Source organism: Rhinatrema bivittatum, chromosome 2, assembly GCF_901001135.1.
Source record: "Rhinatrema bivittatum chromosome 2, aRhiBiv1.1, whole genome shotgun sequence".
In the NCBI taxonomy this organism is placed as follows: domain Eukaryota; kingdom Metazoa; phylum Chordata; class Amphibia; order Gymnophiona; family Rhinatrematidae; genus Rhinatrema; species Rhinatrema bivittatum.
The window spans coordinates 760,926,161-762,069,847 of record NC_042616.1 but is presented as its reverse complement, the minus strand read 5'-3'; the positions used below and the strand labels follow the sequence as shown (position 1 = coordinate 762,069,847).

Sequence of the window (1,143,687 nt, the reverse complement as noted above, 5' to 3'; positions counted from 1 at the left end):
CTGGCATATCACAGTGGTTTACAGTGTAACGCAATTCAGTAATAATAATACTACTTATTTTACATTGTAACTTCGTATCAATTTTTAACATTTTAACATGGATTAATGGGTAACATATTACTAACATTCTCACTAACATGAGTAACATATTACTAACATTTGTACTAACATAAGTAACATTTACTGACATTTAGCCAGCTGTTTAATTTGGTGTCATTAGTAACATTTAATATTCTGACTAATTGTCTAGCATTTTGCGTTGAGATTTCAAATCATTTAACGTTGTAACTTCGAATCATTTGTAACAATGTAAATTAGGAGGACTTATGAGAGACTATTTATTTATTTATTTATTTTAAATTTTTATATACCGGAATTCCTGTATGCAATACAAATCAGTCCGGTTTACAAGTAACGAAAGAGGTTGCCCTGGTCTGGGAAGTTAGACCTGGGTTTTTTTACATAGAACATGGAACAATAACAATAAACCATTGAACATTATTACAAATAACATAGAGTGTAACAATAGCGTTTAACAGATTTAACCTTTTTTACAAGGAACTTTAGTAGCGAATATGGTCTGCAGTAGACGGTTATATAAAGGTGAATAATGACTGTTAGAATTGTGAATAAGCAATTACGGTATGAAAATTAAGTGGCAAGGTGTTGGTGATACCCTGCAATGGTTGGATCTGAAAGTCAGGAGGAGGTGCCTATTGGAAAGCTTGCCTGAAGAGCCAGGTTTTTAACCTTTTTTTGAATTCTAGTAGATTGGATTCGAGTCGAAGGTCTGGTGGGAGCGCATTCCATTGGTGTGGTCCCGCAGTGGAGAGTGCTCTTTTTCTTAGTGTTGATTTGGCAGGAGCTGCGGCTAACGTGCCTTTGTAGGCGCTTCTGATGGGTCTGGAAGATAAGTGTGGACGAAGTTGGGTTTGTAGAGATATAGATGCGACGTTATGAATTGCTTTATGAATGATGGTTAATGTTTTATATAGGATTCTCTGTTTGATGGGTAGCCAGTGGAGGTTGCTCAAGATGGGGGTAATATGGTCTCTTCTCTTCGTGTTAGTTAGGATTCTGGCTGCGGCATTTTGTACTATCTGTAGGGGTTTGATGCTGTTGGAGGGGAGGCCAAGTAAGATTGAGTTGCAGTAATCAAGTTTCGAAAAAATAATGGATTGAAGTACGAGGCGAAAGTCATTGAAGTGAAGGAGTGGCTGTAGTTTCTTTAGGACCTGTAGTTTAAAGAAGCAGTCCCTGGTGGTTGTGTTTATGAATTTTTTTAGGTTAAGTTGATTGTCCAGCCATGCTCCTAGATTCCTGACGTCAGCAGAGAGCTCAATGTTTAAAGATGTGGTTTGTGTCAGGTTAGGTGTGTGGGTGTTCGGGTTGTGTGAAATCAGTAGCAACTCTGTTTTGCTGGAGTTTAGAATCAGGTTCAGGCTGGAGAGTACTTGTTTAATTGGTTGAAGACAATTCTCCCAGTAGGCGAAGGTTTTTTGAATAGATTCTGTGATAGGGATTAGGATCTGGATGTCGTCTGCATAGAGGTAATGAGTAAGTTTAAGCTGTGATAGCAGATGGCAGAGGGGGAGGAGGTAGACGTTGAACAGGGTGGGAGAGAGGGAAGAACCTTGAGGTACACCTTGGTCTGATAGGATGGGGTTAGAATCCTTGTTATTAATTCTGACCTGGTAAAACCTGTTTGATAGGAATGATTTGAACCAACTGAGAGCTGTGCCTTTAATTCCTATGTTTGATAGTTGATAGACTATGATATGGGTCAAACGGTGGAACTAAGTAGGTCAGAGTACAATAGGATGATCAGCAGTAATTTAACAGTGTAACATTTGTAGAGTGACCTATAATTTTTAGATGTGCAATGCAGGATAGAATAGCGAGGAATTACTGCTGGTGGGAGTGGGCCTTAGGTCGCTGTTGGAAATGCTTTTTTAAAGAGTCATGTTTTGATTTTTTTTTTTTTTAAGGATTGGGTTATGGGATCCAGTCTGAGGTGAGGCAGTAAGCTGTTCCAGAGTGAAGGTCCTGCTATCGATAGGGGACGTTCCCTTGTTGTGGTCAGGTGTGCTGTTTTTGGTGATGGTATTGTAATGAGTCCAGTGTGGGTGGAGCGTAGTTTTCTTTGAGTGGTGTGAAAGTATAGGGCAGAGTTAAGCCAGTTGAACTTCTCATTGTAAAGAGCTTTGTGAATTAGGGTTAGAACTTTATATTGTATTCTCTGGTAGATGGGTAGCCAGTGTAGATTTTGAGTATTGGTGTGAAATGATCGTATTTTTGGTGTTCGTAAGTGATCTTGCCGCTATATTCTGAAGTAATTGCAGTGGCTTGAGGGAGGTGGAGGGAAGGCCCAGGAGGAGGGCATTACAGTAATCAAGTTTGGAAAATAATAGTGCTTGGAGGACTGAACGATAGTCATGGGTGTAGATAAGTAGTTTAACTTCTTTTAGGATCGAAGTTTGTAGAATCCATCTTTAATTATTGAGTTGATATGTTTTTTCATATCATAATGTGAACTGATGTGATATTACCCCAATGAAGGTCGGTATATAAAAACAATTAAATAAATAAATATAGACATGCAAACTGGATCAGGAAGCTTTTTCAGGAATTGGGATCAGAGGAAGTGTCCTCTTGTGGACTGGTAACTGGATAACAGACAAGAAACAGAGTGTAGGACTAAATGGTCAGTTTTCCAAACCGGAGAAAGGTTATTAGTGGAGAGCAATCATAATTGATGTTAAAGGGAAAAGCGGAGTGAGGTGACTAAATCTGCAAGATGACACAAAATTTCAAGTTGTTAAAACAGCAGCAGATTGTGAGGAACTACAGAAGGACCTTGTGAGACTAGGAGACTAGGCATCTAAATGGCAGATACAGTGCAATGTGGACAAGTGCAAAGTAATGCTGTAGGGAAAATAATCCCAGCTACAGGTACATCCTGCTGGATTTTGGACTACCCAAGAAAGGATCCTGGAGTCCTTCTGGACAATACTTTTAAATCTTCAGCTCAGTTATGAGACGGTGGTCAAAAGGCAAATAAAATGTTAGGAATTATTTTGAAAGAAATAGAGAACAAATCTGAGAATATCATAATGCCTTTGTGTACATCCATGGTAGATCCACACCTTGAGTATTGTGTGTGGTTAGAAACATAGTAACATGATAGCAGAAAAAGACTTTTATGGCCTATCTAGTCTGCCCATTCACACCAACTATTCGGTTTTACAATCCCTCCACTCCCTGTGTAGTTATCCCGTGCTTTCTTTAATTCCGATTCTGTCCTCATCTCTACCACTTCTACTGGGAGGCTGTTCCATGCATCCACTAACCTCTCTGTAAAGAAATATTTCCTTAGATTACTCCTTGTCTACCCCCTTGGGTTAAACTAAAGGAACAGAGGATATGAAGATACCTAGATATGCTGCATAGGAAAAGTAGCTGGTGCTCTGCGTAAAATGGACGTTGTCGTGATATATATTAATCTGCTCTGCTTAAATGAATTGAAAACAGTATAATTGCATATATGAGATAACATTGCTTTGTATATAGCGAAAATGCTAACCATAATAAAGCCTAGACATACAATAAAAGAAATAAATTATAGTTAACATATAAAAAAATGCTTTTGATACACAGCAGAGAGAGACAGTTAATTAATTGCTTAAGTATAGTGACAATTGAAGTGCTGAATATTGCCTTCCTCAGAGAAAAAGTTATAGTTAAAGAATGTGAAGCTGTTTTTTTACCTAGGTAAGCTGAAGAAAGATAAGTCTTACAAGTAAGCGATGATGCAAATGTGTGTATGTGCCTTCTAACAGGAGGCTACTGGGCCCCTATTGCATAAGACCTTACAGCCTAAAGATAATAAAAATAGCTAACAGAAAACTACTGCTATAGAAAAATACTTTACAATATTACTTTGAAGTATTTAGGTAGCAAATGCTTCCTTTAGCATGTAGAAACTTTGTAAACCAGAAAATGAGGAACTATTTATTGTAGCTTAGAAATAAGGAACTGCATTTTGCTTTAGAAGAAGCAAAGACTCTTAAATGTAGCCCCTGGGCTCCCTGTATTTCCTGATTGGGGGTGTTGAACAAGTTGCAAAGGACAGCAGAAAACAAAACTTTGCGTGTGCCATCTTTTATGGAGCATATAAGAAAGCCGAGTACAACACAAGAACAGAACAGCTGAAACGGGACCTGAACCAATTTGTTCTCCAGTACTGCGTCCTCTAAAAACCCGGAGAAAGACTGCATTCCTCTTCTCAGCAGGACCCTTAGCGCCATCATACCTAATTGAAGGTGACTTTTCAGAGGTCTAGGGCTCACCTTACTTCACCTCATCTGAACTTACTTCAACTCGCCTGATCGCTTGCAAAGTAATCACTGAAGACATTTATCCGTATAAATACTTTCTCTCTGCTTTGTTTTGTTTCTCTCTTTTTCTCTTTTTAGGCTATTCTCATATATAATTATAGTATGTTTATCAATGTTAGGAATTATTAGGAAGGGAATGGCAAATAAAACGGTGGATGTCATAATGCCTCTGTATTGCTCCATGGTGAGACCGTACAATTCTGGTCGCCGCATCTCAAAAAGATATAATTGCGATGGAGATGGTACAGAGAAGGGCTACCAAAATGTTAAGGGGGCATGCAATGGCTCCCCTATGAGGAAAGACTAAAGAAGTTAGGGCTGTTCATTTTGGAGAAGAAACGACTGACGGGGGGATATGATAGAAGTCTACAAAATCATAAAAGGACTTGGATAATGTAAATCATTTATTTACTCTCTCAAATAATAGAAGGACTAGGGGGCACTCCATGAGGTTAGCAAGTAGCTCATTTAAAACAAATCAAAGACAATCTTTTTCACTCAGCTCATAGTTAAACTCTGGAATTCATTGCCAGAGGATGTGGTTATGGCAGTTAGTTTAACTGAGTTTAAAAAGGTTTGGATAAGTTCCTAGAGGAAAAATCCATAAAGTGCTATAAATCAATAAGGAATAGTAGCTTGAGATCTATTTAATGTTTGGGTACTTGCCAGGTACTTGTGACTTGGATTGGTCACTGTTGGAAACAGGATCCTGGGCTTGATGGACCCTTGGTCTGAGCCAGTATGGCATATCTTATGTTTTATGTTCTTAGAATATTTCTTTAGTATGTGTTGCATTTTATTATAATCATTGCTTTTACCAGAATACATATATACACAAATAAACAACATATATTTTTATATGTGTCTTATTTCCACTGAGCAACAAGCAGCACCAAAAGGGTCAATCCATGACCCCTCAGTCTAGAGCCTTCTTTTCTTTTGAAAGAAGCTTACCTCCTCTGCTTGAAAACTCGGGGTTATTTAAATGTCTTTATCGTATTTCCCCTATCCCATCTTTCCTTTAATGAATACATGTTTAGATTTTTAAGTCGGACCCCATTTGCATTAGAATGAAGACCATTGACCATTTTAGCAGCCACCCTCTGGACCAACTCCAACTGGTTTATATCCTTTTGAAGATATGGTCACCAGAACTACACAGTATTCCAAATGAGTTCTCACAGGGACTTATACAGGGGCAATATCATCTTCTTTTTTCTGCTGACCATTCCTCTCCCTATGCACCCAAGCATCTTTCTGGCTTTAGCCATCTGTTTGGCCACTTTAAGATCATCAGATGTGATCACCCTCAGATCCTGCTCTTCTTTCATGCTTAGAACATAAATCCCCTATATTGTACCTCTGCATTTTTAGTATTAAACCTTAGCTGCCAGACCCTAGACCATTACTTCAGCTTTGCTAGATCCCACCTATCGTTTTCCACACCTTCCTGGCTGACCATCCTAATACAGATTTTGATATCAACAAAAAGAAAAACCTTTCCTGATAATCTTTCCAGAGTGTCACTAATGATAGTGTTGAAAAGGATGGGTCCCTGTGGCACACTGCTGGTTAATGTTCCTCTTCTCATAGTGAACTCCATTTATTAGCACCCCTTCTTGCCTTCCACTCGATCAGTTCTGGTCACCCCTTATTAAAAAAGATATAGCGAGCATAGAAGAAGGGTGACAAAAATGATAAAGGGGGTGGGAAAGCTCTCTTATAGAGAAAGGCTAAACAGATTAGAGCTCTTTAGCTTCGAGAAGAGATGACTGAGAGGGGGTAAGATTGAAATTTAGAAAACCATGAATGGGGTAGAATGGGGAAATAGGGAATTGCTATTTTCCCTTTTTATCAACACTAGGATTAGGGAACCCTTCACAAAACTAGCAACCTGCAGATTTAAAACAAATTATGGGACGGATTTTTTCACTCAGCGCACAATCACACTATGGACTCTGTTGCGGGAGGATGTGGTTCGAGACAACAAACATATAGGGTCATTTCCCAAGGTGCGATAGCCCATTATCGCATGCGTTAGGGCATTATCACATGATAATGGGCTTATCGCATCGGTAGCATTAAAGTTAGGGGAAGGGATGGAGTTAGGGAGGAATTTGGGAGGAGTTTAGAGAAATGGGGTGGCGGCAGTAGCGCAGGAAAATTCACCACTTTTTAGCGTGGCACTATGGGGGCGATAGTGTGAGGCACGGCTGCACCGCGGCAGGCAAAACCGCATCGCCATGATGCGGCCGGCTGCACACTAGCGCCTGGCCCACTCCTTTTTTCGCCTCCCCCTGCCCCCTTTACCGCGCAGCTCCGCACTCCACAGGGAATGATGAATCTAGGCCATAGTGAGGTTCAAAAGAGGGCTGGACAAGTTCCTGAAGGAAAAGTCCATAAACTGTTATTAGCCAGGCTGATCTGGGAAAGCCATCGCTTATCCCTGGAAGTGAAATGGATCAGCTATTTGGGATCTCCCAGGTTCTTGTGACCCGGACTGGCCACTATCAGAGTCAGGATGCTGGGCTCGATGGACCTTGGTCTGACCCAGCATAGCACTTCTTATGTTCTTATGTTAATTATGAAGGTATCAAAAATATATATTATAAAGCAAGTAATGGTGCAGCAGTCACAAAATGAATATGTCATATTCCAAAAGTCAAACGTAAGCTCTTAAACAAGGCAGAAGCAAAAAATTCAACAATATAGCCCACCAATAAATATTGCGGGTAAGAAGAAAAAGAAAAAGATTATGATTTGGGCGGCACATAAATTTTTAAATAAAACAAAGAGTATACCAAATCAAGAAAAAAAGAAAAAACAGGAAAAAAGCATAACGTCAGATCCAGGTAGTTACAAAGTACTCTCAACTGGTCTCAGTGCCATTATTTCCGCTAGTTGCAAGAGAACCACAAAGCTTTTTCACATCTCTAAAATTTCTCAACTGCTCTAGGACAAAAAAAAAGACATAATTAACTTGTGCATATGTGGTAACTAAATACTTGCATTGGTATAGCAGAAGAAAAGAAGCACAAGAGCCAAAAATAACTTCCTTCTCTCCTGAGTTGATCTTGTAACATCAGGAAATATCCATATACGCTGTCCCATGAATTCTTCTGATGCCTTTTGAAAGAACAAAATGCAAGATCCAGATCATCCTTAAATACAATAATAGCCAACAAAGCAGCCCTATTGGATTCCTCAGCCTCACATATTTCCACATGTGTCAGATTAAATCCTTCCCTAGACACCAGAACAATCTCATTCCCAGACTGTGCAAGCTTCTTCTAAGGTACAGTATATTATACTCCTTATTTAAAGGTGGAACAGCAAAATATCAGTAAAACATTTGTTGAGAAGGTCCAAAGGCGTAAACTGAGATGAAAGCACAGTTCAGCTGTCTAACTTGATTCTCTAACTGTTCCAAATGCCTGTGAACAAAAATCTTATCTTGAATCATATTTTATTTAATTTTAAATTCTATTGTCATGTAATTTTTGTTACCTCCTATTGTGTTTTATTGTACCCCGCCCTGAATGTAGGAAGGGCGAGTAACAAATGTTTTTAAAATAAATAAATAGATTTAATATATTTAATCTCTTCCTTGAGATCTACAATATATTCATTAAGCTACAATCAGCCTCTTATCTTTGGGCCAAACCTTTAACTGAATCTGTATGCTTAGAAATGTCACTGGCAGCTGCTATAATAGAAGAATTCACTCTGACTAATACAGTCCAAATAGAATCCAGCATCACAAAATGGAGTTTGACTGTCGCAGGTAGGGATAAAACAGATGACGAATTTGGAACAGTACTTTACAGATTATCAACTTGTAAAACTTCAGAGGAAAGAGAAACTCTTCTTCCAGGCTTTTTTGATCTGGCAGATCCTCCTGCCTGCACTAACTGCCTCGGGACCCTCAGCTCTAACTCCCACATCATCGTTGCACGATGAGTTAACAGTAGGCAAGAGACTGGTGGCACAGAGTCGGGGGAGTGAGGAAAATCTCCTCTCCACCTGAGCCAAGCTTTCCTTGCTGACACGACATTAGAGACTACCCCCTTCGAGTGGTCTGAACCTTGCTCCAAAAATGCATCCATCTTCTGCTGGGACCCAATGGTCGAGAATAAGGCAGGTAAACTCCTTAACTTGACATTCCTCTTTGAAGGTATCACTCCCAAACAGGAAAAAACACTTAAGAAAAGCCAAACAAAAAAGCAAACGAACGCAATCTGGAGCTACTCTACCATCTTGACTCCTCCCCCACTCACCAACTGAATCTGAGGAAGAACCTTGTCTGGGATTCTCTGAATCAGAAGATATTGAAGAGCTAGTAGCCGAAGAGCAATTGGGAAGTTTAGTCGGTAGCATCTTAGCCTCCAGTGATGTGATGAGGGAGAGAGATGATACTGACGATGTTGAGATCAGGGCCGGAGGAACCACTAGGCGAGCTAGGCCTGTGCCTAGGGCACCAAGACTTAGGGGGCGCCATGGCAGGCAGCAGAATTTTGAAAGGGCAAAAAGTGCCCTTTCAAAATTCTTCCAGCCCCCGACTTGCCCTTCCTCCCCCCCAGTGCTATCCTCCCGACACCCCCCCTTGTGGTCCAGTGGAGGGCCCGGGAGCGATCTGACGCTCCCAGGGCCTCAGCTGCCACTAAGCAAAATGGCACCAGTGACCTATAGCCCCTAACATGTGACAGGGGCCAACCAATGGCACCGGTAGCCCCTGTCACATGGTAGGGGCTGAAGGCCACCGGTGCCATTTTGGTTAGTGGCAGCCATGGTCCCGGGAGCGGCAGATCACTCTCGAGCCCTCCGCTGGACCACCAGGGGGGTGACAGGAGGGTGGCACTGGGGGGGGGAGGTAGGGCGAGTTGGGGGCTGGCTACCTGCTGCGGCGCCCCCTAATCTCGGTGCCTGGTCTCCGGCTGCGCTGATCTTCCTTTCTTCGGCCACGTGATCAGCTAGACCGGCTGCGTCAATCTTCTTTCTGTATGTGTGTGTATGTGATGAGTATGTGAAAAGGAATGGAGCTTCTGTGTGTGTGTGTGTATGTGGTATGTATGTGAGAAAGGAATCTGCCAGTTTAAAAAAATGAAATGTGATAATACATATAACCTCAACTTTTGTGCTGGAAGCGCAACTTTTGAAAAGTTGGATGAAAGATGAAATTACTGAATTTTAAGCATCTCTCTTCTGGAAAAGAAAATTTAACAAAGTGGGTAGAGACAAATACTAAAGCAAAAAAAAAAAATTAAAGTATTTAAAATGTTCATCTCAGCAAAATCACAAATTTAAGATACTGATGCCAGGTGGGGTTTGGGTTTTGGTTTTTTTTGAAGCATAATTTAAGCATGACGACTAGAATAGTTCCAATCTGAAACGGTTTTGCTTTTTGTTTTTTGAGCCTTTAGAGAATGTATATTTTTAAATGACTAAGACTGAAATCGTCCCATTTAAAAGGGAAGCTGACTAAGGATGTCTTTCTGTTCCATATCTCCCACATGAATAATCATACGACTGATAGTTTGAAGAAAGACACTTGCTTTATTGCCTGAAAGCATAAAACAAGAGAAGCTGTGGGTGTGGGTGGCTGTCCCTTGGGAGGACAGAACCTGAAGGAAGGGTGTCATTTTGCCTTCTGATAGGAATGTGGTTTTCTTATTTAACGGTTGGGAGCATCACTTTCACTTTTAGTAAAAGTGAAAAATGCTGCAAGTCTGAAAGCAAGGTGCTTCTGTGAGAGTGTAATGTGTATGTGAGACAGGGAGGGTGCTTCTGTATGTGTGTGGTGTGTTTGTGAGTCAGGGAGGGTGCTTGTGTGAGTCAATGTGTGTGTGTGAGAGAGATGGAGCATGTTTTTGGCTGGCTTGTGGCTGTGAGAGGGCATGTGTGTGATTGAGCCTGTTTGTAAGTGAGATAGAACATTTGTGTGATTGAGAGCTTGTGTGTAAGTAAGAGAGAGCGAGAGCATTGTGTGATTGAGAGAGACTGGACAGAGAGGTGACATGTGTATGTGTGAGAGAGACTGATCAGGGAGATGACTGGTATGTGTGTGCTTGTGTGTGTATGTGTGAGAGAGAGAGAGACTGGTTGGAGAGATGATTGGTGTGTGAGAGACAGAAACTGGTCCTGAGGGTATGACTGGTGTGTGTGTGTGTGAGAGAGAGAGAAGAGACTGGTTGTGGTCCCTAAGGAAGAGAACTGTGAGGACAGCTTCAGCAGCTACTGCTGTTTCTGGTGTGGCCTGCAAGGGAAAGGAGTAGGAGAACTGCTGGAGAGGGTAAGTAAAGGTGGCTTTTTAAGTTCATTTTTCTTGATTGACTACCATTTTAATTATTGGGTAGTATGTGATTGAAATATTTTATTGGTGTTTGGTAAAGCTTTCAAAATTTGCATGAGTCTTTAATTATTGGATATTCTATTCATCAGCTGTTTTGAAATTATTTTATTTGTATGATTTTATAATTATGATTAATGATTTATATATCTTGATTTTATTGATTTGTTTCATGAGGAATGGTGAAATTTTTGTTTTTCCATTGTTACACTGTATAGAGTCTGGCGTGATGAGTTTTACAGTTCAGTTTTTGTCTGCACATTTCTATTTATACTTTATGTGGCTTTATTCTGTGTTTGGTGAGGGTTTGTGTTCTGCATACAAAGACTGAGATGAAGCATTCTTTTAGCATGTGGTTTCTCTGTAGGGATCTGTAGTAGCTTGGCCTGTTCTGTTTTTGTGATAGGAGGTGCATTGATATTTTAGATTCTGGTGTAATATTTGTGGTATTCTTTTTCATAGGTGGGGTTGTTATTCTTTGAGTGTTGGCAAATAGTACTGTGTTGATACGGGAGGACCATGCCGAAATATATCACAATAGGTATGATGCCATATGAATTCCAAGATGCAAAGTTTTCTTGTTGGCATCACAACAGTGCATGAAATTATCACAACAACTTGCATATTAATTTTACCTCAGAATGTCATTTTTCATGTAAAATATGTTATAAATGCATAATTTAAAATTGGGTATGAGGAGGGGGCGCCAGACTGTAAGGTTTGCCTAGGGTGCCTAATACCCTTGCACCAGCCCTACTTGACATCAACCCCTAGGAAGAGCAAGCAGCAAAGGCAAAAAGAGTGAGTGATACCCCTGGCATTTATCCTCAGGATCCACCCTCTGTCTCAACTCCAGTACCAGCATCGGCCTCAAAGGATGTAGAGAAGGGATCGTAGAAGAAATCCCTAACCTGGAGGCACTTTAAGGTGAGGGAGGACACGTGTTCCCGTCAGTGTATTCACTGCAGGAAGCATATCAGCTGAGGGAAGCAAGCGGGGCCTCTCACAGATGCTGGAATGGTGCATCATCTCTGTAGAAGCAGCACCTGCTAGCATTGGCTTCAGGGGAGGGTGGCAGTACTAGCCTGGGGAACCTGTCACTCCAAGAAAAAACCATAGGAAAGGGGTTGAAAAGAGAAAGATTTTTCCCCAAGCTGATCCCATGACCACTTCCACCAGTCAGGTGGCAGGCCAGCAGAACCCAGCCATGTGTCCAAAGCGGCAACCCACCATAGAAGAAGTGGGTGTGGTGTGCCATAGCCTTACTCCGGGGTAAGAGGCAGGCAGCATCTAAAATAGAAATGAGGAGCATTGGGGAAATGATTGCCCTGGATGACCAGCCCCTGCAGGTAGTGGAGAACATGAACTTTAAGCATCTGCTGCATGTGTTATCCCCCAATAACAAAGTTCCCGCCAGGACTACATTTAGTAGGAAGGTCATCCCCACCCTATACAACCAGTGTTGTAGTTGCATACAGGTGCAGTTGGCTAAGACAGAGGGGAGTAGAATGCATTTCACCAGCGATGTCTGAACCAGCATGAATACTATGCACTCTTAGCTGTTAGGATTCTGCCTGTGGGCCGAGCCGCAGGCAGTCCCCCACCTTCCGTGGCAAGTCGACGCCGTTCCTTGCAGCAGGCCATACCCGCAGCATCCTGGGTGCCTCCGCGGTCCTAGAGTTGTCCGCTGCCGCTCCTGCTCCATCACGGCTGGAGCCACCGCCGGGGTCCTCTGTCTGAGTGGCAGGGAAGCCGTCTCAGCCGCTGCCTGTCTACACCTTTCTTCGCGGCAGGGAGCCGCCTTCAATGCGGCCTGGACGCCGCTGTCCTCGGTCCATGGTCCTCGGCCTCCCAGGCCCTCTAGGCGCGCGGCCATGCCTCTCCTCAACATTTAAAGGGCCAGCAGCGGGAAAAGCCCCGCAGCCCTCAGCAGTAATCTTCGCCGGACCAGCCCTATAAAAGGACCCAGCGCCTTTGGATCTGGTCCTCACAGCATCTGTGGTCTTCTTCCTGTGCCTTGATGGATCTTGTTCCATGTTCTTCATGTTCCTGAACCTTTTCATCTTGATGTTCCTGGTCTCATCCCTCGTTGAAGCTCCCTCATCACCTGTTTCGTGTTCCTGATGTTCCAGATGTCCAGTTCTCCTGATGTCCTGATGTCCAGATGTTCCGTGTCCAGATGTTCTGATGTTCCACGTCCAGAGGTACCATGTTCCGCATTCCTGATGTCCGATGTTCCTGTCCTGACTTCATCCGTCTCATCTTCAGCTCTTTGTCCAGTTCCCAGGTCCCTCGTCTGTTCACCTTTCCTGGCGTGCCACCGTCGTGGTCCATGACCAGCCCATGGGGGGCTGTGTAGAGTGCCTCGTGGTTCAAGGCCATCTTCTCATCTGAGCACAAGTCTCCGGAGGTCTCCTGTTTTTAATGCCTTGCTTCTGAGAAACCTGAGTCTTGAATCCCGAGTCTTGAATCCTGTCCCGGTCTTCGGAGTTCCTTGTGCCTGCTTCCGTCCATGCCGAAGACTCTGCCAGAACCTGCTCCACTTCAGCGTGGTCCGCGACCAGCCACAGGCGGCTGTGTAGGGCACGCCCAGGTGCAGTCCTCTCCTGAATCTTCATCATGTCCTGGCTTCAAGTTCCATTGCCTTGTCTGGAGTCTGCTTTGCTTTCATCGTGGTCCGCGACCAGCCATGGACGGCTGTGTAGGTTGCGCTGCAATGCAGTTCTCACCCAGTATTTTCTTCTGAGTCCTGAATCCTTGCCTGAGACCTCCAAGTAACCTGAATCCTTGTCCGAGTCTTCTGAGTATCCTGAGTCTTCGTCTGAGTTTTCTGAGCAACCTGAATCTTTGTCTGAGTCCTCTGAGTATCCTGAGTCCTTGTCTGAGTCCTCCGAGTATCCTAAATCCTTGTCTGAGTCCTCCAAGTATCCAAGTCTATGTCCAAGCCTTCCAAGTTCCTGAGTTCCTGTCTTGTCTTGTTCCTGCCCTCAGCCTCTGTCTGGCCTTATGCACTCATTGTTCCCAAGCGGTGGGTCCAGAAGGGCTACTGAGTGGCCGGAGGGCTACTCTTATGACCAGCATTGCGTTGCTGGGTCACACTGGTACGTGTAGGTCCAGCAGAGGGTTGACCCTGCCTTGTTCCTGCTTTGAAGTTCCTTGCCTTAGTTCCAGTCCTGCTTTCTTCCTGCTCCGCCCGTGCTTGCATGCTCTCACCTACCATGGTGTGCCTTGGGGCTCCTCCATGAGTCATGCCGTGGTCCAGGAGCTCACGCTCTCCTATGAACTAGCGACTGCGCCTCCATGCTCTCAACACCAGCTGTAGGCCGCGCTCGCAACATTAGCTCTCCCTAATGACACACTGGTGGAACCTGACTGAGGCAGGGGCTGGCAGCAGCTCTAATGGAGATGGAGCATCAGGGTACATGTAGGCTTTGCTGCACACCCAGTTGATGCATAGCCCCCATACCTCATGCAATATTCTATCAGCCATAAGAAAGATGCTGGAGGGTTGCAGCTAGACTAGAGAGTGGGGTCATCCCTATAGTAAATATTCCGGAGGAAAACTGAGAGGGCTTCTGTGAGCGAGGGAATGGAAGACGAGGCATTGTGATTTCTGGTGTTCTTGCCACTGTTGGGCGAGGGACCTTGGTATATTGATGCCACTGTTTTTGCAGCCTTGTCTCTTTATGGTGCCTTAAGCTATTCATGCAACTTTTGGTGCTGTTCCCACAAGTTTCATTACAATTGATGAGAAAACTCCAATTTTAGAGTCAATAGCCTGCAGTACTTCCCCCATTTACTTTAATGGTAAACATATGAACAAATAAAACGAACAAACTAAATTTTGTTTTTGTTTGAAACTAATGAGCTGAATGGAGGAGGCCTATAAAACAAATGAACTGAAATGAACATTTTTTTCTCTGCACATTCTTAACACAGATACAAATTTTCCTTGATATCATCCTCTTATACCCCAGCATATTTCATAATCTGATTTTCCACAATATCAACAAGCTTCTTAATCTCATTCAATTGAATTTCCTGGGCATTCATTTTATTTTCTAGAGCTTGGGACTTATCCACAATCAAAGAAATGTTGGCAGTCAGAGTCTTCCCTAGTCGCAAGATTGCTTTCCATATCTCTTCCAGGGTAAATTCTGAGGGACTCTATAACCAGAAGCCAGCCATCATACCCTGCTGCATTCCCAAACTGCCATAAGGTAACTGATCTCATTCAATATCCACCACAGCTGATGTTCCAGCCACTGCAAGATTAGTTCTCTCACCCGCCAAGTTTCAGCAACCACAGGCCTCTCGCCCCCAACTCTTCTTGCAGAGGCCTGGCCATGTCATCAGCTGGCATGAAAGTGGCAGAGATGTGGGGAGCTCTCTCCTCCATGGGATCCATTGGAGGAACTCTCTCTTCACTTCATCCCCCCCACACACACAAACACACTCCAGCTACTGCTGCTCCTCACAAAGCGGGGAGTAGCTGGCTTGTTACGGCGGTTACTACCCCAAACCAAATAAGCCTGATACTTCACTTTCAATGCATATCCTGCTTCAACCGCAGGGGAGAAGAAAAACTGATACTTCACGCATATCCAGCATAGCTCTCTGCTTCAACGGCAGGGGAGAAGAAAAACTGATACTACACGCATATCCAGCATAGCTCCCTGCTTCAACGGCAGGGGAGAAGAAAAACAACCAATAAGGGCTGAATAACACAGTCTGGGTAAAACAAATAAACATGGGTGTAGCTTGCTTATTGCGGCGGTTACTTCCCCTACTACCCCTAACTAATCAAGCTTGATATTTCACTTGGTTGCAGCTCCATCACTGCTCTCTACATTCATGGTGGGGGTGGAAGAGAAATAGAACCAAAGAGCTAAGAGAAACAGATAAGTATGAGAAAAAAATGTGAAGCTTGCTGGGCAGACTGGATGGGCCGTTTGGTCTTCTTCTGCCGTCATTTCTATGTTTCTATGTTTCCTGACAACAGATGGAAGATGCACCACAAAGATGCTGATCGGGCCTGCTGATGAAGGAAACAACAGGACTGCAGGGTTAAGTCCTGGATTTCCCTTTCCTTCTCCCCATGTCAAGAGAAATAAGGAAACAATAAAAAGGCAGTGTACAGCTCTGAGGCAGCACCATCTTGCTCTTTGACAGGATTCCATTTTTATTTTTTAAATATTTTATTTATTGATGTCAGTAACTCATAGTACAAAAAAACAATGTTATACATGGAACCAGAGAGCGGTGGGCTCTGAGGTTTTCTGCAGGGCCCCTTCATAATTTTTAGGTGACATAGCTAAGAGTTTGCAACTCACAGAGGCCAGGATGAGCCATTCCTGATTTATTTTGCCCCTGTGACACACTGAGATTTCTGAAGTTCCAGCTCTCCTGTGAAAAGCAGAACTATAAGTCCATATCAGCAATAGGACAAACAGACCTGGCTCAGCTGGTCCTTACTGCCCGTAAGTCACCTGTTAATTCTGCCTTTGGAAACAATGCTAGAGGCTCTTATCAGTGCCTGAATGTAATTTGCTTTGAAGTGCCTGAAAGGCAGAATGTGAAAAAATAATAAATAACATATAAGTTTTGAGAAACTTCCTTTGACTAAGTTTATTTATGTGTCTGTTGATATAAGACCAATTTTTGCCCCACACAATGAGACCACAGGTGAAATCTGCAGCTTTTCCTTTTGAGCTTGTTTTTATTTGCTTGATTTCCGTGCTTTGGATGGCCATGTGACAGAGCTACCTCCATCTGACCCTATCTAAGGCTGTGTCCTCCCGGCTCTTGAGATCTACCTGGCAGATTTTAAAGTTATGCTTGAGGAAGTCCTTGAATCTCAGCTATAGTTTTCCCTGTGTCCTATGTCCAGGGGCGGTTCCTTAATGAGGCAGGGTGAGGAGGCTGCTTCAGGCGGCAAGATTTTGAGGCGGCAGAATTGCCCCCTGAAACCTTTCTGCCACAGCCGCCTCACCCTTCATTCAGGCAAACAACTCTGCCGGCAGAAAAACCTGCAGTGCCGGCGGTGTGGTGCAGTGACATGCTGGCAGGGTTTCTACTCCCTGCCAGCAAAAGGAAGATCCCGGAGATGCAGAATTGTGACATACTGGCAGGGTTTCCACTCCCTGCCAGTAAAAGGAAGGTCTGAGTGGCACAACTAAACATGCTGGCGGAGTTCCCACTCCATGATCCAGCAGCTGAAGAAGAGTCACTGTGTTGTCGCCAACGTTTTCCCCGCAGCCAGTGGCAGAAGAGGCCTTGCTGTGCAGCCAGAGAAAAGGAGGAAAATGTGTGTGTGAAAGAGACTTGCCCTGTGAGAGTGAGTGCCTGTGTGTGAGAGAGACTTTGTGAATGTGTATGAGAGAATGTGTATGCATATGATAGGGTGGGGGGGTGTATGTGTGTGCGTATACGAAAGTGTGTGTGTGTGTATGACAGGGAGGGTGGGTATAGGTGGATGTCTTTATGAGAGGTTGTGTGTCTGTATGAGAGGGTTTGTGGGGTGAGTGTGTGTTTGAGTGGGTTTGTGTTTGTATGATGGGGTGTGTGTATGAAAGGGAGGGTGGGTGTGGATGGAAATCTGAGAGGGGGTGTGTCTGTATGAGTGTGTGTGCATTTATATATATGAGAGGGTGAGTGGGGTGTGGTATGTATATGTGTGGTTTGGTGGATGTGTGGGTGGTTGGAGGTGTATTTGTGTGTGTGTATATGAGAGGGTGGATGGGTAAGGGTATGTGTATGTATGGGGGTGGGTGGGGGTGAGTGGGTGAGGGTGGTGTGTGGGTGTGTGTATGAGAGGGTGGTGTGTGGGTGTGTGTATGAGAGGGTGGTGGTGTGTGTGGGTATATATGTGTATGAGTGGGAGGTATATGTGTGTGTATGAGAGGGTGGTGGGTATTTATTTATTTATTTATTTAAGGCATTTATATACCGACTTTCTTGATACAGATCAAATCAACTCGGTTTACATCGAACTAAGCAGAACTGTAACCAACCTTTCAACAAGTGACAATAAGAAGGAGCATAAAAGTTACATTATAACAAGGTTGCCTTAACTGGGAGGAGGAAATAAATAAAAAGAGGGGGAAAACGAAGATAATTACTATATACATATTAATTATATACAATGGAGTATAGGAGGGAGGCAGGGGGCCAAACCTCATGATGACTGGTGAGTAAGATTAGCGTTTGTTTATTTACATAGGCAAAATAATATTTCTAGATCAGGCTGTTGGGCTAGTGGCGGGGAAAGGCTTGGCAGAATAGCCATGTCTTTAATTTCTTTTTAAAAGTTAGTAGACAGGTTTCCAGCCTGAGGTCCGGAGGTATAGCGTTCCAGATGGAGGGCCCTGTGGTGGAGAATGTCCTGTCTCTGATGTTTGAGTAGTGTATGCTTTTTATTGGGGGGACATGTAGAGATCCCTTGTAGGCATCTCTTCAGGGTCTGGTCATCGAGTGTAGTTTGAGTGGATATGAAAGATCCAATGGGGTCTGATGATGAATATTTTTGTGGATAGTTGTCAGTGATTTATGAAGGATCCTGATGTGTATGCATGTGTGTATGTGTATGTGTATGTGCATGTGTGTATGTGTATATAATAGAGGGTGTGTGTGTGTAAATATATGAGAGGGTGTGTGTGTGTATATATGTATATGTGTGTGTATGAGAGGGTGGGGGTGTGTGTATATATATATGAGAGGGTTTTTGTGTGTGTATATGTGTATGTGTGTCACTATGAGAGAGAATGCCTGCGCATATGTGTTCGTGTGTGTCGGGGCCGGCGGAAGCACTAGGCGAAATAGGCAGGGGCCTAAGGTGCCAGGGTCCCAAGGGCAGCAGCCACAGCAGCAAGAGAGAAGAGACAGCAGCTCAGCAGCTGCCGGCAGGATATTGCCACCTCCTACCAGCTCGTGCCAAACTAGTTTGACTCAAGCTGATATTCAGGTCAGGTGAGGATGAAAGGATCACTCGGTGAAATATCTTACCGGCAGCTGCTGAGCTGCCACTCTGCCGCTGCGGCAGCGGCTGTCTCTTCTCTAGTTTAACTTGAGCTGGTAGGAGGTGGCGCGACGGGGACACAAGGCAGAAGGTTCACATGGGACGCCTGATACCCTTGTGCTGACTCTGGCATGTGTGAGAGTACCTGTATATATGTGTGTGAGAGAGTACCTGTATATATATGCATGTGTGAGAGTACCTGTATAGATGTGTGTGAGAGAGTACCTGTATATATATGCATGTGTGAGAGTACCTGTATAGATGTGTGTGAGAGAGGTTAAAGTTTGTGCACCTCCTCCAATCTACAACAAACTCAGGAGGACCAGAAACCTAAAGTTCCCAGGAATGGAGAGTGGGAGATTTTTTTTTTTATTCTTGTTAATTTTAATTATTGGGTGTGATGTATCTGCTGTTTTGAAATATTTTATTAGTGTTTGGTAATATTTTTAACATTTTTATATGTGTTTTTAATTGGCTGAATTCATCAGCGGATTTGACATTCTTTTTATTGGTATGTTTAATGTTTTATATTTCTTGATTGTGTTTGCATTGCTTACAAGATTGCATTGAGAAGCACTCAACCTATGAAAAAGCCACACTGCAAATATTACATCAGGCCCTAAACACCAATACACCTCCTGTTAGGGAAACAGATTAAAGCCAGGTTGTTGTAAACCCCTACACAGAAACTACATGCTAGCAGCTAGCTGAATACCTAAAGCCTCAGTCACACAAGCAGAACCCAGATAGATTCTCACCAAATACAGAATAAAGAGATCATAAAACTGAACTGGAAATCACAAGAAGCCAATCTTGTGATTTCCAGTTCAGTTTTTGTCTGCAAATTCCTATTTATATTTTATGATCTCTTTATTCTGTATTTGGTGAGAGTCTATCTGGGTTCTGCTTGTATAACTGAGGCTTTTGGTATTCTGCTAGCATGTAGTTTCTGTGTAGGGGTTTACAACAACCTGGCTTTAATCTGTTTCCCTAACAGGAGGTGTATTGGTGTTTATGGCCTGGTGTAATATTTGCAGTATGGCTTTTTCATAGGTTGAGTGCTGGCAATTATGATATGAAAGGCTTACTGTATTGGAATTGTAGTTCAGTTTATTCCTGGCTTTCTGTGGGCCAAGTCCACACCCAGTGCACTTTACCATAGGCCTAATACCATATGGGATCCAGTAAACCACCTTGATTACTATGAGAAAGGTAGTTTATTAAGTCTTTTAATCTATTATTATTGAAAGTGTGTTTTTGCAGTGTATGCCTATATAATATATATGTTGTTGTAAGTGATATTTTTACTTCAGAAGATTGTAATTTGAATGTCTATTTTCCATATGCAATCTGCCTTTTTAGGTTGGGGAAGTTAATACATTTTAAAATAGAAAAGAATGCATAAGTTTTAATTATGAGAGGAGGGGAAGGAAGGGGGAATGAAAGGCTGTAAGGTTTGTCTAGGACATCTAATTCCCTTCTATCAGCCCTAAGAGAGAGTGTGTCACACAGACTCCCACCATTCACCAACCTCTCATACCCCCAGGATGTAGATCCTGGAGAAGGGTGGGAGGCAGGCAATAGGGGATGGAAGAGCTCTATTTCTAGCCCCACCCCATTAAACATTTCTCTGGTGCCCCCTAGTGTGGGCGCCGAAGACTGAGAACAAAAAAATAACAGGCCCAGAAACTGAGTGGTTAGAGCAGTGAGCTGCAAACAAGGGAAGCCAGGGTTCAAATCCTGTTGCCATTCCTTGTGACCTTGGGCAAATCACTTCACCCTCAATTGCCTTCCCCCTGCCCTGGCCCTTGGTGATTTCACCTTCACCGGGCCATGGGGGGGGGGGGTGCTATTTCATCCTTCGCCTCAGGCAGCAGATTGCCTTGAGGTCGCCCCTGTCTATGCCCATTAGGGATGCGCAGCCCCAAAACATTTTGGTTCAATTTGCTGCTTTTTTTTTGTTTCAGGGAGGGGGGTTCCATTTGAGGTCAGTTCAGTTAATTATTTTTTGGTTCAGTTCACTTGCCAAACCAAAAAAGAAAATTAAAAAAGAAAAAGAAAATGCAGGCATCCGGCAGCCCTAGCTGGACCAAATAATGGCCTAGGAGCCTAGGCCAGGTGCTGAAATCTGGGGTGACAGTATTACTGCCTGGGACATCTTCATCAGAGTGGCAGTCTCATCCCAAAGAGAATGACAAGAGTTTGACAAAACAGCGTGCCTTGGCAATGCGTTGCACAATCTTGTTGTGCTACAAAAAATGCTTCTGAGATAAGAGAATTTGTCAGGCTGTATTGATTTGAATACACATTTTTAAAGTATAGCCTTGAAATATGCTTTAGATGGAGCTGACTGGCATACGACCTCCATGTTTTTAAGGCTGATGGTAGTAATCTCGTGCCAGGTTATTAAGGCCGCCTGCAAGTGAACCAGTCCACTCTAGGATTCCACAATTAGGCTTTTAGTACACACTTTAAGAAAAGGAGCTATGTCCTGGCTTATAGATATCAGATTACAGGTCCCTTCTCCTTAGGGTTTAACTAGAGAATTCAGATTCAAAATTAGCTTAAGAAAATTCAGAAGGCAAACTCACAGTTCAGTTCAGCCTAAATGAAATCAGATTGCACAGTTAACACAGGAATTCACTACTTCACCTTACACAGCCACAGAAACACAAGACTCACAGGTCTCTGGAGGATCTTCATAGCTTGGGCCTTCATCCTTTCAATTGCCAGGTTATTCCCAGAAACTCCTTTTCAGTCCCTGAGAACCAATCCAGATCCTCAAGGACTGGGTTTAGGAGAGCAGGAAAGCCCATTCTGCTTGCCCTGATTCCTTTCTACATAGCCACCAGGGGGCTCAGAGTCAAAACTCCTGCCCCTCACCCCAGCGGGCCACCTAGCTCCAGCTCTTTTGCGTGAATGAGCTACTGGTGGTCTACCTACTAATCCCGAACCGCGTAGATTGCGGTAATGCATTACATCGGTATTTCTCAAACACCTCCAGTTGCTCCAAAATGCCGTGGCTAAATTATTTTTGGAGGTGAAAAAACACGACACCCCCCCCCCCCCCCCCCTTACTGAATAGACTACACTGGCTTCCTATAAATAAAGCTAAACCAAACTAAATAAGTCCCTGACCACTAATTCCACCACCTTAGAGCAAGTGTGTAGATATCTCGGGTTGAACATCCCTCCACCTGTGCATGACTGGAAGTAAATACCCCAGTCCAACTCCTGAAAGACAGCAGAGAGGAGCGTTGGCGCCAGTACAAAGCCTTGTTTCGTGCTGTTTGAGATTGAGAAGAGATCAGAGAGGATTTACCCCATTCCTGCACCTTCCCATCGTCCCTTCAGGGAAAGACCTGATGATGGAAACAGAATCTCTGGGCAGCCAAGTTTCTGGGGGGATTTTCCACAGGCCGTTTCCTCTGACTGAATCAAAGGCCTTTGTCAGGTCTGTAAAGGCCATAGAGCAGTTATTAAATTGGATGAGGTTAAATAATAACCACATTAAAGCTGAGAAAACATGGGATACAACTGACATAAATTAATTTTATTGGAGGAAAATCAGAAATATTTTTACATTTTTATCATTTGTACATTTTTTTTTAATTCAATCTTAAAAAAAAAAAAAAAAAAAAAAGCAGCCATTAATAACGCAGCATCCTAAATAAGAACTCCAGCCCAAAGGAAGAGATGATGGCTCTGGCGTGTGACACTTAGCTATATTCACAGGGGAAGCACAATGTGAGCTACATTATGCAAACACAGCTGAAGGCCATTATCATTACTAGTATTTCATTCTTTAATTTCCAGTTTTCATCATGCAAACATGTTCTTTCAAAACAAATTAAGATAGCCTCAGGCTTTAAGTTGGAGAGCTTAGAAACGTTTATTATTAACAGTAATGGTGGAAATTTTCACTAAGTTCCAGAAAAAGGACCTTCGAAGGATCACCCTTGCTTTATGGGACTCTCTCCCGTCCAGCATCAGACAAGCCTCAGACCTACCCACCTATTAAAACCCGAGAGGTCGATATTCAGTCCCTGGCCAGCTTGCAAAGTAAGCCGGATGAACTTATCTGGCTATCTCTGAAGGGATATTCAGTGGTGCAGCCACACTATTGAATATAGCCGGCTATCTTAAAGGTAACCGGATCAGTTTATCCAGCTTACTTCAGGACTGCTCTACGGCATGACCAGAGTTAGCCAGTTAACTTCTCCCAGAAATGCTCCAGAACACACCTATGTTATCCTGCAAAATTTTAACCAGGAAATGAGATATCCAGCTAAAGCTTAGCCACAAAAGTGCCTAAAATATTCAAAAGACAACATTTGGCTGGATAACTTGTGACATCCAGCTAAATGCATCTGAATATGGACCTCCTGGCTCGTTCAAGTCCCATAAGCAAAGCTACGATCCCCACATCTGGCCAACTATTAACAGACACTTCCTCCTTCCCCCTCCCCTACACCCACTGAATGAACTGTAAAATGTACATAATCGTTACCGCTGCACTGCTACAAATTTGTGCCCATGTAACTACAGTCCAATAATACTAAACTCATGGTTTATATTTGCACATGTAAGGCTTTGAATACAATCCCTCAACTCCTATAACAGGCTTTGAACTGCTTTGTTAGAAAAACATGAAACAAATACACGATGAAGAGGAGGAGGAGGAGCAGGATCGAAACGGGGACCTTCCACATGGCAATGCACACAGCGCTGACACAGAGCCACTGACCTGGCTCAGAATATTTTTATGTTTTATATTCTCCACGCTTCCAGGAAGGCTGGTCCCCATTAGGGAGCAATCCTATACAGCCTATGGGGCTTTCGGGGTTTTTCCCATGCAGAGGCCAAGCTCTGAAGTGTTAACTTCTTCAGACAGCTCTCCGGGGTGCCCCTGACACCCGCGCTTGTGCAGCTCTCCAGCTTCTGTCCAGGTCACGCAGTGTTCCACTGCTCTCACTGACACAACAGGTGCCCCCAAGCACAGCCCAGGATCAGAGCCTGGGAGAGATCACCCTGGCTCCCATCTGGAATGAAACCGTCAGCATTCAGCCAGGTATACAGTTACATCTGGCTCATCACAAGGGCCAAGTTAATGTTACGTGTTGGGTATTGGGGGATCTTAAGAAAACATTAAAATTTGGATTCCAAATCTTTCTGGGGACTATTTTCAAATAAACAACGCAGGTCCAAAATAGGGGAAAGGGGCACTATTATCTCACGCTCTTTAGGAATATTTTAAAAGGGAAACTACTGGGTGGCGGGGAACCATTTAACGCATTACAGAGGGATAGCAGATGGGGAATCTCTGCAGAAACACTCAAAAAAGTTTAGGCGTTTATAAGTTTACATTTTTCATTACTCAAGGAGAAATTCCTATCATCATACCTGGGGACTCTCTGGATTTAGCCCGGAGACTCTGGAAATTTAGACAACTTACCGGCTCTCCGGACAGGGCCATAAAATCTCCGGGTGGCTCAGGTGCATCACAGAGAGAGAGAGTAAAAGTTTTCAAGGCCAGAGACAGAGAAGTGCCTGCAGCTCTGCACACTCAGAAGTTGAGCTCCCCATGCTGTGCTTGCCACGTAGCCTCAGTGACAGTCGGAGAGGAGAGGTAGGGGTCACTCAGTACTCAGCAATTAATTTTAAATGACGACTGAATAATAATCAATACCTGCTCTCCTCCTTCCCCTGCTTCCCCCCCCCCCCCTGCTAATTTTGAGAAATCTCAGGGTGAGCAGAACTCAAAAGCTCCCAGGTACGACTGTCATGCCAACAGGCAAATCTAGGAAAACTGAAGCTGCTATTTTGGCAGGATTGGGGACTAAAAGTTTTCAAACAGAGATAACATTGACTAATACTACGGTATTTGTGTTTCAAACAAAAGTAGAAGTGCCCAAGGGATTTCGAGGGCGTAACAAGCAGTATGAACAATCAACTTAAAATGGCAACTGGAATATACTGACTGACATGTGGGGGTCCAGAGTAACAGAAATCATCGGAACAAAATACGGATGATGGGGTTGCTGGAGAGATGTGAAGATTTGGACCCAGTTGGTTTTACTGTGGTACTTACGAAAGATATTTTTATGTCAAATCAGTTGAGGTAAAAGTGTGAATTATGTAACCTTCTCATCAGGATGCAAATCTGTGATTCAGTTCCAACAGAAACAGATCCAGGGCTGGCTACTGAGGGATTTTTCCCCCTGTTTTTAATCTCCGCCCCTCCCCAACCATTTGTGCTAAAATGACTGTGTAGCAGGTCCCCCCCCCCCCCCCCCCCCGGTCTGGTGTGTTTTCCTCAACTAGGGGTGCCACAGATCCAGATCTAAGTCTAGACAGGGAGGAAGGATTCTCTTCCAGGGGGCCCTGGGTGCATTCACTCTTTGGCGTACTCACGGCTCACACTTTAGGTAGAAAATCTCGCTAAGGTGTAATATTGTCCAGAAGGTGAGCTAGGAAAACAAAATGAGTAGAAGTGGTAGTGGTAGAAGAAGCAGTGTCCATCCATTCAGCTCAGTCACTAGCTGGAGTAGCCAACTGGAAAACTACTCACTGGAGTCCAGAAATGGTGTTTTATGTAAACTGTTTACTGTAACTTAAATAAAAATATCCAAGAAACAACATCAGAAGATCAGAATGAGGAAAACAGTCGTGTCCTTGTCCATTCTAAAGTTTTTTCAGTCCTTTGCTACCTCTCACACCTTCATCCTTAGCCAACATATCCTCACCAGTCGGGAGGGACAACTAGAGTGTGGCCTCCAGCATCAGCAAACGATTTGGAAAACATCTCCAATCCAAAAATATCAAAAAGGATTCCAAACTTCCCAAAACCTTAAACTGTAATCCAATTGTCCAAAGTTGAGGCTCTGGATTTTACCTTCTCCAAAGTCCCAGAAAATCCTCTCTACCTTGGGTTGACTGGTTGCTTGGGCAGAATGGTATTGAATCACAATCTTCAGGAAAGCGGGAGGGCAACACTTCCTTTCAGACCAGAAAAATACAATCTTCAACAGCAAAAATCTTCTCCTTCAACCTCCTGCAGAAGATCCACAGGGGATCTTTAGCTCTTCTACACCTTTGCTCAAGATCAGGGAGTGATCTCTCACTGTTCTCCAACCTCTCTATTGAGATCCTGGCAGGGATCTCTGACTCCTTACCAATGGCTCTTTCAGCCACGCCTAATCCTCTGTCTCACTGGGCTTGCTCGCAGTGTTTATAAACTCCTCAGGAGCCTCTTCCCCAATAAGGTGGGGTTTAAGCCATGGGAGGAATTCTAAAACCAACATTCCTCCTACTGCGCCTAGCTTAGGGGAAAAACCTTAGTGAGGGGCTGAGACTCTTGTCACAAATGCATTACCTGCAAATCTTAGAAATCCTTGCAAAAGCTAAGCAAAGTTGCTCTGATTATGTGGAATGGACAGAAACTCATTCTGGTACATGGTGGATAAACGCGTGAAGCTATAGGCTCTGAGACCCCAGTTGAGAGTACTGGAAGCAAAATATGTTTTCTCTCTCTCCCATGCAAATTAAAGTTACTTAAACTAATGCTGCTTAGCAATTTGATGATCCCCAGGACCCAGTAAAATATATTGCTGAACTTGCAAATCAGGCAAGAGTTCCCACCTGAATTGTGAGCAGAAATTCACAGTGGAACAGTCATTTTCTATAGCCCACGGGGTGCTAAAGTCTGCCCACAAACTTCAGTCTGAATTTTCAAGGCGGACTTATGTACATAAGCCCACTTTGAAAATCTTTGGGTTGTGCCACTACTCACGCGGTCACATGGACAGAGAAGGACACCTGCTCCCAAACAGACTGAACATCTTGTGTGTATGTTTATACAAATGATTTCAAAAATCTTAAATAGGTGCGCAAATACTTTCACTGCACCAACTGTGCCCCCGGAACAGCTACCAGGAGTGCAGGGAAACGTGCGTGCCCAATCAACTCACATGCATACTTTTCCCCCACACAACCCACTGGATAATTTTCAAAAGCCAATTTAGCTGCATAACTAGTATTTGTGTGCGTAAATCGTTTTGAGGATTTATCCCAAATGAATGTGTCTGCCGCCTTAAGTCTGCTTCCCTAATGAGCTGTGAGTTGGAACGAAGATCTACACTTGGAGATGATGCAGCGATTTTCTTTTGGGTGCTTTGATGACATTTGCTGATATTCTTCTTGTTTTTGGTATTGAAACTCTATCTTCAAGCAGATAACAACAATCATCAGAATGTCCTAGACTACCCGAACGACATCCCAGCTATTCAATCCTACCTGAAGAGCCTTGTTGAACTACTTGGAGGCTGAAGGCTAACAAAGTTGATCGGACTGTTGATCATTTTGCTGCTGCTCTCTGGACTACATATAGTAGTTGTGTTGTTTGTTGGAAGGATTTCTTGTATTGTTTATGGAATTCAGCAGAATGCTTAAAGGAAGGCTGCATCATGTTTGTGAGTATGTGCTAATGGTTCTGAAAGGATAGATATAAGAAATGTTGTAGACTAAGAGGTCTATATTCAAACACAATCTAGATAGCAAAGTTAGCTGGATAAAATTATCCGGATAACTTTGGAGGCATATTCAACAGTGCAGGCACACTATTCAATATAGCCAGATATCTTAATTGATTAGCCGGCGAACTATAGCTGGCTAACTTTAGGACAGCTCTTTGATTCGACCAGAATATGGGAGTTATCCAGTTAACCTAACTCAACTCCACCCAGTTATGCCCCTGGACCACCCCTAACTTATCTGGCTAAATTCTAGCCTTCTACCTTATTAGCCGGCTACAATTTAGCAGATAAAGGCTGAATATAGCTGGGTAAGCCATTTAGACGGATAACTATTACATTATCCATCTAAATGACTTCTGAATATGGACTTCTAAGTTTTTATGTGAGGGCAGCACTACTTGGTGAACAGTTGGCTGTTAAAGTATTGTGGATACTCACTTGTATTAGATTGTATCATGATGGGGCGGGCCTTATGTCTATAACTGATATGAGGGATGCTAAAAATCTGATCATATGTGGCTGTCTCCACAAACACATATGAATGAGATCAGAGTGTAGAGGTGCGTATTGGTGTTTTTAGACACTCCCCAATGGGAGGCGTCTTGGGTCAAGAATTTAGAGTCTATATAACAGAGATGCCACATTGATCCTTTGTTCTTTCCATTTAGCTCTCCTCTAGGGAAGGTAGGTGAGGCTTAAAGTGAAAGCCCTCAAGCCTTGAAGGAAAGAGAGTAAGCTTGGGTATATTCCAGAGGATTCTCACCAAGGATCTGTACAAGGGCATCATCTTTTTTTGCCCCTGAGCAACTGCAGTCCTTCCTTTTTAGATTCAAGGAGGTTAACATCTTTTCTGGCTCCTTCTTAGAGTTAAAGATGGGATGTAATTTAAAATCGTAGACTTGAATAATCATGCTATGCAATTTCTTTTGTTTTATTTTTCCTCTTTTCCCTAATTTCAGCTCCTTCATCCCATTGTTGATTGACCAGGATTTGGAAGCAGATTGCTTGTATCATATTTCTTGCTTTCCTCATATGGTTTTCATGTTTCCATATACTAAGATTCTTATGATTTGCATTTTTTTAAACTGAATAAATATAAAGTAAAAAAATAAAAAAGACGCTTCTTTCTGTTCTAACTATATACTTTATATTACACAACTTTCTATTACACAATCTTCAAAACTCTTATTGAATTGGTGAACTCTCTTGGGGTTAAGAACATAAGAACATAAGAAATTGCCATGCTGGGTCAGACCAAGGGTCCATCAAGCCCAGCATCCTGTTTCCAACAATACTAAGGTATTTCTTGTACAGAATATGGAGGCTAGGGCAGTGTTAGGGACACCAAGAATAGTAAGAGCTTATCTGGTTAAGTAGCATCGTCCCAATCTGCCCACTGCCCGCTTACAAAGTTCTCTGGCTAAGAAATAGCCAGATAAGTGACTAGATTAGATTTGATTAGATTTTGGATAAGAAAGGAGCCTATAAATAGAAATGAATCAAGTATCTAATTGAAAGTAAATATTGTAGGACATATATCCACTACCAAGAGTTAACAGTACTTTTAAAATCAAGAAATCTCATTGCAAACATTCTAGTCTAAGAAAAGGAAAATCAGGCTCATTTAATAGAAACGATCCCTCCACCCCATAATTAAATTTAGCCGTTGTTAAAAAAAAAAAAAAGTCAGATCCCTAGCATTTAGTTTAAAATGGCCAATACATACTTGTGGTGATGACAAGAATCCCTGTATGACTTGGATCTTCTGTTATGCTCACAGTGATGTGAATATTAAAGTAAACAAAAGAGTAACTTTTTGTAGATTAACAATCAATAATGTGTTAATGGTTTTTATGGAAGCTGAGGTCATCTAGACTGAAAGAGGACTTTTATAGCTCCCAGAGAACAGTGTCAAGTTTCTTTGCTAGAAGTCATCTATAGTCCAGCTGCTTCCTTTGCATTAGGAGGATTACAGTTGTTCGCATTCATGGTGAACTGTTTTCTACCTCATTCCAAGTTTGCTTGGGCTCTGGAGGTAAATATTTTAAATTACTCAGGTACTGAAGAAGTGTATTTGGGAAACATGCAAGATGTTCAAAAACCTTTTTGGTACAGGTATTCTAAAAATATTTTAGCGAATACTAATATTAAGCAGCCCTCAAGGAGTTGTTCGTCCACACACATAGTGCCTTGAGGGGGTCTTCATACCCTTGTACATTTTTCACATTCTGCTATGTAGAAATGCAAGTCAAAGGGTATTAAAGCAGAAGTTTGTTTCACTGATCTACACAACATACACCATAATTTCATCATGAAAGAACAACTACAGAAATATTCCAAAAGTAATTAAGAATAAAAAACAAAATCTTGATGCACAAGTCTTCATACCCCTTGACTTAGTACTTGGTGGAAGCCCTTTTTGCAATAATAACAGCCATGAGTTCTTTAGGATAAGTGTTTACCAACTTTGCACAGTAGGATGGTGAGGTTTTTGCTTATTCTTCTTGGCAGAAAAAGGCTGGGGATCATCCGTGGACTGAAAGCCCATTCCTGCCACACATTTTCTACTGGACTCAGGTCTGGGCATTGGCTGGGCCACTCAAGGACATTCACGAACTTGCTGAGCCATTCCACTGTTGCTGTGTGTTTGGGATCGCTGTCCTACTGAAAGGTGAATCTTCTCCCCAGTCCCAGGTCCATGGCAGACTGGAACAGGTTTTCTTTTAGGATCTGCCTGCACTTTCCACCATGCATCTTTCCCTCAATCTTCACAAGCCTCTCTGTCACCTCGGCTCTAAAACATTCCTACAATATAATGCTGCTATCACCATGTTTTACTGCAGGGATGGTGTTAGCAGGATGTGGTTAACACAGTTAGCTTAGCTGGGTTTAAAAAAGGTTTAGACAAGTTCCTGGAGGAGTCCATAAACTGTTTTAGTCAAGTTGACTTAGGGTTAGCCACTGCTTATTATTAGCATTATTAGTAGCTTGGGATCTATTTAATGTTTGGGTACTTGTCAGGTACCTGTATCCTGAATTGGCCACTGTTGGAAACAGGATGCTGGGTTTGATGGACTCTCAGTCTGACCCAGTATGGCAACTTCTTTTAGCCTCCATGGGGTGTTTATTGGCTCTCTGCTCCCTAATGTGTCCCTCAGTTTACCCAAGCAGGACAAGAAGGTTGCATAGGCTTTGACTGGAATGTGTGAGCTCAATGATTGGAATGTTTGATATTGCTTGATGCAACAGTATTTAATCATTGGTCATTTTTTGGTTTTTTCAAATGATGCAATATTAAAGTACTTGTGAAAATAATAAAGAATGTTTCACTCTATTATAAATAATAGTATTTTGAATTAACTTGTATGATGCAAACCATCTTCGGATGAGCTAGTTTTGAGGAAGGCAATATAAAGGTATAACATAAGTGTGATGAAACAGGAGCATCACACGCTGAAGCCTACTTGGAAGCTTAGGTAGATAGAGGGAGCTCTGATGGCAGGTCCACAGGGAAAATTGTTTCAAAAGGGGAAAAAATTGAATAAGAATTGGCTAAAGGATTGTAAAGCCAGATGGAACAGGATGTAAAAGGCTGCTGGAACGTGTAGTCCTGAGATTCTGAGCAGAGAATTCAATAGGAGTAGGCAAATAGGTGGTGCTTACAGGGCCGGTCCTTCCATTAGGTGAACTAGGTGGTTACCTAGAGCGCCAGCACTCAGGGGGCAGAACATTTGTCAGTGTGAGCCCCTGCCTACCAGTTGTGGCTGAAGAAAAGAGGGGAGAGCCAAGGCAGGGCTGCAGGCAGAACCTGTATGCTGGCAGCTGAAGAAAAAGGGGAAGACGCCCTAGGGGTAGGGTGAAGCTGGGGATGGAGGGAGGAGCAAGGCTGTAAGTTTCTCCTAGGGTGTCTCATACCATTCCACTAGCCTGGGTGCTGATTGGTAGACACAGCTGAGACTGATTTAGCGAGACTGCAGGGCAAGCTTTTCCTGCAGTCATAAGGAAAGGTGGGGAGACAGAGACAACCAGAATCAGGTGGGGAGCCAGAGGGAGGAAGCTTTACCTGGACCCAGAACCTCAAATACAGCCTTTGCTTATGGTTTACGTCTATAAGATCCTAGGAAATTGGATTAGTATAGACCTGATTTATAATGTACAATTCTAGGGTGATCCTGGTGAACTCAAGAGAGAAAACTGGGAAGTTTGAATGCTGACACATGGAATAAAGCTGTTGTGACTGCAAATAGCTGGCTGTGAAAGCGAGTTGTTCAAGGCCATGCTGGACTCTTAACCTTTGACAATAATAAAAATAATGATACTGAACTATTAGTGTGTATGGATGTTTCGTTTTTGTTTTCTTCTCCTCATGCTATGAGGTTTTCTCAAGTAGTGCATAGTGAGATGTATCTTGCGGGCATGGACCCTTGGACTGAGGTGGGGTTTATTTATTCATTTATTTAATTGTTTTTATATACCGACATTCATTGGAGTATATCACATCGGTTTACATTATAACTAATGGAATAGTAAGACTAAGGTGTCTTATTATTGATATATTATAACACTGAGGATATAAAAACTTAAGACAAAAGCACCTTATAATTAATAGATTATAGCATATAACATAATAACTTGAGACTAGGGTTGGTACAACCTGTGGGGAGGAGACATGCAGGTCCCCACCATTGGCTGGCGGAGGCAGCCTACTGGAGCTTCACCTATACCAGCTCTCATTCCCCTTAGATTGAGCCCTTGGGTGCCAGAGTCAGCATGTCTTAGGCAGGGGCTTCTGCTGACAAGCTAGATGTCCATGGAGATGGTTGGGTCACAGACCAGGGTCCGGGGCAGACTAAGTCCAGGCATAGTCAGAGTCAGGCAGTGGTCAGTGGCAGGTGGAGTTCAGATGTGGTCAAGAGTCAGGCAATGGTCAGTGGCAGGTGGAGTACAAGCATAGTCTAGCATCAACAGGCCGACAGACCGAAGTCAGAACCAGTCTTCGTTAGCCACTGCACCACTGTTCTCAAGTTTGCCACAATCATCCGCTACATCCACTTCAGCTCCGGCCTCCTCACCACTACACCTGACTCCCCCACCCAGATATGACGGTTATGCCAAAGGCTGCAAGGGTTTTGTCAACCAGTGCCTAATTCATTTTGAGCTTCAACCAGTCAGTTTTGCTTCAGAACAAGTTAAATTGGCCTTTATGATAGCACTCCTCTCCAGTCAGGCCCTGCCTGGATAACCCCATCATAGGAGCAAGACCACCTATTCTCTTCAACCTTCAGACCATTCTATGGCACTTTGGAAGGGTCTTGATGACCCTGGCCAAGCATCCTCATCAGCCTCAGAGCTTCTCCAGCTGAAAGAGGGCTCCATTACTGTGCGACAATATGCCAAAGCATTCCGTTCCCTAACATCCGAGCTCATCTGTAATGAGAAGGCACAGACTGCAGTGTTCTGGCAGGGTCTATCAGATCAGAATAAGGATGAATTGGCAGGCAAGACACCCTCACAAGGCTGAATGACTTAATTTCTTTGTATCTGAAGATTGACATGTGCTTCCAGTTGAGATCCCAAGAACGGAAGCCTCTCAGATGCCACACTCGCCTGGCACCCAAGTTTCAAAATCCTCTATTACCCCCAGTTCAGAGCATTCCACAGTCTTCACCAGATGATGACCCCCCATGCAGCTGGAATGCTCCAAACTCTCAGAAAAGGATAAACACTGGAGAAAGATTCACAATTTATGTCTGAATTGCACCGGAAAGTGTCATAATGCTACTCTTGCCCTAAGAAGCTTGGAAATAACCAAGCCTAGGGTTATAAGAGAGGTAACCCTAGACACTACATTTCCCTCTTCTCTACAAAGAATTGTCTGCACTTCTTTACTGCAAGCTTCTTCATAGAGACATTTGTGGACTTAGAGGCGGTGGGCAACTTCATTGATGTATTACTGGTGAAGAACTTCCATATCACCCTGGAAAAACCCGTCTGCTACACCACGGAAACCTTGAACCCTACAAATGGGTATACTCCATGAAGAATGTATCTCATTTCTCATCCTCCCAAGGTATGGTAATCCGGTGATTCTTGGACTGCCTTGGCTATAACTATATGGTCCCATGGTCAACTGGGGAAGTGGAGATATCTGCTTCCAGAAGTGCCTGTGCGCTGTATCCTCATCTCTGCAGCTTAGTCTCTCAGATGTTCCTGACCTGCCAGGGCTGCCCCGGCCCTATGCAGCATTTGTAGAATTGTTCAGTAAAAAACAGGCTGACATCTTACTCCCACACCACCCTTATGACAGTATAATGGACATATTCCCTGGAAAGATGCTACCGCAAGGTAGAGTAAATTTGTTATCCATTCCTGAAACTGAAGCCATGTTGCAATATATTCAGGAAAATCTTGAGAAGGGCTTCATTAGACCCTCCTCATTCCCAGCTGGCACCAGATTTTTATTTGTAGGCAAGAAGGATGGTTCCCTACACCCTTGCATCGATTACTGTGGGCTGAATTCCATCACCATCAAGCACTGGTACCAGGTCCCGCTGATATCAGAACTATTTGACCAACTCCAAGGGGCTGTGATATTCACCAAGCTGGATCTATGGGGGGCATATAATCTCATTTGGGTTTTTTTTGTTTGTTTTTTTTTACATCTTTATTTATAAGCTTTTATATTCAGTTAACAAGCATAAACTTGGCAAGAAATGATATACAGAGATGGAAAACTCACATATTAATCCAGAAAAATACTTATCAAAAATAATATCTCTAACATTAATTCTCTAATTTTTTCCTGTCAGTCCACATTATGAGGGGATATCCAACTGCAAATATATAGGACATTTTTGATCCATCAAACACAAAAGTAAATAGACCGCAGCTGGCTAGTGTTTCTTTTTCTTTTCTATGGTCAGAACATATTACTCGGAGCTTATTCTAGCAATTGAAGGGTCTGGATTGACTTTGCTATTCAAGAAAGAATTTAACTGTAAGGGGTCAAAAAAACCATATTTAACCCCAGCATGCTTAATAACACACTTGCACAGAAAATACAACCAAAAAGAAGCGCCCAAACCAATAACAGCCGGACGCATTATAAGGAAATGTTTTCTTTCTGCTTGTGTTATTTTGGCAACATCTGGGAACATACAGATTTTTTTCCCTAGGAATAATGCATCTCTTTTTCTGAAAAACATTTTAAGGACAAACTCCCTATCTGAGTCCAAAGCTAATGATACAATCAAAGTTGCAAACAGGAGTTCTACAGGGATCAGCCCTGTCCGCAACACTCTTTAATATCTACCTTCTCCCACTATGTCACCTGCTCGCAGGACTTGGAATCATACACTACATATACGCAGATGACATTCAACCAATGTTACCCATTGACAACACAATTGAAGAAACATTAAAACTGGCCAGTATGTACCTAGATATAATTAAACAACTACTAAACCAAATGGAACTAGTAATAAACATTGAAAAAAACGAATTCTTACACCTTGAACGAAAAAAATACACTACATCCAATCTCTGATAACAATCAAAAATAATCAAACTGTGGATTTTGCGGTGAAAGTATGAAATCTGGGCGTAATAATTGATCCTGAACTAAACCTGAAACAACACATCTCATTGATGTCCTCAGAAGATTGAAACCTCTACTAACCCTGACAAATTTCCGTACAGTTCTACAGGCAATGATTTTCGCCAGCACTGATTATTGTAACTCCCTGCTACTAAGATTACCACAAGTAAACATAAGACCGCTTCAAATACTGCAGAATTCGGCTGCCAGAGTACTAACAGGAAAAAAGAAAAGAGACCACATTTCAGGAACACTGGCTGAACTACACTGGCTACCAATCGAACAAAGAATACAATATAAAGCACTGTGCGTAATTCATAAACTAATCCTCGATGAAAAGGCAGACTGGCCAAACACAGCACTTCGGGTACACGTACCACACAGAAATCTAAGATCAGCTATTAAGGCACTATTAACTGTTCCATCTGTGAAATCAGCACGTCTCACTCAAGTAAGGGAGTGAACGCTGTCTCTGGCCGGTCCAATACTGTGGAACTCAATGCCACTCGAAATAAGACTGCAGAGAAGTCTGAAGCCATTCAAAGTAAGTCTAAAAACATGGCTTTTTAGACAGGCTTTTTATAAGGAGAATGAAGAAAAACAAATGAACACAAAGTAAGCACCAAGAAATCAGTTTTTAATTTCTTTTTACTATCTCCAAACACATTTTAGAGTGTTAAATTTAGACATGAACCGTGCAGAAGTTTTCCAACCAATATCTCAACCAAATTCAACTTAGAGTTTTTATTAGAACAAATATGTTACAGTCCAATGATGGCACACTTATACTATGTTAGCTATACTAATCAACTTTTATTTCTATTTGTGCCTTTTTGTAAACTGTTGTGATGGTAATCTAACTTAATGACGGAATAGCTTGTTTCGTAGCTTGTTTCGGTTCATTTATAAGTGCCACTTATACAGAACACTCCATATATGACTCAAGGCACTCCCAATATACCCTTGTTAAGTTTACTTCGTTTTAACCTCAGCCTCTAGCTACTTCAGCTCCCAAGTTCCCACGACCCTGTTTTATTGTAACTTTGCTCCTTCTTCAATGTTAATGTTAATGTTATAACCCCCTTGTTCCTTGTAAACCGATATGATATGATATGATCGGTATAGAAAAGAGTTAAATAAATAAATAAATAAATATAGAACAGGTTTTAAATAATAAATAAATAAATCACTTGTTCACTGTAAGTTCATTTTGTTCACTGTAAGTTCATTTTCAACCTTGTTCCAATGTATCTGCCCCTGAGGCGACAGTTCAGTTCTCTGTAAACCGGTGCGATATGTATTCTATACAGGAACATCGGTATATAAAAATGAAAAATAAATAAATAAATAAATAAATAATTACAATTGAGGTTTTCACTTCTTCTTCGACTGAAGTCTCCAAGAATGAAGATAAATGTGAAGTTTCTATTATAGGAGATACTACAGGCCTTATATTCAATTGTGAAGAAATCTTAACTGGTAAATAGTAAGCTTTGGAGATAGGTGGAATCATATCTTCTTTTATAGATAGTGTTTCAAGGAAATATTTGCGAAGCATTTCAATCAGTAAGACAACATTTTTCTCAGGAAAGTTTAAAATCCTAAGATTGCAGCGACGAATGCTGTTTTCCAGGTTTTCCAATTTGTTTTGTAAGTATGAATGACCCATTTCTATTGTGTCCATTGACTTTTGCATATTTATTTATTTAATCTCCAGGGTCTCATTATGCACTTTTATTTCCAAAACTTGAGATTTTATAGCATTGACTTGACCAGTTAACTCTTGTTGCTGAGAAACAAAATGTGAAAGCTGACTTGTTAGGTTGGTAATCGCTTCCCATATATTTTCTAAAGTTATTTGGGGAGGTTTTAAAAGAGTAACAGTTATTACCTCCATATCAGGTTGAAGAAATGCTGTATTTTGGTCCGGTGCATTATCAAATCCAGTACTTTATTCATTTGCTGTCCGGCTAACTGCTCCTGTTGCTTGCCCTTCCATCGCGGCTCCACCCAACACTGAAGCAGCCAACTGCCTACGATCTTCACAGTGAGATGGAAGCAGGCTGATCACGTCAGCCCTCTCCGCAGAGGAGCCAGGTTGTGGAGGGGCCTGACTTGGCTCCGGCGATAGCAATGATTCCAGGTCCGGAGCAGACTGCGTTGGTTCACCACATGCATTACTGTCCAAGGACTTTGCTTCAGAGCAAATTTCCAGGTTCCGGATGATGTGTTGGTCCATGGGCCCAGTCACCGGTAACATCTCACTTACTTCGGGGTAATTTTTGCCTTCCACTTCCTTTTTCCCATGCTGTGGTGTAAGGAAACTTCTTTAGAGACACAATTCTTTATAGGAATCAGGAAAGGTCTGGAGCTCCCGGCACTAGCGTGCGGCCATCTTGGAATCCCCCCTCAGTCTCAGATTTCATCTCATTTGTAAAGATAAAGGAGATGAGTGGAAGACCACCTTCAAAACCCAGGATGGCAACTACAAATTCTTAGTGATGCCCTTTGGCTTATGCAATGTCCCGGCAGTCTTCCAAAACTTTGCTAATGATGTATTTTTGGACCTGTTGTCTACCTGCCTAATAGTGTACCTGGATGATATTCTAATTTATTGCCTAGTCTCCAAGCACACCATTCACATGTAAAGATGGTGCTGCAGCATCTACACATGCATGGTCTATACACCAAGCTGGAAAATTGCGCATTCAGACTTCCCTTCCTTGGATACATCATATCAGCAAAAGGCCTATGCATGGACCCCACCAAGCTTGCCACTATCATGGAATGGCTTTGACCGGTTTGTCTAAAGTGATACAGCATTTCCTGGGCTTTCAAATACTATCGGCTTTAAGACTGTTTATTGAAAAGCGGTTGAACATACATTTGACATATAGAACACTGAGACATACCAAATGATCAACAGAATACAGTCAACTGTTCAAATAGGTTTACAGGGTTCCCCACCCCCACCCTCCTTAGGCCCCCCAACCCACCCCCGCAACCCGTGTTTAGAACAATACAATAGGTATACATTAGTGAACGGTACTGTAACAATAACATACACTCGCAAGGATAGTTAATTACCTCACTTCTAGCCCTTGGAGATAATCGCTGCTGGTAGGGGTGCCAAACATTAATAAAGGTTATTTTACTTTTAAATGACTGTGTTGTAGTTGATTTTCCATTTGCATGTAGGTATGAGGTTTGTTACGCCAGAGCCAGAAACTTGGGGGCTCTCGCTCTCACCACTGCAAAAGAATGGCCTTCTTTGCAAGCAGACATGCTTTCCTAATCAAAAGATCCTTGCCCTTCCCATGAACTTAAAATGAAGATGCCACATCAAAAAGGACACCCTCAGGAGTAAAAACCATCGCTTGCCCTTTCAAAGAAACCAAATACCCACAAATTTTCTCCCAAAAAGACTGAATAGCAGGACATTCCCAAAAACAATGTCCTAAAGTGCCCTTTTCCAGTTGACACTTAGGGCACAGTGCAGAATCTAAATAATCCATTCTATGCAGCCAGGATGGAGGCAAGTACGCTCTCTGCAAAAGCTTGAATTGCATCTCCTGCAAGTTAGCGTCTTCCTTCAATTCAAGGATATGCTTTATAACGTGGAGGAAGGGAAAGTCGGGTAAATCTTGCAACTCTGCCTTCCACTTATCATGCAACACAGCATAAGAGACCTCAGGCAGAGCTATAGTAAGAACTTACAAATATCCAAAATCCCCAACCTACGACGCTTATGTACTTGAAAGAAGTTCTCAAGCTGGTCAATAAAAACATCTCAAAAATGAATTTTCTGTAGGGAAAGAACATAATGATGTAATGACGTAATTGTACATATGCAAAAAAGTAGTTAGGAGATAATACAAAATGCGTGATTAATTCTTGAAAGGATAGTACATCTCTGCGGGCATTTATTACATCTGCTAAAGAAACCATCCCCTGTGGTGGCCCCTTGAGAAAATGTCGAGGACTGCATACCTGGTGTAAATTTCAAGTTACCCCTGACAGGCAGATAAATGGACACCTCTGGATTCTGGCCCAATCTAGCACATAGAAATATCCATGCCTTTCATAGGGCGATTAAAGAGAAATTACGATGTATAGACTCTGGCAACAGAGTCAAGCGGGCATGAAGCACATACAGGGGCTCCAGCAGCTTGATCAACTCCTTTTCCAGTGCCAAAGGGGTAAAGTGCGATGAGTTAAGTATCCAGTCCTTCACTTGTCTCAACAAGCAGGCCATATTATACTCCTGTAAATCAGGTATCCCCAGTTCTCCTTGTCGCCACGTGCCTACCAATTTTGCTATGGAAACCCAGGCCCTCTTACCCCTCCAAATAAAGAGTGATAGCATTGTGTAAACCAACTTAATATTCCTTTTCTGAAGTAGCAGAGGAACAGTTTGTAAAATGTATAATCACTGGGGCCATATAAGTATAAGCATTTTAAATAAATTTATCCTGCCTGTCACTGAGAAAGGTAAGTCCTTCCATTCCAAAAGCTTAGCTTTGAAGGACTTTAGGAGAGGTAGGACATTTAAAGCTTGAGTAAAGATGTGGATATCTGTACCCCCAAATACTGAAAAGAGTCCCCAGCCCACCTGAGAGGAAACTGCTTCTCCCAATCCCGCTGAAAGTGCACAGGGAAGGCCATCGCCTCAGAAATTGCTCATTTTTAATTTAAAGCCTGAAAAGGAGTTTAAGAGAACAAACTCCTCTATCAATAGTCAGGGATTCTGTGGGATTACTGAGATGAATGAGCAAATCATCTGCAAAAGCCACCACCTTGAGCATAGTGGTGCCAGTCGGGATACCGGATATTCCATCATGTTGTTGAATAGCCCACAACAACGGTTCCAACAACAAGATAAATAATAGAGAAGACAGTGGGCAGCCTTGTTATGCACCACTCTGCAATGGAAACTCAGCTGTGAGAGAGCCATTAATTAAAATTTGAGCACTAGGCACTGAGTAAAGTAAATGGACCACCCGTAACCATGCTCCACAGAACCCAAATTATTCCAAAACAAAGAAAAGATAATCCCATGCAACCCGATCAAAGGCCTTCTCACCACTGAAGCTGATCAACAAAGAAGGCATCATTTGAGATGTACTCCATGCTATAGAGGCCAGAGTCCACCATACATTAAACACGGACTGCCGCCTATGCACAAAACCTGCCTGATGATCTCCCACCAACGCGGGTACAACACACGCTAGGCGATCTGCATAGATCTTAGCAAGTAGTTTGATATCAAAGTTTAACAGCGATATTGGTCTATAGAAACTGGGTTGGAGGGGATCTTTACCTTTCTTAGGGATAAGCGTAATCAGGCCCTTATTGGTGTGGGGTGGAAAAGATTTCTGCTCCAGTAATTGCTCATAGAAAAGGAGCAATGGGGAACTCACCCAGTCCCACAAAATCTTATAAAACGCCCCCCATAACCATCCAGTCCCGGCATCTTAAAGGAGGGAGCCTCCAAAATCCCATATTGTATTTCCTCCAAGCGAAGCGGGGCATTTAACCTTTCCAACTGCGCATCTATAAGTTTTGGAAGTGTAACTTTTTTAAAGAAATGCATCCTTGCCTCTGCATCTTGTAGGTGACGAGCACATAGTTGTTGTAAATAATCTAGAAAAATACTACAGAGCCCCTCATGAGAATTTGCAATTTTTTTGCTTGTTGTCCCAGACCACTGCAATGTATTTGGCCCCTAGTTTGCGCTTTACCATATTGGCCAATAACTTCCCCACCTTACCACCAAATTGGAAAAGTTGGAATTTATAATAAAACATAGACTTAACTGTGCGCTGGTGTATCAAGGAGTTTAAGGCTGCCAGTGATGTCAGAAAATTTGTCCTGACCTGTTCAGAGGGCCTGCCCACCAACCGCAATCTATCTCTCCACACTTCTCTTTCCAATTTTAGTAAACAGGCATCAACCTCCCAACATTTGTGTGCTATATAGGCGATGATCTCCCCACAAAGTACTGTTTTACCTGTCTCCCAGAAGAGGACAGGGGTGACAATATGCTCTTTGTTATGCTCTTGAAACTCGTCCCAGTGCTTCTGCAAAAACTCTTGAAAGTGCTTATCTAAAGCAAGAAATGCTAGGAAATGCCATTGGCGCCATTGTTGACCCCTGCCACCCAATTGAAATCCACCCAAATCAGGGCATGCTCTGAAATTTCCATAGGGTCAATTGCTGCAGCAGTTACATAGGAGAACAAAGCCTGTGATAGCAAAAGATAGACATTGTGCGATTGAGTAACGTGCACTCGGAACACATGAGTATAATCACACTCTGTAGGAGAGAGAATCCGCCAAACATCCAAAAGTTCTAAATACTTGCAAAGCGGAGGGTACACCTTTATGTTTCGAGACATCCTCTGCAGTGCCAGACTGTGACTTATCCAGATGACTTACCACATTAAGATCACCTCCCCAGTACCAAAGGGACAGGAGAAGCCTCCCGGAATGAAAGAATTTTGAGCGTAGACATTGCATATAGTGATTGGTTTCCCTTGCAGAGATCCTTTAAGTACAAGATATCGAGCCCCCAGAATCCTGAATCGTAGCTTGATGTTGGAAGGATAGAGATTTATTAATTAATATGGCAACTCCTGCTTTATGAGGGCCCGAAGAGGCCCAAAAAACATCCCCAACCCACCATCTATGCAGTGTTCAAGCTCACTCAGATAAGTTTCCTGAACCAGAGCTATATCCGCTTGATATTCTTTAATGTTTTCAATATTTTTTGTCTTTTGGGTGAGCCCAGCCCGCATACATTTCAAGAAACGACGCGTAAACTCTGCTGGTTAGGCAGAACTACATAACAGTGGACACGACAAGCAGGTCTTTCGCTTCACATAAAAGGGACAACCCCCCCCCCCCCCCCAGCCAAGGGCGACCCCTCTCACTTGGACCCCGAACATCCTGGCAAGTGAATGCAGAGGATGCATATCTTATCTGCTAGCCAAGGCACTAACAATCCCATTAAGTCACATCCCAAAAACTCCCTCTCCCTAGTCTCAAGCCCACCTCAGTAGTTCTGCACTATTGTGTATCCCATCCCCCAACCCACCCTCTTCACCCCCTGCCTATTCTCTTTCCCCACTCCAGGATAAACACCCAGAAGTGAATGGTCACACATGTGAGGCTTAGGGACCTCTGCCTCTACCCCCAACCCCCCCCCCCCCACACACACACACACACACCCCTCAAGGCGAAAGGAAGAAATAAACCAGGATTATGAAAAAGAGGAAAGAAATGCCATGAAAAGAAATAAATGGAAACCTCAGAATTGGAAAAGCAACAGAAAGTTTATAGTAGAGACCCAAGTTATGGGCCTTGCCTGCTGGTGGTTCTATCAAGCTGAGAAGACTGAGCCACCGGCCACTGGCAGGCTAGGACCCAGAACCCTCTGCTCAGTTCCAGTGGATGGCACCGCCACTGAACTCCTGAACGTTGAACATCGAAAAGGTGCATATCAGATCAGAAGAGAGGAAAAGGAACAACTCCAGCATAGAGAAATATGATCTCCAAAGTCCACCAAAAGGTGAGTCCAGAAGAGAACCATAACTGGGCCATCAGCAGAAACCCCAGCCAAGAAACACTAGTATTTGTACCATTACTAGTCACAGCCTGGCAAATTGCCCACCTCTGGGCATACATGAGTCTCCCGAGACAGAGTGCAAAAAGCGCTGTGCCTCAGCAGGGGTGGCAAAGATGGTGGTAGTTCCCGCATGAAAAACTTGCAACTTGGCCAGATAACAAGGAAAAACGGATCTTCTTTTGGAATATAGAGGTGCAAGTAAGGGTGAAAGCCCTCCGCAAAGCTGCAAGTTTGACGAAGTAATCCTGAAAAATGAGTATCTTCCTCTCCCTCATGATGGGCTGTGCTCCCAACTGGATCGCCTGTAAGACTGCAGTCCTCTGTGCGAAATAAAGGAAGCAGACAATCACCACAGGAGGTCTGTTGTTATTGTCTTGGCGAGGGCCTAAATGATGGGCGTGCTCTATCCACAAGGGCCCTAATGATTCAGGCAACTGAAGTATGCTTGGCAACCATTTCTCTAGGAATTCTCGCAATTCCACATCAAGCAGCATTTCCGGCAGGAGCTGTTCTCCAAGTCCTCAAGTTTATTTTCCATAATCTCTAAGCACTCCGCCAGCTTAACAGCGCCAGCCTCATGGCCATGGGCTCCAACCTCTAAGTCAGAGACACGCTGCTCCATTTTGGTTAAAGGACTAGCTACCAAGTCAATCATGCCAGAGAGAGTGTCAAGTTTAACAAAAATCTCATCAAACTTGCCATCAAGCTTGGCATCGATGGCTTTTTCCACTGCCCCCATTACCGCTGCAATTAATACCTCTGTGGGGGCCGCACGGCCGCTGCTTCAGATGGTCCATCGGCCATCTTGGATACCAGCAGACGAGGTTTTTCTTTTCTCGGGAACCGGCTTGTCATGCCCACTTCGGTGAACTCAAAAAGGAGACCATGCACCCGATACTTCACAGAGGTATGCAGAGCAGCTCTCGATGCATCGACTGACAGTGGGTCGGGGGTAGAAGGTGGATAGGCCCGAAGAGAGCAAGTCAGAAACACATCTTGCTCCCTCACAGTATCATGTGACCTCACTATCAGCAATGTATTCCTCACTACTCTGTGCTCACTGCTTCCATCACCACCCTTATCAAGAAGGGGGCTAACACCAAGGAGTGGCCACCTAATGCCACCAAACATTTGCTATCCTTAAACTGGCCTTTCTCATGACACCAGTTTTGCACTGGCCTAATATCACTTGCCCCTTTGTCTTGGAAATAGATGACTTCTTAGTGGGGGTGGGAGCAGACCTTTCCCAGGCTGCTCCTAACGGCCACTTGCTGCCTTGCACTGTATTTATTTATTTATTTAGCCATTTTATATACCGTCGTTCCAAGTGAAGATCACAACAGTTTACATCATACATAGATATAATAGATATCCAATTACATTCACATGATGAGTTCTTATATCATACATTTTAGAGAAAGACACATACACTGACTAAGGCGGTCAGTGGAGGGGAGATATAAGGGGTGAGGTTGCAGGGATTAGGTAGCACTTTTTGCAAAAGGTGCTGAGGAATATAAATGAAGGGGTTGAGAGAGGGAGTTTCAGATACATTTATATGAGCTGGGTTGGAAAGAGAGTGGTAATGAGGTTCATCATCAGTTTGTCAGTGTAGGAGCAAGTGATAATTTCAGAGAGGTTAAGTAAGTGTTAGGAGTCTCGCTGCAGCATTTTGTAGTAGTTGTAGTTTTTTATAAGACCTTTAGGTACTCCAAGTAGAAGAGAGTTGCCGTACGCTATGTTTGAAAAAAATGAGGGTTTGTAGTACCATACAAAAATCTACATGAGTCAGCAATGGTTTCAGTCTATGTAGTATTCACAGTTTAGCATAGCCTGATTTGATTAATTTGTTTACGTGGTTTTCCATAGTTAGGTTCTCGTCAATCTGTACTCCTAGATCCCATACTTGGTCTAAGAGTGTAATATTGAAGTTACCCAGATTTTATTATTTTAGTCATTATTAAATATTAAATTAAAACAGTATTCACATATGATTATCTCATTAATCAGATGAATAGTAACCCCAATCCACTTATCATTTAGATTATATTATTGATCTATGTAACCGTATAATATTGGCACTCTATGGATAACTTAGAAACCGACCAAACCTATTTCGTGCCTATATGTAAACCGTTGTGATGGTACACCACTGAGCGACGGTATAGAAAAGCTTTTAAATAAATAAATAAACAATTAAATAAATAAATAAATGTCTGCGGTGACTTTACTGGAGGATTTCTTCTTAACAGAATGATTTCAGGGTTTTTTTGTGTTTAAAGATAGTTTGAGATTGGATAGTTCATGTTGAATAGCCTTCATATATGATGCCAGCATCCTTTCTGTATTTTCAACAGAAGTTGTCTATGATATGTAGAACTAAATGTCATCGGCATATAGGTAGAAGGCAATTCCTAGATCAGATAGTAATTTATATAGTGGAAGCATGTAGATGTTGAAGAGAGTTTCAGAAAGTGCTGAACCCTGGGGGACACTAGCGTCAATTGGGAAGGTGTCGGAAATATGGTTGCCCAGTTTGACTTGGAATGTCCTTTCTGATAAGAAGGAGGTGAACCACTTCATTATATCTCCATCAATTCCGATTTTTCTCAGCTGATGGCATAGAAGGGTATGGTCCACAGTGTTGAAGGCAGCCGAGAGGTCAATAAGCAGCAGGATACAAGATTCATTGTTGTTAAATCCCCATAATATGGGGTCCATTAAGGATAACAGTAAAGTCTCAGTAAAGCGATTTTTTCTGAATCCAAATTGGTTTGGATGTAAACTATTGTGGACATATAGATAGTCTTCTAGTTGTGATAATACAGCTTTTTCAAGAATTTTGGATAGAAAGGGCAAGTTGGATATAGGTCGATAGTTTTCCCAGTTGTCGATACAGCTGGTTTTATTTTTTAGGTTAGGTTTTATCAATGCTTGTTTTGCCCTTTTGGGACTAGACCTTCCACAAGAGATTGATTGATTAAGGATGTGATTGATGGAGTAATAGTGCTATGTATTAGTTTTAATTGGTAAAAATAAACTTTTATATTATATTAATTATATATTTGCTCGTTCTTGATTCTATCCATCAATCTATATACATATGACATGCAAATGAAATATTTAAAAAAATGTTAATATTAATGAGCTAAAAATTCTAAGGCAGTATAGAGTTGCTCTTTTGGTGCCTTAGAATGTTTTGCTCATTAATATTAAAAATGTTTTTAATATTTCGTTTACATGTCATATGTATCTAGATTGGTTGATATTACAGGAACTTTAATACAAATGAGTACACACCCTGAATAGAATCAAGAACAAGCAAATGTATAATTAATATAGTATAAAATATTATTTTTACATTTATTTACTAATTTTATTAGTAATCAAGATTTAATATTAAGCGCTATGTTAAGAACAATATATTCATTTTTTGTTTTGCTATTTCAATAGGTTTCTATTTTTGTGCTACAACAAGAACCCCAATAGATGATTATTATTTATTATTTATTTATTTATTTATTTATTTATGAACTTTTAATATACCGATATTCGTGAGACACATCATACCGGTTCACAATAAACTCATGGAGAAAAGGAAATAGAAATTACAAATAACCGGGAAAGGGGAAGGGGAGCAGAAAAGGGAGAGAGGGGGGGTAGGGAGAGAGCTAGAGCCTGAGGGGCATGAAACACAAGAGTAGGAGAGAAAGGAGAAAAGTGGATAGGAACTGAAATAACAGTCTTAACAATATTCTTAGTGGAATAACAGCGTTAACAAAATCCTTACATTTTCATAGATTGCATAATTAACCTTTTCTTGTAGGGAGGTTTGGCAGGACGTAGAGTGGCGATGTGGCAGGGGCAGGGGGGTTAGGTTTGGTTAGAGTCGGGGTAGGCCTGCAGGAAGAGCCATGTTTTGATGCCTTTTTTGAAGTTGAGTAGGGAGGGTTCGAGGCGGAGAGAGGTGGGGAGTGAGTTCCATAGGGTGGGTCCTGCTATGGTAAATGCTCTATCTCTGGTGGAGGAGAGATGCACAGTTTTGAGCGGTGGGGTGTGGAGGGTGCCAGCTAAGGTGGCTCTGGATGGGCGATTGGATGCACGGAAGCGTGGCATTTCCTTGTGCCAGGCGGGGTTGTTGCTATAGAGTACATTGTGAAGAACGGTGAGGGTTTTGTATTTTATGCGGAAGGGGATGGGGAGCCAATGCAAATCCTTTAGGACTGGGGTGATATGTTCTCTTTTTCGGGTGTCAGTGATTATTCTTGCCATGGAGTTTTGCAGGATTTGTAAGGGTTTGATGGTAGAGTGTGGGAGGCCTATGAGGAGGGAGTTGCAGTAGTCTAGTTTTGATAGAATGGTGGACTGCAAAACTAGATGGAAATCTTTGGCGTGGAGGAGGGGTTTTATTTTTTTGAGAATTTGTAGTTTAAAGAATCCCCCTTTTAGAAGTGATTTGATGTGGGGTTTAAAGTTGAGGTGTTGGTCTAATGTTACACCTAGATCTCTTACGGATGGTACCAGGGGGAGGGATTGTGGCAGGGGGGAGTGGGAGGGGGTGGGGACGTTGGATGAGGTTTAAGATGTGAGTTCAGGATTGTTAGATATGAGGAGAATTTCTGTTTTGGTTGTGTTGAGTGCGAGCTGGAGGTTGGTTAAGAGGACGTTGATGGAGGCTAAGCAGGAGTCCCAGAATTGCAGAGTGTCTTTGATGGTTTTTTGAATGGGGATGAGGATCTGCACATCATCCGCATACAGGAAGAAATTGAGCCCGAGGTCCGAGAGTAGGTGGCAGAGGGGGAGGAGATAGATATTGAAAAGGGTGGAGGATAGCGAGGAGCCTTGTGGGACACCTTGCATGAGGGGGATGGGTGGGGATTGAGAATGGTTAATTTTAACTAGGTATTCTCTGTGGGTGAGGAATGATGTGAACCAAGAGAGTACTGTGCCTGATATGCCTATCTCTGACAACCGGGATAGGAGGATTTGGTGGTTGACAGTATCGAAGGCTGCAGAGATATCTAGGAGGGCGAGTAGATAGGAGTTTCCTTGGTCCATGCCTATGTGAACTGTATTAGTGATAGCTAGCAGGAGGTTTTCAGTATTACGACCTTTCCGGAAGCCAAATTGGGAGGGATGCAGGATGCTATGGTCTTCCAGATAATCGGAGAGTTGGGTATTGACTACTTTTTTTTCTTATAATCTGCAACGACACTTTTTAAATAATAAGAACATAAGAAATTGCCATGTTGGGTCAGACCAAGGGTCCATCAAGCCCAGCATCCTGTTTCCAACAGAGGCCAAACCAGGCCATAAGAGCCTGGTAATTACCCAAACACTAAGAAGATCCCATGCTACTGATGCAATTAATAACAGTGGCTATTCCCTAAGTAAACTTGATTAATAGCCGTTAATGGACTTCTCCTCCAAGAACTTATACAAACTTTTTTTGAACTCAGCTACACTAACTGCACTAACCACATCCTCTGGCAACAAATTCCAGAGCTTTATTGTACGTTGAGTGAAAAAGAATTTTCTCCGATAAGTCTTAAATGTGCTACTTGCTAACTTCATGGAATGCCCCCTAGTCCTTCTATTATTTGAAAGTGTAAATAACCGAGTCACATCTACTCATTCAAGACCTCTCATGATCTTAAAGACCTCTATCATATCCCCCCTCAGCCGCCTCTTCTCCAAGCTGAACAGCCCTAACTTCTTCAGCCTTTCCTCATAGGGGAGCTGTTCCATCCCCTTTATCATTTTGGTTGCCCTTCTCTGTACTTTCTCCATCGCAACTATATCTTTTTTGAGATGTGGCGACCAGAATTGTATACATTGCATACACAGGTATTTAATTCTCTTTCCTATCTGATATTTATGCCTGAGCTTGAGACCAACATGGAGATGGCAACTGATCCAGAATCCTCTGCTATCTTAGTCTTTCTGGTTAGGTGAACTTTAAATACCCTACTGAGCCTGACCTGGAGGAATTCCAAGGATACCTGGACAGCAGTTGAAGCTGGCGATAACTTGTGATGCCTAATTATAGGTTCACAAGAGCAGAAGGCAACAGTCAGAACCTCAGGCTAGAATTTCATTACAGGGGCATCTGTAAACATAGCACACAGCCTAAGATATAACAATTGCCCTGAACAGCAATATTTTAACAGAACAAAGGAATTATCTAAAGAGTGATGGTAAATGGGCCCCAACTTGGAGAACTGGTCAGGGTAACTTAGGGAAAGTTTATCATGCTGTTGACATGGCAACCTATGTAAATGATACTCCAAGTGGTCACGCAACTTAAGAATTTCTGACCTAGTACTGTATTGTATTTTACCTATAAAAGAAGGATCAGTTCATACAAACGAGATGCTGATTGGTCAGTTTGTCAGAGAAGTGGCATCCAGCATCTCCCAAGAATACTTATATTGCTGAATAAAAAATTATACTTTAAACACAATCTAAGTGTTCTTGTCTTGTGCCCATGGAAAAGCGCCATAAAGCATGTTTGGCGCATAACATATCAGCCTTCACCTTGGTGCCATAGTCTTTTCATGTGCATAAAAATTTTTTTTTCTAAGTAATTTATATTATTAATTTATATATTTGAGGTCCACATCTATTTTATTATATATATTTTTTAGATATGGTTTATCTCCTTTGCTTTATATTACTTATATTATTATTATTATGGTTTATCTCCTTTGCTTTATATTACTTATATTATTATTTATGTGGGATTTTATGTTTTTTATATATGCGCAGGGTCATCAGATTGACAACCATTGGTTCATCCTCCATCCGGTGACACTTGAGGGTGAAGTGATCGCTCTTCCAACAGCTGAAGAAGGACAGCAGATATGAGTCCAATGACCAATGCAAGGAACAGGACTGGGCCTTCTCTGGGGTCCACAGTGGGCATCTTGCTTTAGGACTGTGACATCTTGGATCCAGTGATGCCAGTCTCTCTGGCAGTCTGATGTACTCTGCATTGACTGGGCTTGGTGGAAGGCATCAACCAATTCCAGGGCAGTCTTCAGGGTGAGCTTCAGGTGTTGGCATACCCACTGCCACATAAGTGGTCCAAACTGTCCATAAACTGCCACTGAAGGAACAGTTTGGCCATATTACACCAGTCTTCCCTTCTTGCTGTAGCCATTTCCAGCCTATATCTTTTAGCTAGTAGAAAAGCTCTGTGTACTTTCTCTAGGCTGGAAGATTCCCTGCTGGAACTGCTGCCTGTACACTTCTGGGATACACCCAGCCCATTCAAGGATGGTGGCTTTAACTTTCACGTAGCTAACCATTTTGTCTGGATTTACAGCCTGTAAGGCAGCCTGGCTGCTGCCTGTCAGCAAATTGCCTATGTAGGTGGTCGACGTGGACTCTGGCCATTCTGCCAGCTGGACTCTTCGTTCAAAATTGACCAGGAAAAATTATGAGTCCTCTTCTGGAGCCGGGTTGGGTAACATGGGATCTATCGGGGTAGGCCGACTTATAACAGCTTGCATGGCTTGGGATAGCTGTGTTAGTGAAGTTTTGTTGGTCAAGATACTCCTGCAGTGCTTGCTGCTGGGCCCATTGCCCTGTACGATAGTCTGCAGCTGTTACTGCTTCTCTTTGAGGGCCTGGAATAAACACACCATGCTGAGTTAGTAAGTGCTCAGGTGTAGCAGGCGCCTCTCTGCTCCCAGAGGACTGCTGCCCGGTTCAAAAACACAGCAAAAGAAAAAAATCTCCTTTCTTTTACTTCCCTGGTGAAAAAAAATAAAGTAAAACCTAGTCTGGCTGACTCTGGCTCACTATAATTCCCTCTCTATATGGCCAGGGCTAGTCCTTTAGCCCAAAGGATTTACCTCTCAGAGCTACCACTGCAGCCAGGCACAGAAACCAAATATTTGGTAAATTGGGTTCCTGATCTTCACTTAGATCAGTACATCCCACTGTTACCACCATATATGATAGCATATGGTGGTCCTTGGCTTCAGGAAGAGTGCCCAAGGACAGAAAAAAAAACCAGTCAGGATCCAGCCTTTCTCAGACAAAAATATTATTTATTGTTCACAGAACAAAAACAGCAAAAGTCTGCTTACCTCAGCAGTCTCTGTCTCCAAAGTTAAGATATTCGTGAACAAGGTTTTAGTATAGTATTAGCTGGTTCCTCCTCCTGTCTTTGCAGTGGTGTGCAGTCTGGGCTTTAAAGGGATTCACTGAGTAATCCCCAGCCCTAATCTACTTTTTTTCTTACTTTTTTTTTCTAGCTGAGGTCAAAGAGAGGCTTGCAGAGCTACAGCGGACCCCATCCTGCCATGGTCCAAAGAGAGATCAAGCGGGGTCATGGCGGACTCTATCCTGCCGCAGCCCAAAGAAAGGGGGAGACCCTGAGAATGTATGTGTGTTTGTGAGAGATAGCTTAGGCAAGGGAGACAGAGTGAGAGCCTGTGTGCATGTATGTGTGTGTGTGAGAGAGAGAAAGAGAGGGAGTATGTGTGAGAGCATGGGCATGTGTATGAGAGAGGGATTATGTGAGACAATTAACTTATGTAAATGAGTGTATGTGTGTATGAGAGAGAGAGAGGACAAAGCAATCCTTCCTTTCCCTTTCCCCATCAATGACAATCTCAGGATGACTGGAAATCAAAAGTTCCCAGGTATGTACAGAAAGAGTTTTTATAATCCTTATTAGTTTTAATTATTGAGTGTTATTTGATTCTGCTGTTTTTGTATATTTTATTGGTGTTTTGGGAAATTTATAACATTTTTTAATTATTGAATATTCTATTGATCAGATGTTTTGAAATATTTATTATTTTTATTAGTATGAGTGAGCTTGTGTGTGCAATGTGAGCATGAGTGAGAGAGAGGGAGCATGTGTGTGTGTATGTGAGCGTTAGTGAGAAAATTAGTGTTAACGTGTGTATATGAGAGAAAAAAAGAGAAATTTTCTGCATCCTTTCCCACCCCCATAATCCACAGTGATCTCAGAGTGAGTATAAATCAGAAATTCCTGGGTAGAGAGGGCAGGAGATTGGTTTCCTTATTAATAACTGGGCATTATTTGATGTATTTGCTGTTTTCAAATATTTTATTAAACACAGAAACATAGAAATGATGGAAGAAAAGAACTAATGGTCCATCCAGCCTGCTCAGCAAGCTTCCCATGGTAGTATCTGCCGTGCCGTGCAGGTTACCCTCATGTATCAGTCAGTTTTGCTTGACATGCTTTGCTTATGGACTTGGCCTTAGAAGCAGTCCTGTGTTTTTTCCTTAATGTCTGAGCATTAGTATCCCAGACTATAAAAAAAAGTCATGGTTCATGTTGGTTGTGCCTGAATCCAAATTTCTCTTTCCTTTCAGCCTCCACCCCCTTCCTTCAAAGCAGAGAGCAATGTTGCAGTTGCATCAAAAGCATCAAGACTGCTAGTAATCCCATGCTTCTATTAAGGGTAGTAATAACCACTAGGGATGTGAATCGTTTTTTGACGATTTAAAACAATCGTCAGATATATTTTAAATCGTCAAAAATCGTTAGAGCCGCGATACAATAACAATTCCCCCGATTTATCATCAAAAAATTGTAAATCGGGGGAGGGCGGGAAAACCGGCACACCAAAACAACCCTAAAACCCACCCCGACCCTTTAAAACAAATCCCCCACCCTCCCGAACCCCCCCAAAATGTTTTAAATTACCTGGGGTCCAGTGGGGGGGTCCCGGCGCGATCTCCTGCGATCTCCCGCTCTCGGGCCACGGCTGCGTTAATAGAAATGGCGCCGGTGGCCCTTTGCCCTCACCATATGACAGGGCAAAGGTAGCGCCGGCGCCATTTTGGTTCCTGCACCCGACGTCACGAGTGCAGGAGATCGCTCCCGGACCCCCGCTGGACCCCCAGGGACTTTTGGCCAGCTTGGGGGGCCTCCTGACCCCCACAAGACTTGCCAAAAGTCCAGCGGGGGTCCGGGAGCGACCTCCTGCACTCGCGCCGTATTGCCAATATTCAAAATGGCGCTACATAGTGAGGGCAAAAGTAGCGCCAGCGCCATTTTGAATATTGGCAATACGGCGCGAGTGCAGGAGGTTGCTCCCGGACCCCCGCTGGACAATTTAGTTTTTGGTTTGAAGTGGAAGATGCTGTTCTTGTGAATCCCAGTAGGCCCTCTGTACCAGTGAGATAAGCAAGGAGAGATCTGAGGAGTGGATTTTTTTTCTAACTTTTAAGAGAGCTGGTTTGTTTTTTGACCTATTCCCAGTTAAGGAGGGAAATCCCACTGCCTGAGGGGACAGGATTGGATACTGTTTTCCCTGCTGCCAGTTAAGGTGGGGATTGTACTGACCTATCAGGAGACGATCATTTTGCAATACTATCAATTGTGTTATTGCCCTAGTTTGAGAGAGAGAGAGTAGTCAGTCTTTATAAATAAACTATTTATACCACTGTAAGAGGGGCAACTAGTAACTCGGGGTGGGTTTTGGTGGTGGGCTAGGTTTGGGGGGGCAGTTTTACATGCACAGTCAGAGGTACGAACAGCACTGTAGACATCAGTGAAGATTTTATGTGATTTGGAGTGATGAAAGGTACACCAAGATGAGATTTGTACAATGTCATCCTAGCTTGAGCATCAAGCTAGGTCGAGAGTACATTGAGCATCAAGCTAGGTTGAGAGTACATTGTACAAATCTCATCTTGGTGTACCTTTCATCACTCCAAATTACATAAAATCTTCACTGATGTCTACAGTGCTGTTCGTACCTCTGACTGTGCATGTAAAAACTGCCCCTCAAAACCTGGCACGCCACCAAAACCTCACCCTGAGTTCAAAATGCCCCCTCTTACAATGGTATAAAAAGTTGATTTATATGTGTGCCTATCCCACGACAGCGTGCATTATGCTATTGCACGCAACGTTAAGCACCCCTCATTTTCATTTACTCTGACCAAACTCCTCCCACTTGAATACATTTTTTAAATTTGCATACGCATCTTGTAATGTGTTATTTATCGCATGTTTTATGGGTTTTCATGGGCATTAAGGCAATTTGAAAAATGACCCCCTTTGTTTTTGTAAAAGTTTTGTGTCATCTTGTTTGAAGGATGGAGTTCCTCCACCAGTTCTCTGCCTACGTTTGGAAAGGAGAAGAGAGTTTTCTTTCTTGTTATTGGAAAGAGCTTTAGAGATTTGGACACTGATTTAGCGGCTGAACCAGGAAAAAAAAGGCTGTACGTCTTGGAGCTACCATCTGTTTTGTTGTTGTTTTTTCCATTTGATGATTTAACTTTTTTGCCTGGAATTCATTTTTATAAGTTGCAATAAACTTTTTTTTTTTTTTTTGTTGAACACCACTCCAAGTCTCCTCCTGCTTTGTTTCCACCCCAAGAACCAGCCTGTTGAACTGAAGATATCTGCCTATGTGAGAACGAGTTGGAGAGAGACTATTTGGTTGTGAGATACTGTACAAGGTACATATCCCCAGGAGCTTAGGACCCTGGAGTCTTGTCTTCCTCCTCGCCAGTTGAACTCCAACCCCCTTAGTGGCTTACTGCAGTATTGTGGACGTTGCGAGTGAAAGAGGAGACTAATCTAAGAGACATTGGCCTCAGGAGCTTCTGCTGTGACCCCTGTATTAGCAACCGCTAAACCAAGAGAGGTTACATTTCTGTTTTTCCATTGCTGCATGGTATACAGGGTCTGAACTTTTGTGGTTTCCAGTTCAGTTTTTATCTTCACATTTCTATTTACACTTTATGATTTCCTTATTCTGCATTTGGTGAGGGTCTGTCCATGTTCTCCATCTGTGACTGAGGTGAGGTATTCTGCTACCATGTAGATTCTGTGTAGGAATCTTTAGCAGCCTGCTGTCTTATTCTATTTTCTGAATAGCAGGTGTGTTGTTCTTTTAGGGCCTGGTGTAATATTTGCAATATTGCTTTTTCATAGGTAGGGTAGTTACTGTTTTATTGTTGGCAGTTAGTGCTTTATATGAGGCTTATAAGAATGGGAATTTGTTTGAAACAAAATAGGAAATAGCAATGATGTTTCCTATTTCATTTCATTATGTTGTTGTTTTTACTTCCATTTCACTTTAAATATATATTTTTAAAAAGCCCTCCAGGGCCCACCAATTCCCCCAACCCAAAGAGTTAAAGTATTGAGGACCGGGACCCACCCTGACCCCCACTTGCCCTGTCTACGGGTGTCAGGTTGGGTATGCGGGTTGCCCAATCACTTCCAGCCCCAATGAATCCCTGATTACCAGGCAATGGCATGGCTGACTGGTGCCATACTATGATGTTTAAAATGGCGACTTCTCAAGGCCAGCAGGCGCCATTGTCTTGTAAGGACAGCTTTGTCCTTTTTTCTCCATGAAAAATCTGTTATAAAGGAAAGGAACTCGGATGGAGGTGTGGGAAGGGGAGGACCTAGGGGAGGATGGAAAAAAGATTTTTCATGTGGGATTAAAGAAGTACAATTGAAATGAAACCAAAGAAAACTAACTATTTTCTGTTGCTCTTTTCATGTGCAAAGTAATACTATACTCAAATCTTTCCAGATTTATACCATAGACACACCACCAGATAAATCTCTCTTTGGCCTTCTCATATTGGGACAATATTTCTCGCTCTTTGGGTTGGGGGAGGGGTAAGGGGGGAGAGGGAAAGTTAGGTGATTATTGTTATGCCTGTCGGTCGCAGACGGCTGCGACCGCTCTTGCTCACCTCTTTCTTTTCAGCATTGACTCCGTTGGGTAGAATTGTGGCCTCCGCCAGCTATCGCCAGCCTGTCTACCACTCCCAGGCCTCCCTGGACAGCACAGACGCTGACGACCACCATCTTGCCCTTGGAATCCCTTAGGCACGCGCTCACACGGGCCAGACTTAAGCAAGTCATGGCGGGAACCTTGGGGGCGTCCCCTCTGGATGACGTCATTCCACCAGGATACTTAAGCCGGCTGGCCCTGCCTACCGACGACTTGCCAACAAGTTCCCTCATTGCTGAATCTGCTTTGCTCACTATGGACTTCCTGTTCCTGTTGCTGACTCTTCGGCATGAGACACTCTGGGTACCCACTTCTCAGGGGCCCTTTCCTCGTCTCTGGCTATCCGCTCCTCAGAGGGTCTAACGCCTTGGACTGCTACCTGCCCCGTTCCCCAGGGTTTCTCTTGGAACCTTCGCTACTATGAGTACCTCCGCTCTGCAGACCATTATCGTACCATCTCTAGTGAGGAACCCTCATCGGTGTACCCCGCGCTGTGGACCACTACCATACCATCTCTAGTGAGGAACCCTCATCGGTGTACCCCATGTTGAGGACCACTACCGTACCATCTCTAGTATGGAACCCTCATCAGAGCACCCCATACTGCAGACCACTACTGTGTCATCGCTAAGTGAGGAACCTTAATTGGTATACCCAACATTGCGGGCCACTACCATATCACTGCTACTGAGGAACCCTCACCAGCGTACCCTGCTCCAAGGACTACTACTGTATCATCTCTACTGAGGAACCTCATCAGTGTACCCTGCTCTGCAGACCATTGCCATGTCTTCACTACAGAGGTAGTCCCTTGGGTATACCCCACTGCACAGACTCTGAGACTTTCTCCTGCATTCTCCGCTCCATGGGTAGTGCCTCTCTATCTCTTAATAAAGACTCTAATCTATAGCTGTGTCTGACGTCAATGAGACCTCGCCTTCCATCAGTGAGGCTCACAGGGCTCCTCCCTGTGGGCGGTTCCATCCCTCACCTCGGCCCAGGGGCCCACATACCTACAAATCCTAACAATTATGGCAGAAGGTAGGGAGAGAAACGAATGTGATAATGCCAGGGGAGAGGGGGAAGGAGAAGGGAAGGTGATGTGCGTTTACTGAATCCCCTATTTTGAATGTCACAGCACGCCATAGTTTCCTGGGCCCCTTTGTTCCTTCCTAAACCTGGGCTTTTATTTTCCTCCCCAAGGAAAGGCCCTGGGGCCAGGATTCCCACTCTGGCTTTTTAAGGCAGATAGGCCTAGATAGTCTCTGTATTTTAAGGGATTCCAGGATTCTACCTTATATACTTCACTCAGCAAAGACTTATTACTGTGTTCAAACTATATGTCCATGTCACTTATTAATTTTGATTGTAAAATGTATGCCAAAATTCTAGCAATGAATCTCTCTACTGTTGATGGATAATCTTGTTCACTTTGCTCAAATAGGATTTATGATGAAAATGGTAGCAGCAGATAATAATAGATTTTCCTGTCATTTAAACCATTTGATTAAATCTGTACTTTCTCTAGCACTAGTTCTTTCCCTAGCCATAGAGAAGGCTTTTGATTGAACTGAGTGGGATTTCTTGGTTCAAAGTGTTAAGTTCATAAATATGATTAAACTGTGGTACTCTAATTATATGGCCAGGTTGTTTGTTAATGATTCTTTCTCAGCTAGTTTCCCATTAACCAGAAGAACAAAACAAGGATGCCCTTTGTCACCATTACTGTTTATCATTGCCCTGGAACCAATGGTAATTGTTATTTGGGCTCATGAGACTATATTCAGATTTACTATTCAGGGAATGTTATAAAGCGTCTGTCTATGCAGATTATATTTTGTTATATGTTACCAACCTGTCCTCCTCTATTACTAAATTATTTCAATTATAGATGATTTTCCCAGTTTTTCTGGGTAGAAAGTTAATTGGAACAAGATGGAGCTTATTGCAGGAACAGTCGGAAGTGTGGGCATCCAAGAAAAGAAAATAAGTTTAAGTGTCAATATGTTTACAAAGGGGTCCACGTCCCAATACTGGGAGAGAGAAGGTAGAGTCCAGGCCAGAGTCTAAGTAAAAAGGCTAGTAAAATTGGCAGCACAATAATAATGGGAGACTTCAATTACTTGATTATTGATTGGGTAAATGTCACATCAGGACATGTAGGTGCGGTAAAGTTCCTAGATGTTATAAATGACTGCTTCATGTTGCAGTTGGTCATGGAACCCATGAGAGGAGGAACTCTGTTAGGTCTAAGTCTCAGGGGAATAAAGGACCTGGTGCAAGAGACAAAGGTGGTGGAGCTGCTTGGCAACAGTGATCACAAAGTAATAAAACTTGACATAATCACTGGAGGGCAAATGTTAAGGAAAACTACTGCAGTAGCATTTAACTATAAAAAGGGAGATTATGATAAAATGAGAAAATGTGTTAGAAAAAAATCTGAAAGCTGCAATCCACAAGGTTAAAAACTTGCAGGAGATGTGGACACTGTTTAAAATGACCATCCTTGAGGCCCAGACAAAATGTATTCCATGCACTAAAAAAAAGTTGAAGGACTGCTGACGTAGTTTAATCGTGAGGTGAAAGAGTCAATTAAAGCCAAAAGGCTATCATTCAAAAACTAGAAAGCAGACCCAAATGAGGAAAATAGGAAAGAACATAAGCACTGGCAAGTTAAATGTAAAAGAGGTTTTTTTTCATGAAGTTCTTGAATTTGCCTTCTGTTATTCTTGCTTTTTTCCTTCCTAAAAGAACTACTTCTGAGATGGCTGCCAATGCTGGAATCCAGGATAACCTTTCTAATTTTCTTGAAAACACCACTTTGGAGGTCTTGGACAAGAGTACCTTACTTGTTTCTTTTATTTCTATATTAGATTTAAATAATGTCATGCGTAATTTCTTTAGAAATTTTTCCTCTTTGTTCTACGGCCAACCTGTAGGATTTTTCCTAATTTAGCTTAAGTCACTCAAGTTAAGAGGCAAGGTTCCTGTCTCTTCGGCAAGAAATTATTTCCCTTGGATTTTCCTTTATAATTCGTTATCCCTGTAAATGTATTATTAAAAGGGGTGACCAATGTTTTATTTTCTTTCAGCCTCAACAATTGTAATCATTCTTAGAGGCCCGTAGACCACTCACCTTCTCTCGTGCATCTCAAGTATCTTAATGCTATTAGTATACTTCTGCTGGTTAATACTATGTTATCGCCATTTCTTGTTTAAGTTTTTTCCTTAGTTAGCTTCCATTTACATTGGTGTGATCTACGGGCCTCTGACTCAAACAGAAGAACTAGACAGAGATCTGGTCAGACATCCAAAAAGTGGGAAAGAAAGGAGATGTGTTGCTCATTGGAGATTTTAATCTGCCAGATATGGATTGGAGTATCCCTTCTGCAACATCTACAAGAAGTAGAGAGATAGTGGATGCTTTTCAAGGGGCTCTGTTCAAACAAATGGTAATGGAATCCACAAGGGAGGGTGTGATTCTTGACCTGTGCTCTCAAATGGGGATAATGTCTTAGATGTCTAGTAGGTGTCCACTTGAGCACCTGTGATCATCAGATGGTATGTTTGATATCGCAAATAAGATACAGAGAAGACACACGAAGACCCAAGTTTTGAATTTCACAAATACAGACTTTGTCAAAATGGGAATGTTCCTAGAAGAAAAACTGGGAAACTGGAAGAAAATGGTTGAGGTGGAAGAACAGTGGGCCAAATTGAAAGGAGCTATTACAAAGGCAACAAACCTATATGTTAGAAAAATAAACAAGTAAGAGGAAAAAGAAACTGATTTGGTTCTCAAAGGAAGTGGCTGAAAAAATAAAGGCAAAAAAAAAGTATTTAAGAAGTATAAAGGATCCCAAAAAGAACACAAGGAAGAATACCTGGTGAAACTGAGGGAGATGAAGAGAGAAATCAGGAAAGCAAAGGGTCAAATGGAAGAAAGGCAGGGCCGGCACATCCCAATAGGTGAACTAGGCAGTCTCAAAGAGCAGCCATGTGGGGCCACGAGCGGAGCCCATCCCTCTCATGTCTGAGAGTAGTTAAGACTCGGCAGGCCGCAAGTGGAGCCTATCTCACTCGTGGCTGAGAGGAGTAGTGACTCGGGCCACGAGCAGCACCCATCCTGCTTGCAGATGAGAAAAGCAGAGCGTATGCGGGCCATAAGCGGTGCCTCAGTTTGTGTGTGAATGAGAGGGATTGCGTGTGTACAAGAGAACAATGGTGTTAGTGAGAGAAAGGGAGAGAGCCTGTGTAAGAGTGATTGTGTGTGAATGAGACAAGGAACCTAAGTGTGTGTAAGAGAGGGGGCTTGTCTGAGTGAATGAGGTCGGGGCCGGAGCCAGGGCCTGAACTGGAAGGGGAGGGGGGAGGCGCAAGGCAGAAGGTTCGCCTGGGGCACCTAATACCTTTCCAGAGGGGATATGATTGAAATTTATAAAATCATGAATGAGATAGGACAGGTAAATAGGGGAATGGTTATTTACTCTTTCAAACAACACTAGGACTAGGAGATACTCCATGAAACTAGCAACTATCAGATTTAAAACATATTATATATTTCCCTTTCATTGGGTTGAGATTGGATTTAAATACTTGGGATAATTTAAGGATTATTTCTTTATTTATCTGCTTAATAATTTATTTATTTAATATATTTGTTAATCACTTACCTGATATAATCTCTCTAAGCGATGTACAATATATCCTCACAACAATCTTAGAATTTAGTTGATATTTTCTCCCATAATACCGATGGTCTCTTGGTAAGAGTTAAAGATGCTCGTTCGCAGTGGTCTCCATTGTATATTTCATGGTGAAGGTAGACTTGAGGCAATTAGATGGCTATGGTACATCAAACCAATTATACATATATAGTGACACCCCCCCCCCTGGTCTCCGCTGTATGGCTGTAGTTCCCAGCCCTTGGTTATCCAGCTTAGTGGGAGATACCATTCTTAACAATACCTTCCCTAGAGGTCTGCTGGAAATGGTTAGCTCCTTAGTGCTCAAGATGGGGCTAGCACAGAGAATGGTGTGGCCTTTTGGTTTTGGCTTTTGGAGAGTGAGGATCTGTTTTTGTTTTTTTTTTTTGCCTCTACTTTGAGAGAGGGCCTTCTGGCCTAGCTCATGTTTTGGGGAGTAAGATTCCTTATAGAGCATTCCCTGGCCTATGGGGATCTGGCTCCAGTTTTGTTAAAGAGACTTTTATTTGTAGTTAAGGATTTTTGTGGTTTTGACTGAAGTGATTGCCTAGTACTGGAGAACGGACATCCCTGGATCTGGTGGCCAGGGGCAGGACAATCTGCTGCATCTGTTTCATTGTCAGGGAAGAGTCAGTGAAGAATCATCCCCTCAGAGGAATTTCATACTTTGAAAGTGTTTTGTCTTTTTTGAGGAAGTTTTATTACCCTTCCTCGCGCTGTAGCTGGGTTTTACTCACCCAGTTTGGTTTTCAACACCAGACCTTTTCCAAGGGCGGTCCATCAGGAGGAATCCAGAGCCTGAGGGAACAGAGAGAAGAGACAAGATCTTGGGAAACCCACAACTGGATATCTACCATTTGGGACACAGGACGCAGGCTGGGTTGAAGAATCTGGATTCTCGTGGACCTCAGGTAGGATATTTTAGAACTAAGGGGATCCCCTCACATCTAGGATTTTCCTGCCCAACTGGGATCATTTATCCATTCAATCCAGGAGGGGTAAGCCCTATCCCAAAAGCCTGAGAAAAGGACACATAGAGAGAGAGAGAGTAAAAGAGTTCAGTGGAAGCAACCAGTGTGAGAACAGATGTAACTTGGAACAGTTTATCTGTTTGATTAGACATGTATTTATTCTGAAGAAATCATATTATAATTTAGTTTGAACAACCAAACTGGGTCCTGCCTGTTCCCTGCAGCACCATCACAGCAAGAGGTCTAGTAGTACACAAGGGAAAGGGATTCCACTTACACGCCTGGGCCTTGAAGGACAGCCTTCCCCCCAGTAGAAAGAATCCATACCCAGGGGCAAAAAGGACTGTGAACATTTTGGAACTAGCCCGGGGTGGTATTGAGCTGTACCATTTTGTTTTTTATGCCTCACTAGAATTCAGCCCATTCACTGAAAAGAGGTTACACATAGGAAGAGTAATTTTATAACAGCGTGCTTAGGACTAAGGTCTGCATATAGAAAGTACACGCATGTAAGTCCACTTGGAAAATTAACGGGAATGTACAGAACTCATAACGACATATGCACGTATACTTATACCTGCTCCGTCATAGGTGTAAATGTGTGCAAGTAAATTTAAATACTTTTGAAAATCAAAAGTATACATGTAAATGCTATCCCTGTCCCCTCCACCTCTTTACTTTACATGTAAAATTGCACATGGAATCGCTTTTATGCATACAACGTCCTGAGCAATTTTCAAAAGTCCATTTACGCACATTTAACCACATTTATGCATGTAAATATTTTTGAAAATTCAGCCCTACAGGGTGGTGGAGGGAATAAATGTGATAATATCCTGCATAAGTTTAGCAGGCAAATATACGCCTAAGCTACACCAATTTTCAAAGCAGACCTATGACCCTGTGTCTGCTTTGAAAATTATCCCACCACATTTACCCAGACACAATTACAAATTTGGGGGTAAATCTGCACACATACTTTTGAAACTCCAAAAATATGCGCGCAAATCAAAACTCTTCCCCAGCTCTATCCCACTCAATCCAGGTAAGCTTCCCTGCGAACAGAACATGCGTGCATAGATTTACCAGCGGGCCTCGGCATATAAGTACATTAATAAAGATAATGATAAAAGATGCCAGCTGGGCAATTTTGTAAAAGGCCATTTCTGGTTTGGGTAAAATTTATTTATTTATTTATTTATTTGAGGTGGTTTTTATATACCGAGGTTTAGCAAAAAAGCCTTCACCCCGGTTTACAATAGAACAATTTGTTACATAGAACGGTCAAAAAAGAACAAAGAAAAGTTACGAGGAACTGTATAAGGGGAAAAACAGGGGAAAAAAAACAGAGGTTTATGAGACCTCGGACTAAATGGCAAATAATCGGGGACTGAACATAGGTATATGAGCAACATATGGGCAAGGTTGTCCGGAACAGATTAGAAACTTTGCTAGCATAGCTAGCTCAAATTGGAAAATTGTTTTATTTTATTTTATTTGTAAGTTTTTTATATACCGAAGTATTGGTGTTGGCCTTCACTCCGGTTTACATTTACAACAACGTACTACATTTGAAACAGAAGAACCAGAAGAACAATAATAACAATGATTAGCATTGGTAACTTCAAAATAACTTTTGCATCAACGATCTACAGTTAAATCAGAGGAGCGCCAATAACGGTGATTAACATTGTAATTTCGGAAAACAATGGAGAAATTGGTTAATAATGAGAGGCGCTGGAGGCGGATAGATGAAAATTGGATGAAGGATAGATGGTGGGTATCTGATGATATCGGATTAGTCAATGGAGAGATGGAGGGGTTGGGGAGGGAGGAGGGAGGGCTAGTGTGCTGGGAGCAGAGAGGAGATGGGTGGAGTTGGGTTGGTGGGTGTTTTACCTGCAGAAATGCCTTTGAAAATTATTACCCTCTAGGAGGACTAAGCTGCTCTGCTTCGGTGAGCATGTAGAGACTGTTTTGCGTGTGCACTGTGACTTAGCCTGCATAGCCTATCCCGTTTGGGACTTCAAGATTCACAGGTCTCCTTAAAGGCACTGACTACATGTCAGTGATTCTATCGCCATAACAGCAGGAGAATCGTGCACTACAGCAAGCGGTGATATCACCATAACAGGAGATTCTATCATCATAATAAGAGAGTTTGATCTCCTGGAATTCGCTCCATGATAAGAAGATTACAGGAAAAGTTAATTTTATCAGGCAATTCAATATATAAGGGAGCTCATTGGAATATTACTGTATAACTCTGGCAATCTCTGCGGAGCATGGTGACAGACGTATAGTAAACTGGAGATCAGGAATGTACAGTAACCACACATTCATAGGCCCTCAGCCAGCAGAAACTACCCTGCATGATTGATATTCTGGCTACTTGTTAATCTGTGATTCAACAGTGGAATAAAAATGCAAAGGCGTATATAGTTTGTGATTTATTGTGCAGTGGATACAACATTGGAACATGTACTTTTTTAAGTTGGTTTTCCTCCACGGGCAGCTTTAATGTGCATTGTGCACCCTTGCACTGGAGGGTGGAGCGGAGTCATCACTCTGGTGCCACTGGTGGTCGTTTTCACACCCACGATGTTGCTGACCATGAGGGATTCCTTTGCCTTACACACCAGCAAATGATATATTTAAAGTGCAAACAGAATCCACTTAGTTGGCATAGGGAGGAGTCCTGGTGAGATCCTGTGTGTGGTATGGGGCTACGGCACTGCCATATTGCTATTGAGCTGGCTCCAGTTGTGTAGTAATGAGAGAAAAGCTGGTGCCGCACATCTTCACAAATACGCAGTGGTTCATACCGTCCCGGGGACTAGGGCTGTACTTGGAGAGAGAAGAATTTTCAGTAATGATGGCCTGCATCTCTCTAAGAGGAAAAGCAAGATCCTAGGTAAGCACTTCAGATCATACATTCACATTATTTTTAAACTAGATGGGGGGGGGGGGGGGGGGGGAGTGGGATAGCAGATGGAAATGGGTTGAATCAGGCTGTCACCCCCTACAAACAATGAGTTAAGTGCAGAAGCACGCAAAGATGTGCACCTCACAAGACCACAGTCAACAGAGGGAAGAAAGGAGAAAAAGACATATCTAGAAGGCTATAGGCATGAATGCTCAGAGTCTAGATCAGGGGGTCCCAATCTTTCTGGGAACGTGGACCCCCTTTTCAACCTCCAAGATTTTCACGGACCCCCACAGGCTTCCCTTTTATTTTTACCTGCAGTTATATGCCATCTATAGAAAAGTGATGAATGTAATAACAAAGACCTAATTATATGCACACCGTGCTCATTCATAATATATAAAACATATATTATGAATGAGAGAGAGAGAGAGACTGGCAGGATGGGAGAGAGAGACAGACTGCTGGAGATGGACTGGCGGAGGGAGAGTCTGGACCATGAGGCAGAGACAGAAAGTGAGAGACTGGTGGGGAAGGGGCAGGGCCGGTGCAAGGGTATTGGGCGCCCTAGACCACCCTTGTGCTGCCCCCTCCCCCCCCCCGGTGGAGACCCCGCTACCGGTTTTGGCGCCGACTGTGTGCTTCTCTATTTGTCTTTGCCGCGAGCGGGATAGGCCCCACATGGGGCACCACGTGGCTGTTCTTCGGAGCCCCCTACGGCTCGGCGCCCTAGGCAACCGCTGAAGTTTGCCTAATGGATGCGCCAGCCCTGGGAAGGGGGAAAGAGGGATGTTTCAGACAGGTCCACAGGAGAGATGAGAAGAGAACGCTCCACAAGAACCACCTGCAAACTACAATTAGACTTTCCATCAATATCACACGCTAAATTATCAAACGTAAGAAACAGAGCCATCTCCATTGCTGGACCTAAACTATGGAACTCACTACCAGTGCACCTAAGCTCACAATCCAACCCCAAATCATTTAAAAAAGAACTCAAAACATGGCTCTTCAGACAAACCTTCAGAGATGGAATTGGCTAATCACACTCAACGATCAACATAGCTAACCACTGACTATTAAATAACCAACCACTGACTGGTAAACAACCAACCACTTAAACAACCAACCACATAACTGACTGTTGAACAACCAACCACTGACTGTTAAACAACCAACCACGGTCTGTTAAATATTATCACTGACAAGTCTACTACAGATAACGGTTAACCCACTATTATTATTCAAATTTGTTGATATTCAATATTTAATCTCAGGCCTAACTGAAATCGATATTCGAAGTTGACTATAAACAACCTACTACCGGTATCACAATCCAACTATAGCTTTTAACTTCCTCGCTACACTGTCCGACCAGCAGTTACCTAAATTGGAATATTACATACCATGTTTCATGATGTTATATAAGTTGATTCATTTCCTGTTAATCCTTTTTGTAACATTTTGTTCATGTCATTTGCTTTCCCTAATTGTAATATGTTGTTTATCTAGCTAAACTTCGGTATAAAAAAGCTTACAAAGAAAGAAAGAAAGAAAGGAAGAGAGGTTTGGTGCATATTTGCCTCCCCAACTCTCAATCCCCCCCCCCAACATGGTATTTTTTTATTATTATTATTTTTCTAAGAAAATCATATGTTACAGGGAAACCACCCTGTTAGTTTGATTTTGGCAGGGGTCAAATGGCTCTCTCCACACCTGCCTATTACCAAATTACCAATGTAAAATTAACATTTCTATATTACATCTCACATCTTACATCTCATGTCATAACAACCTCCAAGAGTCTCTCTTGATAATTGACTTACGTCATTCTTCTTGTATACCTGTTAATAATCTATATCTGAGACTGAAATGTATCTAGTTTTTTGTAAATTTATTAATATGTTAACATACGGAAATGTTATATGTACTAAGAGGTTTTGTTTCATGTAAACCGGAGTGAAGGCAATATGCTATACTTCGGTATAAAAAAGAATTTAAATAAATAAATAAATTCCATACATGCATAGATAGGACACCCCCACACCTAAAGCAAGAGACACCGCTACAAACATTTTGCTCCATTGTCACAAAGCGCTGGGTATGTATGTTAGTGGCATCTCTAGACAGAAGAATCTTCTAAGTCAGCCAGTGGAGCCGAAGACCAAAGCCACTGGCCACCGCCAGAGAGCAGGCCGGGGGGGGCTGAAGAGTGGAGCTGCTGGCTGCCGCCGGAGCTAGGCCTAACTTCACCAGTTCCCCCACTGACCTTATCTGTGACTCTCGTTTTACAAGGTCATGACTTATCTACTCTGGCGCTTAGTTGACTAAGGGTCTGGAGGAAACGTCGGGGCCGAAGACGGAAGCTGCTGGCCACCGCTGGAGACCAGGCCAGCAGGGCCAAAGCAGAAGGTGCTGGCCATCGGAGACCAGGCCGACGTGGCCAAAGACAGAAGCCACTGGCTGCAGCTAGAGACCAGTCCGGTGGGGCCGAAGACGGAAGCCGCTGGCTGCTGCCGGAGACAATGACAGCGGGGCTGAAGATCAGAGCTGATCAGCTGGGGGCTGGTGTGTGTATGTGTATGTATTTGAGATCGGGGAGGTGCTTCTGTGTGTGTGTGTGTGTGTGTGTGTGGTATGTATTTGAGATCGGGGAGGTGCTACTGTGTGTATGTGGTATGTATTTGAGACTGGGAGGGCGCTTGTTTGTGTGGTGTGTGTGGTGTGTATGTGAGAGGGGGAGGGTGCTTGTTTGTATGGTGGTGGTGTGTATGTGAGAGGATAAGGGTGCATGTGTGTGGTGTGCACGTGAGGGGAGGATGCTTTTGTGTGTGTATGTGAGGGAGGGAGGGTGCTTCTGTGTGCGTGTGCATGTGTAGTGTATATGTGAGGGAGGGAGGATCCTTCTGTCTGTGTGTGTGAGAGAGATGAAATATGTTTCTGGCTGGCTGAGGCTGTGAGAGAGAGGGGACATGTGTGTGATTGAGAGTCTGTGTGTAAGTGAGATAGTCAGAACATGTGTGTGATTGAAAGCATGTGTGTAAGAGAGAGAGAGCATTGTGTGATTGAGAGAGACTGGTCAAAAAGGTGATGTGTGAATTTGTGAAAGACTGATCAGGGAGGTAACTGATCTGTGTGTGTGTGTGTGTGTGTGTGAGAGAGAGAGAGAGAGAGAGAGACTGGTCAGGGAGATGATTGGTGTATGAGAGACAGAAACTGGTCCTGAGGGTGTGACTGGTGTGTGTGTATGTGAGTGTGAGTGTGAGAGAGACAGAGACTGGTTGTGGACCCTAAGGAAGAGGACCGTGAGAACAGCTTCAGCATCTACTGCTGCTTTTGGTGTGCCCTGCAAGGGAAAGGAGCAGGACAACTACTGGAGAGGGTAAGTAAGGGTGGCTTTTTAAGTTCATGTTTCATGATTGATTGCCATTTTAATTATTGGATATTATGGGGCAGATTTTAAAACCTGTGCACGGGCGCAGATTTATTCGCACAACCTGGCATGAACAAATCTACGCCCAATTTTATAACATGCGTGCACAGTCACACGCATGTTATAAAATCCAGGATCAGTGCGCGCAAGAGGGTGCACAATTGTGCAACTTGCGCGCGCTGAGCTGTGCAGCCTGCCTCTGTTCCCTCCGAGGCTGCTCCGAAATCAGAGCGGCCTTGGAGGAAACTTTCCTTCCGCCCCCCCCACACCTTCCCCTCCCTTCCCCTACCTAACCCACCCCCAGCCCTACCTAGAACCCCCGCTTACCTTTGTTGAAGAAGTTACACGCAACGGCCGAGGGCCAGCCTGCGATCCAGGGCACAGCGGCCCTGGATCGCAAAAAGGGGCGGGACCACCCACGTCCCGCCCCTTTTTGCAAGCCCCGGGACATACGCGCGTCCCGGGGCTTGCGCGCGCCGCCGAGTCTATGCAAGATAGGCTCAGCGCGTGCAGGGGGAGGCAGGGGTAGGTTTTCTTACGCACGCAACCCTTTGAAAATCTATCCCTATGTGATATGCCTGCTGTTTTGAAATATTTTATTGGTGTTTGGAGAATTTGTAATAATTTTTAAGAGTTTTTAATTGTTAGATGTTATTCTGTTCATCAGCTATTTTGAAACATTTATTCATATAAGTTTACAATTATTTCTGTGTGGGGATCTATAGCAGCTTGGCGTTTTCTGTTTTCCTAATTGGAGGTGTATTGGTGTTTAGGTCCTGGTTTAATATTTGTAGTGTTGCCTTTTTATAGGTAGGGTTGTTCCATTTGAATGTATAATGCAGATGTAACTTTGAGCGGATTAGTTTGTGTGCATTATTGCAGATCTTGGTATATGTTAGGCACTATATTTCTGTTTCTATTTCTCCAGGTTCACACTGCATGCAGAGTGGCTTTTTTGGCTTTCCATTCCAGTTTCTGTCTCCATATTTGTAATTTGTGGTCTTTCTGTACTTGGTGAAGGTCGATCTTGTGTATATGACCGAGGTGAGGAAATTTAACTGGCATGTAGGCTAGTAAAATACCTCACCTTATTTGTTGTGTTTTCTCAAGAGGACATGCATTGGTGGTGAAATGCTGTCTTTTTATAAGTAAAGCTATTATGCCTGGTAGTAGAAAGAGTTTGTGTTGCTCTTATTGAGATAACTTCAGAATATCTTTTTTGTATGGTGAGTTGTACAGGGAATGTTTTAATTCTGTTTTATACCCATTGCTGAGGGTGGGAATGGGGTGATTCCTGTGGATGCAAAGTGTACATTTACATTTACCTTGTGATTGTCACGTGTTCAGTGTGTCATGCATGTAAGGAATTATCTATCAGGTGTGTCTCGACAGAAAAAAAAGTTGAGAACCGTTCCAAGTAACAAAGAAACCCCTGGCCAGTTTCAACCATCAAAATTATTCAAGTGCATTAATCATAAAAAGATTTTTCTATATAGGAGTGGGACAGAATCCCAATATAAAAGCTGCACTTCAAGTTCTACAATAACCTGCATTCATAGAAACTCTCCCAACAAAGGGTGCAGAGCAGAACAAGGGCACTTCCCCTTACCATTCACCATAAAACAATAATAATCAAATGCTGGTGCCACCTCATTAATAGCAACACAAATTCCCTCCATTACCAGGAACATTGTATAATACAAAATCCTGCAAAAAATGTACTTGGGACCTATATATATATCATAACACCTAACTGCCAGACTCAGACAGTAACAATCTTACCTAGGAAAAGGCAATACTGCAAATATTACAACAGGTCCTAAAACACCAATACACCTCCTGTTAAGTAAACTGAGCTTGTCCAGCTGCTGTAGGTCCCTATATAGAAACTACATGTTAGCAGAATACTTCACCTAAGTCATACATGCAAAACACAGACAGACCCATGCCAAATACCAAATAAAGAGACCATAAAGTATAAATACAAAAGCACAGACAAAAACTGAACTGGAAACTGCACTGCAACAATGGAAAAACAAAAACATTATATTCCTCATTGTTACGACTGTCGCTGCCCGACGTCTCCACTCCGCCCACCTTACCTTTTTTGCGACTCCTCCCGCAGTTGATGGACGTCTGGCTGCTGCCGCGTCTGCCTGCCGTCCTCTCCGGCATCCCTGGTCCAGCTTGGGCGCTGCATCCTGCCATGTTGTCCAGGTACCATAGAGCGCGTGCGCCGCGCAGCCCTGCTTCTTATTCTCTCTTTGGCGCGAACCGCAGGGGCGTCCCCCTATGATGACGTCACGCATCCCGGCTACAAAAGCCTACTCTGTTTGCTAACTATTCGAGTTAGCAAGGGTTCTCCTTACGGATGGGATTCGCTCTCCGTACCGAGCTACTTTGCCTCTCCAACTTTTGGATTTTATCCTAATGGGGTACCCGCTCCTCGGGGGCCTCTCTCATTTCTTTCAGGTCGCTGTCTGGAACCGGTACTCGCTCCTCGAGGGCCCATGTTCCCTGACTCGCTGCCTGAACTTATCTCTTCTGCTTGGAAGAAGCCGCTGTCTACATCATCAGTGAGTTACCAACTTTATTTCCTCAGAGCTGTTCCCTGGAACCAGGTACTCGCTCCTCTATTCCAGCTTCTGTGTCACCTTCTGGGAGAAATCGCTGTGTGAGTAACTTTACCAAAGAGGCTCTATACCAGAACTCTGTGTATGCTCCACTGTACTCACTATCTCAGTTTTCTCCATTACAGCACAGCCATAGAGGGAATCGCTGTTCCAGTATCCTGAGGAACCCAAGCCCAGCCAGGCTTCATCTCTACTCACTACTGCCACCTCTGCTCAACTCTATCTAATAAAAGATATAACTCTGTTGTGTTTCCTAAAGCTGAGCCTGACCTGTGGCCCCTCACAGGACTTCCCCCGTGGGTGTGGTCAGCTGCCACAGTGTCCAAGGGTCCACCCAAAACCGTACAAACAATAACACTCATAAAACATCAAACAATAGAATCAAGAAACATAAAATATCAATAATAGTAAAACCATACTAATAAAAAGAATATTTCAAAACAACTGATATATTTATTTTATTTATTTATTATTTTTATATACTGACATTCGATCTCAATTGAGATATCACACCGGTTTACATTCAGGTACTGTAGGTATTTCTCTATCCCCAGAGGGCTTACAATCTAAGTTTTTGTACCTGAGGCAATTAAAATCTCATAAATTATTTTTAAATTTTGCAAATACTAATAAAATATTTCAACACATCAAATAAAAGCCAACAATTAAAACTAATAAGGATTAAAACATTCCCCACCCTCCATACCTGGGAACTTTTGATTTCCAGTCACTTTGAGATTGCTGTGGATTAGGAGGGGGGCACACAATCTTTCTCCTTTCTCTCATGCACACACATACACACATTCATTCTCACTCTCACACACATGCTCACGTTCATTCTCACACATATGGTCCTTCTCTCTTCACTCACACAGTCCTTCTCTCTCTCTCTGTCTCTTTCTCTCTCACACACACACATGCTCACATTCATTCTCATTCATATACACATGGTCATGCTCACATACACACTCCCCCTCTGTCTCATATTTATTTATTTATTTATTTAAGGTTTTTATATACCGGCATTAGTATGCAAACATCATGCCGGTTTACATTGGAACTAAAAAGGAGGAAAGGAAATACAATGAACAGGGGTATTGGGAGGGGGCATAGCATAGGCTGCAGAGGAGATAAAGGCAAGGAAGCGGACAGTAAACTGTGATGAACTATGTACAGTATGGAGTATAACTATAAATACATTATAAATACATTATATACAGGGCTGTGGATCAATTGTGTTAGTCAAGAGGACAGGGGGGGCAGGGTGGAGCGGGAAAGATATATACATGCTCTCAAAGACGCACATGTTCTCTCTCTTTCCTACACACACGCTCTCACAGACACATATGCTTTCTCTCATACACACATATTCTCACAGTATGGAATTGCTTAACAAATTGTTCTGTTTAGTGTTCAGAAAGGGAGATCCAGGAATAGGACCACAGAAAAATGGCAGAAACAAGATGAAAATTGAGGTAAACCTCAAACAATTTTCAGAAAAGTGTGTTTGTGAGAAGTTAACTAAACTAAAAGTAGATAAAATGGTAGGACCAGAAGGGACATATCCAGTGGTATTAAGGAAACTTAGAGAAGTCCTGGCAGCTCTGCTGGATGACCTTTTAAATGCTTCTTTAGAGTTGGGAGCAGTTCTAGAGGACTGGAGACAGGCAGATGTGGTTCCTCTTCACACAAGTGGGAGTAAGGAGGAGGCTGGGAACTACCGGTTGGCTAGTCTGACCTCTGTGATGAGCAAATTAATCAAATTGCTGCTAAAACATAACCTCAAATTGCTGCTAAAACATAACCTCAGAGCAACCTCCAGCCTCAAAAATAAAAACTCCTTACTTCAAAAAACTATTACCAGGGTCCTTCTGACAAGAGATAAGCCTTCTTCCAAGGCTTGGATAACCACTGCCCTCTCTCTGTGGAAAGGAAAGGTAGACAAAACTTCCTTCCCAAACAAAAATACAAAACAGATGAACAGTTAACGAACCACTGGGTGTGAACTAGCAGCAAATCTCTCACCCAGTGCCTATTCTTCTCAGCAAGGCTTTGGGCCTATAACTCAAAACCAAGTTGTAGGAGGTAAAAGGCTCAAACTCTCTCAACATTCAACTAAAAAATCCACACAGTCGGTAGGGGTCACTCTATGATATGCAAGCAGGAATAACCATTGCAACATCCTCCCAAGGGGGATATTGCAAAAATAATACATTCCTCTGATCTACACTGCACAGCATGACCTTGCGACAAGGCCATACTTATTAGTAAAGACCCTAGTGGGATCTTACTCCTATCAAGTATCTGACTATTGTGCCACCTTACAGAAGGGATGGGGATTCCACTTGAATTTTTATGTTGACCAGACTGAGTTTTGTTGCTCAGGAAATACTCTGGATTCTTGTTGGTGAATCTTCTGGATTTTGTTGGTGAATCTTCTGGATTTTCGATCTTTGGTTGCATCTTTCCTCTTTAAGGACTACACTACACTTGCTGGGTAGTGTAGGCTGTGTTTCTTCTACCCTTAGACAGGTACAATAATCTTCTTTTGATCATGAAATTGGGGTCTATGCCATGTTTGGGGGTTTCACGTTTATGGTTTTCTTGCTGGTGGGTGGGTACTATGGCTGTGCAGGAAGTCTGCTTGAGAGATCTTGTTTCTTTGGAATGAATGGAGAGGCAGTAGTAACAATACAATTGAGGTGTTATTTTTTTTCGAGGAGATACAGAAAGATGTGGGTTCCAAATATATTAAGTTTCCTAGTTCTTTTTTTATACCAATTAAAAAATGTTGTGATGCTAGGTAGGCTAAAATAGCCTCTCTTAATGTCAGAAGCCTCAATTGTCCCAGGAAAAAGCAATGACTATTTAAGGAGACTTGCTAGCTTGAAGCCAACTATTGTATTAGTCCAACAGATTCATTTAAGAAGAAGTTGTCAGTAAAGAAAAGTTACACACATCCCAGTGAGCCTGCAGAGAACAAGCTGATTTTCAAATACAAGGTACCCACATGCACCGAGTTTGAAAATCATGTTATGCAAGAAAATCTACACATGTATGTAAGTGAAATGCCGTTTTAAACACTTACTTTTGAAATTGTAAGGCAAGAACATATACGCACATGAAACACTCCCGCCCCCCTTCACCTGACCCCTCTCCCCTTCTCAAATTCCTTTTTTTTTTTTTTAAACCTTTCGTTTCCAACCTAAACAAGACACACACAGTGCAAATTACAGTAACACAAGAATTTTCAAAAACAGTAGTCATTTGTACAATACATACATCCCTCACCAAAAGGACAGAATCCAAGCAGATAAGTGCACTTACTAACTTATTATAATCTGAAATTGCGTATTAAAAATCTACAGTCATCCATTGCCATGCCTGGTATTTACTCCATATATTCTTGTTCCCATCTGACCCACCCCTAAGTGCAAATGTGATCTGCTCTAAGGAGGCAATTTCAGCTAACAACCGAAACCCAAACCGTTTATAGTCAGAAATGCATGCTTTGTTTCTCTTATGCATTTCCTGAGAAATCCAGCTTCCCAGAAAACCTAACTGCGGAGCCATTTCCAGTCGTACTGCTCCATTTCTCTCTCCAGAATCTCCCCACCTCCACACGCTTCCACCGCATAGGAATTTAAGAGCCCAGCCTTCCACAACCTCTCCTTCATAGTGGTCTAGAATTGCTGAATTTGGAAACATACAAAGGGTACCTACATATCTGCCAGTCTGTATCATCTAACTCTGCACCTAAATCCTGATTCCAGCTATCTCTCAGATTTTGATTGGTCTCTGTTCCTCCTCCCCCAGTTAGTAGATATTTATAAATTTGGGTTATTATTTTAGTCATTATTATGAGTCTGTAAGAATTTGTTTGTACAGAGCATTCCATCTGTAAATATAGGTAAAGAGAGTATGATGGAATTTTAAATGCATTTCTTAATTTTGTAAAGGATATAAAAATCCATCCTGTCCAGATTTGCCCTAAGTACTGACGCCTCACTCTTTTCCCCCATCTGCATATCAGGTGAGAAAGTAACTGGGGACAGCTGGGCAACAGCCTCTCGATATCTTTACCTAGACATTGGTTTGTCGAGTTTGTGTGCATTATGAAAATACTGAGTACTTTCAGGAGGTGGAAAATCCACTTAACCTAACATGGCTGGTTTATGCGGGTTAATGCAATTTTTCACCCCTGTTAACAGGTGACTAAGTCTTTGAAAATATACACCCCCACCCACCCCCGATGCATGGGGCAGAACATTGTCAGACGTACGGATAGGCATAAATGCGCACAGCCCGCACCGTTTGTCTTATTGTTCATAACCAGGGAATGCCCTCCCCTCCCAAATGCTGCTGACATTTTTGGCATCCAGTGTTCCTGGACCAGCCAACTCTGAGATCCTGTTCCATTTCACCGAAACAAATATTTCAGGAAAAGAGGGAAGGTGCTCACTAAAAGGCCGGGGCAAAGGAAATAACATCAGCAGCTGTGGCACTGCTGCGAGTCAGAAATAGATACAGGAGAGTGTCCACAGAGATATTAGCAGTTTAAATTTAGGCTAATTCAGACCACGCTGTTGTATTGCAGCTTCACTGTTACCAAGAGGTTTTACGGCTTTAATAATTCAGCTGTTCAGTCAGCTGCCATCTATTCAGGGTTGCAGTATTCTCATGTGTTACAGGCAGTACCTTTTATCACGGAGTAATTTTCCACAGCTACATGGGATGGAATCTTCTTCAGTTTATTGGGCCTTGCGCGTCTTTGGCTGTCACCTACACCAAACTGCTCGTGCTGACCTTCTAAAATGCTTTTTTTCTTCTATCCAGGCTGCGCTTTTTCGAGCATAGCAGCGTGGTAAACCTTCCTCTAGCGCTGTCCTGCAGCCAGAGAGGGGATCATGTGACCCTTTGGTTCTGCAGTCCAAATGATATCATACTGCAAGTCACCGTCCACACTTCATTCTCTCTTCTTTTTTTTTTTTTTGTAGTCTCCAGCAGTTTGCTCCTGCTCCTTTTGGACTTCCAGCTCAATTGGAACAAGTTCCTTCTGGAGATATGGTGCCAAGAGCTTTGCTTTGCAATTATCTGAGAGGGGAGGGGGCGTTTTCCCTTATTTTCTCACATTTGATTCCTTATTTGTAACCCCCTATCCTCCTCACACACACACTGCTGAGCAGGGATGGATTTCATAAAATAGTGCCAATAGGCAACCTGGGGAGAGAGGGAGAGGCCACCAACCTGAAACAGCAGCTATCTGAAAAAAGATTTGGTGAGGGGCCTGGGAGCCCTCATGTGATGACAAGTCCATGGTACCCTGCCCCCCCCCCCCCCCCCCTTCTCCAGTGCATGGGTTTCCTGTTGCTATGGAAACCTGTTTTTCAAGTAGCTGCTGCTGTGTAGCAGGAGTAGGCCCAGATAGAGGCAAGGCAGCTGCTGCACTCTGAATGCACAACCTCTACCGACACCTCACACCAGGTTACACCAATGGACAGGATACCTGAAACTGAGTCTTCTGCATTGCAATGCCCATAGGGCTAGCCCATTTCCCACAGTTTTAAACTTTGTTCTATGTAGCCCAATCATTACAGCAAGCAGATACCGATAGCAGTATACACCATAAATCTGACCAAGAGCATATACATATAGAATCTGATGGCAGATAAGGACCATAAGGCCTATCTAGTCTGCCCAATTTCTTTTCTGTTGCAATATAATACCAGCAACACCAAGAGTGAGATTTACTGTCCCAAAGGGTGAGATTTTTCAGGCGATGTGTCTCTAGGGTATAAATCTGAGCTCTCTTCAACCCTCTCTGGGCTTCTCCCTGTACCATGTGAGGCAGACTTCTATGCTCAACAATTTGGTGAATATATCACTAACTTCCTCCCAGCTCCCAGTCTCCTGCTGTCTCGGTTTCCTGTCTCTGCCTGTGCATGGTTCCAGGCTTTGCTATGGCCTCCTCTTTCTCTCCATGTGCTCTTTCTGTGTATGACTCTCGACTAGGTCCGGTACAAGGATATTAGGCATCCTAGGTGAAACTTGAGCCCTCCCCTACAACCCTCCACACACAATTAAAAATTATGCATTTATAAAAGATTTTACATGTATATATTTTTATTTTTATGTACTTATTTTAAAAATGTATATGCCACTTTATCCAAGAGCCAAGGCAGCTTACAATCAAGTATATTCATAATCACGCACAGTCTCTCTCTCTCACACACACACACACATGCACACAGGCTCTCTCTCTGTTTCACACTCGCACACACTTATGTTCTCACACTCCCTCTCTCATACACACATGGTCTCTCTCATATACACCCATACACGCACACAGGCTCTCACTCGCTCTCATACATACAGACACACACATTCTCAGGGCCTCCTCCACTCTTCCGGTTGCGGAAGGATGTGGTCTGCTGTGGCCTCTCCAGGCCTTTCTTCAAGCTGCAATGGGATAGGGGTCCATCATGTCCCTTCTTCTTTTCTTTGGCCACTGGCAGGCAGGGGCTTGCACTATTTTGCTGCCCCTGCTCCCAGCAGCCAAATGCGTGTGAGAAGGGGCATGAGACCGTGAGACCCACTCTCCTGATCCATGGGTTTAATTAAAATCCAAATTTGAAATGTTGTATTGAGAAACGATTTGAAGTAACCCTGCTCCTAAAGAATATTCAAGTGTTAATTTGAATATATGTAACTGCATTATAAAATGTATTTTGCAAAATTTATAAATAAAGAATTAAAAAAAAAATAAAAAAATCCAAATTTGAAAGATCAGATAGGGCAATGAACAAACCAATATATATGAATTTGCCAAAATACTATCAATACAGTATGCATGGACTGCAGGTAGATTAGCCTGCCCTTCAACATCCTCAGTATTCCCAAAATCCATTTTGCAAGATTCACCTTCAAGTTGGAAGCAGATTCAGTCCTCCTTTTTTTTCTCAGAATTATATTCGATGTCTGTCCCACCACTTATCATAACTCCTGCCAAGGGCATATCTCAGTTACTGTGTGACCTCTGCCAGCACAAACTAGTTGCAGGGAACAAGTTCAGTCTACCAGACGACAAAGACCACGTGTATCTTGTCCTGACATTACCCTAGAGCTGAAACCATCAAAATCAGCACCCAAATCACATCCTTCCTCCAATAGTCTGTCCTAGAAAGTACACAATTAGTGCTTCAAATAAGAAACATTAATAGACTTTTCAGGATTTTCCTCTCTGCCTACATGCAAACTCTCTATATGGCAAAACATGTTAGCAAAAACCCCCCAAAAAACAAAACAGATCACACAGATATATTTGCCATGCATGAGACACAAGGCAGGTCTTTTGCAATGTGCACATGCGATGGAAGAGTAGGCTAACCTCAGGGCTGGCACATCCTATCAGGTGAACTAGGCGATCGCCTTGGGCGCCGACCATTAGGGGGCACCGAAGAGCAACCATATGGGGCCGTGAGCGGAGCCTAACCTGCTCACGGCAAAGAGGAGTAGAGATTCGGCGGGCCGCAAGCAGTGCCCAGCCTGCTCAGGGCCCAGAGAAGCACACACTTGGCAGGCGTGTATGAGGTAGGAGTCGGGGCCGAGACCGGGGGAGTATGGTGGCACGACAGGGGGAGTGGTGGTGCGACGGGGGGAGGGGGGCGGGCGCAAAGCAGACGTTTCTCCTAGGGCACCTAATACCCTTGCACTGGCCCTTGCCAACCTACTTGAGGGATGTGGATTATCCAGAAGGTGCACATTTGCTTACCATTCTTAGTGTAAAAGCTCAGCGACTTCGTTGCCAATGTTATGTCTTAACAGCCAATACAGCATACACAATTGTATTTTGGGCTTGTTCAACAGAGTAGTATTGCAAATAAATCCCCATTCTAATTTTAAAAATATTGCATGCCCATCACAACAGTCAAGCAGAAACAGAGAAACACAGAAAACGTTGGCGGGGGATGAAAGATGGCGCCCATCCTCTGACCATCAGTTGCGCTAGCTCCTGAGGACCTTGGTCTTTTTTCTTTTTTTTTCCCCTTCTAAACATTTTCATTATCATCATCAATTTTTATTTAAAACCACCTTTTAATTATATCTGTGCCCAAGGCAAGTTTGCAGCAAAAATAAATGCAGTTTTATAACAGATATTTTATTTAAAGTTATTTATAAACCACACATTCCAAAGATGATGTCAGCAAATCCTCAGCTGGCTTTCTGCACCCCCCCCCCCCCCCCCCCCCCCCGATTTTTGCTGCCCTTTGCACTGGCCTAGTGTGCCTATTGACAAATCCAGTCCTGCCTGAGGCGGTGGGTTTTGTGGCAGCATCTGACAAAATGGGTCATCCAAGAAGGGCCCAACAACTTATTTCATCATTTATTATTTATTTATTTACTTTTAAATTACTTATATACTGGAGGTCACGTGATGTGGTGAAGCCGAGTGGACATTTCCAGCTTAGGCTCCGTGCCTCGCCCTCCTGCAATCGGCAACCATCTCCCAACAATTTACCATCTAACAGCAAAATCTTTAATCGGTACTATAGACCAATTAATGCTCAAAAGTGTAAATATTATGCCCTTGAAGGGAAGTAAAAAAGAAAAAGTGGGAGCTGTAGGACCCAAAATGGTGGACACTCCGAGAAGGCCGACGCCTCCGAACACGCCGAATTGAACAACGATGCAAACAGAACTCACTATTAATGTTACAAACGCGGTGGTAGCAGCCCTCGACTGTCGGTTTAATGATCTCTCATTGCAATTTAAAGAGTTGAAAGACTCCTTCGCGGAGCTCCACCTGCGGTTAAATGCAGTAGAGGGACGAGTCTCTGATCTAGAAGACAATTTTCTTGCAATGCAGAATAAGGTAAAAGAACTGGAAATCATAGTAGCTTCACAAACAGAAAAAATTGACGATTTAGAAAACAGGGCTCGAAGTAATAATATCCATTTATCAGGATTTCTGGAGGAGACAATGCTGGAAACATGGCTCCCAGAGGCCCTGGGCTTACCCGACCTTAGTCCAACCTTCCGTATCGAACAAGCACACCAGCTGGAGCGTAGAAAGGAGGGAGACCAGAGGCCACGGTTCATTATCGTGAAACTGTTGAACTGGATTCAAAAACGAAAGAATTATGCAAGCATACAGAGCTCAATCGGTTTTGATATATAAAGATGCTGAGATACATCTCTACCAGAAACGCAAGCAGTTCAGCCCATTGTGCACAGACCTCTTCAATAAAAATATTAGATTACAACTTGCATATCCAGCAATCTTGAAGTTCAAGCATGGCAGTAAAGAGCATATCTTTATCGAGGTAGGGCCGGGGAAACTTTTCATTGCCAATATGTGACGTTACAGTCTTCTGAAAATGTAAAATACTGCAAATTTTGTATTTATTTATTTATTTTATTTAAAAACTCTTCTATACCGTCTTTAAGTTGGAGAACCATCACAACAGTTTACATATAGGCACGATAACAATTATGAGTGGTATAGATTACAACTTGAACATGTGCCATCATAGTACAGTAACAATAAAGTGCAATAAGCTATATGTTTAAGTAAGCTAATCAGTTTGGTATGACAATTTCTCAATGGTACAAAATTAACATTACTTTGTTATTACATTATTTTTGTTTGGTAACTCACTACTTTTGTGTTTAATACACGGTGCGCCAACTACACTCAGAGAGGTCACGCTTAGCTTAAAACTCTCTAAGACCTGCCTGCAGGCCTGATGAGCTTGGGCCATGCTGACTCTATTACAGGACTGTTGGAAACGAGAGTCCAGCAACGATTTTTTTTTCTGACGCAAGCTACTGCCGTGAACAGATTTTTCTGTGCCTGTAAGGTATGCCTGTTCTGATGTACATGAAGGGGACCGCACATTCTAATCTCGAAGTGTAACGACGAGGAATACAAGTGATTACAATTTCTTGCTACCAAACGAAGCCATGGGGGAACCCCTAATTCTTAACCAGTAGCCTCGCACGCATGGCACACGGAGCCCAGGGATTCTGATCATGGCGCGCAATGCCTCACCATCACCACGCGACAGCGAGAGACTCTTGGCTAATAGCAGGACTATTCTACTGGGAAAAGCTAACGCCACCAAAGACTACATACTGTGCAATGCGGCAGTAAACATGGCTTTCAGGATGCAGATTGAAAAGTACACTTCAACTCTAACTCGGTTAGGTTAGGACGCTACAGCTCTGAGTTACTATTTTGTTAGCGGTATCCGAGACAGGAGGGGCCCTTCATGTTACTACTGATTTAAATCTCCAATGCTTACTGATTTAAATCTCCATTCTTACTCTGCAGAACCCATGGAGGGACAAACAGTGTACTTTTGGCCTGCTGCAGATCAAAATGAGGGCGGTTTCATACCCTTTACTACCACGTCTTGTCCTCAGGATGAACCCCTAATCGCCTCTAAGTGATCTCTATGTCACTAAAAGAGGGGTCCAGAGGACATGGAATCTTACGGTAACTGTACCTTGCAATAACTAGGGGACCGGGAGAGTCTCTTTCAGGTTAAGATTCTTAATATAATAAAGCAGCTGGTGCCCATAAAAGGCTGCGCCATGTAAAATGCGCCTGTACATAAAGTTTCACAGATGTGAGTTGGACAGAAATTGTTGTTGTATGTTCGCAATGTTAATGTTGCCAATGCAGGAGGGTGGGGACACGATACATCAATAACATGCTCCCTTTATTTCCTCCCTTCTAGAGAGGAAATAAAACTAGGAAGCTACTGATGTATGGGAATAAAGATTGGGGGAGGGGGGTGGGAGGGGGATTAAAAGCGGTGCATGGAACTCACGGGTTAACCATCATTTCTCACCTCATGTACTCTTAAGTAGGAATTGAGCAGGGCATCGTACAGTGGTTGCTACAGCATTGGCGTTAATGCAGATGGTGGTCTTAGGCTGGGGAACACAGCATCTCTCAAAGGCAGCACATCCTTTTCACATGATCTTCATAAGGAGACTAGTAGGAATTACATGAAATTAGCCAGTCTGAATGTTAATGGCCTAGGCCACCCTATTAAAAAAAACCAAAGTCCTGCAATTTCTTAAGCGATCCAAGGTACAGATAGCCTGCATTCAGGAAACTCATCTTAAGGCGGCTGAGAACACAAAGCTGAGAAGAGATTGGGTAGGCCAGTGTTATTTCTCCACAGCTGTAGAGAAAAAAGCAGGGGTTGCAATTCTAATCCATAAAAACCTTTCCTTTCAGTTCATGAAAGAACTTGTGGACCCGGAGGGTAGGTATATACTAATAATAGGGAAATTTCATGGAAAAGACATACCTAACTATTGGCAACATCTACGGCCCTAATTCCCCAAACCCAACCTTCTTTTCAAATATTATTAACCTTTTTACCACTCATGGTACGGGAGGGCTACTATTGGTGGGAGATTTCAATAGTGTGCATGACCCCTTAATGGACCGCTCATCAGGCAAGATTAAACTAACATAACACAACAAGAAAACAAGTATAAGCCAGTTATGTCATAAACTAAACTTCCTGGATTATTGGCGAGTGCTACATGTTGAGGAGAAGGATTACACACACGTGCCCAAAGCACATGGCACACTTTCTAGAATTGATTACATATTGGGCTCAACATCACTGTTCCCCTTCATTGCCTCAGCTGGTATAGAAGCACCTGGTGTTTCTGATCATGCCTTTAATTCGGACTAATCTCAATTGGGATGAAAAATTACCACAGAACAACTGGTGGAAATTTCCCACTTATATAAAAGAGGATAGGAAATTTCAGGACTACCTGAAAAGCATATGGGACCAATTTCAAGAATACAATAATCAACATAAAGATGGCCCAGAGTTGTTCTGGCAAACAGGGAAAACAGTGATGCGGGGGGATATAATCTCCTTTTTAAGACACAGGAACAAACTTCTGAACGCTCATATTTTACAATTAGATCAACAATTGAAGCTTGATAAACAGACCATGATCTGATACCCCTCACAGGCCAACTGGGCTAAATATCATGAAACATTAGGGACACTACAGGCCTCCCTACAGCAGCGGGCCCTGAAGTCTTTCCACTTCAAGGAGCATTCCTTTTTCAGATATAGAAACAGGTCCGGGAAAACATTAGTGAACTTGGTTAGACTTCGGCATAGGAAAACTTATATAGAAAAACTAAAAATGACCCGAGGCACCTGGGCACACAAAGGGGATGAGATATGTGAGGTACTAAGATTGTTTTACACACAAATGTTTACAGAAGATAGACAAAGTGGACCCCTTGAGGAAAATGATTTTTTTGACAGAATACAAATTCCTACATTAACAGATACTCAATGAGACAAACTTAACATCGCCATTACAAAACAAGAAATTTTCTCAGCTATTAAAAAGAGCAAGTCCGGTAAAGCCCCAGGCCCTGACGGGTTCACCTATGACTTTTATAAAATTCTTGGAGAAGGGGTTGTGGATACTCTTCAATCCTTCTATCATCATGCATTGGTCTCTAACAAATTCCCCCATGATTTCAACAAGACCTATACAACTGTTCTCCCAAAACCTGGCAAAGATCCTAGTCAGAGAAGGGGCGGAGTAAACAGCACACACATATAGAGGAAATCACAACAAAAAAATGTGCGGCATACAATATACTGGACAATAACAATGTGACAGCAAGAAAATTATTTATTTTACATATGCACACTGAACAGTGTGCATGGCATTCAATGTATAGTACACAATATTGTAAATGCGACAGGCCCTGTCACAAACAATGATCCTTACATATCATTGTTTGTGAATAAAGTGGGCCTTATGGCTAAACAAACTATTTTAGCTAATTGGATTTCCAAAGATGCACCTCAATTCAATCATTGGGTGCACAAAATGATTAAACTTGCAACCTTTGAGAAAATGACTACTAACACACAGGCCAATGGAGCGCACTGTTAACCCGCATTTGGATGCACGTTTTTGATGCGCTAGCTTTACCCCTTATTCAGTAAGGAGTAATAGAGCATCGAAAACGCGCATCCAACCCCCCTCCCAAGACTAATAGCGCCCGCAACATGCAAATGCATGTTGATGGCCCTATTAGTCATTCCCACGCGATACAGAAAGTAAAATGTGCAGCCAAGCCGCACATTTTACTTTCAGAAATTAGCGCCTACCCAAAGGTAGGCGCTAATTTCTGCCGGCACCGGGAAAGTGCACAGAAAAGCAATAAAAACTGCTTTTCTGTGCACCCTCCGACTTAATATAATGGCGATATTAAGTCGGAGGTCCCAAAAGTTAAAAATAGTCAAAAAAATATAAAATGTAAAATGGGCCCGCGACTCGTGGGTTGAAAACCGTACACTCAATTTTGCTGGCGTCCGGTTTCCTAACCCGTGGCTGTCAGCGGGTTTGAGAACCAACCCCGGCAAAATTGAGCGTCAGCTGTCAAACCCGCTGACAGCCACCGCTCCTGTCCAAAATGAGGCGCTAGGGACGCGCTAGTGTCCCTAGCACCTCTTTTTACCGTGGGCCCTAATTTGCATAGGCCAGCCTCCTGAATCGCACGCCCAGGACTGTGGCCTGTGCACGCGCCGGGAGAGCAGGCGCTCGCCCGCTCTCCCGCGACTTTTTCTGTATCGGCCTGACACAGAGTGAAAAAAGGAAAACTGCAATCTCCAGCATTTGGGGTCCGTTTCTACAAGTCCATCGTCAGGACAACTCTCCACATGTATAAGACGGCATTCTAGAGATGGACTCTTAGGGCAAATATTTACCTATAGACTGTGGGTTGAAGGTAAACTGCAGGGGGTATCCCTCACTACCACTTGCTGTATGATTTCTGTATCTGGATAGAGTTCCTACATCACATTCACTCTAATACTCTAAGTTGGGTAGTAGCTACCATAATTCCATGCACTGCGGGATTAAGAGGGCAAGGAGGGAGGAAGGGAAGGGTCGGGTAACTGGGTAAATAAATAAATAACAACCTTTGAGGACACGGAGTTCCGGTCTAGAATTGGTTCACCGTTTGTATTTTAAGTCTTTTGAACTAGTCCATAAATGTACTGCATGTTACCGATAAGTTAAGTTATGCATGGCTCCATACCCTGTTTCTGTGGCATTATACTATACTATGCACCGGACATTTCTTGGCTGCTTTCATAATTGAGGAAAGAATTGTCAAGCATGTTAAAATTAGCATTTCTGGTTTTCGTTTCTTCTCAGCAATTGTAAGGTATATATCTCTCGTCAGTTCCAATGTCGAGGGTGCTGTTCACTTTACCCTGTTCATGTAGCTAATTTAAAATGTGGGCTTGCAACATGCCTGCATACTTTTTAGGGATGTGAATCGTTTTAGGACGATTAAAATTATCGTCCGATAATTTTAATATCGTCTTAAACCGTTATGGAACACAATACAATAGAGATTCTAACGATTTATCGTTATAAATCGTTAGAATCGTGAGCCGGCACACTAAAACCCGCTAAAACCCACCCCCGACCCTTTAAATTAAATCCCCCACCCTCCCGAACCCCCCCCAAATAACTTAAACATTTCCTTGCCAAATCCTACCTCCTTCAATCCCCCACCCTCCCAAACCCCCCCCCAAATGACTTAAATTACCTGGGGGTCCGGAACGGCAGCGGTCCGGAACGGGCTCCTGCTACTGAATCTTGTTGTCTTCGGCCGGCGCCATTTTCCAAAATGGCGCCGAAAAATGGCGGCGGCCATAGACCAACAGGATTCGACGGCAGGAGGTCCTTCCGGACCCCCGCTGGACTTTTGGCAAGTCTTGTGGGGGTCAGGAGGCCCCCCCCAAGCTGGCCAAAAGTTCCTGGAGGTCCAGCGGGGGTCAGGGAGCGATTTCCCGCCGCTAATCGTTTTCCGTACGGAAAATGGCGCCGGCAGGAGATCGACTGCAGGAGGTCGTTCAGCGAGGGTTCCGGCGCCTCGCTGAACGACCTCCTGCAGTCGATCTCCTGCCGGCGCCATTTTCCGTACGGAAAACGATTCGCGGCGGGAAATCGCTCCCTGACCCCCGCTGGACCTCCAGGAACTTTTGGCCAGCTTGGGGGGGGCTTCCTGACCCCCACAAGACTTGCCAAAAGTCCAGCGGGGGGCCGGAAGGACCTCCTGCCGTCGAATCCTGTTGGTCTATGGCCGCCGCCATTTTTCGGCGCCATTTTGGAAAATGGCGCCGGCCGAAGACAACAAGATTCAGTAGCAGGAGCCCGTTCCGGACCGCTGCCGTTCCGGACCGCCGCTGGACCACCAGGTAATTTAAGTCATTTGGGGGGGGGGTTCGGGAGGGTGGGGGATTTAATTTAAAGGGTCGGGGGTGGGTTTTAGCGGGTTTTAACGATTTTAACGATATATCACGATATTTTACCCCCCCAAATGGCAACAATACGATTCCCTCCCCCTCCCAGCCGAAATCGATCGTTAAGACGATCGAGGACACGATTCACATCTCTAATACATTTTGATTTATTTAAAAGTATGCACATATATTACCCCGGACAAGTTTCACCGCGCTTGGAGCAGGTGTTAACTTTCTGCAAGGTAATTTGTACATGTACTTGGCCAATTATGTGAGGATTTTCAGAGCCAACTTTAGTGCTTAAGTTCCCTCTGAAAATACTTGGTAGAGTCCAGGCATACAATGCACCTGCAGTCTTTCCCGCTCTGCAGGCTGTTACATAATACATGCAGTAACTGACAACGCGGCATTGCAGCGATCACACGCAAAAGTATCATGTCTGTTGTTCTTGGTTTCTCATGTTCCTTTGCACTGAAATGGAAACAAAACAAAACAAAACAAAAAAAAAGATATCTAACTAGATAAATGATGCCTGACCGACGTGCCGCAAATGCGCAGTAGAGAGCAGCTCTACTGCGCATGTGCGGGCGAGCACGTCGGTCTTAGGCAGGGTAAGGAAAAAAACATGGCGGCGGGTGGCGGCGGGAAGGGGAGGGGTGGTAGGGGGTAGAGCGGCGGGGTGGCAGCGGGGCGGCGGTGGTGGTGGAAGGGGCGGTAGTGGGGGGCGGAGAGCAGTAGCGGCAGCAGTAGGGCGGCGGCGGTGGCAGCGGGCGGAAGGGTGGCGGCAGGGGGGGTGGGGGGGGTGGTGCGGCAGCGGGGGTAGTGGCGGGTGAGCAGCGGCCAGTAGCGAGGGAGGGACGGACTGAGTGAGAGGGAGGGAGGAGGGAGGGAGTGGGAGGGACGTGAGTGAGAGGGAGGGGAGGGAGGGGGGAGGATTAGTGAGAGTGAGGGGATGAGGGAGGGAGGGAGGGATGAGGAGGGTGAGGGACTGGGAGGGAGGGACTGAGGGAGGGAGAGGGAGGGAGGGACTGAGAGGGGGAGGGACTGAGGGAGAGAGAGGGAGGGAGGGACTGAGGGAGAGAGAGGGAGGGAGAGGGAGGGAGGGAGAGAGAGGGAGGGACTGAGTGAGAGGGAGGGAGGAGTGGATGAGTGTGTGGGAGGGAGGTAGGTAGGGGGTGGGGAAGAGTGAGGGGAGAGGGAGGGGAGAGGGAGAATGAGGGAGAGGTGAGAGACAGGGATGTGAGTAAGTGGAAGGGGAGAGAGAGAATGAGGGAGAGGTGAGAGACAGGGATGTGAGTAAGTGGAAGGGTAAGAAGTTGTGGAGCAGAGAAAAAGGGAGTGGAGGAGGGCTGAGGGGGAGGGGATGGGATTGAGAGAGGGTAGGGAGTGACTGAGGGAAAGGGAGAGAGGTGGGAGTGACTGAGGGAAGGGGAGGGAGGTGAAAGTGAGGGGAAGAAGGCAGTGGGAGACAGAGGGTGAGTAAGACTGAGTGGAGGAAAGGGGAGGAGTGAACGAGGGGAAGGGGGAGAGAGGGAGAAAAAGTGTAGAAGAGTGCTGTGTTAGAAAATGGACTGAAAACAAAATGTAATGTAGCCCGTTTTAACGGGCTTAACGGCTTGTATATATATATGAGGTGCTACCTTTTTTCTTGGACTAATTTGGAAAGCTAAACCTCTCTTCTTCAGGTCAGAATTTGAATGGCTTGGCAACCACACTACTTTATTCAGGGTCCTCCTGGAGTTCTGTGACCCCCCCCCCCCAAGCAAGTCCTCCTCTCATCTTATTGGCTGTCTTCCCCAGCTGTGCCTGTGTGTACACACACATCAGGGAGCGAGTGGATGGGCACTACCAGCAGCAAGGAGCGGGGTAGCACGAGGGGGCACGGAAGCAGTACAGCCGCAGTACAGCCGCACAAGGGGTAGATGCTGAGCGATGGGGGCTGGGGGGCACATTTGCTTCTACCCAGGAGATTTGCATTACTACAAAGTCATTACTGTTTTGGGGTTTTTTTTACCATTACCACCAAGCAAGGTATTCATGCCCTGTGCTGTGTTGCACAGTGTGACTGCGGGACATCGATAGCCTATGCCTGAGAACCAAGTCGAACCGACTATTAGCTCCCAAAAGCTAATCAAGTGCTGTATTACGTTAGTCCAATAAAAGGTAGCACCTTAGCCTTTATCTCTGTGTCATTCAACCTAGAAGATGTGGTAGGCCTCATTGACAAACTGAAGAGTAGTAAATCACCTGGACCAGATGGTATACGCCCCAGGGTTCTAAAGGAACTCAAAAATGAAATTTCAGATCTATTAGTAAAAATTTGTAACCTATCATTAAAATCATCCATTGTACCTGAAGACTGGAGGGTGGCTAATGTAACCCCGATATTTAAAAAGGGCTCCAGGGGTGATCCGGGAAACTACAGACTGGTTAGCCTGACTTCAGTGCCAGGAAAAATAGTGGAAAGTGTTCTAAATATCAAAATCACAGAACATATAGAAAGACATGGTTTCATGGAACAAAGTCAGCATGGCTTTACCCAAGGCAAGTCTTGCCTCACAAATCTGCTTCACTTTTTTGAAGGAATTAATAACATGTAGATAAAGGTGAACCAGTAGATGTAGTGTATTTGGATTTTCAGAAGGCGTTTGACAAAGTTCCGCATGAGAGGCTTCTAGGAAAAGTAAAAGGTCATGGATTAGGTGGTGATATCCTTTCGTGGATTATAAACTGGCTAAAAGAAAGGAAACAGAAAGTAGGATTAAATGGACAATTTTCTCAGTGGAAGGGAGTGAGCAGTGGAGTGCCTCAATGATCTGTATTGGGACCCGTACTTTTCAATATATTTATAAATGATCTGGAAAGGAATACGAGTGAGGTAATCAAATTTTCAGATGATACAAAATTGTTCAGAATAGTTAAATCACAAGCGGATTGTGATAAATTGCAGGAAGACCTTGTGAGACTGGAAAATTGAGCATCCAAATGGTAGATGAATTCAATGTAGATAAGTGCAAGGTGATGCATATAGGGAAAAATAACCCATGCTATAGTTACTAGGGATGTGCATTCATTTAGAACGAATTAGGCAATTTCAACAAAATTGCCTAATTTGTCCTGGTTCGGGAGACCTGACTCACGAAACGGATTTTTCCCAAAATTCTGGAAAAATTTGTTTTTTGGGTTAGCACTGGGGGGAGGGGCACATTTATTTAAAATAAAAACCCAAACCCAACCCAACCCTTCAAATTTACTTAATTACACACACATTCCCCCCCCCCCCCCCCACCACCACCACCATCCCGATCCTCCTCAAGACTTACTGAAAGTACTGGTGGTCCAGTGAGGGTCCCGGGAGCGATCTTCCGCGCTTGGGCCGTCGGGCCTGCCAGGAATCAAAATGGCACCGGTGGCCCTTTGCCCTTACCATGTGACAGGGGCTACCGGTGCCATTGGTCAGCCCTTGTACCGGTACCATCTTGGCGCTGGCCATCCATTGCTCCTACCATGTGACAGGTTGGCCCCTGTCACATGGTAAGGGCAAAGGGCCACCGGCGCCATTTTGATTAGTGGCAGGGTGACGGCCCAAGAGGGAGAGATAACTCCCGAGACCCCGCTGGACCACCAGGGCTTTTATTAAGTCTTGGGGGTGGGGATTGGGATGGTGGGGGGGGTGTAATTAAGTTAATTTGAAGAGTTAGGGTATTTTGGGGTTTTTTCCGAAAATGAAATGAAAAACGTTTCCAGGTTCGGGGAGTGGACCAAAATGGTCCACCCCGAACCCAAAAAAGAAAACAAACCAAAAAAAAAAATTGTGCACATCCCTAATAGCTACAAAATGTTAGGTTCCATATTAGGAGCTACCAACCCAAGAAAGAGATCTAGGCGTCATAGTGGATAACACATTGAAATCGTTGGTTCAGTGTGCTGCGCAGTCAAAAAAGCAAACAGAATATCGGGAATTATTAGAAAGGGAATGGTGAATAAAACGGAAAATGTCATAATGCCTCTGTATCGCTCCATGGTGAGACCACACCTTGAATACTGTGTACAATTCTGGTTGCCACATCTCAAAAAAGATATAGTTGCAATGGAGAAGGTTCAGAGAAGGGCAACCAAAATGATAAGGGGAATGGAACAGCTCCCCTATGAGGAAAGACTAAAGAGGTTAGGACTTTTCAGCTTGGAGAAGAGACGGCTGAGGGGGGATATGATAGAGATGTTTAAAATCATGAGAGGTATAGAACAAGTAGATGTGAATCTGTTATTTAATCTTTCAGATAATAGAAAGACTAGGGGGCACTCCATGAAGTTAGCATTTAAAACTAATCGGAGAAAGTTATTTTTCACTCAACGCACTATTAAACTCTGGAAATTGTTGCCAGAGGATGTGGTTAGTGCAGTTAGTGTAGCTGGGTTTAAAAAAGGGTTTAAAAAAAGATTGGATAGGTTCTTGGAGGAGAAGTCCATTACCTGCTATTAATTAAGTTAACTTAGAAAATAGCCACTGCTATTACTAGCAACAGTAACATGGGATAGATTTAGTTTTTGGGTACTTGCCAGGTTCTTATGGCCTGGATTGGCCACTGTTGGAAACAGGATGCTGGGCTTGATGGACCCTTGGTCTGACCCAGTATGGCATGTTCTTATCTTCTTATGTTGTCATGAGACATCCTGCAGGATCATCTCCAAGAAAGGGAACCATTGGCTACTACAGGTATGGCCAGAAGACATCAAGTAGTGGTTTAGCCTTTCGGGTGAGGAAATCAAGGAAGGCGTATATGATGCGTATCCAAAATACAATAATGAAGAGAGGAAAGGAGAGAGAGAAAGGGAGTGAGAATATATCCCCCAGACTAGAGCAGAGGCAAACCTAAAATGCCTAATAAATTGAGTTTCATGGCTCGGGGGGGCTTCAGGGTTAGGGGTTCAGCTTTCAGGGACCAACTGCCCACTGCCTAAACTTTAGCCCAAGGCTTCTCAAATCTATGGGAATGCCTCAGCCTGTTGGGTTTTCAGGATATCCACAATATATATGCGATAAATTAACATATACAGAGGTTACAGTGTATGCAAATTTATCTCATGCATATTCATTGTGGATGGATATCCTGAACACCCGACTGGCTGGGGGTCTCCAGGACAGGTTTGGAAAGCCTTGGCCACTTTGGCATCAAAGTCTGAAGCTGACACTGTCTTCTGAATACTGTCTTGTAGGGTCCTATTGGAGAGGAATGACACACGGGCTTTACCCTCTCTGTACCCTAGGGGAAATGATCTCTAATATCTGAAGCTGTGAGGGAGTGCGCCCGACTGGCCCCCATCCACCTTCAGTGGTGGTTGGAAGAGAATCTCCAATGAATATTGTTCCCAGATGAATTTATCTCCAGCCTCTCTTCTATTTACAGTTGCTTTCCTGGACACAATAGCCAGATCTCAGTCCCGATTTCCTTGGTCACCCCCAACCCTCTCGTGCCTTCCCTTTTTGGCCGCTTATTAGATGGGCTGGGTTTGAGGCCAAGTTATGAACCACAAATGTTATGGGAATACTTTGAGTTTTAAACCCTTTTATCAGATACCCCCCCCCCCCCAAGAGTATCAGCCTCCTTCTAGCCAACAAGCTTCATGGAGCTCAGCTTCATTCACAGCCTTGTCTTTCTCCTCCTTGTCTTTTAACTAAAACATTATCCCTGCTGTTAGCTGTTACCCAGCTTAAGCACATTCACTCAGTCAACTAAAGTCCAATCCGCAAAGCGATGCCTGTAGACAGGTGTATTGTAAAAAAAAAAAAAAAAAAAAACCTACACTGATTGCACAACTAATTTTAGTTCACTTGATCACATGCTTTTCTGTCTAAACAACCCGAGGGAACTGAGTTATACCTTGCAACTAATATCACCTTTCCACTCCTTACTTATATGTTTAACACAAACACTGAACTAACACTGGATTAATTCTGAAATGACTTTATAATAGGAATACACTGGCACTGCAGCAAGTGGAACTAGAGGAGGTGAAAGTGCAGGGCAACAAACTCTGATGTTTGATGTTTTTCCGGGAGCAACAGAGGATCCTTAGCCGTGAATAAGTCAAAGGAAGGCCAGAGATCAACCGGGATCTATGGCAACAGGAAGTTTAAACTGGGCAGACTGGGTTAGTCCTTATCTGCTGACGGATTCTGTTTCTCTATACATTCCTAGCGCACATCACTTGAAGAAGTCCCAATAACAGGGCACTTTAATTTCCCTGAGTGCTAGAGGGGTAAGTGACAAATACTTGTGTGCCCGCTGCATTTGCCGTGTGATTTGATGGCATCCCCCTGCAGCCAGCACTGGGACTGAAAACACTGCTCCGGAGCTCACCTCTTGCACTGTATATCGAACTGTGGCCTCCCTCCAAGAAAGAAAAGGAAGGACTGTTGATCAAGCACGATAAAGACAAGAATAAAAAGATGTATGTGGAAAGGATGAGAACTATTTCCATATGCAGTATCTATAGGGATGAACAGGGGCATGTGCTAATCATTTTTGCTGAAAAGATTAACCTTAGGTAAAACTCTGGCTGCTGTGGGAAGGTTATGGAAAATCTGTGAAACCTGAGAGGTGCTTTAAGTAATGACAGCTGCTCAACTTCTTCAGTAAAAGCTGACAAGATGAATAGACGGATGAGTCTGTGCTGTACCAAGGAGGTAGCAGGAATGTCGCCCCAATTAAAAAATAAAAAATAAAACAAACCTCTATCCAGCTTCACTGTTTTAACCCCCCTTTTCCAAACTTTTCCAGTCATCCCCCCGAATTACCATGGTTCATAGTACAGTAGGTAGTCGGATTATTATAGATCCATTAGACTGTTAGCAGCCGTGGTGGAATACACAAAAGCAGCCCCCCAGCTCAGCCTCCCAGCCTGAAGTTTCCACAGCAGAGTTTTGCAACAACAGAGAGGGCAGCATAAACAAAGCCACGTGTCCGAGGCGGGGGAGGGGGAGGGGGGAGCAAGCCCAGGCTCACATTTCCGGCAACAAAGACAGCTGCTATAAAGCCAGCGGCGGTGGCAGAGCAGAGCTCAGAACACAAAGCCCAAGAGCGAGAAGAGCCCGCATCCAGCTGTGCACCGAGCGCATCTCTCCACCCGCCGGCTCGTCCTCTCCTCTCCTTTCACTCTGCCCTCTCCTCCCCTCCGTTTGGACGATGCCTTTCCTAGGACAGGACTGGAGGTCGCCGGGGCAAAATTGGGTGAAAACCGATGACGGCTGGAAAAGATATCTGGATGAAAAAAGCAATTATGTCAGTGACATCAACAGGTGAGCTCCCTCCTTCCTCCTTCTGGGGAGGCCTTTCTGCATCTCCCCCTTAGCCCCCACCAAACCTATGGGAACTGTCCCCGATTCGGCTTTTGATAAAGTAAAGCTCGCAGAGGGGAGGAGGGCAGGTGATGTCTTATCTATTTACCCGGTTGATCCGAGCAATCGGTCACGTTACCTTTTCCCGCTTCCTTGCTATTATTAAAAAAGGAGGAACACTGCCAGATGTTTGACCCTCCTCCTTCCATAAAATTAAAGTAACCCGCTTGTGAGGCTTAAAATGCTAATTTTGTATTTGAGATATAAATAGCTTCGGTGATTCTGGAGGATAGTCAATTAAACTTGCTCATTTACGGGGGTTTTTTTTCCTCCAAATTGTTCGCTACTTCAGCTCCGTGTGTCGCACTGAAAAAGGCTGCTTAATGGCGTTTGCATGTAAACAAGTCGCAGTTGCCTGTGTGGTCTTGCGCAGGAAGTCACCAGTAGCCCTGTCTGGAGATGAAACGTCACTCTAAATGCAGATGTGGAGGGGGAGGGGAGGGGAGGGGAGGGGAGGGGGGGGCTGGGAGTCGGGACGGCCTCCTGCCTGCAGGGAACAGTCGGCGCCAGCAGGAGGCGCTGTAGCTGCTGATCTAGGAGGAGTGCGAGCGGCGGCGCCGTTGGAGAAGAGAGCCGAGGAGAGGCGGGGCGGGTACCAGGGGGTGAAGGAGTCACCCTGGCTTCTCAAAAAAAAAAACCCAGACAAACCGCGGTACATGCGACTCAGGCGTGGGACGTCTGCTCTCGAAACCTGTCGGCGAGGGTCAGGAAACGCGCTCTCTAAGTGAAAGCCGTTCGCCCCCGCAGCATCTCTCCTTTTCGCGCATCCTCTGCAACCTGGCGTAGGCTAAGGACTGCAGCTCTGAAGTGAGACATGGGTTGAAGATTTTCTTAGTTTTTTTTTTTTTTGAAAAAAAAAAATCTTTGGTGACCTCCACAGAGATCGCCCTGCCTGGATTCTTGAACAGGTCCTCTCCAATATGAAAAAATGTTCCAATATATAAAATACAGCTCCCTCTTCATTATTTCTAATTTCTGAACGTATAATGCCTGGCCCTGGCATGTCCAAGCATCCATCCCGCCAGATGCACTCAAAAGCTATTTTTAGACCTGGAAGGCCGTTGTTTTGATCTGTAACTTACACTGCATGTATCATGATGCGGGCTCTCGCTTTCTGGCTGTGGCAGTTTCTTGAACGTCGGCCATCGAGCAGACTTATGAGGCTTTTGTTTATGGAAGGCTCGAATGCTTGGGATCCGGGTTCTGTTTTAACCCTGAAAGAGCTTCAGTCCCGCTCCTGGTGTGGTCCTAGCCCTTCATGAAAGTGATCACACGTCAATGAGGACGAGGCTAGTGCCCTTCCCTTCAGAGCACTCCTGCCCTGTTTTGTGCTTTCTTATGTTTGCTTGTGAGGCTCTTTGTAAGCGGTACAGGGTGTGCAATTCAATAGAAAAGAGGAATCGAACTCACCTTTTCCCTTCACCCTAGCATTAGAACGCTATTAAGGATGATCTTATATTTTCTGGTAAATGTCCTCTTTTTTTTTTTCCTCATTCTATTGTGACCCGAGGAAGGGAGTATTAACTCTCTGAAACTAGTCAAGAAATGTATTGTTAGACCAATAAAAAGATATCATCACTTTTTATGTATTTTTGGTGTTAGATTTTATCTGTTAATCTTTATTTCCATGCATTCAAATGGCCTAACCTGGCAACCACACTAATTTATGTAAAGAGAAAAAAAACCAATTTGCTGGCAGGAAGGAGCAGTTATGGCTGTGCTGTACACTGTTTAGATTTTTTATTTTTTTCCACAGGGTTATTCATAGTACAGGTCCTTATTTAACGAATTTGGAGACTGGCTTTGAACTGCAACGTGAATTTTCATCAACCATTCTGGCATGCATCTAAAACTGATCTGAAACCTAATTCAGATGTTACAGGAAAGGTTCAGTGTGGAACAGTGCACTTATAGTAACAGTGATTCTTGGCTGAAATTAGGTTCATCTGTCTGGGGAAATCGATATAATGAATGCCGAGCGTGCCTCAGACAGCTGTAATATTTTACCTGTATATCCTAAGTGAAGGTGTACAAGAGATCACTGCAGCTCTTGCCCCAAAATGGCCTTTGGGTGACTAAAAGTCTTTTAGGCTGCAGATGAGCATCCATGAGAATAGTCCAATTCTACTCTGTTTTTACCAACGCATTCTTTTGTTTAACTACTGAATTCTTACAGATTAGAAACGAACTTCAGAACGTAATGCTGTCCTGTTCACTGGGATATCATAAACAGTGGCTTTTTGATTTAAACCAGTACAAAATATGGCTATTGCCCTGGGAGATCTGTATCAAGGCCAGGGTATCTATGTTGTATTAGGGCCCTTCTAACCGCAGACCCCATGGTTAAAGTGGCACAGACTCATCCTTGATTAATTTTGGCCACGGGTGAGAGGTTTGCAGTGGCTTCTTATCTCTAAATTCAGCACGTTAGCTTTAAATGGTCAAAAGACAGCTTTTAAGGATTAATAGACTGGATTCTGTTTTGCATTCTTCGAGGTGGTGTGTTGAAGAGGTGGTTGTTGTTGTTAATGCTCCCTAAAATAAGGGCTCTTGGGGCGCTTTTTGATTCTGCCTTTCATCTTGAAGGCCTGTCTTTCATCTATCATTCAGAATGCATTTTTTAAATTGCATTTAGTTTCAAGCTATGTCCATTCTTTTAAAGTAGTCCCTTCCGAGCTACTGCAGCGATTTATTTTTTTTTAAATAGGTCTCTGCAAAGCTTTCTCAGCGTCAGCTAGTTCAGATTCTTGGTTCTAAATCACCCTAGGAGGTGTTAGAGTAGCCTCTCCTCCCCGTCTGTAGGCATTTCCCGGGCTCCCTATCCATTCACAGGTTAACTTTAAAGGTCATGCGGGAGAATGGTCCTGGTGATTCGAAGAAACTGAAATGGTTCACCCCAGGATGTGTTGCCAAGATTCGGGGCTGGGGTTAGAGCTAGGGCCTTTTCTCCCGTGCTCCCTTTGTTGTGGAATAATCTTCCTGTAGCGATTGGGTTACAGCTGAATTACCTCAGCTTTAAAAAGAAACTGAAGAAAGCAGGTACATTCCTTTTACTTGTTGTTAATTATGTTCTTGCTGTGCAGTGATCATCTGTAATCTACGCTTTGCTAAAGTGCATTATTTGTTTCTTTGTATTATTTGTGCAGTTCTTTAACCTTATACACGTTCTTGTATAATGGCTTCTATTGTGTGCATTCTGAATAAAAATTATATTGAAAAAAAAAAAAAAAGAAACTGAAGAAAGGGTGCTCTGCTCCTACTTAGCGATGGTGTTTTTTGGCAGGATATTTTACTCTGCAGGCATTTTAAATGTATTTGGTCAGGGGCTGGCAAGGGGTTTGAGGTTGGTTGGGCTCTGGATAATATTGTGTTACCAATGTTTTGCAGGGGGAAGGAAGGGGGAGGTGGAGCTGTGGGCTGGATTATTGTGGTACGGTTCTTTGGGTCTGGGATTTTAGTTTGACTTTGTCATTTGCTGATATTGGCTGGCTGTGGTTGTTACTTTTGGGTGTTCGTCTTTGCTTTTCTTGTTTTATGGATTGTGTGTGTTTTCATATTTTCTATATTGCTTTGGGAGGCTTCTTGAAACTGAGAAAGCGGTTTATAAATGTTTGGTCTGTAAATTATTCCATTCTTTACATTCCATACATTTCATAATTGGTACAATGTACTTTTAAACATTGATGGAGGGTGGGGTTTGGCGTGGTGGCCCCGTCCAGTGGCTGAAGTGGTAAGTGCTGATCGTAGAGCCAGGTTTTCCTTTCCACGAGTCGGCTGAAGCTGGAGGTGCTGGTACTTTCACAAAATCTAGAGAAATGGATGCAGCTGAACGCTTCTACGGGGTCTTCTTGGTGGAGGGGTGTGGAGGTGGCCCTTGTGCTCAGGGCAAGTTCCCACTTGTGTGGCAACTCGGGTTGAGGCTTCGTAAGGCCAGTAAGCTTGTGTTCTGGATCATCTTGGTTGGTTTCATAAAAGACAGCTAGAAAGCATTTACTCTGAGGCTGTGACCAGATGCCAAGTACCTTCGTACAAAGCCCTGCAGCAGGGCCGTCGCCAGACAGCCAGCGGATGAGAGGAATGACTGCAGGAACCACCTGCACATGTCAGCTTCCCTAGATTGCCCATTAACACAATCGTTCCTACCAGTAATGGAAGGATCAGTTGGGGTGATGTCTGCCAGGTCCCCAGCAGCCTGATACTCATTTTTTTTGTAAACTTGCTTCCTTTCTCCTCGTTGCATCTGGAGCGGAAAGTGGAGGCTGCTGCCGGCCCCGGACCTTGTACCCTTTTTCTTAGTGCACACCCAGGGATAGTTTTCTTTCTTGTGCTGTTGGCCGTTGGGTCCTGTGGCTCCCTGATAGGAGTCCCTGAAGCTGTGGTGCACTGGTAATACCTCTCAGCTCACCCTCAGTACTTAGGGGTAAACCGCCCTCTGAAGGCAGCTGTCTCTCTCTATAGAATTCACTAGCGTCCCCCTCTACTGCCACTTAACTGGTTGAGAGGTCCATCTGCACTGCTGAGCAGAGAGCATGCTTCAGTTGCCTCCATGGGTTGTTGGTTTTTTTTCACTGACCAGTAATTAATGATATGCTTTGACTAATGTGCTAAGCTGAGGTCTGTCTGCACTACCTTGTATCAGACTTCCGCCCACCAGGCACAAAAAGTTTCCAGGAAGTAATCAGCATTTTCCTTTCTCTCTCTGCTCAGCTACTGCAAGAAAGAGGAGTACAACAAAGAGAACCTGCTGCATAGCACAAACTGCCACGCTGCCGCCAAGAAACGGAAGAAGGACCTGCTGAACAACAAGGCAAAGATTCAGTGTAAGCAAACGAGAAGCCATGGTCTGTGTGTGGCTCCCCCATTCCCCGTAGCAGGTCCCTACCTGCTCACCCGGACAAGAAGACGAGGGACTATCTCTCGTGTCCCTCACTGGCTTGCTTGCTTTAACATCCATGCAGGCATGCCTTTACTGTCAATCAGGGCTAAAGCCATCCTTATCTTGGTTAGATTGCGACAGGGAGAGCTGTTTGAGCTTTATTTTCAAATGACCCATACTTTTCTTTTGTGTTGCGATCATTAGTGTATAAGTTGGGGCTTATCTTTCATGCACCCTAGGTGAGTAGCTGAATGATGCCAGACTATTCTGTGATCTGGTCCTTTATATACTTTGTAGTCCTAGATATGCAGACAGTATCTTTTTATTTATTTTTTTGCTTTCATTTTTTTCTTAACCTGTAGTCCCATATATAAAGTGAAAACAATAATAAATTTCAGGTGTCCCACATCACTAAAGCAGCCTTCAGAATTCATCGTTATTTGACGCTATTGTTTGCAGTCTCAGCAGAGGCCAGAGACAGCACAGGCATGCAGAATGAAATGCACGTCCAAAGGAAAAACATGTCCGCAAGGAAGAGCACCCACAAAAACCTGCACCTGTTTTCTCTGCAGATGCCTCCCCCCCTTCCAACCAAACTAAATGCATAGGGGTAGATTTTATAACATGCACGCGCGGCCTACATGTGCGCTCGCATGTTATAAAATCGGGGGTCAGCGCACGCAAGTGGGTGCTGAGCCGCGCTGCCTTCCCCCGTTCCCTCCCAGGCCGCTCTGTCGGAGGCCTTTGGCCCCGCCCCAGGGCTTACGCGCATCGCCGGGCCTTTTTAAAATAGGCCCAGCAGGCGTAACCTTTTGAAAATCCGCCCATAGTGTTTAAAAATCCAAAACTTGGACAGGTAGTCCTCTTCCCCCTCTCCCCATCCCTGCCCCGGGAACACCCCCACTACAGCGCTGTTAAAATGTTTGCGCCTTATGGAACTACGCGCCTAATGTTACCCTGCAGGGAGGGCACGATGTTTTCAGATGGGCAAATTATGTGGCTGAAACACTTTGTACCTGCAATAATCCCTTTCAGAACTGCTCCCCTCAGAGTTTGAAGATTAGTAAAACCTTAGGTTTTTCATTTCTGTACCCAGAATACCATGTTATCATAGGTTTGTAAACCAGCTTTTACTGAATATTGGTAAGTAAACATTAAAATCCTGTTTCAACAGATTTCCCTCAAGAAAAATGGATCTACGTGCATAAGGGAAGCACAAAGGAAGTAAGTATGCTGTGCTTGTTTTTTTTTATTAAAACACAACGGGTCTGTCCAGTTCTGCAGGCATAAATGGATGGACGTAGGTGATTTGCTGTGTTTCTGGTGACCCCCTGTGGCTCTGTATAACTGGAGGGTGACTGGAGGCAAAGGGGTATGTGATTCGCAGGGTCATTGCTGATAACACACAGATATTTGCATAGCCAAACATTAAGACGGAAAGGACCCCCCCCAAGGACTAAGGAATGCTGCAACACTGGCCAAGCTGGGGACGGCTTCTCTTACAAAAAGAAAGTTGCTTCTCACCTTTCTCGGGATTGGTGGGTTAGGCAGCTGGGACGTGCTCTAACTTTGCGGCCCTCGAGGCAGCCTTCCACTAACCAGCAACCTGCGTCACCCAAGCCTGACACATAGTTCCGATGGTTAACCATGCAGGGTCCCTCCCTTTTCTGGAGTGGTACCCTGAGAACGCAAAAGGCAGCCAGGAGAGACTACTTTTTTTTTTTTTTTAATTCAACTGGTATGTATTTAAGAGTTACAATCCCTTCTCCATGCCTCGGAGTCCTACAGAAAATTGGCCCAGCAGGCCGGGGCTATACCTAGTGAAATAAAAAATGTGCCTGTTTCTCCCTTCCCCCACTTATGGGAAAAGGGGCAGGGGTGCTCTCTTCAGGAGAGGCCATTAATGTAGAAAAAAAGAGAGAGCATGGTAAATGTGGTTGTGAGCATTTGCCTGCACAGTCCCTCCCGACGCGGCCTAAGGGTGAAATACAGTGCGTTGGATTAGAACTCCCATATCTCTGCGGAGACACCATTAATAGTTTCTCCTTTCTGCTTTTTCAATAGCACCAACCCTAGCTTAAGGACTTGCAATGCGTTAGGCCCCTACGTTATTGTCTCGCTACTGCCCTTATTATGGGGAACGTCTCAATTTGATCGTATGCTGCAGTTTTGCAGTTAAAGTAAAATGCTCTAAGTTCAGTCTTCCTTTTTTTTTTTTTTTTTTCTGACCCAGCAGTTTCCTCCTCTTCCTTTTTTGCTTCCAGCTCAGTTGGGACGAGGGTCAGGGTCTGGCTGGCACCATGAGTTTATATTTGCAGCTACCCCCTTATTTATATCTCCCTCCCAGCTTTACTTCAGTGCAGTGGCAGGGCTGGGGGTTCTAATTCCAGCCACTAGGTGTCGTCATTGCACGAGGCCTGTGACTCCCTTTCCCTTCTCCCTCCACCCACCAGGGGGGCTGTGAATTCTGCCTCTGCAGCATCATCAGCCCCAGAAGACCTGAGCCGGGGATCAAACCCAGGCCTTGCACGAGCCACCAGGCCGGCCCATTCTTCCCTTCTTAGTGGCGCATAAACATGTTCTACCGCCATTAATTGTTTGACCGAAGTTATGAACATCAAAAACAAAGAAGTAGGTGGCTGCTGTAGATTGAATGTATCATTTCTGTGGGGTTTGGAAATCCAGCACTACGACTGGAGGACAGTACTCGAAGCCCTAAAGATGAAGCTTTTAAATGTGTTGCTTTCAGTCTGACTCGCTGAGCATCACGTACTAAGTAACCACCACTCACTCCTAGTTATCATCCACTCTACCTTTTCCTTAACCTCTCTGGTCCCATTCCAGCTGAGAGTCTGTCTGCTGGCGAATGAGTCGCTCCTTCCTCTTCTCCCCAGGAGTGGCTCTGCATTCTCTTTTGTGTTGGGGATGTATTTGCTATGAAGGGAGAACGGTCACCTTCTTCCCCCCTTATGAGTCACAGAAATTTTTGTCTCCGGTTTGATTGTTTCCTCAGGACACAAATAGTGAGCATCTGTTAAACCTGGCCATGTCTGTAGCTCTATTTAAGTTCTGCTGCTCACAGTATGTAGTGCCCCCGAGTTCATGCAATGCTGTATAGAGAGACAGCCTCCTTGTCAGGGACAGTGCACTCATGAGGGGAGCAAAATGTGAAAGCTAACGAGAGAGGTGCCAGATATTTTTTATTTTATTTTTTTCTCCTACAGCCATTCCCATCCTCATGCACAGGGCCAGCCTTTGAGTGGATGTTATCTTTGTTGCTTTCTGTTAACCACTAAAGGGGCTCCCAGAACAGCCTAGAGGAAAAGCAGCTCCGAAATATTAAGCAAATATTAAGTCCAGCTTCTTTGATTAGCTTTTAATGATTTTCTGCTCATCACGCCATGCAGGCCCGTGACTGAAAAGAGAACAGGGCCTGCTTGAACGTGCAGTCCATGAGCACATTAAATTGTCCTGCTGGACTGAATGACACATTTTTGAATGGAGTTCTCTTTCTTTGGCATATTACTTAACCACATTTTAAAATAACCCTCTCTCTTTAATGTGTTTTTCTTCCCAGCGCCATGGCTATTGCACCTTGGGGGAAGCTTTCAACCGGCTAGATTTTTCAAGTGCGATTCTTGATTCCAGAAAATTCAACTATGTGGTTAGGGTAAGTGCCCAGACATGGGGGAGAAAGCATGCCTCATTTCAAGCAGTATACAAGTTTGGGCTAACTTCAATATGCTCACACTGTTTGCACACAAGCCTCTAGGCTGTACTGAATCCGCCTTCACTCCTAGATGGAGCGTGAAGAGCAAATTCTAGGTGAATCCTGAACCAAATTACTCTACCTGGGCCAGATAAGTGTCACTCCTGGATTAGTTAAATGAAGATTTCGAATCGACTTTATGTACTGAGTTTGAACAGAACAGGAAACGGATCCTCATAGGGTGGGTAATTTTTCAAATCTGTAGCACTGGGCTTTTGCAGACTTACCTGCCTGATATACAGGCATCGCATAATCATGTATAGGTGTACCCAGATTCAGAGAGGGCACTCCTGGGGGAGGGGGTTGAACGTTTGGATTTTAAAAAGTATACCTGTTCATGGAAAATTTGTGTGGATATTGTAACAGGTGTAAGTTGTGCAAGTAGACTGATGGGATAATTTTCAAAGCCGTTTTATGCTGACTAACTTCTGCACAATGCTACAAAATTACTCCAGAAACATGCGCATAAGTCCGAACTCTTCCACTCTGTCTGTCTGCTGGTGAATGAGTTGTTCCTTCCTCTCCTCCCCGGGAGTGGCTGTGCATTCTCTTTTGTATTGGGAATGTATTTGTTATGAAGGGAGTATTGCATAATAGGATTGACTGGTTATTGTAAAGTCATGTCATTCTCTCGCCTTTACGAGTCCCAGAAATGTTTGTCTCCAAAATGATTACTTCCTCAGAACAAGGGCCTGGTAGTTAGACCATCAGGCTGAGAACCAGGAAAGCCAGAGCTCAAATCCCACTGCTGCCGCTTGTGACCTTGGGCAAGTTACTTCACCCTCCATTGGCTTGGGTACAAACTTATAGTTGTAGCCAAAAAAGTAGATCCCCCCCCCCCCCCCCCCCCCCGGTCAAATTGTATTCTTCTATGAATATCTACGTGAACAGATGCTGCCACAACCTCCACATGATACAAAGCTAAAGTCAACATAATGTTTGCAATACTTAATGCAAAATTGCTATTTTCAGATTTTAACAGATTAAAATCAATAAAACAGAATATGGCTTGTGCAAAAGTTTGAACACCCTACCAATTGAGTCTCTACTTATTAAAAAGTTGATTGACTCAACAGGCCTTTGGTTCAGGTGAAAATATTAGTTCAACAGTGGAACTACTCTGACCCTTTGTAACTTCACAGGTTGTGCTTGTCCTGTCTACTTTTTAAGAACCAACGTTCCTCTTAGCAGCTGTTTGAGCATTTGAAAATGAAGATAATTTACTCTTACAAAGCAGGGGAAGGCTTTTAAAAAAAAGTTAGAATATTTCAACTGTCACAAACTCTGTTAAGCAATGGAAGTTATGGTTTCTTAAGTGGTTATGGCCAAACAGTTCAATTTTTATTTCAACAATCCAAAGCACTTTGTTCCATAAAGTTTAAGGTTTATCAAGATTTTATTTTGTGTACTTTAGACACTGACTTTTGTGATGAGGTCATCCAAAAAGGTGTCCTCCTGACACTTCTCCCATGCAGATCATTGTTTTGTAAACACCTCTGTACTGTAGACCTGTGGACACCTACTTCAGTGTCAGCTAAAATTTTCAGCAGGTCATTTGCAGTCATCTGTGGGGTCTGTTTTGCAGATCTGACATATTTTCAGGCAGTTCTATCAGATTTTTCTTGGTTCTTGCCTGGACTTTAGCAGTTCCATGTAACTTCCATTTCATAACAATATTTCTAACAGGTGAAATTGCTAGCTAGAAGCGTTTAGAGATTTTTCTATAGCCTTCCCCTGCGTTGTAAGAGTGAATTATCTTCATTTTCAAATACTCAGACAGCTGCTGTTTAGTGTAGCCCATGCTTGTTGAAAGTAGATGTTACTAGAGTCAAGAGTATTTTTGTTCAACTGTGGAATTATCTTCATCTGACTAAATGAAGAGCTAACGAGTCAATGAACCTTTTAGGCCTTATTAACAACTTTAAAAAGAAAATGTAATAATGACTCAACTGGAAGCATGCCCAAACTTTTGCATGTGCTATAGTCACTATTTTATTACTTTAAATATGTTAAAAGTAGCAAATAGTAATTTTGTACTAAAAAAAAACTGAACAAAGATGTCATGTTTAATGTCTAACCATGTAGGGGCTGTGTCAGCTGTTGAAAACTTGGAGGTAATTGAATCATATAATTTGACCAGAGGGTACTTAAACTTATGCATACGACTGCAGATTGTAAGCCTTCTGGGGCAGAGAAATACCTGCTGTATCCGAATGTAACTCACTTGAGGTACCAATGAAAAGGCGTGAGCTAAATCCAAATACATAATGTTATTTACAAACATGACACATTCGGTTAATTTTACCCAGTCATCAGACCTGTCTGCAGGAAAAAATGCTATGGGGGGCTTCTACTTATTTGCAGGGGGCTTAGGATGGAAAAGACAAATCAATCAGCTTGATTCCTGATCCTTTCATCATTGCTACCTTTCTCCCTCCCCCTCAGCCCACTTTATAACCAGTTTCTAGTAGCTGGGTTCCAATCCTCACCCTGGTTATTTCAAAGTTTTTATAAACCTGCCGTTATTCAAGGTGGCCCAAAGCGGTATACAGCTGGGCTATACATTTGGGTTCTTATATAGCTGCTGGTTCACCTGAGGTGAAAATCTAAACTGAAAAGGACTGACTAAACTCCTCTGGCTGCATATCTCCTCTGTTGTCCAGTCATCTTATACCTTGGAGAACCCAAACCCTGAGGACAAAAGAGTTCAGTCTGTGGTTTCAACAGGAGCAAATAAGGTTTGCACAGCACAAAACTCCTTCCTTCAGACCTTTTGGTACAAAATCCAAACGAGAAGCTGGACCTAGCCTTACAGCAGTTGGACTGCAGTTCCTACACCCATGAGCATGCCCCATGTCTACTTCTTTTTTGGGTTTGCCAGCAACCTTTCCATCCTGCAGGCAAAGTTAAACACTTCCTTGGCTGAGATGTGTATTGAGTCTCCCGTATGGTGGAGCAGGCTTACGCAGCCCATCTCCTTATTCCTCCTAGGGGCTTTGTAGGCCCAGAAGATCTCAGAGCTGGGTAAATAAAGTGGGACTTTCTATAATCTTGTCCGCAGAAAATGTGACTTTTCTGTACTTCCTGCTGCCCTCTTTCACCTCTGAGGTATGGTGCACACTGGAGATCTGTATCACCTTTACTTTCAGGATCTCGCACTGACCCCCTCAGAACTTGGACCCAGAGCACCACTGCCCTTAGGAGCCCCCAGTCATCTTTTGGGATCATGCTGCACCAGCAAGCAGGACTGTAGGAGTCTACAGAAGTGCAGCTCTTCATTTTTCTTTTTTTAAATTAATGAACTTACTTTAACGGACTGTGGTGCACGTCCAATAATGCAACCTTTTTATAAAGAAAGCTTGAAAGATTTTATAGCCGTGCCTGCAGTGGTGCAGTCTTTCAATCCCCGAGGTCCGCTGCAGCTTTTGAGTGCTGAGGATTCCTGTTCGCTCTTCAAAGTGCACAAACGTCTGCCTGTTTACATTTTGGGAGGCAGCAGCTGCTTCGGGTATAACCTCTGAAGTGGCATATCATTTTTACCAGGCTGAGAGAACAAGCTGATCAGCTGCTCCAGTGAGTCGGCCAGAAAGATGACACTGGAGCATGCTCGGCCCGGGCAAAGTCTATCCAGATGCAGAGCCGGCATCCCTGAGATGAGTTGCCCTGACACACACACACCCCATCCTGAAGCTCAGAAAGGAAAAGGTTTGCCTGACACAGGCCGTGCTGACTCTTCCTTTCTAACATGCACATTGTTTAGCTGCATGAAAAGGAAGTTTGGGAATTTTTTTTTTTTTTTTTAAGACCTATAAATGTTACCAGAGGGTTCTGTATGATAATCCCAACTTGCTGAGAAGGCTTGCATTGAAATGAAACAGTAGTTCTGTACAAGCTGTGGCATTTCCATAGTGTATGCAGAATTTGATAAAGGACCGGTTTGCAACAGCTGCTGCCGTTGTCGCCTCATTCCTGCCACCCAGAACATTGCGCAGAATCTGCCGGGCACCTGCTGTGTCCTGCCCTGCTCCTCCTGCGTCCCGTGGTGCGCTGAGCCGTCCAGCATTCTTTGCTAAGTTTGTCAGTTGGGAGAGGGCAGGAAGAAATGCATCAGAAAAGTACTTTCTCCAGGGACTCTCAACCTGGAAAAGCTAAGCTACCCGCCTTCCTTCCCTTTGGGGGAATTGGCAAGGAGTGGGGGCACAGGATTTGTCCAGGACAGGGAGCCCCAGCGAAGGAATATCCCAGCTCTGGCAGCCAGGGTCCTGACGTACTGTGATGGGGGGGGAAACCTAACTGAAGACTCTTGTTCCTCTGCCTCGAAGGAAGACTTACACTCTACCATGCCCAGACTGCAGCCTTTCAGGACAGAAAGCAGGCTCCCTGCTCTAGTACAGTGCTTGTGTACTTTGGTTCCTACCTTCATGTGTGCAGATTGTCTGTCTGTCTGGCTTTTACTCCCGGCTGTCCTCTAACAGCTTATTGGTGCCTTTTGGAGGCTTGAATGCAGAATAGCAGCACAGGATTAAGGAAACTGGGCCCTGGCATGCACTACCTCTTCTCTCTTCCACATCTCTTATTTACTTTTTTAAGTGTTTGCTTTCCAACGCGATGCAAACCCTGGTAATGCGTTCTCCGTGCAGCCACTTTCAGGCTTCTGTGTGTGTTGAACCACTACTTTTTAAAGCTGAAGCAGCATAAGCTGTTCTCGTTGACAGGTTATGTTTACATGACTCACACTGGCATTTTCCAGGAGAATGTGACTGGCTCCCGTTCTCTTTTTGACATGTCGTTTACAACATTTACCTTTTTGCTTTGACAACGCTAGCGTTATTTATGAATTGCAAAGTGACCCTTAGCCGAGCATCGGCAGAAGCTGGGCTGCGTGAGGAGATTTCCAGTCTGATCACGGGATCCATTTGGGAAAAACAAGAAGCTGGGGGGGGAGCCTGCCGATAGCATGAAACTCCGTGTGAGGGAGCAGAGAAACAGTTTGCATTAGTGCCCCGAGAAATGAGGAGGCAGAAAACGCACGTTGCTGCTTCAGAACTAGGGTTGGGTTTATCAGACTCTTTCCCCCCATGGACGGGGAGTGAAGGAAATCGTCCTGACTGAGGCCCCCATACTCTGGAGCTGATTTCCGTCTGGTGGCAGGGCTGCCTGATCTTTTGTAAACGGTGGCTGTGAAAATGGATTTCCAGCCGGAAAGTCGCCCGGCTCAGTGGCAGGTGCCCTGCGGAGGGCCTGAGCTCCTTCCTCCGGATCAGCCAGGGCTGAGAATGCTGCAGAGGGAGCCCTCGCGGCCTTTCTGGTGGGGGAATGGGAGGTTGTGTCACCGTCCTAGGGACAGCTAGTGGTCGGACTGAGAGCCCACGGTTTTAGGGTTTCAGGAGAAGCCCTGGTGCACGGCTCCCCCGGCCGAGGTACCGAGTTGTGAGAGGATATGGAATAAGTGGGGGAAACCGCCCCCTCCCAGGTTAGTTGTGAATCTCACAGCTCATTGTGCTAAATCCCGTTTGAACTGGAAGCCTCTCAGAAGCAGGAGGAACCTGCTATGCCAAAAACACAAAAGATAAACAGCAAACTCTGAGACGCTTAGGGAAACGAAATCTTTCAGCGCAGCACCGCATGCTCTGGGAGATTTTTATAGGCCAACAAAACTTTGTGTTGCAGATTAGCTTTTTCAAGGCCTCATAAGGCCCTTATTTGTGTGTTGCTCCCCTCGAGTGAGGCCCCAGAAGATTAATGTGCAACGGCATCCATGGATTTTCTCGCTTGTTCTTTGTCCAATAAGATAGCCCAGCCTTCAAAGTGTCCAGGTTTTCCTGAGATCAGTGTACCAAGAAGCCATCAAATCTTACTTGGTAATGTTTATCTCGCTTGGCTTGAGAAGAGCGTGCTTGAATCTGAAATGTGTGCATTAATCATTTTAAACTCGGCTGCCTCGGGCATTGCTGGTGATTGGTGCTTCTTTCACACCATTTGAGTCGAAGCCGGACTGTTTAGGTTTGATAAGGAAAAGTATTTATTTTGGCAGCAATAACATTCTGACAAAACAAATTACATGTTGGGGTCAAAATCTTTCTAAATGAGTCTGAGAACAAATAGATTAGTTGCAATACATTGAATAGCTTGGAAGATTCTGCATCCTTGCCGAGGCTAGGCCTCCCTTTTAAATTTTCGGCCCCTTGCTGTTCCTGAATGTTTGCCGGCCAGTCGGGGCAACCTCGAAGCCGGCTTGGATGGTGGAAATCCAAGCAGCAGGGTGACCTCGTGTGACACCGTCACCTGTGAGAAGTTGTCAGGGTTTTCATACATGCTTTCTCCTGCCCAAGGATTTTTTTTTTTTGCCCCTCAAAATCATTTGGCATTTTGAAATGTGGCTCTTTTGGGATGGGGGAGAAATCTCACTCTTTTCAGGTGCAACTTGTGTCCTGGGACATTGCCACTGCCTCTCAGCTACAGGCCTCTCCTCGCAGGGACAATGGCCACCTATCATTCCAAAAAACCAACGCATTCACCCCTTTCCCTACAACGTCCCCCCCCACCCCCACCCAGCTAATCTCCCTCCTGGCAATCCAGGTTGTTGTGCGGCCGCATAACAGGGTTGTTGCTTGACCTCTTCCCCAGGAATAAAGCTTTCCACTCACGGTATTGCCAAGTTGTTCCAGTTAGCAAAACCAGTACTTTTTTTTTTTTTTTTTTAAATCTTGTGGGCCATTAAAAGCTTTTCTGTATATATGCTTGAGGCTTTTTAGTACTACTTTGAGTCCAACACATGATTTTTTTGTTCAGACTTGGAAGTGAGCATGATCATGAGACTGACCACACCAACAGACGCCTCTAGGCAAAGGCAATACAGCAAGGCCAGATGTGAGATAATGCCCGCCATCAAGGGCACTATAGAAAATTCCATTAAGAATCAGTAGGATTGATTTTTATATTGTCTTGCATTAGTGTTGCAGATTGTAAAATATTATGCTGTTCAGATCTTTAAGGACTGCCTTAGTCCTTTTTTGGTGCCCTACTGTCAAAGATGGCCAAGGAGGCCCTTATTTATCTTTTAATTCAGGTTGGTTTACCGTGAATTGGATACCGAGTAATGTTACCACTGAGCTTCTATCAGTCTCTTCCCCCTCCCCTCCCCCCCCCCCCCCCCAACACTCTCTATGTACTTGGATCTGGGCCTGCTACAAATAAAAGCCCCATGATCCGCTGCAAGTCATTGGCAACGTTGCAGAAAAGTTTCCTTTCCACCGCTGGGCGGTCTGTCAGTATCCCCTCCGTTCTGTTCGTGTTTGTGAACTTGGAGCTTTTCTTTCTACAGTTTGCACATTAAAAATTTAGAGATGTTAATCTTGAGAGCTTTTGTGCAGTTCGGTGGCAGCTCAGTGGCCTGGTGCAACAGTGTGGTGTGGATTGTAAATCCTTGTGAGTTATTGACTGCAGTCTTGCTGTAGACAGTCAAAAATGTGCAGTAGTTCTGATTCACTCTTTTTTTTTTGTTTGTTTTGATTGTTCTGAAATTCAGACACTCATCCCAGCTATTGATTTTTATATTTTTTTTTACTTGATTAGTACACATTTTAATATCTATGTCCCGTGTCTGCTGTAAGGAGCTTTGAATGGAGGACCTACATAATAACCCAGTTATACTTTTTTTTTTTTTTTTTTTCAAGAATGCTTAAATGGTCACAAAACTGAAGACCACCACATGTGATTAATAACTGTAACTACTCAGGTCAATGTGCAACATGAACAGCAATTGCGTAGACTTTCAGCTTGCACCACTAAGATTATCCTGATCTCAGAGACGCGTTGTTGGCCAGAGTTTGTTTACGTATGGGGAAATGGCAGAAGTATGAGAAGCCGCAGCTGATTGCCCTCTAGCATTACAGTCCGCATGACTGACGACGTTGGTTTTGGAAGGGTGCTAAATGTCCTGGCCACTCAGGAGGTGTTGATGGTTGGGCAGTATTTTCATGATATTGCTTTGGATGCCCAAACATGAGGATGGGGGGGGGGGGAGGGTTATGGAGGGAGAAAAGCATCACTAGTTGATGGTTAGGACCAGATCAAGCACCTGGGCTCTATTCTCAGCACCTCGCAACAACAAGAGACACCAGCGGTGGCTTGTAAACATACAGGAGCTCCATTCCTACGAATGCCTCTCCTTCCTGGCAACAGCAGGAACCCTGAAATGTGAGAATTAACAGGCAGATTCAAGGTATAGAAAGCTGCACCCCATTTTGTGCAGCACACACTCTACAAATTGCACCTTCTTTTTCATCTCCTGAGTCTCTCCTCCTTGAGTCCTTCTAGCCTCTGTTTTATCCTCAAGCTGAGCAAGACAGGGAGAGCATGCATAGGACATTGGATTTGACTCGCTGAGTTTTGGAGGCAGCAGCAGTGGTGGAGCTGTGGCAGCCAAGGTAAATTACAGCATTGGCTGCCTGCACCACATGGGACATTTGGCCTTCTCCCGCACTTTTATATAGGAGCTGGAGTCCAGCAGTGGGGAAAATCTCACAGAGAAGAACGGAGGGGCTGGGACAGCAAGAACAAGTTCAGGTGTGCTAAACCCCAGAGAGTAGAGAAGAAAGAGGCGTCCACATGCAGTGGGAAGCTGAGAATGCAGGATTATTAGTAGGGTGAGAAGCCAGGGCAGGTGGGTCATGTGCCCATGTTAAGACACATGAGCTTGCAGAGAGTAGCAGGAGGAGAGGAAGGTACCCCAAGGCAAGGCTCCTCTATGCATAACGATGCAGCCAATCTGGGGTTGAAGCCCAAGGCAATATCACTGAAGGATATTCTGAAGCCATAGGTAACCCACAAATGTAACCTGCACTTCATCCTCCGATGCCAGAGAAGCCATGGAGGCAGCAGGAGAAAATTCATGGGTCTCAACTGGAAGAACAAAATCAGCAATTGTCTGCATGCTGCATGTATGAATATTTGCTCTCGCGCTCTCTTTCTATCTGCATATAGATATTCATAGATATCTCCAGGGTAATCCAGTAAACTATAGATTGGTGAGTGCTGGGAAAAATCATAAACTATTCTAAAGAACAAAATCACAGAGCATATAGCAAGACCTGCTTTAATAGGACACAGCTAGTATGGATTTACACAAGGGAATTCTTGCCTCATCAATCTGCTACATTTTTTGAAGGGATTAATACACATGGATAATGGCAAGTTCGTGGATATAGTGTATTTGGGTTTTCAGAAGGCATTTGAAAAAGTCCCCCATGCAAGACTCCTGAGAAAATTAAAAAGACACAGGATAGGAGGCAATGGCCTATTATGGATTGCAAACTGGTTAAAAGATAAGAAACCAAGAGTTGGTCTAAATGGTCAGTTTTCTTAGTGGAGACATTTAAACCTTGGAGTATCTCAGGGATCTGGACTGGGACTGGTGCTTTTTAATATATTTATTAATGGTCTGGAAAAGGAATAATGAGTGAGGTGATCAAATTTGCAGAAGACACAAAAGTATTTCAAATTGTTAAATCACAAGCTGATTGTGAGAAATTGCAAGAGGACCTTGCAAGACTGGGCATCCAAATGTAAGATGAAACTTAAATGTGAACATGTGCAAAATGATTCACTTAGGGGAAAGTAAGCCACACTGTACTCACACAATATTAGATTCCATATTAGTAAGAAAAGAATCTGGGTGTCATCGTGCACAATACTTTGAAATCCTTGTCTCAGTGTACAGTGGCGTACAAAAAAAGCAAACAGAATGTTACGAAATCTTAGGAAAGGAATGGAGAATGTCATACTTTATTTATATTCTGCTTTTTGGCACTTCAAAGGAGATTACATTCAGGGACTATAGAGAACTTTCACTCTAATTGTGTACCTAAGGCAAGAGGATAAAGTGACATACCCAGCGTCACAAAGAGTAGCAGTGGGATATGAGCCCTGGTTTAACCTGCTCTAACCACTAGACTACTCCTCTATATTGTTCCAGGGTGAGACCACACCTAGAGTACCCTGAGACTTCTGGTCATTGCATCTCAATAAAGATATCATTGAATTGGAAAAGGTACAAGGAAGGGTGACCAAAATGATAAAGGGATGGAATGGCTTCCCTATAAGGAAAAGTTAACGAGGTGAGGGCTGTTCGCCTTAGAGAAGAGAGAGCTGAGTGGGGCTTAGATAGAGGTCTACAAAATCATGAGTGGAATAGTACAGGTAAATGTAAATCAATTATTTACTCTTTTTCAAAAAATACAAAAACTAGAGGATATGGCATGAAGTTAGTATCACATTTAAAACAAATTGGAGAAAATTCTTTTAATTCCTGGTTGGAGGATGCGGTAAAGGAAGATAGCGTAGCTAGGTTTAAAAACGGTTTGAACAAGTTCCTGGAGGGGAAGTCCGTAAGCTGTTGTAGACTTGGGGAAAGCCACTTCTTATCGCTGGGCGTTAGGAGCATGGGATCTGTCTACTGTTGGGATCTTGCCAGATATTTGTGACCATAATTGGAAGCAAGATACTGGTCTTGATGGGCCCTCAGCCTGACCCAGTATGGCAATTCTTAGGTTCTTATGCTTCGTGAAAGTTAGTGCGCCACACAACACGTGTGTTAAAGTAGGCATGCCTTGGATTTGAATCGGTTGGGAAACACTGCAGTAGATTTCCTCCTCATCATTTTATACTTGCAGTACAGTTGGAACCAGGGCTGTAATCGGGAATCCTCTATTGGGCCAGCCATCACCGCAACAGCCCTTGGCCAGGAGTCATGCTCCATGGCTCCCTGTGGAGTGTGCAGTGATGGTGCCAGAGTCTGGCCACAGAACAATGGCAAAGGTATTTCCTTCCCCTGCGGGCTGTGAATGGCATCTCTCTGGCAGCCAGGGAAGCAGAGTTCTGCTGGCAGTCAAACTCTGGTCCTCCACATGGCAGCACATAGCACTTACTGCTTTGCCACTGGGTCATCGTGTTTGGGAGATTTGTGTTCAATCTATCTTAATATTCAGGTGGCAACTCAAAACTGCTGATTTATTTTGTTACAGTCCCACCATCAGCAACATCCGTTCCAATATAACATCTCATAATTATAATAATTCTTGACTTGAATCATCCTATATAAGCTTTCCTAAAGGATGAGTCATGCTCGCAGGCAGACTGCCTTTCTCAGGAATGCCGGAGAGCAATGTTTGTTTCCCTTGTGCCTTGCTGCTATTAAAAGTTCACATGAGCTGTACAGAGCAGTCTCAGAAGGCCATCTGTCGACACTGAAGTTGACCCTCTGAGATGTTCAGAAGAGAACAGTCACTCACAGTCGGTCTAGGCCACTTTGCAGCTCCGAGCTGATGGTCACATGCATTAAGCAGCACAAACAAGTGTCTGATATAGTATCCCCCTTGCTGGGCTCGTTGCCGGTGGAAACATGCTTGTAACGTGGTATATAAATTCTGATCATTCTTTGCTGGGAAAACAACTCAGCTAATGATGGTCAGCTTTGGCTGTCATTACGTATGCATGATTGATTCATTTTTAAGAGGATATAAGGCACCTCTTAACGGATCAATCAAGTTTTAATACAACAAGCTCTTTGCATGCCCTATGCACATAAATTGAATTAAAAATCTCTGAAACTAAGGTACAGCAGGCTTATCCTTTGTAGAGTCAATTTTAAAATTTGCCCTACTATTCCTTAGCACTATGAGGTGTCAAGTATTTCCTAAACATCATCACGAGGCACCAAAAATACTATTCCAGAGATATAACGTAATAAAAATAGTGGAATGCATATCATGTCACGGATGATTACAATGCCCCAGTGACAGAATATATGAATTTTATGGAGCAGTCGTATAACGGACCGAGGTATCAGCAGGAAGCCGTGTCGGTGCTATTTAAGACCATTGTTCTATGTATAGTCCTTTTTTATAACCAATTTTATTTTAATGCAATTAAAACTGAAGAATGCTTAGGGTTCAATCTTAAAAACCCAGGAGTGGGTAAGCTAATGGGATGATTTTTACTCTGTTATCGTGACAAACCATAGTAATGACGGCAGATAAAGACCAGATAGTCCATCCAGTCTGCCAGCAATTTGCTTATGGCAGTTACTGCCGCTCCTTTCAGGTTATCCCCCGTGTGTTCTGGTTAAGGGTAGCAACTGCCGCTCTGTGCAGGTCACCCTCATGCAGCAATGTTACACCATCCCCCTTTCTTTATGCTTTTAGGGATCCGCAGTATTTGTCCCATGCCTTTTTGAATTCATTAATTGTTCTTGTCTTCAACACCTCTTCTGGGAGAGCATTGCAGGCATCCACCACCCTCTCTGTGAAGAAATATTTCCTGATATTCGTTCTTAGACTTCCCCCCCCAGTTCTCCTGTTTCCTTTCCATTGTGCGCCAAATTTTCAGCCAGAAATAACTGGCTAGTTTTTCTGCTGAATATCTACCTAAGTCGTGGTTACATTTAAACTGGCCGTTCATGAAGCCAGAGTCGTTAAATTTAGCACGTTAACACTGAAAATCCTCCCTAGGTATGCCTCCAGCACAGCCCCTGTTTTGCCCAGGTAAACATGGGCAACTCACGATTTCAAGTTCACGGATTTAACCGGTGACATTTACCCAGCTAAATCCAGATTGATTTTTTTTTTTCCTTAAGCTTTTGAAAATTGAGCCCCTTTGCTTTCAATTACTCGTCACTCCCAACCTCCCAGCTGAGTTTTGTCCTCCACAATGTCTTGTTCAGATAGGAAGAACGGCCAGACAAGTTTTGTAACCCGAGTCCTCCCATGCTTCGGTCTCTCGTTGTAATGTCCGCTTTTATTTTCAGTCTGAGAGACTGATGCGCCGGAGTACGTTGTCACGTGGTTATGAACTTCTCTGCCACTTTCCCTATCTGAGCATTCTCCACAGAAGCAGGTATGGCAGAGGCCGAAACTCTGCTAGGCCGGGAATTGAGACCAACCAGTGATCAAAAGCGAATCGTTTTTTTTAATTGCATCTGACACTGTTTATAAAAAGGACTTTCCTGTGGGGCGATGTTCATAAATGCATGATTAACCGGGAGGCTGTTTTTTCATGCGTCTCTCTTTTTCTTAACCACTTTTGTGCCTGGTAAGTAATTTTGCTCAGGATTCTGATGAACTTCCTACAATGCCATAACTCTATACTTGTGGCATTCAAAGTATATAAAATCTGTGTGGCTTCTTGTGTTACTGCTCTTTTCAGTGCTCTAGCCTCAGTCAGTGGATAAGTATCCCGTGTTTTTTTTAGCCTGTCACATGATTGGAAGCGATCTAGAAATGTAGCCTTTGTGTGCGCCAAGGCTGACAACGTCTATTTCTGTCCCCAGCTGCTGGAACTGATTGCAAAGTCACAGCTGACTTCCCTGAGTGGCATCGCCCAGAAAAACTACATGAACATTTTGGAAAAAGTGGTGCAGAAAGGTAATGGAATAGAATGATCTGTTGCGACATTGACCATTTGTGGCCGGCTCCGCTATTCCCCCCTCCCCCCTTCTTCACACGCAAATTGTGGCCCTGCTTCTTCAGTTGGGGAAAAATTTAAAACTACAAGTCCCAGCATCCTCTGGAATGGAAGTGAAACCCAGACTAGGTCCATAGTCACACAGGTGACTTGAGGCAATTTTGTCAGTTACACATGTAACACCCCCTTGATCGCTTTACCTTGCAGGGCGTTCCTGGGTCCGGGACCGACCTGGAAGGAGCCCCCCCCCAGGGCAGACTCCGTCGGTCCTCACGTTCTTGGTGCCAGGTGCCTCTACCTGGGGAAGAAGGTGTTAGTGGGTGGGATTTCCCTCCCTTAATCCCAGAAAAACAAATGGGTCTGTGAACAAGGCTGGCAGTATGTACAGATATATACAGATTTATTAGACAGACTATACAAGCATATATGTTTCTACATGGCTAATAGGATGTCAAAACAGCACACACATCTACTCGTAGTTAATAGTCTCAGTCTACACAACTATATACATTTCTGCAAGGTAGCAAGAACATTTAGTACTTGGCAATTTCGGGTAAGGAACCTCTTGCATTCCCGCTTACTCAAGTATTATTATCCTCCCCTTCCCCCCCCCCCTTATCCCAAGTCTCACCCATGTGAAAAGATGCAACTGGCCTGGGGGGGGTCCGCTGTATCTAAACAGTCTCCTTCTGCTCCACTGAAAGGTCTGTGCCAACACTGGGGTCCCCTTGCTCAAGGGGGACCACTCCAACTCCAGATCTGCAGCTGGGGGAACCACTCCACCTCCAGGCCTGCTGCTGTCCTTCAGTTCTCCTCCTCCCTCAGTAGGATGGTTTCCCCTGGTTTGGGTTTACAGCTCCACTAGGCTCATGGCTGTTTTAGCGTTCACTAGTTCTCAGATTTAAGTTAATTTAGCTCTGCTAAACTCATGACCAGTCATGTGCAGTTATCAAGCCTGGATAAGTCACCTTCTCTCAGGCTGGCTTTTGCTTTATCTGTTGTCTGACTCTGTATGGGTCACTTTCTCTCAGCCAAAAGACCAAGACCTAGGCAGGACCACAGAGAGAACATGTGCATGCTCCTCCATCCTGCCTGGCCATCCACTGTTGTCTGGGAACTCTGTTTGCTTCCTACTTTTCAGTACATTTCTCTCATAAATCCCTTTCCCAGTCATAGTTCTGTAATTTGTGACATGCAAATCCTCTACCTGAATCTCTGACTAATCTATTCAATGGCCATTTAAGTACCTTCAGGATAAGGCGTCTGGTGATCTTTTCAATTTCCTGGGCTGGTGGCTCAAGTTACATAGTTGTATTGTCCCTTTTTTTCCTCTGCTGCAGTTCTCTTAAATTTATTTATTTTAAATGGTAGCATGCTCAAACCTCCGTCTCTTGTGAGGGGGAGTTCACACAAATACATTTAACTGCAGTTGTGGAATAATAATGATCATTTAATGAAAGTTCCAGACATTTTTTTTTTTGTAACTCAAGATTTTCATTTAAAACCAGTTTGGGGTTTTTGGTTTGTTTGGGTTTTTGTTTCTTTTATTCAGCAGTTTTCCCCTCCTTTGGGTTTCCAGCCAATCAGAACCGGGGCCGGAATATGGGTCCATGAGCCTTGCTTCTGAACTACTCAGATTTCCCTCTTTTATATCCCAAATCCCTCCCTCCAATGTAGGTTTGTTCATTCATTGCAATGACATCTGGAACCCTGCAGTCATGGACACTAAATCTGGCCACTAGGTGTCACCGCTGTACGATGACTATGACTACCACAGGGAGTGGTGAGCGCTGCCTCTGCAGCTTTCCCAGCCCTGGGAATGAAAACCAGGTCCCTCCGCTTGGCAGTCATTCAACCATGGGGCTGGCCCCCTTCTAATATCTTCGTCAGTGCAAGACATATCACATGAGAACATCCCCCTCCCCATCCATGCCCACATTCCTGATTAAAGGTAAATGAAAAATGAGTCTGGTATAGTAGTTTTACATTTTACAACAAATAAAAAGAACAAATGAATGCATTTAGCTGAAAGAAAACCCCACAATGAAGGGAATGAGAGCTAAGTGCGTGAGAAGCCCATCTAAAACACATACCCCAATATATGTAGATCCATTTTCTGAAAAAGCAGCCGCCTGTGGCAGATTCGGTGGAGATCACTGCTCTGACCATGTAGAGTTCTTTCATACCAACCAAAATATATGAAGAGATGTACCAACCTTTATACTAAGAGTGAAAAATGCTATTTAAAACACCTTGGTTCATTGATTAAACCTCAGGGGTCAAACTTTCTTTTCATCTAGCATGCTCACAGCAGTGTAATCACACCATGGCAGAAAACAAACCGCTGAATGGGATAAGCTTATGAAAACTGATCCCCAAAATATTAGTTTACAAGTAGGCAACACAAATTTCTACTTAGCCAATTTGTGCTCCTTTCCACACACCCCTTCCCCCAGACTGACCACCAAATCTCAAGAATCCCAGGCTCTGATGTCTGCCCAAGGACCTACCCCTACACCAAACTTGGTAAACCTCTGATTAATTTCCAAGTTATTTTTATTCATTTTTTTTTCAGTTTCCGACATATAAGCAAGGACAGACACCTCAAACACAAACTGCATCACACCGACATTCAGTGCAATCTAATAGGCCTCTCCATATGAACTATGGCTAGAAACAGGGTCTGGCCTGGTGTGATGGCCAGCACTGTGCTTTGCTGAGCAGGACACTGAAGTTTGACTCCTTGCCCTAGCTCTTTTTCTTCGGGCTGCTAGGACTATGAATATTGCTTTCATAGCATTCACAGCTATTGGAGGGAGGGAGAGAGTCCCAGCCATCATGCACTGGTGACCGTACCCCATGGCACCCGTTGGCCAGCTACAAAGTGCATTGGGATTGGTTTCCCTCTTCAAAGGGACTGTTACTACGAGGGGGTAATGCGATGGAGAAACGCCAAAGCTGTACATGAAGGGTCATAACATCCGGACTCTGGGCAGATGAGAGTGGCCTGAACCCAAAAGACCAGAAATGAACAGTTAAAAATTGCCTGGCTATAAAAATAATTATTTTTTCAAAGTTTAACCATCTTCCAGGGTAGAGAAAGGATATGTTAAGATAAGATATAAATACAGGGAAAGAATCTAGTTCTAACACATTTTCCTCTTAGACACAAAATGGGAAAACCTTTTAGTACACAGGCTTCATAATCTAAAGCAAAGTTTGTAAATTATCAGAAGCTATTCACCATATTCTTTTGGAGATTTTTTTTTTTAAAGGGATCTATAAGCAGACCATGTTACTCTTCAGCCTCTGATTTGTTGTATTTTTTTCCCCTTTTCAAAGTCCTTGAAGATCAGCAGAACATTCGGCTAATAAAGGAACTCCTGCAGACCCTCTACACATCACTGTGCTGCCTGGTCCAAAGGGTGGGCAAGTCCGTGCTGGTGGGGAACATTAACTTCTGGGTGTACAGAATGGAGAGCATCCTGCACTGGCAGCAGCAGCTGAACAACATCCAGATCACCCGGGTGAGAAGGAACAGGCCAGCCTCGGCTCATGGGAAGCCTACATAGGATAGCACTTCCTCCAGCACGACACTGAAAAACAGCCATTCTTAGATTACATTTTCATTCAGTTTGAGATTGGTTTTAATTGTGTGTGCTGCGGCAGTCAAAAAAGCAAACAGAATGTTGGGAATTATTAGAAAGGGAATAGTGAATAAAACAGAAAATGTCATAATGCCTCTGTATCACTCCAAGGTGAGACCGCACCTTGAATACTGTGTACAATTCTGGTCGCCGCATCTCAAAAAAGATATAATTGCGATGGAGAAGGTACAGAGAAGGGCTACCAAAATGATAAGGGGAATGGAACAGCTCCCCTATGAGGAAAGACTAAAGAAGTTAGGACTTTTCAGCTTAGAGAAGAGATGGCTGAGGGGGGATATGATAGAGGTGTTTAAAATCATGAGAGGTCTAGAACGGGTAGATGTGAATCGGTTATTTACTCCTTCAGATAATAGACTAGGGGGCACTCCATGAAGTTAGCATGTGGCACATTTAAAACTAATCGGAGAAAGTTCTTTTTTACTCAATGCACAATTAAACTCTGGAATTTGTTGCCAGAGGATATGGTTAGTGCAGTTAGTATAGCTGTGTTTAAAAAAGGATTGGATAGGTTCTTGGAGGAGAAGTCCATTACCTGCTATTAATTAAGTTGACTTAAAAAGTAGCCACTGCTATTACTAGCAACAGTACATGGAATAGACTTAGTTTTTGGGTACTTGCCAGGTTCTTATGGCCTGGATTGGCCACTGTTGTAAACAGGATGCTGGGCTTGATGGACCCTTGGTCTGACCCAGTATGGCAAGCCTTATGTTCTTATGTTTGTGTATATACATTGCTCTTTGTTGACCTGGATGAGGGTTTCCATATTTTGATTAGGAATGAGAGCCACTGAGTGCCTTGGCTCCAGATTTCAGATGATAAATTAGGTGGATGCCTATGGGAAGGATTGACGGTAAAGAGGGTTTATGAGATCACTGTATCGGGACATGTGGAGGAGTTGGATCCCAGCACATGAGTGGCCTGTGGATGCAATGCATCCTGAAAAGTGGGCTGCATTAATTAGGGATGGTTCTTGTTCTTAAAAAAAATCTCTTGGCAATCCTGATGACCCAGTGGCAGTGCCCAGATTAGATTTTTAAATCTGGTCTTGGTTTATGAGGCCAGCAGGGCTGAGGATGTTGCAGAGACTGTCTACAGCTCTATGGAAACAAAATCCCAGCAATGCCTACTGGGTTGGATCTAGGGAACACCCATACCAGGGTCCAAAGGAAGCTGTAGGCTGTGGGCTTCTGCCAAGGACTGTTGCTGCGATGGTTGAGTTATGGAGGAAACAGGTTGAGGATTAACCACCTCAGCTTTGCTTTCTCTCCCCTCCTTCATAAATGGCAGAGAAAATAATACAACAGTGAATATGGCATGTACAAAAGTTTGGACACCCTTCCAATTGATTCATTTCTACTTTTAAAATAAAGTTGTTAAGGCCCAAAAAGGTGACTGGCTCATTAGACCTTCTTCAGTTAGTCAGGTGAAGACAATTTCGTAATTGAACAAATATTCTGGCCCTTCTAACCTCTCAAGTTGTGATTGCTCTTTTTGCTTTCAACAACCATGGGCTCCTCAAAGCATATGTCTGAAAATTCACTCCTGCAAAGCAGGGGAAGGCTACAAAGAAATCTCTAATAGCATCCAGCTACTAATTTCAATGTCGGAAACCTGGTTAAGAAGTGGAAGTTGCATGGAACTGTTGAAGGCAAGGCAATCAGGGCAAAATCTGAAAAACAAAGAAAAATCTCTCATAGAACTGACTGAAAACTGGTCAGACCTGTAAAACAGGACTGCAGACTACCTGCTGACAAGCTTAGCTGACACTGGAGCAGTTGTCCACAGTACAGCATTGCTTACACAATAATCTGCAAGGGAGAGTTGTCAGATGGAAACCTTTTCTATGACCTTATCACAAAAGTCATCTAGTGTATATAAACTAAAACCTTGATAAACCTGAAACATTTTTGGAACAAAGTGCTTTGGACTAATGAAATGAACAGTGAACTGTTCGGCTACAACTATACAAGATACTGTAACTTCCATCTGCTATTGCTGTTGCTTATCACTTTCGTAGTGTAACCCTGTTAAAATTGCTAGCTGAAAGCCTTATAGAGATTTTTTTTTTAATAGCCTTCCCCTGCTTTGTAAGGGTGAATTTACTTCATTTTCAAGTGCTCAGACAGTTGTTGTCTAGAGGAGCCCATGGTTGTTGAAAGTAGACAGAACAAGAATCGCAACCTGAGAGGGTAGAAGAGTCAGAGTATTTTTTCAATCATGAAATTGTCTTCATTTGACTAATTGAAGGCCTAACAAGTCAATCAACGTTTTGACCCTTATTAGCAATTACTTAAAAAAAAAAAAAGTAGAAATTAATCAGCTGGAAGCATGTCCAAGCTTTCGCATATGAATAGTCGTTTTATTTTGTTCAATCTGTTAAAATCAGCAAAGAGAAATTTTTATAATAAAAATTGATGAAAGATACTGTGACACCTTCTGTTCACTTAGAGATTCATTGAGACGTGCAGTCTGACAAGGGGTGCCTAAACTTGTGCGGGTAGTCGGTGCATTTTTTAAATATACTGTTTGTATTCTTTTTCTTTGTATTTTATATAATGACACCAGAATTGTAAATATATTTACATACTGCTGATATGTGCTGTTGGTTTCACTGATACTCTGATTTAAAAATGACACCCGTGATTTTGCACACTTCCTAAACTGGGACCTCTCATTCCAATACCCCACCCCCCACCCCCACTTGGACAGATTTGCAGCTACGATCTACTGGTCAGTAACTGGTACCTTGTTTCTTCCAGCCTGCCTTAAAGGGGATGACCTTCACCGATCTGCCCTTGTGTTTGCAATTAACCATTATGCAGAGGCTGGCTGACGGCAGAGACATTGTCAGCCTGGGGCAGGTATCGTCCGACCTACAGGTGCTGAGTGAGGACCGGCTGTTGTGGAAGAAGCTCTGCCATTACCATTTCACAGACAGACAGGTAATTTCATCAACCGTGGACTATATAGATATATTGATATCCATAGTTCACTGTTTAGAAGAGCTGGCAGGCAGTCCATGGTGAGCCCATGGATTTACTGTGGCAGCCTTCTTCAGCTCCATTAACTTTAAGGGAAGCCAGCCAACTCAGTCATACTGGTATTTCCAAATGTCTAGCACAATCAGTAGAGCTTGGGGAGGTGGCAGTAGCTCTGTGATACAGTTTGAATAAGCAGAAGTGGTTTTGTTTTACCCAGCAATTGCATTTTATTGATTTTTATGCTCCAGTGCACATAACCTTTTACAGTTGCATGATGGATAAATATTGGCAGGTCTCTGCCTTGAAAAGCATATGGTTTTTGCAGGCCCAATTCCACCTGCACTCTGTGCTTCTGTGGCCTGAAATGAGAGGTGCCACGTGCCAGAATGGCCTGATGCAGATATTTTCAAGCATATGAAGAAGAATTAAGGAAAGGAGGCTTTGCAGTAAAGGGACTTGCTCATGGGGACAGCAAGGCAGGGTCTGCAGATTCCATAGTCCGTTACACATGCATACCCTGCCAGCTCTGTGTTTATATGGATTTATTTCTTGCTGTTTATTCAGTGAAGATAAAGAGTACAGTGTCACCCCTTTTTGGAACTTAACTTATTTCAAGAGACATTCACATATTTGTGGCTGGACGCCTTACTTCATAATCAGACTCATGAAGCAGTCTCAAGTAGACAAGCCCAGAGGTCTGGATTTTACAGACTGCTTTGTCTCTAGAGATCCAGGTTTAAGTTTTCAGAGGGAAGGGATAACCTAAAAATGGACTTAGAAATGTCTGCTGTCAGTAAATGGTGGGATAGGCAAATCTGATGCTGCTATTGTAAAAATAGTTCAGCGTCTGCATGGAATCCTACCCAAGAGCTCTGCGTAAATAAAACATGAGAATTTTAGCCAGCGGAAAGTGAACGAGGGCTGAAAGTGGATATGGAGCAGGAAATTGAAGTGTTAGGTATCAGGACATGCTCGTTCAAAGAGACAGGGCTTCAGTCTGGAGGGGGGGGAAGGAGAAGGAGAATGGAACGCCGTGCATGTCAGAAGGGTAGATTGTTCCTTGGAGAAGGCACAGACGTGAAGAGGCCTCTTTAGTGTTGCCTGGGAAGGAAGAGTGCACGATCAAGAGCAGAGAGGTCAAAGTAGCAGTGAGAGGCGAAGGGCCAGGCCATGCATGTAGGTGTAGGTAAGCACCAGGAATTTGAAAATTGACCAGTACTTGATGGGGGAAACCAGTGAAGAAGAGCTGGAGTGGCGAGACTGGTCAAGCAGCAGAGTTCTGGAATAGTTGGATCTCGAGCGAGGAATCAGGGAGGAGGCGGTTACAGTTGTCTAGGTGAGAGAAAAAATGTGAAGAAAACGGGCATCGAATGGAGGGGTGGGGGGGAACTCCTCCGTTCACCCTGGTCAAGATAAGCAATTTCTAAATGGCCTTAAAACAAAAAAACATATTAAATTGATGCCGGGTTTGTTTTTTCCTCTTCAGATTCGCAGGCGCCTCATTTTGTCTGACAAGGGGCAGCTGGATTGGAAGAAGATGTATTTTAAACTTGTGAGGTGTTACCCAAGAAGAGAACAGTATGGAGGCACCCTGCAGCTCTGCAGGCACTGCCACATCTTGTCCTGGAAGGTGAGCTCACCAGAATGCCGGTAACACGTTCAGGCACGCAACCTAAAATGTCCTCCTGTCGTAAGTCCACTAATGACCCCCCCCCCCCCCCTCGCCCCCCTTCCGCAAGGATCCACCTCAGCCCCTGAGACTTTGTTCCGCTGGGGCATTTTTACACTGGAAGAGCCAGATCGTAGCAGTCGGACTGAGTTTTATTTCACGCAACTTACGCGGGGCTCAGATCCTTTGGTCTTAGGAGGACCCTGTGGGTTTCACACTGCAGCACCACCTTCTTCAGATGTCCTTGGGCAGTGAAATACGGGGGGGAAAGAAACGGTGCCGGTCGTCAGCCAGTCAGAATGCTGGAGCAGGAATCTCTCTCTCCCAGGGCCTGAATTAACCGTTTTTTTTTTATCTTTAACCCAGTTTTCAGCTGAATCTCACTAGCTAGGCGTTCAGCCGAAAATTCAGCTAAATCTAATTAGGAAAAATTGAGCAGCTAGGTTTAACTAACTGGGGGCCTGATTTTACTAAGCTTATTTTCCCTCTTAGACACAGAATGAGAAAAAAAACCATAGTAAATCTGGCGCCAAAAATCAGCACTAACTGGTAAAATCCTGTTTAAAACAAAACAGCAAGCTGACGATCCTCCCTCCCAAAATAGAGAAAAAAAAAACGCCTAAGTGCTGGATGTCCTGATTTCCCCTTCTGACTCCCAATCCACCCTCCAAAATCCCCTGCAGGTTTCCTCTCAGATGAGCTGGGACCCAGGCTGACCACTCCCCGGCTTGGTGTGCAGTATTGCTCTGGCAGCTATGTTGAGAGGTTCTTGGGTGGAGGTGGAGGTCAGAGAGAGAAATGGGGAGGATATTATTTTTATTTTATGTCTGGAGAGAGGAGGGGTTTGTTTTGTGTATGAAGGGGGAAGCAGGGCGCCAGCATTTTCTATGTCTTGGGTTGCAGGAGAGGGTTCCTGAATGCCAGCTGAAACGATTTAGGCCTACTCAACCTTCTAATGCCATCCCAGGGGCCACCTGTTTGTTTGGTTTGGTTTTTTTAACCTGCTAAATTTGTGCCTCTTGCACATTTTAGCCAGTTTGAAATGGGCAAGCAACTGACTAACCCCAATAGCTAGCTGGTTAAATCTTTTCAAAATCCACCCTAAGCGGGTTTTTTTTTCCCCAAGGACACAGAATGGAAGAAAAACCTTGGTGAATCGGGCTCCTATAAAGCTTACAACAAAGCCAGCTTAGGGTTTCATAGCTCTGTCATAATGTTTCTTATTTTTTATGGATTTAACTTTTAAAAGCAGTGTAGTTAACATATTTGGCATTTTGACAGTGGTTTTCACAGTGTAACTGAAGGCAATTTTAAAAAGCAAACACCTGTAGAAAGTGTGGTGGGCTATTTTGTTGAAAAAGTGGATAAGGTGGCTAGAAAAATGTTTTATTTATTTTTTGCCAGTGTTCTGTGATAAGAGTGAAAAGATTTGTTGCAGCTGCCTTTCCTATATTTTTCTCAAGTGTAAAATAACATTTTAAATGTATCCAAATCATGCTTCTAGGAAGCAATATGGGAGCTGCTGGTCATATTTACGTCAGCTTTGAACAGGAGTGAATTTTATTTGAGTCCAAGAGCTGGAGGCGGTGAATAAGAGATATACGAGGGAATAAATGTTTGATGGTGCTATGAGGTTGTAAATGAAGTATTTATGGTGGCTCATCCTCCTGTGGAGTATTTTGGTGGCTCCAAAACTTAATTTTTCAGGTCATGAATTTTTTTTTTGGGGCTGAATATGTCCATAATATATCTGCTTTTACAACAGTTGCTGGTTGGGCTTTTTCCCAATAGTCACCTTTCAGAGCAGCAGTTCTCAGCCTCAGTCCTCAAGACCCTACAGCCAATCAGATTTACAGGAGCTACTGTTAATATGCATGAGAGATTTTACATGCATTGCCTCCATTGTATGCAAACATACATCATGTATATTCACTTGGGATATGCTGAAAATCCGATTCATTGATGGGTCCTGAGGACTGAGGTCAAGAACCACTGCTCCAGTGCCAAAAATTCAGATTCCCCCGCACAAAACATCATCTGCCCCCCCTTCCCCCCACACACACACACGCCGAGCCTATAAAATATTCTACAAAATTCCACTAGCTGTATTGCTGGTAGAGCAGGGGTCTCAATTCCAATCCATTTTGGCCGTTAAACCAAACAGGTTTTTACACTATCCCTAATGAACATGCATGAGAGAGTTGTGTACACACTGCCTCAGTTGTATGCAAATCAGTCTTATGCATATTCATTAGGGATAGCCTGAAAACTTGGCCGGTTTGAGACCCTTGTCCTAGAGACATAGATGTGTTGTAGGCTATGATGCTCTTTCTTGAACCAACATATTGCTCCTTGCAAAAATGTCCAGTGTCCTGAATTGCAAATCATAAAGATGGACAGAGGGCTGTGGACATGTCTAAACGTGTTGATCTCTTCACAGGGCACCGACCATCCCTGCACAGCCAATAACCCAGAGAGTTGCTCGGTTTCTCTCTCACCCCAGGACTTCATCAATTTGTTCCACTTCTGAACTGTGGTTCCAGGCAGCGTTCCTGCACATAGATCTCCTGGGACACTTTTTGGAACGCTGAGCTTTGGACATTCAGACTGTAAATAGTGTACATTTTTCAAATAAGAAATACTGTAGCACTGAAGATCCTGAGTCACGTGGAAGAGAGGAGAACACCAGCAGGAGAAAAAAAAAATTTAAAACTATTGTCCATGTGTTACTACTTCTCAAGGATTGCACTGGACAGAACTGTGTTACAGAGCAGTAAATTGTAAATATATATATATGTATATATCTCTCTCTATATTTTTTTATGGCTTGGACTGCAAGAGATATTGCAGAAGATATTCTATAGAGGATGAAGTAGCTGAGTATTTCTGAAGTTAAAGTGGAATTTTTCCTTCCTGACTTTTTTTTTTTTTTTTTGAGAAAAATCGTGTCACAGTCTCTGAGAAGGATCAAGTGGGAATAATGGGAAAGCGGAGAGCGAGACTTGAACTGATGTGTGGAATGGTTTGTTTACAGCTTTAGTGAGAGAGAATTTGTAAAGCACCGCCAGCAGGGCTGCTAAAATGGGGTTTGGGATTGACCATGGTCTTGTTTATATAACCATAGGGCGGCAGCATGGTGGGCAGCAGACCGGGAACCTGAGCCAGAGGGTGGGCCGATGACTTGCACATCTGTGCTGCCGCACCACGCTTGGACAGAAGATGTCAACCGTTTTGACAAAGCAGGCGGTCCTAACATTTTTTGACTTAAAAAGGTCGAAAAATAGCAGCCACACCCACAAAAAATCTCTAGCAATTAGAAACACTAAGATAATCCTATCATTTAAAAAAAAAAATATTTTTATGTATTATTTTTTTAACTAAACCTGACTCTCTCTCTCCCTTTAAAATTTGCATGAGACAAGATTTGGTTTCCCAAAAGTGATGGCTTTCTATCCAGCAGACTGCCATATGCTGGGGCTCTGCCAGGTAAAATTCTATCACACACGCCATACCATTTTCTACCTCCTCAGGTACAGAGTACCTTTTTTTTCCAAAGAAGCTGGATTCTTATCCTTCCCCCCACTCCCCGAACCCTGAATGAAATATGAGCTGTTAGTCATTATTCCAACCACTTACAAAACAATTGGTTTTGTTTCTGTAAATGAAACATTCTTTGTGCTTCTTCTGGCCTTTCCTCTGTGAAGTCAAGTGACAGCGGATCAGTGTTGGGCAGGGAGGTGCTTTCAAGGATGGACAGTACGGTGGCTCTGGTCAACGCCGTAGGTTTGGTTTGGTTTGGACCGTAGGTTGTATAGTGGTACAGTAATTGTATTTAGGACTGGTTAAGCCTCTTGATGCCATGCTCTAAGTGGCATATCGAGATGCGTGAACTTGAACATAGGTTCTTCTGATCGTATCTGATGAATTCAGACACATTTTGTAGGTTCATCTATTTGGGTTGGCTGATTTTTTTTTTTTTTTTTTCTTGTCAAAAGACGAATTTGAAATACAATTCAAATCCTTCCCTGCCACTGGTTGGCTGTGACCCTGAGCATGTCATGCTAACTCCCCTTTCCTTCAGCGAGTGATGCAGTGATCCCCCTTGGGGGGGGGGAAGGGTAAGGGCATTTGCTAGCAGTTAATGGTTTAAGGGATTTTATTTTTTCATGTCAGTTAAAGAAACCTTTCCTGCCCTGGCATGGCTGGTGATGCTATGGAAGCAGCATCACAGCTTCTGGGGAGGGAGCCCCAGCCGTTGCTCAGTGGTGACACCTACTGGCCAGGCTCAGAGTGCATGTGTACCAGATTCTGGAGGGAACTGCTTAGTACATATCAGCAGAAAAAGACCCACGTGGGCTATCCAGCGTTGTAACTGCTGCTCGGTGCAGGTTATCCCCAAGCCTTCTGTTACCTATGGCCAGGGCCTGTCACTGCAATGGCAGATCTGGGGAGGGGGGAAGTGGTGTTTCTAAAAATAGGGGTAACACCATGGGTTGTTGCGCATGAAGTCGCATGGCCTTGCAGCCCAATAGGCCGATTTTTGATTAGGCCGGAAGCCCAAAGAAAAAGAAGGGAAAAAAAAAAAACCAAACCAAAAGATCTTCTGAAGAGGTTGGTGAAACCTTGTGTTTGTAAAGTATTCCAGACTGCTTGCAGTCTAAATGCAGTATGTCCCGACTGATAGATTTTAATTGGCAGTAATGATGCATCCAGGTAAGAGTCCTATAATTAGCAATAAACTGAGATTTATTGGTTTCTTGAGGACTCTAAAGAGCTAAATCAGTGACAGGGTCATTTCTGAAGGTCGATTGGATTGCTTTTAATCTAAACAGCTATTTTTTATTTTTACTTTCTTAGTAGTAACTGCATTATTCAACACTGCTTGGGTATGCAGCTCCTTTCAAGGTAAACATGGAGAAGTCAAAACATTTGCTAAATGCTTTTGTACAAAGCCTACAGGTTCAGCAATTAAGATAATGCTCTTCCCTGACATGGCTACAATCTCAAACCATGGAAAGAGAAGGTTCTGAGAAGCGTATCCTGCTAATATATCAGTGTAAGAGCATGCGGTGCCTACTGGTGGGATGACATAGTGGTAGTCATGCAATGGTCCCCTACCCTGCTTGTAGCCAATATGCGACTGCCTCGCCATTCCCGAGATTCAGCAACGCTTCTGTGGTGCCTCAAACCTTCCCATCCTTTTGCTGCCCATTGGCCTTGTGAGCAGATACACTCCAGGCCCTGCCCTGCCATGGGTTGGGGCCCCGGCCTCCTTTACCCCGTCCTCCTCCCACAGTATGAGATCATTGCACCTGTAAAGAGACACACACATTTAATTTGAAACGGGGGATTATTGAAGCCGTCTTTAAACATCGCAACCATTACGTGTATTTTCTGTTTTAGAGAGATGGTCTGCCTCTGTGTCCTTCTGAGAGCATTTAAATAACATGGTTTCTTAGTTATGTTGGGAGAGAGTTAGGTGGAAGGGGTTTAAGTTTGCACAGTACTTCGGTATTGCCTGTAGTATTTGAAAACTGCCAGGGACTGTCAGCCAGGTAGAATGCCGCATTGGCTGATTGTTCTCGTGCCATGTTGTGCAGAGGAATGTTCATTTGAAATGTGGCAGGATGGGAAAGAAGTCTTTTAGCTATTAAATTATTCATCTATTTTTTATTTTTTTTTGGGCAAGGCAAAGGAATACTTGCCAGCAAAGGCTGCAGTGGGTTGTTTTTTTTTGGTTTTTTTTCTCTCATGTCTTGATTTCAGGCATGAAAAAGTTATCGTAGGCCTCAGGTGACCTCTTTGTCTTGCCTAAAAGAAAGACATCGGGATCAGAAGCCCAACTCTCAACCAGAGTCCATAGCATTTATGTAAAGCGCTTTCCTAATACTGTACCTGCAACACAGCAAACAGTATGCAAGGTACCTCTGAAAAGCCATAATTGGAAGGTAATTTGGAATGTTCAAAAGAGGTATGAGGCAGATACTCAACACAAATGAGAAACCACTACTTGAGAATTGTAATATAGTCTTTTTTTTTTTTTCTGAGATGAATGGTTTCTATTTTTGCAGACTTGTAAATTAAGCTAACATGTTTTCAGAGGGTAAAGGAAAAGAAAAGCCTGTTTGGCTGTGAGTAATTCTTCATTCGTTGCGCGATTTGAAATTCTTTTGTTTGTGGATGTTCATGTGAGCATCGGATGCAGAGCAGGAAAGGATTGTGTAAGTGAGTTTTGCATGTTCCAAGGGAGCACGATCCCTTCAAACTCGGAAATGTGACCAGAGAAAGCATCTTATTCTAAAATGTCTTTGTATAGTTTATAGCAGTTCATGTTCTCTTGCTGTGATATACTTTTAGTTAATACTCCAGATACTGTGCTGACCCTGAGGCTGTCTTTCACATACATGATTTTCACAGTCCTTTAAAAAAAGGAGGGAGCACTGTTGGTCAAACCCAACAATACTGTATGTTGCTTACAGATACATAATGGTGATACTGGCATCCGTAACAAGTTTGTAAAGTATATAGGCTGACATTTTTCTAACCTATTGGAAAATGATTCATCAACTATTTTGAAATGAAAACAGGCTAACTTTAAATAGGAGTGATTTCAAGCTGCCCAAAGACGTACTCAACGTAGTCCAGTTGATAGCACTTTCCAAGGCTAACGTTGCTTCAGTGAGCGGGAGTTTGTGGAACTATAAAAGGCAGTTCTATAACCCATCTGAATTCTAGCCTTAGGGCCCTAATTTTGTGTTCCATTTCATATAGTCGTACTAGCTGTTTGGAAGTACAATCTTCCCAGCTTCTTTCTTAGCAAACCAGTGAATAGTACATCTGGGCAGGCCATGCCTACAGCTAGCAACATGCAAGGAGAAAATAGAAGGTTCATATTCAGCCACTGCGTGGCTCTGCTAACCAGTGTTGTATATTCAGCGGCCCAACTGCCCCACTGAATATATGTGGCTTTCTTAAAGTTAGCTGGATATGTCATGTCCTTGGAATGTCCCTAATTCTAGAATTTAGCCGGATAAGTGCCCACATTTTTTCAGTTAGTTGGCTAAAAGCTTTTAAATATGGACCTCCAATAGATTCTTTGTAGTGGTGGAAAGCATGATCATAAGATTCCTTGACATGACAATAAGTTGGAACTGCACATAACAAACACTGCTATTAATTGCATCAGTGGCATGGGATCTTCTTAGTGTTTGGATAATTGCCAGGTTCTTGTGGCCTGGTTTTGGCCTCTGTTGGAAACAGGATGCTGGGCTTGATGGACCCTTGGTCTGACCCAGCATGGCATGTTCTTATGTTCTTAGATGTGCATGTTGGCCACCAAAGGCCAGGCACTCCCAGTCAGGATTGTTTATCTGAGTAAGTCCTGGGAAGAAGGAGCTGGTTTTTGAATTTTATTGTAAAGTAAGGCCCTGGAGGAATCTAATCCAAGGTGCTTTATTCCATTTTTTTTCTTTGGCTGCTGGGTTCACTGGGTGGAAGACCCATGGCCTGTTTATTGTGGTAACGTACGGATGAATTTAGAAGTGTATGCCATTTCCTGGATTGATGTTTATTTATTGAATGTTAGTTGTCTGGATGCTTTTTCCAAGACTGAGCATTTTGCTTGAAGTTTTAATGCACATTGCGCACACTGTTAAGATGTAGTAATTGTAGCTTAATATTATGTTTTGATTATAAATTGTGTGCACCTTGTTGTTAATGTATTTTTCACATTTTTACTTTGTCATATAGGAAGACATTTATGTAAATGTATTTTGTACACAAATATTTAAATTGGCACTTTTACCAGTTTCTGTGTATGTGGGTGATGCATCATTTAGAGATTATTATATATGCACACACACACGCATAGATGAAGATATACTGAACGGTTTGAAAACTTGTGCAATAACACGCAAACAAATAAGTACCCACAAAAATCAAAGTTTTGCTACTCTTTGTAGTTTGCTTCACGATTACATCGGAGACCCTTGCAAGCAGTATAATATTTTTTCTTCTTGCATGCTGATGTGCAGGTTGAATCTTTTTTCAGCTTTCAGTTGGAAAGGACCAGAGAGATTTAAAAATGCTATGTGATAAATTCTATGATGTTTCATGCTGAGCCCTCTGTTCAGTACAGTAATATACAGTCGTTTTGCTTCTGGTCAGCTTTACTAATCATTTCTTTAGCACAGTTCTCATCATCTTTGAAGTGGCTGCCAACAAACTGACTGGCAAACACCAGGAAGAGTTATATGGTACAGCACGAGGATGGCCCATTGTGGCTTGACCAGCATTCAGTGTATTTTTTTAATACACATTTGACTTTTCTGAGTGCTGTACCTCCTTAAACTTGCAGACCTTGTGTGTGTTACTTGTTGCATACAACCCCTGCAAATTGGCAACTACTATAGAGCACTGGCTAAAATTTGTCGATGTCCGTCCTCAAGGGTGACAAAAGGGTCTGGTTTTCAGCCCAACCGAAACTGGGTTCATAGACTTGATGTACACCGATATCCTTGCTGGGTGTTTAGCAAATGTACCTTCAAACCCAGACCTGTTTGGAGCCCTTCAGGACCACTGAAAAGAAATCTACCATGAAAAGGGCTGCACGTCCATCGCTGGGCACTGGTGCCATCACTGAATGTGTAATGTGACTTAAGTCCCTGGTGCCTCAAGAAAAAGCTGAAAAAGTAGCTTCACATGATTGGTCATTTGTAATACAGTATAATCATGGGGTCCACATTCAGCTGTTGAGCAGCTAGATAAGTTAGCCAGATACACCTATCCCACTAACTTAACCGGGATATTCAGCAGCGCAGCAGCACTGCTTAATATAGCCGGACAGGTACATCTGGCTAACTTTAGACCTGCCTGGAACGCCTATCACCTGCCCCAGGAATGCTCGACACATCTGGCTAAATTTTAAAATGTTTTTTATGACACCGATCTGCAATAAATGGATAGTGTTATCCAGCTGGAATTTAGCCGGATAAGTTGTCGAATATCGCAGCTAAGCCATTTAGATGGATAACTTTTCAGTTACCTATGTAAATGGCTTTTGAAAATCTACCTCAATGCATTTAATATACCTTGGCCCCCACCCCACCTCCCACTCGCTGTTCTTTATCTATTAAATGTTTTCTTCCGTTCTGTGCTCATAGGGATCAAGCTCTTGTTAAATCAGATCCTCCCGACTCCCTTACATCTCTTGCCTCTATCCCCGTCTCTGCTGCTTTCCTCATCTTCTGCAGCTCGCTTGGTCCTTTTTCTCTTCTCTGCTGTACCTCCCACCTCACCTGTTTTGGAATTGAAATTAAAAGAAACAAAGTAATTACCCATGGTGCAAAATAATGCTCCATACTCGGTAACGCTCCAGAGTGGATACAGAAAGCCCGAATTAAGAGCTGGTCTGCTACAGGGGTTTTTGGAATTGTAACTTAACTTCTGAGATGGAAAAACCTCATGGAGTTTGTGGTTTGATTCATATTACTGCGTGAAGGCATAGAATCAATTGTGCACAGCCTTTCTCTGCATGTAGAGTTCAGATTTTATTTGTTTCTAAAACCGTGATGTAACTTTTTTTTTGTATTTTTTTAAATGTTTTTTATGACACTGATCTGCAATAAATGGTACTCCCAAAAAAGAAAAAAACTGGTTATAGAATTTTTTGTTCATTTAAAGTTTCCTTTAAAAAAAAAATCCACACTTTAATTTGAATCTTCTGCTTTACATCCATGTAAACTGTAGTAGTGTGCATATAAAATGTCTGTTCTCTCTACTCTCAATCAGTAGTATACTGTGTGGATGTGTCTGTCTGTCTGTCTCAGAGTTCTTTGTTTGCTTCCCCCTGACCTATCTGAGACAAGCACTGATAATTTTGTTTTTCTTAGTGTAGGCGGATGGACTCAGCTTCCCGCCCTTGGCTGAGTGTGTCAATAGTCTTCCTTTGGGGCTCTGGATCCCAAGGAATTACTGGTAAGTGTTCATCCAGTCCCTAGCTTGGGGTACCTAGAATCTTATGTGAGTTCAGTGTTTATGGTTGGTTGAGTACAGTTCTGGTTATCTGTTTTTAATCAAGTTGTTTACTAGTTTATCCTTAGTTGCTTTTGAAGAAAATACTGGCAGGCTGGGGTCACTGCAGGGTTATATATAGGTTATATATATATACTGTGACGTCAGCTGGCTCTGTCTCCATCTGCTGGCAGGGGAGCATAAACCCACTGGTCCTGAGTCCATCTGTCTACAAGCTAGGAAAACTAAATTATCAGGTAAGTAATTATCCAGTTGTGAAAACCTCTAAGGGCCTGATTCTAAAAAGCATTTACACACTTAAAATTGGGTTTTACATGTGTAAATGCACTTGAATAAGTGGGCTTTTCAAAATTGCTATGATAGTATGTTTAATTTGTACACATAACTTTGAAAATTACCTCCTTAGTGGGCAGCATTACATTTGTTGTGTCACATTTGCAAAATCAACTTGGGTGACTCATCTAGATTTATAAGATCAGGCTGAAGGTACAAATGGTGCAGTGTGATTGGTGGGCCAGGCATCACATGACTTTCTAAATTTTATTGGTCAGCGATTGTGTTTTGTGAACACCCAGCAAGGACACCAGTTCAGTTCTAGTTTACAATTACTGACAGAGGGCAAAGAGCTGACAAAAAAAAAAAGAACACTGATTTTGGAAGAATACTGTGTCTACAAAAATCAGTAATGGCACAGAAAAATACTTCCTTTCCACCCAAAAACCACTGTATTCCAGTGTACCATAATGTGTGTCCACAAAAACAAATAACTGGTACAACCAGTAAATTTGAAACTAATATAAAGATATTTAGCCAAGTATATATGTGGGCCCCTTACTCTGAGGGTCTGTATAATGTCACAGACTCTATTGTGGTCCAGGGTCACCTTGCTTTAATTATAACATCATTTTTTTGTTTTTTGTAATTTCTATATTAAAATCTCTAAAGTCTCAGTGTAAAGTCTCAGTGTAATATTATTGATTCTCACTTCTTCTCGCTTGTCTCACAATATTCACACTATCCAAAAATACAAGAGGAACTCTGATACTCATCTACTCTGATGTTAGTTTAATATAGAAATTACAAAAAACAAAAAAATGATGTTATAATTAAAGCAAGGTGACCCTGGACCACAATAGTCTGTGACATTATACAGACCCTCAGAGTAAGGGGCTTACATATATACTTGGCTAAATATCTTTATATTAGTTTCAAATTTACTGGTTGTACCAGTTATTTGTTTTTGTGGACACAGAAAAATACTTAACATTTTTTTTAACTAACAAACAGCTCGGCTTCTGCTAGTGGCCTAAAGCAAGAAAAACCTCTCCACACGCCATGCTAACTTGAAATCTCAGCCTGTGAATCTCCACCACTTCCACTGGGAGACTCTTCTATGCATGCTCCACCCTTTCTGTGAAGAACTCTTTACTTAATGTTACTCCTCAGTCCACCCTCTTTCAACCTCTTACAATGAACCTTTGTTCTAGAAATTCCTCCCCACTGAGAAGTTTATTCGTGCACGGTTTATTTATTTGACTATCTCTGTCAGATCCATCTTCTCACGCCGCTCTTCCAGAGTATACATACACAAGAATTCATCTCACCTCATGGGGCTTATGGTGTGCACTACGCACCATTTTATAGCCTTCTTTTGCCTTGCTTCTGCTGTGGCAGAATAGCTTAGTGGTTAGAACAGCAGAGAACCTGAAAGCCAGGGTTTGAATCTCATTGATGCAAATCATTTCTCTGTCCATTCCCTCATGTACAAATGTAGGCCTGATTTACTAAGGCTTTTCTCCCATTCTGTGTCTTATGGGAAAATGCTGGTAAATGAGGTCCTTAGATTGAAAGCCCTCTGGAGAGAGAGAAATACTTATTATACCTCAATATAATTTGCCTTGAGCTACAAAGGAGAATGCATGATTTAAATTAATGTCCCTTGGGAGATGCAGCCTCCTTAATTGGAAATAATAGTCCAGAGGAGGTTTTGCCCATGAGTGGTACAGAGCCATTATTGCCCCCTATATGATGGTTATAGCTTTCTCTATACAACCTACCATTCTTCTGGCTTTCACCACTGCCTTATTGCACTGTCTTGCAATCTTAAAATCATTAAATAGGATCCCTCTTCTGTAGGATGCACACTGGCACTGTACCCTCTATCATGTACTATATTCTCTTGGGTTTCTGCACTCAAGAGTAAATGGCTATGTACTTTTTTGCATTAAATCTTAGCTGCCAAACTGCTTTCTTAGACCAATCTTTTTTTTTTTCACTTCATCTGGAGTGTCCACCCTGTTATAGATTATAGTACAATCTACAAAGGACAAGCAGCGAGAATGGTTTTTTGCTTTTGAGTACAGCATAAAGCTAGTTAGAAACATTAGCGGCTAGATCTGGAAGATGCTTCTCGTTGTTCTGTTTCTCCTTAACTTACTGTCCCACCCATCCTGGTGCAATTTTCTAATATAGTCGTGTCCAATGAAGAGACTGGACTTGTGGAAAGGTTTATTAAGAGCATAAATGATTTGTGATCTCTAGAATACATATTTCTGAAGAGATCTCAAGGATCAAGTAGCAAGGAAGAGTTTTGAAAAGCCTTAAGATTAACAAATCATGTTGATGTGTAACTATCTCTTGCACTGGGCATGCATTTTGCGATGAAGGCAGAATTGAATAAGAAGATTGACTGGTTTAATATAATATGACATCATCCTCTTCCCCTTACGAGTCCCAGATTCACCCCCTTATGACTGGTGGTACCCACCAGCTCAGATGCATTTCTTCACATGGGTGAGACTTGCTATACATAAAAGCAACTGTATTGGATCAAAGGAAATGCAAGAGATTCTTTTTTCTTAATATGGTGGTACTTTATGCAGACTAATACCCTTGAGGAGTTAAATACACTGTTTGTCTTGAAGAAATTTGTATAATTGTGTACTCCAATAAAACTTGTACATACTTGTGAGTTGTGAATACTGCCAGCCCTGCTTATAGCCATCTGTTTTACAGAATTTCCTGGGAGGAAAGGAGTAAAATCCCACCCATTAACCCATTCTTCCCCAGGTGGAGGCACCAAGCACAGAAGGACTGATAGCATCTATCAGGTCGGTCCTGGACCCAGGACCACCCTCACAAGGAATTGTGCACAGGAGCATTATCCCTCTTTCATCCCTCCTTGCTCTCAGTCCCTCCCTGGTTCAAACAGGCTGACCTAGTCCTGATTTTCCCCCCACTGCAACCATAATGCATGAATGGGTGATTTTGATTTTCCCATGGATTTGTAGATCTATTTTTGGAAATCAATGTGCAACAGGGAAAAACCAGAACGGACTCAGCCTGTTCAGCTGATCAGGAGAGAGGTGGCAATCTTACTCCTAACAGCTGCAGGAAAGGAAATATTCCTGAGCTGCTGCTGCTGCAACTTTTTCTGCCTCCTGCAGCTGATTAGCTCATTCTGCTCACAAGATACAATCAGTCTTGGGAGGCAAGGAAGCAGCAACAGCATAACAGTGGTTCCTTCTAGCTCCCGCAGTCTGTGGCCTCTCCGGTGCTGCTGCCCTCAGTCAACAACACTGAGAGGTGTGATCAGGAGTTAGCACTTCCCCTCCTTTTGCTGTTGCTGGCTCTGATAAGGAAGGCAAAGAAAGAAGTTGAAAAGAAGCTTGCCGTGGAAGCAAAACTCATTAAAAAAAACAAAACTTTTTTCAGGTAACTTTGAGATCATAAAAAAAAAAAAAAAGCCTGCAAGGGAGTCAATTGGACCTTTAGATGATCAAGGGGTAAAAGGGGCCCTTGACAAAGCCAAAATGAAAAAGGGGCCCTTAGGAATGACAGACTCCAAAATGGACACATTCAAAAGCACCTCCCCCTCTGAAATTTCTGCTAATCTTAAGAAAATGCGACCCACTACCCACCCCTCTGACATGATCCCCTCCAAAATGCTGTTGACAATCCCAGACAGCATTTCCCAACCGCTAGCTGATATTATCAACACCTCCATTTCCACTGGAGATGTTCCCACCCAGCTCAAATTAGCCATAGTAAAACCCATCCTTAAGAAACCGAAACTTGACCCTTCCGACTTATCCAACTACCGACCGATCTCCAACCTCCCCTTCGTCGCTAAAGTCCTTGAAAAAACTGTCAACACTCAACTGTCAAACTACTTAGACCAGCACCAGATACTCTATCCATCACAACACGGCTTTAGAAAGCGCTTCAGTACTGAAACTCTACTACTCTCCCTCACTGACCTCGTCATCAGAGGCTTTGACAAAGGTCACACATTCTTTCTAGCCCTATTAGACATTTCCGCAGCCTTCGACACTATTAACCACTCTATATTACTCGACAGGCTAGCTGACATTGGCAACTCTGGGCCCCACTTCGCTGGTTCAAATCATATTAAGTGACAGACACTTCAAGGTAAAAATTGAAAACCACGAATCCAAGCCAAGGGGCGTACCCCAAGGCTCCTCCTTATCTTCCACACTCTTTAACATATACCGCCTCCCCCTCTGCCAGCTACTCTCAAATCTCGATCTCCCACACTTTGTCTACGCAGACGACATGCAAATTCTTATACCCATCACCGACTCCATCTCCAACGCCCTAAAAAGATGGGATAGTGCCCTCTCATCCATCAACTGTCTACTCACCCAACTCAACCTAGCCCTAAATCCCAACAAAACTGAACTTATGATCATTTCACCTCAACCCATCAATCCCTTACCCACCCCCTCAGCCAACTCTCCCCTCGCTCCTCCAGTCCTCTCGCAAACTGTAAGAGACCTAGGTGTCACACTTGACCCTCAATTCAGCCTACAGAAATTTATTTCCTCCACCATCGAAGACTGTTACTATAAATTACACACCCTCAAAAAAACTTAAACCTATCCTGCACCTCAACGACTTTAGAACAGCCCAACAAGCCCTCATTTTATCTAAAATAGACTACTCAAATGCTCTACTCCTAGGTCTCCCGAAGAACAGCCTTGCCCCCCTGCAGCTGCTTCAAAATGCAGCTGCACAAATATTAACAGGCACCCGCAGAAAAGAACACATCACACCTATTCTCAAACAACTTCATTGGCTCCCCATCACAGCCAGAATTCAATTTAAAACCTTCACCCTTATTCACAAAGCCATCCACAATCCAGACATGCTCTGGTTCTCAGACTGTTTACACATCCGTTCCTCTTCCAGACCTACCAGAACGCCCTACACCCGCAAACATTCACACACCTTCTCCCAAACTCTTCCATCTAACAGCCACCAAACAACGTGCGCTATCCCTACCTGGACCCTCCTTATGGAACTCTATGCCCACCCACCTACGCCATGAGACCTGCTCTAAGAAATTCAGACAGAACCTCAAGACCTGGCTGTTCACACGAGCCTACGCATGAGCCCCCTCTTCTTATCACTCCTATTATCCTTCACCTTTCTGCCCCCTCGCCCCTCCCCTCGCCCTCCAGGTCTACGACCGAAAACCCCCCTTCTTAATTCACTCCCTCTAGTATATTATTGTACATAATTTATACTTGTATTTAACTATGTTTTTGCGTTTACCTCTTTGTACAGCATAACCTTGGTTTCCCTCATCATCCAACCCCCCCCCCCTCTCCCCAGTTCTATTATCAGTTTCATTGTAAAGCCCTGTTGGCTACTTTTTGTTCCATGGAAACCGATGTGATGTTTTCTTAACAAATGTTGGTATACAAAAAAAAACGTTAAATAAATAAATAAATAATAAATAGCAGAGAGACTAAATGAATTCTTTGCTTCACTATTCCTGAAGAAGATGTCAGAGAGACACCCATGCTAGAAATGATATTCAAAGATGATTCAGAGGAACTAAAACAGATCTCAGTGAACCTGGAAGATGTACTAGGGCAAATTGAGAAACTTAAGCGTAGCAAGTCACCCAGACCAGATGGTATACATCCCAGAGTGCTGAAAGAACTGAGAAATGAAATTGCAGACCTGCTACTGGAAATTTGTAATCTATCAGTAACATCATCTATGATAGCTGGAGAATGGATCCAGAAAACTACAGACCAGTAAGTCTGATGTCTGTGCCAGGCAAAATGGTAGAAACAATCATGAACAAAATTGCTGAACATATATATAGATCTAGTTTAATGGTGGAAAGCAGGACAAACGGTAGTGAACGGTGTGTCAAGGAGCTGCCTCAGGGGCTACTGTTCCAATGGTTATTTTTCATATGTCACACTTCAATGTGAGAGCAACACAAATTATTGATTAGAATTCTTGATGATTAAAGTGCAATCAGTGGCTTCGATGAGAAATCCAAAGTTGGTTCATTATATTTCTGTTTTGCATAGTTTGTGGAAAAAGACAAACTATGCGAAAAATAACCATTGGAACAGTAGCCCCTGCGGCAGCTCCTACGTGAGCGAAACTCAGCCAGAGTCGGGCATATTCCAATAAAGAATCCCTTGACACACCGGCGATCACTACCATTTGTCCTGCTTTCCAGCATTATTGATTGGCTTCCACTTTGCTTTTTGGATCTAGTTTAATGGGACAAAGCCAACATGGATTTAGCCAGGGGAAGTCTTGCCTCACCAATTTGCTACATTTTGAGGGCGTCAATAAACATGTTGATAAAGGTAAGCCAGTTGATATAGCATATCTGGATTTCCAGAAAGCATTTGACAAAGTCCATCATGAGAGACTTCTTAGGAAATTAAAAAGTCATGGGATGGGGGCAGTGTCCTATTGTGGTTTGCCAACTGGTTAAAAGTTGGAAAACAGAGAGTAGGGCTAAATGGTAAAGTTTCCCAATGGAGAATCTATTCTAGGACCACTGCTTTTTACTATATTTATAAACAAACTGGAAATGGGAACAAATAAGGTGATCAAATTTGCCGATGACACAAAATTATTCAAAGTTGTTAAATCACATAGAAACATAGAAATAACGGCAGAAGAAGGCCAAAAGGCCCATCCAGTCTGCCCAGCAAGTTTCGCACTTTTTTTTTTCTCATACTTATCTGTTACTCTTGGCTCTTAGTAACCTTTTGGTTCTATTTCCCTTCCACAAGAGGATTTTGAGAAATAGAGGACCTTGCAAAACAGGGAGACTGGGCATGCAAATGGCAAATGAAATTTAATGTGGACAAGTACAAAGTGATGCACTTAGGGAAAAGTAACCCAAATTATAGCTACATAATGTAAGATTCCACATTAGGAGTTACCATTCAGGAAAAGGATCTAGGCATCCCCATTAATAATACGTTGAAATTTTTTGCTTAGTGTCCAGCAGCAGCCAAGAAAGCAAACAGAATGCCAAGAATTATCAGGAAAGGAATGGAGAATAAAATAGAATATCATAATGCCTCTGTATCGTTCCATAGTCAGACCTCAGCTTAGAGACAGCTGAGGGGGGATATGATAGAGGTCTTTAAGATCGTGAGAGTTCTTGAACGAGTAGATGTGAATCGGTTAATTACACTTTCGAATAATAGAAGGACTAGGGGGCATTCCATGAAGTTAGCAAGTAGCACATTTAAGACTAATCAGAGAAAATTCTTTTTCACTCAACGCACAATAAAGCTCTGGAATTTGTTGCCAGAGGATGTGGTTAGTGCAGTTAGTGTAGCTGGGTTCAAAAAAGGTTCTTGGAGGAGTTCTTGGAGGAGAAGGCCATTAACGGCTATTAATCAAATTTACTTAGGGAATAGCCACTGCTATTAATTGCATCAGTGGCATGGGATCTTCTTGGTGTTTGGGTAAGTGCCAGGTTCTTGTGGCCTGGTTTGGACTCTGTTGGAAACAGGATGCTGGGCTTGATGGTCCCTTGGTCTGACCCAGCATGGCAATTTCTTATGTTCTTAAATACAATTATGCATTTATAATAATTTAACATAATTTATATTTCTTGATTTTATTATTTATCAAAAGACTAAAATCATACTAATAAAAAGAATAACTATTTTTCATAACAGTTGACAAATAAAACAACATCCAGTAGTTTAAAAGTTATACAAATTTTCCAAATACCAATAAATTATTTAAAAACAACAGACACATCAGAGAGCACCCAATAATTAAAATAAAGATTAAAAAAATCCCTTGCTATCCATACCTGGGATCTTTTGAATTCCAGATGCCCTGAAATTTTGTGGATTAGCAGGGGGAGAGGAGAGGGCGATGCTCATAAACTTTATTATCTCTCTCTCATATGTATACACATGCTTGCTCTCTCATACATGCGCACACACACAGAGACACGTTTTCTCTCTCATACATGCACACACACAGACATGCCCTCTCTCATACATACACGAAAATGTTCTCTCACTTATACATATACATATGAACATACTCTCTCACTCACTTCCTGTTCCCCAGCAGCACAAGGCCAACAGCAACAACTTCATCTTTCAGCCCCACAGTCCACAATGCTCTTCCTCTTTCTTCAGGCCTGCGGGGGCTAACGCCTCTCTGCCTTCTGTGCAGCTTCCTACAGCCGAGCAGGAACCAGGGCCGATGTTCCAGCTTCCTGAGTGGGCTGGGCCATGCTGGTCAGCTGCTGATGCTCTTCCTCTTCTTCGTTGCAGCACGGCCCGGGCCAGTACCGCATCTTCTTGTGACAAGGACACGCTCTTCTTCCCGCCTACGTTGGCATGGTCTCAATTGCCGCCCATGTGGGACTGCGCCATGGCTTGTTCTCTTCCAGCCACGCAGGCGGTGAGAGGGAGAGACCATGCCAATGCCAACCCCTGAGCGGTGGCGTCCTAGGCAGTCACTTAGTCCGCCTAGTGCTTCCACCAGGCTTGGAGGGAAGATATGACAGAGGTGTATAAAATGAGTGGAATGGAATGAGTAAACATTAATCAGTTGTTTACTCTTTCAAAAAGTACAAAGATCAGAGGACACACAATGAAGTTACTAGGTAATACATGGAAAACTAATGAGAAAAAATATTTTTTTACTCAAAGCATATTTAAGTTCTGGAATTCATTGCCAGAGGATGTGGTGAAAGCTATTAGTGTAGTTGTGTTTAAAAAAAGGTTTGGACAAATTCCTGGAGGAAAAGTCCATTAACCATTATTAAGACAGAGTTACAGAAATCCATTTTATTGGGATAAGCAGCTTGGAATCTGTCTACCTCTTGAGATCCTGCCAGGTACTTGTGACTTGGATTGGTCACTGTTGGAAATAGGATACTGGGCTTGATGGACCTGTGGTCTGACCCAATATGACAAGTCTTATGTTTTTATGAAGTATCTCTTTTCCTGAACCTGCCCTGGCCAACCCCAAATAGGAGCCAGCTCATTCACTCCTCTTGCCACCATTGGACCTGTGCAGGAGCCAGCTTTGCTGCTGCTCCCACCAACCTTCTTTAGGTCTGTAAGAGCATGACTCTGGGGCCTCTGTGGGGCCACATGAAGTTGCATCATTTGCACTAGTCTAAAAACATTGCTTTTTTAAAAACTATCTTTATTCATTTTCACAAAAAGAACATTACCCACATGCATGTATACATTAGTTACTTATCATAGCATTACAACTCATAATTCCCCTCTTCCCTAACCCAATCACTTCTCCCAAAAACCCAAACTCAGAATTGATTTCATATTAAAGCATATCAAAAGGGGGATAGCCTGGTGCCTCTTTGGAGGACCTGCATTCAATTCCTGGATCAGATTTCTTCTCCCCAGGTCAGCAGGGGGGGGGGAGCTTGGATGATGCCTAGGCAGTGAATTTGTGGCTCTTGATTGCAAGGTTCTGGCCCAGGGACAAGGGACATAAGACAAGGGAAAAAAAATCTCTGGGTGGTAACACATACTGGTAAAGGCTCAGGGTACTGGATCCCAGCCACATTTCTTACTGAGCCGGTAGCCCAGAGGGGCAGGAGGAAACTGCCAAGCCAAACAAAAATGCATCTAAAAGATACTTATGAGCATGTTACCTTCTATTTGATATCTTATGCAGTACCTTTATTGACTGTTCCTTGAGAGAAGAATAGATTGTTTCCAGGGCTTTGGTCATAAGTATCATATAGAGATGTTCATTTCCCATTTGTTTCACGTTTCTGTTGCTGGGTTTATTTTCTCTGCACATCTGCACGTAAAGCCAATATGATTGTGGTCCTGATAGGCATTTGTAGGGCCTTTCAGAAGACTCACAACAATTTCTACAGAAATGGAGAACATATATATGTCAGAAGAAATTCAAATGAAGCTATTCAGTGGCTGAAGTGCGGGCAAAGGTTTCCTGGCTTCATGGCCAGGGGTGGATTGCAGGAAAGTATCAGCCTGAGGCATTTTTTTTCAAAACCGGCCCACAAGGTATCTGTCTGACTCCCTTGTGCACTTTCCCTGCAGCATCTGATCCAGCATCTGACACACCAAACTGACCCTTCAAAGGTATATCACGTGACCTGGAGCCTGGAAGAATTGAGCCAAAAAATCTTAAAAATAAATGTCAATTTTTTCCTAAATAGCTACGTAGTAGAACACACTCTAGACCAGAGGTGAGAAAACGGAGCTGCGTGCCCTATTCCATCAATGCAATTGGTTGCCATCAATTACATCTCTCATAATTATATCTTGGATTCCGGGTCTGGTATTACAGTCTCTTGCCAACCAATCAGCTCTTGAACCAGTTGCCAAATAATGTGACAACCACACTGCCAGCCAGTGTCAAACATGTGTCTCTCAGACAAAGACACACACATGCTTGCTCTCAGTGTATGGGTGTGTCATAGAGAAAAAGTGTTTATGAGTGTCTTTCTATGTCAGGGAGAAAGACACCCACTCACCTACTCTCTCTCTCTAACACACATTCTGTCATTGTGCTGCTTCTGCTGCTGCTCATATATTCACACAGTGAATGGCCCCGCTCCAGGACTGCCACATGATTATCTAAAAGATTTTTTTTTTTGTATTGAACATTTTTATTGGATATTGTACAACAAAACAAGCCATTCAAAAGAACATACAGCTGTGTCTCCCATGAGACTATCACAATATCCTTTTTATCCTGAAAACTCCCCTTCCCCCCCACCCCCCCCCTCCTCAGTTAGTAACTTTACAGAACATTACAAAGGCAGTACAGTTGATAGTATATAACAGAACCATAGGTAAAACTCCAGTATTATATTATATAGGAAGTACACTATAGAGTTTAATATCTTCAGGGGTCAGTACATCAAATATAAGTAAAAGATCAAGCAGATTGAAAATACACCGGCCTGTATACTATAAACCATGGTTTCTTGCTTATTACTACCAGCCTAGTATTCCCATCATAATCCACGAGCACAATGGACATCTGAAGACTCTAACTAGTATGTGGTTGATCTCGAAGCCAGCATTCCAGAGGTTCCCACACCTTCTCATACGCAATGAACTTATCCCTGCAATGAGCAGAAATTTTTTCCATAGATCGGACATTTAATAATTTTGTCAGCACTAAACTCACAGGGGGTATAGCTGTTTTTTTCCACCACTGTGCCACTGCCAGTCTCGCTGCAATAGCTAAATAACGCAATAAACACCTTATAGGGATATTGAAATCATCATTCCCCAGGCCTAATAACCGAAACTCTGGGGACTGAGGGGGCTCCTTGCCTAGCCACTTTCTAGCTAGATTGAAGGTTTGTTCCCAGAAGACGCATACTCTTGGGCAGGACCACCACATATGGAAAAAGGAACCCCCCGGGGAGTTACAGCGCCAGCATGTGTCTGACAGTTGTGGATACCACCGTGCCATCTTATCAGGGCTAATGTACCACCGGTATAACATTTTATATTCATTCTCGATCATGGCTGCAGACATCGAGTTTCTTCCCAGACCCAAAAAGCAATCCTCCCATCTCTCCTCATCCCAGGGTCCCCCAAATCTTTTTCCCAGGCTGTTAGATGCGTTGCCGAGAATTTTCCCCCTCCGTCTAAAAGTTTATATCACTTCGACATCAATTTAGGGGGTCGTTTGGGCATCAGACAAAAACTTTCTATCAAAGAAACACCCTTCTTGATGTCCCTTTGAACCTCTGGTCGGAGCAAAAAGTGTCGTACCTGAGCGTAAGCTAAAACATCCTTTTGGGAAATAGCGAACTCCCTTTCCATAACTGTAAAGGATTTCAGAGCTCCCATCGTCCATACATGATGGATCTGCTTAATTCCTTTTTCTACCCACCTCCGAAAAACCAGTGATTCATTTCCTATGTTAAAATCTGATAGGGCTTGAAGCCGCGCTGGGAAAAAGTATCCCTGTTTCCCAGTCAGACTCTCCCTCCATTTATACCATAGTGTTACCGTACATCTCAGAGAGGGTAGTAAATTTTGTCCTCTGAGGTCTGGCCGTTTCCTTTCCCAAAACAGGGCATCAAGAGTCCCCCTCTCCAAACAACTCTGTTTGATGGACATCCACTGTTTTTTACTACTGGGGATATGGCTATCCACCACTGCCTGTAGTTGAGCAGCGATGTAATATTTTTTAAGATTTGTTCCGAGTACGGTATAACACTTGACGATGTACCCTGGGAGGTCGTCTCTTCCAGATATACGAAAAGAATCTCCGCTCCAGTATTTGAAACCACTCATCTGGGACCAGGCAGGGGAGAACTTGAAATAGATAACTCAATCGGGGGAACAGGTTCATTTTTACAACCGATATCCTACCTAGCCAGGATATACTATAGCGATCTCATTTTTGCATGTCAGCAGTCAATGTTCTAATTAAAGATTCATAATTGGCCTTAAAGAGATCTTTCGGATCCACTGTTAGATTAACTCCCAAATATCTAATCGGCTCCGTAGTCCATCTATAAGGGAAAAGCTGTGCTAATTTGGATCTGTGCCTATGAGAAAGATTAAGGGGTAGTACCTCCGACTTGTCCATATTCACCCGGAACCCCGACACTCCCCCCCCCCCCCCAAAGCTCTGTAGGCCCTTCGTCAACGCAGGCATGGATATCTCTGGGTTCGAAACTGTAAAAATAATATTATCTGCGTACAGAGATATTTTGCATTGGTCTTTAGCCACCGGAATCCCAGATACTTCTTGTGTACAGCGGACCATTTCCGCCAACGGTTCCACACTCAACGCAAAAAGCAGGGGCAAGAGCGGACAACCCTGCCTGGTACCACGGTGGATTGAAAAAGTCTCAGTGTAACCCCCGTTAATCTTAATGCAGGCCCGGGGATCTCGGTAGAGTTCCTTAACCCAACCCAGAAAATGTCCACCTACACCCATCTTTTCCATCACTGCGAACAGGAAAGGCCAGTGCACTCTGTCAAATGCCTTTTCAGCATCTATAGTGAGGAGCACTGAAGGGATCTCATTTCTCTGCATCACTGATATCAGATCCAGAATCTTTCGAACATTATCGGACGTGGACCTCCCTGGCATAAAACCAGCCTGATCTTCCTTAACCAATTCCAGTATTACAGACCTTAAACGGTTGGCAAGGATCTTAGCTAGTAATTTAAGATCAATGTTAATCAGGGAGATAGGTCTATAGGACCCACATAGAGATTCATCTTTCCCAGGTTTCGGAATGACCGTTATCCCTGCAGTGTTACCATAAGGAAGTAGCTGTTGCCCCTCCCGTAGAGCACTAAACATATCTCGTAATGGTTGGATAAGGACATCCTGAAATTTTTTATAAAAGAGGGGTGTATACCCGTCTAATCCTGGTGCCTTTCCTGTTTTCAATGATCTAATAGCTTCCTATACTTCCCTAGTAGTAATAGGTGTTCCCAGTGCCGCCTCAGATTCTTTTGAGAGAGAAGGTAGATCCACGGAGCTAAGAAAGTTAGAGATATCAGTGGGTCTCACCTCATGATCAGTCATGTATAAAGTCTCATAAAACTGTGCAAAACTCTTCTTTATCATGGATGATTTAATATGAATTTGCCCTAGGTGATCTTTAATTTTGTGTATGCAGGCTTGTGTTCGCTGCCCCTTCAGCTTATGGGCTAAAAGTTTGCTAGGTTTATCACCCTGTTCGTAATACTCCTGTTTAACCATATCTAACTGGTATGCTATGCGTTCAGCGTCTAAATCCTTTAATAATCTTTGAGTATTGTCTAACTCAGAGATCTTAACTGACCGCTGATCTCGTTTATGAGCCTTTTCTAATTCTGCAATCCGCTGTAGCAACTGCAGACGCTGTAGCCCTTTTTGCTTCTTGTGGTAAGTTCCCAAACTGATGAAATTGCCCCTCATAGTAGCTTTTAAACCTTCCCAGATAGACATTGGAGAGGTATCGCCAGTGGCATTAATCCGTATATATTCCTCTATTTGCGTTTTTATCTTAGGAAGATAATCCTTAATTTTCATTAGACTATTGTTTAACTTCCAGTAGCGGCGGCTCTGTTCAACATTAGGGAGATTTATCTCCCACCATATGGGGGAATGGTCGGACCATGTGACACATTCTATATCTGCATTAATAGTGTGATCGATAAGCGATTTATCTATTAGGAAATAATCTATACGTGAATACGTGTCATGTGATCTGGAATAAAATGTATAATTCCTACTATAAGGATACAACAGCCGCCAAACATCAACCAAATGCCAATCCTTAAGGAGTTTATTGAGAGATCTCCTATCCCTTTGAGTTGCTCCCCCCTTTCCAGAGGATGTATCAGTACCCTCCATGTGTGCCATATTAAAGTCTCCCCCAATTACCAAATATCCCCCCTCCATTTGATGCAATTTCTGATTAATTTCGTCCAGAATTAACCCCTGATCTGAGTTCGGGCAGTATACATTAACTAAGATATACTTACAATTATGAATCTCTACAGCCAGAATTAAATAGCGACCATTAGGGCCAGTAATTGTATCTGTAACTTTTGCCCCCAGTGAAGTAGCCAGTAGAATACCCACTCCACTATATTTGCAATTGGGGGTACTAGCAGCATAGTATCTTTGATCATAGGAACGAGGACGCAATAAATGCTCATGTCGTCGCTTAAGATGTGTTTCCTGGATGAAAACTACCTGTGCTTGCTGCCTGGCTATTTCATTGCAGAGCTGTCTCCGCTTCATTGGGGAGTTTAACCCTTTCACATTTAGGGACACAACTTTCAGCTTAGACATCATGTAACCGCCCCATCAATTCACTTATGCCCACTTCTCTGTTAAAGAACATATATTTAATACAAATTGTACTGCAACCAAACTGCGTCATCACCCCTATCCCCACACGCCCACCCCCCTTACCCCATATAACAGTAATGTCACCTCCCATGAGGTCGACCCCTAAACGGAGGAAGGCACATCTGTACCTCCCCTACTCCCCCTCTTAAGATATCTAGAAAAAGAGCAGCATTCCCAATGTCAGCTCTAGCACAGTGAAAACACAACGCCAAATATTTGCAAGTTCCCCCAACGTAGGCAAAGAGCCATAGGAACTTCATTTAGAAATAAAGAACCTATGTCCGTACGCTCCATCAAGTTGGTAGTAAATCTTGGTTCCGTGCCTCGATAGCCGTCTGTCCCTTCATATGTGCTCCCGATGTTCGCTTCAAGCGGCGATCACCTTTCCCTGCTCGCTGCCATTTGACGGGCTCCGCTGCGGATGCAGGCAAAGCTTTAGTTGGTGCAGAGTATGATATGTCCACTCCCTGGTCTTTCAGCATGGTCGCCGCTTCCTGAACCGATTTAACTTTGAATGTTATGCCTTTAATAGTGAACGCTATTCCACAAGGATAGAGCCACCGGTATCTAAGGTGTTCTCGCCGCAAGGCCGCAGTGACCGGTTGATACTCTCGGCGGCGTTTCAATGTGGCTGGTGCTAAGTCATTATAAAGAGATATAGCATGGCCATCCCATTCAAAAGCTTCCACCTTTCTTGCGGCCTTCAGCACCGCTTCTTTAACTGGAAAATGGAGTAGACAGAGAACAATATCCCTGGGGGCATTCTTGGGAGCCACTCCAAGGGCACGGTGCGCACGTTCTACAATAACGGATGGGTTTGCCTCCGCAGTTTCAGCGTTAGCCGCTGCTGCCTTTAGAAGTGCGTCACAGATGAGCCGTGCAGTCTCCATACTATCCATATAAGCTGCATCCTCTGGCAGACCTCGAATGCGCAGGTTATTTCGCCTGGAACGATTTTCCAGGTCTTCAATTTTCAGCTCCATCTCTTCCTGAAGGGTGCGTATGCCAGCTATCTCAGTCGTTGCATGATTTAGACGCGTGGTGTGATCGTCCAGCAGAGCCTCGCTATCATCCACTCTATGTGCTAAGTCTTTGATATCGGTGCGGAGGCCATCGATCGCATCCCGAAATTCGGCCGACAGATTCCGTATATCATTTTTCAGGTCTAGAAACCAATTCTAGAGATCCCTTTTACTAAAGGACTCTTCCCCTCTATTCAGCAGTGCGATGTCTGGTTCTGAGTTACCTTCTGTGCCACGAGATGCCGAGGCTCCAGGGGCCTCGCTCAGCGCCGCGAACCGTGATCCTCTGGCATCGAAGGAAAATTGTTGTAGATCTACGGCTTTTTTGCGACTAGCCATTTTGTTAGGATTTCAGCTATGTATTGGTATCAATTGCAAGACGATTGCCCCGTTGGAATTGGAGAAATCTGCTGTGATTTCGTTGGGGAGTAGCGGAGGAAAGATTTAAGCGGCCATCTTGTTCAGATGACATCCCTTCCTGCCATCTAAAATATTTTTGCTTGCTGCTAGCCCTTCCCCAGTTTGCAGGTACACTCACCCTCTCCCTTTCCCACTCCCACTCCCACCCTAACTCCAGGAGACTCACTGTTTCCACAACCAGCTGACCCTTTCAGGACGAAAGCCCAGCCTACAGAAGCTTCCCCAAAACTGCAAGGAACTTCCTCTTGACTCACCCCCATCCCTTTTTGTGACTGTAGCTTGCCTCCACTACTCCATATCCCCCATCACCATTCCAGTGCATTCCCATTGGCTGCGTGCTACAAAATCTACGGCTTTTATAGTTCCCCAGGCTCTGCACTACCTACCTACTCTATTACAGTAGGCCCTAAAACACCAATACACCTGATATTAGGATAACAGAAAAAGCCAAGCCTTGCTCTCTTCCCAGAACAAAGTGGGATTGTCGCACTGTTGCCCATTATTGTTAGCATAGTCTCCCCACTTTTGTCTCAGAAACTGGTGAAAATTTTTATCTTCATTTAAATGACTAGGAAACCTTCATGTTTTTTGTGAAGCCCGGTCTGATGAGAACCAGATGTCCACCCAAACCGGGGCATGATCCGCTATAACTATGGAGCTATATCCACAATCTCCACCTTAGCAAATAAGCTATCAGTTAAGAGAATATAATTTATTCTCGACAAAGTACCATGTGCTCTAGAAACATGGGAGTATTCTCTTACGTCCGGGTGTAACACTCGCCATGCATCATGGAGTTACAATCTTTTACATAAATAGGTGACACCTACCGTAATTTATAGCCCTTAGGATCTGTTGCCAGAGCATGTGGTCAAGGCAACTAACATACGGGCCGATACAGTAAGGAGCGGTAGGAAGAGCTGCGTTAGTGCCGGGCGCACCCGCGTTTGCCGCACGCACAGTCCTGCTCACCTACCGCTCGATACTGTATTTAAATAGCTTGCAAATGCAAGCCGCGTCCAAGAAGCATCCGAGAAGGGTTAGGCCCACGCAATCCATTTTACTGTATAGAGCGCTATACAGCGCCTATACAGTAACCTGGGTGCGCTGGTACCTGTCATTTCAAATGACATTTGAAATGACAGGTACCAGGAAGTGGACGGTTCTCCTATGCTCGGTTCTCCTACGCTCGGGATTGCCAGTCCTCTCTAACCTCCTCCTGAAGCAACGAAAGCTGGCCGGTGAGCGAAAAAGGGGCAGCCCAGTCCTCTCTACTCTCCTCCCAAAGCAACGAAAGCTGGCCAGTGAGCGAAAAAGGGGCAGCCCAGTCCTCTCTACCCTCCTCCCGAAGCAACGAAAGCAAAAAAGGAGCGAAAAAGGAGAAAAGGAGAAAAGCGACATGTGACATGTAACTTACTTTTCTTGCAGCCCTCCTCCGGAGACGCACTGTGGCTCCCTTGCCTCTCGGGGGCTGCCCCCTGCCTCCCGGGGGCAGCCGGCGGTGAAAGCTGTCCCACCGGCGAAGATGGATGCCTGCACGGGCCCTCTGACACGATCGCTCCAGCTGCGGCCACTTCTCCTGCGTGCATTCAGCCTGTACGTGCAATTTGGCTGCTCAGTGCTCAAGGATTGACGTCACTACGTTTGGCGTCACAGCGTGTGACGTCACGCCTTGAGCGGCCAAATTGCACGCGCAGGCTGTATGCATGCAGGAGAAGTGGCCGCAGCTGGAGCGATCGTGTCAGAGGGCCCGGCTGTCCCCGGGAGGCAGGGGAGCCGCGGTGCGTCTCCGAAGGAGGGCTGCAAGAAAGTAAGTAACACTTCACATGTCGCTTTTCTCCTTTTTCGCTTTCGTTGCTTCGGGAGTAGGGTAGAGAGGACTGGGCTGCCCCTTTTTTGCTCACCAGCCAGGGCAGGTGAGCGAGGGCTGGGGGAAAGTTTGCCGCCTACCCTTACCCCTGCCTCTAACGCAGGGGTAAGGGTAGGCGGTAAGTTAGCAGGTTAAACACGCGGCAAAACTGCAGGTTTAAAAAGCGATAATCGGGGCGCGCGTTATTGTATGGGAGGGAATAGCTAATCCGATCGTTTACATCTCATATACATGCCACGGGAGGAAGGGGTTTCCCGTTGATTTAAAGAGGCGGTAAGGATGGGTTAAAGGGGATAGTGAATTGCGGATTGGGCTAATGCGGCCAAATTGTGAGTAAAAGGCGGGTTAGAAACAGGGTAACCGCGGCCGCACTTTACTGTATTGACCTGATAGTGGGGTTCAAAAGAGGATTGAACAAGTTCCTGAAGGGAAAAGCCCATAAACAGTTATTAGACAGTTAGATGTGGGAAAGCCAGTGCTTATCCCTGGGAGTGAAATACAAAACATAGAAGAGCTACTACAGATCTGACAGGTACTTGAGACCTAGATGGCCACTGTCGAAGAAAGAATGCTGCTCTCAGTGGAACTTGGTCTGACCCAGGATGGCACTTCTTATGTTCTTATGCTAGTGTAATGTGGTGGTTGAAGAACAGACCCATGAAATCTATAGACAATTTTTCTATTGTCTATGTTCACTGCTCCTTGCATGTCCTTTGGGCATTTATTTGAATGCACTGCCTCCTATGTATGCAAATATTCTCATACATATTCATTAGGGATATCCTGAAAACCCGACTGGTTTGAGCTCCCCTGTGTTTACTGATGGTGTAAATGTTATAAATAGTATTATGCCACACCACATGCACACTTTGTTTCTTCTTTTCAATAAGTATACAAGTCAAGGGGCTGATGTTGAGTTGGCCCCCAAGTGCTTAAGGTTTCTTAAAGCTTAGCTGGTGACCTTATGCACATTTTCATAAGAACATAAGAACATGCCATACTGGGTCAGACCAAGGGTCCATCAAGCCCAGCATCCTGTTTCCAACAGTGGCCAATCCAGGCCATAAGAACCTGGCAAGTACCCAAAAACTAAGTCTATCCCATGTTACCGTTGCTAGTAATAGCAGTGGCTATTTTCTAAGTCAAGTTAATTAATAGCAGGTAATGGACTTCTCCTCCAAGAACTTATCCAATCCTTTTTTAAACATAGCTACCCTAACTACACTAACCACATCCTCTGGCAACTAATTCCAGAGTTTAATTGTGCGTTGAGTGAAAAAGAACTTTCTCCGATTAGTTTTAAATGTGCCCCATGCTAACTTCATGGAGTGCCCCCTAGTCTTGCTATTATCCGAAAGAGTAAATAACCGATTCACATCTACCCTGCCCTCTGATTGGAAGTGCTGTGGCACTACCACCAGACCAGCCCTTTGTCATGCTTCTGTAATTGTTTCCAGAATATAATTACAGCATTTCATCATGCTGGATTTCCACACAAAGAAACCTAGTCTAAAATCTGCAAAGAAAAGCCCCTGGGACGCTAATGAAACCAAAGTAAGACTGGCTTCATTAGGATCTCACTCTTGTAAACATGGCAGAGAGACAGGAGTATTGCACAGCCAATGTCCTGTTAAAGCAAAAGAGCAAGGTTTATAAAATAAGCTGCTCATGAGCGTGGAGTAGAGTGTACAGTCTCTTCTGCTAGCACAGTTTTTATAACTAAAAGCTCTGTTTCAAAATCATGATGGAGGGCTTTAGAGGCCTCGCTCGCTCGCTGCATTTATGTCTAGACTGTTTTAGAAAACAGGAAGTGAATTAGGTTCTACAATACAAGCCCATGACAGGCACAAATTTAACCTCTTCCATTCCAGCTGAGCACCGGCTCCGTCCTGCCTCACGCTGCCCTGAAGCAAGGAAAAGGCACTTCTTACCGAAGGGCGTCTCTCAGCCTGCGCCTCAGAGAATTCGATTTTTCAAAACAATCAAGTTTTTCTGTAAATGTCCATATAAATATGGAACGAAAGACCACTGAGAAGTTTCCTTTTTTATACATTTCTTTTTTCATCTACTCAGTAAGGGCTTGATTTACTAAAGCTTTTCTCCCATTCTGTATCTATGAGAAAAATGCTTAGTCAATGACTCGCTAAGTAAATTAACTCCTAACGCAGACTTGTAAGCTTGTGAGAACTTGTCTCTGCACATCTCTTGGGGTTACCCAACTGACTCCATAGTTTCAGGACATCGGGGGGGGGTCATATATAGCATAGAGGGAAAAAAAAACACCCTGGGTAGCTGTAAACACGGGCTGTGCCAGAACCCAAAGGAAATGGAAGAAATAGCTGTGTTCCCAATTGTACCTTTTGGGTTTCTCTTGTCCCCAACAGCCTTTATAATGCTACCAGACACTGAGCCTGATCTACGGGCCCTGCACAACCTATCTCACAATAGATATACAAGAAACCACCTGTACCCGTTCTCACCTGTTCCCTCCGCAGTATGCAGGAGATTATGACAGCTTCCTCTCCGCCGGGCATACTCCAGGGGTTCCACAGTTTAAAATCTCATGGGGCCAGCAGGGCTCACAGGCTATGAGCCCGAGATGTAATGCACACCAAGCGTCTTAGCATAGCTCCCTGAGTTAAGTGCTAAAGTTAGGGGGGCAGGGGGTGCCTTAATTTAAAGGCTGAACCTAGGCACCTAAACTGTAATGTTAGGCGCCATAACCCGAGGCGCCAAACATTAGGCCAGCTATGGCCTCACCTAAACCGAGGCACCTAAGTTAGGCACCTAGAGCTGGAAATCAGTGCCGAGCACCTAACTTCATTCTCCTGAGCTAGCCCCGCCTACTTTTAAGGTGTCTAGCTTTAGTTGCCTTATAGGACTCAGGAGTGGCAGGGAAGGGAGAATTTTTATTATGACAGATCCAGGCACCTGGCTCTTTTGAATAGTGGGCTGTCTGGAGCCCCATACTATTTAAACCATGAAAAAGCTGGAACATACCTGGTGGGGAAAAAGGTGTTAGAGATTTCCCACTCACCTTAAAGGGAACAATGCCTTTGTCCCACAAAATAGATCTCTCAGCTGATTTTCCTAATAAAAGCGTTACCGCAAAGCAAATGAATGCAATGGGCCTCCAATGTATGTGACCATATCCCATACGTAATGACTTAGTCCCTCACCTCTCCTAGCCCACGTGGGAGGGTTCTTCATTATTCTCCAAGCTAGCAGCTCTATTTGGTAGCAGCAGTCTTTGTGGAGAGTTTGAGACACTTTGTTGATCTCCTCTCTGCAATGGGAAGGCCACTTGTCTTTCCACACAGGTACAGTGGACCCTATTCCTTTGGTTTTTCTACTAAGGGAAGAAAGCTCAACCCTCTCTGCCAAGCTTTTTTTTTTTTTTTTTTTTTTACGATCACAGATATCTAGTAATGTTCTAGAATCGGTCTACCTTTTCATAAATAATGTTCAAATAACACTTATTAGATTGCTTTCCTCACATATTTTGTGCAAGTGCTCTGAATATCACTTTTGCTGGTTTGGAATACAAAGAGCAGGGCAGACCATTCTGACTATTGTAGGAAACTGAACTAAATATAGACAAGAGGTTTTTTTTTCTTAACCAAAGGAATTGTATTGCATTATGCCTGACATTAGTCCAATGAGAAATGCCATATCTCACTCAATAAGAAACACATGAGAGAGGTAATATGAGCATGTGCTTGCAAAGAGTTCATGTCAAAAGAAAGCACAATCCATGACTCCGTTCTCGGTAAGAAGATCCCTATATCATAGCACAGTGGCGTAACGAGGGGAGGCAGGGTGTCCAAGGCCCCCAGGCGCTGTGCCCGGGAGCCTTTTGTGTATTTTATTTCAGCGCCGGGAACTTCTGAAAACTCTGGGCCCTGCTGTAGAAGCAGGCCCGAATGAAATCAACACGGGCAGGCCCGGCATTACTGGGTAAGCATGCTGTGCAATGCACAGGGCAACATACCAAGTGTGTGTGTGTGTGGGGGGGGGGGGGGGGTGTGCAGCAGCGGAAGACGAGGAGGCCTGCCATCCCACCGGTGGCCAAGAAGAAGATAATGTGCACTGTGAGAAGAGGGGGCCACCAGTGGACCCCATCCACCAGCAGTCAAAGAAAGAAGAGAGAGCTCCTACACTGTGTCGGCATGCACTATCCCAAATAAGTGCAGCTAGCACATGCTCTATGCTGATCTCACAAAGCACGAGATCAGCATAGAAGAAGTGCTATCCTCACGAGATTTGAGTAGCGCAGAGGCTGGCATACAAAAAAGAGCAACAGATTTGGCTCCCCCATCTGCTTCCAGTGGCGTGTGTGTGAATGAAAGCCTGACTGGGGTGTGTGTGAACATGAATAAAGCACCTGACTGGGGTGTGTGTGTGTGAACGTGAATGAATGAGAGCCTAAAAGGAGTATGTGGTGTGTACGTAAATGTGAATGAATGAGAGCCTGACTGGGTTCTGTGGTGTGTATGTGAATGGGAGCCTGACTGGGATGTGTGGTATGAATGGGAGCCTGTCTGGATTGGGTGGGTAATGTGTGTGTCCATGGAAACTTGACTGAGGTGTCTTTGTGTGTATGGGAATGTAATTGGTGTTTTGTGTGTGTAAGAACCTGACTTGGTGGGGGGGGGGGGGTGTATGTGAGGGAACATGCTTGTGAGAGGATGTGTGTATAAGAAAGAGAGGGAGTTGTGTTTGTGTGTGAGAGAACCTATGTGTTGAGAGGGAATTGTTTATGTGAGAGGCTGTGTATATGAGAAAGATGGAGCTTGCATGTGTGTGAGGAGCCTGTGCATATGAGGGAGAGGGGCATTTGTGTGAACATTTGTATATAAAAGAGAGAGAGCGAGTGTGCATGTGTGTGCACCTATGGGGCAGATTTTAAAGCAGCCACACGCATGTTATAAAATCATGGGTTGGCGCGAGTAAAGGGGTGCACCTCGCGCACACCGAGCCCTTGGGGAGACCAGCTGGCTTTCCCCGTTCCCTCCCCCACCCCTCCCCTACCTGTCCCGCCCCCAGCCCAAAAAAAAAACCTAGCGTGATCTCCTGGGCCCAGAGGCCTCTGCCACGCCCCGCCGTCCATTTTATCAAGTCCCGGGACTTACATGCGTCCTGGGGCTTTACGCGCACCGCCGGGCCTTTTTGAGCATGTGTGTATGAGAGAGGGGAGTGTGCGTCTGTTGTAACAGCCAATGCATATGAGAGAGAGGGAGCATTTATGTAAGAACGTGTGTATAAGAGAGAGGGAGCATGTGCGTGCGGGTGTGCGTATGAGAGAGGAAGAGTTTGCATGTTTGAGAGCATGTGCGTATGACAGAGAGAGCTAGGCACTAAATGCCTTGCGGTGGCTTTCCGCACCTGACAAACAGAAAGAAAACTACGACCTCTGGGAGGCAGGTTAGTCATGTGGCAGGTTGTGACTGACAGGGAAGGGAAGGGGTATGAATGAGGGATGGGAGGTAAGGGGTGAGTGACAGAGGGAAGGGCGAGTGTTGAGTGACAGAGAGAAGGGAAGGGAGTGATGGGAGGGGGTGAATGACTGAGGGAAAAGGGGAAGGGGTGAGTGACTGGGAGAGAAGCGAGGAAAGAGTGAGGAAAAGGGGGTTGAGTGACTGAGGTGAGTGAAAGGGAAGAGTGAAGGGGAGTGTAAAGTGGAAGAGGGTCTAAGGGTAAAAGAGTGCATGTGTGTGAATAAACGTGTGTGTGTATGAAAAAAAGAAGAGAAAGTTTGTGTTTCCTCCTCTCCTGCTTCCCCTTCCCCCTCAATCCCACCTCCCCTTCACTAATTCAGGACAACCTCAGAGTGACTGGAAATCAAATGTTCCCAGGTATGGGGAGGGAAACATTTTTTATCCTTATTAGTTTTAATTATTGGGTATTATTTGATATGTCTCATTTATTTATTTATTTAAAGTTTTTACTATACCAACATTCGTTAGATGCATCATATTGGTTTACATTAAAACATAAACAATAGCAAAAAATTGCTTTACAGAAAACACAGGAATTAAAAACAATAAGTTGTGGCTACAGGGGGGAGGAACAGGGGAGGAGGATGGGGTAAAACTATATACATATACATGACACATAGATGTTTTCTGTTTTTTATATATAATTGATTGACGATGGATTATATTTCTTGATTTTGTTTATGAAGAATGGTTGTGATTCTGTTTTTTGCATTATTGTTTTGCATAGGAGTCTGGCTGGAAGATTTGGGAGGGGAGACCATGACTGCTGGGAACTGGAAGTCTGGGAGGAGGCTGGTGAGGACAAGAATATTGAGGACTGGGAGGGCTGAGGGGGCTGGAGAGCAAGACTGCTGGGGCCTGGGATGGTAGGAGACAGACTGCTATTGCTTCTGTTTTGGACACATCCAGATAGAATTTAGCAAGATGTATCCAAATATTCATTTAGCCGGTTAACTTCTGAGTTAACCGGCTAAATCCTTTTAAATATGGACCTCTTAAGGCTTGATGGACCCTCTGTCTGATCCAGTATGGCATTTCTTTTTTGGGGGGTTTCTATTAGTGTAATTTTCTTGCCCTTAAGCATTTCTACAAGGAGGATTTTGGGGGTTGCCAGGGAAGCAACACAAAGGCATTGGCTCCTGGGCACCAGAGACCCTCGCTATGCCTCTGTCCTAGCGTGAGATGTGATTTGAAACGTGTTATTGTAATCCTTTCAGCCAAATGAGTGAAATGTAAGATCAGTTCTTAAACCCATTGGATATTTTGCCTCTTTGGTGGAAGATGCTCGATTGTTCCTATTTTCTCTTTCAAATTTTCCATAAGAAGGAGAAAACTTGAATTCACAATGGACGGGAAATTTCTGCTTTCTCCCTGCACTGATGTTCACCATGCAGATGTGGGACGCTGGAAGCAGCCTGTGTGATATCCGAGTCAGGTTTCAGGTAACAATAGCTGAAAGTTACAAAGTGTCGGTGGAAAGAGATCATGGTCATGTTGGGATTTTTTCGTTTGTGGCATAAGGTTGTCCTATAGGAGACAGCCCCACACTGCTGTTAGTCAGCATCATGGGAGCGCTGATCTCTACCTCCAAGGCTCAATTGGCTTATTGTGCTTGGAACTTTGCCTTGTTCTGTGTGTTTACAGTGCAAGTTCAGCGCTGCCTGAGCTCTTGGCAGCAGCCTTTGCATTCTTACGTTAAAGCAATGCAGCCTCAAATATAGTCTAAGTTCTGTTGGTTCGCCTAATTCCTTGCCAGCTTTCAGAAATTCTTCTTTTAAAAAGCTGGCACATGCAGCTCAAAAGAAGGAAATGACAGAGGAGCCATGCGCTACAGAATGCGGTAGAAATGAATGTGCTGTGCACCCTAAACCTTCAGTGTTGCCATGATCAGGGATAACCTGTAACGATCCTTTGCTGTATCCAGTCTATGCAGGCAGGCACATCCAAGGCCACCGCTCCATGGAGGGGCCCCCAGGAACCAAGATGGTCTCCATTTCCTCCTCCACATTACCTTCATTCCTCTCCAGGGAAATAGGATAACCCTACCTGAGTCCTGGAGGCAAACTGCAGAAAGACAGAGGCACATGGAGGATAAAACAACTACATCTGGACATAACATTTTAGGTTAAAGATAAGCACCTTAAGCAGAGAGGCGCATGAGTTTTATAGACAATAGTAGTAGCCTTGGAAAACGAGTGAAAGCTCCTGACATAAAAGCTGTACAGAAATAGAGAACTAGTCTTAACACCTTTACAAATAGAGCGCCACATCTCTGCTGTTTTGCAAGCAATTAAAATCCCACTTCTTTACAAAACCCGGGAGCTAGGTAAGAGGCCGTTAGGGGAGTTGGATCAACATGGAAGAGCATTATAGGCAATGGCATATGTAATGAGTGCATTAATGATCTGGATATTGGTATTTTAATAGGAATTCTATAGGCAGAAATGCTATTTGCATAGTGCGATGTCAAATTTTTAAAAATTTGTGTTAATGTGATAAAGGATTTAATATTGTATAAATATAGTAGGTATCTATGGGGGTGCATGTTTTGGTGGGTTCAACATAGGTAGAAACTATTGTGATCTGCTTTGTTCTGGTGTTTATTTGTAAAAGATAGAAATATAAATGTTATTAAATTAAATGTCTAACTAACAGAGTCATTCGTCAAAATGCGTCATGGTGTTAACGCATACGATAACATGTTAACGCATGCGTTAACACCACAACGCATGTGATAACAATGCTATCGCACGGCGCAAATGCAAATTTCAGGAAGGGGAGGGATTAGAGAGGAGTTTGGGTGGGATTTATTAAAATGAGGGGCAATACTGCACCATGCAATAGCATAACGCATGCTATCGCACGGTTTTAATGCCAGAAATAAACTACACCTTTTTTCTGGCTTTAAATTGTGCGATATGCCCAAAATGGCCATAACGCTATTCGTGATACATTTTTAGAATTGCATTTCAGCCATTTCTCGGCTTGGGAGGGAGGGAGAAGGGAGAGAGGGAGAGCCTTTGGGGAGGCCTTCACAGTATGCAACTATTTATATGCCTATAGGAGGGTCATCTAATAGCTCAAGGTGAAGTGTTAGAGGTGATTTAGGGGCTAGTTTATCATGCAGAGTGAGACATACGAATAGCACAGTACACCTATGTGAAGATTTGGCTTTATTTGGAGTGAGGAAAGTCTCATAAAGATGAAATTTTGTACTATGTTATCTCACCCTAGCTTGATGGTACCCTATTATAGAGTACCATCTCTCTCTCTCTCTCTCTCCACACAATACCTATGTGAAGTGCTATGTACCACACATGCAGTAATTCTAAACACACCCCCTATTTTAATTTGCATTTTAATGAATCTAAGGATAGATTGTAACTTTTTTTGTCACACTGATATCTAGGTCACTGACCTAGATTGGACTGCTCCATTGAAGCATCGGCCCATGTGGTTCCTAGAACAAGAGAGAGTAGGTGGTGATTGACAGTTCCCCCTCACAGGCTGATGAGAGGAGGGAGCAGACAATGGCAGCAGCAGCCCACATGCACTGAAGCGAGAAGGGAGCAGACAGAAGCAACCTGAACAAGGGCAGGAAGAGGAGAGATCAGGTGGCAGCAGTAGCATCCCAGCTTGGAGAGGTGGCGGGGTGGTGGTAGTAGAGGCCCAGTGATGACTTGGTGGGGGAGGAAATGAAAAGGATAGTGGCAAATCAAGGCCTTTGGGGGGGAAAGGAGGGAGAGGTCTGAGAAGGCAGCCAAAGGGACCTCAAAATCATTTCTTGCAGGGGACCTCAATAATAATCAGAAAGGCCTGAGCACAGTGAACCCTACTAGTAGGAAATGTATATAAGACTAAAGGGAGTGTATTAAAGGATTTCAGTGCATTTCTGAGTGCTTAAGATATTTGTTCCTTGGTCTTCTACCTGTTAGCACATCCAGGACAGGTGTTGACACCTTTCAACACACAATCTGTTGCTCAAGTGTTTTGAACAAGGATACTAAGGGTGATGCAGCCTGAGGGTGCAAGCTTCCATTATTAATGGGTCAAAAACTGTTTTCTGTATCTCCAAATTGTTCCACCTGTACTGCTCTGTTGTGTGTTTATCTCCCTTATCTAAAATTATGAGAACACAGACTCGATCCCCACTGCAATGGCTGAGCATCTGCCATCTTAGTGACTGGTAGATAATGTGAAAATAAGTTTAAGACTCTTCTTATACTTGCAGTGCCAATCCTAAAGCTGTGAATAAATATTTGCTTTTGTAATTTGAATGTGCTTGTGGGACTTTGACATTTTTTGTCCACCCTTTTACTTTTGTGAAAATACCTGAACCAACCCTGACGTTTCCTCACTCTTCTCAATCTGATATTGATTAAGAACATAGGAACATAACAAAGGTCCATTGAGCTCAGCACTCTCTCTCTGACAATGGCCATTCAGTGGCATTAGGAAGTGTATAACAGATGTGGTTGGGGACAGGTGTGGATTCCAAGGAGGACCTGGCAGATGCCAGAGAGTAGATACAACTTCTTGTTGCTCACTCCCAGGGATAAGCGATGGCTTTCCCGAGTCCAGCTGACTAATAATTGTTCATCGACTTATCCTCCAGGAACTTGTCCAAACCTCTTTTAAACCCATCTATGCGATCCACAGTTTAATTGCGCATTGAGTGGAAAAAATACTTTCTCCAGTTTGTTTTAAATCTACTACTTGCTAGTTTAATGGCGTGTCCATTAGTCTAGTACTGTTTGAAAGGGGTAAATAACTGTTTCCTGTTTAGCTGTTCTATCCCACTCATGCTTTATAAACCTCTTGGTCATCTCTTCTCCAAGCTGAAGAGCCCTACCCTGTTTAGCCTTTCTTCATAATGGCTCCATTCCATCCCTTCTTACCACTTTTGTTGCCCTTCTCAATACTTTTTCCAGTTCCACTGTATCTTTCTTGAGATGTGGCAACCAGAACCTCACACAATACTCAAGCTGTGGTCGTACACTGGATCTGTACAGAGGCATTATGATATTCACATTTTATTCTCCATGCCTATCTGAGTAAGTCTTATTTGACCACCGACGCAAACTGAGTTGAGGATTTCAACGACTCCAAGATCCTTTTCCTGAGTGTGTACCTAGACTTAGGATTATTTTTCCCTATGTGCATCATTTTGCATTTGTACACATTAAGTGTCAGCTGCCATTTAGATGCTCAGTTTCCCAGTCTCGCAAGGTCTTTTGGCAATTCCTCATAGTCTGTTTGTATTTTAACTATTTTGAATATTTTTGTGTCCATCTGCAAATTTGATCACTGTACTTTTTGCCCCTTTTCCAGATAGTTACAAATAAGTTAAATACCAGTCCCAGTATAGATCCCTGGGGCACACTATGGGAAAACTGACCATTTTGTCCTACTCTATGGGGTAGATTTCAAACAAGGCGCGTTGGCGTACTTTTGTTGGCGCTCCAGGCGCAAACAAAAGTACGCGGATTTTAGTACCGTAGATATGCGCGGAGCCGCGCGTATCCGCTAAAATCCTGGATCGGCGCGCGCAAGGTCTATCAATTACGTATAGCCGGCGCGCGCCGAGCCGCGCAGCCTACCCCCGTTCCCTCCAAGGCCGCTCCGAAATCAGAGCAGCCTCGGAGGGAATCCTCTAACGCCCTCCCCCTCACCTTCCCCCCCCTCCTCTACCTAACCCCCCCCCTTACCTTTGTTCGGGGGATTTTACGCCTCCCGGAGGGAGAACGTAAATCCCCGCCGCGCCAGCGGGCCGCTAGCGCGCCGGGACACGACCTGGGGGCAGGTACAGAGGGCGCGGCCACGGCCCCGGACCGCCCCGGGCCATAACCACGCCTCCGGACCCCGCCCCCAAAACTGTTGCCGACACGCCCCCTAAACGCCACGACGACCGGGCCCCGCCCCCCTCGGAGAACCCGGGACTTACGTGAGTCCAGGGGTCTGCGCGCGCCGGTGAGCCGGGCCCTGCTCGCCTAACATCCTCCCGATTTGGGCGGATTTAGGCGAGCAGGGCTCTTAAAATCCGCCCCTTTGTTTCCTATCTTTTAATCAGTTACCAATCCACAGTAAGATATCGTCCTCCTAACCCATGATAGTTTTTCTGAATAGTATCTCATAAGTGACTTCTTACTTCTGAAAATCCAATACTTATCACAACTTTAAAGAATTCTAATAGATCAGTAAGGAATGACCTCTCTTTGCAAAATCCATGCTGGATGTTCTCCATTAAGACATTTTTATTTATATAACCAGCAATTTTGTACTTTAGCAATGCTTCACCCAACACTGGTCTATAGTTACTTGGATCCCCGGAACCCTTTTTCAAAATGTGTTACATTTCTAACCCTACAGTCCCCAGGAACAGAGGCAGATTGAGGTCCTTTAGAATTCTGGGGTGCATACCATCAGGTCCTGGAGATCTGCTACTGGAAAATTACCCTTTCCAGCAATCCTCCTTTTCTTCAAGTCAGAACCAGCTGGCTCACCACTGCCTTGGGGGATGGGAGTAGATTGGTGTGCACGGTCTGTTATCCTGGGGTGTGGAGCCTGGAAATAAAAAGCATGGCCTGGTCTTTGCCTCCTTGGGGGTGGAAGGGAGAAATGCTACCTGCTCTCCTATCTCAAACTCTTCTCTCTCTCTCCCCCCCCCCCCCCCCCCCCCCACATACATCCACTTCTATCTCCTCCTCTCCCCCTCATTCACTTTCTCAACCCCCTCTAATCTTTTCACACACAGATTAGCTCCCACTCTGATCATGCTCATTCACATCTCATAGTCCCTCTAATGCCTTCCATTCATACCCCACCTGTGTCTCCTACTTCACTCTTTCCCCCCTCTCCCTTCATCGTCATAACCCCGGTCTGATTCCCATCACCCCACTCTTGTTGCCCTCTTTCATCCTCATACTCACATGCCCTCTCCTCCATTTCCCTCACATACTCTCTTACCCCACTACATTTGCTTCTATATCTTTCCCCTCCGATCCCTTCACTCATAACCCTCTCCCACAGCATTTCCCTTCATTCACTCTCTTGGCCCTTTTACTCTCACCAGCATGGTCATCAGCAATAGAGATGGCCAAGTACTGGGATGACAGCGTGATAAGCAGGATGCCCACACCCCCAGTCGTGGCAAGAAACAGTTGAGGCTGACAGGCATTCATCCCATGTCTTTTTGACCTTGACTGTTTTTCCTTACTACCTACTCAGTTGTGCTGGGAAATTGCACAAATGTCAAAGCCATGAGGTTTGCCCTTGTCTCAGGGGTAAGCAACTCTAACATTATGTATTCTGCACTGCTTCCTCCAAGATCTGGGGGGACCATAAATGGTCCACGCAACTACTGACTTTGTTTTGCTTCCAGAGAGGAGCCATAATTGATTTACACTCTTAGTTTTTGCTCTGCTTTCTCAGGTCTCAGAAAAAAAAATGGTGGCAGAATGGTGTTCTAGGTTGTTCTGACAGAAATTAAACCCTTGATAATGGACACTAAAAGGAGTTGAATCAGCACACGTTTGAAACTCATGAGCAGTGGGTGACATTCATCAAGGGCCAAGGTTGAAGCGCTGATGACCTAGCAACTACATTTCAAACTTGAGCAGATTCAACTCCTTTTAGTGTCTGTTCTTTGCTCTGAAATGTCTGCTTTTGTTTCCCTACAATATGGGAGGAAATGTGGGTGAGCAGGACAGGATGGAAGGGAAAGGACTGGGGACCAGGATGCCTGCTCTCTGTTCTGCCTGCGACAGGCTCACCCCCTGTAGGGTAGGGGCAGGAGAAGAACACGCCTACTGCTCTACCTCTTAAATCTGAATAAAAGTGCCTGATCTGCAGTGTGGGGCCGTTCCCCACAAATTAAGCCCCGGCATTTTGTTCTGTAAATCTTATAGAATATATTCCTTTGAGAATATATAACCACTCTGATACATATCATATGGAAAGGTTTTTTAAATAAATTATAAACAGGTAAGCAGAGTTGCTACCTGTAACAGGGTTTCTCCCAGGACAGCAGGATGTAGTCCTCACATGGTGGGTGACGTCAGCAGACGGAGCCCTATCACGGAAAACTTTTTCTGTCAAAGTTTCTAGAACTTTTGACTAGCACACTGAGCATGCCCAGCATGCCATAATTCCTGTAGCCACAGGGGGGTCTCCCCTTCAGTCTCGTTTGTAGCAAAAGGAGTGAGCGAAAAAATAAAATAATTAAAACGGTTCGGACCCCAATTCCGCAGGGTTTAGCGGGTGGATTTCGTGAGGACTACAACTTGCCTGTCCTGGGAGAACACCTGTTACAGGTAAGCAACTCTGCTTTCTCCCAGGACAAGCAGGATGGTAGTCCTCACAGTGGGTGATTAGCAAGCTACAGGTGACTCATATTTGTTTGGAACCAATAGCGTACAACTTGTGCAGCAGGCACCACAACTGGCGTACTGTTGGGAAAAATGAGGGCAGCCTGAAAATCACAGCAGATTGGATGTGGAAGGAGTTGTGATTATACTGGAAATAAGTTCTTCAAGACAGATTGGCCAAAGGGCAGAGTCTTGACGTCCTTCTTGTCCAGGCCAGTAGTAATGTGCTGCAAATGTATGAAGAGAGAGCTCCATGGTGCAGCTTTACAGATCTCAGCAATCGGTTATAGAACAATTAGTGTGCTACTGAGGTTGCCATGGCTCTCAATGAGTGCGCCTTCACTCGTCCCTGGAGAGGAAGGCTGCTTCTCATAGCAGGATCTCGATACAGCCTGCTAGCCAATTGGAGAGAGTTTGTTTTGCCCACTGCAACTCCCGGTTTGTTTTTATCAAAAGAAACAAAAAGAGTTGGGTAGATTTCCTATGGACTGCAGTGCAGTCTAGGTAAAATGCAAGTGCACATTTACAGTTCAAGGTGTGTAAAACCCTCTCGCCTTGGTGAGAGTGAGGCCTTGAGAAAAAATGTGGGCAGGACTATAGCCTGATTTCAAGAAGTCAAGTAGTAACCACTTTGGGAAGGAATTTTGGGTGAGTACGGGAGGACTACTCGGTCATGTAGGAACCTGGTATAGGGTAAGTATGTGACAAGTGCTTGTAACTCACTAACCCTTTCGAGGCTGATGTAATGGCTACTTAGAAAGAGAACTTTCCATGTAAGAAATTTAACATCTCAGGAGTGCAAAGGCTCAAACGGGGGAGCGCTATGAGCCTTGTCAGTACTACAATTAGGTCCCATTCAGTGACTGGTGGCACTAGAGAGGCTTAAGTTGTATAGACCCCTCATAAACCTACTGACATGGGGATGCACTGTTACCGGGACATCCCCAACTCCCTTGTGGTACGCTGAGATGGCACTCAGGTGTACCCTCACTGAAGAAGTCTGGAGACCAGAGTCTGAAAGGTGCCAGAGATAGTCTAATAGAGATGGAGTGGGGCAGGAAAAGGGGTCGATACCTTTTTGCGTGCAACATATGGTAAATCTATTCCACTTAGAACGATAGGATTTTTGTGTGGAAGGCTTTTGTGAGGCTACAACTACTTGAGAGACATCCGTTGAAAGGTTGAGCAGTTGGAGGATCAAGCTGTCAACATCCAGGCTATGAAGGATAGGGTTTGAAGGTTTGGATGGCGTAACATGCCTTGGTTCTGAGTTATGAGAGTGGGCGTTGTGCCCAGGCGAATGGGTTCTTTGATCGAGAGGTCAAGAAGCATAGGAAACCATACTTGCGAGGCCAATATGGGGCTATAAGTATCATTGACCCTTTGTCCTGTTATAGCTTCACGAGAGATTTGGCTATCAGCAGTATCGGGGGATACGCGTATAGGAGGCCTGTGTTCCAGGGGCGAGTGAAGGCGTCCTTGAGTAACGTGTTCTGTTGCCTGTACAGGGAGCAGAATCTGTCCACTTTGTGATTCAGTTCAGATGCAAAGAGGTCTATTGGTAGTTGACCCCATCGTTGGAAGATTCTGGTTGTTACCACAGGATCCAGAGACCACTTGTGGGTATGGAACTGTCAACTGGGATGACCTGCTACTACATTTTGTATGCCTGCTAGATAAGTGGCCCACAGAAGCATGGAGTGTGCAAGGGCCCAGGCCCAGATCTGCATGGCTTCTTGGCAGAGGAGATAAGAACCTGTACCACCCTTCTTGTTCAAGTACCACATTGCAACTGTGTTGTCTGTTTGTATAAGAACAGTCTTGTGTGAAAGGCAGTCCTTGGCCGCATATATTTATTTATTTATTTTATTTAGAAGCTTTTATATACCGATAACTGTTGGGAACATCTCATCGGTTCACAATAAACAAAATGCAGCTAAAAGAGCTTTACAGTGAAACAGAGAACAACATGCATAAAATTACATTACATATAGCTCAAAGCGCTAGGAAGTTGATCTGAAACGTTGCTTCGAGCTGTGTCCAAGTACCTTGAGTTTGAAGATTGTTCACATGAGCTCCCCAACGCAAGTTGGATGCATCTGTGGTTAAAGTTATTTGCAGAACGGGTTGCTGGAAGGGTAGACCTATTAGCAAGTTTGCTTTGTTTGTCCACCAGAGAAGTGATAATCAGAGCTGGTGGGTTATATGAATCTGGGATGAAAGAGGTTGAGTGGCTTGCAGCCACTGAGATTTCAAAGTCCATTGAGTTATTCTCATGGCCAGTCTGGCCATAGGAGTGATGTGGACCGTGAAAGCCATGTGGCCCAGCAACGTTAGGAATTGATGGACTGAGGCTGTTTGTCTTGTGCACAGAGATGAAGCTAGCTTGGCCTTTGTGACTGTGGTGTCCAAATCTGCTCCGATGAAAGTAAGGAGGTGAGACAGAGTCAGGTGGGATTTTTGGTAGTTGATGAGAAATCTCAATGAGTGTAAGCAGATTGATAGCGAGCTTGAGAGCATCGAGTGCCTCTTGCATGGAAAGGGCTTTTGATCAGCCAATCATCCAGGTAAGGAAAGACGTGCATGCTGTTCTTCCGTAGATGGGCGTTAGCCCCTGCTAGGCATTTTGTAAATACACGGGGGTGGCCGAGGCAAGTCCAAAAGGCAGAAAATGTTGATTGTCCCACTTTGAATGCAGGGTACTTGCAGTGATGTGGGGAATATTGGAATGTGAGCGTAAGAGTCCTGAAGATCCAGAGAACAGAGCCAATCTCCTGTTTGCAGAAGGGGAAGCATGGTGCCCAGGGACACCATCCTGAATTTTTTCCTTCTGTAGAAATTTGTTAGAGATGTGGAGGTCTAGAATGGGGTGGACACCGCCTGATTTCTTGGAATGAGAAAGTAGCGGGGAGTGGAACCCTCTGCCCGAGGGAACGGCTTCCAGAGCCCTGGAGCTCAGAAGGGTGGACAGTTCTGACTCTAGAAGGGTTGTGTGATCTTTTGCATCCACAGGGATTGGGTGGTGAATGCGGGGGTACCATGAGGAAGTTTAGAGGGTATCCCTGGGTTATGATGGATATAACCCATTGGTGTGTGGTGATGCTGAGCCAGCTGGTTATGAAGTGCTGAATTTGACCTCCTACTGGCAAGTCTGGTTTTGGATTTGTGGACTGGCTGCTGTTCTTTGGATAGATTTCAAAATCCAGAGGCTTGGCCGGTTTAAGGGGTTGGATGAGGCCTGCATGGCTTGGGCTGTCGTGGATGTCCTCTCTGAGGTCTGGTTGGTCTCACGCAAGATGTAGGTGGATAGTACCTGCGTGAGCGATAAAACTGGCTCCTGGGGTCCCTTCTCGTAGTTCTTTCTTGCAGAGGAGGGAGCCTCTGTAGTAACCATGGACAGCTGATGCAGGGTCTCGTGATGGTCTTCAGTTGACCACTGCGTCCTGTATCTTGTCACCAAATAGATTTTCTCCATTACAAGGCAGGTCAACAAGTTTGTCTTGGGCTTCAGTTCGTAAATCTGATACTTTAAGCCAAGCCCACCTTCTGGCGCTGATTCCATCACTGATAAGCGAGAAAGCAGTCTCAAGGAATCATAAGCAGCCCTTCCTTCATGCTTTCCCACCTCAAGGCCTTTCTATATGGCATTGAGGTTATCTTGATGCTGTTGGGGAAGAGTATCAGCTATTCCCTGACCTTGCTTCCAGAGATTCCTCTGCTATTGTGTCATGTAGAGTTGATATGCAGCTATGCATGACACTAGCATAGACCCCTGAAAGATTTTCCGACCTAAGATGTCCAGGAAATTTTGGTCTTTTCCAGGGGAAGATGAGGAGTGAAGGTGCAGGGTCTAGCCTTTTTCTGTGCAGATTCAACTACCACTGATTGATGGGGTAGTTGTGGCTTTTGGAATCCAGGAGTATGTTGGACAAGATACGTTGCATCTGTCTTCCTATTCACTGGTGGGACAGTTCAGGGATGCTCCCATATACGATGTGGCAGGTCCAAGAGTACCTCATGGACGGGAATAGCCATAATTTCTTTGGGAGCATCTACAAATTGGAGGACTTCCAAACGTTTTATGATGCGTGTCTTCTTCTGTGACCAGATCAAAGGGGATTGTCTCTGACATTTCCTTTATAAAATTTGCAAAGGAGAGGTCTCCTGGGGGAGACTGTCTCCTTTCTTCTGGAGGAGATGGTACTGATAGTATGTCCTCCGAGAACTGTCAGTGTCAACATCCACCCATGAGTCATACTGAGTCTCTGGCTTGAGATCCCGAGGGAGGGAAAAAGGCTGGTCCTGTAGGACGTGTTGCCAGACAGATCCCTCGATGGCTTTGATGGAGGAAGCGGTAGCACCGATGAAGGTTCCGGCGGCATCAATGGTATCGAGGGGAATCATGGGCGTCTCGGTCCCGAGAGCCCTGACGGACCAGGAATCGGTTACGTCATTGGTGGATGCGGTGCTGGAAGAGACTGGAGTCCGTGCCTTCATCATCCGAGGACCCCGGAATAGGTATCAGGGGTTGCAGAGACTCAATAGGTTGTTTTGGCATCAATTGGCCCAGGCTGGGTCAGAAGGGCACCGATGAATGTGTCGAGGCGGTCGAGCAGCAGTGTAAATATTGATGGCGGTTGTAGGTTCCGGAGGGCATCTAGGACCACCTGTCGGACCAGTATGTCCAACTCCTTCGTGGAGGCTGGTATCAGTAAACAAGTGCAGGGGGAAGCAGACTAGGTGCAACTGGCACATCCACAGGTATCTGTGGGGGCTCAGTACCTGGCACCGATATCGGTGGGGATCACCTCGGTATCTCAGGTGGAGAGGAGCTTGGAGGCTCCTCTATCCGTGTCCTCTTTGCAGTTGGCTTGATAGCCAGAGGCCGATGCGGTGTCGGTGCCGGCACCGGGAGTGGAATTGCATCAGTGCCGATGACGATGTTTCCTTCAGTGCTCGGTCCAGTCTTTCTCCAGCACACAGGAAGACAATGCCTTAGATGGTGTTGGTGATGGGATGGTCACCGCTGCCCTGGTGCTCCCTGCCAGTGACGAGTGAGTGGATGTTGATGGAGATCTTGATTTTAAAAAGGGACTCCATCTTGTCCAGGTGGGCCGGCCTGCATGCCCTTCAGGGTCATTTGGGCACAACTTGGGCAGCGACGTATGTCGTGTGATGAGCCAAGGCACTGCACACAGACATCAAGCGGGGTCGGTAATCGACATGGTCTGGGACACTCCAGACATTTTCGAAAACCTGTTGCCATGATGGAGAAAAAAAGGGGTCCGCAAAAACAGTCGATGGCCTGCAAACACAGAGGCAAGGAGAGCAGGAACCGACCAGAGACAGTGGATTTTTACTCACCAAGCGATGAAAAACAATATCACAATGGGAGACCCCTATAAGGGAACTTTTTAATGAAGTAATCTTCAAGTTTTTTTCCATGAGGAAATATTGTGAGAGGAATTCTCAACAGAGCTCCTAACCATGAGGCAAACTGCAGCGCAGAAAAAAAAGAGAGACTGAAGGGAGACCCCTGTGGCTACAGGGATTATGGCATGCTCAGTGTGCCAGTCAAAACTTCTAGAAAACTTTGACAGAAAAGTTTTCCGTGATAGGGCTCCGTCTGCTGACATCACCCACATGTGAGGACTACGATCCCTGCTTGTCCTGGGAGAATGTCCCCAACTATTAGTCATCATGTCATGACTTAATCAGCTTTACCAAATATATACTACATAGATGCTGTTGTAAACAGAATAAGCCCATTTCATAGAAACATAAAGAAGGAAAATGTTGGTACAGAAAGAACACTTTGGTCTTCGCATTTGTATCTCCCTCCTTTGCTGCTATAGATCCTGCTCTATCACTGCTGCCCCCCCCCCCCCCCCCCCTTCTCTTTCCCACTAAGGCCCCTTTCTGTTTGTTCCATGAATGCTTGAATCCTGTTACCATTTTGGTTCTTATCACCTCCCCTGAAGTCTGATCCAGGTGGCCAGTACTCTCTTGGTGAAAAAAGTAAATCTCTCACGTTCTTTTTGAGCTTTCCTCCTTTTTGTCTTCACAAGATAATCCCTTGGCCTTCTCATTCTGTGGGAAAATGCTACCTTCTGATACTTCAAGGAATTCTGCTAGAAGATGAATATTTGTACTATATTCTGGAACACTCTACCAGAACACCCTCAGACAAATTGCATGTACGAAAAGCTTTGGAAAACTATTGAAGACTTAGCTATTTCAACTTAAGGCAGAATAGCACTCTTGCACTTGTTTTTTTATCTTGACACTGAGGGGTAGATTTTCAAAGGGTTGCGCCGTAAGATACGCATGCAACCCCCTAAAACCTCCCCCTGCGCGCGCCGAGCCTATCTTGCATAGGCTCAGGCAGCGGGTGCAAGCTCCGGGACGCGCGTATGTCCCGTGGCTTGCAAAAAGGGGCGGGGGCCTGGGCGGGAGGGGGCATGGCCTCAGGCTCCAGGTGGGCTGGGAGGCAGGCGTAACTTCTTCAACAAAGGTAAGGGGGATTCTACATAGGGCTGGGGGGCGGCTGCTCACGCATGTTATAAAATCAGGCGTAGATTTGTTCGTGCCGGGTTGCTCGAACAAATCTGCGCCCGCGTGCAGGTTTTAAAATCTGCCAGAGTCTTTACAGATAGTGATGTAGAGCATTGGGAGGCTCAGTTTAGTGCTTTTATTGCATGGTTTGGTTTTTGTCCATATTATTTTTTGTACTTTTTGATTGGTATCACTTATGTTTGTATTCTTGGAAACTGCCTTGAACTTTGGAATAGGCAGTATGCAAAATTTCCTAAAATATATAAATATTTCTCTTTCCTTCCTTTTTTGGCTTTATTATTCTCCTATGTAAAGATAAACCTATTGCATGCTATTTTTCCTTCTATCTAGCATAAACTTGAAAAGTTTCAGTACTTCGATTAAAAGAGAAGGTTGTAAGATGATTTTACGGGACTTTATTGCTGGTAACCCCACCAGCCTTATGTTTAACTGAGAGTCTAGAGTCTTGAGTCTAGTTGGAAAGTCCCCTAACAGCATGTCTGGAATTAATCCAATTAGGGATAAACATAGAACTCAGGATATTTATGCTCCTAAATGTTCTACAGAAGCTCATTAGTAAACACCACACAGATGAGTTTTCAGGATATCCACAATGCGTATGCATGAGCACATTTGCCTATGCTGGATCTCCAATGCATGCACATTTATCCCACGTATATTCATTGTGGAGATCTGAAAACCTGACTAGCTGTACAAGCAAAAAAAAAACAAATCAGCATCCTTCTACTTAGTCCACAAGCAGGATGATCCCACAAATGAAGCCATGAGAGTATAGTGTCCAGGAAAAAAAAAGAAATGAATATTGAAACCTATTATCAAAATTACAATGCTACACAGAGTGACCAGACAACCCAAGCCACCCACTTTCTTAGCATCCAAAAGAAACAAATTTACATTGGTTCGAAAAAAAAATATATGACACACAAATCCAGTATTACAAGACATTAACAGGGATAATGAACAATAAAAACTGCACCCTCAGGGAGATTATCTCCTGGCACATTTCCAAAAATTTCTTCCTATGCTCTTAAGGGTTTTTTTTTTCATAAGTCTGGGAAAACCCAGATTTTTCCCACCAAGAAATAAACTATTAGGATTGCAAAATAAAGGCATATTATAGATTCTCTCTCTGGGCACAGACGAAGGTCATGAATAAAATGGCTCTATTGACTTCTTAATGCCCAGATCTTTCCAACAGAGGATGTAGTTAGGGGCAGATAGTGTAGCTGAGTTTAAAAAAAGGGTTTTGGATAAGCTCTTGGAGGAGAAGGTCCATTAACTGCTATTAAACAAGTTGACTGAGGGGCAGATTTTTAAAACCTGCGCGCGGGCACAGATTTGTTCGCGTAACCCGGCGCGAACAATCTACACCTGATTTTATAACATGTGCGCGCAGCTGCACGCATGTGATAAAATCCAGGGTCGGCGCACGCAAGGGGGTGCATAATTGTGCAACTTGTGCGCACCGAGCCATGCAGCCTGCCTCCGTTCCCTCCAAGGCCGCTCCGAAATCAGAGCGGCCTCAGAAGGAACTTTCCTTCCGCCCCCCCCGCACCTTTCCCTACCTAACTCGCCCCCAGCCCTACCTAGAACCCCCCCTTACCTTTGTTGAAGAAGTTACGCCGGCCAAGGGCCGGCCTGCGATCCCAGGCCACACCCCACCCCTGGACTGCCCACACCCCACCCCTTTTTGCAAGCCTCGGGACATATGCACATCCCGGGGCTTGCTGTGCGCTGCCGAGCCTATGCAAGATAGGCTCGGCACGCGCAGGGGGAGGCAGGGATAGGTTTCCGGGGTTGCGCACGTATCTTATGCGAGCAACCCTTGAAAATGTACCCCTGAGGGAATAGCCACTGATATTACTGGCATCAGTAGCATGTGATCTTCTTAGTGTTTGGGTAATTGCCGGGTACTTGTGGCCTGGTTTAGCCTCTGTTGGAAACAGGATGCTGGGCTTGATAGACCCTTGGTCTGACCCAAATGTGGCAATTTCTTATGTTCTTAGAGAAGTTTAAGTCCAGACTATCCAGAAATAAATACATATCACCCTGATAAGTGGGGAAAATAGCATTCTCTGGAACCTTCAAAATGTCAGTCAAATATCTCAGTTCTACAGGTGTTGTTGTAGCCATCTTAGGAAAATTGACCAAACACAGATTAAGATGCATCACAAAGTTGCCCAAATTTTCCAGTTTCCTATTAACTACAACATTGTCCTGAATTAAAGTTGTTTGTATAACTGACATTTGTTCAGTTTGACCTGAAATGTCTATGGTCCTGTCTTGTCAAAGTGGACTCTTGTTTATTTTAATACTCCACTTTTCAGGCATTTCAAAGCAGATTTCTTTCAGGTACTTCCCGGTCCCCAGTGGGCTCATATTATAAGTTTGTACCTAAGGCAATGAAGGGTGTGAAATGACTTACCTAAGGTCACAAGGAGAGGCAGCGGAATTGAAACCCTGGTTTCCTTGGTTTGCAGCCCACTGCTCTAACCACCAGAGATGGTGTAATGACTTCCCTACCTGCCTGTTCTCCAACTGACTCCTGCAGCGTTTCCCAGCCCCGATTACTCTCATGAGATTTGGAATTCCTGATCCTCTGACTACCTACTTCCCTGCAACCCTATCCAGCAACAGCAGGTGGGCCTGGCTCCATCCTGTTGTCCCATGGGTGGGCAGCAGAGAAATTGCATGCTCATCTAGACTGGGATTAAATCTCAGTTTTCAATTCTGGAGGCCATTCCCTCTGCCTCCTGCTCCATCAGATCTCATGGGTAAACTCTGCATGAAGCCTACGATAGAAGGCTGGCGACAGACCACTTCAAACCTTATCCTTGTGTAACATGTACTCAGAGTTCCAGCTTCTCAGGAAAAAGGAAAAAGAGAGGGAGAAACAGTTATTTGTTTTAACCAAAGATATAACTATATTTATATCACTTATGATTGAAAAGTGTTTCATCAATCATGAAAATAGTATTAAATCAAGTGTTCATTAAATTAATGCAAATGATAATTTTTCTACAATTATCTTTCTGATTTTTGTAATAGGAAAACAGAATTTCCCAATAGCCCAGTTCCTTTCATTACAGTTCAGACGTTTTGTGACTCGTAACTTTCTTCCATAATAGGGATCCAGTTTCTGAAGTAAATCCTCTTCACCCTATTTTTTTACTGAAGCTTTTATTGTTTGTTTAATTTATTTGTATAATGTAAAAGTTGCATTGGAATTTTGATGAAATTTTGTGTAAATATGTAATCCCCATTGAACTATTTTAGGAAATATATCAGAATATAAGAATTTAAAATAAATGAGTATTCTTCTGGCTCCACTGCATTTAAAAGTCCTTTATGCCATCTGAGAGGAAAGTTTCCAAAACTGGGGTCTGCTACCCACTCCAATTTCAAACTGGCTATCCTGTTAGTAACAGGGGTCTGCTGCCTCCGCTGGGGTTTGTGCAAAACAGAGAAAACTCCCACACCCCCCCTGGCTATTCCACATGCAGCTTCTTCAAATACTGGGCATGTGCACTGCCCTTAAGCGCGGCTGCTGTAAAGCAACAGCATCCAACTGAGCGTGCTCTATGTCCTTCTCTCTCAAGGCTTCTTAAAGAGAAGCTCACGGTGAAAATACAGCTACGGGGATAACTCTTTCGTTTTCCTCATCATTAAGAACCAACAGGTAAATCAGAGGAAAATAAGTCACCTCTGACAGAACTCCAACTTAGCATGCTTCACTCAGGTCACCCCATTGGGATGCTACCCTGTTTTAACCAATAAACACAGTGATTTCTGGTTCATCTTTATAGGGAAGTGGAGTGTTGGTGCAGTGGGGCAGGCGTAGGTGGAATATTGATGTGGCCCCAATGCTAGCAGGCGATGGAGTGCTGGTGTGGCCCAGGAGGGAAGCGTGCCAATGCAGCCCTGTGGCCACTACAAGGTAATGTGTTAATGTTGGTCCATGGCACTGGGAGGTAGAGTATTGGCATAGGACATCTCCCCCCCCCCCCCCCCCAGCTGTTAGGTGGAATTACAGTGCATATTTCTACAACTTTCTAAGGGTTTATTTTATAAAATATAATTTATTTACTATTTCATACTTAGATTAAGGACCACGTCAATTAGTCAAGATTTTTAAATAATTTAAGGAGTTCTATCAATTAAGCATAATTGATTAGGTATTAGACCAGGGCTAAGCAAACTATGACACATGGGCCAGACCCAGCCCAAATATAGATTTTTTCCAGTCCATCTCCTCCTCAATTTTCCCCATTATTTCTCCCATTGGCACCTTGCAAAGATGTCATCAACAATGGTCTGGCAACTCAGGCCTTTCTTGAGGATTTCTACCTGGATGGCAGAGGCGGCAGCATCGGGAAAGTAGTGCAGGCTCAAGGTTCACCAATAAAAAGGACCTCATCGCACCAGCAGCAAACACAAGGAGAGGACTGGGTCTGCAGAAACTGCACTGCCAGGCAAACTGAGCCTGCCTGTCAATGCTGCAGGCCTCACTCTTAAAAGCTTGGGAGGGCAGCACTTTCTTTGTGCTCACAGTACACAAGATCAGCATGTAGAAACTGCTATACCCACTCCATTTTTTTATACCATGGGAGCTGCGGAGGGGAGTAGCAGGCTTCTGGAGGTCGTGTGTGTCTGCCTATCTGGGGGTCTCGCTGTCAGGCTGATACAGTAAAGTGTGTGGGAGGGCCAGTGAGCGCCTGCTCTTCCGACACATACCCAGGCCACTCTCCTGGGCGCACAATTCTCTAACCCAAGCTATGCAAATTAGGGCCCATGGAAAAAGGAGGTGCTAGGGGCACTAACGTGTCGCTACCGCCTCTTTATTGACAGAAGCAGTGGCTGCCAGCAGGTTTGACAGCAGACGCTTAATTTTACCAGCATCGGTTGTCAAACCTGCTGACAGCCACAGGTTCGGAAAACAGATGCTGGCATAATTGAGCATCCGCAGGCAGATTAACATTTTTTTTATTTTTGGGCTTTGAGTCGAGCGGGAATAACATAGGCCCATCAACATGCATTTGCATGTTGCGGGAGCTATTAGCTGGGTGGGGTAGGTGGCCACATGTTTTCTAACACACTATTACCCCTTTCTGTATAAGGGGTAAAAATATCACGTCGAAAACACACGGGCTAACGGTGCACTGGGTTGAGCGCACCATAGTGAATCGCCCCGTGTGTGTGTGAGAGAGAGAATGAATGGGTGCATACCTGGAAGTGTGTGTGTAAGAATTAATAGGAGCTTGTCTAGGGCTCTGTGTGTAGGTGAGAAAATGAATGGGTGTCTGCCTGGGAGAGGGCAGCTTTAGGTAAGAAAAAGAGAGCATATGTGGGTACAACAATCCTCCACCCCCCCCCTCTGCTCACTAATGCTAATCCATGAAAAGCACAGGGCATCTCAAAATCAAACGTTTCCAGGTATGGAGAGTAGGGAGGTTTTTTTTGTTTGTTTTTTTTAAATCCTTACTAAATTTTAGTGATTGGGTATTAGTTGACGTGTCTGTTTTGAAATATGTTAAGGGCATGTGGAACATTGAGTTTTTAATTTGATGTTATTCTATATTTTGTAGTGGTAGAGTTGCTGCTTTGGTCCTCTCACTGGGGCTGATGTAATAAGGTGCGCTGATCTGCCCCAGGAGTGTACGTGCATTTTCCTACACAAAGCCCTATAAGGTTTTGTGTGAGGGGGGAAAAAAAAAGCACATAGGATCGTGCTTACAGACCTGTGGTTTTTCCTGCCTGTAAAGGAGGTGATTAACTAATCATAGGCAATGCAGGAAGCCATGCTAATGCTAGTGTGGGTTTTTTAATGCAGGATTATCGCCATGGTCAGGGCACGAATTGAGTGTCAGCATGGACTCGGGGGGGGGGGGGGCCTGTGTCAGTGGCCGAGCGTCCTGAAAACCACCTAGCTAAGCGCCCATCTCAGCATCTGAGTGACCAGCTTAGCTAGGTGCCTTTCTGAGCATCCGATGGCATACATTCACAAATGGCAGATGAAATTTAATGTGGATAAGTGCAAGGTGATGCATATAGGGAAAAATAACCCATGATATAGTTACACAATGTTAGGTTCCATATTAGATCCTACAACCCAAAAAAGATGTAGGTGTCATAATGGATAACACATTGAAATAGTCAGCTCTGTGTGCTGCAGCAGTCAAAAAAGCAAACAGAATGGTGGGAATTATTAGAAAGGGAATGTTGAATAAAATGGAAAATGGCATAATGCCTCTGTATCGCTCCATGGTGAGACCACACCTTGAATACTGTGTACAATTCTGGTTGCTGAATCTCAAAAAAGATATAAATTGCGATGGAGAAGGTACAGAGAAGGGCTACCAAAATGATAAGGGAATGGAATAGCTCCCCTATGAGGAAAGACTAAAAGAGGTTAGGACTTTTCAGCTTTGAGAAGAGACGGCTGAGGGGGGGATATGATAGAGGTGTTTAAAATCATGAGAGGTCTAGAACAGGTAGATGTGAATCGGTTATTTACTATTTCGGATAACAGAGACTAGAGGGCACTCCATGAAGTTAGCATGTGGCACATTTAAAACTAATTGGAGAAAGGTTTTTCAATCAACGCACAATTAAACTCTGGCATTTGTTGCCAGAGGATGTGGTTAGTGCAGTTAGTGTAGCAGTGTTTAAAAAAGGATTAGATAAGTTCTTGGAGGAGAAGTCCATTACCTGCTATTAAGTAGACTTAGAAAATAACCACTGCTATTAGTAGCAACGGTAACATGGAATAGACTTAGTTTTTGGGTACTTGCCAGGTTCTTATGGCCTGATTGGCCACTGTTGGAAACAGAATGCTGGGCTTTATGGACCCTTGGTCTGACCCAGTATGGCATTTTCTTATGTTCATCCAATCCACAGAGATAGGTCCTTGCCTGAGCAGGCCTTGCAAATGAGTCAGCCGGATCAGTCAGTCCACAGTAAGAGGAATCAGATCCGCAAATTATGGACACCGTGGCCACTCTGGCATGACCCTGTCTGGATATTGCTCTATAAATTACAAAATAGCCATATATCTCAGGAAATAATCAGTTGTCAACTATAAGACCTCATAGTTTAAGGTAATATAAATCACTTATAATTTGTGACAAAATGAATGTTACCGCAAGTGAGTTTTCTAATCATGGGTCATTTTGGAAAATGATTTTTCTTTTTTGTAACTTTGCTTTTCTATATTTATTAATATTTTAAAAAAAATCTTAATTTTTATATGGATACCAGAGTATCATGCCAGACAACACCCACTGAAAGAGGTCTTTCCTTTGTGAGGATTGAGGCATTTTTAATGTTGGTAAGTGCTTAAAATAATTAAGTTAAAATATTGTGAAATTTCACTCCTGCTGCATAACAGCTGTTGCAGACTACTTAGAAATTTTGTCAGGTGCACTGCATTATTTATGGACAAGAGTATAACTAATAGGACTCAGACTGGTATGCCTACTGCCCACCCATGTTAACCTGGGGGGTGTGCACCCCCCCCCCAAATTAGTTCTGGCTATGCCTCTACCTGACAGGCCCTTGTGAGCGAGTGGCCCTTCTGGTGCCCGCAGCACACTCCCCACACAGTGAGGTCAAATTGAGCCACACAGGGTGGGAGCCACAGGCTCGACACTTTCCCGTGCTCGGAAGCTGGCGCTATTAAGCAAGCATGCGGCCTGCCGCTCTAAAATGTCTGCCCGATCGTGACACGAGACAGTAGCTGCCAACACTGCCCTGAAGCTCTGGAAAAAAAACCCACAAAAAACAGCAAGCTCTCAACCACTTCCTCCCCAACAGCCTGCTATGTGACTGCACGGCCCTTCAGCTGCTACCTTTTTCTTTAAAGCAACAGCATCAAGTCAAGAAAAAACACCCCAGCTAGAAGAAATAAATACTTCCCTGCTGCTGCAGAAAACCTCAGGGAAGAAGCCTTCAGGAAGAAAAAGAGGGACCCAGACCCCTGGATGCTGCGGGCTAAAGCTGATCAAGGATTGCCAACCCCCACCCCCCTTGCTTGCCCAGTTCAATCTGAGGGATGGTCCACAAAAATGCCAGACACCTCAGCAAATGCCTCTTCAAAATCTAACTCCTATTTTTTTTTCTTCTTCAGACTGCAGGTTTGTACCTCTAACCTCTGCTGGAGACAGAGAAAACTGAGGGACTGCAGATGGCAGTCTCGGTAATGTAGCAGTGCCTGAAAAGTTTTTGTTTTCTGCCTCCATCTGCTGGTAGGGATGCAAAAACCACTTGCCTGGACTGATCTAGAGTAGGAACAGGATCTCTGGATTATATCCTCTGCTATATTGGTGGAGGCTGTTGTGAATGCTCTTTAGCAATGCTATTTATTACTGCTACTAAATTTCCAGAGAGCGACTGGAAAATACCAGTATCTTGTTTCCAGGTTGGTGGTATCTACACTAAGAGCTCAAGTTCTTTGTAAACCAATGTGATGTACCCACGAATACCGGTCTAAAAAAGCTTTTAAATAAAGAGCTGCATTACCATATTTTAGAGACAGAAAAAAATGAGAGCAAGAGATTAAAGCAGAAGTAGCAATTTAATTAATTCATTAAAAAGTTACAAAATTCATTAACATTATGGCTTTGCATTTGTCTACCTGAATGTTGAAAGCTTTTGCTATTAAATCACCCTCAATATTGCTCTTATTTTTCATTAGCATTCCAAGCAGACATCACACAGATACCCTTAAAGGTGAATGCATCAACTGGGGGTTGCACACACAAGTCAGGCTGGCATGCACTGACCAAACTTTAAAAGCCACTCATATGCACGTATTTCCCACCACACACGTCAAATGTTTTCAAAGAAGGGTGGGGCATGAGCCTTTCAGGGCATGGCCAAAAGATGTGCATGTAAATATTTATGCGCCTGAGCACATTGTCATTTCCAGTGGTGCACAAGTTTACTTCTGCTAGGGACAAGGTGTAAGTTAATAAACAGAAAGCCATTCTGCAGGATTTTAAAGGGTCTGGGGTAACTGGGGGGATTGCAGACTAATCAAACCAGGGGAGTTTGAGGACCTAGCTGTTAACTGGCAATGGCATGGATGCATGCCCCTTTTAAAACTCCGACTTACACAGTAGAAGCAGATTTACACACATAGGTGGGCACCCCCTTAAAATTGGGCGCATACATGCATGTGGGCAGGCTATTTTATAACATGCACACATATATACATGCAAGTTACAAAATGGCTGCATATGTGAGCACACACCAATGCACATGCCAGAGCGCCTGTGCATGCCTGTTTAAAAAGTTAAGTCTCACAGTACCATTAAAACGAGCATGTTGGTGCCTATACACACAAGCAGACATATGCTGAAATTTTAAATCATGGACACAGTTGCACATGTATGATTTAAAATACACCTACTGCACATGTGCTTCTAATTTTAAAGAGTTAACCAAGCAAATGTACTTTGCATAACTTCCTTAGGACTGTCAGCTTTAAACGCACAAAGGTAAGTGGATTTTAAAACATGCTTGCATGCAGAACTTTCCCAGTTAGTCCAGTTTTCCCAGTCCATCTTAAGGTCATTCAGACCCCTCCAATTGACCCACACCCCTCAGTCATTTTAAGCACAAACAGATTTATGCAGACTTACACCTCAGAGCAGAAGTAAACATGAAAGGGTAAGAGTCAGCTGTGTGCTGCAGCTGCCAGATTTAAAATACAGATGTGTCAGGTTACCCCAGAATGCCCCCAAGACTTAACTTCACTTCCCCCCCCCCCCCCTTTGTATTTATTTTAAATACACACATAGGCCCATAATTTGAGGCTTAAAAAAACCCCCAAAAAAAACCCTTGCATGTAGAGGGGCCTTTTAGCATAAGCAAACGTTTTTAAAATTCACCCCAAAGCATGAACAGCAGATCCTTCCTCAGAACACCATGCAGGCAAGATGCTGATGCATGTAAAGCATGGATACAAACAGACAGCTGAAGAGCAGATCTCCAGGCATGCCTCACATTCAAGTTTTAATTCAGCACTGATAGCTAAAGCATGGATGCAAGGGAGGAATTTTTTTTTTTTTTAATTGTAAATTGCCAGTTTTTGGGTACTTGCCAGGTTCTTATGGCCTGGATTGGTCACTGTTGGAAACAGGATGCTGGGCTTGATGGACCCTTGGTCTGACCCAGTATGGCATGTTCTTATGCCTTGAGTAACTAAATAAGAAGGGATCTACAACTGCAAATATAAGGAAACCACAAATGCCTTTAATTAAAAAAAAAAGAAAAAGAAAAAAAAAAGCTAGATATATTGGAACAAACAAGAACGATGTTCTAGGAAGACCAGAGAAGTCAATATAATAACATAGCTAATGATGATAGCCCCCACATTGCAAGGATACAGCATATAGCCGCTGCCAGCCTTAGAGCATGAGCACTTGAAAGATCTCACCTTATCTAGGACAGCTTTTGTCATTACTCATTTGTACTCTATTCTCTTCGGCAAAGGAGTATACAAGAGCCCCCAATCTAGAGCCATGAAATCAACAGATTCATATCTAGAAGACTTTAGCTAGTCCTGCAGTTTTAGTTTCAGAGGGACACAGTTTTATGTACTGCCAAAGATTTAAAAAAAATAAATAAAAATCATTTTGGCCAAGACTGGTTAGTACTACTGCCCATGAGGTGCTCAACCAAAATTGTTACTCCCACCCCAGTGAAATAGCAAAGTTGCTTACCTGTAACAGGTGTTCTCACAGGACAGCAGGATGTTAGTCCTCACATATGGGTGACATCATCAGGATGGAGCCCAATCACAGAACACTTTTGTCAAAGTTTCTAGGGCTTTGACTGGCACACTGAGCATGCCACCAACCCTGCATCCAGCAGGGGTCCCCCTTCAGTCTCATTTGTAGTAAAAAGTACTAGCGAAAAATAAAAGAAAACATAAAACGAACCCAACTCCATGGGGTGGCAGGTGGGTTTCGTGAGGACTACCATCTTGCTGTCCTGTGAGAACACCCGTTACAGGTAAACTCTGCTTTCTTAAAGGACAAGCAGGATGGTAGTCCTCACATGCGGGTGATTAGCAAGCTACAGAATGCCTGAATGTCATGTAGCCAAACACACCTAACGACGTGCAACAGGCACAACAACTGTGGTAGTTTTGGTTGTCAGGGCAGCCTGGTCATCTCCCTGGGTTGCAGGAAGGAAGTTAGGTTATTATATAGGAAACAAAATTTCACAGGACAGACTGGCTGAAGATGGAATACTTTCTACTGGCCTTGTCGAGGCAATAATGAGATGCAAATGTATGGAGGGAGCTCCATGTGGCAGCTCTGCAGATGTAAGCAAGAGGTACGGAAAGGAGGTTTGCCACTGACGTTGCCATTGCTCTTATTGAGTGTGCTTTGACATGTTCCTGTACAGGAAGTCCTGCTTGATGATAGGAAAAAGAAATGCAAATCAGCTAGCCAGGTGGATAGAGTGTTTGCCTACCGGAGCACCCAATTTTGTTTTATTGAGAGAGAAACAATTGGGTGGACTTTCTAAGTGCTATAGTGTGATCTAAAAAGGCGAGAACGTGTTTACAGTCTAAGGAGTGTAAAGCTCGTTCACCTGACTGAGTGAGGCCTTGGAAAAAAGGTAGGAAGAGTTATGGATTGATTTAAGTGAAACTCAGACTACTTTCGGGAGGAATTTAGGGTGAGTACGGAGTATCACACGGTCGTGAAGAAACCTGGTATAAAGGTGGATATGTCACTAGTGCATGTAACTCAGACTCTGCGAGCGGATGTTATGGTTGCTAGAAAGATGACCTTCCAAGTGAGATGGTGAAGTTTGCAGGAATGTAAGGGTTCAAAAGGAGGCTTCAAAAGTCGTGCTAGAACATTAAGGTCCCATGTGGGAACTGGAGGGCATTGTGGAGGCTTAAGTTGCAATAACCTCTCATGAAGTGAGCCACAAGTGGTTGTGCTGATATCTTGGTATTTTTTATACCTTTGTGATAAGCGGCTATAGCGCTAATGTGTACTCTGATGGAAGTTTGTAGGCCAGACAGATGCCAAAAGGTAGTGCAGGAACTTTGTTGTGGGACAGGAAAAGGGTCTCTCTCCATTTTCAATGATATGATCTAGTAGAAGGCTTTCGTGAAGCTACAAGAACTTGGGATACACTATCAGAAAGGTTCAAAGATTGTAGAATCAACCTTTCAACATCCAAGCTGTCAGGGATAGCGAGTGGAGGTTGGGATGAAGTAATAGACTGTTCTGCGTTATTAGCATTGGATCTATGCCCAATGGGAAACCAAACCTGACTCGGCCAATGAGGAGCTATAAGAATCATTGTGCTCCTGTCCTGTCACAACTTCACAAGAGTCTTGCTGACGAGTGGAAGTGGAGGGAAAGCATAGAGGAGATCCGTTGACCACGAGTGGGCAAAAGCATCCCGTGGAGATGTCTTGTGATTGCAGTGTAGAGAGTGGAAATTGCTCACTTTGCGATAATGTATTGACACAAAGAGGTCAATTTGCGGATGACCCCACTGGTGAAATATGTGGTTTGCCACAGCAGGATCCAGAGACCATTCTTGGGGATGAAAGGTCCAACTGAGGTTGTCCGCTATCATTGTCCAAACCTGCCAGGTAGGTCGCTCTCAGTAGTATGGAATGGGAGAGAGCCCAGGCCCAGATCTGCACTGCCTCTTGGCATAGTAGATAAGAACCTGTGCCCCCTTGTTTGTTCAGGTACCACATTGCTACCCGATTGTTTGGATCAGGATTACTTTGTTTGAGAGGCAATCCTGAAAGGCGAAGAGGGCATATCGAATTGCCCAGAGCTCCAGAAAGTTTGATGCTTTGCTTCCGTGGTCTCCTCCTTTATCCACCAAGCCAGGGACAGACTAAGTTGGTTGGTGATGTGGACAATGCGAGACATAGTTTGACTTGACTAGGACTTTAAAGTCCATTGCATCACTCATGGCCAGTCGAGCCATGGAAGCTACATGAACTGTGGACACCATGTGACCCAGCAAGGTTAAGAGAGTCATAGTGGTTTGGTGAGATTGCACTGATTTAGCTATGGTTGATAATGTGCATGCCCTGTTTTGGGAGAAAATCTTGCCTGGATGGTGTCTAGATCTGCTCCTATGAACTATATTGTGTGCGATGGAGTCAGATTTGACTTGGGGTAGTTTATTAGAAACCCCAGTGATTGAAGTGCTCCCTTTTGAGCCTGAGCCCTGATAAGCCAATTGTCCAGGGATGGATAGACGTGGACATTGTTTTTTTGCAAATGGGCTGCTACAACTGCCAGGCATTTTGTGAATACTTGCGGAGCTGATGAGACCGAATGGTAGTACACGATATTGAAAATGATAATTGACCTACTTGTAAATCTGAGGTATTTGCGATGAGGGTATATTACAATGTGTGTGTAAGCCTCCTGAAGGTCTAGAGAGCAGAGCCAATCTTTCTGTTGTAGTAGTGGCAGCATGGTTCCCAAAGTAACCATTATGAACTTTTCCTTCTTGAGATATTTGTTTAGAGTACATAGGTCCAAAATTGGACAAATGCCTCCTGATTTTTTTGGAATTAGGAAGTAACGAGAGAAGAATCCTTGACCCCACTGTTGAAGTACTGGTTCTACAGCATTTGATTGCAGAAGGGTCGAGAGCTCCGCCTTGAGGAGCAGGGAGTGAATGTTTGGATGTGTGACTGGACGGGGCAACCCATTCAGTGGTATAGTGAGAAAGTTTGGATGGTATCCTTGATTGACCACAGTTAGGACCCATTGATCAGTCATGATTGTGTGCCATAGATGGAAAAAATGGCACAATTGCCCTCCCACTGGAATGGAAAGGAAGGGATTGGCTGCTGCTCTCTACAAGAAAGTAAAAAAAAAGCTTTGAAGCTGGACCTGTCTGTGGGTCTGGTTGGGCTTTTGGCGCTCTAACCTGACCTCTTTGTGGAGGTTTAGATTGTTGAGGACGAGATTGAGGTGGATAATACCTTCTCGGTTTCAAGGTAAACCATCTAGGATCTCATCTGAAAGACCTTTTAGTGGTGAATGGATCATCTGCAGGAAGAGCAGACAGCTGATGCAAGGTGTCGTGATGGTCCTTTAATTGTGCAACTGTTTCTTGGATTTTAGTGCCAAATAAGTTGTCACCAGTACATGGGAGATCTGCTAATCTGTCTTAGACCTCTTGTCGTAGGTAGAGGACTTGAGCCATGCCCAGCAGCTGGCACTTATGCCTGCTGCAGAAACCCTGGAGGTGGTATCAAAGATATCAGATACCACCCTTACCTCATGCTTGCCAGCATCAAGACCTCTCAGGAGGATGTTGAGGCCTTTTTGATATTCGTCTGGACCCTTTTCCAGAGGTTTCTGGAATATTGAGTCATATACAGCTGGTATGCTGCTATGCGCATTGATCCATGGAGGACTCTTCGTCCAAAGGCGTCTAACGATTTCTGCTCTTTACCTGGAGGTGTCTGGATCTTTTAGACTTTTGAGCAGACTCTACAACCACAGACTGGTGGAGCAGTGTGTTCTTTGAAACCCCAGGGCTGACTGTACTAGGTAAATGGTGTCAGCTTTCCTGTTTACCGGAGGAACTGTACCAGGATGTTCCCAGTTAAGGTGTAGCAAGTCCAGAAGCACAACATGAACTGGGATTGCCATGACCTCTAAGTGCATTGACAAATTGCAACACTTCAAGCATTTTGTGTTTGGCATCCTCTGTTTGCAAATTAAAGGGAATGGTCTCAGACATTTCCTTAATGAAATTTGCAAGTGTCAAGTCTTCAGGCGGGGAGCAACGGCATTCCTCTGGGGGTGAAGGCTCTGAGAGAAGTTCTTCTGAATCAGAGTCTGTAGAATCATCCCACCAGGGATTATAAGGTTGATCACCAGCACCTCTAGGACCCTCAGGTTGATGTATAGGTCCATATAGAGCTGGATCTGGAGGTGGCTCAGAGGATAGTGATGGCATTGGTGTTTTCGAAGGATGCTGAGGCAGGAAAGAACCAGATGGTCCTGGAGTTGGCGCCAGCATTGGCGCCAACTCCAGGACCTCATCTGGAGTTCCTCATATGAGGACAATGGAATCAGATGCTTTGCAGGAGTTGATGGCTCAGCAGGAAATGGCATCGATGGTAGAGTACCGAATAATGAATCCAGTTTGTCAAGGGGGGGGGGGGGGGTAAGTGGCTCCTCTCCTTCAGACATAATTGGCATTGATCATAAGACACTTCAGAAAACTGCCCTACAGTTTATGATTCAATGTTGTCCAACCCCTTCATCTCAGGGTCTCTCCCAACCCTGACCACTAACAGAAGCAGCAGCTGTTTAAGTGGATGCCAGCTCCTGTTATCACAGGCATCTGCTCTCCCATGCAAAGGAAGCTCACAGCAGCCCTGATCATCCATCGCCCTGCTAGGGAGTAAGAACATAAGGACACCATACTGGATCAGACCAAGATCCATTGTGCAGAGCATCCTGTCCCAGACCATGGCCAGTCCAGCTCCCAAGTAACTGGCAGATCCCAGGAAGCTGATCTATTTCCTGCATCTTGCTCCCAGGGTTAAGTACTGGCTTTCCCACAGCTAACTGGCTAATAAAGGAAAATTGGTTCTTACCTGCTAAGTTTTGTTCCTGTAGTACCTCTGATCAGTCCAGACAATTGGTTGAGCCTCCTGTCCAGCAGATGGAGCCAGAAGAAAAACCAAAATGGTATCCTATATCAGGACAGAGCCCCTCTGCATCCCTTCAGTATAAATGTTAAAAGCAGAAGATAAAGATAATTGTATTAAGATCAAGCAAGCAACAAGTAACTGGAAATTTGAACAACCCATTTGAACAATTCAAAACCCAGTAAATAACCGCTCTTACATATATATCAAATAGATACTTCTGGTGCCTTAAATGTCTGATAGGAAGCAACTCTATCCAAAATGCTGTGAATGAAGAACAAAACTTCAAGCGGACGAATCAGATATAAATGCAGACAGGGCGGAAGTCTGGACTAATCCGTGGTACTACAGGAACAAAACTTAGCAGGTAAGAACCAATTTTCCTTTCCCTGTACAGACCCAGATCAGTCCAGATAGTAGGATGAATCAAAGCTTCCCCAAGTAGGGTGGGACAGAGATAGCTTGAAGTACTTGCCTGCCGAAAGAGCCAAACACTGGCGCCTGAATGGCAAGCAAAGGTATGCAGAGACTTCCAGGTAGCTGCCCTGCATATTTCTTGTGGTGAGACCAACTGACTCCCTGCCCAAGAGGTAGCCTGTGAATGCAAAGAATGGGCCTTCAAGCCCTCTGGAACCGGCCGGACCCAACAGATATATGCCAATGCAATTGCCTCCTTTAGCCATCTAGCAATAGTAGCTTTATTCCCCTCATTGGGTCTGCTCCACAAGACAGAGGTGATCGGAGACACAGAACTTGTTAGTGATCCGCAAATATTGCAGTAGAACTCTTGACGTCCAGTTTCCAGAGTTCTCCACCCGGCAAGCTGGCAATATCCTCTTAAGAGGAAGCCAGAAGCTCCTCGGACAGATGTGAAAGATGGGACTGTTTTGAGGGAAACCCCTGAATCAGAAAAACAAAGGAAGGGTTCCCTACAGGACAAGGCTTGAAGCTTGGACATGCTCCTGGCCGAACAAATAGAGAAAAGGAATACCATCTTGAGGGTCAGATCCTTAAGAGTAGCCCACCTCACAGAGGACTAAGCACCAAATTAAGGTTCCACGATGGACATGTAGCCCGGACAGGTGGGTTCAGATGCTTAGCCCCCTTGAGGAAGTGAACAATATCCAGATGTGCCGCCACGTGTAACCAGCGTGTTTCCGCAGGAGAGAACCAAGGGCTGAGACCGGCACCCACAAGGAACTGAAGAACAAGCCTTTTGAGAGGCCATTCTGAAGAAAGGAGAGAACCTGAGACACTGAGGCCTTGCGTGCTGGAACACCAGACTCAGAACACACACTCAAAACACTCCAGACCCAGACATAAGCGAGCGAGGTATAAGTTTTACATGCCTGTAACAATGTGGATATAATTTCCTCCTTATAACCTTTCTTCCTCAATCGCCACCACTCAAAAGCCAGGCCGCTAGACAAAAGCAATCCACCTGATTGAAAAATATGGGACCCTGGTGCAGTAGGTTTGGGAGGTGACAGATGCAGAGGACTGTCCGATGCAAGGTTTACGAGATCCGCGAACCAGGGCCTCTGCAGCCACTCCAGCTACAAGAATGATCGGGCCCCTGTAAAGTTCTGTTCTTCTGAGCACCTTGCCCACTAGAGGCCAAGGTGGGAACACGTAGAGAAGAATGTCGAGGCCAAGGGAGGACCAGGGCATCCATGCCCTCCGAGCAGTGCTCCCTTCTGCAACTGAAGAACCTGGGAGCCTTTGCATTTCCCAGGGTGGCCATCAAATCCAAGTGGGGAGACCCCACTTGCGCACAATCAGGTGCATTGCATCCTCAGACAACTCCCACTCTCCAGGGTCTAGATGCTAGTGACTGAGGAAGTTGGCTTGTACATTGTCCTTCCCCACAATGTGGGAGGCTGCCAGTTGGTCCAGATGTCGCTCCACTCAGGCAAGACGTTTGCTGGCTTCCAAGGCTACCAGATGACTTCTGGTGCCACCCTAGCGGTGTTGTCAGAGAGGATTTGTACTGCCTTGTGATGTAGCAAGGGAAGTAAGAACTTGAGTGCCAGGCAAACTGCTCGGGTATCCAGACGATTAATGTGCCACAGGCCCTGGGTAGACTGACACACTGCTCCCCATCCAGAGAGGCTGGCATCCATCATAATAATCCACTGGGGAGTTTCCAGGGGCATGCCCTTGAGAAGGTGAGCGAGCAAGAGCCATCACTGCATGTCAGCAATGGAAGAGTCAGAGCAGCAGGTGTCCGAAACTCCTCAGAGACCGGCTTTCATCGGGACAGTAAAGCTTTCTGTAACAGACGCATATGCACAAAAGCCCAAGGAACCAAATCTATAGTTGAAGCCATAGAGCCCAGGACTTGAAGGTAATCCCAGGCCGTAGGCACAGAGATGGACAGCAGATTCTGCACTTGATCCATGAGCTTGAGTGCCTGAGACTCAGACAGAAACACCTTGCCCACACGAGGGTCATAGCGTGCTCCCAGGAATTCTAAGACCTGAGAGGGCTGAAGATTGCTCTTGGGAAGGTTGACTATCCAGCCAACCGAGGCGAGAGACTTCAAGACTGTCAACCGCTGCCTTGCAAAGGACTCAGACTTTGCCCAAATGAACCAGTCATCCAAGTAGGGATGGACTAAGATTCCGTCCCAGCGTAAAGTGGCTGCCACCACCACCATGACCTTGGTGAAAGTGCACAGTGCTGTGGTGAGACCAAAATGGAGTGCCCAAAACTGAAGTGTTGCCCCAGGATGTTGAAATGAAGATACTTCTGATGCTCCTGGCAGATTGGGATGTGGAGGTAGGCCTCTGTCAGGTCAAGAGAGGCCAGAAATTCGCCTGAGTGAACTGCCGCAGTCACTGCCCTCAGGGTCTCCATTCTGAAATGAGGAACCTTGAGGGCTCAATTGACTCTTCAGGTTCAGGATTGGGTGAAAAGAGCCATCCTTCTTGGTCACGACAAAGTAGATGGAATACTGGCCAGACCCCGGATCAAGCAAAGGAACCGGGACTATGGCTCAGAGGTCTTGCAGGCGGCAAAGCATCTGACATACCACTGGGTGCTTCTGACTGCTGCAGGGAGAGACCAGATGCCAGTCAGGGAGGTCGAGAAAATTCTAACGTGTAGCCTTTTTCAATCACATCAAGGACCCATTGACCCGTTGTGATTTTGGCCCATTCCTCGGCAAACAGAACAGACATCCACCTAAGCTGGGAATGGTCGTATTTCATTTTGAGGAGGACTCTGCGGCTGAGCCTGGTAGGTTACCATCCCGGAAGGGATGGCGGCCATAAAAGGAATGAGACCATGACTGATCTAGTGGGAGCACCCTTTGAAAGGATCCCTGTGCTCTGGTGCTAGACACTGCCCTCTGAAACGAGAGCATGAGAGAAAAAAAGGACTGTTTAGGGTGAACCTCAGGCAGCTTTTGAATCTTGTCGCCCAAAAGATTTAATAAGCTGCTCAAGGTCCTCACCAAAAAGCAACTTACCCTTGAAGGGAAGTGTGCCCAACTGCGACAGAGGAAGGATCTGCCAACCAATTCCGCAGCCAAAGAAGTCACCTGGCTGACACTGCTGAAGTCATTGTCTGGCCTGCACCTGGAGGATATCATAAAGGGCATCAGCCCCATATGCAATAGCACCTTCCAGCTGTTTCTGCCTGTTCCGCCTCTGTAGACAGGAGGTCCTGGGTGCTGAGCAATTGTTGAACCCACCTGAGACTTGCCCGCTGCATGAGACTGCTATAGATTGTCACCCGAACACCTAAGGCCAGAACCTTAAGCATCTCCAAGCATTGGTCAGGGAGGGGATAGAGCTTTTCCATTGCCCTACCCACTCAAAGGCTTGATTCTGGCACCACCCATTCCTGGAGAAGCTGCATGAGCATGGGATGGAACGAGAATGTATGAGGAGGAGCCCTAAGTCCCGCCAGGGTAGGGTCCACATTACCTGGAGCAACGACAGAGACAGATTCTTCAGATGGAACCTCAATCCCCAGCTCATATAGAACAAAAGGAATGAGCAGATCCAGCTCTTCCCTTTAAAACAATCTAAGAACTCACGGGTTGTCTCCCTCAATGGGAGGATTAGAGAGAAGTAAATCCACCTCCAGATCTGTATCAGTATCATGGGCAGGGGAGGGCCAGGGGCAGATGGAACACCCGGGAGAGTCCGAATCCGAACAGAGCCCTGTGGATCAGGCACCTGAGGGGGCTGGGGGAGGGGTGTCAGAGGGACCTTTGCTGGCAAGGGGTCCGGAACGAGATCATCCTCCTCCTGCAGGCTGGCTAAATAGGATTTGTGCATTATGAGCACAAAATCCATGGAAAACCTCAGTTTTGATTTTCTGGGTAAGATGGGAGGGGGGGGGGGGACTGAAGGGAGAGTCAGGGACCCCATCTAGGAAGACAATAGGGCTTAAATTTGGCGGTAAATAAAAAAAAGCTCCCCTCCCCCCTGAAGTCCCAAATCCTCTGGCAGAGCTCAAAATGGCCACTGTTCCTGCAGGTTTTTTGTGTGGGAGGCAGCTTAGTGACACACTTGGTGGCCCGACCTCGCTGCTGGCACAGAGGGACCCTCTCCACCAGGCAAACATGTAGAGAACAGCTCATTGCGGGAGAGCCGCGAAGCAGGCTCCATGCAGGCCAAGCAACCTGCTGAACACGGCATGAGGGCCACAAAGAAATAAAGCTGCTGAGAGTGGCTGCAATCGCAAGTGGCAGCAGGAGATTGAACCCTGCTATGGTGAGGTTTTTTTTGTTCGGTAAAGAGCCAAAAAACAGGTAAGCAGTGCTGCCAAAGCTAGTCCAGGCTCTTTTACCAAATTAAATGGCAGAGGAGTTAATTCTTCCCTGCAGTGTGATCTAAGGTTTTAAGCTTCTCAAGGGTCCAAGCAGCTAAGGGGGGAGTGACTGGACCACCAGTTTCACCCCAGACAGGCAGCAGGTCACCAGGTAAGGAGTCCTAGGCCGAACAATCGAGGGCGAGGCCCCCCCCCCCCCCTAAGATCCTGTAAGAGCGAGGAGACAGAACTGTATCCCAGAGGGAACAGGTTTTGAACTATGCCAAGAAAGTTAAAAAAAAGTTTTTTTTCATAAAAGATTAATACTTGCTTGATCCTTAAAAGATAAGAGAAAAATCACCCAGAGAAGATAATTGAGAGAGGGAACCACAGGTTCAACTGTCTGGATCTGCAGGAGACAAATATTGAAGGGAGGCAGGGGGCTCTGTCCTGATACAGGATACCCTTTCAGTTTTTCTGTCTCCATCTGCTGGACAGGAGGCTCAACCCACTGTCTGAACTGATCCAGGTACGTACAGGGAACTATGTATGGACTTTTCCTTCAGGATTTTGTCCAATCCTCTTTTGGATCCCACTATAGTAACATCTTGAGCACATGCTCCAGCTCTAGGGTCCATAGGTTGTTTGTGCTCTGAAAAACAACAAAACAACTTCCTACAATTTGTTTTATGTGTAGGTGGTGCTAGTTGCAGGGAGTAACTCCTAATCCTAGTGTTATTTGAAAGGGTAAGTAGTTCCTTATTTATCCCTTCCACTCAATATCAAATCCATTTCCCAACCTTTTCAAGCCAAAGACACCAACATGAATAAAAACAGGTTTCTCACCACATGGCATAGAGCAGGCAAGGAAGACATGAAAAGGTTTTATGGTGAAAACAGCTAGGAAGGACTCTGAAAATTTGGAAGAGGGGTGGGGCTCAAGGGGCCTTATTTGCTATGGCTTTTCATCCATTCAGTGTCTATGGGGGAAAATGCTTAGTAAATGAGTCCCATAGGGAGAGGGCAGAGATACAAATGCATCACAGTAGACCAACTCCCTCTGACTGAGCTGGCTGCCTGCAGCACACACTTCTCCCACAATCTTAGCTGCCCTAGATGACTGCCAGAGCTTCTTTGATGCTGCTCCCAAAACTCAGAGCAAATCCAATGCAGCACCCTGCACATGCTCTCCATCTCACTCAGCCTGGGGATAGGAAAAAGACTAAAAGGACTCAAAGCAGGCAGCTCAGAAAGGAAATGAGCCCGTGAAATGTGTACTGCACAAATGGGCTGATACAGTACAGTGCACTCCAAAGGTGCGCACTGTTAACCTGCCATTGGACGTGCGTTTTCCCTTAACCAGTAAGGGGCAGAAAACACATGTCCAACCTGCTGAACCTAATAGTGCCCTCAACATGCAAATGCATGTTGAGGGCCCTATTAGTTATGCCCACGCGATTCAGTAAGTAAAATGTGCAGCCAAGCCGCACATTTTACTTTCAGAAATTAGTGCCTACCCAAAAGGTAAGAACTAATTTCTTCGGGCACCGGGAAAGTGCACAGAAAAGCAGTAAACTGCTTTTTTGTGCACCCTCCGACTTATGGTGATATTAAGTCTAAGATCCCAAAGGGTAAAAAGTAAAAAAAAAAATTTTGAAGTCGGCCGGCGGCTATCGGGTCGAAAACCCGATGCTCAATTTTGCCGGCGTCCGGTTTCCGAGTCCGTGGCTGTCAGCGGGCTCGAGAACAGACACCAGCAAAATTGAGCGTCGGCTGTCAAACCCACTGACAGCTGCTGCTCTGGGCCAAAAGGAGGCGCTAGTGTCCCTAGCACCTCCTTTTGCCCGTTTCTACCACTGGACCTAATTTAAATACTGAATTGCGTGCACAGGCAAGTGGCCTGTGCCGGAAGAGCAGGCGTTAGTCTGCTCTCTCGTGGACTTTACCGAATTGCCTGAAAGTAGGTCTCAATCTGTGCCCTACATGTTGCCTGTTAATTCTCAATGAAAACCAAGAGCAGGGTAATCCCACAAAACAATTACACAATAGAAAAAGGGAAAACTATAGTTATTAAAAAAGAATGCCCAATTAAATGTTCATGGAACTATTTGTTGTATTTTTATATTTAATTTTTCAATTTTAGAGAAAAGTGAACCACATCAGCAAGCCAATTAGCATATCTCCTGTGATATGGTGATCACTGACTTCTATATATATATATATATATATATATATATATATATATATATATATATATATATATATATATATATATATATATATATATATATATATATATATATATATATATATATATATATATATATATATATATATATATATATATATATATATATATATATTTCAGATAAAAGTTCAAAAAGTTAGGCTCATTGTCCAAATGTATGTTTGGTCACCAAAAGCAGAGAGAGTCTAGGGCTACAGTGCAATTATGACGGCTTGAGCTGCAGATAGATGGGCTCAACCACGGCTGACGTTTCGCTTGCAAGCTTCTTCAGGAGCCAAAACTTAAAGGTTTAAATTGTCTACCGGCAGCATCAAAAATCTCTAGTTCTGTCTGATATGCAAACAATGTTTAAGCCTGTAGGTATTCTCTTCTACTGTTTTTTAAATTTGTCATTTTTAAGCTGGCACAAAGACAGAAAAAACAATCAATATTGGCATCAAGATTAAATACTTAGCTTATCCAGATGAGTGGGGTGTTAATCCTCACCATCCACAGCTCATGCTGACACTAGAAAGAGGCCTGCATAAGTGCATATGTTCGCCCAAAGAAGCTTCTACAGATTTAAGATCCATGGTGTCTTGCTGCTGTGATGTGCCAAGAGCGGAGCCCAGCTATTGCGTAGGTTCTGAGCATCAGGCAGTGGTGATACTTCCATGGCACACCGGTTAGGCAACACAAGTCTCAACCCCATTGCCTCTCCATAGTCTTTTCCAAGGTGAAGTAGTCTCCCCCTAAGACTATCATCTTTATAAGTTGTTGCCCTTCTCTATATCTTGATATGGTGGGACTAAACCTACACAATACTCAAGGTGCAGTCACACCCTGTATCTCTATAAAGACATGATATTCTTAGGTTATTCCTTTCCTAATTACTAAATATTCTGCTTTTGACTATGCCTACAGCCAAAAATTTCAGGTATTATTCAAAGCCAGAGGTCCTTTTGCTAAGTGTACACAGAGGGCTACATCACATACCTGGAAGTGGTATTGTTTCTTCAGATTTTACCAGCACAGGAGAAAAAAAAAAAGGAGCAAATGGTACAGGCCAGGAAAAAAAGGTCCCCACCACTGCAAAAGGAGAACATCAGGGCTAGTAATGAGGAAAGGCTGGAGAAAGTTCCAGGGCCACCCCAGCACAAGAGGGGTGGTACTAGAAGGGCTGGAGGGGGAACCTGGGTCTCCCTAGCATTACAGGAGTAGCAGAAGAAAAAGTGATGGCACCAGTAGTAGGAGAAAGATGTCTGAGGCCAAGCTGGAAAGGGACAAGAGTACTAGAATAGGTGGGGGTTCTGAGGAGTGAAAAGTATAGACTTCACCCCCCCCCCTAGAACTGCATTTCCTGAAAATCTATACCCACCATGCCCCCTCCAAGACACTGCAACACCCCTATCAGACACTTCCTCATACCACCATGCCCCTTCTCCCCCTACCTTCAGCCTCCCTCACTGCTCCAGCCCAACCCTCCCTCCACCCATGTGAGGAGGATGTATTTGCTACCCCACTCACCTCCCCTCCTAATACAGGCTCACCACTACCCCACCCACAGGAAGGGAAGAAAAGTGGGATGTATGAGTGGAATGCATACCCCCCCCCCCCCCCCCAGTCACTGCCACACTACACCCTGCCCAGTCACTTAAATCACTCAACATGCACCCAACCCCAGCACCCATGAGTAGAGAAGATGGGTGGGGTAAAGTGGAGAACTCATGCACTACATCCCCAACTTGCTATGCACTCAAACACCCTCCACAGGGGAGAGAAGTACATCCCCTCTTACCCTCCTTCCTGTACCCCAACAGAGCAAGTACAAGGCATCTAAAAAGTGTATTTCAGGGTCCTGGAATCAAAATTTTGAAGTTGCCTTGCAGTTATCACTTTTTGGATGAAAGGGGGAAGGATGGGCAGGGGCTGAGAATGCTATAGTTTTCAACTCTGCCTCTTATTCGAGTCAGTCACTTTACCTAGCCACTCCTTGTATTTTACACCTAGACATTTACATAGTGGAGTGCAGGGGGTGAGCAGAGGCAGTGCCCTTTCTACCCCAGCTTGCATGCACAATTCCTCCTCGGAAAACTTGATAAACTTTGCTGGTGTGCACTTATCCAATAGCATGCATTCGATAAAAATTAGAGAGTGTAGAAGGTTCTATGCTGTAATCTTCCTGAGTTTATTCATTATGAGCACAGCAATTTTTTGGTAACTTTAGTTCACATTTCTCTTTAACAAAAAAAGAGACAACATTGTTGTACAGAACTGAGGCTGCAAAACATTTAAGCATGGAATGCCATGAATAAGTTACATGGAAAGAAGACCCGATCTGTAGCCGGAATGTAGTCATCCTTCCTCAATGAGAACGCTGGCGTGAGCTTGGTTTGCTGAACTGTTTTACAAAGTCTGGGAGTAAAAACACGGCACCCCACCCAATCTTCGGATTCATACAGACAAACTCATCCAGGTTCATCTTTGAATCTAGGGGGGGGAAGAGAAAGAGTTCAGAGAGCAAGAATGACAGGGGGCTCAGGCTCCCTCACCATACCAAGTGTGCAGGACAACTATTAGCAGCATGGGGACAGCACAGCCATGAAGACCTTGCAGCCTGCAGTGAACATCCACATCTGATGAACAAACTACTAGCTAGGGGAAACTAATCTCCTGCAAAAACACTCCCATAGCATAGGCGAGGATTCCCCCTATACACAACCACTTTCCTTTTGTACCACTTAAGTCCACCTAAATAAGAATGTTCTGGCTTCAGACAGCATCCTGGTAACAAAATAGATGGTAGCAAAGAAGAAAATAAGAGTGTTCTATCACAGCAGTACTGAAATCAAAAGCCAGCTGATTAAAGGGACCTGTGAATCAAGGGCATGCAGAGGCCCACATGGCCACTACCCCTGAACAGAACACAGCAGCACTAGGGAGGGAGGACAATGATTGCAAAACAGAGGGGAAAAGGACAGAGGAAAAAGATTTGATACAGGTTTGCAAGTCCAGATGAAAGCCCAGCAGCTGAGCTTAATCCAGAAAGGAAAAAAATAGGTTAGTATAGTCTTTTCTTCCACCATATGGATGAGTAGTGGTTTTTTCACTTGCTTGGGGTGGAAGGAAAGGAAAACATGGAGGTAGCCAATGTCACAGTTGTGAAAGGCTTTTTGCTAGGAGCTTCACTGTTTGAGGTGAGCCTTTAAAGAGTGAACATATCTAAGGCAAAAAGTGCAAGACATTGTGGGTCAGATTCAGGAGGTTGATGTAAAGGAAAATTGGTTCTTACCTGCTAATTTTCATTTCTGTAATGCCACAGATCAGTCCAGACAAGTGGGTTTTATTCATCCCTACCAGTAGATGGAGGTAGAGAACAAAACTTTGGGCAATGCTACATATACGAGAGTGCCACCTGCAGTCCCTCAGTATTAATAGATACCCAAGCCAAGTTAAAAGAGCGAACGAAGCTCCCAACATGGATATCCCTGACCAACTAGATAACTATGCAGAAAAAGCTAAACCTAGAAATTGAAGCCAAAAAATGGCAAATCTGCTTTGCAAATAAATACAGCAGTAGACTAAGCAGTCTTGGCAGAGATCCTCAGGGTGGGCCTCTGGACTGATCTGTGATATTACAGGAATGAAAGTTAGCAGGTAAGAACCAATTTTCCTTTCCTGAACATACCTAGATCAGTCCAGACAAGCAGGGTGTACCAAAGCCCTCTTACACTGTGCGGGAACACGAAAGACCCACTCAAAGAACACTTTCCAAAAGGGGGCCGTTTCTGGGACTTGCACATCCAAACTGTAATGCTTGGTAAGTGTGCAATGAAGACCACACCACAGCTCTACAGATCTCTTGGGGAGACACCAGCTGACAGCCCAGGATGGTGCCTGAGTGCGAGGAAAATGTGCTCTAAGACCCACTGGAACCGCTCTTCCTTTTGATACATAAGCTGCAGATAGTCTCAACCAATGAGACAAAGAAGCCTTTGATGCCTTTTTGACCTTATGCTTCCCCAAACAGGATGAACAAAGGATCAGAACGATGAAAAGTGTTAGTGACTTTCAAAGTAATGTAATACCATCTGTCTCACATCCAAAAGGTGAAGTTCATCCCATCAAGGGATCTTGAGCCCAATCCAGAAACCCGAGCAACTCAGATTTTTTTTTCCTTGTAAACCAGACATCACCTTAGAAGAAATGAAGGTACTATATGCAAGGATATCATATTGGACGATATCTGGAGAAATGAATCACAGCACGAAAGCACCTGCGATTCTGAAATCCTTCTAGCCAAACAGATAGCTACCAAAAAGACTGTCTCCAGAGTCAGGATCTTCAAAGATACCCGATTTAGAGGCTCGAATGGCTCCTTGCAAAGGACCCGTAGCACAATATTAAGATTCTTTTTTTTTTTAAATTTAAGTTAGAGAAATATAATACAAAGTGTACACAACCAGCATCATTTAGCGATAAAGGTACAATGAACTGTAAACAGTACAATAAACACACTGATAAACTTACAGTCTCTTCGTTTCTCATTTAATCCCCACCCCCCCCCCCCCCCCCCATGACCCATGGGATCATACATTAGTAGAGAAAAGAGAAAGAAAAAAAAGTTACCAAAAAGTGGAATCTTTCCTGACGCTATAAGGTAAGTTAGCGGGAATTCACCCATAATGTAATGGAGAAGGCTATCAAGCCAGCAACTGCTGCTGTCGCCAACTTAGGTATGGGTTCCAAGTATGATGAAAAACCCCCAAGTTGTTTTCGTCTATGGGCTGTGATCTTACAAAGAGTAAAAAGTTTGGCCACCCGCGATTGAACCATAGCCATAGTTGGTACCCCCTTATCTTTCCAGTGGAGAGCAATCGCACATCTAGCGGAAGTGGCCACCAATTTAATGAATCGCTGAATTGATCTATCCCCATGGTCATAAACCGAATTCAGTAAAGCTACTGCTAGTGTGAGTATTATAGACATATGTAGAATATCCGTAAGCCAACCATCCAGGCTCTTCCACAGCTGTGAGACAGTAGCACACTCCCACCACAAATAAAAAAAGGAGCCCCTTTCCCCACAGCCTTTCCAACACCTATCAGACACTGCTGGATATATTTTATGCAGCTTAGAGGGGGTGTAGTACCATCTATATAAAAGTTTAAAGCTATTTTCTAGTAACATGGCCGATATCAAGCCTTTACTTCCACTAGTAAACAAGTCGTCCCAAAAGTCTGTTCCCTGGGGATCACCAAGATCTCTCTCCCATGAGGTAATAAAGGTTGGTTGTACCCGAATGCCCTGAATGAGTAATTTATAAATTTGACATCAATCTTTGAACTTTATCAGCAGACTTACAAAAATTTTCAAATAAAGAGACTGGTTTAACCAGATCCAAGTGTATACGAGAAGCACGTGTATAACTATGCAGTTGGAGATAGTGATATAGTTCCTCTCGTGGCAAGTCAAATCTAGATTGCAGAGTCGGGAATCCCACCCAAGCTGAATTTTCCCACAGGTGACTATAATTGTATATGCCTTTGGTCAGCCAGAGGCGAAATATTGTGTCAGCTCTACCCTCTAGGAAATCCTGTAAATAGAAAGGAGAAAGAAGGGCAGATCCTGTTTTATCACCCACTAACATGGATTTCCATTTTTGCCATATAAGCAAGGTACATTGGATAGCCTGTCCACTCCAATTCAATTTAGGCCACGATCTAGATTGCCAGATCAAATTAGTCAAGGGGAGCGGTCCCAAAAATTCTTGTTCCAAAAGTGCCCAAAGCTTGCGATTAGACGTTCTATGCCAGTCAACTACAGCCTGTAATTGAGCCGCTACATAGTATCTTAAGAGGTTGGGTACTGCAAGACCTCCCTTGCCTTTAGGTTGGTATAAAACCTTTTGTGCTATCCGAGGCTGTTTACCCTGCCATAAAATTTTCATTATCCTGCGCTGCCATTTAAGCAAAAACAATATTAAGATTCTATCCTGGAGAAATGTGATGCAGAGGTGGATGGATATTTGACTTCGTAGAAAATGCACCACATCTGGATGGGATGCCAAGGCCTTCCTCTGGACTCTCCCTCAGACAACCCAAAGTGGAAACCTGGACCCGAAGGGAACTATGGGCTAATCCTTTGGATAACCCACCTGCAAAAGAGACAAAATGTGACAGACACCTGAAGAGGGTCCAATCCCTGTTCACACCAGGTCTCAAACATCTTCCATACCCTGGAATAGGCTAAAGAGGTAGCAGGGCATCTTGCTTGGAACAGCATGGTAATTACTTGTTCCGAATACCCCCTCATGCACAATCTCCTCAAAAGCCAGGCTGTGAGACAAAAACAATCCTCCCAATCGGAAAATATAGGACCGACGCAGGAGATCTGGTAAATGGATCAGGCGTAGCAGTCTGTCCACTGCCAGCTGCACCAGATCCATGAACCATGGATCGAGAGGCCATTCCAGAGCCACCAGAATCACTGACCCTGTGTGGCCCTCTACATGCCTGAGTACCTTTTGATATCAGCAGCCATGGAGGAAAGATGTACAGGACTCTGGTTGGCCACAGACATACGAGGGCATTGAGCCCCAGTCTCCCTCCGGCTGAAGAACCTTTGCATCTTGAGACCAAACTGCAGGGATTCCCACCACTTGCAGAGAAGCTCCCAGGCCCTCAGAATTCCCACTCCCCTGGATCCAACTGCTGCCAGCTGAGATAGTCTGCCTGGACGTTGACTCCTGCCACATAGAAGGCAGTGATTCCTTTGAGATGAAGCTCTGCCTACTTGAACAGCAGCTGAGCCTCCTATGCTACCATGGGACTCTGTTCCCCCCTGGCGGTTGATGTAAGCCACCATGGTCTAAATTGTCTGAGAAAACTACCCTTTCGGACCAAGGGTAGAAACTGCTCAAGCTCAGTGCATGCTCTTGTCTCCAGGCAATTGATGGACCATGTCTGTTCCAACAGACCAAAGGCACTGAGCAGACCTGCCCAAAGACTTGCATCTGTGGTGACCATCACCTACTATGGTACTGAGAGGCATCTCCTTCTCTAGATTGTTCTGTGTCATCCACCAGGCCAGACTGGCCCTGGCCAACTCCAGAGCCAGGGGCAGGAAATATTGTTGTGACAGGATTCCAACAGGACAAGGAGACTCTCTGCAGAGGCCTCAAATGGGCAAATGCCCAGGGCACCAGTTCCTGTGGACACCAAGTACAGGACCTGTAAATAATCCCAGACCTTTGGCACCTATAGACAAAGCAGATGCACTATCTGCCCCTGAATTTTGTTCACCCTGTCATCTGTAAGAAACTCTGCTCGGTGTTGAAACGGGCTCTCAAGTATTCAAGGGAACCAGATGGCTCTTCTGCACATTGATAACCCAGCCTAGAGATTCTAGGAGCAACTGCATACATTCCTCTAGTGACTGCCTTATCAGCCAATCGTATGGGTGCACCAGCAATCCCTCCTGTCACAGCACCACTGTCACCTTTGCAAAGGTCCATGGGGTGGTGGCAAGCCCAAAAGGCAGCACTTGAAACTGATAGTGCTGTCCCAGAACCATGAATCTGAGAAACTTCTGATGGATGTGGATATGCAGAGACGCCAAACACTCTCCTCCCTGTCCTGCTGCAATTATGGTGCACAACGTCTCCATCTGAAAACATGGTACCTTCAAACTCTGGTTGATTTTCTTCAGGTCTAGGATATGTCAGAACATGCCTTCCTTCTTGGGCACCATGAAATAGATGGAATATCTGCCTTGTCCCTGTTTGGACACTGGCACCGGTACAACCACCTCCAGACTTAACTGCTGAAGCATTTCCTGGACTACTGCCCACTTGCTTCAGGAAAAAAAACAATGTGACTCCAGAAAGACAGACTGCAGTGGGTGAGGAAATTCTCACCACCCACTGGTTGGAAGTGATTTTGGTCCACTCCCTGTAGAACTGGGCCAGCCTGCCCCTGATTACCAGAGACAAGGAGTGGACCTGCCGGATCTCATTGTGAGGACTTACCACCTGCAGCCTGGGTAGATCCACCTCTAGATGAGCTTCCAGTCTCTTGAAAGGCCTGTCTTTGGGCCAAGGCCCCCCAAGGGCCTTGTCTGATGAAGACATCTGGACTCCTGAAAGCAAGGCAGAGAAGAGAGTTTCTGGCCAGACTTTATCCTCTGGCAGCCTATTGCCCTTTCTCTCCCAGCAACTTCAGACGATAGAGGTCCTCAAACAATTTCCCCTGAAAGGGCAGATTACAGAGCTGTGATTTTGATGACAGATCCACTGACCAGTTGTATAGCCACAAGTGTCTGGACACCACAGCATGGACTGTGGTTCTTACCAGGTCATACAAGGCATCTGTGCCATAGGCAACCTCTGCCTCCAGGTGGACTGCCTGGACTGGGGAAAGAGTCCTGGAGGCAGACTGGTCCTATGACTTCTGGATCAAACAAACAGGCCCGCTGCATCAGACTTGCACATACTGCTGCCTGCAGGCAGAGCCCCAGGACCTCATAAGCTCACTTGAGATGCAATTCCAACTTCTGATCCTGAACATCCTTCAGAGTGGAAGCTCCAGCCACTGGAATAGTGGTCTTTGTGACTACTGAAACTTCCACATCCACGTTCGGGACCTTGAGAATGTCCAGATGGTGCTGCAGAAGCAGATAAAGCTTGGACATTGCTCTGCAGAGTCAGGGGAATCCCACTCTTGGTTGATCAATTTCTGGATTTTCTTCAGAATTGGGAAAGCACTGGGGGTCTCTGTAGGCCATTCAGAACTGGATTAACCTCTTCAGCATCTGAAACCTCCAGGGTGAGCTTAATCCCCAGCTCCTCCAACACCTGAGGTATAAGTGGGCGAAGCTCCTCTTGAAAAGCTGGATCAACTGCAGATCATTGTCTTCAGCCTCTGGACCCTCCAAGATCCCCCCTGGGTCCAGAGGGGGACCCCCACTCAGGTCCCTATCCTGATAGGCCTCTGAGGAGACCTCATCCTCCAGCTTAGACTCATCCAAATCTTCAGAGTCAGATTCCAATTGCGCTAGCCATCCCTTGGGAGGCAGATTTCACGGGCCTGTGGAACCTTTAGGGGGACCTTCCCCTGCTTTACTGAACCTGTCGGGCCTTCTGTGACACTGCACTTACCTGGCTAGGCAGGCAGGCCTCATGCAGTAAAAGTACTAATTCAGGCAAACCCCCCCCCCACACCCCTGGGGCTGCTAGGGCCTGAGACATCCAGACCTTTTCCCCAGATTGAACCATGGGAGACAAGAGTGGCAGGGACCCCCTGGGGAGAAGCCCCCCTGTCCAGCTCTGCTTCTGCAGCCATAGCTACTCCCTCCTGTGATCCCAGCACCACTGCTGTGGTCTGGAATGCCTCAGTGGCTTTACTTGCCTTAACCCCCCCTCCAGCACACTCCATGCAGAGGTCATTCAGGCCGACTAATGGGCTACCACAGGCCCTGCAGGTCTGAGCTGCTTGTCTGTCATAACAAGCACCAAGAAATAAAGGCAAAATAAAAATCCAAACAGGCAATTCGATGCTTGCCGTGCTTCCATGTGGCCCAGATCACGAGGGGGGAGGGGTGCACGTGGCATCTGTCAAACCCTGAAGAGGGCACATTGCCTCAAGAATTTCCTGCTGGAGCAATGAACAGGCTGCTGCAACTGAAAACTGCATGGCTCGTTTGGGAGTACAGCCAGTCCCCACTAGGACCACCCTCTGAATGATCCCCTGGAACTGCCTGGCCTGCACCCAAACTTGCAGAGGATTTCAGCCTGCTGCATGCCTCTGCTGTTGCATTCAGCCTGCACATGCTGTTGCAAAAGCAGACAGCTGCCGGTGGGGGGTTTGTTTTTTTTAAAGATTTAAAGGCCCAGACACAGGAAAGCACAAAAATAAAAGTAAGGGTACTTCCCTTTCCTGGGCAGGTGGAGGGGCTTTGTGATCACAGAGGGAACCAGACCACTAGCTGTCAGTGGTCCTGGGCTGAAACTGGCCAGGGGCATCCAACCCCCTGTTTGCCTGGCTCAACCGGAGGGAAGATCCTTCTGCAGGAGCCCGTCATCTTGGGGAGCAATTTTCCTTAAAATATCCAGTCAGTACTGCAGGGTTAGCACCTCTACCATCTGGAGGTAGAGGAATGGCGAGGGACTGCAGGTGGCACTCTTGTATATGTTCTCTACCTCTATCTGCTGGTAGGGATGAATAAAACACACTTGTCTGGACTGATTTGGGTATGTTAAGGAAATAGCTATTTGGGCCAGCAGGTGAATTTAAAAAAAAAAAAAGTTGCTATTTGGGACCAGGCAACTGCTATGTACTGGCTTACCAAGAACCTAGGGCTTGAGGCCCAGGCTAGAGTGTGCAGGAGAACGTTACTGCAGTGACTCCTAATGTCTGGATTGAAGACCCACAACTGCCAAGTTCTAAAGGGAGCCATAGTGAATGGCCCCTGAATGGGACTGGGCTGAAGTGACATGAAATAAAGGAAAACTCCTTGACCAGGTGCAAAGGCAGGCTCAGTGGCTGCCTGAGGGGTGAACAGGCATATAATCTTGGATTTCACTGCCATCCTGTGCCAAGCTATGGAATTAGTTAGCCCAGAGGTTCTCAACCTGGTCCATGAGACACCTACCTAGTCAAGTTCTCAGCATATTATGAATGCATGCATAACTTATGCATGTCAATCTCTCATGCATATTAGTTGTGGATATACTGAAAATCTGATTGGCTAGGTGTGTCCCAAGGACCAGCTTGAGAACCCCTGCATTAGCCTCATTATGCTCTGGTGATGGTAGTCACCTATAGAAAAAGGTGGTGAAACCACACCAAGTGGGTCTGTCATGTAAGCAGGTGTTGCTTCTAGTCTTTTGATCACCTTGACATATCCAACTCCATACTGATTTTTTTTTGCCCCGGTTCGACAACTTCCTAAGAAAGCTCCTGCATCTCACATGGCAAGCACTTTAATAAAAAACCAAGAGCCATCAATACATCACAGGAGGCACTGTTGGCATGCAAGGCCAGCATTTGTCCAAAATGGAATATCCCTTCTTTCCTCATTCCCAAGATCTTTATTCTGTATCCTTCCCTCAACGCTGTCCTCTCCATAAAAGATAACATTTACAACTTCCTTTTGTGCTCCCAGCCCTGGTTTTATGCACGCAAGTTTTAGAAGCACTAATCATGATTTATGCATGCTAAGCATCTTTGAACACATTTTCTGGTGTGCGTGCTTTTGTTTTTAAACATCTGATGCATTAGCATGACCACAGGTTTCTGTATTGGGAATTTGCTTATTTTAGCACAAATAAGACATTGAATTTTGGCATACAATTTTTTTTTTACTCACATCTGATTACATGGGGGTCTGACTTTTTCAGCCTTGCCCAGATATGCATGTGCTGCACATCTGGGTGCAAGAGAGATTCGGCCCTCCAGAGATGAAAGGAAGTGCCTACAGTTCAGCTCTATCGGGATGTTGTACACCTCCCTGCCCTCCAAAAAGGGGGGGGAAAATAGAGTTTTCTATAGTAAACTTTGGTTGCCATTCAATATTCTTTGTGTTTTCCTCCCTAGGATTAGTGGTCAGTGTTCCTGAATGATGGCTGCAAGAGCATATGCAGAGGCACAAGATGCTTGTGCAGTAGGTACGGGGTGTAAAACTACTTTTTAGCAAACACTACCATACTGTTCTGTTAAGGGCATGTCCTGTCTAAGGAAGGAGAGGGAGACACACACACGGTACAGGGTTCAGAGAAACCAATACTACAGATTTAGGTGGGAGAACAGGAGTATAGCAACTTGTGGTGTTTTGATATAGTCATGAGGATAAACATGATATTCAGTTACTTGTTTAGCTTCTGGAGACCATTTTAACTCCTTGGGCAAAAGAGGCACTATAATTTCATGCAACTTAAGAGGCCAAAAAAATACACAAGCAAAAGCACTGAGACTTATCCAAGTCTGAAATTTAGACTTTTTGCCTAAGATAGGCAAAACTTAGGGGTATCAACTTTTGCAGACGGGAGGACCTGGGTGCCGAGCGATTGTTGAACCCACCTGAGACTTGCCTGCTGCATGAGGCTGCTGCAGATTGTCAGGGAGGGGATAGAGCCCCACATTGGGAGACTCCCATTCCTGGAGGAGCAGCTGCCTGTGCATAGGATGGAATGGGAATGTATGTAGGGGAGCCCTAAGTCCTGCCAGGACTGGGTCCACATTGGCTGGCAGAGGCTGTAGTGGGATCCTCAGGTGGAATTTCAATTCCCAGCTCATCCAAGATAAAGGGAATGAGCAGATCCAGCTCTTCCCTTTGGAAGAGGAGAACAGGTCCTCCACTTGAGTCACCCTCAAGTGGAGGACCTGGGAGCAGCAATTCAGAGTCCAGATCAGGGACAGTGGGGGGGGGGGGGGGTCTGGGACTCCTGACACCACCCTGACAGAGCCCTGGCCATCTGGAGCAGCAGGAGGCTGCAGAGCAGGCACCTGAGAGATTTTCACTGGCGGGGGGAACCATCCTCTTCCTGCAGGCTAGCCAGATAGGATTTGTGCATTAAAAGCACAAATTCCATTGAAAGACAAGGTCTAGCTTTCCCGGGTAAGGAGATAGGGTCAGGGGTCCCCTCCGGGAGTGTGGGCTTAAATCTGGAAGAGAAAGTCGAATTGGGCTCTCCTTCCTCCAGCCCTGAATCCAAAGTTAAAGCTGCCCCCCATGGTTTTTCATGAGGGGGAAAGGGAATGGCCTAGCCATGTGCTGAGGAGTCAGACCCCAAGCTGCCGGTCTAGTCACTGCTGATGGACCCTCCCTGCCTGGCAGGCACCCAGAGCACAGCCCATCGCGGGAGAGCTGCAAGGCAGGAAGCAGAATGCAGCATGATCAAAGGAGGAAGCCGCCACGGAGAAGGAGATCAGCTGAGCTGGGCTGCAATGGTAAGTGATAGCAGGTGAATGAACTCTGCATGCTACCTCCCCTGAAGTAGAGCAGGGAGAAATTAAGCTCGTCTTGCCTTCTGTTTTGTGGTTTGTTTTTTACACAATTGCAGGGGAATTAAGCTCCCCTGCTAGGAGACCAGAGGTATTGAATGTTTCAGGGTCAGAGCAGGGGAGTGACTGGACCACCAGAATTGCCCCAGACAAGCGGGTCACTAGGAAGAGAAGCCTAGGCTGACTCAAGGAGCAAGCCTCCCTAAGTCCCCATAAGAACGAGGCAACAGTGCCGTCTCAGAGCAGAAGTTTTGAATGCCAGAGAAAGCTTTGTGCAATCGATTTTGTTTTTTAATTTATAAAAGGATAGGAAATACTTGCTTGATCTTGCAAAAATATGAAAAGAAAACCTCACAGGGAAAGAAATTGAAGAAGAAAGGGAACTGCAGGTTCAGCTGCCTGCATCTGCTGGAGACAAACTGAAGGGATGTAGGATAGGCTCTGTCCTGATATAGGATACCCTTTCAGTTTGTCTCCATCTGCTGGACAGGTGGCTCAACCCACTGTCTAGACTGATCCTGGTATGTACAGGGAACCTTACTTTAATACTTGGGCTTGCTGTACAAATGTAAACTTCCTTATCTTCATTTCACACTGTTTGGGTGCAGGGAAGGGTGGTCAGTGCCAAAATTATAGAGTATTGTGAACTAATTTAGTACTAGAAAGTAAATTTTGTAGTTCACTGCTCCATGACAGCACTGGTAGTTGAAAGCAATCTGTGACCACTCACTCAACCTGAGGCCTTTGCCTCTTGAGTGGTTGCAAAATCTCCCTTTACCAGTTCTAGGGTGATCTGTGCTTTAAAAAAAAGCAAAAAATCACACAGAAGCCATTAGCTACTATGCAACATTTCAAGAGAACTTCTAGCAGATAGCTATACTGTCCCGATAGCAATCAAAAATGGTGCTTTGTTTCTGAACTTTAAGAGATGCTCCCCTAAAGTTCTCCTGCATCTTTAAAAGCAGCTGCACTTGGAAGTCTGTTAATTACATCAGCCAAATTGGGATCTGAGACTGTCACAACAATCCTGCCTAGTGTAATATTTAATCAAGAACTTAACAAAGCAATAGTCATGCTTATTTTAAGTGAACTAAAAAACATATTGAAACAGTCTAAAAAGTAAGAATACAATAAACACAAAAGTACAAGTAATTTCAAATATAAAGTGCATGGCAACTCAAAAGCTTTAGCTTGGCCAAGGAAGCAATGGGTTGCCTTCTGCAATGTTTGCTGGCAATAGAGCCAAGTAAAATCAATTTTGCTCTGCACAGCATCCAAGTTGCTCATCCTACCAGGGACCAGTGAAGCACAGATACAGCTGGCTGGAGTATGGAAGAAGTTCTACAGCAACATTACATTTTCAGGTTTTATTCTAACATGGAGTTGCACAATCCTGCACTCTTGACATCCGTGCTAAAGTGTACAGCAGGTGCAGGCAAGAACCTTGGGTCCGTTTTCAGAGAACGTCTGAATTCTCAGAATCCCTGAGACTAACTGGTAGCCCCCAGATTTTTATGTTGAACAGCAGAGAAACTTTGGCTTAGCTGAGAGAGTACAGCAACATTTCTTGGAACCTCCCTCAGCTAAACCAGAGAGGAACAAATAGTGTGAGGCAATGAGTCCCTCTACAGGATTACAGAAGCTGTTGTGGCTCTTCTTCCCATTTTTCAAACATGACCCCAGAACCTTGTCATTTTCAGAGGGTTTCTGAAAATTATTTAACACATGTAACTACTTTAAACATGCACTCCATAGCCCCAAATTGTCAAAAGGTTTTACATGTGTAAAGAGACTTGAAATAGTTACAATATGCTACCTCCTTAAAATATAGAAGGATGCATGTTTCCAAGGTCTGAATTAGCCCAAACTTCCCAGGACACCACAGCATGAAGTTGTGATTAAGCTTTCTGATTTTATAGGATACTTCCCTCCTGCTCCTGAATAGCATGCACCCTTGCTGGCCAGGATAGCTGGAGGGAAATCTGAGAGACTTTCCCTCCAGTACCAACTGGATGGCTGTTAAGGGCCCAACATAGCCATTGTCCCTTGCCCCCTGCCAGACCTTGAATCTTCTACACCCCAGTACAAGCCTTTGCATAAGCTTGGACTTTTTTTTTTAGATACTTTATCATGAAAATATGGTCCTTTGATGGTGACTAGTATGAGGTGGTTACCTGCAATCTCGATACAAGGGTAAGGTGGAGGTGGGTTCCTCCATTGCCCGCTGGCGGTTATCATGTGAGATCGGTCAGAAGCAAAAGTCTTCAGGAACAAATCCCCTTTAATCACCCTCAGTTTTCTAGCAAAATCCCAAAAGAGAGAAACTGTTAGACTTTGTATAATCAACATTGCACTAATTTAAGAATACAGGAACAAAAACAGCCAGATATGTTTGGTCCAGAAGTGAGCTAGAACCTAGAGCACGAGTGATTTAGGGGAGCATTTATCCTCCTGGAGTCCAAATATGCCAAGAATGGAATACTGTTCTAGACATTTTCCACATGACGGGACAAACTCCATAAAGATATTCCTAAGCAGACTGCACACAACTAAGAGCAGACATGGCACTAGGATTTTGTCTGGGGGCACAAGGCCAAATTGTTGCCCTTTGGCACTGTTTTTAGCATCTTGTTCTCCATTCATATAGCTATCAATCCCTTATTGCTTTTTCTATTGTTTCCTCCCTCTATGCTCCTGCTCCCAAAAAGATGGGAACCTACAAATGCACCTATAATAGGGAGAATAAGGACAAGGACAATAGGTCTAAGGATAAACACAAAGAGAAGGATCAATATTTGGAAAATAGTGTAGACAAATTGGATAAAAATCTCAGACCAGGCAGCTTTAAAGGCAGTGTCAGATTTGGATATTGCTGCTGCCAGACATGTGGTGCAATGAATATGACCGATACCTATGCCAAGGCTAAAATCTGTTCAGAGCAGACAGTGACTATGTAAAATAAAGCCATCAAAACAGATAGGGACCTTCATTTTCAGTTTATTTTTGCCTGGGAATTTCAATGTTAGAACTCATTGAAAAGGTGAATTAACAGCAAAAGAATCTGGAAAATTACTTCCACTGACTAACAGATGCAGTAAACCATGCAGGAGAGCCGGCGCTCCAAGGCGAGCGCCTGCTCTCCCAACACACACCCAGGTCACTCTCCTGGGTGCGTGATTCAGTATGCAAATTAAGGTCTGCGGTAAAAAGGAGGCGTAGGGACACTAGCACATCCCTAGTGCCTCCTTATTGGCAGAAGCGGCGGCTGTCAGAGGGTTTGACACCCGATGCTTAATTTTACTGGTGTCTGTTAAACCCACTGACAGCCACGGGTTTGGAACACGGACGCCAGCAAAACTGAGCGTCTGTTTTCCAATCTGGGCAGATTTTTTTTTTGGGGCCTCTGACTTAATAGCACTGATATTTGGGCAGGCGTTAGAGTAAAATGTGCGGCTTGGCTGCACATTTTACTTTCTGTATCGAGTGGAACTAATAGGCTCCTCAACATGCATTTGCATGTTGAGTGTACTATTAGTTTTGGGGGGATTGGATGTGCATTCCATGTGCTATTACCCCTTACTGTATAAGGGGTAATAGTGTGTCAAAAACGCATGTCCAAACTGGGACTAATAGTGCACTCTGCCTGAGTGCACTGTACTGAATCTGCCTGATTGAAATTCCCAGGCAAAATAAAATTGTATTCTATATTAAGCTTGCAAACCTTGGACAAGTTAAATTAAAAAAAAAAAAACTTTATTCACAGTAAAATCCATACTTCATGCAGGTTTGTAAGAGGACAAGACTAGCACAGTAAGGCAATGGGGTTCAGATAATGATCCAAACCCCCCCAGTGCTTACTGCTGGTGTTATCTGGTTTTACAACGTTTTACCTGAAGTAGCATGCCCAGGCAATGAGTCTCCATCACTGGCCAGAGCTCAAGGAGATACTCAGTAATGGTATTGGCTCAGAATGGGGGTTCACAGCAGTAATGGCAGTCACCTTCTGACCTTGAGCACATCACCTCTATGATGCTTGATCCTTGCTGACCACAGCATGTGGTGGTACTACAGCACAAGTCATAAGATTGAAATTATGCAGAAAAGCTTCCCCTGAATTGTGAAAAATGGATCTTAGTCATCCAGTGAACCAAGTCCAACTATACCCATAAGCATTGAGACTGCAATATTTTGGGACCACAATACAATGAAATTCATAGGCAAAGTATGGAATACATAGAAGCCATGAGCATGAGAGCAGATGAAGACTGCAAGGCCCAATCTCAACTGCCTGGTCTCCCAAACCTGTTCTGGGGACCCCACAACCAGTCAAGTTTTCAGGATATCCAAAATGAATATGCATGAGATACATTTGCATACCATGGAGACTCCATATAAGCCTTGATGTAGAGAAAGGTGAGCCAGTTAAGATAGTGTATTTGGATTTTCAAGAGTCATTTGGCAAAGTCCCTGATGAGATGACAATTTTTCAAAGTTGTTAAATCACAAGCGGATTGTGAAAAACTGCAAGAGGACATTAAACCTAGGACACTGGTTATGCAAATGGAAAATTAAGTTTTGTGGACAAGTACAAAGCAATGTATTTAGGGACAAGTAACCCAAATTATAACTCCATAATGCCAGGTTCCAAATTAGGCATCACCTCTCAGGAAAAGGATGTGTCATTGCTGAAAAGACATTGAAGTCTGCTCAGTGTGCAGTAGCAACCAAGAAAGCAAATCAAATGCTAGAGATTAGGAAAGGAATGAACAGATCATAATGCTTCTGTTTCACCCCATAGCATGTTCTCATCCAGAGGTGTGGTCACCCATCTCAAAGATCTAGCAGAATTAGATTTTCACATAAGGGCAACCAAAATAAAGGAGACTGAATTCCCCCATGGAGGAAAGGCTAAAGAGGTTAGGAGAAGAGATGCTGAGGGGAGATCCGATACAGGTTTATAAAATGAGTAAGTGTACAAAGAGCAGGGGACACAAGGGTGTAACTTCATTAACTAAGAAATGTTACTCCATGCATAATTAAGCTCTAGAATTCGTTGTCAGGGGATGTGGTGAAAGATAGCTACACTATGTTTAAACAAGGTTTGGACAAGTTTACCTTAATAGTTAATGGACTTTGTCAGAGTTTTAGAAGTCCACTGCTTATTCTTGGGATAAGCAGCTTGGAATCTACCCCTTTGGTTTGACCCAGTATGGCAGATCTTAATGTTTTTATGTGAATGTATTCAAAGTTATTAAAAACTTTGAAGTGGATGGCAAGAACTGCAGATGGACCTTGCAATACTGGGGTATAAGGAATCTACATGATCAGATGAAATTTAATATCGAGATGCAAAGTAATGCACATAGGAGAAAAAAATCTTAAGTACACAGTGCTGGGTTCATATTAAGAGTGACCATCCAGAAAATGAGACTGGAGTTATTGTGGACAATATATAGAAGTCCTCAGCTCAGTGTATGGCTGCAGTCAGATACACAAATAGTATTACAAATTTTGAAAGGAATGGAAAATAAAAATGATCATCATCTCACTCACTGAGTTAACTCACTTAGATGTGTGCAGCTCTGGTTGCTCTATTAAAATAACAGAGAAGGGCAATAGTGATTTTGAATGGTTTCCTAATGAAGAAACGTTACACAGGGTAAGGCTCTCCAGCATGGAAAAGATGACCAAGGGGATAGCTTGCAGTTTATAATGTAAATTAAATAACTCACCCCTGTTCAATTATTCAAACAGTATTAAGATTAGGGGACACTCCATGAAATGAAGCAGATGTAAAATAAACTGGAGACCGTATTTTTTCATTCAGTACACAAGCTGTGCAATTTGTTTTGGAGGTTGTCAAGACATCTAGCATAGCAGGTGTTTTAGGTGTTCTGGACAAGTTCTTGGAAAGAAGACTCCATAAACCATTAGCCAGGTAGAGATGGGAGTGAGCAAGGAATGGATCTGCAGAACAGTTGTGATCAGAATTGGCCACTGCTGAAAACAGCTGGGCTCAGACCTTTGGTTTGAATTTTTTTATTTTTTTTTTAGAAGTCTGCTAACACATTGGTTTCTTTGTATTTTCAGTGTAAACACCAGAACAGAAAATTAATGCTTACTTACCTTCTAAACTCTGGGTAAACATCGCTATCTGATTTGAAGGCCTCATGTATGTAAATGTCAAAGGGACATGGAAAGGGCAACAGTGTGTCAAGGTCATAGATCAAGTTCTGCACTCCACTTGTCACTTGGAGCAAAATCACATGGTAATCCTAGAAGAACAAAGGATCAGTTAAGATGCTCTGGTGCTTGTATGATTAAAGAAAATGTTAGCAAAAATTAAGAGGAATCTATAAAGTAACAAAAGCACAGTAAAGGCAGACCAGTTAATAGGATACAATAAGCAGTTTTTAGGATAGCCTAACTAAGAATGAAGCACATAAGCATCCTGTGTAAAGATTTAAAGGACCTGATCCCTGAATAGAGATGAGATGGCAGTCTATTACTGATGAAATCCACCAATACCTGGGTATTTGTGCTCTGGCCAATATTTTTTCTGCCTGAGCCCCCAGCAATAATCCACTATTCTGGTATAACCAGTGTGAAATGTATACTCTTACAGGAATATCGGTATATAAAAATTCAAAATAAATAAATGTAGAGGGAAGCAGTATTATGTTACAGGAAAATTGGTTCTTACCTGCTAGTTTTCGATCCTGTAGTACCATGGATCAGTTCAGACCCTGGGTTATGTCACCAATCCAGCAGAGGGAGACAGATTCAACTGACTGATGTATACCCTGGGGTGCCACCTGCAGTCTGTCAGTATTGAACGATATCAAAGCAGAAGTCCAACCAATAAAGTTAACTGGCTAACTAAACTAACACATACTTCCTACTCCCAAACCCTAAGTGGAAGCAGAATCCGAGGAACAGTCAAAACAAACAAGCAAGACATTGAAAAAGTAGACAGCATAAAATGCAGTTTATACACCAAAACAATGAACGAGCAGATGGAAAAAAATTGCTATACATACCAGGCAGGCCTCTGGACTGATCCATGGTACTACAGGAACAAAAATTAGTAGGCAAGAACCAATTTCTTTCCCTGTATGTACCTGGATCAGTCCAGATCCTGGGATGTACCAGAGCTGTTTTACTCTGGGTGGGACCCAGAGAGTCCTGCTTGGAGAACTCAGAAGGCTGCTGAACTCTGAGCCTGGACATCCAAACGGTATTGACGAAGAGTGTGCAACGACTTCCAAGTTGCTGCCTTACAAGTCTGAGGAGAAATCTGTTGACACACTGCCCAGGATGTAGCATGAGCCCTCAAACCTACCAGAAGATCCCGACAGACCAGAAGATAAGTGGACTGAATGGTCTTCAACCAGCGAGCAATTGTAGCCCTGGGAACCTTATGACCCCTCCACAGTACAAACAAATGATCTGACATTTGAAAACTGTTGGTAACTTCAAGATAACACAACAGCACACATCGCACATCCAGTTTGAGATCCTTTAAGGATCCATACGATCTAAACACTGAAAAGCCAGAAGCTCTGACTGATATAGATGAAAAACAAACAACTTTGGGTAAAAAAGGTACAGTTTGTAAAGAAACTCCCACATCGGAAATCCTAAGAAAAGGTTCTCTGCAGGACAAAGCCTGTAACTGAAATTCTATGAGCTGAGGAAATGGCCACAAGAAAAGCCACCTTCAATGTAAGATCTTTCAAAGTTGTATGTTTGAGGGGTTTAAAAGGTGCAGAACAGAGCCCCGAGAACCAAATTTAAACTCCATGCAGGACAAGAATTCCAAAACTGAGGACATAAATGCTTTACGCCTCTGAGAAAAATGCGCCACATCTGGATGTGCCGCCAAAGACACTCCACATACCTTACCCCAAAAGCATCCAAGGGCTGCAAGACAAACAAAATGTCTGATATGGAAGACTGTGCTGGATCTAATTGGTGCTCTACCCACTAAGTTTCAAAAACTCTCCACTCATGCCAATGTGGCAGGCTTACGAGAATGCAATAAAGTAGCCACCACAGCATTGGAATAACCTTTGTTCTTTAACCGGTACCTCTCAAAAGCCTGCTGCTAGGCAGAAGCGTTCGACCTCTTCCAAACAAAACGGGACCCTGAGACAAGAGGCACGGTAGATCCTGAAATCATGGAGGACTGTCCGGTACCAGACTGATCAAATCTGTGAGCCATGGACAGTGTAGCTACTCTTACCTCACTGATCAGAGGCCAGGGTGGAAATAGAGAAGAATGTCCTGTGGCCAAGGAATGACTAGAACGTCTCCTGCTCCTCGTTCCCTCCTGTGGCTGAAGAACTGAGGGGCTTTGGAATTCTGGAATGTTGCCATGAGATCCATTGCTGGTCTGGACCACCAATTGCATATGAGCTGAAAGGCTTCTTTGCACAGTTCCCATTCCCCTGGGTCAAGATGACTGAGGAAGTTGGCTTGGACGTTGTCCACTCTGGCAATGTGAGAAGCTGCGATGGTGAGATGTTCTGCCCAGGTGATCAGCTGTTGTGCCTCCAATGCCAGTTTGCTTAGAGTTCCTCCCTGGCAATTGATGTATGCCACCATGGTCGTATTGTCAAAAAATCCAGACTTCCCCAAAGGAGAGGATGAAGAACCTGCAATGCCAATCATTCTGCTCTGGCCCAACAGATTGACCATTGCCCCTGAACAGATATTTTCTGACACACTGCTCACCAGCCTGAAAGACTGGTGTCTGGTGACTACAGTCCACTCTGGAACCTCTAGATGAACTCCATGCTGCAGATTGTCTGCCTGTAACCACCAATCCAGACTGGATCGAGCCTCCCCTGTAAGGGGGAGGGGGGAAGGTGGTATTGTTTGATACTGGGCTCCAGCAGGAAAGCAATGCAGACTGTAGTGGTCTCATATGCACAAAGGCCCAGGGAACCAACTCCAGAGTGGATGTCATTGAACAGAGGACTAAATCCCGTACACATGGTATAGGAATGTACAATAAGTCTCGGATTTGTGCTTGCAGCTTGAGAAGGCGATGTTATGGAAGGAACACTCTCCCCCTCAGAGTGTTGAACAGTGTGCCCAGAAATTCCAGTGACTGAGGGAACTAGGTGGCTCTTGTCCTTGTTGATCATCCAACCTAGGGATTGGAAGAGGTTGATGACTGCTGACTTGAGTGACAAAAGACTCAGACTTTGCTTGAATTAACCAGTTGTCCCAAGTATGGATGGACCAAAAGACCTTCCTTCCCGAGTTGCACTGCTACTACAACCCTCACCTTGATAAATGTTCTGGAAACTGTGGCTAATCTGAACGGGAGAGCCCTGAATTGATAATGCTGTCCCACAATGCTAAATCTGAGAAATGTCTGAGTGAATGCAGATGTGAAGATAAGCCTAGATAAGGTCCAGAGACCTATGGAGGGTTTCCATAGGCAATGGACTAGAGGTTGAGAATGGGATGAAAAGCTCCCTCCTTTTTTGGACAGACAAAGTAAATCGAGTAATGTTCTGGACGAGGAACTGGGACTATAGCTCAGAGATCAGATGATGCAGAGTCCTTTACTGCTTGGCGTTTTTCTAGATAAAAACATGGTGAAACCAGAAACTGGTTGCAAAGCTGAACAAAATCTAAAGTGTAACCTTGACACAACACCATGAGAACCCACTGATCTGATGTCCATCTGGTCCATTCTCCATAAAATAGAGACAGCCTGCCTCCTATAACCAGAACCAGGAATGGACCAGCCCTATCTCATTGGGCAGATTTTGCTCCACCTGCAACTTGGGAATTTCCTGGTCTTCTGAAACTGTGGCCACAAAAGGACTGAAGCCAATGCAAGAGAAGAATGGCATCTTTGACCAGACTGAAAACAAGAGCAGGATGAGAAAGAACTTTGAGCTCTAGGATGATCCTCTGGTAGCTTGTGAATCTTATTCTCTCCTAAGGACTGTATCATATCTTCCAAGTCGTAATTTTCCCTTAAAAAGGCAGAGCTCCCAACTGAGCCTTTGAGGATGCATCCGACCAATTCCTCAACCAGAGGACCATGTGAGCCGACACTGACACCCTGAAACAAGCCGAAGTCCTGTGAAGATCATATAAAGCATCTGTGCTATAGGCTACAGTTGCGCTACCTCCTCATTAGAAAGGGAAGAATTGTTTAACAACTGGACCCAATGCAGCCCCACTTGCAAAGCCAAGCTGCTACACATAGCTGCCTGTACTTAGTGCAGAAACTTCAAAAACGTTGCTTGAGCTGTACCTCCAATTTGCGATCCTGTAGATCTTTAAGGGCTGTGGCTCCCATCACTGGGATAGTTGTCTTCTTAGTGACTAATATTGCAGCATCTACCTTAGGAAGCTTCAAAACCTCCAAGACCTCCTCTGGTAACAGATATAGCTTGTCCATGGCCTGGCCTACCTTTAGACCTAATTCAGGAGTGTCCCACTCATGGTACAAGAGGTCAGTGAGAGAAAGATGGAAAGGAAAAGATGTCTGACCACTAAGGCCCAGCAACACTGGATCAATATCTCCCATCCAAGAGTTCTTCTGTGGAGCCTCAAGACCCAATTCCAGTAAAATAGTCAGGTTCAGAGGACTAAGTTCTCCCCTCCTAAAAAGATGGACCACTTTGGGATCATCCCCGTCTGCTATGTGAGGGGCAGAACTAATGTCCTGACCAGGATACCCTCCAAAATCCACATCCAGCAGGGATGTGTCCTGGACATCCAATGGGTCCTGTTTGGAGTCATCTGAAGTAGTAGTGGGGAGTGAGCCGGCCCTGAGCGAAGAGGATTCTTTGGAACTGGATCAGAACCAAAATAGTTTGGTCTGGAACGTTTAGAGGACTGGTCCTTCTGACCATGTGCAGAGGAACTCACTCTGCACTTCCTTCGCTCCTTCTTAGATTTGTAGGCCTTATGGAAAGGCTTAATAAAATCCCCTGAAAAGGAGGAAGAGGAATTTGAGACCTCCTCCAGGCTCTCCTCTCATCTGAGCCTGCTGTATAGTCGTGCAGCTTGTCCCCCCAGAACTGCCTGATGAGTCTCCACTTGCATTGTATTTAATAAAGCCTCTGTTCCTGCACTGCAACAAAATGAATCTGGAGGAGGAGAGCAGCTATACTGAGGCTTTGGGGCCACATGAGCTGGCCAACTCACTTCCTTTGTGGCTAAAATAGACAGGCCCTCCTCACCAGGGAGGCAAGCAGAGCACAGACTCTCCCATGAGAGCCATGCGTTCAGCAGGCCGAGAGGCATCAAGAAAAACTGTACAAACCAAAATAAAAATAGACACTGACAAAAACAAAACCTACAGCACTGTGATAGCAATAAACTGCAAAAGCTGCTCACCGAAGAATATAATTTAATTAAAAACTTTTTTACCTGAAGAAATGCTGTGGGCCCACAAGAGCTGTTCCAGATAGGGTGAGTGAACTGGGCCCCCTGGTATCACCCTGGCCAGGACTTGTTGTAGGGTAACTAACCTCCCCAACTCCAATGGCCTCAGAACCAGGAGGGATAGTCCCTTCAGGACCTTCTGACCTCCTGGGAGGCAGCAAAGCGGCTAATTAAAGCTAGACTACTTGACTTTTTTTTTTTTTTTTAACTTAAAAAACCTAGTAAACCTCACTAAAAAGACCTAACCAACCTGACCAAAAAAACAAAACCAAAACAAACCACACAGACTGCAGGTTTTGACACCTCCACTGGGAGACAAATACTGACAGACTGCAGGTGGCACCCCAGGGTATGTGTCAGTCTAATCGGTTTCCCTTTGCTGGATTGGTGACATAACCCAGGGTCTGGACTGATCCAGGTATGTACAGGGAAAGTGAGATTACATATAGATCTAAGCCTTATGCAGTAGATCAGCACCTTTCCCCCTGTCCCATTTGGGACACAACAGGATCTGAGAGAAGTCGAGTTTTGCAGTCTGATCTTTACAGGGCTGTGGAAGTTCTTGGCATAAGCAGCCTGCCTGCCACCTCTGTGGCTTTCATTGTGCAGTGGAAGCTGTGGCACAAGGTCTTCTAGGGAGGTCAGATGTGGCCCTAGTCAGAAGAGGGGGGAGAAGAGCAGCTGCAGCACAGATTGTACACAAGGGTGGCAATAAGCTAAATCCATCTCTGCTTCATTTATCAATGTTTGCTTTTCTCCCAATGCAGAATACAATGGTATATAAGGCCCATACAGCTCATCTTCTGTCCAATTCCAATCCCTAGTTTATTTTTTATATACCGACATTCAATCGAGATATCATCAGTTTACAGATAACTGAACAAATAAGGCAAAATCTGCTCATTTTACATCATAACAAGGAACTGGAATAGGAACATTAGAGCCTGGTATAGAAGAAAACTGGAACAATTTATAATATACAATACAACATAACATTTCAACTTGGGAATATAAACAAACGATTTCACTCTTGATGGGGTTTATGGGTTTGGTAACTTAGTTGATCTTTGGCTCTTCACAATTAAGGATCCTCTATGCCAGGTTCTGTACTTGTTTCCACCACCTTCACTGGGAGGCTTGAGTACCCACCACCCTTTCCATGAACTACTTTGTCTCTCTCCCCCCCCCCCCCCCCCCCCCCCCCGACTACCCTCTTGAAGTATCCTACTGTGATCTTTTCTTCAAGACATTTGCCACCCCCCCAAAAAAAAACCACAAACCAGGCTTGCTTCTTGTGCTTCTAGTACAGTGCTGAGAAAGAAAATAAAGTTTGTAAGCCTCAAGCATTGTAAGTTTTTACAATGTTTCCATTGCTTAACTGAAACCAGTCTATGCAATAAAAAGGGTACAGATTAAAACTGAGGCAAGTGAAAGTTTTGCAGTCAAGGCAATTGGAACGTTAGAATCTCATGCTTAACTGGGCAATAAGCCACCCTATTCTATAGCAAAGTAAAAAAAAAAAAAAGAAAGTTGAGCTTGGTAGGAGAGAGGAAAAGAAGACTGAAGGAGATACATACTCCTTACTGGGAGCAAATTTGAAACCCTGCTCAGACGGACCCCGAATGCTGACTTCCTGACCCTGTCCTCTTGACGTCAGACAGGTATTACAGAGGGGCCTATATAAACGGCCCTACCACGGCACGGAAGACGCCGCCGGCTTTGCCTGAAAATTTGAAATAAGATCTCTAGATGTCAACAAAAGAGGCAATGAAGCAGGTATGAAACCCCTTCAGTAAACTATTGAGGAATAGGAGACCTAAGAAGCAGCATGTAAGCTGTAACTGCTCTGCCATTGGTAAGTTTTTTTGTTTTTTTTTAAAGTTTCCTCTAAGGTATGCTCTTGAAAAGAAAAGGGAAAATTAGAGTATCCCTCCAGGGCAGTGGACAATCCTGCAGTACACAGCACCCCAATTACGATTGGAAGGGGAGAGTATCCCCATTGACTAGGCTAGAGAAGGCGCCTCGGCCTCATCCGGGGGAGGTCACCTTGAGCCCTCCAGTCCTGAGGAAATGTGTTTGCAAATTCTCCAGAACCCTCAGAAGTTGTATTGTTAACTAATGAGCTTTTGAGCTCTAGTAGCAATAAAGAGGGAACGAGGCACCTGAGAGAGTTTCAATGTAATGAATGTAGAGCACTTGGTCCCTACAGTACAAGGACTTTTTCCTCAACTGTAGCTCAGGACTGATGCTAAGCCATCTGTAGTGACCTTAGACTCTATGGGAGAGTATGGTACAGCTTAGATCAGAAGTTCAGAAATGTTCTCATCAAATTGCTGACTGTACAAGTGGAAACTCAAGATGCCAACACTAACCTAGAAGAGCAAAGGCGTATCCAAGGGCTTGAAGATGGAGCTAAAAAGGGGTTGGAAGTACGAGCTACAATACAGGATCAGTTACAATTTAAAAGAAAAAACTGAATTTATGGAAAGTCATCTGAGACGTCTTAATCTCAGACTTCTAAATTTTCCAAAAATTGGTGAACCCAGGGTGACATTAAGGAGATATCTAACAGAGGTCCTGAAAATACCCTTAGGTAAGTTATCATTTAATAGGGTATTCTCTCTCCCCTTTCAAAATGTGAGGGGGAAGAGATGTTCAGTAGCATTTGGACTTGCAGAATCTCACCCAGTTCTTAGAATCCTCTACAACTGAAATTGTGGAGAAGGTGACCCTATTAATATCATTTGTCTATGAACCAGACCTTAGTTGTGTAATGTCTTTCAAAATTTAGATGTAAACTTCCATGGTCAGTTTATACAAATATTTCCTGACCTAGTTAAACCTACGCAAGAGGAAAGGCTTCCTGTCTTTATGACAGGAAGCCCAAGCATTGGGAGCAACATTTCAATTGAAGTTCCTGTGTAAGTGCATTCTGAAAATGAAATGTATTCTTCCCTGAACAATTAAAAATGTTTAGATGCTCTCCTCTCTTCAAGTAAGCCCCCATAAACCAGGAATAAGTAGAAATAGTTGGGCTGTTGCATGCTATTGCTATATGGTTATATTTCCTCTTGTTTATAAGCTCCTTTATAATTATTGGTCTCTTATTTCCTACTCCCAGCCAATTGTGGTCTAGGTATAAAAGTGATATAGTTCTTAGCAGAAAAAAAAATACATTTGTTAAATTTCTTTATTCCTGTGTGGACTGCATTGGTGCATCAGACCTGGGTGACTTGCCATCATTGATGGAACCATGAATAGTTTTATAACAAAATTCTAAAGAATGTCAGGCCATTTACCTGAGTTGAAGCCAAGCCAAAAAGATGGTTAGGCAGCAAGACCTTACTGAACTTCACACCCAAAGCTCACCTACATTAAAAAGGTGACACCAACCTCTATGGAGCAGGCAATGCAGACAAGGAGAAGATTTGTATGGTCAAAAGAGTTGGGCTTTTGGTGCTTTCTATTTTTAAAAGGAAATGAGGCAATGACATCTGCCACGATGCACCCACAGGGAGAAGCAAGAGATTCATGTGGTGTAAAGCTGGCTCAGTTACCTTGCCTGCTGCACCTCCCAAAACTGAAATTGGGACATATCCCATGCTCAGCGTACACTCTTGCTGTCTTACCTCACCCTGGAGACAAGACAGAGGCTTGAAGGGCTCAAAAGGCAGAAGATAAGGGGCACTGTGTGCATTGTGTATACTGCACAAAATGGGTCCCAGCTATCCATGCTGCCCATTACACTCCAAGGCTCATGCATGCCTATACTTTCAGAAAGGAGTTACAGTACTATCCATTTAAGAGCTACTGCTGGCAAACAGTTGTAAGTAACTTAGAGTCCAGGTGCTGGACTGCATCTGAGCATCAGGCAGTCATGACTTTTCCATACTGTACCAGATCAGGTCTGAAGGCAGACTAGTTGGGGAAAGTAGTGGCTGAAAAAAAAAAAAAAAAAACTACTTGTTTTTGGATTGGCCAAGTCCATCTTTACTTAAGCCCTATTGAAATATTGTGGCAAAACCTCCAGCAATGCTGTTCATGCAAGGAAGCCCTCAAATGTGAAAGCTCTGGATGGAAGAATGCTCTTGAGGAATTTTGGCCCAAATTGAGACAGATCAGAAGTTACAGGAAATGCTTGAAGTTACTGCTGTTCAAGAAGATGCCACCAGTTACTGAATAAAGGGTTCACAAATGGATACTTACAGAATGTTGGGAATTAGAAAGAAAGGGAATGGTGACTAACAGAAAATGTCATAATGCCTCTGTATTGCTCCATGGTGAGACCATGCCTTGAATACTGTGTACAATTCTGGTTGCTGCATCTTAAAAGATACAGTTGTGATGGAGAAGGGCAATGGAACAGCTCCCCTATGAGGAAAGACTAAAGAGATTGGGCAAGAGAGACTGCTGAGGGGGATATGATAGAGGTGTTTAAAATCATGAGAGGTCTAGAACAGGTAGATGTGAATCTGTTATTTACTCAGATAGAAAGATTAGAGGGTACTCCATGAAGTTAGCATGTGGCACATTTAAAACTAATCTGAGAAAGTTTGTTCACTCAATGCACAATTAAACTCTGGAATTTGTTGCCAGAGGATGTGGTTAGTGCAGCTATGTTTAAAAAAAGATTGGATAACTTCTTGGAGGAGAAGTCCATTATTTGCTATTAATCTGACTTAGAAAATAGCCACTATTACTAGCAACAGTAACGTGGAATAGACTTCGTTTTTGGGTACTTGCCAGGTTCTTATGGCCTGGATTGGCCACTGTTGGAAACAGGATGCTGGGCTTGATGGACCCTTGGTCTGACCCACTATGGCATGTTATGTTCCTATGTACTGTTGAATCGTTGAACAAAGTCAATATAGCCTTTTAGTTTGAGTTATTCTTCCTCTGTTCAGGATTTAGATTAAGTTGTAACCACATTTAGAGTAAGTTGTGCTAAATAGACGATCCTAGGGAGTTCAAACTCAGCACTGTACCTCAGAGGCATAACTTATTTCCCCCGTCCTCTCTTGAGATGATCAACTCTTACCTCATAGGGCTTTTGATTTAGACCCTGCCTCTCAATTATCTCTACCCTTTCTGTATCTTTGAGGTACAGCCTCCAGAGTTGACAATATTCTAGATCAGGTCTCACAAATGACCTGTATTGAGGTATTATCACCTTTCCTATTGGTTAGGACTCTCCTTATACACACTAACATACCTCTGGCTCTACCTTAGAAAAACAAGATCTGGTTTAAAACAAACCAGAAAACATAACAGCAATGGAGAATGGAAATCCCAGAACTGATGAGCTGCTACTAAGCAATATATTTCAGGGCAGCACCAAATCTGTTGCACAGAAATAAAAAAAAAAGTCAAGTGGCAAACTAATAGATCCCCAAAAATCCTACAGTGTCTATAGGCCTCTGTTTTGGGCAGAGTCTAATATGCAACTGCTTTTGAAACCCAAATTATAACGCAACTCAAACCTCTCCAGTGAGTTGAGAATTTTTGTAAAGTCTACTAGTTGCATGGATGATTCACCCTCAAGGCAAGGTATTATCCAATAGATAGATAAGGACTCAAGTCAGTCAAGGAGTGCAGGAAGGAAAGGTAGTGTACTGCTAGCTCCTTCCAAGGAGCTGGATACCTTTTCTTCCTTCCCTAGGTGGCACAGAGAAGGGTCACCTTGTTCTGAGGGGTGGCAAGGGGTAAAGTTGGGCTCCAACTGGATGCAGATCTCTCCAGAAGAGGACAGTATCCATCCAAGGGCAAAGGGTTGGAAAATTAAGGGCCTACAGAGTGCAGGTATTCTAGAAAATCTAGACATGCAGAGGATCCCTAAATTGCTCATGAAGCAAAGGAGACTGCCTACAATTTAGGAGCTGTAAGAACTGCTGTTTTACAAGTACTGCGTGACTATCCATTCTGATTTTTGTACTTTAAGTGATTTTACCACCTGCCATCAATTCTTACACTAGTAAACATTTTATGTAGAACATTACTAACTACTATCCAACTAGGTACTTGACCTGGATATTGGGCTTTATGAACATCCTTGAGAAACTGCCTTGGGCCTAGAAGCTAGATTTCTCCCCTCCTCCAAACTGGAAAAGCTCATGGGACTGCAATGAGTTTTAGAACACTACAAAGTCCTAAGATGGTCCCTACTATAACTACAAGGAGGAATCTGGAAGGGGAGATCAATTTAAATAGATGTAATTGACAATGATCATAAAACATCTGTGATCCACATGTGTGGGTGTAGGGGGGTCATCAGTTGGCAGATTAGTCTCACTTCTCCATTATGTAGTCTCAATCTTAGCCAAATGGCAAAGATATCTCCAACTCATGGTTCAGACCCTGTGCTTGGATCTTAACCAATATTTCACCTGCATGTCATACTTAAGCACTCTTGTTTCTCAAGGCCCTGCTGCAAGGAACTAAGCCATACTCAACATCTCTAAGAAATGAAATCCTGCACAGAATTAAGTACACCTTTCCCAGCCAGACATGAAGTCATTCTAGGTCAGAACAATGTCCATCAAGTCCAGCATCCTGTCTCCTACTGTAACCAGTTCAGGTCACAGGTACTCAGCAGATCCCATGAGGCAAACCTATTTTGAGTTACTCACTCCCAGGGATAGTAATAGTTCTCTTTAGTCTACCTGGCTAAAGAACATGTTATGGCCTTTTTTCCTCCATGAACCTGTCCAAACCTATTAAACCCCACTGCCAATCGCCTTGATCACATCCTCTGCCAACAGATTCCACTGCTTAATTGTACACAGTGAAAAAGCATGTACCTCATTCATACAGGATGCACAGGTAGTACCAAGTCTAAGTGTTTCAGAGTCAAACCAATGTGCATGTACTAGTTTAACAGAAGAGTTCTGAAAACTAGCACAAACTTTTCTTCCTTTTCTCCACTAGTCCACCACCCTCCAAACAATTAAGCTTGTTTCAGGCCAGATGGGGAAGGCAACTAAGATTTTGATCTGCTGTGCTTCAGTTTTAAATCATGTTTAAAAATCTTAAGCCCAGTGGTGTATGTCACTGGTGTTTTAGTCAAAGATGTCCAGGTATTAGCTTTTGCTTGCTGTCCCTACCAACAGGGATAGCAAACAGCCTGCTGAGATAGCAAGAAGCAACTGGGGGCTGGAGGACAGCTTGTACTGCTCGGTGCCCTCTACTGGACTCTGGGAGCAATGCAGCCACAAAGGATGACCAGAATCTGCAGCTGCTAACAGTTCCCTGAAAAACCCAAATTTCTACCCAACTTGAATTCTCCATTATATAACTATTTTTGGCAGGGGAATGTGTTATTCCCTTTCTTTCAGAACCCTGTCAATTTGTATTGAGTCTTGAGCTCACTTCTGGAAGGGAGGTTTAAAATGGGATTTAATAAGTAAATTGAGGACATGTCAATAGCTTAAAAAAGTGGAAGTCATGGAGGGATATGTAATTCAACTAACTGTACAATGAAAAAAATAAACTCCTTTGCTTTTAGTCTAATGTTTGGCTGAGGTGATCTCAATAAATGACAGGCATTTTGCCCTGAGAGTTCAGATTGGAGGTCAATATAATAACACATTTTTGTGCAGTTTACTCTTAAATCAGAAGTAAAATGTGTATTTGTGTGCAAAAGTAGTTTGGTGGCATCTAAGTGCAGAAATGTATATTAAACCCATTACCTTTAACCATGTTAAAATACATGCAAGTGGGAATGGAAATTGGATTTGATACCAAGACTAACCATTTCTTGAGAGAGAGAGAGAGAGTTAGTGAAAGCCTTGAAGGTAAACGTGAACTGAGAGTCTAAGACTTAGGCCCCATGGCCAGAGATTGTACCCTAACACCTCTTCTGGGGGTGCTAAGCCAGAGTCTTAGGCCTTTGACTTGGACCCTGATTTAGGGTATCAGAACTCAGGCACCCCAGGTCCAGAACACCTATTTTTTAATTTACTTCAATAGTTTAGGAATGCAAGCCAAATAAACACAGCAGTAATAAGTGGAAGTTATCAGTAAAGTAAAAAAAGTTAAACTACAGGTTAGCATTCACACTTTAATGCCATTATAGTATATACTTTTTGCAGTTGTGTTTACTATTGTGCTATACACCTCTAACTTACTACACTGGAATTTGTTTTATTTTTAGCACAGTAGTTATGAGCTAATTTACAGATTTTTACTGTAGTCTTAACCCCGTCAAGAAACACTTGGAACACAGCTAACTGAAAAGCTGGTGATGTTTAACGCATCAGTGATTTACACATAATACAAAGCTGTATTAAACAAAGTTTTACCTCATTCCTTCCAGGAAATTTCTGTATATATTTGTGTTTAATCTTGGAAGCATCTTTCTTGGAATAGTCTCATTAAGCATAGGGACTGCCATATTTCTGTAAAATTCCTAGGCCCTCACACCCATAACCTTGCTGTTTAGCAAATAGAAGCTATTCCTTTCTATAATGCTAGATGTACACAGGAACTCACAAAAGCACAATTAAAAGCCTGGACAAAAAGATGTCAGTGACCCACAGCCAGATCTCCAAAATGATTAAACTTTTTTTTTCTACTAATCAGAAACATGGGAATGAAACATTTGACTGTGCCCATCTATTTCAGCCTAAATAGGAAGAGACCTTAAAGATATATTCTCATTAGGACCAAAAATGACTTGGCGCCATAGCCCGGAGGTAGCACTGGCCATCATGCAACAGCAGCCCATCAAGGGCAAACTGGTACTGGACTATGAAGGAATCACAGGACCATTGAGGGCTCCCATGTTTGGGACTGCTGACCGGGGCAGAGGAATATGAAAAGACTTGGAAGAGACTGCATAAAATATTGACGCACTTACATTCTTTACATTGGCAGATGCTTTATTATAAAAATTATGGTGTTTTGTAATTTATAAAAGCTTAGTTAGAAAACTTTTCCCCAAGGCTCATTACAGAGGACCCACTGTACCCTGGCTCTGCATGTGACTTCACAGCAAGGTGGTGGCAGGCTAGGTACTCTTATGGTGCCTCTATTCACCATTTGTACTACAGGACTTTACAACTAAAGCATTTTATAAGTGTATATATAGAGGGGGTGCTACGTGCAGAATCTCACCCAGAGTACAGGTTCATCTCCGTGCCCCGACTTCTGCTTCCAAATAGGTACCTGCAAAATATTTTGAACACTAAAAACCAAAGCAAACATTTCAGACTAGTACAAGATAGAGGAAGGGTGGTATAACTCATAAGAGAACAGAAGCTAGTTTGATGATTGGCAAAGAAATATGGTTGCTGTATTAGTTCATCTGGATGTGAAGGGGCAAATGTTGTGACCTTTTTATCAGAACCCTCAGTTTTCTATAGCAGATTTCTAGTTTCTGCAGCAAGAGTTAAATTCTGTGGAAGACTTCAAAATTCAGCAATTGTGTACATTATACACACACAATTTGCTAAATACAAGTCAAGTAAGCACATAAGTACAAACTTAACTGAAGTCACTTGTTAAACAATGTACCTATCCTTTTTATATTTTATTGAGTCCTTCTGAGCATTTGAAGATATGTATGCTGAAAATGCTTCAGTCTATCATGCTGTTACATGGAAGTGTGTATACATGGTAACAGACACTAAAAGGGATTGAATTAGAAAAAAAAAGTCTGAAACATGGTAGTGCTAATCAAGGCTTCTATGAATTTAAACTAGCTTTGGGACAGCAGTGTTGCAAGCTTCTAAAAAAATACATCTAGGTTTTTGTAGCTGATGTATGATCAGCCACATATGCATAACCAAGAACCTTTGTATAAAGATTAAAAGTCTAATGGGACACCACACCATCCAGGAATTATTTCAAAATCTTTGGCTTGATTTAAGAGATCTGAGGGATCAGACTGCTTCTCTGTCCAGTCCAATTTCACCCTCTCTTGTTCAGGACAGTAGGAGGGTGGTAGTGACGAAGGAAGAGGGCTGTATTAAGGAACAGTGCCTCATCTGCTCTGTCAACTCTAGCCTCAGCCCTCCAAGTCCCTTGAAGGCTGTTTATGAGGGGAGGGGATGGAGCAGGAGCAAAGAGATAGAGACTGAAGGCAGGCACTCTTCAAGACAATCAAGGAGAGAAGGCTTCATGAATGAAGCTTGTAAATTGTGGTTTCTCCTCAGACCACAGGAGCTTAAGAGAGTTCTCTTCATTAGGTCAAACAGTGCAGTTACATTGGGTTGAAAATACTGCAGAGTCCTGTAGGTCTTAGGCTGCCTGCATGTACTATTACAGTTCAGTAAAGGGAGTGATGTTTGAGCAAGGTGATGAGTAAAAAAACACAATGTCACACCCAGAAGGGCTTATATTTGATATTGGGAAGGAAAGCCAATGTCCTTAAGTCATTTTGTATTTGATTCAAGTGATTTTTTTCTTCAAGATTCTCTTTCCTTTAAGTACCCCAATTGCAACGTTCTTCAGGAAATCCCTTAAGCACAGTAGGTGAATACTCAAAGATCAGAGAAGTATTCACAGGAATGATTCTGGCATGTCAGAATCCAGACTGCCAGCTGTTCTGGTTGCAGAACACACTATGCAATCTGACATTCTTAGCATGCACGTTAAACAGTTTTCTTCAGTACCTTACCATCTTGTTGTCATTGGATATAAAGACAGCATAAAATTGTTCCAGAGCACTGTAATTGTGGTCTCTGATGTATTCACAGAGTTTCCAAACATTTTCTTCACTGAAATAAAGTCAGATGTAAGAAAAATACATGTTACAGTGAATATTGGACATGCCCAAAATAAAGTGTCTGAGCTCTGCTGTCATGGATGTCCTGATATGGTGAACATTTGACTATTTCAGCATAAAGTACTTTAGTAAAATCAGATGTTACGGCACATGTTAACCATTTCAAAGTCTAGATTTGTACATATCTTTCCAGGCTGCTTGTGGGGATGAAGTAGACTGTCACTCAGGACCTTTTTCCACTACTGGAGGACAAGCAAGAACTCTTGGTGAACCGTCACTACCAGCAGTTTCCACTCTGCCACACCATCCTATGATACACCCTTACAATCCAGTCTGCGTTGGAAGTGCCCCATTAATCCTGGGATTGCATTCAACTCCAATACGCCATCTGCTGGGCATAAGGGGCTACACATCCAGGTTAACTCTAGGAAAGATTTTGGCTACAGATATAAAGTTTAAGTTTGAAGATGTATATCGCCTCAACTGGTCTCAGGAAATGCAAGTCTTTCCTCTAATTCTGTCTTGTGTACTAGTTCTCTTCAACGCGAGGATTCTTTCTAGCTTACAATTCTCATTTATCTTTAGAAAAAAAGTTATCCTTTCCTTGGGTTTTATGCCCCCCTCCCCTGCAATTCATATTCTCCCTTGTTCTCTTTGAGGTCTTGTCATAGTGGAAAAACACAAGAACCACAAACAAAAACAAAGATAAAGTGAATAATGGGAAACCCAGAAACATAAGAAAATTGGTTTTTACCTGCTAATTTTCATTCCTGTAGTACCAGACAGTCCAGACTCCTGGGATGTACCAAAGCTTCCTAAAGAGGGTGGGACCTGGAGAGACCTGCTCACAAGACACCTTTACCAAAAGACAGAATCAAATTCCCAAATCCCAATTCGTAATGCCTTGCAAAAGTATGCAGCAATTTCCAAGTCACTGCCCTGCAAATCTCCTGTGGAGACACCAACTGAGCCTCTGCCCATGAAGCCACCTGAGTCCAAGTCGAGTGGGCATACAAACCCTCAGGGACTTGACAGCCCTTGAGAATATATGCTGACCCAATAGCCTCCTTAAGTCACCTGGCAATAGTTGCTTTGGCAACATGGGTACCCTTTGATCCACTCCATAAAACAAAAAGATGTTCAGACCTCCTGAAATCATTAGTAAACTTGAGATAGTGAAGCAAGGCCCTGCAGACATCCAACAGCTTAAGCTCCCGAGCATGCTGCATAGAATCATCCAACTCTAAATGCTGGGAGCATGATAGTCTGAGTAACATGAAAGGCAGAGACCATCTTCGGAACAAAGGAAGGAACTGTATGCAATGTGATTCCAGAATCAGATATTTGAAGGAACGGGTCCCTGCATGACAAGGCCTGCAATTCAGAAATCCTCCTGGTGGAACAGAGTCAAATGTATAAGGGTCGCTCTCTGAATTGGCTCAAACGGATCACCACACAATACTCACAGAACTAGATTAAGGTTCCAGGGAGGGGCAGACCACCTGCCCTAGAGGATGCAAATTCTTAACTCCCCGAAGAAACCTCTGTACATCTGGAAGAGAAGATAAAGAGTAACCCTCAATCTTCCCTTGCAAGCAGGCTAGAGCTGCTACCTGTACCCTAAGAATTAAAAGCAATGCCTTTAGCTAAACCCTCTTGTAGGAAAGACAAGACATGAGAAATCTAGGTACGAACTGCCTGTATCCCCTCGGTCGGATCAAGCCTCAAACACTTTCCAAACCCGAACATATGAGAGGGAAGTAGATTGCTGCCTACCCTGCAAATCCTCTCTGCCTCTCAAAAGCCAAGCTGCTAGACAAAAGCAATCTGCCTGGTTGGAAGATATGGGACCCTGATGAAGAGGATCTGGAAGATGGCTGCGGTGCAGTGGACCATCCACTGCTAGATTGACGAGATCTGCGAACCATGGTTAATGTGGCCACTCCAGAGCTACTAGATAAGCACCCCGGGAAGGTGGCCCTATGTGGCACAACATCTTGCCCACTAGAGGCCATGGAGGGAAGAGAAAGCAAGATCCTGAGGCCAAGGCACTACCAGAGCATCAAACCCCTTGGCCCTGTACTCCCTCTCCTGCAGCTGAAAAACAGAGGAGCTTTGTTTTTCATCTTGTCCTCGAATTGAGCAGAGTCACCAAATAGACATGAGGACAACCCCACCTCTTCTGGATGAGCCACATTGCAGACTCTGCCAAATCCCACTTGCCTGGATCTAAGCTTTGACTACTGAGAAAGTCTGCCTAGACGTTGAAGCCTGTGATATGAGATGCAGCTAACTGAACCAAATACAGTTCCACCCAGAGAAACAGCTCCTGATCTCCCAGGGCCACCCCCTGACGATTGATGTAAGGTACTGTCATCTCATTTCTGATAGAAACCCGATTGACCCTGAACGAGGGGGAGGAAGGCTTGAAGGGCCAGCTGCACTGCACTGGTCTCCAACCAATTGCTAGGCCACGAGGCTTCTACTGCCTACCCAGTGCCCCCCCCCTCCCCAGAGAGACTGGCATCAGTAGTGAGAACCACCTAATCCAGAACATCGAGACTACCATGCTGCAGAGTGGATGACTAGCCACCACAAGAGACTGCTCCGTGCCGATGCATCCAGCAAGACTGGCAAATGAAGAGCCTGCGTCAGAAGATGCCACTCTCCAACAGGGCCCTCTGAAGTGGGTGCATATGCAGAAAGGCCCATGGCACCAATTCCAGCGTTGAGGCTATCAATCCCAGAACCTGCAAACTCCTCCTAGGCTCGGGGCACCCTCAATGCCAATAAGCAGCAAATTTGTGACTGTAGCTTGATCATTCTCTCCTCTGTGAGAAACACTTTGCTTGCCTCGTGTTGAAACAAGCCCTGAAATAGTCAAGTGTCTGAGACTGCTCCAAATGACTTTGCCCGATTGACTACCCAGCTGAGTGTCTAGCAGACTAACAAATTTCTGAAACAAGGACCAGCAACCTTCCAACGATTTCTCCTGAATCAGCCAATCATTGAGATAAGGGTGCACCAGCACCCCCTCCTGCTGAAGAGCTGCTGCCACCACCATTACCTTGGTGAACGCGCGAGGAGCTGTGGCCAGTCCAAAGGGGAGAGCCTGAAATTGGAAATGCTGACTCAGCACTGCAAACCTCAAAGCGCTGATGATCTGGACGAATGGAAATATGTAGATACACCTCCGTCAGATCCAGGGAAGCCAAACACACCTGAGTGCACCACAGCAGACACTGAACGTAAAGTCTCCCTTCAAAAATGTGGTATCTTTAAGGATGTGTTGACAGACTAGGTCCAGGATGGGCCGAAACATACCCTCCTTTTTCAGCACCACGAAGTAGATGGAGTAACAACCCCTGCCCGGCTCGTGCAGAGACACTGGGATCACTGCCCCAACTTGTGCAACCTGCCCAAAGTCTTGCAAACTGCATGACACTTTGCCGAAAACCCACAGGGGAAGACTAAGAATAGGTCATGAACGGGACGTGCAAACTAACGTGTAACAGTCTTATCACCGAGAGGACCCACTGATCCTGTGTAACCTTGGTCCACTCCCCATAAAACTCTGCCAGATGGCCCCCTATATAGGGAATGGTGGAGTAAACTGGCCTTGCTTCATTGGGAGGACTTGACCCCAGCAGCGCGGGCCCTGAAAGGTCTTTGGCTGCTGCAAAAGGAGTGACCCCAATTTGAACTCAGAGGTTGAAAGGGTTTCTGTGACTGATCCCACGGGACCCCTAGAAGGACAAGATAGTCTGCCATCCCTAACATGACGGACTGAAAAAGCCTGATTCCTAGGCTTATCCTCTGGCAACTTGGGTATCTGTTTCACTCAACTGCTTTATCAGCTGCTCCCCAGACAACCCTTGAAGGGCAAGGAACCTAACTGGGCCTTAGAAGACATCCACAGACCAGTGACAGCAAATGTCGGGCCACTACCACAGAACTCCTAACTCAAGACAGCAAATGCACCAAATCACATTGTTTTTCTGTTACACAACTGCTAAGAAAAATGTATATTTTTTGTAAACCCTTATGATGGCTCTACCGAATGACGGTATATAAAACTCAAATAAAGAGCAGTCACATATGCAACAGACGCCTCCACGTGATCTGCATTAGACGTATCTGATCCAGGTAGCATTTGCCCATCCTGAAAACTCTGAACCCAGCTCAAAACATGCTCTTTGCATAAAGCTGGAGCAAATGGCGGCCTACAGCCCCAAGGCTGCCCCCTCAAAAATCCTCGAGATGAAGCTCCAACTTCCAATCCTGAACATCCTTAAGTGCTGTGGCCCCTGCCACCAGAATAGTAGTTCTTAGTGACTGCAGAAACTGCCACGTCCACCTGCAGAAAGTTTGTTCTGGCAAGGGGGTAGAGTTTAGACACCACTCTACCCACCCTCAAGCCTGAGTCTGGGGAATCCCACTCATGTTCTACCAACTGCCACACAGACCGACAAGGAAATGCAGAAGGAGGAGCCCTAAGGCTATCTAGGACAGGGTCTGCCCAATCCATCTCCAGAACCTCCTGAGGAGCTTTCAAACCAAACTCCTCAAGAACTTGAGGAAGCAGAGGGTCCAACTCCTCCCGCCAGAACAAATGGAGAATCTTGGGTCATCCCCCTCTGCCACTGAAGGTGTCCCCATGTCATCTCCCTGATCCAAGTCTGGTGATCCCAGATCCTGTGCTGTTGATGTTGTCACTTCCCCTGCCAGAGGGCCCAGGACCTTTAAGCTCCCTGTCACCCTCCTGGACTGGGCAAAAGCAGAACCCCCATGTCATGACTGCATAGACCCTGACCCAGCCTCTGGAGGCTGCAGGCATGGACCCTGAAGTGCCAGGGGCAACTGTGGGCACCCTAAACCTTCCTGCTGCACCAGATCGGCCTGGTGAGATGGGGTGTGAACCCAGAGGTAAAAGTCAGGACCTGGTCTCCCCTAGGCCCCTGAGGGGAAGGGACCTGCTGACTATAGCCTCCAGAGATCCTCTGCCCCCCAAGGGGGCTTGGAAGGATTGGGGAGAGCTGTGGTGGGAAATCTCCCTCCAAAAATGGTGGCATGCACCTGGCACCAAAATGGCCACTGCTCCCACCACAATGAGCTGGCAGTCCCAGAGCCAGCAGGGGCATTCAGAATCAGCCGATCAAGGCAGCCACATGCTTAAAGCGCTGTGGTTTAGAGACTCCTGGGGGTGGGGGGACGGGCCCTCCCCCCGATGTGGGCAGAGCAGAGGCTGGCCTGACTCACACCGGGACTGCCCCACACGTGTGGCAAGCCGAGCCGCAAATTATACCGAGCAAAGAGGTAAACAGAACAAAAAAAAAAAAATCAAAAGAACCGGCACAATCAATGGGGATGGGGGGAGTCGCCCTAGAGCTTTACCACTCAGCCGTCTGTCAACTTTTTTTTTAAGAAGCAGGGAAGTTCTGCTCAGTTCTGCTCAGCTCAGCCACTAAACCCCTGAAGAACAAAAAAGGGCTGAAAGCCACAAGACCAGCCTTGTGAGGGAAGGGATCTGGATCACCAGATTTACACCCCATGGAACAATTTGGACCTCAGCTGGTCCACCTCAACCAGAGAATGGTTCCCTAAGAGAACCAGCCCCCTGGGAGGAAGGCTCACCTGCTGCAGACAAATAGAGAAATACTGAACTACTGCAGGTGGCACCAGGACTTATCAAGCAATGTCAGCGAGGCTTTTCTCTGTCTCCATCTGCTGACAGGGATGAATAAACCCAGGAGTCTGGACTGATCCGGTACATTCAGGGAAACCAAGTTATAGCTTAAATAGGAAATTTTCACTACTTAGTTATCTAACCTTTGAATGGACTTGCCCAGTAACAATTTGGCTATTGTAATCCATGCTCTCAGATGCTTAGATTGTAAGTGTTCTGTTCATGGGTTTGAAGAGGCAACTGTTCAGGCTGCAGTTTGTCTAGAACGCTGTTGCACAAGACCTCATGGCTAAAGACGAGGACAATATCCTAGCACATGAAAGCATTTGCCAGCTTCCTGCCCCTTCCAGGATGTGTTGTACAAGTTTTCACTAATTTTTATAGCTTTTTGGTTGTCTTTCAAACCTATAGACTATAGTAAGACTATTCCCCAACTTGTACTATGTGTACTCCTCTCAAGATACCTTGCTTACTGCTGCTCCTTAGATACTAGAAAATGTGCTGTTTTTTTGGCACAATCTGTCCTCAAGGAAATTACTTACCAGGGATTGCTTAGCTTTTATAAAGATATGAACACAGTTCTTTAGCACAGCATTTGATGTGTAAGTTTTGAGAAGCTACTGATTTCATTTCAATGGACTGAGCGACGGTATACAAAAAGTGTTAAGTGATTAATTCAATTCATTTTATCATGCATTTAATCAAAGTTTAGCTTTACCAGGTCATATGTATTGAATTGTATTTGCTGCAATTGTTATAGGCCACCTACAGTCTTGGTGATGAAGCTAGGTAACAAATACATTGTCCATCTAGATATTTACATGTATTCCAAGAGTCACTATGGCTCCAGAGCTGTTCAGTTTCTCTGATCACCAAAATATGCATGTTAACCTTGATTTAAGGCCACATACATCTCATCCATATTCACTGTGGATCAACACTAAACCTGGACCCCACCAGCCAACCCAGGCTGTACAGCTAACAAGTTTCAACAGGGAATCCAACCCTTCAGCAAATAGAAAATATTAAACAAAACCTACTAGGGAGATTATTTTAGTTATCTGTAAACCGATACGATGTGCAAACAGCTATCGGTATATAAAAACCTATAAATAAATAAAATAAAGCCACATACTCCAAGAATTTGAACCTAGATGACTTTAGCCAGTACGATCAGGCCAATCCATACTGCAAGAAATCCCCTGCAACATGGCACAATCCAAAGCTGAAGAACTCGCTCTGTTTTTCCAAAATAAAATCACCAATCTTTTAACCCAACTGCCCTGCAATACCGCCACCCTCCCAATATATCAACACCCTGCCTACAAAAGCTTCAGCCTAAACACCTTTGATCCCGTCTCTTCCACTGAGATACAAGCCATCCTGAGAAGAATGAAACCTTCGTCTCATCCTGCAGACCACATCCCCAAACTACTTCTATCTATTCCAGTCACAATAGCCACATCATCAACTGCTTGCTAGCCCAAGGAACCTTCCCAGACTATCTCAAAATGGCCTCAATCTCACCGCTCCTAAAGAAACCTAACCTGGACCCAAAAGACCCCAACAACTTCCGCCCCATAGCTAACCTCCCTTTCATCGCCAAGATCATGGAAAAACTAGTGAACTCTCAACTTTCAGACTTCATCTAAGACAATCTTCTTTTCGCCTCCCAACACTGCTTCCGTAAAAATCGAGGTACAGAATCCCTCCTTACCTCTTTGACAGACCTTACCTTATTGGGCCTCGAGAAAGGAAATTCATTCCTATTGATTTTGTTAGACCTATCCGCAGTGTTCGACACGGTCAACCACGCCATCCTCCTAAACCAGCTGGTGTCCATAGGAATCTGCGGCACCGTCCTATCCTGGTTTAAAACCTCTCAACAACAGAGGTTACAAAGTTAAACTCCAAAACAAGGAATCCTCAAGATTCGACTCGGCCATAGGAGTCCCACAAGGTTCTTCATTATCTCCAATATTTACCTGCTTCCACTCTGCCAACTTCTCACCAACCTCAATCTAAAGTATTTCCTATACGCAGATGATATTCAAATCATCCCCATTAAAGACATACTCAAGACTTCAGAACGATCATCCAAGCAGTCATTTTTTCGAAATTAGACTATTGCAATTCTCTATTGCTAGGTCTTCCCTCATCCTACTCCAAACCACTACAGATGGTACAAAACTCAGCAGCCCGACTACTGACAGGTGCAAGGAAAAGAGACCACATATCTCCCATCCTGAAAGAGCTTCACTGGTTACCAGTACACTTCCGTATCATATACAAAGCCATATCAGTTATTTACAAAACCATACATCAACTCACCACCCTTGATCTACAAATCCCTCTCCAAGTGTATAATTCGACAAGACCTACCAGAGATGTTTTAAGAGGCTCCCTCCAAGTACCCCCCGTGAAAACGACCAGACACATTACCCTAAGAGATCGTGCCACCTCCACAGCTGGCCCTCTCCTTTGGAACTCCATTCCTGTAGATCTCAGACAGGAGCCCTGCCTCCTAACTTTTAGGAAAAGACTTAAGACTTGGTTGTTCAAGCAAGCTTTCCTGGACACAATCTAATGACACATCTGACTCCTCAAAACATTCAGCCCTTAACCATGCCTTTTGTATATAGTATTTAATTTGTATATTGTTTAACCATTTCTATTCTTTCCTCTCTTCCTCCAAGTTCTGCTACCCTTGTTAAATGTAACTGCATCTTCGGTCACCACAGTTCTAGTTTGATGTATATACTACACTCCTGTTTTATGTAAACCAGCAAGATATGTTTTCATGATTGCCGGTATATAAAAACCTTAAATAAAATAAATAAATGCAATCTCAGCACATGTTAAACTGGCTCTCAATCATGAGTGCCCATCCACCTATCCCAGGAACCAGTTCAATATTTAAACCTGGTACTGTAGTAAAAAGGAGGTGCTAGGGAAGATTATGTGTCCCTAGAATCTTCTCTGCATCGGGCACCCAGGAGAGAAGGCTGTCAACTGGTTAGGAAAATAGATGAGTTAATTGAGGGTCCCTTTTCATAACCTGATTGCTAGCACACTTTCTAAGCTCCTTTGTTCCTCTGACTTAATATCACCGCAATATTAAGTCTGAGGAACTACAGAAAAGCAGAAAATACTGCTTTTCTGTGAACTTTAGGGTCCTCAAGAATTGTGCACCAAGCAAGGCATTAATTTGAGGGTAAAAATATGCACATCAAGCATACTTTCTGCATCTGAGAGAAACCGCTAAATCGCCTCAACATGAATTTACATGTGATGGTACTATTAGCTGTGTTCAGTTGGCTGCATTTTGGACACTAATCTGTTTTACATCAGGGGTTATGGATGCACTTCCAATTGTGTGTTGAGCCATGTGCTGCACCAATGCACATTGCCAGCCAGTATCTGTAAGATACAAGAGCTTTTTCTCTTGCTTTCCTTGGCTGATAGGAATTCCCTTGAAAAGTGAAGCTCTGGCAATTGGTAAGTCACATGTATATGAAGGGTAGGCAGCAAAAAGCCACTGTTTGGACACCAAGGGGCACAGCCTTACTCAACATTAGGGCCAATACCATAGTGCGCTCAGCTGAGCACACCGTTAACCCGCTGTCAGATGTGGGTTAAATAGGCACTAATCCACCCACTAATGCAATAGGGGGATTAGCACCTATTTAACATGCATCCGACATGGAGTGAATGAGTTGGCGCTCATCACATGCAAATGCCCGTGAATGAGGCTATTACTCATTCACTCCAAATGCAAAAAATAAATGCGTGTCTGACGTACATTTAATCGCTCAGATATTAACACCTGCCTGGAGCAGGCATTAGTAGTTGAGTGCACTGAAAAAAGTACAGAAAAGCAGAAAAACTGCTTCTCTGTACTTTAAAGTTAAAAAAGAAAAAACTGCCGGCCACTTTCATTGGCATTGGTGTTCATAAGCAGTAGACCGCAGAGTTGCGTTAGCAAGGAACTTGTGCTAGGGACCCTAGCACCTCCTTGCTAACACGACCCCCTAGTTTATTTATTGCATGGCACCCCCCTTGCAGGCACCATGCATGCACTAAGAAAGCAGGCACTGACTCTTCAGTGCCTGCCTTCCACATTTTATTGCATCGGCCCCATCGTAAGTTGAGTTTGCATGGACACAGGTTTGATGGACCAGAAAAAAAAAAATCCTTGTGCCGAAATATGACTTTAGAACAATTCAGGACACTAACAAATATCAGAAGCTTTACCACAGCAAAAGCTTGTCATTCTACAATAGTGGCAAACATGTCCTCAATTCAGAACCTACATATAAATAATTCACTGCTTGCTCTCATACAAGTTATTCGTGTCTTTGTCCAAATAGGTATTTCCTTTGACTCAAGTCTGTTGCTCAAATTGTTAATGAGTTATTTTCTCAGTATTGTGTATAGCAATATCTTGCTTTATATAAGCATGCATATTTTGTAATGCAAGGACACTATTGTGCACAGTATATTTAACTAAAATGAATAAGAGTTACAGACATAAGTTGTAGTGATGGGTACTAGATACAGTGACAGGACTTGCAGACAGCAGTGCAGCAACAGATACTAGAATGCAGGGATACAGGTTGCAGAGAGATACCACATGCAGGTCAGTGCAATAACACTAGACAATAGGTGCAGAGTGCATTGCAAGGACATGCTATGCAATTCAGGGACATGCACGGACAAACAAAACAGTACAATGACAAATTTGGTGCAGAATAAAGTAGAAAACATGTGGTGTGGTGCAACATGACACAGGCTGTTGCAATCTCAGCATGTGTAAGACAGGCACAATCCTAAAGCATGCTGATCCACCTTTCCCGGATGCCTGATTTACTATTTAAATGGGCTACTGCTGGAAAAAGGAGGTTCTAAGGGAACTTGTGTGCCCCCTAGCACCTCATCGGCATTAAGCACCCAAGAGAGGTGGTTGTCAGTGCGTGTTAGGAAAACAGATGCTCAATTTTACAAGCATCTGTTTCTAACCTGACCACCAGTGACTTTTTCCCTTACTCCTTCTCCCCCCCCCCCCCCCCTTCCTCCAACTTAATAGCATAATGATACAGAGTCAGAGGAAGTAGAGAAAGGCAGTACTTTCTCCTTTTCTGTTAATTCTTAAGGCACCTCTGCTCCAGGGAAGGCAATTTGAGAGTAAAATTGAGTACATCTATGGCACAGTTTTACATAGTAAGTAATTAATAGCCTTACCATAAGGCTACATGCTGTGAGTTCTATTAGCTACAGGCTGGTTTAGACACCCTAATCCCCTTATTGCATAAGAAGTTTGACACATTTGAACACATGAAATGCCATACATTCAGGTGGGCACACTATATTGCATCAGCCTAACAATGTACCAGACATGGGTGCAGTGCAGCCTAGGAGCTGTGCACTATACCAGACATGCATTGTGGTGACATCACTAGGAGCTGAGTGAGGTACCACATCTGGGATGCAGAGGCTGATCTGGAGCTCTTACCAGTAACAGCTTGTGTAGATACAATCAGTCCTGGAGGGCAATACAGAAGGGGAGCAACTGGTCTCTGGATGACTCATTGTGATCTGGTGTGGTGCTGGGGGAGTGACAGGCCTGTGAAACTCACAACGCTAGCTGTACCAAGCCAGCGATAGCCAGAACATCTCAGTGCAGCCCAGTGTTGCTAGATCTGAAATACAAAGTTTTACAAAACACACCATTATTGTATACTGCAAAAATAGAAGACATGTGCCTTGCAAATATCGAACAAGATGGCAAAAGTTAAATATAGAACCGAGTAGGTAACTTAAGAACATGTTTTAGAAAAAGATTTTAATAGATGCTAGTCCCTAGTGAGAAGAATGGTGTCCTAGGTCAGCATGAAGCATCTGTAGTACAAAGTGGTCTTGCTCAAAAAGCGTATTTTTGAAGCGTATCAAAGAGTGCTTTCTGCCACACTCTTCATTCTCGCTCAGTTATAGACGTGTTTGGTTGCCGTTTCCTTCTTTTGACTATATTCACTCCCCTTTAGTTACTCTCCCTTTATAGCCTCCCCATAAGTTCTCTCATCTTTGCCCCTCCCTCGAGCTTCAGCGCGTGGCCAGCTGCAAGAGCTGAGGCTTTTCCACCGTTCATTAAAGCCCTGGCTGATTCCCCTTCCCCTCTCCCAAGCGCACTGCAGCTGCTGAATGCACAGCGTAAACTGCTCAGCTCCAGCTCTACTATGCGTGCGTGGGGAGGAGAAAAGGGGAAGGGTTATGTCAAAGGCAGCCTAGCATGCCTATTCCTTATATAACCTCTCCTTGCCTGTGACGTTACAGAGAAGCAAACCGATAACATTAGCACGCTAACAATTCAGCTGCAAATCCAATAGCTAGTAAAAAAACAAAAAACCACTTCTGAGAATCAAACAGTAGACCACACACTATCCCGCCCACCCCAAACAAGGCGCATTAGCGCTCTAATAGCATGAGGCCAAGTTCAAGCAACAAATTCTGCTCCTCCCACCCACTCAAGGTAGGTAGGGAACTAGAAAAGATGAAAGACTCTGCTGAGGGACAGCATTGAAGCTAGGCATAGGAAGAAAATGGAAGACTTGCTAAGAAATAGCACGCATGGAAAGCCCTACTCCTCCCATACCCCACCTGCCTCAAGGGGGAACTCAGCTGATTGACGACAGGAACTAGAAAAAGGCAGGGCAAGCTCCGCCTCCGCTCCTCCCTCCCAGCATGATTGTAGGAATCAAGCAAGGAGGAGAAATCACCCAGGCTCAGCTGATTGGCTGCAGGAGATAGGTGCGAGGACTCAAGCTCAGCTGATTGGCTGAAATAAGCAGGACGGACGACTCACTCAGGATCAGTTAATTGGTTGCGGACAACCAGGAAGTGGAATTAGAGGGCAACTAACCACAGCTGATAGATAGAACCTAATAAACTCTTTCCTTCGCTGGTATATTTTTGTTTCCGCTATCTGTGCTGGGAATCAGTGAGAAAACAATTAGAATACATATTTGCCTTTTTTGGGTTTATTGATTGTACAAATACGATAAATTTCGTACTTGTGATATCACTGGTGCAGTTCAAACGTTATTAGATGGAAATGAAGATAAGTATAAACTGCATTGGGGTAACCTGCACGGAGGGGCAGTTACTACTCTTGACAGAATACAATAAATAATAAAGCTTCCTGAGCACCCTGAGTGGACCACTTGGGTCTTTTTCTGCAGTCATTTACTATAATACTTTCCTGAGAAATAATGTATGAGTTGCAATGGCTATGTCCTGAGGGAAACTAACAAAATCAGCACAGTAATAATGGGTGATTTCAATTATCCAGTATTAACTGGGTGAATGTTATATCAGGACATTCTAGAGAAGTAAAGTTCCTAGATGAAATAAATGACTGCTTCATGGAGCAGCTGGTACAAGAACTAACAAGAGGGGAAGAAACTATTTTAGACTTAGTCCTTAGTGGAACACATGATTTGATGCCAGAAGTAACAGGATTGGAGCCACTTGGCAGTAGTGATCACATTATCAAATTTTACTTAATAACTGGAGGGAGCACAAAAAAGAAATCTACTGTGACAGCATTCAACTTTCAAAAAGGTGATTACGATAAAGAAGTTAAGAAAAAACTGAAAGGAACAACTGCAGAAGTTGAGTTTAGCTCAGGCATGGGTGGTTTTTAAAAATACCATCTTGGAAGTCTAGACCAGATGTATTGTGCATTAGAAAAGGTGGAAGGAAGGCTAAATGACTGCCGACATGGTTAAAAGGTGAGATGAGGGAGCCTATAATAGCTAAAAGAACATCTCTAAGGGAATGGAAAAGGGATCCAAACGAAGAAAACAGGAAATAGCATAAGCACTAGCAAGTCAGAATCAAAGCATTGATAAGGAAGGTAAAGAGAGAATTTTAAAAAGAGCTTGCCATGGAATTAAAAATGCAAAATACAAACTTTTTCAGGTGCATTCGAGGTAAAAAGCCTGTGAGGAAAGCTGACCATAAACTCCTTCTGGCTACCTTCGTCTGTTTTATATATATATATATATATATATATATATATATATATAACAGACGAAGGTAGTCAGGAGGGGTAGGGGTGTGTGTGTATGTATATGTATATATACACACACCGACCCCCCCCCCCCCACACACACACACACATATACCTGTGTATGATTGTAAATAGCTAGTTAAAGGTTTCCATTCCTATTAGTAGTGAGAATAAGCATGGAAACTCTGCTGGAGCTCAACTGTCTGTTTCACTATGAAGGGATCCCAAATGGATTTTATGGCCTTCATTTTGGTTGCTGTAGATTTCATAGCAGTGATAAATTCAAAAGCAGCCAATTTAAGAAGATGTTGAAGAAGATATTTCATGCTTTGCAATGTCATTATATTACGGCCCAGTGTAGTTATATGTTCAAACTATGAGGCACTCTGTACCGAATGTTTATTGTGATTTTTATATGTGCAGACAGATCAATACAAAATTATATATATAAAAAAAAAAAGCCTGTGAGGGAGTTAGTTGGATGATTAGATGATCAGGGCATAAAAGGGGTACTTAGGATTGACAAAGCCATAGCAGAGAGACTAAATGAATCCTTTGTATTCTCTGAGAAAGATGTAAGACATTTAGGCATGCCAGAAATGATATTCAAAGTTGATGATTCAGAAGAACTGAAACAAATCTCTGTGAGATGTACTAGGGAAGATTGACAAACGAAAGAGTAGCAAATCATCTGGACTAGATGGTATATATCCCAGAGTGCTTAAACAACTGCTATTAGAAATTTGTAAATTATCATTAACATCCTCTGTGGTACCTGAAGGGTTGCCAATGTAATGCCAGTTTTTAAAAAAGAATTGAGGGGTGAACCTGCTGTGATCCTGCTCGCTACCAAATGTGCCAAAATATATTTTATATAAACAACTCTCTTTTGGGAGCAAAAATGCTTACACTGTATCGTGTTTCATTTCATTCACTTAAAATGAATATGGGATTTGTAACCCATTATAAAGTGAATCACTCACCGCTAGAATTTTTTAATCATTGGGTTGGTTAGTTTAAAGTTCTTTTTGATTAAGTAAGGAAATGGTATATCTTCTTCTTTCAATTTTTTAACAATGTTCACTCTTCACTCAATGTGTTTCATGGCAAAGTATATCCACAAAAGTAAAATGAGAAACCACTTATGTTACAGTGGCACCTAACTTCTGTGCCGTGTCTGTAACGCCCGACCTATGTAAAGCAGCTTGCGACTTGAAACTGCTCCAATAACGCTCGACACAGTGTGTGTTTCGTTGAAGGAACTTCATCAGGGGCTCGGGTTTCAAATTTTACTATAAGATAAAAAATTACAATTAGATAAAGGTAATCTTAAACTTTAAAAAAAGTCTTTTTAATCACCTACGTGTTTCTCTATGAGTGAAACTCCTTCCAGCGTCTTGGCGTTTTTCAAAGATGGAGCTGCCGTAAAAACAAATTGGGGGAGGTATTTAAACTGTTGACTGGCTGAAAAAAGAGCCAATGAAGGCTGGTGAAAAGATTTGGTAGCAACCAATGGATGAAACACAGCCCTTTAAATTAGCGACATCCATTCAATGGTGTCATTCATTCCTGTAGGATGTTCTGTTGCCAATTTGAAGATCCAACATTGCTCTTTATAATTTAATAAAGAGCGTGTATCACCACCTCATGAGGAAGGTGAAATATGATCAATCACTGTCCAACATAAATCTGAAAACTCATGCCCAACTGTTAAGCAATGTTGTACAATCGGGGCCTCCATATTTCTTGTGTTTAGACGGCTCCGATGTTCCCTTAGCCTGATTTTAATAGGCCTGGATGTGCGTCCAACATATAATGGACAGTTGCACTGTATAATGTAAATTACATTATGTATGTTACAATCTGAAAAAAATTAAAAGAAAAAAATTTCTTTAGTTACAGGGTGTTGCCATGAATTTCCTTCAGTAGTAGAAGGGCACATATCACAATGACCACAAGCTTTATGTCCAAAATTCTGTGCTGTTATTCTCGGAGCTGATGGTATAGCATGAACTACAAAATCTTTGCTATTGGAGCCCCTTTGAAAAGATATCATGGGCAATTCAGAAAAATTCAAATATAGCTGAAGAACATGCCAATGTTGCTGCATGCTCTTAATTATGGCCGCCGATTGATCTGTGTATTGCAAAACAAAAACATCTCGCTGCAATGTTTTCTTAGATTGATATTCCAATAGTGATTGTCTGGATGAATCTCTTGTAAGCTGTATGTATAGCTGAGAGTAGGTAGCCTCTTTCAAGAAATCTTTTAGCCAAAATATATGACTGTTTAAAGTTTTGATCAGATGAACAAATGCATCTTAGATGAAAATATTGGCTCACAGGCAAGCCCTTTTTAAATGTTTTAGGATGGAAACTATGATATCTAAATAGATTGTTTTTCTCCATTTCCTTCCGGTATAGTGATGTTTTAATTGTTCTGCCCTCTTTGATAATGGAAATATAAAAAAAAAAAAAAATTGTGGAAAAACTATAATGTAAATTTCAAATCATTATCAATTGAATTTAGCCATGAAAAAAAAATTGCTGTAATTGATTTTCACTCGTTTCCCAAAAAAACATCAAATCATCAATATAACTAACCTAAAATGAAATTTTATCAAAAAAAGGAGATGTGTAGATATATGTAGTTTCTAATTTGTTCATAACCAGGTTTGCCACCGATGGGGCCACAGAGGACTCCATGGCAATACCTTGAACCTATGGGCATCTACAGCAACCTTAGCAAAATCAACCAGAAGCGGGATAAAAACGGATGCTCTTATTGAGTGCCCGTTGCCATTGTGGGCACCTGATGCATTTGAGCGCTAGGAACACACAATGCTCCCTTAGCACATATTTTTTACGCATCAGGTGATCATTTAACACTGCATCAGGCATTCAGTGAATGTGGCTGTATGCACATTAGGAAAACAGGTGCTCGTTTTCAATGCGCATCTTATTGCATCTGCCCCTCAGTGGCTATATAGTAATCCATAACCCCTACTTTACTTTTACCAACAGGAGTTTTTTTTTCTTCTGTTGCAGGATACCCTTGTCAGCATTTACCTGTTTTCTGAGAGGTGGGGTGCTACAGTGAAATAGCACAAGTAACATTTCTCCAACAAATAAAAAAACTTGTTCAAATAATTATCATATCAACAAGCTGCATCCAAGTCATACAAATTCAATGTTGTGGTGCAACTTTTAACCCCAAAACTCCTTTTAGATTTCTGACTCATTTCAGAAATTTCTCTTTCTTTCCCCTTCAGAAATACATATCTGGATTAGTCCTGGCAGTGTGTTAAACTACCTTTAATACCAGAACTCTGGATTTAAATAGCCCAACAAAACAGAATAAATTGGGTATTATGACGTATGTGTGATTGCAAATGGTGAGCTCATCACTGGGGCCTTTCAAATGAGGTGCTGAACACAGATGATTCCTCGTCCCCCTAAACGCAGATGTGGCTCCCTCATTGTAGCTCTTCTTAAGTCTCTCTTGATTCACTATGGTCCTGTCTCCCTGCCTTAACACAACTCAAAAGGAGAAAAGCCTTAACTACTCTCTACTTCAGAGTCCCACAGGGGTGTCTTTTGAAGTCCTTTCTAGCTGACTTGGTATCCTGGAGCGGTGTTCTTTTGTTGGCTGGTGGAGGATGGGGAAGTCACATCAGGAGGGAGCAATGAAGCAAGGTGGCGGTGGCCCGAGCAGGCTGACATCAGCAGGTGCCAGGTTTGCAGCAAGGCTGCGGATCATAGTTCTGGTTTGCATTGTGGGGTTTCAAGGCAGGCTGATCCAGGCAGGAGTGGCGGCCCAGTGGGCTATTTGGGTGTGGGTATGTGCTTGCACTGGGTGGTATTGTATATCTAGAGACATGGTGTTAGGTTTGAGGGCGTGTTGGGAGTGTTCCATGAGGATGGATAGTGTTGTTGCAGGACTGGATCAGCACCAGTAAATGTTTTGGGGGAATCAGGCTGAATCCAGCAATAGCAGAGGGGAGTACACTGTGGATGCAGGCACAAATGTTGTTAGGCTGGGGGGTTCCTTCAAATGCTGTATTAATTTTTCTGGGCCCAGGGTTAGGAACAATGGTGATTGCACAGCATCTTTAGTTCAGACTGGAGTCAGGGAGGCTCAGGATGTTGTTTGAACTCATGGTAGGGAGTGTTTTGCTGGGCAAGCGGCTCAGGCAGCAGAGCACAGTGCTAGGGGAGGGAATGGGCATATCTAAAGGTGGTCAAGAAGAGGGTAAAGATAAAGGTAGGTTGATGTGCTCAGGAATTGGTACAGGAAATGAAAATTGGTTCTTACCTGCTAATTTTCGTTCCTGTAATACCACAGATCAGTCCAGAGAAGTGGGTTGTGTATCCCTACCAGCAGATGGGAGTCAGAGAGCAAAATTTTGGGCACTGCCATATATACAAGAGTCACCACACAGAAGTCAAACCTCCTCTCCCAATATATAAATGATATAATATGGAGAGGGAAATTGTATTCCCAAAAATATTAAAACAATTACTCAATATATGTAAATAAGGAGAAAGGTATCATAAATAAAGTGCCTACTAGTGTCAATCCTGTTATGATAGTGGACCCTTGACCCGGGACGAGAGAACACCCATCTGCGGTACCTTGGTGAACTTCGCCTCCGGAAGGTGGAAATCCCGAAAACAGCCAACCCCACGGTGACCTCACCTGGACCGCAACGTAATCCGGGTTCTGGCCAGGAACAGGCAAACACACAGTCCAGATACCAGGCAGGGGTCGAGGCAGGCGGCAAGTAGGACTCAGTCCAGAAACCAGGCAAGGGTTGAGGCAGGCGGCAAGTAAAACTCAGTCCAGAAACCAGGCAAGGGTCGAGGCAGGCGGCAAGCAAAACAGCAGGGTCCAAATCCAATCCGGGGTCGAGGCAGGCGGCAGGCAAAACAGCAAGTCCAGAATCCAAACAGGGGTCAAACCAGGAGACTATGAAGCACAAGGAAACAACCAAACACAGGGACCTGTTGTGAAGGCGTCCAAACCTTCACTGAGGGAGTTTAAATTCCCCTCCCTGATGACGTCATCTTCCGGGGCTGGCCTCTATTCTGCGTCCCGGCCCCTTTAAGAGGCAGGGCCAGCCGCTGATCTCCTGACGCTGCTCCTCAGAGGGTAGCTGCCGTCGCGCCATGGCCCGTGCGCCGCAGACCGCCGTGAGGAAGACCTTGGACGGACCGCATGGAGGAGGTAGGGGGGTCCGGTCGCATGTAGTCGCGATCGAGCCTCACAACAAATCCACCGTCTCCCGCCCACGTAGGGCCACAAACGGTTATCGGCTCTTATGGCACCATTAGTTATAATCACGTACCCACTCTCTTATACATATATATATTTTTTTGTTTTTATTTTTATTCTTTTATATTATTTTATTTATCTATGAAAACTCTAAAATTACTCAAGTATAAAGATATTTTTCTTCTTGCACAAGATACTTAGCTCAATCACTGGCATATCTATATCAATCACTGGCGTATCGGTATCATATTTTCGTTACTATATCATAAATCATAAGTTGTTCCCAACACGGACCATGTTTCGGCTAAAAATAGCATTCATCAGGGGATTTCCTTTTATCCAAATGTTACAACCTCGCCGCGATCATTTCTTGGCGACTTTTGGCACCATTGATAAACCAGCATTGGAAAGTTTGCCCTGTCTTGAGAGTTTTTTGTGCTCCGTATAAGGGTATGGAGATATGAAGTGATCGCAGCGAGGTTGTAACATTTGGATAAAAGGAAATCCCCTGATGAAGGCTATTTTTAGCCGAAACATGGTCCGTGTTGGGAACAACTTATGATTTATGATACAGTAACGAAAATATGATACAGATACGCCAGTGATTGAATTAGGTATCTTGTGCAAGAAGAAAAATATCTTTATACTTGAGTAATTTTAGAGTTTTCATAGATAAATAAAATATAAAAGAATAAAAACAAAAAAATATATATATGTATAAGAGAGTGGGTACGTGATTTTAACTAATGGTGCCATAAGAGCTGATACCATTTGTGGCCCTATGTGGGCGGGAGACAGTGGATTGACACTAGTAGGCACTTTATTTATGATACCTTTCTCCTTATTTACATATATTGAGTAATTGTTTTAATATTTTTGGGAATACAATTTCCCTCTCCATATTATATCATTTATATATACAAGAGTGCCACTTGCAGTCCTTCAATATTGGCTTGTACCCAAGCCCACACTAATATCACTAACAAACCTACGAGGTTGAACCCAAATTAACTGCCAACTTCGTTGCCCACATTAACAATTCGAACCCGAATCAACAATAACAAAACCTGCTCTAGGGAGCATATCTGCAAAAACGAAGCCCAATGCAAAAAACCACAGCATATATCAAGCAAGAGGCAGTCTTTCGGTATCTGAAGAAAGGGGTGGGCCTCTGGACGGATCTGTGGTATTACAGGAACGAAAATTAGCAGGTAAGAACCAATTTTCATTTCCTGAACATACCCAGATCAGTCCAGAGAAGTGGGATGTACCCAAGCCACCCTATACTGGGCGGGAACCCGAAAGACCTGCGCGCAGAACACTCTCACCAAAGGAAGACTCCCCAGACGTGTTAACGTCCAGTTCATGACGTTTTGTGGAAGTGTGCAGTGAAGACCACACCGCAGCCTTACAGATCTCCTGGGGCAACAGGAGCTGTCACTCCGCCCAAGAAGTAGCCTGGGCCCGGGTGGAATGAGCTCTGAGACCCGAAGGCACTTATCGCCCCTGGGCTATGTAAGCCAAGCTGATTGCCTCCTTAATCCAGTGTGAAATGGTCGCCTTAGAAGCCTTGTCCCCCTTTTTTGGACCCTCAAAGAGGACTAACAAATGATCCAAACGACGGAAGTCATTGGTACCTCCAAATAGCATAATAAAGCTCACCTCACATCCAAAAGATGCAGGTCCCTGTCCTGGGAGAAGCCCCTGGAACACTGAGGGAAACCCGGAAGCTCCACCGCCTGATTGACGTGAAAGGCTGAGACGACCTTGGGAACGAAAAAAGGAACTGTGCGCAACGAAACCTTATTGTTGGAAATCTGCAGAAAAGGGTCATGACAAGACAATGCCTATAATTCTGAGATCCGATGGGCTGAACAAATAGCCACCAAAAATACCACCTTTAAGGTCAGATCTTTCAGCGACACCCTCTGGATAGGCTCAAAGGGAGCTTCGCAGAGAACCCAGAGCACTAGATTCAAACTCCACTCTGGACACAGAGGATGGACTAGGAGACGGAGATGTTTGACCCCCTTGAGAAAACAAGCAACATTGGGATGAATAGCCAGGGAAACACCATTAAACTGTCCCTGCAAAGCTCCCAGAGCCGCTACTTGCACCCGAAGGGAATTGAACGCTAAACCTTTCGCAAGTCCTTGTTGCACAAATTAAAGCACCCATGGGACATCCAGTTAACACATCACAGGAACGTTGATGACACCACGTTTCAAACCGCCGCCAGACTCTAACATAGGCCATAGAGGTGGTCGGGCGCCACGCCTGAAGGAGAGTGGAAATGACTTGTTGAGAATACCCCTTCAAACGTAAACTTTGCCTCTCAAAAGCCAAGCCGCGAGAGAGAAGTGATCCTGCCGATCCGAAAAGATGGGTCCCTGTCTCAGGAGATGGGGTAGATGAGCCAGCTGTAAACGACCCTCCAGAGACATGCGAACCAGATCCGCGAACCATGGACGACGCGGCCACTCCGGTGCCATTAGCACCACCCTTCCTGGATGGAGTTCTATGCGACGGAGAATCCGGCCAAAGAGCTGCCAGGGAGAAAATGCATAGAGAAGGATTCCCCATGGGCCAAGGGCACACCAGTGCGTCGAGACCCACCGAGCCCTGCTCTTGCCGACGACTGAAGAAGCACTGAGTCTTCAGATTTTTCCTGGTCGCCATCAGATCCAATTGAGGCACACCCCACCTGGCGCAGATGAGGTTTCCATAGGAAATGGTCATAGCTCCTCTATAGGACTCCTTCCTGGTTTCCTGTATTTAAGTAATAAACAAAAGGCACCTCTTACTTTTGCTTTTTAAACGTGGCTCAAGAAAGGCAGCATTAATGCTGTTCTATGCGTCAACAATTGGTTGTAAATAATAGTTTTTTTTAAGAGTACCGCATCAGCAAGCCTTCAACGTGTTCAATCCGACCCAATTGAACCGTTGGGTCTACTCATCATCTGCGTCTCTTTGCGATTGTATAGCCGAATTCAATAGACGGCTGTCTAGCCTGTGATGTTTGAAATAAAAGGTATGGACTGCTTACACTGCTTGTCACTGCTTCTTAAAGTCCGAGTGAAACGGCATAGGAAAAATAATCTGATTGTCACAGCTGGCAAAGGCTTGTGAAAAATATGACTTTTTTAGTTTGAAGTACAGTCATCGAGCCGTGAGCTGTAAGCTGTGTGAATATACTTTGTCCATTGCTGTCACGGTTGATGTCACAGTTCCTCCGTTAGTGTCGCGGCTGTTATAGCCTGGTTGATGTCACTAGTGTCATGGCTGCTATAGCCTGTGTTGTTACTAGACAATGCTTTGTATGCCCCGACTGTACGAATTTCGACCAACCAAACAGCGGCCGGTGTTTTGCTGCTGAACTGCAGCTTCATCGGGGGTGGTAATCTCTTCTTCAGGAACGCGAGATCTCACAATAGTTATCAAATGGCGGGACAGAGACCACTGTGCTCAGGCCACCAGCATCGACAGCATCAGTAATACAGACATACCCTCGTCCGGTAATTCCGCTACCTGCTCCACCACGTTACTCTGGCGAACCTCATCTGTGTCTGGGGTTTCTCGACCAATGCAACATGCACTTCCGTCTTCAAGCTAACCTCTTTCCAGATGATTTGACGAAGACAACTTACATCTTGTCCCTGTTAGAAGGCAAGGCATTGGTTTGGGCCTCTCCACTGTGGCACCGTTCAGATCCAGTCCTACAGGATTTTCCTCAGTTTTTGGAGTTATTCAGAATTGTGTTTGAGGAACCCGGCAAAGAGGCAGCTGCGGGGGCCGATCTGCTACATATCCATCAAGGAGGATGTACTCTCACTGACTACACTTTAGCCTCTGAACTTCATTGGGAGGAACGCGTCCTTCGGACCATCTTTCTTGAAGGACTGTCAGATAAGATTAAGGACGAGCTGGCAGCTCGGGAACTTCCTTCTTTGTTGAACGCCCTCATTGAACTAGCGACAAAGATTAACCGCCGTCTGCAAGAAAGGGCTCGTGAGGCTCTGGGTTCAAAAAGGCGTATGACAGTTCCTTGTCCTCCACACTCTTCTTCAGTTCCCCGCAGTTCATCAATCTCTGAAGGAACTACAGAAGAACCTATGCAGTTTGGACGTGGTCCTTTCTCATCAGAGGAACGACAAAGGCGTCACAAGGCCGGCCTTTGTCTATATTGTCACTATATTGTCTATATTGTGGAAGTTCGGGCCATTTCATTGCTGACTATTCTCTACGTCCCGGGAAATTACAAAGTTTAGGGACCTCCGGGGGAGTAACCCTAGGCATCACTTTCCCAGCCCTTCCACTTTCCTTGCCTGTTACCTTTTGCCTCGGAGGTCAGAAATTCACCACGCTGGCACTAGTAGATTCTGGGGCTGGAGGAAATTTCATCTTGCAAGATATCATGAAACAACTGCTCATTCCTATCTGTCCATGCCTGAGACCATTGACTATCTCCTCTATCCATGGAGAACCCTTGCCAGGGAGAATTACACACCAAACGGTTCCTCTGGATTGCTTCATTGCACCTAACCACACGGAACAACTTTCTCTTTGTCATCTAGAAAGCCATCCACCCAGTCGTTCTCGGGATTCCCTGATTGCAACGCCATAACCTCCAGTTCGACTGGACCTCTTTAAAATTAACTCATTGGGGTTCTGCATGTCACGCAACCTGCCTTAAGGGAATAGCCTCGTCTAGTAGCTATTTGTGTACCTCTATCCTGGAGGGATTGCCTACTCACTACAATCAGTTTGCGGATGTATTTTCCAAGAAAGCAGCCGACATTTTGCCTCCGCATCGAGAATTTGACTGTGCCATTAATTTAGTCCCTGGAACCACTCCGCCTCGTGGAAGAGTTTATCCCTTATCCGTCCCAGAGATGCGGGCTATGGCTGAATATATTCAGGACAATCTCAAGAAGGGGTTTATCAGACAGTCCAAGTCCCCAGCCGGGGCTGGTTTTTTCTTTGTTGGGGAAAAAAAATGGGACTTTGCGACCTGTATCGATTTTCAGGGGCTTAATGCTATTACTATCAAGGACCGCTATCCACTACCATTAATAGCCAAACTCTTTGACCGCTTACAGGGAGCCAGGGTGTTCTCAAAATTAGACCTACGAGGAGCATACAATTTGATCAGGATACGAGAGGATGATGAGTGGAAGACGGCTTTTAATACCAGGGACGGCCATTATGAATATCTCGTCATGCCTTCGGTCTAACTAATGCTCCTGCAGTCTTCCAGCACTTTATTAATGAAATATTTCGAGACTTGATCTGTGTATGTGTGGTAGTCTACTTGGACAACATATTGATTTTTTCCCGGGATCTACAGATGCATTGCAACATGTTTTACAACGCTTAAGAGAGAATAGACTTTTTGCCAAGGTTGAAAAATGTGTCTTTGAAAAAGAATCTCTAACCTTCTTGGGGTACATTATTTCCAATCTGGGCTTCCAAATGGATCCCTCCAAGTTAAAATGTATTCAAGAATGGCCTCAGCCTACTGGGTTACGTGCGCTCCAATGCTTTCTGGGTTTCACCAACTACTATCGTAGTTTTATCCGGAACTTTTTCAAACTGGCTGCTCCCCTCACTGCTCTAACTCGCAAGGGGGCGGACATCAAGGCGTGGCCTGTTGAAGCTGAAGAAGCCTTCCGGGACCTTAAGAAATCCTTCCTGCAGAAACCTTGCCTTCGGCACCCGGATCATAGACGTCCATTTACGGTAGAAGTAGACGCCTCCACTGTAGGAGTAGGAGCAGTGCTCAGCCAAAATGACATATCTGGAACATCTCATCCATGCTCCTACTTTTCTAGAAAATTCTCTCCGGCAGAACATAATTACTCTATTGGTGACAAGGAACTTCTAGCCATTAAGCTTGCGCTAGAAGAATGGTGTCAATGGCTTGAGGGAGCACAACATCGTATAACCATTTTTACTGACCATAAGAACTTGAGATATCTCCAAGAGGCCCAACGTCTTAACCCGCGCCAAGCTCGATGGGTGCTCTTCTTCTCACGTTTTCATTTCGAACTCCACTATCGACCCACTAATAAGAACATTAAGGCAGATGCCCTGTCCCGCTCTTTCTCTGCAGAAGACTCGGATGAGCCCATTCAGCATATCATCGACCCGGCTCGTATCATCATCTCTGCTACCTTTACAGTACCACTGGGGAAAACTGTGGTGCCAAAGAGGCTCCGTAGCAAGGTGCTAGCCTGGGCACATGACTCCCAGTTGGCTGGACATCCAGGATTCTTGCCCAAGCTGTGCCCAACATAAAATTCCAACAGGAAAAACTTGGGATCTCTTATAACCGCTTCCTACGCCCATGAAGCCATGGACTCACATTTCCACAGACTTCATCGTGGATCTTCCACCCTCTGAGGGCAATACAGTAATATGGGTAGTAGTGGACCGATTCTCCAAAATGGCCCATTTCACCCCACTTCCCTCCCTCCTATCTGCTCCTCGCCTGGCCCAACTATTCATGTCTCATATTTTCCGCCTCCATGGACTGCCACAGCACATCGCATCTGATCGCGGACCTCAATTCACGGCCCGATATTGGTCCAATCTCTGCAAGAAGTTTTGTATTTCTTTGGACTTTACCATGGCGTTCCATCCACAAGCCAACAGTCAAGTGGAATGGACTAATCGTACCTTGAAACAATTTCTACGTTTATATGTTAACACCCGTCAGGACGATTGGGCAGCACTTCTTCCTTGGGCCGAGTTCTCCCACAACTCTCATGCCTGTACTTCGAATGGGGCTTCTCCATTTCAAATTGTTTTTGGTCGACATCCCAGGCCACCGTTACCCCTGCCATTGCCTGTTCCCTCACCAGCAGCACAGCTAACGGCAACTCAATTGAAAAGACTCTGGGTGCATACCCAGCAAATGCTACTCGGGCGGCCCGCACCGCGAAAAAATTTGCAGACAAACACCGAAGACCAGCTCCTAGTTTCCGTCCAGGAGAAAAGGTGTGGCTTAGCACCAGGCATATTCATCTACGGGTTCCATTAATGCGACTTGCTCCTCGCTACATAGGTCCCTTCCCGGTGCTGCGGCAGCTGGGTCCCATGACCTATCAACTTCGTCTTCCTGTCACATTAAGAATCCACAGTTCTTTCCACGTGTCTCTCTTGAAGCCCTTGGTTCTTACTTGGCCTACTTGGAAGGTTCCTGCAGCTCCGCAACCTACAGCGGAGGAAGACCCTATATACCAGGTTCGTGAGGTTCTCGATGTCCACAGACGAGGCAGGAAGTGGGAGTATCTCCTAGCTTGGGAGGGACGCCGGCCTGAGGAGAATTCCTGGGAGCCTGCTAAGAACATTCTGGATAAGAACCTCATACACAACTTTCACATAGATCACCTAGGAAAGCCCAGGCCTTCTAGGGGGAGACCTAAAGGAGGGGGTACTGTTACGGCCACTGGCTGTGGCGGTCCGCGACCGGGGCCGGCCACTTACTTGCGGCATTGGGCTCCCCTTGGGACGCCCGTGGGAGCCAGGAGCCGCTGCTGAAGTTTCTTCGCGGCTGTGCCGCTTCCAAGATGGCCGCCTCTTCTGCTGACTCTGCCCCCGCCGGGTCTCCTAGAGCCGCGTGCATGGTTGCTGAGGTAATTTAAAGGGAAAATGACAGGAAATGGTCATGGCTCCTCTATAGCAGTCCTTCCTGGTTTCATGTATTTAAGGCAAGTTCTGCTCCTCAGACCTTGCCTTGGTATCTTGGCTCTTGGTCCTGTGAGTTCATGTGCCTCGAGTTCTTGATCCGCTGCCTGCTCGCCTGGTTCCTGTTCTTCTTGGTTCTTGTTCCTGATTCTCCTCTCGGACGGATTCTTCTGGCTTCGAACCCTGGACCGGCTTCCCACCATTCGTCTGGCTTCGACCCTTGGACCGGCTTCGGACCACTCTTCGGATATCTACACTTGAATTGACTTCAACCTGCTGGAGTCACCAGCTATCTGGATTACACGACCTGCAGGAGGCGCCTGCATCCAGATCTTCTTCGGTCTTCAGGGAGTCTCCTAAGTCCCAGCAGCTGGGTTCCTACAGGCTCCACTTGGGGGAATCGCGAGCTTCCAGGGTGAAGTCTTCTTTCCATGTCTACATCATCAGGCCTCGCCTTCCAATGGTAGGGACCTAAGAGGGTTTACCCTCCTAGTTAGCGCTAACTCTACTTTGGACCAAGGGTCCACTGCCAGATAAGTAACATCGCGCCTCGAGCGCCACTGCAGGACTTCTTGTCCCTCCTTGTCTGTTGATGTAAGCCACCGTCGTCGCATTGTCTGAGAACACTCGAACCATTCTGCCCTTGATCCAGGGTAGAAATGCCTGAAGGGCAAGGTGAACCGCTCTGGTCTCGAGGCGATTGATGGACCAGGACCCCTCCGATGGGGACCAAAGCCCTTGGGCGGATCTGTCTGCACATACTGCTCCCCATCCAGCCAGGCTGGCATCGGTGGAGATTATCATCAATCCGGATTGTCCAGGTCCACCCCCCAGCCCAGATTGTCGTGCAACAGTCACCACGACAGACTGGCTCTGGACTCGGAAAGCAGTGGCATAGGGATATGGAACTTTTCCGACACCGGTTTCCATCATGACAACAGCGCACGTTGTAAGGGATGTAAATGCGCAAATGCCCAGGGGACCAAGGCCAAGGTGGAAGCCATGGATCCCAAGACTGCAGATGGTGCCACACTGTGGGATTCTCCATCAGCATCAGAGCTTGGACCTGACCTTGTAACTTCATCATATGATCCTCCGCCAGGAACACCTTGCCGCATAAGGGAACGAATAGCGCTCCCAAGTACACCAGTTTCTGGGTGGGTTCCAGATGACTCTTCTGCAAGTTGATGATCCACCCGAGCGACTGTAAGGTGAACCTCACCGTCCATACCAATCGTTCACAATCCTCCCGGGACTTGCCTCGAATCAACCAGTCATCCAGATACGGATGGACCAGAATCCCTTCCTTGCGAAGAAAGGCTGCAACTACCACCATCACCTTGGCGAAAGTTTGGGGCGCTGTGGTGAGACCAAATGGGAGGGCTTGAAACTGGAAGTGCTGACCCAAGACCTTGAAGCGCAAAAACTTCTGGAGTTAATAAACATGTGGATAAAGGTGAACCGGTAGATGTAGTGTACTTGGATTTTCAGAAGGCGTTTGATAAAGTTCCTCATGAGAGGCTTCTGGGAAAAGTAAAAAGTCATAGTATAGGTGACGATATCCTTTCATGGATTACAAACTGGCTAAAAGACAGGAAACAGAGAGTAGGATTAAATGGACAATTTTCTCAGTGGAAGGGAGTGGGCAGAGGAGTGCCTCAGGCATCTGTATTGGGGCCCTTACTTTTCAATATATTTATAAATGATCTAGAAAGAAATACGACGAGTGAGATATTCAAATTTGCAGATGACACAAAATTGTTCAGAGTAGTTAAATCACAAGCAGATTGTGATAAATTGCAGGAAGACCTTGTGAGACTGGAAAATTGGGCATCCAAATGGCAGATGAAATTTAATGTGGATAAGTGCAAGGTGATGCATATAGGGAAAAATAACCCATGCTATAATTACACAATGTTGGGTTCCATATTAGGTGCTACAACCCAAGAAAGAGATCTAGGTGTCATAGTGGATAACACATTGAAATCGTCGGTTCAGTGTGCTGCGGCAGTCAAAAAAGCAAACAGAATGTTGGGAATTATTAGAAAGGGAATGGTGAATAAAATGGAAAATGTCATAATGCCTCTGTATCGCTCCATGGTGAGACTGCACCTTGAATACTGTGTACAATTGTGGTCGCCGCATCTCAAAAAAGATATAATTGCAATGGAGAAGGTACAGAGAAGGGCTACCAAAATGATAAGGGGAATGGAACAGTTCCCCTTTGAGGAAAGACTAAAGAGGTTAGGACTTTTCAGCTTGGAGAAGAGACGGCTGAGGGGGGGATATGATGGAGGTATTTAAAATCATGAGAGGTCTAGAACGGGTAGATGTGAATCGGTTATTTACTCTTTCGGATAATAGAAAGACTAGGGGGCACTCCATGAAGTTAGCGTGTGGTACATTTAAAACTAATCGGAGAAAGTTCTTTTTTACTCAACACACAATTAAACTCTGGAATTTGTTGCCAGAGGATGTGGTTAGTGCAGTTAGTATAGCTGTGTTTAAAAAAGGATTGGATAAGTTCTTGGAGGAGAAGTCCATTACCTGCTATTAATTAAGTTGACTTAGAAAATAGCCACTGCTATTACTACCAACAGTAACATGGAATAGCCTTAGTTTTTGGGTACCTGCCAGGTTCTTATGGCCTGGATTGGCCACTGTTGGAAACAGGATGCTGGGCTTGATGGACCCTTGGTCTGACCCAGTATGGCATGTTCTTATGTGGCTTATATATATGTTGTTGTAGTGGATCCCAGTCTTAATGCAAAGTGACGACTGCAACCAACTGTAAACAGTTTTCTCATAAAGAAAAATTCTGAAATAGTGACAATGCAGATGAAAAATCAGCATCAGACCTTTTATTTTATGTGCCATCTCAGAATTACTCTAACAATAGCAAAATACACAGAATTATGAGAAACTGAAAAAAAATTTAGTATTCAGCGAGTTCTAAAAACCATCGAACCCCCCCCCCCTTTAGTTACTCTAGTTCAAATTATTTGAACGTGTGTTCTTTAAATCCTATCTGCTTACATTCATTCTTCTAGCTAGTTTCACTTTAGTGCCAAGAAGTGACTAAAGGTACTAGTTGTAATTCCTCTTCCCCTAGCTAAGACCCCACATTTACTCTTTTCTCCTTCCTTCCATGTTAGCTAAACAAAGCTAAGCTATTTGAGATCCTGTATAGGAAGTCCTCGGCGTGGATGCTGTAATTGCTGTAATTGCTGTATTTTTTTACATAACTCACTGGATAGGTATGCAAGCAGATTTATTGGATAATTTCATTTTTAAAAAGTTACTTAACGTTATGGTAAGTAGGCTATAAAAGCGTCAAAATAAAATTTAATGGAAAAAGTTATTTATATAACATCAAAAAAATGTGGAAACTAACTCGAGAATCAACAGCTGCCATTACCGGGGTGTGAAGCAAAAGCGTCTAAATTAAAACGAGACGAATCACTGATTCGGAATCAGCTCTATAAAGTCCTCTTCAATTTCCAGCTTTCTTGTTGACTACGAAACTGCTATTGGCCGCCCTACCTGTCCTGAACTTTTTTTTTAAACGAGAGGAGGAGCGTGAAGAACGCGCCAGGGGTAGCCACTCAGAAAAAGGCAGGGCATTCGCGCGCCAAAAATTCTAAAACATGGTTTTTTTCTCGTTTTGCTTTGTTGCTATTGGTTAGCTCCGTCCGCGGGAAGACTCCCCTGAAAAACAACAAAGTCCATTCGTCTCTTTAGATAGGATAATAGAAATCCCGCCTGCATAGAAATGTAGTTACAGAGCCCATGACAATTATTATTATTATTTTTTTTTTTTTGAGGGGGGCCTGACTTTGTAGGCACTACGGTGACTAAGCGCTCAGTTTGAGAAGCGGAAGAATACGTCTCGGAGGCACCGCCTCCTGCAAGTTAGTGGCGCCAGAATTCGGAGCCTAGGAGTTGTTGCAGTTGGTGGTGGTAGCGACGTCTCGTTTCTGCGATTATAGCAGTTGGGAGTAAGAACTGTCAGCAGGGCGTAACTAATGAAGTGATTCCAGGAAAAGATTAAGAAGATGGTGATGTTGAGGAGCAGCGTGTCGGGCACCGGTGGAGCCACGGATGCTGTGGCTCTAGCTCCTATTCTCAGAGACTCTCCCACCACCTCATTGTTGGAAACTACCGCCGACTTCCTATCTCTAGAGACCCCGGCGCGAAGCAAGGCGAACCGTGGCTCTGGTGGGAGTAGGGCCCCCGTGCGGAGCAGTGTGAGTAGCCATAAATATTGTGGTTCTGGACACAATCTAGGATCCGGTTCCACTCCTCTCCCCCTTCCGATCTCTTCCCTGGGTTTGGCCATTGCTATGAGGTAGATGATAGACAGCCTCCTTGAGATGCATACGGCTAAATCGCTTTTTTGTTCAGGTAACATGAAGAGCAAGCGAAACGGTAGCTAGCGAGGCGATCCTGTGGATGCAGCGTAGCTGGATCTGGCAGGGGAGCGCGGAGCCTGTGCTGTCATTTCGGGCGGCTCTGTTCTGAAATGTGGGCGAGGTGCTAGCTGCTCGATTGGTCTCTGCCGAAGCTCTGGCCCAAATCTAAAAGTGCCGGGAAGGGTGGGAAGATCTGGGGGCGGGGCCAACTTCTGAGGCAGGGGCAATCCACGCTAGAGGAAATCTGTCGCATTATTTGGTAGGTAGTAGTCCGAAAGGTATTTGCACTGATAAATAGGTAACTGGAATAGCAAACAATGTAAAAGGCTTAAAAATATGCGATTATTCCATTACTGGCAACCTCCCCAATCAAATTTATGATAATATAACTTTATGCATATAATACGAAATAGGTGCTTAACTTTCTTATAACTCCTTAGGAATATAACTCACTAGAACATCTCCACCTAGCTTTACAAAGTGTTGTAAACTCCCCCCCCCCCCCCCCCCCCCCCCCAAATGAATACTACTATTGATTCGGGCATTGTACAAAGTCTGAATGACAGGAGTCGAATGGCATCTTATAGACATGTTTTAATAAATTGCTTAGATAATAAGGTACCACTCGAATCCTGTCATTTTTTGCTACACTAGGCTAACACTGTTATCCCTCTGAAGACTTACACAAAGACTGACCATTGAGAGACACTTGGAAAAAAAAATCTATGCAGACAGAATATGGGCCGTGTTTTGGCTGAAGAGTTAAACCATATAAACACCATCATAATCATAATGTTCAAACAAGTCTCCTGTTATCCAAATAATCTTTTATGGTGAGATTTGTAATTTTTGTGAACATTCCCTGCAGTCTTAAGTTGGGTGATTTAGTAATGTAAGAATTTATGTTTCCATAAAACTGGCAACTAATATCACAAGATTTTCACTGAAGTCAACAGTGGCATTAGCTTTCTCATTATCGATAGCTTCTGTTCTAGTGTATCCAATCACAATTCAATGCACTAAATTAAAAAATTCTTAATCATTATGAAGCAATGTATGTTGGTGATTATGAAAATTCATCAGTTGCCAGGTAGAATTAATTTTATAATCTAGTTAAGCTATAGTAAAATTAAGTGTACAGCCTTTTAAAGAAACATGATTAATGATATTCAAAGGTGATGATTCAGATGAACTGAAACAAATATCAATGAACCTAGAAGATGTACTAGTGCAAATTGACAAACTAAAGAGTAGCATATTACCTGACCAGATAGTATATATCCTAGAGTGCTGAAAGAACTGAGAAATGAAATTGTAGACCTGATATTAGAAATTTGTAAACTATCAATAATATCATCTGTGGTACCTAAAGACTGGATGGTTGCAAATATAATGCCAATTTTTAAAAAGGAATCAAGTTGTGATCCAGAAAATTACAAACCAGTGAGTCTGACGACTGTGCCAGGTAAAATGGTAGAAACTATCATAAAGAACAACATTGCTGAACATTTAGATAAGCATAGTTTAATGGGAAAAAGCCGACATGGATTTAGCCAAGGGAAGTCTTCCCGCACCAATTTCCTACATTTTTTTGAGGATGTAAATAAATGTGGATAAAGGTGAGCCACTTGATATAGTGTATCTGGATTTCCAGAAAGCATTTGACACAGACCCTCATTAGAGACTTCTTAGGAAATTAAAAAAGTCATGGGATAGGGGGCAGTAATCTATTGTGGATTGCCAACTGGTTAAAAGATAGAAAACAAAGTGTATTTTATTTATTTTATTTAAGTGTAGGGCTAAATGGTAAATTTTCCCAGTGGAAAAAATGTGAATCCAGGAGAGCTCCATGCCCTTTAATATATTTATAAATGACCTGGAAATAGGAATAGCAAGTGAGGTGATCAAATTTGCAGATGGCACAAAATAATTCAAACTTATTAAATCACAAAAGGATTGTGAGAAATTGCAAGAGGATATTGCAAAACTGGGAGACTGGTCTTGCAAATGACAAATGAAATTTAGTGTGGATAAGTGCAAAATGATGCACTTAGGGAAGCGTAACCCAAATTATAACTACATAATGCAAGGTTCCACATTAAGAATCGCCACTCAAGAAAAGGCTCTAGGTGTCATCGTTGAAAATGCATTGAAATGTTCTGCTCAGTGTGCAGCAGCAGCCAAGAAAGCAAAAAGAATGCTGGGGATTGTTAGGAAAGGAAGAGACTAAAACAGATAATATCATAATGCCTCTGAATTGCTCCATGGTGCGACCTCTTCTTGAGTATTGTGTGCAGTTCTGCTCACCACATCTCAAGAAAGGTATAGCAGAATTAGGAAAGGTACAGAGAAAGGTGACCAAGATTTTATTTATGTATTTATTATTTTTATATACTGACATTCGATCAGAGATATCACATCTGTTTACATTCAGGTACTGTAGGTATTTTCCTATCCCCAGAGGGCTTACAATCTAAGTTTTGTACCTGAGGTGATGGAGGGTAAAGTGACTTGCCCAAGGTCACTAAGGGCCATATTTAGTTGGTTACTTAGAGGGAGCGGGAGGTTAGTTCAAGTGTTGGTTTCAATATACAGTGGATTTTTATACAATGGTTATATAACAAAGGGACTATATACAAAGGTTATACACCAGGATTGTATGTCGAGGATTATATACAAGGGCTCTGTAAATATGCACTAGGGGTTTCATTTATTTATTTATGCATTTGCCATGCGTCATGGGAAACATGGAGTCAGAGACTGTGTGACAAGGGTCGGATGGGAAGTGTGGTGCTGCAAGGAAAGGTGGTGGGGGGATAGGATCATTGGGGGAAGGCTTCGCGGAAGAGCCAGGGTTTTAGGAGTTTTTTTAAAGAGCTGTGTTGAGGGTTCCGATCTGAGTTGTGCTGGAAGGTTGTTCCAAAGTGAGGGTCCGGCTATGGACAGTGCGCCTTCTCTTGTTGTGGATAGATGAGCTTCTTTTGGTGTGGGGATGTGGAGAAGACCAGTGTTAGAGGATCAGAGATTACGTTTTGGTGTGTGGTATCGTAGGGGTGTGCTTAACCAACTAAGATGATAATGGGGATGAAACAATTCCTTTATGAAGAAAGGCTGGCTAAAGAGGTTAGAATTCTTCAGCTTGAAGAAGAGACGGCTGAGGGAAGATATGATAGAGGCCTATAAAATAATGAGTGGAATGGAATGAGTAAACGTTAATAGGTCGTTTACTCTTTTGAAAAGTACAAAGACCAGGGGTACACAGTGAAGTTACTAGGTGTAATACATTTAAAACTGGAATTTGTTGCCAGAGGATGTGATGAAACCTATGTGTAGTTGCGTTTAAAAAAGATTTGGATAAGTTCCTGGAGGAAAAGTCCATTAACCATTAAGGTAGATTTGCAGAAATCCACTGCTTATTCCAAGAATAAGCAGCTTGGAACCTATCTACCCCTTGGGATCTTATCAGGTACTTGTGACCTGGCTTGGCCATTGTTGGAAACTGGATACTGGGCTTGATGGATCCTTGGTCTGACCCATTATGGCAAGCCTTATGTTCTTATGCACTTGTAAAATTCATGAATCATGTTGATATTCATTTTAATAATTGCTATGCTGGGGATTGCTTCATTTTGAAAAAGGAGAATTAAGGATATTACATTCACCCTGCTCTCCTGCTGTGATACCAAATGGTCCCTCCCCCAGTTGAGAATTCCTGAGGTGATTTCCATGGTCCCTCAGATGAGTGCCTTGGTTCGCTAACTGTTTTTTCAGCTGGCATGGACTTAGTTGCTTAAGCAGCTGAAAGTGGGTGCAGGAAGCAGAGTGTGGTGATGAAGGAATATGCCCTCTCTCCCCACAGTTGGAGACAGTCTCTGTACTCAGCCAGGTAAGGCTGAGCTCAGGTAAGTTTTAAACATATTAAAAAAAAAAAAGTTATATATTTACAGAGATGTAAAAGGAGGCTTGCCTTTTGTAGTGTAGGGTTTCCTCCTTTTTCTGGTCTCTGTGCTCCGTGTTCCGATCCGATGTTCGTCCTGCTCTGTGAGATGTCGACGGACGTTGGCAGCCTGGCGGGTTGAGCAGCCTCTGTAGGCTAGGCCCCACTCCGAAGCTTTTTCCTGCGTGCTTCATGGTAGGTTGCAACGACATTTCACGTTCTTTTAGGCTGCCCTCTACAGGGTTATTGGTTTGGCGTGTGCATCTAGCTGTGTGTCCAGGTTGTGCGTCCAGTTTTTGGGTGCTTAGTTGGGCCTTGTATTATGTGCATATGAGTTAAGCGGCATCTTAATTGGCTGCACACTTACCTGTGTGCGCAAGTTGCATTGTGCGCTTAAATTGTTTTACGGCGCTTATTTTTGGGACACCTAAGTTTTGGATGCCCAGGCATTGGAATGTCTAGGAATGAAACATCCTAGTATTTTTGGACGTACAAAAAAAAAAAAGGTAGACGCGCGCCTCCGGCCCATGCTTCAGCACACTGTCTGCCATAATTTTATTTATTTATTTATTTAAATAGATTAAATTAAACATATAAGATCAGTAAATGAATAAGCATATATAATGAAGAGAGACAGACTAAAGTAGGAAATGTAAGTGGGCATACTCAAGCAAGTAAAGAGCATCAGTGGACAAAATCAGACAAAATAAAATCATAAATATTCTTTGAAAGCCTGTTTAAATAGATAGTGCTTTAGGGATTTCTTAAAATCTTGTTTGTCGCTTAAAATTCTGATGGAATTGGGAAGGGAATTCCATAAGATGGGTCCAGCGATGGGAAAAGTCCCGCTCGCTTGTTATATTGAAGTCTAGTTGATTTGGGGGAGGGAACCTGTAGAAGAAACTGGTTTTGAGATCGGAGGGTTTATGAAGGGGTGTAAAGATGAGTTGTGGAAAACCATGGGCTATTGTGGTTGTGAATCAGGTTGTGTAAAATGGTTAGGATTCTGTATTTAATTCTCCAAGAAATTGGTAGCTAATTTAACTTTAGGCGCACGGGTGAAATGTGTTCATGTAATTTGGTGTTGGTCAGAAGACGTGCTGCTGCATTTTGCGATAGTTGAAGGGGTTTAGTAGAAGTTAAAGGAAGGCCAAGAACATAAGAAAATGCCATACTGGGTCAGACCAAGGGTCCATCAAGCCCAGCATCCTGTTTCCAACAGTGGCCAATCCAGGCCATAAGAACCTGGCAAGTACCCAAAAGCTAAGTCTATTCCATGTTACCATTGCTAATGGCAGTGGCTATTCTCTAATTGAACTTAATAGCAGGTAATGGACTTCTCCTCCCAAGAACTTATCCAATCCTTTTTTAAACACAGTTATACTAACTGCACTAACCACATCCTTTGGCAACAAATTCCAGAGTTTAATTGTGCGTTGAGTAAAAAAGAACTTTCTCCGATTAGTTTTAAATGTGCCCCATGCTAACTTCATGGAGTGCCCCCTAGTCTTTCTACTATCCGAAAGAGTAAATAACCGATTCACATCTACCCGTTCTAGACATCTCATGATTTTAAACACCTCTATCATATCCCCCCTCAGTCGTCTCTTCTCCAAGCTGAAAAGTCCTAACCTCTTTAGTCTTTCCTCATAGGGAAGCTGTTCCATTCCCCTTATCATTTTGGTAGCCCTTCCCTGTACCTTCTCCATCGCAATTATATCTTTTTTGAGATGCGGCGACCAGAATTGTACACAGTATTCAAGGTGCGGTCTCACCATGGAGCAATACAGAGGCATTATGACATTTTACGTTTTATTCACCATTCCCTTTCTAATAATTCCCAACATTCTGTTTGCTTTTTTGACTGCCGCAGCACACTGAACCGACGATTTCAATGTGTTATCCACTATAACGCCTAGATCTCTTTCTTGGGTTGTAGCACCTAATATGGAACCCAATATTGTGTAATTATAGCATGGGTTATTTTTCCCTATATGCATCACCTTGCACTTATCCACATTAAATTTCATCTGCCATTTGTATGCCCAATTTTCCAGTCTCACAAGGTCTTCCTGCAATTTATCACAATCTGCTTGTGATTTGACTACTCTGAGCAATTTTGTGTCATCTGCAAATTTGATTATCTCACTCGTCGTATTTCTTTCCAGATCATTTATAAATATATTGAAAAGTAAGGGTCCCAATACAGATCCCTGAGGCACTCCACTGTCCACTCCCTTCCACTGAGAAAATTGTCCATTTAATCCTACTCTCTGTTTCCTGTCTTTTAGCCAGTTTGCAATCCACGAAAGGACATCGCCACCTATCCCATGACTTTTTACTTTTCCTGGAAGCCTCTCTTGAGGAACATTATCAAACGCCTTCTGAAAATCCAAGTATACTACATCTACTGGTTCACCTTTATCCACATGTTTATTAACTCCTTCAAAAAAGTGAAGCAGATTTGTGAGGCAAGACTTGCCCTGGGTAAAGCCATGCTGACTTTGTTCCATTAAACCATGTCTTTCTATAAGTACTGTGATTTTGATGTTTAGAACACTTTCCACTATTTTCCCTGGCACTGAAGTCAGGCTAACCGGTCTGTAGTTTCCCGGATCGCCCCTGGAGCCCTTTTTAAATATTGGGGTTACATTTGCTATCCTCCAGTCTTCAGGTACAATGGATGATTTTAATGATAGGTTACAAATTTTTACTAATAGGTCTGAAATTTCATTTTTTAGCCCAGTAAGGACTCAATATTGTAGTATAGTGCGAAAGGCTGTAGGATCAAAAAGAAAGTTGACATGTCTGAGGAAGGGAAGTTTATAGAAGGTTGATTTAATTACTGACTTAATTTGAGTTTTCATGTCAAGTTTTGAATGGAGGAAAATGCCAAGGAGGCGAACTATGAGAAAAATTTTGATAGGAGTATCATTAATAGATAAAGAATTAGGGATATCATGATAAGTCTTGATAAGTCTTTGAGAGATTTAAAGAAAGTTTGTTGTGGAGTAACCATGACTTCACAGAAGACAGGTATAAAGTGATAAATTAGGAGGTGGAATGTCAGGACTGTCAAGTAAGAAAGTAGAATTGGATGTCGTCAACATATACGATATGGGACTCCTAAGGTGGAAATCAGCTATTTAACATCTACAGATGTTAAATAGCGCTGCGGAGAGTGCCGAGCCTTGAGGTATGCCAGTGTTGAGAGGAAACCAGGAGGAAGTAGAGAAATTTAAGTGTATTTGCTGGAATCGATTGTTTAGGATGAAAACCATGACATGATGGATCGGGAAATTCCTATGTTCCCAAGGCAAGAAAATAAGGTTTCATGATTAACTGTGTCGAAAGCAGCAGATAAGTCTAGGAAAATGGATACATAAGATGTCCCAGAGTCAAAATCTCAATTTATTGTGTCTATACTAGATAAGAGAAGAGTTTGTTTTTTTTCCCTGTGATGGAAGCTATTCAAGAATTAACTGATCTTGAGTGGGGTGCCCCAGAGGCAAATTTCGAAGGGGGTCTGGTTTTAGAAATCCTTTACCTTCTGACTCCAAGATGGCGTCTGAGAACTAGCTGTGTGTGCGTGGGCAGTTTTCCTTTGCTCAATTTTCCTGGATTTTTTTTGCTTACAATGCCCCATTCGGCCAGGAAATGGCGGGCGAAGGAGAGAACCATCCCTGGGGGCCCCCCGAGATGCCGAAAACTGGCCCAATGGACGCTCACGTCCTAAGAGGTATTTTGCCATCGGGGATCGAGTCGCAAGCATTAGGAACCGACTTGGAGGATACGTGTTCCCCGCCGGACTCAGAAACCACCTTGTCTCCGATGGTGAGGGAGGCTCCGAGGAAACCTGCGTCGCTGTGTGATCCGGAGAGAGACCCGGTAGACCCCCAAGCCGAAATAGCTGGAGGATATGTCCGGGCAGGGAGTCTTAATCTGGAAGACACCGGCAATGAAGAACACCCTGAGGGGTTTGGTGCGAATATCGGCATTCCAGACAGAGGTCTAGAGAGTCCGAGTATGCCGGGAACCTCATCAACTCCGTGACAGATAAGTTTAAAAATTCCTCCTTTTTCTTTACCAAAACCTGATTCGATATCGCTGGAAATGATTTGGGAAGCTATGGAGAGACTTGGAAATTTGGTTATTGAACGAACTGAACCTATTGTGTCAACAGTACAGGATCATGAGACTCGTGTTAAAATGTTAGAGAACACGGTTAAAGTTTTGCATTAACATCATTTGGAGAAAACACCATTACTAGAATCTATCAAAGTTAAACATGACCTGATGGTTAAAGATAAATTGGCGCTGTTGAGTAAAATTGAAAATTTGGAAAATTCTTTAAAAAATAAAAACCTGCGCCTGGTGAATTTCCCAAAAGTCCCACATATTCTACCCAGAGATATGTTTAATAGATATCTCCAAGAGATACTAAAAGTGAGACAAGAACAGATTCCACCAGTAGTACGTATGTTCTATATTACAGCGAAAGAAATGAGAAAAAGTGAAGTTGATAGAATATCTATGAGGGATAATGTCGGGCCCTTGGGAGCAATAGGAGGAGAAAAAGAAACAGGAATTGGACTTAATCTTACAGATTTTCTGGAAACCTCTGATCAGGCCTTGGCTGACCCTGCGACATTGATAGTAACATTTGCAATGGAGATGGATAAAGAATGGTTGTTGAAATTATTCTTTAAATACCGCCTTGAAAAATTTCTGGGAATGCAAGTTAGAGTGTTTCCTGACGTTTCTAAGACTACTCAAAAGAAACGAAGGCAATTCCTGATATTAAGACCTCAAGTGTTACAAATAGGAGCAACGTTTATGTTAAAATTTCCATGCAAGTGTTATGTTAAATTTAAGGAAAAATCCTATTTGTTTTATACACCCTCACAATTAACACAGTTCCTGAGTGACATGTTAGAAGAGCGCTCTTGAAGAGATACCCTTGTACTCGGTAGTAGTTGCCTCATAATGTCTGTGAATGTACCCCTCATAATTAATGTAGTTTTACCTCTTAAAGCTAGTTGAAATTTAGATTTTCCTCCTTTATTGTGAAGATATTATGAGTAAAAGGTTATTCTTGGAGTCATTGGTGGACTTAATAATGTATGCTATTGTATTTTCCTGATAATTTTGAAATAAGGTGTTATATTTGTTGTATACATAATAATATGTCGAGATGATTTCTTGATGTAAATTTTGAAAACTGAATAAAGAGATAATTAAAAAAAAAAAAAAATCCTTTACCTTCTGGATCCCAGTGCAAGAGAGCATTTGTTTTCTGAAGGTAGATGCCCTAGTATGTGCAGTCTCCAAGTGGGCCACTATTCCCATGGAAGGAGGAGTAGCCTTGAAGGATGCTCATGATAGAAGGATTGAGTCTATCCTTAAGCAAGTATTTGATGAAGTGGCAATGACCTTGCATATCGCTTCTTGTTCTTTGGTGGCTAGATCTTGGTTGTTTCTCTCCCAGGAGGTTGACAACTCTGGAGTGAACCCCAGGGCAGTTATGGAGCCAGCTGCTGCCCTTTGATCTGCTTTTCAGCCAGAGGAATGGCTTCCATAGTAGTGGCCAGGTGTCAGTTATGGCTGTGAAATTGTTCAGCCGATGCGACCTCCAGGGCTACCCTCACCAAATTGCCCTTTAAAAGCTTACTTTTATTTGGGATCGAATTGGAAAAATTGGCCAGTTAGTGGGGCAAATCTCTTGTTTCTCATTTGCCAGAGGATAAGAAGCAGATGCTATGCTTTTTTAACACGAGAGGCCGTACCAGGAGATCCAGGCATTTTCGTCCCTATAGAGGACCAATCCTTCAGAGAACCCGACCTTTTGGTAGATCTCAGTCTTTTTGTCCCCAACAGCCAAGAGGTTCGGGTAGTGGAGCCTCCTGATCCTCCAAATGGAGGTTTGCCGACCCACCCCCAGGAACAGGAGATAGGGGGACACCTCTCTCTCTTCTATCAGAGGTAGGTTGAGATCACATCGGATCAATGAGTCCTGGAAGTGATATGAGAGGGCTATAGAAACATGGAAATGATGGCAGAAAAGGATCAAATGGTCCATCCAGTCTGTCCAGTATGGTAGTTTGTGCTGTGCCGTGTGGGTTACCCTATGCTTATCTGTTTCCTAGACCAGTGGTTCTCAACTTTTTTCTGTCAGGACACACCTGACAGATGGTTCTCGCATGCATGACACACTGAACCCATGATCGTCACGGGGCTAGATGTAAAAGTACAGTTTGTATCCACGGGAACCCCCCTGACCCACAATAATGTATGTAAAGCAGAATTATGACATTCCCCATACAATTCACACTACAAAAAAGATGTTCTGGTGTCATCTCAGTAACAGCAACTTAAACTCCTTCTACCACCAGGCTCAATAACCCTACTTATGAAAAGACAGCAGTTTCCCACCAATGCATGTCCTCTTGAGAAAACACAACAAATAAGACTGATACAAACACTTACATGCTAGTAAAATATCTCACCTCAGTAACACACACAGAACCGACTTAACATACTCCCAGAATCTGTAGTAATGCACATAAACTAATCCGCACACAGTTACACCTGTATTATGGAATACACTCAAACGGGAGCAACCCTATCTATGAAAAGGCAACACTACAAATATTAAATCAGGCCCTAAAAACCAATTCACCTTCTATTAGGAAAACAGAACTAGCAAGCAGCTATAGATCCCCACACAGAAGTTATTGTAAAACTATACTAATAAGCAGAATAAATGTTTGAAAACAGCTATGAACAGAATAATATCCAACAATTAAAAACTCATAAAAAATTATTTAAAATTCTCCAAACACCAATAAAATATTTAAAAAAAGCAGACACATCACATAATATTAAATAATTAAAATGGCAGACAATCAAGAAACTTAAAAAGCCACCTTTACTTACCCCCTCCAGCAGCTCTCCTACTCCTCTTCCATGTAGGCCATAGCACACATCAGAAGCAGTAGAGGCTAAGCTCTATACTCATGGTCCTCTTCCTTAGGGCCCATGACCAGTCTCTCTGTCTCTCACATACACACCATACCTGTCACACCCCCATGACCACTTTCTGTCTCTCACACACCAGTCATCTCCCAACCAGTCTTTGACACACACACACCAGTCACCTTCCTGAACAGTTTCTCTCATGCCACACACACACACACACACACACACACACACACTCCCGTATTCTATCTTACATATACGGGCTTCTCACTCCCATACTGTGTCTCGCACAAACCCAGGTTTCTCACTCCCATGCTCACTCTCTCCACATGCACAGGCTTCTCATTCCCATAATCACTTTCTCTCTCTTACACACACACACACACACACACACACACACACACACACACACACACACACACACACACACACCTCCCTGACCAATCTTTCACTCACTCACACACACACACACCTCCCTGACCAATCTCTCACTCACACACGCTCCAGTCATCTTACTGTATCTCACATATACAGACATCATCTCTCTGACCAGTTTCTCTCAATCACATACATGCTCTCAATTACACACACGTTCTCTCACTAACACACAGGCTGGTTGTCTTCTCTCTCTCTCACTCACTTCCTTCCCCCCCCCCCCACCCAGCAGCCCTTGCAGGCCAAGAAAGAAGAATCCCATCGGCCGCGGGAGGCTTATACTGCTGTCTCCTTTGCCGATTGCTCCGGGCCACGCTACTGCTTGGGGGCCGATACTGCTGCCGCCGCTACTTTTCCACGCAGCACGGCTCTTTCTCCTTTCCGCGCATTGCACTGCGTATCACTTCCTGTTCCGGGGCAGGCGTGGGAAGAAGACAAGGCCAGCTGTGGGTGCCACAGCTTCCTCTAAGACCACTGCTGTTCCCATTGGGCTTGAACGTGCTGTTAACCCGGCGGCAATGGCAGCAGGGAAGGAAGAGGAGCGGGAGAGACCGGGAGCACGCGACACACCTGCCAGTGCTTGGCGACACCCTGATGTGTTGTGACACACCGGTTGAGAAGCGCTGTCCTAGACCATAAAAGTCAGGGCCCTCGGTTGCTGTTTGAATCCAATTCCCCAGTAGCTTTGTGCTTATCAGTTTCCCACACTATCCTTCGCTGATTGCTGTTGAATCCAATTTCCTGTTATGTTTTGCCGTTGAGGGAGAGAGCAATGCTTGAGTTGCATCAAAGTATGCCTTATTGGTTAAGGGTAGTAACTGCCAGATTAGCAAGTTACCCCCATACTTGCTTCCCCAGACCATAAAAGACTGGGCCCTCTGTTGCTGAATTAATTCATTTCCCCTTTTCCCCCCTGCTATTGAAGCAGAGAGCAATGATGGAGTTGCATTAACAGTAGTTTTCGCAGTGTTCCTTGGGACATGTTCATGATGTCTCCCTGCCACTCCCCACAGAAGAAGCAGGCAGTGAAAATTACATTAACAAGGCTTCTCAGTCTGGCTGTGGTTCCAGTGCCCAAGTCTCAAGAAAATACGGGCAATATTTCATTTATTTCATTGTGCCCAAGAAGGAGACTCCTTTTGTCCTATCCTGGATCTCAAAGGTGTCAACCATCATCTGCAGGTGATGCATTTTCACATGGAGACATTGCACTCAGTAATAATGGCCATGCAGTCAGAGGTATTTCTGACCTCTTTAGATCTGTCTGAAGCATACCGCTTTGTACAGTTTGCGGTTCTGGGATGCTATTATCAGTTTCGAGCCCTGCTCTTTGGTCTGGCCAGCACCCCAAGGACCTTTTCTAAGGTAATAGTGGTACTGGCCAAGTCACTGGAAGAGAGCCACAGAGTGACCCGCAAGGTGATCTCCCTGTTGCAGGAACTTGACTGGGTGGTGAACCTGGCCAAGAGCAGTCTTCAGCCTGCTCAGTCATTGGAGTACCTTGGGGTTCGGTTCGACACGTGGCAGGACAAGGTTTTCCTGTCGGAAGCGCATATTCAGAAGTTGATGACTCAGCTCTGTTTGTTTTTAAATACTCTGTGCTCGATCATATGGTCCTACCTGCAAGTACTTGGCTTAAAGGCAGTGACTGTGGAGGTGGTCCCATGAGGGCACATATGCGCCATCTTCAGCGCTCCCTGCTGTCTTGGTGGAGTCCACAGTCTCAGGACTATTTGATTCGGCTTCTCCTGCTGATGGAAGTCCCCTCCCAACTGCAGTGGTGGCTGCAGGCAGATCATCTAAGGGAGGGAGTTTCCCTAACACCACCGGACTGGCTAGTACTGACAACAGATGTGAGCCTCCTTGGTTGGGGAGCTTACTGTTAGGATCTGATGGTGCAAGGGTGCTGGGATACAGAGGAGTCTCTCTGGAACTTCAGTCGACTGGAAGCCAGGTCAGACCGATTGGCATGTTTGCAGTTCAGTGACAGGCTTCAGGGTCGATCGGTCCAGATAATGGCTGACAATGCAGCCATTGTGACTTACATCAATCAGCAGAGAGGAACCAAGAGCCAGCAAATGTCGCAGGAAGTAGATCTGCTTATGGAATGGGCAGAAGTGCATCTCCAGATGATCTCAGCCTCACACATAGCAGGAAAGGACAATGTAAGAGCAGACTTTCTCAGCAGGGAGAGTCTGGACCCAGGAGAATGGGCCTTGTCAGACAAGGCATTTCAGCTGATTCTGGATCGCTGAGGTTCTCCTTTCCTAGACCTCCTGGCGACTTTTCGCAGTGCGAAAATTCCACGATTCTTCAGTTGCAGGAGAGATCCAAAGTCGTTGGGGATCGATGCCCTAGTGCAAGAGTGGCCGGAAGACAAGTTGGCCTTATGCCTTTCCTTCATGGCCCATATTGGGCAGGTTGATTCTAAGGATCATGTGCCACAGAGGGATGGTGCTCTTGGTTGCTTCGGATTGGCCCAGGAGACCGTGGTATGTGGATTTGCAGCGGCTACTGTGGGACTCACTCATTTGACTTCCATCACACCTGTTAAGTCTGGGTCCGGTTCTTCACTAAGATCCAATTCTGTTTTGTCTTACAGTAAGGCTCTTGAGAGGGCTGGATTGCTGAAATGTTGGTACTCTGTTGCGGTGATTTCCACCTTGCTTAGGGCTAGAAAATTCTCCACCTCCTTGGCTTATGTGCGAGTTAGGCGAGTGTTTGAGGCCTGGTGTGAGGATCTGAATACTCTTCCTCATTCTGCCAAGATCCTGCTCATTTTGGAATTTTTGCAGAATGGCTTGATTTAAGGAATTAAGGGCCAAACCTTTAAGGTACAAGTAGCAGCTTCTCCCCTGTTTCAGGGGCTAGGTGAATGGTGGTTCCTCGTCTGCTCATCCGGATGTGGCCCATTTCCTGACAGGAGTGAAACATCTTTGTCCTCTTTTGCGGTTTCCAATGCCCTTTTGGAATCTTAATTTGGTTTTGGATTTCTAAGTGGGTCCTACATTTAGACCAATGTGTAACCTGTCCTTTTGGTTACTGACCTTGAAAATGATGTTTCTTGTGGCAGTTTGTTCTGTGTGGAGAGTTTCTGAGCTGCAGACCTTGTCTTACCAGGAGCCCTTCCTCCGGGTAACTCTAGGGCCAGTACCGTTGTGTACTGTTCCTTCCTTTTTACCAAAAGTGGTCACTGAATTTCACTTGAATCAGTCCATCTCCCTGCTGTGTCTGGACAGAGAGAGAGATGTAGGGGAGTATCGTCTGTTGTGACCCTTGGATGCCAAGAGGTTACTGAGCCTTTTTGGAAAACAGATCTCCTGTTTGTTCTTCATAGTGATACTAAACAAGGAGAACTGGCCTCATGGGCTGTAATAGACAGCTGGATTAAGGAAGTAGTCATGGCAGAATACCAGATCAGGGCTCATTCCACTAGTGCTCAGGCAGTGTCATGGGTGGAAGTTAGGTTGCTGTCTCCTGTCGACTTTTGCCGAACTGCGATGTGGTCCTCTTTGCATACCTCTTTCAGGTTTTATTGTTTGGATGTGCAGGCCTAGGAGGATGCTACCTTTGCACTTGAGGTTTTGACAGGACTCTGGGCAGCCTTTCACCCTATTCGGGAGTAGCTTGAGTACATCCTACTTGTTCTGGATTCATCTGACTGGATACTAAGAAATGAGAAATTATTTACCTAATAATTTCCTTTTCCTTAGGACAGTCAGATGAATCTAGCTTTCCTCCCTTGGCTGCCGAATGATTGTACCATGGTCCTCTTGTGTGACTGTGTTTCAGGGATTACTGGATAAGTTTGTCTAGTCCCTAGACTACAAAAACCCAACTCATCCTACCTTGACCCGCTGTGACTTTCAGGGTGCCTCATCATTGCCAACAGCACCCCAGTTGTTGTGCCCGTTGCACATGTTGTATGCTGGATGGCCTGCTTTGTTCTGAGTCAACCTGTAGCTTGCTATTCACCCATCTGTGAGGGCTACCATCTTGCTTGTCCTGGGAGAAAGCAGAGTTGCTTACCTGTAACAGGTGTTCTCCCAGGACAGCAGGATGCTAGTCCTCACGAAACCCGCCCGCCACCCCGTGGGGTTGGGTTCGCTACAGTTTTCTTATCTTATTTTTCGCTCGTACTTTTTTGCTACAAACGAGTCTGAAAGGGGACCCCGTGTGGCCACAGGATTAGTGGCATGCTGGGCATGCTCAGTGTGCCATTCAAAGTTCTAGAAACTTTGACAAAATATTCCGAGACAGGGCTCCATCTGTGAGGACTAACATCCTGTTGTCCTTGACCTTGAAAGTTTTCTTCCTATAAGCCTGTTATATCACAGTTTTTGTACATAGTTCAGAAACCACAGTATAACATCTCTGTCTGTTATGGTCAGCCTGTTTTGAGAAGGTACAGACTAGACTCAATTATCATTTTGTCTTAAGTTCAGGCCTTACAAACTCCTCTGGAAACCATGATTCCAAGAGTTCTCAACTCTAGATCGGTAACTGCCTAGGGGATCCCCCACCAGCCTCAAATTGTTGCGCTGGGATCAATTCTCAACTTCATCCATTTTATTCTCCAGTTCCTTTATTTTCTTTTTGCAGAGTCTCTTGGTTTTACGTTTACTAATATCTTCATTTGAGTAGATTGTATGTGATACCAATTCAATATTTTTGCCAAAACCAAAAATAGTCTCATTCAAATTGTTAAGCTTTGAGTGAAGCTTCCCAAAGTCTGATTTCAGGGCTTGTACAATTGCTGAGATTATCTATTCAATAATTACCTCATTTGTATCTCTTGGCATCCTCCTTTCTACCATTGGTCATTTTGGAGTTTGTAAGCTGTGATTTGTTTGTCTTTTTTGGTAGACTTTTATAACTGTAACATCTTGTTTCAGCTCCCTGCTTTCTTTCCAGATGTTCCAAGTCTTAAAAATGTATGTTGGTGGAGAAAAATTGGATTTGTCAGCCAAAACAAATTTAACATATAGGGGGATGGTGTCTAGAGCTCAGCAGCTCTGGAAAAGGGGGGAAACTCCTCTGGATTTGGAGCCACATAGGACTCTGTTCCGATTCTTTCACAGAGATGTATTGCAAAGTCTGTTGTCTCAGACTCTGAAGATGCTTGGTGTGGCTGGGGTGACTTTTTGAGTGTTCCAAAAAAGGACCCCCATGTTGGTCATACTATGCCAAGGTGTCATGTTTTTTCTCCCCCCTGGATGCGATTCAAAAGAGGAGCACGCTTTAGCGTGATTGTACCTCATAGATCAAAGACGAGGGAACATTTGCGGTTCTTGAAGGTGGCTACCTTGGTAGGTGATGTTACCAAGTGCATCATCATCCTGATGTAAGAAGGGCAGTTCTAGACTATACTTGGGTTAGGAGGATCGAGGTTATCCTTACGCAGGCCTTTGAGGCCATGGTGATGAATTTACAGATTGCATCTTGTTGTTCCCTGGAAGCTTGGACTAGTTTGTGTGTCTCTGCCAATGGCAGATCTGGTATAGAACTTGGGGCCACATTCTTAGCCGATGCGGGCTGTGACTCGGTGCAGACTGCCACTAGAGAGGTGGCATTCATGATGGTGACTAGACACAGATGAGGCTACGAAATTGGTCAGCAAACACGGTTTGCAAGTCCAATCTCACAAGGTTTAGCCTTTCAGGGTTGTCTTTTATTTACATCCTTATGGAGGAATCTCTACTCAAAGGTCTTGTCTCTTCGGAAGATCTCAGTCCTTTTGGCCTAGAAAGTCTTGTGAGGATGCAGGCACTAGAACCAGAGCTCCTCTATCTTCACAATGAAGGTGCAGGGACTCTTCTCCGGAGGTGGGTCCAGATTAGGGATGACTACACTCTGGAATTTCTTGATACTCAGACGCTGGAGTATTTCGGTGTGCGATTTGATGTAGAGGTGGGCAGAGTATTTCTGCCGGAGAATCCCATTCAGAAGTTAATTGCTCAAGTTCAGGCCCTGAGGAATTCTATTAGTTCAATGGTACAGTCTTATATTCAAGTCCTGGGATTGATGTCAGCCCCTTTGGATGATGTTCCTTGTGCGAGTGTGCTCCTGCGGCCTCCTTCTCCCGGTGGCATCCGCAGTCACAGGAGTGCATTGTGTGATTTCACTTGCCCCTGGTGTTGAGTGTTCAGTTGTACTGGTGGCTACAGGTGGATCATCTTAGTTGGGGGGGCTCACTATCATGCGTTGGAAGCGAGTACAGTTTCACTGACATGTTGGTGATTCGCCGAGCAGCTGGAAGCTTGTGTGTTCAAGGTAGTCTACATCAATCATCAAGGTGGAACCAGAAGCCTTTCAATTTATGATAGCGCACTGGGGTCATCTGTTTCAGATTTTGGGGGCATCCTCCGTCAACGTGGAGGTACCACGGTTCTACAGTCATAGTAGAGATCTGAGAGTGCTTGCATTCAGAATTGGCCACAGGATAAGATGGTATATGCCTTCCTGCCATGGTCACTGACAGGCGGGATTGTTCTGAAGATTGCTAGCAGGATTGAAACTGTACTTCTGCTGGCTCTGGATTCACTCCAGAGGCCATGATAGGCCATTCTGCAGAGGCTGCTGGTGGGCAGTTCTCTCAGGCTGCCATTCAGGATGGATGGTTGCATCAGGGACCTGTTTCACACAATGATCCGGGTTGATTTTGGCTTATGATTTGGCCCTCGAAAGGGCTCTGTTGTTGAAACCTGGTTATCCTTCTGCAGTGATTTCCACTTTGCTCTGGGTCAGAAAGTTTTCTACATCTCTGGCTTTTGTTACAGTCAGAGAGTTGGGAGGCCTGGTATGAGGAGTGAGAATCTCAGCCTCTCGAGGGGAAATTCCTTTAATTTTGGAATTTCTGCCAGAAGGTTTGCTATAAGGCTTGGCCCTTACCATCCTGAAGGTTCAAGTGGCAGCTCTCGTTTGTTATAGGGGTTGAGTAATGGTGGGCCATTGTCTTCTCATCCAGATGTGTCCCAGTTCTTGAAAGGAGTTGATCATCTTTGCCCTCCCTTGTGGATAACTGTGCCTCGGCGGGATCTTAATCTGGTCTTGGGTTTTTTTTTTTTTTTTTGAACAGTTCCCACCTTTCGGCCACTGCATGGTCTTTCCTTACGGCAAATTACCGTGATGGCAATCTATTCAGCATGTTGGATTCAGCTGCACGATCTTCTTACATGGACCGTTTTGGAAGTTTCAACTGGATCACTTTTTTTTTTTTTTCCGTTCCTTCACTGGACAGGGACACTGCTATGTGTGAGTATTGTCGTTTGCGGACTTTGGATGTCAAACAGCATTTGATGAGGTAGTTGATGATTTCTCAGTCTTCAGGAAGTAGGATAGGCTCATTGTGCTCCATGGCGGAGGTAAACTAAGGGGAACCGGCAACACGGGAAACTACAGCCTGTTGGAAAAAGGATGTCTCATGGCTGCTTGTGTGGATGTGGAGATTCCTTTCTCTAAGTGAGTTAGAGCATATTCCACTAGAGCTCAGGTGGTATCGTGAGTGGAGCCTTGTCTATTGTCTCTGGCCAAGTTTTCTTGAGCAGCAATTTGATGGTCTTTGCATACCTTCCCAAGCTTTACCGCTTGGATGTTCAGATTTCTAAGGGTGCAGCCTTTGAGTGTGTGATGTTAACTGGACCGTGGGCAGCCTCCCACCCTGTTCGAGAGTAGCTTTGGTACATCCCACTTGTGTGGATTAGCTGCCTGAGTGCAGAGGAAGGAGAAATGACTACTTACCTGATAATTTCCTTTCCTCTAAAGAAAGCAGGCCAATCCACAACCTGCCCTCTGCTGCCTACTTTAGTTCTTCCCTTCTTTGCGGATGATGCAGTCTGTCCTTCATTGAAGGGCTGGTAAGTGACATAATCAGCCCCTGAGATTAGTGCATGTTAGTTTTTTTGGCTGAGCTCTGTGTTCCCAGGTGGGTGGAAGCATGAGTGCTTGACTGTTGATAATCATGTTCATGTATAATCAGTTTGTACAGAGTTTAGCTTTTCCAGAGAATACTTGCAGGTTGATGGGGCAGGGCTATTTGTCTGTTATGTCGGCTTTACTCAGTTTCCATCTGCTGATAGTGGTGCGTAACCTACTTGTGTGGCTTGGCCTCCTTTCTTAGAGAAAAAAAAATTATCAGTTAAGTAGTAATTTCTCCTTGTACATCATGCTTCTTATCCATGCTGGCATGAAGGATATTGCAGAGTACTGCATGGAATGTATCACATGGCTATGGTCAGATCATATAGGCATTGGTTGTATTTTCCTCAGTTTTCCTGGTAATAGATAAAGGACAAGGCATAATGAAACACATCATAAATACATGTCTGTACAACTAGTTGTGGTGATTTTGGCTTCTTGGCCATGAGGTGACACTCCAAGGAGGAAATCTGAGCAGAGGTGGAGCCCACCTGACAAAGAAGGGGCAAACTTCTTCCAGTTGAGATTGGAAGATCTAGTGAGGAAGGCTTTAAACTAGGATTGATCGATATAGGTGATGAAAGCCCCTCTGCAAGCAAAGCTTTTATCACTTGCTGAGTAAATGAAAACTGGTAACAAAACCAGCATCTGGAAACTATATACACAGATGTTAATCGCATGTGTAATAGTCAAATTCCTAGAAGCTCTCATGTATGAATTTGACTGTCACGGATTGTGAAATGAGCCCTTGAACTGCTGCAGAGTTGACACAGCCTGGCCCGAGGAACAGTTCAGAGCCCAGTAGATGGTGGGGGATATAGCCCTTGGTATAGCTTGATGTCTGAGGTCTTCACCTATACCAGCCGCCTCCTCTGCAGGTTGAACCTTGGCTTCAGCAAGACTTATAGATGCAGGCAGGCTGTAGGGCGACAAGTTCCAGTGGGGAACAGAGGGGACTAACCAGATGCAAGCAAGGGTCAGTGAGGGTGGCCAGAAACAGAACGAAGTCAGGGTAGGTGGAGGTCAAACAAGTTTGGGGTCCAGGCAGAGGTCAAGGAAAGTCAGAGACCAGGCTGAGGTCGAGGCAGGCAGAGGTCAAGCAAGGTCCAAAGGCAATCTGGGTCAGCACAGAAGATCAGTCTGCAGAAAGGCTGAATGGGATGGCCAGGTGGAGCAGGGCAGGGGACCAGGGTATGACAGGACAGGAGAACACAGCAAGGAGGACTGGACAAGACAGGAACATGTGAAGGCAGGACAAGGCTAGACAAAGGCAGGAACACAGCAAGGCAAGGCAGGACAAAGGCAGGGACACGACAACAAACACTGCAGGCAAAACCACAGCAGAAGACCTGTTGCTGAGGCACCCACTAAATGGCCCTAGATCTCCTATCAGGTTTTCCAGCTTAGTGAGAGAGACCATTTCTTTGCATCAATTCTCCTTGAATCTAGCTGTAATTGGTATTGCCTTACTCCACTTGGGAGGGCTAGGAGTAAAAGCAGTGTCAGTTTGCATTAACCTTTGAGGAGTTAAGAGCTATTTTTGAGTACTCTACCTTGACTTGGTATTTTCCTGTGTCGAGATTCCTTACAGTGCACATCCTGCCTGTGAGGATCTGCCTCCTTTGTGAGAGAGACTTAAATATTTTTTTCTATTTTGGGTTAGACTTGTACCCTTTGGTGATGGTCATATTCCCAGATCTAAGGGCCAGGGAACTGAAAATCTGTGAGCCACCCTTCTAATCCAGAGAAGGAGCAGCAGTGATAGCATCATTCTAGTGTGAGAATTTTTTGATTTAAAATTTCTCCTTTTGTGTTATGAGGAGGCTTTTGATCCACCCCTCCTCACCTTGGGGCTGGACTTGTAATAGCCTGGTTCTGTCTTTCAAAAGACCTTTACTTCAGAGAGGTTATAATCATCAGAAGTTTGGGAAGAAGGAATAAGATCTGGGGCCCACAATTGGATCTCAGCCCTAAGGGACCTGGGCACAGGCTGGGAGAAAGAGACTGAACATTTGGACTCTGATAGGATTTTTCCGGGATTAAGGGATTCCCCTCTTATTGGATTTCCCTGGCTTACTGTGACAGTTTATATATACTCAGAAAAGGAGTGATAAGCCTCATCCCAGGAACCTGAGAGAGAAGGGACACCTACCCAGAGACAAAAAGACCATTGTAAGAAAGACAGCTGTAATCTCTCATTTGTGGATTGATTATTGGACACTGATTTCACTTTGGATGTTCAAATTCAGTTTACTGATTCTCCAATCTATGTCCAGTTTATCTGGACCTGCAGTGCAGCATCACTATGTTATGTTATTCTTCTTTCTTCCTTTCTACTTAAAGCTCTCTGTCAGGAGGGGTTGTTAAGTTAACTTGTCATAGGTAATACTGGCAGACTGAGGGTAGCACGGATGTCTATAAGGGGTGTTGTCAGCAAGCCTATTCTCTGACTCAATCTGTTCATCAGTGGGCAAAACCCATATGTCTGGACTGGCTTGACTGTATTTGAGGAAAGGAAATTCAGGTAAGTGAATTTCACATTTAACACTTTTGGGATTTGAATATCTTCTACCAAATTTTCTTCTTGAAATCAGGATCTGGCAGCTTGTACCAAGTGTATTTGTGCCAGTATTTGAAAAAATACATTTTATTTGTGAGTGATACTGTTGCATTTTAATGTTGACCAGAGAATTTCATAGTCTCGCTTAATTTTCAGGGTAGCTTTTCTGATAAAGAGGAAAGTTACAGTGAACATACTTTGAGAACACTGCGGAAACGACCAGGAATTGGCTTGCCCTCCAGCTTTGACAAGAGTATAGAAATGCCAAGTGAGAATAACGTTGAAGGAAAACATTTTACAAGGTAATTACTTCTGTTCTGCCCATCCTCATAGAACTTATATAATGCCATCTTGGTGATCATGGCTCTAGAATGGGAAGTAACACTGTTGTGGGCTAGAGTCTGACATCTGTATTTAACTTAATTCAGAGTGATTAAATAAGTTTTTCCTCTGTAGATGAAATATTTGGAGCAGGGTCTTGGCATTACATTATTTTTCTTTCTCTGAAGAGTTTTAGATTTATCTATTTTGTAACTTGTGATTACTATTATAATGTAACCCCTATTCCATGATTGTCTGTCTGACACATGGGCACAGCTATGACCCGAGCTCCCTGGGTTGTTCAACAAGGGGGAAGATGTGCTTCAGGGCCCTTGAGTGACCTGTTTTATTTCCACTCTTGAGTTCAGAATCTCTTGGCATGTGGAACACACACTTTAGAACTGGATTATTCAAAAGTATATTTCCACTTAGCAGACTGGTAGGTAATCACCACTGGGACAAGAAGTATGGAAAATACTCCCATTTGCTATGTATCCATACCAGATGCTTGTTTGCTCTCTCTCTCTCTCTCTCCCCCCCTTCTGCAGCTCCAGGAACTCAGACTTTGAGTCCTGGACTGTCTTCACGAACACTGCAAATTTCTGGACTACTTAGGTTTTATTCAATTTACAAAACCCTAGACTCCTCCTAATAGGGAGTGTCTGAAAACTACCAAACCCCTTCTACCTCACTGCTGTGAATCACTAAAAAGAGACATTTAAGACCCCCTTATGTAAACAGTACTCTGTATTTATTACATCTCTTGTATTCCGCAGCTTCCTAAAATATTCTTACTTGGTAAGACAGGTCAAGAGAATTTGAGAAGAAGCTTGCCATAGATGCAAAACCTAACTTTTTCAAGTGCATTCAAAGAAAAAAGCATGTGAGGGATTCATCTGGGCTGGGCTGAAGAATAAAAAGAAATAGCAGAAAAACTTAAATTAATTCTTTGGCCCTGTTTACTGAGCAGGATGTTGAACATATCCATGCCAGAAACCTTTGATCGTGGTGCATCTTCTGAGCAGCTAAAACAAATCTCTATCATGATGGAGAATGTAATAGATCAAATTGACAATCTCAAGAGTAATGAATTACTAGGACTGGATTGTATCCTGAAAGAACTCAAAAATAAAATTGCAAACCTATTGTTTTAAAACAGCTGCAATACCTGAAAATTGGAAAGTGGCCAATGTAACTCAGATTTTTAAAAAGGCATCCAGGGTTAATCCTGGAAAACTAGCCTGGTGAATCTGACGACGGTGCTGGGCAAAATGGTAGAAGCTATTAAAAACAAAATTACTGGCTATGTAGCTAGACATGGTTTAATGGGGAAGAATCAGCATGGTTTTAGCAAAGGCAATTTTTTTGCCTTACCAATTTTTTTTTAGTTTTTTTGAAGATGTAAGTAAAAGTGAGCCAGTTGATTTAGTGCATTTGGATTTTTCAGAAGGTATTTGACAAAGTCCTCTGTTTCAGGTTCATACTTTGTTGGGTAGAACTAGGTAAGAGAAACTTTTTAATAAGGAGTTCCCCTATAGGTTACTCTCTCTTCTTAGAACCTCCATGTCATATAAACACAACACATCATTGCTCCTTAGAGATAATGTATTAGTGTGAGAGCAGTATAATTATTTATAAAAAGAGAACAACTTAGAAATCAGATTTTTATTAAAAAGGATTCTTATTATATATGAGAATAAAAATCTTAAAGATCCAATCTTATCTGAGATACAGAAAGATAAAAGATAATTATTCTTACCAAATACGAGTTAATTGCCAATCTTATTTATTTATTTTAAAACATTTATTTACTGCTTATACCGTGTTTCCCTGAAAATAAAACAGGGTCTTATACTAATTTTTGCTCTAAAAGATGCGTTAGGACTTATTTTCAGGGGATGTCTTATTTTTCCATGAACAACAATCTACATTTACTCTTGAACAAAAAAATCAACATTTATTCAAATATAGTCATGTCATCACATTCTGGTATATCATCATAACTCTCCAAACCCTGACCCTTCACCAAGAAAAGTAGACACCCCCAAAAGAATTGCACTCAAGAGCCCACGAGACCCAAAACAATAAGGATTAGCAAGTGCCGGGCTCTCACACACAGATCTAGTCCTGCTGGCGTCACTTCCGTCACAGGCATCCTGTCAGGTCCCTTGGCGTTCCAGCTGCTCTCTTCTGTGTTCCACTGCAGCCAAGTGTAGCAGTTGGCTCCCCCTGGTGACCGGAAGCAGCCACAACGCTCTAATATAATGGGCTCGGGAGTAGAGTGACGCCAGAGGGACTACCCGATCTGTGTGTGAAGAGCCCAGCATAAAAGCAGAGTAAGTACTGTGCACAAGTGTTAGTCACTATGCCCCGAAGGCTTCTAAGAACAAATAGACTTAACTGTTTACGAAACATCTTTATATCAGTAATCTTACGTAGTTCTATAGGCAATGAGTTTCATACAATGGTTGACCTATTACAGAAAAAGCCCGATTTCTAATCTTTGTCAAATGGGCTTCTTTAATAGGCTGGACCCTTGAAAACCCCATTTCCTGAGATCAAAGAGTATGAGTAGGAGAATATAAATCTAAAAGCCCTGATTAAATAAGAAGGATCTTCCATCTTTAATGCTTTTAAAAACCAAAACATGCAGTTTAAAACATGCATGCTTTTGTGGTGGCAACCAAAGTAATTCACGTAAAAGGGGAGTTGCATAACCCCAGGGCCTTTCTTGCATTACAAACTTGGAAACCGAAATCTGTAACACTTGTAAAGCACGAATGCTTGATGTGGGTAAACTTATATATAAGCTGTTGTAGTAATCTATTGATTAAAGTACAAAAGATTGTACCAATGTATGAAAATTGTTATGATCTAACACACCTCTCATATGACTTAAAGTTCATAACTTAAACCTGATTTTAATATTCACTTCAATTGTGGCAAAAAATGTAAATTTGCATTATGTAACAGTCCTACATTTCTTGTGACTATGTTTTTTACCGGAATCATAGTTCCATGTACTAAAATTGAGTGATGCTCCAAATCTGAAGGAGGTTGAGTTTTACAATGAAAACACACTACCTCAGTCTTTAACAAATTTAAAAACAGGTTATTTCCTGTCGTGTAGCCAGATGGACTCAGAACAAATGGGTATAGTATGCTCGTGCTAGCAGTTGGAGACGGATCTGACGTCAGCACGGGTGTATATATACCCCCACAGGAAGCGTAGCAACTTAGTAATTTCCGTCTCCAAAGCAGTTTGGAGAGCCTGCACGCTCGCTGAGTGTGTTTCCAAATCTTTTTACTAAAACTTCTACAGCACCATCGAGCCCCGCACTCCTGCGGTGATACCCTAAGGTCCCTCCCCCAGTTGAGTTTCCCGGGGTGATTTCCGTGATCCCCCGGAGGTTTAAGTCCTCGGTCCGGTGGCCGATTCACGGCAGGGACGTAGCCCTCGGGCGGGGCGAACGAGGCGCCTCGGTCCCGGCGTGGACGAGGCAGCGGGTGCATTTCCTCAAAGCTCAGCAGTGAAGGTACTTGCCCTCTCCCCCTCCAGCCGGAGACCGCCCGGGTTCCAGCCGGGAAGCGCCGAGGATCAGGTAAGGCGTATATCTCTTACTCTTGGTCTCCGAGGAACGAGGATTGGCGGCGTTGGCCTGTGGGCGGCCCGCTGTGGATGGGCGCCATTTTGTGGCCTTACTCAGGTTTTGAGCGCCCATGATAGGCGCAGGTCTATGGCTAAGCCGCATATTGCTGAGAGCACATTGCATATTGTTCAGCGTACATTGGTAAGCCGCATATTGCATTCCATTGAGCGTATATTGCTAAGCCGCATATTGCTGAGAGCACATGGCATATTGTTCAGCGTACATTGCTAAGCCACATATTGCTGAGAGCGTATTGCATACCATTGAGCGTATATTGCTAGCCGCCTATTGCTGAGAGCATATTGGATATCACTGAGCATATATTACTGCCGCATATTATTAAGCGCCTGTTGTATTGAGCGTATGTTATACTAAGCGTATGTTGCTGCCGCATATTATTGAGCGCCTGTTGTATTGAGCGCCTGTTGTACTAAGCGTATGTTGCTGCCGCATATTATTGAGCGCCTGTTGTATTCAGCGTATATTGCTGCCGCTTATTATTGAGCGCCTATTGTATTACAGCGTATATTGCTGCCGCATATTGTTGAGCGCCTGTTGTATTACAGCGTATATTGCTGCCGCTTATTATTGAGCGCCTGTTGTATTGAGCGCCTGTTCTATTAAGCGTATATTGCTGCCACTTATTAAGCGCATATTTTTCAATGGAACAGAACGCCTCAGCGGCTTCAGCAGGGGCACCTCTTGCCTGTGGCATTAAAGCCCTCGGCCTCTGCTCTGCATGCCAGCTTAGAGCCACGCACAGTGAAGAGCCAGATTCTCTATGTACCTAATGTGAGGAGGCCGTGGGAGCCTCGGGTCAGGACCAGTCTCAGCCACGATTCGCTGACAGTTCCCCAGGGGCTACCCCGGATTTAGCGGGCTGTCTCGACCAACCTGGAATCCCGGGGGATCTCGTACCCCGGCGATTAGAGACCGCCTCCTTTCCTGGGTGGATCTCTTTACTGGGATTCATGCCTTTGTACAGATGCAAACAGCTTCCCGTCCAGGCCCTGCTGGTCCAGCTGTGGCTGTGGCTGCCGCTGCGGTTACGGCTCCAGCGGATCCTATTCCGGGACCTTCACGCCCTTATCGTGTGCCGGACCTCCCGCCTCCAGACAGTCCAGATCAGTCGGACCCGGATGTTTCACCGGACGAATCCGAACTCCCGGACGAGGGGGAACTTCCCTCAGGGATTGAGCCATGTAGAGCCATGAGGCGGTTCTTCCCTAAAGAGGATCTCTCCGACCTGGTGTCTCAGTGCCTGGCGGAGTTGGATATTACGGGTCCCAGTGCTTCGGTACCCTCCGCGCAGAACCCCCTGCTGGAAGGTCTTCGTCCTACAGCCCGCCATTTTCCATTCTTGCAAGCGGCACAACAACTGATAGATTTAGAATGGGCTGCACCAGCGGCCTCATTCAAAGGGGGGTCGGGCCCTGACAGGCATGTACCCCCTGGCACCGGCTATTCAGGAGCTGCTGGCGTGCCCCCAGGTGGACGCCCTGATTAGCGCTGTGGTCAAGCGCACTACCATTCCAGTTGAAGGGGGGGTGGCCCTCAAGGAGCCTCATGACCGGCGATTGGACGCCATTCTGAAACAGACTTTTGAGGTGGCAGCTCTATCTTTGCGGATCGCAACCTCCTGCACAGTGGTGACGCGTTCCTGTTTGTCACAGGTCAGGAACAACGCTGCAGCAGCAGACATGGAGTCAGCTCTCTCGTTCCTCACGGATGCCGCATCAGACCTAGTCCGGACAACAGCCAAGGGGATCTCATCCTCCGTAGCCGCCAGGAGGCAGCTCTGGATCCGGAAATGGTCAGCTGATGCGCCTTCAAAGACACGCCTCACCAGATTGCCCTTTAAGGGCTCTTTCCTGTTCGGTAGCGACCTTGATAGACTGGCCAGCACATGGGGTGCCTCTCCAGTACCTCGACTGCCGGAAGATCGGTTCAGAAGGAACCAGTGTGCCTTTCAAAGGCCCTCCAGGGGCAGAAGCTCACAGCGCTTCACTCCCTAAAGGAGTCGCTACCAGGCGCCTCATCCTCAGGCCAGGAATCAGTCCTTTCGGACCAAGCAGCGCAAGAGGGGAGCAGGCCCGGGCTCAGGTCCCGGCCGCGCCTCACAATGAGAATCTGCCGATTCATCTGGGGGACGGAGCCATAGGGGGCAGGTTAACCCTCTTCTACCCCAGATGGGTCGAGATTACGTCGGACCAGTGGGTCCTCGCCATTATCAGAGAGGGATATTATCTGGACTTTCATCATCTCCCTCCGGACAAGTTTGTGGAATCTTCATGTCCCATACACAAGAAGACAGCATTGGAAGCTACCCTGGCGAGGCTCCTGTCCTTGAAAGCCATCATCCCAGCACCTGCCTGGGAAGTGAATTCTGGACACTATTCCATTTATTTCATGGTACCCAAGAAAGGGGGCACCTTTCGGCCCGTACTGGACCTCAAGTCAGTCAATCGATACTTAAGGGTCCCGAGGTTTCGCATGGAAACTCTGCGCTCCGTCAAGACCGCAGTACAGCCAGGAGAATTCCTCACGGCCTTAGACTTGTCGGAAGCCTACCTGCATATCCCGATCCATCCGGATCATCAGCGCTACCTACGCTTCAAGGTTCTAGGCCGCCACTTCCAATTCCGGGCTCTGCCCTTCGGGTTGGCCACGTCACCGCGGACCTTCACCAAGGTGGTCGTAGTGGTAGCGGCGGCACTCAGACGGGAAGGAATCCTGGTCCATCCCTACCTAGACGACTGGCTGATCAGGGCGAAATCACGAGAGGAGAGCCATCGGACAACCGACAGAGTGATCGCCCTTCTGGAAAGCTTGGGCTGGGTAATCAACCTCAGCAAGAGTTGCCTACAGCCTTCCCAGTCGCTGGAATACCTGGGAGTACAGTTCGACACCCAGGCAGACACAGTCAGTCTCACTACCAAGAGAAGGTTAAAACTTCAGACGCATATCCGGTACTTGATGGGAGCCAGTCGGCTCATTGCTTGGGATTATCTGCAGGTTCTCGGCCTCATGGCATCCACCCTGGAAGTGGTACCTTGGGCAAGGGCCCATATGAGACCGTTACAACACTCCCTGCTCTCTCGCTGGAGCCCCCGCTTGCGGAACTACTCCACGCACCTTCCTCTGCCAGCCAGGGTACGGACCCAGTTACGGTGGTGGTTGCAGTCCAACCACATGAGCAGGGGGTCGAAGATGTCCTCACCCACGTGGACTCTGCTCACCACAGATGCCAGCCTGAGTGGCTGGGGAGCGCACTGCGAAGAACTCACCGCACAAGGGCGGTGGAACAGAGAAGAGTCAGAGTGGAACATCAACCGTCTAGAGGCCCGGGCAGTCCGATTGGCATGCCTATGATTTGCTCACAGACTGAAGAACAGAGCAGTCAGAGTGATGTCCGACAATGCCACCACGGTGGCATACGTCAACCGTCAGGGCGGAACCAGAAGCCAACAGGTATCTCTGGAGATAACCCCGCTGATGGCTTGGGCAGAGGCGAATCTTCAGGACATCTCAGCCGTCCACATTGCTGGGAAGGACAACGCCGCGGCGGACTTCCTCAGCAGAGAAAGCCTAGATCCAGGAGAGTGGCAGCTGTCACCCACAGCCTTCCAGATTGTGGATTACTGGGGGATTCCGGACATGGACTTACTAGCGGACAAGTCCAATGCTCAAGTACCCAGATACTTCAGCCGCAAACGCGACCCGTTCTCACACGGAATCGATGCCCTGGTTCAGCCATGGCCTCCAGGGACTCTACTATACTCCTTTCCTCCGTAGCCTCTGCTGGGCGCCATCATCCACAAGATTCAGAGGCACCGGGGCCTAGTCCTTCTAGTGGCACCAGACTGGCCAAGAAGACCCTGGTACGCGGACATGAGAAGACTACTGGCAGGGGAGCCCCTTCCCCTGCCTCCTCTCCGGGACATTCTACGTCAAGGTCCCATCCTCCACGAGGCCCCGGCTCAATTCTCTCTTACGGTTTGGCCATTGAGAAGGCTAGACTGAAGAAAAGAGGTTACTCGGAGCCCGTGATAGATACACTCCTCCGAGCACGCAAGTTTTCCACTTCCCTCACCTACGTAAGGATCTGGAGAATATTTGAAGCATGGTGCGACACTCATGGCACCAATCCACATGCGACCACGATCCCTATTGTTCTGGATTTCCTGCAAGATGGGCTTCAGAAGGGTCTCTCCCTCAGCTCCATCAAAGTTCAGGTGGCTGCACTGTCTTGCTATGGTCCCAGGAGGGATGGCAAGACCATTGCCACGCATCCAGATGTGTCTCGCTTCCTGAAAGGAGTCAAGCACATTCGTTCGCCACTGAAGTGGCCAGTGCCTTTGTGGAACCTCAACCTTGTTTTGGATTTCCTCGCGGGATCCACCTTCAGACCCCTTCGGGGCCTGTCTCTCCGTTCTTTAACCTTGAAGATGGTGTTCTTATTGGCGGTATGTTCAGCACACCGCGTCTCAGAGCTACAAGCACTGTCCTGCCGTGATCCCTTTCTCAGAATCACTCCAGAGGCTATTCATCTTCGCACGGTTCCCTCCTTTCTACCTAAAGTGGTCTCACAATTTCCCCTTAACCAAACTATATCCTTGCCTACTATGGCGGGTTTGAAGAAATGTACAGAAGGGCGTTTGTTACGCCATCTCGACATCGGCAGAATGCTGCCCAGATATCTGGAAATGACAGTAGACGTACGAAAGACAATCCATCTGTTCGTCCTGCACAGCGGGAAACGACAAGGGGAAGCGGCCTCTCGGCCCACCATCGCCCGCTGGATTAAAGAAGTTATCAGAGCAGCTTACGTGGAGGCCGGGAAGTCTCCGCCTCTACAAGTCAAGGTTCATTCTACCAGAGCACAAGCGGCATCTTGGGCAGAATCCAGGATGCTGTCGCCTGCAGAAATCAGTAAAGTGGTGACGTGGTCCTCCCTCCATACCTTCTCCAGGTTCTACCGTCTGGATGTCTAGGCCAGGGAGGACACAGCATTTGCGAGGGCGGTCCTACATGGTCCTCAGGCAGCCTCTCGCCCAGGCTGGGAGTAAAGCTTTTGTACATCCCATTTGTTCTGAGTCCATCTGGCTACACGCCAGGAAATGTTGAGATTACTTACCTGATAATCTCGTTTTCCTTAGTGTAGACAGATGGACTCAGCATCCCGCCCAGCTGCCTGTGTACATGGGTTTCACCGATTCAAGGTAAGCCATGTCATCTGTTTCCATAAGAGCGTACACTCTACCAGGTGTCAACGCCTTCCGGTTGGGAATGCTGGCGGTCTCCAGCTACTATCAATCGGTCAGGGGAATCCTGTTTCACTTTTCACTGAGCGTCAGTACACACATCCATAACAGCTTTTGCAAGGAAGATTACTAAGTTGCTACGCTTCCTGTGGGGGTATATATACACCCGTGCTGACGTCAGATCCGTCTCCAACTGCTAGCACGAGCATACTATACCCATTTGTTCTGAGTCCATCTGTCTACACTAAGGAAAACGAGATTATCAGGTAAGTAATCTCAACATTTTCTTGCATCCAGGTAGTGGCTGCTGAAATACAATAAGAAATTTGGTCTAGTGTTGTAGACCAATATCAGTAGGAAAATAGTTGTAAATCATCAGCATAGAGTTGAAAATAGCAGTACCCAAGCCTTGATTTCACACACGGCCAGATTTTTTTTTTTTTTTTGGTAACTTATTTTTATTGAAATTTTCAAAACTGTGTGGCAAACATTCGACATCCCATGGTTACATAGTATTGACATGGGACAATCTCAATAGAAGGTAGCACAATAGGCCACCATAGGGTAAATATAACAGCGTAAATCATACAGGTAACTTCAGATGACCAAATACATCATGTACCCCTTGAGCATTGAGTATAATCACTGTCAGTTGTCAAAAGCATAATTAATAGCGAAATCAAAAGACAATGTCATAATGCCAATAATATAAGAATACAACTTTCATAACTCCCGCTTCCCAACCTCCCCCCAACCCACCCACGAACCCTATGTGTGTGCATCCATGGGGAAATTTGTTGATCAAAGCTTATAAGCGATGAAGCCAAGTTCACTTATTACATCTCCCCCAGGTAGACTTCACCAATCCGAACTCAGCTCTTCGATCTTGGAACAACATTACTGAATCCATAGCTAACAAGCTATGCCCACTAATATCAAAAAACCCCCACCCCAATTCCTCCAAAAGACAGCCTTGGTTCACCTTAGAACTAAGAAAGTTAAAACTACTGCTAAGACAAAATGAGGCTAAATGGCGTAAAAACCCATGCACCATCACTCTATCTATCTACAAATCAACTCTTCATCAATATAAATCCAACACTTTAAGATCCAAGAGGGACTATTACGCATCCAAGATCCACGACCTTGTCTTCGACGCTAAAGCCCTCTTTAGCTATGTTTCCAACCTCACACAAATAAACCCTTCAGAGATTGCTCATAACCAAGGAAAATCTAAAGCTGAAGAACTAGCGCTATTTTTCAGCAACAAAATCAGCAGGCTTCTAACTCAGCTCCCCTCTAACACCGCCTCACCATTAACCCCACTTCAGACCTCCTTCAACAATACTCGCTTAGAAGAACTTGAACTCACTTCCTCCATCGAGATCAAAGGTATTCTACGGAAAATGAAACCATCCTCTCACCCCTCGGATCACATCCCCACTAAACTTCTCCTGTCAATTCCTGACTCCATCGTCAAAACCTTGACAGACGACATAAATTGCTCAATAACACAAGGATCTTACCCAGATGATCTCAAACTGGCCTCTCTCAAACCACTCCTCAAGAAACCAAATCTAGATCCTAATGACCCAAACAACTACCGACCGATCGCCAACCTCCCCTTCATAGCCAAGATTATGGAGAAATTGGTGAACACACGACTCTCAAACTACATTGAAGACAACAACCTCCTATACCCATCACAATACGGATTCCGCAAAACATTAAGCACTGAATCCCTCCTCATTTCCATGACAGATTACCTCATCCTGGGCCTTGACAAAGGACAAGCCTTCCTACTGATCCTACTGGACCTTTCGTCAGCCTTTGACACCGTCAATCATTCCCTACTCATTAACCAGTTGGCCTCCATAGGTATCTCAGGCACAGCACTCACGTGGTTCATATCCTTTCTCAGCAATAGAGGATACAAGGTCATGATCCAGAACAAAGAATCCTCACACCACCCCTCGTCAGTAGGAGTCCCACAGGGGTCCTCCCTCTCGCCTACTCTATTTAACATTTACCTTTTACCGTTATGCCAGCTTCTCACCGACCTCAATTTTAAACATTTCCTTTACGCGGATGATATCCAGGTCCTGATCCCCATCAAGGATTCCTTCGCAAAAACACTGGCTCATTGGGAAACATGCCTCCAAAACATTAAACTCCTTCTCACCAGCCTTAACCTGGTACTAAATTCCTGCAAAACTGAACTCCTGCTCATCGCCCCAGAGAACAGCACCATTACCCCTACACATCAAGCCACGCCAACAATCACACAAGTGAGAGGCCAATACCTCGCCATTTGGGCCAAACCACAATTTATTCTGTCCCTGAATTTTTACTGTGGCCCCTCCTTTAGCCCATAGTTTCCAATAATCTTTATCCTGTGCTTGCCAGAGAACCAAATTGTTGAGATTAACGTTTTCATTTTTACTGAACAGTGTTTGCATCGTTAAGTGGCATCCAACAAACCCCACAGTATAGCAGCATGCTTAGCTGCCTGACCTGCCAAGTTGTTTCCCCTGGCCACATTTGAATCTTCTTTGTTGTGCCCAGCACATTTAATAACCACCAGCTCAGAAGGCAGCCAAATCGTTTCCAGCAAATCTTTAACAAAGGACCCATTTTTTAATCATCTCCTCATTAGCAGTTAAGAACGCTCTCATTCTCCATAGTGCCCCATAATCATGGACCAACCGAAAGCATAACAAGAATCTGTGTAAACAGTGAGACGTAATCCTTTTTCCTAGAACAAGTCCTAGTAAAGGCTACCAGTTCTGTTGTTTGTGCTGATCGAGCATGAGTGAGAGGTCCAGCTTCCACCACTTCCCATTGAGTACACACAGCGTATCCAACCTTCAGTGAACCTGTATCATGGAGAGCGGAGCCATCTACAAAATAAACTGCGTCAGTGTTAGAAAGAGGGATATCCGTTAAGCCTTCCCTGGGCTGCAATTCATATTCCATCACCATTGCAGTCATGATCAGGGATTTCTAAGTCAATTATTTCTAGCAATAAAATTACAGGGGTGAGAGCAGAACAATGGTGAAAGATAATACTCCCTGACTGTAAGAGAAGTTCATATTTTGTCATGCGTTCCAAGGTAACTACCTGGGTCTTTGCATTGTTTAAAACTGTGAAGAAAGCATGTGGCAAGCAGATATGCAAAGGGTGATACAGGATTAATGACTGCCTTGTGGCTTATCTCTGTCTCTCAGTACTTAGTACGGAGGTTTAGCCAAAGATGTAAAATCAGGAAGCCATATTCTACAAAGATTTACCATACCCAGAACTGCTCATAACTTCTTTAATGTTGGAGGGACCTGCACCATTCGAATCGAGAGAAGGGCTCTCGCCAGTGAGGCTGTCAATTGAGCTATGCTGTCCTGCTTTAGATCAGCGGGCATCCTCTTCTCCCTTTTTCGATTCCTGGAACATTGCACCATTTGTAATGTAAAGGTTATACCAAGGACACAACAACAACAGAGACTGTTTGTTTCTCAGAATTAAGTCTTTATTATCCCAGGACAAGCAGGATGATAGTGCTCACATATAGGTGACGTCATTGGACAGAGCCCTATTACGGAAAACTTTCTGTCAAAGTTTCTAGAAACTTTTGACTGGCACACTGAGCCCACCGAGCATGCCCAGTATGCTATTTATTTATTTATTTAAAGTCTTTTCTATACCGTTGCTAAGTTTTATATACCATCGCAATGGTTTACATATAGGCACATAAGTAAGTTTGGAGTAAGCGTACTATAGTACATTCTAACAGGTGCCATTAAGTTTCGGTTACATTAAATCATAAAAATACGTACAAATGTTTAGTGATGTAGGTTCTGGCCAGGTGTACCTAGAAGGTACTTTTACAGGTTAAAAAAAATCACATTTACTGTGTTATATTACATTTATTGTGTACTCAATTTGTTAAAATATTGTAATGCACATTTATGAGAATAGTGCTGTGTGCCGGTGCTCTTCTGTTTATTCCAGTGTATTTTCTATTCTCCGGTCTCTTTATAAAAGGCTTGTTTAAAAAGCCATGTCTTTAGATTTCTCTTGAATGTTTTGGGGTCTCTCTGTAATCTGATCTCCAAGGGCATTGTGTTCCAGAGTGTGGGTCCTGCTAAAGACAGTGCCCTTTCTCTTACCTGGGTTAGTCTCGCTGTCTTGACTAAAGGAATGGTTAAGAGAGCTTTGTTTGCTGAACGAAGGTTCCTGTGTGGTACGTGTACCCGTAGTGCAGTGTTTAGCCAGTCTGCTTTTTCATCATGTATTAGTTTATGTATGGTGCATAGTGCTTTGTATTTTATTCTTTGTTCTATGGGTAGCTAGTGAAGTTCGGCCAGAGTTTGTTATATGGTCTCTTCTTCTTTTTCCAGTTAGTATTCTCGCTGCTGTGTTTTGTAGAATTTGAAGTGGTCTTATTGTTGTATTCGGGAGTCTTAGAAAAAGTGCATTACAGTAATCAGTACTGGCGAAAACTAGTGCCTGAAGCACTGTTCTGAAATCTGCAGGAGTTAGTAACGGTTTAAGTTTTCTGAGGATCATGAGTTTAGCATAGCCTTCTTTTACTTTTAGCGATATGTGTTGTTTTAGATTAATTTCGGGGTCCATTATTATTCCAAGGTTACTTACTTTTTCCGCTAGTTCTATTGGTTGTTTTTGAGTATAATTGGGGTTTGAATGATTTCGATATTTTTTCTAAGTGTAGAAATTCAGTTTTTTCAATATTGATCACTAGTTCCATTCGGTTTAATAGTTTGTTTTATGATGTCTAGGTACATGTTAGCTAGGTTTAATGTTTTTTCTATTGTGTCGTCGATTGGTAGAATTAATTGAATATCATCTGCATAGATGTAATGTATGATTCCTAATCCTGCTAGTAGATGGCATAATGGAAGAATGTATATGTTAAAAAAAAGGTTGCGGACAAGGCTGATCCCTGCGGTACACCTGTTTCAAGATTGAATTTGTCTGATAGTGTGTTGTTGATCTGAACTTGAAAGAACCTATTTTTTAGATATGAGCTGAACCAGTTTATTGTTTCGTTGTGTAGTCCAATCTCTTCTAGTCTTTTTAGTAGAATTTTATGGTTTACTGTGTCAAAGGCTGTTGATAAGTCTAAACATTATTAGAATGTATTGTTTACCACTATCAAAACCTCTTAGGATGTTGACTGTAAATGAGAGGAGTAGTGTTTCGGTACTGTAGTGTTTGCGAAATCCATGTTGTGATGGATATACTAAGTTATTGTTATCAAGGTGTTCTTCTAGTTGTTTCTGTACCGTTTTTTTTTTCTATTAATTTGGCTAATAAGGGTAGATTTGAGACTGGACAGGAGTTGTTTAGGATCAAGGGATCACTGTTTTTTTCCTTTATGATTGGTTTTATAATTGCTTCTTTTAGTATATCTGGAATTGTTCCTGTTACGCTTGGGCTCCGGACAGGAGTCGTGCACACCACCCAGCAGGGTGGCTCCAGGTGGAGAGAGACAGGAAGCTCGAACAGAGTCAGGTACCAGGCTGGGTCAGGGCAGGCAGCAAGAATCAGAGTCTGGGTTCAGGCTGGGTCAGGGCAGGCGGCAAGTGGCAGTGTCTAAGTACAGGCTGGGTCAGGGCAGGCGGCAGTCAGCAGTGTCTGGGTCCAGGCTGGGTCAGGGCACAGTAAGCAGGGCAGGGCAGGTCAGAAGGCCCGTAGGCCACACACACACACACACGGAAGGCCCGTAGGCCACACACCAATAGCGGGGCAAGGCAGGTCAGAAGGCCCGTAGGCCACACACACACACACGGAAGGCCCGTAGGCCACACACCAATAGCGGGGCAAGGCAGGTCAGAAGGCCCGTAGGCCACACACACACACACGGAAGGCCCGTAGGCCACACACCAATAGCGGGGCAAGGCAGGTCAGAAGGCCCGTAGGCCACACACACACACACGGAAGGCCCGTAGGCCACACACCAATAGCGGGGCAAGGCAGGTCAGAAGGCCCGTAGGCCACACACACACACACGGAAGGCCCGTAGGCCAGGTATGGAAATCAAGGAAGAAGGCCAAAAGGCCGCACAAGGCAAGGAAAGGAAAGGCCCGAAGGCCACGCAAGGCAAGGCAAGGATAGGCCCGAAGGCCGCGCAAGGCAAGGCAAGGCAAGGATAGGCCCGAAGGCCATGCAAGGCAAGGCAAGGCAAGGATAGGCCCGAAGGCCGCGCAAGGCAAGGCAAGGCAAGGATAGGCCCGAAGGCCACGCAAGGCAAGGCAAGGCAAGGCAAGGATAGGCCCGTAGGCCGCGCAAGGCAGGCTAGAGCAGGGAGCCCAGGAGAGCTCGATGCCGAAGCCCCGAGGCAACTGTCAGGCAGGGTTAAGAGGGCACACCCAGAGCATAGAGTGGACATAGAAGGACTGGGCCTGTCAGGAAAGCCAACACTAGAGGGACCCCTGGTGGTGAGGCGGTAGTACAGCAGCCACAGCCGTAACAGTACCCCCCCCTCAAGGCCTCCCCCTCCTCCTGGATCCCATCTGTGCAGGAGGCAATCAAGAACAACGGGAGGCCACTCCGGGGGTGATGCGGCAGGGTCAACTCCTTCCCGAGGAAATAAGGCAGTCCATAACCCCACCTGGGGTGACAAGGCAGACACAACCCCAACCTGGGGCAGAAAAACAGTCCATAACCCCTCCTGGGACAAGGCGGCAAGGTTAGACCCCTCCTGGGGTAGCAGAGGCGGTGCAGATTTCCATAACCCCTCCTGGGGTGACAAGGGGAACACAAACCCCACCTGGGGCAGAGAAATAGTCCGTAACCCTTCTTGAGGCGATAGTAGGACCGGTCCGGACCCTTCCAAGGTCGGCATCAAGACCGGTACAGGCCCCTCCAGGGGCGGCAGCTGGGCCAGTACAGCAGGCTCGGATCCTACTCGGGCAATTGTAGCAGGCTCGGACCCCTCTCGGGGCGGTGTAGCAGGCTCGGACCCCTCTCGGGGCGATGAAGCAGGCTCGGACCCCTCTCGGGGCATTGTAGCAGGCTCGGACCCCTCTCGGGGCGTTGTAGCAGGCTCGGACCCCTCTCGGGGCGATGAAGCAGGCTCGGACCCCTCTCGGGGCGTTGTAGCAGGCTCGGACCCCTCTCGGGGCGTTGTAGCAGGCTCGGACCCCTCTCGGGGCGATGAAGCAGGCTCGGACCCCTCTCGGGGCGATGAAGCAGGCTCGGACCCCTCTCGGGGCATTGTAGCAGGCTCGGACCCCTCTCGGGGCGTTGTAGCAGGCTCGGACCCCTCTCGGGGCGATGAAGCAGGCTCGGACCCCTCTCGGGGCGATGAAGCAGGCTCGAACCCCTCTCGGGGCGTTGTAGCAGGCTCGGACCCCTCTCGGGGCGATGAAGCAGGCTCGGACCCCTCTCGGGGCGATGAAGCAGGCTCGGACCCCTCTCGGGGCATTGTAGCGGGCTCGGACCCCTCTCGGGGCGTTGTAGCGGGCTCGGACCCCTCTCGGGGCGATGAAGCAGGCTCGAACCCCTCTCGGGGCGATGAAGCAGGCTCGGACCCCTCTCGGGGCGTCAGCAGGACCGGTATGGACCCCTCCAGGGGTGGCAGCAGGACCGGTATGGACCCCTCCCGGGGTGGCAGCAGGACCAGTTCAGCAGACTCCGATGGCTGACTCAGGAAGTCTGTCAGTAGGACTGGTTCGGACCCCTCTGAAGACGGCAGCAGGGCCGGTTCGGCAGGCTCAGATGGCAGAGTTAGAAAGTCTGTCAGCAGGGCTGGTGCGGACCCCTCCGAGGACGGCAGCAGGGCCGGTTCAGCAGACTCAGGCTCTTCTCGGGGTAGCGCAGCAGGTTCAGATGGCAGAGTAGCATGGTTAAAGGTAGTGTGCATGGAAGACACAGATTGTACTGCCGTGGGCTTGATACCTCGAGCCAAAGTCTGATGCTCCTGATTTTGTTTCTGGAGGAGCAGTTTAGAGAAGGCACAGGCAGTTCTAGGACGTCTAGGGAAGGTGCTCGTTAGTGTCCACTTGGCAGCTGTGGGAAGCTGAGCCCTGCTAGAGTTAATCAGCTCTCTCCGTTGTAGAGAAACCTGTTCCCGAGGCTCTAGCACTGGTCTCACAGAAGCCTTCTTGGCCAGGTAAGTCCTGGGTTTTTCTACCCACAAACTGCCAGCAAAAATGTCTGTTTTAGTTGAGCCAGAAACAGAATACTGGTTAGGAGAGCTGATAGCTTTTTCTAATTGCACAGCTGGTCCTAGAGCAGAACAACAGGGGCAGGGTTTGCCTGGAGGTAACAAACACGGGAGACAGGAGCATTTCCACCACCCTGGTTTAGGAGCCAGACAGTTCAAACACTCCTGATAGACAGAAACATTTTTCTTGTTGCAGTTATTGCATGACCAGTGTTCCTGACCAACAAGTTCACAGGCTAGACAGTTCTGATAGCTAGGATAGTTCAAAGTTTGACAGGAATTGCAGGTATAAAACTTTAAAGAAGGAGGCATCTTGAATTAGTGAAAAGTTGACTCACCGGCAGGACACAGACCTATCTCTTCCCCTGGAAAATGTGATGGCTTCGGCATACTGTTACGCTTGGGCTCCGGACAGGAGTCGTGCACACCACCCAGCAGGGTGGCTCCAGGTGGAGAGAGACAGGAAGCTCGAACAGAGTCAGGTACCAGGCTGGGTCAGGGCAGGCAGCAAGAATCAGAGTCTGGGTTCAGGCTGGGTCAGGGCAGGCGGCAAGTGGCAGTGTCTAAGTACAGGCTGGGTCAGGGCAGGCGGCAAGTGGCAGTGTCAAGTACAGGCTGGGTCAGGGCAGGCGGCAGTCAGCAGTGTCTGGGTCCAGGCTGGGTCAGGGCACAGTAAGCAGGGCAGGGCAGGTCAGAAGGCCCGTAGGCCACACACACACACACACGGAAGGCCCGTAGGCCACACACCAATAGCGGGGCAAGGCAGGTCAGAAGGCCCGTAGGCCACACACACACACACGGAAGGCCCGTAGGCCACACACCAATAGCGGGGCAAGGCAGGTCAGAAGGCCCGTAGGCCACACACACACACACGGAAGGCCCGTAGGCCACACACCAATAGCGGGGCAAGGCAGGTCAGAAGGCCCGTAGGCCACACACACACACACGGAAGGCCCGTAGGCCACACACCAATAGCGGGGCAAGGCAGGTCAGAAGGCCCGTAGGCCACACACACACACACGGAAGGCCCGTAGGCCAGGTATGGAAATCAAGGAAGAAGGCCAAAAGGCCGCACAAGGCAAGGCAAGGAAAGGAAAGGCCCGAAGGCCACGCAAGGCAAGGCAAGGCAAGGATAGGCCCGAAGGCCGCGCAAGGCAAGGCAAGGCAAGGATAGGCCCGAAGGCCATGCAAGGCAAGGCAAGGCAAGGCAAGGCAAGGATAGGCCCGAAGGCCGCGCAAGGCAAGGCAAGGCAAGGATAGGCCCGAAGGCCACGCAAGGCAAGGCAAGGATAGGCCCGTAGGCCGCGCAAGGCAGGCTAGAGCAGGGAGCCCAGGAGAGCTCGATGCCGAAGCCCCGAGGCAACTGTCAGGCAGGGTTAAGAGGGCACACCCAGAGCATAGAGTGGACATAGAAGGACTGGGCCTGTCAGGAAAGCCAACACTAGAGGGACCCCTGGTGGTGAGGCGGTAGTACAGCAGCCACAGCCGTAACAGTTCCTTCTTTTAGGGATAGGTTTATAATCTTAGCTAAGGTTGGGGAGACTGTGTTGGCTGCTTTTGTTTATGTCAAATGTTGGTATTGGGGAGTCTCCCTTCAGTCTTCTTTTTTTCCGTGCTGCAGTTAGCCTTGCGGTGAAGGAACCCTGTGTGATTGTTTCACAAATTTTTCCTCAGGGAAAAAAGTTTAAAAATTTTCAAATTTCATCCCCTTCATAGGGGTCTCCTTTCTCCACCGATCGGTGAGTACTCATGTTTTTTCTCAAGTCGATACCCTCTCACACGTTTTTCTAGTCAGAAGGCCGTCGATGGCTGTCCGGCCTTCAAAATGGCAATGGGTTTTAAAAAAAAATGCCCGAATTGCCCTCGCACCATGTCTATCCCCGACCTGCATGTCGAGTGTGTTCTCTGTTTGGCCGAGAAACATAATGTATCTACGTGTCCACAATGTGCCGAAATGACGGCAAAAGGCAGACGGGCCCATCTGGAGAAGATGGAACATCTCTTCCAAATTCAATTAATTCTATCGACGTCAACATCAACACAGTCGTCTCCGGCTGGAGCGGCCAAAAATGTAGTTTTCAAAACAAAACGTCGTCCTGATGGAAGCGGTGACCGACCATATCAGACTCCATCTCTCTGTCATCGATTAAAATCAACATCGGTGTTTGAGAAAAAAAGCACCGAACATCGTGAAAAACATCGCCACTGCCATCGGACTTTGACCCCCGATGTCTGATCGATTCCCGGATCGCCCTCTATTCCCGTCGAGCCGCACCAAAAAGGTCTCGAGTGGAAGAGCCATAGATACCCTCGATGCCTCTCACTCCCAGGCGATCCCCACCGATACTGGTGCCGGGTACCTCGCCACCACAGGGATCTCTGGAAGGGCCAGTTCCGCCTTCTCTGCCACCTCCTACAGCTGGTCTGACCTCACCAGCTATATGGGAGGAACTGGACGGGTTCATCCGCCAGGCAGTAAAAGACGCTCTGTGAGACCTGCAACCATAGATGCTGACACTGGACCTCTCATTATTCGTACTGATACTCACTAAGCTCGTTGCAGGGAATTATTAGAAAGAGAATGGTGAATAAAATGGAAAATGTCATTATGCCTCTGTATCGCTCCATGGTGAGACCGCACCTTGAATACTGTATACAGTTCTGGTCACCGCATCTCAAAAAAGATATAATTGCGATGGAGAAGGTACAGAGAAGGGCGACCAAAATAAGGGGAATGGAACAGCTCCCCTATGAGGAAAGACTAAAGAGGTTAGGACTTTTTCGCTTGGAGAAGAGACGGCTGAGGGGGGATATGATAGAGGTGTTTAAAATCATGAGAGGTCTAGAATGGGTATATGTGAATTGGTTATTTACTCTTTCAGATAATAGAAAGACTAGGGGGCACTCCATGAAGTTAGCATGTGGCACATTTAAAGCTAATCGGAGAAAGTTCTTTTTCACTCAACGCACACTTAAACTCTGGAATTTGTTGCCAGAGGATGTGGTTAGTGCAGTTAGTATAGCTGTGTTTAAAAAAAAAAAAAAGGATTGGATAAGTTCTTGGAGGAGAAGTCCATTACCTGCTATTAAGTTCACCTAGAGAATAGCCACTGCCATTAGCATTGGTAACATGGAATAGACTTAGTTTTTGGGTACTTGCCAGGTTCTTGTGGCCTGGATTGGCCACTGTTGGAAGCAGGATGCTGGGCTTGATGGACCCTTGGTCTGACCCAGTATGGCATTTTCTTATGTTCTTATGTTTCTTATTTATTTTATTTATTTATTTAAAATCTTTTCTATACCTTCGCTAAGTTATATACCATCGCATCGGTTTACATGTAGGCACAAGGTGAAAACATTTGCTAACTTTAGCTGGCCTGGGAATTCTAATCTAACTTTGAAGACATGCATTTTATAGCTCTTTCTAGAACTACATGTGTCTTTTGTTATCTAATGTGAGACAGGTTCAAGACCCAGCAATGCCTCCTGGGGCTAATTGTAACTTTTCCATTGAAAAGATGCCTCTAATACATTTTTATTATCTCAAGCTTCACAATTGTTCATCTCATTCAACTCTAAACCAGGGGTAGCAGTTTCAGAGAACTATCTTTCTCCACCTGGATCATGAATTGCATTCCATTGTGTCACTGATCAGCACAACTATCCGTATCCAATTCAGTCACTGCTCATCAGCTGCGGGCCACAGCATCCTCTGTGGAGCATCTCCATAATGCTTCTATAGAGGACATCTGAAAAGCGGCTACTTGGTCATCAGTACACACCTTTACCGCACATTACTGCCTTGACCAACTATCAGCTTCAGGCAGTGGTCTGGGAAGAGCAGTTTTATCAAGTGTGCTTGGGTGACGAGACATGTCCACAGAGAAGTAGGGGAAAAAAAAAAAAGACTCTTGTGTTGCATTTTCTTTTTTCCTATGGGTTTGGGACTCCCAAATAAAATGGCAAATTCAGCCTGCTTATCGATGGAAAAGAAGCATGTTTGCTTACCGTAAACGGTATTTTCCGTAGATAGCAGGATCAATTAGCCATGCGTACCCTCCCTCCTCCATGTCTCCTCTCCTAGATTTTCCATCTTTCTGCTGTCTTCTAGCTCTCTCACTAAAGAGACTGGGCTTGCGCGGCAGTTAATAAAGACTTTAGCCTGGAGACTGTTTGCCAGAATGCCATCGTGATTGCTAATTCTTGCATGGCTAATTCTTTCTGCTATCTATGGAAAACACAGTTTATAGTAAGCAAACTTGCTTCTTCCTCAATTCTATGTTATATGACTGAGGAGACTTCACGTGGGTGCATGGAAAAAAGGAAAGCTAGCATGGTCAGAGTCTCAGTCAAAGTTCTAGAAACTTTGACATAGGTTTTCTGTGCTGGGCTCCATCTGATGATGCCACCCATGTGTGAGGACTGAAATCCTGCAGTCCTTGGAGAACACCTGTTATAGGTAAGCAACAGTGCTATATTCTTTTAATGTATTAAGAGAAGAGCCTGCGTGCGCGTGAATGCCTAATAGACAGGGCTTTGCAGAAAGAACATATCTTTTTTGCTCAGTGCACATTCCACTGTTCAGGTGTTATCTTATGACATTGTGACTTGAGTAATAGATACAAGCCTTTGATATGTATAGATAAGTAGGTTTTGTTATCATATTCATAGGGTTATGCTTTACTTTCTTTGTACAGGCGGTTGGCCAAGCTGCAAGCTGATACACAAAAGAATGGAGACTGCAAAGAAGGTGAATTTAAGGCTTGTTTGGATGCTGTTTGGATGCTAAAAGATAATTTTCAAACAGGACATGAAAACTGCTGGGCGTTCTTCTCACATCCTCTTAGCAGTTGAATGGTGCAGCTTGAATAGTTGGTGCAAATTACTTTACACTGGCCCAAGATATAGCAAATGATTTTTCTTATTGTGTCGGTGGGATAAAAGCTTAATATATCTGACCCACTGACCTGCCAAATGCGGCATTGCTTTTTTCCAAGTGCATAGTATCCTCTGTTATGGTCTAGCCAAGAATTCCACTGTGTAAAGGAAAAGAAGTTTGCTTACCTGCAAATGGGGTTCTTAAAGAGCAGGGTGAATTAGCCAAAATATGTGGATGATGTCATCGGATGCCACCAACATGCTTTACTGAACACGCATTGGAGCACCATTTCGTGACCACCCTCAGTCTCATCCAGAGCTTGAGCTTTAGTGAGATAGTTGGCTCTTCAGGTAGGCGGGTGGGTATTAAGTGTGGTCAGTTCTTTTTCATCCACTAGACCAGTCCATATGGATGCATTTTTCTCCCCTACCAGCCAATGGAGACTGAGAATAAAAGCTTTACTGTAACAGCCTACATAAGGCACTGTGCTATCTGCAGTCTTTCAGTATTTCTCTGACCCTTAGTTTGCTTGCTCCCATTTAATGAGGGGAATCTGAAAGCCAGTGGTGCTGGCTCCCCTCTCCTCCCCTTTCTTTGGTCTCTGATACAAGGAATTTGCATAAGTATCAAAGTATTCTTTTTGTTCTCTTGGGAAAATGTTTCTATTTTATTTTTTTTAAAAACGGTTGATCAGAACAGAGGAGGGAGGAAGTTTGCAGGGAGGAAGTATTGGCCTTTCATACAATGTGGGACAATCTGAGGCTCCATTGGGGCAGAGGGGAGAGAAAAAAGTAAGTGGCGATACTTTATTTTTCAGCTGCATGGTTCCTGCGACTTTGCTGCTCCTGTGGAGTGTGAGAGAGAGTACCCTGCATGTGGAGGTTGGCACAGGGTTGTTTCTGCTGCCCTGGGGGTTGGTAGGGCTGTTCGGTGAACCCCATACCTGTTGATAATGCCAGGTGGATGTCAGGAAGCAAGCTGTCTGCAGTGCCTCAGCTGATAAGAGCAGGAACAGTGGCTATTTTGGTTTCTTCTCCCAGCTGTGAGTGAGAATGTATTGAGGCAGCATATCCAGTGCTATCCCATGTGAGGGGGTGGGGCTAGTGCATTGCAGGAAAAAGCTGGTGTGAACCTGTTATCGTTTTGAGGTATTGGAGTGGATTCTTGGGTACTGCGGTGATGGCTACTCCCTCGGGGAGGAGCCCCGTGAGGAACCGCAGTACTAGGCTAGACTCTATACACGCAGACACAGAGAATTTGTATTTATTATACAGCTTGATGGTAGTGCCCGGGGTGGGCAGCAGTGAAGGTAACCCAGTGGAAGTAGTCCAGGGTGTCTAATTTTGGGACTCATAGCTTAGGGCACAAGAACACTGCAATTCAGCAAGAGGTTTTAAAATTTAGTTTATTTTGGCTTTTTCAAAAGACATGCAAAGACAAGTGTTCTTGTGAGATGCAATCTGCCCTCTATCTGTAATAAGTAGCATCTCAATGAATTTCTGCCCTGCTCTGACTTATATAATTAAAATCCAACATTCTCGAAGCTTCCAGAAAAGTGTAACCGCCCACAAACACATGATACTGTTTGTCATGACATTCTATCCTGTATAGGAAATGCTTGTGAGGACCTCCCTCAACTAAGAATTCTTCTAACCCTGTTCCTCCTCCCAATGTAAACAAGTTCCTGTATCATACTGGCTTTGATGCAAGTATTCTCTTCTTGTCTTCTGTTGTTCTTCTTTGTTTATTGTAAACACCTCCCAGTCTGGGTCTTGAATAGAGCTTGGCACCAGGATTCATTCAAATTGGTTTCAGGTCATTGAAACCAATATCTGCAAGATAAAGGCTTGCATCCTGTTTTCCTGCAGAACGAGTATCCCTGCATTGTGAAGTAAATGTGGCCATTAAAATAGGCCTCTCTCCTTTTGTTGCCAGCAAATCTGTCTCAGAGATTCTCTGCAAGTCATTGATGCCTTCCTGGCCTGTAATTATAAGCTTTGCAGGATTTACCAGTTTCCCAACTCTTCTGCATCCTTTGAATCTGTGATAGTCAGAAAGTCTCTCAAAGTTCATTCACCTCTGACAGGCCAGTAAAACAGAGGAGTCTGGGTATTCTTGGTTATCTTACTCAGACATATTCTTCATTTCCCTCTATGGGACACCTTAAAATGGATAGGTGTCACATCAATCAGTCTTCGATGAAAAGCCATGACAGAGGAACTTAAAAGTGTAACCTAACCACTAACCTTGGTATTTATCAGGTGTAGTGCATAGGTGTGTGTCCCTCTAGATTCTTAATTAATATGAAGGATGCTCCCACAAGCATTCACTAGTTAATCAAAAAATAACATCAAAACTAATTTTCACTAGGTAACTATTAGCTCTATAATGGAGCTATACAGATACCTGCATTATAAAAAGGACCTACTTCATAATAACATGATCACATATGTTATCTTTCAGAATCAAGTAAGTACATAATAGTGGTATAACATGTAAAAATAAGTACACAGAGAGACCAGTATGAAAATACTGTGTTTTTCATATAATACTAGGTATTCTGGGCAAATCTTTTCAATGAATACTGTTGTTATGAACAACTACCCAGGATAATATTCATTAAAATGGCAACTAGGGATATAATCAATGCACCTTACCAGAAAAGTAAAGAAACCAATAACATAGAAGAAAACCAAGAATCTATAGAAAAACTCATACTGTGTTGTGCATACATGATGTAAAAGTGTTGCAAAGCATAAGACATATTCTAGTCATATGCTGTAGTGATGGAAGATCAAATACAAAAGCATATGCATGATAGGCAAAGGCATAGCAAAAGTCTGAAACATCATACTAATTCTGTAGGGTATGTATAGTACTATCCAGTATTAGGACAACAACCTGTAGCATTGAAAGCACTCACTGTATGGACAGTCCTCATTCACTTGTGACAGTCATATGTCTAAGAGATAATACAACTGTGTAGGGCAAGTATTAATTTTTAAGGTAAATGATGGCTAGTAATACTGCTTCGTCTTCAGATACTTCTAGGGGAAATGGGGCTCATACCCTTCTCAAATGATGGTAAGTCTAAATATATTGGGGATAATCATAACAATAAATGAAAGCTAACAAACTAATGTACTTTGCAAAATTGATAAACCATCAGTGTAAGATTATACACAGGGAAGGAAGGAATGTCATATAAATAAAAGACAGAAATAAGGAAAATTATATCTTCCCCTTTGGAATCCTAAATAGAAACCCACTAGCTTATAAGTCACAGATAGAGTTTATAATGAAAGGACCAAAATAAAAAGAAAAGAACAATGAGCAATTAATATGCCGAAAGATATAGTAATAGAATGTTGCAAATCCCTATAGCAGAGCTCCTCATGTGTAAGGTATGTATTTGTTTCAAGGAGAACAGAAATCTTTGTGAAAGAGAGTGAAACAGTCATTAGGTAAAATCTAGTAAATAGTGTCATAAGAAAAGATATTCAAAAAAAGGTTCAGCAAAAACATTAGAATAAGAGATAGAATATTGAGATATTAAAGATCAACAAAGTGATTATCCTAAGTGCAAGCTGCAAAACCAAAGAATAGAAATAGCTTATAACTTAGGCTGGTGTGAAAGAGAAATATAAAGAGATCTCCCTCTTGAACCCTGAATTATCATATTTGAATCACAATGCAACACATCACCCTCTATGTGATCAAAGCAGCTTCCATAGATAAAGATAGGAAAACCTAGTACATATGCATTTAACTGAGTCTGCATATAAGTATTATAAAGTCTAAGACTGGAAAATATTACTTAACTTGGAACATACAAACTAATAAAAACAGCATCACTTCAAATAATATTATTAACTTGAACACCTAAGTGCTGACAGAGAATGAAAAAACCTAAATTCTGCATAAAGTCATTCCCACAAAACATAGAAAAAAGCAAATATCAGGTATAAATTGTAAGCCTTGCAGTCCATATAATATGTAAGAAAGTCTGTGACCATAATTTCTGCATTCAGGGCGTATATAGTTCTTTTAGTAGGAGTCAGTGATGATGTCAAGGCAGAATCTCTTAGCTCCTTAGGTTAGATGCATGTGTATGAATTCAAACCTAAATAAAAGTGCAACAAATCCGATTAAGTAGTAAGAAAATACTTTTATGTCACGTACTCCCTATATTTAATTCGCCAAATAATCCCCACATTAGTTCAAAACATCATGCAATGGTCCAAACCACAAACATAAATACGCAAACTGTACATTAAAACATATATGTCACAGCACTGACCACATAATACATTCATTCATTCCTCAGTTTCCACATGTAACATAGAACAGACAACATGTCAAACGTTTGAGCTCAAAAAAGAAAAACGTATTTTAAAAAATATAAAAGAATTGGATCGATCCACAAAAGAAAACAAAAACTCAGAATGAAAATTAAAATAGATCTATTCAAAAAATTGAAAAGGAATCAAACTGAAAAAAACTGATCTTCATCTCCCATAGCATAGAGACAGATGCGCTTTGTGCTTTAGTACCCTGGAAAGAAATCTAATATATAACAGTTAATATAATGATTAAAATGAAAATTAAAAATGACATTACATGTTCTTTAAAAGTCAAACTACTGTTATACCTTAATTCAGCAAAAAACAGTCATAAAGCTACTTTCCTTTCTCTGATGGTCCACCCCTAGGAGGCGCTGTCCCCTGTGATAAGAGCTACTTCCTTTTACAAATCTAAAATCTCTTTTTGTTTTCCTATGCTTGTAAACTCCTAACTCGCCTTCTAAAAGAAAAACTTAAAACAAACAACTTTGCACTTAATTAGAAGTCATTCTATTTCCATCCAATATGCATATGTTCCACAAAGTTCTTACTACCAAATCCTGCAAATACCCTAAATAGAAATACGAATCATTTCCAAAAGCACAGACATATCAGATAGGAGTCCAGAAGTCTGCAAAATAAAAGGACGGCACAGACTAATATGCATTAACCAAAAGTTTTTCTTACTGGCATATAAATAGATAATAGGCATTGCTGCTTAACTCTCTGCTGTTCACCGTCTCACAATCTTACTCCTTTACATATCGTCGAAATCGTCCACAATACAAAGTCCAATACCTGAACTCCCATCAAAATAAACCACCTAATTCATTCCCTTACGTCTAAAAGTTAGCAGCTAGTGAGATATAATCAAAACTAAGAACTAACGTACTTAACACATATTGCCGCAGAAAGGTCATGCATATTAGTGCCGTCCGTTTATTTCTGACCTGTGTTTAATTTAAAATAAATCATATCTTCACACAATTTTAATGCAACCTACTTATATCTTTTCTCTCCTTTTACCCAAAACAGTCTAAATTTCTCAGCATACAGCCTTCTGCATATTCCTTAATCTCTTCCCTCTTTAACATTACGTCATCTCTCATCCCTAATATTCACTTTCCCCATACTTTCAACACAAATTTCTGTTTTCACATTAAACAGATCAATTCATTAGTCCCTCTTCTATCACCTGTGCACTCTGTCCTATAACATACTTAAACCTCAAACCTTTCAGCAGAACTATAAAATCCATTTTAAAAGTGACTCATTCCCAGGTGTTTTTTTTTTTTTTTTTTCTTTCTTCTCAACCACATTCCTAAAGGGGGGTCACCTCCTCTCCCGCCAAACAACTGTTACCCTCAATGCATAGGTTTGTTAAGTGATAAAACCCTTAAACAGATCATTTCATTAAAATAAAGTTGCTCTCTTGTAGTATATCTATAGATTGTTTTCCTTTCTATCTCTCTGCCTATACCCCTGACCAAAGAAAAAACCATACATCCCTCTCCAATGATAAATCAAATCTAATTATAAATGGCTTTAAATAAACACAAGTTCATGCTTTCGTTCTTACCAAATGAAATGAAACACAATGCACAATAAACTCTCGGTAATCACACAATTCTAAAAACTTAGATGCAAATATGAGCATCTCTGCATTAATGGTAGGAAATAAAACCAAAAACTAAAAAGCTTACTGGGCTGGTTATTCTTTTTCTACATTTACAGTGAACATAAAAGTCCTTGTGGCCAGCCATGGCTACATCAGTCAGCCCTGTACCTTGAGGGGGAGAGGGGAGAAGCAAAACACCAAAAAACTGAAAAACTTCATTTCTCTGGTTAATGATACCCTAACAGCAATCACGCATTAACTCCAAAGCAAACTTAAATATGAACTGATAACAATAAATCTCATAGACTAAAATAAACTGGAGACATTTATGTACCTCTAATCACAGACAGCTATAAACTATAATATCCAGCCATGCAGTTTCTAGTTTTAAAAGCACCGCATTTGTTTTTGTTTAACAACTAAACTTTGGTAAAAATCCACTAAACGAAAAACACCTTATCATACTAATTATAAAACTTTCAACGTACCAATTGTATCTTATTCCCTCTTTCTCCTTCTGAATCTACACACTTACAACAGCCGCTCCCCCGATGTAAAGTAAAAGTGAAAGTGAAACTGCTTGAGCGCAAGCCATGCGGTCTAAGAACAAAAGACCCCAGACTGACTAGTGCTGGCTACCCCTCTGTTTTTCAACTGTTCAATCTGAAAATACCAGAACTTAAGTTAGATTTTAATCAAATCATCAACTCATGTCCTGTCTCCCTAACATATATTAAAGAACATTGTGCAAAAAGTATTCTAAACCTGATATAACACACAAGCTATATACACTGTACAACAAATAAAATAAAAACATTGCTACTTACAGATTTTTCCTTTTTTTTTTTTTTTTTTTCTTGTTACATACTCACAAAATAGATCCAACTTCATTCCACATCTGCTCTGAACTCATAATTCTCCGGGATAAGCCTCCAGTGTACCTGGGTAACTCAATCTTTGAACGGCAAGCCAAATTTTACCCTTCAAGAACCTAGTGATAGGTTGTCCACCAACCATAACACTACAGCTTATTAATAATTAATAATTATAATAACAACAGCTATTAGAGTCCCACCTGGGGTGCCAAAATGTCTAATTTTGGGACTCATAGCTTAGGGCACAAGAACACTGCAATTCAGCAAGAGGTTTTAAAATTTAGTTTATTTTGGCTTTTTCAAAAGACATGCAAAGACAAGTGTTCTTGTGAGATGCAATCTGCCCTCTATCTGTAATAAGTAGCATCTCAATGAATTTCTGCCCTGCTCTGACTTATATAATTAAAATCCAACATTCTCGAAGCTTCCAGAAAAGTGTAACCGCCCACAAACACATGATACTGTTTGTCATGACATTCTATCCTGTATAGGAAATGCTTGTGAGGACCTCCCTCAACTAAGAATTCTTCTAACCCTGTTCCTCCTCCCAATGTAAACAAGTTCCTGTATCATACTGGCTTTGATGCAAGTATTCTCTTCTTGTCTTCTGTTGTTCTTCTTTGTTTATTGTAAACACCTCCCAGTCTGGGTCTTGAATAGAGCTTGGCACCAGGATTCATTCAAATTGGTTTCAGGTCATTGAAACCAATATCTGCAAGATAAAGGCTTGCATCCTGTTTTCCTGCAGAACGAGTATCCCTGCATTGTGAAGTAAATGTGGCCATTAAAATAGGCCTCTCTCCTTTTGTTGCCAGCAAATCTGTCTCAGAGATTCTCTGCAAGTCATTGATGCCTTCCTGGCCTGTAATTATAAGCTTTGCAGGATTTACCAGTTTCCCAACTCTTCTGCATCCTTTGAATCTGTGATAGTCAGAAAGTCTCTCAAAGTTCATTCACCTCTGACAGGCCAGTAAAACAGAGGAGTCTGGGTATTCTTGGTTATCTTACTCAGACATATTCTTCAAGGGGTCCTCAGCAGAGGAGACCAGTCTCACACTTGAGTAGATGATAGGCAGCGCAGGGTAGCAGAGGCAGGTCCCAGATGTAGACTCCAAGCGCTGAAGGTGAGACAGACTGAGAGCGTTAGTACTCACTGAGTAGTAAGCTGTATTGATGAAGATCCTGGCAGGCAGAAGCAGATCAGATGCAGGCACCAGAGTAGGGAGAGCAGGCCCTCGAGAAGCGAGTACCCGGTTTCCCAAAAAGGTACCTGAAAGAGAGCAGAAGAGCCCCCGAGGAGAGGGTACCCAGGCTAGCAATGAATTACCCTGAAGGGCAGAGAGAGAGAGAGAGAGCTTCCTGTGGCAGCTGGGAAGTGGCAGAGCAGCTTAGACCGGAGGTAATCCAATCCTTGCTAACTCAGTTTTCTGGCAAATGAAGGGCAGGCTAAATACCAGGATGTGATGACGTCACTGGAGGAACTGCCCCCGAGGTTACCGCCATGACGTGCCCTAGGAGGCCCTCGGGAAATCATGGCGATCTGGGGATGCCGGAGAGAGCGGAATGAAGACGCGGCAGCAGCCATCTTCTCAAGGCTTGAGGAGAGAGAAGGAAGAAAGGTGAGGCACAGAGGTCGAAGCCATCTGAGACTGGACTCAACAGAACCCTGTATTTAAATATTGATTAGGGCAATCCTTTCTGTAGCCCTTTTTTCCAGCATTTAATGCCCTCATGCATCAATCTCTTCTAAATAAGAGGGACACAGTTTCAGGCAGACCTATTCCAGCAGAGACTCAATTAAATGCTAAATCAATTCCATTTGGAACAAGCAGGCTAGGTTGGACTCAGAGCTGGAGTTAGAGACAGCATCAGTGGTATCAGGAGGAATCTTTAGGGGAGGAGAGATTCTGGGGAGACCAAGTGGAAGGTGAGCCAGATCAGGATTTTCTGAAAGAAGGGGAACTCTTTTCATGGCAAAGGATGATGATCCTCGGATAGTCTAGTTATTTAAAAGAGAGGAATTGACTTAGGCTCTGGCAGAGTTGGACATTTAAAGAAAAAATGTGGACCAAAATCCAGAGGGTGAAGATCCTATTTTGGAGGATCTCAATCTCTCTAAGGCTTTTCCTTTTCATAGGACAGTTAGGGCCCCAGTATTTCTGGAATGGGACAATCTGGAAGCTGGTTTGAAGGTGGAGGGGTCGATAGGAAAGCTTTTATTCTTTTCTTAATGAAGCTGTGGAGCAGTTTAAATTGCCCAGGGTGGATGCCTTGGTAACAAAGAGGATGACTATTCCTCTAGAAGAAAGCATAGCACTGAAAGATGCCCAGGACTGAAGCCCATCTTAAGCGGGTTTTCGAAATGTCCGCTTAGAGTTCAGGATGGCTGTTTATAATAGTTATATGGCTAGGGCATGTGGATACTGGGTGCAACAGTTTCCGGTGGGCATTACTGAGGAAAGTGTTTCAGTAAGGGAAGTAGAAAGACTGGAAGTTGGACTTGCCTTCTTAGAATATGCTTTGTGATCTTATTCACACCTCAGCCAGAAGTATGATAGCTTCAGTATTCGCTTAGTATTTGTTTTGGATGCGCATCTGAGCAGCAGATCTTTGGTCCAAGTCACAGCTTGGGAGCCTGTCCTTCTGGGGGAAGCTTCTATTTGGGGAAGACCTGAGAAGCAGGTGAAGCATTTGGGTGAGTCGAAGTATCATAAATTGCCTGAGAACAAGCCTAAAGGAGTTTGTAATCAAATTCCCAAGAAGCTGAAATTTAGGGAGTTAAGGCACTATCAGCATGGGAAGGGTTCTTCCTAGAGGCAGCTTAGAAACAAGTGTCTGCTCTTTCATGCAGGCAAAAGTGTGCTAGGGATAGCACCATCGGCAGCTTAGTAGGGGTTAAGAATTCCCAATGAGGTCCAAAGAGTTTACGCGCCCCTTCTGCAGATCAGGGGATGGTTGTCCCAATTTTACAGAGAGTGATCCTGAATTACAAATGGGTCCTTGCCATAATAAGTTACATTTTACAATTTGCTTGTCTACTGGTCAACTTGTTCATGGTGTCCCCATGGTTTTTTGGGAAGAAAATGGGAAGCTCTAAGGTCCATGTTGGTTCACCTTCTCTACTGGGGCAGTGGTGATTACGGTATCAAAAGGAGAATGGAGTTTAGGTGGTTGTTCCATTTATTTTATGGTGCTAATTGAGGAGGGCACATTCCAGCCTATCCTATATTTGAAGAAGGTAAATACATCTTTAAAAGTGCCCCATTTCCTTATGGAGACTCTCTGCTCTGTTATTGTGTTGGTAAGAAAAGGGAGAGTGTATAATATCTCTAAGCCTTTCAGAAGCTTATCTGTATATTACAATCCAGAGGGATCATCAGAGGTTTCTCAGGTTTGTTGTGCTGGGTGGTCATTTCCAGTTTCAGGCACTTCCATTTTTGATCTAGCAACTGTTCCACAAACTTTCTTCAAGGTCATGGTGGTAGTTCTGGTGGCTCTCCAAAGGAAAGGAAAAATGGTACCTTTTTCCTCAAGATGATTGATTGATTGATTCGAGCAGAAGTGGAATGTCAATGTTCTGCTTCCAGGTGATTCAACTGCTGGAGGAACCAGGTTGGCTTGTTACTTTTCCCAAGAGCAAATATTTATCCCTCCCAAGTTTTGGAATATCTGGGTGCTCATTTCGAGACTTGAGAAGGAAAAGTGTTCCTAACAGTGGAAAGATATTCAGACTTTATGGACAGTTCTGCAAGTTCTGGAGTCCTCCAAAGGCTCCATGTGATCACTGTAGTCTGTACCATGTCATGTTCTTTATATTTGTACATCCTCACTGGCTAACTATGTGAGTTAAAACACATATCTTCTTGTGACACTACAGGTGTTTTTGTCATTTTTTGCCCTTGTGACTTTTTATATATATTGGTAAAACTCCCTGTAAGATTAAGACCAGAATTGTTGAACATTGTTCCTGTATTTGTAATAATAGACTTGAAGCTCCATTAGTGGATCATTGGCAGATGAAGGATCATTTTGTGTCTGATTTACAATTTTTTGCTTTAGAAGTTTTTTCCTTCTCCTCATGGTGGTGATTTTTCAGCATTACTGATCTGCGATGAACAACGGATCTATGAATTACGTCTGTCATCTCAGTCTGTCACAACTTCTCGACTTTCATCTAATGTTTTTGTCTGTGCAAGAATTGTGACGTCATGTCTGTTGATAAACTCTATCATTAGTTGTTTGTTTTGGCATGCAAAATTTTTGTTTGTATATATACCGCCATGTTACTTTAATTTTCTTGCTTTTAAAGCCGCTATCATGTTTCTCTAAGCTGCTGATAATAGCTTTCAAAGCAGCCTTCGAATGCTTTATTGCACACACACCCACATACATACATACCTGTTTTAATAAATTGACATTTGAAAGCAAGAAAATGAAAGTAAACATGGCAGAATATGTATAAATTAAGCATGCATACATATCCATTTTAGCAATAAAACATTCGAAGGCTGCTTTGAAAGCTATTAACAGCGGCTTAGGGAAACATGATAGCGGCTTTAAAAGCAAGAAAATGAAAGTAACATGGCGGTATATATACAAACAAAAATTTTGCATGCCAAAACAAACAACTAATGAGAGAGTTTATCAACAGACAGAAAAACATGATTATATATAGACACACCCACCCACATACATACATACCCGTTTTAATAAATTGACATTTGAAAGCAAGAAAATGAAAGTAAACATGGCAGACTATGTATGCATGCTTAATTTATACATATTCTGCCATATAGATTATATAGATATATATTTTGTCATGGTCTACCTCTGAAGTCACTCCTCAGTCGATAGTCTAACTCCACGCGGTCTGCAACTCTGACTCCTTTCTCTTTAATATCCTCTGCCGCTAGTCCTAGCAGCTCCTTTGGTTCAGACTGTCCTTGCTTCTGGCTTCCTGGCCTCTGCAAAGCCAGTCCTTCAAGCCTGGAACAGCTTGGCACACATTCCCACCAAGTTCCCCCAGGTAAAACACAAAACAGAATGTAACAGTCCTTCTTACAAAGTTCTTTTTCTAACAGTCTTTTCTTGGACAGAAAAACTCCCTTTTACACAAGGCTGCAACACCAGGCTTTCTTTGCCAAGTAACCACCCTGCTTGGGAGTTGCACAACCCACCCCAACTCCCCTCAGTTGTGCAGTAGGTAGCGGCCTTCCCAAACCAAAGAAACAGAAAATACATTGCAGCTTAACTTAAGGGAAAAGCATTCCTCACAACATTTTAAAACAACCCTTCCCCCAACAATGTCACTCTCTCTGTTTCCATGGCTGACTCAGAGGATTCCTCTGTCTGGGAGTCTATGTCCATCTCTAACTCCTTCTCTGAAGAGCTGGTCTTTTCAGACCAACTCCACCATTCAGATACACCCTCCTCCTCTATTGCCATGGGTTCAGGTATGTCTATTTCACTACTGCTTTGCACAGCTGCCTGCTCTGCCTCCTCTTGGGCCCATGGGTCAATCTGTGCCTCTGTAACCTGGGAGTTGTAGTTCTTTTTACACCCCCCAGCGCCCTCTGCTGTCTAACTCAGGTGCTGGTTCACTTCTTAGTAAACTCCGATATAAATGTATATATATATACACACACTAAACATACATACATACCTGTTTTAATAAATTGACATTTGAAAGCAAGAAAATGAAAGTAAACATGGCAGAATATGTATAAATTAAGCATGCATACATACCCATTTTAGCAATAAAGCATTCAAAGGCTGCTTTGAAAGCTATTAACAGCGGCTTAGAAAAACATGATAGTGGCTTTAAAAGCAAGAAAATGAAAGTAACATGGAGGTATATATACAAACAAAAATTTTGCATGCCAAAGCAAACAACTAATGAGAGTTTATCAACAGACATGACATCACAATTCTTGCACAGACAGAAAAACATTAGATGAAAGTCGAAGTTGTGACAGAGATGGAGATGACAGAGACTCTTTCATCACCTTGCTTTCCAGGTCGCTATGTTTTTCTAAGCTGCTGTCAAATGCTGTATTGTTAACACCAGTATGTATGAATATTTAATTTCCTAGCGTGTAGCCAGATGGACTCAGGACCAGTGGGTTATGTGCTCTTCTGCTAGCAGATGGGAGACTGAGTCAGATTTCAAAGCTGACATCACCCTAGATATACCCCTGCAGTGACCTCAGCTCTTCAGTATCTCTTTCTCCTAGCAGATACGGACACTATCCCACACACTAGAACAGTGTTAAGAATTACAGCAAAGAAGAAAAAGTTTTTACCTTAAAGAAGATCGAGCCCCACTCTCCTGGGTGATTCCTAAGGGTCTCTCTCCCAGTTGAGAATTCCTGAGGTGATTTTGATATGCCTCAGAGGTGTGCCTTGGTCCGGGAGCCAGTTCCCGGTGTGGACTTAGCCCCCAGAGTGGCTGAAAGGCAGCGGGAGCACAACCAAGCACGGCGGTGAAGGTAAAGCCCTCTCCCCCTGCAACTGGACACCGTCCTGGCACACGATCGGTAAGCGCTGAGACCAGGAAACAGAAAACTTTAAATTAAGGTCTCTGGGGCTCGGATTGCTGTACAGATTCTGTTTTTCTTTTGGCGAGGTAAAAAGGGAGCACCGATCGGGTTGAGCAGCCTGGGTTGGGCTAGGCCCCGATCCGGTGCAAGGGTCCAGACACGTGGAGATCCTTGGGGGCGCCATTTTCCCTTCTCGACTGGCGGTACATGCAGGGCAGGCTGGAAGGCCAAAGCGCTCAACTTGTGCGCATCCAATATTTATTTATTTATTTAACATTTTTCTATACCGAACTTTATGACAAGCTTCATATCAGGCCGGTTTACATCAAACTTAGGGGTTAACTTAGCAAAAAATCGTATAACAAGAAGGCCGAAGCGCAGATACAAATAACAGGGAAAATGAACTTGGAGGCTAGAGTAGCCAGGAAATAAAGGACAGAAAAAACTGGAGAATGAGCATGGATGAATATGCAATTACTGGATTGGACATTTAGTCTATTGAGCTAAATGAAAGCACTGTTGCGATGTTATGCTTGAGGGAAGGCTTGGACAAAAAGCCAAGTCTTGAGTTTTTTCCGGAAGGTAGTCAGGCAGGGTTCGAGTCTTAGATCAGTCGGCAGGTTGTTCCAGATGATGGGGCCAGCTGTGGAAAGTGCCCGTTCTCTCGTGGAGGTTAGTCGAGTAGATTTAGTTGGGGGAACTTGAAGGGTTCTTTTGTGTGCAGATCTGATGGGTCTTGCAGATGTGTATAATTTGAGTGGTAACTGAAGGTCTAAAGGAAGTTGGTTGTGTATGGATTTGTGGATAATGGTGAGTGCTTTGTGCAAAATTCTGTATTTAATAGGTAACCAGTGTAGGTTTCTAAGTATCGGGGTGATGTGAGTTCTCCGGTTAGTGTTGGTTAATATCCTGGCTGCTGAGTTCTGGAGCATCTGTAGTGGTCTAGTGGCAGAGATCGGGAGTCCTAAAAGGAGAGTATTGCAGTAGTCGGTTTTGGAGAATATCGTTGACTGAAGTACTGTTCTGAAGTCCTGGAGGTGGAGGAGGGGTTTGAGTCTTTTCATAACTTGTAACTTAAAGAAACAATCCTTCGTAATATTGTTGATTGATTTTTTTAGGTTTAAATGGTTATCAATGGTGACTCCTAAATCTCTAACTTGAGTGCTCTGAGGAATAGGGGTTGATTGATCGTGGCTGGTAGAGTGGTCGGAGGAGATGAGAAGAATTTCTGTTTTGGCTGCATTGAGGACCAGGTTCAGGCTGGTGAGTAGGTGGTTGATGGACTTGAGGCAGTTTTCCCAGAAGGAGAGCGTCTTTGGAAGGGATGCGTGTACAGCTGCGCACATAACCGAGTGCACACCGAGCGCACAACTACACGCCCAACCACGCTCATATGTACATGCCCAACTGCACTCATATCTACACGCACGCACAGTGCTCACGTGCATAGCTGCGCGTATATTGAAACGCATTACCTGTGCGTCTATATACAGAGGCAATGGCACCGGCATCCAAGAAGCTCAAAAGACATTCCCTTTGCACAGCCTGCCACATCAGAGCCGCACAGCCGGAACTAGAGTCCTGTCTGGGCCATTGTTTCGAGGAAGCCCAAGGGGTACCAAAGCCTGGTCCCTCACAGTCTGAGGATGGGTCCGGAACTACTACATACCTGGACCTATACCTGGACTACTACATACCTGGACCTATATAACTCCGAAATGGCATATCCACAAGAGGGCATTTAAGGGGCTCCTGCTCAGACTCCCCCTGGGGCTAACATGGACCCAGGAGCCTTCTCCTGGTTAGAATTTTTCCAGGGACTGCAAGCCTTCATTTAGGCGCAATCAGCCCCGGTTGCGACCCAGGTCCAACCCCAGCCAGGAGCACCTGACCCTCCCGGCCCTGCTCGGGTGCCACGAGACATACCTCGCCTCACCAAGAATGTTACTGACTGGGACCCGGACACCTCAGACGATGATGGTGCCTCACTGGAGGAAGGGAAAATCCCTCCAGACCTGGAACCTAACAGAACAATGCTTCGCATCTTCCACAGGGATGAATTACCGGCCCTGGTTTCACAGACCCTGAAGGCTTTTGGGATTCCAGGCACGGACCCTATGGCGGAACCAAAGAAGAACCCCATCTTGGTGTCCCTTCATAAGGCCTCATGCTATTTCTCAGTGATGGAAGCCAACCAGGAACTGATTGACCTGGAGTGGTATGCCCCGGAGGCAAGCTTTAAAGGAGGTCGGGCCTTGGAAGCCTTGTACCCTCTCGAACCAGCGACCAAGGATGCCTGCGTTTCCTGAAAGTGGATACCATGGTCTGTGCCATCTCGAAGTGAACCATTCCCGTGGAGGGAGGAGCGGCACTAAAAGATACTCGGGATAGACGACTAGAATCCATCCTTAAGCAAGCATTCGACGCAACAGCTATGACACTGTAGATAGCTTTCTGCTGCGTGCTGGTGGCACTTTCCTGCTTGCTCCTATCAAGAGAGGCAGATAATTCCAGAATGTATGCCGGTGAAACGATCGAATTTGCTGCAGCCTTCCTGATGGATGCAAGCTCAGACCTGGTGTGTACCTCAGCCAGAGGAGTAGCCTCGGTAGTGGTGGCCAGAAGGAAGTTATGGTTGCGGAACTGATCGGCAGACATGACTTCTAAGGCAAATCTCACAAGAATGCCCTTTGTGGGATCTCTTATTCAGAAGCGAATTAGAGAAGTTAGCCAGCACGTGGGGCGAATCCCCAGTGCCTCGGCTACCGGAAGACAGGGGTAAAAGACCCCAATGCGCCTCCCCCAGAAGAACTAGGGGCAGAGGCTCCTAACGTTTTTGACCCTACAGGAACTCATCATTCCGTGTATCTCGCCCCTCTGGAAGGTCCCAGTCCTTTCGGAACCGACAAACCAAGAGAGGAACAGGCTCGAACCGTGCTTCCCAATGAGAATGGGCCGACCCATCCACAGGAAGAGGAAATAGGGGTCTGCTTTCCCTCTTCTACCAACGATGGGTCAAAATCATGTCTGACAAATGGGTACTGAACATCATTCGAGAAGGTTACTCTCTGGAGTTTTGCAGCATCCCTCGGGACAAATTTATATCACCCTGCCACTCCCACACCAAGAGGCTTGCAGTGGAATCCACTCTGGCAAGACTACTCAGTCTGAAGGCTATAACTCTGGTACCTATGCCCCAGAAAAATACGGGGCGTTATTCCATCTATTTTATCGTTCCCAAGAAAGAAGGATCATTCTGACCCATCTTGGACCTCAACGTCATCTGTCATCTGCGGGTACTACACTTCCGCATGGAAACTCTCCGCTCCGTAATAATGGCAGTACAACCGGGAGAGTTCCTAACCTACCTTCACATCCCAGTCCATCAAGATCAGCGTTTTCTACGCTTTGCGGTACTGGGACACCATTACCAGTTCCGAGCGCAACCCTTTGGTTTAGCAACTGCTCCCAGAACATTCTCCAAAATTATGGTGGTCGTGGCAGCAACACTAATGAAGGAAGGAATCTTGGTACACCCTTACTTGGACGACTGGCTGATCAGGGCAAAGTCTTATTTATTTATTTATTTAAAGTTTTTATATACCGACATTCGTTCGCACATCACATCGGTTTACAAGGAACGTGTAACAATGTATAAGAATTACATAGAACTAATAGAACAATAATTGTAACATAATTAGAGGTGAATCAACAAGTGGAGATAATATGCAAATTCCATCAAGGCGGGTTGAAACAAGTAAAATTGGATTGATAAATGGGTGAGCATATATTAGGGGTTTAAAACCCTTAGATGGAGACATGAATGGTTGCGCAGCAGGTTATAACTGCGTTGCAGGTTAGAGCCTGCGTTGCAGGTTAGAGCCTGCGTTGCAGGTTATAGCTGCTCCTGTCCCGGCTGGCCCTCCCGCACTATCAGCGCTGACCCACCGGGGTCAGGGAGTCTGGGAACCACACCGTGTCCTGCCATCGGATGTGGTTAGTGCAGTTAGTATAGCTGTGTTTAAAAAAGGATTGGATAAGTTCTTGGAGGAGAAGTCCATTAACTGCTGCTTTATCCAAGGACCACTTGTGTAGTTGCAACATTCTACTGAAGCAGTCTGCTATTGCATTCTGAATTTCCAGCAGGTAGATGTCCTGCCCATGACCAGATCTAGATGGCTTCCTGGCAGTGGGCAAAAGAGCCTGTACCACCTTGCTTATTTTATGTAGAACATGGCCACTTGGCTGGATGTCTGAGAGGAGGTGAGAAAGCCCTCTGAGCATAGCCAGTGGTTGATTTGCAGATGATGCTCCACTGGGGTCCACAAATCTTTATGGAAGAAATATTTGATTTTTTTCATGGTACTTCCTGCTCTGGGATCCCCATTCTTTGAATCTGTTCCTCCAGCGTTTGATAGGTACATTTCTTCGCGTTGTGGTCTGTTCCCGAGTGTCTACCCTTTGAGGCCGCTGGCCACCGACCGCACGCCATCTTTTTTCAATGGCGACCAGCTTTCGGAAGTGCCGCCAATGTCCAAGGACTATGTCCATTATGGACCCGCATGATGTTTGTTTCCAATGCCTGGGGCCTTCCCATGATGTCTGGTGCCTCAGTTGTACTCGGATGATCCCCAAAGGCTGGCGAGCTCACCTGGACAAGATGGAGCATTTGTTCGGTTCCCAGCAGTCTGCTCCATCGACTCCAGTCCTGGGGACATCGAGCGAAGGGGATCGATCTGACTCTGGATGCTCACCCTCACTTCCCCGCCGTGATGACAAAGGCGGGGGGGGGGGGGGAGATCGCCCCTCACTGGTGTCGGGCCATTCCAAGGCCTCAGGATAGTCTTCCTTGGGGCTGGTGAAGGACTGGGCCGAGCACCGAGGGAAGCACCAGCACCGAAGGTTATTGACTCATAGTGCGGGCATTGATACCGGAGGGGCACCAGCTCCGGCTGAGCCCCCTCCGAAGTGGTTCCGGGGCGAGGAGGCCACGTCCTCTTCCAGATCCAAGAGCCCAGGGCGTTCCCCACTGATTTCGGTGTTGGGTACCGAACCTCTAAAGACCTCGTGGAGGCCCCAGTTACGCCCTGCCTGCCTTCTCCATTGGTACTTACTACGCTCGCATTTCGGGAGGAGTTGGACTGCGTGGTCCAGTAAGCAGTGCTCAGTGCTCTCCAGGGCCTCCAGCAGCCGCCAGAGCCAGCGCCCTCAATGTTGGCGCCCTTGCTGGAGAGGTTGGACGTGCTGCTCTGTGTCTTACAGACGCAGCCGGTGCCTGGAGGCCCTCTGGCACCCCGTCCGCCACAGTTTCTTCCCTTCGTTACTAACACGATTCCAGGTTCCTCGGAGGAGGAGCATGTGAATCCGCACCTGCCACCATGGGAAATTCTGTCTCTGCCTGACCCCTCTCGGGCCAATGGAATCCGGCACCCCGGATTCCATTGGTGCCCTCGAGGCCCCCATGGCCAATATCGGGGCCCTCTGAGCGGCCATAAATGCCTGTGCCCCGGGTCCCAGGGTTTGACCTCCCTCCTCGACCCTGGCAAGTGGTGAGGAGGAGACCCCGTATGACCCATGGGGTGATGCTTCCTCCAAGTTCTCCTCGGATGCATCTGATCTTCTGTTGGAGCCCTTGCCTCCAGATGAGAGGTGCCGCTTGCCCCCTGGAGGATTTATCTTTCGCCAGTTTTGTTCGGGCGATGGCGGAGATCGTAACCTTCCAATTTTTATCGGAAGAGGACGCCTGCCATAAAATGTTGGAGGTGGAATTTGTGGATGTCTCTAAGGAAGTGGTGGCTGTTCCAGTACATGAGGTTCTCCTAGAGCTCCTCTACCGATTATGGGAACACTCGGACTCCGTGGCTCCAGTGAACTGGAAGACTGATACCATTTATTTAGTGCCACAGGCCCTCTGCTTCTAGAAGAGTCAGCACCCCCACCAATCAGTGATGGTAGAGTCTGCTCAGAAAAAGGCCAAGAGGTTTCGCACTCATTCACTCTGCCCCTCCGGGAAAAGATTAAAGAGCCTTGGGGGCTCTGGGCTGCAAGGTCTTCCAGGGAGCTATGCTCATTGCGTGAATAGCGGCATATCAGTTGTACATGAAACCAGTACAACTGCAACCTCTGGAAGCAGGACCAGGAGCCCTTGAAAGTCTCCTACAGCAGTTGAGAAGGCTTGGAGTCTATTGTCAAGAGATTTGAGGCCAGCAAGCACGAAATGCGAGCGTCCTACGATATATTTGAGACGGAGGCTAGGGTATCGGCAGCCGGCATTAGTGCCCGGCAGTGGGCTTGGCTTTAGGCCTCCGACCTCTGCCCTGAGGCCCAGGAGAAGCTGGCTTACCTCCCCTGTACAGGGGAATATCTGTTTGGAGATAAGATCCGCGACGCAGTGGCCCAGCTGAAGGATCACCATGAGACCCTGCGTCAATTGTCCGCCAGCACCTCGGACCCTTTCTCAGTGACCCGCAGGAGGTTCGGCTGGCGCAGCCTGCTCTAATCCTGAGTGATGAGGTCGGGAAAGGTGCCCAAACGTATGGGTTCCTGGACAGACAGGTCTTGCAAGATCGGAAACCAAACCTGTCATGACCAATGCAGGGCGATCAGGATCATGGAGCCCCCCCGTCCTGCCGAAGTTTCATGAGGGTCTTGCCTACGAGTGGCATCGGAAGATACACGTACAGGAGACCCACACTCTAGGATTGAGCGAAGGCGTCCACGGCTCGTTCCCTGTCCTCCCTATAGAGGAAATAGAAGCAACTCACTTTGCATCTTGAAGAAACTTACTGGTTGATTTATTTAGGCCCTTGAGTCAGGTTTGTTAAAGAATTGCAGAGTGAAGGAATTAATTTATTTTAGAAAAATGTAGCTGGGTTTAGTTAGACCATTTCAGTTTTTAAATACACAAATCTGCCTCCACAGCATCCCCAGACTCAACTAACCTGGTGTGCAAACCAAGGATATTCTGCACAGCAGTCTAGAGCACTGCTACTGAATCATGGGCCAGCTTAGTAAACTGCCTTTTAACGGCTGTATCAAATATTGTTGAATCCGAATAACTTCTACAAGTCTTGACAAATTTTTCCTTACATTGGAGCCAGCAGGAACCATCTCTACCCCCTTCCCCAAAGTTGAAGATTTTGGGGGGTGGTTTTGTCAGTCTACCATCTGAGGTAGACTGACAAAACCACCATTTTTTATTTATTTATTTATTTGTTTGTTTGTTTGTTTATTTATTTTAAGGGGCCAAGTTTGCTATGGCTGGTTTCCCATTCTGTGTCTATGTGGGGGGACCAGCTTAATAAATCAGGCCCTTAATGTGCCATTACTTGACTTGTTGCTGTAGCCCCATTTCTCTCTCTCCCTGTCCTCTCCCTCTCTCCCCCCCCCCCCCCCCCCCCCCCCGGGTGTCATCAAACTTCCATAGTGGTCTCTGTATGAGTATCGTGAGACTGAGACCAGCTTGGAAGTTTGTGAACTGTACGGCTCAAAGTGCAACCTAATGTTGGATAAATGGAAGGTTTTCTGGGAGCTTGCCACAGCAGGACATTCAGGGTAAGAAAGGTCCTGGCACTACTGGATAGTTTCTAGTCAACAAGTGACTTGACACCTGGGATTTGTTGAGCTCAACTCTTAAAGATGTTATGTTCTTGCTTTGGTTAAAGATATATACTTTCTCCCAGGACAAGCAGGATTGTAGTCCTCACATGTGGGTGACATCATCAGGATGGAGCCCAGTCAAGGAACACTTTTGTCAAAGTTTCTAGAACTTTGATTGGCACACTGAGCATGCCCCTAACCCTGCATCCAGCAGGGTCCCCCTTCAGTCTCTTTTTTTTTTTTTCCCCGCGCAGCAGTAGCCTCGCGGATCTTTGGGGCTCTGTGAGAATTTCTCACAACTTTTCCTCACGGAAACTAACTTTAGAGATTTAAAACCTTTACCCCATCCCGGGGTCCCCCATCGACTGCCGATACCTGTTGATGCCGGTAAGTTTACCTCGTCCCTCGCGGTTGGTTCCTGGCGGTGTTTTCATTGGTGTCCGGCCACCAACCGCGCGCTGCCCATATTTTTAAAAAAAATTATGGCAACCGGGTTCCGTAAGTGCCCTGAGTGCCTGAGGACGATGTCCATTACGGACCCTCACAACGTGTGTGTTTTATGTTTAGGCCCCGCTCACGACGTCCAACAGTGCACTAACTGTGCCCAAATGATGCCAAAAGGCCGCAGGGGCTGCTTGGAAAAGATGGAGCTTCTTTTTAAGCGAGTATCTCCATCTACTGCAGCTAAAGCAACACAGAGTCGCAAATCCTCAATGACTCCGTCTCCATTGAAGTCTCAGCGACATCGAGTCATCGATAACCTTCCTTCACCATCCTCTGTACGTTCAAAGGCATCGACGTCATCTTCCGTGGTGCCGGAAAAGATCCAGACAGAGCATCGAGATAAGCACCGTCACAGTCATCGACGAGACATTTCTGCCGATGCCTCCACCAGCAAGCCATTGGCATCGACGGAACCACCGACGAAGAAGTCCTGGGGAGAAGGGGCCCCACCCCCTTCTGGACCCGGGACATAGAGGCGTTCCCCACCGGCACCGGTGCTGGAAGCCGAGACTCCACTAATACATGTGGACCCTCCGGCAACGCCTTCTGAGCCTCCATCTCCAATAGCTGTGCCAGCGTCTAGGGCGGAATTGGACAGGATAGTCCAAGAGGCAGTTCTCCAGGCACTTTGAGGGTTCCAGGTTCCAGTCTCCACTGGCACCCATGCCGGCACCCAATCCGATGCCTACCATGCTGGCTCCGCTGCTTGACCGTCTCAATGTCCTAATCGGTGCTTTGCCATCGGCACTGCTTCCTGCCATGCCATCGGCACCACCGACACCGATACTGATTCCATTATCCTCGGATGAGGAACAGAATTTACTGATGCCGGAGCCTGTTCCAGGACCATTGGGGCTCCTGCCACCCTGACGTCCATCGAAAGCATTGATGTCTTCACTGCCTCCATTGTTGCCACCTCCAGATATAGCCGGATTTGGACCAATATCTCCATCTAAACACCCTCAAGGTGCTGGAGATGCACCTTATGATCCCTGGGGTGATGATTCTTCCGACACTCAAGACTCTGATGAAATCCTATCAGAGCCTTCACCCCCAGAAGAATGCCGCCACTCCCCTCCTGAAGATCTTACATTTGCTAACTTCATCAAGGAGATGTCTGAAACCATCCCTTTTAAGTTACATTGTGCCAGGCACAAAATGCTAGAGGTGTTACAGTTTGTCAATGCCCCTAAAGAGGTTATGGCAGTTCCAATTTATGAGGTGCTCCTTGATCTGCTCCAATGCAACTGGGAACACCCAGGCACAGTGCCACCAGTAAATAGAAAAACTGATGCCACCTACTTAGTCCAGTCAGCTTTGGGGTTTCAAAAAAGCCAACTCCCCCCACCAGTCTGTTGTTGTTGAGTCTGCTCAGAAAAAGTTCAAAAGATCTCGCCCTCATACTTCTGCCCCTCCAGCTAAAGAACAAAAATCCTTGGATGCTTTGGACGCAGAGTCTTCCATGGCTCCATGCTGATGGCACGGATAGCAGCTTATCAGCTTTATATGACTCAATACTCCAGGAATATTTGGAAAAAAAGTCCAGGAATTCTTTGAAAGCTACCGGATGAGTATCAAGAAGGCTTTAACTTTATCCTTCAGAAAGGACTCAATGCTGGAAAGCATGAAGGTAAGGGCAACATATGATGTTTTTGACACTGCCTCAAGAGTATCGGCAGCAGGTATAAGCGCCAGGTGTTGGGCATGGTTCAAATCATCTGATGTACACAGGAGGTCCAAGAGAGGCTATCAGACCTTCCATGTACCGGGGACAATTTGTTTGGCAACAAAATTCAGGAGACAGTTACACAATTTAAAAGACCATCATGACATCTTTCGTCAGCTCTCCTCTCTTCCCTCGAAATTCCCAGCTACAACCAAGAGATCTTTTATATGTGGTCCTAGAAACTTTTCCTATAAACCACGTCTGTACTTTCCTCCTCCGTCCCGTGCTCGGCAGACTAGACCTCCCCAGAGAGGCCAGCCTCAAAAACCAGGGCTCCAAAAGCCCAACCAGCCCTGCAGTCTGATCCAGCATCGGGATTTTGACTCCTTTCTACAGAGCAGAAGCCAACCTCCAATTTCCACAACCATTCCTGTAGGAGGCCACTTGTGCCTTTTCCATAACATATGGCGCACAATTACTACGGACCAATGGGTCCTGTCTGTGGTCAACCAGAGTTACCATCTAAACTTTCTCACCCCGAACACTCCTTGCCCAGCGGTATCTTCAATCAATCACTCTCCGCTTCTCAAGACAGAGCTCTTGACTCTTCTGCACTCCAACGCCGTGTAACCAGTGCCTCGACTGCAGTGGGGTCAGGGGTTCTACTCTAGGTATTTTCTAATACCAAAAAAATCAGGAGGCATTTGTCCTATTCTAGACCTAAGTGCCCTAAACAAGCATCTCTGCAGAGAAAAGTTCAGAATGGTAACCCTGGGCACCATGCTTCTTCTCTTACAACAGGGAGATTGGCTCTGCTCTCTAGATCTCCAGGAGGCTTATGCACACATTGCCATATGCCCTCTTCATCGGAAATATCTCAGGTTCGTAGTAGGCCACAATCATTACCAGTACCGGGTATTTACGAAATGCCTTGCAATCATCGCAGCTCATCTCTGACAGAACGACGTTCACGTTTATCCATATCTAGACGATTGGCTCATCAGAGGCACATCCCGGCAGAAAGTGCTCCACTCCCTCCATTTCACCATCAGCCTACTACAATCCTTAGGATTCCTAATCAATTACCCCAAATCACATCTGTCTCCTTCATGCACCCTTTCGTTCATAGGAGCAGATCTAAACACTATCCAGGCCAAAGCGTTCCTCCCAAACGACCGAGCACTCTCATTATCAACCTTGGCCAAAGCAGTGCAGACTCGTCACACAACCACAGCTCATCATCTGCTAACCTTCTTGGGTCACATGGCGTCTACAGTTCATGTCACCCCAATGGCTCGACTAGCCATGAGGATAACACAGTGGACTTTAAAGTCCCAGTGGTCCCAGTCAAATCAACCCATGTCTCACATTATCCATGTCACCAGCCAGCTTCGTCTCTCACTAGCTTGGTGGACTAGGGAGTCCAATCTTCAGACAGGACTACCCTTCCATTCTCCAGAACCTCAAATTATTCTAACCACAGATGCATCCAATCTGGGTTGGGGAGCCCATGTCAACAATCTCCAAACCCAGGGAACCTGATCCAAACAGGAAGCAAAGCACCAAATAAATTTCCTGGAGCTTCGGGGATTCGATATGCCCTATTTACCTTTCGGGATTGCCTTTCCAACAAGGTAATCTTAATTCAAACAGACAACCAGGTAGCGATGTGGTACCTCAACAAGCAAGGGGGCACAGGCTCCTTCCTTCTGTGCCAGGAGGCGGCACAGATCTGGGCCTGGGCTCTCGCCCACTCCATGCTACTAAGCGACATACCTGGCAGGCGTGGACAATGTGATAGCGGACCATCTCAGCCGGACCTTTCATCCCCACGAATGGTCCCTGGACCCCACTGTAGCAAACAAACATTTTCACCAGTGGGGCCGCCCACACACAGACCTCTTTACATCAGTTCACAATCGCAAAGTAGACAACTTCTGCACTCTACACCGCAGCCACCACACACCACCACGAGATGCTTTCACCCACTCATGGTCAACGGGTCTTCTATATGCCTATCCTCCACTTCCACTCATCAGCAAGACTCTCGTGAAGTTACGGCAGGACAGGGGTGCAATGATCCTCATAGCCCCTCACTGGCCACGTCAGGTTTGGTTCCCCATCCTCCAAGACCTCTCAGTCCAGCAACAAATTCGCCTGGGCACAGATCCAACCCTGATAACGCAGATGGTTGTTGCGTCATCCGAATCTTCACGCCCTGTCTCTGACAGCATGGATGTTGAAAGATTGATCCTGCAATCTCTCAACCTTTCTGACAGTGTGTCCCAGGTCCTCGTAGCTTCACGAAAGTCTTTTTCTAGGAGATCGTATTGTTCCAAATGGAAAAGATTCTCCACTTGGTGCACCACTAAGGAAATTGATCCTTTTTACTGCCCCATTCCAAAGTTCCTGGACTACCTCTGTTATCTCTCGGAAGCTGGCCTGCAAACTTCCTCCATCCATGTACATATCGGCGCCATTTCAGCTTTCCCCAAAGGTATAGGAGATGCCTCGATCTCAGTGCACCCCCTGTTTGGGCGCTTTATGAGAGGATTACTACAACTGAAGCCTCCATTACGTCCTCCAGTTCCAATGTGGGATCTTAATGTTGTTCTAGCACGGCTCATGCGACCGCCATTCGAGCCCCTGTGAGCTTCGACACCTCACTTGGAAGTGATTTTTCTAGTTGCTATAACATCGGCTCCAGAGTCAGTGAACTACAGGCACTGGTAACATACCAACCTTATACCAGATTCCTTCAAGATCGTGTGGAACTCCGCACACACCCTAAATTCTTGCCAAAAGTAATATCAGATTTCCACTTAAATCAGTCAATAATACTTCCTACCTTTTTCCCAAAGCCTCACTCATAACCGGGTGAGCGGGCTCTACATTCCTTGGACTGTAAACGTGCTTTTGCTTTCTATTTGGACCGCACTGCAGCCCATAGGAAATCTACCCAACTGTTTGTCTTCTTCGATAAAAACAAATTGGGAGCTTTGGTGGGCAAGCAGACCCTGTCCACCTGGCTGGCGGAATGTATCTCCTTTTGCTACCAACAAGCAGGCCTTACGCTACAAGAACACGTGAGAGCGTATTCAGTAAGAGCTATGGCAACGTCAGTAGCACATCTCCATTCTGTACCTCTTGCTGACATCTACAAAGTTTCAACATGGAATTCTCTTCATACTTTTGCAGCTCATTATTGTCTCGACAAGACTGGCAAACAAGATTCCATCTTCGGTCAGTCGGTCTTGCGTAATTTGTTTCCAGTTTAATAACCCAACTTCCTTCCAGTGACCCACTTTGAAATTCAGACTGCCCTTCTAACCAAAACCACCCCAGTTGTTGTGCCTGTTGCACGTCATTGGGTGATTTTGGCCTATTATATTCAGGCATCCTGTAGTTTGCTACTCACCCACATGTGAGGACTACCATCCTGCTTGTCCTAGGAGAAAGCAGAGTTGCTTACTTGTAACAGGTGTTCTCCCAGGACAGCAGGATGTTAGTCCTCACGAAACCCGCCCGCCACCCCGCGGAGTTGGGTTCGCTTACGTTTTCTTATTTTATTTTTCGCTCGTACTTTTTACTACAAACAAGACTGAAGGGAGACCCCTGCTGGATGCAGAGTTAAGGGCATGCTCAGTATGCCAGTCAAAGTTCTAGAAACTTTGACAAAAATGTTGCGTGATTGGGCTCCATCCTGATGATGTCACCCACATGTGAGGACTAATATCCTGCTGTCCTGGGAGAGCACCTGTTACAGGTAAGCAACTCTGCTTTTTTTTTTTTTTTTAGCCACTGAATAGACTTTAGTGATTTGCATCCTGTTTTCTTGATTATTTTCAAAAGTTGATATATATATATATATTTTTAAAAACAGATGAAGTAGTAGCACCTGTTGCCAGGCCCTTAAGGAGGACGAGGAATTCAGAAAAGGCTGCTGAGAATCCTGAGAACGGGGATGTTGAAGTCCGCCGAAGTTGCAGAATTAGGCGTAGCCGTTATAGTACCACAAATCAGTCTGTTTTGTTTGATAAACTCATAACAAAGTAAGTGTTCTTATCATGGACCGACAAATGGAAAGTTTTTTATATCATTGTAGTTACTTTTAATATATTTTTATGCAGTTTGTGGTAGTGTACATAACACCCCAAGTTCCTTCATTTCTTTTCATATCATTGAATTATGTCCTGGAGTCTTTGTAACCAGTAAATTTATGAAGTGAACTGTTATTACAACCATAGCTCATCTTTCCATCTTAACTTCAATAAGGATGACTGGGGACATACAAAAATTAGCTAAATAGTTCACAATATCAACATATCTGTATTGTTGCTTTTGGTTTTATTCCCAAGGCTCTAACCCCTTTTGGGATTTTTCTTTACACTTCCTCTTTAAATATCTTCTTCCCTGTCTGCTTTCCATTTCAGGCTGTTTCTGTACTTTATTGTAGTCTCTAGTGATGCTTAGGATTCTGATGAAGTTCAGCAAATCAGACTGCAAGTTTATTTAGTTTTGTACTAGAGAGAGTGGCTTAAGCAGATAAATCTTTAAGAAATATGTCCTTATCACTTCAAGTTATGCATTAGTAATCAGTAACTTATTATTTAGTATTCAGAATATAATTGGAATTTACCACCTCTGGATGGTCTTACTTTAGACCATGATGTATTTTCATATAAGGCAAAAGTCTGATCCTGTCCAATAAAGGCTTTGTTACTTATCTATATTTTTAGCAGATTTGGTACCTTATGAATAATAATTCTATGCTTATCTGTAATCCTTCTCAAAAAGTTCTGATGGCTGCAAAGATCATCTGGTTTGAACTAGCTATATGATCAGTCCAGTGTGCTGACTCTAATTGAAAAGGTTATTACAGTTCACATCATTAAACATGTTGCCTATACTGCTTTAATCTATCTATAATCATTCCTTGCTGAAAACCTGGGTAAGAAAGTGGGTGGGGGTAGTTGTCTTTTCCTTCTCCCATGATGGGTGTACCATCTTATAGAAACATAGAAATGACGGCAGAAGAAGACCAAATGGCCCATCCAGTCTGCCCAGCAAGCTTCACACATTTTTTCTCTCATACTTATCTATTTCTCTTAGCTCTTGGTTCTATTTCCCTTCCTCCCCCACCATTAATGTAGAGAGCAGTGATGGAGCTGCATCCAAGTGAAATATCTAGCTTGATTAGTTAGGGGTAGTAGGGGTAGTAACCGCCGCAATAAGCAAGCTACACCCATGCTCATCTGTTTTTTCCCAGACTATGTTATACAGCCCTTATTGGTTGTTTTTCTTCTCCCCTGCCGTTGAAGCAGAGAACTATGCTGGATATGCATTGAAAGTGAAGTATCAGGCACATTTGGTTTGGGGTAGTAACCGCCGTAACAAGCCAGCTACTCCCCGCTTTGTGAGTGCGAACCCTTTTTTTTCTTCTCCCCTGTTGTTGAAGCGGAGAGCTCTGCTGGATGTGTGAAGTATCAGTTTTTCTTCTCCCCTGCCGTTGAAGCAGAGAACTATGCTGGATATGCATTGAAAGTGAAGTATCAGGCACATTTGGTTTGGGGTAGTAACCGCCGTAACAAGCCAGCTACTCCCCGCTTTGTGAGTGCGAACCCTTTTTTTTCTTCTCCCCTGCCGTTGAAGCGGAGAGCTCTGCTGGATGTGTGAAGTATCAGTTTTTCTTCTCCCCTGCCGTTGAAGCAGAGAACTATGCTGGATATGCATTGAAAGTGAAGTATCAGGCTTATTTGGTTTGGGGCAGTAACCGCCGTAACAAGCCAGCTACTCCCGTCTTTGTGAGTGCAAATCCTTTTTTCCACATTTCCTCTTGCTGTTGAAACTTAGAGCGATGTTGGAGTCACAGTATCCATGTGTATGTTTATTGAATAAAGGTATTGTCTCCAGGCAGTAGCCATCATTCTGGCGAGTCTCCCACACTTCATTGGCGGCCTCTTGACTTTATGGATCCACAGTGTTTATCCCACGCCCCTTTGAAGTCCTTCACAGTTCTGGTCTTCACCACTTCCTCCGGAAGGGCATTCCAGGCATCCACCACCCTCTCCGTGAAGAAATACTTCCTGACATTGGTTCTGAATCTTCCTCCCTGGAGCTTCAAATAGTGACCCCTGGTTCTGCTGATTTTTTTCTTATGGTAAAGGTTTGTCGTTGCCTTTGGATCATTAAAACCTTTCAAGTATCTGAAAGTCTGTATCATATCACCTCTGCTCCTCCTTTCCTCCAGGGTGTACATATTTAGATTCTTCAATCTCTCCTCGTACGTCATCCGATGAAGATCCTCCACCTTCCTGGTCGCCCTTCTCTGTACCGCTTCCATCTTGTCTTTGTCTTTTTGTAGATATGGTCTCCAGAACTGAACACAGTACTCCAGGTGAGGCCTCACCAAGGACCTGTACAAGGGAATAATCACTTCCCTTTTCTTACTCGATATTCCTCTCTCTATGCAGCCCAGCATTCTTCTGGCTTTTGCTATCGCCTTGTCGCATTGTTTCGCAGACTTCATATCATTAGACACTATCACCCCAAGGTCCCTCTCCTGCTCCGTGCACATCAGCCTTTCCCCCCCCATCGAATACAGTTCATTCGGATTTCCACTCCCCATATGCATGACTTTGCACTTCTTGGCATTGAATCTCAGCTGCCATATCTTCGACCACTCTTCCAGTTTCCTTAGATCCCGTCTCATTCTCTCCACTCCTTCCGGCGTGTCACTCTGTTGCAGATCTTAGTGTCATCCGCAAAAAGACAAACCTTACCTTCTATCCCGTCCGCAATGTCGCTCACAAAGATATTGAACAGGACCGGTCCCAACACCGATCCTTGCGGTACACCACTTAAAACCGCTCTCTCTTCAGAGAAGGTTCCATTTACCATCACACATTGTCTTCTGTCCGTCAACCAATTTGCAATCCAGGTCACCACCTCGGCACTCACTCCTAAGCTTCTCGTTTTATTCACCAGTCTCCTGTGCGGAACCGTATCAAAAGCTTTGCTGAAATCCAAGTATATGATATTGAGTGCTCTTCCTTGATCCAATTCCTTGGTTACCCAGTCAAAAAAGTCAATCAGATTTGTTTGACAGGATCTTCCCCTGGTGAATCCATGTTGCCTCTGGTCCATCAATTCTCCGGACTGTAGATAGTTCACTATTCTCTCTTTCAGCAGTGACTCCATTACTTTTCCCACCACCGAAGTGAGGCTAACCGGTCTGTAGTTGCCGGCCTCCTCCCTGTTCCCACTCTTGTGAAGCGGGACCACCACCGCTCTTCTCCAATCACTCGGCACCACTCCCGTTTCTAGGGATCTATTGAACAGGTCACACAGCGGACCCGCCAGAACATCTCTGAGCTCCCTCAATATCCTTGGATGAATCCCATCAGGCCCCATGGCTTTGTCCACTTTCAGGTTCTTTAGCTCTTCCCACACATTTTCTACTGTAAAAGGATTTTCATCTATTCCACTTCCCTCCAGTTTCTTGTTGTGTAGAGATGGTCCTTCTCCAGGGTCTTCTTTAGTGAACACAGAGCTGAAGTATTCGTTTAATATTTCTGCCATTTCTTCGTCTCTCTCCACACATTGATCATTACCACCTTTCAATTTCACTATACCACTTTGGACCTTTCTCTTTTCGCTGATGTATCTGAAAAATGTTTTGTCACCATTTTTTATCTCCTTGGCAATCCTCTCTTCCGCTTGACTTTTTGCCAACTTGATTAATTTCTTTGTCTCCCTCAGTTGAATCAAATATTCCTCTTTGTGTTCCTCCCTTTGGGATCTTTTATATTTCTTGAATGCTGTTCTTTTAGCTTTAATTTTGTTAGCCACCTCCTTTGAGAACCAGATAGGTTTCAATTTTCTTTTGCTTTTCTTTATATTTCTAACATATAGAGTAGTTGCCTTGGTGATTGCTCGTTTTAGATTGGTCCACTGCTGCTCCACATCTCTCTCGTTCTTCCATCCTTTTAGTTCTTCCTCCAGGTACTTTCCCATTTCCTCAAAGTCCGTGTTTTTGAACTGTAAAACTCTGGTCTTTGTGGTTCTTTTCCCTATTCTTTTAGTGATATTAAACCATACCGTTTGATGATCACTGGTGCTGAGGTGGGTGCCCACCTGGACATCTGAGACATTATCTCCATTAGTGAGCACTAAGTCGAGTATAGTTCCTTCTCTCGTGGGTTTCAATACTATTTGTTTGAACAAAGATACTTGCATGGCATCCACTATCGCTCTACTATTTTTAGTTTCTGCAGATGGGATTTTCCAGTCTACATCTGGCATATTAAAGTCACCCACGATCACCACTTCTCCCTTCTTACCTATCTTATGGATGTCTTCAACCAGATCTCTGTCCAGCTCTTCCTTTTGGTTTGGAGGCCTGTAAACCACTCCAATATAAATGGATGCTCCGTCATCTTTTTTTAGGTCGACCCATATTGCTTCTTCCTTGCCCCAACTTCCTTCTTAAATGCGTGAAGGGCAGTTACTTTCCACCTTGAATCAATAGCAGTCCTGCAGAAACTATTCTTGGTAGACAAACAGAACAAAGATCAGGCCCACAAGTAGGGTGATGTTAGTTGATTGCATTAAGATGGAAAAGCTCTCTGAGCTCAGAAAAACTAAAAAGGTTTTCCCTGTGTCTGCTGGTGTTCTGCTTAGCCACTGCTACTGGTCTTTTTTGCCTTTTGTTTAGGCAAAAGGACACTTTTTATGCTTGCCTGTCAGCTGCTCATTGAAAATTTTCTGCTTCAAGTTAGCTATTTTAATCCCTATTGTAATAGTTTTTGTTGCTAAAAAAACAAGTGTTCAAACTTCTGGTCTCCATTAAGTATGACCTAGCCTTGCCTTTGTTCACAATGCCAGAAGTTAAACTGGGCTTTAAAAGATGCCCTGCTTTTCATATCAGATAACCTTGTTGGTGTAACATTACTGTTGGCTGCTTTAGAGCGACCCATGATATTCTAACTGCACGTCTTGTGCTAGAATGTTGCTCAAAGCAAGAAAGGTTGAGAAATTACATTGTTCTTTTTTTTTTCTCCCAGGACAAGCAGGATAGTAGTCCTCACATATGGGTGACATCATCAGATGGAGCCTTGACACGGAATACTTTTGTCAAAGTTTCTGGAACTTTGACTGGCACACTGAGCATGCCCAGCATGCCACCAACCCTGTAGCCACCAGGGGTCCCCCTTCAGTCTCTTTTTTTTCTGCACAGCAGTTGCCTTGTGGTTTAGGAGCTCTGTGAGAAATTTCTCACAACTTTCCTCACAGAAATATTTGAAGTTTAACTTCTTTAAAAATCCCTCATCGGGGTCCCCATCGCACTCCGTTGCCTCTGACGCTTGGTAAGTGTTTTTTCCATACTTGCAGTGAGTTCCCGGCGGCTTTCCAACTCTGTGCCAGACGGTGACTGACCGTGATCCTGCCATTTTTCAGCATGGTGACTGGGTTTAGGAAATGCCCCGAGTGTTCGAGGACCATGTCCATAACGGACCCACATAATGTTTGCATTTTGTGCTTAGGCCCCTTACACGATGTCCGTCGATGCCCCAGTTGCGCACAAATAACCCCCAAAGGCCATTGCACTCGTCTGGACAAAATGGAACATTTATTTGCTTCAAAACATTCTGCCCCATCGACACCAGTTCAAGCGCCACCGACCGGAGAGGGTCCATCAACCTCAGAGACGCCCCGCCAGGAACATCGTGGAGCAGGTGACCGTCCATCACAGACACCATCGAAGACATTGGTGTCATTGTCTTCGGTGCTGGAGAAGGACCGGACCGAGCACCGGCACAGATACTGCAGCGGCATGGAGCCACTTGCGAAGAGGGCCCAGGGAGAGGAGCCCCCATCCTCCTCTGGACCCAGGACCCCTAGGCGTTCCTCACCGGTGCCGGGCATCGAGCCTCCACGGGCCCCCATGGAAGCTCCGGTGTCACCTAACCTGCCTGCTACCCCAGTTGCTGTGCCATCCGTGCCGGCATTTAGGGAGGAATTGGACCATGCCCCCCTGTCTGTTCAGGTACCACATTGCAACTTGGTTGTCTGTTTGAATCAAGACAACTTTGTTGGAGAGGCAGTCCTGGAATGCATAAAGGGCTTACTGCATCACCCGAAGCTCCAGAAAGTTGATCTGAGAGGCTGCTTCAGCTGTTGTCCAAGTCCCTTGAGTTTGAAGGCCTTGGACATGGGCTCCCAACCTAGGTTGGAGGCTCCCGTAGTTAAGGTCACCTGCGGAGCTGGTGGCTGGAAAGGAAGATCCATTTGTAAGTTGGCTTTGTGTCCACCAGGCATGGGTCAGATGAAGCTGGCTGGTTATGTGGACCAGGGACGAAAGCGGTTGAGTAGCTTGTTGCTACTGAGCTTTTAGAGTCCATTGTGTCACTCTCATGGCGAGGCATGCCATTAGGGTGACGTGGTCATGCCATTAGGGTGACGTGGCATGCCATTAGGGTGACGTGGTCAAAAAGGCAGTGCTGAATGCTGTACGAGGCTTCCAATCGCCGCTGGCACCAGCCTCGGAGCCCGGCTCCCTTGATGTTCACACCGCTCCTCGAGCACCTCAATACTCTCATCGGTGCCTTGCCGACTCAACCTATGCCACCGGACATGCTGGCACCAAGTCGTCCACAGAGGCCTCAGCAGGTCCGGGTTCCTTGGAGTAGGAAGAATTGATTCCCGGCCAGATCCTCCATGGGAACCACCAATGCCGGAGCCCATGCCAGGGCCATTCGGGCTATCTGTGCCCAAGCGCACCTCATCTGCTCCGGTGACCTCGATGCCAGCACCAATTCCATTGATGCCAGTGCCACATCCATTGATGCTTTCCCGCCCTCTCGGCTTTGGCATACCTCCCTCAGGAAGCCCACTGGGAGAAGGGGAAAGCCCCTATAATCCATGGGAAGATGCATCCTCAGATGATTCTTCACAAGCTTCCGAGGACTTTCTATCAGAGCCTTCACCCCCGGAAGAAAGGCGACTATCTCCTCCTGAAGACCTCTCCTTTGCAAGTTTTGTCTCATTTTCACTAGTTATGGAGGAAGACGCTCGCCACAAGATGTTGGAGGTCTTACAATTCGTAGATGCTCCAAAAGAGATAATGGCAATACCAGTGCATGAAGTTCTTCTTGACCTCTTGCACTGCCTGTGAGACCATCCAGGTACTGTACCTCCAGTCACCAGAATGACAGATGCTATGCACCTGGTCCAACAAACCCCAGGTTTTCAAAAAAGTCAGCTGCCCCACCACTCTGTAGTTGTGGAATCAGCTCAGAAAAGCTAAACGATCGCGTCCACATTCCTCTGCTCCTCCTGGTAAGGGACAGAAGGCATTGGACGCATTGGGACAAAGTTTTTCAAGGGTCCATGTTGATAGCACGAATATAATAGAAATCTCTGGAAACAAGTCCAGGAGTTTGTGGAGACATTACCACAGCAACAACAGGAGACCTTGTCCTCCAACCTATAAAAAGGATTGGAAGCAGGCAAACATGAGGTCAGAGCTGCCTATGATTCTTTTGAAACAGCATCCAGAGTATCGGTAGCGGGCATCAGTGCTAGACGCTGGGCCTGGCTCAAGGCCTCAGTCCTACGCCTGGAAGTGCAGGACAAACTTGCAGATCTACCCTGTACAGGAGACAAACTGTTCGGGGACAAGATCCAGGACGCAGTGGCCCAGTTAAAAGACCATCATGAGACCCTGCGTCAATTGTCAACTGTTTCCCCAGATGTTCCCTCCATAGTCCGCAGGGGCACATGTAGGGACTCTAGGAAACAATTCTACAGGCCACGCAGATATTACCATCCTGTGTCCCGTGCACGACCAGTTCAGGCACCTCGGGGGGGACATACACGCCAAGCGAGAACACCTAGACCACAAACAGCTCCACAAGCTGGCCCTGCGGCTGGATTTTGACTCCTTTCCAGAGAGCAGCAGCCATTCTCCGGTGGGGGGCCACCTTTGCCACTTTGCAACCAATTGGCACCCAATTACCACGGACCAGTGGGTATTTTCCACGGCTCTGGCTGACCCTTCTGTCAGCCAGAGCCGTGGAACTGGTTCCACTGAATCAGCAGGGGAGAGGGTTCTACTCCAGGTATTTCCTAATTCCAAAAAAGACCGGCGGCCTCCAGCCTATTCTGGACCTCTGTGCCTTGAACACATTTCTTCACAAGGAATGGTTCAGAATGGTATCCCTGGGCACCATGCTTCCTCTGCTACAAAAGGGGGATTGGCTCTGCTCTCTAGACCTTCAAGACACATATGCCCACATTGCAATCTTCCCTCCTCATCGCAAGTATCTGCGATTCGTGGTGAGTCACAGGCACTATCAATACAAGATACTGCCACTCGGCCTGGCCTCTGTGCCCCGAGTGTTTACGAAGTGCCTGGCAGTCGTGGCTGCAAAGTTACACAGCAGGGGGCGTATATGTTTTTCCACATCTGGACGACTGGCTTATAAAAAGCCAATCCAAACAAGGAGCCCTTGACTCCCTCGATCTCACCATAAGACTTCTAAACTCATTGGGATTTCTAATCAATTACTCCAAATCCCATTTGACGCCGTCTCACCTTTATAGGAGCAGACCTGGACACGACGCTAACCAAAGCGTTCTTACCCAACGACCATGCGATTACACTGTCCAACCTTGCCAGCTCTATCTGCCATCGGAAAAGAGCCTCTGCTGGCCACCTACTCAAGTTGCTCGGCCATATGACATCAACAGTCCACGTCACCCTAATGGCATGCCTCGCCATGAGAGTGACACAATGGACTCTAAAAGCTCAGTAGCAACAAGCTACTCAACCGCTTTCGTCCCTGGTCCACATAACCAGCCAGCTTCATCTGACCCATGCCTGGTGGACACAAAGCCAACTTACAAATGGATCTTCCTTTCCAGCCACCAGCTCCGCAGGTGACCTTAACCACGGGAGCCTCCAACCTAGGTTGGGAGCCCATGTCCAAGGCCTTCAAACTCAAGGGACTTGGACAACAGCTGAAGCAGCCTCTCAGATCAACTTTCTGGAGCTTCGGGTGATGCAGTAAGCCCTTTATGCATTCCAGGACTGCCTCTCCAACAAAGTTGTCTTGATTCAAACAGACAACCAAGTTGCAATGTGGTACCTGAACAGACAGGGGGGCACGGACTCTTATCTGCTCTGCCAGGAGGAGGCGCAGATTTGGGCCTGGGCCCTGTTACATTCCATACTTCTGTGAGCCACTTATCTAGCGAGCACACAGAATGCATTGGCGGACCACCTCATTCGACGTTTCCAGCCCCATGAATGGTCTCTGGATCCCTCTGTCGCAAGCAGAATCTTCCACCGGTGGGGTCAGCTGACCATCGACCTCTTTGCATCTAGTCAGAACCACAAAGTGGAATGCTTCTGCTCTCTGCACAGGGGACTGACAAGCACCAGCCATGGATGCCTTCGCCCGCCCCTGGAACACAGGATTGCTATATGCGTATCCTCCGTTTCCGCTAAAAAGCAAGACTCTTGTGAAGCTACAACAGGACCGGGGCTTGATGATACTCATAGCCCCGTATTGGCCACGCCAAGTTTGGTTCCCCATATTTCTCAACCTCTGTCCAGAAACCCATTCGCCTGTGCACGTCGCCCAACCTCATAACACAGAATCATGTCAAGTTATGCCATCCAAACCTCTAGACCCTGTCTCTGACGGCCTGGATGTTGAAAGGTTGATACTACAACCACTCAATCTTTCTAGTGACATCTCTCAAGTCCTCGTAGCTTCACAGAAGCCTTCCACGTGGAAGTCTTACTGCTCTAAATGGAAGAGGTTTACCTTGTGGTGCACACAGAAGGGCTTGGATCCCTTTTCTTGCCCCACATCAAATCTGTTAGACTACCTCTGGTACCTTTTGGAATCTGGTCTCCAGACGTCATCTATCAGAGTGCACCTTGGTGCCATCTCTGCTTACCATCAAGGAGTAGAGGATGCCCCGATAATGGCTCAATCCCTGGTGAGTCGCTTCACGAGTCTTATTACAGCTTAAGCCGCCTCTACGGCCACCGTCATGGCATGGGACCTCAATGCTGTCCTTGCATGGCTCATGCACACTCCTTTTGAGCCCTTGCACTCCTGCGAACTCAGATACCTTACATGGAAAATACTTTTCCTAATAGCCATCATGTCTGCTTGCAGGGTTAAGTGAGTTACAGGCTCTTGTGACCTACTCACCCTACAGAAGGTTCCTCCATGACCGGGTGGTTCTCTGCACTCACCCTAAATTCCTTCCTAAGGTGGTAACGGATTTCCACTTAAATCAGTCCATAGTCTTGCCCACTTTCTTTCCAAGGCCTCACACTCGCCCGGGTGAGCGAGCTCTGCACACCTTGGACTGTAAGTGTGCGCTTGCATTTTATTTAGACCGCACCGCAGTCCATAGGAAGTCCACCCAACTCTGTTTCTTTTGATAAAAACAAACTTGGAGTTCCGGTGGGCAAGCAGACATTTTCCAACTGGTTGGAGACTGCCAATCGTTCTCAAATCATCAAATTTAACAACTCTTCTTCTGAGTTACAACAGGTAAAGACTGGGGTTCCACAGGGTTCCGCCCTTTCGGCGATGCTGTTTAATGTTTATCTTGCCCCTATTGCTAAACTTTTGGCCATCATAACTGATGGGTATAAAATCTATGCAGACGATATCCAATTCTACATAAAAGTGCAGAAGTCTTGGTCTGAAACAGTTGAGTTGCTTTCTCTCTGTATGAATTCCATCATTCGTTGGTTAAAACATAATAAGCTTCTTCTGAATACTAGCAAAACCTCTATGCTGTTGATTCATCGTCCTCATTCCCAACCTGTTTCTGACACTGTATTTTTTGAGAATTTTTCTTTTTCTCTCTCTAAACCGATTAAGAGTTTTGGTTTCTTGATAGATTCAACCTTGTCATTTAAAGCACAGATTGGTTCTGTAATTAAAGTGGGTTTCTTTAAGTTGAGACTTTTAGCTGGTTTACGACATTTATTGTATGAATCCGATTTTTTGATGGTTGTACGGGCCATCATTTTTCCACATATTGATTATTGCAATAGTCTTTACATTGGTCTGCCTAAAAATTCAATTTGTTCTCTTCAACTTCTGCTGAATTCAACAGCCAGGTTAGTGTCTTCTTCTAAGCGTTCTGATCGAATTACTCCAGTTCTATCTAGACTTCAGTGGCTGCCTGTGATAGAACGTATATCTTTTAAGATAGGCATGATAGTCTTTAAACTCCATGCTCTACCTTCTGATGTCTGGTTTAATGCTTTACTTCGGATCCATAAGCCAGCCAGAACTCTTAGGTCCTCTCAATTAAATTTACTTGAGGTGCCCTCAGTGAGATTAGCCCATTTATATAGTACAAGGGAAACAGCTTTCTCTATAGTGGCTCCTAATCACTGGAATATGATCCCGTTTGATCTTCGATCTATTGAAGATGCTAAGAAATTTAAAACATCCTTTAAGGAATTTTTGCTCAATCGTACATACAATTGTTAAAGTAAATATTTGAATAAGTCAAGGCCTTTCGTCATGAAGATTTGATGAGACTTTATTTGTCTTCTTTTTTTTTTTTTAGACAATATGTATTGTTGTTTTACTATTATTTTGTTATTTAGTTTCTATGAAACTATATTGTCTGTATTCGTACCTTTGTTAGTTATGCTTTTATTATGTGTGTATATTTTGTATATCACCTAGGCCTAACAGTGTTAGGCGATTAATAAATTTTATAAATGAAATGAAAAAATTAAATTGCATTGCATTCTGCTACCAGCAAGCAGGCCTTCCACTGCAGGGACAAGTGAGGGCACACTCTGTCAGAGCCATGGCAACGTCAGTAGCGCAGTACCGTTCAGTACCGATTGCCGACATATGCAGGGCTGCGACATGGAGCTCTCTCCACACCTTCGCAGCTCACTACTGTCTAGATAAGGCTAGACGACAAGACCCTTCTCTGGCCAGTCTGTCCTAAGGAATTTATTCCAAGTGTAGAAACCCAACTCGTCCTACCTTGACCTGCTGTGAATTTCAGGCTGCCTCATTATTGTCAACAGCACCACAGTTGTTGTGCCTGTTGCACATTTTGAGTGCTGGTTGGCCCTCTGTGTTTTGAGTCAGTCTGTAGCTTGCTATTCACCCATATGTGAGGACTACCATCCTGCTTGTCCTGGGAGAAGGCAGAGTTGCTTACCTGTAACAGGTGTTCTCCCAGGACAGCAGGATGTTTGTCCTCACGAAACCCACCTGCCACCCCGCGGAGTTGAGTTCGTTACCGTTTTCTTATTTTATTTTTCGCTCGTACTTTTGCTACAAATGAGACTGAAGGGGGGGGGGACCCCTGGTGGCTACAGGGTTGGTGGCATGCTGGGCATACTCAGTGTGCCAGTCAAAGTTCTAGAAACTTTGACAAAAATATTCTGTGACAGGGCTCCATCTCATGATGTCACCCACATGTGAGGACTAACATCCCGCTTGTCCTGGGAGAACACCTGTTACAGGTGAGCAACTCAGCTTTTTTTTTTTTTTTTTTTAAGATAGATCTTTATTTAACAAGATTTTTAGGCATACAACATTGTATATTGGCACAAAAACAATCCAGAACAATGCACTTAGAGAAGCAGGTAAGAGGGGAAGAGAGTCTAAACCACTCGTCTACACAAAAAGGAGTTATGTTTTATCATAATATTTATGATAGGGATCCCATAAGAACATAAGAAATTACCGTGCTGGGTCAGAGCAAGGGTCCATCAAGCCCAGCATCCTGTTTCCAACAGAGGCCAAACCAGGCCACAAGAACCTGGCAATTACCCAAACACCAAGAAGATCCCATGTTACTGATGCAATTAATAGCAGTGACTATTCCCTAAGTAAACTTGATTAAAAGCCATTAATGGACTTATCCAAACCTTTTTTGAACCCAGCTACACTAACTGCACTAACCACATCCTCTGGCAACAAATTCCAGAGCTTAATTGTGTGTTGAGTGAAAGAATTTTCTTCGATTAGTCTTAAATGTGCCACTTGCTAACATCATGGAATGCCCCCTAGTTCTTCTATTATCCGAAAGTGTAAATAACCGATTCACATCTACTCGTTCAAGACCTCTCATGATCTTAAAGACCTCTATCATATCCCCCCTCAGCAGTCTTTTCTCCAAGCTGAACAGCCCTAATCTCTTCAGCCTTTCCTCATAGGAGATCTGTTCCATCCCCTTTATTATTTTGGTTGCCCTTCTCTGTATCTTCTCCATCGCAACTATATCTTTTTTGAGATGCGGCAACCAGAATTGTACACAGTATTTAAGGTGCGGTCTCACCATGGAGTGATACAGAGGCATTATGAAATTTTCCGTTTTATTAACCATTCCCTTCCTAATAATTCCTAACATTCTGTTTGCTTTTTTGATTGCTGTAGCACACTGAGCCGACAATTTTAAAGTATTATCCACTATGATGCCTAGATCGTTTTCCTGGGTAGTAGCTCCTAATATGGAACCTAATATCGTGTAAGTACAGCAAGGTTATTTTCCCACACTTAATTATATTTAAAATGCTTCCCCTTGAGGTCATATCAACTTCTCAATGTCTGCTGTGTCCCAGACCTAAGCCACGCCAATGATCCATCCTTGGATTACATTTCCAAAAAGTTGCAATAATAAATGGGCCACAAGAAGGAACTGTCCAACCAGTGGCCTGTGCTTGTTTGGAATCAGGAAATTGTCCCATCTTCCCAGAAAACATGTTTTGTGTGATATTATCGAGGCATCCAGAATATCAGCAATTTCCTGCATAACCTGGGACCAAAATTGATGAACCTCTTGACAATACTACTACATATGAATATATGAGCCTATCTCCCACATCTTCTCCAGCAACTAGTATCATAATTGAGATATTTTAGAGTAAAATTTGGGAGTATGGTACATTCTGTGGAGTAACTTAACCATAAGGTGAACAGGCCTGGTACAAATGGAAATATTGTAAGCCGAAACCCACTCTTCCAGGCTTTGGAATCGAGGGAAAGACTTAAATCTGTATTCCCCATATCAATAGTAGACTGTAAGGTCCCATTCCCAAATTTACCGAGAAGACTACCCCAGTAGATGGCAAAAATAGCCTTGGAGGAGTCATCCAGGTTAATTACCATCCCATCCAAACAACATGGCACAGAGGTCTCAAGCTCAGGAGGATGTGCCGAGAAGGGTGCAGAAGCTGCATGAGGGGTCCAGTCCAGTCCTGGGCGAGCTCCCTCAGTACTGAATAAGTTGACACAGGGTTCCATGGATGTGGGGCCCTACCAGTGCCAAGATGGGTGCCTTTGGTCATGTCAAAGAGCGCCTTAGGGCAGCTTGGGTCATCCTTGGGTGCGAAGAGCCATCATGGCGCCAGGCAGCCTGGTTTCCCCAGATCTAGTGGTGCCATCCATGACATGATCAGGCACATCGATGTGAAGCATTTCCATGCCATCTGAGGTGTATCCTGTTTTATGCACTGCAGCATCTATAAGCCACTGTTTGGAAACAGGATGCTGGGCTTGATGGACCCTTGGTCTGACCCAGTATGGCATTTTCTTATGTTCTTAAGCCAGCCATTTGGAAAATAGAACCTTGGCATGGAGAGAATTCTTATTGGTGCTGATAATAAGGCCTCACTAGCCAGTGTAGTGCATCTGCACAATTGGCTGCGGAGTGTGTCTGAGCCTAATGATCCTGGGTCAGAGAGCCTGCCCCACCATTAATTTTCAATGCTACCAGCCACAGCAGTTAACAGCAAGAACTAACCTCTTTGGGTGTAAGGAGGTTTCTCCGCTCATTCAAATGCAAAGGACCCTTCTGCAGTCAGCAGCCCAGCTTTCTGAGATGTGAGGAATTTCTTTGCCACATTGCTTACTGATGTAACCCTTAGTGGAGTATTTTAAAACCCAAGGGTACACAATCTTATTTATATCTTCTGGGGCTGCTCCGGCCAACTATTCATCCCCATGTTGACTTTTAATCCCTGGGGGAGACTCTATTTATGGGGGGAAGCTCTCGCTTTTAGCCCAGATGATGAAAGAAGGTTGCCAGTGATTTTGCTGTATTTTAAGTGCATCTCAAGAGGTGAGAGGCTGTAAGAACTCAGACAGGACCAGATCTGGGTGTTAAAATAAAATTTGCTGATTCTTAAATTTAAATAAAGATCATTGTCCAAAATGATAAGCGTACATCTGACTGTAGTTACAGGACTTCTTTCTGTGTAGGTAGGTGTCCTTATTACAGACTTCTGGGTAGAGCTCATGGTGATTTTAAATGCTCATATTCTCCCAGCAGCTGTGCTGTGAGAATCCTAGTGGAAGGGTTCCCTTTGCTTTGCAAAAATCCTATCTTTAGACTTTTTTTCTTTCCTGTGGGCACCCAGCCTGTCCTGATCCTTGGGTGGAAATCCGGATGGGATCTCCTTCTTTTGTCCTTTCTTCCTTTGATTCAGTTGCTGTTTTCCATTGCTGTTACTTCAGGTGATTTCTTTCATGGAAAAATCTGGGGATCAGGTTATTACTCTTGTGCTGAAATTCAGTGGGAAAGGGGGATCCAAAAATCTCCCCATTACTCTCTAGTTTCCAAAAAATACTTTAAACCTTAAACTGGATAGCTTCTCTGCCTTCACTGTCTCTCACTGATGCTTGCCTACCTAGGGAGTAGAGTAGGCACACAGGTCTTTGGTCCCCTGAAGAGAGCCCCTTTGCCTGAAAGGAGTATCAGGCTTTAAAAGTCTATCTTACTGTGAATTATAAGAAGGATCCTCTGGCAGGGAGTGCATTGTGAGATATCTCTATTAAAAAAACAAACCAAAAAACAACAACAAAAAACTCCTTTGGGCAGGGCTAGGAAGCCCTACCAGAGTATGGTAAAAAATGCATGTTTACTCTGCAATTGCTCTCTCTAACTGAACCCCACAAGTCTTAAAATGGCCGGACTATATAGCACTGAGTTTTCTAATCAGAACCTCCATGTGGAAGGGACTGGTATGGATGGCTCCCTTTCTAAGTGTGCTATAAGAACAGGAAAAGTGGCATCTAGTGGCCAGACTGGGAGGGTTTGCCACACTAAAGATCAGTGAGGAAAGATGGAACATTTGCTTTCCAGAATGGAGAAGTTCTGGACAGCTTGATCTAAGGGAATCTAAGAGATATCTGCCTTCCCTCCAGGGTGGTTATCAGTCAGAGTGGCTTTTCTGTTTTGCTCAGTGTTGCGTCCGTGGCTGCTCTACGCCCTCACTCCATCCTCTCTACCTTTGTGGCGACTCCCTCTGGGTCTGATGGACGGTTTGCTGCCGCGGCGTCCCTGGACCGGCTCAACGCTGCGGATCCGCATGTTCCTGATGACGTAGGGCGCGCACTCCGAAGTATGTACCAGCAAGGGCGCGAACCTCAGGGGCTGTATTGACGTCATCCGCTTCCAACATAAAAGGTCTTCACTTTCGCTTACGATTTGAGTTAGCAAGGACAGACGGACTGATAGCGGGATTGCCTTTACTCGGTAGTCTCTCTAAGCTACTCTGCCTCCTCGGACTTACCAGGGGTACCTGCTCCTCGGGGACCTCGCTCTCTTTTCTCTATTTCAGATTGCAGATAGGAACCGGTACTCGCTCCTCGAGGGCCCATGTTCCTGAATACTCTGAAGATTCTCTACTGCCTGGAAGCTATCGCAGATAAGGACATTCGTGAGTTACCACCGCTCTCTCTGAGCTTTCTCTGGAACCAGGTATTCGCTCCTCGAGGGCCTAACTCTCTTTCCAGCTACTGAGCCTCCTTAAGAATCTATGTGAGATTGTCATCTACTACTGGCTATGTATTCAGCATACCCTGTCTACTCACTATCTATAGTCTCTCTACAGCTCAGCAACCCTGGGATCGCAGTTCCAGTATCTGAGGGACTTCAACCCTGCTGGGCATATCAGCTCGCTACTACCACCTCTAGTGGTTCTACTAACCTATCTAATAAAAGAACTATCTGTGTCTGTCTCCATATCCAAGCTAGCCGGTGGCCCCTCTCAGGATATCCTCTTGGGGGCGCTGCCATCGGCCCAAGGATTCACCTATTTACATTCCTTTCCAGCTGAGTACCCTCTCTAGCACTCCGCTGGTACAGATTGCCAATTCAGCAGTCTATATCATAACAAGATTGGTAGTTCCATCTACGGAGCATATCAGATTGCTAAACTCCTCCTTCCACGGGAGCCAGTTCCTAACAGATTGCTAACTCCTCCCGCTACAGGAGTATCCAGCAGCAAATTACAACAGATTGCTAACTCCTCCCCTCTGGAGGAGCAAAACCTAACACTCAGGGCTTCCTCCCTGCTCCCATCTAAATAATCTGAGAGAGGAGTGAAATCAGACCAGTTCAAGTTCCCACCTTTCTTCTCTATTGAGCACCAAAGATCCCCCTCCATGGTTTCTATTTTCTTCTGGGTCATGAAAGAGTGTGTCCTAGAGGTCAGATGGAGGAGAGTGTATAGGGATGCTATCCAATCTCTCCTCAGCCTTACTAAGGCATACTTTGCCTCTGGAGGACCATAGTTGCTCGAGGTACATGGAAAAGATAGTGACCATGTTGTCCATTTTAACTTCAGGAAAGAGAAGGATTTGAGGATGGATATTTTTTAGTGGCTTTAACTCATCCATCCCCTATAGAATCTATGTCGATCCCACCTTCAGGTGATGTCAGACCTCTATGTCTTGCCTTCAGTTTTCCATCGATAAACATGCTGAATTAGCCCTGCTATTTCGGGTGATGTCATTGGATGGTGTGCCGGTTCGGACACTGACTTCAAAGATTCAAGTTTTTTGTTGTTGCACATGTGCGGCACTTCCTGCGCACAGCTCATGCTCCTCAACGGCAGTTATTTTTCTTACGCGTTCAGGCATGGACATGTCTTTAGTTTCTCCTCCTCAACAAAAAAAACAAAACAAAAAAAACTTCAATTCAACAGCACTTTAATTGCTCCTATGGCTGCAAAAAAACCTGGATTTAAATATTTATTATTATTATTATTATTTTTTTTTTTTTTTTTTTTATAAATATTGTCAGTGCGGGCAAATGTCTGTCACTGACTATCACAATTACTGCTACATCTGTCTGGGACCTGGCCCATGACCAAGCGTCATGTTGGGATTGTGGGCGCATGTCGCCCAGAGCCCAGAAATAAAGGGCCATCAAAATAGCAGCCTTCGATTACCGGACTCAGGCTCATATGCTCCTACCCCAGGATGTTCAATTCAATCTTCCCCAGGGTCTAAGAGCTCTCAATCTACCTAAGAGGTCATCTTCTGTTGAGCCGAGGCCCAAAAAGCATCGGACCAAATCTGACCCCTCAAAGGTAAATAAGAACCGTGAAAAAAGGGGTCCTGACTCAGACGTGTTGTATGCTTCGCAAAAAACCCAACGCAAGACCCAAAGCAACCAGCTCACGACGCCTCTGCGTCATCCGATTCACACAGTGAGAAGCATCATGCCTCGATGCACATCGTGTTGCAGCCACACAAACATGAGGCATCGAAGCAGTCTCATATTCATGACTCTTTGACGCAGAACCCCTGATGCACTGACGCAATCGTGTCATCAGGTGGCTCCGCACGTATGGGATGAACATATATCGACGCATGTGTCCACAAATTCAAAGAATAAATCACCATCATGGTCCTTTAAGACCAAAGACCCCATTTTGGACATCCTATCAAAACCTCCATGGATGTCTCCACAAAAACCACTCTGTCAGCTCAAATTCATCACGGAGTGGTTGATCTGAATACTCGGGACTATCTTTACGTTCCCATGATAAATCGATACATTTACAGGAAGAAATAACACCAAGAACCATACCTCCCAGAAAGGAACTTGTCTTTTGGACCCCTCAACCATCTTCGGAGATCCTCCTTGCAGGGGTAAACCGCAAGAAGCTATCCTCCCCCCCCCCCCCCCCCCCCCCCGAAAGACCAGGGCGATAATACCCCTTTCCGTTCACAAGAAGCCATAAATCAGATATGTACAATAATTACAAATTTGTTTTCATCCTTGCATCCACAATTTTCACCTCCTCATTTTCCTGATCCTCTAGAGGAGTCTCTGCACCCTACTAATCCCGTCTCTCCGCATTCTCCGAATCCAAAGAATCCTACATTCAAAAGCCAGTCACCTCAATCATCACAAGATTCTCCCAGAGATCGCTCTCCCAACAGTTCCACGAGTATTCCCTCTGATCCCCCAGAGGAACTACCTGATCATCCATCTCCCGAAGACCTTACATATTCTCGTTTCATTGAGAAATTGGGCACTCTTCTCAAAGTTGAAATAAAAAATTTACCAGACCCCCAGAGAAGAAGTCTGCGGTATTCTAAAAATTCTGGACGTCCCAGCTGAACCATCAGCGCTACCATCACATAAATTATTGGACTCCTTTTTTTCAAAACTCTGGGAGTCCCCTCAAGCAACAACCCCCAGTAGCTAGGAAACTGGATCTAAAATTCAGGTTACAAAAATCTAACATTTACGGAGTAGTTAAACTACCACATGCATCAATCGTAGTAGAATCAGTGATGAAATGCGCTAAAAAGACTAGACTACATGCCTCCACTCCTCCTCTAAGAGAACAGAGAATGCTATATGACTATGGTAAAAAAAATCTTTTCAAGGTGCAATGTTTACTTCCCACATTCAACAATAACAATTCTACATGGTACAATACCTCTATGAACAACTCCAATTATTAAAACCGTATCTTCGTTCAGACACAGGATAGCCCGTCACACCTCAACCTTGGACTTTCAGAAGGCGTTTGACAAAGTTCCTCATGAGAGGCTTCTAGGAAAAGTAAAAAGTCATGGGATAGGTGGCGATGTCCTTTCGTGGATTACAAACTGGCTAAAAGACAGGAACAGAGAGTAGAATTAAATGGACAATTTTCTCAGTGGAAGGGAGTGGGCAGTGGAGTGCCTCAGGGATCTGTATTGTTAGGAATTATTAAGAAGGGAATGGAAAATAAAACGGAGGATGTCATTATGCCTCTGTATCGCTCCATGGTGAGACCACACCTTGAATACTGTGTGCAGTTCTGGTCACTGCATCTCAAAAAGGATATAGCTGCATTGGAGAAAGTGCAGAGAAAGGCAACGAAAATAAGGGGCATGGAACGCTGCCCTATGAAGACAGGCTAAGGAAGTTAGGGCTGTTCAGTTTGGAGAAGAGACGACTGAGGGGGGGGGGGATATGATAGAAGTCTACAAAATCATGAAAGGACTTGAACAAGTTAATGTAAATCGGTTATTTACTCTCTCAGATAATAGAAGGACCAGGGGGCACTCCATGAAGTTAGCAAGTAGCTCATTTAAAACAAATCAAAGAAAATTCTTTTTCCCTCAGTGCATAGTTAAGCTCTGGAATTCATTGCCAGAGGATATGGTTACAGCAGTAAGTGTAACTGGGTTTAAAAAAGGTTTGGATAAGTTCCTAGAGGATAAATCCATAAACTGCTATGATGGTAATTAATGAGCAATAGTAGCTTGTGATCTGTCTAATGTTTGGGTACTTGCCAGGTACTTGTGACTTGGATTGGCTAGTGTTGGAAACAGGATACTGGGCTTGATGGTTCCTTGGTCTGACCCAGTATGGCATATCTTATTGTCTGTGTTCTAAGTAGAGACTCTGTGGATGTGGTCATGTGACTGTCATCCCAGTTCTTCCTTCCGGGACAGCTGGTCGGGTGTTCAAAAAATGCTGACAGACCGACTTGGGAGGGTCTTGCATGCTCAAGAATAGTCCTTAGATCAAAAGGTCATGGATAATTTGTTCTTCTGCTCAGTAACAGAAATGATTGACCTTTTTGCATCGGAGAACAACTGAAAAGTCAGTCTGTTCCGTTTTGTGAGACCAAACTGCTACAGATCAGCTCCCGATGCTTTTGTGTTAAACTGGAGTATCTCTCTGCTCTATGCATATCCTTTAATCCACTTATCGCCAGTAATGTCCAGAAGGTTTTCAGGACAGGGTGAGAGTTATCATCCTGGCTTGACCACCCCAATTATAATATCTTTACCTCCTCTGTCAGTTCAGACCTTCATCCAGCTGGAGGTGTATCCATCTCTCATCACTCAAAAGGGTTGAAAACTTTGCCACCCAAATCTTTCATCCTTGGCTCTCATGTGGATGGTGAGCCCACAGTAGTATCTACCTGGTTCCTTCCCAGGGATATGGCAGACATTCTAATCTCTGCTAGAAAAACTTCACCAGGAAGCCCTAAAACTTCAAGTGGAAGAGATTCTCTGCATGTTGTGAGATGAGTCTTGCAGACCACTTTCAATAAATCTTTTTCCTTTCATCAGGCCTCTGCACGTCTTCATTTAAGGTGCACATTTGTACCATTGCATCTTATCACCAGCGAGTGGATGAAGCTCTTATTTTGCTCCACCCTTCTAGTATCAAAAATTATGAAGAGACTGTGCATTTCAAGCCTCCAGTCAGTAAATTACTAGTAACATGGGACCTTAGTGTGGCTTTGGCTCAGCTTATGAAATCTTCCTTTGAACTTCTTGAGTGAGTGGATCTATAATTTCTCACCTGGAAGGTATTCCTCATGGCCATCACCTCAGCATGTTTGTTGTTTTACATGCTTTACCTAAATTGTTCCCAAAAGTGGTTTCTGCATTCTGCATCAACCAAATGATTGTGCTGTTGATGTTCTTTCAGAAGCCACATGCACACAAAGGAGAACGTGCTTTATGGGACTTCGAGAGCACTAGCCTGTTACTTGCAGAGGACAATGCTTCACTGTCAGTTTTCTCAGTTGTTCATGTCCTTATGATCTCAGTAGGTTGGGAAGGGTAGTTGCCAAAAGAACTCTGTCCAATTGGGAAGCGGACTGTATAGTATATAGTGTTGTGCATTGGCTGGCTTATAGATCAGACTATATCAAGGCTCATCAAGTTAGAGCCATAGTGACTTCAGTGGCGCATCTCTAAGAGCCATTTCCATTGAAGACATTTGTGAAGCTGCTAGTTGATTGTCAGTCCACACTTTTATGTCCCATTACTGTCAGCACATCAGGTCCCAAAGAAGACAGTACCTTTGGACAAGCAGTTTTCTGCAGCCTGTTCATTCAGTATTTCACTCTCCATTGGGCACTCTGGGTTTTCTGTTTTCTTTCTCTGCAAGGCAACCCTCAACTTACTCAAATACGTGGCCTTTCACTATTCTCATTAACTCTCTTTAATGCCCAATCTCTCTCCAAAAAAACACACATTCTTAATGACTATCTGGTAGACGTTATGCCAGACATCTGTGCAATCACTGAAACCTGGCTGAAACCCATGGATACTGTACTAATTAACCAGCTCCCCACTCAATTATATGACCTCCTCTCTATTCCCAGACTCAAAAAAAAGAGGAGGGCTTCTTTTAGCTGCAAAAAAAAGTCTAGGACTAACTCTGAAACTGTCAAATTCTACTTCCAACCTTGAATTAGCCTTCTTCAATTCAGATCATCTTCAAATCGGATTAATCTACGCTCCTCCAGGAAGATTAGAATCTGACCCTTCACCCATCATTGAATTCATCGCTAAACATTTCAACGCCGACAAGCCAGCCATAATGATGGGAGACTTTAATCTGCATGTGGACGTCTCACCACAATCCTACAACTATGAAATTTTACTCTCCTCACTCAGCAACATGGATTTTAGACAAATTGTCAACAGTCCGACTCACAAAGCGGGCCACACATTGGACCTTATCTTCATAAATGAAGGCATCTCTCTATCCACCGACCCAACATGCTCGCCAGTTCCTTGGTCAGACCATCAGATCATATCCACGGTTCTGGAGATTAAAGAACACCCACCCCATTCCCTTCCCAAAACCACAGTCCAATTCAGGAAACCTTGCTCCACAGACCACCTCAGCACTCAGCTATCTAACGAATTAGCCCAGCTCGACCTTTCAGATGCAACCGCAGCGACCTCTTCCTGGATCAACATCACCAACAAAGTTGCAGAACAAACCTGCCCTATAATCACCAAAGTTCTACATCCTTCACTGGACAACAGGAAACCTTGGTTCACACCTGAACTGAAGTCCCTCAAGCAAGACCTAAGAAGTAAGGAACATAGATGGTGAAAAAAAACCCTCCACTTCGACTCTATCGGCCTACAAATCCCTCCTAAATACCTACAGGAACACCATCCACAGAATAAAGAGAGATTTTTTTCTCAAAAAAAATCCATCATTTCATTTTTGATTCCAAAGCTCTGTTTTCTTACATCTCAGCTCTCACCAAACCATCTCCTCCCATCATCCTGGACGACCTAGATTCTTGCAAAGCTACAGAACTGGCCAAATACTTCGAGAAAAAAATCATCAACCTTACCGCACCTCTTGCCACATCCAATTCCTTGCCGCCTCTCCTGCTCGCTAACTCGCTACAACGAAACTCAACCCTTGAATCCTTTGATTTTACATCATCACTTGAAATAGAAAATATTCTCAAGAAACTTAAACCTTCCTCACATCCATCAGACCCAATACCTCCTAACCTTCTCTTCGCCATCCCGAACATCATTGCCAAGCCTATCGCAGAAATCATTAATTGTTCTCTAGCTCAAGGGCTATTTCCAGACCAACTAAAGCTTGCAATACTTAAACCCCAACTTGTAGACAACGGACCCAGCTAACTTCCGTCCCATTGCGAACTTGCCATTGATCGCCAATCTTATGGAAAAAATAGTCAACAAGCAACTTTCAGAATATCTGGATGAAAACAATATTCTCGCTCCATCTCAGTTCAGCTTCCGCAAAACACTAAACACAGAATCACTCCTAACATCTCTCTCGGACACCATCCTCCTAAACTTAGAAAAAAGACAACCTTACCTGCTAGCTCTTCTAGATCTTTCAGCGGCCTTTGACTCCATGAACCACACAATTCTAGTAGAGCGTCTTGAAGACATAGGCATCAAGGGAACGGCACTCAGCTGGTTTAAATCCTTCCTGGACAATAGGTTTTTCAAGGTCGGGATCAACAAAGAATCGCACCCAGTCAGATCCAACCTGGGAGTCCCCCAGGGATCATCCCTTTCACCTACCCTATTCAACATTTACCTTCTCCCGCTCTGCCATCTACTAACAAACCTAAAGCTTACTACCTCTATGCGGACGACGTCCAGATTCTTATCCCAATCTGAGTCCCTACAAAAAACATGATCCTTCTGGAAGAACTGCCTTCAATCAATCAACCTACTTTCCAGCCTCAACCTCGTCCTAAATACCAATAAGACGGAGATTCTCATCATATCTCAGGATAACAGCAACGTTCTTCTCAATTCTCCAAGCCCTTCCCAATTTGCCAAAACAAACATAAATCACTCACCATATGTGAGGGATTTAGGCGTTATACTTGATAACCAGCTAAACCTAAAAAAATTCATAAACAATACCACAAAAGAATGCTTTTTCAAACTGCAGGTATTAAGAAAACTAAAACCTCTTCTGCACTTCAGAGATTTCCGTATGGTACTTCAATCTATCATCCTGTCTAAAATTGATTATTGTAACTCCCTTCTTCTCTGTCTCCCTTCTAACACCACTAAACCCCTGCAGATGGTTCAGAACGCCGCCGCCAGGATTCTCACCAACGCCAACAAAAGAGAACACATCACTCCCATCCTTCAGAACCTCCACTGGTTACCCATCAAATCCAGGATTCTATATAAAGTACTCATGATGATCCACAAGGCTATCCATAATATCTCCCCCCCCCCCTCAATCTAAGCATCCAACTACGTCCCCACACTTCAGATAGACCTATCAGAAGAGCATACAAAGGCACACTGTATGCCCCCCCAGCTAACTCCTCCTTAAGCGCGCCCTATCCACAGCTGGCCCCCCGCATTGCAATGCACTCCCCCCGGATTTACGCCTTGAACCTTGCCCATCGATAATCAAAAAAAATAACTTAAAACTTGGCTTTTCAGCCAAGCCTTCTCAGAATGACATCTCTGACTTCTCAGCCAAGCCTTCTCAGACAAGCCCTATTTGGAAAGAGAACACCCCCAGAGGCCGTCCCTGGCAAGGTCACTCCACTCCCACGACCGAGTCTCTTCAGATTTTACCTTAGGGGCTTCTCCCCAGAGAGCACCTACCCAACGGCGCCAAGCCCATTACATCCATCTGCCCACTAGCATGGCCAGTTTTTTACCTTTTCGGACCAATTCAACTTTATTGGATTTTAATCCTTTAACCAACCTGTAATTCAGCTGATCTCAAATGCATTCTAATGCAAATGTTCTCAAATGTATTCCAGTGCACTAACTTGTTCTTAAGGTTGTGAACGTTTTAACGTGGCATTCAATTGTTTCGCATGTTCTCTGTAGTTAATGAAAGTATTCATAGTCAACCTGAAGTGAAGGCATTTATATTTATCTAACTTTCCCTTGCTTGTATTTACTTGTATTCTCACGTTACTTGTATTGCCCCCAGGCGTCTTTTCAGTTTCTATGTAAACCGGTGTGATTTGTATTTTATACAGGAACGTCGGAATAAAAAAGTTAAAAATAAATAAATAACTTGGGACTTCCCACTAATTATGGCTGGTTTTAATCCTGCTTGTTAGCAGAGAAAGCAAAGTTGCTTACCTGTAATCAGGGTTCTCCATAGGAAGCAGGATAAATCATCCAGAATTTTACCTTTAGCTAAGCAGTCAGGAGAACTGAACTAATGGAGAGAGAGCCTTGATTACAGGTAAGTAACTTTTGCTTTATACATGTTTGGGAGGGTAACAAATATTTTAAACAGTGCAGTAGCTTTGTAGTAAGTTTCAACTTCTAGTTCTTATAGAAAGAAATTAGAGAAATGTACATTTAAGATTTTTAAAATTGATGCAGTGGCATAATCTTGCAAAGCAGTAAGACATTTATATGCCAAGTATATATGGATCTTTTGGGATACAGAATTTTTGGCCTCTTTGTGGTGATTTGTTTGAAGTTATGCTCCTATTTTTTTATTTTTTTATTTATTTTTTTTAACAGTCTTTAGTGTGACTAGCTTGGCCATTTCTTGCTGTTGTCACCTCATGTGAAGTATTGCTGGACTCGATTGATTTGTAAACCCCATTACTTGTACATGTTTTATAAGTCTTCCAGTATTAATGTTTAGCTAGTAGATGCAAACCTTTTGCTTTTTAAAGCACTGCAGAAGCTGTACTGCAGAAAATGGATGACATGAAGAAGATGCGTCGCCTCCGGATGAGGGAACTGGATGACCCAGGAGACTTCAATGATACTGAAGAAGTAAATCTATAATTTGAATCTCTTTTTTTTTATATCAGCATTTTTGATTTGTCAGATTTCTCCTGCATCTTTGGGCTTCCAGAAAAGTTGGATCCAAGACTAGGATATGACACCATGAGCCTTCATTCACAACTACATAGGGATTATTTTCCATTTTTTGTATTCCCTCCCATCTTTAGTTCAGTCATTGCATTGATAGCCCTTAATCAGGAACCCTGCAATCATGGACCTAAATCCTGCCAGTAGGTGTTGCCACTGTGTGTATTATGACCCCCTTCCCCTACTAGGGCTCCAAACATTACTCCTGGCCAGTCTGGGGTGCGCAAGACGTGAGCTAGGAACTGAATTGTTCTTTACATAGCAATACACAGCACTGCCACTGAGCTACCAGGCCAACCGTCCCCCTGCATGCATTTTTTTTTTCTCACTGATCGTGCACCTCAAAAGTAAGGCTATATTTCATTCAACCAGATAAGACAAAGTATATTGCTCTTCCACAACCATTTTTTTCTTTTTATATAATTTAGGTTATGTTGAATCATTGAAAAGACTTCATACCATGTCCCTCTCTTTCTGTGACACCCCTTCCCAAAAAAAAATAAAAAAATCACTGGCTGCTTCAGATTACTATAGTACAAATCAACTTAAAATAAACTTTCTGGAAACCCACTGAAATGTTTTTCCCCTTTATTTCCTGTTAAATCCTTTTTGAACATTTGATCTCATAAAAACTACAGAATATGGCAGACAGACAAGTGTTATTAATCCATTGATTTACATATGACTGCCAAAGTGTAATCTTCTAGAGTGTAATCTTCTAGAGAGACATATATATAGACATTTGACTGCTAGGTTGAAACAATAGTTACATTTTATTAAGCAAATGTTGATGTGAATAGTTGTATTATGTGAAACTGCCTTTGGTAAAAATAATAAAAATAAAACATTAGTGTAAATTCTACCTGGTGCCATTACTGGGGACTTATGATGACATCCAGCATGAGAGGTATGGTTCCTATGCCTGTTGGTCTTTTTTTTTTTTTTTTGTTAAGGACTTTTTAAAATCTTCAGGCACCGTTCTGGAAAGTGTTTTAATGCATGTACTTTACAGTGAAAAGCACAAGAATCCAGACTGTGAAGATGACACTACACTTTTTAGAAACATAGAAAATTAGGGCCTGATCTGTGTGTCTGGTGGGGAAAGTTTCCATTCATCCTGCTACACCAGTAGATGGGGGCAGAGCAAATTGATTTCTCTAGTGCCAGAACACCACTATGTATAGATGGAGTACAGTGAGAACCCAGTATTCTCTGCCTTCAGCAGATAGTAGGACTACGGGTAGTACAGCAGGATTTCTTGGAACGCTGTTTTGGGCCTGGCCTCTGGTGATCCAGTCTGTGTGAGCCTGCTAACGGGTTCTCTGGTCCAGCCCTGGGGTTAGGGGAGGGGAAGAGAATTTTCTCCCTTAAAATAAATAAATAAATAAAAATTTAGGAGATAACATTCCTGCAGGAGGCTTTATTCTTTCTTCTGGGCAACCTGTCATAATCCTCCAGATTCCCCCTGTCCCCATCCCCCCTTCTTCTCTATTATGTGAGTTTTTAAAAATCAAACCTGAAGGAAAGTAGGAGAGCAGCAACAGCCTTGTTTTATCAGATTTGAGTGAGAGGTATTCTGTCTGATTTCCCTGCAGGATAACTTTCTGCTTCCGAGGGAGTTTTTGGGGCTCCAGTCTCCACCAGACCTATGCCTGGGGGGGGGGGGGGGGGGGGGGTTTCTCCAAGTCCAAAACCAGGGAGAAGCCACCACTGCGGGGCCTGCAGCTGCAGGCAGTCTGCGTTGGCTGCAGAGCTTCACTACTCAGCCTGCATTGCTGTGAGGGAGGTCCTTGGGGAATGTTTTATGATTTCTGGTTGGTTTTCTGAAGCTCCTCTGGATTTAGGGTAGGCTTCCAGGCCTTATTCCCTGCTGGCCTATCATGGTCAGAAGCCTATGAGGCCATGGTTTTGGTGGGAGCATTGGCTATTATAAACCGCTCTCCCATGCCTGTTGCTGATTCACAGCTTAAGTGGAGGACCTTTGTAAATGAGGGAGGCTCCAGCTCTTATATTGGCACAGGTGTTCCCAATTCTGGCCTCCCCAGATCAGTGTACCTCGGTTGTCGAGTTCTCCCTGGAGTTTTTCATGTTAGTCTAGGTTTTCTATGCTATTCAGAACCCTGGTGGAAAGCCTGATTTTTTTTCCACTGAGACTGTTGAGTCTTTTGTTAATGGTCTGGCTCTGCACAGATGTCCTCATGTTTCACCAGAGTTTCCCTCCAGGGGTCTGGATAAGGATCTGTAAAACTTTGTGGCCTGGGCTGATTCAGAGCACGGCCCTTCTATGGAGAAAGAGTAGGTGGACTCTGATAGGGAGGATGACTCCAGCCATTTATCTTTTTTTTTATAAAGAATAGATTGCAGCCTAGATTGTTCAAGTAGTATCCTGCATCAGAATAGCCAACATTGCAGTTGAGGAGACTCCTGTATGGGATCCTATTAAGGGGATAAGTAAGTTTCTCTTTACATTCTGAGGTGGAGGAGATGGTATTGGTAGAGTGGAAGGCCTCTGAGTCTGGTTTCATAAGTGTGAAGACTTTTTTTTTCCTCTGAAGCTATATTCTCTTCCTTCAGAGATGGTTAAGTGCTTGCTTCAAGTGCCACGATTGACAGTGTGGTCACAGGTGTTACTAGGTGTACCACTATCCCGATAGAGGGTAACACTTCTTTTTTTGGACCCTCAGGATAGAAATGTAGAGAATCCATTGAAGCATTTATTTGCTTCCTCTGCGCTGCTGGTTCTAGATTTCTATTTCTGGTTGTTTTGTGGTCAGCCTGCTCTTGTGCTGGTTACAACAGCTTCCAGAAAGTGATAAGGAGGCTAGGATGGAGTCAGCTGCCAACTTTTTGGTAGGTGCCTTGTATGATCTTAGTTTCTTGTCGTGCAGTAGCTTCTGCTGTGGCAGCCAGGAGACTTCTTTGATTTCAGAGCTGTTCTGCAGATACTTGGTCAAAGTATTGTCTGGGAAAGCTCCCAGTTAAGGGAAATTATTTGGAAAGGATCTGGAGAAGCTGTTCAAGAACCTAGGAAATTTGAAACCTCAGAGGCTTCCTGAGGATAAGCTGTGTTTTTAAATTCATTCTTCCTGTGACTCTAGGCAATAGAGGCTGGATACATAAGAATATAAGATTTGCCATGCAGGGTCAGCCCAAAGGTCCATCAAGCCCAGTGTTTCCAGCTGTGGCCAATCCAGGTCATAAGTACCTGGCAAAACCCCAAAGGGCAGATAGATTCCATGCTGCTTATCCTAGAGATAAGAAGTGGATTTCTGCAACTCCACCATATTGGTTTATGGACTTTTCCTCCAAGAACTTGTCCAAACCTTTTTTTAAATGCAGCTACACCACACATCTCTGGAAATGAATTCCAGAGCTTAATTATGCAATGATTAAAAAATATTTTCTCTAGGGGGCTGCGTGACGTCACGCTGTGAGATGGCAGCTTGATTCCTGAGCTCCCGTCGTCTCTCCCCAAATCCACGGCAATCCGCGCTCTAACCACACCTAGCAACTATCTTTAGGCCCTGGGAGAAAGCCCTTGTTGCGAGCTATGGCCAGCAAAAAAAAAAAAAATCCGGATCTGCAATGTTTCTCATACCAGAGAGAAGGAACTAAAGATTCAAGCAGCTGCTCCGCTAACGAGGACGGAGACCAAAATGGCGGCGTTTCGCGCACTGAATCCTCAGAGCCATCCCTGACACTTACCGAATCCCGTGACGGGGCACTGTCTGAACACCCGACCCGGGACGAATTCCTGAAGCGGTTCGCTGGATTAAGGGCGGATATAAAATCGTTCTGGCAAGAATTACTGACCCACTTGGAGGAGATACGGGAGGATCTCACGCCTCTGGGCCATAGAGTGGACGATTTGGACGTGCGCCTTGAGGGACAAGCTGAGCAGGTACTGGTGACTAAAAATATTACTGACTCCCTCCGGGTGGATACCGATCAACTTTCAGCTAAGATCGCCGACCTAGAAAATAGAGCGCGGAGGAGCAACCTCCGTTTTTGGGGTTTTCCTGAGCCGTCTGGACCCGAGGACTGCCATGTGCTGATCCGGGACTTTTGCTTATATCTACTCAGGGAGACGACTAAACAGGGGGAATTTCTACCTCCTGACATACAATTTGATCGAGTTCATAGAGCCTTGCGCCCCCCCCAGTCCAACCGTCTGCGAGACATTATTGTTTGTTTCACCGCATACAAAATTAAGGAGCAGATAGCCCTACGTGGGTCTGGAACAATCATAACATTGCTGTCTTCCCGGACCTCTCCTTGGCGACTCTTCAAATTCGCCAATCCTTCAGAGAAGTCACAGCTTTTCTCCGCAATAAATCTGTAAAATACAGATGGCTGCACCCATTTGGTCTCTCATTTTCACTCGAGGGGGCCACGCATAAGTGCCTGTCTGTGGAAGAGGCCATTCCTAGCCTTTCACCTCTGGGATATACAGCCTCTCAACCACCTCAGAAATCTGTGGGGCCCGCCACCTCCCACACTCCATACCCTGTGTGGCAGAGGGTGGGGAAGCGCAACAACAGGCTTCGGAGGCATTCTGGCGGTCTTTCTTCTAAACAAGGCCCTTCCTGAAATTTCTCTAATGTCCTGCATCTGGAGCACTAATATCTCCCAGCTTGTACTGGGTCATTTTGTTAGCTAACTATATATGTCTGTTTTTGATGTTTACTGAGCGCGTTTACATTGTATATTTCTGTTTTATTCTTGTTTTTCTCTTGTTCATGGTTGCTGTGGATTTGGGGGAGGGGGTGGGGTGCCGTCTCTCTCCTTCGTGATACCACTCACTCCCCCAACTTGGGATGGGAGTCAGTCTGCCTGGAGGTGGTGGCAGTGTTATAGGGGAACATTGGGGTACTTAGGCTTTAGAGGGGTTCATGCTAATGTTTCTGATCATCTGGGTCTTGAGGTGATGCTCCTCCATGCTGCATATTTTTTGCTAATGGCAGGTCATTTTTCTTCCCCTTCTTTACTTTGCTCCTGACTTAGTCTCAAGGTTATTTTCCCAGGATCAAAGCGTCTCCCTTGCGGCTTGGTATTGCCCAGGCTGATAGACTTTTCTTAGTGTACGCTATGGATTTTTCCCAGGCATTTTTTCACCACCTTACTTTCAGCCAATGGCTATGTTCAACATAGTATCCATAAATGCTAAAGGCCTCAATACTCCCCAAAAGCGATCCCTTTTTTATAGAGAGATGTCAGTTTCCAATCCAGAATTATTTTTGTCCAAGAAACGCATCTCACACGTAGGTACGAATCCCTTATGCGGTCGAGTAAATACCACAGTCAGTTTTTTTTCTGCCGCCCACAAAAATACCAGGTATGCAGCAGTTGGAATTTTGTTTGCATCACATATGGTGTTTGAATGCAAGAAGTGTATCTCAGACCCTCAGGGTTGATTTTTTTTACTCTGTATTACCCTGCATGATCTTGATTTCACGTTTCTCTCTGTGTACGCTCCTAACAGGGAACAGGCTGTTTTCTTCAGGAATCTCCAAAAACTATAACCTTGAATGCTTCTGGCCACTTAATTGTTGGAGGCGACTTTAATGTCACCCTATCCCCTTCCATTGACACCTCTAAGGGTCTATCCCACATGGCTTCGGTACACACTAGAGCCCTCAAGGACCTTCTGACTGAGCACAACTTAATAGACTCTTGGAGGGCTACTTTTCCACATTCACGATCGTACTCATTTTATTCTAAGCCACATGATTCCTATTCGAGAATAGATTACTTAATGGTAGACAAAAACCTATTTCATATGATCCGTAAACCTGATATAGGAATCATCTCATGGTCCGATCATGCATCCATTTCCTTACAGCTTCGCATACCGTCTGGTGATCATGGTTGTAAATATTGGCGACTTAATGAATCCATATTACACGACCCCCTCGTTCATCCAGACCACCACACAGCTCATACGGGATTTCTTTACGATTAATACTGGATCAGTCTCCTCCCCTGTCGTGGTTTGGGACTGTTTCAAATCTTATATTAGAGGCCATTTCATTTCCCATACCTCTTATCTTAAAAAGAAGAGGGAAGCAGCCTGTTCCCAACTGAGAGCGCAGATTCTAGATCTCACGAAACAACATAGTACAACTCGTTCCAAGAAGACTTTGATCCAACTTACTAAAGTCAGAGATGATTTACATAGCCTGGAATTGGATCGCATCTCGCATGCACTAAGCCTTTCTAGACAAGTACATTTTGAGGGGGGGAATAGAGCTGGAAGGGTTTTAGCCCAACAATTGAAAAAGCAGTCCTTTCAGAACCATATCCTTAAAATTAAAAATGAAAAAGGGGAAGTTGAAACAACCAATTCGGCTATTGCTCAACAATTTCTCAAATTTTATCAAGACTTATACTCAGCAGAATCCCACATACAGACCTCAGATATCATTCAATACCTTCAAGCTCTCCCCCTGCCTCGCCTCATCCCAGAAATGCGAGATAGCTTAAATGCGGAAATCACGACACTGGAGATTCTCAGTGTCATCAAATCCCTCAAAGTGGGAAAAGCGCCGGGCCCCGATGGCTTAACCGCCAAATTTTATAAATCTTTTAGTCACACCATTGCGCCCCATCTGCAGAGCCATTTTAATTATCTACGGGAAGGGGGGATGTTAAACCCAGATTCTAATACGGCGGGTATCACCATTATAGCCAAACCTGGCAGGGACCCGGCGCTATGTGCGTCTTATCGCCCAATTTCCTTAATAAATTTGGATCTCAAAATTCTCGCTAAACTCCTCGCCGATAGAATGAACAACTTTATATCCCAAATTATCCACTCGGACCAGGCTGGTTTTATTCCTGGCCGTATGGCAAGTGATAATGTCCGTAAAATAATTAACATCATATGGGGGGCTACTCCCCGGTTGGACCACCTGTTACTGGCCATAGACGCAGAGAAGGCCTTTGACATGGTCCACTGACCCTTTTTATTTCATACCCTCCAAGCAATGGAATTTGGACCTTTCTTCCATAATTGGCTTCACGCTCTTTATCACAAACCCTCGGCTAGTCTAAAAATAAATGGCAGATATACTACCTCCTTCCCTGTTAGACGGGGTACAAGGCAGGGATATCCCTTGTCACCCTTACTGTTTGCTATCTTTTTAGAACCTTTAGCCATTACCATCAGCACCAACCAGAAAAGTGCGGGGCTTTTCTTTTCAGTCCTATGAATCCAAAATATCCTTGTTTGCAGACGACATTATGTTCACTGTAGGTCACCCCACCACGTCTCTCCCCATGATAGAAGCAGACTTAGCGCATTTTAGTGCTCTTTCTGGCTTCAGAATAAATTGGGATAAATCTGAGATTTTGAACATCTCTTGCCCACTGGATATGGTTCAATCCTTAAAGACTTCTCATGCTTTCAAATGGGCGCCAGCCAAGCTAAATATCTAGGGGTCTATTTAAATAACACTCTGTCAAATCTTTTCCAGCTCAATTATACCCCTTTGTTTAAAAAAATTGAATTGGCTCCCGCTTACGTGGATTGGGTGCTTGGCAACCATCAAGATGAACATTCTTCCCAAACTTCTCTACCTCTTTCAGACACTCCCGGTGATGGTCTCTCGTGTCACACTGCTTCAATGGCAAAGAAAGTTGCTTCGATTCTTGTGGAGACACCGGCCTCCAAGAATGGCGCAAAAGATTTTATACCACCCTAAGTCTGTGGAGGGCCTGGGCCTACCTAACCTGTCTTGGTACTATGCTGCGGCACAACTACGCCCTGTCCTCGATTGGCACAGCTCCACTAACATAAAATCTTGGGTGGCCCTAGAACAGGAATGGATGGCTCCGATGCCTATAGCGTCTCTCCTCTGGCAACCTGTCAAGACATGGCGGACAGGTCTTGTACTGACACCATGTACGCGACAAACCTATAATGTGTGGAAGCATAAACTCGTAGGGAACACTGACTATTTCTCATTGTCTTTTTTTAATTTCATAATACTATGTTCTTGGCAGGCCTTCCTATTTTGGCATACGATATATGGAAATCTAAAGGCATCTTCAGCTTCTGGCATGTTATGCAGCAGGGATCACTACTCTCTTTTTCAACGCTACAAGAGACTTACCAGTTACCTACAAGGGAATTTCTCTCATATATGCAGCTTCGCCATTTCATCCAGCATATTCAAGCCAGGGGCCTTCTATCTTCCTCCTGCTCACTATTCGAAGGCTATTGTGCATCCACTCGAGCTATTGGAGGCATAATATCCAAGCTATACCAGATTCTGGGATCGTGTTCGTTCGTTAAGCATCCTCATATGAAGGCCTGGGAACTCGATCTCCAGAGATCCATTTCCGAAGAGGAATGGTTGACTATTTTTCCCAAACTTTCACGTGGAAATATATCCTCCCGGATTATTGAAGCCAACTACAAGATCCTTTATCGCTGGCACCTGACGCCAGCTCGTCTACATCAGTGCTACCCCAGAGTACATCCTCATTGTTGGCGGAATTGTTCTCAACCTGGTACATTTATTCATATGTGGTGGGAATGCCCACATATCCAACTTCTTTGGTCCTATGTCGCAACGTTACTATTAAGCCTTCTCCGAGTCCCTTGCGCTCTCTCTAAGGAACAGGCACTCATGTTTGGCACCAATGATGCACTCTCTGCATCTGGGCAAACTCTAATGCAACAAGTATGTGCGGCTACAAGAATGGAGATTGCATATCACTGGAAACGGCCTCAGCCGCCCACATCGGATGAACTTTTAAAACGTCTAGATGGGACATGCACTTTATATCGTCTTACAGCCATGAAATACCACCGCCTTTCAAAATTTCATCAAGTTTGGGGACCTTACATCACCTGGAGATCATTAATCTTTACACTTAGTTAAGGGAATACCTTTCCTTTTTTCTTTCTTGTCATATCGACTCCTGCCTCTATGATGAACCTTGTTGGGGTGCTAAAGCATGGACTTGCACTATATCGGTTGATTGGCATGAGGGGGGGGAGGGAGGGGGTTTATTGCTTTTAAACATACCTTGCTGTATTGCTTTACGCACACTTTACTGTATTGTTTACTTTTGGTTCTTATACGCTTGATGTTTGTGTACCATTTATTCCATCTGTAACGGCTTGTTTTTACAGCAACAAAAATCTTTAATTATAAAAAATATATATATATTTTCTCTTGTTAGTTTTAAATGTATCCGTTAGTAACTTCATTGTGTTTTCCCAAGTCTTTGTACTGTTTGGTCAGTTGTTTTATTCTTTCAATGTTTACTCGTCCACTTCACTCATTATTTTATAAACCTCCTTTCATATCTCCCCTCAGCTGTCTCTTCCCCAGGCTGAAGAGTCCTAATCTCTTTCTTCACAGGGGAATTGTTGCATCACATTTATCATTTGTCACTCTTCTCTGTACCTTTTCTGCTATATCTTTTTTGAGATGTGGTGACCAGAACTGCTCACAGTTCTCAAGATGAGGTTGCACCATGGTACGATACAGGCATTATGGTATTCTCTATTTTATTCTCCATTCCTTTCTTAATTCCTAGCATTTTGTTTGCTTTCTGGCTGCTGCTGTACACTGAGAAGAAGATTCCAACATATTATCAGTGCTGATGCCTAGATCCTTTTCCAGTCACCTTACTTTTTCAAAGGTTCTCAGGCTTTGAGGGTCAGGGGTCAGTCTTTTTGGAGTTTCAGCAAGCCTATTCCTGACTCAGTCACATCCTCAGCAGCTTGTCTGACGTCTCAGTGAAGCTCGCCGGGTTCATGAGCTGGTTCTTTCTGTGCATGGCCGTCTGCAACTTTTTTTTAGCAGGAGTGGATCCTTATAACCTCGGATTAGTGGGTGTTAGAGCTGATTCTTCATGATTATTCCCTGGAGCTTCGTATTCTTGTTTCAGACATCTTTGATCTCTCTCTGTTCTGTCTACAAATGAAAGGATGTGGTTGAGATGTTGATGCATCTCCAGCTGATGAATTCTGTAGTACCAGTGCCCTTTTCAGTAATAGGATGAGGCCATTCTCCTAGGACAAGCAGGGATGGTAGACCTCACATGTGGGTGACATCATGCGATGGAGCCCAGCACTGAAACCTTTTGTCAAAGTTTCTAGAAACTTTGCCCAGCTTGCTGCTATTTGCGCATCATTGCGAGGTCCCCCTTCAATCTCTTCTGCGGTGCAGTTGCCTCGCTGTTCATGGAGCGCTCAAATTCTTTGTTTTTCTCTAAGTGTTCGAGTTTTCCAATTTCCTCGTTGGGTCCCCCTTCATGGTTGGTGTCTGCTCAGTGCGGTAGATTGTTTTCCTGCCTCATTTTCAACTTTGCAGTCTATTCCCGACTTTCTGCCGTATGGTGGCTGCCGGTCATTGACAGCCCGCCAGGTGTTTTTTCATAGCGTTGATCGGTTTTAGTCTGTGCCCCCAGTGCTCATGGACTATGTCCATCACAGATCCGCATGAGGTTTGTATCCTCTGCCTGGGGGCCTCGCACAATGTCCGTGGATGCCATCTGTGTGATCAGATGACTCCCTCAAAGGGTATTGGGTGCATCTCGATAAAATGGAGAAGCTTTTCGGGGCCCCAAAGTCTGCTCCTTCCACTCCTGTGTCGGCCCCAATGACTCTGAGGGACCACGGGGAGCCCCTTGACAAGCTTCCTCTGGCCATTCCTCTCGCCAGTACCTCCAAGGATTGCGGGAATGATAAGTCTTTCAATGATTTCACTGCTCTCTTGGACATCGGGATCATGCGCGTCCTTGGCACTGGGGAAAGACTGGGCCAAGCACCGAGGGAGATCCCACAAATATCGCCACCAGTCAATTCTGGATTGATACTGGCGGCTGCTGGGCCGCCATTGAAGCAAAACTGGCCATCGGAGGCCCCATCCTCCGATGAGCCACCGAGGAAGAGCCGGTGATGCCTCGTCCCCCTCCCTCAGTCCTGGCCGCTCCGGACTTTCAGGAGGAGTTGGACCGTAGGCTGCAGTCCGCAGTGCTCAAAGCTCTCCATACTGTTGCTCGAGCCTCCACCATCGATGCTAGCACCCCTGTTGGAGCGTCTGGATGTTGTCCTGGGCGCCCTTCCGACGCAGCCAGTGCCTGAGGGACCCTCTGTTCCCCAGCAGCCACTGATGCCCTCCACTGGAATGATCCCAATTCTCGAGTCCTCCGAGGAGGAAGATATAGCCAGTACCATGTTTCCCAGACCACAGTTCCCTGAACCCTTGCCGGGTCCTTCCGGCCTCCGATCCTCTCGGTGCCAGGGCAACAGTCGATTCCCGTGGTGCCCTCGAGGCCTCCAAAGTCCTCGGAGCCTAGGGCTGATGCCCCTCACGGACCTCGCCCATGGCATTCTGGTCCCAGTGAGTAGGGAAGGGCCTTACGACCCTTGGGGTGATTACTCCATGGAGTCATCCTCCGTTTTCCCATCGATAGCAGGGCTGAATTAGCCATGCTGTCATGGGAACTGTCAATCAGGCCCGGGAGGCGGCGCTTCAAAGTGATGTCAGAGCTTTGCTCTGAGGCTGTGTATGAGTTCCCACACTGGAATCGACTCTCCTCAGTCTATTTTTCTGTGCACGGGATCGCATGCGGAGCTTCAGACCTCTCAGCTCTGAAGAGAGAAAAACTACAAAAAACATCCAAAGATGAAAGAACACGGTAGGAGAGATGGAGGACGGCGCTTGGGCTTCAAACCGTGCCTCTGTGGCAAAGTCATGTCCATCACGGATGGACATGACCGCTGTTATCTGTGTCTGGGCCCAGACCACCCAATTCAGACCTGCCCACTGTGCGGCAAAATGTCCCCCAGAGCGCGTTGTCAGCGTCACGAAAAGATGACAATGCTGACAGACCGTCGACAGGGCTCTTATGCTCCACCTTCGGAGGCCCAATCTTCCCCGGGACCGGCCACCCCAACGCCCCCGCAGATGTGTAGAGCGTCGTCGTTGGAACCGGCGACATCCAAGTCAGGCGCGGAGAGACGGAAGAAGCCCAAGCATGACAGGCCTTGAGACAGAGACCAAAAACGCACCGACCATCATGGTCATGACGCGTCAACGGTGTCGGTGAGCCGTACAGTCAAGAAGCCCACGCCGCAAACCGAGGCTTTGGTCAAGCCGCATGGCGTGCATGCGTCGAAGCGCCTTACTGGTGCAGACGCAGGGCATATCTTCATCGGCGCAGACACAGGGCGCATCCTCATTGGCGCCGAGACATGGCGCATCTTCATCTGCGCCGACACACTGTGCCACCATATCGATGCCGATGCATGGCGCACCCAGTCCAGCGTCGCTCGATGCGGCGCCGACGCAAAAGCGAACCTTGAAGACGGCGCCCGCCACGGAGAAGCATGATAACAGGAAGCATGCGTCAGCGACACCAACGAAGTAATCATCGGCGCACCCGCGGCGCATATCGACGTAGGAGCACGTGAGAACACACAAGCCGTCTTCAGTATGTCTGATCCCGGCGCCATCGACGCAGGCATTGATGCCGGGGCTGAAAGCTGCCTATAGGACGACGCAGCCAGCAGAAAAACAAGGGGCGTCGACTAGTGCACATCCAAGTTGCTCAGGTTCGTTGTCCCAATCCGAGAGCGAGGCACACCCACACGTCACATTGGTGACCTCGGGATCCTCCTCGCCATCACAGCAGGTATTCTCAGACCTCTCCTCCGTGTCGCATCTCAGATCCACAGGGGATGCGCTCCAGGGCCCCTCTCAAAAAACCCAAGATTATCAAAGATCACCTGGGCGACCCATCACCTCTCACCACCGCCAAACTCAGACATCCTCAAAGCGGCGGTACCACCGGGACGCCCCTTGGCACCGCTTTGCCCTCCGATGCCTCCTCAAACAAAGGAGGCTTTGATCCGTGACGTGATGTGACGTGAGCACAGGGAGCTAGATGCTCTGTACAGGAAAGTCTCTTCCAAGGCGCCATGCTGATGGCCCGCATCGCTGCCTACCAGCTCTATATGACCTAAGACAACTGCAATCTCTGGAAACGGGTCCAGGAATTCGCAGAGGACCTACCTCAACAACAGGAGGCCCTCTTGGCCATTGTCCTGTTGGGTCTTGAGGCCGGGAAGCACGAAATGTGTTCCATCTATGATGTCTTCAAGATGGCGGCTCGCATAGTTGCGGTTGGCATTGGTGCCAGGAGAATGGCATGGCTCACAGCTTCTGATCTCCGGCTGGAGGTCCAAGACAGGCTAGCCGATCTCCCCTGCATAGGTGAAAACCTCTTCGGGGATAAAGTCTGGGATGTGGTAGCGCAATTGTAGGACCATCATGACACACTTTAGCAGTCTGCTAGTGCTTCTGATGCCCCGTCCTCGGCCAGGAAGTCCTCTAGGCCAGGATTCTGGAAGCCTTTCTCTATATGAGGGGAAGTATTATCCTCCAGCCTCCAGGGCTAGCATTCCTCGCAGGTCCCAGCAAGCCCCGGTCATAGGCTTTTGACTGGTGGTGAGGTAGCACATGCCAGTTGACTGTACCCCTGACGCCGGGTCCCCCGGTCGGAGGCAGGCTCTTGAGCTTTGCCCATTGCTGGGAAGAGATCACTTCAAATAGATGGGTCCTCGCTATCATCCATCAGGGGTACTGCCTAAACTTCAGTCTGCTCCCAGAGACCTCTCCCCCATGTCCATCATGGGGTTCATCCGCCCATCAGGTCATAATTTAGACAGAACTCTCCACCCTCCTTGTGACGGGCACAGTGGAACAGGTCCCTCGCCTTCAGCGGGGCCAAGGGTTCTATTCGAGGTACTTCCTCTTTCCAGAAAAGAATGGTGGCTTGCGCCCCATTCTTGACCTCCGGGCGTTGAACAAGCTTTCTCATAAGAGAAAAGTTCAAGATGGTCTGTCTGGGCTCGCTGCTTCCGCTCCTCAAAGGAGGAGACTAGCTTTGCTCCCTCGATTTCAAGGAGGTTTTTCGCACATTGCTATCTTCCCCAGCCACCGGCAGTATCTCCATTGCTCAAGAGCGACTCCTGCTCTGGAGCCTTACATGCTCTGGCCCTGACTGTGCAGACACTGCAGGCATTGGGGTTTATCAACTTCCCCAAGTCTCATCTCTGCCCATCTCCTCAGCTGGACTTCATAGGCGCCAGACTGGACACGGCACAGGCAAAAGCTTTTTTGCCCTGGGACCGAGCGATCGCTCTTGCCTCTCTGGCTATCCTTATCCAGAGCAAATGGAGGGTGCCAGCTCGCCTTCTGCTCCGCCTACTGGGTCACATGGCGGCTTCTATCCATGTGACCCTTCTGGCTCGCCTCTGCATGAGGAGGGCCCAATGGACCTTGCAGTCCCAGTGGCGACAAGCTTCCCAGGATCTCGAGACTCCTGTTGCAATCCTGTCCTGGTGGGAAGATCTTTCCAACCTGGAAAAAGAACTTCCATTCTAAGCCTCTCCGCCCCAGGCGATTCTCACCACCAATGCTTCCTCTCAGGGCTGGGGGAACCCATGTGAATGGTATCCATACACAGGATCTCTGGACTGCCGTCGAAGCTCGTTGTCAGATAAACTTCCTGGAGCTTCGGGCAATCCAGTATGCCTTATGGGCATTCGGGGACCAGTTGTCATCCAAGGAAGTCCTGATTCGGACGGACTACCAAGTTGTGATGTGGTACATCAACAAACAGGGAGGCATGGGCTCATTCCTGCTGTGCCTGGAGGCGGTGCAAGTATGGACTTTGGCCCTCTCGCAGGGGATGTCTGCATGCCACATACCTGCCGGGTCGTCTGAATGTCCTGGCGGATCGCTTAAGCCGCTCCTTTTAGCCTTACGAGTGGTCCCTCCACCTGGGAGTCTTGGCCGAGCTGTTTCACTGCTGGGGCATGCCGGATGTGGACCTCTTTGCCTCCCCTCACAACTACAAGGTGAGCAAGTTCTGCTCCCTGGTGTCGGGGGAATGGACATCTGGCCTGTGATGCCTTCTCCCTCCACTGGAGGAGAGGCCTGCTATATGCATACCCCCCTCTGCCGCGCCTGCTGAAGACGTTGCTGAAGCTTTACAGGATGGCAGGACCATGATCTTGGTGGCGCACTTCTGGCCACGCTATGTCTGGTTCCCGCTTCTGCTGGATTTGTCGGTGTGGGCCCCTGTCTGGCTGGGGACGGCGCCAGATTTCATCTCTCAGAATCGGGGCACCCTGTGCCAACCAAAATCTCCGAACATTGGCCCTGACGGCTTTGATGTTGAATGCATAGTCCTTCAGCCTCTGGCGCTTTCAGACTGCATCTCCCAGGTACTGGTGGCGTCCCAAAAACCCTCCACCAGAAAGTCCTACAACTTGAAGTGGAAAAGATTTTCCATCTGGTGTACGGGTCATGGCTTGGATCCCTTCTCCTGCCCCTCAGCTGTTGGACTACCTTTGGCATCTCTCCGAATCTGGGCTTCAGACCAGCGCTGTCAAGGTCCACCTGAGTGCTGTCAGTGCATACCATCGGGGTGTCACTGGCATTGCCGATTTCTGTGCATCCTCTAGTAGGCTGATTCATGCGGGGCCTCCTCCAGCTGAAGCCCCCTCTTTGGCCTCATGTCAAAAAAAAAAACCCAGGTCTAACTTCCCAGACCAGGGCAACCTCTTTCGTTACTTGTAAACCGGACTGATTTGTATTGCATACAGGAATTCCGGTATATAAAAATTTAAAATAAATAAATAAATAAATGTCATAGCCTGGGACATTTTCCTGGCATGGCTCATGCGATCCCCTTTTGAGCTACTGCAGTCTTGTGATCTGAAGTTCCTTACCTGGAAAATTTTGTTCCTGGTAGCAATTACTTGAGCTCGAAGGGTCAGTAAGCTTCAAGCTCTGGTGACATACCCACCATACACGAAGTTCTTCCATGATCGTGTGGTGTTGTGTATGCATTCGAAGTTCCTACCCAAGGTGGAATCTGATTTCCAACTTAAACAGTCCATCATATTACCCACCTTCTTCCCCAGTCCTCACTCTCACTCAGGGGAGCAGGCAGTTCATTCCTTGGACTGCAAAAGGGCCTTGGCTTTCTTTCTGGATCATACAGCAAGCCACAGACAGTCCACCCAGCTCTTCGTCTCTTTTGATCCCAACAGACAGGGAAGGGTGGTGGGTAAGCAGACCCTATTGAATTGTTTGGTGGATTGAATTGCTTCATTCAGTGTGCATGGTGGTTAACAGGGCGAGTTTCTGCCTTCCCTAGATCTTATTTCTATATCCCCATTCCACATGATGGTTAGAGGTATCTTTTTGTTTTTGTGTCCTCAAAGAACATTTTTAGTTTAGGTCGCTTCCTTCCTTTCGGATTGGCCATAACTTTGCTGATCTTCACCAAGATCATGATTGTAGTGGTGGCATCATTGAGAAGAGATGAGGGTTCACCCATAACTGGATGATTGATGAATCAGGATCGGTTCTTATCAAGAAGGTAGCCAGTTGTCCACGTTTTTAGAAGACTTGGGCTGGGTAATTAAATTTGCAAAGAGCAATCTGGATCTTTTTCAGTCATTGGAATATCTGGGGGCTCGATTTGATACCAAGGTGGGCCGGGCTATCTGACAATGGAAAAGGTGAACAAGCTGATTCTTCAAACTTGCAAGTTTCTTACTCTTCCGGCATCAAGGATTTGAGATTATCTTGAACTCTTGGATTCCATAGTAGCCACTCTGGATTTAGTTCCCTGGGCCAGAACCCATATGAGACTTCTTCAGCATTCTCTTCTATCTTGGTGTTCATATTAATCTCAGGATTATAGGCTGTGTCTGACCTTGCCAGTAGTGTGAGACAGAGTCTCAAGTGGTGAATGGACCCCCAAAACTTTGAGGGGTGTTAGTCTGACATCTCCATCCTGGATTCTGGTCATGACAGATGCAAGCCTGTTCGACTGAGGGGCTTGTTGCCTGGAACAAGTGTCACAGGGAGTTTGGTTTTCGGAGGAGGCGATTTGATCCATCAAGAGGTTGGAAATCGGGATTACTTAGTTGACTCTTATTCATGATTTGGGGGAAAGCGGTCCAGGTTGTATCAGACAAAGCAATAGCAGTAACATACAGTATGTGAACAAACAGGGCAACAGCAGGAGTTGAGAGTGTTGTTGGAAACACATCTTCTTTTCCCCTGGGCAGAGGAGAATCTTCAGTTCTTGTCAGCAACTTGCATTGCAGGACAAGACATTTTTCAGGTAGGCTTTGTAAGCGGAAATCTGCTTGATTCCAGAGAGTTGGAGCATTGTTCACAGGTGGGGTTGGCCTCACATGGATCTAATGGCAACTTGCAAGAATGTCAGGGTCTAGCATTCTAAAGTCGTTGCCTGTAGCTTGACTTCTCAGGACAAGCAGGATGGTAGTCCTCACCCATGGGTGACATCGGCTGGAGCCCGGCACAGAAATTTGATCTCAAAGAATCTAGAGCTTTCAGCATGCTCTACTGAGCATGTGCAGCTGTAGTCATCACCCTACCCTCCTAGGCAGAGTCCTGCATTCTTTCTTGTTTTCTGCTGAGCCATGTGGTTCGGGAGCCAAGTGCTCATGGTATTCAGCTTTGCTCTTTCTCTATAGTTTCTGGAGCTGTAGCTGTTTTCTTTGCTTTACCTTTGGTAGTTTTCTTTTCTTTCTCTTTTTCCTCTGTCTGTCAGCTGCGTGGCAGGTCTTAGTCCCTGTGCAGTCTGGCAGAGTCTATTTCTTCCTTAAAAATAAAAAAAATTATACTGCACTTGCAGTTAAAGAACATAAGAAATTGCCATGCCTGGTCAGACCAAGGGTCCATCAAGCCCAGCATCCTGTTTCCAACAGAGGCCAAACCAGGCCACAAGAACCTAGCTAGTACCCAAACACCAAGAAGATCCCATGCTACTGATGACAGTAATAGCAGAGGCCATTCCCTAAGTCATCTTGATTAATAGCAGTTAATGGACTTCTCCAAGAACTTATCCAAACCTTTTTTGAACCCAGCTACACTAACTGCACTAACCACATCCTCTGGCAACAAATTCCAGAGCTTAATTGTGTGTTGAGTGAAAGAATTTTCTCTGTTTAGTTTTAAATGTGCTACTTGCTAACTTCATGGAGTGCCCCCTAGTCCTTCTATTTTCCAAAAGTGTAAATAACTGATTCACATCTACTCGTTCAAGACCTCTCTTGATCTTAAAGACCTCTATCATAGCCCCCCTCAGTCGTTTCTTCTCCAAGCTAAACAGCCCTAACCTCTTCAGCCTTTCCTCACAGGGGAGCTGTTCCATCCCCTTTATCATTTTGGTTTCCCTTCTGTGTTCCTTCTCCATCACAACTATATCTTTTTTGAGATGCAGCAACCAGAATTGTACACAGTATTCAAAGTGCGGTCTCATCACACCTCTCCTTGCTCTCTGTTTTTATACCTTTTGCCCGGTGCTGGCAGGACTGACTGACAGTGCATTCTGTGGGTGATCCATGTAGGTCGCTCAGCCTGGGGACTTGCCTGAGTTCTACCTGGACAGGAGTTCCATGCCATTTCACTGATTGATCGGCATTGATGGAGGACAGACAGTGAAGAGATTGAGGACCAATACCGTTCCTGTGTGGATGAGAACTCATCCCCCCCTCACTCAAAGGAACTAGTCTCCACGGGCAGGAGCCCTGGATGTGATAGCCGCCCTTCCTGCTTGCCGGTGATGACAGTGCAGTCTCCCTTGGATGAGAAGGGTGAGCAGGAGCTTGGGCAAACAGTTTGCTGCCGCACCATCTGTGCCATGCCCAGTAACTGTTCCTGTGCACAGCTGTGACCAGTGCACCGTTGTTCTGATGCATTGATGTTGGGATTGTATTGGGGACTAGGTTTGCCATCAAGCCTTGACACCGTCGAGGTGCTGGGATGCACTTGAGGTCATTGAGGTGTGGATCTGCCCTCTGTGCCGTATGGGCCTTTTGTGCCATAGGCATCAAAGTGGTGGAGTAGTGGTTGCTGTTGGGGATCAGGCTGCCATTGGGCGCCATGGTTCCCCTCAGTGCAGTCAGTGCCAACCTTGATGTAGACGCCCTCACTGCTTTCGATGCCTTGATGCCCTTGAGTCCTCAGTGCCATAGATGCCACGGTGCCATCAATGCTGCAGCAGCATTGATGCAACAGTGCTGGCAGTACCCTTGATGACATCGATGCCGCGATGGCTGCGGTGCCGTCAATGTCATGGTGCCCTCGATTCCATCGAGGTGCTTGCAATGGCCATCCTTAATGTTGTCAGGGTATGTGCCTCGATAGCCGCTGTACCTTCGGAACCGTCAATGCCTACGGTGCCCTCAAAGCCCATGGTGATTGGGCGCCATCAATGCCCTCGATTCCATCGAGGTGCGTGCATGGCCACCCCCGATGCTGTTGGGGTATGTGGTCTCGATGCTGTGGAAACCTTTGAGGCAGTCGAGGTGCGTGGCCTTGATGCTGTCTCGATGCGGAGCTGTCCCGATATCGGCGCATTCTATGCCATCGAGGTGCGGGGCTGCCATGGAGGCCATGAGGCGTGTTGGCCACCAAAGCCTTTCGTTGCTGCTCTTGATTATATCGAGCACCACCAGCAAAGCACTGGGATTGCCACTTTACACCCTAGTCGTTCTTGAGGCATTGTCCGCAGGAACTCTTGAGGGCCTCAACTGAAGCCCTTTGGTGAGAGGGATTTCCACCTTGTATAGATTGAGTGCCGATCACTGGCCATGGATGCTGGTGATCTCAGGTGCCTATAGCCATTGGGATCAGCCTAGTGGGGCTGTCGTCAGCCCTAGCCACTGACGAGATATGCCATTGAGCTCACTGCATTGACTCTCTCAGAGAAACAGATGAGCCGAGAGGAGGAGTCAATGGCGCTGGCTGTCATTGGTTCCTTTGGGCATCGATTGTACTGTGGTGGGGCTGCAGAGCCTCTGCCTGCAGGTGACCCTGGCATCGCTGGTTCATAGATGCCTTCGGCTATCGGGTGCTCTATCAGGTGCCGCTAGGTGGTTGAGGTCTGCAGGTGCCTGGGGTGCTGGGGATGGCACTACATATAGTCTATCTGATCCTGATTCGGTCAAGTGCCATCGAAGCCTTGGGTGCTACCTTGTTTGGTGCCCATGATGTGGCTTTCTTCGGTATGCGAGATAGCACTATGGGCCCAAGGGTCACTGTCACCACTGTGGGCACCAGTGGACGTCATTGGATGCTGCAGGACATAACCGCAGGGCTCCATGGGCACAGTTGGTTGCCCATGCTTCTGTTGTTCCTTGAGGGAAACGAAGGTGAGCCATTTCTTGTGCAGTTTTCCAGCCTCTTGGAGTGTTGTCAGAGGATGATGCCATGAAACACCACCCGCCACCATGCCATGCCTAGTGCACCAATGGTCCTGGGAACATCGTTGTCACACTGTTTCTGTTCACTCCACTGTGAGTTACTGTGACTGAGAAGCGCAGCATGTGTTGGGTACAGCAAGGCATCTTCTTTGTGCACCTCGGGCAGTGACAGGCAGCATTCTCCCTGTCTGTCTGTGCAGTTTCTGCCAAGCCAGGGTTCTGCCATTGTCACATCATGGTCTCGGCCTCTTTGTCAGTTCTGCACTGTGAAGTGTGGTAAACACTGGCAGAGAAGGCGTTATCACACTGTTTTATGCCTTTTGGGCAGCGCGTAGCCACCTATTCCAGCAAGTGGATACCACTGTATGAGTACTGGTCAGCGTGTTTCACAGCGAAGGGCTTGTTTTCCAGTTGCCCTCTGCTGTATGGGTGTATTTGTGCTTGTGTGTTTCCCTTGTGGCAAGCACAACCAGTTGTGCCTCAAAGCCACAGGACTATCTAGGACTGTGTTCCTGATTGAACCCTAATGGGAGTGGACACTGGGAGGGTAGGGTTGGGAATCCTCTCCTCCCTTGGAAGAGGTATATGTGTCTCGAACCCCTTTCATGGGGAAGCCCCTGAGGTTCAGTCCCTGGCATGTTTATCTCTAAGTCAGTCTCAATTCTTGAATTGGAGTGTTTCCTGGGAGCCCAGGGCTGGGGAATAGCAGAGGCGGTTGTTGGACTGTTTTTGCTGGGGCTCCCCTGATTACTGTGGCCCACCCTTCTGAGGGTAGTTGCCAGTGGTTGCTTCTGAACCTCAGCGATCAGTGATTGTACCTCAACTCTCCTTTTGAAAATTGAAGGTTTTTGGGATCGGGAGGTCCCGATTCCCATTGCTCCTCTGCCTTCAAGGTGGGGAAACTCAACCAGGTTCCAGGACAACCCTTTTGGGTTCCCCTCTGGATGCCCAATTGTCCACCCCTACAAGGGGTGTCCCTCATTCTCCGTTTTTTCAGAGAAGGGATGCTGCCACTTTTACTGGCGGTTGCTCTTGGTTCCTCCCGAGCTCCGACAGCTGGTTGAGCAGTAGCGCTCTCCTTAGGTCATTGTCCGGCACAGCAGGTCTATTTTGCGAAGGAGCCTCTCCAGAGTAGCTCCCAGGTGAACCTTAAGGGTCTTTTCCATCCAGGTGTCACCTTGATGCTTACAGAGCTCAAAGGGCCGATCTGGCCAGTCATTCTTGCCTGCGGGATCCTGCCTCAGTGAGGTGGGTTCGAGGCCCTCTAATTGGAGAATATTCCTTTAACTTCTCTCCATATCCATGGCTAAGGGAGTTGGAGGATGAATGACCCTGCAACAGAGGTGCTGCTCTTGGTTGCAGTGGCTTGAATGCTAAACTTCGCCATTTTGGAGAAAACCCTGTCTGCGGATAGGGGAATTCTGGTTTATGCACTCATGGGGTATTAATACCTTGGCAGTATGTTCCGACAGGGGTTGCACTTGCAGCTACCTGGCTTCCTGTCTCTTAATGGAGTGTTTCTGGATTTCTTCCCTGTGGAATTCACTAGTTTCAGCTGTTCCAAGCAGCCTGAGGGCTCTATCTCAGTGGGTAACTCCCTATTGGACTCGGCAGTGAGTTATTTGCTTGGGGTTGGGATATTCCACCTAGCAACTTGTGCTCACCCTAGCAGTCCAGCAGTCTGTCTCCTTGTGCTCTTGCTCCCTCCTACTTCTGGCTGGATTGTCAGGGGAAGGGGAGGAAAAGCTAAGGCATTCATGATAAATTTTAGTGTTTACCTGCAGGGAAAGATACACCACGTTTTTCTCTATATTTTCACCAGCCTGCACAGAGCAGCAGTTACTACCCTTAATAGAAGGCATGGGATTACTACTCCTGACCAATAAGCCTTGATTCATTTGATGCAACTGCAACATCGTGCTCTGCTTTGAAGGAGAGGTGTGGAACAAAGAGAATTTGGATTCAGAGACAACCAACACGAGCCATGACTTTTTTACAGTCTGGGGTACTAATGTGCTGTTGAGTTCGTGGACCCTTGAGCCGGCTAGAGTCAATGAAGACGCACCGTGAGGAGGCCCACAGTGGAAGTCGTAGCTGGGAGGCGGTTCAAGTCAGGAGACCCACCGAATCTTCACCACTGGAAGCCCGAGATCCTCCCGAGAGGAGCCTTTGAGGATCCGAGCCGCTTGGACTTAGGTGAGGTCTACTGGACGGAGCAGACCGGAAGATATCAGGCAACAGATGAGCAGGAAGAGAGACAAACCAGGAGTCGGGGCAGATGGCAGACAGCAGAGACTGAAGACGAACCAGGGTCGAGGCAGGCAGCAAGCAGGATACCCGAGGACGAGCCAAAGTCAGGAGCCAGGAGACGCCAAGGAAGGGCTGGAGAAGGAACAAGACAGGAACAGGCAAGAACAGCAACTAGCAAACTCGAAGGAGCAACCTCGTTGCAAGGTGAGGTATGCAGGGAGCAGCTGGGTTTAAATACCCAACTGCTTCTAACGTCATCCCAGGAGCCGGGCTACGATTTCCCGCCGCGGCCTCTTTAAAATCTGAACCCCTGCGTGCGCATGTGCGCATAAGGGGCAGGGTTTGAACAGGAACTTGGCGCCGGCAGCCAAGAGGGTAAGGGACCCTCGCAGTCCAAGTTTACAACATGTCCAGACATTAAGGGAAAAACAGGACTGCTTCCTCGGCCAAGACCATAAGCAAATCACATCAAGCAACACTGACTGATTCATGGGGGTAAACTGCACGGCAGATATTACCATGGGAAGCTTGCTGGCAGACTGGATGGACTATTGGTCCTGTTTTGCTAGCATTTTGGTTTCTGTGTTTCTATATTGCTAGATGGATTAAAGATGCAATAACTTAAGCATATTTACTTAAGGGTTGAAGAGCTCCTGAGATGTGGGCTCATTCTGCGAGGGCACAGTTTTCATCCTGGACAGAAACTGTAGTGGTAGCTCCTGAGGATATTTGTAAGGCAACTGCTTGGTTGTTTTTACATTCTTTTGCCAAGCATTACAGGCTGGCCATCTTTGCTAAAGAGAATGTAGTTTATGGAACTGGAGTTCTCAAAGTGGCCCTTACTTCTTCCCTTCCTATGTAGTGGGGCTTTGGTACTTCCCACCTGTTTGGAACTGGACTGGTGTAGCAGGACGACATGGAAGGAGAAATTTGTACCTGTTTAATTTTCTTTCCTTTAGTTCTGCCCTTCAGGAAAGTTGTGCCTCTTTGGGTTGTATGGAGTGTATAGCTCAGATACTGCTGTATATATTTCCAGATGATTCAGCGCAAGCTTCCTATTTGGTGTGTTTTTTCACATCCTGTTTATTCCCTTGTTTATATCTTTTCATAATAGGCGGGTGGAAACACGAAGATTTCCTGTGTTTTTCACTTTTTATGAATTTATTGATGTTATGTTTTTGTCTGTTAAAGTAGTCTCAATGCTTTGCCATAGGGATACTGGGTTTTCACAGTGCTGCACTACCTATATGTAGTGGCGTGATGTCACTGGAGAAATCAGTTTGCTTTGCCTCTATCTGCTGGTAGGGGGACATAATCAACCTATTTGGACTGGACTAGTGTATTGGGACTAAGGGAAAGAAAACTAACCTGTAAAATTTCCTCTTTATGATAGATAAAAAAAAAAAAAAAAAGACAGCCTTTATAGATTAGGCTATTTAGATTTGGGCAGAACCCTTTTTGTATTGCCTGAGGCTCAATAGATAACCATACTTATTGTAAAGCATGTTGAAGACATCTGATTTGGATTGTAAATTTTACAATCCCTGCCCTAAAAGCTGACCATATTCTTGGCTTGCTATCTATTTTAAGACTGCAGTATATTTTACCTTCGCTGGTTGGAGAAGTTTCTTTTTACTCTCTACAATTTAAAAAATAAAGACCAGATCTGAGTTTTTGATATATTTTACATTTGTTAAACACTGTGAACCGTTAGTATTTTGTGTTTAACATGCCATAAAATCAGATGTTTTAGTAGCAGAAACACTTGTGTTGTCCTGTGTTTGCCAAAATCAACCCCAATGCTTGTAGCTTTGCTTCCCCATACGTACTATACTGTTTTTGTGTGATTAAATGAGTATATGCAATGGATATCTTCCTTACCTAGCTTTCAAGACATATAAAACATATAATGTTTTATTCCTCTTGATAATTAGGAGAATCTTGAAATATATTCTCGAGCGAAGCAGAAAAGAGATGCTCAGCAGACTGATGAAGAAACAACTGATAATCAAGATGAAAGTGGTGGTAAGTAATTTTATTTCATTTTTTCATAGCATAAATCATAGAAACCTAGAAATATGGCGGCATAAAAAGGCTAAATGGACTATCTAGTTTGCCCATCTGCCCAACTAATTGAGCTTTGCAATTTCCGTCACTCCCTTGGAGATCCCCTGAATTTATCCTGTACTTTCTTAAGTCTGATTCTGTTTCTGTCTCTACCACCTTCATTAGGAGGCTATTGCATGCCTCCACTATTCTCTCTGTAAAAAGAAACATTTCATAAGATTGCTCAGTCTACCCTCTTTATCCTCATCCCATACTCCCTCATTCTAGAGCCTCCTTTCTGTTGAAAGTCTCTCCTGCTGTGCATGGAAATGTTTTGATATATATATATTTTATGATTAACTCTTTATTGTTATCTACACAATAAGCAACCAAAGTAACAATAACTTTCCTAGTGTGTAGCCAGATGGACTCAGAACGAATGGATATAGTGTGCTTGTGCTAGCAGTTGGAGACGGATCTGACGTCAGCACGGGTACATATACCCCCACAGGAAGTGTAGCAACTCAGTAATTTCCATCTCCAAAGCAGTTTGGAGAGCCTGCACGCTCGCAGAGCGTGTTTTCCAATACTACTTTCTATTTTCTACTTTCTATATTCTACTTACTAAATTTCTACAGAAACATCGAGCCCCGCACTCCTGCGGTGATACCCTCGGGTCCCTCCCCCAGTTGAGTTTCCCTGGGTGATTTCCGCGATCCCTCGGAGGTCTAGGCCTCGGTCCGGTGGCCGAATCGCGGCAGGGATCTAGCCCCCAAGCGAGAAGGGCTTGGGCCGGGCTGAGAGGCGCCTCGGTCCTGGCGTGGACCTAGAGGCAGCGGGTGCATTTCCTCAAGCGCGGCGGTGAAGGTATTTCCCCTCTCCCCCCGCAGCCAGAGACCACCCGGGTTCCAACCGGGAAGCGCTGAGGATCAGGTAAGACGTACATCTCTTACTTTTGGTCTCCGAGGTACGAGGATCGGCGGCGTTGCCTGTATGCGGCACGCCGTGGAGGTCGCCATTTTGTCGGCCTTGTTCAGGTATTGAGCGCCCAGGATAGGCGCCTGTATATCGCATATTGGATATCATTGAGCGTATATTGCTGACCGCGTATTATTGAGCACATATTGTATTGAGCGTATATTGCTGCCGCATATTATTGAGCACCTGTTGTATTGAGCGTATATTGCTGCCGCATATTATTGAGCGCCTGTTGTATTAAGCGCATATTGCTGCCGCATATTATTGAGCACCTGTTGTATTGAGCGTATATTGCTGCCGCATATTATTGAGTGCCTGTTGTATTAAGCGCATATTGCTGCCGCATATTATTGAGCGCATATTGTATAAGCGCATATTGCTGCCGCATATTATTGAGCGCATATTGTATAAGCGCATATTGCTGCCGCATATTATTGAGCACCTGTTGTATTGAGCGTATATTGCTGCCGCATACTATTGAGCGCCTGTTGTATTGAGCGCATATTGCTGCCACATATTCTTGAGCGCATATTGTATTAAGCGCCTACTCTTCAGCGATACTTTCGCAAGCCACGATGGAACATTCGAACGCCCCAGCGTCTCCTGCGGCGGCGGCTCCTGATTCCGGCATAAAAGCTCTCGGCCTCTGCTCAGCATGCCAGCTTAGAGCCATACACAGCGAAGAGCCAGACTCCCTTTGTGCCCAATGTGAGGAGGCAGTGGGAGCCTCGGGCCAGGACCAGTCTCAACCGAGGTTTGCTGACAGTTCCCCAGGGGCCACCCCGGATCTAGCGGGCAGTCTCGACCAACCTGGGATCCCGGGGGACCTGGTACCCCGACGACTAGAGACCGCTTCCATTTCCTGGGTGGATCTCTTTAAGGGGATCCATGCCTTTGTACAGATGCAATCAGCTTCCCGTCCAGGCCCTGCTGTTGCTCCAGCTGATCCTCCCCCTGGACCTTCGCGCCCTTATCGTGGGCACCCGCCTCCGAGCAGTCCGGTTCAGGCGGACCCTGATGTCTCGGAGGACGAGTCCGAACCCCCTTAGGAGGGGGAACTTCCCTCGGGGATTGAGTCATATCGAACCATGAGGCAGTTCTTTCCCAAGGAAGATCTCTCTGACCTGGTATCTCAGTGCCTGGCGGAGTTGGCTATTACAGGTCCCAGCACTACGGTGCCCTCTTCGCAGAACCCTCTGCTGGAAGGTCTTCGTCCTACAGCCCGCCATTTTCCCTTCTTGCAAGCAGCACAGCAACTGATAGATTTGGAATGGGCTGCACCAGCGGCCTCATTCAAAGGGGGTCGGGCCCTGACGGGCATGTACCCCCTGGAACCGGCAATCAAGGAGTGCTGGCGTGCCCTCAGGTGGACGCCTTGGTTAGCGCTGTGGTCAAGCGCACTACCATTCCAGTTGAAGGGGGGGCGGTCCTCAAGGAGCCTCATGACTGGCGACTGGACGCCATCCTGAAACAGACCTTTGAGGTGGCAGCTCTATCTTTGCGGATCGCAACCTGCTGCACAGTGGTGACGCGTTCCTGTTTGTCACAGGTCAGGAACAATGCTCCGGCAGCAGACATGGAGTCAGCTCTCTCGTTCCTCACGGATGCCACATCCGACCTAGTCCGTACGACAGCAAAGGGGGTCTCATCCTCCGTAGCTGCCAGGAGGCAGCTCTGGATACGGAATAGGTCAGCCGATGCTTCTTCGAAGACACGCCTCACCAGAATGCCCTTTAGGGGTTCTTTTCTGTTCGGCAGCGACCTTGATAAACTGGTCAGCACATGGGGCGCCTCTCCAGTACCTCGACTGCCGGAAGATAGGTTCAAAGGAACCAGCGTGCCTTTCCGAGGCCCTTCAGAGGTAGAAGCTCCCAGCGCTTCACTCCCTATAGGAGTCGCTACCAGGCACCTCGTCCTCAGGCTAGGAACCAGTCCTTTCGGAACAAGCAACATAAGAGGGGAGCCGGCTCGGGTTCACAGCCCGGCCGCGCCTCCCAATGAGAATCAGCCGATCCATCCGGGGGACGGAGCCATAGGGGGCAGGTTAACCCTCTTCTACCCCAGACGGGTCGAGATTACGTCTGATCAGTGGGTCCTTGCCATCATCCGAGAGGGGTATTATCTGGACTTCCATCACCTCCCTCCGGACAGGTTTGTGGAATCTTCATGTCCAATACACAAGAAGGCGGCATTGGAAGCTACCCTGGCGAGGCTCCTGTCCTTGAAAGCCATAATCCCAGTACCTGCATGGGAAATGGATTCTGGGCACTATTCCATTTATTTCATGGTACCCAAGAAAGAGGGCACTTTCCGGCCCGTACTGGACCTCAGGTCAGTCAATCGATACTTAAGGGTCCCGAGGTTTCACAAGGAAACTCTGCGCTCAGTCAAGACTGCGGTACAGCCAGGAGAATTCCTCAAGGCCTTAGACTTGTCAGAAGCCTACCTGCATATCCCGATCCATCGGGATCATCAGCGCTACCTACGCTTCAAGGTTCTGGGATGCCACTTCCAATTCCGGGCTCTGCCCTTCGGGTTAGCCACGGTGCCGCGGACCTTCACCAAGGTGGTCGTAGTGGTAGCAGCGGCGCTCAGACGGGAAGGAATCCTTGTCCATCCCTACCTAGACGATTGGCTGATCAGGGCGAAATCACGAGAGGAGAGCCATCGGGCAACCAACAGAGTAATCGCCCTTCTGGAAAGCCTGGGATGGGTAGTCAACCTCAACAAGAGTTGCCTACAGCCTTCCCAATCACTGGAATACCTGGGAGTACAGTTCGACACCCAGGCAGACAAAGTCATTCTCACTACCAAGAGAAGGTTAAAACTTCAGACGCGTCTCCGGTCCTTGATGGGAGCCAGCGGGCCCATAGCTTGGGATTATCTGCAGGTTCTTGGCCTCATGGCATCCACCCTGGAAGTGGTACCCTGGGCAAGGGCCCATATGAGACCTCTACAACGCTCCCTGCTCTCTCGCTGGAGCCCCCGCTTCCGGAATTATTCCGTGCATCTACCTCTGTCAGCCAGAGTGCGGACCCAGTTACGGTGATGGTTGCAGTCCAACCACACGAGCAGGGGGTCGAAGATGTCCTCCCCCACGTGGATTCTGCTCACCACAGATGCCAGCCTGAGCGGATGGGGAGCACACTGGAAAGAACTCACCGCACAAGGGCGGTGGAACAGAGAAGAGTCAGGATGGAACATCAACCGTCTAGAGGCACGGGCAGTCCGGTTAGCCTGCCTACAATTTGCTCACAGACTGCGGAACCGGGCAGTCAGGGTGATGTCCGACAACGCCACCACGGTGGCATACATCAACCGTCAGGGCGGAACCAGAAGCCGACAGGTGTCCCTAGAGATAGCCCCGCTGATGGCTTGGGCAGAGGCGAATCTTCAGGGCATCTCCGCCGTCCACATTGCCGGGAAGGACAACACCATGGCAGACTTCCTCAGCAGGGAAAGCCTAAATCCGGGAGAATGGCAGCTGTCCCCCACAGCCTTCCAGATGATTGTGGATCAGTGGGGGATTCCGGACATGGACTTACTAGCGGACAGGTCCAATGCTCAAGTACCCAAATACTTCAGCCGCAAGCGAGATCCGTTCTCTCACGGGATCGACGCCCTGGTTCAGCCATGGCCTCCAGGGACACTGCTATATGCTTTTACTCCATGGCTCCTACTGGGCACCCTTATTCACAAGATTCAGAAGAACAACGGCCTAGTTCTTCTAGTGGCGCCAGACTGGCCAAGAAGACCCTGGTACGCGGACATGAGAAGACTACTGGCAGGGGAGCCCCTTCCCCTGCCTCCTCTCAGGGACCTGCTACGTCAGGGTCCCATCCTCCACGAGGATCTAGCTCAGTTCTCTCTTACGGTCTGGCCATTGAGAGGGCTAGACTGAAGAAAAGGGGTTACTCGGAGCTGGTGATAGATACACTCCTCCGAGCTCGCAAGTTTTCCACATCCCTTACCTACGTAAGAATCTGGAGGGTATTTGAAGCTTGGTGCGACACTCATGGCACCAACCCACATGCGACCACAATCCCTATTGTTCTGGATTTCCTGCAGGATGGGCTTCAGAAGGGTCTCTCCCTCAGCTCCATCAAGGTTCAGGTGACTGCGCTGTCTTGCTACGGTCCCAGGAGGGACGGCAAGACCATTGCCACGCACCCAGATGTTTCCCGCTTCCTGAAAGGAGTCAAGCACATCCGTCCGACACTGAAGTGGCCAGTGCCTCTGTGGAACCTCAACATAGTTTTGGATTTCCTTGCGGGATCCACCTTCAGACCCCTCCGGGGCCTGTCTCTCCGTTCTCTAACTTTGAAGATGGTGTTCTTGCTGGCTGTGTGTTCCGCATACCGCATTTCGGAACTACAAGCGTTGTCCTGCCGTGATCCCTTTCTTAGAATCACTCCAGAGGCTATCCATCTTCGCACGGTTCCATCCTTCTTGCCTAAGGTAGTCTCACAATTTCACCTCAACCAGACCATATCCTTGCCAACCACGGCGGGTCTGAAGAAATCAGAAGAAGGGCGTTTGCTACGCCATCTCGACATCGGCAGATTGCTGCCCAGATATCTGGAAATGACAGAAGCCGTATGAAAGACGGACCATCTGTTTGTCCTGCACAGCGGGAAGAAACAAGGAGAAGCGGCCTCTCGGCCCACCATCGCCCACTGGATTAAAGAAGTTATCAGAGCGGCCTACGTAGAGGCCGGGAAGTCACCACTTCTACAAGTCACGGCTCATTCTACCAGAGCCCAAGCAGCATCTTGGGCAGAATCTAGGATGCTGTCGCCTGCGGAAATATGTAAAGCGGCGACATGGTCCTCCCTCCATACCTTCTCCAGGTTTTACCGTCTGGATGTCCAGGCCAGGGAGGACACAGCATTTGCGAGGGCGGTCCTACGCGGTCCTCAGACAGCCTCCCACCCAGTCCGGGAGTAGCTTTTGTACATCCCACTTGTTCTGAGTCCATCTGGCTACACGCTAGGAAATGTTGAGATTACTTACCTGATAATCTCGTTTTCCTTAGTGTAGACAGATGGACTCAGCATCCCGCCCGGTTGCCGGTATACATGGGTTTCACCGATTCAAGGTAAGCCATGTCATTTTCTTACATAAGAGCGTCCCCTTTGCCAGGTGTCGACGCCTTCCGGTTGGGAATGCTGGCGGTCTCCAGCTCCTATCAATCGGTCAGGGGAATCCTGTTTCACTAGTTCATTGATCATCAGTACACAGATATCCATAACAGCTTTTGCAAGGAAGATTACTGAATTGCCTCACTTCCTGTGGGGTATATGTACCCATGCTGACGTCAGATCCGTCTCCAACTGCAAGCACGAGCACACTGTACCCACTTGTTCTGAGTCCATCTGTCTACACTAAGGAAAACAAGATTATCAGGTAAGTAATCTCAACATTCTGCTCCAATGGAACTCAGACTCTTTGCCTTCGGTATACGATTGGCGAATTTAAATGCAACAACAGGCTCATTTGGAATTGCTCTGGAAAAAGTCGAAATGTCATCCCAAGCGCCTGATCCTGTTGAAGGACTATTTCCTCTTGTGGAAAAGAGCAGCCACCCTACTTTAAAAGGCACTGCCATTTCAGCCCAATGTGTGTGAGGGTGTGTGATTGAGGGGGGGAGGGGAGAAAACTTTTTTTTTATTTTTTAAATTGGAAAAAGTAAAATGAAACACAGATGATTGCTTTCTATATTGGTTGTGTCTGTAAAAAGCATTACCTGTACCTATCATGTTAACTTTTCGCTGTTGTTTACTGTCCAGAATTCTCTTTGGTTTCAAAAAGAGATAAAAAAATGTTTAGTTAGTTATATAAATGCACCCTGGATCATGCCCAAAAACCACACTACATCCATATGTATTAAATAATGTTAAAATAAGATCAACACACACTCACATAAAAAGAAAACTATCATCCCTCAATCATATCCACACCACATTCATCCACATATTGATTAAGACCACTGTTACCTTAATATTTTTAGTATTTGGGTATGTTCAACAAATATTGTACATCGTTTGCACAATTGATATCCTATTAGTTATATACTATGACTCAATTCAAATTTTTAATCCCTACAAAGGCCCTTGTTTCGCTGGAATTCACCTTTTTCGGAGGGGATTTTTTTTTTACCAACATCAAAAATTTATAGCTAATATTTTTAAAAGGCACTTTTCCAGGAGACAACTCGAAAAACTTTTTTAAAAGGTGTCAAGAGATTTGGTTAAGCGGCATTTATAGAGATGTATTGATGCGTCTGTGGATTTCTCAAGTTTCAATGATTGAATTTTCACAAACTGTACTTGAAAAAAGATAAATAAATAGAGCCAGTCAAACTATTATAAACTCATTTTACTTTTACTCTTGTTTAAGAACTCAACAACTTATTTGCTTGAGAGTAATCACCTCAGGACAAATCCTGCTCTAACTTAGTCAAATGTCCTGTTTCTTTGTAAAATTATGAGATGTTCTTCAAGAAGATCTCATACTCTGAAAATTAACGGAAATGTCAGTACTGAATAGAAAAACAAATTGTAACTATTTATCACACTCTGGCTAAACTTACTTACTTATAGAACCTTTGCACAATTGTATTAAGACATCGAGCAGCACCGCTTTTTATTAGAACTCCTCTGCCTGCTTAGACCAACCAACCAGACATCTGTAAAAATTAAATACAATTTCAAAAACTGAGTCTAATATACTTTTTGCATGATTTAAAGAAAGCAAAAATCCCAACTGGTTATTTTGAATTCATTGTGTCCAGTCTTTGTCACACAGTGCCCCAACGGCGTGCATTCATTTATGGTATCAACTGTGAATGTGCAAAAGACTTTGTGGCCTTTTCTAGCATTGCTAAGGCATGTTCCATCATCGAGATTGATCATAATGTCACCCACATGTGACTGACTTTACCTTGCTTTCCATGAAGTTACAGGTCAGCAAATGTGCTTTATTGGGGGGAGAGGCCAGTTTGTATCATTGACAATAAAGAAGTTATTGTTGTATTGACTGTATTATTACTTCATTTGAGAGTAAATAAACATGCTTTTGAAATTAAAAAAAAGTAGTATAGAGTTCAGTGAAGTTAAATATATCATTTATTGATGAATAGAATGTATAGCTTAATTGTTGTTTTAATCTTAAGATTGATAACTTTTCTAGAGTCCTCAGAAGAAGGTGAAGACCAAGATGATGAAGATGCTGAAGAAGATAATCAAAAGCGTTATGACTTCAGACAGAGAAAAACTATTGTACGTTACCAAGCTCCCTTGAAAGGTAAAATGTGTTTAAGTGTGGTTTTACTACATAAAATCAAAATTTGCATCTGTTAGATGTTAACTTTAAGTGCATTACTTTTTGAATTTTAAATTAGTTTTGAGTGTTAAAAATATTTTCCTCTTCAACCAGACCAGCCCAAACACATGGGTTATGCTTCCCAGCCAGCAGATGGAAACAGATAACAAAAGTTTTGCTGACATCACCCTTTATAGAGTCCTGTATTAAACTCAGCCTGCCAGTATTCTTTGATTCCAGCAGATGATAGGCAAGCATCCTGTGCTGAGACTGAGTCCTCTTAGATTGGGTGAAGAGAAAATATGGATTTGATTTGCTCCATGAGTGATAAGTCTTGGGACTTCCTTCCCCAGTTGAGCCACTCCTGTGGGGGATTAGTCTTGCAATTCCCTTCCCTACATCATCCACCGGTGACCGCCGACCATCGACCTCCACGAGGTCTGTGTCCTCTGCCAGGGAGCATCCCAAGATGTCCACATTTATGAGGTCTGTGCCCAGATGACCCCTAAGGACCATCAGGCACACCTTGATAAGTTGGAGAAATTGTTCGGACTCAGAAGATTGGATTAGTCATTGGCTTCCGGGACCTCGAGAAGGAGTTCTGGTCTCAACCCCTTCGGGGTTGCCCCCACAACCATTCCCTAGTCCTGAAGTAGGAGCTGGGGACCGAGCATGTTCTTTGTTGTCCCGTTTCTGGTTGGGTACCTTGCAGTAGTCATCGGTTCCAGGCAAAGACCACAGTGACCATCGAGAAAGATCGAAGAAACATTGACATCGGTCATAGTCTTCCAAGTAGGAAAGTGGACAGGCATAGACACAGGCACAGTTGAATGTTCAGCCCCCTGCATCCCCAGAGGGACGCAGTGAATGGGAGGCCCCTTATGACCCATGGGAAGGGCGGTGTCCATGTCCTCCATGGAGGAATCAGAGGATCTGCCTTCAGAGCCCTCTCCACTGGAGCAGCAGTAGAAATCCCTCCCAGAGGATCTTTCCTTCACGGGGTTAGTAAAGGCCATGGCAGAATCTGTGCCTTTCCAGCTCTTAATGGAGCAAGACACTAGACACAAGGTGCTCGAGATTCTGCACTTCCTGGATAACCCAAAGGAGGTAGTGGCGGCACCGGTCCATGACATATTCAGGATTTGGTGGCCCGCCTCTGGGAGCACATCATCTCTGTGCCGTCTGTGAACCGCAAGACAGACATAGTTTACCTGGTCCAACCCACCACTGGTTTCGTATTCTGACAGCTCCCTCATCAGTCGGTGGTGATAGAATCAGCCTTGAAGAAGGCAAAGAGGATTCACACTCATGCTGCAAGCACCCCCCCCCCCCCCCCCCACCCCCAGGGCTGGAGCATAGAGCCCTTGATGCCCTTGGACGCTAGGTATTTCAGGGTGCAATGTTAATGTTAACTGCCCGGATTGCTTGTTACCAATTATACATGGGTCAGTACTCCCGGAACCTGTGGAAACAGGCTCTCGAGTTTAGTGAACGCCTCCCACAGTAATTCCAGGAGGATTTCCAAAAGATAGTGCAGCATGGCCTTGAGTGTGATAAGCACGAAGTCCGCTCTGTATATTATGTCTTCGAAACGGCTATGAAAACCGCAGAGGCAGGCATTGGGACTTGATGGATGGCGTGGTTGCATGCCTCAGATCTGCGCCCTGAAGTCCAGGACCGCCTGGCTGATTTGTGAAGTATGGGGGAAAATCTGTTTGGTGACAGAAATAAAGAGGCGGTGGCTCAACTGAAGGACTATCATGAGACCCTTCATCAATTGTCAGCTAGTACCTCTGACACTCAACCGCCCAAGAAACCCCCTCAGCAATACCCAAAGAGTCCTTTTTACCAGCCATGCAAATACTATCCACCAGCACCGAGGGCCGGACCTCCACGGCCTCTACCCAGAGCGAGGTCAAGATAACCTCAGACATCCCGGCTGAACATAGTTCCACCGCAGAACCCTGCCACAGGGTTTTGACTGGCAGCTAGGGAGCTTGAGCCAGCCCTCTCTGTGGGGCACACGCTCCCTGGTCGGGAGTGAGCTCCAGCTTTTTGCAGATCGATGGACCTCTATTATATCGGACCTCTGGGTCCTGTCCATTGTGCATCAGGGTTACAGGTTGCATTTCCAATGAACTCCTACTCCAGGTATTTCCTAATTACCAAGAAAATGGGTGGCTTTTGGCCCATTCTGGACTCACATGCCTTGAACCATTTTCTGGTAAAGATTGGCGATTGGCTGGAGACCGGAGGCCTTAAGCCGGCCTCCAGCCAATTGCGGCAGCTCCACCCACCAACCAATCAGCTGCAGCGCAGAGGGGCTTTAAATTTCTTCTTCTCTCCGGCGCCACGCGCCCCTTTGTGCACTTCTTCGTACAGCCCTGTAGTGCAGATCAGTAGGGCAGACATCCTCCTAGCTTTATCTGACTATCCTTGCCCTCCCTCTCTATCTGACTTCCCCAGATATCCTTTACAGACTTGGTTACACCCTGTTAACTTCCCCAGTTAATTAAAAAAAAAAAAAAATGCACTCCTTTAACATCCCCGTCATCAACAAACACCTCAGAAATAAAGAGAAACCTCCCCCACCTCACACCATCCAACAGAAGAGGCTAATCCCTATCATTATCTCACTGTTCACACAACTGCTAGGCCTTTCACTATTCACCCTGACCCTTTTCAATGCCCAATCACTCTCTAAACAATCTCACATACTCCATGATTATCTCTGAGGCCAATCCTGACATCTGTTCTATCACAGACATGGCTAAAACCCAAGGACACAGTACTTATAAATCAACTTCCCACACAAATATATGACATATTCTCGATCCCCAGACCTAAAAAAAGAGGAGACGGACTGCTACTTGCAACTAAGAAAGGCCTAAAGATAACCCTTCAACATTCAAACCTAACCTCTAATCTAGAATGTGCATATTTAAAATCCAAACAGCTCCAAATTTGCCTCATCTACGCTCCTCCAGGTAATCTCGAAACTGACCCATCTCCCCTCATAGAATACATCACCAAACACACCAACTACGACTCCCCTGCATTAATAATGGGACACTTCAACCTACATGTTGACTCTGTCTCACGCTCCACCAACTGTGAAACATTCCTATCTTCGCTTCGGCACATGGGCTTCAAACAGATCATTAACAACCCAACTCACAAAGCAGGCCACACTCTAGACCTGATATTTGTCAATGAAGGTATCACTCTCTCATCATCTCCCACTTGCACACCAGTTCCCTGGTCGGACCACCAAATCATTACCACGGTCATCAAGATAGCAGACTCCCTTCCCCCTGCCTTCCCTAAAACCACGGTTCATGTCAGGAAACCTTGCTCTTCAGACATCCTAACTAAACACCTAGCTAAGGAACTGCCACAGCTCCACCTCTCAGATGCGAATACAGCCATCAACTCTTGGCATTCTATCATCAATAATGTTGCAGACCATACCTGCCCCCTAACCACCAAAGTGCTCCACAAGGCCCAAGACAACCGAAAACCTTGGTTCACACCCAAATTGAAGGCTATCAAACTTCTCCTCAGAAATAAAGAACATATTTGGCGCAGAAATCCTTCTCCCACGACTCTAGCAAGCTACAAATCCACCCTCAACAACTACAGGAACACCATCTTAAAAAAAAAAGAAAGATTTCTTCGCAAAAAAAAATACACCATTTCATCTTCGATTCTAAAGCTCTCTTCACCTATATCTCTGCTCTCACCAAACCATCTCCACCATCCATTCCAGACGACCAAGCTCGCTCTAAAGCCATAAAACTGGCCAACTTCTTTGAAAACAAAATCATCAATCTCACCAAACCATTTGCCACTCCCAACCCTCCTATACCTCTTTCGTTGACATCATCACTTCAACAGACCGCAAGATTAGATTCATTCGAGACCACCTCCTCTCTCGAAGTGGAAAATATCCTTAAGAAACTCAAACCCTCATCCCATCGAACCTCCTCATCTCAATACCAAATACCATTGCAAAACCCATCGCAGAAATCATCAATTGTTCGTTAACACAAGGTCTAGTTCCCGATTCTCTAAAGCAGGCCATCTTGAAACCTCTCCTAAAAAAACCCAATTTGTCAACATCAGATCCAGCTAACTTCCGTCCCATAGCCAATCTACCCCTCATCGCCAAAATCATGGAGAAAATAGTCAATAAACAACTCACAGAATTCCTGGAGGAACACACGATCCTGGCACTGTCACAATATGGTTTTCGTAAATTCCTAAACATGGAATCCCTTCTAATCTCTCTCACCGACTCCATCATCCTGAACATGGACAAAAGACAATCTCACCTACTCATTCTCCTTGATCTTTCTGCAGCCTTTGATACGGTCAACCATTCAATTCTACTAGACGGCTCAGGGACATTGGTATCTCTGGAACCGCTCTCGCCTGGCTCCGTTCTTTTCTCAGCAATAGATTATTCAAGGTAAAAATCAATAACAAACAATGTCATCCTATCAGATCGAACCTGGGAGTCCCGCAAGGTTCTTCCCTTTCACCAACTCTCTTCAACATATATCTTCTCCCTCTCTGCCTCCTCATTACCAAACTAAAAATCAAGCATTCCATATACGCGGATGATGTTCAGATCCTCATCCCTATTAAGGAGTCTTTACAAAAATCCCTTAACTTCTGGGACAGTTGCTTTCAAGAAATCAGTTCATTCCTCGCTAAGCTTAACCTAGTCATCAACAAAGACAAGACTGAATTCCTCATCATCTCCCAGGATGAAAACCTCTTTATTAGGAAGACCGCCATTCACCCAGAGGATCAACCACAGGACGAAAGCCACTCTCGCCCTAACTCCCCTGCAACTAATCCGGACAAACTCAAAAACACGTCGCATGTAAGAGACCTAGGCGTGCTCCTGAACAACCAGCTGAACCTCAAAAGATTCGTCAACAATACAACTAAAGAGTGCTTTTTCAAATTACAAGTGCTCAAAAAGCTTAAACCCCTTCTGCACTCTTATGATTTCCGCCTGGTTCTGCAAGCAATTATCCTCACTAAATTTGATTACTGTAATTCTTTGCTGCTCGGTCTCCCTGCTGTCACCATCAAGCCTCTCCAGATGTTACTGAACTCAGCCGCCAGGATACTAACGAACTAAAAAAAAAAGGGATCACATCACACCCATCCTCTACAACCTACACTAGCTCCCTATTAAATATAGAATCCTCTACAAAGTCCTGACCATCATGCATAAATCCCTACACAACTTAGCACCAATTGATCTCACCTTCCAGTTTCGACCTAACAACTCCACCAGACCGATTAGAAGTGCATACCAAGGCACTCTTTTCGTTCCTCAAACTAAAACATCTCTAAGGAATAGGGCCCTTTCCACAGCAGGTCCTAATCAATGGAATACCCTCCCTCCAGACCTCCGACAGGACCCCTGCCCAATTTCCTTCAAGAAAAAAATCAAAACATGGTTATTTAAACTAGCGTTTCCAGAACCCGCATATTGACCAATATATTCTCACCTTAGCTTCAATTTATCCGTATTCAATCTCCTTGCAAGTATGATTTGCTTCTATGCGTTTTCAATCTCGCTCTTATGCACGCTAATCTCACTTTCTCTATATGAGGGCCACAGATACCCTTTGGTCTTGTTTCCCATGTCTTTCGTTCTTTTCAAGCCCTGTGCACCTCCATCCTTCTTCCTTCTTCCTCTCTCCCTACTATGCATCCTAGCCCAAGTAATTTGTTTGACCGCTTATTGTAACTGTATAGCTATGTAATTGTAGTTTCAATTTATTTATTGCATTTAAGTTGTTAGTTAATTGTTACTAATATTTTTTAAAAGGTTACTTTAAGTTTGCTTATACGATTCTTGTTCTATGTAAAGCCCACAGGCAAGTTTTTCTGTTCACTGTAAACCGGTTTGATTTGTATCTAATGCAAGAAGATCGGTATATAAAAGCCAAAAATAAATAATAATAATAATAAAGGAAAAGTTCAAAATGGTTTCATAGGGCACATTGATTCTCCTTCTCAAAGCAGGAGACTGGCTCTGCTCCCTCGATCTAAAAGACGCGTACGCCCATATCCCCATCTCTCAGGTGGATCGGCAGTACCTGCGATTCCTAGTCGACGGGAATTGCTATCAGTATCGAGTACTGCCCTTTGGCCTTGGGTCTGCACCTCCTATTTTTACCAAGCGTCTCGCAGTGGTCAGAGCCTATCTTCGGAGGCGGGGGATTCATGTTTTCCCATATCTAGACAACTGGCTTATCAAGAGAGACTCCAGACAAGGGATACAGAGTGCACTGCGAATCACAGTCCAAGTCTTGGAAACTCTGGGGTTTCTGATCAACTATCCGAAATCCCATCTCCAACCACCCTTGCAACTGGACTTCTTTGGAGCTCTGCTAGACACAGTCCAGGCGAAGGCTTTTCTGCCCCAGAACAGCTCTTCTGCCCCTTGTGGTACTTGCTCGAGTAGTCTCTGATTGCTCCGATGTCTTGGCGCACCAGTTTCTCCGATTACTGGGCCACATGGCAGTGACCGTACATGTCACTCAGTTTGCTCGATTGCACATGCACCGAGCGCAGTAGACGTTGCGTTCCCAATGGTGTCATGCTACCAAGACCTATGCGCACATGTTATATTCACCATGCTGCTGCGCCAGTCCCTCGAGTAGTGGGCAACCCCCCCCCCCCTCAAATCTGGAGTGGGGGATGCCTTTTTGGTGCCCACAGCCCCAGGTTGCCCTCACCACAGACACGTCTCGGATGGGGTGGGGAGCACATGTTGCGGGCCTCCACACCCAAAGGCTTTGGTGCTCACAGGAATCGCAGTCCCAGATCAACTTCTTGGAGTTGCGAGCGATTCAGTATGCCCTACAGGTGTTCAGAGAACAGCTTCCAAACAAGGTCATCTTTGTTCACACCAACAATCAGGTAGCTATGTGGTATCGGAACAAACAGGGGGGAATGGGGTCCTTCATCCTGTCAGAGGGAGTCCACATTTGTTCGTGGGCCATCGACAATGGCATCCTCCTCAGGACAGTGTACCTCTCAGGGGTGGACAACACCCTGGCGGACTCCTTGAGCTGTGCCTTCCGACTTCACGAGTGGTCCCTCAAGAGCGAACTGGATCTTTCGCTTGTGGGGGACCCTGGAGATAGAATTCTTTGCTTCCTTGGAGAACAAGAAAGTGGACCGCTTCTGCTCCCTAGGCTGGAGGAGCAGCAGATTGATGGTGGATGCCTTTTTGATTCACTGGGGCTGTTGTATTCTTATCCTCCCCTTCCTCTCATCTCAAAAATGCTCCAGAAGATTCAGCATGATCAGGGCAACATGATCCCTGATCACTTCCTTTTGGCCCCACCAAGTCTGGTTTCTGGCTTGGATGGATGTTGACCGGGTGACTGCAGGCTCTGGGCCTTTCAGAAGGGGTATCACAAGTCCTACTGGCGTCCAGGAAACCCTCCACCAAGACTTCTTACAATCTGAAGTGGAAATGGTTTTCGGCAAGGTGCAGGGGCGCGGTCTGGATTCTTTCTCTTGCTCCCCACCGACACTCTTAGACTACCTGTTGTTCCTCTCCAAATCTGGTCTGCAGACCACATCGGTGAGGGTTCACCTGAGTGCCATTAGGGCATACCATTGGGGCACAGATAGTACCGTGATCTCTTCCCATCCGCTTGTGGGACGGTTCATGAGGGGCTTGTTACAACTAAAGCCCCCCCCAGTCGCCCACTAGCGGTTTCCTGGGATCTAAACATCCTCCTGTCACATCTCATGAAGTCTCCATTTGAACCATTGTGATCTTGTGACCTGAAGTACCTTTCCTGGAAGGTCATCTTCTTAGTCACGGTTACATTATCTCGGAGGGTCAGTGAACCTGCAAGCTCTGATGTCGTACCCACCTTAAACAAAATTTTGCCATGACAAGGTGGTCCTGCGGTGCATCCGAAGTTCCTTCCCAAGGTGGACTCTGAGTTCCATCTCAATCAGTCCATTGTGTTGGCTTCTTTTTTTCCCGAGGCCAAATGCTCACCAGGGTGAGCGGGCTCTGCAAACTCTAGATTGTAAGAGGGCGCTAGCCTTTTACTCGGAACAGATGACGCCTCACCGCCTATCCACTCATCTTTTTGTTTCCTTCGACAAAAACAGATTGGGGATCGCTGTCTCCAAGCAGACCATATCCCAGTGGCTTGTGGACTGTATTGCCTTCTGCTACGCACAGGTGGGCTTACAGCTTAACGGTCATGTCAAGACTCACTCAGTACGGACCATGTCAGTCTCGGTGGCTAACTTGCGTGCAGTTCCCATTCACGAGAATTGCAGAGGGTGACCTGGAGTTCTCTCCACACATTCGCCTCATATTATTGCCTGGACAAAGATGGCCGGTGGGACAATCATTTCGGTCAGTCCATCCTCTGTAATCTCTTTCAGCCATATAAACCCAACACTTCCTCCGTGGGTCCTGTCCTTAGGTGCAGATCTGCTCCTCTGGTTGGTGCAGTTCTAATTGTTGTACATGTTGGCAATTGTTCTCTGCTGCACATGATAGGAGCGACCTGAAGCTACTTAATTGCCCATGTGTGAGGACTACCATCCTGCTTGTCCTTGGGAAAATGCGGAGTTGCTTGCCTGTAACAGGTGTTCTCCAAGGACAGCAGGATGTTAGTCCTCATGAAACCCGCCACCCCGCAGAGTTGCATTTTTTCTTTTGGTTTATTTTATTTTTCGCGAACTCTGTTATAAGACTGGAGAGTGCTGGGCCCTATCTGATGATGTCACCCATGTCTCCAACCTACTGTTCTTGGCAAACACCTGTTGCAGGGAAGCTGCTCTGCTTTCTTCTTAAATCCACTACCAGTTAGTTTCTTGAAATGTTCCCTAGTGTTCATACTATTCATTTACATAAATAACTGTTCCTATTATCTTGTTCCACACCACACACAATTTTATAAACTTCTATCATATCCCTGTATTCATCCTTCTCCAAAATGAAGAGCTATAACCTGTTTAACCCTCTCTTCATAAGGTAGTCATTCCAACTTTGCAATCATTTTACTTTCTTCTTTGCATTTTTTCCTGTTCTGCCATTTTCTATCTTGACATGGCAACCAGAAGTGCATACGATACTCAAGGCTTCTCAGTTATCCAGCAGGACTGAATTAGCTGTGACTCACAGGGTGACGTCATTCGACCGTGCCAAATAGACTCTTCTATTAAGATCATAGAACTTTGCACTACTGAGCATGTGTAGGAATTCCCATGCAGATGTTGCCTTGTGATTCCCTCAGTCTTTTTTCATTCGAGCATCAGCATCTCTGTTTTCTTCATTAAAATTCTTTAAAATCTTTCTATTCTGAATTGCCTTGCTAGTTCAGAAGCCCTTTTGAACTGCAATTTTCAGTGCTATTAAAAAAAAAATAATAATAAAAACAACCCACTACCACAACATTTTCTTTACAAGATGTCTAGCTCCAAGAAGTCCACCATGAGCTTCGTATATAGTAGAAAAATGTCCATTACAGATGGGCACGACATCTGTTATTCTTGCCTCTGGGTAAACCATGACCAGGTAAATGGTTACCACTATAGCTAGATGTCAAAAGAAAGAACTGCGTAAGTCTGTTAAGAGCTGCAGTTGTTCCTCTTCCTAGAGTGGAGCCTTGTCTGGTTCTCTGGGTGCCGAGTTGAGCAGGAGCTCATTGAAGTTTCCCTGTTTGACAGAACAAGCAGAGGCTTCTGGGTTGAGCAAACAGAAGTGCAGGGTGCAGCTAAGAAGAAGCAGTGCCACTCTTTGGCGCTGTTGGAGCAACTGGAACTGAAAAAGCATAGAGTCTTAACATTGTCGATGCAATAGGTTCCGGTGCCATCGAAGCGCAAGACCTTGATGCATTGTGCTCCAAAGTACAACATGCATTGAACCTCGATAACTGTTGATGCCTCTAGCAACAGAATAGATTGCTCCATTGTTGGCACATTGTGCCATAGTGCTTCCGATGCAGCTATTCACTAACACGATTACTACCATGCATATAGGAAACTATCTGGGGGGGGGAAGGATTATGCTTCATATACCACCTCAATCTTAACACTTCTATTTACGTTAATGGAGCAAGGCCTTTGCCTGGATACGCCAGATCCCGTTTGTTCCCTGGTGCCTTTCACAGCTAATCGGCCCCCAGTACAAATTTTGCAGAGCCCAGAGGATGGACAAGGAGATTCCATACTGGTATCTGAAGATGACGTTCCACCTCCTGCTCTCAGTCAGAGGACACATCAGCCCATGGACCAAGTTGCGGAGCTGGTGAAGACTTTTTTTTTTAAACTTCTTTAGGTACTAAGGATAAGGCGTGTACTCTTCAATTTTTCCAGGACATCAATTATGGTCCCACAAGAAGGCATATGGGATCATATCTAATATCCTGGAAAGGAGAGTCCCCCCAGATTGAATGGGTACTCCATCAGAGCCCCTTGCAAAGTGAATCTATTCCCCAACACTTGCAGTGGAGTCCAGCCATTCAGAAGATGTGCACCAGGAGTGAACCCCTCTTCAGTCACCATCTTAATTGGGGTTGTGGATTAGTGTTCCCTCCCCTCTTGGTTCTGAGGAAGGTTCAATGGGAACACTTGTCTCCACCTGAGGACCTCTTACTCCAGATTTCTGGACAAACTGGGCATGGCGCTCAGATTTAATGTTCTTAAGGACAAGGTCATTAATGGAAAGATGATTTCAGATCAGCCTCTTGGAACTGTGTGCGATCAGATATGTTCTGACTACTTTCATGCGTCTCTCTTCCAAGGGAGGAGCATTCTCATTCAACCCAACAACCAGATAGTAATGTTCTACATGAACAAACAGGGTCATGGACTCTTTGCCAGGAGGCAATAAAGATGTAGGAATGGGTATGTAAACATCAACTTTTCCTGTTAGTAGATTGTCTCATGGTCTCTGCAACAATCAGTTTCCCAGTCTCACAAAATTCTTCTACAATTCTTCATATTCTGTTCATAGTTTAACTATATTGAATAATTTTGTGTCATTGCTGTCTTTCCAGATAATTAGTGAATGTTAACTTTGGTCCCAGTACAGATCCCTGGGGCACTCTATTGCCTTCTCACCATTGGGTGAACTGATCATTTAGGTCTACTCTTTTATTTCACATGAAAGAGCTCTTTATCTCATGAATTTTTAATTTCTTGAGGAGTCCCTCATGTTTGACTTTGTCAAATGCCTTCTGAAAATAAAGATAAGATATATCAACTGACTTGCCTTTTGACTCCACGTTAGACATTTTTAAATGTGTAATTTTTTTGAATTTTTTTTTTTTTTTGCTTAAAACAATTTGACTGCCAGTAAACCATTTCTGTCCATTTGCCCAGTAATTCTGCTCTTAACTATAGCTTCTATCATTTTGCTTGCTTGGATATCAGACATTCTCCTAGGACAAGCAGGCTGGTAGTCCTCACATGTGGGTGACATCATCAGATGGAGCCTGGCACAGAAAACTTTTTTCAAAGTTTCTAGAAACTTTGACTGGCACACTGAGCATGCCCAGCATGCCACTATCCATGCAGGGTCTCTCTTCAGTCTCCTCTTTTCCGCGGAGCTACTGTCTTGTGGTTCTGGAGCTCGTGCTCTTTTTGCGGGAAACACTCCACAAAGTGTGTTTTCTCACTTCTTCCTTTATTGGGTCTCTCTCCGGATCCCCATTAATTTTTCATCAGTCAGTGAGTTTTTTTCCTTTTTCCTCTCCTTTGTATCCACCAGTCAGCATGTCCTTGCAGTCTTGTGTGTGCCTCATGGTGGCCTCGGGCTTCTGTCTGTGTCCCCAGTGCCCCCAGACTATGTCCTTAACGGATCCACATGATGTGTGCATCCTGTGCCAGGGGGCATCGCACGATGTTCGGGGCTGCGAATGGTGCACTCAGATGACCCCAAAAGATTGCCGTGCCCAGCTGGACAAGATGGAGAAGGTTTTCAGATCGGGTAAGTCTGAAACTTCCTCTCTTTCATTGATGCCATCAGCACCCAAGGATTGAGGGGGGAGGGGGAACTGCTCCTCCCTTCGGTTTCTCCTCCCGCGAGGACTTTGGGTGAGGGGGGTGCAGAAGATCAGCCAGTGTCGATTTCTTCTAAGTCTCGGACCTCTGGATCGTCAACTTCATCCTCGGTGCCAGAGAAAGACCGGGTCGAGCACAGTGGGAGATCTCAAAAGCACTGCCATTGGTCGCCGTATTCGCGCAGTGCGGGGCTTGTGTTGGCCTTGGTGCTTGCAACCTTGCCACTGAAGCGGCCACGACTAGAGGAGGCCTCACCCCCCATCAATCCAGGGGTCCGAGACCATCCACACCGATTCTGGTATTGGGTGTAGATCCTCCTCGGCAACCCGAGGAGAAGCTGGCCTCACCTGTCTGCTATTAGCCTGCCCTTTTATCGGAGGCTTTCAAGGTCAAGCATGTCGAGTGTGCCTGGCAATGACTCGTGCTTTGTGCGACTGAGCTGGAGCTCCCACCACCAGCAGCAGTGCCTCCCTCCATTCTGCTGCCTGTATCGATGTCTGTGCATTTACTGATGCCTGTGCTGATGACAGGATCCGCACCGATGCTGGTGCCGGTGATAACCAGGTTGGAACCATATTTGGATCGGCTCAATGCCCTCCTCGGTGACCCATACCGAAGAGTAGGGCGTCTGAGCCAATCTCAGTCGGAGACTCCTCTGGACACGAGGGCCCGTCAGTACCCTCTGCACCATTGGGACCTTGCATTCCCCCTGCCCATGCTGCCAGGGCCTGTGCCTGGACCTTCGGGCCCCCTGTTGATCATGGTTCCCCTGGTGCCTCAGCCACGGAATGTTCCTAGCCTGTAGCTAGGGAATCACCCACATGTGAGGACTACCATCCTGCTTGTTGTAGGAGAAAGCGAAGTTGCTTACCTGTAACAGGTGTTCGCCTAGTACAGCAGCATGTTAGTTCTCAGGAAACCCACCCACCACCCCGTGGAGTTGGGTTCCTGTAGTTTGTTTTATTTTTTTGTAATCTACTCATGAGACTGAAGAGACCCCCAAGCGGATAGTGGCATGCTCAGTGTACCAGTCAAAGTTTCTAGAAACTTGTGAAATACCGTTTTGTTTCTGCTGTGGTAGCCGTGCTGGGCTCCATCTGATGAGGGACTAACATCCTGCTGTCCTAGAAGAACACCTGTTATAGATAAGCAACTTTGCTTTCTGGTCTAGTTTTCCTGGATTTTTCCTGGAGCCTTTTTTTTTTTTTTTTTTAACTGGCATTACATTTGCTACTCTCCAGTTGTTGGATACAGTGTCAGATTTTAATGATAGGTTATGGATTAACATGTTTGCAGTTTTCATGTTTGAGTTTTTAGAATTCTGGAGTGAATACCATCAGGTCCTGGTGATTTGCTATTTGTTTTCAGTGTGCTCTAATATATCCTTTGTTTTCATTGATTTGCTTCAATTCCATGTGAAATGTCCTCTTTGCTAGTATATCTAATAGCCCTATAGAAATGAGTTGATAATATGAGAGAAGTTATATGACCCATGTGTGCCAATCATTGTTCTGCTGTGGTGAGAACAATTAAATGTGCAATTTTCTTTTTGGTGTGGCAGACTCATCCTTTTGGGTTTCCAGCTCAACCTGAACCTGCCTCTACTAGGACTATGGTGACATGAGCTTTCATTTGCATCTTTCAGGGGTTTCTCTCTATTTAACTCTTCTTATCTTAATAAATTGTTGCAATAATGGACATTTTGTAGAGGATCAGAGACCTTAGCTTCCTCTAAAACCGGATATACATATAACCTTAATCCCATCTGTATGTATTATTAATGTTAAGATACTGGGATTCAATCACTCTAGCTTCAGTTTTCTTGTAACTACTTTATTTTCTTTAGTTATTTTAAGCAAATTCATATTTAAATTGTTTGCCTTTGGATACTTTTGCTCTTGCATATGAATGGCACATTTAACATCAGAGTTGAGATGCACATGGTAATCCTTAAATAATAGACCAACTAAATATTGAATGACTACCCTTAATTATAAAATGAACTGGAATGTGTTTTCTCTTCTGTATCCAAAAGCTTGTACGATTAAAAACATTGTGAAATACAGTTTTGTTTCTGCTGTGGTAGCCAGAGCTGTTTAATGTTATATATAATTTGTACCAATATGCTTGCTCAGTTTTAGCTGTAGCAGTTTTTTTCAGGTGCTTGTTCACTTACGTGCTGAGGGAATTTAATGTTTTCTTGTAGAAAGCTTCCTGATTGTTTGTGAACTTGAGGTTTTTTATTTCTCCTTTTTTATTTTATGCAGTAAAAATTTACTCTAAGATTTGGGCTTGATGGAGGGCAGGGAAATTTGGTTAAAATTATGACTTCAGTTTCCATAAAATTTGTTTGCAGAACCAAGGCAGCAAAGGAAGCAAAAAATGTTCTATAATGGGCCAACCTCTCCAGTGAGAAGAAGGTATCGGTTTACTTCTGCTGCACCTAGAAGTCCCTACTGTAAAAGAAGAATTAACAGGTATGTTTGTGCACTGAGAGGATTGGTGTATTGTCAGATTTTGGACCAATGGGTATAGTGTACTCCTGATAGCAGTTGGAGACGGATCAGTTTCAATCTGACGTCAATCCTAGTACATATACCCCTGCAGGAAGTGCAGCTCTTCAGTATTTTCCGTCTCCATAGCAGTTCGGAACTCTGTGCACGCTTGCACAGCGTTAGAGTAATTTATCAAAACAAGAAGAAATCTTACCTCAAAGATGAGCCCCGCTCTCCTGCGATGACAACCCGCGGGTCCCTCCCCCAGTTGAGAATTCCTGAGGTGATTTCCGCGATCCCTCGGAGGTAAGCCTTGGTCCGGCAGCCGACCCTCGGTGTGGACCTTGCCCCCGACATCGGGTGAGGCTGAGAGGCAGTGGGTGCAACTTCGAGCGCGGCGGTGAAGGTATTCCCCCCCCCCCCCCGCAGTCGGAGACCATCTGGAACGAGACTGGGAAGCGCCAAGAGAAGGTAAGGTAGAAATCTATTTAAAAGTCTCCGGTCTCCGAAGCTCGAAGAGTCGCACAGGTCGCCAGCCGGTGCCAGTGCTACCGGGTTGATCTGCCCTAGCAGGGCTAGACCCCAGTCAGATCCGAGGTTCCTCCCACGTGGGAGACCCTCCGAGGTAGTCGCCATATTGTTCGCGTGGTCGCCGTCAACATCTTGACCTGTTTGCCGCCCTGTCCGCCATCCCAACCTGGGCGCACAGAGGCGAGCCATGTGCACAAATATCTTGTGCGCACAATGTCGCGCGCCCAAGTTCCGTGTGCACAAGCGACGCGCATAGCCACACGCTTACTGTGCTGGGCGCAAAGCTTCAGTCTGCGCGCACAACAGCGTGCTCATCTCGCTGAGTGCGTACCAAACCTACGCGCACAACTTCGACGCACCGGAGCGCATAACTAAGCCACCCGGGCCCTGTATTTTACGCGCACAAGCCATGGCACCACCGGAGAAGAAGCTCAAGGCTCAGGGCCTTTGCCCAGCATGCCATATTAGAGCTGCACAACATGAGGAGGCCACGGCCCTGTGCATACAGTATGAGGAGGCACTTGGGGGATCCAGCCCATGGTCCTCCCCAGCCGGTACCGGGTTCCAGCTTCTCGAACAGTACACCAGACCTAGCGTCCCCCAGCAGGAGCCTCCCTCAAACAGGACTCCCCAGGGACACAGCGCCTCTTAATTTAGACCCAGCATCTATCTCCTGGGTGGAATTCTTCAAAGGCCTGCATAACTTCATCCACATGCAGCCGAGGCTGCTGATTAATATGGCCTCAGCCTCCGCCAGAGGACCCCAACATCTCGGGAACCTCTATGCCCAGAGAAGTGGTTCCACCATCCCGAAGCTCCACCTTCGGGGACACGGACAACTCAGATGAGGATACAGAACCCCTGGAGGAAGGGGAACTCCCCCCAGGGACCGAACACCACCGAACTATGAGGCACTTCTTCACCAAGGACGAGCTTCCAGACCTGGTCACACACAGCATGAAAGAGCTCACTATCCTGGGCACAAGTGCCTTGGGGGAACCTAAGACGAATCCCCTCCTAGAGGGACTCCGTCAGACCTCCCGTCATTTCCCACTGTTACAAGCCATCCAGCAGCTCATTGACCTGGAATGGGAATCCCTGGAGACTACGTTCAAAGGGGGGGGGGGGGGGGGCGTGCTCTGGCAGCCATGTACCCTCTGGATCCAGCTGGCAAAGATCTCCTGGCATGTCCGAAAGTGGATGCCATGGTCTGTGCGGTCTCGAAGCGCACTACTGTCCCGGTGGAGGGAGGAGCAGCACTCAAGAATGCTCAAGACAGATGTCTGGAATCCATCCTCAAACAGTCTTTTGATGTCTCCGCTATGTATCTACAGATCACGGCCTCCTGTGCCATGGTGACACGTGCCTGCTTATCACAGACTAGGAACAACATCCCGGGGAAGCCCTGGAATCAGCAGTATCATTCCTCACGGATGCTGCTTCTGATCTGGTGCACACCGCAGCTAGAGGTGTGTCATCAGCCGTGGCAGCCAGAAGACAACTCTGGCTCCGAAGCTGGTCGGCCAACGCATCGTCCAAAACGAGACTCACAAGGATGCCCTTCAAAGGAACCCTCCTGTTCGGAAGCGATGTGTCATTGCTGTCTTTCCAGACAGCAATGACACATCGACACAATGAACTAGAGAAGCTAGCCAATAAATGGGACGAATCCCCACAGCTCGGCTACTGGAGGACAGGAATAAGAGAAACCAGCGACCCTTCCCCCGAACTCCCAGGGGCAGAGGATCACAGCGCGTCAACCCAAGCACATATCAAGCGGCTCGCCCCACAAGCAGGAGCCAGTCCTTTCGGAACAAGCACAACAAAAGGGGAGCCGGCACGGTCCCAGGTCCCAGCCGGACCCTACAATGAAAATTAGCCGACCCGTCCAAAGGAAAAAGCCATAGGGGGCAGACTTGCCCTATTCTACCAAAGATGGGTCGAGAAAACGTCGGACAAGTCGGTCCTAGCCATCATTCGAGAGGGCTATTACCTGGATTTCCACCACCTCCCTCCGGACAAGTTTGTGGAATCCCCCTGCCACCACCCTTCCAAGAGGACGGCAGTGGAAGCTACCCTGACCAGATTACTACCCTTAGAGGCTATAACACCAGTGCCCACACAACAAATAAGTACTGGACATTATTCCATCTTTTTTATCGTTACCAAGAAAGAAAGAACGTTCCGGCCCATCCTGGACCTCAAGTCGGTCAACCGTCACCTGAAGATTCCTCGCTTCCGCATGAAAACCCTACGCTCGGTAATAAGGGCAATACAACCGGGGAGAGTTCCTTACATCCCTGGATCTGTCGGAAGCCTACTTACACATTCCAGTCCATCAAGAGCAACAGCGTTTTCTACGCTTCACGATTCTAGACCGCTACTACCAGCTCCGAGCACTACCATTCAGGTTAGCCACTGCACCCCGGACATTCACCAAAATCATGGTGGTAGTGGCAGCAATACTGAGGAAGGAAGGAATCCTCGTACACCCTTATCTGGACGATTGGCTGATCAGGGCAAAATCCCCAGAGGAAAGTTACCAGGCGACCAACAGAGTCAAAACTCTACTGGAGAGCCTCGGGTCAACACAAACAAGAGCTGTCTGCAGCCCTCCCAATCTCTAGAATACTTGGAAGTTCAGTTTGATACCAAACAAGACAAGGTCATCCTGACACCGACAAGGAGATCAAAACTTATGACCCAGTTGCGAACCCTGTAGAGCGAGCTTCGTCCCACAGCATGGGACTACCTACAAGTCCTCGGCCTCATGGCATCCACACTGGAAGTAGTGCCATGGGCAAGAGCTCACATGAGACCCCTACAGCGCTCCCTATCACGATGGAACCTACTGTCCCAGAACTACACCGTACATCTTCAGCTCCCGGACAAAGTTCGGACCCAACTACAATGGTGGCTACAAGAAGGCCATCTGAGTCAGGGAGTGAGGCTATCTTCACCGACCTGGATTCTGCTCACCATGGACGCCAGCCTACGAGGATGGGGAGCACACTGCCAGGAACTGACCGTCCAGGGGCAATGGAACAAAGAAGAGTTGGGATGGAACATCAATCGCCTAGAAGCCCGGGCAGTCAGACTAGCCTGCCTACAGTTCGGTCACAGACTCCGAGACAAATCAGTCAGTCATGTCGGACAACGCCACAACAGTGGCCTACATCAACAAACAGGGAAGAACCAGAAGCCAACAGGTGTCTCTGGAAATAGATCCCCTAATGTTATGGACGGAAGCGAACCTTCAAGAGATCTCGGCCGCCCACATCGCGGGGAAAGACATCGTCGCTGCGGATTACCTCAGCAGAGAAAGTCTAGACCCAGGAGAATGGATTACCTCAGCAGAGAAAGTCTAGACCCAGGAGAATGGAGACTGTCGACCACAGCATTCCAATTGATAGTAAGCCATTGGGGAACACCAACCACGGACCTCTTGGCAAGCCGGTCCAACGCCTAAGTGCCCAGCTTCTTCAGCCACAGACGAGAATCTCAGTCCCAGGGAATCGATGCCCTGGTACAGACCTGGCCACAGGAAACTCTTATACGCCTTCCCACCATGGCCCCTATTGGGTGCAATCATTCACAAGATAGAACACCACAAGGGATCAGTACTTCTAGTGGCTCCGGACTGGCCAAGAAGGCCGTGGTACGCAGACATGCTGTTATTGATCTGCTCCCCTAGAGGGGAGGAGGTAGAAATCTGTTATAGATCTGCTCCCCCAGAGGGGAGGAGCTAGCAGTCTGGTATAGATCTGGCTGCTGGATACTCCTGTAGAAGGAGGAGCTAGCATCTGCTATGGATAACCCCGCCAGGAGGGCGAAGTTAGCAATACGTATGGCTTAGCTCCTTCAGAGGGGAGGAGTTAGCAATCTGTTGTAGATCACTGACTTCTGTTGTAGATCACTGACTTCAGTGCCAGGAAAAATAGTGGAAAGTGTTCTAAACATCAAAATCACAGAACATATAGAAAGACATGGTTTAATGGAACAAAGTCAGCATGGCTTTACCCAGGGCAAGTCTTGCCTCACAAATCTGCTTCACTTTTTTGAAGGAGTTAATAAACATGTGGATAAAGGTGAACCGGTAGATATAGTATACTTGGATTTTCAGAAGGCGTTTGACAAAGTTCCTCATGAGAGGCTTCTAGGAAAAGTAAAAAGTCATGGGATAGGTGGCGATGTCCTTTCGTGGATTGCAAACTGGCTGAAAGACAGGAAACAGAGAGTAGGATTAAATGGGCAATTTTCTCAGTGGAAGGGAGTGGACAGTGAAGTGCCTCAGGGATCTGTATTGGGACCCTTACTGTTCAATATATTTATAAATGATCTGGAAAGAAATACGACGAGTGAGATAATCAAATTTGCAGATGACACAAAATTGTTCAGAGTAGTTAAATCACAAGCAGATTGTGATAAATTGCAGGAAAACCTTGTGAGACTGGAAAATTGGGCATCCAAATGGCAGATGAAATTTAATGTGGATAAGTGCAAGGTGATGCATATAGGGAAAAATAACCCATGCTATAATTACACAATGTTGGGTTCCATATTAGGTGCTACAACCCAAGAAAGAGATCTAGGTGTCAGAGTGGATAACACATTGAAATCGTCGGTGCAGTGTGCTGCGGCAGTCAAAAAAGCAAACAGAATGTTGGGAATTATTAGAAAAGGAATGATGAATAAAACGTAAAATGTCATAATGCCTCTGTATCGCTCCATGGTGAGACCGCACCTTGAATACTGTGTACAATTCTGGTCGCCGCATCTCAAAAAAGATATAATTGCGATGGAGAAGGTACAGAGAAGGGCTACCAAAATGATAAGGGGAATGGAACAACTCCCCTATGAGGAAAGACTAAAGAGGTTAGGACTTTTCAGCTTGGAGAAGAGACGACTGAGGGGGGATATGATAGAGGTGTTTAAAATCATGAGAGGTCTAGAACGGGTAGATGTGAATTGGTTATTTACTCTTTCGGATAGTAGAAAGACTAGGGGGCACTCCATGAAGTTAGCATGGGGCACATTTAAAACTAATCGGAGAAAGTTTTTTTTTACTCAACGCACAATTAAACTCTGGAATTTGTTGCCAGAGAATGTGGTTCGTGCAGTTAGTATAGCTGTGTTTAAAAAAGGATTGGATAAGTTCTTGGAGGAGAAGTCCATTACCTGCTATTAAGTTCACTTAGAGAATAGCCACTGCCATTAGCCATGGTTACATGGAATAGACTTAGTTTTTGGGTACTTGCCAGGTTCTTATGGCCTGGATTGGCCACTGTTGGAAACAGGATGCTGGGCTTGATGGACCCTTGGTCTGACCCAGTATGGCATTTTCTTATGTTCTTATGTTCTTAAGAGAGGGGTAGCAATCTGTTAGTGATATGACCGCCAGGGAGGCGGAGTTAGTCTTCTGTAGAATGCTGTTTCCCTAAGGAGAAGAGCTAGCAATATGTAATACTTCGTAGGCGGAGTTAGCGATCTGATGTGGGATGGCTCCCACAGAGTGGCAGTCGATATGATACCACTCTAGTACTGTAAGGAATAAACACTTAGTAGAAATGGTGAATCCTTGGGCTGATGGCAGATGACAGCGCCCCCAGGTGGAGATCCTGAGAGGGACCACCGGTTAGGCTGGAGTATTGAGACAAACACAGATAGTTCTTTATTAGATTGGAAGTTGAACCACCAGAGGTGGCAGTAGTGAGCTGATGTGCCTGGCAGGGCTGAAGTCCCTCGGATACTGGAATTGCGATCTCTGCGTTGCTGAGCTGTAGAGAGAGACTATAGGTAGTGAGTAGACAGGGTATGCTGGATACATAACCAGTAGTAGATGACACACTCACAATTATAGATATCTGTAATGGCCTCTTATGCAACAGAGTCTTCAGTATATTTAGGAACAGGAGCCGTAGGCGAGTACTGGTTCCTATAGGCAATCTGAAATAAGAACTCACAATAGCTGTGTATGAGATGGCTTCTGGAATAGAAGAGTCTTGGAGGAATTTAGGAACATAGGCCCTCGTGGAGTGAGTACTGGTTTCTATCTGAAATCTGTAATAGTAACTCATAAGATATAGGTATGCGATAGCTTCTGAGATAGAAGAGAGTCTGTAAAGGGTTTTAGGAACATGGGCCTTCGTGGAGCGAGTATCGGTTCCTATCTGCAATAGAACTCCCAATGTTCACGTCTGCGATCGCTTCCAGGCAGTAAGGAGACTTCTGAGCATTCAGGAACGTAGGCCCTCGAGTACCGGATCCCATCTTAGCAATCTGAAATCAAGAAGAGAGAGAGCGGGGCCCTCGAAGAGTGGGTACCCCTAGGTAAGTTTGTAGAGGCAGAACAGTGGAGAAAGAATTACCCTTGCTAACTCGATTCGTAGTTGCAAGCAAAGACCTTTTAAGTTGGAAGCGGATGATGTCACTATGGGGGAACGCCCCCGAGGTTTGCGCCCTTGCTAGTACAAAGTCTGGAGCGCGCATGCCCTTAATCATCAGGAACATGGCGGATCCACAGCGTCAAGCTAGCCCGGGGACTCCGGGCGAAGAGGTGAGGAGAAGCCGCGGCAGCAACTGTCCGTCAGACCCGAAGAGAGTCGCCACAAAGGTAGAGAGGGTGGAGCGAAGGCGAGAACAGGCACGAACGCAACACATGCAAAGGCTGCTGACAGGGAGCCGTGTCCCGCTACTGCCACACAGGAATCTGCTCTAACAACGGCCGATCCTCCACGGGGATCCAGCTCGATTCTCTCTTACGTCCTGGCCATTGAGAGGACTCGCCTGAGGAAGAGCGGATACTCGGGGGCAGTAATTGACACCCTGCTCCGAGCACGCAAGTTCTCCACATCCCTAACATACATAAGGATTTGGAGAGTATTCGAAGCCTGATGTGAGGACCACGACATCAACCCACGCTCAGTCAAAATTCCCGCGATTTTGGAATTTCTGCGGGATACGGCCTACAGAAGGGATTGTCTCTCAACTCCATCAAGGTACAGGTGGCCGCATTGTCATGCTACGGAACCAAGAGTGAGGATGGCAGCCTAGCCTCTCCCCCGGATGTCTCTCGTTTTCTGAAAGGAGTCAAGCAGATCTGACCACCTCTAAAGTGGCTGGTGCCTCTATGGAACCTCAACCTGGTCCTAGATTTCTTAGCAGGAGTCTCCTTCAGACCTCTTCGTGGCCTGTCTCTCCAACTATTATCATTGAAAACAGCCTTCCTGGTGGCAGACTGTTCGGCCAGTCGTATCTCCAAGCTACAAGCACTGTCCTGCTGGGATCCATTCCTCAGACTCAGTCCGGGAAGCATCCAGTTACGCACGTTCCCGTCCTTCCTCCCCAAAGTGGTTTCTCGCTTCCATCTCAACCAAACCATCTCGCTTCCATCGCCGGATGAGAATAAGAATTCAGAAGAATCTCGCCGTCTGTGCCACTTCAATTTTGGCAGACTCCTAGTCAATACCTGGAAAGGTCGGAATCCGTACGAAAGACGGCCCATCTATTCGTCCTTCACAGCGGGAAGAAGCAAGGAGAAGCGGCCTCACGAGCAACCATAGCCCGCTGGATCAAAGAAAGTTACCAAGGCGGCCTACGTAGAAGCAGGCAAGCCGCCGCCTTTGCAAGCCATTCCACTAGAGCCCAGGCAGTGTCCTGGGCGGAAACCAAGGTGCTGTCACCCGCCGAGATCTGTCAGGCGATGACATGGGCCTCCATCCACACCTTCTCCAGGTTCTACCGCCTGGATGTTCAGGCTAGAGAGGACACAGCATTTGCAAGGGCAGTACTAAGTGGGCCACGGGCAGCCTCCCACCTGGTTCGGGAGTAGCTTTTTATACAGAAATCCTTATCCTAAAACAAATCCTTATCCTAACAAATCAATCAATCGACTCGATCCACCAAATGAATCAAAACGCCTCACAAGCTCACACACTACCACCCAGTGTCAGAGATTTAGGAGTTTCCCTAGACAATCAGCTAAGCGTCAAATCTCACATTAAATCACTGCTAAAAGGGGGCTTCTTTAAACTTCAAACCCTCAAAAAACTGAAGCCCCTCCTCCACGCCCACGACTTCCGCACTGTTATGCAAACCACCATACTATCTAAAATCGACTATTGCAACTCCCTTCTCATAGGTCTCCCTGCCTCCACTATTAAACCCCTCCAAATCCTCCAAAATGCTATGGCTAGAATCTTAACAAACACCAGGAAAACTGACCACATCACTCCCATACTACAGGATCTCCACTGGCTCCCCATTTCCTACCGTTCCCAATACAAAACACTTACTATCCTCCATAACACATTATACAAAAACAACTCCCCTGGCTTGAGGATATGCCACATTTCCGTCAAACTAATCGCCCCACCAGAAACACCCTCGCTGGCACCCTTCAAACCCCTTCACCTCAAAATTGGGCACCTTACCACTACCCGGGACAGAGCCTTCTCCATTGCGGGTCCTACCCTCTGGAACTCCCTTCCTGCTAAACTCCGCCTAGAACCGTCCCTGAGCCATTTCAAAAAAGGAATCAAGACATGGCTCTTTAAACAGGCATACCCCAACTCCTCCCAATCCTAGTCATTGTCATGTCTCGAACTTACTCAGCTCCCGCTCAGCCTACACACCCCCTCCTCAACCTCCCCTTCGCCATCCCAGCTCCCCCCTTCTCCCTTACCATTCTAGCTCCCTCAGCTTCCCAGCTCCCTCCCTGCTCCCTCCCCCCTGCTCCCTCCCCCCACCCTTCCCCAGCACCCTGCTGCCTCTCCCCTACCCCTCCCCTCTCTTCCTACAAACAGCCTTTCCTTGAAAGTGCCATTGCCTTAACGTTCTCCTATACCCCTACCCCCTCCTCTCCTTTCCCCTCCTCGCTCCCCCTTTCCCCTTCTCCCTGCCCCTGCATTTAATATTAATATTGTAAATAAGTTCATATGTTAAGTTCTTAAGTGTACATGCATCCTTAACATCCTGATGCATACCTATTCTTAACATGGATAATCATCATCCAGTTCGTTTTACAAAGTTGTATCCCTGCTCGTTGACTCTCTCTATCCTTGTTCCTAGTTCATTGTACTAGCGTTGACTCTCTCTATCCTCGTTCATTGTAATTTCCTTTCTCAGTTAATTGTGAACCGACATGATGTGTCCTACGAATGCCGGTATATAAAAATTGTTAAATAAATAAATAAATACATCCCATTGGTCCTGAATCCATCTGCTACACGCTAGGAAATGGAGAAATTACTTACCTGATAGTTTTGTTTTCCTTAGTGTAGACAGATGGACTCGGCATCCCACCCACGGCTGCCGTCATTCATGGAATTCTCGGGCGACATCCCCGAGAGCGAGTTATTCACGGGTAAGCCATGCTTTCCTCCAATTAGGACACCCACCCTGCCTGCCGGGTGTCGACGTTTCTCAGTTGAGGGCACTGGCAGTCTCCAGCTATAACCAATTCAACCAGTTCAAGTTAATCAAGTTATCCAAGTTATTCAGTCATGCATATATATCCACAATTGCTTTTTGAGGAGAATACTGAAGAGCTGCACTTCCTGCAGGGGTATATGTACTAGGGCTGACGTCAGATTGAAATCTGATCCGTCTCCAACTGCTATCAGGAGTACACTATACCCATTGGTCCTGAGTCCATCTGTCTACACTAAGGAAAATAAAATTATCAGGTAAGTAATTTCTCCATTTATTAAACATACAGTTTTATTTGAAATGGACTTTTTGACATTACATGGATTTTTCTAGAAGAGGCCTATATAGTTTTGAAAGATCAAATACAACATGCTTGAAGACTGCTTATGCTGGTCAAGTAGAAGCTATTGCAACTTAGAAAATCCAGTTTTCTTCTAGGACAAGTAGGATGGCAGACCTCACAAGTGAGTGACATATGATGAAGCCTGGCCTATAACCTTTATGTCAAAGTTTCTAGAACTTTGACTATGCCCTGCATAGGCTGGCATGATACCATATGTCCATTTGGGGGCCCTTCAGTCTCTTCTTTTCCACAGAACACACAGATTGCAGCTCTTCACTCTCCTGCAGGAATCATTCATCCCAGGGGCCCTGCAGTCTTTTCTCCCTTGTCAGGATCCTTGGGTAAGGTTTTTAGGTCATTCTTTCTATCGTAAATATTTTTTTTTATTATTATTATTACAGGACTGAACAATGCAATATGTACGTTCAAACTCTGATGCACACTGCTTCCTTGCATGCACTAGGACAGTGATGGCTAACCTATGACACACGTGTCAGAGGTGACACGCCAAGCTGTTTTTGCTGACACGCGTAGCGTTTCGGGACTATCAATTTTATTTTTTTTTTAAAATCGGCTGCGCTGAGCCTTTTTTTTTTTATCGGTTGCGCCAACCATTTAAAATTAGTTTTTTAGTATCCCTCCACACCGCCCCCCCCCCCCCCCCAATGCCCCCGGGCGCAGGGAGGCGCATGCGGCGCAGCGAGAGGCCGATAGGCAGGACCGTGGTGAGGCTCACGTCACCACAGCCCAAAGAAAAAGATCGTGTTTGAATGCGCTGATGCTCCTCCTCTTTCCTGTCTGTGCGGCCCCGGAAGTAAACGTTGCCAGAGCCGCGTGGGCAGGAAGGAGGAGAAGCATCAGTGCGTGCAGAAGAGGAGCATCGCTTGCGCTTATGGGCCGCCGCGAATCCCAAGTCGCAGCGGCCCAAGAAGAGGAAGAGGCCCAGTAGCAGGGCCACCGCGGCCCAAGAAGATCAGGGCCGCTGCAGAGCCCATCCTGCGGCGACCCGCGAAGAGGAGGCCCAGAGGTGAGAGAGAGGCTGAGGATCTGTAGAGGTTTTGTGTGTGTGTGCGCGCATGAGATGAGTTGAGAGACTGTGTGTGAGGACCTGAATGTTTGCAGAGACAGCATGTGCTTGAGCAAGACAGCATGTGGGAGTGAGAGAGAGCCTGTGTGTGTGAGAGTCAGACAGCATGTGCCAGTGAGAGACTGTGTGTATGAATGATTGTATGAGAGAGAGCATGTGACAGTGAGAGCCTGTGTGTGTGTGTGAGATAGAGAGAAATGCATGTGAGAATGAAAACCTGACTGTGTGTTTCAGTGGCGTAGCCAGAATTGATTTTTTGGGTGGGCTGTAGGCATGCAGGTCTACTAGTTGTTTTTTTACTGATAAATAATGCCAAATTATGCAGCATAGCATTCACATCTACGCCTATACAAACATAATTCACGGTGATTTGTGGTACTTTAGCCTTCTTATTATTACGATTTTATACACGGCTCCTACCTGTCCATAAATTTTGAGAGAGCGGTTGTGTTGCTTATATTTAAATTGCTAACATCTCAAAATATAGATATATATTTTTACCTTTGTTGTCTGATCTTTGTATTTTTCTAATCAGTTGGTCCTGGTCTCTTTTTCCCATTTTTTCCCTTATAGCTCATTTCCTAATTCCTTTTCAGTGTCTTTCTTCTATTACTGTCTTCTTCCCTTCCACACACACACACACACACACACACTTTCTCTCACAGACTCCCTCTCACACACTCAAGCTCTCACTCTCATATGCTCTCACCCCCCCCAGCTCACATTCTCTGCAGACACACATACAAGTTCTCACTTTCTCACCCCTCCCAGGCTTATATTCTTATGCACACACAGACGCACATCCAGGCACCCATTCTCACCCACACACATAAACCCAGACTCCCATTCTCACCCACAAACCCATGCTCCCAGTCTCACCCACACATATTCAAGCTCCCATTCTCATCCATACATATACACATTTAAGGTACTATTCTCACCCACACATACACACATTCAAGCACCCATTCTTATCCACATATTCAAGCTTCCATTCTCACCCACCCACACAAACCCAGGCTCTCATTCTCACCCATATATACACACATTCAAGCTCCCATTCTCACCCACCCACAAACCCAGGCTCCCATTCTCAACCACACATACACACATTCAAGCTCCCATTCACCCACATATTCAAGCTTCCATTCTCACCCACATACACACCCAGGCTCCAGTTTTCACCCACACACACACTCCCATTCTCATCCACACATACACATTCAAGCACGTGCACAGCTTCCGCTTTCTCCCCCAGAGCAGGAAGATCAGCTGCCTCTCCTGCTGCCACCGGCCTCCTGCTATCGTCGGGTGTCCGAACTTCCTGTCGGGGGGGGGGGGGGGAGCGGAAGCGCAGCGCACAACGTCCGCTTCCTCCCCCCCCCCCCCCCCCCAAGCAGGAAGATCGGCGGGCCATTTGGTCCGAAGATAGCAGGAGAACGGGTGGCAGCAGGAGAGGCAGCTGATCTTCCTGCATTGGGGGGAGGAAGCGGAAGCTGCGCGCGGCGCTTCCGCGCCCCCCCCCCCCCCCCCGAACAGGAAGACCGGTTGGCCATACGGCCGCAGCAGCGCTTCCCCATGTGTGCCGTGATGGCGCACGAGGCGTGGGTTCTCTTGTTCGCTGTCGCGGGGATGGGATCCCGCGACAGCCTTGCAGTTCCGGTGCCAGTTGGGTGGGCACCTGCCCACCCAGGCCCACCCGTGGCTACGCCACTGGTGTGTTTGAGGGAAGAAGATGGAGAGAAAAGAAACAGAAAAAAAGACAATATAAAAGGAATTGGCAAAAAAAAAAATAAGAAAGGGAAGGTGGGAAAAAAAAAAAGCCTGTGACCAACCAATTAGAAAACTAAGATCAGACAGCAAAGGTAAAAAAAAAAAATAATTCTTTTTAGTGATTGGCACATGTAATCTTTGGGAATGTGCAAGAATAGCAACATCCCCAATAGTCATGTGGCAGCAGTGACAGTGGCAGCAGAGGAATGAGAGAGGTTCCGAGGTTGCTGGCAAAAGAGAGGGGGGTCTGCCTTTAGTGTGTGCATGTGTATGAATGGGACTCTGCCTGGGGGTATATGTGTGTGAATGCATGGGTGTCTGCCTGGGGGTCTGTGTGTGTGAGAATGAATTGGTGCCTGCCTGGGGGTCTGTGTGTGTGAGAATGAATTGGTGCCTGCCTGGAGGATGGAGCGGGAGTGGTGTGAAAATGAATGGGAGCCTGCCTGGGTGTGTGTGTGTTTGTGTGTATGTGAGGGAGCCAGTGAGTGTGAGAGCATGAGTTTGTATGAGAAAATCCAGGGGAGTAAGAGTTTGTGTGGGAGTGGGGGGGGGGGTGTGTGGAGGGGGAGAGAGTGTTTTAATTGAAGATTTAGCCGATAAAACTCAGCAACAAAAAAGTCACTAAGCAGGTAAGGTAAAGAATTATTTGTTTTTGCTTTATTAATAAATACAGTACATATATTAAAATTATAACTTTTTGTTATTAATTAGAGCTACAAATATCACAATTATGGATTTTTCTAGAAGTGACACACCACCCGAGTTATGCTCGGTTTTTTTATGAATTTTGACACACTGAGCTAAAAAGGTTGGCCATCACTGCACTAGGATAACATTTAATATAAACTATACATCATTCCAATACACAGTTTCCCCTCATCCCCCCACTTGCCTACAACCACCTGCTCTCTAACCTCACTCCTCAAAAACAATGATTGTTGATGCCCCTTAAACATAGTTTAAAAAAAAAAAAAAGAAAAAAAGAAATTCAACCTACCCAGCATTCCTTGTTATAACAAACTAGGAAATATAAAACAGTTTTTACACCAGTTCTATCCAAAGATTTTCCCATAGATAAGCAACATGAATTAGCCATGCTGTTTGGGATGTCCTCTGTGTCATTAGGTGGCGGAGCTCTCAAAGATCACTGAATTTTGTCAGTGAGGTGTTCCTGCTTGTATCTTCCTGCATTTCCCACAAGTCTCAGTCTGTTTTTTTTCTACGTGACTGAGTGCACACGGAGTTCTTTTCTCTCTCAAGAGAAACTGTTTCTGTGTAAAAAAAAGAAACACCCTTCCCCCCCCCCCCAGCAAAATGCATGACAACTTGTGATGCCTCGACCACAAGGATTCAAGTTATATCATTGTGGGAAAATCATGTCTTCCACAGATGGGCACGATTGATGCTACATCTGTTTAGGTCCAGACCATGACCGAATTGTGGGGACTGCGGTCACATGTCCCCTAGGGCCCAGGGGCAGAGGGCTGCTTGCATTGCCCAACTTAAAGGAGCGAGGTCGGGCTCATATGCCCCATCAAAAGTGTCTATTAAGTCCTCGCCGGGACCCCACCGAAAGTCAAAGACCCTCCCACCGTCAGGCCACCTCTGCGGACCTCCCCCCGGTCAATTGGAACCGGCGCTGAAGCAGACCCCCTCTATATCGGGGCAAGGCACGGGAGATATGCCGTCAGCGCCGAAGTCGCAGTCTGCATTGAAAGCGTCGATGCACCAACGCTTTGGCTCACAGGTGCACCGATGCACATAAAAAAACATCGCATTGAAGTGCCCCAGGAGCACGAACACATCTGCATTGTATACTGGGCCCACCGATGCACCGCTGACTCCGAAGCACCCTCCGACTCAGCTGACTGGGGCACTTATGTTGTCAACGCAGTTTCCTACCAGGCCCCCAAAGAAACACACTTCAGGGCATAAACGTCCTAGGGAGCTCTTCCTTACTCGTTGTAGACTCAGATGAAGACCCTTCATCACCGAGAATTTCCAGTAGTTCCTCTGCTTCGTCAGAGGTTTTTGCTGTCCTTGGAGGACACCGATTTATCGATGAACGATTTTGCTTTCTCTCCACTAGTCTTGTTCTGCCCACTCTGGCATGTCTGTATTTAGTGTGGTATATAACGTGTGTATATTTGACCTTTTTGAAAATCTTTTATGCAACATGATTAGATTAGACGTTTGAAAAAAGTCCATTATCTCTTAAGTATAGCAGTTAAGATTAAGCAAGAACTATATGAAACTGGTTTTGTGGCACCAAATCGTACTCGCCAAATAGACAAAATCTTTTCAACATTATCCTATTTGAAATGTACAATATATAGAAAAACCTCACAGTGTGAAGTTTATCAAAAATAAGTATAGTCATTCACACTAATACTGGTTGACATAATCTAAATTTAAAAAATGTCAACAAATTTTTTAAAAAGATCCGATTTTTTTGGTCTGTTATGACTGGTTATAGCTATAGATGCCTAAAATAGACATCAGCCACATGACATATGTGCATTCAGCATCTTCATTATAATGGTTATTTGCATTGAGTGTCAGCCAATATTAGTGTAATTGGCTTTATATTTAAAACGTTATTTTGTAATGTTAAAGCAACTCTTGTTATCCCAGGACAAGCAGGATGATAGTCTCAAGCAATCTCATCGCCAACATCTATCCTCAAGCATATTGACCCCTCACTGCTAGCATTGCCTAAACCCTCCTTCAAGATACGCTCTTTCAGTATACCCATTATACACACTACCTTCAATCACAGAATCAACAGACCTCGGGCGCTAGGCCTTCGTCAACAAAGATTACTCCCAATCTTGATCTCACCAGTCTCTCAAATGCTCGGCATTACTCTCTTTACTCTAACTCTGTTCAATGCTCAGTCTATCACTAAAAAATCTCACCTACTCAATGACCATCTGACTGACGCTAACCCAGATCTCTGCGCAATCACAGAAACGTGGTTGAAACCTACGGACACTGTTCTATTAAATCAGCTCCCCAACCATCTATACGACATCCACTCAATCCCCAGACTGAAAAAAAGAGGAGGAGGCCTACTGCTAGCTGCAAAAAAGGGGCTAGGCCTCACTTTGCAACTATCCACCAGATTAAACAACATAGAATTAGCCCTTTTCAAATCTGACCATCTCCAACTCGTACTAGTCTACGCACCTCCAGGAAATCTTGACTCAGACCCATCCCCATTGATTGAATTTACGGCCAAACATCTAAACATGGACAAACCAGCTATACTGTTGGGAGATTTTAACCTACACGTGGACGCATCACTGCCATCCCCCAATTGTGAAATCTTCCTAAATGCACTAAGCCACTTAGGCCTAAGACAAATTGTCAGCGGTCCCACACACAAAGCGGGCCACACGTTAGACCTTATTTTCATTAATGAAAGCATCACTTCTGCCACCAGCCCCACATGCGTATCAGTTCCATGGTCTGACCATCAAATCATCTCATCAGAGCTACAAATCAAAGATCACCCTTTGCCTATCTTCCCTAAAACAACAGTTCAGTTCAGGAAACCATGCTCTATCGAACAACTTAGTAATCTGCTTACAAAAGATCTAGATCAGCTCGATCTCACGAATGCTCACTCAGCCACCAGCTCTTGGTTCAGGATCACAACCAAGGTTGCAGAACAATCCTGCCCAACTGTCACAAAATCTCTTCACCCATCCCATGACAATAGGAAACCTTGGTTCATCCCGGAACTAAAAGCCCTCAAGCAAGAGCTACGTAGTAAGGAGCACAGATGGCATAAGTCCCCTTCCACTTCAAATCTATCAAACTATAAAACCTACCTCAATGCCTATAGGAATGCCACACTCAAAGCCAAGAAAGGCTTCTTCTCCAAAAAAATTCACCACTTCATTTTTGACTCTGAAGCCCTATTCTCATACGTCTCATCTCTTACAAAACCTTCTCCCCCCACCATACCTGATGAGCAAGCTCTTAATAAGGCTACAGAGCTGGCTATCTTCTTTGAGAATAAGATAGCTAACCTTATTAAGCCCCTCTCTACCTCCTTACCGACAACCCTCCCATCCAGCACTTCAACACTCAATCGTAGCAGCAATCTTTATTTCTTCGAGACCTCATCTTCACTGGAAATAGAAAAAATCCTCAAGAAGCTTAAACCTTCATCACACCCGTTGGATGCAATGCCTTCCAATCTTCTTCTCTCCATCCCAACCGTTATTTCAAAATCTTTAGCAGATATCATCAACTGCTCATTGACACAAGGAAAGGTACCTGACCAACTAAAACTAACAATCCTCAAACCCCTACTAAAAAAAAACCCAACCTTTTGACTTCTGACCCTGCAAATTTCCGCCCTATAGTGAATCTACCTTTGATCTCCAAAATCATGGAAAGAATTGTAAACAAACAACTGTCAGAATACCTGGAGGAGAACAACATTCTCTCCCCTTTCCAGTTTGGATTCCGAAAATCCCAAAACACTGAAGCCCTTTTAACCTCACTATCGGACACCATCCTTCTTAATCTGGAAAGAAAACAACCATACCTCCTGGCATTACTCTACTTATCGGCAGCATTCGATACCGTTAATCACTCTATCCTTCTGGAGCGTCTATCAAACACTGGTATCCAAGGAGTGGCACTCAGCTGGTTCAAATCGTTCCTTGAGAATAGATTGTATAAGGTTAGGATTAATAATAAGGAATCACTCGCCATCAAATCCAATCTGGGAGTCCCACAAGGATCATCCCTCTCTCCCACACTTTTTAACATTTATCTGCTTCCACTTTGCCAATTACTATCCAACCTAAAATTAACATTTTACCTATACGCTGATGACGTCCAGATTCTTCTCCCAATCACAGATTCACTTCAAAAAACCTGGGCCCACTGGAACAGCTGTCTACAATCGATCAACAGTCTTCTCACCAGCCTTAACCTCATCCTCAATCCAAATAAGACTGAGATCCTCCTCATTTCACCAGATGAAACCCAAACTCGCCTCAATTCTCCTGGCGCTTCTCAATTCACCAAAACAGTTATCAACCATTCCCCTTCTGTCAGAGACTAAGGGGTTCGGCTCGACAACAAATTCAACTTAAAATCATTCGTCAACAACACCACTAAAGAATGTTTCTTTAAACTACAAGTTCTTAAAAAGCCGAAACCTCTCTTGCATTTTAGAGATTTCCGTTTGGTACTTCAATCTATTATCCTCGCTAAATTAGACTATTGCAATTCGCTCTTACCGTGTTTCCACGAAAATAAGACATCCCCCAAAAATAAGACCTAGTAGAGATTTTGCCGAATTCTTAAATATAAGACCTCCCCCGAAAGTAAGGCATCCCTTGTAAACAGGGATCGGGCTTCCCCCGGTGGGCCGGTCAATCCTGTGATGTCATTTTTTTAATTTTAATTTTTTTTTTTTTTTTAAATAAAGTTTCCAAAGTATTAGGGGCAGACGCTAGCAGTGGTATCCCGAGGGGAGCCAATGCCCCCGGGTACAAGGAGGCTCATGCGGCCGCTGAGCCTCCTTGCCCGAAGAAAAAGATCGTGTTCAAACGCGTTGATGCTCTTCCTCCTTCCTGCCTGTGCGGCCCGGAAGTAAACGTTGCCGGAGCCGCATGGGCAGGAAGGAGAAAGAGCATCAGCGCGTGCAGAAGAGGAGCCGCCGCGGGCTGCTGCGAATCCCAAGTCGCAGCGGCCCAAGAAGAGGAAGAGGCCCGGTAGCAGGGGTGAGGAAGAGGCCCGAGAAGTTCAGGGCCGCTGCAGAGCCCATCCTGCGGCGTCCCGCGAAGAGGAGGCCCAGAGGTGAGAGAGAGGCTGAGGGTCTGTAGAGGGTGTGTGCGTGCGTGTATGAGATGAGTTGAGAGATTGTGTGTGGGAGTGAGGATCTGAATGTTTGCAGAGGCAGCATGTGAGAGCCTCTGTGTGTGTGAGAGAGACAGCGTGTGACGGTGAGAGCCTATGCTTGAGCAAGACAGCATGTGGGAGTGAGAGAGAGCATGTGCCAGTGAGAGACTGTGTGTATGAATGATTGTATGAGAGACAGCATGTGACAGTGAGAGCCTGTGTGTGTGTGAGAGAGAGAAATGCATGTGAGAATGAGAACATGACTGTGTTTGAGGGAAGAAGACGGAGAGAAAAGAAATACGGAAGAAAAAAGGACAATATAAAAGGAATTGGCAAAAAAATAAGAAAGGGAAGGAGGAAAAAAAAAAAGCCTGTGACCAACCGATTAGAAAACTAACATCAGCCAGCAAAGGTAAAAAAATAAATAAATTACTTTTTAGTGATTGGCACATGTAATCTTTGGGAATGTGCAAGAATAGCACTTTCTCTATGCAGATCTCACAATGTACGAGATCAGCATGGAGAAAGTGGAAGCCCACGGGGCCTGCACAGAGGAGGCAGCAGAATGGGCTTCAGTGTCAGTAGCAGCAATTGGCGCCTCCCCAATAGCCATGTGGCAGCAGTGACAGTGGCATCAAGATTACTGACATCTGGGGATGGTGGCAGTACCAGTCGGGGGACCCCTTCCAAGCAGTGTGCAGAGATTCAAAAGCAGCAGAGTCAGCCCAAGCTGACTACCATGAATGTTGCACACTCCTACCTCTCTCTGACAGCACACTGGTGAGGCATGGCTGATGCAGGGGCAGCCAGCAGCTCAACGGTATTAGACATCCCCTAAAAATAAGGCCTAGTGCGTCTTTGGTACCAAAAATTAATATAAGACACTGTCTTATTTTCGGGGAAACAGGGTACTAGGTCTCCCTGCAATAACTATCAAACCCTTACAGATGGTCCAGAATGCCGCTGCTAGGATACTTACCAACTCAAATAAGAGACCATATCACTCCCATCCTTCACTCCCTGCACTGGCTACCCATCAAATTTAGGATCTCTTTTAAAGTCCTTATGATGATCCACAAGGATTTACACAACATCACCCCATTTCAACTTAGCTCTCAATTACGTCCACATTATTCAGACAGACCATTTAGAAGAGCGTACAAAGGCTCCCTATATGCCCCTCCGGCCAAATCCACTCTAAGAAAGCGGGCATTATCGACTGCAGGGCCTACTCTTTGGAACACTCTGCCACCGGATCTATGCCAAGAACGTTGCCATCAAACATTTAAGAAACACCTAAAAACGTGGCTTTTCAGACAAGCTTTCCCTGAAACATAAGATCTATCTGACACCGCTCAAAGGACACAACCAGGGCTCAAGGAGGTCCCCTACTTAGTTACTTCCACCCGTTCTTTTCACCCCCTATCTCATGACCTCTTGCCCATGCCTTCCTCTCTTATTAATACATTTTTTCGCCCCGACCCCCTGTTTTTACCCCACGCTTTCTCATATAATTTCTTCATTGTTCTCATTCCTTATTAACCCGCCTCCGAAGTCAGAGAAGGTCTCTAAAGTTTAATGATTAATGCTTTAAAGTTTCAACGTTCCAATGTTCCAATGTTTAATACCCCAATGTTTAATGCTCGAATGTTTAATGGCTCTCCCAATTGTTTCCTTTTGAATGTTCTCATGTTTGTTTAATGTAACTTAACTTAATGTTCAACTTAATGTTTAATGTATTGCCCACCCGCGACCGTTCTGTTGTACTGTAAACCGGTGTGATCTATATTTCATACAGGAATGTAGGTATATAAGAACTCAAAATAAATAAATAAATAAATAGTCCTCACTTATGGGTGACGTCACTGGACGGAGCCCTATCACGGAAAACCTTCTGTCAAAATTTCTAGAAACTTTTGACTGGCATACTGAGCCCACTGAGCATGCCATGATCCCTCGAGCCACAGGGGTCTCCCTTCAGTCTTCGTTTTTCCGTGTTACAGTTAGCATCTCGGTGAAGCAGCCCTGTGTGAATTCCTCACACAATAAATTTGAGAGAAAAGAAGTTTAAAAAAAAAACCTCTCATTTTCATCCCCTACATAGGGGTCACCGGTTGGTGAGTACAGTTTTTTCCCGTTTCGATCGGGTTAAAAGAATTTTTCTGTCAGAAGGCCATCGACGGCTGTCCGGCCTTCATTATGACAACAGGCTTCAAAAAGTGCCTGAAGTGCCTTGCACAATGTCTATCACCGACCCGCATGTCGAGTGTGTCCTGTGCTTGAGTGAGTCTCACGATGTTTCTTCCTGCCCTCAATGTGCTGAAATGACAGCCAAGGGCAGGAGAGCCCGATAAGAGAAGATGGAACATCTCTTCCATATTCAACTTATCCCATTGATGTCGACTCAATCATCTCTGGCTGGAGCGTCTAAAAGGTTAGTCATTCGAAAGCGTCACACTGATGGCTCCGGAGACCGGCTATCACCGATTCCATCCCTGGCATCGGTAAAATCGACATCCGTGCTTGAAAAGAAAAGCACAGAACATAAAAGAAAAGCATCGGCGTCTACACCGGAGGCCTTATTGTTGCTGAGAGAGCCATCACGGAAGAGCTCTCATCTACAGGAGCCATCAATACCTTCGAGGCCTACTACTCCAAGGCGATCCCCACCAGTAAAGATGCCGGGTATTGAGCCACCACAGGGACCTGTGGAAGTGTCGCTTACGCCTTCTCTGCCACCACTTATAGCTTCTCTGACCTCACCGGCTATAAGGGAGGAACTTGGAGGAGAAATCCATTACCTGCTATTAAGTTCACTTAGAGAATAGCCACTGCCATTAGCAATGGTAACATGGAATAGACTTAGTTTTTGGGTACTTGCCAAGTTCTTATGGCCTGGATTGGCCACTGTTGGAAACAGGATGCTGGGCTTGATGGACCCTTGGTCTGACCCAGTATGGCATTTTCTTATGTTCTTATGTTCTTAAAGAAGCTCTCCAGGATCTTCGGCCATCGACACCGCTGGAACTGATGCCCGTACCATCGCCGATGCCTGCTCCAGTGCCGATACCGATACCGGACCTCTCAGTTTTTCAGCCAATTCTGTCGAAGCTCGATGCCCTCATCAGAGCTCTTCTGGTGCACCTAAAACTCTGATTGCCGTCGGTAACGTTGCCTTAGGGGCTTCTCCGCCATCTGAACCCATACCAGGGCCCTCCGGAATTTCTCGGCCGAGAATTCCAATATTTCCATCGATGCCTTTATTTCCTCCATTGATGCCGCCACAAAAACCACCAATGCCATCGATGCCTCTTTTTATACCTCATGCTTCTCCTCCACGACACCCTGAATTGGACACTTGGGTTGACAGAGACACCGACACTTCTTCAAAGGACATCTTGTCTGAGCCGTCCCCACCTGAAGAAAGGAAAAAGTCACCCCCAGAGGACCTCTCTTTTACCAACTTTATAAAGGAGATGGCTGATTCTATCACTTTTCAACTAGTATCAGAAGAAGATATCAGGCAGAAGTCCTTAGAGGTTCTGCAGTTTGTGGACCCTCCTAAGGAGGTACTAGCAATCCCGGTGCATGAGGTCCTGGTGGACCTGCAACACAGACTGTGGGAACACCCATGTTCAATACCACCGGTGAACAAAAGAATGGATACTTCCTAACTGGTTTAGCACATCCCTGGTTATCAGAGGGCCCAACTCCCACACCAATCTGTGGTGGTAGAATCTGTCCAGAAAAGACAAAGTGGATGCGCCCCCACTCATCGACTTTTCATGGCAAAGAACAAACATTCTTAGACACTCTAGGAAGAAAAGTTTTCCAAGGTTCAATGCTGGTGTCCAGGATAGCGTCATATCAATTGTATATGACTCAGTATCAACGTAAACTCTGGAAACAAATGCAACAGCTTGCGGAGTCTTTACCTCAATACCAAGACTCAGTAAATGAGATCATACACATAGGTCTGGAGGCAGGAAAGCACGAAGTACATGCTACCTATGACAGTTTTGAGACCTCTTCAAGAGTAGCTGCAACTGGAATCAGTGCATGTCTCTGGACCTGGCTCAAAGCTTCTGACCTCAGGCCTGAAGTTCAAGAGAAGCGAGCAGATCTTCCTTGTGCTGGTGATAACGATTTTGGAACAAGGGTTCAAGACGCAGTAGCACAGTTAAAAGAACACTCTGACTCTGCGTCAACTCTCTGCTATCCTACAAGACACCTCATCTGCCACACACCGGACAGTGAGAAAGGACACCAGGAAACCCTACTACCGACCACGTAAGTACAATCCACCAGCACCCCGTGGTAGAGCATCCAGACCAGTGCAGAGAACTCAGCCTAGACTTCCGAGAGCTTCTAAGCCTCAGCCTCCTCCTCAGACAGGCCCAGCAACAGGGCTTTGAAAACCTGCCAGAGGACAGCAGCCACTCTACCATCCCGATCCCAGAGTTACCAGTGGGAGGTCGGGTCTCTTTCTTTCAGCCCCATTGGTCAAACATCACAACAAATCAATGGGTATTATCAATTATAACACAAGGTTACTATCTGGACTTTCTCACAGTACCAAAAGACTCTTCACCAAAAGTCTCTTTGGAAATACAAAGATCATATCACTCTTCTGCAAGCAGAATTATCCACCCTTCTGAGATCCAGGGCCATGGAACCAGTTCCCCGACATCAGCAGGGCAGAGGATTCTACTCCCGCTATTTCCTCATTCCAAAGAAAACAGGAGGCCTGCATCCCATCCTAGACCTCCAAAATCTCAACAAATTTCTACGGAAAGAAGTTCAGAATTGTCTCCTTAGGCACCATGCTTCCCCTTCTTCAAGCAGGAGATTGGCTCTATTCTCTGGATCTTCAAGACACGTTCACATTTCAATATTCCCTCCTCATCGCAAATTTCTGCACTTTCTAGTGGGGCAACAACATTTTCAATACCAGGTTCTACCACTCAGACTTGCCTTAGGACCCCGAGTATTCACAAAGTGCCTAGCAGTGACAGCAGCCCACTTACACAAGGAAAGCATACATGTCTTCCCTTACCTAGATGACTGGCTCATCAAAGACCAGTCAAAACAAGGAGCTCTCAACTCTCTCAAGCTCACAATCAACCTACTCCACTCGTTGGGATTTCTAATCGATTACAAAAAATACCACCTCACGCCATCTCGCCTACTGCAGTTCATCAGAGCAGAGTTGAACACATCAATCTCAACAGCCTTCCTCCCAAAGGTGAGACACTCTCCACATTAGCCCGATCTCTGCACACAAGGGACACTGCAACAGCCCATCAGTTTTTAACTGTGCTGGGCCACATGGCTTCCACAGTTCATGTCACTCCCATGGCTAGATTAGCCATGAGAGTAACACAATGGACATTAAGATCACATTGGATCCAAGCCATTCAACCACTATCGTCTCCATTACAAATAACCCACCAGTTACGTTCATCTCCTCTGGTGGGCGAACACGAACAACTTGCGCAAAGGCCTACCCTTCCAACAACCAGTTCCGCAAGTAACTTTAACTACAGATGAATCCACCTTAGGTTAGGGAGCACACATAGGCAATCTCCAAACTCAAGGTACTTGGACAAAACTCAAAGCAACATTTCAAATCAATTTCCTGGAGCTTCGAGCTATACGTTATGCTCTATATGCATTATACAGACGGACAGCACAGTAGCCATGTGGTACCTGAACAAACAGGGAGGTACGGGCTTGTATCTCCTTTGTCAAGAAGCCGCACAGATTTGGGACTGGACCCTGACACATTCCATGTTTCTCCGGGCCACTTATCTGGTAGGCATTCACAACATAGTTGCAGTCCGCCTCAGTCGTCAGTTCCAACCTCATGAGTGGTCCCTGGAACCTTTAGTAGCAACCAAGATATTTCAATGTTGGGGTAAACCAACAGTGGTCCTCTTTGCATCCGAGCTGAATCACAAAGTGGACAGATTCTGCTCCCTGCACAAACAGAGAAACCAATTAGCCAAGGACGCCTTTGCTTGCCCCTGGAATTAAAGTCTTCTATATGCATATCCCCTGTTACTGCTAATAACCAAAACTCTAGTGAAGCTACAACAGGACAAAGGGTCAATGATACTCATAGCCCCGTATTGGTCTCGACAAGTGTGGTTTCCCATACTTCTCGACCTCTCGATCAGAGAACCGATTCGCCTGGGTACAGCTCCCACTCTCATAACTCAGGATCAGGGCAGGTTGCGCCATCCCAACCTTCAATCCCTATCTCTATTAGCCTGGATGTTGAAAGCTTGATTCTGCAACCAATCTTTCAGCTAATGTCTCTCAAGTGCTTGTAGCTTCACGTAAACCTTCCACATGAAAAACCTATCGTTCTTAGTGGAAAAGATTCCCCAAGTGATGTGCACAGAAAAGTATTGACCCCCTTTTCCTGCCCCATAGCATCTTTATTAGACTATCTCTGGCACCCTTCAGATTCTGGTCTCCAGCCCTCGTCAGTAAGGGTACATGTAAATGCTATCTCAGCTTATCATCATGCAGAAGGGGATGCACCGATATCAGCGCAACCTCTTGTCAGTAGGTTTATGAGATGTTTAATTCACCTTAAACCCCTGTTACGGCCACCAGTCACATAATGGGACCTTAATGTGGTACTAACAAGACTCATATGTTCTCCCTTTGAACCCATGGATTCCTGCGATGTCAAATTTCATACATGGAAGGTTCTCTTCCTAGTAGCTATTACATCTGCTAGAAGGGTTAGTGAGTTTTAAGCACTTGTCACATACTCACCCTATACAAGGTTCCTACATGACCGAGTGATGAAATTTAATGTGGACAAGTGCAAGGTGTTGCATATAGGAAAAAATAACCCTTGCTGTAGGTACACGATGTTAGCTTCCATATTAGGAACTACCACCCAGGAAAAAGATTGAGGCATCATAGTGGATAATACTTTGAAATTGTCAGCTCAGTGTGCTGCAGCAGTCAAAAAACAAACAGAATGTTAGGAATTATTAGGAAGGGAATGGTTAATAAAACAGAAAATAAAGATATAGTTGAGATGGAGAAGGTACAGAGAAGGGCAGAGAAGGGCAACCAAAATGATAAAGGGGATGGAACAGCTCCCCTATGAAGAAAGGCTGAAGAGGTTAGGGCTGTTCAGCTTGGAGAAGAGACGGATGAGGGGGGATATGATAGAGGTCTTTAAGATCATGAGAGGTCTTGAATGAGTAGATGTGAATCGGTTATTTACACTTTCGAATAGTAGAAGGACTAGGGGGCATTCCATGAAGTTAGCAAGTAGCACATTTAAGACTAATCGGAGAAAATTCTTTTTCACTTAACGCACAATAAAGCTCTGGAATTTGTTGCCAGAGGATGTGGTTAGTGCAGTTAGTGTAGCTGGGTTCAAAAAAGGTTTGGATAAGTTCTTGGAGGAGAAGTCCATTAACGGCTATTAATCAAGTTTATTTAGGGAATAGCCACTGCTATTAATTGCATCAGTAGCATGGGATATTCTTAGTATTTGGGTAATTGCCAGCTTCTTTTGGCCTGGTTTGGCCTCTATTGGAAACAGGATGCTGGGCTTGATGGACCCTTGGTCTGACCCAGCGTGGCAATTTCTTATGTTCTTATGGTACTCCGTACAAACACAAAATTCCTTCCCCAGGTAGTTACAGAATTCCATTTGAATCAGTCCATAGTCTTGCCCACATTTTTCCCAAGGCCTCACTCTCACCAGGGCGAGAGAGTTTTACACACCTTAGATTGTAAACGTGCACGTGCATTTTACCTGGACCATACTGCAGTCCATAGGAAATCCACCCAACTCTTTGTTTCTTTTGACAAAAACAGCCTGGGAGTTGCAGTGGGCAAACAAATTTTCTCCAACTGGCTAGCAGACTGTATCAAATTCTGCTATGAAAAAGCAGACCTTCCTCTCCAGGGACGAGTGAAGGCATACTCAGTAAGAGCCATGGCAACCTCAGTAGCAAGCTATTGTTCAGTACCGATTGCTGACATCTGCAAAGCTGCAACATGGAGCTCTTTTCACACATTTGCAGCACATTACTGTCTGGACAAGGAAGGATGTCAAGACTCTTCCTTTGGCCAATCCGTCTTGAAGAATTTATTTCCAGTATAATCCCAACTCCTTCCACATCCAATCTGCTGTGATTTTCAGGCTGCCCCATTTTTCCCAACAGTATGCCAGTTGTTGTGCCTGTTGCACAAGTTGTAGACTGTTGGTCCACACAAATATGAGTCAGCCTGTAGCCTGCTAATCACCCACATATGAGGACTACCATCCTGCTTGTCCTGGGAGAAAGCAGAGTTGCTTACTTGTAACAGGTGTTCTCCCAGGAAAGCAGGATGTAGTCCTCACAAAACCCACCCGCCACCCCGCGGAGTTGGGTACAAAACGTTTTATTATTCGCTCGCACCTTTTTCTACAAACGAGACTGAAGGGAGACCCCTGTGGTTGCGGGGATCATGTCATGCTGGGCATGCTCAGTGGCCAGTTAATAGTTCTAGAAACCTTGACAGAAAAGTTTTCCATGATAGGGCTCCGTCCAGTAACGTCACCCACATGTGAGGACTACATCCTGGGAGAGAACTTGTTACAGGTAAGCAACTGTGCTTTCTGTTTGATATAATACATGAATGTGAAAACTATAGAAGGCTATTAGTGCAGTTGCTTTCAACAGTGACCAAATATTTATATCAAACTACTGGAAGCTTTCCTAAGCAAAGCAAAATAATGATTCTTTATGAGGTTTCAAGTATTTTGGTTTTCTTAAAATTCTAGGAGAAGACATGCCATCCACAACAGTGATTCCACATCATCATCTTCGTCATCCGATGACGAACAATGCTTTGAGAGGTGCAGAAATCGGAATCGGAATAAAGTACTAAGCAGGTTAATGCTATACCTTTATTTTATCTTATGAATAATAGGTAATGGAAACCAGAAGTAGACTAGATTTTGCAAAGTGCATAAGATATTTGAAAATTTCCATCGTAATTTCAGTGAATTTTGCTTTAGAATCTCTGTACATTTTGATTTTGACATATATCTGATGTGTGAATAAACATGTTGAATTTGTCATTTGATAAGAAATTGAGAAAAAAATTAAAAATTTAGCTTTAACTGGAGCATTTCTATTCTGAATTAAAGTGCCAATTCCTTTTAAAACAAAATGGAAAGGCAGATGACGAATTTGTTTTTCATTGGTCAACTATAAGTAAAAGGAGAAATTAAGTCTTTCCTCATCAGCTAGCCAGACCACTCCAGATGCAATGGATTATGCCTCTCAACCAGTAAATGGAGACAGACTATTAGGTTTGCTGACATCACCTCTTGTAGGCTCCCATGTTGACCTCAGTCTGCCAGTATTCTGTCAAGCAGATGGCAGTCAAGCATCCTGTGCTGTGAATTGAGGGCTGGAGAAGATAAAAATTTAGATGATAGCTTCTGAGGCGAAAGTATTGTACTCCCTCTCTTGGTTGAGCCTAGCCTGTGAACCAGGGGGCATCCAGTTGTTGAAACAGGTATTTTCCTGGCTGTGGTAGCTAGAATTGCCCCCTTTCTCCCACCTTTTCCCATTCTTTTTCTCTCATCTTCTGTGGTCTCTCTTCCCCTTAAAAAATAAAATAAAAAAAAGACTAAAGGCTCTCCTCTCTATTTTGTCTCCATTCTCCTGAGCCCTGTTGTAGTACCTGTTTCCTGCTAGTTAAAGCTTAAGGAAAAAAACAAAGAGCAATGTTTTGTTTTCTGAGACTTCAGACTGAAGAAGGGAGGAAGTGTTCGCATTTCTTCAGGCATGCAGGAAATGCTCTAATTTGCAATATATATGGATTGTACTGTCAGGCACTGGGAGGGGGAAGCCTCTGTAAATCTTGTTGGGGGGAAGAGGTAGAGAGGGCAACGTGGAGTTGTCAGCCCTAGGAGGGCTTCATCAATGGGGTCATCTGCAGGCTGTTCCCACTGGCATGCCTGCTGTCGCAACGGGAACACTGGCCATACTGGAATGACAAGAAGGGAGGTAGCTCATAGCAGGAGCCGCCTCTGCTGGTTCTGGCAGTCTCAGATGCTGCAGCGGTCTGCAACTAGTCTGCCCAGCAAGCTTCCCAAGGTAGTAACTGCTGCTCTGTGCAGGTTACCCCCATGTTTCTCTTAAGGGTAGTAACTGCCGCTCCGTGCTGGTTAAGCTTTTTTATTTATTCCCATCCTCTAGCCTTTTAGGGATCCACAGTGTTTATCCCAAGCCCCTTCGAAATCCTTCACAGTTTTAGTCTTTGCCACTTTCTCTGGAAGGACATTCCAGGCATCCACCACCTTCTCAGTGAAGAAATATTTCCTGACATTGGTTCTAAGTCTTCCTCTCTGGAGTTTCAAATCGTGACCCCTAGTTCTACTAAATTGTTTCCAATGGAAAAGATTTGACGACCATGGATCATTTAATCCTTTCAAGTATCTGAAGGTCTGTATCATATCTCCCCTGCTCCTCCTCTCCTCCAAGGTATACATATTCAGGTTCTTCGACCTCTCCTCATAAGTTATTCGATGGAGACCACCCACCATTTTGGTCGCCCTTCTCTGGACCGCCTCCATCCTGTCACTGTCTCCTTTGAGATACGGTCTACAGAACTGAACACAGTACTCCAGGTGAGGTCTCACCAAGGACCTGTACAAGGAGATTATCACTTTTCTTTTCTTACTAAATATTCCTCTTTCTATGCAGCCTAGCATTCTTCTTGTTTTGGCTATTGCCGTGTCACACTGCTTCGTTGACTTCAGGTCGTTAGACACTATCACCCAAAGGTCTCTCTCCTGCTCCGTGCACATCAGCTCTTCACCCCCCCCCCCCCACCCCCCCCAAATGCATGTAGTTCTTTCGGATTACCACACCCCAGATGCATGACTGCATTTCTTACCAAATGAACAAGATATCACCTCCAATATTCAAATTACACCATTTACTATTGCTAAATGACTTCATAAAATGAATATTTCTAACCAGTTATTTGTTTATATGTGTCTCAGTTGAACAAAAACTAGATTACTCTCCTGTGCGTGCGATTCACTATGCAAATTAGGCCTGGACCAGAGCGGCGGCTGTCAGCGGGTTTGACAGGCGATGCTCAATTTTGCCGGCGTCGGTTCTCGAGCCCATTGACAGCCACGGGTTCGGAAACCGTACGCCGGCAAAATTGAGCGTCCGGTTTTCGACCCGCGGGTCGACTTCAAATTTTTTTTTTTTTTACTTTTGGTAACTTTCGGGACCTCCGACTTAATATCGCCATGATATTAAGTTGGATTGTGCACAGAAAAGCAGTTTTTTACTGCTTTTCTGTGCACCTTCTAGTACTTGAAGAAATTAGCGCCTACATAGAAACATATAGAAACATAGAAATGACGGCAGAAGAAGACCAAACGGCCCATCCAGTCTGCCCAGCAAGCTTCACATTTTTTTCTCATACTTATCTGTTTCTCTTAGCTCTTTGGTTCTATTTCCCTTCCACCCCCACCATTAATGTAGAGAGCAGTGATGGAGCTGCAACCAAATGAAATATCAAGCTTGATTAGTTATGGGTAGTAGGGGAAGTAACCGCCGCAATAAGCAAGCTACACCCATGCTTATTTGTTTTTACCCAGACTGTGTTATTCAGCCCTTATTGGTTGTTTTTCTTCTCCCCTGCCGTTGAAGCAGGGAGCTATGCTGGATATGCTTGTAGTATCAGTTTTTCTTCTCCCCTGCCGTTGAAGCAGAGAGCTATGCTGGATATGCGTGAAGTATCAGTTTTTCTTCTCCCCTGCCGTTGAAGCAGGATATGCATTGAAAGTGAAGTATCAGGCTTATTTGGTTTGGGGTAGTAACCGCCGTAACAAGCCAGCTACCTTTGGGTAGGCGCTAATTTCTGAAAGCAAAATGTGCGGCTTGGCTGCACATTTTGTTTTCTGAATCACGCGAGAATACCTAATAGGGCCGTCAACATGCATTTGCATGTTGCAGGCGCTATTAGGTTAGTGGGTTGGACGCGCATTTTCGGCCCCTTACTGAATAAGGAGTAACGCTTGCGCGTTGAAAACGTGCGTCCAATAGAGGGTTAACAGTGCGCTCCATTGGAGCGCACTGTTAACCCTCCATCGGAGCGCACTGTACTGTATCGGCCCGAGGGTGATGCCAGAAAACTTTACAGGCTTTGTCACTATCTGCTGGTTGTTAGACATAATCCAGACATCGGGACTAGTCTGGCCGGACTCGAGGAAAGGAGATTATCAGGTAAGAACTAACTTCTCCTTCATGATAATTTCCTTTCCTTGAATCCTTGGCAAAATATAGGGAACAAATGGTACACCAAGACTGAAGATCAATACCCCAAGAGGGGGTGTAACCAATAAGGTAGAGTCCAACAAGGAGATGTTGCAAATGATCAAAATAAGTTTATTTGAATAGGCTGTGAGATTTTAACTTCGAAGTTTGTCAAAGTACCATAGTAAGGTTGCCAAAAAGATGTTACAGGGAAATGCTTTCCTAGCCCTGACATGAGCCATGTTTCACAGAAATGCTGTCTCAAGGGGGCAGTAAGTGAGCAACTGTTAACTGTATGTCTCAGAAAAGCTACAACATATCAAGCAGCCCATTTACATCGTTTGTGTGCAGGTCTGAAAATCAGGTAAGTTTGTTTCTTCTCTGCTGGGAGGTAGGCAGGAGGGAGCGGGCTGAATTGCCTACCTTTATCGGGGTTGGGTAGTGCTGTTTTTCAGCACCAGGACAGCGATTAGTACGATTGCTGCTGCTACATTTATTTTTAGGCCTGACCTTTTCCACGGGTTTTGTGCTTCTCCTTCATAAGGCTTATTTAGCCCAGAAGGAGTTACGGGCAAATAAGCCTTTGCCTAGGAACTCCTGGACAGCCAAGAGGGCTAGAGGGCCTGCAGAGTCAGGAGGGAGCCTGCGGATGTTGGGTCTCGGGGAAGCCCCGGAGGAGGGTGATTCTTCGGATAGCCTGGATGATCCTGAGCAAAGGACCCTGTTAATGCCCAGGGACATCCGACACAGAACCTGGATTGAGATCCATTGGGTGTCTTGGGGATCCCATGCAACATCTGAATGCTCAGGACCCGGAGGCGATTCCAGTCTCAGAAGGAGTTGATCCGCTTGTGGTCCATCTGTTCTGGAGAGAGGAACTGGGCCCATTGATTCCCCAGGTGTTGGAGGAGCTCAGCATCAAAGACTTCCAGGAAGACTCGGACAAGGAAGAAGTGAATCTGCTGCTGGAGGGATTGCGTGGACCCTCTACCACTTTTCCATCACTGAAGCAGGTGAAGAAGTTGGTGGATAGGGTGTCGGAATATCCCGAGGGGAGAAATTATATTCCTTGCCGGAACAGACTTTGGAGTTAAATGGCTGCATCCACCTTGGGAATTCTATTTAACTTCTTTAGAAGAAGGGATAGTTCCAGATGATTTGAAACGGGCAGTAGTAAAGCCTATTTTGAAAAAAGCCAATTTGGATCCAGAAGTTCTTGCCAATTATAGACCAATTTCTATTCTGCCTTTTTTGGCTAAATTAATTGAAAAAGTGGTCAATCGGCAACTTATGGATCATTTAGAAGAACATCAGCTGATTTTTCCATCACAGTATGGTTTTCGGAAATCTCATAATACCGAAACCTTGCTAATTTCATTAATTGACACTATTCAGAGAGGCTTTGATCAAAATACTTCTTATTTACTTATTTTGTTGGATGTATCGGCAGCATTTGATACTGTCAGTCATGAAGCACTTATTTTAAGATTGAGTGAAATTGGGCTTCAAGAAAAAACTCTTGACTGGTTTAGATCCTTTCTTACCAATAGATCATACGTAGTTAAACTGGGAACAGTAGAATCTGATGTAGTTGATTTACATACCGGAGTCCCCCAGGGTTCATCCCTTTCGCCAACATTGTTTAATGTTTATATGGCGCCATTATGTCGATTTTTAGCGGGTATGGGACTGGTACACTATCTGTTTGCAGATGATATTCAGATACTGTTGCCTATAAAAGATTCCTTGGCAGCTACGTTGAAATTATGGGAGGTATATTATAAATCAATAAAACAACTTCTCAATCATATGTCATTGGCATTAAACAACTCCAAAACTGAAATACTGTTTGTCAGTAATAAAATAACAGAGAAAGTAGAGATCGATATTTTAAACTGTCTTCCTACATATAAGATCCAACGGGAGGTTAGAGACTTAGGATGCATTCTTGATTCAGAGCTCAGCATGAAGACTTCGGTGAGGACCATCATAAAAGATGGTTTTTACAAACTACGAGTGCTGAGGAGATTAAAACCATTACTGCATTCAAAAGATTTCCGAATTGTGGTTCAGGCATTAATTTTGCCCAAACTAGATTATTGTAATGCATTATGGCTAGGTGTGCCATTATCAACTATTCGCCCGCTGCAATTGTTGCAGAATGCCGCGGCGCAACTCCTAACCGATATAAAGAAATTTGATCACGTTTCCCCAGTACTGATGGGTTTACATTGGTTGCCGGTGCAGGCCCGTATACAATATAAATGTTTAACTTTAATACATAAGGCCATTTATGGCATGAATTCTGAATGGCTAAATGCCTCACTGCGCATTCATGCTCCAGTACGGAACCTGAGATCTCTTGGGCAGGCCCTGCTAACTATTCCATAACCCAAACTGGCTCATTTGAGCTCAGTGAGGGAAAGATCTTTGTCCTTGGCAGGACCAAAGTTGTGGAACTCTTTGCCTGTTGAGATTCGGTTAGAGGAGAACATCAGTAGTTTTAGGAAGCAAATTAAAACCTGGCTATTTGAAAGGGCTTATGCTAATTAATGCTAATTAATGGACCTTTCTTATTTTACTTTCAGAGATTGAGGAGTTACCAGAAGGGTTAAGCAGGGTTAATAGTGAGAAGTCTAGTTGGGTGAGGGTGGAAAGGAGGCTTAATAAGGGGAAGATTAAGCAAGCAGGAGGATGGGATAGAGGATAAATGGTACGACGATAGGGGAAGAAGAGGTGGGGTTCTAGTGTATGGCTGTATTTAAAGTGGTATTTAAAATGTTTTAGTTTAAATTTTATGTGTTGTAAAATGTGTAAGGATTGTTTTAAATGTATTTGAGTGTTGCTACTGCAACTTAATTTTTTGTAAACCGTCTTGAAATGAATTTGAAAGTCGGTATATAAAGTGAAATAAATAAAATAAATAAATAAATAAATAACTCCAAAGTCTGTTCTGGCAAGGAATATAATTTCCCCACCTCGGGAGAAGGCACCGCACACATTCAAAAAAGTTGAAGGTAGTAGTGGTGGCTTTCAGAAAGGAGGGTGTCCTGTTACACCCGTACCTGGACTATTGGTTCATTCAAGCGAAGTCAGAGGTAGAGTGTGGTCGTTCAGTCCAGCGGGTGCTCCAGCTTCTGGGGGCATTGGGCTGGGTGAACCTTGCAAAGAGGCATCTGAAGCTGACTCAATCCTTGGAGTATCTGGGCACTCGCTTCGATACCTGACTGGGGAAGGTGTTCTTGACTTTGGAGAGGGTCCTCAAGCTGCAGAATCAGATTCTTCAGTTGCAGAGCATGCCCAAGTTCTGGGATTACCTGCAGGTGCTGGTGCAGGTGCTGGGGTCCATGGCTTCTCACTGGATTTAGTGCCATGGGCTTTTGCTCACATGCTGCCTCTACAGGGGGCTCTGTTAGCTTGGTGGAATCCGCTGTCTGAGGAATTTCAGCTTCCATTACTATTGCCAGAGGATGCCAAGTCTAGTCTCTCGTGGAGGCTGTCGTGGCACAATCTCAAGAGGGGAATGGATTTGGAAATGCCCTTCTGGGTACTTGTAACCACGGATGCCAGCTTCTCTAGATGGGGGGCGATTTGCCTGGAGAAATTGTCCCAGGGTCAGTGGTCTCCAGAAGAGGCAGCTTGGTCAATCAGTCGACTGGAAACCAGAGCAGTGAGCAAGGCATGGTTGGCATTTCTTCTGCTCGTTTGGGGCAAATCAGTGGGAGTATTCTCAGACAATGTGACGACAGTAGCGTACATCAATCATCTAGTGGTGTTGGAAGCACAAGAGTTGTTCCTGTGGGCATAGAAACATCTGGAGAGACTAGCTGCTTCTCATGTGGCTGGAGTGGACAACGTGCAAGCGTACTTCCTCAGCAGACAGCTTCTGGATCCGGGGGAGTGGGAGATGTCGGCGGAAGACTTCGCTTTGCTGTAAGCAAGGTGGGGCAAACCAGTGATAGACCTCATGGTGACTCCGGCAAATGCAAAAACGGATCACTTTTTCAGTCGCAGACAGGAGGTTGGATCGAAGGGCATAGACACTCTCATTCAACTGTGGCCAACACACCTCTTGCTGTATGTGCTTCCTCTGTGGCTGCTTCTTTGGACGAGTGCTGCGGCGCATCGAAACTCATCCTGGCAGGGCGATCCTGGTGGCGCCCGAGCAGCCATGGTTTGCGGACCTTCTGCGTCTAGCAGTAAACAGACCAGTTTGCTTGGTTCATCTCTCAGGGTTACTTTGTCAGGTACCCGTATTTTCAGACTGGGAGGATCGCTTCTGTCTAGCGGCCTGGCTTTTAAGAGGTGGTGGCTTCGTTTTGAAGCGATATTTGGAGCTGGTGATTGCAACTTTACGTCAGGCGTGGAGGTCTTCCACTTCAATGGCTCGTGTCTGGGTGTGGAAAGTGTTTGAATCCTGGTGTTGCTGAATAGAGTACAGCCCTTAGAGGTGGACTTCCTGCAGATCTTGGAATTTCTGCAGTGCAGTTTATCTAAGGGGCTAGCGTATAATTCCCTTTGGGTCCAGGTAGCAGCTTTGGGTTCCGTGCATGACAGGATTCAGGGAAAGCCGCTGGCGTCTCATCCGGATGGGGCTTGTTTCCGGATGGGGCAAAGCATCAGCGTCCTCCGGTGTGGAAGATCTGCCCGGCGTGAATTTGAATTTGTTTTTTCAGGTACTGTATGAGCCCCCTTTTGAGCCAATGTGGAGGGCGTCATTGAAGGATTTAACCCCAAAGACTGCGTTCCTGGTTGCTATCTATTCGGCTAGGCGAATTTCTGAGCTGCAAGCGTTGTTGTGTAGGGACCCTTTCGTCCATTTTTCGGATGATGGAGTCTCTCTATGAACAGTTCCATCCTTTTTGCTGAAGGTAGTCTCCTCATTTCACCTTAATCAGGTGGTCAAGCTTCCTGCCTTTTCGAACATGGCAACCGATTCTTCGATGGCTAGAGAACTTCACTTATTTGGACGTGTGTGATATCTCAAGGTGACAAATCCCTTTTGGAGATCGGAACTATTCAGTGGAGCAAAGAAGGAAAATAAGGCTTCCAAAGGCATGATGACTTGCTGGTTAAAAGAGACAATGGCTTCAGCTTACATCTGCAAGGGCTGGCCAGTGCTGGAAGGGTTGTGAGCACATTCCACTAGGGCGCAGGCTACCTCGTGGGTGGAGTGCCAACTGCTTTCTTCACAGGAGATCTGTCGTATAACAACGTGGTCTTCCCTCCACACTTCTCCAAACATGATCGCTTAGATGTGCGCGCTCAGAGGAAGCGATGTTTGAGGACAATGTATTGCACGCAGATCTTTTGTGTTCCTGCCCAGAATGGAGAGGCTTGGGTACATCCCACTCATCTGGACTAATGCGGGATACAAACAGGAAAGGAAATTTGGCTCTTACCTGCTAATTTTCGTTCCTGGGGTACCATGGATCAGTCCAGAGACCTATCCCCTTCTGACGAAAGACTTCCTCGCTTCTGGAGATGGCTAAGCTGATTGAGCTGACATTCAATTTGATCAGAGTGATGAAAACTGTACATAGTTGGTATATGTTTTAAGTCAAGGGGGCTGAATTTGCAGGGGGCTTCAACTTTGTCTCTGTTCGCCCTGGGTTTATTGAGGGTTTTGTTAAGATGGACACCTTGGCTTGGGTACGGATCAATACTGAGGTACTGCAGGTGGCGCACTCGGTTATGTAGCAGTGCCTCAAAGTTTTGTTCTCTGCCTCCATCTGCTGGTAGAGATGCATAATCCCACTGTCTGGATTGATCCGTGGTACTTCAGGAATGAAAATTAATAAGTAAGAAGCAATTTTCCTGTATTGCTCCATGGTGAGACTGCATCTTGAATACTGTCTGCAATTCCGGTTGCTGCATCTCAAAAAGGATGTAGTTGCACTGGAGAAAGTACAGAGAAGGGCAACCAAAATGATAAAGGGGATGGAACGGCTCCCCTATGAGGAAAGGTTGAAGAGGTTAGTGCTGTAGGGATCAAGAGGTTAGTGCTGGAGGGGGCAGGATATGATAGCGGTCTACAAAAACATGAAGGGACTTGATCGAGTAAATGTGAATCTGTTATTTACTCTTTCGGATGATATAAGGACTAAGGGCCACTCCATGAAATTGGCAAGTAGCTCATTTAAAACAAATTGGAGAAAATTCTTTTTCACGCAATGCATAATTAAGCTCTGGAATTCATTGCCAGAGGATGTTGGTTAGTGCAGTTAGTGTAGCTGAGTTTAAAAAAGGTTTGGATAAGTTCCTAGATCAGACGTCCATAAACTGCTATCAATCAATTAGGGTTAGTAGCCAGGAATCTATTCATTTAATGTTTAGGTACTTGCAGGTACTTGGTTGGCCACTGTTGGACACAGGATACTGTGCTTGATTGACTTTTTGGTCTGACCCAGTATTGCATTTCTGTTCTTATTACTAACTGGTACAAGATTCTCACAGAGATAGCAACTTTGGCCTGCCAACTCTTTAAAAAAAAAAACAAAAAACAATGTATTAGCTGCAATGTTACTCTCTGCTTTGATGGGTGGGGGGTGGAAGAGGAGTTGGATTCCGATGACAATCAACATGGGCCCTGAATTTTATGGTCTGGGGTTGATATGCAGACATAAGGGAAAAAAGCACCGGACTACTTCTAAGGCCAAGTCCATAAGGAAAGCATGTCAAGCAGCTTTGTCTGAATAAGGCTCATAACCCAATAAAAATGCTGCTAGCAGTAAATTTCTATGGGTTACCATAAGGTTTGGGAATAATTACACGTAACAGCAGTGGCTACCATTAAGAATTTTGTTGGGTAGACTGGATGAACCATTTAGTCCTTTTCTGCTGTCATTACTGTGATACTATGTAACTCTTTTCCTTCTTCCCTTATAAGGTTGCAATATATCCAATAGCAAAAAATAAAATGTTATCCCAGGACAAGCAGGATGGTACTCCTCACATATGGGGTGACATCATCGATGGAGCCCTATCATGGAAAACTTCTGTCAAAGTTTCTAGAAACTTTTGACTGGCCCACTGAGCATGCCCAGCATGCCATGATCCCTGCAGCCACAGGGGGTGTCCCTTCAGTCTCTTTTTTTTCCGCGTTGCTGTTAGCTTTGCGTTTCAGGAGCTCTGTGAGTTTTCTCTCAAACTTTTCCTCAAGGAAAAAATTTATAATTCTGTCAAAAAATACCCTACACAGGTCTCCCTTCGACATCCCGTTCGGTGAGTACCGTTTTTTTTGGTCATTTTTGGTCTGTCCCTGTTACCTCACTTCGGTATCCACAGACCACTGACTGTTATCTGGCCTTATTTTTTTTACCATGGCCACGGGTTTTAAAAAATGTCCAAGTTGCCCCCCGAACGATGTCGATAACGGACCCGCACGACATCTGTGTACTTTGCCTGGGATCAGGCCACGATGTCCGCGCATGCTCCATCTGCGCTCAGATGACTCCGAAGGGCAGGCGTACCCAGCTGGACAAAATGGAGGAACTTTTTAAAAAAAAAACTACTCCATCGACATCTTCGCAGTCGTCACCGAAGAAAATTCCTTCCTCCACTGAAAAACATCGAGGAAAGAAAAAGTCCGGTGATCGTCTGTCTCCGTCTCCATCGGGATCTTCAATCGCATCGTCCTCGATATCTACCAAGGAGCATCGGGAGAAGTGACACCATCGGCATCGTCCATTAGGAGAATCTGTTATTGCATCGGTATCAATGGCCATTGAGCCGATGGTGAAGCGGGTCCGGGTACAAGAGCCGTTATGCCCCCTCTGTACCTGAGACAACGAGGCGCTCTCCACCGGGATCGGTGTTAGTCTGTGCCACCACATCCAAATGTGGAAGAGCCACTAGCGCCAGTCTTGCCTTCTCCTGTGACAGTTGACCCAGTCCCAGTCTCCAGGGAAGAAGTGACTTCCATGATTCAATAGGCGGTCATCGAGGTTTTTCAAAAATTGCAGCCAATGCCAATCACGACATCGGCACAGACACCGGAGCCATTAGTACTGCCACCTCTGCTCAATAGAGGCAATGCCTTAATCTGTGCCTTCCCACAGCCTGCACCGCCACTGTCGATGGATCCTCCAATGACTCCATCCATACCATCGATGCCAAAGGATCCTCCGATGACTCCAGCTATACCCATTCCAGGTTCATCGGAAGAAGATGAAGGGGACTCCAATCCCTTACCAGGACCATCTGGTTTACAAAAACCCCACAGGCCATCGATGCCCTCTCAGCCTGGTCTATCTGGTGATGCGGCCCTTCGATTCCCATCGGTGCCACATTCGCCATTCGATTCCCCATCGATGCCTTTTTTACCTCCATCGATACCAAAGCATATTCCAGGGAAACCATCGAGATATGCATCGATGCCAAAGCATCCTCTTCCACAGGACATTCTGGATCCACCGGGGTCACATTTCCAACCCCACTACAGTCCTTGGGAGGACGTTGACACAGACATGGATACAGAAGACCTTGTATCTGAACCTTCTCCACCAGAAGAAAGAAGGAAGTCCCCACCAGAGAACCTTTCTTTTGCAAATTTCATTAAGGAGATGGCGGATACCATTCCTGTTGAGCTGGTGACAGAAGAGGACACCAGACATAAAACACCTCCAGTTTATAGATCACCCAAGGAAGTCATGGCTATCCCAATCCATGTAGTGCTCCTAAATCTCCAGCACCGCCTATGGGAGCATCCCTATTCTGTACCACCTGTTAACAGACGGACGGATACAACGTACCTGGTCCAACATACACCAGGGTTTCAGAAACCACAACTGCCCCACCAGTCAGTTGTGGTGGAATCAGCACAGAAAAAGGCAAGGAAGCAAAAGCCTGACTCATCTGCCCCTCCAGGAAAAGAGCAAAAGTTTCTGGATGGGTTAGGAAGAAAGGTCTTCCAAGGGTCCATGCTCGTGTCCCGTATTGCGGCATATCAATTATATGACGCAATATCAAAGAAATTTGTGGAAGCAAGTACAGGACATAGCTAATAATCTTCCTCAGCAGCAGCAAGTAACACTCAACGCCCTTATTCAAAAAGGTCTGGAGTCAGGCAAGCACGAACTACGAGCAGCCTGACTCCAGACCTGACTCCAACCTGACTTTTGAAGCATCTTCCCATATGTCAGCTGCTGGGATCAGCGCACGAAGATGGGCTTGGCTAAAGGCTTTGGATTTAAGGTCAGAAGTACAGGAAAGGCAAGTTGTGATATAGTTAACTGTTTCTAGCATTTGTTGTGCTGTATGAGATTTTTATTGCCTATATCAATAAAAATTGTCAAATTCAAAAAAAAAAAAAAAAAAGAAGTACAGGAAAGACTAGCAGATCTCCCATGCACCAGAGACAATCTCTTCGGAGAAAAAATTCAAGATACCAAGATACTGCCTCCCAATTGAAAGAACACCATGAGACACTCCCAGCTTTCCAAGTTGCCATCTGACCAGCCATCCTCAGTGCGAAAGCCCACAAGAAGGGATACCAGAAGACCCTTCTATTGGCCTCGTAGGTACTTTCCACCTGCATCCAGTGCACGTCCTTTCTGACCATCTCAAAGGGGACGTCCACGTCAGCCAAAACAGACAAAAACTCAGCCACCCTTGCAAACAGGACCAGCATCGGTTTTTGAAAACATTTCCAGAGAGCAGAAGCTTTTCCATCAATCCCAGACCCGATCTGCCAGTGGGAGGTTGGCTCCATTACTTCATACACCATTGGAGCCTCATTACCACAGATCAATGGGTGTTAGCCATCCTGAACCAGGGATACTGTCTCAAATTCACCACGATACCCCCGGATTCCCCACCCATTCTACTGTGGGCAGTCAACGTCGTAACATCTCACCTTCGGCTAGAACTCTCCTCCCTGCTGATTACCAGGGCTGTCAAACCCATTCCCCGGTCTCAACAAGGCAGAGGGTTCTACTCCCGCTTTTTCCTAATTCCAAAGAAAACAGGAGGTCTCTGCCCCATACTAGGCCTCCGCAATCTCAACAAATTTCTTCAAAAAGAAAAGTTCCAGATGGTCTCCCTTGGGACCATCCTTCCCTTACTACACCGAGGAGATTGGCTCTGTTCTCTGGATCTTCAAGACGCCTACTCTATCACACCCATTTCTCCACAACATCGCAAATATCTAAGATTCGTAGTGGGACCAAACCATTTCAAATACCGAGTCCTACCATTCGGACTAGCCTCAGCACCTTGGGTATTCACAAAATGTCTAGCAGTAGCTGCTGCACATCTAAGAAAAAACAGCATTCATGTTTTTCCCTACCTAGACGATTGGCTAATCGGGAGTCCATCCAGACAGGAAACTCTTGCTGCCTTGGAAAGCACCATAAGACTGTTGCATTCCCTGGGTTCCTGATCAGCTATCAAAAATCACATATGAACCTGTCTCAGTACCTCACTTTCATCGTACTGGCCTCGACAAGTATGGTTTCCCATAGTCCTCAACCTCTCGATCAGAGAACCAATTTGCCTGGGCACAGCACCCACTCTCATAACTCAGAACCAGGGCATGTTACGCCATCCCAACCTACCAACGCTTGCCCTAATAGCTTGGATGTTGAAAGCTTGATCCTGCAACCGCTCAATCTTTCAACTCAAGTCTCTCAGGTTCTCGTAGCTTCACAAAAGCCTTCCACACATAAATCTTACCGCTCCAAGTGGTCTAGATTTACCGAGTGGTGCACACAAAAAGGTATTGACCCTTTCTCCTGCCCCACTCCTTCTCTATCACTCTTCATCCCCGTTCCTCTCATCCCCCGTTCTACCCCGCTCCTCCTTGAGTTATGCCAGCTATTCCACGACTTTATTTGATGTAAAGCACCCTTTCTCAGGTTGTAACCGCCGCCCCCCTTTTCTAAACTTTTAAGCTTGTAATCGGCTGTAATCGTTGCTCCCCCTTTTAACCCGTCCATTACTCAGTTCACTATTTATTAATCCGATCCAGTATTACCAAACTGGATTCAGTTGTTATCCTGTTCGCTGTATATCAATTCGTTCCAGTGTTACCAAAATGTATTAAGTTGTTATCTTGTAAACCGGAGTGAAGGCTTCCCACTATACTTCGGTATAGAAAAACCTCTAAATAAATAAATAAATAAATATTAGACTATCTGTGCCACCTCTCAGATTCTGGTCTCCAGACTTCTTCTGTGCATGTACATCTAGTGCCATTGCAGCATACCACAAGGGAATAGGGGATGCCCCGATAACTGTGCAACCCCTAGTGAATCAGTTTATGAGGGGTTTACTTCAACTTATGCCTCCCATTCGACCACCAGTTACAGAATGGGACCTGAATGTCAAGAGTAAATGTGTACTTGCAAGGCTCATGTGGCCCCCGTTTGAGCCTTTGCATTCCTGTGATGTAAAATTTCATTCATGGAAAGTACTATCCCTAGTAGCCATTACATCTGCTAGAAGGGTCAGTGAGTTACAAGCTCTTGTCACATACTCACCCTACACAAGGTTCCTGCATGACCGAGTGGTCCTCTGCACTCACTCCAAATTTCTGCCTAAGGTGGTAACGGATTTTTACCTTAACCAATCCATAATCTTGCCCACTTTCTTCCCAAGGCCCCACTCTAACCAGGGTTTTGCATACCATGGACTGTAAACATGCACTTGCATTTTATCTAAAACGCACTGCAGTCCATAGGAATTTTTGTCAAAAGAAACAAACTTTTGACAAAAACAAACCAGGACTTGCAGTGGGCAAACCAGCTGGCTAGCAGATTGTATCGAATTTTGCTATGAGAAAGCAGGCCTTCCTCTCCAGGGGCGAGTAAAAGCGCACTCAGTAAGGGCTATGTCAACATCCATAGCACACTATCGTTCCGTACCTATTGCTGACATCTGCAAAGCTGCGACTTGGAGTTCTCTGCATATATTTGCAGTTCATTACTGCTTGGATAAGGAAGGAAGACAAGGCTCTGCCTCGGACAATCTGTCTTGAAAAACCTATTTGCAGTATAATACCCAACTCCTTCCACAACCGCCTGCTGTGATTCAGGCTGCCTCATCTTAGTGGCACCTCAGTTGTTGTGCCTGTTGCACGAGTTACGTGCCATTGACCTGTTAAAGGATGAGTCACCCTGTAGCTTGCTAATCACCCATATGTGAGGACTACCATCCTGCTTGTCCTGGGATAAAGCAGAGTTGCTTACCTGTAACAGGTGTTATCCCAGGACAGCAGGATGTAGTCCTCACGAAACCCACTCGCCACCCCGCGAAATTGGGTCCGTTGCCGTTTTATTATTATTTTATTTTTTTGCTCACACTTATTGCTATAAACGAGACTGAAGGGAGACCCATGTGGCTGCAGGGATCATGGCATGCTGGGCATGCCCAGTGGGCTCTGTGTGTCAGTCAAGTTTCTAGAAACTTTGACAGAAGTTTTCCGTGATAGGGCTCCATCGATGATGTCACCCCATATGTGAGGACTACATCCTGCTGTCCTGGGATAACACCTGTTACAAGTAAGCAACTCTACTTTCTTGTATAACCCTCAGCTATGGAATCCCTACTTGTGTGGCTGAATTAGTCCTGTTTGGACATAGATGAAACAGAATTGCTTACCTACAACAGGTGTTTCTTGTAAACAGCAGGGCAATTCTACCCTCCTCCCCATAGAGTTGAAGATTGAGTTGAAGCTTAACTTGTGAAATGACTGAAAGGAGACTTGCATGGTGGTGGTGATGCAGGAACACCCTCACATGCTCAGAAAGACTTCTGGGGCTTTCTGAGCTCTGAGAGAACATGTTCTGTGTCAGTAACATCACCCACTTATGTAGTTGATTTGTCTTGCTGTCTATGGAGAACAACTTTTCCCTCTTTAATCAGTCATATCAGTCCAGACAGATGGATTATTCATCCTTACCAGCAGATAGAGATAGAGAACAGATTCACTAACGTATATCCATTTGTGCCTGACCTCAGTCTGCCAGTGTTACTGGTTGGCAGATTCAATCTGATAGACCAAGAGATTCTCTTTAAGGGTTGGCTGCTGTTTTGAGAGAAACTGGAAAAAGCCAGTTATTTAAAAAATATACACACACACACCCCTATACACCTGTACTATGTGGTTTTTGTTATAGGATGACATTTATGGTGTCTATTGGCAGGCACAGATGCATATACGAGTGATGACAGCAAATCTATTGTTCCTGAACATAACCAGATCAGTCCAGAGAAGTGGGTTGTGAATCCCTACCAGCAGATGGAGACAGAGAACCAAAACTTTGGGCACTGCTATATATACTAGAGTGCCACCTGCAGTCCCTCAGTATTTCTCTGACTCCAGCAGATGGTAGAGATACACTCCTGCAGTCTTTAGTTGAGTATTTTAGTTAGTTAGAATTTTTTATTTTTGATGCTGTCGCTTCCTGAGGTGTTAGGCACCTTCGTGGGCCATCCCTCAGTGGAAGCCGGGCATCCGAAGGATTAGATATCCCTGGCAGGGTCTCGCCCACCACGATTCGGCGTGTGACAGCCAGGGCCTCCTGGTTGGTCACCACCAAGGCTGCTGCAGCTGCTCCTTTGACCCCTGCAAGAGTTTTACTGCCCTTTTTGTTTTTGGCTCAGTAATGTTTACAAAAATAAAATAAAATAAAAAGATTACACTAAGCATTGGCCGGCTGATTTCGGTGTCGAGGTAAAGAGTCTGTGCAGAGGGACTGGGCCTTTGGAGGCCATGTGGGAGGCTTCCAGCATTGTTTGTCCCTCAGCTCCGGGGTGCTTCGGAGAGCAGGGGTGAGTTGTAGTTTTGTCCCTTTAATTTTTTCTCTTCGCCGCAGTGGGGCTCAAGCGTTTTGTCCAGGACTGGGCTGCCTTCAATGCTCTGTCAGTGGCGCGGCAGCGCGCCTTTTTTTTTTTCCTTCCAGATCAGAGGTGCTCAGGATAAGTTTTCTGACCAGGCAGCCTGGAGTTTTCCCGTGTCGCGGCTGTGTGCATTGGGCTGATTTTGGGCCTCTTCTCCTTTCTCGTACCGCGAGGCGGCACGCATTCATGTATGAAGCCACGCTCAAAGCCGCTGGCCTGCCGCGCGTGTGGCCTTTTTATGCCCAACTTGTGCTCCTGGATTAGAGGACCCCTCAGGGCTGATGGCTCCCTCCCCTGGGGAAGACTCTGACGTCCCGGGACTGGATTCGCGAGAGGAGGACGCTCCTCCGGTTTTAGCTCCGGTTGGAGAGAGCCCCTGGGGGGGGGGGGGGGGGGGGGATAGTGATGTGAGCCCGGCCGGGTTCCTGCGGGGAGAGGAAGTTCCGGAGGGGTTTTCCCCGGAATTTGTACTTTTAATGCATGAGGTTTTCCTGCAGCGGAAGCACTCAGCAGTTAAGAGATCTGGCACCCCGGGAGATGGTGCGGATCCCTCTGGGAAAAGAGGTCGGAGTTCAGGGCCTAGGCAACGCCCTAAGGAGCAGCCTCCCTCGGAGGAAGGCCCCCAGGGAGATCTCAACCCGACGCCTGGGCCGGGACCGGCAACACCTTCGGGAGCAGATGCGGGAGCTACCCAGGGTCAAACAGATATGTATTCGGATGATTCGGATGACCCTGATATCCTTTCGGTGGAGGGAGATGTTCCCAGCGTGGTGCAGCTATTTAAAAGAGAGGAACTTCGGCCTCTTATCCCCCAGGTCCTTGAGGTTCTGGGCCTTAAGGTAGCACAGGAGGAACCTGACAATGAGGGCGTTAATCCCATCCTTGATGGCATTCGGGGTCCTTCAACTTACTTTCCTCTGCCGAAGAAAGTCCGCAAACTGTTGACACGGGAGTGGGAAGCTCCTGATGCAGGACTGAAGGTGGGCAGAGCGATGGCAAATTTATATCCCCTATCGACAGAGGTTTTGGACCTACTGAAGATTCCTAAGGTGGATGCTGTGGTTTCTGCGGTCACTAAGAAGACCATTATCCCAGTTGCTGGGGCGGCGGCCCTAAAGGATATGCTGGACCGGAAGCTGGAGATTCAGTTAAAGCGGGCCTTTGAAGTCACAGCTCTGAGTCTTCGAGCGGCAATCTATGCTAGCCTAATGCAGAGAGCATGCCTATGTTAAGTTCAGGAGATGGCGGCCATTTCCGGTAGCGTACCCAGTGGGGCATTGCATTCCGCCCATTTTGGAAGCGGGGGTCGCTTATGTGGCAGATGAACTGTATGATCTGGTACGGACTTCGGCGAGAAGTATGGTGTCCTTGGTGTCAGCACGACGACTTCTCTGGCTGAGGAGAATTGGGCAGTGGACTTGTCCTCTAAGTCTCAGCTTTGCAATTTGCCCTTTAAAGGCAAGCTCCTTTTTGAGGAGGATCTGGATCAGCTGGTGAAGCTACTTGCGGAATCCAAGGGCAATAGGTTGCTGGAAGATAGGAGGTCTTCTAAGAAGTTGTTCCCTCCTAGGAACTGTTTTTGGGATTCTCGTAGCTACAGAACTAGCATATATTCCACACCAGCTGCCCCTTAAACTGCCCCCGGGTGACAGCAGTCCTTTTGTGGGGGTTGCTGCCCCGGAAAGGTCCGCACAAGGTCTCTGGTCGGCGACAGAAGGGTCGTGGTCCATCAATCTCCTCAAGACAAGAGCGGTGCGTTTGGCGCTGCAAGCCTTCTTACCCTTGATTCAGGGCAGAATGGTTCGCATATTCTTCGACAATGCGACGATGATGGCATACATCACCAGGCAAGGCAGGACATAAAGCCCCGCTGTGGGGCTGCAGGCACATCTTCTGTTCGCCTGGGCGGAGCGTCACCTCGGGGGCATTGCCGCCTCTCATGTCGCAGGGGTGGAGAACATGCAAGCAGATTTTCTCAGCAGACAACAACTCGACCCAGGTGAGTGGGAACTGTCCACAGAGGCATAGAACCGCATTTGCGCCAGATGGGGAGTACCCCAATTGGATCTGATGACAACTTGGGTGAATGCGAAGACGGAACATTTTTTCAGCTGTCGACGAGAGCAGGGCTCGGTGGGCATCGACGCTCTCGTGTGCCACTGGCCCACAGGAATCTTCTGTATGTCTTTCAGCCTTGGCCTCTCATAGGTCGCCTTTTGCCACATAGAACTTCACTCCGGCTGGGTCGTCCTTGTGGCACCGGAGTGGCCATGTCGTCCGTGGTTCGCGGACCTGGTGCGTCTGGCTCTGGAAGGTCTATTACGTCTGGCTCTTCTACCGCATCTTCTCCGCCAGGGTCCCATATTTTCGGATCGGGAGCATCACTTCTCTCTCACAGCTTGGCTTTTGAGAGGCGACATTTACGCTTGAAGGGCTATTCCGAACAGGTCATTTCCATTATCCTTCAGCCGCGTTGTCCGGTGACTTCTATAGCTTATGTGAGGTTCTGGAAGCTTTTTGAGTCATGGTGCCGTCAGCGAGACTGCGACCCTTTAGCCGCCAATATTACTCGAGTGCTGGATTTTCTGCAGCAGGGCCTCACAAAAGGGCTGGCGTTCAATTCCCTGTGGGTACAGGTTGCGGCTCTGGGTGCGTTGCAGGGAAGGCTCAACGGGTATTCGCTTGCAGTACATCCTGATATTGTTCGTTTTCTTAAGGGGTCAAGCATTTGCGACCACCCGTCCGCCCTGTGTGTCCAGAGTGGAGCTTGAATTTAGTTCTGCGGGTGCTATGTGACGTTCCTTTCGAGCCTATGCGCAGGTCCTCTTTGAAGACGGTGTTTTTGTTTGCTATTTGCTCGGCTTGTCAGATCTCAGTTACAGGTGTTGTCGTGTCGGGACCCCTTTTTACGTATCCACGTCAATCGTGTGTTTTTGCGCACGGTGCCGTCTTTCGACCCAAGGTGGTTTTGGCCTTCCATGTAAATCAGACTGTGCAACTACCAGGGTTCCCACACTGGTCTAGGGACTCTTCTCAGGACAGGGACCTTCATCTTTTGGGTGTGCGAACCGCTCTATTGCGTTATTTGGAGGTTACTAATGACTTCCGACGTTCTGATCACTTGTTCATCCTCTTTGGGGGCCCAAAGAAAGGGGATAAAGCATCTAAAGCGACCATAGCTCGTTGGATCAAGGAGGCCGTTTTGTTCGGCTTACATTGCCCATGGACGCTAAATTCCTGCGGGTCTCAGAGCTCATTCCACTAGGGCCCAGGGTACTTCCTGGGCAGAGTGTCAACTCCTGTCGCCTCAGGAGATCTGTAGAGCAGCAGTGTGGTTTTCTATTCACACTTTCACTAAGCATTATCACTTGGATGTCAAGGCAAATGATGAATCGTCCTTCGGTGAGAGTGTGTTGCGAGCGGGTCTTTTGGGTTTCCACCCAATGTGTAGGGTGGCTTGGGTACATCCCACTTCTCTGGACTGATCTGGGTATGTTCAGGAAATGAAAAATGGTTCTTACCTGCTAATTTTCGTTCCTGTAATACCACAGATCAGACCAGAGGCCCACCTCTTACTTCAGATACGAAAGACTGTGTTGGCTAGCATTTGCCTATATCTTTTCACGAAGCTCCTTTTTGCAGAACGGTTCGATGGAGCAGTTGTTTGGTTTAGTTTTTGGATGGAGCGCAGGGGTAGTCAGGGTTTGTTGGTTGCTACCCCTCGCCTCTTTGTTCTGATAGCATGGGCTTGGGAACAGGACAATACTGAGGGACTGCAGGTGGCACTCTAGTATATATGGCAGTGCCCAAAGCTTTGGTTCTCTGACTCTATCTGCTGGTAGGGATACACAACCCACTTCTCTGGACTGATCTGTGGTATTACAGGAACGAAAATTAGCAGTTAAGAACCAATTTTCATTTCTCAGTCTCCATCTGCTGGTTGGGGTAAATAACCATCTGTCTGAACTGGTTTCAAGGAAAGGATATCATCAGGAAGTCATTTCTCCTTAGTGTGAGCACTAGCCTTCCATTTATAACGGAGTTCAACAGTTTTGATATAAGCACATTCTATTGCCTTTCTCAGCGGTTAGTGTTAATGGGTTCTGGCATTTTGGGGAGAAAAATATAGCTGGATTTAAAAAAGGTTTGGATAAGTTCTTGAAGGAGAAGTCCATTAACTGCTATTAATCAAATTGACTTGACTTAGGGAATGGCCTCTGCTATTACTGGCATCAGAAGCATGGGATCTTCTTGGTGTTTGGGTACTTACCAGGTTCTTGTGGCCTGGTTTGGCCTCTGTTGGAAACAGGATGCTGAGTTTGATGGACCCTTGGTCTGACCCAATAAGGCAGTTTCTTATTTTCTTAAACATGAAGCACTGTGTGCTCCGGATCTTTCTCCTGACTGAATCTTTCCCTCGTCTTCAGCTGATCTAGCTTGGGGAAGCATCATGGCAATAGGAACTCTGTAGTAGCAATCAGAATTCTTGAATTTCTTCTCTTCCTGCTGCAATATAATCTGTGCAGTCCATTCCCACCCCTCCCCAATGACTGCTGTTTTCTCTAGTGGGCTGAATGGTCAAGCACCTGCAGCCACCATTTTCCTGTATTGTGTGCTCTTATTGATTGATGTACAGTTAATGGTGATTCTTAACCCAATTTCTGTATTGCTTGATTTTGATTTTAAACATTTGTTTATGGTGTTGGTTTATTTTAATTGATGTCTATTGTTGCTTGTATTTTGATGCTTTTGTATACTGCTTTGTGTGGTCAATTGGTCAAGAAATTTGTATAGATATATAGATAAATATTATAGTTGATCCTGAAATATTTAATTGAGTTTTATTTAAATAGGTGCCTTCCTCTAAACCTGAGGAGAGAGGATTTAAAGGGAATTCACAAAGATCGGATGAAAATTGGAGCAAGCCTAGCTGATGTCGATCCAATGCAAATGGATTCTTCTGTAAGTATAAGAGTACAGGTAAATTAAGCCATTATTGATGGCAAGGGTGATCTGCATTCAGATTTTCAGTATCATTGTCTTATGCTATTAATCCTTTCTGTTTCATCAAACTAAAACATGCCCTATTTTTGGAAACCTATTGCTCAATAGGATTTGAAGTAATGTAAAAGCTTTTAAATACTAGTACCTGTTGCAAAACTGATTAATTGAATATATTTTTAAGGAATTAAAGTTCCAGTTACTTTTTAGTAATTCTGGTCTTTCTTTATTTCACGTTAATGGCTATATATATATTTCTCACAGGACAAGCAGGATGGTAGTCCTCACATATGGGTGACATCATCAGGATGGAGCCCAATCACGGAAAACTTCTGTCAAAGTTTCCAGAACTTTGACTGGCCTCTACTGGGCATGCCCACCATGGCACTAACCCTGCAGCCAGCAGGGATCCCCCTTCAGTCTTCTTTTTTCCGTGCAGCAGTAGCCTCGCGGTTTAGGAGCTCTGAACACATTCCTGACAGGAATTTTCCTCACAGACTTATTTAAAATTATTTTGCCTCACAGGAGTCCCTCCTCTAACTTTTCTCAGGCCGCGGTACTCCGGTAAGTTTTTCACCGTTTTTCGTCGATTACTGTCGAGTTTGGCCCTTGCGGCCTACTGGCCGTCGTCCATACCGCGGCTCGAGTTTTTCTATGGCCATGGCATCGGGTTTTCGCGGTGCCCGGACTGTACTCGCACCATGTCTATCACAGACCCTCATAGAGTCTGTGTAATGTGTTTAGGCCGTGAGCATGATGTCCTGACTTGCACCAAATGTGCTCTCATGACACCAAAAGGTCGCAAAGCCAGAATGGAGAAGATGGAACTCCTTTTCCGTGCTCACACCCCGACGCCGTCCATCGCATCGACATCATCGGAACCGGCACCGTCGAAGTCGCACCACCATCGACAACCGTCCGGTGACCGCCCACCATCGAAGTCTTCATGGCCGTCGACTCCCGTTTCTCCCCCTCAAGATCGAGGGGATCGAAGGGAGAAATATCGCCATCGGCATCATAAGTCTCGGACTGTCGAGGGAGCGAAATCATAGACCTCGCCACCATCCGAGCCACCATCGAAGAAGCCCCGTCCAGGAACGGCACCGACCACTCCTGCGACTGGGACATCAAGGCCACCCTCACCCTATCGGGGTTTGGGAGTCGCGATTCCGCCTGTAAAGGTGGTCCCTCCGACTGTGCCTCAGCCTCCCTCTTCCGTCACGGAGCCGGAGCTGATTGCCTCAGGTCTCGGGGAAGAACTGGACCGGTTGGTCCAGGAGGCCATCGACAAGGCAATGCAACGACTTCAGGTCTCTCCGACACCGGCATCAAGAGTGGAACCAGTCACCGACCCAATTCCAGCAGCGCTGGCAGCGCTGCTATCCCGGATGGAGGCGCTCATGACTGCCCTTCCGGTAATTCCCAGGTCTCCGATGGCCGCGGTGCGCTCCCCGATGACAGCTTCATCGGGAGGAGAAACACCGTTTCGCATCCTTCCTTCAGGGGTATTGCTTCAGCCATCGATGCCATGTCGTCCCTCGCCACCGATTCATTCATCGGGAGCAATACGCACATCGGCGCCATCGATGCCTTCGATGCCGGCACCGATGCCCCCCAGGGCGTCCACGGTGCCCCCGGTGATTCCTTAGATTTTCTCGGAGCCTCAGCCGGGCCCTTCGTGTATCCAACCCCCTTCTCGTCCTACAGGTCAGCCTACTGATCCTTATGACACCTGGGGTGATGAAACTTCCACAGACATCAATGACTTACCTTCACCTCCCTCTCCTACTGAAAGTAGAAAGCGTTCTTCTCCAGAGGACCTCTCTTTCATTAATTTTGTGAAGGAAATGTCAGAATTGGTCCCTTTCCAGCTTCAGACGGAGCAAGATGATAGGCACCAGATGATGGAGCTTCTCCAATTCCTGGATGCCCCTAAAGTGATCACTTCTATTCCCATTCATCAAGTTTTTCTTGACCTCCTCAAAAAGAACTGGGAAAACCCTGGATCCATTACCCCAGTACACAGAAAGGCTAACACTACTTATCTGTTACAGTCAGCCCCTGGCTTTCAAAAATCTCAGCTTGACTACCACTCAGTTGTGGTGGAATCGGCTCAAAAGAAAGCAAAAAGGACGAAACCACACTCCTCTACCCCTCCTGTCAAGGAACACAAGTTCCTCGACAATATTGGTTCGCGAGTGTTCCAAGGGGCCATGCTTATCTCCAGGATTGCTTCTTACCAGCTGTACATGACCCAATACAACAGGGTCATTTTCAAGCAAATACAGGACTTCTCTGAAACCCTGCCTGACCAATTTCAAGAACATCTTCAAACCTTTGTCAACAAGGGGTTTGAGGCAGGAAAGCATGAGATAAGAACAGCTTACGATATCTTCGATACCTCCACTAGAGTGTCTGCAACTGCCATTTCGGCAAGACGCTGGGCCTGGCTCAAGTCTTCTGACCTTCGCCCAGAAGTACAAGACAGGCTGTCTGACCTGCCCTGTATAGGAGATAATCTGTTCGGTGAACAGATTCAGCAAATAGTGGCTGAATTAAAGGACCATCATGAGACCCTCAAACAGCTCTCATCGATACCTTCTGACTTCCCTTCTAGACAGCCCTTCAAGAAGGACTCTAAGAAGTCATTCTTCCGCCCAAGGAAGTACTATCCTCCACCATCAAGGTCCCGAGTTATGAGGCCTTATCAGAAATCTCAGCCTCGCCAGCCCCAGAAGCAAAAGCCACAAGCAGCTCCCCAGCCGGGGCCTGCTTCAGGTTTTTGACGTTCCCTTGGAGAGCAGCAGCCTGATCCCTCTGCCAGCCATACCAGTGGGAGGTCGATTGTGCCACTTTCACGGCATGTGGCAATCAATCACAACCGACCAATGGGTGCTAGCAATCATTGCTCAGGGTTACCACCTGAACTTTCTTGCTCTTCCACCGGAATCACCACCTCTACATGCGTGGAGAGTAACCGATCACTCCTATCCCTCTGGAGCAGGAGATTTCCCTTCTTCTCCAGTTAAGAGCAATAGAACCCGCCCCTCTTTCACAACAAGGCCTAGGGTTCTATTGCCGGTACTTTTTGATCCCCAAAAAATCCGGGGGGCTTTGTCCAATTCTGGACCTACGTGCCCTCAACAAATACCTCCAGTGGGAAAAGTTCAAGATGGTAACCCTGGGCTCGCTTCTACCTCTTCTACAAAGAGGAGACTGGCTCTGCTCTCTAGACCTCCAGGACGCGTACACCCACATTACGATAGCTCCAGCTCATCCGCAAGTACCTCAGGTTTTTAGTAGGCCCAAAGCACTATCAATACCGAGTGCTTCCATTCGGCCTAGCATCGGCACCACGAATCTTTACCAAATGTCTCGTGGTTGTCGCAGCCTTTCTCAGGAAAGAAGGTGTTCACGTCTACCCCTATCTAGACGACTGGTTAATCAGGGCCCCAACTCAGCAAGCCGCTCGATCGTCCCTGGATTTGACCCTACACACTCTAATTTCTCTAGGATTTCTCTCAATTACGAGAAATCCTATTTAGTCCCATCTCAAGCCTTATTGTTCATTGGGGCAGACTTGGACACCTTACAGGCAAAAGCCTTTCTACCTCAACAACGAGTGCAAACCCTCATGTCCCTCGCTCATCAGTTGCAGTCTCAGTATACAGCAACAGCTCGACAATTCCTTGTCCTTCTTGGACACATAGCGTCCTCAGTCCATCTCACATCAATGGACCACCTGGCCATGAGAGTCATACATTGGACTCTGAGGTCACAATGGATTCAAGCGACTCAGCCTCTGTCAACCATTGTCCACATCACCGACGCACTCCGTTTGTCTCTCACCGGGTGGAAAGATCAGAACAATCTCCTCCAGGGATTGCCTTTTCACCTGCCAGATCCTCAACTCATTCTCACCACCGATGCTTCCAGCCTCGGCTGGGGAGCTCATGTGAACGATCTGCAGTCACAAGGATTTTGGTCTCCAGAGGAAGCCAAACACCAGATAAATTTCCTGGAGCTTCGAGCTCTCAGAGCTTTTCAGGATTGTCTATCAAATCACGTCATCCTGATTCAGACGGACAACCAGGTGGCCATGTGGTACATCAACAAGCAGGGAGGCACATGCTCCTTCCTTCTGTGTCAGGAAGCTGCACAGATTTGGGCGGAAGCGCTCTCCCACTCGATGTACCTCAGGGCCACCTACTTGCTGGGAGTGCACAATGTCTTAGCAGACAAACTGAATCGTGTCTTCCAACCGCACGAGTGGTCTCTCAATCCCTTGGTGGCGAACTCCATCTTCCAGCAATGGGTCATCCCCAAATAGACCTCTTTGCGTACCCTCAGAACCGCAAGGTGGACAGTTACTGCTCCCTCATTCGCAGCGAGCGCACTCAGCCCAGAGATGCATTCTCCCTCTCGTGGGCAGCCGGTCTTCTTTATGCATTCCCTCCACTTCCTCTTCTCTCGAAGTCTCTCGTGAAGCTCCGTCAGGACAAGGGAACCATGATCCTGATAGCACCTCACTGGCCACGCCAAGTGTGGTTTCCCATACTCCAGGATCTCTCCATCCGCAGGCACATTCCCTTGGGAACGCACCCGCTTCTGATCACTCAGAACGACGGATGTCTACGCCATCCCAATCTTCAGGTCTTGTCCCTGACAGCATGGATGTTGAAAGGTTAATTCTTCCACCACTTAACCTTTCAGATTCGGTTTCTCGTGTCTTGGTTGCTTCACGAAAGCCTTCCACAAGAAAATCTTATTCCTATAAATGGAAAAGGTACACATCATGGTGTTCTTCACAATCCCTTGATCCCTTTTCCTGTCCAATCCCAAGGTTTTTGGACTATCTCTGGCATTTATCGGAATCAGGTCTAAAGACCTCTTCCATCAGAATGCATGTCAGTGCGGTAGCCGCCTTCCATAAAGGTGTCGGGGATGTCCCTATATTGGCACAACCCCTCGTAACATGTTTTCTGAAAGGCTTGCTCCATATCAAGCCACCTTTAAGTCCTCCAGCCCCTTCTTGGGACCTTAATCTGGTTCTCGGGCGGCTCATGAAACCACCCTTCAAACCTCTTCACTCCTGTGACCTAAAATATCTCACATGGAAAGTGATTTTCCTTTTGGCTATCACTTCAGCTCGCAAGGTTAGTGAGTTACAGGCCCTAGTTACCTATCCGCCTTACACTAAACTCCTGCAGGACCGGGCGATACTCCACACTCACCCTAAGTTTTTGCCTAAGGTAGTTTCGGAGTTTCACATTAATCAATCCATCATACTACCTATCTTCTTTCCCAGGCCCCACTCCAACCCAGGGGAACAGGCTCTGCATACCCTTGACTGTAAACGGGCTCTAGCGTTCTACCTAGACCGTACAGTTGCTCACAGGAAGAGCACTCAGTTATTCGTCTCTTTCCATCCCAACAAACTAGGGCAACCTGTGGGTAAGCAGACTCTCTCCTCCTGGTTGGCGGACTGCATATCTTTTTGCTATCAGCAAGAAGGTATTCCTGTACGTACCCGGATCAGTCCAGACAGTGGGTTGAGCCTCCTTTCCAGCAGGTGGAGACAGACTAAAACTTGCAGAATGCCCTATATCAGGACAGAGCCTATCCTCTACCCCTTCAGTATTCGTCTGTCTCCAGCAGGTGCAGCATCTCCCCTTCGGTTTTCTGCTGTAGGCTAGTCAGCCTCTTCTTTCTTTTTCGGCTCAAGCAAGTAGTTCTTTGATTCCCGCTTGTTTTAGAAACAAAGGAAAAAAATCTATGAAGGAAATTTTGCCGCCTTTTAGTGCTTTTACTGGTTTTGTGTGGGAGACGTCAGTTTCCCAGCTCTTGCCCGGCTCAGGGGGGCTTTGCCCCTTTTGCAGAAGGGAGTTCCCTGCATAGTCCTGAGTCCGTGGACGCCTCCAAGTGTGGGGACCGACCCTCTCCGGGCCTCGTTCCCCCTCTGGCTGCCAAGAGGGTTTTTAACCTGCTGCTGTGCTCAGTAAAAAAAAAAAAAAAAGGAGTTTAAAAGTTTCAAACTTTCAATAAGTTGCAGGTACTCACCTACCTCTAACTTATTTGCAGCAGTTGACCAGCTTTTTTATTTTTTTCTGGTCAGAGTAGGGCTAGAACCGGCAGCAAGAGAAGCAGAAGGCAGCAGGTTTCCCGTCTGCTCTCTCCTGCTGTGCAGGCTGTCAATCAAGCTTTTTTTTTCAGCTTTTTTTCTTCAGCCGCGGCTTAGCTATGTCCCGGCTGGCAGCCTGCCTCTCTTGTGGGCTGCCCTCTTCGCGTTTTTCGCGGCAGGGCCTCTGCACTGCTTGCCTGCTGGGTGGGGAAGGTCCCTCCTCGGCAGGACAAGCAAATTTAGCCCGGGGCTCCACTCCTCCCGGCATGGCTAGGCCTTTCCCGGGTCGGCAGAGCTCGGGAACGGCCGCCATCTTGGATTTTTCATTGCGGCCGATTTCAGGGCTCCCTGGGGCTTGGGGGCCAGATTTTTTTGATTTAACCCCCGATTTGGCCCCCGCGGGTGCCCAGGAAGGGGGGGGTCCTGACCTTCCCTCTCCCCCACCCCGCCAAATCCAGGGTCCCTTTTTCAGCGGATTTCGTCCTCGTCATGCACAAATCTTAACTAGCTAGCCTGCATGAGCTGGACGAAAGCCCCCCCCCCCCCCCCGCCAAAAATCCCTCGCTCAGCGCCGTTGACCACTGGACCGGCCGCGGAGTCCCAGGGACCCTTGCGGGTGGTCGCGGGGGTGCTCCCCCCCCCCCCCCCCCCCGGTGTCTCCTGTGTCCTCGGACCCCGCTGCTTCCTCTGATTCGGCGGATGCCTCCCCCCCTAGAGGGGGATGACCCTAGAGCCCTCAGTCTTTTTCGTAAGGAGGAATTAGAGCCCCTCCTCCCTTTTGTTTTGCAGGAGCTGGGTCTGGAGAGTCCCTCCGTGGATAATCTCATGGCCTCGCTCCCTAAGGATATGAACCCGGTTCTGGGAGGGCTACGGGCTCCGGCCTCGGCCTTTCCCTTCCACCCCATGCTTAAGCTCCTTATCCTGCGGGAATGGGAGGCTCCTGAGGGTGCGCTTCGGGTGGGGCGTGCGATGGATAAGCTCTATCCCCTCCCGGAGGAGGGCTTAGAGCTGTTGAGATATCCAGCGGTGGATTCTTATGTTTCTGCAGTGGCAAAGCACACCACTATTCCGGTGGAAGGTTCCACGGCCTTGAAGGATTCACAAGATCGTAAGCTGGAGGCTCACCTGAAGCGCATCTTCGACGTTCTGGCCCTTGGGGTCTGGGCGTCTTGCTGTAGCAGTCTCATGATGCGAGTGAGCCTCCAGTGGGTCCAACAGTTACTCTGCGCCCGGGAGCTTCCGCCAGGTGAGGCAGAACAAGCCGAACGTCTGGAGGCAGTCACCGTTACGTATCAGACGCCCTCTACGATCTGGTCCGTGTCCAGGCGAAGGCGATGGTTTCGGCAGTGGCGGCCCGGAGGCTCCTTTGGCTACGCCACTGGTCGGCTGATCAGTCCTCGAAGACCCGGCTGGGCACGCTGCCCTTCAAAGGTAAGATGCTGTTTGGCGAGGATCTTGAGAAGCTTATGGACTCCTTGGCTGACAACAAGGTCCATAAGCTCCCAGAGGACCGCCCTAAGTCTTCCCGATCCTTCGAGGCCTCTCGCTCTCGCTTCAGGGGCCAGCGTTGCTTCGCTCCTCGGGGGTGGGGCGGTTCTGCAAGGTGGTCTACTCGTGCGCAGTCCTGATCGCAGTCCTTTCGTGGCAGATGGCCCTTTCGCGAGGGCCAGCCCGTGCGTGCCACCGCTAAACCTGCCACGCAATGAAGTTCAGCCGACCCATTCCTCGGTTGATTACCTCGGCGGACGCCTCTTCCTGTTCTTCGAGGAATGGGTCAAGATCACGTCTGATCAGTGGGTCCTCGACATTATCAGAGACGGGGTACACTTTCGACCTCATCAGGGAACTTCCAGATCTCTTTCTTTTCTCGCCTTGCGGCCGGGCCAAGAGGGACGCGGTGGTCCAGACTCTCTTCAAGCTTCTGGATCTGGGAGCGGTGGTCCCAGTCCCGGAAAGGGAAATTGGCGCTGGCCAGTATTCTATTTACTTCACCGGGCCCAAAAAGGATGGGTCCTTCCGCCCAATATTGGATCTCAAGAGGGTCAATCGGGCTCTCAAGATCCCCCACTTCCGCATGGAAACCCTGCGGGCGGTCATTGCATCGGTCCGCCCCGGAGAGTTCCTTGCTTCCCTCGATCTCGCAGAAGCTTATTTTCTTATTCCCATTCACCGCGACTCCGATTCCACATTCTCAACCAGGACTTCCAGTTTCAAGCTCTCCTCTTCAGCCTCGTGACCGCTCCTCGCACCTTCAAGAAGGTCATGGTAGTAGCAGCCTTGCGCCGGGAGGGGATTCTTGTCCATCCCTATCTGGACGATTGGCTCATCAGGGCCAAGTCGGAGACCTCTTGCCGGCGGGCGGTGGATCGCGTCTTGGAGCTCCTTGCCTCTCGGTGGATAGTGAACTTTTCCAAGAGCAAGCTTCAGCCCTCCCAGGAGTTGGAATTTCTGGGAGCCCACTTCGACACCCGAGTAGGCAAGGTTTTCTTACCTCGGGCGCGAGCCCTCAAGCTGATCGATCAGGTCCAGACTTTGATTGCCCTACCTTCCCCGACAGCCTGGGATTATCTCCAAGTCCTGGGATCCATGGCTTCTACCATCGACCTTGTCCCCTGGGCTTTTGCTCATATGCGTCCATTACAGAAAGCTTTGCTGTCCCGTTGGCAGCCAGTGTCGTAGCAGTTCCACGTAGTCCTTCCGTTCTTGGATTCTACTGCCGATGAATTACAGTGATGGCTGTCTCTTCCTCATCTTCTGCAAGGGATGCCTCTTCAAACTCCACAGTGGACGATAGTGACCACGGACGCCAGCCTGTTGGGCTGGGGTGCGGTCTGCCCTTCTCAGTCCACGCAGGGAACATGGTCGCAGACTCGGTCGTGCTGGCACATCAATCGACTGGAAACTTTGGCGGTCTGCCTGGCTTTTCAGGAGTTCCTTCCCCTGATCCGCGGCAAGGCGGTACGAGTCCTGTCCGACAACTCCACCACAGTTGCCTACATCAATTGCCAAGGGGGCACTCGCAGTCCCCTGGTAGCCTTAGAAGCCAGCCGTCTCCTCGCTTGGGCGGAGCGTCACCTACAGTGCCTTGCGGCTTCTCACATCACCTGAAAAGACAATGTTCAAGCCGACTTCCTCAGCCGGCAGTCGCTCGATCCGGGAGAGTGGGAGCTCTCGGACGCGGCCATGGCTCTGATAGTGGACAGGTGGGGTCCTCCTCACCTCGACCTCATGGCGACTCTGCGCAATGCCAAGGCCAATCGGTTCTTCAGCTGCTGGAGGGAGCACGGCGCAGAGGGCGTGGATGCTCTGGCTCTACCTTGGCCAGCGGACGTCCTTCTGTACGTGTTTCCTCCGTGGCCACTGGTGGGGAAAGTTCTCAGAAGAATCGAGCTCCACCGGGGACCGGTGATTCTAGTCGCTCCCGAGTGGCCGCGAAGGCCGTGGTTCGCGGATCTCATCAATCTAGCGGTGGACGGGCCCCTGCGCCTCAGTCATCTTCCTCGTCTCCTCCGGCTGATCGCTTCTGTCTTGCGTTCTGGCTTTTGAACGGCGTCGCCTGAGGCGCAAAAGTTATAGGGAGGAGGTCATCTCCACCCTGCTGCGAGCCCGGAAGCAGTCGACTTCTCTGGCCTATGTGCGCATCTGGAAAGTTTTTGAGTCCGCGTGTACGGAGGTGGGTGTCCCTGCGCGCTCCGCCTCGATTCCTTTGATTCTTTCTTTTCTTCAGAAGGGTCTCTCTAAGGGTCTCTCCTTCAGTTCTCTATGCGTTCAAGTCTCTGCGCTCGGCTCTCTCCTGGGTCGGGTGGAGGGTCATGCCTTAGCAGCTCACCCTGACGTGATTCGTTTCCTGAGGGGCGTTAGACACCTCCACCACCCCCCCCCCCCCCTTGGGCCACGTGTCCGTCGTGGAGTCTCAACCTAGTCCTTCGTGCTCTCTGTGCGGCTCCCTTTGAGCCTCTTCGCCACGCTACGCTCAAGGATCTTACTCTAAAGACTGTCTTTCTGGTCTCTATTTCCTCTGCTCGCCGTATTTCCGAGCTTCAGGCGCTGTCCTGCTGGGAGCCCTTCTTGCGTTTCTCCGATTCCGGGGTTTCTCTCAGGACGGTTCCTTCCTTCTTGCCTAAGGTTGTCTCCGCTTTTCATGTCAACCAGTCGGTCGAACTCCCAGTGTTCCCTCCGGAGGAGGTTGCGGGTACGGTGGGTGGCAACCTTCGTCTAGATGTAAAACGAATCTTGCTTCGCTATCTCCAGGTCACCAATGACTTCCGGGTATCTGACCATCTCTTCGTTCTTTGGAGTGGTCCCAACCGCGGTAAACAGGCTTCTAAGACCACGATTGCGCGGTGGTTGAAGGAAGCCATTTCCTCGGCGTATCTTTGTCAAGGTCGTCCGCTTCCTGAGGGTCTGAAGGCCCATTCTCTGCGTTCTCAGGCTACTTCTTGAGCGGAGAGTCAATCTGTCTCCCCGCAGGAGATTTGCAGGGCCGCCACTCGGACGTCTCTGCACACTTTTGCTCGGCACTACCATCTGGATGTACACGCTCCGGTGTTCGGTTCCTTTGGGCGGCAAATGCTTCGAGCGGGACTGTCTCGGTTCCACCCAGTTTAGGGAAGCTTTGGTACATCCCACTGTCTGGACTGATCCGGGTACGTACAGGAAAGGAAAATTAGTTCTTTCCTGTTAATTTTCATTCCTGTAGTACCACGGATCAGTCCAGACGCCCTTCCCTGTCTGTCTTCTGTCCTCTCGAAGCTTGTTTTCTTGCAGGTCTGCAGATTTCCCTGTATTTCTTTGTGCAAGATTACTGAGCAATTACACCGGAAGCCTTGGTCGTTTTCTTATACCAAGTTGATGCAAGAGCGTATAGGTATACCATGTTTTTCTACATTATTCTATATTTGCTCTTTGAGCTTTACAATTACTTGCTTGATCCTATTCTTGGGTTTGTTGTTTTATGCTTTGACATACGTTATACTGAAGGGGTAGAGGATAGGCTCTGTCCTGATATAGGGCACCCTTCAAATTTTAATCTGTCTCCACCTGCTGGAAAGGAGGCTCAACCCACTGTCTGGACTGATCCGTGGTACTACAGGAACGAAAATTAACAGGTAAGAACTAATTTTCCTTTCCTTTCCAAGACTGTGTTAAAGCACACTCTGTGAGGGCCATGGCGACTTCAGTAGCACACCTACGATCGGTGCCGCTTCCTGATATTTGCAGGGCTGCCACCTGGAGTTCTCTCCACACTTTCGCAGCCCACTATTGCCTACATAAAGCCGGAAGACAAGATTCCATCTTCGGCCAATCTGTCCTGCGTAACCTATTTCCAATGTGACGTACCAACACCCTCCCGCCTGCCCGGTGGGGTTCAGGATGCCCTCTACCAAATTCCTCCCCAGTTATTGTGCCTGTTGCACACCGTTGGGTACATTTGGTGCATGTTCGGACATCCTCAGCTCGGTACTCACCCTTATGTGAGGACTACCATCCTGCTTGTCCTGTAAGAAAGCAAATATTGCTTACCTGTAACAGGTGTTCTCACAGGACAGCAGGATGTTAGTCCTCACGAAACCCGCCCGCCGTCCCATGGTGTTGGGTTCGTAACGTTTTGTTTTATTTTTTTGGCACTGCCTGTAGCTATCAAATAAGACTGAAGGGGGACCCCTGCTGGCTGCAGGGTTAGTGCCATGCTGGGCATGCCCAGTAGGGGCCAGTCAAAGTTCTGGAAACTTTGACAGAAGTTTTCCGTGATTGGGCTCCATCCTGATGATGTCACCCATATGTGAGGACTAACATCCTGCTGTCCTGTGAGAACACCTGTTACAGGTAAGCAACATTTGCTATTTTTTAATATAAAGTAACATAGTAGATGAGACACCATCTGGCCTATCCATTCCATGCAGCCAGTTCATCCACACTAAGGATGCATCCACTTGCAAGATTTATCAAATATCTTCACTGTCCCTGTCTCTCTGCACACATAAGATGTAATTTGATACAAAAACTGGCATAATACCTACTTTAGAAGTAATCAAGTAGCCAATTACTTATACCACTTCCTTGAAAGATGCTTGATAGAAATAGTATCAATGTGATGTAGCTTGTTATCTACTGAATAAATGGTTGCTCTAAATGGATAAGTAACTATAGGATACTCTGTGAGTGGCTTTCAGAGTTTGTCATCTATTTCAACACATGTGTACTGTTTAGCCATTATTTAAAACAATAGTACTTCCTTGGTTTGGTAGATTGGTTTGTCTGACTTTTGTTTGTTTTTACTTTACCAGGTACGTTTTGATAGTGTGGGTGGACTTTCTAACCATATTGCTGCACTCAAGGAAATGGTGGTTTTTCCTTTGCTTTATCCAGAAGTCTTTGAGCGATTTAAAATTCAGCCTCCAAGGTATTGTTTGTTCTACAACTCATTTTCATCACAGAAAAGTAGTAATACCATTTTATCCAAGGAGAAGCAGGATAGTAGTCCTCACACATGGGTGCCATCATCGGATGGAACCCCGGTCCGGAGGTTTGATCTCAAAGATTCTGCAACATTCAAACATGCTCTACTGAGCATGTGCAACTGTAATCATCACCCTGCCCCCTAGGCAGAGTCCCTCAGTCTCTTTTTTTTTTTTTTTCCATGGAGCTGGGTGATCACGGGAGCCATGTGTGTTACGGTATTCAGCTTTGCTCTCTCCTCATAATTTTTGTAAGTGATTTTTTTGCTAGAGCTGCAGCTGTTTTTCTTTCCCTTACCTTACAGTAGTTTTATTTTCTTTTTCTTTTCCTTTTTCCTCTTCTTTCCACTGTCTGGCAGCTGCATAGGGGGCCTTAGTCACTTTGCAGCCTGGCAGAGTCTAATACTATCCCTTATTAAATAAATACTGCACCTGCAGTTTGATATGTGTCCTCTACTTGCTTTATCTGATTTTTTTTTTTTTTGTACTTTTGTCAGGGACTGGCAGGAATGACAGAATGCAGTCCGAGGGTGATCCATGTAGGCCGCTGAGCCTTGGGACTCGCTTGAGTTCTAACCGGGCAGGAGTTCATGTCATTTCATTGATTGATCAGCATTGATGGGAGGTTCAGACAGTGCAGAGATTGAGAATCACACTGTTCCTGGGGGAGGGGGGAGTTCATCCTACCCACATTCAAAGGAACTAGACCAGGGGTCGGGAACCCATGGCTCGCGAGCCAGATATGGCTCTTTTGAGGGCTGCATCTGGCTCGCAGACAAGTGTCGCCATACTTCGCGGTTCCCCGCTGACCCAGCTGCTCCCCGGTCCTCCGCCGCCCGGGCTTAAAATGCTGTCAGCCCGGGCGGAACGCGGCAGGACAGCTGGAGTCAGCGGCACCGGCGTGCTCTCTTCTCCTCCCCCCCCGCGGCCCGGAAGAGGAAGTGGAGAGCATCGGGTGCCTGCGCGGGAAGAAGAGACCACACTAGCGTGGTCTCTTCTTCCGCGCAGGCACCCGATGCTCACCACTTCCTCTTCCGGGCCGCGGGGGGGAGGAGAAGAGAGCACGCCGACTGGAGTCATCCGGGTGCCTGCGCGGGAGTCATCGGGTGTCAGCCGGGTGCCAGCGCTGGAGTCATCGGGTGCCTGCGCGGGTCTTCCCGCGCAGGCACCCGATGCTCTCCACTTCCTCTTCCGGGTCGCGGGAAGAAGAGAGCACCGGCGTGCTCTCTTCTTCCCGCGGCCCGGAAGAGGAAGTGGAGAGCATCGGGTGCCTGCGCGGGAAGAAGACTGCAGCGCGGCTCGGAGGAAAATGAAAATCTTCAACCGCGGCCGATGGGACTCCGCCTTCGCCTCCGCGAGGGCTGAAAATGAAGGAGGTTAGCGTTGGGAGGTGGCTGCTGCTGCCGCGAGTTCCCGGGGGGGGGGGGGGGGGGGGGGGAGAGAGAGAGTGAATGAGCGAGCAAGCATGTGTGTTTGAGATCCTGTGTGTGTGAGTGAGAGATTGCATGTATGTGAATGATTGAGAGCCTGTATATGTGAAAGAGAGTATGTCTGTGATTGAGATCCTGCCTGTGAGAGAGAGAGCATGAATGTAAGTTTACCATTGGGAACCTGTATGTGTAAGTTTGTAATTGAAAACCTGTTTGTTTGAAAGAGTATGTGTGTATGATTGAGATCCTTTGTGTGTGAGAGAGATCATGTGTATGTATGATTAAGAGCCTGTGTGTATAAGTAAGAGAGAGATCATGTGTGTCTGTGTCTGATTGACAGCTGGTTTAGGTGATGGAGCATGTGAGTATGTGATTGAGAGCCTGTGTTTAAATGAGAGAGAGAGACCATGTGTGTCTGTGTGTGATTGAGAGCTGATTTAGGTGAGGGAGCATGTGAGTATGTGATTGAGAGCCTGTGTGTAAATGAGAGAAAGAGAGGACATGTTTGTAAGCATGTGAATGAGAGTCTGTGTGTGAGAGAAAAAGACAGCATGTATTTATGTGATTGAAAGCCTGTGTGTGTGTAAGCGTGAAAAGATAGACAGCATGTGTGTAAATGTGTAATTAAGAGCCTATATAAGTGAGAGAGAAAAACATTTGTATATGTGAGTGACTGAGAGCATGTGTGTATAGGTGTGTCATTGAGAGCCAGTGTGAGAGAGAGCGCTGGTATGTGACTGAGAGAGGAGAAAGTTCCAAGCAAACCACCCCACCTCCTGCTAATTCAGAACAATCTCAGGACACCTGGATATCAAACGTTCCCAGGTATGCAGAGCAAAAAATTTTTTGTATCCTTATTATTTTTCATTACTGGATCTTTGTGTCTGCTATTTTGAAATATTTTGTTGGTATCTGGAAATGTTTTATATGAGTTTTTAATTATTGGATATTCCACTCATCAGCTGTTTCGAAATATGTTCTTTTTGTTAGTACAGTTTTACTGCTGATGATTTTATATTTCTTGATTTGTTTTATAAGGATGTGTGATGTTTCTTTTTTCCTTTGTTACACTGCATACAGAGACTCTGGCTTGTTGCAGTTTCCAATTCAGTTTTTGTCTGCATGCTTCTTGTTATGCGTTTTGGTCTCTTTATTCTATGTTAGGTGAGGGACAGCACGTGATTCAGGTGAGGTTTTCTGCTGGCGTGTAGTTTCTGTGTAGGACTCTATAGCAGCCTGACTTGGTCCGTTTTCCTAATAGGAGATGTATTGGTGTCTTAAGGCCTGGTGTAATATTTTCAGAGACTTATTGTACTTTAAAAGTGTGATCTTACATAAAATGCACACATTTACTTGTATTTAGTTTTAAACATATTGTATGGCTCTCATGGAATTACATTTTAAAATATGTGGCGTTTATGGCTCTCTCAGCCAAAAAGGTTCCTGACCCCTGAACTAGACTCAATGGGCAGGAGCCCTGGATGACGTAGCCTCCCATCCTGCTTGTTAGTAATGGCAATGCAGTCTCCTTGTGAGAGAGGGTGATAAGCCTGGGCAAGCAGCTTGCTGCCGCACCTTTGGTGTCATGCCCAATAACAGTTGCTCGTGCACCTCTATGACCAGCGCACTGTTGATCTGATGCATCGATGTCAGGACTGCGTCAGGGACCAGGACTGCCATAGAATGCCATGGTCACCCTTGATGTCATTGGAGTGTGTGACCTCCCTCGAGGCCGTAAGGGCCTTCTGTGCTGTAGGCATCTATGAGTTGGAGTCATCGAGCACCTTGGGCCTCAATGTTTGAGTAGCAGCACTTACCTCTTGTCTGGGACCAGGTCTGCCATCAAGTGCTATTGTCTCCCTCGATGCCATTGGAGCCACCTTCGATGACAATGCCATCGATGCTCTTGGTGCTATCGATGCCCTAGATCCCATTGAGGTGTGTGAGTGGCTACCCTAGATGCCGTCGAGATGCAGTGCTGCCCCCGATGCCTAGGTTGCCCTCTATGCCGTCGTGGTGCGGAGCTGCCTCCGATGCTGCGGCCACCCTTGGGGCTGCCATGGAGACCATTGGGTGTGTTGGCTACCAATGCGTTTTGTTGCCACTCGACAATGTCGAGCACCACCAGTGAGACCCTGGGGTCACCATTGAGCACCCTGGTTGTGCCCAAGGCAGTCAACCACCGGGGCTCTTGTGACCCCTTGAGGGCCACTGAAGCCCTCAAGTGACAGGGATTTTGGCCTTAAATAGATTGAGCGCCGGGGTCACCATTTATTCAGTGTACCCTGGTACGCCAAGGCTTCCAGGTCTGCTGCCCTCGAGGCTCCTTGGCAGTGTCCCGATGGGACACTGAGGGACATTGTGCTGTCTCATCACTGGCCTGTGGCTATTGGGCATCATGGATGTCTATCATCTCGGGAGTCCTGAGCCTCTGGGATCGGGGGTATTGGAGGTCCCGCCTGGATTTGTGCACCATCAGTGTTAATGAGTACTAGCGAGGCTATCGTCAGCCATAGCTGCTGGCTATGGAGGTTCGATGGAGGGACTCCATCGAACTTGCAGTTCGATGGAGTCCATTCCAGTGGAAACACTGAGAGGAGAGGATCACCTTGCTGGTGGCTGAAAGGAATCAGTACGTTTTTGCTTGGGACATTGACATTGACTTTTTTAAAAGTATTGGGGCAAAGTTAACTATTTGGGAATATTATTTAGTGTGTTTGTGTGTTTGTGCCTTTAATAATCAGGCAGTGAATAAACAAGTTAGACTGTTTGCATTTTTAAATAGTCAGTCAATAAGGTAGCAGTAGGTAGGCAGTGAATAAACAAGTTAGACTGTTTGTATTTAGTCAGTCAATAAGGTAGCAGTAGGTAGTGTGTTTATTTTTTAAAAGTCTGCCTGACTATTAAAGTGTCCTCCAGACTTTTAAAGAGCTAAGTGTTTTATTTAATAATAACTGAGTGCATTGTATTGAAAAACAAAAAAAAAAACCCACAAAAAAAAAAAACAACCCACAAAAAAGTAGCCAGAAGCTAGAAATAAGCTAGGAGCAGTATATACCAAAGTAAAAAAGTTGAATAGTTCAGCTCAGTTACTCACCTTGGAAAGGTGTTGAGGTAGTGTGATTAGGTTTGAATAGGGAACAACATTTGTTAATCAAGGGAGCTGTGAGTCACTCAGGCTGACTAACTAAAGTTAGACTGTTTGTAAGTTGTACATGTGCATGCGATGCAAAGAGCTCCTGGCTCTCAGAGAACGAGTCCGATCTCTGGAGGCTAGAGTGGCAGACCTGGAGGAACTGAGGGAGACAGAGAGGTATATAGATGAGACCTTCAGGGACATAGTAGTCCAGTCCCAACTTCAGACTGGCAGCCCTGGTGCTGCCTTGGAGGAAGAAGGTCTCATAATGGGAGAGCACCAACCAGGTGTAGCAGGAAAGGATCCTGTAGCAAGGACCTGCTCTCTAGGTGATGCACTGTCCTTTCGCACTGAGGATATCTCCCCAAGGCCTACTGCCCAGGAGGGAAGGGTTAGGTCGGCCGTCATAGTTGGTGATTCGATTATTAGGAATGTAGATAGCTGGGTGGCGGGTGGACGTGAAGATCGCCTGGTAACATGCCTACCTGGTGCGAAGGTGGCGGACCTCACGCGTCACCTAGATAGGATTTTAGACAGTGCTGGGGAGGAGCCGGCTGTCGTGGTACACGTGGGCACCAACGACATAGGAAAATGTGGGAGGGAGGTTCTGGAAGCCAAATTTAGGCTCTTAGGTAGAAAGATTAAATCCAGAACCTCCAGGGTAGCATTCTCTGAAATGCTCCCTGTTCCACGCGCAGGTCACCAGAGGCAGGCAGAGCTCCGGAGTCTCAATGCGTGGATGAGACGATGGTGCAAGGAAGAGGGATTCAGTTTTGTTAGGAACTGGGGAACCTTTTGGGGAAGGGGGAGTCTTTTCCGAAGGGATGGGCTCCACCTTAGCCAGGGTGGAACCAGACTGCTGGCGCTAACCTTTAAAAAGGAGATAGAGCAGCTTTTAAACTAGAACAAAGGGGAAAGCAGACAGTCGCTCAGCAGCGCATGGTTCGGAGAGATGTATCTTTAAAGGATACTAATGATGCATTAGAATTAGGGCATCCCGACAGTGAGGTTCCAATAATTAGAAAAGTAGTCCAAGTGCCTGTAACTAAAAACTCACCTGAGCTAAAAAATTCTAACTTATCCCTATCAATTAAAAAGCAGAATAAAAATACAAACAAAAAACAAACTTTGAAATGTTTGTATGCTAATGCCAGAAGTCTAAGAAGTAAGATGGGAGAATTAGAATGTATAGCAGTAAATGATGACATAGACTTGATTGGCATCTCAGAGACATGGTGGAAAGAGGATAACCAATGGGACAGTGCTATACTGGGGTACAAATTATATCGCAATGACAGAGAGGAGCAGTCGGGAGGAGGTGTGGCGCTTTATGTCCGGGATGGCATAGAGTCCAACAGGATAAACATCCTGCATGAGACTAAGTACAAAATTGAATCTTTATGGGTAGAAATCCCTTGTGTATCAGGGACGACTACAGTGATAGGGGTATACTACCGTCCACCTGGTCAAGATGGTGAGATGGACAGTGAAATGCTAAGAGAAATTAGGGAAGCTAACCAAATTGGTAGTGCAGTAATAATGGGAGACTTCAATTACCCCAATATAGACTGGGTAAATGTATCATTGGGTCACGCTAGAGAGATAACGTTCCTGGATGGAATAAATGATAGCTTTATGGAACAATTGGTTCAGGAACCGACGAGAGAGGGAGCAATTTTGGATCTAATTCTCAGTGGAGCACAGGACTTGGTGAGAGAGGTAACGGTGGTGGGGCCGCTTGGCAATAGTGATCATAATATGATCAAATTTGATTTAATGACTGGAAAAGGAACAGTGTGCAAATCCAAGGCTCTCGTGCTAAACTTTCAAAAGGGAAACTTTGATAAAATGAGAAAAATTGTTAGAAAAAAACTGAAAGGAGCAGCTACAAAAGTAAAAAATGTCCAAGAGGCGTGGTCATTGTTAAAAAATACCATTCTAGAAGCACAGTCCAGATGTATTCCACACATTAAGAAAGGTGGAAAGAAGGCAAAACGATTACCAGCATGGTTAAAAGGGGAGGTGAAAGAAGCTATTTTAGCCAAAAGATCTTCATTCAAAAATTGGAAGAAGGATCCAACAGAAGAAAATAGGATAAAGCATAAACATTGGCAAGTTAAATGTAAGACATTGATAAGACAGGCTAAGAGAGAATTTGAAAAGAAGTTGGCTGTTGAGGCAAAAACTCACAGTAAAAACTTTTTTAAATATATCTGAAGCAGAAAGCCTGTGAGGGAGTCAGTTGGACCGTTAGATGATCGAGGGGTTAAAGGGGCACTTAGAGAAGATAAGGCCATCGCGGAAAGATTAAATGATTTCTTTGCTTCGGTGTTTACTGAAGAGGATGTTGGGGAGGTACCCGTAATGGAGAAGGTTTTCATGGGTAATGATTCAGATGGACTGAATCAAATCACGGTGAACCTAGAAGATGTGGTAGGCCTGATTGACAAACTGAAGAGTAGTAAATCACCTGGACCGGATGGTATACACCCCAGAGTTCTGAAGGAACTAAAAAATGAAATTTCAGACCTATTAGTAAAAATTTGTAACTTATCATTAAAATCATCCATTGTACCTGAAGACTGGAGGATAGCAAATGTAACCCCAATATTTAGAAAGGGCTCCAGGGGCGATCCGGGAAACTACAGACCAGTTAGCCTGACTTCAGTGCCAGGAAAAATAGTGGAAAGTGTTCTAAACATCAAAATCACAGAACATATAGAAAGACATGGTTTAATGGAACAAAGTCAGCATGGCTTTACCCAGGGCAAGTCTTGCCTCACAAATCTGCTTCACTTTTTTGAAGGAGTTAATAAACATGTGGATAAAGGTGAACCGGTAGATATAGTATACTTGGATTTTCAGAAGGCGTTTGACAAAGTTCCTCATGAGAGGCTTCTAGGAAAAGTAAAAAGTCATGGGATAGGTGGCGATGTCCTTTCGTGGATTGCAAACTGGCTAAAAGACAGGAAACAGAGAGTAGGATTAAATGGGCAATTTTCTCAGTGGAAGGGAGTGGACAGTGGAGTGCCTCAGGGATCTGTATTGGGACCCTTACTGTTCAATATATTTATAAATGATCTGGAAAGAAATACGACGAGTGAGATAATCAAATTTGCAGATGACACAAAATTATTCAGAGTAGTTAAATCACAAGCAGATTGTGATAAATTGCAGGAAGACCAGTGTGCTGCGGCAGTCAAAAAAGCAAACAGAATGTTGGGAATTATTAGAAAAGGAATGATGAATAAAACGGAAAATGTCATAATGCCTCTGTATCGCTCCATGGTGAGACCGCACCTTGAATACTGTGTACAATTCTGGTCGCCGCATCTCAAAAAAGATATAATTGCGATGGAGAAGGTACAGAGAAGGGCTACCAAAATAAGGGGAATGGAACAACTCCCCTATGAGGAAAGACTAAAGAGGTTAGGACTTTTCAGCTTGGAGAAGAGACAACTGATGGGGGATATGATAGAGGTGTTTAAAATCATGAGAGGTCTAGAACGGGTAGATGTGAATCGGTTATTTACTCTTTCGGATAGTAGAAAGACTAGGGGACACTCCATGAAGTTAGCATGGGGCACATTTAAAACTAATCGGAGAAAGTTATTTTTTACTCAACGCACAATTAAACTCTGGTATTTGTTGCCAGAGAATGTGGTTCGTGCAGTTAGTATAGCTGTGTTTAAAAAAGGATTGGATAAGTTCTTGGAGGAGAAGTCCATTACCTGCTATTAAGTTCACTTAGAGAATAGCCACTGCCATTAGCAATGGTTACATGGAATAGACTTAGTTTTTGGGTACTTGCCAGGTTCTTATGGCCTGGATTGGCCACTGTTGGAAACAGGATGCTGGGCTTGATGGACCCTTGGTCTGACCCAGTATGGCATTTTCTTATGTTCTTATGTTCTTAAAGAAGCTCTCCAGGATCTTCGGCCATCGACACCGCTGGAACTGATGCCCGTACCATCGCCGATGCCTGCTCCAGTGCCGATACCGATATGGCATTTTCTTATGTTCTTATTGATGTCCTCAAACTGATAGGTGAGCTGAGGGGAAAAGTTGATGAAGCTGGCAGTGATCGGTTCCTCTGGACACTGATGAGGAGTGTTGGGATTGCAGTCTTTGCCTGCAGGCACCTCTGGCATCCTTGGTACCACCGGTCCATCAGTGCCTTTGGGCACAGGGGTCTCTGTGCTACTGGGCTGTTGAGGTCCATGGGTGCCTATGGCACTATATACCATTGAAGGGATCAAGATTCAGTTAAGTGCTGTCGAAGCCCTGAGGGCAGCATCGTTTGGTGCCATTGATGTGATCCATTGTTGGAGAGCACAAAAACGCTATGGGCCCTATGGACACGATTGGATGCTGCAGGAGACAACCGCAGAGCACCATGGGCACTGTCTGTTGTCATGGACCTTTCTGCTGTCGTTCCATCAGGGAAATGGCGGCGAGCCATTCCCAACACTCCTACGCTGATAATGCCCCCTCCAGTACCTGATAATGCTCCAAGAGGCTGTGTCCAGCCTCTTGGAGCATTATCAGGTACTGGAGGGGGCAACACCTTAGAACGCCACCCGCCACCATGCCATACCCAAATCCCCAGTGGTACTGGGGACGCTGTCGTCACACTGTTCCTATGCACTCCATTGGGAGTTACTGTGACAATGGAGTGCAGCCTTCGCAGTTGGGTATGGCAAGGCACCTACTCCAAGCGCCTCCTGCAAAGGAAGGCGGCATTTTCCCTGTCTGTGCAGTTCTCAGCCATGCCAGGGTTCTGCCATCATCGTGTCAGGATCTCAGCCTTCTCGTCAATTCTGCACCAATGGGGGGAGCACTGGTGAGGAAGGCTTCATCACACACTGTGATTTGCCTTTTGGCAGTGCGCATTCACAGATTCTAGGAGGTGATGCTCTGTCCTTGCTGTGTCGTGGGATTCTACCAACAAGCATGGCAAATGGGGCCATAGGTGTGCTACCATGTATAGGATGGGATACCAGCGTAGGAGTACTGGCCTGTGTGCTTTTACAGCGGATGGCTTTATTCTCCAGTTGCCCTTATTGATTCTAGAGAAGCTACTGCAGCAGTGTGTAATCAGAAGCTTTAATTAGAGAAAGACAGAGACAAAGGGACAGGGACCGGAACAAAGTATGAGGAAATAATTTGTTCCGGGGAGTAACATAGGTCTACACAATTTTATTAACACCCAGTTACTCAACTTTTACAGCAATGTGTATAACAATATTTTCCTAGCGTGAAGCAGATGGACTCAGAACAAGTGGGTATAGTGTGCTCGTGCTAGCAGTTGGAGACGGATCTGACGTCAGCACGGGTACATATACCCCCACAGGAAGTGAAGCAACTCAGTAATTTCCGTCTCCAAAGCAGTTTGGAGCTCCTGCACGCTCGCTGAGCGTGTTTTCCAAATCTACTTTCTGCTTTCTACTTTCGACTTTCTAAATTTCTAAGAAGATACCAGACGATGCGCCCCGCACTCCTGCGGTGATACCCTCGGGTTCCTCCCCCAGTTGAGTTTCCCGAGGTGATTTCCGCGATCCCTCGGAGGTCTATGCCTCGGTCCGGTGGCCGAATCGCGGCAGGGATCTAGCCCCCGAGCGAGAAGGGCTCAGGCGCGGCTGAGAGGTGCCTCGGTCCCGGCGAGGACTTAGCCCTGAGCGAGACGAGTTCGGCGGCTTAGAGGCAGCGGGTGCACTTCCTCGAGCGCGGCGGTGAAGGTATTTCCCCTCTTCCCCCACAGCCGGAGACCGCCCGGGTTACAGCCGGGAAGCGCCGAAGATCAGGTAAGGCGTACATCTCTTACTTTTGGTCTCCGAGGTACGAGGATCGGCGGCGTTGCCGGTATGCGACACGCCGTGGAGATCGCCATTTTGTCTGCCTTGTTCAGGTATTGAGCGCCCACGGATAGGCGCCTGTGGATAGGCGCACAACGCAGCATATACATTACTAAGCGTATGTTACTGAGCACATATTGTCTATTATTGAGCGCATAGTGCTGAACGCATATTCTTGAGCGCATAGTGTATATTATTGAGCGCATAGTGTATATTATTCAGCGCATAGTGCTGAACGCATATTCTTGAACGCATATTGTATATTTGAGCGCATATTGTATATTATTGAGCGCATATAGCTGAACGCATATTGTATATTTGAGCGCATATTGTATATTATTGAGCGCATATTGCTGAACGCATATTATTGGCAGCATATCGTATAAGCCGGCGCCCTGCATTCGCAAGACGCGATGGAACACTTGAACGCCCCGGCGTTTCCAGAGGTTGCACCTCCTGATTCCGGTGTGAAAGCTCTTGGCCTGTGCTCAGCATGCCAGCTTAGAGTCACGCAGAGCGAGGAGCCAGACTCCCTTTCTGCCCAATGTGAGGAGGCCGTGGGAGCCTCGGGCCAGGACCAGTCTCAACCGAGGTTTACCGACAGTTCCCCAGGGGCCACCCCGGATTTAGCGGGGCATCCTGAACAGCCAGGAATTCCGGGGGACCTGGTACTCCGGCTAGAGACCGCTTCCATTTCCTGGGTGGACTTATTTAAGGGGATTCACGCCTTTGTACAGATGCAGTCGGCTTCCCGTCCAGGCCCTGCTGCCCCGGCTGACCCTGCCCCCGGACCCTCTCGCCCTTACCGCGGGCACCCGCCTCCGGCCAGTCTGGCTCATGCAGATCCTGATGTCTCAGAGGACGAGTCCGGACTCCCCGAGGAGGGGGAACTTCCCTCGGGGATAGAGCCATATCGAACTATGAGGCGGTTCTTTCCCAAGGAAGATCTCTCCGACCTGGTTTCTCAGTGCCTGACGGAGTTGGCTATTCCAGGCCCCAGTACCAGGGAGGCATCCACGCAGAACCCCCTGCTGGAGGGTCTTCGTTCGACAGCCCGCCATTTTCCCTTTCTGCAAGCGGCACAACAGCTGGTCGATTTGGAGTGGAATGCGCCGGAGGCTTCATTCAAAGGGGGTCGGGCATGTACCCCCTGGACCCGGCAATCAGGGATATGCTGGCGTGCCCTAATGTGGACGCCATGGTTAGCGCTGTGGTCAAGCGCACTACCATTCCAGTGGAGGCGGGGGGGGGGGGGGGGGCGGCGGCCCTCAAGGAGGCTCATGACAGACGCCTGGACGCCATCCTGAAACAAACCTTTGAGGTGGCAGCTCTGTCTCTGCGGATTGCAACCTGCTGCACAGTGGTGACGCGTTCCTGTTTGTGACAGGTCAGAAGCAATGCCCTGGCAGCGGACATGGAGTCAGCTCTCTCGTTCCTCACGGATGCCGCCTCCGACCTAATCCGTACGACAGCCAAGGGGGTATCATCCTCAGTAGCAGCCAGAAGGCAGCTCTGGATACGGAACTGGTCAGCCGATGCTCCTTCTAAGACACTTCTCACTAGAATGCCGTTCAAGGGTTCTCTTCTGTTCGGCAGTGACCTAGATAAACTGGCCAGCACATGGGGCGCTTCTCCAGTACCTCGACTGCCGGAAGATAGGTTCAAGAGGAACCAGCGCGCCTTTCCGTGGCCCTCCAGAGGTAGAAGCTCCCAACGCTTTACTCCATATAGGAGTCGCTACCAGGCACCTCGTTCTCAGGCCAGGAACCAGTCCTTTCGGACCAAGCAGCACAAGAGGGGGGCCGGCTCGGGTTCAGGTCCCGGCCGCACCTCACTATGAGAATCAGCCGATCCATCAGGGGGATGGAGCCATAGGGGGCAGGTTAACCCTCTTCTACCCCAGATGGGTCGAAATTACGTCAGACCAGTGGGTCCTCGCCATCATCAGAGAGGGCTATTATCTGGACTTCCATCACATCCCTCCGGACAGGTTTGTGGAATCTCCGGGCCCAATCCACAAGAAGGCGGCATTGGAAGCTACCCTGGCGAGGCTCCTCTCCTTGAAAGCCATAATCCCAGTACCTCCATGGGAAATGGATTCTGGGCACTATTCCATTTATTTCATGGTACCCAAGAAAGAGGGCACTTTCCGACCCATCCTGGACCTCAAGTCAGTCAACCGATACTTAAAGGTCCCGAGGTTTCGCATGAAACTCTGCGCTCAGTCAAAACCGCAGTACAGCCAGGAGAATTCCTCACGGCCTTAGACTTGTCAGAAGCCTACCTGCATATCCCGATCCATCGGGATCATCAGCGCTACTTACGCTTCAAGGTTCTGGGATGGCACTTCCAATTCCGGGCTTTGCCCTTCGGGTTAGCCACGGCGCCACGGACCTTCACCAAGGTGATCGTAGTGGCAGCAGCGGCGCTCAGAAGGGAAGGAATCCTTGTCCATCCCTACCTAGACGATTGGCTGATCAGGGCGAAATCGCGAGGGGAGAGCCATCGGGCAACCAACAGAGTGATCGCCCTTCTGGAGAGCCTGGGATGGGTAGTCAACCTAAGCAAGAGTTGCCTACAGCCTTCCCAATCACTGGAATACCTGGGAGTCTGGTTCGACACCCATGCAGACAAAGTCAGCCTAACCACCAAGAGAAGGTTAAAGCTCCAGACCCGTCTACGGTCCTTGATGGGAGCCAGCCGGCCCATAGCCTGGGATTACCTGCAGGTTCTCGGTCTCATGGCATCCACCCTGGAAGTGGTACCATGGGCAAGGGCCCATATGAGACCGTTACAACACTCCCTCCTCTCTCGGTGGAGCCCACGTTTACAGAACTACACCGTGCATCTACCTCTACCTGCCAGAGTGTGGACCCAGCTACGGTGGTGGTTGCAGCCCAACCACACGAGCAGGGGGTCGAAGATGTCCTCCCCCACGTAGACTCTGCTCACCACAGATGCCAGCCTGAGCGGATGGGGAGCACACTGCGAAGAGCTCACCGCCCAAGGGCAGTGGAACAGAGAAGAGTCAGGGTGGAACATCAACCGTCTAGAGGCACGGGCAGTCCGATTAGCCTACCTGCGATTTGCTCACAGGCTGAGGAACAGAGCAGTCAGAGTGATGTCCGACAACGCCACCACGGTGGCATACATCAACCGACAGAGCAGAACCAGAAGCCAACAGGTGTCCCTAGAGATAGCCCCGCTGATGGCCTGGGCAGAGGCGAATCTCCAGGACATCTCCGCCGTCCACATTGCCGGAAGGGACAACACCGCGGCAGACTTCCTCAGCAGGGAACGCCTAAATCCGGGAGAATAGCAGCTGTCCCCCACAGCCTTCCAGATGATTGTGGATCAGTGGGGGACTCCAGACATGGATCTATTAGCGGACAGGTCCAATGCTCAAGTACCCAGATACTTCAGCCGCAAGCGAGATCCGTTCTCTCAAGGGATCGACGCCCTGGTTCAGCCATGGCCTCCAGGGACCCTGCTATACGCCTTTCCGCCGTGGCCCCTGCTGGGCGCCCTTATACACAAGATTCAGAGGCACAGAGGCCTAGTTCTCCTAGTGGCACCAGACTGGCCAAGAAGACCCTGGTACGCGGACATGAGAAGACTACTGACAGGGGAGCCCCTTCCCCGGCCTCCTCTCAGGGACCTGCTTCATCAAGGTCCCATCCTCCACGAAGATCCAGCTCAATTCTCTCTTTCGGTCTGGCCATTGAGAGGGCTAGACTAAAGAAAAGAGGTTACTCTGAGCCGGTGATAGATACACTCCTCCGAGCCCGCAAGTTTTCCACATCCCTCACCTACATAAGATTCTGGAGAGTATTTGAAGCCTGGTGCGACACTCATGGCACCAATCCACATGCAACCACAATCCCTATTGTTCTGGATTTCCTGCAGGATGGGCTTCAGAAGGGTCTCTCCCTAAGCTCCATCAAGGTTCAGGTGGCTGCGCTGTCTTGCTATGGTCCCAGGAGGGATGGCAAGACCATTGCCACGCACCCAGATGTTTCCCACTTTCTGAAAGGAGTCAAACACATTCGTCCACCACTGAAGTGGCCATTGCCCCTGTGGAACCTCAACATAGTTTTGGAATTCCTCGCGGGATCCACCTTCAGACCCCTCCGGGGCCTGTCTCTCCGTTCACTAACTTTGAAGATGGTGTTCTTGCTGGCAGTGTGTTCAGCACGCCGCATCTCAGAGCTACAAGCGCTGTCCTGCCGTGATCCCTTTCTCAGGCTCACTCCAGAGGCTAGCCATCTTCGCATGGTTCCCTCCTTCTTACCTAAAGTAGTCTCACAATTTCACCTCAACCAAACCATATCCTTGCCAATCACGGCGGGTTTGAAGAAGTCGGAAGAAGGGCGTTTGCTACACCATCTCGACATCGGCAGATTGCTGCCCAGATACCTGGAAATGACAGAAGTAGTCCGAAAGACGGACCATCTGTTCGTCCTTCACAGCGGGAAGAAACAAGGAGAAGCGGCCTCACGGCCCACCATCGCCCGTTGGATCAAAGAAGTTATCAGAGCAGCCTACGTAGAGTCTGGGAAGCCTCCGCCTCTACAGGTCAAGGCTCATTCCACCAGAGCGCAGGCGGCCTCTTGGGCAGAATGTAGGATGCTGTCGCCCGCGGAGATATGTAAGGCGGCGACGTGGTCCTCGCTCCATACCTTCTCCAGCTTTTACCGTCTGGACGTCCAGGCCCGGGAGGACACAGCATTTGCGAGGGCAGTCCTACACGGTCCTCAGGCAGCCTCCCACCCTGTCAGGGAGTAGCTTTTGTACATCCCACTTGTTCTGAGTCCATCTGCTACACGATAGGAAATGTTGAGATTACTTACCTGATAATCTCCTTTTCCTTAGTGTATGCAGATGGACTCACCATCCCATCCGGCTGCCAGTATACATGGGTTCCACCAATTCAAGGTGAGGCATGTCATTTCTTACACGAGAGCGTCCACTCTACCAGGTGTCGACGCCTTCCAGTTGGGAGCGCTGGCGGTCTCCAGCTACTATCAATCGGTCAGGGGAATCCTGTTTCATTAACTAATTGATCGGTCAGTACACATATATCCACAACAGCTTTTGCAAGGAAGATTACTGAGTTGCTTCACTTCCTGTGGGGGTATATGTACTCGTGCTGACGTCAGATCCGTCTCCAACTGCTAGCACGAGCACACTATACCCACTTGTTCTGAGTCCATCTGCATACACTAAGGAAAAGGAGATTATCAGGTAAGTAATCTCAACAATACCCTTCATACTGACCAATCAGAGCATATTCAGAGTGTTGTTTTTAGATAAGTGCAGTACATTTGATTTGAGAATGTATTAGACCAATCAGCTAATGGGTCTGGGGTGTTGGCTCATTGCATTCCAGTACGTAGTCAGGGTCCTCTGCTTTCTTTGTCTAAAACTAGTATTCAGGAATACAGCAGAAAGAGGTGCCTCAGAAAGTCAGTGCATAATACTACATACACCCTCTACTGTGTGGGTATGTGTGTGTCTTTCCCTCGTGGTGAGCACAATAGGTTGTGTGCCACAGCTACAGGACTGACCTAGGACTGTGTTCCTGGTCGTACCCTAAGGGGAGTAGACACCAGGAGAAGTAGTATCAGGAGTCTTCTCCTGCCTCAGAAGTTGAATATGTCTTTCAACCCCTTCTGTTTCACATATCCCTTTTGAGGGGAAGCCCCTAGTGCTCCATCCCTGCTAGGTTTATCACTGAACAGGAGCCTCGATTCTTTGAATCGGTGCGTTCCTTGTAGGCCAGGGAAAGTGGACGACAGCGGTGATCATTTGTGAATACCTATACTTTGCTGCAGGTGAGCTTTTTCTTATTTACTGTTAGAAACTCTTCTTTCATTTCTGTTTCCTCATTCTTCTGGAAGTCCTCTGGTTTAAAAAAAAAAAAAAAGAGAACCACTGACAGTATGGTTTGATTGTTCATTGTATTAAAATTGTCTTCAGTTGAGGAAGTGACGTCACTTCCCCATGTAAGCAGCACTTCAGTACTGCTCCTCAAGCTTCTGTGGCTAAAAAGCTTTTATACCGATTCCAATGCCGATAATTTGCAGCAAAGACTTCTGCCTGCTCTAAATAAGCACTGGGAATGACATCAAAAGAGAAAACGCTAGATTTACAAAAATTTTCATATGCCCGCGGCGACGACGATTCTGATCTGGGAAAATCCAAGATGGCGGCGGCTGATCTCCTCGCGGAACGAGAGGAGGAGAATGAAGAACTAACTACCGCAGATGACTCTCCCTCCTCCCGATCTGAGATGCGGAGGTGGTTTGGAGAGCTACGGCAAGATTTGAAATCTTACAAGCGGGAGATAGCTGAAATGTTGGCTGGCATGAAAGAGGAGACGGCAGAGTTGGGGCTCCACATGGATGAGAATGAGCTGCGGTTGGACACGCAGGGAGAGGGCTGGGACGCCATGAGGAAGGAACATGCTCAACTACAGCAGTCCTACTTCTCTTTGTCAGAAAAATTGGAAGACATCGAAAACCGCAGCAGGAGGTGTAACCTGAGGATCCGGGGAGTCCCTGAGTCTGAGGACCTTATGGACTGTGTGGAGGTGGTGAGGAGAATATCTCTATTTCTTATGGCTCAGGATGCAGAGCAAGCAAATGTGCCGGACACTGTTATTAAAGTGGATAGAGCTCATAGGACATTGGGTCCGAAGCTAGCTAACAGGCCCAGAGATATAGTGGTCTGTTACCACTCTTTCCAGCAGAAGGAAAAAATCTTTAATATAGCTCGGAGACAGAGATTCTGGCAATGGGAAGGACATGAACTGGCTATCTATGCAGATCTCTCCACAGCAACATTAAAGAAAAGGCAGGAGTTCCGTTGTGTTACCACGAAATTGACAGAGGCACACATCAGATATCGCTGGCTGTACCCAGGCGGGTTGGCTTTCACAGTGCAAGGCACGACCCATCGTATAAAATCTGTGAAAGAGGCAGTTGAGATATTAAAATCTGAAGGCATCACAGTTGAGATACCCCCAGTGGTGTTAAGTGAGTTGGGCGGACTTGCTCCTCGAAGTGTTCCTCAGCCACGCTGGCAAAGAGTGACCAAGGGCCGGTGCCGGCTGCAAAGGAATTCGGCTGAGGATCGTGCAGAGGAGGCCTCGGCATGACTTTTTACTTGGAGCCTAACTTCTCTCTTTGAGAATAAATTTGCTGGAGTTGCTGCAGGGTTTTTATGATCCCATCTCTACCAGCAGTTTCAATGCTCCTTTGAGTGCATTTCAATATATTGGGATATATGTCTCAAGTTTGCTATCTAGTTTTGTTGGTTCGGTTATGTTGAAGTTTTTTAGAGCAAGCCCAGGAGCTGAGCATCTTGGGGAGTGGTTTAAATTTCCTCCACGGATGGTTGGCACGATGGGGATGAGCCCCAGTTTGCTCAGAAAGGGAGGGGGAGGGGGGTTGGGGTGAGGGCTTATAGCGGTGGTTTACGAATTGAGTGGGTACTCTCTGATGTATACGGGGGCAGTTGTCACTGGGAGTGGTTCTACACCTGCTGTGGGGGAAGTCTCAGTATCATTAATGATGGCTAGCTTTAAAATTTTATCCTTAAATGTGACAGGTCTCAATACCCCAAGAAAGAGAAAATTATTGTTTAAAGAATTAGACCGCATGAAGGTGGATATAGCAATGTTACAAGAGACACACCTTGTAATTGATGTGTAATCCCAAATATCCATACCAATACTGGGCTGCTGCTACAGTAGCTTCTAAATATTCCGGGGTGGGGATACTGATTCAAAAGGACTGTCACTTTGAGTTAAAAGAAACTTATGAAGACCCATCTGGTAGGTTCCTTATTATAAAAATCAATATAGGGGTCGAGGTATATACCTTGGTGACTATTTATGGCCCTACTTCGCAAAAGCAGGATTTCTACAGTGCCTTCAATCAGATTTTGAATACCAAGGTGGAAGGATCCTTAATCTTAGGAGGGGACTTCAATTTGACTCTAAATCCCCAGGTAGACACCTCAGTGGGTTCTAGTTCTGACCCCAAAAAAGCCAGGGACGAACTGAAAGCCTTGGGCTACAGGATATGTGGAGGTCCCGAAATCCCACATCGAGGAACTACACTTTTTTCTCTTCCCCGCATAATAGTTACTCCAGAATTGATATGTTCCTGGGAAGCACTGGCTTGTTACCTAGAGTTTCACGGATCGATATAGAGCCTATCTTGTGGTCAGACCATGCTCCAATATGGTTCACGCTTCAGGTGCGGGACTATGACCAAGGTACCAAATTCTGGAGGCTTAATGACTCCCTATTAGAAGATTCTGACTTTGTTTCCCAGGTAGATTCAGCCATACAGGAATATTTGCAATTTAATGACAATGATGAAGTTAACCCTGTGGTTGTCTGGGAATGCCTTAAGGTGGTGATTAGGGGTAAACTTATTGCCAGGGGGGCATTATTAAAGAAACAAAGGGAACAGGAACGTGATCAACTGCTAGCCCAGCTCAAAGCTCTAGAAAGATTACGTAAACAATCCAGTTCACCACTGACATTACTCCCTAAATTACAGGATCTTAGAAACCAAATTGCGTCGCTGGATTCAGCGTATATTGCTCACCAACTGCAATTAACTCAACAAAAGTACTTCGAAGTGGGGGAACCAGGCTGGAAGAATGTTGGCCAATGTTTTAAAACGGAGGCAGGCTCAAACTACCATTATCAAGATTAAAAATAAAGAAGGCGAGGTTCTGACAGATAATAAGTCTATTAGATGGCGTTTCCATCAATTTTATTCCGAATTATACGAGATGGATAAGGATATCAATCTGGGGGATATTGATAAATACCTAGAGACATCCCAGGTCCCCAGTCTAGAGGAATCCCAACAACGTATACTGAATAAGGATATTTCTGAGCAAGAAATCATCCATGCTATCCGCTCTCTCAAACCGGGAAAATCGCCGGACATCGATGGCTATACGGGCAGGTTTTATCAAACCTTCGCCACCCGTCTCGCACCAGTTCTGGCCAAAGTGTTTTTAGCACTGAAAGAGGGGGCGTCACTTTCAGATGCGGCTAACACAGCTGGCATTACAATACTTGCAAAACCGGGAAGGGACCCTACAGTTTGTGGTTCTTATAGACCTATATCCCTCATAAATATTGACCTCAAAATATTAGCAAAAATTTTAGCGACATGTCTGAATAGTTTCATTGCCCAAATAATTCACCCTGACCAAGCTGGTTTCATCCCCGGTAGACAAGCAAGTGATAATGTTCATAAGATTATCGATTTATTCTGGTGGGTAAAAAAGCGTAATATTCCGGCAGTGGCATTGGCGATTGACGCCGAGAAAGCATTTGATATGGTGCATTGGCCATATCTTTTTGCCCTATTAAGGAAATTGCAAATTGGTGACACCTTTATACAATGGATCCAGCAGTTGTATTCCAATCCGCTAGCATGTATAAAAATCAACGGGGGATACTCCCCTACCTTTCCGGAGAGGCGTGGCACCAGACAGGGATGCCCGCTGTCCCCTCTTCTTTTTGCAATTTTTTTAGAACCCTTTGCAAACTTGGTACGGAATCATGCAGGTATACAGGGGGTGGAGGTGGGGGAGTTCTCCTCCAAACTATCTCTGTTCGCAGATGATATTTTGCTACTCGTAACCCACCCTGAGTCATCTCTACCCCATTTGACAAGGGCTATGGAGGAGTTTAGCAGTGTATCGGGCTTTAGGCTCAACTGGGAAAAAGTCAGAGATTTTAAATATTACCATCTCTAGCGAATCTGAACACAAACTCAAGAAGCAGTTTCGCTTTAAATGGGCACATGATAAATTAAAATACTTGGGAGTGTATATTAGTGCTTCTCAGGACTTGTTTCACTTAAATTATGGTAAATTGTGGTCTTCGATTCTTAGAGAGCTGGAAGAATGGAACAGATATAGCATCTCCTGGTTGGGTAGAATAGCTGCAGTCAAAATGACCGTGCTTCCTAAACTGCTGTATTTGTTCCAAACCTTGCCGATTGCCATACCTCGTCATAGTTTAGATCAATGGTAAAAGAGGCTGTTGATGTATATCTGGGGTGGGAAGCGACCTCGTATTGCTCGACATACCCTATATAGACATAGAAAACGGGGCGGTGTGGGGGTACCTAATTTGAAGCGATACTATATGGCGGCTCGTTTTAAATCAATAGCGGACTGGCATAAACAAACTAGTCCTAAGCAGTGGTTCCAATTTAGTCAACAACTGCTCGGGGAGGTACCTTTGTGTAGCTTTTTGTGGCAACCTAAGGGCACCTGGACGATAAATCCTGAGGTTGTTGTGCCCCCAACTATGTTATTAGATCTTCAATTTTGGTGTTGCAGAAAGAGCACTGTACTGTGGACTCGTGAATACCATTTCTCCACTTATATATATGCTAATAAAGACTTCACACCAGGGTTTGGGAGTAGGGCAGCATATAGGTGGAAGGCTAGAGGTATACGTTACTGGGGACAGGTTCTAGGCTCAAAAGGTATGCTTCCCTTCCAGGATTTACAATTGAGATTTGGTCTAGAGGAGGGGGATGTGTTCTTTTATTTACAATTATATCATTATGCGCACATCTCTTTGCTATCTACTCATGTAGAACTGGGGAAACCTGAGTTTGAAAAGATATGTCAGAAGGCAGATTTCGCGATCAAGTTGATGTCCGGGCTGTATAATATGTTGGGGCTTGAACCCTGGGTGAAAACGACGGCCATGTTGGCTTGGGAATGCGACTTACACTGTACTTACTCATTCTCGGAGTGGGAAGGGATAATTCTGGACCTGGGAAAGGGACTAATTGCAGCATCGTTATTAGAAAACTCATTAAAGATGTTTTTCAGATGGTACTATTATCCGACCCGACTACATAGTATGTCCTCTCATATATCTGCCATGTGTTGGAGAGGATGTCAGTGTGAAGGCAGTTACTTCCATATGTGGTGGACTTGTCCTATACTTCGTCCAGTGTGGCAGGCGGTGGAAAAATGGATTCAACAGATGTGTGGAGTCACGGTGGATTTACTACCACAACATGCATTATTGGGTATACCAATGATTCCGCGGAAGGAGGGCCACAATAGGCTAGTGAATTATATATGTACTGCCACCAGAAATGAAATAACCAAGAAATGGAAAACTGCCACAATTCCCACGCTAGCTGAAGAACAAGTAAAGTTGGGCCATATCTATATTGTGGCAGAAATCACAGCAAAATTCCGGAGGACATTGCGGCGGTTTCGGGACATTTGGTCAACCTATCGCATGTGGATGGAGGAGCGTGCACGCACTATAGTCACTTAAAGCTCTCTTTATGACAATTAGAGAGTGTTTTTGCTTTGCGGACTATCATTACCCTATTTCAATCTGTCTATGAATCAGTATTAGCAGAACACCCACTTGAGCGAGCCTTGGGGGGGGGGGGGGGGGGAGACGAATGATTGAACTATACTATAAATAGAGACACAGACACTTGGTTTTTTGGGCAGGCATTTTTTAATATATCTCTGCACCATAGATTGCCAGGTACACATTGTTCATTGTGGGTTGTTTTTTTTTGTTTATACATGATATATCTGTATCTGGAGGTGTACAAACTGTATTGAAAATTTAATTTCTTGTTGTGATGATGACCTGTTCACGAGCCTGTTACATGATGTTTCATGTAGTTATGTCTTTAATAAAACATTTTATTTAAAAAAAAAAAATTGTCTTCAGTTAGCTTGTTCACATCGGTTTACATTCAAACAAAAATGCAGGAAATCAGGCTATTCCTTTGTCTAATACATTGAACATTTACAATATGGAAATTGTTAACAAGGGGTATAAAAAGAACTTGGAGATGGTTAACACTACGGGTTGCACGAAGGGGTTCACAAAGGGGAGTGCCCCTTTGTCGCGCGACGCCTGGTGTTCTGGCGCTGTTTAACTGTCCTGCGCTGTCATCAGTGACGTCATAGGGGCGGGTCTCCCAATCAGGGATCTCACGTCGCCCCTCCCCTCACAGTTCCAGATTAAATCCCTTCACTTTTCTTTCCTTTCTCATCACTGTGAGTTGTAGCAGGGTGCCTGATGGTGGTGGTGAGTGGCGTCCCTGTGTGCGGGCGCCCATGTATTGAGCAGGGACTGTATTTTTGTATGTTTGTATGGTGTTGCATATGTCATGTAGCACTATAGAAATGCTTAGTAGTAGCATGGATGTATATAAGATGTGACATGAGTGAACCTGTTGATCTGTCTCCGTTTGCTGATTGGCTGCATAACCCGTTGCTCTGACCTGGTCTCATAGTACTCAAGGAAAGGAAATTATCAGATAAGTAATTTTACCATACATTGTGTGCACTGCATCTTCATAAAATTAAAATGGAGAGAAATCTTTAGGAGACTGACAACTGTTTACCGTGAACATTCTGTGTATCACATTTGATGCATTTGAAAATTTGGATTAGCTGTTTTCATTATGTAAGACTTAAATATCCTGGGGTCTATATTCAGCCGCTGTGTGACTCCGGCTAACTTAGCCAGTATATTCAGCAGCACTGCTGAATATATCCAGCTTTCAAAGTTAGCTGGCTAAGATTTTCTGGCTAACTTTAGGACAGCCCTGTGGTCTGACCAGAGTTAGCTGGATAAATTATCTGGCTAACTCAGATTATCGAAGTTTGCTGGTTAATTTATCTAACTTGACCCTCCTCCCCAAACGGCTCATTCCCCGCCCCTGAGTTATCCAGCTTAAAACTTAGCCATCACTTATCTGGCTAAGTGATGCCTGCTGACCATAGCTGGATATTCAATTTTTCTGGCTAAGTTTTTTTTTTTTTGTTTGTTTTGTTTTCTTTTGAATATCTGGCTCCCTGTGTTTGTAACCTATGATGAAGAAATTAGTTTGTTCCTAAAGCTACACCTAAAAATAGTGATTTGAAATGGGCTGTTGAGAATGGATCAAACATCCATTCAGTTTTCTAGATATTGTTTGGTAGGTTTTTCCCTCTTTTTACTCTACAACTTTGATTTCTTCTTCACCCAAATTACTTTAAAAACCCTTGTTGACTTGGACTGGAAGGGCATGAGCTCTGAGATTCTCAGGAGCCACCACCACCATCACAGCAGCTGGTTTCCCTCCTTGACTCACCCTGAGCATACCACATCTATGGCTCACGAAGGCTTAATCAGCCCCCAACAAATGATGGTTCCGAACGTGGTTCTCTCCCCACAGTGTTAAAGCGTGATCCCCCAAACCCAGCTGTGTTTTGGAGACTTGATATTTGATCCATTTTTATTTTTTCCCTTGATGGGTAGGAGTGAGTTTGATATCTGTTCAGATCAGGAAATGGAAAGACTTAAGTAATGCAGTGTATCATTGTTTATGGTAGCATGCAGATTTGTAATCGATGAAGTAGGGGCTATTTAGAAAAGAAATGCTATTGCAAAACTGGGTGGTATTACCACTGTCACATATAGTATTGTCCTCCTGTGATATCCTAATTTTATGGGCTGAGGTTCTGGAAGGGTTTTTTTTGTAGTAGAAAGGAAATGGTTTTTTTCGGGGGGTTGTTTTTAATACAATGGTTTTTCCCCCAACAGTGCCTTAGTGTTACTTTTCATGAGCTGTCCACTATGGTTTGCAAATCATGCTTAGGTGCTGAATTTTCTGGTCTTAACTTATTTTTGCAAGCTGAAGTAAAAAGGCTTTACCTTTTTCAGGGGCTGCTTGTTCTATGGTCCTCCAGGTACTGGTAAGACCCTGGTTGCCAGAGCACTTTCCAATGAGTGCAGTCAGGGTGACAGAAGAGTTGCCTTCTTTATGCGAAAAGGTGCAGATTGTCTGAGTAAATGGGTTGGAGAATCTGAGCGACAGCTGCGATTATTATTTGATCAGGTAATCTTTCTACTGTTGTTCATGTGTTAATCACCAGCTACATTGACTACTGTAACTTTCTATTTAGCAGCATCTCAGTTAAACTCCTCCAGCTGTTAGAGTACAGGTGCCAGATTTTTGGTTGGGGCCAAAGCAGCAAGGCCATACATGGCCAATCTTAAGGAAGCTACATTGACTGCTAGTTGAGTATAGGATACAATTCAAAACTTTTCTTTGTCTTTTAAATGTGTGAACAAATTGGCCCCCGAGTTTCTCTCCCAGTTTCTATTCTCCTACACGCCCACAGAGAACTATCTTTGCTTCTTGATTTCTGCCTGATTAACGTGTACAAGAGTATATGCATTAAGCTACTGTGCCTCAAAACTATGGAACAAGTTACCAATACCACTTCATCTTGAAGCAAGGCACATTATCTTCTGGAAGCAAATCAAGGATTGGCTATATGGTCAGGCTTTCTCATAGATTCAATGGCAGAGACTTCCCTTCATATGACAAATATCAGAGTTATCGATCATGAGACCACATTATCTATTCCCAGAAGCTTTCTTATGTAATGACACTTGTACACTTGATGCCTGCTTTGTTTATGCATCTGCACCCTTACCTGTCTCTTCTTACACTCTAATCTATCAAGCAGACCAATGATTTGTCACAAATTCTGCTGTACCCCAGTCAATAAGATTCAAAAAATTGGCAATTATAAAAATATATCACATCATACATTATACCATAATTAGTGACATATAAATTAATTAAAAAATTTTATTGTACAAAAATGTTTTTCAAACACTTCAATACATTTTACAATATTTGTTCTTTATTGGATACATCGAGTAAATATCAATTTTTCCAAAACAGTCATTTAAAACTACCATTCATACACAAATCCATACAGTTTAAAAAAATCTCTATAACAATTTGCACTCTCTCTTTATAACACCATTTCCCACAAATTGATGCTTCCTTTTACATTCCCTTTATACTCCCAACATGTTTTGCCACTCAATAGGCTTCTTCAGGGGAGCATGATGTGAATCATTACTAACACCAGTATTCAACGATCTTCTCCAACAATTCACCCAAATGTATCCTCCCTCTCTTTTCAGTTTATCTTAATTCTTCCACTCCGAGGATAGGCAAAAGTCCTCCACAATTTCACCTTTGTTTTTGCCAAAGTGCTGCACTCCCAATCTTTCAACGGGTCCATACCACAATTTTACTTTCGTATCTTACTTCCTTTCACCAAAAAAATCACAAAAGACGCTTCCATCTTCTCAGCGTTCTTACAACCCGTCTCACAGCTGTTTGCAAGAGGTATTTTTTAATGAATGTGTTTTTTGAAAATTTGATATTCACTAGATGTATCCGATAAAAAAAAATAAATATTGTAAAATGTATTGAAGTGTTTGGAAAAAATTTTTTGTATACAATAAAAATTTCTATTTAATTTATGTCACTAATTATGGTATAATGTACCCCAGCCAACGACATTAAGATACCTCGTTATCTGTTCATATCTGTCTCCTCCTTCATTGTCACTGCTCCTGCGATAATTGTAAATTGGGATTTAACTAATTGTAATTTTGATTGTAATCCACTTTGAGACTGTCTTGGAAAAAGGTGGAATATCAAATGTTTATGAATAAAATAAGTTACAAGTCTTGTTCCCTGTACGTACCTGGATCAGTCCAGACACCTGGGTTTTGCCTCCGCACCAGCAGATGGAGACAGAGCAAGATTTTGATTGGCTCAGCCCTGCATATATATAGCAGTGTGCCAGCCTCAGCCTCTCAGTCTTACTCTGTCTCCAGCAGATGGTGCAGTTGCTAAGCCTCAGTCTCTGTGAAAGTTGGTGTTGTGGTAGTGTTAGTTTTTTAGTCAGGTTTTTTTCTGAGGGTATAAAAAAAAAAAAAAGGTTTTGAAGAAGGAAGAAGAATTTGGAAGCCTGTCCCGTGCCGTGAGTTCCTCTCAGGGGGGTTGAAAGTTCTATGGGGACCATCCCCCCCCTGGTCGAGGCTGCTGCTAAGGGTCGAGGACCCGGCCTATCCGGTTAGCAGCATCGGGGGTGACACCGGGGAGCCCGGTTCACTCACCCCTACTGGAGCAGGAGTCCAGTACCTGTGACAGTGCCGGCAAGTAAAAAAAAAAAAAAAAAATTGCTTTGTTTTTTACTCTGCGCGCAGACTCTCCGCTGCTTGTTTTAATTTTATTTCGCCTCGTTTTTTGTTTTTATTCGTTGGAGGTGTTCGGCGGGGGGGGAGTCCGATGCCGCGGGGGTCAGTTTGTCGCAAGTGCGGCTCTGCGCGCGTGTCTCACGACGGAATTTGCGCTAATTGTGAACCGGGCAGTGAAGGGCCGTCGGGGGCTGGTCGGGGAGGCCGGTCTCGGGCGCCGCGTTCGCCGCAGCGCAAGGATAGCATCACCTCAGCGAGTGCAGAGCCGTTCCCGCTTAGTGCGGGAACGGCAGCCATTTTAGAAACTTTTCAAGAGGCCACGCGGGCGGCTCTGGGGGAGGCTCCGGTGCCTCCTGCGCTTTCTCCTCAACAGCGGCCATCCCGGGGGGATGCCCCGGGGGGGGGGGGCTGTCTCTCCTCTGTCTGAAGATGGCCTTGATGAGGCTTCCTGTTCTTCAGCCTCGTCTTTTTCCTCGGACTTGGTGCTGTTGTTACAAAAGGTCCTGAAGAACAAAGTCCTGAGGAAAAAGTCAGGTAGGAAGCTGACTTCGGGGGGACTAGGACTGAAGTCCTTTCTTTTAGTGAACGCACAATCCATCACAAAAAAATTCCCAATCATTACAGATCTGCTCTATGATACAAAGCCAAATTTTATTGCAATCACCGAATCCTGGCTAAAACATTCAGACACAGTACTAAAGAATCAAATAGCTCACAGGAACTACAATATCTTCTCAATCCCTAGAATAAACAAAAGAAGGGGAGGGCTAATGCTAATAATTGAAAAAAAAACTTAAATGTAAACTGATACCAACCACTCCACTGAGAAACCATGAAATCGCCCTCTTTGACACTATTAATCTACAAATTTGCCTAATATACTGCCCACCAAGCCTACTTGAAACAAACATCTCCCCTCTAATTGAATTCCTAACCACACATTTAAATACATCAAAACCCACCATTGTACTAGGTGATTTCAACCTTCACATAGACACAAAGCCATTATCCAACACCTGCCAAACACTATTGGACTTTATGACTGCACTAGGTTTCACTCTAACAACTGACAAACCCACGCACAAAGCAGGTCACTCTCTTGACATATCATTCATTAACTACACTCACTTAGAACACTTGAAAACCGACTACACACCCATCCCCTGGTCGGATCACTTCCTCATAAAATCCAACCTGAAATTCATTGAACCTCTAACACAAGAAAAAAGTAAGCCCATTAAATTTAAATATCGACCACCCTATAATTCTGAAGTACTAAAAAACAAGTTAGAAGAAAAACTAACAAAATTAGACTACTCCAACTGCTGCTCCGCAGCCACAACATGGATGCAAACAACCAATAACCTAGCCGATGAGATAAACCCAACAAGATACATTAACGTCAAAGAACCTAAACAAACAAACAAACTCCTGGCACAATGAAAAAATAAAAGAAGTCAAAAGGAACCTAAGAAAGAAAGAAAAAGAATGGAGAAAAAATAAAAACACCGATAACCTAACCAAGTACAGAAAATACCTAGCCTTTTACAAACAAATAATTCTCAATGCAAAAAAACAGTTAAACGACACTAAAATAGAGAAATATGCTAACAACCCTAGAACCTTATTTTCCATCGTTAGAGATCTCACTAATGACAAATCCAACTCCCCACTAAACCTACCAGTAAATAAATGCAATGAAATAGCCAACTTTTTCAGTGACAAGATCAACAATCTAAAAACAAAGATTCCAGATACAACAAAACAGGAAATCAAAATGAAAAAAAGAGACGTTGAACAATGGAAGACATTTGATATGGTATCTGAAATAGAAATTGAGTCTATGCTAAGAAAACTAAACCCCGCCCCTCAACCATTTGACACAATACCAACCACTGAAATAAAAAAAGTAGCCAATACAGTATCCCCAACATTAACAAAGATAGTGAATCTCTCGCTAGAGGAAGGAATCATTCCAGATAATCTAAAAGGGGCAATTGTTAATCCAATTTAAAAAAAAAAAGAACACCGACCCGCTCAATCTGAGCAATTACAGACCTGTATCAAACCTACCACTAATTGCCAAATTAATCGAAAAAACTATACAAAAGCAACTAGCGGAGCACTTAGAGAATAACAACATCTTATATCCATCACAACATGGCTTTAGAAAACACTATAGTACAGAAACACTACTGCTAACACTAACAGACAACATCATGAGAGGTTTTGACAATGGCAAACACTATATTTTAGTGATGCTGGACTTATCAGCAGCATTTGACACTGTAAATCACGACATACTTTTAAATAGACTAGAGGAAATAGGATTGAGTAACATAACTATAAAATGGTTCAGATCATATCTAAGTAACAGATATTTCCAAGTTCAAATCAAAGACGTAATGTCAGAAAAAATACACCTACAAACTGAAGTACCACAGGGGTCAGCTCTATCTGCTAAACTCTTTAACATATACCTGTTACCTTTATGCCACCTACTAGCCGGGCTGGCATAACACACTCTATATACGCTGATGATATACAGCTAATACTTCCCATAGATGAAACTATTGAAAAAACATTAAATATCGCTAACATGTACCTTGACATCATAAAACAATTACTAAACCAAATGGAGCTAGTAATCAACATAGAGAAAACAGAATTCCTACATCTAGAACGCAAAAAGACAGAGATCATTCAAAACACTATTACACTCAAAAACAACCAAAAGATTGAGCTAGCGGAGAAAGTACGGAACCTAGGAGTTATAATTGACTCCGAATTAAACTTAAAACAGCATATATCCTTAAAAGTTAGAGAAGGATACGCTAAACTTATGGTACTCAGAAGACTCAAACCACTTCTAACGCCAAAGAACATTCGTTCAGTCCTACAAGCATTGATTTTTGCAAGCATCGACTACTGTAATGCGCTACTACTAGGCTTACCATACACCTCACTCAGACCACTACAAATTTTATAAAACACTGCTGCAAGAATTTTGACCGATAAAAACAAGAGAGACCACATCACCAAAACCCTAGCCGAGTTACACTGGTTACCTGTTGAGCAGAGAATACAATACAAAACACTTTGCATCTTACATAAATAAATACTTAACGAAAAAGCGGAATGGCTTAACACAGCCCTCCGCGTACATGTACCAAACAGAAACCTAAGCTCAGCGAATAAAGCACTCCTTATGATCCCATCAATTAAGACAGCAAGACTAACTCAAGTGAGAGAGAGAGCACTATCCTTGGCAGGACCCACACTGTGGAACACCATGCCACTAGAGTTAAGGTTGCAAAAAGACAACAAAACCTTCAGAAAAGGCTTAAAAACCTGGCTATTCAAGCAAGCCTACCAAACAGAGAAGGGGAAACAGTGAGGCAGGCGAAGTGAGAGATATGAAAAAATAAGGTGTGTAGCGATAGTTCTATCTGTTTTTATTCTACCTTCTCGTTCTTCACCAGAAGAGAAGTTGACACTTATAAAGTTAGAATTGTTTTTAAACTGATAATTCCTGGACAGTATTGTAACACAAACCAATTATATCATTGAGAAAACTATGTACCGAATCATTACAGCACCTGTGTAAATTAATATATCTCAGCATCCTTACTTTATGTGCCCTATTGTAAACTGTTGTGATGGATCCTTCTTAACGACAGTATAGAAAAGATTTAAATAAATAAATAAATAAATAAATAAATAAATAAATGTATATATAAATAAAGAGGCGTTCCAGAGATGAGTCCAGGAAGGGCTCCAACCCGCCAAAGGATAAGAGACGTCTCAGGTCAGTTCCCCAGGACTCGGACACAGAGTCCACGTCTCAAGACGAGGTGGATCCGCTCTCTGAGCCCGGGGGGGTACTGGCGAAGCGGAAGGAGACGTGCCAGCGAAGGCTGGTACCACTAAAGGTTCCCCAGCAGTAGCAGGGGACGACCCTAAGGTCATTCGCCTCTTTAAAAAGGAGGAGCTGGCTCCACTTATTCCAGCCATTCTTCAGGAACTCTGCTTGGAAGTGCCCCCAGTGGAGTCCCGACCGGGAACCAAGATGGACCCGGTTTTGTTGGGCCTCAGTGGTCCATCAGTCGCATTCCCATTTCATTATTCGGCGACGGATATCTTGTTCCGGGAATGGGATACTCCGGAACTCGGGCTGAAGGTCAGTAAGGCCATGGATAAATTATACCCATTACCAGAGGAAGCGCTGGAGATTCTCCGCCTCCCTAGAGTGGACTCAGCGATGTCGGCCGTGACGAAGAGATCGACGATTCCAGTTACAGGGGCTACTGCCCTCAAGGACTTACAGGATAGAAAGCTTGAACTCCAACTTAAGAAAGTGTTTGAGGTCTCGGCTTTGGGGGTCCGAGCAGCTATATGCAGTAATTTTGCCTTGAGGGCGGGCCTGCGCTGGGCGCAACAGCTTCTAGCCAATGAAGGGCTCTGAGGCAGAAGCTGCTCAAGCGGATCGTCTGGAGGCGGTGATCGCTTACAGTGCGGATGCCTTGTATGATCTTCTGCGCACGTCTGCAAGATCTATGGTTTCGGTGGTTTCAGCGCATCTTTTATGGCTTCGGAATTGGGCGGCAGATGGTTCGTCAATGGCCCACCTTGGTTCCCTCCCCTTCAAGGGGAAGTTGTTGTTTGGCAAACAGTTGGATGATCTCATGCAATCTCTAGGAGAAAACAGGGCTTTTCGATTACCGGAGGACAGGCCTCGGCCTAGGAGTTCCTATTCCAATAAGCACCGGTTTCGAGGGAATAGGAAATCTAGACCAGTGAGATCGTCTGGTACGTCCTACCGTTCAAGCTCGGCGCGACAGTCGTCGTGGCCGCAGTCCTTTCGTGGCAGACGTTTTGGGAGGCAGAGCGGGGCCCCAGCGGGAACGGGGGCTAAGGCTTCCCAATGAGGATCGTGTGGCCCGTTCCTCAGGGGCAGGTTCCTCGCCTGGTCCCAATCGTGGGGGCCAGGCTGTCGCTTTTTGTCGAGGAATGGGCCAAGATAATGTCGGACCAGTGGGTCCTCACCGTGATAAGTCAAGGTTACGCTTTAGATTTTGTACAGATCCCCACAGACAAGTTTCTCGTTTCCCCTTGCGAATATTGAGAGAAGCACGAGGCAGTGCAGGACACTCTGCAGCACCTAGAAGACTTGGGGGCAATCACTCCCGTGCCTCCCGGACAGCGACGCACGGGGCAATACTCCATTTACTTCGTAGTGCCCAAGAAAGAGGGAACCTTCAGACCGATCCTGGACTTAAAGGGGGTCAACAGGTGTCTACGGATTCCACGATTCAAAATGGAAACGATCCGGTCGGTGGTCGCCTCGGTTCGTCCCGGCGAATTTCTGGCCTCCTTGGATCTCACGGAAGCCTGTCTGCACGTAGGAATTCAGCAGTCTTATCAGAGGTTTCTCAGATTCTGCATCCTGGGCATGCATTATCAATTCCAAGCTCTTCCGTTCGGTCTCGCCACCACGCCGCGCACGTTCACCAAAGTGGCGGCTCAACTCAGGAGAGAAGGGTTTCTGGTGCATCCCTACTTGGACGATTGGTTGATTCGGGCGAAGTCGGAGTTGCTGTGTCGGAAGGCAGTCGCCAGGGTTCTACAGCTCTTGCGCTCTCTCGGGTGGTTGGTCAATCTTGCCAAGAGTCACTTGACCCCTTCTCAGTCCTTGGAATTTCTGGGGGCGCTATTCGATACGAAGCAAGGAAAAGTATTTCTCACCCAGGAGAGGGTGGTCAAGCTGCAGTCTCAGGTGCACTGTCTCTTGTCCTTATCGATGCCTCGAGTGCGGGATTATCTGCAGGTCTTGGGATCCATGGTGTCCACGATAACTTTGGTGCCCTGGGCTTTCGCGCATCTACGACCGTTGCAGTCAGCATTACTGTCCCGCTGGAAGCCTGTGTCGGAACAATTCCACCTCCCGCTTTCGCTTACGCACCAGGCGAGGGCCAGTCTCCCTTGGTGGCTCGTGTCGGATCACTTGACGTCTGGAGTGTCTCTAGTGATGCCCGAATGGACGGTGGTCACCACGGACGCCAGTCTTTCCGGCTGGGGAGTGGTCTGTCTTGGGCATTCGGTGCAGGGCAGGTGGTCCCGAGCGCAGTCTCAGTGGTCCATAAATCTCTTGGAGACTAGGGCAGTAGCTTTGGCGCTTCACGCCTTTTTTCCATTGATTCAGGGGAAGGCGGTTAGAATGTTGTCCGTCAATGCAACTACGGTAGCGTACATCAATCGCCAGGGCGGGACACGGAGTCAGCTGGTGGCGACGGAAGCGCAGCCCTTGATGTACTGGGCAGAGAAGAATCTCAGCAGCATTGCGGCTTCTCACATCGCTGGGGTAGACAATATTCAGGCGGACTTCCTCAGTCGACATCTCCTAGATCCTGGGGAATAGGAACTAGCAGAGGAAGCTTTCCAACTCATCTGCAGCAGGTGGGGCACGCCTCACATGGATCTGATGGCCACGTTTCAGAACACAAAGGCTCCGCGATTTTACAGCCGTCGGAGAGAAAGAGGGGCCAAAGGGGTGGATGCATTGGTGCTGCCATGGCCCACAGATGTGCTACTGTACATTTTCCCTCCGTGGCCTCTGATCGGCAAGGTGCTTCGACGTGTAGAACTGCATCCCACGGACGTGATCCTGGTAGCACCGGAATGGCCTCGGCGGCCGTGGTTTGTGGATCTCCTGCTGTTAGTGGTCAAGCCGCCCATTCGGTTTCGGGACTTCCCGGCTCTGCTTCGTCAGGGCCCCGTTTGTTTAGAGGCGGCGGATCACTTTTGTCTCGCGGCATGGCTTTTGAGAGGCAACGTTTGATGGCGAAAGGATATTCGGATGCGGTTATAGCCACGCTGTTGCGGTCTAGGAAGCAGTCTACGTCCTTGGCCTATGTGCGGGTCTGGTCAGTGTTTGAGGACTGGTGTAGAGATCACGGGGTGGATCCCATGAAGGCTGCGGTTTCTCATATCCTAGCTTTCCTTCAGGTGGGTCTCTCGAAAGGACTTTCTTGTAGTACCCTTCGGGTCCAGGTGGCAGCGCTCGGTTGTCTTAGAGGAAAGGTTCAAGTAGTGTCTTTGGCTCTACATCTGGATATCGCGCGTTTTCTTCGAGGGGCTAAGCATTTACGTCCTCCCGTACGCCACCCTTGTCCGTCCTGGAACCTCAATTAGGTGCTTTCGGCCTTATGTTTATCACCCTTTGAACCTCTTAAGCGGGCGACGTTAAAGGATCTTACTTTAAAAGTGATGTTCCTCATCGCGATCACTTCAGCTCGGCGAGTTTCGGAATTGCAAGCTTTGTCCTGTCGGGAGCCGTTCTTGAGTATCTCGGATTCCGGGGTCTCTCTACGGACAGTCACTTCCTTTTTACCTAAGATAGTGTCGGCTTTTCACTTGAATCAATCGGTGGAGCGTCCCTCTTTTCCAGAAGAGGAGCGGTCAGATCCTAGGGCGCGAGATTTACGTAAACTGGATGTTCGCAGGGCCTTACTGCGGTATCTTGAGGTTACGAATCCCTTTCGCATTTCTGATCATTTGTTTGTTTTGTGTACGGGTCGCAAGAGGGGAAGTGCGGCCTCCAAGACTACAATCGCTCGGTAGCTCAAGGAAGCCATTGGCACCACATACTTACTATGGGGGAAACCTCCCCCTGTGGGTATTCTGGCTCATTCGACGTGGTCTCAGGCCACCTCTTGGGCGGAATCCTCACAAGTGTCACCTCAGGAAATTTGTCGGGCGGCTACTTGGAAATCGTTGCATACTTTTGCGAGGCATTATCGTTTGTATGTTCAGGCTACAGCTTCGGGTGGTTTTGGTGAGGGAGTTCTTTGAGCGGGACTCTCTGGGCCCCACCCTAGGTAAGTTAGCTCTGGTAAGTCCCTGGTGTCTGGACTGATCCAGGTACGTACAGGGAAAGGAAAATTAGTTTCTTACCTGATAATTTTCGTTCCTGTAGTACCACGGATCAGTCCAGGGACCCGCCCTTGGTTTGTCTGTGTGTTTGCGTGTATCTTCTGAAGTAACGGAGAGTCCACTCTTGGTTTTATGTTCCATTGTTTACTCCTTTGGTTCTGGGAGTCTTGTTCCAGTTGGGGGTTTGAACTTGGCCTTGGGTTTTTAGGGCCGATTTAGTTAGTCTGTTTGGTTTGCTCATTCTGCTTTGACATAACATAAGACTGAGAGGCTGAGGCTGGCACGCTGCTATATATATGCAGGGCTGAGCCAATGAAAATCTTGCTCTGTCTCCATCTGCTGGTGCTAAGGCAAAACCCAGGTGTCTGGACTGGTCCGTGTTACTACAGAAACGAAAATTATCAGGTAAGAAACTAATTTTCCTTTATAATGTTAGAAATATCTGTTCTATATCACAGCATTATTCATACACTTCTTTCATTTTAGGCCTACCAGATGCGTCCTTCAATTATCTTTTTTGATGAAATAGATGGATTAGCTCCTGTACGATCTAGCAGACAAGATCAAATTCACAGGTAATGTTTTTGACATTGAAAGTTCTATTTGATATACTTTTTTTTTTATCCTTTATTGATACTTATTTTTTTTATTTTTACTATCATGTTTAAATTACATTTAAAATTTCTCCTAAAAATACAAGTATGGTATATCCATTTATAATTTAAAAGCAGTAAAACTTCAAATATCTCAACGTATACATTTGAAAATTCAATAAATCCATGTATTGTTTGTTGACGAGCAGGTTGAAATGGCCACATAAGTGGTGGTGGTATTATCAGATGGTGTTGACAGAACAGCTCTCAGATTTCAGAAAGGTGCATAAAACTTTCTTAACGTGCACAAATTGAGAATTGTGCTGAGGCAGCCAACTAGATATTTTTTTGTCTATTCTGTAAATGTGAACAGACTATTTTTTTCTTAGTTATCTCCTGTCTAATTTTTCTTTAGTGATAGCCCTACAATGTGAGCTACTGTGCTAGATTATTTTTATTTTGTTTGAAAACTTGTTTCATATCATCTTAATTTTCTTCCCAGTGATGTTCAGAAGTGAGTTTGAGAAGTGTCCCGAGATTGGAAAATTGAGTCTGTGCTTAAGTATTCCAAGCTTCTGATTTGGTGCTGCAGTATGCAGTGGTATTGTGGCAAGGGCAGATTTGCATTTTTGTCACAGTATGCTCAGGAAAGTTACTTGGAAACTATTGTCAGAGTCTGATTAAGATGCAGGCAAAATAGGCTGACTTCATCAACAGTTAAAGTAACATAACTGACACATCTGTGCTTCTTGTCTTTCAGTAATGCAGGAGAACAAACAAAATAGCCAAGAAGGCTTCCCTTACCAGGCAAAAAAAGAGTGAGATCCAAAAAGCTTGAAAGAATTCAGTGCAGCCCTCTTCAGACCTAGTCCTAAGGATAGAGAAAACCGTTGTGCCAGCAGAGAACTCTTTGCTGATAGTACTTAAAACAGCTGAGCTACTAGGGTTGGTCTACCTTCAAGCCCAGTGAGCCTCTGGTTGGTTGTAACCAAGCCCATAATACATGAAAAATATCACCACTACTACTTCCCCAACTTTTCACCAAAAGCATAGCTCCTCATGGAGGGCTTCATCTTACCATTCCCAGGGTCAGCAGTTTGAGCCCTTCAGGTCCTTACAACTATGAGGGACAGTTTTGCGGAAGGCACCTTGGTGCCAAGGGTCTGTGTTTTTTGTGGACACTTATGTTTTGACCGAGCTTTAGCCTGGAATATAGTTTTGATTGTGTCAGCCCGGTGCTTGCTTTGATTAAGGAATTGGGATGCAGTCCCAATTCTAGGTTGATGGGATGCAGTCCCAAGTCTAGGTTGATTAAACTACCATTGAAAGGGGATCATCTTTTTGGAGAAGAGCTTGAGAAAATGGTGAAGGTCTTTGTTGTCTAAAGCGCCTAGGCTATCTGAGTATGAACCCAAAGGGGCATCTCAATTGGTCCTCCAAGGAGTCTGTTTTTGTGAAGTGAAGCATATTAGACCTTGTAAATCTGTAATGGGCAAGTGGATTGGACCGTTTTGTGGATCCCAGTCCTCTTGGAGTGCTGAGAATTGGCAAAGATTGGAGTTCAAGGGTTGCAGGAGGCACTTGTAATTCCTTATGAAGTTATCAGGGACCCAGGCTCCGGATTCTAGAATAGGCAGGCTGTTAGCAGCCTTTTTCTGGAGATGGGTCCAGATTAAAACAAATTAGTGGGTTCCAGAAGTAGTCAGGGATTGCCTATACCTTGGGAGTTTTCCCATCCTATTCCACTCACTTTTATGGCGAATCTTGTCCTGATGTATAAAAAAGGGAGACTATGTGTTTAACACTCGGTCATCTAATTTGCAAGGGGGCACTGGTTCCAATTTCAGTATCATAAAGTTAAAAAAAAACAAAAAACAAACCTCTGAAGGTGACTCGCTTCAGGATGGAAACTCTGAAGTCAGTAGTGATAGCAGTGAGAGAAAGGAATTCCTAATGTCACTGGATTGATATGGTGTGCCTTCATATTCCTATATTTTTTCCTATTTTTTTCATAGTTGTTATCCCTTGTTAACAATTTTCATTGTTATTAATGTTAAATGTATTTGACAAAGGTAACTTTTTTTCCTGCATCTCCTATTTTAATGTAAACTGGTATGATTTGTATATTATACAAGAATGTCGGTATATAAAAATTAAAAATAAATAAATAAAAATATAAGGGAGGAACATCAGAAGTGTCTGTGGTTCACAGTCCTAGGAGGTCACTTCAAAAACTTCACTTCAGATTGGCTACTGCTCTGATGTCCTTACATCAAAAGAATTTTAGTTCATCCCTATCTAGTTGATTGGCTGGTCAGAGCAAAATGAACTCTGGCAAGTGAAGCAGTCATAACCAGGATAGTGTAACTGTTGAAAAAGCTAGACTGGGTTGTCAGTTTTTCCAAGAGCAATTTGATTTCCACCCAGTTCTTAGATTACTTGAGATGTGTTGATACAAGAATAGGTGGTGTACATGATTTGTTAGTGGTCCAGAGGCCTGGGATTACCTTCAGGTTTTTGGGATCCATGATGGCAGCTCTAGACTTAGTTTCTTAGGTGAGACCAAGTATGAGAATTTTACAGAGAGTCCTACTGTCCAGATCAGGGCTTCCTACATTTTTTGCCAATTTGACCTTATTTTAGAGTACCAAAACAAATTAGGAGGAGGAGTCCTCTTCCAGCAGTCACTCCACTGTGACCATTCCCGCACTCCTGCTGATTCTCTCTCTCAGCTTCTACCATCTCGGCCTGGCCGATCTTCTCTCTGTCTCCATTCCCTACAGAGTATCTCCTCTCTTAACCTGTTCCTTTCCAGCGGCTCCCCCTCTTTCCCCCACTCTACTCATCTCCCCACCTGATTCCCTCTCCCACCCCCCTCCAGTCCTTTTCGCACACCCACAGCTGATCCTCTTTCATCCCCTCTCTCTCGACGCATTCCACATTTCCTTCTCACTCTCATCTCCCATTTCCTTTCCCTTCCCTTACTTCCCAGCCAAAGCTCTTTCTCTCCAGCCCTTCTTGCACAACCCCCCCCCCCCCAGCTCCTCTTACATCCTCTAGTTCCCCCCTCTCACAATCCACAGCCAGCCCCTCCACTTGATTTAATCCTCAATTCCCTCCTATACCTAATTCCCTCCTATACCTAATCCCCTCTTCAAACAGCCCTTCCAAAAATCCCCTGCCAGGGTCAGTGACTGTTTCTTTTTTTTGTCCTGGGCCACAGGGGATGGTGGTAAGAGATGGTAGGTTGATGATAGGAGCAATATTTTTCTCTTGGGTATGTTCAGTGGTGGAGGAGGAGAAAGGAGCAGTGGCAGTCTCCACCAGCCCCTGCTTAGTTAGCACTCCCCTCCCTTCGCTTCATTTTTAGCTCTGAGTGCAACTAGTTCCATGTCTAGTTCCAAGCAGCAGCAACATTAGTAATGAGACAGCATGGAACCTTTGATCTAGTATAAGCTCTCCAGGCCTTGCAATGGCCTCAGTCCCTCCTTCCTGTTACTACGAAACTGCAGTGACTCTGTGTGCTAGCTCACAGGCCCCACACTAACTTCCACTACTAATGCTGCTGCTGTGAATGCCTTAATGTATTGCCATTTAAGGCACTTGTGACCCCAACTGAAGATTTTGTGATTCCCATTTGGGATCCTCGCCCAAAGGATCCCTGGTCTATATGTTATTCTCAGTCTCAAGTTTACTCAGTGAGATGCTCGTTGCTGTATCAGGCCAGGACAAGCGTGAATTGGTGGCTTGTGATCAAGAATCATAAGAACATAAGATATGCCATACTGGGTCAGACCAAGGGTCCATCAAGTTCAGTATCCTGTTTCCAACAGTGGCCAATCCAAGTCGCAAGTACCTGACAAGTACCCAAACATTAAATACATTTTAATCTATTATTGCTTATTAATTAATAGCAGTTTATGGATTTTTCCTCTAGGAACTTATCCAAACCTTTTTTAAACCCAGTTACACTAACTGCTGTAATTACATCCTCTGGCAGTAAATTCCAGAGCTTAACTATGCACTGACGGGCGGATTTTAAAAGCCCTGCTCGCGTAAATCCGCCTGGATTTACGCGAGCAGGGCCTTGCGCGCCGGTGCGCCTATTTTCCATAGGCCGCCGGCGCGCGCAGAGCCCCAGGACGCACGTAGATCCCGGGGTTTTTCGAAGGGGGCGTGTCGGGGACGGGACCGGATGGCGCGGCGTTTCGGGGGCGGGACCGGGGGCGTGGCACCGGCGTGGTCCAGGCCTCCGGACCAGCCCCCGGATCGGAAGACGGCGCGCCAGCAGTCCACTGGCGCGCGTAGATTTACGTCTGCTTCTCGCAGGCGTAAATCTAGGGACAAAGGTAAGAGGGGGGTTTAGATAGGGCCGGGGGGGGGGGTGGGTTAGGTAGAGGAAGGGAGGGGAAGGTGAGGGGAGGGAACGGAGGCAGGCTGTGCGGCTCGGCACGCGCAGGCTGCCCAAAATCGGCAGCCTTGCGCGCGCCGATCCAGGATTTTAGAGGATACGCGCGGCTATGCGCGTATCTTATAAAATCCAGCGTACTTTTGTTTGCGCCTGCTGCGCAAACAAAAGTACGCGATCGCGCTTTTAAAAAAAATCTACCCCTGAGTGAAAAAGAATTTTCTTCGATTTGTTTTAAATGAGCTACTTGCTAACTTCATGGAGTGCCCACTAGTCCTTCTATGATCTATGAGTGTAAATAACTGATTTACATTAACCTGTTCCTTTCATGATTTTGTAGACCTCTGCTCTCTTAGGACAAGCAGGATGGTAGTCCTCACAGATAGGTGACATCAGATGGAGCCCAGCACGGAAAATGTTTGTCAATGTTTCTAGAAACTTTGATTAGCACATTGAGCATGCCACTATCCACACGTCCATGCGGGGTCCTCTTTCAATCTCTATTTTTCTGCGGTGTGTGTTGTCTCATGGTTTTGGAGCTCTGCTCTTCAAAGTTTTCTCATTCAGAATTTCTTGTTTTTTAGCGTCTGATCCTGCTTCTACGATCAGAGCCCCTTCGGCGTGATAGGTTTTTTTCTTTTTTGCCTCCTTGTGGTCTATTCCCAACCTGTCGCTTTTCGGTGGCTGCCGGCCATCGATCGCTCGTGGGTTCATTTTCATGGCGTCGTCTGGTTTTCACTGGTGCCCCCAGTGCCTACAGATCCATGTTGCTTACAGATCAGCATGAGGTCTGCATCCTCTGCCTGGGGGCATCGCATGAATTCCAAGGATGTCAGCTGATCAGATGATGCCCAAAGGCTGTTGTGCTCGGCTGGACAAAATGGAGAAGTGTTTTTGGTTCTAAAACGTCTATTCCATCCATGCCGGCATAGGGGATGTCGACACCCGTGGGTCAAGGGGAGCCCTTAGATACCTTGTCCCTCTCTACACCCCCGGCAGGATGTCCCAGAAAGAGGAGCCAGTGATAGGCCCTCAAAGGCATTGGGATCTTCAGCATCCTCGGCTCCGGGGAAAGACTGGGCCGAACATCGTGGGAAAGCACAGTCACCGGTTGCCGTCTGCACACGGCTCTGGATCCAGTGTGGCATCGGCAGCTGCCATGCCACCACCAAAGCGACTCTGTAGTGAGGAGGCCCCATCCTCTGATAAACCCAGGAGTCCCAGGTATTCCTTACCAATATCGATGCCGGGCACCGAGCCTCCTCAGGACTCAGAGGAAGCTCTGGTAATGCTCATCCTCCTCCATCTGTCCTGGCTTCCCCAGACTTCCAGGAGGTGTTGGAACACAGGTTACAGAGTGTGGTGCACTTAGCCCTACGGTGCCAGAGCCTGTATCTTCTCTGTTGGTGCCCCTGCTAAGAGCGTCTGGATGTCCTCCTTGGTGTCCTTCCGATGCAACCAGTTCCCAGGGGACCCTCAGTTCCCCAGCGGCAACCAATGCCCTCCAGAGCAATTCCCATTATCAGGTGCTCCGAGAAGGAAGATATGCCATGCCACAGGCACCCTCGGGTCATTTGGTCCCATGGCCATGTTCCCCGAGCCCATGCCTGGGGTATTGAGCACTTCCCTACCATTGGTGCCCTCAAGGCCACCAGTGCCTTCTGGGGGATCCTGAGAGGAGCCACCGACTAGGCTGGAGTATAGACACCACATATATAGATCTTTATTAGACTGGAAGTTGAACCACCAGTGGTGGCAGTAGTGAGTCGATGTGTCCGGCAGGGCTGAAGTCCTTCTGATACTGGAATTAATCTCTGGGTTGCTGAGCTGTAGAGAGAGACTAGAAGTAGTGAGTAGACAAGGTATACTGGATACAAGATGGTACACTCACAATAGTAGATGTTTGCAATGATCTCTATGCCACAGAGAGTCTTCAGTATATTCAAGAATAGGAGCCGTAGATGAACACTGATTCCTATAAACAGTCTGTAATCAGAACTCACAATAGCTGTATATGAAATGGCTTCTAGAGTAGAAGAGAGTCTGTAAAGGATTCTAGGAACATGGGCCCTCGTGGAGCGAGTGCCGGTTCCTATCTGCAATCTTGCCAATATAACTCACGATCTCCGTACCTGTGAATAACGTCTTGGACAGAAGGGAGTCTTCAGAGATATAGGAATTTGGGCCCTCGCGGAGCGCATACCAATTCCTATATACAATAGAACTCACTGTGTTCATGTCTGCGATCGCTTCCAGGCAATAAGGAGTCTTCAGAGTATTCAGGGACATAAGCTCTCGAGGAGCGAGTACCGGATCCCGTTTTGGCAATCTAAAATCAAAAGAGAGAGCGGAGCCCCCGTGGAGCGGGTACTCCTGGTAAGTACATAAAGCAGAGTAGCTGGGTGAATCGTAAACAAGAAGTAAGATTCAATTCCTTGCTAACTCGTTTGAGGTTAGCAAACAAAGACCTTTTAAAGTGAAAATGGATGACGTCACTACGGGGGGATGCCCTTGCTGGTACAAAGTCTGGAGCGTGCGCGCGCGCCTCCTTATATCATCAGGAACATGGCGGATCCGCTGCTTCAGGCCAGCCCGGAGATTCTGGAGAGACGTGGCAAGAGGACGCCGCGGCAACAGCCGTTTCTCAGACCCAGAGGGAGTTGCCACACAGGTAGAGAGGGTGGAGCGAGGGCAGAGAGTAGGCATGAACGCAACACTGATAACGCAGGATCGCGTCATGCTACGCCATCTGAACCTCCAGGCATTAGCCTTAACGGTCTGGAGGTTGAGCACCTAGTCCTTCAGTCCCTTGACCTATCTGACAATGTGTTTCAGGTGCTCGTTGCTTCCAGAAAGCCTTCCACAAGGAAATCTTTCCAATTAAAGTGGAGAAGGTTTTCTGTCTGGTGCAAGGGATATGAATGGATCTAAGCCATCTGCCCCATTCCAAAGTTCTTGGACTATTTGTGACACCTCTCCGAGGCTGGGCTTAAAACCACCTCGGTCAGGGTCCATCTGAGCATCGTCCGTGCTTACCATCAAGTTGTCGCTGGCAAGTCCATCTCTGTTCAGCCCATAGTAGATCACGTTTTGCAGGGCCTGTATCAATTGAAGCCCCCCCTCTGGCCTCCTGTTGTCCTAGGCCCTCAACATTGTATTAGCGCGGCTCATGCGCCTTCCCTTTGAGCCTACGCGCTCCTGTGATCTGAAGTTTCTCACTTGGAAAGTGCTATTCCTGGTGGTGATCACCTCAGTTTGCAGGGTTAGTGAGCTTCAGGCCTTGGTTACGTACCTGCCTTACACAAAATTCTTTCATGACTGATCCCAAGTTCCTGCCTACGGTGGTGACTGATTTGCACCTAAATCAGTCCATTGTTCTGCCCACCTTCTTCCCGAGGCCCCATTCACACCAGGGCGAACGGGCTCTACACTCATTGGATTGCAAGAGGGCCTTAGCCTTCTATTTAAAATGCACAGCAGACCACAGGCAATCTACTCAGCTTTTCATCCCTTTTGATAAGAATAGATTAGCAGTTGGGGTGGGAAAACAGACTTGATCCAATTGGCTAGCAGAAACAAAGAATTTGTTTAAACTTTCCGTGATGGCCTTATCTTCCCTAAGTGTCCCTTTAACCCCTCGATCATCTGACAGTCCAACCAACTCCCTTGTAGGCTTTCTGCTTCAGATCTGTTTAAAAAAAATGTTATGAGTTTTTGCCTCTACAACCAACTTCTTTTCAAATTCTCTCTTAGCCTGTCTTACCACTGTCTTACATTTAAGTTGCCAGTGCTTATGCTTTTATCCTATTTTCTTCTGATGGATCCTTCTTCCAATTTTTGAATGAAGATCTTTTGGCTAAAATAGTCTTTATCACCTCACTTTTTAGCCATGCTGGCAAATGTTTGACTTTCGTTCCACCTTTCTTAATGCGTGGAATACATCTGGACTGCGCTTCTAAGATGTTGTTTTTTAAATAATGCCCATGCCTGTTGCACACTCTTTAAGTTTGTAGCTGCACCTTTCCGTTTTTTGTTTTCGTGTTTTTTGGGGTCTTTTTGTTTGTTTTTTTAACTATTTTTCTCATTTCATAAAGTTTCCCTTTTGAAAGTTTAGTGCTAGAGCCATGGATTTACTTACTTGAAGTGGGAACGAACCTCTGTTCTCCTACCTGGGCGACAATGACAAATGATGCTAGTCTGTTTGGTTAGGGGGATTCACTATCAGATGGTTCAGAGAACTTGGAATTCGTAAGAGTCCAAATGGTCCATCAGTTATCTGGAAACAAGAGCAATGAGAGAGGCCTTCCTCGAGTTTGCTTTTCTTAAGCATGGTCAAGTGGTTTGGAGCCTTTTGGACAATGTTACAGCAGTGACATATGTGAATCACCAGGCAAGTAACAGATGTCCTTGGGGCAGGGGCAAAGAAGCATACCTCTTGCTATGGTGAGTGGAGAATCATGTAAAGGTGTTTGCGACATACGTAGCGAAAACAGAAAATGTTCAGGCAGACTTTCTCAGCTGGAACATACTCAACCCCACAGAGTAATATCTGCCACATGAGGCGTTCTCCTAGATAGTATCTCGATGGAGAAAACTAGTGTTGTTTTGTTTTTTTTTACAGTTAGGTGGATCCAGTGCAAGTGGCTTATGCATCTCTACCAGCAGACGGAGACGTAGTAAACCCCTGCACTGACATCAGCACGCCAGTATTCTCCATCTCCAGCAGATGGTGGATGTCCATCTCCATATTGGGGGATTGCTTTGAAAAAAAAAAACATAAAGGAGAAAGGAAGAAGTTAAAGGAGACTATATGCACCGCTCTCCTGTGGTGATACCTAAAGGTCCCTCCCTCAGTTGTTTCTCCTGTGGTGATATCCATTCAATCCCTCTCTGTCAAGTGCCTTGGTTCGGTAGCCGGTTTCCAGCGAGTACTTAGCTGATGGCATAGCCAGCTGAAACGCTAGCAGTTTCAGGAAGCCATGTGCGGCGGTGAAGGCTGTAGCCCTCTCCACTTGCAGCCGGAGACTGGAGCTGTATTTGGTTGGGATGGGCTGAGCTCAGATAAAGAGTTATAAAAATAAATAAATAAAAAATAAAACAAAAAGAATAGGAGAGTACGGGGATAGAGAGTGTTAAGGACCCCTCTTCCAGCCTCCGAGCCTCGGTGTGCCAATTTGATGTTATTTCCCGCCTATGCAAAGGGCTTGGGGAGCGCAACAATCTGGCAGGTTGAGTGGCCTTTTTAGGCAAGGCCCCATTCTCAAGATTTTCCGTGGGGCTGCATGGTAGGCTGCGGCAGTATTCGCAAATTTTTATTCTGTGCATGTCCTCTGCACATCTGGACCTGCGCGTCCAGGTGGAGCATCCGCCTGGGCCGTGTACTTGGATGTCTAAAATTTTTGTGGGTCCAGGTTTGGGAAGTCCAGGTTGGGCATCCAGGTGATAGATATCTCTTTTCTTGGTCCTTATTTGGACGGACACACAGTTAGACAATCTGTTGTTAGACACTGTTGAGCTTGTTGATAGTGGACAAATACCAAGGTGCTGGTAATAAAGAAGTCTGAGCACCTTGCAGTGTGTGCTATTTGCCATATTAGGGCATCGCAGCTAGATGTACCCTCTAAACTGTCAGCGTTGCCTGGAGGCTCAGGCAGAGTTCTCCAGCAGATTTTGCTGAACTCAGCCCTTCTCTAAAGTAACAGGAATGGGACCAGAATGGGATGTATCGGATGTTTCACTTGGTTTTGAGGCCCCCTAACTGGATTGTCAGCAGGGGAGGAATACTCGGTGGGAGCTAATACCGCCTCCCCCTGTTTTTTGCCCTGGATCCTTCCACTATTTCTTGGATACAATTTTTTCAGGGGCTACAGTCCTTTCTACAGGCATGAAAGGTGGAGTCGACCAAGATTGACAGTCCTGGACTGCAAGCTGCGAAATCCCGCAATGATGGCAGAGCGGGCAGGTGGCAGGGTGCTTCTTGCCCTGTTATGATGACACAGATGATGACGGGGATCCCTGCTTCCTGGAGGATAGGGATATTCCTCCGGGTTTGGAGCCAAACAGAAAGGCATTGTGCTTCTTTACAGGGATGAATTGCTGGCTTGGACTTCCCAGACCAGAAGGTGTTGGGAGTACCAGGTGCTGAGACCCTGGCTGAGCCATGAAAGAATCCCATTTTGACTTCTTTGTATAAAGCCTCATTTTTTTTCCCTGTAATGGAGGCTATTCCAGAACTGAGTGGGGCACACCTGAAGCAAACTTTTTAAAGGGGGTTGAGTTTTGGAAGGACTGCACCCCCTGGAGCCAGTTGCAAGGAAGCAATTATGCTTTCAGAAAGTGGATGTGCTTGTGTGTGCCGTCCACTGTTCCTGAGAAGGAGGAGTGGCCTTGAAGGATGCACACGATAGAAGAATTGAGGCCATCCTTAAGCAAGTATTTGAAGCAATGGCAATGATTTTGCAGATAGCTTTTTGTTTATCCCTGCTGGCTTGCTCTTCTTTACTTCTTTCTCAGGAGGTTGATGAATCAGATGTGAATTCCAGGGCAGTAATGGAGCTAGCAGCCACCTTTTTGACAGATGCAGGCTGTGATTTGGTCCGCATTTCAGTCAGAGGGGTGGCTTCGGTGGTAGCGGCCAGGCGTCAGTTATGGCTGAGAAATTGGTCGGCTGATGCAACCTCCAAGTGTAACCGAAATTGCCCTTAAAGGCTCACCTTTGTTTGGGTGCGAGTTGGAGAAAATGGTCAATAAATGGGGCGAGTCCCAGATTCCTTGATTGCTGGAGGGTAAGAAGCAGATGCCGCGTTCCTTTAGCATGAGAGACTGTTAGAGGGGATCCAAATGTTTTCGACTCTACAGAGGAGCAGCTTTTCAGAGGAATTGACCTTTGGGTAGGTCTCAGTCCTTTCGTCCCAGTTAGCCCAGGATGGGCGCAGTCTTGGGTAGTGAGATCTCCCGAGGCCTCTCAATGCAGGTATACTGACCCATCCCCAGGAGCAGGAGATAGGGGGTTGCCACTCTCTCTCTTTTATCAGAGGTGGGTCAAAATCACATCAGACCAGTGGTCCTGGAAGTGATACGATTTGGATATGCCCTGGATGTATTGCTGTATTCCTCAGGACATATTCATGGTGCCTCCCTGCCACTCCCCGCAGAAAAGGCAGGCAGTGGAGTGTACATTATCAAGGCTCCTCAGTCTGAGGGCTGTGGTTCCAGTGCCTACATCTCAGGAAAATACGGGCCGATATGCCATTTATTTTGTTGTGCCCAAGAAGGTGGGCTCTTTGCCCCATCCTGGATCTCAAGGGGGACAACTGACAGTTGCGGGTGACTCGTTTTCGCATGGAAACCTTACACTCAGTGATAATGGCTGTGCAATCGGAGGAGTTTCTGACATCCTTGGATTTGTCTGAGGCGTACCTGCATATCCCCATCTGGCTAGAGCATCAACAATTTCTGCACATCGTGGTTTTGGAGCATCATATCCGTTTCAAGCACTACCTTTTGGTTTGGCCACCATGCCCAGAACTTTTTCCAAGATTATGGTCGTGGTGGTGGCAGAGTTGAGAAGGGGTGGGATTCTGATCCATCCATACTTACAAGAGGTTGGCTCCTCTGCCTCCCTCCCACACCCTCACCTGTATATAGTATACTATTTCTGTTCTCCCCCCCTTTATTTTCCTATCCCCAGTTTTTGCGCCCTTGTTATAATGTAACTTTGTGCTTCATCAAATTTTGTCTCTTGTTAATTGGTTACGGTTAACTGCTTAGTTCGATGTAAACCGAGTTGATTTGATTTGTATCAAAGTCGGTATATAAAAGCCTTTAAATAAATAAATAAATAAATAAAATAAAATAAGACTGGCTGATTTGGGCCAAGACTCTGGAAAAGAGCCTCCTGGTGTCAGACAAGGTGATCTTCTTGTTATAGGAGCTCTGTTGGGTGGTGAACCCAGCCAAGAACAATCTTCAGCCTTCCCAGTCGCTAGTGGTTGGTTTGACATAAAACAGTCGTCCCAGTTTTATCACAGATGGGACCAGATTACTTTGTATGAATGGGTTCTCGAAGTGGTTTGGAATGGCTATGCTCTAGAATTTCTTCGCATTCCTTCAGATGCCTTCATGGTCTCGCCATGCAACTCCCCTCAGAAGAGGGTAGAAGTGGAAGCGACATCATAACTGTTGTTGATTCTGAAAGCAGTGATTCCCATTCTCAAATCACAGCAAAATACAGGCAGATATTCTTTATTTTGTCATGCCCAAGAAGGAAGGGTCATTTCAACCCATACTGTATCTCAAGAGGGTCAACTGACTTCTAAGCATTTCAGGATGGAAACTGTGCACTTTGTCATAATGGCGGTTCAAGCAGGGGAGTATTTCACGTCTCTGGATCTGACTGAGGTGTATTTACATATTCCTATCTAGCAGGAACATCAGTAGTTCTTCCGATTTGACATCCTGGATTGTCATTACCAGTTTCAAGCATTGCCTTTCGGATAAGCCACAGTGCCCAGGACCTTTTCAAGGTCATGGTAATGGTAGCGGCGGCCCTTCACAAGGAAGCCATTCTAGTTCACCCCTATCTGGACGACTGGTTAATTTGAGCCAAGACATTGGAAGAGAGTCTTCACGTTTCCTGCAGGGTGGTTTCCTTGCTACAAGAACTAGGCTGAGTGGTGAATCTGGCCAAGAGCAATTTGCAGCTGTCTTAGACCCTGGAGTATCTTGGGGTTTGATTCGATACAAGGCACAGTAGAATGCTTCTGCCTGAGTATCTGATCCACTTGTTGATGCTGCGAGTCTGATCCCTGCAGAACTCCACCCATGATGAATGCAGTTTAATCTGCTTTGATAAGGCAGTCTCAGCAGCCATAATGACCTCCTTAACCTAGCAGGCAATCATTGCCTGCATCAATGGTGCTCCCTGCTTCCACTATGGAGCACAAACAGATGATCAGACTTCCGAACATTGTTAGTCACCTCCAAATAGCGCTGTAAATGACACTTGATGTCCAAGGAGCGCAAAAGCGGTACTCAACTTCATCCCTGTCCAAGGCAGGCAGAGAAATGGACTGATTCAAATCAAAGTCCGAAACCATTTTGGGCAAAAACGAAGGCACAATCCGAAGCTGAACCGCACCCGGAGTCACACGGAGAATAGGTTCATGGCAGGAAGGAGCCTGCAGCTCAGAGACCTGATAAGCCGAACAGATTGCTACCAGAAAAACTGTCTTCAAAGTAAGCAGCCACAAGGAAAGAGCTTGCAGCAGTTGAAAAGTCAGACCTGTCAAGAACTCGAGGACCAAGTTAAGATCCCACAAAGGCACCAGAAGCCACAATGGTGCATGAAGTTTAACTCCCCACAAGAAACGAGACATGTCCGGATGGGAAGACAAAGGCCCTCCATTGATTCTTAACAAGCCAGTGCTGCTGAACCTTAATGGTATTAAGGGCCAAACCCTCAAGCAAGCTGTCCTGTAAAAATACCAACATCAAAAGTATATCCACCCTGAGCTCTTGAGTTCTTCGTTCAGAGACCTCCCCAAACTCTAACGTAAGCTAGAGAAGTAGAAAATATCCGGGTCCAAAGAAGAGTGGAAATTAAAATAGGCGACTAATTGTGCTTCAACAGCCGAGCCCTTTCAGTGGCCAAACCGTGAGACAGAACCGACCCAGATCCTCGTGCAGAACAGGCCCCTGACAACAGATCCGTCCGAGATGATAGTCAGAGGGGACTGCCCACCAGAAATCTCTGGAGATCAGTGTACCACAGCTTTCGAGCCCAATCCGGAGCCACTAAAAGGACAGTATGGTTTGACTCTCAATCTTTTGTACCAGCCTGCCTATCAAAGGCCAAGGTGGGAACGCATATAGCAGGGCTCATTGTGGCCACTCTTGAACAAAAGCATCTATGCCCGTCACTTTTGGGTCTCGCCTGTGACTGAGGAAGCATGGAGCTTTCACGTTGAAGTTCACCATCAGGTCTAGATTTGGTAGGCCCCAACAATCCACAAGGAGCTGAAAGGCCTCATGTGCCAGTTCCCATTCTCCTGGGTCCAAGCTTGTCCTGCTGAGGAAATCAGCTCTGATACTGGCCTTTCCAGCAATGTGAGAGGCAGATATGCTTAGATGTTGCTCTGCCAATACTATGAGCGCATCTGTCTCCTCCAAAATCTGTTGACTCTTGATTCCACTCTGACGATTGATATAAGCCATCTTTGTTGCATTGTCAGACATTATCCAGACTGCTCTAGCTTCTAGCTGCTCGGCAAACCGAAGGCAATCCAACTGAACCGCTTGTGCCTTCAGTCTGTTAATGTTCCACTGCCACTCCACTGAATTCCAGCGCCCTTGCACCACCAACTCCTGACAGTGAGTTCCCCAGCCCTGGAAGCTCGCATCCGTTGAGAATACCAACCAATTTGGAATCATCAGGGAGATTCCTTCCTGAAATGATCCACATGTAACCACCAGTTCAACTGGGATTTAATCTCTAATGGAAGGAGCAGCCTCACAGCATAGTTCTGCGACCGCAGACTCCATCAGGAGAGCAAAGAGCGCTGATGAGGGCATATATGTGCTCTCACCCAGGGAGCATTACCTCAAGACCTTCGCGCCTTTGGCTGCCCATTAGTGTTTCTATTGTCCTCTTGAGTTGTGTTCAGGGGATAACTGGAAAGTGTCATTTCAGTCCCTAGATTAGTGATATTACACTCTTTGGCTGAGTTTAGTGTTTCCTGTTACTGAGTGTGTGAGTGATTGTCTGTTAATGGTTATAATCAAGTATTGTTAATTTGTCCACAGTTGGCTTTTGCAAAGAATACTGGTGGGCCAATGTCAGAGCAGGGGTATATATACCGTGACGTTAGCTTTGCTCCATCTCCATCTGCTGGTAGAGGTGCATAATCCACTAGTTGTGAATTAATCTGTCTTCATTAGAGAAAAAGAAATTATCAGATAAGTAGTAATTTCTCCTTAGTTAAATGTAAAACATTAATAAAGCAGTCCAAGAGACCCTGTGAAGAAGCTTGGCAAACACTAATACAATTTTTCAAATACATGAAAAGCAGGAAGCCTGTGAAGGAGTCAGTTCGGTGCTGATGACAAAGGGATAAATGGGGTGCTTTGGGATGAAAACGTCATTGCACAAAAAGTGAATGAATTTGCTTAGATCTTTACTGAGGAGGATGTTGGTGAGATAACCACACCAAAAATATTTTCACTATGGTGATTCAGAGGAAGTGAAGCAAATCACTATAAACAGGAAGATGAAGTAGAGCAAATTGATAAACTACAGAACAATAAATAACCAGGACCAGATGGTGTTCACCCTAGGGTTCTGAAGGAACTCAAATAGAAAAATGCAGGCCTGTTTACTGGTAATCTATGCCCTATCATTAAAAACAGCCACAGTACCTGAAGACTGGAGCGTGGCCAATATAATATATAATAATTTTTAAAAGCGTTATCCAGAAAGCTGCAAACTAGTGAGCCTGAAGTCTTTGCTTAGCAAAATAATAGAAGCTATTCTTAAAAACAAAATTACTGGCCATATGGATAAACATGGCCTAATAGGGAAGAACTAATATTGATTTTGCAAATGCAAGTCTTGCCTTACCAATTTACTGGATTTTCTTTGAAGGTGTTAATAAACATATGGCTAAAGACAAGCAGGTCAATAGTATTTGATTTTTAGAAGGCTATAAGCAATGTAAGGGTGTTCTGTAACCTGTCTGATATAGTGTACCTCCTTCCCCCTCCCCCATGCCTGTCGGGACAGACAGTTCAAATCTACCTCATACATATTCATTTTGGATATCCTGAAACCTGGCACATTTGTGGCTCTCAAAGGACCAGAATTGGTTACCCTAGTGATAGATTTAGAAAATCATGAAGGGATGGTACAGTTCAATAGGGAACCATCTTGCAGACAGTTTCATGGAGTGTTTCCTCATCTTAGCAGGTTTAAAAATTGGAGAAAGTACTTTTTCACTCAATGCACAATCATAGTGGAATCTGTTCCTGGAGGATGTGGTCAAGGCATCTCATATAGCTGGGTCTAAAAGAGGGTTTGGATAAGTTCTTGGAGGAAAAGTCCATAAACCATTATTAGTTAGGTAGACCTGTGAAAGTCACTGATTATCCCTGAGAGTTGGCAATAAAAATAAATCTACTCTTTAGGATCTGCTGGGTACTTGTAACTTGGACAGACAAATGTCTGAGACAAGATGCTGGGCTCATTGGACTTTAGGTCTGTCTCAGCATGGTTTATCTTAATTTCTTATGTTCTAAGGAATTGCCTTCAAGTTTATGCCATGCAACTTTGGCATACAGAGTCTGCATATTGAAAGTTGAACAGAATGTTCAGAAAGTTCATCAGTTACTGGTTCTGTTATATATGTGGAAAGTTTATGCTGCAGTTCAACATGGATATTCCAAAATGTGTCCTATGGAAATCTACTAGTTTTTTTTTCTCCTTGTTAGTTACTAGTTGAATGAAAACAGAAAATGAAATAAAATTGTCATTGAGTAATTTATATTGTGTATAATTTATAGGTGTAATACATTTTAATATAGTGAAAAAATAAAGCGAATACAATTGTTTTCTTCTCTTTAGTTCTATAGTATCCACACTGCTGGCTCTGATGGATGGTTTAGACAGTCGAGGAGAGATTGTGGTAATTGGGGCTACCAACAGACTGGATTCCATAGATCCTGCTTTAAGACGACCTGGACGCTTCGATAGAGAATTTCTTTTCAGCTTACCTGATAAAGATGTAAGAACTTATACAATTAGCTCTGATAGCAAACTGTTTTATATTGGGGTGAGTGCAGCAGCTTATAATGGTAGGAAAAGAAAATTTATAAAAACATATTCACAAATTTTCTCTTAATTCTTGAGAGAAATAGAGAATGTTTATTTCTCAGTCTACAAGCAGGCATTAATTGTCCATAATGTTCAATGGCGCCGACAAAGACCCAGCTCTCAAAGCCAGTCTTTCTTCATCCGAGCTTCCACACAGATATCTTCAGTCTCTCTTCTGTTTTGGTTTTGACTAGTTTTCTGTCTCGTTGCATTTTTTTTTTGTCTTACCTATGCAGTATCTCGAACTTTTCATTCCCTGTACGTACCTGGATCAGTCCAGACAGTGGATTATATCCCCCGACCAGCAGATGGAGTCAGAACAGAGTTTGAGAGCATCAGCATATAGAGTAGTGCACCCTCTGCTGGAGCTCAGTATTCTTCTGACTCCAGCAGATGCGAGTGGGGGGATCCACTAGCTCCCCCAGATTGACAGGGTTTCTTCATTTTTAGTTATTTCTTTCTTTTTCTCCACAGTATTTCCCTGTCTTATGTTTCTCTTCATTTTGGATCCTTAAAGTTTAAAAAAAAAAAAAAAAAAAAAGTTTTCAATTTTTGAGGAGGCATGTGTCTGTGGCTTTGCCTTCTCTATTCTGTACTCCTTTCCTCTTCCGTTGGGGTAAGTGGAAGTTTTTTTTGAGTTTCTTTCTCCACAGGTTTGCTTCTTTTTGGTGGTGCCCCATGGATGCCGGTGGTTCCGGCCGCTCCACACATCGTTGGGGGTCCTGCGGTTCGCAAGCTCCGCCCGTGGGTGTGTGCTCAACTAAAACGGGGGTTTTCCCCCGCAGTTACTGGACCCCTTCGGCGGGTTGTTAGGGCCATTTCCAGGCCCCCCCGCGGCACTAGCTCGTCTTTGGGGGCCCCCCCCCCCCCCCCCCGAGGCTTTTCTTTTTCCCGGTGCTGACATGCCGCGGTCCTCGAGGTGTGAGGCCTGCGGCGAGCCGGGAAATCAATTTCTGAGGGAGGGGCTTTGTGAGCGGTGCTTCCCCGACGGGGAAGGCACCCTGCAGTCCTCTGGTGCGATTTCAGACCTTCCTCCTCCTCAGCCCGGGTGGTGCGGGCCGGCCACGACGCCGCCTTTGGCGGGAACGGCGGCCATTTTAGGGGGTCAGCGTGAGACGGACTCGCTCCCAGATGCAGACAGGATTGGTTGCACTGGCTCTCAACAGGCTTTGCCCCCGGCGGGAGGTTTGCCCGACCGGGGCTCCCAGGACGGTCCCGTCCCCCCAGGGATTCCAATCAGCTCTCCGTTTTTCTCAACTGACTTTATTCTGGCAATGCACATGGCTTATTTGCAGGGTATGGGAGCGCAGGCGCCTAATCCCCTGGGGGCCCCTCCCCCCAAGGTTCCTAAAACTTGCTGTTGGTCTCACCGCCTCATCCGTTACGCCTGGATCCCTGCCGGGTCTCTCTCCCGTGCCACCCCGGCGTACCACGGGGGCGGCTTCGCCAGTGAGAGACGTCTCCCCGGAACCCCTGGAGGCGCATCCGGATGGACATACGGAGGGGGACGACCCTCGATCCCTACAGATTTTTCAAAAAGAAGAGCTGGATGAACTCATCCACCACATTATTCAGGAGCTGGACCTCGACCCACCTCCAGATCTGCCGTTCCCTGTGGCTCCTGCCGTCGCCACCTCGTCTCGCAAAGGAGATCCAGTACTTGCCGCCCTCCGTCCTAGAGCAAGGGCTTTCCCTATTCATGAGTCCTTCCTACAGCTTCTCACCAGGGAGTGGGACACTCCCGAGGCATCCTTGAAAGTCACACGTGCCATGGAAAAGCTATACCCGCTCCCTGAGGATTTTTTGGATCTTATCAAGGTTCCCAAGGTGGACTCAGCGGTGTCGGCAGTGACCAAGAGGACAACCATCCCGGTCACGGGGGGAACGGCCCTGCGGGATACGCAGGACCGTAAACTAGAGACCTTCCTCAAGAGGGTCTTCGAAGTCTCCGCCCTGGGTATGCGGGCCGTGATGTGCATTTCGCTCGTGCAAAGGGCCAGCTTACTCTGGGTACAGCAGCTTCTCACCTCTCAGGAATTGCCCCCCGAAGAGGCAGCCCAGGCGGACCGGCTGGAATCTGCCATAGCATACGGGGCGGACGCCCTGTAGGATCTCTTTCGCGTAATGGCGAGGTCCATGGTTTCGGTTGTAGCAGCCCGACGGCTCTTGTGGCTTCGCAACTGGGCAGCGGATGCTTCCTCCAAGTCGAGCCTTGGCTCCCTCCCCTTTCGGGGGAAGTTCTTATTTGGAGAGGACCTGGATCAGATCATCAAGTCACTGGGGGAAAATTCGGTGCATCGGCTGCCGGAGGATAGACAGCGTTCCTTCAGATCATTTTCTTCCGGTAGAACCAGGGCCAGGGCACAGCGACGCTATAGGTCTTAACGACAGTCCGCTTCCCGGACACAGCAGACAAGACCCCAGCCTTGGTCTCGTTCCTTTCGTGGGCGGAGGCCCACGAGAGAGGGTCCAGGGCAGGGAATTCCGCCCACAAAATCATCCCAATGATGCCAAAGGAGCCCACTTCTCACCTCCCCGGATCGGAGGCCGCCTCATGGACTTCTACGAGGAGTGGGCAGTTATCTCCACGGACCAGTGGGTGCTGGACACCATAAGAGACGGTTACGCCTTGGAATTTGTCCGCCCCCCGAGGGACCGGTTCATCTTCTCCCCCTGCGGTTCGGATCTCAAGAGGATAGCGGTTCAACAAACACTAGACCGACTGCAGGAAATAGGGGCCATCGTTCCCGTCCCCTTCGACGAGGTGGGCTTGGGCCACTATTCCATTTACTTCATCGTTCCCAAAAAGGATGGTTCCTTTCGCCCCATCCTGGACTTGAAGGAGGTAAACAAGGCCCTCAGGATCACCCGGTTCCGCATGGAGACTCTCAGATCAGTGATTGCCGCAGTGCACAAGGGAGAATTCCTCGCTTCACTGGACCTCTCGGAAGCGTACTTGCACATTCCCATCCTGCCGGCTCACCGGCGGTATCTTCGCTTCAAGATTCTCGGTCAACACTTTCAGTTCAAGGCGCTTCTCTTCGGTTTGGCGACCGCACCTAGGACCTTCATGGTAGTGGTGGCGGAGGCCCTCCGCAAGGAGGGTATCCTAGTACATCCGTACCTAGACGACTGGCTGATTCGAGTGAAGTCCTTCTCACATGGTCAGACCTCAGTGGCCAGAGTAGTACAATTCCTACGCTCTCTGGGCTGGGTGGTGAACCTTCCAAAGAGTTCCCTTGTGCCCTCGCAACACCTGGATTTCTTAGGGGCGAGCTTCGATACCCGGCGGGGGATGGTGTTCCTGCGCCAGGACAAGGCGCAAGCCCTGAGAGAGCACGTGTCTCGGTTTTCGGCTCTGGAAGAACCAACCGCCTGGAATTATCTGCAGCTCCTGGGAGTAATGGTCTCCACCATCGACATGGTACCCTGGGCGTTTGCACACCTGCATCCACTGCAGGCGTCCCTACTATCCCGCTGGAAACCAGTCTCCCAGGAGTATCAGGTGATCCTGCCGCTTCCACCATTAGCCAGGAAAAGCCTGGATTGGTGGCTTGTCCCCTCGCATCTGGCTCGGGGAGTCTCGCTCGAGGTTCCCAATTGGGTGGTGGTGACCACCGATGCCAGCCTCGCGGGATGGGGCGCCGTCTGCGAAAGAAGCGCCACTCAAGGGACTTGGACGCCAGAGGAGGCAAAGTGGCCGATCAATCGCCTAGAAACGAGAGCCGTGCGTTTCGCTCTCCAGCGTTTTCTTCCCCTAGTGCGACACAGGGAGGTGAGGATCCTCTCTGACAACGCCACCACAGTGGCCTACATCAATTGGCAAGGGGGGGCACAGAAGGACTGCTCTCTACCCCTTCAGCCGGATATCGCACGTTTTCTGAAGGGTGCCAAACACCTGCGGCCACCGGTCAGGGATCCTTTCCTTTCTTGGAGCCTCATCTTGGTGCTGCGCACGCTGTCGGGCCCTCCTTTTGAACCCCTGAGGGGGTCCTCCCTCAAGGACCTGACCCTCAAGACGGTTTTCCTGGTAGCCATCTCTTCTGCTCACCGGATTTCAGAACTTCAAGCCTTGTCCTGCCGAGACCCTTATCTGCGTTTCTCCGACTCCGGGGTTTCCCTTCGTACGGTGCCATCCTTCCTACCAAAGGTGGTCTCGGCCTTCCACGTCAATCAAACGGTGGAGCTTCCAGCGTTTGCTCCAGAGGAACCCCGGTCTCTCCGGCTCCTGGACGTCAAGCGTGTACTGCTCCGCTACCTGGAGGTTACTAATGACTTCCGGGTATCTGATCATTTGTTTGTCCTCTGGTCAGGACTGAGGAGAGGTTCTCAGGCATCCAAGACGACTATTGCTCGCTGGATAAAGGACACCATCTCTTCCGCTTACATTGCGGCGGGGTGGGTGCCGCCTCGCAGCGTCTCGGCTCATTCCACGTAATCCCAAGCGGCATCCTGGGCGGAATCTCGCTCTGTTTCCTCCCAGGAAATCTGCCGTGCGGCGACATGGAAGTCGTTGCACACTTTTTCCAGACATTACAGACTACACCTGGCGCCTCAGGGCACGGGTTCTCTTGGCGATCAGGTTCTCCGAGCAGGTCTCTCAGGACCCCACCCAGTTTAGGGAAGCTTGGGTACATCCCACTGTCTGGACTGATCCAGGTACGTACAGGGAAAAGAAAATTATTCCTTACCTGCTAATTTTCGTTCCTGTAGTACCATGGATCAGTCCAGACGCCCGCCACTAGGGGTTTCATTAGGTCCTGCTCGGATTCTTCCAGGTATCTTTCATTCTGTTTGTCTCTGATTATTGTTACTGTTCACAGCTCCTCACAATTTGACTGTTGCTGGTCCCGTTGACCGTTTGTTTACTTATATCTTTCTCTGTTCCTCTTTGGGAACGGTTCTGGATCCAAAATGTTGTGTTTTTTGCTTTTGGGCTTTGCTATGCGTAATACTGAGCTCCAGCAGAGGATGCACTACTCTATATGCTGACGCTCTCAAACTCTGTTCTGACTCCATCTGCTGGTCGGGGGATATAACCCACTGTCTGGACTGATCCATGGTACTACAGGAACGAAAATTAGCAGGTAAGGAATAATTTTCTTATTGTAAAGAAGATGCAAAGATTATTGATTTTTCTGAGGACAAGCAGGATGGTAGTCCTCCCACATTTAGTGACATCATCAGCTGGAGCCCTGATGTGGAAAACTTATGTCAAAGCTTCTAGAACTATGACTAGGCACACTGAGCATGCCTATATCACGCGTCTGTGGTCGTCAGTCTCTTGTTTTCTGCGGAGCTGTAAGCATCACGGTGTGAGTGAGCTCATGTTGGCTGTATTTTGACCTTGTGGAAAACTTCATTTTTCTCACATTTTTTGCAGGTTTTCTTTCGTTATCCCATTGCCAGGTCCCTCTGTGCCTTCCCGAGGTATCTTCTAGTCAGGGTTTTCGGCGATTTGGGTACGTTTCCTTTCACGGTCGATCCCTGTGGCAGCAGTGCGTCAGAGCCCACCAGCCATCAATGCCCCACTGCCATAATCTTCTGTTAGTGCACTTTTACTTTATCCGTCATGGCCAAGTCTGTTTATCACCAATCCCCCAGTGCCCAAGGACTAAGTCCACTTGAATCCACATGAGACATGTGTTCTCTACCTAGGAGCAGCACATGACGTTTGGGGTTGCCACTTATGCGCCAGATAATCCTGAAGGGATGTTGACTTCGACTTGACAAGATGGAGTAACTCTTTGGGTCAAAGAAGTCTGAGTTATCGGCATCAAAGGACCAAGGAGTCACGCCGATGAACACCAAACCAACAATATCGGCGGGACCATTGGGATGTTGCCGGCAGATGGAGATGGACCATTTATCTCCTCCAGACCAAGGACATCAGGTTTCCCAGGACATCTTGATTTCCCTTTTTAAAAAAGGGGACTGGCTATGCCCCCTTGACCTAAAGGACACATACACACATCTCTCGATCTGCTCCGGTCACAGGAAGTATTTCCAATTTGTTGTGGGGAAAATAGCACTTCCAGTATTGGATGTTGCCATTCGAGCTTGCATCAGCCCCATGGGTCTTCACGAAATGTCTGGCCATGGTGACTACGCACCTCCTCAGGCTGGGAGTGCATATTTTCCCATATCTGGACGATTGGCTGGACAAGAGCACGTCTCAGGTAGGTGCCACCAGGTCCATGCATTTGACTATTTGGGTTTTGGAGTCACTAGGGTTCATTCTCAACTACCCAAAGCCCCATCTCAGCGCGACACTTCATTTGGATTTCTTAGGAGCCCTGCTAGACATGGCTCAAGCCAAGGCCTACCTGCCTCGTTGGAGGGCCACCACCTTGACAATCATCGAGGCAGAGATCCAACAGAGCCAGCAGGTGTCAGCCTGGCACATGTTGAGGTTGTTGGGTTTCATGGCCACAACTGTCCATGTCACTCCTTTATGCACGTTTACACATGCACAGAGTCCAGTGGAACCTGAGGTCGCAGTGGTGCCAGGCCACTCAAAGCCTCCAGGATTGTATCTGAGTCACCCCGTCTCTCTGGGACTCATTGTCCTGGTGGTGGATACTTTCAAATCTGGAATGGGTGATCTTGTTTCGAATTCCCTCTACCCAAATTGTCCTAATCATGATGCATCCACCTTGGGGTGGAGAGTTCATGTAGATGGGCTCAGCACCCAGGGTCTCTGGTCTGCCCAGGAATGCTTCCTGGAGTTTTGGGCAATCAGTATGCGCTATGGGCTTTGAGATCGGCTGTCCAACAAAGTTGTCCTGATCCACACCAAAACCAAGTAGTCATGCGGTATGTCAAGCAGGAAGGCACAGGATCGTACCTCCTATGTCAGGAAGAAGTCCAGATCTGATCATGGTCCCTATCTCACGATATGGTGCTCAGGGCCCTGTACCTGGCCGGGAGAGAGAACATGGTAGTGAATAGGCTGAGTCGAGCCTTCAGACTCCACAGATGGTCCCTAGACCAGTGAGTGGTGAATCGGATATTTTGCCTCTAGGGGAGCCCAGATGTGGATCTGTTCGCATCCCCCTTCAATATGAAGGTGCCTTGGTTCTGCTCCCTGTCCAGCTCAGATGGCAAACCAGCCTTGGACAACCTTGCCTGTTAATGGGGCAAGGGTCTTCTGTATGTGTATCCTCTGATTCCCTTAGTTGTGAACACTCTCTTGAAGCTTCGTGAAGACAGGGGGACTATGATCCTCATAGCCCCTCACTGGCTGAGACAGGTCTGGTTTCCACTCCTATGGGAGTTGTCCATCTGGAGACCGATCAGTCTAGGGACTTCCCCAAACCACATCACCCAAGATTGAGGCAGGTTATGGCATCCCAACCTCCAGGCCCTGTCGCTCATAGCCTGGATGTTGAGAGGTTAATTCTGCAACTGCTCGATCTCTCAGAGGATGTGTCTTGGGTCTTGGTGGCTTCTAGAAAGCCTTCTACTAGAAAGTCCTGCCGGTAAGGAAAACAGACGCCGATAAACTCGTTTTCGTGTGAGCAAAAGGCCCTAGATCCGTTCTCCTGACCCACAAAAAAGCTGCTTGATTACCTTCTATACTTATGGGAGGCTGGCTTAAAAACCAACTCTGTTAGAGTTCATCTCAGTGCAAATGGTGTATATCACCAAGGTGTAGATTGTACGCCTATCTCTGTATAGACTATAGTTGTACGATTCATGCTGGGCCTGCTTCATTGAAACCTTCCTTAAGGCCTCCTGCTGTATCTTGGGACCTCAACGTGGTGTTAGCTCAGCTGATGAAAGCTTTTTTGAGCCACTGCACATCTGAGACCTGAAGTACCTGACCTGGAAGGTTATATTTTTGATGGTCACTTCTTTGCTTAGGGTCTGCGAGCTCCAGGTCTTAGTGACTTATCCACCTTATAATAAGTTTTTTCATGACAGGGTGGTTTTGCATATGCACCCTAAGTTCCTGCCTAAGGTGACGACTGATTTCCAGAGAAGGGCAACCAAAATGATAAAGGAGATGGAACAGCTCCCCTATGAGGAAAGGCTGAAGAGGTTAGGGCTGTTCAGCTTGGAGAAGAGACGGCTGAGGGGGATATGATAGAGGTCTTTAAGATCATGAGAGGTCTTGAACGAGTAGATGTGAATTGGTTATTTACACTTTCGAATAATAGAAGGACTAGGGAGCATTCCATGAAGTTAGCAAGTAGCACATTTAAGACTAATCGGAGAAAATTATTTTTCACTCTATGCACAATTAAGCTCTGGAATTTGTTGCCAGAGGATGTGGTTAGTGCAGTTAGTGTAGCTGGGTTCAAAAAAGGTTTGGATAAGTTCTTGGAGAAGTCCATTAACTGCTATTAATCAAGTTTACTTGGGGAATAGCCACTGCTTTTAATTGCATCAGTAGCATGGGATCTTCTTGGTGTTTGGATAATTGCCAGGTTCTTGTGGCCTGGTTTGGCCTCTGTTGGAAACAGGATGCTGGGCTTGATGGACCTTGGTCTGACCCAGCATGACAATTTCTTATGTTCTTAACCAGTCAATCATCCTGCCCATATTCTTTCCCAGGCCTCATTTGCACCAAGGCGAATGAGCCCTGCAAAGTTTGAACTACATGAGAGCCTTAGCCTTCTATCTGGAGCAGAATCAAGCCCACAGACAGTCTACTCAACTTTTTATTTATTTTAACAAGAATAGGTTGGTTGTTGCTGTTGCCAAACAGACACTATCCAATTGGCTAGCAGATTGCTTCTCCTTCTGTTATGCCCAGGCGGACTGCATCTTGGGGGTCATGTCAAGGCTCATTCTGTCAGAGCCATGGCAGTGTCAGTGGCCCACTTGCGAGCAGTTCTTGTGGAGGAGATCTGAAAGGCTTACGACATGGAGTTCTCTTCACACATTCCCATCTCATTACGGTCTCTATAGGGATGGTTGACATGACAGTAGGTTCGGCTAACCTGTCCTTCGGAACATTTTTTAGGTGTAGAACACAACTCTTCCGCTTAGGGCCCATTGTTTGGGTTCAGGCTGTCTCCACCTGTGTTAGCAACAGCACAATTGTTGTGCACGTTGGCATTTTGTTAAGTATCTGTTGCTCCCCTTTTGTGTTGGGGAGCAGCTTATAGCTAGAGATTCACACATGTGAGATTACCATCCTGCTTGTCCTCGGCGAAAGCAGAGTACCTTTAACAGGTGTTCTCCAAGAACAGCAGGATGTTCGTCCTCACAAATCCTGCCTGCCACCTCGCGGAGTTGGGTTTCTTCTATTTTTTATTTTAATTATAATTCTGTTACAAGATTGGGGAGTGAATCTGTGTGGACGCATGATATAGGGCATGCTAGGCAAGTTCAGTGTGCCTAATTAAAGTTCTAGAAACTATGACACAAGTTATCCACATTGGGGCTCCATCTGATGTTACCCATGTGTGAGGACTAACATCCTGCTGTTCTCGGAGAACACCTGTTACAGGTAAGCAACTCTGCTTTCTCATTCTGTATGTTGTCACTGCCTGGGTCCGGATGATGCCTTCACCTGCTACAGTTATAGTAGGATGTCCCCATGAGCATAATAGTGCCATGTCTTGAAAATGGAGGCCCTGCAGAAGGCACTGCTGGGTAGAAGCCCAGTTCCACAGTGCAAAGAGGTAGGATGACATGGCCACTCCTCATCCCAGAGCTAGGAGTCATTGAATACCATACCCCCTTCCCACATAGCAAAGTTTCCTGGATCCTTTAAAAGTCAGGAGTTGAGTGTGGCGCAGAAGATTAAGGTGCTGCTGTGGTGCAGAGAGAAGTGCCTAAGAAGCATGAGAGATCCTTTCTGTGGACATCTCCATTGCAGTCACACAGGCATTCACCGGAGCAGTACCTTCTTTGCCATTTAGGCAAGATGTTGCTTCACTGACACAGATCATTGTCACTGTGGCGCCTCCTGGCACCAAGGCACCAAATCTATCAGGACCTGGTGCAGTTACAGCATAGAGCACATCTTTGGCATAGGCTGCTAAGTCTTCAACCTAATTGGAGTAGAGTGCCTTGGTGCTAAGCTCAGGAAGGAAGTGTCACCAGTACAGTCAGTTAGACCCAGCAAGGTGCAACCGACAAGGAGTGCCTCAGTTGTCCACTTCTACTGAAATTGCTGAGGCTTCAATCTCCTACTTGATGCCACTGGTGTCGGCAGTCCTTACTGAGGATGAACTGATTTCTATAGAGGCAGTATTGCACTTTCCTGGCTTTTGTTGGTGAGCTTTACTCAGTGCACCTAATTGCTCAGTCCTGTGCCACTGAGGTCTATGGCTCTCTTCTAATGTTACCTTCCCACCGTAACATTTAATTTAAAAGGCTGGCTCAGAGGTGGACCTACATGCAGTGGTTTGCCAAAAGACTTGCTCCTTTGCATACCATTTAGAGCTTTCCTGAAGAGTGTTCACGAGGTGCTGGTTTACAACTGGTATTATTCACATTTTTTTCCTTGGCCTTTCATGACGACAGAGTATGAGTGAAGGGTTATGATTGATTTTCTATGGTATTGGAGGATTTGTTTGTGTGCTTGAAGAATGTTAGGAACTTAATGATCAATACTATCTCTGTAGTATTAGGTCACAGGAGCTCTAATTCTTTGAGAGCATCATAAGCCCAAATGCATGCATACTTATGTACCTACATTCCAATGGGGACAAAAATGTTTGATTTTGTATTAAATATATTTACCTTTAGAGAGCATAAGAAACACTGTGCTTTAAATAAACATTTTAAACATAAATGTCATTGATAATCCCATATTAAAAAAGGCAAATATTTTATCAAATGACTTAGCCATTATTAAGCAAATTAATAGATAAATAGACATAATTAAGCAAATTAATAGATAAATGTGTTCTTTCTCAGTTAAATAACCATATTGATAGACAAGGTTTTCTTGACCCACATCAGTGTGGATTTTAGAGTCTATCTTAGTACAGAGACTTTGTTGATTGCTTGAGGGAGGAAGATAAAGACAGAATAGATTTTTTTGCGCTTCAAGATATGTCTGCGGTTTTTTACACACTTTTGCAACATATTCTCTTAGACTTTCAGGATTGGAATTGTCTTAAAATGATTCACATCCTTTCTTTTAGGTTGTACTTTGCAAGTTAAGGTGAAAAAACTCAGTTGAAATTGTTGCTTCTGGATAATGTTACCATTTGATGTTAGGATCTAAGAGGACCCTTGAAATGATATTGTTTACAAACTGTTGTATCATGCTTGGGTTGCGACATTGATAAATACCAAGCAACTATTTCATGTAAGTTTTTTTTTTATTGCTGACTCAATAAACAGATTTAAACATAAAATTGTTTCCACTGGAGTGCTTCAGGCTTCAGCAATCTCAACCATGCTATTTAATTTATATTTTGCTCTCTTGGGGAAATTGCTGCCCATGAAGGTGTTGCAAACAGTTCAAAATGTGTCTGCATGTCTAATTATAGGGCTTGGAAAGCAAGAACATTATTCTGAGTTTGGTAGCACTACATTGCCTTCCTATAACTCCAAGGGCAAAGTTTAATTTCATCGCAATTTTTTAAAGCTATTCAGAGTCTATTCAGAGCTCGGTTAGTTCATTCTGCCTGGCCGTTCCCTTGAGGATGAAAGGCAGATCTAAAATCCAATTGGATCCCAAATGTTTTGCATAAACCTCACTAGGGATGTGAATCGGATCCGATATCGGATCCGATTCTGGTTCCGATTCACATCTCTATAGATGTGAATCGGATCCGATATCGGATGTGAATCGGATCCAATATCGGATCCGATTCACATCCCTAAACCTCACTAATACTTTGCTGTAAACTGAGAACCTTGGTCGGGGAAGACTGTGCAGGTGGAAGATGTGTTGAGTGAATAACTGATCGAGTTCAGGTGCTGAGGGTAGTTTCGGAAGAGCAATGAAGTGTACCATCTTTGAAAACCTGCCTATGGTCACCCAAATGACTTGATTCCCATTGGACAGAGGTAGATCCACCACGAAGTCCGTGGAGATGTGAGTCCATGGTTCTACGGGTATGGGTAGCAAGAGACCCCAAGGGCGACCTGGCAATGGCTTCTGCTGGGCGCAGGTCGGAAAAGAACCTACGTATGCCTGGACATCACATTCCATGCGAGGCCACCAATAGTAGCGGGACAGGAGCTCCAGAGTGCGAGCCCTGCCAGGATGGCCGGCAGTTAATGAGTCATGCGCCCAGGACAGGACCCTCCTACGAAGACGAGAGGAACGACTGTCTTACCCATGGGTACAATGTCAGTGGCAGAGAGGAGGACTTTAGCTGGGTCCAAAATGTACTGGGGAAGAATGGGTGTGTCCTCCGTTTCAAAAGTCCTGGAGAGGGCATCTGTTCTGGCATTCTTTGAGGCTGGGCAGTACCGCAGGATGAAGTTGAATCTGCTGAAAAACAGTGACCATCAAGCATGCTGGGGGTTCAAGCGTTGAGCCTGGCAGAGATATTCCAGGTTCTTGTGGTCTGTATATACTGTGACGGGATGCTGGGCCCCCTCTAGGCATTGCCGCCACTCCTCGAATGCCATCTTGATCGCCAAAAGTTCTTTATCTCCGATGCCATAGTTCTTTTCAGCTGGCGAAAATTTTCAGAAGAACATAAGAAAATGCCATACTGGGTCAGACCAAGGGTCCATCAAGCCCAGCATCCTGTTTCCAACAGTGGCCAATCCAGGCCACAAGAACCTGGCAAGTACCCAAAAACTAAGTCTATTCCATGTTACCATTGCTAATGGCAGTGGCTATTCTCTAAGTGAACTTAATAGAAGGTAATGGACTTCTCCTCCAAGAACTTATCCAATCCTTTTTAAACACAGCTATACTAACTGCAATAACCAGATCCTCTGGCAACAAATTCCAGAGTTTAATTGTGTGTTAAGTAAAAAAAGAACTTTCTCCGATTAGTTTTAAATGTGCCCCATGCTAACTTCATGGAGTGCCCCCTAGTCTTTCTATTTTCCGAAAGAGTAAATAACCGATTCACATCTACCCGTTCTAGACCTCTCATGATTTTAAACATCTCTATCATATCCCCCCTCAGCCGTCTCTTCTCCAAGCTGAAAAGTCCTAATCTCTTTAGTCTTTCCTCATAGGGGAGCTGTTCCATTCCCCTTATCATTTTGGTAGCCCTTCTCTGTACCTTCTCCATCGCAATTATATCTTTTTTGAGATGCGGCGACCAGTATTGTACACAGTATTCAAGGTGCGGTCTCACCATGGAGCGATACAGAGGCATTATGAGATTTTCTGTTTTATTCACCATTCCCTTCCTAATAATTCCCAACATTCTGTTTGCTTTTTTCGCTGCCATAGCACACTGAACCGATGATTTCAATGTGTTATCCACTGACGCCTAGATCTCTTTCTTGGGTTGTAGCACCTAATATGGAACCCAACATTGTGTAATTATAGCATGGGTTATTTTTCCCTATATGCATCACCTTGCACTTATCCACATTAAATTTCATCTCACAAGATCTTCCTGCAATTTATCACAATCTGCTTGTGATTTGACTACTCTGAGCAATTTTGTGTCATCTGCAAATTTGATTATCTCACTCGTCATATTTCTTTCCAGATCATTTATAAATATATTGAAAAGTAAGGGTCCCAATACAGATCCCTGGGGCATTCCACTGTCCACTCCCTTCCACTGAGAAAATTGTCCATTTAATCCTACTCTCTGATTCCTGTCTTTTAGCCAGTTTGCAATCCACGAAAGGACATTGCCACCTATCCCATGACTTTTTACTTTTCCTAGAAGCCTCTCATGAGGAACTTTGTCAAACGCCTTCTGAAAATCCAAGTATACTACATCTACCGGTTCACCTTTATCCACATGTTTATTAACTCCTTCAAAAAAGTAAAGCAGATTTGTGAGGCAAGACTTGCCTTGGGTAAAGCCATGCTGACTTTGTTCCATTAAACCATGTCTTTCTATATGTTCTGTCATTTTGATGTTTAGAACACTTTCCACTGTTTTTCCTGGCACTGAAATCAGGCTAACCGGTCTGTAGTTTCCCGGATCGCCCCTGGAGCCCTTTCTAAATATTGGGGTTACATTTGCTATCCTCCAGTCTTCAGGTACAATGGATGATTTTAATAATAGGTTACAAATTTTTACTAATAGGTCTGAAATTTCATTTTTTAGTTCCTTCAGAACTCTGGGGTGTATACCATCCGGTCCAGGTGATTTACTACTCTTCAGTTTGTCAATCAGGTCTACCACATCTTCTAGGTTCACCGTGATTTGATTCAGTCCATCTGAATCATTACCCATGAAAACCTTCTCCATTACGGGTACCTCCCCAACATCCTCTTCAGTAAACACACCGAAGCAAGGAAATCATTTAATCTTTCTGCGATGGCCTTTTCTTCTCTAAGTGCCCCTTTAACCCCTTTACAAACATAAAAAATTTGTTGGGAATAAAAATTATTTTAAAATTTATGGGCATTGAATTTGTGCCGAGTCCTCTGTTTCATATTTGATATCTATTCTTTGCAACAGAGTAAGTGCGTACTGATTGTTATTACCTTTAACCCCTTGATCATCTAGTGGTCCAACTGACTCCCTCACAGGCTTTCTGCTTCAGATATATTTTTAAAAGTTTTTACTGTGAGTTTTTGCCTCTACGGCCAACTTCTTTTCAAATTCTCTCTTAGAAGTAGGAGCACAGTAGTAGGGCTCCATTGCTAGCGTGTTGGCTGAGGACAGCTCCCACTGCCATGTCCGAGGCATCTACCTACACCACAAATGGGCGTGAGGGATCAGGGTGGCGGAGGCAGGGCTTGCGAAGGAAGGCCTGTTTCAACTCCTCGAATGCTCGGAGCGCGTCTGGTGGCCAATGTCTGGCATTAGAACCCTTCCTCGTAAGGGCGGTAAGAGGAGTCACCATATGCGAGTACCGGGTGATAAAGTGTCGATAAAAGTTGGCAAAGCCAAGGAAACGCTGGAGAGCATGGACCACCATGGGACATGGCCAGTCCCGGATACTCGCAACCTTATCAGGATCCATATGGAAGCCAGTATTAGACACGATATACCCCAGAAAGGGAAGGGATTCTCGCTTGTAAAGGCACTTCTCAAGCTTGGCAAAGACGCGGTGCTCACAGAGGCACTGTGGAACGCGGCGTACTTCCAAGCGATGAGTGGAGAGGTCCTTGAAATAAACTAGTACAGTGGTTCTCAACCTTTTTTTGGCCGGGACACACCTGACAAATGGTTCTCACATGCGTGACACACTGAACATGTGACCATCACGGGGCTAAATGTAAACATGCACTCTGCATCCACAGGAATCCCCTCAACCCCCAGCAATGAGTGCAGAGCAGATCTAGGGCATTACCTGTACAACTCACCATACAAAAAAGATATTCTGGTTCTGATGACATCTCAGTAAAAGCAAAACAAACTCCCTTTACTACAAGGCACAATAGCCTTCCTTATGAAAAGACAGTAATATACCACTAATGCATATTCTATTGAGAAAACACAACAAATAAGATTAATACAAATGCCTACATGCTAGTAAAATACCTCACCTCGGTCACACACCCAGAACTGACCTTCACCAAGTACAGAAAAAACACAAATTATAAATATGGAGACAGAAACTGGAATGGAGCTCTGCATGCAGTGCGAGCCTGGAGAAATGGAAAGAGAAATATAGCACCTAACATAAACCCAGGATCTGCAATAATGCACACAAACTAACCTGAATAAAGTTACACCTGTATTATGGAACACACGCAAACAGTAACAACCCTATCTAAGAAACACAACTATTAAACCAGGCCCTAAACACTAATACATTTCCTATTGGGAAAACAGAATAAGCCAAGCTGCTACAGAGCCCCACACAGAAATAATTGTAAAGTTATACCAAAAATGTTACAAAACAGCTGCTGAACAGAATAATATTAAATTAAACACTCATAAAAATTATTAAAACATGTCCAAATATCAATAAAATATTTCAAAACAGCAGACATCGTATAATACCCAATAATTAAAATAGCAGTCAATCAAGAAAAATAAATTTTAAAAGCCATCTTTACTTACCCTCTCCAGCAACTCTCCTACTCCTTTCCCTCCCAGGCCAATAGCACTCACCAGAAGCGCAAGGGCTGCTGAAGCTCTGTCCTCAATCTTCTTCCTTAGCGCCCACAACCAGTCACTCACAACACACACACACCCAATTAGACCCCACGACCAGTCTCTGTCTCTTTCACACCAGTCATCTTCCTTTCCAGTCTCTCTCTCTCACACAGAAACACATCACCTTCCTGACCAGTCTCGCTCTCTCAATCACACACAAAAGCTCTCACACCCCCACACACAAGCTCTCACCCAAGCACCCATTCACACACAAACTCTCACCCATTCACACCCACAAGCTCTCACCCAGGCTCCCATTCACACCCTCAGACACAAGCTCTCACCCATGCATCCATTCACACCCACAGACAAAAGCTCTCACCCAGGCACCCATTCACACCCTCAGACACAAGCTCTCACCCAGGCACCCATTCACACCCTCAGACACAAGCTCTCACCCATGCATCCATTCACACACAGACACACCAGCTCTCGCCAAAAACAACTTCTTCCTTCACTCCCCAAGCAAGGAGTCTCCACGCTCCCAAAGGTGGGAGGCCCAAGCCAAGGCCTTACCATCGAGTAGAGATAGGATGAAGGTTGTCTTAACCTGGTCAGACGTGAACTGCAACGATTGGAGAGAGAAGCACATAAAGCAGTGGTTGAGGAACCTATGGCACTGCTTCGGGTCCCCGGAGTAGTGGGGAGGTGCCGGGAGATGCAAGGAGGCGGAAGGAACTGGTGCTGGTGGTAACGACAGAATCCCAGGAACTGTCCAGATGATTGGCCAGGCGCTCGACTGTAGCCGGACTGTAGCCGCTAACACATCCATGCACTGCTGCTGCTGTTGGAGTCATTGAGCCAGGCCCGGAATGGCCTGGAGACCGGACAGATCCGCCGGGTCCATGGCCTTGGCAAACTGTTAGCGCTGTGGACCCTTGAGCCGGGACGAGAGCTGGAACCACCACCAAGGGATGGCCCTTATTTATTTATTTATTTATTAACTTTTATTTACCGACATTCGTGAAACACATCATGCCGGTCCTTGTCGCTGGGAAGCGGTCCTTGTCGCTGGGAAGCGGTACAGGAAGGGGGAGACCCAGCTGGGGTTTCACCTATACCAACCCACGTTCCCCTCAAGTTGAGCCCTTGGGTACCGGGACCAGCAGGGCTTAGGCGCGGGTCTCCCAGCAGTGACAAGTCCAAGAGAAGAAGCAGCATCAAGGAGTCCGGGTTGAGGCTGGCAGTGGTCAGGGGTACCATGGATAATCCAGAAGTCGAGGCAGGCAGCGATCATGTAGCACGAGGTACCAGGACGGAGGTCAGGACATGCAGCAGACACACAGGAACCAGGAAACAAGCCAAGGGTCAGAACGGGCAGCAGACAAGCAGAATCGGGAAACCAAGCCGAAGTTGAAACCAAGAAGACAATCCGGGGAGCAGGGAACCAGGAACAGGCGCAATCGGAACCACGGGTATAGGAACAGGCAGGAACTTAGGATCAGGAACACTGGGACGCAGCAACAATGCACTCTATGAGCAGGACCTGTTGCCAAGGCAAGGAACGGTCATCTGAACTGGGCTTAAATAGCCCAAAGAGATGACGTCATCTTCGGGGGCTGGGCCGAGATTTCCTGCCGCGGCCTCTTTAAGAAGCGGCAAGTGCTGTGTGCGCCTAGGGAAGCATGCATAGTAGGATGTTGGCAGCGGCTGAGGCCACATGGGAGGAACGCCGCAGCAGGGCACAGGACAGGGCCGCCCCGCGCTGCTGGAGGAAGAGCCTGGAGTTGGCGCCTGCTGGGACAGGTAAGGGAGCCCAGCTGAGGCGGACCATGGCAGGGATTCCCAACAGGATGATTTTAATGATAGGTTACAAATTTTAACTAATAGATCAGAAATTTCTTTTTGAGTTCCTTCGGTACCCTAGGATGCATACCCACCCGGTCCAGGTGATTTGCTATTCTTAAGTTTGTCATTCTGGCCTACTACATCTTCCAGGTTCACAGCGATTTGGTTCAGTTCGTCTGACTCCTCACCCTTGAAAACCATCTTCGAAACTGGTATCTCCCTAACATCCTCATTAGTAAACACGGAAGCAAATAATTCATTTAGTCTTTCTGCAATGGCCTTATCTTCCCTAAGAACCCCTTTAACCCCTCGGTCATCTAACAGTCCAACTGACTCCCTCACAGTTTTTTTGCTTTGGATATATTTTAAAACATTTTTATTATGAGTTTTTGCCTGTACGGCCAACTTCATTTCAAATTCTCTCTTTGCTTGTTCCCAACTTAATGTGGGATTAGCAAGTTGGATCTGAGGGACTTCAGTATTTGTACTTTCTCTTGTCCTTGGGCCTTAGTACCTCTTCAGTTACCTTCACATTCTGGCCATAAGTGAAGTCCTCAGGTCTGCCTTCCTGTCAGTAAAGTATATTGCACATCTGTCTGAGTCATGACAAGGGATATTTGGCATTGCTGGCCCAGCACTCTGGAATGCACTGCCTGACGAGCTCAGATTAGAGAGCAGGATTTTCTCCAGTTTAGAAAATTCCTTAAAGCCCATCTTTTCAGTTCTGCTTTCCTTACCTGAGAACATAACTCACCTGAACTACTGTGTTCAGTTCTGGAGACTGTAATTCAAAAAGGATAGAGACAATATGGAAACTATCCAGAGGAAGGAAACCAAAATGAGGGGGTCTGTTTCAGAAGACCTATGAGGAGAGGTTAAAGGATCTAAATATGTACACCCTGGAGGAGGGAGATGCAGGGGGAGATGTAATACAGACCTTCAGATACCTGACAGGTATTGATGCACAAACTTCAAACCTTTTCCGTTGGACAGAAACATAGAAACATAGAAATGACGGCAGAAGAAGACCAAACGGCCCATCCAGTCTGCCCAGCAAGCTTCACACATTTTTTTCTCTCATACAGGAAACAGGGGACAGGAAACAGGGGACACAATATCAAGCTCCAGAGGGGACGACTCAGAACCAATATCGAGAAATATTGTTCACAGAGAGGGTGGTAGATGCCTGGAATGCCTCCCAGAAGAGGTGGTGAAGACAAGAATACTTAATGAATTCAAAAGGGCATGGGATAAACACTGCAGATCCCTAAAGGCTTAAAGAAAGGGATGGTGTAACATTTCTGCATGGTGGTAACCTGCACAGAGCGGCAGTTAGTTTCCTTAATAGAACACATCGGGATAAAGTGCATGGAACGGTAGTTACTACCATAAGTTTGGAACGATATTAAGACTGGCATCCCGCAGGGATTAACATTATCTGCAATACTGTTCAATCTCTACCTCATTCCATTATGCAAATTGCTTGCTGGTTTAGGGCTAAACTTTTTCATTTATGCTGGTGACATTCCATTTTTAAAACCAATAAAAGACTCTATAGTTAATATAATGAACTGTCTCAAAATGTTTCTAGGTGCCACTGACAAATGGAGCATCATAATCACCTACCACTAAACATTTCAAAAACAGAGATCATAATGTTGTCGTGGACCAAGAATACACCAGAAAATATAAAATTAAAAGTGGCTGAATATATCAGACCTATAATGAAAATAGTTTGTGACATGGGGGTCATTCTTGAGTCAAACCTTTCAATGAAAATTCATATAAAAAATATAATCCTCTCAGGATATATGAAACTTTGCATGTTAAAACATTTTAAATCTTTATTAAGTATGGAAGATTTCATAGCACTACTGTAATCTCTGATCTTTGTAGGGACAGATTATTGCAATTCCCTATTACTGGAAGTTCCTGCCTCTATTTTGCATTCCCTTCAACTATTACAAATTCCGCAGCCCGATTACTTTCAGGAAAATAAAATATGATCACATCACCCCAGTATTTGCTGCCTTCCACGGCTCCCAGTTAGAGCAATAATTAAGTATAAACCTTAATCTTAATTCACAAATTAACACCACGAATATTCCATGAGCAGGGACCACGTTACATATCTACACCCCTTCAAGAATGCTAAGGTCACAAAATAAAAGCCTCCTGGAAGTCCCAGCATTTGGCAGTCACATATTGGTGAAGTATATGAGAGAGCTTTTTCTATACTTGGCCCAACTCTGTGGAATACCTTACCAGAGCAATTTAGAATGTAAAATGATGCAAAGGCATTCAAAAAAAAAGATGTAAAGACCTGGTTATACCTCAGGAATTTGCAGTAGACAGTGCAGCTCTTCAATGAAGTATTGCACATGAGTCAGCTTAAATCTCCAGAGATACTTTACTGCTTACCATTAGTTTTGATATTTTTTGTGTTATATTTTATTTTGTATTTTCATAAGTATATTTTTATTATGTATGGCATATTTGTAAACCGATTTATGGAGCAGTGGTATTTAAAAAACAAAAAAAACACCTTCTTAAATTAATTAAATTGCTGTGCAGACTAAATGGACCTTTTGGCCTTTATCTGTCATCGTCATATTACTAAGTTACTATGACTGTTTAGAATAATTTGGTATATTAGTATAGCTGGGTTTAAAAAAGATTTGGATAAGTTCCTAGAGCAGAAATCCATAAACTGCTATTAATAAGGATTAGTAGCCTGGGATCTATTCATTTAATGTTTGTGTACTTGCGAGGTTCTTGTGACTTGGTTGACCACTGTTGGACACAGGATACGGGCTTGATGGTCCCTTGGTCTGACCCAGTATGGCATATCTTACTGTTCTTAAGTTATGTACTGTTTGCTATGTGCTATTGTTTTCTTATGGTTTGTCAAACATGTATGTTATATTGATTTTATATGTAAGTTGTAATCCACTGAGATTGGTGGATCAGTGGACTATAAATTGCTTAAATAAAGAAATTTCTGCACTATTGTCACTAGTATGTGGGAGGGGCTCCAACCTTTTGCCACTCTTTAGTTGCAAAGTTTATGAAAGGTCTGTGGTATCCTAAGCTACCAGTCTGTAAACCTCCAGTTCTTGGGGACCTCAGCATAATCCTCGCTGAACTCATGAAACCTCACTTCAAACTTCTCAAGTCAAACCTGGAAAGTATTGTTTCTTGTTGCCATCACTTTAGCACAAAGAGAGAGCAAATTATAGGCTCTAGTTTCCTATTTTGCCATATCTGCAGTCTTTTCACAACCGAATTCTATTATTTTGCACTATTATGTCCCTCTACTGTTTTGACAGTGTGTCTTGAAGACTCAGTATCTTTGGATAAATCGTTTGGTGCAACCCATTCACCAATTAGTTCACTCTCCTCTAGTGGGCCCAGAGTTCCTTTTTCAGTAATTACTGCACAATGCAACCCTCAGCTTTGGACTCTCCACACATTATGGCTAGTCCATGCCTGCTTGTTGATAGAGAAAGCAGCTTTGCTTACCTATAAACAGGGCTCTCCATAGACAGCAGGATGAATTTAGCCATATTTAATACCTACCTGCCTACCTCCCCATAGAGTCGACTACCTTGCTAAAGCTTAAGCTCTGAAAGAGACTGAGGAGCTCACAAGGCAGCATGCGTGTGTGGGAACTCCCATGTATGCTCAGTAATACTTTTTGCTGAAAGCTAGGATCAAGTCAGTTGTTGGATGGCATCACCCACACATTGTGGTTTATTCATCCTGCTCTCTACAGAGAACCCTGTTTACAGGTAAGCATACTTGTTATCTTTTTGATGAAGCAGATGGGAATGATGATCGCTTCACTGCAGCTAATTGTATCCTTTTTATTGAACTAATCATTTAGCAACAATTTCTTTAATCCTGATGGCCAGGATAGCGGTTCCTGGTATATGAAGATGTTCCAAGGTATGGGGAAAACCTTTAAAAGATATTAATATGTTTAAAATGAATTGTATTTCAAGGCTAGAAAAGAGATTCTCAAGATTCACATGCGAGATTGGAATCCCAAGCCATCAGATACCTTTGTGGAAGAACTGGGAGAAAAATGTGTTGGTAAGAAACATCTTATTTTCTTTATGGGTTTTATATATTAAATTGTAAGGTCATAGTTTAACTTTGTGGTTTTATATTTCATTCATCAAATGAGAATAGGAATGTTAGATCATGTTTAAATCTCAGAATTTTATAGCCTGTTTTTATGTCTTTATGCCAATGCGTAGATTTAGTGTGACAGTTAAGCTAGCATTTAAATATGTGCCTTATCTTTCATTTCTACTAGGATATTGTGGTGCAGATATTAAGTTTGTATGCACTGAAGCTGCTTTATGTGCCTTGCGCAGACGTTATCCTCAGATATACACCAGCAGTCAGAAACTACAGTTGGATGTTTCTTCTATTAAGATCACAGCAAAGGACTTTGTAGTGGCCATGCAGAAAATAGTTCCAGCTTCTCAAAGAGCAGTAGTTTCACCTGGACAGGCATTATCTTCTGTTACCAAGCCATTGCTGCAAAATACTCTGAACAAGATAATGGATGCCTTACAGAGAATATTTCCACATGCTGAACAAAGCATAAAAAAAGGAGAAAACTGTGGTAAGATTTCTTTTATAGATATGAATTTTTATTTTTGTTTTGGCATTGTAATACTTTGTCTTGTGGACCAAATTTTGATCACTAATTGTTACTAAAAGCTAAGTAATGTTTTAGCTTCTCAGCCTATGACATAGGGCAGGGTTCCCCAAAATGCAGGCCACATCTGACCTGCAGAGCAACTTTTTCCAGTCCTTGATCAAAGGAGATCGGTACTGTGCAGACGTAAAAGAAAATACTATCTTGACCTCCATTAAGAATAACTGATGCGTTGCTTCCTCTGCTATTGTTGCCACTGTGGAGCGCATGAGAACTAAATTAGTTGGGCAGATGAGCAAACTTGATCAGCCATATGATCTTTCTCTGCTATCTAGTTTCTATTTCTGTTTGAAAAAAAAACCTCATATTGCAGCTTTATTACCGACATTGCCCCAGCTCTAGAACTGTGAGCCTTGACATGCCCTACCGTGCTCAGACCTTACTGGATGTATAGAGGGGTACAATGGACTAGCCAAATTCCAGATTTATTGGTATCAATGAAACAAAAAATGAGTGGACTGTCTGAGGGTTTGGCTCACTACAGATCCCTTGTATTTCAAATTGCAATTTCATCTTTGAGGACTTAGGCACAACCGTAGACACTTAGAATTGTGCGTAGAACAACTGTATTGCAAAACTTTAGTGCAAAGTATAAAATTCATTAGGGCCTGGAGCTCATTGACTCTGTATGATTGCCACCAAAACTGACATTCCAGGTCAGGCACTTCAGCTCACAAGAGCCCAGAGGATTGAAAGGTTTTACCCTTTTCCTTTTTTTCTACACCACTCTTTTTTTTTTTTTTTTTCTTACTCCCTCGGATTCTGCTCTACAGACATCCTTCTCATGGGTACACCTCGGTTCCAATTGGCGTACCACTTGGGAGAGGGAATACCCGTTTAACGGTCAACCCCTTCTGAGTCAGCTTACCATGGATTATCCACTGATCAAGCCGCCTCTGTTTTCTCTAGTCATGGAATGGGACATGTAATTCGTGCTTACAAGACTCATACGTTCTCCATTCAAGCCTTTCCATTCCTCTCACTTAACAGTCTGCCATGGGGAACTCTTTCCCTCATAGACATCACGTCCTCCAACACCTTGTTACATACTCACCCGACCCTGCGTTCCTCCATGACCGAGTGGTTTTACGTTTTCAACTTCATATCCTTCTTAAGGTAGATGTTGAATCTCACGTTACTCAGAATATACTCTGCCCACTTTCCCAACACCTCTCTCACCAAAGCGAGAGGGTTTTTTCCACTCCTTGGACTGTAATAGTGCACTTGCATTCTATCTAGACCGCACTACACTCCATAGGAATTCCACCTAACTCTTTCCTTCTGTGGCAAGAGCCAAGCTGCGAGTTCCAGTGGGCAAACAGACCTTTTCCTCCTAACTGACTGTCTGTATCTCTTTTTCCTACCAACAAGCAGGCATTTCACTATAACACTGTGTGTAACCACACTCTGTTCCGTCCCATCCCAGCCTCCATAGCTTACCTTCGGCCAATGCTGCTTGTACATATTTATCAAGCTGCGACCTGGAGCTCTCTCCATACCTTCGCAGCCATTATTGCTTAGATACGACTAGCCGGCATGCTCCATGTTTGGCCAGTCTGTCTACTCTTATTCTTTTCAGTTTAACTACCCATCATCCTTCCACAAACCCGTTAAGGGTTTCAGGATGCCCTCCATTCCAAATCCCACCCCCGTCATTGTGCCTTTCGCACCTCTTGGGTGCATTTGGTGCACTCTCGGGCATCCTCAGCTCGGTACTCACCCATATATGAGGACTACCATCCTGGTTGTCCTGTGAGAAAGCAAGTGTTGCTTACCTGTAACAGGTGTTCTCACAGGACAGCAGGATGTTAGTCCTCACGAAACCCACCCACCACCCCGCAGAGTTGGGTCTGTATACATTTTTACTTTTATTTAGTTTCACTTTTTGCTATAAGACGAGACTGAGGGAGACACCTGTGGTCAAAGGGATAATTGCAGGCTGAGCACTCAGTGTGCCAGTGTCAGTCAAAGCTTTATAGAAACTTTGACAGAAAAGTTTTCTGTACAGGGCTCCATCCTGTGATGTCACCCATATGTGAGGACTAACATCCTGCTGTCCTGTAAGAACACCTGTTACAGGTAAGCAACATTTGCTATACTGAGGGTCCTAGTTGTAGTTTCTCAAATAAGTTTAGCTCCTCAGTAATTGAGACAAACAAATGCTTATTAACTAGTACATTAAGGAAAGAGGTGTAGGAACAGGTTGGAGCAGGGAAGAATAATGTAAAACCTTGTTTGTCAGTGACTTCAGTAGCTTAGTGGAACTAGCCATATAAAACTCGCCATCCACAGCCTGTATTTGTGTAAGTCAATGGAATTGAAATGTCACCTCCAACACATACAAATACAGGAAGTAGAGAAAAGAATAAAATTAGTCTACTTTTAGGAAAAAGCACAGAAAATGTATCTGGGAAGTGTATCAAGCTGGAGGGGAAAAGCTGGAAAGCTATGTGCACAAATGCTCACAGTCTGAGCAACAAAGTTTCAGATTTTCAGGTCCTAATAGTGGAGGCGGACTTGGTTATGTAGATATCACAGAGACATGATTCAGTGAGTTTCATGAATGGGATGCTGTCATCCAGGAATATGACCTGTTGAGGAAAGATGGAGAGGGGAAAAAAGGAGGAGAAATAGCTCTTTAGGTCAAAAACATTAGCCTAATAACTGAAATGCAGGAGATATGGAGGAAGGAAGAGGGGCTGTGGGCTGTCTTAAAAAATATATATAATGGTTCCATATATGCTGGTGTGGTCTACAGGCCTCCAAATCAGACAGATGTACTAGACAGAGATTTGGCCAAAGACATCCAAAAGGGAGGGAAAAAAAGGGAGATTTGTTGCTAATTGGAGATTTTAATCTAGCAAATGCTGCAGAATCCTTAAGAAATAGGGAGATTGTGTATGCCTTTCAAAGGGCTCTAATTAAACAAATAGTGATGGAATCCACAAGGGGAGGAGCGATACTGTACCTGGTACTCACAAAAGGAGATCTCTCTAATGTCTAGGTAGGTGCCCACCTGAGCTCCAGTGTCATCAGACAATATAGTTTGATATAGTGGCTAAGATGGAGAGAAGTCATCCAAAGATTGTCATGGATTTCAGAAATAATGACTTTGTTCAAATGGGGAAGTACCTTGAGGGCTCCAGGGGCGATCCGGGAAACTACAGACCGGTTAGCCTGACTTCAGTGCCAGGAAAAATAGTGGAAAGTGTTCTAAACATCAAAATCACAGAACATATAGAAAGACATGGTTTAATGGAACAAAGTCAGCATGGCTTTACCCAAGGCAAGTCTTGCCTCACAAATCTGCTTCACATTTTTGAAGGAGTTAATAAACATGTGGATAAAGGTGAACCGGTAGATATAGTATACTTGGATTTTCAGAAGGCATTTGACAAAGTTCCTCATGAGAGGCTTCTAGGAAAAGTAAAAAGTCATGGGATAGGTGGTGATGTCTTTCGTGGATTGCAAACTGGCTAAAAGACAGGAAACAGAGAGTAGGATTAAATGGGCAATTTTCTTAGTGGAAGAGAGTGGACAGTGGAGTGCCTCAGGGATCTGTATTGGGACCCTTACTTTTCAATATATTTATAAATGATCTGGAAAGAAATACGACGAGTGAGATAATCAAATTTGCAGATGACACAAAATTGTTCAGAGTAGTTAAATCACAAGCAGATTGTGATAAATTGCAGGAAGACCTTGTGAGACTGGAAAATTGGGCATCCAAATGGCAGATGAAATTTGCCATTTGGATGCCCAAGGTGATGCATATAGGGAAAAATAACCCATGCTATAATTACACAATATTGGGTTCCATAATAGGTGCTACAACCCAAGAAAGAGATCTAGGTGTCATAGTGGATAACACATTGAAATCGTCGGTACAGTGTGCTGCGGCAGTCAAAAAAGCAAACAGAATGTTGGGAATTATTAGAAAGGGAATGGTGAATAAAACGGAAAATGTCATAATGCCTCCGTATCGCTCCATGGTGAGACCGCACCTTGAATACTGTGTACAATTCTGGTCGCCGCATCTCAAAAAAGATATAATTGCGATGGAGAAGGTACAGAGAAGGGCTACCAAAATGATAAGGGGAATGGAACAGCTCCCCTATGAGGAAAGACTAAAGAGGTTAGGACTTTTCAGCTTGGAGAAGAGACAGCTGAGGGGGGATATGATAAAGGTGTTTAAAATCATGAGAGGTCTAGAACGGGTAGATGTGAATCGGTTATTTACTCTTTCGGATAGTAGAAAGACTAGGGGGCACTCCATGAAGTTAGCATGGGGCACATTTAAAACCAATCGGAGAAAGTTCTTTTTTACTCGATGCACAATTAAACTCTGGAATTTGTTGCCAGAGGATGTGGTTAGTGCAGTTAGTATAGCTGTGTTTAAAAAAGGATTGGATAAGTTCTTGGAGGAGAAGTCCATTACCTGCTATTAAATTCACTTAGAGAATAGCCACTGCCATTAGCAATGGTAACATGGAATAGACTTAGTTTTTGGGTACTTGCCAGGTTCTTATGGCCTGGATTGGCCACTGTTGGAAACAGGATGCTGGGCTTAATGGACCCTTGATCTGATCCAGTATGGCATTTTCTTATGTTCTTATGTTCTTATGAGCTAGAATGCTGAAGAAGATCTGAGAAGTGGAACAACCGTGGGCTAAATTAAAAGACACTATAACAAAGGCAATAAATCTTTATGTAAGAAAAGGAAGAGGAAAAAGAAGCCAATATGGTTTTCTAAGAGGTGGTTGAAAAAATATAGGCAAAAAGATAAGCTTCAGAAAATACAAAGGAACAAATGAGGCACAAAAGGAAGAATATCTGATGAAACTGAAAGAGACGAGAAAAGAAATCAGGCTGGCTAAAGCTTAAGTAGAAGACAGAATCGCCAAAGGGTAAAACGAGGTGACAAAAATATTTTCAGATATAACAGAGAAAGGGGGAAGGCTAGAGGTGGTATTGTAAGATTGGAAGGTGACAAGGGTAATTGTGAGGAGAAAGATGAGGAAGAAGCAGAAGTAATAAACACTTCAGTTCGGTGTTCACTTAAAAAAGACTTTGGAAGGGACCATTGATAGTTGATAAGAGCACAGATTATTTATAAATATATGAAAACACACCGGTCCAAACAGATCCATGAGGCACTCCACTTTTTTACCTTTTTCCACTGTGAAAACAGACTAATCCTACCGACTGATTCCTGTCTTTTAACAAGTTTGCAATCCACAAAAGGACATCTCCTATCCCATGATTTTTTAGTTTTATTATTATTTTTTATTTATTTGCAGCTTTTATATACTGACATTCGTTTAGTAACATCACATCGGTTTACAATTAACATAAAATTTAGCAATGGTGCTTTAGAAGTCTCTCATGAGGAACTTTGTCAAATGCCTTTTGAAAATCCAAATGTACCACATCCACATACTTATTTACCCCTTATTCACATATAGTTCCTGTAACCCACCTTCCCTGTACGAACCCGGATCAGTCCAGACTCGTGGGTTATGCCCCCCCCCCCCCCTAGCAGATGGAGACAAGTTTACCAACATACTCCGCCTTATCTAGGAGGGGGCCATCTACAGTCTGGCCGTATTCTTCTGTCTCCAGCAGGTGGAGAGGGTACAAACCTACAGTCTGTGTTAGGGCCTACTAGGAATTTGTAGGTCAGGGTTTTAAAAAAAAAAGAAAAAGAATTAGGCAGTGTTTTACCAAGAGACAAACCGCAGTGCATTCCTGCAGGTCAGAGTCTCTCGCCTCCCAGGGGGTTGTGAGGCCCTGAGGGGACCATCCCTCCTGGTTTCAGAGGCGGCTAAAGCACTGGGTTGAGGACCCAATTACCAGCTTGTGTAGCCACTGGGAGTGATACCGGGGAGCCTGGCTCACTTTCCCCAGTAGGTTCAGGACCCGGAGATGTCGGAGAGGCACTTGTTTAAAAAAAAATAATTTTTTTTTTGCAGTTTGAATTTCTTGGTGCAGCTCGACTATCCCTGGCCTCCCGACCATGGTGGGAGTATTTTTCGCCCGTTTTGCTGCGTTTTCGGGGGGGGTCCGTTTGTTTTGTTTTGTTTTGTCAGCCATGCCGTGAAGGGTCGCGTGGGCGCGATTGTCTCGGGAAAATTTGTGATCCTCTTGCGTTTCTGGGGGAGAGGGAGCCTCTGCGACCCCGGGAAGGGTCGTCCTTTGGGTCCAAACTGTCACTAGTGCTTTTGGGGATCTGCCTCCTGTGCTTACTGAACCGTTCCCGGGAAACGCAGGAACGGTGCCATTTTAGTTCCCCTGGGGTCCGCAGCCTCGGCTGCAGGCGCCATTTTGTCTCCGCTCATGGCTGCGGCCTCGGCGGCGCAGGCTGTGAGCAGAGTGGAGGTTCTTCCACTGAGTTTGTCACCACAGCAGACGGTCCCTGAGGGGGAGAATCCCACGGGTGTTGGAAGGCAGGGCACGGGGGATGCCCCAGCTGGGGACACAGATGATTTGTCATCGGAGTCCTCTTTTTCCTCCGATTTTATTCTGCTGATACATAAGACCTTTAAGGCTAGAAAGGCTGGCAAGAAAAGGACTCTTCTCCTGGACTCACAGCATGGGCCTCAAAAGAAGGCCCATGCTGCGAGTCCAGGAACCCGTGTCTCTCCGCCAGAGACACGGGTTCGTCATTCGGGAAGAGACCCTCCAACTTGCGGACTCCCTTGGTGGATACCGATTCCTCCACGGAGTCGGAGGACCCAGTGGATCCTGAGCTCCCTTCTCAACCCTCACAAGGGATTGAGGGGGAGGGGGATCGGATGCAAGAGGGTCTGAGAGGGTCCCATGGAACGGACGGAGATGACCCAAAGGTGGTCCGTCTCTTTCACAGAGATGAGCTGAGCCCTCTCATCCCAACTATTTTAAAGGAGCTCGGCATTCAGCTTCCCCAGGAGAAGTCTCGTCTAGGAGCTGCGGACCTGGTGGTGCTGGGCCTACGGGGCCCTCCTTCGTCTTTTCCATTTCATTTTTCGGCTACGGACTTACTTTTTAAGGAGTGGGACACTCCGGACTTGGGCCTTAAGGTGGCGAAGGCGATGGATAAACTCTATCCTCTGCCCGAGGAGGCCTTAGAGCTTTTGCGTGTTCCTAAGGTGGATGCTGCAGTAGCGGCAGTTACTAAGAAAACCACCATTCTGGTCACTGGAGGGACGGCACTTAAGGATCTTCAAGATTGTAAGCTTGAGGTTCAACTCAAAAAGATTTTTGAAGTCTCCGCTCTGGGGATCCAGGCGGCGATATGTAGCAATTTTTCCTTAAAGGCAGGCCTCCGTTGGGTTCAACAGCTTCTGACTAACGAGTTGCTTTCTCAAGAGGAAGCTCTTCAGGTGGGGCGACTTGAGGCGGTGATTGCATACAGTGCGGATGCGTTTTATGATCTTCTCTGCACCTCGGCCAGAACCATAGTGTCGGCGGTGACAGCACAGCGTCTTTTGTGGTTGCGCAACTGGGCCGCGGATGTGTCTTCCAAATCTCAACTTGGATCTTTGCCATTTAAGGGCAAACTGCTCTTTGATAAGGAGCTGGAAGACCTCATTCAGTCACTAGGCGAGAATAAGGTCCATCGTTTGCCAGAGGACAGGCCAAAGTCGAGGGGTTCCTTTGGTTCTCTGTCTTGTTTCCGAGGAGGTCAGAGACCTAGGACTTCTCGAGGGTCGGTTTCATCTTTTTATCATAATGTCAGCAGACAACAGACATACCCCCAGTCCTTTCGGGGCAGGTGTTTCAGTAGTCCTGGTTCCAACCAGGGCTCGACAGGCGAAAGCCTTCACAATGATGGGCAGCCGGTCCATCCCTCGGTTCCCGTTGTGGGGGGGGGGGCAGATTGTCTCTGTTTTACAAAGCATGGACCAAAATCACTTCGGATCAGTGGGTGCTATCAGTGATAAACACGGTTATGTGTTAGATTTTATACGCACACCGCACCAGCGGTTTCTCGTATCGCCCTACCGTCATGCCCTAAAACGGGCTAGCTACGGCTCCCAGGACATTCACCAAGATCATGGTGGTGGTGGCAGCACAGCTCCGAAAGGAAAGGGTTCTTGGTACATCCCTATCTGGACGATTGACTGATTTCGAGCAAAGTCTGAATTACTTTGCCAAGAAGCGATAGTCCGGGTACTTCAATTGCTGAGGACTCTCGGCTGGGTGGTCAGCATGTCCAAGAGTCATCTAGTACCCTCCCAGTCCTTGGAGTTTTTGGGAGCTTTGTTCGATACCCATCGGGGGACAGTTTCTCTAATGGAAGAACGTATGGTCAAGCTACAAGGTCGGGTGCGAGTTTTGTTGTCCAATCCATCCCAGACGGCCTGGGATTACTTACAAGTCTTGGGATCTATGACCTCGACCCTGGAATTGGTACCGTGGGCCTTCGCTCATATGCGGCCTTTGCAGTCAGCGTTACTCTCCCGCTGGAACCCAGTCTCAGAGCAGTTTCATCTTCAATTACCTCTGACGAGGGTCGCTCGGTCCTGCCTGGATTGGTGGCTACTTCCGGACAACTTGCATTGTGGCGTCCCGTTGGTAGTCCCGGACTGGACAGTAGTCACGACGGATGCCAGCCTGTACTGTTGGGGAGCTGTTTGTCACCGGAAATCGGATCAGGGCCGATGGTCCCAGGAGAAGGCCCGTTGGTCCATCAGTCGATTGGAGAGCAGGGCAGTGAGATTGGCTCTGCAAGCGTTTCTTCCGCTTCTCCTCTGCAAATCAGTCAAAGTTCTCTCTGACAATGCGACCATGGTGGCCTATGTCAACCGTCAGGGGGGAACCAGGAGTAAACCGGTGGCATTGGAGGCTCGTTTGCTGATCACATGGGCGGAGCAGAATTTACTCAGCATCGCAGCTTCTCACATTGCCGAGGTAGACAATGTTCATGCGGATTTCCTCAGTCGTCATTGTCTGGATCCTGGAGAGTGGGAACTCTCAGAAGAGGCCTTTCAGACAATCTGTGCCCAGTGGGGCACATCATCCATAGATCTGATGGCGACATTCAAAAATGCCAAGGCGCCACGCTTCTTTGCTCGGCGCAGAGACACCGGGGCAGAGGGCGGGACGCTCTAGTACTTCCCTGGCCGACGGATGTGCTACTTTGTGTTTCCTCCTTGGCCTCTCATAGGCCGGACTCTCCGCCGAATAGAATTACATCCGGCACAGGTGATTCTGGTGGCTCCTGAGTGGCCGAGACGTCCATGGTTTGTGGATCTCGTCAATCTGGCTCTGGACGGCCCCTTGCAGTTTCCGGGTCTGCCGAACTTACTTCACCAGGGACCCGTTTGTTTCGACCATGTAGAGCGCTTTTGTCTAGCGCCATGGCTTTTGAGAGATGGCGGCTGAAGTCCAGAGGATACTTGGACGCGGTGGTGGCCACATTGTTGCGGTCCCGAAAAGCGTCTACATCCTTATCGTATGTCCGCGTCTGGAAGGTTTTTGAGGTGTGGTGTATTGAAAGGGGTGTTGTGCCTACTCAGGTGAGTATACCAGACGTTTTGAGTTCCCTTAGGTAACCCAGCCTGAAGGACTTGTCATGTAGTTCCTTGCAAGTGCAGGTGGCGGCGCTTGATTCCTTACGTGTTAATGTTCAAGGCTCAAGTTTGGCGGCGCATCCTGATGTCTCTCGTTTTTTGCAGGGAGCAAAGCATTTGCGTCCTCCAGTGCGACAACAGTGTCCATCCTGGAATCTGAATTTGGTCCTTAAAGCCTTGTGTACAGTGCCTTTTGAACCCTTACAAAAAGCAACCTTGAAGGATCTAATGTTGAAAGTGGTTTTCCTGGTGGCAATCGCTTCGGCACATCGGCTGTCAGAGATTCAAGCTTTGTCATGTAGGGAGCCCTTCTTGTGGTTTTCAGATTCGGGAGTTTCCCTGCGCACAGTTCCTTCTTTTCTTCCCAAGGTGGTGTCGTCGTTCCATTTCACTCAGTCTGTTGAGCTTCCATCCTTCTCCGATTGCTACAGATTTTGGAAGGAGAATTTTAAATTAAATAAAGAAGAGCCCCCCTCTCCTGCGGTGATACCAAATGGTCTCTTCCCCAATTGAGAATTCCTGAGGTGATTTCCATGATTCCTCAGACGTGTGCCTTGGTCCGGAAGCTGGGTTTCCAAGCGTGGACTTAGCTGATTGTACAGCTTAAAGACAGCGGGTGCAGGAGACCGAGTGCGACAGTGATGGCAGATGCCCTCTCCCTCCACAGCCGGAGACCGTCTCTGTACTCAGCCAGTAATCGCTGAGCTCTGATAAGTTAAAAAAAAAAGAAGTTTTCCCTTCAGGGGTTTTTAGGACTTCCTCCGGTCTCCTTTCCAATGTTCGTTCCCGTTCCTGTGAGGGTTAGGGGAACTGGGCACCCTGGTGGGTTCAGTGGGGCCCGGTGGGCTAGGCCCCGCAGTTAGGCTTTTTGCCTGCGCACCACATGGTTGGCCGCCAAAGTGTGTTTGCACGCTTCTGTGCATGCTTTACTGCCCTCTTCAGGACGTCGGTATGCGCAGTGCGCTCAGTGTTGGGCGTGCCTTTTGCGCGCACAAGTTTTAGCGTGGTGATACACTCAAGCCTTGGCACACAAGTTGTGTGTGTGTTTTGGCAGCACTTATTTTTTGAGGCGCTTGACTTTTGTGCGCATACATTTTTGAGCGCAAGCCATTTGGATGCACATTCACTGCCGCTGATAACCAATTTATTTATGGCAGAATTTGAAAAGGAATGGATATATAACTCACCATTTTTCTCCAGAATGTTTCTCTATAAGAGATACATAGATGACATCTTTATTCTCTGGAGTGGCAGTGAAATTGAGCTATTACAGTTCGTAAAATGGCTGAATACCTGCGAAGAAAAAAACCAATTTACATTGACATACAATTTTTTCAAGATTTCTTTTCTAGATGTAGCAATAGAGAAGATTGATTGTGGTGACATTGTTACAAGTGTTTATAAAAAAAGCACTGATAGAAACACCTTGCTACATTTTCAAAGTGCACATCCGTTGCCATTGAAAACTAGCTTACCTTTTTCACAATTCTTAAGGTACAAGAGAAATTGTTCCAACAATCAGCACAATTAACCTTAGATTTAAAGAAAAGAGGTTATCCTAAAAAAAAAAGCATACGCAATGGTTTCAAGAGAGCTCTTTATTATGACAGGGAAGCACTACTATCCTCTCAATCCAAACAAGAAGATGCTAATATGGTCACTTGCGTTACTAGATATTCACCAATGTCTAAGAAAATTACACAAAGTATGCGTAAATATTGGCATTTAATTCAAATGATTCCTGGATTAGAAGAACTCGAATTTAGGGCGGCATTCTCGAGAGGTAAAAACTTGAAAGAAATTTTGTGCCCATCTACTTTGAGAGAGAAAGAACTCAGTTTACAGATTATAGATGGTCAGATTTTGCAGGGCCATTACAAATGTGGCCATTGCAAGATTTGTAACCAAACATTGGAAATCAAGAAATACACCTGTTTACAGACTGGCTTTACATATAAGCTTCAACATTTTACTACCTGTCAAACTACTTTTGTCATTTATACAATCATTTGTCCGTGTAACAAAATATATATATAGCTCAAACAACTAGGAATTTAAGTTCTCGCATCAGTGAACATAAGAGTTGTTTAAAAAACAAAGAGTTCCCTGTACGTACCAGGATCATTCCAGACGGTAGGTTATGTCCCCCGTCCAGCAGATGGAGTCAGAACAAAAACTCTCAGGGGAGGTCCCATATAACCACGCCTCCCCTGTCTCAATTCTCAGTATAGTTCTGACTCCAGCAGATGTGAGCAGGGGACACTGAGGTCCCCAGCACTTGGCCTTAGGGTCTTAATCTTTCTACTATTTTCTTTTGAGGGTTCAAGTTTATTAAAGAAAAGGGAAAAACTTTCATTTTGGAGATTCAGCTCTCGTATAGAGTCACAGCCAGGAAAGGAGCCCTTTCCTTAGTGAACAGTGACTTGCTGACAGGCTGCCTTCCTTCTTTCGCCTTCTCCGTTCACTACCTCCCCCCGCCCCCCACCCCTCCGTTCGTTATACTTTGCAGGGTTGGAGGTAAGTGTGTTGTTTTTTGTTTTAGAGCGCCGTGGGAGTCTTTGGAGCAGGGAGCTCAGGGTCGAGGGAGCACATCGGTGGTGCCGATCACTCCCCTCCTGCCTGTGTTAGCGTGCACCCACCTCACCTGTTTGGTGCGAGGAGCCTCCCGGTCCGCGGCCCCGTGACGTCACATTCCCCGGGGCCGCCTGCCGTCGGGAAGCCTCATTCCCCGTCGGTTTCTTCGGGCTGGTGGATGGAGATCAGGGCCGAGCCCGCGGTTCCACCGTTTGTTTCTCGCAGCTTGTGTCAGCGCAAACTGCCCCTCCCCCGCTCTCTCTTCTCGGAGTCAGCGGCAGCCGAGCGGTGAGGGCGCCTGTGAGAAGCACCGATTGTAGAACATTGTATCTCCAAAGACCATAAAATACAAGAACTGCGATGGTTCGCAATTGACCACATCCATTTGGATTCAAGAGGAGGCAACCGGGAGAAATTACTCTACCGATGAGAACAAGAATGGATTTATAAATTGTGTTCTGAAGAGCCCAATGGACTTAATAGAAAAATCGAGTGGACCAGTTTGATTCGCTAGTCACTCCATACAGTTAATCATTTCATTCCCTCTAAGCTTAAAATACTGATTAATATATCAGCTGATGAATTAATTTTACCTTTAGTTTGAAGGGCCATTTAATTAATTAATTAAACGTTTTCCATAAGCACATTTTACGTCAAAACGTGATTGTAGATTGGTCACATTTCAAAGTCAGGGAGAGCTTTAAAAGATGTAACCATGTTTGTTGGCAATACTGAGCCCGATTATTCAAAGGCCGAGAGAGGAACGTGAGTACGGACTTATTATAAACTAGCTGTACCCGGCCACGCGTTGCAGTGGCAGAGCCAGGTTAAGTGGAAAAGAAAGAAAAGAGAATGGGGATAACCGCCCCCTGCCCCCCCCCCCCGAACATGGACGCAAGAACATCCCCATGCCCCCCCCTCGCAGGCCCACCGATACCTGTCAAAAATGGTAGTCGGTGGAGCGGGTGTTCGTTCCGGCATGGAAGTATTAGCGCCGGGCCCTTGGCAGCCAGCACTGAAACTGTCTCCGACGGCTGTTAGAACTTACTCTGTCAGTAGGGTGGAGCAATGGGAGCGGTCGTCTCGCTCAGATAGTAAGGGCAAAGGTGTGCCGGTTGCCAGTCCAGAAAATGGCATCGACGGGCCCTCGCCCTTACTATGTCACATGGGCTACTGCCACCATTGGCATTCCCGAGTGTCCTAGTAAGGGACAGAGCCGTCGGCGCCATTTTGATTGCTGGCAGCCGACGGCCATAGTGTATGCGATGTGTCACGGAGCGGTGTTGCCCCCCACCACTGGAGCAGCCAGAACTATTCTTCAGTTTTGCGTGTGTTCGGAGGGTGTGGGCAGTAAGTAGAAAAGTCATGGGTGGTGGGGGGTGTGAGGAGGGTGTTTTTGTGTGAGTTCGTAGGGTGTGGGAATAGCAAACATGTGGCATGTGAGTGGCCTCCCGGTGTAGCATGCTGGTATTTAGTGGGTTTTTGTGTTTTGGGAGGGTGTGTGAAGAAAGTACAATTGGCATGTGTGCGGGGGGGGATGTGAGGAGGGTGGATTTGTGTCTGGTCGGAGGGTGTGTGAATCCCAAACATTGGTCACGTGTGTGTGGGGTGTGAGCGTTTGTGCAAGGTGTAAGAGCTTGTGCTTACGTCCAGCAGATGTCGCTGTTTTGTGGAACCAAATTTTAAAACTTTTTTACCAGCCCCCGGTGTGACATATATGTAATGTAAGTGTACAAGATCCTTGCCGTATGTGAGGTGAAGTTTGTGTCCAAATTTGAAAGCAATCGGTTCAGCTGTGGCTGAGCCTGGTTAAGTTGAAAAAACAGAACAAAGCAGTAACGGTTACAGTTTGTGTTTTGTTTTGATTTTTACCCCAAATGAACAGCACCAGCAAAGAATAGTTTAAATATGCAAGCACACTTTCCTGGCCCCCCCCAACCCGGCGAAATAGAGCAACCCACGCTACAGCCCCCCTCTCGGGAGATATGGAGAATGAGTGGCCCCCCTCGTGAAAAACGCGCGGCGGAAAATAAGAATGGTCCCCCACCGTGCTCCTCCCCGGCTACCTGTGTAAACTGCCAGACGGTGGCGAGGGTGTGTGCTAGGGTTTGTTCCGCCGGCTACCATGTCGCAAAACGTCACGGGTGAAAGTGGTGCATCAGGATTCCTGACGTAGTAAGGGCAAATGTCCGCTGAGGATATGGCGCCGATGGGCTCTTGCCCTTACTATGTCACATGGTGTACCGACGTCATTGTTGTCTCCGTATAGCATAGTAAGGGCAAGGTCCGCCGGCGCCATTTTGGTTGCTGGCATCCGAATGCGATGTGTCCCGGACCGTTCCTGTGGTGCCGGCGGAGAAGCACAGACTTGTTTCAGGTGTAGTGTGTGATCGGAGTGCAGTGCGTGGGTGAGTGGAAGAGGGTACTTTAATTTAAATTCAGAGAGTGTGTGAAATGCGTGGCTTCCCAATGTAGCAGCCAGGAATCCATGTTTTGGTGTGTTTTGGGAGGGTGGGTGAAGTAAGTGACATTGGCAGGCTTGTGGGTGGGGGTGTGTGGTGTGATGAGTGTGGATTTCTGTGTGTCATGAGGGAGTGTGAATGAAAGGCAATAGCCCTGTGTGGGGGTGGGGTGTGAGTGTGTGTGAAAGGTGTAAGAGGTTGCGCTTGCGCTGACAGCCACCAGATGTCGCTGTTTTGTGTAAGCAATTTTTAAACTTGTATTACCTGTCACAGGTGTGACCTATATGTAATGTATGTGTATAAGATCCTTCCCGTATGGGAAGTGAATGTTGTGTGCAAATTTGAACGCATTCGGTTAAGCGGTTGGCGAGATTAGCGACGACGTACAAACTATTTAACATTTTTATTTATATAGATTGTTTTCAAAAGTTGAAGTTATTTATGGACATCATTATATGGTATGTTTACTGCATTATCTTTCAGAACCCGCCCTGAGAAAGCGTTAGGCGAAACGTTAACGTTGGCGGTGGTGTGCGGCACAGACTTGTTATAAAAAAGAAAAAAATCGTAACAAGTTTCAGATAAGTGCTTTTGGCAGTTATACGTAGCACAGACTTGTTGAAAAAATGAAAAAACTGCAACAAGTTTAAGATAAGTGTTGTTTTCTATGATGTCGGGCAGGTTTCAGTCTCAAAACAGTTTCTGAAACCACAACACATTCTGTTTGGAAGCCGAAAGACATAAAGTTTACGGGCTTATAATGAGAGCATAAGTTGCCGGAGTAGTAAAGCTGTGACTTAATATCATTGTAATCCAGCTAAAAAAGAATTGGGCTGGAAAACAGCATTTTCAAATTATTATTGTATTGCCGTGTTATCGGCGCTTCTTTGTCAGACGGGATACTCTGCAACAAAAGATCTTCTGATATATATTTCCCGAAAAAAGTGGAAACAATTATGTTTTTATAAAAAACCAAAAACAGGTGACAATAAAGACCAGTGAACGAACTTACTGGTTACAAAATTAGTGGTCATGAGACTCTTTTTTACCAGTTCTGAGGTCTTTGTCTCTTAATTATAAATATTGTTGGAATTATTAATAAAGTAGAATTTTTAAGTCAATAACAATAAGAGGTAACTTATGACTAATCAATACAGTTAGTTTTATGTGGAATCTAATTGGATGCTAACTGTTCCCTTAGTGCAGTGTTGATTTCATAGATGCTTTCGTACAGGTCTGGCCGGAAGACTGGTTGCTTTATGCCTTTCCTCCGTGGCCCTTGTTGGGCAGGATAATTTTGCAAGATTGAAGGCCACAGGGGCTTCTACTCCTGGTGGCACCAGACTGGCCCAGGCATCTGTGGTATGCAGATCTGCGAAGACTCCTGGTGGAGACCCCCGCCCCCCTTCGTCATCTGTTGCAGAAGGGACCGGTTCTTCACGAGGATCCGATTCAGTTATGCCTAACAGTTTGGCTCTTGATGGGGCTCACCTGTTGAAGCGTGGATATTCTTCTGTGGTGACTGCTACCTTACTCTGCACTCGAAAGTCTCCACTTCTTTAACTTATGTGTGGGTTTGGAGAGCGTTCGAGACCTGGTGTGAAAAGCGCAGTATTTTTCCTCGTTCAGTTGAGATCCCTCTCATTCTAGACTTTTTGCAGGATGGGTTGAATAAAGGATTGGCCTTTAATTCCTTGAAGGTACAGGTTGCAGCTCTTGCCTGTTTCAGAGGTCCTGTGAAAGGTGATTCTTTCTCGTCTTGATGTGGCCCATTTTTTGAAGGGAGTGAAGCATATTTGGCCTCACTTTAGGTTACCGTTTCCATTGTGGTGTCTTAATTTTGTGCTAGATTCCTTGGCGGGCCCTGTGTTCCGACCACTGAGTGGCCTTTCCAATCAGTTATTGACCTTGAAAATGGTGTTCCTGGTGGCTATATGTTCTACACATCAACTTGTCTTTCCGGGAGCTGTTCCTTCAGTTAAATCCAGGGCTTTGCAGCTGCGTACTGTTCCTTCATTCGTGCCTAAGGTGGTCTCAGAATTTCATTTAAATCAATCCATTTCCTTGCCGTCCCTGGCCTTTTGTGTCCCTTGGATGCAAAGAGACTTGTCATGAGGTATCTGGAGTCTTCTGAACCTTTCCGAAAGATGGATCACCTGTTTCTCCTCCATGGTGGAAGGAAGCAGGGTGAGCTAACTTCGCGGGCTCAAATAGCTCGCTGGATTAAGGAGGTGGTCACGGCCGCATATGTGGATGCTGAAAAGCCGTTGCCTACTAAGATTAGGGCTCATTCTTCTAGGGCTCAGGCAGTGTCATGGGCAGAGGTTAGATTTGCCGAGTTGTGACGTGGTCCTCCTTACATACTTTTTCCAGGTTTTATCGTTTGGATGTGCAGGCCAGGGAAGATGCAGCCTTTCCATGTGTGGTGTTGATTGGACCGCGGGCAACCTCCCTCCCTGTTCGGGAGTAGCTTTGGTACATCCCACTGGTTCTGAGTCCATCTGTCTACATGCTAGGAAATGGAGAAATTACTTACCTGATAATTTTGTTTTCCTTATTGTAGACAAATGGACTCAGCTTCCTGCCCTCGGCTGCTGAATGATTGTGTCAATAGTCCTCCTGTGGATTCCGGGTCACAAGGGATTACTGGTAAGGGTTCATCCAGTCCTCTAGATTGGGGTATCTTCATTCTTACTTGAGTTCAGTGTTTCTTGTTGATTGAGTACAGTTATGGTTGACTCTTTTTAATCAAGTTTTTTGCTAGTCTGTCCACAGTTGCTTTTGAAGAGAATACTGGCAGTCTGGGGTCACTGCAGGTGTATATATATATATATATACTGTGACGTCAGCTTGCTCCATCTCCATCTGCTCACAGGGGAGCTTAACCCACTGGTCCTGAGTGTATCTACAATAAGGAAAATGAAATTATCAGGTAAGCAATTTCTCCATTTTTTATCTTTTCAGCTTTATTTTAGAAAACAATAGCAGCCTCTCTTTCTTCTTACTTCATTTACTTTCCTAAGAAAAAGGTTCATTGCCCTTACAATATCTCCTTTTAGTTTTTCCCAGTGCTCTTCTACTGCCCCTAGATTTTCTTATTCAGATAAGGACTCCTTGAGGTACTTCCCCATTTTAACAAAGTTAATTTTCCTATAGACTGAAATATAACATTCCACATATGTTAGCTCTTTAAAGAAAAAGTTAAATCTTAGAGGTCACAGCACATAAGATGATGAGAAGTTTTAAAGTTGTCATTGGTTTGTAGTCAACAACATATACAATTTTATATACCAAAATATGAAATGAGGCAGCATGAAATGTTCATATATCTTGTTTTATGTTCAATAGGTCAATCCTATGTTAGTGATTTGATGTACAGTGATGATGAAGGACCATCTGTGTTTGAAAATGGATTGAACACACTAAATAAGCAGAAAGAAAATATGCCTTTCCTTCAGTTTAACAGGCAAGTTTGCATGTTTCAACCAAATTGTTTCTTTACAGGTTAAGGTTAGTGTAATAGTTGGATCAGATAGTGAAAATCTATTCCTGCAAAGCTATCCTGGTTCAAGTATGCTATTTTTGGCAAGTATATTTGATATATCTATTGCTGACATACTCAATGCCTTGTTACTTTACGTAATCCACCTTGGACCTACCTTGAGGTAAAGGCAGAATATCAAATGCTTATAAATAACAGTGATGTAGAAAATAAATCATGTCTAACATTTGACTCTATTTTTTTTTTTTTACCTGCATAATTTGGAAAGCAAGAAGACAGTTTTCAAAAAGGGTTTAACTAGCTAACATTAGGCTCTATATAAAACATGAGTAAAAAATGTGAGTTAAATTTTAGTTATGACCAAAGTCAAAAGTGGAAAGAACCAAAGACTCATATAAATGATCAAGTAAGAGGGTAGGAGAGGAGGCAATGAGAACTGTTGAAGCCATTGCAAAAAAAGAGATTTAAATACTGCTTATTTATCCACACCAATATGCATCAATGTAGCATAATCTTAAGAAGAGCTGTATCTTCTGACCTCGTATGTGTTTCACAAAAACTGCATCAGGAGGAATAGTGCACAATCATAAGTAGAGAGACAATTCATATCATATTTAAGATACCGCCATATCTTATTGCAGCCCAAACACGTCTCTTCACTTCTTGACATTGAATCCCAGCTACGAAAACTTTGACCACTCTTCAAGCTTTCTTAAATCACTTTTCATTCTCTTTACTCTTTTGGGCATGTCTACTCTTTTGCATATCTTATTGTCATCTGCAAAAAGACAGAATTTCCTTCTATCCCCTCTATAATGTGTCACTCATAAAGAGATTGAACAGAAACGGTCCCAAAACTGATCCTTAAGGCACGCCACTTAACACTGTTCTCTCTTCAGAGTAAGTTCCATTTACCATTTCACACTCTCTCTGTCAACCAATTTGTAATCCATTCCACTAATTTGTCTCCCACACCCAGGCTTCTCATTTTAATCATGAGTCTCCTATACAGGACTGTATCAAAAGCTTTGCTGAAATTCAAGTAGATCACATTGAATGCTCTTCCTTGATCTAATTCTTTAAGTCACCCAATCTCAAAAAAATCAGATTCATTTGAAAGGACTTTTTCTGATGAAACCATGTTGTCTCTGGTCCAGCAACCCACCGGATTATTCACTTTCCTTTCCTTCAGCAGAGTCTCCATTAATTTTTTGTGGTAATGCTAACCAACCTATAGTTTACAGCCTTCCCTCTGCTGCCACTTTTGTGAAGCGGAACCACTACCACTCTTCTCCAGTCTTGCGGCACCACTCCTTTTTTCAAGAGATCTATTGAATAGGTTTTTCAGCTGTCCCACCATCACATCTGGGTTCTCTTAGTATCCTGTTATGTACCTCATCCAACCCCATGGCCTTGTCCACTTTGTTTTCCTAGTTCTTCCCATCTATTATCTTCTGTAAAAGGGGTTGCATCTACCTAACTCCCATCCATGCTCTCGTCAACCAGCATTGGTCCTACTTTAGTGTCATGTTTAGTGAATATCGAACTGAAGTATTTATTTAATAACTGCTTTTTCCTCATTTATTTTCCACACATTGCTCCTTGACTCCCTGATATATCTAAAAAAATATTTTGTCACCTCACTTGATCTCTTTGGTAAACCTTTCTTCCTCTTAACTCTTTGCTTTCCTGATTTTCTTTCCTTCAGATATTCTTCCATTTGTTCCTGTTTTTGGGAACTTTTCTACATCTTGAATATTGTTCTTTTTGCCTTTACTTTTTAACCACCTCCTTTGAAAACCTGGTCTGTTTCTTTTTTCTCTTACTTTTGTTTACTTTTCTGACATAAAGGTTTGTTGCCTTTATTATAACCCCTTTTAATTTGGCCCACTGTTCTACTTCACCTATCTTCTCCCAGTCTTCTAACTCCTCTTCAAAGTATATCCTCATTTTACAAACGTACATATTTTTGAAGTCCTTAACTTGGATTTCATATGTCTTCTCTCCATCCTGGCTGCTGTATCAAACCATACCATCTGAATATCACTGGTGCTCAGGTGAATACCTACTCTGACATTAGAGACATTATCCTCATTTCTGAGCACTTGGTTGAGTATCACTTCCACCCAGATGGGTTCCATCACTATTTATTTGAGTAGAGCACCTTGAATGGCATCCACTATCTCTCTACTTCTTGTGAATTCTGCAGTTTGTTTATATTTATATACCACCAATAATAAAACATAATTTATTTCACGTAGCAAAAGTAACGGTATTTAAAAAAAAAAAGGAAACAGAGGAGGGATGCTCCAGTCCACATCTGGCAGATTGAAATCTCCAATGAGCAACACTTCTCCTTTCTTTCTCACCTTTTGGATGTCTTCAACCAAGTCTTTGTCCAGTTCTTCTGTTTAAATTGAAGGCCTGTAGTCTATTCTAGTGGAAATGGAAGCACCATCTTCTTTTTTTAAGATAGCCTCTAGAGCTTCTTCCTGTACCTCATGGCCCTTACATTTCAGTTGCTTGTTTTTGACATAAAGAACTACTGCTCCCCCTTTTCTGTCTAATCTGTCCTTAACATAGATAGAAACATCAGCCCATCTAGTCTGCCCAGCAAGCTTCCACATTTATTTTCCCATACTTATCTGTTTCATCAATCTTGTTGGTAACTGTATTATTCAAATTTCCTGCCATCCCTTTTCATTGATGCAGAGTGCAATGTTGGCATTGCATCAAAGGTGAGCATAAGGCAAGTTACCCCGATGCTTGTTTGCCAAGACTGCACAGATCGATGCTTTGTTGGATGTTGTCTGAATGTAAATCCTTTTTTCCTCATTTCCCCCTACCGTTGAAGCAGAGAGCAACGCTGTATATGCTTTCAAAGTGATGTATTAGGCTTAATTGGTTTAGGGTAGTAACCGCAGTAATAAGCAAGCTACCCCCACGCTTATTTGTTTACCCAGATTATGAAGTTCTCACAGGACAAGCAGGATGGTAGTCCTCACATATGGGTGACATCACAGGATGGAACCCAATCACGGAAAACTTCTGTCAAAGTTTCCAGAACTTTGACTGGCCCCTACTGGGCATACCTAGCATGGCACTAACCCTGCAGCCAGCAGGGGTCCCCGTTCAGTCTTCTTTTTTCAGCGCAGCAGTAGCCTCGCGGTAAAGGAGCTCTAAAGAGATTCCTGACAGGAATATTCCTCACGGAATTACTATCAGTTTATTTGCCCCACAGGGGTCCCTCCTCTAACTTTTCTCAGTCTACAGTACTCCAGTAAGTTTTTACCTGTTTTTCCGTTGATTACCGTCGAGTTTGGCCCTTGCGGCCTACTGGCCGTCGACCGTACCGCAGCTAAATTTTTTTCCATGGCGTTGGGGTTTCGTCGGTGCCCGGACTGTACCCGCACCATGTCTATCACAGACCCTCAAAGTCTGTGTAATGTGTCTAGGATGCGAGCACGATGTCTTGACCTGCATCAAATGTGCCCTAATGACACCGAAGGGTCGCAAGGCCAGAATGGAGAAGATGGAACTTCCCTTCCGTGCTCAAACCTCGACTCCGTCCATTGCATCGACATCGTCAGAACCGGCACAGTCTACCTTGCGCCAGCATCGGCCACCTACCGTTGACCGACCGCCATCGACACTCTCTACTCCCCCTCAGGATCGAGGGGATCGCAGGGAGAAGCATCGCCATCGACACCGTAAGACTCTGACCAACGAGGGAGTGAAATCTTTGACCTCGCCATCGTCCAAGCCGCTGTCGAAGAGACCCCGTCCAGGAAAGGCACCGACCATTCCTGCGACCGAGTCACCGAGGCAACCCTCACCCAATCGGGGATCGGGAGCCGCAACTCCGCCTTTAACGGTGGTCCCTCCGGCTATGCCTCTGCCTCCTTCTGTTCTGGAGCTGGGGCTGCTTGCTCCAGGTCTCCGAGAAGAACTGGACCGGATGGTTCAGGAGGCCATCAACAAGGCGATGCAACATCTTCAGGTTCCTCCGACACCAGCACCATCTGTGGGAACCCATCATCGACCCAATTCCGGCAGCGCTGGCACCGCTGCTATCCAGAATGGAAGCGCATATGGCCGCTTTTCCATGGATGGATCCCGGGTCTCCGATGGCTCAGATGCCCTCCCTACTGACTGCATCATCGGGAGGAGAAACACAGTTTCACATCCCTCCATCGGGAGTTCTGCCTCAGCCATCGATGCCGATACGTCCCTCGCCACCGACCCATCCATCGGTGCCGATATGTCCGGCGCCACCGAGTCATCCAACGATGCCCGCACCGGTGCCTTCGATGCCATCATCTGTGCCTCCAATAATTCCTCCGATTCCTTCCAGTTCTTCAACCACCCTGTCCCCCTCTAGTTCCTAGAGGAGCAGGTGCTGATCCTTACGACACCTGGCGTGATGACACTTCAACAGACACCGATGATTTACCTTCATCATCTTCACCCACTGAGAGTAGGAAGCTTTCTCCTCCAGAGGACCTCTCCTTTATCAACTTTGTGAAGGAAGTGTCTGAATTGGTTCCCTTCCAATTATTTATTTATTTGTGTTTTTCTATACCGGCATTCACGGAAGTTGGTATCATGTCGGTTTACATAAAACAAGGGGTGAGCAATACATTATAACGTACATAACTATAACATGAGAGTATACATTACAAAATTATAACAAGTGCAAAGAAAAATAAAATAAGTTACAATAAAACAGGGATGATTCTAACTGGGAGTAGAGTAGGAGGAAAGATAGAAGTTTAACAAGAAGTAGAACGTTGCAGTGATTGGTAATGTCTGGATCAGTTTAATGGATGATGATCAGTCTTGCTGCATTTGATGGAAGAGAATCAGTAAGTAATCAGTAAGTAAGAATCAGTAAGTAATCAGTAAGTAAGTAATCAGTAAGTAATTACAGACTGAACAGGATGATAGGCACCAGATGATGGAATTGCTCCAATTCCTGGATGCCCGTAAGGTAATCACCTCCATTCCCATCCATCAAGTCCTTCTCGATCTTCTTAAGAACTGGGAACATCCTGGATCAATTGCTCCAGTACATAGGAAAGCTGACACCACCTATTTGATACAGTCAGCCCCAGGTTTTCAAAAATCTCAGCTTGATCACCACTCGGTCGTGGTAGAGTCTGCACAAAAAAGGGCGAAGAGGTCAAAACCTCACTCATCTGTTCCTCCTGAAAAGGAACAGAAGTTCCTAGATAACATTGGTCGCCGAGTATTCCAAGGGGCCATGCTCATCTCCCGAATTGCTGCCTATCAGCTTTATATGACCCAATATAACAGGGTCATTTTTAAGCAAATACAGGACTTCTTAGAATCCCTGCCTCAGCAATTTCAAGAACAATTACAAACCCTAGTCAACAAGGGTTTTGAGGCAGGCAAGCATGAGATTAGAACATCTTATGACATTTTTGACACTTCTACCAGAGGGTCTACAGCTGCCATTTCGGCGAGACGGTGGGCCTGGCTCAAGTCTTCTGACCTTCGCCCAGAAGTGCAAGACCGGTTATCCGACCTGCCTTGTGTCGGTGATAATCTGTTTAGCGAGCAGATTCAACGGACAGTGGCAGAATTAAAAGACCATCATGAGACCCTAAGACAGCTCTCTTTGATGCCTTCTGACTTCTCCTCAAAACAGCCTTTTAGAAAGGACGCCAAGAAGTCATTCTTCCGCCCAAAGAAATCTTACCCGCCACCATCCAGATCCTGTGCCACAAGACCTTATCAAAAACCGCAGTCTCGTCAAGCCCGTAAACAAAAACCACAGGCAGCTCCTCAACCAGGACCTGCTTCAGGTTTTTGACTTCCACTTAGAGAGCAGCAGCCAGATTCCTCTGTCGTACTTACCAGTGGGAGGTTGATTGTGCCACTTCCACAACATGTGGCATTCAATCACATCCGACCAATGGGTATTGGCAGTCATTGCTCAGGGTTACCATCTGAACTTTCTCGCCCTACCACCGGACTCCCCACCTCTACAGACGTAGAGAACATCCGAACACTCCATTCTTCTGGATCAAGAAGTTTCCCTTCTTCTCCAGTCAAGAGCAATAGAACCCGTTCCATACTCTCAGCAAGGCCTAGGGTTCTATTCCCGGTACTTCTAATCCCCAAAAAATTGGAAGGCGTCCGTCCTATTCTGGACCTATGGGCCCTCAACAAGTACCTACAGCAAGAAAAGTTCAAGATGGTCACCTTGGGATCACTTCTACCTCTTCTACAAAGAGGAGACTGGCTCTGCTCTCTGGACCTCCAGGACGCATACATCCACATTGCGATATCTCCAGCTCATCGCAAGTACCTGAGGTTTCTAGTAGGCCCCAAGCACTATCAATATTGAGTGCTCCCATTCGGCCTAGCGTCTGCGCCATGAGTCTTTACAAAATGCCTCGTAGTTGTCGCAGCTTTCCTCAGAACCCAAGGTGTTCACGTCTACCCCTGCCTGGGCGATTGGTTAATCAGGGCTTCCACTCAGCAAGCTGCTCTGTCCTCCCTCAATCTAACCTTACACACTTTAATTTCGCTAGGATTTCTCGTCAACTAAGACAAATCCTACTTTGTCCCATCTCAAACCTTATCGTTCATTGGGGCAGACTTGGACACCTTACAAGCAAAAGCTTTCCTACCTCGACAACGAGCACTGACCCTTGCGGCCCTTGCTCACCAGCTGCAGTCTCAGCACTCTGCGACTGCACGCCAATTTCTCGTCGTCCTGGGACATATGGTGTCTTCAGTCCATGTCACACCAAAGGCCCGCTTGGCCATGAGACTCATGTACTGGACTCTGAGGTCTCAATGGACTCAAGCTATCCAGCCTCTATCGGCCATTGTCCGCATAACCGACTCACTCAGTCTGTCTCTCACCTGGTGGAAAAATCAGACCAATCTCCTCCAGGGATTGCCCTTCCAGGTTCCAAGTCCTCAAATCATTCTCACCACTGATGCTTCCAACCTCTGGTGGGGAGCCCATGTAGCCAATCTGCAGACACAAGGCTCTTGGTCTCCAGAGGAAGCCAAACATCAAATAAATTTCCTGGAACTTCGAGCAATCAGATATGCTCTCAGGGCATTTCAGGATCGCCTCTCAAATCAAGTCATCCTGATTCAGATGGACAACCAGGTGGCAATGTGGTACATAAACAGGGAGGCACAGGCTCCTTCCTTCTGTGTCAGGAAGCTGCGCAGATCTGGGAGGAAGCTCTCTTCCATTCAATGTACCTCAGGGCCACCTGGTTACTGGGAGTGGACAATGTCCTGGCAGACAAGCTGAGTCGTGTCTTTCAACCGCACGAGTGGTCTCTCAACCCCTCAGTAGTGAATTCCATCTTCCGACAATGGGAATATCCTCTGATAGACCTCTTTGCGTCCCCACAAAAACCGCAAAGTGGAGAACTACTGCTCTCTCATTCGCAGCAAACACACTCAACCCAGAGATGCATTCTCCCTCTCTTGGGCAACCGATCTGCTCTACGCATTCCCTCCACTTCCTCTTCTCTCGAAGACTCTCGTAAAGTTACGTCAGGATAAGGGAACCATGATTCTGATAGCACCTCACTGGCCACGCCAAGTGTGGTTTCCAATACTTCAGGACCTCTCCATCCGCAGGCACATTCCTTTGGGAAAGGACCCACTACTGATCATTCAAAACGAAGGGTGCCTACGACATCCCAATCTTCAAGCCTTGTCCCTGATGGCATGGATGTTGAAAGGTTAATCCTTCAACCACTTAACCTTTCTGAGCCAGTTTCCCGTGTCTTGATTGCTTCACGGAAGCCTTCCATGAGAAAAGCTTACTCTTACAAATGGAAAAGGTTCACGTCATGGTGCTCTTCTCAGTCCCTTGATCCCTTTTCCTGTCCAATCCCAAAATTTCTGGACTATCTCTGGCATCTATCTGAGTCAGGTCTTAAGACTTCCTCCATTAGAATGCATGTCAGTGAGGTAGCCGCCTTCCATAAAGGTGTCGGGGATGTCTCTATATCAGTACACCCCCTTGTAACACGTTTTTTGAAGGGCTTGCTCCACATCAAGCCTCCCCTACGTCCTCCGGCCCCTTCTTGGGACCTTAATCTAGTTTTGGGTCGGCTCATGAAACCACCTTTTGAGCCTCTTCACTCTTGTGACCTTAGATATCTCACATGGAAAGTGATTTTCCTTTTGGCTATCACTTCAGCTCGCAGAGTTAGTGAATTGCAGGCCCTAGTCACCTATCTGCCTTACTCTAAACTTCTGCAGGACCAGGCAGTACTCCGCACTCACCCGAAATTCTTACCTAAGGTAGTCTCGGATTTTCATCTTAATCAATCCATCATACTACCTACCTTTTTTCCCAGGCCCCATGCCAACCCAGGAGAACAGGCTCTGCATACCCTTGACTGTAAACAGGCTCTAGCGTTCTACCTAGACCATACAACTACCCACAGGGAAAAAACGCTCAATTGTTTGTAAGCAGACTCTCTCCTGGTTGGCGGACTGCATATTCTTTTGCTATCAGCAAGCGGGCATTCCTTTTCAAGACCGTGTTAAAGCATACTCTGTGAGGGCCTTGGCGACTTCAGTAGCACACCTACGCTCGGAGCCGCTTCCTGACATTTGCAGGGCTGTCACCTGGAGTTCCCTCCATACTTTTGCAGCCCACTATTGCTTGGACAAAGCCGGAAGACAAGATTCCTTCTTCGGCCAGTCTGTCCTTCGTAACCTATTTACAACATGATGTACCAACACCCTTCCGCCTGCCCGGTGGGATTCAGGATGCCCTCTACCAAATTCCTCCCCAGTTGTTGTGCCTGTTGCACGCCTTTGGGTACATTTGGTGCATGGTCGGACATCCTCAGCTCGGTACTCACCCATATGTGAGGACTACCATCCTGCTTATCCTGTGAGAAAGCAAAATGTTGCTTACCTGTAACAGGTGTTCTCACAGGACAGCAGGATGTTAGTCCTCACGAAACCCACCCACCGCCCCACAGTGTTGGGTTCATAACGTTTTGCTGTTTTATTTTTCGGCACTGCCTATAGCTTTCAAATAAGACTGAAGGGGGACCCCTGCTGGCTGCAGGGCTATTGCCATGCTGGGCATGACCAGTAGGGGCCAGTCAAGTTCTGGAAACTTTGACAGAAGTTTTCCGTGATTGGGCTCCATCCTGTGATGTCACCCATATGTGAGGACTAACATCCTGCTGTCCTGTGAGAACACCTGTTACAGGTAAGCAACATTTGCTTTGTCCTTTTTGAATGCAAATCCTGTTTTCCACATTTCCCCCTGCCATAGAAGAAGAGAGCAACGCTGTATATGTATTCAAAGTGATGTATCAGGCTTAATTGGTTTAGGGTAGTAACCTCAGTGATAAGCAAGCTACCCTCACGCTTATTTGTTTACCCAGATTGTAAAGTTCAGTTCTTTTTTGTTGTTATCTGAATGCAAATCCTCTTTTCCACATTTCCCCTTGCCGTTGAAGCAGAGAGCAATGTTGGGGTTGCATTAACCGTGCAAAGGCTTTTTGAGTAAGGGTAGTAATCACAAGGTAGTAGCCAACATTCCAGCAAACTGCCCCCATGGCTCTACTCTTCATTCCTATCCTCTAGCCTTTATTTATCCACAGTGTTTATCCCACGCCCCTTTGAAATCCTTCACAGTTTTAGTCTTCACCACTTCCTCCAGAAGGGCATTCTAGGCATCCACCACCCTCTCTATGAAGAAATACTTCCTGACATTGGTTCTGAGTCTTCCTCCCTGGAGCTTCAAATCATGACCTCTGGTTCTACTGATTTTTTTTCCAGCGTAAAAGGTTTGTTGTTGACCATGGATCATTAAGACCTTTCAAGTATCTGAAAGTCTGTATCATATCACCCCTGCTCCTCCTCTCCTCCAGGGTGTACATATTTAGGTTCTTCAGTCTCTCTTCTTAAGTCATTTTATGAAGAACCTCCACCTTTTTGGTCGCCCTTCTCTGGACTGCCTCCATCCTGTCTCTGTCCCTTCGGAGATACGGTCTCCAGAACTGAACACAGTACTCCAGGTGGGGCCTCACCAAGGCCCTGGACAAGGGGATCATCACTTCCTTTCTCTTACTAGATATTTCTCTCTCTATGCAGCCCAGCATTCTTCTGGCTTTAGCTATCGCCTTGCCACATTATTTCGCCAACTTCAGAAGACACTATAACCCCAAGGTCTCTCTCCTGCTCCGTGCACATCAGTCCTTCACCCCCCCATCGAATACAGTTCTTTCGGACTTCCACACCCCATATGCATGACTCTGCGCTTCTTGGCATTGAATCTTAGCTGCCATATCTTCGACCACTCTTCCAGCTTCCTTATATCCCGTCTCATTCTCTCCACTCCTTTCGGCGTGTCCACTCTGTTGCAGATCATAGTATCATCTGCAAAAAGACAAAGACAACAGGTTATATATGGCCTTATCCCAATCATGAGATTCACTGAACCATGTCTCTGTAATAGCAACAATGTCCAAGTCTGCCTCTACCATTGGGACCTTCAGATCTAGGATTTTATTGCCAAGACTACGAGCGTTTGTGGTCACAGCTTTCTAGTTTTTTCTCTTCAGCTTGCTGCACTTCCTAGTCACCTTTTCTGCTCTTTTGCTTAGGTGAGGAATATTGAGCTGATTTATCTTTCTCCTCCCATCTTTTGTATTTCTTGGGGGTGATGTCCGTTCCCTGTACGTACCAGGATCAGTCTAGACTCCTGGGTTTTGCCTCCTCACCAGCAGATGGAGACAGAGAAGTCTGTCAGTATTTCTCTGTCTCCAGAAGATGGTGTAGGTGCAAAATCCTACAGTCTGTAGTTAGTCATTAGCTCTTTAAAAAAAAAAAATAATAATAATAATAAAAGAAGGTTTAGTTAGGGTTCTGTTGGGATAGTTACTTAAATGGTACTATCTCTTTAAAAATAAAAAAAATCAGCATAGCTTCTGTGCTGAAGCCTCCCAGGGGGTTTGGCAGGTCCTGAGCGGGCATCCCCCCCGGTATTGAGGATAGTGGAGCCAGGGGTCGAGGATCCTGCTGCAACTCCCCAGTGTCACTGAGGAGATACTGGGGGGACCGGCTCACTCTCCTCATAGGGGACAGGACCCGCACTGAGGAAAGCTTTCAGGTTGTAAAAATAAAAAAAAAACGTCCGGTCTCACGTTGTCTGCCCTCCTCAAAACCGTGTCCCCCTGCCGCTGCGACATGTTTTGTTTTCTCTCCCAGTTTCGCGCTATGGTCCGGCTGTGATGCCGCGTGGTGTGGCCTGTGGGGATGTGCGCGACAGGTTGTGTTCGGCGTGCCTCCCGGGGGGGGGGGGGGGGGAGGTACGTCTCTGATAGTTGGAAGCAGTTTTTTAAAGCCGCGCCGGGACCCTGTGAGGCCCGATCGTATGCGGCTTGCTGGCTCAGATCCGTTCCAGCTCAGCTTGGGAATGGAGGCCATTTTGGCCACGTTTTGCGAGGTGACTCAGGCCATGATTGGGGGAGGGGAATTCCCTCCTCTCTCCCCTCAGCCCACGGCCCCCACAGGGGTTGGTGTTGGGGCTGATAATGTTGAGGACATTTATTTAACACTTTTCTATACTGACCTTCATGGTCAAAACCATATCAGATCGGTTTACATCGAACAAGGGTAAACAACTGTAGTGACAACAAACTTAAACAAAGGTGTGGAAGAGGCAAAGTTACATTGAACAAGGAATATGGAACTTGGAAGCTTAATCAGCTGGAAAGATAGGTTATAGCAGGCTGAAGTTTATAACTATAATATTATTATTAAGATAATGCCTAAGGTGCTTAGGAGTATCGGAGTCTATTGTCCAGGCAGGAGATAAGGCTATCTCCTGCATGAGGGAGAGCTCCAAGGGGGCTCAGACTCCTCATCCTTTGGCCTTTAAGGCCCAGAGGTCGGCTAGGAAGTGCGGGGGACGGCGGTCGTTCCCTCAGTCTAGGGGTTGAGAAAATCAGTGAATCTTCCAGTCAAACATACTAAACCCTTGGAGACTGCAGGGGCTCCCGAGTCTAAGTGCCCTCTCTGATCCAGTGGCTCCCATCAAGCGCTGGTTTCTTCCTCAGAATCCTCGGATGTGGAGGAGCAGGGAGCCCAGCCTCCTCAGGGGGCGATGGGGGTAGAGGACCTGACTCTTTCGCCTAATCCTGATTCCAGCTCCCAGGGGGGTGGACGGAGACAATCCGAAGGTGATTCGTCTCTTTAGAAGAGACTATCTGGGCCCCCTTATTCCCGCTATTTTGGAGGAATTGGGAATTGAGGAGGACTCCCGTATGGGCTCCATTGATCAGTGATGGATCTCCGTGGTCCAGCCAAGTCCTTTCTATTTCACCTCTTAGTTATGGACTTGTTGTTCCGAGAGTGGGACATGCCAGACTTGGGCCTGAAGGTCAGTAAGGCAATTGTCAAATTGTGTCCCTTGCTTGAAGAGGCTTTGGGTCTCCTGCGGTTCCCAAGGTGGACTCAGCAGTTTCAGCTGTAACCAAGAAGACCACGATTCTGGTTATGGGGGCGACAGCTCTCAAGGACCTTCAAGATCGTAAGCTGGAGGTCCAGCTTAAGAAAATATTCGAGGTTTTGGCACTGGGAGTCCGGGCTGCTATGTGAAGTAGTTTTTCCTTGCGGGCAGGACTCCGCTGGGTCCAACAATTAAAAGGATGCTCCGCGCTTTCAGATGAGGAAGCAGTTCAAGCCGGTCGTCTGGAGGCATCGGTGGCTTACAGCACGGATATGCTCTATGATCTTCTACAAACCTCAGCTAGGTCTATGGTTTCCGTGGTCTCTGCTCGCAGGTTGCTGTGGCTTAGGAACTGGGCAGTGGACGTTTTGTCTAAGACTCAGCTGGGATCCCTGCTTTTTTAAAGGCAAACTCCTCTTCGGAAAGGACCTAGAGGATATGATTCAATCTTTAGGTGAAAACAAGGTCCATAAGCTTCCTGAGGACAAGCCTAAACCAAGGATTTCCTTTCCTCCTAGGTCACGTTCGCGGGGAAATAGAAGATTTTGGTCGTCGGGGTCTTCCTTTCGCCAGAATTCGGGCAGACAACAATCCTGGTCTCAGTTCTTTCGGGGGCAACACTTCAGAAGAGCGGGTGCTCCCCAAGCACCAGGAGGACCAAAATCTTCTCAATGATGCCAGGCTGGCCCCTTCCTCGGTTCAGTCTGTAGGGGGCAGGTTGACCCTGTTTTACGAGGAATGGGTCAAATTAACTTCTGACCAGTGGCTCCTCAGCATCATAAGATACGGCTACGCATTAGATTTTGTACGACGCCCTCACAACCGTTTTCTTGTCTCCCCCTGCTCATACGCAGAAAAGCGGTGCAGGACAACTTGCAGTGGCTCCTTGATCTACGCACAATTTGTCCAGTTCCTCCCGCGGAGTGCCGCAGGGGACGATATTCCATTTACTTCGTGGTACCAAAGAAGGAAGGCACCTTTCAGCCCATCCTCGATCTTAAAACTGGTCAACAGGTGCCTTCGAGTCCCCCGTTTTCGCATGGAGACCCACAGATTGGTCATTGCATCGGTTCACAGGGGAGAATTTCTGGCATCGATTGACCTCACGGAAGCGTACCTGCACATCGGCATCAGAGCCCACCACCTGAAGTTTCTGCGCTTCTCCATCATGGGAATGCATTTTCAATTTCGGGTCCTACCATTTGGACTGGCCACTGTTCCCAGGACCTTTACCAAGGTGATGATTGTGGTGGCAGCTCAGCTCCGGAGGGAGGGGCTGTATGTTCTTCCTTATCTAGATGACTGGCTAATCCAAGCGAAATCAGAGTCTCTCTGCCAGTTGGCAGTGCAACGAGTTCTTCAACTATTGCGGTCTCTTGGGTGGGTGGTCAATCCTGCCAAGAGTCACCTGATCCCTTCCCAGTCATTGGAGTTCCTAGGGGCCCTCTTCGACACACATTAGGAGAGAGTTTTCCTGACAAAGGAATGAATCGACAAGCTACAGAGCAAGTCCTAGATTTGTTATCCAAACATCCTCCCAGAGTTTCCGATTATTTGAGAGTACTGGGATCGAAGGCTTCCACTCTGGAGTTAGTCCCTTGGGCCTTTGCACATATGAGACCTCTGCAATCAGCATTACTCTCCTGTTGGAATCCTCTCACAGACTCAGCATTGCTAAGTCTGGACTGGTGGCTCCTCACGTCCAGTTTGTACTGCGGGGTCTCCCTGGAGGTTCCCGAATGGACGGTGGTTACTACGGATGCCAATCTATCAGGCTGGGGAGCGGTGTGTCAAGAGAAGTCTGTGCAGGGACAGTGGTTGGCAGAAGAAGCTTGGTAGTCGATCAATCACTTGGAAAGCAGGGCGGTCTGCTTAGCATTACAGGCTTTCCTCCCTCTCCTGTATTGGAAGTCTGTCCGAATTCTCTCCAACAACGCGATTGCGGTGGCTTACATCAATTGTCAAGGAGGAACTAAAAGTCAACCAGTTGTGGGGGAGGCACAACTGTTGATTTGCAGGGCGGAACTGCACCTGGCAAGGATCGCGGCCTCCCACATAACCGGAATCGTCAATGTTCAGGCCGATTTCCTCAGACGCCACAAACTAGATCCAGTGGAGTGGGAGCTCTCTCCTGAGGCGTTCCAGATTATTTGCAACAAGTGGTCCATTCCATGGATGGACCTGATGGCAACCTTCCGCAACGCCAAAGTTCCCCATTTCTTCAGTCGAAGCAGAGAGCCAGGAGCCGAAGGAGTAGATGCCCTGGTTCCCGCCTGGCCAAGAGACATACTTCTGTAGGTGTTTCCGCCTTGGCCTCTCATAGGCAAAGTGCTGCGACAGATTCACCCGTCGGAAGTAATCCTGGTAGCCCCGGTGTGGCCGAGGCGTCCATAGTTCCCGGATCTGGTCAACTTGGTAGTGGAGGGTCCTCCTAGGTTCCGGGACCTTCCTAGTCTTCTACGCCAGGGACCTGTATGCATGGGTGAGGCGGATCACTTTTGTCTCGCGGCATGGCTGTTACGCCCGTCGGTTGCAGACGGCTGCAACCTCTCATGCTCACCTCTTTTATCCTTTCTCCATCAATTCTTTGAAGAGTGGCAACCTCCGCCAGTCAACGCCGACCTCCCCGGCGTCCTCGGGACAGTGTGGGCGCTGCCAACTGCCTTCTTGAACCTGGAATCACTTACGCGCACACGAGGGCATGCTTTGTACACGTCATAGCGGGAACCTCGGGGGCGTCCCCTCCGGATGACATCAACATGATGCCATACTTAAGCCGACCAGCCCTCTGCAACTACGAGTTAGCAAGGAGTTTCCTCATTGCTGAATCCACTCTACACTGGAGCTCCTGTTCCGGATTCCCTCTGGGTAACTGGACACTCTGGGAACCCGCTCCTTGGGGGCTCTTCCTCGTTCTTGGCTATCCGCTCCTCAGAGGGCCTTTCTACCCTGGGAACTCTTCTGTTCTACAATTGGACTTTACCTTGGACCTCTACCTGTGAGTACCTCTCAGACTTTTCAGACACTGCGGGCCACTACCGGATCATCAGCTGTGATATCTCGATATACCTCCTTGCTCAAGTACTGTGTTTACTAATAACTCCGCTTCGCGAATTCTGCTTTCCTTCCTCATAATAAAGTCTCTACTACAGCCTTGTCCTACGCTGCTAAGACCACGCCTGTTGATGGTGAGGTTCACGGGGCTCCTCCCTGTGGGCGGAGACAACGTTCATCTCAACCCAAGGATTCACATTCACCTATGAACATAACAATGGCTTTTGAGAGCAATGTCTAAAGAGCAAAGGATATTCGGATGCTGTGGTCACTACTCTTTTACGGTCACGGAAACCCTCTACTTCCCTAGCATATGCCAGAGTGTGGGGGATTTTTGAGTCTTGGTGTGTTGAACACGAAGTGCGCCCCTTTCAGCCTTTGGTGCCAGATATCTTGTCCTTTTTGCAGGCCGGCTTGTCTAAGGACATATCAAGAAACTCCTTAAGGGTGCAGATGTCGGCCCTAGGTTGCTTTCGGGGTAAGGTTCAGGGACTACCGCTTGCGGCCCATCTGGACGTGGCGCGTTTTCTCCAAGGGGTGAAAAATTTTTATGCCCGCCGCTACGGAATTCGTGTCCTTCTTGGAGCCTTAACCTGGTTCTCTGCATTATGTACAGAGCCGTTTGAGCCCCTGAAGAGTGCAACTTTGAAAGACCTTATGCTGAAAACTGTTTTCCTTGTGGCTGTTTCATCGGCTTGCCATGTGTCTGAGCTGCAGGCATTACTTTGCAGGGAGTCCTTTTTCAGAATTAAGGATGCGGGGGTTTCATTGAGGCCTGTTCTCTCCTTTCTCCCTAAATTTGTCTCGTCATTTCATCTCAACCAGTCGGTGGAGCTCCCTTCCTTTCCAGATCTAGAGACTTGAGAAAGCTGGATGTGTGCTGCGTTCCGTTGCACTATTTGGAGACTACTAATTCTTTTCGTGTTTTGGACCATCTGTCATGCGCTGGAGTGGTCCTAAGAAGGAACATAAAGCATCTAGAGCAACGATGGCTCGCTGGTTAAAAGAGGCTATTAGCTCAGCGTACTTATTATAGAGGCCGAGTCCAGTTGGTATACGCGCACATTCTACCCGTTCGCAAGCAGCTTTGTGGGCGGAATGCCAAATGGTGTCGCTGCAAGAGATTTGTAGGGCAGCTACTTGGAAGTCCTTGCACACCTTTGCTAGACATTATCGTTTGGATGTCCAGGCCCCAGAATCTCTGGGGGTGTTGGCGCTGGTGTGATTAGAGCGGCCCTCTCAGGGTCCCACCCGGATTAGAAGAGCTCTGATACATCCCAGGAGTCTGGACTGATCCTGGTATGTACAGGGAAAGGAAAATTGGTTCTTACCTGCTAATTTTTGTTCTTGTAGTACCATGGATCAGCCCAGAGTCCCGCCCAGGTTGAGAGTCCACTCGTTCGGATATATATTGGTACGCAGAGTGTTTTCTTACTTGTTTCATAGTTTTTGCCTGTCCTGTTCCTTTTGGGGTTTGTGAGCAGGATAGTTTAGGTGGCAAGGTTTCTCTTCCCCTGGTTGGGGTGGGGATGTAGGTGTTTGATTCTACTGTTTAAGAGTTCTGCTTTGATACATGGAAATACTTGACAGACTGTGGGTGGCCCCTTAGGGTATAGGGCAGAGTCCGTCAAAGCTTCTGTCTCCATCTGCTGGTGGGGAGGTAAAACTCAGGAGTCTGGACTGATCCATGGTACTATAGGAATGAAAATTAGCAGGTAAGAACCAATTTTCCTTTTCATTGGTCAACTCCTACCACTCCCATCCTCTAGTTTAAATGCCTGATAAATTATGATATGAATTTCTCACTTAGGATCCTCTTTCCTGCCATGGACAAATATAGGCCATTCTTACCATTTAGCCTTTTACTGCTCCTTACGTGGCCCCAGCCACCAATATATCCAAAATCACTTTCTTTACACAATGTTTTGAGCCATATATTGAAATTATGTATATTAAGAACATAAGAAATTGCCATGCTGGGTCAGACCAAGGGGCCATCAAGCCCAGCATCCTGTTTCCAACAGAGGCCAAACCAGGCCACAAGAACCCGGCAATTACCCAAATACTAAGAAGAGCCCATGCTACTGATGCAATTAATAGCTGTGGCTATTCCCTAAGTAAACTTGATTAATAGCAGTTATTGGACTTCTCCTCCAAGAACTTATCCAAACCTTTTTCGAACCCAGCTACACTAACTGCACTAACCACATCCTCTGGCAACAAATTCCAGAGCTTAATTGTGCATTGAGTGAAAAAGAATTTTCTCCAATTAGTCTTAAATGTGCTACTTGCTAACTTCATGGAATGCCCCCTAGTCCTTCTATTATTTGAAAGTGTAAATAACCAATTCACATCTACTCAATCAAGACCTCTCATGATCTTATCCTTTCCTTTTCTATGAATAGGTAATACTTCAGAAAAGGCAATAGACTTTGCCTTGTCTAATGTTCTTCTCTAGATTTTGGAAATCTTTCTGTAGTGCTTGATGCCATTTTTAGCCAGGTCATTGGACACCAGGTGAATGACACCATTTATATTAGAATCCCTATAATTGCATTGACAATTTGATTTACATTTCTGCAAGGCATCTAACTGTTATTTGGGAACTCATTTTGTTCAGGATATGTGTTGTACATGGGTTTGAAGATCCCTAAGGTTTTGTCCAATTCTATATACCTATGCTGGGGGTTTCTGTGTATGCCCTTGCAACCCCTAATGACCAGCTTATAAGAACTGATTAGGCATTCATCTACTCTCCCTCCGTTTCCTATCTGTTATGTTCCTATATAAATAGCAATAATACTCAGAGAGGGTAGTTATAAGTAAAAAGTGGTTATATTTTCTCTTAGCTATAATAAGATAATATTTCTAGCAATAATAAAATAAATTACAATATAACATAATATAAAATACAAATGGAAAAAGAGAGCAGAATAGAATAGAGAGCTAAGTCTAGCTATTATAGAATCAGTGGGAAAATTACTTCCCTGAGAAAATCAGCTGTAGGAGGTGTTAACTACAGGCAGAATCTCTAGGCAGTTGAAGAGCTAACTGCAGACAAGATTTTGTAGGCTGGTGAAATAACAGCATGGGAACAGAAATCGGGGAAATCAGCGCTGGGAAGTGCTTCACCAGATCAGCCGTGTCTTCAGTTTTTGATGGCCAGTCTACACTTAATTTCCTATCCTTTGCCTCCAACCTTTATACAGGCTGGGTGTGTCACTCTTGTCTTAGCTTTTTGCCCTTCTCACGTTACAAATCTCTTCATACCCCTGTCCCTGGTTTTGCCCTCCTATTGGTTGTGACACTCAATAACTTGCCTCCTTCTCTGGTCTGGCATTTGCCCCCCCCACCCATTGTCTGCCTTCTAGTTTCAGCATTTCTTGGCATCGGCATCTTTAACCCCTCTGGTACAATTATTCACAGCTAACTCTTTTTCTCAGTTATGTATATAAAATCATAGAAGTATGAAAACATGTTTTAACTCTCTTGCCCCTTTTGTTCAGAGCATTAGAAAGTTTTTAAAAAGAGATGCAATGCCATGCATTTACAGAACTTACAAAAACAAACAGGAAATCATTACAGCACCAATCGTTGTAACAAACTAATTGCTGTAACGAGTGAGCAGAAACTAGACTTTTTCACTGCTTGCCTCAGTAACTGCAGGAAACAAGTAGAAAGACTTCATACTAACACAAACTTTTTTCAGACTTTGCATCTTTGTTGTTCCCCTGCATCAAGCATTCTTTAAACACAGCCCCCTCTATTAAGCATTAACATTTTGCAGTATATCTGTTTCTCTATGAACCTCTATGCACTACACACTCCATCTCCCGTCTCACCAAAAGGAATGTGTCTCACATTCATTTAATAAAAAGAATTAGGAGATATAGCCAAGTAAATGGGAACTATAAGTGTAAGCAACAATACTAAGCATACATATAAAACTAAACATTCATTTTTTAAAAAGTCCACAAAAGGTGGCTGTAACAAGGAGACATCCTCAAGGTAAATGTTCCAGAATTCTTTGTGCCCATGTTTCAGGGTTCCTCTTTGTGCTGGTTCACTGGATGTTGGATATCTTATTCTCTGCAAAAGCAGGTGCTTGCAGCAATGCACTGCAGCAAAAATTTAACTGCCAGAGCAACCCACAGTATATGGCTTTGCCCCTCTGCTAGTACCTCCTAGTTTCTGCAATAGGGCAGATGAATCATGAGGTTTTATTCACACAAATTAGGCGTACAAAGTATTCACTGGTGGTAAATAATCCAGTTAGTCTATCTCCTCTTCCTCTTCCTCACTCATGCCCTCAGCATCAACAGTTAAAACCTTTGGCATTGGCGTTTCCAAAATGGCAGGTACTTTAGCTATGTGATTTATTGTTTGTGGGCTGTGCTCAGCCATGAGACAGGAAGCATTAAAGCTTCTTGTGTCCAGCTAAGTAAAAAGTTTAACTTAGTAAGCCAATCTGGGGTAGGGTCTTTTCAAACTCAATTGCAGATACAGGGTCCTGAGAACAACCTTGACCAAGGGTTAACTGTTTAACTCCCTCCCTCCCTGCCCCTCTACCTACCCACCCCTGGGGTTGGGTTTCTGATATAGTCTGCCTGAATACATAATTGTCAACAGTAGAAGTTGGAAATTTGGTAATTCCTCAGGTGTTATCCATTAAATTTACCAAAATGAGGACTATCCAATGCAGCTGTTGTGGAGCCTTTATATTGAGGGAAATCATATGGAAACTTAAGGCTTGCCCCATTTGTTCAGAACTCTCTTCCCTCAAAAAGGAGCTGGCTGAAGCTGAATTGGCTGCAATAAAGAAAGTTTCACCCACTTCACATTATTCCAAATTTAATTACCGCAGAAAAAACAAAACTCAAGAAAAAAGAAGTTTACAGTGGGCTCAGGTAGGATAAGTCATGTGACCCACAGACACCCATTCTATACAATTGCGCAGCCCACATGTCTCCCCCCCCCCCCCCCCAAAATTACACAGGGCTACAAGAAACCCCACAATCCACAGGGTTACTGTGGGCTCTGGTAGACTAAGACCAGTGATGCAGAAACACATGCTCTCTCAAATGACACAAGTAAAAAACGCTTTATCTGCATCACATAAGGATAAAGCTCTGGTGAAAGAGATTGACGTGGTATCTGAAAAGAAAGAAGAAACCCAATGCATACTGAAATTCCAAAATACAATCAATAACCAAAGGAAAAAGCTCATTGTGCTGGGTGACTGTCATCAGAGACACTATTTTGGGAACTCTTCTAGAGGGAAACACTACAGTTAAATGCCTTCCAGGATCATCTGCCAGCAGAAATGCTTTTCAGATAGTCAACACGATCAAAGAAGAAAGCAAATATTCTAAAGCTGATATTATCATCCATCTGGGAACCAATGACCTTGCTAATAACAGTATCCAAGCGGTACAGAGAGATTTCCAGTCTCTAGCGAAGCAGATTAGTCACATGGCAACAACCATTACCTTTTCAGAAGTGTTACCTGTTCATGGAAAGGGGAAGGAGAGGCTAAGCCGTATTGATAACTTCAATGTATGGCTCAAATCCTGGTGTAAAGAAAAATGTTTTGGATATATTGGGGGCTGGGGCCATGTATGGAATAGAAAAAAGCTCTTTGTCAAAGATGGCGTACATCTGTCTGTGGAGGGAAAAAGGATTCTAAGAGATAAATTCAAATCCTATGTCATAAGGCATTTAGATGACGGGGGTAACAGTAGGACATTAGAATGTCACCCCCCAAATACAAATGCAATGAAAAAGAATAAAGTGGATAACAAAAGTCAGCTAAATAAGTCACAAAGAAAGTCCAAGAAAAGCATTAACCTGTACCAGAATAGCTAGAAAGCTATGACCACAAATGCCCATAGTTTGGGCAATAAAATCCCAGACCTGCAAGCCCTAATGGTGGAGGCGGACTTGGACAATGTTGGTGTCACTGAGACGTGGTTCATGGATTCACATGATTGGGATACTTCCATACCGGGATATAACTTATTAAGAGAGGACAGAAAAGGGGGAGGGAGGGCTCTTTATGTCAAAAGCAATATCCAAGCATCTAAGCTGCAAGGAAGATGGGGCAAAGAAGAAGCTTTATGGGCCGTCCTAAAAAAAAAAAGATGATGGGACATCAGTTTTTATTGGCGTGTTTTACAGACCTCCAAATCAAATGGAAGTACTAAACAGAGGTCTGGTTGAAGACATCCAAAAGATGGGTAAGAAGGGAGAAGTGATTGTTGGAGATTTTAATCTGCCGGATGTAAACTGGAGAATCTCTTTTGCGGAATCTAACAGTAGTAGAGAGATAGTGGATGCCCTGCAAGGGGCTCTGTTCAAACAAATGGTAATGGAGCCTATGAGGGAGGGAGCTATACTCTATCTCCATTAGTGAGCACTAAATAATGTCTCTAATGTCCAGGTGGGTGCCTACCTCAGCACCAGTGATCATCAAACTGTATGGTTTCATATCACTAATACGATACGGAGAAGTCGCACAAAGACCCGGGTTTTGAGTTTCAAAAACACGGACTTTGTTGAAATGGGGAAGTACCTGGAGGAAGAACTAGAAGGCTAGGAGAAAACGAGAGGTGTGGAACAGTGGGCCAAAGTAAAAGGAGCAATTACTGAAGCGACTGATATATATTTTAGAAAAGTAAAGAAAAGCAAGAAAAGAATGAAACCTATCTGGTTCACAAAGGAGGTGGCTGATAAAATAAAAGATAAAAGAACAGCATTCAAGAAATATAAAAGATCCCAAAGGGAGGATCACAAGGAAGAATATCTGATAAAACTGAGGGAGACGAAGAAAGAAATCAAGAAAGCGAAAAGTCAAGCGGAAGAAAGGATTGCCAAAGAGGTAAAGTGAGGTGACAAAACATTTTTCAGATACATTAGTGAAAGGAGAAAAGTCCAAAGTGGTATAGTGAAATTAAAAGGTGAAAAAGATCAATGGGTGGAAACAGATGAAGAAATGGCAGAAATATTAAATGAATACTTCAGTTCAGTGTTCACTAAAGAAGACCCCGGAGAAGGACCGTCGCTAGTTAACAAGAAACTGGAGGGGAGTGGAATGAATGAAACTCCGTTTACGGAAGAGAATGTATGGGAAGAGCTAGGAAAACTGAAAGTGGACAAAGCCATGGGGCCTGATGAGGTTCATCCCAGGATACTGAGGGAGCTCAGAGATGTGCTATAGGCTCCGCTGCATGACCTGTTCAATAGATTCCTGGAAACGGCAGTGGTGCCGAGTGATTGGAGAGAGCGGGGGTGGTCCCTCTTCACAAGAGTGGGAGCAGAGAGGAGGCTGGAAACTACAGGCCGGTTAGCCTCACCTCTGTGGTGGGAAAAGTATTGGAATCGCTGCTGAAGGAAAGAATAGTGAACCATCTACAAGCAGCAGAATTGCTGGACCAGAGGCAGCATGGTTTCACCAAGGGAAGGTCCTGTCAGACGAATCTGCTTGACTTTTTTGATTGGGTGACTAAGGAATTGGATCAAGGAAGAGTGCTTGATGTCATCTACTTGGATTTTAGCAAAGCTTTTGATACGGTCCCGCACAGGAGGCTCGTGAATAAAATGAGAAGCTTCGGAGTGAGTGCCAAGGTAGTGGCCTGGATAGCAAACTGGTTGAAGGACAGAAGCAATGTGTGCTGGTAAATGGAACTTACTCGGAAGAGATAGCGGTGATGAGCGGAGTGCCGCAAGGGTCGGTGTTCAATATCTTTGTGAGCAACATCGCAGACGGGATAGAAGGTAAGGTTTGTCTATTTGTGGATGATACTAAGATCTGCAACAGAGTGGATACGCCGGAAGGAGTGGAGAGAATGAGATGGGATTTAAGGAAGCTGGAAGACTAGTCGAAGATATGGCAGCTGAGATTCAATGCCAAGAAGTGCAGTCATGCATATGGGGTGTGGAAATCCGAAAGAAATGTATTCGATGGGGGGTGAAGGGCTGATGTGCACGGAGCAGGAGAGAGACCTTGGGGTGATTGTTTCGCCGACTTCAGATCGTTAGACACTATGTGACAAGGCGATAGCTAAAGCCAGAAGAATGCTGGGCTGCATAGAGAGAGGAATATCGAGTAAGAAAAGGGAAGTGATTATCCCCTTGTACAGGTCCTTGGTGAGGCCTCACCTGGAGTACTGTGCTCAGTTCTGGAGACCATATCTCCGAAGGAACAGAGACAGGATGGAAGCGGTCCAGAGAAGGGCGACCAAAAAGGTGGATAGTCTTCATCGAATGACTTAAGAGGAGAGATTGAAGAATCTAAATATGTATACCCTGGAAGAAAAGAGGAGCAGGGGTGATATGATACAGACTTTCAGGTACTTGAAAGGTTTTAATGATCCAAAGTCAACGACAAACCTTTTCCGTTGGGAAAAAATCAGCAGAACCAGGGGTCACGATTTTAAACTCCAGGGAAGAAGACTTAGAACCAATGTCAGGAAGTATTTATTCACGGAGAGGGTGGTGGATGCCTGGAACACCCTTCTGGAGGAAGTGATGAAGACCAAAACTTTGAAGGATTTCAAAGGGGTTTGGGATAAACACTGTGGATCCTTAAAGTCTAGAGGATGTGAATGAAGAGAAGAGGCATGGGGGAGGCTTGCAGGAATGACAGCTACTACCTGGTGATTAATACCCTTATTCAATAAACATACACACGGTTAATGCGACTCCAACATTGCTCTATGCCTCAACGGCAAGAGGAAATGTGGAAAAAAGGATTTGCATTCACAAATAAGCGGGGGAGTAGCTTGCTTATTGCGGTGGTTACTATCCCGAACCAGTTAAGCCTGATACTTCACTTGGAATACATATCCAGCGCAGCTCACTGCTTCAGCGGGGGGGGGGAGAAAAGAGGATTTATATTCAGACTACAACCAACAAGGACTGAATTGCACAGGCTGGGTAAACAAACAAATGTGGGAGTATCTTGCTTATTGCTGCGGTTACTACCCCATACTATTGAGCTTGATACTTCACTTTGATGCAGCTCCAGCACTGCTCTTTACATCAATGGTGGGGGTGAGAAGGTAACTAGAACCAAAAAGTTACTAATAAAGGCCAAGAGTAACAGATAAATATGTGAAAAAATAAGTGTGAAAGCTTGCTGGGCAGAATGGATGGGCCGTTTGGTCGTCTTCATTTCTATGTTTATCACAGTTGGGTTAATCTTAACATGCCCTGGGGCTACATCTGATGTAGAGTTCATGTGTTGCCCTAGTAACTGCAACACTTCATTAAATGTGGGGGGTGAATCCTTGCCCCGTGCTACTGAAAATATAGTAAAAATAAAACTGGCAATTCAACAATAGTCATATAAATATGGAAATCAAAATTAGCCAAAATTAAGACCTCATATGATTTTGGGCAATTGTAAGAATCACTTATATGTAGTTTGTATATGATTGTACTAAAACCACCGAGAGTGATATAAAGCCCATCACATTTTTAATCATTGGTCTTTGAAAGCCTTCTTTTTAAATATATTTCTACTTTTTCATTTTTTTCACAATTATGTTTATAATAGTGACTACAATAGTGTAAACCATTGACACTTATCTTAGGTAAGCTTGACAGGTGAACGACGTGCAGGTTTCATCCCCAGATAAACACTCGTGTTGAAATATCTTGACCAAGTTTCATGTCCAAAAAACCACTTATGTTGAAATGCCTTGCCCGACACAAATCATGTTTCTAGAACTCTCCTTACTCAGGGGCTTAAATGGCATTGAGAGTGTCAGCGATTTATGTCCAATTTGGAAAATCCTGCCTCTTGTCCAGAGCTTACCTCAGTGGCTACACAATGGCTACAGTGATATCCTGAAAACCTGACTTGTTGGTGGCCCTTGAGGACCAGAATTGCTTACCCCTGAGCTAAGTGAAAGTGGCGAAAGAATTAAAAATAGGATCCTGTCCCTCCCTGGTAGTTGTGAAAGAAGGCTTTTTGTAACTCAGCATGATTAGAGGCCAGTTCTGACTAAACTGGAAGCCCAAACATTTTGTTTCCCCTCCTTTGGCAGTGTTTTTGTTTTCTTTCTTTATTTGAAGACATCTCTTAGCTAGTTCCTTATAGGAAATTCCTGCTGAATCTATTTGTGTGAGTGAAAGCTTGTGTGAATCTGCTTGAGTGAGTGAAATTGCTGATCTCTGACAGCAACTCAATAGAATGTTACAATCCACCCCCATCCCACCTTTCTTTTGGGAGTTTACTTTCTCCTGTTTTTCACTGTGCTATCTGTTAAGTTGTTGGCAGTTGTTTTGGCAGGTCCAAATGACCCAGCCAGTCTACTCAGCAAGCTTCTTATGGTAGTATCTGCTGCTCCGTGCAGGATATACCCATATTTCTCTCAAGGGTAGTAACTGCCACTTTGTGCAGTTACCCCCAAGCCTTATAATAATAGTAATATTTACAATAAATCAAAACCAATCATCTGTCAAATCCATAAATTACTGCTACCAACATTTTTACTGAGTAAGGAGCCACGTTGATAATTCAGACAATGCTGCTTGACAATCTTTGCTTTGGGATTTGGCAGTAGAAGCCGTCCTGTGCTCCAGCCAGGGGACTGCATCCTCATCCTCCTCCCATTGACAAAAAGCAAGCTGTTAGCCTGTTGACAAACATCCTATGAAGTTTTGGAGAAAACAGGGCCTGTGGATTACAAAATAGTTCAGCCAGATAAACGAAAAAAAACCTCAAATCTGCCATGTAAACCTCCTGAAGATGTGGGAGGCACAGGAGTGCGGCATAGTACAGGAAGGAGAGTTTGGCACAGAGGTCAGACCTGAAGTGGACTAAGCCCAAGTTCCTTTGAGAGCAGCTGTCTAGAGCACAGACTTACAGCAGCTGGGAGAAAACAACAAGGAGATCTTATCGAACCTGCCTGGTCAAACCCACCTGGTGCAACATGGACATCCTTATGCCTCCTGAAGTCTTGGTTTGGCAACAACCCTATCGGAATCCCAAGGCCAAGTGCAGCGTCATCAACACCAAAGTGAAGGACATGTTCCAGCTTGGGATAATAAAGCAGTCTAGCAGTGATTGTTACTCACCCATAATATTGGTGCCAAAGCCAGAGCATAAGGTTCAGTATCAACTTAACAAGGTCTCAAAATTCAATGCCTATCTGATGCCATGAGTGGATGAACGGACTGAGCATCTGGGATCAGCCCAGTTCATCTCTACCCTCGATCTTACCAATGGGTATTGGCAAGAGCCTTTCACGCCTTTGGTGAAAGAGAAGACTGCACTCTTGTCACTCAGTGGATTTTTCCAGTTCACCATACTCTTGTTTGGCCTTCATGGTGCCCCCTCAATGTTTCAACAATTGGTTTGACCACCTGCTCCGCCCTCATCAAGGTTATGCAGCCGCCTGCTTGGATGAAATTGTGGTCTACAGCCTTGATTGAAAGACATAACTTAGCCACCTCCAGGCCGTGTTAACCAGTCTGAAGAAAGCAGGGCTAACAGTTAACTCTAAGAAGTGCTTTCTGGGTAGACAAGATGTCCAGTATCTTGGCTACACCCTGGGGAAGAGCAAGGTTCATTCTCAGACCAGGAAGATCAAGACGATCATCCAGGTGCCAGTCCTGCAAAACAAAAAAGCGAAAGTGAGAGCGTTCCTATGTCTTATGGTTTCAGAAAAGAAGGAGCCTCTCACAAAGTTGTTGGTAAAGAAAGTATCAGCGAAGGTTCAGTGATCAGAGGAAGCAGAGAAGTCCTTCAGAGCCTTTGAGGAAGCAATATGCTCTGAATCGGTCCTGATGAGCCCTGACCTCACCGAACCCTTCATGGTGCAGACCGATGCCTCAGAAGTCAGCTTGGGAGCCGTCTTAGTCCAGGAGAAGAATGGCCAAGAACATCCTGTGGCATACATTAGCCGGAAGCTGATACCACATGTGGTGTTACTCTATAATTGAGAAGGAGGCCTTGGCAGTCAAGTGGGCCTTAGAGACCTTGCTCTATTACCTCCTGGGGCAGCAGTTCATGCTCGTTACGCACCACCAACCACTCCTATGGATAAATGGGAACAAGAAGTCCAACATGAGAGTCATGAGATGGTTCCTGGCACTGTAGCCCTTCAACTTTGAGATCAAGCATATGGCAGGAAGAGAGAATACCAATGTGGATTTCCTGTCAAGAGGGTGACCCTTGTACAGGTTGTCTCATCCCAGCAAAGCTGAGCTGAGTGGGGGAGGGTATGTGAGGGAGTATACAGAAAACTCCCTCGAACAACCTTAAGGGACCAAGCACACCAGTCTCGCCCAATCCTCCTTAAGGTAAAGAAACACACAGAATCCTGGGTGAAAGGAGGAGTCCCACACCAGAGGTTAAGAATTCAAGGTCTCAAGGTGATCTGCATATTTTGAGACTTGAAGTTAAGTTGTGCTGCCTTTTTTTTTTTCTGTGTTTGTTTTTCTCTGTAAATAAAGTGCACTTAAGGAACAGTCAGAGTCTGCCTCCTTTTTCCTCTGACTGCTCCCTAGCTACTATGCTTGAGTTACTACACATGGTTTATAGAAGATTTGCTTGTAGAAAGTTTTCTTCTCAAGAAGATCCCATGTTCGTGACTCCATTGTGCTCTTTTTTAGAGAAAGATAATTACAGGGTAAATTTTTCCATGTTAGCAAGCTGTTGAAATCATTTCATTGGTTTATATTTGTGTTTTTGTTTTAGACATGCTTGTCACCAGCCAACGTCTTACAGACCAAGACTCTTAATAACTGGTGAACCTGGGATGGGTCAGGGTTCACACCTGGCACCAGCTGTTCTCCATACCTTGGAAAAGTTCACAGTGCATACATTAGACCTTGCTGTTCTGTTTGGAGTCAGTGCAACATCACCAGAAGAAACATGCGCTCAGGTAATTTTGATAAGACTAGTATGTCATAAATCTCTGCTGTTGCAATTGTATGTTTCTTAACTTTTTAACTTTCAAAAGTTTAATAAAATGCCCTTCTTTATTCTTATAAAATGAAGTTTTTGGAAGGAGCTGAAGATGTGAGAAACTTACATCATAGATAGTGATGTCTGGCATGTATACAAAACAAAATAAGATATTGTTAGTTTTCTTTGTCAGTAAAGAAATCAGATGATTTAAAAAAATAGAAAAACTTTTTTGTAGTTGATATTGAAGTTTACTTTGGGTCAGTCAACAAATCCACTTTTTATAAACATTTTCACGAATAGAGTGAAAAAAGTGGTCTGTGTCCCTACAGCTACTAGATGACTACATACACAATTTGTTGATCTTTTCTGAGTTAAGATGCCTTTTCCTTTTCAGCTTTTCCATGAAGCAAAGAGAACAGCACCAAGTATACTTTACATTCCTCATGTCCACTTGTGGTGGGATATAGTTGGTTGTACACTAACGGCCACATTCATCACTTTGATCAAGAACATTCCTTCTTTCACACCAATATTACTGCTAGCAACCTGTGATGTATCGCATAAAGATCTACCAGAAGAGGTGCATTTTTCTATTCCCTATACTGCCATCGCCAGAATAGTGATTGTTCTAACACTATTGCAGTTATGATTAAGAAGGGAGCAACTGATATTTAAGCTCTTTAAAGTACTCAGCAGTTTAATACAAAAAAACATTTTTAAATTTTGCAGGTGCAAGAACTTTTTGAGTCTGATTATGAAGAGGTTTTTCATGTTCATCCACCCAGCAGTGAAGAAAGAAGAATGTTTTTTGAGGATTTGATTCTTAATCAATCTTCTAAACCACCTGCATCAAAAAAGAAAGCAGGTTAGTGTGTTCAGATCTTTACATTTTAGCAAAACTGGTGCTTGGTGTTATTTTTTTTATACTTCCTGTACTCTTCCTAATATTGTGCCTACTTTCAAGTTTTTGATAGATTTATTCACAAATGTCATGTTTTAATTTTTGTTAGTTTTGCAGGCACTAGAGGTTTTACCCTTAGCATCCCCACCTGAGCCCCGACAGTTGACAGCAGAGGAACTGAAACGGTTGGAGGAGCAAGAAGAAGACACACTTCGAGAGTTGAGGCTATTCCTTAGAGATGTCACTCACAGACTTGCCATTGATAAACGTTTTAGAGCATTTACCAAGCCAGTGGATCTGGAAGAGGTAAATCTGGAACTTTTCTGAGTTTAGCAAATGTTTTCAATAAACTTAACACAACACTGAGAGGCCACTTTATTGAAGAGTAGAGAGGATGTAGGTGTGCTTCAGCAGTGGAATGTACTAATTGCCATTGCTGTGTGTATACAAATATTGGAGGTCCTCTACATGGAGAAATTTGGTAGGAGTCTTTCTGAAATTCCATCACTCCTACCAAATTTCATTCAGATTTTTTTCATGGAGAGTGCCCCCGATGCAACGATTGGGCCATGGTGGATTTTGTGGGAATGGAAACAAGCTTTTCCTTCTCATCTTGCTACATCAGTCTAGAACGATTCGGTTATATTTCCCTTCTAGCAAATGGAGGCAGAGCATATGGCTTTTTCTGTGATGATATTACTAGTATTATCCCAGGACAAGCAGGATGCTAGTCCTCACATATGGGTGACATCAGTAATGGAACCCTATACGGAAAAATTTCTGTCAAAGTTTCTATGAAACTTTTGACTGGCACCCAGAGTGCCTACTGAGCATGCCCAGCATGCCATGATATTCCTGGCCACAGGGGTCTCCTTTCAGTCTTCTTTTTTCCGCGGAGCTGTTAGCCTCGCGGTTAGTAGGAGTCCTGTGGAAATTTCTCCACAAATTCAAACTTTTCAAAAAAAAGTTGGAAAAACTTTAGCCACAAGGGTCTCCCTTTAGAATACCATCGCGGTAAGTTTTTCATTTACTTCGCGGTTCCGTAACGATTTTTTGACTGTTTTTTCCCGGTCCACAGTCATCGACGGCTGTCCGACCTAAAAATGGCTTCGGGATTCAAAAAGTGCCCTAAGTGCACTAGAAATATGTCTATAACGGACCCCCACCAAAATTGTGTTCTCTGTCTTGGTGAGAACCACGATGTCAGAACCTGCTCCTTGTGTGCCGCCATGACATCGAAGGGACGTCGACTCCGGATGGAGAAGATGGAACAGCTCTTCAAAATTCAACTGTTACCCACAGCATCATCCTCTACGCAATCGTCTCCGGCTGGATTGATTCGTAAGGTGGTGCTAAAGAAACGAGTCCCAGGTGAGTCGGGAGATGCTTTTATTTCCTCCCCCTCTCCATCGTCAAGGGCATCGACATCGGGAAGCGAAAAGGCCAAAGAAAAAGAAAAGCATCGACATCAGCATCGAAGGCTGCACACATCGACCATCGATCCGATACCTGTAGTGCCATCGGAGATGGAATTGACAGCTAAGAAACCTCGGTTGGACGTGCAGGCTCCAGAGCCTTCGATACCATGCGATCCCCACCGATACCGGTGCAGGGAACCGTACCTCCTCAGGGCCCTGAGGAGGTACCGGCATCGCCACTACCGCCTCCCCCATGGCTGCTCTGATCTCACCATCCATGCGGGCGGAACTTGACGTTTATATTCGTCAAGCGGTATGAGACGCATTCCTCGATGCGATACCGAGGCCACAACCATCGACACCAGTGATGCCATCGATGCCGATTCCGGTACAGACGGATATTTTGCCCTCGATACCGATGTCACCGGCCATTCCGGCACCGATGCCATCGATGCTGATTCAGACGCTAGCACCGAGGAAACCATCGATGCCGATTCCAGAGGTCTCTTTTTCAACCTCTGATGGAAAAGTTGGATACCCTAATCCAGGCCGTATCCAAGAAGCCTCAAGACACCGATGAAGGCACAATTCCAGAACCAATACCTGGTCCCTCTGGTATTGTTCCACCTCAGAATCCACAATCTCCAAGGTTTCCTTCCATGCCATCGATGCCTTTCAGACCATCAGGTCATCCAAGAAACAATGGAACTGATTCTGATACAGATGTCTCTACAGACGAGGAAATGCTATCTGAGCCTTCACCTCCAGAAGATAGGAGAAAGTCACCTCCGGAGGATCTCTCTTTCTCCAATTTTGAAAAGAAATGTCGAAGACTATACCCTTTCAACTTCTTTCTGAAATTGACTCCAGACAGAAAACATTAGAGGTGCTACAGTTTGTAGATGCACCCAAGGAAATACTGGCTGTACTAGTACATATGAGGTACTTCAGGAACTCATGTACAGATTGTGGGAACATCCTGGGTCAGTGGCATCAGTTAATAAAAGATCAGATGCTACGTACCTGGTCCAGCCAATCCCTGGATTTCAAAAATCTCAACTACCTCACCAGTCGGTGGTAGTTGAGTCAGCCCAGAAAAAGGCGAAAAGACTCAAGACACATGCTTCCACGCCACCAGGAAAGGAAAATCGATTCCTGGATAATCTAGGTAGAAAAATGTTTCAAGGAGCTATGTTGGTTTCAAGAATAGTTGCTTATCAGCTATTCATGAGCCAATATCAACGCAACCTATGGAAGCAGGTCGAAGGCCTTACCCATGATCTTCCTGAGCAATATCAAGAAGTATTCTCACAACTCGTGCATAAAGGCCTAGAAGCAGGCAAGCACGAAGTCAGGGCTACATACGACAGCTTTGAAACTGCTTCTCGACTGTCAGCCTCAGGGATTACGGCTCGTAGATGGGCTTGGCTGAAGGCATCTGACTTAAGACCAGAGGTGCAAGAGAGATTAGCCGACCTTCCTTGTTTGGGTGATAACCTGTTTGGAGACAAGGTTAAGGAAGCAGTGGCCATGATAAAGGACCACACTGAGACTCTCAAACAACTTTCACTAATCCCTCAATAGTCACAACCTCCTTCTAGGAGACTCCCTAGAAGGGATATCAGGAGGCCTTACTACCGCCAACGACGCTACTACCCCCCAACGAGCCGGGCAAGACAATCTCGTCCAACTCAGCGTCCTCAGTCTCGGCAAAGGCCTGCTAGGCCTCAACCACCTGCTCAGACTGCATCAACATCAGGGTTTTGAAACACAACCAGAGAGCAGAAGCCCATTTCACAATCCACTTCCAGACTTACCAGTGGGAGGTCGCATAACTTTTTTCATCACACCTGGACCTCCATAACTACAGACCAATGGGTATTTTCCATTATAAATCAAGGGTACCGATTGGATTTTCTCACTGTACCAAAAGAAACTCCACCAACCTCCTCTTGGACAGTGAACTACCACTCTACTCTCCTAAAAACAGAATTATCCACCCTTCTGAGAGCCAGGGCCATAGAACCAGTTCCCCGGGCTCAGCAGGGCAGAGGATTCTACTCCCGCTATTTCCTCATTCCAAAGAAAACAGGAGGCCTAAGTCCAATCCTGGATCTCAGAAATCTCAACAAATTTCTCAAAAAAGAAAAATTCAGGATGGTATCGTTAGGCACCATGCTACCTCTACTTCAAAAAGGAGATTGGCTCTGCTCTCTGGATCTTCAAGACTCATACGCTCACATTCCCATCTTTCCTCCTCACCGCAAATACCTGCGATTTCTAGTCGAAGGACAACATTTTCAATACCGAGTGCTCCCATTCGGCCTTGCCTCAGCACCTCGAGTGTTCACAAAGTGTCTGGCAGTGGCGGTGGCACACCTCCACAAACAAAAGGTGCATGTATTCCCTTATCTAGACGATTGGCTCATCAGGAGTCAGACACAAGAAGGAGCTCTCAATTCCCTCAAGCTCACAATCAATTTACTCCACTCCTTGGGGTTTCTCATCAATTATCCGAAATCCCATTTCATACCATCTCACCTTCTACAATTCATCAGTGCAGATTTAAACACCATCATAGCAAAAGCTTTTCTTCCAAGAGACCGTGCACAAACACTCGCTCTCCTGGCACACTCTTTCCGAACTCAATCTCAAGTTACAGCTCATCAGTGCCTCACCCTACTCGGTCACATGGCCTCCACAGTTCACGTCACTCCCATGGCCAGATTGACCATGCGACTAATGCAATGGACACTCAAAACACAATGGATTCAAGCCATTCAACCATTGCATTCTCACATTCAAATAACTCAGGAACTGTGTTCTTCCCTCCTCTGGTGGACATCAGTGAACAATCTGCTCAAAGGTCTACCTTTCCAGCAAGCAGTTCCACAAGTAACATTAACTACAGATGCCTCCACTTTAGGTTGGGGAGCGCACATTGGTCATCTGAAGACCCAAGGGACGTGGACAAAAACCGAAGCCTCTTTTCAGATAAATTTCCTAGAGCTTCGAGCTATACATTATGCGCTACATGAGTTCAAGGACTGCCTTTCACACAAGACTGTTCTGATACAGACAGACAACACAGTAGCCATGTGGTACATCAACAAGCAAGGAGGGACAGGTAACTACCTCCTTTGCCAGGAAGCAGCTCAGATTTGGGATTGGGCCCTAGCACACTCGATTCTTCTACGAGCCACTTACCTGGCAGGCATCCACAACATAATAGCCGATCGCCTCAGTCGTCAGTTCCAACCACACGAGTGGTCCTTGGATCCAATGATAGCAACCAAGATCTTCCAACGCTGGGGTCAACCGACCATAGATCTCTTTGCATCCCATCTGAACTACAAAGTGAACAATTACTGCTCCCTGTTACAACAGGCGAACAGCCTACCAAAGGACGCCTTTGCTCGCCATTGGAACTCAGGCCTGTTATATGCGTATCCACAGATACCACTCATAACCAAAACTCTAGTGAAGCTGCAACAGGACAAAGGGACCATGATACTCATAGCCCCATACTGGCCTCGACAAGTATGGTTTCCCACACTGCTAGACCTCTCAGTCCGGGATCCCATTCGTCTGGGAGTAGCTCCTACTCTCATAACTCAGGATCAGGGTCGGTTGCGCCATCCCAACCTTCAATCCCTATCCCTGACAGCATGGATGTTGAGAGCTTGATTTTACAGCCACTCAACCTTCCAACCACTATAATCTCAAGTGCTTATAGCTTCACGTAAACCTTCCACTAGAAAGAATTATTCCTACAAATGGAAACGGTTTACTTTGTGGTGCACTCAGAAGTCTTTAGATCCTTTCACTTGCCACACTACCTCACTACTAGACTACCTATACCATCTTTCACACTCTGGTCTTAGGACTTCATCTGTAAGAGTACATTTGAGTGCAATCTCAGCTTACCATAACAAGCTGGGAGACACACCTATCTCTACACAGCCTCTCGTCAGTAAATTTATGAAAGGTTTAACTCACCTTAAACCTCCACTTCATTCCCTAAGCATACAATGGGATCTGAACGTAGTATTAGCCAGGCTCATGCGATCTCCATTCGAACCCATAGATACCTGTGACCTTAAATATCTTACATGGAAAACTGTATTCCTCATAGCCATTACATCAGCTAGAAGAGTCAGTGAACTACAAGCTCTTGTTACATACGAACCTTTTACAAAGTTCCTACATGACAGGGTGGTCCTCCGTACTCATCCCAAATTCCTTCCAAAAGTAGTCATGGAATTCCACTTGAACCAATCTATAGTTTTACCAACATTTTTTCCAAGGCCTCACTCACCAGGGAGAAAGAGCCTTACATACCTTGGACTGTAAACGTTCACTATCCTTCTACTTAAACCGCACTACAGTCGAAAGGAAATCCAGTCAATTATTTGTATCTTATGATCCAAACAGCAGTGGGTAAACATACTCTATCCAATTGGCTAGCAGATTGCATACAGTTTTGCTAAGAAAAAGCAGGCCTTTCTCTCCAAGGGCGAGTAAAGGCACATTCAGTAAGAGCAATGTCAACCTCAGTAGCACACCTTCGCTCTGTACCTATTCTGGACATTTGTAAAGCAGCAACATGGAGTTCTCTTCACACCTTTGCAGCTCACTATTGTTTAGACAAAGAAGGAAGACAAGATTCAGCCCATGGACAATCTGTCTTAAAGAACTTGTTTCCAGTGTAATCCCAACTCCTTCTACATCCAACCTGCTGTGATCTTCGGCTGATTCATTTCAACAACAATACTTCACTGTTGCCTCAATACCAAATGATTCAGCCTCTAGCTTGCTAATCACCCATATGTGAGGACTAGCATCCTGCTTGTCTTGGGATAAAGCAAAATTGCTTACCTTGTAATAGGTGTTATCCCAGGACAGCAGGATGTAGCCCTCACGAAACCCACCCGCCACCCCGCGGAGTTGGGTACGATATGTTTTATTATTTTATTTTTTGGCTAACACTAATTGCTACAAAACAGACTGAAGGGAGACCCCTGTGGCCAGGAATATCATGGCATGCTGGGCATGCTCAGTAGGCACTCTGGGTGCCAGTCAAAAGTTTCATAGAAACTTTGACAGAAGTTTTTCCGTATAGGGCTCCATTACTGATGTCACCCATATGTGAGGACTACATCCTGCTGTCCTGGGATAACACCTATTACAAGGTAAGCAATTTTGCTTTCTTCTGCATACAGTCAGCCCAGTTCAGACCAACCGGCTGATGGAGACAGATCAAATGGCTCGCTGATGTCACTCCTGTATACAACTGTGCTGACAGCATCCTGTCAGTATTCTCTGTCTCCAGCAGATGGTAGGCAAGCATCTTGTCTGGTTGACTCGGTTGTGTTAGGCCAATCGGGGTGGTGCTTGGGCTTCTGAGGTGAAAGATTGGTCTCTCCTTCCCTCAGTTTAGGAAGAGCCCATATAACTGCGTATATCTAGTGGAAGTGTTGAGGCTGCAGGATAAGGTATGTGGGGGCTCCAGAGGTGACAGCTTGTTTCTCCCAGGACAAGCAGGATGGTAGTCCTCACATATGGGTGATGTCATCAGGCGGAGCCCTATTACAGAACACTCTTGTCAAAGTTTCTAGAAATTTTGACTGGCACACTGAGCATGCCCAACATGCCATGATCCCTGTGTCCACAGGGGTCTCCCTTCAGTCTCTTTTTGCCTCGCGTTTAGGAGCTCTGTGAGATTTTTCTCACAACTCTTCCGCACAGAAACACTTGAAGTTTTACTTCACAAATAATTTCCCCACATGAGTCTCCCTTCGTGTACATTTCATCGATGCTCAATGAGTACTATGCCCTGTTCTCCGATTGGTTCCTGTCACTTCGCTATCGGTTCCCCCGGGTTACCAACCGAATTGCAGCCTTCTTTCTCCCTATGTCTATCACTCTCGGTCCGCCCCACGATGCCCACGAGTGTCCTTGCTGCAATCTCCCACCGGTCCATCGGGGCTAAAGGGATTGGGACGTCCATGGTTCCCATTGTGTTTGCCATCGAGGCCCCATCGATGGTTCCATCGATACTATCGAAGCTGCCATCGACACCTCAGTTGATGCCCTCGACTAAAGAAAATGCTCCATACTTCGGGTTCTCAACCAGAGCCCCGTGCAATCCTTGGGCGAAAAACAATGCCAGGAGCAGTAGAGGCACGGTCACCATCCGTCACCAATGCCATTCTGGACATCTGTGGCAGCTTCCTCGGTGCTGGAGAATGACCAGGCCGAGAACCGAGGGGAAACATCGTCGCCGGCACCGACATGGTTCCGCGTTCGGTGCCAGCACTGATACTGCACCGGCATCAATGTCCATTGAGCCAGTTGCGAAGCGGGCCCGGGTACAAGAGTCTCCATGCTCCTCTGCACCGAGGCATCAAGGCATTCCCCACCAACACCGGTGCCGGGTACAGAGCCACCACAGATTCATGTGGAAGTGCCAGTAACACCAAGCCTGTCTCCCCCTGTAGCTGCGCTACCTATACCAGCTTCCAGGGAGGAGCTGGAAGTCCTCGTCCGTCAGGCTGTCCTCTATGCCTTCCAGAATCTACTAACACCGGAGCCATGGATATTCGCACCGCTGTGGCACCGCCTCGTTGTTGCACCTACCAACGACAGCCTAAGTCATCGACGCCGACTCGTCCTTCTGAGCCTCCACGGACCCCTAAACCTATCCCGGGATCCTCGAAGAGCGATGGGCACTCTAATCCCGCTTTGGCACCAATCCCATCGAGACCTAAGTAAAGGACGTAACTGAAGCCATCCCTTTCGACCTGGTCACTAAAAAAGCCCAGAAGTTTTCGGGAGGGTCTAGGTCATAACTTCTTCCAAGAACTATATTGGTGTCACATATTGCTATTTACCAGCTATATTTGACACAGCACCAAGGGAACCTCTCTGCCATCCATATGAAATTCGAGCAACATGTGATTGCTTTGAAACATCGTCCTGTTGCCAGCAACAGGACTCAGTGCTAAATGGTGAACCTGGCTTACGGCCCCTGTTTTAGGGCCCGAAGTCCAAGATAAACTAGCTGATCTGCCATGCACCGCAGATAATCTCTTCGTGCACAAGGTCCAGCAGACAGTGGCTCAATTGCAAGACCCTGCAACAGCTCTCTACGTTTTTTGCACAGTAAAAAGGGATGCTAGAAAGACCTTTTACCGCTCATTCTCCCACGTGAGACCAACTGATATCCAGATCACACCAGCTCCGCCAGTCGGGCAGGCTCCTGGATTTTTCAACCTTGCCAGAGAACAGAACACTCCATCCCACTAAGGACCAGGGCTCGGTAAACCGTTCCCCGGACACAGCAAGGCAGAGGATTTTAATCCCGCTATTTCCTACTTTCAAAGAAAACAGACAACCTCCGCCCATCCTGGACCTCAGAAACCTCAACAGATTTCTTCAGAAAGAAAAGTTCAAAATGGTGTCTCTTGGCACCATGCTTTCCTTACTACAACAAGGGGGTTGCCTCTGTTCTCTGGACTTTCTATACGCTTCATAGTGAGTCAACAACATTTTCAGTACCAGGTTCTGCCATTCGAACTAGCTTGGATAACCTGTATATTTCACCAATTGCCTAGCAGTGACTGCTGCTCATCTACAAAGAACAGCAGCATTCACTCATTTGCTTACCTGGACGACTGCCCAATAAGGAGTCAATCCAAACAAGGAGCTCTAAATTCTCTAAGACTCACTATAAATCTACTACATTTGGCTGGGAATTCTGATCAACTACCATAAATCCCATATGGAGCAGGTATGGGCATTACAGTCACAATGGCCTTCCTGCCCAACAACCGCGCAGACATCCTATGAAATTGTCCACATCTCTGCGCGCATGCAACATAGCCTCAGCCCATCAATTCTTCTATTGCTGGGCCACGTGGTTTCCATGATCCATGTCACTGCTATGGCCAGACTAGCCATGAGAAAAACTCAGTGGATTTTAAGATTTCAGTGGCCGAAAGCCATTCAACCGCTTTCGTCCCTGATCCATATCACTGATCCAGTAACCAAATCCTCAGATGATCTTGGCCACGGTCGCATCCAACTTGGGTTGGAGGGCACGTATCAACACCCTCCAAACCCAAAATGCGTTGACGCTGCTCCATGAAAAGTCTCACTTCAACTTCCTGGAGCTTCGAGCCGTGCGTTATGCCCTTTATGCCTTCAAACACTACCTCTCACACAAAATTTTGTGGATACACAGACAACATAGTGGCAATGTGGTACTAGAACAAACAGGGATGCACAGGCTCTTATTTGTTCTGCTAGGAAGCTGCGCAGTTCTTGGCCTGGCCCTTGCACCCTCCATGCATCTCCAGGCCACTTATCTAACAGGCATACCGAACATACTAACAGACCATCTCAATCGATGTCTCCATCCCCACAAGTGGTCTCTGAGTCCATGTGTAGCGAGTAAAATCTTCTAGCGCTGAGGTCAACCAACTATCGACCTCTTGCGTCCGAATCAAACCACAGAGTGGACAGATTCTGCTCCCTACACAGGCTTCAAAATGCGTTAGCCATGGACACCTTTGCTCGCCACTGCAATAAAGGCCTCCTATATTTGTCTCTTCCGATACCGCTCACAGCCAAAACTCTCGTGAACCTACAGCAAGACAGGTTTTCAATGATTCTCATAACCCCTAAGAACATAAGAACATGCCATACTGGATCAGACCAAGGGTCCATCAAGCCCTGCATCCTGTCTCCAATAGTGGCCAATCCAGGCCACAAGAACCTGGCAAGCACCCCAAAAACTAAGTCTATTCCATGCTACAGTTGCCAGCAATAGAGGTGGCTACTATTCAAGTCAACTTAATGCAGGCAATGGACTTCTCCTCCAAGAACTTATCCAATCCTTTTTTAAACACAGCTATACTAACTGCACTAACCACATCTTCTGGCAACAAATTCCGTACTAGCCTTGACAAGTATGCTTCCCCAAAATTCTCAACCTATCACTCCAGGAACCAATTCGCCTGCCCACAGGTCAACCTCATAACACAGACTCACTGATCTTTTCAGGTACTTGTAGCTTCACGAAAACCTTCCACACGTAAATCTTACCATTCGAAATCAGCAAGATTTACCAAATAGCGTGCACAAAAAGGTATTGGCCCCTTTTTCCTGCCCCACTCCTTCTCTATTAGGATTTCTATGTTATTACGATTTAGTTATACTGTATTTTACTTTAATTATATAAGCAGAGTATTGTTTTAGATTGCCAATTAGAAATGTGCTCTAGATAGTTAGATATTATATGATTTATTTTATTACTGTTGCGATTTGAATGTTACTTTGTTATGGAATTATGTATGGAAATGTTTGCGTCGTCATGATCTTATAGATCTGTATAGACGTTTTTTGTTAACAGTCTTGATTTCTTTTTTGAGGAAAGTCGGTATATAAAAAATATGTAAACAAATATCTAGGATACCTTTCGGATTCTGGTCCCCAGACATCCTCCGCACAGGTACATCTCTGTTCCATCTCAGCGTACCACCAGGGAGTAGGGGATGCCCTGTTAACGGCTCAACCCGTTATGAGTCTGCTTATGATGGGTTTTCTATGACTTAAGCCTCCTCTAAGATCACTGGTTACGGAATGGGGCCTAAATGTAGTGCTTACAAGGTTCATGCGTTCCCCGTTCGAGCCTTTGCATTCCTATATCGTTAAAATTCTAACATGGAAAATTCTTTTCCTCGTAGCCATCACCTCTGCTAAAAGGGTCAGTGAGTTATAAGCCCTTGTTGCATACTCACCCGACACTAGGTTACTACATAACCGAGTGGTCCTCCGTACTCACCCTAAATTTCTTCTTAATGTAGACACAGCCTCTCACCTTACTTAGTCCATAGTCTTCCCACTCTTTCTCAAGACCTTACTCTCACCAGGGCGAGAGGGTTCTGCACACCTTGGACTGTAAACGTGCACTTGCATTCTATCTAGACCGCACTGCATAGGAAATCCAACCAACTCTTTGCTTCTTTGACAGACAAGCTGCAAGTTCCATTGGGCAAACAAACTCTCTCCAACTGGCTAGCAGACTGTATCAAATTCTGCTATGAGGAAGCAGGCCTTCCTCTCCAGGGGTGAGTTCAGGCACAGTTTGTAAGGGCCATGGCAACATCGGTAACACACTATCATTCAGTACCAATTGCCGACATCTGCTAGGCTGCGACATGGAGCTCTCTTCACACATTCGCAGCCCTCTACTGCTTAGATAAGAAAATCAGTCAAGACTCTGCCTTTGGCCAATCTGTCTTGAAAAACTTTGTTCCAGTGTAATCCCCAACTCGTTCCACAACCACCTGCTGTGATTTCAGGCTACCTCATCATTGCCAATAGCACCCCAATTATTGTGCCTGCTGCATGAGTTGTCTGCTATTGGCCTGTTGTAATATGAGCAAGCCTGTAGCTTGCTAATCACCCATATGTGAGGACTACCATCCTGCTTGTCCTGGGAGCAAGCAAAGTTGCTTACCTGTAACAGGTGTTCTCCCAGGACAGCAGGATGTAGTCCTCACAAAACCCACCCACCACCCTGCAGAGTTGGGTCCGCTTACATTTATTATTTTTTCACTCGCGCTTTTTGCTACAAACGAGACTGAAGTGAGACCCCTGTGGACACAGGGATCATGGCATGCTAAGTGTTCCATAATAGGGCTCTGCCTGATGACGTCACCCATATGTAACAGGAGAACACCTGTTACAGGTAAGCAACTCCGCTTTATTGTTTGTAGATAGAGTTGCCAAAGAAAAGGTATGTTTCCATGATGTCATATGGAAGGATGACATGTAATATTGACATAAGAAAAATATCACACGGGAGAAAACTATACTTCAAACAGGCTCTGTTGGCATTCTCGAAATCCAGTAATTACAATCAATCTTATAAAATGTTTCTAAATACAAGGTCATCATAATAAAGCATAAAATTAAAAGAATTTTATCTTAACTGCACCAATTAGTTACATTTCTGCATTTTATTCAAATACCATAGGTTTTAGGCCCTGACTAATCAACAGGTTAACAGGACCTAGTTTATATTTGCAATTACCTACAAGCACAACATATTTATTACTGATAGGAAAATGTCATAGGTCATTACATCTATTTTCTACCAATTATCATTATCTTTTATCTTGTCCATGGAGTCAGTATACTGATGTGTACAACCTTGTACAAATTTGTTTACATATAGTTCATTCTTATTATACTCAACAGTAGCTTCTATCTTTATCCCAGGACAAGCAGGATGATAGTCCTCACATGGGTGACATCATCAGATGGAGCCCTGGTATGGAAAACTTCTGTCAAGAGTTTCTAGAAACTTTTGGCTGGCCCTGTGGGCCTGCTGAGCATGCCCAGCATGCCATGATATTCTCAGCCACGGGGGTCTCTCTTCAGTCTCTTTTTTTCCGCCTTGCTGAAGCAAAGCAGTTAGGAGCTCTGGAAAGAGATTTTCTCACATCTTCTCATAGAAGAAAACTTTTTCTTTTCACATTCTCAGTCACAGTTTTCTCATAATTGGGTCTCCCTTCGACATAGTCTCGGTGAGTACATTTTCAGATAGTTTTCTGATCGATTCCGATCACTTTACTGTCGATTCCCGCCGATCATTGACCGTTATTAGGTCATACTTTTATCATGGCATCGGGTTTTAAAAAATGTCCGGATTGCAACCGGACTATGTCCATAACAGACCCACATTATGTATGTTTTCTCTGCCTGGGATCAGGACACGACGTCTGGGCTTGCTCAACCTGTGCCCAGATGACACCGAAGGGCAGGCGTGCCCGTTTGGACAAGATGGAAGAATTATTCAAAAAGATTCCATCGTCGACGTCGTCCCCAAGAGTAACTCCTCCCTCGGTAACAAAACATCGGGGTGAAACACGGGCCGAAGACCGTCCATCACCGGCACCGTCAATATCATCGATAGCATCGTCTTCGACATCAAAAAGCCATCGAGAGAAAAAGCAGCATCGCCATCGATCCAGCGGATGGTACACCATCGACGTCAGGATCGAAATCCATCGAGTCGATGCCCAAAAAAGTATGTGTTCTAGAGCCAACTCCACCGGCCGCACACGAGGAAACGCGGCGCTCTCCACCGGGCTCGGTGTCAGAGGAAGTGCCACCACGAATCATCGTGGAAGTGCCGATAGCGCCAGTGATGCCTTCCCCAGTGGCAGTGGACACTGCCCTGATTTTGAGGGAAGAAGTGACTACTTTAGTCCAACAAGCCGTCGTTGAGGCTCTGAAGAACCTACAACCTCCGACACTGCCATCGGTGCTGGCACCGACACCGATATCGGCATTGGAACAATCGACTTTTCAGCCTTTGCTGAATAGAATTGATGCCTTATTACAGGCTTTTCCGCCAACACCAAATGCACAGACTCCATCGGCGCAGCCATCTATGCCGATTCTCCCACCGATGACTCCAGCCATTCTGGCTCCTAGATCATCGGAGGATGACGGCAGAGACTCCGATTCTGCCCCAAGACCATCGGGGCTCCATCGTGCTCAAGTCCCGGTGACACCCTCGATGCCTTTTAAAGATACATCGATGCCAATTCATCCAGGTCCACCGGGGGATACAAGACATCGATTTCCATCGAGGCCAATCGATTCCCCATCGATGCCCTCACATCCAACGATGCCACAACACATCCCAAAGAAGGCTGCATTTAAATCAAAGCATCGTGTCCAGCCAGAGGACATTGACTCCCCTTATCATCCTCAATATCCACCATGGAAGGATGTGGACACGGACACTGACTCAGAAGAACTGCAATCAGAGCCCTCTCCACCAGAGGAGAGAAAGAAATCCCCTCCAGAAGATTTGTCATTTACAAATTTTATTAAAGAAATGGCAGATACCATTCCATTTGAATTAGTCACAGAGGAGGATACTAGACATAAGGCTCTAGAAGTACTGCAGTTTGTGGATGCACCGAAAGAAATCATAGCTATCCCAATCCATCAAGTCCTCTTGGACTTGCAACAACGAATGTGGGAACATCCCTGCTCAGTGCCTGCAGTGAATCGGAGAACAGATGCTACTTACCTAGTGCAACATGCTCCAGGATACCAGAAGCCCCAACTACCTCACCATTCGGTAGTGGTGGAATCCGCTCAGAAGAAGGCTCGGAAACAAAAACCTCATTCTTCTGTCCCACCAGGCAAGGAGCAACGATTCTTGGACACCTTAGGGAAGAAGGTCTATCAAGGGTCCATGCTGGTAGCCCACATTGCAGCATACCAACTGTACATTACACAGTACCAACGGAACTTATGGAAACAAGTACAGGGTATTGTGGACAATCTCCCACAACAACATCAACTACCTTTAGCCACATTGGTTGACAAAGGATTAGAATCTGGCAAACACGAGGTGAAAGCAGCCTATGATGTCTTCAAAACATCAACTCGTCTGTCTGCCTCTGCAATAAATGCGAGACGATGGACCTGGCTTAAGGCGTCTGACCTTAGGCAGGAAGTTCAAGAACGGCTTGCAGATCTCCCTTGTGTTGGAGACAATCTTTTCGGTGAAAAGATACAAGCTACGGTTTCTCAGTTGAAAGACCATCATGAGACTCTCCGCCAGCTATCAAAGTTACCAGCAGATCAGACATCTTCTCTAAGACGTCCATCACTCAGGGACTCGAGGAGACCCTTCTACAGACCAAGAAGGTATTACCCCCCTGCTTCTTCAATACGTCTATACCGTTCCTCACAGAGAGGACGTCCACGTCAACCGAAACAACAAAAAACCCAGCCACCACCCCAAACTGGACCAGCGGTGGGTTTTTGAACCGTACCAAGAGAACAGCAACCTTTTTCTCAACCCCATTCCCCTCCCTACCAGTCGGAGGTCGACTCCATTACTTTCAACACCAAAGGAGTCTCATCACAAAAGATCAATGGGTATTAGCCATACTGCATCGGGGATACCGTCTAAGGTTCAACACGATACCCATGCATTCTCCTCCCATTCCACTTTGGTCAAACATTCTCAAGACATCTCATCTTCAAGTAGAACTCTCTACTTTGCTGACTGCCAGAGCCATTGAACCAGTTCCCCGGTCTCAGCAGGGAAAGGGGTTCTACTCCCGCTATTTCCTCAGTCCAAAGGAAACAGGCGGCCTATGCCCTATTTTAGACCTCCGAAATCTCAACAAATTTCTATACAGAGAAATATTTTGGATGGTATCTCTGGGAACCATCCTTCTATTACTTCAAAATGGAGATTGGCTCTGTTCTCTGGACCTTCAAGACGCTTATGCGCACATACCAATTTCAACACAACATCGCAAATATCTATGATTCTTCGTGGGAAAGAATCATTACCAATACCGAGTCCTGCCATTCGGACTGGCCTCTGCTCCTCGAGTGTTTACGAAATGCCTAGCAGTAGTGGCTGCACATTTAAGAAAAAACAGCATTCATGTTTTTCAATACCTAGACGATTGGCTAATCAGAAGTCCATCCAGACAGGGAGCTCTCTGTGCCTTGAAAACCACAATAACACTATTGCACCTTCTGGGATTTCTCATCAATTATCCAGAATCCCACATCGAGCCGTCTCAACTCCTCACATTCATCGGAGCAGACCTCGACACCACAGTGGCGAAAGCTTCCCTTCCAAGCGACCGTGCAGAAAATTTGGCACGACTGGCAAACATTATGATTCATCACCAGTTCACATCCGCCCATCAAATTCTAGTGCTACTAGGACACATGGCCTCCACAGTACATGTCACTCCTATGGCGAAGTTAGCCATGAGAAGAACTCAATGGACTTTGAAATCTCAATGGCTACAAGATTTCCAACCACTGTCGTACACAATTCAAATCACCGACCAGTTACGTCTGTCGCCCCACTGGTGGACAAATCAAACAGCATTGAAAACTGGTCTCCCATTCCAACAGGCAAATCCACAAGTCATCCTAACTACAGATGCTTCCAACCTGGGATGGGGAGCTCATGTCAACAACCTTCAAACACAAGGGACGTGGACTAAGCTCAAAAAACAGTATCAGATAAACTTCTTGAAACTTCGAGCGATGAGATATGCCCTTTATGCCTTCCAAGACTGCCTCTCAAACAAGACTGTGCTGATACAAACAGACAACACAGTAGCAGTGTGGTACATAAACAAACAAGGAGGCACGGGCTCTTATCTGCTATGCCAGGAAGCAGTACAGATTTGGGCTTGGGCTCTAGAGCATTCCTTACATCTACGAGCCACTTATCTGGCGGGCATCAAAAACATCCTAGCGGACGATCTCAGTCGACATTTCAATCCCCACGAATGGTCGCTGGACCCACGTGTAGCAAGCAAAATCTTTCAACGCTGGGGTCGCCGAACCATAGACCTCTGCGTCCACACTGAACCACAAAGTGGAAAGGTTCTGCTCCTTCCATGTACGTCGACAAACAGTCCCAAGGGACGGATTTGCTCGCCCCTGGAACACAGGTCTTCTATATGCGTATCCTCCGATCCCACTCATATCCAACACTCTCATGAATCTACAACAGGACAGAGGGACAATGATCCTCATAGCCCTGTACTGGCCTCGACAAGTAAGGTTTCCCATACTCCTCGACCTCTAGATCTCACCACCAATCCGCCTGGGCACAGAGCGCACTCTCATCACTCAGAATCGGGGCAAGTTGCGTCATCCCAACCTGACAACTCTTGCCCTAACAGCTTGGATGTTGAAAGCTTAATTCTCCAACCACTTAATCTTTCAGCACAAGTCTCTCAAGTTCTAGTAGCTTCACGAAAGCCTTCCACACGTGAATCCTACCACTTTAAGTGGACTAGATTTACAAAATGGTGCACACAAAAGGGTATAGAACCTTTCTCCTGCTCCACTTCGTCTTTACTAGATTACCTATACCACCTATCGGATTCTGGTCTCCAGACATCCTCTGTAAGGGTTCACCTAAGTGCCATAGCTGCATACCACAAGGGAATAGGGGATGCACCAATAACAGCACAACCCCTAGTAAGTAGGTTCATGAAGGGCTTACCCCACCTTAAGCCTCCCATTTGACCACCGGTCACTGAATGGGACCTGAATTTAGTACTAACAAAGCTCATGTGCTCACCGTTCGAGCCTCTACACTCTTGTGAAGAAAAATTCCTTTCATAGAAGGTACTTTTCTTAGTAGCCATTACATCGGCTAGGAGGGTCAGTGAGTTGCAAATTCTCGTCACATACTCACCCTACACAAGGTTCCTCCATGACAGAGTAGTCCTGCGCACTCACCCAAAATTCTTACCTAAAGTGGTAACAGATTTTCATATCAATCAGTCAATTGTTCTGCCTATTCTTTCCAAGACCCCACTCTCACCAGGGAGAGAGAGACTTACACACCTTGGACTGTAAACCTGCACTAGCTTTTTACCTAAACCGCACTGCGGTCCATAGGAAATCCACACAACTCTTTGTTTCTTTTGACAAAAATAAACCAGGAGTTGTGGTAGGAAAACAGACTCTCTCCAACTGGCTAGCAGACTGTATTGAATTCTGCTATGAAAAAGCAAACATTCCTCTCCAGGGGCAAGTAAAAGCACATTCAGTAAGGGCTATGTCCACATCAGTTGCACACTATCGTTCAGTGCCCTTTCTTGACATATGTAAAACTGCAACATGGAGTTCCCTTCACACCTTTGCAGCTCATTATTGTTTGGACAAAGAAGGACAACAAGATTCCGCCTTTGGACAATCTGTCTTAAAGAACTTATTTCCAGTATAACACCAACTCCTCCTACATCCATCCTGCTGTGATTTCAGGCTGCCTCATTTTTTCCAGCAGTACACCAGTTGTTGTGCTTGTTGCACAGGTTGTATTCTGTTGGTACAATATAAGAATGACTCAGCATGTAGCTTGCTAATCACCCATATGTGAGGACTATCATCCTGCTTGTCCTGGGATAAAGCAAAATTGCTTACCTTGTAATCGGTGTTATCCCAGGACAGCAGGATGTAGTCCTCACAGAACCCACCCACCTCCCTGAGGAGTTGGGTCCGATACGCTTTATTATTTTATTTTTTGGACCGCCTCCATCTTGAGAGACAAGATGGAGGCGGTCCAGAGAAGGGCGACCAAAAAGGTGGAAGGTCTTCATCAAATGACTTATGAGGAGAGATTGAAGAATCTAAATATGTACACCCTGGAGGAAAGGAGGAGCAGAGGTGATATGATACAGACTTTCAGATACTTGAAAGGTTTTAATGATCCAAAGACAACAACAAACCTTTTCCGTCAGAAACAAATCAGCAGAACCAGGGGTCATGATTTGAAGCTCCAGGGAGGAAGACTCAGAACCAATGTCAGGAAGTATTTCTTCACGGAGAGGGTGGTGGATGCCTGGAATGCCCTTCCGGAGGAAGTGGTGAAGACCAGAAGTGTGAAAGACTTCAAAGGAGCGTGGGATAAACACTGTGGATCCATAAAGTCTAGAGGACGTAAATGAATGTGGGGGATAAAAAAAGAGATTTGCATTCACAAAAAAGCAGGGAGTAGCTTGCTTTTTATGGCAGTTACTACCCCAAATCAAATAAGCCTGATACTTCACTTTCAATGCATATCCAGCATAGCTCTTTGCTTCAACAGCAGGGGAGGAAGTCTTCAAGCATATCCAGCATAGCTCTCTGCTTCAACGGCAGGGGAGAAAGTCTGACACTTCAAGCATTTCCAGCATAGCTCTCTGCTTCAACGGCAGGGGAGGAAGTCTTCAAGCATATCCAGCATAGCTCTCTGCTTCAACAGCAGGGGAGGAAGTCTTCAAGCATATCCAGCATAGCTCTCTGCTTCAACGGCAGGGGAGGAAGTCTTCAAGCATATCCAGCATAGCTCTCTGCTTTAACGGCAGGGGAGGAAGTCTTCAAGCATATCCAGCATAGCGCTCTGCTTCAACGGCAGGGGAGAAAGTCTGACACTTCAAGCATTTCCAGCATAGCTCTCTGCTTCAATGGCAGGGGAGGAAGTCTTCAAGCATTTCCAGCATAGCTCTCTGCTTCAATGGCAGGGGAGAAAGTCTGACACTTCAAGCATTTCCAGCATAGCTCTCTGCTTCAACGGCAGGGGAGAAAGTCTGACACTTCAAGCATTTCCAGCATAGCTCTCTGCTTCAACGGCAGGGGAGAAAGACTGACACTTCACTTTCAAAGCATATCCAGCATAACTCTCTGCTTCAACGGCAGGGGGAATGAAGAAAAGTGGATCTATATACAGACAACCAACAAGGATTGAATTACAAAGTCGGGGTAAACAAGCATGGGTGTAGCTTGCTTATTGCGGCGGTTACTACCCCTAACTAATTAAGCTAGATATTTCATTTAGATGCAGCTCCAACACTGCTCTCTACATTAATGGTGGGAGTGGAAGGGTAATAGAACCAAAAGGTTACTAAGAGCCAAGAGAAACAGATAAGTATGAAAAAAAAAAGAGAGTGTGAAACTTGCTGGGCAGACTGGATGGGCCGTTTGGTCTTCTTCTGCCATCATTTCTATGTTTTTTAGCTCACGCATATTGCTACAAACGAGACTGAAGAGAGACCCCTGTGGCTGAGAATATCATGGCATGCTGGGCATGCTCAGTAGGCTCAAAGTGCCAGCCAAAAGTTTCTAGAAACTCTTGACAGAAGTTTTCCGTACCAGGGCTCCATCTGTTGATGTCACCCATATGTGAGGACTACATCCTGCTGTCCTGGGAAAACACCGATTACAAGGTAAGCAATTTTGCTTTATTCATAGCAAGTATAGCATAAATCAGGAAAGAACATTATCCCAGGACAAGCTGGATGATAGTCCTCACATATGGGTGACATCATCAGATGGAGCCCTGGTAAGGAAAACCGGCCACTTGGTCCTCAGTGCACACCTTCAATGCCCACTACCAACTGGACTCCTTAGCTACAAAAGACAATGCAGTGGGACATGCCATACTGAGGTGCTCTTAAGTCAAGTAGTCTGCTCTCCATGGTTGGGTCTGGATTGCAAAAACAGCTTTTTGATGCAACTCTCAGTTCCCTTACGTACCAGGATCAGTCCAGACTGCTGGGGTTATGCCTCCCTTCCAGCAGATGGATCAGAGAAAAGCTGAAAAGCACCCCCTAGATAACCTGGTGTACCACCTGCGATCCCTCAGTATTTCTCTGAATCCAGCAGATGAAAGAGAGCATAACATGCGGTCCTGATCCTTGTCAAATTCAGTGATTATTCGCTACCTTAAGTATAAGGTTTGGCATTTGGGATATCTCTTTCACCTTTGGCTAGATCAATCTTGATTTAAAAAAAAAAAAATTATTAAATCCTGTCAGCAAAGGCACGTGTATTGAGAGCATCCTGAAGGGCAGGCATGGCAGGGCATTGCCCTAAGGCCATTTTTCCCGGAGATTGTATCCCTATCTGGTGAGCTGGGGGGAGTATTTACCGGTGGGCTGGTTACTCTTCCCCCCCACCCACAAGCCCAGAGACGATAATTATTCCTCTGGTGGGTGCTGATTTTACTACAGGGAAGTCTTTGCTCCTGCTTGCTGGCTGAAAAAAAAAATACATAAAGAAGCTTTTACCAGTATTTTAACATCCGTTCTTCAACCCTAGCCTGCCGTAGTCTCCCAGGCCTCTGGAGGGGATGGAATCCTTCATCCAGCTGCCTTTTCTTTTTTCGTGCGCTCTGATATGCCGCGTGGGTCGTGCTGCGGGGCTTGTGGGGAGCCGGCATCTCGGCTCTCCCGTGAGGGTCTGTGCTCCCGGTGTATTCCTGGGGGCGAGGGTACCACATGTCCTGTGGCCAAATCAGACAACCTATGTCTAAGATACCCTGGTCCTGCCTTCCATATTGAGATCCAATTAGGCCTAGGATACCCACGTGTCTACTTTCACTCGTTCCAGTCTTTTGATCAGACTCCTAATCTCATGGGGATCTCCAGTTACACTGGGCCCCTCAAGTCGAGACAGTATTCTGTGAGAACATGGCCTGGTCCATGTGTTCGTTGTGACCTCATGACCCTCCATCATATCTGAATAGGTCTGAATTCATTCCAGATGTCTCCCAGAAGCCATTCAAGCTCGGGTCAGTCTGAGTTCCTTGTATGCCAGAAATTCCAGTTAGGTCAGAGATAGCAAAGGATTCTGGATAAGCTGAGTGAACCAAAGTCTGAGCCAAAGTCTTCATGTTAGGCTGCCCATAAATCAGAAGATCTCCCTCCTCTCTCCTCGCCAGCCTTGAGCCCCCAACGGCCCCGCGACCGGCAGCCAGATGCAGACCCTCCCTCCACTTTGCCTCCGGGGGGGGGGGGGGGGTTCCTTAAAGCGACAGCACCCATTTTCGTCCCAATTTGTATTACTCCTTCATAGGACATATCTGGAAGCTGAGGCTGACTGGGATGCGCAATATCCTGCCCTGGCAAAAAGCTGTGGACCCCCGGGGTGTGCTGGACCTTGGCTTCCTTCCTCTGTTCCGGTTGGGGGGTTTCCTATGCCCTCCATACCTTTAAATCCAGTGCCTCAGGACCTCTACATGCTAGATTTGGGCGATGATGTGGATAGTGCCGCTCCGCTGGAGGGAGATGATCCACAGGTGCTCCGCCTGTTCCGTAAGGAGGAACTGGATCAGTTAATCCCGCGTGTGCTTCAGGAACTGGAGATCCCAGCTCCACATGTAGTGTCAGATTCTTCTCTGGAGGATTCGGTATTATCGGAGTTTTGAGATCCACCTCAAACTTTCCTTTTCATCCGAAGCTTTTCCAAATTCTGTCCCGGGAATGGGATGCGCCTGAAGCCACTTTACGCGTCAGCAGGGCCATGGAAAAGCTTTATCCGCTACCAAGTGAGTCCTTGGATCTTCTTAAGGTTCTGAAGGTGGACTCGGCCATCACGGCCATAGCTAAGCACACCACGATTCCCGTGATGGGAGGTGCAGCTCTTAAGAATCTTCAGGATCGAAAGCTGGAAATTTTGCTCAAGCAGATATTTGAGGTGTCCGCGCTGGGAATGCAGGCCGCCGTTTGTAGCGACCTTATGCAGAGGGCTACCCTCCGCTGGATTCAGCAGCTACTCCCTCCAGGGGAGACGGAGCAGGCGAACTGCATGGAATCTGCAGTTGCCTATACGGCGAATGCGTTTTACGATCTTCTCCTTACCTCTGCACATACCATGTCTTCGGCGGTTTCCACGAGGCGACTGCTGTGGCTCTGTAATTGGTCGGCTGATGCCTCTTCTAAGTCTCAGCTAGGTTCCTTTCCTTTCAAGGGGAAACTGTTGTTTGGAGAAGATCTGGAACAACTTATTAAGGCCTTGGGAGACAACAAAGTTTACAAGCTACCTGAGGACAAGCCCAGACCGTCTCGACCCTTCGGCGCCTCCTGAGGTTGTTTTCGTGGTCAACGCCGCTTCCGTTCTGGCAGGGTTGCCTCCTTTGCCCCTCGCAAATGTTGGTACGGTCGCAGGCATGGGCGCATTCCTTTCGTGGCAGGCGGCCTCAGCGCAACGGAACCTCTCATGGTTTTGCCACTAACAAATGAAGGTGCGCTGGCCTGTTCCTCTGTGCCGAAGATAGGGGGACGACTCTCCCTTTTTGCGAGGAATGGGTCAAGATCACTTCGGACCAATGGGTACTAGATATTATAAATCGCGGTTACGCTTTGGATTTTGCTCGGCCTCTTTGGGATCTGTTTCTCGTGTCTCCCGGCGGGGTGCCAGCAAAACGTCAGGTGATTCTTCAAACCCTGTCTTTGTTGAAGGACCTGGGAGCGATTGTCCAGGTTCCGCCAGACGAATGCCGGACCGGTCGGTACGCCATTTACTTTGTAGTCCCCAAAAAGGAGGGCTTGTTCCGCCCGATCTTGGATTTAAAAAAGGTCAACAGAGCGTTGCGAGTCCCTCTGTTTCGAATGGAGATGTTGAGATCCGTCATTGCGGCCGTGCACAAAGATGAATTTTTGGCCTCTTCGGATCTGATGGAAGCTTACCTGCATATAGGAATACAAGAGCACCATCAGAGGTTCCTGAGGTTCATGGTTCTGGGGGAGAACTACCAGTTTTGCGCCCTTCCATACAGGCTGGCAATAGCTCCCCGAGTCTTCACCAAGGTGATGGTAGTAGTCGCAGCCTGCCTTCGGCGTGATGGCATATTAGTGCATCCCTATCTGGACGACTGGCTCATTCGAGCGAAATCAGAGGAGCTTTGCAAGAAGGCGGTGCAGTCTGTCTTGCATAGTCTGCATTCGCTAGGCTGGGTCGTCAATTACGCCAAGAGCCAGCTGGTCCCATCTCAGATACTGGAGTTTCTGGGAGTGCTTTTCGACACATCTGTGGGCAAGGTTTCCCTGCCTCTGAGGATGGAGAAGCTAATGGCTCAAGTTCGCCGTCTGTTGGCCCTCCCTTTGCCCAAGGTGTGGGACTATTTACAAATTCTTGGTTCTATGGCGTCTACCCTGGAGTTGGTTCCTTGGGCCTTTGCTCATATGAGACCGTTGCAGAGGGCGTTGCTTTCCCGTTGGGATCCCAAATCGGAGGAGTTCACCTGCCCTTGCAGTTACTGGAGCCAGCCTGAATTGGTGGTTGGTATCTGATCACTTGCTTCGGGGTGTGGACCTGGAAAATCCACAATAGCTAATCATGACGACGGACGCCAGCCTGTCCGGGTGGGGGGGGGGGCGGTCTGTCAATCGCGAGCGGCACAGGGTCAGTGGACACCTCTGCAGACCAAGTGGTCCATAAATCAGTTGGAAACCAGAGCAGTTCGTCTAGCGCTACGCCAATTTCTTCCAGTAGTCCGACACCGGGCGGTACGGATCCTCTCCACCATTATGTAAGCGACCACCGTGGCTTACATAAACTGGCAAGGGGGAACAAGGAGTCTGTCGGTAGCCTCTGAGGCGGACAAGTTGATGGCCTGGGTGGAACGCATTCTGGCCCGCATAGCGGCATCTCATATAGCCGATGTGGACAACGTCCAGGCAGATTTTCTCAGCCATCAGCGGCTAGATCCCGGCGAATTGGAACTGTCAGAGGAGGCGATGCAGCTCGTGAGGCGCCGTTGGGGGCTCCTCAGCTGGACTTGATGGCGACTCGACTGAACTCAAAAGCGGCTCGGTTCTTCAGTTGCAGAAGGGAGCACAGGTCGGAAGGAGTGGATGCCCAGTCCTTCCATGGCCTCCCGACATTCTCCTCTGTATTTCCTTCTTGGCCGTTGGTGGGAAAGGTTTTAAGACGAATAGAGTCCCACCAGGGGCCGGTCATCCTTGTGGCTCTAGAGTGGCCACAGAGGCTGTGGTTCGCAGATCTGATCAACCTCGCGACAGAGGACCCCTTACATCTAGGTCATCTACCGAATCTAATGAGACAGGGTCCCGTATTTTTTTATCAGGCAGCTCGCTTTTGTCTCACGGCTTGGTTTATGAGAGGAAGCAATTGAGGAAAAAAAAGGCTATCCGGAGGCAGTGATCACCACTCTCCTACGCGCGCAAAAGACTTCTTCTTCCCTCACCTATGTTAGGGTTTGGAAAGTATTTGATTCTTGGTGCAGCGGGTTGAAGGTGTCCCCACGGCAGGCCACTATAGTCTACATTCTTGCCTTTTTTCAGGAAGGCTTAAAGAAAGATTTGGCGTACAGCTCGCTCCAGGTCCAGGTGGCGGTGTTAGAATGTGAGAGGTAAGGTTGATGGTTCTTCTATTGCGAGACATCCGGATGTAGTGCGTTTTTTGAAAGGGGCCAAACACACCCGCCAGTGCGCGTGATATGTCCCTCGTGGCGTTTGAATTTGGTTCTCCATGGGCTTTGCGGTTCTTCTTTTGAGCCTATCAAACGGGCTACATTGAAAGATTTAACACTCAAGACGATGTTTCTCGTGGCTATTTGTTCGGCTAGACGAGTTTCCGAACTTCAAGCATTGTCATGTAGAGAGCCATTCTTGCAAATTTCAGTCTCTGGAGTTTCGCTTCAGACAGTACCCTCCTTTTTGCCAAAGGTGGTATCGGCTTTTCACATCAACCAGACAGTTGAGTTGCCAGCCTTTCCAGAGGTGGATCGGAATTCTCTTCAGGCCTAGGATCTGAGGAGATTGGATGTTCGCCGGCTTCTTTTGCGGTACTTGGAGGTGACTAATCCTTTTCGATTGTCTGATCATCTGTTTGTCTTATGGAGCGGTCCTAAGAAGGGGTGTAAGGCTTCTAAGATTACTATTGCCCGATGGTTGAAAGAGGCTATTGCCTCGATGTACATATGTCATGGGCAGCAAGTACCAGATGGTCTTAAAGCGCATTCCATCAGATTGCAAGCGGCGTCCTGGGCAGAAAGCCAATGTGTGTTGCCTCAAGAAATTTGCAGGGCAGCCACTTGGAAATCTTTGCACACGTCCGGGATCCACAAGTGGATTCTTTTGGCAGCAGTGTGCTTCGAGCGGGCCTCTCCGAGTCCCACCCCTCTTAGGGCAGCTTGGGTACATCCCAGCAGTCTGGACTGATCCTGGTACGTACAGGGAAAGGAAAATTGGTTCTTACCTGCTAATTTTCATTCCTGTAGTACCAAAGATCAGTCCAGACGCCCGCCCATGGGTATATATGCAGGAGAGTCTGCTCGGCTACTTGTATTTTCTCTTTACAGATTTTTTTCGAAGATTCCACACCTACACTACGACATAGTTTTTTCACCAGTTATGGTTTCTTAGAGATTAATGTTTGGATTGATCTAGTCATTGGTTGTTAAATTTACTTCATTCTGCTTTGATATTGATTATACTGAGGGATTGCAGGTGGCACACCAGGTTATCTAGGAGGTGCTTCTCAGCTTTTCTCTGACTCCATCTGTTGGAAGGGGGGCATAACCCCAGCAGTCTGGACTGATCCTTGGTACTACAGGAACGAAAATTAGCAGGTAAGAAACAATTTTCCTCTATGGGACTCCCTACAGATCATGGCTAATTCAGCCCTGCTTATCAATGTGAAAAAAAGCAAGTTTGCTTACCGTAAACGTTTTCCATAGATAGGATGAATTAGCCATGAGCTGCCTGCCCTCCTCCCTGAACATCAGGTTCTTATATATACAGAATCTTTTGGAATGCACTGAAGGGACACTGACTATAAATGCTCAGTGGAGCAAAAGATCTGATAGCTTTGAGAGACTGTTTCCATCCAGTGCTGCCAAGGGGCCCACTACCACAGATCGTGGCTAATTCATCCTGCTATTTATGGAAAACACTGTTTATGGTAAGTAAATTTGCTTTGTCATTACCAAGTATTGTGCTAAACAATTATGGCAAGACTGAAGATTTGGATCAAAAAAAGTCTACAAGTTAGTAAGGTTTCACAATTCCAAAATGAGTTTTTTGCAAAAGCATTTCATTTCCTGCAGCTTCTGGAAGAGGAAACATCTATAGAAAATTGTATAAGCAAAAATTTCTGTAAAAAGAACTTTGAACTTTTGATACCAAAAAAATTGCATTGGAAAAATGTTTCCACAACACATACATACAGTAATGAACATTAATACAGTTAGATTATTTTGGAAGACTTTATTCTAACTGATTACACTTTAAAACTACATCAAAGATGCACAACTAACAAAATATCACTTTATATTGAACATATCTTAATACAAAAATCATAATAAGTTTTTAAATCAAATATCTATAGAGTTTTAACTAAAACACATTAACTTATCAAAAAGAAATGTCTACTACTGAAACACAATTTGTAATATTTTGTGAATAAATATCAAGCTAGTTACTAAATACGCCAAACCTAGTTTTTTCTTTCAGGGTTTTTTGTTTTGTTTTTTTGTTTTTGAACCAGTAGTTACTTCCTGCTTAGTTGGAGCCAGGGCTGGGATCTGGTAACATGAGCATTCACAATTATATGGGAATTTTCCCCCTTTTTTTATTTTTTAATTTTCCTCAACATTCTTAGTCTAGTCATTGTAGTTAGTCTTCAGCTGAGAGGGGGTAATGGGCTATGCATCAGGGTTCCTTCTGTAACTCTGCAACCATGGACTATAAAAGTATCACCACAAGGTGTCATCCTTAACTAGTGACCATAATCTGACTTTCAGTAACATCATGGATATATTCAAATACCTCTAAGCATAAATAATGCATAGGAAGTAAACACTTGTCAGTGGAAGTACACTTATAGAACAAAGCAAGTAAACGCATTTACATTTAGAAAATTATTTTTCCATAGAGAAGGTAGCAGATGTATTGAAAAGTCTCCCAAAGAAGGTTGTAAAGACAAATATAATAATAGAAATCAAGAATGGCTGAGATAAACACAGAGGAAACTTATATGAAAAAATAAAGGAAAATCAGAGAAAAACTGAGATTACAGTATTACATTAGGAAATAAATTGGGCACATTTGAATGGACCTATATTATCTGCCATATTCTGTGCTACTATTTCAAATATATATAGAAAGGTAAACCAAGGAATAAGATGCAAAGGAAATAACTAATATTTAATACAGAGTACCATAAACATGAATACAATGTATCAGAGAGGAAAAGACCTCAGCACTGGTATTAACTGAACTTTACCATCAGAATTTTTAACCAGTAGTTGCAATCATGGGTCATAAAAACCTCTCTTCTTTTTATTATTTTCCCAAAATGTTTTTAAATTATTTTTAATTTTATTAAAATAATTTGTTAAACTGATTTTCTATTTTCCATTTGTGTATGGCTATACATTATTTCTCTTGTTAAGTATAGCTCGAAAGTAAAACCAGATTTCAATTGGATATTATCCTAATCAATATCTCGCAAATGCTGTTTTCTTGTAAGCAACATATTCGCCCAATAGAGACCAATTTTTCACACTTATCTTAATGTGGAGATTTCTTTGAAGAACCTTTCAGCAAATGACTTAGAAAGCCTTTTCAGCAAATGCCAGCAATTAAACAGTTTGTATACAATGCTCAACCAGCGCTGCTAACAGCTGCAATTCAAGACGTCGACGTTGACAACGTTTCGCCAATGCTGCGTCAGGGCAATGTAATCCTGAAATAACGATCATCTAAGTTCAAAATTTGGCATTGTATTATTTCAATGAAAAAACTGCTTCATTTACTTACATCGTGTTTTCAAGACGTGTTCCTTCTAAAGATTCTATCGGACTATGGCAGTCCTGGCAAAGGCTCACTATTTAAACTTAATTCAGCCATTCACATTGTGTCACGTCATCGTGCTTTTATGACCCATGATCGTAACTACTAGTTAAAAATTCTGACGGTAAAGTTCAGTTGATACCAGTGCTGAGGTCTTTTCCTCTCTGATACATTGTATTCATGTTTAGGATACTCTTTATTAAATATTAGCAACATTTAATCGTTGCACCAGCCAGTTTTCATTTTAATGCGATACTGGTGTTTCCCTTTAATTGGAGTTAAGGAAATAACTAAACCAAGATGCAAGCAAGTTGATAATTTTGGTAATCTGATTTATGTAGCTATTATTGCTGCTTCAAACTGGATAAAATCTGCTGAAGATTTAGGTTTGTACATGTTTATGATGATATGGGATACAGCTTTTGTCATTGAATTTCCAGGTTCCTGATTATGTTACAGTTATAGCACAACCAATGGACCTTTCAACTGTTATCAGTAAAATCGATCTGCACAAGTATCAGATGGTGAAAGATTACTTGAAAGATATTGATCTGATCTGCAGTAATGCTTTAGAATATAACCCAGACAGAGATCCTGCAGGTGAGATATTCTAAGATGCCACTTAAAATTATTAGGATATTGCAATTTAGGGCTACATAAACAGTTTATATAATTTAATAAAGATTGTCCAGATATATATTCTCAGGTTGTTTTTTTTTACTTTTTCCATTTCACCATATCCCGTTTAGAGGCTCGAAGGTAAATATAATCCTTAGTTTTTCTGGGAGTTTGATAGCACATATATTTGATAAGTTAGCCCTCAAAGTATAGTTAGTTAAACTAGTGTCTTAAAGAGTTTTGTAATATCTGAAACAATACTGATGAATGAAATGTAAATTAATTAATTTAATGGTTATTTATGTTCATTGAAACTTAGAAGACATTTTATCAATGCCTACTTACCTTGTTTTATAAACATACTTGTCCTGTTTTAAGAATGTATTACAAATAGTGATGTGCATTCATTTAAAACGAATGTTACATCCAAAATGAATGGGTCTCATTTGTTTCATTTGTGGGGTCTATGAAACAAAAGGGGGTGTCCCACTAATTAAATATATTCAATTAGATTAATTCAGAGTGAAGCATTTTTAAATTACAGCCTATTGCTGCTCTGTGGATCCAGTGACACTGGATCCTGGAGTCTGAGTATGTGTAGGATGGGTAGTACTGCTGCACATTTCTCCTGAGATTTTGATTTGGGAAGAGACTATATATTGAGCTCTGCGCTCACTGGAGTAGATCTTTAAAAAATACGCGATCGCGTACTTTTGTTCGCGCACCAGGCGCGAACCTTTACCTTTGCGCGCACCGGCCGGCAGCCCCGCTCCGTCCTCCGGTTCCGGGGGCTGGTCCAGAGGCCTCGACCATGCCCCCCGGGCCGACGTCACGCCCCCAGGCCCGCCCCCGAAACGCCGCATCATTTCGGGAACGCCCCGGACACGCCCCCCTCCCGCCCCTTTTCGAAAGCCCTGGGACTTACGCGCGTCCCGGGGCTTTACGCGCGCCGGTGGCCTATGCAAAATAGGCGTGCCGGCGCGCGTAAATCCTTCTGGATTTACGCGTGCAGGCCTTTTAAAATCCGCCCCACTGAGCGCGGACTGTTCAAAACTATATAATTCACTTGTTCTTCCTCTTTAGTAAAAAAATTTGTCTGAAGGAAGAAATATAAGCAGAACAGAAATCATACAAAAGAGAAACGATTTTGATGTGCTGAGTGTAGTGAAAGTATCAAAAAGTAAGCAAGATCTCATGTAAAACTGGAATATCGATAGATGGAGCAGCCTGATTTCAGCCACAGAACATGAGAAAAGCTTTCTTAATAAAACAACCCTTGCAACTTACAGACACCAAACCACACTTATAAGTGTAACAATTTAAATGTCCTGAATGTGATAAGTTTCATTCGGATAGCCTATTTCACAAGAACATCAAACTTTCCATCCAGCATATAGATCAAATTCAAGCAGGTAATGTAATAAAAGCTTATGTTAGAAAAGTGATACTGGTGATGAGAGATCTTTCTCTTGTACTTATCTGACCAGTGGCTGGTATTTGGCAAGTACTTCAACAGGAATACAGACATCTCCCATGCCATTCTGCCTTCTGCTGTACCACTCATGCTACACCTTAGGGGTCTTTGTGCCACTCAACCTTGCTGCCATGCCCAGAATTTATACATTGGGTTTCTTTCTGCTACTGTGCCTTGCTGCCATACCTAAGACTTTACATCTTGAGGTGTTGCTGTCACTCTGGGGAGGGGTTGCTTTGTATCTCATGTTTTGGTGTCTTGATGCCACTCTTTCCACTGCTTGGTCCTTTTATCGGTACCTTGGGGTTTTTCTGCCACCTTTTCTACTTTGTTCTCCCTTCATGTTGGCTTAGGTTGCTGATGCCACTTTTGTTGACACTTTGCCTCTCATGCTGCCATCAAGGGTTCATGCACTGTTGCTGGTGTCCTCTTTTGGAGCCTTGGGGTGTTCTTCCCACACTTATCTTTCATTTTTTTGCTCCTCTGACAGTGCCTTGGACAACTCCTGCCAATGCTGGTATCCTTTTGCCTTTTTACAGAGTTTTAGGCTATTCATACCACACTTTTGGTGCCACTTTGCTACAGCCTAGGTACCTTGGAATTCTTTCCTCCTGATGATTTCCTCCCACAAGTTTCATGAGAATTGTTGATAAACTACCAATTCTGGAGCCCAAAATAGGTGTAATTTATTTATTTATTTAAAATACTTTCTAGACCGCCTAGCTGAAAGGTTCAAAGCTGCTTCCAATAAAAACATACATAGCATAAGAAAATAAGTTCTAAAAGAAAAAAGCATAAAATAGTTAAAAATAACAAACTGGAATCATAACGCAAAAGTATATTACCCACTGACTTTAAATGGCAAACAAATATTTTTTGTTCTTTTGAAACTGAGACAACATAGTAATGACGGCAGAGAAAAACCGAATGGTCTATCCAGTCTATGCAGCAAGCTTCTTATGGTAGTATCTGCTACTCCATGCAGGTTACCCCCATGTTTCTCTTAAGGGTAGCAACTGCCACTCTGTGCAGTTATTCCCAAGCCTTATGATATTCCATAAAACATTTACTGCTAGCATTGGATGATGAGCCTTTTTGAAAATTGACAATGCTAAAGTGTTTTGCTTATGGACTTGGCCTTAGAAGCAATCCTGTGCTTTTTCACTTATGTCTGCCTATCAATACTCCAGACCGTGAAAGGTCAGGGCCATATTGATTGTCATCTGAATCTAATTCCTCTTCTAACCCCCACCACCGTCAAAGGACCCAACAACATGATTGAAACTAAGCACTTTTTTTTCTTCTGCACTTCCCTAATTATAAACTAGGAAATTTCTGTCTTCTCAGATCGTCTAATCAGGCACAGAGCATGTACTCTTAGAGACACTGCATATGCAATTATTAAGGCAGAGTTGGATGAAGACTTTGAAAAACTTTGTGAAGAAATTCAGGCATCCCGAAAGAAAAGGGGTATGTACTGTTGCTGATTGTATATATTTGAAAGAAAAAAAATGGTTTGCCAGAGAGACGAATGGCCTTGTAGTTAGAATAATGGATTGGTATCCAGAAGACCAAGGCTTAGATCTTAGATCTTCCCTGATACTTGTGCCCTTAGGAAAGTCATGTTCTATTGCCTCAAGTGCCTACTTGTATTGTAAGCTCTCTGGGGCAAGAACTCATTATACCCATATGTAAATCTGTTGTAAAGCATTCTGTTTTAGGGCATTACATAAATTCCAAAATCTCTTCATTTTTAAGGTTGCTTCTCTTCAAAGTATGTCCCATCATATTACTATGTATTGCCAAAACACAATACTGCTGAGTGTAAGAAATTGGAAACTGAACGCAGTGAAAAACTTAAGATGCCAGCTATGCCTGTGGCTGCTAGCACGCCTTCCCTTCTTTCTACTGGTAAGTTTCATTTACTTAGACTTAATGGCAATATTCTTTCATGTCACAAATTCTCACAACTTAATTGAATGAAAACTCAAAATTTATGACTTATATGGTAAAGACAATAAACTAGAAAGCATGAAAAAAAACTTTCTCTATTCTGTCTTGTAGATATATATTTTTATCCTACTTACTGAAGGGAGGGAGTCTCATTCCTTCACCTTGTCTGTATATGTATGTCCTTTCGGTGAACTATTGAGCCCAGATTTTTACGAAGATAAGCAGGATACGAAGTCCTCATATGCGGATGAGGTCATTTTATGGAGCCCAGGGTGGAAACTTCAGTCAAAAACTTCTAGCAGCTTTCAGCATGCTAAACTGAGCATGTGCCATGTGACCTGTGATGCAGAGCCTTCTGTCTTCTTTTTCCATGCAACCCCACAGTCACTTTTTTCTTTCTCATGGTGAGGAAAGTTTCCTTAAAATTCATTTTATTAGGTGGGGTCTCGTGATTCTCTCAGTACCAGCCCTCTTAGGTTCACTAGGTAGGTTTTATCAAGCATTTTCAAATATTCTTTTTCTTTGGTTACTACTTGCACTGACATTAGGGCACTGGGCAGTGGGCAGCATTGGCCAGGTTTTGGTTAAAATCAAGCAATTTGATTTTTCCTCACTTGTTTTACAGCCAATGTCCTAGAAAGTGATGGGAGCTGACAGTTTCAATACGTGCCCCTGGTGAAAACACATCATATCTATCGTGGATGTTGTATGCTTTGCCTGGGGGAGGACTACAATTTCTCAGGGTGGCTATGTGTATAAACATGGCCGCTAGAGGATACCATTCCTGTTGAGAGCGGATAGAAAAGCTCTTCGAGAATTAAGCTTAGCCCATCAACATCAAGGGACCTAGAAGCTGCATCGACAAGAGGACATCGATTCCCCTTAACATCAAGTGCCCACTAAGGCCAGGGAAACAAGCCATTGTTTAGCTTCTCCCACCTTAGGAAATCGAAGGGTTCCACTGCTTTGTTTCCAGCTTCAAGGAGCTCTGATGTGTTGCATCGAGCAAAGGCCAAGAAACATCGGCATTGATCTCCATCGATATGCAGTGCTGAGAATGGGAAAATTCTGGCTGCTACTTTGAATCCCCCAAAGCATTCATGTAGAGAAGAGAGCTCATCCACTCATCATTCCTAAGAATTGCAACAGACTCAAGAGTCCAGACGGTAGCCACTGGTCTTCATCAAGTAATCCAGGACGATGAGGCCTTTCCTCCTCCTTTGTAGAATATATTGATATCCTCAGTCATGAGGAGAAACTGAACAGAAAGACCCAGGAAGCATTGGATTTGAAAAATAGTTGGCATTGGTGCATCAGTAGCCTTACAGTCTAACCTCTGCTGGAGACTTAGAGAATCTGGTGGAGAAGCCAAGGTACCAGTTCCTGGAGGGTTATCTACATTAGGTGCTACTGATGGCATTTCCAATGCAGATGGAGAGGAAGTTTCTCCAAGGCACAAACGTTCTCCCAGGACAAGCAGGATGGTAGTCCTCACATGTGGGAGACATCAGGATGGAGCCCAATCATGGAACACTTTTGTCAAAGTTTCTAGAACTTTGACTAGCACACTGAGCATGCCCCTAACCCTGCATCCAGCAAGGGTCCCTCTTCAGTCTCTCTTTTTTTTCCGCTCAGCAGTAGCCTCGCAGATCTTTGGAGCTTCAAGCTCTGTGAGAATTTCTCACAACTTTTCCTCACGGAAACTAACTTTAAAAATTTAAAACTTTTACCCCATCCCAGGGTCCCCTAACGACCGCCGATACCCGTTGACACCGGTAAGTTTACCTTGTCCCTCGCAGTCGGTTCCTGGGGGTGTTTTTTCCATCTGTGCCCGACAGCCACAACCGCACGCTGCCTTTATTTTTTCTAAGAAGATGGCGACCGGGTTCAGAAAGTGTCCCGAGTGCCCAAAGATGATGTCCATTACGAACCCTCACAACGTGTGTGTTTTATGTTCAGACCCCGCTCATGACGTCCAACAAAGCACTAACTGTGCCCAAATGACACCAAAAGGCCGCAGGGCCAACTTGGAAAACATGGAGCTTCTCTTTAAGTGAGTATCTCCATGTACTCCAGCTAAAACAACACAGAGTCGCAAGTCATCATCGACTCAGTCACCATCAAAGTCTCAGCGACATCGAGTCATTGATGACCTTCCTTCGCCATCCTCCATATGTTCGAAGGCATCGATGTCATCTTCCTCGGTGCATCGAGAGAAGTACTGTCATCAAGGAGACATCTCTGCCGATGCCTCCACCAGCAAGCCATCGACATCAGAACTACAGCGAAGTCCCGGGGAAAGAGGGGTCCTATCCCCTTCTGGACCCGGGACATCGAGGCATTCCCCACCGGCACCGGTGCTGGGAGCCGAGACTCCACTAATACATGTGGACCCTTTCTGAGCCTCTACCCCCATTAGCTGTGCCACCAATGCCAGCTTCTAGGGCAGAATTGGGCAGGATAGTCCAAGAGGCAGTTCTCCAGGCACTTCGAGAGTTCCAGCCTCCACCGGCACTGGCGCCCATGCCGGCACCCGATCCGATGCCTACCATGCTGGCTCCGCTGCTTGACCATCTCGATGTCCTGATCGGTGCTTTTGCCAACGGCACTGCTTCCTGCCATTCCACCGGCACCCCCAAGACCACAGACACCGATACCAATTCCGATATCCTCGGATGAGGAACAGAATTTACCGATGCCGGAGCCTGTTCCAGGACTGTCGGGTCTCTGGCCATCCCGAAGTCCATCGAAAGCACCGATGCCTTCACTGCCTCCATCGGTGCCTCCATTCTTCCTATCGGTGCCACTCCAGATCCGGCCGGATTTGGACCAATAACTCCATCTAAGCACCCTCAAGGTGCTGGAGACGCACCTTATGATCCCTGAGGTGATGATTCTTCCGACACTCAAGACTCGGATGAAATCCTGTCTGAGCCTTCACCCCCAGAAGAACGCCGCCACTCCCCTCCTGAAGATCTTACATTTGCTAACTTCAAGGAGATGTCTGAAACCATTCCTTTTAAGTTACAGATGGAGGAGGATTCCAGATACAAAATGCTAGAGATGTTACAATTTGTCGATGCCCCTAAAGAGGTTATGGCAGTTCCAATTCATGAGGTGCTCCTTGATCTGCTACAACACAACAGGGAACACCCAGGCACAGTTTCACCAGTGAATAGAAAAACTGATGCCACCTACTTAGTCCAGTCAGCTCAAGGTTTCAAAAAAGCCAGCTTCCCCACCAATCTGTTGAGTCTGCTCAGAAAAAGTTCAAAAGATCTCGACCTCATACTTCTGCCCCTCCAGCTAAAGAACAAAAATCCTTGGACGCCTTTGGACGTAGAGTCTTCCATGGCTCCATGCTGATGGCACGGATAGCAGCTTATCCGCTTTATATGACTCAATACTCCAGGAATCTTTGGAAAAAAGTCCAGGAATTCTCTGAAAGTCTACCAGATGAGTATCAAGAAGGCCTTAATTTCATCCTTCAGAAAGGACTCGAGGCTGGAAAGCATGAAGAAAGGGCAGCATATGATTTTGACACTGCCTCAAGATTGTTGGCAGCAGGTATAAGCGCCAGGCATTGGGCATGACTCAAATCATCTGACCTACGCCAGGAGGTCCAAGAGAGGCTATTAGACCTTCCATGTACCGGGGACAATTTATTTGGCGACAAAATTCAGGAGACAGTTACACAATTAAAAGACCACCATGACACTTTGCGTCAGCTCTCTTACCTCAGAGTTCCCGGCTACAACCAAGAGGTCTTTTAGATGTGATCCTAGAAAATTTCCTATAAACCATGTCACTACTATCCTCAGTCCCAAGCTCGGCAGACCACACCTCCCCAAAGAGGCCAACCTAGACAACCCAGGGCTTTTAGCCCAACCAGCTGCGCAGACTGGTCCAGCATCGGAGTTTTGACTCCTTTCTACAGAGTAGAAGCCAACCTCCAATTTCCACAACCATTCCTTTAGGAGGCTGCTTGTGCCTTTTCCACAATATATGGCGCACTGTAGTCAACCAGGGTTACCGTCTAAACTTCCTCACCGAACACTCCTTCTTGTCCGGCGGTAGCTTCCATCAATCACTCTCCACTTCTCGAGACAGAACTCTTGACTCTTCTGCACTCCAATGCTGTGGAACCGGAGCCTCGACTGCAGTGGAGTCAGGGGTTCTACTCTCGGTATTTTCTAATATCCAAAAAATCAGGAGGCATTCGTCCTATTCTAGACCTACATGCCCTAAACAAGCACCTCTGCATAGAAAAGTTCAGAATGGTAACCCTGGGCACCATACTTCCTCTCCTACAACAGGGAGATTGGCTCTGCTCTCTAGATCTCCAGGAGGCCTATGCCCACATTGCCATTTACCCTCCTCATCGGAAATATCTCAGGTTCGTAGTAGGCCACAATCATTACCAGTACCGGGTGCTACCATTCAGACTAGCGTCAGCACCCTGGGTATTTACAAAATGCCTTGCAGTTGTCGCAGCTCATCTCAGACAGAACAACATTCACATTTATCCATATCTAGACAATTGGCTCATCAGAGGCCCATCCCGGCAGGAAGTACTCTACTCCATTTCACCATCAGCCTACTACAATCCTTAGGATTCCTAATCAATTACCCCAAATTACATCTGTCTCCTTCACGCACCCTTTCGTTCATAGGAGCAGATCTAAACACTATCCAGGCCAAAGCGTTCCTCCCAAACAGAGCACGCTCATTAACAAACTTGGCCAAAGCAGTGCGGGCTCATCAAACAACCACAGCTTGTCACCTGCTAATCCTCTTGGGATCACATGGCGTCTACAGTTCGTCACTCCAATGGCTTGACTAGCCATGAGGATAAGACAGTGGACTTTAAAGTCCCAGTGGTCCCAGTCAAATCAACCCATGTCCCACATTGTCCACATCACCAGCCAGCTTCGTTTCTCACTAGCTTGGTAGACAAGGGAGTCCAATCTTCAGACAGGACTACCCTTCCATTCTCCAGAACCTCAAATCACTCTAACAGACGCATCCAACCTGGGTTGGGGAGCCCATGTCAACAAACTCCAAACCCAGGGAACCTGGTACAAACAGGAAGCAGATAAATTTCCTGGAGCTTCAGGCAATTCGATACGCCCTATTTACCTTTCGGGATTGCCTCTCCAACAAGGTAATCCTAATTCCCAGTACGTACCAGGATCAGTCCAGAGAAGTGGGTTGTGTATCCCTACCAGCAGATGGAGTCAGAGAACAAAGCTTTGGGCACTGCCATATATACGAGAGTGCCACCTGCAGTCCCTCAGTATTTCTCTGACTCCAGCAGATGGCAGAGCTACACACCTGCAGTTTTCTTGTTTCATTTTGTAGTACTTAGTTGGAATTGTTTTCTTTCCTTTAATTGCGATTGCTTCCTAAGATGTTAGGCACCTTCGTGGGCCATCCTTCAGTGGAAGCCGGGCATCCGGGGGATTGGATATCCTCATCCGGGTCTCGTCCGCTCCAGGTCCGTGTGTGAAGGCCAGGAGCTCCTGATTATTCACCATGGACACTGCTGCAGCTGCTCCCTTGAATCCCTGCTAGGACATCCTCAGTTTTGGCCTCAGTAAAGTTGTAATTAAAAAAAAAAAGTGTTGCCTTTTGTGAGCCTAGCAGGATGCAGTCGACTCTGAGGAAAGGAGTCTGTGTGGTGGGATCGGACCCTCAGAGGCTGTCAGCTCAGGTCCCCTCAGCTTCCGGGGGTCCAGGCTGCTGGGAAAGGGATGGGGTAAGTTTTTTTTGTTTTTTTTTTTCTGGTTTGCCCAGCTGTTTTCTTTTTCTTATTTATCCGCAGCGGCGTTTTTTTTCAGTGACAGGCCTTGTTCCTGCGGCCAGTCGGTGCAAGGGTTCCGTTTCTCTGTTTTTCAGCCGTTTTACCTTCACCCCGCTACCGGACTTTCCTGCGTCGTGGCTGCGAGCGGTAGTTCAGCAATCGCGCCCTTTTCCTTGCTTGTTCCACGAAGCGGCGCGTTTCCATAAATGGGGCCGCGCTCAAAATCGGCGGCCTGCTGCGTGTGTGGCAATTGCGACCAGGCCCTAGGTGTGGATTTTTTGTGCCCCGAGTGCGCTGAGGAGGTCGGGCAGCTTTCGGGACCGGAAGGCCCCTCCCCGAGGACAGCCCAGGTGGCCCGAGCCTAACCTCATGGGAGGACAATTCCCCCCCCCCCCCCCCCCCCCTGTTTTAGCTCCAGTCGGGGAGAACCTTTCGGGGGGAGCGAGCGCTCCACCCCCAGTGAGTTTCCTGGCAGGGGAGAGGGCTCCGGAGGGGTTTTCCTCAGACTTCGTCCTCCTCATGCACAAGGCCTTTTTGGCTCGCAAGCATGCGTCGATCAAGCGACCCGGAGTCCAGGGGGGGATGTCTGTCAAACCCCCCCCCCGAGAAAGTAACTAGGGCCACAGATCCTGGGCAGGCCCCTGTGGAACCGGGGCACTCACGAAAGAAGGACACTCAAGGCCTTCAGGGGCCCCTACCAGGGTCTGGGTCGGGGATGCCTGCGGGAGCAGGGGCGGGTCCGGACCCGGATCCTCGGGACGTGGATACGGATGAAACAGATGACCCTGATACGCCTCGTGCGGAGGGTGACGATCCCAGTGTGGTCCGATTATTTAAACGAGACGAACTGCAGCCCCTTATTCCTCAGGTCCTGGAGGTCCTGGGCCTTAAGATATCTCAGGAGGAGTCTGACAATGAGGTGGTTAATCCCATCCTTGACGGCATTAGGGGGTCCCACTACTTCTTTTCCTCTCCCGAAGAAGGTTCGCAAATTGGTGACCTGGGAGTGGGAGGTGCCTGACGCCGGTCTGAAAGTAGGCAGAGCGATGGCTAAACTATATCCCCTGTCGTCGGATGTCTTAGACCTGTTGAAGATCCCTAAAGTGGACGCGGCGGTCTCGGCAGTCACCAAAAAGACCACTATTCCGGTTGCTGGGCGGCGGCCCTGAAAGACCTGCAAGACCGGAAGCTGGAAATCCAGTTGAAGTGAGCGTTTGAGGTTGCAGAGCTGAGTAGTGTTTGGGTAATTGCCAGGTTCTTGTGGCCTGGTTTGGCCTCTGTTGGAAACAGGATGCTGGGTTTGATGGACCCTTGGTCTGACCCAGCATGGCAATTTCTTATGTTCTTATGAGTCTTCGAGCTGCAATCTGCGCCAGCCTGATATAGAGAGCATGTCTGTGTTGGGTTCAGGATGCGTCTGCCGGTGCCAGAGCACGCAGCGGAGGGGCGTTACAGTCCGCCCATTTAGAGGCCGGGGTCGCCTATGTGGCCTATGCATTGTATGATCTAGTGAAGACCTCGGCCAGGAGTATGGTCTCCATGGTGTCGGCGCGGCAGCTCCTCTGGCTGAGGAATTGGGCGACAGATTTATCCTCTAAATCCCAGCTCTGCAACCTGCCCTTTAAGGGCAAACTCCTGTTTGGAGAGGAACTGGATCAGCTGGTAAAACTGCTAGCCTAATCCAAGGGCAATCGGTTGCCGGAAGACAGGAGATCATCCAAGAAGGCCTTCACTCCTCGAGCTCATTTCCAGGACACTTGTCACTTTAGGACTAGCAGATACACCGCGCCAGCCGCCTCTAAACCGGCTTCTGGGCGTCAGCATCCCTTTCGCAGGGGTCACCGGCCGGGTAGGGACTCGGGACATCCGGATGCAGGCAGCACCAAAGCCTCTCAATGAAGCCACGAGCACCCATTCCGTCGTCGAAGCTGTAGGAGGCAGATTGTCCAACTTTTACACAGAATAGGCAAGAATTACCTCAGACCGCTGGATCTTAGAGGTAATCAGAGATGGATACGCCTTGGAATTCTCACGTCCAGTTCGAGAGGTATTTGTGGAGTCCCAAGTGACCTCGGCAAGCACAAGGCAGTCCAGGGGACGCTGCAACGACTTCTCAACCTCAGGGCTATTGTCCCAGTTCCGGAGACGCAGCAAGGAAGAGGCCGTTACTCAATTTACTTTGTGGTGCCCAAGAAGGAGGGCACGTTTCGTCCCATTCTAGACCTGCAGATGGTGAACCGTTGCCCCCGGATTCCTCGTTTTCGGATGGAGACATTGAGGACCGTGATGGTGGCTGTTCGGACAGGGGAATTCCTAGCGTCCCTGGATCTCACCGAAGCCTATCTTCATATCCCTGTCAGGTTAAGTCACCAGAAGTTTCTGCAATTCAATGTGTTGGGACAATACTTAAAATTTCGAGCCCTTCCTTTTGGCCTTGCAACGGCGCCTCGAACGTTCACGAAAGTAATGGTGGTGGCGGCTTTCCTTCACAAGAAAGGGATATTGGTCCACCCGTACCTGGAAGACTGGTTGATTCGTGCAAAGTCTCGGGAGGACTGCGAGAGATCGGTGCTCAGGGTGATGTTCACGTTGCAGTCCCTGGGCTGGGTGATCAATGTCCAGAAGAGTCAATTGGAACCCACTCAGGTGTTGGTTTATCTAGGAGCCCTATTCGATACCATACAAGAAAAGGTGTTTCTGTCTGCAGATCGGGTATCGAAGTTGCAAGACCAGATCTACTTGCTTCTTCAAAGGCGCTCTCCCACAGTGTGGCATCATCTTCAGGTCCTGGGCTCCATGGCCTTTTCCCTGTACTTGGTTCCATGGGCATTCGCTCACTTACGACCATTACAATGGGCACTTCTGTTGCAGTGGAGCCCGGTGTCTGAACAGTTTCAACTGCCAATGCCTCTCCTTCCGGAGTCTCGGACATTTCTGTCGCGGTGGCTATCGCGCGACAATCTGGAACGGGGGGTGAATTTGGACCCGCCGAATTGGCTGATAATCTCCACCGATGCCAGTCTTTCCGGGTGGGGAGCGGTCTGTGCGGAAAGGTCTGCTCAAGGTCTGTGGTCAGCGACGGAACGATCATGGTCCATCAATAGTCTCGAGACGAGAGCGGTGCGCCTAGCCTTACAAGCCTTTCTACCTTGGATTCAGGGACGAATGGTGCGAGTCTTCTCCGACAATGCGACGACTGTGGCATACATCAACCGACTAGGCAGGACACGAAGTCCTGTGGTGGCGCTGGAAGCACGACTTCTGTTCGCCTGGGCAGAACGTCATCTCAGGGGCATTGCCGCCTCGCATGTCGCAGGGGTAGAGAATGTTCAAGTGGACTTTCTCAGTAGACAGCAACTCGATCCAGGAGAATGGGAACTGTCCGCCGACGTGTGGAACCACATTTGCGCCAGGTGGGGCATGCCTCAGTTGGATCTAATGGCAACACGGGCAAATATGAAGACTGAACGTTTCTTCAGTTGACTAAAAGAGCAGGGCTCGGTGGGCATCGACGTCCTCGTGTGCCCCTGGCTCAGGGGAATTCTCCTGTATGCCTTTCCTCCCTGGCTGCTCATAGGTCGGATTCTCCGCCGCATAGAACTTCACTCGGGCCGGGTGGTCCTGGTAGCACCGGAGTGGCCACGTCATCTGTGGTTCGCGGATCCTAGTGCGTCTAGCTCTCGAAGGCCCCTTGCAGCTGGCTCATCTACCGCGTCTGCTCCGCCAAGGGCCCATATTTTCGGATCGGGAGGAACACCTCTCTCGCGGCTTGGCTTTTGAGAGGCAACGTTTAGGCTTGAAGGGCTATTCCGAGCAAGTCATTTCCACCCTTCTGCAGGCGCGACACCCGGCCACCTCTATGGCTTATGTGCGCGTATAGAAGGTTTTTGAGGCGTGGTGTAGTCAACAGGCCTGCGATCCACTGTCTGTCGAGGTTCCTTGAATTCTTGATTTTCTTCAGCAGAGACTGGCTAAGGGAATAGTGTTTAATTCCCTTCGGGGACAGGTTGCAGCCCAGGGTGCCCTACGGGGACGGTTCAATGGCTGTTCCTTGGCAGCGCACCCGGATATTACTCATTTTCTTAACGGGGTCAAACAGTTGTGGCCTCCCGTCCACTCAGTATGTCCGTATTGGAGCCTGAATCTAGTTCTTCGGGTATTTTGCGGTGCCCCTTTCGAACTTCTCAACGGATCTTCTTTGAAGGATCTGACTTTGAAGACTATGTTTCTAGTAGCTATTTGCTCTGCTCGTCGAATTTCAGAGCTGCAGGCACTGTCATGTCGGGATTCTTTTCTGCATATTTTAGCGGATTGGGTGTCTTTGCGGACGGTTCCGTCATTCGTCCCTAAAGTGGTTTCCTCATTCCACGTAAATCAGTGTTGCTGCCTGGGTTTCCACGTTGGTCTAAAGACTCTTCTCAGGATAGAGATCTTCATCTCTTGGACGTGCGCCGAGTCTTACTGCGGTATCTGGAGATTACCAATGGCTTCAGACGTTCGGACCATTTGTTCGTCCTTTTTGGGGCACCTAAGAAAGGAGACAAAGCGGCTAAAGCAACCATTTCTCTGTGGATTAAAGAAGCCATTTGCTCGGCGTACATTGCCTGTGGACGGCAAGTTCCATTGGGTCTCAGGGCTCATTCCACTTGGGCCCAGGCTGCTTCCTGGGCAGAGTGTCAGCTCTTGTCGCCTCAAGAGATCTGTAGAGCGGCGGTATGGTCTTCTATTCACACCTTCACTAAGCATTATCGCTTGGACGTCAAGGCGTTTGATGACTCATCCTTCAGTGAGAGTGTTCTGCGTGCGGGTCTTTCAGGGACCCGCCCAATGTAAGGTGGACAACGTTTGCTCTCTACACCGCAGCCACCATACACCACCACGAGATGCTTTCACCCGCTCATGGGCAGTGGGTCTCCTGTATGCATATCCTCCACTTCCACTCATCAGCAAGACTCTCATGAAGTTATGGCAGGACAGGGGCACAATGATCCTCATAGCCCCTCATTGGCCATGTCAGGTTTGGTTCACCCTCCTCCGCAACCTCTCAGTCCAGCAACCAATCCCACTTCTCTGGACTGATCCTGGAACGTACTGGAAAAAGAAAATTGGTTCTTACCTGCTAATTTTCGTTCCTGTAGTACCAAGGATCAGTCCAGAGGCCCACCCCTTATTTCAGATTCCGAAAGACTGTGTTGGCTACTGTTGGCTGATAATGTGGCCTGACGCATTTCATGAAGCTCCTTCTTGCAGAACGGATTGATGGAGCAGTTATGCACGGTTGGGTTAGTTTACTTTTTGTTTAGGGCATAGGGGTAGTCAGGGTTTTCTTGGTTGCTACCCCTCGCTCTTTAGTTCTGTTAACCTGGGCTTGGGTACAGGATAATACTGAGGGACTGCAGGTGGCACTCTCGTATATATGGCAGTGCCCAAAGCTTTGTTCTCTGACTCCATCTGCTGGTAGGGATACACAACCCACTTCTCTGGACTGATCCTTGGTACTACAGGAATGAAAATTAGCAGGTAAGAACCAATTTTCTTTTCAGACAGACAACCAGGTAGCGATGTGGTCCTCAACAAGCAAGGGGGCATGAGCTCCTTCCTTCTATGCCAGGAGACGGCACAAATCTGGGCCTAGGCTCTCTCCCACTCCATGCTACTAAGAGCTACATACCTGGCAGGTGTGGACAATGTGATAACGGACAATCTCAGCTGGGCCTTTCATCCACACGAATGGTCTCTGGATCCCACTGTAGCAAACCAAATATTTCACCAGTGGAGCCGCTCGCACATAGACTTCTTTGCATCAGTTCACAACCACAAAGTGGACAACGTTTGCTCTCTACACTGCAGCCACCATACACCACCACGAGATGCTTTCACCCGCTCATGGGCAATGGGTCTCCTGTATGCATATCCTCCACTTCCACTCATCAGCAAGACTCTCATGAAGTTATGGCAGGACAGGGGCACAATGATCCTCATAGCCCCTCACTGGCCACATCAGGTTTGGTTCCCCCTCCTCCGCGACCTCTCAGTCCAGCAACCAATTCACCTGGGCACAGATCCAACTCTGATAACGCAAAACGGGCTGTTGCGTCATCCAAACCTTTACGCCCTGTCTCTGACAGCTTTGAAATGGGGCAGGAAAAAGGATCTATTTCCTTAGTGGTGCACCATGTGGAGAATCTTTTCCATTTGGAACAATACAATCTCCTAGTAGAATGCTTTCGTGAAGCTATGAGGACCTGGGACACTGTCAGAGAGGTTGAGAGATTGCAGGATCAACCTCTCAACATCAATGCCGTTTCAGCTTACCACAAAGGTATAGGAGATGCCCCGATCTTGATGCAGCCCCTGATTGGACGCATTCTGAGAGGATTACTACAACTGAAACCTCCATTGCGTCCTCCAGTTCCAATGTGGGACCTTAATGTTCTAGCACAGCTCATGCGACCGCCATTCGAGCCCCGGCATTCCTGCGAGCTTCGACACCTCACTTGGAAAGTGATCTTTCTAGTTGCTATAACATCGGCTCACAGAGGCAGTGAACTACAGGCATTGCTAACATATCCACCGTTACTACCCCAAACCAATTAAGCCTGATACTTCACTTTCAATGCATATCCAGCGTAAATCTCTGCTTCAATGGCAGGGGGGAATGAAGATAAGATAATTTACATTCAGACAACAACCAACAAGGACTGAATTGCACAGGCTGGGTAAACAAATAAGCATGGGAGTAGCTTGCTTGTTGCGGCGGTTACTACCCAGAACTAATTAAGCCTGTTACTTCACTTGGAAAGCATATCCAGCGCAGCTCACTGCTTCAACGGCAGGGGGGAATGAAGAAATAGGATTTACATCCAGATAACATCTAACAAAGCATTGATCTGAGCAGAATGAGTATACTAACATCGGGGTAACTTGCTCGTTATGACGGTTACTACCCTCAAACATTACGCCTTATACTTCACTTTCCCTGTACGTACCAGGATCAGTCCAGGACACCTGGGTTGTGACTCCGCACCAGTAGATGGAGACAGACTAAAACTTGTGGGCGGAGCCATATATGCCCCTGTGCCAGTCACAGCCCCTCAGTCTTACTCTGTCTCCAGTAGATGGTGCAGGTTTGGTCACAGCCCTGGTTCCCTGGGGTTTTTTCTTATAGTCAGGGTTCTTTGGTTAGTTAGTTTGTCTTACTGTTAAAAGCTATTTTCTGTTCTATTTGGATTCCCGCTGGTCCTGCCTCCCAGGGGGGTTTTGAAAGTCCTGAGGGGACCATCCCCCCCTGGTTGAGGCCGCTGCTAGGGTCGAGGACCCGCCTTTTGCAGTAGCAGCGTCGGGGGTGACACCGGGGAGCCCGGTTCACTCACCCCTGCTGGAACACAGGCCTCAGGACCGAGGACAGCGGCAGTAGTAAAAAAAAAAAAAAAAAGTTTTGGCTGCTTTTATTTTGCTGCGGCTCCTGTTTCCTTTCAGTGCCGGCTCTCCGTTCCTTCGGGGGGGGGGGAGGGGCTGTTGGTGCGTTTCCGCTGCGATTATTTTAATTTAATTGCTTTTATTATTTTTTTTTCCTCCTTCTCGTTTGTGCGGCTTGTGGCAAGCCGAGAGGCTCGGCTTGCCGCTCCTGCGGCTCTGCGCGCGCGCGGCTCTCTAGAGACGGAGTTTGCTCTGTCTGCGTCTCTGGCGGCGAGGGTTCGTCGGGGGGCGCTCCGGGGGTCCGGGCTAGGGCGCCGCGATCGCCGGCGCGCGAATCGGCCGTCGCTGCAGGCCCGGGGGACCCTTTCCCACTCAGCGCGGGAGTGGCGGCCATTTTAGCAACAGGCCGGGAAGCCACGAGGGAGGCAGCAGGAGATGGCGGCTTGCCTCCCGCGCTTTCTTCACAACGGCGACCCGCCGGGGGTGCCCCGGGGGAGCGGGGTCTCCCGCGCATTCCGGATCCGGGGAGTCCGGCTCCGGGTCTTCCTACTCCTCAGATTTCGCGCTTTTATTGCGAACGATTTTAAAATGCAAACGCCGCAGTAAAGCCAGGAAGACAGGTGCGGCGAAGGGATCTGGTAGATCCACCAGATCCCGGAAGAGGAAATCTATCACGGCCCCTGATGGGGGCGCCATACGACGAAGCCGTCCCTTGCGGGGTGTTCCGCAGGACACGGACTCAAGCTCTTCCTCTCAGGGAGAGGATGACCCGGCCGAAGAGCCTCTGGAGGGGGCTGATGGGGCGGCGGGAAAAGGAAATCCTGCCGTCGAGGGGGACGACCCCAAGGTGGTTCGCTTGTTCCGTAGGGAGGAACTGTCCCCGCTTATCCCGGCTATACTCCAGGAGCTGGGGGTGGAAACGCCTGTGGTGGTGCCCAGACAGGGGGCTAATATGGACCCAGTTCTCCTGGGTCTCACGGGGCCCGCAGTGGTTTTTCCGTTCATGTTTATGGCCTCGGACATCCTGTCTCGGGAGTGGGACACAAGGTGGGTCTCAAGGTGAGCAAGGCCATGGATAGACTTTACCCGTTGCCTGAGGATGCGCTGGAATTGCTCCGTCTGCCGAAAGTGGATTCGGCGGTGTCCGCCGTAACGAAGCGGTCGACGATTCCTGTTACGGGAGCCACGGCTCTCAAAGATATCCAGGACAGGAAGCTGGAGGTACAACTAAAGAAAATTTTTGAGGCGTCTGCTTTAGGGGTCCGTGCAGCCATTTGTAGTAATTTCGCTATGCAGGCCAGCTTACGCTGGGCGCAGACTCTGCAGGCCAACGCAGGTCTCTCGGAAGGGGAGGCCAGGCAAGCTGATCAGCTTGAGGCGGCGATTGCTTATAGTGCTGATGCGCTCCATGATCTCCTTCGTACTTCGGCTAGATCTATGGTTTCGGCGGTGTCGGCTCGTCAGCTCCTCTGGCTTCGTAACTGGGCGGCGGACGGTTCATCCAAGGCCCATTTAGGGGCCCTGCCGTTCAAAGGAAAGTTGTTGTTTGGCAAGGAATTGCATGAGTTGATGTTGTCCCTCGGTGAGACTAGGGCGTTCAGGCTGCCGGAGGACCGGTCTAGATCTCGGTCTTCTTTCTCGGGCCGTTCCCGCTTCCGCGGCGGCAGGAGATCCCGTCCGCAGAGGGCCGCTGGCTCTTCTTACCGTTCGGGGCCCTCACGGTCGTCCTCTTGGTCCCAGTCCTTTCGAGGGAAAGGATTCGGTCGGCAGGAGCCCCGGGAGGCGCGGGTCCAAAATCCTCCCAATGAGATGCGGCCGGTCCATCTCTCGCAGCAGCTGCGGTCGTTCGTCCCAAACGTGGGAGCTCGGCTGCAGTTGTTGGCCGAGGAATGGGCCAAAATAACGTCGGACCAGTGGGTTCTCGACGTGATAAGTCACGGTTACGTGTTAGATTTTGCACGGATCCCATTCGACAAGTTTCTGGTGTCGCCATGCAAGTGCCCCAAAAAGCGCGCAGCGGTAAAGGGTACCCTCCAACGCCTGCAATCCTTAGGGGCAATTCCCCCCGTGCCCATAGGGCAGCAGGGCTTCGGCCGTTACTCCATTTACTTCATCGTGCCAAAGAAGGACGGCACCGCAAGACCAATCTTGGATCTGAAAGGTGTACACAGATGCTTTCGCATTCCACGCTTCAAAATGGAGACTATTCGGTCGGTAATTGCCTCAGTCCGGCCCGGCGAATTCCTGGCATCCTTGGATCTCACGGAGGCGTACCTTCACATCGGCATCCAGCCGTCTTACCATCGATTCCTCAGGTTCTGTATCCTGGGCCGACATTATCAGTTCCGAGCCCTTCCCTTCGGCCTGGCCACGGCTCCCTGGACATTCACCAAGGTGATGGTGGTGGTCGCTGCTCAGCTCCGGAGGGAGGGGTTGATGGTACACCCCTACTTGGACGATTGGCTGATTCGAGCCAAATCCGAGACTCAGTGCCGGCAGGCCGTCAACAGGGTTCTCGCTCTCTTGCGATCCCTGGGATGGGTGGTGAACCTCAGCAAGAGCCACCTACTTCCCACTCAGTCTCTGGAGTACCTGGGGGCTCTGTTCGATACCAGGAAGGGCAAAGTGTTCCTGTCCATGGACAGAGTTCGCAAGCTTCAGTGTCAGGTACGCCGATTGTTGTCACTGCGGTTTCCACTGGTCTCCGATTATCTGACGGTTTTGGGTTCTATGGCTTCAACTCTAGCGTTGGTTCCTTGGGCTTTTGCTCATCTGCGCCCTTTGCAATCAGCGTTGCTTTCCCGGTGGAAGCCGGTGTCGGAGGAGTTTCATCTGCCACTTCCGCTTACGGACCAGGCACGGGACAGCCTCCTCTGGTGGCTAGAAGCAGACCACTTGACTTGCGGAGTGTCTCTCCTGGTGCCCAACTGGACGGTGGTAACCACGGATGCCAGTCTCTCCGGCTGGGGAGCAGTCTGCCTAGGCAGGTCGGTACAGGGCAGGTGGCCCTCGTCCCAGACTCAGTGGTCCATCAATCGTCTGGAGACCCGGGCAGTGCGTCTGGCTCTACAGTCCTTTCTGCCGCTGATACGGGGAAAGGCGGTTCGGGTGTTGTCGGACAATGCCACCACCGTATCCTACATCAATCGCCAAGGGGGAACAAGGAGTCCTGTCGTGGCAGAGGAGGCACAGCTCTTGCTAGCTTGGGCAGAGCGCAATCTCGGCGACCTAGCAGCGTCTCACTTTGCCAGAGTCGACAACGTTCAGGCGGATTTTCTCAGCCATCATCATCTGGATCCCGGAGAGTGGGAGCTGGCGCCGGAGGCTTTTCAGCTGATCTGCCAAAAGTGGGGGAACGCCTCATATGGACCTCATGGCTACCTGGCAGAATGCCAAGGCGCCCAGGTCTTACAGCCGTCGGAGAGAGAGAGGGGCTGAAGGCGTCGACGCGTTGGTCCTTCCGTGGCCGACAAATGTCCTGCTGTACGTGTTCCCTCCTTGGCCGATGATCGGCAAGATTCTTCGGCGCATCGAATTACATCCGGCAAGTGTAATCTTGGTAGCGCCAGAATGGCCGCAGCGACCGTGGTTCACAGACCTCATCTAGTTGTCGATAGCGTCTCCCCTTCGCTTCCAGGGGTTTCCGGGCCTCCTCCATCAAGGCCCCGTTTGTTCGGCGGATGCGGATCACTTCTGTCTCGCGGCATGGCTTTTGAGAGGCAGCGCTTGAAGAGGAAAGGTTATTCGGATGGGGTAGTCGCTACGTTGTTGTGGGCCAGAAAGTCGTCTACCTCTATGACTTATGTTTGCGTCTGGGTAGTCTTAGACGAATGGTGCGCAGAGCGCAATGTGGAGAGTAAAGGTGGCGGCTCTTGGCTGTCTGAGGGGCAAGGGGCACAGGGGTTCCCTGGCCTTGCATTCGGATGTTGCGCGTTTTTCTCAGGGGGGCTAAACTTCTTCGTCCTCCATTGCGCCATCCCTGTCCGTCATGGAATCTCAACTGGGTACTCTCCGCGTTGTGCTAGTCTCCTTTCGAGCCCATTAAACGGGCAACGCTCAAGGATCTTACGTTAATGGTAGTTTTCCTTGTCGCTATTGCATCGGCGCGTCGCGTCTCAGAGTTGCAGGCTCTGTCCTGTAGGGAGCCGTCCCTTCGGATCTCGGATTCTGGAATCTCTTTGCGGACGGTCCCTTCTTTCTTGCCCAAGGTGGTTTCAGCCTTCCACGTGAATCAGTCCATTGAGCTTCCAGCTTTTCCCATTCACGATGCGTCGCTGCCACAGATGCAGGAGTTGCGGAAGTTGGATGTCCGGAGGGCAGTCCTCTAGAGGTCACCAATCCGTTCCGGGTTACGGATCATCTTTTTGTTTTGTTCTCAGGCCCAAAGCGTGGGGGTCCGGCTTCCCGGGCTACGATTGCACGCTGGCTCAAGGAGGCCATTGGTTCGGCGTACATAGTACGAGGAAAGTCTGTGCCGCAGGGTCTCCGGGCACATTCTACTCGTGCCCACGCTGCTTCCTGGGCAGAGGCTTCTCAGGTGTTGCCCCAGGAGATTTGCAGGGCGGCTACTTGGAAGTCGTTGCATACCTTTACACGTCATTACCGGCTGGATGTTCAAGACACTGCCGGGGGTCTTGGAAAGAGGGTACTCCGTGCGGGACTCTCTGCTTCCCACCCTCGGTAAGTTAGCTCTGGTACATCCCAGGTGTCCTGGACTGATCCTGGTACGTACAGGGAAAGGAAAATTAGTTTCTTACCTGATAATTTTCGTTCCTGTAGTACCAAGGATCAGTCCAGGATCCCGCCCCAGCTGCTCTGAAGAATCGGAGAGTCCGCTCGTTGAGTTATTCGGTTGCTGTTTTCAAGGGGTTTTGGACATGGCTCCCGTTGGGGATGGTTTTGTAGTTAGTTTACCTGTCCTATGCTACTTTGACATTACGTAAGACTGAGGGGCTGTGACTGGCCCAGGGGCATATATGGCTCCGCCCACAAGTTTTAGTCTGTCTCCATCTACTGGTGTGGAGTCACAACCCAGGTGTCCTGGACTGATCCTTGGTACTACAGGAACGAAAATTATCAGGTAAGAAACTAATTTTCCTTTGATGCAGCTCCAACACTGCTTTCTGCATCAGTGGCGGGGGTGGAAGGAAATTGGAATCAAAAAGTTACCAATAAAAACCCTGAACTCAGTGGTAGGAGTAACAGATAAGTATGAGAAAATAAGTGTGAAAGCTTGCTGGGCAGACTGGATGGACCTATTGGTCTTCTGCTGTCATTTCTATGTTTCTGTGTTTAAGTCCCATACCAGACCACCTCTACTGATGTTTCTTTTGGCCCCATTTTTGTGCCAGCTCGGCTAGCAAGACTATTAAATCCTTCGGGCTTGTCACGTACACAGTACTGCATTTGGCTGCCCATGGCAGAACAGGCCTCTCTTTTCACTAGAATTAGGTATGCATAGTCCAAATAGGCCAATGCCCATTTTTACTGATGTCAGAGTACATCTCAGCTATTTGTCCTTGTTAGCAAGAATTGATATATTTCCTACAGTAGCTTTTAAACTAGATGATGGGGGAAAGCTGACAGTCACTCAGAAGCGCATGGTTCAGAATGATATATCTTTGGAGAATACTAAGAGAACAGAGAAATTAGGGTAGAGAGTTTACAATAAATGCTAAAATGGACATGGTACCTTTAAGTAAAGAGCAGACTGAGCAGAAAGATTCCAAATTACTTCTGCCAACTGATAAGCAGGTTTTTAATACAAACAAAAAACATACTTTCAAATGTCTATATACAAATGTTAGAAGTCTAAAAAAATAAGATGGGGGAGTTAGAATGTATAGCACTGAATGAAAGGGTAGATATAATTGGCATTTTTGAGAGTGGGAGTACAGCTGTGTGCTCTGTCTTTTAACAGGAGTGAGCAAAGAAAAAGAGGCAATTCAGCCCTTGTTTTATCTTTTAATCATGTTCTCTTTAGGTCTTTAGTCCCGCCCACCAACCCCTGAGTCTACCTTTCTTAAATAGCTAACACATATAATAATCATATAATTCATCTAAATTGGATTAATCAAGTATAATTGACATTTTCCATTTATACCACCACCCTCTGTAGGAAGTAATTGCAGGTCTCTTATTCCCCATGTCTCCAATATATTTTCTACTCCTGTTGCTAATCCTCCCTAATCTTATTCCCTGCTGCAAATCACAACTACTATCATGTTCATCCTCTCCCATCCCTTCATTCTCTCTCACTTTACATTCTGTCATCTGCATTGTCCATTGCTCTTAAACTTCAAAGTTTTCTTCCTTTCATCCTGCCATTTCCACTATTCCTGACACCATCTCATCATTTTCGCTATCTGCACACCTCCGCTGTCTTCTCCATATTCTTCTGCTCTTCCTTTTACCTTCAGCTTGGGTATATCAATCCCAATCCTGGCCCTTCAAGGCAATTTTCACTGCATCGTCCCATATCAGATCTGTATCATGTCTGTATAAAAAAAGCACTAAATAAATAAAATAAATAAATATCAAGACGTAATCCTCCAATCTTATCACTATTTCCCTTCTCCTTCCTTCCTTCTTCCTTCCTTCCTTCTCTTCCTTTCTCGTGCTCCCTGTGGAATACAAACTCTATCTCCAATAAGTTTGCCTTTATTCATGACTTTTTACTTCACATTCTCATCTTCTTGCCTTAATGGAGACCTGGCTTTCCCCTGAGGACACTGCTTCAGTTGCTGCTCTGCCATGGAGGTTATCTTTTCTTCCACACACCTCACCCAGCCGGCCACGATGGTGGTGTTGGAATGCAGCTCTCCCTCTCCTGTAGATTTTAACACCTTCTCCCACCTCAATCCCACTTTTTTTCCTTTGAAGCCCATTCCAGTACCTCTTCAGGTAACTGTCATCTATCAACCCCCTGATAAATCTCCCTCCTCCTTTCTCACTGACTTGGATTCCTGTCTTTTCTTCTTCATTAACCTATCTTCCCCTTCCCTTATCCTTGTTGATTTTATCCTCCATGTTGATGACCCCTATAACTCTTATGCCTCAAAATTCTTATCTTTAACATCTTCATTTGATCTCCAGCTCTGTTCTATCACCTAGTCTTTGCTTCCAACTGCTGTCTCTCAGGCTTCTCCACCTCAATTCTTCTGATCTGGGACCATCACCTGATAACTTTCATAATAAATCACCCTCCCTCATACTCATCCAGGCACCACTTAAACCTTTAGGAATCTCCAAGCTGTTGACCCTTGTATCTTTTCTATTGCTCTTTCATCTCTCCTTTCCTCTACAACTTTGTTTGAATCTGTTTATGTAACAGTTTCTTCTTAACACTATATTGTCTTCAGCTTTAGACACTCTTGCCCTTCCTCTTACTCATACTAAAATGGCGCACAAAACCCCCCAGCCTTTATTCACTCCTAGAATTTACTACCTACCTTCCTGTGCCTGCCCTGCAGAACATCTCTGGCTAAAATCCCATTCTCATGTAGACTTCATACACTTCAAATTCATGCTGACCACTTTCTAGTATTCTATTGCACTTGCCAAACAAGATTACTATGCCCATTTGACAAACTATTACATCCAACCCTCATTGTGTCTTTGCCACACTCCAGTCCCTCCTGAAACTTCCCTTCGTCTCCCTCCTCCCATTCATTCTGTGCCTAAACTATAGCTGACTGCTTCCATGACCGGATTCACAAAATTAGTCTTGAGTTTTCAACTATATCATCTTTAAGAACATAAGAAATTGCCATGCTGGGTCAGACCAAGAGTCCATCAAGCCCAGCATCCTGTTTCCAACAGAGGCCAAACCAGGCCACAAGAACCTGGCAATTACCCAAACACCAAGAAGATCCCATGCTATTCATGCAATTAATAGCAGTGGCTATTCCCTAAGTAAACTTGATTAATAGCAGTTAATGGACCTCTCCTCCAAGAACTTATCCAAACCTTTTTTAAACCCAGCTACACTAAGTGCAGTAACCACATCCTCTGGCAACAAATTCCAGAGCTTAATTGTGCGTTGAGTGAAAAAGAATTTTCTCCAATTAGTCTTAAATGTGCTACTTGCTAACTTCATGGAAGGCTCCCTAGTCCTCCTATTATCCGAATCACTTCTAATCATTCAAGACCTCTCATGATCTTAAAGACCTCTATGATATCCCCCCCTCAGCTGTCTCTTCTCCAAGCTGAACAGCCCTATCCTCTTCAGCCTTTCCTCATAGGGGAGCTGTTCCATCCCCTTTATCATTTTGGTTTCCCTTCTCTGTACCTTCTCCATCGCAACTATATCTTTTTTGAGATGCGGCGACCAGAATTGTATACAGTATTCAAGGTCTGGTCTCACCATAGAGCGATACAGAGGCATTATGACATTCTCCATTTTATTAACCTTTCCCTTCCTAATAATTCCTAACATTCTGTGTGCTTTTTGGACTGCCGCAGCACACTGAGCTGACTATTTTAAAGTATTATCCATGATGCCTAGATCTTTTTCCTGGGTGGTAGTTCCTAATATGGAACCTAACATCGTGTAACACAACAAGGGTTATTTTTCCCTATGTGCAACACCTTGCACTTGTCCACATTAAATTTCATCTGCCATTTGGATGCCCAATCTTCCAGTCTTGCAAGGTCCTCCTGTAATGTATCACAATCCGCTTGTGATTTAACTACTATGAATAATTTTGTATCGTCCGCAAATTTGATAACCTCACTTGTTGTATTCCTTTTCAGATCATATATATATATATTGAAAAGCACTGGTCCAAGTACAGATCCCTGAGTCATTCCAATGTTTACCTTTTTCCACTAAGAAAATTGACCATTTAATCCTTCTCTCTGTTTCCTGTCTTTTAACCAGTTTGTAATCCACAAAAGGACTTCGCCTCCTATCCCATGTCTTTTTAGTTTTCTTAGAAGCCCCTCATGAGGGACTTTGTCAAATGCCTTCTGAAAATCCAAATACACTACATCTACCGGTTCACCTTTATCCACATGTTTATTAACCCCTTCAAAAAAATGAAGCAGATTTGTTAAGCAAGACTTTCCTTGGGTAAATCCATGTTGACTGTATTCCATTAAACCATGTCTTTCTATATACTCTACGATTTTGATCTTTAGAATAGTTTCCACTATTTTTCCTGGCACTGAAGTCAGGCTCACTGGTCTATAGTTACCCGGATCACCCCTGGAGCCTTTTTTAAATATTAGAGTTACATTGGCCACCCTCCAGTCTTCAGGTACAATGGATGATTTTAATGATAGGTTACATATTTTAACTAATAGATCAGAAATTTCATTTTTTAGTTCCTTTAGTACCCTAGGATGCATACCATCCGGTCCAGGTGATTTGCTACTCTTTAGTTTCTCAATCTGGCCTCTCCCCCACTTCTTTCCTCTACCTCTTCCCTAGCCTCCTCCAAGCTGTCTTCCTTTCCTGAGGTCATAGTGGAGGAAACTGTTCGTCTTCTCTCTTTCTCCAAACTCACTACTTCTTCTTTTGACCTTGTCCCCACCCAAATCCTCATCTTCACTGCAATCATCCCTTCCATCTGTCACATCCTCAATCTATTATTTTCCACTGCTACTGTTCCTGCTGCCTTCAAAAGTGCTGTAATTATACCACTCAAAAAAAAATCCTACCTTTTCTGCCAACTGTCTTCTCATCTCCCTTCTCCCTTTTGCTGCCAAACTACTTGAACATGCTGTTCACTGCCACTGTCTTGACTCTTTCATCTCAAGCCATTCTTGACCCACTCCAGTTTGGTTTTCATCCTTATATTCAACTGAAACAGTCCGTGCCAAAGTTTCCAGTGACTTGTTTCTGGCTAAAGCCAAAGGTCTTTATTCTGTCCTTATCCTCCTTGACCTGTCTGCTGCTTTTGACAGTGTTTATCACCACCTTGATATGCCGTCCTCGCTTGGATTTTGGAACTCTGTTCTTTCTTGGTTCTCTTCTTTCCTCTTCCATCACACTTTTAGTGCTTACTCTGGTGGTTTCTCCTCTACTGCCATTCCACTATCAAGTGGTTTGCCTCGGGGTTCTGTCCTGGGCCGCCTTCTCCTCCACTATATTCTAATTCCCTTCATGCTCTGATTTTCCTCCCATGGCTTTCAATACCATTTTTATACTGATGACGTCCAGATCTCTCTCTCTTCACCAGAAATCTAGTCCAGGATCTCGGCCGGGTCTGATATTGCTGCCTGGATGTCTCGCCGCCACCTCAAACTCAATATGGCATAGATGGAGCTCCTTATCTTCCCCCCCAAGCACATCTTTCCTCTTCCTCCTTTCTCTATACTTTTTCTGGTGGAAGGGAGAGCGAGAGATCGGGGATGGACTGGTAGAGAGGGAGAGATTGATGTGGATGGATTGGTGGAGAGAAGAAAGACTGGTAGGGATAGACTGTGGAGGGGGGAAAGAGAGAGACTTGCAGAATGGACTGGTGGAAGGAAAGAGGCAATCTGGTTCGGATGGAGTGTGAAGTAGAGACAAAGTGAGAGACTGGTGGGGAAGGAGGGATGTTTGAGACAGGCCCACATCACTAAAAAGGAGATATGGAGAGAGGTTTTTGCACATATCCCCCCCCCCCCCCCCCCCGTCCAAACATGGTGGGTTTTTTAATTATTCCCTGTGGTAGGGAAACCATCCCGTTAGTTCAATCTTGGAGGGTTCCAATAGTTGCATCCACATCTGTCTGTTACCAAATTCCATTTATGCAGAGATAGGACATGCCCACTCTTACAGCAAGAAGCACAGCTACAAACATTTTGCACCATTGTCACAAAGTGCTGGGCATGTATGTCAGTCATCTCTAGACAAAAGAATCTTCTAAATAACAAAGAATCCCATGGCCAGTTTCAACTATTACTAAGAAAAGTACCACCAAAATTATTCAAGTACATTAATCAATAAATATTCATCTATATAAGAGTGGGACAGAGTCCCAATGTAAAACCTGCATTTCAAGTTCTACAATACCCTGCATTCATAGAAAGTACTCCAACAAAGGGTGCAGAACAGAACAAGGGCACCATAAAAAAAAATAATAATCAAATTATGGTTTCACCTCATTAACAGCAACACAAAATCTCCACTACCAGGAACATTGTATAATACAAACCCTGTAAACAAATGTAATTAGGACCTATAGGAAGCCTGCCATACCACAACACTCTAACTGCCAGACTTGTCTTTTTGCGGATGACACTAAGATCTGCAACAGAGTGGACATGCCGGAAGGAGTGGAGAGAATGAGACGGGATTTAAGGAAGTTGGAAGAGTGGTTGAAGATATGGCAGCTGAGATTCAATGCCAAGAAGTGCAGAGTCATGCATATGGGGAGTGGAAATCTGAATGAACTGTATTCGATGGGGGGAGAAAGGCTGATGTGCACGGAGCAGGAGAGAGACCTTGGGGTGATAGTGTCTAATGATCTGAAATTGGCGAAACAAAGTGACAAGGGGATAGCTAAAGCCAGAAGAATGCTGGGCTGCATAGAGAGAGGAATAACGAGTAAGAAAAGGGAAGTGATTATCCCCTTGTACAGGTCCTTGGTGAGGCCTCACCTGGAGTACTGTGTTCAATTCTGGAGACCGTATCTCCGAAGAGACAGAGACAAGATGGAGCCGGTCCAGAGAAGGGCGACCAAAAAGGTGAATGGTCTTCATCAAATGACTTATGAGGAGAGATTGAAGAATCTAAATATGTACACCCTGGAGGAAAGGAGGAGCAGAGGTGATATGATACAGACTTTCAGATACATGAAAGGTTTTAATGATCCAAAGACAACAACAAACCTTTTCCGTCGGAAAAAAATCAGCAGAACCAGGGGTCACGATTTGAAGCTCCAGGGAGGAAGGCTCAGAACCAATGTCAAGAAGTATTTCTTCACAGAGAGGGTGGTGGATGCCTGGAATGCCCTTCCGGAGGAAGTGGTGAAGACCAGATCTGTGAAGGACTTCAAAGGGGCATGGGGTAAACATTGTGGATCAATAAAATCTAGAGGACATGAATGAAGAGTGAGTGGCTCGCGGGAATGATGGCTACTACCTGGAGTTAATACCCTTATTCAATAAACATACACACGGTTAATGCGACTGCAACATTGCTCTAAGCTTCAACGGCAAGAGGAAACGTGGAAAAAAGGATTTGCATTCACAAAAAAGCGGGGAGTAGCTTGCTTGTTACGACGGTTACTACCCCAAACCAAATAAGCCGGATACTTCACTTTCAATGCATATCCAACGTAGCTCTCTGCTTTAATGGCAGGGGAGAAAGACTGATACATCACGCATAACCAGCATAGCTCTCTGCTTCAACGGCAGGGGAGAAAGTCTCATACTTCACTTTCAATGCATATCCAGCATAACTCTCTGCTTCAACAGCAGGGGGAATGAAGAAAAGTGGATCTATATACAGACAACAACCAACAAGGACTGAATTATTTAGTCTGGGTAAACAAATAAGCATGGGTATAGCTTGCTTATTGCAGCGGTTACTACCCTAACTAATTAAGCTAGATATTTCATTTAGATGCAGTTCCAACACTGCTCTCTACATTAATGGTGGAAGTGGAAGGGAAATAGAACCAAAAGGTTACTAAGAGTCAAGAGTAACAGATAAGTATGAGAAAACAAAAAAAAAAAAGTGTGAGACTGGATGGGCCGTTTGGTCTTCTTCTGCCGTCATATCTATGTTTCTGCAAATATTACAACAGGCCCTAAAACACCAGTACACCTCGTGTTAGTAAAACTGAACAAATCCAGCTGCTGTAAGTCCCTATATAGAAACTACATGCTAGCGCAGGGGTGGGCAATTCCAGTCCTCGAGGGCCACAAACCTGTCGAGGTTTTAGGATATCCTAATGAATATGCATGACGATTTGCATACAACTGAGGCAGAGTGCATGCAAATCTCTCTCATGCATATTCATTAGGGATATCCTGAAAACCAGACTGGTTTGTGGCCCTTGAGGACTGGAACTGCCCACCCCTGTGCTGGCGGAATACCTCACCTAAGTCGCACATAAACACAGACAAACCCTTGCCAAATACAAAATAAAGAGACCATAAACAAATACAAGCACGCAAACAAAAACTAAACTGGAAACCTCAATGCAACAATGGAAAAACAAAAATATTGCAATCCTTATAAATATCAAACACAATCAAGAAATGTAAAATAATAATAAAACCATATTAATAAAGAATATTTCAAAACTGATATATAGAACATCCAATAATTAACACTCAAATTATTTTTAAATTTCATAAACACCAATAAAATATTTCAAAACTTCAGACACATCAAGTAATAGCTAATACAACTAATAAGGATTAAAAATTCCCCACTTTCCATACCTGGAAACTTGATTTCCAGTTGTCCTGAGATTGCTGTGGATTAGGAGAGGAGCATACAATCTTTTTCCTCTCTCTCATACACACACAGACACAGGTTCATTCTTACTCATACAAACATGGGTCCCTCTCTTTTCACTCACATAGCCCCTCTCATACACACACATGCATGCTCAGATTCGTTCTCACTCATTGACACATGGTCCCTCACTCACACACACAAACATGCTCCTTCTCATACACGCACGCTCTCACAGACACATATGCTCTCTCTCTCACACATGCTCTCACAGACACACACACTCCGCTCTCATTCCCACAGGCTCTCACATCCTCGCTCTCACCCGTGCCTCTTCCTCTCTCATTCTGCCAGCTGGTTGGGATATGGTGGTGGTGGCCTTATGGCATTTATCAGCCTTCAACCACTGGCAGGATGGGTGCACTGGTGGTCTGTCGGGCCTCTTTCCATCTTCTGCTGCCAGCAGGATGGGTGTGCCTGTGGCCCTGCTGCCTTTTTCAGTCTTCTCTGGTTAGGGTGTACTGGCAGCATATCAGGCCTCTTTCCATCTTCAGCCTGGTGGCTAATTCAATCTAATCTGGCCAAAGGAATATTTTTCCAACTTCCTCCAGTGCAAACTGTCCTAACTATGGTTTTGTCCAACCTGGACTGGGGAACTCATGGAAGTTCACACCCAGGGACTCTAGTCTGCTTTACAAATAATTCATCAGATAAACTTCCTAGCACTTAGGGCAATATAATCATAGCCCCCGTTTTCCTGAATCTGTGGCAAGAGTTAGCAAATTCTGTGGTAGGTTCTTCAAACTTCTGTGGCAAATTTTCATAATTTTGCTAAAAAGTCACACATCTAACTATGCAAAAAATCTCAATTTTTTAGTGAAAACTACTGGGCCGGATTTTCAAAAGGTTATGCGCGTCGGGCCTATTTTCAAAAGGCCCGGCGACGCGCATAAAGCCCCGGGACGCATGTAAGTCCTAGGGCATGCAAAAAGGGGCGGGCGGGGGCAGGCCAGAGGCTCCAGGCACAGCGGCCATTTGCTGCTGTGCTGGGGATCGCATACCGGCAGTCGGCCGGTGCACGTAACTTACTTCAGCCCCAGGGCTGAAGTAAGTTTTGGAATAGAAGCTAAAAAAAGAAAAAGGTAGGGGGTAAGGGAAGGTGGGGTGGGGGGTTAGGGAAGTTCCCTCTGAGGGAAAGCGGGAAGGCAGCATGGCCTGGCGTGCACAAGATGCACAATTGTGCACCCCTTGCATGTGCCAACCCCCGATTTTATAACATACACATGCTATAAAATCGCATGTCCATGTGTGCGCGCACACATGGACGCGCTCGTGCAGGTTTAAAAATCTACCCCAGTATATTTAAACTATATACAAATAAATGTCCCAAGTTCAACCATCCTTTTTATAACTTCTTGAGCAGTGGTTCCCAACTTGTGGTCCGTGGACCCTTAGGGATCCCCCAGACCATAACAAAGGGGGGTCTGCAGGAAATGAGAAGAGAGAAGAAAGTCAACGCCGCAAAAGAAGAGGCCAATAGGCTGCCAGTACACCTCAGCCAGAGAAGACATGAAGGAGGCAGCAGGGCCACCGGTGCACCCATCCTATCAGCGGCTGAAAATGGAAAGAGGCCCTGACCGGGCGAAGGTCAGAGGCGGTTTCAGTCCAGCGTATCGAGAAGTAGGCAGTGGTCAGTGAAAGGCAGAGGTTAAAAGTAATCTGAGGTCAATCCAGGTATCCATCCGAAGGAAAGCAGGGGTGGACCAGAAGGACAGGTCAGGCAAGGAGAGGCACAGAAGTCGAGGAGAATACTAGACAAAACTGGATTTGAAAATGAGATGCTGAAGTCAAGGCTGGGTTGAAGACAAGATGTTAGACACTGTAGCAACACATTCTATTCTCAAGTAGTGGAATCTGTTGCTGAGTCACTGATGGAGTGTCAGCCCTGGTCTTTTGTAGGCCTGAATCCATGACGATATCAGGAGTGGTGCTGGGCCTTTTCCCACTGTGGACCTTTTCTAAGTACACATGCCTTAGGACAGAGCTTTCCAAACTTTTCATGTTGGTGAAACACTTTTTACACACTCAGAAAAACAAAATAGGTTTCACTGGTCAAATTTTCTCTTTCATAATATAACCACATGTGTAATATCCCACATATTTATTTATTTTTTTTATTTAGGCATTTTTGTATACCGAACATATTGTTTACACCTCATGTCTGTTTACATAGTTTAATGGACAGTCTTTAACGACATGTCCTAAAATCACTCATTAGAGTAAAATAACAATAAATATATATTGTTTGTAGGACCCACACTCAATGTGTTTGTCTGTCAATCAAACTCATGATTATGGTCATAGGTCTATTTTAATTGTTGACTTTAAATTTTTTTGTTATTTTTTTATAATTTAATGATTTCTTTCCTGAAATCTTCATAAAAAGCTGACGAACTAAAGCTGGCCAACTCCGATATTTATCACTTTGAGAATAATCACAAAAGAGTCAATGGAGCAATAAAGATCTATATTATTTTAGAAACAGTCCCATATTCATCACAATCTGGATACACCGTTGCAGATCAAATTGGAAATAAAGTCTGTGGAACAATACTCATCTGAACTATTTAAGAGAACCGTCCCGACACAATCGTGTTTTGGACCTACTGGTCCTGCTTCAGGGCAGTGGCGTAGCCAGAATTGATTTTTTGGGTGGGCACAAGGTTAACATGGGTGGGCTGTAGGCATGCAGGTCTACTAGTTGTTTTTTTACTGATAAATAATGCCAAATTATGCAGCATAGCATTCACATCTACGCCTAAGTATGAGGTTTACTTAATGATACAAACATAATTCACGGTGATTTGTGGTACTTTAGCCTTCTTATTATTACGATTTTATACACGGCTCCTACCTGTCCATAAATTTTGAGAGAGCGGTTGTGTTGCTTATATTTAAATTGCTAACATCTCAAAATATAGATATATATTTTTACCTTTGTTGTCTGATCTTTGTATTTTTCTAATCAGTTGGTCCTGGTCTCTTTTTCCCATTTTTTTCCCTTATAGCTCATTTCCTAATTCCTTTTCAGTGTCTTTCTTCTATTACTGTCTTCTTCCCTTCCACACACACACACACACATACACGCTTTCTCTCACAGACTCCCTCTCACACACTCAAGCTCTCACATGCTCTCCCCCCCCCCCCCCCCCCCCCCCCCACAAGCTCACATTCAAGTTCTCACTTTCTCACCCCTCCCCAGGCTTATATTCTTATGCACACACAGACGCACATCCAGGCACCCATTCTCACCCACACACATAAACCCAGACTCCCATTCTCACCCACAAACCCATGCTCCCAGTCTCACCCACACATATTCAAGCTCCCATTCTCATCCACACATATACACATTTAAGGTCCTATTCTCACCCACACATACACACATTCAAGCACCCATTCTTATCTACATATTCAAGCTTCCATTCTCACCCACCCACACAAACCCAGGCTCTCATTCTCACCCATATATACACACATTCAAGCTCCCATTCTCACTGTTTTTAAATTCTTTTAACTATCGTTATATGAGAGAAAATGACACTGAACAAACTGTCAATTACAAGGACTTCTTAATGCAATAAAAAATTTTTATTAGTTCAAGTTTGTTGCACGCTATATTAATATCTGTGTTATAAAACTGTATAGGCTACAAATGGCTTATACAGGAAGCAAAGAATCTAACATATAAATTGCAAGTAAATTAATATAAAACACCTCACTGCTATACTCACATTAAGTACACACTGCATTCAAAGTACAGCTTTGCTTGACTACTTCTCCTTTCCAACTGTTTTTATAGGTTTCCTAATATGCATTGCAAGCTAAAACTTTATGGCACCTTATCAGTTTATATTGCTTCATACCTACTTTCCATGTCACATTTTCCATAACCTCTCAACCGTCAGCACGGCCTAGTTTCTGTTCCCCTTTTTCTGTTCCTGGCTGTGCCTTGCACACACGTCCCTGATCTTCACAGATTATTATCGTACTCAAAGGCGTAGTTTCACAATATTTCCTGTTATTGACTTTCCCAATTCAGCCTTGACCTGCTGAAACAGTAAGATCTTTTTGCAACTTGTGTATTTTGGCCAGTGGGTTCAGACCAAGGTTTCTGACCCAAGGTTTTTCTACCTTCAGCATATTCACAAATCCTCCCTTGAGACAGGTCTTGTGCCTGTCTCACCTCCATTTTTGTGAGACTACGTTGAGCCGTTCTTCGGTATCTGCAAACCTTTGCACATCACTTTCCCTACATCCCACTTAACTATACTCACTTGCCATTTCCCTCTAATATCCTAACATTATGTGACATAGAATGATATGTATGGAACAATCTTAAAGCAACTACTCTATCACTGTTTCTATTGTCACATTATCATAATTAGTTTCAATGCTAGTAGGTGCCATTACAGCATAATTCGTTTCTGTATGGGCAGGGGCCATGACAGCGTAATGAGATTCGTGATGATTAATATTGTTAGTTATTCTGGGAATTATGCATCTTTGGAATGTTTGGATTAGATTCGGAATACATTGCATAAAGCAACACACAGCTACAAGGATCACAATAATTATTATTGTGTATTGGCAAAGGCTCCTAATCCATCCCACCGGAAATATTGACCACAGACTATCCCATATATTTGACCCTGCATCAATTTGAATACTTGCAGCAAAAGTTTTCAACTTCTTTATCTGTTGATCAATAGCTAATGAATTGTCAGTGAGGTTAAAACAGCACATATCTGGCATAACTTCACAACCATAACGGTGCTGTAATAATAGAAAATCAATAGCTCCTCGGTTATTAATAATTGCATTACGAAGAGCAGTCTGTTCTTGATTTAATAATGCAATAGCGTGCGAAGTGGCATTTATAGATTTAGCTAAATTACAAGCTAGCTTTGTCACTTGATTATCAGCATGCATGGCCATTCCGAGTACACCAACTAAGGCAATTGCTAAAGCCATAGTCTCATGTTTATTTAAAAGCGAAACATTTCCATCACATGAAGGTGTGAGAGAAGTCAAATCTCGAGTCCTACGGGATTTTAATAATTGTTTCACCTTGCTAGGTTTGCTCGGCAAGATAGGTAGTAATCTGCTAAGGCAACAGGTACAATCACTGATATTTGCTGGAATATAATTAAATGTTGTGGTGCCACAAGTAAAAAACCATCCAAGCGGCAAAATTATATGGGCCCAATTATAGCTAATGTTAGTAAGGTTGTTGCAGGTCCATTGCCCTTTTGGCAACTTACGGCATTGCTCTTTACAGTTTACAATTTTTGCACAAGTGTTATTTTCAAGATTTGCGACATGCGGGGTATAAAGCTCCAATGCATCTGGAGGCAGATGTTTGGTTACTTTTCCCCAATTTATGGATGATTCATAAGTCCATTTTTCCCCAATAACCGGTAATTGAGTATCATTGTGAATATCGTTCGGATCCTTACAAACCGGAATGAGACATGAGCCCAACATAGTATGTAAGTCTGAACTTATCATCAAACAAAAAGAAGTAACATGTGTAATGTTTGCTAAACGCAACCACAAGTTATGTTTAAACCTTTCATCCAATGATTCATTGTCCGAGGTAGAGGAGATTCTAGAAGTACACCACCACCACAGCAAAACGCAGGCAAGAATTGCACTGGGAAGTTGGTTATTCATATTCTCAGATGATGGGGCGATATGTGCGAATATCCGACAAATGTACCCAGGTGGAATGTTCAGACAGTTTAGCAGCAGTATGGCTTAGTCCTGTAATGGTGAATGGTCCGACGTAAATTGGATCCTTCCAAGTTTTATGCGTGTGATTCTTCCGTAAAACTTGATCACCTATTGAGAACACAGAAGATAGAGTCAATTTTGGCGCTAATCTCGAGTTGGTTTGGACTAAATCAGTAGCCATTGCTACTATTGGCTGAATTTTACTCCAATACTCGCTTGGAGTATCAGTGGCTTTTGCTTGTATGGGGTTCATAATTCTCCCTGTTTGTAATTGGAAAGGCGTAATTTCATGAAATATACCTGGGGTATTTCGTATATTCATCAAGGCCAATGGTAATATATCCAGCCAGGTATATAATTTCGTTGTTTTGGTTTTATTTAGAGCTGTTAATAATACTCTCAGTTTCGTTTTTAGGATTCCGTTATAACGTTCTACTAAGCCATTTGATGTAGGCTTATAAACTGACACTCTACGGTGGATTATATTGCAAATATCCTGCAATTCTCGCATTATTTGATTGTTAAAATGTGTGCCATTATCTGACACAAGTCTAATGGGACATCCGTGTGAAGGTAGTATATTGCGAATGAAAGTATCAATCACTATATGGGCTGTTTCTTTAGTACACGGGAACGCTTCAATCCAATGTGAAAAACCATCCACCCATACCAATACATACCGTTTTCCTTTTACTGGTTCAATCATATCAGTGTAGTCAATATGCCACTCCAAACCTGGCCCCTGAGGAATAGGTAGGCTACCAGGGCTCACAGCAGGTCCTCGGCGAGCTATATGAGTGGAACAAACTAGACAGTTATGAATTATCTGTACAGCCAGAGCGTACAAATTCTGATTCCAATGGTTATTCTGTACTCCTGCTAGTAACGCTGTAGCAGACAAATGCAAGGTGCTGTGCCAGGCAGCAAAGTATCTTAAAACTTCCGAGGTCGTGACACAAAGTTTACCATTAGGATGTAACCATGTTTTTCCTCTTTGGTAGCATCCAAGCGATTTCCACTTCTCTAATTCCTCACCGCTCGGTTGTTCATGGAATATATCACTACTCATTGGGTAAGGAGTGTGAGTCAATTCTGAACTAAAACGGGTCTGCATAATCATTAGATTTACGGATAGTACCTCAGAGGCTGCTTTATCTGCTAGATCATTACCTTTTGCCTCAAAGTCTGTATGCTCTGTATGTGCGGGTGTCCATACGATAGCAGTCTCAGTACCTATGCCTTCCCTTTTAGACAATATTTTCAATATTTGTTTCCAATCTTGAATATGTTGTAGAGGTTGACCTGTAGCAGTAATCATTCCTCTTCTTTTCCATTTTAGTAAATGATATTGTAAGGAGCTAACCACATATGAACTGTCAGTATATATAGTACAGTGTTCCTTTAGCCCTGTCGACTTTAGAGCAGCTATCACCGCTAAGAGTTCGGCTTCCTGTGCAGTCACACCCTTCTCTGTCTGATATTGTATTTTCGTAATTATTTCTAACTCGGGTGTTACGTTTAGCGCTGCAAATGCAGATTGTTGGCCTTTTTGTGCCCCGTCAGTGAACCAAATTAATCCTTTTTCAAGAGGACTGAATCGGGTTAACAACAATTCAGGTATATCTTTCCGTTCCACTGGAGGCTGTTCTGTATTAGGGAAAAACCAATCTAATAATTTATTTTGAGCTTTTGTGAGGGGTTTAGTTTCTATATCTTTGCCATTTAATACTATCTGATATTTACCATATCTGGTGGCGGTCAATGCAGCTTCACTGGTGGTTAGCATATGATGTATTGAATGATCACAGTGCAACACTAATGGGCAATATGGCATGATCGCTCTCCATTTTCCAATTGCAGCAACAATGGCTGTTAGTAATTTTGGTATTTCAGGCAGTGCCATTTCCACCGGGCTATAAGATCCGGATAGAAATGCCACCGCCTGTTTTGGAGTGTCATCTTGATTTATGATGGCGGCCCATGTGTTGCCTAAATCTCGAACCCATATGTGCACTTTTAATTTAGGGTCTACGGTACTTAGAGGTTCGGTTCGTAATAATGTCTGTAATATATCGTGTATGGACATTTCGTCATCCTTAGTTAAGGCAATTTGTGTGTTGGAAATAGTGCCCGCTGGTACTTGTAAATGCCGCAGCAAAGGAGAAACACGAGCTGAGTAGCCTGGGATCCATTGGTGACAATAATTAAAGGTTCCCAGCAATCCACGAAGTTGTTTTAATGTTTGGGGAAGTTCCTGCTTTTGCAATTCTAATAATAAATCTCTTGTAATATGTTTTGTTTTGGATGATATTACTTGTCCTAAAAAGTTTACTTGCGTCTTGGCTAGTACGCATTTCTGCCGATTACACTTGTATCCAGCTTCGCTTAATACTTGTAACAACTTAAAAGTCCATTCCCAACAGTCTAGCTTATTGTCTGCGGAGAGTAATATATCATCAACATATGTAAACAGGGATACGAATTTGGGTAATTTACTCCTAAATTGTTCCAAATCTTTATTTAATTGTTTTGAGAATACAGTTGGACTATCTGTAAAACCTTGTGGAAGTCATGTCCACCGATACGCTTTGTTACCTAATACAAATGATGTCAAATCACGGGAAGCCGCATGCAAAGGAATGGCAAAAAATGCATTAGACAAATCAATAACTGAGTTGAACTTATGTATTGGCTGAGTTTGCAAGAGCGTCAATGGATTTGCACATACTGGATATTGTGGGATTACTATTTCATTTAAAGCACGTAAATCATGAACGATTCTAACATCATTTTCTCCTTTCGGTACAGGGAACAAAGGAGTGTTATAGGGTGATCGTGATTCCTCAATAATACCATTTTCTAATAGTTTAGCAATCTGTCGCATAGTAGGTTCTACTAATTTTTTGTTAATTGGGTAAGGGTTTATTTTTGGCCCTGGCTCATACGGTTCCTTTTTAATCCGATAAGCAGGGGCTGTTTTAGCCTTTCCATAAGGAGCTTCTTCCATGCTCCATAATTCCGATGGTAAATTATCCCAATTCCAATCATCAGGGATCTCGCCATCCTCCTCTTTACTCGTTAGAGCAACCAGAGAGAGGATGCTTTTAGACACAGGGATTTTAAAGGTTAGTGTCAAGCCAAATTGAGAGAGTAAATCACGACCCAAGAGATTTACGGGACAATGTTCGGCAATTAGAAATTTCACGGATGCTTCCCTTCTGCCCTGTGTAGTCTTAATTACCACAGGAGTTAATTCAGTTAAATGTTTTTCACTAGGTTTACCATCAAAACCTATAGTAGTATTTGTTTCACGTGATTCTCTGACAGCAACTGGCTTAACGCATATAACAGAAGAGGTAGCACCCGTGTCAATTAAAAATTGCATTGGAACCTGTTGAGGACCTACCAATAGTTGAACAAATGGCTCTGATGTTTGTAGGAATATAGTATGTCCCTGGATGATTCCTTCATTCCCTGCCTTATGTCAGTAACTACCAGGCTCCCACACAGGAAATTGTGAGGGCGACTGCTGCGTGGGCTGTGGCCCGGACTGCCTAGGCTGCCCCTGGTCCGGTGCCGGTGGTTGTGTATGATAAAAATCAGGGTTTTGTGGCCTTCTACATTCGGTTGCATAATGACCTACTGAATGACAATTCCAACATTGTACATGGGCTCTTCTGTCTGGTGATGGCCTATTTGTCATCCTTTGTGCTAAGCCACGGCCACCCCTTCCCCTTCGCATTCCTCTACCGCGAGGGATGTATGGACCATATCCTCCCTGGTATATCCCTAAAGATGGGTTTTGCATCACATAACAATCCTGTGCACCATCCTGCATATTATTATCTTGTGACAGATGTCTACTTTGTTCATGGCTCTTCACCTTTTTCTTTTCCTCCAAATCTGCTATTTGCAATGCCATTAATTTATTGGCTATTTTCTGTTGTTCTTTATGTGGAGTCTGTAACATTTTGGCATGAACTGAAGCAAAATGCAACAATGTTGCCCTTACCTCAGGCCATGCCTTTGTAGATAACGCCACAACATTGTTCAAATTTGTCTGCATGTTTGCTGGCAAAGTAGCATAAAATAAATGTAAAAACACAGGGATGTTAGGCTGGACATCAGCATCCTGTCCAGTCTGTGCTTTATATGTGTCCATGCATTTCGTTAAATGTGCAGAAAAATCACCACTACCATCCCATTTTCCTGCTGTAATGGCTGTGAAATCAATTGTGGTTGGGTATAAAGTATCCAAGGCCTTCGCTAGATTTATTCTATCTCGTCCTTGAAACGGGCTGCCATCCACAGCAGGGGTAACTAACCCAGGACACACACTAACTACGGACAGCTGTGCTAGATTTATACCACATGCTGCACATAGTGCTTTAAAATCACCAATGGCCAGTTGCGTTCCTGCCGTGTTGGTGTCAACAGCTTCCAACCACATTCTAGCTCCTTTATGAATACTCGGTAATTTCTGAACAATAGTACTAATATCAGTAGGGCTATATGGCTTATAGGTTGCTGTTGGTTGGTTATAAGCATCTGACCGCACAAAGACGGGAAATACACCCTCTTTGGTCTTGTTTGATCGGGTATTAACATTCACCTCAGAATAAAATTCTTGCAGAACTAGCTTCCATATTTCACATCCTTCTTGCATAAATTTATAATCTGGACTCTTTGCAAGGTTTGTAGTAATTAGTGACTGCAGTATGTCTATATCGGCCTCAGTAAGTGGGCCCAGCTCAATAACTGGGGACTGCAACCCCTCATTAGTAAATTCCCTTTCTATTGAGTCCCACCACTGGGTCCCATAATGTTCCTTCTGTAACTCTTTCAACCTGTCGTATACCCATTCCATTATTGCATTTGGTTTCCGGTTCTTATAAGGTTTTTTCTTGGCAATGCCTTCTTCTAATTTTTGAATGTCTCCTCCTAATTTTTGAATGTCTTCTTCTAATTCTCTAGGCATTACAGGAGAATCACCTCTCAAGTGTATCTCATTTAATTGTACTATTCCTTTGATTTCGTAACTTTGTTCTTCAGGAAAGGTTGCCACACCTTGTTCAGGTTTTTCTGCTTTATTTAATTGTTCGTCTAGATTAGGGTATAAAGGCCTATACCCAACAGGGGTTGGTATTTGCCAACTATTCTCTTCTCCGAGCTTTCTCATCGGACAAGTTATTACATAAGGTGGCGGGTGGGGCTGAGGATCTACAAATTGATCCCGAGGGCCATCCTTTTGCAACCCTTGGTCAATATTTTCATCTCGACCCTTTAATTGGTCTTGTTTTATTCCAGATATTGTCTTATCTCTAGTTTTTATTTCTATATCAGCATGATATAGATCTCCTGTTATTGAAAAGAGACTCCAGACATGTAAGTGTTTTTTCAGGCTAGTCTCTTTCTTTTTCTTGTCTTGTAAGAAATGTTTCAGTGGGTACAATCGACTGGGCTTTAAAGAGCCCTCTAAAGGCCATGATAGAAAGGAATCTTTTGCTGCATATTTTACCCATTTATCATTTAATTTTTTTATGATTTCCTTTTCAAATGGAAATAATGCAATGACATATTGGAGCGCCGTACAATTTTGGTTACTATCAATATATAAGGTAGTATGCTGGGGAATCTGCTTAAGGGTAATAGCGTTAGGCGCACTGTTCCCTATCTCCGTCATTTTAAAGCTGATCCCTTTCCTCTTGATCACGCGACGTAGGCCCAACTGTACAAAATATCCAACAGATAAGCAGAAAGCAAAATAAGCAATTGCAAGCAACAGCGACCCAAAGAGATATATAACATAAATCATCCATTCAACCAAAAATATTACTCCTGAGTACTCGTTAACCCTTTATTCACACAGGACCTGATTTCCGTCTACTCTCCAAGCGCGGTTGATCACTCCGGCCCAGAGGAGATATCAGGAACGTGAATATATTCCTTCAAAAAGTGTTATATTCAGTGTCACCCTCTATCACGGCCTACTACAACGATCGGGGTCCTGCCGCGGTCGCCATTTTGTTTTTAAATTCTTTTAACTATCGTTATATGAGAGAAAATGACACTGAACAAACTGTCAATTACAAGGACTTCTTAATGCAATAAAAATTTTTTATTAGTTCAAGTTTGTTGCACGCTATATTAATATCTGTGTTATAAAACTGTATAGGCTACAAATGGCTTATACAGGAAGCAAAGAATCTAACATATAAATTGCAAGTAAATTAATATAAAACACCTCACTGCTATACTCACATTAAGTACACACCGCATTCAAAGTACAGCTTTGCTTGACTACTTCTCCTTTCCAACTGTTTTTATAGGTTTCCTAATATGCATTGCAAGCTAAAACTTTATGGCACCTTATCAGTTTATATTGCTTCATACCTACTTTCCATGTCACATTTTCCATAACCTCTCAACCGTCAGCACGGCCTAGTTTCTGTTCCCCTTTTTCTGTTCCTGGCTGTGCCTTGCACACACGTCCCTGATCTTCACAGATTATTATCGTACTCAAAGGCGTAGTTTCACAATATTTCCTGTTATTGACTTTCCCAATTCAGCCTTGACCTGCTGAAACAGTAAGATCTTTTTGCAACTTGTGTATTTTGGCCAGTGGGTTCAGACCAAGGTTTCTGACCCAAGGTTTTTCTACCGTCGGCATATTCACATCACCCACCCACAAACCCAGGCTCCCATTCTCAACCACACATACACACATTCGAGCTCCCATTCACCCACATATTCAAGCTTCCATTCTCACCCACAAACACACCCAGGCTCCAGTTTTCACCCACACACACTCCCATTCTCATCCACACATACACATTCAAGCACGTGCACAGCTTCCGCTTTCTCCCCCAAAGCAGGAAGATCAGCTGCCTCTCCTGCTGCCACCGGCCTCCTGCTATCTTCGGGCGTCGGGCCGTACTGCCCGCCGAACTTCCTGTCGGGGGGGGGGGAGCGGAAGCGCAGCGCACAACGTCCGCTTCCTCCCTCCCCCCCCCCCCCCCCAAGCAGGAAGATCGGCGGGCAGTACGGCCCGACGCCCGAAGATAGCAGGAGGCCGGTGGCAGCAGGAGAGGCAGCTGATCTTCCTGCTTTGGGGGAGAAAGCGGAAGCTGTGCGCGGCGCTTCCGCTCCCCCAAACAGGAAGTTCGGCGGGCCGTTTGACCCGAAGATAGCAGGAGAACGGGTGGCAGCAGGAGAGGCAGCTGATCTTCCTGCATTGGGGGGAGGAAGCGGAAGCTGCGAGCGGCGCTTCCGCCCCCCCCCCCCCCCCCCCGAACAGGAAGACCGGTTGGCCATACGGCCGCAGCAGCGCTTCCCCATGTGCCGTGATGGCGCGCGAGGCGTGGGTTCTCTTGTTCGCTGTCGCGGGGATGGGATCCCGCGACAGCCTTGCAGTTCCGGTGCCAGTTGGGTGGGCCTGGGTCTAAGTTGGGTGGACACCTGCCCACCCAGGCCCACCCGTGGCTACGCCACTGCTTCAGGGGAAACCACTCTCCGAAAACTGTACTCCAAATCCTGCAGTGACTACAATTTCGCGCCGTTCCATCAGCATCACTTCCTTCCATGGCTAAATCAACATCTTTTTCTTGCAGCCTGCATTCAGTTCCACAGTTTCATGTGGTTATATTATGAATGAGAAAATTTAACCAGTGAAACCTATTTTGTTTTTGTTTTTGTGAGTGTGTTGCACTTGTGAGGGTTTCTGGAATACATTGGTTATTGGGCTTTTTGTTATGATTGAGATCACACTTTTTAGACAAACATAATTTCGTGACACAGTAATTCAGTCTACTAGCAAACCAGAGGTTAAAGGTTAAACGAACGAAATGTATTTCGACAATTTATGTATGTTTCCTTAAATATATACATAAATCAGTTGTATCGTGAAACATTTTATCTTGTGAAAACCTTTCATTTATATTAAAAATATATAATATTCCAAGATTAATGTTATTGTTATAATTTATGAGTAACAATAATAAAACAAAGTTATTGTGTTATTCAATTTACCTCTTTAATGAGATGTATGAGCTTGATGGGATGCGGATAGCTTTTGAATATTTGGTGGAATATTAGATAAAGACACTCGCATGTCGTCATCAAGCATTTTTAAGCTTCCACGTTTCAATAATTTAAAATTTGTCATAGTTGAAAAGGATACTTCACAAGTATATGTAGTGGAAAACTGCAGAAGAATTTTTAACGCTTTTTTACTTATGTTTGGATACATTTTTGAAACATGAATCCAAAAGTTGTCTAAGTCACCTTCTTCATGCATCATTAATAGGCTTTGATTATTTTTGATTTCAGCAAATTCTTCTTCTTCAATAAGTGAAAAGTCAATCGTTGCAATTGAAAGAAATGGATTTCTGATCCAATCATAATCTTGGATTTCAATTTTTGGGACGTAGTGATGAACTTTCTCTCCGAGCAATGCTAAATGGTTAACAATTAGCAAACTGATCTCACATTTTAGCTCACAGTCAGCAGTTTTGGAAAACATTTCAAAATTTCCTTCTGTCACTTTCCTTTTCCAAATTGCCATCTTGTCTCTCATAGCACAAATTTTATCTACTGCTGTTAAAATTCAATTTACCTCTTTAATGAGATGTATGAGCTTGATGGGATGAACACAGCTTTTGAATATTTGGTGTTAATAAAAAAGTCCAAAGGGTCTTCTGCGTAATTTTAAAAAGCTGGCCAGTTTCACATGATAAAATTATTTGATAGCCTCATTCAACTAATTCTATATGGCTATGAGAGTGAAGTCTGAAGGGACAGAATGTTAATATAAATCCTGCACCTCCAGTTCTGTAACTCTGTGCATCCACTGAAATTCCCCCAAACAATTTAGCTTGGATGTTTCCCTTACAGCTCATCATACTAAAAGATATTTTCAAATTCTGGTGTCACCTCACAGTAACAGCAGCACAAACACCTTCCACTGCCAGGCACATTGTGAACTAACACAAAAACCCACAAAAAAGACACTCAAAATCTATACTGCAATCCCATCGTAACATAACAGTAATAACACCAAGGACTCAAACAATAACCCTACCTGTGAAAAAGCAACGGTAAATATTACACTGGGTCCTAGAATACCAATACACCACCTACTGAGGAAACAAAATAAACCCGATTGCTATAGATCCCTATACAGACACTATATGCTAGCAGAATCTCCCATCATGGTCACACACACAGAGCAGAGACAGACCCTCACCGAATATAAAATAAAGAAGCACAAATTAGACAAAAACTGAAATGGAAACCCCAAGAAGCCAGACTCTGTGTATTAACAATGGAAAAACAGAACCACCAATCCTCATAAAACAAATAAAATCAAGAAACATAAAGCATCAGTTATAATAGTAAAACCATACTAATAAAATAATATTTTAACACTACTGATAAATATAATTTCTATTAATTAAAATCATATACATTTTCTATTTCTTTTATTCTCCATCTGTCTTCTTCCGTCAAACACACAGACAGTTTCTCATTCTCATATGCTTTCTCTCTCACACACACACACTCACAGGTTCTCACTCTCACATGCTGTCTCTCATACAATCATTCATACACACAGTCTCTTACTGGCACATGCTGTCTGACTCTCTCACATACACTGGCTTACTCTCACTCCCACATGCTGTCTTGCTCAAGCACAGACTCTCACTGTTACATGCTGTCTCTCTCACACACAGAGGCTCTCACATGCTGTCTCTGCAAACATTCAGGTCCTCACTCCCACACAGTCTCTCAACTCATCTCATACACACACACAATCTCTCAACTCATCTCATACACTCTACAGGCCTCTGGACCTCCTCTTCACGGGTTGCCGCAGGATGGGCTCTGCAGCGGCCCTGATCTTCTCGGGCCGCCCACAATGTGGGATCCGCGCCGGTGGCCCTGCTACCGGGCTTCCTCCTCTTCTCAGCCCGCTGCGACTTGAGATTCGCGGATGATTATAAACGCTGCTCCTCTTCTGCACGCGGCTGATGCTCCTCCTCCTTCCTGCCCACGCGACTCTGGCAACGTTTGCTTCCGGGGCCACGCTGGCAGGAAGATGGAGGAGCATCTGCAGGTTTGGACGTGACCTTTTTCTTCGGGCCGTGGTAACATGAGCTCCACCACGGCCCTGCCGATCTTCCTGCTGTGTGTGTCCAGCACACAGCACAACACAGCGGTAGTGTTCACTGCTCAGCCGCCAGTGGGATGAGGTCCACTGGCGGCCGCATTGGCTCCCCCTGACCTCTCCTCAGTATACCACTGCTTGGCGCCCCCTAATTCTCAGTACCCTAGGCCCAGGCCTAGTTCGCCCCATAGTGCTTCCACCAGCACTGGCGATTCTACAATTAGGCAGGGGGCGAGCGTGGTGCAAAACTGGAAAGCAGACACCATGACTGCTCCTGTGGACCCCCCCGTAAGATTGTGCAGACCTCACAGAGCCATGCCACCACGGGGTCTGCAATGAAGTACTTTTTTTTCCCTTAAGAATAGGCCATGCGAACCTACAACAAATTTGTTCGGTCGCTGGAAAATCTTGTTTTCGCTGCGAAGAAGTGAAGTTGGTGATGTCACTTGCTCTGCCCCCTCATGTGCACCGGGCTTGCGCGGCACACTGCAGGCGAAACACTAAAGTGTCGCGATGCACACTTTGGAAAGCTCTGCCTTAGAGGGGTGCAGGACCAGCTAGTGGTGATGGTGTCCTGCTGCATGGTATGTCAGCGATGGGCCACTGTACTTCCTGCCGTGAGGCTGCCATGTGTGCCACATCAGGAACCCAAGAAGCCAGCATGGTTGGGGAGGTGAGTGTGGCGGGCCGCCAATCGTAACATTTACATAGTCAAATGTGTTAATTTTTAGGGAAAAATTATCCAAATTTACCACAGAATTGCTAACTCTTGCCACAGATTCAACAAAATGAGGGCTCTGATTATATTGCCCTAAACGCTAGAAAGTTTATCTGGTGAATTATTTGTAAACTAGACCTGAGGCCCTGGGTATGTGAAGTTCCTTTACATGAGCTCCCCAGTCCAGGTTGGACAAATCCATAGTTAGGAAAGTTTGCACTGGAGGAAGTTGGAATGATATTCCTTTGGCCAGATTTGATTGAATTAGCCACCAGAACCATCAGTGCCGGAGTTGCTGGATGATGCAGTTGCTGTATTTTATGTAAATCCTGATTGACCTGAGCCCACTGTGATCTCATGATCCTTTGGGCCTGTCTCCTATGGCAGGGGAGTGACTTACACTGTTCTTGCCAAAAGGCCCAACATCTCATGTGTCCTACATGAATGTCTGCTGACTCGTTCATATCCTCTCCACTGTGGACGTCAGTGTGATGATCTTCTGTGGAAGAAAGGCTTTCACACAAGCAATATCTGGCAGAGCTCATATAAATTCCAATTGAAATGACAGGTTCAAATGGGACTTGGAGTAATTTATGACAAACTCTAGCAATTCTAACACCCAAATAATTTTGTTCATTGATTCTATAGCACCTCCTTAATATGTGCTTTTAACTACCCAGTCATCCAGGTGGAGAAAAGAAAAGCTACTTACTGTAACAGATTTCTCCATAGACAGCAAGAAAAAATCAACCACACAAGTGAGATGACATAATTGGATGTTGCCAATGCAGATATATGCCTGCATTGCTTCTAATGTATGCAGATATCTCATGAATATCTATTGTGGATATCCTGAAAACAAGACTGGCCAGATTATGTTGAGTACCTGTGGCCTAGACAACTGCAGAATTTCTGTTTTTATCAGGACCCACATATGCTTTTTCAGTTCAAACTAAGTAGATCATTATACAGTTCTTGATAAACTTATTGAGCGTTACAGTAGGCTAGATATTAGAAGTCTGCTTGCCAGTGCTTATATATTGCCTATAATGCAGATGTTATCTTTACAGTTATATCCGATGATTCTATTATATATCAGCTTAACTGGTTGTTTTTTGTTTTGTTAACAATCCCAGCAAAGAAGAGATCTCGCAGAAAAAGTAGGTGGAGTTCTGGAACTATTGCAAAAAGAAAAAAAATGCCCCAAACTAACAAAGATGATAAAATTGAAGAGGGTGATGAAGCTGAGAGTGATGGAGTTGAAAGTCTTGAAAATCAAGACTCCAGCTTGGATCAAACTGAAATGGAAGTGAATGGTGACTCTTCAATGGATGCTGAAACAGAAAATGTTGTTCTTGAAAAACTGGCCAGTGGTTCTGAGAGCAACTCAAAGACTGACAAGGAAGATGCTGTTCTTAGTAATTCTATAGCATACATTAAAAATTATGCTATGAATGAAACTGCCAAATCTGAACTCCCAAGAAGGGAAACTGAAATGGAGAATAGAGAAACTTCCAATTTACAAATGGAGAATATTGCACAGAATGGTGATGCCAAAGGTAAGTGACATCCAACTGACCAGTCTGTCTGGTTGCTGCTGCCTACACTGTTGTAGCTAAGGATATCTCCTATCAGCTGTACAAGGTTGACTGCCTACACCAATTCTAGCTGTGGTAATCACTTTCTTTGCCTTTATCACCTCCCATTATACTTGACTCCCTGCAGGATATTGCTCCCATACACAAATCATATTGTCTCTCCTATTGCAACCTCTGCCATTATGGTTAGATGAGCATACATAGTTACATTCCTAAACAAACATTCTGGCCTCCCATTTCTTTTACCAGACCTCTCACCCATGTTATTACTACTGCTTTATGTATCTGTCCCAAGAATGCTCAAATTCTTCTAGGCTTGTTTTCCACTTTCTCTACTGAATAGGAGGTTGATTTTCAAAATTCATTGGGCTAAAATCTGTGTTTAAGCCAGACAAATGTAACTGGCTGAAAATACCCCCCCCCCCCCCCTGCTGCTGATCAACTAAATTTGCCCAACCAAAATTGCATTCTATACAAATTCAACAGGTCAATAGGTGTCTGAGGCATTCCAAGGGCAGGTGTCTGAATTTAGCTGATTAGTACTATACTTATCCATAACTGGCTATGCTAAATCTATATATATTTTCTCAGAACACCTAGCTGGTTAGGTTGAGATGAAAATTTTCTTAAAGAAAATCTATCTCTAGGTGGTAAATATCTAGAATAGCCTATCAGCAAATTGGTATTGCATCATATTTCCTATAAGCCTGACTTTCTCCAATACAATATAATTTAATATATAGCTTTGTGTACAGAAATATCCTTCATTGCTTCACTGTCAAACATGGATGACTATTTTAGAGTAACAGGCCAGGATAACAATTGGCAGGAGTTGGAGGGAGTTTACTAGTAAGCAGGTGAGACACTGGTAGGTTCTTTCACACAGTAGATGATAGATTTTCTTCTTGTATCTGGTTAGATTATATATTACAGAAGAAAGATTGATTAAAGCAGAGAGAAGCTGAAGGGGATATAGAAATAAGGGATGATTGCTACCTCACCCTGACAAGTCTTGTTTATTTCCCATTGTGTCTATGGACTTGTAACCCTTTTTTTCTTATAGAAATAAAGTGCAAATCCATAAACAAAAGGAGAAAAACAAGGACAGGGTTAACCTGTTCCATTGCCGGACTCTATGCCATCCTGCACATAAAGGGCCACACCGCCTCCGGGTGCACCTCTCTGTCATTGCGATATAATTTGTACCCCGGTATAGCACTGTCCCATTGGTTGTCCTCCTTCCACCATGTCTCTGAGATGCCAATTAAGTCTATGTCATCATTCACTGCTATACATTCTAATTCTCCCATCCTACTTCTTAGACTTCTGGCATTAACATACAAACATTTCAAAGTTAGTTTTTTGTTTGTATTTTCATTCTGCTTTTTAATTGATAGGGATAAATTAGAATTTTTTAGCTCAGGTGAGTTTTTAGTTACAGGCACTTGGACTACTTTTCTTATTATTGGAACCTCACTGTCAGGATGCCCTAATTCTAATGCATTATTAGTATCCTTTGAAGATACCTCTCTCCGAACCATGCGCTGCTGAGCGACTGTCGGCTTTCCCCTTTGTTCAAGTTTAAAAGTTGCTCTATCTCCTTTTTAAAGGTACCAGCCAGCAGTCTGGTTCCACCCTGGTTAAGGTGGAACCCATCCCTTCGGAAGGGACTCCCCCTTCCCCAAAAGGTTCCCAAGTTCCTAACAAAACTGAATCCCTCTTCCTTGCACCATCGTCTCATCCACGCATTGAGACTCTGGAGCTCTGCCTGCCTCTGGTGACCTGCGCGTGGAACAGGAGGCATTTCAGAGAATGCTATCCTGGAGGTTCTGGATTTAAGCTTTCTACCCAAGAGCCTAAATTTGGCTTCCAGAATCTCTCTCCCACATTTTCCTATGTTGTTGGTGCCCACATGTACCACGATAGCTGGCTCCTCCCCAGCACGGTCTAAAATCCTATCTAGGTGACGCGTGAGGTCCGCCTCCTTCGCACCAGGTAGGCATGTTCCCAGGCGATCCTCACACCCACCAGCCACCCAGCAATCTACATTCCTAATATTGGAATCACCAACTATGACGACCGACCTAACCCTTCCCTCCTGGGCAGTAGGCTTTGGGGAGATATCCTCAGTGCGAAAGGACAATGGATCACCTGGAGAGCAGGTCCTTGCTACAGGATCCTTTCCTGCTGCACCAGGTTGATGCTCTCCAATCATGAGACCTTCTTCCTCCAAGGCAGCACCAGGGCTGCCAGTCTGAAGTTGGGACTTGGCTACTATGTCCCTGAAGGTCTCATCTATATCCCTCTCTGTCTGCCTCAGTACTATCAAGGCTCATGCGTTCTCCCTTTGAGCCCATAGATTGCTGCGATGTTAAATTTCTTACATGGAAAGTTCTCTCCTAGTAGCTATTACATCTGCTAGAAGAGTTAGTGAGTTACAAGCACTTGTAACATACTCACCCTATACCAGGTTCCTACATGACCGAATGGTCTTCCGTACTCACCCTAAATTCCTTCCCAAGGTGGTTACAGATTTCCACTTGAATCAGTCTATAAATTTGCCCACATTATTTCCAAGACCTCACTCTCACCACAACGAACGAGTTTTACATCCCTTGGACTGTAAACGCACGCTAGCGTACTATCTAGACTGCACTAGAATCCATAGAAAATCCACCCAGCTCTTTTGTTTCTTTTGACAAAAACAAACCGGTTATGGCAGTGGACAAACAAAGTCTCTCCAACTGGCTAGCAGATTGTATAGCCTTCTGCTATGAAAAAGCAGGCCTTTCTCTCCAGGGACCAGTAAAGGCGCACTCAGAGCAATGGCAACCTCAGTAGCACACTATCGTTCAGTACCGATTGCTGACATCTGCAATGCTGCAACATGGAACTCTCTTCACACATTTGCAGCTCATTACTGCCTGGAGAAAGAAGGACAAGATTTAGCCTTTGGACAATCTGTCTTAAAGAACTTATTTCCAGTATAATCCCAACTCCTTCCACATCCAACCTGCTGTGATTTCAGGCTGCCTCATATTTTCCAATAGTACACCAGTTGTTGTGCCTGTTGCACAAGTTGTATGCTGTTGGTCCAAAACAAAGATGACTCAGCCTGTAGCTTCCTAATCACACATATGTGAGGACTATCATCCTGCTTGTCCTGGGATAACAAAAACATAATGACATATAATATTTTATTATCTTTATTTGTTTTTCACAAAATATTTCCCAGAAAAACCCTTCTTTTAAAATTTCAAAGCACAAACCCAAGGAATACCCATTTCAGAACCCAAACCTATACTCACACACCATTCATACTACCGGATCGGGAGGATGAACAGAGTATAGCTGATGATAAAAAGAAAAGGATGTGATTATTTGGCAGTTACAAAAATTTATTGTAATAAGAATCTTTTTCTGCTTGTAGAAAAATTTGTTTTGAAAATGAAAGTAATATTTGCAAAATTTTAATATATAAGAAAAGTTTTTGGGGATAATAAGGTTTTTAGAAAATTTGTGTGAAAGGTAATATGAATGGTGTGTGAGTATAGGTTTGGGTTCTGAAGTGGGTATTCCTTGGGTTTGTGCTTTGAAATTTTAAAAGAAGGGGTTTTCTGGGAAATATTTTGTGAAAAACAAATAAAGATTATAAAATATTATATGTCACTTTGTTTTTGTCCTGGGATAAAGCAAAATTGCTTACCTGTAATAGATGTTATCTTAGGACAGCAGGATGTAGTCCTCACGAAACCCACCTGCCTCCCCGCAGAGTTGGGTCCGAAACATTTTATTATTTTATTTTTTCGCTTACACTTACTGCTACAAACAAGACTGAAGGGAGACCCCTGTGGCTCGAGGGATAATGGCATGCTGGGCAAGTTCAGTGGGCTCAGTGTGCCAGTCAAATGTTTCTAGAAACTTTGATAGAAAGTTTCCGTGATAGGGCTCCGTCCAGTAATGTCATCCATATGTGAGGACTACATCCTGCTGTCCTGGGATAACACCTATTACAGGTAAGCAATTTTGCTTTGCAGAAAGACTAAATGAATTCTTTGCTTCCATGTTTACGAATGAGGATGTTGGAGAGATACCAGTTCCGGAGATGGTTTTCAAGAGTGATGAGTCAGACGAACTGAACCAAATCACTGTGAACCGGAAGATGTAGTTGACCAGATTGACAAACTAAAAAGTAGCAAATCACCTGGACGGGATGGTATGCATCCTAGGGTACTAAAGGAATTAAAAAAATGAAATTTCCGATCTATTATTTAAAATGTGTAACCTATCATTAAAATCATCCATTGTACCTAAAGACTGGCGAGTGGCCAATGTAACCCCAATATTTAAAAAATAGCTCCAGGGGTGATCCGAGTAACAGTAGACCAGTGAGCCTGACTTCAGTGCTGGGAAAAATAGTGGAAACTGTTCTAAAGATCAAAATCGTAGAGCATATAGAAAGACATGGTTTAATGGAACACAGTCAACATGGATTTACCCAAGGGAAGTCTTGCCTAACAAATCTGCTTCAGTTTTTTTGAAGGGGTTAATAAACATGTGGTTAAAGGTGAACTGGTATATGTAGTGTATTTGGATTTTCAGAAGGCATTTGACAAAGTCCCTCATGAGAGGCTTCTAAGAAAACTAAAAAGTCATGAGATAGGAAGTGATGTCCTTTCGTGGATTACAGACTGGTTAAAAGACAGGAAAGAGAGAGTAGGATTAAATGGTCAATTTTCTTAGTGGAAAAAGGTAAACAAAGGAGTGCCTCAGGGATCTGTACTTGGACCGATGCTTTTTAATATATTAATGATCTAGAATAGGGTACGAAGAATGAGGTGATTAAATTTGCATATGGCACAAAATTATTCAGAGTAGTTAAATCACAACTAGATTGTAATAAATTGCAAATAGACCTTGTAAGGCTGGAAGATTGGGCAAGATGAAAATTAATGTGGACAAGTGCATACATATAGGGAAAAATAACCCATGCTGTAGTTTTATGATGTTAGGTTCAATATTAGGAGTTACCACCTAGGAAAAAGATCTAAGTGTCATAGTGGATAATTCACTGAAATCGTCTGCTCATTGTGCTGCGTTAGTCAAAAAACCAAACAAAATTTTTGGAATTATTAGGAAGGGAAAGGTGTATAAAATGGAGAATGTCATAATCGCTCTGTATCGCTTCGTGGGGAGAGCTCACCTTGTAAAAACTGTGTGTAGTTCTGGTTGCTCTTCTCTGGAGAAGGTACAGAGAAGAGCAACCAAAATGATAAAGGGCATAGAACGGCTTCCCTACGAAGAAAGGCTAAAAAGGTTAGGGCTGAAGAAGAGACAGCTAAGGAAGGATATGATAGAGGTCTATAAAATCATGATAGGACTTGAATGGGTAAATACGAATTGGTTATTTACTCTTTCAGATAATATAAGGACTAGGGGCACTCCATAAATTTAGCAAGTTGCACATTTAAAACAAATCAGAGAAAATTCTTTTCACTCAACACACAATTAAGCTCTGGAATTCATTGCCAGAGGATATGGTCAAGGCAGTTAATATAACTGGGTTTAAAAAAGGCTTTGATAAGTTCCTAGGGAGAAGTCCATAAACTGCTATTAATCATGTTGACTTGGCGCATAGCTACTGCTTATTACCAGCATCAATAGCATAGGATTTATTTAATGTTTGGGTACATGCCAGGTGCTTGTAACCTGGATTGGCCATTGTTGGAAGCGGGATGCTGGGCTTAATGGACCCTCTGTCTGATACATGGGACAATACAGTACACTGCGCGCCGGAGCGCACCGTTAACCTGCGCTAGCTTTACCCCTTATTCAGTAAGAGGTCGAAAACATGCAACCAACCCCCCCCCCCCCCCCCCCCCGAAACTAATAGCGCCCGCAACATGCAAATGCATGTTGATGGCCCTATTAGTTATTCCTGTGCGATTCACTAAGTAAAATGTGCAGCCAAGCCTCACGTTTTACTTTCAGAAATTAGCGCCTACCAAAAGGTAGGCGTTATTCTCACAGGACAAACAGGATGGTAGTCCTCACATATGGGTGACATCATCAGGATGGAGCCCAATCACGGAAAACTTCTGACAAAGTTTCCAGAATTTTGACTGGCCCCTACTGGGCATGCCCAGCATGGTACTAACCCTGCTGCCAGCAGGGGTCCCCCTTCAGTCTTCTTTTTTTCCGCGCAGCAGTAGCCTCGCGGTAAAGGAGCTCTGAAGAGATTCCTGACTGGAATTTTCCTCACGGAATTACTAAAAAAATTGCCCCACAGGGGTCCCTCCTCTACCTTCTGTAAGTCTGTGGTACTCTGGTAAGGGGAACTCTGGTAAGGGGAACTCTGGTAAGGGGACGTCTGCGGTACTCTGGTAAGGGGAATGGAACAGCTTCCCTACGAGGAAAGACTAAAGAGGTTAGGACTTTTCAGCTTGGAGAAGAGACAACTGAGGGGGGATATGATAGAGGTGTTTAAAATCATGAGAGGTCTAGAACGGGTAGATGTGAATCGGTTATTTACTCTTTCGGATAATAGAAAGACTAGGGGGCACTCCATGAAGTTAGCATGGGGCACATTTAAAACTAATCGGAGAAAGTTCTTTTTTACTCAACGCACAATTAAACTCTGGAATTTGTTGCCAGAGGATGTGGTTAGTGCAGTTAGTATAGCTGTGTTTAAGAAAGGATTGGATAAGTTCTTGGAGGAGAAGTCCATTACCTGCTATTAAGTTCACTTAGAGAATAGCCACTGCCATTAGCAATGGAAACATGGAATAGACTTAGTTTTTGGGTACTTGCCAGGTTCTTATGGCCTGGATTGGCCACTGTTGGAAATAGGATGCTGGGCTTGATGGACTCTTGGTCTGACCCAGTATGGCATTTTCTTATGTTCTTATGCCTCAGCCATTGATGCCTATACGTTCCTCGCCACCGATCCAACCATCGGTGCCGATACGTCCATCGGCGCCACCGAGCCATCCATCAATGCCTATACCGGTGCCTTCGATGCCATCGTCGGTGCCTCCGATAATTCCTCCGATTCCTTCGGAGCCTAGACCAGGACCTTCAGGTATCCAACCACCCTGTCCCCCTCTACTTCCTAGAGGAAAGGGTGTTGATCCTTATGATACCTGGGGAGATGATACCTCATCAGACACTGATGACTTACCTTCACCACCTTCACCCGCTGAGAGTAGAAAGCGTTCTCCTCCAGAGGACCTCTCATTTATAAATTTTGAGAAGGAAATGGCTGAATTGGTTCCTTTTCAATTGCAGACGGAACAGGATGATAGGCACCAGATGATGGAGTTGCTCCAATTCCTGGATGCCCCCAAGGTAATAACCTCTATTCCCGTCCACCAGGTTCTTCTTGATCTCCTCAAAAAGAACTGGGAAAATCCAGGAACAATTGCTCCAGTACACAGGAAAGCTGACACTACTTATTTAGTACAGTCATTCCCAGGTTTTCAGAAGTCACAGCTTGATCACCACTCAGTCGTGGTAGAGTCTGCACAAAAGAGGGCAAAAAGGTCAAAATCTCACTCGTCTACCCCTCCTGGTAAGGAACAAAAATTCCTAGACAACATTGGTCGCCGGGTATTCCAAGGGGCCATACTGATCTCCCGAATTGCTGCTTATCAGCTTTATATTTATTTATTTATTTATTATTTATTTGTTTGTTTATTTATTATTTTTATATACTGATGTTCCTGTATAATATACATATCGCACCGGTTTACAGTGCGATATGTATGTTATTATATGACCCAATATAACAGGGTTATCTTTAAGCAGATACAGGACTTCTCAGACTCCCTGCCTCACTAATTCCAGGACCAACTGCAAACCCTTGTAAGCAAAGGTTTTGAGGCAGGCAAGCATGAGATCAGAACATCTTATGACATTTTTGACACCTCTACCAGAGTGTTTGCAGCTGTTATTTCGGCGAGACGGTGGGCCTGGCTCAAGTCTTCTGACCTTCGCCCAGAAGTGCAAGACCGTTTGTCCAACCTGCCTTGTGTAGGAGATAATCTGTTCAGCGAACAGATCCAACGGACGGTGGCCGAATTAAAAGACCATCATGAGACCCTAAGACAGCTCTCTTCAATGCCTTCCGACTTCTCCTCAAAGCAGCCCTTTAGAAAGGACTCTAAGAAGTCATTCTACCGTCCAAGAAAGTCCTACCCGCCACCAGCCAGATCCCTTATCAAAAGCCTCAGTCTCATCAAACCCGAAAACAAAAACCACAAGCAGCTCCCCAGCCGGGGCCTGCTTCAGGTTTTTGACTACCACTTGGAGAGCAGCAGCCAGATTCCTCTGTCGCACATACCAGTGGGAGGTCAACTGTGCCACTTCCACAACATGTGGCATTCAATTACATCCGACCAATGGGTATTGGCAATCATTGCTCAGGGTTACCATCTGAACTTTCTCGCCCTGCCACCGGACTCCCCACCTCTGCAGACTTGGAGAACGTCCGACCACTCCATTCTTCTGGATCAAGGGGTCTCCCTCCTCCAGTCAAGAGCAATAGAACCCATTCCCCCTCTAGCAAGGCCTAGGGTACTTCCAAAAATCGGGGGGGGGGTGTCCATCCTATTCTAGATCTACGGGCCCTCAACAAGTACCTCCAGCGAGAAAAGTTCAAGATGGTCACCTTGGGATCGCTTCTATCTCTTCTACAAAGAGGAGACTGGCTCTGCTCTCTGGACCTCCAGGACACATACATCCATATTGCGATGTCCAACTCATCGCAAATACCTGAGATTCCTAGTAGGCCTCAAGCACTATCAATACCGAGTGCTTCCATTCAGCCTAGCCTCTGCGCCACGAGTCTTTACAAAATGCTTCGTAGTCATCGCAGTATTCCTCAGGACACAAGGTGTTCACGTCTACCCCTATCTGGACGACTGGTTAATCAGGGCTTCCACTCAGCAAGCTGCTCTGTCGTTCCTCAGTCTAACCTTACACACTCTAATTTCGTTAGGGTTTCTTGTCAATTACGACGAATCCTACTTAGTCCCATCTCAAACCTTATCGTTCATTGGGGCAGACTTGGACACCTTACAGGCAAAAGCTTTCCTGCCTCGACAACGAGCACTGACTCTCGTGTCTCTTGCTTACCAACTGCAATCTCAACACGCTGCGACTGCACGCCAATTTCTTGTCCTCCTGGAACACATGGCGTCCTCCTGGGACACATGGCGTCCTCAGGCCCACTTGGCCATGAGGCTCATGCACTGGACTCTGAGGTCTCAATGGACTCAAGCTTTTCAGCCTCTGTTGACCATTGTCCAAGTCACCAACTCATTCCGTCTGTCCCTCGCCTGGTGGAAGAATCAGACCAATCTTCTCCAGGGTTTGCCCTTCCAGGTTCTGAATCCTCAAATCATTCTCACCACCGACGCTTCCAACCTCGGTTGGGGAGCCACGTAGCCGATCTGCAGACACAAGGCTCTTGGTCTCCAGAGGAAGCTAAACACCAAATAAATTTCCTGGAACTTCGAGCAATAAGATATGCTCTCAGGACCTTTCAGGATCGCCTGTCAAATAAGGTCATCCTAATTCAAACAGACACCAGGTGGCCATGTGGTACATCAACAAACAGGGAGGCACAGGCTCCTTCCTCCTGTATCGGGAAGCTGCGCAGATTTGGGCAGAAGCCCTCTCCCATTCGATGTACCTCAGGGCCACCTACTTGCCGGGAGTGGACAATGTGCTGGCGGACAAGCTGAGTCACGTCTTTCAACCGCTCGGTAGCGATCTCCATCTTCCAACAATGGTGATATCCTTAGATAGACCTCTTTGCGTCCCCTCAGAACCACAAAGTGAACAACTACTGCTCCCTCATTCGCAGCGAACACTCTCAGCCCAGAGACGCATTCTCCCTCTCATGAGCAACCGGTCTGCTTTATGCTTTCCCTCCACTTCTTCTCTCGAAGACTTGTGAAGTTACGTCAGGACAAGGGAACCATGATCCTGATAGCACCTCACTGGCCACGCCAAGTGTGGTTTCCAATACATCAGGATCTCTCCATCTGCAGGCACATTCCCTTGGGAAAGGACCCGCTCCTGATCACTCAAAACGACGGGTGCCTACACCATCCCAATCTTCAAGCTTCTTCACTCTTGTGAACTTCGATATCTCATATGGAAAGTGATTTTCCTTTTGGCTATCACTTCAGCTCGCAGAGTTAGTGAATTGCAAGCTCTAGTTACCTATCCGCCTTACACTAAACTTCTGCAGGACCGGGCGGTACTCCGCACTCACCCTAAATTCTTACCTAAGGTAGTCTCGGATTTTCATCTAAACCAATCCATCATACTACCTACCTTTTTTCCCAGGTCCCATGCCAACCCAGGAGAACAGGCTCTGCATACCCTTGACTGTAAATCGGCTCTAGCGTTTTACCTAGACCATACAGCTGCCCACAGGGAAAGCACTCAATTGTTCGTCTCTTTCCACCCTAACAAGTTGGGAAAGCCTGTGGGTAAGCAGACTCTCTCCTCCTGGTTGGCGGACTGCATATCCTTTTCTATCAGCAAGCAGGCATTCTATTTCAAGACCGTGTTAAAGCACACTCTGTGAGGGCCATGGCGACTTCAGTAACACACCTACGATCGGTGCCGCTTCCTGACATTTGCAGGGCTGCCACCTGGAGTTCTCGCCACACGATTGCAGCCCACTACTGCTTGGACAAAGCCGTAAGACAAGATTCCATCTTCGGCCAATCTGTCCTTTGCAACTTATTTACAACGTGACGTACCTACACCCTTCCGCCTGCCCGGTGGGGTTGAGAATGCCCTCTCCCAAATTCCACCCCACTTGTTGTGCCTGTTGCAGGCCTTTGGGTACATTTGGTGCATGTTCGGACATCCTCAGCTCGGTACTCACCCATATGTGAGGACTACCATCTGCTTGTCCTGTGAGAAAGCAAATGTTGCTTACCTGTAACAGGTGTTCTCACAGGACAGCAGGATGTATGTCACCCATATGTGAGGAGTAACATCCTGCTGTCCTGTGAGAACACCTGTTACAGGTAAGCAACATTTGCTATTTCTGCCGGCTCCGGGATGTCCACAGAAAAGCAGTAAAAACTGCTTTTCTGTACACCCTTCAACTTAATATCATGGTGATATTAAGTCGGAGGTCCCAAAAGTTAAAAATAATTTAAAAAAACAAATTTTAAATTGGCTGGCGGGTTGAAAACCGGACGCTCAATTTTGCCGGCGTCTGGTTTCTGAACCCGTAACTGTCAGCGGGTTTGAGAACCCTCACCGGCAAAATTGAGTGTCAGCTGTCAAACTCGCTGATCGCCGCTGCTCTTTTTACCGCAGGCCCTCATTTAAATACTGAATCGTGTGCACAGAAGAGTGGCCTATGCGCTCTCCTGCGACTTTTACTGAATCGGCCTGACAGGCAACTTATGTTCTTAATGGGATTACTCTATCACAGGAAACTTGAATTCAGGTTTTCCCTCTGTTGGAGCCAGAGGAGCTCAAATGAATTATAGAATCAATACTACTGTGATCAACCCATATTGGCACAGGATCTGCTTACACTCTAGCTCTTGGCCAGCAAAGAAACCTGGAGCTGCTGGGGGCTTAGATTTATACAATAAAGATGTACAGAATGTATTTTAAATGGTAATCTACACCTAGCCAGGGTACTGCTTGAGGGCTTTAAAAGGACATAGTAGGGGAGGATGTTGGTCTTCTAGATCATCATAATTTCATTTTTTTGGTATACAGGCAGTGAGATGTGAATTGGGAAAGCTTATGGGTAAAATGTGAAACCTTGAATAACACTTTTTGGACTAGTGCTGTTTGGTTTCTATAGCATGTGCCCCTACCTAAAGCGGGGCCTTTCCATGTTGAGAAGCACATATTGAAGGGACCAGGTGACAATGTTAACTGGGGTGGCATAAATTGAACATAGAGCTCAAGATGTGAACTGGAAAAGTTGTTTGTCTCGTCCTCCCCCCCCCCCCCCCCCACCCCCAAAAAAAAAATCATTAATATTACAGGTTGGTTCAATGTTTAAAATGTTAAAATTCTTTGCTAGCTTTACCATTCTCAATTTCAGATGTATGCGTTTTTCATATGACACGTGCCAGACATTCCCAGGTAGAACAGCAGCACATTATTAATGTTGAAAAAGCTATGGAGATTCTCTCAGAACCAACTCCTCCGTTTTATGTGGACCATCAGCAACTTAAGGTGAGTTGTTAACTGCCTTTATTTGATTTTATAGTAATCCTTAGTTGAGTTCAGCAGTAAATATATCATAGTTGTACAATGAAGACTAATGCTATTGCATGGTACCAAAGCCCAGTGCCTTGGATATTTGGAACAGTGGCATACCATCCATAGTGCACAATGGTGCACAGGCATCACTATTTATTTATTATTTATTTAAAAACTTTTCTATACCGTCATTAAGTTAAATAACCATCACAACGGTTTACAGAAGGGCACGATAATAAAAAATGGGTGGTATAGCTGAGAAAAGTGGTGTGCTGTGCACCACACACCTCCACTGGGGCTTGAGCTCTCCCATTCTGGAACTGTGCTGGTTCCCATTCTGAAAGTAGTGTAGCATGGGCCTGCGCAGGCGGGAAGAGGAAATACTATGGCTTCCCCTCTCCACCACCACCCCCCCCCCCCCCCTTTTTTTAGGAAGAACCGTGGAGATGGAACTTTTACAGGAGCAGAAGCATGCAAAGAGCCTTGTGCAACATTGCTTTTCACAGGATAGAGAGCAGCAATTGGTTTAAAAAGTAAGCTTGTGCTTGAAGGCAGCCTATGATGTCTCAATATAAATCTGCTGCACCCACAGGAGATGAATGTGAAAGCAAAGAAGGAGGGTCATCTGAGGCAGCTGCGAGGTAAAAAGAAAAGATGACTTTGTAAAGCAGCCAAATTTAGCAGAAAAGCCACTTATTTAGCAAATCTTGTTGAAATGCTAATAAACTGGTCAAGACAGCTGCTTGGGGACAATCAGTGGGTGCTCATTACAAGAGGTAAACAAATGCTTGCTCTGGTACTTTGGAAATTCCCCAAGAATGTCTGCGGCATCTTTCATCAGCTGAAAGAGCTGCAGGGCCTGCCCATGGACTAGAGAGTAATAGGAGGAAAAGCCACGGGGCCTACTCACGATATCTGGAGCAGTAGGAAGAACAGCTAAAGTGCCGCATGTGACCAGGAGTTGGAGGAAGAGCAGCTTCATGGCCCCTTATGGTTAGAAGGTATGGGAGCTGAAGGGGTACGCTGCCTGCTGTGTGTGCCTCTAGAGGGGGGAACAAGTGAGAAAGAGAGAGAGTGCATAAGTGTTTGTGTATATATGTGAGAGAGAACAAAAGGGCATGTGTGTCTAAGAGCAAGAGGACGTGTGTGTGTGACATGTGAGCGAGAGAATGTGCCTGTGTGTGCGAGCAAGAGAGCATGTGTGTGTGTGAGCAAGACAACATATGCATTCATGTGTGTTTGTGTATGCGACAGTGGCTAAGCCAGAAATTAATTTTTGGGGGGCCCAAAGTTAACATGGGTGATAGTTGACATACAAATCTAGGCCCTACTATTTGTATTCTTATCAATAAGTAATGCCTTAGAATGCATCTGACAGAGGATTTGTAAGTAGTTTTATCCCAGGACAAGTAGGATGCTAGTCCTCACATATGGGTGACATCAGTAATGGAGCCCTATACGGAAAAACTTGTCAAAGTTTCTAGAAACTTTTGACTGGCACAGTGTGTCCACTGAGCATGCTCAGCATGCCATGATATTCTCAGCCACAGGGGTCTCTCTTCAGTCTTCTTTTTTCCGCAAAGCAGTTAGCCTCGTGCTTAATTGGAGTCCTGTGGTGAATTTCACCATATTTCTAAAACAACACCGAAAAACTTCAAAACCGCAGGGGTCTCCCGTTATTACCACCGCGGTAAGTTTTTTCTTTTTCCTGTCTGTTCCGCACCGTTTTTTTAGCCGAAAGTCGTCGACGGCTGTCCGACTACATAATGGCTACGGGATTTAAGAAATGCCGATTTGCTGTCAAACAATGTCCATCACGGACCCACACTTGGAGTGGGTGCTTTGTCTCGGTGAGAGATACGATGTCTTAACCTGCCCGAAGTGTGCCAAAATGACGCCAAAGGGCAGGAGACTCCGGATGGAGAAAATGGAACATCTGTTCCATTTACAATTGATACCTTCAACTTTGACATCCACGCAGTTGTCTCTGGCTGGAGCAGTCCACAAAGTTGTCCTGAAGAAAAGACAACTGGATGCAGGGGGTGATAGATCACCAACCCCGTCGATATCCTCGATAAAATCAACGTCGGTCATCGAGAAAAGCACCGACCACAAACAGAAGCATCGGAGGCCTCACGATCCCGAGACCGACCTGATATCCGGCACTCCAACGAAGGATCCAGCACCTCCGTATAAGAAACCTCAGAGAGATGACGCTTCATCGAGGCCTACCACCCCACGGTGATCCCCACCGATATCGATGCCGGGAACCGTAGCTCCTCAGGGCTCTGCAGAGGTACCGGAATCGCCTTCACTGCCTCCCCCCATAGCTGCTCTGGTCTCACCAGCTATGCGGGTGGAACTGGACGGCTATATTCGCCAGGCAGTGAGGAATGCGCTCCTCCATGCTGGCACCGGCTCTACCTTCGAAGCCAGTGCCAATGCCAGTGCTGTCTCCATCGATTTCATCGACGCCAGTGCCGATGCCATTACTGGATCCATCGATGCCTCTACCGGTTCCGTCCAGGGATCCATCGACGCCAGTACTGATGCCCTGTCCAGTTCCATCGCCGATTCCATCAATGCCAATGCCAGATTTATCCCTTCTTGCACCGATTCTACAAAAATTAGATACAATTATCAGTGCAATTCCTACAAAACCTCGGGAACTGCCTATACCACTACCGAGGGGAGAAGATACCGTCGAAGAAACACCAATTCCAGATCCGATCCTGGGTCCATCGGGGATTCCATGACCAATACCACCAATATCCCCCATCGAAGCCTAGAGCATCATCGATATCAAAGATATCTCGACCTCAGACCCCTGATACATGGAAGGATACAGACACTGATACTGCTTCCGAAGAAGTCTTCTCGGAGCCATCGCCTCCAGAGGAACATAGAAAATCCCCTCCGGAGGACTTATCCTTCTCCAACGTCATCAAGGATATGGCTGACACCATTCCTTTTCAATTACAGTCGGAAGAAGACACTAGGCAAAAAACCCTAGAGGTGTTACAGTTCGTGGACCCTCCTAAAAAGGTTTTAGCCATCCCAGTCCACGAGGTACTCATAGACCTGATGAACAGGTTATGGGGGCATCCATGCTCCATACCTCCGGTCAACAAGAGGACTGATGCGACATACCTGGTTCAACACATTCCAGGATTCCAGAAGACTCCACTATCTCACCAGTCAGTGGTAGTTGAGTCAGCACAAAAGAAATCAAAAAGGCTGAAAACTCATTCCTCAACTCCACCAGGAAGAGACAGCAGGTTCCTAGACAACATTGGTAGGAAGATGTTTCAGGGATCCATGTTAGTTTCCAGGATTGCGTCCTACCAATTATATATGATGCAATACCAGCGTAACTTATGGAAGCAAATACAAGAACTTTCTGAAACTCTTCCCCAGCAATTTCAGGAGTCTTTCTCTGACATAATTCATAAAGGTCTGGAAGTGGGCAAACACGAGGTTCGTGCAGCATATGATAGTTTTGAAACGGCATCAAGACTATCAGCCACAGGGATAAGTGCTCGAAGATGGGCCTGGCTCAGGGCCTCAGATTTGAGACCTGAAATTCAGGAGAAATTGGCTGACCTCCCTTGTGCAGGGGACAACCTCTTCGGAGATAAGGTGAAAGAAGCGGTTTCCCTCCTAAAGGAACATTCAGAAACCCTGAAACAACTATCTTCGGTTCCTCAGGAATCTCAAATACCATCAAGAAGACTCCCGAGAAAAGAGTCCAAGCGTCCATATTATAGCCCTAGGCGTTATTATCCACCTCCTGCCTGGGGAAGCTCATCCAGACCAACTCAGAGAACACAGTCTCCTCAACCAAGACAACCTAGGACTCAACCCCCTCCTCAAACAGGAGCAACATCGGGGTTTTGAGAAACTACCAGAGAGCAGCAGCCTGTCTACCAATCCGACCCCAAGTTTGCCAGTAGGAGGTCGGATTGCTTTCTTCCAACACAATTGGTCTCACATAACAGACCAATGGGTACTCTCCATCACATCTCACAGGTACCACTTGGACTTTCTCACTGTACCAAACGACACTCCACCCACCTCGTTTTGGACAGCAAACAACCAATCCACACTCTTAACAAACAGAATTATCCACCCTTCTGAGAGCCAGGGCCGTGGAACCAATTCCCCGGCCTCAGCAGGGCAGAGGATTCTACTCCCGTTATTTCCTCATTCCAAAGAAAACAGGAGGCCTATGTCCCATCCTAGATCTCCGTAATCTCAACAAATTTCTGAAAAAAGAAAAATTCAAGATGGTTTCTCTGGGTACCATGTTACCTCTACTTCAAAACGGAGATTGGCTCTGTTCTCTGGATCTACAAGATGCTTACGCTCACATTCCAATATTCCCTCCTCATCGCAAGTATCTGCGATTCCTAGTAGGAAATCAACATTTCCAGTACAGGGTGCTACCATTCGGCCTTGCCTCAGCACCTCGAGTGTTCACAAAGTGTCTAGCAGTGGCAGTTGCCCATCTACACAAGCAAGGCGTACACGTGTTTCCTTACCTGGACAATTGGCTCATCAGAAGCCAAACAAAACAAGGAGCTCTCAGCTCTCTCAAGCTCACAATAACTCTACTCCATTCCTTGAGATTCCTCATCAACTACCAGAATTCCCACTTCACACATCTCACCTGTAACAATTCATCGGAGCAGAATTAAACACCATAACAGCAAAAGCTTTTCTTCCAAAAGACTGAGCACAGACACTAGCCTCATTAGCAAGCTCTCTACGTGCACGCACACAAATAACAGCTCATCAATGTCTCACTTTATTAGGTCACATGACCTCCACAGTTCACGTCACTCCTACGGCCAGATTAGCCATGAGACTCACGCAATGGACACTCAAAACACAATGGATACAAGCCATCCAACCGCTTTCTTATCCAATTCAAGTCACTCAGAAGCTAAAATTCTCGCTCCTATGGTGGACAACCATGAACAACTTGCTCAAAGGGCTACCTTTCCAACAACCGATTACGCAAGTGACCTTAGCTACAGATGCATCCACCTTAGGGTAGGGAGCACACATTGGTTATCTGCAGACTCAAGGTACTTGGACAAAACTCGAAACCACATTTCAAATAAACTTTCTAGAGCTTCGAGCTATACGTTATGCACTACATGCGTTCAAGGACTGCCTTTCCCACCAGACTGTTCTGATACAAACAGACACACAGTAGCCATGTGGTACATCAACAAACAGGGAGGTACGGGCTCGTATCTCCTTTGTCAAGAGGCAGCTCAAATTGGGAACTGGGCCCTAGCACACTTAATGCTCTTATGGGCCACTTATCTAGCAGGAATTCACAATGTACTGGTGGATCGCCTCAGTCGTCAATTCCAACCTCACGAGTGGTCTCTGGATCCAGAAGTGGCGACCAAGATCTTTCACCATTGGGGCCAACCAACAGTAGACTTCTTTGCATCACAAGTGAATTACAAAGTGGGCAATTATTGCTCCCTGTTCAAGCAGAGAAACCGCTTACCAAGGGACGCCTTTGCTTGCCACTGGAAGTCAGGCCTTTTATACGCGTATCCCCCAATACCACTCATAACCAAAACTGGTGAAGCTACAACAAGACAAAGGGTCCATGATACTCATAGCCCCATATTGGCCTCAAAAAGTATGGTTTCCCATACTTCTAGACCTCTCGATCAAAGATCCAATTCACCTGGGCACAGCACCCACGCTCATAACTCAGGATCAGGGCAGGTTGCGTCATCCCAACCTTCAATCCCTATCCCTCACAGCATGGATGTTGAAAGCTTGATTCTGCAGCCTCTCAATCTTTCAACTAATGTCTCTCAAGTGCTTGTAGCTTCACGTAAACCCTCCACACGAAAGAACTATCGTGCTAAGTGGCAACGGTTTACCATGTGGTGCACACAAAATAGTATTGACCCTTTTTCCTGCACTACATCATCTCTATTAGACTATCTATGGCATCTCTCAGACTCTAGTCTTCAGACCTCATCTGTAAGAGTACATTTAAGTGCAATCTCAGCTTATCACAATACAGTTGGGAATGCACCGATTTCAGTACAACCCCTAGTTAATAGGTTTATGAGAGGTTTAATTCAACTTAAACCTCCACACCGACCACCGGTCACGCAATGGGACCTTAATGTGGTCTTAACTAGACTCATGCGTTCTCCTTTTGAACCCATGGATTCCTGTGATGTTAAATTTCTAACTTGGAAGACTATTTTCTTAATAGCCATCACATCTGCAAGAAGGGTTAGTGAGTTACAAGCACTTGTCACATACTCACCCTACACAAAATTCCTACATGATCGAGTGGTACTCTGTACACATCCAAGATTTCTTCCCAAAGTAGTTACAGAATTCCACTTGAATCAATCCATCATCTTGCCTACCTTCTTCCCAAAACCACACTCTCATCAAGGAGAGAGAGCTTTACACACCTTGGACTGTAAGCGTGCACTTGCATACTACTTAGATCGTACTACAGCCCATAGAAAATCCAACCAGCTCTTTGTTTCTTTTGATCCAAACAAGCCTGGAAAAGCAGTAGGCAAGCAAACTCTGTCCAATTGGCTAGCAGATTGCATACAGTTTTGCTATGAAAAAGCAGGCCTTCCTCTCAGGGGTGAGTAAAGGCGCACTCAGTACAAGCAATGTCAACCTCAGTAGCACACTATCATTCAATGCCAATAACTGACATATGTAAGGCCGCAACATGGAGTTCTCTTCACACCTTTGCAGCTCACTACTGTCTCGACAAGGAAGGACGAAAAGACTCAGCCTATGGACAATCTGTCTTAAAGAATGTATTTCCAGTATAATCCCAACTCCTTCCACATCCAACCTTTCGTGATTTCAGGCTGCCTCATTTTTCCCAACAGTAAACCAGTTGTTGTGCCTGTTGCACAAATTGTAACCTGTTGGTCCAATACACAGATGACTCAGCCTGTAGCTTGCTAATCACCCATATGTGAGGACTAGCATCCTGCTTGTCCTGGGATAAAGCAAAATTGCTTACCTTGTAATAGGTGTTATCCCAGGACAGCAGGATGTAGTCCTCACGAAACCCACCCGCCACCCACGGAGTTGGGTCCGATACGTTTTATTATTTTCTTTTTGGCTAACGCTAATTCTTACAAAACAGACTGAAGGGAGACCCCTGTGGCTGAGAATATCATGGCATGCTGAGCATGCTCAGTGGGCACATTGTGCCAGTCAAAAGTTTCTAGAAACTTTGACAGAAGTTTTTCCGTATAGGGCTCCATTACTGATGTCACCCATATGTGAGGACTACATCCTGCTGTCCTGGGATAACACCTATTACAAGGTAAGCAATTTTGCTTTATCATGAGTGTTGCTTTAAAATATTTTAATTCTATTTCAAGCACTTACCAGTATTAAAAATATCTTATTAATCTATATTAATTTATTTTATATTCATTGCAGTTTATAAATACATATCATGTAAAAAGTAACAGAAGTTTAACAGAAACATCAGATCCAATTATGAAATAAAACAAATATAAATGTATTCTTTTACGAATCCTCTTTCCAAAAATGCAGAGAATATCATATGTACAATAAATCAGCAATAATCATCATAAGAGCTTAAGATTTGCAACAGGTGCAGAACAGAAATAGGACATGCAAAAATAATATATGCAAATACTGATACCATCTCAGTGACAGCAAAACAAACTTCCTCCAATGCCAAACACTTTGTGAAGTGAGACAAATCCCTAAAAAAATAAAACAAAAAAAACACCTAGAACCTACCCATGTCATACCATAACAGCAGTAACTCTCAGGACTCAAACAGCAGCAACCTTATCTAAAAAAAAGGCAGCAAATATTTTCAGTGGCATGGGATCTTCTTAGTGTTTGGGTAATTGCCAGGCTCTTGTGGCCTGGTTTGGCCTCCTGTTGGAAACAGGATGCTGGGCTTGATGGACCCTTGGTCTGACCCAGCATGGCAATTTCTTATGTTCTTAAGGCAAATATTATACCAAGCGCCAGAACACTAATACACTATGTAGTGGGCATACAGAACAAGCTGAACTGCTACAAATCCCTACTGAGAAACTACACACTAGCCAAAATACTGCACTTTTGTCACATATGTGCAACAAAGACAGAGCCCTACCTAATGCAGGATAAGGAACTACAAATTAGAAACAAACACACAGACACAACTGAAATGAAAAACCTGAGAAACCAGCCTCAGCCTCTGTGAACACTGGAATACTGAAGAAACAGCAAAATACAAATATATGAGAAATGCACATTCCCAAAGATGGCATATTCCAATTGCTGAACGTCAAAATAATTTTTTTTACCTTTGTTGTCTGATCTTATTTTTCTAATCGGTTGGTCCCAGTCTTTGTTCCCCTTGTCTTTCCTAGTTCCCTTTTCAGGGTCTCTTTTATTCTTTCTGTTTCTTCTTTCTCCTCTTGCCTTCTTTCCTTCCTCTTTCATACACACACACACACAGGGGCCAATGCAATATGGTGCGCTGAGTCGAGCGCACTGTTAACGAGCAGGTGGACGCTGGTAAAAAAGGCGCTAATCAATCCCCTAATGCAATAAGGAGATTAGCGCCTATTTAAGAGTGTCTAACGCAGAGTGAATGCAATAGCGCTCTTCACATGCAAGGCCGTAAGGCCCGCTCAGAGAAGATGGAGTTTCTTTTTCAGGCAAAGCCACCGACTCCATCGAGCGCTTCAACATTGTTTGAGCCAGTGCCATCGACCTCTCACCAGCAGCAGGAAACGGGTGCTCCCCACCTGGCACCATCTACTCCGAAGGCATCGACTTCTTCCTCTTCGGCTCTGGAGAAGGACCGAAGAGAACAATGAAAAGCGTCCGCACCATCATTGGAAGGCTCAGTCTGCTGATACAGGCAAGCCATCGGCATCAACAGAGCCACCGACAAAGAAATCCTGTCCAGAGATGGCCCCATCCTCCTCTACGACTGGGTCACCAAAGTTTTCCCCACCTTCATTGGTGCCGGGAGCCGCAACTCCATTTTCACCGGTGGACCCTCCGGCTACGCCAGTGCTGCCTCCTACTGCGGAGCTGGGGTTGCACGCCCCAGGCTTCCGCGAGGAATTGGATTGGATGATCCAAGAGGCCATCAGAAAGGCACTGCAGGGCTTCCAACCTCCATCAACACCGGCACCGATGCCAGCCCCAGTTGCCGACCCGATTCCCACGGCGCTCGCACCGCTACTTGGCAGGCTGGATGCGTTGATCGGTGCCCTTCCACTGGTGGAACCGAGGACACCGGTATGTCCAATGCCTTCCACCCCGATTCCTTTGTCATCAGAGGACGAGGAAACACCAAGGTCAGAACCTATGCCCGGGCCGTCTAGGATCTTACCACCGACTCGCCCATCGATATCACTGATTCCATCGGTACCTATTCTGCCATTGATACCGCATCGTCCTCGATCGGAGCCACCATCGATGCCGTCTGTGCCTCGGCCTGATCCTTCAGGAATAGCACCATTACTTCCCTCTGGAGATCCTATGGGAGCCGATGATCAACCTTACGATCTACTTTAATAGTAGAGTTTAGCCTGGAACAGGAAAAAAATGTGGTACTTCGGAAGTATTTTAGGAATAAAGAATTCAGTTTTTGTGGCCAGAGAATTCAAGTGTTTCCAGATGTATCCAAGGATACACAATCAAGGCGGAAACAGTTATTATTGAGACAGAAGGTTTTGGCCCTTGGGGCAACTTTCTATCTCAAATTTCCCTGCAAGTTTTTGGTTACCTATAAAAAAAAATGTTTGTTTTCTTAGAACCTATCCACCTTGAAACTTTTCTTGCAGATAAACGAGGACAGGACATAGTAACAACCCCTGTAGTTGGGAATATTTAACTGGCATATAATATAAGGCTCATCTCCTAGTATAACATGTTAATTTTTGTGTTATTTTTCTTTAAAAGTATTTCCTTGGTTGGCTCCCCTATTAAGTGGCTGGTATGTTTGTGTTTATAATTATAATTATTGTAAAAGTATTTCTGTTAGAAGAAGTGATGATGTAAATCAAACTTTTCTTATTTCATTTGCATTGTTAAAATGTCAAGAAATTTAATACAGTATAAATTTAAAAAAAAAAAAAACCTTACGATCCTTGGACCGATGATTCTTCTCAGGATACTGATGATCTACCTTCAGAGCCATCTCCCCCTGAGGAGAGAAGACGTTCTCCTTCAGAGGACCTGTCCTTTATTAGTTTATAAAGGAAATGTCTGAAGCCATACCATTCCAATTTCAGACAGAAGAGGACTCCAGGCACAAGATGCTGGAAGTGCTCCAATTCGTAGATGCACCCAAGGAGATCATGTCCTTACCTGATCATGAAGTCTTCCTGGACTTGCTGAAGAGGAATTGGGAGCACCCAGACTCTGTACCACTGGTGAATCGAAAAACAGATGCCACCTACCTGGTCCAAACAGCCCCTGGTTTCCAAAAACCACAGCTGGATCACCATTCTATGGTTGTAGAGTCAGCCCAGAAAAAGGCTCGATCTTCTAAGCCTCATTCTTCCATACCTCCAGGGAAAGAACAGAGGTTCCTGGATGCATTTGGCCGTTGTGTTTTCCATGGCTCAATGCTTATTTATCGCATTGCTTCCTACCAGTTATACATGACCTATTTAAGAAGATCCAGGATTTCTTTGAGACTTTACCCGACCAGCTTCAGGATCAACTCAATGCCCTGGCTCAGAAGGGTCTAGATGCTGGCAAGCATGAGGTCCGCGCTGCCTATGACATTTTTTACACTGCTTCTAGGGTGTCCGCAGCGGGGATTAGTGCACGAAGATGGGGCTGGCTGAAGTCCTCTGACTTAAGACCAGAAGTTCAGGACCGATTGGCTGACCTGCCCTTCGCTGGAGATAATCTCTTCGGGGACAAAATCCAGGAGACTGTAGCACAGCTCAAAGACCACCACGAGACGCTACACCAGCTTTCATCGGTGCTTTCTGATTTCCCATCCACCTCTAAAAGGACATTCCGAAGAGACTCTAAGCGGCCGTCCTTCAAGCCACGGAGATATTATCCTCCTGCTACTTGAGGTCACCCCTCCAGACCTTACCAGAAAGGTCAGGCCAGACAATCCCGGCCTCAGAAAACTCAGCCAGCCCCTCCACTGGGCAGAGCTGCTGGATTTTTACTCCTCTCTAGAGAGCATAAGCCAACCTCCTCTACCGTCCGTACCCGTCGGTGGTCGGTTGTGCCACTTCACCAACCTATGTCACACGATCACTTCAGATCAGTGGGTACTCACTGTACTGACTCAAGGTTACCGCCTCAATTTCCTGATTGTACTGGCGGACTCCCCACCTCGGCTTACGAGTTAGAGCTGACCTAGTCAGAGCTCTCGACTGTTCTGTCGGCCAGAGCCCTTAGAAATGGTTCCCTTGACTCAGCAGGGGAGAGGGTTCTACTCCCAGTATTTCCTAATCCCAAAAAAGACCAGTGGCCTCCAGCCTATTCTGGATCTCCATTCCTTAAACACATTTCTTCACAAGGAACAATTCAGAATGTTGTCCCTGGGCACCATGCTCCCTCTCCTAAAACAAGGGGATTGGCTCTGCTCTCTGGACCTTCAAGACGCTTATGCCCATATTGCAATCTTCCCTCCTCATCGCAAGTACCTGCGATTTATAGTAGGTCACGGGCACTATCAATACAAAGTACTGCCATTCGGCCTGGCATCAGCAACCCAAGTTTTCACAAAGTGCCTAGCAGTCGTTGCTGCACAGTTACGCCATAAGGGCGTCCCATGTCTTCCCAAATCTAGACAACTGGCTAATAAAAAGCCAGTTCAGACAAGGAGCCTTCGATCTCACTATACGGCTTCTGCACTCACTGGGGTTTCTGATCAACTACCCGAAATCCCACTTAACACCATCTCGCCTTTATAGGAGCAGACCTGGACACCAGAGTGGTCAAGGGGTTCTTACCCAATGACCGCGCAACCACGCTGTCCAACCTCACCGGCTCTATCCGCCATCGTCAAACAGCCTCTGCTCGCCAATTCCTCACATTGCTCGGTCATATGGCATCAACAGTCCACGTGACCCCAATGGCACGCCCAGCCATGAGGCTGACTCAATGGACTCTAAAATCTCAGTGGCACCAGGCCTCACAGCCACTTTCATCCCTTGTCCACATAACGAACCAACTTCGTCTGTCCCTTGCCTGGTGGACGCACAAAGCCAACTAACAAGCAGGTCTTCCCTTCCAGCAACCAGTTCCTCAGGTGACCTTAACGACGGATGCCTCCAACCTAGGTTGGGGAGCCCATGTCGAAGGTCTTCAAACCCAAGGGATTTGGACAAAAGCCAAAGCAACCTATCAGATCAACTTTCTAGAGCTTCAAGTGATGCGGTACGCCCTTTATGCATTCATGGACTGCCTATCCAACAAGGTCGTCTTGATTCAAACAGACAACCAGGTAGCAATGTGGTACCTGAACAACCAGGGGGGCACAGGCTCTTATCTGCTCTGCCAAGAAGTGGTGCAGATTTGGGCCTGGGCCCTGTCGCATTCCATACTACTGCGAGCCACTTATCTGGCAGGCACACAGAATGCAGTGGCAGACCACCTCAGCCGAAATTTCCAGCCCCACGAGTGGTCTCTGGATCCCTCTGTTGCGAGCAGAATCTTCCACCGGTGAGGTCAGTCGAACATCGATCTCTTTGCATCCAATTAGAACCGCAAAGTGGAACGCTTCTGCTCCCGGCACAGGGACCAAAGAGCACCAACTATGGATGCCTTCGTCCACCCCTGGAACACAGGCCTGCTATATGCATACCCTCTGATTCTGCTATAATAAGCAAGACTCTCGTGAAGCTACAACAGGACCAAGGCTCAATGAAACTCATAGCCCCGTATTGGCCACGCCATGTCTGGTTTCCCATACTTATCGACCTATCTGTCCAGGAACCCATTCGCCTGGGCACAGCGCCCAACCTCATAACACAGAATCATGGCAAGTTGCACCACCCAAACCTCCAGACCCTGTCCCTGGGCCTGGATGTTGAAAGGTTGATACTACAGCCCCCTCTATCTTTCTAGTAACGTCTCTCAAGTCCTCGTAACTTCACGAAAGCCTTCCACGCGGAAGTCCTACCGCTCTAAGTGGAACAGGTTTACCATGTGGTGCACACAGGCTTTCATCCTTTTTCTTGCCCCACACCAAAACTCCGACTATCTCTGGCACCTCTCGGAATCTGGTCTCCAGACTTCCTCCATACGAGTACACCTCAGTGCCATCTCTGCTTACCATCAACCCCTTGTGGGTCGCTTCATGAGAGGCTTATTACAGCTTAAGCCTCCTCTACGACAACCGGTCATGGCATGGAACCTCAATGTAGTACTTGCAAGGCTCATGCGTCCTCCTTTTGAGCCCCTGCACTCCTGTTTACTCAGGTATCTTCCATGGAAAGTAATTTTCCTGGTAGCTATCACATCTGCTCGCAGAGTCAGCGAGTTGCAAGCCCTTGTAAAGTACTCGCCCTACACAAGGTTCCTCCATGACCGGGGGGTTCTCCACACTCACCCTAAATTCCTTCTTAAGGTGGTAACGGATTTCCACTTAAACCAATATATTGTCTTGCCCACTTTCTTTCCAAGGCCTCACACTCACCCGGGTGAGTGAGCTTTGCACATCTTTGACTGTAAACTTGCGCTTGCATTTTACTTAGACAGCACCGCAGACCACAGAAAGTCCACCCAACTCTGTTTTTGACAAAAACAAGCTTGGAGTTGCGGTGGGCAAGCAGACTCTCTCCAACTGGTTGGCAGACTGCATTTCATTCTGCTACCAGCAAGCAGGCCTTCCACTTCAGGGACGAACAAAGGCACACTCAGTCAGGGCCACAGCAACGTCAGTAGCACACTACCATTCAGTACCAATTGCCGACATCTGCAGGGCTGCGATGTGGAGCTCTCTCCACACCTTTGGAGCCCACTACTGTCTTGACAAGGCTGGACGACAAGACTCCATTTTTTGCCAGTTCGTCCTACGGAACTTATTTCCAGTGTAAAAACCCAACTTGTCCTACCTCAACCCGCTGTGAATCTCAGACTGCCTCATTGCCAACAGCACCCCAGTTGTTGTGCCTGTTGCACATGTTGTGTGCTGCTTGGCCTACTTCATTATGAATTACCCATATGTGAGGACTATCATCCTGCTTGTCCTGGGAGAAAGCAGAGATGCTTACCTGTAACAGGTGTTCTCCCAGGACAGCAGGATGTTAGATCTCATGAAATCCACCCGCCACCCCGCGGAGTTGGCTTCAATACCGTTTTCTTATTTTATTTTTCACTCGTACTTTTTACTACAAACAAGACTGAAGGGGGACCCTGTGTATGCCAGTCAAAGTTCTAGATACTTTGACAAAAGTATTCCATGACAGGGCTCCATCTGATGATGTCACCCATATGTGAGGACTAACATCCTGCTGTCCTGGGAGAACACCTTTTACAGATAAGCAACTCTGCTTTAAGCAATTTCTGCACAATCAAAAGGACTTTAAAATTAACCCATTGCTGTATCGGAAGCCAATGAAGTTTGCATTAAACAGGGGTAATATGGTCCCTTTGATTTTTCCCTTCAATAAACTTTGCAGTGGCATTCTGTAATAACTGCAGAGGTTTAAAAGAAGAAATTGGCAAGCCCAAATATACCGCAGTACAATAGCCAAAGGAAGAAAACATTATGGCTAAACAAAAATTAAAGTAGTCCAAAAGGTATTTGAGGCCATAAAAACCCGTAATTTAAAAATCCCAGTTCTAATCACTGATTTAATGGGATAATGGAAGGATAGTTGTGAATCCAACTACACTCCCAGACTTTAACATGTGGAGAAATATGAAAAATGGTATTATCTAGAGCAGTGGTTCCCAACCCTGTCCTGGGGACCCCCAAGCCAGTCAGGGTTTCAGGATATCCACAGTGAATATGCATGAGAGAAAATTTGCATGCACTGCCCCCACAACATGCAAATTTTCTCTCATGCATATTCATTGTGGATATCCTGAAAACCTGATTGGCTGGGGGACAAGGTTGGGAACCACTGATCTAGAGGGATGGTGGCAGGGACAGGTTTACTATAAGACCACTGTATAACAAGAAATTCAGTCTTTCCAATGTTAAGAGCCAATTTGCTATGGTGGAACTATTCTTTTATGGTAGAGAGACAAATTTCAATCACTTTCTCAGTGACAGCCTAATTAGAATGTACACATATGAAAAACTGATCATTCACAAAACTTCTGTAACTATTACGAAGGGTACCAAGAATCTTGCAGATTGGGGATAAGTAAATATTGAGCAACAAGGATGATAATGAAGAACCTGGAGCACACCTGTAGGAAGTGGGTTTGATCAAGACTCGCAATTAGACATTTTCACTTGTGCACCAAACCCTGTCAAATATGATTTAAACCACTGTAAAACTGTACCTGTGATACATGTCTCACTCAAACGAAAAAGGAAAATACTATGGTCAATAGTATCGAAGGTTGACAATATGTCCAAAAGAACAAGAATGTAACGAATGCCAGCATTCATCCGCCTTTGACAGGAATCAGAAAAACCAATAATGTTTGTGTTTACTGTCTGCCTGAACCCAAACTGATAGGGGTTGAGAATTTAATTATCTCTAACAAAATCAGTCAACTGTTTTGAGAGAATAAATTCCAATACCTTAGCCTAAAATGGCAATGATGATATAAGCCTATAATTGGCTATATCAGTTGGATCTAAACCCTGTTTCTTTAATAAGGGTTTGATCAATGCTTATTTCAGGCAGGGATGAACCATCCCTTCATTCAAGGAAAGATTGATTATAGATGTTAACGATGGAGCAATTAAATCCCTAATAGATTTAAAAATAGCCGTGTTATAATTGTTGAGTAGACAAAAGGAGGCATTCATTTTGGCAACACCTTGAGAATCCTCTGTAACTGACATGTTGACAAACTAAGACCAGAGTAGTCCAGGAAAGTTGAAATAATTAAAATACGAACAAGAAACATTAGTAAATATAGGGCCTCATTTACTAAGCACTTTTCCCATAGACACAGAATGGGAGAAAAGCTTAGTAAATCAAGCCCATATATACTAAATTGGAGACCTTAGCGGTGAATCCCCTCAAGAAGGCATTAGCATCTGGGAAATTTGAAACAGTGGAAGAACCATAAGAACAAAAGAAATTGCCATGCTGAGTCAGACCAAGGGTCCATCAAGCCCAGCATCCTGTTTCCAACAGAGGCCAAAACCAGGCCACAAGAGCCTGGCAATTACCCAAACACTAAGAAGATCCCATGTTACTGATGCAATTAATAGCAGTGGCTATTCCCTAAGTAAAATTGATTAATAGCCATTAATGGACTTCTCCTCCAAGAACTTATCCAAACCTTTTTTGAACCCAGCTACACTAACTGCACTAACCACATCCTCTGGCAACAAATTCCAGAGCTTTATTGTGCGTTGAGTGAAAAAGAATTTTCTCCGATTAGTCTTAAATGTGCTACTTGCTAACTTCATGGAATGCCCCCTAGTCCTTCTGTTATTCGAAAGTGAAAATAACCGAGTCACATCTACTCATTCAAGACCTCTCATGATCTTAAAGACCTCTATCATATCCCCCCCTCAGCCGTCTCTTCTCCAAGCTGAACAGCCCTAACCTCAGCCAGATGTTGAAGACTGCAAAGAGGTAGTAAGGTTTGGAGCAATTCTAAATAGTTCCCATGAATTAAAGCCAACTGACTGAATGCGCTTAGCATAGTAATTCTTTCTGGCTTCAGTTACTTTGCATTTATAATCCATTAGTAATTCTGAAAATGTGGTACCAGACCTATTTAAAAAATAGTTAAACAAGTTTCTTCGCCGGGCATTCATGTCTCTCCTTCGAGCTCACAAACTTCATCTGACCACTAGTGCCACTTGCATCAAATGCCAAGCTGCAGATGGTACCCTATCCCACCTATTTTGGAGCTGTGATAAAGTGCAGGCCTACTGGCGCGGTGTCTTGAACTTTCTCAACAACATCTTAGCCATGACTCTATCAATGCACCCAGCTTTCTGCCTTTTTGAGGTGATGGACGCTCTGCCGGATTCCATTTCCAGCAAACAGAGGGTGTTTCTGCAGCAAGCCTTTTGGCTGGCGAAACAAGTGACACTGGACATGTGGTTAAAGGAAGACCCACCTTCCATGATGTCCTGGAGAGTGAAACTACATCGCGTCGCAATATATGAACATATCACAGCACAACGGTCAACCCTTGCCAAATATAAGGAGATCATGGATAAATGGTCGGCGTTCCTCCTGTCTTTAAGCGTCAAAGCCCGGAGCAGGTTATTTGTGATATCGTAAAGCCTACCACATACACCCCAAATGACACCGGGACTACAATGCATTTCTGCTTTATATGCCACACAATGTCCAGGAGTGTACCCCACTCCAGAGGCTAATACAAGTCAACGTAACACCATGATACCCACCACTTTCCACCAGGACATTGGTACTTATCCCACTAACTACGTTATGGCGGATGGAATGATACTGTATTTAACTTTCATAATGAGGCTGGGGGGGTAGGGGGGGATCCAGATGTTTTCTCAATGTTGTGTTCTGCTTTGCAGTATGGTTATTACATTAAAAAATTGAGAAAAAAAGGATTAAAAAAATAGTAAAACCTAATATTGTTTAAAATTGTACAAAAATATGAAGATTTATACAAATGTACTACAACAGGGGTTAGGCAACTCTGGTACACGAGTGTTTCATACAGGTCTAGTTTTCAGGATATCACCAATGACTATGCATGAAAAGAGATTTGCTTACAGTGGAGGCCATGTAGGTAAACCTTTCACATGCATATTCATTTTGGATGTCAGAGAGTGATATCAGAAGCACTGAAGCCTCTAACTTCTTTCATAAAATAAAATGTTTTCTGTTTTAAAAAATGTTTTCTGTCCTCAGAAACTGTTGAAGAAAATCACTGAAAAAAGTCAAGGATACAACATATTTCACTTGGAAAAACTTTATGCGTTACTCAGTCAGTGTATCTATCGACATCGTAAAGACTATGACAAGACACAGTTAACACAGGTAAATGTTTTTTTTTGGGGGGGGTTCTTTACTTTTAGCTGGTATAACCCCCTCATAGTATACATAGAATAATAGAGGTTCTGATGCCTGTTTAGGAGCCAAGCACCAGCCTGTGTGGGTTCATGTCAATAAAACAAAATGGTCAAGCAGAGAATTTAGATAATGAACCTAGCCCCAGAGTCAAGAGCATTTCTCAGCGGAACAGGGAAAGCCACACAACAAAAACACTTCTTTCCTTTCTGTGACACATCAGACTGCACCCCAGTAAACACAAGTCCTTCAACCTGACTTCTTTGAATGACAGACTCCTCTCACAAATCCATACCTTGGGATTATGGAAAAAGAAATCTCACTCAGAAGGTATCTTCAGCCATAGAAACTTTTTTTATTTTTTTCTGATCTGGGGCTCCAGCAGTCAAAAAAAATTATTAATATATCTTTGAGATTTATGTATTCATAGGTTCAACACAGCCTAGTGCAGTGTTACCCAACATTCTCCTGGAGGCACACCTAGCCAGTTGGGTTTTCAGGATTGTCACAATGAATATGCATGAGAGATTTGCATACTCTTGAGTCTCCAGTGTATGTAAATCTATCTCATGCATATTTATTATGTATAGCTTGGAAACCTGACTGGTTAGGTGTGCCTCTAGGAGAGAGTTGGAAAACACTGGCATAGAGGTAGCAGCAATAACAAAACACTCTTCCTCTAAGTCTTCAGTTAAATTTAAAATTTGTAATTCTATACCATAGTGACAAATGTAAATTCTTCCTCAAAAGAAATGATATTCAAAACTCACAAACTCCTACAGAATTTATTTAGGGTAAGGGATATGACTCCAGAAATGCTAGTCCATGGTGAAGTTGGTATTCATGGTTCCTCCTAGATGGTCAGGTGGCATTGTCAAGCAGTCTAGTCAAGGCAATCTGGATCTCTGTCCAATGGACTGCCAAGGAGGAGAGAGAAATTTCCCCACTCTAGCAGTAATTCACCTTCTTACCTAAAGATGCACCTTCATATTCCAATGAGCACACTGCCACTAGAGGTTCTGTGTAACACTCCTAAAACATCTACAAATTCCAACAATAAACTTTCATAAACAATATACATCACAAATAATCCAACACTAGAGATAAAGTGAAAAATTGCAAAATACTGTATGGATATATTACTTGAACATCTCCATCACTGTCTATTTAAAAATACATTTTTTATTAGTTTTTGTAAAGGAAGTTTTTGAGACATTCCTGGGTTTTTTTAAATTTCAAAGTTTGCTTAGTTTAGGCTGCAAAGTTGCAGATAATAAAGTTGGTGAGATAAACATGTAAAATAACACCGGGCTAATATCATCACACCATTAACCAACAAATATCTCCAAATACAAAAAATGGTGTTTTCAGATTCTAAAAAGATTTTTTATTAAACACAATACATAACACCTCCTCACAGTTTTTCACATAACACATCAAACATACAATAAAATTAAACCCCCCCACCCCCAAAGTTCGTATGACCCAACTAGGACCTAGTTTCAACGAATCCACTTCGTCTTCTTCAGGGGACACCCTATTTAAAAACATATTACCCCCCACATCTTCTATAAGACATCAAATACACAATATCTGCAAAAAATGAAACACAATACATTACCTTTGTCATATACAACCAATTATTACTTGTTTTCAGTACAAAAATATGCAACAATGTATTTTATTCAATCATTTACACAATCCACCCAATATAGCTAAAAACTTTTATTAATTTCAACCAGTATAATAATTATATTCTTTTAAATTGTATTTCATATTAGCTTAAAGAGCACTACTGCCTACAAATTTAATATAATCACTTACCTATTTGCCACAGCCACCAATACTTTTATAAATGTGAACCACTCTCCACACTGCCAGAAAACTCCTAACAGCCACCAGCACCAACATGCTTTCCTCAATATGATATTATAAATCCACTATTTTGCCTTTCACAATATGACTTCTGCATCATATATATAACGGCAGACTTGCTCTGAAGGACAAATAGAAATAAGATATAACCATACAATAATACCGGTCATTTCACAAAAAATAAATCCCATCAATCCACAACATTGTTACCAAACACTCACCTCTATACATATTTCTTCAAAAAATTATTTCGCATTACATTTAAACCATCTTTCACGACGACTCCACATCTTTCCTTTAACATATACATATTGTTTGTAGCGCAATCTTAAAGACAAGTTATCCGACCTGCCTTATGTCGGAGATAATCTGTTTGGCGAACAGATTCAACGGACAGTGGCGGAACTAAAGGACCATCATGAGACCCTAAGACAGATCTTTCTTATGCCTTCCGACTAGTCTAAACAGCCCTTCAGGAAGGACTCTAAAAAGTCCTTTTTCCACCCAAAGAAGTCCTACCCGCCACCAACCAGATCCCGTGCCACGAGACCATTTCAAAAAGCACAGTCTCGTCAAACACGTAAACAAAAGCCACAAGCAACTCCTCAACCAGGGCCTGCTTCAGGTTTTTGACTTCCACCTAGAGAGCAGCAGCCAGATCCCACTGCCTCACATACCAGTGGGAGGTCGATTGTGCCACTTTCTCAACATATTGCACTCAATCACCTCAGACCAATCGGTATTGGCAATAATTGCTCAGGGTTACCATCTGAACTTTCTCTCCTTGCCTCCGGACTCCCCACCTCTGCCGATGTGGAGAACATCCGATCACTCCATTCTTCTAGATCAAGAGGTCTCCCTCCTTCTCCAGTCCAACGCAATAGAACCCGTACCATACTCTCAGCACGGCCTAGGGTTCTATTCCCGGTACTTTCTAATCCCCAAAAAATCGGGAGGCGTTCGTCCTATTCTGGACCTACGTGCCCTCAACAAGTACCTCCTGCAAGAGAAGTTCAAGATGGTCACCTTGGGCTCGCTTCTTCCTCTTCTACAAAGAGGAGACTGGCTCTGCTCTCTGGACCTCCAGGACACATACACTCATATTGCGATAACTTCATCTCATCGAAGATAACCTGAGGTTTCTAGTAGGCCCCAAGCATTATCAATACAGAGTGCTTCCATTTGGCCTAGGGTCTGCGCCACGAGTCTTCACAAAATGCCTCGTAGTCGTTGCAGCCTTCCTCAGGACTCAAGGTGTTCACATCCACCCCTATCTGGACGACTGGTTAGTCAGGGCTCACACTCAGCAAGCTGCTCTGTCGTCCCTCAATCTAACCTTCCACACCTTAATTTCATTAGGATTTCTCATCAACTATGACAAATCCTATTTAGTCCCATCTCAAACCTTGTCGTTCATTGGGGCAGACTTGGACACCTTGCAGGCAAAGGCTTTCCTGCCTCGACAGCGAGCACTAACTCTCGTGTCTCTTCCTCACCAGCTGCAGTCTCAGCACTCTGAGACTGCACGCCAATTTCTCATCTTTCTGGGACACATGCCGTCCTCAGTCCACGTCACACCAATGGTGTTATGATTCCTGCCCGCGGAGCTTCTCTCCGCGAGCAGGCCTCGCCACCTTATCTGGTCCCCTGATACGGCTGGACGCCGCCAGCTCCGTTTGCCGTGGCCGTCTCCCTCCCTCCGCAACAGGACGCCACCGACACAATCCTTTGTGGCCTGGAGGCCGCAGCAGCTTCTGCCCTGCTCGGCAGGGCCGCCCCCGCCGAGCAGTCGTGGACGCCGATGCTCGCGGCAGGGCCGCCGTCAGTACCATCTTGTCGCGGCCTGACCCGCCTCAGTGACCCACGCCCTGGAGGCACTGCTTCCCTGCCTCCTCTTCGCAGCCTGAAGGCCGACCTGAAGCCTGCCTCCGTGGCAGGGAGCCACCGCCGGCCTGTCTTCACGGCTTGAGCCGCTGATGCGATCCTCGGGGTCCTTCCCAGATGGCAGGAGGCCATCCTTTGGCCTGCCTGCTCCTTCATGCTCCAGCGCGGCCAGGTGCCACTGTCCATGGTCCTGCTTCTTGCTTCAGCCTTCTTTTAGGCGCCGGCGTGTGCCTCTTCACAGCTTTTAAAGGGCCAGCCACAGGAATTGTTGTTGGCTCCACCTCATGATGACTTCCTGCTTCTGCCCTATAAAGGGATTCTTCGTCAGTCTCTCAGTGCCTTCGGATCGGGTTCCACAGTTGCCTGTGTCTTCAGACCGGTCCAGGTCCTCAGTGGTCTTCTCTTGCTTTGATGGCTTCGTGTTCAGTGTCTTCGTGTTCCTTGTTCCCAGTCCTGGTGTTGCTCGAGTCCGGATGTCCGTGTCTTCAGCTGTTTCCATGTTTCAGATGTTCCTTGTCCAGGTCTTCAACGTCTTCAGGTTCCTGACGTCTTTTGTCCCAGTCTTCAGATGTCTTCAAGTTCACGGTATCTGATGTTCCATGTCTCCGTGTTCCAGAGGTCCCTTCTCCAGGCTTCCTCACGTCTCAGCTTTCCTGGTGTTCCAGCCCTCCTTGGTGTTCGTTCTTGCTCCGGAGCCTTCTGTTCTGCCAGCCATGGATCTCTGGGTTACGCAGCTTCGTCATGGGAGATGCCGGCAATGGACTGGTGTCCTGTGCTCCTGAGCCGTCTTGTCCTGCCAGCCTTTGTGGTGCTTCGGATGACATCTGGCTCCGTCGTCTAAGTTCTGCCTCGGCTGGATTCTTCCCTGCGCTTGTCCCGCTCTCCTCGTGGTCTGTGACCAGCCTCCTTGGGCTGTGTAGGGCGCGCAGTGGGACAGGGTGGTCCGCGACCAGCCCATTGGGTCCGCCCGTGAAGGTGGGTTGTATAGGGTGCCCTGAGAGACAGTGCCAATGTCTACCCTCCCAGCTTTTCGTCTTGTCAGGACTTCGTCAAGTTCCTCATCTTGTCTCTGATGTCATCGCAGCAACCCTGGTCCGTGATGCCATTGCATCAGTCCCTCGTCCGTGATGTCTTCGCATCAGCCTTGGTGTCATGTCTTCGTGTCAAGGACTCTGCCCTCATCCTCGTTCCGGCCTGCCGCCCATTGCCATACCCAGCAGCAGGTCTGAAAGGGCTTGGAACGGTCGGAGGACTGTTCATCAATCAACATTGTGTTGTTGGTTGTCTGGGGTGTGCAGGTCCGGTTGAGGGTCAGACCTTGTATCCTAGTCCTTGCGTCTGCCATGTCTTGCCATGTACCCATGCTCGCACCAGCTCACCTCCCACAGTTTGGCTTGGGGCTCCTCCCTGGGTCATGCCGTGGCCCAAGGGCTCACAACCCTGTTTAGAGACAACCGTGCCTCGGAGAGTGACGGCCGACGAAGGTCGTGCTCGTAACAAATGGCCTGCTTGGCCATGAGACTCATGCACTGGACTCTGAGGTCACAATGGACTCAATCCATTCAGCCCCTGTCCACCGTTGTCCACGTCACCGACTCACTCTGTCTGTCTCTTGCCTGGTGGAAAAATCAGATCAATCTCCTCCAGGGTTTGCCCTTCCAGGCTCCAGGCCCTCAAGTCATGCTCACCACCGACGCTTCCAACCTCGGCTGGGGAGCCCATGTGGCCAATCTGCAAACACAAGGATCTTGGTCTCCAGAGGAAGCCAAACACCAAATAAATTTCCTGGAACTTTGAGCAATCAGATATGCTCTCAGGGCTTTTCAGGATCGCCTCTCAAATCAAGTCATCCTGATTCAGACGGGCAACCAGGTGGCCATGTGGTACATCAACAAACAAGGAGGCACAGGCTCCTTACTTCTGTGTCAGGAAGCTGCACAGATTTGGGCAGAAGCTCTCTCCCATTCGATGTACCTCAGGGCCACCTACTTGCCGGGAGTGGACAATGTGTTGGCAGACAAGTTGAGTCGCGTCTTTCAACCGCACGAGTGGTCTCTCAACCCCTCGGTAGCGAACTCCATCTTCCAACAATGGGGATCTCCTCAGATAGACCTCTTTGCGTCTCCTCAAAACCGCAAAGTAGAGAACTACTGCTCTCTCATTCTCAGCAAACGCTCTCAGCCCAGAGACGCATTCTCCCTCTCATGGGCAACCGGTCTGCTCTATGCATTCCCTCCACTTCCTCTTCCCCTGAAGACTCTCGTGAAGTTACGTCAGGACAAGGGAACCATGATCCTGATAGCACCTCACTGGCCAAGTGTGGTTTCCATTACTTCAGGATATCTCCATTCGCAGGCGCATTCCCTTAGGGACGGACCCGCTTCTGATCACTCAAAACGACGGGTGCCTACGCCATCCCAGTCTTCAAGCCTTGTCCCTGACAGCATGGATGTTGAAAGGTTAATCCTTCAACCACTTAACCTTTCTGAACCAGTTTCCCGTGTCTTGATTGCTTCACAGAAGCCTTCCACGAGAAAATCTTACTCTTACAAATGGAAAAGGTTCACGTCATGGTGCTCTTCTCAGTCCCTTGACCCCTTTTCCTGTCCAATCCCGAAGTTTCTGGACTATCTCTGGCATCTATCAGAGTCCGGTCTTAAGACTTCTTCCATCAGAATGCGTGTCAGTGCGGTAGCCGCCTTCCATAAAGGTGTCTGGGATGTCCCTATATCAGTACAACCCCTGGTAACACGTTTTTTTGAAGGGCTTGCTCCACATCAAGCCTCCAATATGTCCCCCGGCCCCCTCTTGGGACCTTAATCTGGTTTTGGATTGGCTAATGAAACCTCCATTCGAGTCTCTTCACTCTTGTGAACTTTGATATCTCACATAGAAAGCGATTTTTCTTTTGGCTATCACTTCAGCTCGCAGAGTTAGTGAATTACAGGCTCGTTACCTATCCGCCTTATACTAAACTTCTGCAGAACCGGGCGGTACTCCGCACTCACCCTAAATTCTTACATAAGGTAGTTTCGGATTTTCATCTCAATCAATCCATCATACTACCTATCTTTTTTCCCAGGCCCCATGCCAATCCAGGAGAACAGGCTCTGCATACCCTTGACTGTAAACGGGCTCTTGCATTCTACCTAGACCGTACAGCTCCCAACAGGGAAAGCACTCAATTGTTTGTCTCTTTCCACCCTAACAAGTTGGGAAAGCCTGTGGGTAAGCAGACTCTCTCCTCCTGGTTGGCGAATTGCATATCCTTTTGCTATCGGCAAGCTGGCATTCCATTTCAAGACCGTGTTAAAGCACACTCTGTGAGGGCCATGGCAACTTCAGTAGCACACCTACAATCGGTGCCGCTTCCTGACATTTGCAGGGCTGCTACCTGGAGTTCTCTCCACACCTTTGCAGCCCACTATTGCTTGGACAAAGCCGGAAGACAAGATTCCATCTTCGGCCAGTCTGTCCTTCGTAACCTATTTACAACGTGATGTACCAACACCCTTCCTCCTGCCCGGTGGGGTTCAGGATGCCCTCTACCAAATTCTACCCCAGTTCTTGTGCCTGTTGCAGGCCTTTGGGTATATTTGGTGCATGTTCGGACATCCTCAGCTCGGTACTCCCTAATATGTGACGACTACCATCCTGCTTGTCCTGTGAGAAAGCAAATGTTGCTTACCTGTAACAGGTGCTCTCACAGGACAGCAGGATGTTAGTCCTCATGAAACCCGCCCGTCGCCCTGCGGTGTAGGGTTCATAATGTTTTATTTTTCGGCACTGCCTGTAGCTTTTAAATAAGACTAAAGGGGGACCCCTGCTGGCTGCAGGGTTGGTGCCATGCTGGGCATGCCCAGTAGGGGCCAGTCAAAGTTCTGGAAACTTTGACAGAAGTTTTCCGTGATTGGGCTCCATCCTGTGATGTCACCCATATGTGAGGACTAACATCCTGCTGTCCTGTGAGAACCCCTGTTACAGGTCAGCAACATTTGCTATATCTAGGGTGACCCAGCTTTGAAATCTGACTCAGTCTCCCATCTGCTAGCAGAAGAGCACATAACCCACTGGTCCTGAGTCCATCTGTCTACACTAAGAAAAATAAAATTATCAGATAAGTAATTTCTCCATTTGCCATTTGGATGGCCAATCTTCCAGTCTCACAAGGTTCTCCTGCAATTTTATCACTATCCATTTGTGATTTAACTACTCTGAATAATTTTGTGTCATCTGCAAATCTGTTCACCTCACTTGTCATTCCCCTTTTTTATTTATAAGGAGTGGATAGAGCAGTAGGCTACTATCCAGGGAAACCAGGGTTCAAATCCCGCTGTCACTCCATTGCCTCAGATACAAAATTATATTGTAAACCCTGTGGGGATAGGGAAATACCTATAGTATCTGCTTTGATGTACACTTTGAAGTGCCAAAAAGCAGAATATAAAAATCAAAATAAAATAAATATAATTTATAAATATATTAAAAAGCACTGGTCCAAGAACAGATCTCACAGGCACTCCACTGTTTACCTCTCTCCACTGAAAAACTGATCATTTAATCCAGACTTTTAACTAGTTCACAGTTCACAAAAATACATTGCCTCTCATGGGAGACTTTGACAAATGCCTTCTGAAAATCCAAATACATTGGACCCTTGCCTTATGAACTCAATTCGTTCCAGAGGGCTGGTTGTAACTCAAGACTATTTTTTCCATAAGAAATAATGGAAATGCCCATAATGCGTTCCGAACCTCCCAAAGCACCCCTTACCTAACATTATCATAATAAAAAAGAGTTGTATAATGTGCGTAATTACCAGAAACACCTATAATTTTCCTAGTGTACTCACCAAAAAGTTATAAAATGTGCCTAGCCTACCTGAAACAACAATTTCATACTGTACTCACCATTCAAGTTGACATCTTTGGCTTGCAGGAAGGGAGGAGGGGGAGGATTACCCCCTTCTCACCCCCTCAGAGCACACTCATTTCCCCCTCCCAGCATACTCATTCCTTCCCTCCTGATACCTTGCTGTAGCCAGCTGAGTGTTACACTACCTTTCTGCTGCTGCACAGAAGCTTCCTTGGTCACCAGTGATGCTGTTGCTTGCTGCAATGCCGTGCCGAGTCTGCCTACGTGCTCCTGTGAACATTTGCAGCTCTGGGTGTGCCTGAGATGGACAGGCCTCATCGGCGGCGGCAGCAGCCAATCACTGCAACAGCAGAGCAGAAGTCCCACCCACCAAGCCCAAAAAAAACCGCAATTGACAGGAAAAAACGTCCAATTAGAAGCAACCGCACACATGAGCGGATACACATGGCCCTGGCCGGCATTCAGGTTGTAACTCAAGACTTTGGTTGTAACCAAAACTAAAATTTTAGTTGTAAACCAAGTTGTTCGTATGTCAAGCCGGTTGTAACTCTAGGGCCCACTGTACACTACATCTGCAGTCTTACCTTAATCCAGAAATTTTCAAGTAGCTTTCAGTGTCGCTCCTTGTGATCTTGGGCAATTCACTTTACCCTCCATTGCCTCAGGTACAAAACTTAGATTGTAATCCCTCTGGGGATAGGGAAATACCTACAGTACCTGAATGTAAATAGATGTGATATCTCAGATCGAATGTCGGTATATAAAAATAATAAATAAATAAATAAAATTCCAAAAATGAAATGCCATTTATGTTTCTACCAGCTTTCTCTCTTTTAAATGAGTACCCATTAATTCCTGTGATGTTTAGTTAAAATAAGGCTGCCATTCTCCCCAAATATAAGAGATGTAAACCGAAAAAAGTGATGCAATATGTACTTTAATTTTAAATTCAAAATGTTAAACTGTAGAAGATAACTAAACAGTTCCTTCCATATTTACTTATATCTCAAACAGATTTTAAATATCATCTTTTTTAAAATATAGACAGAATTTGTAGAATAATTTCAAATACTATTCTTATGATTAAGATGCAGCCATCCAAAGTCAGTTTTCTCATGATTCTTTAGTCTTCCAGTTCTGTCAGAACCAGGGCTAGAATCTGGTGCTATGAGCCTTGACTCATAAATATTCAGGGATTTTAACCCCTCACAACTCACTTAGCTGAGTTATTGTAGCGATTGTCTTCGGCAGTCATGCACCAGGACTCCTGGATCCCTGCATTCATAGGCCTCATAAAAGCATAAGAACATAATACATTTCCATACTGGGTCAGACCAAGGGTCCATCAAGCCCAGCATCCTGATTCCAGCAGTGGCCAATCCAGGCTACAAGTACCTAGCAACTACCAAAACACTAAGTAGTAGGGATGTGCATTTGTTTTCAACGAATGTGGCATCCGCAACAAATATGTCCCTATTCGTTTGATTTGTGGGACCGCGAAACGAATGGCGATCCCCCAGAATGAAACCTATCATTTCCCTGTACGTACCAGGATCATTCCAGACGGTGGGTTATGTTTCTCGTCCAGCAGATGGAGTCAGAACAAAAACTTTCAGGGGAGGACCTATATAACCACACCTCCCCTGTCTCAATTCTCAGTATCGTTCTGACTCCAGCAGATGTGAGCAGGGGACACTGAGGTCCCCAGCACTTGGCCTTAGGATTTTAGGCTTTTCTTTTCTGTACGAAGGATCAAGTACTGTTTAATATTTATCTGACTTAAAGCTTAAAGGCGGGGAAGTGTCTGCACTCCCTAGTTGTCCATGACTTGCTGACAGGCTGTCTTTCTTTTTTTCTGTCATTTCCTTGCCCGAGGCCGCCCGCCGTCGGGAAGTCACATTCCCCGACGGTCTCTTCGGGTCGGTGGGTGGGGAAGCGGGCTGGGTCCAAATCCTTTCCTTCCCGGCATCGCGGCAGGCATTGCCACGCGCTCGAGCTGCCCTTCCCTTCACCGATGCAGCGACCGGCAAGTTTTGAGGTCGGTGGCGGACAGGGGGACTCCCTGTCCCGAGAAGGGTATCGTGCCAGTGTTTCTTCAGGAGGGGAGGACAGCCCCCCCCCCCCCGGGGAGGCTGCGCGGCTGCAGGACCGCGTGGGCAGAAAGCCGCAGGCCCCGTTTCCGCTGAGCGCAGGAACGGCGGCCATTTGTTTGCAGATCCAAATGCCGGTCTGTCAGATGACGATGCAGAGGCCCAAATTTCGGCAACCTTGCCGTTCCTAGGCTCTGGTGCTCAGCCTGATGTTCAACTCGGAGAGCCCTCGAGTGCTCCTTCCTCCGGGGTCTCTGCCTTTTCCCCGGAGTTCATAGTCCTGATGCACAGGGCTTTTTTTACATAGCAAGGACAGGCTGATGGGAGTAGGGGGTCCTCCTCCAGCCAAGCTGGCTCGCCCGGCTCCCTCCCTGGGGGGTCTTTTTCACCAGGGTAGCGTTCCACTCTCAGGAGGAGGTCCGGGACCCTCTCGGGGCACCTCTGCTACCCTGGCAGCGCCGCAGCCAGCGGTGGCGGGGGGGACCCTCTCCTGGATTCGGTCGGCGAGGACCCCACCCTGGCAGCCCAGGTTGAGGGCGACGATCCCAGAGTTCTGCGACTTTTCCAAGCGGGTGAATTAGATGACCTCATACCACACATTCTACAGGAGATGGATATTGATCCTCCTCCGGATCCGGTGGGACCAGATCCGAACATTAAGAAGGGGGACCCGTTCTTGGCGGGCCTTCGACCCCTGGCAAAGGCTTTTCCCACTCATCACACTATTCTGCAGTTGATTGCCAGGGAGTGGGATACACCAGAGGCCAATCTTAGAGTTGGCAGAGCCATGGAAAAATTGTACCCTCTTCCATCGGATTTCTTGGAGCTGCTCCGCGTCCCCGCAGTGGATTCGGTGGTTTCAGCGGTTACAAAACATACTACCATTCCCGTCACTGGCGGGACGGCTTTGAAGGATATTCAGGATCGGAAGCTGGAGGTGTACCTGAAACGGGTCTTCGAGGTTTTGGCGCTGGGAATGCGGGCTGCCATTTGCAGTTCGCTAGCGCAGCAAGCGGGCCTCCGGTGGGTCCAACAGCTTCTCCCGTCACAGACCTTACCGGACGCAGAGGGCCCAGCAGGCGGACAGGTTGGAGGCCGTAGTCGCCTACGGAGCAGATGCCTTGTACGATCTTCTCAGAGTCCTAGCACGGTCAATGGTAGCAGCGGTGTCTGCTCGTTGCCTCCTCTGGTTACGGAACTGGTCGGCCGATGCCTCCTCCAAGACCCGACTGGGGTCTCTTCCTTTCAAGGGCAAGTACCTGTTTGGGGAAGATCTGGATCAAATCATTAAGTCACTCAACGAAAATGCGGTGCATAAGTTGCCGGAGGATCGGCCACGCTCTTCCAGATCTTTCAATACTTCCAGAAACCGGTACCGAAATCAGCGCAGGATGCGCTCTACGAGACAACAGCCGCCTCGGGCCCCTTCTTCCCGCTCGCACACTTGGAACCGGTCCTTTTGAGGACGCCATTCTGGGAAGGACGGGCATGGTACGGGCACCTCCCCTAAGTCTGCCCAATGATGCCAGGAGGACCCACGGTTCGATTCCCTGGTTGGGGGGTCGAATTGCGCTCTTCTACGAAGCATGGGTCCAAATCACCTCAGATCAATGGGTTCTAGATATTCTAAGACATGGCTATACGTTGGATTTTGTGAGCACACCTCGAGACAGGTTCCTGTTCTCCCCTTGCAAGTCCCTTCTCAAACAGAGAGCCGTTCGGCAGACTCTAGATCGTCTCCTAGCCTTGGGGGCTATAGTGCCGGTGGCGGCCACCGAATTGGGTCGGGGCCATTATTCCGTCTATTTTGTAGTTCCCAAAAAGGAAGGAACTTTCCGACCCATTCTGGATCTCAAGACCGTCAACAACTCCCTCAGGGTACCCCGTTTCCACATGGAGACGCTCCGTTCGGTGCTGGCGGCGGTACACCCGGGGGAATTTATGACCTCACTGGACCTTACGGAGGCGTATCTTCATATTCCGATCCATCAGGCCCACCAGCGCTACCTTCGGTTCAAGATTTTGGGACAGCATTTTCAGTTTCGGGCCCTACCCTTTGGTCTGGCCACAGCCCCACGGGTGTTCACAAAGATCATGGTGGTAGTGGCGGCGGCCCTCCGAAGGGAAGGAATCCTGGTGCATCCTTACCTGGACAACTGGCTCATTCGGGCAAAGTCGCGAATCCAGGGTGTTCAGGCAGTTGACAGGGTGATTCAGCTCCTCCATTCCCTGGAGTGGATCGTCAATTTCTCAAAGAGCAGGCTGAAGCCGTCTCAGTCGCTGGACTTCCTAGGAGCTCATTTCGACACAAGGGCAGCCATGGTGTTTCTCAGTCCGGAGAGAGCGCAGGCTCTACGCGAGCAGATTCTCAGGTTCATAGCGCTCGAGGCTCCGACGGCGTGGGACTACCTTCAGGTTTTAGGAACCGTGGCCTCCACCATCGATCTGGTGCCGTGGGCCTTCGCCCATCTGCGACCCCTTCAGAGAGCTTTACTTTCCCGATGGAAGCCAGTGTCACGGGATTTCCAGGCGGTCCTTCCAATCCCAACCTCAACGAGGCGCAGCCTCCGTTGGTGGCTGGACCCTCATCACTTGGCTCAGGGGGTGTCCCTGGAGGCTCCAGACTGGGTGATAGTGACCACGGATGCCAGTCTAACAGGCTGGGGAGCGGTTTGCCAAGACAGCTCGATCCAGGGCCGATGGTCGCCGGAGCAATCGGCCTGGAGGCCAGGGCGGTTCATCTAGCTCCACAGGGATTTCTGCCTTTGGTGCTCGGGCAGTGCGAGTGCTGTCGGACAACGCGACCACGGTGGCATACATCAATCGACAGGGGGGCACGAAGAGTCACCTCGTATCGTTGGTAGTCGACACGCTGATGGAATGGGCGGAGCTCCATCTCCTGCGTCTGGCGTCTTCCCACATAGCGGGCCTCGACAACGTACAAGCGGACTTCCTCAGTCAACAGCACTTGGATCCCGGAGAGTGGGAACTCTCGGAGGAGGCGATGGATCTGATAATCAAGCGCTGGGGGACTCCTCACTTAGACCTCATGGCGACAGCCAGGAATGCAAAGCCCGCTCGCTTCTTCAGTCGAAGAAGGGAACACGGAGCGGAAGGAGTCGACGCGCTGGTTCTTCCGTGGCCACGTCAGTGTCTTCTGTATGTCTTCCCACTGTGGCCGCTGGTGGGAAAGGTTATCCGACTAATAGAGGCTCATCAGGGACCGGTAATCCTCGTGGCACCGGAGTGGCCCAGACGGCCGTGGTTCACAGGTCTTCTCCACCTGGCGGTGGGGAACCCTCTTCGCCTCTGTCACCTGCCGCGGCTCCTCCGTCAGGGTCCAATATTTTTCGCAACGGCAGATCGCTTCTGTCTTGCGGCTTGGCTTTTGAAAGGCGCAAGTTGAGGCGTCGCGGTTACCCTGAGCCCGTCATCTCGACTCTATTGCGGGCGCGTAAGACATCCACCTCGGTTACGTATGTTCGGGTGTGGAAGGTCTTCGAGGAGTGGTGCGGCTCGCAAGCCATCCAGGCAACTGGATGGCTTCAGTGGGGCAGATTCTTTCCTTCCTACAAGCGGGTCTGGATCTGGGCCTGGCCTATAACTCTCTCCGGGTTCAGGTGGCGGCCTTGGGAGCTTTCCTTCAGGGTGGAGACGGAATCCTTCTGTCTTCCCATCCGGATATCTTGCGCTTCCTTAAAGGGGTGAGACATTTGAAGCCTCCAATCCGACCGCCATGTCTGTCGTGGAACTTGAACCTGGTGCTCCGGGCTCTCTGCAGTCCACCTTTTGAGCCCTTGCATTCAGCTTCCATCAAGGATGTCACGCTCAAGACCATTTTCCTGGTTGCAATCAGCTCGGCGCATCGGATCTCCGAGCTGCAGACTCTTTCCTGCCAGGAACCATACCTTCGGTTTACTCCTGGCAGTGTTTCACTACGTACGGTTCCATCATTCTTACCTAAGGTGATCTCGACATTCCATCTTAATCAATCAGTGGAGCTCGTATCCTTTCCCTCTTCGGAGTCGGGTGACCTGCGCAGACTAGATGTCCTGCGTTCTTTGATGCACGAGGTCACGAATGAATTTCGGCTTTCCGAACATTTGTTTGTACTTTGGTCGGGGCCCCGGAGGGGTTGCATGGCCTTAAAGCAATCCATTGCTCGCTGGCTAAAGGGAGCGATCATAGCAGCATATCTGGGAGCAGGTAAGTCGCCGCCATTGGTCGTTAAGGCTCATTCTCTTCGCGCCCAGGCAACTTCCTGGGCGGAGAGCTCTTCAGTCTCCACCCAGGAAATCTGTAGGGCGGCCACCTGGAAGTCGCTGCACACTTTTGCGAGACATTATCGCCTAGACGTTCATGCGCCGTCGGGCAGTCAGCTGGGGGAAAGGGTCATCCAGGCAGGGCTGTCCGCGGCCCACCCATGATGGGGAAGCTTTGGTACATCCCACCGTCTGGAATGATCCTGGTACGTACAGGGAAATGAAAATTATTCCTTACCTGCTAATTTTCGTTCCTGTAGTACCATGGATCATTCCAGACGCCCTCCCTCATTTTTGGGGGTCGTTGTTTGTGGGACATCCCTGCTTACCTGTCTCTATCCATCTTTCTCTCTGTACTTCGGGTGCTGCGGGTCTGTTCTGTCGCGCAGTACTGTTTGCAAGTTCACCGTTAAGGTTTTTGGTTACAAGACTAGTTGCTGGTTCGGTTTTGCCGGTGGTTGTCCTGTATTTGGTTACTTGATCCCTCTGATTCTGTCTCTTCTCTTTTGGCTTTGATAGTCTAGTTACTGAGAATTGAGACAGGGGAGGCGTGGTTATATAGGTCCTCCCCTGAAAGTTTTTGTTCTGACTCCATCTGCTGGATGGGGAACATAACCCACCGTCTGGAATGATCCATGGTACTACAGGAACGAAAATTAGCAGGTAAGGAATAATTTTCATATTAGTTTCATTTGTTTGGTTCACAGTGCTTTCTTAGCAGCCTTTTGAAATAGGAGAAGGTCATATGGGAGTATCCATAGCAACAACCAGCCCTTTCCTGTGAGTCATAAGTGACCTCACACCCCTGTCATAGAGTGGGTCAGACAGGTTGGCAAGGAGACCAGAATGCCAACGTAGGAGAGCAAAGCATTTTTCTAATTCAGCCGGTCGCTGCTCTCAGTGCTCTGTGATGCTATTCTAGCTGTATTTCTACCTTAAGCAAGCATACCACACAGTGCACTTTCTTCTTGGCTTCTGTCTGAGAAGGTCGTTGCTTTTGAGCTCTCTCCGAGTGTCTCAAATCTTTGTTCAATTGCTATTGCTAATTTGCTACAATTAATTTTCTATTGCTGAAAAAGATATTTGTTCTTTTTTGCTGCTGTGCCTGCCAGGCAGTCAGGCTTTTTTTTTACTGTACTTTTTTTTTTTATTAGTGAACTCAGACTGTCTCTCTGTCTCTCCAACTGAGACAAGCTGCCAGCAGTGGCATTTTGCTGCTGATCTTACCCCCCTGGGGTAGGTTGCAGGCAGGGTTTGGGTGGTGTGGGTGGGAGATAGTGTGAGAGTTTCAGTGGCTGTCTGGGAGTTGGTATTTTCAAAAAACAAGCAGCATCACTAGGAATTGGGCTTGCTGAGGCTTCCAGTCTTTTCTCTGGAGTTTCATTTTTTGTGGACACAGAGCAGTCTCAGTTGTAGGTACAGCAAGACACTGCACTGTGTGTCTATGTGTGTGTGTAGTTTTCCACTCACATATAGTGGTACAGAGGTGTTCAGTCACCAATAAAGAAATAATAATTTTAATTGAAATCCCTAGTAGACAGTGACATTAAATCCATGATGTCAGGGAAAGATGTGTTCGAGTGATTAGCACTGACAGAGGAGGCACTTCAAAAGGAGAAGGTCATGTGGGAATACTGTGTTCAATTCTGGTTGCCACATCTCAAAAAAGATATAGTTGCGATGGAGAAGGTACAGGGAAAGGGCAACCAAAATGATAAAGGTGATGGAACAGCTCCCTATGAGGAAAGGCTGAAGAGGTTAGGGCTGTTCAGCTTTGAGAAGAGATGGCTGAGGGGGGATATGATAGAGGTCTTTAAGATCATGAGAGGTCTTGAACGAGTAGATGTGACTTGGTTATTTACACTTTCGAATAATAGAAGGACTGGAGGCATTCCATGAAGTTAGCAAGTAGCACATTTAAGACTAATCGGAGAAAATTCTTTTTTACTCAGTGCACAATAAAGCTCTGGAATTTGTTGCCAGAGGATGTGGTTAGTGCAGTTAGTGTAGCTGGGTTCAAAAAAGGTTTGGATAAGTTCTTGGAGGAGAAGTCCATTAACTGCTATTAATCAAGTTTACTTAGGGAATAGCCACTGCTATTAATTGCATCAGTAGCATGGGATCTTCTTAGTGTTTGGATAATTGCCAGGTACTTGTGGCCTGGTTTGGCCTCTGTTGGAAACAGGATGCTGGGCTTGATGGACCCTTGGTCTTACCCAGCATGGCAATTTCGTATGTTCTTATGTTAGTGCCAGTCCCCCATTAAAGTTAAAAAAAAAAAAAAAAAAAAAAAAAGGGAGCTGTTCCAATCTAAAATCTCTGAAGGGGCAGGCAGTTCCATCGAGAAAAAACTTAAATTTAAACATGATGCACCACCACCACCTGCTTCTTTTTTTTTTTAATTTTTTAATTATTAAATTTTCAAATTATTCAAATTACATTGAAACAATATGAAGGAAAAGCATGGATTATTATACAGAACACCAAATATCAATTCCCATCATAATTCAGGAAACAATATCAATATAACATTTCCATTCATTATAAGAAAATGGAGACCCACTTCAAAACGGAGTAATAGGTATAAAACTTTTTCAAAAGTAATAATGCAGACACATCGTGATAGTGCAGTTATCATTTACATTAGCCTACTCTTCTAGAACTATATAGAGTGGGTGTCCAGGTATACACGCAGTTGTTCTATCTCTGTGAAAATATACTTGTTGTCTTGATAAATCAGCACACAACGGCAAGGGTACCTAAGATGAAATTTGGCTCCCCTGGTCACAATCTCATTTCTCATTTTCAGGAAGTCCTTTCTTTTCTCCTGAATTTTCTTCGTAATGTCTGGAAAGACTCGTAATTGAAAGCCATAGAAAAGTTCTGATTGCTTTTTAAAGGATCTCTTTAGAACTTCATCCCTTTCTGATGTTTGGAGAAAGGTAATAAAAACTGTAGCTCTTTCTTCAATTTTTGCTTCAAAGGACTTCTCCAAAAATTCTGTTAAATTATCTCTTGGGGTAATATTTTCCATTGATTCATCTTGTTGTTGTATTTTCTCTTTTTCTTTTTCTTGTCTTCCTGGTAGATAGTACAATTTGGAAATAGCTGGCAATGTTTTTTCTGTATAAGCCAAAATGTTAATAAAGTAACCCTTTATCAGGTCTTTCAATGGCATCCATCTTGTTTTCGGGAAATTTAGTATTCTGAGGTTATTTCTTCTTATTAGATTTTCCAGAAAATCCATCTTTCTTTCAACAAAGGATTCTGATTTTATAAGATTAATCTGTACTTCTTTAATTTCTTTTTCATTTTCTACCAGGGATTTTTCAACAGTTAAAATTTTTGACTCCAAAAGATTAGTCTTTCCCATATTTTCTTTAACAGCGTATGTCAAGTCAATTATAGCCATATTCATTGTAGTCAGGGCCTTCCAAATCTCTTCAATTGTTATTTTTTCAGGCACTCTTAAGGGGTATTTCAATATTACTTGTATACCTTTCCCCTCACCTCCTTTGTCTAGAAGGCCTTTAGCGCCCGGCTCATCGAGCCTAGATTCTGCCTCTCCCTCCCTGGAGTCTGATTAAACAGAACTCACCGAAGCAGGTCTGGAATCCATACCTCTTCTCTGGGAGTCTTCTGATTTTTCAACTGGCTGAATCGGCATCTCCTGTATCTGCTGTTCCACCCCCCCCCCCCCTTCAATCAGGGGTCTACAGGGCATGGAAGGAGTTGTCGGCTCGCCGGGGCTGAGAGATATTTCTTCGGCCAGGGTGAAAGGCAGCCGCTCTCCGCCATCTTCACCAGCGGCCCCGCTCTCCGGCAAAGACTGCAGAGTCATCCCACGCCCTCAGTCCCTTTTAACAGTCAGGTGGCAGTCCAGCAGCCCCCTGCCATGCGTCAGAAGCAACAACCACCATGGAGGAAATGGGGTGGTGTTCGATAACGATATCCTGGGGAAGGAGGCAGGCAGCCTCAAAAGTTGTAACCAGGAGGATCGGGGAAATGATTGCCTTTGACGACCAGACCTTGCAGGTAGTGGAGAATGTGGGTTTCAAGCGTTGCTGCAGGTCTTAGCTCCAAATTACAAAGTCCCCTCCAGAACCACATTTAGCAGAAAGGTCATCCCAGCCTGTACAACAAGTGTCGCAGTCGCATCCAAGCGCTGCTAGCTAAGGTAGAGAGGAATGTGCATTTCACCTGCGATATCTGGACCGCCATGAATGCTTCACACTCTTATCTCTCCCTGACAGCACACTGGTGGGACCGGACTGAGGCAGGGGCAGGCAGGCAGCAGCTCTATTAGTGAACAAGTATCAGGGTGGAGGTGGGCTTTACTGCATACCCACCTGACAGACGAGGCCCATATCTCAGCCAATATTCTAGTATGCATCAGACAGATGTTTGCGAGCAGGCACCTACACCAGAGACTCAAAAAACAGTGGTTCAACTGGTTAATATCAATTTCTTACAATACCATAGTCAACTCAAAATTTCATACGTAGGCCCCTTAATCTAAGGGTCTGTGATAAACTACAGACTCTAATTTGGTATAGGGTCACCTTACTTTTTATTACAACAACCTTCTAAATTATTTTTTTGTCCGTTTTTTTTAAAAACCTTTTTCCACAACGTGCTCCTAAAGGACCAGATTTTTAACACCAACTTTTGGCTCACAGTTTGCTATATTGCCAAACATAAGAAGAACTTAAATACTCATCCATTAAAGGTTCCCGACACGATCGTGTTTCGGACAGCGTCCTGCCTCAAGGGATTCACTTTAATACCAGCACAGCAATCGTCCAAAACCATCCTCTGTGGTACAGCACTTTAAATTCTGGCTTCTATCTTCTTGTTCATCACGAGCGGTTCCTCCTGAGCTGTGCTCGTGGCTACACCAGAGAGACAGAAATATTCAGGCAGGGTTTTTTGTCACAGACAATGGTGCAAACATGGTAAAGGCAATATCCGACGGGGGCTTTCAGAACATCCGATGTTTTGCACACACTCTGCACCTGGTAGTGAAGTTAGCTCTGGGGTTGGAGTCCAAGCACCAAGCGAATGAATACCTGCAGGACTTAATACACAAGTGCAGGAACATAGCAGGGTTCTTCCACAGAAGTGTGAAGGCGGGGCAGGTTCTCCGACAAAAGCAGACTGATTTGGGGATGCCTCACAAGCGTCTCATTCAAGACATTGGCACCCGGTGGAATTCCACCTATATGAACTCTCTGTGGAAATAGACATAGGTGTGCAGAGTCCCCTAGTCAGCTGGTAAAAATCCTGCAGCCCTTCAAGGATTCAACGGAGGAGCTGAGTTCCAGAAGTGCCACCTTGGTTGACATCATCCCTATAGTTAATATTCTGGAGGAAAATTTGGAGGGCTTTAAACAGGAAGAGGAAATAACAGAATAAGTTCTGTGTTGTCTGGACTTTTTGCAGAAGCAGGTGCAAGAGAGATTAGGACCTTTAACAAAAGATGACACATACATGCTCGCCACAGTCTGTGATCCCCTTGTGAAAGGGAAACTCGCCCTACAGTCAGATTGTCTCACATTTGTGAAGAAAATGCTGTTAGGAAAGGTCTGTGAAGAGGAGCGCCATAGGCAGAGACAGATTAGGCATGAAGCAGAAGAGGAAACAGCAGGCACTTCAGAAAGTAGTGCAAGCAGGAGCAGCACTCTGTCAGCAACAGCTAGTACTTCCTCCTCTACTTCAGTACACCAAAGCCATGTTGCCCCTAAAAAAATCATCTCTTCTGGTACAGGCTAGAGCGAAAGCAGCTGGCAAGAAGGACTCTCGCCCACTCAAGCAAAGGAGACACCAGCACAAATGTCAGTGACACGGTATCTCACAGAGGACATGGAGACAGATCCGCTGGCATAATGGGCACACAAGTCCACTGTCTGGCCACACCTAGCCAAAGTAGCTCAGCGATATCTGTCATGTCCACCAACCAGTGTGCCTAGGGAACATGTATTTTCAATGACGGGATATCATGAGCCCTCATCGCTCAAGGCTGGCACCAGAGTTGATGGAAATGCTATTGTTTATGAAAATAAACATGCCTTTGCTTGGGTTTCCAGATTTTCCCTGTGAAAGGCAAGATGAATAAAAGCAATTTAAAGCCTTGCAGCAGCTCCAACTGCCTCATATGCTCCAGATAATATCAGCACATGTACCTGACCTCAACCGCTGTGCCTGTTTGCCCAGCCCTTAAGTCACTACAAGGGCCTAACCCCAAACGCTGTGCCTGTCTGTTGCACCTCTGTTAAAGCACTCTTGCCTCTTCTGGTACCCCTTTGCCCCTTTACAGTGCCTTAGGCTATTCATACCACTTTGCATTAGTCTTAAGTACCTTGGAGCTCTTTTCTCATTTTGATGATTGCTACCCAGTAGTTTCATCCGAATTGATAAGAAAACCCCAATTCTGCAGCCAAAAATAGGCTGCAAATACTTCCCCCATTGACTAATGGCAAAACGAAAACGAATGAAACTAATAAACGAATTGGGGGTTTTTTCCCTATGAAACTAATGAAACGAATTGGGGTCCCCACGAATCATTTAAACGAAACAGATTTTTCCTTCTGCACATCCCTACTAAGTACATCCCATGCTACTGATGCCAGTAATAGCAGTGGCTATTTTCTAAGACAACTTGATTAATAGCAGTTAATGGACTTCTCCTCCAAGAACTTATCCAAACCTTTTTTTAAAGCCAGCTACACTAACTGCACTAACCACATCCTCTGGCAACAAATTCCATAGCTTAATTGCGCGTTGAGTGAAAAAGAAAGTTTTCAGATTAGTTTTAAATGTGCTACTTGCTAACTTCATGGAGTGCCCCTTAGTCCTTTTATTATCCAAAAGAGTAAATAACTGATTCACATTTACCCATTCTAGACCTCTCATGATTTTAAAAGCCTCTAACATATATCCCTCCTTAGCCATCACTTCTCCAAGCTGAACAGCCTTAAACTCTTTAGCCTTTCCTAATAGGGGAAGCTGTTCATCCCCTTTATCATTTTGGTCTCCCTTCTCTGTACCTTCTCCAGAACAACAATATCTTTTTTGAGATGCGGCAACCAGAATTGTACACAGTTCTCAAGGTGGAGTTTCACCATGGAGTGATAGAGGCATTTTCCGTTTTATTCCCCATTCCCTTCCTAATAATTGCTAACATTCTGTTTGCTTTTTTGATTGCCGCAGCACACTGAGCTGACTATTTCAATGTATTATCTACTATGACGCATAGATCATTTTCCTAGGTGGTAACTCCTAAGATATTATTTTTCCCTATATGCATCATATTGTACTTGTCCACATTAAATTTCATTTGCCATTTGGATGGCCAATTTTTCAGTCTCACAAGGTTCTCCTGCAATTTCACAATCCGCTTGTGATGTAACTACTCTGAATAATTTTGTATCATCTGCAAATTTGATTACTTCACTCGTCCTATTCCTTTCCAGATCATTTATAAATATATTGAAAAGCATTTGTCCAAGTACAGATTACTGAGGCACTCTACTGTTTACCCTTTTTCACTGAGAAAATTGACCATTTAATCCTACTCTCTTTCCTGTCTTTTAACCAGTTTGTAATCCACGAAAGGACACTACCTCCTATCCCATGACTTTGTAGTTTCCTTAGAAGCCTTTCATGAGGGACTTTGTCAAACGCCTTCTGAAAATGCAAATATACTACATCTACTGGCTCACCTTTATCCAATGTTTATTAACCCCTTCAAAAAAATGATGCAGATTTGTGAGGCCAGACTTCCCTTGGGTAAATCCATGCTGAGTGTGTTCCATTAAACCATGTCTTTCTATATGCTCTGTAATTTTGATCTTTAGAAGAGTTTCCAGTATTTTTCCCAGCACTGAACTCAGGCTCACAGGTCTATAGTTTGCCGGATTGCCCCTGGAGCCCTTTTTAAATATTGGGGTTACATTGGCCACCCTCCAGTCTTCAGGTACAATGGATGATTTTAATGATTACAATTTTTAACTAACAGATCTGAAATTTCATTTTTTAGTTTCTTCAGAACCCTGGGGTGCATGCCATCTGGTCCAGGTGATTTGCTATTCTTTAGATGTCAATCTGGTTTCCTACATCTTCCAGGTTCACAATGATTTGGATCAGTTCATCTGACTCACCCTTGAAAACCATCTCCAGAGCCTTCTTTTTAGTTGATATGGATAATTTGGAATTTCCTAGCGTGTAGCAGATGGACTCAAAACAAGTGGGTATAGTGTGCTCGTGCTAGCAGTTTGAGACTGATCTGACGTCAGCACGGGTACATATACCCCCGCAGGAAGTGCAGCAATTCAGTAATTTCTGTCTCCAAAGCAGTTTGGAGCTATCTCACGCTCGCTGAGCGTTTTTCCAAATTCTACCGACTAAATTCATAGAAGAAACCTACTTGAAGACGAGCCCCGTACTCCTGCGGTGATACCATTCGGTCCCTCCCCCAGTTGAGTTTCCTGAGGCGATTTCCGTGGTCCCCTCGGAGGTAAGAGCCTTGGTCCGGTGGCCGACTCGCGGCAGGGACCTAGCCCCCGAGGGAGAAGGGCTCGGGCGCGGCATAGAGGCAGCCTCTGTCCCGGCATCGACTTGGCCCCCGAGCGAGACGAGTTTGGGCGCGGCCTAGAGGCAGCGGGTGCACTTCCTCGAGCGCGGCGGTGACGGTACTTACCCTCTCCCCCCACAGCCGGAGACCGCCCGGGTCGCAGCCGGGAAGTGCCGAAGACAAGGTAAGGCGTACATCTTTACTTGTTGGTCTCCGAGGAAGCGAGGATTAGCAGAGTCTGCCTACGTGGCAACCCGCCAAGGGGGTCGCCATTTTGCCTGCCTGCTCACCTTCTGCCCTGGTTCGTCAGCCGTGCAATAGGCGCATGTTGCTACGCACACGTTGATAGGCGCCCGTTGCTACCCGCACGTTGATAGGCGCCCGTTGATAGGTGCCTGTTGCTAAGCGCACGTTCATAGGCGCATGTTCCTGGGCGCACGTTGATAGGCGCCCGTTGCTAAGCGCACGTGGCTACGCACACGTTGATAGGCGCCCATTGCTAAGCTCACGTTCATAGGCGCATGTTCCTGGGCGCACGTTGATAGGCGTCCGTTGCTACGCACACGTTGGTAAGCGCACGTGGACAGGCGCACGTGGATAAGCGCAGATTGGTAGGTGCACATCTTTCGCGCATATTACAAAGCGCAGACTCCAGCTGGGTTCACAGACGAGATGGAGCGTAAGAGAGCCCATGCGTCAGCGGAGCCGGCACCTCCAGAATCAGGCATAAGCCTCTGCTCGACATGCAACCTCAGAGCCACTCAGAGCGAGGAAGCAGACTCCCTATGTGCCCAATGTGAAGAGGCCCTGGGAGTTCCAGGCCAGGACCGGTCGCAGCCCAGCGTACTTGCCAGTTCCTCAGGGAACACCCCGGACCTAGCAGGCAGCGGTGAGCTGCCAGGGAACCCGAGAGACCTGGTGCCCCTAAGGTCAGATCCAGCTTCGCTCTCCTGGGTGGAATTATTCAAGGGGATTCATGCCTTTGTCACAATGCAGTCTGCTCCCCGAACGGGTCCATACGTACCGAATGACCCGGCCCCTGGACCCGCAAGGCCTAGGCACGGCCACTCGCCACCCGGAAGCCCCACTTATGGGGATTCAGATTGCTCTGAGGAAGATGACGAGCCCCCTGAGGAGGGAGAACTCCCCTCGGGGATTGAACCATATCGGACCATGAGGCGTTTCTTTCTGAAAGAGGATCTCCCAGGCCTGATCTCACAATGCCTGTCTGAACTGGCTCTCCCGGGCCATGACACCCCAGGGGAACCTAGAATGAACCCCATTAGAGGGCCTGCGCCAAACGACTCACCATTTTCCCCTCCTACGAGCAGCACAGCAGCTAATCGATCTGGAATGGAATGCGCCGGAGGCCTCATTCAAAGGGTGTCGGGCCTTGGCTGGCATGTACCCCTTAGACCCGGCGACCAAGGAGATGCTGGCGTGCCCCCAGGTAGACGCCATAGTTAGCGCAATTGTGAAGCGCACCACCATTCCGGTGGAAGGGGGGACGGCCCTCAAGGATACACATGACCGGCGCATGGACGCCATTCTGAAACACGCCTTTGAGGTGGCAGCCATGTCCCTACGAATTGCGACCTGCTGCACCGTGGTGACACGTTCCTGTTTATCACAGGCTAGGAACAACACCCCGGGAGAAGAGATGGAATCAGCTCTCTCGTTCCTCACTGACGCAGCCTCCGACCTAGTCCGTACGGCAGCCAAGAGAGTGTCATCCTCAGTGGCAGCCAGGAGACAGCTCTGGCTATGTAATTGGTCAGCCGACTCCTCCTCCAAGAAACGTCTCACGAGAATGCCCTTTAAGGAAATCCCTCCTGTTCAGCAGCGACCTCGAGAAACTGGCCAATAAATGGGGCGCATCTCCATTACCCCGTCTACCAGAAGACAGGTCAAGGAGGAGCCAGCGCCCTTTTCCTAGACCATCCAGAGGTAGAAACTCTCAGCACTTCAACCCTTACAGGACTCGCTACCAAGCACCTCGTTCGCAGGCCAGGAACCAGTCCTTTCGGACTAAGCGCAACAAGAGGGGAACCAGCTCGGGTTCGGGTCCCAGCCGTACCCCACAATGACAATCAGCTGACCCATCCGGGGGTAGCAGCCATAGGGGGCAGGCTAACCCTCTTCTACCGCAGGTGGGTCGAGATTACATCGGACCAGTGGGTCCTCGCCATCATCCGAGAAGGGTATTACCTGGACTTTCTTCAGTTCCCGCCGGACAAGTTTGTGGAATCTCCTTGTTCACCCCTCAAGAGGACGGCACTAGAGGTTACCTTGCGGAGGCTCCTGTCCCTGTCAACGCTGTTGAAGTCAGGTGATAACTGAGAAATGCTGAAAAAGAAATTGCAATGCCCCTGAAGAAGCAACAAAGAAACACGAGCCGTGTTGGGCATAGAGTCTAGCATTTCAGCGTTTGGGCACAAAGCTCATGATCTCAGCGTTTTTTGATCACTCAAGTCCAAAGATAAGTGATTTGTATATTTAAAGCTCTTTAAACATTTAAGAAATGGATAAAAAAAATTCAAAATGAAAAATTTAAAATGAAAATTTTTAAAAAAAAAATACAAAAAAAGATGTTTTTGAAATAAGAGCATACAGCCATGACCGATGATTGAAAAATCTAAAAGGAACCACAATACACACACAAAATTTGATATATGTGGTATACTTGATTGTGAGAGTAAGCACAAAATAAACTCTCCAAATTGTTATATGAGGTCTGGTTGTAGCTAGAAATCTACAAGTTTCATACCCAATACATGTAACCAGTGTTATGAGTATTGATGTAATGTTATACACGGTTTAGCAGTTCATTGGAGAATTATCATTACACATCCCGCCACATCAAATGACTTTGTTTACCGATAACTCTCTCGAGATGGTAGGGGTGTACACCAGTACAACATGGACCTAAGGTTTATGGTTTTCACTAGAGAATCATCTGAAAAGCAACCACCTTGGGCTGCAAGCCATTCACTATACTCTGACTCCCTCTCACCTCCTCTCAGGAAAGAGAATCTTAATCCAGATAGACAAATAAGTGGCATGTTCCATATAAACAAGTAGGGAGGTACAGGCTCACCGCAAGTTCCTTTTGAAAGTGTATCTGCATTGCACATTAATCAAAATATTGTGCTACCTACATCACACTCAAAATGTTGCCAGCAGTAATTTTGTTATGGGTTTGATAGTTGCTTGCTTTTGATTGTTAATATTACTACCCTTAACATAAGACTTGGGGGCTAAACTGCATGGAGCAGCAGTTACTACCCCTAACAGAAACATGGGGATAACCTACACGAAGCATCAATTACTACCATAAGAAATTTGCTGGGCAGACTGGATGGACCATTTGGTCTTTTTCTACTGTCATTACTATGTTATTCTTTCAAAGATTACATGCATCCAAAGGAGAATGAGCTCTTCACTCCTTGAACTGTAAGAGTCCTGACGTATTAACTAAAGAGGACTCAGCTTCGCTCTTGAGCTTCTCAACTGCTCATGTTCTTTCCCAATAGATTGGAAAGGGCAATTGCCAAACAAACCTTATCCCTTTGGCTATTGATCTGTAAAGTGCACTGTTATGCATTAGCTGGCTTACAGATTTCAGACTGTCAATGCTTATCAACTGAAAGCCATAACTTCAGTGGCTCATTTTAGAACCAATCCTATTAAACATTTACAAAGCTGTGACTTTGCCATCCTTTCTACTGTCTGCCATCCTTTCTACTGTCTGAAGAAGATGTCTCGAGAAGACAATAAGAACATGCCATACGGGGTCAGACCAAGGGTCCATCAAGCCCAGCATCTTGTTTCCAACAATCTTATGGCCAATCCAGGCCATAAGAACCTGGCAAGTACCCAAAAACTAAGTCTATTCCATGTTACCGTTGCTAGTAATAGCAGTGGCTATTTTCTAAGTCATCTTAATTAATAGCAGGTAATGGACTTCTCCTCCAAGAACTTATCCAATACTTTTTTAAACACAGCTATACTAATTGCACTAACCACATCCTCTGGCAACAAATTCCAGAGTTTAATTGTGCGTTGAGTAAAAAAGAACTTTCTCCGATTAGTTTTAAATATGCCACATGCTAACTTCATGGAGTGCCCCCTAGTCTTTCTATTATCCGAAAGAGTAAAAAACCAATTCACATCTACCCGTTCTAGACCTCTCATGATTTTAAACACCTCTATCATATCCCCCCTCAGACATCTCTTCTCTAAGCTGAAAAGTCCTAACCTCTTTAGTCTTTCCTCATAGGGGAACTGTTCCATTCCCCCTATCATTTTGGTAGCCCTTCTCTGTACCTTCTCCATCGCAATTATATCTTTTTTGAGATGCGGCGACCAGAATTGTACACAGTATTCAAGGTGCGGTCTCACCATGGAGCGATACAGAGGCATTATGACATTTTCCGTTTTATTCACCATTCCCTTTCTAATAATTCCCAACATTCTGTTTGCTTTTTTGACTGCCGCAGCACACTGAGCCAACAATTTCAATGTGTTATCCACTATGACGCCTAGATCTCTTTCTTGGGTTGTAGCACCTAATATGGAACCTAACATTGTGTAACTATAGCACGGATTATTTTTCCCTATATGCATCACCTTGCACTTATCCACATTAAATTTCATCTGACATTTTGATGTCCAATTTTCCAGTCTCACAAGGTCTTCCTGCAATTTATCACAATCTGCTTGTGATTTAACTACTCTGAAAAATGTTGTATCATCTGCAAATTTGATTACCTCACACGTCGGATTTCTTTCCAGATCATTTATAAATATATTGAAAAGTAAGGGTCCCAATACAGATCCCTGAGGCACTCCATTGCCCACTCCCTTCCACTGAGAAAATTGTCCATTTAATCCTACTCTCTGTTTCCTGTCTTTTAGCCAGTTTGCAATCCACAAAAGGATATCGCCACCTATCTCATTCCTAGAAGCCTCTCATGAGGAACTTTGTCAAACGCCTTCTGAAAATCCAAGTATACTACATCTACCGGTTCACCTTTATCCACATGTTTATTAACTCCTTCAAAAAAGTGAAGCAGATTTGTGAGGCAAAACTTGCCTTGGGTAAAGCCATGCTGACTTTGTTCCATTAAACCATGTCTTTCTATATGTTCTGTGATTTTGATGTTTATAACACTTTCCAGGCACTTTTCCTGGCACTGAAGTCAGGCTAACCGGTCTGTAGTTTCCCGGATCACCCCTGGAGCCCTTTTTAAATATTGGGGTTACATTAGCTATCCTCCAGTCTTCAGGTACAATGGATGATTTTAATGATAGGTTACAAATTTTTACTAATAGGTCTGAAATTTCATTTTTAAGTTCCTTCAGAACTCTGGGGTGTATACCATCCGGTCCAGGTGATTTACTATTCTTCAGTTTGTCAGTCAGGTCTACCACATCTTCTAGGTTCACCGTGATTTGATTCAGTCCATCTGAATCATTGCCTATGAAAACCTTCTCCAGTATGGGTACCTCCCCAACATCCTCTTCAGTAAACACTGAAGCAAAGAAATCATTTAATCTTTCTGCGATGGCCTTATCTTCTCTAAGTGCCCCTTTAACCCCCCGATCATCTAACAATTCAACTGACTCCCTCACAGGCTTTCTGCTTCGGATATATTTAAAGTTTTTACTGTGAGTATTTGCCTCTATGCCAACTTCTTTTCAAATTCTCTCTTAGCCTGTCTTATCAATGTCTTACATTTAACTTGCCAACGTTTATGCATTATCCTATTTTCTTCTGTTGGATCCTTCTTCCAATTTTTGAATGAAGATCTTTTGGCTAAAATAGCTTCTTTCACCACCCCTTTTAACCATGCCGGTAATCGTTTTGCCTTCTTTCCACCTTTCTTAATGTGTGGAATACTGCTGGACTGTGCTTCTAGAATGGTATTTTTTAACAATGAACCACGCCTCTTGGACATTTTTTACTTTTGTAGCTGCATCTTTCAGTTTTTTTCTAACAATTTTTCTCATTTTATCAAAGTTTCCCTTTTGAAAGTTTTGCACGAGAGCCGTGGATTTGCACACTGTTCCTTTTCCAGTCATTAAATCAAATTTGATCATATTATGATCACTATTGCCAAGCAGCCCCACCACCGTTACCTCTCTCACCAAGTCCTGTGCTCCACTGAGAATTAGATCTAAAATTGCTCCCTTTCTCATCGGTTCTTGAGCCAATTTGGGCAATTCACTTTACCCTCCATTGCCTCAGGTACAAAACTTAGATTGTAATCCCTCTGGGGATAGGGAAATACCTACAGTACCTGAATGTAAACCGATGTGATATCTCAGATCGAATGTCGGTATAGAAAAATAATAAATAAATAAAAATAAATAAAGCTATCATTTATTCCATCCAGGAATGTTCTCTCTAGTGTGTCCCGATGATACATTTACCCAGCCAATATTGGGGTAATTGAAGTCTCCCATTATTGCCGCACTACCAATTTGGTTAGCTTCCCTAATTTCTCTTAGCATTTCACTGTCCGTCTCACCATCTTGACCAGGTGGACGGTAGTATACTCCTATCACTATAGTGTTCCCCGACACACAGGGGATTTCTACCCATAAAGATTCAATTTTGCATTTAGTCTCTTGCAGGATGTTTATCCTGTTGGACTCTATGCCAACAGAATAAACATCCTACGCCTCCCAGGTGCTCCTCTCTGTCATTGCAATATAATTTGTACCCCGGTATAGCACTGTCCCATTGGTTGTCCTCCTTCCACCATGTCTCTGAGATGCCAATTAAGTCTATGTCATCATTCACTGCTATACATTCTAATTCTCCCATCTTACTTCTTAAGAAGACTTCTGGCATTAGCATACAAACATTTCAAAGTTTGTTTTTTGTTTGTATTTTCATTCTGCTTTTTAATTGATAGGGATAAGTTAGAATTTTTTAGCTCAGGTGAGTTTTTAGTTACAGGCACTTGGACTACTTTTCTTATTATTGGAATCTCACTGTTGGGATGCCCTAATTCTAATGCATTATTATTGGTATCCTTTGAAGATACCTCTCTCCGAACCATGCGCTGCTGAGCGACTGTCTGCTTTCCCCTTTGTTCTAGTTTAAAAGCTGCTCTATCTCCTTTTTAAAGGTTAGCGCCAGCAGTCTGGTTCCACCTTAGTTAAGGTGGAGCCCATCCCTTCAGAAGAGATTCCCCCCTTCCCCAAAAGGTTCCCCAGTTCCTAACAAAACTGAATCCCTCTTCCTTGCACCATCTTCTCATCCACGCATTGAGACTCCGGAGCTCTGCCTGCCTCTGGTGACCTGCTCGTGGAACAGGGAGCATGTCAGAGAATGCTACCCTGGAGGTTCTGGATTTAAGCTTTCTTTGACTTTGGGCAAGCTGTTTTGTGCAGCCTGTTCATCCAATAGCATATTATTCATTTGGTGAGACCAGATTGTTTTCAAATAATTATACAACCTTCAGTTTGAGACTGCTCACTCCCTATGAAATTCTATGCCCACCCACCTTCGCCTTGAAACCTGCACTAAGAAATTCAGACAGAACCTCAAGACCTGGCTGTTCGCCCGATCCTACTCATAAGCCCGATCCCTTTCATGAGCCTGATCATACTCATGTTCGCCCGTTACAACTCATGAGCCCACTATTCCTACCTCACCTTCTTTCCTTTACCCTGCCTCCTTCTCCCTACCCCTCCCCTCACCCCCCCTAGGCCCCCCACCCCTAGGCTCCCTTCCCCTCACCCCTCCTAGGCCCCCTACCAAATACCCCTCTCCTAACTCTCTCCTCCTCCGAGTTCTCAATGTACATTATCAATACTTGTACATTATCTATATTTTTATTAACTATAATTTGTATTAACTATATATTTGTATTAACTATATTATCTTGTACACTAATTATAATTGTATTTAACTATGTTTTATGTTAACCTATATGTACAGCATAACCTTCGTTCCCCGCACTCTCTAATCCCCGCCCCCCGCCCCCCTCTTCTCCCCCTCCCCAGTTTATTTTATCAGGTTCTTTGTAAAGCCCTGTTGGCTACTTATTGTTCTATGGAAACCAATGTGATGTTTTCTTAACGAATGTCGGTATACAAAACCTTCAAATAAATAAATAAATAAAAATTATAACTTGTTTTTGCTTGCTTGTTAATGGAAAAAGCAAATTTGCTTACCTGTAGATAGGGTTCTCCATTGATGGGATGAATTAGCCATACATAATACCCACCTTCCTGAACAGTAGACTACCTCGCTAACACTTAAGCACTGGAAAAGATTAAGGGGCTCATGAGGCAGTTAGTACATGTGAGAACTTCTGTGCATTCTCAATAAAGTTTTGAGTTTTCAGAGCTGGGTTCATTTTGGTACTGTCAGATGTCACTCATATTTTATAGCTAATTCATCCTGTTGATAGGTTAGCAAACTTGGTTTCTTGGTGTGCTACCCATCAATAATATAATCTTAATTTATACAACTTTGTTCTCATTTTCTGTCTCATTATAAGAAGTTAAATTTGAAAAGAATATGTACTTTTCTACTTTAACTGTGTTTTTCTTCCTTGTAGGAAATGGAAAGAGAAATTGAAAACTTCAGAGTTTCCATTTGAGTCCTTCATCTTGGATTAAATTACAGAATTTGATCTGTGGGTTTTAAAATCTGTTTAACAAGTTTCAAAACTTCTTTTTCTTGTATTTTGTTTACTTCATCATTTGTGCCCTAGTCACAGCAAGTATGACTGCATATAAACACAAAGTATATTGTGCTATGATCAAATAAAATCATTAAAATATTTTTCTCTTGTGTGTGCTCAAAGTGAAGGAAAAGGATATTTGACATTTTTTTTATTTTTATACCTTTTATAGTTTAATAAATTGAAAGTAAGGGCCATGATGGCAATACTAATTAATGTAGGAAACCCAAGCATAGGGCCTTCAATCCCAGGTCAATACATGGGGCCTGATTTACTAAGACTTTTCTACCATTCCATCTCTGAGAGAAAAGCTTAATAAATCAGGCCCATAATGTCTTGAAAATTTACAGAGTTTAATAAACCAGTGATTTATCCTGTTTTGCAGAAGTTCAATGTGATGACCTATTCTGTCTGATCGATTGTTCAGAAACTAGAGATTGAGTAGCATGGGGATTACCATCTTTTACCAATAAATCTTGAAGCTTTTAACGCAACTGGAACATCATGCTTTGCTTCAGCCAGGGGGGAAAAAGAGATTTGGATTCAGACAACTAACATAGGCCCCCGACTTTTACAGTCTGGTATACTAATACATAAGGGAAAAAGCATAGTATTGCTTCTATAGCCAAGTCCAAAAGCAAAGCACGTCAAGTAGAATTATCTGAATTTTCAAGAAGGTTCCTCACTCAGTAAAAATACTGCTAGTAGTAATATTTTGAGTTTGACAGTTGCTTGGGGGTTTTTGGGTTTTTTTTCAATTTATTTTTTATTAAGTTTATCAAAACAGGAATAACAGCAAAAACATGAAAACTGTAACATTAGCAATGGTACATAGACCTAAACAGGAATCCAATACAGTCTCATACGAACAGAACTTGTAGCTGTTTTATAGCCATTCCTTCCCTCCACTCCACCCCAAGACCATCATGAGAACATTCATAAACTATGCAGTAACATGAGAGCAACGTTCAGGGTTATTGTAGACAACCTGTATGTAATAATAAGATCAGCTGTTTATCAATAGAGTCTGATAATTATCTTATGAGGTAGGAGTCCGACCTCTATATGCAACAATGTGACAAGGGAACAGACACCAACTATTTTCCAGTATGGCCGGATTCCCAGTGCAGGAATGGCATCCACGTCTCTCGGAACTTGGAGGAAGAATCACGTAGTTCAGCGGTGATGGTGGCCATCTTACAAAGATAATGTACTTGTTGTTGTACCATCGCTAGCGAAGGTGTAGAAGCCTGTTTCCAATATTTGGCGATAACAATTCTTGTTGCAATAAAAACTTGGTGACATAAAGCCTTGTGTGAAATCTTTAGGGGAATATGCGGATGGTTAAGCAGCTTGAATCCGGGATTCATTAAGCCTTGGAGACTTAGAATATGTTCTAGCCACTCTGACACCTGCTGCCAGAGGGGCTGAATTTTAGTACAATGCCACCATGTGTGTATGAAGGTTCCAGACTGTCCGCATGCCCTCCAGCAGTTGTCACTCAGGTGATTGTAGCGAAGATGAAGAGTGTGAGGTGTAAGATACCACCTGGTTATCAGTTTGTAACAGTTCTCCTGTAAAGCAGCCGACACTGAGCAGCGACGAGCTGAGTCATAACTCAATGACCATTCATCAGGGCTCACAACCAAATTTAGATCACTTTCCCATTTCAGTATGTGATTAAAAGGCTGATCGTCATTTCCCAATAGTAAGTCGACAGTTGCTTGGTTTTGATTGTAAATATTACTACCGTTATCATAAGGCTTAGGGACAACTGCACAGAACGACAATTACTATTCTTAAGAGAAACATGGGTGTGATCTGCATGCTGTGGTAGGATACTACTAGAAGAAGCTTATTGGACAGACTGGATGGACCATTTAGTCTTTTTCTGCCATCATTATTTTATTACTATGTTATATGTATTTTGGTAGTCAAATTTGGAAATCCGCACTGAAGGGTTAAGCATACAAGATTTTTAGAGTTCATTTTTATATTCTTAAGCCAGATCATCATTACAGAAATTGTATAAACTCCATGCATGTGCTATATAAAAATAGATCTTATTCACACACACGTTTTTGATTTTGTATAAAATATGAATAACTGAACCGTTGGCTGTGCAGTTCAGATCTAATGTGCATTTTGTTCATCCAGAAATGGAAATCAAAATGACAAATTATATTTCAGAATTATCAGATAATATTTTGGAAGGCCATCTGCCTAAGAACAAACTACTCCATATTTTCTTAAGGATTTTTAGGGATGTGGGAAAGGGTTGTGAGATCTTGAAGTGTTGGAGAGAGTGCTAAAAGACTATGTATTCTTTTGGATTAAATTTTGAAGGGATTTTTTTTTACAACCCAAAACAATCGGAGTTGTGTTATCTTTTAGTGTTGCATTTGAAGCAGTTTCTCTGGATACTGAATGTTCATAACTCTCATTTGATGTTAAATGTTGGTTATGAAAGAAACACTAAATTATCTTCTCTCCTTCCCCATCCATCTATTAAGATAAAATGTGTTTTCTGGGCTTTTTTTTTAGTTTTAAATACTTTGATGTTTCCTGGTGTTTTCAGCTTGAAAGACTTGTTAAACCAGGAACAATTCACACACTATCATTCCAGGGCTTTGAAATATATTGCCCCACAAGTCTGTTCTGCATATCATAACCAGCTGAAGGACCAAGAGCCAGTACAGCAAACAAAGGGGGTAATTTTCTAAAGGGATCGCTCGCGAAAAGTCCCTTTTCATGTGCGATAGCTAAATCGGAGTGGAGTCTGGATAGCGTCTGGGTGGACTCTGCGATGACTTCACTGACGGCGAAAAGGTAAGGCCCCTTATCGCTGCCAGTAGCGCGCCCAATAGCACCACCTTTCACTGTGGCGCTATTGGTTTGCGAAAGCCGGCAGCGATAGCACCATGGTGGTGCAATCGCTGCCGGCTTTCGCAGGCCCGCCCCGCGCTTCACCCCCCCCCCATTACCGCCGAATTCATAGAGCTCTGTGATGTTAGAAAATCTAGGCCAAAGTATGGTAGTAAAAAAAAAATAAGAATTCTTAGTGGTTAGAGCAATGGGCTACGAACCAGGAGACCAGGGTTCGAGTCCCGCTGTCACTCCTTGTGACCTTGGGCAAGTCACTTTCCCTGTGTACGTACCAGGATCAGTCCAGACTCCTGGGTTTTGCCCCCCCTCTAGCAGATGGAGACAGAAGTTTACAAACCAAACTCCGCCTATATCTAGGCTGGTGCCACCTACAGTCTGGCAGTATTCTTCTGTCTCCTAGCAGGTGGAGAGGGTGAAAAACCTACAGTCTGTGTTTAGCCTAGGTTGTTAGGTGGTAGATTAAAAAAAAAAAAGGGAGAAGGAAAGAAAGGTAGAAGACAGGTGTTTGTAAAGGGGAAGGACCGCAGAGGCTTGCCTGCTGGTCCCAGTCCCCGCCTCCCAGGGAAGGGTAAGGTCCTGAGGGGACCGTTCCCCCTGGTTGAGGCTGCCGAGGAGTGGGGGAGCCCCATATACCGGCACTTCAGGCTGGGGGTGATACCGGGGATCCCGGCTCACTCCCCCCCCCCCCCCCAAGCTGGCTCTGGATCCGAGGTAAAGTAAAAAAAAAAAAAGGTTTGCCTGTTTTATTTTTTGCTGTTTCCTGCTGGGGCCCGGATCGCGTGTTCTCTCTCTCTCTCAGTTGGGGTTGCTGGTTCGCGCGGGGGAGGGCTCGATTTTGTTTTTTCTTTGCGGGCTCTTCCTTTCCCGCTCCGAGGTGGACCCGCAGGCCCGGCAAGCGGCTTGCCGGGCCTGCGGGTCCGCGGCGGCGCAGCTGTCTAGAGACAGCCTCTGTTCAGGGTGTATAGGAGGGGGAGAGGGAGTATCGGCGGCGGGGACCCGGGGGGGTAGGCAGCCTCGGGCCGGGTCCACCGCGGCTGCCGCAGCGTTTCCGGTGAGGTCGTCCTCGGGGTTGCTGGGGACGGCCGCCATTTTAGGCGCGTTTTCGGCGGGAACGGCAGCCATTTTCTCGCCTCGGGGAGCCGAGGCAAACGCGGGCCAAAGGGAGTGCGGGGAGGATATCCCCCCGCTGCATTTGTCACCCCAGGGAAGGCCAGTGAGGCCCACTGCCCCCAGCGATGATTACCCCGGGGAAGGGGGTGAGGAAGAGGGGTCTTCGGACTTCTCCTTTAATTCCCAATTTGTGCTTCTTATGCACAAGGCCTTTAAGGCCCGACGCATGGCCCGGAAGAGGACCCAAGGGAACCCGCCCTCGGAGCTAGATCCCATGGCGGCCAAAAGGCCGAAGCCCGGTCCGGGGGTTGAGGGCCAGGGCCCAACCCCTTCGATCCCGGGGGACCGGAGGGCAGCAAGACTCCTCTACGGAATCAGAGGAGCCAACGGAGGATCAGGATTTCCCGTTCCAGCCCCCGAGGGAGGTGGAGGGAGATGGAGAGCCAGGGTCCAAGGGTTCTGGAGCACCTCATGGAGCTGAGGGGGATGATCCAAAGGTGGTTCGGTTATTTAGGAAGGACGAACTAGGGCCTCTCATTCCGGAAATCCTGGGGGAGCTGGGAATCCCGCTTCCGCAGGTGGTCTCGTCTCGGGCAGACTGATCCGGTCATGTTGGGGCTCCGGGGTCCCCCTTCAGCTTTTCCTTTGCATTTCTCGGCCTCGGATTTGCTTTTTAAGGAGTGGGACACTCCGGATTTGGGGCTGAAGGTGGCAAAGGCAATGGATAAGTTATATCCCCTGCCGGAGGACGTTCTGGAGCTGTTGCGCTTGCCGAGGATAGACTCGGCGGTTGCGGCGGTGACAAAGAAGACCACTATCCCGGTGACCGGAGGTACCGCGCTTAAAGATTTGCAGGATAGGAAATTGGAAGTTCAGCTTAAGCGAATTTTTGAGGTCTCGGCGTTAGGAATTCGTGCGGCAATTTGCAGTAATTTTTCTCTGAGAGCAGGTCTTCGCTGGGCGCAGCAGCTCTTAGCTAATGAGTCTCTGTCCTCTGATGAGGTGCGCCAGGCAAGTCGCTTAGAAGCAGTCATTGCCTATAGCGCTGATGCATTTTATGATCTTTTGTGCACATCGGCCCCAACTATGGTATCAGAGGTAGCGGCACGACGGCTACTATGGCTCCGTCATTGGTCGGCGGATGGGACCTCCAAGGCCCGGTTGGGCTCCTTACCCTTTAAGGGGAAGCTGTTGTTTGGCAAGGAATTGGAGGATCTGATTGAATCTTTGGGCAAGAATAAGGTGCATCGGCTGCCGGAAGATAGACCAAGATACCGTGGGACTCCAGGCTCTCGTCCTCATTTTCGAGGAGGTCACCGGCCACGGACCTCTCGAGGCTCGAACTCTTCGTTTCGTCACAGTGCTACCCGGCAGCAATCTTATTCTCAGTCCTTTCGTGGGCGCCATTTCGGTCGTCCGGGAGCCGGTCAGAGTGTGCAGGGAGGTAAGACTGCACAATGATGTGAGGCTGGTCCATTCTCTCGTTCCAAAGATTGGTGGCAGATTGAGCCAGTTCTATGAGGAATGGACCAGAATCACGTCGGATCAGTGGGTACTAGAGGTGATAAGACACGGCTACGCCTTAGATTTTTCACACCGGCCGTCCCGGTGTTTCCTGGTGTCGCCTTAAGGTTTTTCAGAGAAACGCCGGGCGGTACGATCAACACTGGCGTGGCTTCGGCATCTCGGGGCAATTGTGCCGGTTCCTCCCGACGAACTCCGAGAGGGTCGATATTCCATTTACTTCGTAGTACCCAAGAAAGAAGGAACGTTTCGTCCCATTCTCGATCTGAAAAGTGTCAACAGGTGTCTGCGGATTCCTCGGTTCCGGATGGAAACTTTGCGTTCGGTGATCGCGTCTGTGAGGAAGGGGGAGTTTCTGGCCTCCCTGGATCTCTCTGAAGCATACCTGCACATTGGCATTCGCCCGGAACACCAACGGTTCCTCCACTTTGCGGTCATGGGGCAGCATTTCCAGTTTCAGGCATTGCCATTTGGCCTGGCAACAGCTCCTCGCACATTCACCAAGATTATGGTGGTAGTAGCTGCGCGAATCCGCGAAGAGGGGCTGTTGGTGCATCCGTACTTGGACGATTGGCTGATTCGAGCCAAGTCACAGGTGCTTTGCCAGGCGGCGGTACAGCAGGTGCTCCAGCTGTTGCGCTCGCTGGGCTGGGTGGTCAATGTAGCCAAGAGCCATCAGGAAGGGATGGGGAAGGCGGGGAAAAATTCTGTCCTAGGATTGAATCAGAGGCAGTCACTCTCTGTAAGGCATTTACAAGCTGTAGATGTTTGCTAGGGGAAGGGAGGAATTAAGTGGAAGTACTTCCTGATGGTGTACATGAGCAACGGTGTAATGTTTGCTGATCGGGTGGTTATCCTCACCTTAAAGCAGTCTCGTGGCCTTCGTACTGACCAAGATCTTCACGGCACAACGCTGTCGCCACCAGGCACCTTAGATGTGCGTGTGTACTCGTGCCTTATCTGGGCTCCATACTAGGAACTCTTTGTCTTCCAGATGACACCAACCTTGCCGGGCTATTTAAGCATGGTCTGTGCAGCAACACTGCCTCAGCAACAGGACCTCCTGCTTGCTATAGTGTGCGTTGCTCCAGTGTTTTTGAACCTGCCTTGCCTTGTCCAGACTGCCTCCTCCAGTATACTTTGCTCTCTCCAGGTTGTGCTGCCTACAGCCTTGCTTCACCCCAGGCCCTCACCTGCCTGCCCAGTATTGACCTCTGTTACGGACCTGTACTACTCTCTTGTCTGCTGCCTGCCACTGATCTCTGTTTCGGACTTTGACTATGCCTTGCTGCCAGCCCTGACCCTTGGCCTGATTCTAGTATCTACCTGACTGCTACCTGCCCTGACCTTGGCTCAGCTCTGGATTCTCGCTTCTGACTGCCCTGTTGGACTCTCACCTAAGTCCTGCTGGCCCCTGGAACCCAAGGGCTCAACCTGCAAGGAATGGGGCTGGAATAGGTGAAGGTCCAACCTTATTCCAGCCTAGAGGTGTGTTCATCAGTGGTCAGTGAGTGCCTAGGAGGTTCGCCTCCTACGCTGCATCAACCACACCACAGCACAAGGGTCCACTTCCATTACAAACAGCATAGAGCAGACAAGTGTGTGTGCTTGTATGTCAGAGAGAAAGTGAGTGTATGTCTCAGAGAGATCTGGTGCTGGGTAGAGAGTAAGGCAAGGGGGAAGGGATCTGCTGCTCAGCAGGGAGGAGTGAGAGACAGTTAGGAGAACAGCACCAGGACAGGCCTAGATTTGGGAAGGAAACAGTGGAACTAAGAGTCACAAAATGAGACTCCAGCGGTAACAACTCAGACCCAATGTCAGGAGGGAATGGTGGATTCCTGGAATGCCCTTCTGGATAAGGTGGTGAAGACGACAACAGTCAAAGAATTGAAAGAGGCATAGGATAAACACTTGAGCCCTAAAGGCTAGAGGATGGAAATAAGAGTGCATTGGAGTAACTTGCTGGTGCAGTAGTTAGTACCATTAAGCAGTAAGCCCTGATACTTTTGGTGCAACTGCAACATTGCTCTCCACTTCAATGGCAGGAGAAAAAGGGGAATTGGATTTAGGCAACAATCAACAAGGGTCTCGATTTTTACAGTCTGGGAAACTGATAAGCATAGGGGTAACCTGCACGGAGCAGCAGTTATTATCCTTAACAGAAGGCATGGGATTACTACTCTTATCCAATAAACCTTGATGCTTTTGACACAACTACAACATTGCTCTCCATTTTGACGGTGAAAGGGAGAGAAGGGTAGAGAAATTGGATTCAGATAACCAACACAGGTCCTGATTTTTACGGGTCTAGGGTACTGATACATAGACATAAGAGGAAGAGCACAGGATTTTCTATGACCAAGTCCATAAGCAAAGCACATCAAGCAGCACTATCTGAATTTTCAAGAAGGCTCATCACCCAGTAAAAATGTGGCCAACAGTACATTTTTTATGGGTTATCATAAGACTTGGGGATAACTGCACGGAGTGGCAGTTGCTACCCTTATGAGAAACATGGGGGTAACCTGCACAGTGTGGCACATACTACCATATGAATCTTGCTAGGCAGGCTGGATGGAGCATTTGGACCTTTTCTGCCGTCATTACTATGTTATGTTAGATTTGCCAATAGGCCTGTGCCTAGGGCAGCAGGTCAGATAAAGATTTGTTGCCTCCCATCTATGCTGAATCTCACTGTGATGCTGTGTGAGCAGTCTTAAGCTTTACAAGGGGGCTGGAGGACAGAATAATTTGGAGTCCAGCCTTTCTTCAAAGAAAATGTTTTATTCACAGTGAAGCAGAACAATAACAGAAACAGCCTGCCTACTTCAGCAGCATATATCAAGACTTCCAACAGTCTGCTTTCCTCCATCTCAGGGCTTCTCTGTTCACTCCTGGGCCTGCTCTCTTACAGGCCGATACAGTACAGTGCGCGCCGACGGAGCGCACTGTTAACCCACCATTGGACGCGCATTTTTGACGCGCTAGCGTTACCCCTTATTCAGTAAGGGGCCGACAAAGCGCGTCCAATCCCCCGAACCTAATAGCGCCCGCAACATGCAAATGCATGTTGATGGCCCTATTAGGTATTCTCGCGCGATTCAGAAAACAAAATGTGCAGCACATTTTGCTTTCAGAAATTAGCGCCTACCCAAAGGTAGGCGCTAATTTCTTCGGGCACCAGGAAAGTGCACAGAAAAGCAGTAAATCTGCTTTTCTGTGCACCCTCCGACTTAATATCATGGCGATATTAAGTCGGAGGTCCCGAAAGGTAAAAAAAGTAAATTTGAAGTCGGCCAGCGGCTGAAAACCGGATGCTCAATTTTGCCGGCGTCCAGTTTCCGAGCCCGTGGCTGTCAGCAGGCTCGAGAACCAACGCCGGCAAAATTGAACGTCGGTTGTCAAACCCGCTGACAGCCGCCGCTGCGGTCCAAAAGGAGGCGCTAAGGACGCGCTAGTGTCCCTAGCGCCTCCTTTTGCCTGTTTTTACCACTGGGCCTCATTTAAATACAGAATCGCCCGCTATCCCGCGGACTTTACTGTATCAGCCTGTTAATTCCCTTCCGGCTGTGCATTAAGGTACACAAGACTAAATGTCTGGTCCTAGTCTTTTAAGGGAGTCTTATTTATTTATTTTATTTATTTGTGATTTTTCTATACCGGCATTCACGGAGTTCGTATCATGTCGGTTTACATAAAACAAGGGGTGAGCAATACAAAACTATAACTTGAATGTATACATTACAACTTATAATAAATTATAACAAATTATAACGTGCTCAGAAGAAGAAGTTACAATAAAACAGGGATGATTCTAACTGGGAGTAAAAGAAGAGGAAGATAGAAGTTTAACAAGAGGTAGAACTTTGCGGAGGTTGTTAATGACTATATTAGTTTAACGGAAGATGATCAGTCTTGTTGTATTTAGTGTAGGAGAATCAGTAAGGGTCCGGAAAGGCTTTCTTTCTTGATATATACTCCTTTACACTCACTAAGCAGAGAACAGGAGGGGAGTGTTGAGGCTGGAAGGGACAGAGTAAAGAAAAACTGCTCTACTCCTTATTACAGTCCCTCTCATTTTGTCCTTTACAGGGTACAGGAGGAAAAGGTAAGCCAAGAGCACACTGTAGGGAGCAAAAAAGAAGACACTATGAACCCTAATTCAGCCCCTCTCATCCAGTCATTCAGGGACAGGAAGAGAGTAGGTGAGTTTGGAACAGATACAGCAAAGAAGCCTGTGTCTTAGACCATCTGCTTTGTTGTCCCTTGTCCAGGGTGGAGGGAGAGGGGAATGACAACACCAACAGTGCCTAGGGGCAGAAAAATCCTAAATCCGTCATTGCACCTGGTGTTGGGAAGAGGGGACCTGTTAGTCAGGGAGAGGGGTTCAGGAATCTCCTCCAGGGACATCGGGAGAGGGGGAAGAATTGAGGGGCCTGGTTCTGGGCAGGAGGAAGATAGAGGGGTTTGGGAAGGGAAAACGATGTAGAGGAAGAGGAAAGAAGGAACAGGATAGCTCCGTAGCTAGCAAGAAAATTGTGGGGCAAGGAACTACATACCGTAGATGGTAAACTCTTTGGTGCACAGAATTCTAAATATGCTATAATCTATTACGGTAGGTTGTATTTCTTATTTAAATTTTAGTAATAATTTGTAATATCACTAAACATTTGCATATATACATTCACTTCTAATTATATATGCAACTTTTTGTCCCGCATTTTGTCCTCTTTTTTTGGAGGCAAGGGTCCTCCTTTTCGGGTACTGCGAGTTGACCGCCCTATAAATGGTTAAAGTGGCCCTGGTCCTAAGAAGCTTAGAGGTCTTGAACAGTCTATTAAGAAGTTAATTTTCCAAATAAATGCTCTTCCTCAATTAAATATTTATTCAAACGCATTAAAACAGGTTAACAGTTTATGTAGTGGCACCATCATCGTGAAGATATATATTTTTTAATTTTCATGCAAAACCTTCCACTCACTTTCATAAAGAGAATCGGGGGGGGGGGGGCTTTGTAAATAAAAGTAAAGTAGTGAAGCGCTGGAGAAGGAAACGGCGGCGGAACTCGCGCGCCGGCCCTTTGTTTCCGTGCGGAGCTTTGTTCCGACATCCTCGCTCGGCCCCCGGCGTCATGGAGCCACTGGGGTGGGAGTTCGAAGAGTCCTTGTTTGACAGCGGCAGCGAGATAGACACCGCTGCCCCCTCCTTCCCCTACACCGCCAAAGCCTGCGCGCCTAAGGTGAGTCTCTTGCCGCACGCTGAGACGGAAAGGCTCTTTCCGGCACAGAGCGATGCTCTAAAGTTGATAGGAGCAGAAAAGGGTTAACGAATCTGGCAGCTTCGCTCTCTCTCTCCCCCCCCCCGCCAAGCTCAGTATGAGGACACCAAGCTGGGGTTATTGCTCGCTTACAGGGCCGGTGGAAGAACTAGGCGATCGCCTAGAGCGCCTAGCATTAGGGGGCGCCGAGCCGCTGGTGGCCGATAAGAAGGCTCATAGGGCCGCCGAAGATCGGCAGGGCCGTGGAGGACCTCACGTCACCACGTCCTGGAAAAAAAAGGTCGCTCTAAGCCTGCAAAAACTCCTCCTCTTTCCTGCCCCCGCGGCCCCGAAGAAAAATGTTGCCGGAGCCACGCGGGCAGGAAGGGGGAGGAGCATCAGGCACGTGTAGAAGAGGAGCAGCGCTTACGGGCCGCCGCGAATCCCACATTGGGGGCGCCGAGAAGACCAGGGCCGCTGCAGAGCCCATCCTGCGGCAACCCGCGAACAGGAGGCCCAGAGGTGAGAGAGAGGCTGAGGGGGTGTGTGCGTGTATGAGATGAGATGAGTTGAGTTTGTGTGTGAGAGTGAGTTGAGAGACTGTGTGTGGGAGTGAGGACCTGAATGTTTGCAGAGACAGCATGTGAGAGCCTCTGTGAGTGTGTGAGAGAGAGACAGCATGTGACAGTGAGAGCCTATACTTGAGCAAGAGAGCTTGTGGGAGTGAGAGAGAGCCTGTGTGTGTGAGTCAGACAGCATGTGCCAGTGAGAGACTGTGTGTATGAATGATTGTATGAGAGAGAGCATGTGACAGTGAGAGCCTGTGCTTGAGCAAGATAGCATGTGGGAGTGAGAGAGAGCCTGTGTGTGAGAGTCAGTCAGCATGTGCCAGTGAGAGACTGTGTGTATGAATGATTGTATGAGAGAGAGCATGTGACAGTGAGAGCCTGTGCTTAAGCAAGATAGCATGTGGGAGTGAGAGAGAGTCTGTGTGTGTGAGAGTCAGACAGCATGTGCCAGTGAGAGACTGTGTGTATGAATGATTGTATGAGAGAGAGCATGTGAGAGAGAGAGCAAGCATGTGAGAATGAGAACCTGACTGTGATTTTGAGGGAAGAAGACAGATGGAGAGAAAAGAAATAGAAAAAAAGACAATATAAAAGGAATTGGCAAAAAAAAAAATAAGAAAGGAAAGGTGGAAAAAAAATCCTGTGACCAACCGATTAGAAAACTAAGATCAGACAGCAAAGTAAAAAAAAATAAATAAATTACTTTTTACTGATTGGCACATGTAATCTTTGGGAATGTGCAAGAGTAGCACTTTCTCTATGCACAATGTAGGAGGTCAGCATGGAGGAAGTGGAAGCCCACGGGGCCTGCAGAGAGGAGGCAGCAGAATGGGCTTCAGTGCCAGTAGCAGCAATCACCAATCAGTGCCTCCCCAATAGCCACGCAGCAGCAGTGACAGTGGCAGCATAGGAATGAGAGAGGCTCTGAGGTTGCTGGCATTTAATGTGTGCATGTGTATGAATGGGAGACTGCCTGGGGGTATATGTGTGTGAATGCATGGGTGCCTGCCTGAGGGTGTGTCTGTGTATGAGTATGAATTGGTGCCTGCCTGGGGGTCTGTGGGTGTGAGAATGAATGTGTGCATGTCTGGGGGATGGGGAGGGAGTGGTGTGAAAATGAATGGGAGCCTGCCCGGGGGTCAGTGTGAGAATGTTTGGGAGCTTGCCTGGGTGTGTGTGTTTGTGTGTATGTGAGGAAGCCAGTGAGAGTGAGAGCATGAGTGTGTATGAGAAAATCCAGGGGTGTAAGAGTGTGTGGGGGGGAGTGTGTGTTGGGGAGAGAGTGTCTTACACCTGAGAGTGTGTCAGTGTCTGTGAGAGCGAGAGGTTATGGTGGGTATAAGAGCATGAATGTGTATGTATGTGACAGTGTATGTGTGAGAGAGAATGGACATGTGAGTATGTGTGAGAGAGAGAGGATAACCTCCTAATCCTCGACAATATCAGGGTGACTGGAAATCAAGAGCTTCCATGCATGGACAGCAGGGGCTTTTTAAAATCCTTATTAGTTTTAATTATTAGGTGTTATTTGATATATGTGCTGTTTTGAAATATTTTATTGGTGTTTGGGAAATTGTAAAAAATGTATATGATTTTAATTAATAGAAATTCTATTTATCAGTAGTTTTAAAATATTCTTTTATTAGTATGGTTTTACTATTATAACTGATGCTTATGTTTCTTGATTTTATTGTTTTATGAGGAATGGTGGTTCTGTTTTTCCATTATTAATACACAGAGTCTGGCTTCTTGGGGTTTCCATTTCAGTTTTTTCTAATTTGTGCTCCTTTATTTTGTATTCTGTATTTGGTGAGGGTCTGTTTCTGCTCTGTGTGTGTGAACATGATGAGAGATTCTGCTAGCATGTAGTGTCTGTATAGGGATCTATAGCAATCGGGTTTGTTTTGTTTCCTCAGTAGGTGATGTATTGGTATTCTAGGACCCAGTGTAATATTTATCCTTGCTTATTCACAGGTAGGGTTATTGTTGTTTGAGTCCTTGGTGTTATTACTGTTATGTTATGATGGGATTGCAGTATAGATTTTGAGTGTCTTTTTTGCGGGATTTTGTGTTAGTTCACAATGTGCCTGGCAGTGGAAGGTGTTTGTGCTGCTGTTACTGTGAGGTGGCACCAGAATTTGAAAATATCTTTTAGTATGATGAGCTGTAAGAGAAACATTCAAGCTCCATTGTTTGGGGGAATTTCAGTGGATGCACAGAGTTACAGAACTGGAGGTGCAGGATTTATATTGACATTCTGTCCCTTCCTATATATTCCAGACTTCACTTTCATAGCCATATAGAATTAGTTGAATGAGGCTATCAAATAATTTTATAGTGTGAAACTGGCCAGCTTTTTAAAATTATGCAGAAGACCCTTTGGACTTTATTAACACTTTTTTTTATAACCAATTTTAAAGCATTTCTTCATCACACCCACCTATAGAGGTGGGTGTGATGAAGAAATGTCATTTTGGCTTCCCCCCCAAATTCTTCTGTTTAGAGATGCCACTGATTTTCTGTGACCTTAAGCATTAGTACAAGAAGGATTAAGGGGGGGATGCTGGAGAGGCACACAAATGCATTGGCCCCTGGGCACCGGAGACCCTTGGTGCACCACTGGGTGCGAGTCATATGGGGCCACAAGCAATGGCAAAGAGGAGTGGAGATTTGGCGGGCCGCAAGCAGTGCCCAACCTGCTCGTGACCCAGAAAACCGCACAGTCAGCGGGCGTGATCGAGAATGAGGTAGGAATCGGGGCCAAGTCCGGGGGGTGGCGGCGCAACGGGGGGGGGGGGGCGCAAGGGAGAAGGCTCGCCTAGGGCGCCAAATCCCCTTGCACCGGCCCTGCTCGCTTATAGGTATTCCCAAATTATAGCGTTCACCGGTGCATAAATACATACATGCATAGATACATGCACATACATACACATCATCTTATTTGCAGGCTGGCCTGGCCGTCGCGTTCACACGTTCTCCTTTCTACATTTTCTCTCTCTCACACTCTTGCTGCAATACTTCTATTCTAGTTCCTGTGCTCATCGATACTTCAGTACCGTGACGCTCACACACCATCTCACCTAGGCACTTGCACTGGTCACGTCTAAAAATGGATCCTAATTGGCTTGAAAGGTTAGGTCTGTCCTCATCTTTGGATAATTTTATTTTCTTTATTTATTGGCACAGTTGTTTTCTTTTACTCCTCCTTTGGCTTTCACGTAAATCAGAAGACACCCAGCTTGGAATTTGGGAATTTACCCCATTCGATTCACCCTCTCATTCAACCCAGCCATCACCAGCTGCTGTGCTTTCTGCTGAGAGATAAGCTACACTTCTTATTGGAACTCAACAGAAACTCACTCTTGAACCATTCCTCCCAGTGGCTGTGAGTATTGCCCCTGCAGATGGCTTGAGGAGCTTGGTCCTGGTTCAAAAATGAATGGTGTCCAATGGTGTCCTGCAGACAGTGGGCCAATGACAGCACCCAATGGGTCATGGGGGTAACTGTATCTTTGGATATGTTTGCATATCATGGAGACTCAGTATATGTAAATTTCTCATGCATATTCATTGTGGATTTCCTGAAAACCCAACTAGCTGTGGGGTCCTCAGGACAGGTTTGGGAAGCCCTGTTTTAGGGACTTTCATAACAAGCAGGGGCATTAAGGATCAATCAGTTCACAGTTTAATCAGCTGTCCCAGTTTTTAGGATTTTTAAAAGCTGATTGGAAAGTGTTTAAAAACACAAAGTCTCAAAGATCAGTGCCTAATATTGCTTTGGATGTTTTATACTTATTGAAACAAACTACCAGTGCTTCATTTATTTTATTTTATTTTATTTTATTTATTTGTGTGCTTTTATATACCGAAGTTTGGAACAGTCCTTCACTCCGGTTTACAGATATAACAATGTATTACAGTAAACCATAACAGACATATTGGAACATTGGTAACAACGTATTACGTATTCATTAGGTCATAAAACACAGGGAAGCTGCTAATTCCATCTCTTTAAAAAAACGTTTTGCACATGATGCTGAGTGAAGACTGGAATCTACATCCTTCCTGTTCATACCTGGATCAGTCCAGAATCCTGGGTTTTGCCTCCCTTCCAGCAGATGGAGACAGAGAAGGTTTCACTGACACTGGCATATAACCTGGTGTGCCACCTGCAGTCCCTCAGTATTTCTCTGTCTCCAGCAGATGGTAGAGATGCAAATCTGCAGTCCACAAAAATAAATAAATAAAAAGGAAAAAGGGAATTCAGAAGATAATTTAAGGTATTCCTCCCAGAAGGTTTCTAGTAGAGATGTGAATCGGATCCGATATCGGATCCGATTCACATCCGATATTGGATCCGATTCACATCTATAGAGATGTGAATCGGAACCAGAATCGGATCCGATATCGGATCCGATTCACATCCCTAGTTTCTAGGCCCTGGTGGGGCTAACCCTCCCGGTTCTGAGGTGGATGAGCAGGGGGTCGGGGACCCTTGCCTGGCTTGATCTTTCGCCTCCAGGGGTGTATATCTGGTGAAGCCAGTTCCCTCTCCCCCAGGAGAATGGTTGGAGTCCCACAGCTCTTCTGCCACAGGAAAGTACCCTTTGTGTTTTTCCTGCCTGATATTTTATTAAAGTTTTATATATAAAAAAAAAATAATAGTAGAGCGGACAGTGTTATAGCACCTGGGGAGGCTGCGGGTGAAGCTTGAACTGGTCGGTAGTACTGGGACAGATGTTCTCGAGAGGCAGGGTTTGTCGGCTGCACAGCACAGCGGTGCTTGTTTGCCACGCAGTCGGGCCTCCTTTTGCCGATGTGGCACTTTTTTTGTTTTCCTGAGATGGCACGTGATAGTGCTTGCTGCTCATGCAGCAATGCGACTGGCTTTCTTGCTCCGGGCTTTGCTCCTGCTGTGTCTCTGGTGGAGAGGGCGGGTCGAGGCCGACAGAAGCCACGCCGAAGCGTCACGCCGAAGCGTCTGCCTAAGCAAAAGGCAGGCCTGGGAGCGCCTTTGAAGTTGGCACACCCTCCTCCACCGGGCGCAGAAAGTCAGCCATGTTTCCTGGGGCTGAAGGCACTTCAAGGCTATTTCTGGGGTTTAAGGATCTTCCTCCCCCATTGTCTCTGATAGTGCAGGGCTCTGCTAATAGGAGGAAGCCCAATTCTGACGAAGAGGGGGATCTTTCCAGAGATGGTTCAGAGGAACCCGCAATGTTTTTGTCAGAGTTTGTGCTGCTTATGCATCAAGCATATTTAGCAGGAAAGGCAGCTGGGAAGCAGTCATACCGGGCTCAGGGGCTCTTTGGTCTGCGTCCTGGCAAAAGACCTAGAAGCTCTAAGGATCAGTTCTTCGTTGAGTTCACAGGGTCCTCAAGATGCGGGCAAGTGCTGGCAGTCCAGATGTAGACACCAAGGATTCAGTGGACGGGGTTCTTCAGGTATCTGCCTCTCCTGAGCCAGCTGCTCCTGATAATAGCCCAGATGTACCAGACACAGAAGGAGGGCTGATCCAGGTGCCAGGTGCTGATGGGGATGACCTGATTGTGGTGCGTCATTTTCTGTAAGAAAGAGTTGTGACCTGTAATCCCTCGTATTCTGGAGGAATTGGGGAACAAGGTTCCTCAGGAAGGGTCTGATCAAGAAGGAGTGGACCAGGTCATGGATGAGCTGAGGGGCCCAATGAACGCCTTCTCTTTTCACACATCGGTGAAAAAGCTGGAGGTCAGGGAGTGGGGCACTCCAGAGTCAGGCCTGAAGGTAGGCCGGGCAATGATGAAGTTGTATCTGTTGCCTGAGGACACGCTTAAGCTACTAGCGCTCCCAAAGGTGGACACGTTGGTATCTGCAGTCACTAAGAAGACTGCCATCCCTGTGGCTGGTTCAGCGGCACTGAAGGATATGCAGGACAGAAAGTTGGAAATTCCTCTCAAGAAGATATTTGAGGTTTCTGCGCTTGGCATATATGCTGCTCTGTGCAGTAGCTTTCTGCAGAGGGCCAGCTTACGATGGGTTCAAAAATTGCAGTCTACAAGAATGGTATTTGTGTCCGAGGCTAAGTAGGCAGACTGTCAGGAGATGGCAGCAGCAGCTTATGTTGCGGATGCCTTGTATGATCGTATCGGAATTTTTTGAGAATTATGATGTCTGCAGTCTTGGCCAGACATCTCCTTTGGTTAAGGAACTGGTCGGCAGTTGTTTGGTCCAAGTCTCAATTAGGAGCGTTACCTTTCAAGGGAAAGCTTCTGTTTGGAGAGGACTTGGAGGAGCTTGTGAAACGTCTCAGTGAGATCAAAAGGCATAGGCTCTCAGAAGATAAGCCAAAAAGGAGCAAGATTTCCTTTGCGGGGTAGTCTTGTTTTTAGCCGAATAGAAGGTTTCGTCAGAGTAGGCCCTCGGCAGGAGCCCAGAGCCAAGGAGCTGGCAGGCAACAATCCTGGAACCAGTCCTTTCGAGGGGGCAGAAAGCCAGGCAGAGAGGGTCTCGGCCAGGGTTCTGGCGGAGCTCACAATGAAGTGAGGCAGGTCCACTCCGCTATTCCTCCTATTGAAGGATGTCTAATTCTGTTTTACGAGGAGTGGGCCAAGGCCACAACAAACCAGTGGGTCCTCAGCATAAGACATGGTTACACGTTAGCATTCTCTTGTCCTCTGTGAGACTTGTTCATCACATCACTCAACAAGAGGAAGATGGTCCAGAGCACCATGGAATGATTACAAAAGTTGGGGGCCATAGCTCCCGTGTCTATGGGAGAACAACGAACAGGGAGCTACCCATATTTCGTCATGCCAAAAAAGGAAGGATCCTTTCGTCCAATTTTGGATTTGAAGAAGGTGAATGTGGCCCTCAGGGTTCTGCGTTTTCACATGGAAACTCTGTGTTCTGTCATTACGGCAGTGTGCAAAGGAGAGTTTCTGGCTTTGCTGGACTTAAGCGAGGCGTACTTCCACATAGCAGTCCACCCAAATCGCCAACGGTTCCTGCAGTTCATGATCTTCTGAAGGCATTTTCAATTTTGTGTACTGCCTTTCGGTCTGGCGACAGCTCCACTTACATTTCCCAAGATGATCGTTGTGGCAGCAGCGCTCAGGAAAAAGAGCATTTTAGTTCATCCATATCTGGATGACTGGCTCATTCGGGCGAAAACGGAGGCCCTATGCAGTCAAGGTGTCTCAAGTCTTGCAGCAGTTGAGGTCCCTAGGCTGGGTGATGATTCTGGTGAAAAGTCAGCTCGCTCCGTCCCAGGTTCTGGAGTTTTTGGGAGCGTGTTTCGACACCAGGTTAGGAAAGGTTTTTCTTACCGAGGGTCGAATTCTCAAGCTGCAGAAGCAGGTGCACAGGCTGTTGGATATGGCAGTGCCCAGGGTCTGGTATTTCCTTCAGATATTGGGATCCATGGGCTCAATGTTGGAGCTGGTTCCTTGAGCCTTTGCACACATGAGACCTCTTCTGTGGTCTTTTCTTTCCTGCTGGGATCCTTTGTCCCTCCTGGAGCCTCCCAGGTCCAGTCTTTCATGGTGGCTTGGTCTGGATTATCTACGTTGTGGAGTGAACTTAGAGGTTCTGGACTGGGTGGTAGTTACCAGTCTTTACAGCTAGGGGGCGGTGTGCCAGTCAGTCAGCCCAGGAGCAATGGTCCAAGGAAGAGGCGTCCTGGTCTATCAATCGTTTGGAGATTTGGGCAGTGCATTTCGCATTGCTTGCCTTTCTGCCTCTATTGCATGGTCACCTGGTATGCATCTTGTCGGACAACGCAACCACTGTAGCTTATATCAACCGACAAGGGGAAACCAGGAGTTGGGCGGTGGCCCAGGAGGCTCAGGAGCTGTTTTTCTGGGCAGAGCAGCACCTAGCATTGTTAGCAGCATCTCACATAGCTGGGGTGGGCAACATTCAAGCGGATTTTCTCAGTCTCCAGAAGCTGGACCCCCGGAGAGTGGGCGTTGTCGGAGGAGGTAATGACAAGTTGCTTATATATATTTTTGAATTTGCTACTGCAAACTCTATGAATGTAAACCGCCTTGACATGTATTTGAAAGTCTGTATATAAAGTTGAATAAATAAAATAAATAAATCTGGACTTGATGACGTCTCAAAAGAATGCCAAGGCACCCCGCTTTTTCAGTCACAGAAGAGATCATGAGGCAGAAGGGAATTGATGCCTTAGTCCTACCTTTGTCCCGGGGGATTCTTCTTTGTATTCTCCCCTTGGCTGCTGGTAGGAAAAGTAATAAGATGGATAGAAAGTCATCCTGGAAGGTGATCCTGATAGCACCAGAGTGGCCATGGCAATCTGGTTTGCGGTCTTAATCAACCTGGCGGTAGACAATCCATTGCGACTTGTTCACTTGCCAAACCTCCTTCGGCAGGGTCCAATATTTTCGGATCAGGTGGATCACTTTTGTCTCATGGCGTGGCTTGTGAGAGGAGGTGTTTGAGGGAGAAATGATATCCAGAGGATGTAATTTCCACTTTATTGCAAGCTAGGAAGACTTCCACTTACTTGTCTTGTGTGAGGATCTGGAGAGTCTTTGAGTCCTGGTGTATGGGTCAGGGAGTAAGATCTACTCAGGCCTCAGTAGCTCATATCTTGGCTTTTCTGCAGATAGGTTTGGTGAAGGACTTGGCCTTTAACTCTCTCAAAGTGCAGGTTGCGGTCTTGGGCTGTCTTCGTTTCAAGATACATGGAATGTCTTTGGCTGCACACCCAGATGTGGTTCACTTCCTTCTTGGGGCAAAACATTTGCTTCCTCCAGTGCGGAAAATACATCCCTCATGAAATCTTAACCTGTTCTGAAAGGAATGTGTGTAGCTCCTTTTGGGCCTCTAAGGAGGGCAACTGTGAAGGACCTCACTTTGAAAGTGTTTTTTCTGGTAGCAATCTGTTCAGCCAGAAGAATTTTGGAGCTACAGGCTTTGTCATGCAATGAGCCCTTTTTGAAGATCTCGGATTCCAGGATCTCCTTACGAATGGTGCCCCCCTTTCCCCCGAAAGTGTTTCATCTGAGTCAGATGGTAGCGCTTCTGGTTTTCCCAGATTTGGACACGGTCAACTCCTCATGTTAGGGAACTGAGATATCTAGATGTGAAGCGGGCTTTGTTGTGTAACCTCAAGGTCACTGATAGCTTTAGGGTGTCTTACCATCTCTTTGTGCTATGGAGTGGACCTAAGAAGGAGCAGACGGCCTCAAGACCATGGTAGCTAGTTGGTTGAAGGAGGCAATAAGCTCAGCTTATATCTGTAAGGGGTATTTTTTCCCGGCGGAATTGAGGGCTCACTCAGTTCAGGCTCAGGTGACTTCGTGGGCAGAGTGCCAGCAGGTGTCGCCGCAAGAAGTTTTCAAGTGGATACTTGGAAGTCGTTGCACACTTTCACCAGACATTATTGTTTAGATATCCAGGACCCAGAGGCCATGGGCTTCGGTGAGAGTGATCTTCGAGTGGGACTCTCGCAGTCCCACCCTAATTAGGGAAGCTTGGGTACATCCCAGGAGTCTGGTTCCTGGAATACCACGGATAGGTCCAGAGTCCACCCTGCTTGAGGGGGAGAGTCCACTTGTATTTCTGTCATTTCTATTGTATATAGGCTGCAGAACTGCTCAGGATTTCAAGTTTGTTCTTCTGGTTTGGAGTTGCGAAGAAGATTTGTTCCAGGGTGGGGTTTCGCTTTTTCTCCTGCTTATTGTGGGAGGTTATTTTCTATTTCATAAGGATTGTTATGGGATGAATCTCGACTTGGGTACAAGTCAATACCAAGGAACTGCAGGTGGCACACCAGGTTATATAATTATACATCATATACCCGTATTTCCTCATTAAATCAACTTGATTCTTTATTACAACCTTCATTAAAAAACATATATCACATTCCCTTAATTATACCACTCACACCACACATTCATGCCTCTAAACAATACATGTTAAATATACATTAAAACCTCCTGTTAACCCCATATATATCAAGACAAGCAATGCTGTAACACCACAATTTATATACTGAAAATTACTAATCACCACATGTGAGGGAACATTTTTTTAAATATACCAGACCTCATAAACAGGCATATTTTGTAATGCTAAATAGCATATATTCAAGTTTTGCCAGAGTTTATAATCACAGGTCATTGATAGTTTTTTTCAATGTGCTTTCTAGTGTACTTTCGTGAAACCATTGCACCAACGGTGAAAATAAAAATTGTCTCTTTTTTTGTATTAATTAATTGATATTCAATGTCTTTTTAACATAGACTTAGCTTAATGAACGGTGAAGAAACGCCATGTTCTTCTTGTGAGGCTAGTATGGAACAAAGCCCGACACTGGATCCGTGTTTCGGCTCATGCCTTCGTCAGGGGCCGAAATAGCTGTCAATACAAAAATGCGCAATTACTCAAAACATTAATCCAAAAATAATTTAGTACTTATCAGTTGTAGCGGGCAACATCAGTACACCAACTTGATACGGAGCGGCTTGAGATGGCGGCGTCTGCCGATGATACGTTTCTTCAACAAAGTCAAAATGAAAGCACGCCTTTACTTAAACGTGCTCGTGGCCAATCATGGGACACGACGTCAATGGTGACGTAGCTGACAACAAGTGGCAATTAAACCAAAGAAAACCATTCCACTGCAATATTGAGACCCTGCGGTTGTATAGTATTTAATTTAAAAATCCATTGTTGTTCTCTAATGTTCAATATTTTTTGTGGATCACCTCCCCTCCCTGATAATACAATGCGGTCTATTACCCTCCACTTTAAATCCACAAACTGATGTTGTTTAGAGAGACAATGTGCTACAATAGGAGCTTGAATTTTTTCAGTTTGTAGACAACTTCTGTGTTCAATAAGTCTTGTACGTATAGAACGTTTAGTGCGGCCAACATATAATTTGTCACAGGGACATTTGATAATGTATATCACATGTGTAGTCTGGCAATCTGAGTGAGCTCTAGCCGACCATGTTCTTCCTTGAATATCCGTCCAGTCAGGACCTGCTAAGGTAAGTGAACATAAGGAACATTTATGGCAAGGCCAATGGCCAATGGGTAAGTCCTGTACAACAGTATGACAAGGTGAAAAAAATGACCCCATATATATTACATACATTGAATACTATTTTTTCTAACACAATTTAAACATTCCCACCCAATTACATATTTTCAAGACCACTCAATTATTTGTGTTGCCTTATTTTTCACAAATTTTTCTCCCGATACTCGATTTTCAACTTGTTTTTTCAATTCTCAACTTGTTCTTCACATGATTTTTCTCTCAACTCTCCCTTCACTCTGTATTCTCTCAATTCTCCCGACAGGAAGCTCCTGTTTCATCCATCGGTTTCTTCAGGGGATTAACCTTATAATCGTTCTTCAATATTTCATCACATGGAGAACATTCAACAATTCTGTATCGCCAAACACTTCTTATTTATGGTACTGTCTTTCCAATCCTATTATTTCAAAAAAATACCTTAAATGAAACTCAAATATTCCTTTTACCCTCTATCATAAACAATTCCATAAATACCTTCACCATATTATAATAAAGTTTATTTTAACACACCCTAATCTAAGCCAAGAAGCCTGGCACAAGGAGTATCCCAAGGATCTTCTCTTTCCTCAACTCTATTTAATATTTATCTAATACCACTCTGTCGACTACTGTCAAAACTGGGCTTTCCACATTTTATTTATGCAGATGATATGCAGATCCTCATAACTGTAAACAGTTCTTTAGCTAATGCTCTGAATACCTGGAACACCGCCCTCACCGAAATAAAAAAAAACTACTCACTGACAACTTTTTGGCCATTAACACCAACAAAACTGAGCTACTCATCATCTCACCGCCAAACAACCCTGCAATGAATACAACATCCCTATCCCAAGTCTGCCCATCCACTGCTCAACAAGTCCGCAGCCTTGGCATTATCATTGACAATCATTTTATGTTAAAAAAAATTCATCAATTCCACAGTTAAAAATGGATTCTTCAAGCTTCATACTCTAAAACAAATAAAACCTCTCCTACATCCGTATGACTTCCGCACAGTACTACAATCTTCAATCCTGTCAAAGATCGACTACTGCAACTCATTACTATTAGGCTTACCAAAAAATATGTTACAACCATTACAAATGCTACAAAACGCAGCTGCCCGCATACTCGCCAACACTCATCACCTCGACCACATCACTCCTGCACTTCAGTCCCTACACTGGCTTCCCGTTGCTTCCAGGATTATATACAAATCCATTACACTAATACACAAGGCCATTCATAACCAAAACATGCAATGGTTTTCTGAACACCAGTATTTCAATAAGACAAACCGACCAACAAGAACCCAACACCTGTCCAAACTGCAGACACCTTCTCCTAAACTTACCAAACATGTATCGATAAAGGAACGTTCAATCATCATTGCAGGAACCACAATATGGAACAGTATGCCCACTGAATTGCGCCAGGAACCTTGCCACAGAAAATTTAAACAAAACCTAAAAACCTGGCTGTTCAAAAAAGCATACCCAGGACTGACTTGACCTTCTACCAGGCTGCTTACTTCACTGTTAACCTCCCACCTGTTCCCCCCCCCCCCCCCCCCATCCTGTCTGGCTCTTACTTCCTAGAAAAGCTCTTCACGGGATTTTTGCCTATATTTAGATCAAATTTTCGGTATATCGTGTTACATATAAGTCAATGATATCTATTTGATTTAAAAAAAAAATGGTTCTAGTTGCTAAGATGATTGTTAAGCTTTCTGCATGTACTGCTCCGTTTAATATCTTATTGTAAAGCCTGTTGCTGAATTATTGTATGCTGTACGTGCCGCGGTATATAAAAATCTCTAAATAAATATTACCAAACTCTCTTAAATAATTTAAACCTTTTTATACTACTAAAAAGACAATTCTACTAGTCACCTATTTCCAACATCACCACACTCACCTTCCTTCCAGCTGCCAGAGCGGACCTTTTCATTCACTCATCTTCATTTTTTCAGTAGTGCACCTAACTAGTCTGAGAGACATTATATGCCAGTGTCAGTGAAACTTTCTCTGTCTTCATCTGCTGGAAGGGAGGCAAAACCCAGGAGTCCGGACTGATCCGTGGTATTCCAGGAATGAAAATTAGCAGGTAAGAACCAATTTTCCTTTGTGCTTGTTTGTGATACCCTGATGTAGGCAGATGCTGAAACACAGACCATTTTGGTGATGAAGTCGGATTGGGTTGAGTTTCTTAGCAGCTGCCTTGAGAGATTGACTACCTGGCCAACTGCTCTGTATGACATTCCTTGGATGCTGCGATGCATCCTCTGAAGCATTGATAGTTTGTGCATTTCAGAAGTTTTTGGATGTTTTGCACCAATTTGGGGGCCTTTGTTTGAAACCTGCCTCATTTGAATTTAAAAAAATGAAAAACTGCAACAGATGGTTAAACTGTGGAGTTGATTGATCCTCAGATGATTTCCGTATTTGTTATAATCCATAAATTATTGTACTCTGTTTAGGTTTAGTTATCTTTGTTTCACACAGCTAGCAGCACTGCTTGGTGGTTCCGGTTTGGTGGTACCTTTGTGGCTTTCTTTAGTTTTATTCCCTAGTGGTCTGCTATCAAATAAATAACCTTCAACAAATTTGGTTTTCTCTAGAACCATTATTGTTACTTGCCTGTTGCATCATGCCTACTCTCACACTCATAGACTCTTTCATTGAAGTACAGACACATACACTTTTTTTTTCTCCTTACCTCACTTATTTCACTTAGACGCCATAGCTCTCTTCTTATAGCTCCACAAGAAATAAGTGTGTATGGTTACATCAGAGATGGGCAAACTATGGCCCACAAGCCAAAATGAGGACACCTTTCTTCTGGCCCCATGTGTTTTAGTCTGCAGCGCTTCTCATCTTTTCAAGTTCTTGCGGCTACTCTTGGAGGAAGGCACAGAGATGAACGAGGATGAGTGGGGTGCGAGTCAGTGAAGACTGGTATGCGAGCACAAAACCCCGAGTGGGACCGAGCAGGATGGCAGTAAGCAGCAACAATCTGGAATCTCAATATCTTGCTTTTCTCCTGCTACTCTGTAATATTTCAGCCAGCCACAGGAAGGTCCCGCGAACGGCCACACCTCCCCATCAACGCTGCTAGGATCTCTTCGTGGCAAGGACACTGCCATCACACTCTGGGCCCATCTCTCCATGCCCCATGTCTGGCCCCTAGGCATGCGCACGTGCATTTGTCCTGGTCTCCTAGGCCCCATGGTGGGAAAACTCTGGCGCGCTCTGATGACATTAGTACAGCTGGATATCTAAACCCCAGCTGCAATCTAGCCCATTGCCTCAGCGACAGGTCCTCCTGCAATGCATGTTGCTATTGCTGTCTGTACTTGCCTTGCCTCATCTCATTGTCATTGCCCTGTGTTGCCTTGTTTGTCCCTGCCATGTCTTAGTCCCCTGTTCTTGTCCATCTGTCTATCTCTGCTTGACTTCTGGTATTGTCTCTGATTACTCTCCTTCTGCTTGACTCTGATTACTCTCCTGGATTGCCGCCTGCCCTGTCTTCAGCTTGGACCTCGACACTGATTGACCTCCACCTGTCCCGACCTCGGCCTGGACCGCGACACCACTTACTTGCTGCCTGCCCTGACCTTGGCCTTTTACTTGACTTCACCCCACTGCTCATTCCAGGACCCTGCCAGGCCCTGGATCCCAAAGACTCAACTTAAGGGGAATAGGGCTGATATAGGTGGAGCCTTAGACCCGGCCCTCGAGAGCGTATGTACCAGCTGTTGGCATGGGCCGTGCTGATTCACCTTCTAGGCTGCTTCAACCATGCCACAGCCCAAGGGCTCACATCCATGCTGCTTTTCCAGCTGCTTCCAGGATGGAGGAATCTCATTCTCTCAGCCCGACTGTAGCGGCAATCCCTGCAGAAGCAGGGATGAATTTAGGGTTTTGTCACTCTTCTGCCTGTTGGTATCATTGTCCCCCGCCATGCTAAGAATGGCCCTGTCTCCCAGCTTCATTCCTCATTGACCACTGTTTCCCCATTCTCTCAGTCTCCACTCTCTCTCTCTCTCTCTCTCTCTCTCTTACCCCCACCTCGTCCTGAGGTCCTATTACCACCTTGCCCTCCCATCTGAGGCGCCAGCCTCCAGGCTTCTCCTCCAGTGTCCTGGGGTCCTCGATTTCCCCTTCTATTACCCAATCAGCAAGAGAGCAGGACCAGCAGCCAGGTGCCTCTAACCATTCCTGCTGCCACTGGCTTCTTTCTTGTGCTGATCAGATTAGCGAAAGGAAGAGTAGAGGACTGGGGGGGCAGAGTAGAGTGGGGGCTCTCCACAGCTTGCTGCAGTCCCCATTGGACAAATGATGGGCAGTTGCGAATTTCCTTTGATGCCACATCTTTGGCCATTGCAAGCAAACATTAGAAGGGTAACAGAGGTTATTTATTTATTTTTACTGCTGGGAGACAGGAAATGTTTTTGATCTGCTTGCTGCCCCCTTCCCTCCCCCCCCCCCCCCCCTGCTATCTGCTACTCTAGGTACAGGAACACCCTCCACTCCCACCCAACCCTTGGTGCAGGCAGGCGCAAGTCATGTGGCCCCTATTTAAAAAAAAAAAAAAAGTTTGCTCCCACCTGGGTTACATGCAGGCTATGTGCTGCAAGTATTGGTCGCTAATGATTTCCTTGATGTTAACACCAAGGAATTTAAACTTGTAAAGAAAAAGTAAATTCAGACAAAAATAACAAACGTGTTCAAAGATAATAGTACATAGATGCTATAGTTGCATCAGAAATGGAAATCATTCTTTCAGGCGGATGATTTCCGAACCTTATTACAAGCTCTATTGGTTTCCAGGCTTGACTAGTGCAATGCTGTTTATATCTATCTTCCATCTTCACCGTTAAAGGCACTGCAGGTAGTTCAGAATGTGGTGGCAGATGTCTTGGTAGGCACAAGTCGCAATGACCCATACTCCTATCCATATTAATATTGCTTAATTAGAATGTATTTATTTATTTAACATCTTTCCTATACCGTCGCTAAGTAATATACCATCGCAACGGTTTACATGTAGGCACATAAATTAATGTAAGTGGGTGCCCCAAAAGGTTCAGTTACAATAAATCGTTAAAGACAATCACTTGTTTAGTGAAGTAGGTCATGACCAGGTGTACCTGTAAGGTACTGTTCACGAATAAAAAATCATATGTATATAGTATTTACAATTACGTTTGTGAGGTAGAGATCATAGATTATTGAGATGCGCATTCTTAGAATAGTGCTGTGTGCTGGTGTTCTTCTACCTATTCCTGTATATTTTCATTCTCCAGTTTCTTTATAAAATGCTTGTTTAAAAAGCCATGTTTTTAAACTTTTTACAATCACATTTTTTCTTTCATCATCTTCCCTCCGTTTATCATATTTAAACAATTCAAGCGGTAATATGTGAGATCCAAGATATACAGGAACAATTACAACAAAGTATATTTAAAAATCAAAATATTGGGAGGATGCTGCTTCATTCACATCATGCCCGAGACTTAGGTTACACTCCCCTCATTCCTATGGCTTTCTATAAATGATCGTAAATGATCTGGTTCGTAGAAAATATAGGGGTTATTATTCAGACTTAGTACGCATTTGCAAGGATATCTAATAGTTACTTTAGCACCTATCAATCTTGCCTCCTGACACATTTCAAGCATCTTTTTTCTCCGGATTTGCATTGTTTTTGTAATGTACGGAAAAGTCCAAACCTTTTGCCCGTAGAATAGTTTCTCCCTATTACTCAAAAATGATTTTAAAAGAATACAAAGGAGACAGAAACTGTTCCACGCGACTCAACTTGCTCCTCCGCGGATGTTTCAAGAAATGCTGTTAAATTACTGCCAGGGTTCACAGGTGGATTATCCAGATTTGGTTTTTTAATAAAGTAAATATTTGCCAATGTTGGAAACATTTCAGGAGAAACTTGAAGGATTTCTACCAAATATTTCTTAAATTGGTCTCTCAATGGGATCATCCTCACTTGTGGAAAATTTAAAACCCTTAGGTTCAACTTCCTTTGCATGTTTTCAAGTTTCCTAGAGTTATCCAAATCTGATTTCACAAGGTTTAATTGTACCTCTTGTATCCCTTCAAATTTAGTTTCCAGTTCTTGAAGTTTAATTTCATGCCTTGCTACCACTGGCTCAATCTTTTCATTGCTTTCCTGATTTTTCATCAAGGTTTGTGTTAACGATGAAATCGCTTTTTCTTGTGTAACCAGTGCACTCCAAACTGTCTCTAATGTTATTACTGGTGGTTTAACCAATTTTTGAATGTGGCTTGTGCCTACCTTAATTCCTCGACAAACCTCTGAAATTTGCTCAATTTCGTTGGTCAAGTCCCCATCCTCCGTCGGGTTGAAGCCGGCAGCACTCTGTTCTCCATCTGCCCGTCTCTCGCTTCTGCTTAACGGGCTCTGCTGTTCCTCCATTACTGCAGTGCTAGCCTCGATTACATTCGCGGCAAACAATCCTCTCCCCGCCTCCGTTGCCGTGCCCTTCTCCAGCGGCAGCTGTTGGGCAGACCAGCCTGGGTCCTGGATGTTGCCACGGGTCGGAGGGGAGGGCGTCTTGGGCGCTCCAGGACTCAACGACGCTTGTATGTCCTGGGATGAATCCGCGTGTTCCCCGCTCAACACCCCTGCGGACCCGCCTGGAGTAGAAGCAGCTGCCAGAGCAAAGAAGCCCACAATCGTTGGTTGGGAAGGCGTCATCACGGCAGGCACCGAGGAATCCTGCCGGATCCTGCCTTTCCTCTTGGTATGTGGCATGAATAATTCGTGGTAAGTATGCTAACTTGCAGGGCCAACTCTGTTGCGACCTCTCCCTAAGCCGCCATCTTGGATCCCATCAAACGTTTCTTAAAGGTTTTGAGATCTCTTTGCATCTGATCTCTAGAGGCATTGTGTTCCAAAGTATGGGGCCTGCTAAAGATAAGGCCCGTTCTCTCACTTGGGTTAGTCTCGCAGTTTTTACTGAGGGAATGGTTATGAGTGCCTTATTTGCTGATCGAAGGTTTCTGTGTGGGATGTGCACTCGTAATGCTGTGTTTAGCCAGTTCGATTTTTCATCATGTATTAGTTTATGTATGGTACATAGGGCTTTGTATTTAATTCTGTGTTCAATAGGTAGCCAATGTAATTCTGCAGGGGTTTCGGTTATATGGTCCCTTCTCCTTTTTCCTGTTAGTATTCTAGCTGCTGTGTTTTGAAGTATTTGAAGTGGCCTTCTCATTTTGAGTTTTGTTATTTATTCATTTACTCTGCCATTGAATAATCTTATATTTGTATTATTGCAATTTTGTCATCCTACTACTTTTTATAATTTTCTATCTATCCTTTTATTGTACATTGCTCTGATTTAAATGAAGTAAAAAGTGATTAATCAAGAAATAAACTAAACTAATGAATATGCATGAGACGGATTTGCATGCACTGCCTTCATTATATGCAGATCTATCTCACGCATATTCGTAGTAGATATCGTGAAAGCCAGAGGCCAGTCAGAATTCTATCAGACATCGCCACAGTGGTAGAGTATGTGAACAAGAAAGGGTCACCCACAGCCTGACGCTAGCAGCCGAGGTAAGCATGCTATTCAGGTAGGCAGAACCAAATCTGTGTTTCCTGTCTGCTTCCCCCATCGTGGGAAACCAGAATGTGGAAGCAGAGTTCCTCAGCAACAATAGGTTACATCTGAAGAATGGGAACTCAGTAGGAGGCATTTCAGTTGATAATATGTCCGAGTGGGGGGCAGCCGATAATGGATTTAATGGCAACTCAAGCAAATGCTAAAAAAAATTCTTCAGCCGGTGGAAGGAACCAGCCTCCTGCAGAATATATTCCCTGCTAAGATCTTGGCCAAAGGATATCCTTCTCTATCAGGCCGATACAGTACAGTGCGCTCCGGCGGAGCGCAGTGTACTATAGCCCGCGTTTGGCCGTGTGTTTTCGACGCGCTATTTTTACCCCTTATACAGTAAGGGGTAATAGCGCGTCAAAAACGTGCGGCCACCCCCCCCCCCCCCCCCCCCCCGGAATTAATAGTGCCCACAACATGCAAATGCATGTTGATGGCCCTATTAGTTATTCCCACATGATACAGAAAGTAACGGCTGCCAGCACCGGGAAAGTGTACAGAAAAGCAGAAAAAACTGACGATATTAAGTCGGAGTCCCCAAAATTTAAAAAAAAAAAAAATTTTTAATTTTTTTAAATCAGCCGGCGGCCCGCAGGTTGGATGATGGACACTCAATTATGCCAGTATCCGTTTTCCCGACCCATGGCTGCCAGCGGGTTTGAGAACTGACGCTGGTAAAATTTGAGCATCGGCTGTCAAACCCACTGACAGCCACCGCTCCTGTCAAAAAGGAGGTGCTAGGGATGCGCTAGTATCTCTAGCGCCTCCTTTTACCGCGGGCCCTCATTTGCATATTCGATCGCACGCCCAGGAGAGTGGGCGCTCGCCTTGGAGTGCCGGCTCTCCCATGAATTTTACTGTATCAGCCCATATGTATTTCCACCCTGGCCCCTGATGGGAAGGACACTGAAGGGAATAGAAGATCTCCATCCATGATAATTCTGAAAGTTCCGGACTAATCAAGGACACCAAGGTATGTGGATTTGGTAAGGCTGCTTGTGTGAACCCCAGGGGGTGCAATGCCCAATTCTAATGGAAGACACTCTCCATTTTGTCTTACTGCCTGGCCCTTGAAAGAGCACACCTGCATAGGAAGGACTGCTCCCCCGCATGAAAAACATCTATTTCCCTAGCTTATATTGGCATTTAGCACCTGTTTTGAGAACTTCTGCCAAATTGGAATGATTTTCCCCCTAGAAAGAAGACATTGCATGCATTTTAGATTTTTATCTAGAAAGGTCTGGACAAAGCATTATCTCTTAGCTCCTTAAAAGTACAAATAGCAACCTATCCTGCTACAGAGGTCCTGCTACAGAGGTCCAGTCAAGAGCTTTCAGGTATCCGCACACCAGGACATAGTTCATCTTCTTAGAGAGGCTAAATATTTTCGACTCCCTTGTAGGCCAGTGGTCCCAGAATGAGACCTCAGTTTGGTTCTTAAGCCCTAATGGGACCCCTCCTTCAAACCAATAAGATAAGCATCCCTAAAATATTTCTCCCTAAAAGATTGCTTTTGGTGGCCTTCTATTTGGCTAAACATATCTTGGAGATACAAGCCCTGCCTTACAGGGATCCTACTTCATCTATACACTGGATTCTGTCACCTTCCAGCTGGTCCCCTCTTTTTTTTGCCCAAATGATGTCCCTTCTGGCTTTTAAGGATGACAAAGTATGAAATAAAAACTCCAAACTTCATCAATTGGACATCTGACACATACTCTTAAGGTACCAAAATAAAACAATCCCTTTCTGGAAGACTTACAGGCTATTCATACTACATAGAGGTCCATGGAAGGGAGTCGCAGTCTCCAAGCTGACAATAGCTAGATCAGTGGTTCCCAACCCTGTCCTGGGGACTCCCCAGCCAGTCGGGTCTTCAGGATATCCACAATGAATATGCATGAGAGAAAATTTGCATGCACTGCCTCCATAACATGTAAATTTTCTCTCATGCATATTCATTGTGGATATCCTGAAAACCCGACTGGCTGGGGGGGTCCCCAGGACAAGGTTGGGAACCACTGAGCTAGATGGATCAAAGACGCAATTGCCTCAGCTTACATACATACAAACAAGTATTGGCCACACTCTGTGCACATTCCACCAGAGTGCATGATGCATCATGCTGCAGCAGTCAAAAAAGCAAACAGAATGTTAGGAATTATTAGAAAGGGAATAGTTAATAAAACAGAAAATGTCATAATGCCTCTGTATCGCTCCATGGTGAGACCGCACCTTGAATACTGTGTACAATTCTGGTTGCCGCATCTCAAGAAAGATATAGTGGTGATGTAGAAGGTACAGAGAAGGGCAACCAAAAATGATAAAGGGGATGGAACAGCTCCCCTATGAGGAAAGACTAAAGAAGTTAGGGCTGTTCAGCTTGGAGAAGAGACAACTGAGGGGGGATATGATAGAGGTGTTTAAAATCATGAGAGGTCTAGAACAGGTAGATGTGAATCGGTTAGTTATTCTTTCGGATAGTAGAAAGACTAGGGGGCATTCCATGAAGTTAGCATGGGGCACATTTAAAACCAATCGGAGAAAGTTCTTTTTCACTCAACGCACAATTAAACTCTGGAATTTGTTGCCAGAGGATGTGGTTAGTGCAATTAGTATAGCTGTGTTTAAAAAAGGATTGGATAAGTTCTTGGAGGAGAAGTCCATTACCTGATATTAATTAAGTTGACTTAGAAAACAGCCACTGCTATTACTAGCAACAGTAACATGGAATAGTCTTAGTTTTTGGGTACTTGGCAGGTTCTTATGGCCTGGCTTGGCCACTTTTGGAGACAGGATGCTGGGCTTGATGGACCCTTGGTCTGACCCAGTTTGGCATGCTATTTCTGTTTGCATCCCGGAGCCCTAAAAACCCAAATGTAATTACTCCTGCCCAGGGCTGCACTAGGGGAGGCACATGAGGCCCCGGGTAAATCAACTTGGGCAGGACTCCCTGAGATTGAAGAGCAAGGGATGGGTGCTGTGGGATGCAGCAGCTAGCACTCTGCCCCCTCCTTCCCCTGCTCCCATCTGCAATTCCCAGCCAGCATCTCAAGCCTCCCAGGCACCTGTTTGCCTCCTTTGCCTTCTAGACCGCAAGGGCCGATGACCCTCTTCTTCTGCATGGGCCGATTTGCCGCTGATAACACCACAACCCATATGCGCAGGACCTCTCCTGCCCCCCTCCCTCTCGTACCTCCCCCCACCACCACATAGGGCAGCCCTGCTGCTGACTCAGACTGGAATATCTCCTGGAGGCCCCTGCTGTAGATCCTAGTATAGTCTTTGGGGCATGATTTTGATACTTTAACTTATCTAAAATAGCCCATGGTGCTTTACTCTTTCAAATCGCAAAATGCAACACGACAAAACGATCAAATCTAAATTTCATATAGAGACCATCATACAAAGGAGCTTTGCAAATCAACAAGGCATTGTGATTAAAAGTGTTTTCCACTCCAAGCTTTAATCACAATGCCTTGTTGATTCGCAAAGCTCCTTTGTATGATGGTCTCTATATGAAATTTACATTTGCTCGTTTTGTTGGTTACTGATTCCTGCATTGCTTTATGGGATAGATACACCAATCTTTCCAAATGCTCATTAGAACCTGTGTTATAGTTTACTCTTTCAAATACTATCATATAGAAATCTGAAACCTTTTGCTAATTAAAAAAAACCCAAAAAACAAAGACTACTTTCTCCCCTGACAAATGGCTTTAAAAGGGACATGCCATTTTTCCCATGGTGGATCCACTGCACTCAGGTTTCAAAAATGGTGTTTCCCTTCCTGTCAGGATAACTGCAGGTCAAACCTTCACATACCTTTTCTCAATGTTCACATCCTTTCTACGTTATCTCTCATTCGCACTTACGCCACGCCATCTATTCATGCTCCCACACTTTCCCATATGTTCACCACTAACGTTCTGAAGCGTTACCCACAGATTGCAGGGGCGCTGCTTCCCTTCCACAGGGTGTACCTGAAAACACACCTACAGTTTATAGCACTAACACTGCTAAAAACCTATGAACTCAGTGGCTCTCAATAGTGATGCACAGAACCTGCAACTTCACCACTCACATCGTTCAGCTCACACACAGCACTGCATTTACTTGGTCCTACAGAAACACAACTGCTGAGCAGTATTTCAGCTTACATGGTTGTAGTTATATCAGCTATAGTCTCGTACCGCTGCTGAGGAGCATATGCATGTGCCCTCCTTTCATGTGGTCCCAGTGATGTCCTTCTGAAGGGGAGCTCTTGACACCCTTGGGTGGTGCAAATAAGCCTCTATTTCCCACTGCCCCTCCTGTATAATGCTTGCGTGAGTTGTCGGGGGATCCAGGCATCCTTTTTCATTTGAGCAGCCTTTATGTGGGCAGGACAGCTCTTGAGTCATTTCAGATAAGTTAGAGTGGATGAATGGAAGGTGGATTGGTTTGGTGCTCTAGTTCTGTTACTGTGGTCCATCATGCAGAGTAACTTCTACAGCACAGGAATTCATTTTCTGAAGGGAGCATACGGGTTTCCTCTTGAGTGTTTATTTCATGATACCGTTTCTCATGGTGTGAGGAAGTGATTCAGAGCAGGCCAATGAATGAGTTTGGGCAAGTGTTTTTAGCTTCTGGCTACATTTAGCATACTCAAAGTACTTCCCTTGCTGTATTCCTGATGCTGCTGATGTTAGGAAAGCAACTTTGCTTGGCACAAAAGGGATGAATCTCATCCAAATTGTAAAGAAGCTGGAAATGCATTATGCATTACAGAATGGAGGCAGCTCTAAACATTCATATAAATAGGGTTTATTTGACCTCTTTGTCTGAGTAGGGAGTCGGAATATGGAATTATTTACTGTGTGGATATTTTATTGTATTGTGCTGTAAATCACTTTAGGTCATTAAAAAAGCAATCTACAAATCTAAGATGTAATGTACATTACCTTTCTACTATCTTTTTCAGTCATAGGGCATGCAATAGTTTTATTCACCTGACTCTGCAAATAGGTTTTTGCCATACATAGTACAAAGTCCTGAATTGGAGGGCATGACAGATGAATAGAAGATGTGGGGTGATGTTAAATAGTCAAGGTCTGGAAATCTGGATGAAAGAAAGGAAAGCTGAGCACAGACAGAACACATGCAACATAGCTGCCACCTTTCCTATCAAAGAGGGCACCTGATGAGAATGAACTGGGGTGAATACGGCCTACAGAATATTATGAAATAAAGATATAAAAATAAATTATCACTTCTAAAAGGGAAAACGGAGTAACCCGCTGCTCTTTGCAATCAGCTGTAGAAGGTAACTGGGAATAGCATCGAATGCATCAGGAATGCATTTAATACATAAGGAACTTATCCAAGCCCTATTCTCTTATAGAGGAGTTTTGCCTGCTGAGAAAAATGAGCTTGGCCAATATGATTTGGGGGGCTGTTTATAGAGTATCTAATCCCAGGCATGAATTTTAGTCCCAGAATTTCAGTATTGATTTTTTTGAAAAAAAAAATTTTTTTAAATAATCTTGGGATCCCAGGATTAAAGAAACCTAATATATAGATTCTGGTGACAATTCTTTCTTGGACTGTGCTGCACAGATGCTGCAGGACAGCCATTTTCCTGTGCTGAGCCGCTGATGCACAACGGGCAGAAACCAGCACAAGTTCAGCTGGCCATCCGCAGTAGGAAGCCACCACAGAGGGTGAGGCGGTCATTTCTCTGTTTCTGAGGAGCAATTCAATGCAGCTATGCAGAAAAGCATGAATAATACAACTAACTACAAGTTCAACAGTACAGCAGGAACATCAGGTGATTTATGACAAAGGCTGCACTTGCAGTAATCTTTATGACTTTCTCTAAAAAAGACATTATTTTATTTAGATTTTCAAAAGTAGCCAAAACATACATAATTAATAACTAACCATAACAAAAATAAGTGTACAGCACTTACATTCTTCTCAATAACTGAAACGAACAAGACATTTACAGAGAACATAAATCAGCATTTTACCCAGGGATATTGGATGTCTAGGATGCCTATTCCCCCCCCCCCCCCCCATATTCAGCCAGTACACAAATGTGACCCCATTTTATCACTTGAAAATTCACAGAGAATGACCAAAACAAATTAGCAGGGGTGTCCCCCTCCAATCATTCCTCCTCAACTTCCCCTGCACTTCGGTTGATCCCCTCCAGTGGGCCTCCTCTCTTAACCTTCACTCCCAACCCATACCCTCCAACCCTTTTCACATTCTCCCAGATGATGATTTATAACCCCTAACTGATCTTGTCATTCCTTCTCTCACTTCCTTCCCTCTCACCCCAACCTCTTCTTACATCCCCCAGTTGATTTTCTATCATTCCCCCTCAACAGCCAATCCTGCTGCATCTTATCCAACCCTCAAACTCCTCCTGTGTGTCATCTCTCCCTTCAAGTAGTCCATCCTCCAGATATCTCCTGGGCCAGGGTCAACAGAACATTTTCCTTTGGGCTCTGAGACAAACGTGAGTAACAGCTGGTGGGAAGAGAGAGCAGGTTGATGGGATGGACAATATTTTCTTCTTGGGTAGGTTTAGTGGTGGGTGAGAAAAGAGAAGCATTGGCAGTCTTCACTGACCCATGCATACTCAACCCTCCCCTTGGCTCATGACTGATCCCAAGCCCAATGGTGATCTGCAAGCAGCAACAGCATTACTAATGAAAGTTAGCATGGGGCCTGTGGGCTAGTGCAAGCTCATGAAACCCACAGCAGCCCTCATCCCTCCTTGTGCAGGGCCTTCCATTACCACAGAAATGTATGCAAATTTATGCAAGAGCAGTGCCACAGGACCGGTGAATGCATGATGGCTCATGGGTCCCATGCTGATTTCTACTGTTAATGCTGGTGCTGGAGCCTAGAGTGTGCTGCCATTTGAGGCACTTGTGAACCCCTCTGAAGATTTTGTGTTTCCATTTGGGGTCCTGACCCCCACTTTGGGAAGCCCTGCCCAAAATTGTGTTAGGATACCTTAGACAAGTAGTTCCCAACCTGGGATCCGTGTGGACCACTAGGAGTCCGTGAGACTATCGCAGGAGGTCCACCAGAAGGGAAGCAACCAAAGTGCAACATCTGAGGAGCTCAATTCCAAGGCTGCTGCTGCATAATCCCACTGCTTGATCCCACGCTGAGGAAAGGCAGATCAGACTCAAGAGAAGGCGAGGAAGAGTGCAGCTGATTGCCACCATGAGGAATCTGAATCTGTGCTGAGAGGAGGGGGGGAGCACCCTGCCACTCTCAACTTGACCAGCTGCTCCTCCACACGACCAGAGGCAGCAGCAAGCAGGGCGATGACCCTGAGGAGCATTTCTGGCCACTGCTCCATGGGCTCTGGCTCTCCTGCTGACTTGATAGTGAGGGAAAAAGGCTGCACTGAGGGAGCAGTATGGCCATGGTCTAGGGGTCGGAGGGCAGGAGGAATAAAGGGGCCATAGCGGGATCAGCACTCGGAAAGATGTGGAGGAGACTGCAAGAGGGAGAACATAGGAAAGGGAGTACTTGGAAAGGAAGGAGGGAGTGATATAAACTGCTTGGCACCTTGTAGGGTGCTGCTGCAATCTGTCCTTTACTGAGATGTTTGTATTTATAGGAGTACCTTGAACAAGCTGCTACAGCCTATTGCATGTTTCTGTTCTTATCTAATTAGTCCTGTGTTGATTTTTCTGAGATGGATTGTATTCTTAATGCTGTTATTGGCTTATTTCAAGTTTAGTCCTGTCATTGATGGATATCACGTTTCGTCCTTACTGAAGTCTCCTTCAGGCTAGATCTTTTATTTAATTATTCATTTGATTTCTAATCCGCTTTTACAGGCACTTCAAAACTGATTACATTCAGGTACCTTTAGATACCTGAACTGCTAAGTCTCCTTCACCACTGTCACCACTTCACTTTTGGTGAGTTTCTTATTCACAAAGTTGAATAAGAAATCCAAATTAATAAATAAAAGAAGGGATGGGGCCATAAGGAGAAGGAAGGAGGGGAGAGGAGCAGGAAAGAGGCCACAAGGAGATGAGGACAGGAGGCAAGGCACTCAGGAAGGGGCCATGGATGAAGGGTAGGAGGGAGGAAGTGCACAAGAGGGAAAAGCACTCGGGAAGAGAACCAGGGAAGAGGCCATAGGAGGGGAGGACAAAGGGAAGGTGCCATGGGTGAAGAAAGCAGGGCAGGAGGGTGAGCAGTCAGGAAGGGAGTCACAAGAAGAAGGCAGGAGGGACAGAACCAGAGAAGGAGCTGCAGGGAGGAATGACCAAGAGAGAGAGCACTCAGGAAGAGTCTGTAGGTGGAGGAAAGCAGAGGAGGAGGGAAGGGGTTGTGGTGGAGCTTGGCAATAGCGATTATGAAGGGACCATTAGGGGAGGGCAGGAGAGAGAGCACCAGGGGCGGTTCTGTCATGAGGCAGGGTGAGGCGACAGCCTCAGGTGGAAGAATTTTGGAGCGGCAAAAATTGCCCCTCCAAAACACCTCTAGTGCAGCCACTGCCTCTAAAGTCAAACATCAGCTTGGGAGGGATAAATCAAACCCCTGCCCGATTAGCTCAGTAGCAATGCCAGGCAGCAGGAATCGCGATCCTCCCGACTGTCGTCATCTGCTGCTGAGAGACTGGCCTGAGGCAGCAGGAGATGACATGCAGGTAAAGCAGAGTGCCAGGGAAAGGGAGAGAGGGGATGCGATCAGGGTGCATTGGCAGGGGGGGGGTACCGTCTCTGATCAGTCTCGCGGCTGCAGGAGATTACAGTCACAACCTAAGAGGGACGCGGTGGCTGAAAAAAAAAGGTCTAGGCTCTATGGGCATGTGTGGGTGACTGAGTGTGTGTTGGAGGGGGTGAAGCCTATGTGTGTTTGTGTGTGTGTGTTGGTGGGGAGGGGGGGGGATGAGAACCTGTGTGTGAATGTGTATGTGTAACTGCTTGTGTGTGTGTGTGTGTGTGTGAGTGTGAGAATGAATTGGTGCGTGCCTGGGATCTGTGTGTGTGAGAATGAATGTGTGCATGCCTAGAGTGTTGAGGGGGACCAGTGTGAGAATGAATGGGAGCTTGCCTGGGTGTGTGTGTGTGAGTGTGTATGTATATATGAGGGAGCCAATGAGAGTGAAAGCGCGTGTGTGTGTGTGTGTATGAGAGAATCCGTGTGAGTGAGAGCTTGTGTGGGGGGAGAGAGAGGGTCTTAGAGCCTGAGTGTGTGTCAGTGTCTGAGAGAGGTTGTGGGTGTGTATTAGAGTATGTATGTGTGTGTATGCGTGGGGGGGGCGCAATCTCATCCCTCGCCTCAGGCAGCAGATTGCCTTGATCCACCCCCTAGAGAACACAGTTTCTTACAAACCATTCCTTATGTAATATTAAGTTTTGTACAATGCAAATGATTCTGGAGTGCATATTATTTTTATCATGTAATTCAGTTTTTGGGATAGCATTTAACTGAATGTAAAAATTAAAGGGGGTTTTCTTCACAACAACTTGCTGAAGTGTGGTCGTTGGATTTTTAGCTCAATCTAGTTGAAGATGACATTTATGCTTGATACTCCCATAGGCAGACATGGAAACATTTTAAAATGTTGCACAGAATAAGTTTTTGGCCTGGTAAAGCTTATAACACCAAGATCACAACCACCGATGCATGTAAATTTCAGTAAAGGGCAACATTACTGCATTGCCTTTGGGAATGCACTAAAATTCAAGTCTTCTGGGAACATCTTTTAGTACTTTTCACAACAATGTTCGCCGATACATTTCCCTGGACAGCAGCCTTTTGCATTTTGGGCCCTATGAATGAGCAGCAGAGCCCTGAAACGGGCAAACAAGATATTTCTGGCAAAAGGATGCGTACAGGCATTGAAATGTATTCTGGCTAAATGATTGCTGCAAGAGAGCCCAGATTTTACAGCATGGAGGAGGGCAGTGATGATTGAATTATATTTGTTGGAAAAAAAGTCACTGGAAACAGATTGTTCCAAGGGTAAAGGGTTGCACTACGATGTTAGGAGTAATTTTGTGACTAATTTTCTCTCTTAAATCTTCCGTAAAGCAAAGGCTGTTGGGTATGTAGAGGGGTCAGTGAACGGTACAAAACTATGTGGCTGTAGATCAATATGATACCCTTTCAATGGTTAGCTGGGTTTGAGAGTTTGAATGATGTAACGACGTGGCCCCTCAGTGCCCATTTTAGGGTCTCCTTCAGTGACGGTTTCTTTAATGTTAGGATAATTTGGTATCACCAGGGGAGGAACATGGCATAGAGTGGGCTTTGGAGTGAGAAAAGGTTTGTAAAATGTAAGCTTTATCCACTCGCAGCTGTTTGGGTAGTATTGCTTCTATGTTGATTGTTAAAATTCAATAAATTTATATTAAAGCAGAACATGTGAGGGTCCGCAACAGTTTTGAAGGTTGAAAAAGGGGTTGGCAACCCCTGGTTTAGACAGATTTTTAACAGTAAATGAACCTGAATACCTAGGTATTTTAAAGGTCTGAGTTTTCCATTTAAGACTATGCTATGGGAAAATCTTTTTAACTGATTCTGCCAAGGGGAGGAAGACAGGCTTGATCGCTAGATACGGTGCCATATTTTTCCCACATTTCTAATAGTGGTTTCAAAGGTTTTTCTCTCGTCGTCATCAACAAACAGAGCAACTCATTGTTCCCTCTTTGCTACTTTAAAGCCACTTAAAGTTGCAGCTGATCATATCTCTGTCGCAGGCCCTTCTGTAACCAGCAGTACAGTGAAAGCCACGGCGGGGCACCCTTACCAGCTTATGATTTTCTGCTGTCAAGTCCAGCGATTGGCGTGGAATTTTGACAAGGGCATTCTCAGCTACAAATATTTTGTGCCCCAAATTAAACATTTGCTTTAGAGGAGTCAATGCATTCACTTTTCTTTGTTCTTATTTTCCATGATTGATTATTTAAAAAAAAAAAAATTAAAAAAATTTCATGGTTGCATTTTGGATAATGAGGACGATTTTATTTTAGCCAAAAAAAAATCCTTCAAAAATTGGAAGAAGGATCTATCTGAAGAAAATAGTATAAGCATTGTCAAGTTAAGTGTAAAACATTGATAAGACAGGCGAAGAGAGAATTTGAAATGAAGTTATCCATAGAGGCAAAAACTCATAATAAAACCTTTTAAAAATATATCCAAAGAAAGAAACCTGTGAGGGAGTCGGCTGGACCATTAGATGACCGAGGGGTTAAAGGGGCTCTTAGGGAAGATAAGGCCATTGCAGAAAGACTAAATTAATTATTTGCTTCCATGTTTACTAATGAAGATGTTGGGGAGATACCAGTTCTGGAGATGGTTTACAAGGGTGATGAGTCAGACGAACTCAACCAAATCACTGTGAACCTGGAAGATGTAGTAGGCTAGATTGATAAACTAAAGAGTAGCAAATCACCTGGACCAGATGGTAATCATCCTAGGGTACTGAAGGAACTAAAAAATGAAATTTCTAATCTATTAGTTAAAATTTGTAACCTATCATTAAAATCATCTATTGTACCTGAAGACTGGAGGGTGGCCAATGTAACCCCAATATTTAGGTTAGGGCAGATCAGCTTGGAGAAGAAACGGCTGAGGGGGGATATGATAGAGGTCTTTATGATTATGAGAGGTCTTGAAGAGTTGATGTGAATTGGTAATTTACACTTTCGGATAATAGAAGGACTAGGGGGCATTCCATGAAGTCAGCAAGTAGCACATTTAAGACTAATTGGAGAAAATTATTTTTCACTCTGCACACAATTAAGCTCTGGAATTTGTTGCCAGAGGATGTGGTTAGTGCAGTTAGTGAAGCTGGGTTCAAAAAAGGTTCTTGGAGGAGAAGTCCATTAACGGCTATTAATCAGATTTACTTAGGGAATAGCCACTGCTATTAATTGCATCAGTGGCATGGGATCTTCTTAGTGTTTGGGTAAGTGCCAGGTTCTTGTGGCCTGGTTTGACCTCTGCTGGAAACAGGATGCTGGGCTTGATGGACCCTTGGTCTGACCCAGCATGGCAATTTCTTATGTTCCATATTCAAGACAATATTATTGGTAATGATTTGTTCACTGCAATCCCGGGATTGCAGCATTACATAAAACCCCACGATTGGAGTTGTCAGCTGCTTATTCAGCAGAGAGATCTTCTCTACAGGAGATAAGGGAGTGGATCTAATCCTAGGGAAGGTAAGCTTCAAAAGCATTTCCCCAGGTAAAGCAATGTCCTTCTATAAAATAGCCTGCCCCAGGATGTGTGGGTACAAGTGCCTGTACGAGACCTTTGAGTGCGCACTTTTAGAGGCGGTCTAGGCAGGGCTTTCGCTGAAGCGCCTCCCTCTTGATTTTGCAAAGTTTCACAGCAGGGCTACCCACAATGAATAGCAGGTAGAGCTGTGTGCGGAAAGATTTTTTTTCAAAGTGAACTGTGAGTTCAACTTGAAAATTGGTGTAACTTATGCATGTAGCATGCGGGCTGCTACAAAATTACCCCCAAAATTATTCATTTCTATCAAATAATATAAAGTTTGTTTATTTTACCTTGGCTGATGTCTTGCCTTTTGTTATTTATTTACTTGCTGTTTTCTTTCTGTTTGCGAATATATAAAATGTTCTTTGTGGAGCTCTTCTGTCTGTTGTTGTCCTTTCTGGGCAGGGAGGTTGCCAATACATTTTCACTGATTTATTTGTTTTTTAGTTGTATGTTTTCTGTATATGCGGGGAGGACTGGAGTGGCGCGGAAGACAAAAATCTTGAATGACTCTAGTTATAGCTTTCCCTGTTCCTGCTGTGCAGCCGCCGAAGGGATTTCTATCCTGACCACTCTGCTGCCGTTGTGGCCTCTGAGAGAGCTTTTCATTAATTCTGGGCTTACTTTTCTTTTGCAGTGGTTTTGTGGAGAGATAAGGAACGAGGATTGTGCTGAGGTTCTGACGGCTAAAAAATTCAGTGGGGATTTGGCATACAGACAACAAAACTTTCAGGTACTTTTTTGCTTTTAGTTTTTCCAGCTCATTAGTTTATTTTTATTGACTGAGTTTTTTTTATTCTGCAATTTCCAAAAGCATTCAATGCAGATCACAATAAACATTCATCATTAGAGTTCTGACTCTCTTTAGTCGTCTTAGGAGCTGTACTTTGCTGCACAGACTAGTGATGGAATGTACTTTTTTTTTTTTTTTTTTAGTAGTATTTTTTTCTAAAATGTATTTCTTTAAAACTTTTTATTTGGGATATAAAAACCAATATATAACAATAATTCAATACAAACTGGCTTGCACACATATTCATCACCAAAGTCCCATGTGCATGTAGCTTTGAAAACATGTTTAGGGAATATTAGCAATTACAGAATACTCATATTATATATATATATATATATATATCATAAAGCGTTAGGGAAGGGTTATGCCCGTGCAACCCATTTTACTGTATAGGCGCTTAATACAGCGCCTATACAGTAACCTGGGTGCGCTGGTACCTGTCATTTCAAATGTCATTTGAAATGACAGGCACCAGGAAGTGTAAAAAACAAAATTTTTAAATACCTGTCGGAGGGCCGCGTGGGTCCAGGCGGGAGCCGGGGGGCGGGTGGTCGCGTGTTAAATCTAGGCCGGGTCGCACAGACGCGCATTCATCCAGGCGGAGGAGCCCCCACCGGCAGTGAATGAATGCGCGCCTGTGCGACCCCTGCGATTCGGTGCTCAAGGCAGTCACATGCCGTGACGTCACGCCTTGAGCGCCGAATCGCAGGGGTCGCACAGGCGCGCATTCATTCATGCAGGCGGAGGAGCCGGCTGCTTTCGCCGCCTGGATGAATGAATGAATGCGCGCCTGCCGGAGGCAGCCCCCACCGGCAGTGAATGAATTCATTCATCCAGGCGGAGGAGCCGGCTGCTTTCGCCGCCTGGATAAATGCGCGCCTGTGCGACCCCTGCGATTCAGCGCTCAAGGCGTGACGTCACGGCATGTGACTGCCTTGAGCACCGAATCGCAGGGGTCGCACAGGCGCGCATTCATTCACTGCCGGTGGGGGCTCCTCCGCCTGGATGAATGCGCGTCTGTGCGACCCGGCCTAGATTTAACACGCGACCACCCGCCCCCCGGCTCCCGCCTGGACCCACGCGGCCCTCCGACAGGTATTTAAAAATTTTGTTTTTTACACTTCCTGGTGCCTGTCATTTCAAATTTACTGTTAAAAATCTGTCTAAACCAGGGGTTGCCAACCCCTTTTTCAACCTTCAAAACTGTTGCGGACCCTCACATGTTCTGCTTTAATATAAATTTATTGAATTTTAACAATCAACATAGAAGCAATACTACCCAAACATATTCCTGGGGGTTCATAGGCCCTCCCCCTCTACAAACTTCCTTCTGCTATATCTGATTGTTAGAGATAAGATCTCCTCAGTTCAGAACCCACCCAAGGGAACCATGGCAATCAAGGGCTCACAATCTGATAGGTTCAGAAATCCAATAGCAGGTACATTGTTGCCCACTCTGAAGGCAGCCAGCCTAATTGTGAGCTTGGTGTAAGGATTCTTATTATTGGGTTAATAATCATGAAGTAAATATTTTTTTTTGGCTGTCAGATAGAGGTTATGGTGGTTATTTGGAAACCAAAACAAACAATTTCTTTCGGTTGTCTTAGCTTTGACATTGGATACTAAAGAGCTGAAGATAGCACCAACCTTTATAGGGCAAGTAAAGTCAACTTTGAGCTTTTTTTTCTCTGTCTCCATCTTCTGGCAGGAGGGCATAACCCACTTGCCTGGACTGGTCTGGCAGGACTAAAGGAAAGGAAATTAATAGGTAAGTTTAAATTTCACCATTATTTTATACTGTATGTTGAGGTGAGAAGTACAGGTTGAAATTCTACTGGTATTATTTCATATTTTCATCTAGAGTGATTGTCAAGTTTATTTCTGAACCCAAATGGTTACCACCTCACATGATTATAAAATTATATTTAAAATTTAGAAAAAAAAAATAAAACTGCATTCCCTGTCTTTATTCCAGATAAAAGAATGAACACTTACATAACATGTCCCAGCAGGTTGTTTGAACGTATGGAAACCAGTATAGAAATAAAAGGAGCACTGGTGTCACGAGGGACTCTCAAGTGCTGTTTCAAGCCATGATTTGTATTTAAAGCCTTTATTAAACTATCTGAAACAAGCCTTTGTCCTGAATTCATGCTCTGAAAGGTCAGTCCTAAAGACTATTCCTGCACACCCTTTACTCCTTTTGTGAGGGTTATAGTACTAGGCTGCATTTCATGAGAAGAGATGGTTATGTAGCAGCAAACACTGGTTTTTCTGCCCTTATTTTCATTTGCTCGAACACGGAGGTTCCTTTTGGAGGTGTGGCGTCTCCAGATGGGTTCGTTTTGCGCATACCATTATAGGAATGAACCTCACTCATATGCCAGGGCATATTAGTCTCTTAGATTTACTGATGAGGGGTTATGAACTTGGTATTCTGCTATGCAGGCTCCTTGATTTGAATATTCTAATCTGATTCCCTGCTGTTTTGTAGGGGGGAGGAGTAAGGGAAGAGGGGAAGGATAAATAGGAAGAAGTTTGTGAGAGATAAAAAGCCTCAAAGCTTTTCCTGTTAACTTGCTGTCTATAATGCAGAAAATCTTTTGTTAACCTTAGAAACTCAAGACTATATGACACATTTCTCTGACTGGTTTTATGGCAATTTATTACTAAATGCATGATAAAGGGCATTCTGTTCTGCATTACCTATTCATGGAAAGCAGATTGATTTTAGCAAAGTGCATTCCATACTGGGGCATAGCATGGTATTATTTTCACAAGTTGCTAAGTGATTGTCTATTTACCTTCCTTTTAATAGTTTTTCCCCTCAGCTATACCTCTTTCTTTTTGAAGGCTTGTATGAACAGGTCGACTCTGGAGCACTGCTGAGCCTCTCTTTATCTCTGGTCAGCCCAGCATAACCACTTATGTTGCCAAGCAGCAGGATTGGAAAATGCTGCCTGCAGAATACCAGAATTGTGCAGAATCTGTGAAAAAATATTTAAAGAAATGTTCATAGGGCAGAACACACTAGACTGTGAATTTATGCTCTCCCAGTCCAATTCATTAAAATGATATTTATTGTGCAGGCACTGCAGCCTTATCCTGGGTCAGAGCAGATATGAAGGTTCTCCCCACCATAGGTTTCAAGAAATGTAAGAAAACTGCAAATGTTACAATACTGCAGCTGCTGGGAGTTTCAGATGATTCTAATTAAAGCAGTGCAAGTTTAATCATTTGGAGGTCCTGTTTCGTTACACTTAATTTTTGTAATAGTACCTAATTTGTGAGTTGCTGGTGGTTCCTATGAGCACAGTAGATTGGAAGCAATCTGGAATATAAATGCTAATCCCTTGGACATGGCCTGTTGTACTATCGTGATGATCCAAATGTCCATGTTGCGCACTCCAGATTTCATATGCAGTCTGTCACAGGAACTCTCCAGATCATGGTGTTGAACAGCAGTGAAACACACTTTAATAAACTACCTTTATTGTTCATTCTTGGTTGTATTAATATTATGATTTCAAAAAAATTAAGTTCTTAAAACACCTTTTAAATTTACTCTGGATTGCTTGTTAATGCCACCTCTTCCAGCAGGGCAATAACCTCCAGTAAATGCTCCCCCTATCAGGGAGGGCTGCAGATTTGTGCTCATAAAATTGATTTTATGTCAGCGATTGCTTTTCCTAGAAAATAGGCTGTTGCTGATTTACCATGAGATTACATTAGTACCAAAAAGAGCTAAACATTCTTGACAAGGTGCAAACAGAAGTGTGTCATCTTCCAACATTTCTGGACTCTCGTAGAACCTGATTTTCATATAACAGGGGTGGTCAACTCCAGGCCCCAAGAGCCACAAATAGGCCTGGTTTTTAAGCTATCCATAATGAATCTGCATGGAAAACATTTGCATAAAATGGAAGCAGTGCATGCAAATCTTTCTCATGCATAGATGTTATGGATATCCTGAAATCTATCCCGTTCGTGGCACGTGAGGACTGGGGTTGGCCACCTCTGTCATATAATGTCTGATAGACTCATAGAGCAAGGAAAAGTGGTTTGGATAGGAAGTGGGCTAAGGAACTTTCCAGTTTAGGGAGAAAGGTAAAGAGAATATTAAATCAAATCAAAACATTTCTAGAAAAAAATGACAAAAAGAAACTAAATGATTATAGAAGTGACTGATTTCACTGAGTGAAAGAGGGTAATCAGCGAGCTAAAATTAACAATGACAGAGAGATTGCTAAAGATAAGAAAAGAAATCCCAAAAAGCTTGCAAAATATATTAATGGTAAAAGGACAACAAGGGATGCTATAGTTAATTTTATGGATTAATTGAACTAAAAAAATACTGAGCAGTAATACTGAATAAAATTTTCTTCAGTATTTATGGTGGAAGGGCCCCTTGAGGAATATAAACCAGTAAGGCCATCAATATTTAAACCCAGTCTGGTTTGGATATCCCAGAAGGGAGTAAAAAATAGTAAAGTGGACTAAATAAAAGTCAGTAAGGCACTAGAATCAGAGGAAATGTGTCTAGGGCCGCTGTGGGAGAGGAGTGAAATGATGGCCTGGCCACCGGACAATATTTTGAGAACCAGTTAAAGTGGAGCAGGGCCATTAAAACTGGTGAAGCAACCCAAATCTTTACCAGGTTGCTATAAAACAGTTATCCTAACCTCAGTTATGGAGAAGTATTGCAAATGAACGTGAGGGAGAGAGGAAGGATTATCAAGAGCTGACGTGGGTTTAAAAATTAGGTCCTGCCAGACCAACCTTAGTGGGCTTTTCACAAACCGAAAACTGTGAATGACCTAGGAAAACAAGATTGATATAATTATCTGGATTTTGTTAAAACTTTTAAGAAAGTACCATGTGAAAGACTGATTTTCAAATTTTAAGAAAGAAGGGCTTTAAGGATAACATAGATAATATCAAAAACATACCCGTATTATATCTTCAAATTTTATTTATAACAGAATTTAAAAACATTAATATTGTTAACATACATTACACCATATTACATATCTCAACCATTCATCCTCCACATTCAAACCAACAATGTTAATACATAAAATAGCAAATACAAAAATTTTTTGTTATTTATCAATATTGCACTTGAATTACCAACTATATATTAAAGAGATTTATTTATATATTACTCTTTATTCCTATTTGTTAATTGTTGATAGAACTTTCCCTTATATTCATTCCAAAAACTCCCCAATACAAAGTTTTATTAATTAAAAAAAAACTCCTATACTTTATTTTATACTCCCGATGTTGTTGATTCAACGTACTCTTGTACTTCCTATACTCCTGACAAGAAGCTTTTGTTTCACCCGAGGGTCTCATCAGGGATTCAAAACATTTGTATTATCCTTTCTTCTCACATATATAGGGAATCTCCAACTGCACTTATCAACGAACACACCAATCTTCACCACCTATTCCCTTCATGAAAACATACACAAATAATTAATTATATCACCCGATGTTATCTCATTTTCTATGTTAAAAAACATATGTATTTATTAATCATTTATTCAATCATCTATTACATTTTTAATTCCAATATCATTCTAAAATATCTATACGTATATATGTATATCCAGCCACAACATTTCCACCATTATATATCTCATACTAATTATTCACAGATATCCCAACTCACCTTAAAGCCATAAATTTAGCAACTTATTTCATTCTAGGTTCTCCAACCCTATTCTTCACCAGCTTCATGTAGTTCTCCGGTTGTCACAAAGGTTCACCAACCCTGTTCATCAACAACTTCACAATATCCTCCGGTTACCGCAGGCACTGTTCAACAAAGCCATCTTCACTCCCAACTTTAAACGGTAAAATATCATCATTCAGCTAATTATACTTAGTCAAGATATATCGACATCCTCAAAACCCAGAATACCAATATCAATTGTACTAACCTTACTGAGTTTTTCACACACACTCGGCAAAGAGTTTCTCATGCGCTGTCTATTCCTTCATTTTTAAAACGCCACAGCTGCACAGTTCAAAGATCCACACCCTCTATTTTTAAATACCCTCAAATGGACCTCCCCCTAAGTATCTATCACCTCCCCCCTACGTATCCGTTGCGTCTAGGTCTTTTTTAACATCAACCCGAGATATTCCATTCAGTCAAAAAAACGCAGGAAGTTGAATGGAAAAATAATTTTCTTCGATTTATTTTAAATGAGCTACTTGTTAACTTCATGGAGTGCCCCCTAATCCTTCTATTATCTGATAGATTAAATAACCGATTTACATTAACTTGTTCAAGTCCTTTCATGGATTTGGTAGACTTCTATCATATCACTCCTCAGTTGTCTCTTCTCCAGACTGAACAGCCGTAACTTCTTTAGCCTTTCCTCATAGGGCAGCCGTTCCATGCCCCTTATTTTGGTCACCCTTCTCTACACTTTCAGTGCAGCTATATCTTTTTTGAGATGCGATGACCAGAACTGCACACAGTATTCAAGGTGCGGTCTCACCATAGAGCGATACAGAGGCATTATGACATCCTCCTTTTTATTTTCCATTCCCTTCTTAATTCTTAACATTCTGTTTGCTTCTTTGTTCGCCAACATTTTCAATGTATTATCCACTATGATGCCTAGATCGGGTTCGTGGGTGGTAACTCCTAAGATAGCAAATGTTGCTTACCTGTAACAGGTGTTCTCACAGGACAGCAGGATGTTAGTAATATGGTGTAATGTATGTTAAACAATATTAATGTTTTTAAATTGTTATAAATAAAATATGAAGATATAATATGGGTATGTTTTTGATATTATCTATGTAATGATAATACCTGTTTAATTTACCCTTACATGTGTGTGGATATTTGACCCTTACATGTGTGTGGATATTTGACCTTTAAGGATAACAGCCAATAGGTGAGGAACTGGATGAAGTTGAGGCATCAGCAGGTCATAATTAAAAGTACATAATGTGATGAATGAGGGGCCCATGGTTAAATACTTTATCAGTATTCTAGAGGAAGGAATATACAGCAATCTTGTCTTTTTTTTTTTTTTTAGATAACACTAAACTTCCTCTTATTATAAATACACAGCAGGGCCCACTGATTTTACAGAAGGATTTAGATCCTTTAGGAAATTGGGAAGACAACTGGCAAATGAGATTAAATGTGAACAAGGGTAAGATGATGCAGTTGGAGCACAAGAATAGGCAAGTACAATATACTTTGAATGATAACACTGTCCAGAAAAAGGATCTGGTATATTGGGTCATAATAAACTGAGAGGCTTATTTACTAAGGAGCATTAATGCATTAAAATGTATAAGGTGCTGAATCTGGCACTCGGTGCACATTAAAAATGCATTCATTAGTGTTATCAGTACCTGCAGAATTTCACGCTTCCGATGATGTGAAAAACTTTGGGTCTATACTTGGGAAATATTGAACCAAATTGCATGCAAAGCAGCTCAGTATTTATTTTTTTATTTATTTAGTTCAATTTTAAATTGCCTTTCCTGCAGCTCAACATGACATACAAAATAAAACAAAAACAAGGATAATATAATCAGCACAGCATAAAATATCAACAACATTAAACAGTACAATAGCCATAAAATGAAAAATCCATCTTCCTAGCAAAACTTAATCTTCAGACTAAGGCAACCAGCTGAGATGGTAGTAGCACAAATGAGGATAGAATTAAAGTATGAATGTATCAGATACAGAATGTGCAGGGGGATTGAGGAGGGCCTGCAATGTCACGCAGGCGGGGGCAACTGGGCAGACTGGGTGGGCCGGAGTCTTTACCTGCTGACGGCCGTCAGGGGCTCCCTCTTAAATTAGGAGGAAATATAGTTTACAGCTTTCAGAGGCAGGACTTTTATTCACAATTGGAGCGACTTCTGAGGAAGAAGGTACTGAGTTACCAGTGGATTTGACAACATTGCTGGACTTCAGGACAAACTGCTGGTCTAGCGGTTTGCAGCCGCTCGCCACACGTGGAGGGTCAAAAAAGCAGTGTTTCACTGCTGGAGGGCTACTACAGATGCACATTTGACGTGGCGGGGATGCGTTCAGGTAGCTGTTAGGCAGTTAGAAAGTTGGACTTGAATCCCTAGTTCTGCTATGCGATGAAGCATAATATAAGAAATCCTCCCTCCCCTTTTCATACAGCACCTCACTAAAGCTGGGCGCCCCTGACAGCCATCAGCAGGTAAAGACTCCGGCCCACCCAGTCTGCCCAGTTGCCCCCGCCTCATGGTATTTTGGTTTAACCAGAAGCATGGGAAAATTAAAGTTCCATTTAATGGTTCTCTAGCCATGGTTTATGATTACAAGTGCAAGTTATGATTATGCCTCTGGGATCTTTTATGCACAGACTCTTCAGTTGTTTTGTGTTTTTGTTTTTTGGTTTTTTTTTATTTCCAGAAAGCACTCCAGGAATATTCAAGCTGCTTTCTACTCTTGCCATCTGCTAACACTGCCATGAGACGAGATGTCCAGGAGAGCCAGGCCCGCTGTTTGCTTCGCTTAGGAAAGCACGAGGAAGCCTTAGGGATTGCCCAGAAACTGGTTAGTTTTGTCCAGTCGCTTTGGGGAGAGAACCTGGACTGTCCTCTGTGAGCCTTGATTAGCATAAGCCGTTCAGGTTTGAGTCTCTACAGCAGGGCTTGGGCACGTGGTGGAGGTGAGGTGCTCGGGGCCTGTGGGGGCTGCTGACGTCTCTGAGGAGAGTTTTTCTCCAGCCCTTACCTGCGTCTGATATCTGGAGAAGAGGGAGGTGTAAAATAAGGAAGAAAATGGGGAATTAAAAAAAGAAAGCCAGCAGGGCTTTTATCATGTAATGTGGAATAGTGTACAGAAATGATTCACATACTTGTACTTCAAGCTTTGCGTTTCACAAGAAGTGAAGTAGAAATATATAGAATACAGACTGCAGCTTGATGTACTGGAAGGTGTACAGTTGTGGCATTTGATTACAGGATTTGTTTTGCTTGCCAGGGAATAGAAGATGCTGCACCTCTGTATTCTTGTTCTCCCAGGATATCCTCTCCTCCTATCACTGTCCATTGATTGGATTGGGAGGGCTGTATTTCCTCAAGTACTCCCAATCCAATCAATGGACAGTGATTGGATTGCTTTTCCTCCATCCTTAGCAAACTACATGCCCCCCTTACCCCTCTCCCCACCATGCTGTCTTCTGGACATGTCTCATTTGTTCTTTATCCTTAGGATAATTAAAATGCTTTCTTTTTAAACCAGGCTGCTACTTGCAAAGTTACAAAGCTTGGCTCTCATATTTTCCTATGGTGTTATGAACATACTTCTTCCTTGGGACACCATGAAAAGAATCACTTAAGAAAACCCTTTTGATTAAAACTGAGGACAGTTTCTTCCCTGCTACTGCACCTTGCTCTCTGTTTGCCTAATGCTCCAGGCCATAGCTCAGAGGGTGATCTGGTCTCACCCACCTCTCTCAACAGAAGGCTCAGTTCTTGACCTGGCTCTTAGGAGGTGGCAGGTTATCACCAGCGCCTTCAAGAGCCATATTGAGAACCAGAATTATGTATATTGTATTATGTTCTTATTGATTATTTCTGCCTGTTTATTCTTAATTGCTATGTTTATTTATTGCTGTTTGATTGTGTTTAATTTATACACACTGCACTTTGGGGACATTTGAAATGGAAAGGCATGTAAAAAAAATTGAAGCTTAGATTAGAGTAGATCCCCTAGGATGGGTGTGGCTGTCCTATTAGTGTTTCTTTTTTCCATTCCCTAAATTATGAACAGTATTCAAGCAACATTCCCAGCTCAAGCCAAGAAACCAACCCAGGCAGTGCAGGGTACTTGCTATTGGGCCACAAGCCTAACTCCCTAGCATGTTTATTTACAAGTAGAAATCAAACAGGAGCATGTAAATGTAACCTACTATCATAGCAATTTTCAAAAACCCATTTACCCAGGTTAACGCTGTTGACAATTCAATAGCAAATACTTCAGCAATTTTCAGAGGATTTGAAAATTGCTACAGTATACGTTATTGAATTGTCACTAGGTTTGCCCACATTAAGGAAAATGGGCATTTAAACATTGCCATGAAAGTATGTTGTATTTACATTTTCTTTTGAAAATTACCCTGAAATGATAGACACACAGTTATTTTGTTTCCTTAAATATTTTGACTTTTTTGTTTTCTTTTTCGTATTAGATGAGCAGAGCAACAAACGTTGATCATTTAACGGCAGTGCTTAACCTCCAGGTTGCTATACACGCTGGTCAGGGAATGTGGCAGAAGGCCATCTCGTGCCTGCAGCAGCTGGTCTCCTTCCATCCTTTTAATCCGTGTAACTGGAAGAAACTTGCCGAGGCATACATGAGCCTTGCGTGGACTGTCTCTGTCTCTGCCTCTTCCATCCAGCAGGCCCCAGGCGAAAACTTTCGAAATTCTGCAGACTCGTTGGCACGGTTCAAAGAATGCACTGCCTCTCGGTATGACAAAGCAGAAGCCAGCGTGATGGAACGCACCTGCACCGCTCATTCTGCAGAACCAAATGGCAGGAAGGCTTCGGCTCGCAGTGGTGACCAAAGCAGAGGGCAGGATGAAGCAAAGCCTCCTGCATTCGACTCCAGGGCACAGAGGAACAGGAAAGAACTGGAGACAATTGCATGTGCTTCTTTTGTGAGATCCAGGTAAGAAAAGCCTGCTGTGATTTTGTTTTCGTTTCTAAAGAAGGTCAACAGAAACCTATATAAGGCTTGCAAGGCCCACCTAGCCTCACCAATCTCTTCACTTCCCGGTGCAGTGCCACAGATCCCCGTTGATCTCTGGGCTTTCCCCCTTCATTTCTTTGATCCTTTGTGCTTTTCCCATTCATTCTTATGCCATTGCTGTTATTTGCCTCCACCACCTCCCTTGGAAAGCAGTTTGTCGCATCCACCACTTTTTCCCTCCTCTTTTTAAGCTTTCAGATTTTATTGAAGATAAACAAGACAGAACGAAAGGCAAAATAGGCGTGCATGATTTCCCTGAAATTTCTTAAATAAAAGTTATACTTTTTTTCCGTCAATAAGCAGGCTGAATCGGCCATGCTGCATAGGTGACGTCATCAGGCGGCACCAGGCAGAGCTGTCTCTCAAAGCTTAAGGCTTTTGCCCTACTGGGCAAGTGTGGTAGTTTTCAGTGCTATCATGTCTCTGAAGAAGACTGCCAGGTTCAAAGACTGTACTTGTGGCTATATAATGCCCATCAGGGATGGCCACAACTACTGCTATTTATGTTTGGGTCCCTACCATGCCCAAGCTAATTGGCATGACTGTGGCAGAATGTCCCCCCAGAGTGCAGAGGCAGCGAGCTGAAAAAAATAGCTAAAGCTCTGGGCTAAGGAAGCCTCTGGACAATCAATCCATCAGCCTCTCCATCTACATCTTCGGGAGAGGTAAGAGAGCCTGCTCACTCTACCCATTCCTTTCCGGGACAGCTGCGTCATCCTCACCAGCAGGGACGCTCCCTGACACAAGCCAGCGGCATGCGGAGCATAAGACGATGCGCCAGGCAGTTAAAAACACCTGCATCAAAGTCTACCCTGGCACCAGAGCCAATGCACAAAGCGCAGAAGACCCCGCATCTGGTGCCGGCAGTGCCGCATTCCCCACCAAAGACTGCGCATGCGGCGCACACAGTGCCGAAGACTGCACACACAGCCCAGGAAATGGCTTAACCTGCGCAAAGTATGGTACATGTGGCACAGATGATGCACCATGTGTTTGGACCGATGAACCACGCTCCACGAAAGCTGCATTAGGTGCCAGAGATAGGACACCAAACATCATAACCCAAGGCTCAAAAAGAGCCACAGCTCACAAGCGAGGGTCCTTCTGATTGTCTTCCTCTCAAGAGGCAGAGACAAGGACACTGGAGATTCTCCATACCTCTCAACTCCTGCAGAAGAGGATCAGTCCCCAGCCCATTCTCCTCCGACCTCAGGCTCATCGGTTGAGTAGTTTTTTTTGTTTTTTTGTTTTCTTTGCTCCTGCATCTCCAGAGGCTCTACAAGAAGAGTGGCAAGAATCTGCCCCACCCTATGGACCTTCCCGTCCACTGGACATATTATCAGTGGCTATTTCACCACCAAGAATCCCAAAGGCCATGTATCATCCCATCACTGCACTGCTTCAGTTACTGCCCACAAACCCAGTTTCCGTTACTATATCCTAATTTATGGCAGCAGGGGCTCAGACTCTCTACTCCGCAACCCATTTGCTCTCTCCTGTTTCTTACCCCGGTGTCTAAGCTGGATAAGCAAGGCACGGATCAGGGAGATCCTATTCACCACTCTCCTAGCCGACGTTCTCAGCAAGTGGTGGAGTAAATCGCCGACACTGTCCGCAATGCTTTCTCATCTCTCTTTCTACAAGCTGCACCTCCCGCTTCCTCCCCGTACCACATTCATCCACTGGAGGCCATGCCATCAGAGCTAACCCTCTCAAGCGTTCCAGGGAGCAATGCCTAGTGCCGCCCTGATAACAGCACCCATGCAGCACGACGGACTAATCCTGCTACTTACGGAAAGCACCATTCATGGTAAGCAAACTTACCGGTACTCATCACCAATGTTTGCTGCTGGTAACCTCACTGGGTACTTAGCATAATATTCTACCAGGTGATGCCATCTATTAGGTTAAAAAAAAATTCTTTCTTCGCTTCTATCTGGATTACCGGGGAATATTAACATAATGTGATTGAGCTGCAGGTTTACAGTTTGCTGTGAGCTGTAACTGGTTATGTGCAATCTTGATTTTACTGTGTTAAATGCTTTGCCGTGTCCTTTGTCCTTCAGTTATCGAGCGATAGGTCCCTACCCCCTCCTGTTCCAAATGGATTATGTAACTTCAAAAGGCAAAAGTCATTGTTTTAATTTTAAAATTGTTTTATGTAATATTTTGGGCCTGGTACATATTGAGAGACCATTTGTTCCCTCATGCTTCTATGGAGAGCTGTACGTGCCTCGTGAGCCAACGAAGGTCTGGACTGCAGCCAGGTGCATGGTACTCAAGAAAGTTCCAGATTTGCAGAGGAAATGACTTAAATTTTCTCCTAAGGGTCCAGTGTATAAGCCAAGTTGAAATTCCTCTTTAAATAGATTCTAAAACTCCTTAAATTATACAATGTGTTATCTTTTTTGCACTTTCCGTTTCTCTTTGCTTGGTGGGATGGAGCAAGCAGAAGATCGTGCAGGGGAGTACTGTAGTGTTCTCAGGGACTGAGAGAGCAAAATGGGATTAATGCACTAAACCTTTGTGCCTGGGTACAAATTCTGGCTCATGTCCTAAGTGAAAGGAGTTTGCTGGCCTCCGTGCCATCCATAGTGAAGGTTTGATATGTTGTGCCATGTTTGGAACAGCTGTCACTCTGGCTAGGGGCAGGACTGAGGCGCATTAGCAGAGCTGAAATGAGAACACGGTGGTCCATTTTGAAAGGGCTGATGTGCCAGATGGGCATCTAAATCAGCTCCTTTGAAAATTGCCTAGGACTTAGCTCCTGAATTTTAGGAGACTCTATTTACTTGGCATTTAAATGTAAGTGGCGAAGGGATGAAGGGAAAAGAATTAGGAGCTTAGCACTAACTATCACCACAAGGCACTTTTAACTAGAGGTAAATTCAGTTTTAGGTGCCTCCATTTAGGGACATTTTCAACCGAAAACTTGAATGTCTAAATTCAGCTGAAATTTTTCCTTAAACCTTGGAGCCTAAATGAAGCACTGAGCTTGCTTTTTTGTTTTTGGTTTGTTTTTTTAAACTGACTTCATAGAGTCTGCTTGAACTATCCGTGACTCTGTCCAGTAATACCTTCCTGAACACGAACTCAATCAGCCACATTGATTGAGAACACAAAAGGACTGAAACATAAAGACATGGTTGAGGAGTAACCAAACCTGCGTGACCTGCTTAGGGCTTAAATATTATAACTTGAACAAAAAGCTCTTCTCCAGCTCTGGTGAATTTGACACATATAACAAATAGGGTGCTAAAGTGTTGTTGTGTTTTTTTAATAGTTCTGTGTAAGGCTCATGTGTCTAATCTCCTCTTCTGCTTCTGATAAAGTAAGTCTGGGAGAGACGCGAGTTAAATCATGTTTATAGTATTATTTTACCAGCATCACTTTTTGAACTTCTGTATTTGTGGCTTACTGTATCATGAGCTATAGGCCCAAGAGGCAGCCACGTGACAGGCAGGAGAGCTTCACTCGGCTTAGCTAATGTAATGGTATTAAAGCTGCAGAGCTAGAAAAAGGGACTTCTAGATAATCCAGAGAGTCTCTCCCAGTTTTACAAGACTTAATTAACTTGGGGGACTGCTGTTCTCCAACCCTTACTCTCACCCCATGTTATTGTGGTACCAAGCTGCTCCTCTTTAAAAAGAGAAAATATGGAAATTGCCTGTTACCACCACAAACCGTTTTTGACCATTGGCACTATTTTGGGGGTTTTTTTCTCATTTGGGGCAGTCTGTAGCTAGAGATTCCCCATGTGTGAGGCCTGCCGTCCTGCTTGACCTTGGAGGAAGCAGAGTTGCTTACCTGTAAGAGGTGTTCCCCGAGAGCAGCAAAAGCTGCCCACTTCCCTTTGGAGTTGGTTTCTTCAAACCTCAGCTAGATTATGGACTGTCTGGACCCCACCGCGTGGATGCACGGTAGCATGGGCGGGCTGCACATGCCCAGAGGAGCATGGTCAAAGTTTCTAGAAACTGTGAAATCACATTTCCTTGCCGGGCTCCGTCTGATGATGTCACCCAGGCATAAGAGCTGACATCCTTCTGTCCTCGGAGAACACCTGATACAGGTAAGCAACTCTGCTTTTAGGGCTCATGTCCAGTAACTTCTGAATGGGTGATTAGCTTAATGGTAGTCCTTTGGGATGAAGCGAGGCCCTGTGCAGCAGAATGTCCCAGAAAATCAGGTTATAAAGCTTCCTTCTGAAAAAGAGGTAAATGGATTTTCTAGCCGAGGAAGTAAGAGTGGCAGTTCTTCACCTTCTAGCATCTGTAAACCGTTTTGGTCAATTATACATTGTTAAAGACGGTATAGAAATGTTTTAAATAAATAAAATAAAAATCTGTGCGCTCTCCCCTTTTGTTTCCCAGGTCACTCACTCATCTGCTTCATTTTTGCCTCCATCGTTTGAGACCATTCTCATCCCACCCTGAAATTCTTCCTGTGCCACATTTACTCTGCACTGCTGCTTTCTTTCTCTCCTTTTGTATCCCCCTTTATTCTTGCCTTCTCCACACCTGTCTTGGCAGTTGGAGAGGTTCCTTCCCTCCTGCCCACCAGTGCAGAAAATCAGCGAAAGGGTGTTTAGTCATAAACTGGCAAACGAAACCTAATTCCCAGTTATTTTTTTGGTCCTCTGCAGCAGCTTGCGTAATTCTGGGACGTGATTGCTCTTCCCAGCAGTAAATTGAAATAGGAGAATGATGGCTGTACAGGGTGGAGGCGGGGGATTTTGCCAGTTGCCGTTTCTCCCTGGCAGACGGTGAAGGTGATTTCTGTGCTTTGGGTCCACTAGCGCACGTTTCTGGGACTTGCACTTAGCTTGGTGGCTCTCTGCACTTAACTGTAGTGAGCCCCCCACACACACACGAATAGTTTCGTCTGGGCGTTCGGCACCCCCTCTCTTCGCACACATGCTTTGTTATATAAAACCCAGAAACTGAAAGATGGTTACGCTCTTATTTGCAAGACAAAATAACAGATGATTATACGTAAAGGGCCTGATATTAAGAAAGCATTTACACGCTTAAATTGGGTTTTCCATGTGTGAATGCACTTTACATGTATAAGTGGGCTTTTGAAGATTACTACAATAAATGCCCTTGAATCATCCATAGGATATTCACATGTAAGTGCGCTGGACTTGAGTAAATGGCTTTTTAAAATTGCTACAATAGTGTGTTACGTTTTCATGTGTAACTGGTTTTAAAATTACCTCCAAATGTTGTATTTGTGTATGCCCCAGTAGAGATGAACTCTTAATTTTTGCATGAAAATAAGCCGAGAACTAACTTTTGGGATCTGCCAGTCTCATTGGTGATATCTCTGAAGGGACCAAGGCTTCCAAAGCGGATAAAGTGTGCTTTTGTGTCTGTTCTTTCTCTGGCGTGGGATCATAATTATACCAAGCAGTATATTATGATCCAAGGCCGGACTGCCAGAATGCACCCATGCAAAAGAATGTCAAATGCGATCCTGTCCTCGGTAGCTAGCAGGCTGAGCTCTTAGTACTGGCCAGGTAGGAGGGGTGTGGCAGTAAATCTTTTGACCATGGCTAAGTTTGGATAAGCGTTCTCAGCTGAGTCCCATCTCGTTGCTTTTCCTCTCCACCTCCTGGGTGTCTCAGGCTCACAGATTGGTAAAGAGCGGGTAGAGAAACGTCTCCAAGCTCTCCGGCGTAACGGAAGATGATATGCCTGATTCAAACATATTTTCCTGTACTCGAGCATTTGGAAAAATGCATTTTAGGCCTGATAGATCCCTACCGTTCACTTTTACTTTTCTTTGGATCTCTGCTGTTTTGCGTTATTTTGTACCACAGATTTTACAGGGGGTTTTTTTCTCCTTTTTCCCTCTTGGAACTGGATTCATCAAGGTCTTTTCCCATAGACACAGGGAGGGTAATTTTTAGAACCGTGTATGGTTGGGCAGATTTTGCCCAGACCTTTTTTACAGCAAACTTACTGTAGGTGCATAAGCTTACTGCGGAAATTGGCCTGGTACGCAAAGAGAGTAACTCGCACAAAGTTACATCTGTTCTTCGGAGGGTTAACTTACGCTTAGACGATTCAAATCTAAAAGTATGCGCGTTAAGTCCCTACTCCATCCCCTGGAACACCTTTCTCCAGGAAACCGGGTTGTGTGCACACTGTTACAGGCACTGAGCCGCAGGTTATTTGCTAACGGCCGTTTGCACGGTTTTGTGTGTGTAAATAGCTTTGAAAATTCAGCCTAACATGGATAAAAAGTCACGTAGGAGTTATGCTTGTAAATGTAACATACTATTGTAGCAATTTTCAAAAGCCCACTTACACAGGTAAAGTGTATTTACACATATAAACTCAGTTGTAAGCATGTAAATGCTTTTGAATATCAGGCCCTTCATGATTCAGGCCCCTTAGTGCTCCAAGCTCGGTATTTTGTGGGGTTTTTTTTGTTTTTTTTTGTATTAATTTTTCATCGTCGCTCTGCATCAGTCTCAGAAAGCACTTGCTTCACTGAGCTACATTAAGATAGATCTATGGCCTGCTTCAATTATTTCTTCTTTACTGGTCTTTCCAAAGAAAATTTCTTTCAGCTTTGCTTTGCTTTTTTTTTCCATTTGAAGATATTCAGAAAGTAGGCCAGTAATTTCAAGAAATATTCCCAATGACAGTGATGTGTTGGAGTGAGCTCTCAGAGGGTTGTAAATGCCTTACCAAGTGAGTGAGACCACCTTGATAAGACGTTTGTACCACATCCATCATGGCTCATCACCAGGAATGTTACCGCTGCCTTGGGAAAAGAACCAAAAATACATCTCCAGATGTGACATCTAAGGAAGTCTTCTTGACACTCCCAAGTGGTGGACAGTTTAGATTAAGTGGAAGATTCGCCATGCTTCAAAATAGCTGCATCCACGGCTCATTTGGCCTTTCCTGTAGAGTTTGAACCTCTGCATAGATCTATGGTTGATACCTACAGCTTCCTGGATTCTGTTCCTTCTGTCTTCACTCCAGTGGTATCAGCTCCAAGAAAGTCTCTGCATTTTGCACCGGGACGGGTCTGTGGGGAGATTAAACAGAGTAGTGCTATTGTTTCTCTGGCAGTACCTTCTGAGCCTCTGAGTAGCAGCATCGGTATTCAGTATATGGGCTCATTGTACCACCCTCCTCTGCTGCTGAGGAAAACATCTAAGGAAATAGATGGAGGTTCTAAAACAGAGCCTGTAGCAGATACAATGGGTTGGCCTGGTAAATTAGAGAGAGAGAGCATGAGGATCCGGGGGTTTTCAACCTCTAAAAATATTTTCTTCTTTAGTCAAAAAAACACTCTAACTCCCCAGCCTTCAAAAGCTCCCTTATTTCCTGAGTCTGGGGGTGTGGAGTCTTTTTTTTTTTTTTTCTTAAGAGATAACAAGAGGTGTCACTGTTATAATCTCACTGATACCTTGGTTTAAAATAACAATTGCCCCACCTTTGCAGGTTTTATTTCTTTTCTTTCAATGTCTGCAAAGCTACCTTTCCATCTCTCATCAAGTTGTGTAAAATTCTATTCTTTTTACATTCAAGCTTCTCTATAGCTCTCACTACCAAACAATGGAAGTTTTGTTTTTTTTACTACTATAAACTATAAACTGACTGTAATAAGTTGCTACATTTTCTAAGTGAGTACAATAGGAGTTTTAAAGAAGAAGGCTACCTATTAGTTTCTGAAATTGAGACGATTAAGGTGCCGCAGCCACCCCAAGTAAGGCAAGCAAGGCCACAACCCAGGCAGCGCCTCCCACACCCTTTCTCAACTACCTGTACTCAGGCACAGGGGGGATTAAGAAAAGGGGGGGGGGGGTAGGACGGGAGAGTCTAGGGTGACAGACAAATAGCCTTGCAGGAGGAAGAAGGGGTCAAGGCTGGGGACAGGGCCGACATCATGACCATTTAAGTGGTGGTCATCCCACCCCTCCACCTCTTCCTCTCCTCGGCAGTTTTCGGCAGCCGTAGTCCCTTGGGTGTGCTCTGCCAGCAGTAGCTCACACTCTTCTGCATCTGAAGACTCCTGTGTGAAGGCAGTGGTGGTTGGGAGCTGTGTCAGCAGAGTCAGTTTGCAGCCTCCACAGCGGAGTCAGTGTCAGCACGCACAGGGGCATGTGCTGGAAAGACCGTCCTCCCAGACTAGGCGGCCATTTCATTGCCTGCACAGCTACGTGGGCCCTGGCAGATCCATTTTTTTAAATTCAAATTATATACAGCAAATATTAATATTTGTGTCTGGTGAAAATGACCCGGGTAGGGAGGATGTTACCGTTTCAGTGGGCACTGGATTTTAGGAGCAGAGTTCCCAGCGCATGTTGGTGAGTCCTTTGAGTGGCAAGCTTTGCTCGGTCCTTATGTCATGCGGGTGTCCCGGTATTGGCTTTCTGCAGGCTTACTGAGAATATTAAAAAAAACAAAAACCCACAAACAAAAATTTTTTAATGATAAATGTAAATAAGCCGAAACAGAGCAGGAGGGTGGCATTCACAACTTAAGTATCACGACATAGGTCACCTGAACAGAGCAGCATGCAGGCAGCAGTGTCTTGTGTTCTGGGCGCATGCTGTAGTCTAAGAGCCAGGGCAGCGCACGTGTGATGGGGTGGCGTCCATCTTTGTGTGGTTGTCAATTTTCCCAGGCGGCCATCTTGCTGAGATGGGCATTTATCCTGAGCAGCCATCTTTGTGAGATCGTGTCAAAATGCAAAATAATCCAGCTATGTATGGAACTCTATGGAAAACACTTACATTGCAACCGTCATACGTAGCCGCAGTAGAATAATGGCTTATATTGTCAAGCCCTTGCAACTCTGGGCTTGAATAATCATAGGTTGCTGTAAGTATTAGGATGCAAACATTGTGTAAACACTACTAATGTCTGCACACCGCTTTCCACCAGTTAGGTAAATGATATCTTACGTCCTGAAGTGCTCGCTCCCAATTCTGTGTGGAAATACAATGTAAGAGTTCTGAAAAAATGCCAAAAGGCTATTAATATAACAAATGGCTGAGATTTGGAAGCAAAACCACAAACTTACTGTGAGATGATGGTTATGGTCAGTCAAATAGCGGTGAATAACACTGGCTGAGATCGCTAAAAAACATGAAAGACAACGCAATTGGGGTGCAGGGAAACCTCCCTTATGGATAAACTTATGCGTATAGGATAAAACATCTTTAGTGAATTAAAAAGTCTTTGAATGTCGTCAATGCGATGCCCAAGTGAAAAACTTACGTGCCCCAAAAGTGAGCAGCCTTGCCGTGATTCTTGCCGCTGGGATGACAGCGATCCGCGGGCGAAAACGCCGGTTTTAAAGGGGACCTATCGACTGAAGTTGATGAGGCAGGAAATGACGTTTGAGATTCCAAATTTGGTGATGACCATATTAGGTGAGTGACGTGTGTGGGGAAAACTAGCCCAGCTGAAATCCATATTTGGGCAGTGACGTCATGCGGCGGCCATTTTGAAAAAGGAGAATTGTGAAATGCATTCAAAATATAAAGCACCACGGGTAGGGAATCCCATAAATGCGGAGGGAACTTCATAAACCTAATTGTCTTCTAAACAACAGGATGATAGGGTTTAAGAAGTTGGCCATGCTCAAAAATGACGTACTTGATTCATAAGTCAAAAGGAATGCAGTACTGGAATTTAAAGACCATTGACACATAATCTGAAAAAACTGAGAAAGCACCCATGAAGGATTGTTAAACTAGAGAAAACCATTCTATTCTTTCGTTTAGCCCCAGTGGTTCAGTGGAGCGTAATAGAAAGATCCAACGATTTTCCTTGAAGTTAAGCTGGGATGTTCTATCGCCTCCTCTCCAATGATGGGGAATATGTTCCAGAATGGCCCATTTATATTCATCAAATGTATGTGTGTGAGCCAAGCTGTGTTGAACTATAGGTGCTTTGATGTCCTGGTTATTGATCCTACTACAATGTTCAACTAATCTAATGCGAATCTTGCGTCGTGTACGTCCTATGTAAATTTTATTGCAAGGACACTGTAGTACATAAATTACAAAATCAGTGTTGCAATTCACATTATGTTTGTGGATAATCTGCAATCCTGTTTGTGGATCAGTCCAATGGGAGCCAGTCATGGCTTGGCTGCAACAGGAACATTTCCCACATGTTGAAAATGTGAGATCAGCATTTTCCTGGGCAGCCATCTTTAGGAGTTCAGCGGCATAAGGGGGTCGCAGAGGTTACTGAAAGTCATGAGCGTTGGCGGTTTTTGGAACGTTGGGTGCTTAAAGGGTGGCCATTTTGTGAAAGTCAGCATGGAGGCAGCAGCAATTTTAAAAACGTCAGCATGCCTGTTCAGGGCAGCCAACTTGAAGGGTCCACGTCCATCCCAAGACATTTTCTTCTAAACTTTGCCACATTTTCTCAGCAGACGCTGCATGGGCAGAGGCCAGCAAGCAGCAGTCCCATTCGTGAAACCTCTCTCTCTTGGGGAAGCCTTTGCACATGTATTCTTTTCACAAACTAATAATTTTATTCCATAGAACCTGCCCATGTGACTGCATTTTTAAAAAAAATGCCTTAAGATTGATACATTGCATTTTTGGTCAATTACACGAGTGGTAATTCAAGATCTCTGTCAGAAAATATTGCTAAATTTGTTGAATTTTCTTCTGTTTAGTTCTGCTTTTCCTATGACTTATGATTCCTCCTAAGATCAGACAGCAAAAAAGCAAGGATCAAGGCAGCGGAAATGACAAAAGTGACTCCAAAAAGGAACACACAAAAGAATGGACACCTATCTGAAAATTAGTAACAGTATTGACTGCAGAAAAAGACCATCTGATCCATCCAGTCTGCCCAACAAGTTTCTTACGGTAGTAACTGCTGCTCTGTGCAGGTTACCCCTAAGCCTTATGTTAAGGGTAGTAATATTAACATTCAAAACCAAGCAGTTGTCAAACCCATGACAAAATTATTGCTAGCAACATTTTTTCAGGGTGAGCAGCTTTCTTGATAATTCAGATAACTGGTAAATGTGAATCGGTTATTTACTCTTTCAGATAATAGAAGGACATGGGGCACTCCGTGAAGTTAGCAAGTAGCACATTTAAAACTAATCGGAGAAAATTATTTTTTACTCAATGCACAATTAAACTCTGGAATTTGTTGCCAGAGGATGTGGTTAGTGCAGTTAGTGTAGGTTTGGAGAATTTCATGGAGGAGAAGTCCATTAACTTGATTAATAGCAGTTGTCTTTGGGAATAGCCACTGCTATTACTGGCTTCAGTAGCATGGGATCTATTTAATGTTTGGGTACTTGCCAGGTTCTTATGGCCTGGATTGGCCATTGTTGGAAACAGGATCCTGGGCTTGATGGACCCTTGGTCTGACCCAGTATGGCATGTTCTTATGCTGTTTGCTTTTGGACTTCGCTATAGAAGCAGTCCTGTGCTTTTTCCCTAATGCCTCTGTATTGGTCCCCCGGACTGTAATTATCAGGGCAAGCTTTGGATGTCATCTGAATCCAATTCCTCCCTTCACCCTCACCCCTATCAAAGCAGAGAGCAATGTTGCAGTTGCGTCAAGGCTAATTGGTTAAGGGTAATAGTCCCTATGCCTTCTGTTAGGGGTAGTAGCTGCCACTCCTTGCAGGTTACCCCCAAGTCCTCTTTTCTTCATTCCACCTCCATGCCTTTTTTAATTCATTTACGGTTTTCATCTTTACCACCTGTTCCAGGCATCTTCCACCCTTTCCATGAAGAAATATTTCCTGAAATTGGTTCTGAGTCATTCCCCCTGGATTGTCATATTGTGTCCCCTAAGTCCTACTGTGCATGTCTCCCCTGTACCTCCTCTCTTCCAGGGCATACATATTAAAAACAGCGGCAATTGCTTGGCCCGCACCTGCCAAGCAGCGCAGCACATTGCCTTGAGCAACGGAGCAGAAGGAGTTGAACAATCTCATCTCTAATGTTCGGAATCAAGCTTACTTATGTAAGATAGCTGGATATGACAGGAGTCTCGTAGCACCTTATAGACTAACCAATTTATTGAAGCATGAGCGTTCGAGGACACTGTCCCCTTCGTCAGATAGATAAGTCTTCAAACTCAGAGGGCCGAATTTTAAAAGGGTTACGCACATAAGGTATGTAATCCTTTTAAAACCCTACTGCGCGCGCTGAGCCTATTTTGCATAGACTCGGCGGCGCGTGCAAGCCCCGGGACGCGCGTAAGTCCCGGGGCTTCGCAAAGGGGACGTGTCGGGTGGGCGTCGCAAATTTCGGGGCGTTCCGGGGGGCGTGTCGCCCCCGGGGGCGTAGTGCCAGCCTGGGGGCATGGTCGAGGCCTCCGAACCAGCCCCCGGGTCGGGTGAAGGCACGCCAGCAGCCTGTTGGCGTGCGCAGAGTCCGGCGTAACTTCAACAACAAAGGTAGGGGGAAGGTTTAGATAGGGCCAGGGGGGTGGGTTAGGGAGGGGAAGGTGTGGGGGGGGTAGAAGGAAAGTTCCCTCCGAGGCCTCTCCGATTTCGGAGCGGCCTCGGAGAGAACGGGCAGCGCACGCAGGGCTCGGCGCGCGCAAGTTGCACAAATGTGCACCCCCTTGTGTGCGCCGACCCCGGATTTTATAAGCTACACGCATGTGCTGTGTTTTAAAATGTACCCCTAATTATCCGTCTATCTATATTACTTATCCGCCTATGTAGCGCATTTCTTTTACTCACCTGGCTATCTTACTTAGCTGAATAAGTCTTAAACAGCTCTACTTAGCCAGATATTTGTCACCCCTTAGCTAGATAAGTTGAAACGTATGCAGCTATGTTTAAAATACATGCCATATGTTTTTTGATACGCGAACATGTTGGGAGGATTTACATGTATTTTATCTATTGTGCACGCACGATATAAAATACATGTGCCTGCGCGTGTGCGTCCAATTAGCTGCGTATATGGGTTTATCCTCAAAGTTTTTTGTTTCTTTTTTTGTTTGTTTTTGATTTCTCCTTTCTAGTTTAGGTACAGTATATAATGTTAGTTTTTTGTAGCCATTTTTTCCTTAAATTAGGAGAAATATAAAGAGATGTTAGAGGTGTAAATGATCAGTCAAATGTGCTTTCATTTTGCCTTCTCTTGTTTTATTGCACTTAGAGGCTTACAAGATAAAGTTTGTTTATTCCCCCCTTCCTCCCCACTTTCCCCTTCCCAGCCCTCCTACTCTTTCCCCTCCCTCCTTCTTCCCTTTCTTCACCCCTCCTATCCTTCCCCTCCCTTTTTTGTATAACTTTATTTATAGTCTACTTTATTTTTTAATTTAATTTTTGGTACCTTATTCATATTGCTCATGGGAAACTACTTCACAACGGTCAGAGAGGGTAGCGTCAACCGGGATCCCTTCAGACTCTTCATTGATCCTCCCCAGGAGCACCTCTCTATTGGAGGATGCGCCGTATCCTAAATTTTTCCAGAAAATGGCCAAAGTACTCCCTCTTACTCCTCAGAAGGAAGAAGACCCAAAATAAAATGTTTGGACTTCTCCATTTAATTGACTCTCGAAAGGAGTCAGTAGCAATGCCATCCGTAGAATGTGGCAGAATCCTATCTCCTGCGAAGCTAGATTTAAAATATAGGGTCCTGGATTCAATAAAGCACAGCTACCAGATCACTGTTGTAGTAGAGTCGGCTCTAAAGAAAGCCGAAAAATCAAGGGACCATTTGAACACATCACCGTGTAAGGATCACAAGACCTTAGACCACATGGGTAGAAAGGTTTTTCAAGGCACCATGCTTAGCTGTAGGATAGCGATGCACCACTTATAATTGGTGCAGTGTATATGAGTGCATGCAAATGCCTAATTCCATGTCTAATAGGCTGCCACGAGAAGAAAAAAGTCAGTATGCAGACCAACTGACCAATGTGGAAAATAGCTGGTAAGCTCAGTTTATGAAGCTTTTGATGCTGCTTTTAGAACATCTGCAGTAGCCTCTAGAGCCTGGAGGATGGTGTGGTCTCAGAGCGGACATCCATGATTACCTTGCAGACACCTGTGCACAGGTGAGAAGAATCTCTTTTGCTAAAAAGTCAAGGAAACAGTAGATTCCATAAAAGTTCATTGTTCAGCCCTCAACACTTTCCTCAGCTACAGAAAAGCAATTATCCATGAAAAGGAAGTCTTCACTAGCCCTCATAATGTGGATGTTGAACTCTCCTTAGTCTCGTCTGTTTGACTGCCAAAGGATTTGGAAGACATGCTAATAACCTCAAGAAGATCCTATAGATTCATATGATACTCTAAGATCAAGATAAATGTATTCATGTGTGAACCGAAAAGTCTCATTCAATATTTATTGCATCTGTCCACTTTAAACCTTACCACTTTTCCAGTGAAAAGGTGTCTGCATACCACTTGAATTTGGTTCTAACTCAACTTATGAAGCTACCTTTTGAACTAATGTATTCAAGAGAACTGAAGCTTGTATCTTTGAATGTTCTATTCCTAATGATCTCTTCAACCCATAGAGTGAATGTGCTTCAAGCATTCGTATCATACAAACTGTATCTAAAGTTTTTCCACCATAGAGTGGTGCTCAGAACATCTTAGATTCTTAAGGAAAGTAGTATCAGTTTTTCACATGAATTGATGAATAGAACTGCCTATGGTTTTCCAAGATCACATGGTCACCAGGGGGCGCATTGGATTGCAAGAAGGCCCTGTGCTGTTACATAAAGAGTTCACAACCTCTTTGTCAGTCTGCTCAGATGTTCATTTTGTTTAACCTTTATAAACATTGAGCTGTAGTAAGCAAAAAGACATTATCCAACTGGTTGCATTTTATGCTACTTTAACCTTGCAGATATGCAGTTAGCTGGATCAGTGAAGGTATAACATTTTGAGAGCCAAAGTGACATCAGTGGCAAATATCTGCAAAGTCCCCATGCAGACATGTGTAAATGGGAATGTGATTATCTGTTCATACTTTCACATGTGACTATTTATTTAACTTCTTTTACTATACCGACACTCAAGACCAGGTCTTATCGTACCGGTTTACATTAAAACATGGGGAAACCAATTAACGTATAAGTAGAAATGAGAAGTTACATTAAAACAGGGAGAGTAATAACATGGATGTCGGAAGATAGGACAGAATTAAACAATAACAGAAATGGGAGATCTATTGGCTGGATGAGATGTCGCAAGGGGACAGTGCTTTAGGATAAGTGGTCCTTAAGAATCGTTCCAGTTAGAAGTCACCTCTCCCTATACCATATAAACTCCAGATTGTCCCTCATTACCATAATAGCAAGACAATCCTCATCTTGGAATTCCCCAAGGTGAGGCTGATTTCATCCTGCTTGTTGATGGAGAAAGTGATCTATTTAACTGTAACAGGGGTTTTCCGAAGACAGGATAAATCAGACAGCCATAATCATTCTGGATTGCGAACTCATAAGCTTTGAAATAGACTGAGAGGGTTGGTGGGCAGTGGCAGTGCAGGAACTTCCATGCATGTTCTGAAAAATCTGCGCGAGCTGGGTCCATGTTGATACCATCAGATATTGCCCACTAGTGTGTCTGATTTATTCCACTGTCTACGGAGAACCTGATTTACAGGTAAGCAAGTTGTGAAAAACAGTGTTTATACAGTCAGACAATTGGGTAGTCATGTTTGAAAAAGCAGGAAGATATGGGCACTAGCCTCCTGTGCTAGGAAGCCATCAGGTTGTGGAACTAGGTAGCCCCTCATGGTTTAACCATAATTGTCACCTACCTATGAGGAAAGAAAATGTCCTGGTAGACAATCTGAGTCAGACTCTGGACCCTAGAGGATCAGGAGGTACCAAATAAACTGATATCTGTTGCTGACAGTTCTGGCCTGAACACCTCTCTCTCCACCTCCCCAGCACCAGTTTGCCCTGCATTGGAACCTGGGCCTCTTTCTTGCTGCCCAGCACCATGCACCATATTCTTTCCCCAACAGCCCTTAGTTGCAGTGGCATGGAAAAGAAATGCTACTCACACTGCAGCTGTGTCCAGACTGGCAGCAGCACGCGTCTGGCAACTTCCCTCTTCTTCCTCCTCCTCCTCGATAGTGGCTGGGCTCAAGGGGAGGACTTGCTGGCTCCCTGTGTGCACATAGCCAATGGGTTAGGCCTCCCTAGAAAGCAGGCAGCAATGGCACTCGAGGGGATGGTGTACAGGCATGGGCCGGCATTTAAACAAACTCTGTGCTCTGATCCTCTGCAGCTAGTTTTTGAGGCCTGCTCTGTTGTCCCCCATCTCCTGACCCATGTCATTGACTGTAGTCAGCAGCCAAAGAGACTAATCTAAAACATTAGCTAAAGGGCAGGTGGAGAAGGGAGAGGTAGTCCAGCACCTGTGCACCAGAGCTCTCTGATCCCTGCAGATATGAACTGGGAACATCTAGTTTTCTGGCCCAGGAAAAGATGAGAAGGAAATCCTAGCAATAGATACCTCCCTTCATTTGGGGAAAGATCTCCTGTATCCATGTCCTCTCTTGCTCCTGGTAGCCAGATCTTGGTAAAACTTGGAGATAGAGTGATCTTCAAAGCACTTCATTGATAGAGACCGATGTGGTTCTCTCTTGTCTTTTATTCATAATCACATAAAGGTTAATCTCAGGTATTATAAACATATAAGTAACCACATACCGTATAACCTGTATTTATTTTCTTCAAAATGTATTTATAACAAAATGTTCTTAAAAAGTTAACATATCATAAATCTATTGTATCAAAATACATATCATATAACATATATCATTATCATTCATACATAATTACAATACATATTGCACTACTTATTTTCATATAAAATTATCAATTATCATCTAAGACTTTAACTTCCTCCTCTATTTCTTTTGTATATTCCCGGGAATATTTTGAAAAATGAAAGAAGAAGAATATTTAAGGAAAGGTCTTGAGAAGTAAAAGAAGAAGAATATTAGGGAATATACGAAAGATACCTGTGAGGCTTGGCCACAGTTGGAAATATGATACTGAGCTTAATGCAAGTCTTATGTTCTAATGTTCCATTTTTATACTGATGACTCCTAGATCTACCTCTCTAAACCAGAAATTTCACCACAAATGCAGCCCCATATTTCATCTTCTTCTGCCACCACCTTAAACTTAACATGGCCAAGATGGAACTTCATGTTTCCCTCCCATACCCGATGGCACTCTCATCCTCCTGTAACCTTGAGGTCATCGTTGAAGCCTCTCTCTCTCTCTGTGCACATTCAAATCTCTGCTATACAGTCTGTTATTCCTCTGTAACCGCTAAAATCTCTCCCTTTCTGAATATGCTACCAAAACGCTTATCCACTCTCAACATTTCCTATTTAGATTACTGCAACTTGCTCTTTGTGGGCCTCCTGCTGAACTGTCTTTCTCCGCTGCAATCTGTACAAAATACAGCTGCACAATTTACCTATCTTCAACATTGCTATAACCATGTAACTCCTCTTCTCAAAGCACTACCCTGGCTCCCTGTCTGCTTTTGCATACAGTTCAAACTTCTGTTACTCATCTATAAATGCATTCACTCTGCAGCTCCTCAGTACCCATCTTCTCTTCTCTATCCTTACACTCTTCCTTGTGAACTTGTTCATCTGCAGGTTGCTTTTATCTGTCCTCTTCTCTTCCACCGCTATCTCCCAACTTCACATTCTCACCCTCTTGCTTTCTGCCTGGAATAGACTTCCTGAGTTATCGTGCTCTCTGGCTGTATTCAAATCCAGTTTAAAAACTTACCTTTTTGAAGTTGCTGTGAAATCCTGAGTATTTCACAATAAATACTTTCCACAGACTTGTGTGTATCATGTATGTTTGTCTTAACTAGATTGTTATGCTCCATGGAGCAGGGATTGTCTCTTGTGTATATCTGTACAGCGCCTTGTCTGTCTAGTAGTGCATTAGAAATGATAAATAGTAGTAGTAATGATGATACTTATTTTAAAATGCACAGTGCAGGAAGGTAAGAACTGGATCAGTTTCCTTGGATCACTTTATCTTGTGTTTATTTTATTTAAAAACATTTCTTATTTGCTTTAATATCAAATAGAGCTCAAAGCAAAGAACAATACCAAAAAGGTAATATTATAAATACAAACAAAATAAAAATAATAGCCAATAAAGCATTTCAAATAAACACAATTCACAAAAACCAATGTAAATAATATATTTTAACTACCATCCATGTTCTAATCATGGTGGTGAAAGTATCCGATGAGGATGGATTGGAGCACTTGTCAGGATAGAAAGTACAGTGAATGAAAGAGAACACAGAAAAGCCCTTAAAAACCTGCTACCTTCTGTTAAAAGGCTGAAAGTGAGGTAAAAGATTCAACTTTCAGCTTTAAAAAACCTGGGTTAAAGCATTTTTGGAGAGCTGCAATAAATACAAAATGAAATATTTTGTTACCTAACCATTCCATTTTACTGTAAGTAATCCCTTTTATCACGGTATGTATAGGCCAATATGTCAAATTAACTTGTCACCAGCCACATTACTTTACCATTCCAATGAACATTCAAATTGCATGTGTGAAAACCTAATGTGATCGAGTATGTTGCCCTTATGCACAAATTAGTAAAAATTTGTAACTTATCATTAAAATCATCCATTGTACCTGAAGACTGGAGGATAGCAAATGTAACCCCAATATTTAAAAAGGGCTCCAGGGGCGATCCGGGAAACTACAGACCGGTTAGCCTGACTTCAGTGCCAGGAAAAATAGTGGAAGGTGTTCTAAACATCAAAATCACAGAACATATAGAAAGACATGGTTTAATGGAACAAAGTCAGCATGGCTTTACCCAGGGCAAGTCTTGCCTCACAAATCTGCTTCACTTTTTTGAAGGAGTTAATAAACATGTGGATAAAGGTGAACTGGTAGATATAGTATACTTGGATTTTCAGAAGGCGTTTGACAAAGTTCCTCATGAGAGGCTTCTAGGAAAAGTAAAAAGTCATGGGATAGGTGGCGATGTCCTTTCGTGGATTGCAAACTGGCTAAAAGACAGAAAACAGAGAGTAGGATTGAATGGGCAATTTTCTCAGTGGAAGGGAGTGGACAGTGGAGTGCCTCAGGGATCTGTATTGGGACCCTTACTGTTCAATATATTTATAAATGATCTGGAAAGAAATATGACGAGTGAGATAATCAAATTTGCAGATGACACAAAATTGTTCAGAGTAGTTAAATCACAAGCAGATTGTGATAAATTGCAGGAAGACCTTGTGAGACTGGAAAATTGGGCATCCAAATGGCAGATGAAATTTAATGTGGATAAGTGCAAGGTGATGCATATAGGGAAAAATAACCCATGCTATAATTACACAATGTTGGGTTCCATATTAGGTGCTACAACCCAAGAAAGAGATCTAGGTGTCATAGTGGATAACACATTGAAATCGTCGGTGCAGTGTGCTGCGGCAGTCAAAAAAGCAAACAGAATGTTGGGAATTATTAGAAAAGGAATGATGAATAAAACGGAAAATGTCATAATGCCTCTGTGTCGCTCCATGGTGAGACCGCACCTTGAATACTGTGTACAATTCTGGTCGCCGCATCTCAAAAAAGATATAATTGCGATTGGAGAAGGTACAGAGAAGGGCTACCAAAATGATAAGGGGAATGGAACAACTCCCCTATGAGGAAATACTAAAGAGGTTAGGACTTTTCAGCTTGGAGAAGAGACGACTGAGGGGGGATATGATAGAGGTGTTTAAAATCATGAGAGGTCTAGAACGGGTAGATGTGAATCGGTTATTTACTCTTTCGGATAGTAGAAAGACTAGGGGGCACTCCATGAAGTTAGCATGGGGCACATTTAAAACTAATCGGAGAAAGTTCTTTTTTACTCAACGCACAATTAAACTCTGGAATTTGTTGCCAGAGAATGTGGTTCGTGCAGTTAGTATAGCTGTGTTTAAAAAAGGATTGGATAAGTTCTTGGAGGAGAAGTCCATTACCTGCTATTAAGTTCACTTAGAGAATAGCCACTGCCATTAGCAATGGTTACATGGAATAGACTTAGTTTTTGGGTACTTGCCAGGTTCTTATGGCCTGGATTGGCCACTGTTGGAAACAGGATGCTGGGCTTGATGGACCCTTGGCCTGACCTAGTATGGCATTTTCTTATGTTCTTATGTTCTTAAAAATAATTTAATTCTAGCAGAAATAGTTCAGTTACCCCATCTACTTCTTATGAAAGGAGGCTAATGATAAAATGCTTCCCATGTACGTCCACGTTTAATTCCAGGTTGAGTAGTGGTAGCTTGGGGAAGCTTTTTTGGTAATGATGATCCCCATTTGCCCCTCCCTATCTGTCCAATTCCTCCACTGCCCTTCTACACCCCTCCCTGCCACCCCCTAAATACTTTATATTTAAGAGAACAACCATTGAATTGATAAAATATTTCCAGTCTTTTATAGTACCATTTTAGTACCACATAAGTTGTTTGTAACTGTACATATATTCAACTGTATATAGTTACTCTATTTGGTTTTTTCTCAATCTTTACTGCCTTTCCCATCTCCTCCCTGTCTCCTCCCTCTCCCCATCCCCCTCCCTCTTCTCGCCTTTTTCCCCCTCCCTTGTTTTATTGTAATTTTCCTCCTTTCTGTTCACTGTAAACCGGCATGATGTGCTTCACGAATGTCGGTAAATAAAAGTTCATAAATAAATAAAATAAATAAATAAAATGATGAGTAAAGGATTCTGCTTACTGGAATTGGTTGCCGTGGAGGAAACCTGAAGATCTTCACTTTGCATGCAGCTGCAGAGGGCCTGCTCAGACTGTCGGGTGGGCAGGTGCCTTTTACCTCTACTGTGCTGCAAACCTCCTTGGACAGCCTTCCCTCACTTCATGCTTTTCCTTGTGAGCATCTCATTAAGTCATTTCTCCCTCCTGTTTGCATTAGTATTTTATTTGAAGAAAGCTATTTTGCTCTTGCCTTTTAGTCCAGCACATTTTTGTATGTAAAAGCACACTTTTTCTTTGAGTATATAATTTATTGCAGCGAGAGCGGGAACTGACGTCACCTGTCTGCCTCTCTGGAGTCAGCAGAGTCATAAACTTCACTGCCCTGTCATGTGCACTGTCCTTGATAAAATCCATCTCCTCTCCCTCGTCCCTCCATCATGCTTACTATATCGTGCACTGCAGGGCACCTGCGCTCCTAGGAATGTTGAGCCCTGAATATTGTTCTTTTCAGTATTTTAGCATTTATTCAAGATGACATTCAGCCACCTATCTGCAGAACATTTGCAGCTGTATGTTTTTCTCTTCCTAGGCTCCTGCTGCAGCTGATGCAATCCCAACAAGCGTCATTCGTTTTGGAGAATAATATAAAAACCCAGCAGGAAATTGAAGAAAAGTTAAAAGGTTTTGCTTTGCAGGAAGACATGTTGGGCTTGATTACTGAGGTGAGTGCCAGGGGGGTTTATGTGGTACTTTAGTTTGAAGGTTGGTTCACTTAGGAAGGATAAACCTTTTAACTTGCTGCTAATGTGCCCGATTTAATTTTGAAGAATCTCAAAAAGAGTTGCATGTGCAGCCTTTCTTACTTCGTGATGTATTGAAATGTACATTTCAATAAGTACGTTCCCTCTTCCTCCATTTATAATCTTGCTCCTTTTACCTTTTGGTTTTTTTCTTTTTTTTTTATTTTGACCCTGCAGTTTCCTCCTGCTCCTTTGTACTTCCAGCTCAATCAGAACCAGGGGTGGGATTTGCACCATGAGCCTTCATTCTTAACAGCATGGGGATGTCTCTCTTATTTTATATCCTCTTTCAGCATACTTTTGTTCACAGCTGGGTACCAGCTGCCATCATGGGCCCTGAAACCGGCCACTAGATGTCGCCACTGCATGAGGACTACAGCTCCCTCTCCCCCAGAGGCTGTGAATGCTTCCTCTGCAGCATACTCAACCCTGGCCGACCTCCAGAGCAGAAGACCTGAACTGGGATTCAAACCCATGTCCCTTCACACAGCAGTTCACAGCATTGCCCCTTTAGCGCACTTTTCTTTTAATTACTGTGCTAAATAACCTTTACTATGATGCAATAAGCTAATTATATGCAAATTCCTTGGTAGTAAAAGTGTGCTGAACAAAGTGTGCTAAAATTGATTGAAAAGTTAAAAAGCACACTAACTTTATTACTGTTTTTAACTTGAGTGGTTAGAGGTGGAAGTTAAACTTTACTCATGCCTATAAGAACATAAGATATTGCCATGCTGGGTCAGACCAAGGGTCCATCAATCCCAGCATCCTGTTTCAAACCACTGTAGGTGAAAAAAATTAATCAGAGGCTGCACATGATGGGAGAGTAGGGGACGAAGTTATGGTGGGGGGAGGCTAAAATGGAAAGGTTTGACTAAGGTTTATAGGCTAGTGGTCCCAGGCATTCTCTAGCTCGGGGTTCTTGAGTCAGAGGCCCCCTGGCCTAGGGTTTTGGTTTAGTGCTCCCAGGGCTGAGAACCTGGTAAGAGGACACCAGGCCTGGAACAAACCACCACAGGATTCCCAGGGCTGGGGGTGGTATTCTGAGCTCTGAGATTGGGGAACCTGGGAGGGATGGTATCAGGGCTTCCAGGCCCAAGTGTCCTATTTACAGGCCTCACAGGGCCCTGGACAACAAGGGTTCTCAGTCCAGGACTCAAAAACTTGGGGATCCCAGGTCTGTGGGTAAGTGATTTTTTTTTTTTATAACTTCCACTTCCAATATAAGGAAGTGGAATTTAAAACTTTATTTCACCTCATATCCTGAAGTAAAAATTTTGCATTAAAAAGGTATTTAAAAAAGTAATCCTACTTTTTAGTTCACTTCTCTACATTAGGTAGTAACAGCTAATGTAGTCATTGTGCATTAGCATGAAAAGTGCGCTAAAATTAGTTTACTCTCTTACAACTTTTATCACGCATTTTTTTTTATGAAAGGTTTTCTTTCACAAAAAAGTGCATTAAAGCAGTAGTAAAAGAGGTGCTAACCTTAGCGGACATTTTTACATCAGCCTCATAGAAAACAACAAAAACTAAGAACTGGTAGGTACTAATGAGGAAGCAGTAAAAAAAAAAAAAAAAAAAAAAAGGAGATGGGTGAGAAACTGTTTTAAAATGGAGTGCATCCTGATAGGGCATCATGCTTTTCTTCCAGCTATTTAGAGCATGCAGAGTTTCGTTCCATTTCTTTCAGAGGGGGAGACCTAGTTCACACTGAGTGCCTAATTGTGTCCCTTACTAGCAGTGGTTGCCCCTATAAGGAATGGCAGCAGTGGCCTCAATAGTTCAGCTTGCCAGCACCGTGAGTCAGAGGGCTCCATCTGGACTCTTTCCGTGTGTGTGAAGTCGGTATAGTGAGGTGTGTTAATGTAATGTACCACTCCCCATTGGGAGGGCTTATAAGTGTGTATAAAACATCTGCAACCGTGTGTTGCAGTTAGAGGGACTGAGAGACCTCGAGTTGAGAATCAGCCTTAGCACAGGGCTGAAAGAGCTGGTGCGTCTTGTTGTGGAGGGCCTTTTCTCTTCACAGAGATCTGAAGAGAAGGGGGAAGTACCTACCGTTTTTCCCCGAAAATAAGACCTACCCAGAATATAAGCCCTAGCATGATTTTTCAGGATTTTTGAGGATGCTCGAAATATAAGCCCTAGTTACAGTTCATAAAAAAAAGTCAATTTAAATAGTGTCCAGGCAGCTTTATATGTAAAAAAGTAAAATCAATTAGCAATAGAATGCAGCAAGACAGATAGATCCTTCACCAAGGAAAACAGACACCCCCAAAAGAATCGCACTCAATAGACCCCCACGAGACCCAAAACAATAAGGATTATAGCAAGTGCCGGGCTCTCACACACAGATCGGGCAGTCCCTCTGGCGTCACTCTACTCCCGAGCCCATTATATTAGAGCGTTGTGGCTGCTTCCGGTCACCAGGGGGAGCCAACTGCTACACTTGGCTGCAGTGGAACACGGAAGAGAGCAGCTGGAACACCAAGGGACTTGACAGCACACCTGTGACGGGAGTGATGCCAACAGGAATACCGATCTGTGTGTGAGAGCCCAGCACTTGCTAATCCTTATTGTTTTGGGTCTCATGGGCTCTTTTGAGTGCAATTCTTTTGGGGGTGTCTGCTTTTCTTGGTGAAGGGTCAGGGTTGGAGAGTTATGATGATGTTCCAGAATATGATGACATGACTATATTTTAATAAATGTTGATTTTTTTTTTTTTGTTCAAGAATAGATGTAGATTGCTGTTCATGGAAAAATAAGACATCTTTTAGAGCAAAAATTAGTTTCTTATTTTCGGGGAAATTCTGTAGGAGTCAAGAAGAAGGAGTCCAGAGGAGAAGGAGTTTGGGAGTTGCTGAGATTGTGTTAGACTCTGAGGAAACCCAAGAGAGAAGGGGATAATGCAGAGTCCTGGATGTGGGTACCAGGAGAATGGTCTGCCTGGGAAAATCCGCAGAGTATTGGCTGATCAGGCCATCTAAGTGAAGAGGAATGGAGAAGATCATCATCAGCCAGAAGGTTCTGGGAGGGCCTAGGGTGGGCAGGGGGTTGTGAAAGAGACTGAGCTAGAAGTTTGGGCTTTTGGACTTTGTTTGCTTTAGTGCACTATTCTCTGGTGTACGTAAGTTGGATTTTGTTTTTTTCCTGCTATCACTTTCAGTAAAGACTTTTTTTTTGGTGTGACTAACTGGTGTGCAGAAGAGCCCAAAGTGAAGAGAAAACCCCAGGGGGTCTCGAAAAGATTGGCTTTTCTCCCCTGTGCAAGATCCCCAGGAGGTCATGAGGCCTTGCGCGGTTCATGACCCTCCCTGTACCCGAGAGCTGACTGAGATGGGAGCTATGGACGGAAAGAGGGCTGAGCTAGAGAAAGGGCCAGTTGTGACTTAGACTTCCAGCTGTTTCTTATTCAACCTCAGGGCCGTGGTTAAGTAAGACAGAAGAGTCAGGAAAGAGCAGGTCTTGGAGGAATGGAATACAGGGTCTTCACACCTTGTCAATTAATCTGCAGTCCCCTACAATAACCTTTACCTATGGACCTTCATTTTCGGTTTTTATTGTTCTTTATTTTTTCCAGGAATGTATCTGGGTTTATTATGACAAGAACAAAAACAAGCGACATTGGGAAAAAAATGATTCATTATTTTTCCTGAGTAAATATCTGAGTTTATTTTGGTGGACAGAAGCCAGAACAATGAAATATTAAGCAGATTCTCCTACCCACCTGTCCCTCTTCCCCCTCCCCCACCCCCACCACCACACACACACACTCCCAACAGCTTTCATCCTGACTGGTGGTCGCCGCAGGCGTCTCCTCTCCTTCAGCAGCGTGCTTCCTCTGGTGCTCTGCAGCACTGCACTTCTCGTGTCCAGGATCGGGAAGTGCTTCTGGTGGACAGGGCCTGCTTTAAATGCATTGCCGGCTCCAGACAGCTGGTACTTTGGCTGCTTGTGGGGTGAGAAGGCGGGGCTTGAAGCCCGGCATGGGCGGTACTGGAGGATGAGAGCTTTCACTGGTGAGGAAACGCAGCAGGCGCTTTGGCCAGCAGTGGCTGGAGGCCTTTAAGTGCTGCATGTGCAACTCTGGAGCAACCTCTTAATCGGCCTACAATTAGGGTGAATATCAGATCAAACAGACTCTCCCATTTGGAAAAAATCTGTTAATTTATGGGTAAAAATTGGTTTAAAGTGAAAACGAAGGACCCCTACCTTTACTCTTCCCTAGTTTTTCATTTTTTCTTTGGTTTATATTTGTTAGAGCAAACTTTATTTTCCACCTTTACCTTGCGGGTTATTTGATTTGAGCACTGTGTTTTTTCATCTCTTTTAGATCATGGGGGAGGACCTTACCCCAGAAAGAATGAAAGAGGAGGTCCAGGTGGAGGGGAAATGTGGAGGAGGTACTGCACTGGCAGCATCTATGATTGCATCGGACGCAGAATTCACTGACAAATGGTTCAGAAAAACATTAGATGGCTTCTTCCACTTTACAAATTCTGTAGGTCATAGACAAGCACTAGAATCTCGAGCAAACTGGCAGCCAGATTGAGGACAAATGCTTTGCTTCATGAAATCTGACTTATAAACGTGGCAAAACCTCAAATTGAAGGTTTGGCGCACAAGTGAGACGTGAAACCGCAAGTCTCTGCCACTTCAAAATGGACGTGTGAGTTCAGCTTGGTGCTAGCCAGATCAAAGGCATGACAGGACTGGAGGCCTGCGTCATCGCGTTGAAGATCGCACAGATCATTCTTGATTGCTGTGTTCTGTCAGGCCATGACGCCTTTAGCATTATCTTCAGCCAGTCGGGAGCATCTTAGGATATTTAACGGAGAAAAACCACTCCTATTATATCTGTTGTCCCACAAGCACAGTGCATTCACTCTGTCGCCTCAAGTTTCAGATATTCTTAGCAGTGAAACCAGAATCTGACTGACTGTATCCAGCCCCTCGTGCATATAAACGTTGTTGTCTATTGAATCCTTCCTATGTGTTTCCGTTAGTCTCTGGTTATTTGCAGAAATATATATTTTTTTAAATTTATAATTTTAAGGTATCATATTACAATAACACATCAGTATGTATGTAAACTAGCGGACACCAAGAAGCCGCCATACATAGATAAACAGCAAGGCAAATAGCCAACATGAAGTGAAAGTGAAGTGTTATATTGTACAATAAAAGTTTCACAATTTCAATACCAAAACAGTTTTTGTTATTTATTGGCATACCCCCTCCAACCTCCCCTCCCCCCCACCCCAACCCTTACTCATAGCCTACGTTACATCTCCATGTTGGGATTGCCAATCTTCCCAGGGTTGCCATTGAGCAAAAAATTGTAATAGCTTATTGTGTCGAACAGCGGTAAGTTTATTTAAATAACAAATTTTGGTTATTCTTTGATGCACCAGTCGAATAAGTGGTGGTTCCGACTGTTTCCAGTGATAAGCTATTTCCATTCAGGCTGCCAGGAGAATTTCAGATATAAGGTAACCATGTGGGCATTTTGCTGGTGTTAATGAGATATTAAGAAAAAAGAATGTTGGCTCCTTGGGAACCCAGACCCCTGTCACCTCTGATATCAACTGTATTACCCCATCCCAATAGGAATCCAGTTTGGGGCACTTCCACCACATATGAAGATATGTCCCTTTACCTCCACATGCTCTCCAACAATACATAGACAACCTGTTTGAAAATCGATGTAATTTAGTTGGCGTGATATACCACCTGTAGAGCATCTTATAGCTATGTTCTATCAAGGATGCTGAGATGGAACATTGCATAATGGAAAGGAAACATTTCTTCAGTTGTGCAGGTGTCAGAACTACCTGAAGGGCTTCTTCCCAATTCCTGATATGTAGTGGTAGATCCCGGATTTCCCCATTCAGTAGGGTGTAGATCCGAGATATAGTTTTTTAAATCTTATCCGAATAGTCACAAAAACCTTCAAACAAGGTTTGACCCTTACCCAAATCTACTTGCACTAGTTTCTGGGAAACATAAGACCGTATCTGGCAATAAAAGAAATGGTGAGAGAGTGGTAGATGATATTTCTGCATAAGATCTGAAAACTCTAAGAACTGACCCCTTTGCCAAATATGCCCAAATCTATAACATCCACTCACCTCCCATCGTGCCGCTCTAGACTTGGACATTCCCGGAGAAAAGGCTGGGTTATGGAATATTGGCGTACTCAAATAATATTGCCTGTCGCCCACCAATTTAGGTTTCCAGAGATCCCAGATTTGCAAAGTGAGCACTATGGTGGGAATACTCTTTAACAACGGCTGCCTGGCTGTGCCCATTAACCATACTTGAGATGCCAGAGCTGTCCCAGACAGTAACTCCTTTTCCAGTTGAATCCACCATTTACCACAGCTTGTAGCATGCCAATCAATTACAGGGCATAATTGGGAAGCGACATAGTACCATTGAAGACATGGCACTCCAAGACCTCCCCTGTCTTTGGAAGGTACATGAGTGAGCATTTAATGCGAGGAGGCCGTCTTTTCCAGATAAAATTGGAAGAGTTTCCTCTGCCAAATACGTAACGCCTTTCACAGGGACCTCGATTGGGAGGGTCTGGAATAAATATCCCAGCCTAGGGAGAACATTCATTTTAATGGTCGAAATTCGGCCCATATCTGGAGATCCTTCAAAATTTTACCCCAAATGCCCTCATAATTAATCCCATATAGCTCATCCAGATTAGAGCTCAATTTCACTCCAAGGTATTTTAAGGCAGTATGAACTAGTTTAAATGGATATGTCATTGTTACTTGTCTCAACTGATAGAAAGGGTGACATTCAACATTTCGGATTTGTCTATATTCATTTTGTAACCGGATACTGTGCTAAAGTTCTTAAACTCATCAATCAATGGTTGTAATGAAACTAGGGGTTGTGCTATGGTAAATAAAATGTCGTCTGCAAACATAGTGAGCGTATACTCCTGGTCTCCAACTCAGAGTCGCTGAATCTCCTTATTCTCCCTGATCTTTATAGCGAGAGGTTCCAGATAGAGAGCGAAGAGGATTGGTGACAGGACAGCCCTGTCTGGTGCCCCGCTCGATGCCAAATGATTTGGAATAACCCTCATTTACTTTAATACAGGCACTGGGGTGATCATATAACCTTTTAATCCATTTGAGAAAGTTCCCACCCAATCCCATAGATTCTAGGACTGAAAACAAATAATCCCAGTGGACAAGGTCGAATGCTTTTTCTGCGTCTACTGTTAGCAGGAGCATAGGAATCTGAGACGAGTGAGCGTACCAGATAAGATCTATCACCCTCCTAACTTTATCCGCAGCTAACCGCCCAGGGACGAAACCCGTTTGATCCGGGTGAATCAGTTGTGTTGCCACCCGACTTAAACGCCTAGCCAAACCTTTTGCTAAAAGCTTCAGGTCGAGGTTGATAAGCGAGATTGATCTGTAGGATCGTGTTATCTCTACCCAGCTTAGCCAGGATGGTAATGCCGGCTTTATTGGCCTGATGTATAAAGCTACCCGTCTCCAATAAGCTATTAAATGCTTCCACCAGGGGTGGCACAACTACTGTCCGGAGTTTCTTATAGAATCCAGCGGAAAAGCTATCGATTCCAGGTGCCTTTCCCAATTTCAGACTCTGTATAACCTAATTAACTTCCTGCTCAGTGATTTCAATATTAAGACCTTCCTGGTGAGATTCTTCTAGTCGTGGAAGGGAAATGTCTTTTAAGTAGTCTTGAATGGCTGTTTGGGTAATATCCACCCTTCCCGCATATAGCTGTTGGTAGAACTGCGTGAATTGGAATCTAATCCCTTCGTTATCTGTGATCACCTCCCCCTGTGGACTGCAGATTTTTAAAATTTGATTGTGGGCTGCTCTAACCTTTAGTTTCTGAGCTAACAATCTGCCTGCCTTATTATCCCCTTCAAAAAACTCTTGTTTAGCCTTATCCAACTGAAAGGCAATATCCTTCAGGGACAGTTCACGCAATTCCCTATGTAATTGGTCCAGTTGAGAACTGAGCTATGGGTCAGGGCCTCTTTTATGTTTAAATTCAATCTTGCCAATCTGTTGAAGCAACGCCACCCTCCGAGAATTCTCTTCTTTTCTCAAAAAGGAAGCTCTCGCAATTAACTTCCCCCTTGCTACAGCCTTAAAACATTCCCAAACCGTGATAGCTGATACCTCCCCCGTATTATTCTCTAACAAATATTGGGCCATCTCTTTTTCCAAGATCGCACAGTAATCCTGATCATTAAGTAGACTCTCAATGAGTCTCCAATACTTCTCTCCTGTTTGCATCCTCAAGCCCTTAAGCAGAGCCATATAGCGGCTATCCCCACTCCATGCACCTTATTAATCAGAACTTTGTCCACTAAAAAGAAGTCAATCTGGGAATACGTTTGGTGAGCCTTGGAATAAAAGGTGTAGTTCCATTCCGTGGGGTGGAGTAATCTCCAGACATCTATAAGATTCCACTCCCACATAAAGCCGTGTGGGCAACACAAACGATAGACGCCAAGTAATGTCCGTTGAAGTTCTTTATTAGGAGACTGCTCAAACAATATTAAAACGCCCGACTCAGGCCGAGTTGGGCTGCCTCAGGGGCTGTGTAAGAAATGTCTTATTTGTGTATGGAAATTCTTGTGCCAGTTATATTTCCAAAAAGCTGGGCCTTGACACCAGCATAACCGATCATCTGTTGAGCGATATTATCTTTGATATAGTAATTTACAATGTGCTGTGAACCTTGCCGAGTCTGCTGTCACACAGGATAGTGGGCGTGTAAATCAGGACAAAGTGCCGACCGATGCGCTCGTCTCCTATTCAACTGGCGCAAGACAATTTCCATACTCAAATAAGACATTTCTTACACAGCCCCTGAGGCAGCCCCTGAAGGGGCGAAACTCGGCCTGAGTCGGGCGTTTTAATATTGTTTGAGCAGTCTCCTAATAAAGAACTTCAATGGACATTACTTGGCGTCTATTGTTTGTGTTGCCCACATAGCTTTCCTAGATTGCCTTCCTCCTTGTTTTATCAACTCCCACATAAAGGCCTTCAACTCTTTTCTATGAGAGCCAGTGCAGCCTCCACCGTCACCACTAGAATCTAAGAAGGGATACCTAGACAAATTAATGTCCCCCCTATGATAAGTGTCCCTTCCACCCATTGCTTCATGGTAGCCGACAGTTGCCCTAGAAACTGCCCTTGACCAGTATTTGGTACATAGACATTAACCAAAGTGTATAAAGAGTTACCCAACATAAATTAGAGAATAAGTTACCGCCCTGTAACATCACACAAGACTGACAATACATTAATAGTAAGAGATTTTGAAAAAAGGATCCCCCCCCCCATACTTATCTTTAGTAGCTGCAGAGAAGTACTGGGTGGGAAAATGGTTGGATACCATTAATTTTTCATATCTCCCCTTCAAATGCATCTCTTGACAAAAGAGGATATCTACTTTGTCCCTAATCGCATCTCGTAATAAACATTTCCTTTTAAAGCCGGAATTCAACCCCTTTACGTTCCAGGAGCATATTTTAAGGTTCCCCATTGTTTGCTAGAGACCCGAGTGCTAACCTTTTTCCCACCCAGGCTGAGGAAAACCTCAGACATGTAGCCCAACTGCAGGTGGCCTCCTGCCAGGATAGCAACTGAGTATCTATCCTGCCATTACTCAACCAGGCAGACCAACATTCACCCTTCAACATTGAAAATGGATCCCTGCTTGCAAACCCCCCACCCCACACCTATCCCCCTCCCAAGCTCCCCCCTCCCCGACACCCTGTTGCCGGAGCATGGGACTGATATCACACATAGTGCCCCGAAAGTCGCATCATCCCCGGCCACCAGTAGCCAAGATCTGCTGTAAAGATAGCAAACACTTAAAAGTCCTTTTAGAAAGTCTAAATGAGATAAACTTGGTAAACCGCTATAGCCAACAGGACCTACAGAACGCTGAGAAGCTGGCAGAATGGATTCCAACAGTGATGAGATGAGATTCTCCGAGAAGGTAAAATAATCCAGCAGAGGACTCACGGCCCTTCAAGTATTACAGTCCCCAGCTAGAGATGATCCTCCCGAGTGTCTTCTGAGGCGCTTGCCTCCATGTTGAACTCGTTGCCACCGCTGAGATTTTTCTCCAGTAGGATGAGAGGGTAACACGCCATCGGTTTTGTCTCCGGATTTCAGAAGTCCTGCTGTGCAGAGAAGAACTGCTGCTTCTGCTACAGACTTCACTTTATTTGTCATACCCTGGATCGTGAATTGAAGCCCAAATGGGAATAGCCATTTATATCGGTGATTATGTTCTCTCAAAATTTGTAGAATTTCTTTGAACTCCCATCTCTTCCGAATCGTAATGGCGGATAGATCTTGAAAGAGTTCTATTTTCACCCCATGCCACTGAAAATCCTGAATATGGCGTGCGGCGCACATGTTCCTTTCTTTCAGCGCATATTCATGAAAGCACACTAATATATCCCTCGGAGTATTGCCTCTAGGTTTGTGTGCCCTCTCGAGTTTAATATTTGGAAGCTGTACATCTTCAGTGTCCCTAGAAGCAGCAAGAATGAGAAGACATATCTTTTTCACAGTCCAGGTAATCTTCCCCTTCAGGGACTCCTCTAATTCTGAGATTCACCCTCCTGGACCTGATTTCCAGGTCTTCTAGCCATGCTTGTTGGTCAGCAGTATCTTTTTGGATGTGAGCAATGCCTTGCTGCGCTGTTGTTACTGCGGCCTCTTCTTCACTGAATTGTGTTTCCAGGCTGTCAACATGCTCTCCCAATGCCGCACACTCGCGCCTCATTTCCCCTGCTATTGCCCTGATTTCTTCTTTTAGGGACCCCATACCATCTTTTATTTCCCTGAACCAGCTGCAGAAATCCTCCCGGGTGATAGCGGGGTTCACTGGCAGGGGGAGGGGGGAATTGCAGGTCGGCGCGCTTACCGACTGTGACGGCGGGCCTCCAGGCTCCTCCTCATCTAGGCCTGAGTCCTGCATGTCCGGCGGCAGGGCAGCTAATCAGAAGAGGACCGGCAGGGCTGCAAAAAAAAAAATTTTTTTTAATCTTCAACCCCACCTAGGCGCCGAGCGTCGTGCGCCGAAGAAGCACCCCTTCGTGCAGCACCGGAGTGCCGCCCAGTGACCTCATTCTCGACCGCTCCCAACCTGCCACCAACCAAGGAGAAATCTAGATCCTCCTGCACCTCCACTCCAGTTCAACTCTAAGCCCACTTCGATCCATCCTGGCAACTATATTATCAGAACTCGACAGTCCCATCCTGCCCTCAAGCTCTCTCTCCATCGCTAGGACCCCAACTCTCGATCTTCCCTAACAAATATCCACTGTCAGTCTCTACAAATATTGCTATCTGCGACATCAACAAGCATGACTGAAAGTGTACACCCAAGAATTCCACACAGACGCCGGACCTTGCGGGCCCATTCCACCCCACCCCGCCTGCCGTCCTCTTCCTCAAGCATTTTGATTGTTTACATCTCTTCTTCAAACATATTGACTTCTCACATCTCACATATCTTCAACCCTTCCCCAAGATGTGCTCTTTCATTATACTCATAATCTTCAATCACAGGACCAACAGACCTCGGGTGCTAGGCCTACGACAACAAAGACTAATCCCAATCATGATCTCTCCAGTCTCTCAAATGCTCGGTCTCACTCTCTTTACACTAACCTTTTTCAATGCTCAGTCTATCACTAAAAAAACTCGCCTACTAAATGACCATCTGATAGACTCTAAACCAGACATTTGCGCAATCACAGAAACGTGGTTGAAACCAACGGACACAGTATTATTGAATCAGCTCCCCAATCCTCTAAACGATATCCACTCAATCCCTAGACCTAAAAAAAGAGGAGGAAGTCTACTGCTAGCTGCAAAAAAGGGGCTAGGCCTCGCTTTGCAACTATCTTCCATAACAAACAACCTTGAATTAGCCCTTTTCAAATCTGATCATCTCCAACTCGGCCTGGTCTACATACCCCCAGGAAATCTGGACTCGAACCCCTCTCCATTGATTGAATTTATTGCTAAACATTTTAACATGGATAAACCAGCTATCCTGTTGGGAGATTTTAATCTACACATGGACGCTTCACCACAATCCCCCAATTGTGAAATCCTACTCACTGCACTCAGCCACTTGGGCCTCAGACAAATCGTCAACAGTCCCACGCACAAAGCTGGCCACACATTGGACCTTATTTTCATAAATGAAGGCATTACATCTGCTACCGGTCCAACCTGCGTTTCAGGCCCTTGGTCAGATCATCAGATCATTTCCTCAGAGCTACAAATCAAAGATCACCCCATGCCTGTCTTCCCTAAAACCACAATTCAGTTCAGGAAACCCTGATCTATAGACCACCTTAGTAAGCTGCTTTCAAAAGATCTAGATCAATTCGATCTGATGGACGCTCACTCAGCCACTACCTCCTGGTTCAGGATCACAAGCAATGTTGCAGAACAATCTTGCCCAACCATCACAAAATCACTTCACCCACCCCAAGACAATAGGAAACCATGATTCACTCCGGAACTAAAAGCCCTCAAGCAAGATCTACGCAGCAAAGAGCACAGATGGCACAAGAACCCATCCACCTCAACTCTATCAAACTATAAATCCCTTCTCAATGCCTATAGGAATGCCACACTCAGAGCCAAGAAAGATTTCTTCTCCAAAAAAATCCACCATTTCATTTTTGACTCTAAAGCCTTATTCTCCTATGTCTCATCTCTCACAAAACCTTCTCCCCCTACCATTCCAGATGATCAAGCGTTCAACAAAGCCACAGAGCTGGCCATCTTTTTTGAGAAAAAGATAGCTAACCTCATAAAGCCTCTCTCCACCTCCTAACTGATAACCCACCCCTCTAGCATTACAACGCCTAATCGAAGCTCCATTCTAAATTCTTTCGAGACCTCGTCTTCGCTGGAAATCGAAAACATCCTCAAGAAGCTAAAACCTTCATCACACCCGTTGGACGCAATACCCTCCAATCTTCTTCTCTCCATCCCAAACATTATTTCAAAATCTTTAGCAGATATCATTAACTGATCCTTGACACAAGGAAGGTACCAGACCAACTAAAACTAGCCATTCTTAAACCCCTTCTAAAAAAACCCAACCTTCCGACTACTGACCCTGCAAACTTCCGACCTATAGCTAACCTACCTCTGATCTCCCAAATTATGGAAAGAATTGTAAACAAACAACTGTCAGAATACCTGGAGGAGAACAACATTTTTTCCCCATTCCAGTTTGGATTCCGAAAAACTCAAAACACCGAAGTTCTCCTAACCTCGATATCGGACACAATCCTCCTAAACCTGGAAAGAAAACAACCTTACCTCTTTGCACTACTCGACCTATCTGCGGCATTTGATACCATTAATCATTCCATCCTTCTGGAGCATCTATCAGACATTGGTATCCAAGGAGTGGCATTCAGTTGGTTCAAATCGTTCCTAGATAATAGATTTTACAAGGTCAGGATCAATAATAAGGAATCACACCCCATCAGATCAAACCTGGGAGTCCCTCAAGGATCATCCCTCTCTCCTACCCTTTTTAATATTTACCTGCTTCCACTTTGCCAATTATTTTCCAATCTAAAATTAACATATTACCTATACGCTGATGATGTCCAGATTCTTCTCCCAATCACAGATTCTCTTCAAAAAACATGGTCTTACTGGAACAGTTGTCTACTATCGATCAATAGTCTTCTCCCCAGCCTAAACCTTATCCTCAACCCAAATAAGACCGAGATCCTCATAATTTCTCCAGATGAAAACGTCGTTCTCCTCAACTCCCCAAGCGCTTCTCAATTCGCCAAAACAGCTATCAACCATTCCCCTTCTGTCAGAGACTAAGGGGTTCGGCTCGACAACCAATTCAACTTAAAATCATTTGTCCACAATACCACTAAAGAATGCTTCTTTAAATTACAAGTACTTAAAAAACTGAAACCTCTCCTGCATTTTCGAGACTTCCGTTTGGTACTTCAGTCTATTATCCTCTCTAAATTAGACTACTGCAATTCACCCCTGCTAGGTCTCCCTGCAATAACTATCAAACCCCTACAGATGGTCCAGAAGGCCGCAGTTAGGATACTTACTAACTCAAATAAAAGAGACCATATTACTCCCATCCTTCAGTCTCTTCACTGGCTACCCGTCAAATTTAGGATCTCTTTTAAAGTTCTCATGATGATCCACGAGGACATACATAACATCGCCCCACTCAAACTTAGTATTCAATTCCGTCCACACACCTCAGACAGACCAGTTAGAAGAGCGTACAAAGGCTCCTTGTATGCCCCCCCGGCCAAATCCACTCTAAGAAAGAGAGCATTATCAACAGCAGGGCCTACTCTATGGAACACTCTGCCACCGGATCTACGTCAAGAACTTTGCCATCAAACCTTTAAGAAACATCTAAAAACGTGGCTTTTCAGTCAAGCTTTCCCGGAAACCCAAGCTCACTCTGACACCATTCAAAGGACAGAATCTAAGGCTCGAGGATAAATTGAACACGCCACCCGCTCTACCCTGCCCTCCCGGCCTCATCGGGATGTCTTCTTCCTCAGTTACTTCCGCCTGCTCTTTCCCTCCTCATCTCCTGCCCCCCCCCCCCAGCCCTTCCTCCCTCTCTTCATTCCCACTTATTCCCTCCCCCACTCCCTTGACTCCAAGCCTCACATCTAATGTTTTATATTCCATAATTCTGTACTGAAGTCTTTATTTATTCCGCTTTAAGCTTCTTTTGATTTGCAATTGTTCCTTTGGTTTCCCCAAATGTTTTTTAACGCTCTTATGCCCTTAAGCTAATGTTTTAATGTTTAATGCTCTAATGTTTAATGTTTCTCTCCAAACGTATCTTCGAACGTTTTGTATGTTCTTATGCTCTTAGGTTCAATGTTTAATGTAACGCCCGCCCGCGACAGTTCTGTTTTACTGTAAACCGGTGTGATCTGTATATTTTACAGGAATGTCTGTATATAAGAATTCAAATAAATAAATAAATTTCATAAGAAAATTGCCGCAAGTCAGCGATTTTTTTTTCGGAGCGACATCTCTCACTTCCCGCAGGAATAACATTGTAATTTGAGTGAAATTTATGAGCGGATTACCCGCTTGAAAAAGGGATGCTTATATTCTCAGCCCGGAGCTTGGGAATCAGGCGGCCATCTGAGTCTGTGACGTCACTTCCTCCTGCAGAAATATTTTGAATGTTGTTTTTTTTGTTCTGTATATCTGTTTAAAAAAAAAAAAATAAAAAAAAGGTGAAAGGGTTATTGAAGCTGTCACTCACCTACTGTGATATCCTTCACCCCCTCCCCTCTTCTTTGCTCCGCCTTTGCTTCCTTCTCCATCAGCCCCTCCCTTCTTGGCCCTTGAAGGAATCCAGCAGGAGAAGCTCATGGCTTTAGCTACCCCTTGTCTTTATTGTTGTTGGGAAGGTGGACTGGGACGATGGGTTTGTCCCGAAAAACAGGGTCTTGGATATAAATGTACGAAAAATAGAGAAGGGTGCAGTTCAGCAGCCCATGTAGGGTACTCTAAAGATGCCCGCGTTGTGCCTCTCTGCGCGTTCACCGACACGCAGGAAGCTACATCTGCCGCCGAGCAGCTGGAACTTCCTGATTGTACTTTTCCGTGCAAACTGAAAGTAAGCGTGCAAACTCCGCCCCCCCCCCAAACCAAGAATGAGTGCGCTGTTTTGCACAATCTTTTTCCGTCTGCAACCCCCACCCCCAGGGGGGGTTTGTGTGTGAATCCTTTTGAAAATGTACCCCCACATCCAAGTCTGAATTTAGCTTTATTAAGTACCCCCTCGTAAACACTGCCAGCAGCAAAGGCCCCCTCTCATCGAGCCCTCCTGACTGGCAGCAGCTTCCAAACTCATGGCCACTCGCGTTCCCTCTGGGGTAGATTTTAAAAGAAGCGCGATCAGCCTACTTTTGCTTGCGCATCAGACTCAAGCAAAAGTACGCTGGATTTTAGTAGATACGCGCGGAGCCGCGCATATCCACTAAAATCCCTGGATCGGCGCGCGCAAGGCTATTGATTTTGTATAGCCGGCGCACGCCGAGCCGCGCTGCCTAACCCGTTCCCTCCAAGGCCGCTCCGAAATCGGAGCGGCCTCGGAGGGAACTTTCCTTTGCCCTCCCCTCACCTTCCCCTCCCTTCCCCTACCTAACCCGCCCGCCCGGCCCTGTCTAAACCCCCCCCTTACCTTTGTCGGGGGATTTACGCCTCCCGGAGGGAGACGTAAATCCCCGCGTGCCAGCGGGCCTCCTGCGCGCCGGGCCGCGACCTGGGGGCGGGTACGGAGGGCGCGGCCACGCCCCCGGACCGCCCCGGGCCGTAGCCACGCCCCCCGTACCCGCCCCCAAAACGCTCCCGACACGCCCCTGAAACGCCGCGACGACCGGGCCCGCCCCCCCGACACGCCCCCCTCCGAAAACCCCGGGACGTACGCGAGTCCCGGGGTCTGCGCGCGCCGGTAGGCCTATGTAAAATAGGCTTACCGGCGCGCAGGGCCCTGCTCGCGTAAATCCGGGCGGATTTACGCGAGCAGGGCTCTTAAAATCCGCCCCTCTGTGTGGAGTCTTTCTTATAGAGGAAAGTTTACACCGCTCTTCTAGTTTTATTGACGCAGTGGGCACCATCTGTCACCTGGCTGGAGTTTTGTTGCTTTTCCCAGTCACTTCCAAGCATTCTCATGTGGTAGGGACGTCAGGCAAGTTTTTGGAACAAACAGCGAGTCCTTGAACTGGCTTAAACTGTATAGTCAGCTACTTCTGGGAGTTCCTGCTTACCTGTAAACCTACTACCCACCCCTTAGACCCTGCACATAGTCTGCACATAGCACCAGTTTCTTATCTTTAGAGGTCAATTAGTTTCTAAGCTATCAGGCTCTGGATGTCTGAGCCCCTTGTCTTATCTTTGTAGTTCCAAGATGTGTGTCCTCCTGTCTTCTGTCTGCATTGTCTGCAGGTCCTGTGAGATTTTTAATCATCAGGATGTATTTATTATATAGAGAGGTCGGAGGTAGGGGATGGTGGGGATCATTGGTGATACTAAATTGTTTAGTCAGAAAATATTTTACTTTCACGACCTTGGAAAAGATTACAGTTCTCCTTTTAAAAGATTTCCCAAGCCAAAAAAAAAAAGTCATCAATATTTATTGTTATAAATTATTGATGCTTTTGGTCAAAGAGGAACTTGCCTGCTTAAAATGCACTGCTGCCAGTTCACCCTGTGTGGTGGATAACATGTTTTAGTGGCTCCTGTACAAGCTTAACTTGAAAATGGCTCCTTGCTGCTACCACTGAGAACATCTTTATAGTCCTATGTATTAAACTGTGCTTGATGGCTTGCTTCCAGAAAACACTAAAAGGGAGAATATTTCAACCAAAAAGTGATATTAAAGGCACTGGCTGAGCCCTCTGAAATTGCTTGGAGGCTCCTAATTATTGTCCTCCTCAGTCTGTGACTGGGTCCGCCCGAGCCCAGTCTCAGCACTCTCTCTTCTTCCCTACCTAGGCTGGCTCCGCCAGGTTCCTCATCCCGCGCCCTGCTAACCCCTGCTCCACAGGCCAGACCCAGCCCAATCCCAGCTTACCTTACCCCCCCCCCCCCCCCTCATCTACCTGGCCCAACCCCTCTCGCAGATCTGATGCCCCCACACTCCTGCCTCCAGCAAACGTCCCCCACTTCTGTTCCCCGCTCAATGTGTGCACGCTCTGACTCATCCTTCCCAGCACACTACCCCCCCCCATCCATCACCTCCACGCCCCCCCCCCAGCATGATCCCAGTGGTCCCTTCTCCCCTGCCAGTCTGTCCCCAGTACATTCCCATTCCCCTCCCCAACTCCAGCACATTTCCAGTCCCCTTCCCAACTGAGATGCAGTACACGCCTAACCCCCTTCTCCCTTCCCCCCCCCCCCCCAATGGCATTAACGCACTCCCAGTTCCCCTCATCAGCCCAGCAACAGCATACTCTGACCCACCCTGCTACTGGTCAACAGGAAACATGAACCCCCTTCCCCCCCCCCCCCCAACACACACTCAAAAACTCCCTGAAGAGTAAAAGAAAAGTATCCCCCCCCTCCCCACCAAACCCGGATTGGTTCTGCCAGGGCCCCCCAAGCCCTCCTGACCTCTTTCTCACCCCAGGCCTTACCAATTTGGGGAAAGACCATCCTGTCACACAGCATCATGGCGCCGGCTGTCGGGCTGACCGCCGGACTGGGCCTTCGGGGGATGAATCCTGTTCCAGGAAGACCGACGGAGCCCCAGATTGGTAAGGGCTGGGGGTGGGATCCTGGGGGAAGGTGGATCTTTCCGTGAAGCGGGCTTGGTGGGCGGAGGGGACCAGCAACAGGAGCCAGGCGCAGTCTTTTGGTTTTTTTTTAAATATTCCAGCCAATGTGATAAGACTGGGGGGGGAAGGGGTGAGAGATCTGTCGGAGGGTTCTGGGGGGTCCTGAAACTCGGACCCAGCCGATTCTTGTTTAAATGTTGCAGTCCATGTGAGATGGGACGAGGTCCATCAGAGGGTCTGGACCCCAAATCATGTTTTATATATATATATATAATGCACTCGGCCAGTTGGTGGTTAGTGGTTGCTGGGGAGCGCACACACCTCTCCAGTTTGCCGACAGACAGCACATCCTGCTCAGCATATTATATATCAGATTGATTTCAGTAAACTTTACTTTGTGTTTTGAACTTCTGTACACAGCTATCAATTATGTGAAAGATCAGGCACCAGCCTTCTTGACATTATTCCACATTTTACTGCTAAATGGTTCCAGGGATTGTGTGTGTGTACGAGAGAGCATGGAGTGAGAGAGAGGGTGCATGTGTGAATGAGAAAAGAAACCTACGTGTGTGTGTGAGAGAGTGGGCCTTTCTGAGTGAATAAAGTTGAGGGGGGTGTCTAATACCCTTGCACCAGCCCTGAATGGTTCTAGAAAAGATAGCCTTCATTTTGTAATTAAGTTATACACATGCTGTGCCGTATATACAAGATTACAGATTGCTCACTTTGAACTTATATCGTGCAGTGCAGCATCTGATTTTCTGTCATTTTGTCTTAGTTACAAGAAGGTTGATATTCAGCCATGGAGCAGCTAGTTAATTTAGCTATCCAGTTATAGCTATCCAACTATCGGGCCGATACAGTACAGCACACTGTTAACCCTCGATTGGACGCACATTTTCGACGCGCTAGCGTTAGCCCTTATTCAGTAAGGGGCCGAAAACGCGCGTCCAACCCCCCCCCCCCCCCCCCCCCCGAACCTAATAGTGCCCACAACATGCAAATGCATGTTGATGGCCCTATTAGGGATTCCCGCGCGATTCAGAAAGGAAAATGTGCAGCCAAGCCGGCACATTTTACTTTCAGAAATTAGCGCCTACCCAAAGGTAGGCGCTAATTTCTTCGGGCACCGGGAAAATGCACAGAAAAGCAGTAAAAACTGCTTTTCTGTGCACCCTCTGACTTAATATCATGGCGATATTAAGTCAGAGGTCCCGAAAGTTACCAAAAGTAAAAAAAAAAAAAAAAAAGTGAAGTCGGCCCGCGGCTCAAAAACCGGACGCTCAGTTTTGCCAGTGTCCGGTTTCCGAACCCGTGGCTGTCAGCAGGCTCGAGAACCGACACCGGCAAAATTGAGCGTCGGCTGTCAAACCCGCTGACAGCCGCCGCTTCAGGCCAAAAGGAGGCGCTAGGGACGCGCTAGTGTCCCTAGCGCCTCCTTTTACCTGTTTTTACTGCCGGGCCTAATTTGCATACTGAATCGCGCGCACAGGAGAGTGGCCTGTGCGCTCGCCGGGAGTGCAGGCGTTCGCCCGCTCTCCCACGGACTTTACTGTATCGGCCCGTTAATGGGGATATTCAACGGCACAGCTGCACTGCTGAATATCCCCAGCTATCTTAAACTTAGCCAGATAAGAATATCTGACCAACTTTAAGAAAGCCCTACAGCACCACCAGAATTATCCGCATAACTTTTGCGGCTAACACTGAGCTGCCCGGAAATGCCTCCTGCCCTGGAACCCCCGACCCATAGGGCTTTAAAAGTCTATACCAGTGTCCCTGACTCCCTGTGGCAGATTCTTCAAAATTCTTTGGCATTTATTGACAAATATATATATAATTTTGCTCATATTTGCATTTTAATGTACATTTTTATTTTACTTTATAAAAATAGTCCTTTTCTGGTAATTTATCTTGTTCTTTTTTGGGGGGAAGGGCCCTTAATGAGGGCACTAGGAAGGGGGGAAGGGCAGGACTGGATTTGTCAGCAGGCAGACTAGGCCTGTGCTTAGGGGCAGCTGAAATCTGGGGGCAGCAGGATGGCTGAAGATTTGCTGCCTTCCAGCTGTGCTGACTCTCTCTTAGCAAAGGACCCAGGCAGTTATGCAGGGAGCAGAAAGGGCAGGGGTGAGTCTGGAGCAGACATAAGAGAGCAAAGGAGAGCTACTCTGCTCCCTAATTCAGCCCCCTCCCCCACATCGGTCTGGGAAAGATCAGGAGGACTTGAGCCTGGAGTAGAGGGACAAAACGGGGGTTATGGGGAAGTAGGTAGGGGCTGAATGAGGGATCATTGGATGTGAGGAGCGAGGATGGGGGAGGGGGGTTGTGTGTGTGTTAGTGTGAGAGAGAGGAACGGGGGAGGGGCACAGCATGCGTGTGTGAGAGAGAAGGGATTGGTGCCAGTGTATGTATGATGTATGGGGAAGTAGGACCAAAGCACAGCAGGTACATCTGCTTCCTCCCCACCACCACTGCCATTCAGATCCTCTCTCCCTTTACCTCAGATTCTGCCCCCAGATCCTGGAACTTCCCTTCCTAACTCTCCCTTCTCCCCATTCCCATCTCCTCCTATTCCCTCATAGAAACATAGAAATGACGGCAGAAGAAAACCAAATGGTCCATCCAATCTGGCCAGCAGGTTTTGCACTTTTTTTTCTCATACTTATCTGTTACTCTAGGCTCTTAGTAACCTTTTGGTTCTATTTCCCTTCCACCCCCACCATTAATGTAGAGAGCAGTATTGGAACTGCATCTAAGTGAAATATCTAGCTTAATTAGTTAGGGGCAGTAACCGCCGCAATAAGCAAGCTACAACTATGCTTATTTGTTTACCCAGACTATGTAATTCAGTCCTTGTTGGTTGTTGTCTGTATATAGATCCACTTTTCTTCATTCCCCCTGCCGTTGAAGCAGAGAGCTATGCTGAATATGCATTGAAAGTGAAGTATCAGACTTTCTCCCCTGCCATTGAAGCAGAGAGCTATGCTGGATATGCGTGAAGTATCAGTCTTTTTCCCCTGCCGTTGAAGCAGAGAGCTATGCTGAATATGCATTGAAAGTGAAATATCAGTCTTTCTCCCCTGCTGTTGAAGCAGAGAGCTATGCTGGATATGCGTGGAGTGTCAGACTTTCTTCCCTGCTGTTGAAGCAGAGTGCTATGCTGGATATGCGTGGAGTGTCAGACTTTCTTCCCTGCCGTTGAAGCAGAGAGCTATGCTGGATATGCATTGAAAGTGAAGTATCAGGCTTATTTGGTTTGGGGTAGTAACCGCTGTAACAAGCAAGCTACTCCCCGCTTTTTTGTGAATGCAAATCCTTATTTCCACATTTCCTCTTGCTGTTGAAGCTTAGAGCGATGTTGGAGTCTTAGAGCAATGTTGGAGTCACATTAACCGTGTGTATTGTCACGATCAGGTCCCTCCGCTCAGCATGCTGTGGGGCTTTGCTGGGCTTCAGGCCTCTGGCTTCGCTCCTATGACACGTCTTGTCCCCTTGCACAGCTCAGGCATAGCGCTGCTATGGACTCCTCACAGCCTCTAGTCAGAGTGCCAGGCCCAGTCCTGGCACTCCCAAGCAGTGCACAGAAAAAGGATCTTAATCAATAAGGAGTTTAATGTGGTGCTGTAGCTCAGCGGCTGCAGCCTTATATTAATGCGGGGTTGTCCTTACAAGCCCCAGGGTACACAGCATTTAAAACACAATTCCCTTCCCGCCTGTCTCATACATCCATACAGCAATACAGGATTTACCATCCCCCAACCTCCTGGTTATTCCACCTCCATAGAGGAACAGCTGGAGCTTTCCTCTCCCCAGCTTACCTCCATCTCCTCCTCCAGAGACTCTGAGGAGCCGGGCTTTTGTGGCCAGGTCCACCATGGAGGCACGCCCTCTTCCTCAGCCTCCATAGATTCTGCTGAGTCATAGGGATCAGTCCCAATTTCCTCCACCTGTTCCTGCTCAGGCTCCAGCCAGGGGTCAGGTGTTGGTTCGGGGAACCTGGGAAGTGTAGTCTTTGCTACCTTCCTCAGCGCCCTCCGGTGGCTAAGTTTGGTACCACTAGCTTCTGCTCGGCTGTGTCTCAGCTGTTTCTGCCCTGGGCCAGGTCGTACTGCATCACAGTATGTTTATTTAATAAGGGTATTATCTCCAGGCAGTAGCCGTCATTCCCGCGAGCCACCCACTCTTCATTCACGTCCTCTAGACTTTATGGATCCACAGTGTTTATCCCACGCCCCTTTGAAGTCCTTCACAGTTCTGGTCTTCACCACTTCCTCCGGAAGGGCATTCCAGGCATCCACCACCCTCTCCGTGAAGAAATACTTCCTGACATTGGTTCTGAATCTTCCTCCCTGGGGCTTCAAATCGTGACCCCTGGTTCTGCTGATTTTTTCCTGATGGAAAAGGTTTGTCGCTGTCTTTGGATCATTAAAACCTTTCAAGTATCTGAAAGTCTGTATCATATCACCCCTGCTCCTCCTTTCCTCCAGGGTGTACATATTTAGATTCTTCAATCTCTCCTCATAAGTCATTCGATGGAGACCATTCAGCTTTTTGGTCGCCCTTCTCTGGACCGCCTCCATCCTGTCTCTGTCTCTTCGGAGATACGGTCTCCAGAACTGAGCACAGTACTCCCCTTTCTCAAGCCCAGGCCCTACCCCCCCCCCCCTCCCCTTCTTCCCCCCATCCCAAATTTCTGATCTTCCTTCCCCATCTTGCATCCTCCCCTATTCCTGGTGTTCTCTTCCTGTCTTCCTCTCATCCCCTTCCTAGTCCCTCTCCCTTCGTCTCCAAAGCCCTGGTCCTCTCCCCCCCTCCTTCTCCTCTCCCCATCCCTGAGACCCAAGAAAAAGAAAATAAAGTATACAAAGGCACAAGCAAAGTTGGAAAACTACTTTCTTTTTGTAATGTAAAATAAAAGAGGGAAATGCTTGCCAATGTGTGTCAGAATTTTCTAGCTTTGCGCAGCCTCCCAGGTAACCATGGGTCTGTGCACTTAACCTTCTGCTTCCTGATTTCCGACGAGGCTGGGGGAGAACAAGGCTGGCAAAATCCTAAATCCACCAGCGAGGAGGGGAAATAGAGAACGGGGAAATCTAGAGGCTGGGGGTGGATTGAACATGAATGTTACTGGCCTAGAGTGGCAGCTAGCGAGGGGTATACAGTACAGTTCTGGTAAATAAGGAGGGAGAGAGAGAGGATCTCAGAAAAGGGGGGGGTAGGGGGAGTCCGGGATCAGAGGGAAAGGGAATGTGGAGAGATAAGAGGGGGAGGTCGAGGAGAATAAACAGAGCCAAGCTCAGCACCAATCCCTTCTTTTTACACCCCCTGTGTTCCCCGCCTACAATCCCCTCACTCTTGCACCACTTCCTTCTCTCACTCTTCATTCCTCCTCTCCCCTCTGATCCTTCATTTTCTCTCCCTCCCTTCTCCCACGCCGTCTCTGATCCCCTCATTTACTCTTGTCCCCATTCCCTTATTTGCTTTCTTGCCCCATTTCCTCAGTCACTCTCCCTTCTCCCAGTCCCCTCATAAACTCTCACCCCCATCCCTCTTACTCCCATCTCCTTATTCCAATCCCTCTCCCTTCCCTGCACTCCCTCCAGTGCCCTCATTCACTCTTTCCGCCACCACCTCAGCCTCTCACTTTTCCCCCAGCTCCTCATTCACTCTCCCTCCTCCCCCCCCCCCATACACTCTTGATCTCCTCATTCACTTCTACCCCCACCACCTATTCCTTCTCTCTTGCTTCACCCCCAACATTTCACTCTTGGTCCTCCACACCCAGCTCTTAACTCTATTCAACTCACCCCCTCCAAGCCTTTCTCTTCTCCCCCTCTCCCCCTGTGTTGACTGCTGGCAGGAAGAGAAGGAGAACAGCAGCCAGCAGCTGCACATCTGGGCTCCTTCATGCTCTTGCCTCCCGGGTCCGACTGCAGCTTTCAGCCACACACACTTGAGAGCTGCAGTTGGGCTCAGGCGACACGAGAGGGGGAGACAGCCTGGCATTCTGTCGCTGCTCTCCTCTTCCTGCCACCCGACCAGCTCGCACAGGAAGGGAGGACTTTACAATGCATTGCCGGCAGGGCCTCAAGTCTCCTATGGCAATTCTACGGAGATTGGCAGCATTTGCAGGAAGAGGCAGATTTTGTGGCCTGTACCATGGCTGAGGAATCACAGGAGACGTGGGGGCTCCGCTCTGTATTATATAGACAATGTTTTTGTAATCAAACACATAATGGAAAAAAAAGAAGATAGTTTAATCTGAAAACACATTTAGCCTTTATCGATTTTGGAAAAAAAAAACAAAACCCACAACTTTTCACAGAATTAAGCACAATGAACTGTGGCAACTCTTGGAGAAAGAAACATATCCTCAGCACTTAACAAATGACATTCAGTCTTTATATGATAAAACACCAAATATCTATTGATTACAGAAAGAAACTTACAAACATGATTGAAATAAATTGATGAGTAAGAGAAGGATATTGTTTGTTGCGGACATGGTTTAAGATCTATAGTGATGCTCTTCCGAGACAATGGAAGAATTTAGATGATTTTGTAGGGTATTTATAAATACAATACCCTTTACTGATGACGTTATATTACAAAGAGCTGAATGTGAACGTCAGAAATCAATTTATCAGCTTCAACTTTGTAGGAAATATAATCTCAAAATATATTTAAAGAAAATGAAGGCAATGGCCTTCAAAGGAAAAAGCTAAGATTGTGATTGCCAATCATGTCCTTGAACAAGTTTTGCATTTTAATTATCTTACTTCCAGTTAGGACAATGATACAACAAATCAATTCCAATCAATATGTAGTACCAGCCATACAGCATTAAAAGGGAAAACTAGAAGAGAAACATAATTTAAATTGCATAAAGTTATGGCATCACCAACACGCCAAATCTGAAATATGGTTTATGTATAATAGCAAAATCCAGGCAGCAGAAATGAAAATGTAAGAATGGTTATTTGATGTAATAGGCAAGAGATATGGGAAAAGAAACAAATAATGTATTCCATGTATGAGAAACTCAAATATAATGAACAATAAAAGCAAAATGTAGGAAGAATGGAACATGAAAGATTGCCACAAAGGGGCAGGGCTACATGCACCGCCGTATTCCTGCTCAAGGCAGCTGACGCAGGGATGAGGGGACCCAGGCAGATGGTCTCCTACCCCTTTAATGGCTCCTGCAGATCTTGAACGGATGGGTCTTCTCCCTCCTATGGGAGGCCTCTTCTTATGGCAGCAGAAGGGGTTCAAAGCCGCAGACAATGCCAGAATCATGGCCAATAGATATATGGGACTGTTACAGTATGTAATAATTACTATAAGATAATGAAAAATCAATCACATATAGAAGAGAATTTTATGACGTATTAAACCCTCAAATTTTGAGCATACCATACACATAAGACATTGAATAAGCGTCTTAATATTCAAAACACTAAAGATTGTGGGGCGGATTTTCAGAGCCCTGCTCGCCTAAATCCGCCCAAAACCGGGCAGATTTAGGCGAGCAGGGCCCTGCGCGCCGGTGAGCCTATTTTACATAGGCCTACCGGCGCGCGCAGAGCCCCGGGATTCGCGTAAGTCCCGGGGTTCTCCGAGGGGGGCGTGTCGGGGGCGGGCCCGGTCGTCGCGGCGTTTCGGGGGCGTGTCGGCAGCGTTTTGGGGGCGGGTACGGGGGCGTGGCTACGGCCCGGGGCGGTCCGGGGGCGTAGCCGCGCCCTCCGTACCCGCCCCCAGGTCGCGGCCCGGCGCGCAGGAGGCCCGCTCGCGCGCGGGGATTTACTTCTCCCTCCGGGAGGCATAAATCCCCGGAGAAAGGTAAGGGGGGGGTGTAGACAGGGCCGGGCGGGTGGGTTAGGTAGAGGAAGGGAGGGGAAGGTGAGGGGAGGGCGTTAGAGGATTCCCTCCAAGGCCGCTCCGATTTCGGAGCGGCCTCGGAGGGAACGGGGGTAGGCTGCGCGGCTTGGCGCGCGCCGGCTATACAAAATCGATAGCCTTGCGCGCGCCGATCCAGGTTTTTAGCAGATACGCGCGGCTCCGCGCATATCTACTAAAATCCAGCGTACTTTTGTTTGCGCCTGGAGCGCAAACAAAAGTAGGCCTATTCGCGGAGTCTGAAAATCCGCCCCTTAGTGTTTGCTCAATACATCTTATAATCACAGGGGCGGATTTTAAAAGGAGCGCGAATAGGCCTACTTTTGTTTGCGCTCCAGGCGCAAACAAAAGTACGCTGGATTTTAGTAGATACGCGCGGAGCCGCGCGTATCTACTAAAAAACCTGGATCGGCGCGCGCAAGGCTATCAATTTTGTATAGCCGGCGCGCGCCGAGCCGCGCAGCCTACCCCCGTTCCCTCCAAGGCCGCTCCGAAATCGGAGCGGCCTCGGAGGGAATCCTCTAACACCCTCCCCTCACCTTCCCCTCCCTTCCTCTACCTAACCCACCCGCCCGGCCCTGTCTATACCCCCCCTTACCTTTGTTGGGGGATTTACGCCTCCCTCCGGGAGGCGTAAATCCCCGCGCGCCAGCGGGCCTCCTGCGCGCCGGGCCGCGACCTGGGGGCGGGTACGGAAGGCGCGGCCACGCCCCCGTACCGCCCGGGCCGTAGCCACGCCCCCGTACCCGCCCCCAAAACGCTGCCGACACGCCCCGAAAACGCCGCGACGACCGGGACCGCCCCCGACACGCCCCCGACACGCCCCGCTCGGAGAACCCCGGGACTTACGCGAGTCCTGGGGCTCTGCGCGCGCCGGTAGGCCTATGTAAAATAGGCTTACCGGCGCGCAGGGCCCTGCTCGCCTAAATCCGCCCGGTTTTGGGCGGATTTAGGCGAGCAGGGCTCTGAAAATCCGCCCCACAGGGTTTTTTACATCACTTCTCATGCCACAACTAGTAAATACTTAGGGGCGGATTTTAAAAGGCGCGCGAATAGCCTACTTTTGTTTGCGGTCCAGGCGCAAACAAAAGTACGCTGGATTTTAGTAGATACACGCGGAGCCGCGCGTATCTGCTAAAAACTTGGATCGGCGAGCCGCGCAGCCTACCCCCGTTCCCTCCGAGGCCGCTCCGAAATCGGAGCGGCCTCGGAGGGAACTTTCCTTTGCCCTCCCCTCACCTTCCCCTCCCTTCCCCTACCTAACCCACCCGCCCGGCCCTGTCTAAACCCCCCCCTTACCTTTGTCGGGGGATTTACGCCTCCCTCTGGGAGGCATAAATCCCCGCGCGCCAGCGGGCCTCCTGCGCGCCGGGCCACGACCTGGGGGCGGGTACGGAGGGCGTGGCCACGCCCCCGGACCGCCCCGGGCCGTAGCCACGCCCCCGGACCCGCCCCCAAAACGCTGCCAACACGCCCCCGAAACGCCGCGACGACCGGGCCCGCCCCCGACACGCCCCCGACACGCCCCCCTCGGAGAACCCCCGGGACTTACGCGAGTCCCGGGGCTCTGCGCGCGCCGGGAGGCCTATGTAAAATAGGCTTCCCGGCGCGCAGGGCCCTGTTCGCGTAAATCCGCCCGGTTTTGGGCGGATTTACGCGAGCAGGGCTCTGAAAATCCGCCCCAAAGTAACTATATATTTTTATATTTTTTTTGAGTTTTTCAATCTTTTTAACTTTAATATTCCTTCATCATTAAAGCAAGAAAAAAGTTTTTTATTAACTTATCCTTCCAAACATCCGTAGCCAAATCAGCCGAATGTCCCGGCTCACGCCGGTCTCTCTCGGCGAGTGTTCTAGCGAGCAGTCTGAATTATTAGAAACTGAACCGCTATTAGGTGCTCAATATGCAGTCGTTATCAACAACTGCTTAGGAAAAACGCCTGACACCGCTGGTGTTTCGCAATCTTCATCAGGGGCTATACATTTCTACAGAAAAAGGAAGAAATATGGTTCATTAATATCCACTTCCAAGAGAATGAACTTAAAGAAATTTTTCGCTTATGTTTACATCTGGAACTGGAGGAGCAAAAACCTTCTTGATGTGGATTACTAAGTTAGAATCATGGCCAAGGCAGCCAATGCAGGAATAAGGGGACCCTGAAAGACGGCCTCCAAACCCCTGTAATGGCTCCTCCACTGATCCTGTTATATACCAGACATAAACTAGTATTCTGTGTATTTGAAATGCCAGATAAACTGCATTAACATCAGCCATTAATCCATATAAACGCAGTGTTTTACCCACTTAGTAATGGTTAATGAGATGCAAATGAGACGTGTTATTGCAGAAAGTAAAGTACTCCGGTAAAGTCTGCACACTAACATGGACAGTCTCCTTTACTATGCATGCTTATCTTCTCTTACCCTTTTTATGACGTTTTAATGCTTTATTTATTTTTATCATTTTATTTTTTATTACCCTTTACAATTGTATTATTTTATGTTCACTAGGGGGCCGATTTTAAATCCTACGCGTGCGGGGTACATTTATGTGCGCTACCTGGCGCGCACAAATGTACACCCGATTTTATAACAAGTGCGCTGCCGCGCGCATGTTATAAAATCCAGGGTCGGCGCGCGCAAGGGGGTGCACACTTGTGCACCTTGCGCGCACCGAGCCCCGATGGCTTTCCCCGTTCCCTCCAAGGCCGCTCCGAAATTGGAGCGGCCTTGGAGGGAACTTTTTTTTAGCTCCCCCCCACCTTTCCCTTCCTTCCCCTATCTAACCCACCCCCCAGCCCTACCTAAATCCCCCACCTTATTTCGCCGAGCTACGCCTGCCTCTGGCAGGTGTAATTTGCGTGCGCCGGCCAGCTGCTGAGCCGGAGGACTCGGGACCGCCCATGTTTGAAAGCCCCGGGACATACGCGCATCCCGGGGCTTGCGTGCGCCGCCGCGCCTATGCAAAATAGGCTCGCCACGTGCAGGGGTAGGTTTCAGGGGATACACGCGTACCCTTTGAGAATCTACCCCTAGATATTTATTGTTCAATTTGACATATTGTGAATCGTTGTGATGGTCCCAACCGAATGACGGTATATAAAATCAATCAATCAATCAATAAATAATGCAAAATCTTAACTAAGGTAGATTTACATTTTTGGCAATAATGTGTGTGCACTATATTTTTCATGTTTTAAAATGCAGAATTTTCTGATATGCTAATAAGTGATGATCTGCATAATTTTACACCTTACTGTCTCATCAGCATGATTTTTGTATTTATATTAGTTTATGCATATTAATCACTTGTGGTAAATAATAACATAGGTCTTTAACGCACTTTGGTAATTTAACCAGAGCCGTAGCCAGGCAATTTGGCACTTATGGTCAAGTGAAAAGCTGCGCCCTCACCCATTACACAATACATGACACTATGAGATAGGAGACTCTGTCAAATGTTTGTACAGCAATGGCCAAGGCCAGTGCAATGGTGTTAGGCATCCTAGGCAAACCTTACAACCTTGCACCCCCATCCCACTTTGTCACATTCTCCCTACCCACAATTAAAAATTATACATTTATAATAGATTTTACATGAAAAAATATTCAAAGTACAGTCTTCTCAGATAAAATATCACAGCATTGTATGCAGTGCAACAATGAAAAAAAAAATATTACCATTCCTCATAAAACAATAACATCAAGAAATATAAATTTCCTCAATAGTAGTAATACCACAAAAATAAAGGGGCGTATTTTCAAACACTACGCGCGCGGGTACTTTTGTTCACGCCACTGGCAGGAACAAAAGTACACCAGATTTTATAAGATACGCGCGTAGCCGCGTGTATCTTATAAAATCCGGGGTCGGCGCGCACAAGGGGGTGCACATTTGTGCAACCTGCGCGCGCCGAGCCCAGCGCGGCCTGCCTGTTCCCTCCCCCCACCTTCCCCTCCCTTCCCCTACCTAACCCACCCCCCCGGCCCTATCTAAACCCCCCCCTTACCTTTGTCGGCAAAGTTACGCCTGCTTTCAGCAGGCGTAACTTTGCTTGCGTCGCCGGCAGCCCCGCTCCGTCCTCCAGTCCCGGGGGCGTGGTCCGGAGGCCTCGACCACGCCCCCGGGCCGGCGCCACGCCCCGGGCCCGCCCCCGAAATGCCGCATCGTTTCGAGAACGCCCCCGGACACGCCCCCTCCCTCCCCGTTTCGAAAGCCCCGGGACTTGCGCGCGCCGGCGGCCTATGCAAAATAGGCCGCCGGCGCGCAGGGGTTTTAAAATTCGCCCCAAAGAGTATAAGTCAAAACAGGTAAAAAGAAATAGTACAATAACCAATAATTAAACTCATATAAACATTTTCCAAACACCAATAAAATATTTCAAAACAGACGCATCAAATAACACCCAATAATTAAAACTCAAGGATTTTTAAAAATCCCTTCCTTTCCATACCTGGGAACATTTGATTTCCAGATGCCCTGAGATTGTCATGGATTAGCAGGAAGAGAGGAAGGAGGTTTCTTGCACATACATTTTCTGCTCACTCACATGCACACATATGCTCTGTCTCACAAAAGGCTGGATTTTAAAAGCCACCAGTGGCTGGGCCCATTTTAAAATGGGCCCAGCCACTGGTGTAAATCCAGTACGTGCGGGTGTGCGGGGTCTGGGTGGGGCAAGGGATGGGCCTGGACAGCCCCATTCTACACTGTCCCAGAGGAGCAGTAAGTAATAAAAAAAACCGTAAGTTCAAAGGAAGGGTTTAGGGGGTGGGGAGACGAGAGGAAGGGAGTTTAGCTAGGGGGTAGGGAACTGGGGGAGGCCTGATTGCATATTAATTGAAAATTCCCCCCCCCCGCGCATGTCGCCCGCACATGCATGTGTGGCCATCAGATTTTATAATGTGCGCATGTTATAAAATCGGTGCATCCATGTGCGCATGTTGGGAACCGCATGCACATGGACGCGTGTGCCCGCTCCTTTTAAAATCTACCCCATATGTTCCTCCTCTCTCACATGTTTTCTCTCGCTCTTAGACATACATGCACACACTGTTATAGCCGCGCTCGCCGGGCCCTTACCTCCTCAGCGGGGTCCGGTGTTCGGCCGCGAGTCGCGGGATCCAAGGCCGGCCTGGCCGCATGGCGACGGGCTCTCCGCGTGGGAGACGCCGCCGAGCCCCACAGATGACTCCTCCCCCATGGGGGAACGAGCGTGCGCGAAGGGCGGGCTTTTGATGGTCCAGCACCCGGATGTGCTGAACCACCCCCTCTCTGACGTCAGCACCAGCGGGGAATTTAAGCCGGCTTCTGTCCTTCCTGCTTTGCCTTGCAACGAGGTTACTTCGGTGGGTTAGTTGCGGTTCCAGGTGCTCCTGCTTCTGCTTGCCAGTCTCAGTATTCCTGGTTCGGATTCCTGTTGCCTGTCTTGATCACGGATTGTCTTCTCGTCTCTGATTCCTGCTGCCTGCCTTGACCACGGATTGTCTTCTCGCTTCTGATTCCTGCTGCCTGCCTTGACCACGGATTGTCTTCTCGCTTCTGATTCCTGCTGCCTGCCTTGACCACGGATTGTCTTCTCGCTCCTGACTCCAGCTGCCTGCCTTGATCACGGTTCGTCTCACTTCTGCTTTCACTCCTGTTCCAGTTCCGGTCCGGGTTTTCTTCCACGCCAGTCCTCTCCTAAGTCCCAGCGGTCCGGGTCCCTACGGGCTCCTCCTGGGGGGACCTCGGACTTCCAGGGTGAAGCCACCTAAGTCCTAGCGACCCGGGCGTTCACAGCTCCTCTGGGGGCGTCACGGGTTTCCAGGCGAAGATCCATCAACGGCTGTGCGTGTCTGCCTCCCGACCGCTTTCCAACTAGGTCGGCCCAAGGATCCACTTCCGGATCATAACAGTTTGCAAGGCCATGGATCCGGCAGACCTCGCCGGCCTACAGGCCATCCCGGGTCTGGCTCAGTGTCTGGTCCAGCAACAACAAGTGTTAGACTCCCTGGCTGCCACCGTGGAACGCTTGGCTGCGCGCATGGACGCCGAACCTCAGGCTCCAGTTCCGGTACCTGCACCCGCACCAGTTCCAGTGGTAACACTTCATTCGCCTACGCAGCTTCCGGCTCCGTCCCGATACTCCGGAGATGCCAAGGCTTGCCGCGGTTTTTTAAACCAATGTTTCGTGCGGTTTGCCCTCTTGCCCAATCAGTTCCCTTCGGATGGCGTCAAGGTGGCCTATATCTTTTCGCTCCTGGATGGGCGGGCATTGAATTGGGCATCTCCCATGTGGGAGAAGAATGATCCGGCATTGAGTAATTTAAATCGATTTGTGGAGGATTTCAAGGCAGCTTTCGATGAACCTGCATGTCTGACGTCTGCAACCTCAGAGCTGCTCCAGCTCCGGCAGGGCTCGCGGCCCCTTGCAGATTATGCTCTGGAGTTTCGCACGCTCGCCCTAGAAGTAGGCTGGCAAGATGATGCTCTCCGAGGCGTGTTCCTGGAGGGTCTGGCAGCCCGGATCAAGGACGAGTTAGCGGCCCGCGACCTCCCGGAGGACCTTAAAGGCCTCATCGACTTGGCAGGACGCATTGACCGGCGGCTTCAACAAAGAGCTAAGGAGGGGCGTCCTCCTCGACGATTGCCCTCATTCTCTTCTGTGCCGTCCAGGTCAGCGAACTCGGGGTCTCGGGGTCCCAATGCTCCGGCTGAAACGTCCACGGAGGAACTCATGCAACTTGGGAGGTCATCTTTGTCGCCCGAGGAGAGGCAGCGTCGTCGCGATCTGAGGCTGTGCCTGTACTGTGGCGGTAAAGGTCACTTCCTCGCACAATGTAAGGAACGGGCGGAAAACTCCCGCGCCTAGGTGTTCGAGAGGAGTGTTCCCTAGGCTGCCTCAATGCAGCTCCTCAATGTACTGTACCAGTGACCTTGAGATATCCCGGTGGTTCTTTTCAGACCCAGGCCCTCATCGACTCCGGGGCTGGAGGGAACTTTATTACGAAGGATTTGGTACAACAGCTTCAACTCGCCACACAGCTTCGAGAACCCCCCTTAAGGGTTACTTCGATTCAGGGTACACCCCTGTCTGGCCGTATTTCCACTGTTACCACACCACTTATCCTTCAGACTGGCTTATTTCACACCGAGAAGATTTCATTCTTGATTCTGGAAAAATCGGTACACCCGGTGGTTCTGGCTTCAGCAACATTCTCCTGAGATCCGCTGGAAGGATTTTCAGATCACCCGGTGGAGTTCCAAATGCTTCCACTCTTGCATGCGACCTAAGAAGGGGCAACAGATTCTGCTGGCAAGTACCGGACCCTTATTACCGTCTCCGTATGCAGACTTCGCAGATGTGTTTTCCAAGGAGAAAGCGGAACTGTTACCACAGCATCGACCCTTCGATTGTGCTATTGATCTGCTTCCAGGCTCCACTCCCCCTTGTGGAAGAGTATATCCCTTGTCTCAGCCCAAGACTCGGGCAATGTCGGACTATATTGCTGAAAACCTTGCTAAAGGGTTCATTCGGCCTTCGAAGTCTCCCGCAGGGGCGGGTTTCTTTTTTGTTGCCAAGAAGGATGGTACCTTGAGGCCGTGTATAGATTACCGCGGGCTCAATGCCATTACTAAGAAGAATCGCTACCCGCTTCCTTTAATTCCTGAGTTATTAGACAGACTTCAAGGAGCCCGAGTTTTCACCAAGCTAGATCTCCAAGGGGCTTACAATTTGGTCCGTATCCGTCCCGGGGATGAATGGAAGACGGCTTTCAATACCCGGGACGGGCATTATGAATACCTAGTGATGCCATTCGGGTTGTGTAATGCCCCCGCGGTGTTTCAACATTTAATGAACGAGATTCTTCGGGACTTACTGCACTCATGCGTTATTGTGTATTTGGATGACGTCCTCATTCACTCTTCAGACTTGTCCTCCCACCGGCAACACGTTCGACAAGTGCTCCAGATCTTGCGGGACCATCATTTATATGCAAAATTTGAGAAGTGTCTTTTTGAACAAGAGTCGCTGCCCTTTTTAGGGTATATCGTCTCAGCAACCGGATTCCGTATGGACCCCAGCAAAGTGTCCGCCATCCGGAAATGGCCCCGCCTGGTGGGTCTAAAGCCCCTGCAACGCTTTTTGGGGTTTGCAAACTTCTACAGACACTTTATTCCACAGTATTCCCGATTAGTGGCACCCCTAACCGCTCTGACCAGAAAGGGTGCAGACATTCGAGTATGGCCTCAGGAGGCTTGTAAAGCCTTTGAAGACTTAAAAGAGGCATTCCTCCAGGACACCTGTTTACGACATCCGGACCCAACACGGCCTTTCTTCATGGAAGTGGATGCCTCTAGTATAGCCGTGGGGGCGGTCCTGTCTCAGAACTCTAGTTCCGGACACCTTCTACCCTGCTCCTACTTCTCCAGGAAGTTCACCCCAGCTGAAGGCAACTATGGAATAGGAGACAAGGAGTTGTTAGCCATTAAATTGGCGCTGGAAGAGTGGAGACAGTGGCTGGAGGGGTCCCTTCATCCGGTGACCATTTACACGGATCACAAAAATTTAGAATTCCTGAATCAAGCCCAACGGCTTAATCCAAGGCAGGCGCGTTGGTCGCTTTTCTTTAACCGGTTTGATTTCGTCTTGAAATATCGTCCAGCTTCAAAGAACGTCCGGGCGGATGCTCTGTCTCGTTACGAAGTGCGGGAAGAAAAGGAAGATGTCCCTCAACACATCATCGATCCTGCCAAGATCCAGGTAGCCAGTATCACAGTGTCTGCTCTAGGGTGGGTAGTGGTCGCTCGCAGAGATCGCAAGAAAGTCCTCGCTTGGGCTCACGACTCCCTCTCCGGGGGTCACGCCGGAAGAGAAAGGACACTCGATCTTCTAAACCGCTACTATTGGTGGCCCAAGATACGACAGGATGTGCGCCTGTACGTAGATTCGTGTCCGGTCTGTGCAAGACAAAAACCTCCCAGTGGACGTCCTTGGGGTCTTCTACAGCCATTACCCATACCCACCGAGCCATGGACCCACATCGCCACAGACTTTGTTGTGGACCTACCACCATCTGAAGGTAACTCGGTGATATGGGTCACCGAGGATCGCTTCTCAAAAATGATTCATCTGGTACCGCTGCCCAAACTACCTTCGGCGCCTGAGCTAGCGCTACTATTCACGCAGCACATCTTTCGGGCCCATGGTCTTCCGCAAAGCATCGTATCTGACAGAGGACCGCAATTCACCGCCCGTTTTTGGCGTGCCCTGTGCAAAAAATTTGGGGTACAGCTGAATTTGTCCACTGCATTTCATCCTCAGAGTAATGGACAAACTGAGCGCACGAATCGATCATTAAAGACTTTCCTTCGAAGTTTCATCTCCGAGAAAGGGACTAACTGGGTTTCCCTGCTTCCCTGGGCCGAGTTCGCCTATAACAATCATACACACTCAGTTACTGGGCGAACACCCTTTCAGATAGTATTCGGTCGCCATCTAAGACCTCCAGTACCTGTTCCTATTACCGTTCCTTCTCCAGCTGCATTGATAGTAGCCCGTCAGTTCCATCATCTCTGGAAAATAATCCAACGAAGACTTTCCACGGCCGCGGAAAGAGCTCAACGAAGCGCCAATCGCCACCGACGACCAGCGCCAGTGTTTTTACCTGGTACCAAGGTATGGTTAAGTACCAGAAATCTACAGTTACCTAACCGATCTCGTAAGTTGGCACCGAAATACTGCGGCCCCTTTCCAATAGCAGAACGAATTGGGTTGGTCTCCTACAGACTTCGTCTTCCTTCTTCTCTCCGCATACATAACGTGTTCCACGTTTCCCTACTAAAGCCTGTGGTGCTCTCACGGTTCCATCGACCAACTACTGATGCGCTATCTTCTTCTTCCACTGGAGAACCCACGTATCAAGTTCGGGAAGTACTGGATGTACGTTTCCACGCCCGTCGTTGGGAGTACCTTCTAGCTTGGGAAGGTTGCGGTTCCGAGGAGAATTCTTGGGAACCAGCTCGGAACATCTTGGACAAGTCCCTCCTCACTCAATTCCATCAGGACAATCCCGGAAAGCCAGGGCCTCTGCGGAGGGGGCGTAAGAGGGGGGGTACTGTTATAGCCGCGCTCGCCGGGCCCTTACCTCCTCAGCGGGGTCCGGTGTTCGGCCGCAAGTCGCGGGATCCAAGGCCGGCCTGGCCGCATGGCAACGGGCTCTCCGCATGGGAGACGCCGCCGAGCCCCACAGATGACTCCTCCCCCATGGGGGAACGCGCGCGCGCGAAGGGCGGGCTTTTGACAGTCCAGCACCCGGATGTGCTGAACCGCCCCCTCTCTGACGTCAGCACCAGCGGGGAATTTAAGCCGGCTTCTGTCCTTCCTGCTTTGCCTTGCAACGAGGTTACTTCGGTGGGTTAGTTGCGGTTCCAGGTGCTCCTGCTTCTGCTTGCCAGTCTCAGTATTCCTGGTTCGGATTCCTGTTGCCTGTCTTGATCACGGATTGTCTTCTCGTCTCTGATTCCTGCTGCCTGCCTTGACCACGGATTGTCTTCTCGCTCCTGACTCCAGCTGCCTGCCTTGATCACGGTTCGTCTCACTTCTGCTTTCACTCCTGTTCCAGTTCCGGGTTTTCTTCCACGCCAGTCCTCTCCTAAGTCCCAGCGGTCCGGGTCCCTACGGGCTCCTCCTGGGGGGACCTCGGACTTCCAGGGTGAAGCCACCTAAGTCCTAGTGACCCGGGCGTTCACAGCTCCTCTGGGGGCGTCACGGGTTTCCAGGCGAAGATCCATCAACGGCTGTGCGTGTCTGCCTCCCGACCGCTTTCCAACTAGGTCGGCCCAAGGATCCACTTCCGGATCATAACTCACACTGTCTCACATATACACATGCACACACAAGTTCTCTCTCATCCTCCACACTGTCATATACACATGCTGTCTCTCTCACGTACGCACACACACAGGCTCCCCTTCTCTCACTCTCACACACACATACTGAAATAGAATCAGCAGTCTCCTCCTTCCCTTGCAGCCAACAGGACTTCTTCTTAGGGTCGACCCAGCTCTGGCCTAGAGTTCTTTCATGCAGAGCAGGTCATGCCAATCCTCCTGCTCCTCAGGCTCTGCTGGCAATTTCAGCAAGGTCACAGCATTGCTCCTCCTCCCCAGGCCCCACCTGTGATTCCAGGAATGGCTGTGCTGGTGTTCCTCCTCAGGGTAACATCACTAGCAGCATTAAGGTGCCCTTCAGGTAGCAGCACCTATGACTGAAGCCATATTGGCCATAGGCATGCTACGGCTGTGATTTATACTAACATTTATTGAAAAGCAGTTGGCAATTTCTTAATTATATATCAAAATGGTGTACAATTTAAAATCCATAAACCAATAAATACAAGTTAAATATAAATTAAATAAATATATAACAATAAATAAACTAAATAAAAATACAATAAGTAGCATAATGATTATTATAATCAAGCTAAAACAATTACAAAATCAAAACAAAGGCAAAATTTATAAAATATGAATTTAATAAAAGAAACATTTCTAAATACTGAAAAAATTTAATCAACAATAGCACTAGACAGGTAGGAAGACCTACAAAACAGTTCCTAAAAATCAAGGGCTTAATTCTTGTCTTAATCTCTTGTCAAAATTTGGGATAGGTTTTTCTTAACTGAATAGATAATTTATTCCATTAAAAATGGCGCCATATAATAAAAAAGAAGATTGGCAAGTTGTCTCAAGCTTGACAATAGCAAGGGAACATTTCCCGGTAAACCATGCTGCCATGTGCCTTCAAATGTGCGTGTGTGTGTGGGGGTGGGGGAGGGGTTTCTGCACAGTGAAAACAGGTACAATGGAAACACATTTCTTCCTCCTACATAATCTTCCCTAACTCAAGCCTTGGCCTGCTATTCCAGGAACTTTTCTAGGCAGCTTGTTCTTCTGTTCAGATGGCAGAAGCTTGCCCAAAGTTTGGAAGTAGGGCATTTGTCGCCCAAGGCTTTCATTTCCTTCAGCTTTTGGAAGGGAAAAAAAAATGGTACAAGCCAGAACTTATACAAAAAGCCCCGAGAAACCTTTCCCCTAGGAACTGCACGTAAGGACTGGGACTGAGGCTCATGGGGCTTTCTGCTGATGGTTTTATTTGCATCTTTATTTTTTCCCATTCCATAAGTTTCTGGAACTTGAAACCATAGGAATAATGTGTTATTTAACATGTGAGAGAGAAAACGGGCTTGAAACCTTTTTGCTGGGGTTTTTGTTTTGGGTTTTTTTGCCCTAAATTCGCCAGATTAGATCTTGCTACTTTTTAGAAAGGTCTTGAACCACTTATTATAGCAATGGAACAAGGAAAACAATCGTTGATAATTCTATTGGCCATTAAAACAAGCAAAATCATTAACATCCACATTTTTGTCTGGATTAAAATAAAATAATTTAATTTATTAAAAAGTGAATTTTCAAAGGGGTTCTGCATGTAAAAATAGCATATATGCAAAAATATTCTAATTTATCAATGTTGAAACATCCAGAGTACACGTAGGGGCCGGTATTCAGCCATGGAGCAGCTAGTTAAATTAGCCGGATATAGCTGTCTGGCTAACTTAGGGGCTCATTCTTTAACGCTATAGCACGCGATAGCTAGCTCGGGGCGGAATCAACGCCAGAAGAGGGAGTCGGGGCGGCACCGGGGCCGACGCTGCGGACACATCGCTGGCAGCGAAAGATAAGACTCCTTATCGCCGCCAGTTTCGCGCCGAATATCTACACCTTTTATGGTAGTGCGGGGGGCGGTCCTGCGATCGCCCCCCCCCCCCCCCCCCCCCGTTACCACCAGATTCTCTAAAGTCTGCGACCTTAGAGAATCCAGGCCTCAATGGGGATATTCAGCAGCGTACCTGCACCGCTGAAGATATCCTGCTAACTTTATTTCAGCCTCATATATTTTTGGTTTCATGCCTACATTTTACTGAGGGAAGAAAGGGATGGTCTAGGGATCTTCCAGGGCGGGGTTCATAAGAGCATGCAGTAGTTGCTATTTTGTAAGAGAGATTGGTGTATGCATTACCAAACTTGTTTATACACATATACACCTGCTAATTGACTCAAGCAAGTGAAATCGGACTTCTCTGTTACCTGCAGCTTTGGAGTGAGAAGTCTGGGTTAACTGGGGTGGGTTCAAGATGAAGTGGTAGAAGGTCCAGGGGAACTGGTGGAGGTATTGTCGACCTGGTGAGTCCAGGATCATGTACAAGAAAGCATTATAAAATATGCACATACACAATTTTGAAAAAATACCTGCCCCCGCATACAAATCAAGGTTGTTACACGTGTATTTGTGCTATATTTTTATGCACCTAAAATATGCATTCATATATTTAGAAAATTGGTAGGGAAATACTGTGTGCATTTTCTTGCATTGGAAATATTCGCATGTACGGAAATATGCAGTATTTTATTAACCTTGTAGCTAATGCCACGTAGTTTCTAAAATACTAGCATTAATCTCTGTGCATCCACTTATGCATACAAATGCTCTGCCTTAGATAGGCTCGAAAGTTGCCCTATATCTTGATATATTTGGGCTCTTGTTTAATTAAGTATATCAAAATAAATATTTGTTATGCTTACTTTTAAATTGTTTTACCCTTCCTTGTGAAGCAGTAATGTCCTAGCCAGTTTGTAGTGTTGCAAACTATAGAACTGTTACCTCGCGGCGTCCCCGGGTAGTGGGGCCGGCACAGACGATGAGCGCCGACTTCCGGCAGCAGCGCGAGCCGCGCGCTAACTCCGCCCATCGATTGCGTCGGACCTCCGTCCGGAAGTCATCGGGGTTTGCGCGCCAAAACTTAAGTATTTAAAGAGCTGAGACCAGCACAGCAGTGCCTCAGCTATAGGCTGACTGTGCTGGTGCTTAGTGACGTTTGCTTCTCCTTTCTGCCTGCCTAAGACTCGGACTGGATTTGGACTTGCCTGCCTGCCGCCTGCCCTCTGATCTGGTTTGTTCCTTGGACCCTGTTTGCCTGCTGCCTGCCAAGACTCGGACTGAATTTGGACTTTGCCTGCCTGCCACCTGCCTTCTGACCTGGTTTGTTCCCTGGACTCTGTTTGCCTGCTGCCTGCCAAGACTTGGACTGAGTCCGGACTCTGCCTGCCTGCTGCCTGCCTTCTGAACTGGTTCGTACCCGGAACTTCCTGCTTACTGCCTGCTTCTGACCTGGACTTTAGTGGCACCTCTCCGACCATCTCCGCTGTGATGCAGAGCTGTGCTAAGAGTTCCGGCAGCTGTACGCAAGAATACTCTACTACTTGGCTAGGTAAGACTGAGAGTTATTGGATTCACATTTCATGAATTGTAACAGATAGCTGAGGCCATGGATCCTGTTGACCTTTCAGCCTTACAAGTCATTCCTGGTATGGCCGCAGGTCAACAACAACAGGGAGCCTTAGACCAAGTCACCGGAGTGCTGGAGAGATTAGCTGCTCGAATGGACACACTTTCAGCTGCGGCACCCATAACTTCAACTGCTTCAGTATCTCCTCCGCCTCCCATATGGCTACAGCCCCCACCACACTTTAATGGGAATCCTCAGTTATGTCGGGGATTCCTAAACCAATGCCGCATGCATTTCTCACTCCAAGCCGCCTCATTCCCCACTGACAGAACCAAGGTTACATTCATCTTATCCCTTTTGGAGGGACCTGCCTTGGCTTGGGCTTCACCATTTTGGGAACAAGAGGACCCGTTGATGGACAACTTGGAACAATTCCTGAAGGAATTTCTTCTGATATTTGATGAGCCCGGTCGTACTACGTCACCAGCTTCCAACCTACTGCAAATTAAGCAAGGAGACCGATCAGTAGGAGAGTATGCTGTTCAGTTCAGAACCCTTGCAGCTGAGTTGAGATGGGGGAATGATAGCTTGACTGCCATTTTCAGGCAAGGACTTTCCAAAGTTATTAAAGATGAATTAGCGGGCCGAGAGACTCCAGAATCTCTAGAGGAACTAATCCACATGGCAATTCGAATCGACCTTCGAATTCAGGAAAGAGCTCGAGAACGAACCCTCTCGACGATCTTATCGATTAGCCCCGTCTTTTCAGAGACCATTCGCCGAGCCAAGAACATCAGAGACTCAGTCTTCCAGTGAGGAACCTATGCAGGTTGACCGCTGTCGTCTAAACCCTGAGGAGCGCCGACGCAGAAGACTGAATAATCTTTGTCTTTATTGTGCTGGTTCCGGACATTTTGTCAATAAATGCCCAAACAAGCCGGGAAACTCGCGGACCTAGGACTGGTGGGAGAGGCCTCCCTGGGTCATGCCATTTCCTCTCCACAAATCTTGATTCCGGTTTCCATATCTCTCAATGACGACGCCATTCATCTACAAGCCTTTTTGGACACAGGGGCGGCCGGTAACTTCATTGAGGAACAGATAGTCCGTCAATATCAAATTCCAACGAAACCGTTGACGATTTCTCTCACGGTGTCGTCAGTTTCCGGACAGATTTTGGTGAATAAAATCTTTCAAATTACTAAACCCATCAAACTTACCACAGGGATACTTCACCAGGAAACTATCCAATTGTATGTACTTCCATCTTCAGTCAATCAAGTAATCTTGGGGTTACCATGGTTAAGACTTCACCAGCCCATAATTGATTGGGGTACTTCGCAGCTGGCTAGCTGGAGCAAGACTTGCCATCAGAATTGCATATGACAGATCCATCCAGTCAGTTTCATCGTAGCACGTTCATTAGCCATTCCATCTGCATTACCACAAATTTATGCTGAATTCAGTGATGTTTTTAGCAAACAACAAGCAGATGTCTTACCGCCTCACCGCAGTTACGACTGTGGAATAGATTTGCTTCCAGATAAAATTCCTCCCAGGGGCAGGGTTTATGCCCTATCAAACCAGAATCTGAAGCCATGAAACAATATATCCAGGAAAACTTGGAGAAAGGGTTTATCAGACCATCATCCTCGCCAGCGGGGGCCGGGTTTTTTTTCGTACAAAAGAAAGACGGCTCCTTACGGCCCTGTATCGATTACAGAGGACTTAATAACATTACTAGAAAAAATCGATATCCCATTCCACTTATCACGGAACTCTTTGATCAATTGAAAAGAGCATGCATTTTCACTAAACTTGATCTCCGAGGAGCATACAAACTAATTAGAATACGGGAAGGGGACGAATGGAAGACCGCTTTTAACACGCAAGATGGACACTACAAGTATTTGGTTATGCCCTTTGGACTATGCAATGCTCCGACGGTTTTTCAAACCATGATTAATGACATCTTCAGAGATCTTCTATATTCCCATGTTATTGTATATCTTGATAATATTCTAATTTTCTCCAAAACTGAACATCAGCATCAGTTGCATGTGAAACAAGTACTTCAACGACTTCAGGAGAATAGACTTTTTGCGAAATTAGAGAAATGTCTCTTTCATCAACAGCAATTACCCTTTTTGGGATATATAGTATCTCAACACGGTCTTCGTATGGATCCTGACAAACTTAAAGTTATATTGGACTGGCCCCAACCATGGGGGCTCAAGGCCTTGCAGCGATTTTTGGATTTCTCCAATTATTATCGCCAATTCATTCCCGGATACTCTACACTAGTTGCTCCACTTACCACTTTAACTAAGAAGGGAGCCTCTATCCATACAGGCTGTTCAAGCATTCCAACTTTTAAAAAAAGAATTCGTGAAAGATCCTTGTCTACAACGTCCTGACTCGGATAAACCGTTTGTCTTAGAAGTCAACGCGTCTGCCTTAGGAGTCGGGGCAATTCTTTTACAACCATCTGACTTAGGGAAATTAGGTACATGTGCATTTTTTTCCAGGAAGTTCTCCCCTGCTGAAAGAAACTATACCATCAGAGAACGGGAATTGTTAGCAATTAAATTGGCGCTTGAAGAATGGCGGCATCTTCTGGAAGGGGCTAAATTTCCCATCGATATTTACACGGACCACAAGAACTTGGCCTATCTGTCTCATGCTCAGCGTCTGAATCCACGGCAGGCCCGGTGGGCACTTTTCTTCAGTAGATTCAATTTTAAATTGCATTTCCTTCCTTCAGAAAAGAATTTACGCGTGGATGCCTTATCTAGGAGTTTTCTCCCTGAGGACAATCCTGACCCGCCTCGGCACATCATAGATCCAGCCCACATAATGGTAGCTGCCACCTTGACGGTTCCAGCAAGAAAAACTGTGGTACCTAAGCGCCTACGACTCAAAGTACAACATTGGGCTTATGATTCCTTTTTTGCTGGACACCCTGGCAGGCTCGGAACAAAAAACCTGATCTCTCGTCACTATTGGTGGCCACGATGGGCATCTGACGTCCGAAAATATGTCTATTCCTGCCCCACTTGTGCGGCTCAGAAAATCTCCAGACAGCGGCCTATGGGTCTATTGCAACCTCTTCCGATCCCTGACCAGCCTTGGACTCACATAGCAACTGATTTTACCACTGATCTTCCTCTTTCTGAAGGCAACTCCGTAATTTGGGTCGTAATTGATCGATTCTCCAAAATGGCACATTTCATTCCTCTGCCTGGACTACCCACTGCACCAGAATTAGGGCGGCTTTTTGTACAACATATATTCCGAATCCATGGGTTGCAGTCTAGCATCGTTTCCGACAGGGGTGTGCAGTTCACAGCCCGTTTCTGGAAAGACCTCTGTAAGAAATTCAGAATAGACCTAAATTTCTTCTCTGCTTATCACCCTCAGTCTAACGGGTTAACAGAATGGACGAATCAAACACTCAAGACGTTTTTACGTTGCTATGTTAATCAGCGCCAGGATGATTGGGCCTCCTTATTGCCGTGGGCTGAGTTTTGCCATAATAATCACGTTCCTCATGCTTCAGCATCCTCACCCTTCTTTCTGGTGTTTGGGAGACATCCAAGAATCCCTCTTCCTCTTGCGGTAGAGCAAATGGTCCATTCCATGACTACCTTATGGAAACAAACGCAAGATCTTTTACAAAAAGCTTCTAGTCAGATGAAGAAGCAAGCAGACAGACGCAGAAGATTGGGAACTCCGTTTAAACCAGGGGACTTAGTGTGGTTAAGCACACGTAATCTTAAGTTGCGCATGCCCTCTCTGAAATTTGCGCCTCGCTTTATTGGACCCTTTCCGATCGAGAAACAGATAAATGAAGTGTCCTTTAAACTTCAGCTACCATCTACATTGCGCATTCCTTTTGTGTTTCACATCTCCTTATTAAAGCCAGCAATATTGTCCTGGCCGTCTAGACGGAGGAAGCCAAAGAATCCATCTGTTCTGCCAGATGACACCCAATATGAAGTCAAGGAAATTCTTGATGTCAGACGAATAAGAGGGAAGTTACAATATTTGTTATCATGGAAAAATTATGGCCTGGAAGAGAACTCTTGGGAACCGGCCCATAATATACAAGCTCCTCGTTTGATACGAGAGTTTCATAGACGATTTCCGCTCAAACTCCACCCCAGGAGCAGGAGAGCAAGCCTTTGTGGGGTGGGTACTGTTACCTCGTCCCCGGGTAGTGGGGCCGGCGCCGACGATGAGCGCCGACTTCCGGCAGTGGCGCGAGCCGCACGCTAACTCCGCCCATCGATTGCGTCGGACCTTCGTCCGGAAGTCATCGGGGTTTGCGCGCCAAAACTTAAGTATTTAAAGAGCTGAGACCAGCACAGCAGTGCCTCAGCTATAGGCTGACTGTGCTGGTGCTCAGTAACGTTTGCTTCTCCTTTCTGCCTGCCTAAGACTTGGACTGGATTTGGATTTGCCTGCCTGCCGCCTGCCAAGACTCGGACTGGATTTGGACTTGCCTGCCTGCCGCCTACCCTCTGATCTGGTTTGTTCCTTGGACCCTGTTTGCCTGCTGCCTGCCAAGACTCGGACTGAATTTGGACTTTGCCTGCCTGCCGCCTACCTTCTGACCTGGTTTGTTCCCTGGACTCTGTTTGCCTGCTGCCTGCCAAGACTTAGACTGAGTCCGGACTCTGCCTGCCTGCCGCCTGCCTTCTGAACTGGTTCGTACCCGGAACTTCCTGCTTACTGCCTGCTTCTGACCTGGACTTTAGTGGCACCTCTCCGACCGTCTCCGCTGTGATGCAGAGCTGTGCTAAGAGTTCCGGCAGCTGTACACAAGGATACTCTACTACTTGGCTAGGTAAGACTGAGAGTTATTGGATTCACATTTCATGAATTGTAACAAGAACCAACTTCCTGACCACTTTGGATGTGACCTCTAAACTACTTTGAATAGCTTGCATAGGAGTTTAGCTAGGTGGATGAATTAGTGTTACGAGCGCGCGCGGGCGCGGTCGTCGTAAGCGGGTGGTGGTGAGCCCTTGGGCCACGGCAGGACTCAAGGAGGAGCCCCAAGCCACACCGTGGGAGGTGAGCTGAGCAGGCATGGTGAGCCAGGCAGGCAGGAACAGAAGCAGGGAGTCCGACCCTCAGCCGGACCTGCATGCCCATGGTAGCCAACACGGGGAAGTTGACTAATGAACGGTCCTCCAACTGTTCCCGGCCCTTTCGGACCTGCCGCAGGGAACGGCAATGGGCAGCAGGCCGGACAGAGGCGAGGGCAGACAGAGTCCTTAAACAGAAGACATCAGACGGGGCAGAAGCAGGCTGAAGCAAGACGGAGACATCAGGACAAGGGCTGAAGCGAGACACAGGCAGGATCCAGGCGAGCAGGAACTCTGATGCTGGGATACTCACATCCGAAGCCCCCTCGACTGGCAGAAGCTCAAGAGCCCGTGGGACGAATCCCTCCTGTTGGCCACTCCAGGGCCCAACAGGACAGAAGGCTCAGGAACCAGACGAGGACGTAGGTCAAGGCAGAGACAGGAAGACATCCGGGCAAGGGCTGAAGCAGACACTGTAGACAAGGCTGGACGGAAACATGGCACTGTCCATCAGGGCGCCCTACTCAGCCCACCCGTGGGACTGAGTCGCGGACCACCCTGTCCCAGACGCGCCCTACACAGCCCAGGAAGGCTGGTCGCGGACCACGCTGAGAAGGAGGGTGCAAGGAAACTCCAGGCGAACAGGAACTCCGATGCTGGGATACTCACATCCGAAGTCCTTACGGCTGGCAGGCACAGGAACAAACATCTAGGCAGAGACACTGGACAGGGATCCATCAAAGCATATGATGATCACGGAAGATCTGGATCAGCAAGGATACAGACGACTGTAGGACCTGATCCGGAGGCCCTTTGCAAGTGAACAGAAAGTCCTTAAGTACTGGAGGTAGAAGGCAACTCCCTGGGAGGAGCTTGCCAGGACCGCCCACCGCTGGGCCTATAAGTCAGGTGGAGAGCTGCGGGCCAGCCCCTAGGGAAAGGGCGTCGCCAAACAGGAAGTCCAAACGCTGGCAAGCAAGTCACAGGCACAGCTAGGCCTCTCAGGCCCTGGAGCAAGTCCCGGATGGAACACAGGCGAGGCCCAGGCTTCAGAGCGGCCTCTGGAGGAAGGTAAGAGACCTCCTGTAGCGCAGCAGCAGGGGGGATCGCAACAATTAGGTTACAATGGAAACATGGATATTTCGGCTTTTCCAGGCTCAAGTATTCCAGTAACTACTGGCATGGGTAATTACAGCTATTGTAATAATTGCTTTTTAGATCCATCCTTTACTCATTGGCTAGCCCCTTTGAATTAATTTATAATAATCTTAGGAAATAGTAAAAATGGGCTTAATTTTAGTACAACTCCTATTTTAAAAATGAACACTCATTCAGCTTGCTATTTAACTGAAATATATATGGTCCTATTGGACAATTTGAGGAACCGTGCTCTGTGTGACCATCTTAATGAAGGCTTAGTTAATTCTTGATTGGTTAGAAATAAAATTTAGATCTTACATGGCTTAATTACCAATTATAATTTTGCTATGCTATGCATGACTGAAGCCTGGCTTACTACAGACGATTCAATGATTTCTTCCCAGTTATGTCCTTCAAATTATTTATTCTGATATATCCCTCGGCTGCAGGGGAAAGCTGAAGAATAGGGATTATTCCTTGCAACACCATCCCTAGTCGTGGTGGAAAACGATTGTACTCTAAAGGTGTAGGAGGACTGTTATTGTTCTAGGGAACCTGTTATAAATTGGTTTTGTGCTTATTTACTGTATTCCCCATGATGCAAGCAACTTTAAATAAACTGCAGCAATTAATTGTGGCTGTAGCACTTGAACACTGTGACTTGTCGGTCTTAAGCGACTTTAATATTCTGTTATCCATGGAGTCGAACCCATCACATGATTGTATCGTTTAGATCAGTATTGCAAATCTGTGTCTGAGGTACATTTGTTCCTTATGCTCACAAAGACACAACATGTTGTACAACTTACATTTTATGTGAAGAACTCTCCTACTCTCCCCCTCCTCCAGAAACCAAATCAATCCACATTTCACAAATATTTTCCTAACTAACCCGTTCTCCTTCTACCCCTAAATCTTCTCTCAGTCCCCTCTCATTATACCTGCTTTCCACACCCACCCTCCCTTTCTATTCCCTTCCTCTACTAGTTAACAAGGTTCGCAAAATACCAAATAATAACACATCAAACCCATACTGGTCAAGAGTACAAAGAATCAAACATTTTTCTAACCATATAGAGCCATATATTTCTTAAATCTCTTAAACCTCTTGTTCCGCTCGCCCCGTTCGGGCTCCTGCGCCGATCGCCGGCCCTTCTCTGCAGCAGCTCTCTCACCTGAAGGACCGCAATCACCCGATTCCCTCGGCATCGACCAGGGCCGCGAGCCCTCGCTTCCTGCCGGCCTCCACGAGCCGCGAGCCCTCGCCCGGAGCCGCCATCACAATACACAGAAACGCCCACGAAAACGTCGCGGCGGTGACGTCAGAGGCGCGACAGACCGGCGGGGTATTTAAACCGCCGCTCTCCCTTACCAATTCCTTTGCTTCCTCCGGGGTCCAGCGGTGAACTTGGCCTGCGCGATCGGCGCTGAAGCCCGTCGGGGTAAGGCCTCTTGTTCCGCTCGCCCCGTTCGGGCTCCTGCGCCGATCGCCGGCCCTTCTCTGCAGCAGCTCTCTCACCTGAAGGACCGCAATCACCCGATTCCCTTGGCATCGACCAGGGCCGCGAGCCCTCGCTTCCTGCCGGCCTCCACGAGCCGCGAGCCCTCGCCCGGAGCCGCCATCACAATACACAGAAACGCCCACGAAACGTCGCGGCGGTGACGTCAGAGGCGCGACAGACCGGCGGGGTATTTAAACCGCCGCTCTCCCTTTCCAATTCCTTTGCTTCCTCCGGGGTCCAGCGGTGAACTTGGCCTGCGTGATCGGCGCTGAAGCCCGTCGGGGTAAGGCCTCTTGTTCCGCTCGCCCCGTTCGGGCTCCTGCGCCGATCGCCGGCCCTTCTCTGCAGCAGCTCTCTCACCTGAAGGACCGCAATCACCCGATTCCCTCGGCATCGACCAGGGCCGCGAGCCCTCGCTTCCTGCCGGCCTCCACGAGCCGCGAGCCCTCGCCCGGAGCCGCCATCACAATACACAGAAACGCCCACGAAAACGTCGCGGCGGTGACGTCAGAGGCGCGACAGACCGGCGGGGTATTTAAACCGCCACTCTCCTTGGCGTCGCGCGCCGGGCGTCGCGCGCACGAAGGAGCGCAACAAAGGGGCCTGCCCCTTTGTTTCGCCCCTTCGGTTCGCCCCTCGCTTTCCCCAAGCAGCACCCCACCAGCACCCGACTAGTGCTCACCCTCCATCCAGCGCTCTGCAAACAACCATCCAGCGCTCTGCAAACAACTTCCAGCACTCTGCAAACAACCATCCAGCGCTCTGCAAACAACTTCCAGCACTCTGCAAACAACCATCCAGCGCTCTGCAAACAACTTCCAGCGCTCTGCAAACAACTTCCAGCGCTCTGCAAACAACCATCCAGCGCTCTGCAAACAACTTCCAGCACTCTGCAAACAACCATCCAGCGCTCTGCAAACAACTTCCAGCGCTCTGCAAACAACCATCCAGCGCTCTGCAAACAACCATCCAGCGCTCTGCAAACAACTTCCAGCACTCTGCAAACAACCATCCAGCGCTCATCCTACAAACAACCACCCAGCGCTCATCCTACAAACAACCATCCTGCGCTCATCCTACAAACAACCATCCTGCACTCATCCTGAATTCTTCCAGCAAGCAGCTAACCAGCGTTCTTCCGGCAAGCAGCTAACCAGCAAGCAGCTAACCAGCGTTCTTCCAGAGCCCCAACCTCCCAACTAATTTCCTCTCATCCGAGCCTCGCCCCATCGGCCCCCCAGCTACTCACAGCGACAGCCAGCTAACCATCCATAATGTCTCCAGCTCTTCCAATACCAACGTTGCAACACCGCCTCCTACCTAAAAGACCATCCACCAGACAAGCCCTTCACAACAACTTAAAATCACTCACCCCCATTCTGATTGCACCAATCACCCAGCTGTTAGGCCTCACCTTCTTTTCACTCTCACTCTTCAATGCCCAATCACTAACAAAAAAATCCCTTATTTTCAATGACTATCTCACCGACGCCAAGCCAGATATTTGCGCTGTAACAGAAACATGGCTCAAGCCCTCAGATACAGCTTTAATAAACCAACTCCCTACGTCGACCTACGACTTCTTCTCACTCCCGAGACTGAAAAAAAGAGGAGGTGGAATCCTTCTAGCTACCAAAAAAAGCCTTAATTTCACCCAACACCCATTCACTTCTAACACAAAACTGGAAGTCGGTTTCTTCACATCCAAACATCTTCAAATCCTTCTTGTCTACGCCCCCCCAGGGCTCTTAGAAGCAGACATCTCCCCAATCCTCGAAATCACCACCACACTCATCGACCTGGATTCTCCAGCAATCATCTTAGGAGATTTCAATCTGCACATAGACAATCCTTCACCATCTAATAGCTGCGTAACCCTCCTCACAGCCCTGTCAGCAATGGGATTCCAACAATTAGTCAACCAACCCACTCACAAAGCGGGGCATACTCTGGACTTAATCTTCAGTAACAAAGGCATTACGACCACATCAAATTTGAAGATCAAAAAAGTACCATGGTCGGACCACTCTCTTATCTCTACCTCTTTCGCTTTGAAAGAAACCACCACTCCTAACATCCCTTCACCTTCATTCCATTACAGGAGGCGATGCTCCCCAGATGATCTTAACAACCTGTTGGAGTCACAGCTCCCTCTATTAGATCTCACCGACCCAAACACTGCCATTCGCTCCTGGAACAATATAACAGAAAATATAGCAAATAAGCTCTGCCCTTCAACTACAAAAAAATCTCACACCAATGCCTCCAACAGACAACCTTGGTTCACCAACGAGCTCAGAAAACTAAAACAAAGCTTAAGAAAGAAAGAAGCGACTTGGCGTAAAACTCCTTGTGACTTCACCATTTCATCATACAAATCCACACTATACCAATACAAAGCCCTCACTTCAAAATCAAAAAAAGATTATTTTGCATCTAAGATTCACAACCTGGTCTTTGATGCTAAAGCCCTCTTCGCTTATGTATCCAGCCTCACTCAAACCATACCGCGAGAAATCCCCGGCGACATGGCACAATCCAAAGCTGAAGAACTCGCCCAGTTTTTCCAAAATAAAATCAACAATCTTTTAACTCAACTGCCTTCCAATTCAACGGATGCCCTCCCGACATATCAACACCCGTCCATCATAAACTCCAGCCTAAACACTTTTGAGCCCGTCTCTTCCACTGAGATACAAACCATCCTGAGAAGAATGAAACCTTCGTCTCATCCTGCAGACCACATCCCCACCAAACTACTCCTATCTATTCCAGACTCAATAGCCACATCATTGACAAACATCATCAACTGCTCTCTAGCCCAAGGATCCTTCCCAGATGATCTCAAAATGGCCTCAATCTCACCACTCCTAAAGAAACCAAACCTTGACCCGAAGGACCCCAACAACTTCCGCCCCATAGCTAACCTCCCATTCATCGCTAAGATCATGGAAAAACTAGTCAACTCTCAACTTTCAAACTACATCGAAGACAATAACCTCCTCTTCGCCCCACAACACGGATTCCGAAAAAATCGAGGCACAGAATCTCTCCTTATCTCTTTGACAGACTATCTCCTATTGGGCCTCGACAAAGGAAACTCATTCCTATTGATCTTGCTAGACCTATCTGCAGCGTTCGACACTGTCAACCACGCCATCCTCCTAAACCAGTTGTCATCCATAGGAATCTGCGGCACCGTCCTTTCCTGGTTTAAAACCTTTCTCAACAATAGAGGTTACAAAGTCAAACTCCAAAACAAGGAATCCTCAAGATTTGACTCTGCCATAGGAGTCCCTCAAGGCTCCTCATTATCTCCGACTCTATTCAATATTTACCTTCTCCCTCTATGCCAACTTCTCACCGACCTCAATCTAAAGTTTTTCCTATACGCAGATGATATTCAAATCATCATCCCTATCAAAGACACATACTCTAATACTCTTGTCTACTGGGAATCATGCCACCAAAAAATCAAACAACTACTCAACAGTCTACACCTCATCTTAAATTCCTCCAAGACTGAGATCCTGCTCATCTCGCCTGAAAACAACACCAACAACAGTATACTTCCTACCAATCTTCCTACCACACAAACCAGAGACCTAGGAGTGATAATAGATAACCGGCTAAACTTCAAGGCCCACATCAACAAAACAACCAAAGACTGCTTCTATAAACTCCAGGTCCTGAAAAGGATAAGACCTCTTTTCCACGCTCAAGATTTCAGAACGATCATCCAAGCAGTCATATTTTCGAAACTGGACTACTGCAATTCCCTATTGCTAGGTCTACCTTCATCCTACTCCAAACCACTACAGATGGTTCAAAATTCAGCTGCCCGTATCCTGACAGGCGCAAGGAAAAGAGACCACATTTCACCAGTCCTGAAAGAGCTTCATTGGTTACCCGTATACTTCCGCATCATATATAAAGCCATAACTATCACCTATAAAACTATTCATCAACTCACCACTCTCGATCTCCAATTCCCGCTCCAAGTACATAACTCTACTAGACCTACCAGAGATGCTTACAGAGGTTCCCTCCTGGTTCCCCCAGTGAAAACGACCAAACACATTACCCTAAGAGATCGTGCCACCTCCACAGCTGGCCCTCTACTGTGGAATTCCATTCCTACAGACCTCAGACAGGAGCCCTGCCTCCCAACTTTTAGGAAAAAACTTAAGACTTGGTTATTCAAGCAAGCTTTTCCGGACACAACCCAATGACTCCCAAAACACCTTACCATTTGTATATAACATTTATTTTGTATACTACATTTAAATTGTACATTGTTTAACCATTTCTATCCTCTCTTCTCTTTTTCCTTCTCCAAGTTTGGCCTCCATTGTTAAATGTAACTGTACCTTCTGTCACCTCAGTTCTGGTTCTATGTTTTTAAGTTCTATGTATTTATTGCACCCCCGTTCTATGTAAACCAGCAAGATATGTTTTCATGATTGCCGGTATATAAAAACTCTAAATAAATAAATAAATAAATAAATAAATAAATGGTTAAGATAGATCTCCTTTGTAAAATTCAAACCTGCTAGCCAAATTCTCCATCTGCATCATATTATATAAGATATTATGCCAATGCCAGTATAAAGGCAGAATACTGTCTCTCCATAGAGACCATATCGACATTTTCCCTAATAAAAAAGTCATCTTCTCAGTTTCCCCCTTATCTTTAATTCTCTTCCCCCAGCATGAAGCGCATAACCCCTGTACAAAGGGCAGAAATAGCTGACTCCACGCTTGCATTAAGATAGACAGGCATGTCATATATATCCAGTCCCAAAGTATTCTTGAGAGGCTCACCCCATTGTAAAGTTCTAAATCTGGTAGACCCTTACCTCCCTGTTCCCTTTCTTGCAAAAGGATTGTCGGAAAGGATTTGTCTTGTCTTCAATAATACCAAAATCTGCAACAGGGTAGACAGCTAGGAGGGAATGAAAAACATGAGCTTGGAATTGCCATTGCCTGTGACTTTTCCATGTTCAATTTAAAATAAATAAAAAAAAAGAGAAGCCAATCACCAGCAGTCCAAAAGAACAAACAATTTCACAAAAGGAAAGCTGTCAATTATTAATACTGCCTATCTGGTATTATAAAATAGTGCAAATCACCATATGATCAAGACAAGCACAGATTTCTAATCATATACCAGAATATGTGAAGAAATTTTATTGAATGTATTTTATCCTCGTCACCTTTTCTTTTTTCTTGTTTTTAATTTTTCAAATTAAAAAAAAAATCCTTAGTTTAATGTCCAAAGTATTGATGAGGTGAAAACCAGAAGGCGTGGTCAGCATTAAAGAACCACACAAGCAGGGCTGGTGGGTGAACTAGGTGATCTCCTAGGCTGCCACAGGTTTAGGGGTGACCCAGCAGCCACCTACTGCTTCTATCGGACCTGCTCAGAATTGTGAAAAAATGTTGTCCCGATTCCCGACACTGGTGGCAGCTGCAGGACCTAGTCCAGCGATTCTCAACCAGTGTGTCGCGTGCTACTCGCAGCCGGCAGGGCTGAAGAAAAGAAGACCGTTGCTGCCAGCCGCCACCGGAAACCAGGCTGACGGGGCCGAAGAAAAGAAGACCATCACTGCTAGCCGCCACCGGAAACCAGGCTGGCGGGACCGAAGAAAAGAAGACCGTCGCTGCTAGCCACCGCCGCTGGAAACCAGGCCGGCGGGGCCGAAGAAAAGAAGACCGTCGCTGCTAGCCGCCACCAGAGACCAGGCCGGCGGAGGCCAAAGAAATAAACACCAGCGCTGCTAGCCGCCGCCAGAGACCAGGCCGGTGGAGGCCGAAGAAAAAAACACCGGCGCTGCCAACTGCCGCCAGAAACCAGACCAGCAGGCCAAAGATGAGCTGTTCAGCTGGGGGCCTTTGTGTGTGTGTGTGTGTGTGTGTATTTGAGATCGGAAGGGTGCTTCTGTGTGTGGGTGGTGTGTATGTGAGAAAGGGAGGGTGTTTTTGTGACTGTGTATGTGGTGTATATGTGAGAAAGGAATGGAGCTTCTGTGGGTGTGTATGTGAGAAAGGAATGGTGTTTCTGTGTGTGAGACAGGGAAGGTGCTTTTGTGAGAGTGGAATGTGTATGTGAGACAGGGAGGATGCTTGTGTGTGCGAGAGAGAGTTGGAGCATGTTTTTGGCTGGCTGTGGCTGTGAGAGAGAGGGGGCATGTGTGTGATTGAGCCTGTGAGAGAGCTGTGAGAGAGCGAGAGCACTGTGTGATTGAGAGAGACTGGCCAGAGAGGTGACGTGTGTATATGTCAGGGAGATGACTGGTATGTGTGTGCTTGTAAGTGTGAGAGAGAGAGAGAGACTGGTTGGGGAGATGATTGGTGTGTGAGAGACAGAAACTGGTCCTGAGGGTGTGACTAGTGTGTGTGTGAGAGAGAGAAGAGAGTGGTTGTGGTCCCTAAGGAAGAGGACTGTGAGGACAGCTTCAGCAGCCACTGCTGCTTCTGGTGAGGCCTGCAAGGGAAAGGAGTAGGAGAACTGCTGGAGAGGGTAAGTAAAGGTGGCTTTTTAAGTTCATTTTTCATGATTGACTGCCATTTTAATTATTGGATATTATGTGATGTGCCTGCTATTTTGAAATATTTTATTGGTGTTTGAAGAATTTGTAATAATTTTTAAGAGTTTTTAATTGTTAGATGATGTTCTGTTCATCAGCTGTTTTGAAACATTTTTTATATAGTTTTAAGAACATAAGAACATAAGAAAATGCCATACTGGGTCAGACCAAGGGTCCATCAAGCCCAGCATCCTGTTTCCAACAGTGGCCAATCCAGGCCATAAGAACCTGGCAAGTACCCAAAAACTAAGTCTATTCCATGTAACCATTGCTAATGGCAGTGGCTATTCTCTAAGTGAACTTAATATGAACTTAATATGAACTTAATATGAACTAAGTGAATATGAACTAAGTGAACTTAATATGAACTTAATATAATATGAACTTAATATAATATGAACTAAGTGAACTTAATATGAACTTAATATGTGTCATATTTATTCATTTGATTACCTATGTACCGTTTCACAGTCTTATTTTTTCACTTGCTATTCTAATGTATCAATAGGCTGAAATGTAAATATTGTGCTGTTCAATTTCTCCCCTTCCATCCCAAGTTTATTTTCCTTGTTTTTTGTAACTTTCCCTCTCCCTTTTTCTGATTCACTGTATTTAAAGTTCAAGGTTCTTATTGAAAATATTGTTGTTTTACGTTACGTTATGCTTTACACTCCTTGTTATTTGTAAACCGGGTTGATGTGATGCCTATCATGAAACTCGGTATAACAAAAACAATAAATAAATAAATAAATAAATAAATAAATAATAGCAGGTAATAGACTTCTCCTCCAGGAACTTATCCAATCCTTTTTTAAACACAGCTATATTAACTGCACTAACCACATCCTCCAGCAACAAATTCCAGAGTCTAATTGTGCGTTGAGTAAAAAAGAACTTTCTCCGATTAGTTTTAAATGTGCCCCATGCTAACTTCATGGAGTGCCCCCTAGTCTTTCTACTATCCGAAAGAGTAAATAACCGATTCACATCTACCCGTTCTAGACCTCTCATGATTTTAAACACCTCTATCATATCCCCCCTCAGTCGTCTCTTCTCCAAGCTGAAAAGTCCTAACCTCTTTAGTCTTTCCTCATAGGAGAGTTGTTCCATTCCCCTTATAATTTTGGTAGCCCTTCTCTGTACCTTCTCCATCGCAATTATATCTTTTTTGAGATGCGGCGACCAGAATTGTACACAGTATTCAAGGTGTGGTCTCACCATGGAGCGATACAGAGGCATTATGACATTTTCCGTTTTATTCACCATTCCCTTTCTAATAATTCCCAACATTCTGTTTGCTTTTTTGACTGCCGCAGCACACTGTACCGACGATTTCAATGTGTTATCCACTATGACACCTAGATCTCTTTCTTGGGTTGTAGCACCTAATATGGAACCCAACATTGTGTAATTATAGCATGGGTTATTTTTCCCTATATGCATCACCTTGCACTTATCCACATTAAATTTCATCTGCCATTTGGATGCCCAATTTTCCAGTCTCACAAGGTCTTCCTGCAATTTATCACAATCTGCTTGTGATTTAACTACTCTGAACAATTTTGTGTCATCTGCAAATTTGATTATCTCACTCGTCGTATTTCTTTCCAGGTCATTTATAAATATATTGAAAAGTAAGGGTCCCAATACAGATCCTGAGGCACTCCACTGTCCACTCCCTTCCACTGAGAAAATTGCCCATTTAATCCTACTCTCTGTTTCCTGTCTTTTAGCCAGTTTGCAATCCACGAAAGGACATCGCCACCTATCCCATGACTTTTTACTTTTCCTAGAAGCCTCTCATGAGGAACTTTGTCAAACGCCTTCTGAAAATCCAAGTATATTATATCTACCGGTTCACCTTTATCCACATGTTTATTAACTCCTTCAAAAAAGTGAAGCAGATTTGTGAGGCAAGACTTGCCCTGGGTAAAGCCAGCTTGGCTTTTTCTATTTTCCTAATGGGAGGTGTATTGGTGTTTAGGGCCTGGTTTAATATTTGTAGAGGTACCTTTTTATCAGTAGGGTTGTTCCAGTTGAGTGCATGCCATAATGCAGGTGTAACTTTGTGCGGATTAATTTGTGTACATTATTGCAGATCTTGGTATATGTTAGGTGCTATATTTCTGTTTCCATTTCTCCAGGTTTGCCCTGCATGCAGAGTGGCTTTTTTTGGGTTTTCATTCCAGTTTGTCTCCATATTTGTAATTTGGGGTCTTTCTGTACTTGGTGAAGGTGAGATATTTAACTAGCACGGAGGCACATAAAATACCTCATTTTATTTGTTGTGTTTCTCAATTGGACATGCATTGGTGGTGAAATGCTGTCTTTTTATAAGTAAAGCTATTGTGTCTGGTAGTAGAGGGAGTTTGTGTTGCTGTTATTGAGATAACACCAGAATATCTTTTTTGTATGATGAGTTGTACGGGGGAATGTTCTAGTTCAGCTTTATACCCATTACTGAGGGTCGGGGGTGGGGTTAACCCTGTGACTGTCATGTGTTCACCTTGTCTCGCATGTGAGGACCATCTATTATTTAAGGTGTGTCCCGACAGAAAAAAGGTTGAGAACCACTGACCTAGGCAATTGAACCTCCTTCTTCTAGCCCTCGAGGACCAGAAGAGGAAATGTGTTGTGGGCTTGCATGGGCAGGAAGAAGGATGCCCAATCATCGTAGCTGGAAGGATTGGCCAGAAGAAAAGACTGAGAGGGTCAATTGCAGCATCGGCCAGCCTCACGGTAGGAGAGAGGCAGGATCGGTCGGGATGAGCAGCTGAAGAGAGGCAGCGATCGACCGGACCACGCAGAAGGAGAGAGGCAGCGATCACCTGGCCGTGCAGCAGGAGAAAGGCACTGATCAGCTGAGCCACGCAGCAGGAGAGCGGACCAATCAGCCAGGCTGCATGGCAGGAGAAAGGCAGGATCAGCTGGGTGCGCTGCAGAAAAAAGGCAGCATCTGTGCTGAACGAGGAAGACAGCGGAGGCCTCCTGATGCCATGAAAGTCCAAGAAGAAAGCTGCTGCTGCTGCCTACACCTAGGATGGAGAGCAAAAAATATAAATGCGGGTAAGCATGTGTGAGTGCATGTGTATATGAGAGTATGTGGGGGGGGAAAGAGTATGTTTGTGAGAGAGAGCATGTGAGGAAGAGTGAGTGTGTGGGGTGAGAACCTGTGGGGGAGAGAGAGCATTTGTGTTTGAGAGAGCATGAGGGGGGGGGAGAACTTGTGAGTGTGTGTGTGTGTGTGTGAGAGAGCATGTAGGGGAGAGAGAGAGCAAGTGTATGTGAAAGCATATGGAGGAGAGAGCATATGTGTGTGTATGACAGAGCATGTGGGGGAGAGAGTGAGTGTAAGTTTGAGTAAGCGAGTATGCCTGTGTTGGAGCATGTGTATGTGTGAGAGAGGAGAAAGTCTTTGTATCGCAGTCGCCGCCTCCTCTCATTAATCCATGACAAGCTCAGACTGAAAATCAAAAGTTCCCAGCTATGGATTGTGGGATATTTTTTATCCTTACTTAAATTATTAAATAGTGTTTATGTGTTTGCTGTTTTTAAATATTTTATTGGGGTTTGGTAAAGCTTTCAAAATTTGCATGAGTCTTTAATTATTGGATATTCTATTCATCAGCTGTTTTGAAATTATTTAATTAGTATGATTTTATAATTATGATTAATTATTTATATATCTTGATTTTATTGATTGTTTCATGAGGAATGGTGAAATTTTTGTTTTTCCATTGTTGCCCTGTATAGAGTTTTACAGTTCAGTTTTTGTCTGCACATTTCTATTTATACTTTATGTGGCTTTATTCTGTGTTTGGTGAGGGTTTGGGTTCTGCATGCAAAGACTGAGATGAAGCATTCTTTTAATATGTAGTTTCTCTGTAGGGATCTGTAGTAGCTTGGCCTGTTCTGTTTTCCTGATAGGAGGTGTACTGATATTTTAGATTCTGGTGTAATATTTGTGGTATTCTTTTTCATAGGTGGGGTTGTTATTCTTTGAGTGTTGGCAAATAGTACTGTGTTGATACGGGAGGACCATGCCGAAACATTTCACAATAGGTGTGATGCCATATGAATTCCAAGATGCAAAGTTTTCTTGTTGGCATCACAACAGTGCATGAAAGTATCACAACAACATGTATATTAATTTTATCTCAGAATGTCATTTTTCATGTAAAATATGTTGTTATAAATGCATAATTTAAAATTGTGTATGGGGAGGTGGGGGGAGGGGGAACCAGGCTGTAAAATTTGCCGGCCCTGCACACAAGGAGATTGTCTGGCTGTTTTGAACTATTTACAAAGGTTATCTGCTGTTAACAGAGAATATCCAGCTGCCAACACAGCATTGTGCCACAGTCCGTGTTTCAGCGGCCGATATTAATGATCACTAAGAACATAAAAAACAATTAAGTCCTAATGTAGAAAAATGAAATATTTTTCTAAAAAACACAGTATAACACTTACTAGCATGACAACTGGACTGCAGTCTCAATTTACTCAAGGGATCAATCATCTTACATATATAGGGATCCTGTTAGTGCCCTACTAGAGTTGGGTAGATGAATGTACCAGTGGAGTGGGGAGAGCTTTAGTGTTAACATTGTAGGTTTATAGCTCCCCCATGTGCAAGCTAGTAAATGGTAGAGGCTACTCTAGCACTTCATGCCTTGCCACCATTTTACCTTATGGATTCATCTTTTGCTTTTGCACAGGCAGCATGCCCAAGCTGCTCTCTAATTTTTCTATTTATTAACTTTCTGCCTCCACCCTCTCAATCCACTCTTATCTTCTTTGAGATGAGTTTCGAGTTCTCATTAACTTAGTTAAGTTAATTTTATTTTTGCTCTACTATCAACTGGGAGGGGTTCACTTAATGCAGATGGACCTGAGATCATCAAGAGCCAAGCAGGGAATGACTTTCAGCCATCCTGAGGAGAGGAATAAACCGAACAGGGGAGAGAGGAGAGGAATTGGACCTCATCCAGGGCCCAAGGTACATCTACTGGCAATAAAGAGAAAAGGAGGTTTGAGAGTATTATCCTGATACTATGAAGGGGAGAGGAGGAGGACCGGTACCATACAGGGACTATGAGGAAACTAAGGGGGTTCAGAAGAGAAGACTTCAAGGAGGAGGTAGGAGATAAAAACGACTGTGTAATAAGAATCCCATCATTTGATACTTCACCATCATTGAGAGGGGAGCCATTAACTAGGCATATATCCAATGGGAGGGAAGAAATCTTTAATGAAAAGAAGCAGATTAATTGGCTTAAACATCTTAAACTTGAGAAAGAGTATGAGAAGTCATTAACTTAAAAGTCTATATCGATTGCCTTTTATCATCATGAGCTTTAACGAGAATGTCAGAAGTCATAACTTCATTTAAAAAGCACTTCTACCAACTAAAGCGAATAAATCAGCTGCAAATAAGTTGTAATTGATGAAATAAAGTTATCTGTAAGGGAAACTTTGGAAACCACCAAAACTCTCAAGTGTTTCATTGAGCTGTGACTTTAATGATTATCTGTGCTGTTATCATCACTGTTGTATACAATATATAAAATAGGGGTTTGTGTCAAGCAATGCAAAGAGCCTTGAAAGTAAGCATCCCTACCCTGCAGGAAACCCTGGAAATTGCATCTTATGGCAGAACAAGTGTTCCACGTAAAATGGAACTGTGAGATATGGCCTCTGAAGCTGGTTTCAACCATTACAGGGGTTACATATTGTTAACCAGAAGATATAGATGAGCCAGTGAAAGGCAATACAGAAACCAAATTGATTGGTTGAAACTACACCCATCTTATACACAGAACAACATTTTAAAAACTCCAGACCATTCTATTTCTTTATTAAGACCCCTAGGCATTCCAGGGGTCTCACTTGAAAATACGTAATTGTTTTCGTTGAGTCAAAAATTTATTGAAGTCACCCTCTCAACTATTCTTAGCGAGCTTCTCCAAGACAGAAAACCACAAGCCCTGTAGGGTATGTTATTGTATCTGCCAAAGTTCTTCAAGATGATCCTCAATGTGTATACATGGTAGATTACGTAAATGCTCCTGGAGATGAACATGTATTGAATATTTAGTTTTACCAATGTAAACCAATAGTCAAAAACATCAAAGGACATAAACTAGCTGTTATGATATCGAGATGTTTGGTGGATTCTTAGGGGCAACAGTGATAGTATCTCCCATGGGGAGGAGCCCCGTAGGGAACTGTAGCACCAGGCTAGACTCAGATGCACAAACACAGAGAATATATCTTTATTATGCAGCTTGTATGGTTCACCAGAGGTGGCATTAGAGAGTGGATTAGATAGCAACAGTCTGTGATCCTCAGCAGAGGAGACCCGTCCCACAATGGTGGTATAAGGCCCCGATGCAGATATCCAGTGAGGCACTGTAGGAGAGACAGACTGGCAGATGTTATAATACACTCCCTTGTAGCTGAGTTCCCAATGAGCAGTAGAGAGAGGATAGGTAGCAACAGTCTGAGATCCTCGGCAGAGGAGACCAGTTCCACAATGGTGGTGTAGGGCCCCATGTAGATGAACAGATTGGGAGAAGTTGTACTCACTCTCTGTAGCTGATAGGTAGTGTTCCAGCAGGTAGAAGAATTGGTAGCAGGCACCAGGATAGACACACAGGCCCTCGAGGAGCGAGTACCTGGACTCAGGATAGGCACCTGGAAATAAGCAAAGGGCCCCCAAGGAGCCCCCCAGAGGGTATAGATAGCTTCCAGCAGCAGCAGAAGCAGGCAGAGCAGCTTCAGACCGGAACGAATCCAATCCATTGCTAACTCGTCGAGAGTCAGCAAATGGGCAACCTTTGGTAGTCGGAAGCAGTGACGTCACTCGAGGGGGATGCCCCCGAGGTTCACGCCAACACTGCTACAAGATGTGAGGTGTGCGCGCGCCCTAGGAGACCTCAGGTCAACATGGCTGGACGCTGTGCGAAAGCCGCTCCGGGGATGCCGGAGGGTGCGGCAAGGAGACGCTATGGACGCCATTCTCCCGAGGCTGGTAAAGAAGGCTGAAATAGAGGTGAGGCATGTCCGGCGAAGCCATCTAAGACTGACGGACGCAACACTACCCCAATGGTATCATATGAGGTTAAAGCATATAGCTTATATGGAAACTCCTTTGGAAAAGGTAAAATATCATCTATGAAAGTCAGTGGACATACATTGCAATGTTCACAAGGAAAATGGCCCCTAATATCTCCATGTTATAAAATCAGTTAGCCGCGTGCACGTGCGTGCCAGATTTTAAAATCCGCGCATGCATGTGCGGGTGGTGGCACGGGGGGGGGGGGGGGATTTTAGTAAATTACACACGGTGACACAATTGGGTCTTTCCCAGTTCCCTACCCCCTGTCTAACCTTCCTTCCCTTTCCCCTTTCACCTTTCACCTCTCCATCTTGACCCCTAACCCCTATGTAGCTACCTGAAAAATTTTTATTTTTCAACTTACTGCTCCTCCCGAGCAGATGTAGTTTGCGCGCGCCTGCTGGCTGCCGGCGCACACTTCCCTGCTGTCCCGGCTGGCCTCGGCCTGCTCCATTTTCAGAGCCCGACACTTGTGCGCGTATCGGGATTTATGTGTGTGTCGAGGCACTTTTGAAAATGCCTGTGGTGCCCGCAGGGCCCAGCCACATGCATAAATCTTGATTTTTATGTGCGTGGCCCTTTACAAATTTGCTCTTTAATATCTAAAAAAGAAACAGAGAGGTTTATATTCAGTCACTGTCTGGCTAACTTTGGGGGTATGTTCAATAGTGCAGACATACTATTGAATATAGCTGGCTATCTTAAAGTTAGCCTGCTAACTTTATCTAACTAATTTTGAGACAGCTCTTTGGCTCAACCAGATTTTGAATATTGGAGTTTGCTGGATAACTTATCTGGCTATGCCAGCTCCTTCCACATATGCCCCCAGAACACCCCCATCCTAAGAAGATTACACTGGTCTACATTTGAAAAAAAGTTTTCTGCTGACCTAATTATTTTTGCTGATTTTACCCAAATGAAAGGTGCGAATTCCAAATATGAAGTAAAAATATTTGCAATACATCAAATTTTTTCACAAATGAGAAATGTTTGATTAAAGATTATAAAGTCGAATATCAAGGGTAATAAGAAGTTCTGAAGAAGCGATAGCACGTAATATATTTGTTTCATGCAAGAAACGAGTCTATCGTCTAAGCAAGAGAGCAATAGTTGTGTAAATTTTAATTGTTAGGGAGAAATGTTCTCTTTCTGGATGGTCTGGAATAGTTATGATCAGGGTTGTCACGCTGAAAACCCCAGCAGTAGTCTGCCATCCTGTTTGTGTTGTGTTGATGTTGATATCTATGTGCCATGGTCTTGATGTCTTGGTGAAGCGTTCTCCTGGTTCAACAAAAAAAGATTTAACAGAGTTAAATTTGCTGCGACTTCTAAGCCTATTGAACGACTGAATGCTGCCGTCGGTTTTCACGCTGCTTATATAGCCATAAAATGCCGACGTCAGCAGTTTTAAACTGTTTAATAAGCAGTCTTCCTATTGGTTATACCGATTGCGTATTCAGCATGTCTTTCTGCGCATTAATTATCTTTTTGCGTATTCAGCATATCTAAATAATAATGTTACGTTATTGCTATAAGAGTTTATGAATAGACAGCATTTTGCGGAAAAACCAGACGTGACTGGAGGAAATAGATGTAATTTTTGGATTCAGCACACTCAAATACATAAAGATCACATGTTATCTTGTAGTCAGCAAAATTGATGTAGACCAGTGTAATCATTTACAGATTTATTTATTTACAGATTTTTTTTATACTGCCTATAGCGGAAAAACTGTGCTAAGCAGTGAACAATAAAATAAATAAGACAATATCATGTTATAAACACATCAATACAATAGACAAAACAAAAGGTCACATGTCTTACTAAAAAGGAAAATGTCAAGAAAAGGCCCAGATGAAAGAAATGGGCTTTCAGCTGTTTCTGAAGAATTTTTTTTATCAGTGAGATTTCTCAACTCCACGGGTAGCTTATTCCACAGAATGGGACCAGAAACTACAAAAGCCCTAGTACAGATTGTCTGGAGGTGTCAGGTTTTAGCAGTAGGAACAATGAGTAAATCCTTATCGGCAGATCTTAGGCCCCGTGCAGGGACATACCTCACCATATTTTTAGCCAGGGAAGCTGGACCGGTGGAGTAAAGTTCTTTGTGTGCAAGGGTCATTAACTTAAACTGAATCCTGTACTTGACAGGAAGTCAGTAAAAGTCAAAGTGCAGGAGAGAGATGTTCCCTGAGAAGGCAGGAGGCAATTAAACGAGCGGCTGCATTTTGTAAGAACTGAAGAGACCCTATCATATACGTAGGCAGCCCTCCGTTTAAAGAATTGCAATAATCTAATGTGGTCAGGATAAACGCTTGCACTACTATTCTGAAATCAGAAACAGGTAAGAGATATTTTAAGGGACAGAGAGCCTGAAGCTTAAAGAATGTAGGAAGGCCAGATCTCGAATTACAGGAGAGAATGTGAGAGGTGTCCCTTCTATGATGATAACTGGCAAATTAACTTGTAGTGAGTGTCTGCTCAGCATGACCTAAAGGTTAAGCTTTAGGTCATGCTTTAGGTCAGGTTAAGCTTTATAACATGCGTGTGCTGGCGTGCGCATGTTATAAAATCAGCAGGCCGCCAGATTTTTTAATCTGCGCGCGCATGTGCGGGGACAGTTTAGCAAAAGTCACGCGGCGACGCATCGCGGCCTTCCCCGTTCCCTCCCAATCTGCTCCAATTTAGGAGCGGACTGGGAGGGAACTTCCCTACCCCCCCTACCCTAACCTCCCTTCCCCTACCCCTCTCCTCCCCAACCCCTGTTTCCTACCTTTTTCCCTTTTTTGTCTTTTTTTCTCAAACTTAACTTCAGGGCCTAACCTGAAGTAAGTTGCGTGTGCCGGCAGAGCGATTAATGCTGCTGTCCCGGCCCGCACCTTGGAAGAAGCCCGGCTCTTGTGCATGTAACGGGGGTTATGCATGCGGCCGGGCCCCTTCTAAAAAGCACGCAGTGCGCGCAAGGCCCGGCTGCGTGTATAACTCCCGGATTTTACGCACGGGGGGGGGGGGGTGTCTAAAATCTGGCCGTATGGTTTCACAGACTTTGGCTATGGGGCATTAACTGGAAAAATGAGCTATATATCAGCATAGATTTTAAATTCTTCCATAAAGGAAGAGATAACTTGACACACAAAAACATCAATTACAAGTTGAACAACATGGAAGATAATGCAGATCTCTGTGGTACCCCCTTATTAAGGGGTTTCCATGATGGGAATGATTAATCTACCATAACTTGAAAACAACGCCCTAACAGATATGTTTGAATCAGAAGACAGTACCTCAGATGCCCAGTGACCATAGTTGGCCCAAGAGAATTGAATGATCCATGCAATCAAATGCGGCTGAGTTGACCAAGGAAACCAAGATCAAAGGATTGCCTTGGTCGAAATGTAGCAAAATATAATCTGGTAGGGCCAACTGCAGAGTTTCAGTGCTATGATTAACCTGAAAGCCACAGTTAAGCTTCTTTAAAACTGGGGACATGACAGCTTGTTTACAATAATCTGGAACAACATACAGGTTACTAGAGAGATTCAAGATGTTAGTTGTTAAGCTCAAGAAAGTCATTTGTAGTTCAAGGAAGATGATGATGGGACAATGATCATGTGAACAATGTGAAGATCATAGTGATTTAAGTGACATTTCTACCTCTGTAAGCCCATATACTCAAAGTTGGTCCAGCAGTGGATCTCAGTATCTGACTCAGGAGATGTGCTCTTGGCTATAGGAGTACAGACAGCAGATGGCCGTGAAGTAGTCTTCACTATCTATGTCAGATTTAACTGTAGAGCTGCTAGAGGATGGGGGTAGGCTACTGACTATTGCAAAAAGTTCCTGAGGGTGGTTGAGTGAAGACTGTAAGTGGGATATATAGAAGATCCTCTTGCAAGAATCAAATATGGTGTGATAGGATGCATGAGCTGCCTTGTAATTAGCAGCAGTAGATACAGACTTATGGGTGCATCATAGTCGTTCAGTTTGTCTCAGCCATCGTTTGAGCTGGATAAGCTCCAGCGTGAACCAGGGAACATGATGTCTAATGCGGAGCAATTTGCTCTCTTTAAAAGGGACTATAAGGTCCAGTATAGTTACTAAAGGAGTTTACAGTCTGATTGATATCGTCGTCTTCTAAATCAAGATCAGGTAAGGCTGAGGCCCATTCTGAGGTGAATTTATCAGTGTCAATAGGCTCACAGAACTTCCCCATGGTCATCGCTTCTGGTGGCAACTGGAGTTTGTAGTCAACAATCAGGGAAAACAAGAGCAAGACATGGTCAGACCACAGTCCAGGGGCAAGAGAGGGACCATCAGTCTTCCTGACAGAGATCCATGACTCAGGGATCCACAATAGATCTAATATGTGGCTGCTCCGATGAGTGGGGAGTTAATAACCTGAAACAGACCCATGGAGATAAGAAGTGAAGAAAAACTCATCTACGCAGGATTTAGCAGAATTACCCGCATGAATATTAAAGTCCTCTAGTAAAACCATATCTTTATATTTCAAACAGAGTGTGGAGATAAACTCAGCGACCATGATGGGACTAATGGCATGAGGGCCTGGAGGACGATAGAGAAGGCATAACACCCAGGAATCTACTTTAACAACCAGGCTTTCACAGTCTTCAGTAATGACCTCGGGAGGAAAGGACACTTTCAGCTTGTGCTTAAAAATCAAGATAATACCACCACCTCTTTGAACTCTAATAGGTGCATGGAAATAAGAATAACTGTTGTAGGAAAGCGTTATCAGCAGCCAAGAGCCAACTTTCAGATATGAAAAAAAAAAATCTGGCTGGCGATCATGAAGATGAGAAAAAACAATATTGTATTTGTTTTTCACGGGACTGGGCATTAAAGTCATAAAATAGGTACCAAGTCATAGGAGACTTCTCTGGAGGGGGGGCTGATGTCACTGAGCCTGCGGGATGCACGGGACTCCCACTCCTGAAAGCATGAGGCAGCAGTGGGAGCTCCTAGCCACCTCCTTTTGTCTCTCCTGCTAGCTCGAGTCTTCCATAGTGGCAGCTGATCAGTGCCGCAACCCAACTCACTTCTGAGTTCATGGGTCACTCTCATGCCACTGCTCTCACACTCCTCCTGCATCCCTCTTCCACAGCGGGAACCATTTTACAGTGCCCCCAGCCTGACTCTGCAATTTGCCCCAGTTCCCTTCTGAATGTAGGCCCCAGAGAAGCCTCACTTCTCTCCCACTCCCAGCTTCAACAGACAGTGCCAAGCCATTGCACTTCCCCAATCATTCATCGATCTTAGACTATGGCCTGGAGATTTGTTTTTTAAATTTTCAGCATGGCCAGTGCTTCCATTGGGTAAATTAGGCAGTCGCCACATTTTGGGGGCAGCAAAATCCATCCAGTGCGAGGCCCAGTGGGGGGGCACTGTGCCATAACCAATAACGCTGCGCCGGAGCCACTGCCGCCGGGAGGAGGGAGTCGTACGCTGGAGCTGTCGCCGGTAGGTAAGCTGGGGAGGGAAGCATAACCAAAGGTTCACCTAGGGCGCCAAATACTCTTGCACCGGCCCTCCTTGTTAAAAAGATATTGGGTCCTAAACCATGCATTGTCTTAAACGTCAAGCACATTCATTATAAACTGAGATCCCAAAGAAACTGATAGCAGATGCAATTTAGCGAGAGTTGTTGAAATATGGTGGCTCGTTGTCTAGCCTAATGCTAACCTCGCTGCGGCATTTTGAATTAGGTGCAGCGGGGGAGGGGGGGGGCCAAGCCAAAGAAGCTCTGTCCCCTCCCTCTGTCCTCCACCTGTCTCTCTCTCTCTCTCTTGCTTTCTTTCTTTCCCTTGTTCGTTCTGATCAGTGGCAGGAGGAGTAGAGTGGTGGTGCCTGAAGTCCATGTCCTCCTCCTCCACCTCTGCCGCCTGGCTTGACTGCTACCGTAAACCCCGCAGCTGTAGAGTCCTGGGCAGCGCAAAGCGGCAGCTGGGCCCAGAGCTGCGGAGGTGTGGAGCACATCGCTGACTGTCCCTACCGCCTCTCTTCTTCTCTTCCTGCCGCTGAACAGCTGCTGCTTCTCGCCCAGACCAGTCCCAGATCTCCCACAGCAATTCTGCGGCAAGGGCCGGGGAGTCTGGATTGGATTTCGGTGATTTATTACGGGCTGTTACGTCCCGATGCGCATGGTTTTGGATCATTTCTAGACTAGGATGAGACACGCAGCGAGCGGGTGCCTTATTTGGGAAGCAGCGCTCTCATGGCTTTGGAGGATTCTCTTTCTCTTGGCGTTTGCTGGTGCAGTAACCAGGGGATAATTTGTATGGTGTGAAACCATTGCTCTATTCCTAGGACTAAGGCTGCCTTTTTTTTGGAAGAGCCCCCTGGGAGGAATGATGGGACACCACAGAAGAAGAAAAAACAACCTGCGACATGAAAGTCTCATCATTTATCGGAACTGCAAGGACTGAGGAAGTGACCTGTTTGTTAATAATGGACTGTGCTGGATTTGGTCAGAGATGAATTTCCTTAGTTACAGGGAAATTCAGGCAGAATTCCCTAATACTCAATCTGCTTGACCACATTTCAAGAACTCAGGGAAAGGGTTGGACTCCTAGCTGCTAATTAGATTTTAGGTGTTCTAAGCCGGTGGTGAACTACATAAAACAAAAGAAAGATTTCAGTGAGAAACACCTTTAAAAAATACCCAGATACAGTTAAATAACGGAGTGTCAAAGGATAAAGCGGCCATAAAAAGAAAACCAAACAAACAGGAGGACTGCCCTCAACCATGCATAACAAGAATCTAAGTACGAAAACCGTCTTTACCCAAGGCCCGAAGATCCTGAGCACAAATTTCAAAGCTATTTACATGGGTAGAGAGTGATTTACTCATGTTAAATGGCGTCTTAAAAATCGCCCTTCTCTAGTGCAGCTTAAACCATGCCCACTCTTCCTCGGTGCGTGTACCCTCCCTCTCGCCACATTTAAAGGAGGCGCTGCCGGGGGCATATTAGGTTAGGGGGAGGGATAGGATATCTGACACTTAAAGCCTTATTTTCCAAGGAAATTACCTGCACAAAACAGAGGTGCAAAAATCCATGGGCACAAACCTTTCAAGGTGAGAGTACATGGCTACTTTCTCTCTGCAAATCATTGCAAAGCCCAAGGGTAAAAAGTATCTGTGGACTTTTGTCTCACTGCAGGAAATCTGAAAATTGCCCCCTTTGTACCGTGTGTGTAGGTATAGACACCTTAAATAGCCATATACTTTCCTCCTCATCGGAGGAGTTTGTGATCTACACAACACATTTTACACTTTAATCTGTGTGACCAGAATGCTATTGGTGTGTGTGTGTGTATATATATATTTATATATACACATACAAACACACACACACAGACAGATTTGCGTTCTTTAGACAGCAAAATGTAGAAGGGTGTGAAGACTTTTTACAAGGCACTGTATCATAGCATGAGGCACCAATCACTGGCAGGGCAAAAAAAGACATTTTAACAGGTGCTCTAGACTCATGGATCTACCTTAGAAGAGTGAAAGGGGGCGTGAGGTACGATAGAGACAGTCAGATACCTCAGAGGTATAAATAGTGCACAAGCAGTAAACATCCCATCAGTGCAAGGGGCCATGATGCGCAGCTCATGAGGGCTAGACTCAGGAGTAACATAGGGAAATATTTCTTCACTGGATAGAAAGCAGTCAGATCACGCTAAGCCATTTCTATTCGTGTGGCATTGGCTGATGTTTGAGCCCAGGGTTGTGTTCAAGACTCCTTGAGCGATCTTCAGAGTTTACCCTCCAGGCCCTCCAGAGTGCTTGGCTGACCTGCTAGCAGATTATGCAACAGTGCCTGGGCTGAGATAAGTGAAGTTAGCTGGCTCGCCGCAGAGGGCATTTAGTTATTTGGGCCATGGCTGTGGAACTCGATGTTGTTAAAATTGTGAGTAAAATGTAATTGTTTGACCTTTTTTTTTTTTTTTTTAAATGTAACTCACGGCTCATTTTAGAAGCTTTTGCGGTTTCTTCTCCCTGAGATGAATTCAATAAAGTTTTCTGTTTTCCGTTCAGATAGGAAAAGTTGTGAAATGAAAAGAAGAGCAGGCTGAAGGGCTGGGGTGGGAATCTGGGGTGAAAGGGGGAGAGAGGGGAAGATGGGATGGGGTAGAAGGGTTCATGGAGGGAGTTTATAATACATTTTATTTCCAATTGTAGGTGGCATGGATCACTGTTTGGGTGATTTATGTCTGTTGTAACTCGCTCTGGGCTGAAAGGCTAAACATGTAATAAAGTGTAACTAACTAACGGGCCGATGCAGTAAAGTGCGCTCAGGCTGAGCGCACTCTTAGCCCGGGTTTGGCTGCGCGTTTTCGACGCGCTATTTTTATCCCTTATACAGTTTGGGGGATAAAAAGCGCGTGGAAAACACACAGCCAACCCCCCTGAAACTAATAGCACCCGCAACATGCAAATGCATGTTGATGGGCCTATTAGTCATTCCCGCGCGATACAGAGAGTAAAATGTGCAGCCAAACAGCACATTTTACTCTCAGAAATTAACACCTGCCAAAGGTAGGCGCTAATTTCTGCCGGCACCGGGAAAGTGCACAGAAAAGCAGTAAAAACTGCGGCCCGCGGGTTGGAAGACGGACACTCAATTTTGCCGGCGTTCGTTTTCCGAGCCCGTGGCTGTCAGCGGGTTCGAGAACCGATGCCGGTAAAATTGAGCGTCGGCTGTCAAACCCGCTGACAGCCGCTGCTTCTGTCAAAAGGGAGGCGTTAGGGACACTGGATCCATGGCCTGGCCTCCCACTGGAGGTGGTGTACACCAGATATTTTAATATAAATCAAGAAGGCATGGGATAAGCACAGAGGAGCCATACATAGGAGGATGTGAGAGTAAAGCCCAGAGGCAGACTGACAGTGGTCTCATCCCCCGGGCTATAATCACCCATCCAAGGCTTGGCGAGTGTGCAGTGAGCCCTCGGGCACTTCCCTATTTTGTGAATGGTCAGTCCGTCGCTGGTAAAGCCCGAGACTGGGTGGGTTCTGTGACATTGCATCAGGAATGGGCAGACCAGATGGTTTCTTGTGTTATCTTGACTTCTGAAAGCATGAGGATCTGTCCAAGTACGGATGCAGGGAATTTTCTGATTTCCAAAACTGAACCCCCTCCTCACACTTTCCTCGCTCAAGCTTCCATAAAAAAAAAAAAAAAGAAAGAAAAAGACATATAGATATTTCAAAGATAACACCGTGTCGTTGTTGGCTAGCACCAACTTGTTCTTGGATTCTCTGCCTCTGCATGCACAAGCCGAGCCTCGGGCCCTAGTCTCTGCCCCCTTTCAGCGGATCATCACAGTGTGCTCGTCAGCTCCTGCAAGAAGACAAAACAGCATTGTAATCATCATTAGCAGAAGAATGCAAGTAATTAGAGGAATGAAAAAGAGGAGACTCCAAACTGGCAATTCAATTAGCCAATTCAAGCTTCAACAGAGTTTGCCAAGTTTTAGAAACCATAGGCAGGGAGCTGAGGGCTGTCACAGAATCCGTGGCTGGTTGTGACTTTTTCCCTGTATGATGTCACATGGTAACACAGTAAATGATGGCGGAAAGTGCCCCAAGGGGGTCCATGCAGTCTGCCCAGCAAGTTGTTTTGTCTTTTAGGGTAGCAGCTGCTTCTCCGTGCGGGTAACATTTCTATCCTTTAACCCCTAGGCATCCTCTGTGTTTATCCCATGCTCTTCTGAATTCCATTACTGTTCTTGTCTTCGCTGCCTCTTCCGGGAGGGCCTTCCATGCATCCACTGCCCCTCATCGTGAAGAAATATTTCCTGACCTTGTTCCTGAGTCTGCCCGTTGGCGTTTCATATCATGGCCACTCAGAATTTTGGATGCCTTTCTCTGGCCCACAACTTGAAGAAGCTTTTATGTGCCATTTGATGTATAAAGTCACTTGCACGAAGGCCCTTCTTTCCAGGGCTTTCTACTTTTTCCAACTGTTCTTTTCCCCCAGCCTTCTTTCTTCCTCATCGACAACCTTCCTTCCCCTTGAATTTCCACCTGCTTCCTAAGAAACTAAAAAAAAAAAAAAATCCTATTGAAACTGAAATCCCAAGAACAAAGCACCTATTCATTTCCTCTGCCTTAATGTGAGCTCCTGTTTTGTGTTTGTGAGCTGGGAGTGGGGACCGAATGCTTAGTGGTGGTGAGTGAATTGGAAAACATAACAAGTTTCAGCTTTGACGATGTTGGTGGCATTGCCAATCCATCCATCTATTGATGAGTTGCTCAGTCTACCTTATATACTTTCCCATAAGATTCGTGCAGCGATCGTAGAAAGCACTCAGCTGGGAGAGTCCAGGGAAGCAAATAGGAAAGAGTTGTCTTAATATATGCCTTATCAGTGCGGAGGAATAAAGAAAGAGCAAACAGAAGAGATCCTCCCCATAAAGAGAGAAAAATGGCAACTCAGCAGTGAGGAATCAGAGACGCTGATTCTAGACTGTTGGTTAGAATTATGACGATGTTATGTGGCTACTAAAATATCGAGCACCCTGCAATGGTTACTGTATATGATCTGAGCAGGGCTTCTGCTGGATAGCAGCATCTAGAAGTAAAAAGAATTCCATATTCTCAGATGTAAAAACAATTTTGAAGTTAATCATAAAGGCATACATTTCAAAGTAAAAATAACACTTTGGAAGCTGAACACCTACACATTCTGAATTTTGTAGGTTTTAATTTTTGGGATGTAAAATTCTTCTAAATGAATGTTAATTGAAGGCCTTGCTGAACATGTGCCAAGTGCCAGTAACTGGCCTGTATAAAAGTTGGCCTGAGTATCCAACAGGTTTGATCTCTCATTTGCATGGCAAAATGTCTTAAAGGTGAATGTTAAAAGCCCGGTGCGTGCCAAAATCGAGAGATACACGCACAAGCTGGGCTCTTGCGTGCTGTGCAGATTTTATAAGCCACCGGGGTATGTGCGTATATATTCTACTGCTTGCAAAAAGGACACGTTTCCGAAAAGGGGGTGGATGTGGGCATGAACGTTCTGGGATTCAAACTTGAAATCTGTGAGTAAATACGTACGCGCGCTGACATTCACTGGGGTCCCCTGCCGCGTAACTTTACGTCTGCTTTGGATGACGGGTAAATAATAAATCAAAAAATTGACAGGTCAGCGGAGTTTTCAGTGTCAGGGCTAACAGGGGGGAAGGGAGGCTATTAAACTAGGGGGCTTTGGAAGTCCTATCCCTTAACTGGGCGAACTGGGAATGAATTGGGAAAGCCAGCAATGGCTTTGGCGTGTGTCTCTTGTAAAATTTCACCACTTACGCTGTAGAAGCGGGATTTACGCTCATCCGCGTGCGTCCATTTAAAACTGAGCGCACATGTACGTGCGTCCAAGCTATTTTATAACACGCACGCATGTACGCGTGTATGTTTTAAGATGACCTCGTCCCTGGGTGCGGGCCAACGAACACGCACACATGTGCACCCGTGTGCCTGTTTAAAAGTTACCGTCCCTGAGAATATAATTAAACAGGGCAAGGAAATCTTTAAACCAGGTTATTTATTATTACTCAATTAAAAAAAAAATGTCTAATTAGCAAGGCTTCAGTGATCAGGAGGCTGCTTTTACTGTAGGAGAACCAGGATATTCTTGCATGGACATGTAGGCTCTGTAATTATACATTTTTCTAAATACAATGAATTATGATGGGGCCAATTTACCCCTGCCATATTGGGCCTCCTTTTGGTGACTAGCACCAGATATTTGGGTTTTCCAGAACTGCAACCGTCATAAAATTGTTTATATGGGAAGTATTAAAGGCCTACAAGCTTCTATTCTCCACTTCTTGAAAAAAGATATTTGCAGTACGCAGTAGGTAGAGCCACCATGAATGCTTCATTCACACCCACTGCTAGGGTTGCCAACTGGCTCCAGATTTTCAGGACAGGTTGAGCCCTGGTTGTACCCCACTGCATGCTGGGACTTATTCTGATTTCCCTATTGCATCCCCTAAGAAAATCAAGACTATAAGAGTTGTATGCAGGGGAGTAAAACCAGGATTGGATCAACCTGTCCTGAAAATCTGGAGCCACTTGGCAACCGTACCAACTGCTGTGCTTCATCCCGGCACACAAAGAGGTCTTTACCCCACATACTCGTGTGCTTTTCCTTCACCTCCCAGAGGTGAACTATAATGTGATGGACATAGGGAAGGTGGGGGGACTGGAATTTCACCTGCCGTTTGGATGCTCAGTCTCCCAGTCTTGTAAGATCTTCCTGTATTTTCTTGCAATCTGCTTGTGATTTAACAACTTGGAATAATTATGTGTCGTCTGCAAATTTGATCATCTCACTTGTTGTCCCCCTTTCCAGTTCATTTATAAATATATTATGAAGCAGTGGTCCCATTAGAGATTCCTGAGGCACTTCACTGTTTACCTTCCTCCACTGAGAAAACTGTCCATTTAGTCTTAAGTTTCGTTTCTTGTCTTTTAACCAGTTCACAATTCACAATAGGCCATTCCCTCCAATCCTATGACTTTTTAATTGTCTCATGAGTCAAACACTGTCTGAAAATTCAGATACCCTATATTCACCAGCTCACAGTTATCCTTGTTTGTTAACCTCTTCAAAAAGAAATGCAGCCGATCAGTGAGGTAAGACTTTGCATGGGTAAATCCATGTTGTATCCCATTAAACCATGTCTATCTATGTATTCTGTAATCTTGTTCTTTAGGATAGTTTTTATGATATTTCCCAGCACTCATGTTAGGCTCACTAGTCCATAGTGTTTATTCTAAAGGAAAACACAGCTTGCTGGATCACCCCTGTAGCCCTTTTTAAAGATTGAACTTTACATTGGCCACCCTCCAATTTTCGAGTACAATAGATTATTTTAATGATAGGATACAAGCTCCTAGTACTAGGTCTGCAATTTCATTTTTTTGTTCTTTTGGAACTCTGGGTTATATACCATCTGGTCTAGGTGATTCTCTACTTTTTAGTTTGTCTATTTGCCCTTCCAAGTTCAAGGTGATTTGTTTCCATCCCTCCATATCAACACCATTTCCAGAATGGGTATCTTCCCAATATCCTTCTCTGTAAAAACAGAAGTAAAGAATTCATTTAGGGCCTGATTTTAAAAAGCATTTACATGCTTAAAACTGGGTTTTACTCAAGTAAATGCACTTTTGAAAATTGTTACAATATATGCCATTGAATTTTCCTTAGGATTTACTTGCATAAGTGCACTTTACTTGAGTCAATGGCTTTTGAAAATTGCTATGTTAGTATGTAACTCCATTGAAAATTCACCTGTTAGTTCTTTTGCTATGGCCTTCTTTTACCCTAAGTGTTCCTTTTAACACTTGATCATCTAACAGTCTAAATGATTCTCTTGCAGGCCTCCTGCTTCAGAGGGGAAAGATACCAGATGGGGATTGCAAGGTTATAGAGTAGGAAATGGTAGAGGGAGAGGAAGGGAAACATAAAAGGGGGGGGGGATTGGAACATGAGAGAGAGTAGGGGAAAAAATGGAAAGTGAGGCAGAATTGGAAGGTGAGAGGAGAGGAAAGAATGGAAAGAGAGAGAGGAGAGGAAAGATGGAGGGCAAGGGTGTTGAAAAGTGAAAGGAAGAGAAGATGGAAGTGAGAGGGATGTGAAAGGTGAGAAAGAAGAGGGGAAGGTGTAAGGTAAGGGGGATGTGAAAGGTGGGAAAGAGGAGGGGAAGGATGGAAGATGGGGTTCAAAGTTAAGAGAAGAGGGGAAAGGATAAAAGTTGAGGAGAGATGTGGAGAATGGGAGAGGAAGAGAAGGATGGAAGGTGTGGATGGAAAGGAAGGAAGGAAGGAAGGGAGAAAGTGAAAAATGGAAGGTGAAGGATTGGAGGAAGAAGGATGAGTGTGAAGGGAGGGTTGAAAAGTGAGGAAGAGGAAGGGATTGAAAAGTGAGAGGAGGAGGAGAAGGATGAAAGATGGAAGGTGAGAGAGAAGGTGGAAGGATGGAAGGTAAAGGGATGTGAAATGTGAGGAAAGATCGAAATTGAGAGAGAGAGGGAAGACTGGAAGGTAATGGTAGTTGTGAAGGATGAAGAAGAGAAATGGAAAGATGAAATGGGGGGGGTTGGAAGGTGAGAGGAGGAGGAGGAAGGATGGAATGGGAAGGGAATTTGAAAGGTGAAGACAAGGGGGGGAAAGATGGCGCCGGTGATCCAGTGCTCCTACCATGTGACAGGGGCCGGCCAATGGCACGGATTCCCTGTCACATGGTAAGGGCAAAGGGCCATCGGCGCCATTTTTATTAGCGCAGCCGATGGCCCGAGAGCGGGAGATCGCTCCCCGCACCCCCACTGGACCACCAGGTAATTTTAAAACGGTTTTTGGGGGTTCGGGAGGGTGGGGGAGAGTATTTTTGTTATCGGATCGGGCGCAGCCGATAACAAAAAGAAATCGAGCCGGACGATAAAACTTTTAAGATTTTGAATCGGAACCGATCAGATTCCGGTTCCGATTCACATCTCTACTTTGTAATTGTTTCACAGGATGGTTGTTCTAATGATGTTTCTGTAGTCTGTTCCACTTCTGCTATATCCTGTATACTCTCTGTCCCTACCAAGGCCTCTGTTTCGCTTCCTCAGGCAGGGCCAGTCGCTCTAGTCACGTGGTCTGCCGAGCGCGGCTGTGACAGAGCCGCGCTCGGCAGACCATGTGGTATCTCCGGAGCTGGCCGGGGTGGCGAATCCCCGGGCCGGTTGTCATCGGGAATCCGCCCCTGTCCTCAAGGGGAAAATATTGTTCATAACTATTCTTGCATTGATACCATGGACTATATTTAGTGAAGAGAACTCCATCTCTTATTGTTGATTGTACTTTATATGTCGATTTGCCATTTTAGTGTCTCAAGACTTCAACTGTTGTTAATTAACAGCTTGCTAAATGTAGCAGACATTGGGCCCAAAGTGACACTAACATCACAGCGTCTGCTCCAGATACAGTTCCAGCAAAGAGACCTGAAAAGGTTTCCAATACGCTAAGAAGACATTGTAAATTCACAGATGATTATAATGCTACAAAAAAATGCTGGAGACATTTTCTCCAAATATTCCCATTTTAAATTTTCAAAGTTGTGTATTTTTCCTCACACCCACTCTAAGTGAACATAAAGAGCTAGCAAACATGACCTGCACCTCCCTTTGAATATAATAACCCTTATGCCACAAGTTACAAAGCCTATAATTACACAAAAGATGCTTTTACTTTTATCCATCTATAAAAGTCAGAGAGAGAGAGAAAATGACTGCAGAAAGGACAAGCCTATGAACACACATATATACAGTGCATGTCAAAATACATTTGTTAGTGGATATACTAATTGGTTAGCACCAGAGAATGCAGATGGTATAACAATAAGTATAAATATAGTGAAAAAAAATATTTAAAAAGATAAAACATTTAAACACTGGGTTGAACAAATTAAAAGGTCCTACTCAAAAACAAGGTCAAGCTAATAAGAATAAAAAATAAAAGTAAAAAAGTAAATTTATTTATTTTATTTATTTATTTATTTAGAGTTTTTATATACCGGCAATCATGAAAACATATCTTGCTGGTTTACATAGAATGGGGGTGCAATAAAATACATAGAACTTAAGAACAAAGAACTAGAACTGTGGTGACAGAAGGTACAGTTACATTTAACAAGGTGGCCAAACTTGGAGTAGGAAACATAGAAAAGAGGATAGAAAATGGTTAAACAATATACAATTTAAATGTAGTATACAAAATAGATAAATGTTATAAACAAACGGCAAGGTGATTTAGGAGTTATTGGATTGTGTCATTGAGTTGTGTCCGGAAAGGCTTGCTTGAATAACCAAGTCTTAAGTTTTTTCCTAAAATTTGGGAGGCAAGGCTCCTGTCTGAGGTCTGTAGGAATGGAATTCCACAGTAGAGGGCCAGCTGTGGAGGTGGCACGATCTCTTACGGTAATGTGTTTGGTCGTTTTCGCTGGGGGAACCAGGAGGGAACCTCTATATGCATCTCTGGTAGGTCTAGTGGAATTATGTACTTGGAGAGGGAATTGGAGATCGAGAGTGGTGAGTTGATGTATAGTTTTATAGGTGATAGTTAAGGCTTTATACATGATGCGGAAGTATACGGGTAACCAATGAAGCTCTTTCAGGATGGGTGAAATGTGGTCTCTTTTCCTTGCGCCTGTCAAAATTAAAAAAATTATTTACAAATATATTACAAATCAAAAATATAAGTTTTTTGTTTTGTTTTTTTTATGTAGAGTCATTTAAAGCCTTTACTTAAGAGTGTAAGGACACCAAGGAATGAACCCATTGTATATATGGTGGTATATGTATTACAGAAGTGGTATATGTATCTTTTCTGTACTCTTCCTTTTCTGTGTATTCAGATTTTTGTATGTATTTTCTATGTGTGTTGCTTTTTAAATTTATTGTTCCTTTTTTTGTGTTGTCTTATAATTCATATGGTCATTTTGGAAATATTAAAATTTCCATATACACTCCCTTTTTTGTAGCATATACAATATGCCACTTGTGGTGTGGACTCAATGGAGGTAATTTTCAAAAAACATTTACATGTGTAAAAGTAGCACATATCGTAGCAATTTTCAAAAGCCCATTTATGCACTATGGGCCTGATTTTCAAAAGCTTTTAAATGCTTAAAACTGGGTTTTACATGTGTAAGAGCACTTTACTCATGTAAGTGGGCTTTTCAAACTGTTACAACATATGCCATTGAATTGTCCATAGGATATAGTCATGTAAGTGTTCTTTACACACGTAAATGGCTTTTGAAAATTGCTATGATAGTATGTTACATTTACACGTGTAACTCCTATGAAAATTCACCTGTTAAAGTGTACTTGTGCACATAAAACATATTTACAATTCAATAGTATATATGGCAGAAATTTTCAAAAGTCCACACACATATGAAAACTCTGTTTTAAGTGTGTAAATCATTTTGAAAATTACCCCTTATGATACCCCGATGCAAATGTAGGCACTGAAACATGGCCACATTGGATATTCAAGATTTTGATTTATGTATTACTTTCTGAAATTGGTTTTATATACATATGCTTGTGTGTTTATTATATGATTTATGAATGTGTCTACTGGGTAAATTATTGTAATAAACACAATTTTAATTATGTTAATGTTCAACACAGTGTTTTAATTATTTATCTTTTTAAATATTTGTTTCACTATATTTATATTCCTTTATACTTATTCTTTATACCATCCACTCACTATCTCTTGGTTTTTCATTTGTTGCGTGTCTGATATTCTGTGTAACACTATATGTGCCGATTATACACAGAGGCCAATGTACTACAGGACATTAGTGTTGAAACCCTTCTTTCAACGCATGTTAAAGAATGCGTTATCTAACACCTAATGAAGCATGTTAAAGTTCCGTATTTGCACTAGCACCGATTCCCCAGTGATAACGCTATCATGCATGTAAATGCTTTTACCCCCACCCATTTGTTCTAACGGGCTCACTAGGTATTAAGGTGGAATGCACTATCCAGGAGGTACAGCTAACTGTCTTGCCAGTGTCCTGTCTTAACAGGTCACTCCACCTCACTTCCAAACACAGGTATGAGCCTCTGCAGCCTGCCTTGCCCACCCTTCAGAGCGACTGACCTCCACAATCACCCTCCCACCCCCTGAAGGATGACAGAGCTCTGAGGGATTGGCATGTGTGTCAGATAGTAGGGTATCAGCGATAACATTTATCACTTGGACCTTTGACCAGCAGAAGATGACCAGCTGCCTCCTGCTGGCAAAGAATCTGGGGGCTTCTGAGAATGTGAGTGGAAGTCTAGGGGTGGTTGGTGGATGGGGGTTTCATGTGCTCAGAGGCCCATTTGGGAATTGAGATAGCGGGCTGTGGGGTAGGGGTCCTCAGAGACCCTTCATTGTATTTTTTTTTTTGGGGAGTTGAGGGAGTAGTTGGGACGTCCACAGAGGCTTTTCATTTTTCCGTGGGGCGGAAAGATGACCACGGGACCCCATACTTTGAATATGGAGGGAGCAGGAGGTCCCCAATGTGGCAATGTGGGCCTTTTAGTACAGGAAAACCTAATTTGCGTAGTGTGCCAGTAATACCATAGCCACACTGTCATGTGTTACTATGCCAGTTTTAACTAGTACTACTTATTATTTCTATAGAGTTACTAGACATATAAAGTGCTATACTAATTCACATAAAAGACATTCCCTGCACTGTGGAGCTTATAGTCTACAGGACAAATAAGAGACTTTTATTAAAGAAAATGGTTAAAACCAACAGGGTTATGATCAGGAGGACCAGGAGCTAAGATTTAAAAGCAGCCCAAAAAGGTGGGTTTATAGATTAGATTTCAATATAGCTAGCGAGGGGGCTGGACATACCCATTTCAAGAAGTTATTCCTGGCAACAGGTTGGAAAGCGCAGAGTTGGGAGTTTGTGATGGAGGAGAAGGGCACAGATAGAGTTGCTTGCCTGATTAATGGAGTTCACGAGGAAGGGTGTAAGGAGAGAGAAGAGATGGTAGGTAATGAGGAGCTGCAGAGTGAATGCGTTTATAGATGTAATCCACTTTGAAGTGCTTGAAAAGCAGAATATACATTTACAGATGAGTAAAAGAAGCTTAAACGGTATGCAGAAGCGGATGGGGAGCCAATGTAGTAACTTCAGAAGAGTGGTTATGTGGTTGTAGCGATATAACTGAAAGATAACCCATGCAGATGAATCTTGAATGGATGGTAGTGAAGAGAGATGGGAAGGTGGAAAGCCTGAAAGGAGCAGATTGCAGAAATCTTAAATAGGAGGAGATCAGAAAGTGGATACGGGTTCTGGCAGTGTTTTCAAGAAAAGAAGGGACAGGTTTTGGTGATGTTATAGAGAAAGAAATGTCATGTTTTTAGCTGTGTTTTGCATATGTGTAGAAAAGAAAAGAGAAGGGACAGAGGATGATATTGCTGTCCACAGAGATATAGGACATTGGTTAATACAAAGACGAACATGATTCTGAATAATCCCAGAACTTTCCTACTTGGGCTGAATAGTGTACTGGACACCCAATCTCTGCCAGCTCATGTCTGTTTTGTAGGCAATGTGCATGTTTAATGGTGAGCAGATTCCTTCTGTCGAGCGCAATTCCCATACGCATACTGCATCAGATTTATTAGGGTTTACCCTGTTTGGTGCCCATGGCAATATCTGTAACAGTTCATTAACTCTCTCAGAGCCCACACCCTTTCTGATTGACGGGTTTTCAGGTGTCTCATTTAATTCCCAGGCTAATTCCCTTTCTTTGCTTGGCACGCTTGCTACTCAGAAGTTGCCAGTCAGGGCAGCTGTGCATTCCCACTCAATTCTGTTAACTCCCTCACCTTTCCCTTGGCTTGACAGATTGTTGTATGTGCCTTGTGCACATTTAGAAAGTGTGAGAGGCTCAAGATTGTACTGGACGAGTTTGCTATTCCTCTGTGACTGTTAAATAGATCCTTTTGGATTAATCCAGTTGAGAATTCTCTTTACTTTTATTTAATAAATAAAGGGAGGAAGTGTGGAATAGTGTTACAGCACTGGAGAATTCCTTGAACCTGTGTACAAGCTCATCTCTGCCACTCACTTTTACTGTGACTTTGGGCCTGATTTACTAAAGTTTGGGGTTTTTTTTTACAATTTTGTGTTGAGATATACAACAACCATTCCTCAAAGTCTATTATATATATTATAAAAATCCCTACAATGTATTGTAAAGTCATCTAGTGGTATTGTTCTGGTTCAATATTATACATTGATTACTACATAAAGTCCTATTTCAGATTCCTGCTGTGTGTCGTTTTTGAGTATTTTGGAACTAACTTATTCTGTAACAGGTTATGCGCCTCAACACAGATCCATGACAGCCCAGGAAACTGTTCAGAATAGCCCTGTGACCTTGAGAGTTCTAGAAAGGGAACATATTACTAAGAGACTCCCAGAGAAGGCCTGACTGTAAGACTTGAAAAAAAAAAAAAGAAATGGTCAACAGCCCTGAACTCAGACTGTTAGTGGGCAAGCTGAATAATGAGAATTACCAGCTATGAATGTCTGAAGTAGAAATGGTCCGATACAAACGTGACCAGTGAGATGTATTCCTGTTTTATGTGTGTCTGATTTTATGGAATTAATTTGTAATCCCATGGACTGTATTTTCATGGTGAATTTCTCTTTAAGAAACCTTGCAAGAGAAGGGCATACAACAAGACATAGATATATGTAGTAACATAAAGGTGAATTTTGAAAGCCCAACATATGCCAAAACTGGGAGATAGTAAAATATGTCAGGCCGGCATGTGCCGAGCAGATTTTAAAAGCTACCCGAGTTCGTACATATCTCCCGCTACATGCACAAATGAAAAGTTCCAAAAAAGGAGTGGGACATAGATGTGGTATGGACGGGGTATGACCGTTCCTGGATTTCAACTTCAAATTAGCACATAAATACTTACATGTACAGGCACGTCGGGGTCCCCTGCTGCGTAAGTTTACTTCTGCTATGGAGGACGTGTAAGTAATAAAAGATAACTAGATCGGCAGGGTTTTAAGGGTCAGGACTAATAGGGGAGAAGGGAGGCTATTAAACTAGGAGGGTTTGGAAGTCCTATTCTTTATCTGTGTGAACTGGGAACGAACTGGTAAAACTAGTAATGGGATCGTGCACATCTTTTAAAATCCCATCTCTTTTGTAGTAGAAGTGGCATTTGCATGCATAAGCACATTTCCACTTAAAATTGTGTGCGCAGTCAGGATATTTTAAAACAAGCATGCATTTATGCATGTATGTTATCAAATGGCTGCATCCATAGGCGCGGGTCGATGAACGTGCGCACATGTGCACCCATGTGCCTGTTTAAAAGTTACCATCATAGAGAATGATAACAGATAAAGATCAAATGGTGCATCCATTCTGCCCAACAAATTGCTTATAATAATAATTGATGCTCTGTGTAGGTTACCTCCATGCCGTCTATTAAGGATAATTTAACCCTGTCCTCAGTAGCTGAGTGTAATAAGGAACTTTTTTTTTTAAAGATGTTTTAGGTTGGGAGTCACTAGATGTTCACAATGAGGGCAGCTAAGAGGAATGCTTTCCTTCCTTTTGGGTAATTTTTCCAGGGCTAGAAGGGATAACACCCACCAAAACAGGGGTGGAGGGGAAAGGTAGAGATTTAAATAAGGAATCAGATGGAATCACCATATTTGATTAACTTTCTTAATTCAATTTATTAATAACAATTTTTTAAAAACTCTCTAAAGAAAATATAATGCAAACTAGTAACAATTCTGTTTTCTTTTCAATTATAGGTTATGGTACCCCAAACAAAAAAAGCCAAACGAAAAAATAACTGCTGTTATTGAAAAAACTCTCTCAGATATGTATTTTTTCCCCTATATATGTGCATTATAACCATTACAAATGTTCACTCTGTAAATGCTAAAATCTTACTATCCTTTTTAGGATTGAGTCTTTGTGAAAATTTATATATTTCAGGTGTCAGAAATGTGATGTGAATTCTTCTTCCCGGTGTTTTCTGGTATCCCCGTGTTTGTTTTCTTTTCTTTCCTCTCCTTTTTCCTGTATTTGCTTTAATTTTTCATTGTCTTTATTCTATTTTCTTTTCTTTCTCTGTGTTAGCCTACATCTGTATCGTTTTATTTCTCTCTCAATTTGAATTGTACTTCTTTGGTGTGAATGTTAATTATTTAGAGTGCATTCTCTATAGTACTGATGGTAGTATGTGCACACTCTTATCTCTTATCTTAATGACTTGCACCTTAGGAAGTGGCCTGCAGATAGGATCTCTTGTCCTGATGGTGTCGTCTTTCTTCTCCCTATTACCTATCTTTTAACAAAATCAAAAAGAGAGGCTGCCTCCCTACACTGCAGATTATAGTTTATGTGTTCCCTCAGTGGGTGTAGTCTTGACGACTTGGTGGTTACTGTATTGCTATCTACCTTTCAAAAGAAAACAATACTTGATTGACTTGTTTTTTAGGAGAAAGAACAGTGTGCTAGTGCTTTCACTGCTTTCACTCACTCTAGCCTGCAATGTTTCCCCTAAATCTGCTACATTTGTAGCATATATAGGTGGCTCGGGCACGGTTGTCGCTTTATAGCTTTCTCTTAGCAATCTTAGTATTTACTGATTGCCGAAGGGGAAATATATTTAATTCCTCTCAATAATAGGTACTTAATCAGATTTGGTGAAGAAGTATAGTGCTGGGCTATGTATGCTTATGCTTACTTGTTCTTTGGACAAGTTATTTCAAATCAAGCTTACAGTGTCACAGACTTTGTCTCAGTTAAGCTGCCTTAAATCACCACGTTGCAGCATCAGTATTATCTTTAACTCTTCTACCCTTCACCCTTACCTTGCCCGGAAACAATGTTTAAATTTACACAAACACACTTCTCATTCACTCTCAGGTATATTTTTTTTTTACTATTCTTTCTCCTTTATAAGATGTATTATTAACACTTTTTGAGGCCTGTGAGTGGAGCATCGAGACAATGCTTCTGCTCTGTTCAAGTTTAGCCTCTGCTCTGTCTTTTGAATTTCTAACATCACTATATCCCTGCTCAGTGATGTCATCAGGTCTAATATTTTTCATACTGAATGGCATTCCCTTATTGAACAGATGACAATTCTCCTAAGCCTTTGGGTCATTTTAAGTGAACTTTCAGGAACTTTTCCTGGCTTTTTCTTTTTCCAATTGTATCTAATAATTTTAACGAGATTTGGGCTTTGACTCAGTCTAGTAATGCTACGCTGACCCCTTTACTATTGCTTGTGGATACAGCTTCGGAATTCTTTTGGTCACCATGGTGGTCCTAGCTTTTCTGGGATGCATCAGAAAAGTCCACCAGCTTTGGAGGTGGACAGACAGTACCACTTGCTTTTAAGCATTACTTTTCTCCTCATTGCAGATGTCAAAAAGCATTTTCCCCAATAACAAAAATATTTTCCCAGTCCATCAAAATATATACATTTCACTTTTAATTTTAAAAACCACTTTTCAGCTGGTGGGAGGCATTTGCATTTGTCCTTTAATGTTTGCGATTCTCATTTCCCAAACAATGCCTGGGTAAGGGCCCTCAGGGTCCCCTCTGGTACCCATCACCAAACTTCCCTAGATTCAATATGTATTTAGGGGTTTTAGCCCTAGAATTGGCAGGGTTTCAATGTGGGCGAATTTGACTTTTAAAATATGGAGCTGGAAAGAGGGGGGTTGGTCAGGTGGCCAGAGTCCTCTCACCTGGCCACAATTTTTACTTTCTTTTAATTTGGCTTCCTTTGCCTTATTTTTAATAAAATTGAAGCCTCCCCCCCTTTGGAGCCACGGGTCTCCCGCTGACGTCATCAAAGCCCCTAGCAGGCATTGCCGCGTCGGGGCTTCCCCAAGGCCTCGATACTAGTCGCAGCATTTTAAATTACAACCGTGGCAGTGCGAGGATCGGGCAGTCGCCCAGTCAGCCCAGAACTGCATGAGGAGGAAGCTGCTGGCGCGGGTGGAAGAGGGAAGAGAGCGGCGATGGTCCCGCCAGCGGCAGTGGTGCAGTCTACAGGCGCGAGGCCTTGGCCATGGCAGCTCATTCGGGGCCCCCCTCCTTCTCTTCCTTCGCCAGCAGGCTCCCAGCAGTCAGCGGGGAAGCCCAGGGCCTGTCTCGTGTTCGCGGAATTCAGCCACTTCTCTGGGCTCCTTCCATCTACCCGGTCTCCCGACTCTGCTTCTGTGCGCTCCTTTCACCCCTGCGGTCCCACATGCCTGACCTGCTCGCTCCCTCTTCACGGGCCACTGGCGGGGAAAGCCTGTCTCCGGTCTGCTCCCGTCCGCTGCCTGCTTCCGCAGGCCTCTCTGCATGGCCTCAGTCCCAGGGAATCTACTTTCATTGGGTGGTTTTGGTTTGTTTTTTTAATTATAGGGAACCCCTCTTACGGTAGTAACTTCTGTTCCAAGCTGGTTATCCCCATGCAGAAATGTTACACCTAAAGTTACCACGGCTTTCCCCTTTCCTTCATTCCCATCCTCTAACCTCTAGCGATCTGCAGTGTTTGTTCCACGCCCTTTTGAATTTCATTGCCGTTCTCATTTTCACCACCTCATCAGGGAGGGCGTTCCAGGCATCCACCACCCCCTCTGTGAAGAAATATTTCCTGATGTTAGCTCTGGGTCATGACATCTAGTTCTACATTTTCCTTTCCAATGGAAAAGGTTTGACGTTTGTGCATCATTAATACCTTTCAGGTATCTGAAGATCCGTATCATATCTCCCCTGCACCTCCTCTCCTCCAGGATACACATATTTAGATCCTTCCACCTCTCCTCATAGGTTTTCTGATACAGACCACACCTTTCTCTGGACCGCCTCCATCCTGTCTCTGTCCTTTTTGAGATACGATTTCCAGAACTGAGCACAGTACTCCAGGTGAGGCCTCACCAGGGACCTGTACAAGGGGAATTACCACCTCCTTTTTTCCTGCTCCTTCCCTCTATGCAGCCCAGAATCCCTCTGGCTTTACCTACCTCCTTGTCTTATCGTTTTGTTGTCTGCAGATCATCAGACGCTGTCACCCCCAACGTCCCTCTCCCGATCCAATCACATTAGTCTTTCACCCCCAAATGCATAACTTTGCATTTCTTGGTATTGAATAACAGCTACCAAACCTTCAACCACTTTTCAAGTTTTCTTAAATTGCTTTTCATTCTCTTTATTCCTTCAGACGTGTCCACACTGAGGCAGATCTTGGTATCATCCGCAAAAAGGCAAACCTTTCCTTCTAACCCCTCCACCATGTCGCTCACGAATATATTGAACAGAATCGGCCCCAAAACTGATCCTTGTGGCACTCCACTTTTTTTTCTCTTCAGAGTAAGTTCCATGCCATCTCATGCTGAGTTGGATGCTGTTGCTTTACAGCAGCCATGTTTAAGGGCAATACACATGCCCAGTAGTTGAAAAACTGCACATGGAATAGCTGCACATATTCCAGAGGATACAGCAAATCTCCACTACCAACAGGATAGCTCTAGAGTAGTCTAGAGACCAGTGAAAATCCGAGTGGGTGGCAGGACACAAATTTTGGAAACTTTATTTTCAAATGACTACTAGGCTTCTAAAAGCAGAGGAATAATCCTAAGGGAGAAGATTACTCAGGAGCTGGACTCCTATCATGGAAGAAAGACACAAGTTACAAAAGTCTGAACTCTGAGGCAGTGGCATACTAAGGGGGGGTGCGGGGCTCTGGTCCGCCCCGGGTGACAGCTGGGAGGTCAGCGGCCACGAGCAGAGCCCATCCCACTAGCACTAGAAGAAGAGGGAGGCCTCCGAGCCACGATCGGTGAGAGCACTGGGTGGCCACTTAGAGCGCCACGTGCCTGGAGCCGGCAACCGCATAGCCTTTTCTTCTTCCTGCCCCCCCCCCCCCCTGTGGCCTGGAAGAGGAAATGATGGGGGCCTGCGTGTGCGGGAAGAAGGAAAGGTCATGCAGTCGCGGCCCGAAGCAGGAGAAAGAGCAACAGCGCTGCGCAGGATGTTGAGACACACGAGACACCCGAGACCCCGTGCCGCCTCAAGAATAATTAAGAGTCCCTGTCTGTCGCGGGGGCTGAAGGAGGAAGCTGCTGCAGTGCTTCTGATGGGGAACAGGTTAGGAAGTGAGAGAGAGTGTGTTTGTGTCTGTGTGTGTGTTAGAATATGTCTGTGTGTATGGGAGTGAGGGTGCATGGGGTCTGTGAGAGAGGGAGCTGTGTGAAGGGGTGTGTGAAAGTGTGTGCAAGAGAGAGGGAACCAGAGATCACTGGGGGGGAGGGGTGGGGTGGGGAGGAGGGACGGAGAAGTGAATCTGGGGGGGGGGGGGGGGGGTGGCAAAGGGAGTGTCCACCCCAGGTGCCAAATACTTTAGGTAGGCTACTGCTGTGAGGAAAGAGACTGAAAAATTGTAAAACCCTGTTTGGTCTTCCTGTTACAAAAATCAGAAAGATAACTAGAAAAATGATAATTTGTGTTCATTTAGTGCTGAATTTTCAAAAGCATTTTACAGACATAGGACCCAGTTTTGTGTATGTAAATTGACTTTTGAAAATTGTCTGTGGGTCTGTGTGCGTACTTTTACATGCACTGCAAAGAGGTGCTCCGGGACACAACTGAGGCAGGGAAATCATTTACTTGCAGACTGTTTATTTTGAGTTATGTGTGTAAGTCTGCTTTGAAAATTCTGACTACAGTCTGCACATGCAGATTTAGCAGTACACAGACTGTGATCAAATTACCCTGTAATCTATGCAAATACTTGATTTAATGTTATTTTTCATGATTGACAAAGAAACAACTTTTCAGGTGCAAGTTATATAAATGCTGACGTGAGCTCTGAGTGCATGTAACACTCTGCAAAGGCTACACCAAAGAACCAGCTCAAACAGTAAAGCTATTTCTCTATGAAGGATCACGTAAATGCCTTGCTGGACGTGGTGGCACAGCCGTGCAGGATTGGAGAGGACATAACCAAGGCTTGTTAATTGTTCCCACGGTGAAGGCCTGTCCACTATCCAGCACTTGGGAAAGGGCATTGAAGTTACTACCTCATTTGTGATCTCATAGAAATGCGTTCCAGAAATTTTTTTAGTTTTCGTTTATCTTAATGTTTTATGTTAAGTTTTATATGTTATATTTGTTTTATGTCCTGTTCTGAATATGTTATTATGCGATCCGCATTGGACAGCATTGCTGAGAGATTGCGGAATATAAGCTTTATGAATAAATAAAATAAATAAAGCATATGATCAAGTAGCAGCATTACCCTTTTGAAGCCAGCAGAATCATGCAGTGCCCTCATCAACACACTTGAGACATGGCCCAAGGCAGAACTGGTGTTAGAGTTTGTGAAAGGTAGGTTCATGGATGAATTCTTGCACAGAAAGGAAACTATGCAAGCTATCAGGCACCTGGACAGACACTGAAGTGCGGAAGCAGGAAACAAGAACATGTTTCCAGTGCAAGAAGGTGGGACACTTAAGACTGTTCCATACGGAAAGCAGAATAAAGACAACAAACTTCACAAGCATCCAGGCGAAGGACTAAGGACACAGTAAAAGAACAGTGACATGGATGTTTGAAAGCAAACATCATAAAGCTGGTGCGTTGAGTCTGGAACTATGAGCCACATGACTTGTGACAAGTTTCTTCACGCAACTGGAGCTAAGCAACAAAGAAAATACCTATTTCACAGATGGCGGCAACCTCACTGTGGAAGAAACTGGACAAGAATATCTAAATTGCAGCAATGCACATGGAGAAACACTGAGCATGTCTTATGTTCCTGATTTAAAAGGAGGAACTCTTTAGAATATAAGAACATAAGAAATGCCACCTGATTCAAAGCAAAGGTCCATCGAGCCCAGAATTCTGTCTCTGACAATAACCAATTCAAGTCACATGTTTCCAGCAGAATCTCAAGGAATAGATCCAATCCTTCTTGCTCATAACCAGGGATAATTAGTGGCCTTCCTAAATCTATATGAAAGTAATGGTTTATGGACATTTCCTCCAAGAATTTGTCCAAACCCTTTTAAAATCCAGCTACACTAACTTCTTTCACCACATCCTCTGCAACAAATTTAACTGTGAGCAGAGTGAAAAAAACAATGTATCTGATTTGTTTTAAATGTGCTATCTGTTAGCTTCATGGCTTGTCCCCTAGTCCTAGGACTATTTGAAAGGGTAAATAGCCATTCCCTGTTTACCCATTCCATCCCACTCAAGATTTTATAGACTTCTATCATATCTCCTTTCAGCCGTCTGTTCTCCAGGCTGAAGAGCCCTAACCTGTTTAGCCTCACCTCATATGGGAGCCATTCCATCTCTTTTAATCATTTTAGTCACCATTCTCTGACCTATTTCTAGTTTCACTATATCTCTTTTAAGATGGGGTGATCAGAACTGATTCATGACAACCTTCCACAATATTCATGGTACAGTTACACCATGGATCAATACAGAGGCATAATGATATCCTTTATCTGTTACTGTTTATGTTTGGCAGCAAGAGGGCTCATCATCCAGTTCCAGGATGAAAAATGTTCAATTAAAAAATGGGAAAAGACTCCTGGCCATTGTCTTTGCGGATGAACCCCTGTATCATAGAAACATAAGAACATAAGAACATGCCATGCTGGGTCAGACCAAGGGTCCATCAAGCCCAGCATCCTGTTTCCAACAGAGGCCAATCCAGACCATAAGAACCTAGCAAGTACCCAAACACCAAGAAGATCCCATGCTACTGATGCAATTAATAGCAGTGGCTATTAGCTAAGTAATCTTGATTAATAGCAGTTAACGGACTTCTCTTGCAAGAACTTATCCAAACTTTTTTTGAACCCAGTGTTTTAACGCTGTCGCTGCCCGACGTCTCCACTCCGCCCTCCTGAACTCTCTGGTGACTCCTCCTGCGGTTGACGGACGTTTGGCTGCCGCGGCGTCTGCCTGCCGTCCTCTCCGGCGTCCCCGGACCGGCTTGGGCGCTGCCTCCCGCCATGCTGTTCATCTGCCTTAGGGCGTGTGTGCTGCGTGGCCCTGCTTCAAGTACCTTCAGTGGCGCGAACCTCAGGGGCATCCCCCTGTGATGACGTCATGCATCCAGGATACAAAAGGCCTATGCGATTGCTAGCTAATCGAGTTAGCAAAGGTTTCCTAACAGATGGGATTCGCTCTCCGTACCTTGCAACTCTGCCTCCTTTGGACCTCTATTTGGGGTACCCACTCCTCGGGGGCCTCACTCTCTCTTTCTTATCTTTCAGGTCACAGTCTGGAACCGGTACTCGCTCCACGAGGGCCCATGTTCCTGGACTCGCTACTTGGACTCCACTTCTGCCAGGAAGACACCGTTGCCTATAACATATGTGAGTTACCACCTCTATCTCTCAGAGCTATTCCCTGGAACCAGGTACAAGAGATCTCTTGTATTTATCCCATGCTTTCTTGAATTCAGATACTGCTTTTTGTCTTCACCACATCTACTGGGAGTCTGTCCAGACATCCATCGCCCTCTCTGTAAAGAAATATTTCCTAAGATTACTCCTGTGTCATCTCAGGACCCTTCGTTCTAGAGCCTTGTTTTCATTGGAAAAGGCTCTCTTCCTGTGCATGGAAACCTTTGAGATATTTGAATGTTTATCATATCTCCCTATCTTGCTTTTTCTCTAGGGTATACATGTTTAGATCTTTGTCTATCTCCAAATGCTTTAGAATAAAGACCACTGACCATTTTGGTTTTCTGAACAAACTCCATTCTGTCTATATCCTTTGGAAGCTGTGGTCTCCAGAATTGTTCACAGTATTCCAAGTGAGGTCTCACCAGGGACCTAGTGAGGGGCAATATCACCTCTCTTTTTCTGCTGACCATTCCTCTCTCTATGCAGCCGAGCATCTTTCTGGCTTTTACCATCGCTTTATCCACCTGCTTGCCTCCTTAAGATGGCCGCCACCATCGAAAAGATGGTGCCGGCCATCCAGTGCTCTTACCATGTGACAGGGGCCGGCCAATGGCACGGATACCCTGTCACATGGTAAGGGCAAAGGGCCATCGGCGCCATCTTTATGAGTGGCAGCCGACGGCCCGAGAACGGGAGATCGCTCCCGGGACCACCACTGGACCACCAGGTAATTTTAAAATGTTTTGGGGGGATCGGGAGGGTGGGGGAAGCTAAGGGGTCATTTTTAAAGGGTCGGTGGGTTGTTTTTTTTATCGGGCCATCAGCGCCATTTTTGAGTGGCAGCCAAAATGGCGCCGATGGCCCGAGAGCGGGAGATCGGTCCCCGCGCCCCCACTGGACCACCAGGTACTCGTAAAAAGTTTTGGGGGGGGTTCGGGAGGGTGGGGGAAGGTAAGGGATTATTTTTATAGGGTCGGGGAGGGTTTAGGGGTTGTTTTGGTGTGCCGGTTTTCCCGCCCTCCCCCCAAATAACTCCCGTTAGTGGACACTAATGGGAGTAACGATTTTTCACGATAAATTGGGAAAATTTATATTGTATCGCGCACTTTAACGATTTTTGACGATTTAAAAAAATATCGGACGATTTTTTAAATCGTCAAAAAATGATTCATATCCCTAATACATAGTGATATCCATGGTTCAATGAAATGTCTCACACCCAAAGGGAACAGACACAGTGACTTGTATAGAGGATTATGTCATGAAAAAAAAAGATGAAATATTTCTACAAATTACAGGACTATGTGACTACAGCACACAACAGATTTCAACGCAAACCACTTACACTTCAAACTGACAATGGAGGTGATTTAATTGGGAAGAAATTGAGGACTTCCTGAGATTTCATAGACTTGAGTCTCACTTAGAATGGAGTTAACTGAAAGGAAAAAACCAGACCCTAAATGAAATGATCTGATGTATGCTGGTAGACTCCAATCTACCCGAAAAATACTGAGGTGAAGTAGTAGTCACAGCTACATACAGTATTTATTTATTTATTTATTTTCTGTTTCTAATCTGTCTTTCCCAGTTATAGCCAAAGCAGAGAACAGCAATAATATAAAGGTCATACATTACAATAAACATGTATAGACATAGCTACAAAATAAAATATACAGAAAGTCCTCAGCAATATCATTAGTATAATCTATATAACATAAAATTCTATAATTCAGATAGAACGCTATATCTAATTCTTTCTCATTTCATCATCATAAATGAATTTCAGCTATCCCATCTCATCCATTATTATTGGTCATTCCCTAACTGGTTGATTTTAAATCCCCTACGTGTGCCAAAGCTGGGAGATATCCGCGCGACTTGGCCTAGCATGCGCTGCACGGATTTTAAAAACTGCGCAAGTACACGCACATTTCCTGGTACTTGTATAAAAAACATTTTCACAAAAGGAGTGGGGTATGGATGGGACATAGGTGGGCTGGGACTGCGCCATGAAGGCTGCACACAAGCACTCGCCGGGGTCTCATACTGCATAACTTTACTTCTGCTATGGATGGTGTGTAAGTCATGTAACAAACAAAAGTAGCTTAGTCAGCAGGATTGCAAGGGTTGAGGCTAACAGGGTAAAAGGGAGGCAAGTTAGTTAGAGGGTTTAGGAAGTCCTCCCCTTTACTGGGGTAAACTGGGAATGAACAGATAATTGCTTCGGCACACGTATCTACTAACAGTCCCCCCACTTACGGGCTCGAGTCGCCATTTGCGCGCAGATGCATGCGTCAATAGAAAACTGTGTGCACAGGTACGCACTTAAAGCCGATTTTCAAATGCGCGTAGCTGCACAAATATGTGCGTGTGCTATAAAATTGCCACGTCCATGTGCGCTCACCAGCAAACGTGCGCACACGTGCCCCTGCACGCAGGTCTAAGGGTGGAAACAATGTTTTCAAAGCTTTACAAAAGTGAATCAGCTCAGCAGATGAGCATAATTCTGCCAGACTTAGGGGCCAATGCACTAAATATGCGTAGATAGCGGGCGCTGGACAGTCAGCATCCGCTTTCTTAATGCGCCCCAGGTGCATTAAATTATGGGGTCGCATTAGCGCCCCTAGCGCCTCCTTGCTAACAAGAACCCAATCGGTTTTTTTTTCACTTGTTAAGTTTTTCCTCCTACTTAATATTGCAACGATATTAAGTAGGAGGACGGACAGAAAAGCAGTTTTTTCTGCTTTTCTGTACTTGTTTTAAATGCTCTCAGCTATTAACGCCTGCTCCAGGCAGCTGATCACTAAATGTGCGTCCGAGACGCACATTTTTTTTTTTTTTTTGCATGGGAGTTAATGCATAATAGCCTCATTCACATGCATTTGTATGTGATGAGCGCTATTAGATTCACTCCACGTTGGATGCACATTGAATAGGCGCTAATCACCTTATTGCATTAGGGGATTGATTAGCGCCTATTCAACCCGCGTCCGACTGCGGGATATACAGTGCGCTCAGCTGAGCGCACTGTATTGCATCGGCCCCTTAGCCAGCTAACAGGGTCATTCTTTATTCTGCGATGGGCCGTTATCGTGTGAATTAGGGACTTATTGCACACGATAAGGCCCTACCGCACGCGATACTGGCTGCATCGTGGCGGTATTATTCTAATTAGGGGAAGGGGAGGAGTGTGGGCAGGGTTTGGGCGGTGTTATCTCCCGGCAGCGCTGTGGACGATAATGTTTTTCACATTAGAGCTGGCAGCACCGTGGGAAATAACTACATCTTTTTCTGTGGCGCTATGGGGGCGGGCGATAGTGTGCAGCGCGGCCACACTCCCGCAACGCGGCCGGCTATCCACTATCACACCCCCCTGCCCCTTTTTCTTTCGTGACTCATCATTCTGCTATAAATATAAATAGAGCAGAATGATGAATCCAGGGGTAAGGTAGCTGGCTAACTCTGTGTATCGGAGTTAGCCAGCTAACTCAACTCATCCCAGTTACACCCCTGGAATGCCCCTAATTTATTAGCTAAGTGCCCAGTTATACTTCTGAGTGAGCTAGCTGAATGTTTCTGAATATGGAATCTGATTTTTCCAGCAAACAAATTAATTTTGTAAGGGGCAGAAAATGTGCCCTACTAAAGGGTCAATGCATTCTCAGGTATGGAGAATGCCACAGTCTCACACATCCCCACTGAGAGTGCAGTGAGTGGTTTCTGCAGAGGCCCCTGATAAGGAATCTTCCAGTCATGCTCTTCCCCAGAGAAGAGAGGAATGTGGAATTGAGAGGTAAAGGATAAAGGAGTTTAAAGAGGCAGAGGTAACAAAGTCTTCTCTAAGATATTTCCCAGGAGTAGCAGTTTGGATCTGATACTAGATTTCTGACTTAGTAGATCAAAGAGGGAAAGAAATCTGGAGAAGGTGTTTTTGTGGATAAATGTGTTTAAAGATCTGTAGCCCTTCCCTTGGTCTGGACTATGTATTATCCCTATGCTTGTGGTGGGGAGAGTGCCACATGAGAAATTATATTCACTAATATGATTTATCTTCAGGTTTGAAGCCTGAGTAGGGGATAAGACAGAGCCCCGGTCACCCTGATACTACAATTCTGTGCCCTTCCCAAACAACCTCTCACTTGTGGCACCACAGACCAGATAAAACCATCACACCAGAGCAAAACAGTAATTAACTCTTTTACAAATATTGTGTAAGTAGACAGTGAATCCAACCAGAACATTACATGGGAAAAGTACAGTAGTGAAAGTATAATATAAACTTGCAGTTTTTCTTATTTTATATCAAGCAATGCAAATATAACACTGAGTATGGCCTGTTAGCCAGGGCAACCAACATATTGATATGGATAGTAAAAAAAAAAAAAAAAAGGAACGCTAATAGAGAAAGGGTGTGTGTGGGGGGGGGGGGGGGGAAGGCAGTGAAGTACATAGCTTTCAAAAATTGTCTTTACTCCTGAGTATTAATGAAAGGGGGAGGGGTAAACAGACCCACCCTAATGTCACCAGTTTGTAAAGGATGCACACTGTCCCAAACACAAAATTGTGTGGGAAAAAAAATTCATGAAAATGAAGAAGTCCTTCTTGATGGTGGAGCTGGCTAGAAGTCGAACCAAACAGATGAGCTGTGCAGTGTGTGGAAGGTCTCTCTTTCCTGGGGAGCTTTCCCAAATGGTTTACTTGGTACTAAACAGAAAGCAAGCCTGATTTCAGTCTCTTACAGAAAGACCATGGTCCACAAGTTTTTCTTTCCCAGTACCTGCCAGCAAGGGTTTGTGCTTGACTTTGGCTGAAAGGGTAAAGCAGTTAAGGTGAGATACTGAATTTGTGACAAAAGGCAAGGAAATAAACCTTCCCCCTCCTTTGCTAGGATACTCTCTGTACAAAATTTAGATGACTTATCTCAGTTTCTTAGGAGGGTAATCCAGCCATGTGCTCCTGGCCCTGGATTTCTCTGGACAGGAAGTCTCTCAGCATCTCAGCTCCTGGCTACTCTGTTCCTTGTTGGGATTTTACAAATAGCTCAGCTGTGAAGCAAGAACAGCTGTCTGTCTTTCTATTTCCTCAGAGCGCAGACTTCTGTCTCTCCCTATCAATAATTAACTCTTCAGGAAAACTGATTGCAGGGCTGCCAGATGCACTTCTCTCTTCTTGGCTCCTGGCTCTGACACCTGGCCATCTATGCCATGCACATACAGACAGAGCCAACTAAATTGTGCATTTTTCTACCTTAAATGGTCTCCCAGCATTCCTTTGACTTCCTCCTCTGCTGGCTATGTAGTCCTGTTCTCTGGGCAGGCTAAACAACACAGCCCTTTTTCCAACTTGTTAACACTGTGAGTGCTGGATACTGGCTCTTGCAGAACATTTGTCATTCATAGGAGAGCACACTGGTGTTTTGACATTTTTATTTTCCTTCACCTTGGCTGCAATGGCTTGCAGTCTCTGCAAGGTTGAAAACCCCTTTTTGACAGGTCTAAAACACATTACTCAGATCCAGACGCAGCTCAGTCCACATTGTAAGGCTCCAACACATGATAAGCTCGTAGGAGCTGGATCCTAGTTTATAGTAGCTTGTCACACAGCTAGAGGTTCTTCTGTAATCTAAGAAACGCAATGTGAAGGAGCAGAGAGCAATGTGATCCACTTTCTATATGCCTGACTAGTTCAGATATTGCCATGTCTGCCTTTGGACTGAACTCAACAAAGTCCTTAATCTGTCTCCCACTGGAGATGGACCCCCTGTACTTGTTTCATGTTAAAGAGTAGGCCAGTGTTACAAATTTATTACTGAGGATCACCAGAATTGACTTAAAAAATTAGTTTCTATGTTCTAGGAGCCCGATAGACCCACATCTGGTGGATTTGTTTATGTTCTGTTTTTTGAAACTACATGTGGGACAGAGTCTGCCCCTGAGAAGGAAGAAAATCTCTTTATAGTGCCATGGACCTTGCCTTTGCCTCACCTGTCAGCTTCCAGTGGTAGAAGGTGAAGCAGTTCACTAGTTGGAGCAATAGTGAGCTGGTCTTTCCCCAATCACCTCCCCCTCCCCTGAAAGCTCACTAGGCCATAGTTTTCAAGCAAGATTTAATGGACTTGTTTAGTCTCTTCTCTTCCTAATTAATAACCAAAATTTAGCTGTACAGATCACTGAACCATTGTAGCAATAACCACTGACTGACAGTATGTTGTGTTGGTACACATAAGGCTAGTGTAACTTATAGACAATGTTGGGCCCTTGCAGGCCACTCAATGGATATCCTATGTTCTGCACTAGGAATCTTCCAGCCGACGAAGGTACAGGGAAAGGACAGTGAGGTTGAGTGTCCAATGAGCTGTGGGAGGTTGGTTTTTTTTCCCTTAGGTTGCAGCCAGACTATAAATAATGCTTCCATGAGGCACAAATAGGAGATTGCTGGAGTTTTAGGAAGATGTTGGATGAGGCTGAAGAAGCTGGAAGGATTCCTGTCCAAAGATTCCTATAAGTGGAGTGTTTGGAAATTATCTAGACCGGGAGAGTTGAGAGGGCTGCAGCTCAGCCCACCAAGTGAGTAGGACTGAAGTTGGAGCCTGCAAGTTCATGGAGTTGCCGAGGCATAATTCCTACAAGGATTGTACTGTGAGCCAACCAGAAGGACAAGGTCTCTGAGGGTTAAGGGGTTTTTATCCTATCTAGAGAAGCCTCCAGTTGAAGAAGCTCGTGAGCTGGATTTTCTTCAGAGCAAAGCCATAGAGTGCTTTGGCCAATATGGCCAAGGCCATGGGCGCCCCTACCGAAAGGCACCAAGGAGAGTTGTGCGGCTGGTGAGTCCTCGGCAGAAGAAAAAGCAGCGTGGCCCCGTCGAAATCGATAGCTTGGTCGGCGTGGCCTTAGTAAGTGGAAAAGCAGCGCGGCCCCGCTGGCAACACTGCTGATTCTGGTGGGGGCCATGCTGCTTTTCCACTTACTAAGGCAGCGCTTATGACGCCGTCGATTTCGCAAGGCCGCACTGCTTCGTCAGAGGAGGAACGCACCTTGCCGGAAGTAGTCCAATGCCCCGTGACCGGAAGTCATTCCTTTGCTCGGGGCTTGAAGAAGAAGACTGCTGCTGCCTGCTAAGTCAAAGGATGTGAGTGAGAGAGAGAGCATGTGTGATGTGTGGAGGAGAGAGAGAGCATGTGTGTGAGAGAGTGAGAGACAGCATATGATTGTATATGGGAAATTGAGAGAGAGCATGTGAATTTGTGTGTGGGAAAGTGAGAGAGAGAGCATGTGTGTGGGAGAGTGAGAGAACATATGTGCTTGGGTGTGGAAGAGTGAAAGAGAGAGAACAAATGTATTTATGTGGGGGAGTATGTAAGAGAGTGCATGTGTGTGTATGAGAGGGAGCATGTGTGTGCACAACTACCCCAGTTACTCTCTGCCTGCTAATCCATGACAAGTTCAGGACATCTGGAAATCAAACGTTCCAAGGTATGGATAACAGGGAATTTTTTAAAATCCTTATTTTAATTATTGGGTGATATTTGATGTGTCTGTTTTAAATATTTTATTGATGTTTGGAAGATTTGTATATGAGCTTTTAATTATTGATTGTTATTCTATTAATTAATTGTTTTAAATTTTTCTTTTTATTGGAATGTTTTACTAATTTTGTTTTATGAGAAATTGTAATGTTCTGTTTTTTACATTGTTGCAGTACATACAGAATTTGGCTTGTTGTGGTTTCTAGTTCTGTTTTTGTCTGTACATTTCTATTTATACTGTATGGTCTCTTTATTCGGTATTTGAGGGTCCATTTGTGTTTTGCATAAGTGACTGAAGTGAGTTATTTCATTAGTGTGTAGTTTCTTTGTAGGGATCTATAGCAGTTTGTATTGTTCTGTTTTCCTAATAGGGGATTTATTACTATTTTAGGCCTGGTTTAATATTTATAGTATTAACTTTCATAGGCAGGGTTGTTGCTGTTTGAGTGGCTCTCTGAGGGTCATGCCCATGCCCACGATGCATGGGCATGACATGATACTAGGTTCCAAGTATCTCTTGCTTTTTTGCAAAGTATTCTGGTTGTAAGTGATTTTTTATCTCAGAAGACGGTGCTTTGAATGTTCTTCTTCATGTATAATTTATTATAAATGCATAATATTTAATTGTGTGTGAGGAGGGTGTGAATAGGTGGGGGGTGCAAGTTCACACAAATTCAAGCTGAAGAAGCTCCCAACTCGTGCTGTCATGTGTTGTGTAATGGGTGAGGGCGCAGTTTTTCATTTGGCCATAAGCGCTAAATTGCCTGGCTACAACTCTTCAGAGGGTCTGGAGGGGAATCTGGGACCCTACTCTGTGTTTTGCACGCAGTTTAGCTCAAAACTCCTGGGCTTAGGGGGTACAAGATGGCCGCCGACTGAGAAGTGCGCTTGGAGCCTCTCTCTCCGTTTACCTTTCTTTTTGGATTGTTTATTTCCTTAATGCCTCACACCAAGCAGAAAGCCAAATTGAGGGAGAATATTACTAGTTCTCCCTCGCTGGACTTGTCCCAACCCCAGATTGAGGGGTTCTTCGCCACAACGCCAGCATTGACCCCAGTAGCGTTGGCCATTGCAGAGAATGATGGTGAGTGGAAGTCTCCCCTGCTGGCTGAAGAGATCTCTATTAGCCTGGGTGTGCCGGCCACTCCATCTCCCCTTCACCATGGAGTGCTGCTACTGTTCGACTTATCGTCTGCTCCCCTGAAGGTGAATTGGGGAGCCTTGATTTTGTCACGGGCGGTTGCGGAGGAGGCTGGAAGCCCTGTGTTTTCCTCCGTGAAGGTGGCTTTGTTAACTGCTGAAGAGAATGCCCCTGGTTCAGGGGCGTTCAGAGCGGCTGTTCCTTTGCCTTCAACCCTGACATCAACCCCTTCTGATGATCTGGGAGAAAGTGTGTTTCAGAGTGGAGGTGATGCGGTGAATGTCCGGGTTGGTAAGCTTGGACAGTGTAAATCCTCCGTGATTACGCTAGAAGTGTTATGGAATGCCTTAGTGACTTTGGAAACTTCTATTTCTTCATTAACTAAGGTTATTTTGGATACCAATAATCGAGTTTTACTTAATTCAAATATGGTTTTGTCCCAGGAAACTAAGCTTTTGGCATTGGACAGCCAGGTTGTTTCCTTTGAAAAAACCCAGCAAAGCGTGGTTCAATCTGATTTGGTATACTCTAGGAAGTTTGAGAATATTGAAAATGCTTTGCGATCTCTTAATCTGAGAATTCTAAATTTCCCTTTTATTAAATTGATTTCCCCTGCAGATTTGTTTTAGAAATTATATTTCTCAAATTTTGAAAATTCAAAATGCTGCGATGCCTGTAGTAACTGAGGCATACTATTTGCCTCAAGATGAAGAAGTCCCTGGTGGCAATCTGCCTTTGGATACTGCTCTGGACCTTTTGAATATTCTTGAAAATTCGCAGTCAATAGATATTTTGCAATGAGGAACTTTGCTTGTGTCATTTGCTTTTTCCTCTGATCAAAATAATGTCCTTCGATTTTTCTTTCATAATCGGTCTTTATTATATTATGGCCAAAAGCTATGGGGCAGATTTTAAAAACCCTGCGTGCGTAAATCCGGCTGGAGATTTTCTTTGCTTTTAGACAGTTTTCTGCTTTTTGTTTCTGCCTTTCATCTTGATTGTGATTATTTTTGAACCTTACAATACATTGCTCTTTTGTTGTGGAACAATCGTTCTGGTGCGGACCTGGAATTCTTTCTGGAGTGGGTAGAAGTCTCCCCTTGGGCCTCCCAGCTTTATCCAGTCCCCAACTCCATCTGTGTTATTTTGACCGTTCCAAGGCTGCAGAAGGGTCGCTCACCCCTCCTGCAGCCGCTGAAGGAAAATCCCAACAAAAGGGGGGGAGGGCATTACATATGCTTAATAAAGAGAAAGAAAAACCTTCCCAGTAATTGTCCTATGCCTACCATGGGTCTATTACAGCCCATGGTATGGCGTGCTATACAACCGGTACAGCTGAAGATATCCAAGGTAGATATAATCACTGGTGAGTTCGAACATTACATCCAAATCCACTGTGGTCATATTCACAACAATTATAACTATCCCATACTCCTGCTGAAAAAGATGAAAAAAAACCCCTCTCTCTTCTATTGTCCAAGGAGAATGTGCTCCAGCAACACTGGCGTGGGAGAGAACAAGGTTGTTTTATCTTGGAAGTTAAGCAAGCTCGGGCCTGCACCAGGGAAGGCTGATGTTGTGGGCTGCAGAATGCAATGGCAAACCAACCAGACAAGGCCCACGGGCTCACCAAACCCTTCACCCCCTAGAGATGGGTAAAACAACAATGAGAATGTGCGTTTGCTTAGAACTTTTGCTGATGAATTAGTTCAGAACTGCTTGAATGTCCAGCAGAGGAGCATAAGATGATCCTGGTTAATAGGCGTTACTTATTGAGCAGATACAGGTGTTCCACCATTCAGCAGGGCACCTAGCCAGCAATAAACTGTGTGCGCTCACTTTTCAGCTTGCACAAACCTGCATGATTTTCAAACACAAGGTGCCCACACACAGTGTGCTCGAATATCAGCTTGAGTGCATGACTTAATGACAGTAAACACCTCTGTAAGGTGTGTGATGTCTTTATTGCTGTTTTGATGTACACTGCTCAGAGCTGATAAAGATGGGTGGGATAAAAGGTGAGTTACGAAAGAATAAATAAGAACATAAGAAGTGCCGTGCTGAGACAGATCACGGTCTATCAAGCCCAGCATCTTGCCTCCGACATTGGCCAATCTGGATCAGTTGGAAGCCCCCTGCCGATCCTGATAGGAAAGTCCAGTTCATGCTGCTCACTCCCAGAAGTAAGAGATGGGAAATAAACATTTATGGACTGGTCCTCCAAAAACATGTCCAGACTTCTTTTTAAACTCAGCAATACTACTAGTCTTGACCACACTCCCTGGCAACAAATTCCATATCATTGAACAATTTTGTTTAGATTTAGCAGAATATCTGAATTTGAAAAATAAACAAATAATATCATATTTAATTGTTCATTGCAAAAAAAAAAAAAACAAAACCCCAAACTTTAAAGATGTGTTTTAAATCTGTTCCTTGTTAGCTTCATGATTTCATATCCCCTCTGCCATTTCTTCTCCAAGCTGAAGAGCCCTAAACTGTTAAGCCGTTCCTCGTAAGGGAGCCGTTCCATCCCCTTTGTCATTTTTATTGCTGCTTTTCTAGGTCTGTGATTTTTATTTTTTGAGATGGGGCACCCAGAACTCTACGCAGTCCTCAAGTTGTGCTCACACCTGTATTGCTCTTTATTTCCTTTCCCCGTAATTCCTAACATTCTGTTGACTTTTATTCGGCACCGCCTGGCTCTGAGCTGAGGATTTCAATGTGTTTTCCTGAAGGACTCCAGCAGGCCGATGCAGTAAGGTGCCTTCAGCCAAATACACAGTTTTACCTGCCCTTGAATGCACATTTTGTTTGCATGCAAGATTTTCTGCTGATGCAGCAAGAAGTTTTACGCATGGAAAATGTGCATTTACAAATGTGAGTCCTGCTTAGAGCCCGCATGTGGAATCCCATGCAAATGAGGGTATTACACAGTGCTCCCTGATGCAGAGAGGTGTGCTGAGGATAACACACATTTTCTTAGCGCTGGAAATGTTACACTTGGTCACAGGTGGAGCAAAGTTTCCAGCGCTGAGGGAAAGTATCCTAGAAATCTATTTCCAACTACCCATAATGTATCGGCCTGATAATCAGCATAACCAGGATTGCAACGAGATCGCACAATCAGTTCCTCAGCTGTGGCCTTCAAAAGAGCCAAGAGAATAGAATACGGGATCAGAAAGATTTACCCCCTAAAACATTGCCTCCTGCAGTTGCTCTCACTTGTGGCACCGTGGCAAGGAGCTGTGAAGCGCTAATGTGGAGCCGTTCGGCTGGGAGGTGCAGTCTGCAGCTCAGGGTACCTCACCGTGCATGCCCCCAAGTTGAAATGCATGTTCAGCCTGTACTGAAAGCACATTTTAACTCGCTTTAGGTGCATTTTAACTCCTGATGCATTAGCAGAGCAATAGCTTACTGCATAGGAAGTTAAAACATTTTTAGATCCGTGCTGGTTTAACACACGGATTATTGCACTGGCCTGCAAGATTCTTTTGCTAAGCTGCTGTAACTCCTAATATGGACCCCCAGTATTGTGAACCTACCATTAGGATTATTTCTCCCCACATCGGCCACTTAGATGCTGCGTGTACTTTTTCTCCTCTCTCCTACCCTCCTAACACCCCCGGCCTAAGGGGGTAGTTTTCGAAGGACCTTTTCACATGGGGAACCACCCTGTTTACCCACAGAAAAAAGATTTTTACATCTTAAGCCTCCCCGTGTTCTTCTGGATAAAATAGAAAACCTACCTAAAGGTTCTATGCTTTTATTTCTCTCTCATATGGCATCAGAAGGGAATCTTAAAAAGGTCTTTCTTTGCTACAAACTATTGGCTACGGATTTGCGTGGTGAAAGAGCCAGTGCTGCTTTCTCCACAGGAGACTGAGGCACTTGTCTTTTTAAAACCACTTGCTCCTTACCGTGACGCCTACAGAACTTTCACCACCCGCATCCCGTCTTTATTATCCTCATCTAATCATACTTTCACGTTCATTCTTGCCCTCTCTCACTCTCTTCACACACCTCGACTTTCAGCGTATTAATCTAGTCTTATCTGACCTACATATCTTTCACAAACATGGCTCATGCATGTAATAACTAAAGAGACAAAAGTCAAATAAATAAAAATGCTATTGAATGCTTGCAAAAAAAAAGACAAAATGAAACATTCAAACCATGCATGTAATAACTAAAGAGACAAAAGTCAAATAAATAAAAATGCTATTGAATACTTGCAAAATGAAAAGACAAAATGAAACATTCAAACAAAGCCACTTTGCTCCTGGCTCCATTGAAGGGTTGAGTGCTGGGCTATGGCCTGTACCCTGCTGCTTGGAGGTTGGGGAATGGGTCTCTCGCCCTTCTCCAGTTCCCTATTTTGCAAGCTTTTGGTACTGCGTTCTTTGCTCAGGGATCCTGGTTTCAGTTCTTACAATATACCTCATCCTTCACAAGAACAACAATTATCGGGGCATATCAAAGCACCTTTTGGACTCGATGTACATTGGGCAATTTTGCCCTTGTCTTATTTTTTTCTTTCTGCTCGCTCTCTTTCTCCTTGCAAGAGGGCCACTGTAAGCAGTATGAGGGGTTTTGTACCCTGTCTGATACTGTGAACCTCACTTCCCCCTCCCCCAGTCCTATCGGAGCCAGCAGTGCTGCTGCCAATAAGAATAACTATATTCTGCCCCCTCCCGCTCTCTGCCCTTCCAACCACAAAGCTGTATATATTGACTCTGAAATTTCCAAGTTTATAATGTCATAATGGTATAATGTTATATATCTTTATTCTCCCTATCCAGTTCTACCTTGTTAGTTAGCCTTATGTTCCGTTTTATGTACTACACGGCTTCTATTTTATGTGTTGCTTCTTCACCTGTTACATGCAAACCGATGTGATGTCCATCGAACATTTGGTGAGAGAAGTAACGGTGGTGGGGCCACTTGGCAACAGTGATCATAACATGATCAAATTTAAACTAATAACTGGAAGAGGGACAATAAGTAAATCTGCAGCTCTAACACTAAATTTTAAAATTAAATTTGATAAAATGAGGAAAATAGAAAAAAACTGAAAGGTGCAGTTGCAAAGGTTAAAAGTGTTCAACAGGCTTGGACATTGTTTAAAAATACAATCCTAGAGGCGCAGTCCATATGTTTTCCGCGCATTAAGAAAGGTGGAAGGAAGGCAAAATGATTACCGTCATGGTTAAAAGGTGAAGTGAAAAAGGCTATTTTAGCCAAAAAAAATCCTTCAAAATTTGGAAGAAGGATACAACTGAAGAAAATAGGATAAAACATAAGCATTGTCAAGGTAAGTGTAAAACATTGATAAGACAGGCGAAGAAAGAATTTGAAATGAAGTTGGCCATAGAGGCAAAAACTCATAATAAAAACTTTTTAATATATATCCAAAGCAAGAAACCTGTGAGGGAGTCGGTTGGACCATTAGATGACAGAGGGGTTAAAGGGGCTCTTAGGGAAGATAAGGCCATTGCAGAAAGACTAAATTAATTCTTTGCCTATGTGTTTACTAATAAGGATTTTGGGGAGATACCAGTTCCGGAGATGGTTTTCAGGGGTGATGAGTCAGACGAACTGAACGAAATCACTGTGAACCTGGAAGATGTAGTAGGCCAGATTGACAAACTAAAGAGTAGCAAATCACCTGGACCAGATGGTATGCATCCTAGGGTTCTGAAGGAACTAAAAAATGAAATTTCTGATCTATTAGTTAAAATTTGTAACATATCATTAAAATCATCCATTGTACCTGAAGACTGGAGGATAGCTAATGTAACCCCAATATTTAAAAAAGGCTCCAGGGGTGATCCGGGTAACTAAAGACCAGTGAGCCTGACTTCAGTGCCGGGAAAAATAGTAGAAACTATTTTCAAGATCAAAATCATAGAGCATATAGAAAGACATGATTTAAAGGGACACAGTCAACATGGATTTACCCAAGGGAAGTCTTGCCTAACAAATCTGCTTCATTTTTTTGAAGGGGTTAATAAACATGTGGATAAAGGTGAACCGGTAGATGTAGTGTATTTGGATTTTCAGAAGGCGTTTGACAAAGTCCCTCATGAGAGGCTTCTACGAAAACTAAAAAGTCATGGGATAGGAGGCGATGTCCTTTCGTGGATTACAAACTGGTTAAAAGACAGGAAACAGAGAGTAGGATTAAATGGTCAATTTTCTCAGTGGAAAAGGGTAAACAGTGGAGTGCCTCAGGAATCTGTACTTGGACCGGTACTTTTCAATATATATATAAATGATCTGGAAAGGAATACGACGCGTGAGGTTATCAAATTTGCGGATGATACAAAATTATTCAGAGTAGTTAAATCACAAGCAGACTGTGATACATTACAGGAGGACATTGCAAGACTGGAAGATTGGGCATCCAAATGGCAGATGAAATTTAATGTGGACAAGTGCAAGGTGTTGCATATAGGGAAAAATAACCGTTACTGTAGTTACACGATGTTAGGTTCCATATTAGGAGCTACCACCCAGGAAAAAGATCTAGGCATCGTAGTGGATAATACTTTAAAATCGTCGGCTCAGTGTGCTGCAGCAGTCAAAAAAGCAAATAGAATGTTAAGAATTATTAGGAAGGGAATGGTTAATAGAACGGAAAATGTCATAATGCCTCTGTATCGCTCCATGGTGAGACCGCACCTTGAATACTGTGTACAATTCTGGTTGCCGCATCTCAAAAAAGATATAGTTTGCAATGGAGAAGGTACAGAGAAGGGCAACCAAAATGATAAAGGATGGCAGCTCCCCTATGAGGAAAGGCTGAAGAGGTTAGGGCTGTTCAGCTTGGAGAAGAGACGGCTGAGGGGGGATATGACAGAGGTCTTTAAGATCATGAGAGGTCTTGAACGAGTAGATGAGACTCGGTTATTTACACTTTCGAATAATAGAAGGATTAGGGGGCATTCCATGAAGTTAGCAAGTAGCACATTTAAAACTAATCTGAGAAAATTATTTTTCACTCAACGCACAATAAAGCTCTGGAATTTGTTGCCAGAGGATGTGGTTAGTGCAGTTGGTGTAGCTGGGTTCAAAAAAGGTTTGGATAAGTTCTTGGAGGAGAAGTCTATTAATGGCTATTAATCAATTTTACTTAGGGAATAGCCACTGCTATTAATTGCATCAGTAGCACGGGATCTTCTTAGTGTTTGGGTAATTGCCAGGCTCTTGTGGCCTGGTTTTTGGCCTCTGTTGGGGGGAAGCTCTCGCTTATGGCCCAGATGATGAGAAACGGTGGCCAGGGTGTGTTAGAACTGTAGGTGCTTCTCATGGGGTGAGAGGCTGAAATGATTCAGACAGGACCAGGTCTGGTTGTTAAAATAAAATTTACTGATTGATACTCAAAAATGAAAGCCCATCATCCAGAATTTAAATCTGACTGATGGTGCAGGTATAATTCTGGATAGGTAGGTGTCCTTTTACCAGACCTCTGGGTAGAGCCCATGGTGATCTTAGATGCGCTAAACTCTCCCAGTGGCTGTGCGGGAATCCTAGTTCCCAACTTACTGCAAAAATCTCAACTTTAAACATCTTCTCAGCCTGGCCCGTCCTGGACCTGTAGTTGTAGAGATCCGGATGGGGGTCTCCTGCTCTTGTTCTTCCTTCTTTAAAGATTCTTTCATCCTTATTCTCTGATCTTTCTGGGGAACTTCTCCTGGGGAAAAGTTAGTGGGGTCAGGCAAGTTCTCTGCTCTGAAATCCCAGTGGGGAAAGGGGATCCAAAAACGTCTCCAGCATTCTTCTTAAGTCCAAAAAATACTGTAAAGCTTAAACTGGATCTCTCTTCTGCCCTCACTGTCTCTCAAGGCAGGATCCATCACTGGTGCTTGCCCACCTAGGGTTTAGAGTAGGCTCACAGGTCTTTGCTACCCTGGTGAGAGCTCTTTTGCCCCGAAGGGTATCAGACTTACAAATCCATCTCTCTGTAAATTATCAGCAGGACCCTCAGGCAGGGAGTGCACTGGCAGGTATCACCTGTAAAATAAACTCCTTTGGGTGAAACTGGGAGGCCTTGCCAGAGTGTGGAAAAAAATACAGCTTTACTCCTTGACTGCTTCCTCAAAATGAAGCCCTCTCCCCCCAGAGTATTAATGTGGCTGGGCTAAATACTGTTCAAGGAGTCAGTCCAGACTCTCCAGATGGGAGGGACTGAGAGGTATGGATGGCTCTTTATAAGTGGGTTCTAATGATGGGGACAGTGACATCTGGGGGCCAGACCAGCAGGGTCAGCCACAAAGGGCATTTGGTATTTATATGCTGCTGTGTTTGGATGATGCTGTGTTTTGGTTTTCACCCAATTATAAACGCTTCAACAAAGAAAATTAAAGCAAAACAAAATCCCTTCCTTGAGTACATTTTGCTCGAAAGAACAATCAGCTTGCTGTGTCTTCAGTACAGTGACACCCCAAAAGAGATTACGTTCATGAGGTGGCTAAATAAAGCACTAAAGTGAATGCATTATTTTCCTTTATGTTGCGCGTCCCGGCCGCGTTGGTGCCGCGACCGGGCCTGCTCACCTGGCACTTCCTTCTGCCAGCTCCGGTTTCCCCTCACTCGCAGCTACCGCCAGTGCCTCTCGTCCACGGCACCCCCGGGCGTCTCCAGGCCCATCGGGGCCTTCAGTCTCGCAATGCTCCTCACATCGGGGCTTGGCTTCCTCCATGGCGTCAGCCCTGCCCCTAGGTGCGCGCGGACCGCGCAGCCCTTTTAAGGGCCCAGGGCGGGAAGCCAGTCCACGGCGCCTGCTGATGACCTCACATGAGATCAGTATAAAAGGCGAGGCCCAGTCCCCAGAGCCTCGCCTTGGCAATCGGGTCGACACTGTTGGTGCTCAAGTTTGCCTTGTGTGTTCCAGTGTTCTCTCGTTCCAGTGTTTCCTGTTCCACTGTTTCATGCTCCAGCGTCTCCTGTTCCAGCGTCTCTTGTTCCAGCATCTCCTGTTCCAGCATCTCCTGTTCCAGCGTCTCTTTGTTCCCTATTTCTCTGTGTGTTCCTGTATCCTTCTCAGGTAGTACCTCTTTGGACTGACCTCTGGTACTGACCTCTGCCTGCCTGACCATTCTCCTGTCTGCCGCCTGGAACTGACCACTGCCTGCCTGACCATTCTCCTGTCTGTCACCTGGAACTGACTCTGGTATTGACCCTTGCTTTGGCTGACTATTCCTGGACTGATACTCTGGCTCTGACCCTTGCGCTTCACTCGGACACTCTCTTCTGGCCTACTGTGACTACCAGACCAACCTGCCTGGAAACTAACCGCGGCTTCCACTTGACTGGCCCCGCAGGAGCTGTCTGTCACGCCCGGAGAACCTACCTGAACTGCTACCTCCCTGAGGTCTCTGGAGCTTCCAGTTCGGGTCTAGTCCATCCATTCAGCATCAGCCGCGCACCCTTGCTCGTGGTGGGCACACCCCTCTGCTATCTCTCTACGGGAGGCCCACCTAAGTCCAGGCGGTCTGGGTGCCCAAGGGCTCAACCTGCAAAAACCCCAGACTGTTATTGGTGAAGCTCCTCTGTCTCTTGTGTGCTCCGCCTCCTGGTGGCAGGCACTCTCTGGGTCTGACCAGAGGGCCGTACCAATCCTGCACAAGTCCAAGGATCCACCTCCAGCACAACAGGTTGCCAAGGCCATGGACTCGGCAGAGTCTCCTCCTTGCAGGCCATCCCTGGTCTGGCTAGCCATGTCCGAGAACAATAACAGATCTTGGAAGCGTTGGCTTCCTGCATGGAAAAACTACATGCTCAGTTGGCCAATTCCGGGGCCCTTGCCCCCACCTTGCCCTCACGGGCACTGCTAGCTTTCCCAGCTCCACCCCATTTTAATGGGGATCCGCGCCTCTGTCAAGGCTTCATAAACCAATGTTATATGCAGTTCTCACTGCAACCCTCTTTGTTTCCTGACGAGGCATAAAAAATCACATTTATCCTTTCATGCCTTGAAGGGAAGGCCTTGGCATGGACTTCCCCACTCTGGGAGTGTTCTGATGCCATCCCTCGCCAACTTCCTCAGTTCATCTCCGTCTTCCGATGTACCTTCGAGGACCCAGGCCGACAGGTAGTTGCTGGCCACCACTTACTCCACCTCCATCAAGGCTCGCACTTGCTCACTGAATATACAGTGGAGTTTAGAACACTAGCCACTGAGTTAGGATGGCAAGAAGACTGCCTGTGGGCACTCTACCTCGAGGGACTGTCTCCTGCTCTTAAGGATGAACTGGCCACCCATGAGATCCCCATATCTCTAGAAGATCTGATCTCCCTGGTCGGTAGAATCGACTACCGTCTTCGACAATGACATCAGGAGCTAAGGGTCCTACGAACTCCTGCCCTATGATCAACCCGTTTGGCGTCCACAGTTGAAGGCCTTACCAGCGGCTCCTCAGCCTCCAGAGGAGCCCATGCAAATCAATTGCGGCCGCCTGACTCCAGAGGAATGCCTCTGACACAGAAAGGCAGGCCTTTGCCTATATTGCGGAGGTTCTGGGAATCTTCTTCAAACTTGCCCAGTGCGTCCGGGAAACTCCAAAGCCTGAGCCCGGCGGGGGTCCCGAGCTTGGTCGCTACTGTTTCTGGCCCTCAACTATTGCTCCCTATCTCCCTCCTTATGGCATCATGATCATTCGCCACCACTGCCCTCGTGGACACTGTGGCGAGTGGAAACTTTATTATGGAAGATGGAAGATATCGTCAAGCTTCTCCAGATACCAGTCCAACCACTAGAGGTACCACTCAGTATTGCCTCGATACAGGGAAAGCATCTCCCTGGTCATATCACCCACCGCACCACAACCATTCGCCTCACTGTTGGGACACTCCATGATGAGGAGATCTCCCTCCTGATCTTGAAACGATCCACGCATCCTGTAGTACTTGGACTTCCCTGGCTCCAGTTACACGCACCCCACTTTGACTGGCAATCTCTGCAACTAACTCAGTGGGGCCCTCGATGCCAAACCCACTGTTTACGACAAGTGTCTCCTTCTGTGACCATCCTCAACTCTACAACCCTTCCGGGGTTATCTGCCATGTATTCAGAATTCAAGGATGTATTCTCCAAACAAAACGCTGACATCCTGCCTCCACTCTGAGAGTTTAATTGTCCCATAGAACTGTTACCTGGAAACATGCCTTCCATGGGCAGAACCTATCCCTTGTCGCTTCCTGAAACCCAAGCAATGTCAGCCTACATCAAGGAAAATTTGGATAAAGATTTCATCAGACCCTCTAATTCCCTGGCAGGAGCCAGGTTCTTCTTCATAAAGAAGAAAGATGGCAGCTTAAGACCCTGCATAGACTACAGAGGTTTGAATGCAGTAACTCGTAAGGACCGTTACCCACTGCCTCTTATCAGTGAACTATTTGACCATCTGCAGGGGCACAAATCTTTACAAAATTGGATCTCCGAGGGGCGTATAATCTTGTACGGATTCAACCGTAAGACATCTGGAAAACCGCCTTCAACACAAGAGATGGCCATTATGAATACGTAGTAATGCTCTTCAGACTTTGCAATGCCCCTGCAGTCTTTCAATGGCTAATGAACGATATCTTCCAGGACCTTTTGTATACATTTGTCGTAGTATATCTGGACGATAGATTAATATTCTCCAAAGACCTGAAGTCTCATCGTTCCCACATTCAAACAGTCCTCCAACATCTCAGAGACCATCATCTCTATGCGAAATTAGAGAAATGTATTTTTGAACAACCCAGTCTTCCTTTCTTAGGCTACATCATTTCCAACCGTTGCTTCACCATGGACCCCGACAAACTCCAGGGTATTCGAGATTGGCCTCAACCAGTGGGCCTCCGTGCCCTACAAAGATTCCTTGGATTCACAAACTACTATCGGAACTTCATCGCTAATTACTCCATGCTGGCCGCTCCACTCACTGCCATAACTAGGAAGAAATGTGACATTCGAGTGTGGAGCCCCAAGGCCCAATCAGCATTTCACGCCTTGAAAGAAGCCTTTTATATCGGACCAGGTCTATGACATCTGGATCCTAATGGCCCCTTCATCATCGAAGTCGACGCATCCGCCATCGGAGCAGGGGCAGTCTTGAGCCAATACTCCACCAAGGGAACTCTAGTACCATGTTCCTTCTACTCACATAACTTTTCCTCTACAGAGCAAGATTATACTATAGGGGACCGTGAACTCCTAGCAGTAAAACTTGCCCTCCAGGAATGGTGTCCATGGCTGAAAGGAGCGCAACACAAATTATCAATATTTACTGACCACAAGAATCTAGAACACCTAAAGGAGGCCCAGTTATTTAACCCAAGACAAGCCCACTGGGCCCTGTTCTTTGAATGCTTCAACTTCGAGCTCCGCTATCGCCCTGCAGCTAAAAACCTCCGCGCATATGCGCTCTCCTGCTCCATCGAGCCAGAAGACACACCCGAGATTCCTAAACACATCATCGATCCTGCTTGCATATCAGTTGCAGTCACCACCATGGTACCAGCTGGGAAGACGGTGGTCCCCTGCTGTCTCCATGAGCGCGTGCTCCGTTGGGCCCATGACTCTAAGCTGGCCGGTCATTCCGGCCGAGCCCGAACTCTCAAGATGCTTCGAAGGCACTATTGGTGGCCTAGTATGTTAAAGGACTCCCGCGAATATGTGGACTCCTGTCCAGTTTGTGCGCAGCAAAAACCCCTGACTGGCCGCCCATGGGGGCTTCTCCAACCGCATCCTGCACCCACCAGGCCCTGGTCAAGCCTTTCCACTGATTTTATCATGGATCTTCTGCCTTCAAAAGGAAATACTGTAATCTGGGTCATCATTGACTGCTTCTCAAAAATAGCCCACTTTGTCCAAATACTTCAGCTCCAGAGCTAGCTAGACTCTTCTTGACCAACGTATTTCGTTTACATGGACTACTACAAGAAATTGTCTCCGATCATGGACCTCAATTTGCTGCTAAATATTGGAGGTCTCTTTGTAAAAAGTTCAATATTACATTAAACTTAACATCCACCTACCATCCTAAAGCAAATGGCCAAGCCAAAATGACTAATCGCTCCTTGAAAACATTCCTACGATCATATGTCAACGACTAGCAAGATAACTGGGCCGACCTTCTGCCATGGGCAGAGCTATCCCATAACACCCATATCGCCTCTGCCACTGATGTTTCACCGTTTGCGGTAGTCTTTGGCCGCCAACCACGCCTACCCCTACCGGTTCCACTCAATGTACCCTCGCCTGCAGCTCAGTCTACAACACAAACCATACGCAGGCTCTGGAACTAGGTAAAGGAAAGACTCTGCCAAGCAGCTGATCAGGCCAAACGCTTCACTGACATCCATCATCGAACCGCACCATTATTCTGGCCTGGCCAGGAAGTCTGGCTCAGTACAAAGCACATCCAACTACGATTGCCATCTCAACGGCTAGCCCCCAGATTCATTGGCCCATATCCCATACTTCGACACATAGGAGCAGTCCTCTACCAGCTACAACTCCCAGCCTACATGGGCATTCACAACATGTTCCACGTGTCACTAATTAAGCCTTTAGTTCTGACCTGGCCTTCCCAAAGGCCTCCTCTACCACACAGCATACAGCTGAACCGGAAAACATCCTACAGGTTAAGGAGGTCCTAGACATGCGATGACGTCGAGGCCACTGGGAGTACCTCCTGTCATGGGAGGGCTTCGGCCCAGAAGAAAACTCCTGGGAGCCCTCTCACCATATCTACAACAAGACTCTCCTACAAAACTTCCATTGTGACCATCCTGAGAAGCCCAAACTGGTAAGGGGGAGGCCTAGAAGAGGGGGGTACTATTGCACGTCCCAGCAACGTCGGCACCACGGCCGGGCCTGCTCACCTGGCACTTCCATCTACCAGCTCCAGTTTCCCTCACTCGAAGCTACCACCAGTGCCTCTCGTCCATGGCACCTCAGCGCGTCTCCAGGCCCATCGGGGCCTTCAGTCTCGCAATGCTCCTCACATCGGGGCTCAGCATCCTCCATGGTGTCGTCCCCCCCTAGGAGCACGCGGACCACGCAGCCCTTTAAACTGCCCAGAGCGGGAAGCCAGTCCGCGGCGCCCACTGATGACCTCACATGAGATCAGTATAAAAGACGAGGCCCAGTCCCCAGAGCCTCGCCTTGGCAATCGGGTCAACAAAGTTGGTGCTCTAGTTTGCCTCGTGTGTTTCAGTGTTCTCTCATTCTAGTGTTCTCTCGGTCCAGTGTTTCTTGTTCCAGTGTTTCCTGCTCCAGAGTCTCTTGTTCCAGCGTCTCCTTGTCCAGCGTCTCTTCGTTCCCTGTTTCTCTGTGTGTTCCTGTATCCTTTTCAGGTAATACCTCTTCGGACTGACCTCTGGTACAGATCTCTGCCTGCCTGACCATTCTCCTGTCTGCCACCTGGAACTGACCACTGTCTGCCTGATCATTCTTCTGTCTGCCGCCTGGAACTGACCACTGCCTGCCTGACCATTCTCCTGTCTGTCACCTGGAACTGACTCTGGTATTGACCCTTGCTTTGGCTGACTATTCCTGGACTGATACTCTGGCTCTGACCCTTGCGCTTCACTCGGACACTCTCTTCTGGCCTATTGTGACTACCAGACCAACCTGCCTGGAAACTAACAGCGGCTTCCACTTGACTGGCCCCGCAGGCGCTGCCTGTCATGCCCGGAGAACCTCCCTGAACTGATACCTCCCTGAGGTCTCCGGAGCTTCCAGTTCAGGTCTAGTCCATCCATTCAGCATCAGCAGTGCACCCTTGCTCGTGGTGGGCACACCCCTCTGCAATCTCCCCAGGAGACCACCAGAGGCCCACCTAAGTCCAGGCGGTCCGGGTACCCAAGGGCTCAACCTGCGGAAACCCCAGACTTTTATTGGTGAAGCTCCAGTTAGCCTCTGTCTCATTGTGTGCTCCGCCTCCTGCTGGCAGGCACTCTCTGGGTCCAACCAGAGGGCTGTACCAATCCTGCACCAGGCCAAGGGTCCACCTGCAGCACAACACTTTATTAGACTTATCCCCAAGATATACTGTTTATGCTACTATGTTAATGAAGGGAGAATGTTTAACTTTCAGTAGCAGATACACTGGGTTATGTATATATTTTTTACAATTAAGTGATTCTTGTCCAACCTTTTATTTCTTTGCATTAGGTGGTAGAATTCAAGAGAGGGTTTCAGTTTTCAAATGCAGTGGATATGACAATTGATTTTTTTTTTTGTTAGAATTCCAGGGTACTCACATGGATTCAGGGTGGTCATTTTTAATGTAGGAAAACTCCCAAATGTACATTTTTTAAAACTCACAGAAATAAATTTGACATGTACTTACTTTCTTCATTTCAACAGAACTGTGCAGGCAGCAAATAGCCACCATGGAGGACAGCTGCAGTTAAATAGCATAAGTCCAATAAATATGACTTTTTTTTTAACCCAGTGAATGAAATGTATGAAATCTTATAAGGGCCAGGTTTGGTCATACCAACAAGATCATGAGATGCTGAAGCCTGAATTGTGGGTGAATGGGAGATTTTTAGGAAACACCAGATGCTTTCTGAAGTGCCACCACCCTTCCCAGTGCTTCTGTAGGGGCTCCCACACAAGCCAGTTCTGAAATCAACCAACCAGCACATTGGGGGGGGGGGGGGGCATCCCAGGATGCAATCTGTTAAATGCGATATTCTCAACCAATATCGTCTTCAATAAAGATTGCACTGGTCCATTCATGGGGGTAAGAATGTGAATTACGAGCATTATCTCAACCTCGCTGGATCCTCTCATTGAATCCCAGCTGCTCTACCTACCATCCCTTCAAGCACAATGCACTTTTGGACAGCCCTGTTTCTTCCCGTTTCCTTCCCCCCACAGCGGTCGGAGCCGGGTAACTCCATCCACAGTGACGATGTCATCACAGGAAGTTCTGGGGACCACTAAAATGAGCAGCCCACGGGCAGCCATGTCCCTTTGCTTGGCCTTTCAGTTGGTTTTTATGTGTTGCTAATTATAGCATTATTTTATCACTTGATCCCTGTTATCCATTACATATAAAGGGGAAATCAAGGGGTTCTGGCTTAATTTATCCTCCCCATTTACTCCTCTGGGAAAGTCTTACAAGTTTTTAATCCTCCCATGTCCCATGTAAACATTTGTGTTATTCATGGGAAAACAGAGATCATGTTGCATTTGTTAATGAATCTGCACTTAGATATTCTTTTTATTACAGAGAGCTGGCATACGGATTCTGATATTCCGTTGCTGCATCTTATGTGTCTTAATTGTTGTTCTGTTTTACATATAGCAGGGGAAAGATGGAGAAGGGGGGTGAGGTTGTTTTATAAGGATAATATCTCCCCTCCCCCGGTTGGTATTAAAATTAGGGGGGAGATCTGAGAGTTTGGTGGTTATGTTTGGCTCGGGTTTTTGCACATATTTATCCCCCCCTAGGGCTGCTCAGTGAAGATTTATCGTTGTTAGCAGACTTTATTTCTCAACTGACGTTATGTTCGAAAAAAAAACATTTTAGTCGGAGATTTTAATCTTCATGTTGATAGCAAGCCAAAGGGCGTTTTTCAAGATTTTCAGAGGCTCCTGTCTGCATTACAAATGTCAGCTATGATTCATGTTCCTACTCACAAAGCTGGTCGGGTTTTTGGACCAAATATATTATTTAAAAGAGAACCAGTCTGTGGTAAGCAATCTAGCAATAATCACAGTTTCCGGGGTCTGATCGCGGTCTTATTTCCTTTACTTTAAATCTTCCATATTCTGAAAGTGGGAACATGAATAGCATTTCTAAATTGCTGCGAGGTCCAATTGGAACTGAGTTGAGGCAAAGGATAATATTTCTTATGAGTCAGCACAGTAGCTGATGCCCCCGAAAACGTGGCTCAAGTTAATTGTTGTCAAGCGAGAGCCCCTTGGGTTTAATAGAGACCTCAGGACAGGGGAAAAGAGCTTTGCGGGTTGCAGAGCGCAGGTGGCGGAGAAACCCTGAGTCAGATAATCTGGCCAATTACATGAATAATAGGAAGGAATATACAACCTCATTCCTTAGGGTTAGAAAAGAATATTTGACTTCTCAACTTCAGTCAGCTGTGCATCATCCCCGTTTTCTATTTACAGAAATAAATAAGCTGTTGGGGGGAGCCAATAAAACTGGAGGCTCCCAGCAATGGCTGCCTCTCCTCAGAGGTTTGCTGACTGCTATATAAAGAAGTCTGCCCAAAGGATAGGAGCAGTCACAGCTTCTGATGATAAGCCAGAAACAACACAAGCCAGAATTTACTGGGAAGCATTTGATTCTGTTTCCAGAATGGAAACTGCAAATCGTCTGGCTAGAGTTAAATCCTCCATGTGTTCATTAGATCCATGCCCAACAAAGATTCTGGGTGCAATTGGAGATCCCTTCATTGAGGTTGCAACCACATCACCGAAACCCTAGCCGAGTTACACTGGTTACCCATTGAGCAAAGAATACAATACAAAACACTTTGCATCATACATAAATTAATACATAACAAAAAAGCGGAATGGCTTAACACAGCCCTCCGCGTACACGTACCAAACAGAAACCTAAGATCAGCTAACAAAGCACTCCTCACTATCCCATCAATAAAGACAGCAAGACTAACACAAGTAAGAGAGAGAGCACTATCATTGGCAGGACCCATACTGTGGAACACCATGCCACTGGAGTTAAGGCTGCAAAGAGACAGCAAAACCTTCAGAAAAGGCTTAAAAACCTGGCTATTCAAGCAAGCCTATCAAATAGAGAAGGGGAAATAGTGAAGCCGGCGAAGTGAGAGGTACGAATAAATAATGTGTGTAGCTGTATTTTATTTTATTTTATTTTATTTTACTTTATCTTCTCATACATCACTATAAAATAAAGCGACACTTATAAAGTTAGGTTTTGTTTTTTTTAAACTGAAAAATCCTGGACAGTATTGTATCACAAACCAATTATATTGTTTAGAAAACTATGTACCGAACCATTATGGCACCTATGTAAATTAATATATTTCAGCATCCTTATTTTATGTGCCCTATTATAAACAGTTGTGATGGACCCTTCTTAACGACAGTATAGAAAAGATTTAAATAAATAAATAAATAAATAAACTGATTTAATTAATTGCTCGCTTGAGGAGGGGTTGGCCCCTGATAAATTAAAGAGATCAGTAATTTGCCCAGTTATTAAGAAAGGGAATCTTCATTTGGATATGATAAGTTATCGCCCTATTTCCAATTTGATTTCATTGGGTAAAGTCCTAGAGAGGGCAGTTATAGTGCAACTGAATGAGTCTTTAAAACATCAGACAGGCCGATGCAATACCGTGCGCTGGCCACAGCGCATGGCTCAACACACGATTGCATGCGTGGTTTAGATGCGTGTCCATAACCCCCGATGCAAAACAGGAGTTAACACATCCAAAATGTGCGTCCAATTGTGCGCATAGGTAATAGCACTCATCACGTGTAAATTCATGTTGATGAGGCTATTATCTTTTTCCCCTGATGCCAAAAAAAAAAAAATGTGCACCCAACAAGCACATTTTAACCTACAAAAATTAACTTCTACCTGGAGCAGATGTTAATTCATGAGAAGCCCAAAAAATTTGCAGAGAAGCAGAAAACACTGTTTTTCTGTTCCTTTTTTCGGTTCTTCTGACTTAATATAGTTGCGATATTAAGCGCCCGTTTAACGTGTGCCAATATTGCATCGGCCTGAAAGTGCATTGCATCAAAACCCATACGGTTTTCGAATACAGAATAGTACTGAGACTTGTTAATTTCAATTAATGATTTTATGCTAAAAAGTATGGATGCTGGAGGTGCAGTATAGCAATTTACTTAGATATAAGTTTGGCCTTTGATTCAGTTAATCATAAGATCTCACTATCTAGATTATCGGACATAGGAATTGGGGGAACAGTTCTCCAATAGTTTAGTTCCTTTTTACTAGATAGGGCGCAGCAGGTTAAATTTGGAACTGGGGTATCAAGCTGGTTTACCCTTAAAACTGGAGTCCCTCAGGGTTCGATTTTATCCCTGACACTTTTTAATGTGTCACTTTGTAGGCTCCTTGAGGGCTATGAGGTCAATTTTAAAATATATGCAGATGACATTCAGTTGTATTTTGTTAAAAGACATTTCAAGATGTCTATTAGCAGATCATAACTGGCTACTAGATAATTGTTTAGTTCTTAATGCTTCAAAAACAGAGGCTCTCTGGATCTCTAAGAGCCCAAGACCAAGAGGTTTAGCTGGAATCAACATTGTGTTCTGTTTTCTGAAAAGGTCCAGAATTTAGGCTTTATATTTAATTTGAAATTAAAATTCGAGGTACAATTGCGTGCAACAGTGTCATCCAGTTAATTTAAATGAAAAATGCTGCGACATCTTAAGTTATTGATTGATAAAGCAGATTCCGGGCTTTAATACAGGCCTTTGTTTTAAAAACAATTGAGCAGCTGATTGGACTTCTAGTGGACGTTGTTTCCGGAGATTTTGGGGGGTGGGGGGGATGGGGGGAGGGGGGTCTGTTGATGTTAGTTGCCTTGATTGTAACGTATGCCTGGGGTGGGCGCAGAACCAACTCACCTCTGGCTAGTTGTCTGTTTTTATTTGAATGAAAATAATAAAAACCGTTACACCTTAAAAAAAACCAAACAAAAACCAATTGATTACTGTAATTCTTTATATATTGATTTTCCAAAATATTGGATCCGGGCCTTACAACTGCTGCAGAATTCAGCCGCCAGGCTGGTCTTGGCTGCATCCTCCAGGAAGCATATAACACCTTTGCTGTTCTAGATGCGCTGGTTACCTGTGGAGCAGTGACTGAAATTTAAGGTTCTTACTATAGTTTACAACTGTTTTCGAAAGTCTGCTCCAGCTTATTTAAGTGACCTTTTCTTGGCCTATATTCCAGGTAGGTCACTACGTTCATCTAATAATAATCTTAAGAGTCCCAACCCTCAAGCAAGCTCGTACCCACGCCCTTTCGGTCAGTGGTTCTGTTTTATGGAATGCGATTCCTCCTGAGATCAGGTTTATTTAAGATGTGAAATTATTTAGGAAACAGCTTAAAGCTTGTTTTAATTTGAGGAAACATTTAATTAAGCTTGACTTGATTTTAGAGTTTTTAGATTTTAAATATTAACGTGCGTAACCTGAGGAAATCTGCCCCTGCACGCGCCGAGCCTATTTTGCATAGGCTCGGCGGCGGGCGCAAGCCCCGGGACGCGCGTATGTCCCTGGGCTTGCAAAAAGGGGCGGTTCGGGGGCATGGCCAGGGGGCGTGATGTCGGCTCGGGGCGTGTTCGGGGCGTGGCGGCGGTCCGGGGGCGTGGCCAAGTGCCCCACCACAGCGGCCTGTGGCGCCAGCAGACATTCGGCGCGTGCAAGTTACTACTGCCCGGAGGCAGGCATAACTTCCTGGATAAAGGTTAGGAGGGGGATTTAGGTAGGGCTGGGGAGTGGGTTAGATAGGGGAAGGGAGGGGAAGGTGGGGGGAGGCAGAAGGAAAGTTTCCTCCGAGGCCGCGCCAATTTCGGAACAGCCTCGGAGGGAACGGGCAGCGCGCGCAGGGCTCGGTGCGCGCAAGGTGCACAAATGTGCACCCCCTTGCGCACACTGACCTGGATTTTAAAAGATACGCGTGGCTACTCATGTATCTATTGAAATCTGGCGTACTTTTGTTTGCACCTGGTGCGCGAACAAAAGTACGCGCTCACGCTTTTTAAAAAAATGTACCCCTAATTGTTGCTATATTTATTCTGTATTTTATGTTTTATGTTTTAAAACAATGTTTATGTTGATTGGAACTCGCCTAGCATACTTGTAGTAATATAGGTGGGTTATAAATATTTCAATAAATAAATAAATAAAATGATGAGGTTCCCAGTCACCTTTAAGAACTGGCTGGGCACCCTACCTAGCTGCTTTCAAACTGATGTGTAAAAGTCTTTTCCCCACTTTCCTGCAGGTGAGGGCATTCGAAAAAAAAAAAAAAAAGTATCCCAAGATCCTATATCTCAGTGCCTGTCCTAGGTTTTGACTTTTAATAACTCTACATTCCATTTTACAGTGTTTCAAGCTTTAAAGTAGCCAGACCTTCTGGGAAGCACAGGTTGCCTTCTTTTGTCGATAGAAGGATTTCACCTTTGCTACTCACATACCATAATCATCACTCTTTCAGGAACGTGTTCTGAAGAATCTGTGCTCTTAAAAACTTATGACTCTAAAAATTTCTTTCCACATACTCGCCTTAGGTGAAGATCTTTATCCTCTTACTGCTGATTTTTGGAGCAGTTGCCTTGGAGTGCTGAACCACTTTGGAGGCGGCAGTAGTGGCATGAAACGCGAAGCTGAATGGTTTAACAGACAAAATGTGGAACTCTTTTTAACCTTTTCTTGGTTTGCTTAGGATATCTTCATTTCTTGCACCCCTGCCTCACTGCAAGGAGGGAGATGGGATATCCCAGGTGCTTCCCGACTGGCTATCAGACCCGCTGCGATCCCAGAGTATGGAGGACCGCCACTTGTCCGATTGAGCCTGCTCTGAAAACGTATTCTCGGCAGGGAAGAGTCAGGCTTTTGCATGTGCAGCTAAATCCTGGCTACATGTTTCCTAAGAGCATCACAGAGGTGCATGCTGTTAAAGGCTTCCATTTTTTATTTTGTTATTTAGATCTGTTTTAGAGCTATGTTCCCGACATCAGCTCAGTGAAGGATCAGTGCAATTACACTGAGTTTAAATAGTACAGAGACATCTAGGCATGAGATTGACTGCATGTACCATCATATTTATTTATTTATTTATAATTTTTATATACCGAAGTTCTTGTAAGGACTACAAATCACTCCGGTTTACATAAAACAATAAACTGCCCAACAGAGAGAGGGGCTTTACATAGAACCGTAGAACAGATGGAACGATATAACTGGCTTTACATAGAACCGTAGAACAGATGGAACAATATAACTGTATGTCAATTTAACATAGTAATAAATAAATATTATAGTTTAACATAGTAATAAATAAATATTATATATACAGTTTAACTATTTAACGTAGAGATAGTGACATATTAGCGCTGCAAAATAGATGCAATAAAATGTGATGAACTTTTGGACTCAAAGATTGTTGTATAGTTGCAGGGTCCTGATAGTAGGACTTGGTGCGGTGTCCATAATTTGGGGCACAATTATTATTATTACAGAGACAAAACAGATTGACACTGGGGTGGATTTCTGGATTTCATCATCCTGCCTTCCCTTGCTTGCCTGTCTCCTACAAGTCTCCATGCATGCAAGGGGGTGGGGGAGTGATATTGTGACAAAAAAAAAAAGAGAGAAACTAAGTATAGTACATGCACAGTCCATCATACAAGAAAAGGGCCTTTGGGTTACATCACCGCACATGAACACCTCCTGGGGACCTTGTATTAAATTACAGATGGATTTTATTGTTATGCTACAAGTGAGGAAATGGAAATATATGCTGCATGTTGTCTGCATGCTTGGTAGGCTGACCAATGTGTTTCCTATAGCAAAAGATGATGCCACGAATGTGTAAAGAAACTGCTAACTAAAGTCATACCGTGCTTTGGAATCCCAGAGGCAATTCAAAGTGAGAGGGGTACACATTTTACAGGAAACGTAATACAAGAACTGTGAAAGGGGTTAGGGATGAAACTCCTCTGAACATTTAAATTAAATCCTGAAGAATAAATTGACCAAAAATGCATATGAGACTTCTTTAAAGTGGCCCTCTTCTCTCCACTAGCCCTCGTGAGTATGACGAATATGCCAAACCGAAAACATGGCCTTACTCCCCATAAAATCCTCATGAGCTGCCCTAGGCCTGCGCCTTCCATGCCCAGTCTCCCAGCTGCCATGGACTTTGCTCAAGGTGAACTAATTAGGCCTTTTGTTTCACAACTAATCCAGCACTTCAGAGTCCTTCTAACCTAGTTCTTTTCGACGTCCCACCTGGTGACTTTGCTTATTATTAAGTGTTCCAGAAAAGAAAAACTGTTTACAGCCTAAGTGGAAAGGCCCTTACCAAGTGCTATTGGTTATTTACTCAGCCTTAAAGTTGCAGGGAATTGATCATTGGGTGCACCCCAGCCACTGCAAAACGTCTTACGAGCCAGAACCACAGATCTTAGTGGACCAAGCAGAGATTGTTTTCTGTCATCCTATCAGAGTGGCCCCTTTGGATCCTGGTGAGGCCACTGCAGCCATCATCAATATATTGAGGACCGCTTAGTCCTGCAAGAATCTTACCAAGCTGATGCTTCTCCTAGTCCTCATGTGAGCCCTGACACAACCAGGTGTCCCCTGGAATCAGATGCAGCAATAACATCTGAACTTCAGGAAGCTAAAGCATCATCTGCATCTGAATCATCATTCGATTACCACTTTTACTCATCCCGACCACATGGATTCCTCTGACAGTGACTAGGTCCTCCCATCTGGTCCATGGAGGGATCTTTGGGATTGCTTTGCTATCTTGCCTTGCTCATCCTTGATCATGATGTTGTCGGTGTTCTTGGTCCTGTGCTTCCTAACTGCTGAATTTCCTGCCTTACATCTGTACTGTCACAACAACCAGGCCGTCAAGTTGTTTCAGTTTTATCAGCTCTGGTCACAACCTCTCCCAATGCTGGCTGTGCACCAGTATACCTGCTACTGTGACTGACTTTGCTGTGTTCAAAGAACTCCCCGTGAATCTCACCCTGCTGGATTGAGGAGACTTTTGCAACCCACTAGCTGTTTGCCAAGTGAAGAATCCTATCCAGAAAGTCCCATTCATTCCTATTATTTTATCTGATGTCCTTGAACCAGCTGAGTGGTGTTTCAAGCTTTGGCCTAACAATTCCACATTGCCTTCTTCTGCAATTAATACCTCCGATGATTATCCACTGTGCCCTAATATCCTGTATGCCCATTGGGATGGAAATGTCTCTCTTCCTAGCACATGAGAGAAAAATACTACCTGTTGGATGTGGTTTCCCCAAAGTCCAGTTTTTGGCCCTTATGTCACTGGTCCTCTCTGACTCCTATCGACAGTTGCACTCAGGGGGGTCTCAAGATGTATCTGTTTTTGCCAAACTCCTCTGCTTCATCTGAGAACTGTACCCTATTGGCCACTGTTTCATTGCAACCCCTCTCCATGTTGCTCAGCCTCTGGACCCATATGGATGATCCCTATGCCAAAATGGTCAATGATACCCGAGATTTGAAACAGACTGGGCGAGGGCAATGACCTGCTACCCTTATGGTTCTTTAGCAGTGCCAGGGTTTGTATTTCAGCACTTGAGAGCGAAGCTTTTAAGAAACTATATTCTACCATGACAACACCTTAGGCCATGTGATGCCCACTTCTCTGTTCAGTATCAGCTCACCGATAATCCCTCTTCCCACCATCATGACATCCATCCCCATCACAGAGTGAAAACAAGTTACCATCATCCGGTGAGACAGAGTGGCTGAGATAAATTTGCTTGCTTCCTTCTTCCAAGTTTAGGAGTTGCTGAACTTGAGAAATTTGTCCTCAACCTTTCTTCTGTCATCAAACACATAATGAACCAAAGTAGTACAACCATAAATGGCCTTCAGCAAGGAGTTTCTTCCTTTTCTGCAGTTGTCCTGAATAATCGGATGGCCTTGGACATATTGCTAACCAAAGGCGGTGTTTTTCAAGTGATTAATATTACCTGCTGCACTTGAATTGATAAACAAGAGGACATTAAAAAATCTGCCCTTACCATGACAGATTTAGCTAATCAGCCCCATGAACTGAGTATGGGTGGTTTGCAGGTTGATGAAAACTGCGATTACCTGGAAATTGGAGAACTGAGAAAGAAATTTGCTTACTTCATACTTTTGATTGTTGTTGGATTGGTTATGATATTATCTGTTCTGTTCTCTTGTACTGTGCCTTATGTCTTTCTGCAGGAAGAACGTCTCCTACGTATCTTCTAGTACCATTATGGTGGTTGACACTCTTCTGCTGTCTCTCCTGTGACATCTTTGCTGTTGAGTTATCATAGAGCTAAGTGGTTACCTGAACCACACCTGCTGCAGTGCATGCAGGGAGAAATTCCCCACTAGTCTAATTTGGGTTTATGACAACAGCATAAAAAGGAGGGGAACTGTGGTGAATTTCTGGATTTCAGATTTGAAATCCTTAGTTAGGTTATGCTAACTGCCATCATAAGGATTGAGCCTGTGCTTTTTAGGCCTAGCTAGTAACAGCTTAAGGCAGAAGTATTGAGAATGATGTAGCTGCAGCATGCTAGGAATTTTATATTAATATAATCTTTGGTAGCAAAAGTCTAACCATATATGGAGGCAGTTAAAATTGTCTACACCAAAAAGTAATGGTAATTTCTTAGAAAAAACATAAGCTTATGCATAGGTATTAGTTACACAGAATTGGGTATAATATTCTTGGGAATGAATGAATATTGATGAAATATCGTACATATTCATGTAGAGTAGGACATGCTGACCACTGATTTGCCCAGTGCTTGTTAGCACTGTCTTAAGATCATTTATAAGGTGTGAAATATGATTGCGTCACTCAGAGCTCTCATATCTGGGGTGAGAGCTGCTTCTCTGTACTATCTGTGCATGCATGATCAGATATTAAAATAAGGAAGCTACTTACTTCTGTTCTTTCAGTGGTACAAATATTTCTTGAAAGTTTTTAAATTGGTATAGACAGAGGTACGCAAAGCCAGGCCAAGAGGCCTCTCGGGTAAGTCCCATTTGAGGGATTTTCCACTCACCTCAGTAGGCAAATATTTCTTGAACACGAAGAGTTGGATCGGTAAAAAAGGACTTTATTGAATCTTGCCCGACTCTGGCCGAGTTTCGCTCTTCAAGGAGCTGCCTCAGGGGCTTGTCAGCCACATCAATTGGCACATTCACGAGCACACTATTACTGAAAATATGATTGTCTCATATACTGCAGTTGCGTATGAGAGGACTAGTCATAGGTTGGAAACAATTATTGTAGTAGTTGTGAAACCGCCACTATGTATACACTCCTTTGACAGCGGCAGGGCATAGAGCCTGCTGCACACCGAAGATAGTATACTATCCATCTCTTCGTGTTCATTGCTACTAGCCATCTTGGATTGACTTCCGCTTTGTTTCTTGGGCAAATATTTCTTAACAGAAGATCACTCCCTTAATAGCCACACAATCGGTGTACTTAAAGTGAATTTTAGAACTACACAGAAAGCAAAATATTTACAATAAACCCAATCAAACACTTTGAAATAAACACAAAAGGACTTCATAAGGACCTTGGTTTTCTCACCCCCTTTTTATTCTCTCTGTCATCAATATGAACACCACCTTTTCACCGTGCTGTACTGGTGTATGCACACAACCTCAAACCTAGCTGACTCTGGATTGCTGAAATTTAATTCAACTGCTTTTTCTTCATTGTCCTAATGAAGGGAGCTTCGCTCTTGAAAGCTCGTCACAGATGTATTGAGTTAGTTCAATTAAAAAGGTATCACCTCATTTCTACATACTCAAGTCATGGCAACCACAATACTTGGCACAAAACAGAACCGAAACTTTTGGCTCCTGATTTAGGGTTGTGTAGATGAGGCAAAACACCCCTGAGAGTTTGATGATGGAACGTTTCTTTGTGTTACATAAAAACACAGAACATGACGAGCGATAAAGACCATTTAGCCTTCCCTGTTTCCACAGCCTTGTACCCCAGTGCTAAGGATCCTCTCTGCTTCTCCCAGACTCTCTCAGATTCTGATACCCTGCTGATACCCAGCACCTCCACTGGAAAGCCATGCCACGCATCCACCGCCTTTCCTGTGAAGATATGCTTCTTTACGTGGCTCATGATACGGACACCGCACCATATCGGATAACGTCCACTAAAGATGTGCCACAATTGACTTTGCAGCAGAGTTGGCAGGTCAATGCATGGAGAGAACAACTTAAAAGAAGAAGTTCACAGCCACAATGCATAGCTGATACGGGTCATTAATTTCTTCTTATAAATTATCTGGATATAAACATGTAATACCAAAACGTGGGCTCTGACCGTTGTCCAGGGAGCATAGGCTCTGCATGATCATTTTGAAAGTATATCTTATTTTATGGAGTTTATAAAATATTTGGGACTACGGTCTTTGTGTTTGGTTGTTTTTTTTTTTTTACTTATAGCACTTTTGCACTTTGCTCCCAAATTTTGTGACCAGGAAAAGAATCTATGAACTATGGGGGTAGTTTTGGAAACTGGTTACGAAGTTTGTAGGTCTGTGGTTACTTTGCATCTGTAGACCTGCAAGCTCATTTTTAAATGGAGACTCTTCAGAGCGTTTCCCTTTTAAAATTCAGGTTCGGCACTTGCTTTATAGCAGGTACAATATAGAAAAAGTGGGAATTTCAAAATGAAATCCCAGCCTCGCCCACCCCCTTTCCTTGTGGGTAAAAGTACACAGACATGAAGCACTACTCGTGCTTTTGGCTACTAAAGGAAAAGCAACTTTCAGCCCAGGAAATTTTATCCAGGCAACTGCTGAGGAAAATCCCATCGAAAATTGTCCTTCTTGTGCAGTTACTTTATTACTCTTATTTCTGCATTCTTATGACTGGTAATTCGTTGAATCTCTTTTTTTTTTTTTTGCGCTTGCTATTCCCAATGGGTGCTTCCTGTGATAACATAAAGTACCTAACCATAAAAAAAATAATTCCAGGATGACCAGTGAACTTTACAAAATTATTTACATTTTATTATTTCCAATGTCTAAATTTCAGGTCAAAATTGAGCCACCATCAATCATCTCTGCTGAAGGTCAAAAAATTAGCATGAGAACAAGATGAGTACAAGCACCAAGTGTGTGCAGCCAAAGAGCTGGACTGGCAGGCACACCTTCACCATTTTTATTTTTTTGTACAGCATCTCTGTGACAAAAGCAGCTGGACTATTCCACCAAGGGCAGTGGAGGAAGAACTGTTGCCTATGGCACAGATAAAATGAAAAAAAGAGACCAGAAAAAAAAAATCCCTATCATCATAAAACACATAGGAATGTAAAATGTATAGTTATTCTGCGTAAGAGTTTTACTGCCTCCACGTCGGACTGGACAATGTCGGATATTGCCCTGAACTCTGTATACATGCAAGCAGTGACAGGCAGGAGATACGGATAAAGCATTGCTCTCTGGCTTGAAAATGATCCCATTAGGCCTAATTTAACCAGGCTGGGAGCCTACCAACATGTTTTATCTAGAACAGTCTCTGCTGGCCAGCTCCAAGCAAGCAAAAGTTATTTATAAGTTATTTTCCCACATAAAAAAAGGAAAATCTTGGTAAAGCCGAGAGCTTGTCTGATGGTAACCTATAGCTTGAGAATGCTGGCCACAGTTCTAGGTGCAAGATATCCCATGCGGCAGCTGGGCTGGTGCTGTGGCTAAGGGCTTTTAGTGGCCCTGGAGTGAAAACACGGAGCAGATTTCGTATCTGGAAAGCAAGTACTTCAGTCACTTTTGCACAACGAACCTTGCGTGCCAGTTTATTTGCTTTGCCACTTTTCTTATGAAGGTCGACTCACAGCTCTGTGATGGCATGAAGAGGGTTAGACATGTGTTCGTTCCACCATCGAATACTGAATTACAGTCTCTAAAACTCGTTTCTGGAAGCAACTTCTAGAGGAGAATGGTTCAACTCTGTATAAATGGAAATATCCTCCACTGGACTTGAAATTAAGGCTAAAGGTGACCTTGTTTATATATACACATACCCCATTTACAATACATTATGAGGTCAGTTTCAAAGGGCTGGGCCCTTATGTAAATTTCCCAAGATGGCTAAACGTACCGGTCCTGTTTCACACTGCATGCACTTTCAGCCATGGGGGCAAAGTACATCCATGGATTTCATTTTTAAATCAGTGAGCACCTTTACATAGCCCCCCCATCAGCCTCAAAATATTCAAAAGGTTTTCAGTTGGTAGGGTGGACTTGGAGAGGAAGGGGCGAGTTCATGTTTCAGTTGTATAAAATAATGCAGAGTGGATTTAGTATTGCGCTATAATATGGTGTGGCTTGCTGACCTCTGTACATTAACTGTTTAAAAAATTAAATAGATATTTAAATTATTAAAAACAAATATTCAAAAGAAAATGTATCTTGTAGGGCCAAGGTTTCCAAGCCCTTTTCAAAACTGGCCCCTATGTTTCCACCTTCAGTCAGTCTGAGATGGTCCTAGTTTCCCTAATCCCCATCCCATTGCACTCTGTCAACTGTAGGATTGGCTTATTAGTAGGAAAATTCCTAGAATGGGATTTTAAAAAACCAGGATTGAATCAATCTGTGAAGGGGGACGTGGCTTAGGTGGCAACAATAGGCCTAGCTTTTTCATATTTCCTACATTAGAGTTGTTACATAGGCATATAATTAATAATACTGTACATTTGATTGAAATACAGAAGAAGGTGGTTAACCACAGATCAAATTACTGTTGGTTTGTTCAGGAAACTCCAGTTAGTAGTAAACCTTGACAAGCCATCTTCTGGCCTGTATCTCGCAGATCTGTAGAGGTTAGCATTGGCAATCAGCGATGTTGGCAAGTCTAGAGCATGGCGCCTTTGGAAGTAGGTAGACGGCAAGTTGCTGGAGGATTTGGGGGACAGTAATGAGGTGTAGACATGGAAAGGATTAAGTCTTTGGAGTGGTGAGGTGGGACTGGGGACGTCGTATACCGGCGAGTCGTCAGGCTCGTTATTTTGAGACTCGCTGTCAGCTGACAAGATGCTGAGAGCCTCCGATGTGGTGTTAATGGTTTCCCGGCTGCTGCTGTCCGTGAGGATGCTCTGGGTGGTACTGTTCTCACGCAGCAGGACAGGCGCACCCAGTTCAGGAGACGTTAGGCCCAGCACTGGCTTAGATGAGTTGTAGAGGAGACGGAATTCTTCCTCAAAAAGCTCTAGTGCATGGCCAGTGAACTTGGTAAGAAAGTTGCGGTGAACTTGTCCGGAAAGCCAAGTGAAGCTGCAAGAAAAAAAAGTGACAAATCAAAACAATGTATTGATAAATGTAAAAATAGCACAAAGCCCTTAGGTTGCAAACTTTACTTTTTAAACGTGGAGCAAGCACCATAGCAAAGCAAGCAGAGCGCTAATAGCTCTATCAGTTCTGGCGAAAGACAGCGTTTTGTAGGGTGGGAGACCTTCTGTTAGGCCAGCAAAAGAGAGAACGTAGGCCCTGAGCTTTCAAGACCACTCAGACCCCTTCCACAGATGGCACTTGCAGCAATAGAACAAAGCTTTTTAGAACAGAGCTAATAGGCAGGAGAGCCTTTGTCTCAGGGTTAGTGCTTCCTGTCCTTTTCAGCAAGACATCTTGGTACAAAATCGTTTAGTAGACAATTTCCACAATTCCCTAGCACTTGAGCCTGGACCCAAAGACATCCAGTGAGATCAGAGAAAGGACTATTGCCGGTGGTGCCCTCTATTAAAACAATCATAACTGAAGAACTAGACCTTAAAACTAAAAAAAACAAAAAACAACCAACCAAGACTCCCCCCCACTATCTTTGATAATTTGAGATCTTTCTTTCAAATGAAAAATGAAACTGCACAGCTAGCAGGCTTCTACTGTTCAGTTAGAGCTCTTTAGAAATTGCAACTTTCTATTTTCTAAGGTTTATATGCTATGACATTCTCTGAATGGCGCAGTACTGACTCTCTAAATTAAGACATGTTCCCTCCCCTCTGTACTGTTAGAGTGAATTCAAATATCAGTACTGAAAAGCACAACCATTTCTCGACACACGCTCTCTCTCTCTCTTCCTTTCAGGCCGATACAGTATGGATGTGCTAAAAAATCATGCACATTTTCAGCGGCCGCTCTTGCAATGCACACACACACACAGCCACCTCGCCTGGGCACACAATAAAGCTTGTAAATAAAAGGAGGCGCTAGGGACAATTGCGCACTCCTAACGCCGGCTTGGCCCAGGAGAGGTGGCTGTCAGCGGGTTAGGAAAACGGACGCTCAGTTTTACGATCATCTGTGCACAGCCAAGGGTTAGGAAAACAGATGCTCGTAAAACTGAGCGTCCGTTTTCCTAACCTGACTCACGACACACTTTGTTTTTTTAAGCTTTGGTTCCTCCAACTTAATATCGTCGTGATATTAAGTCGCAGAAGGTTCTGCTTTTCTGTACACTTTTTCACGCTGCTCAGAAATGTGCAGAGCAGGTGCACTTTTTTTTTTTTTTTTTACAGTATCTGAGGTGAATGACTAATAGCCTAATCAACATGCATTTGCATGTGATGAGCGCTATTAGCGCGCTATGGACGCGCTAAACCCCTTATTGTATAAGGGATTGTGGATGTGCGTCAAACCCGGGTTAAACAGTGCGCTTAACTAAATGCACTTTTCCGTAATTGGCCTGTATGTAAATTCATAGTCATGAGATGGGAAAGAAGGGAAAAGCAAATAGAAAATGGTATTAAAGGGAAATGTTGAAACTGTCCACATTAGGATAAAACCTACAGAGAAAATCCATGCATATTTTCACAGCGAAACTTGGTGCAGGAACTGAGCACCGGAGTGATGTTTGTGCCTGATTTTTTTTTTTTTTTAAAGAGCTAAAATTGCGCCTTATTTCCTCGACCTAAATACAGCCCTGGGAATAGTGCCTCTAACTGCAGATAAAGAAAGGTACACAGGTGTTGTCAAGGGAAGGTGATTTTTAGATGCCAAATCTTGGTCTGAACATTTACGAGACCCAGAACATCTCCCCACCATTCCTGGCCTGATACTAGGAGGCTGAAGCAGTCACCTTGCTGAATAATCTCTGAATGTGTCCCTTTCAATAATGGAATTCTATTCTTCTGTTTAAACAAAAATGTGGTGGGGGAAAAAGAATAAAAAAAAAAAAAAAAAAAAAAGTCACCCTCCTTGGTGACCTAGCAAGGTAGAAAAGCTAGCTTAACCAGTTTAAGCTTTAAAATGCTCTGTACACTTTGCAGAGGGGACGGGTCACCACATGCTACACCAGAAGCACTTTATGCAGCAAACAGTACATTGCAAGTCAAAACAGAGCCCTTTATCCTGACCATGACTCAGAGTCTTCCTTATTCTCCCATTTCTCTTAAATCTTCCCAGTTGGGTTTCTTGCCCAGGTTCACACTGCAGGCCCAGCACACCTGTCTTGTGTTTATGCTCCTTTTGGATGGGCAAAGATAAGTAACGCACTTCCTGGCTGACATCAAGAGATCAAAGGCAGGCCTTCGCATTATCAGACTGTATTACAGCCCTCAAAACTAGCCACAAATGTATTAATCCACTAAAAAGGTGTCACCTACAGCTTGTTTGCTGACCTTTATTTCTACATATTCAAGTGGACTTCCACTTTATTCTGTATGGACTGTACATACACACTGTAGCAGCCCAACCAGGAAATTAGTGTGCATACAACTACCTCCCTGACAGGCCCAGATTTATGCCTAAACATAAGAAACGGTCTATGGTACCATGTTTTGAAGATGCTAAATAAGCTCCACCCTCTCCATGAGCTGGCCCGAGACCACAATGGCATGACCCCAGGCTTGATTTGCAAGTGAGGGAAATCTTCAGGCAGTGGCAGCAACAGGAAGTAAATAAGTACGGTTTGTCAGGGACTTAATACTCCCATAGGCCTTACAGCAGCCTCACCCACTCATCCTGCATGGGCTTCCTGCAAGCAATAGGGCTTCTGCAGGCCTCACCCTTCCTACTGCTGCCATTGTCTGGAGATCTCCGCTGGCCTTGGGACTAGCCGAACGAGCTGAGAGGTATGGGATGAACTGGAGATGAAGAGGAAAGGGGTATATGGGGGTTGAATGGAGGGGAGGGTAGGAGGGAGAGAATCCAGGAAGGGGCCCGAGGCAGAATGGAGAGGACTAAGGCTGAGTTCTAAATTTGTAATAAATGATCATTTACATGTATACTGTACATATAAAACAGGTAACTGGGTGCTTCTAAAATCAGTGCCTATGGGTGCCACAGTCTTAAATCAGCCCTGCTCTCCAAACCCTTCCTCCGAAGATGATGCAAGGGCCTTGTCTGATTCATGGATCAAAAGCCAGTTCAGGAACTAAAACCTGGTTCTCTGGCTGAGCACGAGCCTGTGCTGTTTCCAAGTCACAGGTCGGTCATGGGTGGGGCTTATTTATTCGTTTATAATGCTCTGTACCAACCAACGTTCATTATTATACAGTTCTGCAAGACTATAAACCCAGTGTAGCCCCTCTTGGGGTGCTTTATAGAGACTTTGTGAGGGGTGGTGGGTACAGGGGGGCTCACAGCGCCCTGGTAACCTCTTCTTACGGGCCCCTGTCTTCCTTACCGATGGAGGGAAGCTTTCTCCGCCAAGGCCTCTGTAATTCTATCCAAGGACAGCTGGGGTAAAGGATTTAGGTGCAGCCCTCAGGATATCACAAAATCCAATATCTCCCTCGTTCTATAAAATTCCCCATTTGCAGCCAAAGAGGATAATTTTGAAAGCAAATCTCCACAGCTAAAACAAACACTTTTTACTCGGTCACTCAGCTTTTTAAAAACTGCCCACCCTCAACAATGGGCAAACTCTTGCATGTTTTCAATTTTTGTACTTTTGCCTGCATTGGTGGGAGGCATAGATCAGGGGAGGAAAATGTATTGTCACACATACAGGTGTTGTTTTGCCATCACACACACACACAAAAACCAAACAAACAGGCACAAATATTATGCTGATACTTTGTATCCACAGCAATAATCAAGAGCTGAACTACACCTGTAATTGTGCTTTGATCATTAATGCATCAGGGCAGAAGGTTTCATTGCCACCATGGGGACAATAAGCCAAGCATTTTACGCAGGTAAACCCATATTAAAAAGCTTTTTGATTATTCCACCTCCACAAAAAAAAGGGGACATGTCCCGAGGGGGGAAAGCTCATGCAGAGACTGCATAATCCAACCTCTGTACGTTCCGGCCCATAGTTTGTGCCTGCTTCGTTTATTCGGTGCCACTGCCCTCACCCTGCCCATGGCTCCAGCCTCCTCCCGTTCCTGGCTCGACTACAGCTGAGCTTGTTCGTGGGCTCCGGTCCCTCTGTCCAGCTACTTCTTTCCCCTGTTGAATGGGTGGCACCTAATGTCAGCCCTGGAAGCCGCCCATGGGAGGGGGCTGTTAACATTTCTTGTTCAGTAGCAAGTTGAGAGCCCAAGAGAGTTATTCTAAAATGTAAGAAAGTTGCCAGATTTCTCACTAAAATTTTAACAAAATAGCTGGCTGTTGCATTCACATTTATTCAGGCTCCCTCCCCCAGAGGTGCTCCTACACTATCATGGATCCCAGCCTCTACCAAAATCAGCAAAACCTTCAACCCAACAACTACAAGGTGTATTCCGGACTAGCAGAACACACACACAGACAAGACAGACCCTCATCAAATCAGTATAAAAGGGCACAAAGGATAACTAGAAAGGTACCGACAAAAATCTAAACTGTAAACACTAAAAGCCAGACTCATATTCAGTGCAATAATGCAAAAACTGAAACATCACCATTCCTCAAACAACAAAATCAAGACGTATAAAAGCAATCATTAGTAAACTATGCTAACAATATTGCGAAACATAAATCAATTAAATATTTCTAAACAGCAAACACCCAATAATTAAAACTAATAAGAGTAACAATATCCCCCTCTCCATACCTATGAGCTTTAGATTTTCAGTCACCCTGAGATTATAGGACAGGTAGAGGGAAAACGCACACATCCACACCCTTCTGCTCTCTTCATTCCCCTCTTCCACTTTCATCCCCTTCCATCTCATTAGCCTTTCAGTCAATCACCCTCTTCCTTCCCCCCTCTGTAGTACTTAGATCTCTCACTCTCCACTAGAAAGTGAAGCAGCAAACTAACTTTTCTGAATTTTTTCCTCTGGCTCCTGAATTGCTGGTGAAATACCTCACTCTTGATTAGGTCAAAGTAACCTACTGGATGCCCAATTGGCCCATCCAGTCTGCCCAGTTTTCTTCTTTGGTTCGCTACCATTTTGGGCAACGTGCCTATTTAAACCAATACCAGCTCCCCTCCTTCCCAATGTGTTAACAGATTTCTCAACCCTTTCCTTACCGGTGCCCTCCATATCTGTCCCAAGCATGCCAAAACTTGGCCTCCTCCTGGATTTATTAACAGGTTTCTGCAACAGCCCACACAGTTACCGACAAAGTCACTCTCAGCCTCCTGGTGGGTAAGCTGCAAATTAAGCCCTCAGTTGCTTGTGCAACTTGGTTAAGGCTCCAGTCTGTTTTCCTAAATTATAACTGCTTTTGAGGCAGAGAGAAAACAGCAACCTCCCACTGAGAAAAGGAAGGGTGGGAACACGGGAGCAATAAACCAGACTCTGAAGGGATTACACCAGTAACAGACAAACCTGCATGGAATGGGGCAAAGCCAGAACTGGCTCAGCTTGACGGGGGGACGATATGACCACCATAATTACGCTGCATCTCGATGACACATTACACGAAAACACTAAACCCCGCAGGTTATGGATCAATTGCAACTTTTCATTGTAAAGAATTAAAACCATGAAAGATTAATTTACATTTTTTTTTCAAAATTACTTAAGCATTCTTCCATAATCATTATAGACACCGCTCATCATCTAAATTCATTTCACACTAGTTAAGCAACAATTTACGTTGCTAATGCTAAACTAAGTATCATTTTTTATCTGAGAGTGCCATAAAATGGATAGGAACTAGCCAAGAGAGCTAGCCCCACCCCCAAGACTGACAGATTAAGGAGGATCTTTTCCACGGCAGTGCCCAGGATACACGACACAGCATGAGCCTGAGCTCAGGCTCCACACCGCAAGGCATTGCCAGGGCAACAAAGATACCAAGCATCAAAACATGTGGATGCAGACGAGCCCATCCCTGTATTGCACATGATTGATTCGTTTGCCTTTCACTGATTAGCAAGCTGCGGTACTGGCTAGCATTCTCTCAGCATTATGACGACAAACAATGCTGGAGGATTGTTTTTGCCAAATCTTACACCGCCACCTTCTTCCCTCCTTCTCCCAAAGATAGCAAAAAAAAAAAAAATAAAAAATAAAAAAAAAAAATTTTCACAGCGACTTAAATACACATGCAAGCCTAATACAACAACAAACAATAGAGCGTTGTGGATCAACCCATGTGAAAAACACACAATGCATGCTGCAGGCCACTGTTTCCCCAACCTCTTTCCACTCGAGTCACACCTACATCAAGAAAAATGGTGCGTGGCACAGCAGCCTCCACTGAGCCGGCAGTGTGGACATGGAGAGGTCTCATATGGCCAAAAGAAGAAACAGGAGAGCACCGAAAGCCCCATGTCTCATCCAAATTTTAAAACAAGGGAGAGAGGAGGTGAAAACATACTTAAAGCAATCACGATGGTGCAGGAGAGTCCAGTGTGCTGAGGGCAGCTGGCTAACTCCGTTACCTCGGCTGCTGCATGCGACTGCCAGAGCTCCTTCACTGCTGCTGCTCCTCCCAACACTCTCCCCATCTCATTCAACCTGGGGATAAGACAGCGGCTAGAAGGATGAGGAAGATGAGGAGGTCCTGTCTGTAGTGTGCGCGCGCCCCAGTTATTTGTTCTCTGCAAGCTGCTCATAATTCCCACGCTCCGGGGCTCCTGCTGTAGATAGGATCACCGCTGGTCTGCCTTGCTGCTGCGAAGTGCTGAGAGCAGAGCCCAGGTGCTAGCCTGGATCTGAGCAGCAGGCAGTGGTGACTTTTCCGTGGCACACCTGATCGTGTCTGAAGACACACCAGTGTGCCATGACACACTTGTGCAACACTGCTGTAGGCTTCGGCACGGAACACCTGGGCTCAGAAGCCACCTCAGGTCTCTCATTCTTGGGCTGGGCCAATGACCCAGTGGCAGTACCGCACTATGCAAGAGATCTGGGTTTACATGTTAATTCTAGTCAGCCAGGGTTAAAGGAGGTTCACAGTCCAGAGGGAATGGGGCAGGGTTCAAGGAGTCATGACCATTTCTCAATAGAAACGTCTACTGGCCAGACGCAAGGTTCTAGTGGAAGTCATGCTCTATGGCCCCCAACAAAAGGATGACCAGGCTAGGGAGGAGGAGAAGAGGGTTAAAAAGTAGGGTAAGGCCCCTGGTATCCGTATACAAAGATTCATGGTGCTAGAGCTGGAAGCCAAAATCATGAGGAGGAAACTACTGAACCTCTTCCCTCTTGAAAAACAAAAAAATGTCATGTTTGGAATTCACTGGGGCAGGGACTGCTGCTGCACAGAGCCGTACAGAAGAAGAAGACGACATACCCTCCAGCTTCCTGCCATAAACGCAACTCTTAGAAGAGGTCAGTATGGTTCTCTGTCTGACTCAACAAGCAGTAAAGTGACTTTGGTCCTTAGCTGCAAAATCAGGAAAGTGGGCAATAAGAGAATCCAACAAACCCATCAAAGCCTTGGACTCTGCCCAGCTCAGGGCTTGACATTTGGTTTCTCCAACGCCAATTGGTCTAAAGTGTCTATAAAAGACACATTAGGACCAATCTAGCAGGTGTGGGGGGTTTGTACAGGCCACGGACTAAGACAGCAATGGGACAAAGTATAGACTGCAAGCCCGCTGAAGTAAGAAAATACCTACTGAACCTGAATGCAATGCACTTTGAGTTTGGGCTTGGAGGGAAAAAAAAAAAAAAAGTACTTAAATCCAAATCCTCCCCAAAAAAATAAGTTACAAAATATGCAGTACTCTTCTGTGCATTTCTGCACCTCTCTACTCCAAATGATCAAACTTGACATGCCCTAGCATGGGAAAACATAATCCCACCTTATCTTCTGTTGACTAATTATTTGGACTGACAGCTGGAATTTGCCAGGACATTATTCATCAAGAAGTTCCATGCAGAGCTAATACAGCCGATCTTCCGGAAGGCTCGTGTACAAGTCTGCACACACCTGTCAGGATTCCCTTCGACCCTCCCCCAAACACGCACTGAAAATCCAGCATGCAAAGAATACAAAAGACACAAGACACAGATTCGCACATAAGCTTTTTCCCGTCGGAAAAGAAGATAAAAACAATGCACAGTGCTCTCTTTCTGGAAGAAAGAAAGAAAGGTGCCGGTATTCACATGCAGGATGCTTGGGGTTTTTTGGGTTTTTTTTTTGAGGAACCATAGAGCAAATCAAGCAGGTGGAGGAAAAACACACTTCTGAAGCCAGAACTTTCACTCCACATTCATTACAGCTGGTCCTTATCCTAGAACCTCTTCCTTCCTCTCCTCTCTTGTATTTCGCTGTGGCAAAAAAACAGTCCTTGTTTGCCTGAAGAGTTGCGTTTTCTTCTGAGAAAGCTCATTGCCTTTGAGCTGGCCCACAGGTAGCATTTTGACCATTACAACTCTCTAGTTGTTCTACTTAGGCTTGGGATGCCTGCTCAGCTCAGAGTGAGGCTTAGGCAGCTGTAAGATTGTAATAACCTGCAGAGACACTGGCTGGAAAGCTATTGCTAGTACTTTGAGCTAGTAGTTTGTGGGATTGGTCCTGCATTCACAGCCCACAGATACCTAGCCCTGAAGTTGCTAGAACTCTCCAATCTTGGCTGGGAATAGAGAGAACAGGTCTGTGCTAAGGCCCTGTTCCAGCTCACATGGACAGTCCTTTCCTGACTTGCCCAGGCAGTGTGAAAAATAAAACACTGTCTAGATAGCATTTACTGATTGAATCCTTATTTTACTTGTTACCATTTGCAAATTCAATCTTTTTTCTGTTCACTGCTCCTGCTTTTTTTATTTTATTAAATAAACTCAATTTGTTAGCTCTGTACTGGACTATGACCCTAGTATTTTCTACATTTGGTCTGTAGGTGCATTTCTTGGAACTGGGTTATATGGGGGGCTCTGTGTCCCTAGAAACCACCAGGAAATAGCCTGCGGGTGGGATACTTGTCCAAAGACAATCCGGAACCCATTTGGTGAGTGAGAGGATACTAGTGTAAGGGCATGTGCAAAGGTACAGACAAGCCTGGGCAGTGCTTGGCAGGATCCACAGGGTTAATCCAGAGTGTGTGTTCATAGTAGCGCTAAGACATTAAGTAACAGTCAATATAGCAAACAAATCTGACAGCTTAAAAAGGGCAAGAACAAAGCCTCTTTATGAAAATCTAAATATTGTGCAAAATAAAAAAAAATAGACCCTTGTACATAGATTTTTAGACCTATGTTTCATACTGCTTGGCCTGGTGGCCATTTGTAAAAACCGTCACCCTCACTTATAAGTGATAGTAAGTTGACCATGCCCAGCAGTTCCCCTTCTCCCCATTTATTTTAGCAGGCTGAGCCAGTTTCTCAAAATACTAGACAGCTAAAATGAAACCTGTCAGCAGTTTGACATCTTATTTGCCTGGTGGCTCTACAGGAATTGGTTTAAATCTCCACAGACTTTCTTTTGTAACTGATATTTTTTTTTTTTATAGTACCATAAAAAAAAAAAAAATGAAAGCCACATGAATAAGAATATTCACACCATCCCTGCAGCAGGTGATGGGCATGAATAGACAGATTGTACCATCTGAGGAAGAGAGAACAGAAGGTGGCTAAGGAGAAAAAAAGGGGGTATAATAGTAAAGATGAACATAAAGGGGTGGATATTCAGACGTCTACTTAATTACGCGGGTAAAAAAAAAAAGAACGGGGATTTAGCAGGTAGAGTGGCCGAATCTGCCAAAGTCTATTTTCAATCAGCTAAAAAGTAAGCCCCTACTTTCACAATGTGCAAACTTTTTAACTGTAGCAAAACGAGGCGCTCCACACAGGGTGTAATTTGGTTAGGAGGGACGGGGGAGATCAATTTTCAAAAGATTTTACCCAAATAAAAACCAAAATGGGCTTTTGAAAATTGCTGGGGCTCTCTGCAGATAACAGCAGGGAGGGATTGTCTCAAAGGAAAACCCAGGGATTTCAGAAATTGCCCCTTGAAGTTTGAAACACGTACACCTGTATACTTGCCCTGCACACCATCGCTTTTAGCCACATAAATCGATGTTGAAAACACAATATGGCTACTTTGTGGCTAAATCTCGGGCTGGATTTGTGCGGGCTATAAAGGCGTGTAGAGGGTCAGTTAAGACGCCCTACTAAAAATGTACGGTGTACCTTGGACCAAGCCCCTGCTGTAAGAATTAAGAGCCTGAGGCTTCTTCTGAGCTTCAGAATCCCCCAAAAACAAAAAAACACCCTATACTATCAACTAGGATTTTTTTTCTTGAAGTAAAGACATTTTAATTATGTTTCAAACATAATGCAGCTTGCAAGAGAGTAGCAACACACAGACTAAATATTAAAAAGAAAAGCATATACAACTATCACACGCTGTTCCCTTAGGAGGGACAGAAAGTCTTCAAAGCAAATGAAATAAAAAGAAAGAATCAGACTTTAGACCTGACAACCAGACGTGCAGGAAGATCAAAGCTACTTTGAAGAGTCTGAAAGGCGGAATATAAATCAAATAAATAAATATGCAGAGTTCAACATCACCCAAGACATCTAAAAGGACATATGGGATGTCAAAATCTAGACCGACTTGTCTAACAAACATTCAAGAGTTGATTGAGTATAAAAAAAAAAAATGAATACCCTGATAACATAATATGCTAAAAAAAAAAAATAAAAGCCCCAATCTGGAAGACTACTTTAATTTAAGAACATTCTCTCTTTCATGTGAAACATGAGAAAACTCAAATTGTCATATTCAAAAACAAAAACTATAGCTGTTTTGTTTTTTTTTATATGCAGTGCAGTTTAGGTTTTAGCCTGTTTTAACTCAGATTTTCAATATGTGTCTGAACAAAATCTCAGAATGGCTAGACACCCAAATTATAAACTAATCCTCTCGAATCAGAAGCCATCTGGATGAGTAATAAACGTAGACTTCTTAAACCCAGTCCTCTAATGCATGGGATCACATTTCCTTTGTGACAGGTTCTTACTATTGTAGGTATGAAATTAGATAGTAGGTTATATTAAATCAAATGTCAGCTGTGACACTCCACGAGATTTTGGGAATATATAAGAAATTGCCATGTTGGGTCAGACCAAGGGTCCATCAAGCCCAGCATCCTGTTTCCAACAGAGGCCAAACCAGGCCACAAGAACCTGGCAAGTACCCAAACACTAAGAAGATCCCATGCTACTGATGCAATTAATAGCAGTGGCTATTCCCTAAGTAAACTTGATTAATAGCAGTTATAAGAACATAAGAAATTGCCATGCTGGGTCAGACCAAGGGTCCATCATATCTGGAAATTAAAGCTAGATTTTATAACTTTGGCTCACGCTTAGATTACTGCAACAGTTTATATGCAGGTTTATCTGTAATCTTGCTAAAAAGGCTGCAATTATTAAAAACTGCAGCTGCCACAGTGGTGTTCCAATATGTCTTAAGTTTGCTAATGCAATCCCATTATTGATGGAACGGCACTGGCTCCTGATCAGAAGTAAATTTAAGATACTATGTTTAACTTTTAAATCTCTGTAGAGAGGATTACCTCTACACTTAAGATTTCTTGATACTTTATAAATTGATCAGAGTGCTTTGGTTTGCACAGCAGGACTTAAGAGTTCTCTTGCCATCTGAGCCAAGACGGTCTACATCTGCCTATCAGGCACATCTATTATGGAATGCACGTCCTTTAGATGCTCAGTTTGGGACAAAACTATAAGAAATTTAATAAATTATGTCTTAATTATCTTCCTGCTCAAGCATATGCCTCATTCTAGTGTCAGACTGTTTCATACTTAAAAATTGAGTTTTAAACTGATGCTTAAGAGTGTGGGTTTAGATGGAGATGATTGTTATTAAGGATGGATGGGTGCCCTGATGTTCTGAGGTGTGTGGTTTGATGTGTGTATTTTATATAAGTATGGATGATTTTTAGTTGATATTTGTATTAATCAATGTATCAGATATAAACTGTGAAGTGCTATGATGTGATTGGCATAGCGGTATATCAAATGTCATGTCTCCTTTGCTGACAAAATCTCCTCAACACTTCTATCTTTGCTCTACAGCACTGAAGATTTGGGTCCACTCTGCAAACCCATGTTGGCTCTGCAGCAGCAGCCCTGCCCAAACTGAACACTGTTATCCAAGGGGATAAAGTCAGAGAAGGCCTTGGTGTGCCATCTCGCTCCAGCCTGACGCCACCTGCAATGGCTGCTCCTTGGGGCAAGGCCCACTCGCAGATCTTATAAATGGTTCAAGGTAGATATTGCTTCTTAGTTTCTTGGCTTGTCTGTTCATGATTATTCATGTGGTTTTTAACCATTTTCTCTCACCCTGTTGTGATTTGTGTCTTACTGGGTAGGTAGGTTTCTTGTAAATCACCTAGGGCCCTGAGCATCAAGTGATACATAAAGTTTTAATAAAGAAACAAATTCTCCCTGATGCTCAGAGGAGATAGTTTTCCATAGTCCCTAGAGAGGAGGATCATTGGGTGCTGAGGGGTATACGTGCATTCTCCTTTTTTCTTCCCTGTAGCACAGGGTAAGGAAATTGCTTTTCGGGAAAAGAAGAAAAACAAAAATGGATCGTTTGGCTCAACGAAATGCCCATCTAGCTGCAGGCTGCCATCTTGCCCCCAACTAGTTTCAACTAGAAATTTTAAGCAGCAAAATAAAACAAAAGCTCACCGACACAGGAGAAAGTAAGAATACTATAATTACCCTGCATTAAGTAGGCGGAGAGACAGCGGCTGAAGGCTCCATCATGTCAGCCGCCTTTGAAGGTAAAGCAAAGGATAACCCTGTGAACCCTGCCCTGCCTTTGTTAATCCTCCTAGTTACCTTTCTTTAGAGCTTCTCTCAAAAATACTTTTAACACAGGAAATTTCAGCTAACTTAAGTATGCAGCCAGCTGTGAGATATTTAGATTTTTTTTTAAGACGCTTCCATATGAAATACTCATGTAAAAGGACTCCCCCTGTGTAATTAGTTTAAAGAATGTATTTTAACCCTATTTTGTTAGTTTGATGTTGAAATAATTTTATGTATTTTGTTATTTTTTAAAATGAGTATAGTGTAATTGTATATGTTTTTACTATTTATAGGGTTATTTTATTTTTATTTTATTGAATGGTTTTAGGATATGTCGTTAAAGACTGTCCATTGAACTGTAAACCGACATGAAGTGTATACAATATGTTTCGGTATATAAAAATGCCTAAATAAAAATAAAAAATCCTCCTCATTATTAATAGAGAATAAACCTAGAATAACAGGGCTGATAACGGTCCCTATAAGGTCATCTAGTCCATCACCTTGCCTTTGGTAAAATCCATTGGAGCCAAACCAACTCTTGACAGGTGGTTGTCTAACCCGCTCCTAGCAAACCTCCATTGGTGACAATTCCATCTTATTCCAGTGTACAACTACGCTGTACAATTAGAAAGTTCTTACTGTTTACCTAAATTTCCTGGTATTTATACATCGGGGAATGGGAGTAGGTACTGCGACTGAGGAAGCAGGATTATAATGCGATTTTGGAGTGGGAGCCCCAGCCTGTCAGGAAATATCCACAATTTGTGAGATCAGAAACAATCCTGTTTTTCCAACCCACCCCCGCCATAGCCGGCACGAGAGACTGATCCCTGCAGCACATATGGCTTTCCTCAAAGTACAAAGCACTGCTTCCAAAATTATTGAAAGACACATCCATCTGCACAGGGAGTGCTGAAAATTAAAGAAAAAACCCCCGCAAAAACCAAAATTTCTGCTCTGTTAAGCCTCCTTCTCCGCTTTCCTGCTTTCTGTCTCGGGGACACAGCACATTTTGCCAAATGCAGAGTCTGTGCTGTGCCGCCAAGAACCTCAGTACAAATGTTCCGAAAACCCCTAGGTCGAGCAGGTCATCTTTGTCGGTTCTGCATTAAATCGTTACTATTGCAATGTTCGAGTGCTCACAGATACAAGAGGGGCATAATGTGCAAGAGTGGGTCTTAGCATAAATAAAATCTACAATGTTTGGCATGAGCTTTCTACATATTTCAATAGTTTGTGATGTATACATGGAAAATGGAATTGTTTTTGCCCTCTGGAGGAATAGTCTTCAGGAAAGAAGAATCTACTAACGTTTACAGGCAGCAATAAGCAAAAGGATTTTAAGCAGGTAAGTGCCTGTGTACCCACGTAAAAACAAGGTTTGATTACTGCAGCCTACATCCCCCCACCCACCATGAATGTTTTTAGCTGCATGATAAAAAGGGCAGGAAGATTTCATTTTGAAACCTCTGTGCGTACTTTCCCCGAGTGTATTGCTTGCATGTAGGTGCAGAGAATGCGGGTACAGATGCTGGCTGTGTTTTCAGGAGGGGTGCGCTGCGAGGAGTTCCCCTGTTAAAATGTGCTTGCTGGCACCCCAAGATCCCCGCACGGGGGTGTCCAAATTGCCCTCAGAGAATGCTAGAAGACAGACACCAGTGCATTAGGACCCTATCTGAAGAGATGATCACGAGGGGCACACTGTAATTTCCTTTGTTAGACTAAGAGGAAAGTTTTAGGAAGGACCAGAAGCTGAAGGGAAAAATACTAAAAAAAAAAAAGAGTTATTCTTACTCCAACTTGTGCTCTTCGATTTTTCTCTTTCTCCTCTGGTCCAGATCAGTCAGTTTCCCTGTCGCTCCCCATTCCTCCACATCCCTTCTGCCTCTTCCTCCTCACGTTTTCACTCTAATCTTTTTTTCTCCCCCCCCCCCCCCCCCCCCCACTGCTTTCTCACTTCCTCTTCCCGTCTCCTCCCTTTATCCCTGGAATTGCCTCTAGCTGGCAGAAGGATTTTTACAATATGACGACACCACGCATCACAAAAGCGGGAGTTAATTAAAATGCTCTGGCTTTGTGCCTGTAATGATACCAATTTGTGTAACGCTGACAGAGGAAATCACTCAGGCTGGGAAACTCCCCTACATAGGCTCATAATTTGAGGGCACATTTCGGCTCTTTCCCTGTAGAGTGTCCTGGTTTTAGGCACTGGAACCCAAACAGTTTCTCCTGTTATATTATCCGTAAGCTCGCAAGCCTGCAAAGGTCAGGTCTTCAGAAGGGAAGGTCTGAAGAACTCAACTTCGTGGTCTTGGAAGCTCTTTGCACGATTCTGATATCGGCCCATTGGTACCATAAGCTGCAAAGAAACTGGATCTCACCAGGACCAACAGGGTTGCTAGAATTCCTACTCTGTGGCAAACAGGAAAAACTTCTATTAAAAAAAAAAAATATATATATATATGACCACCTCTTAGGTGTAGTAAATGATGTGGAACTTCATTTTCGGTGTGGGTGTAATTTGTTGTTCAGAAGTAAAGAGATGGAACGCAGACGCTGTATTTTCGCACGGCTCCCAGGGATATAAAGTGCTGGAGGTCACACAGAGTTCACGGCAGAGAGACGTCTTTAAACGTGTGTCCCAGGAGCTGCTCGTGAATCATTGCTCAGTGCTTCAAGCACAGATTAGACCATACCTTGGCAGTAAAAGTGCACAACTTCATGCTCCGAATGGGGTTATTTTGAATGTTGTATACTAATAGAGCAAATCAGTTTCCTGATCCTCGTTAAATGCCTGCTTAACACTTCTTAACATTTCCATCATATGTATAATATCGTTTCTTTTGGACCCCTAATCCCTCTTGATCCCTTCTTAAAAAAAAAAACAAAAAACCAAGGAGCCTTAGGGCCAGGAGTCCCGCTCATCATTATCTGACATTCAAGCAAAATAAATGCAGTGCAGTTTTAATCTAAAGTGCTCTGGGGCTGGCACACGAAAGAAATGTATGTACGACATCAAAATTCTCACATCGGAGGCACCTCCAAGCAGGAGAATGCTGGCAAGCAACATCAGGCTCTTAAGATCTCCTGAACAAGACATCCTAAAGGTCAGACTTGGGTCGCTTTCCTGTTCAGGCACAGAATTCACAGAGGAAAGAGAAAGTGGGTCGGAGGTTACATTAGCTCTGTGCGTTACCCCCCTGCTCCCTTCTCCTAGGAAATCAATATCAGAGCCTTAGGTAGGAGCCTTCGTTTTCAGTGTAAACCGATTTTCACCCATAAATTCCTGGATTTTTCTTTAAAAAAAAAAAAAAAAAAAAAGTGACATTCGGTTTAATCCGATATTCACCCTGATTTTAGGCTCATTAAAAAGCCGCTCCAGAGCTGCAGATGCAGCTTTTCAAGGCCTCCAGCCACTGCTGAAAGCCAGGGTGGCCCAAAGCGTATGCTGTGTTTCAAGTTCCACCCTCACCAGCGAAAGGACTCCCCTTCCAGCGCTGCCCGTGCCGTGTTTCAAGGCCTGCCGCCTCGCCCCACAAGCGGCCGAACCGCCTGCTGTCGGAGGCCATGAATGCACCAGATGGCTAGAGAGATCAATTACTGGGAACGTCAGCAGTCGACAGGCATGAATGCATTTCACGCAGGCCCTGTCCACCAGATGCACTTTCCGGCAGGCTCCCTGGACTTGTGTAAAAGCAGAAGTGCGGCGTTGCAGAGCGAGGGAGCCTCAGTAAGCATGCTGCTGAGACAGAGAAGAAGCAGCCTGGGGCCACCACTGGTGAGGATGAATGCTGTTGCAGTGTGGGAGGGCGAAATGGAGGGGGTGGAGGAAAGAGAGAGAGAGAGGGGGGCATGTTAAGCAGTGGATGGAGTAGAGATGTGGATGCGAGAATCTGTTAAATGTTTGGTCTTGGCTTCGGCCCACCAAGATAAACTCCAGACCTTACCCAGAAAAATAAGTTGTTTTTTTTTCCCAACTGATTTTCCCCTGTTTTTGTTCTTATCATAATTAACTGATAAATTCCCGGGAAAAACAAAAAAGAACAAAAGAACAAACAGAAATGAAGATCCCTAACAATAGGGCAATCCTGACAGAAAGCAGTGTTGCTTACCTGTAACTTGTGTTCTCTTTGACCGGCAGGATTAACAATCCCACAAGTGGGTGACATTATTGCACAGCACTGTATATGGTGAGGGTCAGCTTTTTGGCTAGACAGAAGTCCAGAAGTCTTACCACATGTGCAATAAGCACTGCACCAAGTGGCCCTTAGCAAAGCTCCTTCAGGCTAAGTCAGAACTAAGGGCACGCAGGCTAGAGCGCTGCGTTTGGAAGGATGTGAAGTGATTATAATAAGTTTTCGGAAAGGATTAAAAACGTATTTGTTTAGGGAAGCTTTTAAGTGTTGAATTGTATTATTTTAGCTATTTAAAGTATTGTTGTGCTTCTGATGCAAGGAAAGGTCTTTGTTTAGGTTTATTTTGTATGTTTCTAATGTTGTAATCTACCTCGAACAACTTGTTTGGCAAGAATGCGGAAAGGAAATGGCGCCCACTGACCCCGAGACGGACGCCATTTTGACATCACTTTGATGCCAGTCCCAGGGCCAGCTGGCACCATTTTAAAAAAGAGATACCAGTGGAGCAGGAGTGATTGGGCATCACTCCTGCCCCTTTCTAGCAGAAAGATCCCTATGGATGGGATAAGTGGGGGCTGAGGAGGTCCCTGGCCCCAGATGATTTCTGGAGTGGGGAGGCCCTGGCTGGACTTGGCTCAGCCCAGCCAGATAGACCCTATCCCCCAGCTTGGTGGGGATACATTATTTGCTGAGATTTGAAAATAGCGCATGCTATTTGCCGAAAAAACCCCAAAAACCCCACACCCCTGAACATTTTCAGCGGATTATAAATGAAATGTTGGCAGCTAAATATCCAGTTAGTTAACCTAGCCATATCTGTCTATTAGGTGGGTTAACTATTTTTACCCGCATAAAAACAGGTGCCTGAGTCTTGGAAGGTTTAATGTTACTGCAGGAGTAATGCACATGCTGTAAACATTGCTGCAGCTCCCTACATAGACCTGTATTCCTGCAAACGACGCTGGAAGCCAAGTTCTAATTACTGCAGTACTACTGGAACCAACAACAAAATGTTAGGCACAGGAAGAAGGATTTCCCAAGTCATAACCTCCTATGGTTAGGAATGACGAGGTTCATTTGAGGTAGTTATGATGGCTTTACCGAATGACAGTATATAAAACTCAACAAATAAATAAATAAATAAATAGTATTTATAAGAAATGAATGGAGAGCAGTATCCCTTCAAAAGGGTCTGGTTGTCCATTTTTAAGGATAAAACGCAGATGGAACTGAAGCCTCGGTTCCATCCGTTCTTATTGAGAGTTTGGTCAAAGAGACTGCAATCCCAGACAGGATGCAAAACCCTAGCTGTCATCTGCATATTGAGTTTTGTGCAAGATTTGCTGGATCAGAAGCTGAGATCTGAATTAAGGGACACAGAAAATGGGGCTGGGAGGAGTGGGTTGAAATAGACAGAGTCATCCTCGGTCTCTGAAATTTGGAGTTCAGATGATCTGGTTCCTGTGTACCAAACACATGCAGCCAAAAAAGAGTCCAAGAAAAAGCATGAACGAGAAGGCCTTATATCAGATGAACTGAGCCGAAAATTAATTGTGGGACCACAAAAACAGTGTACGTGTACACATAAATACGGAAGAATACAGGAGGAGGAGTCAGAGCTTGACAGATGGAGAGAGCCGCAAAGGCCGGCAGCGAGCCTAAGGGTAGCAGTCTGGTGGTTGAGAGTCTGGATACGTGGGGTTTGATTTATATCTGGGTCCACCTGGAGGAAAACCTAAGAATATTTCATCCCATTACAAAAAAGTATCACCAGGAAGTGCCCGTCTGGCTGAGAGCGTACCTGTAGGTTCCTGAGAGCACGAGTCTCCAGTCCGAGATCAGGAATTTCTCCTGGATTTGACCCGAGAATTTCTTGCCCGATTTTGCACAGTAAACGTCTCCCGTAACGCTTCGAATGGAAATATTCTGAGGGGGAAAACAAGAAATAAAAAAAAAAAAAAAAAGGGAGAGAAAGGAAAATAAAGTAAGATTTAGGTTTTTCATCCCCACAGGTTTTTGCCCCATTACTTTTATTAGCACAATGCTAAATGCAAGTCCATAAAAACAGGACTGGTTCACTTTGTCCAAAGAATATAAATGGATAAGCGCGGACAGATTTAAAAAAAAAGACAAATCTGGGCCTGCAGCCAGGACACCCCCTCTCCCCCTGAGTGATGTACAAGTTGGGGACCAGCAGGCCCATGCTCCCTCCCCCAAACCCCTCAAATTCTTGTGAGCACGTGGTGGGCCCACCGAGAAAACAAGCCAATCCCTCCCCTCCAGCAAGAAATGTAAGGTAAGAGCGACCCTCCCACCTCCCCAAGCAAACACCAAGCCTCTGCCGGCACCCCACCACATGGTCCCGGTACGCTCTGTGTCCCAGCCCTGAAATGCCCTGGCTGGGCAATAGGATGGGCAAGGCACCTTCCACAGCTGAACCCAGCAGAGTGCACCCACCACACAGCACAAGTCACCCGTCTTTACCCCCTCCCTAGGCCTAAAGGCAGCACAGCAATCAACAGAAAGCGAGCAGTGCAGAGTCAGAAGCAGCCTGGACCCGGTCCCGTAGTGGTTTGCGATGGAAGAGAAAAAGCGGCAAAAGGGTGTCTTGGGTTTTGGTTCTGCTGGCTCCTCTGGGCTTCCAACTCGGTTGGAACTGGCCTCCGTTGGACTGTGCGAAAAAACAGAGAGACAACCTTATGCCGTGGAAAGATTTATTAATTTATTGTAATATAGAGCCCGACTCCGGCCGAGTTTCGCCAATTAAGGCTGCATCAGGGGATGACTTTTGATGGCAAAAGAAACTACATAAGTATATACTTTTGTAGTAATGTTATCAAGTCAAATTTCAATCTTGATCCTGTATATAGCTCTCTTCGCTTCGCGAACTGGCAGCGTATCTCGCTCAAAATTGTGTAGAAATAAGGCAAAAATAAACCGGATGTGTCTATAATATTTTACAACCTCTCAACCGCAATAAGACAGGTCCTCGTATTGCTAAAGCGAAGCGAAGAGAGCTATATACAGGATCAAGATTGAAATTTGACTTGATAACATTACTACAAAAGTATATACTTATGTAGTTTCTTTTGCCATCAAAAGTCATCCCCTGATGCAGCCTTAATTGGCAAAACTCGGCCGGAGTCGGGCTCTATATTACAATAAATTAATAAATCTTTCCACGGCATAAGGTTGTCTCTTTGTTTTTTTGCCTTGGCTACGTGGTCCCACCTTCCGATTTGTTTTATTGGATCTCCATTGGACTGTGGCACCATGATCCCAGGGGGATGGGGGGTGTTCCCCTATTTTAGTATCTCCTCTCAATAAAGCCCAGCCTTGGCCGGGGATAAACAAACCGAGGCCGGTGAGCCACGGCAGACACTCCTGGCCCTGGCCAACCCCCAGAAGGTGGGGAGATCTGACCCAAGCGTCAAGGCCAGGTTCCTCCACGTGGCAACGCCCGCCACTCACCACTGGAACCGGCCCACGCAGCAAGAAAACCTGAAACCTTTGGGTTTTCTCGATCTGAGGAGTTCAAACGCAGGAGGGACCCTGGGAAGTACCTTGAGATGAATGTCTTTGATCTGGAGCTTGTCGCACATCTCAGTGAAGAGTTCCAACTTGCTCAGATCGAGCAACAGGTAGACAAAGACGTTGCGTTTGTGGGCGGCCTCCAGCACGTCGCAGAAGATCTCCACGTCCGTGAATTCGTCCATCATGATAGCAAGTACCTGAGGGGGGGAAAAAAAAAAAAAAAATGATAAACAGGGTATAGAGGCAGCATAGAAAGGTGTCCAAGGAAGGGAATCGCACTTGGGCATCACTCTGGGAATATTCCGGAAACCCTGCACTTAGAACCTGCAGGACGATGCCTCCTATTCCGCTCGTCATTTCATGGCTGGGGAGAACTCAGTCTGAAGGTTAGGGAAGCCGCCTGGGGGTGGGGGTGGGGGGGAGAGAATACAGAGCAGAGAATGCAAAATGGATAGCCACAATGAATATGCAAGACTTAAATTTGCATATATTGAGTCTCCATGGTATGCAGATTTATGTCATGCATATTCATTGAGGCTAACCTGAAAACCTGCCTAACTGTGGGGGGGTCCCTCAGGACAGGTTTGGGAAGCCCTGATCTAGCTTATCATAATTAGTTTTGTGCCCAAAAAGCATATTTTCTGCGCAACAAAACCTGTTTTATGTGCAGAACTCATGGTTTATGCACACAGATCCAGAGCACAGAAGGCCCACACCTCAAACTCCCCGCAGACTTAACATTATTCCCAGAAACTTTACTCCTGGTAGGGAAACAAATATTGCTTGCGCTCCTCTCTGCATCAGGGGTAGTGGCTAGATTAACATGGGATTTCCATGAAGACGCGCTGACGTCTGTGCACATGCTCGGGACTGTTTGCGCGTGCCAAACTCCTCCAACATCACTCTCTGCTTTAGGGGGGCACGGAGAAGGGTGGCGGGAAAGAGAAATTGGATTCGGAGACAACCAAAACGAGCCCAGATTTTTTGTTTTGTTTTGTTTTTGTTTTTTTTACAGTCTGGGATACTTATATAAGGGAAAAGCCACAGGACTCTTTCCTCGGCCAACTGCATAAGCAAAGCACGTCAAACAGCACCGTCTGAATTTTCAAGAAGGCTCCTTATCCAGTAAAACCCTTAAGAGAAACACAGGGGTAACCTGCACTGAACAGCAGATACTACCACAAGAAGCTTGCTGGGCAGAATGGATGGGCCATGTGGTCCTTTTCTGCCGTCATTTCCACGTTACTACGTTTCAACCGGGAGTAAAACTTGTGCACAGCCCCAGGACTAATCCGTGCGAGCGCATCAGTGCTCGTTACATCGGGGCTGGCAGGGGTTAATAAAGTGATCACACCAGCAGAGTGGTGCTAGCACCCACTAACCCAGCTGACGACACATTTACCAGTCACTGCGGGACTGGACCGCCTCCGATTTGTTGAGCCAGGACAAAGTGACATCCGGTGCACCTTCAAAGCCAGAGGCACTGAGCTTCCTCCCCACTCAGGCAGGGAGGGGGTCATTTTATAACAGCAGCACCACCGCTGGCCAGTTGAGCGGCTGTAGAAAGTGAGCCAGCGCGCACTCGTGAGCCCCCACTGCCTCCGGGCGGGAGGTGAGATTTGTGAGCGTGGGCTGGCTCACTCTCCACCTAAGGAAAGGACCACAGTGACAGCACCGGCCTCACGGCCTGCAGAGCAGCATCTTTAATCAGTTTAACTGCCTTTGCCAGCACCTTATTTCGGAAGTTTTGTTTTAAAACTTTAAATACACTGATGGATGCTGCATTTTGTAGGGAGAGCATCGCATGCCACAAGCTCCTGGAAATGTGAGTGAAACTTTCTAAGCTTAAGCCTAAAACGGTGCTCTGCATCGGGAAAACGGACTTAGGGGTGTGCAGGCAGAAAAATGATGTTTCAAATTTGTTACTCCCCCCCCCCCCCACCATTTTGTTTCAGTGTTTTCTGTTTTGTTTAGTGCAGACTCACATGAAATGGAAAAACAAAACAAAACACGACATCTCTTATAAAAAAGCAAAAGAAAAAAAAAAAACCAGCAAAAGTGAACTTTACAGGATGCCGCCAAACAATGATAATAATATGCATAGGCACCCAGGAAACAGCCTCTAAGAAGTCCACTAAAAATGACATTAAAATAACTGCGTTCAAAAGGAGAGCAAGTGTAGATCAAAACAGACCTTGAATGTTAGTGTTTTTACCCTAACAAGGAATCTCCCACTTTTCTTCTTCTTTACTGCTAATGTTGGCTAATCCCTCCATTATCCCTGCTCTTGCCTTGTCCTAATTTTGGGGCCGATGCAATACGGTGTGCTCATCCGAGCGCACTGTATAACCCGCAGTCGGACGTGGGTTAAATAGACGCAAATCCACCTCCTAATGCGATAGGGGGATTAGCACCTATTTAACGCGCGGAGTGAATGAGATAGCGCTCATCTCATGCAAATGCAAGTGAATGAGGCTACTACTCATTCACTCCGCATGCAATAAAATAAATGCGCGTCTCAGAAGCACATTTATCGCTCAGATATTAACGCCTGCCTGGAGCAGGCGTTAATAGCTGAGCGCATGTAAAAGAAGTACTTCTTCAATAAAAAAAACAAACAAAAAAAAATACTTTGGCAGACTGCCGAGTTATGAAAACGGACGTTGGTAAACTCAGCATCGGTTTTCATAACCAGCCATCTGCCAGGAATGAAAACAGACGCAGAGTTTACCGGCGTCTCTTCATAACCAGCAGCTGCCGCGGGATCGCATTAGCAAGGAGGCGCTGAAGTCGTACAAGCGACCCTAGCGCCTCCTTCCTAGCACGACCCCCTAATTTGGATATTGCATGGCACCCCCCCCCCCCCACCCTTGCGGGCGTCATGCGTGCGTTAAGAAAGCAGACGCTGAAAAGTCAGTTGACCGTTCAGCGCCCGCGAAAATTATTGCATCGGCCCCCTTGTCATCATCTTGCGCGATTGGTTAAACAGATGCAGTGAGCTGTAATCCCGGGGAGTCGGTACCTGCTTGTGATATAATAAATCAGATTCCTGTCTGCCAGGAACAAAACCTAACTGCGGTGTGCAGCAGGGTGAACAACGCAAGTCCAGGGGCATTCGTGACTCAGGGATGAAGAGCAGCGAGGGTGCTCTCTTGTTGCAAGCTGTTCTCTCCCTGCTTTTGTTGAGTGCAGAGGTCAGTTCCTGGTATTAAGTAATTACCGCTGGAAGCCTGGGATAAGTCATGGGATTTTATTTTTCAGTTTGCAACTCGCATGCTCTTTCCTGCCAGAGCCGGGGAGGGGGGTGTCCCGTGGACGTGCTTCCCCTGCCCTCCAGTCCTATGATAAATCAGGGAAGTGTAAAAGATTTTCTTTCCCACCATCTTCTCTCCTGCCGGGAACCACAGTGAAGGCATTCCTTACACTTGCTCCCCCTGCCCCAGGCTTGCTCGCTCGCCTCCTGGCTAGGTGCTTACGTCCAGGTGCCTGTGGTCCTGGAGCAAGGTGGGGAAATTCTGCAGGAATTCCTCCGTAGCTGACGATGACAGCTGTCAGAATATTTGAGACTGCACGTTTGAGCTTAGTAATATTGCAGAAACGGCTTAAGACCAAGAACCAAAGATGAGATACCTACTGCATGGTAGGAAATAAACAGTTAAACTTTACCAAATAAACGGGCCGATACAGGAAAGTCTGCGGGAGAGCGGGCAAATGCCCGCGATATTGTATGCAAATTAGGTTCAGCGGTAGAAACAGGTAAAAAGAGGCGCTAGGGACACTAGTGCGTCCCTAGCGCCTCTTTTGGGACAGGAGCGGCGGCTGTCAGTGGGTTTGACAGCTGATGCTCAATTTTGCCGGTTCTCGAGCCCGCTGACAGCCATGGGTTCGAAAATCGAACGCCAGCAAAACTGAGCGTCCGGTTTTCAACCTGCGAGCCGCAGCCTACTTCGTTTTTTGGGGGTTTTTTTACCCTTCAGGACCTCCGACTTAATATCGCCATGATATTAAGTCGGAGGGTGCACAGAAAAGCAGTTTTTACTGCTTTTCTGTGCACTTCCCCGGCGCCGGCAGAAATTGACGCCTACCTTTGGGTAGGCGCTAATTTCTTAAAGTAAAATGTGCGCCTTGGCTGCACATTTTGTTTTCTGAATCGCGTGGGAATACCTAATAGAGCCATCAACATGCATTTGCATGTTGCGGGCGCTATTAGGTTCGGGGGGGGTTGGACGTGCGTTTTCGACCCCTTACTGAATAAGGGATAACACTAGCGCGTCGAAAACGCGTGTCCAATCAAGGGTTAACATTGGAGTGCACTGTACTGTATCGGCCCGATAGTAATAAGTAAAATTTGTTTAGTGCTAAGGTACAGTTAGATCATGCATGAGGCAGGTGACTGATGCTTCGGTAAAGGGGGGTTCCTACATATTGATAGAGTATTGAATACTGGCTGCTGATTGGTTGATTGCTCATACTTGATCTATAGCTAGTGATAGTAAGTGTGAGTGTAAGCTGTGCCACTCAGAATGCTAGGTACCTGTTTTCTGATGGTGAGGGGTTTCATCAGTTTGCATGCAATCTGATAACCAAATAAAGGAAGTTTAACTGCCTCTGCCAGAACTGTTTCTTAGAGGTTTCACTTTTGCTTAAGGTTTGGAAGAAAATATACAAAGCCACTTTTGGAGGCCTTTCTGGCGAATCCCAAGGGATTTTCCACAAAGGTCTGGACCCCCAACCACTTTTTGTGGCCGAGGCTCCTCTCTTTACTCCTCCTCCCATCTTGTCTCCAGCTCCTTTCCTCTTCTCCCCCTTCCTGCTGGGTTGCCCTTTACCCTGCCTTGCTAGCGGGGTGTACGTCTGGGTTATTTTTGTGTGCTACCATGCTCACTGCTAATAGGTCATTGGTGAAGGGAGAGAGGAAAGATCCATTTCAATAATGCCTTTAATATTTTACTTTATTTTTAATGACTCATATAGCAAAGCAATAGCAGCCAACACATATGGTATCAATCCCACCTCCCCTATTCTCCTTTTCCCTCCCATGAAGTTAGCAAGTAGCACATTTAAAACAAAATCAGAGAACGTTCCCTTTTCACTCAAAGCACAATCAAAATTCTGAAATTAGTTGCCAGAGGATGTGGTTAAGGCAACTAGTGTAGCCGAGTTTAAAAAAGGTTTGGAAGAGTTCCTGGAGACATCCATAAACTGCTATGAGGGAATAGCCACTGCTTGTTGCCAGCATTAGTAGCTTGGGATCTATTTAATGTTTAGGTACTCGCCAGGTACTTGGGATTTCACTTGGCCACTGTTGGAGACAGGATATTGGGCTTGATTGACCCTTGGTCTGACCCAGTATGGCATCTCTTATGTTCTTAACAAAGAAACAAAAACAGAAAAACAGAGAGAATATATAGCCAGAAATCTACATAGAGCCATCCTACTGTCAGTCATTCATACTTATGAAGAGAATTCACAACTGTATTCAAACTTCATTAAGCTTTCTACAGGATAAGCTTTAAAATATCTCTAAGGGGGTATACAGTAAGTGCAACGACCTTAAAATGTTTTTCCCCCTTTCTGCTAATATTAATTTATAGATGCAAGTTCAGCCCCATTCAGTTTAATGATAGTTTCCAATCTGGCCCTGGACTTCAGAGCATCTCTGTTTTTTTTTTAATCTACAGCTGGTTGGCTTTGAGACTAAGGAAAAAAAAAAAAAAAAGACCGATTTGTAAACTGAAAAAAGAATGACATGACTGTCACAAAAAAAAGGAGCATATGCTGTCATTTTAAGGGTATCCTGGCTTTAATTCGTTTGATTCCCTCCCTCTCCTGGCTGCTCCTGTCTCACTCTGTCAGTCAGCCCCTCTCCCCACTTTTTTGCCAAAGAAACAGAAAGGAGGTTTCCTCGGGGCACCCCGTGGTCCGCTTTCAACTCTGCACCCCCATTCAGTCGCACCGATCGCTAGTGCCAGGACCGAGGACTCTCGGAACCGATTCCGGTTTACGCTTCCCAGGATATCGCAACAACAGGTTCAAAGATTGATAAAAGCCAGATCTCAAACAAATGACAAAACCTAGCGATCTCCCTGAAACTTAAATAACAAAAACGAGGGCTGGGGAAGGGGAGCGTTCGCCCACCCCCCTTACTTTCTGATCCAAAAGAACATAAAGCAGGCGGCCCCGGAAAGTGCATCAGAGCTGCTCCCCGGGCAGCATCCCGCGTACCTGGCCGGTCCGGTGGATGCAGCGGCGGACGATCTCGCGCAGGCTGCTGCTCTTCTCCGCCTGGAAGTAGATGGTGGTGCAGCTCTTGTCCCGCAAGTAGGGCTTCTCGGCCGGGTCCCAGCCGGGCAGCGGCTGCGGCGCGTCGCCCTCCGGGTCGGGCGGGAAGACGTAGCCGGAGCGCAGGGAGCCGTCGTCGGGGGCGCCCTCCTCCCGGGGCTCCGGGGCGCAGCGCGGCTCCCGCCGGTGGCGCAGGATGTAGCGCGCCTCGGGCGGGGAGAGGAAGTCCACCTCGCCCTCCTGGCTCAGCGCCCGCCGGTAGGCCTCCTCCCCGTCGTCCAGCAGCGCGTCGGTGGCCAGCCGGGCGCTCTCGCTGGAGCTGAGGTCGAGCTTGGCCTCCAGCGGCGCCCGCTCGCTCTTGGCCTCCTCCAGCCGCCTCTGGATCTTGCCCACGTGGCGCGCTCCGTCCATGGCTTCTGGCTCGCGCTCGCTCTGAGCCGCCTCCGCCCCCCCGCTGGCGCTTTTGTAGCGGCGCGGAGGCAGCCGCGATCGGGTTACAGAGAGGAGGGGAGGAGGGGGGGGTGGAAGTTCGGGACCTTCCGGTGCTCCTCGCCCGTAGGGTGGAGGTGAGTCACGCGGGCCGCTGGCAGAGCTCGGCAGCACCTTCCTTTCCCTTACATGCCTGCAGCCGTCCCGGGACACAAGCGTAGCGGAGTCGCAGGGAAAGCCAAGGCTTCCCACGGAAGAACGGGGAGAAGGATTCTTTTCGATCCTGGGGTGAAGAGGAGAAACGGCGGCTACCACAGCAAAATGTTATGTGAGATCCTGCCCCCCAGGCTAGAAATTAAACCTCACCGGGGACAAAAAGGACCAACCCCAAAACCTGAGATCTGGCCCCATTACCTTTCCTTTACCTGACTTGTTACCATTTAGTCATTTTTTTTCCTACCTCTTTATTTTAATCATTCTGTATAATACTTTGGCAACAGGTGTTGTCATGCCAGTAAAGTTATCTGAATATGTATTTTCCACATCACACAAAAAGCAAGGGAGGATATTTACTGAGAAGTCTGTTTGATTGAAACATGAAAGCAGAAAAAGATGTAAAGGCTATCTAGTCTGCATAAGGATATCGGGTACTCGCTCCTTGAGGTCCTGTTCTTTCTACTTTGGTGCCTTACTGATCTACTTCTGCCTGCCAGGATCTTCATCAATACAGCTATCTTCTTCAGTGAGTAACTAACCTTATCAGTCTGTCTCACCTCCAGCTTCAGTGCTCATCCAAGACTTTCCTATACTCCCTTGCGCTGCCTACCATCTACTCAAGTGTGGGACTAGTCTCCTCTGCTGTGGACCCCTGGACTACTTCTACTGGGTTACCTCACTGCTGCCTTCCACTGAGCAGAACCACCAAGCTGTATAATACATTCAAATTCTCTATGTCTGCGTGTATAGAGTCTAGCCTAGTACTGCAGTTCCTCACGGGGCTCCTCCCCATGGGAGTGTCCATCACCGCAATATCCAAGAATCCACTCCAACACCTCAAAACCATAACAGATTGCTAACTCCATGGATTCGGCTCAGCTCACCGCTTTGCAGGCCATTCCAGGCCTGGCCCAGTGAATCTCCGAACAACAGAATTCATTGGACAACTTGACTGTTGCCTTTAACCAGTTACATGCACAGATGAATACACCAACTAGCGCAGGTAAAGAAGTTATTGCGCCAGAAGTGACGGTCAAGACTACTGTGCCTCTATCTGCTCCAACACGCTTCACGGGTGAAGTTTGGAAATGTGGTGGATTTATCAATCAATGTTGCATGCACTTTTCTCTGCAACCTAACCATTTTCCTATAGCGTATGCCAAGACCACCTATATCCTTTTGTATCTGGACGGAAGAGCGCTGGCTTGGGCCTCACCGCTGTGGGAGCGCAATGACCCTATCCTGAATGATCTTGCCGGGTTTCTTGAACAGTTCAGATCAGTATTCGATGACCCTGCCCGGTACTCAACAGCAGGATCAACTTTGGTTCATCTAAAACAAGGTAATAAACCTTTACCAAACTTTGCCATTGAATTCAAGACGTTGGCTTCAGAATTACATTGGGACCCTAGGTGCCCGAAAACCCTCTTCTTTGAAGGCCTGAACTCCCGATTGAAAGATGAGCTAGTGGCTCGTGAGATGCCTGAAACCTTAGCAGAACTGATGAAGTTGGCAGCTAGGATTGATCGCCGACTTCACGACAAGGTTCAAGAGGTCAAGAGTCCCAGAAGACCACTTCAGGGAGAGACTCGAGTCAAGTCTGTACCCCGACCTACACTCCCAGGTCCTGTTGCTGGCGAAGAAGAACCAATGCAATTGGGCCACAGTCATTTGACTTCTAAAGAGAGACGAACTCAAAGGAGGTTGTGGACAAGCTGGTCATGCTGTTCAAACATGCCCTATATGTCCGGGAAACTGGTAGACCTAAGTCCTATGGGAGGACTCTTCTTAGTCTAACTGCATCCTCTCCTCCACTCTCTCTTCCAGCATCCTTAATCTGCAGGCCTCTAGAATACCAGACCCTTGCCTTAGAGGACCACTACCATGATGTCTCCATTACTTTTATACTCTATTCATGGAGAGCCCTTACCGGGCGAAGTAACCCTGCTTACAGAACCAGTGAGCTTATGTACCGGTGCTCTTCATACAGAGACTATTTCCTTCTTTGTGCTAGAGAGGGCCATGCACCCTTTGGTACTTGGGCTACCGTGGCTGCAGAAACGTACGCCACAATTCAACTGGGCCACTTTGGAGCTTTCACGTTGGGGTCCAGATTGTCATGGCAAATACTTGATGGAAGTCCAATACCATGTATACCAACTACCCCATTGTTGCCTGGGTTGCCGCCTCAATATGCATCTTACCAAGATGTATTTTAAAAAGAAGCTGCTGATGTGTTGCCTCCACACAGATCATATGACTGTGCTATTAATTTGAAGCCAAATACGGAACCACCCAAAGAAAGGGTCTACCCCCTCCCCATGGTAGAAAATAAAGCAATGTCATCCAGGAGAATCTCCAGAAAGGCTTCATAAGACCGTCCAAGTCTCCTGCCGACACAGGCTTTTTCTTCGTGGGGAAGAAGGATGGAACATTACATCCATGCATTGACTACAGAGGTCTGAATGAGATTACCATAAAGGATCGCTACCCCTTACCACTCATCTCGGAGCTATTCAACAGGTTACAGGGAGCTAAGATATTCTCCAAGCTTGACCTCAAAGGAGCGTATAATTTAGTTCGCATCCGCTCTGGCGATGAATGGAAGATGGCTTTTAATACCTGGGATGGACACTTTGAATACCTGGTGATGCCCTTCGGCTTGTGCAACGCCCTGGCTCTCTTCCAAAACATGGTGAACGATATTCTGCATGATCTACTCTACCAATGTATCGTTGTCTACTTAAACGACATCTTGATATTTTCCCAGGTCCTGCAATCCCATTAGGAAGATGTCAAAAGAGTTCTGCAGAAACTTTGCGAGAACCGCTTGTATGCCAAGTTGACTAAATGCGAATTCCACAAGGAATCCGTGCCCTCAAAACCATAACACCAACTTTACTCCCAGAAATTGTACATTGTCTAACAAAGGTTTCCAAATGGACCCTCAGAAGCTAGAGAGTATTCAAAAATGGACTCAACCCACTGGCCTAAAAGCTCTAAGACGATTTTTGGGATTTACCAACTACTACAGGACCTCCATCAAAAATTATTCTTCATTGACTGTTCCATTAACAGCGATGACTAAGAAGGGAGCCAACGTTGCCACTTGGTCTACAGAGGCTGTGACAGCATTTCAGAAGTTAAAAGACGCCTTCTCAAGCAAACCATGTCTCCGCCATCCGGACCCTACACAATCCTTCATTGTGGAAGTCGATGCCTCTGATGTAGGCGTGGGGGCCGTGCTAAGCCAGACTAGTGATGCTAAGATCTTGCATCCCTGTTCTTTCTTTTCCCGACACTTCTCGCCAGCGGAGAAGAACTACGGCATTGGGGATAAAGAACTGTTGGCAATAAAAATGGCATTTGAAGAATGATGCCCCTGGCTTGAAGGTGCACAACATCAGATCACTGTTTACATTGATCACAAAAATCTGGAGTACCTCCGTCATGCTCAACGCCTCAACCATAGACAGGCGAGGTGGACCCTGTTCTTCAACAGATTTGACTTTGTGCTGAAATATCGCCCTGGTGATAAGAATGTCAGAGCAGACGCATTATCTCGCTCTTTTCTCTCAGAAGATGTACCTGATGAACCCCAACATATCATTGACCCGAAGAGAGTTGTTCTCACAGCTACTCATCCTGTATTCCCGGGCAAGACCATTGTACCCTGCAACCTAAGAAAGAAATTGCTAACATGGGCTCATGATTCGAAACTGGCTGGACACCCTGGTCAACGGAGAACATTGACTAAGCTATAGAAGTACTACTGGTGGCCCACCATGAAGGAAGACACTCTTGTGTGTGTAGTTCCTGTTCCAATTGTGCCAGACAGAAACCTCTGCCTGGAGGTCCTTGGGGCCTGCTTCAACCCTTGCCAGCACCGGACGAGCCCTGGACCCACATTGCAACAGATTTTGTTGTGGACTTGCCACTTTCTGGAGGTAACAATACCATTTGGGTTACAGTGGATCGATTCTCAAAGATCGCTCACTTCGTGGCTCTCCCTGGCTTGTCTTCAACCATGGAACTTGCTAAACTATTCATCAGTCACATCTTTCGCCTACATGGCATGCCGAAACACATTGTTTCTGACAGAGGAGCTCAATTTACAGTTCTGGAAAGCCTTGTGTAAGAAATTCGACATCACACTTGACTTCACCTCTGCGTACCATCCTCAGTCGAATTTCCAAACTGAGAGAATGACTAGAACCCTCAAACAGTTCTTCCGTGCCTATAGCGGTTCACGACAGAATGACTGGGCTGAATTCACCATCAATTCGCATCCAGCATCATCTACTGGATCTACACCTTTTGAAGTGGTCTATGGACAACAACCATTACCACCTTTTCCACTTCCTCTTTCTGTGTCATCCCCTGCAGCTCAATCTACTTCCAAAGATATACAGCAGCTCTGTAAAGAGACTAAAGAGATTCTCCAAAAAGCAGGACAAAGAGCAAAGAAAGGCTATGACGCTCACCGAGGCAAGGCTCCTGAATTTCAGCCTGGTGATAAAGTCTGGCTGTCTACCAAACATCTGAGACTCAAGCTTCCATCTGCTCGATTTGCTCTACGCTTTGTCGGACCCTTTCCTATTCTCCGATGATTGGGCTCACTCACCTATAGTCTGAAACTTCCTCCAGCTATGAAGATTCATAATGCATTCCATGTTTCGGTGCTGAAACCGCTTGTTCTTAGCGAGTTTTCCTCCAAGACACCTGAACCTACTCCTATTGTTGCAGAAGAAGACATCGAGTACAAGGTTGATGCCATCCTTGATGTAAGAAAGAGAGGCAGAGTTTGGGAATACCTCCTGTCATGGGACGGATACGGACCAGAAGAAAACTCTTGGGAACCATTGGCTAATATCATGGACAAAGAGATGCTTCATCAATTTCATCGATCGCATCCTCAAAAACCAAGACCAGGTAGGGGGTCTGGAAGGGGCCCTTTGAAGGGGGTTACTGTTGCGTCCGTCGGTCTCAGATGGCTTCGACCTCTGTGCCTCATCTTTCTTCCTTCTCTCTCCTCAAGCCTTGGGAAGATGGCTGCTGCCGCGTCTTCATGCCGCTCTCTTTGGCGTACCCGGAACGGCAGTGACGATGGTGTTCGCCATGATTTTCCTGAGGGCCTCCTAGGCAGCGCGCATGCACGCCACCCACATCTTTATCCACGTCATGGTGGGAACCTCAGGGGTGTCCCCTCTGAGTGATGTCACGACATCCTGGTATTTAGCCTGTCCTTCGTTTGCTAACAAACTGAGTTAGCAAGGATTGGACTGCCTCCGCTCTAAGCTGCTCTGCCGCTTCCTAGCTGCTGCAGGAAGCCTTCTCTCTGCCCTTCGGGGTATTTCGTTAACCTGGGTACCCTCTCCTCTGGGGTCCTTATGCTCTCTTACAGGTGCCTAACTGGGATATCGGGTACTCGCTCCTCGAGGGCCTGTTCTTCCTACTCTGGTGCCTTACTGATCTATTTCTGCCTGCCAGGATCTTCATCAATACAGCTATCTACTTCAGTGAGTAACTAACCTTATCAGTCTGTCTCACCTCCAGCTTCAGCGCTCAGAGTCTGCATGCGGGACTTTCCTCTACTCCCTTGCACTGCCTACCATCTATTCGAGTTTGGGACTGGTCTCCTCTGCTGAGGACCCCTGGACTACTTCTACTGGGTTACCTCACTGCTGCCTTCCACTGGGCAGTACCACCAAGCTGTATAATAAATTCGAATTCTCTGTGTCTGCGTGTATAGAGTCTAGCCTAGTACTGCGGTTCCTCATGGGGCTCCTCCCCGTAGGAGTGTCCATCACCGCAGTACCCAAGAATCCACTCCAACACCTCAAAACCATAGCACCAACCATAGCACCAACTTTACTCCCAGAAATTGTACCTCCTCATCTGAGGACAACCTCACTTCTTGCAGTGTGGATAACAAATTCCAACTCCTGCCTCAATCTCAACAATTCCATTATACTGGGGATCAATACCAATCCATTCCCTCTTAACCATCTTGTCACAGTTGCCAAACATTAATTCATTTTTAACAGCACTCCTGATTCTCTTTTTTTCAAAGGGGCCACATAAATAAATGGGATGAAACCAAAAGATCTTTTCAACTTTCCAGTGGGAGCCAAAAATTAAATTAAAAAGAAGTGGCGACAGGGATGAACCCTTGCGTCACTTTTTTACAAGTAGAAACTTGCCCTGTTGCTCTATTACCTGCGTGCGATCTTATGAAGAAAAAAAACAGTCATCCATTTAAGGATGAGTTCCCCAAGCCCGGCTTCGGAACAACGAACAATCTAGAATGTCCTATCAAACCAAATGTGCTAGATAGATCTAGCGATACCAAGAAGACTGATTCTTCCTGGTCCGGTCTACAGCACTTCCTGAAACCAGCCTGTGCTATATCTAAAATTTCTGACTCTTCCACAAACTCAGAAACTTGTTTTGTTACCACTTTTCCAATATTTTTGCAATAAATGGTAAATTCAATACCGGATGAAAACTGCTATATATCATTGGATCTAGCATATTATTTTTCAAAATTGAGGTCATAGAACATAAGAAATTGCCATACTGGGTCAGACCAAGAGTCCATCAAGCCCAGCATCCTGTTTCCAACAGTGGCCAATCCAGGCTACAAGTACCTCGCAAGTACCCAAAACTAAGTAGATCCCATGCTGCTGATGCCAGTAATAGCAGTAGCTATTAGAGATGTGAATCGGAACCAGAATCGGATCCGATTTCAGTTCCGATTCACATCTCTATAGATGTGAATCGGAACCAGAATCGGATCCGATATCAGTTCCGATTCACATAGCCACTAGCTACTAGCTATTCCCTAAGTAAACTTGAATAATAGCAGTTAATGGACTTCTCCAAGAACTTATCCAAACCTTTTTTAATCCCAGCTACATTAACTGCACTAACCACATTCTCTAGCAACAAATTCCAGAGCTTAATTGTGCGTTGAGTGAAAAAAATGTTCTCCTATTGGTTTTAAATGTGCTACTTGCTAACTTCATGGAGTGCCCCCTAGTTCTTCTATTATCCGAAAGAGTAAATAACCGATTCACATCTACCTGTTCTAGGCCTCTCATGATTTTAAAGACCTCTATCATATTCCCCCTCAGCCGTCTCTTCTCCAAGCTAAACAGCCCTAACCTCTTCAGCCGTTCCTCATAGGGGAACTGTTCCATCCCCTTTATCATTTTGGTCGCCCTTCTCTGTCCCTTCTCCAGTACAACTATATCTTTTTTTGAGATGCAGTGACCAGAATTGTACACAGTTCTCAAGGTGCAGTCTAACCATGGAGTGATACAGAGGCATTATGACATTTTCTGTTTTATTCCTTATTCCCTTCTAATAATTCCTAACATTCTGTTTGCTTTTTTGACTGCTGCAGCACACTGAGCCGACAGTTTTAAAGTATTGTCTGCTATGATGCCTAGATCATTTTCCTGGGTGATAACTCCTAATATGAAACCTAACATCATGTAACTATGGCATGGGTTATTTTTCCGTATATGCATCACCTTGCACTTGTCCACATTAAATTTCATTTGCCATTTGGATGCAAGGTCCTCCTGCAAGTTATCACAATCCGCTTATGATTTAACTACTCTGAATAATTTTGTATCATCTGCAAATCTGATTACCTCACTCATTGTATTCCTTTCCAGATCATTTATAAATATATTGAAAATCACCGGTCCAAATACAGATCCCTGAGGCACTCCACTGTTTACCCTTTTCCACTGAGAAAATTGACCATTTAATCCTACTCTCTGTTTCCTGTCTTTTAACCAGTTTGTAATCCACGAAAGGACATCGCCTCCTATCCCATGACTTTTTAGTTTTCTTAGAAGTCTCTCATGAGGGACTTTGTTAAACGCCTTCTGAAAATCCAAGTACACTACATCTACCGGTTCACCTTTATCCACATGTTTATTCACCCCTTCAAAAAATGAAGCAGATTTGTGAGGCAAGATTTCCCTTAGTAAATCCATGCTGGCTGTGTTCCTGTTATGACTATCGCTGCCCGACGTCTCCACTCCGCCATCCTTACCTCTCTGGCGACTCCTCCCGCGGTTGACAGATGTTTTGGCTGCCGCGGCGACTGCCTGCCATCCTCTCCGGTGTCCCTGGTCTGGCTTGGGCACTGCCTCCCGCCATGCTGTCCAGCTGCCTTAGGGCACGCGCGCCGCACGGCCCTGCTTCAAATACTTTCTTTGGCACGAACCTTAGGGGCGTCCCACTGTGATGACGTCACGCCTCCCGGATACAAAAAGCCTACACTACTGCTAGCTAATCGAGTTAGCAAGGTCAGGTATTCATACTGGTGAACTCCTTACGGATGGGATTCGCTCTCCGTACCTAGCTACTCTGTCTCTCCATTATTGGACACTCTATTTGGGGTTACCCGCTCCTCGAGGGCCTCTCTCTTCTCTTTCAGGTCGCTGACTGGAACCGGTACTCGTTCCTTGAGGGCCCATGTTCCCTGACGCGCTGCCTGGACTTCATTTCTGCCTGGAAGATACCGCTGTCTACACCATCAGTGAGTTACTATCTACTTCTCTCTCAGAGCTGTTCCCTGGAACCAGATACTCACTCCTCGAGGGCCTGCCTCTACTCCAGCTCCTCTGATTCCTACCGAGAGAAACCGCTGTGTGAGTACTCATCCAACGAGGCTCTATTCCAGAACCCTGCATATACTTCATTGTACTCACTATCTCAGTTTCTATTCACTACAGCACAGCCATTGTGGGACCAAGAGCCGGGCTTCATCTCTGCTCACTACTGCCACCTCTGGTGGCTCCTCAATACTGTTAATAAAAGATCTATCTGTGTTGTGTGTCCTAAAGCTGAGCCTGACCTGTGGCCCCTCACAGGACTTCCCTCTGTGGGCGTGGTCAGCAGCCACAGTGTCCAAGGGTCCACCCAAAACCTTACAAACAATAACAGTTCCATTAAACTATCTCTTTCTATATGCTCTGTGATTTTGGTCTTTAGAATAGTTTCCGCTGTTTTTCCCAGCACTGAAGTCAGACTAACTGGTCTATAGTTTCCTGGATCACCCCTGGAGCCCTTTTTAAATATTGGGTTACACTGGCCAACCTCCAGTCTTCAGGTAGAATGGATGAGTTTAATGATAAGTACCATCTCAATTTGTATATATAGTGCCACACCTCCTCCCTTCCTTCCTACCTGGTCCTTCCTGAATAGATTGTAGCCCGGTATAACTATATCCCAGTCATAGTTTTTCATGTAGCACATCTCTGTGACAGCCACTACATCCAAATCAACTTCTTCCATGACTGCTTCTAGATTTTATTTCTCATACTATAAGCATTAGTGACATAGCTTTCCAGATGTTGCCCTTTGTTCCCATTTCTATACAAGAATTTAATGTTCTTAGTAGGTTTGCCAGTCTGTGCTGGAAGATGCTTTTCCCTTTCTTTGACAAGTGGACCCCCATCTTTGCTCAGCAGTCCTTGAAAGTCATTCCATGGTCCAGGAAACCAAAACGCTCACATCAGCATCATCTACACAGCCATTTATCTCCAGAATGTGAGCATCCCTGCTTGGGCCTATATCCTTGACTGGGAGGATGGAGGAGAATACTGCCTGTGCACACCTATCTGCTTTACCCTCTCACCTAGAGCTATGAAGTCACTTTTGATATAATCTGTATGGTACCTAGCGGTATCATTCATGTCGTTGCCTTTTGGGTGTGGTCCGGAAAGACCTGACGGTTTTGATGTCTTGGTTGCCTGACACTGTTTTATGTTGGTCGGATATTATTCCAAGGCCTGCCTGTCGGGGTTCCAGGATCTGGGGTCAGATCGGTTCTTGGGGGTTAAGCACATATGGGGGTTTACATGTCATGCATGTTTGGTCCTGGTATGTATGTCCTGGCCTTTATGGTAGGGACGGGGTACACCTTTCAGGGGCTGGTATTGATTTGTTTAATAACACTATTCAGGAGGCCTTGGAGTATGTCCCTCAGCTTGCCCATTAGGCCGCACCTCGGCAGGTGACACCCGCCTTGCCCCCTCACTGTGGCGGAATGACCAGAACCATGTGTATTTTGGGGTGGGGTTGATATCAAGGAATCCACTGGGTGGCGGGTTACCTTGACGCTGCGCTGTTGGATTGCTTGTGATTGGGCTCAGTCACATGGTTGGGACCCTTTGCTGGGGCTGTGGTGGGGGATCCTGGTGAGCAGTGGGATGCTACTGGTTGTTAAAGGCTTGGTGGCCTGTGGACGGAGCATCTTGCTGGGGCGGGGGGGGGGGGGGGTGACTTGTATTGTTTCGGTGGCTCTGGTGTCTTGTTTGTTAATAAAGCTGCAGCCTTTTGTCATTCCAATCAGTGTTTTTGTGTGTGTTGTTTCTGGAGATGGATGTTTGTAGGAAGCCAAGGGAGAGGAGCTGCGAGTCCTGCTTGCCCATATTATGTATGGATCCTGGAAGTAACTGTTCAGTAACTGGGGATTGCAGGGACATCTCTGAAAGTTTAGGGAGGAGCTAGGACTAGGGATGCTCTTAATTGTTCTCATCTTCAGATCAGTTTTGGAGTTTATGAACCTCGATGCATTTCAGAGCCCTAGAGATTCCCTGCTAGGTGGCTTCTGCTATGTTTCTCTGCAGCTGTTACTTCAAAGGGCTACAGCTGCTGTAGAAGTGACAATACCAGAGTGCTGTGCGGGCCGCTGGAAAATTGCAAAACATGTTCATATTTGCAAGAGTGAGTTATTACTGATTTTTTATTTTTTTTTTGGTAGAGGCACACTCAGATTTCTTCCAGGGAGATCACACACCTCCCCCTACACAAATAGTATGACGTTTCCGATAAAAAAAACCAAAACAGAAACTTGCAGAAAAACAACTAAGAAAATCCCAGGATAAAAAGCAAAAAAATGCAAATAAATGAGAGAAAGTCAGAATGTGTCAAAGAAGTCAGAAAATTGTGGGACTGGCAGCTTTTTTGCACTCCTAGTGCCAGAGGCTGTGGTGGAAGAAGGGGCAGGGTGTGTGAGCCCTGTTAGCATCTCAAGCTGCATCAAACTGTGACCCAGTCCAAGGAATGGTTGTTACCTTACACGCCGCTTTCTTCAATATGTGTGGGATCACATTTTTTTATCCATCCAGTCTCTCCCCAGGAACGTTTGAAAGGTCTCATTGCCCTCAGCCCTTCTGTAGTGAATTATTGGTTCCCCTCTGCTCAGTTCATGTGTATAAACTCAACATGAGGGAGAACGAGGAACCAAGAGCCAAGGAGTCTCTGGGAAACCGATGTGCTATCCTTACCAGCAAGATTTTCAACAGGTGCCAGCACAAATAAGATTTGTTACTAAACAGAATGATGCAGATCATAAGAACCTAATAAGTTGCCATACTGGGTCAGACCAAGTGTCCTTCAAGCCCAGCATCCTCTTTCCAACAGTGGCCAATCCAAGTCCCAAGCACCTGGCAAGATCCCAAACAGTAAGTAGATTCCATGCTGCTATCATGCACGAGGTAAGTGGCAGCCAGGACACTGCACCTGCCCTTAATGGGAGACATTTTGAGTGACTTCAGAAATTAAGCATTTGATGCTTGGCTACTCCCTGTTGTTCTACCATGTAATTATTATCATCATCAGTGTCCATAATATGAATGTATGTGTGTTGACAGTATTGCATGGTTAGGTTGAAAGAAGGCCAGCTGGTCATCGAGTTTAACCTGCCTGACTCTCTGAGACAATGCAAAGGAAGGCAAAAGAGATAGCATTATGCTTCTGCAGCCATTTCAGCAGCACAGTGAAAAATAGTCCGTCTTGACCTTGAAGATGGTGGTCCTTTCAAGACCACAGACCCCAGTACCTTTCCCCATCAATCTCTTCCTAGATAAATCGCCTAATACTGATTAATGCCTTTACTATATTTCAGCGTAATGAAACAATTGGGAGGCAAATACCAAAGACGGAATAAAGACAGCCATTTCTCATTTATGGCTCTTCAGTGCAAATAGATTACTATTATTATTATTACAGGAACCAGAGGCCCTTAACATTGCCATGCAACCTCCTCAACAACAACAGAGAATGGACAATCAGTCACTTGCAGTGTGAGATTATGTTGAATATGATTTTGCATGAATTAATTTGACATGTCATTAGCAGCCTGTCACTACCCATCAATTCAGCTCATACCAAAACGAAGAAGCTTTTTGCAATCCTTACAACTGAGTAGGTAGTGTTTCTTAACCGCTAATACTGTGTCTGGAGGAGACTTTCCGCTGAGAGAGGAATCACAGGAAGACAGAGGTAATAGGGGTGCCATGACCAGGGTATGACAGTGCAAAGTTAGGGAGTGGCACGTTCAACGGGAGCCAGCGGAAGTGATTAACCCAGCCTTCGAGATGACAGTAATTACAGCAAGCGGGGCATGAGACTTACTCGTTTCTGTGCCAGCTTACTCATGAAATGTAAATGAGACTTTCTGGATGCTGACGGTAAGAGGCTGCGGTTTCATTCTGAGCCGGTGCCCAGCAGGCACAGATCCTGACTCAGACTAGGGAGCGGGTGTGGCTAGTGGCGAAGTAAGGGTAGGGAAAAGAAGTTACATTTTCATTTTGTAAACATATTCTACAAAACTCTATGAACAAACACAGCCAAATACGCAGAGGTCCATATTCAAAAATCATTTTTAAAGTTATCTGCCTAAATGGCAAGATAACTAGATTTCTAGCCAGATTTTTAAAAAATAGGCATTCCAGGGGTATTTCAGGGAGGAGTCAAATTATCTGGCTAACTTAGATGATTTTAAAGTATAACCGGCTAAGATAGCCAAATAACTTTAGACCTGCTTCAAAGCAGGCCTGAAGTTATCCGGCCTTGTCTGGCCAGATAACCTTTAGCTGGATAAGTAATAAGTTATCTGGGTAAGTATTGCTGGGAAAGTTAGGGCCCTGTGCCACGACTTCCTCCTATCCCATGACTAAATTTGACAGATGCTCTGGTGGCCTTGCATCCCCTACCCCACATCCCCTCCTATATCCCATAAACAAACTCTGCTCCGCTGCAGACCCTGCTCCTCCCCTGGACTGAACCGAATGGGTGCCGCCAGGCCCCTCCCACCACCACCATTCGCATAAACTGGTTGACAGCCCCCCCACCCCCCCAGCCTTGCCGGGAGCAGGGTCCAAACTTAGCCCTTCTAGCACTGAAAGCATAAATGGTGTGTGGTTTATATTTCCAGCACGGGTTTGACAGAAGCCGTGCTGGAGCTCGCCAGGAAAGGGGTGAGTCTGGACCTCGTTCCCAGTAGGGCTTTTTAGGGTTTGGGGGGAAGGACCTGGGGGGTGCACTGAGGAGTTTATGCAGGTGGTGGGGGTGGGAGGCCCTGCCTCTCCCCTATTTAGTTAAATCTGGGGGGGGGGGGAGCAGGGTGCATTTATGAGATGCAGGAGGGGGGGTGGGGGGGTGCAAGGTCGCTAGGGCATCTTTGAAATTTGGAGATGTGGGGGAGGGGAGGAAATATCTTTTAAAAATATCTGGATAAGTAGCAAGCTATCCAGCCACACAAGGCCGGATAACTTAAAAACCTCAATAGCTATATTCTAGAATAGCTGGTTAGGTTTTTAAGTTCTCCGGCTACCGGATAACTTCTCCACTAACCAGCTTGCTGAATATCGTGGCTCCTTTCACAGCCTCTCGTATTATTGTCTTTATTATAAAATTAATGCCAGCTGTTTTGTGTACAGCACGAAAATCTGGCAAAATGTTTCGTTAAAGATCGTGAGTTCTTGCTAATTAAAAGCAAAACAAAACAAGGGCGAGAGTATGAATCTTGTGTCTCCATTCAAATAAAGAATTTTGGACTACTTTGGTGTCTAACCCATTGTTTGCCCACACGGCGTTTTTAGACCACCTACCCTCTTGCTTCATCAGTTCCCAGGCAGGGCCATCAGAAAGGGCAGGTAAGATGGGCACCCCCTTTGGGGTGCCAGGTTAGGGAGGAAAGCCGCCGCTGGCATTACAGTGGCAGAAGCCCCGCACCCACACACCCACATACTACCTGGGGCACCGTTTAGCCTGGCAACCGTTCTGTGCCCAGGAATCTCTGTACAGAGGATAAACCAGACATTTTATTTATTGCCTGCTATGTTTATGACTCTTAATTTAGTCAGTTGCAGGCCTGAATACATGCCTTCAGCTTTGCTGTGAATGTTTTTGTGCAGTGTGCGAGACACATATCTTGAGGAACAGAACGCCAGAGCCCGAGAGCAGCCATGGAAAAGGCCTTCCCCGTTGCTCCCGCTAGCCGAGCACGGCGGATGGGAGGCACATCTAGGAGCCCTCTTTGCGAAGGTCGAACTGTTTGCCCACAGAAAAGAACCGATTTTTTGTCTTGTAATGGCCTGTAATTGTATGCGTTGTGCTTGTATCTGCCTTTGGGCTTTCTGGTAAAGTGACCGGTGAACTGAAGGAAATAAAACCTCTACGTGCAAAATTCACCAACAGCACAGGAACTAACCCAGGGGTCGGGAACCAATGGCTTGCGAGCCAGATGTGGCTCTTTCGATGGCTGCATCTGGCTCGCAGACAAATCAAACTTATGGGCTTATGGCGGCGAGGAGCAGTAGCAGCGGCGGCGCGCATGAGGGAGGGAAGGGAACCCCCCCCCCCGAGATCTTCCGTCTGCTCCATCTGGGCTCTGACCGACGGCCCGCAAATGCGCTGTAGAGAGCAGCTCTACGGCGCATGCGTGGGCAAGCACGTCGGTCAGAGCTGAGCGTGCCTGCAAAAAAAAAATAGCGTTGGGAGGAGCAGTAGCGGCAGCGGCGAGGGGCAGCGGCAAGGAGTAGAAGCGGCGATGGGGAGTGACTGAGGGGAGGGGGGAGAGAGTAACTGGAGGGAGGGAGGAGAGAGTGACTGGGGGAGGGAGGGAGGAGAGAGTGACTGAGGGGGAGGGAGGGAGTGACTGAGGGAAGGGGGGAGGAGAAGAGAGTGACTGAGGGGGAGGGAGGGAGGAGAGAGTGACAGGGGGGGGGGAAGTGACTGAGGGGAGGGGGGGAGGGAGGAGAGAGTAACTGAGGGAGGGGAGGGAGGAGAGAGTGACTGGGGGGAAGGAGGAGAGAGTGACTGGGGGGAAGGAGGAGAGAGTGACTGAGGGGAGGGAAGGAGGAGAGAGTGACCGAGGGGAGGGGGAGGGAGGAGAGCGTAACTGAGGGGAGGGAGGGAGGAGAGAGTGACTGGGGGGAAGGAGGAGAGAGTGACTGAGGGGGAGGGAGGAGAGAGTGACTGAGGGGGAGGGAGGGAGGAGAGAGTGACTGGGGGGAAGGAGGAGAGAGTGACTGAGGGGGAGGGAGGAGAGAGTGACTGAGGGGAGGGAGGGAGGAGAGAGTGACTGAGGGGGAGGGAGGGAAGTGACTGAGAGGAGGGGGGAGTGACTGAGGGGAGGGGGGAGGAGGAGAGAGTGACTGAGGGGAGGGGGGAAGTGACTGAGGGGAGGGGGGAGGAGGAGAGAGTGATTGAGGGGGGGAAGGAGGAGAGAGTGACTGAGGGGGAGGGAGGAGCAGTGGCAGCGGCGAGGGGCGGTGGCGAGGAGCAGTAGCGGCGGTGAGGGGCGGTGGCGAGGTGCAGTAGTGGTGGCGGGGAATGACCGAGAAGTCACATTAATGGTAAGAAGTACTTTATTTATCATTGGTTAGCAACAGCATAACAACGTTATTAAAAAGAATTCAGAGATTTATTGTACTTTAAAAGTGTGATCTTACATAAAATGCACACATTTACTTGTATTTAGTTTTAAACATATTGTATGGCTCTCATGGAATTACATTTTAAAATATGTGGCGTTTATGGCTCTCTCAGCCAAAAAGGTTCCTGACCCCTGAACTAACCAGTGAGGATGAAGTGAGGTACAGAAATACAGTACACCACGGTCTTTCTGAAAATACTTATTAAAATATTTTGAAATATTTCCTTAAATTACTTCTGAATCACCCCTCCTTCCAGAGCCTCTTTTCTGTTGAAAGCAGTCTGAACCCTGTGCATTTATTCCTTGGAGGTATTTAAATATCTGTATCATAACGCCTCTGCCCTCCAGGATATACAAGTTTATATCTTGAAATCTGCCCCCATATGATGGACCGTTGACCATTTCAGTAGCTGCCTTCTGGTCAGACTCCATCCGGTTTATATCCCACTGTAGGTGCGGTCTCCACAATTGAACACGCTCTTGTTTTATACAGAGAACAACGTCATCCCTATACTGTACTGCTCCCTTTGGGTTTATGCAATCCAAATGCATGAGCCTACCTTTTATACCATTATTTTAGCTGCAACTATCTGTTGAATGTATAACCATGAATGTCATCTTGTAAACCGTTGTGTTCTATACATGGAACGATGGTATATAAAATGTCTAAATAAAAAAAATAAAATAAAAACTCTAGTCCATTCCTCAAGCCTCACTAGATCCCTCCTCACATTTCCCACACCTTTCATGCATGTCTACGCTTTTGCAGATTTTGGGTATCATCCACATAAAGGCAAACCTTTCCAGACAGCCATTCTGCAACACTGCTGATGAAAATGTTGAAGAGAACTGCACAGCGCACCACTAGTAATCCTCTTTCCTCAACTCAGCTTACTGCTACCCTTTGTTGCTTCCCACTCAGCCAGTTGCTAGCCCAATCATGCACTTTACGACCCAGAGCAAGGATGCTCAGTTTATTTACCAGTCTTCGATGTGGAATCATGTCAAAGGCCTTGCTGAAATCCGAATAAACTACATCTAGCACCAGGGGTGCTAGATGTAGTTTATTCGGCATGTAGTTTATTCGGCATCTCTTGATTTTATTGCTTGTTTTACAAGGAATAATAATACAGTCTGGCTTCTGGTTCCCAGAACAGTTTTTGATGGCACATTTCTATTTTGTATTTGGTGAGGTTTTGTCTGTATTTTATAGGTTCAGATCTTGTGTAACTTGAATTTTTGCTGTGAAAATGATGGTACTTATCACTGGCTTTTATGACATTAGGCTTTTATGACATTAGGGGTACAGCACCTGCTGAAGCTGGTGCTGTACCCCTCCTACATTACCCTGTGAGCACTACTTTCTTTGATGCAAAATGCCTATCAATTTTATGCTCACAGTAACCCAATCCTTAAAGGGAAAATTAGCTAAAACCATCCCTTAAAATAATTGCCTAATCTACTAACATCAGTTATAATAAAATATGTGAATGAAAAAATACTTTTTGCAAGAACATTCAAAACCATTTTTCTGCATGCAAATGAAATTAATAAAGAGCAAACTTCTGTTTAAAACTGAAATGAGAAAGAGGACCGTAATGTCATAAAAGCCAGTGATAAGTACCATCATTTTCACAGCAAAAATTCAAGTTACACAAGATCTGAACCTATAAAATACAGAGAAAAACCTCACCAAATACAAAATAGAAATGTGCCATCAAAAACTGTTCTGGAAACCAGAAGCCAGACTGTATTATTATTCCTTGTAAAACAAGCAATAAAATCAAGAGATATAAACATTATTGATAACATTAAAACCATGATAATAAAAAGAATAAATGTCAACACAGCCAATGAACATCCAATAATTTAAAAAAACTTGCATGCATTTGTTCTAATATTTCCAAAACCTCAATAAAATATTTCAAAACATCTGATGAATAAAACATCCAATAATTAAAAAAAACATTCTAATATTCCCACCCCCCCAAAAAAAAACACCCAATAAAATGTTTCAAAACAATAGAAACATCAAATTATATCCAAAAATTAAAAATAATAAGGATTAAAACATTTCCTGCTCTCCAAAGCAGGGACCTTTTGATTTCCACTCACCCTGAGATTATCATAGATTGGGGTGGTAGTGCCACACAAACTCTCTCTCTCTCTCATTCACACAAGAAAAGGGAAGTGATAATCCCCTTGTACAGGGTCCTTGGTGAGGCCTCACCTGGAATACTGTGTTCAGTTCTGGAGACCGTATCTCCGAAGGGACAGAGACAGGATGGAGGTGGTTCAGAGAAGGGCAACTAAAATGGTGAGTGGTCTCCATCGAATGACTTATGAGGAGAGGTTGAAAAACCTGAATATGTATACCCTGGAGGAGAGGAGGTGCAGGGGTGATATGATACAGACCTTCAGATACTTGAAAGGTTTTAATGATCCATGGTCATCAAAAAACATTTTCCATTGGAAACAATTTAGTAGAACTAGGGGGTCATGATTTGAAACTCCAGGGAGAAAGACTTAGAACCAATGTCAGGAAATATTTCTTCACTGAGAGGGTGGTGGATGCCTGGAATGCCCTTCCGGAGGAAGTGGTGAAGACTAAAACTGTGAAGGATTTCAAAGGGGCATGGGATAAACACTGTGGATCCCTAAAAGGCTAGAGGATGGGAATAAATAAAAAAGCTTAACTGGCACAGAGCAGCAGTTATTACCCTTAAGAGAAACATGGGGGTAACCTGCATGGAGCAGCAGTTAATACCAAGAGAAACATGGGGGTAACCTGCATGGAGCAGCAGTTACTACCCTTAAGAGAAACATGTGGGTTACCTGCACGGAGCAGCAGTTACTACCTTGGGAAGCTTGCTGGGCAGACTAGATAGACCATTTTGGTCTTTTTCTGCCATCATTACTATGTTACTATACTAATATATTCATTCTTTCACACATTCCCTCTCTCATAAACATGCCAATGCTCTTACACATACACTTCCTCGCTCTCACACACACAGGCTCTCTCTCTCCCAATCGCCTGCCTGTGAGAGCCTGTGTATAACACACCAGGCCCTAAAACGCTAATACACTACCTACTGGGCAAACAGAACAAGCCTGACTACTACAAATCCCTACAATAAAACTACACGCTAGTCAAAATATTGCACCTCTGTCACACATGCACATCACAGGAAACCCTTACCTAATATAGAATAAGAGACTACAAATTAGAAACTGAAATATGCAGGCAAAATCAAACTCTGTGAACTCTGGAATACGGAAGAAAAAGCAAAATACAAATATGTAAGAAATGCACATTCCCAAAGATGGCATAGTCTAATTGCTAAAAGGCAAAATATATATTTTTTTACTTTTGTTGTCTGATCTTATTTTTCTAATCAGTTGGTCCCAATAACTGTTTTCCCCTTGCCTGTCTTTTTCTTATTCCTTTTTCATGTTTTTTCACAGCAAAAATTCAAGTTACACAAGATCTGAACTATTCCCACACACACATGCAACCTCTCACTCTTACATGCTCTCATTCACACACAGGCTCCCACTGCCACCCACCTATATTCACATATGCACAGGCTCTCACTCTCACATGTTGTCTCACACACAGGCTCTTAAATCCGGGCTGGTCTGTCTGGCTCACTGCGGCAAGCAGGTCCGAGATCAGTCTGGCCCCTCTCGCTCCTCTTAGAAACTAAAGCACCATTCCACTCCCCAGCCCCCTAAATCCCCCCCTCTCCACCCAGGAACCTCTGCTAGAGAACCTCTGACAGGGCTGTTCCCGATTGGTTCTTTCACACCAGTGGCGTAGCCACGGGTGGGCCTGGGTGGGCAGGTGCCCACCCAACTTAGACCCAGGCCCACCCAACTGGCACCGGAACTGCAAGGCTGTTGCGGGATCCCATCCCCGCGACAGCGAACGAGAGAACCCACGCCTCGCGCGCCATCACGGCACACGTGGGGAAGCGCTGCTGCGGCCGTATGGCCAACCGGTCTTCCTGTTCGGGGGGGGGGAGCGCCGCGCGCAGCTTCCGCTTCCTCCCCCCAATGCAGGAAGATCAGCTGCCTCTCCTGCTGCCACCCGTTCTCCTGCTATCTTCGGACCAAACGGCCCGCCGAACTTTCTGTTTGGGGGAGCGGAAGCGTCGCGCACAGCTTCCGCTTTCTCCCCCAAAGCAGGAAGATCAGCTGCCTCTCCTGCTGCCACCGGCCTCCTGCTATCTTCGGGCGTCAGGCCGTACTGCCCGCCGATCTTCCTGCTTGGGGGGGGGGGGGGGAGGGAGGAAGCGGACGTTGTGCGCTGCGCTTCCGCTCCCCCCCCACCCGGACAGGAAGTTCGGCGGGCAGTACGGCCCAACGCCCGAAGATAGCAGGAGGCTGGTGGCAGCAGGAGAGGCAGCTGATCTTCCTGCTCTGGGGGAGAAAGCGGAAGCTGTGCACGTGCTTGAATGTGTATGTGTGGATGAGAATGGGAGTGTGTGTGTGTGGGTGAAAACTGGAGCCTGGGTGTGTATGTGGGTGAGAATGGAAGCTTGAATATGTGGGTGAATGGGAGCTCGAATGTGTGTATGTGTGGTTGAGAATGGGAGCCTGGTGTTACCTCGGCCGCGCGGGCTAGAGCAGGGCAGCGCGCGGGTAGGATCAGGCAGGATCCGGGGAGCAGCAGGACGGACATCGCAGCACCTTCTCCGCGGCCCGGTGGTGGTCGGGGCATTTCCCTGCGTCAGGCGCGCCAGCACTCCGGCACTGAACAGGGCACGAAGCATCGCGCGATTCGGGGGCTGGCCACGCCCCCTGACGTCAGACGCCGGGAGAGGCGCATTTGCGCGGGAAAAAGGGTTATTTAAAGAGAGCAGTGTCTCTAGCTCTCTGCTTCGGCCACTTTGGTTCCTTGGACTCTGTGTGGGATTAGCTGCTGTTTTCGCTGCCTTTTGACCCCGATTCGGACTGCCTACTGGACTTCTCTGCTTGCCTGCCTGCCTGCCTATTTGGATTATCTGCTTGGTTCCTGATTGATCGCTGCCTGCCCCGATTCGGACTGCCTACTGGACTTCTCTGCTTGCCTGCCTGCCTGCCTATTTGGATTATCTGCTTGGTTCCTGATTGATCGCTGCCTGCCCCGATTCGGACTGCCTACTGGACTTCTCTGCTTGCCTGCCTGCCTGCCTATTTGGATTATCTGCTTGGTTCCTGATTGATCGCTGCCTGCCCCGATTCGGACTGCCTACTGGACTTCTCTGCTTGCCTGCCTGCCTGCCTATTTGGATTATCTGCTTGGTTCCTGATTGATCGCTGCCTGCCCCGATTCGGACTGCCTACTGGACTTCTCTGCTTGCCTGCCTGCCTGCCTATTTGGATTATCCGCTTGGTTCCTGATTGATTGCTGCCTGCCTCGACCGGGATTATCTATCAACCTCTTGGCTCACCCCCTGGTTCCCGACTCTCCAACCACAAGGTAAGCGGTCTTAACTGTGGTTCCACTACTATCCATAAGGAGACTGTAACAGTTGGCCGAAGCCATGGAACCAGTTGATTTGACCGCCTTACAAGCCATTCCTGGAATGGCAAACAAGATTCAACAACAACAGGGGGTTCTAGATCAAGTCACAGGGGTCCTGGATCGCTTGGTTGCACGTATGGATGCTCTAGCCCACATTCCGGCTGCCACAGCACCCAGCGTGGCGGCTGCCCCTGCTCCTGTCAGGGTACCACCTCCGCCTCGATTTAATGGAAATGCTGCTTTATGTCGAGGCTTCATCAACCAGTGCCGGATGCAGTTCTCGCTACAACCTGCCTCCTTCCCCAATGATAAGACCAAGACCACCTTCCTCCTGTCCTTGTTGGAGGGTCCCGCATTGGCATGGGCCTCTCCCTTATGGGAACGAGACGATCCTATCCTTAACTCTCTGGATCGGTTTCTTAAGGAATTCCGTCTGATTTTTGATGAGCCGGGACGTTCATCTTCCGCAGCGAATGAATTACTCCAGATAAAACAAGGATATCGATCAGTGGGAGAATATGCCATTCAGTTTCGCACTTTGGCAGCCGAACTTGCTTGGGGAGAGGAGAGCCTCACAGCCATTTTTCGACAAGGACTAGCAGAGAATATAAAGGACCAATTAGCTGGTAGAGATCCCCCAGAAACCCTGGAAGGGTTAATCCGACTAGCCATTCGATTGGATTTACGCTTTCAAGAACGGACGCGAGAGCGAGCTGCCACTCGGAGAAATTTTCGTTTGGCTCCTACCTTTCAGCAACCTATGGTCGTTCCACAAACTGTCCAGGCTTCAGGGGACACGGAAGAACCCATGCAAATAGATAGATTTCGACTGACTCCCGAAGAACGGAATCGTCGACGTGCAAAGAATCTCTGCCTGTACTGCGCCGGAGCTGGACATTTCCTCAATAAATGTCCCAACAAGCCGGGAAACTCACGGACCTAGGTCGGGTAGGAGAGGCCTCCCTGGGTCCCACCATTCCCTCTCCTCAACTATTATTACCCACAACGATCTGTATAAACAACGAATCATTACATTTCCAGGCCCTTCATAGACTCCGGGGCGGCGGGTAACTTTATTCAAGAACGCCTGGTGCAGAAATATCGGATTCCGGTGGAATCATTATCTACTCCATTGTCAGTAACCTCAGTATCGGGGCAGCCGGTGGGAATGCACATCTCTTATATTACCAAGCCTCTGTTGCTTCATACCGGTGTTCTCCACCAAGAGAACATCCAGCTCTATGTCCTTCCTTTGTCCGTGAACCAGATCATATTGGGATTACCATGGTTACGGATTCATCAGCCTCACCTAGATTGGGCCTCGCTACAGCTCGCGACATGGAGCCCATTTTGCTTCCAACACTGCCTTAGGGATTATCGCAACCTTTCCCTGCACGCGACGCAACTTTCTAATGGACTTCCACGCTCATACCGAGATTTTCAAGATGTTTTCAACAAGCAACACGCGGAATCTTTACCACCCCACCGACAGTATGATTGTGCCATTGATCTTCTGCCCGGGAAGTCTCCACCCAAGGGAAGAATTTACACCTTATCGGAACCCGAGTCAACGGCGCTACATCAATATATTGCGGAGAACCTGGAGCGTGGGTTTATTCGACCCTCTACTTCCCCGGCAGGAGCCGGGTTCTTTTTTGTTAAAAGAAGGATGGGTCTTTAAGACCCTGCATTGACTACCGTGGTCTTAATGACATCACTAGGAAGAACAAGTATCCAATTCCTCTCATTTCTGAACTGTTTGACCGGATAAAAGGAGCTCAAATTTTTACCAAATTGGACTTACGGGGGGCCTACAATCTGATAAGAATTCGAGAGGGGGATGAGTGGAAAACCGCGTTTAATACACATGATGGCCACTACGAATATCGAGTGATGCCCTTTGGACTTTGTAATGCCCCCGCGGTATTTCAGGACATGATCAATGATATCTTTCGTGATATCCTTTACTCCCACGTCATTGTGTATTTAGACGATATATTGATATTTTCTCAGTCACTGCCTCAACATGTTAGTCATGTTCGCCAAGTTTTGCAACGCCTCCGGGAACATAAACTGTTTGCCAAGTTGGAGAAGTGTGTCTTCCACAAGCAACAACTGCCTTTTCTCGGATATATTGTCTCCAACAAAGGCTTAGCCATGGACCCTGACAAACTCAGTGCCATTCTCAAATGGCCTCAACCGGTGGGGTTGAAAGCCTTACAAAGATTTTTAGGGTTTTCTAACTACTATAGACAATTTATTCCCCATTTTTCTTCATTAGTGGCACCTCTTACAGCTCTCACTAAGAAGGGAGCCCCTATACAAAGCTGGCCAGAGGAGGCGGTCCTAGCTTTTCAACGTTTAAAGACGGAATTTACCAAGGATCTATGTCTTCTACGTCCCAATCCTGCGAGACCTTTTACCCTCGAAGTGGACGCCTCGGCTGTTGGTGTAGGGGCAGTTCTCCTCCAAAAATCAGCAGAGGGCCAGTGGGTAACATGTGCCTTCTTTTCTAAAAAATTCACACCTGCGGAACGTAACTATACTATTGGTGACCGAGAACTCTTGGCCATAAAATTGGCTTTGGAAGAGTGGCGACACCTTTTGGAAGGCGCCCGCCATGTTGTTACGGTCTATACAGACCATAAAAACCTTGAATATTTGGCGACTGCCCAGCGTTTGAACCCTCGGCAAGCCCGGTGGGCACTTTTTTTTAGCAGGTTTCATTTGTTGGTCCGTTTCCGGCCTGCGCAGAAGAACGTCCGCGCCGACGCTCTTTCCCGTAGCTTTGATATTGTTGATGCGCCGGATCCCCCCCGCTATCTCATTGATCCCGCTCAACTCCAGTTAGCTGCCACTTTCACTGTTCCGCTGGGGAAGACCGTTGTACCTAAACGGTTGCGCCCGAAAGTTCTCCGATGGTGTCACTCTGATCCCTTGGCTGGTCACCCGGGGGTTGCCCGTTCCAAGAACCTTCTATCGAGACATTATTGGTGGCCTCATTGGGAGAGGGACGTCAAGGCCTTTGTGGACTCCTGTCCCATCTGTGCGGCGCAGAAGACGCCTCGACGGCGGCCTCTTGGCCTGTTGCATCCGCTTCCTCCTCCTACGTCTCCTTGGACCCATATTGCCACCGATTTTATTACCGATCTCCCACCCTCCGGTGGTAATACGGTCATCTGGGTTGTGGTGGATCGTTTTTCTCGGATGGCGCATTTCATTCCCCTCCCTGGGTTGCCCTCCGCTCCTGAACTGGCCCAACTTTTTTGCACCATGTTTTTCGTCTTCATGGCCTTCCCCTTAGTATTGTTTCTGACCGTGGGGTCCAGTTTACGGCGCGGTTTTGGACGGATCTTTGCAAACTTCTCCGGGTGAAACTTGATTTCTCCTCTGCCTATCACCCTCAATCTAACGGCCTTACCGAGCGCACCAATCAATCGGTAAAGGCATTCCTCCGGGCCTACGTGAATCGCCGTCAGGATGATTGGGCTTCCCTGTTGGTTTGGGCCGAGATCTCCCACAACAATCATGTTCATCAGGCCGCTGGCCGCTCTCCGTTTTTCTTGGTGTTTGGGCGGCACCTGAATTTCCCTTTGCCCGTCCGCGCCTCCTCCGATTGCCCTGCGGTTACTGCCACGGTTACCTCTATGGCCCGTCTGTGGACTGAGACGCATGCTTTGTTGACCAAGCACGCTGCTGCCATGAAGCTTCAGGCTGATAAGACTCGGTGTCCGGCCCCCAATCTTCAATCTGGAGACCTCGTCTGGTTGAGCACCCGTCACCTTCGCTTACGTTTACCATCTGCTAAATTTGCGCCTCGTTTCATTGGACCCTTTCCTATCACTCAACGGCTCAATCCGGTCACTTATAGACTATGCCTGCCCTCCTCCTTGCGGGTTCACAACGCCTTCCACGTTTCCTTGCTGAAGCCTGCTGTCATGACTTGGCCGCACCGGTCCCGGAAGCCTGTTGTCTCCATTCTTCCTGATGACTCCCGCTACGAAGTCCACGATATCTTAGACTCCAGACGCGTACGGGGGCGGCTTCAATACCTTATTTCCTGGAAGAACTTTGGACCTGAGGAGAATACTTGGGAGCCTTCGTCCCATGTTCAGGCTCCTCGGTTACTCCGGGCCTTCCATCTTCGCTTTCCCTCCAAGCCTGGCCCCCGGGGGCGGAGGGGGGGCCTTCCGGGGGGGGTACTGTTACCTCGGCCGCGCGGGCTAGAGCAGGGCAGCGCGCGGGTAGGATCAGGCAGGATCCGGGGAGCAGCAGGACGGACATCGCAGCACCTTCTCCGCGGCCCGGTGGTGGTCGGGGCATTTCCCTGCGTCAGGCGCGCCAGCACTCCGGCACTGAACAGGGCACGAAGCATCGCGCGATTCGGGGGCTGGCCACGCCCCCTGACGTCAGACGCCGGGAGAGGCGCATTTGCGCGGGAAAAAAGGGTTATTTAAAGAGAGCAGTGTCTCTAGCTCTCTGCTTCGGCCACTTTGGTTCCTTGGGACTCTGTGTGGGATTAGCTGCTGTTTTCGCTGCCTTTTGACCCCGATTCGGACTGCCTACTGGACTTCTCTGCTTGCCTGCCTGCCTGCCTATTTGGATTATCTGCTTGGTTCCTGATTGATCGCTGCCTGCCCCGATTCGGACTGCCTACTGGACTTCTCTGCTTGCCTGCCTGCCTGCCTATTTGGATTATCTGCTTGGTTCCTGATTGATCGCTGCCTGCCCCGATTCGGACTGCCTACTGGACTTCTCTGCTTGCCTGCCTGCCTGCCTATTTGGATTATCTGCTTGGTTCCTGATTGATCGCTGCCTGCCCCGATTCGGACTGCCTACTGGACTTCTCTGCTTGCCTGCCTGCCTGCCTATTTGGATTATCTGCTTGGTTCCTGATTGATCGCTGCCTGCCCCGATTCGGACTGCCTACTGGACTTCTCTGCTTGCCTGCCTGCCTGCCTATTTGGATTATCCGCTTGGTTCCTGATTGATTGCTGCCTGCCTCGACCGGGATTATCTATCAACCTCTTGGCTCACCCCCTGGTTCCCGACTCTCCAACCACAAGGTAAGCGGTCTTAACTGTGGTTCCACTACTATCCATAAGGAGACTGTAACACCTGGGTTTGTGGGTGGGTGAGAATGGGAGCTTGAATGTGTGTATATATGGGTGAGAATGAGAGCCTGGGTTTGTGTGGGTGGGTGATAATGGAAGCTTGAATATGTGGATAAGAATGGGTGCTTGAATGTGTGTATGTGTGGGTGAGAATAGTACCTTAAATGTGTATATGTATGGATGAGAATGGGAGCTTGGATATGTGTGGGTGAGACTGGGAGCATGGGTTTGTGGGTGAGAATGGGAGTCTGGGTTTATGTGTGTGGGTGAGAATGGGTGCCTGGATGTGCGTCTGTGTGTGCATAAGAATATAAGCCTGGGGAGGGGTGAGAAAGTGAGATCTTGAATGTGAGCTTGGGGGGGGGGGGAGAGCATATGAGAGTGACAGCTTGAGTGTGTGAGAGGGAGTCTGTGAGAGAAAGCATGTGTGTGTGTGTGTGTGGAAGGGAAGAAGACAGTAATAGAAGAAAGACACTGAAAAGGAATTAGGAAATGAGCTATAAGGGAAAAAATGGGAAAAAGAGACCAGGACCAACTGATTAGAAAAATACAAAGATCAGACAACAAAGGTAAAAATATATATCTATATTTTGAGATGTTAGCAATTTAAATACAAGCAACACAACCGCTCTCTCAAAATTTATGGACAGGTAGGAGCCGTGTATAAAATCGTAATAATAAGAAGGCTAAAGTACCACAAATCACTGTGAATTATGTTTGTATCATTAAGTAAACCTCATACTTAGGCGTAGATGTGAATGCTATGCTGCATAATTTGGCATTATTTATCAGTAAAAAAACAACTAGTAGACCTGCATGCCTATAGCCCACCCATGTTAACCTTGTGCCCACCCAAAAAATCAATTCTGGCTACGCCACTGTTTCACACAGACACATGTCAGTGAAAAGACCAATCCCCTTTCAGAAGGCTGTCCTTATAGAACTCCACTGTCCTTTCCCTGACATGTGACAGTCATACCTGGGAACTTCTGAATCCTGCTCACCCTGAGATTTCTCAAGATTAGCAGGAGGGGGTGGGGGGAGTGGCCATTTATCACCATCATAAATTATCATTCATATATTCATAATCATTGTTTTAATCACCAATTCATCACTATTATTCAATTCACTATTATTCAATCAATATAATCAATATCAATATGTAATATTAATCATCAATTCATCAAGCAGACCAATGAAACCCGGCCCAAGCAACCCACCCTGAGTAGAAAGTCTTACTGTGGTGTGTATATATAGTCATTGTGTTTTCCTTCATATAGAGCTCTTTCTCTTGCTCTCTCTCATTGAAACTATCAAGTTCTTTTCAGTCAGTGGTGCATGTACAGAAATACAGTGGCTCCATGGAGGGAGTAAATAAATTAATATCAAGACCCAGACTGCTATGCCAGATTTCATTTTGGCATGCTGGGAATTTCAGGGACCTTATTTTATTTTATTTTTTTTTAGCAGGAGTTGGCATGCAAATAGACCACAAGTCATAAAATGTGCCTTTTCAGTTTAGCTTGCTCTTTTTTTACTCCTTGTCTATTTGCATGTTATTAGCTTACTGCATCTCTCGGGGACCGTTTTTTAACACCCACGGTAAATAAAACCCATGCTAAAATTTAACTCCGAATTTAGCTTGGATTTTATTACATTGGCCCCACAGTAAATGACAGCAAATAAAGACCAAAAAGTTCCAGCCAGTCTGCCCAGCAGGGTGCTTAGACCTGTACTGCCACTCTGTGCAGGTTACTCCCTATTCCATTAATTTATTCATCACTGAAGTCAGACTAACCGGCCTGTAGTTGTCAGACTTCTTAGAAGCAGAAAAAATATCATTTCAGAGCTATGTAGAAGGATTTTAACACCAGGAGCATTGGTTAGGGTATTGTTTCTGTCAAATAGCATAAAATCTTATATCATTAGCAAAACTTTTTATGGAAGTTAAAAGGTTATTTTTGAGGGGAGGGGAAGAGAAAGCTGCAATTTAATAAAGCGGGACGAGGTACATGAAAAATGTTTGCAAACCTGTTTAAAGATGACAGCACAGCCGTGTGGGCGGGATTAACATTTCAAAACAGGAAGTAGGAGGAGACTGACCACAAGCGCAATGTCGGTGATAACTTGGCAGGGGCGCCTGGGCTCGTGCGAAGTTGGTGAGAGCTCCTCCAGATAAAAAGAAAAACAAGCAAAATACTGGCATTTCAGCACAGGGCGCTAAAGCAGACACGAGGAGGAAAATCTTGATCATGTAGATTGCAATCACAAGCTCCGTGATAAGCCTGGGTACTCGCCTGTGTGGACTCGATGATCACAATCAAAAACTGTGTGTGTCAGAAAAGAAAGTAACACCTGTAATTGCAAACATTTCTTCCATTAAAAAAAAATGTATAGGAATTCCACCAGATCGCCTGCGCATTTGTGCTGCTGCTGATTTATAAGGAGCGCGCCCTCTGCATCCTGAATTCTGCTCTGACCCTCTACTATTGAACAGCAGCGCCCCCCAGTGTCGAAACGCGAGCAAATAAGCCGACCCCCGATTTATATATTTTGCTCTTCGATGGGGGCGATGCAAAATAAAACGAAATAGGGATTGTTTATTTAATTACTTTCAGCAGCCTGTGGTTTGTAATGAGGGGGAAGCTTGAATGTTATAACCCGGCGGACTGTTGTTGCTACCTTGTTTCGCATGGCCAGGCTCCTGCATTCCCCGCGGCAGGCAGGGAATCGTTTTTCCGGTTGCTGAAGATAAGGGGCCCCGGGGCATGGGAGCGGCATAGGATCAATGCGGGGAGGGAAGGGGACAGCCTCCGTGTCCCCTTCCCGCAATTTAGGGTCTTCAAAGTCAGACCCTTTCCATAACATTATGAATCTCCCCTGCGAGTAATGAAGAATTGTCAAAGTGCAGAAAAAAATTAACACCGTCAGTTGCCTCGTTAGCGCAGTAGGTAGCGCGTCAGTCTCATAATCTGAAGGTCGTGAGTTCGAGCCTCACACGGGGCAGAGGTTTTTTCCAACTCTTAGCTGGATCAGTTTCCAAATTATTCAGCTATTGCCATTTAGTAATTCAGGCGTGCATCCCAAAGTTTGAATGCTGCTGGTACAAAATTATCTTAAAACCAGACGTTAAGGACCCTTCCCCATCTCCTCCTTTGCTGTCACACCTATTTCTCTAGGCTGCATGTATCTCTTCCCTGACCCGTCCCCATCTCCTCCTTAACTGTCACACCTATTTCTCTAGGCTGCATGTATCTCTTCCCTTACAGGCTGATGTAATACATTTTATCTGCAGTAGTGTGCACAAACTTTATTCCAGATGCAGCATGGAGTTTTTGCACACAACCATGTCTGCACCATTGTTTCCCCAATAGGTACCCCCCCCCCACAACACACACACACACACACAGGGTAACCCTCCCCCCTTCCTTACCATCCCACCCCGCTTCCCCACCCCCCTCCCGGCTTCCCTACATCCTGACACCATAGCATATGTAACCTAAGATATAAGATTTAAGTTATAAGTTATTCTGGTTTTAATTAATCTCTTTAACTTTACCCTCGTTGTGCTCCCGTTCTTCTCTCGGTCATCTCTAGGATACTCGCACCAGGGACCTACCTGTGTATCCAGCCAAGTTATTACCCCCTGTTAAATGTAATTTTCTAATGTTTGATGTAAACCGATGTGATATGACCTGTCATGAATGTCGGTATAAAAAAGAATTAAATAAATAAACCTTGTAGAATATGATAGAGGTCTATAAAATCACAAGAGGACTAGAATGGATACTGGGTGAATGACCAGAACTGTAAATCGGTTACTTACTCTTTCAGATAACACAAGGACTAGAATGACTCCATGAAGTTAGCAAGTAGCACATTTAAAACAAATGCACAGTTAACTCTGGCAATGAATTCCAGAACTTAAGGCAGTTAACAATAACTGAGTTTTTAAAAGGATTGGGCAAGTTCCTGGAGGAGAAATCCATAAACTGCTATTAATCAAGCCGACTTCGGGGTTGATTATAAAAACAGTGTGTGGCCATCCATGTGTGCGCGGTTCCTAGCATGCGCACATGGACGCGCCTATTTTATAACGTGTGGGTGGTGTGCACAGAGGGAGGGAATTTTCACTAAACAGATGCAGCGATGAGCTCAGGCCTCCCCCCCATTTTCCTCCCAGTCCGCTCCAATTAAAGAGCGGACTGGGAGGGAACTTCCCTACCTAACCTTCCTCCCTCTTCCCTTCCCCTCCCCGCTCCCTAAACCTAACCTCATTAACCCCAAAATCTTTATTTTAGTACTTACTGCTCCTCCAAAGCAGAAGTAATCTGCGCGTGCTGGCTGGCTTCCGGCGGGCGCTTCCCTGGGATCGCATTGAATGACTCCATCCCGGCCCACCCCCGGCCAGCTCCTTCTGAGAGGCCCGGCACTTGTGTGCTTAAACCCCGGTATTTGTGCGTGTGGGCCTTTGAAAATGTACTTGTTAGGGAATATTATTTGACAGAAACAGTACTCTTACCAATGTAGCAAGAAATTTATTTGCTGTTTTTTTTTCGGGTACTTGTAACATGGACTGGCTACTGTTGGAAACAGGAAAGTGATGCACTTAGGGAAGAGTAACCCAAATTATAGTTACATAATGCAAGGCTCCACCTTAGGAGTCACCACTCAGGAAAAGGATCTAGGTGCCATCATTGAAATCTTTGGCTCAGTGTGCAGCAGCAGCAGCAGCCAAGAAAGCAAATAGAATGCTAGGAATTATTAGGAAAGGAATGGAGACTAAAACAGAGAATATCATAATGCCTCTGAGTTTCACTCCATGGTGCGATCTCCTCTTGAGTATTGTGTGAAGCTCTGGTCACCACATCTCAAAAAAGATATAGCAGAATTAGAAAAGGTACAGAGAAGGGCAACCAAAATGATAAAGAAGATGGACCTATGAAAAAAGGCTAATGAGCTTAGGACTCTTCAGCTTGGAGAAGAGACGGCTGAGGGGAGATATGATAGAGGTCTATAAAGTCATGAGTGGAATGGAACGAGTAAACGTTAATCAATTGTTTACTCTTTCAAAAAGTACAAAGACCAGGGAACACACAATGAAGATCCTGGGAAATACATTTAAAACTAATAAGAGAAAACATTTTTTTACTCAACGCATAATTAAGCTCTGGAATTCATTGCCAGAGGATGTGGTGAACGCTATTAGTGTAGCTGTGTTTTAAAAAAAGTTTTGGTCAAGTTCCTGGGAGAAAAGTCCATTAACCATTATGAAGGTGGAGTTGCAGAAATCCAATACATATTCTTGGGATAAGCAGCTTGGGATCTACTCCTTGGGATCCTGCCAGGTACTTGTGACCTGGCTTGGCCACTGTTGGAAACAGGATACTGGGCTTGATGGTCTGACCAGTATGGCAAGTCAAAAATTCTTATGTTGCCTCTTCCCTTTCATTATTGTTTTTTTGCAAAAGTTTGTGCATCATTTTGTTGTTATACCCCTACTTACATCTTTAGGGTCTTATTTCGACTCCATCTCAGACCTCTACTCACTGTTTGTCTGTCTGGGAAATGTGAGAGACTGCAGTATCAGCAGGAACCACAACATCTTCTATTATAATAAAGGTTCATTTTTATCTTTCTTGAATCAGCATGCGCATGAGGTCATAGGCTCATAGAGTCAGCTACATCTTTGGGGCACATCAGCCTGCGGGTTCATGGTACTGCAGTGGGCTGCGTGAGAGGCAGGAGCACCAGCAATACATGGCAAGGAGAGAGAGAGAGAGAGAAAGTGACACTGAGGTGTGCCATGTCACCAGGGGCAGAAGTGCAGAGGCTTTGCTAGTTACCTAAAAAATCCAGGGCATGGGCCCATAAGCCCTCTTTTTCCCTGTCCCCAAGATTTTGATCAGCAGCTTCCTCTCCCCCCATGAATAATCCCATAAAAACACATAATTGGGCATCACACAAATGATTTCTGTTCTACGTTCCTATACAGCTGTCTCTAGCAGAAGATCCTTCTAAGTAACAAAGACCCATGGACGGTTTCAACCATCTAGAAAACTACCACTAAAATTATTCAAGAACAATCAATCAATACAAATTCTTCTATATGGGAGTGAAGTCTGGGGTCAGGACAGGATAGGACGGAATCCCGATATAAAACCTGCACCTGAAGTTCTACAATACTCTGCATTCACTGAAACTCTCTCAACAAAGGGTGCAGAGCAGAACAAGGACATGTCCTCTTAACCACTCACCACAGAAAAATGATATTTACATTTAAGTTTACCTCAGTAACAGCAACACAAACTCCCTCCACTAGCAAGAACACTGTGTAATAATTCAAAACACTGCATAAAATGTACTCACATACTTAATAGGAAATCTGCCATACCATAACACCCTAACTGCCAGACTCAAAATAGTAGGAACCCTTCCTATGAAAAGGCAACAATGCAAATATTACACCAGGCCCAAAAACACCAATATGCCTTCTATTAGGAAAATAAAACAAATCAGGCCACTATAGATCCTTACACAGAAACTACATGCAGGACACAGAGAGATCCTCGCCAAATACAAAATAAAGAAAGCATAAAGTACAAATGTGCAAACAAAACTGAACTGGAAACCACAAGAAGCCAGTCTCTGTATTCAGCGTTACAATGGAAAAACAGCAACATTATCATTCCTCATCAAACAAAATCAAGAAATATAAAACAATCATAATAGTACAACCATACTAATAAAAATAATATTTAAAAACAGCTGATGAATAGAATAACTTCCAATAATTAAAATGTCATAAAAGTTGAAAAAAAATTGTATCAAATATCAATAAAATATTTCAAAACAGCAGACATCAAATAACCCAGTAATTAAAACTCATAAGGATAAAATTCTCCCATTGTACATACCTGGGGAACTTTTTGATTTCTAGTCCTCCTGAAATGTTTTGGATTAATGGGGTGGGAACTTTATCCTCTCTCTGTTATAATCACATATTCTGTAACACACATGTTCATTCTCACACACTCTCCCTGTCTGTCTGTCTCTCTCTCTCACACACACACACCCAGGAGAGCTTTAGAACTGGCATGGGACAAAAGTGAAAAATTTCTCTTTCTCCCTCACCTTTCCTCCAATGGTAAATAGAAGAACACTTCTTCTCTCTATTGTGATTATTAACAATACAAGTGGTTTCCCCGGCAGTATAGGAAAGAAGATTTGACTGTAGAAAAAAATAATCAATACAATCCTGAAATTCAATCAGGCCGAGTGTTCAGCCGAATGCACCTTTCTGCTCACACTTCAACGTGCATTTTCTGCAAGCAAAGCTTACTGCCGATGCAGCAAAGAGTTTTGCATGCAGCAAATGCACGTTTCCAAATGGAAGTTCTGCCTTTCACTGTTAACTAACTCAAGAGGGCTTGGGATAAACTCTGTGGATCCCTAAGGAGCAAAATCTAAGTATCATGGGGGTTAGCAATAAAAATGGTAAAGAAGACGACAGTGAAGGACTTCAAAAGGCATGGGATAGACTCTGTGGATCCCTTAGGAGCTAAATCTAAGAGCCATGGGGGTTTACAGAACAATTACATGACACTGGGTGAGCATGTATAGTCTGGTAAATATAAAATACAAAACAATTACATAATATACAACATCCTAGCAATACTATCTGCTTCAACAGAACAGGGGGCTGGAAATTGTAACCCTAGTGACAAAAAAAGGTCTGTGGATCCAATACAAAATACATTTGCTGGGCAGACTGGATGGGCCTTTTGGTCTTTTTCTGCTGTCAGTGTCTATGTTTCTAACGACTTTCTTTTCCCTTTCCAGGTTTTTCAAAGAACTTCAAATGTTAACTGCTTTTTTTTTTTTTACCTTGAAGATACAAAGATTTAACAACAACAAAAAATCAGCTAAGCTTCATTTGAAAAGATCAACACAAACTTGTAGTGCAAATGTTTTAAACCAAAAATATGATTCTTTTCTTAAATATTTTCACTCTGTTTCTTGCAGGTTTCAGTTCTTACTCAGAAAATTACCAGGTAAATATAGATTTTTTTTCAGTGCTCGAGAGGTGAGAACACTAAATTTCTGTCAGTCTTTTCTTGTGCCTCACTCAGTGCACCTCTTTCTTCTGTGTTCCTGATTATTTTGGTCTGTGCTTTTCTGTGATTCTGGCCAGAAATGCACTCTTTGTAACAGGGGTGCAAGAAAAAGCTCACCGTTCTAACATAGAAACAAATTAATGACAGTAGAAAAGGACCAAATAGTCCATTCTGTCTGCCAGCAAGCTTCTTATGGTAACATCTACCACGCCATGTAGGTCACCCCCAGGTTTCTCTTGCAGTTACCCCCAATCCATGCTGATAGTAATATTTACAATCACAAACCAAACCCATAAAAATTACTGCTAGCAACATTTTTACTGGATGAGGTGCGTCCCTGAAAATTCTAGCAATGCTGGCTTGTTTTGCTTTTTGGACTTGGCCATAGAAGCAGACATGCGCTTTTTCCCTTATCTCTGCATATCAGTACCCCCAGGCTGTAAAAGTTGGGGCCTGTGTTGGTTGCCATCTGAATCCAATTCCACTTCGCCCCTCTCCCTCCCACCATCAAGCGGAGAGTGATGTTGCAATTGCGTCAAAAATATCAAGGCTTATTGATTGAGGGTAGTAATTCCTGTGCTTTTGCGAAGGGATGAAATTGTTGCACCGAGCGGATTACCCCCATGCACTTTTTTCTTTGTTTCTGTCCTCTACCCTTTAAGGATCCACAGTGTTTGCCCCATGCCCCTTTGAATTCTTTGACTGTTTTTGTCTTCACCACTTCCTCCAGAAGGACATTCCAGGCATCCACCACCCTCTCCGTGAAGAAATATTTTCTGACATTGGTTCTGTGTTGCTCTCCCTTTAAGTTTCATTTCGTGACCCCTAGTTCTACTGTTTCCTTTCAAAAGGAAAAGGTTCGAAGTTTGTGCATCATTAAAACCTTTCAGGTATCTGACCTGCACCTCCTCTCTTCCAGGGTATACATATTTAGACCCTTCAGCCTCTCCTCATAAGTCATTTGATGGAGACCCCTTTCCATTTTGGTCATCCTTGTCTGGACCACCTCCATCCTGTCTCTATTCCTTTTGAGATACGGGCTCCAGAACTGAACACAATACTCCTGGTGAGGCCTCACCAAGGACCTGTACAAGGGGATTATCACCTCCTTTTTCTTATTGGTTATTTCTCTCTCTATGCAGCCCAGCATTCTTCTGGCTTTAGCTATCGCCTTCAGATTCTAGACACTTTCATTCCAAGGTCCCTCTCTTGGCCTGTGCAACAGTCTTTCACCCCTCATCACATACAGCTCTTTTGGATTGCTGCACCCCAGATACATGGCAGCTGGCATTGAATACCAGCTGCCATATCTTTGACCACTGTTCATGCTTTCTTAAATTGTTTCATTTTCTCTATTCTTTTCGATGTGTCCACTCTGTTGCAGATCTTAAGTATCATTCGCAAATAGACAAACTTTACCTTCTATCCCTTCCACAATGTCGCTCACAAAGACATTGAACAGTCCCATCACCAACCCTTGTGGCACTCCACTTAACACTGTTCTCTCTTCAGAATAGGTTCCATTTATCATTACATGCTATTTTCTATCTGTCAATAAGTTTGTAATCCACTCCACCACCTTAGTGCTCACTCCCAAACTTCTCATTTTATTCACAATCCTATGTGGGACCATATCAAAAGCTTTGCTGAAATCCAAGTAGATCACATCGAGCGCTCTTCCTTGATTCAATTCTTTAGTCTCCCAATAAAAAAAAAAATTAATCCAATTTGTCTGACAGGACCTTTCCCTGATGAATCCATGCTACCTTGGGCCCAGCAACCCTCCTGTTTGTAGATAGTTCACTATCCTTCAGCAGAGTCTTCATTAATTTTCCCACTACCGAGGTGACGCTAATCATCCTGTAGATTTCTGCTGTAGGGACTATTCCAATTCTTGCTAACAGGACAAGCAGCCAAAATTGGACTCTCTGTCATCAGTAAAAATGGACATTGCCTGTTTTGCTATGAGCAGCCAAATGCAGAGATTTGGCAGTTCTGTGTACGTGACTAGCCTGGACAGATTTATGGAATCTTTGCTAGCCAAGCTGGCACCAAAGGAGGCCAGAAGAAACATAGCACAAATGGTACTGTGTGTGAATCTGTACCTGAAAAACATTAAAGGCCATAAAAAAGAAGCCCCCAAGTCCCAGTCTGAGAGCAGAGTTTATCAGGACCCTGTCAGAGACGAACAAATGGCAGTCATCAGCACTGACTGCTTGATGAACCTGGAGAAGAGACAAAGGAACTGGTAAGAGAAAGAAAATCAGCTAATTAAAGCCTTAATTATGCATTCATCTGACTATGCATGAAGCTGCTGAGTTATGCACAGAGAAGCCCTTAAAAGCAGCAGGGGTGCAAGCACTTAGGGTCGTCATCATCATTGCCATTTGATCATGATCCATCTAAAGAGGAAGGCGACCCATTGCTGATGCTTCCCCCCCCTGCTTTGCCTCCGGGCATCCTGGGCAGAAGTGACTTGGGGAAACCAAGGGCACAGCAGCAAGGTATTAAAGGGTTGGAGAGCTGAACAGCCTGTTGCTTTGTTGATGGTGTCTGTCCTCAAGACCTGAGGAGAGACCGACCAACCAGCCAGAGAGCTGCCAGTCCCGTATGGTGAGAAATTGTGGCTCCATTCCCTCTCCAGTGGGTTAGAAAGTTAGAGTTTATTAGCTGTTCAAACTTATGTCTTTGCTAGAGAGAGGGGAGATGCTAGCATTAGTTAACTGTAATCTGATAAGCACCAGCTGTCAAGCATAATAAAAACTATTGGTTTTATTTTCTGTTTCCTTAATTGCTGTATGTTTTCTGATGAAGTATTAAGCTTAGTCCTATGTAACTTGCAATAAATAAGATTTTTTTTCAGACAAACAAATTGGTAATTCTCTAAAGGACAAGAAGGTCAAGTCGTTGGTGAAATAAGGAGATTTATACATAAAGGAAGGATGGGATTGGAACTCATAACTCTTCTCCCCAAACAGCCTCCTCGCTGCTGCCACCACCGTTCTTCTCCAATCACTTGGCACCACTCCCTTTTCCAGTGATCTACTGAACAGGTTATGCAGCAGACCTGCCAGCACATCTCTGAGCTCCCTCAGATTCCTGGGATGAACCTCACCCAGCCCCATGGCCTTATCCATTTTCAGTTTTCCTAGCTCTTCCCATACATTCTCTTCTGTGAACAGTTTCATCTACCCCATCCCCATCTAAGGTCTTGTCAACCAGCAATAGTCCTTCTCCAGGGCCGTCTTTAGTGAACATCAAACTGAAGTATTTATTTAATATTTCCACCATTTTTTCATCTCTCTCCACACAGTGCTTCTTTTCACCTTTCAATTTCACTATACCACTTTGGACCTTTCTCCTTTCTCTGATTTATCTGAAAAATGTTTTGTCACCTCACTTTACCTCTTTGGCCATCCTTTCTTCAGCTTGACCTTTTGCTTTCCTGATGTATGCAATTTTTGCTGCTGCGCTGGAGTATGTCAGTGGGCCTTTTTCTTCTTGAAATCTTTGATTATTTAGTCCTTGGGTCCAAGTTCAGTCTTGAACTTTACCAAATCAAAAAGAGGAACTATCTACATTTAGTAGGAGGCCTAGCCCAGTGGTTATGCAGGATCAAATCCTGCTGCCTCTTCTTGTGTCATTGGGCAAGTCCATTACCTCAGGTACACATTTAAGGTCGAATTTTAAAATGGCTGCATGTGTTAAAATAGCCCGGCCACATGTGTGTCGATACGCACACGTGCCGTACCCTGAAAAAGGGGCAGGCTGGGGCATGGTCTGGGCAGGGAGGGGCAAGACGGAGGCCAGCTGACACATGCAAACTACTTCTGCTGGGAGAAGCAAAGTGGAAAATTAATTTTCAGGTAGGTACGGATTAATTAGAGTGGACTGGGAAGGAAAGGGGGAAGGCTCGATTGCGTCGCCATGCGTAATTTGCAAAAATTAAACCCCCTGTGCGTGCTGCCTGCACCTGCGGAATTTAAAATTCAGCGTGCAAGTGCACATGGCCAACAAATTTTATAACATGCTTGGGCATGTTATAAAATCTGTGCATCCATGTACGCACGTCAGGAACCGCATGCATGTTTTAAAATCTACCCCTTAGATCCTAAGCCCTTTCGGAGTATGGAATTACCTATAGTACCTGAATATAATCTATTTTTTAAATGTTATGAAAGGTGGAATATAAATTAAAAAATGTATGCAAGCTATGTTCTACTGAACCGTTAGCTAATAAAACAAAACAATAAAAAAAAATGTCCTTATCAAATTTTTGCCAGTTACTCAAATTTACTTTCTTTCTCTGATTGTGTCTTGTCAGTCTTACTGGCATACAGCTCTAGTAGAGGAGGATTTTAGTTAGCAGAGAACTTCTTTAGATTTTCTCACCCCATATATTTAGTTCCCATCAAACTCTGTCAGGTTTCAAATTAAAAATGCCCTTTTAAAAACAGCTATTCACTGCACCATGGTACTTATGCTTCTGATTTTAATACCAGCCTCTGACTAAACAACTCATTGGATTTAGTGTCCAAATTCACATTTAAACAGATTCTATTAAAGTTTTTTTTCACTCAAACTTTTAACTATAGCAGATTACTATTTCCGCAGGTCTCTGCTAGTAAAATTTAAATTAAATTTCTTCACACAAATTTCTCCTTTTGCTTACCTCTCTCTTCAAAGGTTCTCTTTTTCTAGTAGATCTGTACCATTGGGTTTTAACCCTGACAAACATCTGTCAGGGTTAAAACATTTTCCTTTTGCCAAACAATTTCTTTTGCTCTCTGACCAACCCCCCTCCCCCCAAAAAGTAAAAATAAACCCCAACTTTTCTCTCACTAGTTGCAACTACACAGACATGCTTCTTCTCCTCTGAAAAACTCTCTGCAATCTGGCTCCAAATTGTTCCTTTTCCACATACAGAAGTAATAAACACAAAAACTGCTCAGGTCTTCTACTTGTTTGCTTTTCTTTCCTATTCAAATGCTCTGTTTACCCTTTTTCCCTGAAGGTGGATCTAGGATCAGCAAGCAATTAATTAAAACACAGGATCTCTCTGTTACGAGCTAAAGCAGCTCTGCTTCTCTCTCTCTTTCCCAGAACCATTCTTCAGGGCCCAGGGAAATAACTTATTTTTAACTTCATTACATACTCTTCCTCTTTGTCAAACACACACACACACATATGTTCTGATACACACTTCCTCTCTCACACACAAGGCTAGCTTTTGGGGTGTGTCCCCTATGTGGATGCTCAGAGTGCCATGTATGAAGGGGAACCATCGTGTTGGCACTCCCTCCCCCATCATGCAGGCAGAGGGAAAAAGAGATGAGGTCTGGGAGATAATGATGCCTTCTAAAAGGTGGGGGAAGGAAGAAAAGGGGATCAGTGTGCTGGAACCATTGCGACTACCGGAGGGAGCCCTCCCAGAAATACCAATAATGAAGTTGGGAGGGGTACCAATTTGTTTTCACACAGGGTGTTGGTTAGCCTAGAGCTGGCCCTGCACACAAATGCTCTCACATACAGGTCCTCTTTTTCACACACAAAAAATATATATGCACTCTCAACCCTACAGGCTTTCTTGCACACATACACACACACCTGCTCTTATTCCCACAGGCTCCCACTCTTACATACACATTGCCTTTCACATATACTGTCACACACACACTCAAACTCACAGGCTCAGTCTCACACACCCACACTCATTCATACAAGGTTCGCACTCTGGGCCTCCCACTCTCTTCTGGACTGCTTCTTCAGCCGCCGAGAGATGGAGGTCCACAGTGTTCTGTTAGACCCCCTTTTTGGCCACTGCAGGATGAGGTTCATGGCCTCTTCTTCAGCTGCTATGGAATAGGATTCCCAGTGGCCTGTCAGATCTCTTATTTGGCCACCGTGGGATAGGACCCCCCCCCCATCAGGCCCCTCCTTTCCTTTGTGGCCAAACAGCTGCTGAAGGAAACTCAGGGCACTGAGGAGACTTGGACATGTGCTCAGGGCCCCTGCAAGTGTTAGCAGCAGCAGAAACAGATTGCATCAGATGTGCTAACAGGAGTGGTGGTAGTGATACTTGTTGTGGCATTGGCCATTGTGCTTTGGGGGCAGTGTGGGGTAACAACTGATGTGCCTTGGGGTAGGTAGGGTCCTGGGAGTGGGTACTAGTTAGCAGGAAGTATTGTTGGGGATCAGAGAGGGAGTTGGCGGTAGATGGGAAAATGTGAGGGGATTGGATGGGTGTGGAAGGGAAGAGATATAGAGGATTAACTGCAGTGAGGGAAGGGGATCGATCAGCATGATGTATATATGTATGTTTGAGAGAGAATGGGAGAACAATGCCAGAAGTGTGAAAGAAGGGGACTGGTGCCAGCAGTGGATATGTAACTGAGAATGTTCCAAGAATGATGATGAGATAGGATTCTAAGGATGGGATTTGGAAGGGAAAGAAAGAGGATGGGGAGAAGGAGGTGGAGGTAGAAGTGCAAGCCCTGCATTTGTTAATATAAAACATAGTTTGCAAGCAACCAGCAACTCGCTCAGGAAAGGGAAACAAGTAAGCATACATACAGAGCAGTATGGAAGCCCTAGTAGCTCAAAACAGTTCAGTACTAGCTAATTCAATACAGTCCATGAAACACATTTCTAAAGAGCAGAGAGATAAATAACTCTTCTTTCCCAATTTAGATTCTCCCCTGAAGTTTTGATTCTATTAAAATCTTTAGTGACAGAATTATAAGGAATCCTGATTACACAGAAATATGGCTACAATAGAGATACTAATTTAACTGCATATGCTTTGTGGGTTTCTATAAAAGGTTAGGCTGAGTGGTTATATATTACAAGAGAATCAAAACTAAGAGGTGTGTTATAGACAGTTCCAAGGTCTGTTGAACTCATAACGAAGTGAATAAACAAGTATTCCTCAGGTAATGTCACTTATTTCAATTTTCCTGAACAATTGCATAGCAGTATGAGATAAAATCTCAAATGTTCTGTGTTCCCCAACACCAGTCCGTGTTTCACCGTGGCTGCTTCTGGAGCAACATTACAAACTGTAATTGATAATTGTCACTTATTGAAGATGTGTTGCTGGTGTTTTTCAAAGTATGTATGGTAAAGTAAGAAATCTGTTGCTATTATTGAGAGAGGTTGTCTGTTGTGGCAGAGAAGCACGATACATTTTGAAATGGAGTTTGCTGTGGCTTTTAGCTGGAGTATTTTAAGAGGCTCAAAGATGTGATTTGCATCCTTTCCACATCCATAAGTGGTTATATATTACACCATAAAACACATAATACACAATATTGAAAAAACAAAACTCAGTTTATTAAATATAATGAATAACTGGTAGAAAATTATATAAACAGCAAAGACAATATCAAAAGAAATTATCAGCAATAAGCACATAGCATCACAATAAGCATTACATAGATTAATCTAGACAAATAGTTATTGCAACAACACAGAAAAAGAATCTATACAGCAATTACTTTCCTCATAGGCCTTCCTGTCTATGAGATAGCAACTTCACAAAAAACGGAAGACTGTTACGACGTCGGGACCTCCACAAACCAACCGTTTGCTCTCTGTCCATGCCTCATTCAAAGAAACTGTCACTGTAGTTCCTTATATTATTTTCCTGGCTTTATTCCAGGGTCTGCAAGTTAGATGTTCTATTTCACACTCATAGCTCTGACATTAGCCAGGCCAGCTGCAATTCATTAAGCTATGCCAATTAAAGATCCTGGTACTGCCTTGTCAGGCAATGCCTGACTCCCAAAAGGTTTAAACCCAGGCCTTTACCAGCCTTATTTCTTAGAATAACAAATGTGTTCCTTGCTCTTATCTCAGTTCCTGTTACTGAGCAAGAAGAAAAAAAAGATGCAATTTAAAAACATCTTATGCTAAGCTGGGCTATATTTGTGTATATCCACATTTATCAATTAGGCCTATTTTGATGCAATCTAAACCCCCACCTTTTGTGTACAATGTCTTCCGGGAATGTAATTTCTAACTGCCTAAAATAATCTTAATACAGTTTCAGATGGTCTTTATGAGCTCAATATTCAAATGGTAGTTAGCCAGATAAGTCCTATTTATCCAGCTAAGTTGTGCTCCTGAATATCTGGCTAGGGTCAGCAGGTGCCACTTAGCTGGATAAGTTAACTAATCGACTAGGTATTTAGCTGTATATATCAGGGGTGTGGAATGGGCTAACGGGGAGGAGATGAGTTAGCCGGACAAGTTATTCTGTTAACTCCTATACTCAGAGTTAACCGAATAACTTATCCAGTTAATTCTGGTTGGGCCACAGGGCTGTCCTAAAGTTAGTCGGATAAACTTATTCGACTAACTTTATTGCTGGGTACATTCAGCGGCACACAGTGGCTAAATATGAACCCCGTATATAACTTTTATAAATATGGTCTAGATTTCAACTAGAGTTTTCGTGATCTTTCTACCTGCTTTATTACTACGAATTGGCAAATTATAGAGGCGTTGATTTAGTGGTAGGTTAGACTCACCATTCACACGCTATTGATTTACTTTACAACATTTTGGAATACTTAGGCCTCTTCGAAAAAAGTTGTAGTTTGCAATGGGAGATGTTACAGTTAGGTATTTAGTGTTTTTAAAAGTACTCTATCAAAACAGATATGGATGCCTGTTGCTGGAAAAATCCTAAGACTTGTCAAGATTCATTCATAATAGTTGTGCCTACCAGAAATCACTAAAGTGAAATATCCTTTCCTTTACCTTATTCTCCGAAAAGCATGTTCACCTCATCAGTCACCTTATTTCAATTTAAAATGTGGCATTAATACGCATTGGTATCTCTTCCTTACCTAAATAAATGTTATTCCAAAAACATTAATCTGTGGAAACAATCTTGAGAATTTTGTGTTTCGACTGTGGATACACCTGCAATTCATCTTTTATGAATTTTTATGAATTCTTTCCTAGGCAGTGCATACCAATTGAACATTCTTTCAGGTTGCTTTGAAGTAACCAATTTGTGAATGTATAGAACAGATGTAATGGTAGATGTGGCACACCAACACTTTGCTATTGATGTAGTTTCTGAAAGTTGAGAGAATGTTAGGATTTTCCTGGTCATCTCTTTACATTGCCTCACATGTATTTTTGTTAAAACAAGATCCTGTTTACTATGGACAGTGTTACATTTAGGTATTTAGCCATGTTTTCAAAAACATTCTCTCAAAGTAGAAACAAGTATCTAGCATATATCTTTCTCTATAAAAATGATCCCACCAAAACTACCCATACATATTTATGCTTCCCAGTACATGCACATAGTTTGTTCGAGGAAAAAGATGCACATACTTTTGAAAATGCAAAGGGTGTACACCTAAGTGCATAGCCCTCCCTCAGGAATGCCACCATCCATGTAGGTAGGTAAAATACATTCATACAAGCCTCGCCAGGCTTGTATGAATGTATTTCATACACCCGCATATCAGTTGAGCAGTTTTGTTTCTGTAGGTGAAGCACCGTTTTACCCATGGAAATGACTTTGAAAATTATCCTCTCTGCACGCAGGAGCCTGGCTGTACATTAGCAGTTGTTGCCACTTGAAAATGCTATAGAGTCCGAGGCTGAATAATACTGGACAGACAAATAACACTTCAAAGTCTGACTCTATTAGCCTCAACGCAGTGAAGAAAAGAACCTCACTTCCTGGCTTCGAAGCAGCTTTAACAGATGCCCATAAATGGAGGCTGACCGTTCTGTCCTATTTTCATGGGACTAAAACTTGAAATCAGTCAGAAATTTTAGACATTTTTAAGGAAAAGAAAAATTGTTTTAAAATTGAAATGGACCAAACTTTATTTTTTTTCTTCAGTATATTCTGTACAAAATAAAAACCATCTCAAAAGTATTTATAATAAATATAAAAATCAATACTGGTGATTAGAAAAGAGTTCTTTCTCACTGATTAGCAAGGGCCTTAGCTCTGTAGCAGTGCCCATTAGGTGGTGCACGTTGTGTTTGAGGATGCAGCACGACGTCTGTTAAGAGACTGACTAGCAAGCTTCTGCCTCAAATCCCGGACTTCGGCCATCAGTTCACGCTCTCTGCAGTCCAGGTCTCCCCTTCCTCTATCTAAGGAAACTTATCAGAAAGAGAAAATATCAAAATCTGGACTTCATTTATTTATTTATTTATTTATTTATTTAATAACTTTTTTATACCGGCATTCGTAGGACACATCATGTCGGTTTACAAAAAACTGAGAAGGAAAGGAAATTACAATGAACAGGGGAGGGGGTAACTGGGTGAGTACACAAGTAAAAGAGAGGATATTTAACAAGCAGCGATACAACTATTTGCATTCGGTTAGGGTTATATATGCAAATGAACTAATATACAATGTTACATGGCATGTGCACTTGACACATTTAGCATGTGGAACTTGATTACAGTAGCGCGGGGCTTGTGCACTTGATACACAGTGACGGTTACAGAGGGGGGGGGGGTGTGGGGGGGGGGGAAGGTTGCAGGGGAGGGGGGTGTGGGGGGGGGGAAGTTCTGGGGTGGTTGAAAAGTATCAGGTAAGGGTATAGGCTAGGTTGGGATTAAGGTGAATAATGGGTAAACATCGGCTAGGATTGGGTGGAATTAGGGTATGCTTGTTTAAAGAGCCAGGTCTTGATTCCTTTTTTGAAATGGCTCAGGGATGGTTCTAAGCGGAGTGTGACGGGTAGGGAATTCCAGAGGGTAGGGCCCGCAATGGAGAAGGCTCTATCCCTAGTGGCGGTGAGGTGTCCAATTTTAAGTGAGGGAGTTTGGAGAGTGCCAGCAAGGGAGTTTCTGGTGGGGCGGTTAGATTGACGGAATTGTGGCATGTCTTCAAGCCAGGGTGAATTGTTGTTGTGTAGTGTGTTGTGGAGGATGGTAAGTGTTTTATATTGGGAACGGAAGGTGATGGGGAGCCAATGGAGGTCTTGGAGTATGGGAGTGATGTGGTCAGTTTTTCTGGTGTTTGTTAAGATTCTTGCCATGGCATTTTGGAGAATTTGGAGTGGTTTAATGGTAGAGGCGGGGAGTCCTAAGAGGAGGGAGTTGCAATAGTCGAGTTTGGTAAGTATGGTGGTTTGCATAACTGTGCGGAAGTCATGGGCGTGGAGAAGGGGCTTAAGTTTTTTGAGGATTTGTAGTTTGTAGAAGCCTCCTTTTAGGAGTGATTTAATGTGGGATTTGAAGCAGAGTTGATTGTCTAGGCTTACTCCTAAATCTCTGACACAGGGCGGTAGTGTGTGATATTGTGAGGCGTCGAGGGTCATTTGGTGGATTGAGTTGAGGGGTTGGTTAGCTAGGATGAGGATTTCAGTTTTCGATGTGTTAAGTGCTAGATGGAGATTGGAGAGGAGAGAGTTAATGGATGTCAAGCATGTTTCCCAGTATTGAAGGGTTTCGCTGATGGATTTTTGAATTGGAATAAGTATTTGTACGTCGTCAGCGTACAGGAAGAATTTTAGTCCTAGTTTAGAGAGGAGGTGGCAGAGGGGGAGTAAGTATATATTGAAGAGGGTGGAGGATAGAGAGGAGCCTTGGGGTACCCCTTGTGTGAGGGGAATGTGTGTGGATTCAAAATCGTCGAGCTTGACTAAGTATTTGCGATGTTCTAGGTATGAGGAGAACCAGGATAAGGCTGTGTTTGAGATGCCTATCTCTGCTAATCGTGATAAGAGGATTTGATGATTTACGGTATCGAACGCGGCTGAGATATCGAGGAGGGCGAGTATATATGATTGTCCGTGGTCCATGCCTTTGAGAACGGTATCCGTTAGTGCGAGTAGGAGTTTTTCGGTGCTGCGGTCTTTACGAAAACCATATTGGGTGGGGTGTAGGATATTGTTTTCTTCTAGGAAATCAGAGAGTTGGGTGTTAACCACTTTCTCCATGATTTTAGATAAGAAGGGCAAACTTATATTTACTTGCAGAGAAAATACACTTTCTATTCACATTTAAAGCACTTAAATCAGGTGTTTCAGCTTCTCAGGAGGAAGTATTAAGATGTGTATGTTTAAATTAACTCTTCTGTATGTCCCAATGAGTTTTTTCAGTTACCTTTAAACATCAAAAAATGTTCCAGTACAGTACATATAGTAGAAGTATGGTCAAGAGCAGAGATAGACAACCTTTATTTGCATGCATGCCAAAAATGCTTAAAAAATTAATGTTCTTCATTTCTGATAACCTAGTGGGTCATTAGCATGTCATCTGTAGTGCTACAATTTGATGTTGAATTCCTTCCTGCTGATGCTGCTCAAAGTGAATTAAACAAAACGGCGAAAAACACCAAATCAAGACCACCAATTGTTTTCTGCACCCATCCTAAATTGTTACTTATATACTGGAACAGAGGCCTTTATCGGTGCTTTTTAATATATTTATAAATGATCTGGAAAGGTCATTTATAAATGAGGTGATCAAATTTGCAGAAGACACAAAATTATGCAGAGTAGTTAAATCTCAAGCGGATTGTGATGAATTGCAGAATGACCTTGTGAGACTAAGTTTGGGCTTCCAAATGGCAGATGAAATTTAACGTGGATAAGTGCAAAGTGATGCATACAGGGAAAAATAACCCTTGCTTTAGTTACACAATGTTAGGTTTTTACCACCCAGGAAAGATCTAGGGGTCATAGTGGATAATACACAGAAATCGTCAGCTCAGTGTGCTGCGGTGGTCAAAAAAGCAAACAATGGTAGGAATTATTAAGAAGGGAATGGAAAATAAAACAGAGGATGTCAAAATGCCTCTGATTTGCTCCATGGTGAGACCGCACCTTGAATACTGTGTGCAGTTCTGGTCACTGCATCTCAAAAAGGATATAGTTGCACTGGAGAAAATGGAGAGAAGGGCAACCAAAATGATAAGGGGCATGGAATGGCTGCCCTATGAGGAAAGGCTAAAGAAATTAAGACTGTTCAGTTTGGAGAAGAGACGACTGAGGGGGGATATGATAGAAGTCTACAAAGTCATGAAAGGACGAACAAGTTAATGTTAATTGGATATTTACTCTCTCAGATAACAGAAGGATCAAGGGACACTCCATGAAGTTAGCAAGTAGCTCATTTAAAACAAATTGAATAAAATTCTTTTTCACTCAGTGCATAGTTAAGCGCTGAAATTCATTGCCAGAGGATGTGGTTACAGCAGTTAGAGTAACTGGGTTTAAAAAAGGTTTGGATAAGTTCCTAGAGGATAAATCCATAAACTGCTATGATGGTAATCAATAAGGAATAGTAGCTTGTAATCTATCTAATGTTTGGGTACTTGCCAGGTACTTGTGTCTTGGATTGGCCACTAATGCTGGGCTTGATGGACCCTTGGTCTGACCCAGTATGGCATATCTTATGGTCTTATCCTCTGGCATGTACGTTTGGGGTTGCTCAGCTATGGTGCTTACAACATTCAACTGCAAGTCAGGACAACTCCTGGAACCTCAAGTTTAACTCCTTACTGATTTTGTAGGTTCCTGGCCAGGTCACTTTATTTTATGTATTTATTTTCTTTATTTTCTGCATTTCAGCCACTTCAAAGCAGATTCCATTCAGGTACTGTAGGTACCATCTGCAGTTGAGTAATATGTACAATATTCTCCTTTCCCATATGAAAGCCTTTATACATGAATTTGCTGGCAGGCCACTCATTGTAAAAATGGCTTTAGGAACGTTTCAAACTGGTTGGTTAAAAGGTGCTACAGAAATCAAAATTATTACGATCAAAATATGCAAAACTGTAGTACAGTTGCAAACAGCCTATGACAAACCCAAGGCCTGACTCTCAAACATCGGTCATATCCCCTTCAACTGAAACTAAGTCTGGAGTAAAAGCAACTGATTTGAAATGCATGGATCTCTTCAATGGCTGCAGTGATTGGACTTATTCTCAGTTCCTGCGATAGAGAAATCTATGCAATTAAAAGCACTAATATTTATTCAGATTCATCTATTTAAAGTTTCTGTACCTTGTGCAATGTTTGAATTGAAACACTGTTCTAGGTCAAACACTGTTTTTAATTTTTTTTTTTAAGTCTCCTAAAGTCCGAGTGCAGTGCTTGCTAAGTGCCAGGGCAAATTTCTAAGCCATTTTGTGCAGCTTATTGGCCTGACTGAAAATTCCCCCTTCTTCAATGCTGCTGAAAGTACGTGCAAAAGGACTTTGCAGCGTGTCTTTTCTCTGCATTAAAAAGGGTGTGGTTAGTTTGGGGGACGAAAACAACGCATGCACACATTGGAGGCCATTTTCAAAAGGATTTACGCACTTCAAACTGGGTTATACATGTGTAAGTACATGCTGTGCCAGAAGTGGGCTTTTGAAAATTGCAATGAAAGAATGTTACATACTGTATCATTTTCAAAAGTATGGGTGCTATTTCCCCCCTCTCAGCTGTCCATACAAGAGAGAGGCATAAAGCAGGCGAGCAGTTTTAATGCGTGCACTTTGTGTGACGTTTCGGGTGTTTTCTTTTGGGGACAGCTGGGTAAAGCAGGCACGTTCAAATTGCTCTTGTAGTTTGCAACTGTGACCTATTAGAAAATCAATGATGACCTTTCAACGGATATCTACAAATAATTAGCATCCAATTCCAAGGTTAGAAGAGGTGCGGCTGCAGGTGTGCACCTGCCGGAGTAAAGGCCAATGGGCCCCCAATTCTACTGGATATCAAAGTCAGAAGCAGCAAAGGTAGCAGCCAGTGGACCTTTGGGACCCTTGAAATTATCTGTTGCTTATCAGCTTCTTTATGACTAATATCAAATATATGGCCATGAGAGGAGAACCTGTATGCTACAGAAGCCTAATGTCCTGCCGCTCAACCACACTGAGGAGAAGAAATATTGGGGCCGAGTACTGCGCTAAAATCTGGGCTGATTTTTCTACGCACGCAGCAAAAACCAGCGAAAGTGCAGGATGTAATAATGGTTGTGTATGTTAATTAGATACATGCATAAAATCCGCACGCAGTAACGCGAGCTAATGACCCTATGTAGTAAAACATGCAGACATCCGTGCAGAAACCTGCACACACACCCATCAGCGTTGCGATTGATTCTTAGGGCAAAAGCCTCTCTTTTTCAAAAGAATGAATAAATTAGTGGTCCAGAAGTTGATGTGAAGGTGGGCAGAGCCACCTTTGACCCCTTCATGATTGGACTCTGACTGCCGGCGAGAGCGTGAAATGCAGATTGGCGATTCTGTCTCATTGAGAAGCTGCTTTTTCTCTACTCATTCCATCCTCTGTTTGGCTCGCCCACAAAAGCATAAAAAAAAGTGTCTCCACACTTACCTCCTGCCCTGACCCAGGAGCTAAAAATCTGCATTAAAAAACCTGCACTAACCTGATGTCCCTGCTAGCACAGCTCCCTGTATTTCCTATAAATAATCGCCTCCTTTGCATGCCATTAGCATGCACTTGCCCAGAAAAATCGCTGGTCTGTAAGTGCGTGTGCGCGCTCTTTTTTCCCGTGCACAAAACCCTTATTATATACCTGTATAGGGCTTTGCGCAGGAAAACGCACGCATAAACACGCATTTAGATGCGCACAAACCCGTGGCAGTTCCAGTGCACCTTATTATATCGGTACCATTATGACTCGAGCCAAAGTGCGAGAATTAGCCCTTCCCTTACAAATTTAATACAATTCATGTCAAGTCAAAGACCTGTTACCAAATAAATCTCAATAGACATTTCTGAAAGAAAAGGACTGTATTGACGAGAACGGTGGCCCAATGAACAACTTACAGTGAGATGAGCTGATCGTTGAAGAAACATCATTCAAGCAAATGTTTCCAGTCTGCTGCTGCAATTCACTCCTGCTCTGCTGCTGGCATTCCACAGCTTTTGGAGAAGACCCAGCTGAGAAATTGCAAAGCACACCTGCATGAAAATAAAAGGCTTTTGGTTGTACCTCTTGGAGTTATACGAAATAGAAAAAAGGCTTTCAGCAGTCAACACTTCTACTTTGTGTCTGCAGCTTTTCATGTCTGGAGGTTTTGTGTTTGGCAGCTTTCACCAATGAGTTCATAAATTCCCTCAATATAACATTAAACTATTGGCTCTCAAGGAAAGCCTCAGATCTTCCCATCCATTTCATCTTAAAATTAAAAAGTAGTGAGGGTGTCAGTCCATTAAAAACAAAATTAGTTAAAAAAAACCAAAAACCAAAAACCCAAATAAATAGGTGGGCACTGATGATAATCTTTATAACAAACATTTTTCTAAAATTTCAGCTGAGCTAGATAGACCTCAATCTTAGAAGAAAATAAAATTGCACAGACAAAACAGTAAGCGACCCAGCTTGCACACTTACAGGTGCTTTGCCATAAAGCAGGGAATTTTTAAAAGAACTTCCACAGCTGAGCGGCTATTTGCCATGGTAAAAACCCTCCCCATAATGTGGAAAAAAGGAGTGGTGGCTTAGGGTTTACTTTACACCAGCAAAGTGCGTGGGGGTAAGGACTCTGTGGCAACGGCTCATCCCAGGTTTTCAAAGAGAAACTCAGCAGGGCATTATGCTTCAGTAGAAAAAAAAAGTGTAAAATCATGCATTAGGGATGGAAAAAAGTCACTTGGTCACTTAATGAGGACAACAACTGGCAATGGTAAAACAAAAAATATATAAGTAATCATTTTAGATGTCCTAAAAGGAGCCAATCATTATACAATCTATGAATCATTTCAGATGATCTGAAGGTTGCCAATCAACATAACAAAGCAACAGAGAAAGCTAACAGCATGCACGGATGCATAAGCAGAAGTATCAACAAAAAGGACGCAATATTGCACTTGTATAAGTTACTAGTGAGACCCAACCTGGAGTACTGCGTTCAGTTATGTAAAACTTTGAGGGAATGGAAGCTTTTACTGCCCTGCTTCTATATATTATAGGGGTAATATTCAGTAAGCAAGCGAGCAGATAATATATCTGGCTACAGTTAGCTGGATAACTTGTTCCAGATATTCAGTGAGATAAACTCCCACTGAATATCCCCGATTAAGTTTATCCGTTTACTTTAGCAGGATAATTTTAAACCTAACTGGATATAGGAAAATTGGTTCTTACCTACTAATTTTTGTTCCTGGAGTACCACAGATCAGTCCAAACTCCTGGGTTTTGTCTCCCTGCCAGCAGATGGAGACAGAGGAAGTTTTATTGACAAACTGCCATATAAACTCATGTACCACCTGTAGTCCCTTCAGTACTGACTTCTACCAAAGCCAAGATAATAACTATTGAACCAACACTAAGAATCTTGAATCCAAACTCCCACAACAAGCAGGAGGAAGGCGAAGTTGCAATAAAATGGAAAATCGTTCCAAGAAACTAAAGGGGAACAGCACTGAATCTCCCAAAAACTCTGCATTATATACAAATCATCAGTACAAGCGGACTCTCTCCTCCCAATGGATGGGTCTATAGACTAATCTGTGATATTCTAGGAACAAAAATTAGCAGGTAAGAACCAATTTTCCTTTCCTATTTATATCCCAGATCAATCCAGATTCCTGGAATGTACCTAAGCTCCCTCAAACTGGGTGGGATTGCAAGAATCCCACTCAGTGGACACTCACCAAAACACATGGAATCCAGAGCCCGGTAAAAGTGTTTAATGACTAGCACAGAGTTGCCCTGCAAATCTCTTGCGGGACACCAGCTGGGATTTGGCCCAAGAGCTTGCCTGAGAACGAGTTGAGTGAGCCCTAAACCCCTGAGGCACAGGAGGACCCTTACAAATATAGACCAAGCCAATCGACTCGGCCAACGCTCAATCATGGCTTTTGACGTCTTGCATCCCATTTAGACCACTCCACAACACAAAGAGGTGATCTGTTTTCCTGAAATCAATAGTAACCTAAAGTTACCTCAATAATGTTCGCTTGACATCCATGACTCGAAGCTCTTTTGCGTGAGGCGCTGACAAATCCAAATCTGGAAAAGCCGGAAGTTCCACAATCTGACTAAGATGAAATGTTGAAACCACCTTAGGCAGAAAGGCACTGTGCGCAAGGATACCTCAGACTTCAAAATCTGCAGAAAGGGGTCTCAACACGACAAAGCTTGAAGCTCTGATATTCTCCTGGCTGAACAAATAGCCACTAGAAAAAACACCTTCAGACCTCAAGTCCTTTATGGTTGCCCTCTTCAGTGGTTCAAACAAAGCCTCACACATTCCTCTAAGCACCAGATTAAGGTTCCAGGAGGGACACATCTCTCTTACCGGAGGACGCAAATTTTTCACTCTCCAGAGAAAATGTATCATTTCCGAATGAGCGGACAGAGGATATACCTGCACCTTACCCCGAAGACAGCCCAATGCTGCTAACTGTGCTCTCAGAGAGTTAAAGGCCAGCCCCTTGACCAAACCATCCTGCAAAAAAGCCAAAATATGCAACACCATAGCCTGGATAGTCTGCACTCTGTTAAGGATACACCAGGACTCAAAAGACCCTCCAAATCCTCACATACATCAAAGATGTGGAAGGTCACCTGGCCTGCAACAAAGTGATAATAACCTCTTCGGAATATCCCCTCTGTCTCAGCCACCTCCTCTCAAAGCAAGACAGAAATGAGCCATCTGATCTGAAAATACTATGCCATGGTGGAGAAAATTCGACAGATGACTTAACCTCAGTGGCCCACCTATGGCCATATTGACCAGATCTGTGAACCATGGAAGACAAGGCCACTTTGGAGGCAACAGGATCAGGTTGCTTGGATATTGCTCTATCTGCCAAATCATTTTGCCCACCAGTGGCCATGGTAGAACTAGAGCATCGATTCCTTCTATTCCAGGTTCTCTCCGGCAGCTATAAAAATGACATGCCTTGGCATTCTGCCTTGTCACCATTAAGTCCATATGAAGATACCCCCATTTCTTGTGAAGGAGATGCATTGCCGTGTCTCACAGCTCCCACTCCCCGGGATCTAGTTTTCTCAGACTGAGAAAATCCATCTGAACACTATCTACCCTGGCAATGAGACACCACCAGGTGCTCTAAGTGCTGTTCCACCCAGAGAAACAACTTCTGGGCCTCCTGAGCCACTGCCCATTTTTGGTCCCGCCCTGTTGGTTGATGTAGGCCACTGTTGTTGCATTGCCCGAAAGAACACACACTGGCCAGCTGCGTAACCATGGCAGAAAGACAAGCAATGCGAAATGCACCGCTTAGTCTCTAACCGATTAATAGACCATGATGCCTCCTTCAACCACTGACCCTGTGCCAATTGCTTCTGACAGACTACCCCCCCCCCCCCAGGTCCAGAAAGACTGGGATTGGTGGTGACTACCACCCAATTTGGGATCTCAAATTCTACACCATGCCCCAGACAGGCGTGAGTAAGCCACCAAGAAAGACTGTCTCTGCGCCTTTCCCTTCGTGCAGAAAGGAAAGATGAAACTTCTCCGATGATGGATTCCACTGGGACAGAAGAGCTCTCTGAAGAGGCCGCATATGTGCAAACGCCCAAGGTATCAGTTCCAATGTGGATGCCATATAGCCCAGGACTTGCAAACGCCCTAACAGGTGATGAATCTGACCCTGTAAAAACTCTTCCTTCCCATGTGTCAAACCAAGCCCTTAGATATTCCAGGGCGTGGCCAGATTTACACCCATCTCAGAGACCTTAACTGCAGTAGCACTTGCTGCACAGACTGCTGACAGAGGTTATTTGACTTGGCCCATATGAGCCAGTTGTCCAGATACAGATGCACCAACACACCTTCTTGTCTGAGAACCACCATCACCAGGATGAATGTACGCAGTGCTGTTACCAATCCGAAAGGAATGGCCCAGAACTGAAAATGTTCCCCTAGGATCATGAACTGCAGAAACTGCAGATCCTCCAGTCAGATGGCTATGTGCAGGTACTTCTTAGTCAAGTCAAGACACGCCAAGATCTTCTCCTTGTGAACTCGCAGCTATGACTGACCTCAGAATCTCCATGAGGAAACGAAGAACATCGAGGGCCACATTTACCTTCTTTAAATCCAAAATCAGCTGAAATATCCCCTCCTTGTTTGGCACCATGAAATAAATGGAATACTTTCCTGTTCTTTGCTCCTCTCGAGGACCTGGCACTATAGTCCCTGGTGGTCCACTGTCCCTTGAACAGCCACCTGCTCGGTGTGGGAGCACAAGGAGAAATGATGTAAGCCTCTCTTATTGGCTAAGCAAATTCTAACACATAACCATCTTTTCACACTTAGGACCCACCGATCTGTAGTAAAGTTGGTCTGTTCTAAGAGCGCTAGACACCCTCCGATGGCGAAACTGGACCGATCTCACATCATATTGAGAACTTTGTACCCCCAGATCCCTGACCGGGGTTGTGTCTCAGGATGGCTTACTCCCATCTTGAAAGGACTGTTCCCAGGACTGTGCTCTGCCTGCCTTGCCTCTGTGACCCGAAGAAACTTTACTCTGGTGAAATCTTTTATTGTCCCAAAAGCGTGCACGAGTGGGAACAAATCTCTGCCCTTTGGCTTGTCTTGTGTTCCAAGTCTTCTCCAAACAAGAACCTGCCTTTGAATGGAAGGGCACCTAGCTGAGATTTGGATCAAATATCAGCCGACCAGTTCTGTAGACAAAGCAACTTTCTAACACTGCAGACATCATAATCCTGGAAGAAGCTCTGATCAGGTCATTAGCCCCATACGCAACAGCCTGTTGCGTGACAGCCCCTGAAGTAGCCAGTGTGTCCTGCAATTGCTGGAGCTAACATAGGCATGCCTTCCGCATAAAACTACTGAAAATTGCAGCCCATATGCTCATGGCCAAGACCTCAAAAATCTTCTTGAGATGAACAACTTTCAATCTTGCACATCTCTCAATGCAGCTGACCCTGACACTGGAATAGTGGTCTTCTTTGTTACCACCGACACCGAAGCGTCCACTTTTGGAAGAGCCATAAGCTCCAATGTCTCCTCCAGTAAAGGATACAGCTTTGCCATTGTTCTGCTAACCTTCAAGCCAGACTCATGCAAACCGCCAGCTTCTTCACAGACTTGTGAAATGGGAAAGCTTTCGCTAGTCTTCTCAACTCATCCAATATGAGACCCTCCCCCTCCAGGTCGGATTCCTTCTGGGAAAACTTGATCACAAGCTCCTCCTTGTGAAAAAGTCACACCACCTTAGGGTCATCTCCCTCGGCTATTGGAACCCCTTCAGGTCCTTTGTCTGGGTCTGCCCCATAAATGGCTGACTCTGCTCCAGGACACTCCTCCACTGCTCCATCGGAATCCTCCAAATCATCTGTACCCTTCCCAAAAATAGTCAAATGCTTATTGAGTGTTTCCTCTTCATTAGCCCGGGTCTCTTTAAGGGCCGAGCACTATTGGTGGACTGAAACTGGGTTCGAGAGCAAACATCTCCTGATGCCTTTTTTTTGCTGAATAAGCTTTGTGCATAAGCAGAACAAAAACGGCAGAAACTCCTAAGAATCTTCTGAATCTTGATCCAGAATATGCTCCTCTGTGCCAGAGCCCCTCTGTAACTCTCTGGGACCGGGTACTGCCGGTAATAGCTGAGGTGGGGATTCTCCTGCCTTCCCCGCAGACACTACACCAGGGAATTCAAAATGGTTGCCATTCCCATGCTAACAGGGAAAGCCTTGGTGCCAGATCCCAACACCCACGGGGTTTGTGCAGCCTTTGGTCTAGTGCTGGGTTCCCCTGAAGTGCCAGGGATGCACAGTGAGCACAAACTATCTGATTCAGCCAAGACTGTGAGTCTGAATAGGTCTGGCACTGCCTCCCGCACGCCATTACCATGTTGCCCTAGCAGGGCACCACTATCACTATCCTGTTTATCTGAGCCTCAGAAAATCCAATGGGTGACCAGCTCTGCAGCAGTAAGCGAGGCTTCTACCGACCAGGCACAGTGATTCCTTCCATGAGGCAGCACCTCTATTCTCTCATTTTTTTTTAAACAAACTTTAATGATGCGTACAATGCTGCCCCTAGCTATGGTCAGAAAGATAATAGAAGGCAATATTTTTCTGCTCAGACGGAATACCCAGTGCAAAGCAGTCTGTGGAATCAACACTGCATCATGGGATATGAGGGATCTGGTCCATCAAATATACACCTCCATGGACCGAGCTGCATCAAGGTTCACCAACCCACAGCTTGTCCACCTCAAACCAGGAGGTATGGTCACCACCAGGACCTAGCAACCTACTTTGAGGATCTGGAGATCTATCTTCTTTTTCTTTCTTTTTTTTTTTTTTTTTTTTTACACACTCCAGACTGCAGGTTTTACACCACTATCATTTGCTGGAGACAGAGAAATACTGAGGGACCGCAGATGGCACACTAGATTAACATGGCAGTGTCAATAAAACTCTCTCTGTCTCCAACTACTCGCAGGGAGGGAAAACCCAGGAGTCTGGACTGATCTGGGGTACGAACAGGAACTTTTGAATAATGCCAGTTAGTTTTAAAGTTATCCAGCACTATAGGCTACCCCATGCTTCCAGCATAGCTCTCCTAGCTATGCTAGAAGTTCTGGGCTTAGGTCGCAGTAGATTGCTACTGTGATCTGGGCTGAAGATCTTCTTAACTCATCCCCACTCCAGAACCTCCCCAAAATGCCCCTTTCTTATTCAGTTTAATCTATGCTAGATATTGACTTATTGGGATAAAAGTTAGTCAGATAAGTCAGGATAATTCAAAACTCGCCATTTAGCTGGATAACTTGTGAGTTATCCAGCTAAATGGCGAGTTATCCATCCAACAGGTCGATACAGTAAAGTGTGCTCCGTCGGAGCGCACTGTCAGCCTGCTCTGGACGCGTGTTTTCCCTTACCCCTTATTCAGTAAGGGGAGGAAAACACGCGGCCCACCCGCGGCACCTAATAGCACCCTCAACATGCAAATGCATGTTGATGGCCCTATTAGGTATGCACGCGCGATTCAGTAAGTAAAATGTGCAGCCAAGCCGCACATTTTACTCTAAGAAATTAGCGCCGACCCAAAGGTCGGCGCTAATTTCTTCCGGCGCCAGGAAAGTGCACAGAAAAGCAGTAAAAACTGCTTTTCTGTGCACCCTCCGACTTAATATCATGGCGATATTAAGTCGGAGGTCCCCAAAAGTAAAAAAAAGTAAAAAAAAATAAAATAAAATAAAATTTGAATTCGGCCCGCGGCTGTCGGGCCAAAAACCTGACGCTCAATTTTGCCGGCGTCCGGTTTCCGAGCCCGTGGCTGTCAGCGGGCTCGAGAACCGACGCCGGCAAAATTGAGCGTCGGCTGTCAAACCCGCTGACAGCCGCCGCTCCTGACAAAAGGAGGCGCTAGGGACGCGCTAGTGTCCCTAGCGCCTCCTTTTCCCCGTTTTTCCCGCGTCACCTCATTTAAATACTGAATCGCCCGCACCGGCGAGGGGCCGGTGCGCGCGCCGGGAGAGCGGGCGTTCGTCCGCTCTCCCGCGGTCTTACAGTATCGACCTGCAAGTTATCAAAGCTATTTAGCTGGATAACTTGTGAGTTATCCAGCTAAATAGCTTTGAATAATGGACTCATAATAATAAGTCTTGTGACTTCATAGAAAGGAAACGAAATAGAAACAAAGAAACATGATGGCAGGAAGAGACTGTATCTGTCCATCCATGCTTTCTTTACTTCAGATACAGTCCTTGTCTCCATCACTTCCACAGGAAGGTTGTTTGTTGCACCCACAACCCTCTCTGTAAAGAAATATATCCTTAGATTATGCTTGAAATGCAAATAAATACACTCACTTTGTTTTAGGTTCTCAAGTTCCTGTACATCAGTCATTTCGTGCTCTAAAATCTTCTTTCGATATGCATCAGAAGCTGAGGCTCTAAGCTTCTCAGTTTCCAGCTCAGCTCTTTTCTCTGCCACATCTGTCCACTAAGCAAGAAAGAGATTATTTCAGCACTGAAAACTGAAAACAGGCAAAGCACTATTTCCTAATGATAAAAATGTATTTATTTCTAGCCATTTAAAATAAGCAAAATTATATAAATTTAAGATGATAAAGTCAAACATCGTGGTCAGCTTGGTTTTGTGACAATTGTTTTGCATGTAAATACAACGGATAAGGTTCCAGGTCTAATTCTACAGGCTGAAGATGAGACTCATGCTAACTTCTGGGAACCAAGATGGAATACCAAAAAATACTGATGCTTGTGAAAAAAGCCAAGAACATATTTGCTGGAACCGCTGAGAATTGTCTATAGCTCCCTGAGTATCTGCACACATTACAAGGCCACACATTTACTTTTCTTCTGTTTCAGAAAAACAATGAGAAGACATCACTTTATGAATCAAAACATATCCTAGGTGGAAAGTTAATTGTCTATAATGCACACATGATGACCCATGATTGACAGGGTTGACAGTACCTATGATTGTTATAGACATGCTGCCAAAAAGTATAAGACAGAAAATGAGACAGAAAAACGTCAGAGGAGCTGATATCATGAAATATGAGCGCAGACTGATCTGACCTCCCTCCCCATCTAATCTACAAGAAGCAGTTTGACCAACTGCTGTAAATCCTAATCTTTGCTTGCAAAAATAATAAGTGGCAGAGCTTTGCTTTCTGTTTACATATTCTATCTTTAACAATCTCTCTAGGGTATGCAAACTATCTAAATTTTGGTAAAATCTTATGCTTTAATCTGATTAGTGTTGCAGTTTTTACTATGTACAGTCTTTATAATAAAATAGCCTATTTGGGTGACATTTCAGTCTCCAAGATTTATTTAGTTTCATTTGCAAGACTCACAAAACTTATAAACAGATAAGAGATGCAAAAGGATTTGGATAAACCTCTCTTTCCTTTGATCAATCATTGACAAGGCATGCAGAAGAGTTATAAAGGAACCTAATGTAGGCACAATGTAAATGCTTCTATGGCCCCAAGAACTGGGCTGAGACCACAAACATAAGCCATCTTTTTAAAGTTCCTGCCAACCTGGCCTGGATTTGAACCAGTGACCTAGAGGTAAAAGGCTATATAATGCTAGGACAATTCTCCTGAGCCATCCAGTCTCCTTTGGGTAAGACAATTTAAAGAGATGTTTTGGGTTTAACTATAAAAGTGTCAGGGAGGTGACGTCTTGGATAGGAGAGAAAAAGGTACACAATGCTGTTGGTTTAGTAAAGGGAGTACAGAGCAGAGTGCAGAACCAAGAAAGGAGAAAACAAGAGCATGTTGGTGCACTATGGGTGATAAATAGGATGGACATAGCCATGGACATACATGTAGATAAGAATCAACTGTTTGAAGACAGTCTAGAATTTGAAAGGAAACCAGCACAATGAACAGTGACAGAGGCGAGCAAAAGAGACAGTAGAAGTTCTAAGCAGTAGCATTTTTGAGCAGCTATAAATCACAAATAGGTATGGGCTCCACAAATCTTAAGTCCCACTCCTGGGCACACACTTGCCCCTTCACACTGGCAATGGAGAAATTACTACTTACCTGATAATTTTGTTTTCCTTAGTGTAGACAGATAGACTCACGACCAGTGGGTTATGATCCCCTGCGAGCAGATGGAGCAGGCTAATGTCACAGTATATATATATATTCCTGCAGTGACACCAGCCTGCCAGTATTCTCTTCAAAGCAACTGTGGACAGACAAGCATAAAACTTGATTAAAAATAGTCAACTATATCTGTACTCAACCAACAAGAAACACTGAACTCAAGTAAGAACGTAGGTACCTCAATCAATGGACCGGATGAACATTTACCAGTAACCCCCTGGGATCCAGAGTCTCACAGGAGGACCATTGCCACAATCATTCGGCAGCCGAGGGCAAAAGCTGAGTCCATCTGCCTATACTAAGAAAAACAAAATTATCAGGGAGGTAGTAATTTCTCCATTTCCTAGCGTGTAGACAGATGGTCTCAGGACCAGTGGGATGTACCAAAGATACTCCCGAACAGGGTGGGAGGCTGCCCATAGTCCAGTCAACACCGCACGTGCAAAGGCTGCTTCCACCCAGGCCTGCACATTCAGACAATAAAACCTGGAAAAGGTATGTAAGGAGGAACATGTCCCAGCTTGGCAAAGGTTGACGAGAAATGACAATCTAACCTCTGCCCATGACACTGCCTTAGCCCTAGTGGAATGAGCCTTAACCTGAGTAGCCAACGGCTTTTTCAGCATGCACCTACACAGTCCTGACTACCTCCTTAATCCAGTGAGCTATAGTAGCCAACAAAGCTGGTTCGCCCTGCTTCCTTCCACCATGAAGGACAAACAGACGATCCGTCTTTCGAAAAGGTTCAGAAATCTCCAGATACTGCACAACATGTCTCTTGACATCCAAGGGACGCAGGAGGCGATACTCCTCCATGTCCCTGATCTTTTCCAAGGACGACAAGGAAATGGAACGATTCAAATGAAAATCTGAGTCCACTTTGAGCAAGAAGGGCATTATGCAGGTGTAATGCCACAGAGGTCACAGTGAGCGCTCCAGGCTTTGAACTCCACAGCCCAGTTTCCACAGGCCCCGCACCCTTTATAGTAGAAGAGGACCGGAAAGCTTATCTGCATACTGCTCCCAGCATCTTTCGAGAGAGGACCCCGGAGGTCACAGTGAACGTTCTACGCTTTGAACTCCACAGCCTCAGCTTCCAGAGGCCCTGCACCCTTTGCAGTAGAAGAGGACTGAAACTGTGGGCGCTGTTAGGCACGCAAATCTCAAAATCCCTGCTGATTGATGTAGGCCACCATTGTTGCGTTGTCAGACATCACTCGGACTGCTTGACCACTTGATTCCGCAGCCTGTGGCTGAACTGCAAGCATGCCAACTGGACTGCCTGGGCTTCCAGGCGATTGATGTTCCAGAATGACTCTTTGGCATTCCAACGCGCTTGGGCCGTCAGCTCCTGACAGTGAGCTCCCCAACCCTGGAGACTCGCATCTGTCATGAGTATCAACCAGATTGGGGAGGTCAGGGAAACACCCCTTCTCAGACGAGCCTCCTGCAACCACCACTGGAGGCAAGAGCAGATTTCCATTGGCAAGTGGAGCCAGACCGAATAGTCCTTAGACTGCAGGTTCCAACGAACCAGCAGTGAGCACTGAAGAGGACGCATATGCGCACCCTTACCCACGAACCACCTCCAGTGTTGCCATCAAACTGAGCACCTGTAGATAGGACCACACTGTTGGGTGTATAATGCTCACCAACTGATGCACTTGTGACATCAATTTCTGAATCCGAACATCTGGCAGGCAAACTTTGTCCTGCCTCATGTTGAACCAAACACCCAGATACTCCAATGATAGAGATGGCTGAAGACTGCTCTTGGCCTGGATCACCACCCAACCAAGCTCCTGCAATAATGAGATAACCTTGCGGGTCACCAGTTGGCTCTCTTCCTGAGACTTGGCTCGAATCATCCAGTCGTCCATATACAGGTGTACCAGGACCCCGTCTCTTCTCAACAACAATAATACACTAATACCACCATAACCTTTGAAAACATTCTGGGAGAGGTGACTACACCAAAAGGCAGCGCCCGAAACCGATTACAGCATCCCAACACTGTAAAACACAGAAAATGTTGGTGCTCCAAATGGATAGGAATATGAAAGTAGGCCTCAGACAGATCCAGGGAGGTCAGAAATTCTCCCAACTGCACTGCCATTATCACTGAGCATAAGGTTTCCATGTGAAAATGAGTCACCCTCAAATGACCGTTGACATTTTTGAGATCCAGGATGGGTTGAAAGGAGCCCCTCTTTGGGCACCATGAAATAAATGGAAGATTGTCCCATACTTTCTTGAGACATAGGCACTGGAACCACAGCTCTCAGCCAGAGGAGCTTTAGAAACATAGATTCCACTGCCTGCTTCTTCTGCGGGGAGTGGCAAGGAGAGACCATGAACGCGCCCTGAGGAATGTTGCAAAATTCCAGTGCATATCCTTCTCATATCACCTCCAGGACCCACTGATCTGATATGATCTCGACCCACCTCTGATAAGAGAGAGAGGCATCCCCTATCTTTTGTTTCTGAAGGTGGGTCGACAACCCTTCATTGGGAAGCTCGGGAGGATCCTCCACCCGAGCCTGCTCCTCTCTTGGGTTGTCAGGGACGAAAGGCCTAAGACCTACCGAAAGCCCAAGTCTTCTGAAAGGTCGACCCTCTGTAGGGATGAAAGCGCTTGGAACCACCTAGACGACCCCTCATATCAGAGAGGCTCTGCAATTGCTTCCTATCCTGTGGCAACCGAGGGGCCGGAGATTCGCCCAACTTACTGGCCAATTTCTCCAACTCGCTCCCAAACATGAGCGAGCCTTTAAAAGGCATTTTTGTAAGATTAGGTTAGGAGGCTGTGTCATCTGACCAATTCTGCAACCATAGTTGACGCCTGGCTGCTACCAGCAAAGCTGAGGTACTGACCAAATCACAGCTCGCATTAGCTAAAAAGGCGGCAGCAGGTTCCATAACCGCTCTGGAATCCACTCCAGAATCATCAACTTCCTGAGAGAGAAGCAGACAAGATCATGCAACTAGGGCGCAACAAGAAGCTATCTGTAAAGTCATTGCCACTGCTTTAAAGGATTGCTTAAGGATAGCCTCAATCTTCCTATCATGAACATAAGAACAACATAAGAAATTGCCATGCTGGGTCAGACCAAGGGTCCATCAAGCCCAGCATCCTGTTTCCAACAGAGGCCAAACCAGGCTACAAGAACCTGGCAATTATCCAAACACTAAGAAGATCCCATGCTACTGATGCAATTAATAGCAGTGGCTATTCCTTAAGTCAACTTGATTAATAGCCGATAATGGACTTCTCCTCCAAGAACTTATCCAAACCTTTTTTGAACCAAGCTACACTAACTACACTAACCACATCCTCTGGCAACAAATTCCAGAGCTTTATTGTGTGTTGAGTGAAAAAGAATTTTCTCTGATTAGTCTTAAATGTGCTACTTGCTAACTTCATGGAATGCCCCCTAGTCCTTCTATTATTCAAAAGTGTAAATAACCAAGTCACATCTACTCGTTCAAGACCTCTCATGATCTTAAAGACCTCTATCATATCCCCCCTCAGCCATCTCTTCTCCAAGCTGAACAGCCCTAACCTCTTCAGCCTTTCCTCATAGGGGAGCTGTTCCATCCCTTTTAACATTTTGGTTGCCCTTCTCTGTACCTTCTCCATCGCAACTATATCTTTTTTGAGATGCGGTGACCAGAATTGTACACAGTATTCAAGGTGTGGTCTCATCATGGAGCAATATAGAGGCATTATGACATTTTCCGTTTTATTAACCATTCCCTTCCTAATAATTCCTAACATTCTGTTTGCTTTTTTGACTGCTGCAGCACACTGAGCCGACGATTTTAAAGTATTATCCACTATGATGCCTAGATCTTTTTCCTGGGTGGTAGCTTCTAATATGGAATTAAGACAGGAACCATGTCTCCTAACCTTCAGAAAGAGACTGAAAACATGGCTGTTCATGAAAGCATTTCCAGACCCTTAAGGATTCACTTCCAGCAATTGCAGCAAAATCTAATACAGCAATACTGAACATTTTCTATCAAATAAAATATTTATTTAAAAGAACAATTACTTAATTGAACATTCCCTTCCAAACGGAATCAATCACTACAAACCAATCACTACAATGTTTTAATTCTTATTAAACTTGTTTATCTTTCCTTTAACTCTAATCCCAGTTAGAATAACCCCTGTTTATTGTAACTTTCTCTTCCGTGCACTTGTTTTATACTACTGTAATGTATACTCTTATGTTTTAGTTATGTATGTTATAATGTATTGATCACCCCTTGTTTTATGTAAACCGACATGATACGTACTCCCGTGAATGCCGGTATAGAAAAACACAAATAAAATAAATAAATAAATAAATAAATAACCTAACATCGTGTAACTACAGCAAGGGTTATTTTTCTCTATATGCATCACCGTGCACTTGTCCACATTAAATTCCATCTGCCATTTGGATGCCCAATCTTCCAGTCTTGCAAGGTCCTCCTGTAATGCATCACAGTCTGCTTGTGATTTAACTACTCTGAATAATTTTGTATCATCCGCAAATTTGATAACCTCACTCGTCGTATTCCTTTCCAGATCATTTATATATATATATTGAAAATCACCGGTCCAAGTACAGATCCCTGAGGCACTCTACTGTTTACCCTTTTCCACTGAGAAAATTGACCATTTAATCCTACTCTCTGTTTCCTGTCTTTTAACCAGTTTGTAATCCACAAAAGGACATTGCCTTCTATCCCATGACTTTTTAGTTTTCGAAGAAGCCTCTCATGAGGGACTTTGTGAAACGCCTTCCGAAAATCCAAATACACTACATCTACCGGTTCATCCTTCAGAGCCGCTCCTCCCTCCACGTGGATAGTCGTTTGCTTAGAGATGGCACAGACCAGCGCATTCACTTTGGGAAAACACAAATGCTCCCTCACCACTGGATCCAGGGGGTACAGGCCTTCCAATGTCCAAAACCCCTTTGAAAGCTGCTTCTGGGGCGCCCCATTCATGATCAATTAATTCCTGAATACCGTCCATAGCAGGGAAAAAGCTGAGGCTTTATGCAAGGAAACCAAAACGGGATTCTTCTTTGGTTCAGACATAGAATCTGCATCAGGAACACCCAGCATCTTTAAGGTCTGGGAAATCAGGGCCAGCAATTCATCTTTATGAAAGAACCACAACATGGTCTGACACGGTTCCAGACCTGGAGAAATTTCTCCATCTGCCAGAGAATCAGGATCTGCCTCCTCATCAGTGCCATCCAGGTTCCTGACAGGATTACCTGCAGTGAATAGAGGTGTGTTTCGGCATTTAAACATAGGGCTGAGGGTCCGACCTGACAAAAATGAGCAAAGCTGAGGACTGTGCTTGAAGAAAAGATTGCAAACCTTGAAAAAACTCCACCTAAGAAAAGGCAGCCGGATCCAGGCCAAACCCAGAAGGAACTGGAGCGGGGCCTACAGAGCTGCCATCTCCTGTGGAGGAACCAGTCAAGAAAGTTCCAAGATTCGGCATACCTCCAGACAGATCCTTAACCAGACCATCATCAAGCTGGGAGGATCCAGGCTTAACAAAATCAGGAAAACAACTCTCCCTGACAATGCTGACACATGTTAGAAGACATGTCAGGCTGAGATGCCTGAATATGACAGGCAACAAAGAGAGAAATGTGTTTAGGTTTAAGAACATGCCATACTGGGTCGGACCAGGTCCATCAAGCCCAGCATCCCTGTTTCCAACAGTGGCCAATCCAGGCCATAAGAACCCGGCAAGTACCCAAAAATAAAGTCTATTCTATGTTACTGTTGGTAGTAATAGCAGTGGCTATTTTCTAAGTCAACTTAATTAATGGCTAATGGACTTCTCCTCCAAGAACTTATCCAATCCTTTTTTAAACACAGCTACACTATCTGCACTAACCACAACAAATTCCAGAGTTTAATTGTGCGTTGAGTGAAAAAGAACTTTCTCCGATTAGTTTTAAATGTGTCACAAGCTAACTTCATGGAGTGCCCCCTGGTCTTTCTATTATCCGAAAGAGTACATAACTGATTCACATTTACCCGTTCTAGAACTCTCATGATTTTAAACACCTCTATCATATCCCCCCTCAGCAGTCTCTTCTCCAAGCTGAAAAGTCCTAACCTCTTTAGTCTTTCCTCACAGGGGAGCTGTTCCATTCCCTTTATCATTTTGGTCGCCCTTCTCTGTACCTTCTCCATCACAACTATATCTTTTTTGAGATGCGGCGACCAGAATTGTACACAGTATTCAGGGTGCAGTCTCACCATGGAGCGATACAAAGGCATTATTACATTTTCCATTTTACTCACCATTTTCTTTCTAATAATTCCCAACATTCTGTTTGCTTTTTGACTGCCAAGACACACTGAAAATATGATTTCAATGTGTTATCCACTATGACGGCTAGATCTCTTTCTTGGGTGGTAGCTACTAATATGGAACCTAACATCGTTCTGTTCTGTTAAAATGTAAACCGAATTGATCAGTAATTCTGTTATTGGAAAGTCGGTATATAAAAATGCTAAATAAATAAATAAATAACATAACATTATGTAACTAGAAGATGGGTTATTTTTCCCTATATGCATCGCACATTAAATTTCATCTGCCATTTGGATGCCCAATTTTCCAGTCTCACAAGTTCTTCCTGCAATTTATCACAATCTGCTTGGGATTTAACTACTCTGAACAATTTTGTATCATCTGCAAATCTGATTACCTCACTCGTCATATTTCTTTCCAGATCATTTATAAATATATTGAAAAGTATGGGTCGCAATACAGATCCCTGAGGCACTCCACTGCCCACTCCCTTCCACTGAGAAAACTGTCCATTTAATCCTACTCTGTTTCCTGTCTTTTAGCCAGTTTGTAATCCACGAATGTTCATCACCACCTATCCCATAATTTTTTACTTTTCCTAGAAGCCTCTCATGAGGAACTTTGTCAAACGCCTTCTGAAAATCCAAGTACACTACATCTACTTGTTTATTAACTCCTTCAAAAAAGTGAAGCAGATTTGTGAGGCAAGACTTGCCTTGGGTAAAGCCATGCTGACTTTGTGCCATTAAACCATGTCTTTCTATATGTTCTGTGATTTTGATATTTAGGAAACTTTCCACTATTTTTCCTGGCACTGAAGTCAGGCTAACTGGTCTGTAGTTTCCCGGATCGCCCCTGGAGCCCTTTTAAAATATTGGGGTTACGTTAGCCACCCTCCAGTCTTCAGGTACAATGGATGATTTTAATGATAGGTTACAAATTTTAACTAATAGAACTGAAATTTCATTGTTGAGTTCCTTCAGAACCCTGGGGTGTATACCATCCGGGCCAGGTGATTTACTACTCTTCAGTTTGTCAATCAGGCCTACCAAATCTTCTAGGTTCACCGTGATTTGGTTCAGTCAATCTGAATCATTACCCATGAAAACCTTCTCCGGTATAGATCTCTCTCCAACATCCTCTTGCTTACTGGTGCCATCAGTGCACAGGCGACGGAGAATGTGTATCCAGCTGTTTCTCACTGAAAACATCTCAAATGCACAAGATTTATGTGCACAAAAATTAGGCACCCCAAGAACAAGCGCCGCAAAAAAGCACACGCACAAACTGTGTGCCAAGGCCTGGGCGCACCACGAATGCCTAAATATTTGTATGTGCAAAAGGCGCGCCCAAAACTGGACACACTGACATCTTATAGAGGGTAGTAAAGCACGTACAGGAGCATGCGAAAACGCCGCCACGGCCTACCATGCGGCATGCAGATAAGAAGCATAACTGGGCCGTTGAACCCGCCAGGCTGCCCAGTTTCCCTAACCCCCACGGGAGCAGGAATGAACATTGGAATAGCATACCAAGTACGGAGACCAGAGGAAGTCTGCAAACCTCTCTACACTGTCTTTGCTTTTACTTTTTTTTTTTTTTTTAAACTTACCTGAGCTCAGCCTTACCGGCTGAGTACAGAGACTGTCTGCAGCTGCAAGAGGAGAGGGCATGTGCTGTTACCATTGCGCTTGGCCTCCTGAATCCGCTGCCTTTAAGCTGTACAATCAGCTAAGTCCACGCCGGGAAACCCAGCTACCAGACAAAGGCACAATTCTTAAGGGACCATGGAAATCACCTCAGGAATTCTCAATTGGGGGAGGGACCATCTGGTATCACTGCAGGAGAGCGGGGCTTTCCTTATTCCATTTTAAATTCTCCTTCTAAAATCTGAAGCAATCCCCCCAGGGAGATGCACATCCACCATCTGCTGGAGATGAAGAATACTGGTAGGCTGGTGTCACTGCAGGAGTGTATATACTGTGACGTCAGCTTGCTCCATCTCTATCTGCTGGCAGGGGAACATAACCCATTGGTCCTGAGTCCATCTATCTACACATTAGGAAATTATTTTTTTTTTCAGCCACCAACACTAGTCAGGCAAAATCAAAGGAGAAAAAGAAGGCAAAATTTTTGTTTGCCAAGCACAAGTCAGGAGGGAGGAAAGAAGGCCAAGTGGAAGACAAGAAGGAAGACAGATCACCGACTATTAGGTGTCTCTCCTGTCATCGCGCTGAGACAAGCCAGGATCCCCAACTCCCTGCTCAGCTTCTCTTCCTGGGGAATGGCCCCTCACAAGCCTAACACCCCAGGGAATAAGAAGACTCAAATCCTCTTTTCTTTACCTATTTTGTTTTGCCAGACTGCAGGTTTTTCACCTCTACCATCTGCTGGAGACAGTGAAATACAGGTCATAGGGAGGGACTGCAGGAGGCATACTAGCATGAGTAGCGCAGCATCAGTAAAGCTTTTATTCTCCGTCCCCATCTATTGTTAGAGGAGCAAAACCCATGTGTCTGGACTGATCTGGGATATGAATAGGGATGAGTAAAATTGATTTAGTTTTTTGTTGAGTTATCAATAGATCCACCAACGATGGATTCCATAAGTTGAAGAGTTCGTCGGCCACTGATTGCTGTAGAGACCATTCATGAGGATGACAATCTCTGCTGAGTAAATCTGCGAGTGTGTTGGAGATACCTGGCAGATAAGTAGCCTGTACAATAGCTTTATTTCTTTCCATCCAATTCCAGGAGGCCAATATTGAAACACTAGCCGGGTAAATAGGACTTATCTGGCTAAATGGTGGCCACTGAATATCAGGCTATGTTCAGCAGCCACTACTTAACTGGATAAATCACTTATCTGGCTAAGTAGTTAAATGGATAGTCAATGGGTGGGGAATGGGCAGATCAGGCCAGCGCTATTCATCTGGTTATCTTAACTAGATAAGTGCCTATATTCAGCCTTTTCTGGTTAAGTTAACCAAATACGTTAGGTCAGCTCAATAGCAGGTCTAAAATTATCTGGATATAACTTATCTGGACAACTAGAACTTCTCCGGTTATATTCATCAGCATAATCATGCAGCTGAATATATCTTTTAAGTTATCTGAATATCAGAGTTAGCCGCAAAATTTAAGTTATGAAACTAGAATTTAGCCTCATATGGCAATGAATTTAATCAGCTAGTGTTTTTAGATTCCTGGCTAGAGTATTGAAATAACTGGAATTACTTTAAGAAAAAAAAGTATTAGCCTTAGGATGGGTGATTCACAAGGCTCTGGAAGGGTTGATTAAGAAGTAATTTAAATAGAAGAGAGAGAATTGTTCACGTGGCTCTCCAGAGACACACATACCTGTGCTTGTGATCAGAGAAGTTTAATTTTTAATTTGCTAGCCATAATATAGACTGATTTCTTGCTGACATTGTTCTCTTTTCTCCTATATTTCCTGTTGCATGTGTTGAAATCTCTATTTAATCTAGCTAGTGTTTTTAGACTCCTGGCTAATGTGTATTGAAATAACCATGTTTGTAATTTACAGAAAAAAGGGCTGCTATCTGCAGGAGCTGTTTGTTTCCTCCCACCCTGCCCCACTCCCACCCATACCTATGTTTTTTCTTCCTGACTAGTTCTTCTAAGGACTTAATTAAGTGAATAAGACTAAAGTACCAATCTAACAGCTTGTATAATAGTCACTATTACCAGAATGGCTTTTGTTCAGTGTAACATTTGTGATGCTTATGCCCCAAGGCCTACCATTTGGAGACTTAAGGGTTGACCAATATGTTTTCAGCTATCTGCAATGAAAAAGCAGGTGATGCATTTGAAAGAGGTATTATTCAGATTTCAAAAAACCTGCCCTATCTTGATGCAATCAGAATATCTTCCTTACCTTCTTCAGAAGATTCAGAATCCCAAGAATAAATGGTTTACTGTAGGATCTGGTAGAACACATGTGATAAGACACCCAATCTCCCCAACTGGACAGCATCCTGAATACCCACCCTCACTTCCAAAGAGAATTCAGAATCCCAGGAATAACTGGATTACAGTTGGCTCTGGTAGAATGAGGCCTGTGATGAAGAGATACCCACTCTCTCAACTGTTATCCTTACATAATGCTGTTTTTCTACTTTGGAAAATGAAGAAGCCCCAGCAATAGAACATGAAGTGATATCTGAAAGGGAAGTAGTCGCCCAATGCACCCAGAAACCCTCAAACATGGTCAAATGTCATTAAAAAAAAAGCTGCTGCTTCTGGGAGACTGTCAGAGGAACCAATTTGGGAACTCAATTTGATGGAGACACAATGGTTAAATGCATTCCAAGATGCTCAACTAACAGAAATGCAAACCAGGTGGTCAGTGCAATTATAGAAGAAATTAAGAACGCTGATATCAATGTTATCATCCATCTGGGAACCAATGACCTCACTATAAATGGTGTCCACAAGGTACAGGAAGATTTCCAAAATCTAGGGGAGAAGATTGGACATATACCAAAGACCACTGCATTTTCAAAAGTATTACCAGTTCATGGAAAGAGAAAGGAAAGGTTATGCCATATAGATAATTTCAATGTTTGGCTCAAAACCTGGTGTAAGGAAAATGATTTTGGATACACAGGAGGCTAGGGCTGTGTAAGGAGCAATAAAAGATTATATAGTAAGGATGGCCTACATTTGTCTGTGGTACAAAAGAGGATGCCAAGTGAAAAATTCAGATCATATATGGCATTTAAACTAAGTGAGGTGGCAGTGAAATTGGAATATCACCCGCAAGCAATATAGGAAGTGGGAAGACAAAATCAATCAGTTCAAAAAAATGGAATGGAGGTCTAGGAAGAGCAGCTGGAAAGCTATGACCACAAATACTCGTAGTTTGAGCAATAAAATCCCAGAACTGCAGAATTGGACATTGTTGCTGTTACGGAGACATTGTTCACTGAATCTCAGGATTAGGATGTAGCCATCCCAGTCTATAACTTGTTTAGGAAGGGCAGAGTGGATAGAAAAGGGAGAGTAGCAGCACTTTATGTCAAAAACAATATCCAAGCAACTGAATTGCAAGGGATGAGGGGTAAAGAAGCAGCATTCTGGACAGTCCTAATAAGAGAAGATGATGCTTCCATTTGTACTGGTGTGATCTACAGGCCTCCAACCCAAACGGATGAACTGGACAGAGACCTGATCGAGGACATCCAAAAGTTGGGAAAGAAGGGAAAAATGTTGCTCGTTGGAGATTTTAATCCTCCGGACGTGGATGGATCATCCCTTCTGTAGAATCTACAAAATGTAGAGAGATAATGGATGCCCTTCAAGGTGCTCTGCTCAAACAAATGGTAATGGAACCCACGAGGGAAGGTGTGATCCTCGATCTAGCGCTCACTAATTGGGATATCTCTGATGTTCGGGTAGGGAGGGGCTCACCTGAACAGTAGTGATCAGAATGTATGGTTCAATATCACAAATAGTATACAAAGAAGTCACACAAAGGTCCAAGTTTTGAATTTCACAGATATGGACTTTGTCATAAAAGGGATGTATTTGGAAGAATAACTGGAAGATTGGGAGAAAATGGGTGAGGTGAAATAGCAGCGGACCAAATTAAAAGGAGCTACTATAAAGGCAACAAATTTATGTTAGGAAAGTAAAGAAAAGTTAGAGGAAAAAGAAACCAATCTGGTTCTCTAAGGAGATGGTTGAAAAAATTAAGGCAAAAAAGAAAAGCATTCAAGAAGTTCTGTATAAAATATCTCAAAAAAGAAACAATAGGAAGAATATATGTTAAAAATGAGGGAGACTAAGAAAGAAATCAGGAAAGCTAAAAGCCAAGCAGAAGAAAGAATTGCCAAAGATGTAAAGGATTTGACAACAAAAAAGGATACCTTCTAATCCTCCTGGACCTCTCGGCAGCATTTGACCCTGTCGACCACAAAAAACTTATTTCTAGCCTTGAATCCATTGGGCTCGCGGACAAAACACTTAGTTGGTTTACATCCTTCCTCAAAAACAGGTATTTCAAAGTTTCCTACAACAACAAATTATCCAATGCTATCCCTCTCGAAACAGGAGTGCCACAAGGATCGGCACTATCACCCATACTATTCAATATCTACCTCACACCTTTATGCCATCTCCTATCAAGCCTAGGCATCACGTACTACATGTACACTGATGACATACAAATCCTCATTCCAATAATTTCCTCCATAGAGGATGCAATGTCAAGAGCAGCCTCACACCTTGAGGCAATCCGAAACATGCTAATTAACCTAAAACTATGTTTAAATATGAACAAAACTGAATGCATTCTAATCGTGAGAAAAATCTCTGGATCAAAAACTACACCACCCTTCCAAATTGACAAAATACACATTCAACTCAAAGACAACGTAAAAGACCTAGGCTTATGGCTCGACAATGAACTAAACTTCAAAAAACATATTACTACAAAAACAAAAGAGGGCTTCCATAAACTACAAGTAATCAAACACCTAAAACCACTACTCCACCCCCAGGATTTCAAAACCGTCTTACAAGCCCTCATCTTTACCAGTTTGGACTATTGCAACTTGCTTCTGATTGGTTTACCTAAAACATCCTTAAAACCTTTGCAGCTACTGAAGAATGCTGCTGCCAGAGTCCTGACGGGCAAAAAAAAATCTGAACACATAACCCCGGTCCTCAACAATTTACAGTGGCTACCAATTGAGAAAAGAATAGAATTCAAAGTTCTCACAATTCTTCATAAAGCAATTTATAAAGCAGACTACACAACCTTGGATAACATCATACACATACATAGATCACCTCGCACAACAAGAACTACAAGCAAAATCCAACTAGTAATTCCTTCTCTTCCACATGCCAAACTGTCCTCCACAAGAAATAGAGCCATTTCCATCATTGGTCCAAAGTTATGGAACTCGTTACCTTCTCACCTGACAGTGCAAGAAAACATAAAATCTTTTAAAAAAGATCTTAAAGCCTGGCTACTTAGCCAAACTTTCACAGACAGCACACTCAAGGATAAAAACGGATAAACCCTCAGTTCTCTTCCTCTGTGTGCCCATCTGACATACAATATCCCTCCTTCAATTAACTTCTTTAAGTCCTACAGAACTCCTTCCTATTAGTCCTATTGCTGATGTTCCCCTTCTCAAGGAAGAGCGCTCGATGTCATATACTTGGATTTCAGCAAAGCTTTTGATACGGTTCCGCACAGGAGACTGGTGAATAAAACGAGAAGCTTGGGAGTGAGTGACAAGGTGGTGACCTGGATTGCAAATTGGTTGACGGACAGAAGACAATGTGTGATGGTAAACGGAACCTTCTCTGAAGAGAGAGCGGTTTTAAGTGGTGTACCGCAAGGATCGGTGTTGGGACCGGTCCTGTTCAATATCTTTGTGAGCGACATTGCGGACGGGATAGAAGGTAAGGTTTGTCTTTTTGCGGATGACACTAAGATCTGCAACAGAGTGGACACGCCGGAAGGAGTGGAGAGAATGAGACGGGATCTAAGGAAACTGGAAGAGTGGTCGAAGATATGGCAGCTGAGATTCAATGCCAAGAAGTGCAAAGTCATGCATATGGGGAGCGGAAATCCGAATGAACTGTATTCGATGGGGGGGGAAAGGCTGACGTGCACGGAGCAGGAGAGGGACCTTGGGGTGATAGTGTCTAATGATATGAAGTCTGCGAAACAATGCGACAAGGCGATAGCAAAAGCCAGAAGAATGCTGGGCTGCATAGAGAGAGGAATATCGAGTAAGAAAAGGGAAGTGATTATTCCCTTGTACAGGTCCTTGGTGAGGCCTCACCTGGAGTACTGTGTTCAGTTCTGGAGACCGTATCTACAAAAAGACAAAGACAAGATGGAAGCGGGTACAGAGAAGGGCGACCAGGAAGGTGGAGGATCTTCATCGCATGACGTACGAGGAGAGATTGAAGAATCTAAATATGTACACCCTGGAGGAAAGGAGGAGCAGAGGTGATATGATACAGACTTTCAGATACTTGAAAGGTTTTAATGATCCAAAGGCAACGACAAACCTTTACCATAAGAAAAAAATCAACAGAACCAGGGGTCACGATTTGAAGCTCCAGGGAGGAAGATTCAGAACCAATGTCAGGAAGTATTCTTCACGGAGAGGGTGGTGGATGCCTGGAATGCCCTTCCGGAGGAAGTGGTGAAGACCAGAACTGTGAAGGACTTCAAAGGGGCGTGGGATAAACACTGTGGATCCATAAAGTCAAGAGGCCGCCAATGAAGAGTGGGTGACTCGCCAGAATGATGGCTACTGCCTGGAGACAATACCCTTAGTCAATAAACATACACATGGTTACTGTGACTCCAACATCACTCTAAGATTCAACAGCATGAGGAAATGTGGAAAAAAGGATTTGCACTCACAATGACGGGAGTAGCTGGCTTGTTACGGCGGTTACTACCCCAAACCAAATATCCAGATTACTACCTCCACCTTCCTCTATTCCTGATGCTTTTCAACTAGCTTGATCACTCCATTCTTATACTTCACTTTCAATGCATATCCAGCATAGTTCTCTGCTTCAACAGCAGGGGAAAAGAAAAACTGTTACTTCACACATCCAGCAGAGCTCTCTGCTTAAACGGCAGGGGAGAAGAAAAAAGGGTTCGCACTCACAAAGCGGGGAGTAGCTGGCTTGTTACGGCGGTTACTACCCCCAAACCAAATGTACCTGATACTTCACTCTCGACGCATATCCAGCATGGCTCTCTACTTCAACGGCATCGGAGAAAGACTGATACATCACGAATTTCCAGCATAGCTCTCTGCTTCAACGGCAGGGGAAAAGAAAAACTGATACTTCACGCATATCCAGCATAACTTCAACGGCAGGGGAGAAGAAAAAAGGATTCACACTCACAAAGCGGGGAGTAGCTGGCTTGTCACGGCGGTTACTACCCCAAACCAAATGTGCCTGATACTTCACTTTCGATGCATATCCAGCATAGCTCTCTGCTTCAACAGCAGGGGAGAAGATAAACAACCAATAAGGGCTGTATAACATAATCTGGGTAAAAACAAATAAGCATGGGTGTAGCTTGCTTATTGCGGCGGTTACTACTCCTACTACCTCTAACTAATCAAGCTAGATATTTCACTTGGATGCAGCTCCTCCACCGCTCTCTACATTAATGGCGGGGGTGGAAGGGAATTAGAACCAAGAGCTAAGAGAAACAGATAAGTATGGGAGAAGAAATGAGGAAGCTTGCTGGGCAGACTGGATGGGCCAATTGGTCTTCTTCTGCCGTCATTTCTATGTTTCTATGTTTCTATGTTTCTATAATTCTGATAATTTCAATTCAGATTTTCTATTTACCTATCTGATGGTATATCTTGATATGTTCATGCTAATGTTCTATACCAGTTTACATATTTGCTGTTAATTTCACTTTAAATGTATCAAGTTGTTGTAATCTGTAAACCGGAGTGAAGGCAACTCTGCTATACCTCGGTATATAAAATATGCTAAATAAATAAATAAAATAAAGAGAGGAGACAAATAATTTTTCAGATATATCATAGAAAGAAGGAAGACCCGAAGTGGTATAGTAAAATTGAAAGGTGACAAGGAGCACTGTGTGGAGAGAAGAAGAAATGGAAATATTAAACAAATACTTCAGTTCGGTGTTCACTAAAGACTACCCTGGAGAAGGACCATTGCTGATTGACAAGACCACAGATGGAGATGGGGTAGATAAAACTCTGTTTACAGAAGAGAATGTATGGGAAGAGCTAGGAAAACTGAACGTGGACAAGGCCATAGGGCCAGATAAGGTTCATGCCAGGATACTGAGGGAGCTCAGAGATGTATTGGCGGGTGCGCTGCATGACCTGTTTAATAGATCCCTGGAAACGGGAGTGGTGCCTAGTGATTGGAGAAGAGTGGTGGTGGTCCTGCTTCACAAGAGCATTAGCAGAGAGAAGGCTGGAAACTATAGGCCAGTTAACCTCACTTCGGTGGTGGGAAAATTAATGAAGACTCTGCTGAACTATCTACAGTCAGGAGATTTGCTGGACCTAAGACAGCATGGATTCAACAGGGCAAGGTCTGTCAGAGAAATCTGATGGATTTCAGCAAAGCTTTTGAAACGGTCCCGCACAGGACGCTTGCAAATGAAATGAGAAGTTTGGAAGTGAGCACCAAGGTGGTGGTGTGGATTTCAAACTGGTTGATTTATTTATTTATTTTTTCCTATACCAGTGTTCGATTTTACATATCACATCGGTTTACATTCAACCAAAAACTGCAGGAAATCGGGCATTTCCTTTGTCTAATACATTGAACATTTGTCTAATACATTGAACAATTGTAACATGAAAGTTGTTAACAAGGGATATGAATGGAACATGGAAATGGTTAACGAGAGAGAGGAACATTAATGGAGGTCAAAGTGAAAAGAACTTAAGATAGCATGTAATGGTAAATGGAACCTACTCTGAAGAGAGAACAGTGTTAAGCAGAGTGCCACTAGATCGGTGTTGGGACCGGTTCTGTTCAGTATCTTTGTGAGCGACATTGCGGAAGGGATAGAAGGTAAAATTTGTCTATTTGCAGATGATAGTAAGATCTGCAACAGAGTGAACACACTGGAAGCTGTAGAGAATGAGACATGATTTATGGAAGCTTGAACAGTGGTTGAAGATATGGCAGCTGGGATTCAATGTCCAGAAGTGCAGAGTCATGCATCTGGGGTGCGGTAATCCAAAAGAGCTGTATGTGCTGAGTGGTGATAGTGTCTAGTGATCTGAAGATGGTAAAGCCATGTGACAAGGCTATAGCTAAAGCCAGAAGAATTCTGGACTGCATAGAGAGAGGAATAACCAGTAAGAAAAAGGAGGTGACAATCCCCTTGTACAGGTCCCTTGTTGAGGCCTCACAGAGTACTGTGTTCAGTTCTGGAGACCGTATCTCAAAATGTTTGAATTAGGATTACCTTGTTGGATAGGCAATCCTTAAATGCAAACAGGGTACACCGTATCGCCTGGAGCTCCAGAAAATATATCTGGTGGTTTGCTTCTGCCTTGGTTCAGGTTACCTGGGTTTGAAGTTCGTTGACATGGGCTCCCCAATCGAGGTTGGAGGCATCAATGGTCAACGTAATCTGAGGATTTGGAGATTGGGCGTAAATAAAGAGGAGGCAGCAAAACACTGCACGGAGCGGCAGTAGCCACAGAGGCATTCACGGAGCGGGATGCCAGTGGCCAGTAGTCTGTGTTCCACCTTCAGGCAGCAAAACACTGCACGGAGCGGCAGTAGCCACAGAGGCATTCACGGAGCGGGATGCCAATGGCCAGTAGTTGGTGTTCCACCTTCAGGCAGCAAAACACTGCACAGAGCGGCAGTAGCCACAGAGGCATTCACGGAGCGGGATGCCAGTGGCCAGTAGTTGGGGTTCCACCTTCAGACAGCAAAACACTGCACAGAGCGGCAGTAGCCACAGAGGCATTCACGGAGCGGAATGCCAGTGGCCAGTGGTTGGTGTTCCACCTTCACGGAGGGCTGCCATCTCCAAAAAAACTAAAACAAACAAAGCAGGGGTGGGTAGGAGTATGGGCCAGGGGTGTGGCCTGCTTGTTGCGGCGGTTGCTACCCCTGATTGAGCTGGATGTTCACTGGGATGCGGATACGGCGCTGCTCTCTGCATGGTGGAGGGGTGGAAGGGAGTTGGGGCCAGAGGGTGCTGGAAGCCAATAGTGATGGGTGGGAGGGAGAAAAAGGGTGGGAAAAAAAAATAAAATAAATGGATGAACTGCGTGGCTTGCTGGGCAGACTGGATGGGCCGTTTGGTCTTCTTCTGCCGTCATTTCTATGTTTCTATGGAATGGTATCCTATCTGAAGATTGGACTCTTGTATCCACCAAGCCAGTGAGTTTGATTGGGACCACTGGGACTTTAAGGTCCATTGTATTTCTCTCATGGCTAGTCGAGCCATTGGGGTAACGTGAACTGTAGATGCCATGTGTCCTAGCAAGGTTAGCAGGTGACGAGCTGAAGTGGTTTGGCGAGTTGGTACTGCTTTGGCCAGGTGGAGAGTGTGTATGCTCGGTCTTTTGGGAGGAACGCTCTGGCTTGAATGGTGTTTAGATCTGCTCCGATGAACGTAAGGGTGCATGACAGAGTCAGATGTGATTTGGGATAGCTGATTAGAAAACCCAAGGACTATAGCAGTTGAATGGCAAGACAGAGGGATTGACGTGCTATCTCCTTGGATGGACCTCTGAGTAGCCAATCGTCTACATACGGATAGACATGGAATCTGCACTGTCTTAGGTAAGCCACCACTACTGCCAGGCATTTCGTAAATACTTGGGGTGCTGATGCCAGGCCGAACGGCAGCACCCGGTATTGGAAATGTCTTCGACCCACTAAGAATCTGAGGTATTTTCGGTGAGGAGGGGATATGGCTATATGGGTATAAGCCTCCTGAAGATCTGGAGAGCAGAGCCAATCTCCCTTTTGCAGGAGAGGAAGCATAGTGCACAAGGTAACCATCCTGAACTTTTCCTTGTGGAGATGTTTGTTTAGGGCGCGGAGGTCTAGTATCGGACGTATGCTGCCCGACATTTTTGGAATCAGAAAATATCGAGAGTAGAACCCTTTTCCTCGCTGCAGTCGGGGAACCGGTTCCACGGCATTGGACCACAGGAGGATTGAGAGTTCTGCCTCGAGTTGTGGAGTTTGGTCGGTTAGACTCCAAGCTGGACGCGGTGGAGAGTCTGGTGGTAGTGTAAGGAAATTTAGATGGTAACCGTGGGCTACTATAGAGAGGACCCATTGGTTGGTGGTGATTGTGTGCCATTTGTTGGCAAAGTGGCACAGGTGGCCTCCCACAGGAAAGGTGGTTAGAGGGGGGGTTGACTGCTGCTCTCTAGATGGAAGTCAAAACCCCGATGCAGGACCAGTCTGAGGAGCTGGTTGGGCTTTTGGGGGCCTGTGCTGACAAGGCTGTCCTCTGTGAGAGGGTCTGGTTGGTCTAGCCCGGGATGGAGGAGGGTAATACCTATGTGATTTACAGGTTAGCCTTCTAGGTTCTCGAAATGTTCTCTTGGTAGTAGATGAGAAGTCCGAGGGGACAAGGTTTCATGATGGTCTTTTAGTTGTGCTACTGCCTCTTGAATTTTTTCACCAAACAAATTGTCCCCTGGACCTCCTGGCTTAAGTCAGAGGATTTAAGCCAAGCCTAGCGCCTGGTGCTTATTCCTGCTGCTGATACTCTGGAGGCAGTGTCGAAGATGTCATACGCTGCCCTGACTTCATGTTTTCCCGTGTTGAGACCCTTCTGGAGGTTGGTAGACAATCCTTCCTGGAATTCCTGAGGCAAGGTCTCGGACTTGTTTCCAGAGATTTCTGGTGTAGTGTGTCATACATAGCTGGTAGGCCGCTATACAGGCCATCAGCATCTATCCCTGGAAAACTCTTCGGCCAAAGGCATCCAAGGACTTCTGCTCTTTGCCAGGTGGGGCAGAGGAGTGAGGCCCGGATCTCTTAGCTTTTTTCTCGACCTCTTACACTGTACCTGGGAACACCCTGGAACAGTGCCACCAGTTTTCCTGTTGACTGGTGGCACTGTTCCAGGGTGTTCCCAGGTACAGTGTAAGAGGTCAAGCAGAACTTTGTGGACCAGAATTGCCATTATTTCTTTGGGGGCATCTACAAACTGAAGCACCTCCAGCATTTTATGCCTCCATTTGTAATTTAAAGGGGATGGTTTCAGACATCTCCTTTATGAAGCTGGCAAATGATAGGTCTTCTGGAGGGGAACGGCGTCTTTCTTCCGGGGGTGAAGGCTCTGACAGAATGTCTTCAGAATCAGAGGAATCATCACCCCAAGGGTCGTATGGTGGGTGTCCTCCACCCTGCAGGTCTTCAGAGGCAGGCAGAAGTCCAAGCCCAACTGGAGGAGGAGGTGGCACCGATGGAAAATGTGGAGGCACCACAGAGGACGGTGGTGGTGGAACCGATGGTATCTGTGTTTTTAATGGACGTCGGGATACAAATAAACCCGATGGCCCAGGAATCTGTTCTGACATTTGTGGCTCCCGTAGAGGAGAAGAGGCATGGTCCGGTTCTTCATCGTCCGAAGACAGAGAAATTGGGATCGAGGCCGGAGGAGGGATCGATGGTTGTGGAGGCTTCGCTGGTCCGGAAGGAATGGGTACCGATGGAAGTGCACCAATAAGGGTGTCCAAACGTTTCAGGAGTGGAGCCAACATAGTAGGCACCGGATCAGGTGTTGGTATGGGAGCTGGCGCCAGCTGAAAACCTCGAAGGGCCTGAAGGACTGCCTCTTGGACATCTAGTCCAATTCCTCCTGGAAGGCTGGTGTGGGTAACGCCGTGGCCGGGGCTGAGCAAGCATTGCCTGAGGGTCCACAGGAATTTGTGGAGTCTCGGCACCTGGCACCATTGTAAGTGGAGAATACCTCGGTGTCCCGGGTCCAGAGGATGGGTGCTCCTCTCCCCGGGACTTTTTGGAAGGTGGCTCAGTCGAAGTCTATGGCTTGTTGGTGCCGGCACCGGATGAGGATTTGCGTCAGTGCCGGTGCTTCTTGCGATGCTTGGCCCGGTTCTTATCCAGCGCAGAGGACGAGGATGTTGAAGCTTTTGAACGGGATGATGCCGGTGACTGCATATGGGTGCCATCCGATGTCACCCATATATGAGGACTATCATCCTGCTTGTCCTGGGAGAATTACTCATTCATGGGCTATGTAGGGAGCTGCGCTAGCAGGGAGAACGGTTAGTGTGGGTTTTTTAGCGCCTGGGTCAGGATGTGAGTAAAGTTAAAGTGTTTGTTAGATAGACCATTTTCTCACTGCTGGCATGGGTGGATGTGGTCCGTGCAGCTCTTGTGTTATCATGGTTTACGTTCATTTTTTTCTGATGATGCGGTACATTTTGTGGGTCAGCTGAACAGTGGCAGAAGCCTTACAGCGTAGCAGCAGGTCAGAGAGAGAGAGCACAAGCTGAGAAAAGGCAGTTTGGAGGAGGGCCCGAGAGAAGGTCCACTTTCAGTCTCACTTCCGGGCCACTGACTATTTTAAAAGGGAAAAGCTTTCATCCTGATAATCATCAAATGCAATCTCCACACATGGCTGGTTTTCTGCACAGATTGCTACAAAGGGCCTTGGAGCATAATGGCGCGTGTAATTGTTTGTGTGTGTATTTTCTGCATGTATCTCATTAGCATACTACTCTGTTATTATATCCTGTGTAGTCTATTTTTGCCACACATGCTGAAAAAAGTATGTGCATAAAAGCAGTGCCAATTTCAACACAGGCTATATTACATCGGCCTCAGAGTCTGTTCCTCGCTTAAGTTCTATCTCTACAGCACACAGGATGCCTCTCTCCCTCTCTAAAATTTCTCACCCCTCCTTGCCCCATTTTTCAGTTCTTTTATATTCCACCTTTTATCCCTCTATTTATTCAGTCTTCTTTTCTTATTCGTCCCTTCCATGTCTCTTCTGAACTGCCCTCTTCCCTGTACTCTCAAGGACAAACTTCAGTGGCTACAGTATCACAAACAGGTCAAGTCTGGATTACAGATTTAAGGAGATAAATAAAAATACACTAATTTATTTTAAAATATTTCTATCCCAACTCTATATTTTTATATACAGCTTACATGTTTAAAATATTCATAGTTTCTATGCTGAAAATATATGCAACACATACAATAAATAAATAATAAACTATTTTTATATATGTATAGTGTAATACTTTCAAAAATCATATTCAACTCATGGAGAAGAGTCTGATGATGAACCATAGGTAGCAGTCTCCTGTTTTCCTCATTTATCTTCTTCCCGTTTTTCCATTCAATTTTACCTTTCCTTCTGTCTCTTCTCCTTTCATCCCCCTTTCAATCTCTACATTTATTTCATCTCCCTTCTCCAATTTTTTCTTAGCTCCATTATTTCTCCTTATCCCTCTTCTCCAGCTCTGCCAACAACTTCCGTTTCCCTTAGCCACCCTCTTTCCCAGTCACGTCCCCCATTGTCCCCTCCCAACCCTAAATAGAGTCTTTTGTCTCTGTTCCTTTTTGCTTTTCACCATCTCCCAGGTTTCCATCTCTTTTTGTTCCCTTCAGTTCATTATCTGTCTCTCTCTCCCTACCAGGTCCATCTCTTCCTTCTGTTGTCTCCCTTTTTCCACTTCCTAGCTCCTCAAGGGTTGAACGGGGAAAAAAGTGAGAATATTTTTCTTACTGTCAGACTCTCCAATCCCTCTCAGCCCCCACCTTCCATTCTATTCATATTTTCTCTTTCCTCTCTCTTGCCTCTGTAACTTGAATTCTTTCCTTCGTTTCCCATCTACTTTTCTCTCCCCCATCTTGTTATCCTCTTGTCATCCATTTTCAAGCTTTTCTCCCTATTCCTGAATTCCCCTCTCCAGGCTCCTCCCCCAGACCATTTTCTCTATTTCTCTCCCTTTGGATCATGACAGGGACAGCGTGAGAGTGCATGCTCTTGGCCTCCCTATCCAGGGCAGTTCCTCCTCTCTCCGAGTACACATCCTTTCTAACAAAGCAGCACATGGGAAGGGGAAGAGGCATGGAGTTCAGAAACATCCTCTTACACTGTGTCCCTGTGCTGCTCTGACCCCCATGGCCTAAGGAGTTTTAAGTGATGGAAGAGAGGGTTTTTTTTCTGGTGGCGAGTAGGCGTGCTCCAGCCATTCAATCCTTCCTCCACAGAAACAGCTTTTCTTGTGGCAGCTGGCATGCAACTCCCCCCCAAGACACATTCTTGGCAAAATCCCAGATTTCAGTCCCGCACTCTGTGTAGCACTGGTCATTCATTTTCATTTTTGTAGTCTGCTACCTCCATAATATTGTTCGGAGTGGATTCCAATATTCACATACATAAAAATAAAATTCTGACACAATTATAAAACATGAGCAATACATACATATTTGGCCTATTAGGTGTGGCTACTGCATGGGCATTCTCATCTGGATTTCTAATTACTTCCTAGAATCTTCTCCAACTTCCTTTCAGGCTGCAATTTATAAACTTCAATCATATGCTAGCTAAAGACTGAAACTTAACCACTCCAGCGATGGATCCTTTAGTGCTTCCAGGGATAACTCCCTCTGGGACTACACCTCATCAGTCCTGTGAAATTGCAGGCCTGAACTCTACTCTGCCACTGGCTGTGTATGACCTTGGACAACTCATCTTGTCTTGTTGTGCCTCAGTTTATTCAATTGTAATTGAATAATAAAATCATCACTCCTCTTTCCTTAAATCAAACTTTGGATACGGAAAAAGTGGTTTCCATACCATCTCGCTCTGAACAGATGTAATAATACTGACCTTCTCAGCCTCCAACTCTTTTATTACATGCAGTAACTCTTTTTCTCTTGCTCTACAATGACTGGTGAGATGTGCCAGATCCTGATAGTGCTCGCCTCGGTTTAAATCATCATGTCGTTGTTTGTTTAAGGCTTGGACTTTCAAGTCTGTATCAGAATACATTTGTTCAGCCTTTACCAAGTTTTTCTCGATCAGCTAAAAAAAAAAAAAAAAATGTTTTTTTTTTACATTAATTACAGAAAACTAAAGTTGCTTATTGTCATGAAATGCCTCAGCGCTACCCCTAATACTCATTCAGAGTAACCCTGTGGCCACTCAGAAGGTCCTGCCAGGCACTGCTCAGGACCACCTACACATGCTCCTACACTAGCATACTTCCACCCACCAACTGCGTTCCTGCTTGCCTCTGAGCACGTTTCCCACCCGCAAGCCATCCCGATGGTTTCTAGGGACACAGAGACTCCACACAACCCAAGGTCACATAGTTCCTAGAAAAACTCCCACAGATCAAATACACAAAATACCGGGATTGTTAATCAGTCCAAGACAGGTAGAGCTAACAAACTAACATGATCATTCTGGCAGACTTTAATCTTTAGGTGACTGGCAACCCTGTTTCGCCTCAATGCTCCATATTCCTTGACATTCTTTCTTCACTTAGATGGGAACAGCTGATTTCATCTGCTTCTCACAAACATGGTAAGACTTTAGATCTTGTCATTGTTAATAAATCTGTGAAAGACATGTGCTTGGATTCTTTAGCTATTACTGCTGTTCCATGGTCTGATCAGTTTCTGATCTGCCTTAAAGTACCTTGTCCTCCGCTTTAACCACTTCTGAGTAAACATGTGAAATAACCTTCCGTAAAGGGTATATTGATACTCAAACTTTCTGAGTTTGTGAGTCTAATCTCTGCTCGTTTTCTCCCAACGATATACAAGAGGGAGTCTCTAATTGCAACTCCACCATAATTAATTCTACGGACAGTGTTGCCCCATTGTTGCTCAACATAAATCCATGACAAACATTCCCCATGGTTGTCTCCTGTCATCAGATGCCATAAACATTAATTACGCCGTAGCGAGTGGAAATGGCGGAAACTCCGTAGTCTCTCTATAGTTCTTTATTAAGCTCCCATTGTTCCCTGATTCATGAGGCGAAGTGCTCTTACTACTCTAAGCGCATTCTCTGCTGCCACCGCTGAAGTCAAGATGGCCGCTGTTCCTACACTGAATCCAAAAAAATATCAACAGCAGACCCAGATGCTCTCGGCGCTCGTTTGAGTGTCACAGCAGGCCTCTTCTCCCCTGAACTGCCTTCCCCTCCAGAAACGCAGCGGGTGCATAAGCTGGCATGCAAGAGACGTGCACATGATTACTCGTAGGAGTGACAGCTGCTACTAGATGCCATCTTCTACCTGTTGAAGACCAGAGCTGAATGGTTATAGGAGCTGTGTTCCTCGGTGAGCACCTTCCTGCCTGGATCCCTAGCCACCACCGTAATCCCGGCTGAGCGTGCAGTGTTTGATCCCTCTGCACTAGCCACTGTCCACCCTCCCACTGCAATTACTTCACTTTTTTCCCTTTCTAAAAATTTTAACAGTATAATAAACAAAGGAAAAAGAAAAAGCAAAGTACTTTCCTGAAGGTGCCGTGCCAATGCTACAGAACTGAAGAGTGACTCAACAGGTTCTCCTGGGGGGAAGAGGGAACTGGACCACCAGATATCAAACCCCTATGGAGTCAAGGACCGAGCCAATCTCAAGAGTCACCAATCCCTTGTTCTTCCACCCCAAACCAGGAGGGATGGCCACCACCAGGATTTAGCAACCTTCTGGGAGGAAAGCTGTAAAGGCTATGCTAAAACTCCATTTTTTTTCACTCCAGACTGCAGGTTTTACACCTCTACCATCTGCTGGAGACGAGAAATACTGAGGGACTGCAGGTGGCACACAGATTATAATGCAGTGTCAGTGAAACGTTTTCTCTGTCTCCATCTGCTGGCAGGGAGGCAAAAGCCAGGAGTCTTGACTGATCTGGGTTTAGACAGGAATATGCACATGAAAGTTATACCAATTTCCAAAGCAAAATTTATGCATGTATAGTCACTGAGAAAATTACCCCACCAAAACTGCCCACACACAATTACACTCAATTTGTTTGTTAAATTTTTCTGGAAAATTTAAGCACACTTTTGCAAATTTGAAAGTATGCATGCAAGTCCAAACTGCTCCTCAATTCCATCCCTAGGAACATCTCTGCTCTCTGGATAAACTTACACACATATCGGGAGGGCAAGTTTGTAACCTGCCATTTCCACAGGTTTACCCCATGGAAATGATTCTGAAAGTTGCCCTCTGAATATACAAATATGCTTCCTACTAGTTCTTAATTACAAGAATACATTTGGTAAATAAAGAGATAATTGAGGAATTTGATTACTATGACAGCACTACACAAAAGGTTTTTACATCGGTAAATGTGTTTTCTAAATTTACCTCCCCTCCTCCCTGTATGCAGATAAAGAGTGGAGCATTCTTTTACCTGCAAGTAGAAGGACCAGAGTTAGGTTGGGAAAGCAAAAATACAGGCGAAGATTTCACTTTCAAATCTTCACATGTACTTTCTGGCACATACTTTGCACCCGTGGTGTGTGCACTGGAAAGACCGTTAAAACAGAAACTCTCCGGGGAGTTTCCCTTTGAAAATTTGCTTGCAGAAGTTGCCTGTAGGGTTTCAAAATTGATCTCCCTGTTCATAACAAGTTGGCTCAGCATCTGCCAAACTACAGTTCTGCTCGAAACCTGGAATTCTTTCTAAATTTTGCATGCCATCTGTATACAAGCATAATCTATAAAGTCAGAAAATTATCATTCTTACCTTCTGAGCTTGGAGGTCCTCATCTATCTGTCTTCCTATTAGATTCTGAAACATTTGATCTTCGAGATCAGCCTTTCTTCGACTGGCATCCAGTTCTGCTTTTAATTCCTGTGTCGCTATTTCCTGGTCTTTAGTAAGATGCTGTGAAAGTTTTCCATAAAAATACCATCATTAAGCTAACATTAAGATTTGATGACCAACCTAGCTATGTAAGATTAACAACTGAAAACATTTCTTGATGCTAGAATTGCTTCTGGTGCTGATGCTGCTACCATTTAGGATTTGTTAATAAATTCGCTGGTTTAGTTGTATACCTCTAGGATTGTCCTTTTTTAAAGATTATTTCATTGTTCAATATTGTTGCTTTGTATTTCCATTTTCCCCCAGATTATTGTGGGCTTGTAAGAGGATTCTGAGAGTTACTGATATTTTCTTTGACATTAGTCTTATTTGTTTCTCTATCTCAGTAACCTTTTTTCTTTATAAATATTATAAATGAATTGTTATTTGTTAAAACAGAATAAATGGTTTAAAAAAAATGTGGCTCCAGGTTCCAATGCAGGCCTGAATAGGCTGCAAGTCTGCTCAAAACACCTTAGAGCAGCAAGAAGCTATTGGCAAATGCTTTGCCACTACCTCAGATGTTGCTTGAGGAACAGCCTCAATCTTTACATCCAATGCTCCTACAGAGCTATTCCCACTTCAACCAGGATGGTGGCTCATGGTGATTACACCCACCAGGGCATCAACCTCCTGGAATGCAATTGTTCCCTCTTGGGTCTAGGTTACAGGTCCATCATATATTGCCCCCGTTAAAATTTATTTATTTTTTAATAGGGCGTACCACTCAAGGTTAACCAACTCCTGCTCTTGGTTCCAGGAGTGGCAACAAAACTGAACATATTACATAAAGTGGCCAGGATGGAAACCTTCTTCAGTACTCCAGTAGCGCCACTCTCGTCTTCTCCAAGCATTTTCTGGGTCTGAGTTAATAAACCCGACCCTGTGCAAGACAACTGAGCAGAGACCTATGTGTCTCCATGTGAGGTGGGATTTCACCTTCCTTCAAAGGTGAGGAGCCCAAATGCTCCCTGGATTCATCATTCAAGCTGCTCTTTATGGCACTTGCCTGACTTGGTCGCAGAGAGGAAAATAGGATTTTTTAATAGGGCCCTCTTAAAGGGTGCCCTCTTAGAAAGATTTGCAAACCATAGAACAAATGTCCATCCAGAAAAAGGATGCCAAATCCATCTCTGGGTCCATGGGGCTGATCGAAGTGCTCTCCATGGCCTGGCCCCTGCTCCCCCACCCTGGGGAACTGGGGGAAAGGCAGGGGCAACTGTCATTGACCAGCACATCACCTCCTGCTCTGCCTTTCGCCAATCTGATTTGGCAGAGGGGACGCCTGCACAGCAGCAAAATCCTTGCAGAACAATCCTCCTTGAAGCAATGCTGGACTGGACGAAGAGAGAATGATGGCTGGATTGCACTTATTTGGAAAGTTGCAGCATAGGAGACCTCTCAGTCTTTCTAACCCCCCCCCCGGCTCCAATATCCTTCTCAAAGGGGATGGCTCCTGTCCAGTGGCCTCCTGAGCGTTGTGAAAACACCACCCACGACACACAAGGGTGCATGCAGCTGTTCCCGCGCATGTAAGTGTGAAACTCAGGACCACAGTCTTGCGTGCATACCTGCCTGCGCAGATCCAGGCTGGCCATACTACATACACACAAGCAAGAAATAGCCCCCAGCCACGGCCTGTGTGTCGTTGCAGCCAATCCTTTCCTCAAGAGGCCGACACACAGGAACGGCAGTACAGGAGCCCAGAAGTGCGCCTGAACTAATGGTATCGCTGGTTCGCCATACTGCTCCCCCCCCCCCCCCCCCAATCTGGAGATCGATCGGAGGTGCGAGGGAGAAATTAACGCTGGTGGGGGAGAATATGGCCTGCTAGGGAAGGAAAATCCCCCTGTATTATTTTTACCTGATCTCATATCTTCGTTGACTGAAATCACGACCAGGCTGGTGGCTACTAGGGGAAAGGGAACAAGCCTTCACCACCAAGCTCCCCCATTGGAGAAATTACTTACCTGATAATTTCGTTTTCCTTAGTGTAGACAGATGGACTCAAGACCAGTGGGTTATGTGCTCTTATGCTAGCAGATGGGAGACGGAGTCAGATTTCAAAGCTGATGTCACCCTAGATATACCCCTGCAGTGACCTCAGCTCCTCAGTATCCTCCTTGAAAAGCCATTGTAGACATATATATATATATTGGCTAACTAAAACAAACGATTCAAACTTGATTCAAAATGACGACTGCCAGTGCACTTAACCAACATAACGCCGACACCAGTCGTATTGCAGGTGCCCTGTACTAGGTGTAGACCTCGGCTTACCCGTATTTGTATAGCAGCGAGGTTCGCTTCTCAGCCTCTTCCTTGGCGCTTCTCCTGGGCAGCCGTGGGCGGGATGCTGAGTCCATCTGTCTACACTAAGGAAAACAAAATTATCAGGTAAGTAATTTCTCCATTTCCTAGCATGTAGCCAGATGGACTCAGGACCAGTGGGATGTACAAAAGCTACTCCTGAACGGGGCGGGAGGCTGCCCGTGGCCCACTTAGCACTGCCCTTGGGCCTGGACATCGGGCCTGGACATCCAGGCGGTAGAACCTGGACAAGGGGTGTAGGGAAGACCATGTCGCCGCTTGACAGATCTCGGCGGGTGACAGCAGTGTGGCATCTGCCCAGGATACTGCCTGGGCCCTAGTATAATGAGCCTTAACCTGCAGGGGAAAAGGCTTCCCTGCCTCTATGTAGGCTGCCTTGATTACTTCCTTGACCCAGCGAGCTATGGTCGCTCGCAAGGCCGCTTCGCCTTGTTTCTTCCCACTGTGGAGAACAAACAAGCAATCCGTTTTGCACACCGGTTCTGATTGTTCCAGGTATCGTACCAGGAGACTGCCGACATTTAGATGGCGAAGAAGGCGGGAGTCTTCCGAGTCCCTATGTCCCTTTGGAGATGGCAGGGAGATGGATTGATTCAAGTGGAACCACTTTCGGTAGGAAGGAGGGGATGGTGCAAAGCTGTATCATTCCTGGAGTAAATCGAATAAAATGGTTCGCGACAGGATAGTGCCTGTAGTTCCGAGATGCGACTGACCGAGCATATTGCCACCAAGAATACAGTCTTCAAGGTTAAGAGGTGTAGTGACAGACTGCGTGCTGGCCTGAAGGAAGACCCTGCTAGAAAGTCCAATACCAGGTTGAGATTCCATAGGAGAACCGGCCATTTCAGGGGTGGTCAGAGTTGCTTAACCCCTTTTTGGAAACGGGCCAAGTCCGGGTGTGCCGACAGACTGATTCCGTTTACTTCAGTTCTGAAGCAGGAGAGGGCTGCTACCTGAACCTTGAGGGAGTTGAGTGACAACCCTTTCTTCATACCATTCTGTAAAAATTCCAGAATCATGGAGATCTTGGCAGTTTGCGGGGGTACCCCGCAGTCCTCGCACCAGGCTTCGAATATTCTCCAGATCCTTATGTATGCCAGAGACATTGAAAACTTCTGCTCGCGGAGCAAGGTGTCTATCACGGCCTTCGAGAAACCGCGCTTCTTCAGGTGAGTCCTCTCAAGGGCCAGACCGCAAGAGAGAATCGTGACGGGTCTTCGTGAAGGATCGGACCCTGCTGGAGAAGGTCCCTGTGTGGAGGGAGGCACAGAGGATTCCCCGCAAGGAGTCTTTGCATGTCTGCGTACCATTGTCGTCTGGGCCAATCCGGGGCCACTAGAAGGACTAATCCTCTGTGGTGCTCTATCTTGTGGATGATCTGGCCCAATAGGGGCCATGGGGGGAGGCATACAGTAAGTCTTCCTCTGGCCAGGTTTGGCGAGGGCACCGATCCCTTGGGAATGCTGCTCTCGTCTGCGGCTGAAGAACTGGGGAAACTTGGGCATTATGAGATGTTGCCAGTAGGTCCATGGTCGGAAGGCCCCAGCGATTTACTATCAGTTGGAATCCTCTGGACGACAGCACCCACTCTCCCAGGTCCAGGTTTTCTCTGCTGAGAAAGACCGTTGAAACGTGGTCTTTCCCTGCGATGTAGGAGGCAGAGATCCCTTGCAGGTTTACCTCTGCCCATGCCATGAGGGGGTCCTATATCTCCAGAGACACTTGTTGGTTTCTGGTTCCTCCCTGTCGGTTGACGTAGGCAACCGCTGTGGCGTTGTCCAACATCACTCAAATCGCTTGCCCTTGGAGTCTCTAGCTGAACTGCAGGCACGCTAGTCTGACTGCTCGAGCTTCCAGGCGGTTTATGTTCCATTCCGCCTCTTCCTTGGTCCACTGTCCTTGGGCCGTCAGTTCCTGACAGTGGGCTCCCCACCCTCGAAGGCTTGCGTCTGTGCACGATCCAATTCGGTAGGGATAGGCTTACTCCTCTGCTTAGGTGGTCTTCCTTTAGCCACCACTGAAGCTGAGAACATACCTCTACTGGTAGGTGGAGGCGAATCGATTAGTCTTGGGACAGTGGGCTCCAGCGTTACAGTAAGGAGTGTTGGAGTGGCTGCATGTGAGCCCTTGCCCACAGTACTACCTCCAGAGTTGATACAATGAGCCCAAGGACCTGAAGATAGTCCCATACCTTGGGGCGCATATTGGTCATCAATCGTCGTACTTGTTCCAACAGTTTCCTCCTCCTTGGGGGAGGGAAGAAGACCTTGATCTGTTTGGTGTCGAAATAGGCCTCCAGGTACTCTAAGGACTGAGAGGGCTGCAGACTGCTCTTGTTGGTATTCACGACCCAACCGAGTTCCTGAATGAGGGTCTTGACTCTGCTGGTCACCTGAAGGCTCTCTTCCGAAGACTTTGCCCGGATCAGCCAATCGTCCAAGTAAAGGTGTACCAAAATCCCTTCCTTCCTCAGTGTTACCGCCACTACTACCATAATCTTAGAGAATGTTCTGGAGGTGGTTGCAAGGCCGAAGGGTAGTGCCCGAAACTGGTAATGGTGGCTAAGTACTACAAAACATAAAAAACGCTGGTGGTCTTGATGGACTGGGATGTGAAGGTAGGCTTCGGAGAGGTCCAGGGAGGTTTGGAACTCTCCCGGTTGTACTGCCAGTATTACGGAGCGGAGAGTCTCCATGCGGAAGTGTAGTATCTGCAGATGACTGTTGACGTTCTTGAGGTGCAGGATGGGTCAGAATGATCCCTCTTTCTTGGGAACGATAAAATAGATGGAAGAGCATCCCATATTTTGCTGGGGTGTAGGTACCGGAGTTATAGCCTTCAGACTGAGTAGTCTTATCAGAGTGGATTCCACTGCCAGTCTCTTGAGGTAGGAGTGGCAGGGAGATATAAATTTGTCCCAAGGGATGCTGCGAAACTCCAGAGAGTAACCTTCTCGAATGATGTTTAATACCCATTTGTCAGACGTGATCTCGACCCATCGTTGGTAGAAGAGGGAGAGTTGACCCCCTATTTCCTCTTCCTGTTGATGGGTTGGCCCATTTTCCTTGGGAAGCTCAGGTCAAACCTGCCCCCAGACCTATTCCTCTCTTGGGTTGTCTGTTCTGAAAGGACTGGGACCTCCCAGAGGGATGAGGTGCCTGGAACGACGAATTTCTGTAGGGTTGAAAGCGTTGGGAGCCTCTGTCTCTAACTGTTCTGAGAGAAGGACACTGGGATCTTTTCCATCTGTCTTCCGGTAGTCAAGGCACTGAAGATTCACCCCACTTGCTGGTTAGTTTCTCAAATTCGCTTCCAAATAGGAGAGATCCCTTAAAGGACATTCTTGTGAGATTTGCCTTAGAAGTCACATCTGCAAACCAGTTCTGCAACCATAACTGCCTTCTGGCTGCCACTACCGAGGCTGCTTCTTTGGCTGAGGAACGCACCAGGTCTGAGCTTGTGTCTGTCAGGAAGGCTGCGGTAGGTTCCATCGCTTCTCCAGCATACGCTCTGGAATTATCTCTCGAGAGAGGAGCAAGCAGGAGCGTGCCACCAGCGTGCGCAGCAGGAGGTGAACTGCAGTGTCATTGCTGTTGCGTCAAAGGCTTGCTTAAGGATGGAGTCTAATAGTCTATCTTGAGCATCCTTCAATGCTGCCCCTTCACTTCAAGACAGCGCAGACCATGGCATCCACTTTCGGAAAATGCAGGCAATCCTTGGTCGCTGGTTCCAGAGGGTACAAGGCTTCCAAGGCACGACCTCCTTTAAAGTTTGCCTCCAAGGCATCCCATTCCAGGTCAATCAGTTCCTGGATGGCTTCCAGCATTGGGAAATAGCATGAGGCCTTACAAAGGGATACCAAGATGGGGTTCTTCTTTGGTTCCTCCATAGGGTCCATGCCTGGAATCCCCAGAGTCTTCAAAGTCTGGGAAACAAGGGCTGGCAATTCGTCCCTGTGGAAGAAGCAAAGCATGGTTCTGTATGGTTCCAGGCCTGGGGGGATTTCTCCTTCCTCCAGTGATTCACAATTGTCATCTATGGTGTTTGGGACCCTGTCAGGGCCATTCTTGGTGAGGCGAGGCATGTCTCGAGGCACCCGAGCAGGGCCGGGAGGGTCAGGTGCTCCCGGCTGGGGTTCCACCCAGGTTGTGGCCGGGGTTGCCTGCGCCTGAACGAAGGCTTGCAGTCCCTGGAAAAATTCCAACCAGGAGAAGGCCCCTGGATCCATATTAGTTCCAGGGGGAGTCGGAGTAGGGGTCACTGAAATGCCCTCTCATGGGGAGGACACCATGTCAGAATTGCTTAGGTCCAGGGTGTTGTCAGATGAGGCAGCTCCTGACCCATCCTCCGACTGTGAAGGACCAGGCTTGGATGGTTCTCCCTGGGCTTCCTCGCAGTGTTGACACAGGCAGGACTCCAGTTCAGGCTGTGTGGTTCTGATCTGGCAGGCTGTGCAAAGGGAGTACCCTTCTGAGCTTCTTTGCTGCCGGTGCCATTGCCTCTGTGTATAATCGAACAGGTAATGCGCCTTGATATGCGCATGTGGCTATAAGTGCGCTTATGCACGCATGCAGATACGCGCGAAGCTGTGTGCAGTTATGCACGCGGCTATATTATAGACGCGCAAGTTGGGTGCACTGACAGTCTGGCCTGCCCGTGCGAACAGATGGTCGAGGAGGGGAAGATGGCACTGAAGCCCCCCACGCGCAAGATGGCGCCAAGTGTCTCCACGTGTCTGGACCACCGCGCCGGAGCCTAGCCCAATCAAGGCTGCTCATCCCGATCGGTGCTCCCCTCTTTACCTCGCCGGATGGAAAACTGAGTCGGTACGGCACACCGAGCCGGGAGACCTTAGATTAGTTTCCTGCTTACCTGGTCTCGGTGCTTACCAGCTGTGTGCAGGGACAGTCTCCAGCTGCGGGGGGAGAGGGCTATAGCCTTCACCACCGTGCTCAGCTATACACCTGTTGCCTTTCAACCACTTTAGCGGCTAAGTCTATGCTGGAAGCTGGCTACCGGACCAAGGCACACCTCTGAGGGATCTCGAAAATCACCTCAGGAATTCTCAACTGGGGGAGGGACCCTTAGGTATCACTGCAGGAGAGCGAGGCTCGATCCTCTTTAAAGTGAAGGTAAGAATTTCTTCTTTGACTGCAATTTCGCTAACACTGTGCTAGTGTGGGGATAGCGTCCGTACCTGCTAGGAGACGGAGAGATACTGAGGAGCTGAGGTCACCACAGGGGTATATATCTAGGGTGACGTCAGCTTTGAAATCTGACTCTCTCCCATCTGCTAGCAGAAGAGCACATAACCCACTGGTCCTGAGTCCATCTGGCTACATGCTAGGAAATCCTCCTTTTGAGTCTGAACTTGGCAAAGGCACAGAGGCTCAAATGCTCAACAGAGAGCACCCCAGATTGGGTTCACCTCAGGAGCTCAAAGCTGTTTCTCCTCTCTCTCTTTTTTTTTTTTTTTTTTAAAACAGGCAATCCCCACTAGGGAGATGCAGATCCACCATCTGATGAAGACATATGTCAGTGAATTCAGCGAGTCAGTTTTTCTCTGTCTCCATTTACTGGTAGGAGTGCATAACCCATGGGTGTGGACTGGCCTGCCTGAGTGCAGAAGAGTCAACTATCAAGTAAAGACACAATTTATACACTTTAAACTGTGAAATGTTTTTTTTCTTTTCGATTGCAGCAAAATGCAACTATCCTTTTTATATAATTTTTTTTTTTTTTTAAAAGTCATTGTCATGTTTGAGTTTATGCATGCTGAAGCTATACTCAGCATCAGCAAAGTTTGACAATGTTAATTGAAATTAATGCCATCTGTGTCAGCTGTGGGAATGGAGCGGCTGCAGACTTCCAAAATACATCCAATTATTTCTCAACTGGTGTATGACTGGCCACATATGCAAGAGTAAGGATGTTTACATAAAAGATTAAATTATTTTAAAGGGATATCAATCTCTGCAAAATTATATCAAACTTGTCAAAATGACTGCTTGTTCTGTCCACTCCAATCTCTCCTCCAGAACACAAGGGGAGAAGGGAATAACAGGAGGGAAGAAGTTGGATTAGGAAGCAGAATGGGTTATTTTATTTTGGCTCTTCTCTGTGCTAGCCTCATCCTTACCTCTCCTGTTCCCTGCAAGCTGCCTGGAGATGAGGGGATGGGGCATAAAGCAAGGAATACATTGCTTTGAGCAGAATTTGTGAAACGGCAATCAAGAAATAAATATATTCATTTAAATTTCAAGGCGACCTTGGACTTTCAAAAAATTCATTGTCCCAAATTTTGGAGGAGGGGGTGTGGGTGGAGTTATATTATTTCTGTAATAAGACCCTGGGGAAAGGGAATCTGGCTGGAAAAGTTACTAATACACTTCAGTGAGGAACATGAAGAAAATCTGTGCCCTATCATCCTGAAAGGATCAATTTTTGAAAAAATCAAAATCAAAACAAAAATAATCCCAAAATCCTCTTAGGTGGCAGGATTGCCTTTGAACATTGCACACTGCTTTTCTTTGCAAACCATGTTGAACCTCTTTTCTTTACAGGCACATTCCTTTGAAGAAAACATATCCCAATAAAATACCATAAGAACATAAGAAATTGCCATGCTGGGTCAGACCAAGGGTACAACAAGCCCAGCATCCTGTTTCCAACAGAGGCCAAGCCAGGCCACAAGAACCTAGCAATTACCCAAACACTAAGAAGATCCCATGCTACTGATGCAATTAATAGCAGTGCCTATTCCCTAAGTAAACTTGATTAATAGCTGTTAATGGACTTCTCCTCCAAGAACTTATCCAAACCTTTTTTTGAACTCAGCTACACTAACCACATCCTGGCAACAAATTCCAGAGCTTAACTGTGCGTTGAGTGAAAAAGAATTTTCTCTGATTGGTCTTAAATGTGCTACTTGCTAACTTCTCGGAATGCCCCCTAGTCCTCCTATTATTCGAAAGTGTAAATAACCGAGTCACATCTACTCGTTCAAGACCTCTCATGATCTTAAAGACCTCTATCATATCACCCCTCAGCCGTCTCTTCTCCAAGCTGAACAGCTCTAACCTCTTCAGCCTTTCCTCATAGGGAGCTGTTCCATCCCCTTTATCATTTTGGTTGCCCTTCTTTGTACCTTCTCCATCGCAACTATATATTTTTTGAGATGTGGTGACCAGAATTGTACAGCGGTACTGCTGCTCTGAGCAATAATATACAAACTAAACAACCCTTTTGTGTTAGCTAAAAAAAAAAAAAAAATGTAATTAATGCATTGTGCAAGCACAATACATAACAAGCACGGAAATCTGCTTTTCAAAAAGCAAGATAAGCAAAATTAAATATGTATTCAATACAAACTGAGTTTAGGCCAGCCCTGTGGCTTGGCTTCAGCAGTAGGCTCCTAAATTTCATGGTTTGATGCATGACAGAGGTGATGAGCTTCGGTCCCAGAGGGGAAGATGGAGAAGGGAAAGATTTCTATTGTAGGGGTGACCCCTGCTGATTCGAAATCAGAACTGCAGGATTCCCTCTCATGCCAGATTTCACACTAGGAGGTCCATATTCACGCGCCATTCAGACAGATAACATTTAGTTATTCGTCTAAATGGCAAGATTTCAGATATTCAGTCCCTAATCCGGCTAGAGTCTTATGCTTCCAGATTCAGTGCTGGAAGCATAAATTTACACGTAACCTATGCTTCCAGCGCTGAATCTGCCCAAAGCCAGAGCTGAAGCACTGGGAGAAGGTAAGGAAATACCTTGCTCCTGGCAGGGTTTAGTGGAATCAGGGGGATGGAGGAGGGGTCAGCAGTGAGAGATAGCTAACTCATACATCACAGGTGGGTAGGGGGGGCCTGGGGGAGTGATTTAAAAAATTGTTGAAATTGGTAATGGGGTTGGCAGACTGGGCCATGTAATTATACTTTAGAGGGCTTTGCTGGGGTAGCAGATGCAAGGCCAACAAGGCCTCATCTAGATTTTGGAGAAAGGAACAAGGAAGCAAGCCACAGGCCCATTTACATAGGTTTTGGTTTTCCATATCTCTACTTAACTGGATATCTTTGAAGATATCTGGTTAAGGAGGCCGGATAACTTAAAAATCAAAGTGGCTATATTCAAACATAACTGGATAACTTTAGGTTAGCAAAACAACCCAAAAAGTCTCCCAGTAGACAATTTTAATCTTTAAAAAAAAAATCCTACAAGGACTTTCAAATAGTCAGAATGCTCAGGTTACATCCTGTTTTAACTCTTAAGTCCAGTTTTATTGATAATTTCATATTTTTGTATTTTTTTAAATGTGTTAAAAAACTAACTTTGGAAACACAGACTTCTTGCAAGAAAACTCAATCTTGAAAGTCCTTCACTTTGCAATCTTTTTCGATGAAACAGTCTATTCCAACAATCACAAATTTGTATACAAAAACCGAAGAATGTCACTTATCTGAATATATATGATTGAGTTTTCTTGCAAGAAGTGTGTGCTCCCAAAGTTGGTTTTTTAACACATTTAAGAAAATACAATAATATGAAATTATCAATAAAACTGGACTTAAGAGTTAAAACAGGATGTAATCTATATATATATATACAATGTTAATTAAGTCACATTTCTCATTCAATTTTCGATGTTATCCAGGTACAACAGAACACAATATTAAGATTAAAGCAATACATAGAAGCAGTTTTTCAAGTTACAATAATGTTGGCAGTCATAATTGTTAATCAAGTCATGTTTGTCATCTAAAGTTATAAAGTCATACTGTTAAAATTATATAGATATAATGTTAAAGCAGTACATTGAGGCAGTTTTCTTACAAGTTACAATCTAAAGATATTATGACCTGTTGTCACACTATCACACAAGTTATCATGTAAACCGATGTGATACCCATGTTTGAATGTCGGTATATAAAAACAAATAAATATAGTTCCCATTTATGGGATATGATATATACAATCTTTCTGATTGTAGGTTTCTTTGAACCATTATATTCCGTCATATAACGATCTTGAACTTCCATTTATCCATATATAGCTAATCTTTCTGACACATATATAGCTAATCTGACATATATATAGCTAATCTTTCTGACATACATTTTTTATGACATATTTTGTTCATGGCAATGCATATATTTGTTCGCCTGTTTCATGTCAAACGCATCTTAAGCGTAGTTTACTGTTTTTCTGTTAACCGATGTGATATCTTTGATGAATGTCGGTATATAAAAACCATTAAACAAATAAATAAATAAACCTGAACATTCTGACTACTTGAAAGTCCTACAAAAGAGAAAGAAGATATATATTTAAAAATAAAAAGTGGGTTAGAGCGGTGAAAAAATATATATATAAATAATTGTCTACTGAGAGACTTTTTGGGTTGTTTTGTGAGTATCTAGTCCTCAGAGTACAGTGGGTGTTTGGGCTTTGGGTTGGTTGGATTTAACTTTAGATTAGTACATTCAGTGGGGTGTTTATCCTGTTGAATATATAGGACAAGTCATCCGGCTAATTTTAGCCGGATAACTTGTCCACTAACTGGCCTACTGAATATGGACCTCTAAGAGAATCAGGCAACTGCCTAAGTGCATCATGGTGTAAGGGGCTCCTCCTCCTCCATCCTAGCTGCGCTTTCTTCTAGGAGGCATTGCTCAGCTCGCATGGCATTGTCCCATTGGATCACTCCCTTAAAGAAAATGTAGCAGGCTGCAGCATTCAGAGCTCTGCAAAAGCACCGCTGGCCCCTGTGCTTTTAAGGGGGCGGATCCACCAGGATGCTGCTGCTCAGGCTGAGCAGTGCTTGAGAGATTGTGATGCTTTCACCTTCCTCCCCTCCATCAGTAGATTGCTTGCCCCCTTTCCCTTCACATGCCAAGGAACCTGCTGTGCAGAATGTTATCCTGAGGAGAGGGATAAGGAATAGAAAGGAGGAAATGCCCAAAAACGGGTTAGTTTTACATTCATTTAATTTATACCTGCTCCAAAAACATTCTTTGTGCATCAAGTTCCATCTGTCTCACTTCAATGTCTTGCGTTATAGCAGTTGTTTCTTGATTTCGCATGTATATCTATAGAGAACAAAAACATATGTGGTGAAAGATCTATAGAGGAAGTCAGATTAGCTTATTTCATAAATATCACTTTGTCCAAGAAAGATAAACTTAGGATAAGAAGGGTGATTGCTGTTGAAAAATAAAACATTCAGCTTTGCTTCATGCATGAGAAATAGTCTTATAAAATGAGATCTTACAGACCCAGTAATGTAATACACTCCTGGTTCCCTAAACATAGTAAAATTTTATTCTCCTCTCCTCGGATTGTGACGCTGGGATTTACATATGAAATGCCTTTTTATTTATTTTTTAAGTTTAGTACATTCTATGGCACAAGAGGATTTTTCTTATTCTGGATTAAAGAAAATTAGCCTTAAGCATACCTCCAGACAAAGGGAGGAGCCCAGTTCAGCCCCGCCCCACTTCCTCATAACTATTCACAAGAAGTTTCAAGGGAGGAGCTAACAAAGCTGAACAGATTTTTACAGGCAAGGCTTTGGCTCTGCATTATTCCATATACTGTTTATTTTCTTTACTTTAAAATTTCAAGTTAGTTCCTAGAAGGTTTATAGATTTGTTTTCTACTGAAATTTCTTTGAACCTTTGTTAGTTCCTTGGAAGCTGAATTGGTTGGATCCTGCTAATTCCCATCTCTTCTAGGTTACTATACAGGGAAGAAGTTTTATTCTACCTCCTGCCAGAGTCCACCATGCTATTTTTCTGGTCTCTAATATCCTTATCTCTTGGCCGATAAACACACTATTCCTGGTTCCTCACGGGCATTCTATAAATGTAAAAATACTGCAGCTAGGTAAAGATGAAATCTAAGTTACAATGCCAGAGTATGAGTGCTGGTACCAAAAAACAGTAAACAAAGCAAGCATCAAAGTTGATAAAGGGCACAGCTGAATACTCTGCTACAGTGTTTGAGAGTCAGGAGCTTACAAGCAGAATTATAAAAATAAATAATTTTTGAAAGCAATATGTATTGATATTCTATCTTTCCATAATAGAAAGATGTGTTAAACACTTTTACAAAATTAATCATTTTTAAGACACTGCATACTGTATTATATAATAACATAAGATATGCCATACTGGGACAGACCAAGGGTCCATCAAGCCCAGTATCCTGTTTCCAACAGTGGCCAATCCAAGTCACAAGTACCTGGCAAGTACCCAAACATAGATAGATCACAAGCTACTATTGCTTATTAATTACCGTCATAGCAGTTTATGGATTTATCCTCTAGGAACTTATCCAAACCTTTTTTAAACCTAGTTACACTGACAACATCCTCTGGCAATGAATTCCAGAGATTAACTATATGCTGAGTGAAAAAGAATTTTCTTTGATTTGTTTTAAATGATCTACTTGCTAACTTAATAGAAGGACCAGGGGGCGCTCCATGATCCGATATGGTTATTTACTATGAAGGTCGGTATATAAAACTGTTAAATAAATAAATAAATAAATCTGAGAGTGTAAATTAAAAGAGAAAGAATTTGCAGGATCCAACTAATTCAGTCTCCAAGGAACTAACAAAGGTTCATGATTTTGTAGACCTCTATCATATCCCCCCCTCAGTTGTCTCTTCTCCAAACTGAACAGCCCTAACTTCTTTAGCCTTTTTTCACAGGGCAGCTGTTCCTTAAACCCTTATTTTGGTTGCCCTTCTCTGCACTTTCTCCAGTGCAGCTATATCCTTTTAGAGATGCAGTGACCAGAATTGCACACAGTATTCAAGGTGTGGCCTCAACATGGAGTGATACAGAGGCATTATATGACATCCTCTGTTTTATTTCCCATTCCCTTCCTAATAATTCCTAACATTGTTTGCTTTTTTGACCACCACAGCACACTGAGCCGACGATAAGCCAGTGTGTTGTAGCAATCACAGCATACTACCCCATGATAAGCCAGGTTCTGAAGTATATTTCTTTAATAATACACTTCAGAACCTGGCTTATCATGGGGTAGTATCACTTTTCAGGTAAATGAGACATTCAAAACGTAAGCACATCATATGATATACCCTCTCTTGTTTTGCAGCATTACTTAGTTATAAAACAGACAGGACTAAGGATTTTTTCCAGTAGCCAAGAAGAGTTGGTGCACATATAAAGCCTGGATCATAACTGCCACAAAGAGAAAATACCACTGCCTACATTAACTGTCAAATTTACTGAGTTTAAACAGAGATTTTTCAAGTCTGTCTATATAAAATCAAATTGATTTTTCCTGGAATGTGGTTTTCCAAACCTTTCTTTCAATTTCGTCATCCAGCCTCCTGAGTTCCATTTTTCGCTGGCTGTGCTGATGTTTCAGAAAACGCCTCCTCGCCCTTTCCAGCAGCTCCAGCTCCTTCACTCTCAGCTCCCTTTTCACAGACATCAGCCTTCAAAGTGAAAACACAGTGACAAGGGGAAGCACACCTCACTTAGTAAAGCATCTGGACAATATTCTAAGCAGCAAACATCGAATTCTATAATATGAATAAAATAATGTGTTCACCATCTTTTAAGCTCTGTTTCTACAATGCGGTATTTTTAAAGAGGACCATCACCAATTTTCTTTTTAAATGCTTACTGTAAATGAACATGAATCACTGAGCATGGTGGTTACGGTTATGAAAATGGCATCCATTAAAAAATCCTCATCGGCCCTTCATTTTATATTGCAATAGTGGGAAGTTGGTTTCTGATATCACTGCAAGAATGCAGCTCTGTCCACGGAGATGCAATGACACCACCGGAGGATGTCAGATGTCAACTTCCCGCTACTGCTATATGTTCAAATACATAGGATAAAAGACACTTATTCAACAGATGTTGCCAAAATCATAACCTCTTACTAAGTGAATACAGCATTCATTCACAATAGCAACGTTTTAAGGTGGCAGGACCCTAATAACACTTCAACTTTGGGAATGTTATCTCGAGTCGGAAAAATACTCAGGAATTTTCTTGACCATTGAAGACACAAAGAGAGATTGAATTCGCCTGTTTCCTGTACGTACCCGGATCAGTCCAGACTCCTGGGTTTTGCTTCCCTGCCAGCAGATGGATACAGAGAAAGTTTTACTGATACTGCACCTGAACCCTGTGTGCCACCTGCAGCTCCTCAGTATTTCTCTGTCTCCAGCAGATGGTTCAAAACCTGCAGTTCTGCAGTGTGGATATGATATATACATATATATTTTTTTGTTTGGAGCCTTCTTCCTGGGGGTTTTTGGATACTAGAGAGTTCTTCCCTGTCTATTGGAGGTGGAAGAGCTGGGGATTGGTGACCCTTTTGTAGGCTCAGTCCTTGAGTCTGTGGCTGCAGGCTCAGGGTTTTTATTTTTTCTTGGAGGTCCTAGTTTCCTTTGGCAGTTCTATTTTTCTGCCAGAGGAAGCAGGGGCTTCATAAAGTTGTTTAAAAAACAAAAAAAGAATAAGAAAAAGGGTTAGCTTCGGCTTCCTTTTACCAATGACTCCCTCCTTGCTAGTTTGGGCATCTGGGGGGGGGGGGGGTGTCGAAATTTAAAAGTTTGCTGTTGCTCTGGTTTCTGCTGCTCCGAGGTAAGAGTGTGGCTGCAACCACAATGGGATGCGGGTTGGTCTGTCGTGCATGCAGCTTGGCGAAATCGTGGATGAATAGAAAGGGGCTGTGTTCTACTTGTACATCGGGTGGGGAGAGCTTGTCCGATGGTCGGAGGTGTACCTAAAGGCAGCTGCTGGCTTCACCTGCTTTGCCCTCAGCACGCTGGAGCTTGCGATGGGCAGGGGATTCTTTTTCACTCAACGTGGGAGCGGCGGCCATCTTGGATTCCTTGTCTGCAGTTCCCTTGCTGTCGGGGGAGAGGGGGATGTTTCCTCTTGTCCCCGGCTTATTCTGGCTCTGGTAGTGAGCACAAGGGTTCGGAGGGGGAAGAAATTCACACCCTCTTTCTTTGCCTGGGACTTCAAGGTGCACAGCCACAGGTTAGGAAGACGGACGCTCATTAATTGAACATTCGTTTTCCTAACCCTACTGCCGGCGACTTTTTTTTTTTTTTTCCCAGTTCTTTTTTCAGTTCCCCCGACTTAAGATCGCCATTTTTTGGAGTAAAAATGTGCACGTTGGGCACACATTTTATTTTTTTGCAATGGGGAGTAATAGCTAATAGCCTCATCAACATGAATTTACATGTGGTGAGAGCTATTAGCTACGCACTGGCTTGAACACGGGTTTTTGACATGCTAATCCCCTTATTCCATGAAAGATTTTGGACACGCATCCAAGCACGTGTAAAACTGTGCGCTCAGCCGAGCACACTATATTGCATCGGCTTGTCTGAGTGTTGTTAGCATGAGATCAGGATTTATCCAGAGCTGAGTAAGGTTACACAGATCAAGCACAAATCTTTGAGTTATTGGCAATGCCTAATAACTCTTGTGGTAGACTTAAATTTTCTGCTTAACGAATCATTCAATATGGCAGTAATCTTTTTTTTTTTTAGTCAGATCAGTTATGAAGTTTGTGGAGTAGAAGGAATTCAAAGCCACTATTACACTGTGAATTGCTGCTTGGGGGATGTGAAGTCCTGGTAATTTTTCACAAAGTCAACCTATATGTAGTTAGGAATTTCTTCTTTTCTTTTTCCTGGATTCCTTACTCCCGACATGTGGGATTTAATTTCTCAGAGGCATTAATGTTTTTTGATAAACCTTTTCTCGGTTATGTCTCACTTAATAGCCCTCTGGATATATTTCTTGTTAGTATTGTTTATATCAATTATATTTTGAATGAAACACGCTTTCATCAAAGCTCCTCAAACCTGGCGCCTGGGCATCCAGATGATGTCTGGAGAAAGTATGCAATGATTTCCAAGTAGCCATCCTACAAATCTCTTGCGGCAACACTAACAGACATCCAGCCCAGGATGTTGCCTGCGACCAAGTCGAGTGAGCTCTCAGACCCTGAGACACCGACTGGTCTTTGCAAATGTACACCGAAGCAATGGCCTGCATGAACCATCACACCATGGTCACTTTAGAGGCCTTATGTTCCTTCTTCGCATCACTCGAGAGAATGAAAAGATGGTCAGACACTCTAAAGCCAAGAGTAACCTCCAGACACCAGAACAGCACCTGCTTCACACCCAGACACCTCAACGCCTTATCCAAAGAAAACCTCCTATCCAAATTTGTAAAGGCAGGTAACTCCATGGACTGATTCAAGTGGAAGGACGAAACAACCTTTGGAAGAAAGAAGGTACCATACACAAAGAGACACCTGAGTCCGAAATCTTTAGGAAAAGGATCTCTACATGAGAGGGCTTGTAGCTCCAAAATCCTTCTGGCTGAACAGATTGCTACCAGAAAAAACAACTTTTAAAATAAGGTCCTTCAAAGTCACCCTGCACAGCGGCTCAAACAGCACCCCATACATTGCTTTAAGAACCAAGTTTAGGCTCCATGGGGGACACACGTTCTGCACCGGGGGATGTAAATGCTTCACACGTCACAGAAAATGCACCACAACCACCCGGTAGTGATGGTTGTAAGGATCGTTCAGAGACATTCCGTACATCCAGCCATTAGGGCACCCCAAGTCCGCCACCTGGACCCTTAAGGAGTTCAAAGCAAACCTTTCACCAAACCTTGCTGCAAAAAAGAAATTGTGGGTCACGGAAGCTCGAGTCTGATCTATGCTGTGCATCTTGCACCAAGCCTCGAAAACCTTCCACACCTGCACATATGCCAAGGAGGTGGTGCACTTCTTTCTTGCTTGCAACAAAGTGGCAATAACCTCTGGATAACCATTTTCTCTCAGGCATCTCTTTTCAGATGCCAAGCCATGAGACAAATGATCCGCCTAATCAAAAAATATGGGATCTTGGCGCAGCAGATTGTGAAGATGAGCAAGATGCTGCTGTCCATCCTCTGCGAGATTGATTAAATTCACGAACAGCCGAGGCCATTCTGACGCTAGACCTTGCACACCAGCGGCCACGGCAGGAACACAAACAGGGGAATCCCCTGTGACCGCGGGATGATATAGCAACGACTCCTTCTGCCCAGTGCTCACTTCGAATGAAGAACCGCGGAGCTTTAGCATACTTCCAAGTTGCCATCAGTTCCATGCAATGGACTCTCTACTTGTGATGAATCAGAAGCATGGCCTCCTCAGACAATCCCACACTCCAGAATCTATCTGCAGGCAACTGAGGGAATCCGCCTGCACGTTGTCCAGCCCCGTTATGTGAAAGCAACCAGCACCTTCAGATGCCATTCCGTCCAGAGTAATCACTCCTGGGCCCCTTGCGCCACTGACAAACTTGGCACTGCCCTGCTGGTTGATATAAGCCACCGCCGTCGCAATATCTGACAGAACTCTCACTAGCCTGCCATGTACAAGATGAAGAAAGGCCTGCAATGGTAGACACACTGCCCTCGTCTCTAGACGGATGATGGAGCATGACGCCTCCGGAGACCAGCGCCCCTGCACAACTGGAGTCTTACACACAGCCTCCAAACCGGTGAGGCCGGCAATGGATGTGACTACTATCCAACTCGGGACTGCCAAGGCTACCCTCGGCTCAAATTGTCGCGACACAACCACCAACTCAGATTCGCCCTGGCACTTTCCATAACAGGCAGCGGTAGATGAAATTGCCCCGATAGTGGGTTCAATCTAGAGAACAAGGCTGACTGAAGCAGCCGCAAACAAGCATTTGCCCAAGGGACCAATTCCAACATGGAAGCCATAGACCTGCAGACAATCCCATACCATGGAAACTGCACTGCTCAGCGATCTGCAAATCTGTCCCTGGATCTTGACTAACCGCTTTTCAGTAAGAAATACTCTTCCGAGCCTGGTGTCAAAGCATGCTCCCAGGAATTCCAGAACTTGAGACAGAACCAGCTGGCTCTTGGGAAGATTCACAAACCAGCCCAGGGACCGTAATCGCTGCAGCACTACTGCCACTACCCGAAGACAAAGGTCCTCTAACTTTGCTCAAATCTGCCATCATAAAAGTCCTTGGTGCTGTTGCCAATCCAAAAGGCAGGGTGCAAAACTGAAAAATGGTCCCCGAGAATCATGAACTTGAGATACCTCTATGATCCAGGTGAATTGGAACATGAAGATATGCTTTGGTCAAATCCAGAGAAGCCAAAAACTCCCCTTTGTGTACCGCAGCGATCACCGCCTCTACGTTTCCATCCGAAAACGAGGAACCTTAAGCACCACATTCACCTTCTTTAAATCCAAGATCGGATGAAGAGTGCCGTCTTTCTTTGGGACCATGAACAAGTGGAATACTTTCCTGTTCCCTGCACCTCGACAGGTACTGGAATTATGGCCCCCAACATACGTAGATGACTGACTGTCTCTTGAACCCCACGGGGACCTTATGAACAAATTCTTTAACAGGCATGCAAATTCTAAAGCGTAACCAAGCTCTATCACACTTAGGACACACTGATCTGATGTGATCCTGGCTCACTCCTCAGGAAAAAGTGATAAGCAATTTACGATTCTTGGAACGGAGTAGGGGGCCGGCCTCGCTTCCTTGGGCAGACTTGGAACCGGAGACCCCCTAAGCGGTACCATTCCTGGTTGGTCTCCTGCCTCGAAAGAACTGATTCCAAGACTGCTGCCTCCCGGCTCCTTGTCTCTGACCTCCTCCCGAAGGACGAGACTGCAATAAATGTTGGTTAGAACGGAATCGAGCCTGTGCTGAAGAGAAACCTCTGCAGACCCTTGACTTGTCCTCTGGCAGCTTGTGCCCTCTGGTCTTCCCGAGATGCTACACAAGCTCCTCCAAGTCCTCTCCAAAAAGAAGCATCCCCTTAAAAGCGACTCAGACACCAGTTCCTCAACTGAAGCAGCCTCCTAGCAGAGACCACAAACATCATAGATCAAAAGGAAGTGTGTATGAGATCACACAAAGCATCCGCACCATAGGCCACCACAGCTTCCAGCCTCTCGGCCTGCTTTATGTCCTACGCGAATAGTTGCAATTGCTGTACCCAGCGCCATCCGGCCCGAAGCATAAAACTACTGCATATGGCAGGGTGAATGCCCAATGCAGACACAACAAAACTTCTTGAGGTGTAAAACCAACTTCCTATTCTGCATAACCTTAAGTGCTGCCAATCCCGTCACTTGAATAGTTGTCTTACGTCACTGTAGATCTTCCGACAATGGATACAGCTTCTCCATGGCTCTGCCAACCTTCAAACCTGTATCTGGAGTGTCCCATTCCCGGAGTACTAAATTCTTCACTGATTTATGAAAGGGGAATGCCTTTACCGGTCCTCTGAAGTCCTCCATCCACTCCCTCGTGGTCCTCATCAGCCTGAGGGTTAATTCCCAGTTCCTTTGGGACATATGGGATTAAGGACTATAATTCTTCCCGGCAAAAGTTTTCAGTTTTGCGCCCGTCAGATCATCTCACTCCACCGAGGGTACTTGATCCCGAGCACCATCAGGGTCTATACCATCTAAAGGGGGATCCACTCTTGATGGATCTGCAGATAGAGGATTACTATTCTCTGAGCCCTCCGAGGGATCATCTGCATTTCCTGAATGCAACTGTTGTCCCAGCACTTTACGAATTCTGGTCGCCCCACCAGATCGAGCCGATCAAGGCCTCTTAGTCTCAACTGGCTCCTGCAGGTCCACTGGGTTGTGAAGGCGACTTCCAGCCATGTTTTTTGTTTTTAATAGCCAAAAATGCCTTGTGCATAGGAAGAAACAAAATCTTGGGGAAAAACCCCTGGGTCTTCTGAGACCTGCTCCAAGGAGGTCTTCATTTTCCTCCCCTAGCAGAGGATCCCAGGACCTCAGGGCTCTGAGGGTCTTTGATCTGCCGGTGATAGCGGTGGGGGCAGGGCAGACTTCTTTCAGGCCCTGTCAGTCACAGCAACAAAGGAGGACAAAATGGTTGCTGTTCCTGCCGAAATCGGGAAGGCAGTTGGGCTGCTCGACTCCCCTCTACACTTCCCGCAGAGGATCACTGCCTGTCTGAGCCTTTTATCGCACTCCCCGAGCTAACCTCTCCTCCTGAAAGGCAGCGGGAACAAGTGCCGGCAAGAGAAAATCACGCGTGTTTTTCCCCCCACTTGCAGCGCACTGCCCTTCGCACGGCATGGTTTTCTCTCTCTTTTTTTTTTTTTCCTGCCGCACCAGCCTGCCTGCAAAAAGCGCCACAAGAACCGGCCCCTATCGCTTCTGACCTCCTGGAAGTGGCACATTGCAAAGCCTGGCCGAAGCAGCCAACCGGCACAACAGAAATTAAGAGCCTTGTTCTTTTTTTTTGTATATAAAATTTATAAGAAAGCAAACTTCCCTTTAGTGGCTGCAGGCTCCGGCTGTCCACCTGTAGGAAGGAGGAGAGGGAACTGGCCCCACCACCTATCTCCCCCCTCAGCAGGTCAATAATCCAGAGAGACCCAGGTGTTTCCAACCCCACCCCCTGGCTCGTCCACTCCTCCACCTGAATGATGGCCCCATCGACCTTCAAGGACAGCTATCCAAACATCTATTGCTAAAACTGTCTTTTATCTCTTCTTTTTTTTTTTTTTTATCCCAGACTACAGGATTTGCACCACCTTCTATCTGCTGGAGATAGAGAAATACTGATGGACTGCAGGTGACACATCAGGTTAAGTGATAGTGTCAGCAAAGCTTTCTCTGTCTCCATCTGCTGGAAGAGAGGCAAAACCCAGGAGTCTGGACTGATCTGGGTACATATAGGGAAGATGTATCATTTGGAGGAAACACACAGACACTCTCGGAAGTTGGACTCAGAATGGCTACAATGGGAGACAGGATGCTGGGCTTGATGCTTTGACACAGCATGGCATTTTTTATGTTCTTATGATCTTTAAGCTTTTGATACAATATTAAGAGGGCAACTGAGCAGCTCATCTACGTACAAGGTATTTGGGTACTTTTGTATCCATGTACCCTGTACTGAATTTTTTCAGAGGGAAACTACTTGGGCAGATTCCTTTGAAAATTCACCAAAAAGGGCATGTGTACAAAGTGCTCATGTGCTTTGCACGTGCTATTTTAGGGGGCAGAGAAACAAGGTTGGGGAGGAGGGGGTAAAAACACATGCACTTGAAAAAGGTCCTGTCCACAAGTTTACTCCCTCCACCTGAATACACTGCCAAATGCCCACTTTTAGTCTGGCGAAAAGTAAGCACTAACCTACAGCCACTGTGCGGGGGACAAGTTTCTACCAGGGCAACCTAGTCTGGGGCCTGTTTAGTAATCCAGCTAAAGCCCTTGGAAAATAGTCCCGCTACAGGTTTATCAGAGAAGATACTCTAGACAGACCAACATTTCATTTTACTGGGATCCTGAGCGAGTGAAGCTCCCAAACCGGGAGAGGTGAAGTATCTGCAGACTGACCTCTGCCTTTGCTCTACTAGTTTATGCTCCTCCTCCAGCAGAATCTTTCTCCTTTGCTTTTCAGCCTCTTGCAGGAGATTCTGCTCTTGGTACCAGGCTTCATCTTCTGCTTTACGTTTTTGTGTTTCAGCTTCTATTTCATGAGCTAATTGCCTGCATGAAAGAAAACAATATTTGTTTTGACAGAAATGGTGAAGAAAAGGAAAAAAAAAAAAGGATTCAGATAACAAGCTCATGGCATGTATTGATTGAGGGTCACCAAAAGTAAATATACGGTGAAACTGCTATAAAATGTCCCTTTTTAATTCTTTATATAGGTATATTCTTTTTTATATTGTCATCTCTCGTCCCCTCATGAACTTGTTAAAACTGAAAAACTTTCTGCTTAGTTCTTCTGTAAATCATGAAGACTGATAATTATTCTATTGGTTTAAACAGGTTTGGATGTTCCATGCCCACGGGAGTGATATCTGGTATTTTCATGTAATGACACGATGCTTACCAGCTGGTTTCCAGCACATTCTGGCATTGTGCTTTCAGGGTCTGAGGATGAAGAAGGGGCTTATATTATGTTAGGCTGCCAGAAAGAGATCTTTACAGATGTTGGATAGCAACGTAATCTGAATCATGTGAGGCAACAGTCAAAAGCGAGGTAAGACAGTGGGAGAAAGCACCAGTTTCTCAAATAGACCAAGCATGCTGAAGACATCAACATAATTCTTGGAAAAGTAGGTACCCCACACCCTTTTCTGTGCTGCCAAAAAGAAACGTTCTCGGATAAACAAGGCCTAGATGTCCAATTGCACTCAATAACAGAGAGCGTTGGATATAAAAACGCTTAACAAAATGACAAGTCAAGAGCTGAGGGAGATTCTGTATTTTCACATTACAATACATAACAGTGATGAAGAAAAGAGCTGACATTTTGTTCCCGTCTTTGGTCAGTTTTATTCCTTTAAAAATGTAAATCTAAACAGAAGCATGAGACTGAACTCTTTTGGTGCCACAAATAAAACACATCAGATTCAAAGAAATGAATTATTAAAAGAAACAGTAAGAAGAAAGAATCTCCAGGTGCCAAATGTTAAAGATTTACTGAGCCTGACAAAATTACTAACCTGTAAAGTCAACAAACTAATAGAGGTTTCTCAGCTCCATGTGTTGAAGGCTACATATGGGTCTGGCTTTCAGGATAACCACACTATGCAAACTAACCTGGTTCTTACATTATAACTATGCAAATACCACAGATGAATATTAAGAACAAAAGACGTGTTATGTTGGGCCAGGCCAAGGTCCACTGAGCCCAGCATTCTGTCTCTGAAAGTGCCCAACCCAGGTCACAAGTAACCAGCATATCCCAAAAAAGTATATCTATTTCTTTTTAATCTCTTTCAGCAATAGCAATGGGAAGGCTGATATTTAGTGCTATTTAGCACGTTAAGTACGGACGTATCTGGCTAAGTGTCAGCCACTGAATATCCGGCTATGTTCAGCAGCTGCCACTTAGCCAGCTAAGCATTTATCTGGTTCAATAAGAAACATGATGGCAGAAAAAGACCGTATGGCCCATCCAGTCTGCCTATCCAAAGTAGATAGCCGGATATCTTGTGGGCAAGCAATGGGTGGATTGGGGCAGGGCTACTTATATTGTTAAGTTAACTGGATATGTTAAGTCCTCCATAGAGGAGGTTTAACTTATCCAGCTAAGTAGCAGATTTGTAGAGGGCTATTCAGCAGCATAGCTGTGCTGCTGAATATCCCATGCAAGTCAGCCAGATAACTATTATCTGGCTAACTTATATAAATGGATATCTTTGAACATGTGTTCTAGACTATTTCTCCAGTCCATCTGTCTACACGCTAGGAAATGGAGAAATTACTTACCTGATAATTTCGTTTTCCTTAGGGTAGACAGATGGACTCAGGACCAGTGGGTTCATGCTCCCCTGCCAGCAGATGGAGGTGGGGCAAGCTGGCGTCACAGTATATATAACACTGCAGTGACCCCAGCCTGTCAGTATTCTCTTCAAAAGCAACTGTGGACAGACTAGCAAAAAACTTGATTAGAAAACAGACAACCAGAACTGTACTCAACCAACCATAAACACTGAACTCACATAAGATTCTACGTACCCAAAGCTAGGGACTGGATGAACACCTACAAGTAATCCCTGGGGACCCAGAGCCCACAGGAAGACTATTGGCACACATGCAGTAGCTGAGTCCATCAGTCTACACTAAGGAAAACAAAATTATCAGGTAAGTAATTTCTCCATTTCCTAGCGTGTAGACAGATGGACTCAGGACCAGTGGGATGTACCAAAGCTACTCCCCAACAGGGTGGGAGGCTGATCGCAGTCCAGTCAACACTGCACAAGCAAAGGCTGCATCCTTCCGGGCCTCACATCCAGATGATAAAACCTGGAAAAAGTGTATCAGGGCCACGTTGTAGCTCAGTAGATATCGACAGGAGACAACAGACTAACCTCCGCCCATGACACTGCCTAAGCCCTTGTGGAATGAGCCCAAACCTGAGTAGGCAATGGCTTTCCAGCATCCACATAAGCGGTCGTGACCACTTCCTTAATCCAACGAGCTATGGTAGCCCATGAAGTTGAAACATCCTGCTTACTCCTGCCATGGAGAACAAACAAGCGATCCGTCTTTCGAAAAGACTCAGAGACCTCCAGATACCGCATGACAAGATGTTTAACATCCAAGGAGTGCAAAAGGTGAAACTCCTCCACAGCCCTGACTTTATCCAGGGATGGCAAGAAGATGGAATAATTAAAATGAAAGTCCGAGACTACCTTGGGCAAGAAAGATGAAACAGTTCGTAGCTGTAACGACCCCAGAGTCACCCAAAGGAATGGCTCCAGGCAAGTCAAGGCCTGCAGCTCAAAAATCCGATGCGCAGAACATATAGCCATCAGTAACACAGTCTTCAAAGTCAATAACTGTAAGGAAAGGCTACTCAGTGGTCAGAATGTAGGGCCCACCAAAAGGTCCAGCACCAAATTAAGACTCCACAATGGAACCGGTAACCTCAAGGGAGGCCTAATGTGCTTCATTCCATTCAAAAAACGGGCCACATCAGGATGAAACGACCAGGAAACACTATTTACCAGGACTCTGAAGCAGGCAAGAGCCGCAACCTGCACCTTCAAGGAATTAAGGGCCAAGCTCCTCACATTAGGCCTCAAAAACTCTCCAAACCCGCAGGTAAGCCAAGGAAGTGGAGAACCTGCGAACGCGGAGTAAGGTGGCAATCATCGCAGAGGAATAACCATGCTTTAACAGGTGAGCCCTATCAAGTGCCAAACTGTAAGACAGAATAGAGTCAGATCCTCGTTTAGAACTGGTCCCTGCTAAAGCAGATCCATGTGCAGCAGAAAACGGAGGGGGTCTTCCACAAGGAGTTGTTGCAAATCTGCACGCTATGGATGCCTGGGCCAGTCCGACACCACCAGGAGTCCTAGCCCCCTGTTGCCTTCAATCTTGAGAATTATCCTGCCTAGAAAGGGCCCCGGAGGAAAGGCATAAAGCAATCTGCTTTCCGGCCAGACCTGTAAGAGAGCATCTATTCCCAGGGCCCATGGTTCTCTCCTGTGACTGCAGAAGCGAGGAACTATCGCATTTCAAGAAGTTGCCAGCAGATCTAAGAATGGAAGGCCCCAGCGATCCACAATCAGCTGAAACGCCTCAGCTGACAACACCCACTTTCTTGGGTCCAGACTCTCCTTGCTAAGAAAGTCTGCTCTTACGTTGTCTTTTCCTGCAATGTGAGAGGCTGAGATCATCTGCAGATGATCTTCTGACCATTCCATCAGCTGGTCTATTTCCTGCGACTCTGGCTGGCTCTTGGTTCCTTCCTGGTGATTGATATAGGCTACCATCGCGAACTGCTCGATTCTGCAGCCTGTGGCTGAACTGTAAACATGCCAGCCGTACTGACCGGGCCTCCAGGTGATTAATGTTCCAGCGGGACTCTTTGGCACTCTACACTACATCAGGTGTGGGTTATGTTCCCAACATCCTCCTCAGTAAAGACTCAGGGAAAGAATTAATTCATTTTTTCTAATTCCTTGTCCTCTGGGAACACCTATTTTACCTATCAGTCATCTAGCAGCCCACCTGACTTCCTCATAGGCTTTTTGCTTCTAATGTACTTGAAAGTTGTTTTTTAAATTTGTTTTTAATATCTCAGAGAAGTTACTTCTCAAATTCTCTCTTGGCCTGTTTCATTATTTTTTACACTTAACTTGCTAGTGCTTATGCTCTTGCCTATTTTCTTCATTTGAGTCTGCTTTCCATTTTATCAACAATGACCTTTTGGCTTTAACTGCCTCTTTCACCTCACCTCTTCCAAACTGGTAATTTAAAAAAATAGCCACGCCTCATGAAAACGTTAACGCTTTGCAACTGCTCTTTTTAATTTTTTTTTTTTTTTTTATAAATTTCATCATTCTATCATAGTTTCTCTTTCTAAAGTTATATGCTATTATAGTAGTTTTTCTTAATGTCCTCCCCCTCCAGTGATTATGACAAATGTAATTGTATTATGATTACTTTTGCTTAGCAGCCTCACTACAATAACTCTCTGCACTGTTGTAGGTATTCTGAAAACAAGACTTATTTTAGGCCTCAAAGCAAATCCCAAAATAAAATCAGAAATATAAATTAAGTATGTCTAAATAGAAAAACAAATCCCTTTGAAAATCAGACTACTGGAGCATTTGAGGTTTCAGTGCTTCTGTGTGATAAACAAGCAAGGCAGCTAGATAGAATTCCTGCGTGGGGACTGCACTATGTAGTGACCAAGGGAGTTAGAACTGTAGTCTTCTTGGTCCCTGGGAGAGAAGGCTGCCCTGGCAACACAAATAGCAGTCAAAAGAAAACTGCAATGCCTCCGCTCTTCTCACATACACAGCAAGAGGAAGAGGTAGAAGATGGCACAGTGTGGGGGCCAAATCTAGGGAAAGGGAGCCTACACAGGATTTCCAAAAATCACAACTACCAGGAAAAAGAAAGCGAGAGCAGGATGAAAAGGGTACAGTTTGGGCAATATGTTTGCAATAAAGTCACTCAGTTAAAATGCAGTAATAATGTGAAAGTTGAAAGCAAAGGGGATCAGGGCTGAAAAGTACTTTCAGATCCCCCTTTTAAAATAAATTCTTCACCCTCCAAATTCCCCCAGACAAACTGGAAGGTACAGGCTTACACAATCCTCCTGGCTTGACATCTAGTGCTGCTCTTAGAGCAAAGCTGGGCATGGCTAGGGAAGGCGATCAGATCAAGGGTGGAGGGAGGGGAAGGGGTGGGAAAGAATGCTAGATAGCACTGATTGTCACTGAGGGCCACCTAACTTAGATGGCCAAATCTAGACACTACTAGAGCAACCTTCAGTAGTCTATTAACCAGATGCCAAGCTAGGACCACCAGAAGCTTGTGTCCACCAGCTGGTTTGGCTAACGTGTTTTCAGGGGAGCTTTTGGTGGTTGGAAGGGGGGACAACTTTGGGCACCCTTTATCCAATACAATAATTGTTTGGGAGGGTAGGTGACAGCCTACTAGACAAAGTACTTGGTGGCTGACTTCTTTCCAAAAGGATGTACTACTGAGAATAGGGTTTCCCACATTCTCACATACATATACTGAAAAGTTTGGTGGACAGACACTGCTATCAACTCCTTAGAGACTTGGAAGTACCTGGTAAGCCAAAAAGGTATCCTGGACTCATCCTCTACCTCTAAATTAAAGACAATTGTCTTGGCTGTTTTCTGGACAAAAACTGACAAGTATAGATCTTCAGGTTGGGATCTATTCCCTGCCTGTGAAAAAGCATGATCAAGGGAGGTCTGGTGAATATTTCTCTTCAGAACCAACATCTTCAGGAGCACTTCAGGACTCTTCAGACTCCAAAATTGTAACTGGAGCTGAAGTCTGAGAAGGCACTGACCCTAAAGCCATAGCCTCAGCTGGCTAACTCAGGGTTGATTAATGCAGTACAGCCGGTTCCCTCTCTGATACTGCACAGCTCCTGTTTGGCATCGATGTCAAGGCATCAATATCCATACAGAAATACTTTGTAAAGGACTCAAATATTGGTTCAATCTGCATTACAAATGGTGTTAAGGCACCTGTCGGTACTTTCATACTTTTGTACTATTGAGAAGGGACCTCATTTATCTTCTTGCCTAATTCCTTTTCTAACATTTTTCTAACATTTTTCTAACATTCCTTATTTAATTATGCAATAATTGTAAAGCCTGTTGCTAAGTTCTGTTCTATGTAAACAGACGAGATGTTCCCAACGTTCGTCGGTATATAAAAGTTATTAAATAAATAAAATAAATAAACATTGCTGACATACCAATGGCTTTAGTATACCTCCTTGAAGGTTATTGCTGCTGTGTCTCAGTATTTGAGGCTAAGCTCACCAATGGAGAAACTCATTGAGCACAATGAATAGCTGAAGCTATTATTTCTTTGCTGAGAGGCTTGTGCACTGATGGAGATAGATACTGAAACCTCAGTACTTTTACACCATACTTGGTACGGTGACTCTTCAACTGAACTCAACTCCAAGGAGCTCTTCTTGTGTGTAGAGTGGGAAGGTTCTCTGCTCCTGGGTGCCATCTTCAATCCCGACTCCAAGAAAATGTTTGACTCTTTGTTGTCAGAGGATTGCCAGTAGTCAATATAGCTCCTGTGTCCTTTGATACCAATGCCTTCAGTGCTAACGAGGGGGCATCTGATTTAGAGGTTTTTCTAAAAATGTGAAGATGTAATCTTCAGAGCTTGATGTTCCTGCGTAACATCTTTGAGTAGATGCCTCAATCAGGGATGTCATGCTTTAGGCTCAGACAGCATACATAATTACACATGATGTCAGTTATACAAATCTTATGATAGCATGGGCAGTGCTTGAAGCTGCTGGCCTTCCTCTCAGACACTGAGGAAAACACAGGCAAGATAAAAAAAAATTATGGTGAAAAAAGACCAATTAAGGTCTTATCTAGAAGATAAAAATTCTCAGGGTCTGTATCAAAAAAAGGAATATAAAACTTAAGAATGAGCTGGAAAACCTTACTAGAAGTTACAGAAACTGACTGAGGAGGCCCTATCGTGAATAAAACATCTCTCTCTGAAAAGGAAAAACATGTCCAGTGTCATCTTTGGAGAAAAAAGACTGAAGAGGCCCTGTGTAACTGCAGTAAGTCTTGAACATGCCAGATAAAGCTTTCTGGGCTTTTCCAGAGCTCTCTAGGAAATATGTCATAATGCCTCTGTATCGCTCCATGGTGAGACCGCACCTTGAATACTGTGTACAATTCTGGTCACCGCATCTCAAAAAAGATATAATTGCGATGGAGAAGGTACAGAGAAGGGCTACCAAAATGATAAAGGGAATGGAACAGCTTCCCTATGAGGAAAGACTAAAGAGGTTAGGACTTTTCAGCTTGGAGAAGAGACGACTGAGGGGGGATATGATAGAGATGTTTAAAATCATGATAGGTCTAGAACGGGTAGATGTGAATCGGTTATTTACTCTTTCGGATAGTAGAAGGACTAGGGGGCACTCCATGAAGTTAGCATGGGGCACATTTAAAACTAATCGGAGAAAGTTCTTTTTTACTCAATTCACAATTAAACTCTGGAATTTGTTGCCAGAGGATGTGGTTAGTGCAGTTAGTATAGCTGTGTTTAAAAAAGGATTGGATAAGTTCTTGGAGGAGAAGTCCATTACCTGCTATTAAGTTCACTTAGAGAATAGCCACTGCCATTAGCGATGGTAACATGGAATAGACTTAGTTTTTGGGTACTTGCCAGGTTCTTATGGCCTGGATTGGCCACTGTTGGAAACAGGATGCTGGGCTTGATGGACCCTTGGTCTGACCCAGTATGGCATTTTCTTATGTTCTTATCTGCATTGGTGCTGTGACGATATCACCTACTTGTGTGGCTGACTAATTCTGGTTGTTCATGAAGAATTCTATAGTATGAGGGGATCTTGACTGAATGAAAGGTGGCAAGCAAACAAGTGATTGAGACAATAAATCTAAATATTTTTACACCAACTCTACACACAATTTCAGAGATTTTTAGTCAACACATGAAACTTGCTGTCAGATTTTAGACTTTAGGAATATAGAAGGCTAGACATGCTCAGAGTACCTTTCTCGTAGGTATTCCAATTCCTCCTGTCTGATCCTCTCTCTCTCCTGATTCTGGAAATCCACAATAAATTTGGGATATTTGTTAAATATTGGATACTGCCCCTTAGTAAGGGGCACAAAATCTTCTAATAAATGCTTGGGATGGATATCTGCTGGGGTGACCTCCATGAGGTGGTAAGCTTCTTTAATGATGGCGTTAATATCCAAGGTATTTCGATGATGGAAGAAATACTGTAAAAGGAAATGATGTATTTATATGACCTACTGGCTTGCATTAGTATAGGTTTACACATAGAAGTTATTCAAATGCCTTGTCAATGTAACCACACTTTACTTAATTTGGTGAAAGGCTGACCAAGGTTTTTGAGGCACAAGACAGTGGTTTGAACTTTGATATCCAATTCTAATCATGTCTTATCAGTGCATGATTTACCGCATAATACACCAATATCTAATTCTGCAGAAAGGCACACTGCTCCCCCCTCTGTAGTTTCATTATTGGATGTACATGAGAAAAGAAACAAAGCAACAACAACAAAAAAAGCAAAACAATGAATCAGTCGGATTTAGGGGTTGGGGAGGAGAGGGGAAGGGGAAGGGAGGTTAGGGTAGGGAACTGGGGAAGGCCATGATGCGTCGCTGCGCAAATTTGCAGAATTTTACCTCCCCTTGCGCGTGCATGTGCGCATGGCCCGCCAATTTTATAACATGTGCATGCTGGCGCGCGCATGTTATAAAATCGGCGCATCCATGCGTGCACGCCAGGACATGGGCGTGTGCGCGCAGCTTACAAAATCTACCCATAAGGTTTCAAATGGTGTAAAGATCTAACAAGGGGAGTTTATGTGACAGCTTCTACATTGCATGGAAATAATAGTTAAACAAAATAATACAAGATGATACATCTTGATTGATCTAAGAGAATAGGTTTTTTTGACCAGCAATCGGGAGCTAATACTCCCTTCCACAAAATTAATTCTGTATTGTAATTATAAGGCACTTTCGCAGAAACCAAATATAACATGCAACAAAAGCTGTCCTTCAGACATGAAAGGTTGTCTGTTGGCACCTGGGCTCTGCATCTGGGCCCGTAAAGTATCTGCAGACATTTCTTTTGTTGTATAATTTGTCAATAACAAATAACACATCATGTAGGATGCAACATAAAAAAAACTTTCAGTCATTTCCACCGAGAGGCTTTTGCTTATTTTTTAGACCAACTGTAAACTAAAGAAAACCTTGTTTTATTAATAAAAGCAAAGCAGGAGAACTTCAGTAATAATTCTGCAACCTTGGCACTGTTAGCTGCAGAAATTTCAAAAGTTGAGACCACTAGAAAAGACATTCAACACATTTTGCACCATAAACACTTCCTATGGTCATCATACCGTAAGTAGTTCTAGTGAATCAGAGGGCAATCTACACACTAAGAGCAGGAAGAAAGATGAACTATATGAATTGCCAAGGAAATCAACGAGGGGCAATTTTATTTGTATGCTTGGAGTTCTTACTTCTTTTTACATAGTTTGTGAACTTTGTTCACAACAGTGTACTAGAATGCGACAGCTGTGATAAGGGGGATCAGTGATTAAGTAGAGAACCTCCACCAGGAGATGGGCAGACATCAGGCTTCTGTAAGGCCAATGGAGAAATTACTTACCTGATAAATTTTGTTTTCCTTAGTGTAGACAGTTGGACTCAGGACCAGTGGGTTTATGCAGCAGATGGAGACAGAGCAAGCTGTTATCACAGTATAATAACCCTGCAATGACCCCAGCCTGCCAGTATTCTCTTCAAAAGCAACTAAGGATAGACTAGTACAAAATTTGATTAAAAAACATGATTGAAAACAGGTAACCAGAACTGTACTCGACCAATCAAACACTGGACTCGTGTAAGATTCTAGGCATCCCAAAATAGGGGACTGGATGAACACTTAACAGTAATTCCTTGGGACCCAGAGCCCCACAGGACAAATGTTGACACACATTTATGTGGAAGCCGAGGGTGGGGAAGCTGAGTCCATCTGTCTACACTAAGAAAAACAAAATTATCAGGTAAGTAATTTCTCTATTTCCTAGTGTGTAGACAGATGGACTCAGGACCAGTGGGATGTATCAAAGCTGGGAGGCTGCCCACGGTTCAGTCAACACTGCACATGCAAAGGCTGCATCCTCCCGGGCCTGAACATCCCGATGATAAAACCTGGAAAAGATATATAAGGAGGACCACATCGTAGCTCGGCAGATATCAACGGGAGACAACAGACTAACCTCCGCCCATGACACTGCCTGAGCCCTAGTGGAATGAGCCCTAACCTGAGCAGGCAACAGTTTTCCAGCATCCACATACATGGCCATGGCCACCTTCTTAATCCAACGAGCTATGGTAGCCCGCATAGCTGGAGCCCCCTGCTTATTCCCGCCATGGAGAACAAAGACTCCGAGAACTCCCGATACCGCCCAACAAGATGCTTAATATCCAAAGAGCACAAAAGGCAAAACTCCTCCGCATCCCTGACTTTATCCAGGAATGGCAAGGAGATGGACTGATTCAAATTAAAGTCTGAGACTACCTTGGGCAATAAGGATGGAAGCGTATGCAGCTGTAATGCCCCCGGAGTCATCCGAAGGAACGGCTCCTGGCACGACAAGACCTGCAGCTCAGAAATCCAATATGCAGAACATATAGTCACCAGGAACACAGTCAACAAGGTCAACAACTGTAAGGAAAGGCTACGCAGTGGTCGGAACAAAATTAAGCCTCTACAATGGAACCAGAAATTAAGCCTCTACAATGGAACTGGGTAACCTCAAGGGAGGCCTAAGATGCTCAACTCCCTTCAAAAGAACAGGCCACATCAGGTTGAGGTGACAAATAAACCATTCATCAGGCCTCTGAAACAGGTAAGAGCCGCAACCTGCACTTTTAAGTAATTAAGGACCAGGCCTTTATTTGATCCATCCTGCAAACTCTCCAAACCCACACATAAGCCAAGGAAGTGGAGAAATTGCGAGCGTGGAGTAAGGTGGCAATCACCACAGAGGAATAACCATGCTTTAACAGACGAGCTCTCTCAAAGGCCAAACTGTAAGACAGAATTGAGTCGAATCCTCATATACCTCATAATACCATATCCTCATAATACCATATCCTCATATACCTCATAATACCATATCATATACCTGATATGGTATTCAACCTTGAAGATCGGTATAGAAAATTGTTAAATAAATAAAGGACTGGTCTCTGCTGTAGCAGATCAATGGTGGTGGAAGACAAAGGAGGGGCCTCCACCAGGAGTTGCTGCAAATCCGCATACCATGGACGCCTGGGCAAGTCCGGCGCTACCAGGAGTACTAGCCCCCCCTTTGGCCTTCGATCTACCGAATTATCCTGCTCAGCAAGGGCCACGGAGGAAAGGCATAAAGCAATCTGTCTTCCGGCTAGACTTGTACAAAAGCGTCTAGTCCCAAGGACCACGGATCTCTCCTGTGACTGTAGAATTGAGGAACCTTGCATTTTGAGAAGTCACCAGCAGGTCTAGGAATGAAAGGCCCCAGCAATCCACAATCAGCTGAAACGCCTCGGCTGACAACATACACTCTCTCCAGGATCCAGACTCTCCCTGCTGAGAAAGTTCACTCTTACACTGTCTTTTCCTGCAATGTGAGAGGCCTTGATCATCTGCAGATGACCTTCTGCCCATTCCATCAGCTAGTGTATTTCCGGCGACACTTGCTGGCTCTTGGTTCCTCCCTGATGATTTATACAGGCCATCATCGCCGCATTGTCAGACATCACATGAACCGCTTGATTCTGCAAGCTGTGGCTGAACTGCAAGCATGCCAGCAATACTGACCGGGCCTCCAGGAGATTGATGTTTCAGCGGGACTCTTCAGCATTCCAATGCCCCTGGGCCGTTAACTCTAGACAGTGAGCCCCTCAACCATGGAGACTGGCATCTTTTGTGAGTACCAACCAGGCCGGGGAGGACAAGGGAACTCCCTTTCTCAGGTAATCCTCCTGCAACCACCACTGGAGGTGGGAGCAGATTTCCATTGGCAAGTGGAGCCGAACCACATAATCCTGAGACTACAGGTTCTAACAAGAGAGCAGAGAGCGCTGAAGAGGGTGCATATGTGCCCTTGTTCACAGTACCACTTCCAGGGTAGCTGCCACCAAGCAGAGTACCTGTAACGAGGACCACACTGTCGGGCATATGGTGTTCATCAACTGACTCACTTGAGATATCAATCTCTGAATCTGAATTTCCAGTAGGAAACCTCTGTCCTGTCTCGAACCGGACCCCCAGATACTCCGACTGGGATGGTTGAAGATTGCTGTTGGTCAGGGTCACCACCCAACCGAGCTCCTGCAATAAGGAGAGCAGCTTGTGTATCACCAGGCGGCTCTCTTCCTGAAACTTGGCTGGAATTAGCCAGTCGTCCAGATACGGGTGGCACCAGGAGTCCTTCTTTTTGCAAGGCTGTTGCTACTACCACCATAATCTTGGAAAATGTTCTGGGAGTGGTGGCTAGACCAAAAGGCAGCGCCCAAAACTGATAATGGCGCCCCAACACCGCAAAGCATAGAAAGCGTTGGTGTTCCAATTAGATGGGAATATGAAGGTAAGTCTCTGACAGATCCAAGGAGGTCAGAAATTCCTGACTGCACCGCCATTATCACAGAGCATATAGTTTCCATTTGAAAATGAGTCACCTTAAAGTGACATTTGACCCTCTTGAGATCCGGGATGGGACCAAAAGGAGATCTCCTTCTTGGGCACAACAAAATAAATGGAATATTGTCTCATACTTCCTTGAGTTGTAGGCACCACAACCCTTCGTGCATACCCTTCGCGTATCACCTCCAGGATCCACTGGTCTGACGTGATCTTGACCCACTTCCGATAAAAGAGAGAGAGAGAGAGAGAGAGAGACACACGTCCCCCTACTTCCTGTTCTGGAAGGTGGGTTGGCAAACCTTCATTGGGAAGCTCGAAAAGTCCACCACCTGAGCCTGCTCCTCTACCAGGCTGTAAGGGACAAAAGGACTGAAACCTACTGAAAGGCTGAGTCCACGGAAAGGTCATCGCTCTGTAGGGACAAAAACACCTGGAACCCCAGAAACGACCCTTCATACTAAAGGAGTGCTGTAACTGTGTCTTATCCTCCGGCAACCGAAGCACCGGAGACTTACCCCACTTATTGGCCAGTTTCTCCAATTTGCTCCCAAACAAGAGTGAGCCTTTAAAGGGCATCTTGGTAAGACTGGCTTTGGAAGCTGCTTCAGCTGACCAATTTTGCAACCAGATTTGATGCCTGGCTGCTATCACCCCAGGGCAAGGAATGAAAGACTTCTTACTAGGTTCAGCACTAGAAACTGCACCTTTAAGGGCTAAGTGAGCCTGAGATCAGGCTATGGCAATCTGTGGCAGTCAGCTGGTTGGTCATCAATCTGGATTCTGACTGGGATGAGCTTGACTATGATCTCCTCTCTGTACAGTGCTCAACCATTTGCTATATAATACACACAATGGGGCAGCTTAGGGTGGTGGAAGACCCAATCAGAAAAATGCACTCAGATTCTTGCACAGTGCATTTCAGGAAACAAAGCAGTCGTTCTAAGAAGCAACTGTGACCAAAATCTTAAATAATAAATCAGTTTAACCCTTGACTTATTAATGGCTCAAGTTACACAAATGTAGAAATATTACCTCAAAGTCATCTTTTTGATTACACTGAAGCAAAGGCGCTCGGGAACATATGGCGTATGCTGCTACCGTCATTAAAAAGAAGGAGGGGTGATTGGAAAATACATTGTCAAACAGTTTCAGCCATTCCTCTCTTGTTAAAACTTCAGAGAAGAGTGTTTCCAGAAGAGGCCAGACATAGATCTAAACAAATCAGGAAAGTATGTGTTTATTTCTATAGATATAAAATACAATCATAGAGATAGCTGATGTCACTGGATAACTACTGCATAAACTGAATGCTACAAAAAAAAACAAACAAGGAAAACTGGCCTTGAAATGCATATGCAGGCATTTTTTTTAAATTTATATTCCGCCTGTCAGGCATTTTAAAGCAGATTACATTCAGGTATTTTAGGTACAGTATTATATTCACTCCTGTTGCAGTTCTTTGTTAACTGTTCAGCAGCAGTAGATGGCTCAACTTGGTCACACAATTTTAAAATAAAAATGTTTTCTCAATATATATACCAAGAGTGGATGGACTTGAAGACGACAGTTTTGTTTTCGCTTGAAGGAAGTGATATTGCATTATATACGAGGGGGAATAAATGATCAAGGTGAATTAAATCTCTCGATGCTATGCTTAAATTTAGTTTACCAATTCTTCCTCATACTTAGTATCATCCTAAGTGTATGAAATTAAACTTTTACAAGTCCTCTCACGTATAAGGATTTTTTTTCCTAGGGTTACTGAAATCCTAACGAATTCCCTATTTAATTGGACGCTGTAGCACTCCTCTCAGAATACAGCTTGTCTCAGTAACTAATTTATTACATTCAATTTTTCCCTATTTACATTATAACCATTATATATCTCCAAGAATCTTCCAGCTTTAACTTGCAGACTCCCTAGTGCTATCCTGACCCACTTACTATCTGGTCTCAGCTCAGTCTCCTGTATGACACAGAATATAACACACAATTCTGTGTAACAATCTTTCTGGACTGGATTCCTTTAGCCCTTTAAAGCATTGCCCCAGCCCAAACAAGTAAAAAGCCGATGCCAATGACACAGGAGAGTGGGGAAGCACATGATGCAACTAATCAAATTATAGCTTTGGTTAAAGGTGTGATACGTGGTCAAAATAAAAAATGGCCTATGGACAGAAACAGAACTTGCGTTTCCCACTGGTAATTTTATAATAGCTTCTAAAAGAGGTGGCAAAAACATGGGTAAGTTACACAAATTTTCAAAGCAGACTCGTGCACGTAAGCCCACTTAAATTATCCCATCAAATTTACTTATGCACAATTACACCTGTTATTCTGTGCATGGAAAATTTTTGGAAAAATCCAGGAGTATACGGATAAAACCCCTTCCCAACTCTCCTGCCTCTGTTCAGTCTGGGTAAGCTTCCACATGAACAGGACATACATGCATGAGTTTACTCTCATATCGGGCAGGCAATTTTACCATTTCTGTGGTTAAAACAGTTTTACCAGTGGGAATGCCTTTGAAAGTTGCTCTATCTTCATGACCAGAAGCATTCATAGAGGGAAGCAGATGGGGAAGGGGAGTTTAAAAAATAAATAATAAATAAAAAAAAGCCCTCACAATTTGAACCTTGCCAAAATCGCCCATCTCACCTCCACGAGAGAAAGGGCCTTTACCATAGCGGGCCCTTCACTCTGGAATACTCTCCCTACCTTTCTCCGCCTTGAACCCTGCCTGGCCACCTTCAAAAAAGGCATAAAAACGTGGCTTTTCAGAAAGGCCTACCCGGAAACCAACCAAACCTAAACATTTCCACATAATCTACCCCGAAACCATCCAAACTTATACATTCCCACATAATCCCCCCCCCCCCCCACTCAGATTCCCAGCCTCCATCCCCCCCACCCCACCCGCCCTTTTTTCCCCCCCTCCTAAGGCTTTCCCTTTTTTTCCCCCTCCTTAGGCCTTTTTCTCCCCCCTCCTTAGGCTTTTCCCCCCCTCCCAAGGCTTTCCCCTTCGCCTCTCCTTGCCCGCCTTTCCCCCTTTATCTTCCTACAATTCTACAAAATTGTTCAATTTAGTCCGATATAATCAATCCTATGCTAATTGTCACTAATGTAAATATTCCTTTTTTCTGTAAATAAGTTTCTTTTATTTCTTATGTTAACGGTTGTTTTTTATACTCTCACTCATGCTACCTATCTTTCCCTCTCTTCTTCCTGTCTCTCCCTTCCCCCCCCCCCCTTTTCTGGCCTGCTCCCATCCCCCGGCCCCCTGTTCATTGTAATTTCCTCCTTTAACTGAGTTACTTGTAAACCGGCGTGATGTGCCTCACGAACGTCGGTATATTAAAAGTTGTTAAATAAATAAATAAATAAAATAAATTATATTCAAAACCTGTTTGGGATTCTACCTGAGAAGTGATGCCATGGTTCACAAAATGCTGAAGAAGTTCCTTGTCATGATGGGCCACAACATTCTCAACCATGCCCAGGATGTTGATCGGAGGGTTCGGGAAATATTCAAACCAGTGCTGGCACCAATTAACTACAGAACAAAAAGAAAGAAGCAAGTTCAGTTTGTAATTAGATTTACTGTCAGAACAATTATCCATATATTAGGTGTTTGCTGTTATTTGAGCTGTGAAGGAGCAAAAAAGTGGAGCACCTCCCCACATGTAAGATGCTCTTCTTTCACTGGCACCTCCACCATTGTGATTAGACTGAAGAGCATCTGGTCTTGTATGTAAGTCAAAAAGCAAATGTTCAAATTTCTTGCAGAACTTATTGAAGAAAATCAAACTTTGGAGCAGGTTAGCATAAGAGGATACTGTAATGTTTACTTTTGAACAGCACCTCTGTTAAGAGTATAGAACAGAAATAAATATAGTGCTTTGTAAAAGTCTTTGCACCCTTATACATTGTTCACATTTTGCATTCTAAAAGATGCAAACTGAAATGCATTAAAGTATGAGTTTGCTTCCCTTATCTACACAGCATACTTACACTTTCATCATGAAAGAATAAACATATTCAAGAAGTACAAGGCACTGTATATATCCAAGCTCTGCTTTTCTTTTATAGATTTGTCTAAAAGCTGCAAGAAATCAGGACTCTGTCCCAGAAACAATTAAACCATGTGCTTCCTGATGATCCCAAGTAAACCCCACTAATCAATCTCTCTCTTTCTAGAGTCCCATCCACCCCATGTCTTGAAAAATCCACTCAAGTAATGTTGTCCCTTCCTTGGTTAATCCCACCAGTAACCCACCTGGTTTAGTTCTGGACAATCATAGACTCACTGTTTTAACTCAAGGACTAATTTTTTTTCTCTATTTCTCAATCTATATTGAAAGAATTGCAACCTCTAAGAAATAGGACCTGTCCATTATCGGTCTCTGTACAGTGCTGCATGTATCTGGTTGTATGCTAAAAAATCATAATAATAATACATAGTTTAATTGCAACATTGCCTGAGAGTTAGTTTGATTGTCATGTCAGTATCCATGGAAACTTGCACTATAGTAACGAAAACAAATGCAACCCTAAGGAATGAACTACTAAGGAACTGCAGAAACTGGGGTCTCTCCTACTGAATTCAAGAGCTGGAATCTATAGTTCTTGGGTCAGAATCTTTTCCTAAATACAGAAGGCAAAAGATCACATGCCCACCTATGCATACCAAATAGATATACCAGATAAATTAATATCCCCTTACCTTATCCATTGAAGATTTAATTAAAAGTATATAATCACTTTCTGAAAAGAAATAACCATAGAATACCACACATTTGACAGATAAGGGAGAGTCCTGTACTGGTCTGGCTAGACTCAAGGAAACTATCAGGTAAAAACCAATTTCTCCTTCCTCTTCATCCAGCCAACCCAGTCCAAATGCATAGGATGTACCTAAGCTATTCCTCAAGTAGGAGGGACACTGCAAAATCCGCTCCCAAGACCTCTGACCCAAAGGATACTTCTTCCCTGGTTTGAATGTCAAGCAAAGTATCTCAAAAAATTGCAGGGAAGACCAAAGCTTGACAAACAGCTTGTGTCCTGTTTGGGAGGATAGTCTTCTAACTAACAGGCCGATACAGAAAGAAACGTGGGAAAGCGGGCAAGTGCCCGCTCTCCCGGCGTGCACACAGGCCAGTGTCCTGGGTGCACGATCCAGTAAAGAAAAATATGCTAATTAGGGCCCGCAGTAAAAAGGAGGCACTAGGGACGCCTTATAAATTTTCTTGATACAATATAATTATTACCATGTTACAATGCCACTATGTATGTTCTTTCCTCAGACTTAGGTCCCCCTACCAAGCCCTTGCTACAATAGATATTCCCCGGTCACCCAAACCTAGTTCGAAACAGTCAGCCTTAGTTTCCAAATTGTTTAATAAGTTATTGTTACAATGCAATTATTCCCTTGTTCAGATGCCACTGTAGGCTCTTTTCTCAGAATTAACCTCCAAACTGTTCCCTTTTTCTCCCTGTTATAATGTCATAATGTAATAATAATAAGACATCTTAGTCATATTATTCCACGAGTTATAATGTAAACCGATGTCATATACCCCAATGAATGTCGGTATATAAAAACAAATAATAAATGTCCTATTTGCAATATCAACCATACTCTAATGATCACTGGTGCTCAGGTAGCACCTACCTGAACGTTAGAGACACTGTCTCCATTAGTGAGCACTAGATGGAGTATCAAACCCTCCCTTGTGGGTTTCATTACCATTTGTTTGAACAGAGTCCCTTGAAGGATATCCACTAGTTTTCTACTTCTTGTAGATTCTAAGGAAGGGATACCTCAATACACATCCAGCAAACTAAAATCTCCGAGTAACACTTCTCCCTTCTTTCCCACCTTTTGGATGTCTTCGATCATATCTCTGTCCATTTCTTTTGTTTGAGGCATCATCCTGTAAATCACTCCTATTACTATAGCAGAGTTACTGTATTCTGATTTCCAAAAATCTCTCACTTTTTCTCATCTCTGGTTGTGCTGGTGTCTAGCTATAGTGGTTTGAGATTTGTCTCTTTCAGTGTACACTTAGCCGAGGCTCCACCCACGATGGGGGCTCTGAAGGGCTGACGACCTCCGTGAAAGGACTTCCCCCAGAATGACCCCCCGAGGAGAAAAGGGTCTCTGCACCATGTAAGCCCCTCCTTGTCCGGCGAGCGATCGTCCCGAAAACACAGATGCGATAGAAAGGCAAGTTTGCCCTTAGGTCTGTCTTCAGCCAATTTATGCACTTTATTGTCACCTAACTGCTTCACTAGGTGCTCCAGGACCTCTCCAAATAATAGGCGTCCCTTAAAAGGGCAAAGAAGCCAGCTGGGACTTAGACGAAACATCCGCAGACCAGTTACAGAGCCACAGGAAACGCCATGCGGAAACCGCAGCCCCCATAATACAGAGGTCCATACCAAATCATACAAAGCATCTGCCACATAAGCTACCGAAGCTTCCAAGTGTTCTGCTTGCCCACCCTGGGAATCAACTGTCCATCCTGGAGACGCTGCACTCAGTGCAAGCAAGCTCTCTGCACAAAACTGGAGCAAATGGCCACCCGGAGACTCAGAGCTGCAACCTTAAAAGTTCGCTTGAGGTGGACCCCCAGCTTGCGGTCCTGAACATCCCTTCAGCGCCGCTGCTCCCACCACAGGAATAGTCATCTTTTTGTGACCGCTGAGACTGTCACGTCCACCTTGGGGAGCTCGAAGAGCTCCAAAGTGTCTTCTGGCAAGGAGTAAAGCTTCACCATTGCCCTGCCGATGTGTAAACCATTCCTGATCCACCATTTTCTTAATGGATGCATGATATGGGAACCTGGAGGGAGGGCTTTGCATAACCTCCAGTACCGGATCCGCCCCATCTTTGACAGACTCATCCCACGGGGACTGGAGTCCCAGCTCCTCCAGTACCTGGAGGATGAGTGGGGCAAGTTCCTCCCTACGTAAAAACCGGATGATTTTGGGGTCATCCCCCTCCGACGCAGGGACGAGGTCTGCATCATCCCCATGGGCGGTGTACGTAGCCCCTGGGTCCAACCCTGCCTCTCCTGACAGCATTGCCCCCAAGTCCGAGACCTCGTTCCACAAAGTGGGACAGGCCGAACATACCACCCTGGAGCCTGAGTTGTCCTGCAACGTCCCAGGCCCAACCGGCCACTTGGCCGGCTCAGGAGCCAAAATGGGAGGGATCTGACCCCCCCCCCCCCCCCTGGCTATAAAGGAAGGGCTTCCTGCTGTGCCAAAAAAGCCTGGTGTAACAGCAGGATAAATTCCAGTGAAAAAAGTCAAGAGGCCACAGGAAAAGCCTGCCAGCGTGGGGGACCCTGACCCAGGGCACCCTCTGAGTCCCCCTGTCCCCCAACAGGACCCAGATGGACTGGGGAAAGCGGGGGAGGGAAATCCCCATCCAGCTCTGAAAGCGCGGAAATGCCTGCAGGGATCCTAAAATGGCCGCCATTCCTGTGGTTAGAGGAATGGGAGGCTGTACGCGGCCCACAACGTCTACATGTGCTGAAATTGGCAAGGCTGCACTAGCACCGGCTCTCCTCCTTTTCGCGGGCAGCAGGAGCTCGGAGGGCCCCTGCCCCCGAGATACATGCCGCAGCGATTTAGCCTCCCTGGAGCTGCACCACACATGTGACAAGCCGACCCGCGCATCATTGCACCGCGGGAGGGAGAGAAAAAAGAAAAACTGACAAAGAACAGATCCCTGAAGGAGAAGCAACATGCGGGGGGTGGATGGGGGAGGAGGGCGAGCCATCCTTACCGCTGCCTTCTGCCTGGTAAACGAACCCTGCCCCTTTTTTTTTTTTTTTTTTTTTTTTTTAACTTTAATGAAGTTTATAGCCGGTCCCTTCTCCTAAAGCTGAAGAGAGCTGTCCAGCTCAATTCAGAAAATTAAGGAACAGAGAGGGGGGAAAAAAAAAAGACAACAGAGCCAAAAGAACAAGTCACTGAAATGACCTCGTGAGGGGAGGGATCTGTACCACCAGATGTACATCCCACAGCTACTCCGGAACCGGGTGTACAAAAGGGTCACCAACCCCCAGCCCGTCCGCCTCAACCAAATAGGGTAGGGATCCCTGATTAGGAACCCCAACCCCTGGGAGAAAGGCTCAAAGGAACAAAAAAAAAAAACCCCCAAAAAAACAAAACCTAGAAATAAATACTGGGCACACTGAAGAAACTGCAGGTCTATTCACCAGCTACCATCTGCCAGAGACAGAGAAATACTGAGGAACTGCAGGCGGCACCAGGGTATTTGAAGCAGTGTCAGTTTTACTTTCTCTGTCTCCATCTGCTGGCAAGGATGAATAAACCCAAGAGTCTGGACTGATCCGGGTATGTTCAGGGAACCATCACATTTTTCTTAACAAAACTGTTTCTCCATGAGTTATATTTCCTGAAACTAGACAAAATAAAATTTTCAGGAATGGAGACAATTTTCTACTACGCAGGGAGTTGTTACTGTAATAGCCTGCATAAATTTCAAATCACATACATACCATATTTTTCGCTCCATAAGACGCACTTTTTTTCCCCCCAAAAGTGGGGGGAAAATGTCTGTACGTCTTATGGAGCAAATATAAAAAAAAAATGTTGAGATTACTTACCTGATAATCTCCTTTTCCTTAGTGTATGCAGATGGACTCAAAACAAATGGGTATAGTGTGCTCGTGCTAGCAGTTGGAGACGGATCTGACGTCAGCACGAGTACTATACCCCCACAGGAAGTGCAGCAATTCAGTAATCTTCCTTGCAAAGCTGTTATGGATATATGAGTACTGACCGATCGATTAATTAAACAGGTACCCTGACCGATTGATAGTAGCTGGAGACCGCCAGGATTCTCAACCGGAAGGCATCGACACCCGGCAGGGTGGATGCCCTATTATAAGAAAGACATGGCTTACCATGAGTCTGTGAATCCCCATGTATGCCGGCAGCCGGGCAGGATGCTGAGTCCATCTGCATACACTAAGGAAAAGGAGATTATCAGGTAAGTAATCTCAACATTTCCTAGCGTGTAGCAGATGGACTCAAAACAAGTGGGATGTACAAAAGCTACTCCCGGACTGGGCGGGAGGCTGCCCGGGTCCGTTCAGGATTGCCCTCGCGAATGCAGTGTCCTCCCTGGCCTGGACATCCAGACGGTAGAATCTGGAGAAGGTATGGAGGGAGGACCACGTCGCCGCTTTACATATCTCTGCAGGCGACAGCATCCTAGTTTCTGCCCAAGAGGCCGCCTGCGCTCTGGTGGAATGAGCCTTGACCTGTAGAAGCGGAGGCTTCCCGGACTCTACGTAGGCTGCTCTGATAACTTCTTTGATCTAGCGGGCGATGGTGGGCCGTGAGGCCGCTTCTCCTTGTTTCTTCCCGCTGTGAAGGACGAACAGATGGTCCGTCTTTCGGACTACTTCTGTCATTTCCAGGTATCTGAGCAGCAATCTGCCGATATCGAGATGGCGTAGCAAACGCCCTTCTTCCGACTTCTTCAAACCCGCCGTGGTTGGCAAGGATATGGTTTGGTTGAGGTGAAATCGTGAGACTACTTTAGGTAAGAAGGAGGGAACCGTGCGAAGATGGCTAGCCTCTGGAGTGAGCCTGAGAAAGGGATCACGGCAGGACAGCGCTTGTAGCTCTGAGATGCGGCGTGCTGAACACACTGCCAGCAAGAACACCATCTTCAAGGTTAACAAAAGGAGGGACAGGCCTCGAAGAGGACGGAAGGCGTGTCCCGCTAGAAAGTCCAAAACTAGGTTGAGGCTCCACAGAGGTATGGGCCACTTCAGTGGCGGACGAATGTGTTTGACTCCTTTCAGGAAACGTGAAACGTCTGGGTGTGTGGCAATGCTGTTGCCGTCACTCCGTGGACCGTAGCAGGAAAGCGCTGCCACTTGAACCTTGATGGAATTGAGAGACAGACCCTTCTGAAGTCCATCTTGCAGGAAATCCAAAATGATAGGAATCTTAGCGGCATGTGGATTGGTGCTGTGAGTTTTGCACCAAGCTTCAAAGACTCTCCAGATCCTTATATAAGTTAGCGATGTGGAGAACTTGCGTGCTCGGAGGAGTGTATCTATTACCAGCCCTGAGTATCCTCGTGTCTTCAGTCTAGCCCTCTCAATGGCCAGACCGTAAGAGAGAATTGAGCCGGATCCCCATGGAGGATAGGACCTTGCCGCAGCAGGTCCCTGTGTGGAGGCAGGGGTAGTGGAGTCCCTGCCAGTAGTCTTCTCATGTCTGCGTACCAGGGTCTTCTTGGCCAGTCCGGGGCCACTAGAAGAACGAGGCCTCTGTGCCGCTGAATCTTGTGTATAATGGCGCCCAGCAGGGGCCATGGAAGAAAAGCATATAGCAGGTAGCTCCAAACTGCTTTGGAGACGGAAATTACTGAATTGATGCACTTCCTGTGGGGGTATATGTACCCGTGCTGACGTCAGATCCGTCTCCAACTGCTAGCACGAGCATACTATACCCACTTGTTTTGAGTCCATCTGCTACACGCTAGGAAAAATGTAATTAACTACAACCCCCCACCCTTCTGACCCCCGCAAGACTTGCCAAAAGTCCCTGCTGGCCCGCCAGCCATCCATTGCTCCTACCATGTGACAGGGGCTGACCAATGGCACCGGTAGCCCCTGTCACATAGTAAAGGCAAATCTCCCCCGAATGCCTGAGAGGGGGAGATCGCTCCCAGGACCCCTGCTTGACCTCCAGGGACTTTTGGCAAGTCTTGGGGGGTCAGGAGGGTGGGGGTTGTAGTTAATTCAATTTGAAAAGTTGGGGTGGGGGTGGGGTTGTTTTGTTTTTCACGAAATAGCCCAATAAACGTTTTCCGATGCGGGAAGTGGACCAAAATGGTCCTCCCCAGACCCGAAAACAAAACGGGGATGAAAAAAAATGATATGCACACCAATTAATGCCGGAATTGGATGCTCCATAAGATGCACAGATGTCCGGGAATGGAGCCGGTTTAGCACACCATTTTTTTTTTTTTTTTTAATTTTCCCCCTCTAAACCCTAGCTGTGTCTTATGGAGCGAAAAATACGATAAAAAATAATTTTAAAAAATTAAGTATCTATATTTCACCTTTCAGGCACTGGAGGTATTTCTCGGTCCCCACAATCTACATTTGTATATGAGGCAATGGAAGGTAAAGTGACTTGCACATGGTCACAAGTAGCAGCAGCAGATTTGAACCTTAGCTTCCCAGGTTGGCAGCCCATTGCTCTATGTACTAAGCTAACAGAAGCCACATCAGTTTTCAAAGGAAAAGCATGAGCATACATTCCCGGATAACATTCAGGGTACTGTAGGTATTTCCCTGTATCCAGGAGTGCTCACAATCTAAGCTTTTACCTGAGGCAATGAATGGGGAAGTGACTCGCCCAAGGTCACAAGGAGCACAGTGGAATTTGGGTTTGTGTCTTGTTCTTTTTCTTTGTTGTTTGGATGCCCTGACTACTGGCTGTTTCCATGCAAGCACAGCTAGAAATGCAAGAAATTCCTGATAACTGTCTTCAGCGGCACAGCTATCTTTGGAGCTCATCTGCTTGTAATTCCAGTTTTTCTTACTGAAACTCTGGGATTTTAAATAATTTGCTGACCTAATGCAAAGCTCTCCCTTTTCCCACCCCTGGGAATGCTACTGCTTGTAGAGTGCAAATTTATAAGCCAACAGACTATATGCACATAAGTTTACCTTCCCTATGCTGTAAAATGCTGAAGTTTTACACATTTGTTCCTGTTAGAGATTATGGGTAATCATATCAATCAATCATATCTAGAGAAATGAAGAACATGATATATGTTGAAAAATTCTATAAATATGGGTTCACTAGATCAAAGAATAAGATATTGTGGTTTGAAAAGGTTATTGTAAACACCATTCATAGTGAAGAAGTTACATGTCTGTCCCTAAAATAGGCTTCATTTCCCTCAAAAAATTAGGCAAAGGTGGAGAGAGGAAAAAGTGGAAAGACTGAAGAATGGCACATTTCTATAACTGAAGGGTGGATTGCATTTTTTTTTTTTTTTTTTAACATTTTGGGTAACTGGCTTTGCTTTTGCCAGACAGTTTGTCAGTACCTGGCTGGCTGGCAGGGGTAGGACTCATCTAATGAACCTCAAGAAATTATGGGGCAAATTACCATAAAAACAAATTAGTCATCAGGAACAAACAGTAACCCAGGTCTTGCAGGAAAATAAAACCTTGTAATAAAAAAATATTGGTTCCTTTCTGCACCATCCTTCCCCATTCTTAATGCCCACATTACCTTTCCTTGAAATGGTATCAGGAACCCTGCAGAGCTTGGCACAATCAGTGCATTTGAGAGAATGAGGTCGTAACCCATTCTCCTGGTGTGGTTCAATCCTGTCATGGTATGCCAAAACAAACCTAGCTGGAGAATGAGAGAAAGATGTTTTATAGTGCAACAGCTGCCTGATCCATGCTTACCTATTAATGTAGCAACAACTTCAAAGCAGATCAATTGATTGTTCTGGAATAATTTTACAAAAGGGAAGGCCAGAAGTGGAAGGTATGGAGTTTCACTAAAGATGGCAGACCAGTGAGCCAAAGCAGATAGTGTCCTGTAGAGAAGCAAAATCCCAGAGTCAAAGTTTCAACAAATGTTTACAATGATCAAAGAAGGTAACATTTAGATTACAACTATGAATCCTGAAGAAAGATAAGCCTGTATCTTTTTTATTTTTTTAGAAACTTATCCAATAATAAGCTGCAATAAAAAACAAACAAACCCTCCCTTCCCCCAAAAAAACCTCATAATGAAACTTTGTGGTGAAAAGAAGTTATACACTAACATGTAAGCGATATACATAAATACACATTGAAACATGGCAGAGAAAGACCATATGGCCCATCCATCCAATTAATTTAGCATTATAATTCTCATCACTTCCTTAGAGATCTCCTGTATTTATCCCATGCTTTCTTGAATTCAGATACTGCTTTTGTCTCCACCTCCTCCACTGGGAATTAGTTGTAAATGTGTACTATATTCAGTTCACAGACAAAACACTACCTCAGGCAAGGATCCCCGACCCCCTGCTCGTTCACCTCAGAACCGGGAGGGTTAGCCCCACCAGGGCCTAGCAACCTACTGGGAGGAATTCTATAAAGTATCTTCTTTGCTTATCCCTTTTTTTTTTTTCGGACTGCAGGGTTTGCACCTCTGCCATCTACTGGAGACAGAGAAATACTGAGGGACTTCAGGTGGCACACCAGGTTATATCAGAAAACAGAACAAAAGACGGTCTATGAAAGCCACGAAGCAGGTAAAAAGCGTAGACCAGTCGTCTTAGTTGTAAAAACAATTTTACTGGGAAGATCAAATTTAGAGACAAAACACCCGACTCTGGCCGAATTTCGCCTATCAAATGGGCTGCATCAGGGGCTACAATCATATATACTGACAAGTTGATCTAGCATCACTAATCGATGACTGATGTCTCATGGTTATTGATACATGGATTCGCTGAGCAGCATGTTAATACAAAGTATGTATAAGACTTAATTACATTTATGAACTCGTTTTGATTCTTGTTATATGTTAGAATAGGTGCAATAGTAATAACCATTATTTTATAAGAGTAATATGGGTAACTTTACAGACTTAACATTATTTACATAGAATTGCTACATAGTATTGGCTACATGTCCTAAGCATACATGGGTTTTATAGGGCTCAAGTTGCTATTTGTGTAGCTAAATAATCTCAGTATATTTGATTTAATACAGAAGTTTAAATAATTTAGAATTTATCATATAAATTCAAATTATGAATCATATTGAAATTATGTCTGCATTTATATCAGTGTAAATTACTGATTAGTGGTTACCATATATATTAAATTGTTGTTTATATCAAGTTGCTGCTGATGCGCTATCTGGAAGCACTTTTTTATCATCATTCACGCTGGAGATGAGGAAATTATGTTCCCATAGATCTGCAGAAGCACTAGGCAATAACAAAGGTATCTGCATACTTTTTTTCACATTATGATGGATGTGATTGATATACCTCCAGATTATTGATCAATTGAATGTTTCCAATAGATACACTTATTGCTGAATCAACAGAGTTGGACTAAGTGAGCCAGGTTATGTATATGAAACTGATTTTGTATGCAAAGATACAGTCTTTCAAATTATTTTTTTTCCCTCTTTTTCCCTCACTCATATGTTTCTAATTACTTACTCAATGGAATATATGTAATATCAGGATATTATGTGCAACTGACCGCTCATGACTATCTTCTATTTAACTCTATTTATGATTTTATTTTTCTATATTGAAAGACATTTTATTTTTATATATTGGAACAGTTTATTTATATAAGATTAGTTATATGTGTTGTATTAAGAATATAAAATTGTGACTATCTGTGAAGTTTGTGTGATTGTGTACTTTAATTTGTTTCATTATGTTGTTCATTGTAGCCCCTGATGCAGCCCATTTGATAGGCGAAACTCGGCCAGAGTCTGGCATTTTGTTTCTGAACTTGATCTCCTCAATAAAATTGTTTTAACAACTAAGACATCTGATCTTCGCTTGACACCAGGTTATATGGCAGTGAGAGTGAAATCTTCTCTGTCTCCATCTGCTGGAAGGGAGGCAAAACCCAGGAGTCTGGACTGATCCGGGTATGTACAGGAACACAAGTGATACTGAGTCAGTCCATCCCTTCAAAAAAGACGCAATATGGAAGTGTGGTTCTTTCCCTCCAGAGGAACTTCACCTTTCTCTAATTATGCATCATTCTCACCCAGAGAAAAAAAACTCTTGGAACTCTCTTCAGGGAATCCTCGGAGGGAGATCCACGCTCCGCTGGGAGTCCCTCCTCCCTTCCTGCCCTATGACGTTTCCTACTTCGGGTGCAGGGAGGGAAGGCACAGGGGGTTGCAAAAAGGTCTGAAATTGCCTCTGGAGCTGTGCCTGTCCCTTGCAAAAAGCCTGCAACCCTTTCAAAATTTCCTGGAAAATCATTGTCTAGGGAAAGGAAGAGAAATCCAATGCAGGAGCAGCAGCACCTACTGCACCCTGCAAGCCACAACCCTGGGGCCTGACAGCTCAGAGCTAAAGGGGGCGGGGGCCCCCAACTTCTATTTCAGGGCTCTCTTGTTGAAAAATGGCCACCGGAGCAGGCAGGGAGGTAAGAAAGTCAGCCTCTATTCACTGAACCCCGCTCTGAACCAGACCCCCCCCCCCCACCCACCAAGGGAAAATCCCAGCCATCCAGATCACCGCAGGCCACAGAACACTCATGGCACACGTTCATGGCCATTCCTAGCTAAATCTCTCTTATGTGGCATGCTCAGCACTGCGCGGTCTTCCTCCCATGCTCCCCAGACTCGCATCTGTCCCAAATGCGGCTGCGGTTAAAAGTCAGTGCCCAAAAAATAAAGATTACTCTCACGGGGCTGAGCTGTCTTTCGCAGCTGCACCAGAGCTTCCTTCCACTGCTGCTGCGCAGCTCCTCCATCGGTCCCTCTGACTTTAATTCACTTTATTGAAACAAACAAGCCAAAATTAAAGCTGCTTTCAAAGGACAAACAGAGAGGAGAAAGGAGAAACAATAGAAGGGAAAGAAAGGAGGGAGGGGAATAAGAAGAGATCCAAACCCAGACCCTCCTAAAAGTCCCCTAACCCTCACCTGCTCAACAGACAGAAAGAACCAAGCTCTTACCTCTAGAGCCCCAGGTACCTTCTCCTGCAGTTACACCTCTCCTGCTATGAAGACATAGGGCCTTATTGCTCAACTAAGGGAGGGAGAAACCAGTTTTTCATCTCAGGAGCCTGGGGTGAAACAGGCCTGAGTCCACCACACGGGATGCTTGCCTACCATCTGCTGGAGACAGAAAATACTGGCAGGCTCGTGTTAGCAGTTGTATATAAGGGGTGACATCAGCAAGCCTTTTGATCTCTGTCTTCTTCTGCTGGTTGGCATGTACAACCTGTTTGTCTGGACTGGGCTGACTGTATGCAGAGGAATTCAGATTTTATATGGTACAAGGACACAATACAAGTGGTACTGAGTTACTTGGGTTAATTAGGGGAATTAGGTATCTGGAAAAGCAAGTCAGAATAAGTGGGTTTGTAGCCAAGATAAGCTTTTGGCCAGCTTCTGTAACTGTGAAGTAAACATGCCACTTTCTAGATGCAATTTTGCATATATTACTTACCTTTGCAAGATCCGCAACAATTTCATGCTTTTGATGGGGTATTCTTTATGAAGGTGCACAAATGCTCCGTGGGTACCTTTATCTATCAGACTACTCAAAGCAACATGGTTTTCTGGCAGCTGCAGTAAGGAACGCCAAATAAACATCCTGCAACATAAGTGCACATTTCATATACCAGCTATTCTGAACAACTAAGAGCAGAAGATCTCACACATTTTAAATTTATTCTGAGTAAAAATAGCAGCCGACACCCTAAACTGGCTTAACACAGCAATTATACAATTTACCTAAATGGCTATCTCCAGTATCATATGCTCTGGTATATTCCACTGACTGGGCTATATTAACCACTCAAGTATAATTATATACTGGTGTTAGATTGTCTCACTCATTTGCTGCTGAATCTTTTTTGTTTTTTTTGCTTTGCATATAAAATAAATTTAAAAATCACTCTCCCTTTGACTGTCACCAAGAAACCAGGCAAATCAATGTCCACATTTATCTTATGAGGCCAAGAAGGGTTCAGTAACTTGACTTCTCAAAATGTTGTAGAATCCCAGTACTATTCCTATGGTGGGTAATGCCCTTTTTTTAGATATAACATAGCAATTAATAAAAATAAGCACCATTTACCTCACACCCTTCCTAATAAGACCATCTGCTTCCTTAGCCTTCTGACAGCCCTCTGCATCTGTCCCAGTCCCAAAAATGCTTGAAGTTAAACACAGCACTCAAAAACTAACATCTTGATTGATAGATTAATCCAGGCCATCAACTAACAGGAAGTTGGGCTGACCTGATGGTCCAGTGGCAATGCTGCTTGCTGCCACGCAGATTTATATTGGCTTCTGGCCCTAGCTCCTGCTCCACAGGATGACTGGGGAAGTAGCGTTCACAGTCCAAAGGAGGATCAGGGACCCAACCATAGTGCAATAATGACACCGGTTGACAGACTCATTTGGGCTGGACTTCAGAGGTATTTGCCTCTTAGTCAGAGGATTGTCGGAAGGAGGAATAAAATGGAGAACCCCCACCAGCTGCAAATTAATATTCATGGCACTTTAGTCCAGTTAGAACACATTCCAACTAAACTGAAAGATCAAAATGAGCAAGAGGAAGCTAGGTGGTCTAAATTTAACAAAATCCAAGTAGTTCTATATTCTCTCATCTCTGTGTAAGCCAAAGGTACAACACATTTGCAGATTTGTATTACTGTTTATTTAAAAACAAACAAAAAAAATCTCTTCTTATTGTGCATACCTGTATTTTGCTGGATATTCTCCAAACCCTAACAACAAAGCTAGCAACCGACTTTTGCTCAGTCCATCTGGTAGCTCATTCTATAAATCAGAAACAAAATTATAATTTAAAAAAAACAAACAAAAGAAAAGAAAACAAATTTGCATGATTTATCTCTACGGACTGACTCCCTACTTCTATCAGTGTTTACATTAATATTTGTTGAAAGAACAGAGACAGGGGAACAGTCAGCTTTATGGCATTCTGGAAACTTTTCCCCATAGGATTCTCTTCTTGCCAATTTAAAAAGGAGGCAGTAGATGAAGAGAGAGAATCCTTGCATCAAAAGGCAGCAAGTCACTAGCACACTTGTTGCAAGACCAAGTCACATTACCAAATGTGGGTGACATGAAAAAAATATATCATAAGAACATAAGACTTGCTATACTGGGTCAGACCAAGGGTCCATCCTGTTTCCAGTAGTGTTCAATCCAAGTCACAAGTACCTGGCAGGACCCTAAAAGATAAGACAGATTCCAAGCTGCTTATCCCAAGAATATCTTAATAATGGTTTAGGGACTTTTCCTCCAGGAACTGGTCCAAACTGTTTTTAAATGCAGCTACACTAATAGCTTTGATCACATCCTCTGGCAACAAATTCCAGAGCTTAATTATATGTTGAGTGAAAAAATATTTTCTGTTATTGTTTTAAATGTATTACCTAGTAACTTCATTCTGTGTCACCTAGTCTTTGGATTTTTCTAAAGAGTAAACAACTGATTAACGTTTACTCGTTCCATTCCACTCATTTTAGAAGTCTCAGCAGTCTCTTCTCCAAGCTGAGAGTCCTAACCTCTTTAACCTTTTCTCAGTGAGGAGTCGTTCCATCCCCTTTATCATTTTGGTCGCCCTTCTCTGTACCTTTTCTAACTCTGCTTTACTTTTTTAATATGTGGTGTCTAGAACTGCACGACGCTCAAAATGAGGTCACACCATGGAGCGATAGAGGCATTATGATATTTTCTGCTTTATTCTCAGTTTCTTTCCTAATAATCCCTAGCATTCTATTTGCTTTCTTGTCTGTTGCTGTACACCGAGCAAACAATTTCACGTGTTATCAAAGATGACACCTAGATTACTTTCCTGAATGGTGACTCCTAATGTGGAACCTTGCATTGTGTAGCTATAATTTGGGTTACTCTTCCCTAAGTGCATCACTTTGTACTTGTCCATATGAAATTTAATTTGCCATTTGCTTGCCCAGTCTCCCAGTTTTGCAAGTTCCTCTTGCAATTTCTCACAATCCTCTTGCGATTTAACAACTTTGATTAGTTCTGTGTCATTGGCAAATGATCACCTCACTTGTTTCCATTTACTGGTTATTTATTAAAAAGCAGTGGTCTCAGAACAGATCCCTGGGGCACTCCATTATTACCCTTTCTCCATTGGGAAAATTTACATTTAACCCTATGCTATGTTTTCTATCTTTTAACTAGTTGGCAGCCCACAATAGGATACTGCCCTATCCCAGGGGTGGGCAAACATTTTTGAGCGGTGACCACATTACAAGTTATTGATCACAATGAGGGCCAGAGGGCGGGGTGGGGTGGGATGGGTGCGAAAGGGCAGGGCTTGGCAGATCCTCAACACAGCATTCAAATCTTCACCACTTGCTCAGGCATTTCAGTATCCAGCAGACTTAAGTGCCATCATTTTTAGCATTCAAAGGAACCCCTTCAATCATGGATCCCAGCCTCTACCCAACAGGTAGGAGGTATTTTCCCAGCTAGCAGACTACCTCATCTCAGTCACAAATGCAAGCCTTAAAAAGTATAAACAGTATGGTGCAGACAAAAAAGTGGACTGGAAACCCTAAAAGCCAGAGTCATATGCAGTGCAATAATATAAAAACAGAAATAGCAATATTCCTCATAAAACAAAATCAAGAAATAGAAATCAATCATAACAGTGAGGAAACCATACTAATAAAAAGCATATTTCAAAACAGATGACACATAGAACATACAATAATTAAGAATATAAAGAAAAAACCCCCTTTAAACATTTTCCCAAAATCAACCAAATATTTAATAGCAGACCTAACACCTAATAATAAAACTAGTAAGGATAAAACAAAATCCTCTCTCCTTCCATACCTGGAGACTTCATTTCCAATCACCCTAAGATTGTAGACTTGGATTAGAAGGGGGAAGGAGAGGTACACAAACTTCCTCTCTCTCATATATGCACAAGTTCATTCACACATACACATTTGTGCACCCTTCTACCCTCTCTTTTTCTCACTCCCCTCTTCTACTTCCTTCCTCCCTTTTCCCTTCTCTCTCACTCACCTTCAGTCATTCACCCATCCCTCTCAGTCACTCAACCCCTCACCCTCTGTCACACACCCCTTCACTTCCACTCACCCTTTTCCCTTGCTTCATTACCCTTTCCCTCTGTCACTGACCTCTCATTCCTACTAATCCCTCAGTCACTCCCTCTCATTCACTCCCTTCATTTTCCTCCCTTCCCATCTCAGTCACTCACTATTACTCACATTCATTCCCTGTATCACTCACCCTCCTACTTAATCTCCTTCCCTCTCAGTCACTCACCCCTCACCCCTTCCCTACTCAATCACTAGACCTCCTCCCACCAACCCACTCACTCATTCCCTTCCCTGACACTCACCACCTCCCTCTCAGTCACTCACCCTTCTCCTTCCCACTCATTCATGTCCCTTCCATTTCACTCACCATCTTTATTACTTTCCTTTCCTTCCCTCTGTCCCTTCCCCTTACTCCTCTCCATAATGGGGCCCTCTCCTCCCTAACGGAGGGGGTGCTGGTGGAAAACCCACCAGTGTGCAGACAACGGGGCTCTCCTCACTGGGGGGGGGGGGGTTTGGTAACCCTACCAGTGCCGATGCATTAGGTCTCTCTTCTCCTCTTCTTTCCCCCGTATAAAAGTGTTGTAATTGGCTCAATCACAACTCTTATACAGGGAAAAAGCAGGCTGGCAGGTGAGCGTCTGCACTGCATGGCAACCGTAATAAAGATATGATTGGTTTGTTATAAGACTTACAAAGAGCCTGCGTGAGCCTTTGCTGATGATGGCAGGACTCAGCAAACATCGCGGGCTGCACCTAATAATAACTTTAAAATGATGGGCTTGACTTGGCCTGTAGGCCATAGTTTGCTCACCCCTGCCCTATCCCATGACATTTGAATTTCCTAAGAAGTCTCTCAAGATGGACTTTGTAATATGCTTGCTGGAAAAACAGATACACTATATCAAGTGGCTCACCTTTATCCAAATGTTAATTTACGCCCGCAAAAAAATGTAGCAAATTGGTGAGGCAAGACTTCCCTTGGCTAAATCAATGTTGATTTGTCCCATTAAACTCTGCCTATCTATATGTTCAGCAATTTTGTTCTTTATGATAGTTTCTACCAATTTTCTTGGCACAGACATCAGACTCACTGATCCGTAGTTTACTGGATCACCCCTTGATCCCTTTTTAAAAACTAATGTTACATTGGCAACCCTCCAACCTTCAGGTACCACATATGATGTGAATGTTAAGATTACAAATTTGAAATAGAAGAGCTGCAATTTCATTTCTCAGTTCTTTCATCACTCTGTGATGTATACCATCTGGTCCAGGTGACTTACTACTCTTTAGTTTGTCAATTTGCCTTAGTACATCTTTGAGGTTCACTGATATTTGTTTCATTTCCTCTGAATCCTCACCATGGCATGAGTATCTCTCTTACATCTTCCTTAGTGAATACTGATACAAAAAAATTAATTTAGTCTCTCTGCTATGGCTTTGTTATCCCTAAGTGCCCCTTTTATGCCTTGATCATCTAATGGTCCAGCTGACTCCCTTCGCAGGCTTTTTACCTTAATATACCTGAAAAAGGTTTTATTAAGCTTTTTTGCTTCTACAGCAAACTTCTTTTCAAATTCTCTCTGTCTTCCTTATCAATGCTTTGCATCTAACTTGCCAGTGCTTATGCTATTTCCTGTTTTCTTCATTCGGATCCCTTTTCCATTTCTTGAAAGATGTCCTTTTAGCTATTATAGCCTCCATTACCTCATCTTTTAACCATGTCGTTAGTCATTTAGACTTCCTTCCACCTTTTCTAATGGATGGAATACATCTGGTCCGGGCTTCCAAGATGGTATTTTTAACAATGTCCATACCTGATCTAAACCTTTGCGTTTTTAACAAACCATTTTCCTCATGTTATCATAGTCACCTTTTTGAAAGACAAATGCTGTCGCAGTAGATTTCTTCAGTGTCCTCCTTCCAGTTATGAAGTCAAATTTGATCATGTTGTGTTCACTATTGCCAAGTGGCTCCAACACTGTTACCTCTCATACCAAATTCTGTGTTCTACCAAGGACTAGATCTAAAATAGTTTTCCCCTCTTGTTGGTTCTTGTAACAGTTGCTCTATGAAGCAGTCATTTCATCTAGCTGACAAATTTTGAAGAGTGCTATTTCTAATTCTCAACAGTTATTTGTGCTATCATCAACTCATATGCGAGACCCTCTTACAACAATAAAAGGAATTCACGTGGAAATCAAAGACATCATCTGACTGACTCATTATGGGACCTGTGTACTAACTTGTGTTAAAAGTGGCAGGACATCTGCATTTTAACACTGTTATGTCCTAAGTTAAAGGCATGGACAACATGGCCATGGTAAAATGGCTGTGAGAATGCAAGTATAACCATTTTAATGCAGCTGTGATTTGCGTGTCATTGTGCGCAAGACCTCTCCCAACTATGCAGACCACAATAACCTGTGCCTGCCAATCCCCCCCCCCCTTTTGTTAGCAACCACAAACCCACACCTTCTAATCTCCATAATCAACCCCCCCTTCAGATTCCTCTATCTCCCAATGGCAATTCCAATCAGCCCCCCCCCCCCCCCAATCCCAAGCTCAACCATCATCCTTCCTGAGGTCAGCAGGAAAGCTTCTTACGTGCCTCTTTTCCCAACATCTGAATGGTTTCACTGTTAGAATTGCATATGTTATGGAGCTATCTGAGGCAACATAAGTTTCAAACCGAGAAGTAATTCAGTAAATCAGGAGGTGGAGCAGCCAGCAGCTAGGCAGCTCTCTTTCTGTGAGCTGCAAGGTAGTTGGAAAGAACCCCCGGACTGGGTTGTCACGAGAATGTCTGTAACTGCCTTAGGGGCTGAGGACGTATATCAGAAGGTAGGGGTTATGGCTACGGCATTGGCACCATCAGCGCTGGGGGTACGGTTAAGGCACTGGGCACCATCCTGGGATCAGAATGGTGCCAGAAGTTAAATCTGCCATGGTAACAAGGCTGTGGTAAATTTAGTTCCTGTTACCACAGCTTAATAAATAAGCTAGTGACTCATGAGCTCATTATCCTGCTACTTACATATCTAGGACAGGCGGCCTCAGTAAATTATATCGCGACCATGTTAATACTATAAAACATGCCATTAGCTCTGTATTGGGATTCGTACATAGCTTGCATTTTAGCACACATGTTAAACACAGTGCAGCTTAGTACATGGGTCCTCTTTATCAGAATGAATTAGCCCTCAAAATATAAGGCCAAACTGGGCCATGAAAGATACAGTTCATATTTACATTATGCTGTCAGTGCTGCCCAACAAACTCCCCTCCTCAAGGAGTGGAGAAGTGAAGTTTAAGTACTGGCAGAAGTCACACAGGATGGCAGTTAGCTTGCATTGCCCACTGATTACACAGACCACTCTTACCTCTTTATCTTCCAATGCAGCGTCCATGTCTGGTTTTAGCACTCTAGACTGAATGCTGGCTCCTCTTGATTTCCAAGTTCTCTGTGCCCTTCCAGATGCCTCGCTGACCTTCAGTTTAGTTACGCCCGACTGATCAATAGAATGTTTGCCTTTAGAAAAGCCATTAACCATTTTAACCAGAGGCAAGGGTGGCTGAAATTCAACAGTTAAACAATATTTAATCGGAGAGAGAATGCCGTTTATATAAACCTAGATTGCTATATCGATTATAGCATAATAGATACAATGCCATTTTCCTTGCCAGTTAAAATAAAATTGTATATGTTAACTAGAAAGTACAATAAGTTCATACACAACTACACACAGATTAAAACCACTGATTCCACCAACTCTAATTTTTCTATAACACAGAAACACATTTTAAGACTATCTGATTGAGTTTCTAGTTCTCTTTACCACAAAATACTATTTCTAAATTAGATGAGACTAGGAAATAGACTGAAAAATAAAAGCATACCCTGACCATGTTGCTAGTGAAATTATAGAATGTCATTACTTTCTGAGCTGCATACTTGGGGTTTTTTGGCTTGATAGCTTCCTCTTACTTTGATTTCCAGCTTATCAGCAACTTGCCTCTAGCCGATCATGTGCAGTTTCTTCCAGTTTCTACAACAGACTGCAATTATTTAAGTTACAAACAGGCCGATACAGTAAAATTTGTGGGAGAGCACCTGCTCTCCCGGCGCACGCACAGGCCAGTGTTCTGTGCGCGCGATTCACTAAACTAAAATATTTAAATTAGGGCTAGGGACACTAGCGTATCCCTAGCATCTCTTTTTGGACAGGAGCGGCGGCTGTCAGCGAGTTTGACAGCTGATGCTCAATTTTGCCGGCATTGGTTCTTGAGTCCGCTGACAGCCACAGGTTCGGAAACTGGACGCCGGCAAAATTGAGCGTCCGGTTTTCAACCTGCGAGCCACGGACCGATTTCAAATTTTTTTTTTTAATTTTTTTTTTTTTAAACTTTCAGGACCTCCGACTTAATATCGCCATGATATTAAGTCGGAGGGTGCACAGAAAAGCAGTTTTTACTGCTTTTCTGTGCACGTTCCCGGTGCCGGCAGACATTAGCTCCTACCTTTGGGTAGGCGCTAATTTCTGAAAGTAAAATGTGCGGCTTGGCTGCACATTTTACTTTCTGTATCGTGCGGGAATGACTAATAGGGCCATCAACATGCATTTGCACTATTACCCCTTACTGAATAAGGGGTAAAGCTAGCGCGTCCAAAATGCACATCCAAATGCAGGTTAACAGTGCGCTCCACCGGAGCGCACTGTTAACCTGGTTGCCCAAACCTTTTTTGAACGCAGCTACACTAATGTACTAACCACAGTACAGTGCACTCCACCGGAGCGCACTGTACTGTATCGGCCTATTAGAGAGGACATTAGTCCATCCATTACTAACACTGTCAACATGCCACTTACCGAAGGACCTATACCATCTGCACTAAAAGGTAACATCTGCTCATCCACTCTTAAAAAAAATAAAAAAGTTTGGACCCTCAAATCTTTGCAAAGTACTGGCCTATATCTTCATTTCCCTTTCTTGCTAAGGTAGTTGAAGTCGCAGTGCTACAACAACTATTTGACTTCATTAATGAACATTCTGTTTTCGATCCTCATGAGTTCAGATTTCGACAACAATACAAAACAGAGAGCCTACTTCTCTCTAGTTCTGATATCATCTACCATGTTTTTGATCATGTTACTGATTATATCATGGTACTGCTGCCTTCAACACAATCACAAAATCATGATTTCACGATTAGCTGATATCAGTATAGGGAATTTGCCATCACAAGAGTGGAGTAGTAGCCTAAGTGGTTAGAGAAGTGGGCTGCAAATCAAGAAAATCAGTTTCAAATTCGCTGCCATATCTTGTAACCTTAGGTAAGCCATTGCCTCAGGTACAAACCTAGATTGAAAACCCTCTGGTGATAGGGAAATACCTATTGTACCTGAAGGTAATCTGCTCTGAAGTGTCTGAAAGGCAGAATATAAATCAAATAAATATATAAAATAATAAATACCCCAGTTGTTCCATTATGGGAAGACTGATGCCTTGATGTTACAGATGTGCTGCTACCACTGCTAGGCATTTGGTAAATATCCTCACTGCTGCCGACATGCTGAAGGGAAGCACTCTGTATTAATAGTGGGAGGAGTGTAGGTAATGCAAGTGGATTGGATGGATGGAGTATGAACATAAGCATCCTTCAGATCTAGAGAGTGCATCCACTCTTTCTAGATGGGGAGAATTGTGTAGAAAGAGCTCATTTGAATTTCTCTCGGAGTATATGCTTGTTCGGGCATTTTAAATCTACAATGGGTTTCAAACCCCCGCATTTTTGGGGATAAGAAATTAACAGGGAGTAGATCTCCTGGCAATGGTGAGACTGAGGAACAAGTTCCACCGCCCTCTTTTTGAGGAGAGACTCCACTTTCAGGCAGAGTTGCATTGAGCAAGACAGATTCAGACTGAAGGCTGAGCAATGAGGCAGTATTGGAAGTCAGTGGTATCCAGACTCCACATTCTTGAGAACCATTCCTTGAGCCATGAGTCCTTCAGGAAGTGCTGGATCCTCCGTCCTATGGGAGAGGATTGATGCTGGGTTCAGTGTGTGGTCAAAAACTTGGTTCATACTTGAGCAGAACTTGCTGAGCCACTTTTTCATGCTGTCTAATGTGTGCTGGAAGCTGCTGCTGTTATGGAAGTAAAGGCTGCATCTGGTATCTTTGAAATTGCAGGAAGGAGTGTCTCTGCAAATACCACCTTTTAAAAAAAAAAAGAGTAGTAAGAGTCTTGTAGAAAGTTGTTGTTCTGATCCCATCGACAGGGACTAGACTGTCACATGTTGCTCCTTTATTTGATCAACTGTTTCTCTGAACTTTTCACTGAAATGGTGATCACCTTGGCATGGGATGTCTGCCAACTTGTCATGGACATTGTCACGGAGGCTACTAGCTTTCAACCAAGCCATACAGTGAGCTCTGATGGACACTGTCGAGGTTCGTGCTGTGAAGTTGAACACTTGTAAATGACGTGAATAAGATGACGTATACATTCTTCAGCATCTAGGAGTTGAAGAGGGTACATGACTTTTCCTTCGCCAAGTGGGAAGAACATAAGAATATAAGAAATTGACATGCTGGGTCAGACCAAGGGTCCATCAAGCCCAGCATCCTGTTTCCAACAGAGGCCAAACCAGGCCACAAGAACCTGCCAATTACCCAAACCCCAAGAAGATCCCATGCCACTGATGCAATTAATAGCAGTGGCTATTCCACAAGTAAACTTGATTAATAGCAGTTAATGGTCTTCTCCTCCAAGAACTTATCCAAACCTTTTTTGAACCCAGCTACACTAATGTACTAACCACATCCTCTGGCAACAAATTCCAGAGCTTAATTGTGCATTGAGTGAAAAAGAATTTTCTCCGGTTAGTCTTAAATGTGCTACTTGCTAACTTCATGGAATGCCCCTTAGTCCTTCTATTATCCAAAAGTGTAAATAACTGATTCACATCTACTCGTTCAAGACCTCTCATAATCTTAAAGACCTCTATCATATCCCCCCCTCAGCCGTCTCTTCTCCAAGCTGAACAGCCCTAACCTCTTCAGCCTTTCCTCCTAGGGGAGCTGTTCCATCCCCTTTATCATTTTGGTAGCCCTTCTCTGTACCTTCTCCATCGCAACTATATCTTTTTTTTTTTTTTAGATGTGGCGGCCAGAATTGTACACAGTATTCAAGGTGCAGTCTCACCATGGAGCGATACAGAGGCATTATGACATTTTCCGTTTTATTACCCATTCCCTTCCTAATAATTACTAACATTCTGTTTGCTTTTTTGACTGCTGCAGCACCCTGAGCAGATGATTTTAAAGTATTATCCACTATGACGCCTAGATCTTTTTCCTGGGTGGTAATTCCTAATACGGAACCTAACATCGTGTAGCTACAGCAATGGTTATTTTTCCCTATGTGCAACACCTTGCACTTGCCCACATTAAATTTCATCTGCCATTTGGTTGCCCAATCTTCCAGTCTTGCAAGGTCCTCCTGTAATAAATCACAAGCGGATTGTGATACAACTACTCTGAATAATTTTGTATCGTTCGCAAATTTTATAACATCACTCGTCATATTCCTTTCCAGATCATTTATATATACATATTGAAAAGCACCGGTCCAAGAACAGGAAAGGCTTCACTTTCTAAATACAGTCATACAAGTATTGAGCCATATAGATAGGTAGGCAGAAATGTAGCTTTGGAATAGTCTCTTTCCAAAACTGTCCAATAATGTGTTATTCTTTCCTGGCAAAGTATTTAAGTATATAGGAAAATTGGTCCTTACCTGCTACTTTTCGTTCCTGTAATACTACGAATCAGTCCAGTGGGTTGAGTCTCCTTTCCAGCAGATGGAGACAGAGAAAAACTTGAAGGGTATCCTGTATCAGGACAGTGCTCCCCCTGCGTCCCTTCAGTATAAACGTTATCAAAGCAGAAAAATGTAACCTCAACTAGAAATAGGATCAAGCAAGCAAAAATGTTTAACATCCAAATTGTAACTGGAAAATTTGAAGAAATGCAAAGTAATCGCTCATATATTTAGCAGATACTTCCGTTGCCATGTAAATCGGCATATCTTTGAATGAAAAGACTTCGAGCGGTTGTCGAAAAGAGAAGATCAGGCGTCTGGACTGATCTGTGGTACTACAGGAACGAAAATTAGCAGGTAAGGACCAATTTTCCTTCCTCTGTATGTACCCGGTTCAGTCCAGACAGTGGGATGTACCAAAGCTTCCCTAAGTAGGGTGGGACCCAGATAGTCCTGCTCGAAGCACCTGTCTGCTGAAGGAACCAAATACTGGCGCCTGCACATCGAGGCGATAATGACTAGCAAAGTATGAAGAGATTTCCAAGTAGCTGCTCTGCATATCTCTTGTGGGGAGACCGATTGGCTTTCTGCCCAAGAGGTAGCCTGTGACTGGAGTGAATGGGCTTTTAAACCTTCCGGGACCGGCCTGCCCAGACAAATATAAGCCAAAGCAATCGCCTCCTTTAGCCAGCGAACGATAGTAGCCTTTGATGCTTTATTCCCCCTATTGGGTCCGCTCCATAAGATAAAAAGATGATCTGAGACTCGGAACTCGTTCGTGACTTTTAAGTACTGCAGCAGGACACGTTTCACATCAAGGTGCCTTATGTCTCTGCCATGTGTGGCCTCAGTGTCCTCTGGAGAAAAGGCAGGTAGCTCCACTGACTGATTTAAATGAAAGGAGGAAATACAGTCTTGAGTGAGACACCTGAATCAGAAAAGCGAAGGAATGGCTCTCTGCAAGACAAGGTTTGGAGCTTGGACACTCTGGCTGAACAAATAGAGACTAGAAAAACTGTCTCAAGAGAAGTCTTTGAGCATGGCCTGTCTGAAGGGTTCGAAGGGTGCCTAGCATAGGACACGAAGCACCAGATTGAGACTCCATGACGGACAAATAGCCCAGACAGGCGAGTTCAAATGCTTCGCCCCCTTGAGGAACCGAATGACATCCGGGTGGGCCGCCAAAGCGTAACCATCGACCCGCCCTAAAAGGGAACCAAGAGCCGAGACTTGGACCCAAAGAGAATTGAAAGATAAACACTTGGAGAGGCCATTCTGTAGAAAAGAGAGGACATGGGAAACTGGGGTCCGCACACCAAGTCTCAAACACTCTCCAAACCTGGATGTAAGCAATAGAGGTAGAAGTTTTACGCGCGCGCAACAGAGTGGAAATAACCTCCTCCCTATAACCTTTCTTCCTTAGTCTCCGCCGCTCAAAAGCCAGGCTGCTAGACAAAAGCGATCCGCCTGATCAAAAAATACAGGACCTTGCCGTAGAAGGTTTGGGAGGTGACAGAGGCCAAGAGGACCCTCCGTCGCGAGGTTTATTAGATCCGTGAACCATGGTCTTTGGAGCCATTCTGGCGCCACGAGAATGACCGGCCCCTTGTGGAGTTCTATTCTTCTGAGCACCTTCCCCACCAAAGGCCAGGGTGGGAACACGTACAGGAGTATATCGCAAGGCCAGGGTAGCACCAGAGCGTCCACCCTTTCGGAGCTGCGACTGAATAATCTGGGAGCCTTCGCATTCTTCTGAGTGGCCATTAGGTCTAAGTGGGGAGAGCCCCAATTGTGAATGAGAAGAGCCATCACCTCTTCGGACAACTCCCACTTTCCGGGGTCTAGGTGTTGACTTAAGAAATCGGCTTGGACATTCTCCTTCCCTGCAATGTGGGAGGCTGCCAATTGAGCCAAATGCCGTTCTACCCAGGACAACAACTTGCTTGCTTCCAGGGCTACTAGACAACTCCTGGTTCCACCTTGGCGACTGATGTAAGCTACTGTGGTGGCATTGTCGGAGAGAACCCGAACTGCTTTGTGACGGATCAAGGGCAGGAACGTCTTCAGCACCAGGTGAACTGCTCAGGCTTCCAGGTGATTGATGTGCCATTGAGATTGAGCTGGGGACCATTGTCCTTGTACAGACTGAGCCTGGCAAACCGCTCCCCAGCCGGAGAGGCTGGCATCCGTCGTAACAATGATCCACTGAGCGACAGCCACCACTGAAGACTGGAGATGGTAAAGTCCGAGAGTGGTAAAGGCGTCAAACTCCTCCGAGACTAACTTCCAGCGGGATAGTAAAGCTTTCTGTAAAGGACACATGTGTGTGAAGGCCCATGGAACCAAATCTATAGTTGAAGCCATAGAGCCCAGGACCTGCAGGTAGTCCCAGGCTGTGGGCACAGAAAGAGATAACATATGTCGAACTTGAGCCATGAGCTTGTGCGCCCAGCCCTCGGGAATCCCGCGCGTGTGTTGAAGCGTGCTCCTAAGAATTCCAGGACTTGGGAAGGCTTGAGGCTTCTCTTGGAGAAATTAATTACCCAACCGAGAGAACTGAGGAGCGACAAAACTTTGACTGCCACCGTGCAGAGATTCTCTGATTTTGCCCGAATGAGCCAGTCGTCCAGATAAGGATGGACCAGTACTCCCCTCCTGTCGGAGGGAGGCCGCCACCACCACCATTACTTTGGTAAATGTGCGGGGGACAGTGGCTAGGCCAAACGGAAGCATCCGAAACTGGTAATTATGCCCCAGGATTCCAGGCAGATCGGGATATGGAGATAAGCCTCTGTCAAATCCACAGCAGCTAGGAATTTGCCGGTGCGAACCGCCTCTATGACCGACCGCAGGGTTTCCATCTGAAAATGGGGGACCTTGAGCGCTTTGACTCTTTTGAGGTCCAGAATTGGTCGAAAGGAGCTGTCCTTTTTGGAAACCACGAAGTAAATGGAATACTGGCCTAACCCCTGCTCCTCGGGGGGACAGGGACGATGGCTCCGAGTTGCTGCAGCCTGTCGAGAGTTTGGCACACCACAAGCTGCTTCTGAGGGGGTCCGCAAGGAGAGATTAGGTAGTGATCTGGGAGAGACCGAGCAAATTCTAAAGCGTATCCTTGTTCTATTACTTCGAGGACCCACCGATCCAAAGTAATTTTGACCCATTCCTTGTGGTAAAGGGAGAACCGGCCTCCTAAGTTGAGAACGGAGGAATGGGCCGGCCGCATCTCACTGAGAAGACTTTGGAGCGAATCCTTGAGGGTTTCCATCACAGAATGGTCGACGTCCACGAAAGGAATGAGACCACGATTGAGTTCTTGTGGAGGGGTTTCTTTGTGGAGCCCCCCCCCCCTGAGACCTGTTGTACCTGCGCTGCCCCCTGAAACAAAAGCACAAAGGAAAAAAGGATCTGGACGGTTTAGGGCAATCCTCAGGAAGCTTATGTATCTTTTTCTCCCCTAAAGAACTGATAAGCTATTCCCAGGTCCTCCCCGAAGAGGAATTTACCTTTGAAGGGGAGAGTGCCCAACTGCGATTTAGAAGAGAAGTCTGCTGCCCAATTTCGCAGCCAGAGGAGGCACCTAGCTGAGAGAGCTGAAACCATGGATCTGACCAGCACTTTGAGGAGATCGTAGAGGGCATCAGGACCGTATGTAACCGCAGCTTTCAGACGTTCCGCCTCTGCAGACGGGAGGTCCTGGGTGCTGAGTAGTTGTTGAACCCACCCTAAGGCTTGCCCGCTGCATAAGACTGCTACAGATTGTCGCTCGAACGCCTAGCGCCAAGACTTCAAAAATTCTTTTGAGATGCACCTCCAACTTACGATCTTGAAGATCCTTTAAAGCCGTTGCTCCCACCACCGGGATGGTGGTTCTTTTGGTAACCGCGGAAACCGAAGTGTCCACTTTAGGGACCCTGAGCAGCTCTAGGCATTGGTCTGGTAGGGGATACAGCTAGTCCATTGCTCTGCCTACCCATAACCCGGATTCAGGCGATTCCCATTCTCGGAGTAGTAACTGCATTAGCATAGGATGAAATGGAAACGTACGAGGGGGGGCTCTCAGTCCAGCCAGGACAGGGTCCAAGATACTGGAAACCGGGATACTTGCGGTCTCCTCCGGAGGGGCATCTATCCCGAGTTCGGCTAGAACAAAGGGAATGATTGGGTCCAGCTCCTCCTGCTGGAACAAGCTAAAAACCCGTGGGTCATCTCCCTTGACCGGTGGATTTGGATTCAAAAGTATCTGCATCTTGGTCAGAATCTTGAAGCTGAGGTGGAAGGTTAGAAGGATCTGAAGGGTCCGGGACTCCCGGTACGGTCCGAACTCGATTCGTTCCCTGAGAACCAGGGAGTTTGGGTCCCTGTTCTGAAGGCACCCTAGGAATTTTTGCAGGTGGGGGGGTCTGGAGAGGGTTCACCCTGCTGCTGTAAGCTAGCAACATAAGCCTTATGCAATAAAAGCACAAAATCTGTGGTAAAATGCTGAGGGGTTTTCCCTGGCATTGGGTGGGGGGGGGGGGGGGGCACATCATGCTGGGGGTCAGGGACCGCAGCAGAAAGATCCACGGGGTTTAAATCCGGGGGTGAATGCTGAAATACAGAATCCCTTCCCCCCTCAGGCAACGAATCAGCTTCGAGATCTGGGGACAAAATGGCCACTGTTCCCGCGGTTTGCAGGGACGGGGCTGGCCTGGCAGCACGTTTGCCGGCATGAACATGGGTTGCTGACTTCTCCGGCGCCGAAGAGGGCCCCTCTCCACCGGGCAAACAATGTGAACAAACCCCCCCCCCGCGAGAGAGCCGCAAGGCAGGCTCTCCGCATGCCACACAGAAAGGAGATTGTGGCATAGTAACAATGGAGGTGGGGGGGGGGGGGGGGGGGAGGGAGGAACTGCCGCTGAAAAAGGCAAACCCCTGCTGAGCCTGGCTGCGAGCGGGAGAAGATAATAGCCCTGCACTCCGCTCCTTCCCCCGAAGGCTGCTGGCCGCCTTCCTTTCTCTTATGATTTTTTTTTTTTTTTTTTTAAAGGTACAGAGGAATATTAGCTTCTCTGTCAGCAATGGACCCGAGGCATGTCACATCTCAGGGGTCTCAACGGGTGAGGGACTAGACCACCAGCATCACCCCGGAGCCAGGCAATGGGCCACCGGGAAAGGGTCCTAGGCTGAACTAATCAAGAGGAAAACCTCCCTAGGACCAAATAAGAGCAAGGAGACAGGCTTTTGCTTCTTCTGATTAAAAAAAAATAATAATAAATTTTGTTTAACTGCTTGAAATTCTTTTTCTCAAAATATTTGCTTGATCCTTAAAGAATATAGTATGAGGGAAGGAAAGAACTTCCTCAAAGAATGAAATTGCCTAAAAGACTGGGAACCACAGGTTCTGCCACCTTCATCTGCTGGAAATACTGAAGGGATGCAGGGTGAGCACTGTCCTGATATAGGATACCCTTCAAGTTTTTCTCTGTCTCCATCTGCTGGAAAGGAGGCTCAACCCACTGTCTGGACTGATCCGGGTAAATACAGGGAATCTTGTTTTCTGTTGTCTTTTAAGAGTGGATTCTACAACGAATTAATGAGGTAATTAAGCAATCCCGAATCCCAGGGATTTTTGCACTCTATATTTGAGGTCTAATTTCCTTGCAATTAAGAGCGCAGGAAATGGGATTTTCCCTAATTCATGTTTGTAATTCTTAAAAGATGCCTTGGTCAGGTATAGCTGCTGGTTCTGCCAGAGCGTTCAAAATTTGGAGGAGACCAAAGACCTTTACAAGGGGATTTTATCCTTGCGCACACTGACTCCGAGTGCTTTCACCAACTTGTCCAGAAATCTGGCATAGGCAATGTTTTCTGGTGGAGATGAGTATTCTGGAGGCTCTGTTGGGAGGTTGGAGAGGATTCCAATCAACTCTGCTTCAGAGTCTGGAGTGGAAGGGAACACTAATCCTGGATCCAAATGACAAAATATGCATCTGATGTGGGGGGGGTTCATGCCTGGTGTACATCTTCTGATTGGCTGAATTCCGCTGCAAGTGACTGCCATGGGCTAAACCTGGCTGGGATTATGCTGAAGTAGCTGCCTGAATCTCTAACCCATCCCTGTGCACCCTCAAAACAGAATAGGCCCCGAGGCCCTCCCCAGAACCTCCCTGGGTGAGGGCCCAGAAGCTCAATCTGGAGATGAGAGGTGGGTCCAGAAGGCCCTTCTATATTCCCTGCAATAACTAGCCCCCTTTCACTTTGGGCCAGTTAGTGTGGGAATACCTAGGATGCAGAATGCATCAGCATTTGCATGCCTGCCTATTTTTAATAAAGCCATAGTATCACTGCGATTCTGCATCTTATTATTTTGGAGATTGGGTGTTAAATCCAGTATAGTAAAGGCATAACCTTCTGTATACAATGTGTCTTAATACATACACCCCTATGTCTCAATACAAAAGAAGCCCAATGAAATAAGTCTTTTGCTTTTTGTTTTTATTCACACTGCTTGCTTTAAACTGTAACAAACAGATGTAGTATGGTGTGCTGGCCGCAGCGCACAGCTCAACGCGTGGTTGGCGCAGGTTTAGGACACGCAACCATAACCACTGATGCAAAGCGGGGGTTAGCACGTCCAAAACGTGTAATAGTGTTCATCACATGCAAATTCAAGTTGATGAGCGCTATTATGTATTCCGCTCAATGCAGAAAAATAATGTGCGCCCAATCCGCACATTTGTACGCACAGAGCTGGTGTTAATTTCTGAGCAGCCAAAAAAAGTATACAGAAAAGCAGCAAATACTTCCAAGGCTGTTCCTGATTGGTCCTTTTCATGTGACAGTGAAGGGACCAATCGGCAATAAGTGAAGGAGTGAATAAATCAATATTAAATGTCAGTGAAAAGGACCAATTGGAGGTCAGACCTGGGGGGGGGGGGGGGGGGGCGCGGGGGAGAGCTTAGGGCAGCTTAGATATAGGTCTCAGCCCTGTCTCCTAGGCACCCGAGGTGCACATTTCCCCCTAGCGCGTCCTTTTTAGTACAGGACGTTTGAATATAACATTGGGACCCCGGTAGAGGTGGTTGGGCATTTGTTAAGAAAGCGGGCATTCAACGCTTGCTTTCTATGCACCGATACTGCATCGGCCTGTAAGTATATTATAGACATACAATTATTTGTTCATTCTTGAACAACACTTACGCCAACAAGTTTATATTAAAGTGAGACATAGTTAATGCCATCGCTGTTAAACATGGACTGTGCATTAATCTAGAAAAGACTGTTCTTCTGTCTTAGGGCTGACCTTGAACCAAAATATCTTAGGCAAAATATATTTATTTCCATTTAAGTTTTATGGTGGATATCAGCTATTAATCAGAATGCCAACTTCACAAACCCCAGAAAAGCTTTTCTAAGAATGAACAACTGCTTTCAAATAAAAGCTTCTTTTTAGATGCTTATCTGACCTCACCCTTCTCAACAGCCCATAGTCAACATACATAACATGCAAACGTCTCCCAGAAGAACTGTCAGGAAATACATCCAGCTATATGAAAGACACCTGCACCAGAGTCAGTAACCAGGGCAGAAATCATTTCTAGCACATGTTGGAATATACCTTTAAAACATTACATAAAGTCAAGTGAAATAGAAAATACAATTCTGCTGTTGTTGCCTTCCACAATACATAACAGAGCAATTAATGACACGTCTCTCTTAACACCAGTCACAAGAAACGTGTATTTGCATATATGTACTATACAGTTTTCCGCTTTATCATTAGATTTTAAATTCTTTAAACGTCTTCCCTGCAAGTCCACTAAATATCTAGAAGACAGTACCTCATACTCACTACACCTGCTCGCTCTGTACCAGCTCTGTGATCACAAGTGGCATCATGAACTGACCCAATCAGATCCCATTCCCTGTGAGACCATGGTTGCTTATTAGGGTGTCAGCTGCAGGATTCAAAAACTAGTCACCTAGCAGGAATATCTTTGCGTGACACAAGATGAGTTACTTTTTGCCAGATCTACTTCTGAAATATTACAATGTATCCAGGCAGCATAAAGCAATATAATCCAATTCCCCACTTTGGTCATTTTGTTACAATCGTACCTTATTGACTTCTTGGGTTAAAGCCTGGACACTGTATATATTCAGACTGCCATTGTCCATTACAGAAACGATGTAGCGCCCATTTGGACTCACTAATGATGTGGTAATTCCTTCGTCATGGCTGCCAACATCAAAAATTAATTTGCATGTCTGTATATTGATAAACCTCAAGATGCCATCCTGACTTAACACTCCAAGAACCTAAACAGAGTATAAAGAGAGGGAAAATAAACAGACATTCGTGAAAATGCTGTGGGAACCAATTTATAAACCCCAAAAAATCAAATATCACTATGGGGAGAACCTAATAAAATGCACAATAATTTTAATAAATCACAGGGGCTGGAGAGTGAAGGTATTAAAATTCATTTCAGTGCTCTATGGTACAAGGATATACAGATCAGGTTTCACATATATCATTTGTACTTAAGTGTCAGCTGCTGAACAAGTTTATTCAACTAACCTGATTAGAACCACCATCAAAGCTATCAGGAAGGAATTCCAGCTGGCGCACAGTTCGTACTTTGCTAGGCATCTGGATTATTCTTAATAGCTTCCTGGTGTCCAAACACCACACGTGAAGACGACTTGACTTTCCCCCAGCCACCAGGATTCGTCCATCTCTGTACAGAATTCAAAGGAGAAACCTTTACAATGCAGCACTCTCAGAGACATGCGCATCCATTTTAGGGCTACCAGAAGGCTCCAGGCCACTGGCCGAGCTAGCCCTGGTTTTAGGCCATTGTCAGACTGATGCAATATCGGCTTGCGAAAAACAGGTGCTCATAATTGAGCAACCGCTTTTCTAACGCACGCCCCTCCTCCTGTCAATACAGTAGGCAAATGAGCCACTGCGTTAAAAAGGAGGCTCTAGGGGAAATTGTGCCTACCCAGCACCTCCTCGGTATCGGGTGCCCAGGAGAAGTGGCTGTGCAAGCGAGTAAGGAAAATGGACACTCAGTTTTATGGCAAGACTTTTTTTTTTTTTTTTTTAAATGTTACTCCTTTTTCAGTTCCCCCAACTTAACATCGCCAAGACTCTGGGGCTGGCGTTAATTTTTGAGAGTAAAAATGTTTGCATTGGGCATACATTTATTTTTTACATAAGGGGGGGGGGGGAACAGCTAATAGCCTCATCCACACAGCACTCATTTCATGTAAATGGCATTAGCCACATGTGTTCTGGATGCACTAATCCCCTTATTGCATAAGGGATTATGGACGCACGTCCAAAATGCGTGTCCAACCACGGGTTAACCTGTGCGCTAGCTTGAGTGCACAGTATGGCATTGGCCTGTATGTGTTTTAAGTTGTAGTCTGGTTTCTCTTGAAGATTCATACATGGTTATTGCTGGGAAACTCCAGCACCAGTTTCTCTTGGACTAAAACACAAACTCCAACTGCAAACAAGAGGAGGAATAAAACAGGTCCTACCCATACGACCCAGCATTCTATGACAGCCCAGTGTCGGTTGTCATCTAAGCTCTGGTAGGCTCGGGCACACTGCTGAATTTCAGTGTTTATTTGGACAAACCTTGCCATCTAAATCAAGCATCTCTCTCAAATTCTTCGTCCCATCCCAGTTAAACGGGGGGAGGGGGGCGGCAAGGTGGGAATTTGAGGCGATAAAGTACACAAAGCATTTAGTTCACCCTTTTTATGAAGGCCTATTGGAACTCATTGTGGGTTGAAAGGATAAGTGTGTAATAAGGATTGCTTCATCTTTTTTACTCCTGAACAATAAGGGCTTTTTTGGGGCTCCAAGAGGCCGTTAAGTTCCTCTCCAGTGTCCACTTAGAGTATAAGCAGCCCTGATAATTATTTAGCCTGACTGCATGCTACACTCGTTTCTTTTTTTGTTTCCTTATCTCCTTTTAACTTCCCTTTTTACGTTGTCATTTGTTTAAATGGATCAAGATTTCTTCATATTTCTCTTGCATTATACACCTTTGTTATATTTCCATATTAATCTTCGTCTATGTATTTCAATGAAAAGTTGATTCTTTGTGTATTTTTGAAATTGCATAAATAAAAAAAATCAAAAAGGATAAGCGTGTAATCATGCATAATTAACAAGATAAATAAATTACAAAATTTTAACCTCCGTGTCGGGAAGGTACCCTTAAAATTAACATTTCATGCAACCTTCTGAATACGCGGCACTATTTATACTCTAGCTTATGAATGGTTTGGGAAGATTACCTGCTGACATCAAAGCTTTTATAGTGCAACTTTGAGCCTTCATCTGGAGTTGGCAGCTGATATTTGCAATTAAGAGTATCACTTTCCCAAGCAAAAATGGAATCATCTTTAAAGCAAGTGAGGATAGTATTACTCAATGGAAGAAAGAAAACCTTCAGGAAAGAGAAAAAAGGAAAGCAAACTTAATGGTTTCTGGCACATATCACGCATCACAGCCAGCATGATCTATATTTAAATTTGAAATTGTATATAAATGCAAAAATGTCACGCTCTCACACCAATGTTTACTGGTTTTGTGTTTATAATCATAAATTGGTAGACAATTTTGAACCAAAAAAGAAACATGTCCGACATCATCACTGTGCCATTAAACCTAAAGGGCTCAGAACAACAAGGGTGGTGATCATAATAATGTCCTAACACATGGCCTTTTACCTACCTCATCCCCTTTTCCTTTGTTCCAGTTACATTTAAAGAAAATAACTCATAAGGCTTGCCATACTGGTCGGACCAAGGGTCCATCAAGCCCAGTATCCTGTTTCCAACGGTGGCCAAGCCACGTCACTAGTACCTGGCAGGATCCCAAGGGGTAAATAGATTCCAAACTGCTAAACCCAAGCATGAGCAGTGGATTTCTGCAGTTCTTCCTTAATAATGGACTTTTTCTTCAGGAACTTGTCCAAATCTTTTTTAAACAAAGCTATACTATTAATTTTCACCACATCCTCTGACAACAAATTCCAGTGCTTAATTATGCGTTGAGTAAAAAAATATTTTCTCTTATTAGTTGTAAATGTATTACCCAGTAACTTCATTGTGTCTCCCTCATGTCTTTGTACTTTTCGAAACAGTAAACTGATTAACGTTTACTCCTCCATTCCACTCATTTTATAGACCTCTATCATATCTTCCCTCAGCCATCTCTTCTCCAAACTGAAGAGTTCTAATTTCTTTAGCCTTTCTTCATAGGGAAATTGTTCCATCCCCTTTATCATTTCTGTCGCCCTTTTCTGTACCTTTTCTAATTCTGCTGTATCTGGTAGTGACCAGAACTGAACACAATACTCAAGATGAGGTCGCACCATGGAGCGATACAGAGGCATTATGATATTCTCTGTTTTATTCTTCACTCCTTTCCTAATAATCCCTAGCATTCTATTTGTGACATGGCTGCTGCTGCACACAGAGCAGAAGATTTCAACGTATTTTCAATGATGACATCTTTTCCTGAGTGGTGACTCCTAATGTGGGACCTTGCATTTTGTAGCTATAATTTGGGTTACTCTTTCCTAAGTGCATCACTTTGCACTTGTCTACATTAAATTTAATTTGCCATTCGCATGCATAGTCTCCCAGTTTTGCAATATCTTCTTGCAATTTCTCACAATCCTGTTGTGATTTGACAACTTTGAATAATTTTGTGTCATCAGCAAGTTTGATCACCTCACTTGTTGCTCCCATTTCCAAGTCATTTATAAATATATTAGAAGTCACGTGACGCCATGTAGAGAGTAGGATGTGAGATCCATCTCTCTCGGGCTCTTTTGCCTTCCACCCGCCCCCACTGGCGTTAGTTTTAGAATCTGCTGTCACCTGCTTTTGGAATAAGAGTCGGACCACTTTTTTGCCACTTTTCATAACCATCAAGGAGGTTGGCATGACTGGCGCAGAAAGAAAAGGAAAAGGACAGGGGCAAGCCGGCCTCGCCAAAGATGGCCAACGGAAGGATGGGCAGTGCGTGCGCCGCACAGACAATGATGGTGATTTTGGAGCCTGAATTGAAGAGAATTGGAGATAAGCTGGATGAGGTCGCTGATTGGATGACTAAGTATAAGCAGAGGATCACAGAGGCAGAACAGCGAATTTCTACGTGCAGGATGACCAGTCCACAGTTTCTGTACCTCAAGCAGCTCTGCATAATCAGGAGGAGCAGTCAGAGGATTTGGAGAACCGGTCATGCCACAACAACCTACGTTTCGTAGGAATACCAGAATCCCTGGACGACCATGAGTTATTACCCTATTTGGAATCGTGGCTACTCCGTGAATTAAATATATCTGATACTCATGGGGTCCTGCGCATTCAGTGGGCTCATAGACTGGGCGCCAAAAGGGAAAACGCTAAAAGACTGCATGTGGTTAATTGCTCGGCTGCTTAATTTTGCACATAAAATAGAAATTCTACAAGCTTTACGCGCTGGGAAACAGCTTACATATGAAGAAAAAGTGCCTTGGTTTTTCAGGACTATTCCTCCAAATGATCAAAACAGCGCAGATAATTTGCTCCAGTTTGCACCAAGCTTTTTCAGTTGAGCATCCACTCTGCCCTCCTGTATCCAGCGAAGCTACGGACTGCACATAAGGCTGGTGTCAAGTGGCTTATTTCAGTGGAGGTGGATAAAACATTTGTGGCTGCCTTGGAATACCAGAGCCACTTTGAACACTTGATATGGGCACCTGTTAGGGCCTATGGGCTCCTGTGCTTCATTTACTCCAGTCTCTGGGTACTGTTTTTGTCTGAAAAGTATATCTGTTTTGTGATGGTTCACTATGTTATCTTGGATTTGTCTCTGGTGCTGGAAGAATCAGTCCCGTTGCTACGCCTGGATGAGAGTTCTATACCTGCATGCCTGGACCTTATTTGTTAAAGGCCGGTTTGGTGTTCAAGTCCATATTTTTTTTTTTCCTGCTCCCTTTTTCTTGCTTTCTTTTTTTTTTCTTTTCCCTGATGATCACTGGACACTGCAACTCTATGCCTGTTCTGGATTTTTTTTCTCTTCCTCCTTCTCATTCCCAATTAGTCTACAATCACTACCATGTAGTACCATACAGGGACCGGAATACATCATTGCCATATTTGTAGGGGGGTGGGTGAGGGGTCTTAGTGTGGAACGTGATCTTTATACCTATTGTATGGGTTGGTTTAGTATGGGGGAGTGAAGAGGTAGGTTGTTTTTTTTTTGCTGAGCAGATGACAAATACAGTGGGCAGATTTTTTTTTAAATTTTCTCTGGTTCTATCTGTGGTTGAACTGGAGATTTCAGAGAGAGTTCATGCTGGGGGGATTCTCTCTCACAATGTTGCTAATGGTAAATCAACAATATATTATCTTCCTTTGTTGGCGTAATTGGTATCTTCTAATATGCTGAAAATACTCTTTTGAAATATATGTGGTATAACCTCAGCAATTAAGAGATCCAAGATTTTGGCTGCCTTGAACAAGAAAAGAACACCACCTAACCCACATCAAATAAATTTTTTTTGTATTCTTTTTTACTTTAATATTTTGTTTTAAATTAGAAAGATGTCGAATCCCGATCACCAATGTGTAATCAACCTTGTAACTCCCTTCTCACAATAAAAATTTTTTTTTAGAGGGGAAAGTGATGTTTCATAAAGTTATTAAAGGTACCATCCAGGTTAACCTCATTATTTTTTAATCATTATTTATTTTATTTATTTAGCATTTTTCTATACCGACCTTCAAGGTTAAATACCTTATCAGATCGGTTTACATCGAACAGGGACATAAAACAGTAAAAACATAAACAACTTATTATAATCAGGAGAAACAAAGTTACATTTAACAAGGACTGCAAAACTTGGAAGCTTAAACAGCTGGAAAGAAAGGCTTACAAGGGTAGTAAATTAAGAAATTAAGACCTAAAGTCCGTGCTAGTGCTAGTTGAGCTATTATCATCACTGTCCACCCTATTTGAATTTTATTAATTAATATGTCAAAGAACTTTTTTTTGGAAAAAATATTAAAATATTGTGAAAAGTCTGTCATGAACTTGAATAAGAACAGTCCACCAACTCATTGTTAGCAAGCCATACTTAGTTTTAAGCTGAGATTTCGATTCGGCAAGAGCATATTAACCTAACCCGGCCAAGTTTCGAATGTCTTCTTCGTCAAGGGAACCGCTTAACCATTGCTCCTCTCAGCTCTTCAAAGTTAACAGTCCACAGACTTCTCAAATTTAAAATGCTTGCTACGCGCTGCATCTATTCGAAAAAAATGGCGGACTTGAACAAGAAAAGAGCAGATGTAGTCTTTCTTCAGGAGACATACTTAACTGACTTGAAACATCAGAAGTTGAAGAGTTGGGTGGGAGAGGTTAATTTTGCTTCGGCTAATACAAAATCTGCAGGCGTAGCCATACTGATTCGTAAAAATATTCCGCTATTGATCAAAAAAGGTATCACAGACCCCAAAGTCCGTTTTGAAATTTTGATGGCCGAGTTGCATCACGAACCAATTATTCTAGGTAATCTCTATGCATCTAACAACTACAAGCATAGTTTTTTTGTAGAAATCCTTATGCATCTTCTTCCCTATATGGCAAAAAAATAGGGGGGTATTTTAACTGGGTTCAGGACCCTATGCTGGACAAGTCTAACCCGGCTGCCGGGGATAAGGTTCACCTTGACAGAGGAGTCCCTATTTCGGAACAGAGTTTGCAGGTGATTGATGCCTGGAGGACTCTTCATCTGATAGAGAGAGACTTCACGCATGTGTCCCGGGCACACTCCATATTTTCTAGGATCGATTACCTGCTAGTCTCTAACAATGTTTTTTCCACTACTGTTGATGCAGCTATTAGACACCTCATGCTATCGGTCCATGCTCTGATCTGGTTTGATTTGGCTAGCAGGTTAGGGGAAGCCCAAATTCAACAATGGTGATTCCCATATTTTTTAGTGACTGATCCTACATTTCGTGAGGTTTTACAATTGAAATGGAAGGAGTACATGTATCATAATGGAATACATCTAGACAACCTGGCCCTGTTTTGGCAAACTGGTAAGGGAGTATTGCAGGGAGATATAATATCCTTTGTCACTAAATGGAGACAAGATATTAACAAACAACTGTTGAGATTAGAAAAACAGCTCCGTGGAGTCAAGATGAGACTGATGAACTCTAATACTAAAGAGAATACAGAAGAAGACCTGGCTATAAGATCCCAGTTGAATACTTTAGTTCATCAGCGGGCCAAGAAAAGCACGGCTTTTTACAAATATAAATTGTATCAATATAGCAACAAAACGGGGAAGTTTTTGGCAAAGTTGATTAAAGTGAACGCAGGCCAGAAGCTGATTACTACTTTAAGGGATAGAGATGGGGGTCAGGCCCATACTAACAAAAACTATAGTTAACATTTTGGTGACTTCTACAGGACATTATATCAATCTGACGACTGTGAAATGTCTAAGGCTAAGGACTTTTTAAATAATATTCAGCTCCCGAGGCTTACTGAGGTCCAACTTGATTGGTTAAATAGGCCCATTAGTGAAGAAGAGATCAGGGTCAAAATTAAACAAGCTAAATCATTGAAGGCTCAGGGTCCTGAGGGCTTTAGTAGCGGATTTTATAAAATTTATTTGACCAAATCTCAATGCCCCTTTGCAATTTGTTTCAGGCTTTATTAGAGAGGGGTGAATATCCAGTGGGTGTTAATATGGCTCACATCATTGTTATCCCTATGCCGGGTAAAGATGAATTCCTGCCTGACTCTTATCAACCTATTTTCCTTTTAAATTTTGATCAGAAACTTTTGGCAAAAATTTGGGCGGATAGGCTATTTTATTACCTTGCTTTATAGCAGACGGTCAGGTGGGTTTTGTCAGAGATTGATACACATTGACTAATGTGCGCATGATAATGGCTGCGATGTGGCACTGTCAGCAGCGGCACAAACCCTTGTTGGTAGTCAGTTGTGATGCCGAAAAGGCGTTCGACTGAGTGGAGTGGGATTATCTGTTTACAGTTATGGACCTCATGGGTTTTACGGGGCTTTTTCCAAAAGTTGTTCGTTTGCTTTACTCCCACATGGAGGCCTATATTTGGGATAATGGTACTCGTTTGGATTCTTTTTCCAGTGAACCGGGAACCTGGCAAGGATGCCCCTATCCTCTCTTGGTTTTGCTCTTTTTGGAACCTTTGTTGCGTACAATTCAGGCAGCTGTAGATATCCGGGGGCTGAGGATGGTGGGGTGTGATTTGCTGACGACATACTGGTTTTTCTCACTCAGCCGATGTCCTCTTTAGCATTACTGTTGCGATTATTTCATAAGTTTGGGGGTTTTTTTTCCAGGTTTCGTTTGAATATGGACAAATCAAAAGCTTTATCTTTTCCCTTATCCCTGAAAGACCGCTGGGGAGCTGCTTTTCCATTAAAATAGGCAGAGGGTGTCTTTAGATATCTAGGACTGGAAATGTCTGCAGATCCCAGTGAGCTTTATATGTTAAATTTTGCCCGTCTCCTGGATTAGAGTAAGTGGAAGTTTCATGTTTGGAAGGGGTTAATGCTTACACTGGGTGGGCGGATTAACCTTTTCAAAATGGTGATTTTCCCGAGATGGCTATACGTTTTGCAAAACCTGCCCCTTAGCTTAAAGGAGACGGATTTAAAATGCCTTGACTCTTTACTTTCTAAATTCCTCTGGCAAAAAACAAGAAACTGCAAATTCCCTTAGCCAGTTTAAAAAATGACTGAGGTCAAGGGAGTTTAGCCTTACCAGATTTAGAGGATTACAATTTTGCCAGTATTTTTCATATTCTGCGTGACTGGCTTTATTGTAAATCAGACTACATAAATCTGGAGGCTGAGCAATCGTTAGCAACGCCTTTAGATTTAAAATATATTTTGCATGCTGCTCCTAACAAATTGCTAATGGGTCTATCTAGATGCGTTCTGGTTTTGTCTGTATTATGGGCTTGGAAGTGCTTAACAAAGATTCTCAATCACTCCTCTCAGTGCTTGCAATTGATCCCAACAAGGGGGGATTTGGATTTTGATCCTGGAAGTCACTCTAAAGGTTTTCAAAGTTGGGAGACTTGTGGTATTACCCAATTACAACAAGTGCTCACTGATGATGGTGCAATTCTTCTCTTTGCTACCTTAAAAGATCAATATGGGATACCGTATTCAGGTTTGTTTTCATAACTTCAACTGAGACATTATGTCCTTTCATTGTCAGGAACGGACCTGCCGTTTACATTTCTGGATGCTTTGGAGGACCTCTTTTGCCCCGAGTTCAGCAAGCGTTCAAAGCAACCGATCAAAGAGCAAAATAGCTCAATACAAAGCCCAATAGCGACCTTGTACCTATCATTTATTCATGTTATTTGACAATATTATTGTCATATATTGTATATATCTATCTATCACATCTAATTTTTAATATTTATTGATTTTCGTTCTTTTGTTCAATATGTGGATTGTTTAATGTAAAGACCTGTTCAATACTATATCTATTGTTTAATGTAACGCCTTACGGCGAAAGTTTTGTTCTTTGGAAACCGTCTTGATTTGATTTGTATATCGAGAAAGTCGGTATACAAAAACCCTAAATAAATAAATAAATAAATAAATAAAATAAGCGTTCATTATCGGCTCTGGATTTCAACGTTCTACCTAAAACCCTAAATTTGGCTTCCAGAACCTTCCTCCTGCACTTTCCTACGTCATTGGTACCCACATATACCAAGACAGCCGGCTCCTCCCCAGCACTATCTAAAATCCTCTCTATGTGATGCATGGAGTCTGCCACCTTCGCACCAGGCAGGCACGTTACCAAGCGATCCTCACTTCCACCCGCTGCCCAGCTATCAACTTTTCTAATAATGAATCACCAACTTTAACAGCCATCCTATCCATTCCCCCTAGAGATCTATCCTTGGTGCGAGAGGATACTATATCATCTTGAGGGCAGGTCCTAGCTACAGGGCATTTTCCTGGCTCATCAAGCTGATGCTCTCCTTCCAGGTGACCTTTCTCCTCCAAAGCAGCACAGGGGCTACCAGATTAGAGGTGGGACTTCTCTACTATGTCCCTGAAGGTCTTCTCTATATTTATTTATTTAAAAGTTTTTATATACCGCAAAATAGGACAGGAATCTGACCGTCTAAGCTGTTTACAGTAAGACCTTCACACAGTTAAAAGACAAACCAAGCTAACATAAATCACATTTACAATAAAAACATTATTAAAAATTTCTGCTGCGAGTAAGTTATTGAATATTATAGGCAATGGTATAAAGGTGGGTTTTCAGAGCTTTCTTAAATTCTCCAGGTCTGCCACTCTAGCCTCCAGAGATCGGACTCATTCTCTGAGGGCTCGGAGCTCTTTGCACTTAGTGCACACATATGACCTCTCGCCAGCTGGGAGATAATCAGACATGTGGCACTCAGTGCAAGACTGGAAAGCCTCCCTCTTGCTGCTGGACTAATTCCTGCATCATGATTTAGTTGATTTATTGATTTAAAAGTTCTAAGGTAAGAGGGATGTAAAGCTAATCTAAAGGACTTTTAGTCTATGGATTTCTTTTATATGTGTCTGGCAATGAACCTCGAAACACTATAATTAATCTACTTATATCTTCCTAGTTCCCCAACTTATTAGCTTTTGTTTTGAATTTGATTCCTTATGTATAAAATAGCACAAGTTTCCATGTGTCCAACATATGCGCATGTGTTTTTCAATGTAATTATAATTAACAGGGATAGCCTTTAATGGACCAAGTGACCTTTCCAGATTCAGATGAATGGCTCACAGAGTTAAACTATAAGTGAATCAACAATATATGGTAAACTAACTTAGAGAATGTTTTCAACAAAAATACCTTACACTGGCGGACTAAATGAACAGTAGAATTAGAATAAAAGAATCTGCTTTGAAAAAGCAATATTGCTTTAATTTATATTCAAGATTTTCTTTTCCACAAGAAGAGGAAAGAAGAGAACTTGTGACATACACCTACAACATCAAGGAAGGGGTAAAATTAGGAGGCACAGCATGGAGAAACCATAGGCTTCAAAAGAAAGATATTCAAGAAGGTTCAGCTTTAATATGTTATGAGCTAAAAATACACAGAGGCAACTTACTGGATTCAACATATAATGCAAAAATATTACAACCCAAATAAACTCCTTTCCACAAAGGTCATTCCTCTTATTAAAAATATCTGCTTCTAAATACATTTGTATGTATTTTAACTTGCCCTCTGTTAAACCACTACAGCCACAAATAAAGTATGAAAGAAAATATTATAAAAAATATATCCAAATTTACAGTTAGCAATACTCTACGTTAGAAAGGAGAAATTACTACTTACCTGATAATTTCCTTTCCTTTAGTGAAGGGCTGGTCAATCACAATGAGTGGGAGGTCAATCCCAATGAGTGGGTTATGCATCTCTGCCAGCAGATGGAGACAGAGCAAAAGCTGATGTCACAGCTATATAGTTTCACCCCTACACCAGCCTGACAAAGTCAAACTATGGACAAAACAGACTATATTTTAGCTTATTGATGAAAGGGGCATCAGATTCCCAAACGCATCTGGGCACTTCACCGACTCAAAAAGAGTAGAACATGATATATACTAGCACCAGCACATGCTCTATAATCGGCCTCACTTCAAGAAAATTGTTTTAAATTATTAAATAGGTGGCACCTTATGCCTGTAAAATTACATTGCATGTATCCCACGCCAGCAGAAATCACTAACAGTGGATGTGGCAAGACAGGCTCTTTTTACCATATCTGGTGGCAGTGTGATAAAATACAAATATTTTGGAAAGAGCTAAATGATTGGTTATCCAATATATTAGGTATTTCAACTGTTCTAGAAGCTCAGTGTGTTCTCCTCTCTTTACCTATAAGCAATGCCACTAAATCCCAGCAAAGCGTCTGCCAGCAGGCCTACCTTGCAGCGCGTTGTGAACTTGCTCTTTTCTGGAAAGAGAGGTGATACCATCTCTTCAATGTGCCTCACAAAGATTAGCCTTCAATTACAGTTTGGCCCATTTAACCACTTTGAAACATAATCGATTAACATTGTTCATGAAGATCTGGGAGCCATTCCCTAGATGGCAACAGAATACATAAGCCTATGGAGAAACCTGCAGATAATAATCTCAGGGGCCTTGTATTGTGAGGCAGAGGTGCGATGCTGGGGCTACAGGACTACTAAATACTTCCCACTGCCTCACTAATGAACTTCCTGATCTTTACTTCTGTGCTGGAGTTAATCATATATACTGATATTCCCCTCTTGCACACAGTATATTGGTGTCTGACTGTTTCTATTGCTGTTTTCTGTAAGTTTCTATTTTATATTTCTTTCTAGTTGATTGAAGGTATCAGTGGTCCGATACTTTGAACACTGGTGGATTTGGGGGGAGGGGGGTGGGTGAGAAGGTTTGGGGTATAAGGGATATATTTTATAATAAAAATTTTGAATGTTCAATTTTTAATGTTGTGTTCTCTTTTATATGTTTGTTATTCTGCTTACATTCAATGAAAAAATTGGGAATTAAAAAAAAAACTGATTATACTTGAACATTATTAGCAACAGGCAACCATATTATGTTTCTCAATCAACAGGAACACTGAGCTCAACCAAAAGAAGGAATATATCTAGCAAACGAAGGGCTAGAGAAGGCACTTACCAGCTATCAATAAAGAGTAGGAATCATATTCTGGATAGCTCGCCCTAAGAAAGGTTAACCACAAATTCAAACACCGACAGCCAAGGGCGGGTCTGGGATTGACCTACCCTTCACTAAAAGAAAGGAAATTAGCATTAAGGTAAGGTCAATCCCAATGAGTGGGATGTATCAAAGCTAATCTCGAAAAGGGCAGGAGGTTGCCAGTGGTCCAGTCAATACTGCCACAGAAACGAGGCATCCTCCCTAGTCCTAACATCCAAGTGGTAATGCTTGGATAAGATGCGTAAAGATGACCATGTCACCTCTTGGCAAATTTCAGCAGGCGACAAACGAAGTTCCGCCCATAATACCACCTGAGCCCTTGTGAAATTCGGTCTTATCTGTTTCGGTAAGGCAACCACAGCAGACACACAGGCTGCGGTAATGACTTCCTTAACCCAGCAAGCATTCATTGTCCACGTCACCGGCACTCCCTGCTTACCTCCACCACGGAATACAAACATGGCAATCAGACTTCTGCTCAATCTTAGTCACGTGCAAGAACTGCAACAAATGACGCTTGACGTCCAAGGAACGCAAAAGGTGGTACTCAGCTTCATCTCTGTCCCTATCCAGGCAGGCAGAGAAATAGACTGATTCAAATTGAAGTTGAACTACACCTGGAGTCATACGGAGAAAAGGCTCATTGCAGAAACATAGGAACATAAGAAATGCCATACTGGGTCAGACCAAGGGTCCATCAAGCCCAGTATCCTATTTCCAACAGTGGCCAATCCAAGTCACAAGTACCTGGCAAGTACCCAAACATTAAATAGATCACAAGCTACTACTGCTTATTAATTACTGTAATAGCAATTTATGGATTTATCCTCGAGGAACTTATCCAAACCTTTTTTAAACCCAGTTACACTAACTGCTAACCACATCCTCTGGCAATGAATTGCAGAGCTTACCTATGTACTGAGTGAAAAATAATTTTCTTCGATTTGTTTTAAAATGAGTTACTTGCTAACCTCATGGAGTGCACCCTGGTCCTACTATTATGAGAGAAAGTAAATAACCGATTTACATTAACTTGTTCAAGTCCTTTCATGATTTTGTAGACTTCTACCATATCTCCCCTCAGTCGTCACTTCTCCAAACTGAACAGCCCTAACTTCTTTTGCTTTTCTTCATAAGGGAGCCTTTCCATACCTTTATTTTGGTTGCCCTTCTCTGCACTTTCTCCACTGCAGCTATATCCTTTTTGAGATGTGGTGACCAGAATTGCACACAGTATTCAAGGTGAGGTCTCACCATAGAATAATACAGAGGCATTATGACATCCTCTGTTTTATTTTCCATTTCCTTCCTAATAATTCCTAAAATTCGTTTCCTTCTTTGATTGCCACAGCACACTGAGCCAACAATTTCAATGTATTATCCACTATGATGTCTAGATCTTTTTCCTGGGTAGTAACTCCTAAGTTAGAACCTAACATTGTGTAACTAGAGCAAGGGTTATTTTTCCCTATATGCATCACTTTGCACTTGTCCATTAAATTTCATCTGCCATTTCGAAGCCCAATCTTCCAGTCTCACAAGGTCCTCCTGCAATTCATTACAACCCACTTGAGATACAGATAAGACCGATTTAACTATTCTGCATAATGTTGTATCATCCACAAAACTGATCACCTCATTCATCATACCCCTTTTCCAGATCATTTATAAATATATTAAAATGCACCGGTCCAAGTACAGATCCCGAGGCACTCTGCTGATTACTTTTTTCCCACTGTGAAAACTGACCATTTAATCCTACTCTGTTTTCTGTCCTTTAACCAACTTGCAATCCACATAAAGATATCGCCTCCTACCCATGACTTTTAAGTTAAGTTTTCTTAGAAGCCTATCATGCGGGACTTTGTCGAACACCTTCTGAAAATCCATATACACCACATCTATTGGTTCACCTTTGTCCACATGTGTATTCACCCCTTCAAAAAAAATGTAGATTTGTGAGGCAAGACTTCCCTTGGGTAAATCCATGTTGACTGTGTCCAATCAAACCATGTCTGTCTAAACATTTTGTGATTTTATTCTTTATAACAGTTTCCATGATTTTTCCCGGCACTGAGGTCAGGCTCACTGGTCTAGAGTTTCCCGGAGTACCCCTAGATCCCTTTTTAAATATAGGAATTACATTGGCTATCTTCCAATCTTCAGGTACATTGGATGATTTTAATGATACATTACAAATTTTTACTAATAGTTCTGAAATTTCATTTTTTAGATCTTTCAGAACCCTGGGGTCTATACCATCCGGTCCAGGTGATTTATTACTCTTCAGTTTGTCAATCAGGCCTACCACATTTTCCAGGTACACCGTGATTTGGTTCAGTTGAGCTGAATCATCACCCATGAAAACCTTCTCTGGAACGCTTATCTCTCAAACATCCTCTTCGGTAAACACTGAAGCAAAGAAATCATTTAATCTTTCTGCGATGGCCTTATCTTCTCTAAATGCACCTTTAACCCCATGATTATCCAACGGTCCAACCGACTCCCTTGCAGGCTTTTCTGCTTTGGATATATTTTAAAAGGTTTTTATTGTGAGTTTTTGCCTCTATGGCCAACTTCTTTTCAAATTTTCTCTTAGCCTGTCTTATCAATGTCTTACATTTAACTTATCAATGCTTATGCTTTATCTTATTTTCTTCTGAAGGATCCTTCTTACAATTTTTGAATGAAGATCTTTTGGCTAAAATAGCCTCTTTCACCTCACCTTTTAATCATGCCAGTTTTGCCTTCCTTTCACCTTTCTTAATGCCTGTCTGTGCTTCTAGGATGGTATTTTTTAACAATGTCCACACATGTTGCACACTTTTTACCTTTGCAGCTGCACCTTTCAGTTTTTTCCTATGTTTCTCATTTCAAGGTTTCCCTTTTGAAAGTTGAAGGATTAGGTTAAATAATTGCTTTAAGAAATCTGCCTCATGTTGACTAGTAACTGGAATAAAAAGGCCTGAAGAGGAAAAAATGTAATTGTCAGCCCAAGGATGGGAATGGTGTGAGTGTGCAGAAATGAATGTGAGATAAGGAAGGTGCCAAGAAAGTTAAACAAGAAACAAAGTACTAAGAAGCAGAATGTGTGATGCTGAGAGGTGCATGAAGGAAAAGTACCAGCAAACGTAGGGGATGAGCGAGGGGAGGGGTAGAAGCAAATGAGAGCCATGTTTAACAGTGTATAAAAGGGTAATGCAAATTTAAAATGATGAGCAAACAGCATGGCACGAGAAGCAATATATTCTGTAAAAGTCTCTGTTTACTCCCTGAAGGAAACACAATCTCGTTCCTTCGGTTTCCGCTATTTTGATTTTTGTATGCATGCATGAAATAAACAGATATACCAATTCTTATAAGATCTCTAAGCTACTTAATAAATGTTATGCTTCTGAGACTGAAAGTCTGTTTCATCACTGGTAACTCTGGGGAGGAGAAGGTGGGGTAAGTTTCAAGGTATTTTAACATTTTTAGTAGTAGAGGATGGTTGAAACAAGCCACAGTTAGGCAGATAGTGAACTCCCTGAAAGTTTAGATAATGATTCTTTGAACTCCCTGAGTGACGCAGCCCTCAGGTAATGAACAAAGTTTAGTGCTAGAGCTGTGGATTTACATACTGTCCCTCTTCCAGTCATTAATTCAAATTTGATCATATTATGATCACTATTGTCAAGCAGCCCCATCACTGTTACCTCTCACTACATGCTGTGCTTCATTGAGAATTAGATCTAAAACTGCTCCCTCTCTCGTCAGTTCCTGAACCGGCTTTTATTCCATCCAGGAACTTTATCTATCTAGCATACCCTAATGTTTCACTTACCCAGTCAATACATTGGTAATTGAAATCTCCCATTATTACTGCACTACCAGTTTGGTTAGCTTCCCTAATTTCTCTTAGCATTTCACTGTCTGTCTCACCATTTTGGCCAGATGGACGATAATATACTCCTATCACTTTCTCTTCCCCAAAACACAAGGGATTTCTACCATAAAGATTTGATTGTATATTTAGTCTCATGCAGGATCTTTATCCTGTTGGACTCTATGCCATCCCAGACAAAAAGCACCACTCCGCTAACAAGATGCTCCTTCATCATGCTTCAAATCTGGGGGAATGTCCGCTTCTTTACCAGGAGAGCCACATCCCATCATCAGTATCATCCTGATCCACCTGCATTCAAGCTCTGTCAGACCGCACTGCGCCACAGCGCTTGAACATGGAGACAGGCGCAGGAGCACTCTGAGCTACCTTAGTAGGCACTGCTGCTTTGGAAGACTGGCCCTGTAGAAATATCTGTCATCCCTGGAAGAATGCTACTCAGGAAAAGGAGGACTGGTCTATTCCAGGCCCCTAAGGCCCAGAAACTCAACATCCTGCAAGTCAATGTTCCCTGAAGCCTGGATCTATCAAGGGAAGGGACACTCCTGCTGTCTCCCCCTTGGTCCCACTCCCCTCAGACTGAGGACAGGGACCATCACCGGCAAGATCAGAAAGAGGGAAACCTCCCTGAGCATCCAGGCAGTGCTGATACTGGCTGAATGGCCCTGATGTGGCATGCAGAACAGATAGATAGGCACTTAGGTTTCTTCGCCCCAGGCACCATGCTGTAAGCGTGCAGACCAATGAAGGCTCACGACTAGCTTAACCACTCATATAATTGCACCCAAAATGAATGCACAAATAATGTGCTTCCAAGCCCACATGCCTAGGCCATTCGCCTAACTAGACACCCAAATAGGACACCCAGTACCAATGCCTACACTGAATGCACAAGACAGGCTAAAAGGCTAAAAGACAGGAAACAGAGAGTATGATTAAATGGACAATTTTCTCAGTGGAAGGGAGTGGACAGTGGAGTGCCTCAGGGATCTGTATTGGGACCCTTACTTTCAATATATTTATAAATGATCTGGAAAGAAATACGAGTGAGATAATCAAATTTGCAGATGACACAAAATTGTTCAGAGTAGTTAAATCACAAGCAGATTGTGATAAATTGCAGGAAGACCTTGTGAGACTGGAAAATTGGGCATCCAAATGGCAAATGAAATTTAATGTGGATAAGTACAAGGTGATGCATATAGGGAAAAATAACCCATGCTATAATTACACAATGTTGGGTTCCATATTAGGTGCTACAACCCAAGAAAGATCTAGGCATCATAGTGGATAACACATTGAAATCATTGGTTCAGTGTGCTGTGGCATTCAAAAAAGCAAACAGAATGTTGGGAATTATTAGAAAGGGAATGGTGAATAAAACGGAAAATTTCATAATGCCTCTGTATCGCTCCATGGTTAGACCGCACCTTGAATACTGTGTACAATTCTGGTCGCCGCATCTCAAAAAAGATATAATTGTGATGGAGAAGGTACAGAGAAGGGCTACCAAAATGATAAGAGGAATGGAACAGCTCCCCTATGAGGAAAGACTAAAGAGGTTAGGACTTTTCAGCTTGGAGAAGAGACGGCTGAGGGGGGGGATATGATAGAGATGTTTAAAATCATGAGAGGTCTAGAACGGGTAGATGTGAATCGGTTATTTACTCTTTCGGATAATAGAAAGACTAGGGGGCACTCCATGAAGTTAGCATGGGGCACATTTAAAACTAATTGGAGAAAGTTCTTTTTCACTCAACGCACAATTAAACTCTGGAATTTGTTGCCAGAGGATGTGGTTAGTGCAGTTAGTGTAGCTGTGTTTAAAAAAGGATTGGATAAGTTCTTGGAGGAGAAGTCCATTACCTGCTATTAAGTTCACTTAGAGAATAGCCACTGCCATTAGCAATGGTAACATGGAATAGACTTAGTTTTGGGGTATTTGCCAGGTTCTTATGGCCTGGATTGGCCACTGTTGGAAACAGGATGCTGGGCTTGATGGACCCTTTGTCTGACCCAGTATGGAATTTTCTTATGTTCTTAAGATGTGCATCCAGAAGGAAGAATGCCCAAACTGGACGCAGAGATGAGAACGGACACCCACAAGGATACGCAAGTACGCCAGTGGCCTGCAGCAAAAAGCAAGCGAAACCACCCCATGGCCTAACCATGCGCCAAAACAAGAGAAGCCTGGGAGTGGGGCCTAGCTAAACAGCTACTCAACCCTTCGAGCCTGCACTCTCCTCACAGAACTCCCCAGAGACTTGAAAGGGACAGCCAAATGCCAAGGAAACATACCCTTTTCCTGCTGTTATCCTTTGGCTGTTTTTTTTTTGTTTTTTTAAGTAAAAAAAAACAAACCTTTTACCTGAGAGCTCAGCCCTCCCTAGGGCCCGGCTATGGGGGGAGAGGGCTAAAGCCTTCATTGCCGAGCCTCTCTCGGCCTGCAACCTCTAATTGGAATTTAGGTCCACACTAGTCAAGGCTACTGGACTGAAGGCACTCGTACTGAGGGAGGGACCACGGTATCGCCCCAGGAGGCAAGTGGTGCTACATATCTTTCCGATATCTCTTTTCAACTTTTCTTCTTTTTATTTTTTTATTCACAGGCAATCCCCAAAGGAAAATGCATATCCACCATCTGCTGGAGACAGAGAATACTGGCAGGCTGATCTCAGGACAGGACTACATAGCCGTGACTTCAGCTTTTGCTCCATCTTCATCCACCGACAGAGGTACAAAACCCACTTGTTGGGATTGACCTACCCGAATGCTAAGGAACCACAGTTTCCCAAAGAGTCCTAACTCTAGCGACCTTCTCATAATGGTCCACTGTTCTGACCTTTTGTATCCCCACAGACTGGCGGACATTCAGTTTCCTCTTCCTCTGGAAAGTATCCAAGTCCCAGAGCTGGGATGTATCGCTGGATGTGGTGAGTGCGTACCTCCCAGAGCCATGGACGGAGATGGAGGAGACCACAGACTCATGTCCTCTCATCCAGCTAACCAGCTCTCTGGAATCTAAAGTAGAATGTAAGCAATCAAAAAGCGTTTCAACAAAAGGAGAGACAGAGATGCTTCACGGCAAACGGAAGAAAACACAATATAACATGTAGATTCATTTTCATATTCAGAAAAGAGCAAGAAGGAAGCCAGTAAAAGAAAGGAAAATAAATGTGATTTAAAGTAATTCGGGTTACATCTGAAAAGCAGGACTGGTGCTAGCTTTTTTGCTGCCCTGTGTGAACAATTACTGTGCTTCCCCCCCCGGAACATTCAGTCTCTGTCCCATACCCATCCAAAAAAGCCCAGCTCCCTCCATCAATCGATATTTTAAAAAACTGACCCCCCCCCCCCCCCCCCCCCCCCCCCCCAAATGGAGCTCATGGTCAACGAAAGGGTATTAGGTACCCTAAAGCAAACCTTACAGCTTACACACACAACCCCTCTACAGATGCACACATACGATTAAGTATGCATTTATGACAGTTTTTACATGAAAAATGAACATTCAAAAGTACAGACTTCTGAGGCAAAAGATCCCTTACAACATGCATATTATATTTACATGCACTGCTGTGGTGCCAACCAGAAACTCCTGCAAAAAAAGATACATGGAATTCCTATAGAATGGGCTTGGCTTGGCTCTCAGAAATTCATGAATAAATAGAATTACTATTACAATATAGCAAAGATAACCTCCCATACCAAAACAACTCTAACTGCTAGCACTCAAACAGTAACAACCTTATCTATGAAACGCTAACACTGCACATATTATATCAGGCCCTAAAACACCAATACACTTCCTATCAGGAAAACAGAAAAAATATGTTATAAATCACTCCAGATAAATTATACGGTAGCAGAATACCTCACCTCAGTCACACAAAGAAAACACAGACAGACCCTGGCCAAATACAGAATAAAGAGACCAGAAAGTATAAATAGAAACATTCAGAGAACTGAACTTGAATCCACAACAAGCCAGACTCTAAGGGGCGGATTTTAAAAGGAGCGCGAATAGCCTACTTTTGTTTGCGCTCCAGGCGCAAACAAAAGTACGCTGGATTTTAGTAGATACGCGCGGAGCCGCGCATATCTGCTAAAAACCTGGATCGGCGCGCGCAAGGCTATCGATTTTGTATAGCCGGCGCGCGCCGAGCCGCGCAGCCTACCCCCGTTCCCTCAAGGCCCTCCCCTCACCTTCCCCTCCCTTCCTCTACCTAACCCACCCCACCCGGCCCTGTCTACAACCCCCCCTTACCTTTCTCCGGGGATTTACGCCTCCGGAGGGAGAAGTAAATCCCCGCGCGCGAGCGGGCCTCCTGCGCGCCGGGCCGCGACCTGGGGCGGGAACGGAGGGCGTGGCACGCCCCCCGGACCGCCCTGGGCTGTAGCCACGCCCCCGTACCTGCCCCCAAAACGCTGCAGACACGCCCGACGACCGGGCCCGCCCCCCGACACGCCCCCGACACGCCCCCCCTCGGAGAACCCCGGGACTTACGCGAGTCCCGGGGTTCTGCGCGCGCCGGGAGGCCTATGTAAAATAGGCTTCCCGGCGCGCAGGGCCCTGCTCGCGTAAATCCGCCCGGTTTTGGGCGGATTTACGCGAGCA

The 1,143,687-nt window shown here is 45.2% G+C and overlaps 6 protein-coding genes and 1 non-coding gene across 13 annotated transcripts in view; 4 read left to right on the top strand and 3 right to left on the bottom strand.

Annotated features, from left to right (window-relative positions):
* Positions 1-92,309: 92,309 nt before the first annotated feature.
* FBXO32 (F-box protein 32) lies at positions 92,310-130,902 on the top strand. Its single transcript, XM_029591979.1, has 9 exons — positions 92,310-92,573; positions 97,380-97,492; positions 98,723-98,772; positions 101,126-101,218; positions 114,645-114,738; positions 118,121-118,305; positions 121,206-121,388; positions 122,914-123,057; positions 125,537-130,902. Exons 1-9 carry the CDS (start codon positions 92,461-92,463, stop codon positions 125,624-125,626), a joined length of 1,065 nt encoding a protein of 354 aa, XP_029447839.1. The 5' UTR covers positions 92,310-92,460; the 3' UTR covers positions 125,627-130,902.
* Positions 130,903-196,873: 65,971 nt separating this feature from the next.
* Positions 196,874-260,092, bottom strand: WDYHV1 (WDYHV motif containing 1). Of its 5 annotated transcripts, none has more exons than XM_029591975.1 (7): positions 259,987-260,092; positions 241,050-241,236; positions 229,744-229,843; positions 228,240-228,290; positions 213,834-213,982; positions 209,882-210,006; positions 196,874-197,196 (listed from the first exon to the last, which is right to left on the bottom strand). In XM_029591975.1, exons 2-7 carry the CDS (start codon positions 241,124-241,126, stop codon positions 197,072-197,074), a joined length of 627 nt encoding a protein of 208 aa, XP_029447835.1. In that variant the 5' UTR covers positions 241,127-241,236; positions 259,987-260,092; the 3' UTR covers positions 196,874-197,071. The 5 variants fall into 5 exon arrangements, with proteins under 5 accessions (XP_029447835.1, XP_029447833.1, XP_029447836.1 ...); XM_029591973.1 differs by lacking the exon at positions 259,987-260,092 and adding an exon at positions 242,192-242,319; XM_029591976.1 differs by lacking the exon at positions 259,987-260,092 and adding an exon at positions 242,196-242,301.
* A 34-nt stretch (positions 260,093-260,126) lies between these two features.
* ATAD2 (ATPase family AAA domain containing 2) lies at positions 260,127-732,119 on the top strand. The gene is made up of 28 exons (XM_029591972.1): positions 260,127-260,815; positions 282,964-283,109; positions 304,926-304,978; positions 332,135-332,303; positions 358,496-358,598; positions 383,163-383,253; positions 391,444-391,557; positions 406,010-406,130; positions 433,986-434,096; positions 456,189-456,297; positions 468,745-468,860; positions 493,084-493,258; positions 503,851-503,939; positions 520,982-521,141; positions 543,204-543,294; positions 543,521-543,835; positions 561,870-561,987; positions 590,271-590,457; positions 590,878-591,063; positions 591,213-591,348; positions 591,494-591,690; positions 620,413-620,572; positions 623,412-623,534; positions 623,823-623,975; positions 668,454-668,876; positions 681,013-681,146; positions 699,209-699,337; positions 731,505-732,119. Exons 1-28 carry the CDS (start codon positions 260,624-260,626, stop codon positions 731,544-731,546), a joined length of 4,143 nt encoding a protein of 1,380 aa, XP_029447832.1. The 5' UTR covers positions 260,127-260,623; the 3' UTR covers positions 731,547-732,119.
* Positions 732,120-742,198: 10,079 nt separating this feature from the next.
* On the top strand, positions 742,199-812,231 carry C2H8orf76 (chromosome 2 C8orf76 homolog). Of its 2 annotated transcripts, XM_029591970.1 has the most exons (6): positions 742,199-742,389; positions 774,569-774,664; positions 783,159-783,302; positions 784,942-785,423; positions 806,809-806,941; positions 811,356-812,231. In XM_029591970.1, exons 1-6 carry the CDS (start codon positions 742,282-742,284, stop codon positions 811,572-811,574), a joined length of 1,182 nt encoding a protein of 393 aa, XP_029447830.1. In that variant the 5' UTR covers positions 742,199-742,281; the 3' UTR covers positions 811,575-812,231. The 2 variants fall into 2 exon arrangements, with proteins under 2 accessions (XP_029447830.1, XP_029447831.1); XM_029591971.1 differs by lacking the exon at positions 774,569-774,664.
* A 122,302-nt stretch (positions 812,232-934,533) lies between these two features.
* On the bottom strand, positions 934,534-964,149 carry FAM83A (family with sequence similarity 83 member A). Its single transcript, XM_029591968.1, has 4 exons — positions 963,554-964,149; positions 957,358-957,525; positions 955,596-955,720; positions 934,534-936,819 (listed from the first exon to the last, which is right to left on the bottom strand). The coding sequence occupies exons 1-4, from the start codon at positions 964,019-964,021 to the stop codon at positions 936,279-936,281; spliced, it is 1,302 nt and encodes a 433-aa protein (XP_029447828.1). The 5' UTR covers positions 964,022-964,149; the 3' UTR covers positions 934,534-936,278.
* A 29,416-nt stretch (positions 964,150-993,565) lies between these two features.
* Positions 993,566-993,638, top strand: TRNAM-CAU. The gene has a single exon. It is a non-coding gene; the product is annotated as a tRNA-Met (tRNA).
* A 14,942-nt stretch (positions 993,639-1,008,580) lies between these two features.
* The window catches only part of TBC1D31 (TBC1 domain family member 31), a 151,838-nt gene continuing 16,731 nt past the window's right edge, over positions 1,008,581-1,143,687 (bottom strand). The window contains exons 4-22 of one of the 2 annotated variants that reach the window (XM_029591966.1): positions 1,141,912-1,142,090; positions 1,124,688-1,124,839; positions 1,122,949-1,123,108; positions 1,122,486-1,122,686; positions 1,109,942-1,110,133; positions 1,104,188-1,104,267; positions 1,102,928-1,103,074; positions 1,099,181-1,099,314; positions 1,090,109-1,090,242; positions 1,087,722-1,087,901; positions 1,082,001-1,082,233; positions 1,073,820-1,073,972; positions 1,065,690-1,065,825; positions 1,063,349-1,063,441; positions 1,050,903-1,051,043; positions 1,048,024-1,048,218; positions 1,022,530-1,022,662; positions 1,014,532-1,014,666; positions 1,008,581-1,008,889 (exon numbers count right to left, since the gene is read on the bottom strand). In XM_029591966.1, coding sequence (XP_029447826.1) covers positions 1,008,747-1,008,889; positions 1,014,532-1,014,666; positions 1,022,530-1,022,662; positions 1,048,024-1,048,218; positions 1,050,903-1,051,043; positions 1,063,349-1,063,441; positions 1,065,690-1,065,825; positions 1,073,820-1,073,972; positions 1,082,001-1,082,233; positions 1,087,722-1,087,901; positions 1,090,109-1,090,242; positions 1,099,181-1,099,314; positions 1,102,928-1,103,074; positions 1,104,188-1,104,267; positions 1,109,942-1,110,133; positions 1,122,486-1,122,686; positions 1,122,949-1,123,108; positions 1,124,688-1,124,839; positions 1,141,912-1,142,090 — 2,921 coding nt within the window. In that variant the 3' untranslated portion in view covers positions 1,008,581-1,008,746. The remainder of the gene's footprint in view (positions 1,008,890-1,014,531; positions 1,014,667-1,022,529; positions 1,022,663-1,048,023; positions 1,048,219-1,050,902; positions 1,051,044-1,063,348; positions 1,063,442-1,065,689; positions 1,065,826-1,073,819; positions 1,073,973-1,082,000; positions 1,082,234-1,087,721; positions 1,087,902-1,090,108; positions 1,090,243-1,099,180; positions 1,099,315-1,102,927; positions 1,103,075-1,104,187; positions 1,104,268-1,109,941; positions 1,110,134-1,122,485; positions 1,122,687-1,122,948; positions 1,123,109-1,124,687; positions 1,124,840-1,141,911; positions 1,142,091-1,143,687) is intronic. The other variant, XM_029591967.1, reaches the window with a different exon arrangement.

Bases quoted from the DNA above. Each gene is read 5' to 3' on its own strand.
- C2H8orf76 (XM_029591970.1), top strand. From the start codon at position 742,282: ATGGAGCCACTGGGGTGGGAGTTCGAAGAGTCCTTGTTTGACAGCGGC. The intron at 783,303-784,941 runs GTTAGTTTTGTC...TTTTCGTATTAG, and splicing joins TAGGGATTGCCCAGAAACTG to ATGAGCAGAGCAACAAACGT. The intron at 806,942-811,355 runs GTGAGTGCCAGG...CATCTCTTTTAG, and splicing joins TGTTGGGCTTGATTACTGAG to ATCATGGGGGAGGACCTTAC.
- FAM83A (XM_029591968.1), bottom strand. From the start codon at position 964,021: ATGGACGGAGCGCGCCACGTGGGCAAGATCCAGAGGCGGCTGGAGGAG. The intron at 957,526-963,553 runs GTACGCGGGATG...TCCCCCCCTCAG, and splicing joins GCATCCACCGGACCGGCCAG to GTACTTGCTATCATGATGGA. The intron at 955,721-957,357 runs GTACTTCCCAGG...TTTCCCCCTCAG, and splicing joins TCAAAGACATTCATCTCAAG to AATATTTCCATTCGAAGCGT.
- ATAD2 (XM_029591972.1), top strand. From the start codon at position 260,624: ATGGTGATGTTGAGGAGCAGCGTGTCGGGCACCGGTGGAGCCACGGAT. The intron at 260,816-282,963 runs GTGAGTAGCCAT...CTTAATTTTCAG, and splicing joins GGGCCCCCGTGCGGAGCAGT to GGTAGCTTTTCTGATAAAGA. The intron at 590,458-590,877 runs GTAATTTTGATA...TTTCCTTTTCAG, and splicing joins CAGAAGAAACATGCGCTCAG to CTTTTCCATGAAGCAAAGAG.
- WDYHV1 (XM_029591975.1), bottom strand. From the start codon at position 241,126: ATGAGTCATCCAGAGACCAGTTGCTCCCCTTCTGTATTGCCCTCCAGG. The intron at 229,844-241,049 runs GTAAGAGCTCCA...ACTTTATTTCAG, and splicing joins ATCTACACAAGCTGTTACTG to TGAAGAAAATGTTTGGAAAC. The intron at 228,291-229,743 runs GTAAGGTACTGA...AATATTTTGCAG, and splicing joins TATCCAATGACAACAAGATG to GTACCTATTTGGAAGCAGAA.
- FBXO32 (XM_029591979.1), top strand. From the start codon at position 92,461: ATGCCTTTCCTAGGACAGGACTGGAGGTCGCCGGGGCAAAATTGGGTG. The intron at 98,773-101,125 runs GTAAGTATGCTG...TTTTCTTCCCAG, and splicing joins ATAAGGGAAGCACAAAGGAA to CGCCATGGCTATTGCACCTT. The intron at 101,219-114,644 runs GTAAGTGCCCAG...TTCTGTCCCCAG, and splicing joins AATTCAACTATGTGGTTAGG to CTGCTGGAACTGATTGCAAA.